Raw genomic sequence first — 1,108,948 nt, forward strand, 5'->3', positions numbered from 1 at the left:
GTTTTCCTGTTAAGAACTAGAGTTGGGAATTATTTTAAATAATTTTCTGATTCATATTTTCAATAAATGAAAATATTTTAAAATCAGAATAATAATTTATTAATTGAAGTTTTCAAATTGGACTTCAATTTAAAGATAGTTTTATTTCAACTAACATTTTATTCTTCCTGTTATTTTCAAATAACTAATTAAACTCTTAATTATTAATTATTCGAATAAGTTTTTATTCGAGATTAAAATTTATTCAAGTAAATAATTTATTTCTTATTTGGAATATCTTCGTTCCAGGCGAAATTTTTGTCTGAAGATTATTTTAAATAATGTTCAGCTCTGCTAGGAACCATGTTTTCATTACAATTAGTATTATTTTTAATTGTCAAAAATAAAACATTGTAACTCCACATTTTCTGGTTTTTTGTTTTAAGAATTATAGAAAATACAAATCATTTAAAGGTATTCAAAAAAATAAGAGAAAAAGCTATGCTTAAATCCTTGTTTCATTAACTAGGACACAAAAGCAACCCTAGGTAAACTAGATACAATGTTGTTCATATCAGGTGTCAATATTCGAATTTCTAATTCCAAATTTGAAGCATTTCAGACCATCCAATTTGGATGTATAAGCCCAAAAACAATTACATACTGTATATGTATAAATACAGTGTTAAATTACATAATTATACTGATTTATAAAATCATGAACATAAAAATACAAAAACCGTAAGCTACACAATAGACCTGACAAAAATTACACTGTGACCCTTTTTTTAGGAATTGTTCATTAATTTCTAATGTGTAAAAAATATCTGAGGCACACAAAATTATTCGATCTATTATTTTCTAAGAATTTTCAAATGATTCGAAGTTGAACAGCACGAAAGGGAGAAAGGTTCTAAGAGACAAGAATTTCTAGGGAATTTTTGCAGCTAGCTAGTCCAGCCGTCACCTGATAGTTCGCGAGATCACACCCCTGAATAAAAAAATCCGTTCACGCCAAGGAGGGTAACGAGCCGTTAATAAATAAGCAAAGAGACGAAGGAGAGGTTGGAACGGGGGTTAACAAACGCCTGTTGAAGCTTCCCCACCAGAAGTCGATGAGTTTTGTGTGTGAGTCGCGTCGGTGAACGGTTTCTCGGAAAGACGGCACGGCTAAAGCCTGAAGAGAAGCAACGAGGAACGCGAACGAATCGAAAGAAGATGGTAGACGGTTGGTCGGTTACGTTAGGATAGGTTCGACCGTTTGTCTATGGTTGTCCTGTAAAGGGCCCGGCGCTTCGTAGCCTAGGGTCATGTTCAAAGCTGCTCCGTCTGCTACTTTCGGCTCGTTCTTAACCCATTTGCATCACAGAAAGAAAAAGATAAATATATATCCTTATCAAAGAAATAAAGTAGACAAATTCATGGTAGGGTGACTTTAACCAGTGAATGAACAGTGACCAGTCAAACAAGTTAACCTTTTTTCATGTATAACAAAAATACTGTTTTATTAAATATCGAATTCGTGGTATAATTATTCGAATTCAGACGAAAAAAAATTATGAAACAATAATTTTTAACTTTGATAACAATGTTTTTCAAGTTTATAAAATTTTGCGAAGTCTTAATTTTTTGAAATTGAATAAAAACTATGAAATATTTTCAATTTATCTGTGTTCATTCAATGCAATGATTCGAAGCAGATAATGAACCATTAGTTTTTGGTAGAAAAACTATTCCTTATAGACGGTTTACATGTGTAGAAGAGGTTATGTACACTGAGTCCCATCGAAGTTGTCGCAGTGAAGTTGGCTACACATTCACTAACAGATTCACGCCGCGTCGTCGGCATCTAGCCCATCGGCTCACCGACACGGCGTGAATGTGTTAGTGCGCCAACTTCACTGCGACAACTTCGATGGGACTCAGTGTACAATGCACTAGAAGCAGTGAGGAATGGTAGTAGGACACTATGTACAAGCAAATAGTTATAGTGTTCTAAAATTCACTTTAAGTTAATAATTAACTGGTAATCATCCAGGAGGGAGATAAATGGGTACTGGTGCAATATTAATAGAAAAGGAAAGAAGCAATTGAAAGCCAAAAAAGCTCAAATAAGAAAACAAACAGTCCAAGAAAAAGGAGACATACTTTTATTGGAAAAAAGAGTAAATGAATAATAAAATAAAGAGTAAAAAAAATGTATGGTGTCTCTCTATTTAGATAAAATTCATTTAAAAAGGAAAAATGTGTTGAATATCAGCGTTTATCAGAGTTTTCTAATCGTGAAATGAAGTATTTTTCTTTCTGTTCATTTACTGGTTTATTTATTTCAAACACCGTTCAAAACAAACGATTCAAACAATTTTTTTAGACATTTTTAAACCTTATTCCGTTAGAAATTCTTGTTTAAATCATTTAATTTTTATCCTTTTTTGAAACTGAAAAAAAGGTTAATTGTTCATTCACTGGTCAAAGTGTTTGAAAATACAGCTTGATAAAATGAAAAATATTTTTTTATTTTCAAAATTTATTTCAAGAGACTTGTTGAAGGGTCTGGTTACTTTCTTGAAGAATACTGGAAATTCTGTTGAGACGTTTGACAAAAGTTGCACTGTCGAAGGGTGAACACGGTAAATAACGAAATGCTCTTGGTTGAGTGCAAGCGACGCTCTCTGCGCTGTGGTTGCACATTATACCGCGCTAACTCGAGATGACTAGGCATCGTGGAATGTGCTTTTTAGCATAGAGCAAAAATCGAAGGAGGTGTAGACTAAAGTACTTTGAACACAGGTTGTACAATAACCGCTTATGGATTCTCAGGAAACACCGGACGATGCTGTAACTCGTTTCGCCGGCCATCGATTTTGCTTTCTGACGCGAGGGATACGCTGCAGAATTTTACGCTTAATCGCTTCTGCCTATCGGCTTTGTGACGAACAGATATTATTTACTATACTTGCTTCCATGAAACGAATAACAAATGTTTGGAAATGATTTATTTATTTTAAAGGTAAATCAGTTACTTTGACACGTATTACTTATTACCTTTATTATTAATTTTACTACCGGTTCAACGAAAATTAACTTTCAAATGGCGGACCATGGAGAGAGCATCGATTTTATTAGGTGTGCAAATTAATTTGGTGCTTTTTCTTTCTTTAGTTTAATGGCTTAATTTTAAAAGTTATAGTAACTACAATTATTTAATTTATCCTTATCGATATCATATTCTCGCGCCATTTTTCAAATTCACAAAAGCGCGGGAAAATATTAGAATTTAAAATAGTAACTAAGAAAGTGTAATATTAAAGGTACCGAATTAATTTGTACATCTAATAATTTTCTATTTTCTATTATTTTCATTTCCTAAATTTTACACTATTTCTCTAAGAGTTACTCTTCGAATATATGAAACCATTTAATTTACAAATTATATAATACCCTCGCATACGTTTTGTAAGTTTGGGTCACGATTGACCCAGTCTCCGCAGTTTAAGGGTTAAACAAATTTTTCTTTGCGCCTTGTTAGCATTACGATAACGTTTTCTAAAATTTTTAAAAATATTCCAGTGTTTTTGGAACAGAAAATATTTTTTACTTCTTAACGGGGAGGTCAGCTGATCTTTTTGACCTCCCAGTTGTGCTGCGGAATTTTACAGAAGGATCTGATAAAAATTTCCTAAAATTCTCCTTCAGAGATCAAGATTCTGTAAAAGCATCTGTTTGCATCGAAAATCTCGCGAAATTTCGTAAACGATCTTTCTCATTGTTCATTCCTCGCATCGCTCGTGAACGTTTCGTCCGATCGAATCTCGAGAGAAAAGAGAGAAAAAGGAAAGAAAGTGTTTCCCAAAGTCGCAACGTGATCCCTGGAATGCTTAAGCGGGGGCACCCTCTCATCTTTTTAAAGTCATACGTTTTCATTTTGCCAGCGGTGTCTCTAACGGAGGCTTTCATTGGGACGCGGCCAGATTAAAGGCGCTACCCGGTCTAATCTGGCTAGATTTAAGGCCTAGAACGCTTTGGGATTCTCGGTTCTAGCCTACCCCAACGCTCAATCTTCTTAGGCTAGAGTTCCAATCGAGTTCCTCGAAAAACACTGCCTCCTGAAAAATCTCTCGTTGACGCGTCACGAAAGCTGAAGCACCACCTGTTTCCTAGGCCAGTCTACGATTATTTCTCTTTTCACGGGCGTAAACGATCAAAAATATCTCTCTAACTAAGAACATCTATCATTTTTATACGATACTAATGCGAAGAAGATTATATCTAATTGATGTGAAATATTGAAGTAGGTGAAAATGTAAAATAAAATATAAAATATAATGTTAAAATGTGCGATCGAATCGCCCCTCTATGTACAATCGCTATGTACGTCTTTTGTCTGTCTGTCGTCAGTTATATTCGGGTGTAAAGATTACCTTCATTATAAAATAAACGTATTAACTCTTTCCTTTTTCTAAAGCTGGTATTTAGTTAATAAACCCGAACTACTTTGCCTTGGAATCCCAACATATAAAAGATATTAAAAAATACAAAATACCTCAATTTACAGTTGTAAATTTTTCAATTGTAATTTACAATTGTAAATTAAGGCCATTAGCTGTAAGAAAGACGTAAGTGCAGATATACTAATTACGAGAAAACTATAATTAAAGAATTGAAAGTAGTATAATTTAAGTGTTAGTAAGTCATAAAAACCTACATCCTAATTTAGACTGTTTCGCACGGAACAGGATATTATTTTGAAACTATTATATTTAAAATTAAACGACTTAGAAGAAAATAATTTTAACCATCAAAAAGAGCGAAAAATTTGATACACAAAATTTGGTCCAGATATGGAAATGCAATTTTCATTGTGGGTAACTTAGACACGAAGGGGAACAGGAGATTCAATCAAATTACATGTTGTTCAGCTCCGGGTAGGATGGTCGCTAACGAGTTGCATCGTCATCAAGGGAAAAAACAATGTAATAAAATATCACGCTTATAAATCGCATTTTCCATCGAATTGAAGCGTTAATCATTTTTCAGCGTGTCTCTTTCCCTTTTCCCATTTTAAATTCCCTTTCGTTCCTCGTGGCCCTTCACGGTACCCGCAGCCCAGCCACACGCATTACGTCACGTAGCGCTGATGACTTTAAATGCCACTCCGGTTGGCCGTTGCGTCGGCTATCCCTTTCGATTTCGACGTCCACGTTGTCTGGGCACTCCCCTTTTGTATTTCTCACTGGCTCGGGCCATCACGAACAATTCGGCTGCGATAGAGAGAGGAAAGGAATTCGTGGAGCAACCAGTCGTTCTTCGTTGCCCGCTCGAACTTCTTCTTTCTTATTCGTCTCCTGTTTCTTTTCATAGTTTCTGGACAGGTGAATTTAACCAGTATTATGCTTTGTATATTTTCCCGCGCTTCTGGGTATTTGAAAAGTAGCGCGAAAATAAAATAGTAACAATATAAGTTACTTTGCGCATGTACTCTGCGCATCTTAGGTTAGATTTGGTTAGGTTAGTTTTTAGGACAGCATTCCCTGAGACTTGCCTCCGTGGACCAATCATATAACGGATAGGAGCAATATGGCGTCTTACTAACCTCTATAACACGTTAAATACGCTCCATTTTAGAGACGTATTTATAACTCTTAAACCGCTGGATTCCTAAAGTTAGAAATTACATTTTTGGATTCTATGTATCGAAAACTATTAAATGGCAAACAAAATTAAAGTAAAGTTTAACCAAACCTACTTTAGTAATTGGTGTTACTATGATTTTATAAAAATAAATTTTCAATTAAATAAAAAGAAGGGGCATAGAATTACTTTGTACACCTAACCTAACATATCAAAAAATATTTAAACACTTTGAATACTATGGGCTGCCACTAGTGGGCGGAATTAAATATTACCAATTAGTTATTATCAAGACATTATTTGGATAGCAGACTAGTGGAATCAACGAGGCCCACCAAAGAAGCGAGGAAGCAAAAAAGGAAGCAGAGAAATCTTTTCTCATGACCACCGATCACTCGCTCGTTCATTCGTGAAGGTTCAGGAAAGATTATCAGTGCATCGAGTACGCGGCAGCTTGCACGAAAGGGGCTCCTAAGGATTTCGAGTGGACGTCAAAATATTTAAAGGACGAGTCGAGCCAGCGAAAACATCTGTTTCTCTAGCCGTGTCGTTTCCCTTCACGAATTCGTTCACGATTCACGTGGTCGACCATATGTGGCCAACCATATAAATTAGTGTTGGAAATCTGGGTAAAAGAGTCCGTGAACCGAATTACCGATCGTTCATTTAACCCTAGAACAATAACGAATAATCCTATTTTTGTTGAACTTTACTTTGGGGGACTCAAAAGCGTTGAGTTTTCTTCCGATAGTCTAATAGAGTTTGGCGAGTAGAATCCAAAAATACCAGTTTTAAGCTCAGGGATTCACGCATTCAAAAGTTATACCTATGCAAAGTTGAGCGTCAAACTTCGACGCCATATTGATTTCTACCCATAATTCGTCCAATCAGCGTACCTGTAAACAGATCACGTGGGTGGTGACTATGTTGGCGGGAAAAGTCAAATGTCTTCATCTACACGTGTTTTGATCATCGAACTTACTTAATTCAAAGGAAAGAAAATGTGAAAATATTCAATTTAGAAAATATAACCTAACCAATTTCATATACTATTCGATTTTCCCGCGAAAATGGCTGCGGCCCATGCGATTTGTTTAGAAACAGCGACTCCGCTGATTGGATGAATTACAAATAGAAGTCAATATGGCGTCAAAATAACCTCAAAGATACTTTTGTAGGCGAATAACTTTTGAACTAGTACATTCCTCAGCTTAAAACTGGTATTTTTGAATTCTACTCGTCAAATGTTGTCAAAATATATAACAAATAATCAGCAATTTTGCGTTTCCCAAAGTGAAGTTCAGCCTCAATTTTTATTTGAAAGAGAGAATGAATGAAACTTCAATTTGCATAATGGTAATTAAACCATTGAAAGATAAAAGGATAAGAAAACGGAAATGAAATGGATTTTTTTCCAGAAGGTAACACAGTATTATAAATTAAACGTTTGCGGTTCTCCGCAGTTCGTTCACTCTGCAAGCACGTTTCCGATAGTGCAAACGATACTGGCGTTGATAAGCGTAATTAACGTTATAGGAAGTGGTTGCCGTAGGAAAGTCTCCGAATAAATTATCCCGATTACGCAACGCACTTCTCAACTTTAGCTACTCAATCAAAACCTTTGATCGTTAAATAATTTACAGCCTATTCACGGTCTCCATTCATCGAATTTCCACGAACCTTTTAATAAGACTCCTCGGTGAGATTTAGACGAGGAAACGATCGAGTTTGATTAATTAATTCTAACAGATAATTACACGTATATGATTAAGAAATGAAATAATAATTATAATAATAACAAATTATTGCACTTACATGTTGCATCACATTCACACTTATTCGAATAAACATTCCTTATATCCTCAAATGACCCAATTAACGGGTTGGGAAAAGAAATAAAGGGTTTACTGGGAATCGTAGTAAAGGTGATTCAACGAACACGGCTGCGTCCGCGGTGCATCGCGTGAGAACCGGTGCACACAAGACTCGGTCAATCCCGGGAGAAGTGCATTTGTTATACGTATATATGCAGACGAGTGCACACAGTGGGAGAATTCAAGGTTCGCGGTGTTCCCGATCCAAGGTGCGCTTTGTCGCGACCGTGTACACGCGTGCTGCCCCATGAGTTATAGACTTAGCGGTTGCACGTGGGTGCACAATATTGCATTCGCTCCCACACCCACCACCGGGACCCGGCAAAGAATTGCATCGACGCACTTTCGTTCGTCACGAAGACGTTTTTCTCGCGCCTCTTTCGGTTCTGCGAGCTTCGAATACCGCGCAGGGACGATAATTTCGATCGCTTTAATTATCTGGCTGAGATATGAGAAATTGAAATTTTGAAATTTTCAGTAGCGTAATTTTGCAGGATTCAAATGAAACTTTTCAACGCGATGATTTACCGATATTTATTCCGTGCCAAAAGACTCGCGCAGCAGTATTTCTTTCAAAGAAGAAGGAACCCCTGAAAGGTAACGTAGGCGTGGTACCCTACCAAGCAGGAGGTCTTCAACTTGTTTCGAATTCCTTCCTATCTCCTCGGGAACATTAAGAAGGAATCATTGGATTCTCACGGAGTGAAAAATCAAGCTTAGGAGGGTTGTTGAAAGAGGGAAGGGAACGTTCACTCGAGAAAACTCGACGCGTTCCGTTTCGTTTAGATAATTAACCCTCGTACACCGGAGCCTGGGTCAATCGAGACCTAAACAAGGATATTAACTTAAAGTCAAATGTATAATTTATAAACAATAGAGTTTAATGTAATAGTGTAAAATTTAGCAAATGAAAATCATATGAAGCAGAGAATTAATTAGTGAAATTAAATTAGTCTTGGGGCTCTCTCCAATTATACTATATTTTTTACTCTTCTATAGGGATCAACAATTGTACATATTACCCTAATTAATTTCTTATTCTTCATTTTGAAAAATTACAAAAAAGGAAAGAAAATGAAAATTCTAAACAAGAAGTTATATTTAGGTGAAATTTAATATTTATATTAAATTAAAGAATAAGAAACACTGCAAAATAATTTGAAGTACTAAATTAAATTAAATTAAATTGGGGCTCGAGGGTTAAACTTTTTAGTGTTGTTCAAACAGCCTAACAAAATAAAATTTTAATAATATTTATTCTGTAACAAACACAGAATTCCAAATATTATACCATTCTACTGACAGTCATTATTCTACCAACCATATTTGAATCACAATACTTTAATTATACTATCAATAGATATCACAGATGTTGCATTGAATTTGAAATTTCATCACATTTCTACGACAATCCACTTACAATATTTACATCCTGTAGAATTCGAAATTCTGGAGATTGTCATTTCTCCAGAATGTTAATTATTCAACTTAGGATTAGAGTTTCGAATTATTTCATCAGATAGAATTTCAAATCAAATAGTACCTTCTTGGTAACTAAATTTAGCAGCGGAATTCTATCAACAATCGTTTCGCCTAGTGATATTTGACCTACAATATTTGCTTAAGCCGCGATGCCATCCGATTGCACAAACTTGTCCCTGAACCCGAGCACGGCGCTCTTTACTCTTCCCAGGTACCAGGGACGATAGATTGTGTGCACGAAGAAGCTCAGGCACACAGCACGAGGACCGCACATCGCGAATTCCTATGGTGCACCGTGTAAGCTTAATTGTCTCGCACCACTTATTTGCAGTGTCCGAAATACGCGTTCGATCACCGTCTTTCAAGTTTTCTTGATCCTTTACATTTATTAAACCAAGAACCATCTACGTTCAAAAACATACGAGTACACGAAAACTTGAAAATATTAATGTTTCTACAGAAGAGTCTGGGTCAATCGCGACCCAAACTATTAACTTGAAATTAAATATGTCATTTTTAAAGTGGAAGGTTTTATATGTTGAAAGAATAAGTTTCAAAGGAACAGTAAAGTTTAGGAAATTACAACATGAAATAGAAAATTATATTAGAATTGGGGCTCTCTCCATGGTTCGCGGTCAGGAGGTTACAAATCTCGCACACAGAAACTTGCGAAGATATTGTTTATCGCTAAAAATAGTTAAGTTGCCGAAAACAAATTATTGCAACAGAACGCGACTAAAATTGGGGCTCTCTCCCTGGTCCGCCATTCGAGACTCAAAATCTAGCGTGTAGAAAGTTATTTAAACTTGTAAAGGAATTGTTTATCAATAAAAATAGTGGAAGAAAGTGGTCCATTCAGAACGTTTTGGTTTGTCGAAAGCGAATTATTGCAGCAGAACACGATTAAAATTGGATCTCTCTCCATGGTCCGCAATTCACGGAGTTAAAATTTATCGCGTAGAAAATTGATTAAAGTTGCAAAAGAATTGTTTATCAATAAAAATAGGGGCAGAAGGTGGTCGATTCAGAGTGTTTTGGTTTGTCGAAAGCGAATTATTGCAGCGGAACGCGATTAAAATTGGGTCTCTCTCCACGAACCGCCATCCACGGAGTTAAAATCTATCGCGTAGAAAGTTAATTAAAGTTGCAAAAGAATTGTTTATCAATAAAAATAGTGGCAGAAGGTGGTCGATTCAGAGTGTTTTGGTTGTCGGAAGAGAATTATTGCAGCAGAGCGCGATCGTGCCTCGTCGTGTACGCAAATATGCTGGGCCTGGATGACGTCACATCCGGCGTCTCGTTTTTCGCGGTGCGTACTTATCACCCCGCGACGTGAGGGAAAGACGAGGAGAGGCCTTTATACGCCCACACGCAAATGCAACTGCAGCGTCTTGCAGGGCGAATGCAACATTGCCGTGTTACGCGTCTGTCGGCAACGATTCTGATTCTGAATCAGATCGTTGACAACCAGCCAGGGATTCGTTTGACACCGGTTATAAAATTAAATCCCAATGTTAAAATCAAGTTAAAGGGTACGGGGGAATATTTTGAAGCAATCGCAAAGGGCAGAAGTCGGTATTTTAGACGCAAGTTGTCAAGTGGTATATAACCTGCTTTCATTTTCAAGATAAACGTTAGAGTTTGACTGTCTATTTCTGGAACACCTTATATAACAGTACTAAAATTCCTATCTAGATATTTGTTTTCCGTGTTAACGCGTTCCACTTAACGCGGCTGAATTTTAACAGCAAGCAATATATGAATTTACAGTTAGATGTGCTTCCTCTCTAACGGCTCGAAAACACTCCAAAACTTGCTCTCACTCTGAACTCTACAATGTTACGTAGAGATTTTTGCGTAGAATCACCTTTATTTTATTATAAGAAAATAGCAATGATGACATTTTTATCTTCTCTTATAGAGACTTATTATAGTAAAATTTTGTAATATTGCAAATTTGCAAGCTTGTATTTTCTATTCATTTACAGGGCAGGGCAAAAACGAAACGATTGGAGAAATTCTTAATTGCACCAAATTTTATTTTTTCCTTTTCAAAATCACAGAAATTTAAAAATATGCCTGGATAATTTATTATGGAAATGGATCAAAATTATTGAGTTTTATTTTGAAAATTATCGTTCAGAAGCCACCCTCTAAATTTCAGAACTTGGAAGACCACCATGCTGTTGAAAACGTTGCACTAAACATAAGAGGGTGGAGGTTTAAAAGGATCTTGCACATTAAACTTTTTGAGTCAGTATCACTAATTTTCCATAATAAATTCCCCAGGCATATTTCAAAATTTCTGCAAAGAAAATCTGGAAAAAGTATGAATTTTCCAATCGTTTCGCGATTTGTTAGCTCTGTATTATCTTAGAATGATTAATAAACCACCCATGAACAAACAACGAGAAGAAAGTGATCGATCGCCGAAATAAATCCGAGATGAAAATATACCGATTATCAATCGGTACGTGTCGTTATCCGACCTATAAACACCGTTGCATTACCGATCGGTAATCGATCCGCGTAATAACATCTGGCGGCAAATTGGTATCGAAAATAAAGTAAGCGTCCGGCTGCGTAAATATATGTAGATCGGTAAGTTTATATCCGGCGGGTGGTTCGTTATGCATCGACAGCTCGTTCGGAGCGCGAGGTGTCCAATCCTATCTCGGAGCGATCGGCTCGCGAGCAGCAAAAATAATGCCCGCTGGCGACGAAACATTTCGAGTTGCACGACTTATCACCGTGGAACATCGGCTGGAATGCATCGTAATTTACGGACACGGGAGAGGTCAGTCCGGTCCGTCGATACAGTAAGAAGGAGTAATGGCAAGGAGGCTGCACCCCGTCCGATACCAACGCCTGCCTGCCTGCCTGACTGCCTTCGCTCTCTTCATGGCTTTTGTCGCGCGAGATCAGATCGCGTGTTCGCGTTGTCTTGTACACGTCGAGTTGCGTGTAATTATACGGCGAATTTGTTGCGTTCCACCGTGAAGAAGACAATTCGATGGCATTTATGGAAGTTGAATTACGCCTACTAAACTCGACGACGCGAGGGACGTTGCGAAAAGGAGGGTATTATCCTTCTTCGAGGCAACGATCAATTACTTTTCTAAGCTCGTTCCAGGTGTCGCATTCGTCCCCCTTTGTTATCGGTCATTTGAATGTTACGGGTTAATACGGACACAGTCGGATTAAACCACCTACCAGGAGAGGCCGTACAGACGTGGCAGGTCGAGACGCAAGTTTGATCGAGCACATGATAGAATTCCTCTGCCGGTGAATCGACGTTTGCACGGTGATGCGGTGCACGCCTATAGCTAAACAGTCAGAATGGTCAGTTATGCAGGATCAAGATAAATGGCGGCTCGTCGACGAACCTTCTCGTGCATCCTATCTCCGAGACGACTCTCCGCAACATCCTCGACCTTATGGCTTTATGAAACCTTTCGTCCCGTGCATATTTTCCTCCAAGGAATAACTCCTTCCCGTCTTATTTTCTTTTCATTTCTATCCTAGGAATAGTTGTAGCTCGTTTAGATGACTCTAAGCATCGTTTTAGTTACAAGTTTATCCGAGAGATTGATACTCAGGATTGTCGTTAGAGACTGCGGAAGTCGAAGCAGCAGTGGAGATCGTTGAAAATATTGAATTAGAAACATATAATCGTAAAATCTATTTCAATAAAACGTTTATTGTGGAAGTAGATGAGTTTAGTATAACGGATCAATGATAATATTGTAAAGATCCTCGGATGGCGGACCGCGGAAGGAGTCCCGATTTTAATTCTATTTTATATTTCGTATTATTTTCATTTTTTCCGTTTTTCCTAAAAAAGTAAGAAATATAATATAATGCGTTTCTCAACCCCCGTAATTTAATTATGCACACGTATTATTTTCATTTTCTAAATCTTACAATGTCCCTTTAAAAATTATCCTTTCATTATATGAAATTCTTTCGTTTAAAAATGATAAATTCCTTTCTTTTTTAAGTAAGAAATATAATATAAGGCATTTTTTAACCCTTGGGCGACGGACTATGGAGAGAGCCCCAATTTTAATTTAATATTGTATTTCATTTTATTCTCATTTTCTATTAAAGGAACAATATGAAATTTAAAAAAATATTTAACCCTCAGACGGCAGACTATGGAGAGAGCCTCAAGTTTAATTTAATAAGGAAGCAGTATTAAATTTAAAAAATTAATATAATATATGAAATACAAAATTAAATTAAAATTGAGGCTCTCTCCATGGTTAAATACTTTCCTATTGCAATGAGTACAAAGACCATTAGTCATTTTATTATACATTTAACTTTATATAAATATCCTTGTACATGTCTTGAAAGGTTCCGCCTTTCAAGCTTTAAAAATGAATTTTTCCAATACCAAAGACCTCAAAAATCGAAAAATCCTCGATTCATTTCGAAATCCAATCTCTTTGAAAAGAAATCATACCTTGTGTTTGAAGAAAAAAAAAGAATCTCATTCACCCGAAACGCAGAAGAAGCTCGACGGGGCGAGTGCAAATAAACATCGAGCAAACTTCCGTTTCGCGAACCCTTCTCCCATAAGAGGACCACCTTGTACCGATGTCGATACCTGTCCCTTCGATCGAACTCATCCCGGCTAAGGCAACATGGTAACAAAATCCTGTGGCGGGCCGCGGCCGATTCCTTTTCCAAAAACGTTCCTCGAAAGCACCTGCGCCGTGAAATTCCTGTCCGGCATCCACGCTGCATTCTATGCACCGGGAACATCGGCCGCGACGACCGCCGAGAGGAAGAGAACGGCGGAAGAGGGGGAGGGGGTGGTGGAAGAGTGGGAGTAAATGGTGCCGACGAGGAAAGAAAGAACGAGGAATTTCCAGCGGTGGGAAGAGAAAAGGGGGATGGCTGTCTCGCTCGTTCACAGGGCCATCCATTGACGCCTTCGGTCGGGCATTTATGAATGAACTCCCCCCCACCATCGCCATCGGGCTACTCTTACGCGCTCTGCACATGCGCCGCGTCACCGCGTGCACATGCTGCGCTCGCTGCAGATCGCCCTGAGATGCGTTTGCGTAACGATGCGTCTCTGCAGCGACACGTCCCGGCGCCTTTTATTTCGATATGCTACCAAATCGAGCCAGCATACCACGGTTAGGATTTAACTTCGCCTCATAATAGAGACGGGTTATTAAGGTAATCTCTCGAGGTGATTTATTAGAACTGTTGATGGATGTTTGAAAATTCCTCTTGGAGATTTTCGAGCAAGACTAACGATAAGTGGTATACTCGACCTTAGAATGTCTAATGTTGCTTTATTTATGAAAGTAAGAATTACATTTTGTGTAAAAGAAATTTACGGAGGATGGGGTAAGGTAGCAAATATTATTTTTTGCTTTCTTTCAAAGCTCAGTATGATAGAATAGGCATTAACTAAAACAATGGAAAGTTAAAATGAAAATGTAAATTTAATAAAGGTAAGTATTGCATGAGAAAGTGCGGAATTGAATATTACATAGCAATTTAGAATGGTTTTAATATTTAATTATTATTTTGATATTATTTATCTGTTAAATGTATAGTTTTTTAACGAAAGAGTTTTATATATTAGAATAATCATTTTTAAAGCAACAGTGTAAAGTTCAGAGAATTACATTAAAATGTAATTTTATGCTCTCTCCATGGTCCGCCGTATATCCAACTAAAAGATCGACTTGCTATCTTCCCCGAATGATTGTTTTGCCCTACAATTAATGTATTTCAGAGTTACCAGAACTATCACAATACCGCGAAATTATATTAAAAGATCAAGTAGTCGATATGTGTCCAGGATGTGGTGAATTATATACAGATCCTTCTTCAGAGGACTGGATAGTGTTACAAGTGTAAAAACTGGTGACATGAATCTTGTACCCCCCTACTGAGGAACTGAACTATTTAAATGTCAAAATTGTATTTGCTAAATCGACATAATCTACTTACCCCTGTATAATCGTCATCTTTCCTAACGATTGGATAAGACAGCAAAAACATTTATAAATTAGTTTTCTATCTTATACCAAAGATAACTATAATATTACTTTTCTTTTCTAAATGAATAATTTTGTTACTATAATATGTAAGATTATTATATTAAAATATTTTGCAATGATTAATCCTTTTCCTAAGAGAATAAGAAATATAATATAGTGTATTTTTCAAACCTAGAACGGCGGACCTTGGAGAAAGCCATAATTTTTCATATTATAATAAGAAATAACCAGTTATACTTATTTTCGCTTAGGGTATCAATCTTACCCCTTCCTTCTCTACTTTACTTTGTAATAACTAATAAAAATGTAAAGTGTGAACATTGGTGTAACTAGGTGGGCCTGCTCTCCTCCCCCAAAAAATAAGTTTCAAAATTCTAGATTTCCAAACTTTAGAATTCTAACATTTCAAAACTCAAGAATTTTTAAATTTCTAAAAATAGTAATTACGCCAATAATTTCACAAGCAATAGATTTTCAACTTGAAGAAAAGCAATGAATTAATTTCCACGTGTAATCAAATAATTTTTTCGATAAAAAAAATTCATTACTTTCTTTTTTAAAAGCGATCTCACAGGGCCACCTTCTCGAACAATTTCTCAACATCAATCTCCCTTTTCACTGCCTTCATAAATTTGATCATTATCGCGAGGAATCGTACGATCGTTATTTCGATCGTGGCGTAACGTTACAGCATCCCCGGCCGTTCGACGACACGGTCCATTTCTGGCTAATTCCAAATGATTTCGATTGCACCACTAGTGAAAGCTTCATTTTAATGCACGCAAAAAGCTAAACGAAATCTGCGTGTTGCCACGAATCGTCGACGACACCGGGCGGCTTTGCTCGTTGCTTTCGCCAGGTGAAATTACGAGAGGGACGCATTACCTCTCGACGGAAGACAAACGAATTTCAAGTGCCTCGATGAGCAGTTTACGTAAGTCTGTTTCGACAAAGAGTTTCTTGTGAAAAAATTCTCATCGGAGAGGTGATGCAGTTTCTTTCGCGTAAATGATATCGCAGGGATTGCAGAAAATTGGGCTTGATCGCTCTAGATATTGCACCCTTCTTTCCTTTTCGACATACGAAGCAATCTCGTTGAGTGATAAATAAGAAAAAGAATAAATTGCGGTTATGATTTTGTGAGGTGTCGACGAATTTAAAGAAACATGAGTTTCTTTTTGATAAAATAGATAGAAACATTGAATGCAACACTGTAATCTGAGTTTGTTTTGTTAAATTATATACAGTTATTGAGTTCTATATAATGATTAACCCTTTTCCTGAAAAAATAGAAAATATGATACATTTGTTTCTTACATAATAAACTATAATTCTATTTAGACTACGAAAGATAATTATATTTTATTATTTACCCCTTGAATAGGGGAGCTTGAGTTAATTGTGCCAAACAAGAATATTAGCCTTTACTAGAAGAATAATTTTTAAAGAGATAGTGTAAAATTTAGAATTTGAAAATAATATAAAGTACAGAATTAAATTGGAATTGTGGCTCTCTCCCTCATATATTGGAAAAATTTTTAAAGCCACAGTGTAAAATTTAGAAAATGGAAATAATATGAATTGCAAAATTAACCCATTCGCTGGCAACCACGAGTACACTCGTGTTTGATTTTATACATACAAACAATTATCTATGACAAAATATGACAAATTATAAATAATTACGATTAGATAAACGCAACACTCAAAACAGAAATGGCAATACGAATCACATAATTTAGGTCTGGCAGCGAATGGGTTAAATTCAAATTGGAGCTCTCTCCATGGTCCGCTGTCCGAGTGTTGAAAAACGCATTATATTATATTCTTAAGAAAAGGATTATTTTTCCTACTCTGATTACTTTTGCTAGCGGGTTTTTTGAAAATTTTCCTACTCCCCACTCAAACCTTCCAATAACTACATTCATGTCGGTAACGCCAAGATAATTTCTATTTGTTGGTAAGCGAGCATTTGCCCGCAGGGATAACTTATACCCTCCCTGTCTCCCGACCTCATCGCAAAAATAAGAAAAAATATATACATTCTTAAGAAAAGGATTAATCATTGTAGAGAAGTCAACAACTGTATATATTGTCCTAGGTTAATATAATAAGAATAACTATTAAATTGTACATTTCTATAGTATCTAGATTGATTAAATCACCGAATAATCTGGAAATTTCGAAGGCAAGAACCGTTCATTCACAATCGCGCCAGCCATTCTTGCACCAGTTTAGACGGCGACGAGTCGGTATAATATTAAAAAAAGAATAAGCACGGTCTCTTTAAACGGTCGGTGGAGGAGCATCTGTACGAAAGAAGGAGAGGTTTAATCGAGCACATGATGCGAGCATGCGAGTTCCGATGGGCGCACATGGAACGCCGCGCGACAAACCCGGGACCAACGCGAAGAAGGCCGATTCCTCGTCGCGAGAACACGTGTCCAGACTGACAAAAATGCTGCCCGCCCCTTTTTTATTCGTCCAAAGAAGCATTCGCAGCAACAGCGAGGATCGCGTTGTGGCGCGAGGCCGCGTTTCCGCTGCATTCGAGAGAAAAAAAGAACCGGGAACACGCGGTGCACCAGTCTGGAAAAACGGGCACGTGTACTGCAACTTGCGACCCCTTTTCTTCATCCTCACCCCCCTTTCCCTACCGTTGCAAATTTCATTTTTACCACGAGAAAATATATTTTGTTTAATAAATAAGAAAATGGGTACGCGAAAAAGAATGGAATTTTATCAAGAGTTTTGGAATCAGATTCTTTGGACCGATGAATCTATATGTTGAAAATAAAATACTCGCAAGGTAAAATATGTGTATGGAGAAAAGAATGAAGAGAAATTGTCGTTCAAATATATAACACCTGCATTTAAATCGGAAAAGAAAGGTGTAATAAAGGGTTATTCCAATTCAAATTGAATGTCACATTTTTAAATTTAAATGAAACGTAAAATATTTGAGATTTGTATAGTTTCTTTATTTTAACACAAAATCTACTTTATGGCATTAATTATGAAAAACAATATCATTCAAGTGTTCTCCTAGGCTTTTTTTCATGAGATACGATTTTCCATTACATTTTCACACAACTGAAATTCAATTTCATCAATGATGGTTGTGATATTGTTTTCCAGCTCGTCAGTACTCTTTGAACTAAATTTTGGACTTTTCTTTTCAAAGATTTCCTTAGAGAAAAATCTAATGGTGTTAGATATATCACACGGTCTTGGTGGTCAATTGATGTTTCCTCCTCGTGAAATTACGGGTCAATTAAATTTGATCAAACGCATCGGACTCGTGAAAAAAAGTCGAGGAGGATACTTGATCGATATTGTTTTTTATAATTAATATTGTAAAGCAAACTTTGTAATAAAATAAAGAAACTATACAAATCTCAAATACTTTGCGTTTTATTTCAATTTAAAGATGTGACAGTCAAGTTGAATAACCCTTTAGTATGAGGATGTCTCTGCGTATATGGTATGGGTAAAGTAAACTCAGAGATATACTTAAAGTTTCTATATGTTTAAAAAACAATACTCGTAATAATCGTAATTATTAAATTGCTTCATTTTAAATACTTTTATCCATTAAGCAGTAACGTAAATCCATAAAGTACTTCGGAAAGTAATTATTCATGAAGGAAAACGACTGATCGGTAACTATTTCATTTGACAACAAGATAACGCACCAATACATACGGCAAAAGAAGTTATAGAATATATAAAAAATAACAAAATTAACATACGTTTATTAAAACGGCCTCCGTAAAGTTTCTGTCACCAATAGAAAATGCTTGGACTTGGCCTAAAGTGCGTATCTCTGATAGGGATCCTGAAACAACAAACAAATTAAAAATTCGTATTATTGAAGAGTGGCAAAAGTTTACTTCGCAAAAATATAGAAAACTTGTTTTTTCCATTCTATGTATAAATTTAATACGTTGAACGCCACAATGAAAATGGACACTTGTTATGGGCGTATTGAAGCTCTAATTAAAAAGAACAGAAATAGTTAATTTAAAAATTTCAAATTTCAAGCTTTCTATTTATGGTAGTAATATTATTTAAAATAATGTTTTTCTATTATTTTCATTTAATTATTCAGGCATGTGTAATTTACAGTGCCAATCACCAGTGACTCTAATGGCATTCAACGTGTTAATTTTCAAATTTTCAAATTTATGTTATATCGAAGAGTAATGGTTTACGTAATTTTTATGGATAAAAGTATTTAAAAACAAGCAATTTAATAATTACGATTATTATGAGTACTGTTTTTTAAACATATAGAAATTTATTTATTATAAATAACGATTCCGGAGTTGAGCATTATTTCAAATAATTCTCTGATACCTACATATTTTAAATAAATGAAAATATTTTTAAATCAGAAACAATTGTTTTTTTATGAAAATTTATTTATAGATCCTTCAATAAACATGTCGAATAAAAGCAAATTATTTGAAAATAATAAATAATTTTCAAATTGAAGATATTTTCATTTCGAATAAGTTTTTATTTCAACTAAAATTTGATTTTCCCTGTTATTTCCAAATGACTGATTGAATTATTAATTATTCAAATAGGTTTTTATTCAGGATCAATATCTTCGGTTTAACCAAAATTTCTGTCAGAAGATTATTTCATACAATGTCCAACTCTGAACGATACAAGAGAATCAAAAGTTCTCAAAATCCTAATTTTGACAATATTAATATCGGAAGTAATTTGGAAAGAAAATTATATAAAAGTATAATTGCTCGTATTGAACGACATGGAATTCAATGAAAAAGGAGGGAAGCAAATGAATTTGCAACATGACACAGTGCGGAATGAAAGGTGACACGCAAGGAAATCGTAACGAAACATTGTCACGATGCGCGTTAACCGTCACGAACGCTGATTGATAATAATCGCGTAATGAACGTGAATTATTGCATAATGCTGGTAAGCACAGGGCGTGGTCGTATTACGCGTCCACGGGGTGGAGAGAAGAGAGAAACAGAGAGGAAGAAGAAGAAAAAATATTAAATCAATGTTCAGAGGATCGTTCCCTTTTAAGTGTTGTAACTGATAATCATACCCTTATCTGTGGCAATTTACCACGGTGCATCGTATATCATCGTCGCCTGTTATTTACAGGATGACGGGGAACGCGTTCGCGGCGCGATGATGTTCCATCGGAAAGTACAGATTCGACGATTTGTGATGCTAAGAAATAAAACTTTGCAATAGCAAATGAAAAAAGAGTTTGTAAGAATGAAAAATTTTATATTTGAAAGATTGAAAAAGAAATAATTAAAGGGTCTGATAAGGTAAAAAATTGATTTTTCAAAAACTGTATATTCTTCTAGAATACTTTTCCAAACTTTCATTCAAGAATTCGTAAAACTGTCGGATTTATGGCTTCAAAAGCTGAAGTGTATCGCATCTACTAGTAAGACAATTGAAACTTTAAAAACGTTTTACTCGAAATGCAATTTTCAAAATTGCTAATTTAATAGAATTAATTTAAATATTTAAAAGAGTACTGAACCAATTTGGATCAAACTTTGTGGTAATATTCTTTCGACTAAATTCTAGTACTTGAGGAAGCAAATTTCTTATTCGTGCATTTTTTCCTCTTTTTTTAACAAAATAAGTTGAAAATTTATGTCGAGAACTACAAGTTTAGGTTCAAACAGCCGCCATTTAGTAAAAGATTGATATTTTTAAAATTAGCTTCGACAAGTACTAGTTCCTTCTGTCTACTTTAATGTAAAATTAAAAGAACTTGTTACAGATAAAAGCCTATAGAAATATATCTAGTACCGCAGATGGTGTTTCAGTGGAACGGGTTAGATATTAAATAGCAGCCATTTTCTTCTATTGATAGATACATAATTCAAATTTTCAGAAATTTCTAAGAAAATAATATGTAATAGGATGTATATGTACATTATTGTATTTTTGATAAACAATAATTCTGCACCTACAAACAAATTTTTTAATTTTACTTCTCATTTAATCGTTCAGGAGGTATGTAACCTCTTAATCGGACGGCTGACCATCGAGAGCCCCAATTTTAACGTAATTCCGTATCTCATATTACTCTCATTTTCTAAATTTTACACTGTTCCCTTAAAAATTATTGCATCCAAATATGAAACTCTTTTGTTTAAAAATTGTTTATTGTTCACAGAAGAATTTATTTAATTTTCCTTCTTATTTAATCATTTAAAGGAATGTAACTCCTTAATCCTCGGACAGCAGATCATGGTCAGAACTCCAATTTAATTGTAATTTTTCATTTTCTAAATATTAGATTGCCCCTAAAAAATTATCGCGTCCATGTATTAAACTCTTTTGTTTAACAATTTTTTATCATTGATAAAATTGCTTACAAACAAATTTGTTAATTTTCCTTCTTATTTAATCCCCCAAAGGTATGTAAACCCTTAATGAATCAATGTTGCGTTTAACCAACTCTCCCTTTCTTTTTCAATCAATTTATATTGTTTTTTGCTTTTGAATAAAAAAATGGCGTGTACTTAAGAGGCTTCAGGAGTCCGCGTTCCTCGCAGAATGTTGACCCTCGTGGAAAGACGTACGAAGGTAGGAAAGGAAAGATGAAAAAATCAGCGAGGAGTTGATTAAACCGGGGGAAAAAACGGGCACAATGCATCCGGCCGAAAAACTTGAACTGCTTCGACCAGTCATCTTTAATTCTTCAACGATGATCCAATAATAACGTGCCGCCAACGAGACGAGACAATGTTGCCGAGGAGAAAGGAAAATTTCGGAGTATCGATTTAAAACGGAGTGGTTAGAAAATTTGGATAAGTTTCCGAATGGCCCCACCAAAATTGAGAACTCAGGTTTGGTATATAACCTACATTAACTACAAGAAACCGATTAAAGTTGGTTTCAGAGCTGGATGTCTTACCGTTTTTGAGATATCGTGGTTAGAAATTTTTGTACAATTTTGGGTCTACGTATGTGCTATTCAGTAGTGCGCATGCGCTATTCAATAGTGCGCATGCGCTATTCAATACTGCGCATGCGCTATTCGATACTGCGCATACACAGAACCTAACCCAACCTTACCACGATATCTCGAAAACGGTAAGACATTCAGCTCTGAAACCAATTTTAATCGGTTTCTTATAGTCAATTTAAGTTATATGCAGAATCTGAGTTCTCAATTTTGGTCGGACCATTCGGAAACCTATCCAATAATTTTTTTCAAAAATCAGGTATCCTCACCATCGTGTGAGTTTCAACTACAAAAAGAAAAATAGCGTTTGAAGTCTGTCGAGAAAGAAAAAGGAAAAAAGTAAGACTAATATTATGTTCGGGTGAGAAACATCTAAAATGAAATTTCTAAAAAGGAAGTAAAAGATGTGGAAGTAAAAGGACGGTCGGTGGAGATAATACGAAGGGAGGCACGTCGAAAATGACAGAATAGGGGAGAAGATAAAAGTGGTGCGCATGCGAGAAAAAGAATGCCGCGAAAAGGAGGCAACAAAAGAGGACGAGGAATTGAACGAGAATTCGAGGAGGTTCGTACGAGCATCTTATTTCAATATTTTAAGCGCACTCCGGGGTATCACGCATACCACGAGTGGACGGCCAATATTTGAAACGGACCACAAAACGGCGGTGTGACTGTTCCCTGGGAAAGGGAAACGGGTAGAAACCTTTAATGGTGCTAACTTTAAGACGTTGCCTTGTCTATAGAAGTTCTTCGTTTCACCGTTTTCAATTTTCATTGTCTATTTACACTATAACAGTGAAACGTTTGGGTGTTATATAAAATTGTCAAAATTCAAAAATTCTAAAATCTGAAAATTTCTAAAGGACCCCGCACACACCCTTATGGAAATTGAATTTCGGTCGAATTGTCTGAATCTTTCAGAAAAGTTAGTTCTTACCATGCTGATCAAAAGTCATAATGGACACGGAGTCCAAAAATGGCCAATTTTTTAGATACGTATGGTTCAAAGTCGAAAAATGGCTTTTTGAGACTAGATTGCTGTATATGTTATGCAACACCAATAAAACGTGCATACGCATAGCTCTGTCAAGTGCTGTTTTATAAACTGAGGAAGCACAGGAAATAACGAAAATGTTATGAAAATAATATTAAATACCCGTCAATTACATTATTACAAAGCTTATTAAATATTCAAAACATGGATCTTGACGAAGTTATTGTTGACCTAGAAGCTTAATAACCTACCACGCTTACACACGCACGCACGCACCCACAGACACACGTACACATGTAGTATCAAAAAGCCATTTTTTCGACTTTTAACTCTCAAAAACTGGCCATTTTTGGACTCGGTGTCCATTATGACTTTTGATCAGCATGGTAAGAACTAACTTTTCTGACAGATTCAGACAATTCGACCGAAATCAATTTCCATAAGGGTGTGTGCGGGGTCCTTTTTAAGGGACGTTCCTTACCTCAGAAAATATCCCTGTTACGCCACTGTTTGACGGTTTTATTTGTTAAAAAAAAAAACAATGAATATGGTGTAGCGGTTTCGTCGCTACCGTGCCTTTGTTAGGTCCGAAATTTTTATTGCGGCGACTTGTGCGAGTCTGGTCAGTGTCGAGTCGCGCATCTGGCAACCACTCGCACAAGTGCTCGCAATAAAACTTTCCTAAAATACGAAATTTCGGACCTAGCAAAGGTAACGACGAAGCCGTTGCTAATCATATACTAGATCTAAGATTTAAATTTCAAATTTGCAAGATTCCAAAATTTAAAATCTAAAAATATCTAAATTCCTACGGGACATTATCTCAGAAAAAATCCTGGTTATGCCTCTGTTTGACTTGATTTAAAAAAAATAATAAATATAGTATTGAAGTTTGGGGTGGTTGGAGAAACTAACCATCCTTACCTATGGGCATCCCGGAGGAGAATGACAATGTACGGGAGGAGGTCTCATATATGTATATAGATCTGTGCCCCCCCACCACTTGCGTATAAACGTTTACGCGGAAAAATTTGAATTAATCTTTATTATATTATTCGTACCTTTCAGTTATAACTAAACTTTATAATATTTAAAAGTTTCATTATTTTCTTTCTAAATTACTTTTGATATTAATATTGATATTGTCAAAATTAAGGCTTTAAAAATCCCTGCTTCCACTGTATGTCAATTTTCTCTATAGAAAACCCTCAAACGTGGAGATTTGAAAATCCATAAATAAAATCAATATAGGTTCCTTAATTCCTCGTGCAAAGCATAATAATGATAAAGTATTGATAGAAACTAAAATTCAATTATTGATAAAATACATTTCTGTGCTTGTTAGACGACCAATAAAAAGTTCTTCTTCCCGATTACATCCTTATTTTCTTTTTTTCTTTTCTCCTCTGCGAACCTCCAATTCGTCGCAGCGTTCTTACTCAAAAAGCTGAGCGCGCTGATCGCGTTATCGAGGAAGCGATTCCATCTCGATCCATTATGAGCTGCGTAATCGCTCGAAATAAGTCGAGCCAACAATAAAGCGGTCAAGACAGCCGAAAGAGATGAAAAGAGGAGAACATGGGAAAGAGGCAAACCACCCAGGGCTCTCCTTATTATCAGAGTATAGAAGGTGTTTTCGATCAGAAATAAGTCAATTTTCCAAAACTTTTCAATTACTATTGACAATATTTCAATTCTAGAAAAATGGAGCCTCCTTTCTTATAACAATTACTGTGAACAGCAGATGTGTCTAATGAACAGATGTTGGACTTAATAATATATCAACCTTCTTAATGCTACAAAATATGTAATGAATCATTAAAGATGTAAGATATAATTAACACAAACACTTGAGCCCAACATTACGTAACATTGCCATCTATAATCAGCACTAATTACTTACAATTCTATTTAAATAATAGATATCTAAACCACAGAGCCTTATACATTGGAAGAATAATTTTTAAACGAACACTGTAAAGGAGATGGCTATCCCCGATACGTTAGTTGACCCCCATGATCCCGGCAAATTTTTACTCTATGGAATCCATAAAATAGGCCATAAAAATGATCTGTACCAAGTTTTATACAAATCGATTAATGGGAACATGGTCAAAATGGCGACCAAATTTGACCCTTTTAACATGGGGCTTTATGGGGAGTGATCGAAATCGTGCTTTCGGCATCTTAGTTTCCGGATATGTTAAACTAAACGATAATACCTTCCAAATGAGCCCATGAGCATCAAAATCGTCAAACGGGAACTTGATCAAAACCCGTTGTGAAAAAATGCAGAAAATCTTCAAAGTCGATTTTTGACAAAACTACTCAGCGGATTTTGACTAATGGGCTCATTTGAAAGGTATTATCGTCTAGTTTAACATATCTGGAAACTAGGATGCCGAAAGCACGATTTTGACCACTCCCCATAGAGCCCCATGTTAAAAGAGCCAACTTTGGCCGCCATTTTTATCATGTTCCCATTAATCGATTTGGATGAAACTTGGTACAGATCATCTTGGCGGCCTATTCTATGGATTCCATGGGGTAAAAATTTGCCGGGACCATGGGGGTCAACTAACGTATTGGGGATCGCCATTTCCTTTATAAAACAAAAATATTATGAATTACAAAATTACATGCAGTTGTATTGATTCATACATGAATTCATGTATTGAGTTCATATTCTTTCCTAGAATGATACAATTTCAAAATACATAATTATTCTTCATTAGAAGATCGATATTTCATTGCTAATCGATCAGAAAGATCTCCGTCCATCAATTCTGCATCAGCCAAAAGGGGAGTGGTAATAAATCACACGTTGAAAAACGTCACGCGGTCTCATGAATCAATGCGGAGGGAAATATTTACAATTAGTATGGACGAAAAATCGAGAGCAATTTTTCGATCGCGTTCGAAAGGCGAACGACAAACGCGAGGAATTCCATTCGTCCGTCGAGCCATTGGCAATATCGTTCATTAAAATTCATTAGAATCGATAAGCTCAATTAGACTTTCTCGTGCGCATAATTTCGGCTTTACATATCACTTTCTTAACCTTGTTTGTACTCTCCTTTTTCTTTTTCTCTCACATTCTCATTAAGAATGTTCATGCAAGCCTCTCGATAATTCCCTGTTTCTTAGAAGTAGCCATCTTCGAGGGCTCCAATACAGAAGGAATTATAGAGCACTTATACTACACTTTATTGTTAAAATATTATCAATCTAGGGGACGATAGCAAACCCTCCAAGATTCACTAACCCCGTGCCTCCAAAAATCTCAATCCACTCCTGTCTATACGGTACTATATTTCCAATTTTTTACCAACAATTCGAATTTATGCAACAAATCGAAACGAAGCGATAGTTATTCATCACACGTCCCATTCATTCACAGCCATTTGAACGAAGGCGGTCGTTCGAGTCTCCAAGAATACACTAAAGAGCGTGCAACTAATTAACAGTCGTAACGCAAATAGCATCTCCAGCGTCTACGTGTCGTCGTTTTAATTAGCCGATCCGACGGATCCGCGGGGGGAGGGGGAGTAGAAAAGCGATTTGCCAGGGTGGCACGTAAACCCTGAAGCATGTGTCAGTACTCGGTGAAGCTTAATGGAACAATGGTCGGAGAATGGGTAGGAGGGCAACTGGTGGGCCTCGCAGTCAATGAATCTGCTGGCCTTTTCCCATGCCCGCGAACACCAACAGCACAGTTCCCTCTCTCCGAGCCAGTCTTCGGGTCCAGTCGATTTTATTAGCCTCTGACTCATTCCCTCTTTACTCCCCCGTCAGTGCTAGCCACAGCCGGATATTTCTTCTTCTTTTTCTTTCTTTACGTCGCAGGATGTCATCCCGGAACGTCTCGACGTGACGTCCGCGAATTGTATCCATCTCTCCGCGGATTTCTACCTTTTCCCGATAAAAAATGACGATCGTTTGCTGTCTTTCCCTAAACACTCGGTAGCCTCCCAAACGGCCTACCAACGGGCTGATTTACGAAAGCAAACATTTAGCCGGTGGCAATCAAAGTTTCAACCGAGTAGGGTTCGACGAAAGGAAAGAAAGGGAGAAAAAGCGGGGAAGGGAAAAGCAATAAACAACGGGATCCGACAGGCGACAGCGTTTGCAACAAAGCGGCGGACTGTTGATAAAGTAGCTAATTTGCCGGGGCGAGGTCTTTGTCCGTTTATTTTTCTCCGTTCCACGGAATCTTTACTCTTCCCAGCATCGTTCTCTTCTCTTTAACCACTGCAGTCACTGGCGTTCGCTAGCTTCCTCCGGTTAGAAACACTCCTCCCTCTCGGTCGTCCTCCGAAGGGTGGCGTTAACGAGGCGGCGAGACTTTCACACGATCGTTTGCATCGAGACAAACAGGTCCTCGAGGTTCAACCGACGACGATTCTTTCCTATTTACACGACAATGGTGAACGGTGCATCGCAGGTTGCTGGCCGATCCTCCTTTCGTGCTTTTTCTTTGTTATTATCTCAGACGGAGTTGGCCAAAATGCGGTACTCATTGTAGGGATGAGAGAGGTGAAAGTAGAGGTGTGCGAGTACTCGAATTTTGAGTCAAACAATGATCGATAGGTCGAGCCGAGCCGAGCGCTTGAATTTGCCGAATTACTCGAAATCGACGAACTGTTTGAAACGAAAGCGAGCTACTCGAAAAAATCGAACTACTCGAATATTCGAGCTGAAAATTCATCTTCAAGTAAATCGAAGTTTTACGACGGCTCGAATATTCGAGTAGTTCGGTTTTTTCGAGTAGCTCGCTTTCGTTTCAAACAGTTCGTCGATTTCGAGTAATTCGGCAAATTCAAGCGCTCGGCTCGGCTCGAACGATCGAAGCGAGTTCAGCTCGGCTTGTAAATTACGAGTACTCGCACACCTCTAGGTGAAAGTAATATTGTAAATAATTTAAAATTTATTATAGATATTATAGCGAATTTTGAATACACCATGCAAAATTATGATTAATTTTGAGACAACCATGTTTTCACAATATATGCAGTGAAAAAAATGACTTTTCGATACTCGACATGTATTCTTTTTCTTCATGTTTTCAAATTGTAATTTAGGATAAGTTTGGGAGAAATTGACTAAATACGTATTTTTTAAAGTATCTATCAAACACTCCATTTGTCGGTATTGTTTTGTTTTAATGAAAGTTATTAAGTATGCCTATGACTTTAACCTCTCGATTTTAGTAAATTTTGAATAGAAATTAACATTTTAATTTCTGGTAAGGAAAAATGTTTTGTTAGCCAGGTCTAAAAAATAGAATCACTTTGTTGTTTGAGCAGATAAATACACCATTTTCATCAATTAAATTTTAATACTATTTAGGCACAATTCTAACAAAGAACAGTGATGTTTAACCTTTGAACTGCGGAGCCTGGGTCAATTATGGCCGAAAGTTACAAAACATATAGAAGGATATTAACATAAAGTTAAATGAAAGAATTTCATATATTGGAAGAATAATTTTTAGAGGAATAGTGTAAAATTTAGAAATGAAAATAAAATGAAATACAAAATTAAATTAAAATTGGGACTCTCTCCATGATCTACCGTCTGAGGGTTAAAACAACCACACTGGCATAAATAAATAATCCATCTCTCTTGTACCGGGTGGTCCATTTCACTCAAAGTATCTTAGTGTAATCGACATTATTTAAATTTTATTTAACTTTTCGTTTGCAATTACTGGTCCCACGAGGAATGCACAAAATTTAAAAACATCTGTAATCATTGTGGAAAAAAATATTCATTAGTTATAACAATAAAAGAAACTCTTTCTTGTTTAATAAAATAATAATTGAAAATATACATTGTGTAGATACAAATAAGTTATGTAAACCCTGAAAGTTTCATATAGAACTTATAAACAATTGAAATTAGCGAAAATTACGATTTCCCAACTAAGAATCTAATTGGTTATGTGTATGTAGTGAAGAAAATAATTCTTCGACACCCTACAAGTAACTTTCTTTTCATGATATAAAATTGTAACATATTCCTTTGTAATAAAAGAAAAATTTCCTAAAATATTCAACAAAATTGTAATACTCCTTATGCAAGTACCTAAGTACTTTTTCTTTTATTTAATCTTTCATTTAACTCTTCTGAATGTAATACTAATCATTACTTAACACTTTTAAGCATCTCATTAACCCCTTCGCCTATGATTTTATCAATAGTTGCGTCAATCAAATCTAACTATTTATTGCTTCAATTTTAAAATAAATAAAGAAAATGAACGATCCTTGACTGAGCAAATTATAATTATAATTAAACTCAAAATTCAACCATACTAAAATTACTAACCAAATTTAACACATTTGAATTGTAAGTTGCGTCTCGAGTGTGGCACGATGTTGTAAGGCAAAGGGTTAATAAAAAAACATTTGTAATGGAAGAAGAACAAACCAATAACGTCGACAATTTCAATTCATTTTTTATCATAATGCTAGAGAGATACTAAAGAGATGCTAGAGAGTTTAGTCGTCGACCTTGACCTCAAATGTTTCCGCGGTTACTCGGAGCGTTCAGCCGCGAGCAGGGGCTGAAAGAGGCGAGCGTGCAGGTATCGTAGACGCGCGTGAAGATTCCTGCCGACGCGAGGCAAAGGAATGAAAGAGCGAGTAGAAGATGCAGGCCGAAAGGAAGATGGCCAGAAGCTGCAACACGCGATTCCTTTCGATCCTCCAGCCTCGTGCTCGCAATCTCGTGGCCCGATTCTGGCGGGAAGTTTTCGTGGAAGCCGGCCAAAGGAGAAGGGAGATTTATCGGATTTGCAAATAATGAGACTATGTTTCAAAGGGGCCCGACCGTGGGCTCCTTTTGTCCCTGCCGGATTCCACGGCTGATTCCGTGCCTTTTTTTCTCGGCCTACTCGCGTTTCCTCGCTGCTTCGAGAGACTGGTTTCTCAGGAGGGTGGAGACACCGAAGCCGATGGCCAAGAGAAATTTCGGAAAATCAACGGGACCCATCAACTTTCCCGGGGAAAGCTTTTCTTTGGGACGTCGTTAGGCTTTACTGGACTTGTCCAAAGAGACAGATGTCAGTATGTATAATGTATAGGGTGATTTGGATTTAAAAAAAGCAGCTGAACTGTAATGTTGTATTTTTAGGGCTGTGATTTTTTTTTGATCCAGTGTGAAAATTGTTATAAAATGAATTGTTTGGAAATTTTAATTTATTGTTTTTGTGTTGGGAATTTTTAAAAGCAAGACGATTATTGCGGAATTTTAAGGGGTGAATTTTGAAAAATACGATTTTTATTAAATCAATATCAAAATATTCTGAAATATTAAAAATGCATATTTTTATCAAATTAATATCAAAATATTTTGAAATATTGCTAATGTAAATTTATATCAAATTAATATCAAAATATTGATAATGCAAAGTTTTATCAAATCAATATAAAAATATTCTGAAAACCTACTAATGTTAATAATCTCTCCAGTGATAAGGAAAGAAAGGATATGAAATGAAATTCACGAACTCTACAAAGTTGAAAGGGATTTCAAGAAATGGAAATTTCGCGTTTATGTAAATAAGCGGCAGCCTCTGAACCATGTGATTGGTTTCGATAATATGGTTCAATTAGTGCAGCCTGTTCCCCATAGCAAATTGTCGGTTCACGCGTGCTGTACGTCTTCGCTGGAATCGCTGCGTGAGAAACGCAGGCGATTCTTTTTCATGCAACTTCGTGATGATTTGCCAAAAGCGTTTCGTGGGAATGAAAAGAGAGATTCCATAGAAAAAAGAATAAACGTTATAGGTTAACATTCTTATAAATAATTATTAATTTATCAGAAAAATAAATAATTATCAACTATCAAGTATTTGAAATAAGGGCTCCACTTTACTTTGGGGGACACAAAATTGTTGACTTTTATTTTGACAGGCTAATAGTATTTGACGAGTAGAATTCAAAAATACCTGTTTTAATCTCAGAGATCCACACCTTCAAAAGTTATGCCTATGTAAAGTTGAGCGTTTTTAGCATACTTTAAGAGGTTACTTTGACGCCATATTGATTTCTAACCATAATTCGTCCAATCAGCAGAGTCACTGCTTATAAATAGATCACGTGGGTGATGACCATTTTGGCGGGAAAAGTCAAATGTGTTTATGTACATACATGTGTCTTAATCATCGAACTTAATTCAAAGGAAAGAAAATGTGCTTAGAAATACTCTGAAAATATTCAATTTAGAAAATATATAACCTAATCAATCTCGTCTATCAATATTTGTAAAACACATGTAGTTAGAGACAAAATGGCTGCGGCCTATGTGAGTTATTTAGAAGCAGCGACTCCGCTGATTGGACGAATTACAGATAGAAGTGAATATGGCGTCAAAATAACCTCAAAATACTTTTGTAGGTGCAGAACTTTTAAATTAATGGATTCCTGAGTTTAAAATTGGTATTTTTGGATTCTACTCGTGAAATTCTATCAGAATATGTAAAAAACAGGCAACAATTTTGTGTCCCCCAAAATAAAATTCAACCTTAAGGTACCAAGTAATGTTAATAATACAAAATAAAACGCTTTTATTTTGAATAATTGCGATTACACCGAGTCTTTTCATCGTGGTAATGAATTTTTTAAATGAAAAAAGACAGCCAAAAACGTACCGAGCCAGTATTTCGGTAACTTTTTGAAACTGGCAAAAGGTTGAAGGAGCATCGTCCCACGAGCGTATCAGCGGGTCTCCGAGATGCAAAATCCGACGCTCCATTAAAAGCAGGCTTTCAATTCCGTCCAGCCGAAACGAACCCATCAAGCCGGCCCATATTCCAAAAACCATCAGCCGGGCCCAGAAAACAAGCTCCGTGAACGCGATCGTTCCTCGCAATCTCCCGGCGTTCCCGCTCTAAACGCGGCCCGAAACCCGAGCTCAACATTTTCGGCCCTCTCTTCGTGGCCGATCCCTCCGGAGCAAAAAGGATCTCTCGCCATATCCTTTGATCCTGCCAAGGAGCCGTTCCCTTTCTTCTTCTTCTTCTTCTTCTTCTTCTCTCGGTTCCTTCCACCACTGGCCCTCGAACGAAGGACCTCCCTGGACTTGGTCGCCGCTTTGGAGGTCCTGTTCCTCCCTTCTCGCCCCTCATAGGCAAACGGGGGCCAGCTGAGGATCCGAAGAGGAAGGGGAACGAAAGAACGAAGCACGATGAAGAAGAAGAAAACCACGAAGGAGCAAGCAAGAAGACCAAAGACCAAGCTCTTCGTTTGCTGCTCTTCGAAAAGAGTCCGTTGGACATTCAATGGGACGGTCAATGAAATTTTCCGATTTTAATTGGTTTGAAGGTTTGAAGGTTTGGTGAAATTGTAACGATGTTGAATTTTGTTAAGGGATATTGAAGTTCATTAGTTTGGAATGGTTTTTAACACTTTTATTGGGTTGTTTGATTATATTTGAAATGGTTTGATTAAGTTGATTATTGAATGATAAGGATTGAAGGAAGCATTGAAGGTGATTTTTGTTTATCCTCTTTTTTTAAGTTAGTGTAAGATTGAAAAAGGTTTGAACTGTATTTTTTTTATATATGATGGAGTCTGAACCGGAAGTCTCGGATACCTCAGCAAACAAATCTGTTAAGTTGAGGAATTAACAGAGACTACAGTGTAGACCTTTAAAGTTCAGAAACTGGTTCAGAGGCTCTTTAAACGGAACGAGCTGAGCTACCAACGAACTACGGGAGGATTTAATAGACTGACATACTTTAGTATCTCCAACCTAACCCACAATCCTAAAATCCAGTTTCAATAAATCAATCTTGTAATCATTATTGACACCATTAATTACAAATGTCCAACTAATTCAACTTCGCTAAATCTGACCGAAAAATCTTCCCTCCAAAATCCACATCCCCTAAGGCACAAATTTTCATTCATAAAAGAATCAAATGTTTACCTGAACGTATTCTTAATTCTGCCTGTTACCCGATCTCAGCCGGTTCAACCCGAAAATTCCACCTTCAAAATTTCTCCATCTCGGTGAACAATGTTCGCAAACGAGCGTGTGGGTTCGTTTCGACATGATCGAAAAGCATCGTGGAAAAATACGAGGTTGCCGGTCTGTGTGTGATTTGACGTGGTTGCGGTGCGCTCACGCACACTCCAACACCCTCAGCCACCGCGGGCACACAACCACGGACCACGAACCACGAACCCCGTGGGCCCGTAGAACCGCATTCCAAGCTGGCTTCACGGACGGGCCCATGATCCGGCTGGTCGGCGGGGAGGGGGATCGCGGCGGAGTGGGGTAAGGGCGAAACGGGCCGCGGAAGGGCGCGAGAGAGACGCACGGGCCGGGGAATAACTCGATAAAACGAAGGACCCCTTCTAATTAAAATGAGTTCCGCCGTGGGTCCTCTCGTGTACGACTCTCGCCGCGGTCTTATTTCCTCGCGAATCTTCCTCTCACCCTTTCGCCGCACGACTGGCCCGTTCCCGGGCATCTTCCTGGTCCCCTGGAATTCGAATGACGGACACGTGGGAATTTCTGGTGGGGAGAAGGTTTCTTTTTTCCGAACGCCACTCCGACCGAAACGGCTTTTTAACTCGCGACCTGCGATATCGGGATGGACACCCTCTAACAGTAGGGGTGAATGAATTATCTTGTCGGACACCGTAAGATGAACTTGGACTGCTTACTATTTTCGGTATTATTCAGAAGAGAAAATAAAAGTGAATTCTTCAGATTGAAAAGGCAACAATGTATGGGTACCAAGAATCCGTCCAAGGAGTCGGCGACACACGGTACTTAGGCTCTGGGCTATGGGACTTAAATAGCAAAATGGGGACTTGAAAGTATTCCTTAAGTTTAGTTGAATTAGCCATACTCTACTTCCATTAATCCTCCAGAAAGGGTTAGAAATCCACAAACAAAAGTGATACCGAAAGATGAACCAAGTTTGCTTACTATTTTCAGGATTATCGGAAAAGGAAAAATAGAAATGAAGGAGCGATGCTGGTTTTAGATTGAAATGTAACAACCTCCGGGTCGTATTCTAAAATAAAGGTTAGAAAGTCTTCGGACTATAGATGTTGCCATAAGGTACCAAGATAGGTAGCAAGAATCCATCCAGAGAGTCGGCGACATACGGTATTTAGGATCTGGACTAAGGGATGTAAATATTCCTTAAGTGTACTTGAATTAGCCATACTCTACGTCCATTAATCCTCCAGAAAGGGTTAGAAATCAAATCATAAATTGAAGTGATACCGTAAGATGAACCTCCCTTGTTTACTATTTTCAGTATTATTGAAAAAGGTAAAATAGAAATGTTTTCTGAAGGAACGATACTGGTTTTAAATCGAAAAGGCAACAACCTCCGGCTTGATTCCGCGATTCCCTAAACATTCTGAACGATTAAAAGGAATAGAATCTGCACACCATCGATGTGGCATAGTAATTAAGACCTTATGGGGCATCCCGAACAGTCATTCCAACCCAGTCTTCTCTATCGCACAATACATCCAATTTAATGACCCGATGCGTAAATCAAATCCCTCCGTCGAAATCTTGCTCTCTCCCTGTCTCGTTTCTTTCTCTACGTAGTAGGAGGTTTCTTTGAAAGCGGCCAACCACCACCACCACCATCAACATCGGCACCATCTCTCGCGAGGTTGGTCGCCTTGGGTGATACATGACGTTTCTCACGGTGATAATTATCGCCGTCTGCGCGGCCCAAAGACAGACAGTCTCTACCTTTGTATAAATACGCGTCATTAAAAATTCTGAAGGTAAGTGGGGGAGACAGAGGACAGATAAGATCTCGTTTGACATTGCCTGTTTTTAGATTTTTCCCGACAGCTGATACGACTGACCATCGATTGGAAATCATTATATTCTTTAAGGGAACTTTTATCTGTTAGAAGGCAATTTCTTATTGCTTTCCTAGAACTTCTTCAGATAGGAAAATTTCCTTTAATCAAGTTTCTTTATAAGTTCTTTCACTGGCTTTTGATTTACTCTTTGCTTTTTAAATATTTTTTTGTGAGATTAATTTTGGAAAATTGAATGTTTTCCTTTTTATTCGTTTAAGGGGACTTTCTCATCAAAAAACAAGGAATTGGCTTTTGAAGTTTGAAGTTCTATATGGTGCTGATATATCTAATTAATGGTAAATTATTGGAACAGTGACCTAATTTTGATAAAACAAACATGAGAACGCAGAACAAAACTTTAAACGCGGTTATTTCGACACGCGAATTTTAGAGTAAAATTCAATTCGAAAAATTTTTATAGTATTTTGTTTGTTATTGAACTGGCTATCGCATGAACCAAAATGTTATTATATGTGAAATTTGTTATTAATGGAATTTTTCTTAATTTGTTATTAATGGAATATTATATGTGGAATTTTGTTATTATATATGAAATGGTGTTTTTTCTGTTATTGACACTTTTATGTATAAAATTGACCGTTCTTTTGACAATTTTTGATTAACTTGCATAAATTACCGCCATTTTGTTTCTTTTTGTTTCAAAGTAGTTTATATTATAGTCATTGACAGGGCAATATCTACAGTTGTTGATTTTTGTATAATGATTGACCCTTTTCCTAAAAAGGTAAGAAATATAATGCGTTTTTTAACTCTTGGACGGCGGACCATGGAGAGAACCACAATTCAGTGTTTCATATCATTTTCATCTTCTGAATTGTACACCGATCCTTTAAAAATTGTTCTTCCAATACATGAAACTTTTTTATTTAAAAATTGTACTTTGAGTTATGATGGCCATCGTTTTAACCCCATATTTTGTAGGCAGTGCAGTAAGCGTCATCTACAAATGACACCACAAGAGAGACCACAAAAAAAAAATGTTTTTATATACTTGAATAATGTACAAATAAAGGACAGAAAGATTTTTTATGTTGTATACTTTTAAATAATAATAATTTAGAAAAGTCATCTATATTTTAAACGATTCGATAAGAAAGTCTCCTTAAGTGGATTTCACCGTTAATGACAGTAATGAAATTTTGCTACTTAATTGATAGTTCTTTTGTAACTATGCTACCTTATCTTTTTTTCCTTCGGAATGTATGCAGTTCGGGGGAAACAACGATGGCAACATTTCTCGCTGAGCTGATCACCTTGAAAAACGATACAGCTTGTTCTGATTAATTATTGCCAAGCCCGAAAAAAGAGGAAAGGAGTTCTGATCGTTATAAATAAGTGTCTCGAAGCAAACGGCATATTTACCTTTTCCTGTACGACACCTTGTATTTTGTGTAATGTTAACAGTATGTTTTTTAATGATCGTAAAACTAGTATCAATTCAACGAGATCGTGATAACTCGACTGCGATTAACCCTTTTGATTCGAACGGCGAATCATGAAGAGAGTCTCAATTTTAATTTTATTTTGTACGTCGTATCAATTATTTTCATTTTCTAAATTTTACACGATTTCTTTAAACATTATTCTAATTAAATTAATTAGATCATTTAATTAAGATCCTTGTATAAGGATATAAGGGTTGATCCTTCTTTTCGTTTTTATTTCACATCGTTACGATCGATGTTACAATTAACCAATTATCATATTAATTCTATAAAAAATTATTAGATATAATATTAATGAAATTTCATTACAATCAATGCAGTTAAAAATGTTTGTCTACAGCAAGAAATTAAAACTTTCTTTCGCAAAATCAACAACACTTTCCCTGTTTTTGCTTCGAACAAAAGTTTTAGCTCGAGGAACGAGAGAAGACAGGTTTCTCACGTTGATAATTATCACCGTCTTAGGAAGGTGAAAGAGGGACTGTGTTCTTGCGTGAATGCACGCTCAAGTTTGCACATTCGTCGGCGCAATTGACGATAACAGGTGGAATGTAATGACAAGCGCAGCGCAAAATGCAGCGCCATAACGCATGTTAGAAGTGCATTAAAGAGACAGCTCGTGATATTCTAATAACAGACGTTCGACTAATTATTTTCATAAATAAACAAACAACTTTTCTCTTTAGAACTTCTCTCCTTAGATATATCCATATGCAATTGCAATTTGAATGATGAAAATTTTAGGGTTAATAATGACAATAGCAGAATTAATGTAATAAACAACCAACTTTTTTTTCTAGAAATTATATAAATTAACAAAATTATCCATATGCAACTGCAATTTGAATAATGAAAATTTGAGATAACTATAAGTATAACATATACAGGGTGTCCCAGAAAGAGTGTTAGTCTTGTAAGGGTTGTATACATTAATAAACAACTAACAATTGTTTTCCTAGCAATGATAAAAATTAAGTTAGCCGGTAAATATCTACAATTAGGGCCCCAACGAGAAATCAATTGCAAAGAGGTAAATTCTATGTATTTTTGCCCCCCGAATCCAAAACTGCTGATAAATTTTATCAACAGTTTTGGATTCGAGGGGCAAAAATACATAGAATTTCCCGTGATTTTCACTCTTTTCAATTGATTTGTCGTTGGGGCCCTAATTGTAGACATTTACCACATGCAATTGCAATTTGAATGATGAAAATTTAAGGTAACAGTGATTAAGGGAGGTGGCAGCAGAATTAGAGTAAGATACAATTTCCGTAAATCATATTATTTTATATTTTCTAAAAAAAGAAACAATTCTCTTTTGTATAAAAATTTGAGTATCCAACGATGAAAGTGCCCTCGTACTTATGATACGTTTCGGAGGTTTGGATCACGATTGACCCTCCTCGATCGTCGAAGGATTAAAATACCAAGGAAATTTCAAATTGCCCTCTAATTTCTCTCGAGTAACGCATTCAAAGTATCGAATCGATCTTGAGAGCACATCGGTAAGGGGTAGGGAAGATCGAAATCGATTGAACGCACGCGGAAGAACGACGAAGAATTCCGAAACATAAATTTCGTACTCGCTGGAATCGCGTGAAGCAATATTTTTCCGGCCGAGCCGTGCGAAAGACGGCCGTGAAAAACGAGAAAAACGATCGAACCGACCGAACCGTTCAGATATATTTCGCCTCGGATCTCAATAAAGCAACGGACGCCGGGTTTTTTTCAACAGTCGAAAAAGTAATCGGTAATCCCTGCAACGGAGACCACTCTAACGAGAATTAATACCGGGGCTGAGTGTTTGTTTTGTGAGTCCGGCAGCCGGGCTTTTAAAGAGCCGAGTCGCACATGAGAATCAGTTCGCGAGGCCACGTCTGAATAAATTAAATCCTTACCAGGAATTCACTAACGACCTGTACCTCTCCGACTACACATCTCTTAATGCATGTTCTATGGTTCGCCGTGTGCCACGAATTTTTATCTACATTCTTTTTATCACCCCCTTTTTATTATTCTCAACCCCTTCTCCTATCATCGACACTCGATCTCTATTCTATATATGTGCCAGTTGGAATAATGGTAGTGCAAATTCCAGTATAAATTTTTGGAGAAAAGCAAACTTTTTTACAACAAAAAATATAATTACTTTATAAAGACTTATTTTTAATCAAATTAGAGGTGCACCACTATTATTCTGAATGACACCTGCATTAGATAAACTGTCACAGAACAAAGGCACCAGGAACCAATAAATTATCAATAACTTTCTTTGTCTCTAATTTTACATTTCTTATTCGATAAAAATAAAAAGGAAAAATAAGGTTTGGATCAACCCTTGAACAGGAGTCTGGACTCCTAAAACATATACAAGGATATTAAGCTTGTATTAAAATTGGGGCTCTCTCCATGGTCCGCGGTCCGAGGGTTGAATTCGATCAGCTCAAAGAGACATATCATTTCACGTTTCATCGTTCGATCGCGAATCTCCCATTTTCTCACGCGTGGAACAATAAAACGTGCTATTTTAAAGGCGAAGTTTACGGGCAGGTTCGGCCGAAATTCTGATCGGAATCGAGCGGACCGGTTGGCCTTTGCATTCTTGCGATTGAGAGCCTTTGCAGGGTGCACCGACACGCCTCGGGCGGTTCCCATTGCATCGTCGCTTCGGACGCCAACACATTCGTTTCTCGGTGCAAGATTGCACCGGCGGGACTTATACAATCAAACTGTAAACACGGCCGAGGTGGTTCGATACCACCGAGACACGATAGAAACAAAAAGAGCCTGCATGTAATTTGAATGCTGCCTCTTTTTCCTCGATCAACGGTAAAACTCTACGCTTGAGAAAAAAATAGCCTTTAATTGATATTTATCTGAAAATGAAAAACCGTTGAAATTTTGTCAAATTATTTATACATAAACATAACTAAACATCCCTTTAAAATTTTCGTATTACTTTTTTACCGGTATATACAATTTTTCATCATTTCAAAAATATTATGCCCTTAGGTGTTTAAAAATTAAAATTATTTCTGGAGGCCCTGATGAATACCTGTAATTATCCTGATTCTCCTAATGATTTCGTTTCTTAATTATTTGCCCAAATGAAATTAATAACCGAGGACCACCGGTAAAGATATCGATCAACGTTCCCCCAGAAAATGAAATGTCGAGCAAGAAAATTTGATTGGACGAGTTTTGATTTGTGTCGATCAACGTCGATAAAATTCTCCGCACAACATGGAAGCGTCTCGAACGTTTCAACGACTATTCGCAAGTACGTAATGGTTGAGCACAACGCGTCGAGCTGGCAGTGAATCACCTTGTGAAGGTGGGCCGCCAGTTCCCTTGCACGTACATACGCAGGCGTGTAAGTGTACACGCGTGTATACACGCAAGCACCGCCGCATACCTTTCCCTCCTTCTTCTTGTCCCAACCGAAACCACCTTTTGCCCATCCTGCCCCCTTCCGTCTGCCGCCACCCTCAACCACCGCCTACCATTCGCCTTCGTGGCAGACCTTTAATCCAATCTGTGTAATAAGCGCTGCCCTTTAAAGCGCGGAAATCCCGCCACCTCCTCCTTCGGCTCGCCAGAAACTTTCACCGTGATTGTTTCTGAAGGAAGCATGGAATTTGGGGTAATTCAGGGGGGAGGAGCAATTACACCGCAGAGATGAATGTCACAGTGACCTCTGTTTTTTAAAATGAAAGTTAGAAATTTGCTATCTATAGTCTCCTGCCTGTAGGTGCTTCTGTATAGGTACCAAGACTCCGTCCGGAGAGTCGGCGATACACGGTACTTAGGCTCTGGGCTCTGGGATATGATCCCCAATTCTTGTTACGCTAAATTAACAAAATAGGGACTTGGAAGTATTCCTTCAGACTATAGATATTTCTGTATAGATACCAAGGATACGTCCGGAGAATTAGCGACGCATGGTACTTAGGCTCTGGGCTACAGGACTTAAAGTCCCCAATTCTTGTTATGCTAAATTAAGAGAACAGGGTCCTAGAAGTTGTCTTTAAGTGTACTTGAATCAGGCATACCATCTTGCAGAAAGGGTTAAAGATCGAACAAGAGACGGAAGTGATCGTTGTCCCCTGGTTAGCAAATACAGAAAAATGAGGGACGAACGTCAGTCGGGAAGTGAGATTTTCGAGGGCGTTCACGGACGAAGAAAATGGTGGGGTATCGCGAGAGGTGGGTGGGGTGGTGGTGAAGTAGAAGTAGAAGGCGGCGGCGAGGTGGTGGGGTGGTGTGGGCCCGGGCCCCGAACACGGCTCACAGATCGACCCTGATCCTTCGTGCCTTGGGACCCACCACACCATGGGATGCCTCTCCTTCTCCTGGTCGGCGGCTCAGCATCCTTTAATATCTCTCGGCGGCCTCCTCCTCGAGCAGAGTTTCCTCTTTGTCGCTCGTTCGAAAGCAGGCCCTCCTGCCCCTCTTCGCGGTCGGCCACTTTCGATAGCATCTTGATGGAATGCCTGCGGGGTAGGTACCTGCCGCATTGTCGGCTCGTCCCAGCTCGTGCTTTCGCACTCTACCGCGATCGTCTGTTGTTGTTGTTGTTGTTGTTGTTATGGTTGTGACGCGTTGTTAGTGCGTTCTGTCTTTCGGTGCTGCTCTCTCGGCTGACGTGTCGCCTTTTTATTGCATTCATTCTCCTACTAGTCGACTAGTCCCTGTCCGAATGATCGAATCGTGTCGTTGGCCTGGTATTTTCTTGCGACCTTGTCTCGATGATGATTAAACGATGCTCGATGGAAACAGTCGGTTTGCCTTGGAGTTGATGATGCGTTCAGTTTGTTGTCAGCTGGTTTTGAGTGATTTTCGGTACCGCAGAAGTCTATTTGTTTGACCAGCCGCGACAAGATGCCTCGGATGACTCGAATGTTTGGATAATTGGAGCTCGATTATGTGTACTTATTTACTTTTTAATCGTACCCCTCCGGCAATCTTCGTCCAAATTACGAACACCTCGTTCTCTCCATTTGATAATAATTCAGTGAAAAATAAATTCTCTGTTGGTAGATAAATCCAAGATATTACACAATGGTATTTTTCTGCTTGTTCATTTATAACGTAAACGAAAAATATATTTGTCAAAGTAGAATTTATTTAATATTTAATTTATTTAAAATTATCTTTCATGTTCAAATTATATAACTGAATGAATAAATATTTATTTGTTTCAATAGCAATTAACAGTGCTTGACAATTGATCTTATTACTCAATCTCTAATTAGCAGGAACATCCAGCGGTTATTTTCGTTCCCGCTTCCTACAGTTAATTACTGATTTCTCATTCATTACCAGCCACTTCTATCCGCTTCCACTTACCTCATATTCAATACCCCACACTCTGTATACTAATTAAATGAACCCATTGAATCGTTTATTTATTACCTCACGATGGTATTTTATTTTGTTATTAAGTCGGCCAGATGATTCAAACAGATAAGCCATAGAGTTTTTATTTCATTTATTTCATTGCTTATTAATAACGTTAATGGTTATTTATTGTTATTAAACTAATCATTATTATTTTGTAATCAGTATCACAAATATATGTTCTTCAATTTATTCAGATATAATTAACGTTTATAGCGCATTTTTTTATTACAGTTTGAAACTTCCAAATATTCCTTAATTATTCTTATCAAGAATAATTATCGAAGCAAGTGTCCTTTTCACGAAGCCAGAACCATTAATTATTTGCTGTAATAAGTATTTCAGCGAGATCCTTTAGCTTCCATTATTATATCGTACACAGTGATTATGTGTTGTATTACGAATCAAAATATCAATTACTATCTTTCCTTCTATAGAACAAAAGGTCTCGATGATCGATAATATTTATGAATAACTATCTGATGAGGACTATCGTTACGTATGATTTATGCGTTTAACACATTTTCTCAAATCGTTACCACAGTTGCTGATAGAGATCAGCATTAATCATCACTCTGTTATTAATTACCCAAATTTAAGTAGTACTTATTACTACAGGTATATATTATAATATATGACCGTGTTTTATTCGTGTTATCGAGGTTTTTTTTTCGTTACTTTACATTTATTTTTATTTTTTTTCAGTCTAAAATCAGCATTTTCCCTAGAGAACTCTGAAATGTACACTCGCAATCAAATCAGGCTTCTCTAGGAAAAATGACGATATAGGAGAATCGAGACCTCCCAAAATCTTAATTTTGAGAATATTAATATTCAAAGTAATTTAAAAGAGAAAATAATATGATCTTTAATTATTAAAAAAAAGTATAAAATTTAGTGTACAACTGAGAAATATTAATTCAAATTTTCCCGTCTAAACATTTGCACGTACGCGATAGGGTCAAGCTCATATTTATATGGGGCTCTTTTCGCAACATTATCATTTGCCTGTAAGACATTTACTTTAATTAACCCTGTCGAATATATTCATCATGAAAAGAAGACAATTTTTTGTTTAATAACGAATATATTTGTCATGGAAAAAACAATTCACTTTGCTAGTAAAATTTAAGTAAAACAGGAAACATGTTCATAATTTTAACACATTTTAGAATAATAGTGAACTAAGCATTAATAAACCAAATGCAGCGATTAAGAAAAAATGAAAAGGAATTGGAATATAGAACAACAAATTTAACTATTCCAATCTGTAACTTTTACTGATAATTTGTAACTCGTTAATTAACCCTTTCATCCCTGAATATGTATTTTTTCCCTAAATCAAAGAGAAGGCCAACAACAGGTTGCTTTCAAGTGAAATTGAAGCTTTTCAATGAAAGAAATAAAATGATCCTTTTAAGATAGGCGGGAGGAGGTGGTAAAAATGTTTACCAGTAGGGTTTTAATTTGGTACATGTATATACCAACAGGTAAAGGAAGACAAACATTTACTATTTAGTATAATTTACAGCAAATGCACTTACTCTGCTTTTGTCCAGTATACTCATCACCATTTAAAAATAATTAAATATACAAAAATTAATAATAATTAGATAATTTAATAATTACAAATTTAATAATAATTAAACACACTTCCAAAATTAAATAAATCACTTAAAGGGTTAAGAAGGTATTGAAAGAAAGAATTATACCTTTTAATTTTTAGTTACTATTAAATTGTATGGTCCACCCCCTCCCTCTCCAAGGGGAGATTGCTAGGAGGAAGGACAGGAACCCAGAACACCATCATTTCTCCTGAAGAAGCCTGCTTTGATCGCGAGTGTACCACAGCTTAGGTTACACGGGAACAGCAAGTAGTAAAGGATATTAACGTTAGTAGGAAAAATCAGTCACTTTACTACTAGCTTTCCCCCGGCAGTTCAATATAGCCGACATTAGTTAAGAGCAAATTGCTCGAAAACTTGCGGTCAATGTTGAAACGGAGGGGGGTTCAAGGTGTATACGTGTAGCAATCGTATGGACCGTGTTTCGGATGGTTTAGTGTAGGTGTACACGTGGTTCTGGGCCTGTGCTCTGACCATAACCTCACGATTTCGTCTCTCTGTCGGCGTGGCATTCGAGGAGCGTTGTTGCGAGCGTCTGCAGCTCCACGAAGATCAGCCTTAATGGGGGGTAACCGAAGAATTCCTTCGGCTCGTAACCCGCGATTTGCTGGCCGCGAAGGTGGTTGCTTGCGTACGTGCGTACAATATCAAAGGGAATAGCCTCGACCCTTTGTTTCATTCCTGTTAATCGCTATCCTGTCTCGTTTCAAAATCCCCTTGCTACTTGAACCTCACGGTACTTACGCTTACAAGCAGTGGCGGCTCGTAGCTAAAATTAGTGGGGTTGATGCTCCAGAAAATTTTTAGCCTTTGTTTTAAATAACCGACACTGCCGGAGCGTCAGTGGTCTCTCTCCCGCGCAGCCTCACGCGCAGCTTCCTATGTGCGCATGCGCAACAATAGTCAAACACCACGCCACTGAGGCGCACAGTTCCATACAAAGATTTTTGTATCTTTTTCATAAACTAGGGGATGGCTACTGACATTAAGCTTAAGGATTATATATTGTACAAGTATAAAGAAAGAATTAAAGGAAAAAGGACTTATTGTATGCAGTGTTATCGATAATATCATGTGGAAATAGGGGGTGCTGTAGTTCCACAGTGCCTATACGCGAGCTGCCTCTGTTTACAAGTATCAATTTAAATTTCAAATATTTAAAATCTCCTTTTCTAAACTCTTATGCAGGCATCCGGTTAATTGGGATCTCTTCAAGTTCCGAGATGTGAACATTTTTTTCAAACGTTTCCCAAGGAAATTACATCACGATCGTGAAAATCTTGTTCGAACAGAAAATTTCTTCGGATTCTGCACGATCGCTCGGCAATTCCGCCTCGTCCAGTTTCTTTTGCGCTATCGATAACCGGCAATCACCGTGTCACGATTCTGCCCTTAGAACTCGCTTAATAAATTGTCTACTTTGCTCCGCTCAAGCAAGCTAATCGAACGAGAAAATGGATCGTTTCGCGGTCGATTTGAACGAAACTCGAGCCGGAACGATCTGAAAGAAGCGATGGAACGAGGCGTAACAGGTGAATCGATTTAGCCGCGAACAAGATTTACTCCAAATTCAATAAGCAATTAATAGATAGGTTAACCCTTTAACTCTTTCACTTGCGCGTTTATAAATTTAGCAAATACCTTCTTGGATGAATAACTATGAACAGGGCATGTTTTAGTCCCTCTCCCGTGTCTTAATAGTATTTGTTTATTTTATAAGTATTTTTTTGTACATTATTAGTGGAGAATTATTGATTTACAGTTACACAATGTAAAAACCTTAAAATTGTGGCTCTATTTCTACATAAATACCAAAAAGTACCATGGCTCTAACAATTTGCTGTAAAAAGTATCGAGTATTTAACCATAGAAAATATTCCACGAGTACATAAATGTGAAACTTAAGAGTGCTCCATCCACAAAGGGTTAAATCATCTTTCCCTAGAGTTAGTATCATCACAAAAGCTTTAGCAAACGATATCTTCGTTCTGCCCTATCATAATTGAAACGACAGAACTGGCGGGCGATTTAAGTCGACAAATCGTGCTTCGTTGGCACACGTCGCGTCGTATGTCTCACCCTTGACACAGTTCTGACAAGGCTTTGCCCGCTTCGCCTCGTGTATCTTTTATTCGATCCATACTCCTTTTTACGCCGGGAATTTCGCTTGGGAACTGGTGGGCCGCTGAGGATCGACTAGCGGGCGTGGGTGTTCCCTTCCCGCGATCCTTGGTAGCTGATGATCGTTTTGTGGAATTAGCCTACCGAATATTTTATCTCGGGTATCGTTAATATCCCGGACTTTGTGGGTGTCCTAACGGGAAATTTACGGGATACTTGGTAAATGGCGATCGTATTGTGGAATTAGACTTCTGGATACTTCATACCAGATAGTATTCGCGTTGGTCAACTTTCCGGGGAATTTAAAGGATTCTTATTGGATGATGTTGTGGACATCAAAATGTTTCTTATGTAACAAATTAAGAAATCGATTTTCTTTTAAAAGTATCATATTTTGAAAACAAGCTCCTAAAATTTTGAAGTTGAATTTGCAAAAATAACGAATTAGTTCAGAGGCCGGCGATGCTTTATTTAAAACATTAAACGCGTTTTTCTCGAAACCACATTTCTTAAAACGGTGTACAAAATTTCGTAGCCATTTTTATTATGATGTTTTTTAGGCATTGACGATCGAGTTTAAATATTTTGCAAAATATGAACAGAAGTTTACCCATTTTTTGTCGAAATTCGATAGTTAAATTACAGATGTTTGCCATTTTGTTAATTTTCACAAAAACTGAAATTTGAGATTGTCAATACTTAGAAAATATGTTCGAATTTATGACATTTTTGGGGTTTCTGTTACAATTAATTCGATTTCCTGGCCATGCCGGAAAAAGAGATATGTACTCTTAGCAAAGACATTACTCTACATAAAAAAAACTATTTTCTATATTTTTTATATTTCATTTTATGATAAATTAAAATACAGAACCACATCTCTTCGTTTACTTTTCTCATTATTGAAAATCATCTACTGTTTTGATCTCTCACCATATTCTACCCCCTTAAAGGGGTTCTCGTATAACAACACTAAGATCGAATGACTTTTTCATTTTTATTTAGAAAAATATTAACAATAAAAAATTAATATTTTGCAGGCACAAAGTAATTTGTTTGTTTATCTCTTTCATCGTCATATCGAGTAGTACACGTTTGTTGTTGCCCTCTTCGATGACGACGAATTATTATTTTTAAAGTAATTAAACTTAGTAAAGAAACTTTTTAAAGTGACATAGTTTGTATTAGTATATCTATTAGGTGTACAAATTAATTCGGTGCCTTTTCTTTATTTTAATTAAAGATTTTTTTTAAAGAGCTTTAGTAATTCCAATTATTGAAATAATCTTGTCTTGTCACTTTTCAAATGTGCAAAACCGCGAGAAAATATTCAAATAAAAAATATTAATTAAGAAAGCGTAATACTAAAGACACCGAATTAATTTCTACACCTAATAATTTCCACAAGAATTATGAAAAACTAAACAAGTTGCGCGATTTTTATTGAAAACAAACTTTTTCTGTAGATAAGTTGAGTTTTTAATAAGTAAATAAATATTATAAATAGAAAATAAAATACAGATCGGAGGTATAATCTCTACAGGACTGTATAACAAATAAAATAAACTTTGTTTGAAGTTGATTAGTCAGTTAGTTCTTGAATTATCTTACACACCAGTTTTAAAAATGGGGTTTCGAAAAAAACGCGTTTAACTGAAGCTTTAACAAGTTCAAAATTTTAGGAACTTGTTTTCTAAATATTGTACTTTTGCTTTATGTAAAATGAAGAAACTTTCTTTGAACCTGTTACATGAAAATCCCCCCTTAAGCTTCCAAACATATTTTATTTTCATTCTCATTGATGCGATAAACTTTGCAGAGAATTAAAATTATTCTCGGTTACATCTTAAAAAAACAACTCACATTTTTCAAATATAAAAGGTACGAAAGTTACCACTGAGAAAATTTGATCAGAGATTTTTGCAACCTCGTTTATATCCGATGGTACCCTCGTATTTTGCCCACCATGCTACCGATGTTGGTATTTTGAAGGAGTTACACCAGTGGAACTCGAAAGCTGATCGCGCGGGTATAAATCGTCGTGGGATCGCAGCGGGTATCCGCGAGTTTTAAATTTCGCACCGATTACGAATGCACCGGTGAATACGAATAAATGCGAATTACAGGACGGGCACGCGATTAATTACCCTGAAAAATGACGCCGCTTATACGAGCAACGAGGAAAGGTATGTGTACCGCTGATAATGGCAGCGATAACCGAAACGTTCTGTCGAATTCTTCGGGACGTCTTTAACGAAGCCGCTGAACACGGGTCGAGTAATTTGTCGCGAGATTAGATTGCTTTTTAGCTACTCCTTTACACTTCCACGATGTTCCCTCGATTTTTTCGCGACTTTTATAGATAAACGATTTCATCTCCAGATATTTTAGTTTTCTAATGGAAATGAAACAGAGGAGGATATTAAAAATAGACTAATTTTTCATCCGGAACAAAAAATTCATTCGCAGCATGATTCTACACATCCTAAGGAATAAAAAATGTAACAGTCATTTTTCCCGAAAATGATGGGAAGATTATGAAAAATTCGGCTAACAATAAGTGTAAGAGTATGACCATAATTATATTAGTGTAGAAATTAATTTACTGCTTTTTCTTTATTTTAATTCAAGATTTATTTTTTAAAAACTATAGTAATTTAAATTATTAAATTATCTGTTATCATTATCATATTTTCGTGCCACTTTTCAAGTTCATGGAAGCGCAGGAAAATATTCAAATATAAAATAGTGATTAAAAAGGAGTAAAGTTAAAGGCACTGAATTAATTTCTAAATTTATAATTTATTCAGTTGCTACTTGTCCGTCTCATTTTCTTCAGATGATGATCTAGTCGCAAAATAATCATTTAGAAACTCATTTTTTTATGAAATAAATTCATATTAGACTCCAGGCCCTTGAGTCTACGATTTTGACTCTAACAAAGAGAAAAGTAGCAGTATCAGTTTACACTGATATGTAAGGTCATCCTCTATTCTCCTTTATAATCATTATAACTGTTAAAACAGACAGATTTTGTAACAGTGACCATTATTTAATTATAACCTTTATGATTTTCAAAATAAACAGTTATTAGTTTTTAATTACTTGGTACATGAGCATTGTGTTATAAAAGAATTTCTCGTTTTAAGGATTCCCATGACAAGCCGATTTTTGTCATTAACTATTTCTCATTATTTTTTATTTTTATTATACAACATTCTTTGCACATCATGCTCAATATGAGTTACTAAATGATTATTTTACGAATTTTCAGATTATCATCCGAAGAAGATGAAACAGAAAAATTGCAGATACATTATTAACCAACTCGTGTCTAGTAAGATTGCAAATCTTGAAAAGGGGGCTACAGCATTTAGACTTTCTGTCATTTTTGTACAGGCCAAACGGTAAGAATTATCGAAGAAATTCTTGTGCCATTGTGTTTAGTTGGTCAAAATTTTAACGAATGGCTGAAAAAAATTTTTTTTTTGCCACTTCCGGTCTGACCGGAAATGGCCGAAAAAGGGTTGGCTCTAGAGCAAATCTTGTTTCAGTTTACTTTAGCTTGTTAGGGTCTTCATAGCTTGTCCAGCATTCCGATGGTATTACAGAATTTAATCACTGTGTCCTGATGCAATGCCGATATGATCACTTCCGTAAGGTTGGCCTTAATATTCACGATCAGTCTTCTCCTTATTTGCGCGTATTTTCTGTCTTCCTATGGTTAAGGATGTGTGCATGTAATAACTTACAATGGCCGGTTCTGATTCGCGTTAGTGCAACTTGTTGTCTTCTATTAAATTTAGAATTTGTTGTGATGTCGTCAGGGCCGGCGTTAAAATATACCGATATTTTCTCATTGTCTCTTCTCTCTATCTACATCTCATATGTAATATTATACATATGCTATATATGCTGCGACATTTATGTCTACATTTTCCCTGACGCGTTTTTTAGCCCCTGAATTTAGCGCCAATTGATTTGTGGTATAAACTTGCTTTGTAGTTTTTCCACATTCGATTCCAAGATTTTATCCACAAGGAAATGATGTGCCTGTTGGTATCTATGCTGTCTAAAGTTGTCGCGAAATTCACCTATCGTGAACACTCTCCTTTGAAAGTTTGACGATCAAATTTTAAGCAATTTCATTGTTAAAAGTATCCAAACATAAATATACGAGTGGCTTGTAGCACCCATGTAATTATGAAGAAATGATTTGCATCAACCTAATACCTACATATCTTATCGTAGGTGTCAGTGATATTTGCGCAAAGCAATTAATTATCAAAAAGATCAGGCAGTATTTCCGAGAAATCAGCAGGTCGATTTCAGCGAAAAAGGAGACAGTAACAACGACGACGGAAGAATGTGTAACCATGCGCACATTCCCGGACGATATGCAACCGTATGCATCGCGATGCACCGGCTGCACGTGAATCGAACGCTGCAAACTCGCGGAAGTGGCTGGTTCGGAGGCGCGCTCGCGCGCGCGCTGCAAGTTGCATAATATTTTGTCGGGGCATTTAAATTCTTAACGCACCGTGCCCACCGGACACGTGCTCATACGTCCTTCGTTAAGGAGGTACACCTGTCAAACCGTTTGAAAAATTTGATTGTTTCTTATATTTTTGTTCAGTTTGAAATGTATAGAATGTCATGTCAAAAGGATATTTCAAAATTTGAATGTTTAAAGAAGTTATAGCACCTCAACCCTTTCGGTAATGGCGTCCTCATATGTATAAGGACATACTATATACAGTGAGAAGCAAAAGTGAGTAGACACTGTTCAAAATAGAATACCTCGGTTAAAATTGGACTAAATAACTTGAGGTTTTTTGAGAAGCTATAAAAATTAATTAATATTACAATTTGTTGAAATTGTGAAAAAAAATAGTGAATGGTAATTTTTCAACTTTTTTATCTCGATGAAAGACATTTTAAATTTTCATTATAGACTCGCGTAAAAAAGTTGAAAAATTACCATTTACTATTCTTTTTCACGATTTCAACAAACTGTAATCTTTTAAAACGATGAAAATATACCTATATTTTAGTGAATTAATTTTTATAGCTTCTCAAAAAACCTCAAGTTATTTAGTCCAATTTTAACCGAGGTATTCTATTTTGAACAGTCTACTCACTTTTGCCTCTCACTGTAAATGATTGGTATATCTAAATTCGGTAAATTTTACCGTTTATAAATGTTGTCTTCATATGTACGTGTTACACTTTAGGGGACCTCGTTAGAGATATTTTATACGACTGAAAAATCATTATTTAATTCAACGAACTGCTTAGCAAAGCCTCGATTTCTTTTCAAAAAAAAATCATTGTTGACCGAAAGAGTTAAGCTTCTTTCACGTTTAAAGTTAATTCTTTTAGTAAAAATAGATTTTTCGTCTTCAAAGTGCCGCCATTTCTATAATTATCAAAAGTTTTCTAAAATTCTACGCTACATTGTAGATAAGACATTTCTATCGATAAATCAAACAGAACTTTTTATCTTAGGCATTTCATTTGTTACCAGCAATGGCAACCATCAACAGATTTTCAGTGTTTTGAATTACTCTGCCATTTTTCAATATTTTTGGTTCAAAAAATTAGGAAATGAAGTCAAAAGTTATATATATATGTATATATGTTTTCCAACGAGGTGGAAGTATTTCACTTAGCCATTACTTATGAAAAAAATTCCACCAAAAGGTCAACTTTTCAGCAGTGTGTGACAGGTATACCCCCTTAATTCCCTATGCATCCATACAACTTTTCAGTTAACATGTAAAATGTTTCACACGAGAAAAAAGATTCTATTTTCTTATCGAAATGGAATTCTACCATAAACAATGAAAAAAGAATCCGAAATTTGTAGGGTGGGTGTGAAAAAAAGCACCACTTCCGTTCCATCGAACGATAATCGGCTGGTTTTAATGAAGAAAAATAAGAAAAACCTGATTCATGATGTCTTATCGTAGCTCGTTAAGCTCCGAGAGATTAAATTATCGAAGCTGCGTCTGTAGCCGTCTCTAAATATAATAAATCGTCGATCAACGGTTGATCGAGTGAATGACCAGCACGAAACAGGGTGGGCCGAGTTTCCTTCTCTAATGATTTGTCTCTCCATAGCTTATCTCATTAACGAGTGTCCCGTTCTACGTCCACGAAACGTGTATTATTTGTCTCCTCAAATTCCTTTTAGATTCTAGTTTAGAACAAGAATTCTAAAAAACAACCATTTCTCTAATAATTTAAATCGCTTTTTTGTTATAATAGTATTGTGCATTTGGCTAAACTTTGTTTGAAGGGACATAAAATTAGCAACTTTTCTGTTTATCATTTAATAGTTTTTGATGTGTAGAATCCAAAAATGCAAGTCTTAACTTTAGAAATCCAGTGGTTCAAAAGTTATGCCTATGTAAAACTGACCGTTTTTAGTGTTCTTTTGCGGTTAGTTTGACGCCATATTGGCTTCTATCCATAATTCGTCCAATGAGCGAAGTTAATGCACATAGGTGGCGCTCATTTTAGTAGAATAACTCAAATGTCTTTATGAATAGATATGATTTGCATGTATTAGGTTAAGTTAGGTTAGTTTTTTTACAACATTTTGATGCTCGACTCCGCGAACCAATTAGATTATAAATAGAAGTTAATATGGCGTCAACCTAACCTCAAAAGTTCAGTTTAATATAAGCATAACTTTTGAACGAATAGATTCCTGATGTCAAAACTTGTATTTTTGAATTTTTCTCGTTGGATTCCATTAAAATATAATAAACAAAGTCAATAATTTTTTGTGCCTCAAAGTAAAGTTAAACCTTATTTTGTTACACCCTAGAAATTAATAAACAATCCTTGGAAGAAGTGTGATGAAGTGATTTTTGTCAAATTCATTGTGAAAATCACATTTTTTGTATTTTTATCTTCACAATTTTATAAATCACTATAATTTTGTAATTGTACTCTTGTATTTCTACTTTATAGAATAACTCTAATGTCTATTTATATGCACGTCTTAGGTTAGGTTAGCTTTCTGACATTATTTCGATGTTCGTCTTCGTGGACCAATCAGGGAATTGGTAAAACCAATATGGCGTCAAACTAACCTCTAAAGTACGCTAAAATTGCTCAATTTTAAATATGTATAACTTTTAAATCACTGAATTTGTGAAGTTAGTAATTGCAATTTTCGATTCTACGCATCAAAAACTATTGTATTAAATGGCAAACAAAAATTTCGTGTCCCTTAAAGTAAAGTTGAACCGTTCCTTTCACTTTTTATTAAATATACTCCTCTTCAAATACTGTACTTTATTCTATTATAAAACAAATATAACTAAAATTAAATGGTAAAATAGAATTCAATATTCTACAGTAGACCCTCGTTATATTGCCACATCAGTGATTTGTCGTTCATGCAGGTTTTCAAGTATACCACTAAAATGACACATTATTATCTTCCTTTTCTTCTCCAACTGAAAGTTTCAAAGATTAAACAATTTTTTCTTTACAACCGGTTGCAGTGCCGTACACGCCAATATAAAGAGGATCTATTATACTTTCCTTCCTATATGAATTATACGTTTCCTTTTTCAAATTAAAACACTCAAAAATAACAACCGTATTGAAACAACTATGTTGGGCAGATGGATACGATAGCAGATGAATAACGATATAATTAGCACGATTCGTTGGTAAACTATCAAAAGCATCTGTGGAAGCCGCGATTTAAATGTTAGACCGCATTCAATTAAAATTCAACAGGAACTTTTTTTATAGCCATTACGTACGTGCGATCTGGCCGTAAAGGACCCAAGCGTGAACACCTTAATTGGCACGTACGGAATAAGTTTCTGATTAAACAGGTATCATGAAAAATTCATATCGTTCTTGAAATGTTCGCGAAATTGTGCAGCAGAGTTTTTTTAATACGTACAATTTTCACGGTGCAAGCTTGAAGACGGTCGAAAGAAAAATGTATCCCATCGTACCTGTTTTTTTCTTCTTCATTTTTCGCCAATTTGCCAACGTTAACGCGTAAGGGAAAAAAAAATTCACTTTCGCAAGGACGATGATTATCGAGCTGTGAGCGGCTCGAACAATGTGAGCTCGTCTTGTGCGAGAACGAGTTGTAAAAATGAGGCTCCTTCGCTCAGGGGTAGCCATATGGCGTGAATTTGATTAATTGCAAGCGCAGCGTGCTGGAACTTCGCCTTCATTTGCAACGATATAGAGCACCGGAACGTTATTATTCCAGAGACGAATAGCTTTGATACTCGTTGCTTTTGCACTGCCGATCAGCCGCCAGTTATTTAATAAAATCATGAAGACAGTGTTTAAAAAATTACAATAAAAGTTAGCAAAATACTAACTCTGAAGGAAGAAAAATTAGTCCGTGGAATATTTTTTTAATTTTTTAACCTGTCAATAGCGAAGTCGGGATTAATGGGAACCCAGCAATTTCAGTGTTAAAAATTTCAAAATAATGCTTCCATATAATTTAAGATCTGGGCTAAGGGACTTAAAATAGCAAAATAGAAACTTGAAAATATTCCTTAAGTTGTCCTTTTGACTACAGATGCTTTCCTATGGATGCTGAGAATCCGTCCGGAGAGTCGGCGACGCACGGTACTTAGTCGAAAAGAGTGCAAAACCCCAACTCAAAAAAATGACTGAAGAAAATAAATGAATTTTTCAAGATGGGAAGTTCATATAAAATGAATAAATAGAACTCGTATATTCTAATGGAATTCTTGAAGCGAGAAATTTAGAATGAAAAATTGCAGATGCATGCACGATACAGAACTAGTTCAACGTTTTCTTGTTCTTTTATTATTTTATTATTCTAGAGCAAAGAACGGTAAGACGAAAAATATAACATGAATCTTCCGAAATAGAAATCCTCCATGTCAGATAAGTTCCCTGAAGCAAGGAACGAGGAACTTTGAATATATTAGATTCTAAGTTATTCCAGATTCCTTAGAGTAAAGGAACTTAAAGCAAGGAATTTAAAACAAGTTTCCACGAATAAGAACCTTGACCATGAAACTTAGAACGAGTTCCTTCAGATAAGGAATCTGGAATAAGAAGACCAACGAGAGGACGTTTTAAAAGAAATTTCTTCGATCATTTTATTGACATCGATCCAATTTCTGTCACTCAATCATTTCAAATATTCTTTTCGTTTAATTAGAAGCTTTTAGCAGGCTTTACTTTATTTTACTTTATTTTACTTTATTATTTAATATATATGACTTTTATTTAAAAAATCAATTTATTTTAATAACCATCTTATGAAAATTAACAAGTTAAATTCTACTTTAATAATAAAATTCAGCAGAATTTAATGTAATCGCGATCAATTAAATATTGCACAGTTTAATTACAAAACTGCATTGTAGAATGCATTCGCAGAAATGAAATGAGTGATCTTTGTTTAAGGCCAGCTACTGGACTTAACCGAGGGTGCATAATGTCTTATCTTTATCTTTCATTATAATTAGTTAAGGGAAACGATACAGGAAGGCAGCGACACACTCTAAAGAACCCTGCAATACATAGTTTCATCACATACCACCAATGAAAAATCTCCCAAAAGCAATAAACTGTTCATTTTATCAAGATTAAATCTTTCTGAACAAATTATTATTTTCATATTATGCCTAATTCTAAAAAATTACAAAAAGAAAATTTTCCAAAAAGTTAATATTAATTTGATGAAGATAAGCAAATCTTCTAATTACATAATAGTCAAATGGTTTATCAAAATTCTTTCAAACATCTTTAATACAGCGTTATAAGTGTCCAAGTATCATCTATCATCATTTACTTGCAACCAAGATCAACATTCCAACCACAAGTGGTTTCTACTTTACATTCTTTCAGCTTTTTCCCTTTTCAATGCAGAGTATCGTGAATCTGAGGACGTGGTTTAATCGCAAGATGGATGAAAGTTCATCGGCCAGGATGAACCAGGTGTTGGCAATCGTGAAGGATCGTACCCTAGCGTTTCCTTTGCTTCATTACGTCGTCGAAGATTATCCAAGCAGGGCCGATTTCGTTAAGGGTGGCTGGCCAGACTGGCTGCGACTTGCACCCTTCGCAAGCTCGTGCCAAGCAGATGTCTTATTGTCATGCTAAGGGATCACCCCTGTGCGCTATGCGTAACGTCTTTCAGCCCTGTCGCCGTCGGTTTCTTCTTGTTTGAAATTATTTTTTCGGAGGTCAAGGTGGAACCAGGGCGTTGGACAGGGTAACGTACCCTGCCAACTAGATTCTCCACTTCTGCCGTTTCCTATATTTGCGTTAAACATTCTACTATCATAGAATTAACCGTTCGAAGGATCTATTTACATTCTTCATATCTGGCAATTTTTTGAAACTTTTGTACACCATGTATAATAAATTTTTAGTTATAAAATTGTTTCTACACTTAGAAGAACGATACAGCCTAAAAATGACCGCAATTAGAGAGTAATGTTCGGACGGCACGGCGGACCATGAAGAGAGACCCAATTTTAATTTGTTATTCACCTGTGTCGTTGCTTTTTTTTAAATTGTAGATTTATTTTTGAAAAATTATGGTAAATTCAATTATGAAAGGAATTTTTATTGTTACTGTATTCTCGCGCCTTTTTTTAAATACACAGAATTGCGGGAAAATGTTCAAATTTAAAGTAGGAATTAAAAAGACGTAGAGAAGGTACGAATATGAGATTGGATAGAAATGTGAGATACCAAGGTTTTAATCCGTACGCAGTATTAACACTTTTAACAATAATTGTACATAAAGTACTTCTACAAGTAAAATACTCTCCTATAACAACCATTGTTTTGTTTAACAAACGTTTCAGATTTTGGTCGTAATAGAAAGTTTCTATGGGTACTTTTTAAAGAGAAATTTACTTTGGTCTATTTTGTGAGTTTTAAAAAGGCAAAACGAGTAAGTTATACTATAGTAACCATAGTATTAGTATATCAAAGGATATTTGAAGTATTTGTATTTTGATGATGATAAATAATAATAAATATTGAAATGACAAATTGATAGAAATGTAAGATACTTGATTGGTAGCAATATGAGATAGTCTCATATTACCACCACACTTTTAAATTTATTACTAAATAATAAAATGGTCTAATGAATTGTCTTATTAGATTTGACGTTCTGTTATATGTAATTTATCATAATTAATATTCTTATTTTTATAACTTGATTTTCCTCAAAAATAACACTGTTCCATATTACAACCCGAATTTCTACTAACTTAAATTTACCATCAATTAGAAAAAGTGAAAAAAGTAAGTTTACTTACACACATTTTGCATAAAATTTCCCAAATTTCTATGTTTAATTTTTTCATTTATGACTATATCGAAAAATAAAGAGACTCTCTATATCGAAAAATAAAATGGGGATCCATTATCGTACCCTTTCCTCTACAGACATCGAATTAATTTGCACACCTAATATTTTCATTTTAAACGCTCGAGCATATGATATTGATTTGGAAGTCAACGGTCACGGTGTGCACCCCTGACGGTGTACCATAACTGCAAATTTCGGCAGTGAATGCGATATAGCCCGAATTCACATGGCAATGGTCTCGTGCCTTTGCCTTTTGATTCCAACTCCCCCTATTCCTTGTGTGTCCTGTAGTCGCCTGCAGGTCCTCGAACTCGCCAAATACTTTCTTAGCTCGTTGACGGTGGCGATTTCGAATAAAAATATCCACGCAGCTGCATTTCCTCTTTGTATTTCACGGCACGGGCTAGACGCTAGACTTTTATTGTTACCGCGCCTTTGTCGTGGCTCGGCTACCTTTGCCCTGCTGACTTTCGATCGATAAAGAATCAACGGGCACCGTGAACGATTGCGAAGAAAACGCGATATACAGGGTGTTTTCGAAATCCTATCACACGATAGGCTTCCTCGAACTTTCACCTAGATTTGAAAATCGTTCTTAATGAACCATGGTAGTATTTCATTTTCTATCTTAACAAGTTCCTTCCCTTCGCTCAGCCATGCGAATAATTGACTCGTTCCATTAATTTTCATTACATGCTGCTTGATTTTTTTTCAGCTGCATAATTTTTGTAATTTTTGTAATTTTAACTGGTTTAAAGTCAAATATTTTTAGTATTGTAGATTTCCACCCTAATCAGGGCCGGCCCTGGGCCTAGGGCCCCCCAAGGTCCTCCAAGGTAAATTAGTTATACAAGCTTTAATGTTAATTTTATAAATTTTATTTGAAGTACTTTTTTCTCAGGGGCGAAATCTCAGGGCCGGCCTTGACCCTATTGATAACCATTTAGCAGCAGTATTCATTTATCATTGTGTAAAGATTTTGTAAAATTTTTCAAACGAGATTGCGTAAAAATTGCAGGATTTTTGCATCAGCTTAATAAAATCTACCCATCCTGGCACACTTGAATTGTACACGTAAGGTAGGCCAGGTGCCACAAGCAAGACCGAGGCTCGAGTGCAGTCACCACCTATGGAACCGATCCAAACGTATCGAGGTCGTCGTCAGACGGTACTTTTGCTTCTTCTCCCCTTCCAGAAACCGTTCGACCGGGATACCCTACCGTTTTCCTTTCATTTCGTTTCTTCTCCTTCACCCTCGGCCCACTTCTCGCGCCACGAAATACTATTACGTTAGACGATAGACGGTAGTCCAATCGCCAGGTGTCCAAGTACTCTCCGTGCTACCCCTGAAACGCAGGTGTGCCGGCACGCGTTCTATTTTCCTCTTCTTCTAACTACCCGAGCACCTTAGTCCCTCTTCGTTTATTGCCGATGGCAACGTGTAGAAGATCGCAAGAAACGTGGCTGTATAGTCGTTTTCTTAAACGGTGCAACGCACTTACGTCAACGGGTTCGATTACCTGGAGTAAATTCGTCTCGAGATCAACCTCACCTTCCGGCAACCCGACAAGGTGTCTGCTACGAGCAGCAATGGTTATCGTTAACGTTTCTTGAAAGAATTCAACCCTTTCGATATGAAAGGTGTAGAGGAGGGTATTATTTGTTGCTTCTTTTATTAATGAATGCCAGTTTTTATTGTTATGTTATCTCTGCATATTGGTTTGTATTCAAGTCATAGTAGGGTGGATATTAATTAAAACAAATTTGAAATGAAATACAAATTTTGCAAGTGTAGCTTGTAACATTTTCATATCATATATTAGTAAATACAGACTTTAATGAAGGTACAGTAGCTCGGAAAAGTATTTGGACACTCTGATAAAACAGAATACCTCATATAAAATTGGACTATTGGAAAATTTGAGGTTTTTTGAGAAGCTATACAAATTAAATGTCCTTTTGTCGGTTTAAAAAATTACAATTTGTTGAAATAGTGAAAGAAAATGGTGAAGGGTAATTTTTCAACCTTTTTATGTGAGCCTATCATGAAAATTTAAAATATGTATTTCGTAGATTCAAATAAGTTATGTGTGTGCTGAAAATTTCATCGAGATCGGCCAATGCACTTAGAAGTTACAAGTAATTAAAATTTCCGAAAATCGCGACTTTTCATTTAAGAACGTGACTAGTTGGAAAGTTAAAATGAAATAAAAATTTTGCAAGTGTAGCTTGTAATATTTTCACATCATATATTAGTAAATACAAACTTTAATAAAGGTAACTATTGCACGGGAAGTAAAATTTCGCCTTTACAAGAGTATAGAACCGATTGTCACATGCCGATTTAGAATGGTTTTAATATTTAATTGTTATTTTGATACTTGTTTATCTGTTGAATGTATTATTTTTAAACAAAAGGGTTTCATATATTGGTAGAATAATTTTCAAAGGAACAGTGTGAAGTTTAGAGAATGAAAATATGAAATAGAACATTACATTAAAATGTAATTTTCTGTTCTCTCCATGATCCGCTGTATATCCGAATAAAAGGTCAACGTGCCATCTTCCCCTGATGATTGGTTTGTCTTTTAATTAATGTATTTCAATGTTATCAGAAATATCACGGTGCCGCGAAATTATATTACAAAATTAAGCAGTTGATATGTGTCCAAGATGTAATGAATTATATACCTACAGATCTTCCATCAGAGGACTGGATACAGTAATACAAATGGCAAAAATGGTGGCATCAATCTTGCACCCCTTAGGGAGAAACTGGATTATTCAAATGTCAAGATTACATTTGCTACAACGACAAGATCAACTTACTCCAGTCAGATCGCCATTTTACCCAACGATTGGATAAGGCAGCAAAAACACTTATAGTAACGTATACAGTTGTTGAACCTTATATAATGATTACCTCTTTTTTAAAAGAGTAAAAAATATAATATAATGTGTTTTTCTATCCTTGGACTCGGACCATGGAGAGACTCCCAAGATGGCGGACCATGGGGAGAGCCACAATTCTGATTTAATTCTTTACTTCATATTATTTTCATTTTCTAAATATATAATTTTGCTACTACAACACGTAAGATTATTATAGTAAAATGCTATTTTTTTTGTATAAGAAATTAAACAGTTAGGTATCCTAAACAGCTAAAGGTATCCTTTCCTACTTGTATATACAAAGTGTGGTAATATTTATGGTATAGGCTATTTTCTGCAGAAATATTTTTTTCCAGAAGAATAAATCCACTAACAAAAAAAAATTATCTAAATTTGCATATTCAACCTTTTCTCTTTAAGAAGAAATAACGATTGTCGTCGAGCATCAGGGGTCAGGAGAGTGACAGCTTTCCGCTTAAAAAGTCCCCATTTTGAAAACACAACCGTCTTGAACATAAGGTGCTCCTTATTACCACTTCTGTTGATACAAGCACGAGGTGCATATGCTTTTGTGCCATTAATGCACAAAAGGCACGTGCCAAATGTTCTTTAATTAATGCCTCTTGTTCTTACTTATTGTCTGGTTTGTAGCTGCATAAGTAGGGGGATACTTATATGAAACTCCTCGCGTGGACTCTTTGCTATCAAAGGGTTGTGATGAGGAATTTAGTTATTTTTAAGTACCGATAGTTACTGGTTACATGCTGGGTAACTGCCTAGTTACTAATTAGTTATTTACTTTAGAATGTTTGTTTATTAGAAAATAAAACATTCAATCTTATTTGTTTTTTAATTATTTATTTATTTTATTTATTTATATTTATTTTTTACTTTCTAACGTTTTATTTCTGATATATATTTCGTATAAAATGAAAATATTTAAAAATCAGAAATAATGTTTTCCTCGAATGAAAATTTATTTATAGATCTTTGAGAAAAATCTTGAATGAAATCAAATTATTTGAAAATAACAAATAATTTTCAGTTTAAACACATGTTTGTTTAGAATAAGCTTTTATTTCAAATAAAATGTGAATTTTTCTGTTATTTTCAAATAAATAATTGAATTTTGAATAATTTATTATTTCAATTATTCAGCTAAGTTTTTATTCGAGATAAAAATTTATTCGAATAAATAATTTATTGAATATTTTGTTAATTAAATATCTATTTCAATTGAATTAATCTATTGAATAATATCTTCGTTTTAACTAAAATTTGTATCAGAAGATTATTTCAAATGCATAATACCCAAATGCATAGTACCCAACAGTTACACATCCCCCATCTCTATTAAAGCGTTAACTTCTTCAAACGTTTTCTTTTATTTTATTTTCGTGTATTTCATTTCCAATCAATGTGCTTTGTTCATTTCTCCAAAGATGAAATCAAATAAATAATTTGAAATATCAGCAAGTTAAAAAAAAAGGAAAGAAAATTCCTGCAGTTACAGATTTAATTTTGTAGCAATTTAAGTTTCCAAAATTCAAGGAAGAAACTTTTTGAAAATCATCGAGAAGAAAGAATTGTATGGTGACGCCTGTAATTTGCTCGAGGGGTTACGACAATAGGAAACGAGTGGCTGTTTCGCGAGCAACACAATTCGGCTTTTCTTCACCGGAACAACCGTCTTGAACATAAGGCGGCGGTCACTCGGTTTCCTAGGGCCGCCCTATTGAATACGGGGTGCATAAGTATCGTTGCAAGTCGCTGGCATAAGGCGCACGTGCTGCACGCGTGCCACCACGCCAGATGATTCTCTAATTGAATTATCGTAATCATCGGGCGAAAATTTTCTGGCCAACTCTTGTCTTGCTTCAGAGACTTCGAGACAGCCATTCGAGCGATTACAAGCCGTAACGGTGGTCGCTACCGTATTTTTATTAACGGCACCCCATTATCTACCCTCTGAGACGTTTTTAGGCTGTTTCAACCGGCCGCTTTAACGAGGAAATAATAACCAACGTATTTCAACAGGGTGAAGCTGCTTTTCATTTAGGGAATTAAATCAACTGTATTAATTAGACATGGGCTCCTCGAAACTCCTTAAAACCCAAAAAGGTTCCGACTTTCGAAAATTCGAAACCTTTCACCTTTTACTTTTTTCATGATTCGAAACCTAGATAAGAAAAAGTAAATATAAAATCAATTATTAAACTATCGTTTGCAGTATTTTATTTCAAATATTCTGTGAAAGCAAACTGATAATTATTCATGATCTTATTATTAAAATATAAATGCAGATTCAGAACATATATAAGTGAATAGTGAATAAACTATTAAGATTTATGCAAAAACGTTTACTTTGTAAAAAGATAGTAGCATTTCAAATTTCGAGAATTTCGAAATCTTATAAAATTTTAATTTAAGTTTCGAGAATTTAAAAGTTAGTTTCGAAATCATCCCTAGTATTAATTAAAAACGATTTTTAGGGGAGTTTTATGGACTTTCAATTTTAAGATTTGAATTATTTTCTACCTCTTAGATACTTTTCGTGTGTACTTAAAATAGTGTTTCTATTTCTCGGAGAATTTACTATTTGGATAAGAAGTTAAACTATCCTTGGAAATGGCAATATCTTGAGAATAGGAATACTGATAACCTGTGATGTTTGCTAACGAATGATGTTCTAATAGATTACTATATCTAGATCGACTGACAACTAACGTTACTTGTAAATACCATAAAGTAGCTATGGAAAGATGGATACAGAATTTATCTGAAAAATGTGAAGATAAAATTGAACATTTCAAATACGGTCAAAGTAACAATATTTCTTCCTGTAACAAAAAAGTCTAAGCAACACTTGGCCAATTTTAAACTATTAAGTTTCTAGTAGTAGAATAAGGCGATTTTTGTAAATATAATTATATAATATTTATAAAAAGGTGTAAGAAGGAATATTAATGCTGTCAAAAGAATTTCTGCACTGCTAATTTTTGTGTAATGAAATGTAGTATTGAAGGCAATTTTGGGCCTTAAAAAACGATAAATAACATAACTCATAAATTATTTTACGAAAATATAAAAAATATAAAAATAATCTAAAAATTATTAAAAAAATTAAAATTAAAATAATTGATATTAAAAAGATAGATTTATATTTTATTAAAAAAATAGATTGTATAAAAACCTATCACATGAAAGAGATGCATAAAAAAGGTTTTTATGAATTCAAAGAAAAATTGCTTTATAAATACTTTGATTTCCTCAAATAACAAACCAATTAGGATTCAAGTCGAAAAGAAAGGACTGATGAAGAAAATATTAAGTACATCTTTGAAATTTCCTTTTTCAACTGCAATATGAAAGAGCATCATTTAACCCCTTGAACTCGTGTGTCATGCTGGAAATGATATTAATTTTTTTGTAAAACATAATGTTTTTTTTCTTAATAAATTTCTTAATAAATTTTAGCGTTGTACATTAATTTACTTAACACTTTATCTACCAGAAGCCTATTAATAGGTTCTTCGACATCATCGATTATTGACAAAACACCAATCAATAATCTTTCGATATTATTACAAGTTCACTTATAACTCATTTGAAATAATAAAAGTAAAGTGTACTTCAATTAAAAGGAAATTAAAAGGTAGAATTACACCTTTTAATCTTTAATTACTGTTAAGTTATAAGATGCTGGTGCTTATCTTTTTTATTTATTGCTGGTAGAGAATGCGTCAATTTGACTTAAAATAAATGCAAATTAACACACAACAACATTGAAAACAAATCGAGTTCAAGGGGTTAATAATATACATTCGCCGAAAAAAAATTGTAAGGGTCTTAATGAGTTAAACATATGTATAAAGAAAGTAATTATGATCGTTAAAAAATTTATCTCGATTTCTATTAAACTAATTCAAGAACCAACAACGAATCAAGTCTAACTGAAGGGTTGATAAATCGTGTTCCAAAAAATGATCGCAAATTACACTCGTATAGATCCCTGATTCGAATTCAAGATCCATCAACGATACTCAGTAAAAGTCTCCGAATCGCTGACAAATAAAATTCGTACACGTGAAACGCGATGGGGTGGTTCTCCCTGTTCGTGATAACACAACATTCTGGGGGTACATGTGCATCACAAAGAAGGATTTGCGGTGCCATCGGGTAAGTTCAAGTCACGCAGCGGCACGTCGGCACGAACAGCATAATTATGGGGCGTTTTTTGGAGGGTCATTACGTCGGCGAACCGTTCTTATTAGTTCGCGCGCGGGTATACGCGAGTCGCGTACCATTTCTCGGCGAAATACGTGATCGAAGTTCGGAATCCTCTGTGTCGGAATTTCTTCATAAATTTCAAATTAACCGCTAAATCACACGGAGACGAGATTTTAACAAAATTCGGCACCTGAGACAGTAACGTAATTAAAGGGAACTGGAAAGGTGTCTTTTTCACGGTTTCCATCGCGGGGTTACATATTCGGAATAACGCCGAGCGTGATGCTATGCCCCTTTCTCATTTAAATTAGAAAACAAGACGAGTTACCTGGCTGCCCTATGTTTTCCACATTGTTCCGTCGACCACGGAATTCAGGAGGATACGCATATTCCGAGTCTGGAAAACACTCAATGGAAGTCGAAGAAATATGCTAATAACTGTGACACGTTTTTTAACCCTTTCGCTCGGAACGATATGCACATACGGTGACTCGGTTCAGTCTTTTGAAAATTTAACACGTGGACTGTACTGGAGATTGAATATAATGTAGTCGGCGCCTCGGTGAGTTAATTAGAGTAAATTATACAATGATTGTCATCTTAAACTAAAATTCTATTTTAAAGGGTTATATGTACTTGCGTGGCCAAAAGAGACGAACTTTTGCGAATTTTTTCTGGAAAAACGGAAACCGTTATGAGTGTACAATCTTTTACATATAAAAGTACATAATTTAAAATATATGCAGAAATTTTTTCGTTAAAAAATATTGAAAAGTAAGGGAGATATAAACGATTTCCTGAGGATGTTTTTAGAAACCTGCCGTGAGCAACACTATTCTTGTCTGGGTTATCTGACATTGAATAACCAAAGAGATTTTGTAAGTATATATCTTTATCTTGTGGTTGATCGTTCGGATTTGTGAAATATTAATTTAAAATAAAATTGTGACTATTCGAAGATAACAATCCGATTTTCATTCAAAAAAGCGGTCTCTTTTCATTCATAAAATGTAAAGTTTACATCGAAATAAAAGACCGAAACTTTTATACATGAAAAAAAAACATTTTTAATTACGACACACCTTAACAAATGTTCTGAACAGATTCGAAAGTAATAGTTATGCCAATATGTTATTACCACAATAATATAAATAGAAGTAGGCACTTACATTTTCAATAAGAAATTGCGTTTTTTCAAATACTTTGATCGATTTTTCATTTTTTACGACTAGGATTTACAATGGAAAAATATGAAAAAATTCCCTAATATATGCTACCGATCGAATATCAGTTAGGTGGATCAATATAGTATATTAAATCTAATATTGATATCCATTGGTAATTTAATTAAATATTGATCTGTGGGAAAGGATCAATATAGAATATTAAATCTAATACTGATATTCTGAAACTTTACTTTTTTTATAATTTTTATTTAATAATTTATGATGACTTCAAGTTAAAGAAACTCCTGAGCAGACTAGAATTAATGAATTTAATAAGGGAATTCTGGTACTTTTCTAATTAGTGCACATGTACTCGACGAATATTCGAACTCAATTTACTCGAAAACAAAAGCTCAAACAAAATAAATTTATTCTTTTTTTCTGCTTAAAAAATCACCCCCTCTCCAGTTGTACTATCGACCTGAGACACTCTGTACATCTGTCAAAAGAAAGAAAAATGCTGTCATTTAATTCTAACTCATTTCACCAAAACTCTACAGTTGAGAACGAAATTAAGTAGACACTGTTCAAAACAGAATACCCCATTTAAAATTGGACCAAATGACTTGAGACACCCGGTATATGTTTCTTAACAAAAGATTACTCGTTTACCAAAAAATGATAACCATTTCCAAAGTTCTGAATGGTACTGTAAGAGATAAATAAAATTTTCGTAATTTTTGAAAAAGAACCGCCGATACGTTAAGTCTGTTATTCGAGCAGGCCTGTGAGATTTTAAATACAAACAGTATACAGATGGACGGATGTGAATGGAAGGTCAGGGACACGTCGGAACGGAATCGTTTTGGCGAGGGCAACCGATAAGTGGGATAGCTCGGGCGACTGTCTTATCATTTCGTCTCAGCTGTTCACCCCACGCAGTGTTTCGATTCTCGGAAGGTCCTCGTAAAAATATCACAGGATGTAGCCGCCTGCTATACCAAAACCGACCTGCTACATACTGGCGTAGGACTCACGTTTCACTGTGTCCTCTCTGCCAAACATGTGCCACGATATAACGGACCAACCATCCTGATATACCTCCTTTTCATTTTTTACGATTTTATTGTTAACAGATAACAGTAGCAGATGTACTGTCTAGCTGTAAATGTTTCCAACTTTTGCTATTAATTGTGATTTACAGACTTTTTCAAATATTCTTCTAATGATAATTGATGATAGTAGAGAAAACAGAGTGTACTTCATGTTCTTTGTACATTTTTTCATTAACAAATACAATAATTGTTGTTTGCAAAATTTTTGAAACATTTTTGTAGTGGAAAATTATTTTAGGTAATAAAAGATCGTATATTAAAAATTGCAATTCTAATGTTGCAAGAATGAATTTATAAAAGAGTGATGATTGATTAATCAGGAAAAGATTAATCAGTCGAGAGGAAAATAACGAAACGTTGAACTTTTATAAGAATTCGTTTCACGATGCCTACGACATTTGTCGGAGCGTGAGAAACGCCGGACAAAATTCCTGTATATTTACATAAAAAGGAAAGAAAAGGAAGAACGTTCGGGCTAAGAATCAAGGATTCACGAAACACACCGATAAACTGCAAGTTCATGGGGTTCCATTGATGCCAGCTTCTAGTCACATGGCGCCTGACTTACCGAAAGCAAAAGCATCAAATTAAGAATGAAAACAGCCACTGTGTCGTGCGTTTACTTTTAAACAGTGCCGGGTCAAGGGGAGGTCTAAAGGGGGCTACAATCCTGGGCCTCAATTTCCTAGGGCCCATCATTTAAACCTACTATTTATAATTTTAAAAATATTCAATGATATTCTATTTTTACTGTTGCCTTCTGTTGTTATAATAATATAATTAATAATTAAGATTATATGTTAGGATTAAATATTATTTTATTTGGAACAAATTTTAATTTTTAAACCAAGTTTAGGATAAGTCCAAACACTCTATCTGTCGATATGTTTTTTTTTATAATCAAAATCATTAGTGATGCCTACAAAAATTTTTCAATTTTAGTAAGTTTTGATGAAAATGTATATTTTAATTTCTGATAAGGATACAAATTGTGTTATCCAGCCCTAATAAAAATAGAATCACTTTGTTGTTTGAGTAGACGAGTGTACTATTTTCATAAATTAAATTAAATTTGGGTATAATTCTATGAAAATAATACGTAATACGAAATTAAACTAAAATTGGGGCTTTCTCCATGGTCCGCCACCTAAAGGTTGAAACAGTCACAATGGCACAAATAACTAATCCATCTCTCTCGTCCGATTAGGTACAAATTTACCACCCCCATTTCGCCCAAAATATCTTTATTTAATCAACATTATTTAAATTTTATTTAAATTTTCGTTTGCAGTTACTGATTTTACGAAGGATGCACTAAATTTAAAAACATCTGTAGTTACGGAAAAAGAAATAAATATTCATTAGTTATAACAACATTTGTAACTTTTTTGTTTAATAAAATAATTATAGATCAATTTAATAAAGAATATAACTGTTGTAAATGTGGTCCATCACATCTGTGGTAGCAAAGAACAGATGGACAATAGCTCAAAAATTTATTTTCTTTATTTTGCAGCTGTTTATAAAGATATCTTGCTATATTAATTATATGTTACAGAAACGATTATCAACTAAATAAATCGTTGCGTGCAATATTTACTATTTCTAAAATATTCGATTTACAGAAATTTTAAAAAAGGTGGTCCAACCCTGTCAACTAAAGAAGCCCTTAAGTGTTTGATAGCTCCGGGCCCTAGAAATCTTAATCCAGTCCTGCTTTCACGATTCCGTTTCATTCATTTTCATAGCTTGAAAATCTATTTCCATTCCCTACACCATAATAATTATAACTCCAAAACAGATCATTCTGTAGAGTATATTACAGAAATTTCTGATCATAAATCAATAAACCTACAAACACAGAGGGGAACAAACAGGAAGACAATGATTCCGTTTCCTAAGTTCATTGAAGCTCCCGGGAGGAGCAAGGACCGCGTCTCTCCGCATCAGCGATGGCCAATTAAAAAAAGGAAGTGTGATAAGCGGAAAAAGAGGCGAAGCGACGCTTGTCAAAAGAGAAAGAAGACGAGAGGAGAAGTAACCTCTGTATATATGTGTACAGTTCGGTTAACGGATGAAAAAAGGCATCTTCTTTTGGATGGAAAAGCATGGAGGATTCACAGGATGCGGAGGGACATGATGGGCCACAATTTCGTATGCGATCATTATCCCTTTCGAAGGTTTTCGGTCTCATTCGGAATTCCATTGACAGTTCTCGGGCCCGGCTTTCTCGGTGTCTGGCATTATCGTCAGATTAACCGTTTCATAAGCAGGGTGGCCAGGGCTGGGTCCAAGACAATCCGCACACCAACATCGCTGGTTCTTCTTGTTCTGCTGGACGAGGTCCTCTTCTCGAAGCAACGTAGCCGAGTACAAAGACCTACCAGACGGGAATACTCGTTTCTTTCTGTTGCCTTTCATCCTCCTCGGCACTTCCTTCCCACCGTCTGCTGCCTCGTCCCCCGCTGCAAAACGGCCCCTTACGTTCCTTCCCAGTGGCCAGCATCTTGATGGACCGTGCTTTAAATTAACCTTTTCTACCGATAATATTTTTATCTCGTCGCCAGATAATATTTCAACCATGTTGCATCAAACCTATAGATCCTAGGCGAATTATCAAAAGATTTTTATATAAACGGATTTAATTTTAGCAGATAAGAGGATATACCTGTCATCGATTATTTTTATTTTTTTTAAGTTTAAAATGTACAGAATGACAAAGGAATATTTAGCCAAAGCCTATTCGATACTGAGCATGCGCTATTCCATACTGCGCATGCGCTATTTGATACTGATCATAGAATCTTCGATACACAGAATCTAACCTAATCTAACTTAACCTAACCTTCCCACGATATCTTGAAAACGGTAAGACATCCAGCTCTGAAACCAACTTCAATCGATTTCTTGTAGTCAATTTAGGTTATATACCGAACCTGTGTTCTCAATTTTGGTAGGGCCATTCGGAAACACAGTCTTATTTTTCTCAAAAGTAACACTACCCGAATTTCTATTAGTCCAAAGCCATCATTTAGAAAAAGTGAAGAAAAAAAAGAACAAAAGTTTTGTAAAGTCTATAATATTTATATTCGTACAGCTCATTCCACATGAATTCTCCCAAATTTCTACGTTTCATTTTTCTATTTATGACTATTCTGAGACTTTCTATATCAAAAAATAAAATGGATACCCCATCTTCGTACCCTCTCCTCTGCCCCCTTAACAAAAATGACAAACGTTCAAATTTAAACGCGTCTAGCCTTTTAATTTGATAAACTGTTAAACGACGATCGGTCGATTGATAAAAAATTCGCGAAACCCCGTTTCCGAATGGTCGCAACGGGACTCATCGCGTATTATCACGTTACACATGAAATATCGTGTTGCAAGGTTCAACATCGAACAAGCCGCGCCATTATCCTTCCCTCCGTTTTCGTTCTGCAATTTAATCTACGACGCGGAATACCTTTCCTCTTATTGCGCCGGCTGATTTAAGCACAGCGAGGAATAGAGGCGCGCGAGGTCCTTAAATTAAGCATCAACGGATTAACGAGCCTCGACGAATACCGAGCGAGCTACCCGGCGTGTATCGGGTCAGGAATTATATTCTGTTTCCAGCAACAGAGTACAAGCTTAATCCAACTACGGATGGAGTAGTTCACGGAGGATCTCTTCTCGAGCCTACCGAGATAGGAGTCAGGTTTCTTTCGATGATATATGACTTTCGTGGTACGGCTAAAAGAACAATTCAACGACCATCCCGTGGAAAAACTTACGCCTCTTTATTGGAGAACGGTGTCATCGTCTGGTGAATACGATGCTGTTGAAATATTCCCATACAAATTGGAAACGAAAGTCTCTGACTGTTGTGTATTCGTACAGGCTGTGTCATAATACGTGAGCATGGCTTCAATGATGAATTTAACGTGATAGGAGTTAGGTTATCTTGGAACTTTCGAAAAATCGAATTCTGGCTGTGTTTCCGAATGGCTCCACCAAAATTGAGAACTCAGGTTCGGTATATAACCAAAATTGACTACAAGAAACCGATTAAAGTTGGTTTCAGAACTGGATGTCCTACCGTTTTCGAGATACCGTGGTAAGGTTAGGTTAAGTTAGATTAGGTTCTGTGTATGCGCAGTATCGAATAGCGCATGGGCAGTATTGAATAGCGCATGCGCAGTATCGAATAGCGCATGCGCAGTACTGAATAGCGCATACGTAGTCCCAAAATTGTACACAAATTTCTTACCACGATATCTCAAAAACGGTAAGACATCCAGCTATAAAATCAATTTTAATCGGTTTCTGATAGGAAATTTAGGTTATATACCGAATCTGAGTTCGCAATTTTGGTGGGGGCATTCGGAAACTTATCCCGAATTTTTGTTGTTGTTGGCTTAAAACAGTTTTTAGAACGTCGAAAGTAATTGCAATTGGTGCTGGAATAGCAGAGTAAAAGCATGGTAAATTGAAAACTGATTTTCTTATTCAAAAAATATTGTTAATTAAAACTTTAAATGCTTTTTTTTGCTACGTTTTTTTAATTGATGAACGATGGAACTCGAAGAATTTTGAATCGATTTACTTCAAATTTTTACAGCATCTTTAAAAATAAATTATCAAAAGAAGTACACAGGGATTTTACGATTCATTCCAAATTTTCTGGGTTATAGAAAATTGTATACAGAATTTTTTATCTAGAAATGAAATTTTTTATTTAAATGTACACCATTTCGTCAAAAATCCATATGTATTTCTCTAGAAAATTGTATGTATGTAATAAAAATTCTTTTTGATTTCCCCTAGGATCAAATAGTGACCACTTCTACTGCTCGCCGCGGAGGGAGTTATAATTTCATGTAAATAAGTAATTATATTTAAAATCACAATTTTATAAGTTTTTGTTATCGTGATCGTTTTTCAATCTTTGGTGATGTATGTTACAAAAATAATAAAATTTTTGTATGAAATGTTGTGTACCTATTATAGGAAAATAATCTCTTTCTAATATGTGGAGTCCCATATTCATGATTTATTAGAATACAATTTAAAAATAAATTTGTTGACTTACAAAAATTATTATAAAATATTTAATTATTTAAGATCAGATGCTTCCAAAGAGGAAACAATAAGTAAAGAAAGGAAACAGTAAATAATGTTATTATATTACATATAATAAATTTTCAAATAAAGAATAATAAGAAATCATTCAAATTGGAATTGTAACATTATAAACCATTATTCCACTTGCCTCCCCATATTAAGGGCACCCTGTTCCCAATATGGAGAGATCGCATTTTCTTTTAAACATACCTCTCCGTATTGGGCAACTATCCATTAATATACAGAGTGTTCCAGTACCCAATCAACTCTGCTTCTTGACACAGTCGAAGAAACAACAAAGTTATCAGCATCATCCTGATCAGCATCACCCATCGTATCTCACAAATCCGTCATTATCTCTCATTCTCACAGGCTTCTCAAAAACCTCCCAGTTACCAAGGCGAAAAAACGTTAACAAAAAAGCATCATCATCACTCAGTCCCAGCATTAATCTCAGCACCCAAGCGATCACCCTGCAAAGAAGGATAAGTCACCCGTCCCTTCCTCCCGACCCTACAAGACGATCATCACGAATAGGATCAAGACATCGACCTATCGACGTGGCATTATCGATATAACCAGCCTATCGATGGATTCCACATATACTCTTAAGGCTGAATTTTCTCGTTTAGGTAGGCTTGCCACTTTGTGGGGGCAGAAATTTAGTATTTTCGTGAAATGTTGAAAAAAATATAGTATTTCCAGGTAAATTTAGGAAAATAGATATTATTTTTTTTTATTTTATTTATTTTTCTATGTATATTTATTGTTAGTTTGTGCTTTTAATATCAAGGAATTATTTTTTATAAAGCAACTATAAAATTCTCTGCGTTGTGTATTGATATTAATTTAAATTAATAGCCCATTTTTAATTAATTTATTTGTAGTTTCATTTCTTTCTTCTGCGGACCACGGAGAGAGCCCTAATTTTTAGCAAATTCCGTATTCCATATTATTTTCATTTTTCAAATTTTATATTGTTCCTTTAAAAACTATTCTTCTCCACATTTAATTTTAATATCCTTGTATACATTTCATAAGTTTGAGTCTTGATTAACATAGGCTCCGCTGTTCAAGGGTTAATATTCATAACTGACAACTGACAATGAGACTCACTGTAGTAATTAGGTTAGATTAGTTAGGCCAATAATTTAATTTTTATTTAATTTTTATTTAATCAACTATGAAGTGAAAATATAATACTTTGTGTAGTATATTTTGTTTCATCAGTGTATAATAGAGGTGGCAACCCTACCCTTAGAATATTTATCCATCCTCGATAATATCACGAAAGAGCTATCATTGGAAACCAGGGTGAATATGACAAACATGTAAGTACATATTTTGATTTTAAATTATCATTAAACGTCGCGATTGTCACGTGAAAATGCACCCTTAAGAAGGATCTATCATCAGGGAGGAAGACTGTAGAGCGGAGCGTGTGCGGAGAGGTCTCGCGCGTGTTTATGTTGGTGCAGAATACGAATCGAGTTCCATTGAGACAATTGGCAATTTTCGACGCCGAATATCCGTCGGAAGCGGCGGTAGCGCCCACGGCCACTCACTTGGCAAATTGGAGGCCAGACAATAAATTGCAAACGGTCGTACATACGTGTACAAAGAGGCGTACACGGGGCTTGCGCTCGCCTCGTCATCGGCATAAGGACCGCACGCAGTAACATTACCATACGGTCGCAGACGAATTCATTGGCTATGCCAGGGCGTCTTCCGTTCACAGGCAGAACGGTTGTCAGTCCGGTTTGACCCGACTTAGATCGTACGTGAGGAGCTGTTACGGTCGGCACTCATCAAACGCGAGGAGAACTCCACGGGCCCCGAGTGCACGTCTCTCCTCACCCTTTCCTAACCGGCGAGGAGAGACCGGACAGAGGTTATGTATGTTCCGTTTCGACCTGCGAGCTACGATACACGTTAACTAAAAGGGTGCTGGCTGTTTTGTCAATTTGTTATGACTGCTTTTTTTTTTTAACGGACTGAAATAGACTTTCTCGTTTAGGGGAGGATCGATACACTTTGAAGAAGAAAGCCGTGTAAGGCGAAATGAAAAAGAAACTTTATTGGGTGTAGAAATTAATTAGGTGCCTTTAGCATTAAGCCTTCTTAATTGCTATTTTAAATTTGAATATTTTCTCGCGTTTATGCGCACTTGGAAAGGTGGCAGGAGAATATGATGACAATAAAAGGGAAGGGGGAACGACGTGGCCACTAAGGGTGAATTAGTCACTTGAATTTTAAGGAGTATAAATGAAATTTTAATTTCAGAATTATCAAGGCATTTTTTACAAAGTAATTATAAGAGTCCCGGCATTCTGGGTAGAAAGCTTTATTTCTTTTCCTCGCCATTTAACCCTTGGATGGCCACAATTTTAAGTTAATTCTGAATTTCATTATTTTCATCTTCAAAATTTGATAGCGTTCCTTTAAAAATTATTCTTTTAATATATAATTTTAGAATTAGGAAAGAAATAAAGTCAATTGCTTTTAGTTTAAAAATGATATTAAATAGTCAAGATTTTAAGCTGTAGAAAGTTAAAATTAGTATTTTTTTTCTTAATCAGAAAATATAAAATCAAACCTAAGTTTAATTTTTATGGATAAGAAACGAAAGTTAAACTATTTAGTCAAATAAGTAGTAAAATTATTAACTATTTTTTTTCTTAATCAGAAAATATAACATCAAACCTAAGTTTAATTTTTATGGATAAGAAACGAAGGTTAAACTAATTTATTTGACGTCTGTCATATACTTGATCAATTTTCTAAGTTTTATCTATTATTTAATTTAAAAGAAAAAAGAAGGACATTTGGGGCGTGATGGACACCGCTATTGGGGCGATGTGGGTACTGATTCCGTTTGCCCATACGAAATTCAGCGAAATCTTAAAAAATAAAATCTCTGTTGGATCATACTAAAAATTATAATAAAACACTATTGTGGGCATAACACCCCATAGTAATGGCCATGTTACATTTACCCAAAAATGACACTATCTACGTTCTTCATAAAAACTATAAAGATAATGAAATTATTTACAAAGGACAAGTTGAAATGATATAAATTTAAGATTATCGATTGTTTATACATTGTTTGATTTTTAATTTTTGATTGTTAGATTACTTAAAAAAATAAATAGCATTGACAGTGGCTATGAAGTTCCCCTTCCCCTATGTCTATAATTATTTCAAAAACCGATCGTTCCATTTCTATAAGCCTATTATTTTATCTGAAGAAATTCTAAATGATATCAAATTTGATAAGCAGCTAACACCAATGAATTCTGTTCCAATTATTTGAACACCAAGTCAGCAAGCAACAAGTCGTTCAACATCCCATTGATTCTCTCGGTATACAGGATTATCGATCGTTCGGATTCCCATGCTATCTGGCCATCGCTTACCCCGAGTCAAAGGTATTCTCACCGTGAGCCCACAGAGTCCATATATCGTGGCATCGTGATGCCATTAAAATATGGGGGTACGCACGATACGCATCTGCCTGCCTCTATGTGCAATTACGATGAAGCTGGCATTGCACCCCAATGCACCGATCCCGGGAAGCCCGCGAAGAGACGTTCTTCTATTCCGTGCCTCTTCATGGGGGCTTATTCACCGGTATTCTCCCTGGCATACGTATATATCTTGTGGGAACTTCCTACGCGTCACGTCGAAACCATAATCTGTGCTTCGAAACGAGAACGATACGGAGGACATTAAGCTTCACCTTGCATTTAAAGTAGGGGAAGATGGAGTAAGATGGTGAATATTATTTTGGCTTCTTTTACTAATACATACCAGTTTTTATTGTTATGCCATTTTGACATATAGGTCGATAGTAAAGTTCAGCATGGTAGAGCAGATATTAATGAAAACAATGGAAAATGAAAATGAAATCAAAATTTCACAAGTGTAGCTTGTAATATTTTCACATCGTGTATTAGTAAATAGAAAGATTAATAAAGATAAGTATAGCATGGGAAGTGAGTTTTGGTATTTATAAGAGTGCAGAATTAGTATCACATAGCGATTTAGAATGGTTTCAATATTTAATTGTTATTCTGATATTATTTATCTGTTAAATCTGAAATCTGGATACATTGGAAGAATAGTTTATAAATAAATAGTGTAAAGTTTAGAGAATAATAAAAATATGAAATAGAAAATTATATATAAATTTGGGCCCTCTCCAGGGTCCGCTGCATATTCGAATGATTGTTTTACCTTACAATTAATGTATTTCAAAATTACCAGAGTTATCACGATATCATGAAATTATATTAAAACATCGAATAGTCGATATGTGTCCAGGATGTGATGAATTATGTACAGCTCCTCCTTCAGAGGGCTGAATGCAATGTTGCAGGTGCCAAAAATAGTGGCATAAATCTTGCACCCCCACCGAGAATGGATTATTCAAATGTCAAGATTGTATTTGCTACATCGACATAATCAACTTACCAGTTAGATCACAATCTTACCCAACGAGTGGATAAGATGGCGAAAGTTAGTTTTACATCTTATACCAAAGATAACTATAAAATTACTTTTTTCTTTACATATAATTTTATTACAACGACATGTAAGATTATTATAGTAAAATACAGTACTATTTTCTTTTTTGTATAAGAAATAAAACAGTTAGGGTAACGTATACAGTTGTTGATTCCTATACAACGATTAACCCTTTTTGTAAAACAGTAAAGAATATAATATAATGCCTTTTTAACCTCGGACGGCGGACCATGAAGAAAGCCACATTTCTAATTTAATTCTGTACCTCATATTATTTTCATTTTCTAGAAATATAATTTTGTTATTTCTACACGTATGATTATTATAGTAAAATGCTATTTGTTTCTTTTTTTGTATAAGAAATATACTTCTAAAAGAGCAAGAAATATAATACAATGCATTTTTTAACTTTCGGGTGGCGGACCATGGAGAGAACCACAATTCTTATTTAATTCTGTACCTCATATTATTTTCATTTTCTAGAAATATAATTTTGTTATTACTACACGTACGATTATTATAGTGAAATGCTATTTTTTTCTTTTTTGTGTAAGAAATATACTTCTAAAAGAGCAAGAAATATAATATAATGCATTTTTTAACTTTCGGGTGGCGGACCATGGAGAGAGCCACAATTCTAATTTAATTCTGTCCTCATCTTCTAGAAATATAATTTTGTTATTACAACACGTACGATTATTATAGTAAAATGCTATTTTGTTGCGTAAGAAATAAAATAGTTATACTTATTTTCACTTAGGGTATCCATCTTACCCTACCCTCCCCTAGTTACTAGCATTATAATTGAAGCTACCATAATCATATATACAAAAGAAGATAACAAACACATATAATTTGTTCGTTTTCCATCATTTTCCAGTATACACAATACATCCCTGTCGCCAGGGTCTTTCATTGATGAAAGAGAAAAAGGAAAGTGCCGCCTATTGAAAATAAACCCGAGGCAGAGAACTCGTATTTCGGCGAGTAGAAGAGAAGGAAGTCTCGCTCGGTTGGTGGTCCCAGGCGTCACAGTGTTTTCAAAACTAAATATTATTAGAATGGCTGCACAAGTAGCGGACAAGTGCAGACAGGTTCCAACTTGTTGCTGTGCTTCTCAAGGAACAGCAGCAGCAAGTGTTCCCGTTTTCCAGGGATTTCAAGGTTTAAAGGCCGCTTTTTTTCTCGAGTGTCCTTCTTGCCGAAAACCCAAGGGTGGTTTTCAAGCGAAGGAAGAAAAGAGATTCCCATGAAACAGGCTCTTTCTGGTGCCGATTCGACCGATAGGACCTTTCCCTCTCGTTTTCTACTTCGCCTGCTTTCCACAATTTCTAACTTGTATCTACATCCACGCTCACGCACACAGACACAGATTTTGTGAGAACTAACGGCATTCGTGTTTTTCAGAATCCACGAGAATCATGTAATCCCTGGAGACACGTTATTTATGCCCCTTTTTCCCTTCGTGCCTCGTGTTTTCCGCCCCTTTCGGACCAAAGGGGGTGCGCGATCGCCCAGATGCAATTCATTGTGAAAATTTAATTTATTTCCACGAAAATCGAACCCAACGCGATCCATCATCGATAATTAACTCGACACGTTAATTGGAGTCGAATTTAAAGAAGGGCTGCTACTTAGGGTGAAATTTCAATTAACTGATTACTTTATGTTTGAAACGATAAAAATGTCGCGTTTTGGATAAGAAATTTCGATTCTTTAATTGAATATTGAGATAAAGATTCGCAAGCTGTGGGAGCGGCGCATCCGGTCCAATCATCTCCGTCATTATATGCAGATCGTAGTCGAACATAAAAATTCATGTGGCTCGTGCCACATGAATACCACGGTCTGTCAAATCACCGACAGCACGAGAAAATTCTAAAGAGTTCAACTTTGCGCATTCAGATTCGCATTTGAGCACCTTGCGACGAATACAAACAGCATCTATTTTTATCAAATTTACTCTAATCTCAGTTATCTTTATTAGAACCCGTTCTAATATCACCTATCTTTATTAAATTTATTCTATCCTAAGCTATTTTTATATCAGAATCTCTCCTACTGTCACCTATTTTTATTGTAAACAAGAATTAAGTAACTCTTGAGAATAGTATAATATTAAACATTGTCGATGAAATTTTATTTGTTATTTGATTCGTTTGTTCTACGTTTGAAAAAGGAATTTATTTAAATTCAATAGACCCTCGTTATATTGCCACAGAAAATGTTTCAAGCTTCCAAACTTTCAGTTGAAGGAAAAAAGGGGGATAAATGATGGTGGAAAAGTGGCAGTAATATGCTTGAAAATCCATGTGAGAATCAAATCGCTAACGTGCCAATATAACTAGAGTCTACTAGAATTTGAAGAAAAGCCCGCATCGCGAAAATTTGGGACAGCCAGAGATTCGCGTTTCCCACATGCCTCTTTGGCTTCGCGTACGACTTCGTTCGACAGAAAGTTAGCAGGGTCGCATCAGGTAATGAAATCCGTTGTATGGGTACCCATATGAGTGTATCTGCGAGTGCGTAGCGTGGCCTAGTTCCACGAACGGCAATAGAAAAATCAGTGTCAGTAGGGAACAGATAGGAATTCCTTGGCGAACCGTGGGAGAGTCCTACAGGACGATTAGCCATTGAACTCTCTCTCTTCTTCCGGTCTTTTATCTATGCGAAGACAGATTTCTCTTATTGCTTCGCTAGAACTTCTTCAGATGGGAAAATGTTCTTTGATCAAATCTCTCTATGAATTCTTCCACCGGCTTTTGATTAACTCTTTACACTTTAAATATTTTTTCGTAGGATCAATTTTTAAAAATTGAGGGTTCTCCTTTTTATTCGTTTAAGGAGACTTTCTCATTAAAAGACAAGGAACTTGCTTTTGAAGTCAGGAGTCCTACATGGTGCTGGAATAGCTAATTAAAAGTAAATCACTGGAACTGTACCTAATTTTAATAAAAGAAACAGGAGAATGTAAAACAGATCGACTTGCGAATTTTACGGACAGTGGTCAAGTTCACAAAGAAAGTTATGAATCGATTAGAAAAATTCTTGTAGTATTCTCTTTGTTATTGAATTGGTTATCGTATGAATCAAAATGGTGAATTTTGGTACACAAGTTTTTCTATTATTGACACTTTTATATGCAAAATTGACCACTTTTCTAACAACTTGCATAAAACACTGCCATTTTGCTTTTTGACTCATAGTGGTTCATACCATAGTCATTGATAGGGTAACGTAAAGAGTTGTTGATCCCTATATAATGATTAACCCTTTTCCTAAATAAGTAAGAAACATAATACAGAGTTCATTGGATATACAAATTTTTCATTAAATTTTAAGTTTAAAAAGAGGGGTTATTTTAAATGTAGATATTTTAAAGGATAAAGTTAAACAAATTAATGAAAATAAAATTATTAAAATATTTAAGTAATTTATAGCATTAAAATAAATATTTTGAATTTTAAATGTTCATTTATTTAAAATTATATTTTCTGAAAAAAAGAAATTTGGTATTTTATTACGTTTCTTAGAACCATGGAGAGTGCCATAATTTTAATTTAATTCAGTACTTCATATTATTTTCATTTTTTAAATTTTACACTGTTCCTCTAAAAATTATTCTTCCAAAACAGAAAACTCTTTTATACTCTTTTTTTCACCCCGTATTTTACAAGCAGTGCAGTGACTCCCATCTACAAATGGCACCACAAGGACCACAAAACAATGTTTTCATGAATAACGTACAAATAAAGGACAGCAAATTTTTTCACAATATGTTGTATATTTTAAGAAAAAAGAATTCCTAAAAATCATCTATATTTTAAGCGATTCGATGTGAAAGTCCCTTTAAATAAATTACAGTAGGTACTTGATAACTCCCTGTTAATATGGACTGATGTTAACACGCGTGCGTTCTACTCTCCCGTTCGATAAGTTCCTGTTTCCTAGAATTATCTAGATTCTACCTCTAGAACCTCGGAAGAAAGGAATTATCGAATTGTTATAGAATTAACGATGTTAATTAACATCTCTAGACCGGTTGAATTATCACCGAGCATATTTCAAGCGAAATAAGTTGCAATTTAAAAAGGACCACTCGCGGTTGATTGGCGAGCTGTTAAGGGGTTAACCAAACAATGTCTTCCCGTGCATTCTTGCCGGTAATTTATGGCAGAATATTAGGGTACCATGAGCCACCCGAAACTTCAGCCACGGTCAATGCACTGTCGCACGTGGGCGTGCTTCCATTAGGAACACTGTGTCGCATTCCTTTGCGAATTTCTTTTTTTTTAACGCCTTTCTGCTCCTCCTTTTTCTCCCTCCTTTCTCACGCGGTTTCATAATCACACGCATAATAGGAGGTGCAACAGGAAGGAACGCGGTCGAAGAAATTTATAATCGGAAATGAGATGAATTGAAGAGAAACCTTTTTAAGGGGTACCTCTGATAAAATAAAATAAATTGATTTTTCAAAAATTATATATTTTTCTAGAATATTTTTCCCAACTTTTATTTAAGAATTTAAAACTACTGGATTTATAGCTTCAAAAGTTGTAAGGAGTCGCATCTACTAGTAAGACAATTGAATTTTAAAAATGTTTTACTCGAAATGCAGTTTTCAAAATTGGTACCGGAAATATTTAAGAGACTACTGAATCAATTTGGATTAAACTTTGTGGTAATGTTCTTAGGACTAAAATCTAGTACCTAACGAAGCGAATATCTGATTCGTGCATTTTTTCTTTTTTTATTAACAAAAGAAGTTGAAAATTTATATTGGAAACTGCAAATTTAGGTTCAAACACCTACCATTTTGTAACATATTAATATTTGCAAAATCAAATTCGACAAATACTGGTTCCTTTTGTCTACCTTTATGTAAAATTAAAAGAACTTGGTTCAATATGGTATATCTGGTACCGCAGATGGTGTTTTGGTGAAATGGTTTATAATTAAATGGCACCATTTTCTTCTGTCGGTAAATGTATAGTTCAAATTTTCAGAAATTACTAAGGAAATTACATGTTGAATTTTTAATAAACAATAATTCTGCGTCTACAAACAAATTTTTAAATTTTACTTCTTATTTACCAACAGAAAAAACAGTTAGAAAGTCTGAGGGTGTTTCCATTGCCAGATCGGAATCCACGAACAAAGATGAAGTTACTTTACTTTAATATGTTAGAAAGAATTATGGAACACAACGATTTATTTAACAAACCCGGTAATGTTTTCAATATGGATGAGACTGAGTTGCAATTAAACAACCGCTCAAGTCACGTTCTAGCAAAAGAGGGATCCCTTGCAGTCGTTACTCACGATCAGACCTCTACTGGAAAAGGGAAAACGATTACAGTAATCACTTGTAATGCTGAAGGGACTTTCCTGCCACCTGCATGCATATTTAAGGGCAAAAACAAAAAACAAGAATTTCAAATCGGAATGCCTCGGGTCTGCTATTTTCATGTCTCAGAAGTCGGCGTATACAGGGTGTCTCAGTTTCAGTGATCCAAAAGCAAGTGGGTGATAGAGGACATCATTTCCGACAAAAAAGGTCCTATAATAATATGCTCGATTTTTGATGGTTCAAAAGTTATTTCAATTTCAGTGATTTGCTCATTATTTCCTACTTTTCGCAACAAAATCGATCACTATGACTAAAATACTCTGTAGATTGTTTTCAAATTCAGCTTACATGTACTTGATTAATGTGGCTATCAAATTGTTTTCTATTTGCTGGAAAAGTTTATGAAATATCTCTTTATTTTGAATAATTATCGATTTTGGTGTTTGATCTTTAATTTTAAAAGTATCGTTATGAAAGAAAATGTCTTCACGAAAAGTGTGTTTTCTATTAGAAAAATTATCTCGATTCGTGGACTCAATCGTATAAAATTTGGATAATCTTACTACAAACGGATTCTGTTGCGAAAGGTAGGAAATAATGAGCAAATCACTAAAATTGAAATAACTTTTGAACCATAAAAAATCAAATATATTATTATAGGACCTTTTTTGCTTTTGGACCACTGAAACTGGGACACCCTGTATATATTTATGAATTGGTTAAAAATCCATTTTGTCCCAAGGAAACTAAAGGGAACAGTGTTGATACTTCTTGAAGATCATTCAACTCCAACTCGGTGGAGATGCTTGAGTTTATGTCCTTATATTTATATCCTTCAGAGAGAGCAGTTTTTAAATCAATGAAACATTATTTTTATGAGCCGTCGTTTTGCACGATTGCAATTTGGACGGTTGGGGAAAATCTGCAACGTGAAAAAATGCAATTTCTGGTATTAACCCCTTGCCCTACTTTGACGAGTCTGGCTCGTGTCGCACCTACAGTTCTAATATGACAAAACTGAACCGTATCTATATTACAATTTGGAATATAATTTCAATTAGAATTTGCACAACCGGGAATCTGTAAATACAATACACGCACAACATTTCAATTTCCTTGATTTGCCTCGATATTATAGCAGTGAGTAGTTTGGAGTTTTGGTAACTTGGTAATTTGGTAAAAAATGAGCTTTGGCAGACGCAAATGCTGAGAAAATGGTACGGCAAAGGGTTAAAGCCACAGGTGTTGTCCCTCTGAATCCAGCTGCAATACCAGATCATGCATTTTCTAAGATCGAAAATCATGATAGCACTCAACTGGACTAGTTTGACAACGATCCTGGTCCATCTAACGTAGTCTCTTCTCATTTAAATTCAAATTATATCGACCTGAATCGATTAGGCACTTCTTGAGATCTTGTTGCTGAAATCGATAACGGGAAAGAGGTACATCAACTGAAATTCTTTAAGTTATCGTTCCTCTGCTGCTAAAGAAATTTAGCATATTCGCAAGCAAGCTGAACAACGGGATAAATTATTCACTTCTGAAGAGCATATGGCATATGGCAAAGGCAGAAAAGGAATTTAAGAAACAAAATCCGCTAGGAAAAGAAAAACTAAAAAGAAATCTGAGTAAAAAATAGACACCTCGAATAGTGACGAGGACATTGACACTTTGATATCACGCCTTTGACACCAATCATTGCATAGGATGCGGAGAAAATTATTTTGAAACTAGAAAGAAAGAAGATTGGCTGATAGGTGTAATATCTGTTGAATGAAAGACCTACAGCAATAGCCCAAAGAAGACCTGAGTGGTCAAAAATGAAAACGGATAAAAATTGGTAAAAATCAGTGATAACCAGTTTTCTTTGCTACCCTGAAACGTATGGCCATTCAGGGAAAGATGGTCAATTACATCTTTTCTTCAATTGTGAAATTTGTCTATCAAATAACAATTTTTCTTTTCATGTTATCAATACATAAATAAAAGATTAAAGATTTGTTTTATCTTGTGCTCCTTGCTTTAGGTCGGCTGTAGGAGACTTCTAAAAAAAACTATAGCCATCACCCGAACTTACCCTATATGTTAAATTATTAATAAACAATAATTCTGCATCTGCAAATAAATGTTTTAATTTGCCTTCTTATTTAACAACTCAAAAGTATGTCACCCCTTAATTCATTCAATAAAAAATAATAAAACATAGTAAAATATTGATACAATATTACTAAAAAAGAAAATGCAAAGTATGAATGCAGGCTAATAAAAACTGAACCCTGAAGAAAAGCAATGAAACTGTCGTAAAAATATGGTCAACCGAGGCGCCACTGGTAGAAAAATTTAATAGTTAGACCGCTTAAAAAAAGAAATATAGATGGTTTATTTTATGCAGCTGCCGATGCAGATGTTATACCGTTATATTACAGAGGAGAAAATCTTGTATGTACAAGTACGTACACTTTTAACGTGGCCTCTCAGCGAGGCGTATAAAATTGGGGAAGTTCTAAGAATCTGTTTATTTTTATAGCATATAAACAAAGAGTAAAATGTTGATATAGTGCCGTCATAAAAACCGCCTCCTAGGGGATTATTTGTATTAAAGATGTGGAACACTTGTAGATTCCTGCTTCCTTGTACGGCTAACAAGATAATTTGTCGCATCGGTTGTAAATAAGAAAACTATGCGTTTTGGAGGAAAATAATCTAATTTTCGTTTCGGAAGATAATTAACAGCAGGAGGTCCCATATATTATGTAGGTCTATGCCTTCCACCCCACACCGCACCCCCACTTGTTCATAAACGTTTGCACGGGAAACTTTGAATTGAATAGGGTAAGTCCGGTAGAGATGAAACACCTTTTTTAAAATGTCTGTAAATCAAATATTTTAAAAATAATGAATATTGTATTCGATAGGTAATTAGCATGGCACGATATCTTTATAAACAGCTGCAAAATAAAATTAATTTTTTTTGCTATGGTCCATCTCTCCCTGACTATTACAGGTGAGATGGACAACCTTTATCAAAGTTATATTCCTTGTTAAATTGATCAATTTAATAATTATTAATTCAATTTAGCTATTAATTGATCAATTCAACTATTAATTGATCAATTTAATTATTAGCTAATAATTATTATAATAGTTAATAATAATAATTATATAATAGTTAATAATTATTAACATCGACAAATTACATATAACTAATGAATACTTATTCTTTTTCCACAACGACTACAGATATTTTTAATCTTTATGCATCTCTCGTGAAACCAAAGACAGCAAACGAAAATTTGAATAAATTGAAATAAATAGTGTCGATTATACTAAGATACTTTAAGCGTGGTTGTTTTAAAAATTACTGTTATAAGTTAAAGTTATACCTAAATGTTATTAAAATTTAATTTATGAAAATGGTACACTCGTCTGCTCAAATAACAAAATGATTTTATTTCTTAGAGTTGGGTAACAAAATTGTTGTTCTCACCAGAAATTAAAATGTTAATTTTTATCAAAATTTAATAAAATTGAAAATTTGAATTTATAGGTACCATTATACCAACAGATCGAATGATGGTGTTCGACAGATATTTAAAAAAATACGTATCTGGTCTATCTCTTCAGGACTTATCGTATTTACTTATTTATTTTTTCTAAGCTTTTAATATTAATATGGTATTTCGAGAATTTCTACATTCCCTATATCGCTATTTTCCCTAGGGAAATCTGATTTGATCGCGATTTCCTCCCACAGGAAAACTGGTTTTCATCCTTTCCTATATGCATCCTCAGGAAAAATGATAATATAGGGGGCCCCATATATGTATATAGGAATCTGATCCTATCACTTACGTGTGAACGTTTACACAAAAAAGTCTGTAATATTTAACGATTAAAAATCCTACTATTTTATTTCCAAGTTACTTTTAATATTCAAATCATGAAAATTATGATTTAAAAAATTTCTGTTTCCCCTATATCGCTATTTTCCCTGAGGAAGCCTAATTTGCTCGCGAGTGTACATACAGGAAGGTTGTCACGTGCCTAATTGCAGTGGTATCCCCCCGTGATTATGGCTGAATCACGCGAAACTCGTACGCACAGCTAGCCACCATAGAAGAAAGCAAGGTTCCCCCTTTTCTTCGATAGTTATCGTTTCTCGTCCGCGCGTAGTTAAACACCATATGGTTGCTTTTTGTTCCGTCGAGGAAATGGCGAAGGGAGGCAAGGTTATTTATTACATTTACCTTCATACCTCTACGGAAGTCTGGGCTATTGCACCGAAGCCTATTGTCGTTCGAAGAGTGAGCAGGTTCTTCGTAAGAAGAATAGAGAAGCCGTGTGTCTCGAAACTTAACGCCACCAACGTCACCCCTTTTGTCTTTTTCGACCGGACAAATCCTCGAATTTGTTTACAGCCCCGTTGGGAATTAATCGCACGCGAACTTCGCCGTGGAACGTTTCTCGGCGAACGTTTCGGTTAAATCGTCGCCCATTACGAGGGTTGCGAACAACCGTTTCTCCCTTGTAATTTGTCTTCGTTGGCCGACTACAAGGACGGTGAAACAGGAAAACACTGGTCTTAAATATGACCGACAAAGTATACCGTTTCGACCTGGTTCTGTTCAATTAAGAAAGATAGGCAACTAAGTGTCCTGTTCAGACCTGGCTCGTTCAATTAACAGGGACAGGTTCAAAGAAGAAAAAGAGGGGCTTGGAAAGATAAGGATGTCACGTTTTAATTTATCTGAGCGATTATTTAAATAATCATTTTAGAATATTATGAACGATCTTTGCATAACCCTGTATTGGCTTGTGTAATTTTGAGATAAGATATCTCGGATTTCTGTGGTAATTTCAAAATATTCTTCATGTTTCTCACTGTGCACCATTGTGACTTATGAGTAGGACAATGTATATTGCCTGAAAGTTATTGATCTCTGTATAATGATTGATTGTTTTCTTAAAAAAGCATTTGGAGCAAATATTCAGGGTTCGAAAGATAATTATATTTTACGCGGACGTTAACCTAAAGTTAAACGTATAATTTTTTAACAAAAGAGTTGCATGTAAGGGACAGTGTGAAATTTGGTAAACGAAAATAATATGAAATGCAAAATTAAATAAATTAAAATTGTGTCTTTCTCCAGGGTCCGTCATCCGGTGATTGAGAAACGCATTATATTATATTTCTTATTTTTTTTAGGAAAAGAATAAACAACTTATAATAATTAAATTATAGAATAATGGAGCAAATGTTGTGCTTTAGAGCTTCATTATCATTTAACAATACACGTAACATAGAAAATTCGCCCTATAGAGAATTAATTTTCGTAATTTTCACGAAAATACAGGTTCAAAAGAAATAAAAAATATCTAAAAAATGGAAAGATTAAATAAGTCCTACAGAAACGGAAAAATTCTATTAATGAGGGAAAGTCCTCTAATATTACGCTCACTTATTAACAAAACTTTACCACCTTATAGAACTCGGCAAGCTGAATATATCTATACCCTATTTTGGGGGCAGACATCTAATTATTTAAAAGATATTAACATTACGTTATAGGTAACAAAGTAATTTAAATTTTATAATAAATACAACGTAATTAATAAATTAATTTAAAAAAATAAATTTTCTAATTAAAAACAAAGAAATAGGGAACCGAGATTTGAACTGGGAACCTTTGGATTTGCAAACATTGTAATTAACTTTAATTGTTAACACATTTTCCACCTCCAATAAATAAATTAGATAAGCACTACCACTTATAATTAACAATACCTGAAGATTAAAAGGTGTAACCTGTCTTTTCAGTTTTCTCTTAATGGAAGTACATCTAACTTTCGTTATTTCAACTAACAATAAGTTGTGAGTTTTTAATAATAATCAAAAGGTTATTAACTGATTTCTCTTCAACAGCCAATACTGTCAAAAAGACTATTAATAAGCTTCTGGTAGATAAAGTGTTAATGGTTGGATTGCAGTTTCCCGGGTAATTGATCTCGACTATTTTATCGAATAAATCAAGATCGGAGAAGACGATAGAAAGTGTCCCGAGGTCGACATCACGTGGCATTACAAAGTTATGGCCATTTTAAAAAATCACAATTTTTCAAAAATTTTCCGATAATTTCAAATTCAAAAATAACCTAACCTAACCTAACCCAATCCAACTTATCAGCTAGAATAGCTAGCCTTTGAATTAGCTTAGCTTAGTTCTCCTCAGCTAGAAAAGCTAGAATTGTGATTTTTTAAAATGGCCATAACTTTATAACGCCACGTGATATCGACCTCGGGACACTTCCTATCGTCTTCTCCGACCTTGATTTATCCGATAAAATAGTCGAGATCAATTACCCGGGAAACTGCAATCTAACCGTGTTAATATCTAATGAACAATTAGTCGCCTGCCTTCAAGATTGAATAATTCTATATAGTGGCATAATTTTATTAATAAATGAGGGTAACATTTGGGTAACCCCCCTCGTAAGAAGAATCGATTCTCTTCTAATGAATAAAATGATCGCTAAATCAAAGATTTCTCACGAAAGGCATTTCGCGTGTTGCGAAACGTTAAAGAGTACAAAAGACACGACGGAAGTCGTTGGCGAATGGCAATCTACAATGGAGGAAGTACGATCTAAGAGTAGATTGTTCATTTTCCTTAGAGCAATCTAGCGATACGGATGTACGTCGGTCAAAACTCACGAAACGTCACACAAGACTGCCTACGCGTTGGATTTCATCTTCCACGACTTCCTTGCCACCTTGTGGTTACCCTGCGCGCTCTTCTTGCACGTGACCTGATACACCACTAATTTCGTGATTACCCTCGCAACGAGCACGCTGACATAGGAAACTCGATGGGCCCTTTGTTTACCGATAAAGAAACACGTGTTCCATAAGAGAAGACAAGTTTTCTCAGCCTTGTCATGAGAGCAAATGGCCATTTGAATAAATTCCTCGTCGTTTTTAAAAACACTTTTTTCATCGTATTTCATGATTTTTCTCTAATTATACAATGTCGATCGAAAATTAACCTTTAGAGGACGGATAAGTTTTTCCTGATTTTTTATACTTTTTATACATGTACAGTGGTACCTCGGTATACGTCCTGTTTGAACGTGACAAATTTTGCTTGGTACACGACATAAATTTTTTGTGTGAATTTTGCGTCATTTTTATATAATTATCTCGGAGGAAAAATTAAATTAATAATCAATTATATTCGGAGTTGATGTATTATTAACTGACTGATCATACAAGAATATCATATAACAAAATATAACCACGAAATAGGAGGCAATAAAGTTTATTCCATTTAGTTTGTTAATTTTAGAATCTATCATTAGGTTACATTTATATTTTACAAATTAATTATGTTAAATAAACTAGTGAATATTTTTTATAAACTTCTAGGAAATCGTTTAAATGCTGTCCATGACATAAACAGTGTTTAAATTATTTTACAACTTCATCAATGTAGGGAAAATTATCAATAGGAGTTTTTTTTACATGAGAAGGGATTAATCATTTTTACATTACTTTTTATGGGAAAGGTTGATTTGGTATACGTCCTATTCGATATAAGTCCAAACATCAGGAACGGATTAAGGTCCTACACCAAGGTACCACAGTATTAGAGTATTGTAGTTACTATGAAAAATAACACATCCCCTGGAGCCTAAAAATAGGCATCCTGTCCGGTAAATCGACACCTGATATGAACAACATTGACCGCTGAACTATAAAAATGAACTGTAAAAATTCGCTAGAAATTCTTATTTCTTAGAATCTTTATCAAATCATCTGAAAATTCTTCGAATAATTTTCTGTGCGCAAAATAAAGTTCAGCTATATTTTGTTACAGAAAATATTGAAGAACAAAAAATAAATAAATTATTTACTTCAATAAGTTTTCATCTCGAATAAAAACTTATTCGAATAATAAAAGTAATAAATAATTAAAAGTTCAATCATTTATTTGGAAATAACAGGAAAAATCAAATTTTATTTGAAATGAAAATGTCTTTAAATTAAAAATTATTCGCTATTTTCAAATAGTTTCACTCAAAATTTCTATTGAGAGATCTATAAATAAATTTTCATTCAAAGGAATTGTTTCTGATTCTAAAATACTTTCATTTATTGAAAATATGAATCAGAAGATTACTTGAAATAATGCCCAAGATTTTTTATTTACAAACCTTACAATGTTATCCATAACAGATATCTATATAATTATAAATATAAAAAAATGTATCATTTATGTGTAGCTAATTTGGAGAATGGTCATACAAAAATTTCATGGATAAAGAATAACAAATTCACAAGATGGAAATTTTGTGAAAAAAATATTTTTGTTTTGTATGTTTTTGCATATATTACCGTGTAATAAAATATTTAATATTCAATACCGAAAGAGTATCATTTTGTAAAACATGTTGTCATCTCGCACGAAAACTATGAAAAGTATCCTAAGACTGTAAATACATCCCGCCTAAAAATAGATTTCCCGTCCTCTCAAAGTTAATTAACACATTCACAGTCGCTCCCGCAATATGTACCACGTATACTCTCCCTATTGTTCAAAATCCGACCATGCGATATCGCATGATCCATAACCAAAATGGATCTATTCCTTAGGCCCCGCACCAAATATGTTAATAAAAAAAAAAATTTATTAATTCCTCAAATCCAAGTCTAAATTTTAACCAACTCTGTAATTTATGTTTTCAAGTAATAACTGCTTTTCGATTTTCCCATTCAGGTTTATTCTGCAAGGTATTAGTATGCAATTAGCTGGAGGTTCACGGTGTATATCAGTGTCGCAAAGGAAGTGAAGATTTCTGTGAATGCATCTGCTTGCCATGCAGAAGCAGCACATCTTAGCCTCGGCATTCTCATTCTTCTCCTTATAGGCTGATGACGCCAGCAAAGGAAGTTGTAGCATTCCTTCTTGTAAAAATCCCGTTCCTGATGCATAATGCACTCGCAGAAATTTAAACGCGCGCCTTCGATTTGCATGTGTCCATATCGTTTAGTTTTCGTCGCTACCAGAAATAAAATCATGCAAATGAAAACACCGTCGTGCCTCTTTCTTGTTCTTTTTTTTCTTTCGCTTATAATCCAAAAGGTTTTAAAGGTTTTAATTTCGTAAGGTGAGAGGTATGCAGTAGTCTGAAGGAAGCGAGATGCGGTACACCACAAAAGTTTACTGCTCGTTAAACTGCAACTTACACTTTACACCTCAATGCATATTGAAGCTTTATTGTTTTCGCGTTTTATTCTATCTACACCGCTATTTGTATGTGCGATTGTTTCGACAGAAAGTACCTATTGTATTCAGGGGATACATTGCAACAATGTTTTCTTAGAACTCAGAAATATTGGGGTGAATAGGTTGAGCCTTACGGCGGAAGGGAAGAGGCGAATCCCAGGATTCTGAAATTCCAAAATTTTGAGCTTCCAAAATTCTATACTAAAATTCAAAAATTCGAAAGTATTAATATTCAAAAATTCAAAAATTCTAAAGCACTAATATTCTGAAGCACTAAAATTCCAAAATTCAAAAATTCTAAAGTACTAAAATTCCAAAATTCTAAAATACTAAAATTCAAAAATTACAAGATTCCAAAGTTGTAAAATTCTAAAGCACTAAAATTCAAAAATTCAAAAATTCAAAAATTCTAAAGTACTAAAACTTCAAAATTATAAAATTCTACGACTGGAAAATTCTAATATTCTATTAAAGCTAAGGAATCATTAAACTAAATGCAAAAAATGTCTTCTGTTATTAACATATTTTAAGAAATAAAAATAATGACGGATCATAAATATCTTGCCCTTTCTTAACGTTATTCTCACTCAATAAAGCACATTTACATCGACCACCCCGTATTCTCAATTACGCGAAATTCTGATCCCGTTAAATGCACGACAGCGAGTTAAAAATAAGCGAGACCGCGTTAATTTAATCTTAACGACGACAAACGTGACGATCTTCATTGCTAGCAAAATCCAGCCTCTGAACGAGAGAACGAGATCGTTAACTTGAGCCGCTTGATAAGGAGATATTGCTCGAATATGTAAATATTTAAATATAAATTCGAACAAGTGAACAGTAAAATTATGATTAACGTAACGTGAAATCTCCTCGGGGACAACCGTAAAATTCATGAAAAATTTCAATTTTATCATCTTCCTTTTCTCAGAATGATCGTAGACGATCGTGATTAATACATATAAATATGTACCTATATCTGGACCCCAGAGCCAGAGTGTACAAAGTCGACTTTTTTGAAAAAAAGACATTTTACATACTTTCTGTATCAAATTCGTTTTTCCTGATAGTAAAAATTATTATATTCTAAGTCAATCTGAACTTAATTTTATAATTCATATTATTTTCATTTTCTAAATTCTACACTGTCCCTTTAAAAATTATTCTTTCAATATATGAAACACCTTCGTTTGTTAATTATACGTAATTAATTATGTAAATTATATATTTTGTAAGTTTGGATCACAATTGACTCAGGCTCCGCTGTTCAAAAATTAACGCCCTAATTCTGAAGCTCAGATATTCATAAATGACGCGAAAAATTAGCATAAACAGAGAAAATGTTGAATTTCTTTCGCTATAAATAACAGATACATTTCCTGTTCGCATTATCGACGATGATAGGAAGAACGTAGAAAGTGGGTTAATTCGCGACACGTGAAAACCATTAGCCTTCGAAACTAGGGTGGCTCCCCTAGTTCGCCATTTATCCTCCTCCACACTGTCACATGTTTCAGTTACGGGATAATCCGATCGAAATGGTGTTTACAATGTTAAACCGCTGTCCTGCATCTGTTGCAGGGGGCTTTAACGTGTATAATGCTATCTGCAGAGAGATAAAAAGCGAAAGTCAAGTTCATCGTCGAATACTACAATATTTGTTTAACACCAAATTTATTTCATAATGAATGATGCAGATTTACTGTATATAACGAGAAAACTCGTTATATTGCTAAATGAGCAATTTAACGTTCATATAGATTTTAAAGCATGTCAGTGTCATCCTTCTATCATCATAGTCTATAAAAATGATAAATTTCTATCTTCCCTTTCTCCTTCAAATGAGAAGGAGTTTTTTTTGCGCTTTTGATTTTTGACGCCTAGGATTTACAACCGAAAAATCTGAAAAAATTCACAGTCATAAAGAAACATGTCTAGAATATTCTAGAATTTTTTCAGATTCTTTGAATACTAATAAATAGGGAAAATATGGCAAAAACCGTTTTTTCTATTTTACCCTTTAACTACCCTCCCGGTTGAGATACAGTGTTGAAACTTGATGCATAACGGTATTTTATAAGCTATTAAATGGTGCATAGCTCAATAAAATCGGCTCAAAGGCACTTTTGACCATCTTATCCTGCTATACCCTTTTCCGCTTCTACAACCCCGTCCGCGGCCATATAACGAGAGTTTACTGTATTAGAAAAATTCTTCAACATAAACGAAATTTATCTAAATTTTCTCTTACATATTTTATAATTCAAAATCTAATATTAATTAACTAGATTATTGATTATCAAGTGGACAATTTCCAACAGAATTTGATAACATAAAATTATTACAAAATGCCACTTGTGATACATCAATTTAAAGCTTAAAGTTTAATGAAAATGTCTATATGAATGCCTCATTAATATTCCTAATACTAACTAGCTGAGCGTCAGTTATAGCGAATAATAAATCGCCACCCTTTCACTATCATAATCTATGAAGATAATATGCTTCTATCTCCCCTCCCCTTTTAAATAAGTGCTTGGACTTGACAAATTTTGCAATTCTATATCTCCGCCTGTGGCAATATAACGAAAGTCTACTGTAAATGGCGAAATTGAAAATACTGACAGAATTTAGCCATGTATACTTTAGCCTACTTTATTTTACAAAATAATGCTTCGCTATCAAATTCTTCTGAAGTCATTTCTAACTTCTTCTTTTTTATTTATCTGACTCCTCCTTCCATGTGTTGTTCTTTTTGTTTACATCGTCGTTTTCGAAAGAATGCTGTTCGGTCAAGATCGATTGGTACCTGTGTTGCACCGACTAAATGAAGTTCAATAAACTTCGCTGGACTTCGACTTCGCTGCTCGCTCGATCGTGCACGCCGACGCATAATTAAGCGATCGTGAAATTAATTAAAAACGATTCGCGCGAGTCGCGGCGAGCAACGAGTCTCTTTTTCGTAACAGATGAAATTGAAGATGCAGTTTTCTGTTTAGTTTACAATAATTATGAGAAACTGGTTTCTGTCGCTGCCAATGATAAATTTCATTTAACGGATGAATTATTACTCGGTAAGAACACGTATTTTCATTAATATTAAGAACCACAAAGTGGCTACGATCTCTGCTTAAATAATCATAAATTTCATTCAATATCCTTGCTGAACTTCTTTTTAGTACAGAAGTACGACTTCGCGTAATTTAAACGGTATCAGGTGTGCCTGGAAACATGATTTTAATTGACGAGAAAAAAGTTTCTATTTAAAACGAGTGAGTTGTAATTAATCACGGTACTTCAAAGGCTGCTACGCGGAAACTTTCTTTTAATTAAGTTGCATCGAAGCACAAGCCTCGGATTCCATACGTTCAACATTTTTATTAAAAGGGTTACAAGTTTTAATTACTTGTACATTTGGGATATAAATGCTCGAATGGGTAATTAGAAAAATTCTTTTAACACCTTGATTGCCGTATCATCCGTATGGGTTCGTGCCTAAATTTTCATATAAAATCATTACTCATATTTTCAGAAATTGTCAAACTAAAAAATCAAATTTTTTCGACATTTCAATTATTTCACTTTTTAGAACCGTTTAAAGTTAATCCTTTTAGTAAAAATAGATTTTTCATGAAAATTTTTTGAAAACCCTAGGCTACATTGTGGATAATACATTATTATCTGTAAATCAAATAGAATTTTCCATTTTCGACATTCCAATTGTGATCGGCGATGGCGGCTTGCAACCGATTTTCTTACACACGCGGTTTTAGATTTAACAAATAACTCTGTCATTTTGCAATGTTTCTAGTTCAAAAAATTGGAAAATATATATGTAACTTTCGACTTTATTCTCTAACAAGATAGAAGTTTTTAACTTACAGGAGGGGGCGCGGTGACGGAAAACGGATTTTCCTGAAATTTGCAGTATTTGAAGATGTCTCCAAATTGAATTTGGCAAAGCAGTAGCACGCGGTTCTCAAGATTTTCCGAGAAAATTGCATAAAAATCGCTGTATTCCATTATAAACAGTTTGCGTTAAGGAATGAACAACAATCCAAGTGGCCGATGGCGTAGGTAATCAGTAGGTTGCTGGTTCGAGTCCCACTGTCGATATTTTTTCTTTTTTCTTTAATTGATACCTACCTCAATTTTTAGCCTAAAATTTATTAAATCTGCGCCAATGAACAATTACTTTTATGTGTTACACAGAAAATGCATGTTTTTTGTTTGTGGACATTGGAAAAAAAATCGAACATACTCGCGATCAAATCAGGCTTTCCCAGAGAAAGTAAGGGTTCCTCTCCCCGTAAGCATCCCCATTTTCAATAATTTTTATCAATGAAATTTTCATCGACGATTCGTATGTACCAAGTCCCTTTCTCCCTCGCGAGCATCGTTTCTCCTCGTTTGCCTGTCGAGCTCGGTTTCTCGGTTAGATCATTGAGCACACGTCTGGTATGCGGGACTTCTTACCCTGGATCTGGCTAGCAGCCTAATGGCCGGCCAAGGAGCAAAGCAGGAGGTTCGTAAGGATGTTCGTGAACGTGAAACAGGCGGACGAGAAGAGAGGCAGCAGGGGATGGCCTTCAACTTACGGAGCCAAGGTTTGGTAGCCGACGGGGGCCTGCCATCAGGCAGGATACGCGTGCGGAAAGGAAGCAAAGCAAGAGCGCTCCGTCTCTTCGAACTTTGCTCGGCTCGCACAATAAGTATATACAAGATGCCGATGAAAGGACACCGCGAATTTATGATTGGCTGACAGGTGGCCGCAGTGGGTCCACACAGGGAACCAGTCTCTCGATTTTAAATCCGACTCCTTGCAACAGGATCGTTAAATATTCGCCTGTTCCGATGCGTTCCTGGTCAACCTACAGATTACAAGGATCAGCAGGAGTTAGGAAACGTTTGCTATCTTTCTCCTTTTTATTTTCACTCTATTTTCCATTTCGACTGTGCTCGTGCTTGATTAATGTGCTTTTATATTTACAGTAGGTGATCAAATTATTAGAGCTACTCACATAAATTGACGATTTTACATAAAAATAATTAATTCTTCCGAGTTTTTAGTATTTTTTTATGATGTATTGATGCTTGTTGAAAGTTGAAAAAAGTGAAAGTTCTTGACTGACCTGGAAATTTTTCGGATCTCAACCCCGTCGAAAATTTATGCAAATATTTATTATTAGTAATAAGTGTCAATTGATTGAACATTCGATTGAAGTATGGGCCAGAAATAAAGCAATCAAAATGAATTGCTTAAAATGCATCGAAAGTATGCCGAAAAGAATTGAGGCAGTAATTGCAGCAAAAGGCGGCGTTACGAAACACTAACATACATGTGTAAATATAATCTTTTAAATGTATTTGTTTATTTTTTTGTATATTAATAGTGGAGGATTATTGATTAAAAGTTACACAATGTAAAAACCTTAAAATTGTGGCTATATTTCTACACAAACACGAAAAACCCATTTTTTAAACCGTGACTCTAATAATTTGATTATCCATTGTAAATAAGTCATGAAGAAAAATTAGTGGCAATTAATGAACAGAATATTTTTTTAATTCAAATTAAACTATTAATGTATGTTTAAAAGGATACATTTTCTATAGGGTAGTCCAAAATTCATGGTGCAAATAGGGTCAGGGTGATTCTATGGCTCGAAATAAGATGAAAATTATAGGAAATAATAAAAAACAATCCGTAACCGTGGTAAAATCGGTAATTAGTTAAGTACACGCGTACTGTCAATTAATTAGATTATTGACTATCAAGTGTCCAATTTCTGACAGAATTTGATAACATAAAAATAATGCGAAATGCCACTTGTGATAGATCAATTTGAAGCTTAAAATTTAATGAAAATACCTATATGAGTGCCTCATTAATATTCTTAATACAAAATTGCTGAGAGTCAATTATAGCGAATAAGGAATCGCCACCCTTTCACCATCATAGTTTATGAAAATGATAGGTTTCCATGTCCCCACCCCCTTTAAAAGAGAGCTTCGAAGTTTGATAAATTTTCCAATTCTCCAATATAACGAAAATTTACTGTAAAACAGAATAGCGAATGAAAAATTTCGAATTGGATAAAGAAACTTGAAATACCATCACGAATGACTCAGTCAATTCTGCGTCCGGATAAAAGGAAACGTTATATCAGTAACGATAAATTATTTCCAACATCAGACGAAGGGTATTCCCGTCCGAACGACTTCATCGGGACGGAACGACTCCGTGCCGTGGAAGACACTAACGAAATGAAAAATGGTTTTTTAAACACGCCACGGAATTTTTCGCCTTCAATGCGTAGGAATTCTGCAAGACCCGGCATTTGCATCTTTCCACAAGCAACAAGATTGTTCATCGTGGCTGCACATCACGACCTACGTACAGGACACCCTGGCACGTCAATGATTGCAAGCGACTTCCTGAAGGCTATTCACCGAACAAACAAGGAAAAAATCAAACAACCAGAGGGCCCTTTTGAAATAACCTTGTTTTACGATATTTCCGTGACTGTAGCTTTCGTATTTTTCTCTGTTATTATTTTCGAGGAAACCGGAAGCTATAGAAAGACGAAGAAATTATAAATTTATTTGACCATCAATTGTTTGCTTAGTCGTTAGATAAGCAAAATTTGAAATTTTTCATTACAGTTTTATCGGAAATTTGTAAACATTTGATTTAGAAATGTTTGAAGTGTTCTGTTAACTTTTCCTGAATGAAGCGATAAAGATTGTTGAAACGAAACATTTGATTGGAAGAAGTGACGCTTCCTGTAATGGGGATACTCTAGGCAAAATATCTGATACAATATAAACTTTACGTATTCGTTATCTCGCCGTTTATCATGTTTTGCATATCACAGCCCACGTTGTAGGTATAAACTGGTACCGCGGTGATCACACGGGACCACCCGGGGCCTGTCTCGCAAACTGAAACAAAAAAATGAAAAGAAGAAACCTCCTCTCCCCCACGATTTCGTTAACGAATGCCTCCAAAACTTTTGTACACCTCCTAAATCATCTTCGATACGCAACCTTAGGCTCTTTAATTCTTGAACAGCGGAGCCTGGGTCAATCGTGACTCAAACTTACCAAATGTATTCAAGGATAATAACTTAAGTTAAATGTGTAATTTTTAAAGAAACAGTGCAAAATTTAGAAAATGAGAATAATATGAAAATGTTGGGGTTCTCTTCATGGTCGGCCATTCAAAAATCTGAACAATGTATCCTCATTAGGATAACTAGGTGGAGAAGGTGGACCCGGTCTCTTCACCATTCTAATGTATTGAAATTCTAGGATTCTAACATTTGAAAATTATAGAATTATAAAATTTTCGAATCCTAAAATTCTAAGGTTTTAAAATTCTAGGGTCCTAAAATTTTAAGGTTCCAAAATTCTAAGGTATCAAAATTCCAATGCTTAAAAATTTTCAAATCCTAAAATTCTAAGGTTCCAAAAGTCTAAGATTCCAAAATTCTATGGTCCTAAAATTCTAAGGTTCCAATATTCTAAGGTATCGAAATTCTAATGCTAAAAAATTTTCAAATCCTGAAATTCTAAGGTTCCAAAAGTCTAAAATTCCAAAATTCTATGGTCCTAATATTCTAAGGTTCCAAAAACCTAAGATTTCACAAGTCTCAGATTCTAAAATTTTAGGGTCCCAAAATTCTAAGGTTCCAAAAATCTATGATTCCAAAATTCTAAGGTACCAAAATTATAAGGTTCCGAAAAACTAAGATTCTAAAATTCTAGAGTCCCAAAATTCTAAGGTTCCAAATGTCTAAGATTTCAGAATTCTAAGGTCCTAAAATTCTACTGTACCAAAATTCTAAGATACCAAAATTTTCAAATCCTAAAATTCTAAGATTCCGTAGTTCTAACATTCGCAAATTCTAATATTTCAAAATTCTAAAATTGTGACTTACTAAAATTCTAAAATTCTAAAATTATGACCTTCTAAATTTCCAAGATTCTATGGTTCAAAGGTGTTAACATTCTAAAATTCCCAGAACTCAGGATTGGAAAATTCCAAAGATTTCAGAACTTTTTAATTCTAATCACGCAACGACACGTAAAGGTCAATCCTAAATGCGCAACGAAATAATAAAAGAAACCACGAAGAACGCACAACCTTGACCTGAAATCAAAAGACGGTGAGAATAGTAGGATACTACTGAAATCTAACCGGTAGTGCATATCCCAGGTGGCTATTTTTAATACCATGCAACTATTCATCATGCCTGCGCATCACGGGTCACATATAGCGACTTCTAAAGGCTGTCTGGCAAGAGAAACCGAGCCGGAGTCTCTCCTTTTCTTTCTGTCTTTTCCTTGCAATTCCTTCACGAGCCTCGCCAAAACATCCTGCATCGGCTGACGCCTGTTCCACGTACAAAAGCTACCACGCTCGCGATCATTCTGTCCGTGTGTATACACAGTGGACCGTGAATTTTGGTACAAGTGAGATAAAAAAAAATTTCTACGATCGAACATCAATCAAAATGACAGAGTAACTTTTTGTCATGCAATGCTTCATTATCGAAAAAAAGGAGTATGAAAATGAAAGGAAATATAATTTTTTAATAACAAAATGTATCATATGTATTCAATTTCAAAATTAAATACTATGACTTATTGTTAGTTAAATGCAATTTTGAATTACTACAATAATTTGGACTTCTTTTCCTTTATTTGTAATTTTATCGTGTAAAGGTATAAGGGACAATGTACAAGGTAACTAATCAATTTTTCTAACACGTTTCGAAAACACGTAGTAACTATTCAAATGTACCATTTATACGAAGGTCCACGTATCGTGACACGAAACGTCATTCTGTTTACTTTACGTTCTTCCTCGTCGGTTTACAACGGATGCATTCTTGTAATTGGTATGCATTCTAACTTCTTTCAATCTATCCGACGTGTTTCTATCACTTAGGTGGCAATATTTGCCTCTTCCTTTCTTCTTTCTACGTACAAATTCCTTATAATTTTCATAAATTTATTAATAATCATTGTCGGTTGACTAATCGCCTGCACATGTATATTGTTCAGTGCCAATAATGGCACATAATAAAACTTCATATGATTATTTTTTATTAATTTATGAATGTTCATTAGTGCAACTTCTTTTTTAATTAAATATCCAATATACACTCACGATGAAATCAGGCGTCCACAGAGAAAATTCCGCGATCCCGTAACTAATTAACTATAACTAACTGGTTATTTAAAAAAAATAACTGAAATAATTAATTTTAAAAAGTAACGTTTCTTTTTTAATAAATAATATTTTATAATGAATAAATACACCGAACCTCGGGTGGCGGACCATGGAGAGAGCCACAATTTTAATTATTTTGTACCTCGCATTATTTTCATTTGCTACATTTTACATTGTTCCACTAAAAATTATTCTATCAACATGTGAAATTTTTTCGTTTAAAAATTATACATTTAACTTTACAGTAATTAATATTCTTGTATATATTTTGCAAGTTTGGCTTCTCTGTTCAAGGGTTAATATATGAACCGCCCATTTGTCAAATCAATTAACTACAAAGAAGGACAGAAATAAATAAATTGATAAAATATAAAAAATAAAGCAGCAATTTATTGCTGTTGCACTAAAATGTTAATAGATTCAAAAAGTAGTGTTAATCACTTTGGCCTGTGAACGACTTACATATAATATTATAATATAATTATTAATAATGTAGCAATAACTCTTAAAAATAAAACATGAATTAATATAATTTAGGAATGAAACATTTCACTTCATTGATTTATTTATTTATTTTCTAAAATAATTTGTTCCAGTTATTTTCAAGTATGTATCTAGTACTTTTAGTCATTTTCGAAATACTTAAATAAATAGTAAGTAACTAGGTAAAACCAGTAACTACCAGTACCCGAAAGTAACTAAATTCCCTATATACTGGTACGTATGTTACCTATAAACATCCAAAGCTTTCCCTGCTGCCGAATTAATAAAGACATTCGGGGGAAGGTGGTAAGCCGCGGTCCGCGTCAATTAGCCGTTGTCTGAGCAACAGCGAATCACGCGAAACAACCGTGGATGAGTGACGCGTGTGCGTGCACGCGTGAATGACGGCTGGTGCTTTTCAAAGAAGGCATCATCATCGATGCAGCGTGCATAATCAAAAGTAGAATTCAACGGACGGAGAATGGCGCTTGTTCGATTAGCGGCCCCGTCCCTCTTTTATCGAATCCCATCGCATACCCCGACGTGTGCTATACGACGGCTGCCATTCACCAATGAAATCTCGTACCGACGATCTGCGAGTGATTCGAGACGAGGCATCGTCGTGTCATCCGGTGCAACACGCGAAACAATCGTGCACACAGGTATCATGTTTTATTTATAACGCCTCCTTTATAACAGCCTCCGGTGGCCCGTATAACGTTTCGCCGTTAAATCGTTTTCGACGATGGACCCTAGCTCCTTTTGCTGACCGAAGTCGCTTTGGTGGTCCGCCCTGGGACATCGACACGTGTCACGCAAATTTCACCTAACAATGGATATAATTGGACTACTTGAATGAATTTTAAGATCATTTGTTGGGGTAAAGATGTTTTAACCCTCGGACGACGGACCATGAAGAGAGCTCCAATTTCAATATAATTTTGCATACATTTAACCCTTTACGATGGAAGACTTTTTCAAGTGTACTTCTCTCTGGGTCGAATATATTTTTTTGTACAGAGCGTATTTTGTATACTTCTTTTAGGCTTATAAAATAAATTTTAGTGAGACAAATTTTGATTTTAGCAAACGTAAACTTCAGTCACTAATAAAAGCAAAAGTGTGATACCTCTACGTCTGCACTACGTCTGCATCTACTGATGTCAATTGCAATTCATGTAAAACATGAAGTAAAAAAGTAACAGTTTATGTAGTGTATGGTGCAATAGTAACAACAAAGTATTGTCAAATAGGAACATATGTAGACAAAAAATTATTTTTTGCTACCTTTGCAACGACATTCGACCGCAAAGGGTTAACTTTAGTAAAGGCTGAACTTTACTTTAAGGGACACAAAATTGTTGACTACTTGTTATATATTTTAATAGTGTTTGATGAGTAGAATCCAAAAATACCAATTTGAAGTTCAGAAATCCATTAATTAAGAAAGTTATGCGCATACAAAAGTACGCATTTTTAGCGTATTTTAAGGTTATTTTGACGCCATATTGACTTCTATCTGTAATTCGTCCAATCAACGGAGACGCTGCTTCTAAATAGATCACGTGGATCGCAGCCATTTTGGCGGGAAAATCAAATAGTATAGTGTCTTTAGCTACATGTGTTTTACAAATGTTGATGGACGAGGTTAGTTAAGTTATATATTTTCTAAATTGAATATTTTCAGCGTATTTCTAAGTACATATTCTTTTCTTTGACTTAAGTAAGTTCGAGGATCAAGACACATGTAAACAAAGATATTTGACTTCATCCGCCAAAATGGCCACCGCCCACGTGATCAGTTTGCAGGCAGTGACTGTGCTGATTGGACGAATTATGGGTAGAAATCAATATGGCGTCAAAGTAACCTCTTAAAATATCCTAAAACCGCTCAACTTTACTTAGGAGTAACTTTTGAATGCTTAAACTTTCGAATAGCTTAAAACCGGAATTTTTGGATTCTACTCGTCAAATACTATTAAACTGTCAAACTAAAAATGTACAATTTTGTGTCCCCCAAAGTAAAGTTGAACCGATTCGATTCCCAAATTATTTATAGAATTAATGTTGGGCTGTGTTTCCGAATGACCCCACCAAAATTGAGAACTCAGGTTTGGTATATAACCTAAATAGACTACCAGAAACCGATTAAAATTGGTTTCAGAGCTGGATGTCTTACCGTTTTCGAGATATCGTGGTAAGGTTAGGTTAGATTAGGTTAGGTTCTATGTATGCGCAGTATCGAATAGCGCATACGCAGTCCCAAAATTGTACAAAAATTTCTTACCACGATATCTCAAAAACGGTAAGACATCCAGCTCTGAAACCAATTTTAATCGGTTTCTGGTAGTCAATTTAGGTTATATACCAAACCTGAGTTCTCAATTTTGGTGGGGTCATTCGGAAACGTATCCAAATGTTGAAAACAATGAAGAAAAGGCCGAGTCTAAATGACATTTCCTCGGTAATTTTCACCATCTGCGAAACAGCCTATCGTTTGAAACCGCGGTCGAACCTTAGCGACAATCCTACCGAGAAGAAACACTGTGGCTTTATGATACAACACCGTTAGAGGTTCCACTCTATCTTTAGAGTCTGCTCTACACACCGCTTCCACGTGTACACCAGAATGGAATTTCCAGAGTAGCGAACGAAGACGGCCAGCAAACACAGAGAACGTACCATTCAGGCAATACCGCTTTTTCTTCCCTCTTTTTGCAAAGGACTCCCGATGTGGATCATCCTTGCAACGTTCCTTTTTCGTTTCCCACGTATATTTTCTTTCATTGTAATACTTGACCTGTTTAATAATTCTCTGACTATAATACCTTCGAATCGTCGATAGATAATTTTGTCTTACATCGAAATTGAATTCTTTTGCCCATAAAATATAGTGACAGAGATGTTAACGAAGAAATCCAGCAACAGTAGAGTGGATCAAGCTGAAGGTGGAAAAACTTATTGATCGACGTTCAACCTGTTCCAGGTAAATAACACTCTAACATAGAGGCGTATTTCTGATAGTGACCGGCTGTTTCGATCGGAATTCTTCAGCCTAGACCTAAGAATTTGATGAACCCAACAATTGTTCGATATTACCGAAAGGATCGATCAAAAAATCGAGCCGAGCAATCTGGTTAAACCAGTTGGCTAGAGCCGTTTGCTGATCTTTTTCAGTGTTGATTGCAACGGACAAGTGATCAGCAAAACTTGTTAAATTAACCGGTAGACTATTGGCTTAGATGAATTCTTTTGATAATTGAGATCGGACAGACTGACGCGAAGTATGGACAATACCAACAATACAATCCACGCGTAGGTTGGTAACGATCACGATTATCGATTGTAGATCTAGTTGTCCATATTCATGTGTGTTAATAAATCCGCAAGTATATTGTATTGCGTGATGCCATGATTAATAAATATATCTTCAAATATTATTGTAATCTTTGTGTTGCTACTACGGGTCCCCCCATAATCCTAACATATGTATCCTAAATCATTTATTTCTTACGATATTAAGTGTCTGGTGTTGATAACAGATGACCTACTGAAAGTGGATTGAAAAATCCAAGAAACGATCGAAATGTCTGATAAGAGATATAGGAAAGGGTGATTCAATGGGGAGTTGGTTGATTGAAACGCGGAAAGGTTATCGATCGGACGTAGGCAAAGTTGTCGAGTCGACTATTAATTTAATTGCAGGATCACCATGGAGGTGTGCTCTGAATGCAACAGCTGTTTCGACAGTACTACTCGTCCCTTGGAATTCAGCAATGCGGGAGGTGCAATTCTGCCTCCGTGCACGCTTCGGAATCCTGCGTCGTACAGGCGGATCGAACGAGCCCTGAAGAGAAGAAGGAAGCGACTTCCTTTGTGAACCGATCCCACTACGTACACTCGTTCGTACATGAAAGTATTTCAACAGTACGTCACGGTTAAAGTAGATGTATCAAACCGTTTCATGTTTGAATAAGGATTTCGAAAGTTTGATAAGGTATCATGAAACAGCACTTGTGCCGTGTTAATTTCGATTTTAAAGTTTCATTGAAATGACTAAATATTCTAGAAATATTTTTTATGCAAATTATACAAAATTTAAAATCTTTATATTTTCAAAGTTAAAATTTTGAAAATTTTATTTCTGTTTCTAAATTTCTAAATTAACAAATTATCCAGAGTTTCTTGCTGAATTTTTAATTTTCCAAATTACCAAATTATCAAGAATTTCTTGCAAAGTTCCTAAATTACCAAATTACCTAATTGCCAAGAGTATTTTACTAAATTTGTAAATTTCCAAATTACCAAATCATCAATCAATTTCTTGCTGAATTTCCAAATTTTCAAATTACCAAATCATCAAGGGTTTCTTGCTAAATTTCTAAATTACCAAATTTCCAAGAGTTTGTTGCTAAATTTCCAAATTTAAAAAGTACCAAATTACTAAGAATTTCTTGTTAAATTTCCAAATTACCAAATTACTAAAGGTTTTTTACTAAATTTCCAAGTGACCAAATTACGTAATTATCAAAAGTATTTTACTAAATTTGTAAATTTCCAAACTACCAAATTACCAAGAGTTTTTTGTTTTATCAATTTTCCAAGAGTTTCTTGCTAAATTTCCAAATTTCCAAATTACCAAAATTTCAAGAATTTCTTGCTAAATTATCAAATTACCAAAAGTCCTGTAGAGATTTAAAATACACTTTGAAGAATGGACCAATTACCTACTTTACCTTAAATTAATAATATTCTATGTCAAGCTACCAAGATTAGAGAAGGTGAATGAGAAAATAAGTTTCCGCGTAAATTCTTCCCAGAAGATCAACGCATACTTCTACCAAATTTGACCAGGATGATCGAAGGTGCGTATCGATTTAACTTCCTCTTCTTACGGCGCGGCGGTTACCCGAACAGCTTCAGGGAGCCGGGACCGTTGGAAGTAACTCGGTTAAGCGAAAGACACGCGCAACATTGAAAAGGTATCGCAAAAAAGCCGGCTAAATGTTCGTTTTTTACGAAAATTGTACGAGGAAATCGGCGAATCGTGTTTTTGCGGGGCAACATTTCGGAACGAGGGAAAGAAAGAAGGACGGTACAGGAATTCGATAATCTCTTTACCAGGGTGTCACGTAGGTGCTGCAGTGGCGAAGCAAGTTTTTTCGTTTATCATGTACGAATCGGGGAGGCCTCCCAACGGACCGTGAGATCAAACAGGATTTCCGACAAGGTGCGGTAACCGAATACACGCCGATCCTGTTCGGAGCTTGAGGTATTTCGACCGAGGAAAGTATTCTTTTCCAATCCATTTAACGAGCGTTAGTTTAGGCCAACTTCGACTGGACTTCCAGCCAGAACACAGTGTAAAAATCGACAGATCGGATCTCGCTGAACCATCAACCCGAACCTGTCGCATGTTCCACGGTATTACGAACTGACCTGTCTAGACAAATTATCTTTTTCGTGATGATAATGAAATACTTTAGGATAACGAGCTAGACGTACGAAACGTATTCAAAGATATTTCCCTGGAAATTAGAGGTATTAATTTGTAAGCAGAAGGGTTTCATGGCGTGAAATATAATGTGAAATTTAGAAAATGAGAATAATAGGTAGAAGAGGTTTTATTATTAGTTTTTGCTTCTTTTACGAATACATGCCGGTTTTTATCGTATACTCGAGCTTCGAATTACTAATATTCCTTTATTTATGAAAGTTTGTATTAAAAAATGTAGGGGAAAATGGAGTAAGATGGCGAATATTATTTGTTGCCTTTTTACTAATATATACCGGTATTAACCCTTTCGCTGCCACGCGAATTATTGAACCTGCACCATTGGGCCACAATACAAATTTCATATTAAAAATTTTATAATGGTAAAGAACTGCGAAATATATTAAAGTAACAGTACAATCTTGCCAATAGCACATTTTTCTTAGTGATGATCACCCGTGACCACCATGACCCAAGTGACAAGACAAGCGCCGGTCCCATGGGACCACCATGGCAGCGAAAGGGTTAAAGTTCAACATGGTCGAGTAAACATTAACAAAAAACAATGTTAAAAGTTAAAACAAAATAAAAATTTCACGAATAATAGTCTATAATATTTTCATACCTTACATTATTAAATAAATAGAAACTTTGATGAAGGTAAGTATTGCATGGACATTTATAAGAGTGCAAAATTAAATGTCACATAGCAATATAGAATAGTTTTAATATTCAATTGTTATTTTGATATTATTTATCTGTTAAATGTATCATTTTTAAACGAAAGAGTTTTATATTTTCGATGAATAATTTTTAAAGGAACAGTGTGAAGTTTAGAGAATGAAAATATGAAATGAAGTACATTAATGTACTTTTACCAAAGTTATCACGACACCGCGAAATTATATTAAAAGATCAAACAGTCGATCTGTGTCCAAGATGTAATCAATTATATACAGATCCTCCTTCAGAGGATTGGATAGAGTGTTACAAGTGCCAATAATGGTGGTATGAATCTCACACCCCTCACCGAGGAACTAAATTATTCAAATATGAAGATTGTATTTGCTAAATTGACATAATCAACTTACCCCAATATAATCGCCATTTTATTTATAAATTAGTTTTCTATTTTATATCAAAAATAACTATAAAATTAGTTTTTATTACTACGACATGTAAGATTATTATAGTAAAATACTATTTCTTTTTTGTATAAGAAATAAAACAGGGTAACGTACACAGTTGTTGACTCCTATACAACGATTAACCCTTTTTCTAAAACATTAAGGCATAAAATATGCCTCGGATGACGGACCATGGAGAAAGTCATAGTTCTAATTTAATTCTGTACCTCATATTATTTTCATTTTTTAAATTTTACACTACCCTTTAAAAATTATTTTTCTAATATATGAAACTCTTTTGTTAAAATGTTGTACATTAATATCCTCGTTTGGGTCACGATTGACTCAGGCTCCATTGTTCAAAGGTTAAATAATAAAATATAATTATGTTTTGCAGCCCGAATACTTTTTTTTCGAATAGAACTATAGTTTGATATTATATTTTCTAATTTTGTAGGGAAAGGGTGAAACATTACATAGAAGTCAATAACTCTATACGCTACCCTATTTTACAGAAAGAGAGATGGTTGAAAGAAACAAAGAAAATAATTGTGATATAGTAATGCCCTAAATATTTTTAAAAATGTATTTATGCTTTTGTAATATTATCAGCAAAAATAATTTATTAAAGGTAAGTACCTCTAGGAACCAGTTAAAAAAATCATTTAGATTTATTTTACATTTATTCATATTTATAGCTTTTCAGATGTTCAACACTTCCGAAAAAATATGTATAAGAAATAAAACAGTTATACTGATTTTCGCTTAGAATATCCATCTTATCCCGTCCTCCCCTGTGTAATAGAAATTTTGCCCCATTGAAAGTTCATGGACGCGACCAGACTGACAGCCTTGCAAGCGGTTTCCACATTCTTCAGGGGTCACTTCTTCAAGTGACTTACAGTTAATCTCGAAATAAAAGGAAATATTTCATAGAAAGAAGAACCGATACCATGCCATTGTTCCCTGATTTACGATAATTTGCAATAATAATAATAATTCATTTATTCCAAATAAAATATACACTCGAAGATCAACGAGAAGGAGGAATGATGAAAAGAAATAAGTATAAAAACCGTTCATCGAAGCTGTCCGTTCGAAGCAAACCCATCGTCGATACGTGCTACTTTGTTTCATCTGAGGTGAGAGAGACGTAGTATATAGCGGAAAGGATTAAAATTTCACGACACCGTTCGTTCAACGACAATATATCCGCGAGAGGTGAACACCAATTAAGACGTTACCTGTGCGGCTGAAACTCGATAAGGGCCAAGGAATGGTCCTCGTGGCCATTTAAACGAACCGAAGAGCACGCTCTTGCAGATAGAGAAGGAACGATGCTGATGCGGACGAGCCACGAGGAAAAGGAACGAACGAAAAGGAAAGAGAGAATTGGCCAGTGAGGAACGGCGAGTGATTCTCCGGTGTCACACGCGCCGCCGCCCTCTTCGAGGCCCAGCTCGTGTTTCGGTTTTCGGTTTTCCGAGAAACGTTTGCGAGAACCTGCCACCCTCTACCTTCCATCGGCCGTCTACCATGGCTTGTCCATCGTCCAGACATTGTCTTCGAAGCACAATGAACCACCTTCTTAACTGAACAAGGTAGGCGATCGAGGATCGCCATGGGAATAGATCCTTCCTTACCGTTAACCCAACAACTGGAATATCACCTAGCTTACCTTAAGTATTTTTCAACAATACTGAAATTATATTTCTGAATTCTACAGCCAGAGTGTATTAAGTCATGCTTTTCAAATTTTAGAGAAAAGTAAATCAAAGCTACATAAGCCTCGTATATTGGAACAATAATTCTTAAAGGCACAGTGTAAAATTTAGAAAATGAAAGTAATATGTGGGTCTCTCTCCATGGCCCGCCATCCAAAGGTTAAAGGCAATGCAATAAAAGTATCGAAATGAATGAAATCGAGGGATATTGACAAACGTTAAATATATAGGATTGATTAAGACACTAATAACCACATATGTACCCCAAAACCTGAATGTATTAAGTCAGACTTTTCAAACTTTAAAGGGAGAGTAAATCAAAGGTGTAAAACCCTTAGAGACATACATGTGATTTTTATAACGCAGATAAAGAATGTATCGTTTTATTGATTAAAAATGAAATTGTATACTGGACATTGTTGCTTGTTAAAATAAAAACTGAATTGGATTTGACACTGCCTGGCTCTGGCGATGGACTTAAAATTTCAGTGATTTAATATCAACATTGTAAGAGAGGGGAGAAAAAGACGTTTCGTCTCGGGATCGTCTGTCAGACTCGTCAGTGGGGCTGACAACAGACGATCCCTGCCCCTGACACCTATCATACCGCAATTTGAACTACATGCCGGGCGACCGCCAGCGAGAACACTGATCACCGATCATCTCGCCGCCACCTAGCGGTTCCCGGCCCGAACCAAAGGCGTCCGGGGAGACGAAACCTTCTCCCCCTCCGCTAAACGCCTACAACATGTCTTGACCTAAACTTTCTGCTTCCAATTTTATGTTACATCTCATCTTGTGAGATTTAATATCATAAATCTAGACAAAGTGTTATATGGCTCTGACGTATCTTTTCCAACGTATCTAGCGTATCAAGCCCAAAATTATTTTAATCTAACACTGGACTTCAAATTGCGTGGTTCTAAAACTTTTTGTAAACTAGTATTAAGAGCCCTTTATATTAGACTGTTTGACTCGGAACAAGATAGACTTAATATTATTTTTAAACTATTGTATTAAAAACTAAACGACTTAGAATAAAATAATTTTTACCGTTAAGAAGAGTGAAGAATCTGATAGAAGAAACAAGTAAAATGTCATTTTTTCAAAAAATTTGGAATTTGAAATTTCACGGTTACTACTGCGACAGTTAATGTAAATAATGCAAAGATTTTACTGGACGACTTAAGAAGAAATACAGATAACAACGTGTCGCAAAAAAGTTCAACCACTGGCGGTGAGCGTTTCTTTCCGCTTGGAGATAGCATGGTATCACGTCGAACGGAAAAGAGAGAAAGAAAGGGAAAAGAAAGGGCAACTCTCGTCTGGTGGCGCCCGCAGACGACTGTTTTTGTTCCCTTATAATTTGGCAGTAGTCGAGGGTTCCTTCACAGAAGGACAGGATGCTCTCGCATGCCTTGCAAGGATCGCGGAGAATTCGGCGCGGCGTTCGCTAAGAAACTGTATCGTCTGCCTTTTAAGTACTTACGATACAACGTAGGATTCCTATGCAACAATATCTTGGACTCAGAGGGAAATGTTTATTGGGACGGTACCGTTGAAAAGTGAAGTTAACTGAGCAGCAAAGAAACTTTCCTGCACTGATTGAGTCCTGCATAAAGTTGCGAAAGAATGTACCGCAAAAGGTGGCAATTTGACTTGAATCTTCTGGCTCTTTCGGTTAATTTGAACGCTTAAAATATTTTCGGCTTTGTCGGTGACACATAAACATACCTTAAGTGACGGTTTGAAATTTCTGTATTTCCAAATTACCAATTTACCAATTTACCAAATTTATAAGTTTCCAAATTTCCAAATTAACAAATTAACGAATTTGTAGATTTCCAAATTATTAAATGTCTAAACTTGTAAATTTCCAAATTTCTAAATTTTCGATTTCTCAAGTTACCAATTTACCAAATTTCTAAATTTCCAAATTACCAATTTACCAAATTTCTTGTTTTTCAAATTACCAAATCTCCAAATTTATAAATTTATAAATTTTCAAATTTTCAAATTGCCAAATTGTCAAATTTATAAATTTCCAAATTTATGAATTAGAAAATTTGTAAATTTGAATTTTGTATCTCTCATACTTGATGGTTGCATGTACTGTACATGCCGATACCCACAAGCTCTTCTGCGAGTTTCCAAACCGTAACTGGTATTGAACGTGTTAATCATCGGAAATCAATTTAAACGAAATCGATTAACATTACAACGCTTACTTTACGGTCCTTTTAAATTGACAGTGAATTAAAACGAAGATAAGAAAAGTACGTGAAATTCGATGATGAAAAATTTTGTGGTGGTTGGAAGAAAGCTGCGTTCAATGTATCGTGGCACGCATAACAATGTACATACAGGCATACCATGATTTGCGGTTGCGATCGGATCAAAGTACGGTGCAAAACGTTTCTGAGAAAAATTCTGGCAAATCCTCGGGTATGCCACTCCTTTTATTACCGGTAACCTTTTTGCGAACGATCGGACGTGAAACGATCGAATTTAAGGAAAACGAGCGAGGAAACATCATTTGATACGCGTTGATTCAATCAATATCTTATAAATATCATCTTTTTCATTCGAATTGATTGATGGCAATTTAATTGCAATGAAAAGAAAATTATCAAAGTGTATACACAAAAATTTACAAAATAATTCTTCAACATCTACTGACTAAAAGTGAATATTAGTAATAATCGAACAGGTTGCATTTTACTTTGGGGGACACAAAATTGTTTATTCCGAGTTTGACAGTTTAATAGTATTTCACGAGCAGAATCCAAAAATTCCGGTTTTAAGCTCAGAGATGCACGCATTCAAAAGTTATTCCTATGTAAAGTTGAGCGTTTTTAGGATATCTTAAGAGGTTACTTTGACGCCATATTGATTTCTACCCATAATTCGTCCAATCAGCGGAGTCATTGCCTGAAAACAGATCACATTGATAGTGGCCATTTTGGCAAAGAAGTAAAATGTCTTTATTTTGATCATCGAACTTACTTAATTCAAAGGAAAAAAAATGTATTTAGAAATACTCTGAAAATATTCAATTTAGAATACATAACCTAACCAACCTCGTCCATCAACATCTGTAAAACACATGTAATTAGAGACAATATACTATTTGATTTTCCCACAAAATGGCTGCGATCCACGTGATCTATTTAGAAACAGCGACTCCGCTCATTGGACGAATTACACATAGAAATCAATATGGCGTCAAAGTAACCTCAAATCATGCTAAATATGCTAAGTATTTTTGAATTCTACTCGTTAAATACTATTGAGATATATAACAAGTAGTCAACAATTTGGCGGCGGTTTAGTATGGTGACAACGCCCAGGGGGCTAACGTAATCCTAACCCTAACCCTAACCCTAACCCTAAACCTAACCCTAATGATACTTTTATATCTAATTATATCTAATGTAGATCAATGTAGATATAGTAATAAAGCAGTACATAAGCGGTCGCACCACGCCAGCACATCCGCTGCCAGTGACGTACACGAATACGTAAGATTCCGATGTAGTAGTAGTAGCAGTTTTTTGCAAATATCTCACAAACCGTTCATTCCCTCAAAATAATTATTTCGGATTTTTACTCCACTCGACTCACTCTTCATAACTATATATGTCATACCCCTGTAAGGCGTTGTCACCATACTAAACTTCTGCCAACAATTTTGTATCCCCCACAGTAAAGCATACTAATAACATAAAATATAAAATCCTTAATTTGTGATGAAAAACACGAAAGCGTAGATAATATGAGCACCGCTGTCTGCTAAAAACATCTACACTCCATGAATGGAACGGCTTCCACGAATAGTACAGGCCAGTTTAAAAACGCTAGCCGACAACGATCACCAGCAACACGTTAAATCCAAAATGTTTACTTAAGATTCTCCCTCGTTCAGCTGGAAATTAGTCGGCTTCTCAAATGTTTCATTCGTTTCGTCATCACAACATTCGTAGCAGGGTTAAAAGCTGTGTGACGTAACCTTCTGAACAAAAAAGCTACGATGCAATTTGCGACGATTGTGTTGCAGTTTAGTTGCACGAAACAAACGTTGCGTGACTTCTCGTTACATCCTAGTAATTAAGTTAATACTGATCTATCCGCGTTCGTACCTAATAAACTGGGCAAACGTAATCGCGAGGTTGAAGAGATTATATCAACAATCTGTTTTAATTAATAAAATAAGGAATATGAAATTGAAAAACTTTTGGCGGAATGTTTCGTGGTTTAATTACGTTAATTATTATACCTATTTTTGGTAATATTAAAATTACGAAAGTATTTAAGTACCGATTAGAGTTGCAACCTGTACTATATTATAGCATTATACTATATTTTGCTAAATTGCACTATATAGTTTTTAAACAAAATATAGTATGCAAAATATATTTTCAATTCAAATTTAATTAAACAATAATTTAATTATCAACCTAACTAAAGTATCCTAATCACAGTGAGTCTCACTCAGCTTTCAATTATGAATATTAAATAGCGAGAGGAAAGAAATAAAATTACAATTAAATTAATAAAAAATGGGTTATTAATTTATATTAGTATGAACACAGAATACCGAGACTTATAATAATTAGTTCGTAAAAATGAATTCTTTGAAACTGAAAGTACAAACTAACAACAAATAGACTTAGAAAAATAAATAAAATAAAAGAAATAAAATTGTAGGTTTTATTTTCTTAAATTTACCTGAAAATACTATATTTTTTTCAAGATTTCACGAAAATACTACATACATCCCCCCACCCCCAAAAAGGACAACCCTAGTACCCATTGAAGCTCCAATATTTCAAATTTTTTGCGAATAATTTTTATTCCGAAAATGGTGAAAATCAAAGTAAAAATATCCGCAAAATGAAAATCTGAAATGTTATTTCTATAGCAATATAAAAAATTGCTGAATGAATATGTATAAATGGATAGGAGTGTATCCAGATTTTTTTCAGTAGATCTACCTGTAAAACGACTGTGTTTTACATTACAACAAAATGAGAGTAAATTATGTTAAAAAATGAGGCTCTCATTTAAAACCTGAAAGTTCGCTCTTACTTTCTGCTATACTTTTTTTTCCTTGCTTTCAGGCTTACTTTTTCTGCAAATCTCGTTATGCTACTTCACGCAAGGAATGTGATTCCAAGTTTTGTGAAATTTTTAAATATATCGTGGGAAATTCCCTTTTTATGGTTACTGTTAAATTTCACAACTTCAAAATTCAAGTATTGTTATTTTCTGAAAACTAATAACAATACTACAAATTAGAATAATTACAAATTACAAAATGCAATAGACTCTCGTTATATTGCCATGCGAACGATTTGAGTTTCACACAAATTTTACAATTTTCTTTTATTTTTCCCCTCCAACTGAAAATTTTGAAACTTAAAACATTTTGCGCCTCCATCCGTTCGCGGCAATATAACGAAAGTCTATTATAAATAAATATCCGGAAGTTAAGAAATTAGACGATTTTTCTTGTTAGAAAAAATACCATTAATTTGAATTATTCATTCAAACAGAGGAATCGCGACATGAATGTACGATAAGACGAAGGACAATCACGCCTACAACTATACTTCCTCGTTCTAATTTCGTTACCGAGGAACACATACACGATTTTCATTATCATTATGAAGATACAGCTGGAGGCAACGAACAAAAGTTCCGGCAACAATTTTGCTATCTTACAAAATGTGCATATAATATTTCAACATCACTTTGTAGCAAATAGACATTTAGTTAAATATTCCACGCAGGCAGTTGATTTAAAATATTTAATCAAATTCAGATTGCTATTTAGATTGCAAATATCATAAGTCTTAGAGGACTACAGCCTCGGGCCCCATTTCCAGGGGGCCCTGTTATAGGCCTTCTATTTACTGAGTCAAAAAATATTGAATGAAATTTTTTTGTATTGCAGCCCTTTTTCTTTACGATTTAATTTTATTTAAAATATATTTCAACTTTCACCAATAAACTGTCAATATTTCTAAATATATCAACCAAGGATGTCCTCAGAGGTCTAATAACCTCGGATCCATCTTTCCAGGGGGTCTTCATTATAAGCCTTCTATTTACTATGTCAAAAAATATTGAACGAAAATTTTTTATACTATTGCCCTTTTTCTTTACGATTAAATGTTATTTAATTTTATTTAAAATATATTTCAATTTTTGAACTAACTTTATCGACCAAGGGGGTCCTCAAAGGTCTGATAACCCCGGGCCTCAAAAATCTTAATCCGCTCCTGATCATAGGAATTTATAGTACCCCATGAAAAAATGATAATCTCTTTCACTTAGACCTCACTTTCGAAATTGCGAAATTCAACGGCTTAGATTCATAGATCAAGGATAACTATCAACATCAGCATCAAAGTTCCGTTTAAATTAAAATTTTATTACCAAAGATCCATTAGATCTTTAATTACACCATAAGTAAATTAAAAGATTCATAAAATTTCACGGATACAAACTTTTATCGCAAAGTTCTATAGGTATTGCTTCAAATGAAAACTAAAATTTAATACAAATTAAAGAACTAAACTTGTAATTGGTTTTTTTAAATAAAGAATCAAGAAACAGGATGCCAAATGGTACAGGAAATAGAATATACAATGGTTTTCTCTGCAGAACGAGCAACATGGATCAGGAAACCAGAATGAAAATTAATTTTCAAGTGGAACAGTAAAAGCAGAACTAGCTCTCTAATAAGAAAAAGAGCATAATCAGGATCGGATGTTCAATAAAACATAAAGAATTCGAAGCGAGTTCATAAATAAAGCAAGCAGAACAACAATGAAATAGAAAATAGAAATTATAAATATTTAATTATACAAGATATCTTAATTCTTAAATATCCAATAAAAATTAAAATTTCCCTCGTAAAATAAACAACTAAAATTTTTACTTCTAATGAGTAAAGTGACGTCACAACAGGAAGAGGCAAAATAAAACGGGAAAGCAACGGTGGAACTGTCGGAAATGAGAACACGCGTAATAGAATTTACACCACCATGATCCCAGTGATATGTGTATTCATAAACGCACCTCCACCGACCCACAAAAGGGACGTGGGATAGTAGTGTGTCTTTAAGGCTGTTCTTTTTGCGCAAAGATTCTTGTTTGGCCGTTTTACGCGCTCGACTGACTCAAGACATGTACCCATGACCTTGCGTTTAGCTGAATAACCTTCGTACAGAGTGTTTCAAAATGATTAGACAAAAATTTCGACATAAATCCCTTGTGTCAAAATAAGAAAAAAAATATATGTCCTTAATCTTACTAAGATGATAAGAATACTCTAGAATAGCATTATTATTCTAGGACGCATAACAAAAATAAAATTCTAAATGTTTTTATGTTTTTTCTTTTTTTAACGCTCTGTATACACGCGTACACACTCGAAGACGAATTGAATCCAGTTCCACGAAGCAAGACAGGCTGCTTCTTCTGTACGCTTGCTTTCATCGTTCGGTCAAATGCCCGCATTATATTCACGGATATTAAATTCACGTTAGAGAGGAGAAACTGGAGAAACATCCGGGGAGGTCTTGCCACCAATTTTAATTCGTCCCATGTGAAACGAAATTACTCTAGCACTACTATAACGGGGCCTTAATGATACCGAAGATAATTATCCAATGGGGATGAGGTTTTGTAAGAAAAAGTTTATCACAGGTCGTCCATGTTTCTATATTTTACGTTAATAATAACAGAGATAATTATATTCTGCTAGAAGTCGTTTCGTATTCCTGTTATGATTATATTAATTATATTCTTAAGCTAGCAATAATTCTAAAAAAGTTGTATACGAACATTTTACAAACGTTTGTAAAATAAGTTCTATAATGCGAACATTCAACCTTATGACGTAATAAGAAAGTACCAAAGCCCGCCATTTTGGTTTAAAGCATTCGAAAGCCGGTATCGACAAACGAATTAAAAGCAAAAGATTCGTGGTTTTTAATAGGAAATTATGTAACAAAAAAAATCTTATACCAGTTGACTTATTGATGCAATCATTATAAGTGAACAATTTTATAATAATCACTCACCAGACTGGAACTGTTGAACGATGATCGGCGACCAGCATGATTGAATATTACGTCTTATGATTAGTCTCTGATCCAGGCTGCTGTTGTTGTAATACCTCTGAAAACAAATTGTGTTAATATAATACAACATACCTAACAAAATCATGTTTATTTATGACTCTCTCTCTTTTCGAAAGGGTAAATGTGACGCCACTTAGTAACAGTTACAAAGTTATTAATAATGACAAGAATTCTTTAATGGTTACTAATTACACGTATCAATAATAAACTACTAACTACTTTAAATAAATGACAATCTCTACTCACCTTCTTTTTTACATATATTTGAGTTTCATTCACTTTTAACTTACAAGCACTAATAACATTACACCACTTATGCTTGCTAAAAGCACAATGGCGGAATTAACAAATAAAATATCGAATTCTATGTATTTCATATTTGTCACGAATCGAATGGTATCAGGTGTACCAACATTATACTACTAAGCACGCGCAGAGCACGCGCACAGCAGGCTGATGTTTATGTGGATACCTAACCAAAACATGTTGTATATATGTTCATTTAAAAGTTTAAAGTTTATAAAATATAAAATAAAATAAAAATATTATATGGATACATAATTTAAGGCTATATTACCGCATTCTATTACTTTCAGCAAATTTGTATTTTTCTTTTACGAATATACATCAGTCTTTAATAATATATTATTATATAGCTAATACGTATTTTTCCTAATGGTGAGAAACATAAATTTGTGAAACATTACAAACACATATATATACATGTTATGTTGTCCATGATGCGTGACAGTTGCAAAGCCGTGTTCGAAATTTTTTCAGTATTCCTTACTTAATAAAACAGAAAATGCTCATGAAGACAGCATTTGGACCTGTGCATGGGGTTGTTTGAAGAAGAAGAAAGAAGCACAACCAGATAATGATGACTCACGGTAATTAACTTTTACATTTCTGTGATATTCCAAATGTGCTCTAATATTTATATTTCTCTTGTTACATTATAGTGATTCTATACAGTCCAATGAAGAAGAGATCCTAGAATATTTAGTAACTGGTTCAGTCGATGATACCGTTAAGGTTTGGGAACAAAAAGATAAGACTTTACAGCTAAAACATAAATTAAGCGGTCATTCACTTGGTGTGGTGTCTGTTGCTGTAAGTTCAGACGGTACAAGTAAGCAGTTGTTTGAAAATTTTTACTTTATTATACTTCCATCTAACGAATAAATATATATTAGCGAAAAAAATATCATGTACTTGTAGAATGTGCATCGAGTTCATTAGACTCTAGCTTAAAATTATGGGATCTGGAAACAGGAGAAAAAATATCAAGCATCGAAGTAGGTCCTGTGGATATTTGGACAGTAGTATTTTCTCCAGATGACAAATTTATTGTATCTGGTAGCCATTCTGGTAAAATACATTTGTATGGAACAGAAAGTGGCAAACAAGAACAAACTTTAGATACAAGAGGTGGAAAATTTACGTTAAGCGTTGCTTTTGTAAGTGTATTAATTTGAAGTGTAAACAAGAAAATGAAAGATTGCTGTTTGTCTTATATTACTGTATTTTTGTTTAGAGTCCTGATGGTAAATATATTGCCAGTGGTGCAATCGATGGAATTATCAACATTTTTGACGTTACCTATGGAAAAGTGTTACGTACATTAGAAGGTGTCTGTTAAAATTTTCTTTAGTAATTTGAATTTGTAGCATATATTATATAATCATATGTTTTAGGTCACGCGATGCCCATCAGATCTTTGTGCTTTTCTCCAGATTCTCAATTACTTCTCACCGCATCAGATGATGGACACATGAAATTATATGATGTGTAAGTAATTTCAAATCCGAACTTTTCTGCTACTAGTCTAACCAATCATTGATAGCCATGAATTCTTGTATTCCTTTATTAAATTAACGTTCTATACAGGAAAGATGCTAATTTAGCAGGAACTATGTCAGGACATGCCTCATGGGTACTTAGCGTTGCTTTTGCTCCAAATGGACAAAAGTTTGCATCCAGCAGTTCGGATCATACAGTTAAAGTTTGGGAAATGGCGCAGCGTCAATGTTTACATACATTTAACGAACATAATGATCAGGTAAGACATTTCTAAGTTCACAGGATGGACAAAACATGTTGAAACTTAAAACAAATTCGTAACATATAAATCTTGTTTATTAAATTGTGACTAAAAATATTTATCTGTAATAGAGGATAAATGTTTAAATAATTTGGTTTCTTAGGTATGGGCTGTGAAATACAATCCGCAAAGAAACAATATCATTGCATCTGTATCTGAGGATAAATCTATCAATCTGTATGAATGTCCAATATATGATAAATAAATTCTTTTTTATAAGGATAGACGAATAATGCGTACATTTATTAGTATTTTTTTTTTTTGAATATTTTACATAATTTCAAGCATTTTTCTTTCTTTTTTTCTTTTTTTTTTTGATTGGCATGTATTTTAGTAAGACAAAATTGTGTCGTTTTCAGTATAACTGAAATCAAAGAAAGTAGATAGTAGCTATTAATTTTATTGTACTGCAATTATTAATATACAAATCATTAAGATGCCTACCAAATCTAAAATACAATATAACCAAAGATTACACTTAAGATCTAGGTAAAAGACAAATATTATAAAAGAACTCTGAAAAATAATCTGGTGTACAGACCAAACCTTGTATAACAAAGAAAATATAAGGGTACCCTGATGTGGTTCCAAGTTGGAAGGGTTAAATCTAATTAACTCGAACTGGAACAGGGTAAAACACTCATAACAAATATATTGAAATAATTCGTAATAGAATCTACTCTACACGGTGTCAAACATTCTCCTTCTAATGAGATTTTAGATTGATCTAACACATGTAGAAGGAAAGATGACACAATATAGAAGAAAACTTAAAATATTGTATCTTTTGTTAAACATTTCAGATAAGCAGCAAAGTTTCTGCTGTTAATGTTTTTTTTTTTTTTTTTTTTTTTTAATGAAACTAAAGAAAAAATAAAATTGACCAATGCAATGCCAATATTTTCAATTTTTCGATCTACAAATACATAATTGATCCGTACACACTCGTAATTGTACCTACATGTATTTTAGAAAGGGTAACCAGTCGAATCAGTAGACGCTTATTACATGCAAATTGATTTTTTTATGTTATTACACATATGACCAAAATAGAAGCTATTTCAACTGTAGATTTTTCAAATAGACTAGAAACTTAAAGTAAAGGATTTACAAAATTTTGTTCTCTTCACGTAATGCCAGTCTAGCGTTACTTAGACCGCTACATTGATATAAACATCGCTACCGCAATTATCGTAACATTCTGTTTGCGTTGAAGATGTCCAAGTTTTGTCCGAATCATCATCATCATCATCATGTTTCTATCAGTCTTTAAAAGTAATTAGACTTTGTATTCGTTAAGAGAATACAAATCAATTATGGTTGAAACAAAATACAGATCTTATCCCTTGCGAATTTATCTAATTACGAAGATGTACAGCGACACTCATTTTTGTTTTATCTTCTGCGATATACACCATGAGTCGTAATACGTATTCGCTAAACCTTTCTACATTCTTCATTCACGTTGAATATATATACAAAGTTGAATAAATAATCGAGCATAATTACTGCTACTTACTACCGATTTTAAATGTCCTCGTCATGATGGAATTTCTCAATAATAATGTATATACAATACGTAAAGTGAATAGGAATGATATATCATTATTGATCTTCGACGACTATCTCACACTTTATCCGTACATATTAAAAACTTGCATCACAACGCATGCAACCAAGAAATACACCTGAATGACCATTCTTCCACATACGAAGAGTCTAAAAAATCATCGAAACACAATATTTCAGTGTCATTTAAACGACCAGGAAAAATATGGGCTGAACTTTTCTTCAGAGGCCCAAAAATTATTGTCTTTTTTTTTATCTCTTTGAAGTATTTAACGAGTGGAATCTAAAAATTCAAGTTTTAAGGCGCGAAATCCACCAGTTCAGAAGCTATGCATGTGTAAAAGTGAGCGTTTTTAGCGTATTTGAAAAGTCACTTCGACGCCATATTGTCTTGTAGCCTGATGTCCAATGAGTGGAGTCGCCGTCGGTAAAACAGAATTATGTACAGAAGTGGCTACCTAAACCCGGTAACCTCAGGTTTTTTTTTTATAAACAATATCCCCTCAGATTTGATAGGAACTGATGGTACTTACACCCAACGAATAGAGTCCAGCTGGCGGCCGGCGAAGAATTGAATGCGGGGAAGAGTCAATTTGACGTCGAAATAACTTGTCAAATACGCTAAAAACGCTTTTACATACGCATAACTTCTGACTCGGTGGATTCCGCGCCTTAAAACTTGAATTTTTAGATTCTACTCGTTAAATACTTCAAGAAGATAAAAAGAAAAGGCCATCATTTTTGGGCCTCCGAAGAAAAGTTTAACCAAAATATGAATACCTTTTTTGCAACTTACTTATCGAGTTGTCGCGATGAAGTGCCGAGTGTGTTGACACACAGCGTAATAAAGCAAATATACAATGACTAGCCTGAAACAAAGAAGCGATACTATGAACGAAAACTTGTTATTTAATAACAGGCTCCTCCTATACTGTCGTCACTCTCGTAGAAGCAGTGACGATGTCGCTGTGACAATCCGTCATTCGAAATTTTTCTTCGCTGTCGTCTGACGTCACTTTGCTTGCCTGCGAAGAAGGAATATCCTGTTTCGGATTGTAATTGAAGGGAGGTACGATAGCGGATGCGGGTGTACGAACATTGCCGCCATTTGCGTGCGTTTGTGCAGCGCCATCTGCGCCATTTGCCGAATCTACTCTTATGAAGGAACCTAGGCGCGATATACGTTTCGTAGGATCCACCGCATCCGCTGTGGAAGACTCAGCGTGCGGTTTCCGTAAAATAACCGAGGCGTCCTCTACTTCTGCCGTGTCCTTTTTGTACGTGGAGGGTTCGCTAGACTTGACGGGTATCTTGCAGGGAGCATCGTTCGCGTTCATTCCACTCAGGTCACACGAATTTCTGTACTTCGTTTTACTGGGTTGCACGCCGATAACCAAAGGTCTCTTCAACTTCGACTTGTATAAATTCGATTCCGGGTGATCGTTCTCTTGGGGCACTCCCTCGAACGTCGAACTGCGGAACAATCTGAAAGCTGGTGGATTACCGACCGGGGAAGGACCGTCCACGCCGTTGGCACAATTGCCAGGTTGCACCCATTGCCTGGTGTCCGGTTTCTCGAACCGTTGCTTGTTCTTACTCTCCTCTACTTTCTTCCAGAGACTCGCTATTTTACTGGTCGCCTCCTTGGCCAGTTTCCTCGTCTGCGCACCTGTCGACGAATTGGACACGATACTGGAATTGCTGTTCGACCTCTGCCCCAGAGGACTGACTTTCCGAAAGATTTTACCATTTTCGATCTGGCCGAGGTTTTGGTTGCCAGCCGGAATTTTTGAGGTCGTGGTTACCTTACCTGTAGGCAATCGTTTAGGAGCCACCATCAGCGGCAACGCTTTGGAAGACTGCATCTTCTCTGAAGCAGCTCCCTTCGTCACCTTCGACTGGTGCGCTTGATGAGTCTTCGGTGCGATCTTAGGTTTGCTTACCGCCGGATGTACCTTGGAGGTGGCACCTCTAATCGGTTTCGCGATCTTCGTTTTTATGGGTGAGGAGGATGTAGAGACCACCGTGGGGGCGTTCTCCACTTCTGGTTCGTCTTTGGTAAATGTACCCTGTCTTTCTAGGGGTTTAACAGGAAGGTCCGGTTTGCTCTCTTGTTGATAGTTGGAGGGAGAACACGTTGGAGGTGTGCTATGTCTTTTCACAGACTTTGTGAAGGTCAGTGAGGATCCTTTCTGAGGAACCGACGCCCTCTTCGCAGCTACTGATAAGATTTTCGTTCTCTTCTCTGCGTCCGTTGAACTGGGAGGTATTTTAGTACTCATGTTTGACTTGGGTGTCTCTTTCGTCGCGACGCTTGGATTGTTGTTGTTTTGTCTGAGCGTGGTGGCTCTGGTAGCTCTGACGATGGGGGAAGTGTTGCTGCGCCCTATGGGTATCCCACTGACAGGGTTCACTTGTTTTAACGGAGATGATTGCGGCGTTGGCTTTCGGGTTATTGGGTTCGAATACAGAGCTTTCCTTCTGCCACGAATAGCCTTTGGACTTTCTGGGTCTGACTTGTCCGTGGCGTTCGAATCGTTGCTGAGGTCCCTCACCATTCCTGGCTTGATTATTCGCGGCCTCTTTGTTTCTCTAGGTGGTTCCTCCGTGTTATTCGATTCGTCGTCGCTTTCGCTTTCTACCGCGTCGGGATACCTGATGTCCTCCTGTGACCTGGCTGTTTCAATTTCACATTCTGGTTCTGGTACGTTTTCCATCTGCTGTGCACAAGAGCCTATCAGTTTCTTGGAAACACCATTGACGAATTTCATTCGCAAATTTCGTTCCGACTCAGATTCATTGGACACTAAACTTATAGTCTCGCAATCCAGTAATCCATCCTCACCGTTCTCGTTCGTCTTATTCGATTCGTTCAAAGTATTCAGTACAATGGTGGCGTTCTGTTCTAACATGGTTTGGATTTCATCCGATTGAATGTTACGCGGCGAGTCGGATACTCTTTCTTCCATAGTACCTGATGCGACACCGTTCTCCCCCTCTCTGAAAATACACTCCGAGTCGTTCAGGGTTCTTGTGCGATACCTTTCCCTGTTCTTCTTCTGCTCCATGCGGTTTTTGATCAACGTTTTGCAGGTGGGAACTTTGGAAAATGTGGGAATAGAGGATTTAACAGGGGTTGGTGATTCCAGTTTCTGAGCGTTCTCCTGATCACGAGTACTATCAATTTCTTGCTGAGGGTTCTGATCTTGGTTCAAGTCAGGAAAAGGGTTTTCCAGTACCTGCGTCTGGAACCTGGCTCTGTCTTCCTGTCTACGTTGCTTAGGCGTCAGCTTGGAAAAAGGTGAACACTTTCCACGTGGAACTCTACTCACTTCACCCTTTGCGTTCTCTCGTCGCTCTGCTTCCTTCTCCTTCTTGTCCATCTCAGCTGCTATGGTGTACGTCTTGTACCTCTCCTTGGCCAAATTTCGTTTCTGCTTCGGTGTCAGATTTCTGTGCGCCCGTTTCCTGGGCGTAGATTCGGCCGAGCTAGTGCCGCAATACTCTGACGAGATAGGAGTAACAGCCTCGTCAGTGTCGTTGCCCACTTCGTCGATCCTTTCTACGATCGGATGCGGAGCTTCTTCCGTGTGCAAATCCACGTCGATGCACAAGGTATCGCTGCAGATCGTTTCAGTCGCCTGCTCCACCGTCGATTCGTCCATTTCGCAGACTTCGTTGAACAAAGAAGGAGGGTTGATGTTCTCCAAGCACTCGCTCAGACTGTTGTTCCCGCTATTCTGCATAGCTTCGGCGTAACGCATGCAGGTCATGGACAGCACGTTCGCAACGGGTTTCAGCAAGTCGAACACAACGTCGCTTCCGGTTAGGCTGTGCAAATAGTGATCTTTAATCTCTGCAATTTCCGACGTGATACTAGCGACGCTCAGCATGCTGTTCTCCATGTCACCGACGTCTGGTAACTCGTCCATCATCGAAGGTGGTTTGACGCTTTCCAAGTGGGAGCCAGTGCATTCGTTCAACAGATTCTCCAAGCTCCCTGTGTGACTCTGAGTTTGATTAAGAGCTCGCTTGGCTACGACGCCAAGGGGAAGGGACTTCTTGCGACAACCTCGAGAGTCTGTGGAGGACACGCTCTTCACCTGGAGTGGAGGAAGGGACGTTGAATTGCACCTGTCTCGATTAACGAACGATTCGCTGCAGTCACCTGATCCAGCGTAACTGGCCGTCAAAGACAACAAGCTACCCATGGAGGATGGAGGCTTGATCGCTTCCAAATCCATGGACGTCATACTGGTCGTGTCGAATTCGTTTTGCCTGTTCATTTCCGCGTCAACTGCTTCCGCCAATTTGATTGCCTCTCTCTGAATGATCTTCGAGTTAGTCATGTGCCCACTCTCGCTGCTAACCGTCTCTACGCATTCGGAGGTGATCGTACCTTGTTCCTCTGGTACGTCGCTCTTGAACGAGGCTATGATGGGAGCACTGATGCTGATACTGGGAAAAGAAATCTCATTAGGAGAATCTTCGTTCCATGTATCGCTTATTATGCTCTGTTTCATTGCACTCGAGTCCCGTTCTCGTATCGCTTCCGTTTGTTGCACCAGGGTCGCTGTTAACCGATCCAGCGAGGCGATCATGGCATCGGGATCTCGCTGACGACGATACACTTCTTCTTTTTCAACGTACTTCATTGTATCTCCATTTCTCTGTGACGTTTTGTGCTTTGTGCCAATTTCTTCTTTTTTAATACCATCCACTTCACATATGTCGTTGTAAATTTTACTATCCTCATCCGAATCGTTATGCCGTTTCTGTCTAAATTCATTGACCGTATTGGATTTCATCGTGCTGCTTTGAATGTTGTCAATGGTCTTCGTTGGTCTAGACTGTATGCACAATTCTAAAAGCGCGTGTTCAGATTGTTCCACGGAATCGATGGATTCGCTGCTTTCAGAATCTGTTACTTTTGTGTAAGACTGTTGCATGGACAAGTTCTCTGTAACTTTGTCCTTTATTTCTGATGCTTTCTCGTTGTCCCAGTTGATAGCATCGTCGAGGAGATCATTGTGAACCAAAGATGATATATCTTCGTTAGACTGAGTATCTATACCGGACAAATACTGCTGTTGATTCGGTTCAGTATTGAAAACTATCGTTTCCTGTAGTTCTGGACTGTTTCTCAGATTCGAGGGTAACGAGAAGTTACACAGATTATCGTCGTCCATTATTGAACTCCCTTTATCCAATTCATTCTGTAAAACTTTATTCGTTTCTTTCAGGGAGATTTCGTGTTCCACTATCTGCAAAATAGAGAAATTTTTCTTTGAACTTTTAAGCACACGTATCATCGGAATGCTTTGAAAAAGTTTTGGAAATATACCTTTTGCATAAATTTCGTTGTACTTTGGTTATAATCAGATTCAATATTTACATTTGCTGCATTATCCATCATTTGATTTTTACAAATATCTGAATCTGTTATTTCTTCAGATTCCACTTGTTTCATATCAAGACTATTCATGGTAGAATCGACTGATGAGTTGCACTCCATCTGATCGAGTGCTATGCTTGTTTGGTACCTGGTTAAAGTGCTCTCATTTCGTGCAACCTTCTCAAAATTATTTCCTATGAACGAATGCCTGTGTCTGGAAGAAAACAGAGGTAAGGCATGTAACTAATAAGGTAATTAAGAGATGCAATAAATAAATTAATTTCAATAATTACCTGTTATTTTGCATTCCAATATTAATGCAAGCTGTAAGCAGATCTTCATCGTCCTCATCCCCATCACTGACTTGATCTAAACATTCGGAAGAGGTGTTTATATTTAATGTGCAAGGCATATTACGCGTATCTCCTTTTAGTTCAAATTCCTTACATCCTGAATCATTAGAAGCCTTCAGTGTACTGATCACGTAAGAATTAACTCCGTTTTCAGGAAAATTTTGCTCACATTTTTCATTCTTTTCAAATATAACATTTTTAGTTTCATATTTCTCTTCTGTGACTACAATAAAATTACACATATTTAAAAAAGGATAGTAATTTCAATGAAAATCAAATTGTATCTTTAGAATAGATATACAAGTGATATTAAATATGTTACCTGATTTAATTAGAGTTGTTGAGTTGGATGCTTTGTACTTATCATCATCATCATCATCATGGTACTGTAAATTACCTGGGGATACTTGTGAAAGTGTAATCCTCAAACTGTTAATAAATAAGAAGAATTTTTATTTACTTCATTACAATTAATTTTCAAAATAATCATACCAAAAGTGTACACACCTTACTGGACCATTTGTAGACGAATGAGCATCCTCTTCAATATTATTATCCTTAACATTGCCTTCAAAGTAATGCAATCCCTGACTTCCTTTAGCACCCTTCTTCACCGTGCTATGAAATTTCAATGGATCCTTTTCTTGCAACTTATTTCGTTCTTGCAATTTCTTCGAGTTCCTCTGTCGACTCTCATCTTGCAAATCCGAGGCAGAGGCTGCTCTGGAACAATTCAAAGACGTGCCATGAGGCGTTCCCTCGGTGTAGTAAGTCTTCAATGTGTCCTCGTGAATCAGCTCCTGCTCCGCGTTTGGGAAATAATGCGAATGTTGTTTCTCTTCATCCTCCAAGCTACGCTCAGCGTAACGCAAGCTGTAATCGGTGGGTTGATCCAGATCGGTAACAGCGTAGTCGCTGAACAGATTCCCCTCTGTTCGGTGGCTAACAGTCGGGGAAATAGCTTTTTGTATGGTGTTCAACGAGTTGTGCTGATGAAGCACGTTACCAAATCCATCTTTGACTGAAGAGCTAGTGCCAACGAAGGACAGCGTGGACGAGGTGTCGATGACCGTCTTAGTAGTCGAATATTCTGCTTTTGTGCAAACGTTCAGTTCAGTTTCATCAGGGATACTGGACTGACTGCCACCTTTCAACGAGATACCCTGAGGCAAATTGTCTTCCACCGAGGAGTGCAACAGATTCTGGGAGCAAGCAGATTCCTGGTCCGGTGCCGAGGACCAAGAAATGGTTGAGTTTGTGCATCTAAGGTCACCCAGGCCATTGAATCCGTCCGAGGACTTCAGACGATCCGGAATGGCATTTTTGTAACGCAGAGTGTACTTTTTCTCAGAAGAGACCTTGTGTCCTTCTTTGGACATCCCGGCGTCGAAACCAACCGCGGCGTGCAACGACGAAGACTGCTGCTTGATCTGAACCTCCGTGGGAGACAATCCGTTCAGGACGTGACGATTCACCCTCTCGAACATGGTGTCGGAGTGAGTACTTGTTATGGAGCGCATAGAGTCTCTGCTTTCGCTTCTGGCGACTCCGTTGCATTTAATGCTGGAGGTACTGGGCTGGTTGTGCAGCTGATAGGAGCGCAGGGTGCGTGTATTGATGCCTAAGAAGCTGTGATCTACTTTGAAGGAGAACTTGTCGTCTTTGTTCGTCGGGGACGTGCTCGGTTCGATATTGTCACAAGTCTCGGCCAAGTTTTGATCTATCTCTTGTTCCAGAGCCCTCTGTCTGCGTGCGACCAAGGTGGGCAAAGTCGGAAGGCCCAGTCCTCTTGCCGTTGAATCTAGGTGGACGAGATTGTTACAACCTGGCCTGGCGCTTAGCAAATTCTTCAAGGCTGCGCTCGAGCCCATAGAGATCATCTTGTGCTTTGAGTGGATCAGACTGCGAAGCATGGGGACCGCGCCCAGGTCCCAGAGCAGTCGCTGATCCTGCGGACACCGGGCAGAGAGGTTCCACAGTGCTCCGCAAGCATTACTGACGACGGTCAAACTAGGTGAACGTAACTGCTGCAGTAGAACTTGCAGACATCCCCTCTCCCTCACGATAGCCCTATAATCCTCCCTGACTGCGATGTGGCTGGACACGTTCCTCAGTATACCTCCGGCATTTTCGACGATGGCTAAAGTCTTAGAGGGTGCTTTATAGCTCAGCATGTCGACGAGAAACGCGAGCGCGCCGTCCACAGCGCAGATGTCCACTTTGTTCGTACTACAATGCGCCGAGAGATTCCAAAGCGCAGAAAGTATCGACTTGAGGGTCGATTCCTTCCTGCCCTCCATCGCGGCTTTCATCAGCCCAGTCACGGCTCCAACTTCCCTCAACGTTTGCTTGCTGCTACTATCGGCTCTCCAGGACAGATTCCTTAAAACGCTCGCGGTCACTTGTCTGAGATCGTCACTGGGACTCCTCAGCTGAGAGACCAACGCCTTCATGAACTCCCGAAAGGAACAGAGCAACGCTTTGTTGTTCCCGTCTCCGAAAGTGAGGTTCGTTAACGCCATTCCGGCGTACCTACGGAGGGTGATGCAATTTTGATCGTCGCATTCGCTACCGTGAGCCATGTGGTCCATCTCGATGAGCTCCGCGACCGCGTGCAGTCCACCTAGCTGGCACATGGCGTGACGATGAGCCTCGTCGAAGGAGAGCTTCATTAACGCGGCTATCGTTGGTCCGGGATGCCTCTCCAGATCGTCAGGAACCTGTCCCGTTTCCAACGATGTCCTCAGGGCTTGACAGTAGTCCCTCAACTGTTCCAAAAACCGGAGCACCCTCGCTTCCCTGCGTCCAGCTCTTTCGTCGCTTTTAGCATGAACGATGTTGTGCAAAGCTCTCGATGCTTTTTCCCTCGTCTCTGGATCCTGTCCTGGCGCGTGAATCAGTTGGACCAACAGAGGCAGACATCCTGATTGCCTCATAATCAGACAGTTGTCTATAGAATTGCTCATGGAAAGGAGAGTCGCGCTCATATCCTCTCTGCCTTCCGTGCTACCTAGCATGCCTAACAAGTTGTACACCACGTCCACCTTCGCTCCTAGTCTTCGATCGCCTTGCATCTCCGAGGAGCAGCCGAGAGCCGTGCCAGAATTCGAGGAGAAGCTCATCACGCTGGCTACGTCCTGCGATAGAGGGTAAGTGTCATTACTGTATCGCTGCTCTCATACATATTTACATTTTGCTTAGAATTCATCAATTTCATAACTGGGTCTCGGTGCTTGAAAAAAACGATATTATTGATTTTAATAGAATTTATAATCAACTTTTGATGTATTATGTTTGAAAAAAAAACGAGAAACAATACAATCAGACTGCTAGTCATTTATACATATGCAATAAATGACCCATTTTTGTTAACGAGGTACATTTAGTTGAAATTGTTCTTTTATGTAAATTAAATGTTAAGTAGTTGTATCAGATTAATTAATCCCTGCCCTACCATTCATGTTAATGTTTGTATTACCTATATTTTTTGTATAACAATTTCAACATCAATAATTGATAAAACAGTTTTTTTATTTTGAAATGGATGTTATTTTCTTCAAGCCCTGCTATACGTATCTCATAGAGAAACGTAACTCACATTATGTACAGTAGTTGACGTGCTTTGTTGGGGGGAAAAGCCCATTTGTTGATTGGCCCATACGTCTCTTCTGATGGGCCAAGTTCCTCGATACGAGGACGGTAATCTGTGGCTCTGCACGGATGTGTCTGGCTTGTTGTCTTCCTCGCTACTGCCACCCTCATTGTAGCGTTTGTTTCTTCTTGTATAAATCTATTGAACAGATTAATTAAATTAATTTATTTCAAAAATTCGTCATCTTCTATCAAAAATAAAAACAGCTAATTGTAAGCTTCTTTTCGATCAGTTTCGTCCCAAAAAGGATGTTTCTCAAGGTTGCTGCAGGTAAAATAATTCCGTCTCCCTCGAAAGCGCCTTACGTTTCCGCGCGAAACCGCAAGAAAGGAAAAAACAGAGGAATACAATAAATTCTCGCGAAAATGTTTAGGGTGGCGAGTTAAAGGGCGGTGAGATAAGAAGGGAGAGAAGAAATGCAATGTACGTGTGCGTACAAACGTGTACACCCGTGCGGGACAAAGACAGAATGAGTTCTCCCCGTAAAATCAATACGAGTCTACGTTGGTGGAGGTGTGTATAGGGAGGACTCGTACTCTCCACAAGCACGAGGCAACCCCAGTGGTTTTCAACCATTTTTTTTTATCTCCAAATCTCATTCTCACTCAAAACAAAATACACTTGCAACGATAAACAAAGTAGAAGAAGAAATGCAAATAGAAATGACATCCTAAAAATTGTATCATAACTCATTACGTAATAATGCAGCAGATTATTGCACAACCTTGAAAATTACTCCCATTATTTTGAAGCTTTTAACTAATATACGACATTATCATTAATTAACAATTTTCTGTTTTTTCATTTTGATAGATACCTCACTGTTCTATGTTAACATAACTTTTTCTATAGATAATAATAAATGCAGCTGAAGATAAGTTAACTATGAGATGTTACATTTGTTATATAATTAGTGATATACTGATGACAAAGCATTTGAAACGGGGATTAAGGAAACTGAATGAAAATATTAGAAATGGCAATCTCTAATGATCAATATGAACTACTTAATGGCAATGTTTGAATGTCAAGTATCTTTTTGAAGACTCAAATAGATAGTAAAAATCAGATTTCTTCAAGGTAATGTCACTGATAAAACGTCAATCCATCGCATCCACTCAAGTTCAGCTGTTTCAGCGGAGAAACTCATACATTATCGTCATCATCATCCACGCCTATACACACACCTGTCATCATACAAACCATGAAAATAATTAAAAACAAAAATAAGGTTTAGACGAAGAGACGAGATCGAGAAGATAAATTTACCTCTGGACTTGGCGTGGACGACCTTCGTTCGTCCTCCTCCTTGACTTCCGGCTCCATAGCATCCTCTTTGCTGGTCTCAGCGATCACAGTGCCGAGGTACAACCTTGGCCTGAAGTTGACGGCATTGACAGGCAGAGATATTGAAGAGGACGAAGCTGGTTTCAGCGAGTTTTTCACCAACGAGCATCTCGCGGACGTCGTCGCCGATGCGACGACGGGGTTGAACGCTGCGCCGTCCGCCGACGACTCCAGCTCGTGCGCCGCGACGCTGGCAAGGGGCGTAGGTAGCTCGATGCCGTGAGGGCGCCTCTGGGCCCTCCACGAGCCGGCACCTTCCACGCTGACGCCTATCGCCGAATCGTGAGACACGCGACACTCGTCTGAGAATCTTTCTGCTCTTTTCTGGCACTCTTCAGTGTCCTCCTGCAACAACGCGTTGTATCCAATTAGACTACTTCAAATCTTTTTCCTGTTTTAGTTGTAGCACAATACTGTTGATATTTAAAAGGGTTATATACCTTTGGTAAAATAAAAAAATGGATTTTTCAAAAATTGTATATTCTTCTAGAATATTTTCCCAAATTTTATAGTACCATAAAATTGTACTTTTGTACGAGTACCGTTAAATTTACCATAAAATATCAGAATGAAGAAAATTGGGGAGATACACCTCGGGTAATTTTCTTGTGAGTGGACATAGAAAAAAATTTATTCTTTTCTTTCGACTTACTTTTGTTTAAAAAATCACCCCCTGTCCGACTGTACTACCCAACCTGAGACACCCTGTACAGTCCAAATTTTCAGAAATTACTAAGGGAATTACATATAATAAGATATATGTACATGTTGAATATGTAATAAACAATAATTCTGCATCTATAAATAAATTTTTTAATTTTTCTTCTTATTTAACAGCTCAAAGGTACGTAACCCTTTAACATACAATCAATTGTGAATAAATCAATAATAATTCAAGGTTCATTAATTGATTTTCAGTGAACAGCCGATGATACTATACGATATAAAATTCGATTTAGAACAGAAAAATTCATTGTTTACGTGCGAGTAATTTATAACTTCCTATTTATTGAAACAACATCTGCAAACATTCGATACGATCATTTCATAGTGGCAATCGGAATAATGTTTGGGCTATAATTTGTTATGTAACGAGGCGTGGGTGGCAAGTCTTCATCATGTAACATCCTCGTGCATACAAGAAGAACGAATAACGACGGTGTCACTTTCAATTGCTGGCGCTAAAAATAATACCCAGAGCAAGTAGATTCTTAGAATGAATATTTTTTTATATCAGACACTGATATTAGAATGATTCGTCGTCGAATCATTCGTATCTCTTCCAGAAGACTTTGATATTTCAGAATATCTTTTTTTTTAAATAAAAGGAAAAATAACCAGAATTTATAGCTATTAAATAGTTCATATCGACACGTAGATACTCGATACCAATCGAGAAATTGAAAGCAGCCGCACGATATTGCTACTTCACAGCGGAACACCATCGAGCCGAGATTGCTTTCCCGAATTCCACGGTTCATTCATTTTTATCCCACTCAATTTAGGCTTCGTTCACGTGTACTTCTCCAAATAAACATCCCGCCAGAGAAAGCAGCATTAAATTTACTCGAAAAATCGTTTCGGTTGTTACACTTTCTCTTCGATTCGCGGAGCTTCTTTTTCCATTGCGAAAGGGTTAAGGATGGTTCATGGGTTTCTTAATTTATATTACAAAAATTATTAACGAAACATCGGTGAAATATACAGGATGAGACAAATAAAATGTTATAAACTATTATCTTGAAAACTGTAGCAGCTATCGACCTAACTCTTTTTTTTAAATTAACCCTTTCCTAATTTTTTCTACTAAACCGGCAAGTTAATTTGTAATACGTTCCCATAAAGGTGTTTTCATTTTGATCGAATATGAAAAAAAATTCCAAGTTGATTGGTAGCCTTCTCAAATATACATACGAGTGCAAAGGGTTAAATATTGTGCAAAAGTGTTCCAGAACTACTGTTGGTCTCTTAAAAGGGTGGTAGCTGGGATGATTCTGAACAACATTTTCCTTTGGCAAAATGTTGCTTGAAGTTTCGTTTTTCAATTATTAAAAACCAGATTGGTCAGTGTTTTTCGTTAATAATTCAGAAACGAAGCTTCAAGCAACATTTTGCCAAAGGAAAATATTGCTCAGAATCATCCCAGCTACTACCCCTTCAAGGGATCAACGCTAGTTCTGGAACATTCTGTATAGAAAATTTTTCTAAAGCTACCATGGAGTTAGATTAAACCTACGTTGTCCTTTTTAAATGGAATACTAATTTCTTTTTATTTAAGTAGTTTTTATCAAACTGGATAACATTTACTCAAACCATTTTTTGATATTTCTAATAGTTAATTACTCATGCCAAAGGGAACGTTGAAGGAGCAAATACGCTGAACCCTCGAAGGAAAATTAAAACAGACGTATTTTGCCTTAAAATTTATTTTATTAAATACTGAAGATGACAACCATTTACTTGTTAACTGACTTCGAAAAGAAGGAGGTTACTCAATTCCATTAGTATTTTTTTTTTTTCAAACAACTTATTCGTTTAATAATATTATAATGTACATCAGACAGTACTGTTGCATTTACCAATTGGCAAACATTTTGTATTTGAATTTTCATATCTTCTTTCGTGGAAGGTGAAATTTTCATTACTTTATGCTTCGAATACCCTTACAAGAAAAAATCGAATGCAATATGCTTGCAATAATGTTGTTCGATACGCAATATTACAAGAATCATAATATTAAAGAAAGAACGAATACATGTTAACAAGTAAATGGTTGTCACTTTCAATATTTAATAAAATCCGGCTGTTTCTTTCTCCTTGAACGCCTCCACGTCTTCGCTTCATAAATATTCCCTTCGTCATAAATCGTTATCTAAAAAGAATATCCAAAAAATGATTCGAGTAAATGTTATTCACTTTGACAAACGCTATTTAAATAAGAAAGATTAGTACAGCATTCCATTTAAAAAAGACGACGTTAGTTTATCCTGACATTATGATAACTACTTTAAAAAAATGTTGTGTACGCCACACAATCAGGCACGTCGCAACATTTAATTTAAAAAAAAAAGAATTGAGTCGATAGTTGATACAGTTTTCGAGATAATACTTTATAACGCTTTATCTATCTTGTTTATGTTAGATTTACCCGAGGGCGATTTACAATTTTTTAACTGTATTTTTTATATCTGCTGTTTGTCTCCATTAGTGTAACAAGGATTAAGGATAGCTTTTTTCTTATTTTGTTTCAGTACTTTTAAATGGTTCGTACTTTCTGTAATTTCATTTCTGTCAATTAAAAATAGTTCTAATTGTAAGAAAACGGTAATAGAATGGTTTCTAGCAGGGTTGAACATTATTTGAAATAATCTTCTGACAGAAATTTCGGCTAAACTGAAGATATTGAAGAATGAGAAATAAATTATTTACTTGGATAAATTTCAATCACGAATAAAAACTTATTCGAATAATTAAAATAATAGATAATTAAAAAAATTAGTTATTTCAAAATAATAAGAAAAATCAAATTTTATTTGAAATAAAAATATCTTTAAATTGAAAATTATTTGCTATTTTTAAATAATTTGGTTTTATTCGAGATTTTTATTGAAAGATCTATAAATAAATTTTCATAGAAAGCAACAGTTGTTTCTGATTTGAAAATATTTTCATTTATTCAGAAGATTATTTGAAATAGACAAAAAAAGGATTTTTATTTATTTTTATTTGTATTATAGTTGTAGAATACTGTAACAGAAGTTACAATTTAGTTCGTACCAGGTGTCGATACGTTGAATTTGATGTATAAAGGAAATACTGATGCATACAACGAGCAATTAACCCATCCTGTTCTGGGTCAACGAAAGGTCATCATAGAGAAGACAGCAAGGTACTGAACAGCGCAGAGGAGATAGTGAAAGATCGCGAAAGGTAAATAATAATGGGAGCAGCTCGTCGAAAGGCGCATGCATAATTAAGAAATCGCCATTGTTGCTGCTTAGAGCTGCCACTTTCACCCAGGATTTCTCTGGTATCCGAGAAGTTCAAGAATAATGAATTCACTCGTAACACGGAAAAGCATGCGTAGAAATAGCCTGGGATTCTTGAAATTTAATTAACACATTTTTTTTTAATTGTGCTGTGAATTAATGTATTTGAACATTGGAGTGGGTAGATAAAAGTTAGGGAGACTTTTAAGGTTCTAAACTGTAGGATTCTAATATTAAAGTTTCAAAATTCTGTTGTAAAATTTTAACTCTTAAAATCTGGGTTCTAAATTAAAATTGGGTCTCTTCTCTCCGCGGTCCGTTGTCCAAGGGTTAAGGTTTTAAATCCCTAAAATTCTAAAACCCTAAAATTCCAAGATTCCGAAATTCTAAAATTCCAAAAATTCAAAAGTCTAAAATTCTAAAATTCAAATATTTCAAAGTTCTAACATCTCAAATTTTTAAGATTCCAATACATTTGCATAAACATCTGCATTGCATTGATAACAATTATCGTGAGAATGAAGAGATAGTAATATGCAGATGCAAAATTGAGGCTAACGTCTAAGCGTAGTGAATGAATCACGAGCCAATTAAGGATGACTCATCAGCATGCAAGAACGTTAATTCGTTACTTAACTTGAAACAATAAATTGAATAATCTCTCAGAACGATGATAACCTGGTTATCTCTAATAACAGATGTAAAACGAAACTCTTCCTGGAAAATAATTGAAAAAAAAGAAGAAAATTGATACATTTTATTTCGCTACACCAGCCCTGAACTCGATGCAAAACAATGATTTAATGGATATCAAATTGATGTATTTTGATTTAGAAACGTGCAAAATGAATAAATAATTTGACCGTGCAATAAAAACTTATTAATATGTATATAATATAGCAATTGCATATTCAATTATTTTAATTTCAAAAAAATTCGTTTACGATATGAATTAATAAAAAAATTATTTAAAAATCGAGGGCAACTGTTTATTCAAGAGAGGAAAGAAGTGGCTATACGGTTCTTCATTTAACTAAAAGTAAATAGCACTCGAGCATTTTAACGACTCTTCAAGATATCATTATTTTAATGTATGAACATTCTAAGATTCTTCAACCGGCATTTTTATTAATGAAGGCTGAATGTATTAATCGTGTATAAGAATTTTGCTATTTCAGAACTTTAGGACTTCAGAATCTTAGAATTTTGCAATAGAATTTTGGAATTATAAATTTGAAAAACTTGGAATCTTGAAACTCTAGAATTTTAGAGTTTTAGGACTTTGGAATTTAAAAAACTTGGAATATTGGAACGTTGAAATTTTGAAACATTGGAATTTTAAAAATTTGGAATATTGAAACGTTGGAATTTTGAAATGTTGGTTTTTGGAATTTTTGAACTTTGGAATTTTTAAACTTTAGAACTACGATACCTTGAAATTCTGAAATGTGGGAATTTTATAATTTTGGAATTTTAGGATTTGAAAATCATAGAATCCTAGAATTTGAAAATCTTGGAATTTTAGAATTTAAAAACCTTAGAATCCTAGGATTTTAGAAATGTAATAATTAAACGTTGCCTGTAATATATTCCCCAATAGTTAAAAATTTCAAACGTGAAAACGAAAACAGAGTACATATTCAGAATAAAGATTGAGAATGAGCCTGGTTAAAGCTATTCCATGTGTACCACGCAGATAGGTCCTCAGGTAAAAAATAAATAACAGAAACAAGAGCAGTCTAGGAATTTATCTAGCTTTCACCCTGAAGAGAACTTCCTTTCTCCTTTCAGCTTCTTATCCAACAATCTTACGCTACCATTGGAAAGATAAGAGGCACTATGTAAATAAATTTAAATAGAAAAGACTCTCTGATGAATGAACGATCAGGTTAAACCGTTTATCGTTAAACAGACAGCTGTTTTCAATATTGTCCTGATGAGTAAAACTCGTAAATCCGATTCTGACTCAGTTCTACCTGGGCAAGGTATTAAGATAAGAAGGCTGATCTGAAAATAAAATAAAAACTAAACGGAGAAAGTGGAAATACCAATTGAAAATGAAATCATTCGTTTGTTCTTATTTAATGGTTACAAATCTTTTTATTAATTAACACGTTCAATGACATGGAAATCATTGGCGACTGGTACCACTAACGTAAATAATAATTAAAAGAGAACAATAGAAAAAGATTACTTTAAATAATATTGCTAGTGTAAATAGAAAGCTTGAAATTTGAAATTTTTAAATTAACTAAATTACTATTTTGAATAATTAGAGCTTCAATATATCCAACAAAACAAATGCTCATTTTCACTAATTAAACTTTCTCTACTGAACAAATTAATATTAGTTGCGTTAACGTTTAATATAATAATACCTCTGTTTTTCAAGTTCTACCTAATTAACTTCCGGTCAATTTTGAACAGTGAGAGTTCACCGATTCCGGAACATTGGAATCAATTCCGTTCAAGTCGTATTTTTATTTTTGACACGACCAAGGAAGGAAGTGTATTTTAGTCACGTGCAGCACGTACGCGAACAGAACACTACACGTTTCGTCGTTGAACGTTCTTTAGGTTCAGAAAAATCCCTCTTTATCAGAGTCATCAAGGAATAAAAGGTTTAGCGCTTTTAATAAATCTATAATAAATCCGAGTACTTTAGTTGTTTCGTCTATCGAAAATCTATTGAAAAAAAAAATCTTCGACGTATTTAAAACGCTTTGGTAGCTCGATAAAATGAAATCCATCGAGTGTTCTTCTTCTCTGGCCTATTTCGGTTCAATTGTAAGAAATAAAGCGACAAAAGCAAACGTGCTACGCGTACTCCAACGAAATAGTGTCATCGTGAGAAACGATCAACAGCCTCCACACAATACCTCGTAACAGCCTGTTAAACTACTTTAAACCGACATCTGAAAGTCTTCGTTCTTAATTAGAAATTTCTATCTCGATGGAAGTACGAATAAATTCACTGTGAAACTATGCGGCGATAATTGACGCTCATCAAATTGTGCAACGTCGAATTCTGTTTCGCGACATTTAAATTTCTGAATTTTATAACGTTGGAATTTAAAAATTTTTAAAGTTTAGAATCTGGAGAATTTTAGAAATTTAGAATCCTGGAATTTTAGAATTTAATAAATTTTAATTTTAGAGTTTTATAATGTTGAAATTTTAAAATTTTTTAAATTTAGAATCTGGAGAGTTTTAGAAATTTAGAAATTTAGAATCCTGGAATTTTAAAATTTAATAAATTTAAATTTTAGAATTTTATAATGTTGAAATTTTAAAAATTTAGAAGTTTAGAATCTGGGGAATTTTAGAATTTTAGAAGTTTGGAACCTTCAAATTTTAGAATCTGGAAAATTTTAGAAATTTAGAATCCTGGAATTTTAAGCTTTAATAAATTTAAATTTTAGAATTTTATAACGTTGGAATTTAAAAATTTTTTAAATTTAGAATCTGGAGAGTTTTAGAAATTTAGAAATTTAGAATCCTGGAATTTTAAAATTTAATAAATTTAAATTTTAGAATTTTATAATGTTGAAATTTTAAAAATTTAGAAGTTTAGAATCTGGGGAATTTAGGATTTTAGAAGTTTGAAACCTTCAAATTTTAGAATTTAATAATTATTAAGGCGTTAACCTTTGATCAATCTACTGGATCAATCATGACCCAAATTTATGTAGAGTTTCTTTACTGGAAGAATAAGTTTCAAAGGAACAGTGTAAAATTTAAAAAATGAAATTGGGGCTCTCTCCATGGTCCGCCGTCGGAAAGTTAGGCAATAAAATAAAGGTATCGAAATGAATGAAATCAAGGAATACCGACAAACACTAAAAATATAGAAATGATTAAGATATTAATAAATTTATCTGTATCCCGAAACCTGAGTGTATTAAGTCACACTTTTCAAACTTTAGAGGGAGAGCATATCAAAGGTGCAAAAGCCTTGCAATTTTGAAACCCTTCGAGACAAATATGTAATTTTTTTTAACACAGATGAAGAATGTATCGTTTTATTGTTTAAAAGTGAAATCGTATACTGGATATTGTTACTTAAAAAAAAAAAAAGAAGTGGATTTCACACTGTCTGGTTCTGACGATGGACTTAATATTTCATGATATGTCTTCACTAATTACTGTCCGTTTCCAATTTTGTATCTTCTCTTATGACTCAATATCATAAACCTGGACAAAGTGTTACGTGGTTCTGACGTACCTTTTGAAGCAAACATTAAATCCAAAATTATTTTAATCTAACACTGGACTTCAAATTGCTTGGCCTTGAAATTTTTTCTAAACTAATATCAAGAGCCTTCAGACTGTTTGGAACGACTTTGAATAAAATAATTTTTACCACCTAGAAGAATGAAAAATTTGATACAAGAAACATAAAAGATGTCATTTCTTCAAAAAAGTGGAATAAATACACTCTGACTGTGGGGTCCAGATATTAAATAGGAAAATATTTACAATTATAAACGCGAGCAAAAAACAGAGCATGCTAATCAGTAGTGCGAAAAAGATGAAAGCAATCTTCCGGTTGCCTTTTCGAAAGATATCACGATAAGAATGACTCATTATTAAATGAAAGTATTATGAGGATTTACCAAAAACTTGGAACTTTTGAATCATACAAAATAGAGGATTTTCAAGAAGAATGTTATCTGTCTAGATCAGTTTAATTGAACTGAATCAGATTCGACGAAGAAGAATTGTCAATACCCTAAATAAATGTATTAAGTAATTATAAAGAAAAGAAAAATCGTATAAACACTATATGTATAAAATAACTTGGTTACTGGTAGTATCAGCCTATTAATAAAGTATCGATCTCATCAGAATCGCGAAACCTATAAGCGCGAAAGAATATTAATAAAACTCTAATAGAAAATCAAATTAGATATAAATTATTTGAAAAATTTTCAAAATACCTCCTCTATTCACTCCTTTTTACAATACAAAATAAGATTTATTATTATTCGTTGGGAATCAATTGTAACAACAATAACATAAATCTTTCCTTTAACTTTACTAATTTGATATGTAACACAAAATTCATCAAATTTTAACTTGCATCACTTTTCCTCTGATATGTCAACAACCATCAACGTAACACCATAACAAAAGAAAATAAATTTGAAAAATACCTCATATCGCTATTTACACATGCAAAACTTTGCATACCCTTAAGAGGCTTGTAAACACGAAATAAAAAAGTCACCTTTCGCACAGGACATCGATACACGTTGTGGGATAAGTCGCAATATCTCGTGCCGGATTCATCATCCTCCTCGTTGATCCTTCGTTCTTTCTCCGCTCCGTCAACTTGTCCTTTATTTTCCATGATCAATCTCATGCGATTCTTCTCGGTTTTCACGGTTTTCGGATTCTGCGAGGCGAGTTGCATCGCTCTGGGGAGAGGGATCATCGAGCCGGCTCGACTCCTCGTCTCCGACTCGCTCGTCTTCACCGGTGATACCTCTCTACCCGTCGACGTTGTTTGTTTCACCTTTTCTCCCGGCATTATTTCGAGAATTCAATCGATTTGATATCCTCTCGATCGCGACACGCCGCATCCACGCTCGACGCACACGGTGTCGCGTCGTAAAGCCTCTTTTCAGGGTTTCGACCCTTTCTTCATCCACCGTGGGGCAGCTCCATCGCGCTCCATCGGGCGTCGAGTGCGCCGCGCCGCGCCGGCGCGCATGCGTCGCAGCAAAGATTTTCAAAATGTCCCTCTGGCATTTCAGCGACCCATCTCATCGCCGCCACCCTCGATAACCGACCTCTTTCCCCCTGATTTTTATCCTCTGACTCCAACTCCCGGTGTCGTGTACTTGTTGCACAGTACTCGAAACAAGAGGCTTAATTGGTACGCTGACCTTTCGAGAATTTCTGGAATGCGTCGAAGGAACTATTTCTCGAGGCTCGAAGGCGCCTCGTAGACGGACGCGTTCGGAACGAGGAACGATTTCGCGATACGCTTCGCGGAACCGAGCGTGTATCGGCGTGCGTCATTCGATCCCGCCGAGGCTTTGTCAGGGAGTAATCGATAATTCAAAGAAAATCGAGCTTCCGTTATGGCAGAATCGATCTAGACATCTGTAAGTTTCTAAAAATTCATCATCGGAGACTAAGTGCTCAATTTCTATATCTAATTGGTAAATTTGTTTTAGATTGCATTGATTCTCATTTGAATTTTCTTTGCGACACACCATCGACGCTGTACCACTACAAGTTCCATTTATAGTTATACGTCGCTAGTTCGCAGCCCACGTTTTGCCATTCGTTTCGCAAATTGACCGGACGCGCCTTTTGCGACCACAGATAAAGAAGGAAAATCTATTTCCCTCCGTCTGTCACGGTTGATCTCCCGGCCAAGAAATCAACCGAGGATAAATTTCTCCAAAAATCGTCCAATTCTCTATCAAACTCCTGACTGTCATAAAAGAATAAATTTTGTCTCTTTGATCGGTAGATTTACCTGGAATAAAATTCCCAGCGAGTCTCTTCAAAATTCATCACCCTCGTGGAACTCTCATTTTTCATATTACACGTTTCCTATGATAAAAGTCGCTCGAGTTCAAACGGACTTCGGAATCTCCTCTCTTCCAAGTCTTCCCTTGACATCTTCCCAAAGAATCCCCATTAAAAACTCCGCAGTACATCGAGAACAGTCGTAGCACTCGTCTTTGGTACGAAACAATGACGTTCACCACTTAAACGCGCGATATCACGATCGATTCGTTATTTTCTCGCTCGAACGAACCAAAGGGAACACGGTTCAAAGGTTCCTCGAAAGGCAGATAACGAGATGGTCCGCGAAGGGACACGCACGTTTTCAATGGTAAGCCCGGATGCACAGTGGGGAGAGACGAGTCACCGGAAGTACCGTGGAGGTTCCAATACCGATGAGGTTCACCGACGAATTCACAATCTTCGCCTTATTCTTATCATTTCTCACTCGCATTTTTCATTTTATTTCGAACCGTGCGACGAATCGGGAAGGTCGATCGAAAGCGGAAGTAAGATCGCCGGATAAAAGACACTGCGCGTGGTAAAAGAGAAACGCGTTTGGGACCACGTAGCGTGTTGTTGGTAGCTGAAATAAACTGGCGTAGGTTAGGGGATCGAAGAACAGCTGGGCTCGGCCTGGCTGCTGTACGCCATCACTGACTCACACGATTCGTTCTGTCTTTCTCCAGCTCGTTCCTTTGTGCTATCGTTCTTTCTCTTTCCATCCTGTTCCCTCTCTATTCTCCCTCCCGCTGTTCCAGCATACTCCATGGATTTCTAGCCGTCTCTCTTACGCTTTTAAACTCCGCTATCTATGCTCTTTCTCTTCTCTCCCCAGGATTGGCTCCCGGGTCTTTTTTTCATATTTCTCTCTGGATCTGTTTTGGAATACAAAATTGTATTGTCCGCTGCAGGAGGAAATACTGCGGGGCTCAAAAATATTTTTCTTCACCCTTTAAAGGGGAATAATTTTGTCAAAGTTGACAAATCTGGCTTGAATTATTTTAAGGAACTAGAAAAATTAATTTATCAAAATTGCAATTTGATCAAATGTAAAAAAAGATATTTCTTCATCGCCAATGTTCCATCCTTCTTTTTTGTTAAAATTGGAACTAATGGCTTGAATTATTTTGAGGAACTAGAAAAATTAATTTATCAAAATTGCAATTTGATCAAATGTTAAAAAAGATATTTCTTCATCGCCAATGTTCCATCCTTCTTTTTTGTTAAAATTGGAACTAATGGCTTGAATTATTTTGAGGAACTAGAAAAATTAATTTATCAAAATTGTAATTGGCTCAAATGTTAAAAAAGATATTCTTTCATCACCAATGTTCCATCGTTCTTTTTATCAAAATGGGAACAAATGACTTGAATTATTTTGAAGAACTAGAGAAATTAATTTGTAATAATTACAATTGGTTCAAATATGAAAAAAGATATTCCATCATCAGCAATGTTCCATCTTTCTTTTTGTCAAAATAGGAGCAAATAGCTTGAATTATTTTGAGAAACTAGATAAATTAATTTGTAATAATTTCAATTGGCTCAAATATAAAAAAAATATTTCTTCATCACCAATATTCCATCCTTCCTTTTGTCAAAATGGGAGCAAAGGGCTTGAATTATTTTAAGGAACTAGAGAAATTAATTTGTAATAATTACAATTGGTTCAAATATGAAAAAAGATATTCCTTCATCATCAATGTTCCATCTTTCTTTTTGTCAAAATGGGAGCAAATGGCTTGAATTATTTTGAGGAACTAGAAAAATTAATTTATCAAAATTTCAATTGGTTCAAATATAAAAAAATATGTTTCTTCATCACCAATATTCCATCCTTCCTTTTGTCAAAATGGGAGCAAATGGCTTGAATTATTTTAAGGAACTAAAAAAAGTAATTTGGAATAATTACAATTGGTTGAAATGTTAGAAAAGATGTTCCGTTATCATCAACCATGTCCCATCGTTCCCCTTCATTTTATCTATCTGATCCTTTTTTATTACCCATACCCTGTTTCATCCGAAGACGTCTGAATGGCTTATCAGAATGTATCTAATCAGAATCTCTTTCATGTTGCTCGTTAGAGGAGAATTCTCCGAGGCTGTTTGATTACCAAGTAGATTGGCGCCTTGGTGTTCAGAAACGAGTTGACGTTGCTTTTTAATATGTTACTGGTTATCACTGCACTTGTTCAGTTATCAAGCACTTGAAAATATGCTTGCCTTCCTTTTTAGATAAACCGTGGTTCCGTTTTTATCAGTGGCTTCGCGTTTCTTGCATAGCTCTATCTATGTTGCGCAACTTTATCGCCACTTTCTAGGTGACATTTAACGCGAGCATATGGTAATATATGAAAAGATAACAAAAGGATATAATTCAATAAAATTCTATCAGTAGGATAGCTCCTTACCAAATAATTTTGTATCTTGTCTTGATAAATAATAAATTAAAGTATAGTAATTGAGGCAAGTTTCATCTTTTCAGTTTCAATTAAGAGAAAATTGTTGATTTATTTTAAAAGGAGGATATTAAAGAGAAAAGTCTGGAAGTATTTCTTTGCCACAGCTTCGAAAAAGTTTGTACACGTGGAAAGAATCGAGGCACGATTCCCCATGGCGTGATACACTTGAACCATTTCGTAGGACAGAAGAAGCTCTGATCAATAACATCACCCCAAAGAGAGGCGGCAACCCCTCTGCAATAACTCCCTCATGATGGTGGCGCATGCTCAAGAATTAAACGCCATCCCTTCTCGCTATTTCACCATGCTTTTTCCCCTCTATGCAACAGAGCCAGGATGCGCGGAGGTGCATACGCGAACGGACCAAGTTCATTCATGCTAATCAGCTGCGGTGACCTTGATCGTGAAAATATCCCATAGAAAAGTGGAAAAAATAATGAAAAATATTTTTTAGAAAATTAATTAATGATTCGAATGTTGTTCGAGTTCGAAGAAAATTAATTTTGAAAATATTAAGAGGACTGGAATTTTGGGGGGCCAAAAATTGAAGTTTTTAATTTTTTTATTTGATAATAGGCTATATTTGAAATTGAAATCTATTAATTAAAACAATTTTTCGGATGCTATAGGTGGGAATTTTAGAAAAATGCTCCCCCTGTAAAATCACGTTTTTCGGCACTCGTGTTCCTTTTTCTCGATAACCATTCGACCGATCGAGTTGAAATTATGTGTGCTTTTACTACTAAGGGTATCGCGTATTTTAGCCAAAGACTTTTTTGAAATTTGGCCTGCAGCCAGATTGGCAGCATCTACTGGGTTAAAGTAAAAAAAGCCCACACATTGATAAGGTTGTACAATTTCTCCTATTCAACATTCCCTTTAGCTAAAATATACATCTAGTATGATAGTAGATATTCTAAAAATTTGAAGTTAATAACTGCAGTAGATTCTAAGAAAAAAAAAAATATTAACCCTTCCTTGCATTCTGTTGAAAAGGGTTGCACTTTCACGACATAAAAATGAAATAAAAATTCCCACCCAATTTCGATTAGATTTCCCAAGTTGATTCGTTTCACTTTAAAAGACTCCCTGAAAATTGAATAAAGTCCTTGAAATCTGTACGCTAGATGTAAAATCGATTTTCAGCTAATTTCCAATATTTATTAACGAGCTAGTATCGATTTTACGTTAGCCCGAAATGTAGATCTTCGTCGATGGCGAGCTGCAAATTGCAGTGGGACAGTTTAGCGCGGATGCTGCGCATTACCTTGTTCGCCACTTCAGCGTATCATCGTCATTAATATCGCCGCACCGCATGTGTATCAGTTAGCATAAGTGCATTAATGCACTGGCTGTGACGAAGGGAATTTTCAGTGAAATTTTCATGTTCGCATTGATAACGTGCATAAAGTGACGTGAAAAACAGTCGACGAGTGATACTTCAATCTGGAGCCTCTCGTTAACAGTCAATTATAAATTATTACAGTGGACTCTCGTTATATTGCCATCTGAGTGATTTGACTTTCACACGGATTTTCAATAGTACTGTCGCTCTTACACTATCATGATCTATTTCTATCTCCCCTCTTCCTGTATATGAGAACTTGGAAGCTTGAAAAATTGTCCACTTCTACAGCCTCGTCCGTGGCAATATAACGAGAGTCTGTTGTAATAAAAAAAAATTCTTAAACATAAACGGGATATAACTAAATTTTCTCTTACATGTTTTATTATAATTTAAAGTACCATTAGAATTCTGTAAATTAATTAGATTGTTTAATTAGATTATCAAGTAGCCAATTTCTGACAGAATTTGATAACATAAAATTATTGCAAAGTGATACATCAATTTAAAGCTTAAAGTTTAATGAAAATATCTATATGAACATTTCGCTAATATTCCTAATACAAAATTGCCGAGGGTCAGTTATAGTGAATAATTAATCAAAGTGAAATTTCTGTACAGTAGATTCTCGTTATATTTCTAGACGAGTGATTTGACGTTCACATGGATTTTAATGCATACCAGTGCCAATGGTTTATGAAAATTATACGTTTTTATCTCCCCTCCCCCCTTCAAATGAAAGCTTGGAAGCTTGACAAATTTTCTACTCTATAGCCTCCTCTGCGGTAATATAACGAGAGTATTTCTTTACCAAATTGTAGCTTAAAATTTTTTCAAAATTTGTTGGATAAAAGAGATATTTGCTTTTAAATATTGGTTATTCAATAAATAATGAATTTGAATATTTAAAGTATTTAAAATTCCTGTCTCTTGTTGGACACCCTATAGATGGAATATCCGTTAGCTTCAGCAAGCTATTTACCATGTGAATTCGTTCTGATCAAAAGGAAATATTGAAGCAGCTCACCTGCAGAGTCGTTGGTCGATGACTTCGATTTCTCCAAGTCAAAAGACGGCTGGTCAGCTCTCCAGCTCGAATACCTTCGGTGGATTCCAAGTTCTGACAGAATCGTGGCCGATAGCGAAAATTGCTGTCAAATAAAGTAAATCCTTTGATACATACGTATCCTCTTATTGAGCTATTTATAAAAGTAAAGTGAATTAAATCCGACAAGTTAAATCGACTGATTTATTTCCTATTTCAAAGAGAATATATCTGCGAAACGTTTCTTTCTTTCAGTTCTTTTCACACTATTATTATCACAATCTCTTTCCTTGTTAAATAATTAAATAGACAAACGAACTGAACATCTAATAAAATCAGAAACAAACCCTGGATGCATAATTTTCTTAATCGATTTTTAATCAAAATCGTAATTAACATTGAACTAGATTTAGAATCCAGAGTCAGAGTGTATTAAATTCACTTTTTTGCAAAAATGACATTTTATCTGTTTCTTATATCAAATTTTTCGCTTTTCCAGATGATAAAAATTATTTTATTCAAAATCGTTTAGTTTTTAATATAATAGCTTAAAAATAATATCGAGTCTATAGCTTGTACCGAGCAAAACTGTCTAAAAGACTCTTGATACTAATTTACAAATAATTTCAAGGCCAAGTAACTTTAAGTCCAGTGGTGGGATAAAATAATTTTGGACTTGATGCCTGCTTCAGAAGATACGTCAGAGCTATAACTTTGTCCAGGTTTATGATATTAAGTCACACAAGAGGAGATACAAAATTGGAAACAGACAGTAATTAGTGAAGACATGTTGATATTAAGTCACTGAAATATTAAGTCCATTGTCAGAGTCAGACAGTATCCAATTTATTTTTTATTTCAAGAAACAACAAACAATAAAACGTAAAAAAATGACGTACCTGTCTCTAACGATTTACAAGGCTTTCGCACTTTTGATACACTTTTGCACTCTAAAATTTGAAAAATATGACTTAATACACTCGTGACTCTGGGATCCAGATATGTGTAATTGAATTAAATAGAATTTCAGTGTTCATTAAACGTTTGTCAGTGATATTTAGCAACGTGAAATAACCGCGATAAATTGCACGCATTGAAAGACACGTTTCTGACACGGTGAATGCAACTTTGATGCACACGCGGAAGTGCATATGACTTGAAAGGTATCGTTTAATGCAGTACTTACTTGTACTCGGTCAAAGGATTTTGCCCCGTCTCGTTTTTCTTATTCTTCTCAAATTGTCGTATTACGTTGTCGGTCAAATGTTTTCCTGAAACATACAATTCCATGGGAAATTAACAATTTGGCGTTTAATTAATTAAAGCCACAAATAAATCACTGCGTATGATAATTTTCAAGTGGCTGAGCCGAATCTTTACATCATTTTTTCATTTTATTTTTTTTAAATATATAAAAGTTTCTTGTTTGAAAATGTTAAGTGTATTCGATGCATCGTAGTTAAAATAAAACTGTTGATAAAATAATAAATTCATTTTCCTCAATTTACGAATTAATTACCACAGTCCTCCACAGTTCGCAAGTAGACACAATTTAGTCTATTTGTGAACTGTGGAGGACTGTGGTAATTAATTTGTAAATTGAGGAATATGAATTAATTATTTTATCAACAGTTTTATTTTAACACAATTTAGTCTACTTGTAAACTGTGGAGGACTGTGGTAATTAATTCGTAAATTGAGGAAAACGAATTAATTATTTTATCAACTGTTTTATTTTAACTTCATAAATTTCCGAGTTGCATCAATTGAAAAAATATTTACTTTTTGAAACTTTTGAATGACCATCGTGTAAATTTGTACTTGCTACTTCAGATCCTAACTCTTGGCCCAGGGACACGCAATATTTCGTACATTTTCCCCCCAAAAAAAGATTTCCCCTTTCGTTATACTTCGAACGGAACTGAATGTTTCCAAGCCCTTCAAAGTTTTCGAGTGCACTCGTTCCATGAGCAACATTGCCTCCCTGCTACCTATCAACGAGCTTCACAAAAATAACCAAATTCTCGAGGAGAAAAACCGTAAACCGTGAGAAGATGGCGAACAGAAAAGCGCAGTCAGTTGTGACGCAAGTAGTGAGAAGTAAAAAACACCGAGGGTGCAACAGAACAACGAGTGTTTCGTGATTCCGCTGGAGATTACGCATATGAACCAGAAGATAAAAGCTTCAAACAGCATGTAGACACCAGAGTATTAAAAATCATTTTTTACTTTCGCCCCGTTAAGTCGGTGTAATTTACGGATCGACGATCGATTTCCTCTTTAAATATTCATTTCTCTCAGTTTCGTTCAACCATAAGTCGAGACTCATTGTATGCTAAATAGTGCAGAAGCTTTGCGCGTTGCATCAGTGACGAAAGTGCATAAATATGCACATCCTTCACGCGTTCGTGTAATTGAATCAGTTACAGACACGTACCTACTCTTTCAATAGAACTATTACAATAAAGACATTCTATAAATAGATTTCCAGCATAGAAATATAATAATAATAAAATATTTTATTTAAAAAACGATCTTTTTGTGGAATTTTTGTATAAGTATTGGCTAAGTGAAAAACTTCCATCTTTTTGGAAAATATATATTTAAGTTTCCTCTTTATTCTGTAATTTTTTAAACCAGAAATATTGCAAAATGGCAGAGTTATTCATTAACTCCAAGGTTGCTGGATGCCATCGCCGGTAACGATTGGAATGTCTAAAATGAAAAATTCTGTTTTATTTACAGATAAGAATGTATTACCCACAATGTAGCCTTGGTTTTTTAACAAATTTTTACTAAAAAGACTAACTTTAAACGGTTCTAAAACGTGAAACAATTGGAATGTTGAAAAAATTTTATTTTTTATTTTTACGGAGAATTTCTGAAAATATGGTTAATGATCTTATATGAAAATTTAGGCTCGAACCCATACAGATGATATGGCGAGAAATGGCGACACTTTGAGGACGAAAAACCTATTTTTATTTTTAAAAAATCAGCTTTAAACGGTTCTAAAAAGTTAAATAATTAGAAAGTCAAAAAAATCCTAGACCACATTGTAGAATACTTTATAGAAAATATTCCCTGAAAGTTTAAAGGAAATCGAATGTATTGTTCCAAGGATTTTCGATCGGCTATTTCAAAAAACAGTTTTGAGAAAAAAGTGGAAAAAGTTTAGTGCTATAACTTCGTCAAAGATTCAAATTTTGAAATATTCGTTTTACATGACATTCCATACACTTCAAACTTTAATAAAATTTTAAAAATTAATTTTTTGAAACCCTTTTAACTCTCGAACGGCGGACCATAAAGAAAGGCCCAATTTTAACTTAATTTTGTATTTCATATTAAATTCATTTTCTAAATTTTATACTGCTACAAAGAAATACTATTTTTTTTAAATACCAATTTCCTTCATAAATTATAAAATCCATATCATACTATAGGTCGCTGAGCCCAACTTAGAGGTTGATAAGAACCATTAATGTTCTAAATAATCTCAGCAACAACATTTCATCTGACGTTTACAAAGTGTAGAAAAACAAGTATAAAGGCTCACTTAAATAGTCCATCAGAAAAGGTATGCTCATTTCCGAGTGCGTGTTGCACGCAAATAAAGACTCCCTCCAGGCTCCCTTTCAAGATCTTAATTTTTAAGATTCCTATCTTTCATTCAAAGTTCCTTCTAGATCTTTCAAGGTTTCTTCAAGATCTTTCATCGTTCTTGATCGGCAAAAAAGAAACGAGATAACCTCGACAAGTTCTTCGAACTCTATCGTCGATGATTCTAGTCGTTCATTGTTCGCCAAATAGAAGCTGCAGAGTGGTACTGAATTTATTGCCGATTAAATGTGTCCCGGAAATCGTTCACGACCCCTTCACTGATATACGAAACGAATCTCTTTCTAATTTTGAGACTTTAATGGTAACATCATCTCGCAACTGTTTCGCGAATACGAACTGAATTATGTTGTGAAATTCTGCGTGGAAAAGAAAAGTCGAAAATGCGGGATAAAATTTTCTTTATAGAGGGTGCATTATTTTCAATAAGGGAGGTAGGAAAGTTTTCTCATAAGTAGGAAATTTTGTTTATATCATTAACATAGTAGATTTATACATGCAATTTTTTTCACAGAAACTTTCATCTACCTCGATTTAAATTTTAATATACCTATCCACTGCGGTGATTTCAATATGAAATTAAAAATTTTGAAATTCAAATTCTGGAAGAGTGCTGCTGGAGTACGATATTAATTCTAAAATTAAAAATTTCGAATTAGAGTTTTTTAGATATGAAATTCTAATTTTATTCTAACTTCCTAAATTTTCGATATTATTTAGAATTTTGGAACTCTGAAATTTTAGAATTTTAGCATTGTATCAATATTAAATTAAAAATTTTGAAATTCGAATTCTGAAAGAGTGCTGCTGGAGTACGATATTAATTTTAAAATTAAAAATTTCGAATTAAAGTTCTTTAAATATGAAATTCTAATTTTATTCTAACTTCCTAAATTTTCGATATTATTTAGAATTTTGGAACTGTGAAATTTTAGAATTTTAGAATTGTATCAATATTAAATTAAAATTTTGAAATTCAAATTCTGGAAGAGTGCTGCTGGAGTACGATATTAATTCTAAAATTAAAAATTTCGAATTAAAGTTCTTTAAATATGAAATTCTAATTTTATTCTAACTTCCTAAATTTTCGATATTATTTAGAATTTTGGAACTGTGAAATTTTAGAATTTTAGAATTGTATAAATGGGGATGAAACAAATCCATATTTTTCAAGATTAATTGATTACAGTAATATATTAGAATATAATTACAAGGAATCAAATTAAACAAAATTAATGTTATCGTATTAAACCAACATGCACTGCGTTTAATCCAAACAAGGAACGCTTCAATTTAAAAGGTAATTGTCGCTTTGCAATTTAACGCACTGAATATCGCTTTAATTTAAACGCGATGCACCGACCGTGTAATTCGTAATTCGTTATGCATCTGATTGTCAACAGGAAAATTTATTATTTATGTCACACGTTTGCGTAATGTGTATCGCTCAAACTTTTACATGAATACATTTAAACAAACAGTTGCATACAACGTTGCCAATTTTCAGCTAAGGAAAACCTAGGGATTGAATTATGGATAAAGAAATAATTTCTTATGGTAACCTGTACAGTTATTAACCCTTTTCCTAAAAAAATAGGAAAGATAATATAATACGTTTCTTACATAATAAACTATAATTCTATTCGGAACAAATAGTATTCGAGCTACGAAAGATAATTATATTTTATTATTTAACTCTTGAACAGTGGAGCCTGGGTCGCTTATGACCCAAACAAGGAACTCTACTTAAAGTTAAATGTACAATTTTTCAACAAAAGAGTTTAATGTATTGGAAGAATAATTTTTAAGAACACAGTGCAAAATTTAGAAAAATTAGAATTAAATTAGAATTGTGGCTCTCTCCATGGTCCGCCGTTTTGGGGATCTCTTCGTGGTCCGCCATCCGCGAGTTCAGAAACACATTATATTAATTTCTTACCTTTTTAAGACTGTAGCGATCTCGTCGCTACCATGCCTTTGCTTTGTCCAAAATTTTTCATTTTTAGAAAGTTTTATTGAAGTCTGGTCAGTGTCGGGTCGCGCATATGGCGACCATTCGCACAGATCAGGATTTTTCTCGTAGGCTAAGTGGTATGAAGTATTGTTATAGCCAAGGACTCCTACTTTTACTGGGGTTTCTTTGCGCCCTTTTGCTGGAAATGGCTTGCTCCCTGTCCTCTTCTAGGACAGAGTATATAACCCCGGTAGAGAAGTGAGAGCATTTTCTCAAGGAACTTTACTGTGTACGCATAAGAATAGTGTCCTTTAACCACGCGCTTCGTACAATTATCAAATATGTTATCCCGTTAGATAAACTGAATGAGGGAGTCAGGGCCGGCCCTGAGATTTCGGGGGTCCGAGGCGAGCTCCGAAAAAGGGCCCTTTCACATATATGGCATAAAAAAAAGTACCTCAAATAAAATTTATAAAATTAACATTAAAACTTGTATAATTTAGATTTGCATTTACATCGATTAATATTCAAGTAAACATTACTCTTATGGGGGCCCCGGACCTTGGGGGGCCCTGGACCTTCGGGGGCCCTAGGCGGCCACCTAGTCAGCCTAGGCCCAAGGCCGGCCCTGGAGAATGTATTATTTACCCTTCTTCTCAAAACAAAGGTCAAACATTGTACAGGGGTCAACAACTGTTATTCGTTACCCTAATTAATTTCTTATTTTTCATTTTGAAAAATTATAAAATAAAGAAAGAAAATGATTTTAAAAAAGAAGTTACATTTAGATGAAACTTAATATAATAAATTAAAACACTCTTAACGAATCATATGTATAAGAACAATTTTTTAATAAATATCTTGCTATGTATTTTCTATTTTAGATTCAATTGCAATATCTTGCAGTCATTAAGATTGTTCTAATGCACTTAACATATTTAGAAAAAATTCTCTATGCTTCCTGTTTTCCCAGCACGCTTTTGCTCGTGAATGATTACGTGAACCGTTAAGCGGGAAACACCTAATAATCTATCGGTGTTTGATTTCCTTCTTACAATTCTTTTTACTGCAAATAATTACGTACAAGTAAAATTATCTATCCTCAGTCTAATGCTCCTTATATTTACCATTTAATTACAAAATGATTTCTGAATCAACTTACAACAGTTGATTAACCCTATTCTTTTGAATATGAAAAACAGAAGTATTATAAATTGAATGAAATGTAAAATGTGTCAAGAATAGGTCAATGAAATATTCAAATTTCAAATTTGAAAGAAATTGTACGTGGAAGGAATTTTCTTTTTGTTCTTCAAAGGTATAGCATTAACTCTTATCGGAAGGTCAATGCACTCAGTATGTACTTGCGTATGTTGCAGGGAAAAAGAATCAGCAATGCGGCAATTTTTACTCAGAATAAAGGTACTGCGAATATTAATTCGTTCAAAAAATGTTTTTCATGAGATAGGAGCCAGTGTTAATCTGGCCCCCCCAAAATATGAATTAACCCCTCACCATTTTAATATTCTAATATTCTAAAATTCTGAAATTCTAATATGTTAATATTCTAATATTCTAAAATTCTAAAATTCTGAAGTTCGAATATTTTAATATTCTAATATTCTAAAATTCTGAAATTCTCCTATTTTAATATTTTAATATTCTAAAATTTTGAAATTCTGAAATTCTGATAGTTTAATATTCTAGAATTTTGAAATTCTGAAATTCTAATATGTTAATATTCTAATATTCTAAAATTCTAAAATTCTAAAATTCTAAAATTCTGAAATTCTAATATTTTAATATTCTAATATTCTAAAATTCTGAAATTCTAATCTTTTAATATTCTAATATTCTGAGATTCTATCACTACAGAATCCTAGTTACGCCAATGCACGTGATACTTTATTTCAAAATAGAAACAAGTACTTACCGTTTTCATAATTCTTCTGACCAAGAGAAAAATTGTGATTTACATCCGGAGGATCAGCATTGTCGAACAAATCGGAGGATAACTGTCTTTGCAAACGGATAGTCTCATGCGTCAGCTCTCGAACCTGAATGAGCAGCTCCTGATAATTCGATACCGGAAGCGTCATTGCTGTACTCTGTATCCTTCACTGCGCTGTTGCGCCCGGTTTTTCCATGAACAGCCATCCGATTAGAATTCTGTAACAAAATAAATACAATTTTGTTAATATAAGATTAAATCTACATGCAATATAATTTAATCAAATGGTCAATTTTGAAACATAGAAATAGAAAGTCTGACATGATTTGATGACATAAAAGTATTACAAAATGCCATTTATAATACATCAATTTAAAGCTTAAAGTGTAAAAAAAATGACTATACATTCTAAATTTAAATGACCGATTGCCAACTGTAACAAAGAGTGACCAATTTTCTTAAAATCCATTTTGATAACGATAATTAACTTAAACAAAAGAGTTTCATGTGAAAAAAATAATTTTTAAAGGGACAGTGTAACATTTAGAAAATGAAAATAATATGAAGGAGAGAATTAAATTAGAATTGTGGTTTTCTCCATGGTCCGCCGCCTTTGGTCTCTCTCTATGGTCTGCTGTCCGTGGGTTAAGAAACGCATTATATTATATTTCTTACTCCGTCAGAAAAAGTATCAATCATTGTAAAGGGGTCAACAACTGTACACGTTATTCTATTCTTTGTCATCGCCTTTCTGGTTTTGAAATACTATAACGATAACTATTATTTAGTCTGATACGATTTGATGACATAAAAATATGACAAAATGCCACTTATGATACATCAATTTAAAACTTAAAGTGTAAAGAAAAATACTATATAAACGTTTCATAAATATTCTGAATTTAAATAAACGAATGACAACTATAACAAACGATGACCAATTTTCAAACATGCAGTCCCCAAACCAATTTTTATGACAATGATCAACAATACTAACGGGCAAAAGCATCTTATTGTCATAAACAAACATCAAAAACCAAAGTTCCAGAGCGATACTGGCATCGATTCCAAGCTACTCAAACACGGCCACCCTTTTTGCTTGAAAAGCTTGGAAATCAGAGTCGTTGCAATTGCGAGACTCCGTTCCACAGCTATGCATATGCAGGCTTAAGTGCTGCACTCGTTCGTGCTTAAAAGAGCTTTTGTCGATGGGGACTGGAAAGCAACCCCTTCTTCCCTTACCGAACACTCGCCTAACACGTGAAAAGCATGCACATGCACATGCACATGCACTACTAGCCCCTTAAAATTCGCATTAGTCCGCGTCAATCAGTTTGTTTGCGAATCGTCCAGCTAACCCTGGTCAAACAGCTTTCATCATTCATTTTAATTATTTTTTTTTTTATTTTGAATGGTCGACACATCGAATGCAGTGTGGGTTATTCGGTGACCACAATTGCACATAAAAAGGTTGAGAATTAACTATTTCTATTGTTAGTAATTAGTACTTAGTACCTATTTCCACAGTGCAAATTAACTTAATCAGAAATCAGATGCAATGTAAGATTGTAAATAAAAAGGTTGAAAAATTTAAAAATTATCTATTTCTGTTGTTAATAATTAGAACTTAATACTCATTTTGACAATGCAAATTAACCTAATCACAAATTAAATGCGATATGAGATTGTAATTAAAAAGCTTGAAAAATTTAAAAATTATCTATTTCTGTTGTCAGTAATTGGAACTTAATACCCATTTTCACAATGCAAATTAACCTAATCACAAATTAAATGCGATATGAGATTGTAAATAAAAAGCTTGGAAAATTTGAAAATTAACTATTTCTATTGTTAGTAATTAGTACTTAGTACCCATTTTTACAGTGCAAGTTAATCTAATCACAAATTAGATGCAATATGAGATTATAAATAAAAAGCTTGGAAAATTTGAAAATTAACTATTTCTATTGTTAGTAATTAGTACTTAGTACCCATTTTTACAGTGCAAGTTAATCTAATCACAAATTAGATGCAATGTAAGATTGTAAATAAAAAGCTTGAAAAATTTAAAAATTAACTATTTCTGTTGTTAGTAATTGAAACTTAATACCCATTTTCACAATACAAATTAACCTAATCACAAATTAAATGCAATATGAAATTGTAGATAAATAGCTTGAGAAATTTAAAAATTATCTATTTCTATTGTTAGTAATTAATACTTATTGTTAGTACCCATTTTCACAGTGCAAGTTAATCTAATCACAAATAAAATACAATGTATGATTGTAAATAAAAAGCTTGAAAAATGTAGAAATTATCTATTTCTGTTGTTAATAATTAGAACTTAATACTCATTTTTCATGGTGAAATCAACGTAATCACAAATTAAATGCAATATAAGATTGTAGATAAAAAGCTTGAGAAATTTAAAAATTATCTATTTCTATTGTTAGTAATTAATACTTATTGTTAGTACCCATTTTCACAGTGCAAGTTAATCTAATCACAAATAAAATACAATGTATGATTGTAAATAAAAAGCTTGAAAAATGTAGAAATTATCTATTTCTGTTATTAATAATTAGAACTTAATACCCATTTTCACAGTGGAAATCAACGTGTTAATAATTCGCTTAATCCTTAAAAATTGTGGCTCTCTCCATGGTCCGCCATATGAGGGTTGGAAGTTCTGTAATGTCTTTATGTATCACAGTAAAAAATTCAACGTGTATATACATTTGGAAAATGTTCTTTGATGTCAGTGCAGTAAATCGGTTTATTCTTAACCTGAAAGCTTTGTGCTCCATATAAACGTGAAAGAAGAAGTACGGTTCATAGAAAATAATGTCGCGGAATGATGGTGTAGCGGATCTGCCAGAGCGCGTCTGTCTCGCTTCGTGGTCCATGACTGGAACCAGTCTAGATTGCAGCAAGAAAACAGGTAGAAACTTTGCTTGAATGCGTCCCTCGAAAAGAGGGAATTTCGACCCTTTTACCAACACCACCGAAGAAACAAATCGACGAGGAAACCTTAATGCCTCTCATCAACCCTAACACTGTTTTACAAAATACTTTAAGGTAAAGTTTATTGGGTCATCGAGTGGAAGATTAAATTCGCCTCTAATGTCAATTTGTATCCTAATTTACTTTCTACCAAAATTACAACAATTTTATTTTCACGATAAATTCACTGAAAGTTACATTTTGTTTGTGATATATTATATTAACAATATTGCAAATAAATTTTTTAATCACGTTGGTTGGGTCTATTGCGACCCAAACTCATAGAAAATTGAACAAATAGATCAAAATCTATTTTAATATTGTACAAATTTTTTTATAGTTAGTATAAAATATTCCCAAATTTAAAATAGATCAAAAGACTTCTCACATAATAGAAAAATAATATTTGATAATAGAAAAGGGTCCAAAATTAATAATAATAATAATAATAATAATAGGTAATTATCGTGGAAATTAATTGTCAATGTAGCTGTAATTAAGTCTCTACATTGCCACCGTTTAAACAGTAATCAACTGCTGATTCCAAGTTTCAATCTACTATTTGCAGACTATGATCGAGTTCAAGACTGTGCGACGCAAAGATGCAACGGTGCAATAATGCGCTTCTTGCAACGAAACCATTTCAGTGCTATCGTTAATAGAATCACACGAATGCCCTTATATAATTTCCCCGCAATTTCTAATAACTTGTATTATAAAATTGTATCAAACACCAATTAAATGCTTTGATATTGAAATTAGATTATTAACCCTCCACTGGCATTACGAGTCGTTTAGAGTCTTGCCTTCGAATTTTATTTTTATTGCAAATTTGATTAAACGTTTCGCTTAACTAACGCTTGTATATTAAATTAGAGACTACAATAAGTATCTCAGAATTTTTGTAGATTTTTTTACAGCCTGGAACAATAAAAAATTAGGCCCTGAAATAAAAGACCCATAATGCTGGTGGTATTAGCAAAAAACCATATTGGCGAAGGGTTAATTACGAGCTAGTTAAGTTAATATTAATATTAAACGAGGAATATGAATTAACAATAATGTGTAACACGTTGGACTAGCGTTTGTCAATGTTTCTCTAAAAACAACATAGTTCCTCGAATATCAAGCTTGACCAGGTCACGTATGCAACGTGTATGCGCAACAAGAACTACATAGCAGAAGGCTGAATTTCACCAGTGGTTAATGCCAAAATGATGATCCAAAAATATATTTTCTACAGCGTTGTCCTCTTTGCCGGATTACGTGGAATTTTATTAAAACTCGGTCAATCGCGATCGTCTAACGCGTCGGTTCTCTCTTTGAAAGCGGTTCGTAAAAGAAAATTTTCAAAACGAAGTTAAACGAAAGAAAAGGAAATTAAATATTAAATAATTTAAGATCGTTACGTTTCGATCTACCTACACTTTTAATTATATTATACACAGGTGAGATGTTGCGGCAGACCGTAAACTCATTATCAAACGATTAACATTTTATGATCTTATTACACTATATTCAATTTTTACCTTGTACACCGTTATGTATTTCAAAGAAAAGTGCACTGACCGCATTGCAAATGTTATTTAGAAATTTTTTAATAATTTTTTTACTCAATTTTAGTCGCCTTTTTCAGCAGGTGTAAACAGAGTTATTAATAAATAAATTGTGAGTTAATTAACTCTTATGGTGATTTAATATTAAGGGAATTGCATGTGCTATGAGCCCAAAATTATTAATCAAAATTTGTTAATTTCAAATATGTAATACCAGATTTCGTTAAATATTCGACACATAGACACTAACTAATGTTTACTTGATGAGTTTGAAAAATTACTAGCATATTTATATTTGCTGTAAAGTAAAATTTAACTTTATAGCAAAAGTTGATTATTTTTCAAACACTGAATATAGTAGTTAGGTTCTTCTATGAAAGATACATAATCCAGGAATATTAATTACACAATCATATAATTATCTTCTGAAAGATGCAAGTAATTAATTGTTTGAGAAATTGTCTAGCATCATGCAACAGCCTTCATAAATATGTAAAATACTACATTTGATTAGTTAGTCATAATTAAGATGCAATATTGTTTGTCTGTTTTTTCAATCCATTTTAAACACACTCTCCAGCTATTGTTTGTAAAATTATTCCCAATACAAGCGTTTAATTTTAAATAAAAATTCTCTAATTTTAAAGAACTATTCACTCGAAGAGGATAATCAATATTTTGATAAATTAACCAAATCTAATTACCTCTCAAACGTCCACTACAAGCACTTCAAATGTTCAACAAAAATTCCCTCGATTTGGAATCAGATCCTCCTCTGGCACACTTCATTCAATAATAAACAATCACAATTCGTACAACGAATATTGTTAAAATACACGAACACGATAGACACAAAGAGAACCTTCTCCTTTCGCTGCCGTACGAAAACTCATGGTGCACGCTCGACACGACCACCACCGACCCTTCATCCCCCACTCTCCACGATGGAAGTTAATCGTGGTGGAGAAACCCCTCGTGTCGTTTCTAGCCTGTATTTAGCTAGGGACTCGCTTTGGACATGGTGACTAAGACCTTCTCCAAGTGTTATTCGAAATTAACAGCCCTACGAACCTTCGGGACCTCGGATGACCTAACTTTCTTAATAAATCTTTGGACCTTCGATGAGATTCATAAATTTCTCCTACCCATTACCTTCTAAATAGTCGTTTCATTAGACCTCTAGAAGCTTGGTAATAAATTTGGTATGTGGAAATTAGAAAAATTATTTATGCCATTTGATTTGTATTGAAAATATTGATTTTAATAAATTATAAACTTCAAATTGATGCAGAATAATTTCCATAAATGGCACAGATTAAAGAGGAACATAGAATAAAGAATGGTGATAAAAAAAGTGAAAATTAGTTCTACTTTCCTTCTGGTTCATGGAAATTTGAAAAATTATTTATATCAGTTGGTTTGCATTGAAAATATTGATTTTAATAAATTATAAACTTCAAATTGATGCAGAATAATTTCCATAAATGGCACAGATTAAAGAGGAACATAGAATAGAGAATGGTGATAAAAAAAGTGAAAATTAGTTCTACTTTCCTTCTGATTCATGGAGATTTGAAAAGTTATTTATATCAGTTAGTTTGCATTGAAAATATTAATATAAAGTTTTGATAGATTTTAAACTTCAAATTGATGCAAAATAATTTCCATAAATGGCACAGATTAAAAAAGAACATAGAATATAGGATGATAATGGAAAAAGTGAAAACTAGTTCTACTTTTCCTTGAAACAATGAAGGTCATCAGCATTTTCAATGACTCATTACAGCTCTATATGGTGTATTGAATAGCAGAATGAGTAAAGGTAATCCTGAGGTCAAAGACAAACCTGAGAAATTAAACTGAAGAATAATGAACATTGTTTCAGTTCTATGCTTTCTACTTCCTCGTTTCTTCATTAATGTAATTTAAGTTAATGAGACACTAATATACAGTAAAAATGTTTAATTAATTATAAAATAACATTAATTATTTCCTATCTCTTTTATTCCAAGAAAATTGTTATAAGAAGAAGAGTAGGTATTTATCGAAACTTTTATTTCACTCCCAAAATATATAAATATGTATATGCAATATTTATGCATATCACGAGAGAAAGAAAATGAATTTCATTGAATTCTTTGACAGTTAATTATAGTTACAAGGTTTGCGACAAAAACAGAAGATGCCTTGGCGAGAATGTCTACCGGTTTTTCGAGGAATACCATAAAAGTACAAAGCACCATGTGTGACCTGCATCTTGGTTAGTCACGAAGAAATGCCACATTCGTTTTACGTGGCCTTGTTCCATCGTATTTGTACACTTGTGCCGAATGCAATTAGTACTCTGCATTCCTTGCATAATCCCAAACAAGTAAATAGAGTGTGAACATAGAATTTCTGGTTTATTTAATATCCCCTTCCTTCTAACATTTATTAATTGACTCGTTCACAGACCAAAGTAATTAACTCGAATTTTTGAACATTTTTTAAATTTCAATGCCAAGGTACTACATTGATACTAAACTTATTTTATTTTTTCTTTCTTTTGTGGAATTAATCAATTTGATAAATGAGCAAGGCCAAATTATTGAAGCTATTTCTAATCTGATAAAAATTCATAATATAGTAGTATCATAAAATGGTACTTATGATACGTCAATTTAAAGCTTGAAGTGTAAAGAAAATGACTACATAAAGATTTAATCGATACTTTTAATATAAAATGTCTAATTAATAAATAAATTAACAACTCAGTATTGTACATTAGGGAACGTTCAATTTTAACAATTATCCAATTTGTACTAATATTATTAATGAAACCTTTATACAGTCAATTTTATTAAACCTTAAGCTTTAAATTGATGTACCATAAGTTCCATTTTGTGATACTTTTATGTCATCAAATCATGTCCGACTTTCTACGTTTCGAAATCGTCTAATACATCTCCAGTGAAGCTAATGCGAATAGGATAAAATAATTCATGAAACCGATGAAAAATTCAACAAGTCGGCTCGAATCACAGCGTAAAGGATAGCAATATATGAAACAAGTAGAAAGTTGCAAAGAATACTACGCGGACGACTCACCTTCGCTAAACTTCTGCACGTCCTCCCAGATCCCGTATCGTTCTCATAATTTCCCTCTTGATGCGGAGAAACAGAGGAGAGCGTTCTTCAGCTACATGGAAGTACAGGAAATAGAAATCCAATATGTTCACTCTATTCTCGACCAACAGAGCCAGTCCGGTGTTTCACCTTATCCTGCAAATCGAAACTCACCTAAGTATCTCATTTGCAAAAGAAGGAAAGTAGTACATGTTTCTTAAAAAAGTTTCAATACTTTGATTGTTAACACGTTGAATGCCATGTCAATAATATGTTTCTTACATAATAAACTATAATTCTATTCTGAGCTATAAGAGATAATTACATTTTATTATTTAACCCCTGAACATAATGATATTAACCTTAAGTTAAATGTATAATTTTTAATTAAAAGAGTTTACTGTATCAGAAGAATAAAGGCACAATGTAAATTTAGGAAATGGAAATAATATGAAATACAGAATTAAATGCAAATTGGGCCTCTCTTCATGGTCCGCTGTCCGAGAGTTAAAGGCAATAAAATAAAGGTATCGAAATGAATGAAATCAAAAAATATTGACAAACGCTAAAAATACAGAAAGTATAAAATTAAATTAGAAATGTGGCCCTCTCAATGGTTCGTCGTCCGCGAGTTAAGAAACGCATTATATGTATTATATTTCTTACTCATTAACGATAACTATTATTTTACTAATTAACATGGTTAAATATCTTTAAGTCCTATGTACTAACTGTTGTAAATGTTAAATGTTATCAGACTACTGATTAAACCATCAATGAATTCCTTCAGTTTTGTTATCACTGGTAAACAATTAGTATTTATAGTCTTGTTTCATATACTCAATCACAATCACAGTTCGAAAGTCAAATAATAAAAAAACAAGATGAACATATTGTTTCAAATAACATACAGAAAGGAGAATGCATTCATTGTGTCATATTGGGTATCTCGTTATCTCGACAATTTTAATTACAACTTGAAACAAACAAAGAAACACCGTGAGACCCTTATTTGTATCGTTCCAGTAGCTTGACATTAATAAACTAATAATTCATTATGTTGCTTGTTTGATTTTATACACGTGAGATCAATTTATGACCCAAATGGTCGTACATGCACCTCTTCTCTTATTATCTCGTCTGATTAACGAGTTCATTAGCTTGATAACAATCTTTCCGACTGCAGACGTGTAATTTAAAGGGGATCAAAGGAAGAGATCGAGTTCATATCCATGCGAATGGTAATAATGGAAATAAAAGCAATTATATGTAGGAACAATCGTGGAAAAGAAATTTTTGCAAAATTCGTTCATTAAAATTTCAGAATTTCGAAATCCCAAAACTCTAAAATTCCAAAACTTTAAAATTTTAAGTCTAATGTTTTAAAATTCTAAAATTCTAAAATTCCGGAATTCCAAAATTTGCAGAAGTCTAATATTCTAAGATCCTAAAATTCCCAAAGTTCCAAAATTCCAAAACTTTAGAATTTTAAAAGTCTAATGTTTTAAGATCATACAATCCCCAAATTCCAAAATTCCGATACTCTAAAACCCAAAATTCCATAATTCAAAATTTCAGAAGTCTAATATTCTAAAATCCTAAAATTCCCGAAGTTTCAAAATTCCAAAACTTTAGAATTTTAAAAGTCTAAGATCCTAAAATTCCAAAAATTCAAAACTTTAGAATTTTAAAAGTCTATTGTTCTAAGATCTTAAAATCCCCGAATTCCAAAAATCCAACATTTTAAAATTCTAAAGTTCTAAAAAATCCTGTGGGGCCACCCCCAAAAAATCCTAGTTATATAAAAGCATATAAATACAACAAAAGTGGAAAAGTCAGTGGTACATAATAAAGAAACCAATACACAAAGATGATTAACCCATTCGGTGAAATAAGAAGCAGCGAGCTGATACCAAGATCCTAGTTTTGTAGATCTTATTAAAATTTTCTCGTTTGCATCGCATGATGAGATTTCACAAGGTGTCTACACAGAGTGAAAGTTTTCCACAGAAAGATAATGCCATTAGATCGGCGATTCCGGTTATTCATTTAATTGTACATGTCGCTTTCACACTTTTTGCGTACATTAACAATTCCCTCATTGCATACACACAGTAATTGTCTTTGCGTCCAGTTTCATTTAGATCAGATCTTTTATCACGAATGTTCATCCAATTAGCAGACCAGCGTATCGTTCGAGTATAATTGCTGAACAAAAGATTTGTTTCTAAATTATTCTGTTATCTGATTCTCTAAACATATTATGTATCAACCTACTTCATTTTTCTGGTAACACAATAACGATAATAAATAGTATTCACGGAGATATTTTTAAATAATTAAAAAACAAATGGAAAAAGAATTTAAAAAAAAAAGAAGAATCTTCTACGTTACACAGGATTGTATACACGTAATAGGCGCACACCATGTTCTGCGCTAAATTAGCCAGCCCAGAATAAAAGCTGGCAGCGAAGCATTACAAATGGCACGTTTCTTCCAATCTGCATTGGCAGATTGCCTGCTAATTATTAACCGACAGATTCACAATTATCCGCCAGGCCGTTGACCTGTCCATCCGCGAATGTCGCGACGGTGAAAACTAGAGTTTATCGGACGGACAGTAAAGATCGATCGAAACGTGTACGTAGCATTCACGTGCAACCAAGTCTAGACAGTTGACTGCACCGTTTTATGACCGTCTTACGCCAAAAATCCTATTCCAAGAATATAACCGCACGGATGTGCTGTACACCCTTTTATGACTTATGCGAAATTTATTCTCTTGCCCGGCCGCTTTACCTCCGCCATACAGTTTACGATATTTCTATTTCTCATGAATTTCAAGTAATTTCTTCTATTATACTCCATAAACAACGAGACATCATTTATTAATCGGTAGCTCAATGCACTTGAATAATACATTAACAGTAGAACTACCGAACCAGTCAAAATGACTGACTCCAAGTTTCTTATTTTAAATTATAAATTTTATGAAGGTATTTTTGTTGATATGTATGTTGGCTAATAAATAAATTACTTTGTAACTTACGATATTCGGCCAATTAAATGAATACTCCAAATATTCTAATATTTCAAGACTGGAGAATTTAAATGTTCTAATACGCGATACTCCAAATATTTTAATATTCTAATGTTCTAAGGTTCTAAGGTTCTAAGATTCTAATATTCCAATATTCCAATATTCTAATATTCTAATATTCTAATATTCTAATATTCTAATATTCCAATATTCTAATATTCTAATGTTCTAATGTTCTAATGTTCTAATGTTCTAATGTTCTAAGGTTCTAATATACCAATATTCTAATATTCCAAGACTGGAGAATTTATGTGTTCTAATACGCGATACTCCGAATATTGTAATATTTTAATATTCAAAGGTTATAATTTTCAAAGATTCTAATGTTCTAATGTTCGAAGGATCAAGTTTCTTATTTTAAATGATAAAGATCAAGGTATTTTTATCGAAATGTATGCCGGCTATTGTCGAGGTAAAGCATAGATGTATGTATTAAATTATGTTTCATCCTCTATCTATTTAATTTTCTACATTATTTTCAACTTAAAAATAAGTGTACATCAAACGTCAATTGTTCTAATATCCTCATATTCTTTTCTTGTAATTTTGAAAATTAGTAATTTCATCGGCTAACACTAATTTTTTTATTAACACGTTGAATGCCATTGGGTCACCGGAAATTACACATAGCTGAATAATTATAAGCAAAACAATAGAAAAACATTATTTTAAATAACATTGCTAGGGTAACGTATACAGTTGTTGACCCCTATACAATGATTGACCTTTTTCCTAAAAAAGTAAGAAATATTTGACCTTAACTCTCGGACGGCGGAATATGGAGAGAGCCCGAAGACGGCGGACCACGGAGAGAGCCACAATTCTAATTTAATCCTGTATTTCATATTATTTTCAGGCTCCGCTGTTAAATAATAAAATATAATTATCCTTTGTAGCTCAAATACTTTTGGTTCTAAATAGAATTATAGTCTCTTATGTAAGAAAGGTATTATATTATATTTTCTATTTTTCTAGGAAAAGGGTTAATCATTATATAGAGGTAAATAACTGTATACGTTATTCTATTGTACAAATAACATAAAATAGTAAATAAAAAGATAAATTTGAAAATGAACTATTCCTATTCTTAATAATTAGAGTTTCAATATGTCCCACAACGAATGTTCATCTTCACTGCAGCATTCAAAAAGAGGCTTAAAATTGTAAGTTATTTTTATTGAAAATGTTAATATTATATTATCATAATAAGTTTTATATTACATTGTTATTGTTTAAAAGAATATTGCATCACGTGTTATTTTCATCTGAAGTGGTACCAAATATATTGAGAGCATAAAGGGAAACTTATTAATATAACCGAGTATTTCAGTCACGCGTCCGTCAACCTTGCTTCATTTATTTGTTATATTTGACTATTTTTAACTTTCGTTATAGCAACCTCGTTTACCATCTAACCCATCACTAGTTTCGTTGGATAATCCTGGAAAGTATAAAAGAAATTGAGAAAAAAAAGATGCGACATCAACAAAATGATTCAAGCGTTAATGTTTTACAATTTAACTATTTTTTTCTTTTTCTAATAATTTTTGTTGAATTTATTTAAAAAAAAAGTCATCTTACCTGTTTGCTTATACTATCCTGAATATTTTAAAATATCGTTTTTAATATTTATATAAATTAGTAATATTAAGTGTAAGTAGTCATTCTCATGTTTTCTCAATTTCTTTGGTATACTAATACTGAAGAAAAAAAATTAACATCCGATACCAGAGAAACACTGGATCCAGTATCGATTTCGTCCGAAAGTGAAATTTGATAGCAAAATAACACCAGAACAAGAAGAAAAAACTATTCAGAAATATACCAAAAGTATCTCTACTCAATAATAAACTATTTAAGTCTTTTCATCCCTTGTAATTTGTTTTTATTATTATTTTATAATAATCAATTTCAAATATGTATATCACTTGAAAATAATGAACATTAATAATATAAACGTGAAAAGTTGTAAGGAACTAATTTTGAAAATTATTTTTCAAAGAAACTACGATTTTCTACGCTGGCAGAGCATGTTGAAACGCCACGGAAGTCGAGCAAGTGACTTTGAAGAAGCCTGTTCTACAAAACCACTTAAGATCCTTTGTTTGTTATTCTAGAAGCACATTCAAAACAATATTCAGCGGACAAAACGCTTTTGTATACCACGAGTTTAATTGTGAATAAGACAATGCCTGAATTCCCAAAGGTCAAAGGCACGTTAATCTATAAGCAACACAAATTCCTTCGATACCTCCTTTACAATTAAATTTCGTTCCTGAAAATGTATTATACAAATACAAAGATCGAATATTTCTCAATCACTACGTGAAACAATATAATAACTAAATCGGTTCTAACCAACGCAACGGTATAATAGGGCTCCTAATATTCATAATATTACCACAAATACTGTTTACAATAAAATAGTGTTACAAGAATAGTTTATATAATTAAATTACTTTCCATTTTTTTCTTTCATCACACTCATCACTCATATCAATTCTCCAACCGATCCTCTTATATTTAATTACATAATCATGCGTTTAAATAAATCATTAATTATATTGATATTATCAGAAAAATTATGATTTATATTTTCTTTACTTACCTTCTATTCACAACCGCGGAGAAGATTTTTCAAGTTACCGACCTACGTTACACCAGATCATTTTTAATTTTCAATAGAAACAGATTCTTCCTTCCACACGTATACTATTGCTTACGAATTCCATTTGGAAGATACACAAAGTATTCACACACGAATTTGTAGTAAACGCGCGAATGGAAAATTCAGTGTGTTTAAATAACTGATTAGAAAACGAGAGGTATACGGAAAGAGATCCGTCTCTTACCGTTGTCGTTCGTAAACTCATGGTGCGAGCTTGATGCGATCGTGTGCTCTTCCCCCACTCCGTTCGAGTTAATCGTGGCGAAGAAACCCCTCGTGTTGTTCGTATTTCGAACCTGACTCTTCGTGTATACACGGATACACGCGTGTTCCATACACCATCGTTCAAAAGTTGAGCACTGGCAAAGTGTATTAGAATGTTGCACATTTAAAAAAAAAAAATTCTTAATTCTACCAGAGTGCCCCCTGCCCCTCCCACCGAAAACCCTATCTACGCCAATGCGTAAATAATCCTCAACATAAGCGTGATAATATTCTGATCAACTGTAGGTATTTTATGAGAAAAGAATAGTGGTACATTTTAGTATCGATCGAACGTTTTTGTATCGATTTCATTTTTCGATATAGCAACACGTTAAATTTAGAACTGCTTGCAGATATAGTTAAGGATCATTCAGGCACGCTATGCGGAGTTATCAAAAAATTCACGAGCATTATTGCCATGCCAGAAAGAGGTCTAGATTATGCGATAAGACGTACATACATATACACGTAAACCGTAACGTATTGCATTACACAGATGCATATGTATATCACTGCACCTGCACCGGTTGTCTATACAATTTGATCTACGTAACCGCAATGCCATTTCATTTGTCTTGATAAAATCAATCTTGTGCCAACCGTAACTTAAACGAGTGCAATTAATTATCATTAGAAAATAAGTTTTATATAATATGCTGAACATTTGAATTTATAGGTGTAAATGTTGTTAAAAGAATTTTTTTGTAAAAAGAATTCTTTTCCTTTAAATAATTCCACAAAATTTTATATTCGTATAAGACAATCCTTGAGGTGAGATAGAATTTTTCGTGCACCGCCACGCTTCGTTTTCTTTTGCAATGAAAAGGACCTTTATATGGTTCTCCCTCTTTTTGGCTACCCTTCTTGCCCTTCGATACACGTGACTTGTTCTGCAACACACTTCCATGAATAAGTAACATGACAGACAAGGAGACTCTATTAAAATAGAAGGCGGAGCTTTAGGGCGCCTCACGCAATACCGTTCTATGTACATATGTACACGTATATACACGTGTTTGCTTCAAGTATTAAAGCCCTTTCCTACTGATATGTACTATACAAAAATTACAACTCAGCTGTCGGTATATTTTATAATAGATAAGGATGGATGTAGGGTGCTCACATTTATAAGAATGAAAGGTTGTATACAGAAGCGATTTGTAAACTTTTCAACCATTAAAAATTGAATAAATAATTGAAATAATTCAAGTTCTCAGTATTTTTGTTTTTGCTCTTAAAAGAATGTGGACGTTAACTAGTCACTTACTCTAACGAAAGGGATATTAAAAATTGAAATATCGATATTCCTAAATCAACTTCCGGTTTTTAAAATAATGCAACACACGTAGAGGAAACTACTTAATATTCCTCTAACTCATAAGCGTATATTCTTGTTAACGATTTAAAAACGTGACAAAACTTGTGTATTTATTTACAGATAAAACATTAATTTATAGATAAAGTTATACACAACTGAAATTATATGGGTGACTTAAATAACAAGAGTAAATAAGAAGAGTACCACAAATTTTGTTTATAAATGTAGGGATTATTCTTTAAAAATATTATATATAATGTTCAGAACAAAATAAATAGATCAAATTAAAATAGATAACAAATGATCATTTTTGTTCTCGTGCGTTTTTCAAATTTTTATTGCAGAAACAATACAAATACTTTTTTAAATTAGACGTCAATGCAGTCAATTCCGTTTGAGTAGCGCTCTTGTCGTATCCGGCCACGTTAAAATTGTTTGGTTAGAATATTTAGCTAGGACCTTGGTCGGCTAATTGAATATTGTGACCTATAGTCTTTCGAAATTAAATGTGTGTAGAATAGTGGTCAAACTATAAAAAATAAAAAACTAAGAAAAAAATGAACTACTGGTCAATTTGCTTGCTATTACTCTCGCTATTTGGTACAATATTACGTACTGGTGGCGTCGAGCTAACCTTTGAACTTCCTGACAATGCGAAACAATGTTTCTTTCAGGAGATTGAACAAAATGCCACAGCAATGCTTGAATTTCAGGTATATAGATCCTGCATCATTGAATAAAACAATCTTTTCGGTAACAATCGGTTACAAAACAGTATTCGGTATTACTGTAATTCGTTATCACCTTGCAACTATTTTGTCAACTTACTGTCAAAAATCAAACACGTTGCAAATTATCATAATATCAATGCTTAAGTTATTTGTTTAAAATACCATTGTAGGTAACATAAAAAAATCTGTTTGAAATTAAACAAATGGTTTTGTAAATACTTTTCTAGGTTGTAACAGGTGGACAGTACGATGTAGATGTAATGTTAGAAGCCCCAAATAAGAAGATCATTTATCAGCAAATAAAAACTCAATTTGACTCACATCAATTCACAGCACCAATAACTGGAGCTTATCAAGCCTGTTTTAGCAATGAATTTTCTACATTTTCACACAAGCTTGTTTATATGGACTTTCGAGTTGGTGATCAGTTGCCACTTACAGGACTTGGTGAACATGCAACTGTTATGACTCAGGTAAAAGAATTTATCTTAGCAAGTTCTATATTAAGTAAAATATATTTAAGGCAATTGTATGTACGATATAAATATTATATTTTAGATGGAGTCTTCTGCACAAGAAGTATATAAAAACTTGAATAGTATCTTGGATTATCAAACACACCATCGATTAAGAGAAGCTCAAGGACGTAAACGTGCAGAGGATTTAAATACCCATGTACTTGCATGGTCTATCATGGAAATGCTTACAATCTTAGTTATATCTGTATCAGAAGTGTTCATTTTAAAAACCTTCTTCACAGAACGAAAAAATTAGTACATTTGTTAGTATATTTGCGAATTATAATGTTTACTTTGTCCGCAATAAAATAACTAATCTGTCTGAGTAACGTGAAACAACATTACATCGAATGTTTCATAAATCAGTCATGGTGCCATGTTATAACTTTGGCCAGTTGTTATGTCCATCCTCGTTTTGGGTACAGAAATACAACTCCAAACAGACGGTATATTATAGTAAGTGAAACTTACAGCCGTTTCCTTGCGTATGAGAATGTTGTGTATGCGCGTTCATGTGTATATCGTTTAATATTAAGTTATATGAACAATAGGATGTTTTAATATCGATACCTGTTTCATCATGAACAATAACAAAAAATGTGAGAATAATTGAATTGTTATCTGTTCTTGTAATAAATTTTTAATAATCGTACTTTGACACTGATAGTGTAACATTGTCATTAAAAACAATTTTCTTATTGTGAATGTGTAATATAATAAAGTAAATTTTTGCGCGTAATGACTAATCTTTCTTTGCTGCATCACAAACATTGGAATGAAATACAGTTAAAAGGTATAGGTATGTCATAGAATGAACTTGAATTCTTTACGGAAGTACGTAAGTACTACAGTGACTACAGATCCAACAAAACTGGAGAGCATGATTTTGGGAATTCCAAATACCTCCAGGTGAAATTAGGTCTGCATGTATGTACAAAGCACAGTTGGTATAACAGTCGTGTCTTACTACTCCCTCTTCTACTACACCTCACACTCACAACTGAAAAGACATCATTTTGACTGCCTTTGACTCTATTGTTTATAAATCGATAAAAATCGTACAATACCGTAAAATTATTAAGATAATTGTTTGATAAACTTGTATTTTAAAAAGACCGCCACAAATTATTTTTAAAATTTGATTCTAGCGCCATCTATACAAGAACGGCAGAAACTATTCAACAACTTATCAACCGAGTTTTCGAACCAGGGAACACAATCGCCATCTATTAAAAGGCGGCTGAAATTATTCGACAATTTACTAACTGAAAATCCGAGTTTCGAGATATCAGTCGGTAAATAAATAGACATGCAAGAAAAAAAAAACTGCTTCTTTTTTTTAAATATATGTACAAAATTTTATAGTAAATACATTGAATGGAAAATCAAAAAACTTTCTATCCACTGGATATAATCCCTCGACGTTTCGATCGTCATAAGAGCGCTTGTGTATTTACCATATATTATGGAATGTGTAAAGATCCTAAATAAAGTTATTATGCGCAGAATGAGCAAAACTCTCGTCATTTGGAACTAAATAATGTTACTAAATAAATATTAATAAAATAAGGAAAAAACATACAGGATTATACGAAATCCGTCTCTCATAAAACATCCCTTATATTAGGGAAAAAAACTATATTTTATATATGGCATATATGATTGTATTGCACAGTTTAATACTAAAAAGTAATAGTTAAAAGAAACAGTAGTTTGTTAATTGTCGTTAATAGTAATGTAAATAACAAAAAGAACATAAAATGACAAAAATTGTTGAACTACGTCCTAACAAAAATTTGATAAATACGAAATTCGAAAAATACCAGTTTTCAACCGAAGAAATTCCCATAGATACTGAGATAAATTTAAAAGCAAGTAAGTTTAAACAAAATGCTACATTTTTATTTTAAACAAATTGTTGTTAACAATCATGTTTAAACAATAATCATGTTTATTAAATTTACAGATGTACGTAGGTTAGAGTTAACAACAAACCGAGATTCTCTATTAGAAACTCGATTATTTGCATTCCATAATCACTTATTTAAAAATCCTTATGATACATCATGTTGGTTTATTGATGAAAATTGGTTTGTTTGGCGATTAAAAATAGATGGAAATTTGGAACAAATGCATTTAATACATAATTTAGATGCAAGTGTACAGAATGTATTGTACAATCCATCAATTGGATTTACTAGTAATAATATTATTGCAATTTCTGATGGAGGGGATTGTTTAAAATTATTGATAACAGATACTCAAGAGCATGTTAAAACTTTCACGTTAAGTGATGCTGAGCCTGGAGTTATATTAGATGTACGTTATGTGAATGATACATCTTCCATTGTTATTGTAACATGTGATATTAGAAGTACAGGAGAAAAGAAATTTACAAGATTGGTATTATTAACATATTCTTGGAAAAATGCAGGAGATACGTGTGAATCGTTTGAGCTTAATAATAAAGAAACATTAAAAGTAAATGGTGCTGTTGAGTATGTGTATATAGAAGACTCTGGTAACTATTTGCACTCCATTTGTCAAGACTATATTACATTTGAATGCCCAAAAGTACAAAAAACTACTGACGATAAAAAAGATTCAGAAAAAAGCAATGAAATAAAAATTCCAAAATATTGCTGGTCTCAACGTGAAGATTCTATCACAGTTTGGCTTACAATAGATAAAGAGCATAAAGATAAAGTCAAAGTAAATGTAACACCATTAGAATTGTCTGTAACAGTGAATGATAACGCACTGATCCAAGGACAGTGTCAACACAGACTGGATGAAACTTTAACAACATGGAAATATGAAGAAGATACATTTAAACTAGAATTATATAAATTTGAAAGTGGTTTAATGTGGAATGAACTAATTAAAGGTGATACTGGTGGAGAATGTTTACCTAATGAAACATTAGCTGCTGAAATTCATTCAAGGTATATCATATGACGTACTTGTTAGAATTATTCTTATATTAATGCTATTTCAATTTTAATATTCTATTTTGTTATGTTTAGATTAGCACATTTATGCACAGACCAAACAGATAATAAACAAGGTCAACCTTGTTTAGGATTCAATGCTGAACAACTTGAAGAATGTGATCTTGAAGGAAAAGATAGTTTGTTGCAAAGGGTTGATCTCAAAACTCAAGAAAGTACACACTTAGCTATGCTCGGAACAAGCAACCATGTATTATTTACATATAAAACAAAGTCTGGACAAGCGATTTGTTTAAGACACGATAATGATGGTTGTTTATGGATAACTGGTCAAGTAGATGATACCAAATGGAATATGGAACATTGTTATACCTTCCCTGGTTTCGGTTATGTTGAAGCAAGCAAATGCAACAAGAAATTTTGTGTCTCTCCTAATGGTAAATATTTAATTACTGTACAAATATAAATTTAGATACATCTGAATCTTTTATACTTTCTAGATGGTTCTTATGTTGCTATATTGGAACATACAAGATACATATTTCTTTATAAAAGGCCTGAACCTAATATTCAAGTTGGAAAACAATGGATCGTGGATTTAGGTACTGAAACTTGTCCCATCATGGGAGCTGTTGCCACAAATAAATATTTAATTGTTCTTACTAAAAACAAATTATATCGACTACATATCTGTTTTTGAAATTAATTATATTCGCTTATCGTAACTACATGCAGATACTTCATAAATATAGCTTATGATTTTGCCCGGGCTATACCACACATCATGTATGGTACGCCTATCTGTTTACATAAATGTACATCTGTTATTTTCTTATAAAATACATGTACGCATTTTTATAACTTCGGTAAGAACTCGTAATTCTTGTATTTGTATATTTATAAAACTATACATGTATACATACATGTATAGGAATTAATGTCATAATTATAAATCATTAATAAGAAGTTTTATATTTACCTTAATGTTTAATTTACTACCCTAGTATTCTAAACCCACGCTATGCTTCGGGCATTTGTTACTAATATGTTCTGCAACCATCTCAATTGTGAGCTCCTCATCGTTAGGCCAATACCAAACAACGCGATTTTCAAACGATTGAATGAAATTTGCTTCTGCTTCCGGTGGTCGATCTTTGTCAAACATGTTCTCACCCGTTTTAGAATTAAACACATACGTTACAGAATGCCTTTTACTACAATGCCGGGTCCAAGGAGGGGCAGTACTTTTTAAGAAAATTACACTGTTTGGTATAAAGTATGGTTTATCGTTATCAGAATTGTTGCATCCTAAAGAAGTTGTAGGAATTTCATATACTAAAGCCAGTCGATTGTTCTTCATTAGACGTTGCTTTACTTGCAATGTTTCACATATGTTTGGATCTACTGGAAGTAATTCTTTAACACGCACACGAGTGTATGTACCGCCAACAGGCTTCCATAAAGCTTCACAAAATAGCTTTGTGAGTTCGTGCCTATTAAAAATTGTATATATCGGTAAAAATATTGATTTAACAGTAAATTTGTAATATTCGTTTCATTACCTGTCTCTCAAATATTTGCAACTAACGTTTTCAGCTCCTAGGATGAAAGCGTCTAAAATATGTAATGTCTGTACTTTTTTCTGATTTCTGAACTCTTTTGCCATCTCGTAGACGACCTCAGCATACACAAGTGTATTTGGTGGTAACTCTACATTGATATCATTAATCTGCGTCCAAATACCTCGTATCAAACGGTACACGTTACTCCTTCCCATGCCCATATAAAATGTAGCACTTTTATTGGGTTCGGTCGAAAGTCCAGTACTACAGGGCATACAGAACCAATCATAAGGTTCAGTCATTGTACTTTCCATAGTTTCCTTGGTCAATCTTTTCGCAGGAGTCGAGATAAATTTAGTATTATTTTCAAGAAGAACTTTCAGTTTATCTTGGGGCTTCATATGCCTCGGTATTGTTCTGCTTTCGTCTGGAATCTCCCAATATTTAAGACACTCTTTACGCATATCCGCTTGCTTCGTTTCAACAAGAGTATTGTCTTCACAAAATGCAGCAATTTTGCGCAAACCTATGATTTGTTTCCTTCCTAAATCATCGTTTGATATACGCAAATATTGTACAAATTGTCTTTCCTTTTCTAATTCGTCCAGTGATACTAATTGTAGAACGTCATTATTATCATCGCTTTTCAAAAGCAAATTGTTAACGTATTTAAGATAACGTAAAACGTCTTCTGTACCAGAACGTTTAGTTTTACATATTAAATAACGTTCTGAATTTGCTGGTCTAGAGGAATTTGGCTTGAAAATAGAAATTTCTTCGAAACAACGATACATTAAGTAAATTAACCCAGCGCTGAAGGGTGTGAAAAGGTCGAATAGCTTCGTGACAAAATGACCCTTCTCTCGTACAATCATCAAGGCTACTAAACATTGGCATAGATACAATTGTTTTGAAAGAATCTCTTGTATATTTTCTTGACCTTCTACTGAAAATCCTCCGTCAGACATCATAAAATGTACTCCTTTGCCATGAGTATGCGTCATTACAAGATCTTTGAAAGCTTCCTGGTTGATGGGATCAAAAACATCACCGTTCTCTTTTGGTCCATAATACGGGTGAAATGTTTCACAAGGACCTGCGTAAAAATCAGCTAATTTAAAGTCGTTTTCATTCTTCAAAGTAAGACCAAATCCTTTTGCATGCCATTTTTTTCTCCATAAAACATATTCACTGAAACCACCTGGCCCAGCACATACGTCCGCAAAATATAACAATTCATTGTCTTGTAAACCTTCCGGCTTGGTAAACATAAAGTCGCATGCTTTGTCTATATTTGCCATTTTAACAGCAGCACGATTTAAAAAGAACGCACCGCGAATAGTTTCATAGGGATTACAACGTGTCCTCGCACGTCGTACTTCTATTTCGTCCAAATGATCAAATATTGATTTTGCATTAATAACATTTATAACTATATCTTCATCACAGAATTGGGTTTCATCCTCTATTATTAGCTTCTTAGGTCCCTTTTGCAACCAGAGTTGCATTTCTTCGAACGATGGCAAACAATTATCTGGATTTCTTATCCATTCTATGTCTTCTTTAACTTTTATTTCTTCTTCTTTAGGATCCCATTTAAGACTTGAAGCTTCAAGTCCTGGTACATGATGTCCAAGACCTCTACGACCATGTTGTTTAGGGGCCTGTACTGGTTCTAAGCGACCTTGTTTATTCTTTCCGAGACCATGGCCTTCTTTATATCCCATCATACGCATCATTCGTTGAGCCTTATCTTGTCCATCAAGAAAATTTTTAGATTCTTTAATAAAATTTTCTCCTCCATCGTAGTCTCTTTCCTCCTCATTTGTATCATCGTCACTTTTTTCAGTTGTTCTTTGAATCTTTGGTGGTTTACTGTAATGATGATAAGGATCATCGTATGGTCTTTTCCTTGATTTACTTTCCTTTGCATCATCATCCATACATGCATTTTGTACACTCTGACATTCCTCGCCAGAGTCTTGTTCACAAGATTTATACATATTATGTCTAAATTTCATATCGTCTTTTTCGTCAAAACTTTTATCATAATATTCTTCGTTACAATCGCTATCATTCAAGTCTGAAGTGTCATCTGTTAAGGTAGTATTACTTCTTTTTCTACCGCGTCTTTCAATGTAAGATTGATTAGAGAAACTACTTGAATATTCATTTTTCTCTCCAACTGCTTGATCATTGTCTTGATTACTGCAGTTTTCATCAGAATCACTTTCATCTGAATCTAAAATATTAATATGACTGGAATATAATTAGACTTCTAACATGATTATAGTAAAGTTTTAATATATTTATACAATAGGAATGAACTACATTTACTGAAAAATTCTTTTTGCTTTAAATAAACAAAGTTAATAATATTTTTAATTTACACAGAATATAAAATGACATTGAATAACAACAAGAAATAATGTTACTTACTGTTTTTCATGTTTGCTATATATTTATTTAACACTTTCAATCAATAATGTTCAATTACTTTAAACAAATAGTTGCAGAACGTAAACAGGAACTTATCTGCTTAATAAATGCGATTAATTCTATATTATAAAACTTTTGTTTAAAGTGCTTATGTTACAAAACATGATGTTATCATTGCAGGTTATGTTTCTGATTGTTACCATCATGAAAATATAATCTTATGCAACAATTATTAATATGATATTTTGAAATAACTGAACAATTAGTATCACGACGAATACAATGACTATATTTAGACGAACATAATTAAACTAAGAGGAAAGAACAGTACCGATTGATGAGAAATATACACAAACATTTTGATTTAACACTAGGGTTCAGTATTGCCAACTAAAGAAATATACAGTATCGACAAAGAGGAGATATAACAAGAGGCGACACTCCCGGCGGCACCTTTGATGTCGAGGTTTTGCTGTCCCTTTAAATAGATAGTATCAACGAGCGGGAAGTTTGAATAAGTTGGATGTATTACTTTTTATAACTAGAAATTTTTTTGTGTCGTCAATTTTTCTGTATATTATTAATCTAAGTATTTACATTAATTTCACATAATTGAAAAGTGGGAAAGTAAAAAATATAATAAAATGATAGTATTAGAAAATATATTTGAACATAAATTACACAATTATACAATAAGATTTGGGAAGGTTCTCGAAAATATATTTGAACATAAATTACACAATTATACAATAGTAGGAGGGAAGGTTTCAGATAATATATTTTAACATAAATTTACAAATTTAATACAATATGAAGTTTCCTATCTTTTCTAATGCAAGTTTTAAAATCCCTATTGCTGTATTTAAGAGTATAATAAATTCTTAATCTAATAAATAACTTTAATAAATATTGTAAAGGAAAATTGTTGCAAGGGTGAATAAAACCAGTAACATTTCTACATAAATCATACATATTTTTCCCTACATGGGTGCGAGGTAAAATAGAATGTGTGTTTGAAAAAAAGATGTTTTCTAAAGTAAATAAATAATTGTAAAAAGATTCTTCTGGATTTCTTAGTGCACCATAAAAATTATGTTCTGTATTATAAGCTTTAAAATGTGTAAATAAATTGCTTTCATCTAATTAGTTACTATTGGCAAAGGTGGTGCATATTGGACAACTGTGAATTTTCAAGCATTTGTTCAATAAGTAGCCAGCAATGTATTTAAAGGCATTCTGCTCAGGCAATGTTTGCTGCTGGTAGTCACAATACTCAACACGGAACGACTCATGTGTAGCTGGTGTAATTGATAATGCAAGTGTCTGTTCTGATAATTTTGTGGAGTTACTAAGTATACTGTCGAAATCATTGTTACAATTCATAAAATTGGAATGAAAATAATCAGCTAAAAATAGTTTTTTAAATGCCCTTCCAAATTGTATTGCTGTGGGATTTACGGCATTCCCATTTTGTTGTCTAATACTACTAAAAAACTTTTCTAAACATTCCTGATTCAATCGTCTGGTTAGTATAAAATTAAAATTTGCATTCTGCAACCGCGTCCAAATATTAATCAAAGAGTTTATTGTAATTTTCCAGCCTTTAATGCATTTTATATATGATGTTATATTTCTATTGTTTTTCCCGATCACTGTTAAATCTGTTAAAAAATGTAAAGCACTATTTAAAAAATCTATATAATCTACTTGACCACTAAATGCTCTACGAAATATTTTTGTTGATGTTAAATTAGAAGAATTAAACATATCAAACAATTTGTCAAAAAAAGATATAAATTCAATCGTCTCAACTGCTTCCGTGGGTAAACATCCCAATGTTATACCTACTCTTTGATCGAGCACAGTAGCACCATAGACAATATGTCTATGAGTAGCACAGCCGACTCTAGTACAATTAGCCATGCTGAACAACGTGGCAAACCGCTCACGTGACAATCGGGAGTTCTATTTTCAAAAACAGAGTCCTGTGCTCGGAATTGTTTTTTTTAATTAAAAGCTGTAGTAATATACACTAGTTTGTATTAATTATATATAAACAATACATAAACGTTGCAACTATGGCAAGTAGAAGTGATGTGGTAGCATAAAATTCTTATAAATGTGATATATATTTTGTGTACATACTTTCGAATGTAGTTTGGTATCGTGAAGCATGATATTTGAAATATTTACAGTGGTTTCAAGAAAATTTAGGTATGAAGCAAAATGAAACCATCTTTGGATCAAATTGAAACATTTAAGAATTGATAAACGTGTATATAAGTTAATAAAAACCTTGAAACAAGTGAAATTATTGGAACGAAACCAAAGAGGTTATGTGAAGTCCAGAGAGTAGCCGAGAGTCTGACGACGTTGATTGGCTGGGAGTCTGGGAGTCCGGGAGACAGATAGAGTAGGGTAGATGTTGGTATATTCAGACCGGACTCCCGCGGTGTTGCTATTTTTACTTCCAATGTTGCCAAACATGAGTTTTTATTCAGTTGCCTCCCACGACACCCATCTCGAACTCCTACCCAAACAGACAATTAAAAATTTTAAAAATTTGACACCAAATCAAGAATTTATCACAATGATTCCGTCGTTCCCAGCTTGTATGTAAATAGATTCATTCTTCATTAGACAGTAGGTACATACAGACTGCAAATAAAAGAAAAAATAATAATTAGCATGAATATACCATGTTTATGATTACGTACAAATGTATTTGTATATATATACATATAGACAGTGTCTTGTTTACCGTTGAGAATGCAAATACGTTTGATTACATAAATACAAACTTTCAAATAAATGAATAATTTCGTTTCATTGTTTTTGTGAGAATGAGATTTTAGTTATTATCAAAGAAATTAAATTGTTAACAGTAGTACATATATCTTTGATTGTTTCTTTCAAACGTTAGGCGATTTAAATATCATTATTAACCCTTAAGTAGCATGATAGGATAAGATTCGACCTTGTCAAAGTTTAATCTTTCATTTCTCTACTCAAAGATAGGTAATTGTATAAGTTATTCAAAGAATAGTTTATGTAAAAAATAGAAAAATGAATTGTTTCATGTAAAAAATATTTTAACAAATATGTATAAATGGAATTGATAAAACACTTACTTATATAAAACATTTAAAATCAATATAACAAATATATATTTTAATTTATGGCAGTTATAGGCTAATAATAATATATTGTTACTACAAATATTGCAAAGAAAAAAGGAGGAAATTGTTAAAATTCACATTAATAAATATTAGTTGTATATAATTCAAAGTTACAAATAAATTCTGCAAGTGACATTAGATATCCAAATAATACTTTAACTGATTTTAAAATTAGTAAATTTAAATTTAATTAAAGTTCATTTTTTAAATGATTCATCATTTTCAAAGAATCATTTTCTAAATGAATTATTCTTTAAATTAATGTAAACATTATTGATTTATGTGTATATGTTTATATTCTAAAATATAATGAAAATTACATTTCATACAATAAACCTTAATTTATTATATGAAACTTTATTTATTTTTATGTGTTGTAATTGGGAAACTATGATTTCTGTTAGGTACATTCTGTGTACCGTACATGACTATGGGAAGATGGTCTCTTTTGTCACTAATTCGTACATACAAATTACCTAAGAAAAGATACAGTTACATTTGTGGTACAAAATCATATTTATTTCAAGGTGCTTTCATACCACTGCCTGTACTTCGGTTAAATAGGTAGTATATTTGACTACAAATTTAAACAATATTTATATTCTGTTTCTTTGTTGAAGAAAGTATCTTAAATTTTGATTTATTTATGTAGAAATTACTGTATAAGAGTATTCCATAAAAAGCATACATAAAAATAATATTAGTATTGACCTAGTAATAGAAATCATTTTTGTTGTTTGTTTTTTACAGTCATAATGTATTAATTATATTGAAGTTATAGCATGTTCAATTTAAAATAAAAGGAATATTAAACTTCAATTCTTTAATTTTCCTGAAAATATTTATTTTTTTCTTAATTCATTAAATAATGATTTACATGAATTGATTTATTATTATAGTTTAACTTTAATTCTAAATTTGTTGTTATATGTATTACATGTATGTATACATAAATCAATCACTTCATAGGATAGTTCAGAAGTCACAGACTTTTGTTTCAATGTCAGCAAATATGGCTACAAGCAATGTTGAAAATCTGGCACAAAAGATGAATCGACTAACTTTGGAAAAGTCACCTTATTTACTACAGCACGCTAAGAACCCAGTGGACTGGTATCCATGGTGCACAGAAGCATTAGAAAAAGCAAAGAAGGAAGACAAATTAATTTTTTTATCTGTTGGATATTCTACTTGCCACTGGTGTCATGTTATGGAAAAAGAATCATTCAAAAATGAAGAAATTGCTGGTATTATGAATAAAAATTTTGTTAATATAAAAGTAGATAAAGAAGAAAGACCAGATATAGATAGGATATATATGACTTTTGTACAAGTAAGTAATTGATGTTTCATTAAATTTTAAGCGAACATGATAAATTAAAAGTTATTTTATGCAGGCAACAACTGGTCATGGGGGATGGCCAATGAGTGTATTTCTAACTCCTGATTTAAGACCTGTAGTTGGAGGTACTTATTTTCCTCCAGAAGATACATTTAGACAAACAGGATTCAAGACAATTTTACTCAGTATTGCTCAAAAGGTAGAAGAATTTTTATTTATTAATAATACTTTGAAAAAGTATAAATATTTCTTACATTTCGTTCATTTAATTACATCGAATTTTCATATTTTTTCATCTGACATTACCATATTAGGATAATATCTCATATACAAATGTAAATTTTTTACTTTCTATATTATTTTGCAGTGGAATTCACTCAAAACCAAAATTACAGAAGTTGGCTCTGCTAACTTCGAAACTTTACAAACTATTTCTAAAATTCCACAAACATCAAAGGTAAAATAATAGGTACTAATTATTTATGTCCTCTTCTTTTTTTTTTTAACAGAGTTGTATTATTGCTCAGTGATTTTCTGATGTAGAAACACGAAGTACCTTCGTTAGAATGTAGTGATCTATGTGTTCAACAACTAACGAGTGAATTTGAACCAAAATTCGGTGGATTTGGTTCTTCGTACAGTATGCAGGCACCAAAATTTCCACAACCAGTGAATTTGAATCTCTTGTTTCATATGTATGCTCGACGATCCAGTGAAGAGCTAGCACAGCATTGTCAATATATGGCTATACATACTTTAAAGAAAATGTCTTATGGTGGTATTCATGATCATGTAGGTCAGGTAAGTTTTTTAATCCTTGAATAATGGATGGGTTTGGTAATATATTATCTAATATCTTTTGATGCTTTGAATTCTCAATTCTGTTAAACAATATATTTCTTTAAAACACATTTGCTTTTTGATTATTATAAAACAAATAGCTCTAGATTCAAATGATTCTTTATATATTAATATTCATTAAAGCATTAGGTTTATTTAATATTTGTTTTTTAATCAGGGCTTTTCAAGATACTCTACTGATGGTGACTGGCACGTACCTCATTTTGAAAAAATGTTATATGATCAGGGCCAAATAATGAAGTCTTATGCGGATGCATATCTTGCAACTAAAGATAATGATTTTGCTGAAATTATTGATGATATTGCCACATATGTGATAAGGGATCTCCGACATCCGGTAAAATTTTTCCTCATTCAGAATGTTGTACCTATGTTTACGTTTACTATTTATTACGTTTACCTTAGGAAGGTGGCTTTTATAGTGCTGAAGATGCAGATTCCTATCCAACACACGATGGACATGAAAAAAAAGAGGGTGCTTTTTACGTGTGGACTGCTAAGGAAATTAAATCACTTTTAGATAAAGAAATTTCTGATGAAAAGCATATTAAATTGTCTGATGTATTTTGTCATCATTTCAATGTAAAGGAATCGGGAAACGTAAAACCGTATCAAGTATGTTATATATTTTCAAAATAACAGTATTGTGTTATTATAAATAGTATTGGTTGAAAAAGGAAACGTTACTTAATCGGGTGAGATCAGGAGAGAGTCTGAAAGTAGATATTTCCTACGTATGAATACTGGGGTTTCGAAAAACTTTCGGGTAGCTAAGACTTGATTCATGATAGTGTGTGAAATAGGTTGTATGTAAGTAGGTGGCAAACCCAACACTTGTTTATATCTCATTCGAGTTTTTCCAACTAAAACCAAAACTCGGGTATCTGATATATTTGCCTACTTGCATATTCCTAATTGTCAATTATAAAAAAGGTTAATCATTAATTTCAGGATCCACATGGAGAATTGACAGGGAAAAATGTATTAATAGTATACAATGGAATTGAAGAAACGGCCAAGCATTTTGATTGTACCGTTGAAGAAGTAAAAGATTATTTGAAAGAAGCATGTTCCATTTTATACGAAGCTAGATCGGCGAGGCCGCGACCTCATTTAGACGACAAAATTATTACAGCGTGGAATGGTAAAGAGTTATAAACAAAATGTGGAATGCACAGTACCGAGCACGGCAAGCTTTTCTAGGAAAAGTAATGTTTAAATTACAGAGTGCAAAGTTTTGAAATTTAGAATTTTAGTTTCAAAATTTCTAAAATTGCCAAGTTGCAAAAGATATTAATAAAAAAAATGTTCCCGAGTAAACATTGATGCTCAAAACGGGGAGTCTTTTTTCCCTAAAAAAATCTACTTGCTATGCTCAAAGGTGTACAATGTATTAACGAATTCCGTTGAATTTTTTATATTACTAAATTATTCGTGTTTAGGTCTTATGATAAGCGGTTTAGCGTATGGCGGAGCAGTAGTAGAAAATAAGCAGTATGTCGAGTACGCGGCAGATGCCGCGAAATTTATCAAGCGTTACCTTTTCGACGAGGCTAAAAATATACTACTTCACAGTTGTTACCGGAACACTGAAAATCAAATTACGCAAATGTAATTGTACAACTGTTAATATCACATTATGCGAGCAACATGAATTTTAATGTTACACTTTTAGGAGCACACCTATACCTGGTTTCTTAGACGATTATGCGTTCGTTGTAAAAGGACTGTTGGATTTATACGAATCTAGTTTAAATGAAGAATGGCTAGAATTTGCCGAGAAGTTACAGGACATACAGGACAAACTATTTTGGGATGAAATAAATGGTGGATATTTTACAACAACGTCAGATGATCCTAGTATAATTGTAAGACTTAAGGAAGGTATGTTTAGGTGCTTTCAACATCATTTTAACTCATTTATCAAAATTCTCACCGTTTCACATTGCACACATGGTAATTGTAATAGCGTTGTACTCTCAAAGAAACCAACATCATGCAGTAAAGCTGAGCGGATCTAAATATTTATAGAAGTGTTTGCTCCGTGTTTTATTGCGTTAAGTTCATTCTGTGGTAGTCTTGGATTAGCATACCATTTGAAAGTAAGCAGATTTATATTTTTCTGTATAGCTTATGATGGAGCAGAACCATCCGGTAATTCGGTTGCTGCCGAAAATCTCTTGAGATTAGCTGACTACTTGGGTCGTAGCGACCTCAAGGATAAAGTTACACGTCTCTTTGGAGCATTTAGACACTTGTTAACGCAAAGACCTATCGCAGTTCCGCAATTAGTATCAGCGCTTGTTCGTTATTACGACGATGCAACACAGGTAGATATTAATTTACATATTCACAGAAACTATATAAATTGTGTATTCATATTTTAATTTATTGTTAGATTTATATAATCGGAAAGCGAGATGCTGAGGATACCGATGATTTACTTCGCGTTGTATATAAGCGCTTGATTCCTGGAAGAATTCTTTTCTTAATTGATCATGATGAAACAAATAGTATATTACTTGGTAAAAATCAGCATCTTAGAAATATGAAGCTTGTGAATGATCGAGCAACAGCCTACGTATGTAAACATCGCTCTTGTACTTTACCTGTTACAAATTCTCAACAATTAACTGCGTTGTTGGATAAACAGCAATAAAAAATAAAGTACATTACTCAGGGATAATAGTTAGGTACAGTATCGAGAATGGTAGTTATCAATAAGTATTATAAAATTTGGAAGTTTCGAGGTGGTAAGTTTCAAAATGCGAATTTAAAAATTTTAGAGTGCAAAGTTTCAGAAAATATTAAATCAAAGTTTCTGAAGTAAATGTTTAAAAGCGAGTAGTGGGGTCTCTCCCTATAGCGCCATTTTCCCTAGGGAAGCCTACCATGCTTGGCAGTGTACATACATACATTAATATTACTATGATTCAGGTATGTATATTGTATAAGTAGATGTATGTGTAATTAAATGACATTTAATTACGTATTGTACCTTTTATTGTAATTATAAATTAATAGTGTTGATAATACTGTTACATAAATAATCGTTGAGAATTCATGTAAGCACTCTCTATTTTAATAAAATAAAGGTTTGAAAATAAATATGCATTATTTCTTTCAAATTAATTGTTATGTTTTGAAGTAATATTAAGTAACAATGGATTTAAAAACTTTAGTGAATGTATTGGTTCATGATCATCGACTGATTTTTGTTAGCAACGATGTAGTACGGTGTCTACCACAAAATCTCGTGTCGAATTCCAACCGAAAATAGATACGGTATATAAACCAGTAGAGGAAGAGAGAGAATGAAGGAGTACGAGAGAGGAAAGCCGGAATGAAAAGCTCCAGAGGTTCAGTTTCAGGGAAACAGTCATAAATGTATCCTTGTTTCTTTAAATAATATCAACGTATCTATAACATTGAACTTCTATAGTTACGAATATCAATAAAATTTCAGATGTCACTTGTTAAAGTTAAACCTGGAGAAAATCTGATAACAAGCTATCAGAGTTATCTTTTATAACATGCCGTAATTAACGAGAAGCCTTTGATAATTACTCGGTGAGATTAAAATAAAATCAGAAGCAGGAGGCCTGACGTTGGTCCAAGCATCGTCGAGTAAGCACGTCGCCTTGAAAGAGAAGACAGAAGAAAGCACGCGTGGCACTTTATTGGCAATGAAAACGAAAGCGACAAGATCTCTCGAGAAGTCTGTAGAGGTTGCTTGCGTCTTCCTTCTCGTTATCTCTTACCTTTTTCCCTACGCTCGAGTACTTACTAGCCGTGGAGACGTCGGCTGGCGCAGAGGGGAGTGTAAAGGTATAGGAGAAGGAGGGCAGAGGAGAGGATCTCCTGATCTCGAGGGTGGATGCAGGAGGTTTATGAAGCGGACAAGCGAGGGACGCGTAGACAGAAGGGTCGCGCATGCGTTTCGTTTCGTCGACAAGGATGTTCGACGTTTTTTTCAGTCACCGGTCGACGCTGCGCCGGGCACCGTCGACGCGCAGATTCGCGAACTGATGTGGGCCGTAGTTCTTGACGGTAATTCCTCTCCAGGCCAGCATCAAATCCGACACAGTTAATCGGCTGCGATCTCAGTTGACGAGTTAGCGAGGGGAGGGAGATACGTTTACAGTGGATAGGCGATTCGGTTAGTTAACTCGATCAAGGGGAGCCACGCGACACACCACGCGCTTCTCACGCGCTTTGCCTTTTCCATCTTACTGCCAGAAGTGTCTCCCTCGAGCACGGATCTCGTACGTTCTCCAGGGCAGGTGCTCTCGTCGCTCGATGTTTTCCACGATCAAAGGTAACTCGCCCCCTGTCCGACCGTTCGCTGTGCCGTGAGCGACCACACGGTTGGTCCAGGTGAAGTCGGAGGGCACAGAAGGTGAGAAACTGCAGGTGAGAAACCGGGCAAGCGCATCGCGAGGTATCACGATTACGCACCTGGATATCACCGCTATCGCTGCCTACGTAAAATGCGGCCAGTGGATGTGCAGCAGTGTTTTCGATCCCGCGATTGTGGTGAACAGCATGGTGAATGTTTTAACCGGTAGAGTGTACGAGGAACGTGTCGGTGTGTCGTCAGGGCGATAGGGAAGAACCGACTGAATTACGGGTCCTCGATGTTGTTCTTACCTGTCCACCCGGTCCCGTCGACACCAACGTTGTCGCAACCGCTCAGGAAATATCTTCCCTCTGACGAATCTTCCAGCAGTCCTTTCTGGAAATCCACGGAGACCCTCGAGCCATCAAGTCGCTGAGCGCCTCTCGAGTTCATCCTCGGACGAGATCCAAGCCCGGGAAGTATGTCGTTGCATTATCCTCAAGGATATCGGTATCGTCCGGCGAGCAAAGCCGTTGGAGGAGGGAACGTGGAACAGGGGTCTGACAGTGACGTTGCCGAGCTTAGCGATCTCGAGGATGACGAGGACGAAGACGGGGCCGGACAGTCGTCCAGCAGACGCATCATTCGCCAACGGAGGGACGACGACGATGATGACGACGACGATGACGACGAGGACCAAGAGGACGATGATGAAGAGGAGGAGGATGACGATGAGAACGATGATGACGAAGGGGAGGACGAGGTGGATGGCGACGAGCTACCTTATCCTGGTTTCGTGTCGGTTGCCTTGCGATACCTTGACCAGAATACACGACCGCGCAACTGGTGTCTGGCGCTCATCACTAATCCATATCCTTTTGGAACGGAACGATAACCTTATTGTTTGGAAACGATCATTATTTTTTATTACATTTTGTTTACGACAGCTCTTTACGACTGTTCCAGCTTGGTCCAAGATGTAAAAGTAAGTTGTTTCTAGCTGTACTCAATTTAAGGATTTCGAGTCACTTTCTCCAGGGTAAATTCTTGAATTTCCACTCCTATTTTCTCTGCTCTCACCCGTGAAATATTTTTATTTATTATGCAAAGGTTAAACGTTGAAGGAAGTTTCTGTAGGAGATTTAATTTTACAAATGTGTTTCTTGCATTTTTAGCTTAGTCGTATAAATATTTTTATTTGAATTTTATTATTGCATGTGTGCGATTTCTTAATTTAAAAGCAGATATCATTGGATTATTTGAATAATATTTATATTTTATATAGGCGTTGTACAATACACAGAACGTGGACAAAATGGAAACACTAAGAAATTTTAGAAACATTTTTTTAAATTAATATAGTTACTTTCTTTGAATATTACTGATTCAGTTTGATCAGTTTTTGAAACTGTATCGAAACATAGATAAATATCTCTAATAACTCTAGATATTCATCATGAAGAAGATCGTAAAATTCTAGTAGAGTAGAGACCATTTGAAACCTGTAGGAGTTCATTCCATGAACTAGAATCGTATTGCTGGCAAAACGTGGTCCAATATCTACTGCATTAAGGGGGTTAAACTATCCTGAGCAACTTAAAAAATACTCCATTTTTGGAAATTTATTTCTAACTGATGAAGATACTTTTTTCATCAAAATTTTTAATAAAACCATAAAAATGTGTGAATAATGTACACATTTGTTCAGAAACAAATATAGTAGTTCAACGTGTATATCTGGACGCTGCATTGTGATTTCTGATGAGCAGATCTCTGAAACAAAATTTAAACAATGGAATATTAAACAAATCTAGCAATAAGTTGTTCAATTATTTGATATTTTAATTTTTATCTAACTTGTGTAATAATAAATGGTCATTTTCTTATAAGAAGACAGATTTTGCTTTAAAGTGTCGTTGTTTTGTTATTTTTAACTTACAATAAACAATAGATAATTTTTTGTTAGATTTGTTTAATATTTCATTGTTCAAATTCTGGGTTAGAAACTTGTTCATCAGAAATCCCTGCAACCACTGTCTGTTTCATTTTAGTTTATAAACAAAAATTGGATATAATATTTATACATGTTTCTGTTTTATTGCAACCTTTTGTTTAAAGTGTCTTTGTCATTTTGAAATAAATTTTCAGAGGTACGGTATTTTTTGAACCGGTCAAGGTTGTCTAAACTCTTGACATATTTAATACCACAGAGGTAAAAACTAATTTTGTTAAATAATTCAACAAAGGAAAAATTGCAATTGTGAATGTTAATGATATTACATCGGTAATATAAAGTAGTAAGCTCAGGAATGCAATTGAAAAATTGCACTTTCGTATGTAGGTATATGTTTATTGTTGTAAGGATTATCATTGATCGACATCACAAATTTAATATATTCAAATAATTAAACAATAAGAAAGAAAAATTTACGAAAATTTTGAATAGTTTAAACATTGCATTAATAATGTAAAATTACAAAATTTTAAAGTTCAACTATAAAAAGAATAGTTGATATAGTTAGAACAATTATAAATAATTATTACAAATTAAATAATTAATATTTTTTATTACAATATTTTATAGATACCATATACAGTTAATAATTAGCACGTTGAATAGAGGGTCGTTTTGCACCAATGTGAATTGCATACGCATTCACATGTATACTCCTTTCGGTATGTTTATATACTTCGGCTATAATTAAATATATTTTACATGTTGTATACAATTATAATAACATTATGATGGGTCAAAGTGATCCTGTATACCGCGTCAGTCATAAAGTATTCGTCTTCCAAGAGTTAATAATTCATAATGTGTCGTAGCAATACAGTTGCTTTTATTGCCTGAGTTTCATTATTATATTCAATCTCAGTCTATTACGAAAATAGTAAGATTGATTTTTAAATATATTTTTCTCGCCAATTTTTCTGTAAAGTGGTCTCCTTCATAGCCGTAGGTTTTGAAGCAACATATTTTTAAGGACCCTCATTTTAGCATTAAAAGGGTTCTTCTGTGAGTTGTTTTAAGTGGTCATAACATCCTGAATGTTTTAAATTTGGTGAAAATGAAGAAACTTATGGAAATAAGAATTTTTCAGTTTTTGATTTACTTTTACAGAAAAGTAATTTTTGAATTATTTTCTTTTATACTCTTTAGTGAATGTACAGAGTATTTTCGTATTTGGGATACTTTTTAATTGACTTTTTCGAAAAGTCCATTAGATACCATTATTGGATATGAGCGATGGAAAATTGGATACTTTTTAATAGATAGTATTAGCAACGTTGTAAATTGATTGATTCGTTATTTGTTTCAACGAACAAGTCGTCAACTTGTATTAATAGTATCGATGAAACGCGTAGGTAGTCATTTTCATCAAACGTTAATACATTCACCATTAGTGTCACATGTGACATTTTCCTTCTAATTTCTTTTTTATTAATATGCAGTGGAATCACCCGTTATATGAATCTTTAATTAATGAACAATATATCTTCTATTATAGTACTGTATGTATCCTGCAAATCAAATCCAGCTTCTTTAGGACAAATGACATTACCGAGGAAGCAGGAATTCTCAAAATTTTAATTTTAACGATACTCATAATAAATGTGATATGAAAACAAAATAACATAATTTTTAATTATTAAACATTATAAAATTCAGTAAATAATTAAGAAATATGAATAACAGAAATATCAATTCAAATTTTCCCGCGTAAACGTTCACGCGCAAGTGGTGGGAGGTTACAAGCCTATATATACGGGACCCTTTCTCCTTTTTTGCCATTGTCCTCAGCGATGCCTATGGGTTAGGGCGAGGAGTTGCGGAATTAGCATTTTTTCTGGGAAATGATCGCAAGTGTACATTTATGAATCATTTACATTAAATACGTCTTAATTGTTCCTACTTATATCGATTTACTTAATCGGTCCCACTGTAATCTCTAACAATTGCATTTTGTTTTAAGAATTAGATATAATCTGACAATAAGTGCTAAATGCTTGTTGTTCCATTACGTGAACGAGATCAGTTATTTAATAGATATACAACAAACTAATTGTTGTAGGCATTATAGATATTCCTGTAGTTAAAAATGTAGAAATTACCATCACATTTATACATAAATTTTCAAACTTTTAGAAATATGTTATGTTATATCAATGGTTATGAATTTACAACCACAGAATAGATGAAGCACAGATAAAAAATATTCAAGGTTTATAAAAATAAACACAAGTAGATGTCTATCTGTTTGTAATCAGAGGATCTATATAAACACACACGTACTCGATGAGCTTTTAATGCCTTCCTGGAAAACATTTATTTCATAATTTCCACTTATTTTTATTCGAGGTGTTACTATTTATGGACCATGTTCGCTAACTTTATTAAGCGTGTCACATTTGACATTGTTAATATTTAATTTTAACCATTGTTAATATTGCTTAATTCTAACTTAATTCTAGGGGTCACTTAAGTTCTTTTATTTATAATTTTGCGTAATAAAAAAATTATTATCTGATTTGTTTTTAATTAGAACTCTGTAATTAAATCTCTGGAAAGCTGGTATTCTATAATTTTTGAATTCCGGCATATTAGAATTTTAGAATTTTAGAACTATGGAATTCTGGAATTCTTGAATTTTGTAATTTCAGAATTTTAAAATGAAGGGGACTAGGCCAATCCTGGCACAGCACCCCAAATACAGGATTACCCAGTTGCATCAATGGACAATAGTAATATTTAAAAAACATATTTTCATCATATTATTATATGATATTATTAACTTCTAAGCTATATAAAAAACTTGCACGCTCATACTCTGCTTATGAAAATAAAAATAATGTTATCGATTTTGGAATTTATCTTGATTAACTTTACTCTTCACGGTAAGCGGCTATAAGCTTCTAAAATAAGTCATAGATCTTTTCTTGAATACCTTGTATATTTGAGAATGGTTCGTGTAAGAGGAAGTTTAAGTTTCTTGTAAAAATAGTTTTCTGTTTCATTTATGAATCATAAATTCCACTTGATTTCGTTCATTGTCATTAGAAATAATTCTGAAAGTATAATTATTGGAAAGAAATTAATTAATAACGAAATAATATATTACCATAGATTTAATAAAATAAAATTGATTGCAAAAAGAAAATTTCAGTAATTTGAAAATTCAAAAAGATTTAAAACTTTGCAGAAATTTTGTTCTACTGATTTTAATAAGCAATCTATTTTTGGGGGAAATTGAACGGTTCTAATACTAAAAGCGCCTCCTAAAAGAAATTGTGAGTATTCATACTATGTATTGCGAATATTTACGAAACCGTAGAAAATATGGAAAGAAAAGTTAAACTCAAAGTTCTATGGTTTCGATGTCCTACAAAGGCATGATGAAGAAGTTTTTAAAAACTGTTTCTCTCAAAATAAGTAAAATAACGCTTCATAAAAATTCTTTATCACACAATTTGAGACGTACAGTTATCTAAAATTACTGAAGAAAAATGAATTATTTTTGAATTTTGACTATTTTGAGGGTCACCAGTGATCAACGCCATAAATATAATATATCTAGTATTTCAAACAAAAGTAATAGTTAAGAAAATTTTTAATATGACAGAATACTCTTGTTATATTGCCACGAGGGCACTTTGAACCACTCATTTACCAAATTGATTAACTCTACAAAAGAAAAACAAAAAAAAATTATGAAATATAAATAGTTAACCATTGATCAAGTGCTTTGGCATTAAAATTTTAAATAATTCAAAAAGTGGAGTTAATCACTTTTGGTTGAGTGGCTCATTTGACTTTTACATGAATTTTCAAGCATACTACATAGTAGCCGCTCTTCCACTATCATAGCCTATGTATCTGATATACTTATATCCTCTCTTTCCTCCTCCGAATAAGAGCTTAGAAGCTTGAAAAATTTTCCACTCCTACAGCTACGTCCGTGGCATTATAACGAGAGTCTACTGTATAATAACAACGCAAGGTACAAAATGAAAAGCTTAAATTGATGAAAGAAATTATTATACACAAATTTAAATACCTAAATTAGTTTTATAAATTTAATATAATTGCATAATGAAAAGCAGTAGCGTAACTAGAGGAAGAGGATCTGAAGGGTTAATTGGCCCCCTATCTGGAAATTAAAAATTCTTTATTTTAATAAATACCAGAATATTTTTAAAAATTTCAAAAAATGTTGTTGGGCATGAACAAAAATGAAGGAAATTAGTCTTAATATTATGATGATAAAAAGATTTGTTAATCCCCATTGAACAATTATTGTTGCGCCAGTGATGAAAGGAAAGAAAGTTAAATAAAATTTTAAGTAGCGCCTAATATTAATACATTGACTTTGTAAGGCAGGAAGCGGAAAATTTAAATTGGAAAATGAGACGAATTTATTCTGAATAATTATGATTATAGGGTGCCGTCCGTTTTCACTGCAGTATTTAACGTGTTAATAATTCTTATTAAAGTGTGCCGTACCATGTACGGACATTTCTACTGTGGCAGTCAACGCGTTAAGTCTACTGTTCTACTTATACGCTTTCATTCTATGATATGTACTTGAAACAGGTTATATTAATCTGTTATACTTTTTAAAATTTTCAAACGATTTATTTTTAAAAGCGAAAAATTTAAATTCATTGAATATTAAGAAGAATATTAATGTTATTCTTATAGAGGGAGGGGGTTAAACAATTTTTGTTCATACCGTATTAGCATTACTATAATATTATATTTGTCAAATTTATCAGTTTTGTACTTTCAAATTTTTCTATATCTAATAAGAATTATCTAATAAAAAATTATTTTTGAGAGCTGCATTTAATACACGCTTGGAAATTACTAATTTTTAAATTGCAATTTGCGTCTAATAGAATTGATAGAAATAACGCGAAAAGTAGTGTTAAAAGTTAAATATTAAAATCACGAATATGTGACAACGGTCATTAAAGCGTTAAGTTTATTTTTCTTTATTTCGGTATTTATTGAAAAAAGGCTTTAATTTTTTAATAATGGGCTTAATTAACCTTTCTGCCCTCCCCTAGTTGTACTACTGTCTTATGGAAACTTAGTTTTCATTGCGAGTCACATAGAGTCAAGAATAATAGAGTTAATTTAACATTAAAAAATTGTTGTTGCATAAGTGTGTGTAATGAAAAATAATTTATATGAAACATATAGGAACCTATATAGTGGTACAAAAATTGCAGTAATATAAGAAAACACAATAAGATACATAAAAGATACATAAGACATAAAAGCAGAAGACAACAATAGATAATTTTCAGTCATTAAATTAATGTAATTACTTAAATCATCACATTTTGGTATAATTTAGAATCCGAAGAAATGTTAGCAATTTAATAAAAAAATTGGTATACCATTTACAATAAATCATCAAAACATGTTTACCGTTGTTATTTTAGTGCATGCTGAAAGGGTTAATAAATATTATTACATGGTAGATATACTTTCCATCTCCAAAGCAAACATTGCTGTTAGTGATCCACAAGATGAACGATAGGAAGGTTAAAATAGTTGTTTGACACGTGTTTTAGCTTCTCCCTTTCAACGTTTAAAGGATGCCGCTGTCTGTTTACTTTACTACCCTTTATGTTGACACCTGATACCTCTGTAGGTCAGTGACTGTAGCGTTCCTTGACGATGGCGCTTCTTTATCACCAAGGTCTCTATGATTCTATTCCACTGTAAGCAAGAAATAAGGCCACCTGGTAATTGAAAACCACCAAAGTTTGCAAAATTCTAACAGTTTATCCAGAAAGAACAGTAATATACAATATGGCTCGTTTAACCCTTTAACAGCAAAGCGTGGGTCAATCGCTAGCTAACAAGGATATTAACTTAAAATTAAATGTACAATTTTTAAACGAAAGAGTTTCATATATTGGAAGTATAATTTTTAAAGGAATAATTTAGAAAATGGAAATAATATTAAATACAAAATTAAGTTAGAATTGCGGTTCTCTCCATGATCCATAGTCTCGACGCTTTCTCCATTGTCCGCCCTCTTGGAACTTTCTCCATGGTCCACCTTCTTGGGGTTCTCTACATACTCCGTCGTCCAAGGGTTACAACTTATTAGCTTGTTAAGAAAGTTTGTTACTATGAAGAACCCAAATATCTTTGCGTTATTTGAAGGTACAAGGCATTAGATATTGGAATCTTAGATCCATAAAATTTTTGAATTCTGAAATCTTGGAATTTTTTGAATTTTTTGAATTCTGAAGTTCTGAAATCTTGCAGCTTTTGAATTCTGAGATCTTGGAACTTTTGAATTCTGGAATTCTGAAATTTTTGAATTCTAAAATCTTGGAATTCTGAAATCTTGGAATTTTTGAATTCTAGAATCTTGGAATTCTGGAATCTAGAATTTTGAAATCTTGTAACTTCAAAATTTACAAATCTCGGAATTCTGGGATTTTAGAATTTTGAAATTGTGGAATTTCGTAACTTTAAGATCTTAGAATCCTAGAATCTCAGGGGAGGGGGGAGCCGTCCCTCATCCGTGACACTACCCTAATCACGCCAATGATTAATTAAGAAATGACGAATACTTCTGTCACTAATTGTATATAAATTCAAAGATATCGTGGATGTTATGGTGGCAGATAGTAGGTCGTTGCGTGAGGTCGATTCGAAGGTGTTTTAAATAGGTCATTGATTGACCTATCCCTAGGCGGAACCGTGTTCCCACCACCACCATTACTACCACCACATAGAACACGAATTTCAGCTTGCTCTTTCTTCGTTCGTTACAGCTGGGCGTGTATGTGTGTAGGTGTCTGTTTGTGCGCGAAATTGCGGAGTGTGGAGGATGCACGTGGTCGACGGACAAAGTTTAGTCAGCCAGCATCGGAGCAACAAGCGTCGCTAGAAAGATTCCCATTGTGTGTGGCGCACAATGGACGACTGGAACTACTGCGAATGCAGGCCAAGCATTTCGCAATTCTCCGCCGCTTTTATCCCTCTCTCGTTTGCCCGTAGAAATTGAACAAACGTTCTCTTGTACCTGTACCTTTCCCTTCGACGAACACTTATCTGACCCAGTAAGAATTCCTTACGTATCTCTGGCGATTGCTTCTTCCCTTTGATCGTTCTTTTTTCTTTTTTTTTTGAACACAGTATCCTAGATGAGAGACCGTTTGATTGACAATGGTTTTTTGATGAAATTTTGTTATACAGGGTTTATCAAGATAAGTGACGTTTTAATTATTATCCCTGTAGATGGCTTCCGGGACCATTATTTTATTTAAGCACCATTTTATTGAACTGACGTCGGTTATTGGTGACTGACACCAGTGATGGGCAGATTAAGTGGTCGATGGAAAGCTCACGGGCATCGATGGGCACGGTGCGTGCAGGGATGAGGGGTGTGAGAGACATGTGGGAAATATCGAATTTTCAAATTTAGTAATTTTGTAATTTAGAATTTTGGAAGTTTGGAAATTTAGAAATATAGAAATTGGGTAATTTGGAAATATAAAAATTTATAAATATCAAAGTTTCCATCTTCCAAATTTAGAAAGATCAAATTTTCAAATTTACATATTTACAAATTAGCAAATATATAAATACCAAATTTTATAATTTTCTGAATTCAAAATTTTGAAATTAAGATATTTGGGGATTTGGGAATTCTAAAATCTTGAAATTAAAATCTAAGATTTCTAAAATTTGGCAATTTGAAAATTTTAGAATTTTAGAATATTACAACCTTTGAAATTTAAAGTGATGAGTGGGTAGTCCATAATTTATTATATGTATACTAGTAAAATATAAAGTAGAAAGCTGTTGAAAGCTTGAATTTGAAAATTAAATACGTTCACCGTGGCAATTAACATGTTAACATCGTCAATCACCGGTGACCCCCACAGCATTCAACGAGTTAATTATGCAAGGTAACAAGTGGAAAGATTAAATTGAAAAATGGAATGACTGTATCCTGAATAATTACAATTATAACGTGTTGTATTATACACGGTCGTTTTCACTCCGCTATTTAATGCTACTTAACGTTAATACTAATAGCCAAAGTGGAAATGACCATGACCATGACCAACACATTGTAATAAAAGTTTGTTTAAACGTAAATGTGTTATTTTTCAATACAATTTTTTAATCTTTTGTATCGTCATGTTAACACTAGAAGTTCCTAACGCTAATGTAACTATCGTGTGAAGATAAAACCTAATCAATAAAACCACTTTGATCAAGAAAAATGACCGAGGGAAATGATAAAATGATACGGAAAGCAATAATACTAAATGAATTAAAGTGTTTTTCTAAGTATATACAATACATACTAAATATGTAGGACATTATAGCTTTGAATAAAAGGTAAAAAATATATGAAACTCCAAAGATTTCAAAATATCTTAAAAGATGAGAAAATTATAAATAAAACATTTTATTATAGGTGATAAAATGTAAAATAAAGAAATATTACAGAATTCAGTGATATATTAACATTAATCTTGAGTGAATTTTAAAATCTTTGAATCTTAGAATTTTGAAATCTTAAAACTTTGAATTCCTAGAATTTTTGAATCTCAGAATTATGGTACCTTAGAATTTTGAAATGTTGGAATTTTTGAATCCTAGAATTTTGGAAATGCAAAAGATTGAAATTTTAGAATTATGGAGCTTTAGAATTTTGGAATCTCAGAATTATGGTACCTTAGAATTTATAAATCTTGGAATTTTAGATTCTTAGAATTTTGGAAACGCAAAAGTTTGGAATTTTAGAATTATGGAGCCTTAGAATTTTGGAATCATAGAGGTTTTGAATCATAGAATTTTGAAAACGCAAAAGTTTGGAATTTTAGAATTTTAGAATCATAGTTTTGAAATCTTCCAATTTTTGAATTTTTGTATTTGCATTGCATATTGAACTTCGATCTAAATATTTATTCTCATTAAATTAAGATTTTATAAAAAGGAAGCCAGTTCGCATTTTCGAGCCCATCTTGATCGATACCTAATTACTTCAGTGTATTTACCATAGTTACTGCAGATATAGCAAGTTTTATTATTTCAACAATATTCTATTTCAGTGGTAGTCCGTATAAAAGTCTTGATTCTTACCATTCCGTTGAAAATTTTCCTCTTACTACTTCTTTTCACTCACTAGCAAGGGATTCGGCTAATTGAAACAAACAGTCTCATTCTGATATATGCACATATTTTCACTTACTGTTTCTTTGTACAGTATCCAGAATTTATTTATTTATTGCGGCTAGATTTAAAATACTATTATGTAGGAATATACTCAGCCATGTTTATTTATTTTTACAGGGTGTATAAATCTTTAAATGCATTTGGTATTCTAAGAAAGTCGTAGAAGTACTTGGAAATTTTGGAAGGAATTTTTATCAAGGGTTAAAATAATTAAGTACACTACTAAATTAAAGAAAGTTTATAAAAAAGAAAGAGGAAAACAGAAAAGCATTTGTAAAATTAGGTTTTCGTATATTTTAATAAAATTCAGGAAATTTCAGGGAATAAAATTATAAAGAAATGTTAAACAAGTCAATTTAAACTATAATTGTTTTATCCAATTATAAGAAAACAAATGCAGCTGCAAATCATATATTTATCTATTTCTTTTATTTTTTTATGGTTTCGACTTACATATATTACAGCGTTTTAGGTATTTATTATTATTTTCTATGAAAAATTTTTAAAATTAGTCATAGGTCGAAATTAAAATTTAGTTATAAATTACAGAATTACTGTACGTTACTCTTGTTAATGCTAGTAGTATTTTAAACCGTCTATCTTTCTTTTTATCTGTACATGGTTGTAAAATTCCAGCGTAGACCAATTAAAGTGTTAATAAGAAGTTGCTCTCAGGAGAGATGAGAGTTAAATACCATAGAATTTACTTTGATAATAATAGGACAGTGAATAATGTGGTTTTAGTCTCCTGCATTTTAGCATATTTCTTTTGACTTTAATGAGAATTTGATGGTAAAAGGACTGAATTATTTAAACAGTTTTTCAAAAATTACTTTAAATCGTTATTTGTTGTTAATGGAATTGTAGTTTTATTACATAAGAGGAAAAATGAATTCATAATAAATAATTTAAGTATAAAACAATAGAATATAGAGAGATGTTTCAAAAACAGTTTGAAAAATTCAATTTTTATTCCATCTGATTATTTGTCAGAAGAACAAATTTTTTACTATTGGTTTTAGAAAAATTAATCGTTTAAGAATTACTTCAAAGAATACTTGGGATGTTTTGGGATACTTCATATACTTTCAAATTATGTTATGATAAAATCAGTTTGAAAAATTCTACTAAACATATGGCATCAGAATATATATATCAACAAAATTCTACTAAAAATAATTAGGATTGCACTAGAATGCAGCAGGAACATGAAAATAGAATATTATAATGAAAAGGAATCAAAATTCCAATAATATCTGATGAAAATATGAAATTAGAGTATTCAAATGAAATTCATTAAAACAACTAGGATTCCACTAAAGCGCAACATAAGTGCAATAATAATAATTAAAAAAATGCATTCACCATTTTTTGACGTAGTGAATAGAAGGTTCAAAACTGGGCCATGGAAAGTGGGGCCCAGGGCTGTAGGCTCCCTCTTAAACCTCCCCTTGATCCGGTGCTTAATAGATATGTAGATAATATACAATTTAAAAAAAAGAATAAACATTTGAATAATATAATACTGGAAGTATAAAAATGGTAACATTCCTGCAAAAGAAATTAGATTTTCAATACAATCTAGTAGATATGTAGATCAATGTAAATTTTACATTTTTGCAAATTAGATTAAAATTTTAATGATACATAAGAAAAATATAGAAAATTCACAATTTTTGCAAAATGAATTAATTATTCAATGTACCTTGTAGAAACATAAGACAATCTAATGTTTAGTGAAAAAAGACATAGGTATTATTATATTCTTTTTAAATTTTGAATTTATTATAAAATATAGAATCATAGTCGTACAAATTTGATATACGTCATAGTATTCGTTTTTATAACGCATCGTTGTTACAATCTCGTTTTATATGGAGCGTGAATGGACATTGCGTGACGTCTGCGTAATCGTTCAGCTGTACTACTTTACTGTCTGATAAATGATTCACTCGTATTATTGCTACTAGCCGTCACAAACACGCCTGAAATTATGTTGACGTTTCTCTTCATTCTGCTTTGATACTAGGTCATCCCGTAAGTGATGTTGTCTCAGTAAATCAATGATGCATTCTTGTTGGTTTTAATAATTAATATATAGGGTGTTTCTAACAAATACAAACGAATAACTGCAATTTTGTCCATTTTTATTTTGTCAAAAAAATAGACTTTAAATATAATGTTTTAATCCTTAATGACCCAAATTTTCTATGTTTGGAAAAATAAACCATAGAGTACTTTTAGAGGCACTTAGATGTATTTACTTCTAAATCAGTAGTTCCTAAAGTGGGCAATACCGCCCCCTTGTGGGCACTGGAACGATTCATGAGGGGTGGTAACAGCCTCAGGTGCAACTAGGGTTGTAAATTTGTCACTGCATCTTTCTGTTTCTTCGCTTAAAGGAGATAAATATTCAGGGGACACTGAGTAGGAGAGAACGAACTTATCGCGATCACTTATGGCAAATTATTAATATCTTTATTTGAAACTGATATTTTTTCAAACTTTTTAAGTACAAGTGAAGTATAAGTTTTTAATTTCAAGGGAAATCATCGAAGACATTACAAAGAGTTACATAAGGAACAGTGTAAGATTTTGAAAATGAAGAGTATGAAATACAAAATTAAATTAAAATTGCGGCTTTCTTCCTGGTCCGCCGTTTTATTTAACACGTTAAAATAGATACGCGCTACCACCTTATAATTAACAATAACGGGAAAAGATTTTTTCGTCCCCCCTCTCCCGGGCTAATTGTTTAATAATAGTACATGCCTATAAAAATTTTCTGTATTGTTTATTACGCGTTTTTTGAAATTGGGTTTAAGTGTCCTTGGATACTTGTCACCCTGGGTGGCAGCTCCAACTCACCCCCTTCCAAGATCGAATTAAAATTTCTGGGACTTAGGGCTATTAAACCTTCAGGGGCCCTATTGGTTGATAAACTTGATCCAAGAATTGATATTTATTTTAAATAAAATTAAATAATATTTAATCGTAAATGGAAGGCTTATAACGAAGCCTCCTGCGAAGTGGGGCCTGGGGCTGTGACCCTCTTAGACCTCCCCTTAATCCGCGCTGTCCCCTTCCCAAAGCCGGTACTGCATAGGGGGCTAATTGTTATATGTTTGAAAACATTGCACTATTGTACATATAGTTCATACCGTTAAACTGTCATGTTTGAGCCAACGTCGTTTAGAATCTTCGAAAACATCGATTTTCTATATCTAAAGTGTTCAATTGAAAAATGTTTTTATCTGATTCTATTTTCCCTTTGTTGATTTTTGAAATGGTTAGTGATAGAATAAAGTTTATTGATATGAAAAGGTTTGTTTTTTTACGATTACAGTTTTTTTATAAGTGCAATGATGTACGTATAAATTGCAACTGTACTCATTTTTAAATAGAACTGCATGTTATATTTTAAGATTGTTACTTAATGAATCTTATTAAATGGATAGTTTAAATAAATTAATAATCATGATATTGGTTAATTCTAATGAATATCTAATTTCATATAATTAATACTTAATTAGTGTAATTAACATCCTTCAATAATTATTGAAAGACAAAAATTAATATTCTGAATATCTAATTATTAAAAATTAAAAATAAAGAATTTAAATTAAAAATTTATTTAAAATTATTTTTATTTTGATTTATATTAAGAATAGCTAAAAATGATTCTTTAATGTCAAAAACAAACATTTTTGCAATTTAAAAAGAAATGAAAACTTCATTATTTCCAAAGCGATTTTTGTTGTATAGTAGACTCTCGGTATATTGCCACGGAGCTTAAGGGGTGGAAAATTTTTCAAGCTTCCAAATGTTCAGTTGGAAAGGAAACGATGCATAGATAAAAGGCACTAGTATGCTTGAAAATCCGTGTGAAAATCAAATCACTCATGTGGTAATATAACGAGAGTCTACTGTACGCTGATCTGCCTGTGTTGCTGCAGTGGAAGAGAATTTCTTCAGCAACGATAGACGTCTTTGTATTAACATAATACTTTTTACACTCCATCAAACTGTCAGCTGCAAATATCATTTTCATTGAACCCCTTAATCCAGTCATTTTTCAAACAAGAAACAGTTATTTCTCTGTTGGATGGTAATAAGAAGTGACAGAAGAAAAGTTGCTTTTTATCTGCAATGCACGATATTACGATGTATTTTCCTTTTATCGTAAATTTTATTAAAGTAAGACGATGGGATATTATTAAACATTAGTGATAAGAATCTCGTTCGAAAAAAATTAAAGTTATTTTAGTGAGTACACTTTTCAATTCAATTTAATTTTTTTACACATGAAAATGTCAAGGATATTACTTTGGAAAATTCTGCGCAACAAATTACAAGATTCTATATTTATAAAGTCAACCATTAGTACAAATTTGAAATTCAAAGTGAGATATTTTGCATGAAATATTTAAAATATTTCCTCAAGTTATTAATTTTTGTAATATTATGAAGAATCGGATTATGTAAAAAAGGGGTAGTTTTATTTAAAAAAAAATATAAAAATATTCTATTGAAATATCATCATCTGTCTTACTTAAATAATTATCGTTTTATCACAAACTGCCTATTTCTAGAGAAATAGAAATAATTGAAAAGGTATTGATCAGGGTATTTTATAAATCGGTTCATTACCAATAAGGGAACGAGCAAAAGACAATGAACGGAGCAACTTACCATGATGTCGCAACACTTATAGGTGTTTCGTTTCATCGATATTGTTGAATGTAGAGCCTGGTGACCTGATTTCCTCCTTTTTCTCGCCCCTGGTAGCTGAACTCTATTACAAATGGGTGAAAAATAATCGAATGACCGAAGTGTCGAGGAGGCAATCTTCGACAGCCTCGAATGTCGTCCGGAAGTAGCAGTCGATCGAAACAATTTGCCCAGCCGCTTCGGCTGGCTGATTGTCTATTAAGCGTCCCGTAAATGAGATTCGAAGCATCGATGAGAAACAGGGTGACAGAGGTGACCGATGGATCGTTAGATAGGCGGAAGTAATCGATGACACGCGTTCAACTTACTATACGACGTCTTGTTCCAACTAAGCCTTGAAAAATTTCAATACTCGAGTAATTCGGGTAATTTCGAATACGGATTTGAAATTCAAATCATTCGAGTACTCGAATATTCATCGGCAGAATCAAAGGCAAGCTACGTGGTACGATAAATATGCGAGAGAGGATTTATTGCATTTCAATATTCGAATATTTGAATTATTCGAATTACTCGAAAAAATTGAATATTTGAATATACATCGACAAAATTAAAGGCAAATCATGGTTCTCGATAAATACACGTGAGAGGATTTATTGTATTCAAGTATTCAAATATTTGAATTATCCGAATCATCTGAATTATTCGAAAATTTGAATACTCATCAGGTGAATTAAAGGCAAACCACGGTGCTCGATAAATACACATGAGAAGGTTTAGGCTATTCAAGTATTCAATTAATTGAATTATCTGAATTATTCGAATATTTGAATATTCATCGGCAAAATTAAAGGCAAACCATGGTTCTCGATAAATACACGTGAGAGGATTTATTGTATTCAAGTATTCAAATATTTGAATTATCCGAATCATCTAAATTATTCGAATATTTAAATACTCATCAGGAGAATTAAAGGGACCACGGTGCTCGATAAATACACGCGAGGGGATTTATTGCATTCAAGTAGTCAAATATTCGAATTACTCGAATCTTCTAAATTATTCAAATATTTGAATACTTATCCATAGGATCAAAGGCAAACCACGAGTCTCGATAAGTACATTTGAAAGGACTTACTGTGTTCGAATATTTAAATTATCCATAGTATTGGAATTATTCGAATTCTGAACTTGAATCTATTAGTATTCGAATTTTTATTCTATTTCATATTTTAAAAATATAAATCTATTTTATTGCTATCGAGTGTGATATTTGACCAATTCTTCATAAACATTTTTTTTAACCCTGAACTTTCTTTGTTATACAGTATGAATTGGAAAGCAATTTTTTTTCTCACATTGGTGTTCATTTCTTACGATTGGATATACATATGCACGTAGAGGAAGCGGAATTTTTCGAGATTACAGGAACATACGGTATAAGGAGGAATAAAGGAAAGTAAGTCAATGTAAAGGTGGATTTTCACGGAGATTTAGGTCTCCAGGCTCACGGAGTTCGTTGGATCGATCGGCCATATCGCGAGAACAGTAAATTCGAAAGGAGTTATAAACTCTGATTGACGTCCCTGACATTTTCCTCGGCTTTGTACCGCGCATCTTGACGAGAGACCGTACAACAACTAATTTTCGTATTTTCACAGATGTGAAATGAAATTCTTCAAAGATTTAATGAAAAATATATAAAAATAATTTGATTTTCTTATTTCTTGACGATTCTATTCAGTACCATGTAAAAAATAATTCATTTTTGCAAATTATTTGTAGGAACTAAATTAGTAGAAAAAAGGATGGTATTATATTTCTCTTCCTAGTAATTTAGCCTCTTTGGCAATTTTCATATTATAACAAAAGCTTCTCGCAATAAAATTCAGTTAAACTGTTTTCTTTTCAGATTACTTTATTAGTTCAGGTGCATCTTAAGTAAACTTTAAAGCAGTTTAAATTATGAATCAGCTTTTAAGGAGAAATATAATACTGGGGCGTCATATTGTTCCTCTTTTTTTCTCATTTATACTTTCATGCTTCACCTATAAGTTTTGAACTCATATCTGAATACCAATTTGAAACAGCAAATATAGTCAAGATTAATCTTCCCTATCAATGTAAAAGTAAAAAAGTTTAATTATATCTTTTTTATCTTAGAATTTTTTAATACATGAATAGCCAAATTACAGAGATTAACTGTTTGTATTTAATAACATTAATAAAAAAGAGGGCATATGTAATAGCACGATACCACCATTAATGAATTTATAATATATGTTTGAAATTACAAGAAGGAAATTATGTTTGTTGAAATTGTCTTAAGTGATTTATGTCAAAACAAGTTATTTAGTTCTACCCTTTTGGCTAACAATGAATACTATCTGAATTTTCTTTTCAGATAGAATTCTTGATATCCTTTCTAATTGAAGCTTCTATCACCCCTTTTATCTTATTAATTATAATAATTCTAATTTACATAATTCATATCTGTTCACAAAGAGATATTGATAACTGATATGATAGAATATGTCGTTTTTCAATTAATTCTTCGCATATGTTATACATATGTTACACAAAACAATATTTTATGAAGTTCTTGTATTCTTAAAATAAATTTTGTTTTATACAATATCGAAATTGTAGTGTTATACAATTTTTCTTTATATAAATTCCAAAAATAATACCTTTCGAAATTAAAAAAGAACTATGTAGAGAAGCTATGTATGTATGATAAAATAATTTTATCATTTGAAAAAAATTATTTAAATGTAAGACCTGTTTAATTTTGGATTACAACATGAAGGGGTGAAGATTTTTCATTTAAAAAAAAATACCCAGGATTCTGCAATAATGGAATAATGAAATTAGTTAACTGTTAATAAGAGTTTAAAGAATTACATAAAAATTATTTTGATTACATATGTATATACGTACTATACTTATTTTGAAAAATGTTATACACTTTCAAAAATTTATTTCACAAAACATCAACCTAATATATTGTTAAGAGTATCGCTTTCTTCTTCGTACAGTCTCTGTTAGATTCAGGTTACTCAGACCCTTATCCAATCCCTTCGATTCGTTTATCCACACACGTATCTTCCTGGGTTACGTATTGGCAGAATCATCCTGGATAAAGACACTGGCCTGAATGTTTGCAGGTGTGAAGGATAAAAGTTATCGATGTCAGTGTTCTCGGCGAAAGTGTTACAAATCCAGCGTGTTTCCCTCTTTGTGTTAACAGTTCACGAGGCTATAAAATGTCGAGATTATAGAGTAGGATAGACGTACTTCTGCCAACGTATTTCTTACCAATCTTTTTAGATTTGAATATATAATTTGCTGATTATTTTATCAAATGCAAAATGCATTTAACACATTGAATTAGTAGCATAACTAGGGAGAAAGGGGTTAAAAGTGTCAGTTGATTCTTTATTAACAACTAAAAACCTGTTTTTTTTTTTTTATTAAATACCAGAATATTTTTAGACATTTTAAAAAAGATTGGAAATAAACAGAAATGAAGAATATTAATGAGATATTAAAAAAATTTATTTACAATTATGGTTGCATTAAATGTATTAAATGTTGCAATGAAAGTGGCCATCTGTAAGACATATTATAATACTAATTATTAATATAATGGGTTAATTTTCAAATTTAATCTTTTAACTTGTTACTTTACATTATTTTCTGAAAATAACAGGGATGGTATGTTATGTGAGATGCTCAAATTTTATGTATCATGGTAAGGTCAAATTTGACCTTGTCAAAATTAAATCTCTAAGTTTTATACTGAAACGTGCATAGCAGTATAGACTATTTAAAGAATTATTTATTACTATTTAATGTAAGAAACACTTCAACCCTTCTTTGCATGATTTCTTTTTTAAATCTGAAAAGAAATAGATATAGTTAAAATATTTTTCAGTATTATATAAAACAAAATTAATAATTACAAATAATTAAAAAATACAAGGATTTCGTAGCATATTGTTTTATGTAGCAATAGAATATAACGAAGAGTTAACAAATATATAAAAATAAAAATAAATTAAGGATTAATTTTTATCTGGACAATTAGAGTTATTTGTGATCTATAAATGTAAATATGAGATTTTGATAAAGAGTAGATACAGTTTGATCACAGGATAAATTTTTAAAAATACTCAGAACTTTTCGATAAGTTAGTGAATTATATTCAGAATGAAATAAATGAAAATTGGGTGCCTGAATTCATCGGTTTCACCTTGACCGAACAAGGGTTGAGCACCTCGAACAGCGCGTGTAAGACATTTACCCTCTGTCATATTTTGTCATCCGCTTAAGCGTTTCAAAAAACACACCACCCTTCTTTTTGTGGACTATAATATATCCTATTGTTCTAATGCTTGATCCTGTTTTATTAGGTCATCCTTTATATTCGTGTCGTTTTTCACGCTCATATTGACAATAAAATATTGAATTTATGTTTGGAGTTATTGTTATTTTTTGAGTGAAAATAATATGGCACAAAGTTTTTTGCTTTTTGTCAAAATATTATATAATTTATAGAAACTTATTTCTCACAATTTTTATTGCCTAGGTACGTGTTTGTAGAAACAAATCTATCTGTTAATTTGAAATAAATTGAATGAAATATTTCAGAAAAGTGATTCCCAAAAATTGTTGCGAAATTCATTAACAAAAATTTTATGAACACTTATCAGATTTGTTCAAAAGTTTGTTCTTATGGTAACGTCCTACCAGATGGGTAAATTGATGTTGCCGTTAATTTGTAGAAAAAAGTGATCCAGTAATGGAAAATATGAAAAGGGTTGAAAGAAAATGAGAAGGCGGCTCCCGCTACTTACTCATGTCACCGTTGGCTGTCATCGCTGCCCCGAGGTTTATCTTCGGGCCATACCGTGACACCCTAAACCTCCAAAGTATTTCAGGGATAGACCTGAGTTAGACTTTCTTTAGTTAGATTATCCAAACTTGTGAACAGCTAACTTCGACGCCCCTTTGTCCAGAATTAGCATAGAAATTCTGTCTTCTCAAATACAGTAGATTCTCGTTATATTACCACGTGATTTGACTATCACATAGATTTCCAATTATACCAGTACGTCTATCAAAATGAGAGTTTGGAAGCTTGCAAAATTTTCCACTTTTACTGCCCCATTTATAGCAATATAACGAAAGTCTTGATTTTAGTACTTTAATTATTTATCAGTTACAATTTTAAATATTATATACTTGAAAGCAAAACCATCTATGACAATAATTATATTAATAGTTTATATTAATAATTAAAGTTATTGTAATTTTTTAGAAATAAATCTTCCATTTTTTTTAAGCTATATTAATTCGTCAATTTGATATACAGAGTGAGTCACGAAAAACAGAACACCTAAATATCTCTGTTAATGAAGATAAAAAAAATGTTAGAGAGGAAAGTTATACTGTTTAAGAGGGCAAATATAAGGGGGGATAATAAACAAAAAGTATGTTTTCACGGTGTTTTGGAGGTCATTGTTGGTTTTTTGAATGGAACTATATATTTTTGACTTCATTGCGCAGTAGCTAATTTCAAGACGAATATAATGGTATAGGATACTATGACCTTGAAATTACTTCCAGAAGACCTTGAAAAAAATATCAATCAACAGATTTTTTTTATATTATCATATTTTCTCCCTTGTTCCCATCGAATATTTTTTCCTGTCTTATTAACAGGATTTTCGAGATTCACCCTATATAGATTAATAATATTACCTATTAGAAAAACCTATTAGGACCGGATTAACATTTCTAGGGCCCCAGGGCTACCAAACCTCCGAGGACCCCCTTGATAAACTTGGCCCAAAAATTGAAATTTATTCTAAATAAAATTGAATAACATTTACTCTCAAAGAAAAAGGGTAACAGTAAAAAAAATTTGACATAGGGAATAGAAAACTTATAACGACGCCCGATGCAAAGTGGGGGCCCGATATTATAGCCCCTCTCAGACTTTTCCCATAATCCGTCGCTGATAAAGGGTTAAACGCATAGCGATTCTTCTGTCACTCGCGATTACAGTGGACATTAGTATCCACAGGTCGTTTTCACGGACGACAAAAGACTTAAGAACAAAGGGTTCCAGGAAACAATTGCTGCCCGAGGAATCACCTCTTTTTTACAGTCTGTGTGTTCCTACTACCCGTCTGTCCAAATTTACTTTTCTCCGACTTGGTTCAACCGAAATGTACATAATTCACCGTGTGCACGTTCAATTATAAATAACGTCGTCGACTCGTGACATCCCGGTTGGTTTGACCGAATTTTTGCATTGTGCAACCCTCTGTGTTTGATGTCGCTCGGTAGGCTTTTGTTCCAGTTTGTTTTCCGGCTGCGTTGCTTCGCCGCGTACACAGAGACAGAGGGGGCTTCGGCAAACTGTTGCTCGCGTTTTTATTCGAGCATTGTGACATCCGCGATTTAACAAACCTTTTCGCAAGGTCTGCAGCCGTTAGCTTTTGCATCCGAGACGCGTGGCAAGATTCGAGGGTTACACGGAGGAGAGAGAGCCTGGCGGAGGCCGGCAGTTTATTGATCGGACACACTCCGCATGTTTGTGGAAAGTAGATAACGCGGCAGGTTTCTCGCGATTTGTTCGAGCAAACTTCTCGTCCAGTTCCGTTTGACCTTCGTTTTAAATCAGCTGCCTCGTAAATCCGACTGTGAAAACTAACTATGACGACGCTATCCGACGAATTAATGAGCTGTAGATAATTTATTAGCTCGTTTCAGAAGGAGCTGCGCATTTTCTTCGCTTGCTTTCTCACTCGTTCCAACGCTGTTTCCAGTATGCGTGTTCCGTCTTCATAAATTCTTAACACTTCAAGAGTGGTCGCTGAGTCAATCGTGACCGGAACCATGAAACGCGTATGTACCCTCGATTGCAATCTAGGCTTTCTCTAGTGAAGAAATTTTGATTCGGAGGGAATTTAGAAAAAACCTAACTTAGATGTGCATTACATAAAGGTCCTTTGTTCAAAAGTTTGAATACCTATTATTTTAGGTAATCTAGTTTCGTAGTTATAGATATGTGTCAAGATTGACCCAATTGCAGTTCGGAGATTAGTATTTGAAAATTTTGTATTTGAATATTATTGAGTATTTATGAACAACCCTTAGGTTATAGAATGGTTGTCAATTTTATAAATATAAATATAAATGGTTTTAAAATTTTAAAATATAGAAGTATAGAGATATAGAGATATAGAGATATAGAGATATAGAGATATAGAGATATAGAGATATAGAGATATAGAGATATAGAGATATAGAAATATAGAAATTTGGCAATCTAAAAGTATAGAGATTTTAAATTTCCTGAAAATCTGTCATTCTATACTTTAAAAAAATCTTATTTTACTGAACACAATCATGTTAAGTAATATTCCATTTCATAGATGGAACACTTAATTCAATTTCGATGGAACATTTGAATATTTGGCCAATTGAATGGTGTCGTGCAATCAAACATCGGTACTTATGTTGTTAACCTCTCGTTGGCAATTAATGTCGAAGCTGATGGATCGGTACCACGACGATGTACACTCTCCTGTTATTAGAGGCGAAGGACAGTTGATCGAGTTATACGTGTAAAGAACCAATAGAATCGATAACTCCTATTGCAGACAGAATTGGGAGCAATTCGGCTAAAATTCAATAATCACTGCTATTTTAACTGTTCGGTACTTATGGATAATTGGTTATTAGGAAGAGATCATTTCTGAAGATAATTGCAAATTGTAATTAGTTTGTAGGAAGATTACTTTTATTAATCATAATTGTACGTATATTTCTTAATTATAAATTACTTAGTATTATAATATAAGAGATGGGATGGTAACACAAACACTGTCGTGAGTATAGTTTTAATTGCCATACACAAAACAGGCTGCGAGGAGAAGAAAATAGTTCCAAGGTCGTGGACGAATTTTGAAAAAAAAAAAGAAAAAAAATACAGGAATTATTATATTATGAGATGTGAAAGACTGAACGCATAATTATTAGTTTCAATATTAATAAACTGTTATTTCACATAAATGTTAAAGTAATAAGTACTAGTTACACATTTAATTTAGTACGTGTTTACAAGTACAACTCACGCAAGGAATTATGGATAGCCTTTCCTGCAAGTAGACGAGATTGAGAATCCCTCTCCACTGGACAGTTACTATGAGTTTTACTATCCAGTGGACACGCACCCTAAGTGTAGCAGGAGAAGCTTCCCACCAGTTGCCTTGGTTTCTGGGGAACCTAGGAACCTCAGGAGGGCTTAGGGAAAGCCTAATCTATATAAAAGCTCCTATCCTAGCACATAAAGAGCATGGACAAAAGAAACTAAGGGAAGCCTAAACTTCATACGACTATACACTTGGGTGCAACGTAGGCTTTCTTTAATTAAGGGGGGTAACTTGATTATGGTTTCTTTGGGAACCTTTTGGTCGTCCCTGCAATCTCCCCAAACTAAAGGTCAATAGTGAGAGACTCCTCTTTTTATGCTTACTCTTAGTCAAAGGAAGCCTTCGTTGCATTTGAGTATCAAGCAACACTAGTCTTACCTATGGAAAGAGAAGGGATCAGGGAAGAAAGCATCAGCAGTGGAAAGCCCTACTAGTGAAAGGTCTTACTAGTAAAACGCCCCACTAGTGGAAGGTCTCCACCACTGAAAGGCTCCACTAATTGAAGACCAGACAGCCTCACTAACCACTAGTGACTAGTGGAAGGCCCCACTAGTAGACAGCCTCACTAGCCACTAGTGACTAGAGGAAGCTTCCACTAGTAGAAAACCCTACCAGTGGGAAGCCCTAAGTGGAAGGCTGCATTAGTGAAAGGCCCCACCAGTGGAAGGCCCTACCAATGGAAGCCCCCACCAGTGGAAACCCCCACCAGTGGAAGCCCCCACCAGTGGAAGGTCCTACCAGTGGAAGCCCCCACCAGTGGAAGCCCCCACCAACGAAAACCCCAGCAGTGAAGGGCCCCACTAATGGAAGGTCTCACTAGTAGACAGCTCCAGTGGTGGAAGGTTCCACTAGTAGGAACCCCCACCAATAGAAGATCCCACCAGTAAAGGGCTCCACCAATCGAAGATCTGACTAGTAGACAGCTCCTACTACTGGAAGGTCTCATTAGTAGAAATCCCCGCTACTGAAAGGCCCCCACCACTAAAAGATTCCACTAGTGAAGGGCCCCACGGGTAGAAAAGGCTACCGTGCTCAGTAATGTACACTAAATATAACACCATGTATAAAAACAGCTTTCTTACAATAGGATTATTATATCAAGATTCCTACGAGTTACTCAATCTCTCGTTCAATATTTCAATGATAAATATCTGACGTAAATCACGGACAGTGTCCGCCTACAAATTATTTAGCGGCGTTCCGGATTTTATCAAGATTTATTTTCCAACCGGTAGAACGAATAGCTTCCCCTATGTAACGCGTCAGATCTAATTCATTTGATGTATATATCCGTGAAAGTCAGAGCTGGAAAACTGCCTAGCCTATTGGAAATTTATGTCCGGAGTTCCGTCACATTTCCAATCAGTATTAGTTCTACTTTGGCACTATTTGTTGTAAACATCAAGTATTTATCTTTTCAATTAATTAGTAATTTATCAGATACGTTGAATTATCCCCATAAAAATTGTACATACATATATGTATACTATCGCTAAATAGATGCTAAGGACATTTATTAAATTTCACTTGACAAAATTTATGAAGTCGTTCAGAGAGTAGAGGCTCATAAAATATATGGCTGTCAACAGCAGGAATTGAACCCAAGTCCGCTGACAATTCTATTATTATTTGGGCTTGAAGGTCCTACATTTGATTATCCTGCTGTGCCATTCATCTTTCTCTCACTTGCACCTAGCCTCTTTCACTGCTATATGCTTTTGTTTCGAGATACATCTTTCATATAAAATGAGCTCGTAGGCGTCTATTTTTCTTTTCACTGAAAATCTCACTAATTTTTATTTTTTTTAAGTTACGTCATGGTTATTGTGTACAGACGAGCCATGTGGTTAATGGCGTACATATTTCTTTTTACCTCTGACTAGCATCCAAATTGTAAGAATTCGTGAAAAACAGATGTTTGAATTGTTTTTTAATACAAAAATTTGAAAATTATCAGTATTGTACAATTTTAGTTAGTCTTAATAATAATGGTAAATTTTTCTGGTTTCGGGTATAGTTTATTACTTCGTAGCCATTTACATGTGCTTTGATCATTAAGCTTCTGCATTAGGTGCTCGATAATTCCCCATTAGGAATGGCTGGTGCTTACACGCATTATTCATACACACGTGTGCTTGGCTCTCTTGCCTAGATAGCCAATAAACAGCTGTGTCACATAAACAAATTAATAATTAATAATGAATGTATAATTGTGCCACAGAAACGAAAGTATTATGGAGAAGGCGTGCATGCAATTGATGTTCGAAAATTCTCCGTTTCCTAGAAGTGCCCCTTTCTAGAACCCCTTTCTTTGGACATGGTTTCTTGTAGTAAGCCTCAGGGCTGTTTCCCTACTGTAAAAATATTTCCTTAAGGTTTGTATCTGCTACGTATATCAATTAAATCTCCCACTTTTCGCTCTGTTTATAGTAATTCTTTCTTTCCACGACTTGGAATGTAGTTTAGGGAATTTGGTAAATTCTTCACGGGTTAGTTTATTAATATCTTCTGCGTCTGTCTTTGATCATTTGATTATCCTAAAGGTATACAGTATCGTTCATAAATTTCTGGACACCTCGTGAACTCAGATAAAGTGTTAAATATACAACACTTTTCTAATACAATTTAAAAAGTACGTACACATGAAACTCGAAAATACTTAGGCGATTCTAACATTCTTTTTCGCTTGTAAGTATTTGACAAAGACAGAGGCATTTTTATAGAAAAAAATTAAGCAATATCTTAATTTCATTTTCAAATTTTTTTTTCTTTTTCTGGTTCTTTATGATTAATACAGTAAATTCTGTGTAAACTTTACTCTTTCATTTTTGTCAGAGTTTGGCATTATATCAAATAATTTTTTAACACAAATTTCGACTAAAACGAAGATATTTAAGAATATGAAGTAAATTACTTATTCGAATAAAGTTTTATCTTGAATAATGAAAATAATTTAAAATTCAATTAGTTATTTGAAAATAACAGAAATTTTCAAATAATTTGGTTTTATTCGAGTTTTATATACAAAGATCTGTAAATAAATTATCATTCGAAGCAAAAATCATTTCTGATTTTTAAATATTTTCATTTTATTCAAAATATATATCAAAAGATGATATAATGCCCAACTCTGATTTTGATGTATTTTATGATTATATTAAGAATTATGACTTTTCCTTTGTATACTTCAATGCTATTGTTACATTCTCTTCATTCTTTAGTTAAAATATCGTTAACATTTTTCGAAGTGTATTTCGAATTTTTATACACTTCTCTCATTATTATTTTATATTGTTAATAAACATGTTATCGATTTCAGGTTTATTACTGTTTTGGAATTATTTCTGTTTTGATTGCTATTAGGAATTTTGAAAACTGTTCTCGATTTTCAATTTTATTGATTAAGTTTACAAGCCATAGTTGTAAATTTTTATCCAATGTGTGTTTTTAATCATTTCTGTTAGTTTTTCTGTGATTACACAGCGTTCTGTTTCAAATTGTAAAAAAGTCATAGAGAAAAATTTTACACTGTTTGCTAAGCTGTTTTTTCAGAAGTGCATCGATGCACTTGCAAAATACAAACACACGTGTTTTTTTAATGGAATTGCATATTTATTTTCCGTAGATTGGTTTTTTGGGATACTTTGAATAGAAAGAGTATTAGATTGCAATATTAAAAAAATAAATGTTTAATATAAATATTTAAAAAATGCTTGATAGATATTTACATTAGAATAGTGGAGCCACTTTACATTAATGTTTTCTTTAGAGAATCCTATCATCTTCGATGCTGTAGTATATCATTACATTATAGGTGCTGAATTTTAAACGTTTCCTACTACATCCGCAAAATATTGAAGTTATGGAACGTTTGCTAAGTATAAGCTTTGCATCGTTAGGTAGCTTAGAAGGTTGTTAACAGCATGAAATGAGTTTTGTGTACTCTGTACACAGAGTGATCTGGTAATCCCCTCGAATTACACCCGATTGACAACACGCAGCTCATCTCAAAACTAGGTCTAGCTTACCAGTGATCCTATTTTAGTAAAGGTGCCTTTATCTAAAATACTCCAGAAGTGCACCATAATAAAGAATGATAATAGGGAAATGCATATAGATAATTTCAAAAATTGATACCATTAACAACAGTGAAAAAAAATCATATAAAATATTACAAATTGTTGTGCTTCCTTGTCTAAAGGAAATATTGCAAATTATTCCAAATTATCACAAAGTGTTACAAAATATTACAAATTATTGTATTACAGGAGCGTTTATTTCATTTAACCCTTGGACGGCGGACCATGGAGAGAGCCCCAATTTTCATTTTCTAAATTTTACACGATTCCTTTAAAAATTATTCTTCCAATATATGAAATTTTTTCGTTTTAATCTTAGATTAATATCCTTGCAGATGTTTTGTAAGTTTGAGTCACGATTGACCCAGACTTCGCAGTTCAAGGGTTAAATATCATTTTACCGAATTAATAAGAGCAAACAAATTGGAAGGAATAAATTTTTAATTTTATATAAATTTTCAACAATTATAATTATATCAACAAGTATCAAAACATGCTTATTGCTATTTGAAAAATTTACAAAATCCCTAATTGCAAAGTCCCCTAATCCAAAGATACGACACCCATATTGTCACCTTTTATGAAAACAAAAAGATATAAATAAATAATAGACACTTATAGGCATTCTTAATGAAGCTAGCAGATCTAGCCCATCCCCTAAGAAGAATTCTATTTACGCCAATGCATGGGGCTCGTTTCTAGATATTTTTATAAAAAGATTCGGTGATTGCAAGTGAAATACCACTCGAACCTTTATCTGATGTTAAGTAAAGTTTAAGTTACACATCGAGGAGAAGAGTGTTTAGGTAATAGTCACTTGGCAACGGTGATCGATTCGTAAGATTACACTTGTACCCTGTCCATCGATCGATGCTTCATTGACGACACGATGGTGAAATGTTGTAACAGGAGTTACATGTGGTACGACAGAGGGTGGTGATAATGATTTCAACTAGTCTCAAGGGTATAAGATATATCTATCTACATGCGGTCGGTTATTGACAGCAATAGAGCAATTGTGGAACAGAAATAAAAAGGGAATGATTAGTTAGAGTTGATGTGTTAATTAAATGTTAGAGTGAAAAAAATGACAGGCTATTGTACCACACAACGTGTTATTATTTTGTAATTGGATTACTGTATCCTTAATTTTAGCTCAATTATGGTGGAATAGATATTCGTTCAGCCTTTTGTTTTTCTTACACAAGGTGATTCAGCTAATTTATTTCATCTAACTATTAGAATTAAGATGATAAGATGTTAATACTTTTTTATTTGGAACTGAATATTCCTTCAAATTCTAACATAAAAAATAAAGTTGATCTTGAAAATTTTGAAATTCCTCTATATACAGAAAAATTTGACACTCCATCTTCTGTTCTCTTAGAAATTGTATACAATTTTTTTTTATTGGATGCATAATTTAAAATTTATTTGAGGTGTGCAAGTTAAGTGAATCACCCTGTATAGAATGCTTTCTTACTGATTTGTTATGGGGTAGCATAGTATCATAAAGTTACTATAATCTTAATTATTAATATTACAGTATAATGATTAAGTTACTAATTTTTTTTTATTGTAAGTGAATTATTGTATTGGTCACTTTATTTAATCCTAATTAAACTATACCATTATATTTAACTAACCATTTCTATTTTTAATCCAAAAATTTTTAAAAATGCATACCTATGGTATTAAATACCTCGATTAATATCAATATTAAAGTACAATGTTTAAATTGTTAATATTATATTTAGAAAAAAGGAAATGATAATAAAACATTCATCTATGAAGTTAGGCCAAAAAAAATATGTTACGAAGTACCATGTGTATCTCGTGTTCTTATAAAGGTTAAACAAAAAATTGTCAAATAAATAGATTGTTTATGTAAGTCCTATTTCTTGAATCTAAATCTATTGGATTTTCATTTGTATAGGCACTTGAGATCTATTGTACACAATGCCTATAGAAAAGGTTCAAGTACTGCAACACAGAATTCAACAAGGTGTTCAATAACTTCGAGTAACACTAGAAAACATTAAGAGTGTGGAATAAATGACAAGACGTATACAGGTGTACATACACTGAAATCGAGGGTATGTAAGTATATGTACGTAGTCATTCTGAGTATCTTCAGTGAAGATAATAATCACATACGAACTGATATAATACAAAACTTTTTTAACAACTGGATGTTGAAAAAGACAGCAGAGTTCAAAAATTTTTTAGTGTTTCTATTATTCTGTTCACTTTCCGTGTTTCAATCTTTTATTTTTATTCTAAAATTTTAAATATCTCATAAAGGGTTGATTTTTTAACATTACATCCCAATACTTTGCAGGAAAACAGCAAATATGCAATTTTGTGAAAAGTAAAAAGAAAATTCAAATGCACTTTTTTTACACAGAACTATATTCCTTTCTTAAACACAGATCTGATATTTCTAGTTTCTTATGTATAAAATATCTTACTTTTGAATTAAAAATATTTCACAAGTTTAATATTGTTGACCTATGTTAACAAAAATATACAATTTAGTTTAAAAAAAGCAAAGGTCAGTGTGAAGTTTTAAAAGCTGAGATACTTACATCATCGTGGCCTAATTTTTCTTCGAAAGCGTTTTTTTTTCATCTCTATAAATAACAAAATAATTAAGACTAGCAGAGTTAGCTGTAATACTCTATATTTTATTGTTAGTAGAATCCTGGTTCTGTTAATGGATTTTATTGGAATGTTCCAATTTTGTATTTTCCTCTCTATTACTGGAACTTCATTTCTTTTTAATGGAATTTTATAATAATATTCTAGATTTATATTCTTGCTACATTTTAGTGGAGTTCTAAACTTTTTTATCAAAATTTTATTATAACATCTCAATTTTATGTTTCTGTTATATTTCAGTGGAGCCCTGATTATGTTAATGAATTTTATTGAATGTTAAAATTTTCAAATTTCAGAATCCCAGAATTTTTGAGTTTTCGAACAATGGAATCTAGAATTTTTTAATTTTAGAATCCCAGAATTTTGGAATTCTGAAATTTCGGAGTTTTCGAATTTTTTACTTATATTAATTTCTTGTATAAAAATAAATTAATTATACTATTTTTTTGAGAAAAGTATTATTATAGGCAAAAACATTTGGAGAAAGTATTTTCCTTAACACAGTTATCACGTGGTTCGAAAGAGTGAGCATGATGGTAATTCTTTTGAACTGTATCACACTCGGTATGTACCAACCGTGTGTCGACGACCAATGTGTAACAAACCGCTGTAAAATATTGCAAGTACGTATACATATTTTCAAATGTGTTAGACATGTGGAGATTAAATAGTTATATCATGTTTTTTCCTGCATGCACAACGTGAAATTTTAATTACATCAAAGAGAATAAGCTTGCCATTTCACGTGAACGATTTGAAGCTCTCACTGATAAAATCTCTCTGCTTATGCTATCACATATGAGCAATTGTGTTAAGTTATTTTAATTAATGGTACGGTTTAATTACCAAGTCGTACAGATGGCGAATAAAAGTCAGAGTTTGCAAATTTATCCACATGTATTCACGTTTCGGATCTAATTTAATGTTTATTTTGCGTGTAACATCGAAAATATAATATTTCTCATTAAAAATTAGTGGATAAAATGTACAATGATAACAAAAATTGAAATTTGACAATAGTACCTATTCGTATTGTTTCTGATATTACAAAAAACAATTATTCTTTAACTGATTAATGTTTTCTTGGATTATAATATTCAATAATATTTTGTTCCTAATATAATATTTATTTAATTAGTTACACAGGTACAAGATAACCTTTTGATATAAACATAACAATGCTGTTTATCTGATGTTGACAAGTGCATACAAATTGGAATATATATCAACTTCATTTATTAAATATATTCGAATAATCGGTATTTTGAAAGATTATAATATGCCACGAATGATATTTTTTGAGTAGGTAAATATTACAGATTTAAAAATCCTTTTATCCCTTTTTCAGATGTATAGCTTTCTGAAGTATTATTTTATTATTATTATTTCATTTAATTATTATTATTCTGGACATTATTTCGCTTAATAATACGTAGAATTTATCGAATTGGTAAGTGCAGACAAATCTGTTTTGCAATGTTTAAAAATATAATAAAATAATAAAGAAATACATAGACCTTCAAATAATTGTATTTGCATGCATTATAGTGTACTTAGATAATCTTACATAATCTGAAAAAGGGTTAAGTGACATGCTATACCTTTCGCCGTTACTATTATAACAATAATGATTGTTTACATAATCTTTACAATATATGTATTAGGTGGCGATTTTTTATTAGGTAGAAAATGTAATTATTGAAGAATTACTTTTTATGATTTTAAATAATCCGTAGAATAATTTACAATTACAAAATTTAAATGGTAAACGATATAAGTATTTTTGCACGAATATTCTTTAATGATATTTCGTAAATCATATGATGAATTTTTTTTATTACTTTTTTATTTCTATATTCCTATAAATTTATATATAGATTTTTATTCATTGCATAGAAATGTACTTCTAGATAATTCCTTTTTTAAAAATTCCTATTTAATTCCATGTGCCAACATTGAAACAACATATGAATATCACGACGACAGAAATGGTGACTTTCAGAATGAACCAAGTCATCAACGAAATGTCGAACTACTTCAGCATTTCCGAAATTGTCTGCCAAAAAGACTATGTTACATGGAACAAAAATTACTACCGTCTAAAAGTTTACATTAGTGTAACTAGGATTGTTGTCTCCGAATATTACAATTTTCTAACTCCCAGTTATAATATTGTTCACTATAAACTAGTCGATGAGATTTTGTTCATAATTAAATAGTTTTCCATGAATATTAATAAAAAAAGTAAAAAATTTTAAAAATATTTTCTGACCAACACGTGTAGTTAAATGTTTGGCTGGTAGTATATGTAAATGAAAATTTAACAGAGTCTTTGTAAAGTATATGTACTGCGTGTAATAAGATTACATACTGCAATTCTATTGACCTTTACCAAGTCGGCAATACGACAAAGAGTCTAACGTATCATGCAGCAATATTACATTTTGTCGTGAATTCCATGGTTTTCTGATCAATTTCTAGTTCAAGTGTCTCATTTGTTGACCGTGTCAATCTGTAGTACCAGCTTGGCCTGGTTAAAGGTAGTTCATAATACAAACCCCATGCATGTACCACCAGATATACACACAGGAGTAGAGTGAACTGTACAATAATTGGCACTTTAAGCTAAAGTTCTACTTTAACCCTTTAGGGACGGAGCATTCTTAAACTTGCACAGAATATTATTAATTTAAATTAAAGGAAGTAATAATTCCATCCTTCAAAGCATATATTATAAAACTTTGCTGTCAATATTTATAATTGAGTTTGTATCAGGAATATAACTCAGTATGTACGAAGTTATAAATTATTATCCCAATTATGTTTAGACACGCATATGCGTCAATCGTCCGCAAAGGGTTGAAGAATCAAATGTATTTTCTCATCGTTAGTACTTACAGTAGACGAGGATTCGGAATTAACTGCTCTTTCGGCCAGTTTTCAGAGGCTACGCCCCTTTCCTCCCACCACTCGTCATGCCCAGCGCGAGGGCCCTCATGCGCGTGCCGTATGAACTTTTCAGGATGCATTGGGGCTATACTCGTATCCATAGGTTTACACATCACCAATGGAGTACGATTCATACGGCACGCGCCTGATATGACCCATGTCTCTACTGACAATGAGTAGACCCACGTTTTTAGATCTCCAGAGGCGGGCAATCCAGAAAACGGTCAAATACCGCGAGCCAATAACATCTGGTATCCTTGCAGCTCTTATGTTTAATTTTTTGTTATGGCCGTTCTGTGGAAAGACCGCACCTGAGGGTCCTTAAGAAGCGTCTAAGCTGGGCAAAAAGGTTCTAGTAGGCCCTACTAAGTAGGCTATCTTCCTCATCCCAGGGTATTAGCCGATTCTTTCTTACCAATATCGTTCAGATTAGACTATTAGGTCCGTGCCTGCCAAGGAGGCTATTTTCCTCTTCTTCGATCTTCGGTCTGGGTCCATCCCTCCTTTCAACTTACGAAGCTTGAACGCTCCATGTGATCCAAGGGGTGATTATCTCGCAGGTATTTAGTGCGAGTCTACTGTAGATAGGTGTCACATCATTACGCAGGTGTGGATGTGAAATCAAGTGGGTGTGGTGGAGGTAGCTGAGTAGGAGGGGAGTAAAGGCCATGCGGCCTGTAGGCCAGCCAGAGGAAAGTGTGATATTATCAGAGCCGGCGCAGGGGGAGGGGTCAGGCAATCGTCCAGGGCGCTAGATCTGCAGGGGGCGCCGCAGCCCGGTGTCCCTAGTTATATTCGTTTAGATTAGTAAAGCTGCTAAGTAGTTTAACAATTTTTACAATCTAACTACAGATTCATCGTTTCATATTATTACCTTGTCTTTTTTTCTTAAAAATTTTGGGCCCCTGAATGGATGCCACGATAATCTTGCGCAGGGCGCTAATATTGCTAAAACCGGCACTGGGTATTATGGCTTCCCTGATAATTTTCATATCACACATTTTTACCGTCAAATTTTCACCTTCTATCACAAATAATTTTATTAGTTTAAATTATGAAAAGGAATATAAAACTAGGGGGCCATATTAGCACCCTCTTTTTTACCATTTTACTGCATTTTATGGTATTAAATGACTCTGTAATATCTTATATTGAATATTTTAAATGAATGAAGTTGATGTTTCAATTTGTATGTCTAAAAATGTTTTCAAACGAACTTCTTTTGACGTTAGAATTGGAAGTTCGTGGTTGCCTAAGGACGAAACAAAATCTTAACGTCATGACACGGTGGTTTGATTAATCGTACTGTTTGTCTTGCTTTTCACGTCGGCTATTGCACATAGAGTGGAAAAGGGAAGTAAACACGAGAAACCAACAACCGTTGTTGATCGGTAATGGAACTTGCTTCGAGTGTCCTCGATCAATTACACTCGATTTAGCTTAAGTGTCCTTTAGCCTAATCAAGCGATGTTATGTTCACGTCCACAGATGTTCGACGACATAATTTTTGCCTTCTTTTCCTTGGAAATGACAATCAAAATGGTCGCGATGGGGATATACGGCAAAGGGACTTACCTCGCTGACTCGTGGAACAGATTGGACTTCTTCATTGTGGCTGCTGGGTGAGTGCACTCTTTAATTATTTTTTCATTCCTACAACTCTTAAAACACTTCCACTAATTCTACACAAAAATTCTATTTTTAAAATTTATAATTTCCATCATTTGTATTTTGAACGAGTACAATTGTGGTTACTGCAGATTTCTGGGGGTCCGAGGGTATCAAACTTTTGAGAGCACCCTTGGTTGACAAACTTGGCCCAAACATTGAAATTTATTTTGAATACACTTAAATAATATTTAATCGTAAAGAAAAAAGGCGGTAGTAAAAGACTTTGAGACTTTTAGTTTTCTCGTGTTTACGTTAAAATTACCATGTATAAAAGTGTAAAGATATTCTTGGAACTATTGACTCTGCTATAGACTTCATAATTATGTACTTTTAGCTAGTGATTCATGAATTCCTGCTGGCTTTATTTCGATTTTCAGCTGATCAATTGCTATAACTACGTCTATAAATACAAACGTGTAAGTACATATTATGCTAGGCTTCCCAGTCGTTCCATTTTTTGACAAAATGTCCTCGTGTCCTGAATTTATGCTAAGTGTCCAACCTTTTACGTATTTTTCCTGATTTTAATTTAAAAACCGGCAATTTTGTGACATACTTACGTTATAAAAGTTGTCATCTATAATTCTCTCAGTAATTCTTTTATAAAATTATGAAAGTAGTTAATTCTATAAAATAAACGACTATCAAAGTGTTGGAGTGGATTTGTAATTATTGGATGCAAAAAATAATTCAAAGTGTGTCATTAGAAAATATTTTCTTTGCCTAATCGCAAAAGTTTGAGCTCGCGTCAGAATTACTGGCTATGAAAGTGTAAAGATATTGTTGGAACTACTGACTTCGCTATAGACTTTATAATTACGCGCTTCTAACTGCTGGTTCATGAATTCTTGCTAACCTTATATTGACTTCCAGCTGGTAAACTCCAAACTCTAAACGCAAACGCATAGATTAATACCTATACCAAAGACTACTACTCAAGACAGATTTCATGAGAAACGAAATCCTAAATGAGCCACCCCTTTACAAAATTGATTAACTCCACAAAAAAAAGTAAGGAAAATTAATAAAATATAAAAAGTTAAGTGCTATGTTAATCAATTGAGTGCTATGGTACTAAAATTTTAACAGATTCAAAAAGTGGTCTTTGAACGGCTCAAATAACAAAGGGGTTCTTTTTAACCATTTATGCATTCATAATGCATCCCAACTATGACAAAAAAAATCATTTTTATGCAAAGGTGTAATCATAATTGTCCAATAGGAGGGTCAAACAAATTTTTGGTCGCATCTTATAAGTATCGTCACAATATAGTAAACTCTCGCTATATTGCCGGTTACGGGACTTGGTAATATAAAAAGAGCTTCTTTCATGCGACGCTTGACACTTGTGTAAAAATTCGGATGGAGGGGTACTTGATTAATCAGTAATATAAAGAGTGGCACTATAGCGAGAGTCTAATGTATTAAACTTAATTTTCTTTAGTATTTTTTTTTTATTTTGCTTCTTAGTTTATCGTGATCAGTAATAAAAGTAGTTCTATACTGTAAACAATATTAGCTATTAAATTTGAAACCAAGATTAATGAAATAAGCAAGGAACAAAAGTGAACGATAATGGGCAATATTACAGGCTATGGGGATCGTAATGCAATTATGTGAAATAGAGGAAAATGGAACAACGTGGTGTATCTAATCTAATGGTAAAAAAAGACTTCATATTATCGTAAATATTTGTAAAACAGTATAAATATTGCTTTCAAATCCCACATCGTGGTAGTAAAAAATTTAAACAAATATTTTTCATAATTTCTGTTAAAGCGCTTATTTTGAATGAAATACACAACTACCCTTATTTATATTTCAACCAGTCGCATTGATTCTACAACAGACTGTGTACAGCAAATATTTTGTTGTGTTCGAATTACACGAATATACGTATTTTGATGTTGATTAATACAACGTCCTAACTAAGAGGATCAATATCATGTTGGTAGTTTCGATAATTAATAGACCGAGAAGTTGCTGCAACTTGAAATTCAAAATCACCGTTTTCATTCATATGATTGGCATAATATCCAGAGGCTTGATTTTACACAAATACAATTCACATGTATTGTGAAATATACAAATATAAAAAATATGCTTTCTGTTTTTCTATTAATATTAAAATTACAATGTGGAGGTTATTACTATTAATATTAAAATTGCAATGTGGAAGTTATTACTACTGATATTAAAATTACAATGTGGAGGTTATTGGATAAGCTCCAATTTTGCTATGAGAAATTTTCCTATTTTTCTATTGGAAATTCTCCTATTTCCCTATTAAAGATTTATTTATTTTTCTATTGAAAATTTATATAAATATACTTTTCCACTAAAAACTGTCCTATTTACCAGTTGGAAATTGTTCTATTTTTCTATTGCACATTTAGAACATTTTGCAGTTGACAATTTTCTTGTTTACTTGTTAGAAATTTATTTATTTATTTATTACAAACTTTTCGTACTTTTTTCCAAAAATTGGAAATATTTTCATATTGAAAATTATGAAATGTGAAAAATTGGAATGAAAATGAAAAGGAGCTCCATTATTCATTATTATATAAATTTCCATAATTTTTTAATATTTTCAAAGTGTAAGCATCTTCATTATAAACTCTATTTCTGAAAAATAAATGTACGCAATAGTTATTAGAAACAAAATACAAGATCTTTTGAAATGAGGACGTGACTTTTGGGTCAGCCTGTATTATATTTCTGGAGAAAGAAATGAAATAACGCTTTTGATACACCTAATATAACACGTGAAATTGCAGTCTGCCGTATGAATTTCAGCGAACAAGATATTATGGAAATGTTGATCGATCGAAAGCAAACCGAACTGCTGTAACCTGTATTCGAGACAAACCGAACGCGTTAGTTATAAAGCGCTTTTCATTTCCATACAGCGCTGGGTAGAGTCGCGTTAAGGTTTCGGTTAAAACTGTCGATACCGCAACCGTGAACGGTGAAAACTGTTGCACCGAGAGCTGCCTGCGAAATTGAGTTCGCCAAATTGAACGGCGCGTTGCGAATAAAGTTAAATGCCTGAATTTCGCAAAAATACGATTCCACAGTTTGCGAAACCGGTGAACGATAATGCTTATTTCATTTTACGTGTACGAACTATACACATTGTTCCGATAATAGAATAAATGGAAAAATTATCAACTAGAATTTGAGGAGGGATTCCTTAGAAATTTGGAATTGGGGAATTTTTTAATTTTTTAAGTTTGGAATTTTGAAAATCTGAAATTCTGAAATTTTAAAATGATGAGAGGATTAGTCCTCATTTTTGGGGATGGGGCTAGGTCCCTTCAAAATTTATTAATTTTGGAATCTTAAAATTTTAGAACAGTGAAAGGGCTAGTTCTTATTATTATTTTTTTTTTGAGGAGGTATCTCTTGGAAATTCTGGAATTTTGTAGTTTCGGAATTAGAGAATTTTTTAATTCTTTAATTTTGGAATTTTGTAATCTCATAATTGTAGAGTCCTCATTTTTTATTGTTGGAATTTTGTAACTTCAAAATTTTAAAAAGGTGAGAGGGCTATTCCTCTTTTTGTGGGGAGTCAGGACTGTTTCATTCCCTACATATTTACGCTTATGACTAAACTGCGATCTGACGATTAATGAGATGTAAATTGCAGTAATTAAGACTTTCAAAGTATACTGTTTCTTTTTTACTAAAAAAAAAGCATATGCCATATTGTCCCAAAATATCGTAAGCTGAATTATTTTTTAGTGGCCCACAAATTAAAGTAATTAAAAATTTTCTAATCGTAAGATATTTTAAATTCAGAACTGAAATATTTCTTTCAACAATTCTTAGTATCTCATGAATAAAATTATTAGTTACCACCTGCCCGTAATTTATTATCTGTCACCGAATGAGAATTGTAACAGTGCCTTAGCCCCGTTATTCCTCAGACTTCAGACTCTCTGATGTTCTTTTAATTCCCAAGATTAAAAATCATCTTATAGATGGTCGTTTTCATACAATTGAAAACATTCGAAAGCCCGTGACAGAGCAAGTGAACATTCTAAAGGAGGGAGACTTTTAATATTGCTTCAAGAACTTGGAAAAACGTCTTCACCGGTGTATAACTTCCCAAGGGAATGACTTTAAGAGTGATCACTTTGATTCTGAAAAATATTACATAGATTAACTCTTATACACAGGGTGAACCATTTAAACGAGAACGCTTAAATATCTCTATTATTTATTAGTTTGTGGAAATAATGCTCAGGACAAAGTTGTATTATTTTAAAGGGCGCATCTAACAGTAAGATTAATTTTTGCCGAAGGATTTTGATAATTAACCAAGGCCCAGCTCGGAAAAACCCTCACCGACACTTTGGGTCTGGTTTTCGTCTTTTTCTCTTTTATGGCCTTCTTTTTGCCTTTAAAAATATAAACTACTCTAAGTCCTAAACTACGATACTACAATTACAATGTTGTTCATATTAGGTGTCGTTGGGGTTGCTTCCCTATATCTGCATAATCATCAAGACTTTTTCCAAAAAATGATAAATAATAAAGATATTTATAGGAGTCTTCATTTAAATAAAAAGTTACTTGCATCCCTTTGATTTCCCATATCATAGATAGTAGGTATTTAATGTACACAATCATGTTGCAAGAAATTTTATTTCGAATTAAAAAAGAACGCTACGAATACGATATTACTATCCTATATACAGGGTAGTTCGTAACTGGTGGTACAATATAATACAGGGTGTTTCTACAAAAAAAATTAGTCGAGAAGAATAGAATTAAATTTCTTCATCCGATGCTTCGTTTTCGAGAAAATCAGCTTGAAAGATTTATCTAGCATATAGATTTAAGTAAGTAAGACTTGATTTACCAGTCTTATTTCGTAGTTGTCTATACTACTCTCAATGCTTATGTTTTTATATATTTTTATTATCATGAAGAGCATTGAAATTTTGTTACTTTAGGAACTATTGGAAATGTTTTCCATCATTTTAATGCATAGTTGATTTTTAAACATATACTGCTCGGTGAAACATAGAGTTGACTTTCTCGAAAACAAAGCGTCGGACAAAAACATCTGATTTCTTTTCCGACTTATTTTTTTTCTCTTATAATGCTCTATACCCGATTATACCACCAATTACGAACTACCCTATATACTTTGAACTATAAATCAGCAATCACACGCATTGAATTCATTTTTTATGACTTCCGTCATAAAATACAATTTTGAAATGGTGGCTGGTACATTTAGCCTACAATGTACAGTAAAGAAAGAATTCCGGTCATTGTTCGTTTCTCTGAAACCGACTGGATCGAAACAAAGGTTTGATTTTTTTCTCCCTTTGTAGTAGTTCCTCTACGAAGTTCGATACGTGTAGAATGGCAAGTTGAAGATCAAAGGGTGCGAGTGAAAAAGTAGATGAAAGTGGGCGTACAAGTTTTGTTGCCAAATGTTCCGGATGATATTGACCAGACCTGCGCAAAACCTTGAAGAAAAATTGTAACGCGTGAACGCAATTTAATTTGTTGAATTTTGTTTGGGAAAAGATATTTTGTTTAATTTGCACAACTTGGGGTGTTTTGTTGAATTTAATTGTAATAAAAGTTTATTTTGTATGATTTGTACAACTTAGTGTAGGATGGGTGTTGTAAGTCATGAAATGTAAAATTTATAATGGTGTGCCCCACTTTTCTATCGAAGATTTAACTTCGCTTGCTTTACCTTTGTGAAATTGACTGTAAGTGAAGAATGTTATAAATGATTATGGAATATGATTCGAGGGCGGCTGGAGACACGCGAGTGTTTGATTGATTGATATTTTTCCCTCGATTTTGAGGGCGGCATTATCTAGGGGGCTAACGGCCCCTTTCTGCCCAACGAAATGTGTGCCTTTTTTTTCAAATCTTGTCTACCTTTAGGCTTTTTAACATTACTTCCTAATATAATTATATTTGTGCCAATACTCTTCTCTTATTTTCTATTCATACATTTTCACTTATTTTCGTTATTCATTTTCGTTATCCCCGCTATTCATTGCCAACAGCACATGGTAATCCATCTTTTGGTGAAACCGTGCCCACTTAGCTTGACTTCGGTGATCTTACGGGTTCCGGTATGGCCTAAGTGGCTAATGCCGTTGACCACGAGTGTTTGATCATTTATGGGATGAACCGGTAAAAGACAGAGAAGCGTGCCAACTTTCGACGGTGTAGCCCAGCATGCGGAGAAAACCCTAGTGTTTTCTGTGAATTTTCAACCCCGCGTGCTAGGGTTGACGCAGGTGTCAATCTGAGGCCGTTTCCGACCTCGCCAGGAGCAGACTCCTGAGTTCATGGAGGTCAATGCGTGCACGGAAAGAGAAATCTTTCCGGGGCCGCTAGGCTACCGGCGGAACCGGCAGAGTTGGCATTGCGCTTGAGGTAGGGATAATCCCTTAGCCCAAACATTCGGATTAATAGCGAGTGGCGGCAGCTGTGTCGAAGCGCGACGATACATTCATTCGTGCTTGAGCCTTCCTCGAGACAGTATCGAGAATAAAGAGATTCACTAGATAAACGATTAAATTATTTAATCCACCGACGCTACCCCAGACCGTAACAAAAAGGTATACAGGAAATGGTTAAAAATGTTGAAAGAGTAAAAATAGTCAGGTGGTTAGCAAGGCAGAACCTTTATTTTTATAAAATGGAATTTTACTTTTAGTAATGTAAATCAAATGACTATGAGAAAATAAAAGTGTCTGGAATAGTAAACTAGTCTACGATGTGTAGTTCCTAAGGTTCTTAAGCCCCCTAGCTTATCAAACCTTCAAGGGCCCCCTTGGTTGATAAACGTGGTTCAACAATTAAATTTTATTCTAAACAAAGTTAAGTAACATTTACTGATAACGACAAAAGGGTGACAGTAAAAAAATTCGATATAGTGAATAGCAAACTTATAAGAAGGCTCCCCTTTAAGATGGGGCCCAGTGTTATAGCCCGCTTAGACCTCCCCTTAATCCGGCGCTGATAAAGGGTTAAGCAATTTTTATTATTTTATTATAGCAATTTTTCTGTTACTTGCGACTATAGTGGACATCAGTATTCACAACATTTAATCGAAGACTTATAATGGGGTGCAAAATGGCGCCTAGGATAGACACTTCCCTTATTCCGGAGCTGTGCCTGATATTATTAGTGATATTTAATTTTTGTTTACTACATTACTCACATTTTTATCTTCGCAATAAGTTACTCTACTGTGTTATTTTTCTTTACGATTAAGTGTTATTTAATTTTATTTAGAATAAATTTCAATTTTTGAATCTTTATCAACCTTGGACCCCAGCCTCGGGCCCCAGAAATCTTAACTCAACTATAAATTAAATCAAATCTGTTGAGAAAAAAAATTCTTTTTAAAGTTTATTTAACCTATTAAAAATCAATTCTTTAAATTCAATTTTGAATATCAGTTAAATAAGTTGTAATCGAGATTTACATAAAATATATATTCTTTTTGAAAAGTTCATTAGAGATTAACACTAAGAACTGTGCATAGTCTGTACAATTAAAATTCTTCTTTTTTATTAAAATGTAACTAAAATATTATTATTCATAAAATTTTATGTACAATGAGAATTTTTTTTCATAAAGAATATGTATTTTTTTTGATTGACAAGAAAAGAAATAATTTCATTTAAAAAATTTAAAAATTGCTCAGCTTATAATATTTTCTTGTGTATTCTGGAATCATCACCACAGTGACGTATATTTTCTATTTCCAAAGCAATTCGTTTCCTAGTATCAATTTTATTGGAAAGTTTGATTCACGATTGAATTTGATGAATAAAGCCTGACAAATGTTGACGAGAAAGCAAGAGAAATTTTATTTCCTTTTTTATTGCAGAGCTCTGGAATACTGCTTGAACGTGGAAAATATGAATTTATCGGCGATAAGGACGATACGAGTCCTGAGACCTTTACGTGCCATCAACAGAATTCCAAGTGAGTATGGAAACTACCCTATAAAATTTTATTCCTTCAAAGCTGTTGACCTCATTATACCCGAAAGATCGTGTTATTTAATTTCCCAGCGAATTGTGCCAATATCAATAAAAGAAAATGTATTCGGTACATGTACTTCTTTAACGCGTAAAAAAAGTAGTTATCATTATTATAGGAATATGCAATTGTTTTCATCATTTCTAATCCCAACTACAGCGCGCTTTAAAAAGGAATCATCAGTATTTTGTCCTGCGATGTGTCTACGATTATAATAAAACTCTGTAGTGTTAAAAATAAAAAGTAAAAATATTACAACTCCTCTTAATATTTAGTTATTCAATTGGCTGCAATCTATTTTCGATTTACAAAATAAACAATTTCAAAATTCTATCTGTAACTAATCAAATTCAAATTATCTACAAAATTACTACGATTATTAATTATTATTGTAAAACATTATAATTATAATAATAATAGTTTCATAATGTTTTACCAGTTGCTTTTTATAATATAAAATGGTAAATTTATATTGTGACAAATGTCATGTTTGCTCTAATTAACCCTCGGATGGCGGACCGTGTAGAATGTAGAGAACCCCAATTTTAATTTTAATTTGTATTTCATATTATTTTAATTTACTAAATTTTACACTGTTCTTTTAAAAATTATTTCTTCATCATATGAAACCCTTTCGTTTAAAAATTATACATTTGATTTTAGGTTAATACCTTTAATACATATTGCAAGTTTGGGTCACGATTGAGTCAGGCTCTGTTGTTCAAGCGTTAAAAGTTAATATTAATATAATAAAAATACTTCGTACTGCTATTTATACGTGGACGATGGAAACATTTGCATACCCCTGATACGTACATAACGAAACGGTTTTGTTCGTGCAAAAACAAGCTCGTTACCGGGAAAACCAAATTTAAATTCTTTTGTTGGATACGCGTACGGTGGAGTGCAAGTTAACCTTCAAAATCATCCGAAATTGCACTTCTTCACTTCTATTTATGGTACAGTGTTAATGAGAGAATTATTAGAAACATAAATTAAAAGGTACGAAAAAAAAAATAGAATCAACGAGTTAGGTGAAACATATATAATGTGGATGTATTATGGTTTTCTCCATTACTGTAAATTATAGAATGTAATACCTGTGCAAATATTTTTGAAAAATCCAAATTTACAATCATTTCGTTCTTTTTTCACTATACACAAAATATCCACATTAATTATCTATTCAAATAAATACCTTATCACATTAGGTATGTGACAACTACTTCTTTAACGTAATCATAAATGAATATAAAAAGCATTAACTCTCGGACGGCGGACCATGGAGAGAGCCACAATTTTAATTTAATTCTGTATTTTATATTATTTTCATTTTCTCTTCTTTCTATATCTTCCGTTTAAAAACTTGTACATGTTTTATACATTTGATCTAGGCTCCGCAGTTCTAGGGTTAATTAATTAAGTATTGCACCTTCAAATCTCTCAAAGAACTTTTTGTTAATGTTTTGTTTAATCCTATAAATTGTCGGAATTTTGAATCAGATCCCCATATAATTCCATTTTTTACGTTCAACTTTATATACACGTTAGGGATGTGCGAGAACCCGATATTACGGGCTCCGGCGGGCTCGGGCGATACATCCGTGCAGTCGGTAGCCCGATTTTTTCGGGTTCGATCGGGTTCAGTCGGGCTGATTCGGACGAGCTCCGGCGGGCCGCGGCCCGCGACCCAACTCTCATCAAAATCTATTTTGTATAAAATGAATATACAGGTGATATGGAATGAAATTCATTTCAAATAAATTCGTTACAAGTATTATTTTTCCACATAATATAAATTATCTTATTCCAAAATTCCATATAAAACAGATTTTGCACATGTTTTTTGCAAGTATTAATACATGAGAGTTGGGTCGCGGACCGCGGCCCGCGGGAGCTCGTCCGGATCAGTCCGACTGAGCCGACTGCACGGATATATCGGACGCCCGCCCGATGTTTTCCAAACCGACCCGACTAGTCGGGAACCCGACACATTAGTTGGACCGCACATCACTAATACATGTACTTACATGTACTCACAGGGTCTACCGTGCGCGCGCGAACTCATGAATGTGCAACAGCGCTAAAATTCGATAGATGCACCCTCTGCAAATCATTACTGAAAGTATAATGTCATGTAGAGAGCTGTGGAGAACGATGTAAAAATCCCTAAGTTAAGTTGGTAATCGACCGAACTCTGGTCCGAGATTCGGTTCGGGATACGAGTATGCACGACTAGCAGTGGAACTTCGAGTCGGCTCGGCTCGGCTCGGCAAAACTCGGGTGCGATCGGCAGAGAGACAAACATACTCGTATCTCGAATCGAATCTGGGACCAGAGTATCGCCGATCATGCCAAACGTTGCGCTGTTGCCACATTCATGAGTTCAGGCGCGCACGGGTTCCAAGCAAATGGTAGACCCTGTATGCATTATATAATCTCTGCTGTACAGTTCTTTCGTTTCCATGCACTGTTATTTGAAAGTTTTTTTTGGCTTTTCTAAGGTATCATCTCTTTTGTTTGTAATACATTTTTTGTAACTTTTATAGCTTCACTTTTTATATAATTCCACTAATTAAACTTCGTTTTATCTGCTTTCTTGTTTTAAATCATAAATTTCATGTCATTCTATTACTATAATTACAGAGTAAAAGTTAGGTCGAAACATCCACAAGTAATAGAAAATGTGCCACGTAGCCAATAATTCATAAAATCTTATAAAACAATAATTATACAATATTAATGTAGGTCCCTATACATTTTGTCTTAAAACTACATTTTCTAATTTGTTATTTTAACTCCAACCAATTCTATTTTAACTCTGAACATATGCTGTTCGGATATTTTCATATACCAATATAGTATCTAAAAGAATGACCTTGAAATTTATTCCCTAACGATTCAGATGAATAAATAACAAAGAGATTAATTTGGAGCCACAATATACTGATTTGACCTGGTTGTCTATAGCATCCTTAATTTTCCCTGGGATTTGGTATTTATACTCATGAAAACACGTTCCTTTTACCGGATACGCATGTAATTATTCATCCCCTCAGAATGTGAATAGAAACGTCCTAAAGAGGAACAACGAACAGAAGATTCATTTTTCTTTGAAGATGTAACTTTAGCCTTGTTATGTTTGGATTTGAACAGGTATGCGGATATTAGTGATGCTTTTACTCGACACTCTTCCTATGCTGGGCAATGTGCTGCTGCTGTGCTTCTTCGTCTTCTTTATATTCGGTATCGTCGGTGTGCAACTGTGGGAGGGCATCTTACGTCAACGGTGCTTCCTAAAGGCTCTACCCAACGTCAAATATCCCGAGTAAGTTGGCAACAATCATGATTTCTATCTCATTTCACTTATTGCTCTTTTAAATAGTGACGGATTGTTGCAAATTAAATGCCCAACTTATTTGTTCGAAATAATGTTCATTAACACTTAACGGACAGGTTGGTCTTTTTCTCTTTCTCCATTGCTGGGAATTTTTCAGGGCTTTTTTGAGGGTATTTTTGAGGACATTTTTGAAAGCATATTCTATATGAGAGTAAATCTATATGTTCCATCCATTAGGTGTTAATTATTCCTCCGACGATATAAGAGTTCGCTGACAGGGGTGTATAAGAATTCAAAAATTCCGGGTACCCTTCAATAATTTTTGAATTGTTATTAATATTCCACAGAGTAGATAAAAATAAGGTAAAGTGTAATCTAGTGAAAGGTTAAAAGTTTAAACCACGAATATGTGACATTAGTCGCCAATGCGTTAAAATAACCCATCAGTCTATATTAAAATTATTAATGAAAGGGTCCCGTAGTTACTTTAAATTCTATAAATTTATAAATTAAATTGAATGAAATGGTATTCCAATGTGGCATAAGTGCTATTTTACAATTCTTTTATAATTTATGTCATTAAATTGGATATTTAATCTGCAACGATCTAATAAATTTGCTTATCTGTATCATCACGTTTAACCCTTTGACGTTAAATGGCGTTTAATATGTAATGAGATTCGAAGAGCTATTTGATAAGTTTTAGCTTACATTTCGTTTTGTTTATAGCTAGTAGTAATTACAATAACAGTAACAGTATTTTGGTGTATATTCCCATAATATTTAACTAAATTGTGTTTCTTAAGGGATCTCTTTATTATAATAGCTTTAAAAAAAGTTTTAGCCAATTTTGAAAAAAAGAAAGAATTATTGAGCTTTTTAGTACCTCCATAAGTTCATTCTTATCGGTTCTAAGAATATTCAAAATTTTTACCAAATAAATTATTTCAGGGGTTGGGAGGGGGGGCAAAAAGTATCCTCCATATTGGAATTGTCCGAAACGAAACACTAAAAAAAATTCTGAATGTACACATGAGTATGACTACAAATACCTATGCTTAAAATAAAAGAAAAATATTGGAAAATCAAAAATATGGCGACACGTGAAAAAACCCTTTATTTCTGCAAATAAAGGGGTATGCCTTTTGAGTAGCGTAATTTGAATTCTGTAAATGATTGACCTAATTCTGGGTGAATCGATAAAGCAACAAAGGGACAAAGGGATAAAGCAATTAATTGTATGATTGGTTTTTATGTTACTCAATTTAAAAAAAAGAATTTAAAAAATAATAGTATCGCACTTATTATTATTGTGTAAGATCAGAATGCCTCGGAATAATATTTTTGAAATAATCGAATTGCAAAATAATGCAAAAAAAGAAACTTTAGTATTTTAAAGGTGCCGTACTAGAGAGATCCCTTCAAAGTATCTTTATATTTACATTCCGTTTTAAAACTACAACGTCATCTATAATTTTGGCAACTTAGTGTTTCTTTCTTGAAAAAAGACATATTGCAATTTCATCATTGTTTATATTAAATTAAATCATAGTTCATTTTGATCAGCCGCCAATTTTCACCGTTTCATCAGTTTAAATCAGTTACATTAGTTAAAAACTAACAAATAATAATTTAATATACAATTTTATAAATTAAATTTTTATTCTAATCGTCTACTTTATTTTAGTGGAACAATGTGATTTTTTTGTTTTTTATTCATTTTAAATAACTCTCACTTTAGTAATTCAATAATTTAAAATTAGCTTATATATACATATATTAAGGATTATTTGCATAAATGTTCATAGTAATTCTCAATAGTTTCATAATCGGATTAATGTCAGAGGAGAATGTAGGGTAATTCAAAATTTGAGTATCTATGGGTGGAAATCCAAAACAGGAGAGATAAGAGAATATTATTTTTCTGTTAGGAATAATTAGTACTACTTTTTAATATTAGAATATCAGTATTTAAAGTTTGGAATTTTAATTTGTTGTCCTTAGAGTAAATATGTATAATTTAAAACATTTAACAACAAAATAAAAAAAAAGTGGAATGAGACACCATGTATAAAGTACATGAGAAATAAACAATTGTATTACAACAGAAATAAAAATTGTACTAAAACTCCTTAGACTTATGTTTTTTTTCTGATACACAAACAATATATTTTACAGTAGATTCTGTTTTATTATAAGTATTCTTGTTTTGAAGCGAAGGATTTTTTTTATTTTAGTTGTTTGCTTCTTAACATATGAACATCGTGTTTTTCAAATATTTAAAAAATGTGATTTACAGTTAGATCATTTTTTTTTACCACAGAGTTAGATAACGCAAATTGAAGTTCCAGGCAATAATAAATGCTTCCGAAACGATTATATTTCCGCCTAAACACTGAACAGACACGACTGATTGTGAGTTTATAGTCACGAAACACTTGAAAGACAAATTCTAATCAATCATCTACTAAAATTCTCAATTTATAACGAAAGTGTCTTACTACGTAATCATTTTTGACGTGATTGATTGAAGTTATAAATATTACCTTAATTATATTTTCTGCAATAGCTATTAAACTTATAAAATCATAGATGACGTTGTAAGTACTTTTGCAGGTAAATTACGTTTTGAGTGCATGTATTTATATTTATATTTTCAATTTTCTGTCATGAACTAAAATCACATACAATTAAATATTGTTAATTACTATAAAAACTTATCGTTAGATGAAGTTGCTAAATTGTATATTGTCTACAAAGAAATGACTTTTAACCTTCGAACAGCGCTGACGGGGTTAATTATGACCCGTACCTGAGATAAGTATACAATTATGCATGGGTCCAAATTTCCAAATGAAGGACTTTTATAAATTAATGAGGTAGTATAAAATTTAAATAATGAAAATTAGATTCAAAAATTGTAATAACAATAATATTATTCCCATTGATATTAATTACTAATGACATATTAATTACTAATATTAATAGTAATAATATACATTATTATTATTATGATTAATAATATATATTATTGTTATTGAATTATAATTAATAATATATGGTATATTACTGTTACTATAATTTACAGTTTGGATCTAATTTTCATTAACAAATTTTCAGATTATTATAACAGTAATAATATATTGTTAAATTACAAATTGAGTGAGTGCAGATTTGTACCTACCATCCGAGGGTTAGTTAAACAGCGCGTCAAGGGGTTAACCTGCATCGAATTCCTGTCTGTCTTCTTTTAGCTTTCTCTGTGTTTCTTCTGTCTTTGATCCAATTTTTGCTGGTAGCACCGTCTCATCGAGTGAACGTTAACACGTGTACGTACAGATGCTATATCGCGTACGGATAAACGTTGGCCGTACTCTATTTCCAGCAGATGGTGCAATACAAGGAATCGCGAATGTACAGGTCGTATCAAAAGTAATGCTCATGACTTCCAAAGATGATTTTTCACAGAATATCATATAGATATTCACAAAGATAGAGCCAGATATGAAATTAATTAATTTACATTTTGAAATTGAATTTCTCTGTATTTCATTTCTTAAGAGGATAAAAAAAGATTCAAGCGGAACCGCACAACGGAAATGAACCGTTCTCTCAGAATAAACTGTTCAAATTCCACAGAATTTCCACGCTTCTGTTATGATGCGCTATCTACAGGGTGTGTTAAAAAGTTTAAATATTAAAAATGTACAATTAAATTTTTTAAATTGCTCGAATATGCGTTAGGATAATTTAATTAAAAAGCTAGAAGTGTAATTGAATTGAACATTGTTAGTGATTTATCCTTTTATTGCTAAGAATAAGAATGATTTACAAATATTAGGTGGACAATCAAATTCGCTCCCATTTTTGAATATTTTGCTTCAAATTCTGTCGCAGAGAAATGAATATTTCAAGATTATTTGTTAATTCGAGTGGCGTTGACTTGGTCTAAAAATAATAATTTATAGAATTTTAATAAATAATTCTGTATGGAAAAATGTGAGGATCGCGAATTTTGCAAAGTGAAAATTTGTGTGTAAGAAAGAAGACATATTTTCAGAAATTTTTACTGCATTAAAACTTTTGTCAATACTTACTAATTGTAAAATTTGAATAATTGTAAGTCATTGGATGAGAAAAAGATTCATTCAGTCAACTTTGACAGAAAAAATATTATAAATATTTTTTATTATTTAAGAAGTCATATCTCACATTTGCTTATATCACTTTTTACAAGATATTGATTTCTAGAGAAGAAAATTTTGAAAAATTTAAACAGTTTATTTGTACTGTTTCTTTAGAACTTTTTATCTTTCTATAAGTTATAGAATATGTAGAATTCAAAGACAACTTCGAGGTTCAAATTAAATTTGTGCTAGACATATTCGAAAATTGTCCATTAGACATTATGTGGAAAATCATCTCCATAAGCCATGATCATTGTTTTTTGTACACCATGTATAAGTATCAACTTAGGCGTCGTACGTGCGTATGAGCACGTCGAATTACACAGAACAAGTCGCTTTTTATACTTTGCTTCTCCTATACATTCTTCTTTTTCTGCTTTTTTTGTTGTTTATGTAAACGACTTTTGGAATATTTTTTCAATGAAATCATTGATACTGTAAATTTGGTTTTTGAACAAATTTCAATGAAAAAATGAAGGCTGATACAATTTTTAATTAAAATCAGGATTAAATCAATTGATGCCTGAGTATTTGTAATAATTTTTCTTTTAATTTTATTTTATATAAGAATAACAATCATCAAATATAGTTAAACTTCACAGAGAATCATGAGATTTTCATGATGAATCTTAGATAATGGAAGTTTCATCCATAATGGACCGAATTTGTTAATAAATACATTGAATTTCCTTTTTTATTCAATTATTTTTGCTTTTATATTGTTAATTATAACAAGGAGTAAAGCTAAACCAATGAAACTAGTTTTCCAGAAAATTATTACACAATTATTACAATTGTAAAATTGTTATTACATCTATTTCAGCTTCAGAGACAATTGATGTTTTAATTTTATTACATTTAGTTTATTAGTTACAATGTTTTATTTTGTATTCAAAATCTTTTGTCATGTTTATTGTTAAATTTTCATAATATTTTTAAAACATTTATAACATTTTTTTGGTGTCGATGATAGTGTTGAATTGTTTAACTAAAAATCACCAGACAAAATTACTATTGTTTCTTAAGCTGCAAGAGTTGTAAAATTATATACAAAATGAATTTTTAATATTATGTTAATAATGAAATATTTATTTTAATGAAAAACAATATTATTGGCTTAGTTTCGTTCTTCACAATATTCTTACAAAATACTATTGAACAATTTGCGCGAAGAATATTTCAGCGTTAAACCTTGACTTTGCTTTATTTGCAAAATGTTGTGAAAGACACACGGTATACAGGAACTACTTCAGAAGTAGGTGGCAAAATGTTAAAAACTTCAAGCTCAAAGAGTCATATGAAGAAAGAAGCAAAAATACTTTTATAAACACTTTTTTTTTCCAAAAAGTTCGAGAAGAGCACTTCGTTAAAGAAGTAGACTACTTCTTGAAAGTTTTACGATATTTGTCACATTTATAAAAATTTTGGAATTTTACATACGCAATGAATTCAGAATGACTTTTATTGCTTACAAAGAAAGTTTGCTAGCCAGAAAATTTTGATTAATGAATCTTTGTGGAATTGTAGTAGGCATTGAATTATGCAAGAAATAGTTTTCCTTTCTTTCTTGAAATTCAATCTAAAAGGGTGTATTCATCCCTTAAAGTTTTTTTAATTTAAATAAAATTTGTTAATATATTGTTCTTTTGCAGTTTAATTTCACACTGTTTTCATAATTGTAATGAAAAAGCGATAAAAAATAGATTGAGAACGTAAATAAAAATCAACGAAATAGCAATAGAAAAATAAATAAAAGAAATTAATGAAATTGCAAGAAAAAGATAAATAAGTGTGAATGGTAATTTAAAAGATTTCCTGCGATTTTTCTGTGTACAGTATCGAGCATGGTAGACTTCCCCTTGTCCTGGTCACCTGCCCTTCCCCATAGGTGGCCTCGGGGAGACTGACGATATAAGAGAGAGGGTCTCATATATAGGTCTGTGGCTCCCCACCACTTGCGTACAAATATTTACGCGGGAGAATTTGAATTAATATTAAATAGAGAAGCCTACTTTGCTCAATAATGTACCAGTCTACTGATCTACTTACAAATACTATTATCTTTTGTTTTAATTAAGAAAAAATTAAGCAGACGTTCATTTTTATAAATACTATGAATAGAAATTATTCATAACTTGAAAAGAGAGTTTATAATATAATTTTGTTGACTTGGCCACCTATTTTTGAATCATCCTGTAAAATATTTGCAATCAAAGCTTGTATAGCTTGTATAAATTTTCAGTATTATTTATCTACTTGAGTGTTTAACATTACGTTTATAATAAATCATGTTCGTAATATTTCAACTATGATTTTAATAATGTTATCAAAATTTGAAAAGATCGATTAAATGGAAATCTCATTCGTGTCGATTGTTAATTTAGAAACGAACTATTTTTCATATTTATCGAATCAAAAGCTCAGCGAAATAAAGAAAAAAATCTCGATGAATTCTATTAGTTCATACAATATGCATCACTTGAAAAATCATAAAACGAGGTTTCAGCTCTTTCAATCTTCAATACTTTTCCGTGTTTATGTTTTCCTTTTAATATTTATTTATAGACATTCATCTAAATAAAATCGATATCCATAGCTGTTTTTTACGTGCAATCCGTTCGCTTGAAAAATGAAATATTGTTAACTCATTCTGTAATATAGCCATATCAAAAAAATTGCGAAAAAGTATCAACAACAAACAATTAAGCAAAGTTTGAAATTTAAATATAATTAAATTCTTTTTAATTCACTGTTTCGTGTTTCATCCCATAGCAAAATTATTTAAGAAATTTTTTATAGAGAAATAAAAGTTGCATGTACAATGATTAGATGAGTATAAAAATGGTAGCTTTGTTAAGTTTCAGAAAAATTGTTTCCAACGTAAAAATTAAAGCAATTTATTTATTTTACTTCTTTGTGAAAAAAACGAAGGAAGGATGAAGGGATCTGAAAGAACTGTGTTTTCTCTGTCACGATAAATAGAAAGTTAAATATTAAACGTAAGTACATGATCGTAGGGGACTGTGACAGGCTATTGTTTCGCTGTTGCAGGTTACTTTCGGACGAGTACTCGGTTCGATCACGCATTTAGTAAGCTCTAGTAGAGAACAATGTGATATGCATATCTAAGTCTATATATTATAAATCGCATAATATGCATAGACATGCATCCATATGTGCATATATGTATATACATGCGTCCACATGCATATGTATATATTTATTTCTTTGTATTAAGAGAATCGAACACTGCAACAGGTTGAAAAAAAATACAAATTTTTTTTTATTAAAGATCATCCATATCTTCGATAATTTTTTCTTAAAGTAAAAATTTATGAATATACGAAATAACTGTTATAATTAAACATTTTATTTAAAATTTTATACATATATCTTGGATAGTGTTTTCCTGATAATTTCTAAACAGTTATAGATATTTTAAATAATTATTGAAATCAGTTAAACATGTTTCACGACTTTAAAAACTTGTAGAAATGAAACTTTGAATTTAAAATACTGATACTAATCATGTTTTTAATACAAAAGTAAATTTCGGTGTAATAAATTGAAAATTAAGAAACAAAATCTTTAATTTTTAAACGTGATTTTTTGCTTCTGGATTAATTTAATTTGGAATTTTTATTGCACTTTTTGCAAAATTCTTTATACTTTATTTTACTATTTACTATTTATTTAATTAAACTAATTTTTTGGATACAAGAGATTTACAAATATTTTTTGTAGTAATTTTACAAAATTAAACAAACAGCCCCACAATTTAATTTCATATCTTTTCAAAAAAATTTCTTCAATTTAGAAGAATGGCTGCATTTTGTGACAGAAAATGAAAATATTCAATTTTGTAAAAAGATACACTCTCTTATTTTAACATTTTTGTTATTCTTCAATAATTATTAGTTTTCTTATATAGTAACAATGAGTTTACAGTTAATGAATGCATGTTTTTCTTGCGAAATCTATTTTAATTTTTATTTAACAATTTTGTTAGTTAAACGCGTTCGGATTTTCATTTTTATTTAAAGAAGTTAGTAAATATATTAATTTTCTTCAAATTTTGCTAGCATCTATTTGCATGCTTCTCGGTTTTACATACTTACTGTCTCTTACATGTACGACCCAGTTAATAGAATTTGTATTAAGATCAATTTATATGCAGATTGCATTATTTTTTTTTTAATCAAAATTTAACGAGTTGTTTTACATTTTAAATCATTTTTTTGTATACTAACAAACAACCCTCATTAACACAATGAAACATTGTATTTTTATTTTTTAATTATCCTTCAATTACTAAACCAATTAATTTGATAATTGTTATAAATATAGTTTTATTTGTTACCCTTTAATTCACATTCACAGTATTGAAAAATTGCTAAAAATGTTTTTAAATATGAGCATATCTTTCATTCCTCCATTGCTGTAATAATATTTTAACCCTTGAACAGCGGAGCCTGGGTCAATGGTGATCAGAACTTACAAAACATATAAAGTTAAATTTATAGTTTTTAACCGGAAGAGTTTGGTATATTAAAAGGACAGTGTAAAATTTAAAAAATGAAAAGAATATGAAATACAAAATTAAATTAAAATTGGAGCGTTCTCCATGGTCCACCGTCCTAGGGTGAATATAATATTCTAAGATTTACATATATGATAACTAGGATTATCTGACGTGTATCGAAATTAATAATATATCCCAAACTATATGACATAACGAATAATAAAATAATAATAATAAAATTATTCCTTAATGTAAATAACGACCTATCTTTATGATAGTTTACATTATTCACCATGTATTACAATTAAAAGTACATCCCAAATTAAAAATACATTTTTAAATATTCGCAAGTTTATCAAACTCAATTATAAGATACCTGAACAACGCTGGGTAATTTTATTAGCCCTTAATATCACTAAACATTATAATCAATTTATATTAAAAAAAATTGATGTTGAATTTAAACCGTTGATTTTCCGCCTGCCATAGTGTTCGCTTCTCTTAATCACGGTACGAGTGTACAAACGTATTTATAGTATGTACCAACTATAGAGCATGCCACCTTGTTCAGAGGCGAATAAAATACTGCTTCGAATTTCAAGGAGAACTTTCGATTCGAGATTAAAAGGCAATTTGCGGACGTAGACGATTAAACAGGGTCAAAATAACGTGTATTATACGTAGGTTATTTTGAGACGGCATTTTACTTGCCTCTGCATTCAATCTGTCGTAACACCGTCATTTGGTATACTCGTGTCATAACCCGACGCTGCGGTTACCGCAGTCTCCAGTGATTCTGAGTGTGTGTACGGATGTGTGCGTGTGTGTGTGTGTCATTTGCAACGTACGACACGAATGTGAACGATCTGAATTTTTCCTGAAGGTTATACATATATGTGTGTATGTATCTCGTTCGCACAATGTCTTTTCTACTTTCTCAACGACATTTCAACTTTCTTCGAATCCGTCTCGATGCACGAATCGATGTACTCTATCCTCTTCAATACTCGATATCGTGTTACTATTTTTATGCTACGCGTTTCTACTTCTCTTTCTTTCGATCTGCTATCTAACTAGGGGAATGTACAGTGCTGAGCATGGAGGCTCCATAGGGAAAATAGCACTATAGGGGTAGGAGGCCCTACCATTCGCTTCTAAAACGTATACTCACGCTCAGAAAAATTTTATTGAATATTTCTTAGTTAGGTACATATTCAATTTCATAAGGTGGAGTGGGGTAAGTTCGTAAACGGAGCAAGTGCATATACCGGTTATTTTTATTATAATATGAACCAACTTTCCCTATATTATAGGTTCATATTAACATTTAGTTTTATTATATTATATTATAATAAAAATAATATTGCCCCGTTTACGAACTTATCCCAATCCGCCTTATTACTTTTGCCCAAATTAAGTTTAATATTAATAATTTCACAATTAAAATTTAGAGAATTATGATTTTTTTATTTGATTATTTAGATATTTTTAATTCTTTTATATAGAGGAAGGTTCACTAATAGTGCATAGTAACTTTAAAGTTGTTATAGTGGTGGAGTCTCTTTCCTCTAGAATTCCATTTTCCCTAGGGCATCTCACCATTCTCGGTACTGTACGACTTTCGATATACCGATTGGATTTGAGGTTTGCATAATTACAGGCTACACCAAAAGTAATAATTCTTTAAAATTATAGCACTCATCTCTTGAAAATAAAATAAAAATTACCTTCAGAGTTCTTTATCACCCAGTTTACTGTTCAAATCATATTAAATGCAAAATCCACTGCAATCGAACATTAAAGTCCTAGTTATTACACTAAGTGTTTATGAGGGACAGCTAGCACCTTACTATTAGACTATAGTAAAGTGTCCATTTAATACAATTGACACAGTTAATTAGACGTTAACCCCTGAACAGGGGAACCTGGGTCAATCGTGACCTAAAATTACAAAACATATACAAGGATATTAACCTACAATTAAATTTATCAAAAGAGAAGTATACAATTTCGAAACTGCAAATAATGTGAAATACAAAATGAAATTAAAATTAAGGCTCTCTCCGGGGGTTAAAGAACATTGGATGCTAATTTCTTTTTATTTTAGGAAGGTAGGTGCTATGATTTTGCAAAACCCTTACAATTGTTAAATGCTGGTGTTTCTTATAATTGTACAAAGTTTGAATCAAATCAGTGTTTCGATTGTCGTGCACTCTCTTTATATTTGTCTGTACAGGGTGTATCAATAATTGTGGTACAAGTAAAATGCATAACAGAAACTTATAATGCCATAAAACTTTTTTACGAAGAAGATCGATTATGGAAGTTCAGATACAAACGTCACTCGCTAATATGTTTAAGTCTGGGGTAACAGGTGTAGTTGTGAATTAAACTCTAAGGGTACGGCGCTCTTTTGACGATTCTAGTGCTTAAGACCGTAGTCTATTTTAGAGCTCCATTTCGGTATATTGCATAGAGCACACTGACACTTCGGTTTGTTTTCGGGTTCCATTTTGACATACTGCATACAGTACACTGATACTCTGATACATCCGTGAAACCTTGATCAGCCGTTTCAGAACTTCATCTCCTCTTCGAGGTTCAGTTTCGTGTTCTTTCACGCTCAAGCGAACATACGACCTCTTTGAATCTCGCTGCCTCTTTCCTATGAGTAAATTCACCCAACTGGGTCTGAACATGTTAATAGTGGAACTGAACGAGTTACGCTATATACAAGTAATTTGTTCCATTTTGTAAATAATATCACAATTTATACGTTATCATTTCCATATTCTTAATGGAAATATCTATTATGCCTAATTACAATATTGTAAACAAATATACATCGTTTCAGAAGTATGAGGAAACACATAATTTTCTGAATTTAATGTTTGTTTGAAACAAATCAGTATGTTCAAAAATTATAGTACAGTGAAACATTTTCATTATTGGAAAATGATGAAAGGTTGATTAGAATTGCAGCCTCGAGTGTTTCAGAACTGGGTTCAGTGCTTGAATGTTAATGTAACGATTGGAAAAGCATCCAGTTTGTAACTTGAATTAGCCTTATCTAAAATGAAAAATATTGATTACATTGAAGTTCTTGAAGTTCCTTTTATCAATTTCCACTTGTTAGTATTCACGTCAGTAGAGGGACGAGAGAATGGTCTTTAAATTTAAATTTCAAAATGGACTGCATATTCACCAACATAAATCACATTGAAAGGTTATGAAAAATTACAGTGCCTATACTAAATTTATAAACATAGTCGTCAATGTAATATTGTAAACTACTACAATAACCTGATTTTAAAAATTGTTGGAATATTGATGATGATACTGCTTTAAAGTTAGTAAAAGGTTGTAGATTTTTACACCTTTTAACTCATAAATCATTTAAGAGGATAAACAGATTATTAGTATAAATATTTTAATTTTTAAAAACCTACATTCTATACCTCGTAAAAAAATACAATTAGGTAGATTGTGAAAATTATAAATAAATGTTAAAGTCATAAAAGTGAAGACTTCTGAATTTGTTAAAATTTAACAAATTTTTCAAAGATGATGGAAAATGGACAATTTTGGACCTCATTGCCAATGTGTAATTTTCAAAAAATGCAATGGCATAATATTTCGATATTTCTATATTCTGAAATCCATCATTTGATGTGTTACAACTTTATACATAGTTTTCATAATTGCATTTAAAATGGCACCAATCAAAATGATTTAATGAATTTCGTGGTATTAAAATTGTAATACGAATTTTAGTATTATAAGAACGTAGCCCCTTGATTTTATGATGATAAAAGTCATAATATTTTGTGTCCCAACAGTAGAAGTCGTCATTTACTACCTCGTGAAATCCAGTGTTATGATAATACGACTTCTCGACGATGAAAGTCATAATTTCTCGTGTCGTGACAGTATATCCTAATTTACTGTCACGTCTAATCGTATTCAATTTAACGTTTCTTAACCCTCTATACTGTATTGTGTGACTTTGAAAAGGTATATCAAACTTCTATAATAAATTCAAAATTTTCCTCACTTTTACTGTGTACCATTGTAATTTACATAGATTATATCGTAATAAATGAATTACATATCTATATTTTTAACTGTGTTTAAAAAAAATTGCATTTTACGTATTTCTTGTATCAAATTTTTCGCTCTTACTAATGGTAAAAGCTGTTTTATTCTAAGCCGCTCAGTTATTAATATAATAGTTTAAAAATAATATCGAGTCCATATCTTATTCCAAGCCAAACAGTCTAAAGGGCTCTTGATGCTAGTTTATAAAAAATTTCAGGGCCAAGCAATTTTAAGTCCAGTGTCAAGTTAAAATAATTTTGGACTTGAAGCATGCTTCACAAGATACATCCGCCAGAGCTATACACTTTAAAGTCGATTTTCTCGAAAACGGAACCCTGGATGAGAAAATGTTATAACAAAATATTTTTTTCTTTTTAAACATAGAATCACCCCCTCCCCGGTTGTACTACGATTTCCGGCCCACCCTGTATAGGTATATCAGATTCCTGATAACTTTCTGCGGAAGCCTATTGCCCTTCACATGTACTTTTATCAATTGCACCCTTAGATGTCCTCGTCTGATTTGTTTAAATATTTAATTATTTTGGAAATATTAGGTTAATCTTGTCTTTATTCCTTGTTCTTCTACGACCCTATATCTTTCCAGCTCACTATACTACGTTGTAGTGGGATCATCTGTTAAATTTGCATTTCCCAGGAATTTCCTCTCTTACAGCCACAAGCAAGGAAAATTATCAAGAGTCTACCGTAACTCTAAAGTTATTTTATCACTTTTCACGATTTTAGTCAGTCGTATTATTACATTATATAATAAATTCGCAGAATTTGTAGATCGGACCTATCGTTCGAAACCATGTATCAAATGATTAAGGTGTTCAATATGTTAAAATTAAGTAACCATATTTCATGTCAGTTCATGTTTTGACATGGAAGTAATAATCGTTTTTCAATTTAAAGAGCTTCAAATGTAAGACTGACAGCAGTTTGGCACGGATAGTGTAAAGACTTTTCTTGATCGCCTGATTTACACTTTCGAATGAAACGTATAGTCCGCAACTTTTGCAAAGTTATTTTATTATAAATGATTAATTTAAGACGTGAGTTAGGCTTGTGTTAGGCCTGGAAAAAATGTGAAGTGACTTCTTTATTTAAGATTTTAAGATCTAAGATTCTAAGATTCTAAGATTCTAAGATTCAAAGATTCAAAGATTCAAAAATTCAAAGATTCTAAGACTCTGTGATTCTAAGATTTTAAGATTCTAAGATTCTAAGATTCTAAGATTCTAAGATTCTAAGATTCTAAGATTCTAAGATTCTAAGATTCTAAAATTCTAAATTTCTAAGATTCTCAAATTCTCAAATTCTTAAGTTCAAAATGTTATAAAATTTAATATATTTCAGTTGAATATATAACAAATAATTATTAATCACTCTTTAATATATAATTCTCAAAACTCTAATTTTGAAAATATGAATAATAAGAGTAATTTTTTAAAATTTAGTACGATCATTAATTATTAAATATTATAAAAATGATGGAAAATATTAAATATTGAAAATTGCGAATATATAACATTTAAATTCATCACAGAATAAAGCACTTGTGACCTGTGTGCTTTATAAACGTGTTACATTGGCAGCGAGGTTCAAAATGATCATTATCTACCATTGTTTTTTGATTCCACAGTTTCAACTGCATTTTACGCTCGCTTGTACTACAATTTCCGATACACCCTGTATTTATTTATTCTTCTGTACCTCTTCTATTTGTGTTCAATTAACACACCGAATGAACTCTGTCCACCATTGTCGTTAGCCGTTTGATGGCATCAGCTGTTGTTCACCGTCAGACAGATTCTCGGATCCCCCATTTATTTTCCTAACGCTTCGTTTCCATTCGCACTGGTCATTCAACCACCGAACAACAGCAAACGTTTGTCCGAGTTAGATGAAGTTTATTCATTTGAAAAGATCCAGTTCTGTTCCTTAACCTGTTTACTGAGGAAATCAATTAATCATTTCAACGTGAAACCTAATAATTTGTTTACTAAAAAATTGTTGTCTTTATTTATTCTATTATTATAGCTCCTTTTTGGTTAAAGAACAAAATTCAGTCAACAGGTTAGGTTCTATGCCGTATCGTGGCTGGCAGTGATTCGATGAATTTTTGGCGGGAAATGTTTGAGTTCGGAGTTATTGTGGTATAGAGGTTAGGGATAAGCTTTCTAGAGGTTCAAGTCTATTCCAGAGCTAATTAAACGCGCGATTACTCGCACAGTCTCTTCTGGATTACGCGGTGGCTATTTCGAACTGTTTATCGACTTCTGCACCGACGTTACGTACTTCCGGCTTCGTAGCACTGATCCTGCACTGGAGAGCTTTCCATGGCTTAGTCGTTGAGTAACCAGTGCACCTACTACGTGTTTCATATACGGCATGTTTCGTTCGATGCGTACTCGTACGTCCAATTGCACGGACTAATGGAATTGATACTACAATTTATGTATTTGATTGGATTAAAGTAGCGTATAAATTCTAGGATATGGAAGAAACATTTTATTTCTTTAGGAGGAATAAATTCACTTTTATGTAGTCCAATCACTAACACATAAAGATGTTAGCCATTTTTTAAATTTTCCTTTGGAATAATGAAAACTATACGTTACCTTTGGCTAATAATAAGTTTCAAAACATATGGAGCACTCTCCTTCCAATGGTGCTCCTTCGACGAGGTAAGTTACTGGGAAGGGAGGATAGGCCAGTATTAGTAGCATATCAGGAAGGCTTTATACCTGCTTCCTCGCTCCTAGTTCCTTCTATGCCAGTTACAAGCCTAGTTTGAACAGTTCTTTAGATCAGGGCTTGGAATTAACTGTTCTTTTTGGTCAGTTTTCAGAGGCTACGCCCCTTTTCTCCCACCACTCATTGTGTCCCGCACGAGGGCCCCAGTCCTCGAGGCTCCTCAGGCGTGTGCCCTATGAACTGCTAGAAGCGAAAGAACCACTGCTCCCACTCTTACCACTTCAGACTTCCCCCACCACCCAGTAGTGTCAGTAGTGAGGCAGCGGTTTCTAGCAGCTTGTAGGACTAGGAATATGCGTCAAATATGGAAGAATCGGGAAACTAACTGGAAGAGTGGGGGGAGTCGAGCGCGAGCTGCGTGGTAGGGGAAGGAGCCACGAGTGGCTCGCGGGCCGCAGGTATGCCAACGGGGTGTCGAGCCGGCCCTGAGTCCGCGCGCTATGCGCGCTCTGATTGGCTAGTGTTTTCGTTAATAATTCAAAAACGAAGCTTCAATCAACATTTTGGTAAAGGAAAAAGTTGTTTAGAATCACCTCAGCAACCTCCCATTTCCGGATGTTATGGGAGTTATGAGATACCCTGTAGACTAAGTAAATAGAAGTAGAGAAGGTATATGACATCATGCGTCCCCATTTGCGTTCCTACCTCTGGCAACTCTACCTATACCCAAGTGTACCTCAAAAATGAAGGACTAGATTGCGAAATGTACTTTTTTATTTCTGTTATTATGGAAAATTTGCAATTTCCATAATGTATAACTTGCTATATAGATGAATTAATGGGGAAACTTCCGAAAGGCCCCATCACCCCAGGACAACCAAACTTCGAATTTATAGTAATTGAGGGACGAGAAATCGAAGGAGTCCATTTTCAGAACTGGCAAATAAACCGTTCTCGAGATATACAGGGTATTCTAAAAGTGCGGAAACCCCCTATTATCTTGATAAGAACGCATTTCCACGCAAAATGACTAACCCTAACCCTAACCTTAACCCTAACCTAGGTTAGGTTAGTCATTTTCCATGAAAATGCGTTCTTATCGAGGTAATAGGGGGTTTCCGCACTTGTAGAATACCCAGTATATCTCGAGAACATTTTATTTGCCAGTTCTGAAAATGGTCTCATTCGATTTCTCGTCCCTCAATTACTATAAATCCGAAGTTTGGTTGTCCTGGGGTGATTGGGCCTTTCGGAAGTATATCCGAATTAATAATAATTATGGTGATCTATAAAAAGATTTTTCTACATATTTTTATTGCTCAAATTTCAGTTCAAAGTTCAGTTATACATTTTGAAATAATGTCATATAATTAGCCTTTACGCTGCTTTAATCCAATTAATCGATTTTTCATCTGAATTATACATAAGTTGTATTACATAAATAGTATATGATTAGAATGATTATGCGGGTACGCAAAATACGGTAACATTGCCGCGCATTCAATGCTGTGACAGGCCTAACGGACCTTTGTATCTATTTGTTTAACAACAGAAGCACGATCAGCACCATGATGAGCACATACGTAGCCGTGCTGTGTTATAGGATCAGTCATGTATATTGACTCATTTCAACACAGCATACAAATTTGAAGACATTAAATTAAAAATTTTCTGTTTTGAAATTAATTGCAAGTATAATATCAATGATGCAAATTTTATTTTGCATTAAGACTATTTAAAGCCTTTGGGTACAAGTCATGTTCAACAGGAAAGTATTTCTGACATTTCACCAGCATTGCAGCATTCACCAGTGGTTTGAAAATGCAGTTATACCGATACAGCGGACTTGCGCTATATTGCCGCGGACGGTGTTAAAATGGGAAATATAGCAGAAGCCTTTTATATGCAGCACTTAACATCTTCAGCCCAGGAGATAACTCAAAGGCACTTCTGGGATCTGGGAGAAAACTGGGTGACAAATTTTTCCTGGCCGCGATATAACGAGGTCGTAAATTAAAGCATTTAGAAGCAGCGTCGATTGATATCACAGCGCTCAGAACCATATACTGGCCGTTAAAATGGTCAATATTTTCACCGCGAGTTTGTTGTATCGATCGTGATATCTTATGATGGCATCAGTACTGAAAGTATTAACTGTGAATGGCATTTCTGTGCGCATAAATTCGTATAGACACAGCGTGGGGCAATATAAGGAGAATCTACTGCATTAATTGTATCTGTAAATATTAAACCCTTGATGAACATAGCTGTAATGCTAGCGAATATTTTGTTGGAAATAATTCTACTTTGGACTAACCTTACACTCCAAAATTTCAAATACTATTAAATTTCCATGAAATTTTCAAAACTCTTTATTTTGTGTTTTTCTATAGTATCGTGTTATATTTTCAAATTTAGTGTCTTCAAATAGTGATGATGGGCTGAAATAGGTTATGGTTAGTCTGATGGTTGCACGTGCGCTATTGCTGATGTGGAATTATTCAAAAAATCAGCGTGATGTTTTAGGTGTTAGATATTCGACACTGAATCGTGACATTAGTTTTGCATGATTGTGTAAACAAAGATGAAATGAAATGATCTGAGATGTTTTATGCAATGTATGAACATGGTTATGTTCATCATTTTAGGTTAAGTTTCTTCCAAAGAAATTTGAAACTGAACTCTATCAATATGTAATATTGATTTTTTAAATATCAGCTGATTTAAAAATATCTTTATTTGAAATATTATTATAAAATTCTTTTAATTTATTTAACAGTGTAATACAATGATAATTACTATCATTTTTAATGTTTAATATTATTTTGAAATTTAAAAAAAATGAAAACAGACAATATGAATTTTTGGATTGTAAACGGTCTGATTTTTATTTATTAAAATTTTTGTATTACAAATCGCTGATTATACAAAAGAATGCAATTAAAAGTTCTATGCGTTATACATTTTATACATTTGTTTATCATTTGATGTTCTTTTTCTATTATTTACCTATATATCTTTATCTATATCGACGACTTCCAAATCATTAGTCTGAAGAAAGTAAACAATTATTGTTACATCAAGATAACGTTAATTTTTCAATACATCATTTATTTTGAAATTATAATCAATTTATATAAAACGTAACTTTCAACTCTAATCAGAGCATTCAATTTTTATATTCTAATATTCTTTTATATTTTGAAATTAGCAATATCTATGGGTAAAAAATAAAATAACATATAGAATTTAAAGCTGTATTTAAACGACAAAATTATACTTTAATTTCATAATAACTAAAAAATTAATTTATCAACAAACTTTGCATTGGTGTCAAGATGTTATTTAAATAATCACAACTTAAATGTTGTGCACGTTAATTTTTTTGCTTCTAAGAAATGAAAAATCTTATTCTTTATAATAAAAATGTTTAAAATGTTATGAAAGTTATAACAATCATGAATAATTTTAAAATTTTGACTTTTGAATTTATTTTCGAGATTTTCGATTATCATTAACAAGATTTCGAAATACTAAATCAGAGTTACATTTGTGTAAGCTATAAATTATAGAAGCATTCTGACCTGAAAGTTTACTATTTACAACTTGGCTAGCACGTGGTAGTGCTGGCATACTTCTAGGGCTATAATTTTCCGGATGTAAAACCGCTCTTAAAAGATATGGAGGAAAGCAGTTACAATGAAGCTGCTTTTGCGTAATTCGAATTTTATGCTGAGTTAGCATTTGATTTCGAGCCAAAATAAGAAGAAAGGAATTTCACTACCGGTCAAGAATTTGAAGTCATCACTTTACAGTACCGTATATTATATTTTTATTCAATTTGATTAATCATAATTAGTTGGTTTATTTCATTTAAAATTCTACATGTTTCTCTTTTAAATTTAAAAAACAAATTGCATTTAAATATAAATATTATTTAAAAAATTTTTTAAAGGTAACAGGAGGTTCTAGAGAAGTAATAATGAAACACTGAAAAGTAATTCACGTCCTTGTCTTTTTATGTAGGAGAAACAAGGATCATCTAGATATTTCTGTTGACGTTTATTGCAATTCATAATTTTCTTACATAGCTTTCCAATTTCATCATTTTTTACTCCACTTTGATGTTGTGCAGTAATTGCAATTTGGAAATTAGTAATTTTACGAAGTATATTAATGGAAACTTTCAAATATAATCTTATCCATAGGCTTTTTCTTATTTATTTATTTAATCTCACATCCCCTGTAATGGTATTAGTGATCATAATTTACATATTAATTACACATATGATAGAAATATATTTTGAGCAAAATTTTACACTTGCTGTAAGAGGTTTTTTACACTGAGTTTTTGTTCTTAAAACAGTCTGAATGACGTTGCGAGTTTTGATTTTATTACTTGCAATTTGGTAAGTTCCTATTGTTAGGGCAATAATAAAGTGTATTTTCTATGGTAATGTTAGTGTTGCAGAAATTGCAGGCTTCAGGTTTTTGTTTTTTTATTTATTTATCTGCAGGCTTTGTTCATATATGTAAAGAGAAATAAAATTACAAAGGTCTCTGTAAGTAAATAAATTAACAATTATGAGATTACAAAGGTCAACATTTCCATGGAGCTTACGGTAGTATTAGAATTTCAACATCTGACTACACATATCCCTTTTTACTGCGGTAGTAAACGAAAGGGAGTAGAAAGCCTGTTTATGTATGTAGGTACTTTCTTCTTTTATTTCCTCAGGCTTTCCTTTCTTTTTAATCTGGGTTGCTTGATATTTGTTATATTTTATTGTCTTGCTTCGTTATACAACTGGTGCTGTATGGGGTGTGGTATAGTCATTTTTGATAAGGGTGATAATTACTTGATCCAATCAAATAATAATTAATGTATGAAGATTGAGTTGCCCAGACCTAAATTAGGTTTCAAACTTTTGACCGGTAGTGTATATAATTTAAAAAGTGACAAGAGAAAAATTATTTGCAAAAATATAATAAGCGGTAAGAGAAATGGTAAAAAATAATGAAGGAGGTAATTTGAAAAACTTCGCGTGAAATATAAAAATTAATATTTCATAATTAAGTGACGATTTGATAAATTACAAGAAATTAATTACAAGAAAATTAATTTCTTTCAAACTCAGTTTTTCCCAGTTGATAAATTTTGAAAAATCTTCCTTCATACTTAATAAATTTTAATTAAAACGATTCATAATCTTTTTATAAAAAGTCTTATTAAAAAATTTACACAGCTTATGATTGGAAGTTCTGAAAAATTAGAATTCGTATAAATTACATTTTTTAATAAAGAGAGGTTGTTGATTTTTGTTCCAATTAACAATTGTTCTAAGATATTTATTCATCGTCAGTCTTGAGAAAAAGCCGGAAAAGTATAATTTAATGAATTATTCAAATTTGCAATCTTTTCATAAAAAAAATCTGATTAAAAAAATTTAGATGTCTTATAAGACACAAGACGTAAATTTCTTTTTCCAATCTTCGGAACATATTCATTTAACCTTGAGAAAAAGTAGTCTACGATAGTAAGTTTACCCTTACAAGCTAAGAAAACAAGATTTGCTTGCAGAAAGGTGTCGTAAGGATCCGATAATTATGATAGCATTGTTTGCGATAGCCGCACACCTTTCTTTAACAAGCTGTGTACAAAGATGTTAGTAGTATCGGGTATGTCTCTATGAAATGTTTTCACGTGGTACTCGAGGTTGTTTAGTGGCCGTGCTACTTCACATGATGAAAATGAATAGCACGTCGATAAGCGCAACCCTCGAACTTGAAGAAGGGCGTTTACTTTCTTGCATGCAGGAAAGGGTAACATTAGAACGGCCTTCTTACAAACGTGTGATCGGTTTTCTTTTTTTTCTAAGAAGACAGTATTGTTTCATTTTGCCATGCCAATTGCGTATACGTAAACTCAATTCTATTTTTGCACGTTAAAAAAGCAGACAAAATTTTAAAAACAGTTGCAAAATATAAAAATCACTATTAAAATAAGTACAGTTGATATAAATAGATGCAGTTATTTATGTAAATACTGTTATTTAAATAAAAAAAATGGGAGAAAATAAAATATACTTAAAAACCATTAACAATGTAAATACAGATAAAAAATAAATACAAAGTAAAAGAGGTAAATGTGATTAACTATGTAAATAAATACAGAGCAAATTTATTTTTAATAACTGCTAAATGGTAAATAATACAACGAATTTTTTCTTTTATTATTTCTTATTCAAAATATGATTGTGTGGAACAAAAGTTTGTCAAGGTCACTTGGAGATTGCTTTATGCTTTCTTGAATGGTACGCTATATTTTTGCTTCAGTGTGATGAAGGAGTAAAAAAAGACGAATTCAAGACATTACTTACACATGACCTTGGATGAAAGTAAAGTCACTAAAGAAAAAATAAGGTAGAGCATATACTGTCGTTGTGCTAATATTTGGAAAGTTAATAATTTTTTTAGATGTTCATTTAATATAACTTTCGAATGTCTAATAGTTAAGATCTTTGCCTTATGCCTGGAATAAATTAATATTTAAAAATTGTAGGTAACGATTAAATTATTTACAAGCTTGATGTAATTTTTAAATTTTGATAGCACTTTGAAAAATTTTATTTTACATAATCATATTCTATACGAAAGACATTTGTAAATATTTTTGTATCATCTGCTGTTTAGCAGTTATTTCACCTTGTATATTACCACTGGCCTGGTATTTTGATCACAGTAATGATTTAATTGTTTCTATTAATATTTTTGGTTTAAAATTGAGAACCCTTTTTTTTAAAATACGTAGAAAGCATTAAAATCGAAACTTTACTTTTTGAAGACTTCAAACTAAGAGCTTATATTTCGAAAACTTGTAACTGAAATCTTACATATTAAAAGCTTAAAATTAAAAGTTTACAGTTTGAAAATTTGAAACTGGAAGCTTAGATTTTGGAAGCTCAAAATTGGAAGCTTACATTTTTTGTAAATGTGAAACTGCAAGCTTAAAATTTAAAATTAACATCTTAAAAGTTGCAATTTTAAAAGTTTACGATTGCACTTTTTATTTGCAAGATTTCTTTTTAGAAATATTGAGAAAAATCCGCTTTAGATGAAAACACATAATGTAAAAAGAGAATTGGGTTTTTTCTTTTTAATCCTATTAAAAAACAGAATGGAGAACAATTGCCTTTGTCTTCATTTTTCTATAGGGAGAACAGGGACCGTTTAATTGAATTATTGGAACTGGATTCGGATTGAAATTTTTCGTTTGTTAAAATTACTTTTAATTTAGTTTCTATCTGAGCTGTCGCCAAATTCTTTCTCTCTAATCTTCTGAAAATCAAGTGATTGTCGTCTACGTTTCTTATTGTCGATTGCTGCACATCTGTGTTATGGAACACGCCTATGTACACGCCTGTGTGCGTGTGTTGTATATTATATATTACAGATATATTATACATGTATATTTTATACAAAATGTAGTCAATCATGAAACAATGAGACATGAGGTAGTTCTTCTGGTTAAATATAAATAAAATAAATAAAAAAATACTTATATGAGGCTTTTTCTAAGAAAAGATTGATTTTGAATGGTGTTGATTGTGTTGAGTATGTATTAAGTATTGATTGATAGGAGGGGTGATCCAGTCATTATGGTACAACTGACAATGAAAAAGGGCTGATTCTTCTTGAGAAAATTAAATTTCATTTCATTTTATTCGTTTAATAACCATTATCGTTTTTAATAATTTTTAAAGTTGATGCAACTTTGAAAATTAAAAAGAAAAGTAATGTGACTGAATTTTGTATAAAGCAGTTGTATTATAATAAATTATGATCTTTTTAAATTAAATTTCTTAAAAAACATACAAGAGTACAATAAAACTTCTACATTTATAAGAACGAATTCTACAAATTTAAAAAAATAAATGGGTTGTATAAAATTTTAAATATTGATGGGGGCTACTGGTATTTCTCCACCCTCACTTACTAGTGGATTCTAGAATAATACTATCTAGCATGCTTTTGCTTTAGACGCAAGAAGGTTAGGGCTTTTCTCTAGTATCTAATGTGGGAAGAGACACCTGGAAGCCATTGTTTTCTTTTTCTCTGAAACAGTTCGCATTAGAAACAGATGTGTGAATGAGTAAGGTAAGAACCGAAGTAAGGTAACAGCAGAAGAAAATTTTCAAGCACTCTGTAAAGAGATAATTAGCAAAGTAGCTACATTGTGAGGAAATAAGTTAGATGAAGGGAGACAGTCATCTGGTACCGAGGGAGGGTTGCCTCCCTAACTTTACTTTCGAAGTAAATGGAGCCTGTTTTCTACTTATGTACCGAAGTTAGAATCCTAATACAGTCGAGTCAAACAGTTATAACTTTTGATAAAAAAAAGTTATTTTATCCATAGTTTCCTTTGAAAGTTAAAGTTACCCTCCGCTTGGGGCGAGAATAAATTTTGTTGTTCATATACTACAAAAAATTTCTTTATATAGTGAAATTTAAAAATAAATTATTTTAATACTATTTATAGATTTGTAAATACTAGTTTGTAATAAATTTCATAAAACATCCTGTATATTTCATAAAAAACGAAGAGTGTAAATGGGCAAATACTTTTGAACGATAGTGTATGTTCACTTATTGTTAGCTAGTGTCATAGACAATAGGGTAAACCATGCAATCTTAAATAGTTTATATGAAAAAAGTGTAAAAATTGAGTTATGATATTAGTGAAATAAGATAAACAAATTACTTTTATTCAAAATTTGTAATTATGTAATATATAGCAAAGATGAATCACTAGTACAGTTACCATGGTAACTGAAATCGTGTATCAATAGTTGACGCATAATAATTTTATACTTTGAGAAATTCATAAAATTTTTAGCAAATGTCAAAAAGCTTTAACTTGAATTAACGTGAATTCTTGTTAAAGTTGGAAGTGTCAATGCAGTGGCAAAATTAGTATAGTTTACTCTGCAGCATTTGATATGCTACATATGTTCACTTGCTAATAATTACAGTATACTCTCGTTATATTGCCGCGGAGGGAGCTGAAGAAGTGGAAAATTTTTGTAGCTTCTAAACTCTCAGTTGGAGAGGAAAAGAAGGACAATTTGCTTGAAAATCTGCATAAAGGACAAATCGTTCACGTGGCAATATAACGAGAGTCTACTATACTTAACATACTCAAACACCTAACTCGTATCATCTCCACAAATGTCTAAAATCAATTTTATTCTATAAGAAAGCCCCGTATAAGAAAATATATTAACTGCACGAGGAATCGTTTCATGTCTCTTCTCTCTTTCTTGTATCTTCCATTTCTAATCGTTGCACCGTCATTGCAGTCATATTCTGTATAATATGTAGACATTTATATAATATATAATATATCACGCGAGACACGCTGCATATACACGGTGTACGTATACAAACGAAGCATGCAACGAGTGCATATAAGATATACAGGGTGAGTCAATGAAAACTAATGTCTAAAATAACTTATTATATCTTGCTTGTATTAAAAAGTAATTAAAACGAACCATGTAGCATTAGAAGAGGTGCATCATATGGGCAGAACTACATTTTCTTATATTTTATATTTTTTGAAATTTTAAGGTGACCTCAATTTGTTGCATGATCAATGTAATTTTTCTTTTTTTAAATGCTGCTTTCAATTTTGAAGATTTTAAAAATATAAAATATAAACAAATCTGATTTCATCCATTTGATGCATCTCTTCTAATGATATAAATTGTTTTATGATACAAGTGAGTGGTAATGAGTTGCTTTAGATGGTAGTTCTTATTGACTCATTCTCTATATGGAATCTTTTAATTATAAGATAGCTGACAAGATGAGTAGCTTCATCGAGATCGATTTTAGTCGTGGTTCGATGGTTTTTCAGCGACCTTGAGAAGTACTTCGAGTATCAGGGTCAGGACTACATTTGCTCTCGTCCCGACGACAACGGAATGCACTCTTGCAGTAACTTGCCACCGCTTAAGTTTGGTGAGTGCACTTTTTTTCCCCTTTTCTTTTCCTATGAAACTTTTTATTTTTCTTCGATACGGCTGCTCTGTTTCATCGAAACCCTGTTGCACCGATCAAACTTTCAGGATATTTTATTATATGGGCCCTTTCACTCAATAATTTATTAAATAATAATATTGGTAATGATCTGTAGATTTCTGTTGTACAAATAGTTTTGTAATTTTACAAGATAAAAGTCTGACGATAGTACATTTTCTAAGTGTGCATTATAAAAATATTCTTGCATAATTTTTACAATTCTTGAAAGGCTAATAATTTTCCTTACAAATTAAGGAAATACATTGCCAAAATAATGTTTAATTTTTGTAAGTACGTTGGCTTTTATGCTCGCATATTTTTGGTAGAAGAAAATAATAATTTTGTACTGATAGTTCACTTTTATTAAATTACGCCAAGTTGAACAATTAGTTGATGTGTGGTTTGTAAAGTTTACTTGTAAAGCTTGCTTTTGCTGTCATGCAATAGAATTAATTAAAACTGGTAACTTCTAGCTTGCCACTTGTAAAATTTCACTAATGATATCAATTTAATCGTGCAAGAGGCCATGGTCTTATGGGCCAAGTGATTTTAATAATCTTGTAGAAGATTATATGAATTTACAAATTGATAGTTAAAAAAATAAAATTTTCGTACATTTCGTTAGAGGTTTTTTTGATACCATACAGTTTTTATACGAATAATAGTAAATGAATAATATTTGCATTTATAATGGCGTAGAAATCAGTAACAATAATAAAAAAATCATCAAGATTCATTGAACAGTATCGAGCAAAGTAAGCTTCCCTAAGGAAAATGGCAATATAGGAATTCTCAGAATTTTAATTTTGACGATATTAATATTGAAAGTGATTTAGAAAGAATATAATATGATTTTTAATTATTAAGTGTTACAAAATTTAGTATAAAAATAGGGAATATGAATAATAACATAAATATCGATTCAAATTCTCCCGCGTCAATGTTTATACGCAAGTGGAGGGGAGTCACAGGTCTGTATTATATGGGCCCCTTCCCCTATGTCGTCATTATTCGCAAGAACGCCTAAGGGATGAGGCAGGAGTCCGATACATAAATGGGAGGCTTACGTCGAGGACCACGAACCCCAAACCCGGAAACTCGAGAAAGTCTATAGGAGATCAGGAACCCGAAAATGCGGGAAAATCTACTGCGGGGGAAGGGGGATCACCACTTTCCCTGGGGAAGCCTATTATGCTCGATACTGAACGTTAGCTTATTATACTTAGGCGCCCACTATCTACCAAAAAGTGGATTTCATCATATTTCAAATCATTTATTATTTAAGTATTGAAGTACACCCAATCGTGAAATTTTTTACTTAAACTTGATTAGGAAAGCAACAAATATTATCCATGATTTATTGAAAGTGTCCTAATAAAATTATTGTTCGCAAATGAATGAAATGTTTGAAAAAAGTGAAGGTGTCAATCAAAGATGACGATCAACAACTTCGTTTGACAGACTCGTTTTGAAGTGGTTCAGTTTTCACCCGCTCTAATTTTTAGGAAGGGTTGAACAGAGGGCGGCACTGCATGGAAAGTTAACAGGGCACATTATACGATATCGGACAAACTGTTTCGTTGATTTCGTTTTTATATTAGGTCGTCTCATAAATTCGAGCCATTTTTCACATTGACGGTCAGAATAAAATATTGAATATTATTAAAAATGTTTTTTTTCATGCATGTTCCTCCCATTTCGCGAGTGAAGTATTATGAGTGAAATTTATTTTGCTTTTTATCAAAATATTTTGTGATTTATTGAAACTCATAAAACACGAAATGTCAGATATAAATATTCATTTTATTCATGATTTTTCTCTTAATTGATCCACGTACTCGTTTATAAAAATCAATTTACCTTAATTTGAAATAAATTCAATTATATACTTCCTAAAAATATTGTTAAAAATGATATTAGCAATTCTTTAAACAAACATTTAGTGACTGTTTAATGAAAGTTTATTAAAATTGGTAATTATAAATATAAATTTCCTATATTATTAAAATATTATTATTCCTATAGCATACATTTAAAAAAAGAAATAGTGAGTAGGTACTTTAAAACTTGAAAAATATTAAAAATGAAGTACAATTTAATTACTGTTTCAGCAAACAATCATTCCTTTTATGCTACACTCATGAATATGAAATTTTTTCAATTTTTGAAATAAGGTGTGCATTTAATGTTCTTTCTCTTTTTCTTATTTTATATCAAAACAGCAAACTTCAAATTTCTTTTATCAATGTGCCCCTGTATCGTTTAAAATAAATTTCTAGAATGACGAATTTCCAAGGTTGATTGAACTGTATACTCGTGAGTCTGACCAGTGATGTAACTAGTATAGTTGTCCAACAGGAGAATTAAAAAAATGTGTTCTCTAATTTTCTTCATTTTTGGTATATTATCTGATCTTTTTGAAAATATTCCGATAGATATTTATTGAAAAAAATGATCTTATTTTCTTAATAGGGGGTTAGCTAACCACTTTAACGCCCCTTCCCCTAGTTGCGTTACTTTATCTGGCTTTGGGGGTACATTACATTACATTTTCGGTTTTCTTGGGCGTGCGCTCAAGATGGCGATTCAGGGGGATATGCCCCCTATATTGCCTACCTTTGGGGGTACAATATTTAACTTACAAATATTAGATTGGTGCATATGAAATGTCGTTTTTCTCAAATTTTAACTTCGTGAAATGGATTAAAATAGTAACAATGTTGGATATTATATAAACGGAAAAGAAATTCCTCATAATATGTGTGCCATTAACTATTAGTAATATCCATAACTGATTATTAAAAATTATTATTTGAAGTTATGAATAACGGGGATTTTTACAAATACTACGTAATGAATTTAGCACAGAAACTTATCCAAAAAATTACTACATAATTACTAATTGTTTGACAAGATTATTTTCTATTTTTTTCTTTTTTTTTAATAATATACACTTGCGGATAAAAATTAAGAAACAAGTAAGTTTCGTATAATTCAATCAATATTTACCATCAAATGAGAGACTATTAAATAAATTAATAGTACTTAAACTATAAAAGTGATTTCAAATATGCTATATAATAGCAATATATAATTTTTTAATTTTTTGTGGACAATGTAGAAGATCTTTTTGCATTTTTTAATTTTGAAAATTGAATGATAATTATTATTATTATTGTACGTTTTTAAATACAAAATTAAACACAGAGTATAGATTTATTTGAATAATGAAAAATCTTTTCAATTTGCTGAGTTTTTCTATTTACACGTTAAAAATACCACGATAGTAGCTCAATAATATTTAAATGTAAGAACTGTTTAATTTTCAATTACAAAATTTAGAAATAAGGATTCTATTTGGAAGTGTACCAAGAATTCTACAATAACGAAACCGTTGGAAAAGGGTCAAGGCTATATAAACCATATTCTGAAAAAACTATGTATTTTTTAAGATTTATTTTACAAAATGATATTTCATATGTACCAACCTAATGCACTATTGAATCGAAACAGATATTGAATAGATGAGTCACTATGTCTTGATACTAGGACGACAGTCTCGAAACAATTCAAATGTTCTTGGTTCTAGGAAATGTGGTTTGCAACAGTACCGCGTTACCGAACAACAATACAACGTTTATCACCAACGACACCTGCGTTAATTGGAATTACTACTATACGGAGTGCAAAGGTCAGGGTAACAATCCTTTCCAAGGGACAATATCGTTCGATAATATTGGTCTTGCCTGGGTCGCAATATTTCTCGTGAGTGTCCTACTTCTTTCACATTCACCAATGGAAATATCACATTAGCCGCATTTAATTTGAACCCTTTACGCTCACTGAATTTTTTATTTAATTTTTTACATTCCATCTTAACATTTAGTATAACATTCGTTTTGTATTATTATATACAGAGCTGAGAGAAATTTAGAGAAAAAATTTAGAGAATTTAAAGTATTAGATACTACGAAGTTTAGATAAAATAATATTTTAAATAGAAAATTAAATTTAATAAAATAAAATAATTTTGAAGGATTTAAACGTAACAAATGAAATATTTGATTTCTTAGAATACATTTTATTTTTATAGTTATACATATAATGTAAAATAAAATTAATTATTTAATAATTACCATTTGAAATAATATTTCACCTAGCACTGAGTGTCTAATACTAGGTGATGATATATATTTTTAATAATTCTGGATGATTGCGTCACTAAAAGCTGACTACACGCATTTAATTCTGGGAAAATAGATAAAACTATGGCCAAATTGCGGAATAATTTCTATCAAAATAAAAATTTCTATATGGATCTTTACTTTATTAAAAGTTCTTATCGATGTAACCTTCGTTAAAACTTTTAGAGAAGATCAAAGGTAAAACAAACAGTTTTTCGTGAATATCACGTTATCTGTTAGTTCTACAACAAAAGAACCTATTACAAAATTTGTAGCTTAAGAAATTCTCTATAAAAAGTGTTCTATAAATCTTTTTCGTAAAAGTACTCCTCTCTGAGATATTATCAAGTGAATTTGCGAGTGAAGATGTGATCTGTTAAATATGTATATTGCAAGTCGCTATGAATTTGATGAAACATTTCTCAATATTATTTTTGTTCAATGTTTATAAATGTATTTTAAATAAATGTACTCGGAAAATAGAACACAATTTTACATTTTGTTCTTGATAAATCCAAGAGATAGAAGCAAAAATAGCAATAAGCGAAACTAGCGAATTCCAACAGGTAAAATGTCTTGCAAAAGGCAGCAGAATCAACTCGTTTTATCCTTGATAAAGGAATTGTAAGTGATCAGGTGTGTAAATATTGGATATTGATCTGAACGACAAACTACGTGCTGTGGCCTCGCAACGAGTAGAAACCAATGATTTGCTACGCTTAATGGAGGAAGATCCAATTCAAACCGCACAAGAACTCACAAATCAATTAGAAATTATCCACAGATTTGCTGCCCATTTATTCGTATATACGGAATAAGAAAAATTCGTAAAAAGAGGGAGATGTATTTCGTCTCAGTTATTAAACCTTAATTTTCATACAGATGTAATTCAGTAACAATTGTTCAAGAAATATAATTTTCAAAGTAAATTAAAAATAAATCTAAATTTTATGTTTATAGCTGACCTATATTTGTACATTTAAAATAAAATAACAAACAATGGTATATTATAGTTAAAAAAATTTTTGGCAAGATTCTAAAAATATATAACATTTAGTATTTATGATATAAGGAAGGGTGCTACACCAGGATTGGATTAAGATTTTTGGGGTTATCAAACCTTCAAGGACCTCTTGGTTTAAAAATTGAAATTCATTCTAAATAAAATTAAATAACAATTAATCGTAAAGGAAAAGGGAAACAGTGAAAAAATTTCATTCAATATTTATTAAATTAAATATATTAAATGGAAGGCTTAGAAGGGAGATTGGCATTGTAGCCCCCGTTAGACCATCCCTTAATCTGACGCTGTGCTTTACTTAGGGATTTTTTTATTTTAAATAATTCAAATAAATAAATAAAAATGTGTGTGACTTGCATTAGTTTTGCAATACTACTGTTGTGTATATAGTGGTTTTTTTTTATGCAAGATTATGTATTTGGAATGTATTTAGAGCGTAAAGGGTTAAAATGTAGTCTGTCAATATAGTCAAATTTCATTTAAATAAAAATAATTAATTTTAGATTTAATATACTAAAGTCTATATACTAAGCAAAATTAATATGATAATGGTATTCTTCTAGGTAATCAGTCTTGAAGGATGGACAGATATTATGTATTATGTACAGGACGCTCATTCTTTTTGGGATTGGATATATTTCGTCCTTTTAATTGTGGTACGTGTAAAGCTCTACGTAACTGATTGTTTCGTGGGCTTAATTCAGCTGAAATTCAATATTGATTGAAATTTTAATTAATTAGTTGACCGCAAATCATCTTTTGGAAATAATTACAATTCATAATTAGTTTGCAAGAAGGTTACTTTCGTTAATTGCAATTACATGTTGGTTATTAATTTTTGGCCCGATTGAAGTAAATATGAATGCAAAACATTGGTAAATAAATTTGTATTAAAATAAAATAATAATTAATCTGGATTTGTAATGAATTTCTAGTTTACAAACAACTAAATTGACCAGCGAATTTTTGTATATACGATGAAAAGCAAGACTTTTTGTTATAAGACAATCTTTCATATGACTTTATTTTGTGAAGAATTTTTGAGTTTCAATTTTGAATTCAAAAAGTTTTCATTTAAATTCAAAACGTTATTCATAATTATCAGATGGGCAAGGGGGTCAGAAACAATTTTTGTCATACCTTATTAGTATTTTATTTTTGTTTATTCCAGATAAAATTTTCTGGAATTTTCTTAAATATTTCGAAATTAATTCTTAATGAGAGATCCTTAATTATGTTACTAGTTTTAAGGTAATTAACTCTTGAACAGCTGAATCTAAGTCAATCGAGACCCAAACATACAAAACATATAAGTACAAGAATATTAACCCAAGAATCAAGAATAATTTTTGAAGGAACAATGCAAAATTTAGAAAATCATAATAATATGTAATACAAAATTGAATTAAAATTGCCGTTCGAAGGTGAAATTCGAACATGATATTCCGATTTTTAACGAAAATAGTATCATTTAATAACGAATTATTCAATTAAACAAATTTGAATTACAGATTGGTTCCTTCTTCATGATTAACCTTTGCTTAGTCGTAATAGCAACACAGTTCTCAGAGACGAAGAAACGAGAGATGGAACGAATGCGACTGGAACGTGCACGGTTTCATTCTACATCAACCCTTGCATCATCGACAAATACTTCCGAACCAACTACATGTTATGCAGAAATTGTCAAGTGAGTGTTCCGTCTGTTATATATACACAATTTCAAATCGTTTTCCTGAAATTTTGGAAAAAAAACAAAGGGAGGCAGAGAAATTGTCTTCTTGTCGCCCATTTTATAATTTAGTACAGTGCTTCCCAAAATGGACGATACCGACCCCTTGTCGTTACTTGCTGGAACAATTCATGGGGGTGTTAGTAGCCTCCGGTGTAATGGGGGAATGTAAAGTCACTGCATTTCTCTGTTCGTTCATTTAAAGAAGGTGAATTTCCAGGGGGCTCTATGCTTTACTAAGCATGAGTGAGGGGGTTAAATAAGTTTGAGAACCTATGGCATAACACATTGTTGAATGGTCACGAGTTAACTGGTGTTTGCACTTGCATCGACTACTTTAATTTTCGAAACTCAGGATAATATGGAATATTATAAAATTTTTACAATATCCCATATTATTATTATAAAATTGCTGGTCAACAATGTGTTAATACTTCAAAAACATTTAAAATAATTTGCATGAATGTAGTCCCTGACCTCTACCTAGTTACGCCAATGACCCTTCTTATATATATTTTTTAATTAAATTTAAAAGTCTAAAGAAATCTATTTCATGCACTAATAACAAATATTTCTATGGGAGCCCCTATTTTCATCAGATCCTGGCATGTGCCTATTTTTGCTAGAACCCTTAAACGCGCCCTCAGCTTTATATTAATAAATATGATTAAATATCCGTAAAATGCATTATCAGTCAGTATCCTTCGTAATATATACGCAGCTAAATCTCTAAAATAGTATGTACAGTAGACTTTTATTATATTACCACACGAGCAATTTGACGTTCACATGGATTTTAAAGCATACCAGTGCCACCTTTTCATTATCATAATCTATGAAAATGATAAGATTCTATCTCTCCTCCTCCTTTTAAATAAGAGCTTGAAAGCTCGACGAATTTTGCACTCTACAGCCCCGTAATCGGCAATATAACTAGAATCTACTGGGATAGATAAAAATTTCATTAGACAAAGTTAAATGATGTCAAATAAAGCGTCATATAACATATCAATATTAGATATGAATTATATTTAAATAAATTTTAAATTATTTTATAAATTATTTCCATTAAATTTTCATTAATAAAATAAAATAAAATAAAATAAAGGATTGGTAAACGTTTAACTGAGAAATAATCGATAATGTCAGATCTTTTCCTTCTTTCATTCTCACGTAATTGTATTGTGTGTTCTCAGATATATTGCACATCTATGGAGAAGAGGGAAGAGAAGACTAATGAAGAGATATCGGGTATATTTATACAAAAGGCAACAGAAACGCGAGCAAAATTTACTTAAAGAACAACGGCAACACGGGCATCCGTTTCGAGGGAGTACAAGCGGTGCTGATTCAAATCGATCTGCAGGTAAAGGTAGTGTATTTTTTGAGTAGAACACAATTACACATTCGCAAATTTAATTTTCATTTTTCTCAATAATTTGTGCAAAAATATTCTTTCCATTTTACTATCTAATTTCTATGTAATCAATTTCTGGTGTCGTGACTAATTATGAAATAATGGGATTGTACAATTTAATCCTGGACACTCTGTGTATTCTGTCACTTATAATTACATAGCTAATGCAAACCATTTCGGTGATTGCCGTCCACAGAAGCAAACAGTATGCAGAATAGAATATGTTATTTATTGGGCACCATTGTGTACAGTATTAATTTGTCAGGTCACACTGCAGGTATTTTCGTACTGTACGATACATTGTTAATTCTCATATCAAGAGAAAATATTTCATATTTATATAGCTATGTTAATTGTATAGAATTCAGTTTTGCATCTAATATTTCTGTGAATTAAATTTCAATTAACATTAGAAGTTTTTACAAAAAGGATTATGTAAATAATTTGGACTGACAATTTGGAAAACTGCTATTTAAGTAAGGTTCAGTAAATTAAATTTTAATCAGAATTAGAAATTTTTGGAAAAAAATATTAATAATAATATTGATAATTTTTGAAGTAGTTACAGAAACAGTTAACACTTTAACCTTCAGATATTGGCTGATTACTTGTTTTTCCAGTATAAAAAACAGACTCTTCGGATTGTATTAATATAATTATACGATTCACGAATTTCTCCGAATACATATTAACCCTTGTACGGCGGATCAAGGAGAAACCCCTAATTTTCATTATTTTGTATTCCATATTATCATTATTTTCTAAATTTTACAGTGTTCCCTTATAAATTATTTTTTTAGTATATGAACTCTTTCGTTAAAAAATTATTCATTTTAGACTAATACGTTATCAAATAATTGAAACAAATTTTAAATAAGTGATATGTAAAAGTTGTATCAAGGCTCTTTTAATCTTCAGATTTAAATTTAATTGAAATTTTAAAGACTGCCGTCAAAAAATACATCAAACTTAAAAAACTAAAAAAGTTATACGAACTTCGTATCATTATTGAAGATGGATGGACTGTTATCGACGGCTAATTTAATTAATTTCACGTCGTTACGAGAAAGTTGTTCCTCAAAAAGGCAGAGCGACACATTATTAATAACATCTACCTTCTTTTTATAAATTAAATTTCTGCTCTTTACTTAACTAACACAGTTTGTATTAATAATTTTAAACTCATGTGACTTTAACTAATTGCATTACAAAATTAAATGATTCAACTTATTATGTTAGAATTGTTAATTTACTTTTTTTTTTATTAATTCAATAACTGTAATTTAACATGTCAAATAATTTGCTTTTTTGTTACATTTATTGTATTTACTTTTAAAATTTTAATGAATTTTTGAATTAGTTAATCCTCATATAACATTGGGAAATAAATTATAGAATACGTCTAGAAGTTGATGTAATTTTAGATGATCTATATTTTTCAGCATAATTTATAACATTTCAAAATTCTCATTGATGTTATTCAAGATGATCACGTTAGATGAATCACCCTCTATATTGTACTTGTTATAAATAACCTCTAAGATAAACTACTTTCCTAAACTGATATTACGTAGTAAAATGCAAAAGGTTCTGGTCTAACCTTGATTTACAAAAGAACATTTTTAAAAATCTTCAATATAATCTGCCTATATTATGAATATCTATTGAGTATCACTTGTATTCTCTCATAACGAATCAATGATAAAACAACAAAAGGTTAAAAGTACTGGTATTTCTAAATTGTAAGGAACAATTAAAACAATATTTCTTTTCTCACTGCGCAATTCGTTATTTTTTAAGTCCATAATCTGAAGTACCTGATACGAGTATTTCTGATTAGATGAGCCAGAGAATTTCTAATAATATGGAAATACCTATCATTAGATTTCTATGGAAATTGAAGCTTTGTTAAAAAATAAAATACTTATGTATATGGATTAAATTTTAATCAGAATTAGAAATTTAAAAAAAAAATACATAAATGATAATTATGACAATTACCTAAAGTTCTCAAAACAACACAGTGTAATGTGGTTTTTATGGCTAACCATACCTGTCCTAAAAAAATTAAAGCAGAAATAACTACTCAGGTCAAGGAAAACGAGAGGACCGTCTGTTACATGGTAACCCTCGACCACACGTTACATAACCCGATACAGAAATCATCATAAACTTAAGCTAAAATGTTCTACCTCAAGCCAGATATTTATCTACTACTATTTAGGTCAAGGAAGCATTTACCATGGAACGGCACATTGCAAATTTTAGAAATATATGCAAACTTATTGGCGAATTCACTGCTTTCAAACTGTAATAGTATCTTTCTTACATGATGGAATTTGCAAATTACTCAGAAGCGATTAAAAGCGATATATCGACGAACAGTTTTTATATATAAATTATGTAACGTCACACAGTAGGTTTTTTTAGTTCTTTTACTGCACGAGGGAATTTATGAAAAATTACTCAGAAGTTTGAGCAATTTGTTGCAACTTTTTGTTTTTGATTTGAAATATGATATCTGCAGCACAATTTTTCATAAAACAGTGTCCTTCCTTCCTTTTTTGTTCATCTTCACATATGACTCATGGACATGTACAGTTTCAAACATTTTTAAATTCCGAATCTGAAACCTATTTTTCTCCATCAAACTCATTTCATATTATGATATTTCAATTTCTAAATTTTACATGGTCTCGATTAAACATATTTAAACAATTTTGAAACTGAACAAGATTCGTCACTCGTGAATTTTTCAGATATCTTCTATTTTATTTTGAATATTAAAGATCTAAGACAAAATCTAACTGCTTCATTTTCTCGTAAAAATCGTCAAATAAAGTTACAAAATAGATTACTTATAATTGAAAAAATAAAATAGCTCCAAGAAATAAAAGATTATTAAAATTGAAAATTTTACTTTACTTTCAAATTCAGTTTTTTAAAAATTGAGATTGATGGAGAAACATGGGTTTCCGATTCATAATGCATGAAAACCGATCACCTATTGATTATTACAACATAAAATATGTGTATGTAGGATAATGTAATTCTGTTGTAAGTAAATGTAACATCATGCACATTAATATCATTATTGTTCATTTAATTACCATCCACTAGATAGGAGACTTCACTATGGAAGGTGTCCTCGGTTGTTGGCGGCACTCGAGTACGCGGAACAACAGCAACAACAGCAGGGTATCGGCAGCGGTGATGGATCGCTAACCGATTTTACGGCCAATAGTCCACCATCGCAGGGTGCAATTCTGGCTACTGCCGTTAGCAATAATGGCGGGAGTAATGGAAATTTAGCTGTTGCACCCCGCGCTAGTCCTGAAATTTCCGAGGCAGACGTATCTTCGAATGTGGGCCATCGCTTAGGTCTCCATCGAACTTCCTCGGTCTCCTGTAACGGAAGTGATAATGTCGTCTCCAATGCTACTGAAGCCAGCATACAGGTGAGTTCTTTTTATATTTTATACTAGCAAACTCACCCAGGGTGTGTATTTGTCAAATCTATAATATCTGTAATATTAAGTCAAAGGGTTCGGGGGTTCGCGAGTTTCATGGCCTTGTTATACGGCCACTCCTACTCTAGACTTTCCCTATTCCGCCATTGCCGAGCGATTCCGAGCGGTACGACAATATAAGGGAGGAGACCCCTCTTGGGGGTGGTAGGTGGGGTGATTTTGAACAACTTTCTCCTTTACGAAAATGCTCGTTAAGGCTTAGTTTTTGAATTATTAATGAAAAATACCGACCAATCAGAGCGCGCATAGTGCGCAGGCGCGGGAGTGTCAGCTACGAACCAAGTTTGACGCGATACCGAGTGGTTTCGAATGGTTCTCGTACTCCCGCGGTTGAGCTCGCCCACTGTGCGCGCTTTGATTGGTCGGTGTTTCTCATTAATAATTCAGAAACTAAGCCTTAACGAGCATTTTAGTATAGGAAACAGTTGTTCAGAATCACCCTAGCTATCACCCTCTCAAAGGATGCCGGCAATCGATACTCATTTTATTATTAATATTTCTTAATTATATACTAAATTTTACAATATTTAGTAATTAAACATTATATTATCTTCTTTCCTAAATTACTTTTAGTATTAATATTCTTGTTTCTTCAGTAACGCCATTTTCCCTAGAGAAGCCTACTTTGCTTGATACTGTACATTAATTAAATTCTAATTGAAACTTTCTTCATTCTTTCTAATGGTAAATAAATAGCTTAAAAATAGAGAAATAATAATTTTAAGTAATTTTTAACTTCAGATTACTATTGACTTTCTTAGTTCCACTATGACAAAGTATCACTCTCCTTTAATATAAACATTCTATGTAAATGTTAACAAAGCATAAACCTTTCTTTGGAGAAGTCAAAAAGCGTTAAAAAAGACTATAGCTGCACGGAACTAACGTTAACAAAAGACAGTCAAAAGGCTTTTGACCGACCCAAGTCACCATTTAAATATTAATTCACGAATAAACAGCATCAACATCTTTTGACTTCATGAATATTCATCATTCTTCTTCAGACAAACAACGCGCTGCTAAGTCCACCTTGTACGCATTATCGTAGAAGAAGTAGCGTGATGTTCAACGACGTGGTATTGTTGCACGGCAGCAATAGTGTGGGAAATGCATTGCAAGCTGGATCTATAGTGTCACCTGGGGAAAGGAACGTGTGTTCGAGCGAAAAAATGACCCAAACCGGAGATGGCAATGTTTGGTCGAGTCCACTGCCAGATCACATACAGGTATCTTTTACAACAAAGTTTCATTCGTACTATAATTATAATTACAATATATTGAAATTTTATATCAGACTTTTTTAAGTAATGTTTTATAGATACTTCATATTAGGCCTGCACACGAAATTGCCCGTAGGGCACCCAAGTGCCCGCGGGCTTGTCACGGGCTCGCGTTCATTTTTAAACGACTGCATCAATGTGAATGAAGAGTCTTGAATAATTTTAAATTTTTTACAATAAAATTTGTAACATTCTGTAATTGTGAAAAAGTCTACTAATTTTTGAAACAGTATATACAATTCATTTTTGTGTATTGCAGCAGAAACCACTCATTTTTACTGATTTTTAAATTCATCATTACTCCTTCCTTAGGAAAGTTCAATTAGAAATGTAGTAGACAAGTAATTAACAAAATACAGTAAAGAGAATCGATGATAGCTGAGAGGAATTTAAGTGCGACGGTGCAAATATCAAAGAGCAAAGCGTGCCTTTAAGTGCCTTAAGAATATCAGCATGGCGTGAGTTATAGTGTGAATCAACCTTAATTTATCGTGCGTGGATGTTGTTACAGATGCAAGCTGAATTGGGTGGGAACGAAGCTATGACCTGTCAGGAATTATTAGCACTGAGCGGGGCTCTAAGCGCAGCTTTACCAACTGGACAATTGGCATTGGATTCCTTCCTCAATTCGCTTACAAAAGGTACTTATACTTCCGTTTCGTTTAATAAAAGAAACCTATTATATTTATAAAATTATCGTATCCTTGATTATGGCACTCTTACCCTTAAACCGCGGAGGCTAGGTCAATTATGACCCAAACTTACAAAACCTATATAAGGGTATTATAAAGGGTTTCTTATATTAGAATAATTTTTACGGGAACGATGTAAAATTTAGAAAATGAAAATAATATTAAATACGAACTTGAATTAAAATTAGGGTTCTCTCCATGGTTCGCCGTCCGAAGGTTAAAATAATGATTGTTACACATCTGTCATAAATGACTGGAAGATAAAAAGACACAGTACTCTTATTTTTTATATAAAATTCAGTCAAAAAAATACCACGAAACACTTTTTCTTTTCAGGAATAACGGACCGACATATTACTTTAGAGGATCGTACACAATGGTTGGTGACGGATGTTGATAATTGTTCTTGTTGCTGCGAACACCAGGGCGGCGATCAATGGCCAGAGGAAGGTGACAAATGGACTAAAGCTTCACGGGCGAAGAGAGTCCTTAGGACTTGCGGAAGTCGTTGTGTCTGCGCGTTACGTTGCATAAGACGGTCGATCAAGAAACTGGTCGAGCACAAATACTTTCAACAGGGTATTTTATTGGCAATTTTGATCAATACTTTGAGCATGGGAATAGAATATCATAACCAGGTCAGTACTTTTCTTTTAGTATCGTAAAGTGTAATAATTCTTGCCATGCATTTTATTGACTATTCTCGATGTTCCATTTTTAAAACACGTGTATTGAACATCGTGTTCTTTTCTTCTTATTTATTTATCAACAGCCAGCACAATTGACTGTGGCGGTTGAAATAAGCAATATCGTATTTTCCGCTGTCTTCGCCGTGGAAATGTTATTAAAAATAATCGCGGAGGGCCCATTTGGTTACATCGGCAATGGATTCAACGTCTTCGATGGAGTCGTTGTGGTCCTCAGGTACGTTTAATAAATAATTCTTGAATTTTCAAGAAATGACTGTCAAAGACAAATGTTTATTGCATTTATTATTCATCTTTCAAATATAAATGAAGAAAATGAAAGTGTAATAAAAATTATTATTTTATAAAACATGACTTATATGTACATTACAATAACATATTGCAATATCTAAAAAATGTATTGCTTTGTTGCATATTAATTATTATGTAGTTAATATATTTTTTTTATGACCATAAAAGACTATATATAATTGAAAATTCATGTTTTAATATCATAAACTCTAACGCGTCAAACATTTAACAAAATTTTAAATTATACCAATTTTATCAAAATCGGTACCGGTATTTTGAGTTTTTCTGAAGAAAGTGCAGAGGTATATTCTGTAGGTAAAAATAAGAAGAAAAGGTTAAACAAAGGTCGGCTATAAACAATTTGTTAGAAAGTTAAAAACAAATACTGCCAGCATGAAAAAAGTAACAATGTACTTTCCATTGTAGTACATGACGGGATACTGTCTGCGTAGGCTTCAGACATTTAGAAACTTAGAGTAACAATCACTTCCTGTTAGCTTTTTTAAAAAAAGAAAAATGGCTATTGGTAAAAGTTAACCCGTTGATGTCCAAAGATGCATATTTACAATATTTTACTGTTTTTTATGGCCACAATTTTTTCTTTTTATTATGTTTGATTTAAAAAAATATTTAAACAACGTTATAAGCAAATATCCACCTCAATTACTGCTGACCTGACGTTCAGTCGTATTTCGGTTTCTATAAGGATTTTGAAGGTGAAACCGAAAAATATCGTTGTTATATAGATATTTTCAGCTTCAGTATTAGCTCCTGACGTAAATTACTTTTCGTTATTTCACCATGATGGTTACTCCACTAGAGATGCTACCGTCACTCCTGTTTTCCCCTTAAATATCCACCCTTACCTGAATCTCATAGCTCCTAACAATTACGAATTTTGTTTGCAATAGTGTCGTGGAGATCTTTCAAGCATTCGTGGAAGAGAGAAGCGGTAGTTCCGGCTTGAGTGTTCTAAGGACCTTCCGTTTATTGAGAATCCTGAAGCTCGTACGATTCTTACCTAATCTAAGAAGACAACTGTTCGTGATGCTACGTACCATGGATAACGTTGCCGTATTCTTTTCCCTTTTAGTACTTTTCATCTTTATATTCAGGTAAGTCGTTCCATTTCCTTTTTGGCAAGAGTGTTGGAATTGTCGCGGTTGTCCCAGCGTCGGTTCTTGTAAATTGAAGATGCACGTTCCAGGATCGCGATTCGCGCCAGGTATCATTGTCGCGTCGTGTTTAAGGACGTGGGTCAGTGTCGCGTATTGCTCGGATAATCATCTCATCAGCGTAACGTTTTTTGCATGAAACCATTGGATGACCGATGGACGTTTACGGGGAATATTTTGAAAAACGAATCGTTAAAATGTCAACGAGAAGCTAGCCGGAGTGTCGGTCGTGTGCAACGTTTATTAAAGAAGATTCGTTGCCATTTGTAATTGTGAAACAGCTTCTTGTCCGTTAACGAAGCTGCGGCTTGATTTGTCGTTACTCTTCGAACACGAAGTGTACCAAGTGACTATATCTTCCGTTTTACTCCTGTCTTCTCTTCTTCATGCGCTTTCACTTTTCTCATCGCATATATATATGGATCGTCGCGTAAACGCATCACATAGATGACCGAGTCGCAAGTGAATCTGGTTTATACATATAATATACCGACTCTGTTGCGTTTGTGAGCAGCGTTTTCTAACGTTGTAATGGTAATGACGATGGGTGTTTGTTGGCACGTTTACAAGGGGTGCCTTGTCGGCCCTTTGTCATGGCTTGAGGCATTGAACGTATACATTACTTTCTACCGTTTATTAGAGGACATTTGTACGTATGAATATCGATATGAATATCTATATATACATATATACATGTTCATACGCATGCGTGTACACGGACTGTTTAAAAGAAGATATACACTGTGAATATTGCAAGTTTTTCATAACGAAAGGAAGTGACAAATTTTTGACTGTTTTGGAATTTGAGTCCTCGTTTTTGAAAAATAAGTAAATAAAAATTAAGTGTTCGATTTCTAAGACATCATGTTTGAATAGCTAATCATATTTTGTGATCATTAGTATAATTAGGTAGGGGCTCTTATCATTTTTAAATCCTAAAACTTTAAAACACTAAAATTCTAGAATTCTAAAATTTTAAAACTCTAGAACTATAATACTCTAAAACCATAAAATTCTAAAATTACAAAATTACAAAATTACAAAATCTCAAAATTTAAAAATGACAATTTCGAAATCTTAGAATTCCAAACTTCTAAAATTTTAAGACTACTAAATTCCAAAATCTTAGAATTCAAAAATTCTAAAATTCTAAGGCTACTAAATTCCGAAATATCAGAATTCAAAAATTCTAAAATTCTAAGATGACAAAGTTTCGAAATGTCAGAATCCCAAAATTCTAAAATTCTAAGGCCACTAAATTCCGAAGTCTCAGAATTCCATAATTCTAGAATTTTAAGACTACTAAATTCCGAAATTCTAAAATTCCATTTTGCATGCACTTAATGCATAGTCTCTGACTTTATGATAGTCAGAGTTCATTACCTGGGTAAATTTATTCATACCATAAAGACAATATGAAATTCAAAGAGATTAATTTACCTAAACTTAAACATAGCACTTCAAAATTCAACCGTCCCATTTTCAATCTGTTATATATAATCAAAAATAAAAACCCAAGATACAAAATGCCAAAAATTTTTTCGATTTCTGTTGTCATGAAGAATTTGTAATTTTCAAGGTGTACATTTTTGATATGGTGTATATCTTGTGTATGAACGTGTATATATATATATTTTCGTGTGTGCATGCAGCTTTTACCTATCGACAAATATATGTATATACTATATGTATGTGTGTAAATATGCATACTATTAATAACAATAGTGTGTATACGCACACATATTATCACCTATTGATTATTCGTGTATTCGTACGTTTTTTTAATTATTCTATTGTCCCCTCTGTTCTTTTGTTTGCTATGTACTCTAAGTGCCTACAAAATGCGCCTCGGTGTGGTCATCGATATTAGACAGCTTGCGAATGGATAATATGTACTTTTTTTCGGTTATTTGATTATGCTGCGTATACCGGCTTCTCACTATCTCGCGTTTGAAAATCATTCAACGATTAATTGATTGCTCATCGTAATCACTGTTACATTTTATTTTCTAATTTAACTTTGTTTTGTCTATGAATGTTCGTGATGTTCCATATTTAACCAGAATTTAAATATACATTTTATATGGAAATATTTTTTGGTCCTTTTTTGTATGAAACTGCTTATGAATACTATTTATAATCAATAATTAAGTTGGTCCATTGGGATGCTTATTGAAGGATAATTAAATAATTATGTTGTTATTTCTTATGGCAGATCGATAAAATTAAACCAAGTTGCATTAAAAGTGATGGAGTGTTTATTTTATATTGGCAATTTATTGAAGTATTATTAATTATGCAGAACGTATAATTATTTTGCAAAATAGTTTAAACATTACTGCAGAATTTGACAAAATTTCAAATATAAAATGAGTAGTTTATTAAACAACGCTCAAAGAAAATTATATATCAGAATTAACAATTAACCCTTTACTGATTGAATTTAATTGTTATTTAAGTTTGTTGAGCTTTATTGAGAAAGCAAACCTGTTTATTTTTTGAACAAAACTTTGAAAATAATTGCGAACCACATAGAGTCCAGTTATTATAAAAAGAAAAATTTTATTTTTCTAGTACGAATTAGTGATGTTTCAATTAATTAGAATTTATTACTACAAAATAAGAAAATTTCATTTTATAATGAATTTTTATAGTAATTATTTGCAAGAAACGCGAGTGCGCATCATAGTCAGACTTAAAAAAAAACAGAAATTTATTTCTTTCAACTTATATTTATTTTATTACTTTCACAAGGTCCCTCGATTTGATCCGTTTCTCATATATTCTCCAACCCTCCCCTCTGACTTTCTTTTTCTCTGTACACATATTTATCTATCTATATATTTACGGATAAGGAAGTACATTGCACGTTTCGTTGTGTTGTAGTATTCTCGGGATGAACCTGTTTGGTTGCAAATTCTGTGAAACGATGAAAGGCAGCTCTGACGTCGAGTGTGATAGGAAAAACTTTGACTCGTTACTCTGGGCTATTGTGACGGTGTTTCAGGTACCTACAAAGGATACTTTTCCACGTATCCCTCGAGGGTTTTTTTTCTCTATATAGTGTATATTATATTACAATTATATTATATTATATATATATATAACACACGTATATATATATATAATATAATATATACATATTCGTACATATTAACGTTACACACGCATCCACGTACGCTAAGTTACCATACTATACATGCGTATTTGTTACGTTTGTCATTGAACGCTGAACCTCCTCGTACGAGCGCAGACTGTCTCAGCTACTTTTATGATTTCGCGAGGTCTGAAGGTAACGTATGAGAGATACACGAAACTCCTATGGCATGCAGCCGTATCGAGGTAGGAGGAGGTCACGAATCATTCGAGCAATTGAACCTGATGATGTTTCTTCGCTTTCTCTGCTCGTTTACTCGCAGTCGTCGCCTAACGAGTTTTTCAATTATTTAACCCTTTGAGGACGGAACTTTTCTTTATTCTTAAATTTCAAATAAAAGAAATAATAATTCCATCCTTCGAAGCATATATTATGAATTTTTACTCTCTACACTTATACCTGGTTTTGTAACAAAAATACAGTGTAACATGATCGGAATTATAAATTATTATGGCAATTATCTTTGGACACATATATGCCTCGATCGTCCCCAAAGGGTTGAAAGAAGAACTGTCGTGTCGCGCGCGTCAAGTTAGCCTTTGGATATGCTTCAGCTGTTGCAGTATTGCCTCTCTAATTGGTTAGATTCTCGTATACAGTGTTGGCAAGCAAGGGTTAATTATAGTAAATATAGTGAAGTATAGTATAGTAACTGTCATTTGTGCAACTAAAAGCAAACTGAACGTCAATGCCAAAGTCTGACCAGAGTTAGCTAGAAGCATTTATGATGTGGTAAGGTAGTGATTGCTAAAAATATGGTTAGTTTGAAATGGGCTTATAATTATAGGGTGCAGTCTGTAAACGCAGAGTAAAGAATAGGGAAAGGTTTTTTGTCTGTACTTTATCTTACATGTGCATACGCCTTTAAAATTCAATTTTGCTTAGTAGATTTACTGTATACTGAGTGGCAAATTATGATTTTGGTTACTTCTGCAGAAATGGTAAACCCTGTCTTGATCACTTTTCTGCAAACGAGAGATATATAGGGAGTCCTAAAATGATTGTACAACTCGAAAATTGTATATTTTCTATCTTAACAGAGATTGTAATATCATGCTTCTGTTTGTAATTTATAACTATTTTTCAAAACATAAGCGATTGAAAATTGGAGATTTGATTTCCGGTGTGTACGGTTTCAAACGATAGGCTGATATGTGAATAGCTAACGATGTCTAAAGTCTTTATTTGATCCTTGAACAGCAAAGTCTGAGTCAATATAGACCCAAACTTACAAAACATATATAAGAATATTAACCTAAAGTTATATGTACCGTTTTTAGACGAAAGAATTTCATATATTAGAAGGATAATTTTTTATTAAAGAAACAGTTAAAATAACATAAAGTACAAAATTAAATTAGACTCTCTCCATGGTCCGCCGTCGGAGGGTTAATATTATATAGAGACTGTCCCATGTAACTGGACCAACCTGTAGCTTTGAAATGGTATCACAAAAACTTTAATTAAATAAAATTAAATGATGTCGAATATAGCATTACATGATATTTATGTTGACATCAAAAGTGGAAGCATTCCAAAACTTTCAACCTCTCCTTCATTTTTCTTATGGAACTTTCTAGTTTGGTTTAGATCAATTGTAGCGTTTTTTTATTCTCCACAAAAAAGTATTAAGATACCTGGGTAAAAAATTGAATAGTTAAGAAGATATCTTAGGAAGAGAACCTCTAGTCTCTTTCTAAAATATCTTTTAAATTAATAAATTTCTGACCTCAATACCTTAATAATTTTTTGTAGAGAACAGCAAGACTGACGTCAAGAAAAATACAAAATTCAATGAACAATTGTCAAATTAGGCGAGACTAAATCGCCCCAAAAGATATCTTTTGAACAATTATTAATCAATTTCCGATCCAAGTACCCTAATACTTTTTGTAGAGAATAAAAAAATGCGTCAGTTGATGAATATAAAGTACACAGTTTTGCATCAAATACGAAACTCACCTTGATATCTTTGAAATGTCTCCACTTAAGGAAAATTACACATGAATCATGTCATATTGCATTCAACACTATTTAATTTTTGAAAGTAAAATAGTACTTTTTCCAGTAATAGGGGTTAATTATTGCTTTACATTTCTTATAGCTAAAAATACATAAATTGTGTGAATTAATAAAAATTATAGCATTGAAGTGAATTTTTAATGATCTAATTTATAAAATAACTGAAAAAATGCATTTATGTGTTTGGTGTACTCTATGAAGAATTAATAAATTGAGCTCTGGAAGACATTTCAAGTCTACTGAAAGTATAAAATTTGTATGCCTAAGGGAGTAAATCTACGTCATCAGGACCTACGGTTCGCTACCCATAGCGCTTTATATTCGCACATGCGTGCCTTTAACACGTGCTCTTCTACATAACTGCGCACCGGAAGTGAGATACCTATTCTTCAATCACTTGTATTTTGAAAATGAAACAGCAGATTGTGAAACGATACAGAACATTTCGATACGATGTAATATTGAGAACCAATTTCTCAAGTATATGATCTATTTTAAGATGTTCTATATAAGAGAATAAAATCTTGAAACTGGTATATCCATTTCTAATAATAAGAAATAAGGCACGGATCTTATCCAGTATCATTAGAGAGGTAATACTGTATCTGCTTTGTGTTTCTCGTTGCGATCACGATTTCTGGACAGTTTCTTTAAGTTATTTACGTAATTCGCTTAAAATAGCGAACAATTAGATTTTGTTACTTGTATCGAATAGAATTCTACTTTAGCCACATACAACTATATTCATTCAGTTTTTATTTTTAATGGCTCTTTTAAAAATGTTTGAACACAAAATAAGCAATTTATGTTTTTCATTGATTGGTTAATACTTTGCAACCCACCTGTAAGGATTCATTTTCTAAACTAATTCAATTTGTTATTTCAAATGACTTTTAAAAATCATTAGAAATAACTTTTATTTTTATAAAATTATTCACTACCCATTGATGAAGATCGGCTAAATAACGAAATTGATATTGTAATTTCATTCAAAAACTTTTTCATTCTTTTTTTTATTTCTTCGTCATTTAATTAAATTACATTTTTAAAATAGTGATCCTCTACTGATCCTTTATACTCATCTTCTATTAAAGGATTTATTAAAAATATCACAGGTTAAAGAAAAATTACAAATGAATTATTGCATAATTATTAGTGTAATTACAGCAATATTCAAAATGTTTGATAATTTGTGTTTATTATTCAAAGAAAAGTTTAAATTTTACAATATAAGAAAATGTATGCATAGATACTCATTATACACTGAGCTAATTTGAATTAAATTATTTTATTACATTATTACAATATAAGGAAATAAATTCTTATGAAAAAGAATTTTACTTAGTTATGATTCAATTCTATTTATTTTTTATTTTTTAATTTATTTTTTAATTTAAATTCACTTAAAATTATGAGCTATTATAAAATATTTCTATTATTCACAAATATATTGTATTCGAAACTATAAATTTTTAATAAATTTACATACAGAATAAATTCATATTAAAAACTTGCAGAAATCGTTCAGGAAACGTGCTGAGAGTCGACGAACAAAAGATCTTACATCACACTTTATGAAAAAAAAGAAAATTCATCATCGTTTTCACGCTTTCACTGCATTTGAAAAAGAAAAGAAAAGAATTTGAATTGATTATGGGTACGAATGTTGAATTGGTATTCCAGGTACCTTCCTCAAATTCAAATTTATCGCTCGACAGAATTGTGATATAAGTTCTTTAATAGATTATTGTATCTTGCAAGAGACTGTGATTGCCTTGAAGCTTTCATCTGTTTACGTTATTTGATTGTTCTTATTATGGTTGTTGTACGTGCAGTTTTTTGCTTCCCCTGCTGCTCTTCTCTGTCAAATATCTGTTTCTTCTTTGGTAATAGGCTGCCGAGAATTGTTGATTATTGTCGAATAATTGTTTGATTTGTCGCATCAGCATAGTTGGAGAACACTGGCCGTTTTCGTATCAATGTTTTTTCAGCTTTGATCGTATATTCTTGTGGTGCATGTTTATTGTCGTTTCATATTCTTATATTACGCTTTGCATGTTGATACGCGTTTTAATGATCATTGTTGCTTCCCATCGCTGTTAACCCCGACCGTTTTTTCAAATACGCACACATCTCCTTACAATATCTACATTCGATCATACGACATTTCGTTACACTGTGAAAAACGGCAATTGAAATCACAAATGTTGGCAAATTGTATCAAGGAATCTTTAACTGTTTGGTAATTATTTTGATGATGTTTGATAATTATTTGGAAAAAACATAAAATTGGAATTTTAACATTTTTTGTCATTTAATTTGAAGTGATTTTTAGTAGTAGTTTGAAAATAAAAAATGGTAACGAAAAATGTAAGAATGTAACAAATAAGGTAACAAAAATAGTAACAAAAATGGTAACAAAAACTACAAACTACTATTAAATTATAATTTGAATTGCAATTATAATTTACACAATCAAAGTAACTATTTTCTTTATTTCAAGAAAATAATAAGACCAAGGGTTAAAAAAATGAAACCTTGAAAATTAAATTTAATTAGTGTGAACAGTTAAAGCTCTTTGAGCCACATAAATAAAATATAATATATCTATTCTATTAATGACAGTCAATGAAAATTACTTTTACCATGATACAATACTTACACGCGAATTTGTACACTTCTATACGAAACTATGTACCTTGAGTTATGCCATGAATTTTTAACAGTGTAGCAAACCTCGTTCTTCTAGCGTCATTTCTCCGTATATTCATTAATTAAAAAAAAAAAATTAAATATCTCTACATTTGTTTGTCTGCTCTAACTCCTCGGTTTCACACAGTATTTTGTATCTCTTTATTCCATTCGTTTCGCTCACTTTCTGTCTGTATCTCTGATTTTTCTCTCTACTTACTTGTTTTGTCTGACATTCACTTTGTGTTCCAATCGCGTACAAAACATTCGACGGGTTTGAATAAATCGTTGCGTGAAATACGAACACGAATACGAACAAACGCGTGCAATCAATCCCACAAATTGAGAAAACGTCGTCCTACCACGCTCGATAGATTGAAAAAGGGAGAATATACCAAACGATACAACCGTAAAGAACTTCCACATGTAATTGCGTACGGTTTGCGTATTATTATTGTTAATACCTCTCCGTTACCCACTGTAAATAGACACGTTTATTTATCCAATTACCCAGACCCGTGCTACTCAGTTCCCACGTAGACACTATTAGGTTGTTACAAATGAAATAGCCAGTTTATTTGCAAAAATTCAGTTCTAAAATGTACTGATGGATTGTTCAAAATTGTACACTTTGAAATTATAAAACTGACGTTATTAATGCAGTTTCATCAGCTATAATGGGTTACAAAAATGACACCGCTCTCTTCAAAACAGTAAAGTCTTTTTCAAATTTGATCAAACGACTTGAGTTTTGTTTTTTAGAAGTAATAGAAATTAATTTACCAGATAACAAGTTCCTGTCGTTTTGAAGAAATTGTAATTAGTCAAAATTGCAAAAGGAATAGTGACGTATTTGAGCCTGTAAAGAAAATTAAAACAAAAGCCTTTTATATATTTAAATAAGTTACATATATATACACGTTGAAAATTTGAATATATGTTATCTAATAAACTAATTTTTCTATCTTCTTAAAAAAACTCATCTGGAAAATTAATAAAGATATTATGTAATGAAATAATATAGTAATATTTAATTTTTCCAGATTGTTAAGGTTCAAAAATTGGCCATTTGATATGCAATAACTTAATATTATAGAAACATATAAGATTCGTAACAATATTACAGATACTGCTAATATCGACAGCTAGTGTGTATTTGTGCAACCAGCCGCTAAAAATTCGTTTAATACTTTTAACCTTACTTATATTTAGAGATTATATTTACGCTTCGCCATCTTTCGTTTCTCTCTTTATCTTTTTCTCCTCTCCCCGTAAACCTTAATCGTGACATTCTGCAATGATAGGTATCCTTTGCTCCAGTCGTTTTGTATTTCATTTGATTACAATTGATACAAACGAAATGAAAAATTATTCTGCATATATACGTACTGTTTCTTTGATTTTCAAATTTTGTCAAAAAAGAAGGAAATTTAATATTTTTCAGATGATGCAGTTATCTTTATCATTAATATTGTACTATACAGGGTGTTTAGAACAATATTGTGTTAAAAGTGGAAGATAATAATCGATAAAATAAATAGAAAATTTTAAGTAAACTTTGTCCGAAAGTTGGTCATTTTTAAATTATAAAAAGTTTCTAAAATAAAAAAAAATATATATGGTTAATTATTTGAAAAGCTTTCTGCAAATTTTAATTCTGTACTCTTTCGTAACATAATTTTTTAAAATGTCAGAAACCATTAATTAAGTATAAATTATTATAATTCGAAAATAAACAATTTTTGAATCAATTAAATGTTTCTCCTTTGATTTTAATGAATATTGTATTCCTCTAAAATTTGGTATTTGTTCTGAAACACCCTGTACAGGATACAGTATGTTTCACGTGAGTATTGCCATGAATTTTTGAAACTCCTGTATACAGCACTAAAAAGTAGAGAAGCTTTTGTCTAAAATAAATTTTTATAAAATTACAGGAACATTTTAATATTTTCTAGTGACACTTACATGAAACATGTAAATTATTCATATTCAATATCAATAATGTATAAGAATTTTATAAACTAATAAGTTGATAGCAACCCTTTTTGTTTGCTATTTAATTACTATTGCCATATGTTCTTTTTTATAAATTATACGCAGCTTGTATAATATTCGCTTAATGTACAAGCATCAGGTTCAGTAACATGTTCGTTCGGATATTTAATCAAAATTTTGTATCTTCGTATTGTCATGAAATTTTGATAATCAATGATGTCTGTTCACCACCCCTCAGGTAATTTATATATTTAATTACTATAAAAGTTTTCGTTTTTATTACTGAAGAATTGAAATAGATAGGTTTTGACGTTTTCTGTATTTTATAAGGATCAAAATAATTAGAAAACTGTCAGGGGAACATCAGGTGAGTACTACAGATATGTTAATATTATATTTATCAATCAAATTGTAATTCCTTTTTTGCGGACCCATAATGAAATTTACGGACTAAAATTAATATAATGAAAAATGAATACTCTCCTACAACATTAATGATGTCCACCTTATTTCCTTTTTTTGTATATAATTATAAATTTGTTGCTAATTTAAAGTTTTGTTTTTAATAAAATTGGAAATAAACTACTATTATTACTAAGCCGGGCACGGGCGCCCGCCAATGCCCGTATTTGCACGCGTGCAATGCTACGAGCCCGAGATGCTGTCCTTCAAGTAAGATGGGACGGTTCCGACTACCGTCTCTCCATCTTTCCTAATGGCGGTACTGTCTCCTCGGAGAGACGGTAGTCGGAACTGTCCCATCTTACTTGAAGGAGCAGCGTTGGAAGGGGAACCGGAACATGTGTTTCAGGAGTGGTTTTCCCCTACTTGGCCAGACCTCCCGTAGACTGCAGGGGGCTATAAAGATTTCACTCGGAAGGAACACAGGTCTGATTGGTCGTGCCCCGACCTCAGTTCACGCGTACTTTCGACCATAGTGTATTATTGGCTAAAATTGTCACATTTACAAATTAGGCTCGTGTAAAACTAGAGAGTCGGTCGGTGTTTGCGAAGCACCCCTTTTTTTTAACGTGGAGAAATTTTTGATAAGACCTCCTACTGTTCACTTGTGGAGAGTAGTGGGGGAGTGTCTGATTCCTACAGACTAAAACCCCATGGCGACCGACACTGATGCTATAGGTCCTATAGTTCTAACGAATTACGTCGGAACCCCCCACGCCTGGCACACTGGTATCCTTTCTGCGGAGAACCCCCTTTGCTTCCTATGTCATTCTGGGCGCAATCTTTATACTTCGCTACAGTGCTAATAGGCTCGTGCAAAACTATAGGGCCGGTTGATGTGTCATCAGTACCCCTTCTTACTCCTATGTCGTCCTAAAAGACTTGTAAACGGAGAACAGTATATCTTACATATAGGACATTGGATTGTTTTAGAAAAAGACCAGTAGTTGTTTCTAGTTGATTTGAACAATATTATAAATAATCCAATTTTTGTTATCATTAGTCTGGTGAAAAGTTCAGCAAGGAAGTTTTGCAGTTTCATCAGATGTTAGGGAATCAATTCCTATGAAATATTTGATAAATTGGCAATATCCTATATCATATATCATGGATTCTTTTCAATTAATGTGAATATCTGGTTACCATCAATCTTACCTGGTCTTAAATTGGCCTTCTACTTCGTTCTCCATTTCCCAAACTGAAATCTCCATTTCTGAATTTCTTCAAACCATTTCTATTTTATTTCCACGGTACACTATCTTTTCTAGAAATATAATAACGTCAAATGCTAGAAATAAAAGTTATGTTCGCGTAATTTTAATCTCACTTGAATAATAAAAAATTTATTATTTTAAATTCAAAAATTTTTTCGCAAATTGAGACAAGCTTATAAATACCGCTTTTATCAAAATTCACCTTTTGAGCTGAAAAATTATTATAGTCGTTTTTAAACTTCAAAATTATGGTCGCTTCAATTTTTATTTAAACAATTTTCCAAAATTATATTTACTTAATAATGTCAAGGCTAGAACCTATGTGCCGTTGTTAAAATGTAACAATTTTTTTTTTTTTAAATTAAGGTTTATTGTCACATCAACTACAAGGTTATTAGCGACATCAAGGAGTAGGTAAAGCTTACATTATCAGTTCTATTAGTTTAGTATCTTTTATAAATTTGAGTAAGTCCTGAATTTTACTGATTTTTAAGTTGTCCTTGAGAGAAGAAACGTGACAATTGATGCGACGTAAAACTTAAAATAAGAAAAGTAAATAAAAGATGAATTGAAGTGTCCGAAGCAAGTATTTCTTTGCAGAGTCCATTCTGCAGTATATGGTCCTGCATTATTCTCCAATATCTGTGCTTAATGCACTATCTTGCATTATTTCGAAGAAAGAGAGCATCCTCACGATTTATCGATCCTTAAAACCTTTTCGAGTACCATTTCGAGTTATGTCGAGTATATGTCCTCAGTAATGGTTTTGTCTTGGCTACAATTCAAAATGCCCACTATACGTATCAGAATGTTTGTTCATTCTTCATGTGGTTTATCTTCAAGAATTTTATTGTCATATCTGGATTTTCAAAACCACTTTTATGATATCCATTCGTTTACAAATATTACAGCTGAAAGCACTATAAATTTACTTGACAGATTTTACTATTTGAATATCAACAGTCACAGAATATCAAAGACAGATTCTTGTCTTTGAAAAATATCTCTGTATAGTCGTGTGAAATGTAGGCTTTCCTTGACTAACAATAAGGAAAGTTGTAAAGAAGGGGCTTAATTATATTTCTTATCCGTCCTTCTTCTTTACATGCCAGAATGGAAAGGTTTATGTTATGTTTTTCTTAGATTTTCCCAAAGTCGAAAGCTATATCGCCATTTTCCATAGGAAAGCCTACTTGCTTGGTGTTGTACATTCAGGTGCAATGTAGGCTTTCTTTAAAAACCGTTCAAATTAGGTAACTAATTAGCAGAACTAAGGGAATAGATCCGTATCAATAATTTTCTAAAGCTAGGAAGACTGTTTCTTTCTTTTCCACTCTTGGGTTTAGGTCTATCCTCTTTTTCAAGTTACCTGCCTAGTCTGAGCAACGGCAGATTAGGGGAAAATCTGTGGGGAAATACAACCCCGAGCCATACTTTCTAGGATGCCCAGCAATAAATCTTCTATTTACTATGTCAAAAAACATTGAATTCATTTGTTTCTACTGTTACGCTTTTTTACAATTAAATGTTATTTAATTTTATTTACGAATAAATTTTTATTTTTAGTCAAATTTATCAACCAAGGTTTAATAACCCGGGCGTAATAAATTTTAATCCGATCTCAATTCTGAGGAATCCTTTAGCTAACAATAAGAGTAAAAGTAGAGAGAAGAACACTCTAAGTACTTCTTGCTATTCATCTTGGAACCACCTAGGGAGAACCTAACCTAAAAACCCCTGTCCTCACACATGAAGAACAGATAAATAATGCGAGTGGTTGGATCCTTCTTTCTTTAATTCTACATAAAAGTGTAGAGACTGAAACGTTTTAGTAGTTATTTTTTTTGTCCTTGTGTTAGGTTAGTTTCTCCTTAAGTTCTACTTAAGTTCTTTCAACAATAAAGGCTGATGGAAGACTTTTCTCTTACATTTATCTTTAGCCATGAGAAGTCTATATTGCACCCAAGTGTATATACCAAATGATAAAGTTACAGCGAAAGAAAATGCCATAAATTTTCTGGGGTACATACTAATATGTTCATTCTCAAAATTCGAACGAACTTATTACTGAATCTAATATATTATAGACATTTGTCAATTTGTTTATTTGTTTTAAATACTAGATATTCCTTATATCTGCATAAATATCCATTTATGCACACCGATCTTGCAGAATGTGACTGTATAAGCTTCGAGTGACAGTTGTTTTTGCTGTTCACACGATATACCTGCTTAACACCTGCCAATGGAGCGTCTTCATCTTTTTTACATTAATTATTATTCCTAATTAAAGTAAATATTATTATTTCTTGCAATACTAAATAGTTCAATTGTCATTCATTTTTGAGAATGAAGGAATCTTTGGTAATTATTTAAAATAGAGTCTTTTCCAAATTTTGATAATTTTATTGTTAAATTTCTGATTAATTATCTATATCAGACACACAGAAAATTTGGGAAAGACACTATTTTGAATAATTACTGAATCTTTAAATAAATAATTTGAGTATCTTAAATTAATTAAATAAAGCAACTTTAAATACTAAATAAAATACGTAAAACAAATTTTCTAATTAGCAAATGTTTGCTTCTGAAAACAAGGACGTTGATTAATTAACATTACCTACAACACGATATCAATTGATATGTTCATTCACTTACCGAGCAATCAACGTTCCAATGAACATTCAGCTAACTAACGCATCGGCAAATAGCCAACGCAATTCCAGCTTGAAATTACAGCTTAAAATATTCATGCTCCTATATTGGAACTGACATGCATAGTATCTCTAAGGGATTATGTAACCTGGATACGTATTTTTATCATGGCTATACATTCGAATCGCTGACCCCTTCTTCCCCTGACAACTTTTATCAAGAAAAAATCGATAAAATATAAATTTAAAGACAACCTACATGTCAGATTAACACTTTCACTGTTGTCAGTAGCTAAAAGTTCAATCACGCGATATCGCGTGCTTGGTAATTTTCTGATGAAATGACGCATTTTCTGATAAGAAGGAGGAAATATTTTGACTGAAGACGCTCCATGGTTGGAGGATCAATATCCTTCGCCCCATCCTTACCGTTCCATTTGAAATGAGGCGATACTTTAGGCCGGCGGATTGTCTCGGTTGCAGCATCCTAGGGATGTACCTGTTCGGGGGTAAGTTTTGCATGTGGGCGGACCGGAGTCGGCCCTGCACCTGTGCCGAGGTGGTCTCGCGGCACCCAATGTGCCGCTGTGATCGCAAACATTTCAACGACATCGTCTGGGCACTAGTCACGGTCTTTCAGGTACCACCGTTCCCCTCTCTTACACCAAAAACACGGTATATGCGCTAAGTATTTAGAAACACATCATACTTTCTTCTCCTTATTCTCTTTACCTTTATCTATTCTTATGTGTATTTTCTATGTCTACGTTTATGTCTGTCTTTGTCCTTCTTTGTGTCTTTGTCTCTATGTCTTTATATCTGTGTCTACAGGGTGCTTCAAAACTGGACAATCAAATGTTGCTATAATATTCTATGAGTAAAAATGAGATTCGTGGATGTTGAAATTTTTATTAAAATATATGTATATCTTTTTAATATAAAAGCAAGTTTACTGATATATTGTAATGTAACACGAGGTTAGCAGTGTGCATTTAATTTATTTATTAATGTTATGTTTATTACCTGAAATTATTGAAAATAATTAATTAAAATGAACAATGTTAATTATTAGTGTAACTCATTATAATGGCTTTAACAGCTTAGATGAAATTTAGTTTAGATTTATTTCTGCAGATATTTTGGGGAATTATTTTTCAAGTTTGGTGCAACCTGTATAGTGATTTCATTCTTTGTTTTATACAATACCAAGAATGGGAGGGTTTAATTACCCTTCGGAGCACGGACCATGGAAAAAATCCGAATTTTAGTTTAATTTTGTATTTCATATTTTTATATCATTTTCTAAATTTTACTATTTTTCTAAATCATTCATTAATTCATTACTAATTTTAATATTCTTGTCTATATTTTGTAAGTTTGGGGCACGATTGATCTAGACCCAAGGATTAAATAAGAAATCATAATTTTCTGAGTCCTAATTTTGAAGATATCGATATCCAAATTAATTTAAAAAAAAATTAATATAATCTCTAATTATTAAATATTACAATGCTATATTTCCTCTAGGAAAGTCTACCATGCCCAAGACTGTACTGAAAACATCTGGGTATTTTATTGTTACTTGACAGAAATTAAATTTGTTTTATTATCTCTTCTATCTAAACAATAAATAGATGCATATTTTAAAAAAATGTTATATCCCCAATTTTGCCTTAGTTAAAAATTAAATTCAAGTTGAATCTCTCAATGATGTTTAAAAATAAAAAATTAAACAAACACCTTTTTCAGATTAAAGTGAAGTAGTGTGAACTTTTTTTAAAAATTTTTACTTGTAGAATATATTTGCAAAATTTGGTCGTCTAGCTATGAAACACTCTACCTATCTGTCTCTATGTCTATTTCTATATCTATTCTTATATTTACATCTGTTTGTATCTGTACCTGTACATTTGTTTATATCTATATTCATATTACGTATACATGCGTGTTACATAATACTGTGTGCAGTTTTCTCTTGCTTTTTGTCCTTTCACGTTCCAGCTAACGTTTTATTTTTTTCGATGCGACAGTATATAAATTTTCAATGGTTGTTCCCAATTTTTAGTTTTTCGGTTTTCTCTCTGCGTTTACCTTTGTTATACGTTGCAGCTTAACGAAGTATCGTTACGAATTAACAAAATATTGACAATTCTCTATTTTTTCCATTTTCTACTCTATCCTATTTTTTTTTCTTTTTTTTTTCGATTAACTTTCGTTGTTCCGTGATAAAATAACAGAGTGGATAATGGTTTGTTTGTTACGCGATTGACATGGTTTTGTTATCAGTCCAGGAGTTAATCGATTATACGGATGTTACGTTAGCCGTAACATCTGACCCTTTTTTTTTTTTCAAACAGTAAATAACTGCATCACGTTGTTTCGCTTGTTACTATGTATGGGAACATAACGACATAAATATTCAAATGAAGCTGTAACAATTAGGTAGCCGCTTTAATGATTTTACCAGCTCATTTCAGCCCAGCTTCCTTATTTCAAAATTTTTCACATTTTAATCATTTTTATCCTATTAAATCAAAAATAAAATAAAATTTGCATAATTGAAATGCAGTAGAGAAATGCAGTAACAAAAAGATGTATTGTAGAATTTCGTATCCTTCAATGGAGACTGTGAACTGAAATGGGTTAAATATTGAACACAGAGAGAAATTCGTAGTAAAATGCAAATATACTACTATGTAGGAAGAATGCGCGAGACGATACTGATCGATACCCTTTTTATTCATCTCTCTTCTTCTTTTTTAAACTGTCAGTCAGTAGAATTAGTGTATGAAGAATTCGAGCTAATTCTCCTAACTAGATGCTGAGAGAAACGTTTCGTTAAAAGCAATAACAACAGATTTCACGTGAAACTTTATTTTTCACGAGTTAGAGATTTTGCTTATTTATTCGTCTCGCGAAACGTAGCGGAAGTTATTTCTCTAAGGTACATTGAGAACTTTTTGTTTTCTTTTTCTCTTTATATAGATTTTAACGCAGGAGGATTGGAACGTTGTGCTGTTCAACGGAATGCAAAAGACGTCCCATTGGGCAGCGCTTTATTTCGTCGCGTTGATGACTTTCGGAAATTATGTCCTTTTCAATTTACTGGTTGCTATTCTGGTCGAAGGATTTTCTTCGGAGGTATGCCGGTCGCTGCTTCTCAGTTGTGGAAAAAATTGTTTACGTCAACTGCTACAGGCGGCTGAACATTAATGACATAATTTTTCAGAGGAATGAAAGAAGGGAAAGAGAACAAAGGGAAATGGCTAAGCTGGCTGCCAAAGAAGCTGGAATGGGTAGCGACGATGGATCATCCAGAATATCTAGATCCCATTCGATCACTGACAGCGATACTTGTACTCAGGTTAAATATACTACTATTTATTGAATTAACAAAGCTTAGAAATTGGTTACAGGAAAACATAAATTGAATTTACCTCATATTTTGTACAAATTTCAATTTTAGAGGCTTATTCATATTTTGTGTAATGATATAAACATCAACTAAAAGATCCAAATATTTATTTTTAAATTTTATTAAAGCAACACAAACATCTAAAGGGGGCTATAGCTCTGAGTGCCACTTTAAACCTTCTATGTACTATGCAAAAAAATTCCAAAGTTCAAAATCCATCATAATCTTGTAAATTTTTAACTAACATTATTATTTCAAAATAAATTCTCATAAATTAAAATTTTTGAACTAAGTTTATCAACATTGAAACGCATTATTGTTCGTTTTAAAAGAAATAATTGTTTCAATGTAGGATCGGAAAAATTCCTGGCAGAGTGCAGAGGAGTTGCGAAAATATAAAGATAACAACAGCAGAGAAAAGCAAAATACTGTCTGGAAGCATCAAATGGACGAGCCAAAGTGCAACATTCAGAAGGAAAATAAAATGATGGGTGGCACGGGACAGCCACCCATAATTACTCACACAGCAGCCACCCCTCAAGATTCACCAAACACTACCCTCGATGTTGGATACAGAGATCTGAATTGTCGAGCTGTTTACCCAACTGCAGCACTGTCAATTGAATCTATCGATCGTTCAGGAGTATGTATAATTTGTTCTCAAAATGTATTCAAAATAGTACTCAAAATTTACGTATTGCTTAACGTATACTCAAAACGCTCGTCGTCGCAGCGAATTTTGTGGAGAGGATACAATTCGGGGATTGGGTCGTCTTCAGGGTCAGAGGCTAATTGGGCTAGGGATCAATATCGATCGGGGATTGGCCGGTGATCGGGATCGATGCTTGGCGATGCTGGCTGCTGGCTTAGGGTCCTCGGGCTCGACGTATAGATGGCCCCACGGCATCGTTTTAGCGGTGTGGTTGGGCGGCTCCTCGCTGTGGCGGGATGTCGTGTCGTTGGCCTCGGGACGGGTTTTCCTTTTCGATGGTGGCAGCGTCGTTGCTTGGTGTCCTGCCTTTGCCTCTATCGGCCCGATACCGGCGGGTGGACAAGGGAACAGGGTTAGGGAAGGGAGTGCTACGGGGACAGGCGCGTCGCAGACGAAAGCCAAGCCGGGCACTAGTGTCACCACATTACAACACACCTCCGCCTTGACTGGACTTGCGGGCGACTCGTTCTCGGGGTTGCAGGTCGCGTATTACTCTCTCATCCCTCCACTTCGTCCTCACACATACTAGGGTGGGCTCGTTAGGTTGAGAGACCTCCTTGTTGCTCGGTGTGATGTGAAAAAAAAGGTTAATAGTGAACCTGTAAGGGAAGTGAATTAGATTATTTGGCCCAAAATAAAAGAGAGGAGGAAAGAAAAGTTATAAACTGGTACTACTTGCTTTAATTCTGTTTGATTCGTGCCTAAAAATTTTTGAGAAGGTAGGAAATTCTGTTAGGTTGCTATGGGGTAGGGATCATTGGGAAGCGGGATTAGGGCTAGGGGATTATCGGGGGGAAATTGGAGAAGAAGGCGTTCGGATCTTTCGGAGGGACGGGGGCGTGGGGATTTTGAGGGACATTAGGGATGGGATTCGGTGGCTGCGGGATCCGGGAGGTGGGGGTGTGATTTGGAGGGACATTAAGGGGGGGATTTCAGTAACCGTGAGGGTGGGAGAGGCGTTAGAAGTATGGAAAGGGGAGGACGATCGGGGAGGGGCGGAACCATTAGTTTTTAGGGGTTGTTTCCGGGGCGATATAGATGGAGTGGGAGAGGTATGCGGCCCGAAAAGTGTCTTCCGGGGCCTTGGGAGTGTCGTAGGAGGGGTGTCGGATTTAGGAAGGGCTTTACGGCGTTTTGGTGAAGGAGGTGAGGAAGGTGGTGAGTGATCGGCTACGGGTCTGATTGAACGGGTCTGGTAATTATTGGGGACATACCGGAGGCGGAAGGCTCTCAAGAACTCATTATAATTTGACCATTTCCGCGGTTGTTCTTGCGCCCACGCTCGCGCCGATCCGGTGAGGACAAAGGGAAGTACACGGAGGATTTCCGTTTGGGTCAAGTTTTGGCCGGTTGCGCATTCGGCCAGGGTTTCTAAAAATTCCTCCCCGTCCTCGTCGGGGTTTCCCGCGAAGGCAATCTGCCATATGCGAAAAAGTCCGCATGCGCGGCCCTCGTCGAGGGGGTGGTAGAAAGTATCTTGGGGAATACTGGACGGGGGGCGGAATGGGTTGGTGCTAGATAAGGAGGGTTCAGCGTGAGGCGGGGGCATCATGGACAGATTGGAAATAGGGGTTGGATCGTGGGGGTAGCGTGGTGGGGTCGAGGTTTGGCAGGTGCAACTCTGGCAGTGCTGAGTTTGGATCTCTGTTTCTTGGATTTGGGGGTGAGCGGGAATGGGATTCGGGGCGGAGATGATTGTAAGGTTTGAGGTGGTTAGGGTGGTGGTGGAGGTCACGGTGATTGGGTTGGGGATGTTGGACGGGCGAGTTAATTCGGGGAAGTAGTCGTGGGAAGTATCGATCGCCGTGGCGTTTGTCTCGGGATTTGGGTCGTGTATGGGTCGGGGGTGAGGGGTAGGGAGTGATTCGGGAGCGGAATCGTCCGCCTCTGGGGTAACCCAGGCGGCGGAAAGGGTGAAAGGGAGGCGGTCATCGGCCGTGTCGTTTACAAGGTCCCATGGGGCGGCATCCGGGCTGAACACGCGCCGAACTTCCGAGCGGAGATAACGGTCCCGGAATTCCTCTCTCCATCCATGGATATTCAAACGCGCGTGATCCATGAGCCGAATTAACCGATTCAAACTCCGGGTTCAAACAGAAATTCGGGGTTCTGAAAAGAAAGGGTGCAAAACAAGAAGGGCGTACAGTTTCAAAATTATAGCACAATACAAAATCTCAAAATCAGCAATTGGCCATTAAAAAAATGTAAAATCGGCAGGCGGCACGAAAAGGCACTTTCAAGGCACTCAATATCGGCAAAACGCGAGTATTCAAATCGGTGACACAAGCAAAAAAAATTGTAGGGCAGAGATAATCAAATTCAATAACATTCAATAGGTTCGAAATATTCAAAAGCAACGTTCGGTCGAAAGCGGTTTTCGTGTCGATTGAGAGGCATTGTTTATTTTCGTATATCGATACGTTAGGATATCGCGTATCTCAATCACAACATCGCGTTCGACCGGCAGCGACAAAAAAAAGTGACAACAAGAGGCTCAACGGTAACGGGCACCTTCTGCGTCGTAATTTCAAGTTCATAATGGTTTCTGGAATTCTCGATCGTGAGAGCTTGTTGAACTTCATAAAATTTTCCTGGCCCCAAATTTTCCGTTGGGCGCCAAATTTGTGACCCTTTCGCGTAGGTGCACTCTATACAATGTCTTGAAATCTCTATGATTCGTTGGGCTCCAGCTACAGGTGTAGCGATTGGAACAAAATGGGGAGTATCGGGGGTCCTTTGCACTAGACGGGGACTCGCGGCTCGATCTCGGTCGATGGGAAACTCTAGGGCTGGGAACCTCGGAGTAGGATGTTCACGGAAGGTTCCTTGCGTTACGCGATCAAAAGGGTAGTCAAAAAAGGGAATCTTTAAGGGCGGGAGAAAAGGGTGATTCGTAATATCGCGATTTACAATTGCGCGGACGGAGAAGGTGGTCGTTGCCGGACTCAGAATTCAACAATTATTAAAATCATAGGGACTCACCAATATGCCGAAACACTGCTCGCACACACACTTCAGAAAATCTTTACAAAATCTCAAAACTTTCGTTTCCTGCCCAAAATCCAAGTGTCGGCCCGTCATTGTCGCAGCGACGGCGAGCCCGTCGCACGGAATTTTGGGGAGGGGATACAATTCGGGGATTAGGTCGTCTTCCGAGTCAGAGGCTAATTGGGCTAGGGATCAATATCGATCGGGAATTGGCCTGTGATCGGGATCGACCGGGGATTGGTCGGTGAACGGGATCGATAGGGCTGACGGAGGCTTGGCAATGCTGTCTGCTGGCTTAGGGTCCTCTGGCTCGACGTATAGATGGCCCCACGGCATTGTTTTAGTGGTGTGGTTGAGCGACTTCTCGCTGTCACGGGACGTCGTTGGCCTCGGGACCGGTTTTCCTTTTCGGTGGTGGCAGCGCCATTGCTTGGTGTCCTGTCTTTGCCCCTATCGGCCCGATACCAGCGGGTGGACAAGGAAACAGGGTTAGCGAAGAGGGTGCTACAGGGATAGGCGCGTGGCAGGTTAAAGCCAAGGGATCGTGGCGATTGTAACGGGGGGGCACTCGTGTCACCACGTTACAATATACATACTCAAAATAATATTCAAAATATACTCTCTAGATACTCTTAATATACTCTATGTGTACTCAATAAGTACTCAAACATGTATTCAATATATGTATACTTAAAATAGCACTAAAAATATGCCAGACACGTATTTAAATTATATTTAACATGTAGTCAAAAATAGTAGTTAAAACGTACTCTATGAGAATTCAAAACATGTTAAATGTGCGCTCAATGAGTAAACAAAACTATGATTATTCCAAGTATATGTTGAGTGTAACCATTTTGAGTAAGTACTTAAATAAGTAACGTTTCATAATAATAATTTCATATTAATAATTTCATTTATTATAAATACTATAAATCAAAATTAGAATAATTGTGAGTACATTTTGAGTACATATACTATTTTGAGAACATGCAGAATATATTTAAGTACATACTATTTTAAATATACATACCGATATTTGAATACGTATATTTTCACCAGTATAAATACTATGAATATAAATTTACATTTATTAATACTATAAATTATATTTACTTATTATTGTAGAATATTTAACCATAGTATTTCCTGTTGATTGTCAAATGTCATTCTTTTCATTCTTCTTTATTAGGTTTAAATTTTATTCAGCATTAAACAAGTATTTGAAAACATTTTACATGTAAAATGATTTATGAAATTCATTTAACTCTTCATCATAATATTATTTCTTACAGAGTCAGTGCAGCATACCTTCGGGCCTGTTGAAATTACCAGACGTTTCAAACAAAATACCAACTAAGAATCTTATCGCCGGGCAATTTTCCCAACGAATAAGTCTCGTTACCGCTGTTGTTAATCCTTCAACGAGGGAGTTATCTAGTTCAAGGTAAATCTTCTTTCGTACTATAAAAACTCCAGCAATTCGCAGAGATCTGGTTTTTGATCTAATTCAGTGATTCCCAAAGTGAACGATACCTCTTGTGCAAATGGGGAGGGGGGGAGGGAAGGGAGTAAATTTATCACTGTTTCTTCCTGCTTGTTCACTTAAAGAAGGTCATGTAAATTTAGGAACCTCTGATTTAATTTATTCTTTTTATAACGAGGGACAAATTATTCTGTTGACCCACGATTAGTACTGTAATTAATGGAAGGAGTATTCTAAAAATGCTACAAGAATTTTTAAATTCTAAAATTATTTATTTCTTATTCTAATCTTATAGACAGAATTGGAATGAAAAATAAACAATTTTAAAATTTACTATAGTATATTATTATTCGTGGTCAAACTTAAATATCAAAGGACGATACATTTCATCCTTCAAAATGAATATGTTAAAAATGCGAAAGGATATAATTATATAATCGTTGTACTACGGAATTGAATACAATAATAATTTGATCTTTTCTCTGGTTAAAGTCCGCCAAGAATACAAAGAGGGTATTCATGGAAATTATCACGGCCATCCCTAAGGAGGAAACGTTGGTCACAGACAGAAGATGAGGAGCCTGGCCGAACTACTGTTTTAAATAATGGTCGAAGCACTCTACTCGGTTCCAATTCAACGTAAGATAATTTCATACTTTTAAAATATATGTAAAATATTTTACATTAATCAGTAATTATTTTCTAAAATTTCTGATGAATTTACAGTGTATTTTCGCCATGCGTTTTTACAGTATTCATCTGTTTTGAAGTATCCTGTATAAGGATTAAACGTTGTTATTTCATCTATGTCAGAAGCATGATTTTATATTTCCTTATTTAATATAAATAATTTTAAATACAAATTTGAGTTATACGTTTTTCAATGAAAAAATAATCTATAATCTATTGTTTATATTACTTCCTTATTATAATATAACATTTTATTTTAGTTATTTCAAATTATGTAAATTTGATTTTCAGTTTCAACGGTGGTTACTTGCACGGTTCGATAAGAAACGACACGCAGAGTGACACGCCGAATAATAGAACGACCGTCCTAACAAGCAATACTCGTAGCCTCAGCCCCAATAATTCCATTGAAAGTCGTAGCTCTTCTATACGACATTATACAACAACGCCTAATCAGGTGGGTAAATCAAATTTTAAATCTTACCTATAATTAAAGCACAGTACAAAATACAAAATCACCCATCATAAGGAACTACTTTTAACATATCTATCATATATAAATAAAATAAATAAATAATATCACCACATAATTTGACAGTAACTAAAAATTAACAGGTGTAAGTTTTGCTTTTAATTTTCTCTTAATTGAGCTACATATAACTTTTATTATTACAATTGAATTGTTGGTCAATTTGAAATAGTCAAAAGTATGATTTTTTATGTAAATTCACAAATTTAAATATAATTTATTCAAAAATGTTGAATATGTAATGTCGCGAAGTTCTCCCTCTCACTGAGTTCTCCGCGTACTTTTGTATGATTTAATCTACGTTGTTAGTTAGGTAGAGGTTCTTACTTACCTTTCGCTGGGCAAGGATACCTGTAGAAATAAGTCGTCCTGGTGGATGTAGACAGTAGGGTAGACGTTTAATTGAAGTTCACACACTTCTGAGCACAACAAATGTTTATTGGTCTTGCGTACAGTTCTTAACTTGCGCGTGCTTTACAAATGACGAGTTGCTCTGTCGGGTCTCTGGGTCCCGTAGCAGAGTCGTATTTTGCGGATTTTGTACGCGTGTTAGAATTAAATCCGGATTCGCGTTAACGGACTGGCCGATTCTGAACGAGTTTCACGGAAGTGATCGGGTCGCGATGACTTTTGGGTCTGCACTAAATTTGATCTGATACGAGTTCTGTACTATAGTTGGTCTGTGTTCGGGCGGTTTGGTCTCGTTATTATATATTGATTAATGAGATCGACTTTTGATTTGGCAATTCGGGTGAACCACCTCGTCCGGATCGTCAGCGTTCTCGCCGTACGACGACCCGGCTGAGTTGCTCACTCAGAATTTTTGCGGAGCGATGAATTTGGATGGTGCAATAGAAGTTCAAAGAATTTGTATCGCGAAATGTAAGTTTAAAGAATCTGTATAGCGAAATATAAGTTTAAAGAATTTAGGTCGCGAAATAGCGGCTTAAAGAGTTTGGGTGGCGAAATAGAAATTTTAAAGAATGCGTCACAGGACGTGACAAATAATACAGTAAAATGTGAGAAAACAGCAATAGATATGTTACCAGCAATTTATAAAAATCAGGCAGTGTATGTAGAATGCTTAGGCAATGTATGTATATAGAATTCCTGGCATTTTGAGGCATAGTATGAAATAACCGAATTATTTTAATATTATATAAACTTTTCCTAGGCGTTGTAAGGATTTTATAAAATAATTATTCTAAAAATTAGTAAAATAGGAAAAGAATCCTCAAAGGTCTGTAATTAAAAATTTCAATTTAGGGGAAAATTAATATTGTTTATATCAGGATTTAGTTCGATATTGCCTAGGCATTCTATACGATGCCTGCTTTTCATACATTGTCGGTAACAAATATAGTAAAACGAATAGAAAACAAAATGAAAAAACAAAAGTTGGCATATGCTCTAACCGGCCTTGATTCTTGAACTGATGATGTGACGATCAAACGTCCTGGCAAACAGTTCTCCTGTAGAACAGAAAAACAGAATAAGAATGCTACCCCAAAACCTTTTGTCTGCCATAGGCCTCCTTCATATCGTTGAATACCAACAGTTTTGGTATATTGAATCTAATTTTGCCGGTTAATATATGTTACAGATGCGATGGATTAGCGACCTTTCACGAAGAAATTCACTACGTGGAAACGAGAACGTCCAGTCGCCGACAAGGAAAACCCTACCTCTGGACGAGGCGCCTATGCAATGCTCAACAGCACGTACAATCAATAATTTGTCGATGGAGACTGGCCCACTGCCCAGAATTAAACGACTTTCCGATCAAGATGATGACAATCCTCGTGTCGACGAACAGACACCCCCTTTGAATGGTCATGGAAGCGCTAGCAGTATTGAAAAGATTAAGAAGATCTTCATGTTTTTTGAACCTAAAGGTTGCCTTAAGGAACGCGATGATTATTCGCTGTATCTCTTTCCACCAAATAACAGGTAGGTTTAATATTGATTAATCTTTACTCTTTACTGGCCTGAGGAAGTTTATGCAGTTACGATATGCAATGAATATGCACATTATAGCGTGGTCATTCCTCCCCACATACTTGACACCAGTTTCTCTAAGTCGATGATAATATGCAACCACTAATTCAACAAAATACAGAAATCGAAATTTTCTGTTTTCCACGTTAGAATGATGAGAATGCCATAACCGAGCTATTAAGATCCATCCAATGAAAATTTTACCCAACTCTACTATATTTATACAATAATTTTTAATTAAACGTGTGTCTCATTCGCTTTGGCTGCATTTCACTATAGTATAATCACAGAATAATATTTTTGCAATAAAATCTGCAAAATTTGCATTTTTCAGATTTCGTGTACTGTGCCGATGGTTCGTCGACCAGAGATGGTTTGATAACGTGGTTCTTTTTTTTATCGGTCTTAATTGTATTACCTTGGCAATGGAACGGCCAAACATACCACCTGATAGTGGAGAAAGACTTTTTCTAGCAACTGCGAACTACATTTTTACCGGCGTATTTGCTATTGAGATGTTCATCAAGGTTAATCATTTTATGATCTGATGTTTTTCATTTCAGCATTTAGAAGTATTGTTTATTAAAATTATGGTAATTTTATTATAGGTTGTTGCATCTGGTATGTTTTATGGTACGGACGCTTATTTTACTTCAGGTTGGAACATTATGGACGGAGTTCTTGTGATTATTTCCATAATCGACTTATCAATGTCCCTACTTTCATCGAGTAGCCCAAGAATATTTGGAATACTGAGGGTATGTTTGTCTATATTTTCTTTTCTATATTGTTTGATATTTTTCCATTATAAATTTTATACAAAAATTTGGATATAAAATTAAAAATACGTTCCAAGATATTTCGAAAATTTATTCTTTCAAAAATTAAATGCATTTAAAATAATTTAAAATATTTCAATCTTGTAGAAAATAATTTTTATCAGCTACTTTTATGTGTAATTTGTTTTATTACAAGTCAGACAAAATCAGCACAAGACCGAAAAATTATTAGAATAATTATTTGGCAAACTTATATTTTGAGAAGACCGCCTAGAATTAAATATTTTTTAAGTTCGACCACTGCGCCATCTATACAAAAGCGGCGGAAACTATTCAACAAATTACCGACTTATCGACTGAACTTCCGACAGTCGGTAATCGACCCTTCGGCAGTCGGTAAGTTAACGAATAGTTTGCGCCGTTTTTATATAGATGGCGCAATGCCGATGGCTTGGGGTGTCAGGGACCCCGAAACACCGGTGACACACTTTGCATATCGACATTATGGCATTGGGGTATTAGGGACCCCTAAGCTAAAATGTGCGACCCGTACACTTTCTATAGAATGGCAATAAATATGGCAAGAAAGAAGAATTCGAATATAAAAGAAAATTTACAATTTGTTAAATTTTAGTGTATAATTTTGTAAGAGAAGAAAATATATAAAATGCAAATTCAATTGTCAATTCATTGGAATAGATCTTGCATTCATTAAAAATTATAATTTGTTAAATTTTAATATATATTTTGTAAGAAAATACAGTGTATAGATCGCAAATTTAATTGCCAATCTGATAATTAAATATTGCAAGCAACTGGATTTCAAAAAAATTGTTATAATTACTTAACTTCAATGTATAATCTTTGTTTCAGGTTTTTAGACTTTTAAGATCATTGCGACCATTGCGGGTTATTAATCGAGCCCCTGGTTTGAAACTGGTCGTTCAGACATTGTTGTCTTCTTTACGACCTATCGGCAACATCGTTTTGATATGCTGTACTTTTTTCGTAATCTTTGGTATCTTGGGCGTGCAGCTCTTCAAGGGTGCCTTTTATTATTGCGAAGGGCCTGATATTAAAAACGTACGCAATAAAACGGACTGCCAGGCTGACAAACGAAACGTTTGGATAAATAGAAAGTATAATTTCGATGATCTCGGGAAAGCTTTGATGTCGTTATTCGTGTTGTCTTCGAGAGATGGATGGGTGAACATTATGTATACTGGACTTGATGCTGTTGGCGTCGATCAACAGGTAACAAAACAAAATACACCCTTTAACATTCAAACACCACACCATTGATTTTACGAATTCTTCAAATTTCGTTGCCTCTCTGCTGGGGGTAGATTTATCCAAGTATGCCTGAACGTATTAATTCTATTCAATTTTTCCTTACTTCCATTTTCCATGAAATTCATGATATTATCGTCTAGTTTAACATATCCGGAAATTAGGATGCCGAAAGCACGATTTCGACCACTCCCCATAAAGCCCCATGTCAAAAGGGTCACCTTTGGCCGCCATTTTGGCCATGTTCCCATTAATCGATTTGGAGAAAACTTGGTACAGATCATCTTGGCGGCCTATTCTATGGATTCCATGGGGTAAAAATTTGCCGGGACCATGGGGGTCAACTAACGTATTGGGGATAGCCATCTCCTTTGTTTATAAATAAATATGTTGTTGTAAAAGAAAACATTGAAAAATTGATTTTATTATTATGAGCGTAAACAAATTTAAAATATCTAATGATTGTAATTATTTTGTTTTTTTCATTATCTACAAAAAAAGGAAGTTATTCCATAATTTGTCACCCTGTAGACTTCTAACATATCATTTTTAAATAATTTTGTTCCTGTTTTTAGCTAAAATATTTCGTCTTTTTGTTACAGCCAATCGAGAACTACTCTGAATGGCGGCTGCTGTATTTTATAGCTTTTATCTTGTTGGTAGGTTTTTTGTGCTTAATATGTTCGTGGGCGTTGTGGTGGAGAATTTTCATAGGTGTCGTGAAGAGCAAGAGAAAGAGGAACGGGTAAGAAGAGCTGCTAAACGGGCCCTACAGATGGAAAAGAAACGACGAAGTATGAAATATAAATACAAATTTTAAAAAATTTCAATTACAAACAAATTAAAATCAAAATTTTTATTTTACAGAAATGCATGAACCGCCATATTACACGAATTACTCGAAATCCAGACTGTTCGTTCACAACGTTGTAACATCCAAGTATTTCGACCTAGCAATTGCTGCAGTAATCGGCCTGAACGTTGTCACAATGGCGATGGAATTTTACATGATGCCAAAGGCTTTGACTTACGCTCTAAAATATTCAATTATTTCTTCACGGCAGTCTTCATTCTCGAATCATTCATGAAACTTCTTGCATTGGGTTTGCACCTTTACCTCAAAGACAAGTACGAGTTTTTAATTATTTTTTAACCTGTTATACAAAATTTTTGTTCTTTACCATATTTTAATCCGAGTTTTTGTTTCTGAGATATAAGCAGTTGAAAATTAGGTGTTCAACTTTCCGAGCGCCATGTTTAAACAGCTGATTATAGCGGCGCCATTAAACATGGCGTCCTGATAATCAAAACTTCAATTTTCAATCGTTAATATCTCAAAAACTAAGCTACAAATTGCAAAATGCTGCAGAACTTTTCGATTTCTTTTGCCATAAAGAATTGAAATTTTTTTCATAGTATCATTTTGTTTTAGACATTTTGTATAATGATTTCTATTTTTAATACTTTGTTTTAGATGGAATCAGTTGGACGTAGGAATAGTGATACTGTCGGTAGTTGGTATCGTTCTCGAAGAAGTTGAGTCGAAAATCATCCCGATCAATCCTACTATAATTCGGGTGATGCGAGTTCTACGAATTGCTAGAGGTAAATACGAACGAATCAGAAATTAAAGAGTCTAATCATCAAGTGGCAAATGCCGCTTGGTTCAATTATGACCCAACCCAATAAATTTATATAAGAATTTTTCGGTTAAAATTAATCATTCAGATTTTTTTGTGAATGACTTTTATATGTATAGATGTCTTACCCCCCCCCCCCCCCCCCCCCCCCCCCCCCCCGACGCCACAGATACACAAATGTACAATGGCCTCCTCACTGTTCCCAAATTCGAAGGTATTAAAATTCAAAAATTCCTACCTTCCTAAATTGTAAAATACCATATTTCCAAAATTCAAAAATCCCAAATTTCTAAATTCTTAAATTGTAAAGTTGTAAAATTCGACAATTAAAAAATCCCAAAATACAAAAATTCTACAGACCTACAATCCTATAAGTCTTTAAAATCCTCTCGCAGAATATTATCTTAAATATTTGAAATAATAACAAGTACCCTTTTTTATACAGTTTTAAAATTGCTGAAGATGGCAAAAGGAATACGAGCCCTCTTAGATACGGTAATGCAGGCGTTACCGCAGGTTGGGAACTTAGGTCTTCTATTTTTTCTGCTATTCTTCATATTTGCTGCTCTTGGTGTGGAACTTTTTGGTCGTTTGGGTAAATACTTCAAAATACTAATCTTTATTAATCAATATTGAAAAATATAATATATAAATATTTCTGCTGGTGTTAATTATTGTATTCTAGAATGTAACGACGAAATGCCCTGTCAAGGGCTCGGTGAGCACGCCCACTTCAGTAATTTTGGGATGGCATTTTTAACACTTTTTCGAGTAGCTACTGGTGATAATTGGAATGGGATTATGAAGGACACGTTAAGGGACGACTGCGACGAAGCAGCAGACTGCGTGAAAAATTGCTGCGTCAGCACTATCATAGCCCCTATATTTTTCGTAATTTTTGTGCTTATGGCACAGTTCGTTCTTGTAAACGTCGTCGTTGCTGTGCTTATGAAGCATCTCGAAGAAAGTCATAAACAGGTAATAATCGCACATATTACATATCTCATTCAACATACACATAGAATATCACCATGAAATTCCAGGACATTTATTCAATTTTATGCAAAATTATTTTAAACAAAACTGTAAATCTTTTTAGTGTCTCTTTTATCTTTTAAGGCACATCGAATTTTTTTAAATGAAATTAAATTTTCTTTAAAATAATTATTTAATAAATCATAAGTAAATAATGAAAAATTGGATAATTGGATAATTGAAAATTGAAATTGAATAATGAAAATCATAAGTAAATAATGCAAAAGAGAAGAAGTGTTCCACCATTTGCCTATTTGCCCAGTTGCGGGCACAGACGTATCAGTAGTTTAAGAGTCAGCAGGCAGGCAAGCATAGGAGAACCCACAGGCACCGAAGCGCTCTTAGGGCAATTTCATATACATGCCTACTCTAAATTATTCCTGGGTTCTCGCAAGGCAATGCAAATGGCGGGCGTCTACTCTTTTCCTTTTAATCGAGAAAACCCTACACTGGATCCGCGTGTAAGTAGCTATACCTAGTCACTGAATAAAAATTTGAAACTGATTTGTTAGATGGAAGATGAGCTTGACATGGAAACGCAATTGGAAAGAGAATTAGCAGCAGAACAAGAAGAATTATTGGAAGTCGAAGAAGAAGAGGAAGAGGATGAAATTGTAAAACGAGACAGGACAGGGGATGATGGTGTAGATGACGATGATGATGCAAGAGAACGCGATTCCATTTTAGTACCAAATGTAAAGATTTCTGCGAGCAGACCTGGTCTTGCTAAAGTTCGTTCCTTACCTGCGAATTTTATTTATAATCCACCAAGAAAAGGGAGCGCAGATGGTACGTTTACATCATCTATCTTTTTTTAGTCAATATGTAAAATACTTATTTTCGATGATGGACTATTTATAAGAATTATTATTAAAAAATTGCAGATGGAACAATATCTGCGTCACTATCACGTCGCAGTTCGTATCATCGTTCCAGTTCAAGACCGTCCAAGTTCAAATCAAAACGTCGACAAACGTTTCATTCGGGGCATCATCAACAGAGGTCCTTACTGCCGATGCACTTTGAGGTTGTCGAAGTTTTCGAGAAGTCTATGAGCAATCTAAGCGTGCCTCGAATTATTTCTCAACGGAATTATGATGCAGCGAGTCGAGACATCAATCACGCGCAACGTAAAAGGTTACAGGTAAGTTAAAGATAAGAATTGCAGGGAAAGTGAGACGGGGCTAGTGGTTGGACGAGTACGACTGATTGGACGGGCTCTGTTGTTGGATGATTTCCTTGCATCTGATTGGTCAAAAGCCCCTTACCGTATGTATTAGGTATCAGCAATATAACTTTCTTAATTTTACTTAAAATGAGATCAAACACGATATCATTTGAATCACATTTACTTATTTTATGTACAAAGGAACATCCCCAATGCGAATTTCTGTTTTCATCCATATAGTTCAAATTATGTCATGTTTGGTCTCTTTTTAATTAGAAAAATTGTACCAATATGTTAACAAAACTTGCATACAGAGAAATCTAAAAATAAGAAAGTTAAATTGTTATTTTTGTTATAACATTATGCATTTGTATTAACACACCGATAGGCTGGCATTTAAATTTCTAAATGGTTCTTATTCCGACCTTTTCGTTTACTACTTGTCGCCAGCGACTAAAAGCAATCGCAAAGCTCCAGCAATAGTGTCTCTATCCATACTGCCCACTTTCGCTTACTAGCTTAGGAATAGTGTCAGAAGATTAACTGTAATTTGACTGAACACTTTTCTCTTACCATTGCCTTTTCAAGAATGATGATCAGTAATTGAATATTGCTAACATGCTTATTTAAAAAATGTACTACATACCTGTTAGTTATCGCTATATCACTCAACAGGAGTGACGACCCAAGTTCATATTGATCATGAGGGCCTCTTGCGGAGAAACCAAGAATTCTGGACGTTCCTTGTCTCTTCTGCATGAAAAGACAAGGACGTCAATTACTTTCCAGTGTTTCACTGCTTCTTCGCTAGAGGTGCTACTGTCGCTCTTGAACTACCGACGTTTCATCCACACTTATTTTTAAGTTGAAAATAATGTTGAAACTTAAATAGATAAATGATAAAACATAATTTAACATGCACATTCATTCTTTATCTCGACAATAGTCAACATATATTTCAACAAAAATACCTCAATAAAATTGATAATTCAAAATAAGAAACTCAAAACCAGTCATTTTGACTGGTTTAATAATTTTAATGTTAAACCTGAACAAAATGTGTGATACTTGTTTTTATCCATAGGCAACCAGCGACGTGCTTGAGAACAAATCACTACTGAGCGTGAAGAAGCCACCAGCGAGTTCTTCCCCGGTAACACCGGCTGGTTCGGTGACCACCCTGACCTGTCCGAAACTGAGCAGCGAACGTTATCTTTTACCAACGGCTAATATTTACCCGTCCAAGGCAACGTTAAACCGCCGGGCATTCAGCGACACGCAATCGCAGTCCGACACGAATGTCAGCACTGTTAGCAACATTGGAAGCAACGTATCGAGAACACCGAGCGTGGTAAACAGTTACGCTGAGAGCGAAGCATCGAAGAACGGCACGAAATCAGAGGAAGTAAGAGCGAAGAACGAGCGACGGGTATCCGCGCCACCAATGGACGATCTCGACGTGCAATCCATTATTAACGAAAGGAGACCGTCCAAGCTGAAGAGCGGAAGTCCGACAGGTGATCAGTACGGTTCGTCGATTCAAGTGGGAAGTTATGGACACGTTTTAGTGGCTGAAGAAAAGTCCGAGGAGATATCGCCCGTGTCGGCCAGCATCATCAGCGACAGCATGATCAGAAGCACGAGCTTAAGCGCGAACGGAAGTGGTAACGGCAGCGGTAGCGCCGTGGTACACATACCGGAGGCAATCTGCGCCACGGTTGACTCGGACGTTAGGATATACGTGGACGATACCGATTCCACGAGCAGCAACGGGCATCGTAAAAAGAGGCTAAACGAGGAAACAACGGATGCGTCGACAACCATTTCCTCGGTGACTGCGGTACCAGAAGAAACCGACGAGATGAAAGAAACTGAAGAGAGGTCCGAGAGGGCATCCTCTGCTGGCCCCTCGGATCCTTCTTAATCCAGAAGCAATCGAAGCTTCAACATATAAGTATCTGTTACGTTTAACACGGTTCACCAACAAAAGTATTGATTTCCGTGCAAAATTGCTAGCCAATGCCATGGTATCCACGGCGATGTACCATGGGGTGTGCTGCTACCAGGGTTCAATATTGGGCTCTAAGAAAGACTGTAGTGCATGACAATATAGTCGTTATATTCTAGTCACTTTGCCGCTGTGAACTTGCCAAAAAGGAAAAGAAGGAAAACGTCGAGCATTTACAGCAAGTCGAGAATAAAATGGCTAGGAAGTATAGGGAGGAAAAGAAGTATCTGAGATGATGGTGTGAGCTCTGGTGAGCTAGAAAGCAGAGTAATAATTAACAAATAATTTAATATCCAATCGTGAACAGCTTGATGTTGTTCATACAGCGCGTATAAAAGTATAACGCACTTAAGGATAAAAAGAGATTTAAAAAAAAAAAAAAAGAAAAACCTATGACAATCTATTATTGCCAGCGGAAACGATCTTACGTTCCGTTTAAAAAGCGTCGTGGAAGTCGATTCGTAGGAATTGGTAGGACGGAAGAACGACGTAGTCTGCGTCGATAATTAGGGAATTTAGTAGGTCTTAGATAAAAATTTTGTCGAGTCTATGCGACAACTGCAATCAATCGGACCACACTTTCTCGCCTTTCCTTTTTCTCCAGCTCGTCAATATTATACATTATTATAACCGCGTGTCGTTCGCAGGAAAGTTTCGAGAGCCGCGGTGGCTCGTGGTAGCTCTCGACGGAGGAACGAAAGGTGCCAAACGATGCGAAAAAAAAAAAAAACAAACAAACAAATGGTTAATTACCGAAGTGCCAGAAAATCTAGATAAAACTTTCGGAATAAAAGTAGCTGTAGTCTTCGCGATCGCAGGGATGTTTAAACTGCGGAACAAAGAAAAAAAAAAATTAATAAACAGGTCGTTAACATTAGACGTAAGAGCTTTGTATTTAAAATTTCTCTTAGAACCGACATGTGGTTCAAAGGAATGGAGAAAGATCGAACGTATATTGTTACGATTGGGCTAAAAGTAATAAAATAGCCAGTTCATAGACTAGTCGATTACAATATGGTATTTTTGTCACCTCTTTCGCCAATTCTATGACTCTAGCTCGGAGCTTGAAGTAAATACGATTAGGATCTTAAGACTAATCCGACGTTGTGATAATCTTTAATACAAATTGAAACTCGTACAATCTTATCTCTATGTCAATTGGTTTCACTCGACTCGAGTTCTCCTGGAAAGCTATGTCGAACCAGCTGCTGTGTACATCCGAATGATCCTGCGGCGACGAACGATTCTTAACATTCTTATCCTTCTCGTTTCCATTTCCTCGTTTCTCTCTATCCCTTTCTCTCTCTCTCTCTATCTCGCGCGCGCGTTCTAGAACGTTCTTCTCGTTAACATCTGTGATATACTTTAATCGTAGTATATTTCCTATAAAACGGCAACAACAACAGCAAACATCTTAAGGAAACAGCGACGACAAGCAACAGTAAGAGAAACAAGAGAAATAAAAATAACAATTAGGAACAAAAAGAAATATGAGGTAGTAGCTGACTTTTTAATAAAACGAAGACATGTGCGAGGCTCTGAGTATAGTGAAAAGCAACAAAAAAAAAAAACAAAAAAACAAATATATACACGTATATACATAATAAATAGAAAACTCTACTGTACATACATACACTTATGAATATTCTATACTATACACTCGGTGTGGTTTATTTTGATACTACCGCGTGCGGTAATATTTAATGATTGTCGAGGATAAATTCAACATACTGAAATGAAGAAATGTTAAAATGTTAACGATTCTATGCCTTCTGACGTTGACGAACGTTGACGAACTCTTCGTGCGGTAGTGGTGCCCGCGCTTCGGGGATATGTACAGTTGTACCAAGCGAGAATGAGTTTTGAAATGCGTATGCCTGGCAGTTAGGTGTGGGCACAAATGGAGGACCTTCTCCCACTACTACTCATTTTTTGTTCAAATGTTTCACCAAACTGTTTCAGAGCCATTTTGGACTAGCCACGTTTTGTGTTGTGATACACAGGGCCGGTTTTAGCAATATTGGCGCCCCGGGCAAGATTATCTTGGCGCCCATTCAGGGGCTAAAAAACGCTAAAAAACTATATATAGCATATATGTAATATTACATATGAGATGTAGATAGAGAGAAGAGACAATGAGAAAATATCGGTACATTCGCATACTAGGGACACCGGGCTGCGGCGCCCCCTTCAGATCTAGCGCCCTGGACGATTGCCCGACCGCGCGCCCCCTTAACGCCGGCCCTGGTGATAGATGTACTATGGTAGTCTGTTTAGTCACCTCACAGGTGTACCTCTCGGCTAGTTTGAAATGGACTGTAGACTTGGTAGCGTGTTTTTAGCTGTTAATGGCAGTATTGCTACTACCTGCTCCTTGTATCAACACCGCAAGGCTCCGCCTTCAGTCTTCACTTTCGCTTGAGACTATTTTTCCAAATCCTACCACGTGTTACTACTTAGCAAAAGAGAATGAATCTTCAGGGATAACTGTTTAGTTTAAGTAAATGAGCATGGATGATATTTCTTTCGGTAAGGGCAAGTGCCCGCCATTACTCGGCAGTTAATGGTGGGAGATTATGCTTCCTACTTTTGCATTTAACATTTTGACGGTCACATATTGTGTGGAATCCATGGTATTTGCAATTTTATGGTCTTTGTTGTACCCAATAGGATATTATTAATAGAGTTGCGTTTGAAAGTTTCATGTAACGTACACACTGTAAAATTACCAATTTTTGTATTGTAGTTAATATCTAATAGAGTAAAAAACAGGAAAGGAAAGAATATTAGTGTGAAAAATTAAGCATCATAATGAATACCTGATAACGACCATCCAGGTGTTAAGCAGCAGAAATGAAAGAGATAAATAGTGAGAGGTCATATTACTGAAGGAAAGCATCCATACTCGGAAGTGTACAGTATTGTCTTTCATTATGTTGCTTGCTTAGATCTGTATATATTGCGACAAAGCAAGGGCTTATACCGAAATTGAAGATATTGGTATAATATCGGTATTTTTCGGTTGCACTTACAAAACCCATTTAGAAACCAAAATACCGAAATACTCGTATATTTACCGGTAATTTTTCCGGTTTTCTTATTTCAAAAAACTATCAACACTTTTTTCCAAACAAGAACTTAAAACCAATGAATTCTGTATGTGTTGTCATTATGTTAATTACGTTAGCATAGTCACAACAAAACCGATATATACATATATAATACCGAATTAAAAATAATAATCAGCATTTTTCCTGTTTTCATATACTTCTTGTTTAATTGGAGGTAATTTATACAATACTTAAAAATTGCGAGGAAAAAATGATATTGTGGCCATCATTGTTACCGAACTGCATAAAGTTACTTTGAAAACAGTTCAGATTAGATTAAAGTTAAATCTACAATGTCACCAAAGAAAAAACGAAAAAATACCGGTATTTATTTCGGTTTCGGTACTTTAATGTTTTCGGTTTTCATCTATTTCATTTTGAAATTTAAAATTTTTTAATAAAATCTAAAAAATCTTAAAATTAAATGCAACAAAGTGAGAGACTGCTATCCGTTTTTGTTCTGGTTCTGATACCAGAAGTCATTTAGGTTTAACAGTCACCTTATTTTAAGATATTGCTCTAATTTTCATCCCTGGTTTGGGTAACCAACGTTCCAACATCCTAAAAGTGAGAATGAAATGAGAAATGACCTTGGAAAGGTTTAATTTATTCCTCGTGCCCACATAGCTTCACAGATAATTTCGTAATGAAATTAAATGATCGATAAAATACAGGATGAATTATTTAATTATTTAAGTAACAGGAGTGACGGCCCATGTCTGAATTGATCTTAGGGGCCTCATGCGTAGAAAGCAAGAAACTTTGGACGATCCTTCTTTCTCCTGCAAGAAGAGACAAAGACGCGAATTCCTTTTCTGTATTTTATTACTGCTCCACTAGAGGCGCTACTATCGTCCCTGCGGACCCTTAACGTGTTCGAGCCCAAAGTAACAAGTGCAGTTTGGACAAAATTAGACAAAATCGTAAATTAAATGATTAAGAAGCGGCATGATTAATATCGTGATTCTTAAGAACACATGTTGCTCCTAAGCATCGCTACATAAATTGGTGCCGATGTTGTTTGGCGATTATATTTGGTATATTTCTACGCCTAAACTGTTTTATGTCTCTTTAATGATCGTCTGGTATGACTCGAACATGTTTATTACTTCCTAATTATTTTAATGAACAAAATAGATAGTAACTGAAAGATTGATTCCTACTTTTCGTTTAATCAGTACATAAAGTCACTTAGCTGTATTGGTTGTTGAAACTTCGTTCGAAAGATCTAACTAATCTTGTACGCACAATCATGCCTAGTCTATTTACAATGAAAATTAGAAATTCATGTTTAATCAACTAGATTGTTGTTATCAATTAAAACGATTAAACGGAATTTTCTGCTAAATCCATGAGGATGATTTAGGAACGCGCGTCTCTTTGGCACCACGACCGAGTCTCGATAGCTCGATAGCGTTAGACGACTGACCTCCGAATTATAATTTACTCTAGCCACGGGGATATGATCGTGTAACCGCGCGCGAAATCTCGCCGATCAGATGCACGTGTATTGTTAGTAAGAATACAGGAAAAACAAAAATATAATATATATATATAAATATAAAAAAAAAAGATTAAGAGATTCTACTATGTATGTGCGCCTCATAGCGGTGGAAGTACTTCTATCCGCGACGAAAATTTAATGAAATGAAAAAAAAGATATGTAAGAAAAAAAGTGAAAAAAATACATAGAGAAACATAGAATGAAAAATAATACACGCGTCATACTTATGTGTGTGTATACATCGTATATAAATGTACACGTACATATGTGTATATATACATATGCATGCACACATGTACGTATATATAGTCACGTGAATATAAGTACAAGAATTGTGCACGCGCACGTGATCAGTTAATCGAACCTGTTAATTCAATGTACTTGTTGCCGCGTGCCTCTTCAGTCCGTTCTTCGCCCTTAGAAAAGGCAGTTCGTAACAGAAGAAAATAGTCAAGGGAAACAAAGTATAAAAAAAAAAAAGGAGGGAAAACATTTTAATTACAGCAGTGACGTACCAGGCATGGTTCATATGATCGTGAGAAGTGTCCGTTTTGTCTGTCTGATGCTGTGTACATGTGTGTATTTTGTGTTTGGAAAAGTATAGTTAAAATCGTATGGATTTGAAGTGAATTCGAGAAACCATAGCGAAAAAGAGTGAGGAAAGAAAAGCAGGGTGCATGGGATGAAAAGGAAGGAGGGAGAAGGAAAACGAATGAATGATTATGTATGTAAGTGTGTGAGAATGAAGGAGCACGATGATAGAAACGTAGAACAAGACTAAATATGTACAAATGTAATAAACTGAACGACGATCACGTTGAATTGACGAAACAATCTTTAATTTATAGTACTAACCCATATCCCATCTCGTAGATCACTATGACGACATAGGACAATTCCTTAAAGGCCGTTTACATTAGGTAACTTCCAAGGGGGATAGCCTAGTATTCAGGAGCGAGGAAGAGGGAAATAGTGTTCCAGGCAGACTACTAGTACGGGTTTATGTATTTAGATTAAGCAATTTGTAAGGTGGGACCTATTCAGATTAGGTAACAAACTTGCAAGGGGGATAGCCTAGTACTCAGGAGTGAGGAAAGGTGAAATAGCCTGCTTTCCTGACAGACTGGCTACTGGTGCGGACCTATTTAGGTTACGTAAGGGGGGCCTTTTTAAATTAGGTAAGTAAATTGCAAATAACTTGATAGGTTCGTATACTGATATGTTGAGTCCGCGAGCGAGAGAATCGCTCTATATAACACCGAAACAGCCACCTTCCCCCCTCGTCATACCTCCTTCCCACTCGTAAACAACTCGCCCGAAGCGAGCACATATCTCCAGCTCTTAACAGTGCACGCGTAAGTACAAATTTGGGCGCAGACAGACGCCCGTGCCCGCGTTACTCTACTTGTTGAGCATGCTTGACCCAGGGACATAAATCGGAGGGGTCCCGGAGTCTTCGACAGAGGTCCCGGGGCCCTCCCTACAGCCCAGTGCAGGCCACCGTGTGAGGTTTTAGCGGGTAAAAATCCCGCACTACCCCTGGCCCCTCCCCAGGGGGGCTGGGGGTGTCTTTGGAAGATTTCTCCCACGTAAAAAAAAAGGGACATAAATCGGCGAAAAAGATTACAGCTGCGAAGCCGCAGGGTTAAACAGTAGCTCATGAAACATCTTTGGGATGACAAACGTAGACCTACTACCAAAGTCAACTATTCGTCGACTTAAATCGAGTTAAATTAATTTTCCTTTTTTATAATAAACTTTTTAGTGTTTAACATAAATAATATAAAAAATAACATCATTATGGAAGATACCTGTCTTTATTTGCTACGTAATAAAGTATAAATAATAGCTATATATAAAAGTCTTATTCAAATCAGTATTATATTATTAATTATGCTATGTCAACAGTGATCTTAGAATTATAATTCTCGTTTAGCCAGTTCGTTCGTTTGCAGAAGCCATTCCAGGATTTCTACTTTTAATTCGTAATTATTAAATAATTAATTAAGAAGAAATTATCTGTTCTTTTTACTTAAGGTACCATGGACCCGTATTCTATAGATACAGGTGTATTCATTATTACCACTATTCGAGTGAACTTTAAGTTCAATTATCTCATATGGTTTATCTGATCGATTCTGTAAATTATAAATATCTGTATATTTCATTAAATTTATATTACGATGAAATTAGTGAATCATAGTTTACTTGAACTTCAAAATATTGTACAGGGGGGCCAGTGTTATCGTATGTAAATTCGCCAAAAAGGAAAGGATTTGTGTCATCCACACATTTTAAACCCTGAAAATAATATCAATATAATTACCTATGAAATAAAAATAGTTTTTCGAAGAAACCTACAGTTTCATTTACAGAAACAATTAATAAAAATATTTTGGAATTTTGAAGTGAATTATTACTTTTAAATAATAATCTATTAGAATATATTTAGTAATTTTCAATTATGCTATAATATATTCTAAAATCACTTAAAAAATTTATTCAAATTTACCAGTATAGAAAAATCTTTTGGAGCTGTAGTCGTTTCTCCTGTTGGAGATATTGAGTGTGGAATGTGTTCCATACTGACTCCAGAAACATATACTAACCAAGTAATTGTATAACAATACTGCCACTGCTACCTTTAAATGCCCAGCATTCACCCGGAAGAACACCAGTCTACATAAATATAGATTATAATCTACCACACCTTAGGGTAAAATAGTACAGTATCGGGCAAAGTACTTATGCTCTCCAAGGTAAACTTGCGAGCCCCTCCCCCTCCCCACCTACACACTAGGTTTTCCTTAGTTCCCAGACTCCCTCCCTTCTACGTAGGCGTTTCCGTAGAAAGTAACGATGCACTGTCTACCAATCACAAGAAGTCCCATAAGAATAACGCAATCTGACTGGTCGCACTCCACCTTACCTTACACGTACTTTCACATCATGACGTATGATTGGTCAAAGCGGTCACATCTACTAATTAGGCTCGTGTGAAATAAAGGGGTCAGTCGATGTGTAAATACGTAGTATCCCCTCTTGTTCCTGTGCGGTCCCGCCGGACTACTTGTAATTGGTGGACAGTAAAGAGGAGTGGTCTCATATATACATATGTAGATCTATGGCCCCCACCACTTGCGTATAAAGATTTACGCGGGAACGTTTGAATTTATATTTATTCATTATTCATATTTCTCAGTTATATACTAAATTTTATTGTATTTAACAATTTAAAACTGTATTATTTAATATTTTAAATCACTTTTAATATTAATATCATCAAAATCAAGATTTTGGGAATTTCTGCTTCCACTGTAACGCCATTTTCCTTAGGGAAGCCTACTTTGCTCGACACTGTACTACATATTCGGAACGAAATATCGAATTAAAAAGGATACAAATAGAAATAAATAGTAAGATATTCATTAATGCAAATTTTGTAATTAAAGTGGAGTATACATGTGAAAATAATTAATATTAGAAATAAGTTTCAGTAACCTGAATGACAGCCTGAGGTGTGTTCTGTTGTTGACAAATAGGTATTCCAAAGAGTTTCAGTACTGGTGCACCAGCTGAATATGTTTCTGTATTTCTTGTTGAAAGAATTGTGCCACCTGTGTATTTCAAAACAAGAATATTCAAAACTAACTATCAAAGGAAAATATTTTTTATCCATTTAAAACCTGAACTTCCAAGTGCATAATCAGTTCTTCCAGTTTTATCAGCATCATAAGTTTGCAATTCACTCCTCACCAAATCTCTAACAGTGTCTGGAGACATAGCCTTCATTCCTATTTAAGATATGATTAACTATTACGGTAAAGATTCGATAAAAGCGAAAAAGATCTATACGATGAAAGCGCAGAACACATATCCACTACTGGGGGGTATATCCCTTCAGATGCCGCGAATTTTGCTTGCCGAGTAGTGTAACATGATCTGGGATCGGATATATCAGTAAGGTAATACTAATGCAATTGAACTTTGTTATTTTTCATTTTTTCTTATAAAACTTCTAGTTGGGTAATTATGATATTTTTTTGATTAACCCTTTCGCTACTACGGGCCACTATAGTGGCCTTCCACAAGATGCCACTGAGATACTACGCGCCACTACAGTGGCTCTCCGCAAGATGCCACTGAGGTACTACGGGCCACTATAGTGGCTCTCCATAAGATGCCACTGAGGTACTGCGGCCAACCGTTTTGCATAAGTATCTGACTCTGGGTATGCACTGGTAGTGTTTTTATTTATAAATACCCTTTGGAGAAAAATTTTTTCGTTCGAAAACATTCAAGCAGCTTGGGTTCTCCGCCGCGGTACTCTCGCTAACGATCAGCGTCGCGTGCAGTGATGTCGCGGCGCTCCGTTCAACGGAAGTACCGCGGCGGAGAACCCGCCCGTAGCGAAAGGGTTAAAATGATACCAAATACGATATAAGTTTGATTATATAGTTATATTGACGATAATATGTTTCGAACACGGGGAAGGATAGCAAATAAAATGAAAATTTTTTACGTTCGAAGCGATCGGCAAGCTTCTAATAATGTAGGAACTGCACGATGTAAGCGAAAGTTCCGTCCCGAGCATTTCGCTTTCATCGAATCTTTACTGTATTATCATAACAAAAAGCATAATGCATCATGTCTTTTTTACCCTCAGATACTTCATTTCTTAAATAGAGAATGGCTTCAGACATTTTCGGAATGATATATCCAACTTCCTTCAATTTATTCTTTAAATCATTTCGGGTTTCCATTACATTCTTTACTTCCATCTAATTAAACATTATATAGAGATATAATTTTAAACATTTAAATTGCAGTACCACACAGTAATTACCGAAAGAGTATTTAAATGTGCCCTCAGATTCACCAAGTCAGATCTAATTATTTTAAAAGTTGTACTAGCTGAGTATTTGTCACAGAGATGAGACACTGACATTGCTGAAATGTTTTATACACAGATTTTTATTTCAAAATATAACATTACAATTATTTATTAGCATTGTTGAACCATAACTGAAATTGTTACTTTTGTATAATTACACAACATGTAGGAACTATTAAAAAATTTATAACAAATATCTTTAACTGACAAAGTTCTTGAAATATATTCAGTAAATTTTAATATATTAATTATTATAATAGTTAAATACAAATTTATTCATATATTAATATTTATAAATGAATAGAGAAATATTTCTAGCATTAGGTTCATTATTTCAGTCACAGATTCATTTACAATTTTTGTTCAATTAACCAAAAAAATAACGTACCCAACAACGATGTGATCACACAAAATACAAATGGTTTGATGAGTTTACAGTACCAAGGAGATTGGCGAGAGGAATTTAATACAGCAGCTGGACAGATTCCTCCATTTGCGCAGCAATACGTGTTTCGAACGCTCATCGGATCTTCCTCATAATCACAGGTTTTATCTCTTGAAGAACCTGAACAACTACTATAAAGCTTGTTGCTTTGAAAGTTTGTCAAAATTTCTTCGATTTATATAGCGACTAACTTCTGTTTAACAAATTTTAATGCAAATTTCAAGTCATTGCTGTCGTTAACTAAAAATCTTAATTATTGAATAGCGGAGCCTGGATCAGTCGTGTTCCAAACTTACAAAACATATACATATAAGGATACCAAGCTAAAATTAAATATATAATTTTTAAGCGAAAGTGTTTCATACATTGGGAAAATAATTTTTAAAGGAACGGTGAAATTTAGAAAATGAAAATAATATGAAATACAAAATTAAATTAAAATTGAGCCTCTCCTCATGGTCCGTCGTTCGAGGGTTAAACGTTTACTGTGTATTATTTTTAATTTAAATAAGTTTTAGCCTATTTTAATCATTTTTCTTACATCCATTGCACCCATGCTTTAATTGCTTCGACTTTCTTTTTAATTCTAACATGAAAAGATATCATAGAAATATTAACACTAGAACTACCAAATCAGTCAAAATTGGTTTCAAGTTTCTTATTTTAAATTATAAATTTCAAAAATCGAAATAAAGAATGAATGTATACATTGAATTATATTACATCCTTTATCTATTTAATTTTCAACATTATTTTAAACTTAAAAATAAGTGTGCATCAGACGTCGGTAGTTCTAGTGTTAAAAAGATGAAACATAATCTTCTTGATAACATAAAAAATATTTTGTAATAGTAGTTTGTTGAACGTACGATAGAAAATAGTTTTATGACTTTCTTTTAATCAGTTTATTGTAAATGCTTGAAAAATCGTGCGGATGAACATTCTGTACGTACAACAGGATGAACAAATATATATGTATGTATGTACATTATATGTAACAATAGGATTATTTTTTGTATTGATATAGTTTAACCGAACTGATTTGGTACGACTGTAAAGTTTCTAACATTAATGTGGTCCAGGCATGCATACGAAAGTGTCCCGTCCGGGCATCCAAGAGCGCCGGAGCTTGTTACGGAGCTCTACTATGGGTTTTCTCACTTGGTACTTGACAAAATTTTATCGCTGGAAAGGTACAGATTTGGTTCATTTAAAAAATCGATCATGAATGTGATTGAGCAATGTAATATCTTGTAGGAGAAGGGAGAAAAAGGTGTTATTTTGTCTCAGGATCGTCTGTCAGACTCGTTTAGTGGAGCTGACAACAGACGATCCTTGCCCCTGACACCTATCATACCGCAATTCGGAGCTTCTATATATTTGAACTGCATGCCGGGCGACCGCTTGCGAGAGCACTGTCACCGCCGTCATCTCTCGTCGCCATCTAGCGGTCCCCGGCCCGAACTAAAGGCGTCCGGGAAGACGGAACCCTCTCCCCACCACTAAACGCCTACAATCTCGAGAAACATATCAGTGGGGAGCAACTTGTACCCGTAACAAGATCCTCGGTGCATGCCTGGTGTAGACGGAAAAAACGAACACCGTTGGTACGATTTTTTATAGACTAAAAAACTACTTAGAAATATTGAATTTTATGGCTTTGCAATTAAATTAATGATGCACAGAAACTTGTTTAGTAACATCGTATGTATAGACGGAATATCATAGGACAAAGTGTAGTTGCGTTAAGGATCCGATACCTAAAAAATATAGTATTTTCAAATCTACAGATATATTACATAACAGTTGTATAGACCATATTCTTATTCGTCGTCAGTTAAAATTCCTCAGGGTGGTATGTATTCGTACATTCAATCGGCCTTCAAAGTCGTAATCTCTGTATTGGGTTTGAGCTTTTAAAAGAACCATTTTTCCTTCTTCGATATTCTGAAACAAAACGTAGATCAATTTAATACTGATTAATTTTATATAACACTATATATAAAGACTTTGCTCCCTTGGTCACTTAAGCTGGCCCAATTTTCGCTTATTTTATTTATAAAGAAATAAATATACACTAATCAGTAAACAGTGAAGCCTGGAATCATGGCCAACACTTACAAAACATATACCAGGATATTAACCTAAAGTTAAATGTAAAATTTAGACAATAAAAATAATATGGAATATCAAATTAGATTAAAATTAGGACTCTCTCCGTGGTCCGCCATCCCAGAGTTAAACCAGCAATAAATATAAAAAAAAAAATTAACACAAGTGATGTATTGTCTATTTATTACTCACATTAATAATGCAAAGTGCAGTACCAAGTTCATAAAGCGCAAAGGCGCTGACATGTTGATCGTATGCATCATTGGACGGATTACGACGTTTTATACAATTTCGGTAGCTTTCAATCGACGCTTGGATATCACCGAGATAAGAATAGGCCGCTCCTTCAATTAAATCAGCTAGTCCAACCATTGGTTCATCCGCACGGTTACCTTTACATTCTAATAACAGAGTCATAATAAAAATCATTGTTTATTTGATTATTATTAACATTTTACACATAAACAGGATGTTTTATGCAATTGGAACAAGTCATAATTTATTTCTGACTGCAATTAGAATGAATTTTTCAAAGAGAGATAAGTACATTTTGAACATTACAGTGAAAGTTGGGTAACTAGTCGAAAATCAGTGCCGAAACCAGGCAGTTATGAAGCGAAGGTGTCTTTTCGGTTCTTACAATTGGAAACAGCTCGAGTCCAGTGTTTGAATGTTGAGGGATTTAGAAAAGAGCAGAGAGCGAAAGAGAATGAGGTCTGAGAATCAAAAGAACGAAGACAATACTAATTAAACAATAAAACTTTTTTATTTTTTATTTTTGCTAAATGAAGCTTTGACCAATGTGAGGTTCTTCAAATTAAAATAAGACCAAATACAATATAATTTGAAGCATATTTGCTTCAACGAGTGTTTTTCTTTCATCCATTTAATCCCCAAATGTGATCTGAAGTTTTTTCCATTTTTAAGGTAATAAGTAAATATAATTCAAATTATATCGTGTTTGGTCTTGATTTAATCGGAAGAATCTCACAATTACATTAGTAAAAGTATCATTAAGAAAAAATCAAAAACCAAAAAGTGTTGTTATTAAAAGATATGATCTCTTCTAATAAACATTTAATTTTAAGACCAGATAAACCAGCTAATTTATAATGTAACTTGATTTTGCAGTATCTGATTGTTCTAACGAATTGTTTCAAAATTCTCAAACGATACGATTTGGCAACTACGCCTTCTCACTTTTTATTTATTATTCTGGATAATGACGTTGGACGTCACATTGTCAAATGTCCAGTTTATGCCCATTTCTTTACAACGACGCTTAGATCCATTCGAAGTGGGCCTTGAAGGAGTCTGTGCCCTTAATAAGTTTTATAAATAAAAATAAAACAAAAAACGAAAAGTATAACTTGTACTACCTAGAACAATTCCTCGTAACGACTCTGCAGAACAGGACGGCATCGCGTTCCACAAATAAAGTAACTCGTACACGAGCAATCTGTAGTACAAAACTGCGTAAGGTTGTCCAGTTTCTTGATTCAAAAGCTTAGGCGTTCGACGCGTAACGAACAAACCAAGTTGCGTCTCCTTATTCATTCGATTATTCGAATTAAGTATCTTTCGATAAGAGGCCGCCACAATGTCGAATTTACCAATCGCTCCGCAACAAACTAAATAGAGAAAAAGATTTTTGAATATACATGACGATAAAGGAAAAATAGGGAAGAGAAAATAAAATACCTTACCAGTTGCTAAGTAAGCGTAAAAGCTTACTGACCACCTAGATTGCTGGCGTAATTGCGTTAAAGATCGGTAAGCTTCTTCGTAACTCAATCGAATTAGGTAACACCAAGCTACCTCGTGCAAGCATAACAGTTTTATTTCCCTCTGACTGGAAATTTCAACAGCCTTTGCATACGCTTGAAGAGCATCATTTACATTTGACTGTGGGACAAAATTAATTAATTTGATAAAATTAAAATTCTTTGAAGAATTTGATAAAATATAACAATGAGATATATTTATAAACGAAACTGTCTGGGTAACAATAATTTTATTATTAGTTCAAATATAAATAAAATATTTTTGTTCTATTTAAAAATTGATGTCTATTGTTATTTTAAGATATCTGTTTTAAGATATTTTTTAGGATTATTAAAAATAACTGATGAACTTATTTTATAATCTTTCATCTGTCATGAAATTATTTCTGAAAATAACAAAGTATTTTTACCTCGAGTCTCTGTATCCGGCCAGCGAAAAAGAGGAACAGCGCGGAATTATTGAACTCTGATTGACATTCTGTAATTAACTGCTTTGCAGCATTCACACCAGCTCGAAGATTGCTTCCATCAAGGGCGAAAAAAGGGCGGGCGATTGTGTGATACCAAAGTAAAGATAAGCTACAAGGTATAAAAATAATAATAATATCTTAAAATACAACTTGTCTCAAAAAGGCTATACACCACAAAAGCTATCTATTGTCCATACCAAAACTGCTAAATACTGAAGAGTTGTTAATTATTTTGTAATTTGCAACTTTGTTTTCAAAAATTGAAACGTATTTGAAATGTATTTGTATATCTGCATGTGTTCTTTTCTGTAAGTGCATCTTGAACCATGTGATCAGCTGATCGTTCAGTTGTATAAAATGGCGCCGAAGTAGGTTGTCCCACTTCCAATCTTTAATCGCTTATATTTCAGAAATGAAACTTTTGATTGCAAAATGGTAACTGTAGGCTTGTATTGGCATAAGGAATTAGAATTTTTCACGGTGTGCAATCTTTTTGAAACGTGATGTACATACATATACAGGGTGTTAAAAAATACCCTGAAGACCTCTACATCGCTGGATAGATCACGAAAAATGCTACAGAACTTTTCGCCTCGATTTTTCGTGATCTATTCAACGGTGTAGAGGTCATCAGGGTATTTTTTAACACTTTGTATTTTATAAATAATAAAATCCCCCAAAAACTTACGTGGCAAGTGGAGCACGCATATCCTCACTCAATCGTGCATACATTAAAGCAGTGAGTCCTGCTTCTCTATCACCTTCGAAGCCCAAAAAGTGAATTACTTTTATAAGCGAGGGTGGCAATAAACTGACACACAACTGATAAATCCCATATCCAAAGCTAACTGCTGACATCAATCTGGTGACCTCGCTAGGTTCAACAAAACTGTAAAACATATTATTTTTCACTTTTATTAACCTTCCACAGTGAAATAGTAATTTATGTTTAATAAACACATTTTATTTTGTGATTAAATATCAAAACGCACAAGCATTACAGTAGACCACCGTATAATGTAATATTTCTTATTTAGATATTTCATAAAATTTACTTAAATGTTTTCCATTGTTTAAAACATTTATTGAATATAGAATATTAGTATATGTTGCAATAAAGCTATTTGATTGAAGTAAAACATATCTCTTGGATTATACTGAGCTCTACTGTATTTTGTTTTTGGATTAGTGTACCATTATCATCAAATTTCAATAATACGAATATAATAAACATTGTTATTTATAACATTTTCTTCCTCAGAAACAATGCAAGTGACAATATAATTTTTGAAACTAGAAAAAGAAAACGTGTAGAGGGAACAGGATCGCCGAGGTAGCCTAATTACAAAGGGGCAATCAAAATTTTAATAACAAAAGTTAATGAAAAACAAATACTGCATTAAATATATAAATCTTAATATTATCAATCGTCAATGAAATTATGAATCAGTAATCTGTATTTTATATGGATACAGTTATATTAAAAAAAGGATAAAGCTTCTGAAATCTCAGAAGTAATGCGCTTAAGATGATCTTCACCTTTACAGCCTAATTACTCTCCTGAAATTCCATAGTTTCCTTTTGAAATATTTTCTACATGGTTACAAATAACAAAATTTTTAAAAACACCCTGTATACATTTCCTCTTCTCTTTTCTAGAAGATTCCTTAATATAAATCTAATATAAAAACTGTTTTCCTGTATTATTCTTACTTCCCAAGTAACTTAATTGTAAAAAATGTATATTTTCTGCATTTAACCTTTTATGTGGTAATTATAAAATACATTATAAATAAAAAATGTATTTTTCTTTTTAACTCCTGGAACATCATGTGGACGACCGGTCGCCCACGATGTTCAGCAAATATCTTTAATTATTAAAAAGGAAAAAGGTGTTCTTAGGTTAAACTTTAAAATGACACAGGGGAAAAGTAAAACGAAAGAGTTATAAATATAGCATAATCGCAATTTTTTATAATTTAGAATTAGAATTTAATTTTTTGGTCTTTGAGGTTGCTATCGAGCTCCGTTGGGTCTGCACCCTTATACATTTAGATTAGCCCCTTTTCAAAAATTGGACCTTCACCATTTAAAAATTCCAAAATTTCAAAATTTTAAACTTTTTGCTTCCCAGAATTCCAAAATTTCAAACTTTCAAAATTAAAAAATTCTGAGATTCTAAAATTCTAAAACTTAAAAATATCAGAATTTCAGATTTAAAAAATTTCAGAGTTCCAAAATTCCAAAATTCATAAATTTCAGACTTTCTAAATTCCAAAATTCAATAATTTCAGACCTTCTAAATTACAAAATTCCAAATCCTAACAATTTCAAAATTAAAAAATTCCAGCTTTTCAGCGTTCTAAAATTTCTAAATTTCTAAAAGACCTAGCCCACCCCGAAAGAAGGTCTAAGTTATGCCAATGCCTAGCTCCGAAGCTACTTACTGTCCATGCCTAACTTAGCAAGTATTACAAACCAATACCTAAAAATCTTCAACCTTAATTATTTCACAAGCACAAGTATTTCTCTCGACGATCCTGAGAGGGGGAAAAACAAGGATTCAATAATAAGGAGTGAGAAATGTTTGTAAGAAGAAACAACAATTACGGTGTCTGTTGTTCGGACGTGATGCCAGTGAGCGAGAAGAACATTGATAGAGAGCTTCGCAGACCTGAGGGGGGCGAGACTGGTGTTGGATGGTTTGCTGAACCATTGCAAGAAGGTATAGACCATTCCGAGGAACCTGGACTTTGTAGACTTTGAAGGGAATAAGAGGAGCCATTGCACGGAGTACTGCACCTCGTATTGAATCCTAATGAAATTGAAAGTTACGAAAATTGTTTCACTTAGAATTTTAACAAGATTTTTATCAACAAAGTACTCCATTATATAATTATGTGAAAAAATAGTTGTTACAAATAATTAGCTCGAAGGAACATATTAACCCTTGAGCAACGGAGTCTAGGTCAATTGTGACTCAAATTCACAAAATGTATACAGGATGTTCGAAAACAGGTGGGAGATTTTTTAAGGGGTGATTCTAGGGATCAAAATAAGACGAAAATCAAGAATTACGAAATAGCATTTGCGGCTTTGTTTTCTAGTAATTAACGTTTAAAGATTCGAGTAAAAAGTGCTTGAAACCTGCAACCTGCCCAGCACCGACGACTGAACGTCAGGTCAGTAGGGAAGACTATCTGTCTTTCTAATTTGTTGATATAATCTTTCTGTAACATTTGTTTACCAAATTATTTATTATTTACATATAATTCTTGTTTAATATTACCATCTCTATTAAAATTATTTACATATAATTCTTGTTTAATATTATCATCTCTATTAAAATAATAATAATAATAATTACGTGGGTACAGTCATAACCAAGAAGAGAGAGCCGAATGCTGCAGTACCGAGAAACAATAGCACGAGGTACTAAGTTTCTACTACATATTCAATGATTCTTGGTTATGACTGTACCAACCCCTGCTGACCTGACGTTCAGTCGTCGGTGTTGGGCAGGTTGCAGGTTTTAGGCGCTTTTTACTCGAATTTTTAAACGTTAATTACTGGAAAACAAAGCCGCAAACGCTATTTCGTCATTCTTGATTTTCGTCTTATTTTGATCCCTAGAATCAGCCCTTAAAAAATCTTCCACCTGTTGTCGAACACCCTGTATATTCAATCCCATTAATTCTTAATAATCGATCAACAATTATATTGTGATATCGGTCACCAATGACTCCCATGGCAGTCAATGTATTAAGACAATTACATACCCGATGGACTGGTACCAAAGGTACGCTGATAAAGTTGTAAAATTTGTGTGTACGCGTGTTGATAAACTTGCCAAGCTTTACGTAACATCCAGCCACCGCGTACGTAACCAGTGAGTTCTTGTTGTAGTAATGTTAATATTGCAGCACAGACCTGGGAGTCTGCTAAAACTATTTGTCTTTCCAATTTGTTGATATAATCTTTCTGTAACATTTGTTTTTCAAATTATTTATTATTTACATATGATTTTTGTTTAATATTAGGCCGCCATCCGCTTCGTGGCTGACATACTGGAGCGAAGCGATTAATTTGCAATAAAAGTGACTTTAACCGAGTTAGGACACAATATAGCAATTAAAAGTAGCGTTTAATAAACTCGCGCGATAGCGTAATTCCGATTTCTCGGTTTCTATCACCATTCCTCAAGCACATCACCGATCTCTGATTTTATTCTATATAAACACTTACAGTGACCATTGTGATCGGCTTGTAAAGAATGGTCAAAATTGATAATCTAGTTTTTGAGTTAAAAAGTTACAAAAAAATTCCTATCAGTCGTTTAATAGCGGAGCTTCACTATAATTATCATCTCTATTAAAATAATAATAGTAATAATTACGTTAGTTTCTTCCGTTCTAAAGACCTTGCTCTTCATGGATTTTAACCATCCTATATCACTCGCACATTCTCTCTCCATATCTTTCAACAATATCATGGCCTGCTGAAGTTTATCATTCTCAAATGTCATTAATGCATTCTGAAAATTCATTTAGGAATTATTCGTACCTGTTTTTATTTTCCAATTATACAGAGTACGGCAAAATTAGTAGTGCAGGGATAAAAATGGTAATGGCTCGTGCAAACATAACTCGAAATTGTTGGATAAATCTTTTTCATTAAAAATTTCAATTTTGTGAACAGGAATTTTTAGTAATTAACATTTCCAACAATTTCTTTATGACTTAACTTTAAGTAAATAATTAAAAGGAATATCATTTCTTTATATTTTTGTAGCGGATAACTTTTTCCCACGAGTTCAAAGTTAAAATTACAAATTTTTAATTTAAAAATATTAACGAAGAAAATTAGAAGTCTCTGAAATAAAATTTTAGCAGCTTGGAAAATATTTTGTACTAATTTGTGGACTGAAAATATTTATACAAGATATTTTAATACGTATATCACTGACTGTATTTAATATTTAATTATAAAAAATGCTCAGATCTATATAAATTTCAAGAATTAAAAGAGCGGGATCATCTTAAAATGAAGCTAAGTATTATCCAACACAATAAATAATACTGTAAGTTTTCATTATAATTTTGTACTTTATTAATAATTACGTAAGCTGATACAACTACACATAGAAGGATATTAGTAATCAATTAATAATGTGTTAATTACTATGCAATACAAAAAATTAAATTATTTGTTTCGATTATTTACAACACTGGAAAATGAGATACAAATATCCATGTAAATTTTATTTAAAAAAAATATGTGTATGTTCAATAAAATTTCAATTGTTTTTTTTTAACAAAGTTATAAAGAAAAAATACTTCTTAAATAGATTAATCTAATAATTATTTTATTAAAGGATCATTAAACGTTTATTAAAAGTTTATTAGATAGTAATTTTTACTTATTTTCGCAGTCTGTTCTTTGAAACTTGTGTAAAATGGTTGCCTTAAAACTTTTTTTAAATTAAAAATTTTTCATTACGAATATTTTATTATACTAGAACATAATTTTAATACACGTTTTACGTACCATAAACAGGACAAAGCAGCGACCTGCTTTCACGTGAAAGCTATGAGGGTGTCCAGTAAATAGGGCTTCAGCCTCTTCAACTTTATTATTCAAAAGAAGAGAAATTCCCGTTCTAGCAATATTCCACTCTTTCATATCTTCTGTCTTTTTAGCCATGATTCTTCAGGGTGATTGAAACGTTTAAGAATTAACTGAATTTCAAGAGTAATGCGATATTTTCAACGGGATAGTCACGTGCACAGGAAAAAATCATGTCACCGGGTGTTATAAAATAACAAGATTAAGATCAGTTTCTTAAATCAAACGAATCGATGGTAAATTTAATTTTTCTTTCTTATGAAATAAAATTCAATGATTAGAAATAGCATCGAAGCGTGTAATTGGTAAATATGCGTCACGGGTTTGCCAGACGTGCTGCCATATCAGTATGAATAAGTATGTAAAATATTCTCGCAATAACATCTTCATCCATTTCTTCGTTTTACTGCTCAACAGAGAAGAAATGTCAAACTCAAAATATAATTGAATACTTCCTTAAAAAACTAGAATTTTTCACAGTTAGAACACTGTATTAATTTTAACGTGTAACTTGGGCCACTTTCGATGAATTATCAATATTGTACATTGTTAGAGGAATTATATTATTTGTATATATTATACAATGAAGCTTTTCCATGTTCAGAAAAAAATTAATCTGTACTACATAACACACAGCACAATTAATTTTTTCAATATTTATTTCATATTTCTGATTCTCAAGATTTTAGTTGCATCTTTTATGTAATGAATCCTTTCTGTTCCTTTTATTATTTTATGAGTAATATCATTAAATATGTAAATCTTTTTTCCAGCCTTTTTCACGTTTTGCAGACTGTTACAACTACACGACACCACTATTTTAAGAAAATTTCATTAAAAAGATATTTGTAACTATTTGAAAAATATTCGAACATGACATTTATCAAACAGAGCTTTTTATCTACAGTGCCACGAGTTGACTAAATTCTCTTAACAGAGCGCAATGCTGCTGCCACCATCGCCGAGTTTTCATATATAGATGTTATTGATTTTAGTCTATATAACGACGACCCTGAAAGAGCGTTATGATATTAGGAGCAGGTTTCTCTGAAAGCACTTTCTGATTAACATATTTAACAGAAAAGAAGTAGAGCTAACAATAAGTTTAAACACTGTTCTGATGCAAATAGTATAATGAACAATATACAAAATAATACCATAAAACTTCTGTTATATAGCTTCTGTACAATACTGTCTTTACCTGCGATTATTCCTTTATTTTATATACTTATAATCAATGATAAACTTTGAAAAGCATTTACATGTTAATATATATATGTGGGGATACCTTTTCTGAAAGCACAGTCAGCATATTTGCGTTTTAACAAGAATAATACTGACGGTTTAAAAACAACCTATGTAAAATAATTTACATAGTCTTATTTAAAATCTCTTAACAATATAGATTTATAAAATCTGTACATTTATTTACATCTGTATAATTTAATAGTATTATCCCTAAAAGGAATGTCATATAAATTCTAAGCCCTCAAATTTCTTATCCATCACCTTCGCTTCAGGCATTATTATGTTCCCTTCAATAGTAAATGCCATAATGTATGTGGCAGTTTGTCCCTGATATTCTTCAGTTTTAAGAGCTACAATGATTGAATCTTCGGAGCCCGGTAAAAACTTGAAACTTGAGAATCCTCTAATTGGAATTAAATTACCAATTTTAGTAACCTGAAGAAGAGATTTTATTAAAGTTTGTTATATTTCAATTTAATAAAGTGCAATAAAATACAATAAAATAAGTAAATCAGAACCTTAATGTCTACAAAATTTTCATCCGCAGTTAGTAATATGTTACAACTCATTGTTTCATCTTTAGTTTCATTGTAACGTTCGTGAGAACATCTTCTTGGTAAAAAAAACCACCTTTTATGTATATCACTCCAGGCTCCTGATTCGTGTATCATATAACCTGTAAGAAATGATTAATTAACATTTAGGTAAAATTTGTGTATATAAAATCACAATTTATAAAATGATAATACACCTGGATATTCAATGTTAATTGCTTGCCGTAATCTTTTATAATTTGAAATCCAATTCAAGGACTCAATTTCACCATGGGAAGATACTACTTTTATCCAGAGAGGATTATTGTGCTCGAACTCTCCCGAAGGAGTAGTCCATTCTTTGCCCATACTGCCAACGTATAAATGTTCATCTTTAACAGTTGCCCATTCAGATTTAAATCCTAAAAATAATTCCATAAGTTTGATATGAATCTATTTTTATATTGAAAAATAAAAAATTTTATATTGGAAGAAAATGTGACATTTACCTTTAGTATTTTTGCCATTACCATCCATTAGTATGACCCATGGGTAAGCTTCTTCTCCTTCTATAAAATATATAACTCCTGTACGGTCATCGAAAGACAATAACCGTCCATCAAATGTGACTAATTCAGATAATTCCATTCCACGCCCTTTCATAGTTAAAGATGATGTTAACATTTGATTTCTGTCATCCCAAAGGATAGTAATGAAATTTGTGTTAGGGTCCCAAAAGAGACTTCCAGTTTTCATAATGCTGTGCCATATGTTCTTTTTATCTAAACTTTTGGAGTTATGGTCAAGATCACTTACTATTGCTATTCTATAGGTAATACCCTTTAAAGTTTTAAATGGAGTTGACAAAGGGTACGTTTTATTGTATTTATAATATCGACATTGTGTTAAAAACGGATTCGATGGTGAGGAGCGTACTACTCCACGTAACAAGGGGAATCCAAGTAAAAATAGAGGCACAGTTAATAGTAAGAAAATTAAAGCTAAATACTGACTTTGAATGCGAAAAGTACTATTGGCAACTCTGTAGACGTGAGGAGCACGTAGTGCTTGTCTCCAGTCACGTAAATATGACATAGTTTCTATACTTTTGTTCTGCATTCGAGTTCGTATCATATCATGTTATACGAAAAAGTTAGCTTTGAACTTATATGTTTCAAGTTGACAACTAAGAACTTAACCTAACATAACCCCATTTCTTTCTCCGTCATAATCGTCGACGGTGAAAGGGAAATGCAGACAACTGGATACATCTGCGCCATCTGAAACAAACTAACAAATTTAAATACCGGTAATTATAAAACCATAAAATATTCATACAATATATTAAACTTTCACCATTTTTATTTAATTCAAGTTGGTGAACAGAAAATTTTATAATGTATTAAATATTTATAAAAAATAGAGTATTACATATAAGACAATATTAAATGAGTAAAATAAATATTGAAATTAAAATTAAAATTCATAACACGTGTTTTGATCAAATTAAACAAATTTTATTTTACATCGATTAACTTGGACGTTCATCAATGATGAATATGTAAGCGTGTTATAATAATTAAATAAGCAGCTCGATACCACTGTTATTATTATAATACAAGTTATATCTTTTTAAGTTTCTAATTATAATCAATCTTTGTATTGAATCTTCTAAAATCTTGTGTTTATCGAATGAAAAAATTCAAAAACTTTATTATAAAATTATAATTAACATACTTTACGTTTAAGATTACAGAACTGTAAGCGTAAAGTAATTGTGGAAGAAATAACAGTCAAGCTTGTTATTTATTTGACATCGCAATTGAACATAAACTACAATTGTTTAGAACATTCTTGTATTGGAACGGTATTGGTCTGTATCGTGTCAATAACGATGCAAGCATCCATTGCATATTCTTGGACGTTGGGGTTGAACGAACGAGTCTGGGGTGAAACGAATTGAGGGGGTGGAAAAGGGGGATGGAAAGGGGAGTCTGTGAGGGTGGTAAAGTACTCGTCAGTCGTGTGACGCATTTCCCGTCGTCAACATCGGTTATATTGCCAATACGTTAAACAGCGACCGCATTTCGAGTCTCCACGTGTTTCTCGCGTGTGTCTTGTGTGATCTGATTGTTATTGGTCAGCGTAGTCCGCGGCAACCTGTATTATCGATCGAACGTATTTTGCGCACGTTGCTGCAGTTACTCGCGGCATTGTTACTGCTGTCTCGCGTACAGCAATTTCCTTTCCGCGTGGACGTAACGTTGTGTGTTCATTCGGTCCGATATTTAATCCATTTCGCGTGACGCAGTTGTATCTCCTCTAGATAGACAATAACAATAATATTTCCACTTTGTTTTCATCTGCAAACCCGCAGACCAACTTGCCGTCCAACCGCCATGTTTAATTTCAAATTCCACGTCTCGCGCATTAACCTGAAAGACAAGTGTGTGCGTGTGCCGATTTGTTGACATAAAAACGTCAAACACGTCTTCCATGAAACGTATAGTGCGATATTTTTTGCAATTTTGTGTATTAAATGAATTACAATATAGTACAAGTTGGAAATCGTTCCATAATTTTCGTGATCTTCAATCAATTTTCAAACTGTTTTATCGATGTTACAAGTTCGCGATTGACCGTCAATGTGGCGCCAAAACAGGAGAATACTATGTTATAAAAACGGATATATTCAAAAGACGATGACTATTTAACGTCAAGTTCAGTGTTTACAATAAAATAGTTACTACGATATTTGTGATACAGTTTTTACGTCGGATTCTATTAAAACGTGTTTATTACGAACCACGGGTTTCGTGCCGATTATGGTGTTATGGTTAACAGTTTCATTTGACATTTTTTCTTTCCCGTTTGTGAATATTCATCCATGGTACATTACTTCAAGATTGTTGTATTCCCGTTGTAAAAGGTAAGCATCTTTACTATTTCTATTTTTAGAGAGATGTATGAATAAAAAAATGATGAAGCAAAATTATAATTTATGCATATTATATAATATACATTGCCTATATTACAATTTATATATGTTTAAATAATGAAAATGAAAGTATTCAATAAAACTAACTTAACAATCAATGAATTTATGTAAGCATGAGTATTCTAATAGAAATATCAAATCATCTGATACAAATAACTCATTCCCTTTTATAAGAAGGTTTCAAAGTTTCTCGCGATGAGGAGGTTAGAACATTACCAACAGCTTAAAACTTTGTTGACGAGTTAGCCCATATTCATTATTATAATTCAAGATATATACTGTTCTTCGCTCACAAGAAGTCCTACGAAAATAACGCAATCTGATTGGTCGAAGCGGTCACATCAACTAATTAGACTCGTGTAAAATTTGGAAAATGGTCGATGTGAGAATAGTATCCCCTCTTACCTATGTGCAGTCGCGTGAGACTTCTTGTGATCGGAAAACAGTACATATACATAAACAATATATAGAATATTTGTAATACGGTAGACTTACTGCTTTAGGTTGTATGATAAGGATTCGAGGTAACACGATACCATGTAGGGCTAGTCGTAAGAAGACACCAAGGTATACGTAGGAAGCACTGTCCATGACGATGTATCGTTAGACGTTCTTTAGCGTTGTAAAAACCTAACCTCAGTAGCATCTCGTGCAAATGGGTTTATTTGTAAGGAGCATAATTGTGCTGGAAAGGTGGCGCATAAGAGGGATAGGTAAACACTGTAGGAAAAAGACAGAGTAAATGTGCGTTAGGGATAGGGGGATGACTTCGCGGAGTTGGTACGACGATACTATGGGGTAGGGGGTGGGTTTCAGTGACGTCGTGCCAAAACGGAGGGTAACGAACGAACAGGGGTGTAAAGAAGCCAGAGGGGAAAGGGAAAGTGACTAGGGGTAGAATGCGTGGACGCGTCGGTTTCGTCGCGGTTATAGGTTTATCAGATCTTAGGTTGAACATATACGGAAGCGATGAAACCTTATTAGGTAATTCTTGGGTGTAAGTTTGTTTTGTTTCACAGTAGTTTAATTGTTAATGATCGTGACATTTTTTATATGTCAAGTATACATACGGTTCAAAAGATACAAATATAACTGACTTAGCATTGTAAATGTGATTTTTAACAAATGTGAAATGTAAAACAATTAAATTCATAAAATGAGTATTGCTTAATTATTACGGATGATAAAACCATAATAATGGAATTGATCTTTTGATTTTTTGAAAAAATGAACTGACGATGAGATAAAGTTTTTATTTCATAAAGAACAGTTCTTTATTTATTAAAATTTATAAAATAAGAACAATAGGTCGATTTATAGTAAATTAACAATTTTAACTTTGAATTTCTACTTTATAAATTTTATAAATTTTTATTAATTCCATTCTTGAAAATTAGATTTACAAATTAATTATTGTTACAATTGTATTATGAAATACCATCTAATATAAATAATGTTACATTTGGAATATCTATGAAAATATGCTTTTGATAATGCTGATGCTTGTTTTGAATGTTAACAACATTAAAAAATATACTGATCGAATTGAGTAACCTCCTCCTTTTTCGAAGTCGGTTAAAAATAGCTGATAATAATAGGGTAAATAGGGTTTACCAGACCTCTACACGATACATTGCCATGGAAACGGTACTGTCACGCGTCTATTATGATGCATACCCCTTTGCACAGCTATTTTCAAAGACACCTCTCAAGCACGTCGTAAGGGGTTAGACTATTTTGATCAATTTAAAGAATATTCCGTTATTAAGAATTTATTTTGTAAGCGATGAAAACATTTTTACATCAAATTTTTCAATAAAAATAGATACTTAACTTTTTGGAATTCTTTTATTATCTCGGTTCGCTTATATAATAATAACCATTAGTAAGTATATTCTGATCTTCTCACTATTTATCCAACTTTCGAATAATAAATAATTTGGGAGATAATTGCGCTTAAAGATTAAATGGGTCATCCTGTATATCACACTTAATCTGTTCGTACTATTATAAAGAAATATACACACCGCAATGCATAATATCTCGTATAATAAATATTGGATGGATCTCATCACTATCGGTGAGATACATATAATGATGTGCTTGTGTTTTAGGAAACGGACGAAAGAGGGTGGAATGAGGAGATTCATCCGGTGACCTCGTGCCACGCGTGGTAATGCTACTGGCAAGTGGTGCTTCAATACCGACCATCGCCGGTACCGTTGAGGAGGAGGAAGAATATGCACGTAGCGAGGCGAACAGCGCACACTACGATGGCTATATTACCGATCATACTGATCTTGCTTCCGAAATCGACATCGATGAATCCGAATACAGGCGGGAACTTCTCAACGACGTACGTATAAATTATAAATATATCCATATTTACAACGTATATGTTACAGTAAAAGCGTTAATTCAATAAATGCACGTACCTGCATGTGCTAATTTGGTTAGTAACTGTATTCAAAGGAACAAATATAACCTAACATAACCTAACCTTCGTTCTTATATTTATTGAATACAAACAACCAATTTTGTTAAGAGAACATTTTTATTCTTTAAGTATACCTATGTCTTTGAAACTTATATTTTTGACAATATGCTTTAACTAACGGGCTATAGGAATAGCACACATTATCTGGTAAATGAATGCATTTATTAGGAGTAGTATACATTCTTATATTCAGTTCGTACTTTGGCTAAAATCGTACGTATACCGCAGTTCACCAGAGTCCATAACTACGACGTGCAGGTTGGAAGATGGTAGGGGCACGCAGCGAGCTCTCTGCTAATCGCTTTCCACTTCGTTTGGGAGTATCGCCAATCAGGGCGAAGATGCGTACTAGAGATGCGCGAAGAACGAAAACTGGTCTTTTCGCAGTTATGGACTCTGGTGAACTGCGGTATAAATGCATATATTAATTAGCATTTACGAAAATTTACGATTTTACTGTAATGTATACATATATAGTGGGTGATTAGATTATTATTAACACTGAAATTTTGAAGTTGAATAAAAAATAGAATTGAAAATGCCATTATAATGATACCTTTTTAATTACTCTTATTATTATTATTATTTACTCTTTCACTTTATTTTTGTTACTTATTATCTTTATTGTATTAGTATTATGTTTTAATGACATATAACAATGATTTGAAATCCACAGATTAAAAAAAAAATATACATATTAATATTACGTTTCGTCACTCTTTGCATCTACAATGATTCCTTAATTATGCTGTCCCCTTTCGGGTCTATATGACCCACAATAAGAATTAAATTTCCATATGTTCTATGTTTTTAAAGATTTTCTTTTGATTTTTAATTTGAATTTTATGTTTACTTATTTAAGATTTTACATTTTTAAGAAATCAATTGTTTTAAAAATTGCAAAAATTCAGATGTAATAAAATGAAAGCGTAAACGAGGAGAACAGCAGGGTTAAATATGTCTCGGTATACTTACAATATTTTTAACCGGAAATTATAAAAATGTAATGTCTCCATTAGTTCATAACAATTTAGTCACCACTGTATTTAATTCCTTATATGTGCATTACAGTTAGGTGCTATTGCAGAATATCTAAAATTAATAATACCGTAAAGGATATTTTTTTTAATGAAATGGCACTCTCCATGCACTTTATGTGAATTGGTAGGGGAGTCGAGAGTCGGAGAGTGTAATTCAAGCTGAAGCTTTCACCCCTTTTTTTCTTTTTTACCAAGTCGTTACCTCTGACCGATGAAAAATGTTATTCCTTTACCATAACGGCCGTTTGCAGGAAATGGTATTTTGAGAAAGACTCGTTTAAAGTTTCGCGTACTGTTTTTAAGTATATGAGAGGCAAAAAATTGTACTCGCATCTTATCAGCTATTACAGGGTCACAGAGTAAGCTTCCTCTTCTTCATTTCGCAGCAAAGCTGCATTTGCCTCCCTATTATCCTTGCCTCTTCTGATGCTCTTCTCGCAAAGGAACATCGCGAGCTCTTTACTTCTCGATTTAGACGAAACTTTGTGGTTTCGCAGAGTGATTCAAGATACGAATAATGTAATGCCTCATTTGTGTCCAATCGCCCTTTAAAGGTCTTTTACACGGAAATACGTGCTTTGCGGTATGCTTATGATAAATGCTGAATGTATTATACATTCGGGTGCAATGTACCTACATAAGCTTCCTTTAGCTAACAGTAAGAGTACAAATAGGGGGAAAAGTTCCTTACTTTTTGATTTTGATTTTGGAAGAATCTAGAAAAAGAAATCTAAGGCAGAGCCTCGTGTTCTTCGATATAAAAAATAAGAACGAATAAGGGCAATGGTTGGGTTTACCTTCTACATTTTTGTTCTTAATCTAGGAAGCCTCCTGTACGTGTACAGTATCGAGCAAAGTAGATTTCCCTAGGGAAAATAGCGTTATAGAAAAAGCAGGAATTGTCGAAACTTTAATTTTGATGATATTAATATTAAAAGTGGTTTAGAAAAGAAACTAATATAATTTTAAATTATTAAATGTTATAAAATTTAGTACATAGATGAAAAACATGAATAATGAATAAATATCGCTTCAAATTTTCCCGTGTAAATGTTTATACATAAGTGGTGGGATTACACAAATGTGCAATAAGCATTCGTAAAAAGTAAATGACAAAAATTAAATAAGGTCTACGAACAAATAAATAAATTTCTTAATAGGTATTTTCATTTAAAGATACCTATTATTCAGCTTTTCAGATTATTAAAAAACCACTCTAATGTTTGTTCTTTTTTTTATATTTTGTTGCAGAAATGGCGGATGCTGTTTGACAAGGTACGTGCATCCATCGTCAGAAAATAAGATCCTACTAAGCTTGTCTTCAACACGACTGATTCTTTTTCCTCAGTTTGATCCCGAGGGTTTTGGCGAGATACCGATGGAGGATTTTTTGGTGGCTTTGAAAAGTCCCGAATGGAAAACCGAAATACCAGCGAATAAACGGGATATTCTTCTTACCAGAGCAAAGGAATCGCGTGTCCAGGCGGTGACGTTCCAGGATTTCGTCAATGTGGTAAGTACATTCAAAATGATATCAGATTATTTCATAAGCGATGTTCTAATTTTAAGGACTGTTTTTACACCTTCGGTATAAATGGTAAAATATTGTAATACGAGTCGAATATGTCTTTTAATTGTGAATTATACACATTTACCAAAATTTCATCGCAATTGGGGTTCCTTCGATAATTCCTGGTATTAGTTCGCAACATTTATAGCACCCTTGTGCGATGGTTACAGCTCCCAGGGGTGCGGAGTTGAGCTCGCAACCTCTAATTTTGGGTTGTGTATCATTGCTTTTATCTACTGTAGATCGCATTAATATTCGGTCACCATGATATTTATTTTTAATTATTTTAGAGAAACAAAATTTATATGCATCGTTAAGCATACACTGATTTAAAAAAGTCTTTCTACTAAGGAGAGCCAGCAAAATATCTTTGGGAGGTTTTAAAATAATTGTCACCTTTTTCATTATCCTTCATTAAAAAATTTTTAGGTGTTAGTGAAAGTGTACTTTTTAAAGTGGAAGTTCCATTTAAGAAAGTTAATATATCAGGTGTACAGCACCGAGCATAGTAGGCTTCCTTAGGAAAAATGGCAATGTTTTGTGTTCCTCCCTGTCGTAGGCTTCTCGGATTTCAAGGTTCGGGGGTTCCTGGCTAATGCCATAGACTTCTTCTTCCCTGGATTCCAAGTTTTTCTCGGAGGTTTCCGCTTTTGCCTCCCTCCCGGAAAAGTTTATGAGAAGAGGATCCATATTTTATATACATATAGGTCTGTGGTTGCCCACCACTTACATATGAACGTTTACATGGGAAAATTTGAATGAATATTTACTTTATTATTCACACTTTTCAGTTATATACAAAATCTTATGATATTTAATAATTAAAAATGATGCTATTTATTTTTAAATCACTTTTGATATTAATATAGTAAAAATTAAGGTTTTGGGAATTTTTGCTTGCCCTGTAATGCCATTATCCCTGGGGAAGCCTACTATGCTCGATTCTGTATAAATTAATTTGGCACCTGCAGCATTACGACTTATTAATTACTATTTTAAATTTGAATAATTTTCCGTGCTTCTAAGGATTTGAAAAATGGTACGAAAACGAAAAATAATGAAAGTTACTATGACTCTTCAGAAATAAATCTTCAATTAAAATTAAAAAAGGCACTAAGAAGCTTAATGGGCATTTTTTCGATTGGAGTCTACTTAAAAAATTATTTCGAATGGATATTTGATCAGTTACAAGAATTTTAAGTCAGCACTAATTTGATAGTAATTTCTTTAATGCTAAATTTTTATTATTTCTATCAAAAAATAGTCATTCGACTATATTTCTTTCAACTTTTGTATGCAATCAAATATGTTATAATTATTATCTCCAATTCTAAAACTAGGGGTTGGTAGATTATTGCAGTTTAGGTATTCTCATAGCGATATTTCAAGAAAATTGCAATGTTTCAATGGTTCTACATAAAATATACACAACAATGTAGAACATCTGTGGAGTTTGCTCGAGCGAATAGTTATTAATTGGAATCAGGTTCAGCAAATATGCAGCAACTATGTAATACGAAAATGTTAAAGAACAGTATAGGAATTTTATGAAAATATCATGGAACGAAATATTAATAGCTGCAATTTTTTGTCTTTTTTTAGAGAAAATGAAGGTATTATTTAAATAATTGATACATTTGTCTACAAATTTCGATAATTATTTTATTTCTACTAACATCAAATATTGGTCATTAAAAGATATACATATATGTAGATATCTCTCTCAGAACTTTACAGTACAGATTTTTCTATAAAAATCAGATCATAAATTTGTACTTTAAAACATTTTTTTCAACATGCAAATATTTAGTTTCGTTGATCTAATCTAATATATTAGAAACGAAATATGGTACTATAGATAGATAAAAATCAGTTAAAGGGAACGTGTTAAAATTACGAGAAATTTTTATCGATTTTCGAAAAGCAACAGTTTAAGTCACGAACAAATGGGGGATGGAAATGAGAAGCAAAAGAAGTTTCGCATTCGTGATAGTTAAATGGACTTATTCTGCTCTACGGACAATCTTGGAAACTCTTTATTGTTCGTTTATTTGTCAATCTGAAAAATGCCGTTGCGGCCTGAAATTTCGTTTTCACGGTACTAGAACCCTACTAAAGAAATGAATGAGATGCGAGAAGAAGAAATGTGACCAGAATCTGCTAGATAAATATCGCAACAATGATAATCTCACGGTTTAAAAGCACGCTGTACCGACAGACAGTTCTTTGTTCATTTTTAAGCTTGCTGACAAGTTTTCGGCAGTTTCCTCTTACTTTCTTTTCTCCTCGGGCAATGTCGAGGTAAGTAGATTTGACGTTGAGTGGCGGAAAATTGTCCGCGTAGAAATCGAAATGATTCTAGTCGTAGGTTAAACGACTCGTAAAGAAATTTCTAACAAAACCACCTTCATAGCCTTAGTATTGATAGTCTGTAACGATTTAATCTATTATAGTATTTTCGAAAGTTATCTTGATCCTCTTCAATGAAATTTACAAATTGTGGAAAAACAGTTACATATCTTTTTCTTTTTCTTTCTCTTCATTCAAATTATAGGCACAGTCTATTTAAAATAAACAAATATATTTATTTTATTATTTATTAATAATATGTATATTATTTACATATTATTATTTCTTATCTGAATTAATATTATTTATTTCGTCATAATAGAAATCACAGAAAAAGAAACAAGATTGTAACTTAAATTTTCGTTTAAAAGTTTCTTATCAATTGAAGTACGTTGAAAAGGTATGTTTCTTTCAATTTTTAAAGAAAAATTATCTAATAATTCAGATAAAAGTTGCAAAATTGTCAAATTCGATTTTTATTGTACACAAATTTTATTCCACATTTTATTACATTTTTTCTTTTTAATTGATTCATTTTATTATTACATTTTTTTATTGCCATTTAGCCATATTTTAAATTGCGAAATAAAAGTACTTCTTATCCGCAAGTAAGTATTGTATATCATAGTTTCTCCAGGTCCTGTATAGATGGCACAACATGTACCTTGATACGTATTTAAAAGCTTATTCCCAAAATAAGACATTATTGTCTTCTTTTTTTTCATTTTCTAGAATTCAAGTATTAGAAAGTAATGAAAAATTAATAAAACATTAATTTCTTTCAAATATTTAAAACATTTTCGTCTTACTAATTAAAGATAAAAAAAATGGGGTTAATTATGTGTAATTACGTTCTAATTTTAATTATTATAGATAACTGTAATAAAAGTAAGCTGTAGCTATATTGCAATGCTAGGAAGTAAAGTTAATTTTATATTGCAGACAAACAAAAAATCATTTTTGTCTTATGTCAGTAGATTTAAGAAATTTATATGGTATTTATATTCATAAATGTTTCTTTTGGAAATAAAACAGATGAAGGACAGTAAGAAACTTTATGTTTCTGGTAAAGGATTATTAATTTTATTTTTTATGATACGTACATATCGTCAACCAGCAATGAGATAAAGATATTAAACTGCTTTTAATATACTATAATTTTCTTATGAATTAATTATACATATCATATAGTAAAGATCAAAAGTGAAAAGTATATTTTTGTATAATTATCAAATAATTTCAGAATTTTTTAATCGTTTTACTACACGGTATCTAAAGTAAGTTATGCCTTTCCTTACTTTTTTTACTATTTTCAATTTTCATTATAATCATACTGCAAAGTAGCCATTATTATTATTTATGTATATAAATTAATTCTTTTTTTTAATTGAAGATTTATTTTTAAAAAGTCATAATAACTCCATTGAAGTAATTTTTATTATTATTATATTCTCGTGCCACTTTTTAAATACATAGAATTGCGGGAAAGTATCAAAATTTAAAATAGTAATTAAAAAACCGTAATACCAAAAGCATTTAATTAATTTATACACCTAATATTATTCGGTATTTTCCTAACTAATGACTACAAATAACTACAAATTAATGTTTTTCTTTGTACTATTAACAATCATTATTTTTCCCTGTAAATTCGTATCATAAAATGTAATTTTAAATAAGGTTCCATATCTTTGCTAGGTAATGTATCATCTTTTTTCCTTACAATGATACTGAAAAGCAGTTTTCTCGTATTTGCTATTCACAGTTAAACATTTGGAATTCAGTTCTTTTACCGCAAGAGACGACACGGTATAATAGGATTAAACCCGCAGGTGGTTAAAGGGAGATGTAATTATTCAAGAGCATGGAATAGCAAGTATTCTCTCCATGGTAGTATGATTTACGGTTGGCGGGATCGAACGACGGTAACTAGGATTTCCTGTGTACATGCATCTCTCTCGTTACACTATATGTATACCGCTTGTATACTTATTGTTTCACACGATCACGAATGAATCTGATAATCTTGTTTGCTATGCAACCAACACTGTACATATTTTATGCTGCATAAGGCTTTAACGTCGACAGTAACAAGAGATCTCTAGAGTCTTTTTAATTAATGTGTAATTTACTATTATACCGTTTATTTCTCACAAATTAGTTCACTAATTGGAACTGATGTTTTTATTTACTTATTACAAATGTTATTAGTTGGAAATATTTAGATTATCTTATTGGAGAGTTTGAAATTCCTTTAAAATTTAACTGGGTGTTAAACATTGGTGAAATTTTAAAAAGGCGTATCAAAACGAAGATAATTGCCTTTAATTAATTTATTTATTTGTTTATTCAATTACCTGTACATAGGTCTGAAATCTGTATATTAAAAATTAAGCCTCTAATTTATGAAATACCCAAGTAGATAAAAATTCTCGAAATTTGAAAATATTAGAATCTTAGAATTGTTAAATGTTAGAATTCGAGACTTTTTGAATTTTGGAATCTTTAAATCTTAGAATTGTGGAATTTTTGAATCTTTCAAAGGTGAGGGGGGCAGTCTACATTTTTGGAGGGGTCAGGGCACTATGGTCCCTGTCTAATTACGCCAGTCTTCTTGAATTTCCTGATTACGAATACTCGTTTTAGATACTTGAAATTAAAGTTAACCCTTTAACCATTCGGATGGCGGACCATAGAAAGAGCCCCAATTTTAATTCAATTTTGTATTTCATTTTCTAAATTTTAACATTATTCCTTTAAAAATTATTCTTCCAATATATGAAACTTTTTTATTGAAAAATTATACATTTAACTTTAAGTTAATACTCTCTTATATACATTTTATAAAGGGTCATGAATGACCCAGGTTTCGCTGTTCAAAGGTTAAAGGATGAAATCACCTTCCAAAGATAAATACCCTTGATGCTGTCTGTTTTTGATCCCTTAGATAAAAAGTTGTATAACAGGATAAAATTGGAGACGCAAAATTCATCTTTTTGTTTCACCCAACCTAATATCATAATACACTTGAAACAGATTAGATATCCAAATATGATCATCTTTAAGTGACACATAAAATTCATTTTGTTCCTTCAATTATCACATTGAAAAGTATCAAGAAACACCTGGGCATGGGAGGGAAGTAGCCACAGGAGGAAAAGAGAGGGATCCTTTGCTTACTTGGGATTAGCAATTAGTCGAGACGAAGGTGGTCACTGGATGTTTGTGGAGTGTTGAACCGACTATTAAAGAAAAGGATCGGTGAATTGATGATGGAGGAAAGGGGAGAGGAAAAGGGATTCGTAGTCGGCGCTTAGGTGGCCTTTGCCGGAGTTTCGGCAAGTCGGCGATTCTGGACACGATCTCGGTGGTCCTCCGTCTTTCTCCCTTTCGTGCCGGTTTGCCCTCCGTGAGATAATTTTTTTCCTCTTGCTCTCCGCCACGCTCGGAACGTCTCCAGGTTCGTTCTTCTTTCCTTTGCTCTTCCCGGATATCAATTATGTCCCTGTGGGCTGTGTATTGCCACGGGAGACCTACCGGTGTGTGTCTCGGCTCTCCACGAGGAGTTCGCCTCGTTATCCCTCGCCGTGGGCGTCGAAATCCCTGTGTAAGGTCTCTCAGGAGCTGCAGAGTGCAATTTAAGAAAATTCTCTCTCCTCTCCTTTCGCCTCCATTTTTGCCTCTACCGTTTCGTTCCTCTCGTTATAACCTTCACTTTGTTGCCCTCCCCCCCTCTTGTTCCTAAATCTCGACAATAAATCCTACTACTGTCGGTCTTCTGCCAGGGAACTTATTTACCGGAACCTTCACGACTTCGTCCCCTCTTTTTTCCCCCTGTCTCTTTTGGATACTCTTGCTTTCAGCCTCGCTGACATGACAACTGTATTGTCCCACTCGACCTTGCGGTTCTAAACATATGCTTTCATTGTGTTTACATATTTATTATTTTTAATTTCTACGAAATTATATATTAAACTTTGTTCTTTCCTATTGTGTACTGTACAACTGTAAAGGAGAATGTACCATGGTAAGAATTGTTGGCAATTGTTATTCTCGTATTAATTTTTAATTAACGCATTTTTAATCAAATTTAATGTGTTGCAAGTCGATTCGTGACGTTAAATAGTTTCAGGTAAATATAAAAATTTGTTTTTCATCTAAAAGATTGATGTTTAGATTGGAATAAACTAAAGAATGTTGACGTATAAGGTCACATATCAAAATCATGGACACATGACGTTGGCTGTCAAAAAGAGATTAAAACATTTCCAACAGTAGTTTTCAAATCGTATACCCAGTATATAGTGACATCTGGTGGAACCTAGTTGTACCATTCTTGCTTCAGAGTGGTTAAAATTCAAAGGGTTGAAGTAGATAGCATCCCCTAATCTGACAATGAGTTATTTAAAAATAAGGCGTATTTAATAATATATAAGAATTTAATTTCTAAATTTAATTTATATAAAATCTATTGAAGTAATGAAAAAGAAAAAAATGATTAAAATGATCATCTTCCCTGTAAAGAAAGATTACAAATATTCTGAACGCAATTTTATTTTGCATTTTTATTTATTTTCTTCAGAAGAATCAATACTCATTAAAACTCATTGTCAGTTTTAGATAATATTTATTGGAATAAATGTACCTTCCTTTTCAAAGAGAAGAAAGAATTTTTCCTCCTTGAAAAAGTGTGAAAAGAAGTTGGAACTTCAAATCATTTACATTTATATCAGATTTTCGACTTATTTCCAGGACTGTAAATACCACAAATTTTATACACTATTCCGTAATTTTGTTTGCATAAAAGGGTACTTTCGTAATCGAAAGCCCTTTTACAGACGCGAGGCAAACTTGTGCATGCTATTTTCAGGAAAATTCGTCTCTTTCAAATCGTACAGCATATTTTTATAGATGATCGTCTTTCGATTAATTGTTTTCTTCAATCCTTTAACAACGAAATCTAAATCAATGGTAATCAAAGATATTAGCTCAAAGTTAAACGTATAATTTTTAAACGAAAGAGTTTTATATATTGCAAGAATCATTTTTAGAAGAACCGTGTAAAATGTAGGAAATGAAAATATTTGAAATAGAAAAAGATTAAAATTGGAGCTCTCTCCATCGTCCACTGCCCGAGGATTAAACTTCGTGAGTCTATACATAGTTGTAAAATTGTTGAAAACGAAATGAATCGATAAACGAGTTTTTTTACTGAACGACGAAGCAATTGATCGTTTTGACAATTTTTATTTTACAGTTTTCCAAAAAAAATAAAATAGTGAATAAAAGGACAAATTAAAGTATCCCAATCAAGTTTAGCAATTTTTAGCGTTTGATTGGCTTGTTTAAACGTTTTCATTATTCTATCCAGTTTTATCGAGTGTACGTCAGCAGTAATTTTTTAACCTTTTGGTAGAAATTCAAAATAAACAATGCTCGTTATTGTTCACCATATGTGCCAAGAGTTTTGTTTGTCCTCCCAGTTTCATTCCCGCTTTTAAATTTTTTAAACCACCTTTGTACCGTCCATTCGCTCAGAGTATCTCACAGAAAGTTCTGCAAACGTTTTTGTCAGTTTTTGAAATTTTAATACGATGTTTATACTCATAGAGTTACAATTTTCAGCATAAACTATTTAAAGTGACTTTGGGCATGAAAAATATTTTACTCTAAAGTGACTCTTTCTACTAGACAATTATTAGATTAGACAATAAAAATAGAACTAAAAGCAAAAAGATATAAGAACATGAGGGTTGAACGCTTTCAATTTGTTTGTTATTTTTTGAGACATCTTTAATACATAGTAAGCATACAAAAAGTTAATTACATTGTTTAAGAAATTCTAATTTTGTGTCGGACCACTAACATTTTGTTATAAGTTTATTACTGTACTGGATGCAAATCTTTAACCCATCTTTTCTAATGATCAGTATTATTTTATTTGGAAAAGTTCATGGAATATAAAATAATTTTTCGTAACTATTACTGTTAAAACAGAAAACATTTTTAAAGCTGAAAATTTGTATTCGTTTTTTTAATTAAATTTCATAAGGGTGATAAGAAAAATATTGATTTATTCAAAATTGTAAGTACACATATGAGTTGAGCAGCATTTGTTCAATCCAGTACAAATTTTATTGCATTAATTCGGGTCTATATGACTCAAAATATATTAAGTTTTATGTACACTTCTTTTCAACCCTTATCTGGTGAATTGAAGTCTGATATACCCCAATTATTCGATATTATAGAATATAAACAATATCCCTTCATGACATTATCGTGACTCAAACTTAGAAAACATTACTAGCTTATTAACCTGAAGTTAAAGATATAATTTTTTAACAAAAGAGCTTCATATGTTGAAAGAATAATTGTTTAAAGCAACATTGTGATATCAAAAATCTGAAATACAAAATTAAATTAAATTAAAATTGGGCTCTCCATGGCTCGTCGTCCGAGGGTTAACCAAACGTTCGAATTAGGAAAATTTATAGAAAATATGCACAAATTTTCCAAAAATTATCGATACCTATGTTTAAATAAGCTCGAACATTTCGGAGAAATAGAATCACTATTAATTTCAATGAACATATTACAAACATCGCTAATTATCTACTAGAAGATATAACTTAAAATACAAGTAGACAAATAAAAAAACAATGCATCGGAGAAATTCTCCGAGGTTCCCAATAAAACATACGAGGAAGGTTTATTCTAATGTATCACATTTTTGGACGAACGTCGCAGTTTGGAATGCATTTTCCAGCGAAGCTTAAAACGTCCGGCGCGACGTTATTAAGTGTAACCAAGCAACAGTGTTATTATCCATTCTGAAAATTCATCCGGCTGAAAAGGGTCCGGAACCCTTTGTTCCATTCCTGTTCTACCGAAGGAACAGCGAAGAAGAATTCCGCGTGAGGCGGTGCCGACCTACGACCCCATTATGCACAGCCCGGACAGGGCGCGTGATTCATAATATTAGATTCGAGTCGGGGCCGAATAATGTAAATGCCACGTAGAAGGGCCGTATATACGTGAGGGGTTGGGGGGGGGGGGGGCTTCGTTGGAACAACCGCAGGGGCGTCACGTTGGCGGCGGATGTAACGATGCGGCGACAACGATGAGGACGACGCCATCGGCAGAAACCCTGCAGCCACCTACACCCACGTCGGACCCTTAAATCTCCATTCTCAGGCGCACCTCGATCCCTTTGAGCCTTCACCGTGTCCCCTTCTACCCCCTCCCTGCTTCTAGCCCCGTGATCGTACCTTCAGCATCGTGTCGTCTCGTGTTCGCCTATACGCCGTGTTCTATCCGTTCGTGATTTAAACTGTGAATACTTTTGCTTCATTTATAAGCCTTTGTCTGTTCGAGCGTGACAGAGCAGGATATTATTGATGAGCCGTTGTTGATTTTCGGAATACCGAGAATAAGATTGTTCGTTTGATGGAAATTTCAATTTTGTTAATGAACACCCTGTGTAAACTGCTTTCGAGTTGCATTAGCAGCTTTCTATGTATGTATTCCTGGATGAGTACTAATTATAATTACTATAATTCGGAAGTAATTATAATTGTGACTGTATTTGAATTACAGTGGGATCTGGCTATTATTGTTATTATGATCAGTTGGTTCTAAAATGTTTTATATAAAATTATTTTAGAGTAATTCGTCTTTTTAACAAAAGACAGATTGTTTCAAATATTCTTCTGACATATGGTAAATGTCGACTAGAAAGAAGATATTTAAAAATAGGAAATCAATTATTTATTCGAATAAATTATTGAAATAATTAAAATGATTAGTAATTGAAAATTAAATTAGTTATTTGAAATAAAAGCTTATTTCAATTAAGAATGTTTTTAGATTTAAAATTATTCACTATTTTCAAATAATTTGGTTCTATTCGAAGTTTTTATTCAAAGATCTATAAATAAATTTTCATTCAAAGAAAAAATCATTTCTTAATTTTAAATATTTTCATTTTATTCAAAATACATGTGTATCAGAAGATTATTTGAAATAATCCCCAACTCTGATAAAAAATAAACAGTTTAATAAGTAATAATTAAAATGTTTATATTTGTACTCCTCTAAAATTTTAGATTAATACATTTTTTTTTTAAGTTTATAAAATTGCAGCATTAGCTCTTTTATTTTTTGTAACAGTACAGAATTTATTTAACTATATTGTACCCTTAACAAGTGCGATGAATTGTAAGGAGAGTATGCTAGTACGATTCCTAAAAAGTTTCCCAGTTTATGATTTAGTTTAGAATGCAGTAATTTAGCTGAAACTGGAAAGGCAGAAATGGAAATTTGAAATCGGCTAGCTGGAAACTGTCTGGCGAATTCGTAAAGAAATTTGCAAGGGAAAATTTTCATTGTCAGCTATCTCTGACTTGCAAAGAACATTAAAACAGGGATATTAAATACAATAGCCGAAAAAGGTATTCATGTAACGTGGACTGTTCTTTTAATTGTCGATAACTTTTCAAATATTATTTCAGACTAAATTAATCCAGACTAAAAATCATTTACATCGGAACATTTTATTTGAATTTTATTTAATTTATAATTCTTTCTATTCAGGCGACAAGAAAACGTTTTTCACTAAATACAAAGGCATGCAAGAACAGTGCATATAATTCTTTTTTAAAAGTTTTTCTTTAGAAATAAACATGCTGTTCAAAAATATAGCGTGGCTTGTACGAATGGACGGTATACATACGTGATTTATGATGAACAGAATTTGACTAATTGTCAAACAAAATTTTAACAACAGAATATTAAATAAATTTACGTTGTCTACCGTCCGACGTAGGATTTATTTATTTGATTTATACGTAAATAAAAAATCATTATTTTTACAAGAAAATGAATTTATTTATTTTATAAAATCCTGCGCTGGACAAAGTGAAAGCGAAATTTATTCAATATCTCAGCTATGTGTTTATAAATCACGTCCACCAGCGTGTTTCTTTTTTTTTTTAATATTGGCTGCATGTAAATTTATCTTTTGAAGGGTCAATTTTTTGTCACTTTTCAAATTTCGTTACTTCAAAATCTTGTGATTTTCTATTAAGAATTCGATATAATATATTTCGAGATCTTTTACCAGTTTTTAATCTTCATTTCAAGTTATCAAAATGAAATACTTTGTAATTATTATAAGGCAGTTTCAAAATATCAAAGTCTGTTATAGTTTAACCCTAAAAAAACTGAGAAAGGAACTCGTCGAATCCATCAGTTAGAAAATCATGAAAATATATAAATTAAACCTGATGTAAGACACTGCTGTAGGGCAAATAAATAATAAATGAAATATGGAAAATTCACAGCCTTTGAGCTTTAGTAAGTTTGAGCTTAATTAAAGTGATCTAACATTCTATTATTCCAAAATTGTAAAATCCTTAAGTTTTCAAATTCTAATATTCTACTACTCTGAGATTCTAATGTTTTAAGATCCTCTCTTAAAGTTTAGCAAAATCTGGGATTCCACCCCAGAAGAAAATCTTAGTTACGCTAATGTTAATAATATCTATACATTAGCCCTCGAACGGCGGACCATGGAAAGAGCTCCAAATTTCCTATAATATTATTTTTATTTTCTAAATTTTGCATTGTTTTTCTAAAAATTATTCTTCCAATATATGAAACTTTTTCATTTAAAAATTGTAAGTACTGTAAATTTGGGTTTCGATTGACCCAGATTCCGCAGTTCAAGGGTTAGGGGGGGGCATAACTGAGGTGCACCACAGTAAATAGTCGGAAAATAAGGATATTTTTTAGAATTTTTTTAAAGTTTAAATTATAAGTATTGAAGAAGATATAAAAAATGTTTCTAATAGTTCTGGTAATGTTGTGCCGCCTCTATGAAAACGTTGTCGTGACGTTGACAACAAATTGGCCTTACGCTCTATCTGACATAAAGAAATAAAAAAACTTTAGAAACTCCGTATGATTGGCTATTACAGCACGTGGAAAAATTGAAAAATTTGGAAAAATAAAATACTGAAATTTTGCTAGTTTTTCGTGTGAAAAAAGTTAAATCATTTTTATCAATCAAAAAACAGCTACGTACTGTAATAGAAAAAGTTTTTTTTTACAAAATACAACTTTCATGACGTCGATTGGATTGTTAGATTTTTTTATTTGATGTTAACGTGGTCGAAAAATGTCATTTCCAGAAAAACCAGCACTTGAAAATAAGCAATTAATTCACTATATCTCCGATAATTTTTTGAATTTTCTTCTAGCACTGTATAGACGTGTTCTTGGGATGTGTACCTATCGAAATATATGGAAAAAAATCGATTTTTCCGACCATTTACCGTGTACGACCCCCTTAATAATCTTACCTATTAAAGATAGATTTTTTTAGATAGATAATATCTGATAGACAACTTCTGGGGTGGAATCCCAGATGTTGCTAGACTTTAAGAGAGGATCTTAAAATTGTAGAATCTCAGAGTAGTAGAATATTAGAATTTGAAAACTTAAGGATTTTACAATTTTAGAATAATAGAATGTTAGAGCACAAAATCTTTTAATTTTAGATAGATAATTTCCTTATGAATGAACTACTTTGACCAAAGTATAAAGTGGTAGATATAAATACTTGTCAGCAATCTGTAAAGAGTTAATAACAGATACACTACCGTCCAAAAGTTTGGAAAGAAAGGGATTTAAATAAATAATTTAACTGCATTGCATAATATAAAATATATACTTCACCTATATAGTAATATAGAAGAGAACAGCATTAGAATTAAGCAAAAAAATACAATGTAGGATCAATTATCTCGACTTTTTAATTATTTTTTAAAACAATTCAAATGTTTCCAAACTTTTTGGCAGTAGTGTTTGTCGTCGAAGTTATGTATCATGATTGATAACATTTCCCACGAAATTCTTTGAATTCAACGATGTCCAGATTAGTTACGATCAGTTAACTAATTGTCCAGATTCGTACAGTTCCTAAGCAAACATTCACCCTAGGCGAAGGGTGCAGGAACAAGGTTCCCCTATTAGAGACAATTGACTCTTGGGTTCCTGTTAAAAGCATTTTTAAATACACGATGTTATCTGTGTCGATTGAAAATTTCATGGTCGTTGACTTTCTTCTCGTCTTTGTTTTTCACAGAGGTGGTCGTACCATGCCGACCTTTAGGCGAGGTATAAAAAAAGGAACAAGTGAAACGTTTCGCCTCGCGTGTATCCTAGGAGCCGAGTGGACCGTGAAATTAAGAAAAGATATCTTGGCCATCGTTACGTTTCTTATTTTCTTCTTATCATTCTCTCCATCGGCTTTTGTCGAACTTCATTTGGCCCGGCTTAAAAGACTAAACGACTTCTAATTAAGGGACAGTCGAAACAAAACATGCCCAATCTTGAAAACATTTAAGATAAAGGAATCTCGATCTGTCCAGTTGCATACCAGTTTCTCGAGAGAAGGGTTCGATAAGATAACGCTTCGTTCTTGCTGTTTATTTCATTCGTTTATTCATTATTCATTAGAACACTCGTTAATTTTGTTTTAGAAAAATTATCTATCTTGCAGTTTCATAGTTGCATGTGTTATTATTTTTAGTACCTTTGTTCAGCTTTGAAAATGAAATATATGTTGGATTATCCATGTATTCAATGATTAATACTAAATTACAGTTAATTTGTTTAAATTACATACAGTATAACGACTAAAAATTATTAATACAACTTTTAGATTTCAATTTTGTATAATTAGTTAATTATTGATTGTAGTGTTGTGATGATAAATGAAATTTAAACACGATTTATTAATCTAGTATTGTTTATTATATTCTATATACATATGTATATGTTATTGAACACTGTTTAAAATTTTTGATATTTTGTCAAGCATTTGATTTTTTACTTTTGACTAACAATCAATCAGAAATCTATCTCTTTTGTCAAATTGGCAATTCACATTTTGTATTCTTGCCTCGAGAAGTGCTGCCACCTTACGGGTGGTTAATACACTCTACATTCCGCACTATACAGTGACTCATGTAAGTGTCATTACTTTTCAAGACTTTCTATTAATTTTATAAAAAATTGACTGTGACAAAAATGAAACTTTAACCTTTATCGAAAACTCTAATCGAAGTTTAACCTTTAATTGCGGGGGGGGGGGGTCTAGGAGCATTAGAGAAACTTAAATTACACTTTGGACTCTCCTCATGGTCCGCCGTTTGGAGGTTCATAGCCGAATTAGGTTTTTTTGGAAATAGAAGTTCTAAAATATTCCATCAGAACTAATAATATTTTGTTGTTACGATTGTTCAATTAGTATTTGCATTTCACCGTACCAGTTAAGTGTTAAATCTGCATAACTTTAGTAAATCAGAATTTTTTTAGATGTTATAGGTGTTTTAGTGTCTAAATATTAATGTAACTTCAAAAATTAAGTAACTTCAATTATTGAGGCTCTAAAATATTAAAGTAACTTCAAAATTAGGATAATTATCCTTTTATCCCTTTAACAATCGGCGTACATTTGGGAAAAAAGTACCTGAATAATTTTTGTGATATGAAATAAAAAAATTTGTAATCGGTCATTTTGATGGATCTGAGTGTTTCAGTTTTAAACCTATAATCAGTATAGCATGGCAATCAGCGTAACGTGGCTGTTCAGCGTGCAATTCGTTTGAAAAGTACGGTTAAATCGATTTTAACCGGTCGATTGGTAATAGGAAATTGTAAGTAATAAGGACTGCGAAGGAAGAGAGAACCAAGCCATCTGTTGTCGGCGCGGTCTACGACAAAACAAACAGCTCGCCGATTACCGGGTGATTTTGGGTCCGCTCAACATAATTTGGAGCGGCGAAGAGGACAAAGGCGGCTCGCCTCTTCCACGCTTTTACCGTCGTTAAACTTCACGAGGAGAAGGGCGAGGCCTGTAGCTACCCACTTTTCTCTTTTCCTCCTCGTTTAGTGTCTCTATTTACGCCCCCTAATAGACTACTTCTTTTTATAATCTCAAAATCAAACTTCGGCTAATTAAAAAATTCAGGCACTGTATAATAACTATTAAAATAAAATTGTTAAGAAATGTTTGAAAACATCTGGTAATATTGGTAATGTGAGGAAAGTGAAATAGAAAATTAAATAAAAATTAGGGATCTCTTTACAGTCCACTGTTCAAGGATTAATGCAGAGCCAAAATTAGTGTAATTTATTTTATATGCTGAACTGTGCTGAATTTTTAGTAATTTAAATATAATTATTGGATCTGCATAACTCAAGCCATTTTCTAGTTTGGAAATTTTAATGAATCTATCAACTTGTTTTAACTGTAATTGAAGTAGAAACTATTTAATGAAGTTTAATTATTGGAGTAAATTCAGAATGATACTTCATATATTATATATTTTTGATAATTAAAATAAAATTATTGGACCTGTACCTACAACTCAAGCCACTTTTTAATTAGGAAATTTTACTTAATCTATCAACTTGCTTTAATTTAAATTGGAGTTAGAAATTTATTAATGAAATTTGATCGTTGCAGTAAATTTAGAATGATATTCAAAAAATTAGTCATTCCCTTGTTGGTTTACTATAAACAAGTATTCTGTACTTTAAAAAAGTACAATTCCATTTCAGATACTATTGTTACCCTCATTAACCCTCGAATGGCGGACCATGAAGAGAGCCTCAATGTTAATTTAATTTTGCATTTCATATTATTTTCATTTTCTAAATTGTACACTGTTCCTTTAAACATATGAAACCCTTTCATTTAAAAATTATACAATCAACTTAAGGATAATACCTTTGTATACCAATGTTTTGAAAGTTTGGGTCTCGATTGACCCAGACTCCGCTGTTCAAGGGTTAAACCGAAGAAAGTACCTGAAGTATGTGTACAGAATAACTTAGTTACCCTATTTCTAGTTTCATTATTTCGAACTCATACTTTCCTTTAACTCGTAAATTTAATAAGCTCGTTTCCCCTTGCATTACAAGTTATACGACACCGAGTATACTCCTAAGGGATTCGAAGTGATCACTACTCGATAGCCATTTATAAATCATTATAAGCAGGTCGAGGGACCGTACGCAAGAAGATTTAGGATCTACGGTTGGGGGACAGTAGAGGCACCAGTACCACCCATTGTGCTACCGGGGGCTGATTTGTCGCGTTACTAAAGTAGCCATGTCCTTCAGCTTGGAAAATCAGTTTAACTTATTTCGAATCACGAATCGTCCATTATGGCTTCATAGAAGAGCCGGACTGACCGTCAAACGTAGGGACAATCGCATTTGCGGAGGTTAGTTTGTAAATTTATGTTTTTAACGGATCGTTGAATGGTTACGGGACGAGAACTAGCCGTACCATTTAAGTGGGGGGTCGTACACGAGGCTGAAGGACTACCTACTGTCGTTTTTAGTCGTTTGTCGTGGCCCTTCGTGCCGACCCGAATAAAGGTGCAAAAACGTGCAGAAGCAAGAAGATCGACGGAGCACCTGAACACGGATAAGATTCAGGGTGGAACGGATGGATGTGTATAAGCGTGGGCCTTCGGTCGACCAAAGGGCGGTGTGGAAATCGTGAGAATTGCCAGAATGCCATGCGTGCCCGTCGCCAGCTTTCAGGGATTACCCGGCTTTCGAACGCTGCAGGGAATCTGCAATCTATATACACACCTTCTCTCTATTGAGACGTACGGAGGTGCTAGAATGTACCTGTTTGCTATTTTCGAAAACTTATGACTCCGCCTACCGTTTCGTTTCATTCCGTCACGTCCATCAGGAGATTTAAGGTGGAAAAAGAAACATAAATTACCGTTCGAACTGTTTTCATTTAGTTTCTCAATATTGAAGTTTATTGCTAGTATTCCTGCGGTAAGTTATTGGGATTTAAAAGAGATTTTTTTGAGAAGTAAAAATAAAGTGACGGAGTAGATTTTGTCAGTTGAACATTTTTTTAGAAAATTATTATTTATTTATTAACACTTAATTTGTTTGTAATTATGCAATTGTATCAGCTTGAGAGATAATTCATTTTTTAATTTTAGTATATTTAGCTTGTCAATTGTAATATTTATTTTTCAAAATATTAATTAACATTGTTAAATAATTTTTTTTGTAGATGTACTGTTAATATTTTTAATTGGAGATCTTTAAATAAAATGTAAAACATAGATGTATAAAAATATTTTTATAAATTTATCCAAATGTGAATCAGAAGACGTAGTAATTAACAAACTAAAGGCAATAAAGTTGCAATATTAATTATTTCTTAAGTTGAAATAGTTGCAAAATTATTTACAGGTCAAGTGTTCTATTTCGTGTTAATATGAGTAATAATTTTCTGGGAAAACAGTATTATTGCTTCACTTCTGCTTCTCACTGTAATTAGTATTATTATAACATCAACAATTAATCCTTAAACAGCAGAACCTTTATTAATTTAAAATTAAATGTGTAATTTTTAAAGGAGAGAATTATATATATTGGCAGATGAATTTTTAAAGAATAAATTTAAATTATAATTGTGGCTCTCTCAATGATCCGCTGTCCGAGTTTATTGTAGATTCTTTGATGACCATATTTTATATTATTTTCAATGAAATATGTTCAATTTATTTCAATATTAAAATGTTAACAGGAGAGTGAAATGAAAAATAAAATTATTGTGTCAGTTTTGGGTACACAGTTTCAGTAACCGTTTCAAACGTGCCAATTATTCATTTTTGCTATCATTTTACAATATATTTCATAATTGAAGATTTTTAATTAAAATAATTATTTCATTTTATTCTTCTACGTTAATAAGTCAACTTTAATATTCTTTGTGCAAAAATCAAACTCATTATTTTATATCATTGATGGGTATGAAATATTTCATTGTAAAATTAATTTTTAATAATTCCTGCTTTTAAAAAAAAATGTGATATATGTTTAAACAAAATAATTTTTATACATCTCTTTACATTTTCTTAAGAATTGAAATTATTTTATTTTTAGCAATGCGAAATTTTGATTTTACAAAAATTAAACTATAAAATGATTTCCCTTTAAAGCGTGCCGCAATCAAAGGGTTAAAATACGTATGGTGGCTTATTTCGTGGTCAAAACTCGTCGAAAAAACAGCTGATCGTGGGCAAGGTGTGTACCCATTGTCGTCGTCTGCTTTTCTTACCCCGTCTTTCACCCACGTTCGCTTTGAAAAATTTTCGGCAGGAAAACCCTTTTGTCAACTACGAACTGCATACACCGCGTAAACAGCTGCGAATGCCATTTCAATAACAACTAGCTAGACGTTCGGATAGGGTTTTGGTCCTGGCTCGCTTTCGAATATTCGTTTGATCGAGCGACGAAACCGCTCGGAGAATAAATTTTCCACTCTTTCACATTTCTCCCTCGTTTTCTCTATTTTCCCTGCCATCGTTTGTCCTTATAGCCTGTGACTCGCACAGCTGTTTCGCGAATCTGTACAAACGCCCTCCAAGTTCTACGCATTTTTACTTTGGCGAGGATTACATCGGAGACTTTCCTTACAACAAATATTTTAATAGTATTGTTTCGTTTACAGAAATATTTTATATAGATTCTTTTAACCCTTTTGCCTCGACACTTTATGCGACCAATAAAAATTTCATTATATACAGGGTGTTCAAAAACTCCCTGAAGATCTCTATACCCTTGGATAGATCACGGAAAATCGAAGCGAAAACTTCTGTAGCATTTTTCGATGGGATCACTAGTTTAACCACATTTCGTTGTTGAAAATTGAAAAATTGACCAATCAACCTTCCCTACTTGATAATCGATTCTGGTCGTGGGTTATTTCGGTCGACTCCGGATTCCTGAAATTTGGAAAAAATTTTATCCCTCTGAGCCAATCAAAATAATTCCTGACCTGATCCAGTTTACAGGTACCCGAGATTTTCGAGTTATCGCATATCTGTAGGCATTTTCGAAACCCAACCCGAGCCTAGATAACACAAACCAAAATTAATAATTAATATATTAATTAATAAGCTTACGCTATGTAAAGTGTTAAGTAATCTTTGAAAAAGAAACATAAAGAAAATTGCAGCTCTAAATATGTCAGAACACGGTTTTGGTAATTAAGTCCATGTTTCGACGAGATCATCCATTGTTCATCGTGATCCTCGCGGGAAACTTGTATGAAAAATATTGCAAGGGGCAGCTAGAGTGCAACCCTTGCAGTCCAGGTGGTTTCGCTACTGTCTGTAACGAGATACCGGGGTAGGTTCGAGGAGGATAGAAAACATCGAAGAAAAAAGGAAAGGGGAAGAGAAGAAAGCTGCTACGAAAGAACGCAACCAGCCTGTTCTTTGGCACCCTCGCCAGATGTTCCTCTCGTTTCAGCTAGCAAGAACGGACAAGTTTACACTTACATTAGTATCCTCGGTCAGGAATGTAGGGAGAACATTTCACCGGTGAATTCGCCTGCTGTATGCGCCTTTCCTCTTCCAGGATAAATGAAAGATACTTTAGAAGCGATTACCAACTTTCCCGACTGCGCCCGCCATTGGATGCCTCGAATGAAGTTTCCTTTTTTAATTAGTTCAAAGCCTACGTGTAGACTCGCGCACGCTGACCGTATCGCGAATGATAATTAACCGATTGAAGAGAACTTTCATTATTCGATTGTGATGTATAAAGATGAAACGTTGTCTTCGTTCCTCAATCACGCGATATTTATTAAACCTGATTCATTTGGAAATGAAATACAGTTAAAATACCAAATTATTCCAGTTAATTATACTAGTTTTTGCTTAAAATTAAAAATGATATGTGTACTGAATGCGTACTCATTCGATCCAGTTGCTTAACCTTCAGATGGCGGACCATGGAGAGAGCCACAATTTTTTAAATTTAATTTTGTATTTGATATTATTTTCATCTTCTAAATTTCTCACTATTCCTTTAAAAACTATACATTTAACTTTAAGTTAATATCCTTCTACACGTTTTATGAGTTTGGGTCAAGAATGACCCACGCTTCGCTGTTTAAGAGTTAATGAATAATAAACAGTTTAAGGTATTCTGGTATATTTTAAAATAACTTTCCAGGGCGACTTCGTATGAAAAAATGTTCTATACATTTCTTGTTCGTATTGAAATTACATACAAAATGAGATGTAGTAGCTCATGATTGGTGAAATTAATAAAAAACATTCCATATAATTCTGATACTATATGTTATAAGTACCTGGGAGTGAAGAATTTATTACTGGCTGTTTCTCAAATGAAAATTAAATTAATGAGCGGTTTTTAAATAGCACTGTATATTCTTCGATTCATATTTTTACCACGTTCTGTCCGGCTTGAGTATATCTACTCAACAGATCCGATTCGAACGTGTAAAACTACACGAAAAAATCAATCGAGTGATACTTTTATGTATTTTTTTAATTATTTGTTCATAGAATAATTTTTTATTCGTGGAGCACAGTTCAGAGATTGATTATTTAAATATAAATGTAATGTATGAAATATATGCAAATTAGATAATACTGAAAATAAAAAAGAACAATGGAGAGGAGTTATAATACTTAGGAATACCAAAAGTTAAAACTTTCTCTACAATAAAATGTAAACTGATAGCATTACTTTTTGTTATATTAGTTTTACACAGTAGTGATCGGACTCTCAACTAAGTTGGCGGATGGTTCCACAACAAAAATATCCTGACGAGGGTCCAGTTGAGTGTTTTAAACTCTATTAGAACTGCCAGCTGAGACCCGAAGCTTGGAAAAGTTGTTTTAGCACCTCTTAATTTGGAAACACCCACTTTTTTCACCTCTTCGACCCGGATGCACTAATGTATCAGGGTTGTGCATTAATTGCTTTGAAATTAGAAAAGTACAAATGATAAATAAAAATACCGAGATTATTTCCCAAATTGCGTTATATTAATTAATTTGAAATACTTGTTTGATTATACAAGTACATGCAATATTTTTCAACACGAGCTTGAAATAGTTATATGTTTGAATTGAACATTTTTTTCATTAGACACGCAATTGAATGTTTCAGTATTATTTCATTAGTCATGATTTTATATCATTCAATTTGATACAAAAATGAAATTCTTTGTATCAACTTATTTTTCTATTTTTTATTCTTCTGTTTTTCTATTTTCTTATCATTATTTCTCTATTTTTCTTTTGTTGTATTATTTTCTTCCATTTTCCTATTATTATTTTTCCATTTTTCTATTGCAGTATTATTATTTTTCCGTTCTTCTACTTTTCAACTATTATTCTTTTATTTTATTTTCCATGAAATATTTTCTGTTTTTCTATTATATTATTTTTCTATTTCTCTACTGTTTCTCTTACAAAAATTATTATTTCAATTAATTATTCAAATCCGTACATTTCAAATAAATATTCAAATATCTAAAAGTACTTGAATTACAGGTATAAGAATCCAACTCTGATAATAGATCTGTTTGATATTTTAATTTTCAACTCGGAGATATTAACTGAGTCACCATTTTAACGAACGTCCTTGCGGTTCACGGAGAAATCGCGGAGACAGTAAAAATAGGGGAGTGGAAAAGGTTTCACGTAGCTTTGTCTTTGAGGCACCGAGGTGGTCGATGATAGTACCTCGTGGAGATTCGTGATTGCGTTCGTTTTGCTCGAATTACCCTGTAGACGAGTAAAGCTTCGAATACCACAGACTGGCTCGACCGAATAAAGCACTCGAACAAACAATACGGCTTCCCCCAGATGCTTCCGGTCTCTTATTTCACCGGATAGCTGCGTGAACACGTGCCCCGTTTCCTCCTCTTCTTTCTTCTTCCGTTAAAGGGCGAGTCATTTCCCCTCCTCTTTGCCATTCCTTCAATGTATTCGATAATTTGATAGCAAGGATCAGTGCAGAGAAAATTTGCGTTCCTTTCTTCTGTCTTCTGGTACACTTCCGTAATATCTGATTTTCTCCTTCGATAAATTTTAGAAATATTACCAGTGACGTTATTTTGCCACACAGGGTTAATCCACAAAAATTTGAAAATTGATATTTCAATACAACTTTTTTGTTAAATCAACAAAGAATTGTTTCATTTTTCTAATTGAAAATATTTGTACTGAATACTCGAAATTATGCATAATGAAAATAATAAATATTTGTTTAAAAAAATTAGTACTTAATAAAATTTTTAACAGCTGCAGCTTGGAAGTTAACGTGTTACAAGATTTGTGGGATCGCTGCGATCCCCATAATCCAAAGAAAGGTTAATTATCGCTTTTACCTTCTTAGTTGTTTTATGATTCAGTTCTTCTTATAGAGTTACTTAATTTATGTATGTAAAAAATGGTACTTTTATACGATTAACCCTTGAATAGCAGGGTCTAGGTCAATCGAGACCCAAACTTACAAACCATGTACAAAGATATTAACCTGAAGTTAAATGTGTAATTTATAAACAAAAGGGTTTCATATATTGGAAAAATAATTTTTAGAAGAACAGATAAAATTGAGAAAATGGAAGTAATATGAAACAGAAAATTAAATTAAAATTAGGGTTCTGTCCAGGGTCCGCCGTACGAGGGTTAAAAATGATGTTGATCCAAGAAACACGATTACTTGTAGGACAAAGTTAATTTGTCTTACTAAAATTTTATACTATGTATACCTAATTTTTAAATAATAGGTTCTATGAAAAATTATTGTATAGTTTTTAAATGAGCATTACACTGTAATTGTAAGATTGGAAAATCAACTATTTCTTTTTCTTTTTTTAATAGAATTTCATATTTCCTTACATAAAAATATAGAAAAATATTAAATTTTCAATAGAAATGTTTCAACTTATATTTTTATAAATACCTAGAACTAAAAACCTTAAAAATATCGTTATTAAAAAAAATGGGATGCAAAATTTGTAATTAAATGACTTATGTGTAACTGTCTATAATAACTTCCTAATCATGATCTAAAAAAATAATTAGTACATTTTTAATTTCTTAGAATCTGTAGAATATTATGAATCAGTACAAAATTTTCCTGTTTTTGACATCGTTCTTTCTGAAATATTCCCATCTGAAAACAAAATTGATATGCTGTGTTAGGTGCTGTTTGAAATTATATTTTACACGGTGTCATCTAACTGATGGTACAACCAGATAGGAACTGATTCTGTACCAAAAAATAAGTCGAAAATATATTATAAAATTTATTCATTTGAAACTTAATTTTCGAGAAAATCGAATTTAAAAATCTGTTCGGTACACATATCTACATTTAATCAAGTTTCAACTCAACGAACTTTACTGTAGATCGTCTTTGTTCGTGTTAATGAACGTTCTTAATATTTTTATACCATTTCAGATAAATTGAGAATGTGCTTACTATTCAGGAATTTTATCCATGAAATCCGTTGAGTTGAAACTTGACCAAATGTACATACGTGTACCGAGTAGATTTTCAAATTCGATTTCCTCGGAAACGAAGTCTGAAATGAAAAAATTTAATGTTATATTTTTTGATGTATGTAGAATCAACTCCTGACCGGTTATACCATCAGTTACATGACACCTTGTATGTACATATTGTATTTGAAAACTGAATCATACCTTTGTTTGTTATCCGTAATAAATTCATATCTTAAGAGGTTAAATTTCACGTTTGGCAATGGTATTATTGCAAACCGTCCTTGTGAACCGGGGGCGATGCAGCTATGTATACAGCAAGGAAACGTTGGACCACCTGGAGGATGTTGTCGCGTGCCATTAGGAGTTTCGTTGGCAAACGTTTAACGAAGATATCCTGGAACCACGTGTCAGGGATGTAGTTCTGTATATAGTAATAAAAGCTCCTTTAACGTTTCTAGAGCCACTCGATCCTCCCCCGCCTTAGTACTTATACACGAGGGTATAGGAACGGTGCGCTCTTTCTTGGTGGGTTCAGTTTGCGTTTCCTGCGGGGCACGCGACTCGATGTCCAGCTGCTTCCTGTCTGCTGTTTCTCCGCCTTCCTCTTCCCGTTTTATCGACCAACGCGACATTCTTCTTTTCTCGTAACCGACTTTGTCCTCCTACAATACGCGATAAAAAGATAATATACTCCCTGACGATACAACGCAATTTGAGAAATACTGTTCGTAAAGTAGTTTCATTTTTTATTTCAAATACTATTTTGCCGAACACTGTATATGGTAATTATTATATTATAATTACTATATTACATAATATCATAAATATGCAATTATACAATAAACAATTATCCAAATACAATTGTATAATATACAATTACACAGTATACAATTATACAACATACAATAAACAATATCCAATCATACAGTATACAATCATGCAATATACAATTATGCAATATGCAATTATACAATGTATAATTATACAATATACAATTGTACAATATACCGTTGTACAATATACATGTATACAATATACATTTATACAATGTACCATTATACAATGTACAATTATGCAATATACAATTGTACATCTTAGAATTATACAAATTACAATTATACAATATACAATTATAAAATATACAATTATGCAAATCGCAATAATACAATTTACAATTATACAATTTGCAGTTATTCAATATACGACTATGCAGTATACAATTATTCAATGTACAATTATTCAATATACAATTATACAATATACAATTATACAATATAGAATTATTCAATATACAATTATAGAATATACAATTATACAATTTACAACTATTGAATACACAATTATTAAATGTACGATTATGGAATGTACAATTATTGTATACACCATTATCCAATATAGAATTATACAATATTGTACGCGTTTCGTACATGATTCTATCTCGGTTGACAACTCACGATTTCGTCGTAACCCGATGAGTCAAAATGTAATCGTCGTTACACCATCTAATCACCGATTCGAACCGTTACGGTATCACAGACAGCAACCAACATTTCTTTATCTCGAGTTCCGGGTACATCAAATTAATTCAAGTGTATTGCACCGCGATACATAGTGATACGCGTAATTGTTTAATTAGAGACACGTTGGGTACCAGATATATTTAATACACAATCGATGACCTCAGCTGTGTCGTTATTCTTCTCCTCGAAGCCCACGTCTTTGAAACTACGGAATCCAGTCAGTAATTTCCAATTCACCAATATACAGCCTCAAACATTTGGTCCTTCAAGCCGGATTGGGATCGAGGATAAACCGGTAATCGTCAACCTGAAACCGACACTTTAACTCATTAACGGCCATGAGTAACGTTGAAGAAATGCTGCACAAGCAAACGCAGACGTTACGGTCAATTGATTGTGCGCTTATCAATTTCGAAAAGCTTGGTCAAGCTAAACTGACTGCAGCAATCGCTCAAAACCGGATGGCGATGTTAAAAGAGGCGCGCATCCAAAGCCAAGAGCTGGATGCGAGGATCGCAGCCGTACTTCGTCGAGAACCGAGTAGCAGTAAAAAGGGATAGGTTTCTGAATGGCCCCACTAAAATTGAGAACTCAGGTTCGGTATATAACCTAAATTGACTACCAGAAACCGATTAAAATTGGTTTCAGAGCTGGATGTCTTACCGTTTTTGAGATATCGTGGTAAGAAATTTTTGTACAATTTTGGGACTACATATGCGCTATTCGATACTGAGCATGCGCCATTCAACGCTGCGCATGCGCTATTCAATACTGCGCATACACAGAACCTAACCTAATCTAAAGCACTAAATACTACTTAAAGCTCTCACATTTGAAGAAATGACGACTTTTCTATTTCGAGTCGAGGCTTGTCTTAATTCACGACCGCTAGGACCCGTATCCGACTGCATTAACGATTACCGAACATACCCCCGGATATTTTTTAATCGGAGCACCACTGGCAACTCCACCTGAGCCGAGCGTTCTAGAATTAGGAGACAACCTATTATCTCGTTGGGAACTACTGCAAAAAAGGAGCAAAACATTCTGAAAGGCATGGAGCAATGATTACTTGCATACGTTGCATCAACGACCAAAATGGAAGATGACGCCAAATCTCGCCAGAGTCGGTCAACTTATCCTGCTTCGCAACTCGAATCTTCCGCCTTGTCGATGGGAACTTGGCCGTATCATCAAGTGCCACCCAGGAGATGACGACCTCGTCCAAGTAATCAGCGTAAAAACGTCGTCTGGCGAATACAAGCGTCCTATTGCGAAACTCTGTTCCCTTCCTATCACAATAGATACTGAAAGCGAGAAATCGGCGACGTAAAAACAAAATGTGTAGTAGTCAGGGCTACCAACATTCGTGCCTCAAATACTTATCGGTATTCATTCTTAGTTCTTAATTATTCTATATTTCTTTATATTTCTTTATTCTTTATTATTCTATATTTCGCATAAGTTAGCTAGTAATTAGAAATTAAACTGTACTTACAAATGCTGCGACACAACCGTTTTGCACTCCGATCATAAGCGCTTTCCACGTCAATGTATTACGCTCCTCCATTTGAATGAAGTCATTCAAAGGTGGGCGGTGTATACGCGCCTCGTACACAATCCTTTTCTCGGTCGATAACTCACGATTTCGTCGTAACCCGACGAGTCAAAATGTAATCGTCGCTATTCCATCGAATCACCGATTGGAGCGCCGCACTTATTATAATAATAATTACCAATTCGAACCCAGTGACTACTACAGATCTGTAGTCACTGTCGAACCGTTACCGCATTGTGCGAAAGCAATTTAAATGTTTAAGCTTTAAATTATTTGGTTGGTCAGCAAAGACTTGGTTTATAGGTAGCTTATATTTTTTTTGTTTTCAAAAAAATATTTACTTGAGGTTCACTTAATTTCATTTAATTTCTGGTTCACCAAAAATCAGTACAAACCTAAGATATCCTCCTTCAAGTATAATTACATTTCACTTGCAGCGACTAATCGAACGCGAGGACTCTTGAGACTAAATCGTGAAAAGGTTTATCTGACCTTTAAACCTCGATGAAACGTCGATGGAAAGCATAAAAATTGAAGTTCCACTTTAAGTTTTAAGTAAAACCGTCAAACTTTTGATTGTTTTTCAAATCAACGTGAAATCATCAAGTTCTTGAGATTTAGTGAAATTTTCATTCGCGAGTAAAATCATTTTTGGAAATAACGGGTTCGTTGTCTTCACAGCAAAAAACGAAGAGGGGTCAAAAGAATTTTTTTTCCATATATTTTATTAATATCGTGATAATATTAAGTCTAATTTTCTTCATTTCTGTTTATCCCTAACAATATTTTCTAAAAATTTCAAAAATGTTCTGGTATTTATTAAATAATAGTATGTAATTTTTTTATGGAAAATGGGTTCAACTAGCCCTTCTGACCTTTTCTTCTAGTTACACTATTAGATTGTACTCAGAATATGTACATCGTTTGACCACAACTTATCAACTTGGCTGGAGATCCATATCAGTTTATCCTTTTTTCCATTCTGTTATAATTTTCAGGTGGATTTCTGATGTTCAGAACATAAGTTTCAACATACGTTATTTCGGCCTGATGGCCTAGAAAAGGGATAAATTAAACTCTCTCATTCCTTGTAACATTTAATTCTAAACAACGAACAGGTACATACTCTCCTACCCATTTGGGCTTCTTTTAAATTTCTCTAATTATAATAATCATTGCACCTCCGAACTCATTCCCTCGCTAAATCAGATTTGTTCTAAACTGATATCTGTGTACAGTTCCATAACAGGTGTTCTGTTTGGAGCATAATATCATTATGTTTCTTATTTCGCTTGTATAATGGTTCATTATTAAGATTCTTCGTAAATAATATTATAAACTTAATTAATAGATATTAACCCTTGAATAGCGAAGCCTCGGTCAGTCGACATCCAAATTTACAAAATATCTAAAAGGATATTAACCTAACGTTAAATGCATAATTTTTAAACGAAAGAGTTTCATATATTGCAATAATAATTTTTCAAGGAACAGTGGAAAATTTAGAAAATAAAAATAATATAAAATACAAAATTACATTAACCCTTTGTGCTCTTTAATTTTTTTTTTACCTACCAGCAACTCCTTAATTCATTTACAAAATAGATCAAAAAAGGGGGTCTTAATAAAATATTGTATTGCAACATTAAAACATTCAAATTAAAACATTTTTAATTATTTTAGAAATTGCGTTGTATAATGTCGAGTCTAGCTCGACATTGGAGTTGGTGTAAGAAATGTGATGTCGAGCCACATTCGACATAGGAGTAATAAGGGTTAAAATTGGGGCTCTCTCTATGGTCCGTCATCCCAGATTTAATTATGCTAAAAAGGTTTGGTTCTGAAATTAAAAAACAATGTAATTACTGTATATCTTGTGCTCATGACATATTTAGAACCGTCATTGCAAATATAGATACTTACACATAATCTTTCCGGAAAGGAAGGTTGTTACGAAAGTTTATAATTAAACGTGTATTAACATAAAACATTTGTGTCCCGTTTGATTCGAAACTGTATCCGAAGTGTTCCAGTACTGTTTTTGAAACAGTTCCGATACATTATGCTGAAACGTTATATCCAAGTGTGTATGTACTAAGCTTTACGGTAAAGTTGATGTACTCGGTGAAATAGCACTCGTGTTGTTGCTGTTGTAGTCGGTGGGAGAGGTAATGTAACAACTGCCGTGGTGTGCTACCGGTAGATGGAAGCGCATGTACTCTTGATGTAGCAACAGCAGCCGCAAAATTTCAATGCACCCCTAGGTTAAGGTTAACGTAATTTAATCCTAGTTACCTGTACAGTAAACCACAGAAGTAGGCATTGGAGGAAATAGGATTTCTGGATCTGATGGGCCAAATGCGTTAATTTTATTAATAGTGTTAACTGTTTTGTATATTGCATTTTGCAAGATTTTATAACAGAATCTTAGAATTTAAAAGTTTTAGAACATTAGAATACTAGAATTTTGGATTTTGAGATTTTGAGATTTTGAGATTTTGGATTTTTGGAAATTTGGGCTTTTGGAATTTTTGGATTTTTGAAAGTTTGGAATTTTAAAATTCTGAGATTTTGGATTTTTGGAAGCGTGGAATTTTAGGATTTTAAAATTTTGGAATTTTGGAAGTTTAGAATTCTATAATTTTGGGCTTTTGGGATTCTGCAATTTTGAAAATGTAGGATTTTAAAACTTTGGAATTTTGGGTTTTTGGAACTTTTGAATTTTAGAATTTTGGTGTAATACCTTAGGATCTTAGATTATTAGAATCTTAGAATTTTGTTGTAAAGTTTCTTTTGGCCTCGCATGAAAATCTTTGACAATATTTTCCTCAATTTAACAAACTATAAACAACAGCAGTTAGACAAACTATCATATTTCATTATTATATGAATCATTTATTACGAAAATGGGGCAATTCCAATTTTGAAAGAAACTTTGATTTCACCTTATTTTAGCTTTTATTGAACATAAAGTGTTAATTTAACCTTAAATTAATCTTTTATAATAAACAATTTGTATGTTGCATTTTTATAAACTTCGAATACCTGAAGTCCCAATGTGTTGTTCACCTTTATATCACATGGCGGATGTCACGTAACGGACAGTCATGTATACCAGCTTCGCTTCTGTTCCTTCCGTCTCATATTGACCATTCTCTCTTACATTGACTGCTGCAATGGCACGCAAGCGCAACCTGTAATTTAAATGATATCGATTGTTTGTTATTAATCGGCTACGGCAGACCCTGTATGATATTGCGTGCACGCGTGGATGCATGCATGCTCTTTCATTAAATGCACTCCTTTCTAACGGGTACCTTAAAATCGCAGTTTCCGACGTAACAACTGTTTTCGTTATTCTATAGACAAGTATAGGATCGATGGCTCAAAGTACAATGGAACAGCTGCACTTCTGTCGATTTTTACTTTTTTTACATAAATGAACTCTAGTTATGTAGTACAATATTTAAGGGGGTGGGCATTTTTATTTTCCTTTTTCTAAAAATCTACTGCAGCTATCGACTTCAAATTTTCAGAGCATCTAGTATCGTACTAGATGTGTACTTTAACCAGAGGGGCTGTTGCAAAACCAATCCTATAAAAGTGTGGATTTTTTTGTACTCTTGCCTTCAACGTAGAGCATGCTGCCAGTCTGGTTGAAGGACGAATTTCAAACAAGTTTTTAGCTAAAATACGTGTTACTCTTAGTAGTAAAAGCACACAAAATTTCAACTCGGTCCGTCAAATGGTTACCGAGAAAAAGGAACATGAGTTCCGAAAAACATGATTATGCTCTCTAACAATCAAAAGCGCTGAAGGATCACGAATCAGTATGAAAAATCACCGTGATTGAAAATGAACGTGATCGAATCACAAGTGATTTATTAAGGCTTATATTTTACTGGTCAGTATTTAAATATGAAGGGTCTAACCTAAGCGAATCTAACCTAACCTAACCGTTTAGTATTTTTATCCTGACCGTTTAGTATTTTTATAGTGACCATTTTGGTAATAAAATACTGACCAAAAGTTGATTTATATACTGACCGAAAATGGATTTAAATATTGACCATTTAATTTGTTGCTATTTATAAATAGCAGTTTACACCATCTTTACGTAATATACAGTATATAAACTCGAACATTATAATAAGTAATTAAGCCTTTTTCCTTAGGGAAACCTATCGTGCTCGCTAATGAACAATCTATTATTTTTCTCCATTTTTATTATTCATTAAGATGTTTTTTTAATTTACACACTGCGCTATCTGTCCGTGTCGTAGTGCAGATCGAATTTGCGGTGAATCAGCCAGGGAGGTAACTTTGCGCTCGAGCGATCCGCATGCTGTGCCAAGGATCAATCAGCAGGCAAGGGGGATCAGAATAGGGAGGAGGGAAAAACAATTTGTCGACTACGGGTACCACCGTGCTAAGATCAAACGTCGGTCAACGATCGTTTGTGTTGGTTCGCTTCTGTACGCCAATGGCGCCCGTTTCTCTGTCTCTTTTTTTATCTATTTTTTTTTTTTTTTATTTTCACATCGCGGCTGCTACGAGCCTCGAGTGACGGAGGTAAAGCGCGTGCCAGCAGGGTGCGGGAAAACGATTAGTTTTTAACTTGGTTCGGGGCGATTCGATCGCGTGAAATTACGGCCGGGAGGCTTGTTCGCTCTCGGCGGATTCGCTTTGGATTTTTGGCAGCTCGGCCACTGGCCCTTGCTTTTCCTTTTTTCCCCCCTCTCCGAATGTTTACGTCCGACATTTACCTGGCGGCATTGGGAACCGCTCGATTGAAATTGGTTTCGACTACGCGCTTTTACTTCGCTTGTTTTTCTTCATATCTCGACGATCAAGAAGACGATACTTACGTATTTTTGTATTCTTGATGTTATTGCTATAAGATTAACCATATAGGTAGCGATATAAGTAACAATATTTAAGACACCAATATTAAAAACTATAAATTACATAGAATTAAAAATTGAAATTTCAAAAATTAGTCAAAGATATAAAATTTGTTTCGTTTATTTAATATGTCCGTTGCCGGCCACGCGATATCGCGGGCTTAATAGCGAACGTTTAAGCATTGAGGCACACAGCGACCGACTGAATGCCGTGGAAGTCACCGCTGACATGTATCGCGGAATAAGTATACTCGAATGATTAAAAGTAAAGAATACAAAAATATTTTGTTAAATACCGTTGCCATCATGCTTATAATTTAATATAGCAATTAGAAATTAAAAATTTGGAAAATAGTTATTTCTGTTGTTAATAATTAGAGTTTCAATATCTCTTAAAATAAATGCAGTCACTCACAGTGAAAATCGTCCATCCCTAACGGGGCGGAAATTAGCTTAAATAAAACAATAAATACAAATAAAATACAATAATTGCACATATTAAATTATTCGAGATAAATAACTATATTTCTAAATTTCTAAACACATTATTCTTTTAAAATTATTGTTTCAATATATAAAATTCTGTAGGGAGAGAAAAAACTCCGTCTCGGGATCGTCTGCTAGACTCGTCAGTGGGGCTGACGACAGACGATCCTTGCTCCAGATGCCTATAACCCCTCTTTTCGGAACTCCTATATATCCGAATCGCATGTCGGGGGACCGCCAGCGAGAACAGACTCAATCCCGCTGCCACCTGTCGGTCGCCGACCCGAGCTAAGGGCGTCCGGGGAGACTCATCGCGTTCCCCCTCCACTAAACGCCTACAATTTTTTCGTTTAAAAATTATACATTTATCTTTAGATTAGTGTCTATATATAAATATGTTTTGTAAGTTTTGGTGAACCAATTCAATGGTTAACCGGTCTATGTTTCTATATTGTTATTTTATTTATTTATGGTAATTTAGCTTGAGAGTATGCCAGAAGGTACATTCTCGACGGCCCTTTGGCTATTGACTCTCTGCTGTCGCATATTGTTCGCCATATCACGGAATTAATGATAATCTGTCGGGGAGCTATCAAGGGAATATGATAGGTGAGGCAGAACCTCTCAATTCAGCTTTATGACCGTCTGTTGGGTGATTTGTGCTGTATGCAGCCGAGCGTTATCCACGTGCAGAAGGGATTCCTTCCTGCTCACAAAATATGGCTGCTCTGCTTAAAATTTTTCTCTTCTGCATAATATCACGGAGAATATGACTACAGCGATGATTAGCCCTTATCTAAGAATCCAAAGTGAATGATAATCTATGATACTGTCTGTGGTCATTGTCTACTATTTATTTGCCATTTCCATTTCTTTTTTTTTCAAACTTGAGTATGTTGAAAGCTACTTGAAAACTTAAAATATGATTTAACCCTTTGAGAACAAACATCATTGTCATAGTAATTTATAATTCCATACATACTATTACATCAAGTCCAAAATTATTTTAACCTAATACTGGACTTAAAATTATTTGGCCCTAAAATTTTTTGCAAACTAGTATCAAGAGCTCTTTAGTCTGTTTGGCTCGGAACAAGATATGGACTTGTAGGCATTTAGTGGAGGGGGAGAGGGTTTCATCTCCCCGGTCGTCTTTGGTTCCGGCCGGGGACCGCTAGGTGGCGGCGAAATGATCAGTGTTCTCGCTGGCGGTCGCCCGGAATGCAATTTGTATGTATAGGAGTTCCGAATTACGGTATGATGGGTGTCTGAAAACGCCTATTATAATAAAAATTAAACGATTTAGAATAAAATAATTTTTGCCATCAGGGAGAATGAAAAATTTGATATAAGAACCATATAAAATGTAATCTTTTCAAAAAAGTGGACTTAATACGCTCTGGCTCTGGTGTCTAGCTATTGAAAAACACGTAAATCATTATAGATAACGAGTTTAAACAAGGGTCAGAATGGACTGTATTCCTCTATGCATCTATTAAACCTTTCGCTGTTTGATTGCTAACAGATGTCCGTTTAGTGGTTGTATAGGTCGTCGATCGGGAACGTTTGCTTCTCATCTCCTTTGGAGGAGCCGGTTTTGCTTCTTGACTCCGGTTGGCTGGTCCCGTGGCCTCATGGCATGTAACACGTCGCGTGTAGGCACGTGCTCCGTAATGTATAATCTAACCCATGGCCGAAGGCGGTTTGTAGGGTTGATATAAGGCGCAGACGGGCGTGAGTACGATCGGTAGTTAAAAGGAACGAAAGAAGAATAGAAAAGGCGATACTGGTTTGGAGGAATAAATTTGCGTAGATTTGTGAAATTTTCAATGTGTTTCTTTCTTTAATGAATAGGGTGGAATCAAGTTTGATATGTGAACTGTGTAAGTAAAACTTCTCATTTCAAGTTTATAATAATTTTTCTAATCTCTTAAAAATCAATTTCTTAAAAAAGAAAGAAATTAGTATTTTATGATGTTGTGTTTCTAAAATTAGAATCTCAAAAAAAATGTGAAAACAAAACATCCAGTGTCTAATAAAATGCAACTTAAATACAATGGTACCAAACTATTGTTTATAGAAATTTATTATAATTCTGATATAAAATATAACATTTTGAATTTACGTTAGTTCAGTTAAATTTGCCAAGAAGGTGCAATTTATTTCTGTGATAATTATAACATGTATTCACGCTTTCTTCTGAGAAAATTAATTTTCTGAATATTCATATATCAGATACTTTGGAAGGTGTTTTCAGAGGAAAATTACGCCGTCGAACGTTATACCGTTAACACGTAGCTGTAAGTTAACGGTTGATTAGCTGCAAATTATAGTGCAACTATGAGCTTGTATCTTGTACTTCGTTTATGGAATTTATGTTATAAGAATCGCGTGTAAGGCAGCGTAATAGGATGTATTTCATGGAAAATTAGAGCTATATATTATATTTGAAGTATTACCACATTAAGATGGAATGAGAGTCGAGAAGAAGATAATTTCTGATAAACTTCGTGAACAATATAATTTTATGTTATATGAGCTGCCTATTTAGCAAATCGGTTAACTCCAAAAATCCAAAAATTAGGGGAATTAATAAAATATACAAAGTTAAGCATCAATCAGGTGCTTTGACACTAAAATTTAAAAAAATTTTTTAAGTAGAGTTAGTTAATCAGGAAGGGATTTTGCTCATTATTCATATTGTTAATTATTATTCTATTCATTTATAAACAAATATTAGTAATTACCTAACAAGATAAATGAACTTGATTCCAAATTATATCCAAATTATAATTATCACTATCAATTAATTCTACAAATTGTAGATGTAATAATGACAAATCACAGGAGAAATAGATGAATCTATATATTAAAATAAACATTTAAATTCCAAATTTTCTAAAACTCTAAAAAACACAGAAATTCAGAAAATCAAGAATTATTTATAATAATAGAAAAACATATTTTTCTTAATTTGGAAATGAACAAAAAAGCAATAACATTTATAGCATCGTTCAAAAGTTTGTAAATAAGTAATCCTTTATTAACCCTAGAAAGGCGGACCATGAAGAAAGTCCCACTCTTAATTTAATTTTGCATTTCATATAAATTTCATATTTCAACATTATTTAAATAATACCACAGTTCCCCATATAAACTAATACAAAGTGTTATCCACTTTGTGCCATATTGATTTACAGCACGCCCCTATGTCAGATCCCATGAGTATGATTATAATAAAAAAAAATCCGAAAACCTATCCTTTTAAGATTTTGTTCAACGGTAATGTATGCACAAGACAGAATACGCAACATTTTCAATTTGAAGTACAGTTACATGGTAATCCGACGTATCGATGACGCGCATCATTTAACAACGATCAGTACGAACAGGTGATAAGATCATGGGTCACGCCGATAAAGATCGAGGTAAGAAAGGTGTGTGAATACTGGACACCGAGGGAGGGCAGATCGGACGCTTCTAAGAAGGAACGCTTATGAATATTGCGCGATGAAAGAAGATGTTGATGGCTTCCTCCTCCGCTGAAATCCCCGGTTGGTACTAGTCTTTTTTCTCCGTTTGTTTATTTAAATTCCGTGCAAACATTGTCGTTACGTGACCGCGGTAGCCGAGGCAAGTTGACCCATAAAGCAAGCATTAGCACCGATCCGTATCTCTGCAGTGGCCGAGGAGGACGCTGAGGCGAACGAGGACGTCGGGCGTCGTTAGTTCGACCTGTCCCGTGAATCTCGTTCCGTCTGGTTGCACCCCAGAACCTGGCATCTTTCATGAATAATTTCTTTCATGCATTTACATGTTGCACTACGTTCTTCGCTAATTTCCTTTTTGTCTCATCATTTCCCTTACTCCCTTCGCGCGAGTTAGATCCGACGAAAAACTCCTTCGTTCCTTCGGTTCGTCCAATTTTTTTTCATCCACCGTGAAAGGAAGAAGATGTTTTCCTCGAGATAAAAAAAAAAGTGACTGACTTTTTCCTCCTTTTCTACTTCCGTTCAAGTCCGCCAGTTCCCCCGGGACTGCGCGAATCGTTTAATTCGATCTTCTTCGAGGTCGCCGTCTAGCTACACTCGACGACAAGGAATGTCCTTTGAGATCCATTTATTCGAGACTCGTCCCTGGACCCGGTTCCATTTTCTTTTGGTAAGATTATGCCGAGCAGAGGTTGGGTAGACCGGGGGCGGTAGTAACACTTTGACTTTAGAACACGATTACGCAAAAACTATTACACTTACAATAAAATTCCTTAGATCGAAATTTTACATAGTTACCTGACATTATTAAGCCATAGCAATTTCGCTCTATGACTAGTAATATCCAAGTTATTAATAAAAAATGGAGACCGGGAAAGTGTTACAAACGTCCCTCACCCCGGTCGGTTGTAACACTGCACGAAGTCGACAGAAACACAAATTTAACTTTCCAAAACTAAAATATTTATAAACGAAATAAAGTACAATTTGTAACCAATTATTTGATATCGTAATTGTAGTAAATATGTATAGGAAATGTTTTGGCTTCCTGGACCTAATTCTTACATTCAGTATATTGCACCTATTTTTTATTTGGTATACTTATGATATAGGGTTCTATTTCAAAAAAAAAATAATATCCCTTATCTGCTTGGTCTCTGGAGTTATAACCGACTCCACCTGCTAATGTTACAATCGACCCCGTTTGTGCTTTTGAAATTAAATTATAAACTTTGTAGGCGTCTAGTGGAGGGGGAGACGGTTTCGTCTCCCCGAACGCCTTTGGTTCGGACCGGGGACCGCTAGGTGGCGGCGAGATGATCAGTGTTCTCGCTGGCGGAAGTGTCCCTTTGTTGTTTGAACTCGTTATGACCTGCCTGCTGCTAATTTGAATAACTTCGAAAATATTTTAGATATTGAAAAAACCTTTTAAGGAATTATTCTACACACTTAAAACTATCAATATATGAAAAAAAATCAATGTTTCAACTTTCTAAACAAAGAAGGACCCGAAAGCTTCTAAGTTCTCATTTGAAGGTAAAAATGGAAGATAGAAGTGTACCATTTCCATGGACTATGATCGTGGAAGGGTGGCACGTTACATTCACGTGGCAATAAAACGAGAGTCTACTGTATTATATTCCAGAGGGAAAATTAGATTGAATTCCATTCGAAGATAAACTTTCACCACCATTTGTTCCAAATAGTAAAATAATTAAGGACGACAGAATTGGGCAAGATCCCCTTTGTATTAATAAATCCATTTCTGATGAAATTTCTTTAGCATCGTCGATGAAGACACAAAATTGTTGGTAGAAAGCGACTAAGAAAATGTAGAAAGCGATTGGGGCGAGCGTGCGGATAATGGCGGACCACCATATGGACGCGTTGCATCGGCGATATGTAATTTGCATGCGCACAGCTGATGTCTGCCGACTGGTTTTCGTTTGGTCGTCAACTTTTAGAAGCAGTCGATAGTAGCGAGCTTTGATCTTCTGGATGGGGTAGAACAGGTAAGACGGCCGGAGGAAAATGGCTGGTAGTTCGAATCGGCAGCTCGTTGTAACATGTGCAAGACGAGCGCACGCGAGCGCCTCGGTTCTTGAATTACTGGCATTAATATCGCCCAGGGGCACCACTTGCTAGCCAAAATGGCCCGCCAAAATCAGCCGATTCGAAGGCCGCGCCAGACTTCGAAACATCGATTTCACGCGTTCTTCTTTCCCGAGATTGCGATATTAGCGTCCACTCTATCAGGCTATCGTGCAAAGATAATCACTGTTTGTTCAGCGACAGAAACGATTAATGTAAATGTATACATTTATTGAATTAACTCTTTCACTGTGATGTATACGTACAGGGATTCAATAAAATAATGGATACATTAATTGGAGATTAATGGTTGGAGATACTCTCATCTACTAATCAGAATCTGATTGGAGATAATCTCATAGAAAAAAGATAAATGTTCATTTGTTTAAAAAAAAATTTTTTATCACCTATTTCATTAATTTTATTTTTAAATGTTTCTTATGAAAATTACTTGATTTGTTGGGAGAAATTTAATCATAGGCGTAATTAGGGTTTCTCTTGTGAACCTAGGGTTGTGAATCTAGGGGTTTTCTGGTGCGATAGATCCCTCAGAAATTTAAAAATTTGAAAATCTGCAGTTTTCAAATATTGTAATTCTGAAATTTTCAAATGTTCAAATCTGGAATTTTAAAAATTTGAGGTTTGGGAAGTTTTGACATTTTCAAATTTTTGAATTTTTGAATTTTAGAATCGTGGGGGTGTCAGTCCACATCTTTGGAAGATCCAGGCCCCCTCCGACACTTAACTAATTGTTCTAGTAAACTCAATGAAATATCATAATTTTCCTTTTGATTATTATTTATAAATATATCAATATCAATGTAATTTTTTAAAATGGTACTATATTACATTTCATATTGCTACTATAATTTTTATTCAACTTTCACGAAGACAGTAAAACCTGTATTGATAAAAATACACTAGCAAACAATTACTTTTAGAATATATTCCAGTTTCTGAATTGCAACTGGAAGTCGGGTCTGCTCGATGCAATATCGTACGTTTAATCAACTATGGTTTGAAAAACCGCGGAAGTTGTTTTTGGAGGTTTGCAGGAATACGATATTCGATTGCATTCGCATTTGCAAGGCTTTCTAAGATATTAAATTTCATGGAATGCGTGGAAAACGATGGGTACAGCACAAAGCAAGAGTATATAGGAGAAGAGAGTTACTCTGAAACTAGGCATACTCGAAAATATTATTTCTATTACATTAATTATAAATAATCCTTTTGAAAATCAATATCAAGCGAGATTATACAACGGAACTCATGTGAAATATGAAGAAAATGTACATTTAAGGAGGAAGAACACAGTGGACAAGCCAAAAATTCAATAATTTAATAAATAATAGTACTCATAACTAACCAAATTTAAACTTTATTAAACAGAAGCATGTATTTTCATATCTAATTTAGTAAAAGTATGAAAAAACATAAATGGATGAATGAATGAAACAAAATTGATACCCAGGACCGAGTTAAGACTCCTGGAACCCTGTAGCTATCAAACTTTCGAGGGCCCCTTTAGTTGATAAACTTGGTTCAACAATTAAAATTTATTCTGAACAAAATTAAATAAAAGGAAAAAAGCAGCAATGAAAAAATTCGTTCAATATTTTTTCACATAGTTAATGGAAGACTTACAAGAAATAATTCCGAACCACGAAATTAAACAAATTATGAAACTTTGTAAATATGTAGAGGATGTCCTACATATCTAAGGGGGTGAAAATCGCCCTTAAATTTTTCTTCGAATCCCCATTAGAGATATCGAAAAACTCCTTAAGTAAAAGTTGTTCGTCTTAATGCACACTATTTTTTCATGCTGAAACAAGAAATTATTTGAACAATTACAAGGAGTTATAAACAGAAATGTTTAAGAACAATTATTTATTTCAACATCGAAAAATACTGTACATTGAGACGAACAACTTTTGCTGATTAAGTTTTTCGATGCCTTATGGTTTCAGAGGAAAAGAAAAAAGAACGTAAAATGGCTAAAATTTTAAGGGTGATTTTCAGCAAACGGTAATCAGGAGGACATCCCCTACATATTCACAAAATTTAATAATTTTTTGAATTTCCGGGCTCGGGATCATTTCTTGTTGGAACGGGGCCATCTGCAAAGCGGGGCACAGGGCTGTAACCCCTCTTGGACCCTCGTTTAATCCGGCGCTGCTTCTAATTCAGCAGCAATGGATAAGGCGTACGATACCGTATAGGCTAGAAGGAACTACTTAGTCCTGACAATGAGTCAAATAAAGATAAGTCCGCACCCACGGGGATCCTGGTTAATGCCAGCAGGCCCGATCAACGAGGATTTCGAAAAGGAGGCGAGTAGGAGCAACTTTCTGCCGTCGATTTCGACGATTCTCATGCACCATGGGGTGCAACTGCTCGATCCCGAATAAGAGATCCCACCAAGATAAGTCTCATACCTCACGTAAAGGTAGCAGAGCGTCGTGGCTTTCGATAGAAATCGACGAATTTCGAGTACCCGGCTCCTCGCGTGACTCACATCTAAATCTGTCGATCTTGGATTCAAACGTTCGATCCCATTTCTCCCTGGTCTTCGACCAAAACGAAAGACAACTCTAATAGAATTCTTATCTCTTCCATGCCCTCTTCGTCGATCCTGGAACTTGATATTACATGTTACACGAACGATGCATGCGATTGAAATTATAATACTCACGTATTAGCGAACTCTGAAAATCTAGACCAGAGGTTCCCAAACATTTTTGTCTCGTAGACCACGTGCTGATTTTATTTTGTTTTGGGCAGATCTCCTGCTTTATTAATATTGATTTTTGCCATATTCATCAACTTTAAATGTGTTTTTGAAGCTGACACACAGGGTGATAGGAGAACAATTTAAAATTTTAAAAATGAAAATAATATGAAATGCAAAATTAAATTAAAATTAGGGCTCTCTCCATGGTCCGTCGTCTGAGGAATATGTGAGAATCCTAAGTGCTATTTGAAAATTTCATATTTTGTGATTAATTGCAAAATGCATTGTATCTTTTAGATTAAGAAGTTGGGTTTTGAGTTACGTTGAAGTGAAATTAAAAACCACATTGTTTAATAGATTCTTTATCATTATTTACGTACATTGTGCACGTCACTTTAGTTTCATGAAGAGAATAAAGTAATAACTATTATTATCTATAATATCCTTGAAAGTGTGCGAACTTGATTAGCAGAAGTTGCATGGTACAAAAAAGGAGATCGTTACGTGATGGTAACATTTCCTTTCTAATGAACTTGCTTTCGAGATCCGAAGGTTTCCTTTGTTTTCTTAAGTGGAACGCTAGGTTTTTGCATTTGTTCTCTAATAACGGTTATTAAGACGACTACAATCGCATATGTTTCTTCAAGGTTAATAGAGATCATTTGTGATAAAAAAATATCATATCAACGTTTAGATAAAGATAAAAGGAAATTACATTTATAAAACGTGCTTTATATCATGACCTAGTAGTACTGATGGACTACCGCAATCTTTTAATCAATTTAATCACATTTTATAAAATTTGGAAACTTATTGAATGTGATGTAATATTTATAGTCAATAATTGTTAACAGTTTTAAAATAAATTTTGTAAAATGAACGGATTTAGTAATGGAATTATAAGTAAAGTATAAGTACTAACTAAAGTTATTAATTTTTGTATTGCTAAAAGAAAAAGTTTCAGCACTAAAAATATTTTAACCCTTTAACTGCGGGTGTGGTTTATAAACCACATACTAAAATTATAATAATGTTAACTAACATGTTAATTTTTGCTAATATCAAATAGCGGCTGTGGCTTATATACCACCAAAATAAAAATAAAATAAACAATTTAAAATAGAATATCACTTCAGTAATATAATTTAAAATTAGAGCAATCGGCTGTGCTAAAAGTATCCGTATTTAAAGGGTTATTTAATATCTGAGCATTTATATTCAACGTTTCTTACCTTCGAAAATATCAAATTCAGTTTTTAAATAGCTGAAAAAGTAATGAAAATATAAATTGTATTCCTTTTACACTGAATCGCTTCAAATAATTCAATCATATGAAGTAATTACCTTAACAAAATGAATATCGCTGATGATTTTCAGTTGTTTAGGTGCTATTTATGTGGGCGTTGAGTGGAGGGGGCGAGAGGGTTTCGTCTCCCCAGACGTCTTTAGTTCGGGCCGGGGACCGCTAGGTGGCGACGGGATGACAGTGTTCTCGCTGGCGGTCGCCCGGCATGCAGTCCAAATTGCGGTATGATAGGTGTCTGGGGCCAGGGATCGTCTGTTGTCAGCCCCACTGACGAGTCTGACTGACGATCCCGAGACGAAACGCTATTTTCCGCCGGCATCCTACATTTATACGCTACTGCACTCAATTAAATAGGTTCCTATGATGTTTAATATGCTTAAAAACTTGATGGCTACAGTAGCCAAATACAGCATTCGGGTTAACAATTTATAAATATCCCAAATTGTATTTTTGTTCAAGATTCCATTTCTAAACTAAATAAATATTTGTTTTTGTAGAAAACGTCGTAAAAAAGCAGCGCGAGTTTTCGCAACGGCCGCACAGAGGCTGGCATCGCGGTTACACGATTTTACCAGTGCAATCAAAAGTCGCGAAAAAATGCGGGCCATTCGAAAAGCAGATTTGGTCGTTTGTCGTAACAGTGGTCCTCCGGTGACTGCCGGTGGCATAGGTGTGGTCGGGCCGGCGGTCCTCTGGTTCGTCACCCTCGTCTCGCGCACCCTCGTTCCCTCGGAGAGCTCATTTATAACGCTCGCCAGGGAAACACAAAGAGTCTTCTTTCGTCCTCGCGCTTAAACGTTTTCTCTCTCGGCCGACTCGCGCGTCTCTTCGTCCTTTTTCCTCGTTATTTCGTCGTCACTCGTCCGTTCCTATTGCTTATTTTTCCCAGCCGCGCATCCTTCTTCCCGCGATTCCTGCCGCTTCGTCTTTTCCTCCTTCGAAAATGCTTCTGACCTCGTAACGTAGGCACACGCGTTCGATATAAATCCGTTCCAACTCCCCCGCGCTGCGACGCAATCAAAAGCGGAATCTCTCACGGGGAATTTGCGTTCATCTCTATCGTTCCACCCAGCTAGACGTAGCGTCCTTTCTCAAAGTGCGTCTGCCGCTAGCTTGACTTTCAGGGGAGCCATGAAATTAAGAGGAACGGAAGGGAATAGAGATTTACTTTTACTCACGGAGCAAGCTGTCCGTGCATGATAAATAATGAGAAAGAGCTCTTTGGAAAAATAAATACCCGCCGAGAGGAAAAAGCTCGTAGTTAAAAGATATTCTCTCCGGGGGGATTTATTAGACGAGAAAGGGTCTCATTAAAACGCATTTTCTAAAGCTTCCTAGAAGGTAGAACTTTGCCTTTGCATTTTTGATCAGGCTGCTACGAAAGCTTTGTCATATTTAGATAATGCATCCTGCTGTTCATTAAGGCAAAAATCTCAATTGATTGATTGAAAAAATTAACTATCATTGGTCATTTCTTTTATAAAATCCAATTTAGTAGTTCTAAAATATCTGTGAGTTTATTGAGACCTAACATTTATAAACACGCCATCTACTTGCGAGAAATGAGAGCAGTTCCGTATATCAACACGTTGTTGGCTTCACTTAGATACTTAGAAGAAGCATTTTTCAATGACGAATTAATTCGTCAAGATCACTCAGAAGGTTGAAAATATGAAAAATGATTAAAAATTGTAATTTACGTGGGTCATTTTTAAAGTTCTATGACGAGTTAGCTTATCATCCCAACTGGAGAAGCATTTTCCAATGACGAATTAACTCGTCATCATCACTCAGGAGGTTAAAAATGTATGGAATTTAAATTTACATAAGTCATCTTCAAAGTTCCATGACGAGTTAAATTTTTGGAAATGTATCAAAATTAAATTTATATAGATCATCTTCAAAGTTCCATGACGAATTAACTCGCCATCCACGCTGAAGTACCATTTTCCAGCGACTAGTTAACTAGTCATCTCTGCTGGAGGAGCATTTTCCAATGATGAATTAATTTAAATTTAATATGTTTTTAGCCTTCTAACTGGAGATCCCTGCTAAAGAAGCGTTTTCTAATGACGAGTTAACTTGTCAGATCCAGTTAGAAGGTTAAAAACGTATCGAATTTAAAATGTAGGTCGTCTTCAAAGTTCTATGACGAGTTCATTCGTCATCCCAGTGAAAAATCATTTTCCAATGACGAGTTCATTCGTCATCCCAGTGAAAAATCATTTTCCAATGACGAGTTAATTCGTCATCCTAGTGAAAAATCATTTTTCAATGACGAGTTAACTTGTCATCCCCAGTGAAGAGATGAATAATTATGACTTTGATACATCCTACAGTAAATACTAATTTTCACTGCGTCAGTTAACGTGTTAATTAAATTCTTGTACACGGTATATTTGAATGCGTAGCATAGTGACCAGCTTTCGATTAAGATGAATCCCTCGTACGCATATGTAAAACAGTACCATAACTTCTCCACGGGGGCTGTCGCTCTCCCCATAGAAATTACGTAAATTTCGATCTTCCTTAGATAGAGCGAAATCTCTCTGCTGGGATGCTTTCTTGCAAAGATCCTAGATCGTATCCGATCTCAGAAACCGTTCCGAAGATACTACTTGCACTCGACACTTTTTTGTCTTCCGTTTTACCCGACCTGCATATTTACTCTTCAGAAACTGAACAGCATATTGAGTGGAACTATCTCAAGACACAGTTATAAACGTTTTGCTACGTGTTTAAACTTTTCATGCACTTTTGTAGAAATGAGTACCCCTGAGACGTTTTACGTGCGAACGTTACAGGGACGGGTAAAATGATACTAATGCTAAGTAACTTTTGAAACGTTTCTTTCTTAATCCCTTGCCGTATAATACATTGACGTAACCAGGTAGTAGCCATACTGGGCCTGGTCCTCTCGTCATTTTAAAACATTAAGATCCTAAAATTCCAGAATTTTACAATTTTGAGATGAAATTGTAAGTTTTCAAAATTTCAGAATTTTAGAATTTTAGTATAAAATTTTAAGTTTCCAAAATTCCAGAATTCTAGAATTTTAAGAGATGAGATTTTAGGTTTCCAGAATTTCAGAATTCTAGAATTTTAAGATGAAATCTTAGGTTTCCAAAATTTCAAAATTTCTATGAGATCCAGCCTACCCTAAAGATAAAATCCTAATTGCACCAATGGTATGATATCGCATTATCCTCGCCATGCAACTTATTACCAGCGCTGGATTAAGAAGAGGTGTAAGAAGGGCTACAGCCTTGGGCTCTAGACTGCAGGGAGGAGGCCCTCTTATAACACTTTCATTTATTATGTCAAACAATATTGAATAAAATTATTTTTTACTGTTGCCTCTGCTTTAGAATCAAATGTTCTTTAAATTTATTTCAAACAAATTTTAATTTTTAAACCAAATTTATCAACCAAGGTGGTCCTTGATTGTCCAATTAGCCCTATGGTTCAGAAATCTTAATCAGTGATGCAAGTCACAATTCAAATGTGACTTTGTCTGATATTTTTATCATGGTTGAATTTTAAGTTTAATTCTGATTATATATATAATAATTTGCACAGTCAAGTGCAGTAACATTTTTTCAATCATTTGAGAATAGCATGAAAATGAGAATACTTATTAATGTATAATTTTTTCTTTTGTTTCAGGTAAGTTTCTCATAGCTACATTGAACGTAAGTATATTGCATGCCAAAAGAAATGCAATAAATTGCATTCAGTTTGAATTAATTTTCTTAATATTATTGCTCTCTTATTATCGTCGATCAATTACTGCTTAATTATTTTATTCTGCAAATGTTCATTAATTTATTTAAAAAGAGTAGTATATGAGTTTTCTAAAATTTTTTAAGTGACAGAATAAAATTGAAGAAAAGAGTTTTTTGCTTCAATTTCTGGTAAATTAATGTTTTGGCTATCACGATGCAAAGGATTACCTCTGAAAGGCATGATCATTACTTTCTGAACATATTGTATAGCTTCATGACATCGACCGCCGTTTCTCGATTAGAATTGGTCTCTGAAGTCCGATAGAGCCCCTATGCTCTTACCCATATACGTATGTATAATAGATACACATATCTACGTCTGTTATCATTTAATAGCTTGAGGTTACACATTATTTTGTAGAAGGTACGTACAAAAATCTATAGGGATTTATAAAAATTCACGTAACCCTGAGGGAAACTACGGAATCATGAAAAGATAAGGGATTTGATTATTTAATACTTTTGTATAAAAATAAAAATGTGTAATTAGTAATGAATTAAAAATGGTGTCAGAAAGGATAAAATGTTTAACCCTCGGACGACGGACCATGGAGACAGCCACAATTTTAATTTAACTTTGTATTTTATAATATCTTAATTTCTTAAATTTTACACTATTCCTTTCAAAATTATTTTTCATGTTTCATTTAAAAATTATACATTTAACTTTAGGTTAATATGCTTTTTTTTTTAAATTTAGTGAAAGTTTAAATTTAGACGAAAATGTTCTGAAAGTTAGTATCATTCAATTCTTCAAGTTTAAAATTTTTTATTTTTTTAAATATTTTCTATTTAATTTATCACTGTTCTAGACAATTCAATTTTTTCTATTGTTTTAAACCAGTTTTACTATTACATGTGAAAATAAAATTTCTCTTATTTTTATATCTTTGATCACTTATAAGCCACAACAATTATTCAAAATTCATTATATAATGCATTTAGCACTTCGCTGTTAATTTTCTACATTTTTTCCTTAATTACTTAATTACTTAAACTACTATAGTATACAATACTATAATACAATAATTTATACAAAGTGTATTTTGAAAAAATTAACTTTCTTTGAACAGTAATTTTGATATATGTTTGAACTGTTGTAAATGACAATAGAATTTGTTACTAAAAATTGCATGATTTTATATTAGAAAATCAATAACACAATAGAGCTTAAATAAATTAAAGGAGCATACTGTACGTGCACGAATAATGAAATAAAAAAGACTGCATTAATTGATGCACCAATTAGAAGTTGTTAACCAGGAAATAATGATAGAATCGATTAGTTCATTTAGGTAATCGTAGTTTTCTATGAAGAGGTCACGCGTTGTTAAGAAAATTACGTGAACCGGATGGAGGTTGAAGGAAGAGACAGTGTAGGAGAAACGATTCTTTAAAGTATAGGGAATTTCAAAAAAGACGTACACTATGAAAATTATAAATTTACATAATTAACATTCAAAAGAAAAAAAATATAGAAAGTACACGAAAATTCAGTCGAGGATTTCACATAGAATAATTATTGATAAATAAGGCTTTTTGGTTGTAAAAAAAATATTAAGGCACCTCAAGAAAGGTTAGTAGGGAAATGTAATTTAAAAGAAAAGATTTTTTTCAAAAAATCTGACACACAGATTTATAGATCTCAAAAAGCAGGATAATTTTAATTTCAACCATTGTTTTACATCTATCGTTGTTCACAACTTATAAGCATGTATATAGGAAGGGTGGTTAGGTCAAAAGGGTTGATTTCTTCCTTAAAGTAAAAAACTGGCAAGAACGAATTACGGATGAATTCTTAGGCAGTCTAATAAATATTTATGCAAAGTTTCATCAAAATCGAAGTGTATCAGCCGATGTTCCTTTATCAGCAAGTACAAAACAAAAACAAACAAAAAACAAAAAAGTTACAAAACAAAAGTATATAAAAAGTGACTTCGTCTATTAGAGTTCCTGAAAGATATTGAACTCTACCATCAAGTGTAAAATTTACATGTGCGTGCCACCCCAGATCCTAATTTCCATGGAGCTCCTTTTTTAACCGACTTCGAAAAGGAGGAGGTTACTCAATTCGATCAGTATGTATTTTTTTTTTTTTGTGTGTGTTCACCGATTACTCCGAGATGAATGGACCAATCGGAACGAAACCTTTTGCATCTTGTAGGGTATGTCTTCTGATTGGTCCCATTAAAAAAAATTTTTCATTTTTTCATTGTTGTTACAAAATACAGGAAGTTTTTAATCTCAAGATTGGACGATTTCAATGACCTTTTAATATGTTGTCAGGGGCATGATTCTGAATAACTTTTTCATTATGCATAATTAACCGAAAGCTCTAGTTTCCGAGATACTCGTGAAAAACTATTGTTACTACTACATTGAATTCTACGTATGCCTACGTGTCTCTACCGGTGTATGAGTCAGCAGTCGTCGATTCTCTACTGTTTCTTATATGCATGTGTACTCTGCAAGGCATGTACCGATTGCGATGAAACCTTTCACATCTAATAGGAGATATTTCCACGATATCTCACTTGCAAAAATTTATGCAATTTATTATTGTTAATAACTATTGTTATAACTTGTATGGAACTTGTTATCGTTAAAAACTATCTTTATTGTAATTAACCAATAAGAACGGTAAACCACCTTACGACATCCTACAAATACTGCTCGTTCCACTAAACAGTGTGAAATAAAATAATTTTTAACAAAAAATACAACCGACTTCGAAATGCGCTAAAAAGTATGAAATAATTTCTATTTCATTTATACAAATACCCAACAGCTATTAATAAAACCTCGTTAAATAGTATACTAAATACATTTCAACCTTTTCGGAGGCGGCGCAAAATTAAAAATAACGATTTGATAGGTTGCCGACGCCTGAACTAGGATCTTCCTAGTAGAAGAAAAGTTTTTACTGTTTAGACTGTTGCTTTTTCTTTAAAATGTTATTTTATTTCATTTAGAATAAATTTTAATTATTGAACTAAATTTATCAACCAATGAGGCTTCGAAGGTCTGATTGCCCCTGGCTTTAGAAATCTTAATCCGGTTCTGCTAATAACCTAAGAAGGTGCATGTGACTTTAAGCATTCAATTAAAGAAAAAGAGTTTTTCATATTTTTCACATTTCATTTTTGTTTTCATATTGCACTTACCATACAAAAGTTATTAGTACACATTTTATATATATGTATGCATATATTTGCAATTAATCCTCTGTGATTTTGTGTCAATTATTTATTCATTAATTTGTACGAAGTCACTTATGTTTTCAGAATGAAGCATGAAATTGCAAAAGTGACAATATATTTTATAATTTTTTTCATTACGACGAATTTGTTGTTTTTAAAGTGCAGATGTACCTTTTTTGAGACATGCTGTATAATAATTTGTTCACCTCATTGGATAATGTCCGTCGTGGCGCCAGCCTTAGATCCGCTTATATCCTTCGCCGCTTCTCTATAAACGTCAACCGGCAATTTACACGTACTACCTCATTCACAGCTTAAAACGATTCTATCATAGTTGTGCAACCGTAGTTTCTTATATCAGAATATGGTCATATACTAAAAATAATACCTTCGAATAATTTCTGCTTTTTATGACGTTTCTTTGTTTTAATATTTTTAAGAAATGGTACTATAAGTGGTTTTTAATAATACAGTAGTATTTATTATTATTATTTATAGTGATTATGAACGAGAGTTTGAATTGTACCACTACTGGATAAAATTTAGAGAAAAAAAATGTTCAAATATTATTTAAAATACTTTAAATAGGAAATGAAATTTCAGCAAATAAAATAATTTTATCTTAATAATCTGAACCAAAAAACGAAATTGTTTTATTTATCAAAATTACTGTTATTGATACTAATTCCTTATAGATTGTGTAAAATTATACAGTTTAATGCTGACCAGATTATTATTTCAAGTAGTAAATGGTTTGTTTTATTTCAAGTCATGTGTATAATAAAATATTTTATTTATTATAATAGGCTTTTAAAATAGTATTTGAAAACAATATTTAAAAATACTATTTTGTAATTTTCACAAGTATACTCATGTTTGGAAATAAAGTAAACTATTTACTATTATATTTACTATTTGAATTGTTATAATGTGATACCCAATATTGGGCTGACTTTAATTTGTGGCAGACGATATTATTAACTCTTTTCAATATACCCTAATAGTATTTAACAAGAAAATTTCAAAAATGCAAGTTTTAACATTAGAAATTAATTTTTTAGAAAATTTTAGACATAAATTTTTAGCGTATTTCGAGTTTAGTTTCACGCCATATTAACTTCTATCCATAATTCGTCTAATGAGTGAAACTGATGCCTATAAAGAGATACACTTACAATTAAATAGCGTTGTACGTGTTAAGTTCGGTTAGTTTTTTAATTGCCTTTTCATGTTCATCTTCACGGACCATTTTGATTATAGATAAAAGTCAATATGACGTCAAACTAATCTCAAAAGTGCGCTAAAATCGCTCAGCTTCGCATAAATATAACTTAATGAGCAAATTTATTTCCAATGTTAAAACTTGCATTTTTGAAATTTGTTCGTTTATTAGAATATGTATATAAAAAAAAGTTAATAATTTTGTGTGCTTAAAAGTAAAGTTCAACCCAATACTGAATTGTACAATAAATTTATGCAGTATGTAAGGACTTTGGATTCTTTATGATCTTCCTAATTTTTTTTTACCCTATGGGAATTAATATAAAATAACAAAAGTATAAACTTTACGGTTGATAAAGCCGTCTTTGAATACAGACTACGATCTTGGTCAATCTTCTGCGAATCGATTCGATTACAGCGATATCCTTTTTCGCTCTCCTTCACGTTCTATTTCCTCGCTGGTTCATCCACTCGGAGAAAATATAATTATGATAATCAGAATCTTCGTCAGGCGTGATTGTAGTCGAGTGAACCGTAACAGATGCAATCGAAGTGCAGTGAAAACTATAGTCAGAAACTGTGATGCGTGAAGTGAAATTGTTTTGTCAACTATGAAAGAAGTACAGTAGACTTTCGTTATATAGCCATAAACGGAGCTGTAGAAGTGCAAAATTTTTCAGACTTCCAAACTATTATTTAGAGATAGGAGAGATAGAAGTGTATCATTTGTTTAGACTATGATAATAAATAAGAAAGTGAAATCACTCATGTGGCAATATAACGAGAGTTTACTGTAAAACGAAACCTTGAGAATTATTTCAAACGCGCCATACAGAGTGAAATTTAAGGTTTATAGGAACTGTTTAGAAGAAGGTCGAAAATTTAAATTATGATCATTGGCGGGACTAATTAGAGGCCAGGGTAGGCCTGGTGCGATTTTGGCAACTCTGTCAAAATATTCCATTTCTAATCAGGGACTTAAAACTGGTACGATTTTGATAGCGGTATAATGCCAACAAAGTTATACCGAAACCGATATGCTAGCAAATACTAGAGGTGTGCGAGTATTCGTAATTTACAAGCCGAGCTGAACTCGCTTCGATTGTTCGAGCCGAGTCGATCGCTTGAATTTGCCGAGCTACTCGAAATCAACGAACTGTTTGATATAAAAGCGAGCTACTCGAAAAAATCGAACTACTCGAATATTCGAGCCCTTGTGAAACTTCGATTTACGAGGGCTTGAATATTCGAGTAGTTCGATTTCGAGTAGCTCGGCAAATTCAAGCGATCGACTCGGCTCGACCCACCGATCATTGTTCGACTCGAAATTCGAGTACTCGAATAAATCGAGTACTCGCACACCTCTAGCAAATACTGAAACCAAAATACATGAAAACCGAAAACATTAGAGTATTAAATGCCAAATAAATACCGGTATTTTATCGGTTTTTTCTTTTGTGATATTGTAGATTAAACTACCTGAACTATTTTCAAAGTAACCTTATGCAGTTTGGCAAATTTGAAACATTGTATCATTAATATAGGTGTGCGAGTACTCGATTTATTCGAGTACTCGAATTTCAAGTCAAACGATGATCGGTCGGTCGAGCCGAGCCGAGCACTTGAATTTGCCGAACTACTCGAAAAAATCGAACTATGTACTCGAATATTCGAGCTGAAAATTCATCTTCAACTAAATCGAAGTTTTACGACGGCTTGAATATTCGAGTAGTTCGATTTTTTCGAGTAGTTTTTGTTTCATAGTTCGTCGATTTCGAGTAATTCGGCAAATTCGAACAATCGAAGCGAATTCAGCTCGGCTTGTAAATTACGAGTAATCGCGCACCTCTAATCGTTAATATAGTTGCAACAACAATGATAGTCATAATATCAAACTCATTTGTGCTCGCAATTTGTAAGGATTGTATAAATTATCTCCAATTAAATAAGCAAATGAAAACAGGAAAAGTGGTAATTATTATTTTTAATTCGGTATTATGTACATATATCTTCTTTATATATATAATTCTTCTGTGCGTGTGTATGTGACTGAACTCCTCCTAAACGGCTGGACCGATTTTGATAAAATTTTTTGTGTGTGTTCAAATGGATTCGAGAATGCTTTAGATTCACAATTCAGTCCATTACAAAATGTTTTTTTAATTAATTTTTTATTTATAAGTTGTTGTTGATCTTGGAATGTTTTACATTGAATCTGGCAGACAGCGCTGCAATTGCGGTGTCGAATATTCAGAAATATTTTATTTTACTTCCAGTTTGTCCCGATAATTGATAAGTCGAGTTGTGGTAACTGTACACGTGATGATGTCAGGTATTGTAATAACTTTTTTTATACAAATTTTTATCAAAACGGTACAGATTGTTACAACTTAATCAAAAAAGTTTGAAATTTTCGGATTTAAGACGTGTGTACAGGACGTCTGTCGAGTCCGCTAGTGTATTGTATATATTGGTTTCTGAATGACTTTGCGAACGTAATTAACATAATGACAACACATACTGAATCCATTGGTTATAAGTTTTAAGTTTCTGTTTAATAAAAAAATGTTGAAAGTTTTTTGAAATAGAAAAATGAAGGTAAATATCCTGGTATTTTTAGTTTCGGTATAAATCCCTGTTTCTAATGCACGCTCAAGTTCTGATTGTTAGCTAGTTAGCTGTTGGATAACGATCAGCCTATTAAACTTTCATCGAACGTACCGAAGTAGATTCGTGTTCATTAACAGCAGGTTAAGTTGGGAAAGAGGAGGAATCTTCCTTATGCAGGACGAACCGGAACGTAAATTCGTTTGCCACCTGTCGACGTAGACGCACGTGCCACCACCTGGGGCTTTTCTGCTTGCTGCACACGTGTTGCTGACGCACCAAACATCTTGCTTTTTCAATGGATGCTTTCACGCGTATACGGGTACGCCGTATCCCCTATTTAAATGCTACGTAATCGCTTAATATCTGTTAGCAGTATTTATTTAAGATAAACCAACACAGGTAATGCCCTTAAAAATACAAGGGTGAGTTGCCTAAATCGTACCACTTCAAATTAGTATCACTTTATTTTTCAAGCATAAATATCAGTTTATGCGACTTCATTTATTTAGTATCTTCTATTTAATTCATCAATTTTTCAAGGGGATTAAATGTTTATTATTGTTGATTTAAACAATTCTAAGTATTACACGTGAAAATAGAATCATTATGTAATATATTTAACACTTTAGTATATTATCTATATTCTTTTTTTAATTATTTAATTATTTTAAGTGCTACGTTGTAACGTGTACAATAATTTGTACAAAAAGTATTTTGAAAAAATTGAGTTCTTTTGAGCAGTAATTTTATGAATTTTAATAATTAAATTAAAGTTAGAAAGTGATTAACATTAGAACTACCGACATTTGATACACACTTATTTTTAAGTTACAAATAATGTAGAAAATTAAATAGATAATTTAAAATAAAAAACTTGACACCAGTTATTTTGACTGCTTTGGTAGTTCTAGTGTTAAGAAATAATGAAAACTAACTAAGACTCATTGTCAGTCAGATATTAGAAACTAAATTAATGCAACTCTCTTTAATTTACACTGATCTTGGATATTTTTCGATTGTCTTTTTTCCAAAGTTTCCAACAATTTTCAAAAGAACGTTTTCTCTACAAAAGAAAATTAATCAAGATAGTGGTGTAAAATTGTTAATTTAACATTTTTTACAGGGCCTCAAGGTACCTACATATTTAAATTACTGTTCAAAAATACCTCGCCTGTTTCCTTTGTTTCCGTGTGTGGTATATGATTCACTTTCGCGAGATTTAACACGGCATCATTTTCCATTTGTGCGAATACCGATAAATCTTTGCAACGGTTTACATACGAGGTAGAAGAAAAACAAAAATGAAAAGTTCGGACAGTTATTGCGATGAGATTGAGGCAAAAAGCATGAGAAACTTCCGCTCATTTCACGGCCGAGGCACGGGTTTTGTTTTAAGTGGTTTTTATAATTTCATGGGTACTTTGGGAGCCTACCGGTAACCTTTACACTTGTAACATTGATATGGATATTAATTATACAGATAATCAAATAAACCGCACTTAAATCACTTTATTAGATAACAAATTAATTCTGTGCCTTGTTAAAATGTTTCAAAACGTTAATCAGGGCAGAATAACCTTTGTAATTAATATGACGTTAAACTCATTATATAAAAAAAAAAATACTAAATAAGTAAATTTTTAGTCAAATTCGATATATAACCTAAATTGACTACAAGAAACCGATTAAAGTTGGTTTCAGAGCTAGATGTCTTACCGTTTTCGAGATATCGTGGTAAGATTAGGTTAGATTAGGTTAGGTTATATGTATGCGCAGTATCGAATAGCGCAAACGTAGTCCCAAAATTGTATAAAAATTTCTTACCACGATATCTCAAAAACGGTAAGACATTCAGCTCTGAAACGAATTTTAATCGGTTTCTCGTAGTCAATTTAGGTTACATAACGAACCTGAATTCTCAATTTTGGTGGAGTCATTCGGAAACTTATCCTTTGTTTCTAACAACGATTGACAAGAAAAAGTTGTTCACTGTTTTTTTGGTAGATACGTAGCTAAAGAGTTTGCGTTCATCCAGATAGCTAATTGTTTCGCTTCGGGGTTCAGTAAGCAGGATCGCATAGAATGGTCGGTTCACCGTGGGAACGACGAAATATTGAATCGGTCGCGGGAGCATGGAAGTCAAGGAATTGCGTAAATCGCCCTTGCTGTTCCAACCGATCGACCTTGACTTCTTTGTTCTCGAATATTGCGTGGATCGACGCGATCGAAAATCCAGGCCGACGTCTCGGCAGGTGGCATAAAAGTTGCGCCGCCAGTGCGGTTAAACATCGACCGTCTGTCTGTACGGAAGGTTCAAGGGCCGTACCACTATAAGGGAGGCGGTCTCGTTAAAAACATCTGCCACAGACCGCTACCGTTACCGCAGCAAACGCGAACGATCAAAGAACGGCCAAATCCCTCCACCATTCTTTCCAATCCGACACCAGTCAGATTAGTTTGTTTCTGAATCGACCACTTTTCGATCGAAACAATTTTCGGTTTAACGCATTCACGCTTTCGTTCGGAGCTCTTCGATGTAACCATCTTAGGGCAAACAGGCCAGTAGATGGACAGTTTAGCTAATTCTGAAGTTTATATCAAGTTTCTTTTTAGAAATATTTGTTTTATAAAAAAACAGGTCAGATGCTTTGTACATGTAAATGTATAAATTTAAAAAGAAAATTAATTGCACGTAAAGAAATTAATTTACTCAAGCATAAAATTATGAAAATTGTACTCATAGTTTATATTATCAGTAGATGGACCATAAAGCTAGTTTACATTTTTATTTATAAATGTATAATATTATTTGTATAATAATACATTATCTTTATGTCCAAGCACAAGTATACAGTGGTACCTTGATATACGTCTGCTTTGGAATACGTCCTGTTTGAACGTGACAAATTCTGCTCGGTATACGACATACATTTTTTGCGTGAATTTTGCGTCATTTTTAAATAATTATCTCAGAGGAAATTTTTTTTTTTAATGTATTAATTTACAATCTGTCGTAGTGACAATAAGTAAATTTGTTAAATTATTACAATATCATGCCAGTACTTCCCCAGTTGTTAGTACTCTTACATACAAAAGGGATGCTTTTGAATAAAAGAGGAAAAATTAATGTAGGTATAATAATATCAATAGGAGCTTTTTTTTTACATGAGGACGGATTAATCATTTTTACATTACTTCTTATGAGAAAGGTTGGTTTGGTATACGTCCTATTCAGTATAAGTCCAAATATTAGGAATGGATTAAGGTCGTATACCGAGGTACCACTGTACTTCAAAACTCTACGACTAGCACACGATGGTGACATAATTTAGCGCTACAAAATATTCTTCGCGTACAAGTTTTACAATCATCAAAGATACAAGAGTGGGCGATAGGTATTAAAAGGTCGACGACTCCTGGTCTGTATGTTTAATCATAATTTGAGCAGTTAATGACAATTTGTCATTTATTATTAAAAAACGAAATTTTTGCTTACGGCCCTACTCGAATGGGTGTAATTGAGATGTTACAAATACTGATGCGATTCAGTGTATTTCGTCGATGGGAAGATAGACGGTGGTACTAGCTGACGGAGTTATGCGCTCGACTGAACCGTAGGAATTTGACGCGATTATTCTTCTCCCATGGCGAGAGTCCTCTTTAGAGGCAACAGATGAAGAAGTGGCCACCTCTCGACCTCCCACGCCGTCACACCTCGATCGGCAGGTGCTCATCTCGGTGACTTCACGTAATATCCGCAAAAGGCTCCCTCGTTCGCCTCCCTTCTGTCTCGAATATTGTCCTTTATCGATCATCTTCCCAGCCGCGGGTCTACATTATCCTCTAGCAAAGATTCTTTGTATGACAAACGGATATTCGTCGAAGAACGCGTGCGATACGGAGAATGTTTGACGCAAGATCATTTTTAGTAGCTGTCGAATTTACGAGGTAACGGCAAGGGAGTAATTCTTTTCATTTTTCAAATTTCTTCCTTAATTATTCGTTAGTATGTGTTAGCAAAATCGTAACATTATTGTTGTTGGTATTAATATTAATTTTGAATCTTTGTACCTGTGATGAAATAGTTAATTAGCGTGAAAGTAATTTCCGTAATGAAGTTAATGAAAGTAGGAAAATTATTTTAGTGATTTAAAATGATTTAAAGCTCTGTTTAAAATGATCCACCCAAAATTATTAAAATTACCAAACTTACAAATTTGCAAGGATCATTTTTAAACGAAAGAATATTAGAAGAATAATTTTTAATGGAACAATGTAAAATTTGGAAAATGAAAGTAAGAAATACAAAATTACAATAAAATTGAAGGTTAAATAAAAAGTGCATAAATTATCTCCTAGGGAATATGATTTTTGTATTATTACAAAGTATTCGTTTATTTTAGAATTTTTTACAAAATATCTATTTTAAGAAGCATAATATTTTATACTGATTCTAATTCTTTATAATGTGTAAATAATTAATGCAAATTCAATTATTTAAGTTATAGTATAAGTTATAGATATTAAAATATACTTAAATTACAAGCACATTTTGAATCTTGTAAAAAAAATATTCAAAAATGTATTTATGTATTTATTTTTACATTCTTTGCCTTCTCTGAGAAAGGCTTCTGAATTCACTACTGATACACTAATAACAAAGAAATTGAAAAGGCACGATTTACACGACCGGTAAACATAGGCAGCATTCCTCCATACCTTCTTATTGGAATTCTGCAGCAATTTCAGGTCATAAAATTACGTGTTACATTTTTTGATGCCAAAAGTTCCTTATTACGAACGGTAAGAAAAAGAATTTGCAGCTGTCATTCTGTCATGTTTTCAAAATTTATCGAAACTGTTACATGATTTTTACCTTCAATATGCTACGTTAAGCGTGTACATTTGCGATTAAATAAGGCTTCCCCAAGAAAAATGGTGATATTCCAGATTCTTGCCCTTCTCTATAGGGAATGATGATGTAGGAGCAGTGATACGCTTTCGTAGGATTTTTTCTCACTAGGACGCTGCATGCGCATGCATAAGTAACATTACAGTTAGGGAAGCTTTCATGCGTGTAACGTGTACAGCTGTATTGTCCCTAGCTGTAATGTCACTTGCGCATGCAGCCTCCTAGTGAGAAAAAATCCCACAAAAGTGCATCACTATTAGTGATGGCTAAAACTGATATTTGTGAATCACGAGTGATTCGATCACGTTCGTTCCTAATCACGATCATTTTTCACAGTGATTCGTGATTATTCATGCTCTTTTCTGATTGGTCGAAAGTAAAAACCATAATTATCTGGTAACCTTTGACTAGTCAATACTTATGACTAACTGAACGTTCTTTGCGCATTATGCTCAGATATTTCTATACAAGTTATATTGAAGCATTTTATAAAAAAATTGTTGAATTAAGATCAAGAATTACGAAGAGCAATCATTCAAGATAAGAAAATCACGATCACGATCGTGATTCTACGATCACTGTGATAAATCACCGTTAGTGATTTTGCACGCCATTTCTAATCACTATAGGGCAGCGGTTCTGCAAAGATTTTCATTCGGCCCCGACTTATATTTATAGATATTTTATATAGGAAATATTAATTTTATAAAATTTTCTGATTTGGTTGTGATTCTTCTATTGTTCTATTGTGATTTGGTACATTTTAATAGATATTTTCCATTATAAATTCCAATATAAACTATATTTGTTTACACATACAATGTAAATTAATGTTCTGATAGGATTTCAACAAGAATATTTTTCGAGAGGTACAAGAAAATTTCAATCCGACTCGTTTCTTAAAAAATTTGGTGACCCTTGTTATAGGGAAAGGGGTTCCATATACGAGCTGTTGTTTTTGAAAGTGGTATAAGTCTGTTTATTCGTACATTGAAATATTTAAGGGTTTACGTTATGATCAACTAAAAAGTATTAGCAAACGTTAAAAAGTTCAAGTGATGTTTTTAAAACTATCAACTTGTTAAATTGTGTTATGTAATAATAATTGATAAAATTGTTTAAAAAAAAATGATTTTTATTAGCTACAAATGGACTTATACCACTTTTAATAACAACAAATTATGAAAAAATATGAACAATAACAATTTTGAATTTATGTTTTAATTAAAGTTGGCTTTTCTGAAATATATTTATTTAATTAAAATGAGAACATGTAAGTAATCGAATAATTGACTTTATTCTGAAATATTTTCAGTAATGTTATATAAAAATTTATAAATAGACAACTGTGTAAAATAAATCACTTCGTTAAGATAATTAAATGATAGAAATCTAAACGGAATTAGGAAGATTACTTCTTATCACTTCCGCTGACAATGAGCAATAACACCGTTATCTTGTTTATGACGTGTTCTTAAGACATCAATTGTTATCCGTTATAAAGACTTTACGAGCAGTGCACACTGAAGTAGTAATTTATCATTAATACGATTAGAAAGTTGTTTCAGTTATTGACATATTCGGTTTTTTACAGTTAACCTTCTTTTGATTAATTTATAAGGATATTGTACAGGGTTGACTTTTTTATTACAAATATGGGAAGAGGATATCTATGCTATACTAAAAGTATCATAGACTCATTTTCTTCCAAAACTGGACTTATATCAATTTAGAGAAAAAACAAAAACAACTTAATATAGATCTATGGCTTCCCATTACTTGCGCGTAGATGTTTGCACGAAAAAATTTGAATTCATATTTATTTATTACTAATACTTCTCAGTTATATACCAAATTTTACAAAATGTAATAATTGAAGATCATACTATTTTGTTTGCAATCGTACGTCAATTTTAATATTAATATCGTCAAAATTGAGATTTTCAGAATTTCTGGTTCCCTTGTACTGTTATATTCTTTAAGGAAACTTGATTTGATCGCGAGTCTGCATACAAATACATGGAATGTGGGTGCATTGATCAAACAACTGAACTGAAACTAATTTTACAAATAGATATCAAAATAATACATAAAAGTATATCATGCATGTAGTTTCAAAAAATAGAAAAATATGCAAATAGTGCTGTTTAAAAAACACGAGTTGACTTTATTTTAATATTTATAGACAATAATTTTGCAATCATGGAAAACCAACTCATGGAAAAAAGAATTTTCGCAGATTTCCTCTATACTAATAAATTCTTTACTTAATGTTAATGAATTTTCGTTTGAAACATTTTTTTATTGAACTAACAGAATTCACTAAAATATCCTTGATTAATTCGAAACGCACTCTGTATAGAGTCATTTAAAAAAATTGGAAGTGGCTCTGACTTTTTATTGTCGAGGAAGTGCTTCGATAAATTTTAATATTGTAAATTCTTATTGATTCTAATTTTAATTTTCTCTATAATATTTTTGCCAGATTATTGAGAAAATCTAAAAAATCATGGTAGTTATTACGATCAAAACTCTATAATTATTATATGCATTTTCTTATCTCGACAATAGCAGTTTAATTTCTGTAAATCAAAAGTCGATCACACATAAAACTACGTGCAAACAAATGTAACAATATATGCACATAAAAAGTACGATTAATAGCTCTATGAATGTAGAATTGAAATGTGGTAGTAAAAATTTAAAAACTTCAGAACACTTTATTTTAAAGGATTCACAGAAAGAAATCAAATAATTAATTAAATTCAAAATACGCCGTATCAACGGCAAAAATATTAATTATAAAACACATAAAATTAATAAACGAATCAAATAAAAATTTAATTATGGACATGTGAAAATCGATTGAAATATCAATTTGTTTTTATAATCACATATTTACGTATAGAATTGCCTGGTATTCGAAAGGTGAATGTTTTTACACAAAGAACAGTTTCGTGATAAACGTTCGCGAAGGATCGACAGCTGTCGTTGATCGAAGACGTGATCGTCCGCAAGAGTAACTGAAGCGTTTAATTTCGAAACGGATTAAAAGTTGAAAAAGTAGCATTGTCTCTTAGTTCCCATGGATTTCTTACTGGTTGAACTTTTTGTACAGCTTTAATTCCAACCCGTATCAATAACAATTTCTGCTTATAAAGTTCTATATTATTAATTACGAAAATTATAATTAATCTGTCGATTATTTAATATTGATTGATTCATTCAAAACAAAAGATTTTTATTTTATAAATAATTTTGATCCAGTGATTTTAACCATTTCATCACTAGCGATTGTATTTGATATCCCAATTGTCATTGGTCAACCGAGAAATCAGAAAGTTGCTTTATCAAGTTTCAAAGAATAGAAGGTGTTTTTCGATAATAGGAAAAAAAAATCGTTGCGTTTCTTTCAGCTTGAAAATTGCAAAGTATTCTATCGAAGGTGGAATATTGTGCTGGCCTCGAAGTCGACGAAGGGAAAGTGCGAAACGAAACGTAATCGAGCAATTTCATTTTGAGAATAGAGAGAACGGTCGAGCGGATTCGATCTTTCGGGACGAGAGTAACTCGTTCCGTCGTGAAGAGGATTCGTGACCGGAATCTTTCTTCTTTCGACAACAGATATGTTTCTGGAACCGGTGACAAGATGACCCGTCCACCTTACACTTCACTGACAATATGCTTGGCTATACAACTTCGCGCACAAAAAGTTGCAAGAACGCGCGAAATGGTGTCTACTTCTTTCAAAGAATATCAAATCTAACGATTTTTCTATTCAAAGTAGGAAACTTTCTTCTACACGCTTTTCGAGAACACGAAGTTGATTGGAAAACTGGATAGCAGTTCTATTTCCATATGAAAAACGTAATTGTTATCAATACCATTTTCTAGAATTATTAACGTCAGAATTATCAAATATATTGATGAAAGTAGGTTTGATTTAGTAAAGTAATTAATATAATTGATAAGAAACTGGAAATATAATACATATCAGGCTAAAGATGTCCACGACTAATATTAATAGAACTAATATTTCGCACACTAATATTAGTTAGCAGAACCAATATCTCGCACACTAATATTAGTTAGAAGAACTAATATTAGTGTGCGAAAATCCTAAAATATCAGGTTGGGTCGCGTCGGTACTATTCGGATCGACTCGGCTCGGAATTGTTCGGCACAATTATTCGGGTCAGATCGGCTCGACTCGGCTCGGTTCTAGTCGGAGTTATTTGGGTCGGTTCGGGTACAGTCGGAATTGTTCGGATCGAGTCATGTCAATATTATTCGGCTCGACTCGATTCAGTTCGGAATTATTCGGGTCAGATCGACTCGACTCAAGTCGAATCTGATTGGCTCGGTTCTAGTCGGAGTTATTTGGGTCGGTTCGGGTACAGTCGGAATTGTTCGGATCGAGTCATGTCAATATTATTCGGCTCGACTCGATTCAGTTCGGAATTATTCGGGTCAGATCGACTCGACTCGGATCAGGTCGGGAATTATTTTGGTTAGCTCCGAGTGAATTAGACACATTTTTTTTGTGAATACTTTCAATTCATAACAAAATTCGTCTTGAAACACTGTTTTCCTTTCTGCAATTCCTAGTCGACCGAAATAATTCCCGACCCGAGTCAATCCGAGAATCGGATACCCGAAATTTTTGGGTTCTCACGCACCTCTAAACATTAGATTTTCTTTTAATTAACAGCTATCGTTCCTACTATGATTATTATTAATTATTATTTTTCATTCTTTATTGATTTAAACTCTATCCATTGTATTGCTCGTATATTGCTGAAGTGGGTCGCAGATATTATGAAACACTCTATATAAAGGTGGCCAATAATGATATTGGGATTGCAACGCATAATTCCATTGTCGTCGTGTCGGTCTCGTTCCTGCGAGGAATTCAAAGACCGGACGGTTGTCCGGTTACTTTTGCTTTCGGAAGTAGGTAGATGGTGTAGGCACGAGCGGGCACCTACTGCACCTACACACGCGCCCCGCATTCGTACTTTCCTGTCGAACGATAATAGCTATTGTACATCAGCTTGTTAACGCGATACGTGAGTGAACGAGGGTTGAAGGGGAAGCACCGATGTGGAGAAACTCCATCGACGTCCATGGCCTATTTCATTCGCTGTTTTGAATTCACAGATTCGTGCCGGAAATCAGTCAGCTTGTTTCCACGTTCGTCTGTTCCCTATTGTCTTCCCATCTACTATGAAATGAGCGGCGATAAATCATTATTGGTCCATGATTTTTTTTTTGAATCCAATGTTTGTAACTTGGAAATTTTTGTGAGTTTTGTTATAATCGAAAATTATCACTTTGGGATGTTCCCATGTCAAACTAATATTAATTCATGGCAATTGAGAACAGCAATACGTGCAGAGAGGGTTGAGTAATCGTATTGCAAACGTACCTTTAGTGTATGCCAAGCAATAGAAGCGAAGATCGAATCAGACGCATGTATATGTATATCTTGCTAAACTATTCCTTAGCTGTACAGGGATTACAACTCTCGAGGATATATTCTACGAAGCTACACGAGATATATGCTCAAGTATCAAAGACTAGAATTACACCAACGAAACTTCTAAAAGATCTAAAATTAATAAAACTCCTATTCGTAGATATTTGGATAACTTTGTACCAATCTACAGAAATATAGATGTAATAAAGTAGAAAACGGTAAATACATATTTTTGTAAAAATGAATTAAACAAATTGGATTTTGACAGATAGGTATATATGTATAATATTTCATCGTTAAAAAATCTTAATATTATACATTACTTAGCGCCAGTAAATGAAAGAAATAATTACTATCGTTTTATAATTTACTTACTTTCATTGTGGGCTACAAATGAACCCATAATAATCAAGGGTAGGGGTGTACCCCGAAATATGTAACAGAGTGTTGAAAAATTCGAAGTAAAATAATGAATTTTGGATTTTTCTCAACTACGGCGCACTTTAACAAAAAATCTGAAAAATGTCGAGAGTAATAATTATTCTAACACGTTATTACCACAATAACACAAAAGTAGGGCTTTTAAATTCTCAATTGTTCCGTTTTTCATTTATTACAACTAAGATTTGCAACGGAAAAATTTGAAAAAAATCCCCTAATGTGCGTTACCGAGTCTGCAGTGTGTCAGAATTTTTGTAGAATTTTCGAATAACATTAAACAGGAAAACTGGGGCAAAAACTCGAATTTCGAATACTACCTCCCCCCCGGTGTACAGTGTTTTCTCTCGATACGCTATCGAACTACACATTTTAAATTTAATTTGATTCAAGGACCATTTTGACTACGGTTCCCTGGTTATACCCTTTGACCAATTACGAAGACATAGGTACCCGAGTGTTCTAAAGTTATATTTCCATAGGAGGTTGAACGAAAAGGATAAGGTGAGAAGGAAACGAGCTGCGATCACGAGCGATCGTGGCGTAACGTGGGAGGCAGGAGAATTTCTTCGATGATTCACGCCGTGAACGGAGGAAACGTACGGCGCGTGGGTGAAGTTGAAATGGTGGTGATTGAACGCGAAGCGGAAGCGAACAGACACAATCGTGGCTGGACAGGTACGTCGGTTACGTACGTATCTGGTCACACGTAGGTACGCGCATGTCGGGCCTGGTGAAAGCATGCCTGGTGTACCGGCTACCTTTCCTGATCGACGAGACGCGTTTTCCTGCACCGACGCCGGACATCCGGCGCGTTCTTTGGCATAGTAATACGCGCCAACTACCGCCACGGCTACGCTCGTTCGCAGGACTATTCCATTCACGCGTCCTTCATTGATGTCGTTCTACGGAGGTCGATCGTACATGTAGGATATGCGAGTATCTAAATGATGTATGAATGAATATGTTCCGAGAAGTGCATGCGAAGAATAAAGGTTCGTTCACATTGTTCCTCGCGTTCGAGAAATACAGTAACAGACAAAAATAGAGAATTTAGATGATTTCAAGAAAATCAAACGAATGATTTTCTTACAATTTTGATTTCAGAACTTATGTGGACTACCACCCTATTTCCAAATAAAAAATACTCAGCGCCCTCTGAAATTTTTAAGCGAACATATAGATGTAGCGACAAATTTACGTTGCCCAATTTCTGCTACTTTAGGAAGCACTGTTTTATATTATTGAAAAACGTAATAATTACCAGTATTAATTACTAGCATCCCCATCGCGGCTTCGCCCGCTCTCATAAATAGAAAATTCGAGAATTTGAAGTAATAATTGTTGTATTATTTTTTGGTGATCAATCTCTAGTATTTCAGAAAAGTAGGTATTGCTGCCTGCAGAAACAGTAGAAAAGCGGCGACCCCGTACTACATAACGCGTACGTTGTTACGATCGCACACGGATAGGCAGAATTCAATGTGATAATTTCCACAATTTATTAAAGTGATATAGCCTATGTCACTCCGGAGAAGGCAAGGAAGCTACTGTTAAAATTTGGTATCAATCGGGTAAGTAGTTTTTGAAATTTTTCTGTACATATAAACACACGCTGTCTCTTTATATAATAGTATGATTTATATATTTATTCTCAGTAGTGGTAGTATTTTTGCATAAAAGTTATAATTCACTTACTTACTCATTTGCTTTACATACATGTAACAAATTTATTTAGAGGTGAGATTTGATAACTTTAAAGGGTTAAAGTACATTAATAAAAATACAATAATTATGATAGGTATTCCATTTAATTCTCACTAACATGTACAGGTTTTTATACAAAAACTATTTCAAATTCATATGGTATATAGGGCATATAGAAGAAGGTACGAATATGAGAAAGTAGAAATACGAGATGCCAAGGTTTTAATACGTATGCAGTATTGACACTTTTAACGATGATTATACATATATCAAGTATTACGACGGGTAAAATACTTTCCCATAACAATAAATTTTAATAGATATTATTGGTTTGTTTAACCTTTGAACAGCGGAGCCTGAGTCATTCGTAATCCAAACTTACAAAATGTAGGTGCCTATACAAAAGTATTAATCTAAACTTAAATGTATAATATTTAAATGAAAGGGTTTCATATATTGAAAGAATAATTTTCGAAGGAACAATGTAAAATTTGGAAAAATAAATACAAAACTGAATTAAAATTGGGGCTCTCTACACGGTTCTTCAAGTGAAAACCCTGGTTTATTTTGTGAGTTTTAAAAAAACAAAACCTATATGTTATACTATAATAATCAGAGTATTAAGTACCTATACCAAAGGATATTTGAAGTATTTGTGTTTTAATTATGATATACAATAATATATAGTACAATGAGAAGTTGGTAAAAATAAGAGATACTTGGTTGGCAGGAGCATCAAAGAGTCTCATATTACTACTACATGTTTAAATTTACTACTGAATAATAAAATAACCACATGAACAATTAAAATGTCCATATTTTGCGATAAAAGATTTTCTAAAGATTGCAAAGGCGAATTGTGGATTTATTATCTGTCATTCCACTTATAGCCGAAATAAAATAAACGTTTCGATCGACATTAACCTGAACTTAATCTAATCTAATTCTCCGATCTGATTAATGCAGGTCAGTAAAATTCACAAGCTCGTCTTGAGGCAACCGGTCATCAAAGAGACTAAATATTAAGTTTTCAACTTCCATAATAAGAATATTTAACCAAATAACAATATGCTTTAGATTAAAATAAAGGAACATTAACGTAAAAGTAACATAAGTATATTTCAAATGTGTACAATATTTGTTTAAACAGAGAAATACTCGGTAACGAGCAAAAACTAAAAATAGACATTGAACAATTTATTAACCCCAGTAATTAAAAATGAAAAAAAAAATAGATGAGGCCCGTTAATTGAAACGTGAAAATAAAGAAGGTTATAAGTGCCGAAACTAATTTTCTGAGAAAAACAATTTTTCGTTTTTTATTTGCTAAAAATACAATAACCTTGTCGATTAATTGCGACAACACTTCTACCCATATTTACTGTCATTGGTTTTCATATAAACATCCTCTTCATGCAGAAAAAAGGAAAATGTTTTAAAAAAATGGCACTTACAACTGTTTTTAATTTCCATTCTTCGGTTGGCGGATCGTTGATAAAAATTTCTTACTTTTATTAACCATTTCGCTATGACAGGCGATTATAGTCGCTCTCTATACGATGCCTTTCATATATTACGGGCAACTATAGTTGTTTTCTATATTTATGCATTAATACAAAAGGAAGGAAGAAATTGTAAGTATACGATATCTATCAATTGGTGGATCGATCATCAATATCTATTCGTCTCTGAATTTTGAGGTCGAATAGTAGAGAAATGCCACAGCAATCTGTCTCGAACTGAAAGTAATTGTTTTTCTCTATAAAATGTAACGGCGTGAAATGCAGAACGTCCTTCGTCTAACATGCGACTCGATGAAAACTGCAGTAATATAGATAAGGCATCATCCGCTAACTCTGGATATTTGCCTTTTGTCATACTCCAAAATTTAACCAGTTTGCCCTTTTCGTTATAATTTTGCTTCAAGGTATGATCATCTGACAAATTTTCCAACATTTTTTGTTTCGCTTCATCTAGATGATTTATATCTGCAATATTGAAGTCGAAGGGATTTCGGATCCAATTGTATCTATTCGCGTTGTTAAGAGGAAAGCATCGCGGTAGTGCATTCTCCATAGCAGAAAGATGTTGTAAAATTAAAGGAGAAATATATTCTGGATTGGTCTGAAATGTGAGTTGAAACATATTGAAGTTTTTATCTGTAACTTTTCTCTTCCATATTTTAATTTTATCCAAGAATGCCTTCATTTTATCCATCGACGTAAAAATGTATGATTCGTCACCCTGCATACTTTCAATAAGGTCGATCATATGTTGCGAAATATCAACGAAGTATGCAAATTTTGACCACCACACTTGGTCTCTAATCTTGTCAGCGAAGTCAGGTCTCGTTATAGTAAAAATATGTAATAACTGCCACTTTTGATTGTAAAATTTGCGGAGCGCTTCGCTTCTGAACATCCAATACTTAGAGCAAAAGAGCAGCGCTTTGTGACGACTCTCCATTACCTGACACATAAACTCGCTAATTTTGTGCCCAATTGGACTGAATATAACGGACTGAATCATCGTATCTACTGTATTCATTACATCTTGCAGAGGTTTGGTAATCGTTCATGTTATCAAAACGTGCCGAGCATACCAACATTTGATTGTTTTATTAGGTAACATTTTCTGCAGGTATTCAACGAACGATACATTTTTATTTTCATCCATACTAGCAACGAATATTGAAACACAATTTTGAAATTGTAATCCAAATTGTTCCAACATGGGTGGTATAGAGTTACATATATCTGATTCAGTACGTCTTGTTGTTAAGTCGATGTAAGATAAAAAATGCTCAACAATAGAATCTCCATCTACAAATCTTACATAGCTCATCAAATGGCATTCGTGATGTATATCCAGTAGAAGTGAAACTTTTGCACCACATAATTTTTTCTTTAACTGTTGCCGAATAACGGAAATCATCGTTTTCATGGAGTCAGAACCACTGCTAATATGCGATGGGGGTACATGCGATACTGTACCCTTTGAATAGGAACGTGACACAGATTTCACTTCTTCGCGGGCAGGTAAAATCGGATATGGTACTGCTCTATGCATGGCTGTTGGTTGCTTGTTCTTATGGTTATTCTGTTCGTAATTCGCAACTTTATCATCCGCCACTGTATCATTCGACACATTACAACTTCCTCCTTGTTTTATTTTTTGATTCTCTAGTTGTGTAAAGTGATTCTGTAGAATTACGTCACGGTGTTTTCGATTACAGTGATCTTTCAGTGTTCTTGCCTTCATACTTTCGTTGTCAAGTTCTTCCTGGCATACAAGACATTTAGGACGCGGTTTATTTTTGGGTCCAACATACGAAAATCCGTATTTGAAATAAATATCCTTATACAGACGCACTACGTCGGCTTTCACTTTGGTATCAGCGTTGGAAGTACCAGGTGATGGGTCCATATTGAACAAAACTGTGAATCAACGGCACGGACTCAACGCGTTGCGATTTAATGGAAAACTAACTGCAGACTATAGATAATTCAACTTGATTTTACAATAATTATCAATTCGATAACGGATATCTACAATTTTCTGATAACGCAGTAGAAATGCGAATATGAGATAACAAGGTTTTAACACGTACGCAGAATTAACACTTTTAACGATGATTGTATATCAAGTATTACGACGGGTAAAATACTTTCCTATAAGAATCATTCTTGATACATATTATTGTTTTGTTTAACCTTTTGTATCGTCGCGAACTCAGACTCTGTTACAGCACTAGCGTAGAGGGAGAGCGTCTGTGAAGTTAGTACCTCATTTTCAGAAATCCAAACTTTTAGTAACAGTTCTATTTGCACCCGCAATAGTTCTACAGTTCCTGAGAGATTTCAGAAATAGTTCTGGCGCAATACCTGAAAAAATAGCATTTTGAAAATATCAGGTGCCAATTTCGCGTGACACCGCATCATGCGAAAAATGTTATTTAAATCATCGTATTTTATAGTTTTTAAATAGTACTACAGTTCCTGATAGGTTTTAGCAATAGTTCCGACCGCGAAATATTAAAAAACAATGTCTAATCTCGAAACTGGCACCTCAAATTTCCATTAAAATGGCAGAACTTTTTTGTGTTTGATTTTACGTCTTCGGGCCATAATAACTTTCGATAGAACTGTGCGGGGTGCAAATGGGACTGTCACCAGAACTTTGAATTTTTCAAAAAATTTCACTTTTGGACTTGGGATGAACTAGAAACTTAAAGTAGCCAGAATTTTTTTGTTTTTGAAAATGATCCGTATTTTTCGGAACGTGGGACCTCGTTGATTTCAAGGAAAGAATTTGATATATTAACAATCTGAGTTATGTCTCCAAAAGATAGACTATCTTAAAGACATCAAAGACCGTTTTTGCGTTCGATTAGACTATTAGAGTATTCCCAGAATGCATATGCATATCGAAACACATCCGTCCGATGTAGGAAAAAAAAGTAAATTAAAAGAAACAAAAGACTGGACTACGTAAAAAGTGAATTAAAAAGATGATAACAAGATGACGTATGAACATAGTAGGGACCGTCGCACAGTGGGACAAAACGGCTTTCGGCGATCAAAATTCGATTTTCGTGGATTCGAAAATTGAAAAATTAATTACATACATCGATAGAGAATAAACTATAGTTTAACGTAGCGTAATCCGTTTTTTCATATTTGCTTCCGTTTTGCCGTGGTTCGCACTCAAAGTCAGTAGAAATTCGTCAAAACGAAACGCTGATAATATTACCCGTAACTTCAATGTACGATTCTAATGAATTTTACTCGGAAAGATACAATTCAAATAAATAATGATAAAGTTTACTAGGATAGTATAGATTCTATTCAGTGCATAAGGTAAGTTAAAATGTTAAGAACTTTTTAAATAATAGGATCTGATTGAAACAAAGTACATTTAACTAAAATCTCAACTTTGAGTTTGATTTTTAAAAAATGCCACAACTTGCCACATGTTTAATCATTACTGCAGGAAAGAGTGAACCTTCCTCTATCAGAATCTGAAAAAATCGGGTGCACTTTTAGGCACTTTTTCAAGAAAATGGCGATTGAATGAAATTACATCCATCTTGGCCGCTGCGCGCGAAGATGGAAAAGCAGTAACAGATACGATTATTAACCAGTTAACTGCCTTATTAACTATTATTATTAATCATTGCAACGTGTATATTCGTCATCCAAAACTTTGTTTCGGTTTAATAAAGGTGTTCAATATAACAACTATTTATAAATAATAGGATCTGATTGAAACAAAGCACCTACATTTAACTAAAATCTCAACTTTGAGCTTGATTTAAAAAAAATGCCACAACTTGCCACATGTTTAATTATTACTGCAGGAAAGAGTGAACCTTTCTCTATCAGAATTTGAAAAAATCGGGTGCACCTTTTTGCATAATTGTCAAAACTGTTTTCTTGAATGATTTGGTATAGATCATAAGAAATATAAATAAATATATTATGATAACACATGTCTTGTCATTTTTTAATTATTATATCTATTTCTCTTAGAGTTATCAACAGTTTTAAGTCAAATTTTTGTTAAATAACATAAAATATGTCTAACAAGTGAAGGATATTGAACGCGCTACAGTTTATACGTGAATATCTTGACACCCTGTAGTTCAATAAGATTTATATTCATACAACTTAAGTATCATAATGTAGGCAAAAACTTCCCAAAATTTCATTAAAATATTTCCAATAGAACCGAAGTTACAGAATTTTGATCGCCAAAAGCCGTTTTTTCCCACTGTGCGTCGGAGGCATACATGTTTTATACTTGCTGCGACTCTTGCCACAGTTGAGGTTCCCAAGTCCGGAAGTGAAATTTTTTGAAAAATCCAAAGTTCTGATGACAGTTCCATTTGCACCCCGAAGAGTTTTATCGGTATTTATTATGGCCCGAAGATGTAAAATCAAAAACAGAAATGTTCTGGCCATTTTTATGGAAATTTGAGGTGCCAGTTTCGAGATTGGACATTGTTTTTTTAATATTTCGCGGTCGGAACTATTGCTAAAACCTATCAGGAACTGTAGAACTATTTGAAAACTATAAAATACGATGATTTAAATAACATTTTTCGCATGATGCGGTGCCACGCGAAGTTGGCACCCGATATTTTCAAAATGCTACTTTTTCAGGTATTTTGCTGGAACTATTTCTAAAACATATCAGGAACTGTAGAACTATTGAGGGTGCAAATAGAACTGTTGCTAAAAGTTTTGTTTTTTGAAAATGAGCTGCTAACTTCACAGACGCAGAGGGAGAGCGGTTCCCTCAGAAACCGTCTCGTGTATTCTATAAGGGATGTAGGTCCGTGTGGTGCGCGGTTAAGAAGTGAAATTCAAACGTTAATACGTTTTATTATTTATTTATTAACAATTGAATAGTAATGAATCAGTTAATTAACAAAGTACTAATCAAATAGAGTTTAACAAAAGATTCCGCCATAGAGAGGAAATATAAAGGAAAATAATATAATTAGTGTTACAAAGATTTCGCCCTAGAGAGAAAATATAAAAGAAAATAATATGATTAATATTACAATTGAGTTCGCTCTAAATGAAAATACAAAGAAAATGTTTCATTAGTAATTAATAACTATTGAACGTGGCTTATTCTAAAGATACATCTAATAATACTTTGATTTATTAATCAGTTATTCAAACAATTGGAAATAATTAAGACCAATGTCTTGTGCTGGTTCGACAGACACAATTAGAGTTTTTATCTACAGGCCGCTAATCGGTTTCTAGTACCACTAGAGCTGTATCAGTCGGGCCGCATTCAAGGAGCTCGGCTTCTCGCTAGCTCATTAAACTTAATAGTGAACCTTGATCTGACACGTGGGTAACACGTTGCGAACCATAAGTAAGAGGACACACAGGGGACTATCGTGGAAACCTGCATTCGTTACTGATAGAAAGAAATAGAATCAGCCTGCAGTTATTGTTTACCTAGGTAAACTAGCGCTGAGTTACCTCTTAGCAGTAGCTCTATCACAAAAGTGCTAGCTCTATTGGAGCGTGGTCGAAACCAACCTGTAGAATCAACTTGGGTTTCTCTGCTGCTATTGCTCTATCTAAGTGAGCTGCTATATTCAAATCTCCTTAGAGATTCGACCTAAGTCGAAACCGTACTGACTTTTCTCCGCTTGCACGCCTCTATTTATACCCTGAGTTTCGCTGACTCAGCACGCAATTTCCAAGAATTTTTAACTTTTTTCTTGAATTTTTGCCTACGGCAATTTGCGCCCTGCCAGTACCTACCTTCCAACTCTTTTCTTTAACGCAAGCTCCCCTATTCTTATTACTAACGCGAGCCTCCTATTATTACTAGCAGAAGCGTGCGCGCCATCTATCGTTACAAGGTTTTATTATAATACATTAATTATCGATTAAACATTATTTAATTCAATTTCATGATTTATTCTTAAACTAAGTTGTCAGCGGAACGTTACAATTTGAACAGCGGAGCCTGAGTTATTCGTAATCCAAACTTACAAAATGACGGTATACAAGGGTATTAACTTAAGGTTGAATATATAATTTTTAAATGAAAGGGTTTCATATATTGAAAGAATAATTTTCGAAGGAACAGTGTAAAATTTCGAAAAAGAAATACAAAACTAAATTAAAATTGGGGCTCTCTATATGGTCCGCCAGCCAAGGATACTTTTTCAAGTGAAAACTTTGATTTATTTTGTGAGTTTTAAAAAAGCAAAACCGATAAGTTATATATTGGTATTGGGAAGCAGGACAAAGGTAAAATGAAAAACAGAATGTATATATTCGTAAGGATGTGACATCGTCCAAAAATCCTCATGCTAGGCGGGCCGGTCTCATTAGCCCTTATCTACATTTCAACACTTTACGTTTACGTATTGAGTTACGAATGCCTTTGATCCAAAGAGTTCGAAGAATTAATTATTTGTCTCTCGGCATTTTATTTGATCATGAATATTGATCGTGCTGTTGATATAAGATAATATACATTTTTTGCCCGTATATCAATATTATACTATAATAATCAGAGTATTGGTATACCAAAGGAGATTTGAAGTATTTGCGTTTTAATTATGATATGTGTCGCAATCGTGTTTAGTGGAGGGGGTTTCGTCTCCCCGGACGCCTTAAGTTCGGGCCGGGGACTGCTAGGTGGCGGCGAGGCGAACCGTTTCTTGCAAGCGCTCGCCCGGCATGCGGTCCGAATAAATACCAGTTTCGAACCGCGGTATAGCCCCACTGACGAGTCTGACAGACGATCCCGAGACGAAACACCGTTTGTTTTCTCGACTGCTACATATGTAATAATAAATAGTTAAATGACAAGTTGGTAAAAGTAAGAGATACTTGATTGGTAGCAGAATGAAAGAAAGTCCCATATCACAACTACATTCTTAAATTAATTACTAAATAATAAAATAAACACATGAACAATTAAAATGTGGATATTTTGCGACGAAAGATTTTCTGAAGATTGTAAAGGCGAATTGTGGATTTTAATATCTGTCATTCCATTTATAGCCGAAATAAAATAATCGTTTCTATCGACATTAACTCGAATTTAATCTAATCTAATTCGCCGATCTGATTAATCTAGGTCAGTAGAATATGTACACCGCTCGTCTCGGAGGCGACCGGTCATCAAAGCGATTAAAACGTTGAGTTTTCAACTTCCTCAACAAGAACATTTACCCAAATAACGATATGCTTTAGATTAAAATAAAAGGAACATTGGCGAAATTTATGACGTAAAGATGACGTAAGTGTTATTTCAGATGTATATAATATTTGTATAAACAGAGAAATATTCGGTAACGAGCAAGACTAAAAATAGACATTGAACAATTTATTAATTCCAGTAATTAAAAATGTAAAAAGAAAAGATGAGGCCTGTTAATCGAAGCGTGGAACTAAATAAGGTTATAGTGCTGAAACTAATTTTCTGAGAAAAACAATTTTTCGTTTTTTATTTACTAAAAATACAATAATCTTGTCGATTAATTGCGATAACACTTCTACTCACATTTACTGTCATTTGTTTTCATAAAAACATCCATCTCATGCAAAAAAAAGAAAGTCATTTTAAAAAATGACACTTACTGCTGTTTTTAATTTTCATTCTTCGTTTGGCGGACCGTTAATAATAATTTCATATTTTTATTAACGATTTCGGTACGACAGGCAATTATAGTCGTTCTCTATACGATGCCTTTCATATGCTACGGGCAACTATAATTGTTTTCCATAAAATGCCACTGATATACGATAGCCCACTATAGTCACTCGCTCTCTTACACGCTCTGTATCTCTTTCTGAACTTCTGCTTTCGATTTTCACGTGTTTTCTCTAATATCATTTGTTAAGAAATCATAAAACCCTTTTTCATGATAAGTTTCTTCCCTCCAAAAATGGTCTAAGCAACTCTAGTTACGGTAAGGTGTAAATTCAGTCGTTGATAACTGTCTTCGTTCAGTGAGCGTTACGCTGTAGAGACCGTTCGTAGCAAAAGGTTTAAATATTTCAATTTCTTTTCTACCAATAATCATATTGGGAATACACTTCACGTGCACCGGTCACAAAATGAAGTTTACACATTTTTAAAGCATGTATTTTTTTAATTTTCACCGATATTTATCCACTAATACAAAAGGAAGAAAGAAATTATAAGAATACGATATCTATCAATTGGTGGATTGATCATCGATAACTATTCGTCTCTGAATTTCAGGTCGAATCGTAGACAAATGCAACAGCAATTCCTCTTCAACTGAAAGTAATCGTTCTTCTTTATAAAATGTAACGGCGTGCAATGCAGAACGTCCTTCGTCTAACATGTGACTCGATGAAAACTGTAGTAATATAGATAAGGCATCATCCGCTAACTCTGGATACGCGTTTTTTGCCTGAATCCAAAATTTAAGTAGGTTGTGCCTTTCTCTATACTCTAGCTGCAGGTCACGATTATGTGACAAATTTACCAACATTTCTCGTTTCCGTAGCGGTAGATAATTTCTCTCTTCATCTTTCAGAGCAAAGGGATTTCGAATCCAATTGTATTTATTCGCGTTTTCAATAGGGAAGAATTGCGGTACTTTATCCTCCATAGCAGAAAGATGTTGTAAAATCAAATCGGAAATACATTCTGGATTGGTCTTAGCTGTGAGTCGAAACATACTGAAGTTTTTATTTTGAACTTCTTCTTTCCATATTTTAATTTTTCTCCGGAATGCCTCCATTTTATCGATCGACGTAAAGATGTATGATTCGTCACCCTGCATACTTTCAATAAGGTCGATCACATGTTGGGAAATATCAACGAAGTATGCAAATCTTGACAACCACACTTTGTGTCCTATCAGGGCAGCATAGCGAGGTTTCATTCTAGTAAAATTATATGATAACGCCTCCCTTTGTTCGTAAACTGTGTGAAGTGCTTGGTTTATGAACATCCAGTACTTAGTGCAAAAGAGCAGCGGTTTATGACGACTCCCTAATACCTGACAAATAACCTCGCTAACTTGGCGCCCAATTGGACTAAATATAACGGATTTAATCATCTTACGTACTCTCTTCATTACATCTTTAAGAGATTCGGGAATTGTTCGTGTTATCAAAGCGTGCCGAGCATACCAACATTTGACCGTTTTATTAGGTAATTTTTCCTGCAGGTATTTAACAAACGAAATGATTTTCTCATTATCCATACCAGCAACGAATATTGAAACACAATGTTGAAATTCTAATTCATTTATTCTGAACATGTCTAGTATAGAATTATATATATCTGATTCAGTAGCTTTTGGTGTTAATTCGATGTAAGATAAAAAATGCTCTAAAATAGAATTTTCATCTACAAATCGTACATAGTTCAACAAATGACATCCGTGATGTATATCCAGTAGAAGTGAAAATTTTTTACCAACTAATTTTTGAAGCAACTGTTGCTGAATATCGGAAGGTATCTTTTTTATGTAGCCAGAAATACTGTTGTGCGATAAGGATACATTTGATACTGTACCCCCTGAAGAGGAATGTAACACAGGTTTAACTTCTTCGCAAGCAGGTAAAATTAGATATTGTACTGCTCTATGCATGTCTATTGGTTGCATGTTCTTCACAATCAATTCAACCACTTTACAATTTAGCCGTTCGCAATTCGCAACTTCATCATTCGCCACGTGAACATGATTCAACACAGTATTCTTCGTCACATGATTATTCGATACATTCTTATTCGACACATTCTTATTCAACACATTATTATTCGACACATTATCATTTCCTACTTGCTTCATTTTTTGATTCTTTAGATTTATAAAGTAATCTTCTAGAATTGTATTTCTGTCTGTACCGTGTTCTTTATTAAAGTGATCTTGCAGTCTTGCTGCCCTCATATCTGAGTTGTCAAGTTCTATGTCGCATAGAAGACACTTGGGACGCGGTTTATTTTCGGGTCCAACATACCAAAATCCGTATTTTAAATAATCACCCTTATACCGATGCCCTGTTTCGGCTTTCACTTTGACATCAGCGTTGGAAGTACCAGGTGATGAGGTCATATTGAACAAAAATGTGAATCGACGGCACGGACACAACGCGTTGCGATTTAATGGAGAACTAACTACAGACTATAGAGAATTGAACTTGATTTTACAATAATTATCAATTCGATAACGGATATCTACAATTTTCTGATAACGGAGTAGAAACTGCGGATATGAGATACCAAGGTTTTAACACGTACACAGCATTGACACTTATAACGATGATTGTACATTACGACAAGTAAAATACTTTCCAATATTCAATTATTATTGGATAGATATTATTGTTTTGTTTTACCTTTGAACAGCGGAGTCTGAGTCGTTCGTAACCCAAACTTATAAAATGAAGGTACCTATACAAAGGTATTAGCCTAAACTTAAATGTATACTATTTAAATGAATGGGTTTCATATATTGAAAGAATAATTTTCGAATGAACAGTGTAAGATTTTGAAAAAGAAATACAAAACTGATTTAAAATTGGGGCTCTCTACGTGGTCCGCCATTCAAGGGTGTTTCTTCAAGTGAGAACTTTGGTTTATTTTGTGAGTTTTAAAAAAGCAAAACCGTTAAATTGTACTATAATAATCAGAGTATTAAGTATACCAACGGATATTTGAAGTATTTGTGTTTTAATTATGATATGCAATAATAAATAGTGAAATGACAAATTGGTGAAAGTAAGAGATACTTGATTGGTAGTAGTATGAAAGAATCCCATATCACAACTGTGGGGATTTTCCAATCAATGATCACGTACATCTTTTAATTTGCTTAAGATTTATTCATATTATATTATTGTAATTACGCACATGGATCTTTTTTTCTCACCACGCATACCAACATAAGAAACAATAAAGTAACGCTTCTCTCAGGCACTCCATCATTCACATTCATTATCCCTAGCATTCACTCTCATCAATAAAGCCAATCTCACAGCAACTACATTCTTAAATTTATTACTAAATAATAAAATGAAAACATGAACAAATAAGATGTACATGTTGAATGTCTACCACTTATGGGCAAAATAAAATGAACGCTTCGTTTAACTGATTGTCTTATTATATATGACGTTCTGTTATGTTTAATTTATGATTATTAATATTCTATTTTAGTTTTGTGACCTTATTTTTCTCAAAAGTAACACTGTCTCGTATTATTAGCCGGATTTATATCAATCTGAATTTGCCATTAATTAGAGAAAGTGAAAAAACGAAAACTTTGTAAAGTCTATAATATTTATATTTATGCAGCATATTCGGTATGAAATTTCCCAAATTTCTGTGTTGGATTTTTCGATTTATGACTATTCTGAGAATTTCTACGTTCAAAAATAAAATGGGTATCTGATTTCCATACGTTCTTTTCTATTATAGCGAACATCCGTCGAGAACTCAAGTGTTTCCGTGATATTATTAGCTATTACTTCTTTATGTTATATGCGTGATGATTCACTGGCTTCTCTATAGGATGCGATGTCATCCTCAATGTTGATAAATGTCTTGAATCGGTTTCCACACACACTTTATAACAAGTGATCCGAGCGGCAATCAGTCTGTTAAGAATCAGTTAGAATTAGTCATTATGATAATAACAGAAAAACATGATAATGTCTCGGAAATAGTTGAGTTTTTGATTTCCATTTACTACGGTTCTGGTAATCATAATGGTATGCCCCGTATATCATATCAATCTTGAATTGCTTTGTCTGAACACCCTGCATATTAGGGAATTATATTTCGTTTCAACACTGACTTAATAAACAATCGAACGTAGTAACAGGAAGAAAAAAATTATTAATTGAAGATACGCTAACTTGCATTCAAGATTGCAATTCATTAAATTTTAATATAGGTTTTATGTACCGTGTTGTATTGGCTTATGAACCTTTTACTGACGTAATTTTGTTAATAAAAATCGGAAGGAAAAAATTTTAAATAAATTGTAATCAAAATGATAGGAAATTGTCAAGTGTTTTAATACTGTAGTTGAGTCATACGCGAGCTTATTCTTTATCTAGTTAATCTGCAGCGTACAATATCTGCTCAGACGTCGCGACGGACCATGGAGAGAGGCACAATTTTAATGTATGTAATTTCGTATTTACTTTAATTTTCTAAATTTTTACATTGTTTCTATAAAAAATTGTTTTTCCAATACTGGATGTTGCCTGTAACGTTACTCACGATTTTTCATCCACTTGGAGCCATCTGACAAAAAAAACTTTAGAACAAGAGTTGCAGGGTATGAAGTGCACAATAGATATCAATAAAAAAAATTTCAAAAACAATTTGTTTTCATGGCGAAGTCTAGGTCACCTTGAGTTTTACAGATAAGACCATACTTTTTTTTGTTTACTATATTTAGAGGACATCGAGACGAATTCAAAACACATACTATTACATGATATTTTTAGTAACATATTACTTGATTTACAGAAATGGAAATGTGAAATATTTAGCTTTTCGTCGTATGTGACCTTGACAGTGTAAACATTATTTGACCCCGAAGAGATTACTGAATGTAAACACGGAATGTTGCTTCGTCGCAATTGTTATTTCGTCATTGCAGTTCCTTCATTAGTCTTCTTTTGTTTCCACACAAGATCGTACTTCCAATATTTGGTGCAAAGTAATCGTTTGCAACAATGTGTTCTTTTTCTAATTTCGCGAGAATTGAAATGATTTTAAATAAAGTGCATTTTGCTTATGTTCTGATCACGAGTTTACATTCAGTAAGCTCCTCGGGGTCAAATAATGTTTACATTTCCACTTGTTAGTAAAAATATCATGTAATATGTGTTTGGAATTTGTCTCGATGTCCTCTAAATATGGTAAACAAAAAAAATATATAGTCCTATCTGTAAAACCCAAGGTGACCTCGACTTCGCCATGAAAACAAACTGTTTTCGAAATTTTTTTTACTGATATATATTGTGCACTTCATACCCTGCAATTCTTGTTCTAAACTTCTTTTTGTCAGATGGCTACAAGTGGGTGAAAAATCGTGAGTAACGTTACAGGTAACACCCTGTATATTCACACTTGGAGGGTTGTGACTGCTGGGAAGTGGATGTTATTTTAGCGCAATTGCACCCTTGAACACCGTCGGTATAACCGTGAACTTGGGAACGGCAGAGCGGGTTTTCAACCCCACTAGGCTCACTTAAACAATGATCTTCCAATATATGAAACTCTGTCGTTTAATAATTATACATTCAATTTTAGGTTAATATTTTTTTATTATACATTTTATACGTTTCGATTGACCTAACTCGGCTGCTCAATGGTTAAATTAACGATAGTTAATTTCATTCATTAAATTTTATCGTATTTATATAGCGTTCGGTATTATCCGCGGTTTCATGTATGTATGTCTTTCATCCGCGATAATTGAAACGCAATGAAGCAGTACTTATTTCATACCTTTAACAATTAGACTTCGCGATTCATGAATGACCCGTTGTACAACAGGATGTAGTTCGGTTGTATCTCAAAATGAAAATACCGTCACTATTGTTGTTGCGTGGAAAAGGTGAAAGGAAACATACACGAAACGAGTGTACGTAGGCCATAGCGATGCAGGTGAAACGATACACAGGTATCGTCGATCCGAAAAAAAAGCGCGTGCATGCAACTGAATGCAACGAAATTGTTTAATAACGGATGCAACTTCCGGGCTACGGGTATAGCGTACCGGATGATTCGCAGCGGAGTTTCCGCATGGGGCCGGAGGGAGCCGCGAGCGCAGTCGATTCGCTCAGCCGACGACATTGTGTAAAATATCATTGTTTGATAGCGTTGCCAGTATGAGCGGAGGGTACCGATGCCTTATCTGCTTCCGCTGTCATTGCGGAACGTTGATAATCGAGCCGGTGAGAGTGATTCTATATCGGGATCACTGGTGCAGATTTTGCGTTAGTGGAAATTTACTTCAATTCGATTGCATTATGGGGCAAATCGAAGGTAGCCTTGTCTTTTTGAAGGAGGACTATGCGTCGAAAGGTAACTGAAAGGGAACCAAGCGAGGGTGATCGATCCTTTACCCAATTTAATTTACAGCTTCGCCTTATCTCATAAGGAAACATACCGAAATGCCCCTCCTCGATTTTGACGAAACTCGGTGGACACGGTAGACTCTTGTTACATTGCCACGGATGAGGCTGTAGAAGTGGATAATTTTTCAAGCATCCTAGTCTTCATTTGCAGAGGGCGGAGAAGTAAAGGTATATTATTTTCATAGGCTATGATGGCGTAAGTGTCAGCACAGGAAAGGTTGGATAACTAGCCGAAAATCAGGACCGATATCGGGCAGTTACGAAGTGGAGATGTCTTTTCGGTTCTTACAATTAAAAAATAGTTCGAGTCGAGTATTTGAATGTTGAGGAACTTTGAAAAAAGCAGAGGGTGAAGGAGAAAGAGGTCCGGGAATCGAAGGAAGAAAGATAAATACATTGCTGAGATAATATAGATTATACAATAAAACTTTTTTATTTTTCTTAAATGAAACTTTGATCAATGTAAGGTCCTTCGAATTAAAATAAGACCAAACAAGATATAATTTCAAGTATATTTGCTTATATAACGAGTGATTTTCTTTCACCTGTTTAATACGTAAAAGTGATCTGAAGATTTTTCTCCTTTTTCATCCCCTTTCGTGTTTGGTCTTGTTTTAATCAGAAAAACCTTACAATTACATTAGTAAATGTTTCAACGAAAAAAAAATCATCTAATTGAAATTCGGTATTTACTTTAGCCATTGCATGAATTGTAGATCAAATAACGAAACCTGGCATTCAACGATCTTTGACTGGGCAAATTGTAATTAGAATTCAACTCAGAATTCAACCTTATTAAATGTATCACCCAAATTTGATAAATTTGAATTGTAAATGGCGTCATAAGTGTGACTCGATATTATAGCGCACCCGATATTAAAAGGGTAATAACAATTAAAAAATGTTGATTGAAACAAGAATAAGTTCGAAAAATAATGGTTGAAACAAGATGGTAATTATTCCATGAAATATGTTTTCAAGGTCAGTGTTTTGAAAAACGTTATTAACACGGCACTCATTTAGCTTTGAAGGTATCAGAAAACATACATGGTAACTGTGCGATTGACTAACTTTTTCCAATCTTGCCCGTCAAGGACGGCAGCTTATTTCTATAAACAACAATACGGTGGTTATAAACCAATATATGGTATCAATGGTTTTGAACTTGAACATGCAGGATCAATTACCTGATGGCGGTCGTGACATTGTTTTGATCTAATCTAATTAATCAATCTTTTGTCGACATTAACGCATTGATAACGGATAACGCGTATAAATCCGCTTCGTGTTTCCTGTAGCAGAAATATCTGCTCAATCACGTACGATGGTTTTCGCCTCGTCCCTTAGTTTTTGAAATAAATTGAAAAATATCAGCAAAAATTGGTGCGTTTTTGGTGTCTTTCTCACTTTGATCATTATTTAAACATATTTAAATGTTTACAATATAATAACAATTTATATCGTTCTATTCGGGAAAGTTCACAGATTTTTCTCGTGTCAAAAGCAACTAAATTGCTGCTATGATGAGAGTACGAAACATCTCCAACGTTGAAAATTTGCAATTTTTTTTAACATTAACATTCTGAAAAACTCTACGACCTAAAGGAAAACAGATTTCAGATTCGTATCCAGCTCGCAAAAATCTATAAGAGTTTCATAGTGGCGGTTACGAAATCATTGGCTGTCATATTGAGAATACATTTCACGTTCACCGGTCACAAAATGAACTTTGCACATTCTTAAAGCATGTATTTTTTTAATTTTCACCGATATTTATCCAGTAATACAAAAGGAAGAAAGATATTATAAGAATACGATATCTATGAGTTGGTGGATTGATCATCGATAAGTATTCGTCTCCGAATTTCAGGTCGAATCGTAGACAAATGCAACAGCAATTCCTCTTCAACTGAAAGTAATCGTTCTTCTTTACAAAATGTAACGGCGTGCAATGCAGAACGTCCTTCGTCTAACATGTAACTGGATGAAAACTGTAGTAATATAGATAAGGCATCATCCGCTAACTCTGGATACGCGTGTTTTGCTATAATCCAAAATTTAAGTAGGTTGAGCCTTTCTCTATAGATTAGCTGCAAGTCACGATTATGTGACAAATTTGCCAACATTTCTCGTTTCGGTAGCGGTAGATAATTTCTCTCTTCATTCTTCAGAGCAAAGGGATTTCGGATCCAATTGTATTCATTCGCGTCGTCAAGAGGAAAGTATCGCGGTACTTTATCCTCTATAGCAGAAAGATGTTGTAAAATTAAAGGAGAAATACATTCTGGATCGTTCCTATTTGCGAGGTGAAACCTACTGAAGTTTCTATTTTTAACCTCTTCCTTCCATATTTTAATTTTATTCAAGAATGCCTCCACTTTATCGATCGACGTAAAGATGTATGATTCGTCATCCTGCATACTTTCGATAAGGTCGATCACTAATTGGGATATATCAGCGAGGTATACAAATTTTGACCACCACTCTTGGTGTCTAATTATGTCAGCAAAGTAATTCAATCCCTTTCTAGTAAAAATATATGATAACGCCTCCTTTAGATGGTAAACTTTGCGAAGTGCTTGGTTTATGAACATCCAGTACTTAGTGCAAAAGAGCAGCGGTTTATGACGACTCCCCATTACCTGACACATAACCTCGCTAACTTTGCGCCCAATTGGACTAAATATAACGGACTGAATCATCGCATCTACTGTATTCATTACATCTTTAAGAGATTCGGGAATTGTTCGTGTTATCAAAACGTGCCGAGCATACCAACATTTGATTGTTTTATTAGGTAACTCTTTCTGCAGGTATTTAACAAACGATTCGTTTTTATTTTCATCCATCTAGCAACGAATATTGAAACACAATGTTGAAATTTTAATCCAAATTGTCCCAACATGGGTGGTATAGAGTTATATAATATATCTGATTCAGTAGCTTCTGCTGTTAATTCGATGTAAGATAAAAAATGCTCTACAATAGAATCTTCATCTACAAATCTTACATAGCTCAACATATGACGTTCGTGATGTATATCGAGTAGAAGTGAAAATTTTTTACCAATTAATTTTTTGACCAACTGTTGCCGAATATCGGTTGGTATCTTTTTTATGTAGCCAGAAATACTATTGTGCGATAAGGGTACATTCGATACTGTACCCTCTGAATAGGAATGTGACACAGGTTTAACTTCTTCGCAAGCAGGTAAAATCAGATATTGTACTGCTCTATGCATGTCTATTGGTTGCATGTTCTTCACAATCAATTCAACCACTTTAGAATTTAGCTGTTCGTAATTCGCAACTTTATCATTCGACACATTCTTATTCAACACATTATTATTCGACACATTATAATTTCCTACTTGCTTTTTTGATTCTTTAGATTTATAAAGTAATCTTCTAGAATTGTATTTCTGTCTGCAACGTGTTCTCTATCAAAGTGATCTTTCAGTCTTGCTGCCCTCATATCTGAGTTGTCAAGTTCTATGTCGCATAGAAGACACTTGGGACGCGGTTTATTTTCGGGTCCAACATACCAAAATCCGTATTTTAAATATTCACTCTTATACCGATACCCTACTTCGGCTGTCACTTCGGTATTAGCGTTGGAAGGACCAGGTGAAGAGTCCATATTGAGCAAAAATGTGAATCAACAGCACGGACACAACGCGTTGCGATTTAATGGAGAACTAACTGCAGACTATAGAGAATTGAACTTGATTTTACAATAATTATCAATTCGATAACGGATATCTACAATTTTCTGATAACGGAGTAGAAACTGCGGATATGAGATACCAAGGTTTTAACACGTACGCAGCATTGACACTTATAACGATGATTGTACATTAAGTATTACGACGAGTAAAATACTCTCCAATACCCAATCATTCTTGGTTAGATATTATTGTTTTGTTTAACCTTTGAACAGCGGAGACTGAGTCATTCGTAATTCAAACTTACAAAATATAGGTACCTATACAAAAGTATTAACTTAAACTTAAATGTATAATATTTAAATGAAAGGGTTTCGTATATTGAAAGAATAATTTTCGAACGAACAGTGTACAATTTTGGAAAAGAAATACAAAACTGAATTAAAATTGGCGGTCTCTACGTGGTCCGCCATCCAAGGGTATTTCTTCAAGTGAAAACTTTCGTTTATTTTGTGAGTTTTAAAAAAGCAAACTCGATAAGTTATACTATAATATACTATAATATATGCCAAAGTATATATCAACGGCACGGACACAAAACGTTGCGATTTGTTGTGAGAGAGTGATTTCGACTGACCAGTTCGGTACAGTTTATCTACTAATTTTCTGATAATTTCAATAATCATTATATATCAAGTATTATGACGAACAAATTACTGTACCATAGCAACCATTCTAGATAGATATCATTGTTCTGTTTAACCTTTGAACAACGGAGCCCGAGTCATTCGTGACTCAAATTTACAAAACGTATACAAGGATACTGTACACGTGTGTGGTAATAAGTCTTCCAGAGCGAGACGCATCTTTAACATTAAATTTCCCACTCTAAATTTTCGGGGCCACTTTCTGCATGTTGATTCGTCAACAGCATTAGATCCGTACACACAACAAATTTTTCGTCACGTTTGCTACGCGATTTTGCCCTTTCGATAATAAAAGAGCCTAACGTGACGGTAATGTTCTTTATTTCCTGCCATATTTAAACACGCACACTATGTGCGGCCCGACTAGTCGGTTCGGTTCGGAATACATCGGGCGGGTTCGGCGGGCGTCCAATACATGCGTGTAGTCGGGTAGCCCGACTATTTCGGGTTCGGTCGGGTACAGTCGGGCAGATTCGAACAAGTAATTACATGAGAGTTGGCCCGCGGAAGCTCGTCCGAATCTGCCCGACTGTACTCGACCGAACCCGAAATAGTCCGGCTACCCGAATTCACGCATGTATCGGACGCTCGCCCGAGTCCGTCCGATTTTTTCCGAGTCCGTCCGATTTTTTCCGAGTCCGCCCGAGCCTGTAATATCAGGTACCTAGGCGCACACAAAAAACACTAGAATTTACCAACCGCAAAAGAAATTCTTTCGAAATAAACTCTGAAATCTCACCTTTTAAATGGTATACGATATTTATCTGCGTTAAACTGTTAACAGATTTGAAAGATGATATTTTCACCGGCAAGCGATGAAACGGGACGAATATATGTTACAATCCAATAGGTTTTTAGTTCAAGTTTTTTTTTAGTTTCATCAGAATCATCGAACCCTTTCTTTACCATTTCCGCTCGGTAAAGTTCCAGAATTATCGGCAGAACTTTTATGCTCGAGACGAAGGAGTCGATCACTCTGGGGAAATCTCCTCGGGAGCCACCGACGAGAGAACAATTAGACCGCTCTGTATTCCATGACGAGTCTAGGTAATCGCCGATATCCATTTTTAGAGCGTGATCTTATATCGAGTTTTATTTCCTCGCCCTTCTCACTCTCTATTCTCTGCCCTATCTTTGTCCATTTTCCTTGTCGAGAGGTCTCCCTTACGGAAAAGAAGAAGACACCATTCTTTGAAGTAGAAAAACCACTGAAATCGTTTAATAAAATAAAAATTTGAATGTGTCTTGACCAAGAAGTAATATCGAAAGGGGAATGGGCATTTTGGCTATGAGCGGACACTAACGGGACTGAAATCCTAAGTTTGAAATCATTGTTCTAAACACCATTTAATCGATTTTATGTTTAAAAAAACATGGAAGTTTGTGAAAATGTAATTTTTTTCTTTTTTCTTTTTTGTTACTGTTAACTGATTAAAATATCTTGAATTAAATTTTTCAAAGATTTTCCACGTGGTCTTCTCAAATTGACACTTGCGCAACACCCATATGTGGCTTTTGTCGCCAGTGATTATCTGTGGGCATCACGTATGTGTGATGTTTATACATTAATAGTTTAACTATATTGTTTATAGTTTAAGTGTATCGATCCGAGCCGGTTATCTGAATAATATATTAATTACGTATAATAGCAACGAATTGCAATAAATATTCGATTGTAAAATATTTTATTATTTCTTTTTTATTCGATTAAGATTATTTTATAATTATTATTTTTTTAAAATATATATATTTTTAAATATTAGATTGTGTAATAAATTCCCGCGTTTTTTGTATTTTATTTTTTTCCATCAATTTTGTGTTTTGTTAGGTATAGTAAATATATGCATTTTTCGGATTAATTAATTTTAATCAATTTTCAGGCTTTTGAAATGGAAGTTCCAGGATGCAAAAAAATTCATTTTCTACATCTGCTCTATTTCGCCTTTCATCGTGGTCAAAAAGCGACATTTGTCACAACGTCGCGAGCTACTGCTGTAGCTTTTTGACCACGATGAAAGGCGAAATAGAGCAGATGTCGAAAATGAATTTTTTTGCCTCCTGGAACTTCCATTTCAAAAGCCTGAAAATTGATTAAAATAAATTAATCCGCAAAATTGGAACAGATAGGTTTGTACAGCAAGAGAAAGACTTGCGAATGCATATATATACTTTACCTAACAAAACACAAAATTGCGGGAAAAAAATAAAATACAAAATACGCGGGAATTTATTACACAATCTAATAAATTCTCAATATATAAATTGAAATGATATCTGACTCTTTTCTTAGCGAGCTATTTATTCTTACAATTCATTATAACCAAAGACATTAAAAAAGAAAATCGTTCATAACAAACTTCCCCCATGCTTCATAAGATCCAATACGATTTTTTAAACATTATAGACTACTGTTCATTTTTGTTCATGTATTACCGAAAACATATATAAAAATGCCCATTATCCTTAGCGATAAGGGGCATTAATTTTCTTCTTTAAACATAGGTAATTTTATTAAACAATTTATTATGCACCTTGTGCCACAATATTCCACTATATTTCGCTGTCAACTTTTTTGGCCAGTTCAATGCAATAAAAGAATCCAGTACCAGTCGAATTTATTCACGATAAAATTTTTCTGATCACCGGTAAATCCGTTCTTCTCTCAAAGTCAGTGCAACGTTGCGAATGAAAGCAAGAACAAAATCCTGCAGAAGGACTTTCGATTCGTAATCAACGTAAGGGTCGGTCCGCAGCTAATTAACGGGCTGTAATTAGAATTCAGGAGAGGGATGCGTAGAATGCTTGTGGGACGTAACGTACAATGGTATACACTGAGAGAGAATGTCAGAGGATGCTCACTGGTTCCGCTGGTTTGCTTGAAATTGGGTTTCAAATGAAATGGACTGATGCAGAATGCATGGGGTATTTTGTATTTCGGTCTACTCGGCCGTATAGCCGTTTATCCTGTCATCTTTTTGATCACGAATGTCGCTATGCATTCCATTACTTTGTGAAGCTCTAATGCATCCTGTAGTTTATATTATTTTATGACGAGTAGAAAAATATATATATGGCTGTTAGTCTACTTAAAAATGAGCGTGGTCATGAAATAAATAATAAAATTTTATTAGAAAATTGCGCCATGTTCCCACTTGGAACAAACATGCCCAGAGTCTTCATAATACTTACAACTTATACCCAGGTTATTATAACTAGATTATAACTAGGGTCTTTTCCGGGATGGCGTGAAGTGCTTAATACTGTTTAATTACAATTTAACTTTAAAACTGCAAATTTTAAATATTTTTAAAATACAAAAATGGAAATCAATAATTTTGTCTGGCCCAAAGAAAAGTTCAGCTATTGTAATTAAAATTTAGTCTTACAAAAAAAATGATCCCACTCTTTCAAAATGATCTTATCATGCTGAAATCAGCCAGTGGCATTAACAAAAAGAAAAGATAATACTAGCTATATTAACTCGATCATCTCTACTCGAAATACCTGATTTCTGACACGTTTCGTTTTTTGCCAATCATTCATTTTACCTCTTGACGCCCTTGGCCACATATGTGGACATTTAGTTTGTATAAAATCATTTTACTTTTAAATTACTATTAACGCTCAGCGGCCACAAATGTGGACGTTATGGTTTTGTGCATTTTTATTGTTTTCCCCATTTTTGATTTTTGAATTCCTATCAATATAAAATGAATATTAAGTCATTTTTTTTCACTATAAAAAAAAGATCGTCCCTGAAGAGGGTTAAACAGGTTTATTAGCTGTATCTATGTATTTGCAGTTTCGTCGAGTTTCGCGTGACAAAAAGTTCTGGCTGATACCGATCTAGCGTAATATCGGCTCTCGATGTCGATCAATTGCCACTTTAATGTCTCTGAAATGGCGATCCAGCCGGTTTGATATGAACTGTGTGCCTGGCCAGTGGCCAACACGCTCGATTCGACTGTATTTCTCCAACGATTTCGAGCCTGTAAAACTCTTAAAGCGAGGGCCCTGTAAATTTTCCGTTCCACGCGATATCACTGGCATGTCGTAATTAGGGAATCAGCCGCATGGAATCGTACAGTAGCCAAATCGCCAATAAAGTATCGGCTGGCCGCGTTATCGTAATCGCGATTGCGATTACCACAACATCGATGCCAGAATGAACGTCTCGTTTTCAAATTATCCGTACGATCTGACTGCCAAAAGTCGGCCTCCATTGCTGTTCGAAAGAAGGCGTCTGATTGTTTGTTCATATTGCTTAATAACTTTATAAATCGTCAATTAATATTTTTAATAAAAATTGATTAGTTGTTACGAAAACAACTAGTGTTACTGTAATTAAAGAAACGAAAAGAGAAAATTAAAATTGTCTCTCTTAATTTCCTTTCGACAACTCATTTGTTTGCCGATTAAAACTTTTTCCTGACTTTTTCCAATTTCACGATACTGGCGTACAGGTTAAACAAAAAAGTAGTTTCCCGATCTAATTGACAGTTGACTGAATTCTGTTCTAAATGTTCATTGGGAAAGAATTCGTTTTACTGTTGAAAAGTCCAAGGGAAAAGCGATTAAGTCCATTAGGAATTAAAATTGAGATTTTACCATCATGTGTTCATTGGCGTAATTATTATAGTAGAGGTCAGGATTGACCATTTTACTATTAACAATTCTGAAATTTTCAGGTCACAATATTCAAAAATCTCAAAATATCAGAATTCGAAAATTCCAGATGATCAAAATTCCAAAATTGCAAATCTTCAAAATTCTATAATACCAGAATTTTTCAATTCTAAAATTCTAAATTTCAAAACAGAATTCCAGAACCTTTTAATTCTGAAATCTTAAAACTTTTAAATCTCATAATTACACAATTCCAGAATTGTGAATCTTCAAAATTATAGAATTGAAAAATTCAAAAGTTTTGAGGTTCTAAGCTTAACAAATTTTTAAATATCAAAGTTCTGATATGCTAAAATTTCAAAATTTCAAGATATCAATATTGTGACGTTCAAAAATTTCGAAATATCAGAATTCCAAATTCATGAATCGTCAAAATTTTATAATTCCAAAATTCTGCAATTCTAAGATTCTAAAATTTCAAAATGCCAAAATTGAATCTTCAAAATTATCGAATTTCAAAATCCTAAAATTTTGAGATTCTAAGTTCAAAAAATGACATGATATCAAAATACTGATATTCTAAAATTTCAAAATTTCAAAATATCTGAATTCTAAAATTCAAAATCCTTAGAAAGAACTGTGAAGTTATAGTATTATAAAACGAAAAGATGAACTCACTTTAGGAAAATTAAAAACCAAAGGAATTTTAAATGCTAAAAGAAGTTATTACATAAGATTATAAATTTTTGAAATGCTTGGCTAACTCTCCATTGCGATATAAAATTTTGCTGTGCATCTTAAAACTTAGTCAATCTGGAAAATCGGTTGAATCTTCTTTAAACGGAAGTGGTCACCAAGTGGTCACGACCACGAAAGGTTTACCGTTCTTAAACTACTTCCGCAGTTCCGTGATACTTGGACTTCCGAAGCGACGGATATTTTGTTCAAGGACACGCGGGAAAAGGGGGAAAATCGCGGTTATGAGGCAGCAATATTCGATATGAAAGTTCAAACATTTAAGAAAACTTTCGATTGCTTTTCAAAATGTTAGTCGAAATTAATTTTTCCATTGGAACGTTGAAAACACGCTTATAATACTTTACAAACTGAATATTTTAGCATTTTGTTTCTGCCGATCTCTCACTTCCCAACGATCAAGTCTTTCGGTTTTGCAATCCTGGAAAGATATCCCTGAAAAAATTATCAAACAATCTTTTCTAAATGTTGCATTATTAATCATTTAAATGACAGTGAAGATTCTCAATAAATTCGGTAACTTATTATATTTATATTTGCATCTGTTTAAGTTAAATTTTTTCATATTCTTCAATATTTATTACAATATCATTTTTTTCAGTTTTCCAATTTTAAAATCCTACTGCAATTTAAATTCGAAGTAATTAAAAATCGTATTACTTTACTTCTAAATCACTCCTAATATTAATTGTTAAAATTAAGATTTGGCGAATTCCCGCATCTCCAGTGTCATTTTCCCTAGGGAAGCCTAATTTGATCGCAAATATAGCTACATATGTCCGTATCCTTCGAGATCCTTCGGGATCCTTCTCTTTTTAACGACCTACGTTTTCTAGACAGGCCTGCAAGTCATAAGTTCATTAGGTCTCCGGATCCGAAGGACATGCCGATGCTCTTCAAAGACTGCTAATTGCCACGGGGCGTTAATGACGATATATAGTGATAAAGGGGTTGAAATTTTGACGGAATCCGCATCCTCTGGTTCTACAGGTTTAATCCTACGACACAACAGGAACTTCGTTTCCAGGCCTTAGAAGACTTCCGTCAAGCAGTAACTCCTCGGAGTTGAGAGAAAGAGTGAGAGTTCCCCTCGCGATATCTTCAGCTTCGAAAGAGACGAGGGGCTGGCTTCGTAGCGCTCGGTCTGCCTCGCGAGAAACTTTTTGCGAGGAATCGTATGATGCATACGGACCGATAACGCTGGATGGAGTGCTCGGCTCATACTTTCTGCCCTTTTACGCCGTATCACGAAGAGAAATGTTCGTTTCTTTGCCAAGGCGACGCTACTCGCGACCTCCTTATCGGAGATTCAAAGTATCTTCGCGAGCGTTAAGCTCCTCACCGGAAACGCTTCTATTCATTTCACTGCGCCTACAGACGTCTGTAATGCTCGTGCGCGGCTACCTTGCCCTATCGATGCGACATTTTAACCTCGTTTTCAATCAGCCTTCCACATTCTTAAATAAATCTATGGAAATCTGTTTTTGACCGAACACCTCGTTTTGAGGAATCATTTATTTCTAAACATTTTTTTAATGATAAATATAGACGAAATATAACTATTTCGGTGAGTGGAATTAATTGGTTCGAAAGACATGCGTTTTTGAAATTTAATATTTTTAAGAATTCTGTATGGCTAACTTAACCATCGGACGGCGGACCATGGAGAGAGTCCTAATTTTAATTCAATTTTGTATTTCATATTATTTTGATTTTCCAGATTATACATTGTACCTTTAAAAATTATACTTCTAATATTCTTTTGTTTATAAATCGTACATTTAACATTAAATTAATATCCTTGTATACGTTTTACAAGTTTCGGTCACGATTGACCCAGGCTTTGTTGTTCAAAAGTTAATCCTTTCAGGACTCTTTTTTTTGGTTTATACGTGCTATGTTGACAATTATAATTATAGTTAATTAATATAATTATTATAATATAATTAATTATAATTATAAATGTATTGAGAGTGTACTACTAATATTTAAACGCAAATTTTGTTATGCAAAATATATATTTTTTAACTCCATTTTAATGATCAGTAGTTAATTAAGAAGATACGAACACTTTTGTTACCTACTGTAATATTTGAAATGACTGGTTTATATGGGAAGGGATTAGGAAGTGTCAAAAAGCAGGTGTTCGTCGGATCGTTAAAGGAGCTTCACCGCTGTCTCCGTTTCCTCTCGTCATCTTCCGTCCCGCGTAATCGCTTCTTCCGTAATTGTCGTTAATTAAAGGAGTCACCGGAGATTGTATTCCGTTGCCGTTTAATTACGGAAAGGATTCATTAACGAAAAGGTAGGTGTCTAACAGGAACAAAACAAAGTTCACAGGCTTTAGCAAGGTTTGCTGAAACTCTTTTTGATCGTAGTTACTGCAGCATAACTGAAAGGAAAAAGATTAACTACCTCTTTTAATGCATCACATTCAAAAGGAGAAAAGAGTACAATACGTTTCTTTCCTTTTCGTTTGTCCCTCTATTTTATTGGTTTTTTATTTTTTTTTCATGAATATTTCAAAAGAACAGCAGATATTATAAATTGTTAATGCTCCTTTCTTAGAAAAATTTTTGTCAAAATTGTTAACACACTAAAATTTATGAAATTCTTTTCCATTTCACTTTAGTAAAATTTAGCCTTTTTATTAACTTTGCATTATTTACTTGATCATCATTTTCTTATTATATTCCAATGGAATTTGTTAATGGGGGTAAATTTTAAATTTTCATTTTAATGAACTTGTACTGTAATTTTATAAATAAGCCTTGTGTACTACTTACAAATTTTTTATCGACATTTTGATGAGTGTGTTAATTCACATTCCAGATTTTGTGAATTCCTAATTTTCTGATGAATTTAAACGGAATGTTGCCATATAAAAACACTGAGTTGGGATGGGTTAAAGTGGTCAAGTGGAATTTGCCCTATATCGGAAAATTTGATAACTGACCCTAGAAAGCTAGTTATATTATGTTACAGAAAGTGAAAGACTGCAATAAAATTTTGCATTAGAAACGAAAACGATTAGTTAAATCTTTAATTACAGAAAAAAAAAATAAATATCATTTGCATCGTTTGTCGTTCTAGGTGCTTCATACATTGACGTAATTTGGACGTACTTTTGGGTGGTCTAGGTTCAATAGAAATTTAGAAATTTTAGAATTTTGAAATCCTGAAATTTCTAAGGTCGGAAACAGTAATTTTAATATTCTTCAATTTTGGAATTCTGAAATTTTATTTTGAAATCATAGAATTTTGGAATAGTGAAATTCTGGAACTCTGATATTTTGAAATTTTAGAATTTTAGAATAATGGAATTCTGGAATTCCGAAATTTTGAAATTTTGAAATTTTAGAATTTTGGAATGGTGGAATTCTAGAGCTCTGATATTTTGAAGTTTTAAAATTCTGGAATAATGGAATCCTGGAATTCTAGTATTTAAAAATTTCAGAATTTTAGAATTCTAAAATTTTTAAGATTTGTAGGTTTGGAATTCTGGAACGTAGGAAATTTGAAACTTTTCTTATCCTAAAATATTAGAATGTACAATACCCCTGTACAATTACAGTGTACCCTTATTTTTGGATAGGGGCCAGTCCAGATTTTTAGACCCACCTTGACCCTTACCTAGTTACGCCAACGGCCTCGTATAACAACTACCCCACGTTGCTTCCCTATTTTCTCCACAATTGTATACTTTATCTCCTAATATGCGCGCAATCAGTTGAGGATATCCGAAATTGCCCTGTGCATGGATTTCATTATTCAAGCCCTTCGCTTCGCACTCCCCTTATTATACACCCCGAGCCCACCCCTTATTTTCCCGCGGGCGTACAAGCGTCACATATAATTCTGTCTCTGCATAAATCGTCAAAGCGGCGTTTCACGCTGGGGTCGAATTTCGGGTTAGGCCAGTTCCGCTCTAAATACGTCCATGGTTCAGACCTTTTGTGCCACGAGTATTCCTCTCCCCGTGCTTTTCGATATTCAATTCCAATTGTGTTTTATCACCTATCTCTCTCTCTCTCTCTCTCTTCACCTCCCTCCATTCTCTGGCAAGCTTTTTCTTTCCCGCTCACGCTGGCCATCCCGTTTTTTCGGCAACGCGTACAGGATACAACGTGGCCGTTCGTCTATACGAACTCGAGCCCGCATCGCTCCTCTCGACGATGTTGCCCGTCCGGCCGGTCGAAGGTTTATTGCCCGCGCGAACTAAAATCCCCGTGCGAAAATTCCGCTCGGCCGTCGCTTCCGCATCCGCCATGAAATTGAACATAAATTTACAGCGTTCCACGCCCCCTTGTCCTCTGCCGATGTGTCTCCCTACCCCCTTTTGGCCCTTCTACCCCACGCCAGAGGGGATGCTGCATTCCCTCCACTCATCCATTTGATTCGACCGCTAATTTTAAGCGCACCAATCTAGAACCAAGAACCACCGCTTGCCACTCCTGAGCACCGATCTACCCTTGCGATAATCGCGACAGAAACGTCGTTCTCGCTTTTCCTTTTCCATGCTGAGATTAATCTTTCGAAGCTGCTCGCGAGGGTACTCCTTTGAGCAAGAATATCGAGTCGATTCGAGTTATCTTGAGGAAACGATACACCATTGGTACAAACGCCGGGTGAAAATGATCAACTGTGCTGGTGGGTGTTTCTCAAGTAGGTAGCCAGAGGTTAGATACAACTCGGTGAATTATAATTTCAAAAAGTTGATAGCATTTCTCAATTCCTATTACCTTTGTATAGTTGCAAAAGCAAATAATAGAGTACTTGTATTTAACCCTCGCCTCGGATGGCGGACCATGGAGGGAGACCCAATTGTAATTTCATTTCGTATTGCATATTATCTTCATTTTTTAAATTTTCTTTTTTATAACTTTATATATGTTTTGTAAATTCGGGTCTCGATTGACCCAGGTTCCACTGTTCAAGGGTTAAAATAGAAATGGCACCGATTTGCCATTACCACTCGCCATTACAAATCAAATGTGAACTTATTGCTTGTAGGATAGACCGAAATCGATAGTAACATTTTGACTTTGGAACATGATTACATGAAAACTATTACACTTATAACAAAACTCCGTATACCAAATCTTACATAGTAACCTGACATTATTAAGCCATAGTAGTTTCGCTCTATGACAATAACTATCCAAGTTATTAATAAAAAATGAAGACCGGAGAAAGTGTTACAATCGTTCCTAACCCCGGTCGGTTGTAACACTGCAAGAAGTCGATAATAACACAAATTTATTGTTTTCAATTATAATAATAAACGAAACAATGTAAAATTTGTAACAAATTATCCGATATCGTAATTGGGCTTCCTGGGCCTAATTTTTATATTCAATACATTGCACCCATTTTTCATTTGGTGTACTTATGGTGTAAGATTTCATTTAAAGAAGAAACTAACATTTTTCATCTGCTTGGTCACTGGAAACGTTATAACCGACCCCATCTGCTAATATTACAATCGATCCCACCCGCGCTTTTGAATTTAAATTATAAATTTTGACGAACTAGACTCTTAAAATTGCTAAGCAATGATCAGCATTACTTTAATAAAGATCAAATTAAAGATTAAGAAAAAGAACAAGCACATAATTACAAAGGGAGAATTGATATTGCAATTTTAAATCGGTTAGAGAAAATGACTTTAGGGTATCGAAAATTTATTTTGTTGATTATACACATTTGTTGCGTATCTATACTGCTAGGACATTGACGGGTATATTCCAAATATCATTTTTCACTACATATCCGAAATTTATGTTAATATCTATTTAATATTTTAAAATTCTACCCTACTCCCATTGATATAATTCATTCGTTCGGTCTTCGTCGACAGAATGAACGACCGAGTTTTCACGTAATACGGATAATGCAGCGGACGTATCGTAAGTAGTCGTTCATCGTGAAACAATGAGTGCTATTCGCAATGGGAGACAAGTAACACTGGTGACCTAAAACCTGGTCAGCAAAACGCAACAAAACGGATGTCTTCGTCCGTATCTACTATCTGTTCGATGCCTGATACTAATCTCGCTGAAAGGTGTAATATGTACGAAAGCATGCTACCAGAAGTTCATTATTTTGTTCTTAATAGGTATATATTTTTACATTTACAGATATACATATTTAAAGTCCTCCCTCAGTGACATAAACATTAATACAAAAAATTAATTTCTCATTTATCCCTATTACATCGTATAATACTTCTCAATCTCATAGTGTAAAGATTAACCTTTTAATTGGGGATGACGAGTTAATTCGTCACTGGAAAATGATTTTCCACAGGAATGACGAGTTAACTCGTCATGGAGCTTCGAAGACGATCCACGTATATTTAAACCCAATGCATTTTTAACCATTTAACTGAAGATGACGAGTTAACTCGTCATTAAGCTTTGAGGGCGACTTACGTGAATTGAAACCGAATGCATTTTTAACCATTTAACTGGAGATGACGAGTTAACTCGTCATTAGAAAATGCCCCTCCAGAACGTATGACGAGTTAACTCGTCATAGAGTTTCGAAGACGACCCACGTAAATTGAAACCCAATGCATTTTTAACCATTTAACTGGAAATGACGAGTTAACTCGTCATTGGAAAATGCTTTCCCAGCACGCATGACGAGTTAACTCGTCATTAAGCTTTGAAGACGACCCACATAAATTTAAACTCGATGCACTTTTAACCATTCAATTGAAGATGACGAGTTAACTCGTCATGGAGTTTCGAAGACGACCTACGTAAATTGAAACCCAATGCATTTTTAACCATTTAACTGGAAATGACGAGTTAACTCGTCATTGGAAGATGCCTTTCCAGCGCGCATGATGAGTTAAAAATGAGTATGTAGTGATAGTTTTAGATTTAAATAATAATAAAAAGTACAAATTAAGGTGATTCAATGATATAAAGATTAAAAGGAAACCGATCACTGAGTTCAATTTAACGTGATTTCCAATTACCGGAGATCGATATATGGGTCAATATTTGTGTTGATTTTATAGTTACCAGATACTCGCAAACATTCAATCAAACCAATTTCACATTGTTAATAGTAATAAGAGTAACAGCGTCGTAAGAAGAATAATTTGAAAATAACATCCATTTCACTTTGTACTTATCCGCTATCAAATTAAAATAAATTTAATTGCGCGTAGACATAATTTATTCGTGCTCGTTAGCTGCAGTACGATATCCGGGACAGTGTCCGGTAACTCAGGCACGGTGAATAGTTCTGCAGTTTACACTGTGTTCGCTAATTACGACAAAATTTGTTTTTACTTCATTTACATTTTTACTTCATATCAGTTTAATATTTTGTTTTTTATTTGATTTAATAAGTCCCGAACTTATCCAAAAAATTCCCAGAATAAATAAAAAATTATGTTGAAATTTCTCAATAGCTTTCATGCCATATATTGAATATCCGATATACGGGTCATTTATCCTAAACAAATCAATATCCACGATGATGTACATTTTGGAGTGACATTCTGCTTAACCGTTCGGGCAAGGAAAGAATATATTTTTTACATTCTTCAAAACGAAATAATTGCCACATTTTCTTTATTAACATCTCTAATCCCTTTATATTGTGTGGCGCATTTTCTACAATACGTAATTTCAAAGTAGACCACATGTTTTCATCAGAAAGACCCGATTTTTGCGGTTTAATCAGTTTAATTCAAAAAATTCCCGGGATAAATAAAAAATTATTTTCTCAACACCTTTCATGCCAGGCACTAAATGTCCTATATATTTAATCAATAATTTAAGTTGTTATCTTTAAGAAGAAAGAAAGAATGAAAGCTGTATTTCAAGAAAACTAGGAACATTGTTACTATGAGTTCAATTTTGCGAGTCACTGTAGGTTCTCTACTTTAGCCTGGATCTTACAAATCATGAAAATTAATATTCTGTTCGGTATCTTGGTCCTTTACTCTAGATTCTAGATATAATTCGAAGGAAATGCTGGTATCCATGGATGTGTTAAAATTATAATTACGCGAACTGGTGGCGCGAGTGCGTGGCAGGAGCAACGAGGCAGCAGCGTTATCGCGGCTTCACGGTCTATCGCATTGTCGGTTGCTCGTGACTGTTCGTCTTCATCAGCGGTTTTTCATGGAAAAAAGAGGCGCGCGATATCGCGCGCGGTTTGTCACGCGCACGCGGCTACGCGCACACAGCTACAAGGGAAGTTCACACGCGAAAGAGCGTGACCAGAGCGTTGCCGGAAAAGGAGGCAGGCATGCGTGAGAAATGGCCGCTCGTCGAAGCCGGATCAACGAGCCGATTCGAAACGAAGAGAACAGAATTAACGGTGGCCGATGTCGGCTGCTCGTCGCGAAAACTTTGCGCCTCGTCGAGATCGAGAAACGATAGCCTGTAATTAATAGAACGTTGAAAACTTTTAACGAGAAAATATTGAGGCCTGCGCTCCGCTTCGATTTCCTTCGGCCCCTCGCCTCCTGACGCGATAATTGATCGCGGTATTCCTTGCGGCAGCAGTGTACCTAAAATGCTGCTTTTCTTTTCTACTCTATAATATTCACCCATCATTTCTTTTTTAGTTGGATACCGAAAGTATGTATTTTTGTTCTTCCCCTTAAAGGTCCCTTAACCCTTTAACTGCGTTTGACGTATATACACGTCGAACCAAATCTCTATTGCGGGGCGGTTGACGTGTATACTCGTCGTGTGAAATAAAAAATTACCATTGATTATAAAAACTCGAAATTTCAATAAAATGTAATAAGAATATTATTTGGTGGTATGTTTGTTTCCTTTATATTGCTAATAAAACTGTTATGTATTTTTAACCGACTTCGAAAAGGAGGGCGTTACTCAATTCGATCAGTATTTTTTTTTTTTTTACAAAAAGAGTTTGATTATTCTCTTTGTTGTATCGAATATTTTCACAATATTGTCAGTATAATGCATTACTTTTTACAATGCTTCGAACTGTTTTGTATATGTACTATACTGTATATTTTAACTTCTTAAAATCATTTTTTTCTTTAATTTTTCTTGCTTATGAATTTTATTATTTTTTGACAACTTTTAAGTTTTCAATAACAATAACCTTTCCAACGATGAATTGCTAATTTTTTATCGAATAAAAATGTAATCCTTCCCCGTTTTACTTTACTTTCTTCGTAAAATTTATAATAGGATCATTTGCCCTGCGTTCGACGTGTATACTCGTCATTGCTTGATTTTAATTCCGCACTCTGTGGGGGATTTTTGAAACTAAATTCCACAATTATCAGGTCCAGAAGTGTTTCAAGTTGACATACCGCTAGGTCCAAGCTATTTTCCTTATGAAAAGAAATTATTTACTGAAAATTGTTATATCAAGTATAGAGAAGAAATATTTATTTTTTAGTAAAAATTCATTGATATATTTTCAGAGTATGTAATAAGATAAGAAGATGATTTAAGTTTTATATTTTTTCAGACTATGGTACTTTTCGAAGCACTCCTCATATGTATCCCTGGCTTGTGGGTGCAAATATGGCAATAAAATTTTGTTTCGCCTCTTCTTCCTGGAACCGAACGTACTGTACAGTAGGGTGGGCCGAAAAAATTCAAATCTTTTTTTTTCAAGTCGTAATACCGCGGTGCTAGTGTAATTAATGTTGACCCTTAAGGAGAACTACTTTCTCGAACAAGAAAATTCAGAAATCATTAGGCCACTGTATCTTTTGGAAAAAATAAGGCAATCTTCACAGGAATTGTGGATATTTTTATTGAAGTTCTAATTAATCTTTACAATAGTTCGAGGTACTATGCTTACTGTTAATCTTCTGCCCATATTTTTTATTCTACCCAAGTTTATTTTTTCCACACAAAATACTTTCTATCTTTTTAATTGAAACATTAAGATTTAATATCATTCTATTTCCTTTACCTCTACAGTTTCTATTCTTCTTTTCGAAACTTCTGTTTCGCAAATATAAATTCATATCCCGACACGTAAAAACATTTCTATAATTAATATTCATCATCACAAAAGATTTGCTTTTAGGAAATGAAAAGAACATCTGTTAGTGAATCAATGGTGTTATCCTTCGATCAAGTTCATTCGGTTTATAATACAAACCCGACGTCACAAAAGCCTCGTTAAGCGTATCGATTGTCAGAGGGGAAAGAAGCGTGTAAAAAAACAATTCCTCTACAATTTGACTAGAAAGATTCAAGATAAAGCGGTTGAGCATGATTCGGTCTGCTCACGGATGTGTCTGCCACCGTATCCGGGGGTTGTAAGTTCACGTATCAGCCGGAATGGCTGGAAGTTTCATGCTACAGCAGCATTACGTGGCACAAAGTCCCGTTCTCGTATTACGAGCCATGTGAGGCTGAAACGGGGCGTGGGGCTTATAACAGGGTACGCGTGCCCCATCAGGCCGCACGTCGCACGTTGTGTCTACTTACCGGCCACCTTAGACCCAGTCACGTCGAAGTCGCCCTACCGTTCATAAGTATCCGGACACTTGGTAACTTTGAAATAACGATACAGTAGACTCGCGTTATATTGCCGCGAACGGACCTGCAGCCGGCTGCAAGGGCGAAAATTTTTCAAACTTTCAGGTTGAGGAAGAAGGAAAGATTAAAATGCACCATTTTCGTAGGGTGATGGTGGAAGAGTGCCACTAATCGAAGAGAAGGTACGAATATAAGATAGGGAAGATTAATTGTTGCCGAATGACGGAAGGCATCTTTTTTATGTAGCCAAAAATACTATTGTTCGATAAGGGTATTGTGACACATTAAGGGGGTTTAACTTCTTCGCAAGCAGGTAAAAATAAAATAAAATAAAATTGTTGCCTCGTAAATCCTTCAGGTTCCGGGAAAATAGCCATCAGATCGAAGTTTGTACCAGAATACCACCCTTCTTCATTGGGATCACGAAGGCACTTCACAATTAAAAATTGGGAATTCCCAAAAATTTCGGAGAAATTCACGGCAAACCTTCCACTTGCTCACCTTTACTCCTTCGCACTTCTCACCACAATTTTTCATCACTTACTCCGGCACCAAAAAGTCCTGCCTAATCACAGCACAATTTTTCTTTCCTTCCTGCGTATTCACCAATTAACGATAGCTCCACCCATAGACAATTTTCATTCTTGTACATACTCAGAAAGGAGCTGTAGTAAAATAGATACATATTGCCATTGTACACCAGATAGTCTGTTAGTGAAATATATCTTCATATTAAACCAATCAGTCTACTCAATTCACTCACTATAAAATCAATTCTCGAGTATTAAATTGTTCGAGGATCACTGAGACATTTGAGAGCGAATCAACGATCTCAGGTTAAAGTAGTATACAAAAATATTGATCGAATTGAGTAACTTCCTCCTTTTTCGAAGTCAGTTAAAAATCAGATATTGTACTGCTGTATGAATGTCAATCACTTTATAATTCACCTGTACACCATATTATAACTTTCTGCTTACTTCATTTTCCGATTCTTTTTCTTCTATAAAGTAATGTTCTAGTAATTAATTTGTTAATTCACCGGGTTTTTTTATTAAAGTGATTTTTTAGTGTTGTCGCGGTCATACTTAGAGGGGAACTACCCAAATGTTACGCTCACTTATTACATAATTGTTAATATCTTTTAAACAATTAGCCGTCTGCCCCCAAAAGGGGGTATAGGCGTGTTCAGGACGACGAGCTCTACAAGGTGGCAAAGTTTCATTAATAAGTGAACGTAACACTTGGGTAGTTCCCAAATACGACGCGACGCGACGTTACACTTACATTTAGGACGCGCTTTACTTTCGGTTCCGACATACCAAAATCCATATTTTGAATATCTACTCTTATACGGGTGCATTATCAGAGTATAGAGAGCGATTTCGACTGACTCTTGATCTAAAATCAGCTTGGTTATATTTTACGATAAATTCGATAGCGGATATCTACAATTTCCTGATAATCGAGTGGAAAACACGAATATGAGATACCACGGTTTTAACTTTAATGCAATATCAACACTTTTAAAACTCATAGCATATCAAATATTACGACGAATAAAATACTCTCCCATAGCAATAGGTATCATTGTTTTGTTTAATCTTTGAACAGCAGAGCCTTGGTCATTCGTGTCTCAAATTTAGAAAATGTATACAAGAGTATTAACCTAAGGTTGAATGTATCATTTTTAAACGTGTAGGGAGAGATAAAGGGCGTTTCGTCTCGGGATCGTCTGCCAGACTCGTCAGTGGGACTGACGACGGACGATTCCTGCCCCAGACGCCTATAACCCTGCTTTTCGGAACTCATATACAGGATGTCATAGAAAGATTGTTAGTCCTTTAAAGGGGTGGTAGTTGGGGTGATTCTGAACAACATTTTCCTTTGCAAAAATGGTGTTTGAAGCTTCGTTTTTGAATTATTAAAGAAATCCACTGGCCAATCAGAGCGCGCATAGCGCGCGGGCTCAGGGGCGAAAGCCTCGACTACGAAAGCTGGGCTTGACCTAACAATAAGTCCCGAGCCGTACCTGAGCCTGCGCGCAATGCGCGCTCTGATTGGCCAGTGCTTTTCCTTAAAAAATCAACCCAGCTACCACCCTCTTAAAGGACTAACACTCTCTCTGGAACACCCTGCGTTGAATCGCAAGCCGGGGGACCGCCAGCGAGAACAGATTCATCCGCTGCCATCTGGCGGTCGCCGACCCGAGCTAAAGGCGTCCAGGGAGACTCACCGCCTTTCCCCTTCCACTAAACGCCTACAAATGGAAGGGTCTCATATATTGAAAGAATAATATTTGAAGAAACAGTGTATAATTTAGAAAATGAAATACAAAACTGAATTACAATTCGGGCTCTCTACATGGTCCGCCATCCGAGGATTAACAAGTGTTTTAGCTTCTGGCCGTAGTGGAAAATTTCTACGCGTGCTTTTTCAAGTGAAAACTTTGGAATATTTTGTGTGTTTTAAAAAAGCAAAACCGATAAGCTATACTATAATAATCATAGTATTAGTATACTAAAGGATATTTGAAATATTTGTGTTTTAATTATGATATACAATAACAGGTAGTAAAATGACAAGTTGGTAAAAATATGAGATACTTGATTGGTAGTAATATGAAATAAAATGTGCATATTTTGCGATAAACAATTTCTGAAGATTGTAAATGCGAATTGTGGATTAAATGCTTATCATGGCACTTATGAGCAAAATAAAATTAACGCTTCGTTTAATTGGTTGTGTTGTTATATTTGACGTTCTATTATGTTTAATTTATCATTATTAATATTCTATATTAGTTTCATAAGTTCATTTTTCTCAAAAGTAATACTGCCTCATAATACTATCCGAATTTCGATTAATTCGAGTTTGCCATCAATTATAAAAAGTGTTCTGTAAAGTTTATAATATTTATACATCACATTTCGCATGAAATTTCTCAAGTTTCTATGTTCTGTTTATGATTATTCTCTACATTTTGAGAAATAAATATTCGTACCCCCTCTATACTTGAAAATCTGCATAAATGACAAATCGTTAACGTGGCAGTATAAAGAGAGTCTACTGTGTATTTAATTCCAGTTTAAAGAAAGGTTTCTGTTTAGACCACATAAATTATTTACAAACATTAATTTGATCTATTTATTATATGAAATATTTAATTCGTAGTAGGGTTGGATAAACAAATTTGAAATTTTATATAATTAATATTTTAATTATGTATATATTCCAGTGATTATGAATGTAAATTTTAATACTTAATTTTCTAATTTTCTATTTACGTTGAAGATTAAATTCTTTAGAAAACAAGCAAGTACCCGAATTCTTTTAGAAAGTGAACCAGGATACATTTTCAAAACTGTTTGCACAAAAGTAGCACGTATTCCACGTCTAGGTCGAGTTTATGATAATTTTATACAACTTGTTTCTTACCTTTTTTCACCTGCGAAAACTTTCAATGGAAATTAGTTCTACTGGAAAAAAACTCGTAGTCCCTTGCTTATAATAATACGAGTAAAGTGACGTGAAGTTTCGAATCTTTGGTAGTTACGATAATACTTCTGTGATAGTATAAAGTTTGCAAATGCGAAATGCTTTAAAAGTCTTTAACCTAATTTTTTTTTTCCAGAAGAACTTTTTATCATTAGGAAAAAATGAAAAGCAATCCTCTGATAAACAAAGAAATATGATTGCAAATAAAGTATGGATTATTAAACTTATATGTGCAGTCCCATTTATTCACTTAAATATTATACTTATTATTTATTGTACACTGTGTAGGACAACTGTTGCACTCGTCATGTCGTAATATTTTGAAATTCTTTTAAAGATTTTTTAATGTCAGAATTCTGAAATTTAAACATTTAAAAGATTTGTAATGTTAGATTTCTGAAGTATAGAAAATTTGAAATTTTAGAATTTTCAAGATTTGTAATAGAATTCTGGAATGTAGAAAATTTGAAATTTTAAAATTTTTAAGATTTGTAATAGAATTTTGGAATATAGAAAATCTGAAATTTTAGAATTTTTAAGATTTGTAATATTAGAATTTTGGAATGCAGAAAATTTGAAATTTTAGAATTTTTAAGATTTGTAATATTAGAATTTTGGAATGCAGAAAATTTGAAATTTTAGAATTTTTAAGATTTGTAATGTTCGAATTCTGGAATGTAGAAAATCTGAAATTTTAGAATTTTTAAGATTTGTAATGTTAGAATTCTGGAATGTAGAAAATCTGAAATTTTAGAATTTTTAAGATTTGTAATGTTAGAATTCTGAAATGTAGAAAATCTGAAATTTAAAAATTTTTTAAATTTGTAATATTATAATTCTGGATTATAGAAGTAAGATTATAGACCGAGTCCACCCTGGCCTCTCTAGTTACGCGAATGAAATGATCGCACCAGCTGAAACGCTCGGTGTCCGCTTTTCGCCCGCTTGGTCACCGCTTGTAAAACATTTCCAGTCAACCTTCAGTCCATTCGATAATCCGCTTGTCAGTCTGTTCCCCATCCGCTCGCCGTCTGTCCTACAACAACTGTCCGATAACATAATATGTTCCATATCCACTTTCTCAACGCTATTCGCTACCAATACGCTTTGCTGGCTGCAGCTTGTCCGCTTCTCATCTGCCTTTATTTTTTTCAGGAACTCTTGCTCGATTATTCCACGTCTTATATAAAATGTCCCAATAATCATGTTACATGAAAAGCAGTTGATTTTACATGAAAAAATTAATCAAAATTATACAGAGTGTTTCTTGCAACTGGATAGACATATATTTCTAAAATGATAGAAGCTAAAAAAGAATTTCATTAGACAGGATTAAATGGTATCAAAAATTCCAACGTCATCTTGAACTACATAATTTTCTATACGGCAATCGAAGCATCATTTTATTTTCCATAAAAAAATATAATGGCATGTGGGTCGAAAATTGATTAGTTCAAAACATATCTTGGGGAGAGACCACTAGGCTCTTCCTGTCTCTTTCTAAAATATCTTTTGAACTAATCAATTTTCAACCCAAGTATTTTATAATTGTTTGTAGAAAATAACAAGATGCAGAGATTGGCTTCAAGGAAAGTGCAAAATTCCAAAATAGATTTTTCAAACTGAGAGAGCCTAGTGAAGATAATCTTGAAATCTTTGACTAATGAAATTTTACTCCACCTTCGTGGTATGTTTACTACGAGTTCATTTTAACTAGATGTGATTTGCACGTGTTAGGTTAGGTTAGGTTTCGCGGACCAATCAGATTATAGTTAGAAGCAATATGGCGTCATAACCTATAAAATACATTAAAAACGCTCAACTTTACATACGCATAACTTTTGAACCAAGAGATTCCTAAAGTTAGGAACCACATTTCTGGATTCTACTCATCGAAAACTATTAAATAGCAAACAAGAAGGTCAATAATTTTATGTTCCATAAAGTAAAGTTTAACCAATCTTATTAGGGGATGGTACAGAAAATGACTATAAAAAATTATTTCATAAATTCAGGCGTAATCGAAACGAGTTCTGGCGGAAGAGATGCTTCGAGACGAGGACGAGACCAAGATCGAGGCGCGGGTGTTTCAGGGACACGTTAGCGTGGGTCGGACCGGAACTGGCATGATTCACGTCGCGGAGAAGTCGTGAGACTCGCGGAATACTAGCACCGCTGTGTGGCCGAGTTCGTATCACTTTGTTTGCCCGCTTCTAAACGTTTTTCTACGAGTTAACTAACGGCTCTTTAGTTGCAGCTATCATATTATATTTATTCAAAATAGATACTCGTTTATTTGAATTTCCGTTATTCGGATACTCTCATACTGCAGTGGGTATACACCAACCATTGTGGCTACGCAACATGCCGCTTTAGGTTATGTTTACACGTGGCAGTAAATCGTGGCAATCAATGTCATGGCTTTGATCATTGCGCAAATTAGAAATCGCAATGTCATAACAATGGATTTTGCATCACAACATCAATTTTATTCAAATTTAAATATTCGCAGTTCATCTAAAACTTACGCTATTCAAAAAATGTATTCAACAATTAAAATAAAACAGTATTTCAGAGAAAACATTAAGAAGAATTTGGGTGTAAATACCAAAGTGAAGCTGGCCCCCCTAAAAATGTAGACCTTCATCATTCCAAAATTTTAAGATTTCAAAATTCCAGAATTACAAAATTACAAAATTCTGAGACTGTAAGGTTCTAAAATATCAGAATCCTAGAATTTCAAATTTTTAAAATCACAAATTGTCGAAGTTCCATAATTACAAAATGTTAAAATTTTTAAATTCCAAAATTGCAGAATTCTACAATTCCAGATCCTAAAAATGTCAAAATTCTAAAATTTCTAAAAGATCTGGTTGACCCCAGAAGATGATCCAAGTTATAGCTAGATGGGGGCCTCTAGACCAACTTTAACTTATCCACTGATAAGCAATTACATAAAGGTTCAACAGCTTCTAGATTAATATATTAAATCATTTACTTCAGGGTAAATGTCATAATATTTAAACTGACAACCTTTTGCAATAAGCCAGGATTACAAAATCAATAATCTGCATTGACTGCAACAAAAAGTGGGCTATTTACTAATAAAGAACCATACCGAAGTGTCAATCACCGATTTCGATGAAACCTCGGTATAATGTAGTATTCATAAAAATATTAAAACGTATTTTTTTATAGCTGCTAAAATTCACTTTAAAGGGGTGGAAACAGCCCTCAAAGTTGGGGGTGTTCGATCTATTTTGATGAATATCTCGGAAACTATTAGAGACACAGCAATGGTGTTCATTGATAAAATTTGTGTTTTCGAATGGCGAATTTAACTGTGCAAATTAATTTGCAAAAAGTCCATTTGTTTAAACAATATACCAAAAACTAGTACAATTTTGTTAATTTACCTCATTAAATATTGTTAATTTTTCCTCTACATTTGTATGAGATCCATACACAAAATCCAGCTAAATTGAAATTTGGAGTTTTGCATTATAAAAAAAATTGCTATATTTAATAATTATTAATTATTAATAACTAATTATAATTATATTAATTATTAATAATTTTTGTAAGATCCCTAATTTTTACTAGGTAGTTCTAGTGATAAGGCATATAGAGGAAGACCCAGTGTATAAAATGAAATTTCGAATCGCTTAATCAAAGCATCAAAAGTATTCTTATAATTCCAGTGATTAAATCAATTTTGTCGAGTTGCCCCTATAATACTCGAGGATTGAAGAGTACAAAATCACAAATCTATTGAAGTCAGACAGCAGTCGAGTTATTCTGGCTTTGAGCCCACTTAAAACCACGTACATAGATGTAATTGTCATTTACCTACGTTATGTAGATGTAATTGTGTCAAAACAGTTGCACATAACAACGAGTGCTGAAGAAACCGCAAAGTCCTACGATCGACGACGAACAGAGCTTACTTTTGAAAAAATCTGTTTCACGGCAGTCGAGCATCGAATCTCGGTATCCAGCATCGTCCTACGTATCTACCTATCTGCCTATAATTCCACTTGAACTTTTTCTCTCGCTGAAACGTATCCGCGAATACGTCTCTCGTTCTCTCTTACATCAGGCTGAAGGAGAAGACAATGGAGCGTGGGTCGAGGCAATGTGTCGAGGCGTAGCCGAGTGTACGTAGGTAGTCTTAGGGTGGTCGTAACTAGCGATGGGCACGTAATACTCGTTTCGGGAAATTTTCAATCAAGTCGACCCTCTCGACAAATATTCTCATCGATCAGTTCGCACACGTTTTTACCACTTTCACCGTTACGTGATTTCTGTTCGGATACTTGTCACCCAGTCTGTAAATAATTTTACTACGTGGCTAATCGGGAATTAAATTAAAAAATAAAATTATTCGACAAATTTCCAATGATATCTACTTTGTTAAAAATAGAGCAGTAGAGGAATAATTAGAGAATAAAATACTTTATTATAAATAAAGCATTGAAATATTTTTTCTTGAAAAAAATATTCGTATTTTCTGAAACAATAAATTTTTAGAACTGCTTCATCGTTACATCTTTATTTTATTAAAAAATTGTCTACGTGCTTAGAAAGATGCTGATCAGTTAGTACAAATTTTATGAAATTAAATGGGAGTGTAAGAGCTTCGTATCATAATTGATAGAGTTTGTGAAATATAAAATAGAATATTGACATGAAATAGTAGTACAACATGCCTATTGGCTAATACAGGTTGCTTGCTACATAACTCGTCATGTATCTCTGGAACTTAATCAATATTTTCCTCGAATCTACTCTTCTCGATAATCATTCGATCGGTAGCCATTATGTAATTATTAGAAAAAGAATTCAATGTTGTTTACACAAGTGCACAAATTTGTGTAATATTCATTGATTTAATTAATTCTTTTTATTAATTATTTATTTATGTTGAAGAACTGCTTGATTTATTTTGAAATTTATATAAACTAACTAAAATTCCTTAAATCAAACATTGATATTAATAATAATTTATATATCAGGATGCAATAACTTAAATTCAATAATATAAATTGAATGTCTAATGTTTTCTTAAGGTAGGATATTAAATACATATAGATTATGAATATTTTTGATATTCAAGAAAAATTATATTTTTAATATTTAATGTAAATCTAATTATAAATGTCATCAGTGACACCTAAAAATGTAAAGTTCATTTAGTTAAATAGTTAGGAACTAATAGGAACACATAAACGCCCAATACATCTTCTTTTACTTCGCAATTAATATTCATTTTCATTGTAAATGTAATTATCACATGTAATAATATTTGTTTGCATTTTTCAAATTATTTTGAGTTTGAGTTTCGATTCACAGTACATCTGTAAATTTTTGCTGCTCTGGGAATCGTGCGATATTTTATTATGATATTATTAATTAATTTACTGCTTAGATGATATTCGAGGAGAAAAAATGTACTCCTGTATATCATGGCATTTTACAATTGTGAACAGTATTTTATTATCATATTTTTTTTTAATTCAATAACGTTATAGGAAAGCCTTTCGTCTATTTGTATACTTGATACAAGTACTTACAAAGTGCTTCATTTATTATCAGTATCGTAATCGTATCATGATCAATATTGACAATTTCAATGTTTCACGTTATATCTATACGTTGTTCAATTCTATCGCACTTATTCTCTGCTTTTATGTAAGTGATAAGAATTAAAAAGAATGATTGACACATTCACTACCACTGTGGCTACCGGTTGTCGGAGCTTCAAACCTTATCTGAATGGATTACTACTAAAAAAGAAGGAAAAGCAAACCTTGAATATCATTAGTATTTTACTAGTAGTGTAAAATTTTTAATGTAAATATTAACCGATTGTGTACCTAACCATTGAACAGTGGAGCTTGGATCAATCGTGACCCAAACTATATACAAGTATATTAATCTTAAGTTAAATGTACAATTTTTAAACGAAAGAATTTCATATATTGAAAGAATAATTTAAAAAAAACAAACCTCCTAAATTTGGTATAAAATTTAGAAAATGAAAATAATGTGAAATACAAAATGAAATTAAAATTGTGTCTCTCTCCATGGTCCGCCGTCAAAGAGTTAAAAATTGGTGTTTTAGCATGTTTGATTACACACGTGGCAATCGACGTGTTAATACCGATTGTAAGGTTTTTGAGCTGAATTTTACTTTGGGGCACACAAAATTATTGACTCTTTTATATAGTTTAATAGTATTCTACGAGAAATGTTCAAGAATACAAGTTCTAACTTTAGAAATCGATCCATTAAAAAATTAGGGGTTTGAGGTTAATTTGACGCCATATTGACTTCTATCCATCATTCCTCCAATGATCGAAATCGATGCCTAGAAAAAGATGCACATAGATAGCGCTGTGCGTATTAGGTTAGGTTAGATTAGGTTTTTGACAGTATGTTCATGATCTTCTTTCCGTGGACCAATCGGATTATTGACAGAAACCAATATGGCGTCAAACTAACCTCTAAAAATAAAAAAACTCAATGATTTTTTACGCCCCAAATTTAAGTTAAACCGATTTTTTAATTTGTATCCTTTAATAATTTGATTGCTTTAGTTCTGATGATTGAAAAATGTATTAAATTCCAATGTTTAATAAATATGAATATTTTATCCTTCCTAAACTTTATACACGAAAATCTTACCAAAGACGCTTAAATTGTAGCTTCTAGAACTAGAGATTCTTCTTTACTCTATGAGGAAATCTCTTATTCGAACGAAAAAGCGTTCTTCTACTAATTTTAAAGTACCGGAGGTTTGATTTTGGAGGTAATGGGAGTGAGAAAGAAGAACCAATAAGAATTCTTCGATATTACTAGGGTTCGGAGGGTCAGGAGTATGATTAAGGGTTGCTGAGTAAGAAATTGAAGGGTCCTATGCGTAATTGCCTACAGGGGATAGAACGGCAGGAAACAGAATTTGGCGTTAAATTATCTTAATTTAAACACGAAGTGTAAAATATTTGCTAGCCTACAACGGTATCCAACAAATAGAGGAACGGTTCGTAGCGTGTTGTTCCCATCGCTAGGCAGAACGCGATCTCGTGACGTAAGACGAGGCCCACGGTACTTAATGATCGCTGCCATTGCACGTTAAAACGATTACTTCCGGCGCACGTGGATGTAGAGATACTACACATCGCTGTGTCTAACTGCAACGTGGTTTGGTGATCTTTGTCCGGTACGTACGTGCTTACGAGCCGTCCACAAACGTCCTGTCGTTGTCCCCTCCTCGACGGATACATTTCGGAAGCTAACCTTGTAACGCTAAGAAACGGCCGCTTTTGAGACCAATCTACTGCTGTTTGCCGCAAACCAGGGCCGTTCACGCGACCTACTTTGCCCCTGCCCTTTCCGTCCTCAAGAACTTGCTCGCTCGTTAAACTTCCTTGTCTTTCGAAGCTTTAAACTTACAAGCTTAGGGTTTCGTGAAACGCGACGCCAGCGCCGCGTCGCGTCTCGTCTCGTCGCGTCGGTTCGTGGTATAGATAAGGTGGCGGTCGCATGCGGCATCCTCGTCGCTTGAAATAACTCCTTTCCGCCCAGTTATTCAGAGTACGAAAACTTCTTACGTCTATTTGGAAAGTTTCTTTGTTGAGAAAGTGGCGCTCTGGAATACATTGGGACAGTCGTGTTTTTATTTTGGCGATACCTTCCGTTGAACTCTTTGGTAATTAGCGTGGAATGAAATTCGCTCGAAACTTGTTTAATCTACGGAGGGGATTGAGCTGTACAGTTGTAACGCTTGGAAGGTCGAAACGGAGCAGCTATAAAATTGTTTAAAAAGTAAATAAACAGGGAATTGTTCGATTCCATTACCACAGATATTCTATCTTGTATTTTCTACACGGTAGTAATTTATATGCAAATTAATACTGAACATTCGTATCGTTGGATTCCGAGTGATGGGAATTGACAACACGTATTTGAAAGAGAAACTCAGAGGTTTATTCACAATGGGGACAACTGCAGGCTAGTATCGACTACAAAATTCAGCTGACGCTCTATGATATTCGTGGTTCTTATAGTGATAAGGACCAGTAATACGGTCAGGACAAAGGGCAGCGAAAAATGATACGAGGGAAGGGTATGCGTAAGGGTAATCGAAAATACTTGCGATGCGAAGTAGGGATATCGGGTAGTGAGGTATAGTTTTAACCATGCCATCTTCTCCTGGACGAAGAGTACTATGCAGAGATGAGAAGATGACTAACGAAACGGTACAGGGGCAAAGGGAGCACTTCGCACGCTCCGCTCTGTCCCCACATTTGATCCCCGCTGACTTCGTGCCATCTCACTTTGTCACAAGGCGACGCGATTAGTATATGACCGCATCGGCCAATAAAGGCCAGTAAAGTGTGACTTACCGCCTACGACCAATCGTACCCGCATTCCTTCCGCTCGTCATCTTCTCATCTCTACACAGTACGTGCCTGTGGCCGATGACCCGAAGTCGCGGTACCGTATGGCCCGTGCGGGGCGAGTGCCATAATTACTCGGCGCGTCTGAACCAGCCTTAACACTTGACGGAATGTGCTTCTGGTACATCAGCTTCCCAATTAAAAGGTTAATAAAATCAGCTGTTATTTTGTACCGCTTACATTTACTTTAATAAAGTTTCACCCAGCCGAATGAAATTAATCCCATTAGCTGTTAAACGAACAGATACAACGAGCGTGTGAACGAACGAACGAAATGCAAATTAAGAAAAGGAGAGGACTGGGGGTCCGCGTAAACTTGTGCACCGGTTCTCTCGTATCCTGTTTACCGTTCAGGACGTGAGATTCTACCAAGGTTACAGGTACACAGAGAGAGAGTAGATAGCATCGTCGACGAACTGCTGCATTATAGGTCGTAACGTGTAACGACTTGGATGGTTGGACGGTCGGAATATCGAACTATGTAGTTCAATCTGATAGACACGGTAGAAGGCAAGCCTGCGCGCGCATGTCTATTCCTTCGTATCAACTGACTTCCGTGGATCCTCTGGATCTAAACACAGCCTAGGACTGTTCGCAGTTTCGTTCCGTTGCGAGATGCTTAGAAACGAGGAGGATAACTCGCGGATACACTCGGACCAAAGTAAGGTGGGTGGGTGGGGGTTTGGCGCGTGTATCCGTTATGGTGTACACGTGTAGCCATTACCGAATGGTCGGACGATGAGCACCGACATTCCAACTGCATTCCGTGGCTTGCGAGATTCTGTTTCTACGTTAGATCTTTCTCTCTCTCTCGTTCTCCCCGCGATCTTCTGTTTCTCTTCTTTGTTTAACGGCAGTCAGTAATCTCTTGGTCTGACTATCGTTACTTCCGTTGTTGCTGACGAGGAATGTTATGCAGTTTTTTTCATTTTGGAAACACACAAGTGGCTGATTATAGTAAGTGAGCAAAGTTATATTTTGTGAGAACAGATTTTATTTAAGTTGTAAAACGGTAGTAACAGAAGTACAATAGAAGTCAACTATTCTTTTTCTACTGCTGTATTCCATTTTTTAAGAAATTTTCATTTAACTTCTTCTTTTGAAAAATTTTAGTTTTTTGTATCACAGAATTGACAAATTAATAATTCAACCCTTTTATTTTAACGTTGAGTCTTCGTCCAATTAAATAATTTAATAGTGATCAAAATACACTTTGTATCAATTATCGTATTACGGTGTAGTAGTTTAAGTAATTAAATAATTAAGGAAAGAAGCTAAATACATTCCATGCGTAATAAATTTTAAATAACTGTTGTTGCTAATAAATCATCAAAGATATAAAAATAAGAAACTTTATTTTCACATGTAACAGTAAAAATTGTTTGGAACAGCAATAAAAAAATTTAATTGCCGTGAAAAGTGATAAATTAAATAGAAAATATTTAAAAAATTAAAAATTTATTACTTAAAGAATAGAACGATACTAATTTTCAGACTGAGAAAGTTAGTATTAAAAGCAAAATAACTCTTGAACAGCGGAGCTGTAAAATAATTTTGAAAGAATAGTGTAACATTTAGAAAATGAAAATAATATGAAATACCCAATTAGATTAAAACTGGGGCTCTCTCCATGGTCCGCGATTCAAGAGTTGAAAATCGTCTACTGGATTGCTTTGTTCAAAGTGAATGATATAAAAGACCTAATCTTTTATAGACAGTAGAATAGTTTTATCAAAACGTTTTGCCACGTTTCAGTCTAAAGATGTATATCGCCATAGAAAAAGTCTATAGTTTTAGAATGAATAGCCTTTTCTGTGAACCAGCGTTCATTGTCAGCATAACAGAACCGATAAACAGACGCGATAGGAATGACAGCCTCCGGCGATGAATACCACTATCGGCTTCGCACGTTTCACCAAATTATTTCGTTTCTATATTGAAAACAAAAACGGATCAGCTGTTTTCTTTGATGCTTTCTATAGGAAAAATATTTGCTCTATCGCCCGATGTAATTAGATTCTCCTCTAGAACTTTACTTTTTCAAATAAATTGAACAATATACTTGAAAATTGATGCACACTTATTTTTAAGTTGAAAATAATGCAGATTACTAAATATTATAGATAAAGGATGAAACATTCTTTAATTCGATAATAGCCAACATAGATTTCAATAAAAATACCTTCATAAAATTTATAATTTAAAATAAGAAAGTAGAAACCAGTTATTTCTACCCCTTTGGTAGTTCCAGTGTTAATTAACATATTTCAATCTTTTTGTTATAATAATAGTGGTTAGAAAGAAAATTATTCAGTATAGCTTTTTAAAGGCGAATGACATAATGATGAAATACAAGTAATGTACGAAAAAGTTAAAGCAAAAAAAGAATTATTTTTGACAAATAACTACCTACAGGAAAAATATCAGAGTTATAATATAAAATTCTGTTCTGTACTTTCTATTAAATCGTTACAAAAAGTATATTTTTAAATTGCTCAACGAGTTATCATCTCGTTTTACATTGTCTTTAGAATAAACCATTCTTTTCACGTTTCCCACAGATAAAAATCGAGGAAATAATTAGTAATTAATTAAGTACACGCGTACTTAAACTGATTTTCAAATGCATCTTCCTTGAAAACAAAGTCTCTCACCCAATTTCGTTATCCTTGATTTCTGTCTTATTTTGAGCCATAGAATCACATTGACTCCATTTGCACCATGAATTTTGGACCACCCTGTATGTATGTCTGTGGCCTCCCATCACTTTCGTATGAACATTTACGCGAGAGAATTAATATTTATATTACTTCTCTTATTTTTTAATTATATACTCAATTTTATAATATTCAATCACTAAAAATGATTGTATACTTTTAATTCTAATATTTTGAGAATTCCTGCTTCCCTTGTAATAGTTTTTCCCCTAGGAAAGCCGTTGCTCGATTCTGTACAATACTATATATTATAGCACCGTTGGCAACCGTAGGTCTGACAAATATCGTCCTCTTCTCCTTTGAATCCTAAAAGAAGTGAAATAATTGCGGCGAAAATAAAAAGAAGGGGCAATTTGTTCTAGCATGAGAAAAGAGAAGTAATTACTTATTGAAATAAAAAGAACTGGCTCTAGTGTACGTTTGCAGAATCTAATCCCTTTTTAAAATTATTGAACCTGTCTGGTGGCTCCTTTTCCTCCGACGGGATCGGTGAATCACTAGTCTCATAACGCGGCTACCCAACGACTTCTCTTTGTCCCGGCCCTCTTTTTATCACTCTTCGGTTTCACGGCCTCTCGCGGACCCCGGAATCTTTATTAAAATGCACAGAGGCTTGAAGATCGGTCTCCCTCTTTGCGCTCTTTTTCAAGTCACCCTGAATTCCGCAGCCGCATCTCGCGCCTCTTACAACTGAAACTCATTATGCGATCTTTGATGTACCGGGTTGCGCCGAGATCTGGAACGATCGTAATTGCGATCCGCGACCACACGAACATCTCCTCCGTTTCATACAACTTCTCGAGGTGTCGGAACATCTATTTTTTACTTCTTTTCTATGCTACATTACCATAGTCAGTCGGTAATATTTGAATGCTTTCAAACCCTTTGAAACCATTCTTTCCTTTTTTTTTTCTAAATTAAATACTAACTTGCGAACAATGTAACAATTTCTGGAATGATTGAGATAAAAACAAAGTAAAATATATGTTTTCAAGAATATTCTTTAATTTAGGATTAAACATATTATTTTTAATTATTATCAAAGGGGTCAACTTTTGTTTACAAAATTTTCAGAAAATCATTTGTAAAATGTAGTTTCCTTTTTAACCATTTTCAAGATAACTAATTTTATTATTTTAATATAATTAATGTTAAATTATTATTTCATTTCTGTATGTCTTACTTCTTGTGTTTGTAAGAAATGGTACAAAATTTATTTCAGTACTGAAAATATAAATTTTTCATGTCACCTAAATTTCTTGAAGATGGAGGATGATAAAGAGAAACGATTCTTGGATTTATATTCAGTGCACAAAAATCTATAAGAAACATCCATTGCATGTTTAAAATTTGTTGAGCAGTGTAATACGATTCTGATGTCTTTTCCTACCTCGTCCTATCTCTTCTTAGTGTTCTACGTTCGATCACAAACGAGATCGAAATCACCGATTTTATAACGCGATTTGGTATCGAGAATATCCCCGTCGCGGATTCGAACGTGCTCAGAATTCTTTCAACCACGAGACTTTCTATATCCTTTAGGATTTTCGAAAATGTTGCAGCGATCACTACCTTCGTTTACTATACATTTTTTATAAGATTAATAGAATTTTTTATATTTTTACTTATTATTTTATGTATAAACAATTGAAGCCCCATGATTGTTATATTGTTTCATATGAAAGAGCGAATTCTGTAATGTATAGTCTACCATGATTAGATGACATCGTTAATTAGTTATTTTATTTTTAACATAATAGAATATATATAAACAATTTTATTGCATAGCAAGCATAATGTCCTAAGAGTGTTTATAGGGCCTTCTATTATTCATGCTTAAACAATATTTTATATTTCTTTTAGTATAGAGATTACAGTGGTTTGTATATGACTAAAATATTTGAAATTCTGGGGAGAAAAAAGTACAGTGAAATTAGCTACATTGGCGTAACTAGGTAGGTAGGAGCCTTAAATGTAGATTGGCCCCTCACTATGTATTCTAAAATGTTAAGATACTAAAATTTGAAAATTTCAGAAGAAACTTGAACCACTCCAGAAAATAATCCTAGTTACAATAGATAATGATTCTAGAATTAAAAAATTTCAAAATTCCAAGATTCCAAAATTATAAAAGAAAACTGACCCACCTTAGAAAATAATCCTAGTTACACTAATGATTTTAGAATTTCAAAATTTTAAGAGACTTGGAACCCTAGAAAATAATCCTAGTTACACCAAACTTGTTCTATTGCATTTCCTATAGTTGATATTCTAAATCAAACCTGTAAAACAAAAAAATACATTTTTATTGGTAAAACGGTGAACTACCTATATAGTTTATTTGTTAAATTTATTCAACAATATGTAGCAGTGAAAAAATTATTATATTTTATTATTTGAAAAGCTTTTATCTTTTGCTTTTTGCAAAACAAGAAAAGAGAATATAAAATATTTTTAAACCGTTCAATAAAACAAAATGATCCTTTGTTTATTTCAACAAAAAGAAATTAGTCATTTTGTGTTAATAATATTAATGTAGAGTTTATGCAATAATTTTCATTAAACTTTGAGCTTTATATTAATCATTAGATATTCATTGACTAAACATGACGTAACAAATAACAGAAGAGAATAAAAGCTAATCGTAAAATTCGAACAATGAATTGTTAACTTTTAATCATCAGTTACCGTTCGTGTCCTGAATTCTTTCTACCTTTTACGAAACAGCCCTGGATAAAAACTACAAAAGATAAGAGCTTGACAAGCAAAGGAAATACCTCGGTGAGCAAGATAATAGAAGCAAACTAAAAGTGTCAAGAATCGTTCAATGACGTGTTTTTGTTGTCCGTCTGTTTTGTCTTAAGTTAAGAAGCAAGTGATCCATGAAGTGTAATTACTAATTTTATCAGTCTGCTACTTTTCGACTCATTTCCTTTGTATGTTGCATCAATATATAAAACATAGATTTGTGATCAAGTTAACCTTCCCCCCAAGTGAAAATAACAATCCCCCTTCGTAGGCTTCCCTTGGCTCCCACCCACCCCTTAGGTGGCCATTTGGAGACTGACGATGAAGGGAAGAAGGTTCCATATACATTTGATTCCATTTATTTGGAATAAATTTCAATTTCTGAATAAATAAATTTAGTTATTCTCATCTATCAAAAATGTCAGGTAGTAAAAATATCTTGCGAATTTTTCCAAACAATTACCAGTTATTGATTTCGATTTAACATTAATTAATTGACATCTGAACCAATTAAACGTATCATAGTTTATTTTATCTCAACGAACAGTGTACTTTGTAAATAAGCTGGAGGACAAAATCTTTCTTCTTCCGTTGGAATTTCTTGAAATTTTCATAGTAGAATTGTTCCTTCTTTGGACTAAACTCGCGAGGGACGGGACGGTTCGTTCGTTGCGTAAAGTTAGATTGAGGGGGACCATCCTGACGGAAAGTAGAACAGACAGTTATGCAAATCACCATGGTACGTGTACGAAAAGTGCATAACCACAGAAACGTCCCTCTGTACGTCCAACGGCGATGGTCCTTCGGGAAATTGGCGAGAATCGAGGAAAGTGAGCCCCAAGGGCGTACCGCGAACCTGACAACCCCTAAGCGAAACGAGCCGAATTCGAAGTGTACAACGATCGACATGACCCTCTTACATTACCTCCGACTATGCTAGATCATGTTAACACAAAAACAATCAAATTTTTTAAAAATGATGGATTTTAGTTTTCTTATCTTACTTATATCCCAGGAATTATATTTTTAGTGAAATGTTTGTTGGCTTTTATCAGGATAATGAATCGGGCCCAGCAACAATTTCGGTTTATATTTGTACTAAATAATGCTTTTTGTCTAAAGAAGAACTGTAAATAATTTCAACCCCCTCCCTCCATGGTAAGGGCCATATGGGGGTAACAATCCTAAACTTTACTATTTTTTCCTTGAAAACTATTTAAGATATTTAAACACATTAAAGTGTTAATTAAAGGTATTCAAGAGCTGTGTTTTGTATATTTTTTCAAAATTTTTATCTGATGACTAAGGGTAGAAAAGGAATAATTAACTTTTTGAAATTGATTTTTATAAACTCCCACTAAAAGATATTTTGAGAATAACGCTTTATTACTTAACTATTACCTGTAAAAATTTCAAGAAGGTCGAATTGGTGCAATATGGTTCAAAAAAAATGAAATCGATATTACGTAATATATTACGAATTTGAACTTTTTAATTAAGTTTTGTTACTACTTTCGCGTAAAGTGTACGTGAAGTCTAAATTAAAATAAGGGATACGTGTCATTATTCTTTTTTTTCACCATTTAATAACAGGTATAAGGGTAACAAGAGCTGATTGTGTTATACGAGGAACACTTTAATTTCAATTCTTGAAAGATACCAGTTGTACCCTATTATGCTTATCAAGTCTATTATTTGAAATCTAAATGAAGTCGAAATGGATACGTCTTTCGACGTATAATTAGAAAAAGAATGTATCAGTGTTAACCCTTTGACTGGTATGGACGCACATATGCGTCAGGTGAAAGCTCTCGGTACTCATAGTTTGTTTCTCGTATATCTTAATCATAATTAAATAAAAGTTATCAATGCATATATTACTAATTGCATACCATAAATTATCAGATTATAATGATGTGCTAAAACAATGAAAAAGAAAAAAAATTAAAAAATAATTTGAGCAATGAAATGAAATGAAAAAAAAAATGATGTATTATTGACTTAATTCTTACTTCGTTTACACAGAACGTTTAAATCTAGAGTACTCAGTATTCAAAGGGTTAAAATACGTGAATCTTGTTTACGCTTTGAGACCTTTTGAATTATAATACATATGAAACTTTTCTCGTATTCTCGTTACATATAGAGCAAATAATCCAGTGTCCCGTTTGACGTGTCCACTCGGTCCAATAAAGCGTAAAATCCTGTATTAACGATACTTCATAATAAACCTTTAATCAGAACATCAGCGGAGATCTCTGGAAATAAATCGAGTCGGACTCTGATTGTCATGCATTGCAGCAGCATTTTGATACTTTTGATTTCGTATTGTCATTCATGAATCGCGCATTTCTCTCGTCCAGTGTACGCTTGCATAATGTAAAACGTACTCAATTATTTACACGCCAGAGTAGATTTCAAGCTGAAACAAGCGTACGAGCGCACTTTGTACATAACAGCCGTAATCGACGTCAAAAACAGCTTTCACGAGGAGTGGCCGACTGGAACATTTATCGAAATAAATCCCCTTTTCGGAGATATTTTCACCGGAAATTCCAATAACAAATGGATCGAATATACATTAACCTGATACAAACCTGTTTTGCATCAACATCAAGTAGCCCCACGTTTTTCGTTTTAAATCTTACAAGTATTTTCATAGCTATTAAAAATTCACAATCACAAATTTTCAGGAGTATCTGTATGGGGCTAGGAAAAATTATTTTATACTTTCAAAAACGTGGTATATTAAAAAATTTTTTTTATTTGAATAATTATTTTCTGCTTTTTAGTCGAAAATTTTCGATTTTAAACATTTTTATGAGATTACATATAACAGAGACATGTGGTAAATTTCAGATTTATTTCAGTTTCTCTTCACCTGATCATATCTGAAATAAAAAATTGTTATACCTACCTGCCAATAATATATCAATCTGTTTATTATTCTCCTGAAAAATAAAATAAAGAAGCAAACAAAATTAATTTTATAAGATTTTTTTTTTTTTTGCGAGTTAATATCGCATTGTCATCAGTTCTGAGTTTGTTTAAAATCGATAAAAACGAGTTAAAAAATTATACATATCTAAATACACCTACGTAGTTCAACTTTTGTCTGACACAATTTTTTGGAAAGTTTATAAAAAAATCTTGATATTTTCTGGAGACAATTACCTACATAGGACCAGGGCAGTACTTAAAGGAAACGTCGCGTCGTTGTTTCATCGAGAAGGGGCGATTCGCTGTCAGAAGAGCACGATTTCGCGTAAAACTGCACTCGGATTTAATGGCGAGATATCCTTTGGCTCGAAGCATTGGCATTTCTAAGAGGTAAAAGCAGAGCTCACCCCGAGAGCGTTTTATCAAGCCGCCGTCGGATAGTTCTCTCGTTATCAAGCTAGTCGAAAGGATGAAGGTAGACACACTCGCGTGATTCCCATGCGAACGATCCTATCCTTATCAACGAGTCTTCTTCTTGTTCTTCCTCGTCCGCCTCCGTTCCATTTCCGCTTTCTTTCTTTGCTTTTCTCAATCGTCCTTTCGAATTTCCTTCCTTTCTTTGCTATTCCCTTCGTGTCCCTTATGTCTCTACTTTTTTCTTTCTGTAAATTATACGCGCAATCGACCAGAAAGAAATGGTACTCGTTTGCCACACTTATCGAGATACCGATAATGAGAATCGCTGTACTTTCCTCTTGATTTCGTTCGTCTTCCTACAACCGCGTCAAGGGAGAAGTCAAACACTTCGATCGCTCTTCTAAATTCCCTTTACAGGAAGGGGAATAATTTGTCTGAAACTCAATGGAGGAGAAGCGAACGATTCGACTTTTTGATTGCCCTATAAAGAGTCGATGATGGTAGCTGATAACTTCTTTACCATTACCGTTGAATGATCTTCAAAAAAGGATGAAAGAGCATTCAACGTATTGACTGTCTTAAAAGAAATATTTATGCCAAGAAAGATACTACTTCGGTGATTAAATTCATTTCTTTAATCAGATTCTCAACAGTTATCTTTGATTTTTCACACTAGATTAAAGAATAAAGTGAAAGTTAAAAATAAAATAGAAGTCATAAGTAATTGACTTTGGACTACAATTATGCAAAAAGTATTATATTTATAAGAAAAATGTTTATATCCGACTTTATTGGGTCAGAACAGTTTCGCTTTGTAATAAGTAATAATTAAGTTATTAATAAGTAACGGAGACCGGAGTATAGTAACACATTTTCTTTTTAAATCAAAATATTTATTAAATTAGATTGTATTAACCCTTTGCACTCGAGGGCTCCGGAGCGGAGCCATTTAAAATTTGTCTTCAAATTCGAGGGCTCCGCTACGGAGACAATGCAAATAATTTTCAGTTTTTAACATAAGGACAAAAACAAATCGTAAAAACTATTTATAGGATATTTCGCTTTTGGTGACAAATAACGGTCGCGGCTAGCGGATTATTATGCTAAAATACTTTTCACTAAAACTAAAACTTCTTTTCACTAAAATTGCTTCGAGTTGCTGGCAATATGAATGAAAAAAAACTTCGAGCGCAAAGGGTTAATAAATGAAGAGAAATAAAATAATTGTTTTTAGACAAAGGAAAAACTAAATATAAATCAAGTTCTTTAAAAAATTACAATATTGAGATATATTTTTTAATTTTTTAATATGAATTTGACATTCACGCATTATTTTCAGAATTAACGCGTTAAAATATCTCAAAGAGAACATTTAACGAATGAGCAGAGAAGAGTAGTTAGTAAAATGAAAAACGAAGGAGCTACCCACCGACAAATTGCTGGCTCTTTTAACAAAACACCGTCAGCCATGTTTAAAATAGTTGCAGCGTTTAAAACTGATGCTCGAATTTCAGTTGCACCAAAGTCTGGACGTCCAAAAGTGACTAATGTTCGAGTAGATAAATGAATAGTTAATATTTCTTTAGCAAATCCATTATTTGCAAGTAAAATACGATTAAAATTATTGAGTGAAGACTAAAACGCACCATTGAAGCAAACCGTTTGCCTTTTGGTAACGAAAATGGTCGAACATCGATAATTTCAAGAACCAGAATTTCCAAACATTTGTAATATCTTTCCACTACATTAATAATAAAAATATTAATTCACTTTAAAAACTGTAATTTCAAATATTATGAAGAGAATACTATATTTTAATTTATATACCCTGGATTTTACAAATCCTTTACCCATAAAATTTGTGTTCTCTTTATTTTCATTTTTTATATAAATAGATTCTTAATTAATGAAAGTTTCATTAGATGTAGTTACTCGAGTACCATTCTATAATATAAATGAATTTTTCATTTATTGCAAAAAATTACATATTTACCTTCTTTTAAATGGTTTTTTGCTACACCGCAAAATGTTCATTTACTTTTAATAATTTTTGATTTATTTATAATGTTACTTTTAACCCCTACTGTATACGAAACAGTAACGAACAAAACGAGCAGACGGAAAAAGAATGAATCCGCAGATTCCATTGTGTTTGACAAATAACTTGGTGACACGTTCGGTTCTTCGAACTGTACCGATTAACTCGTATGAATATAACACAATGGTATTTGCAGGGATTGAAACGTTTCGAGTATCGAACACCTTTGAAATAGGAAAAATCACTGTCGGCCTGTATCATTTCACCGGTATTCCCGACTGACAATATTGTGACACCGAAACCGCATTACGCGGTACACCCATGTTTCCCACGCGAGGATCCAGCTCAGGTTAAATATTTGTCGAGCGGTTATTGCGAGCTCGTCGATGACGAACTTCGATGGGATACAGGTGGCGCCACGTACGTAACAGATGTAGAAAGAGACGGACAGAGAGACGGAGTTAGCTCGACGCTTCCCGATTTCCTTTTCCCTATTTCTACCTTGGATCAACCGTTTTCACTGCGTTTACGATTTGCCCGTAAGCGGTTTACGCGAAAAGTACGTTCAAGCCAGCGTGAAAACGACGCCAGACAGACTCAGATACCGGACAAAGCGTTTCCGAGTTTACCAGAGTGTTCGCCCGTTTCTCGCTTCCACGCCGCTTACACTTTCCACTTCTCCGCCATTGTTGCAACCATATTTCCACGAGTGCCCGTGAATCCTCGCGCTGGCAGGCCTGCAGCCTCGATTGCCCTTGCTTCTACTCCCTCTTTCCGACGCGACGCGACACATTTTCTTTACCACTTCTTCCTCTGTTCTACTTTATTGTTTAACGTCGGTCATTAACGATGATGACACCTTGTTCCTTGTACTAGTTCTTTTTAATTTATTGTTTGAACCTTTGAGTACATAAGTACTTTTAGATAAGTTTGTAATTGTAACAACTGCAAGGGGTGTGTCAAGAAGATTAAGGAAAATTAAGAAGAAACGTATTGAAGAGTGGAAAAGAATTAATTGATGAACTATTTGAAATTCGCGTAATTTTAAAGGTTAATTAGATAATTATTATTACAATAGGCTTTTTTATAATTTAGTAGGGAATTAATTAGTCGCAGAAGCAATGGTTTGAGAACACCTTACGTGTTTCTAGAGATGTGCGAGAACCTGAAAATTTCGGGTACCCGATATTCGAATCGGATCGAGAATTGTTCTGGTCGATTTGGGGTCTACGAAATTTTCGAGTTCTGGCACATCTATTCTTCCGAGAACTGGATTATGTGGATTAAAACTCAACTCTTCCTATTAAATATCATTATCTTCTGATCGACGACTACCCGAATATGTGTTTTTCCAAGCAACACCGTTATTCTTGATATTTTTAAAAAATGACCTCAACGAAGAAATAAATCGTTCATCAGTGTATTAAGCACTGCAATTTGGTATCAAAACATACTTTCTGAACACCTAACTGTTCGGGTTTTCATGAACTACCCTGTGTACAGTATATACCTCCATAAGGCTGCATACTGTACAATCTAATTAAACTATTATACTTTATACAATAAACTTTGATACAGAAATTCGTTGAAGTTATGAGTAGATTAAAGTAGTATAATGAGCTCTGCTACCGCAGTGAGCAAGGCTTGCGGATGCGTGTTGACCAGGGGGGAGTACCAAGTAGACAAGGAGTTTAAATTAGCTTCTCTGCTTACGGATATTTTAATTCCCCTTTGATTTCATTGCGGTGCTGAAGATTATAGCTGTGCTATTCGCCAGGAATTTCTTTGTATCGTAATCAATCGATTTCTAATACCTTTTTCTGGTACTGTGATAAATTAAAAGAATTTTTAATTTTATTTTGGATAACCGTGTTTTCAAGCATATAGTAGCTTCTTATTGAATATATGTTTAGGAATATAAAAGTATTGAAATTCTAGTTATTGATATGAAATAAAAATAGTTTACTTTTAAATTTCGAGTTTCGAGCCTTCAATTTATAAAATAATAATAATAATAATAATAATAATAATAATAATGCTACTTAATATAATATTATTCCATTGTTTTTCTTTGTTTTTATTAAGAAGTTTAAACTGCTAATTAAAACTGTTATTACTGACAAGAACGCTCATTAATAGTAAAAACATTGAAGGAAAAAGATAGAATGGTCAACACCTTTCAAAGTAGATTAGAATAAAAAAGAAAAAAATCTTTAAAATTCATAATTCCACTTGAGAAAGGTCAATTAGAAATGTTTTGAAATGTGACATTACTCCTGGAAATGAAATGTTATAAAAAATTGATTATGCGAATTGATCTTAAATTTTAATTAAGTAACGTTTCACCTACAGTTTTGTGTACTTTTCAAACGTTCGTTGCTTGTTGAAACTTTCCTTTATTTAGTATTAATGCAAATATTTAAACAAGTGAGGGCATTATAGTGAATACTAACTTTATTATTATTCGAACTTAAAGGAATATGTTGACGAATAGATGAACGTTTTTATTTTTCATTAAAAATAAATGACCCTGTATTGGTTATAGAAGGACTAGTAAAACTATTATGAATTATCATTAAAAACTGTATAAACAAATATTTTGCTTTAGTCTTCTATTCGCCAAGTCCAATTCCCATAAGATCATTAAAAGTAACTGTTATTGGAAGAAGAACAAGAAAAATAGAAGGAAAGATACGAAAACGTGGAAAGACAGACGAAAATTCAAGTGGTATTAGAAGCAAAAAGGCAGGACATTACCATTGCGCCAAACCGATGCAGTTATTTGAAGTGGCGGTCACGAGTACGAGCAAGTCTATACGATCGTTCTTAGTGTTCAAGGGAAACGATAATTCGAAGTTTTTGCCTTGATCCCCCCCGCTGGAAAACGGAAATCGACTGTAATCGAGTCGTTTGAGCCTGAAGTATGAAAATCGACCGACTTATTAAGTTCTCTGATATTGCTGCAGTCGACATGAAAAGGCGCAAAACAAAAGAAGGAAAGGAAAGGAGCAAGGTGGAACGTGGCATTTTCACGTGACTCCATTTTAATCTTGGAACGGCGACTACCATACGTCACACTAGGGTCTTTTAGGTTAGGTTAGGTGATCTTCGCGGATATTAAATATGTAAAAAATTCACTGAAATAAATTTAAGTATAAAATTCAAATGTTCAAAGAAAAAAAAAGAAGAATTATTTTATAACACAATAATCAAAATCAGTATCATACAAGAAAAGGTATTGTATTGAACTATTTATAGTGAATAATAAAAGACGATTTACTAAAGTTTGCAGATCATAATGTTTAAATAAATTTTTAAAAAGTTATATTTATCTGAAGAAGTAAATTCTTATATACGTATTGATTCGCTATAAAAAGATGATTTTTTGTTAAGAAAATAAATGAAAATATAATACATAATACCGACTCGGCTCGACTCGTTTTGACTCGGCTTGACTCGTTTCGACTCGGCTTGACTCGGCTTGACTCGGCTTGACTCGGATCAACTCGGTTCGATACGGCTGGGCTCGGCAAGGCTCGGCTCGGATCAAGTTAGGTCGGTTCGAATTTAGTAATAATTAAATTTCTGTCCCCATTTATTTTATCAAATCAAACATAATTTCTATAACAAGTTAAAAAGCTTCTCATTCCTACACACTGGGTTATTCTGTATTCTCCACTGACCCAATTTTTTATTGTTCACAATTAAGCTTATATCTTATTATCATATTTACTTAAATTATAACTGTTTTTACAGATTTAAAGCAACTTCATAAAATAAACTACTTCTCATTTATTTATATAGAAAATTTCACTAGGGTCGTGAAAGATTAACTGTGCCATTTCAGGGTTAATTTTAACCTATAAAAACGAAACCCTTGCGACGACGACGTTTCTTCCCCTTATTCTCTTGCTCTGTGCCGATGCACGGGTAGGTAATCGTACAGTGGAACAAGATTCCATTGGCACTCAACTCCATCCCGCCTTTTATACTCACTCTACCGTATATGCCGAGAAATATTTACCGTTTCCCAATAATGCTCTTCGGTTTGCCTTTCTTCTTTCTCCTCCGCTTCTTCCGGCTCCGCAGGGTTACAGGCGGTCTTAGTACGTCGAGTAATAGTCCGTTCAAAATTCATTCGACCGTTTTAAAGGTTGCTCGTTTTGAAGGTATTTGGGAACTGCAGCCGACTTTCCGTTCGCCAATTTTATTGCGAACCGATATCATTGATGCATCTGATCGCCGAGTTACGTTCACTTATTGGGTCCCTTTCTTTTGTGATCTACGTATCGTTTTTTCTAATGATAATTTTCTTTGGAAGAAAGTGGTTTATACTAATTTATTTATGAATTGGGGGTCTTCACCAATTTCAATGACCTTGAAATATCAAAGTCATTCTCTCCATGGTCCGCCGTCCGAGGGTTGACTTTTGTGAATATCTCGAAAACTAAAACTGATCAGTGGTAATATGCAGAGGAAAAAATTCTTCAGAATAATGACTTTGATAACATATTTCAAGGTCACTGAAATCGACGAGGACTTCGCTATTCTGAATAATTATCAAATAATTGTATGTACTTTGATCAAATTGAGATCAGAAGAAGGTTTTTTTAGTATTATAATATTTTGTTATTATAAATTATGAGGGTTTGTTTTATTTTGTTTCAGGTAAGTCTTCACAAAATTTACTTTTCATAGGATTTCGTATTCCACAATTTGGTGAGTAAATATACACAAATATATTACGTTATTAAGAAAATTACATCCTACGCTAAAATGATAGAAGTTCAAACATTTTTTCATATTTTGCCTGTTTATTTGTGGTATCTTTCTGAACATCGACTATTTACATAGATGATACTATTTTTTTCACATAGTAATTGTCAGTGAGTTTTCGGAATAGAAAAGAAAGAATCTAATATTGGACCATTCAATATTCTTTTATCTGTTCCATCATCTGTCGCTTTGAACCGTACTCATCTAACAAGGGACATCAGCCTACTGACAGATGTCAATTTCGATGCAGTTTTGATACGACACAGAACCCAAAAATATATCTGACATTTAGTTTCTTCCACCAGCAAACGTCCGTGCTGAAGAGATGAAAACAGCCCTCAAAATTCAAATTGAAAAAATCTATTTTATCCCTTATGGCGAGGACTGTTGCAATTTTTTAGTGATTTAATAATTGGTTCACTTTTAAATACAATATTAACCTATCCATGATTCTAATAAATTAAAATGCGGTACAAATTTATAATTATGATATATAATTCTATAGGCTGTCATTAGGATATTCTGTCATCATTGCCGTTATATTGCCGTTGACTGGACTGCAGGAGTGAAACATTTGTTAAGCTTCCAAGCTCTGATTTAAAGGAGGAAAAGGTGATAGAAATGTATCACTTTCATAGGCTATGATGGTGGAAGGGTAGCTATAGTATGCTTTAAAATCCATGTGAACGTCAAGTTCTCAGATGGCAATATAACGAGAGTCTACTACATGTATTTAGTGGTATTTATTGTACGAATGAAACTAAAAATTTCGATTTATCCGTACCTGGGTATTTCTGGTATAGACTTGGAGCTTTATGAAAATATGTACTTCCATTCTTCATATTTCGCCACTGTATATTTTAATTTTTTCACGCGTACATACATATATAATATGTACAAATGCGCAACATATTGGGTATGAAACAGATTCTGAACAAAGCATTTTTCGGTAACGAAATTATTACGTTACTCTGCGTTTTCTCTTAAAATCCATTATATGCAACAGCAGGTTAAAAAGTGCTCTTAAATTTAGTGTGCAACTCCTTGGTATAAATTCAATTACGACTGTGGCTTTGAACAGCAGGAATGGTTTTGTTAATTTTCTAATATGGTTTTTATTTCACCAATATATTTATAACTCATTTATATTCTATTAACGTAAAATATAAAAGATGAACGAGACAGTTCAAACAGTTTGTAGTATAAGTTAAAGTCCTTCAATTGTTAGTAATTTACTTACATGATTTTTGATCAATTATCACAAAATGTTTTTTCTCTAACTTTTTCATACTTTTTAAATATCTAACAACCCTTTATGCACATAATCGATTTGAATAAATTATTTTATGTATGCAAAAAATAATTGAAGTGGTCGCGATAGGGGATTCAATATTATTTCTAATTCTGCATTTCTCATTAATTTTGTTTTAACGCAATAAAGTTATGTGTTAACGTGACATTATTTATGGAAATAATCTTGACAAATCAACTTTTGTTCCTCTCTTCTGCCAGCTCGCTTTCCCTTTGTAATTTTTCGTAATAAAATCGTCGTAAAATGTTTGTATCAACGCTATTAACATAAAAAAGCCAATCTAGAAGGTGACGTCTGCGTGTTCTGAGAACGGAAAGCAGATGGTACCGACATTCTTGTTCGCATCCCTCGAGCGAATTCATCCGGAAAGGCCGTATTTTCTTTGTTATTGCCAATCAAGCTGACACTTGTCAAACTTCTCAATTTAAGTGAAAATATTGTAAGGGAGCGGAATATTATACGAGAGAATTAGATGAAGGAAGAAAAAAAATAAAAGTCGAGCACACTGGTGTGTACCAGATCATTGTCAGATAAATGATCAATTTTACTAGACGTTTGATGCATTTATTTCACAGAAATAAAATTTATAATTTCATAATTTGTGAACTCAATTGTTCAGAAATAAATTCCTGGTCGATTACTATTAGAATGCACAAAAAGAGTTAATAATTGTATGTACCCCAAAGTGAAATTGAGCCCATTTTTTCTTAGATTTGTATGAAACGTGTGATAAGATTTTTGATGGCTGGTATATTTCATTTCGATCGCGAAGCCAGTCGTCAGTCCGCTCTTCCAGACAATACTATCGATTATCTGGCCGGACATTAACGAGCGTGATCTCTCTTTCGTTAGCGCGCGAGCCAGTGCTCGTACTTCTCTTCACTTTCCTGCCGGCGTTGCGTAAATCTTATAGTTCCGACCCGTAGGACCCGGGTGTAACACCTCCTGCTCGTAGGTCGAAGCGCCGGCCATAAATATTTGAGAGTTCGAAGCGATTCTGCCCACCCGGGACGCGATTCTACCTTCTTCTCCCATGCCAGTCTCTTGGATGTCCCTTATTCTCTCTTCTCTATCCACCGCCTGCTTCGTTTGCTTCTCTCTACCCACGGGCAACGTTGAGACACGCGCCCAGTCTGGACCCACACCCACGCTCGCATACCGTACACCCTTTAACCCTATCTCCCTATGTCCTTCTTTTTCTTTTGCTCTTTTCCGTCTTGACCACTTCTTCTACCAATCTCCTTTATTTTCCTTCTTCCACGCGCTCTCGTATGCCGAACGCTTTCTTCGTTGATTCTTCGAGACCACGGTATCGTCCGATCCCACGATTATAAATTTTTACGTGTCTTTAATCCTTAATTGGTAACTTGCAGTCTGATATATTCAAACATTAAATTTTTTTAAGAAAAAGGCATTCATAGTCTTTTAACACGTTGCAGTCTATATTGTTAGGATTTCTTTCAGGTAACTAATTAGTAGGTATATCTAACCGAATTTTGCAAGTTATTTAAAATTATAACACAATTATTAAATAAAATTTTTGATTTTGTGGAATAAATAAAGTATTTTATTAACTGGGGCTATGGAAATTTTGCGTATCCCTTTATTAAAAAGATATATTTTTTAAATTAATCATTCGAATGAAAGATGCTTTACCTTAAAGCTATTTAAATGTCTTTGTGGGCAACTTACTATGATATCAATAATTAGAACGCATTTATTTTTTATAAATGAACCAAGATTATGAGAAAATGACATATGAAACTATGGAAATTTTGCAAATTGTATATTGAAATATTCTAAGAATAAATTGTTCAAATTAAAAACACTACCTAATAAAAATTTTATTGATAATATTGTGGCAATCAATGTATTAATTATTAAAAATGCAAGAACTCACAAATTTTGATTATTCGATAATTGGATTGCGTCGAGAATTATTTCGATTGACTTGGGATTCCTAAAATTTGGTGAACTGTATTTTGGGACGAACTTTGTTGAACGTGACCGTGGATGAGAAGTATTCTTAAAGACCGTAGTTATCTAATTCACTTTGTTCAAAGAAGTATAATTCCCGACCCAATCCGAGAGTCGAGTACTTGAAATTTTCAAGCTTTCGCACATTTATACTTTTGAGCACCAAAGCCAATTCGATACGACTAGACCTAACAATGTGGACCCGACTCGACCGATGTACAGTCGACCCGGCCTGAACCAAACGATATAGATCCGACCCGATCTGAACCAAAGGATATAGATCCGACTCGCCCCGACTCGAACTATAATACATATAGCTCCGCCCGGACTCGGACGATATAACCCTGCTCCGGCATGACCCGACCCGACCCGACCCGACCCCACCTGACCCGACCCGGCTCGATTCCAACGATATAGCTGCGACTAGACTTCACTCAGCCCGACCCAACCCGAACAATGTAACTCCGACTCGACCCAACCCAACCCGAACGATATAGCTCCGACTCGACCCGACTCCACCCGACCCGACTCGATATTTTCTTTTGGTACACTTCTATTAATAATTTCTCACCACCTTTTTGGTATTGCCCCCAAGCACAAACATTACACCAGTAATATTTATTCCTATCATCAATCTGAATCCCTATGCGAATCCCTATTGAAATCTACAAAATCACGTCCTATCTTAACTATTGTCCCAAATTAAAAGTAACCAAGCAGCCATGTATCCCTAACCTCTGTTCTATTTTCTGTTTGCTGAACTCAAGCTGGTTTTCCTCTTGACTTCTTACGTTTTTATACGTCGTTCCCGTGGTCTTTTTAACCGTCTGCGTTCTTCGCGATTCAAACGGTCGTTCGCTTTTCTTCTTTCCTCGTTCGATCAAGCCGCGTGTTTCGACCGAGTCAAGCACGTAACACCTTCATTCGGATCGTTCGAATCCATCGATCAGGCCGAATATCTTACCTGGCGATGCTGGGACCAGGCGCCAGAATCGTTGATACAGAAAGGGGCAGGGTATCATCACGAGAGCCTGAGAAATACGCCTACGCAGCAGCCACTCGTGAGATTTTTCTCTTCTGTTTGCCTCGAACACCGCACTGTCCACGAATATACGTACAACCTCTTCATTGAAACCCATGGTTGATGTTTTATACTCTTTTTCTTACCTTTTGTTTGCCCGCGGCACTGGATTTATGAAGTCAACGCATGCAACCATTTCTATTTAAAGTTGTACAATTTTCGTTTATTATTCTTCAATGTAAATTGAACGTCATTCTGCAGTGCAGTGTTAATCTACATAATCGTTTCGACTGATTCTTTTTTATTTTTATAAACAATATTTAACTTGAAGATTAATGAAATGTTTTATCATTATTTTGATGTATTTATTTATTAATTATTATGAAGAATTGTTTGAATCAACAGTACATTTTAAGAAGTATAACATTTTATAGCAAAACTACTTTATTGAATGCTATTTTCCAATCACCTGTCAATTTTCACGGAGAATTCATTAATTAACACGTTCCATATTGACAATATGTTGATAGTGGAATTTTGTGATCAAAAAAATACTTAATTTTACATTTTATTGCAAATTACAATATTACGTATTATTGTTTAATTTTTTTCCAATTAAAATCCAATAAACTTGAATGAAAATGTATGACAAAATGTTATTTGTTATTTTCAGAATAAAATTATGTTGAAATATCAATTTTTGAATTGGAATTATTTTATTTTCAATATGTTAGCGAATTTTTAAAATTTTAGAAATGTATTTTGCAATGTTTAAAAATTTACTCTTAATACTATCGTTTTCATTCACTGTTGCTATATAGTAACGTCATTTCACTTGTTATTTATTCTTATTGTTAGATGATGACTCGGTGTTTAGTTTCGCGGTCGATTGAGATCTTTCGAACGGTAGGAAGTAGAAAGAAAAGAAGACTGAAAGTTTCTCGAGAAGTTTTTGTTGCACGTAATTCCTCGGCGTCCCGCGGGAAAAAGCGATTTCTTCTTTTACTCTTACAGTCCGGCTTTCTTGTTTTCCTTTCGTTGCAAAGAATAGATTTAATTTACGAGTTCATTTGCATCGCAGCAACCGTAACGTTCGTCGCCTTTCCACACGACGGACTTTCTCATATTCTTTTTCACTGGACCAGCAGAGAATTTACAAATACCATAAATATTTGAGGCCTTTTGTGTCCACCGTATTACAAATGGTCCTAGTTTCTTGCAGTTAGAACAGTATCTAGTTTGGAACAATATCCTATAAATCTTTACATATTTCTTACACGCATACGAGTTAAGGAATGTATATTTGATTTTGGTTTCTTTCCTACTTTTTTATATTTTAACTCGGACAACATATATTTGAAAAAGAAATAATACTTGGACAATTAATTAATATGAGTTATTTATTAATTAATAATTAATTAATTGTAATAAGTAATAATTAATTAATAACACGTTGACTGAAGAATACATTGATTCAAATTTTAGGTAATTGAATTATCAGAGAAAGAGACGAAAAAGTAAGCCTTGAAAATCATTAATAGAGGTGTGTGAAAACTCGAAAATTTCGAGTACTCGATACTCGGGTCGGGTATGCATTGTTCAAGTCAGGTTGAGTCGGGCCTTTGGAAGTATAGATATGCGAAAACCCCGGGGTTTCGGGTACCCGGTACTCGGATTGGGTCGGGAATTATCTCGCAACCCAACCTAACCCGATATTTTCGGGTTCTGGCATAACTTTAATCATGATAGTTACATTAAAGGTGTTCGGGTACCCGAAAATTCGGGTGGGTCTCAGGTCGAGAACTTTTTCCGGGTTCAGGCTGGGCTTCAGAAGTCTGTCCAACGCATAAATTTGTTCGGGTACCCGTAATTTCGGGGCCCGAAACTCAATTACATCCGATTATTCACGATAATATATGAAAACTCTATCAAACTTAAAAATTTAAGATAAGTTTTTGAGTTTCAAGTCTCGAGTTGATATTCGGGTTCCAAAGTTACGGGTACCCAAATAAATTTATGTGCTGGACGCTTTTTCACAGTCTCGCCCGATCCGACCCGTCCCCAGGTTCGGGTACCCGAATTTTTGGCTACCCCTCCATTCCTAAAAATACTAATTTAAAATTGAAAAATTACCCAATTGTGTGCTTCACAATTAATATTTTAATATGTCTGACTACACACGTTCATTTCTATGGTGGCAGTGAACATGTTAATGATAAAAATTAGATTATTAGAAACAAGTAAATTGAAAATCGGTTTTTGTTTTCATTCAAACTGCAGTCGCTTTAAATCGTATTTATCTATTGTTCGAAACGTAGTTCTGTGGCAGAGAATCAGTGGCATAACGGAGGACAGAAGGCAGTCATTGTGAGAAATCGATTTCGTGCAAACGACGGAACAAATGCACTTGCCTTTGACACTTCCATTACTTTGCATTCCGTGTAGCTCCGATTCGTTTAACTTTGTCACACGACACCTGTCTTGCCTTTGCTTTTGTTTCCAGTTCATCCCCAGTTTTACCAGTAACTCACACCGGTGCAATTGCGCGAATCAATATTCCATAATTTAATGAACGACCGAATGCTTGCTACTTGTTACGAGGAAATTAAGTCGTTCACAATTAGTACGCATAAACGGATAATTAATTTATTGGCTAATTGGTTTAACGTTAACTGCTGTGTAACAGAACTTGGACGTTGTTAATTAAAATCTGCAGTGGTCATTGAACGTAACGAAGATCTGTGAAATATACCATGTACGGGTCAATGTAAATACGAAATAATTTTTATAAATTTCAAGTAATGAATAATGAAATTTTAAAAATTCATTAAGGTAATTAATTTTAGTACACGGGATAAGCTATGTAGAATTGGCCACCTAATTATCTTCCCCGTCTGTAACAATATATTTAACAATAAGTTTAATTTAAAAAGTTTCACATTTAACAAAATATTGCAAAATCCACTTTTATATCAGTCGAAATTTACAATTGAGAACAATATCAATTTTAATTAAATTAAAAAAAGCTTTTCTTTCATGTTATTCAAATTATTTAATAATAATACTATTTAAATTAAATATGAAACCATATTCATAACGTGGTTAGTTTCTAACAAAAAATTGTTTCATTAACTTTAAGATAATTACGATTATTAACCAAATTTTTAGCTTAGGTTTTTCATAATTGCAGTTAGTGTTTTATTTCAGTGTTCAAATATTTTTATATGGGTATAAACTTATGCATGTGCACGCAGTCTCGTAGTGAGAAAAAATCCTCTGAAAGCGTATCACAATGGCCGATAAAAGTCTATGGGGAAGACCGGAAACCCGCTGAGTCCATAGGGAAATCCGGAGTCCACTCCGCAGGTTCCCGGACCGCGTTTTTTCGTCCCCGCGGACTATTCCATTGGCTATTAGGGAAAAATTTTCACTAGATTTCCAGATGTATGTACAGTATCGAGCAAACTAGGTTTCTCCGGGGAAAATGGTGAAGCTCCTCCCCTATCCATAGGGAAATCCAGAGTCCACTCCGCAGGTTCCCGGACCGCGTTTTTTCGTCCCCGCGGACTATTCCATTGGCTATTAGGGAAAAATTTTCACTGGATTTCCAGATGTATGTACAGTATCGAGCAAACTAGGTTTCTCCGGGGAAAATGGTGAAGCTCCTCCCCTATCCATAGGGAAATCCGGAGTCCACTCCGCAGGTTCCCGGATTTCCCTATGGATAGGGAAATTCGTGAACCTGTGGAAGTCTATGGGGAAGACCGGAAACCCGCGGAAATCTCGAAGTTCCGTGGGGGGAGGGGGCTTCACTATTTTCCCCGGAGAAACCTACTTTGCTCGATACTGTGCATGCATCTGGAAATCTAGGGAAAATTTTTCCCTAGTAGCCAATAATGGAGTGGTCCGCGGGGACGAAAGAACGCGGTCTTTCCGTGACCGTTTAATACATTTTCTTTTTTAGGACACATATCCTACGTCTCTCTAAACACGCCTCTCTGACGATAATAAAGAAAATAGAGGGCGAAGGTGGCTCTTTATACGTCCAGCTAACTGCTGCAGCTCGCTTTTGAACCAGCCACGATATTGGATCTCATCATTTTTCAGGGAAGTTGCGTTCTTCTTGCGGCCACTACCACCCCCTTCCTTCATTGCAGAACGCCGATTCCAGATTTCCTCTTTCCACCGCTGGCCATTATTTCTGTCCGCTCAGGAGAACATGAATCTATGTTTTTATACATAGTCGCGATTGAGAAATTGCAGCAAAGAAAACCGCGCTTATCCGGTGAACTGTGGGATACAATGAACACCTTTGTATTTTCTTTTTCCTGGCTGAGAAACAAGAAACGTCGATTTGTTAGCGGACTCTTTTATAGGGAAGTTGCAAAATGATTTCACTGATTTTTGCGATCATTCTATTAAGACTTAATTATTAAGTCGTGCGTATAAAGTGTTGTATTTAAGGATAACGATTGAATTGCCTTGTTTTCGAGAAAGAATTATTTATTTAATTTCAATATATTCCATTTGAGTTTGCAAACTTTTGACAGTAAGATCGTAATTGATTTGGAACTTTGTTTTTAGAAGAAATTGAATTCATCTTTCGCGAAGTACTTGATTAAACCTGAATATAACAGATGTCGCTACTAGCTATTATTTCTGTACATTTTTGTACTTATAAATTATTGATACGTGCTATTAATTAAGTAAGTTTAGTAATATACCATTTATTAAAATTACGCTACTGTAACTTTGTAATATTCATAATATTCATAATTTCTCTTTGAGTAACTTAGTGTTAATTGTTTCCTGTGTTTTCACTTTCTCGATCAGCTAAATATAGCAGTTTACTTTAAAATAAAAAACACAAAAATATGGAATAAAATTAATGATAACAGTTTTTTTTAATACACTTACAGTTAATTAATGATAACTGTTCCTTCTAATGCACTGTAATCATTTTATGTGTAATTAAATTGCTGATGAACGTACATAAAACGTATCAAGTAATAGCTTTATCATTACTAACCACAATTTGGAAATTCATCCACACAGTTTCTTTTCTTACAACTAACACTGGGGTGCTCCAGTTTCACAGAATCTTGGATCAAAATTTTATAATAATACAGTATAAAAATTTCAGGATTTCATAAGTTTAGATTGGAATTTTAGAATTTTTGGTTTTGAGGATTTCTGAATCTTTGAATTTTTTACCTTTCAAGCTTTTGAAGTTTTTAATTTATACGTTTTAAAATTTTTGCAGTTTAGAATGTTAGAATGTTAAAATCTTCGAACCTTTAAATTTTTAGAATTTTAAAATAATAAGGGGTTAACAGCATCCTTTCTTAATAGGTACCAAGCTCATCCTGGTCCGTACATAGTTACGCCAATGTTATACCGTTATGTCCAAATTTTACATACTTTTCTGACTCACTCATATATTTTGTTACATTTGTAAAAATTATTTTTGATTTCGTCAGATAATATAAGTTTGCTTCAAATCTCTTAGCATAAACATTTTGTAGATTTCTACAAAAACACATTGCACTGCTCCCTTACTACATATTCTGTTTCATAGCTGCTTCCCCTAAATTGTGGGAGCGTGCATCTGAAACTAATCAGTTGTATTCATTAAACCCAATAAAATATAGTTTGTATGCAACACCATAAACATTATCTCCACAAACTTATGAAACCTAGAAGGCCTTCAAGACCCTGTAAGTATCTAAAAAATGTTGAGGGCGTATCAGCCAAACCTAATCTCCAATTTCCAATCCACTTTTGTAATTTTATTAACGTCAATTATGACCTATAACATAAATATCTATAATATTAAAAAAAAAAAAAAAGGAAGCATCCGGGGACTTATTGCTTTATATTGCTTCAACTAGAAAGCACGGGCTTCGTAGATTAAACGGGGAGAAGCGTTCGTTTCCGGTTCGCTTGGAATTTTCCCTTGCGCGTTTGGATACGTCATAGTATTAACGATAAACGGAAGCTGGATATTGGTTCATACATATAAGCAGGAGCGCGAAGGGTGAACGGTAGATCGGTAAACGCACGGAACTCGTGCAAGATCGTTCCCTTTGGTTAACCGGACCGACGAGATCCGAGCCGGTCGTGAGAAGAGGCGAACGGAAGGAAGATTCGCGGTACACGACCGGCAAGGGGGGCGAAAGTGGTGGGGGAAGACGGCGCACGGCAGGCGCGTGGCTCCCACGGGTCGCCTCGAGCCTCTGTTAGACCTTGAGAGGGAGAAGCAGCCGACGGCGTTCTCGGACACGTACGCCTTCATCAAAATTCCCTTCCCAGAGAAGCAATTTTTCCGCGAGTATTTTCTTTTTTAAAGCCGTCGCTTGACCGAACGCTCGGAAGGTTTAGGAAATCGAATTCTCCCTTAGATCACCGTTGAATTGTTTGTAATATAGGGAGAGCGGGGAGGAAAGTAACAATTTGATTTTGAACTACGATTACGCAAAAACTATTACACTTGTAAATAAAATGTTTATACCAAAAAAGTATTCGGACACCGTTTAAAATAGAATACCACATTTAATATTGGACCAAATGATTTGAGGTTTTTTGAGCAGCTATACAAATTAATTTACATGCAATCGTAGCTAACACAAAACTAAAATACTTATTGATTTAAATTATAATAATAAATTAAAAAAGGAAAATTTGAAGTCAATTATTCGGTATTGAAATTGTAGAAGATATAAGGAACGTTTTGGCTTCATGTGCCCAATTTTTATATTCACTACATTGCACTCATTTTTCATTTTATTTACATACTCGTATTACAATTACGTTATTCTTGATTTTTGTCTTATTTTGAGTCATAGAATTACCCTGACCCCATTTGTATCATGAATTCTGGACCGTTTTGTAAAAAGTGAGCAAAAAGGAGGTTTATAACTTCTAAAATAGATAATACTTACCAAATGAAGCGAGTCCTGAGAAAATGAATACATATTTTTAACCCTCGAACAGGGAAGTCTGGGTCAATCGTCATCCAAATTACAAAACATATACAAGAGTATTAACCTAGTTTAAAAAAAACAGTATAATTCAAAAAACAAGAATAATATGAAATAAAAAATTAAATTCGAATTGAGGCTCTCTCCATGGTCCGCCGTCCAAGGGTTGAAGTTATAATATTCTGTGGGCAAAAGAACTAAATTTAGTCGATACTGCAATTACTCTTTCTTAACGAAAAAATTATTTAATATCGTAAAATTAATTTTAGCCATAGAAAAATAATTTGGGAATCCAACTTGTGTGCTTCTGCTCTATATTTAAGAAACCGTATCAGCTGTTCCTGCATATACCTTTGGCCAATAAAAGTAAAGCGTATTGAAAGCAAAATGGGTTTCAATGGCAGCAGATAACAAATGAATAAGGTAGCAATGTTAGCGCGAAGCTAATTGGCAAATTGGCGAAGGAAGAGACGAAAGAATCCGGCGAAGAAGGAAGCCGAGGGAACGGCTGTAAAGGTCGAGGCTAATTACTTTATCCGGACGTGCGGGTTAATGGTCGTCCGAAAGGTTAATGATCGTCGATGCCGAAACGAATGAATCTCTTCGAAAGGCCGTTTAGCCGATTCCCGCTCGAACTCGCGTGAGTACTCGCGCGTTATTAAATACCAGGCGATTGCCGGGCGTAAACTTCTCTTCCTCGTTCTTTCGCGACGAAAGAAAAGCTGCCTCCCTTCCAATCCGATTTCACCACTTACGAAACTGCGAAACTGTACAGCTACGAAACTCCGGCCGGGGATCCTTCTGGGATTTCCGAATTTTCAGCTGAATTTATGTATGCCTCGCGAAAATGACGGCTTAGCAAGTTTATTATTCGCTCGCAAAGTTTTAACCGACTAGGGACGAGGATTTTCTTGCGTGCGATGGATTAAAAGTGAACGAAGGAAGACGATAAGTTTTCCTCGGGAAATACGAAATTGGATGATCTGGATTGAATCATGCTAAATTATTAATCCGTATAAACGAGGGAATACTTTATTAAAGAAGAATATAAATTACCTGAATCTATTTTTTACCGTAGCTACTATTCGAATATTTAACACTTTACAGTCCTTTTGTGAACCAAGTGTCTCGCTTTATAATTTAACAGGGGCTAAAAATTGAGAGGACAGTCGATATTAGCGGAGTCCTCGTAAATATAATACATTTAAATTGTGCTATTTTGATTACCTGTTGGTCCAACTGCAAAAGTTCAAAGGAATGAGCAGTGCTGACGTCCGTAAGGGCTGCAGCTTCTCCAATATAAAACGAAAATTTCTGTTTTAGATGATGATACTTAAAAATCATCAAAATAGCTAAAGCTGTTTGCTTTTTAAATAATTACCTTTAGTTTTAATATTTTTATTGCTACAGCCCTACCACTACTAATGCAGGATAATGATTATACTCTGATTATACATATTGCAAAATAATTGCAGATAAAATGATTCTTAACTCTTTTGGAAAATTTGAATTTGAATTTTGAATTTATCCATGGCTTCACTTAAATTTTGACTCGTTTTACTTTTATAACCTAAATTCAAAACGGGCAGAAATAATTTTAGAGGTTATAATACGACTGTCACACCATATTGGCTTCTGTGTATAATTCGTCCAATGAATGGAGTCGCTAATCGCAGACAAAATCACCTGTTAAGTTAGATTAAGTTAGGTTAGTTTCTTTGACAGCCATTTTGGTACTCGCCTTCGCGGACCAATCAGGTCATCGATAGAAACAACATGGTGTCGTAACCTATAAAATACACTAAAAACGCTCAATTTTATATATGCATAACTTTTAAACCGCTGGATCTATAAAGTTAAGACTTGCATTTTTGGATTAAATAATTTTGTGTCTTCTAAAGTAAAGTTTTAGCTTGTTTATGGTAAAGATGAAGATAAAGTACAACTGCTCAGTTTGGTTCAGTAATTTCTAAGATGTCTTTCATTTTATTTCTTTCATCCTATCTCGACATGTCTACAGTTCATCTTCACATTCACTATGATTACAAGTATTCCTGTCAGAATAACAAGAAAACTCGATGTTTCACTGTTCGTTGACTAAATTTGATTTCACTAATACAAAGTCGAGGGTAGAATATTTCCCCAGATAGGTAGCGAAAAGAAGAATGAGAAAACTGAAGGATTCCTGAGGACATCCATTTATCCGTCTTTATGAAACGCAAGGATGAAAGAAGAAGAAGAAAAAGGGACAAAGGGATCAAACGACGTCGATTTAGTTCTTGGCTGTTCCTTTTCTCTCAACTTTCTTTCGCTCTCTTCCCCGCTTTCTGCCCTGTTACCATTAAAGGCCAGTTCTCAACGCTGTGTCCCGACGATCCTCGCAGACAGCTAAGATAAAATAACGTGACAGGTTAATTGAAAGCTCGTTTCACCGATAAAATTTCATTCTGACGAAAACGAAAGTCTCGAAAGATATTATTAATCGACCAAAAGGGAAGCCTGGTCTCTGTTTGTCCCTGTAGTATGAACGAAGCTTTATCCGGCCAGCCATGGAAAAACTATAGCTAACCAAGTCTCCCAATAACGCCTCGACGACGGAACCAGTCAGGAGTCATATGGAATTGGGAAAAATTACGATCCTGCAAATGAAATCCGAAACGAGACGTTCCTGTAACCACCGTCTGAAATTGTTCGACGAGTTGAAATACGAATGGAGACTCCTGATAACTTTCCGCAGAGGCCTATTACCCTCCACTGTACTTTTGCCAATACTAATCACGTTTTTCCCGCTTATGATTTGTTAAAACACTCAATTGTTTTGAAATATTCTATTATGCTTTTTACCTCTTGCCTCTCAATTGTTATCTTTCCAGTGAAGTATTACACGTTAGCTTCGCGATAGTGGCACTCGTTAAGTTTTCGTTTCTTAGAAATTTCTTTATCTACAGCCCCAAGTACGGACGTTGAATACCATAGTGAAAATAGACATTTGTTATGGGACGTAGTGAAGCTTTAATTATTAAGAATAAGAGTAGTTAATTTTTAAATTTCAAGCTTTCTATTTGCTATTTTACATCATTTCTACAGTAGTGATATTATTGAAAGTAATGCTTTTCTATTAATTTCTTTTAATTATTCAAGCACGTATAATTTGCGGTTCTGGTCACCGGTGTCTCCCACAGCACTCACCGTGTTAATATACTGAAATTTGAAAAATATTAGAGATACTGACCAAATAGTAAATTATTACTGTAATAAAATTCATTAATTAATATTTAAGAAAATTTAAATAACACTTTTGTTATTTTCTAATAATGTCTGCTTTCAGTATAGCATTAAATTTACAGGATTAAGATACTGGCTAACCGACAATCATAAATTAATAGATTAATAAAATATGAATAGAAAATTTTTCCAAATTTCAGCGGCGTATTGCTTCGCCTCTTAGAACCGATGAGACGAAAATTTTAGCATTCAAATTTTTACATTCTGTCCTATAAAAAGATCGAACTTTAGTTGTGCTCTGAAATTTTTCCAAGTTCCAGCGGCGTATTGCTTCGCCTCTTAGAACCGATGAGACGAAAATTTTAGCATTCAAATTTTTACATTCAGTCCTATTAATCCATCGTCAAACGCTATTAAATTAACGTCCGTAACGATATAAATGAACATTTTCGTTCCATTTAGCCAAAAGATCGAACTTTAGTTGCGCTTCGAACTGAAAAATGATGAAAATGGAAAAGCTACAAAAGTGAAATGAAGGAGGAAAGAAAAGTGATTTGCTGAAGTAGCAAAAGAAATAAAAATAGCAAGATAGGTGATCTTGAAGCCCGGCGGATGGTCAATGGGCGATGAAGCACAGTCCTCTGCATGGGATCTTTATGGTTTAGGAACGTGTTCACCTATGTGGTCGTAGTATAATCGCGCATACCTGTCTATATTCATACAACTTGACGACAGAGAGACAAAGAAGTTAGAGAAGAGTAGGAGGATCAAGGTGGGCAGAGGAAGATCTTTCTTGGTTGTAAGCGGGCGTATCGTTGAGATCACCTTTGACCCATTCCGTATCTCTTCCATTCTCTTTCCTCTGCCGTATTCTTTCGCCTCTTCATTTTCGGTTTCCTCTTCCTCGTTGTGCTAGACGAATACGTTTCGTCGACGATCGCGCTGCCGATATCAATAATTATAGCTCGCGTGCGCCTCTTCCTCCTCTTCGCGATTCTCTTTCTCATATTTTCCTCGAGTACTCTTGCAAAGACTCTTCAGACAAATACTTGGGCTTTAGGCCAACAATGTAGTTCCGCACGCTTTTGCATTCCTTCTTTATCGAAGACGTGTAGCTGCTAAATTAAAGAGGGAACGCTTAGCGGAATTCCTCGTACGAGTGGCTGTAACTGAAATTTAAGTTATTCCATTGTGAATTCGTGGGGAATATTTTGAAATATTAACGGTGTACCATGATATTGTTATTGTTAATATAGCGATGATTAAAATTTTCATTATTTCAGTCGACTTTGTAATGCTGCTTCTGCAAGCTCGTTTAAGCCTTAAACAGCGGAGTTTGTTCCGTAGACCACGTGCCGATTTTTTCTGTTTAGGGTAAACCCTCTGCTTTCCTAATATTGGTTTTTTTACAAATTCATCAACTTTAAATGTGTTTTTGAAGCTGAGACAGAGCTACTCACTTTGATAGGGTTTACTGTACAGTGAACAGTTTTCAAATAAAAAAACATGTTAAATTTTATAGTTATACTTATATATGATGCATTTATTTTGCTGTAAATCTAATATAAATATCTGGTCTTGTTTTAATTTAATCGATACTTCGAAATTTATGTCGTAATAACAGAAGGATTGCGACCGTATATCACGTATAATCCTGAAAAGAAAACAACTGATAAATAAATTACAAACTTGGATGATAAATTTGGATCTCAGAGTTCTGATAAATCAAATTGATACGTTCATATGTAACTATAATTTATTATTTGTTATACAGTGTCGTGGAAAGAATATTGACAGGCTTTAAAAATATATCTTTTCGTTATTGAATAAAAAGCGCGGGAGAAATTTAATAAATTAGTTACTCTCCACCAATCAGAAGAATAACGCAATCTTATTGGTCACGCCCCACCTTAGCTTACACGTACTTCCGGTCGTGACGTATGATTGGTCGAAGTCACATCTATTAATTAGGCTCGTGTAAAATCAAGGGGTGAATCGATGTGTGCGTGGTATCCCGTTTTACCCTTCTGCCGTCTTACGAGATTTCTTGTGATTGAAGGACAGTACGTATGTTAATTAGTACTACATAAAGAAATATAAGAAGTTGCCAAATTAGAACCATCCAAACGTTTTATATTCTGAGGTGGTAATGGAATGTTTCCTATCTCTTAAATTTGCATTTGCTAATGACATTATCTGCTAAAATGTATAAACACAGCAGTTGCAATTTTGAAAATATTCTTAGTTAAATAAAATTATTTGTTCAGTAGGGTTGTATGGATACCCGAAGTTGCGGGCTCGGGCGACCTCGGCAAAATTCGGGCAAGTTCGGCAAAATTCGGACGAGCTCGGCCGGTTTCCGAACTATACGAATGGGCTTCGGATGAACCTGTAATTTCGTACACCCCTACTATTAAGTTTGTGCTTAATTGCATGAAGTTTTTGTTAAGATAAATAAAAATGAATTTTAATAAATGTTTCCAATAATAAAAATAAAAATATACAAATGTAACAATTAATTTGGTATAAGTATCGCATCTATAGTAAAAAATCACTCTGGTGGAAAAGTAATTTCACCATCCAATAATTGTAATAAATGGAGGAACTAAAATTAGCCAAACAAAAAAGAAATGCGTTAATAAGTGGTATTTCTTCCCATGACGCAGGTGTAATTATGATGCCAGAGAAAAACTATGCTTCGTTTTCTAATCGTGAGCATATCCTCGGCTGCACGATTGTCCAAGAGTGCCGGTCTCGCGGCGCTGATTCCGTTAATAGCCTAACGTTTGTCGTGCTTAAGGACACCTTTCTTCCTCCTTTATTTTTACCGAGCTAATTACGATTGACATAACCGCCGGAGCTGCGTTTGGGAAAGTCACAATAGTGACTAAGCAGGAAAAGTCTTGTTGGCCTCGCTATACGTTCAGTTCAAGATGAACTTCCTGTCTGGTCTGTTGGATGTAATCTGTACTAGTAGAAATACTCTGCGTTGGTTGGCTATCTTAGATCTAGAATATTTTCAAATATTTCATAAAAAAGTACCAGTTCAACTTAAGTCTGTTGTTTTCTTCACTTACGCTTTCATTTTATGACATTTGAAACATATTATGATTGCATTATAAATGTGCGAGAAAAAGCGGGCGAGTTCCCGAAAGTATAGTATCTACCGGATCTTAAAAGAATGTTATCATATAAATCATATTAAGATCCTTAAATTTTCGGACCTCATGCGAAAATAGATATAATATCACTAATATCGGAATTTCAAAACCTCTAATATACTTTATAATAACTGTACCTATACTATATTAGATAAAAACTGAACATATATGGTAGGTTACTTTTGTGAGCTCACCCGATTTCACTCGATTTCCTCCGATCTCGCCCGATCTCACCCGATCTCACTCGATCTCACGCGGTCTTGCCCGACTTTCCCCAACTCAAGCCGATCTCGCTCGACTTCTCTCAACACGACCCGATCTTCGTGTACTCGTAATTTTGGGGAACCTGTACTTTCCTAGATTGCATGCTATATTTTTTCAAACTTTAAAACAATTTATTCTTAAGAAATGTAAAATAATCAAGTAAATATAAAATTGAAATTAAATTCAAAATTATAAGTAATACATATGGAAATGTAATATGGGTCACATAGTCTTAAAGAAAAATAATAGGTTTAACATCTAATGATAGTAAATATGTGATTTATACAGAAGACAGTTTATGTCTTTATTTTTTTATTATTTGACTAGCAACGAATGATCCCGGACTCGAAAATTCAAGAAATTATGAAACTTATGTAGGGGGTGAAGGATTAAAATACAATTTTCGTTTGCTATCTGTTTTCGGTCTAAGGGTGTGAAAATCGCCCTTAAAATTTAAGCCGTTCTACAAAACCCTTGGAGATATCAAAATATTTCATAAGCAAAAGTTGTTCGTCTTAATGTACCTATGTATAAGTTTTGAAATCATTCCTTGTAAATTAAATTCAGTACTGAAGTATTGAGGTATCGACTTTATGTTGTTATAACATTGATAATATTTTGCTCACAACCGTTACAAGGATTTGAAAATTGTGTCACCTTTGACCACCATTAGTACCGGGTATAAAGTTATCTCTGCAAACTGGCGTTCCACATTTACGTCCTCTGATTTCGCGCGTGAAAAATGGCGCGAACACGTAAAAACGCGAAAATAAGCTGGCAGGATTTATTCGAAGGGAGGCTAGGAATTTTAAAGTTGCACGGGATAAAAATCGCAATTGTTATTAACCTCTTAACTGTCGGCGAAAGAAATAATGACCCTCTGTGCTCGCTGTTGAAACTAGTTGACATTACACGCTTTTGTGCTCACATCAGGGACTCTGCAACTTCCGTACGATGCTGTTATTTCACAACGTTGCAACAGTTTTATTTATAGGCAAGATTATTCGAAACAGAATTTATTTCCCTGTTTTCTTTTCGCTCCTTTTATGTTTGTTGTTTCAAATTTTTTAATGGCAGTACTTTTTCCATAACGAAATGTAAAAATTTAGGAAATACAAATTTATTTCACTACTTGTTAGATTACTTTTATTATTTCTTGAAATGTGCATCTTTGCAGAGTAAAAGAAAAACATTTTTAACGTAACGTTTAAAAACAATTGAATGAATAAAGTGTTGTCAGTTTAAAGTTTGTATTAAAAATGGATATTAATAGATTTTTCATTTTTAAATAAAATAGATACTCGTTATATTGCTTTGTGACAATTTGACATCCATATGAATTGTAAAGAATACTAGAGCCACCCTCCATCACCATAGTTTATGAAAATGATACGTTTCTATCTCCCCTTCCTTCTTTAAATGAGGGTTTGGAAGCTTGACAAATTTTCCTCTCCTACAGTCCTATTTGTGGTAATGTAACAAGAGTCCACTGTAAATTTTCAAAATTCGGTTCTAAGTGATTAGTAGCCCCCGCCTCACCTTTGAGTAATAAAATATATGAAAATATTATGTCACATTTTGAAAAACTTTTTAATTATATTAATTTTAATAGATATTAATTAATAAATTTTAAATTTTGTAAGAAACGTCCTCCCTAAAGTGGCTCTTGGAGTTGTTACTATTAATGATTTTTACTTACAATCTTAATTATACCAAACTTAATTAACTTAAATTACTGATGATATTAAAATAAGTGAAACTTAAATTATACTTTGATTGTAAAAACAATGAAAAAACAATTTTTTAAAATTTGTCATTCTGGATTTCTTCTCGGATAAAAATTACCCCAAAAATTGTGTAAAATAGAAATTACAAATTTTATCTTTGGCGTGTATTTTACTGCTTCACGCAATATTCAACAAATAATATCTTCATTATTGGTCATTTCAATAATCTATTCATTCAAAAATTTAATATCGGTAATTTCATTGAAATATGGTATTATATCATCAATACTAAACTGGCTTTATGCAAGAAAACAAGCTAAAAGTGCAATATGCATGCATTTAACTGATCATAAATTAATTATAAACCGGTTACTGATCGGATACACTTATGATTCATATTCAATCAAGTTTGGAAACAACCTTGATTATATTTTAAAATATCAATGCAAACTCATGATTACCCAGTCATTAGAAAATAACCAATAATCAATCAATTACCATAATAATTAATTAATTTCTGCATAAAGGCTGATTTTATTAGCATTTGCTTCATGTTGATAGCAGTTGCAGGTCTGAATTGAGCCAATTCAGGATTGGATTATGATTTCTGAAGCCCTGGTGCTATCAAACATTCAGGGATTTTTGGAATCCTGAAGTTTTGAAATTCTGGAATTTTAAAGATTTCTAATTCTGCAACGAGGAAAATCCGAAATTTTTAGGTTTTAAAATTGTAGAAGTTTTAACATCTGGGAATTTTGGAATTTCGATGTTCTGAAATTCTGGGATTTTAGAATTCTGAAATTTAAAAAATTTCTAATTCTACAACGAGGAAAATCCGAAATTTTGAGGTTTTAAAATTTCAGAAGTTTTTTGAAATCTGGGAATTTTGGAATTCCGATGTTTTGAAACTCTGGGATTTTAGAATTCTGGAATGTTAAAGATTTGTATTTCTGCAACGAGGAAAATCCGAAATTTTTAGTTTTTAAAATTTTAGAAGTTTTGAAATTCTGGGATTTTAGAATTCTGAAATTTTAAAGATTTCTAATTCTGCAACGAGAAAAATCCGAAATTTTGAGATCTTAAAATTTTGGACTGATGAGGGTTCTTATTTTTGAGGTTGGGCCAGTCCAGATTTTAATGGAGACCAAGCCCATCCTAGTTACCCCAATCCAATTATTGTTTATCCCGATAAAAATCAATACAGATTCTCGCAGAAACACGTTAACAACTTTTGTAACGTAAAATAAGAAACCTATGACCCGTGATTTTGAGGGCTTCCGTAGTTCTGCCGTTAATGAGAGAAAATCTTGCTCCACGACAATCGTTCGAAAATAAAGCTAAATTGACATTTCTATAGAACACCTGACAATCAACTTCCAATTCTCCTGGTAGTGAATTGGCATCATTAAAAAAGTTGTAGAATCTTGATTGTCGTTTCAGCACTAAGTTGAACCTTTTTCAAAGAACTTTTTTATTCTTAGCAACATCCAAACAGCTGGACAAACGAATCCATCTGTCCAATACGTCGCGACATCCGACACTGAATGGAAGGCATTGTACCACGACATTGTAACGACTCGATCGAACCAGTATCGTAACGGTCGAACGACCTCGCAATGCCTGCGACTACCGCGAGAAATTGTTTCGCAAAGTAGTTCGCACAGGTGGTGCCGGATGATTCGGTCTTGGTTCCAGGCATTTCTATTCTCCTTCGTCTTCCTCTCCTCGTTCTTCGCCGCTGTCGTCGTTCCAGTTCCTCTGCATCCTGTCTACCGTCTTCCTTGTTCTCATCATTGTTTAAAGCCAGACATGCTTGAATGTTTGATAGCGAGGATCAAAAGCTAAATGGAATTTTGATTATGATATTAAACTTAACCCTTAAGTGGTGAGGTAGTTTCTAAAGAACAATGAAATTTTTAAAATGGCTGTTTAATTTTCTTCTATAAAATATTTCAAATTATAAGGTTTATATATTGTTCATGTATTTGCATGTTTTTATTAAATGGTTAATTGTACCTCGCATCATTAAGTAAGGGTTAAAAGACTAACCGAAATGGACCCTTGGGTGACGGATTGCTAAGATATGTCACAGTCTTAATTTAATTTTAAACTTTCATTTTTATTTTAGAGTAGACTCTTGGTATATTGCCATGTAAGCATTTTTACCTTCATACTAGTACTGCTCTGGCGTTATCATAGTCTGTGAAGATGATACATTTCTATCTCTCCATCCTCTTTAAATGAGAACTTAAAAGCTTAAAAAATTTTCCATTTCTTCAGCTTCGTTCGTGGCAATATAACAAGAGTCTGTTGTATAAATTTTTTAATATTTTTTATATTTGACATCTTTCGTGTTCGTGGGAAATTTTAATAGTATTTAGGGTGCAGTGATCTACCTTGATATTTACTTATCTATTTCTATTCCCTAGCAATCGTTTCAGCTGATTGAAACAGAAAGTTTTCAACTGCTGTTTGTTTATAAAAATCCAGACATTTATTTCGTGCAAATTTGATATATTATTACAAGTAAACTTAAATTTTTTTTTAACTTTTAAAACGTAATTAAAATTGTACAGTGATTGTATTGTGTATTGTCAAAATGATAGAGAAGAATACTTTCAGCATCGCTTCTGTCACTAGAATTTGCCCTTAAAAAGGTATGTCTTGGGAAAACTATTTTGAATAAGTCCACTTAATTTTGCCAAAAGATCCCTAGAAAATAAATATAAAAATACCAATCTGATACATCAATTTTGAGGACTGTGAAATTAATGAGCGCTGAAACAATTTTTTTTTCTTAAACCTTTACAAATTACATTCTCAAAATTGTTTTACTTCTTCAGAAACAAAGGACTTTTCGTATATTTTGTTTCTAGTGCACTCTTTATGAAAATTTTATCGTTTTAGAGAAAACAAGGATTTTTTCAAAAAACACATCGATATGCAATAAAAATACAATTATAATAATTTCTTGTATTTCATTTCTTTTATTTTATTATAGAAATAAAATATTTAGTATTTATTTGCTTATATTTACGAATGAAAACTTTCAGTTTATAAATGGTATATTAATATCCACTTAATTTCTTTTTTTCTTGTCATGATCATAAAATATTCTTTTTATTTAGCATTAAGAGCTATGGAACAGAATTTATTTAAACGTTCAAAAGTTGATTTAACTATTTCTCTTTCCTTTTACTTCCTCTCCAGATACTTTCTTTCCAATTTCTTCTGGCTTTTCCTTGAAACGACCGCTCTTATTATAACTTTGTACCTACTTTCGCAAGGTGGACAATGAAATTTATCGAATCGAAGTTTACGAGCTGTATTCTCTTTCAGTTTTCGTCCTCAGTCTACGGTTCTGTCATTCTCATTGCTAGCAACACCTCACAACTACTTTGTCGCTGAGAGAACAAAATTGTTGCAAATTCTTTTTTATATCATTTCAGTCGAAAGTGTATTTGAATTATTTGTAATTTGTAAAATTTAATTAATGTATAGCTGCTAGTAGGTATTATAATTAGGGAATTATCTGGGGTAGGCCAGATCCTTCGTATATATTATGGAATATTAAAATTTTGAAATTTTTGAATCTTAATACCTTACAATTTTGAATTATCGAATCCTAAAATTTTAGGATGGGGGCGTGCCAGGTTTTTAGAAAATTTTAGAATTATAAAATTTTGGAACCTTAGCATCTTAAAATTTTGGAATCCTGAAATTTGTCTGTTTTGGAATTTTGGAATTTCAGAGTTTTTGAATCTTAGCAACACAAAATCTTGGAATTCTTAGATTTTCAAATTTTCAAATAATAAAGGGACGGTCCAAATGAGGAGGGGGGAGGGTTGGCTTCCTTTGGGCTCTACCTAGTTATGCCAATGATGTTAAATACCAAATTTATTTAAACAGAAGAGAAATTGTTTAACTAAATCGGCACTTAAAGTCTTAAAAAGATTTATTTCTTGAATTTTTATACAGATATATAAGTTTGACATTTTCATTTCTGCTGTTAATTATGAAGCAACATAAATAGCATTAATGTCTTAGTATTCATCGTCAGTATTTCTAATTCTCTTTCAGGGTTTCTCTCTGAAACCTTTAAGTACGTATTTTACGCTAGAAAACTGTTGGTTCGTGAAAAATTCAGGATGACACGAACAGCGTTTAATACTGTCCAGTAATGCGGGTACTTGCGATGGACACAGTGGAGCTGAGGAGAAAAAAGTAGAAAAATGACACGGTTGCAGAGTCCAGCGTACCTAAAAGCAGACCATTTCTGTCACAAGCCCTCATCTCGAAAAAGGAACGAGTCATCTGTTTTATGTAGTCGGTGCGTAGCGTTCATGGATTTGTTCGTGAAAGTAGAGAAGCAAAAAATTCAAATGTGTTACCATAGAAAAATTCACAAAAGCACCGTTAAATTCTTTCAAAGAAGCAGATGTTAATCGACCATAAATTAAATTGTTGAGGATTTAATTTGTGTCCACAATGTTCTACTTTTACCTTTTTCTCTTTCCTTATGGGTTCATTAATTCCTATAATCATTGTTGATATTTTTGAAAATAGTATTAAAAAATAATTTAAAACGCTATAATAATTTTATAATTGTTTGTTATGCAAAAATTGTGCTCCAATATGATGCTTTGAAAAAGAGACATTTTGATGGCCAGACAAGTTTGGATTCACAGACTTGTTTGAAGTAAAAATTTTAAAAAGGTTTTTAATGTTTAATCAATCTTACGTCAAAATTAAATAAAGTGGTGGACGCTCGGAGTTTGATTATCAAAAATCAACATTTTTGTACAACTTCAAATTGTATAAAAAATATGGTATTTACATTAAAAGAAATTTGATTTTGCTTCCTACAACAGCTAATTATTTTTAAAATAATCTCAAAAAGAATTTTTTCAATATTTACTCAGTCTATGAATATCGGAATTCTTCAGATTTTGCTACTAAATTTTCATGCAATAATCATGAAAAATGCAATAATCAAAATTAAGTTTTTCCTTAACCCTTTAGTTTCTTTTGGGACCTACACATTGACATAACTAGGTAGGGGCGAGATGGGGCTTGGCCTTCCTAAAAATTTAGACTGCCCTCTCTTCAAAAGTATGGATCTTCACCATTCCAAAATTACAGAATTTCAAAACTTCAAAATTTCAGATTTTCTACATTTCAAAAATTGTATCTTATTTATCCTGAGTCGATCAAAACAATTGCTGACTCGATTCAAGTACCGGGTACCCGAAATTTTCTAATTCTCGAACTCGAATCTATACTTTCGAGAACCGACCTGAAACTACCCGATCCAAGCCGAGGCGAACCGAGTCGAGCCGATTCGAGCCGAGTTAAGCCGAGTCGAACCGAATCGATTCGAGTCGGGCCGAATTGAGTCGAATTGAGTCGAATTAAGCCGAGCTGAACCGATCCGACTCAACCCTATATTTTCAGATTATGGCACACCTCTAATATTTATCTTAAAAAAAAAAATACTCATCGAATTGAGTAACCTCCTTCTTTTTCGAAATCGGTTAAAAATACTTGCAATCCCTGTTAAAATTATATTAAAAAGTATCATATTCAGTTGCATGTATTTTAATAATATTTATGATACAAATGAATTGGAAATATATTTTTCATCTCTGGAAATTAACAAATGAAACGGTATTGCAGTACTTTTGTCCACCACTGTAGATCCTGCAAAGTAACAATTTTAAAGAGCATCTGCTCCTCTAATAAACTAATGCAACCACCCTGACCTTTTTACTTCCTACCCCTTTCTCCCTATCTTCCGGTATCACTACCGGTCTTAATCGCGTATATAGTCGCGGCTGGTTATACGTTTGCTACTTGTGTGTGTGTGTGTGTTTTACTATGTATACCTGCTCATCGAAACTTGGCTGGCAAACGACTTTGCGGGTTAGCTAGAGGGTATCTCGATCTATCCAGCCGAGATATCTCTTTCCCTTTTGCATGTGTGTTCGATCGTTACCTTTACTGTTCGACCGGGAAACTTTACTAACAGCAGTACGTGAGTCTCTTCGACTGTTTGCCGAATACGACGCGTCTAGGAGACACGCTCCAGGGAATCTCGATGATTAGTTCTAGCTCCTGTTTCACGTTTTCCAATGAATTTTCTTATCGATACTCCTCTGAAACGACGTTAATTCAACAAGTTCCTTCGGTACCGGTTCACTGTGGCGAGTAATCGTTTTGCATAATTGACGACCTTGCAGCTAAAGGGGTGCAGCTCCATTTTTACCAACTTCAAGCAAATTAGAAAAGAATGCTTATAAAATTACTGTTTTGACTTAACATTATAAAGAGAACACTAGTTGATGAGTTGATAAGAAAATCTTCCAGATGTGTAACTATTCCAAATAAGTGAAAATAAATGCAGCTCCAAAATATGCATTAAATCAGCCATTATCATAATTGATTATTTAAATATGATTTCTTGAAGCTATGAATAAGTAAACAGAATCTTCGAACAGTTTCTCTTTATGAATATAAATTCCACAGTGATACAATAAAAACTGTGAAAGAGATTAAATTAGCATTTGGAGAAACTTATGTAAATGCAGAAACTATTTAATGCTGGTTTGCAACATTTAGAGCTTGAAATTTTTCATTAAACATGAACTCTAAGGAAGAACGGAAAACAATATGAATAACGAGGTTCTAAAAGTAGATTTCTAGTGGATTAAACAATGCACATTATCGTGGACGAAATATAAAGTCAGATTGTATAATTCTTTCATAGTTCCAATATTCAAATTTACAATACTTTCAAAAATTGATAAATTCAGGATTGATGATTTTATAAAATAAATTTTCTTCGTCAAAGTTCAAGTAACGTTTGTGTTTTACTTTAGAAATATCATGTTCGTTCATCAATATTAACCCTTTGCTGCCGAATAACGTAGTACTACGTCTTTTCAAAAGTAAAAGCTGAGAGTAAGTTGATGTAGTAGTACAGCCCGCCCTGAGTGTACGATCTTAAGTTAATTTCTTCCGCCAGTATATTTTGATAGATATTATATTAACATTGATGTATTTAACGAATATTAAGTTTTAAAGCTCTTGTACTCAAAATCTCTTGTGCTCAAAATCAAACCAGACTTTCCCAAGAAAAGTGATGATGTCCAGGGTTCTCACCTGTTCTCATAGTCATCCCTGAGAAAATGACAAAATTCTATACCTATATATATCTATGTATACGAATCTAAATTTTATAATATTTAATAATTAAAAATTGTATTATTTTTTTCTAAATTACTATTAATATTAATATCGTCAAAATTAAGATTTTGAAAATTAAACGCGGTAGAGTATGAGAATTTCTAAATATTAGTATAATTAATCTTCTGAACATTTAACAAGTTCGACACAAATGACCGAAGTATGCAAATAAATAATGATAACAAATGTTTTCGCGTTGTCTTATTAACTATTACGAGTGCATATATGATAAGATTAAAATCTGTCCAAATTATTGTTGAACCTGTTAGGAAAGTGTAAATAGGTTTATCTAACAGTATCCATGGTATAATATACCAATTACAGTACATAAAATATACTTTCATACTGCAAAAATAATAACGTACGCAGTTCCACTAATTGGGCGATTAAAAAAAGACAAATTACAAGAATCCTGCCGTAAAGATATTAAAAAACAGTAGAGAACGTTGCTCAGCTAATTCTTTCTTCATTTTCACTAAAAATCACGAAGAAGTTTTAAGAAGTATTTTCTAAAACTTTAATTAAAATTTCCAAAAGTTGGAAAATTACTAAAAAATTACTAAAATTACTAATATTATTTCAAGAAGATAACGGACCAAGAATGAATATTCCATTGGAAATAATAATAATAAAAATAAAACCACTAACTTAATTAAATTAATCCAAGTATGGCTAACGTTTCTTTATTTCTTCTAGTGACATTTATTATCTTAGTAATAGATATTCAGAAACACTCTAGTGAATATCTCAATCGCCAACACAAAAATTGATTTTTGCCGCATGACAAGGCACCGTGGGCCGCGTCGCGCCGTGGCGTTAATTTCTCAGCTCCCTGGTCGGAATCGATGATATTTAAAGTAGCTCGAAAAAGGAGGAAGCCGCGCAAAATATGTAGAAGGGGGTCCGTTGCCGATTCTTATCGAGGAAGGATTATGCCCCCGCGTGGTCGACGCGGTGCGGTCTCGGTCCCGCAGTCGAAGAAGAAAAACGCGATACGATCTCGTTCCGGCCAGCAGGTCGCTCCACAGAGCCGTTCCTCTCTCGTAATTACAAAATTGCCTCTTTGAAAGATCCGCTCCGCGCTCCATTCTCTCTATTTTCTTTTCCATCGGCGTCGTTACCCATCGTTTCTCGCCCTCCCCCCCTCGCGACCACCCTTTGTTTCTTCCTTTTTCCTCGGCGTCATCGCGAAATCGGCAACGCATTATCCCATCCTCCCTCCTCGATTACCTTTCCTCCCCTTTCTTCCCTCTTTCACTCTTCATCCAACGATTCTTTCCTCTCTTTCCCCTTCGCTACCCTTTACACGATCCTTCCTTTTCCATCCCGTTTTTTCCTCGATCAACCTCCGCCTCTCCTCGTCATTCCACCAAACAGTTCCCACTCGATCCTTCTTCGTTCGCTCGGGTTACCACGATGGGTAATTTTAACGCCCGGCCAGCCTTGCCGAACGACTTCATCCAGCGTAACAGCCGTCCACGATCTCTGTCCAGAGAGCCGATCCCGTCAATCCACCATCGTTCATCGCCGTCCACCGATTAAAGAAGGTGTCGAACGATCTCTTCGATTTCGATCCTTGCGAACCATCGAATCTGGCCACCGTTTCGTTTTACACCCTAACCTCACGGGACCACCATCAATGGAATAGTCGTGGACGGGATCCCCGATGGCCAATATCGCTTTGACCATGTGTGCGGTTCCGATCGAATTTCGGTTTAAACACTTTCAGCTTCTGATCGATTTTCTGAACAGATTTATTATTTAACGTTATACTTCTTTTTATGACGTATTAATGGACGGCTACTGCATGTGCAGTATTTTTGCTTTGTTCTGGTGGGTCGTACACGCAGTATATCTTTTTTTAACTTTCATAGTAAACGCGATAGAGAAACTTCTAAGTAAAATTTTCTGTCTAATCTGTGTTCATCATAGGTATAATAATTCGACACCCCCTTTTCCATTGTTGACGCATTGCGTACGGGTAACGATATATCTTGTTTTAATGCTTTCTTCACTCGACGAATTCAATATAACTAGTATATCCAAATGTCGGATTTCGAAAATTTTGCAATATTTTAATAAATTTAATAACTGTCGTGCCATCTAAGGATTAATGAATTCCAAGTTACTATGATTTTCAAAAAAATCAGTTATTATAAAAAAGGAATAATTTTTTAAAGAACTTAGAAATCAAAAAAGGATTTTTCACGCGAAATCGTATAAAGATCCATAATATTTCGAATGTATTTTTCTAAACACCTTGCATATAAAAAATGGCAGAACATTAGAGAGATTTTAATCTATAAAGAAAAAAGAAAATTTTAATGTATTGGGGTATGAAAATTTATCTTCACCTGCCTGTGTTCATAAAATGAAAACTAAGAAAAGATAGCACGACATGGAAGTTGTTTGATACAATCTTCATGAACGAAACCTAATTACCGGATGCGTATATGAAATAATAGAAAAGAAGAAAAAAATTATGAAAGCACTATAAATCTTTGTTCTTACTTACATCTCTAATTATGCAATGATATGATAGATAAGAAAAAATTAGCGATTCCTTAATGCAGTAATTAATTTTACACTTCTCATCTTGTATATTTAAAAAAGGATGTGTTCTCTGGGAAGTTTGAAGAAAGATAGAATGCAATAGCTTACGATTAAAAAAATTGATTTTAAAAGACACATTTTTGTGTGTTAATCATTGACACATTCCAAGATAAAAGATTTAAAGATCTGCATACATAATTTCTCATATTCGAGGTTGTAGACTCCAAAGGTACACTTTTCCAAAAAATGAGGAATTATCAAATGTCGATTGCATGCGTGCTTTCCTCGCATTTTGTTTGTTTATATGTGACATAACTATAAATTTATTGAAGTGCATGTGCATTTTATACATTCGTAAAGGGAAATTACTACACAGGGTGTCCCAGAAAGAGTGCAAGCCCCTTCTTAAGGGGGTGATAGCTGAGGTGATTCTGAACAGTTTCTTTTGCAAAAACATACATAACATATAACAGAGTTGTATAACAGAGAATTACCAACTGGATAATATTTTTTCTCCTTTTGAAACAAATGCACGGTACTTTCATTAATCTTCTTCATCATCACTATGGGACGTCTCCTTACATTCTGCTTCTTGAAAAGCAACTCATGGTCCTTATAACTTATTGCAAATTCGACGTTCTTTACATTTTTAGTGAGTCAAGGATGCAATATATGGTCATGTATTGTCATGTAAAAGAAGTACATAAATATGTACACTTTTCTTGTTAACAAATACCATTTAAGTTTGTACGAGTGTAAAATAAATTTCATGGAATTCTTTATGGTAAATATTTACAGTGATAGTTTTTATATTGCACAGTGGTATAATAATGAATTTGAATGTATAGCTGGCAAAAAAATAGCACAAACTTTTCTGGTATCAAAGAACAAAATAAAATCATCTAACGCTAAAAGCTGTTAAAATTTACAATTATTTACAGAAAAAAAATATTTGTCATACTAATTCCTGGCAATTAGTGATGCTTATTTTATCCAGACAATGTGTATTTCTCCATTTTGTTCAGGTTGCCTTCCACACTACAAAATGGCACTCGCCTGAACTAGATCTTGAAGTAACACGGATTCTAGAGAGATACATAAAAGAGATATATGATATCTTAAGGTAATAAATAAATGGTTTAATGAAGATATAGATGTCCTGTAGTTTGTGTCTGTCTCTCGAAATAAGAACGCAACGTGAAACAATAGCCATTTTAAAGCAATACTGTTATTAACTTAACCTAACTGAACCTAACTTGAACTACTAATGCGAATAATGTCTTGATTATGTTTATTAATAATTCATCTTGATAAACGATCGTTTTTCATTAATACTTGTTTTCTCACTTTTCATTTTTTTCTTCTTTTCTTTCTTTTTTTTCTTTGCTTAAGTCTATCTTCTTCATCTTCTCATCATATATTTAAAATAACTGACTTCATTAATATGTTACCTGTAATAATCGTCTTCTACAAATGTAATTAAATTAAATGTTTAAAAGAAAAATTTTGGGGTATTATTAATTAAAATACGAAAAAATATTAATAATTAAAATGATTCGATCATTTTAACGTTTTGGGTAATTTGTATAACTTAAAATATCTATGTTCATAACTTTGAAATATTTCCATCTTCTTCTGAGGTCCTCTTCAAGTTTTTGTTACAAAAATATGTATTCATATACGATATAGAATGACATTGTACGGGGTTAATATTTTTCCAATAGTATAATAAAGCGTATTAATTATACTGGTTAGATACAGCATTATATCAAAAAGATGTCTAAAGGGGGCTATATCAAAAACATTAATTTAAACATATTTATCTAATTTGACGTCACCATTATGACTTAAAATGAATTCGGGAATTCGCGTTGCTTATCTACATATTTTATAGCATTACAATAGTATAAATTAAACTGAGATTATCGGTCTGTTCTGAAATTTATGCTGTCTCTCTGCGTGGAATAAAATTAAAATAATTCCTCAAAATGAGTATATTTAGCAAAGACAAATGTATAACCACAGAAATGAAAACATTTTCCAGTTGAGCACTTTAAGCCTAAAACCTCAATATTTTCTGAAATTTTGATCTTAAATTTATAACAATGCAATATTGAAGCCCAGGCAACTAAAAGTTAAAAATTAAAATTAAATTATATTTATCATTATATCTATTTACATTAAAAAAAATGAAAATCAATCACCCAAAATTGCAATTGTTCGTTTACTAATTACCATAAATTATACGCTTTAATAACAATCGGCAACAGAGCATCCTGGATGATCGTCCGCAATTCGCGCTAATTGTTCATAATACCGATTTCTGGTGTACAATGATTTGCAGTGAATTCTCAAGTACCAATTAACATCTATATCGCGTAAGTCGATCGATCCAGGGAAACGATGAAACTCGCTCACAGATCGAGCGAATTCCTTTTCCTTGGCCGCTCGTCAAGATCGTAAACGGCGATTAAAGTTACGCTTTTAATTATCTGTTCCCCACGTGAAATCTGGAGGGGCCGATGATTACGCGGCACCCGACGGCGGATACACTGTACACATCGGCTCAGCCAAAGAGAACGAGCGAACCAGGTAACCGGTGTCTGTTAGTCGTAAAGGCGAATCATTAACCTCGCTGCAAGCAACTCCCCCCACGGCGAACGACTCTACACCTGTTTCGAAGGTGGCTCTTCCTGCTACTACGTAGGTCACGCTCCTTGCGCTTCTTCCTTCTTCGTTTTCAACCTTCTCCCCCCCTCTCTTTCATCCTGATCATTTTTGTTCTCTGCCTATCTCTCTTTCTCTCCTGGTTCCCTTTTTCCCGCGTGTCTCTCGGATGCCCTCGTTGGAGTTCGAGGTCGTCCCACGTCCGCGATAATCCAACTAATTTCGTCGAGGTGGTTCCCAAGAAGCGAACTTCGAGAAACAGCTGGAGGAGGCAGAAAAGATGAACGAGATTCGGTTGATTCGTGACGTATCAGACCAACCGGCTAATGTCTTTTGCGGCTGATTCTTCCCTTTTTCTCTCTCTCTCTCTCTACTGTGAGAAAAAGAAGCCGAGGAACGTTACCTGTCTCGTTGCAATACGGTTGCTTGGATCTACGTGACCGTAGATCGTTTTTGTGTTCACGCTCGATAGTTATGTCATATCTGCTCGAAATGAATTCAATTGCGTCATATCTGGATCAGTGATTATTTAAAATGCATTGGTTTTAAAGGTTTCGGAAGGTAGAATGAATTTTTGAAAATTTTTAAGATATTTTTCTGTGGAGAAAGTAAATGTTATTAATCATCGGATGGCGGACCATGAAGAAAACCACAGATTTAATTTTGTGTTTCATATCATTTTCATTTGTTACATTTTATATTGTTAAAAGTTGTATATTTAACTTCAGGTTAATATTTTTCTGTACGTTTTGTAAATTTGGGTCACAATTGACCCAGGCTCCGCTATTCAAGAGTTTACCTTTTAACTTGTTGACCAACCATGTCTGAGTGATTCATAAATAAAAAAAAAGAATTAAGTATTAGGAAAATATGTAATACCCTATTTACAAAATTTCAAACTTTAAGTAGTTTCGACTAAACAAATTAAAAGTTTCAACTGTTCACACGTTGACTGCCACAGTAGAAATGGACATATATAGTCAGACATAACACACTAATTATTAAATACACGACTGATTAATTTTCAAATTCAAAATGTCAATTTGGTTTATTATATTATTATTAGGCCTTCTTCTGGAATGGGACAGCTAACTTAGAAATTTCGAAATTTTAGAATTTTGAAATTTTAGAATTCTGGAATTTGGAAATTATTAGAATCCGGAATTAAAAAATTTAGAAACCATGAAATCTTAAAATTCTATAATTTCTGAACTCTGGAATTTTGGTAATTTAGAATTCTGGAATTCTGGAATTCTAATATTTTGAAATTTTAAAACTTTTAGAATCTCAGAGTTTTCGAATTTGAGGATTTTAGAATTCTTAAATGTAGGAATTATGAAATTTTGAAATTATGAAACTCAGGAATATTGGAATTCTGACATTTTGAAATTTGGAATTTTAGAATCTTAAAACTCTTGAATTAGGTTCCACATTTATTTTGGGTAAGGTCCAGTCGAAATTTTGAAGAGACCCATCAACCTTGACTCTTACCTAGTCACGCCAATGGTATAATGCCAATAATAAACAAGCTTCTCTTTCCCTAGTAATTAAAATACATAAAATTTAAAATAACCACCATGGTAGTCGACGTGTTAAGTACTTTTAAATCATCAGTATAAAAAGAAATGGCTGTATTTCCGAATGCCCCCCCCCCCCCCCAAATTGAGAACTCAGGTTCGGTATATATCCTAAATTGACTACAAGAAACCAATTAAAGTTGGTTTCAGAGCTAGATGTCTTACCGTTTTCGAGATATCGTGGTAAGGTTAGGTTAGGTTAGGTTCCGTATATGCGCAGTATCCAATAGCATATGTTCAGTATCGAATAGCGCATGCGCAGTATTGAATAGCGCATGCGCAGTATCGAATAGCTCATACGTAGTCCCAAAATTGTACAAAAGTTTCTTACTTTGTTATCTCAAAAACGCTTTGGAACCAACTTTAATCGGTTTCTTGTAATCAATTTAGATTATATACCGAACCTGAATTCCCAATTTTTGGGGGGGGGAGGGCAATCGGAAACTTACCCAAAAAAATTAAAAAGTGGACGAAATTGTAGTCCCTGATGTATCCCAGTAGTCACCGCAATAGGTTTAGAATAAAAGCGGAGCACTCTAATGAATTGCAAACGATTAGTAAGATAACAGACGATCTGTTTGAGAGCGAAAATGCATAAACCTCTTAGTTAAGCTTATTATTGGATTATCGTCGCGTTCACTGTAACCATCGTGTTTGCTAACTATGCGGACGGTCGTTTCAACCGGAAGGACGAAGGAGAGGAAAGGAAGTATGTAGTCGCGTGGGCAGACTGGCATGGAACCCGATACCGCGATCGATACTTCCACTGACCAGTTAAGGCTGACGATGACGAAGGGTGGAACGACTAACGATACCGACAGAAGACAGCAACGCCGTCAACGTAACATGGCTTCTATAGTGTCGAATATCTCAGAAGGGTTCGCGCGAGTTCCTACGACGTCGGTTCCCTCACCAGAACTTTCACGACCAGTTTTGCCCTTGGTTAACCGTGCCTGCTTACTGCTGTGGCGGGTGAACTGTGAAAGAGAAATGAAGAAAAGAAAGGAGGAGGAAAGAACGTTTTATCCGGGCCCTGCTAGTGGGCCTGTTCTGTCAATGCTCGGATTTATGTCACTTTAGCTTTGAATTTTGCGTTTGGTGCTAGGATAGAAATATTTGAAATATTGTGGAAAGTTTTCTTATTTCGCAAAATGATAAGCGAATTATATTGATCAATATATAGGCGATCACGTATCAAGCGATTACGACCTTTTTTCTTTTTATTAATTTGTTTCCTGAGTAAAAAAAAGCAAGTTCGTGAAATGGAGTTGAGAAATTGATGTAGGGTAGAAGAGGGGAAAAATATTAAGCGACTACGACCTATATATTGAAGTACTGCTTAACCCTCGGACGGCGGACCATGGAGAGAGACACAATTTTAATGCAATTTTGTATTTCATATCTCTGAATTTTGACACCGTTCTTTTGAAAATTATTCTTCCAACATATGAAATCCTTTTGTTTGAAAATTATATTTGTATTTATTTTTGTATATTTAGTAAGTTTGAGTCACGATTGACCCAGGTTCTGCTGTTTAAGGATTAACTCTTAACTGATATGGTAAATTACAAATACTATTTGAAAAATTGCAAAAATGTTTAATTAATTCTAAACGAATATTTCAATTTTTTCTAATTCCAACAAATAATTTTCTTCAGTACCTAAATCGACTATTAAGATATTTAGTCTTATCTGTTACTTAACTATATAGAATACTCCAAAACTCCACTGTAGTAATTAAGGGTTAAACAGGAAGGCTATCATACTGTGTAGTGTACACCTGAGTGCAATGTAGACTTCTGTTTGTTAAGGGTGAATGTAGAGGGAGGACAATTCCATCGCTTGCTTTCGATCTTGCCTAATCCCAGGTTGAACCTAGCAAGAGCCTACAGAGTCTAACCTAGATACCTCTATCTTCTTAGGTGAAGATCATAGATGAATAACATGAGTGATAGAATAGCCCTTTCTGAGTATACATCTGCTTACTGTCAAGATAAAAACAATGTTTTCTGTAAGAACGAAAGTCAAGACGTAAGCTCGCTTCAAATTGAAACAACTCCCTGGAGAATAGGGGATCACATACGTGCAGTAAGCCTGGGGGCAATGCCACCAACATTCAACAGTAAGGCTGTCTAATAGTTTTGCGCTTTAGATGCGGAACAGTTACAGTGAGGTAGAAGGATGGATTTATAAAAATAACGCCTGAAGACCTATGAAAATATTAGTAGGATTCTCACTTTTATAGAAAATGTGGGAACAGTGCCGGTTTTAGCAATATTGGCGCCCTGGGCAAGATTATTGTGGTGCCCATTCTGGGGCTCAAAATTTTTAAGAAAAAAAGACAAGGTAATTATATGAAACGATGAATCTGTAGTTAGATTGTAGAGGTCTGCGAGTACTCGTAATTTACAAGCCGAGCTGAACTCGCTTCGATTGTTCGAGCCGAGTCGATCGCTTGAATTTGCCGAGCTACTCGAAATCGACGAACTGTTTGATATAAAAGCGAGCTACTCGAAAAAATCGAACTACTCGAATATTCGAGCCCTTGTGAAACTTCGATTTACGAGGGCTCGAATATTCGAGTAGTTCGATTTTTTCGAGTAGTTCGTCGATTTCGAGTAGCTCGGTAAATTCAAGCGATCGACTCGGCTCGACCGACCGATCATTGTTCGACTCGAAATTCGAGTACTTGAATAAATCGAGTACCTCTATTAGATTGTAAATGGGCTGCGGCGCCCCCTGCAGTTCTAGCGCCCTGGATGATTGCCCGACAGCCCCCCTCCAATGCCATACTGTGTGAGAATACCACCTGAGTGGGATTAACAATGACTTATAAAAATATTAATTAATTCCATAAATCAGTAATACAAGTATATTTTCTTCTCAAAAAATAGAATTGAGAATTATTTTTAATAAATTTTAATAATTTCTTTTACATTGAAATTACAGAAATATAGAAATTGCCGAAGCCCTTCTTGGAAAACTAAAGCCCTTCTTCTCAAATATGAATCATCTCACAAAACAATTTACTTGCAATAATAAAGTTAAAAATTATTGGAAGTGTAATTATTATTCTAATTGTCACTGTTGGGATAATTGTTATACCTGGTCGATCTTTTAAATATATTTAAAGAATCGTAAGAGCTGGAGTGACACGTGTCGCTTTCAAATTTTTAAAATTGCATTTCAGTCGTTCGTGAAAAGTATTTTCAATTCAAAAAACAATTCCCACGAGAGATCAGTGGTACTCAATGTCAGTGGCCGCTTGACGAGATAATGGATAAAAAAATCGTTGGAAACAATCATTATTTTTAATTAAAAAGTAAAGCACCCAATATTTGCCCGATGGATACCTATACTGCTCGGTTTCCGAGCCTTTCTCTTATCTTCCTGTTGCATGCGTATGCTCGTTACGTTCGCTAATAATTTCAGGGCAATCGGTTTTTATGGCTCGTTTAATCTTTCGTTATGTCCATCCGCAATTGGGTACGCGTGCATTCAGTATTCAACGATCTGAAAAGGATAGTCTGTGCCTATACGGAGTCAATTTGAATGCAACCTGAAAAATTGCAACGCACATTTTCACTGCTCTCATTTATTTCAATAATTTTAACCTGTTCGGTAAGATCGTCGACTTCAGTCAGTGGTCATTAGCGCCTCGATTATAGCTGACTGTTCGTTTTTATTTATGATCTGTTTAAAATAAACATGAACTCGCAAAAGTGTTTCAGCTTTCGTTGTTTATAACAAAAAACGATATAAGAAAAATGGTCTCGAGATTCTTTTTTTACATCTTAAGCCTCATTTCTCTAAAAAATCATTGAACACGCAGAAAAGATTCATATTTGAGAAGAAGGGCTTCAACAATTTCTATATTTGTGTAATCTCAATGCAGAAGAAATTGTTGAAATTTATTAAAAATAATTCTCAATTCTATTTCTAGATAGGCAAGATAGACAATGTAAAATTTAAAAAATGAGAATAATATGAAATACAAGATTAAATTAAAATTGGGGCTTTCTCCGTGGTCCGCCATTCCAAAGGCTAATGAAATTAGTATTATTAAAATAATAGTGTCTACGTTTATGCTGATAAGATTGTATGTAAGTACTTAATTACTCTAAAGACTCCCTGATATATTATTATTATAATTATACAGCTATAATCTTATGGTTTTTATATGCTATTTAGTGAAAGTAGTTGTACTCCAATTATTGAGACCATTGATATTTTGTTACATCTATAATGTAACTCTCTTACCCTATGTACCTCTTGGTCGTCAAATAGGTAATATTACTCTATAAAAACTGATCAAAGAAGTTAAGTTTGCTTATAGTTGAAATCAAATTTAAGAATAGTGGATAATTTTAAAAGAGGAAAACATGAAATGTCTTAAATTAGTTATTGTAAGAGACATCGGGGACGTTACCAACAAGCAGGACCTCAATTTGAATATTTAAAATAAAAGAAATGGTATAAAAATGACGAAAAGTGAAGCTCCTATCTCTGCTGTGACACACACAAGGGGTATAAATCTGAGAGAGTAACCTCCACATGGTACACTTTAGGTATAACGCTAATGCAGCCGGTACTTAAACTTTGAAGACTCATAACTCGAGGGGTTCTTCTCGAAAAAGAGTTCCCTACCAGTGTTTTGAGAATGTCTCAACTTCGCTCACATAAATATGTAATAAAAAGTAGGGATTTCCGTTTCAAATTTTTATGTTGTCTTTGATGGGCTTATCTGGTTGTGAGTTACTTGAAAAAAATAACAAAGAGCAAAACTGCCGAAAAATTTATGGTGTGTACGAATTTAATGCTGTTGACGAATTAACATGCAGAAAATGATCCCAAAAATTTGGACAAGGAAATTTAATGTTAAAGATGGAAAGCCCTGTCTCTGGAAGCCCTGTCACCACAGAGGTGGATAAAATGAAGGTCTTGATTGATAGCGATTGTCATTTAACAACACGGTAGATTGCTCAAGCATTAAACATTAGCGTTATCACTGTTTCGCGGCATTTACGAAAGCTTGGAATAATTAGCAAGCTTGATACCTGGGTGCCGTTTCAATTAAACAAGAAGAATTTAATGAACCGAATTTCTGCCTGAGACATGTTGCTTAAACATTAATATAACAACTCTTTTCTCAAAGGACTAATCACTGGAGACGAGAAATGGATAGTTTAGAATAATGTAACCGTATTAGATCGTGGTCACAGCGGAGTGAGAAGATTCAGAAAGTGCAAAAGCAGAAATGCATCCAAGGAAGGTCATAGAGTATTCTCTATTATGAACTTCTACCACCAAACGAAACATTGATTCTATTAAGTTGTTGAATTCCGGGTTGGGGAATTAAAACCAACACTTTAAAACCTAAACTTTTATTCTACGAACGGCAAGAACTGACTACAGAAATCTGACAAGACGTTTTGGGGTAGAAGTATATATAGGGTAAGAGTGGGTAACCGATGGTCAGCGGATGGGCAAAGTAGAAGAGGCAGGATGAGTTAGGACTATGAGTGATCAAGGTACAAGAGATAGGATGAGTAACTGAATACAGAAGGCTAGATGAGCTGGACTAGGATGTGTTTGTGTTGGGATATCTTTGTTAGCGGTGAGTTGGTCATACAACAAAGTACTGCTCATAATTGCGTAAACTTAAAGAAGCAATCGATGAGAAGAGGCCATAATTAGTCAAAAATAGAAATGACACTGTGTTTCTTCACAAGATTCTTAAGTCTCAGAAGAAATTATTGGACCTAGGTTGGGATGTTTATAGTCCACATATGGCACCTATGGACTATCATTTATTTCGTTCGTTACGGAACTTCCTTAATAATATATAAAATTACAAGATTTTCACTCCTGCTTAAATCATTTAAATCAGTTCTCCTCTGACAAGCTGCATGAATTCTATAGAAGAGGAATCTTTCAATGACCAGAAAGATGGGAAAAGATCATTAACCAAAATGGATCATGTATAATTGATTAAGCTTAATATTGTAATTTAAAAATGTTGGAAACTCTATAATAAAAGTAACAAAAAATGAAAGCAATAAGCTGGTGTTATATAAATGGTAATATAAATCACAGTGGCTTCAAATCAGTGTACCGAATTGTGTTCATAGGATAGCGATAGCGAGAAGTGTCATCTGATCTTTTCTTTTGATCCCTGGTGCCTTATGCCTCTTACGATACCAGTCGCTCTGAAGCCCTTAATGAATAAAGACCCATCGAAACAAATACACTATTATTTTATTAAAAATATCCCATAATACCCAACAAAGAAAAAAGCTGGTTTTAAAGATATTTAAAAAGCGACACGAATATATGTTACCACCAATTAGTAATTCGTTGGATTAAATTAGATCAAGAATGAATTTCACCTAATTTCATATCGAATCTAAAAATCCAAATGACCAGTTGAAAACGATTGCCCGTCCGAGGAAATTTTTCAAAGGACATCTTTAATTAGACAGCGAGCAGGGAGGGACGAGCGTGTTGAAACAAAGTAAAACGACGGCTCCTCGAGGCGGAGAAGAAACGACGGAGGTGCTCGATGCAAATAATCGTCCTCGGTGTCTCGTGAGACGTGTTTCCATAGCTGCCAGGTGATTAATCGGCCTCACACGGCCGACTACCTTATACTTCGGCCAACTTGTATATCGGCGCGAAGAAAACAGGACCGACGAGACAGACGGGTGATTATTTTGCGAAGATCGCTCCGTCATCGCAGATGGCGGCACCTCTGATCTGCCTTCGGTCCAGAGGCTCGCGGGCTTCCCATAATCACCTACGATCCCCACTCGCGCCAGAAGCGATCGTACCGCCACGAAAATAGAAAGAAAGGTTGGTAGACCGGGTCGTGAAGATGGAAGGAGAAGGAACGTCGTCTGGAATCCGCGGCCTCCGTCGTGCTCCGGCAAGGTCGCAAATTCTTTTGCTCCTTTCTTCGCCACGTCCTTCGTCCCCGTTTTCCTTCCTTCTCTTCCTACCCCAACGTGATCGCTGACCGTCCTCGTCGTTCTCCATCTGCCCCTTTTACCAGGGCGTCGTCGTTTCCTCGGGATTTATTGCTGTAATTGAATGGAAAAACTTTTTTTTTTTTTTTTTCACTTCGCTCGATTGAATCGCGTCGCGTCGACATTTTATTACGACGATAATTGGTATTATCGGCCGCGTAATAACGCCGTGCGAGAAACTGTCAAAGACCCGTCTCACGAGTTTTTCGAGCAGCCTTTTAACGAAATTTATAGATTACTTCGCGTTTTTCTCTCACCCGACGAATTATCATTCTGTTTTTTCGTTTTTCATCTCACTCGCGATAGTCGATCGCGATTGCTTTAGGCAAAGAATTTTCAAAAGGTTTTTGGTTAATTGGACGTTTAACGGTAGTTGTTGCGCGTTTAGGTAAGAGGAATACCAAATATTTCGTTCGTCTGCATCAACAGGCATTTGACCTTGTCCTTGTTTCTTTCTTTTTTCACGCTACCGACTTCTTATTATTCCTCCTCGACACCTCGTCTGCGGTAACGACCTTCTTTTTCGTCTTCGATATTTGTTTGTTCGACGTCCTTTCTACTCGAAATCCTATTCTTCTGTTCATGCAGAAGACCTTCTTTCTTTCTCTTTATTTTATCCTGCCTACGATTAGTTTTACCTTTTTCTTTAAAAAAAAAAGAAAAAACGTGGACCAAAATAGAGGCTGTAGATATTGTTGCTATTTTTCTTTTGATTCTTGGACCGCGGACCATGGAGAGAGCTCCAAAACAAGAGACTATGGAGAAACCCCGAAGACGGCGGACCATGGAGAAAGCCCTAATTTTATTTTCTAAATTTTACACTGATCCTTTGAAAATTATTATTCCAATGTAAATTTGGATTACGATTAACCCAGGCTCCACTGTTCAAGGATTAATATTTTCATTTCTTCTTCCACAATTTTCACTGAAATTGTATTATTCATTAAATTTTTATTTTTCCCCGATTTGTCACCTTCGAAATTCTTTACGTTCAAACAAAATCCGAAAGTTTGATGTGCAGATGACAGCCGATAAACAAATGACACGTAGCATCGATCATCGAACAAAGAAATCAGTATTCTACCTCCAGTACGGGAGTCAAAACGGATTCAGGCACCGCCATCCAGCTGTCAGTCATTTTTCTTCTTTCTATTCTGCATATATTAATCTCCACCGCTGCGAAGCTTTGATTTCGCTATCGCATTAACAAAATGGATTCTTTCGATTACACAAAGGAATGCAAAAACGTGCCCCCATCCCCCTCGTTCATTAAACAAACGATCGAACGGTTCTCGATACAAAAGGCCGGTCCCCTATCTCCAGATCTTTTCATTCTCACTAGGAAGACGAATGATACGAGGGTCAAGTGGGAAAGGCTTTCGTTCATCGGCGCAAGAAAAGCCGAGGACCAAGTTTCCGGTCGAGATCCTCCGAGTTGGTGACGACAGAGAAAAAAAGAAACCTAGCGAAGATGAAAGCTCCAGTGAAGTAAGGAAAGTCCGATGAGGTAGAGGAGGAGGTCAGTTAACGAGTCTCTTCTGGAAATAGGAGCAAATGCGCTCCTCAGCTCGCGACTCGGTCGTTCTCCACGTGCAATACCAACTTTGATTGCCAATCATACCTCACCGCGGCAAGAAAGTTATTACCTATCCACTTTGGCCCAGGCTCCTCTTCATCCTTCTTTTACTCTTCCGCCTTTCTCTGATCCCCCCCCTTTTCAGGCTCCTCTCGGAGGAAAAATGCGGAGGCTCGTTGAGAAGTTTGCAAAAATATTGGTCCGGCACACCTACTTATCCCTTCTCTGACAGTTATTTCAACACCTGCTCTTCGACCGCCTCTTTAAATCTCCGCTCCTCTGCCAAATGATTCTACGATCGTTGCACATGGCCCGATCGGCTCGGCTTTTAATCGTCTGTCGAACGTTAGCTTTATCGTTCGATTATAGGATGTTCCGAAACTGCTGGTGCGAGGGGGGAAATATAATTATAGAATTTGGAAATCTTATGGCTGTAACAGGTTGGCTAAACTTTACTATCGACTTTTCTATAATTTTTAATATTTAGAATCCAAAAATGTAGGTCTTGTCTTTAAGAATTCAGCGGTGATTGGCGTGATTAAATAGAAGGCAAGGGTCTAGTTTTCTAAAAATCTGAATTGGTACATCCCCCAAAATATGGACCTTCATCATTCAAAATTTTCAGAATTTCAAAACTTCAGAATTCCATAATTTTAAAATTTCAGAATTCTAAAATTCCAAATCTTCAAATGTTCAGAATTTCAATATTACAAATCTTCAAAATTTCAAAATTTCAAAATTAAAAAGTTTTGAAGTTCTAAAATTCTAAAATTTCAAAATTCCAGAATTTCTAATCTCTTCTATCTTGTCAATTATATTTTATATTGGAAAAACAAATGAAAGCTTTAATAGCAGTATTTTTGTAAAATTATATTTTATTTTTATGAGTGCTTTTATAAAAAGAAAGTTTGATTTATCTTTATCTCGACAAAAGCAATATATTATATTTCAATAAAATACCTTAATAATTTTTATAAATTAAAATATCTAAAAGCCATCATTTTTTCCAGTTTAGTCATTCTATTGTTAAATGATTTTGTATTTCATAAACTTTGTGTATGAAAACTTGAATTAAATTGCCTTTAAAACATTTCAATATAAGGATTTACTGTTTGAACAGATCTAAAAGTGCGCTAGGTACATCATGAATTTTCATTATGGAGATTTTATATTTCTCCCATTTACGTGAATAAACGACGTGTGTGTATGTATATCCACTAATTGGCACTTGATCATAGTACCTTTGAGGTGGTGGTTTAACGACCAGTTTTCATGAAATTTTAACTCCTTTCCACGTAAAGCATCATCTGGCAGCGTTCGTTTAATATGTATTTCTTCTTTAGTTTGTTCTATAGCATTTTATAAAAATTTGAATGGTTTCAAAAGACTTTTATAATCCCTTATCGTGACATGGGACACGTTTGATTGATTATAATGAATTATGCATTGTAATTAATTAATAGGAACGATGTGGTGGTCGATATCCAGTAAATTTTGAACCATGAGAACTTTTACTATATTAATATTAAAATCAATTTTTAAGTACTATATTAATATTACATATTTACAGTCATTACACGTTCTTATTACATATTTTATTTAAAAAAATGATATAAATTTTTACTTTTTATTTTTTATTTCATTAAACCACATTCAATGATGTTTTGCATTATGTAACTATAATACATAATATACACAAGGATTTTAAAATTAAAATTAAAATTAAAATTATGGCTCTATCCATGGTCCATTTACATCTTATTCTGTAGCACTATGTATTTTATCACAAGATCTAATAAGAAATTCTTCGAGAAATTCTAAGAAGAAATTATTTGAGTTTTGTACACAGTTATATACATTTAGTTGTTACTTAATATTTAATCACACTATACCTACTCTTCAATTTGTCTAGGAAGAGTAATTAAAGAACTTTCTAGTCCTATTGACGTTTCATTTAAAAAACCGACTGATATCGTTTTCCTATCGACTTTTCCATAATAACTTCAATTAGAAACTTTGCCGTTTGTTGCTGCAGAATTGATAGGGTGAATTATATCACCGCAGGCACCTCTGGGATTACAAATGGTATCTTTTCATGTAAAATGAAAGAAACGAGGGCTCCTAGGAATGTATAAATATTTAAGACGTTCCATACAATTGAGCCGAGTTATAGCTCTGAAATAATTGAAGGAGGGAAGTAACATTCAATTACTTTTAATATTTTATACTTTTCTTAAATTGCTCTTCCTATAGATGCCTTAGTGCCGTGGTATAGCGGCAAAAGAGATGATTTCACGTGATAAAGTAATTCGAAAACGCGGAATAATATTTTTTTTATATTCAATTTTCATTTTGAGAAAATTCAATTTGAAAATTTTTCCAAATATTTGTAAGAAAATTTATTTATGGCAGAGAAAATGACAATTAAATAACAGTTAAAAAATGTAATATATGTTTATTTAGATAAAATTTCATATTTTTGTTTTTATGAATCAATGAAGTTTATTACTGTTTTTATTAAAAATATTGGCATATGAAAAATGGATTTAAAACCTAATTACATTGATTGCTTGTATAACAGTACATCGGTTAATTTTACTTTTCACCTGTGATATTTTTAAAAATTAAAATTTCAAAATTATAATATTACAATTAAATTATTTTCTGTTGTTCAATTTTCTGTTCCCTTTAAATCAGTAATTGGAGATGAAATCTCGTTCATTTATTGAACACTGCTATTTTTTCATTTGTACGTGAATTTAATTAGACTGAAGATTATATTTTATTAATTTTTTGCGCACAATAAATGCAATTTTTAATTTCATAATTAAATTTCATTACAAAGTGGAATCCAAAAAATGAAATATCCAGGCTTAAAAATTTAATTATTCAATGAATTCAAGAGCTTATAATTAATCAAATTACAATTTTCTTCCACATATTGATTATTAAATTTAATCCGTTTAATTGAAAGACAGTCGATGATGTACTAAATTTACAATTTAATATTGTCCATTAATAATTATCCAATTTCCAAGTTCTTCTATTTTCAAATGATAAAAGAATTTTCAATTCATTATGCTATGAGGAATTTGCAATTTTTGAACGTCACATTTTTTTTAAACATCTTATATTTAACGCAAAAACATAGAATAAGTAGACTCTCGTTATATCCTCTCGGAGGGGTGGAATTTTATCAATTTTCCAAATTTTCAGTTGGCGGGGTAAAGAAAGATAAAAATGTATAATTTTCGCAGGCTGTGATGCTGCAAAAGTGGCACTAGTATGCTTGAAAATTTGTATGACAGACAGATTGCTCACATGGCAATATAACGAGAGTCTACTGTATTATAATTTTTATTTTTTATTTTGTAAATCTCGTAATATGGGTATTAAATATTGAATTTAATTTTCTTGAGAAGTCATTTTACACCATAACGACTTGATTCGATTAATCTGCTAATTGTTTTCCAATGCTGTAAACTCCTCTGACAAGTATAGGCGATACCTCGTTTTATGAAGCAATTCATTCGCATGAAAATGTATTGCAATCAGCGCAACGATGTAAAAGCTTCGTAACATACATATGTGATACATACGTGAATATGGATTTTGTAATAAATGATGTTTATTACACGTTACGTATTTCATGCAATATCAATATTGTAACGGGGGTTTTAATTGATCCCGTGATATTGAGCTCTCTTAACATCGGATATAGAGGATTTCATGAAACGCGATTGCAATTTTAGCAATGACTTTCGTAGGTAATTATTAATTGCTTCGATCGCAAATACGTTATTAAATAATTCATAACTCTCTTAAGAAATAATTTAGAAAATTATTCGAAGTTGTATTATTATATTTTGATAATTATTATTACTTTCATATGATAAAAAGTAGCTCTTTTCTTTTTTACAATGTGTATGCAATTGCATTAATGTTTTGTATAAAAACATTTAAATAATAGAATAAAATACGGAATGAATAAAACAATATTTATTTTCCAAACCAATATTAGTGGTAAATCGATAATGAATACAGTTGAATGGAAAAAAAAAATAAGAATGAAAAAGTATTTTTCAACAATTGTTTACGAATAAAACTGCAATTCGCAAAATAAGCCATTCGATAACAAGCCGGTGTTTCGACCATTAACCTGCTCCACGTTCCACGACGATCAATACCGGATGTCCATTAAAATACAACAGGAAGGGAAAAAAAGAGAATCGGCGCATTGTAGCGGAGTGTTGTTGTTGAAGGGTTAAAACGCGATCAAATAGATAGATTCAAGGTAGAAATGCCAGGGAGATTGAGCGAAAGGTAAACGAACCCCGCTGACGAGGAATTGGATTGGACATTCCCGTTTTCCGTTCGCCGCCATTTCCGGCGACGCCGTGGCCTCTACAAATTCCACGACTTTTTACGGATGCTGCTGGTTGGAACGAGATTTCCCTCCGCGTTCACCTGGCCTACGGTCAAGTGACCACTGTGATTTTTCATTCCAACACGGTGGCCGACTGAGCTTCCAGGAGCTGTCGTGAGAAGAGGGACGAAGACACTGACAAGGGGAGAGGTTCGTCTACGTTGCCGGAGGAATAGATTTTTAAACGACAAGAATCCGACTTTTCATTGTATTTTAAAGAATAGTTGGAAACTGTCAATTATGGACTTTGGTATAAATGTACAAAAGGGTTATAATAGAGGAAGAGCAACATGTTTGAAATATCACTTTGTTTAAGATAAGATGAATAAAAAATTATAGCAGAGGAGGAGGATAAACAAAATTATATAATATAATAAGGTAGCTAATAAATTTTTATATTTAAAGTACTCCTACTAGAGGTATGCGGGTACCTGAGTCTCGGATCAAATCGGGTCGAGCCGAGAACTTGAAAAGTTCGTTTAGCATATAAATTTATTCGGGTACCCGAATGTTGACGCGGGTACCCGAATATCAACCCGAAACTGGAAATTCAATCTGGGAGCCAACACTGCATTCGGAGCATGACTTTTCAGACTTAGGTACATTAAATTATTAAGTTTGAAAGTGTTTTTATGTTATATGTCGCGAGCCAAGTTAGGGTCTGGAAATCACGGATATCCGAATAAATTGATGTAGTAGACAAGCTTCCAGGGCCTCGTCCGAATAAAAAAAAATTCCAGCCCAAGCCGGACCCGAATTTTCGGGTACCCGGACACTCCTAATTTCTACTTTCGTTCATATACCTTGATATCAAAATTGAAAATTGATAATCTTCTACCCTTTCTCCTCTCATTAAATTTCTGTAAAAAATTGGATCCTCCTTGTTTGAAGAAGGAAAAAGAGTTTTCTTTTTAATTCAGTTCCAGAATCATCAACATATGCCTGTATTTATAGTTTTCAAGAAGTCCAGAATGCATAATTATTGATCTGTCATTTGATGGGAAAAATATAAAACAAGACTAGGAAGTACAGCACTGCTTTCTAGTCTTCCTTTGATCAACGTAATGCCGTGGGTTACCTTTTGCCAATTGTTTCAGAAGCTCTGTCGTTCTCTTCTTCCGGTCAGTAACTGACTTGAAACGAATTCCCTTGAGGACAGACTTGACTGCAGGCGAAAGATTGAAGTCACGTGCAGTCATATTTGCTGAGTAAGAAGAGTATTTCAGGCAGCCATTTTGTTCGATTTCGCCAGAAATTTCAAATTGACACGTGGCTCGATCTTCGAACTAATCAATTTTCCAACACACCAAAAGAACAGGTGTAAGAAAATGTGACATTTAAAGAACGTTACACGTCTTATGTTTTATATATCATTTGTTATTTTGTCACATACAATAATTAGCTGTTCTTTTTTTACTAGTTGTATGTTAATTATTTTCTGAAAGAATGTAAAAAGTTATCAAGGGTTTATTTTCAAATTGTTTCGTGGAATGGAAAAGTAAAATGCAGTGATGTCAACTTAATCCGCACTGAAACAGGTGCATCCATTATAGTAAAATTAACCTAATAATACTTAAGGATTAACAGAAGTAATGACCAAATTAATTTTGGGGACCTCATGCGAGAAAACTGAGAATCTTTGAACGATCCTTGACTTTTCTGCACAGAGGGATAAGGACAGTACGATAATCAACCACGTTAACATAGAAATGGCTCAAAAGCGATTTCGTAGTTCAAGGATTTTGAGGCGAAGAAGCGATATTTTCTCATGATTCCTTTTTTAAAATATTCTTTATACAATTACCCAGGGCCGTACAGAGCCCAATTTTGCAATTTGGCATTTAAAACCTTATAAAAAATTTTATTATAGACAAAATGTCTTACAATTTTTCCTAAAAAACGCTCTGTACATCGATCGGTATACTCTTCCTAAAAATGAATATCATAATTATGAGAAGTTTCTCCTAAAATTGTGTCTGAAAAATGTGAATTACTTTTTCATATTTCATTTCCATTCCGCCAAAGGGGCTACTTTCACTCCCATAAAACAATGGTCACAAATGATATTACCCCAGATATTATACAGTTATTTAATGTCTAAAAATTTCCTGATTTTCACTATGGCCTTTTTAAAATTGAATTTTAAAGGACACGTAGTGAACAATATGCGACAGACAGTCGATTTCGTTTCGCCTGTGATCCACTTAGTGAAGAAACACAGCGGTTTGTGGAGGATCCTTGAAGGATCTTGCCACCCGCACGCGGATCACGCAACAAAAAAGGTGAACTATTAAGTCGGGTCGGGCGAAAAGTAAGTTGGATGTGATCGTGGGTCGAGAAACCGAGTCAAGCTGGGAGGTCCTGGTTTTCGTGCCTTCAACCTCCTCGCGGCTTGAATCATCTTCTTTCGGCTTCGGGGACGTCATTCAATTAAACGCCTTCCCTTTGCAGAAGTCGACCTCTTGATTGTTTGTTCAAAAATATTTCAGATGCTTTTTTGTTTTGATTCATATCTGACAATTGCTGTTGTTCTTATACAATATTAAGGAAGTATTCCAGTGTAAATATTTATTTTTGATGTGATGTTTCAGAATTAATTGAAAGAATATTTATATAAGTTTAAAATAATAACAAATTTTTGTAAAATATTTTATTAAAAATTATAGCGATTATCTTATCAAATAGGTGTATTTTTAAAACAATTTAAATTTTATTATGTGCAGTCTTTTAATATAACATCAAATCTATTTTCTTGTATTCATATTTAATTTATTTATAGTCAAAATAACTAGAAATTGTTCTTTATTTTTAAATATAATGAAAGAAATACAAGTTTTGTGATTCTTACAACAATCGTGCTATGGTTTTTTAAATTTAAATTTACTTACTAGAAACACATGATTGAGTAAGCTTTTAAATTTCAAAGTTCTCATTTAGAGGGGGAAGGGAGATAGAAGTGTATGGTGATATAAGAGCGGTACTAGTACATTTGAAAATCCATATAAAGGTCATATCGTTTACGTGGTAATATAACGAGAGTTTACTGTATGTGTACTCGCAACTAAATTAGCCCCCCCCCCCAATGATAATGGCGATCTCACCTTAGGCTTCCCTGATTTCCCACCCCTCCTCATAGGTCGTCCTAATGAGAATGACGATGTAGTGGAGGAGGCCCCATATATATGTAGGTCTGTAACCCCCCACCACTTGCGTGTCAACATTTACGCGGGAAATTTGAATGAATATTTACTTTTTATTCGTATTTTTCAGTTATACACTACATTTTATAGTATTTAATAATTAAAAACCATACTATTTTGTTTCTAAATCATTTTAAATTATGATTTTGAGAAGTCCTACTTCCCCTATATCGCCATTTTCAATAGGGAAGCTTGATCTAACAGCGAGTATACGTACATAAACGATTCAATCACACATAATTGTTCAGAAATCTCCTATCGACATCTCTATCGATGTTCCTTAATTCATATTCCTTAACAATAGCTCGAGCACTTCCATTACTGAAACCGTAAACGAAACATTCACACCATATCGATAGAAAGTTATCCAACTTGCTAACACTTACTGGTATTAGTAGAAGGTATATTCCTTATCTATCAAGGGTATTTCAAATTTCTGGGAATTGCAAACTGGCGATAGAGTGTTGGGTTGATGACTGATGCTATCGTGTATAAATTACTAACACGTTTCCCTAACGATGTCAGTGAATGTTGGCCGCTATTATTCAACCGCTTAGATACATAAAACAACTTGCACAAATGGACAAATGGAAACCAAAAAGACATCAAAAGAAAAAGTACATTATATTTTCAATTCTTAATCTGACAGTGAAATAGAGCAAAGAAGTGTTTGATAATTTCTCTTTCTTTTTTTTTTTTTTAAATAAACAATTACGTAAAGAGGGTTCCTTAAACAAAAATAATGATTTTAGGAAATTAGTATAGTAAAGTAATAAATAGAGAAGTTATTGTTTTAAAAAGGAATGATATTTCTACACAATTTTTAATTATAGAACTTAAATGACTTAAAAACGTTCTAAATTGGTGGAGTAAAAAAATTCTCCAAAAAAGTCTTAGGAAATTAATTTTCTGTAGCAATTGTATATAATTCAATAGAAGTTATATCTGAAGAATGCAATGCGACATAGAAAAAATGAGTGAAATAGAAAAATTAGAGCACAGTTGTTAGAACTACTCCTAGAAATTAAACTTTAAGACGAAACTCGCGAAATTTTCCTTCAAAGTTAAAAGGACATTGTTAGAAACTTCAGCTTTTGAAAACATCCATGGTGGAGATCCTCCGAGTTCAATTGCGTGTTTTAAGAAAAGTATAATCTCAATTAAAAATGACGAAGGACTTATTATAATAAGTCTTCAATTTCCAAAGTCGGCAAGAAAATTATCGAATTTCTCAGATTCATTATTAAAGAGTTTTTATTATTAAATTAAACATATACTGGCGTGTTTTACTCATTATCAGGACCGGATTAAGATTTCTGGAGCCCGGGGCTATCAAACCTTCGAGAGCCTTTGATTGATAAACTTGATTAAAAAATCGAAATGTATTTCAAGTAAAATTAAATAATTAAATAAAGCGAGCTAACAATAGAACAAAATCTTAAAAAAGCTAGAAAGAATAAAAAAATTCAGATAATTATTTGAATTTATCTACGATTATTTTAAAAAACCTCGTGCACCGCTCAGGTCAAATTGACCCAAAATAAGAATTCTATATTTAAATAATTTTTAATACTTCTTTCTTGTGTAAGAAATATTGTCTTCTGATACTAGTATAACAAAAATGTAGAAAAAGGTTCATTTAGAATAATCTTGTCCCCAGTTTCAGGTATCATTTTATTAAACCTAAGAAGTTTCACTTTAAAAATTTCCAATGTTCAAACACCTTTTTAGTTTTTTATTCCCAGAGCTAACCGATCGGTCTGAAAATCGATGCGTTTCCAAAGCGAGGTCAAAATGGCATCCGCGATCGCGATCATGAGATCACAGTCTGACCGAACGGAGCCATTTTTAGCGATCAGTGAAATCAGTTTGAAAACGTCGATTTCCTGCGAGTTTCCCGATTCGGGGATTCCGCTTGTCCGTGGAATCTCTCTGTTTCCTTGACGATCGTGGGAGGATCCGGTCCAGTGGGCACGTCTCATTTCGCCCAACGGTTCACGAACAAGAGAAAGACGAGGCAGCCGGTGAAACCTATTGCTAAGATAGGCCGAGGTAATCGGTACGTATCGACGGTCTTTTATGCGGCTTGTTATTTTATCTTGAGCGTCGCGGTCGTTAATTTGTGGTCACCGCCGCAAGCCGGACCAACCTGAAGCTCTACCGCACCGCAATTTTATTCGGCAACCCTCGTCTTGTTTACTCTGGCCCCTCGTATCCCCCCTCCGAACGTCTCATTTTCCTTCTGCGACCAAGAAAATTAACCCGCCATCGAGGAGAATTTTCTTTCCTCCAGGTAAACTACAAGCTCGACCCGGTTGTCAGCATCTGCGTCTTTTTCCTTTCCTCTTCTCGAACGTTTCGATACGCTGCGTTTAGGTCAACTTTCCTCGTTTGAAGTCTTAATTAATTTGAAATGTTTGTGGTACGTGTGAATTGGAGGGATGTTTGTTTCTGTACAAGTTCTGTGTCCTAATTACTCGTTACTTCGAAGGTAAAACATTTATTTTTGGAGTCTTAAGAAATTAAGGAATATAGGTGAATTTTACTTTGTGGCACAGAAAAGTATTGACTTCTTTTTATATTTTTTGATGGTATTAGAGGAATATAAATTTAACTTTAGGAACCTATCTATTAAAAAGTTATACGTATGTAAAACTGACACTTTGAGGTTAATTTGACGCCATATTGACTTCTATCTATAGCGGGATTGGTCCGCGGAAGCGAGTATTAAAATGGCGTCAGAAGACTAAGCTAACCCAACCTGACCTAATACCTGCCAAGCACGTCTAAGAATAGAAGAAATTAAAACATGGATTTCTAAAATTAAAACATGTATTCTTGAATTTTTCTCGTCAAATACTATTACAATATATAGGTCAATAGTTTTGTGTGCCCTAAAGTAAAGTTCAGTTTGAAATATTATTATACAGAAGTAGAGAAAAATTTTAGAATTTCAGAATATTACAATTAAAAAATCTTTGAATCTTAAAATTTAGAAATCTTATAATTTTAGAATCTTTGAATTCTGAAATTTTAGAATTTTGGAAATTTGGAATTTTAGAATAATGAAGAGCCCTGTTCACATTGTTGAGGGGCCGGATCAACCCTGGCCCCTACCTACATAGTTTCGCCAACGAATCTCTTTCTATCTATACTACAATAAAACGCATCGAATCCCACATACAGTGTACCCGCACCTTAGCATTCCCTGCAATCCAGCTTCTCAGCCCTCACAGCCTAAGACAAAGGAATTCGATAACGGTTTACAGCGTGCGATTAAAAGCAGCTGACATTGTACACTCGTCGTTCTAAAAGCAATAAAGGATCGCGATACAAAGTGTAAGAAGGTACGAAGTACGTCCATAGGTAGATGCATATCGGCGAAGGAACGCGCGCTGTCCAATGAACGAGAATGCCAAGTAGAGAAGCTGGTTTGATAGCCTTCGTAGCGGCATCCTGGGATCGCAGGATCACCACTCGTATTCTCGATACTCCACACGGTGTTTGTAACACCATCGTGGTGGCGTTACAGTTATAGCCCTGTAAAAGTACCTCGAATAACATCCCATTCTTTGTCTATGAAAAGGGGGAAAAAATAGGGGATGCGATGGAACAACACCGAACGTTACATGCTTTTCTTTCACGACCACAGTCAAACATCGTAATTCTCAATGCTTTCTTCTTTAACAGAGTCGTTTCTCTTTCTGTGCTCTTTTGTTCTTAACGGACCCTGTATCCTGAAATTGACGATAATTCCTATGGGTACACCACAGTCGTATCAACATTTTTATTTCGTTTAGACATAATGTGTATTAAATTGACTGTTCAAGAAGGAGAAAAAGAAAGAGGGATGTTGGTCAGATTTTATAACTGAGTAAATTTTTATTGTTGGTTGAACTTTACTTTGGGGCACACAAAATTATTATCTTTTTGTATACCTTCATATTTTTATAGTATTTGATGAGAAAAATTCAACGAGGTTTAATTTCAAGAATTCATTAGGATAGGTTATTTTCACGCCATATTGCCTTCTATTCATAATTTGTCCAATGAACGTCGATGTCTATAAGTACTTAAGTAGATGGCGCTCATTTTGGCGGAATAACTGTGGCTTTGCATGTATTAGGTTAGGTTAGCTTTTTCGACGCCATTTTAAGTCTCATTTCTGCAAACCAATCAGATTACAGATAGAAGTCAGTATGGCGTCAAACTAACCTCAAACGTACTGTCCACCGGTCACAAGAAGTCCCATGAGAATAACGCAGTCTGATTGGCCGCGCCCCACCTCAGCTTACACGTGACATCGGTCGACGCGGTCGCATCTACTAATCAAGCTCGTGTAAAACTGGGGTGTCAGTCGGTGTGTGTGTAGTATCTCCTTTTGCCCCTCTGCCGTTCCGCAAGACTTCTTGTCTTCGGTGAATAGTACTTATGCTAAAGACGTTCAGTTTTTCATAAGTACTTACACATAACTAGCCCTATCCGACTCTTTTATGTTGCCTGTATATTAAGGTGATCCTTATTATCTCCAAAAAATCCCAGATGATGTTATTATGGCGTTAACCATTTGAGTGCAATGAGTTGCGACGGATTTTCTTGAAACTTGCAACATTTGAAGATGTCCTCTCCAAATTTAATTTGGCAAAGCATCATGCACCAAAATTGCAATTAAAGATTGCACGCTATATAAAATGACCTCACTTTTTTTTATGTATTCCGATTAAAATCGAAGAAAGCGGTCATGGCGGGAGTGAAAAATACAAGGAAGATGAAACTAGACGTGACAGAATTAAGAGCAAGATAAGGAAACGGGGACGATCGAAGTGGAGAAAAAATGGGAAGAAACAGCGGGGATTCAAAGAATAAAGGAAGAGGTGGCCAGCGTGAAATGGGGAGAAGTGAGGAAGGAAGACTAATTACGTTATTTATAAGCGACGTAGGCGCAACAACGCGTGGCTAGAAGCGGTCAGAAGCGGCGAGCGATGGAACTGAAAGCGGATAGCGCCTTGGTTAGTCAACACGCATAAGTAGTCAGCCAGGCTAAAGCTCAGTTAGTTGGCTGCACGCCGTTGAATATGCCGCTTAATGGAGGCTTGTGGATTATTCTTGAGACGCGACCGAGCTACGCGTCCACCGCCCACCGACTTCTTACCTGTCCTTTCTTACCAGCCTCTTACCACGTACACCTAAATGACGGCGGATCGGGTAATTGCGTTTATTAAAATGTTACGCGTTCTAGTTCTTGCGTGTACCTCTATGGACAACGTGGCCACTCTACCGTAAGACACCGTTAAGTCGCTATCGGGACTCTGATTCGCTCAACAGTGGCTTTTCCTTTGTTATAATAACAGGTCATTTCAGAAGTCTTTTTTTCAAATGAATTCTTTTCCTTTGTAAACGTACAGTGGATGTAATCGTTAAAGGGATTTCTCACTTTGGTATGGAAGAAATGTTTGGAAAAGAGTTTCTCTTAACCCTTTGCCCTATAATATCCGAGTCACATTCATGATGCAATTTACACATCAAGTGTGTCAAATTTGGCTGGTACTTTTAGTATAATTGAATTTTGAGTTGAATTTTAATTATAATTTTCCCGGATAAGGATCGTTGAATGCCATATAATGATATTTGAATTTTCTTTATTTGTTTTAAAATTCAAGCAATTAATAGTTAGCTCTGATTAACGCACCTATCGAGAAAATAATAGGAGTTTCAGGATTTGTGTATTAAATGTATTGGAAAGATGAATTATTAACATAGAATTAATTAGTGTGTCATTGAATAATCCACTTTTTAGCGAACTCAGTATTTATTTTTAACTACATGAAGTTCTTATTCTATTTTAGATGTAACTGATATGGTTGTATAGTTAACTCCGTTTTATGGGCAAGTTGGAGGAAACTTGGAGTATTCATTAAATCAATAGAACCATCTTACCCTATAGTTAGATGAGATGGCCAATTTACTCAAATTAGTTTTTAATTTTAACCCTTTGAAGAGGAAGTTTTAATAGTTATGTTATACGCAATTTTTATGAATTTTGGCAATCAGAATAAGTACAATCGGAGATCTGACTAGGTTTTGCAAAATTCTAAAAATTCTAGGATTCTAAGATTTTAAAATTTTAAGGCTCTGAAATTCCAAAATTCCACAATTCTAAGATTCTATCATTTTAAGGCTTTAAAATTCAAAAATTTCAAAATGTTAAGCCTCTAAAATTCTAAAATTAGTAGACTAAAGTTTCAAAAGTCGTAACCTTAATAACATAAAAATGGATTTGAAGATGGAAAAAGGGTTGTGGTTCGTATTCACACCATTTTATGTGTGAAAAAGTATCAGTCTTCGATTTCCCTTTAAAAAATTTGATCCTGAAAAACGATAACCGAACATAATAATTATAGCTCCAGGCATTTTAAACGATAAAAATGAGAAGATAATATTCTCGAAAAATAACTCGGATGCGAATAGCCTGTTTGAAGTAGCAAAAATTTTAAGTAATTAAGCACGTTCATTACCATTCCATCTAAATGCTAATGAAAAAAAATACTTCGTGTTTATTTTACTGATTCGAAGTATACGACAATTTACAATTAGAAATTGAAATTGAAATGTAGAAACAATATAGTCAAAACATCTACATTTTTACATAGTCTATTAAAAGAATATTATGGATCCGCCACTGTTTTAATCCTGTCGCTATTATAGATGATTATAATCGTCGAAAAGAAAGGGTTTACATATCAAAATAGAAGCAATGAAAATTTTCTTGTAATAATTACAAATAAAAATACTTAGGCTCAAAATATTTCTAATGGCAAATAAAATTTTACGAGAAAAATTATTTTTCAACCCTGCCAGTGTCAATTATCACGATGTCCTGGTTTCTGCGCCTATGGTGGAAACTCTTTTAAATTTTACAGTATTTTGTGCCTGAAGAATGTTTTTCTGAGCATCAAAAAATCCAGAGTTGGAAGGGTTAAACTTTGTTCTATCCTTTCTCAAATTATTCCTGACTTTTTGTAATTATATTTTTTTTTTTCGCGATATTTAAAAAAGCGTAACCGATATTACATGTACCGGAGCACATTGCTTCCATATTGCATGCGAATTCTGTGCAATAATCCGACGCGGAGGATCGATTGCAAGCGAGAAGGGCTTTTCCGATGGAAGAGGTGGTTGAAACTTTTCAAGTGCCCCTCCTCGATACGATTATTAAATATCGGATAATTACACAGTTATGAAAGTGGGTAGCTATTTCAACGAATGGCTGCATCACCTTCCCTCGCGATTGCAGTCTCGTTTTAATTAAATATCGGATGACAGTTTCGACTTAATTAACATTAACTCGCGCGTATCTTAAACTCTTCCCGTTCGATCTACACTTTGCCCATTTATCCCCCGGTCATCTCCTCTTCATCCACCACTTTCTCCTCCCTCGAACTCCTTTCAAGGACGACGATGGTCTTGACGTTAATTAATGGCGTGCAAATTGAAAGCCACGAGACCTTTAAAGTGTCACTTGACATCGACATCGTCGTCCGCCGCGGGAATTTACATTTGTATGCATCCCCCCTCCCTTTCCCATCGTACCCCCTCTCGGTCAACCCTTGGATTGTTCCCGTCGAGATTTAGCAAGCGGTTTCATCCAATTATGAGGCAAACAAAAATCGATAGGAAGCGGATAATAGTTAGCCAAGAACCGATACTACAGATTAAAGATAAAGCTTCGCAAATAATGTGGCACGATTTAAGAGAAAATTTTAAAAAGCTGTGACTTGTTTAAAAATAAATGTAATTAATACATTGAATTTATTAGATCAATCAATCAAGAGTACCTGCTCGATAATTTCCTGTTTCTTGGAATTAGAGAAGTCATTGACGTAATTAGAATTCTTTACAAAAATGAGCTAGAGAGGATTTTTAGAAATTAAAAAATTCTGGAATCTTCTAATTTTGAAATTCTGAAATTTTGGAAATTTGCAATTTTAAAAATCTAGAATTTTTAAATAATGAGAGGCTGGTTTATATTTTTGGGAAAGCTAATCCACATTTCTTCGGGGCTGGGGGTGCAGGCCACCCTTGGGCCCTACCTAATTACGCCAGTGAGAGAGGTTCACCACCAGAATCCCGAAAACGGACAATTATCGAGCGGCTACTGTAATACCCTGCACAGACGTGTCTGTTCGCAGTTTTCATTTAATTAATAGAATGAAAAGAAAAGGGGAGACACTGACGATGAAACGAGACACGAGGTAGGAATGCGGTATAATTGAAAAGGGGATCCTGACTGGTCCTTTCGAAACGCTGCTAAACGTGTGCGTAGAATCTCGGAAAAAAGAGAGGGAAAAAGCAAAGGGTGAAGAAAAAAAAAAATACAAAAGAAGTTCTATCAGCGACCGTATTGTAGCTTCTCGTCCGTGCGAGCTAAGCGTGTCGCAACTTTTTACATCACGTGCCTTACATACACACGTACGTTTCATGGAAAGGTATGCTGTTTCAGGAACATCTCTTCCTATAAACGTGCACGTAACTCCGATTATTTTTCCAACTATGACCACATTACTTTCGTATTCCAACGATTTGCCGTGCTGCTCCGCCTCTCTCCGTTTCAAGATCGAGTATAGTGCTAATATTAAGTACCAGTCCTGAAGAAATACAGTATAATATTTATAAAACATTAGTTATTAAAATACACAGCATATTCAAAATCTAAAAAGTTATGACATTTGATTCGAACCATTAAATGTATATTACATTATATCTAATGTGGATATAGTAATAATGATATTGTTATTAAATGTACATTGATCTGTAGGAAGGAATCAGTATATTACATTATATCTAATGTAGATATAGTAATAATGATATTCTTATTAAATGTGTATTACATTATATGTGGATATAGTAATAATGATATTGTCATTAAATGTATATTACATTATATCTAATGTAGATATAGTAATACTGATATTGTTATTAAATGTATATTGCTCTGTGGTAATGAATAAGTATATTAAAGTTTATATGAAAATTTCGAACTCACTTTTCAGAATAAAAGTTTAGACAAAAGATTGGAGAAAGTACTGCTGAAGGGTAGGAAGGGTAGAGAGATTGGATTGCGTGTCCTAACAAAATCCATAGCCATTATTTCGGCTGCTACGGTGTGTACGTTCGCCAGAAATGAATATGCAAGAATCTAACGGCGAATATTTACGTGCAGACTGGCGTTCGCCTATGTACAATGTGGTTCAAAAGGTGAAGCCGACCAGAACCACTGATCCTCTCGTTTTGTTCCGCTCCACTCCGGCTACTTCCGATGCACGCTCTGACCTTAAATTCCACTGCGGTAATTCGCGAAGGATCAACGAACTACTTTAACTCCATTTTTATTACTCCGTCCGTCATTTAATTACCACGAGTTTATTTAATAATATTATTTTGGAATTGTACATCTTTCACCAGTGCTTTTGCAAAAATTTGGATTGTTTCCTAAAATATGTACATTTATTTTAAAAAGTTGTTTTTTAATAAATTATTATACTATTATATCAATAAAAAGTTAAATATTATATATTATATTACCTATATTATTAAAATAGTTCAAAGAAAGTGTTACATGTTTTAATTAATTTAAAACTGGGGCTCTCTCCATGGTCCGTCGGTGGAGAATTAAAAAAGCAAAATACGTTTATTGAAATTGTAGTAGGTTTATTATGCCATGTAAATTCTGTTATACTTTATAATTTTTTGAAATGAATATACATAATGAAAAGTATTAAAAATGGTAAAGAGAGGAAATAATAAAAATGGAGCAGACGTGAAAACGTGAAAATTTTATATCTTTGACGCAAATTAGTATGTTTTATTTTAAAAGCAACGGTACCAATGCTTAAATTAAAAAATTATTAAAGAAAAAAGAAATCTGAAATGAATCACGGTCTAACCAAAAGGGATGTACTTTTTATTATGAAACTGAAAATCACTAGTTTATACAGTCTGTACAGCGTATTTTCAGATATGTAAATATAATTTCGGAGTTGAATTTAGTATGTTAATTTAAATAAAATATTCACGCAAAGTTTGTCCCACCTGATTTTACTTTCAAGTTACATCCGCATTTATGCAGCCACTGTTATTCACCATGTCCTTTTTTGTTTTCTACAAAAGTATGTTAAATATTAAATTTAAACCTGAATATAAATTTTAATAAGTGTTATCACTAATTTAAAAATCATTAGTGATAAGTGTACAAAGATAACGTGCATTACGTAATATTTCAGCAAATTCTTGAACAGCGGAGCCTGGATCAATTGTGACCCAAACTTACACAACATATACTAGAATATTAACCTAATTTTTAAATAAAGGTGTATCATATATTCGAAGAATAGTTTTGGAAAAAACAGTGTAAAATTTAGAAAATTAAAATGATATAAAATACACAATTAAATTAACACTGTGGTGCTCTCCATGGTCCGCCGTCCGAGGGTTAAGGAATGGGAAAAGGTTATTAAACACAATTATGTGTATTTATACGCTTTAACTTTTTATAATACCCTTATTACCACATATAGAGTGTATCATTTATATAGTCATGAGGTATTTGCTGTAAAGCTATTGAAAAAATAACAAAATTTATTGATATCTTTTTATAGTATATTAGGGTAATAAATATGGTATAAATTTTTATATTTTTATGTAGATTTTATTTAATCTGGAAACATTTATTTGAATATATTTTGTTCATTTTATACAGTCAAAAAATTCTAGTAAAAATTGTTTTTCAATATTAAAAATGAATTACGAAAATAATGTTACAACCAAGCAAAGTGTGATTACATTTCAAACTTATTGCTAGTTTCTTTTTGTAATACACTAAGTATGTTCTAAGTTTGTAATACAACTAGATAAATCAAAGAAATAATTTTATATCTATAGCTATTTAACTGACAAAATTCATACCAAAATTATCAAATATATTTACACTAATTTTTTATGAATTACACTTCAATAATACTACCATGGAAGTCATCCAAAATCGAATCCATAAAATGTGTTTGAATAATTAGGAAAAGTCACGCTCGAATATAGTCATTAATTTTGAAAACGTAAAAAAGATTTCATAAGTGGTCTTAAAATATTTTTTGCGTTCTCATAAAGACATTTTCAAGAAAGATATTCGGGAGATCACACTTAAATAAGACAACCTGTACATTAGATAACAATGTGATATATCAAACTGATGGCATAAATTAAAAAATTACATGGTTCAATTTAATTATTATTAAAGATATACTATTTTTACTGTAGAGGGGACAACGTATTAACACTTTGTATAAACTTGATTCCTATTTTTCTGGACACCTTGTATACAACCTGGAGAAAGGTGAAGACCGTGCAAGAAATGGACAGCAAGGATGCGTTCTCTTTAAAGTAATGACGGATGGAGATTCGTAAACTAGCTGAATAAAAACAGCTAATTAGCAACTAGTTGGAGTGGTAGTCGAAGAAAGTCTTACGCTTGGTTGCTTGTTAACCGTGCACTTTTTCAGCGAGAAACCATTTTGTGGAAGAACTAATGTGTACTTACAGGCTGTTTCAGAACGAGTGTAACAAACTTTAAAACAATGTAAAAGTACACTTATTTAAAGGACCATTTTATTTAAAATTACAATTAATGACATATTCAGTAAACACTCGATAATTCCCCGCATTTAGGGCTTTGAAAGCGGGTACTTTTAAGAAACGAGGAAGTATTGAGCATCAATGGCATCTGAGCTTTTGTTTCTATGGTGCAGTTATATATTCATTGCCTGTTTATTTGTTTATGTGACATAGCTATATATTAATTGGCTGTTTAGATGAAAGAATCATTTCTAATACGAAATTATATGACATGGAATTAGCGAGCTCATATTGTATATATTTGTAGTTCAATTTCACAATATTTTCATAATTATAATAAACAAGTGATAAAAGATAGTTTGAGAACGTTAATAAGAATTAATAAAATAGAAATAGAAAGATAAATATGAGTAACAATTATGAAGATTTCAATTTACTAAACTTTTTCTATGTACAGTACCGAGCATGGTAGACTTCTCTAGGGAAAATGGCGATATTTCGGGTTCCTAACCTTCCCTGGCGCCTCATCCTTTCCCACAGATGGCGCGGGAGTAACTGAGTAAAAGACGAGCGGGAGTAAAAGACGAGTTTTCGTCCTTTCGTGCGCATGTTCGTCCTGATTGGCGATACTTCTAAACGAAGTGGAAAGCGATTAGTGGAGAGCTCGCTGAGTTCCCCCACCATCTTCCAACCTGCGCGTCGCAGTTATGGACTCTGGTGACGGCAGGTATATATGTATAGGTCGCTGGCCCCCCACCACTTGCCTCTAAACATATACTCGGGAAAATGTGAATTGATATTTAATCAGTATTCATATTTCTTATTTCTATGCTAAATTCTATAACATTTAATAATAAAAAATTATATTATTTGGTTTCTAAATCACTTTTAATATTACTATCATCAAAATCAGCATTTTAAGAAGTCCTACTTCCTCTATATTTTTCTTAGGGAAGTCTGATTCGATGCATTCAAGTTTTTGAGAAAATTTTGAACATTCATTGCAAAATTGAATTCTAAATAAATGATTGCATATTATTTTATTTGATTTCTCAAAAATCACTTTTTACTAAAGGTGTAGTTTATTTTTGTAATTTCGTTAACAATACATATTACATTTTATACTTATTGTTAAAATGACATTCTTAACTATTTGTCAAATATTCTTTCATTTGTCCTAAATTATTCTGTATATACATATAGTCATGATTGGCTAGTTTCTTTCTTGATTAAGCAATATTTAACAAGTTTTCTTCCAGCTGCAGCGTCCAATTCGCTCATTTGCACTGTGTTTTCCGGAATCCGCTTGGGAGCAACGCCGACCATAATCGCCCTGAAACTCCTAATACCGTCTTTACTCGCAAATCCCTATTCGCCATTTAAACTCGGCTTTTCCTCTTCGTCGCAGTACAAGGATATATGTTATAATCTTTACTCCCAGACGTAATTCTTTTAGTAAATCTGTTTCTCAAATTAAATATATATCGTAGTTGAAAATGTGTATAAAACATTTATGCAGTCATTTCCATCTTAAGCTTTAAATTAATATATCAAAGGTATTATTTTGAAAACTGGTCATATCAGATTTTCTATGTTTCGAAATTCACCACTTAATATACGACAAACTAATATTCGAATTGAGACACATAAAACCAAACGAATGCAAGTAACATTTTTATTTATTTTTCTTTATTTACAATAATATATTTAACGATTGAACCAACCAGTTCTGTATTTAATTCAAAAATGTCACCTGCATCCCTTTGGTTCCAAGTGCTTCAACCAATCACATTCGTACCTAAGGTATGTACATAACAATAAACACATTTCCGAGAAAAAGTTAAAGATCTCTGTCTAACACCTAGTACAATGTAATATAAATGGACGACATAACGAAATAAAGTACAATAATCTTGCAATGTAGCAGAAAGCTCGTAAACCTTTAAACGGCCTTTGCAGCGACCATTCAGAATTCGCTACGCTCGTTTTAATCTCTCACATGCGACCAAAGAACCTTTTTGTTTATAACTTTGAAGGGAATAAACTTGCGAGTTTATATCAAACCATAAAGTTCTCAGATGTTTTTCTCACCGAGTTGGGAAAATATTAGCGAGTTATTCTTTGTCCTTTATCTCCGGAATCTTGTGAAGGTAGATCGTTGACCAATTAGCAGATTAATATTTCCGGTTGATCAATATCAATTTCTGGTAAAATTTCATATTTTATTCGTAAAAGTGACGAAAGTTTTTACGCTAAATCGCAGAAAATTCGAGCTATGTCCAACGCTTAATTAAGGGGGGAGGCGTTAATTTTTAAACATTGTGGCACACAATTACTGATCTACACAGTATTTATCCACAGTACTTAAAATATTGAATAGGTAATAGAAATAAAAAAATTAAAATTTGTGATCATAAAAGAGCAAAATATTGAGCATATGTAACTTTCGTTAATTAACACCTACCCAGCTCCTTGATGAATATTAAAAAAAACTGCATTCCTAACTTGTGTAACCAATGCACATTATAATTCAATTTTAATTTGGTTATACGAAAAAGTACCATCCATTAATTCCTTCACCCTTCGTTTGCTCTCTGCAATGTCGAAACCTTTTTCACCAGAGGTAGTTGGTGTAAGAAACTGATACTATGTTTAGAAATCTCTTACTTGCCTAGATTGGTGGATGGCTGAGTGAAAGAATGTTGAACTATGTACAGGGTGACTCAGAAAAGGTGTACATATAGAGTTTAAAATCACACTAAATTATTTATTTATTTATTATTTATTATAATTATTAAATACGTCACACTAAAAATAATGAGAAATTTCTTTCCTAAGCTAATTAAACCTCCAATTATCTTTATATTGATTGTGAAAATTGATAGTCGGTACGGATGATATGAATATTAAAAATTCGTCACCAAAGGGTTAGCATTTTAGCTGTTAAGCTATATAAATAGAAAATCTCTCTCAATAATAATTTTAGTTTCAATAAATCTAATTGATTGTTTCCTGCAATATTAAAGTAATTATTAACTTAATATTACCAAAGTGTTTATTTACTTAGGCCACTTGCTTTCCATAATGTGCATATTTCAAACAGAAGTGAGAAGTATGCTTCTCTATTTCTGCTATTTCTACAAAACCAAATAAATTTTCTACTAATACTAATCGAGAAATCATTGTATTAAATTAAAAAATTTTCCATCTTTTAAGTAATATTAATGGCGTGTTCTTATTTAAACAATTTTGCAAAAAATTCATTTTAGTTTTAACCACTTACTCACTCTACGATACATAAACTCGAACATGAATACTAAAACACAGCCGCAATTGCCTGCTAGAGAGAATTTCATTCATATCTACCTATATATAAATAAATAATGCATTAGATTCAATTCCGTGATAATAATGTTTAAATATTTCATTGCTCGCGTGAATGAAAGAAATATCTATTTCAATTAACTATTTCAAGTTCGTTTAAAAAATATACAATTGAAATACTTACCACACATACGTGGAATCAAATAAATACTTTAAATAGTGCTGCAATATTTATAACGTAATATAATGTAACATAATTAATTAATTAATGCCCAAAAGAAATCGAAGACGTACGATAGAATTTTTGCACACCATCAAATAAAGAAAATGTAGTAAAAACCGATAATTCTAATTTACTAATTGCCACCCTCTCGGTCGAGATAGAGGGTTGAAATTTGTTGGGCGATATTTTCTTTTGATGTGTTATTAAAATGTGTATTGCCAGGTGAAATCAATCAAGGGTACTTTTCAGTATTTTGTCCTGCTATGCTCTTTGTACAGAGGGTGGACAAATCATTAAACTCAAACGATTTTTTCTACAAAATATGCGAAAGAGGTAGCTTTAATTAACTTAACAGCTTATGTATATTATTAATATTTCGTATTGGGTCTACCGGAAAGTTCTCTCTGTTCTTGAATTAAAATAAAATAATACATTTTCAGTGCATTTATTAATATTTACTGAACAATATAATTTCCTTTGTCACTAATAATCTCTTCCCAGAGTGATGGTAATTTGTGGTTCCTATTTCTGTAGAATGATTCATTTTTGAAAACTTGAGATGACATTATCGGACAGAACTTTCCGGTAGACCTAATAATATATTTATTAATTATAACAACTGACAACATTGTGAGTAATATATTAACACATAAATCTCATTCTTTGAAAAAGGCGAATAGGTGCTAATGCATGTGTGTGGGTAGAAAAAACCTCCAAAACTCGAAGTATCCACAGCATAAATTAAAAGTATACTACGTCCGAATCCAAGTCGTAATAAAAGCTAAAGGCGAAGTGACAAAATATTTAATAATTTCATTTTTTTCTAGAATATTGTCTTCAATTTATGTAAGTGTCTAATCTGTACTTTTAAATACATTTATTGTTATTAAAAAATAATCTTCTAACATTACAATAAAATTTTTTGTTCGAAGATAATAATTTGACTATCTTCTGTACATTTCTTTTGAGACACCCTATATATTCTTTATTTTTTCCTCGCGGATTAGTAGTTTCGAAAAGAACAGAAATAAGTATGCTTCCGGTCGGCAATCGCTGCTTTCCCTCTGAAACTTCTTCGTTCTCCCTTTTCGGTAGACATCTCTTAGAGTCGACCTTCGTCCTACCATGTGACGAAACCCTTCTTCGTTTTTAAATAGAAACTTCTTCAAGATAAACGAGCGAGTTTTCGTAAACTTTTCACCAGCTTACCGTTTGCTCTTCTTGGGACCACGAAGTTTATCATCCGTGGTACCACTTTTCTATTTATCCATGTAAATAATTGGAAAATTTATAATTTTATTTTTGAATAACAACAATAATGGAAATCGATCAAACGTAAAATGCATATATTTTTTTTTCTTTGCACATAATATGCTTTTAACTAAGGCCCTTTATTTTATTTTTCTTATTTTTATTTGCTACAAATAATATAATGCTTATTGTAGGAGAGGGAAGAAAAAGGCGTTTCGTCTCGGGGTTCGTCTGTCAAACTCGTCAGTAGGGCTGACAACAGACAATCCCTGCCCCAGACACCTATCATACCGCAATTTGGACTGCATGCCAGGCGATCGCTTGCGAGAACACTGTCACCGATCATCTCGCCGCCACCTAGCGGTCCCCGGCCCGAACTAAAGGCGTCCGGGGAGACGAAACCCTCTCTTCCCCTCCACTAAACGCCTTCCTTAGGGAACATGACAATATAGGAAAAGCAGAAATTCCTAAAATCTAAATTTTGACAGTATGAATATCAAAAATAATTTAGAAACAAAATAATATCATTTTTATTTATTAAATATTATAAAATTCAGTATAACACAGTAAATAGCATAAATTTCGCGTAAGCGTTTAGGCGCAAGGGATGGGGCTAGACTTCTATACAGGATGCTCCAAAATTCGTGGTACAAATAGTTAGAGTGATTCTATGGCTCAAAATAAATAAAAAATCAAGAATATCAAAATTCTCGTTTTCGAGAAAGATGCAATTGAAAATCAGTTCCACCATAAAATAATTTTATTCTTTTATATAGTTCGGGAACAGCAGAAAGGTTCACTGATTGCGAGTGGACGCGTAAAGGTTCGAAGATTCGCGTGACCAGTGTGTTGATAGAAAGGCGCTTTATGCGTGATTAAAGTGGTTTATATATTAACTATATAACTATATATTAACTCGGAAAATTCGCGTTTTTGAAATATAGACCGTTAAAGTCTGAAAAAACTATTGTTAAACGCGCATGCGCTGCATAGTACCAGCGCAACTCGCTGATTGGGCTGTTGGGCGCATGCGCGCGCTACTGAAATGTGCGACCCATAGACTCTATAGGAAATGGAAACTTCTGTAACTTTTCACTCCGGCCATTTAGCCGCACAAATCCAACGGTTTTGAGTTAGTTTCAGTAAGACCTTTCTTACCTTAGTAGTTCTCGAGTTGAAAAGTGACACGGACAGACGTCTTTGCGCTTTATATATATAAATGTAATTACTACCATAACAGAATTGGTGACATACAATTCAGCGGTTACTGGAACGTTGACTGGGTGTATTAAAATAGTCTACTTAGCAATACAATTTTGGCGCTTACTGGAACGCTGACTAGGTGTATTAAAGTAGTTTGTTTAATAGTTCATAGTTAATGCATATTTGGATTTTTCACGATGTAACGTCTTATCACTGGATCTTTATTCAATTTGTAAGAAACGTACGATGAAACGCTGAATATATTTCAAACTTTATGCCTTTAGCTTCCGTATGCTCTTTCTAAAATTGCCTTTTGTTGCTTAAAAGGTATCCGCACGATTGTATGATCTTATCGCTATAACGTAACATTCAGGAAGACATCAGCACGAACATTTACTCTCTTTGTATGTTTACTACTTTCGAATATCTGTTTATTAATATTTTGGCTACTTGTTTTGGAAACTAGAGATCAGTTATGAAAGTGGGGCACGTCCATTCAAAATAAATATTTGATTTCATATTCTGTTGACATTTATTGAGTATGAAATTTTAGTTTATAATCAATTTTACGATCTAGATGAAAATGGACTTATTTCCTCTTTGCTTTTCAGTACATTTGATTCAGATAACAATCCAAATAAAAGTGTCATTGATGTAAAATATTTAAAAATATTGTAAAATATTATTTAGAGGCTATTTTGGATACTTCGAAAGCAAGGATAAACAATATTTTCATCTTCTAATACAATCAGTATAAAAAATGAATTATGATAATAATCAATGTAGATAATGGTCAACACCGAATTAAGGGGAATTCTAAGCTTTCCATTTACTATGTTAAAAAATATTAAATGAAATCGTTTTTTTCAGTTGCCCTTTTCTTACAATTAAAGATTATTTAATTTTATTTGGAATAAATTTCAATTTTCGAACCAAGTTTGTTAACTAAGGGTGCCCTCGAAGGTTTAATAGCCCCAGTTCCCAGAAATCTTAATCCTATCCTGGTAATGGTATAGAAATATAAAAATTTTATTTAAACGCTTTCGAACAATTTTAACAGATATAGATAAAAGTAAAGTATTCAATAACAGAAAAAGTATATCATATTTGTATGAGCATTACATACACGTAGCCTGTAACAATGCACCATCAACCGAGGTGCTTTCCTGCAAAAAGCATTCGGCGACAGGTGTGCAGCACATTGCGACTCGTGTCAGTGAATCAGTTTGACTCGTACATCGTTGCATAACTGACATTCCTAAACGACAGCAGTGACAACCAACGAGAATATAATTAGCAAAAAAGATTTTGAATATCATTATCTGAACAGGTTGTGATTTGTTTCAATGTGAAACGTCAGTGGTTCTTCGTTTCGTTAATTATTTTTTAATTATTGTATAATGGATTTCAATTAATTATTAGATTAACAAGATAAATCATTTCATTTTTTCTTAAAATTCTTTTAAAAAGATATGTGCTTCTTATTGATTTAAGTTTTTATATTTACTTTTAATGTTACTGATAAAAGAAGTTTTGTTCTGCGACTAAGAACATTACATTTCTATTGGTGCAAGATTAAAAACTGTTAGTGTAGGTGGGGCCCAGGGTGGATTTGGTCCCCCTGAAAATCTGGAAAATCTTAGACCTTCACTATCCTGGACTTTCAAGATTCCAAAATTTAAAAATTTTCGGTTTTCTGTAATTCCGAATTAAAAAATTTTAAATCTTAAAAATTCCAAAATTCTGTGATTCTAAAATTCTAAAATTCTAAAATTTCAGACATCCTAAATTCCAACTCTCAAAAATTCTTAAATTTCTAAGGGACCATTCCAGAAGAAGGTCCTAAAAATTTTAAATAGCCTTGGATTTACTAAAGTAAAAGGGATGTCCTTGAAAATTCATCATTGTGATATTGTTTTACATATTAACTAGTCACCATAAATAAATTTTGTTAATAATTCTTTCTTATTAAAAAATCCCAATATAAAATTAAATAAAAAAAGTGACCCGTTTTCTTTTCAAATCCAACGACATTTCCTTAATGCTTCCAGTAAAACAAACACGCTGTGTATGGTTGATATTCGTGACGTAAAGTTTTTGTTACTTTCTCGACTGAACCGGTGATTCGAGGCGTGATAGTAACTTTTCTTTCCTCTTCCAAGAATGCTGTTCCCGCGGCAATAGTTTCCCGTGCGTGAACACGAGCACCATGTGGAACAGTGAAATACTTTTCTACTTAGCGAAGCGGTGTCATGATATTACTTCAATAGCACTTCCGCTCGAGAACGTTTGCGAACGCGAGGTACACCAACCTCCAGTTAGGTGTCTCATTAATCGCGAGCGCCATTACGCAAGATAACTCTCGCGGCTCTTTAACTTGTCCGAGTCGTTCATCGTGAATTTTTACGCAGCTTTTAACTCGTTTCTCTTTGCAATGAAACACGACGAGAACAGAGCTTTGCCTTCCGCGTCGACGAAACGTAACGCGCTTTTAATTAGCTCGGATTTTACGCGTATGTATCTACGTTGGTTCTACTTACTTCCTCGTTACAGAGATACGTTGCTTGCCTACCTGTTACGCTTAATGCGTATTGTCTGGTAAATGTACACATCCGGTGTGGTATTCAGTAAATAGAAGATGATGGTTTTCGAACAGATTGTTCCACTGGAAGTTACATTGTAATTATACATACGTAGCAGACTGTTATGTAGGGCAAGAATGGAGCTTGATGGTACATGTAGGGATAAATGATTAACCCCATAACATCTCACTGAATTTTATGAAAATGTGCAAAAATTACCATTTATTGATAGATAAATGGTTACGTTTCTATCGAACCTAATATTACGAAGGTGGAATTTTGAAACTGTACGTAGGAAACATAATATTACATGAGTGGCTGTTGAAGGGATTATTATTGATGGAACTGACATATTGGATTCAGAAAGAAAATAAATAAATTTTTGATAATTATTTTTATATTTCTTATTTTATAATAATATTTTACTATTGTTTTCTTTTAATCATTCGAGTATATCTAATTTTCGAGATCAATCACCCAAAACTTTCATAATATTCAAAATTTTAATTGAATGTGCTAATGAAGATCGGTGAAAGGTTTCATATTCCACTTGGATAACTTAGAATATGTTTAAAAATGAAGAAACGTAAAAATTGGTCAGAAATCAAATCTCCAGATCTAATTTTTTAAGTTATGTACCAGCCATAATGAAATATGCAAACAAATTATTAAATATTATTAAATATAATAATATTTAAATTATTAAATATAATATATTTCTTGTATAACACGTGTTATGTATGAGTAATTTGTACACCTACATTTAATCTTCAAGCAGAACGCTTTTCGAATACTTTCATAAGTCCAATAAATGAGTGATTTCACAACATGTAGCGTTCTGGTAAGTTTGGTATTATATTATACATGAGCATGTAAAGAGAAGTGTAACGTATCACATGCGATTTTCTCACGGAAGTTTCTGAATACTATGATCAATGCATTTAGCATATTATTACACACGGTATGCGTTAACTATGTGCAGAATTTGGATCGAATTAGCGATCCGAATATCCTGTCCTCCCCTCTAGTTCGTGAGATTCCTGCATATGTTATTGCTGACTCACCTAATGTTTATGTTATGTGCTTATGATTGTTTTTAATTGAGGTTGATTAGATTGTTGCATATTAAGTGGCGAATTTTGAAATATAAAAAGTCTGGCACAATTTAACCCCTGAAGAACAGAGCCTGAGCCAATCGAGACCAAAATTTACAAAATATATACAAGGATATTAAGGTAAAGTTAAATATATAATTTTTAAACAATGTATTTCATATACTCGAAGAATGATTTTTAAAGGAGCAGTGTAAAATTTAGAAAATGAAAATCATATGAAATATAAAATTGAATTAAAATTGGGGCTCTCTCCATGGTCCGCCGTCCAAGGGTTAATAGCATAAAAGTATTGTAAACTAGCACAATTAACTTTTTATCAAAACGACTATATAAACACCTTATTGATATTTTTACACCTATTAATATAAACTGACTAGTTCGTTATTAGTTAATTACAGCTTATGTTAGTAATAGTGAAAGTTACTTATGTGAAATTTCGGCGGATGATTATTGAGTATAGAGTCACATTTAGGGCACAGGAAGCATTGGGTGACTGCAGTCACCTTTAGTATGCAATAAGCGCTTGCGGTTGGGTGACTATAGTCACCCTAGTAATAAAAGGGTTGAACTCCTAACGATCCGATTCAAGATTCTCATAACGATCTGTCTTTAGTCAATAACGGACAAATGAAACCACGCCCAAAAAGGATTAGAAAATGAAATATGGTTTCATTTAAAGCAGCAATAATATGTAAAGTTCGCAATTAATGACTGACATCAATATTATTTCATTAGCTAATTGTAGCATAGTAGCTAGTCTTAACGGTCTAATGACACAAGATTTCATTATAAATGTGAAATCAAAATTCTGTATTTATGTTTCTTGCATTTTTTATATTGACTAAATGTTTATATATACAGTATAGAGTATAGAGCAAAGAAGGCTTCCCTAGGGAAAGTAGTGTTCTAGGGGAAAAAGGTCTCACTAAGCACCTGTAACTGTTTGCTAGGGGAAACTTTATTTAGTATAATTTTTTTTTTCAATTATAGAATTTAAGTTGCAAGATTGGAAATTAAAAAATTTTGAGTCAAGTTTTAAATTTTCAAATTTTCAATTTCGAACTTTGAATTTTGAAATTTTTATTTTTGGGCCTTCTTTCCTTATATCATCATTTTCCCTAGAGAAGTCTATCATGCTCAGTACTGTACATACTTTCATTAGCCATATTCAACATTTTACCTGAAAAATTGCACACGTGTCTTAATTTTTAATACGTATATTTTTTTTAATTAGTTTTTCAAAACTCTGTTTAAATAAATGAATTTGACATTCAGATATATTCTTTACAAGTAGCTTACGAGATATTTGAAAAAAATATTTTACAGCCACAGCTTTCAACATAGATAATGACCTATGTATGCAGAAATACATTTTGTATATTTTACCAACTCTAAATTTATCAAAGTTTTATTAAAATCAGCGCAGCGTGTATATACATATTTATTTATAAGTCGCTTCTATCATTTCATTTTTCAAATATTCACAATTACTGAATTTTGTTAAGTACATAACAACAATCATCTCTTGTAATTCTTTTTTTTTCAAGCAGCCAACCATTGGTGAAAGTAACTCGGTCAGTAAAGTGTTAAAGCTTGCTAGTACGGTACTTCCTCGGTGGCGAACAATGATTTCACGATAGAACGCAGCTATTGAAATCGCTACATTCCTTTCGATAAATTGCTCCATCGAGTAATATATCCGTCCCACGGTAGTTACCGTAAAATATTTCAGGCGATTGCGAATAGATCGTCGAAGAGTGTATTAAAGTGATTTAAAGTGCTGGCGATACGAGTGATGCACCCGTAATCACGCGTCGTTGAGTTCTTTGCTTTCTTGAACGAAAGCTTGGCAGAAACAGTTTTATATTTAGCCGAGACGCGGAAAATATAATACATTAGTGGTCGAGATCATTGAATTCGTGAAATCTGCTGTCAATTGGAATATCTCCTTTCTGTTCTATAAATACAAAGGGTGTCCCAGACTTTTTCGAATAAAATGCGAAAGTTCATTTTTTAGGAATAATTAAGAAATACATAGATGATTATAAAAATTTGTTAGAGTTATAAACAAATTTTAACTCTTACGTTATTCGATAAATTTTAACTCTTATAAAACATAGATTACAAATTAATTTTTTTTTAAATTATCAATTAGTCTACAATCGTCTCTCTAATGAATCCTGCCCATTGATTGGCTTGCTCATTCTAGTTTTCATTTTTTAGGAATAATTAAGAAATACATAGATGATTATAAAAATTTGTTACAGAGTTATAAACAAATTTTAACTCTTACGTTATTAGATGTATCGATTAATAATCCGCTATCTTTATAAAAAGTTAAAAAATGTTACTCTTATAAAACATAGATTGCAAATTAATTTTTTTTATAATTATCAATTAATCTACAATTGATTGGCTTGTTCATTCTAATCGACGATCAGAAAAAGCTGCTGCTAAAGAATGCAAATCAGTTCTTTTCTTATTGTTAGCAGTAACGTCATATCATATGATACACCCGGTATATTCAAGTAGGTAGAATAAAATAGAAAAAGGTGTATGTACAGGTTAGAGGGGATAGAAGGAAAAAGACAAGAGGTGAGGCGTAAGATGGCAATATGGAAATGCGAAGGTACTCGAGCACGTTAAACAGTAATCAACGAAAGCAAACACGACGCGTAAATATGGCATGCCTGCTATCTGGGAGCAAGGGAAGCTTCAGTTATAGTCTGTCCTTCCGTCTAAAAGGAGTTAAACTAACGATCGACCGTTCTGCTTCTTATTTCTTTTACCGATTCTAAATCCCCTGAGAAATCACCGTTCTTGCAAGAAATATTAAGACTTTGACTGCCACGAGAGTCACCAGTGACCGGCATTACAAATTTAATATAATCAGAGAACTGGAAGAAAAAATTAGGCAGCGTTAATGCAATACTAACACTGAAAGGTAATCTTTACCTTTTGGATTATAGAGGATCTCTTCTATTTTACCAAGAAGTTTAAAAATAATGTGAATGCTGTGTTTATTGAAAATTTTCCATATTTTCTCAATGTCACTGTACGCGTAATGGGAATAGTGGTCTTTTTCTCATTTGTTTGAAATAATTTTGTTGTTAATTTGTTTATTGCTTATTCCATTTTATGATAGAGCTTGTTTGACTTTTTCTAGATTGCTTTTTCCAACAATACAAGCTGCTACCATTTTATTTCTATATAAACACACTAGTTGTAACTTCTAAATTTAATTAAAAAATATAATACCCAAGGATCTCGGTTTTCATTTATATGCCTAGGGCCCGAAAAGCTGTAGACACGGTCCCGATTATATTGTATGATCAATACAATAATTCATATCCAAGTTATTTTGGTCAATATGATGAGCTACACATGTTTATAATAAATAGTTATTTTAATTAATTTTAATGAAATCCGACAAGGGGTGGTATTAGGGTTCTCTGCTAATATATTTGGCCCTCTTGATGGTTTTCATATCATAATAGGCACTTTGTAGTGAATTTTAGTCAAATTATTTCTCTTTTGTTCTCACGATCTATCAGATATTTTACTTATATTAATTAGGTATAATTAACTTGCTTTACTATAACGAGTCACACTCATGACGCAATTTACAGTTCAAATGGGTCTTTGGTTGGTATTTTTATTAAATAATATTACTGAATAAATATATTGATCTATGGGGAGGGATCAATATAGTATATTATATCTGATATGAATAGTATAGTTGAATTTTCAGTTTGATCCTAATTATAATTTGTTCAGTCAAGGATCGTTGAATATTTCATTTTTCTTTATTTGTTTGAAAATTGAGCCAATAAATAGATAGCTTTAACTGACCCAATTATCAAAAAGATCATAGGCGAAGGGGTTAATATACCAATTAAGTACACATATGTTTTGTAAGTTTCGGTCTCAATTGATCCAAGCTCCACCTGTTGAAGGATTAAAGAAAAAAATTAACGTCCCTGCATCATACGCTTTTGTTCGAGACACTTATCGTTAGCTTATGGTGACGGGGTGCTCTTTCATTTTAATTTCTATGCGGGAACCGCAATGAGATTTAGAGAGGACAGGGGGTTAAGAGCGGTTCTAGTCGCAAGAAGGGAAGTTTACGAGAGTCCGCGTAAATTGACGATGCGTTACCATCGTGCAGGAACCTTTTTCCTCGAAATCCTGCGGCCGAGAATATTCTCGATGTGAATTCGTGGATCCAGATAAAATGTTATTGACGTTGAATACTCGTGAAGATGCTTCAGTCCGAGCGTGCATAGACCTCAGGGAACACTCGAGAGGTTCGTGGCCATTTTTACGAATTAAATTAGAATGCGCAGAGATTGACGTCATGGAAAAAGGTGCAGAGTCCATTGAATAAATGAAAATAACGTTGGCTGCGTTCGCCGAGAGCTCTTTCAGATCTTTAAGTGAGCCTTGAATATTCACGAAATTTTCAACGTAATACCCTATGTGAAAATTCCAGCGTAAATAAACAAAGAAATAACGAGCCTACGTGGATGGATTTTCTTCCATCTTCCGGAGTCATTTTATTTCTACCGTCCATCAACGTGGCGCTACTACAATTAGGGTGAATATGTATTATCTCCAATTTTTAAAGAAAGTACAGGCACTGGCGTACCTTTGAAAACTTGAATATTTTTCTGGGCAGGTCCTTTAGAAACTTAGAAAGTTTGAAAATTTAGAAATTTGGAATTTTGGAATTAGATAATTTTTAGGATTCGGTATTTTGGTATTTTGAAATTTTTAAATTTTGGAATTTTGGGACTGAAATTCTGAAAATCTGATATTTTGAAATTTTAGAATTTCAGAATCTCAACATTTTTCAGTTTTGAAATTTTGAAGATTTATAATTTTTTAATTCTGAAATTTTGAAATTATGGAATTTAAAAATTTTAGAATAATGGAGGTCCATATTTTTAGGGGTGCTAGGTCTACCTTGGCTTCTACTTAATTACACCAATGAGCATAAGAGATTTTTAAAACAATTTAATTGAATAAAATAAAAATAAAAATTTATATTATTAAAAAATATTGTTATTTTTATTAATTAGCGAATTTCCACGAATTTCAACTTCCATTTTACACATGCAACGCATGCATCTTTTCTCTTTATTTTCTCATCGCGCATTGCACATGTAAATAGTTTCTTCTAATTAGTCATGAACTGTTTATTTCGAAAGCAGGTCATACATGCGGGTATAGTTAAGTTGACTTTATTTGCATATAGCAGTATAAAATTATCGGTGTTTAACATGTTAGATATGTATTTAGCCCATCATGAGGGTGAAATGGTTTTTTCAGCCAACAGATCCCATAATGTGTTTGAAAATAATTTTACGACAAATATGAATAACAGATATACTATTTTTATTAAACACAATTAATTTTAATCGCTTAATTATTAAAATCTTATAGGTACTCATGGAATTCTATTCTTCATTGTTTGTTAATTTTATTAATCCTGAAAATTAAGAATTAAACAATTCCTTTGAATTTGTTAGTGAATGCAAGGTCTTCCAATATTTTATATAGTTTAGTGTAAAACATTCTTTTCTATATTAATTTTATAACGAAGCCATACAATCACATCACATATTTAATAATAAGTAATTGAAAAGTAAGTAAAATCATTAACAAATCATTATTTCATCGGTAAGACAGTTTACTGTCTTATAATAAAGCTACAAAATTCAAATATTTCTTTAGCTGAATTAAAATAAACAATTATTTTCATTTATTTTATATACACGTAAATATTAAACATTTAAATGTAGCGTATATAAGAATCAATATTTTTGAAAATTATAAAAATATTATCATTTTTATTAGAATCTACGAAACTATTCAAATAACAAATCTATAATTACAAAACTGTCAAAGTTTGTTCAAGAAAAGTACTTAATTTTAGAAATACGAGAAACACTGAATTGTTATGTATATACAAGACTTAAATATTAAAACAGTTACTTATACGAGAAAATATCCCAGAACGTGCCTCTAAACATATTACTTTCCTTTAAACGCGTGATCGGATAGAGGTTCGTTTTGGTATTCAGACGTTTCGATGCATTTGTCGTGAATTTATCTAAGTTCAAGATACGTCTTTTGCAAATCGTATTACATACAAGCTATGCATTTCAAATTCGTTTGAAAATTCCGGAATAGTACCGCTGTAAAGACAGCATTTTACTAACTTCGATATGACGAAATTAGGTTTGCATGTATGATACCTTATGTTCATTAATATTTATAGTTTCTTACATCAAATATTTCTTATAATTATAATATGAACAGTTCTTCGATTCCTGTTACATATTAGAAGTTATTTATGCAAGAAGTATATACTTATGCAAAATACATGCAATATGCACAACAAAAATTATAGTATTTTTTTAAATCTTGTAATAGCAAAACACATTTTTGTCCAGCTTCCATAACTTTACTTATTTACCATAAAAATATGTATTTATATAATCAACCGCTATATACTTATACTTTAACCACAGTACTTAGGCTCTGTTTAAAAATAAATTTTTTGAAATTTTTTGAGTATGAGTTGCGATGAAAAGGGTAGCAAAGGCAAGTCGGATAGCGAAACTATTGCTAACTCTGCCAGTGGATCGACGCACGATTCACGCGTCCTTTATGCACGTACTCACAATCTAAAGATGTGGTAAAAGCCTTCAGACACATCAGCTGGCTTCCACGTTTCCTTCTCGTTTCTAAGTTCCCCCGCATCCTTTAGCTGCGGTAATCTCAAACTTCTTTCAGTCTTCTCTTTTCAGGATCTTTTCAACGGGTATGCATATCGTATTCGAATCTGTCTGAGCTAGTGGTTCGCGCCCTGTATCTAACTTCCTGTGTTTTCCTATCGTTCCTTGAGTTTCCCTTTTTTCCCAAATTTTCCCAAATTTTCGATTATTTTTTATATTGATTAAAGATGTGCATATTTTGTAACGTATAGATGCTTAAAAGCGTGGCACTCCAGTTGATGTAGGTTATTTCAATAATTTATGACCTTGATTCAATTTGTTATAAATTTAACCCCTTTTGAGCTTCCACTGTAAATTGATGAAATTAATATTTCAGTTATGGAAACCTGACAAAAGTTACTTTGAAAGAATTTATATAGGCAATCATTTTAAATTATGCAATTATGTCCTATATATATGTTACAATCATTTTTAAACCCCACAATCAATAATTCAGTATGATTATTATAAATAAATTTACCAGAAATAAAGTTGTAAATTATAAAATATGTAGCCTATTGCTAAATATGTATTTATAATATATGTATAACAAAATATGATAAAAAAGAATATTAATTAATATTCATAATTATTATAGTAAACTCTCTTTATATCGTCGGTTGAGCATGTTTCCCTACCATCATAGCGTCTGGAAGGATTTCTTTCTATATTGCCAATTCCAAGAATTTTCACTTCTGCAGCACCATAATCCGCAATATAACGAGAATTTACTATAATCTACTATATTAGTAATATGTATATTTATCAAGTGTTATTTTTATTCAATATAATTCCTAATAACGTATAATTGTTTCATAAAATTTATTATATCTTTGTGTTGCAGGTGAGTCTGAAAAAACTGATTCTTTCCTATCTTCGAGTAACGTGAGTGAGTATATGAAAAGCATCAGTTAAACACTAATAAATAAATAAATAAATAACTATATACCAAGTAAATATTGTATATACAAGCTTAAATTTTTTAAACAGTTTCAATTCTTTTCAGACGACCCTCTTTCCTCAACGTCTCTTTTTCTACACATGTCTACGTTTCATTCAGGATTATTCTCTTTCTTAAATATTGCTCACTTGTAAGTACACTTGAAGATTGTTTCCTGAATAATACATACACGCCCCCGCTTATTCCGCTTCGTTTTACTCTTCCCTCGCTTCTAGCCTTCTCTCGGCAACTATTCTCGTTTAGACCTCGTAAATATTTACGCGCCAAGCACCTGATCGCATTTGCATGTGGGATTCGCAGTGATTTCTAAACGGGGCTCGAGCGGTTATGTAGATCGGAGCATTGCATGCACATCGGATTGAACGATTCGTCGCGAGTGCAGAGAAATCGCAGGTAAATCAACAATGTCTAACTCAAATGTTTAAAACACGGCGAAGCGTTTCATCTCTGCGCACGATATTCACTTTAACTATATTGCCAAGTTAGGAAGTTCATGAAATTTAACTTCCAATTACACTGCGGTTCAGATAAATTATTCTTTGAATGGGTTTATAAGCTCATGCAATTTGCAACAATTGATTTGTGTAATCGAGTTTGTACTCGAGCATTAGTTTGTCAGTATCGAGCACAGTCGACTTCCCGGGGGAAAATAACGTTTTAAGGGAAGTAGAAATTCCCAAATCCTTCATTTTAATGATATTAACACTTCCGTGATGGGCGAATGTTTAGCTAGCTGAATATCGCATACAAGTTTCAAAAGTCTTTAGCTGAATGCTGTAAGTTTCTGCTATAAAAGGTATTACTCTTTTGTTGTTCAAAATTTAAAAAAATTAGATATTACGAATGCATATTAAATTTAGGACTACGTTGCCCGTATTCAGCTAAAGAATTCGAAATGACTGTATTTAATTAAAAACTTTGAAATGACGTAGGACCATGTCTACGGTCGCAAAAGTGTTAATAATAAAAAAGATTTATAAAAAAATAACAATAGAACTTGCAATTACTACATAATTAAGAAATGTGAATAACAGCTTAAACATAAATTCAAAAAAATTCGAGTAACGTTATAAGCAAGTGGTGGGGAGGAACAGAGGTACAGAAATATACAGGGTGGATCGGAAATCGTAGTGCAACCGAGGAGGGGGTGATTCTACGTTAAAAAAGAAGAAAACATTTTGGTACAATATTTTCTCATCCATTTTCAAGAAAACCGACAAGATGTATGAATTGTTTCAGCAGAAATAGAGGTTAGAAAAATGGTGTCAAAGACCGCCATGAATGACCCAGAAAATTGTAGTAAAATGAGCTATAATAGATATTAAAAAATTGATACTAACTTTCAAGTATGAGAGTTCTTATTTCAAGGGGGTGCTCATAATGATTTTGTAAGTTATTACTTTTATGCAAAGTTTAGGCAAAATTGGCGTTTTGAATAATTAGAATAATTAAATTAGTGCTCTATAATTTGCTTATTATGATATATGTAAGAAGGTTACAATGATGCTTCATAAAAAAGAAAAAAAAGAAATTTGATAAGTTATCTTCAAATGAGGAAATAAATGGTTTACCCCCTTACATAAAAGGTTAAATACCATCATAATTGTATAAAATAAGGAAAAACAGCTACGTTATTGTAACTATGTACAATTTTTTATCGAAGTCATTAATTTTCTGTGGAAGGTATCCGATGGTTTGATTGAGAATCAGCTCACAAAGCGAGTATTCTCACAGAAACCTAAACATTCAATATCGTTCCGGGCAACGATCGAGTATTCGACCGAACGAAATGGGCGGTTTCAATTGTGATGTTTCCGTTTAGAAATCCCGGCGAGTTTGACATGCAAATGTGATCAGGCACGGCGTAAATATTTACGAAGCTCTGCGGAGGCTTTATCGTTGAATTTCGAAGGTTTCCGACGTTCAAGTTTATTCTATATATATCTTTTTATCGATCATTTCTTACGCCGCTGAAGTTATACACGAAAGACAAAATTTTATAATATTGTTATACAGGGTGTTAGAAAATACCCTGAAGACCTTTACACCGCTGGATAGATCACGAAAAATCGAAGTGAAAAGTTCTGTAGCATTTTTCGATGAGATCACTAGTTTAGCCACATTTCGTTGTTGAAAATTGAAAAATTGGCCAATCAGCGCGCAGCTTGAGTGGCAAGACCCGCGGAGTAGGAGGAGACTAGCCTCCTCTGCCGCCAACGAGCTGTGCCGCTGAATCGTCGCACTTACGCATGCGCCGAGAGCCTAGTGGACACAGATAAATTAATTATTTGTTTGTTTGTGTTTGTTTAATCTATTAATGGGTCATACCCAGTTGTTTCAATTTATTAAACGGTTTGATAAATTGTACACGTACAATTTTAGTCTGTATCCTGTAGTAAAGATTGGTATCGAACATATCCAATAATCCCGTCTCTACTAGACTCTCAGCGCATGCGCAAGCGCGACGCTCAGCAGCGCGGCTCGTCGGCGACAGAGGAAACTAGTCTCCTACTCCGCGGGTCTTGCTACTCAAGCTGCGCGCTGATTGGTCAATTTTTCAATTTTCAACAACGAAATGTGGCTAAACTACTGATCCTATCGAAAAATGCTAGAGAACTTTTCACTTCGATTTTTCATGATCTATCCAGCGGTGTAGAGGTCTTCAGGGTATTTTTTAACACCCTGTAAACAATGCATGAAAGTGGATGAACACAATTCTTGTATGTAGGTATTACGATTTATGTGATAAATGAAGCATTTTCTTCTGATAATTCAGGAGGCGTTGATATCCTCAACAATGCTTCCAATTAATGCTTTTCAAAAATTTCGGTTTACAAAATTCATGTTCTCCATACTTTAAAATACCGCATGATTGAAGGACTTTCTTGAAACGTAAGCGGGTATCGGGCCAAAAGAAATAGGATACGGGTCTGGGTATTGTAGAACTAACCAAATGATTAGGTGGTCCAGAATTTGATTAAACGTCTCTCAGTTTCGTGGGTGGGGCGGGAGCAACATTTTCCCGTTGGCCAGGAACCAGCGGCAAGGGCAAAGGTCGGCGGTTGGCGGTCGGTGGTCGGTGGTCAACGGACGGTATTCGAGATTCCGCAAGGTATAGAGTAACTCGTGAGAGTAGACGCTAGTTGAAAAGTAGCCGCGAGTAGATAGGTAGCCGAGTACCACCGTGTACCCTCTACCGGTTCCGTCAGTTTTCCCGCGTTGTGGTATTCAGCAATGCGCTTACTTCTCTTACCTATCTTTATCCCTCATTCTCCCTTTCGAATTAACGTCAGATATTATTTTACAATTCAGTACAGAGACTGGATTGAAATTGTTTAATAAAAAGGTAATACGTTCTTGATATCTACAATTCCATTAATAATTAATAAGGACTGTATTTAATATTGCTTATTTAAAAAAAAAAGGTTTAATTTCTCAACCCTTGAAGAGCTGAGTCTGGGTCAATCGTGACCCACATTTACAAAACATATACAAAGATATTAATCTGAAGTAAAATGTATAATGTTTAATCGAAAGAGTTTAATATGGTGGAAAAATAATTTAAAAAGAAATAATATGGAATTTAGAAAGTGGAAATAGGTAATGTGAAATATAAAATTAATTAAAAAATTGAAACACTCTTCATGCTTCCCCGTCCAAAGGTTAATAGGTCCACTGATCTTTCTGTTCCCTTCCTAGTTGCGATATTAGCTATGACCTATAATTTAAATAGCTTAGGGATTTGGGCCAATTGGTACAAAATTATATAAAATTAGCAAGCAGCTATTAGTGAAATGCAAATAATGAATTGCTTCTCTTAAAAAATTTTCATCTTTTGACTTATACCACTGTCAATGCCAGGGAACAACATATGACATGAAATTAAAATAGAAAATGTAAAACTACAATAAACATTTTTATACAAAGATCTTTTATTAAAATTTTATTTATTTCTGGGGAAAAGTAGATTTTTTAATTCTACTTCCTCTCCAGTTCCGTACTGTTTTTTATCCTATTTATCGTTGTTTTTCCCTGGACCTTTTGTTCCCCTTTTCTCACTTCTCACTTGTCTTATCCCTTTCTCGTTCACGATCATTTATTTTTGCGTTTCGTTTCCTTTCGTACCGTTTTGCTTTCCTCCTCCCCCCTGTCCTTCCTTCCTCCGCGTATCCCTTTCTTTCACGTACCTTTATCTGTAGCACCACGGTACAGTCATATATTTTGGTAGAAGTTGCGCCCTTTTTAAATGCAAATGTTCATGGTTGCGACGCTTTTCTTCTGCCCGTCGTATTTATTACTACACCGTCATTTTTATTGTTTCGATATTATTTATGCTTTATAGTCGAATATAATTCCCTATCTTGATTTATTTCCCGGCGTTTCAACGAGACCCGGTACGGTATTAATGCACACACGCTGGCTCCGACTAAATCAGAATTTCCGCTAACACGGCTATAATTTAGCATTTCTATTATCTTGATGCGTAAGCTAATGTAATATGCAACCGAATATGTCGCGAACTCCTTCGCCTGTCCTTTAAAATCCTAATGGAAAGTTTTCTCCACGACGATATATTTCTGCTTTCTGCTCGGCATTGTCATTTTTCACAATTCCCCCGTGAATAAGTATCGTACATCATCTCCATCTAACAGCATTTCCGTGTATATAACTTAATTCAGTTTTCTCTAACGTTCGATCGTTTTTCATTCGAAAAGCAATATCACTCTTCGAATGTAAGATCGATCTTCGATCCAACGCGAAAAACCATAAATTTCGTCAAATTTTTAGCACTGTGACATCGAGTTAATATAAATTTTAATATAAATTTTGAAATAATTATAATATTAACATTCCAAAGGAATGTAATAATGAAATTTAAAATAATTTTATTGAGTTTAACCAACAAAATATTTCTTTAGAATTAAAAAATACAATTTAAAGAATTAAATTGCTGTTATAAATTCTGGTATTTCTTGTTCTTTAGAAGAAGTATTTATTTTGTAGAAAAATGGCAATTTATCATGTGGTTCTTTTTAAATAATTGGTTCTATTTTTATATTAGTATAAAAATAGTAGAGTTCTATTAGTGTATTGCAATAATCAAACTATGTTATGAACATCAAATTGTAACTATTTTTATTTTTAATACTTCAAAATAAGAATATGCGAGATAACTTGGGGTAGCACGATATTTTCGGTCTTGGTAGCCCGACAGCACTTTGGTCCGAATCTACCCGATATCTTCCGACCGAACCCGAAAGTATCCGACTACCCGACATTCAAATAATCTAGAAATCTGTCCAAGCCCGCCCGAATTTTACCGAACCCGCCCGAATCTTACCGAGCCGGCCCGAATTTTTCCGAACTCGCCCGAATTTTACCGAGCCGGCCCGAATTTTTCCGAATCCACCCGATTAACTTATTATTTTCCGCATACCTCTACTTCAAATGAATTATTTTTCTACCGTAATTAACATTTATTAATTTTGATATTTTACAAATCTATTATACCATTTGTTAAATATAATATTAAACTATTTTAGATAACATAATATTCTTTAAATAATGCAGAATACCAAAGTTAAAGTTTTGTAACCATTCAAAACCAAAAACTTTTAAATTGTATGCGATGTAACTATTCACTAGCGATCAGTAGGAGGCAAGCAACACGTTAAGAATCCTTTAAGCTCTCAAATATGTAGGATTATTCCTAGAAACACTCTATAATATGAACACGTCCGATACGCGCATCCGGTAAGGCATCAACGTCAAGAAAACGCGCGTGCGCGTGGCCCACGATTCCGTCACCTGTACAGAATTCACAGAATGCAGATCGCGCGCGTACAAGCGGGGAGCTGGGAAAGAAAGGCCGCGCACGGCGAAGTCGCATCAATGAGTGCTCAATGGGCGCCGGACAACACTTTTCCCGCCGCTGAATCAGTCGTACTCGGCGCACGCCAACCTACGTTCGGTGCACCTCGAATAAGCGAAGGTGCAACCGTGTGTATACACAGGGTGTCCCGCAATGTGTCGCACAATCAAGCTGGTGGTTTTGCATGATAAAATAAATAAAAAATATAGAATAATAGTTTTTTTTATACGCAGCTTTGTTTTTGAAAAAATTAAATTTGAAGATTTTTCTCATTTTTCAGTTCGAAGTTTTTGTATATTTTTGAATTTAAATGGCACCGAACGTGGTAAACTTTTGCAGAAAAAATGGCAATATACAATAAATGTTTACTCGGGAAAATTTGAATTTATTCTTAGTTATATACTAAATTGTAAATTTTAATAATTAAAAGCTATATTACCTTTTTTCTAAATTACTTTTGATTTTAATGTCTTTAAAATGATAATTTTGAGAATTCTTGCTTCCCATATAGCACTATTATTCCTAAGAACGCCTACTTTGCTCGATACTGTACTTACATGTAGCTATTAATTAGTACATTAATTTTTTGTATGATGGTGGATTTAAAAGTGTACTACCTTTTTAAGATTTCAATATGTATGGTAGGATATTTTCCATGCCATTTTGAAAAATTAAAATTATTTGTAACATAGAGATTTATACTATATCTTACTTATTTAGTTTATATAACAATAGAATTTTTGTGTTACATGAATCTTTTTTATTATTATTATAAAATTCTATACTTCAAAGATATGCCGCAGTGAAATGTCTAGTACGTCATATTATAATTGTAATTATTTTATTTTATTTTCCAATTCAAACTCTTCACTTGCACCCTTACGAAATTAATATAATTTTAATGTTGCTTATTATCCAAATTTTCTTCAATTTCTCTATTTATGGAATATATTCGTAATCCTACGAGATTCAACATATTAATTAAATTTTGGTAAATTTTTCTTGTTACAATCAGTTATAAAAATACATATGCTTAATTATATCTTCATCAGATTTTAGTTATATGACAAAAATTCTATTTGTTTATTATATGTCCAGCAAAGTTGAATTTAATTAACTACCATGTACACTAACAATTCCTATCGTCTAAAAACATTTATTATCAATACTATTAATTAAAAATAAATTATTGTATATTAGTGTGAAAATATTAGATTTGTTTTATTATATTGTATATAATTACAAACACTTTAATGACGGTATAAAACATGCTAAATGTTCATGATAGATATTACTAATTACTAATTAATTTATTGATTTATTATATTCATTAATTATTGTGTCAATAAAGAAATTATTGATATTGCCATTTGTTCTGTTATAAATAAATTTGATTACCAGAATTTTGAAGAATGTTCAAATTCTTATTATTCAACTTAGCTTCCCATCGAACGACACCCTATATGTGCAAGTTTAGCGTAGGATACAGGATAAGCAGGGCTTGGAGAACGGAGGTTCGCGCGAAGATAGGCGGGAATGACTCATTGCCAAGAGACGCGTATAATATTACCTGATCGTTGCTAGGCTCGTGCCACACTTCCGTTCTTCGTACATTACCGGTTAAAACTTTCAGGACAATTGCAATATTATAGAAAACCCTGGAATTCTACAGTAGACTCTCGTTATATTGCCGCGGACGGGACTGCAGCTGGCTTCCAAACTTTTTATTGAAAGAAAATAAAAATGTCTCGTTTTTGTATGATATGATGAAGATAAAATCATTCGTGTGACAATATAACAAAAGTCTACTGTACTCCTAACTTTTGTCCTCTTTGAATTATGTAATTTTTCTCCTAAAATTGAATATTGACATTTCAGGCATACTTCTATAATCATGCAATTGGTATATTGGAAGAATTAGACGATACTGAAAACAGTGATATATTTAAATAAAAATTTGCAATTTTATAACTATGTCATTGGTCTTCTGCAGCGGTGATATAGTAAGGTGAAATAAGGTAGACTTGTGTAAATGTAATAAATTCTTTTTGCAAAAATTGCAAAACTTTATTACAACGAATTATAAAAGGTCTTTTATTGTTTAGTAGTCATTAACCCTGTGATTATTCACTAAAATGATATTTATTTTTTATAATTTAATACGTTGATTGCTACATATGTCGATCACTGTCGTGATGCCCAAAATGTAATATAATAAAATGATTACACAAGAAGAAATAGAAGAAAAAAATTTAATAACAGGTATATGCGACCTTAAACATTTAAATTAAATTAAATTCCTATGTATTACATTTGTAGCATAAAATAAACAATATACAGTTTAAATTTGGAAATTAATTATTCGCATCCTTAATAATTAAAATTTCAACGTATTGAAATTTTTAAAAATCTTTGAAGTTGTAACAAATACGGTTTACTTTCTTGTGTGGATGCCAAATGTAAACTGCAGTTTAGATAAATATGCAACAGTCAACATTGTATGTATATTTACAGTGCATGGTAGTTTATTCTTTTCAAAGGACTGTATTTTCTAACAATGTGTATATACATTGAGAACAACCAACGCGTGCCAACAACCGGATAAATCCAACTCATTCTTTCACGCTTATTTATACCTCATTTTACGAAACCCTTCTTCCTAGACACACTATATGCATAAGTTAACATTATGTGCAACGTGGGTGCAGTATGGGTGTAGGAATTGACCGGAGATACCACCAACTGTAACACTGACATCAACAAAAATTCCAAATGGTCATAAATCAATTATACTATTGTATAATAAAATGATTATTGGCGAGCCCACTTTACAACATTTCAGTTATATTTGTTCAGTTTCATTGAAAATAATAAATTTTGCATTTATGGTTTTATAATTTCTTATATCCAGGAAATTATGAAATAAGACTTTTACTGATAATGAGTCATAAATACAATATTTTGGATAAATACATTGGCTATAAGTTGGAGCTTCTTCTGTGGTGGACTCGATTCCTGAAAAATTTTGAAAATTTTAATAATTATAAAATTTTGGAATCTGGACTATTAAATATGGATTTTTGGTGATTTGAAATTTTGGAATCTTAGAACTTTGATATTTGAAAATTTTAGAATTCTGGAATCTCAGAATTTTGTAATTCTCAAATTTTGAAAATTTGTAATCTTAGAATTCTAAAATATAGGTAATTTGAAATTTGAAAATTTTAGAATTCTGAAATATAGGTAATCTGAAATTTTGAAATTTTGTAATTTTGAAAATTTGTAATCTTAGAATTCTAAAATGTAGGTAATTTGAAATTTGAAAATTTTGTAATTCTGAAATTTTATAAATTTTAATATCTTAGAATTTTGTAATTTTGAAAATTCGTAGTTTTAGAATTCTGAAATGTAGGAAATCTGAAATTTTGAACTGAATTTTAATATTTTAGAAGATCAATAGATAAACATTCAAAAACAGCGCAAGTAAATGAAATATTTTTTGTGTAACCATTTTTGAGAAGCGTCTGAAAATTAAGATAATTATCAAACAGTTTTAATAATCTGCTCAAATTCTTCAGCATTCAGAAAGAGCCAATAATTTCAATTCTTAGGTTTCACATATTAATTGCTAACAAGCAACAAAATAATAATAACGAAGCTGTCGAAAATCTTTCACACGATCTATCATTCTCCATTTATTAATGTCTTCCGTTCGGCACGACCAGCCTGAATAGTGATATCTTCTTAATGGAAGGTTAAAAAATTCATTGAGCATTGGTGTTTCGAGGCAGCTTCGCAATAAAGAAAACAATTGGCTAGGAACGAGCCACTAAGGGTACATAAGTATGCACACGATGACGCTGTTAGTTTCCGGTGAATCGAGATCTTCCTTCCATACTTCAGTCGCGTGGGTAAGGATACGGACACGAAGAGCGTAGCAGGAGACGTACGGGTCGACGCCGACGCCTCCTACTCTGGCTCTTGCTGCCACGAGTTATGGCTTCACGCTCGGTTGCACCCACGATTTATGAAGCGAAAGATCGAGCGAGGTGTCCGAGGAAGAGACTCTGCGATGCCCAGACCTGGACACAGGGAACAACTTTTCTCGAGATTTGCTCGAGTCTCGTTCGTCCTTCCAGATACATAGTAAGCTCCAAAACTTTCTGGGCTAACTCTGATTTACTTGAGAAAAATCGAAGAAACGTTTCTTATTTTTCCATAAAGTCTTCTTATATTCCTTCGCATTTAATGTAAGGATTTATTAACATCACTGGCGCAACTAGAAGGGTCAAAAGGGTCCATTGCTCCTTTCCTTATTAAGAAATTAAAAACCTTTTTTTAATTAATACTTGAATATTTATGCAAATTTTAGAAAACATTGATGGGAACAAATAAAAATAAAAAAATTAGACTTAATACAGCAGACTCTCGCTATATTAATTAATTATCGATAATTATCGTAATTATCTATATTAATTCGTAGCTTAATTATTTGAATATTTAAATGGCAAAAGGAAAGGAAAAGGGAGAAATTAACTCACGCTGAGGCATATTCATTCATTATAGTGAAATTAACCTAACGATACTTAAGGGTCAAACATGGTTATTTTATTCACATTGGACTAATTCCAATAAAATGTTTACCTGAACTCAGCAAGGGTTTCTAAAAAAGCGCACGACACATTGCTTGAAATTAGTTGAATAATTTTTTAGCTTTTCTACGTATATATACCTTCTGTTTCACGTAAGTTGACCACTTTATTTCCGGTACAATGAAATGTAAAAAGGAAGTTCCAATTTTCCATCGTTTGACCGCCTCTGGTCGGGACCGTGTACGCGTGTAATTCGAAGAAGCCTGGTGAATTTATGTGTTCTACCTAAATTTCACAGAATACCGACCGGCTGATTCATACAATACCGTTTGCACATTTACGTATTGTTACTGTGAAAGTCAAGATTACGCAATCTATGAGCAACAATCGGACTAAAATATTACCGTCGACACGCGACGCTTTGGATTAAACTAATTTTCCGGTGCTGCGTTTCTTGGAGTTGTTCGAGATTAGCAATAAATCAGGAATGATAAAAATGAAACACCCACCAACCAGATGGTTCACCCACATTCGAAAGACGCATTAATTTCCTGCAAAATCCATTACTCATTTCATGAAAAACGATTTTTAATTACCCGATTGTGAATTCATACAATACGATAAAGGCAACGAAGCCAATGTGTAAAATTTTGATAGAATGGTAGAAAAATTTATTTAATCGATCATTCTCAGGATAGCCCATTTTGAATCTCATTTAAATCATTGAAAATTGAAGATGACAAAGCCAATGTATTTACAAAAACAGAATTGACGAACCCAGAAACTCCTAAATAAGATTTTTAAGGTTGAACAAGAATGATAGTAGAGTCCCTAGGAAAAGTAATTTACGTTTTTCGGACACAATTCTGAGAATAACTCATCATAATTATGATATTCATATCCAAAAGAAGTATATCAAACGCGATACACTGCTCGTTTTGTATTTTGAACAAAAATGTATTTTCCATGAAGCTTTAAAAGCCAAATTGCAAAATCGGGCTCTGTACGTCGGTGTATAATTGAACAAAGAGTATTTTATAAAAAGAATTATAAGAAAATGTTGCTCCTTCGCTTCAAAATCTTTGAATTACTAAATCGCTTAATTTCAGCCATTTTATTTCAATATGGCTGCTAGACTATTGCTGTCTTTGTCTCTCCATGCGGGAGTTTCTCAATTCCGCCGCATGAGGCCTCTGAGATCGATTCACAGTGTGGCGCCTCAGCCGCGTCACCACCATACAGTTCCTAGGCAGTGCTGCCAACCCTTTTCTACCCGCCATAGATAGTTGGCAGCTTTGTAAATACATAGCATCTAGACGGTGTTCAGACCGAAGCAGAAGATTTAATGAAAACGTATTTTTGTTTAATACGGGTGGTCTTTAATCCGACCTGGACAATTTCATCCCGTGTGATTCATGCGAAATAATATATGTGGGTGCTCCCTAAAGGAAAGACCTCGCAGGCCCCCACAACAGATGAGCTATCCCAGGGTTGCCAACTTGGGTTTTTTTTAGGCTAAATTCCGGAAATTTGGTATTTTTTAAATTCGGTTGGTTTTGAAAAATTGATTTGACTTTTTGGAGTTTTTGCAATTTTAATAAAATTTTGGCTTCTTTCTGGCTTTTTTCAAACAATTTTTGGCTTAAACCCAAGATTTCGAGTTGGCAACCCAGGGACCATCACTTGACCCTTAAGTATCGTTAGATTAATTTTACTATAATGAATGAACATGTCTCAACGTAAGTTAATTTCTCTTCCTTTTCTTCTTGCCATTTAAATATTCAAATAATTAAACTACTGAATAGTGCTGAGAATGCTACAAAGTCAACGAGAATGCATGTGCTGTCGCATGGTATTGTTACATAATAAGAGATGCTTGGTTTAGCATCGCAGCTGTAATATACAAAAGAAGCGTAGAGGAAACCTTTATCCAATGAAGTTGAAGAAATTAATGAACGAGGAATAAGAACAAAAGAAACTTGTAAAGACGCAGTCGCTACATCGCGTAATATGGCAGGACGTGGTGATTACGATAAAACGGATTTAATGAAACGGCTTCACTCCAATAAAGACGATAATAATGACGAGAATATCGTGCACATAAATTGTAGATAAAATGAGACAGCAAGCGAATATAATCAAAGGAATGATGATGGCATTAAAAAGAGGACTTCGGTGGTTTCAGGCACAAAAGAAATATAAATTCACGTAATTACCTGTATTAAAAAACTTTTAACAATCAAAAAGACATTAGATTCATAAATACGTCAATTTCTTTTATTTCTGTTGAAATGAGTAAATTTTGATATCTATCATTTCTTTAAAATAAATTTTTGGCATTCGCTACACCAGTTTCTTTAACCCCTTCATTACGACAGAATTTAGTCGGAAAGTAATAGAAATTATTTAATTATTTAACTCTTTGAGGCACGGAATTTTAGACAATAAAAAGACCAATCGCCAGATGTCTTCTTTGTTTATGTAACATCATTTCATGGCTTGTATAACACTAAACTACCAACGTTTGATGCACACTTATTTTTAAGTTGAAAATAAAGTAGAAAAATAATTAAACATATACATCCATTCCGTATCACGAAAATAGTGAGCATACATTTCGATAAAAATAAATAATAATAAGAATAAATTAAAATAAGAAACTTGAAACCAGTCATTTTGACTGGTTCGATAGTTCTAGTGTTAATTTAATTATGCATTATACGAGGCGTTGAGAGCAACAACGGACTGGCCCTAATTCTTGAAAAACGAAACCAAACAAGTTTAGTACACTGTTACACACAGATATCACCAAAAAATTTCAATGCAATATATGATTTTAAATTGAAAAATACTAATTTCTTCTTTTTTATATAAATAATACATTAATCCTAACTCAATTCCGCAAAAAGTATGGGTTAGTCCGTGTTTGTTCTCAGTGCTTCGTATATCGAAAATTTACAAAAATAACTATAATAGATTTTGATTTTTTTCACTATGTTATTTTTATCCCTGCTCTCCCCTAGCCAAATGATATTTTCGAATATTCCTGCTCTAAAAGACATCTTCGACCTGTAACGAGGGGAATGACGTGTTAAGCAGATTGCATGTAACAACGCCTTTCCCGGTGATTACGAATCGTCGATAAATCATCGTGTCCGTTCGTTCGTGGGTTAATCGTGAGAAACATGATGGTGGTTCGAACCAATCCGCGCCACTGCGGAGGTGTATCGGTCCATTCGCAATCTCGCGAGATCTGTAGATCGATAAGCAAATAGAAGGTATACCCGCGGTGCGCACGGAAAGTAGCCACGGTCATAAATAACGATTAACGTGGCAACAGGCAACCGAGGAACGGTGAAATTGGTCCTTCCAGCGACACGGAAAGCGAAACTCGATGTGTCTTCGTTTGCTGCTAGATTGGTGGGCTTCCGCCGAAGATGCCGAGCTGTTTGTCTTTTAACATTGAATGAGAACATTATTCCACGCCTTGTTTCTTGAAGCAAACGAGTCAGTTACTTCGCTCTTCTCTTAAAGAATTTCCTTTAGAATACGTCGTTACTTTCTTCTTCTTGATTGATGGACCTCCTGCAGCACACTGCTGCTGTATTATGAACATCCCCATTTTAATTTGCTGCTTTCCCAGCAAAATGTTGAAGTTATGTCATGCTTGGTACGTATAAGTTTCGTGTCTTAGGCTGTTTAGAATGTTGCTAATGGTATGGAACATGTTTATGTATTATGTACAGTACGGAGCATGGTAGGCTTCTCTAGGAAAAATGGTACCCCCTCCCCCACACGGCGATACATAGGCTTCTTCGGACTTCCGGGTTCCTAATCTTCTCCATAGGCTTCTTCGAGTTCCTGGGTTGCAGGATTCCGAAGTTCCAGGTTCCTGGCTTTTTGTGTAGGTCTCCCCTTCTCAGACACCCGCCTCTCCCCTTAGACGTTCGCGAAGAGATTGATGTTATAGGGGAGAACGCCTCATATATACGTAAGTATATGTCACGAGAGCTTAAAACTAAGACGCGCAGGTTGGAAGATGGTGGGGGAACGCAGCGAGCTCTCCGCGAATCGCTTTCCACTTCGTGTGGGACTATCACCAATCAGAGCGACAGTGCGCAGAGAAGAACGAAAACTGGTCTTTTCGTAGTTACGGACTCTGTCTGTGGTTCCCCACCACTTGCGTGTGAACGTTTACGCGGGAGAATTTGAATTGATATTTATCTTATTATCCATATTTCTTGATTATATACTAAATTTTGTAATATTTGATAATTAAAAATTGTTATTTTCTTTCTGAATCACTTTTAATATTAATATCGTCAAAATTAAGATTTTTAGAATTCCTGCTTTCCCTATATCACCATTTTCCCTAGGTAGGCTTACTTTGCTCGCTACTGTACATAACGTGGTCCAATGATTCCCTTAATCAAATCCCAAACAAATGTAGTTTATATTCTACTACATATGTAATGTTTAAAGAACTTTGTGTAAGTTAGTTGTCTTTTATACACTTGCCATAAACTCTAAAACAGAGGCTATTAATTTGCATTTGAGACATATGTATTTTGCTTTTTTCCTATAAGGATAAAATCATGAAGCTAGCTAGAAAATGGTACTAAATTATCGAAAATACGAAGGATACCTTAATGAATAATATCTCATCTTTCAATTTGACCGAAACAGTAGAACGAACTTTTGTTTCAACCCAATAGTACCTGGATGTATGTACTCGCTCAGTTCTAATTATCTTCAGATAAACCACCTTCATTTCAAGTAGTTGAAATTTTTTCATTACAAGTACCTACATCCTCTTGTGATTCTTCATTAATACTAATTAAAGTATCAGTTTCATCATTTCGTGAAGTTTCATTATACCTTTCATTTGATGGAGCTTCGTTAGTTTATTGAAGTTTCATTTACGTTCACAAACTTCATTAAATCTGAGATGAAAACAATGAATTTTGCTTGAGAGGTGCAAATACTTTATCGAATTAACCACTGTTCCCGTTATAACAAAATATCAAAGCAACACTGCTCATGTTAGGTTACAGTAGTATAGCACTTTGTACTTCATTTACGTATGCAGTCTTAAGTTTTAATTAAAGTATGTGCTTGCTAATTTCTCGCCATATAATTTCCCGTTAGGAACACTTTGTGCTCACAGGCATTATTTACATACACGCGTGCAATTGATTTTTTTTACCTAAAGAATTGTGAAAAATCATGAAAAGTTCCATTTCATATTGGAATTGAATGTTTCTTATTGTTGCAAGGTTTCCAGTATTTCAAGGCTTGATAAATATGCAAGTAAATTGAAATAAGACGAAAATCACATACCCAGCAAAGGACATATTTTACGCACGATTGCAATATTTCTTCCGAAAAGAAGAAAAAGTTTCCAGCCAATATTTTCTAAACGAATATGTACGACTATTTTCTTGCTTCGCTGTTAGACCGTTTCCCTGAAAATACCGAATGATTTTCCTCTTTTATGACTTAATAATATGAAGCAACAGAAGGGGAGGCGAGATTAGAACACGCGAGATCAGATAAAAATTCTCAAGGAAGAAAATAAAATAAAATGAAGAAGTTAAACAGAGGAAGAAAGAAGGGTTAATTTAGCTGGTACAGGTTGCCTTAATTAAGTGAGATACATATGAATGTACTTTTATTAAGATAAAACAAGCAATTAACAGGGCATATAGATCCGATCCCTTCTTGTCCCTCGGTTTTCTACCTTCTTCCACTTCTCACAGCTTTGGGAATACTTTCGTCATGATTCACGAACAAAGGGCGAATCTTGTTTTCATTAGTAAAAGGAAATTGAAAACTTTTCTTTTTCCATCCAGAGAACATTGTCGCCATATTTTCAGGCAAGTGGAGGTAAAAGAGAATATTTTAAATGACCCGATATAAAAGTAATTTTTCTTACATGAAAATTGATAACTGAATATAAAAAGTTGGAAAATTGTTGAAAAAAGGATTTCAATACCAATTTTCCTAATTTTTTTTGTATGATTTTTTTTATGCTTACTCACGGAGGGTTAAGTACTTGGAATAACAGATGATAGAAATGGCGAAATATTATAAAAGTAATGCATAAGATTTGTTAAAAATAAAAATATTAAGTGAATTTTTTAATTGTTACAGCGTGGTACTTGAGATATTTATTTAGATAATTATTTACATACTTTCTTCTTTTTCAAATCAGTATCTTAAGAGGAATTTTGATAGAGACACCAACGAATACGTGGAAAATGTTAATGTACTAATTTCACAAATTGGGCCTTCATTCACTTGTCACGTAGGTTATTCATAATGAGAACCGGAAACGTGTAGGAGTCGGTTATCGTTAGAAACAACAAAGTCGTGTTTGTGGATATATCCGCATTAAAACGATCCGTTGACAAGTTTCCTGTGTTACTCATAAAACGCATTAAACATTACTTAATTATTTTAATCGGCAAAATTAGCTGTGTTCCGTTACAAGTGTAACTGATATTACTATGGAATTCGTTTATCATCATCACTTTGAGACTTGCAATTTTTTATAACAGTAATCAATTGATAATTACAAAATATGTTTGAATATATCTTGAAAATATCCTGAAAATATTATTTGTTGAACTTAATTTTATTACAAACGTTTACGATAATTATAATTCCCATCCATTGCAACAATGTGTCTTGAAAAGATAGAGGATACGGTTCAGAAAAAGATGTATGTAGGAACTGTCTAAGAATTCTTGTCATGTACTTAAGTGAGACATAAGAAGAATACTTTGGCTAAAAATAAATTTCCAAGAAAAGTTTCATTTAGTAAGAATTTGTTAAGCATTGGCGTAACTAGGTAGGGGCCAAGGTGGATTCCCCTCACCCCCTTCTAAAATATAGACTAGCCCCCGCATCTTTCTAAAATTTTAAGATTCTAAAATTCTAAAATTTTTAAATCCAAAAATCATGGATTTCAAGATTTTAAAGTTTCTAGGCTCCCTGCAAAAATCCATGTTACGCCAATGTTTCTGAGAATTCTTATAGTTATTTTATTTATTGTGTTTCAATAAAACGAACAATATTTCTTTTAAGATATTTTTTGTTACTATCGTATTTTTATAACGCCAGTACTTTATGCAATTAAGCATTGTAAATTTGTATACAAATTACTATGGTTCAATAAGTTTACCTTATTCGTTCACGTGTCTTATGAACATATTAATTAGGAAGTACTGATAGTAAATAAAAAATAATCATAGTAACATTAGGCATCAACAGGCATATATTGTGGTTTAAATTTTTCCTGAGAAATTAGTGACATGACGGGATCTCTTGTTGAATACGGGCTCTAATTTTAATTAATTAGGCTCCAAATCCTTATCGGCTCAACGAAAATTGGCCCGAACACCCCATAGCCAGTCCGCACTTGAGCATCGGTTAGTTGCATGCTTATCTAATTAATTTCTTTTTTTCGAAAATAAAGCTTTGTACAAGAAACAGTTATCCTATTATCTTACTTTATTTTGAATTAAAATTTCCATCATCCTACTTATACCACAATTTACAATTGGCGATGTATTTTAAAAAGCAATTAAACTTATAAAATATACCATTACCAGACTGCGAATCATATTTAGGAAAAATACTACCTCAATCCATACATTTCGTATATTTTACTGATTCTGAATAATTCATTTCGTTTCCTCATGTATATCATATAGTTAATATATTTTTTGTATATTCTAATATGTTATAAATACACAAGCCTTCACAGTTTAATTATAATTAACGTCCGAGGTAATACCATACTTCCATAAGTTGCATCTAAGTTTATTTTGAAAGAAATTCGTTTTTTAATTTTCGTTTTCTTTTATTAGGTTTTCTAAATAATTCTAAATAATTAAGTTTTCCTCTTCTTTTATTAATATAATATTTTTCAATTTCATAAAACAGAGAAAATAGGGGAAAATTTGAGAATTTTCCTTAATATTCTATAGGATAAATAAGAATAGAATATTGAATTAACATTTTCAGCATAATTCATGCTGGATTAAATCTACTAAAATATGGAACAAAAAGGCTTGAAGCTCCAAACGATTATAACTTTTAATGAGAATTACAATATTGAATGCAAAATATTTAAGCACTATTTCAGCTTTATTAATTGGTATATAGTTAAGAAAAGTTTCAAGCATTCAAATTCCATAAAGTACATTAAATAATATTGCAAATAAGTTGCAATAACTAAATTTCTTATCCTTTCAAAAGTCAACATATTTTTTTTAAAAAAGCACCTCAATAATTTCTGTAATATAATACAAAAAACCCGAAATCCGTTATTTTGACTGGTTTGTTTATTTTAGTCAAACATTCAATCTTCACTTGCATGTGTCTGAAAGCGAAGCCCTAGATTACAAAACGGCAAAGAACTTGTGATTTCTTTAGGCGTGAAACGTTTACAATTTTCACGATACACATTTCTTTTGATACGTCCTGTAGCATAAAGGCGGTGCAGCTTTTTCGCTTCATTCACAGAGCTCGACTTTAGATGCACAGATATAAACGCGTTGACGAGTCACACCGTGATGCTCATTCATGAGGCGAGCAAACCGGAAGGGGATACGTTCGTCTCGAAGCCGGTCAAAAATAGCGAGAAAGAACAAAGAGATGTCGTATTTCTACTCGCCTGCCTCTAACTATTCTGTCACTCGCTGCCAGCTACATCGCTTCTCTAAAATCACCTGCAATTTTTATGATCCACCTTCTCTTCTTTCTTATTCTTTCTTGCCCTTCTATTTAATGCATGCCGGTTGTTTTATAGCGCAGGTTACCGGGAAGTATAATAGTAAGTTTTGAAAAACTTTCAGATAATATTTTAAAAATTGACACTTCTGTTCATTTTTTATAGAGTCGAATCTAAAAATAGTTAGTTTATTATTGAGAAGTTTTGAGGGATTGAAATTTATTTTGCAATAAATGTCACCGATGTGTCGAAATTTTTTAATTTTTCTAGATTGGTATTTCCTTCAAGTATGAATAATGATCATAAACTATTTAAAAATTTATTATATTTATTACACTTTAGATAATCTCTTAAAATATCAATTTTTTGTTATAGAAATAATTATTGTAACTTTTTGTATTTAACAATAAGAAAATTTTATACACTGAGAATCATGAATGTTTGTCATATTTTTAATTTATGTAAAAAAATTATTAATGTTAGAGAAGTGACTTAAAATTTTTAAATTAATTAAAAAATAAGTTAAGTAATATAAAGTATAAATAAAAATATTTCAATGGGAATAATTACTAAAGTGATGCCTAACAATATTGATTACAATTTAAATAAGAATTCTCTAATTACACTTGTGCATATTATTATAATTACAAACTAATTATGTGTTAATAACCTTAAATTAAATTAATTTGGGAAATTTAGCATTCCCAAATATTTTTATAACGTGTCTGAAAATATTTTAAAAGTGATAATTTAATTTAACATTTTTTAAGAAATAAATCTTTTTAAATCATTTTTCGCGAAAGAAGGAACGTTGATATGAAAATTTACAAAGAAAAGAGAAGACGATATTACACGATGGAACTGAAACTCTGCCATAAAAATGATAACCTGCATCGTTTCCCGATGCAGAAAGAAACGTGAATAGAAGGTGAGAGGGAGAATTCGATGCACAACCTCGGATAAAGGCCTATTGGCTTGTATTCTGTGGCGATCCTAAAACGTTCCTCGATTTTCGGTCGGATACCGCACAGCCCGAGGCGATGCGCAACATAAACGAGCTACGGTAGCTACCGCGATGGGTTCTGCAAAGTGATCTAAAGCAGCAGGGGAGATTATTTCGGGGCATTACCGTGAAACACTAGCTACGACTATTAAATGCGATGCAATCACACCGTTCTCCACCTGAAATTAAATTTTTTACCTTTATTTAAATCTCGATTCGTATTCTCTTCGAATCGTATAGAATCCGTACGAGTAACGGAATAGATTAAAACGCGATGGTCAATATTTGTCCGGAGATAGTTTTTATATAAAGATCAAAGTTCTATTGCAGTGAAATATACGTGTAGCTTCGAGATTGGATCAAATAAATTCCTTTTTTATCGTAGGTGCTAGAAATGTTCTGTTTAATTGCAAAATTAAATAGTATTTTGCAAATATACCTCTACATTTTTTTGTTAGGGAGGGTATTTAGAATATTTACTGATTTATATTTTTTCGCGTTGATGAGGTATCCTTGTAATTTTATTTTTAAAGTTTAGAGATTAAAATGTTTAAATACACAGATATCAATTCTAGTAAAGGTTAATAAAATTTAAGAAATTTTCTTTATAAAGGAACCTCAAGATCAGATGTATGTATTTTTAGCAGTATTTAAGTATTAAGTATTAAGTATTATTAAGATTTTCTTATAATTTTTAAAGGGATTGTCTCAAATCCTCTTTTGACCCTTTTTCTTTATTCCTGCCCCCCTCCCCTAATTTATAGTATTCCACTAAAAATTTAAAATTTTTGCAAAAAATTGCTATAAATATTGAACAGATTGTATGGAAAATAATAGATAAAAAAAGAGTACTTTCCCTTGAAATAATATAAATACATAATCATACTGTTGATAATGAACTAATGGTACAATTTGTCCTAAATACTGAATGAAAATTTTTATGCACCTTAATGTTTAATATTAAAGAAATTATTCATTCTTAAAATTTTTTTATAAGACACCTCACTTTTGATTTTTTAAATGCTAATATTAACTGCTGATTTATTTTATATTGTATCTTAACACTGTTTGACAGAGAGTATTTCAAAGAATTAACCTGAAAACAAAATAATATGTAGCTCTATTAAAAACAACAAGAACTATTTCAATTTTTTATATGCATCATGTAAATTACAAAAAATTGAATAGCTCTATTCTTAGTTATCTCTAATTGTTTTAACCCTTGAACAGCGGGGTCTCGGTGAATCGTGACCCAAACTTACAAAACATACATAAGGATATTAATCTAAAAGCAAATATATAATTTTCAAACGAAAGTGTTTAAAAATGTAGAGAATGAAAATTATATGAAACACAAGATTAAATTAAAATTGGGGCTCTCCCCAGGGTTCAACATCCAAGGGTTAAAAACATAGCCTGCTCCTTCATTAGAAACACCCTAAATATTTAATTCTGTAAATACAAAACGTATTTTTTGATATTTAAATAATATATGTTTCTTGTTAATGGTAATTTTTTGTTATCGTCCTGGAAAATTAAAAAAATTTTTAATTGATATTGTATTAAAAATGGCACAGATTGTTACGATCGTCTTGGAAGAGATGCAAAATACAATGATAAATAAGAAAGAAATTCATTGGATGCACTCTGCCGACAGTTTCATAGGATACTACTTATCGATCCAATTGTCTGCAGTCTGGAAACACGTTTCGCTCCCTGGGGTGCTTTCGTCTGCATATCCTAAACTTCATGCGACAAGGGTTATAAATAAATATCGTACGTCCGTGGCACGCGTGTTTGTCACTCTTCAAATGTTTCTCTACAAAAATACACCTTCCATAGGGAATACGTTCCCCTTGACCCCTTATTTGCCCAAACGTTTATTATTCAGTAGCGGCGAACAGATCGACTACTAGACTAAACCTCTTTGAATTCTAAACTAATTTTGTGTCACTGAAGTTTAATTTAACGTGTTATAAATATTTCTTATTAAGCTCTATCATGTTTGCACAAATTTTATGTACCGGGTGAGTCACCTAATACAAGCCACCTAAATAAATTCTATTTATACAGTTGGCCATTTTTAAGTTGACCATCGAATCTCCTAAGCATTTACACATGCGAAACAGTTCAAACATTTCTTCCTATTTTAAAAAATATAAAATTTATTCAGTTATATAGCTTGTCTTAGAATCTAAGACTTATGACTCACCCTGTATATGTATAGAAACGATATTGTAAGTTTGCAAAGAGAAGTTCAATTTTTCAAAAATAAAATCACTGATTATCTTTTTACTGCAAAAATTATAAAAACATTAATTATTAACACGTTGAATGCCATGGGGTTTACCAGAGACCGGCTCCGCAAATTACACATGTCTGAATAATTGAAAGAAAACAATAGAAAAACATTATTTTAAATATTATTTTAAACATAGAATGTATGAAATTTGAAATTTGAAAATTAACTGTTCCTATTTTTAATAATTAGAGCTTCAATACGTCCCACAGCACATGCCCACTTTCACTGTGGCAGTCAACGTGTTAAAATGTCATAATTAGTAGAAATGATACTTAGGATATACTAACGATATGAAGATAGAAGGAAGCTTAAATTATTAGGTGATAATAATTTTGATGAGGTTTTCAAATAAATTATTGCACATATTTGTTATCTTAAGTCCATAGCAAAACAAATGTACTATTAAAACATGAAAGGGAGAACAATTTGGTATACGGTGTAATTGTTAAATATCTCGTCTATATTTAATCATTTATAATATTTATAAGCTCAATAGTATAGTTAGGGGGGTTCAGCTAGAAGGGTCAATTGATTTCCCTATTAAGAAAATTAATAACCCTTTTTTTTAAATAAATGCTGGAATATTTTTGAAAATTTCTAAAAACGTTATTGAGAATAAACAGACTCAATATTTTCACAATACTAACAAGGTAGAACAAACATTGTTTAACCTTCCTATTGGACAATTATGGCTGTGCCACTCTGTGGACTTATGGATTATGTATATCAAAGAATACGAAAAAGTATTCAGTGTTTGACAAACGAGAATGAATTTCCCTTCTGGTCTGTCCCGGATTAATCTAGAGATAGACTCGTTTAATTTCAAAATCCAAAGTTTTAATTACTTCTCCATATACCAGCTAGAAGCATGGACTACTATATTCAAAATTACATTTTATAAGTCACAAAAAAATTTAAATGAATACAATTGTTTAGGTATAATTTGAAGCATACATGTTATATAATAACTTTTTAATGATAGCACTATTAAGTTTTTGTTTTCACTAATTTATATAACAAAATATAAACAATTTTAATTTTTCTAATTTGTCTATAACAAAAACCTAAAACGTTGACGTTCAAAGTAGAACAAAATCATTCTTATATGTTTATTACTGTAAAATTAACATTGAAGTTAAGGGACGTCGTGTTATATTTTTTCCTAGGGTGGAGTTTTGTAGCCATCTTTTTTTTTATTAAATGAAAAATTTACTTTATATCTATATACATCATAGTAATAAAAAAAACAAGGGTAAAAATGTGCACTTTTCGAAAATCTAAAAATCAACATTTCAGATTTGCCTGCATAGATGCCCAATATACGTTTGTTATATTGCCGCATAGTCGACTTCTTTTACTCCTGAGTGATTTTTCAACCTCTTTGGATTTTTCGCCTTGGGATAGATAGATCTACTCAAGCGGACCTGAACGTGTTAAGTGCAGCATAGAACGAGCTTTTGCTCTATTATTATTTCCAAGAATGTTCCATTCCTACAGCTCCGCCTGCGGCAATATAACGAGAGTTTACTGCATTCCCTCGAGCACTATCAATGAATTTTTTTCGAAGATGCACAAATACACTTCTAACATCATTTTTTGAATGATGAATTGGGGGAGGGGGGCAGAAATAAAGACAAAGGGTGAAAAGAAAATTTGAGAGAATCCTTTTAAAAATTATAAGAAAATCTTAATAATACTTTATGATAAATGTTAGAATGTATTTATTGTATTTACATATTTGCTTTCCCTTTGTTGCATACAATTCAGTATTTCAGTTTATCTCTGCACTTAAAATATTACTTGGTGTAGAATTTTATAAAAAAATGGTTCTGCGTTCATCGAGAATATGCAAAAACAATGCCTATTATAAAAAGGTTAAAAGGTTTCAGAAAGAGTGGAGAATCGATTTACATGAAAATCTGGTTTTTTATTTGACGATAGTTATCAAAAGGGCGGGGAAGAGTAACAAGTAAAAAAGGAAAGTAACGAGGGCAGGTTTGGCCAAGAAGTAAATAGCAGGGAACAAAAACTGATGGGTTTTGTTGCTGGTAGCAGAAAAGATTCCTTTGATTTAATCGACTAACCGGAGAAACTTTTCTGCTAACGATAGGAAGAGCATAACGAAAAAAAAAAAAAAAAAAATTGGAAGCGCAGTGTCTTCTTTAAGACATGGCAGAACGATTTACCCACGTGGGCAATATGCCGACGCCTGGGGTCGTTTACGCAGTACTTTGTTTTACGATCTCTGACGACTGTTATTGCCCGTTTCACTATATTATCGTGATATCGTGAAGTTCCTTTCCCGTCGCTGTACCATTAAAAAATATTATTAAGCATCGATCAATAGTACACTCCTGAGAAATGTTCGCCTCCTTCGATTATGGCGAAGTATAAGAAAAGCAAATCTCCGTGGTTCCACTGGCTTAGTATTCTTCCTAAAAGAACCAGGGATTCTGTCCCCTTAAAAGGACCGCCTTGGTCATTCTGACCCAAAGTATGATTTTCATATTTACTGCTGCACATAGTTAAAATTGCAGCTGTTTATATTTTTAAAAAAAGGACAGAATCAATTTATGGAGTAATTTTTCTATTAAAAATAGTTTTTACAGTTCCAATAGGATGTATCTGCTTAAGTATGTACATTACCGAGCATGGTAGGCTTCCCCAAGGAAAATGATGGTGTCTCAGGCTCACGGTTTCCCCCTCCACGAAACCGCCCCCCACCCCCCATATGTGGCCTCCCACTACTTGCATATAAACATTTACGCGGCAGAATTTGAATTGCCATTTATCTTGTTATTCGTATTTCACTAATAATTCAAAATTGTATTATTTTATTTCGAAATCCTTTTTAACATAAATATTTTAAAAATTCACTATTTTCCCTAGGAAAGCCTACTTTCCTTATTATATTATCAGTTGTTACCAAACACAATCGAATAATAGAAATTAATAGAAATTAATAGAAATGCATTTATTTGCAGAGGCAATGTTTTGTTATTATAAAAATGAGAAATAAATATATTTCATATTTATTGAGTTGAATCAGTAAAGGTTTACTTATTGTGTTTATTAAAGTTTAATAAAAACAAAATAATAATAAAAGATTACTTTGTAACAATTATTCTATTGCGATTTTTTATATCACTTCGTATTTATAATTTCTAAAAGCCAGTTAAATATATTCATAATTAATTATTTCAGAGTAGTATGGGTTATTGCACTTCATTTTGTTTTAAAGATTTCTGTAAACTTCAATTTATATAGATATGTATTTCTCATTTTTGATGATTTAGTGATGAATTAAGGATCTGAGATGACCAAGAAAGTAAAGTTACCTATATTATTTGATTTTTAAAAAGTCTTTTTTGCAACTCTCTAGGTATGCTTTGGATCGTTGGTTTGCTGAAAGACAAACGACCCATTTCTCTTAAATTTGAAATCTGAGCATACCAGGGAACAGATTCCCTTGTAACAATTCAACATATTTCATGGCTGTTAGTTTCCCTTCAAGAATTTCTAAATTGCCAACATGATCGTTATTAAAGCCAACCTCGTATCATAATGGAGCAACCTGCATGTTTTACTGGTTGGGGTAACTAAACTTGGTTTGAAAGCATCTCTAACCTTCCCCCATACATAACGTCTTCCTTCTTCTTTCTTTTCGGGATTTTTGTAATATTCTCAAGCGAACTATTCAAACGATTAGACGAAATCAATTTTGAAATACATGGTCCTTTTTGAGACACATGGCTTTTATATGTACGAAATTTTATTTGCGCAATTTCGATTAATAAATAAATTAATAAATATTTTTGGAAAAAAATATCTATTTGTTTTAACTTCTTTAATTAGTTGTCGGTCTTGACAAATTCTGGAATTTCAGATCTTAAAAATTTCAAAAATGTAAAATTTTTAAATATCAGAATTCCAAAATTTCAAAATTACAGATCTTATAAATTTTTTCATTTCTAAGGATGCTGGTTCACCCCCAAAAAGGCCCAAGTTACTCCAATGGAAATAAATCTAAAAAAAGTCATATATCTGCATCATACTTTTATTATAAATTTTTTTATTCAAAAAATGGTAGTAATGCCTATTCTACATTGTGTACAAATATTTTAACTTTAGCCGTATACAGTAATGTAATTTCACCCCATGTATTTTCAGTATAAAATGTAAAGAAGAAAACTCTGCCTGTATAAATATTTGCAAAATTTTATTGATTTTTAAGAAGAAGGGTGTAAAAAATTTTTATTAACTTAAAGTGTGTTTGCACCCCTGTACGCAAAGAGAAGATTAAAAAACATGTATTTCATTTTTGAAAAAAGAAAGCATCCATTGCACATAAACATTTCCAGACTTACACTTTTCCGTGGTTGGGTCCAAAAAGAAAGAAAAAAAGGAATCCGCTTTGATGAAAAATGGTAGGTCATTCGATCGACGCAATATGAATATCCTTTTAAATGAATCAAGGAGGGTATCCGGCCAGTTTTTCACGGGCCACCCACGGATTATTAGGTGAACGAAAAATGCCTGTGCCATTGCTTGAAAAACGAGCTATCGGACAGTGTCCCGTATTGATCGTTACAAATAGCACCAGCCGGAGAAGAGCCACGTGGATTATCCCTTTTATATCGAGCTATTAATATTACTTTCTGCAGATCTTCTTCAACCCTCTGGCAACCTCCCATTGTTCGATTAGGGGGTAATATGTAGTAACACCTAATAAGGTTCCAAGATTTCCGGCCTGATCACCTTTAAGTAATATATATACGCCACTGGTTTTGACTTTTATTACAGATGTATTACTTACAAGGGAAGTTTGACAACTCAAAAATCCAATAAATTTTGAATATTTGTAGAAAAATATTAGGTATAGTTCAGGTGACCCTAATAATGAAATTAAAAATTAATATGGTTTTTGATGTCTCATATTGGAGTAGTAAAAAATATGGAAAATTCAAATTCCATATTGAAGTTACACTTCAAATTTTAAACTTTAATCACTGTTAAGTTAAAAGATGATAGTGCTTATCTATTTTATTCATAGGCGATATTCATTAACATTACATAACCCTTTTCCTGAAAAAATATCATAACGTCTACCCAAGAATTGAAAGGGTAGAAATCCTTATACGATTCACTGTATATTGCAAGTTCATAAATTAGAATCGAAGAACAAAAGGGTATGGATAAGGTGTATTTCTATGTCCGGCTTTATCTCGATACTTTTGGCTGGATTTCATTCTATTAGAGTATAGGAAGGGTGCATGAGGACGTAAACCGTAACTTTCGAGGTCATGCCTCTCCCTTCGGAGACAGTGTTTCCCGTACGAAAGGCCGCGAAACAGAAAGTTGCCGAGAGTGACGAGTCCCCTGGGAAATTTCCAAGTTTCCTTTTAATGGAATTATAAAGAGGAGCGAGCGTGACCATGTGACAGCCGGCGAACTGGCGAAAATCCCTCACCGGAGACACATAATCCTTCCAAACGTATATCCCTCACCCGAATTTTTCACCGTAATTAGGTTCCTCTAGGCTTTCGCTCATATCCAATCGGTCGAATCGAATTACGATCGAATGGAAACAGTCAGTTATATCCAGCTAAAAATGATAACGATGAAAGTAGAAAATGATCAATTTTGAAATTGGAAAAAAGAGGTTCTCACACTATAATATTCTCTATATTATGATGAATCTGATCTTAATAATAGCAGATTTTAAAAATGATGAAAAAATCACAAAAATCTTTCAGATATGTAGGCAAAGAAGGTCTGCCAGTTCAAAAATTTTAATTTTAATGAAACCATGACACTGACGGATCCAGGGGCGGGGGGGGGGGGGTGAAGGTAATCCCCCTACAGAGTAATAAGATAAAAGAAAAACTTTTTAGACATGTACCTAAAAAGGTATAAAAATATAAATTACAGGTGAAAAAAGAGGTGTACTTTTACATATCCCCCCTCCCCGATTTCTGGATCCGTCACTGAATTTTGAGGGATTTTGGAGGGCATTGAGTTATGCAAGGAACGATTTTCCTAAGACTCTTTATAAAATCATACTTGTGTAATTAATTATTGTACTTAAAAATCTTTGAAACAAATTAACAGTGGCTTCGATGCATTGCACTTTGTCCATAAAATTAATCAGCAAGATTTAACGTTCAAATTATAACGCACAAGCTTTGGAAGTCATTTGAGAGTGTTTCAGAAGGGTAATTACAGATTGGGATCGCGCGTGCCAAGAGAAAAACGTATAAAACATAAAGTGGATTTAACGCCCGAACAACTTTGCACTATAAATGCTAATGGCTCTGGCTCGTAGTTAGTTAACCACCTGGCCCCGTAGTTCCACGCGTCTTTACTCAAAGTAAAATCAAGGGGGGGTGAGTCTTGTTTCCGGTTCCGTCTGAGTAAACTTGGAATTTCAACTGTCTGGTTGAAAGAATGAGTTCAGGGCAGAGATCAAATTTACACGAGCTCAATATCTACTTGCATTTATCAATTTTGTGACCGCACGTGACTTATCTATGAATGAATATACTTCTGTACGTTTTAGGAAGACAAACTAGATAATTCTTCCCATTTTTATAGAGAAGTCGATAAAATTCATATTTTTTGTAGTTTTTGTATTCAATTGTATTACAATCAGTGTGTCTATTGAATGACGTCTCATATCTTCTCTATATCTTTTCATACATAATAAACTGATTTTATTATAATTAAACTTGTGAAAATTTATGTAATTACAAAAACTAGGTGAATTAAAATAATACTTTCTGAAGAGTGAAAATAATTTATAAAAATTGTATATTTACTTAAACATCTGCAGTCTAATTATATAAGTCTAATAAATATTTGTATCCATTTTGTATTTAAAACTTCTGTTTGTTTCGACCTTTGCAGAATACGCAAAAAAAATAAACAAATTCTGGAAAAATAGAATTGTGCAACTACTCAACAAATAATAAGAGATCATAAATCACAGAAAGGTTTCCCATATTTAAAAACAAATTATTACTCAAGATACATATGTTCAAAGCAAACAATGTTCATTATCCCCAATGGAAGAATAAAAAACATTAGTTTTAAAAAAATTAAAAAATGGTTAGAATTCTAATTAAACGTTCCCGAGGCAAAATGGCAAGAAAGCGACCCATCGTATTCCCCGAGATAGAAAGTATGATATCGTCTCAGGAATTAAGCTGATCAAAGAAAGAAAGTAAGCCATTTGAGATACGGAAGAAAAATACCGTGGATTTCGCGCGACGATATCCTTTTGGCTGGATTAGAAGAACTGCTTCCTGGGAAGCAATTTTCGGTCGATGCAAACGGACCAGAAATGAAACGTTAGATCATCCAGGATCGTGGCGGCGTGTAATGACATTATGTGGGCGCGTCTACCGCGAAAGAATCGCGTGCCTGTCCCTAACTATACGACCCCGAACCCCGAAGAAGATTGTCTCGAGGATAAGTCGGGGCCATTAAGGAGAGAAGCTTCTGTGCTCTTTCATTAAGGTGCCCTTCTGACAGGTAGCCACGAAAGCCTTCTCCTTAACCTGCGACGACGCTCGACTTTATCCCGACCGCAATGCGGAAATGTAGAACTTCGCTGGAGTAGCTGGACGTCCCAGAGAAAAGCACACTGAAGAGGAAACAGCTGATCGATAACAGAAACGAACATACTTTGGGAAATGGAATTAATTGCAAATACAATTAACCCAACTTTAGCCCAACTAATAGGGAGACATACATTAACGTTCATTAATATTTATTAGGGCATACGGGTACCCGAAAATTCTGGTCGGGTCCGGTCGGGTCGGGTAATGATCAAGTCGGATTACATACGTTCAAAGTGATTTGATGAAAAAGTAATTTTAAATGATTATTGCTCACCAATAGATAATACATAAATAATATAGATTATACCGATAGATAATATAAAGACTCTGCGAAAATATAACAGGGAAAAGATCTCAAGAATTGATGAGGATGACTCTGCGAAAATATAGTAGGCAAAAACTGCAGCAATCCGGCGAGCACTATTGTGCTACCCTGTAGCAGTGATTTATAACACTGTAACTTATCTTTAGATTTAACGTTCAGTGTTTCCAATGATATAGTATGTACAGCATCGAGCATGGTAGGCTTCCCCAATGAAAATGACCATGTTCCGGACTCCCCTTTCCATATACATAGACTTTTTATAGGGTCCTCGCTTTCCAGGATTCCTGGTCCTAGACTTCCCGGATTCTGGGTTCCTGGCTTTCGTTTTTCCGAGTTCCGGGGTTCCTGGCCCTCGCCTTCTCGAGTTCCGAAGTTCCTTACCCTCGCTTTTCCGAGTTTCAGGGTTCGTGGCCCTAGCTTTCCCGAGTTCTGGAGTTCCTAGCCCTCGCCTTTCCGAGTTCCGGAGTTCCTGACCTTCGCCTTTCCGAGTTTCGGGGTTCCTGGCCCTCGAGTTCTGGAGTTCCTGTCCCTTGACTTCCCGAGTTCCGGAGTTCCTGACCTTCGCCTTTCCGAGTTTCGGGGTTCCTGGCCCTCGAGTTCTGGAGTTCCTGTCCCTTGACTTCCCGAGTTCCGGAGTTCCTGGCTTTCGTTTTTCCGAATTCTGAAGTTCCTGTCTTTTGTTTTTTTCGAGTTCTGGGGTTCCTAGCCCTCGCCTTTCCGAGTTTCGGGGTTCCTAGCCCTCGCCTTCCCGAGTTCCGGGGTTCCTGGCCCTCGCCTTCCCGAATTCCGGAGTTCCTGGCCCTCGCTTTTCCGAGTTTCGGAATTCCTAGCCCTCGCCTTCCCGAGTTCCGGGGTTTCTGGCCCTCGCCTTCCCGAATTCCAGAGTTCCTGGCCCTCGCTTTTCCGAGTTCCAGAGTTCCCGGCCCTCGCCTTCCCGAGTTCTGGAGTTCCTGGCCCTCGCTTTTCCGAGTTCTGGAGTTCCTGGCTTCTGTTTTTTCGAGTTCTGGGGTTCCTAGCCCTCGCCTTTCCGAATTCCGGAGTTCCTGGCCCTCGCCTTCCCAAGTTCCGGGGTTCCTGGCCCTCGCTTTCCCGAATTCCGGATTTCCTGGCCCTCGCTTTTCCGAGTTCCGGGGTTCCTGGCCCTCGCCCTCCCAAGTTCTGGAGTTCCTGGCCCTCGCCTTTCCGAGTTCCGGAGTTCCTGCCCCTCGCTTTTCCGAATTTCGGGGTTCCTGGCCCTTGCCCTTCCGAGTTCCGAATTTCTGGCCCACTCCTCAGATTCCGGGGTACCTAGCTTTTGTTTTTCCGAGTTCCGAAGTTCCTGGCTCTCGCTTTCCCAGGTTCCTAGGTTCCAGATCCTTCCCGGAGGCTTCCCATCCCCTAACCCCAACCTTCCGTCTGTCTGCCGAGGTGGTCCTGAGGAAAATGACAGTGTATAGAAAGAGGCCCCATATATCCTCGTAAGTTATCTTCTAAATTCATTAGGAGAACTCTATTTCTGGTGGATAATCTTAATTAGTCGACGTATGCATCATGTGATATTCTATCTGACAATTTTCCCTAATAAATTGTTTTTCTATTTTATACCATTTTAAACTTATACTTTGGTCAGGTTACAAGGAATACCCTGTATATCTGTTTCTACTGGAAGATAATTGAAAGAAGATTAAATTTAAAAAGAAATGTATTAAGTTTAAGTGGAAACAGATAATAATAACAAGAAGATGAGCTGTATTGATGATTTTATTGCAACCGGCTGCACGTTATTTCGACAATCAAATGTAATCAGAACTCGACGACCTCTTGAACGGGAAACTTCGGACGAAGTTATAATCGAAGTCACCTTAATAGACCTGTGGATGGAAACTGATAATTAGGACATCGGCTCTCGATACTCTAGCACCTCTAATCGAATGCCACTCAATTGAGTAAATATTCTGACGCAGACTAAATAATTTATAGGAGATTGTTTTCCTTCGACAATCTCTCGACTCTCTTTTATTTTATTAATCCAAATTTAATAAACGTACCTAACTTTTAGTAATTAAATATAATAGATTCCAATATAATGGTTCTTGACAAGTTTTATTTCATACGACGTTTTTTATAATATATTTATGTTTGAAAAACCTCTATTCTAATTATATATTACCAATATTACTATGTTATTATAAAAATATTAATACAATTTTACTAGCAGTTATTCAAAAATTATTTAAATGATGTGAAAAATCAAAACCGAAAAAAGGAGATTTCAGGTAGAAGTTTCCTATGCACTAGATTTTTACTTCTATATTATTTAGTTATTAGCATGACTATTATCTTCAATCTTTTTCAGATTTTTTAATAAGGTTAATCGTATTTTTTTAAAAATCAAAAACCTATATTTTCGACATATTTCATAGGTTATGTAGCGAGTGCGACGCGACATCATGCGGGAAGGAATCAAAGCTGCGTTAGTTAAGGTTAGGTTAATAATACACGTAGCTGTTGCTGTTTCTCTAAAGCCACAACACGTTGTTGTCGTTTTTTCAACCGCTTGAACTTTGGGCAAACGTATCAGCATTTATAATTCAGCAATGTACACTTAACGCCAACAGAGTTGTTTGCTAGTAACGTAGTTAACATAACATATAGAGGATAGGTAAGATCGATAGTCATTGGGGGCCAGGGTCACGTGTCGGATGAAAGGGTAGAGCAGGATCCGGTGGGACGCAGGTATCCGCGTGTGTATACATTATGTAAGCACCTTACAGAAGTGGTAAGACGAGCGAGCGCGTGTAATCCTCGCCAGGTACGCACGGAGGACAATGGTGCATTAACCCAATGCTCATAGTGTCGGTGGTGTGTAATACGTCAAGATGGTCCAATGGGAAAGCACATCTCTGCTCGTGCTCATTGTCAGTCGAGTGCCGTTGCCATTGTGCCCGTTTCTGACGCATACTCATGCTCCGCCGCGTTTCACGTGCCCACCCCCGCACTCTATTCTGCCCTCTGTTCTACATACCCTGTCACGTGACAATTTCAATATACTCCTGAATATACATATATCCCAGCTATGATACAACCTCTGTATCGCTTACCATTAACACCTTCCCGCGTCTCCGTCGCTGCTGGCTTCTTCGGTAAATTAGCAACGCCAGCTATTTTAACACCGTTCTTCAACATTCTCCGGAGAATTAACCCCTTCGCTGCTACTAGCCGCATAATGCCGACCCTAAATGCGCGATCACGCGGTATCGTGCGTTACATTGTCTATGCTTAACCTTTCGGTGTCATTTGTGGAAGTGGAATTTATAAAACAATTCAGTTCAGTTTTTTTTCTTTTAATTTATTTTTTAGTGTTCCAATTATTTTTCTTTCCTCTTCCTTCCTCTTCTTACCGATCCGTTTCATCTTATTTTCTCCTCTTTCCTCAGCAACGAGACTTCACCTTTTTTTTCGTCGACATTTTACCTCGCTGTTTTTCTTCATTCCCCAATTTTATTTCATTTGATGATCCCTTTATCGTCCTCGTATTCATTCTTCTTTGTTGTTTGTTCCGCTTTTGTTTCACGAAAATTTCTTTCTCGAGCTTCCACCCCCTTGCTTTTCCCCTATTCATTATTCACTGAATAATTTTTCTTCATCTTTCATCGTTCAGTTTGAAGAAAACTTTCGTAAGCTGCGACGAAGATGACTATGAATCAGTATAAAGTTTTAGTACCTCTGAAGATTGAAAGTTCTGTGTTGTTTAATATTTTACAAAGGTAATATCCATCTTGAACAAATAAAAGTAAAATTTTTTTTTTTAATAATGCTAAAAATATTTTGATTAAAATAGATATTGCTATCTCGTTTTTTCTTCGGTTCTTTCAAAATTAAAATTTTTTAATATTCAGAACCATATGATAGCAGAATAACGGTGTAAAAAGTCCACAGATGGATGAAGTAAAGCAGTGGATAAGCTCCCTTTATTTAATTCCACCTCGGGAATATCCTGGTGCCGTATTTGTTCTGGAGGTGAGCAACGGTGGGGCTGCACACGATGCGAGAAACAGAGTAAATCTCGTTAATGAAGGAGATAATAGATAGTAATGTTGATGAGTTTTAACACTTTGCCGGGTATTGTTGTTCATTTCATGCTGTTTCCTACGCGTCCGCCCCGAGAATGATTGATGAAAATTTCATTTAAAGAATATTCTGTTTCGGGGAAGTGTAACGCGAGATTAACGCGAGATGAATAAAATTTTGATTCAGTTTTTAATCTTAGTTTATACTAGAAATTACATTTATATTAGAATACTAATTTAATGGTGCTATTTCTGCATTAACGAACAGAAAATATAATGGAACTAACTCAATGTATAGTTATTATCATATATAATTTTTTGTAATTTTTGTTATCAAAAAATTGTTAATCGTGATTCTTAATTTTTGCAAAGATTGGGACGTTTAAATGACCTTATTAATAAGTTATTATTCTTAGTAGGTACAAAAATTAATTTATTTAAAAAGTAGATATATACTCACAGGTAACAAATTTTAGATCCTAAATTGATTATTTAAAATTGAAATGTAAATAATTATAATGAGTACAATAACTTGATATACAACAATTTGAAAATTGACTGTGTATTTGATGCAAAAAAAATGAATATGGAAAACACTGAATAAAGGGGTAACAAAAGCCTGGGCATTTTATGTATAAATAAGGAAACAGTCTGATTTAACTACACTTGTGTTTATTTGTTTAGAAAGAAAAATTTGCTTGATTTTATGCTTTTTATGTAAACAAAACAAATAATGCTTTCCATTTCTTTTTTCTTCATGCTCATACTCAAGATTCATTTCGGTAATTAAACTAACAATACAAAAACAAATTAAACTTTTTTTAGTTAATTCTAATGTGGATCATCAAATTAATCCACAGGTTTCTCGAAAAAATATACAGTAAACTTTCGTTATATTGCCATGTAAGCGATTTAACCTTTGCACAGATTTTCAAGTATACTAGTACCTCTCTTCCACCATCATGATTTATGAAAATGATACATTTTTATTTCCCTTCTCTCCAACTGAAAGTTTCGCGGCAATATAAGGAGAGTCTACTATAACTGTTACATTTCATAATTTTAATACTTTGCATTTTTGTCAAATTGTCTGTAAGTTATTTCTAAAGATATCACCGCACATTTCTCTACCTTTTTTCTGAAGAATATCGGTTTATATGTAGGCACGTAAAAGTCAGAGGAGTTAATATTTTAGCCCTTTTACTTCTGTGTAAAATAAACTGAATAAATTATACAAGTTTCATTGAATGCCGGAACGGAAAACGCGAATTTACATGCGATCGCGAGTCTAGAAGAAATCAACATTGAAAATGTAGGAGGTCGCGTGAGTATTCTGCTTTGTTTTGCGTGCCCACTTCGATATACGTATTCGGTGGCGACAATTTGACGCTAAAGGGGGGTGCACGAAGTCCAGGATAATTTATAAAATGCTGTCACGCATATTGATCAAGCATACCACCTTTTACAATAATCACCATGTGATGTGTTGGCAGTTTTTAACAGTTTCGTGATATTCATTCCACAGTAATTACTGCGACGTTGATGAGAATTAATTGTCGCACCAAATCAAAAAATTTGAAAATAACATCATCAATAATATATGCTTATACAAAAAATTTGAATCCAGATCCGCGTCTTCTTCAATACAAAAATCGTCATTTTTTAGCATTTTTTGCAGCTTGGATTTTCAATTAAAAAATCTGTAAAAATTCTATAATATATTGCCTACTAAATTAATATGTCTCTGATTTTCTCAAAATTTTTCTAAGATGCACTAAGATGAAAAAAATTGAGTAAAAACGTGATTTTTTCTACAACCCCCCTCTTCTATCGAGATACAAAGCTGAAACTTGGCACAAAGTATTTTTTTCATAACACATTCGCATCGGGCTATTTTTCACAAACTTTTCATATAAATAAGGGTAAAAAACGAGAATTCTTGTTTTGTGATGCAAATGTGTTAATAAACTCTCAGATAGCCTATTGTAAGTCGATTTTGGTTCAGGTGCACTTTTGACCTCCTTATCCAGGTATACCCTTTCATCCCTTTCAATTAATGTGAATCAGCTAAAATCCAAGTTTCTCCAATTAAATTTCTATTACCTATTCAAGTGACAACGTAAAAAGGAGAGAATGACAGACAGAACTGCTAGGAAGGTAGACACCTTCATGTATACTTTGCACACGACCTTGAGGGTCTTCACCCACAATGGATTATGCAACCGTCGTCTGTCTGTCGTTCTAATTGATTTATAACCCTTTGTTACATTTACTCCCTTCGACACCGACACCTTACTGCAAAGAATGTACGTACTATTCCTTCATCTAAAAAATATCAATTGAATCATAAGATTTTTGGAATACTCAAAATGCTTATTATTGCTTTATTTTTATATTTATTTACGTTGAAAATGCAAATAACTATATTGCCTGAGATAGTGACTTTAATAGAAGAATATAAATAAATAAGATCGTTTGCGCAATGTAAGTTAATCTTCATTTTGCGAAATAATTTGACAAAAGAACAAATTAAAATTATAAATATTAAATGGTTAATATGAAATTGTAACTGTAAATTGAAAAATTAAATTAACAATGTTCAATACTTTAATGTCTGAATAGAATCGTGTTAATGATATTTCAAATAATTAATGTGAATTTTATTCTTTCAATTATCAAAAATACCATTATTTATTACTGAAAATTAAATAACGTAAATAGTTTAGAAAAAGTCATTTGAACGTCAATATTTCCAATATACAACTTTATTAAATAAAATTGTAAGCAAATGGCTATCAAAGTGTTAATAATAATCCTTATTGTATATTTCTCATCCTAATTTCTCTGCGGTCCCGAAAAATTGCAAGTTTTCAAAATTTCTCTACAGATCATGTAGTAAATTAATTCATAATAATTAATTAATAACACATCCCCTGTAACGCCATTTTCCCAACGAAAGCCTACTTGCTCGATACTGTACACTTGGCCATCATATCCTTCATACATAAACAAAAATAAGATAATATGAAATGAAAACTAAAAATATGTTATTCTTTTTTTCAATTTATTTTTTCATACAAATTCATATCGTTTCAGTTTGTACCACCTGATCGGTGACACTCTGTATATTTGTATACTTTTGTCAGTCACCGTATGTCGACGGTGTTATCTGCTTTAACCGGTTGGCGGACGCTTTTACATTGTTAAATACGATACAAGTTTTACCCTGATAAAAGTACATCGTGGTCGGTGCCTTTTTATAGTCGTGTATCACGGTCGCTCGACACAGGACGTGCATCTTTTATTAACCACGTTAGGTTGTAAAACATTTCCATAGTGGCGGCGTTCATTAATTTTTCTTCTCTTTTTTATTGAATTTCAACGCCCGACATGGTTTGCCAATGAAGAAGCGTTCTAAAAGAAGCAAGAACAGAAAATGTAGCCAACCTGTTCGTAATAATATTTAGTGTACTACTGATCGATATGCAATAAAAAACATCTTGCAAGGAATAATTTCATTTGGCATACACAAATTTTAATAAGTAATTTACAACAACAATATTATCTTGAAAAATATATAAAAAATGTACAATATTTTTTAAGAAATCACTTGACTACGATTACTTTTAGCAGCTTTTGCTATTAAATTATTTTTAATAATAAAGCTGTAGACTGTAAATAAATTTTCACCTTTTAACTTGGAAACATCTTTTCATGATAAATTATTTTTTAAGAAGAATTTTTAAAAAATTGTACTCTTTTTATATAGAATTTAATATGATATTGTTAGAGTGCAAATATTTATGGAAATACATATTTTTATAAAAAAATTAGCGATAATATAGGATCTGGGTAGAAATTTCTGTTATTTTGAGAGAATTGTAAACATGCAGTTCCTTTCTTTGATATTTTACACAATTTATATGTTTTCATATACGTCCATCATATTTTATAAAATTCAGTGATATTCGGTAAACATTCGAACGTATCCTATCGGGTTTACTACACTGCACATATTTCCACGTAATCCTGGAAGAAATAATAACAAATACAGCAGTGATTTACCTGAATCAGTAATCGTTCGACAAGTCCTGAATACAGATTCAGATCCTGAATTGGATACAGTAATCTGCTCGTCATATCAGTGTAGTATTAAAGTAAAATTTATTTAATATTCATTTATGAGTTAGACGCTTAAAACTGAAGATGCTTAAAATAAGAAAAATTAGAAACGTATTAATACATTCGTAACCAAATGAGGCTTTCCTTAGGAGAAGCAGGAGTTCCCAAAATTTTAATTTTAGGGATATTAACACATTGTATGCGGGTTATTTTGCGTGCCTTAATCTACGTAATGCAGCCTATTCAAAATGCTTATTATTGCTTTATTTTTATATTTATTTATATTAGAAATGCAAATAACTGTATTACCTGAAATAGTGAGGATATTAAAAATTGCTCTAGTTACTAACACGTTGTGAATACTTATTTCTTCTTCCAAACTCCAAACGTTACGTTCGCTTTAAAAAAGTTACAAGTCATAGGGATCTGATTTTGACCAACGATTTGTTAAAATCCTACATACAATGTGTTAATATTAAAAACAATTTAAAAGCGAAATAACATAATTTTGAATTATGTACGTAATTAAGAATTATAAATAATAATATAAATTCAAATTTTCCCACGTAAACGTTGTTACATATGTAGTGGGAGATGACAGACCTATATATATATAGGTCTTCTTCCCCTACCTCGTTATTCTCCTCGTGAATGACAGAAGGGGGAAAGGCAAGAGGCGGGAGGCGGGATGTGGGAGACAGCGAGATCAAGACCATGTAGGGCCATGAACCACAAAACCCCCAAAAATTTGGAATCCTGAAACCTGAGGAAGCCTACCGGAGAAATCAAACGCGTGAAAATCCGAAGAAGACTAAAAGAGGGAAGGGCGGAAGACTCTGGACATTCCCTTTTTGTCTACTTTGCTCGCGAGTGTACTTACAATTAGTCAGCATCTATTTAAATCAATTTTTTGTAATTATAAAAATTACTTCTTTCATTACCTTTATTGACTATTAGAGTGAGAATGGGGGATTTAAATTTCCACAAAAGTAGCTCACATATTCTTACAAAGGACATTACCCAATCGACACACGCCGATTTTGATGCCCTTTGAGTATGATATAGAACTCAAAAAAATATTTGACACGTATTTTTTTTATCGGTAATCGTCCATGCTGAATGGGTGAAAATAGCCCTCAAAGTTGGGGTTGCAAAACATTTTTGTCATTTTTTCACCCCTTCAGCATGGACGATTGCCGATAAAAGAAAATAAGCGTCAAATATTTTTTTGAGTTTTATATCATACTTAAAGGGCATCAAAATCGGCGTCCCTTGTTAGTCCTTGTGGTCCTGGTTTAAATAATAACGTTCTATTATCATTATAACATAAACTAAATACACTTATTGCATATCCTACATTTTTTACACTTGTTATATTTATAACATGATTAGCTTCATTAAGATTCTATGAAAATTTAGTAAAATATAATTTCTCCTCTAACCTTCTATGTATTATGTATAACGTTTAAAAATGTCTGACGCATATATGGTTCAATGTTAGCCAGAAGGCACTATTTTTACATAAACCATGATCGCATTAGAGGACCGAGATAATTCGACTTTTCTGTTACCATAAGCCTGAATGATTTAACGTCACTAGTAACCGATAAATAGTTGAGTTTTTATATAGCCAGGATCGATTGATAGAATACCTACGTTAAATTCTTAAAATGCCAATTAGTCTGATATAATATTGGAAGCTTTGAAAAGATAGATGTGCACTTGTTCTCGTCTATTTTCGTCAAGAGAAAAAAAAGAACTTGTTTTCGAGATTTAGTTTAATGTAATGAAAAAAAGTTCTCTCATAATTTTTAATTTATTTTTAATCAATTTCTATTTAATGTTATGTGTATTTAAAAACATGTTACTTCCATACTGCTCCATATAATCATTCAATTTATATTTGTAAACGACAAGTAACTAAATGGTAATTAGAATAATTCAAAGATTACAGTAATTCATTTAAATTAAATTAAATTTTTACTTCAAGCACTTTTATAATACTTTGTTCTATAACTTTCTCCCAAAAAATTTCCCTGCCCCATTCAAAATTCCAGAAATTTCACCAATTAAAATTTACTCCACTTTAATTTTATCATCGCAAACGTTACGTCTTTAACAAATAAAATTTGTTTATTGTTACCTTATTACTACATTGTTTAATGTCAGAAATGCTTCACTGCACGTATTTTATTAATTAATAAAATTACTACAAACGTAGCCAATACATTTGAAGTGCAAAGAGTTACTGTTACATTTACAAATAAAGAAGAGGGTTTTGTTTTCTGAGCTACTTAACTATCTGCTTATTTCGTGCAAGAGAAGCTTTTAATTAATAGATTCGTTCTTGAAGGAGTTAATCTATGAATAGCAGAATGTAGGTCAGTAGAGATGCAAACTTAATTGGAAGAAGAGTTATGACAGCAACAGTGTAAACTGTAAAAAATGAAAAAATTAAATTAAAATTAGGTCTCTCTTCATGGTCCGCCGTTTGAGAGTTAATATATTTCGAGAGACAATTTGGCAATGCGTACACTTTCGTTCGACAGGATATCGCAGCTCGTTCGTCCGTTCAGTGGCTTCGTCCATTTCTCCTAGCTGGCACAGGCCCATTGAAAATTTCGTCTCACGTAGTAGGTCGCTACCGAAAATAAATTCAACCAGCCAAAACGACCGTGGAAGCCGGGGAAAAAGACAGAGTCTACTCGCGAGAGCAATATTCCCGATAACGGGCAAGACAGACGTTTTCTCATTTCCGTGGAGGGACCCTTCGGTCGGAACTTCGTGACCACTCGTCGTTTGTCTTTTGAAGGCCGTCACGAGAGTCAAGCTTTACCTCCCCTAACGGCAATTATATATTTTTACGTGGAAGCGAAATTTCGTGTTACACGCAGCCAATTCGGCAGATCCATTAGGAAAGTGACCAGATAGTACCGTCGATTATTTATTCCGCGCTAAGAAAGCGACGATCTTAAACAGATAAGAAGAATGTCTTTTTCTTCGGGACAATGAACGCCTTTGTGACTGCAAATGGTTCGTCTGCAGTGCAGTTTGATATTAATTACGAGTATTTCTAAGAACGTTAAGCTTTAACTGGAGTGACAGTAGCACGACTAGGGGGATAGCAGCGAAACACGGAAAAGTAATTCACGTTTTCCGGACACAATTCTAAGAAAAACGCGTAAGGATTTTGATATTCAGATTCAGGAAGAGTGTATCAATCGACGTACAGTGCGCTTTTTGGGAAAAATAGTTAAATTTTCTTCTGCAAAAACATAATTTTTAGAAAATTTCAAAAGGCAAATTGCAAAATTGGATTCTGTACAGCCCTGTGTAATTGTACAAAGAGTATTTTAAAACAGATTCATGAGAAAATATTGTTTTTTCGGCTCAAAATCTTTGAATTACGAATTTGCCAAATTTGAACCCTTTTATGTCAATATAGCTGTATGATTATTGTATTTACTTACAGGAGGGAAAGATGGTACGAAGTTCTTCAATTTCCTCGCATGAGACCTTCAATATAGATTTGAATTTGGATCGTCACTCCTGTTGATCCTTAAAGATCGTTTTCAGTATCTATGTAATATGAAACTTCACAAGAATATTTAAGTCATTAGTCAAAAATAATTATACAAAGAATCATTTTAAAAAATGCCAGCTACTTATTCTTAGTTTCATAAGTTGCAATTTGAAATGCAGCATAGTGGCTGTTCTATTTATTTAAAACCAGAAAGTCAAAAAGATTTTTTTCTTTTAGAAAAAAAATAGACAATAAAAAAGGAAAAATTGAAAAACTAACGACACGTTAGTTTCAAGAAAATACTTTATTATTTCATTATGTACTGAAACAATTTTATTAATTTTAAAGTATATTACGTAAAGAAAGTATGAATATAGATTTTTGCATTGGTAAAAGTGTAATACTACAAGTCATTTAATACAAGTTATTTTAAGGAAAACGCTTTCCAAATTTTATTATCTATTGTTTAGAAAGCAAAAATTGTTTAATATGAATTCAATATACCAGGATTATACAATAATCTGTATTATTTATTCTTGAACTACATTTCAAGCTAGGCTTCTTATAAATTTTCTAATTTTCTAATTTTTTCGTTTTCGAATTTTAGAAATACGAAATTTGTAATTTGGAAATTTTTAGAATGTGGAATTTTATAATTCTAGAATTTAAAAAATCTAAAATTTCTAAATTTTGATATTTTGAAAACTTAAAATTTTATAATGATGAAGACCGATATTTATAGTGACGACCCAATCCAAATGTTTAGAAGGAGCAGACCCACCATGGTCCGTACCTAATTATGCCAATGTTGATTACAAAATATCATCAGTATTTAACGACTGAAACAGCTCTCAGTTTTGTTATTCCGTTGATATGTAACTTTGATGGTGCAAGGGAAGAGGAAACGAGGACATTTCACTAGAAGCTTTCACATCGTAGTAAACGTATTATGTGCCAACGGACGGAATCTAACGGGTCAACGAGAAAGCAGGATTCGTAGCATAGAGCTTTAAGAAAGGATTGTCGAGGAAAGCTACCGTTTATCAGAAGCGAGCCCCGTGCGGCTGACAAGCTATTACTGCACGTGAGATCGCCTTTGCATCGAGATTGAATAGATTGAGGCTCCTGGAAAATGGGTAATGGAAGGCCTTGATCTGTCGAGAGAAAAACGACTAAATCTGAGATCATGTTAACTATCTTGTACACAGGTTGCTGAAAATCGAGGATACTGCAATGGACCAGCCTTTAGACGGTCCTGTATTTCGGTTCAAAGAGCATAAGACATGATAGTCGGATTACTGTACAAGATTACTCCAACGATAGGCTGCTTATAATTGAAATCTTATAACAGACGTAAATGACACAGCTTGGGATATTTTCTTACAAATAGAATGTATTGTGTGAGAAATATGTTCAAACATATCTTTTTCTTGGAGCAAAAAGAATCAAAACATTCACACTTATTTTTGTACAAAAAATATCAGGGTATAATATAAAAAAATCTACAGTTTGAGATTTTTCAGATTTTTAAAGGTCTCAGTTTTTAAAATGAGATATGAAATGTCTCAATTTTTAATTCTCATTTAAATATTGAATGTCTTATGTAGGATATTCTATACAATTCATTTTTTTTTTTTTTTTATTAAGCTTTCAAATCATTACATAGATTATTTAAATAAAAATATATAGTTTCATTGAAAAAATAATGATCACTGAGAAATCTTGGAAATTTCATTCCCATAACTTAATTCCTCTTTTGAAATACAATAACTGTGGTAAAAGAAATTTTCCGTAATTTTACAAATAATAAAATGAATAAGAGTGATAAAATTAGGTGAAGCACCCTAAGTCAAGGGAAACTTATTCTCAGTGTTTATAAATATAGAAATATTAAAATAACAATTTCGAATAATTTTTTGAGATGTCAATTTAAAATATTTAAAGTTCATTTAAGAAGAATTCCTATCTTTCTGTTACTTAGAGAAATTAATGTATACCGCAGTTCATAACTGCGACGCGCAGGTTGTAAGATGGTGGGGGAACGCAGGGAGCTCTCTGCTAATCGCTTTCCACTTCGTTTGGGAGTATCGCCAATCAGGGCGAAGATGCGTACTAGAGATGCGCGAAGAACTAAAACTGGTCTTTTCGCAGTTATGGACTCTGGTGAACTGCGGTATACTATTATATGTTATTTACGTACTATTCTATATTAATTTGAAGAGAAAAGGTCTTAATTTCTTTTTAACGCAAAGCTCTTTAATTTTTACATTTGTTGTACAGTTAATACGTGTAAGTACAGTACCGAGCATAGTAGGTTTCCCCTTCCCTATACTTCTACCCCTTCCCACAGGTGGCTGCGGAGTGACTAATAATGTAGCGGAGGGGATCATATATATAGAGGTCGATGGCTTACGCGGGAAAATTTGAATTGATATTTATATTATTATTCATATTCCTTATTTATACACTAAATTTGATAATAAAAAATAATAAAAAATACACTATTTTATTTCAAAATCACTTTTAATACTAACATAAAACTATCTTCTCTGAGGAAGCCTATTTTTCTCTATATTGCATATTCATTTTTCCAATATTCTGATGACACACTTAATAGCATAGAAAATGTAATAATACAAAAAGAATACATTTGTAATGGTACTATCCAATAATAAATCTGCCGTTTCCCAAATAGCTAAGAGTATACTTTTGTCGGCGAACAGAGTCGGTCATCTTCATCTCCAAGTTGGTTTAGAAACGCGTTACTGTCGGACCAAAAAGACCAGAACACGTGCCGACGTTTTACGAGCGAGGAGTTCGTATATACGATGTTTCGTGCTTTTACGACGGTTAGTTACTCACGCTTCGTTACTTACCCACTCAGCCACCCTCCTCCGCAAAACGTGCCGTTGTTTCGTGTAACGCGCATCATTTGTGCATCAGCTGACGCCGTCTACACTGCTGCATTAGACGATTCAGAACGAGTGCAATAAGCTTTGACAAATTGTAAGAGACATGTTCTGTAAATGGCATGTGCCAATTTTTATATCACTGTACACCTGTTTACTGAACTAGCCTAAGAATTTTGACGTAATTGGTTGATATTATTTTTGTAATTTAAGGGAGAAATCACCCTTTTTGTACGAAATGCTCCTTTTATTTATGCGCTCATATAACTTTTAAACCAAAATATTTACATGAATCTTATGTAATTTCTGAAAACCTACATATTTCCAGGAAAAGAGTTTCAAAATCTTTAAAATTTAAAAAGAAATAACTTTTTTTCAAAGATGTAGATTCTAAAAAATTATATATAATAAATGCAAATTATGTTTAGATATTACACACAGATAAAAATAGCAATCATCATAATTTTTATGTTAGTATTGTAAATAAAATAATGTTACACTAACATTTATATGGATTAGGTGCAGAATTTGCAATTAAACTACAGTTTATTAGGTTCTACAAGAAACTTTTGAGGTCAAACAATAAGTATTCAATATTAAGAAATAAAACAAACCTAAGTTTACAAAAATAAGATTAAAAAATAGGTAATCTTTGAGAGATCAAACCAAAGAATATACAATTTATTTTCAGTGTGATTTGTTTCTGAATAAATTTGTTTAATTAAAAATGACATTCGCAATGATCTGTTAAAATTTGTTACACTCGTTTTGAATCTCCCTGTCGCTACTTAAAACGACGGACCATGGAGAGAGCCACAATTTTAATCTAATTTTGTATTTCATATTATTTTCATTTTCTAAATTTTACTTTTCAAACTCTTCTGTCTAAACATTATATATTCAACTTTAGGTTAATATCCTTGTATACGTTTTGTAAGTTTGGGTCACGATTGACCCAGATACTTCGCTGTTCAAGGGTTAATTGCTACTACTTCTTCCTGGCGCTGACATTAACGTTTCAACCCTTAAGTAGTTCAGAGAGAAAAAATGATTCCGCCAGATGTCTTTAATGGCCTTTTAATTTTTTTAATTTGCCACTGGTTGCTCGTAACTTTAAAGAAATCCTTCCTTGATGTCACTTTTGGCCCCAATTGAAATTTAGCTGTTAAAAACGACTCAGAATGGCTTTTTCCAAGAAATGTTCGTACATCAATCTTTAAACAAACTTTTTTTAAAAGTCAAGTTTTTACTTTATTTTTCATAGAGTTTGCAGTAAACTTATTATAACATCCAATTATGAAAACTTATTAATTAAATGTCTTTGTTACTATAATGAATGTTTTATCACACAGTAACATAAAATGATAATTTATTATGATAAAATATTATTCAATTTAGAATTAATTCCAAGGAACAAGGTTTAAATCCCTGAGATACAATGTGATAAACCAAGAGGATAATAAAAACAGCATGAATATCGTATTATTGCGCCTTAATTTGATATTCTCTCCAGTAAATTAAATCATTTCTGTTCTTTAAAATCCTTCGTATCGCATAATTTGTTTCAGATACAATTTATTGCTGTGCAGTAATAAAATATAAAATATGCACGATTAAGACGATAAAACGAACGTATACAACTTAGAATGGCTGGATTTCAATTCTATAGTACTTCAAAGATTGTTAAATGAATTCATTTCGGCTTAATCACCTAATTACTGTAAGATACTTCCCAAGGAATAGACTTCACAGAAGAGATCTTTTGCGCAATCGGCAGTAATCAACTAATCAGACATTCGAGTAATTAGACAGAGAAGGTCGTAAAGTTCATTAAATATGACTGGAAGGCCTTTCTGGGTAATTTATCGATTCCACGGCTCCTCGGATCGTGCTGTTTCAATAGGACAGATTTCGAGTTAAAACGAAATCACGACGCAGAAAACATCTAAGAGAAATCCTCGACGATTTATCGTGCTCGCTCGCCTCTGAAAAGCGTATCGTGCACGGCTTGCCGGCCGAGTTTTGTTCCTCTGAGTATGCATAGTCCGCATTCACGTGTCCTAGGGAAAAACAGGCTGGACGCGGCGAGGCATACACGCGAATATTCTCGCTGGAACACGTTCGCTTCCACTTCCCCACGTATGGAGCGTTGTTACGTGTGTACGTACACTGAACCGCGTGAATGCACCTTCCAAATAATGTACGAACTCTACTCCATTGTCTCTCGTCGCGCGTAAACAACCGCTCAAAACGTAATCCTTCAATCTCCTATTCCGAGAATTAAGTGAAACATGCAAATAAATAATTTCAATATTTAACAGAACACGTATCAAGAAATTTGGTCTTTGGGTTGAATTTTACTTTGAAGCACACAAAATTATTTACTTTTGTCTTTATACATGTGATTTGCACGTGTTAGGTTAAGTTAGGTTAGATTTTTCGACACCATTTTGATTCTCCTTTCCGCGAACCAATCAGATCATAGATAGAAGCCAATATGGCGTCAAACTAACCTCAAAACATTAACAACGTTGAATTTTACATAAGGTGGTTCAAAATTCATAGTACGAATGTGGCCAGGGTGATTCTATGACTCAAAATAAGAAGAAATTTCGCTACTTTTTATTTTCCTCACATTTTGAGTCTTAGAATCACATTTATACGCATAATTTTTGAACCAATGGATTCCTAAAGTTAAAGCTTGCATTTTTGAATTTTTCTCAGCGAATATTATCAGAAGGTGTGAAAAATTTAATAACTTTGTGTGGTCCAAAGTAAAGTTACCCGATCCTTTCATCACACAAGACCTGAGGTATAGCAAAATTTGCAGTCCAAGCAGGGAAAGAAAGTTATTTCCTTTTCGTTATTTTAAATCTTGTTTTCATAAAGAGGAATTTTGAAGTTTGAAATACGAAATTAAATTGAAATTGCGGCTCTCTCCGTGGTCTGCCGTCCAAAAGTCAAAAATCCTTTAGCTCGAAAGTTCGCCTGTAATTATTTAAAATGGTATAAATTAATAAAAAGAAATTACAGAAAAGTAGAACTGAACTCGTAAATTCCATTATTGCAAGCAACTGTAAGAACTGGCAGACAATGTCTCGTGCTCGACAACGTGTCTCCTCCAGATTCCGCACGGTTGAACATTCGTTTTTCTCGTGTCGATGGCTTTGCATTTTTCACACCCTCTCTTTCTCGTTTCCCAGCCTCACGAATCTTTTCCATCGTTGCGGAATACTACACCACCGTCTGTTTCTCAGTTTCCATTCGCTATTTCTGTCTCCTCCTCTTACGGTGAAAATCTGTAAATCGTGCGTAAGGTTGTCGTTTCGATGCTTGTACGTGTCACTGCGATCTATTGTTTTTACTTCTCTAACTTCTGAAAGAAAAGAATGATTTTTAATTTACACCTTTCTGCATGGAATATTATATAGATTAATACTATCCTGTTTGAATTAATTAATTAACGCTTTGCTGTTTTAACTTCCTCTTGATAATTAAAAAATGATTGCCAATACCCTTAATAGAAATGTGTTTTTTTGCTTTGATTTCTATTACTCTTCGATATTCTGATTAAGGGTGGCTTTGATCATTAAAAATTTTTGTTTGATTCGAATTTGCAATTTAATTAATTGAATTGGAATTAAAGCACTTAGAACCAGAGGAATGCAAGTGATTTTTTGATTAACCCTCGGACAGCGGACTATGGAGAGAGCCCCAATTTTAATTCAATTTTCTATTTCATATTATTATCATTTTTCAAATTTTTCAAATTTTTCAAATACGAAACCCTATTATTAAAAAATTGCACAATTAATTTTTTCATCGTTATTTTGTTAATTATATATATAAGTACTTAAATACTAAACTGGGGCTTATGATAAAACTGACAATGAATCTATTCTTCTTTATAATAACTTCCGTGAATTGAATTCAAATTTTGCATAGTATTTTAGAAACATGTAAAAACTTTTCGTCGTATCATATAGTTTTTCGTTTCTACTTTGAATCTCACTTGAATGTCAGTGCAAAAATTTTCAATAATTCTTTGCAGATTCATATAAAATTTAATAAGTGTTCTAATATTCTTGAATATTAAATACCTTTTATTATATAATAATAAAGTATGATATATTTAATAATACCTTTCTTCTTCTAATATCCTATATAATTCTATTTGCAATTACTTATTAAATTTTAGCAATGCCTGTTCCAGTATTATATAAAGTAATTGAATTATTCTTAAACATATTTCGTGTAATTTCTTTTTATTATTGTATACACCTTTTGTAGCTATTGTTGTCGCCTTCGACAGATGGAAATGTGAGAACTGGTATTTTAAGATCAATACTCGCTTGCATTGTAAGAAGAACCTATACCATAGATCTTTCTCCAATGAATACAGCCCAGTTGTCTAGATACAGCAACGACGTCACTGAATTCTGTGCATTCTATCTCTCTCGCCATTAAAGTTTGATCATTGAGGTGTTCTACTTAACGTACAATAAGGAGTATAACCGAACCAATAGCTACAGCTTTCACATAAATCATTATTTATTACCTTAAGTAATATGGTATACTAAAATAAACATAGCAGTTGCATTTGTCATGATTTGAATTAATATCACTAAATTTGTTTCGTTTAAAATCTTCTTTTTGTCTATTTATTAATTAATGGTTGGATTTCTAATGACAACTTTAAAAATATTAAAAATTGAATATAATTTGATGACATAAAAATAATTTCGATTACCTTAATTATTTTCATTGTTTTTCATTATTATTTCATCTATTTATTTCATTTATTATTTTAAAAGCTGTAGTATATCGAGGGGCCATTACATATATAATTTTACATCTAAAATTTAACAAAATCACAAGTTCAAACATTCAAAAATTCAAAAATTTTTTAATTGTCGAATTCTCAAATTTTAAGATTTAAAAATTCTCAGGTGTTAAACCTTCGAAATTCTACAATTCTAAAATTCTAAGATTCTCTTGGAAAATCTTACACGTTGACTGACATGCCAATTTTGTACGTTTTGCCCAGGAGGCCACTGTACAATTTCCACTGTAGCATTTTCGGTCACTAATGACCACCATGGTCCCACTGAGAAAACAAATGCTGGTCACGGGCGACCAGTGTGGCATTCAACGTGTTAAACACCTGACACTGTAAACAAAACTGAGGGACCGGTTCACCCCATCCGAAAATCCTAATTACCCCAATAATAAATCTTACAATAAAACAATCAAATTCGTAATTTAATTTATAAACATTATTACTGTTAATAAGCACTAATCGTTAAATATAGATAGCTGAATATAAATTATTCCACGTAAATTCAATTATTTATGCACATGTGTTTTCTTTTGTTGAATATTTGAGCATTAGAATGATTTCTAGTGATAGAAATAGAATATCTTCGATAGTAATACAATTCTTAAAAAATACCTTCATCCTATCTAGACTTCGAGTTTCTATGGAAAACATCTACGAACCTTCTTTGAAAATTCTTTGAAAGAGCAGCAACTTTCGAATGGTACATAAATTCAAAGGCGCATCTGTCCGGTTGTTTGGAATTTCTTTTTTAAATCAACTCTCCCTCTTCGGCACGTGTTTGATATTCCACTCCATACGTACGTGCCAAATTTATTTGCACCCTTTCGTACGCGTTACCGTTGAATCAGCTGAACGAAAAGAATCTGAAAAATGTCTTACCTCACGAATGGGAAAAGGAATTCGATTGAACGATGCAATTTAAGAAACGGTATATTAATTTTAACAAATAAGTTAGGGTTATGCTTTGGCTGAGGGAGTAAAGTAAGAAACTCTTAATTCAATTTTTTTTATATTACTATTATTATTATTATTTAAGTATTTGGAATCTCACAATCAGTTGAGATCGATTTTAGTACATATCTATATGTATCAGTAGCGCAACTAGGGAGAGGGGGAATGACAGAAAGGTCAGCTGATCCCCTATTAAGGAACACAAAAAACTTAATTTTTAATAAATACCGGAGTATTTTGTTGGAAATAAGCAAAAATGAAAAAATTGGGCTCGTTAATAGTATCATGATACCAGGACAGAATTAAGAGTTCTAAGGCCTTGGGCTGTCAAACTTTCGAAGAGCCCCCTTGATTGATAAACATGGTTCAAAAATTGAAATTGAATCTAAATAAAATTAAATAACATTTAATCAAAGACTTATAACAGGCTTGGGACTACAGTCCCCCTTAGACCTCCCTTTAATTCGGTACTCCATAATACTAATAAGAGAAAAAGAAAAATTTGTTTTACCTCCCTTCTTCTATGGGGCAATTATGGTTACCCCATGGGTGGAATCAAATCTCAATTAGTAGTGTACAACTCTTAAAATAAAGGGAAGATCTTAATAAACATGGATATAAAAACCATTAATTACAAAGTTTCAATGTTTTTTACTATGTATGAGAAAAATTATTTCAGTAAACAAAAAATGTGCAATTTTGAAAAAATTTTGTAGAATTATCTGTCTTTAACACGTGTTCAGTGTGTCTCCCTAATTAGAATCTAATTAATGGAAGTGACATATTTTTATTTATTTATAATATTATATTTATGGATTTAATTAACAATTTCTGTTCTTCATTTAAAAATTTTAAAAAATGTCAATTGCATCTCTGATTTTAAATACCTCATATGATGAAAACTAACGAAATTTCAGGTATTTAAAATAAAATATTTTTACCCCATTTCGTGAGATTCTTTTGCACTATGTGGCAATGTCATAGTAGACGAAATAATCGGACACAACGTGGAAGACCCAACGTTTGATACCCTATTTAGCTTCCCGAAACTCCAGATAGCTTGCTATTTTCCAATTCCTATATTACAAAATTCATAACTAATTTAATATTTATTTCGATGTTAATATCAGAGAAACGAGATAAAGAAAGATTCATGGAAAATTCCCCGAAATCGGGGGTGTTCGCTGTCGAAATTTCCAACGAATTGGTGATGCATGGTCCCCCAACGTCTCGGCGCGTTCCCTATAATAAAATCGTAATTAACGAGCAACCGATAGGAAGAGCGAAATTGAGACTTCGCCAGGGGCGAGAAGATTTTCCGGTTTGCTACGTGCTGCGGAATCCTCGAGAGGAAGTCCGCGAACTATCAAGAACGAGGGGTGGGTAACTGGGTGGCTGGCACGTCGCGAAATTGGAGAGGAAAGGGTGGTAATGTGCCCCCCACCCCATTTTATATTTCTTCTTAATATTTGATTCATAACCTAAACTGTTTTAAATTTTTGCATAAAATGTACATAAACTAATAAGGTTATCTACGATGAAAAATGAAAGTAAAAGAAAAATAATTTCACCGAATTTAATATGTATTATGAAAATAAGTCATTTTTAGAACTTTTATAAAAATGAGGGTTACATGGTCCACTAATAAACAATTTTATAAAATCATTTTTCAGTGACATTTGGACATCAAAAGTAAATAAATAAAACAAATTCCCCTGTTTATATACAAATGCCCATAATTTACATATGGGGCATTAGATCCATATATCTCCATATTAATGTAATATAATAATAATCCTAGATATAATTATTATATTACATTTATTTTATTGTATTATTTATATTCTCGAATGACAAGGTCCCCTATTGTTAATATGACCATATCACCTTAAGGGTGCCATATTACCCTCCATAAAAGGGGTGGGGGAACAATATGTCATCACATATGTACAACTTTTGAAACTTTAACTTTATCTCCGAAAAATCAATGATTAAGTAATTCCACTTATAAATATCGATTTCACATTCCAATATACAACCCTTTAACTCACTTAATCCTCAAATAGCAGAGCCTGGGTCAATCGAGATCTAAACTTACAAAACATATACAAGAATATTAACCAAAAGTTAAATGTACAATTTTTAAACCAAAGTTTCATATATTGAAAGAATAATTTTCAGAGAAACAGTATGAAATTCAGAAAATAAAAATAATATGAAATAAAAACTTAAATTAAAATTGAATCTCTCTCCAAGAAAATTTGCAAGAAATATTTCTTTTGTTTTTAATGATATGTTGCTTATATATGTCTTAATCTCATAAACAAAAGTTTTTCATTGTGTTATCTGTGCTTCTCATGAGCAGAAACAACGCATTCCTTTGGCACTCACAATCAGTAATTCCCCGGCGTATAATTCCTCGTTAGGAGCACTTTATTCACTCGACTCTCTCACCTAGATATGAATACATAGCTCTTTCACGTAAACAAATGAATAGCCAATTAATGTATAACTGCAGTAGAGAAACAAAAGAAACATCGATGCTCGATAATTTCCCGTATCTTATCGTTAGAAATGCAAGGAATTATCGAGCCTTTATTGTCCACTGTTATTCGCTAGATATTTTCGTTGTAACATGGAAAATCACGAAGGTCCCACATTATCATCTTTTTGTATAACAATTTCAATATTCACGAAAACGGTATAATGACATAAAAGCACCGACAAAAATACATATAATACTTTATAATAGTACGATTTTAACAACTGCCATCCAGGAATAAGCGGCTTTTTATCTCATCCTGCAAAAGCTCACCCGTATACCTTCTCCAAATCCCTTTTCTTTTTCTTTTGGCTTTTGCTGGACCTTCCCTTTTCTTTTCTCGGTTTCTCTATAGTCCACTTTAAACTCTATTTTCGTAGCTTGCAACGCTGCTTCCTCGTTTTTTCATCGACCGAATGGTTGTTCAAATTTTATAATGCAGTTTAACGATAATAGTAACAGTATATTACAGTAGCGCGTTATTAACTTGCAAATAAAAGTCATTGCTTTTTTTCAATCATATTCTATGTATTGCTGAATATATTTCTGAAATGTGTTGAGAAGACCATTGTGCATAACTGGATTTAAATTGTAGCAGTGGTGCAACCATATTTATTTAATTTAGGGAGGACTTCTTTTTTTTTTATTTTGTTTATTCTTGACAATGTTTCCTAAAATGTTCATAAATATTAAGAACAAAAGCTTTCAATTTCTTAACACTAGAACTACCAAGCTAGTCAAAATGGCGTTTCAATTTTCTTATTTTAAATTATAAATTTTATTGAGATATTTTTGTTGAAATGTTTCATCCCTTATCTATTTAATTTTCTACATTAATTTCAATTTAAAAATAAGTGCGCATCAAACGTCTGTAGTTCTAGCATTAATATGGCAATAAACTGACCATTTTGACCCTCCTCCCTGATGTCATTTATGGTAAATATTTCCTATGATTTTTATCATAATTATATAATTAGTATTAAATAAACTCTATTTGAAATTTTGAAACGAAATACTAACATTACTAAAGGGACAAATAGCAGACTAGGAAGAATGTCGAGAGGGAGGGTAATAAATAAGTCTGCAGATATTGTGTTTCGCTTCTGACCTTAAGGAGCACGCCTCGTATCTCCTGCGGCGCGCGTAATCCTACTCGGAGTTTCAATAACGCTCGTGGCATAAACTAAGTTTTGCATAAAGTATTTCGGTTGCTAGACTCCGGGACGGCTAAGCCCTCCCCCTTTTCTCCCCGAGCCGGTATATCTTTCTGGAAACGATAAAATGCATAGAAGACCGTCGGTAAATAGATCGTTGCCGTAGTAGAAAATGCCCCAACTGTGCGAAGCTACGAGTGTACGTGTCATTTGCAGCCTCTCCATTTCCGCCAACTGACTTTTCCCTTTGTACATCGCCCCACGGCTGTTGCGTTCTACGTGAATTTGCCAACAAATTTGTTCGGAACGTTCGCCCTGTTGTACAAACTATTCATTGGACGTTTAAAACACACCGACCGGATGAGCTTGATCGTTCACCTTTACGTGATAAATTAACGCCGATTTTACTCGTTAATTAACACGCCTGAACGGGGCAGCTTTCATAGAAATATTTTTTAATTTATCTCACGTTGGTTGTGGCGGGTCGCGATGCTTAGAATGAAATATTCAATCTATTTTTGATATTACATTTTCTGAATAAATACATATGAAAGACTTCTTTCGTTTTTTGTCAAAATATTTTGTAATTTTTTTAGAGGTCTTATAACATAAAATGTCAGAGACAGATTTTCGCTTTATTCATGATATTTCTTTTGATTTATTCATACAGTTTTTATTTTCTCATTATTTCAATTCATTATTTTGAAATAAGTTGAATTAAAGAATTTACAGAAATGATATTCAAAAATTATTACAAATTACATTAGGATTACATTAAGATTAAACAAATACATATATCAGGGATCAACAGAAATGACAGCAGCACCTCTAGCAGAGTAGAAATAAAACGCAAACAAGTAATTCATATTTTTTGGACACAGTTCTAAAAAAACCGCGGTATGATTATAATATTCATATTCTGGAACAGTATACCCATCGTCATACAGAGCGCTTTTTGGGAAAAATTGTAAAGAAAAAAATTTCTACTGCAAAAGCATATTTTTTATAAGGATTTAAAAGCCATACTGCGAAATTGAGCTCTGCACGCTGCTGGGTAATTGCACGAAGAATATTTTGAAAAAAGAATCGCTAAATTTGAATCTTTTTATGATAACATGGCGTTTATACATTAGAAGTAACAATTTCATGATGGTTTTTATATCGCAATAAAACAAGCAAAATAATAGTGAACTAATTAATTAATCGTGTATCTTCTTTAATAACATACAACTTTTGCTTGAACCACTTTTTTCATATTATAAATAGTTTAGAAGTAATTTAGATGGCACACTTAGGAGAATCGCCTTGTATTATTAGGAATGCTTTAATAACATACAATTTTTGTTTGAACCATTTTTTTCATATAATAAACAATTTAGAAGTAATTTAGATAGCACACTTAGGAGAATCGTCTTGTATTATTAGGAATCATTTCCTTGGGGTGTACTGTAGTCAACTTACGTTTTACTTGAAAAGTAAGAAATTGTATATGTATACAACTAGTGACAAAAGTCAAACAACATTGCGCCACCAGCAGTAATACGTTTATGTTTTCGCAGTTATTGACTTCCTCCACTAGAAACTTTGTACCTCCATACCCAACAATTTCGTTGGTTTACTAATTAAATAGTTCTCAGTCGACGTAGCGTAAAGTTTCTGTAACAAGACGACGAATTTGAATAGAAAATATATTGATTCACTTTAGATTAATGATTTAATTTACCTTTGATAACCATTTTAATTACGTATTAGTGCTCGAACACGAAATCGAATTATTTTTTGCTTTTATTTTCCACATTCCATTTAATGATTTAAATCATTCCTATTCTTAATTTAAAAATTTTGAAAAATATCACTTGCATCCTTTTGTTCCTAAGCGCCCCTTGTATAATGAGATATATCTTATAATTTTTCTTTGTCTTGTTTAATATTTTGCAAAAAATAAGTTGTTCTGTGAAACATGTTTACAAATAGAGACATACAAGTATTACATATGGTGAAATAATTCATAACATATTCTTCAAACTACAGACTCATTGTCAGTATTATATTCATTAGAATAATCTTTTGTAACTTATATTGCAAAATGAAATTTTGCTACTTCCACACTTTTGGTCAATAGTATATTTAGTTTGTATTAATTTCATTTGAACAACAACATTACCAATAAAATCAATTATTGCAAATAATTATTAATAAATAAAACAAATTAAAACAATTATTATGTACTTTTTTGTTCATATCATTTCATTCTTAACAAAAGAAACTATCAGTTCTTTTAAAACATTTGTTCTCAAAGGATGTTTCCCTTCCGGAAGTATGCCAAATAACCCCCATCCCCGTAGCCTTTCAAGGAATTGCTCCAGGCTTTATCTTTCCATACTTAATGTCAACAGTACGTAATAGCGTATGAATTATTTGTATTTAGATATTTCTTGTTATCAATTATAATAATACATATGTTTTTATAAATTAAATTTTTACGACTTTTGAATAAATTTCATCAACCTCTTTATAGTAAATATCAATAATGAAAATTTATAAATTTTAGAATAATAGATTAATAGAAGAAACTTTTCCTGTATCTAATATTGTTATTATATTTAACCCTTGCCTTAACTGGTGGGTTGGAATCTGACATACTTTAATTATCCAATTAATTATTGCATAAAAACTTAATTATTCTAAAACTTAAATAAACAATAAATAACCTTTATCAGTTGAAAATATTTTATAAAAAAAATAAACAGTAATTTGATTGTCGTTTGTTTAAAAATTTCGAAGTTTCTGAAAAACCACTCCAGCAGTCGAGGATAATGATTTACGATCCAGGTGTAGATAATCTAGGATCATACTGTCAGAGTTTCCCCAAGTTATAATATCTACTTACGTAAATTTTATAAATTATCAACTGGCAATCCACGGATTACAAAGAGAAGTAAGAAGATCATTGTCATAAAAATTACTTCAACTGTCAAAATATTGGAGCAATAGAAATACCTTGAAAGTTTATAGCCACTGAGTCAGAAAGAGGATCGCGTGAGCACAGTTTGCCTATACATTTGTAAGGGTGGCTCGAATATGAAAGAATATAAATTATACGAGGTTAGCTCCGGTCGCGAGGAAACGAATCGCCGAAAAGGTTTTGCTGACTCGTACGCTCGAGAGAGTTCGCGTTTTCGGCCGGAGGGCTTTTAATACCACGTCCTACACCTACACCCTCGCCGGGAAATTAGTTTTTCCTCGATGGTTCTTCCCTTCGCCGGCCCCTTCTCTGATGTATTATCCTTCGATCTTTTGTCGCACGAACTTCTTTCTTCCTTCGCGTACAAACAAAATACCGAGAATAACGTCCTTCTCTAACCCACACACTCCATGACTCATTGATGTTTTCTCCGGCAAAGCCGGCCTTTCCCCCCTTGTTCCATTAGCATCGTCGACGCTCTGCCGATTAGTTTGTTCAATTCCTCTCGATCTCTTTGTTTCCGCGCCCCCAGAACACGTTGGATCTATTTTCTCGCTTCTGTTCCCGACGTGTCGCGAACCTTTCGACGCGGTGACACCTGTCCTCCAACATTTTTATCGAGTCCCGCCGATAAAACGACGTCAAAACCGACGTTTTATCAATCTACCGTTTCCTTTTCTCGGACACGTGTAGAAAATACTTCGGGTAATAATTGTGAAAAAAAATGACACAACGTGATTGAAATATAAAAATAACAGCAAACTATGTGCTTTTAATTAACGCAATAATTGGTCTACTTTTTTGGATATTATGGAGAAGCGCGTTCTGGACCTGCTAGTGGATTCATTAGTGAGGTTGTGTAACAAAATTGGATCAATTAGTGGATTAATGAGAGACAGAAGTTATTTTTGTGTTTTTATATTAAGAACGTAATCTTTCTCTTTTAGCAAGATACTTTTTGTTAGAAACGTTGCTTTTTAACCTTTAATTTATTATGGTGACCTGCTGTCACCAGAGCCCATAACTGCAAAAAGACCAGTTTTCGTTCTTTCGTGCGCATCTTCGCCCTGATTGGCGATACTCCCAAACGAAGTGGAAAGCGATTAGCGGAGAGCTCGCTGCGTTCCCCCACCATCTTCCAACCTGCGCGGCTTATTGTTAGTTATGGACTTTGGTGACGGCAGGTATAATGTACAGTATCGAGCATAGTGGGCTTCCATAGGGAAAATGATGATGCTCTGAGTCCCCCAACCCGTTCCTTCCCCTCCTGTAGACTTTTCGGATTCCCAATCCCCCCTAGGTGTCACCGAATGCCCGGGTGTCCTCCTCCAAGTCTCCTTCTCCGATCTCTCAGCCTTCCTCTTGGGTGACCACGAGGAAAATGACGATGTAGCGGAGAAGGTCCCATACATACATCAACATTTATGTACGTGAAAACTAGTTTTTCCAAGTTTCATAAGTCTTATTTCTTTTTAACTGATTTAGACTACATACTTTGGTAATTTTATAGTTTTAGAATTTTAGAATCTTAGAATTTTGGAATTTTAGTACTTTGAAATTTTAGGGGTTTAGGATTTTGGCACTTCGAAATTTTGGAATCTTGGAACTTTAAAACCTTGGAAATTTAGAAGCTTGGAATTTCGAAATCTTGGAACTTTAGAATTTTAAAAGTTTGGAGCTTTGGAATTTTGAATTCATAGAACTTTAAAATTTTAAAATCTTGGAATTCTGGAATTTTAAATTTTTGTAGTTCTGGAACTTTAGAATTGTTGAACCTTGGAATTTTAGAATTTTAAAGAATCCTAATCAGGCCTCCGATAATGCTTATATTAATTATAAACATTAATAAAAATCGCGAGTAACACGAGTATTAAAAATTCGTTTTCAAAGCATTAGAATAATTAGTAAAAACACGTTACAAATCAACTTGTTAACACGCACAACTAATTGGATATTACGTTTAATTAACCTTATTTTATCTCAACCTCCGCCTTACAACATTCTTATCGCGTCCCGGCCTAACTAGTTTATCCTATCCTGTTTTTCTCCATCCATACGTCTTCCCTCTTCGATTTATTATCTTTGTTCTGTCAAGGTGGGCTTGTTATTCTGTCACTCGGTCCTCATCGCGTTGCCGATCCAACATCATAGACGTCGATGGTGTCGTTTTAATCGCCTCTCGACGAGCATCTAGCTTCTTTCATCCCTTCGCCGTCGTGTAATCCGGATTACATCGTTAATCATGGAAGACGCGAACACGAGGTCGTACACAAAAGACTGATAGCTAAAGGGAAAATAACGAACGGTTTGGAGATAAACATTGGACGGGCGCGGGATATAAAGTCGCAACGAAACATATCCGATCGGAATTCTCGAATCTCGTGGATAAAAAACTACTCGAACTTCGGGATCGAATTGATCTTCGGGATGGTGAGTAATTTCGTAGAGTGCACTTCACGGCACTCCAATAGGCGAAATACGCAAGAACGTACCCCAGTGCGATGTAAACGGTAAAACATAAATCATAAACTCCAGATCTCGCCTCTCATCCCGATAGAGGCCTGGGTCCTCATAAACGTTTAAAATGGTAACCTCTTTTTATTTTAACAGAAGTTTCTATCCAAAATTAGAATCTCTGAAAAAGATAGGTATATTATTAATCCTCGGATGGCGGACCATGGAGAGAGCCTCAATTTTAATGTAATTTTGCATTTCATATCATTTTCATTTTCTAAATTTCACACTGTTCCTTTAAAAATTATTTTTGCAATATATGAAACCCTTTCGTTTAAAAATTATATATTTAACTTTAAGTTAATCATTAATGACCCAGGCTCTGCTGTTCAAGGGTTAATGAATACAAAGGAGAGTTCATTAATTTAATTCATTTAAAATCCATTTGTAACTAAACCTCTACGTCATAAATAATACGTCCTAAAAATATTTGTACTGTTTCAATTAATGGGGTCCTCGTCAAGTTTGCATACGTCCTATGCATAATTTTCATATTTATATGCAGAGTCACGTTTACCCGTAAGCAAAATCGGCACGTGCCTAAGGTCCGCATAGAGGCGTTTGTCATTACTGTATGGAATAAATCAATTCACTAATTTCGACTTTTAAATTTAAATAAAAAATATGCAATATAAAACAGGCTTCAGTTTTCATTTGTATGCCTGGGGCCCGAAAAGCTGTAGACACTGTCCTGATCATATGATCGATACAATAATTTATATCCAAGTTATTTTGGCCAATATGACGAGCTAGACATTTTTGTAATAAATACCTGTTTTAATTAATTTTAATATGATAGGGGAAAGGGTGGTATTATGGGCTCCTGCTGATAATTTGTCCCCTTTGATGATTTTTATATTATAGCAAAGACACTGCAGTCAAATTCAGTTCAATTATTTTCCTTTTGTTCTCACTTTCTATCACACAATTTACTTATATTTTGCAAAAAATTTAAAGCAGCTTAGATAATGAATCAGATTTTAGAAAGGAATATAAATCTGGGGGGAGGAGGGCATACCACCCTTTCTTCTACGCGACTACTTTTTTAATACAAAAAATATAACGAAGGTTACAATGAACTCACAATGAACACAATGAACCTCAACTAGAATATTAACCTAATTTTGAAATAAAGGAGTTTCACATATTGGAAAAGTAATTTTTAAAAGAACAGTGTGAAATTTAAAAAATGAAAATAATATGAAATAAAAATTGGGGCTCTCTTCATGGTCCGCCGTCTGAGAGTTAACAAAAGTCAGACAATATTATTTAAACAAATAATATAACATCTTTTATTAAAGGTGTGAATCGAGTACCAAGCAGTGTTTAATTCATCTGAGAGCAGTGCAGTAAATATTTCCAGTATGTTATACAGCTAAACCTCTACAGTACATACAGTAATAACAATAATGAGATTTTCGTGGAGCTGTTCATCTACAAAATTCATCATATCACAAAGGGAACAAACTCGATATCAGACCTTTGAACAACGTTTCTTATAAGGGGGTAAATCGTTGTTTGTATTGTACTAGCTGGCATTCCATGGGATGGCGATGCGAAATAACGATCTTTTAGCAAATGTCAACTGAGATAGAAGAGGCAACCAAATACGGTGTTAGCTGGAGTATGTTCACCGATGAAAGCCGTTGACCCCAATTTCAATTCAGTTCGCTGGGAGCACTCGGCGCCACATTGTCCCAGGATTTCGAGTACCCTTTGTACTCGTTGACTCTCCATCGGCGATATCCTTCTCGTTCTAGTCACTGTAATTGTCCTCGTAGATCGTACCGCTTGTCGTTCCCCGTCGTAATAATAACGTACAAGCCTCTATCCTAACGTTTCGACGTCGAACTCTTCATCGTATTAATTGTCCATTTGAATTAATTGCATTTTAAGAGGATCAAATCGTTTGCTCGATAACAGTCTATCAGGAAACTTTTTCGATATTAAATGACAGGCTTGGCAATTGTTGCCACGAGATCCCTATAGGCTATGTATTATGATGAAGTTGGCCACCCTTTTTAATATTTTTGGTTGGTTACTTTGTCATGGCGACAAAGAGCGGTGTGGTACACATGTACACTGAGTCCCATCGATGTTGTCGCAGTGAAGTTGGCGCACTAACACATTCACGCTGCGTCGGCTCACCGACGCGGCATAAATGTGTTTGTGCGCCAACTTCATTGCGACAACTTCGATGGGACTCAGTGTACACGTTACTTTTCTTTCAATTATCCTTTATTTCATTAAGTTAATTTTACGAATTATTGTACTCGTTCATATAAATATAAATAAAGTAATAGTTATGTGCAACTCTGTCAGCAATAAAACATGTTTCAATTAAGTTATTAGTTTAACCTAGTTACGCTAACAGCGAAGTGATTAGTCATTAATGAATATCTAATTAATTGATTAAGAAAAGCTATTTATGGATCAACGATAAAAAACAATGTAATTATGGATATTGTTCCTCTATGGAATAGGGGAGTCTTCGCCGATTTCAGTGACCTTGAAATATGTTGTCAAGGTCATCATTCTGAACAACTTTTCCCTAGTATCCCAGTTTCTTTCGAAAGATAAGAAAAATGAAAGGGTGTTCATCCCATTGATGATGTACACTACCCTTGAATTAACTAAACTGTGCGCGGGACGAAGCTGAAGAAGCCTCGATTGCTTCCATGCAACATTAAGCCCTGACTTCGATGACTGTGCCATGCTACATTACACCGTCGAAGGGTTTATGTATAATGGCGGGCGCAATCCAGGTGGATAGCCCACTCTACCATCCTAACGCTGTATTAAGCCTTCAAAGGAGAAAGGACGCCAGGATTAGGTCGTTACTATCCCTATTGATACAGAAGGTGCAGTAGAACGCGTCAAAGGTATAAAGAGGAAGATGCGGTAGGCCTCATGGACTACTTCCTGCGTAGCCTGCATTGTAGTCTTCCCTTTCAGGGTAGAATGGCTGCATAGTGAAAGAACCTGGATCATTACGATACACAGGTGTCCAAAGGGTAGAATAACTTGGCCAATTCGTGTTACTGATGTCGAGTCCTGTATTGTAGGAAGCTAAAGAATTCAGCCAAAATGGCACAGAGGTAAGAAGGTGATCTCTGCACACATTGCCCGACTGTTTGGCTTAGCACAAGTCTAATTAATACTATGTACTAATGGAGCTACAGGTTATTGTCGAAAATTGAGCCTTGCGGGGATTCCTCGCAAGAATTAGGTTGCGGTCGATATTGGTTTAGGAGATATAACAAATCAAAATTCTCATTCTAAGCTTTCTATTTACTATATTAGAAAATATTAAACGAAATTCTTTTTACTGCTGATTTGATTCTTTATAATTAAATGTTATTGTATTTAGAATAAATTTCAATTTTTTAACTAAGTTTATCAACTAAGGGAACCCTCTAGGGTTTTATAGTCCCGGGACTTCAGAAATGTTTATTCGGTTCTGGACTTTCCTAGGAAAAATGTAATTTTAAAAATTCTAATTTTGAAGATATTCATATCACAATTAATTTGGAAAATATTAACGTAATAGGTTTTGAAATTTAAATTTTAAAATTTAGATATACAAATGGGGGTCTTTTTCCCCTAGAACCTACCATGCTCGTTGCTGTACATTTTTCAAGAATCCTTCGGTTATTAATATCTTGCTGTCAGATAGTATTAGTCAACAATTGGGCCAATTTTTCAATTTAAATACATATAGATTAAATCCGTTTTGTATTCAGTTAACAATTTAAATATTACATATGTATAACATCGATACTTCAGAGGTATGCTAATACCATGAAGCGATCCGTGCATGTTTCTGAATAATAAATCAGGATCAAAATACCCGCCTAAATCTTAATAATCTTCGTCTGATCATTTTAATAATGTCGCTGAATTTAATCCGCATTTTTCCGATAATCGATGCCCGTAATCCCTCGCGTCTGAGGACCCTGTATCGTGTCGCATTAGTATCATAAGAATGTACATTCTAATAACATCCCTTCGTGCTTCGGTCTGAAATAAATGGAATTTAATACCAGAATTTTGATAAACGATAGCCTGCACTTTAATATTAAATTCTGTTGTCTACTTTTTTTGTCAAACCTTTTTAGTTCATTATTGAGATTAGTGATATAGAAGAAAAATAGATGGATAACATTGAAAATGTTTTTATATAATATAATTTATGAGACAAAAAATTTTCACTTTTGTATATTAAAAATTTATTGAATAAAAAATGAATATTGATTAAGTATCAAAGTCTATATTCATGAATTGTATATTTTTAAGTGTTTAATTTACATAAAATTCAATTTGTTTAAACAATTGGTAACACAATTTTGCACATTTTTACTACATAATACTAATTCAGTTTCACGAAAATGACAATACTGAAACATTCTGAATGAACACTTCACTGATGGATCGTTATTTGAAGAAGATAATGATGAAATACATTAATTAGGGGAGCTGTGCTGACGATGACATTCTGAAGTACATCCATATTTTTTATGATTGTCCCATCACTTCCGGGTAAATGTATAAATTTATCATTGTCGGGAGATCCGGAATTAACCAATTTCTATCACTGTTTAAGAAAAACATTTTAAAAAAGAAATTAAGGAAATATGTTAATTTCTAACATACTGTTTAAACAAATTGATGGAAACTACTTACATATATGTAAATTCAAAATTCGATTCTATAACGAATAGGCTTTTATCCCCCCACAAATTCAAGGACTATTTTCATCCTTCAAGTATAAACCTTGATGAATAAAAAAAAAGGAATATGTCCAATACTGTTTCAACACTATATCGTATAAAAGCTTCATCAAAATCAGATAAGCAAATTACAGTAGATACACGTTAATTCCCGGCCATATAATTCCCGGTTACAAACATGTCGTGCTCACACGCGTGCAGTAGACTTCCGCCTAAATAGTCAATGAATCTATTGAGAGGCTTGCCATTGAAGTTCGATAATTCCCCATTTTTTCGAAGTGCCCATTTCCAGAGCTTGAAATCCGGGAAATTATCGAGTGCTTATTATATATAGGTACATTTCTCAATACTGGAAACAATAAACATTTCCTTTGCACAATTTTCAATTTTTAAATAAACAGCATCGAATGTACTGTATCTGTTAAATCAGTGCTCGTTTGAAATCGGTATACAAATATCGTAGCGGGTGAATTTGATCGAAAGGAAAAGGAAACGAGGTAATCGCGGTGTACGGTAGGTTCGTCATTTCCGGGGGATTAAAGGTATCGGCCAGGAACAGGTTTCGATTAGAAATAAACGAAACGGGTCGGGTGCTGTTGGAAAATTCGATTGGCGAAATAACCTGGTGATGTCGGTAGCCGGCAATCCGTTCGAACGAGGACGTCTGGCACAGAAAAATCAAAAAATGAACAATTGTTGAAAGTTCGTTAATCTTTCGAGGGGAGGGCGAAAACGTAACGGCACTCTCTCGAGTACCGCCTCGTCATTAATCACCCCTCCGCACTTCTTATCGAGCTGGTAGCTCGGATTCAATAACGCGGCTGGCGTGATTTCGCGGAGGTTATTAGGGACACAGAGAGGGCACCCCTTGAAAATCGTTAATCGAACGAACCGTGGATCTGGAAACGTTTCACGAGTTTCTCTCGCTCTGAATCCACGCTTTTTATTTTTTACCGTGATGCGGCTAAAATTCTCTGACGGTTGCATTTTGCTTACGGATAAACGATAACTACGTCGTGACTCGGAGAAACCGTAACCAGGTATCATATTTTTCTTTTCAATTTCATGTATTTGCGCGTGTGAAAAATTATTCATGTAAAATAATTTAATTTGATATAACCACAATAGTGCAATTAAGGGAGGGAACGTATGACTTCTTTATTAACCCTCGAATGACGGACCATGGAGAAAGCCGAAATATGTTTTACTGACTCTCCATCAAATAATTACTGTGTGTGTAATGGGAGTTAGCTATTACGTATCATTTATTTTAATATTACCTCTTCTTGATTATTACTGAGTATAAACATCTAATGGTAATACCTGATGTGATATTTTGAGGATTTACAATTTCATAGTATCATGTAATTAATCATGTAAAATAATTTAATTTGATATAAAGAAGAGCTGGCTAATATATATCACTTACGATTGGTTAAATATAATTGAATATAAACATCTTATGGTAATAACTGATGTGATATTTTGAGGATTTACAATTTCATAGTATCATGTAATTAATCATGTAAAATAATTTAATTTGATATAAAGAAGAGCTATCTAATGTATATCACTTATCTGAATATAATTGAATATAAATGTCTTATGGTAATACCTGATGTGATATTTTGAGGATTTACAATTTCATAGTATCATGTAATTAATCATGTAATATAATTTAATTTGATATAAAGAAGAGCTAGCTAAAGTGTATCACTTATCTGAACAGTACATTTTCTTGATTATTATTGAACATAAGATACATCTAGTGATAATATTTCTTGTGGTATATACAATTTGAGGTTAGGTTAGGTTAGGTTAGGTTAGGTTAGGTTAGGTTAGGTTAGATTTGTGGTTAGGAAAAATATAAATAGAAGATTATTTTCAAAATAATCTTTAAATAAGTATATATTTATCAAACATAATGCACTTCAACACATTAATATTTCTAGTATTCATTCGAGTGCACTAATATTTTATAGGTTATATTGCTGTTCATGAATATTAATTTAAAATAAACAATTCTCGATTTCATTTGGGCGTTAATGGCTTAACTACTGGACTATTGAAACTTTTAGTGAAATGAACACTACTTCCATTACAGCAGAGTGCATAAACGAAGATGGAACAATGGCTTAACTATAGCAAAGATAAAATAGAATCGTCGCAATCGTTGCAAAGAAAGCGTTCGGAAAGAAAGGTAAATGCTGGTTGTAAGAAAGCGGAAGATAAGTGGTCGGGTATCGTCCCCCTCCCCTTTTTAACAGAGCGGTTCGCCTCGACGAGGGTGGTTTCCGGGCGCGAAGTTTAAAGCGGCCCCACGAGAAATGCGGTCGACGATCGCGCGCGGTGTTCTATTCCCGTGGAAAATGCGACAGGAAATAGCCGAGACGAAACTGGCCTCGGTTAGCTATGCAAATCGACGAAAGCGTTCTGTATCAAACGGAGTAACAAAGAGAGAAGTAGACGGTTTTAAGGGTGCCAGACAGAGAAGGTGAAAGGAGGTTCTTGCAAAAGCGCCGAGACAGGACGAGACGGGACGAAATGAAACGAAACGAAACGACCGGCCCAGACGAGGGCCAATGCCAAGTACTCGAGATACCCTGAAACGGTTGACAACCCCGTGCCAGCAAGAACCTTAGCGAGCAGTCAAACGTTTCTCCTTCCACGTTATGCCTTCGTTTAAAAGTTGTGCATCTTCCAAGAAAAATATTTTTAATCTTCTCCTTTCATTTCCCAATTTTACTGAACTCTTAATTTTGTAATAATTTCTTAGCGAGAATTGTAAGAAATTAACCCTGCCCTCAAGACCGAATTAAGATTTCTGGGACCTGGGGCTATTAAACCTTCGAGGGCTCTCTTGGTCGATGAACTTGGTTCAAAAATTGAAATTTATTCTAAATACATTATTAAAAAAAAGGCAATAGTAAAAAGAAATGTCATTTAATATTATTTGATATATAAGGATTGTAGCTTCCTTAGATCTACTCTTGATCCAACCCATGATAGATCATTTATTTTTAAATATTTTAATAATAAATAAAAACAAAATCTATCCAAAGCAGATCACTCTCGTCTACATTCTAGAGGGTCAGGTATGGATTATTAAAATTAAACCGATTTTAATTATTGATTTTGGTAATGCAAGAACATTATATTTTGTAAATGTATATGTGAAGTTTGAAAGCTGACTTAAAGTAACTTCAAATTCCATTGCCATTTTCAACTAGTTTTTGAACTTCCTTCCAATTTTTCTGTAAAATATAAAACTTTGTTATAAATAATTGGTTCATATATAGACTTTCCATTACATTCTTTTTTTTTATAAAATCATTTAAGTGTACTTATGTTTGAATATTTATTACGATTGAACTTCATAATTTCAGAATTATTTTACGTGACATAATTCGTGATATAATCTCACATTTTTGCTTTTTTTATACCAAAAATAATTGACTTGTCAGTTCCATATTCAATTATTAAACTCGTTACTGTTTCATTTTTAAGAGGGTATAAATAAAAGACTGAAACGTTATATAACAAGCTGTTATTTCAGCCAACACTTATTCCGAAAGATTGGGTAAATGGAATATTAAATCAAGCATACTTCTAATTACTGTTTTGTTACGTACTAACCCATTTACAACTACACGTTTCATTTCTAGCGATGAATCAACATGTTCTTATTTTATTGGTACCTTGGTATATAGTAAGGAAGACAAATGACAGGACCAGAATTAAGGTGTTAGAACCAAGGGGATGAAAATTACACTTTCATTTATTACATTATATTTCATGATTTTGCTATTTCCGTTCCTTTGAAGAATTTCAAAAAATATTACCTGCATGCCTTTGGTTCCAAGAACCTGAATTTATTTGATTGAAACAAACAATAACTTCGTGTAATAATATATAATATTCTCAAATTTAAATCCTGTATACATCATTTTTGGGACTGTTTAGAAAGAAATATAATAGACAAATAAAAGTTTTAACTCTTAACTTACATTATCCATATCTAAGACGTAAAAAATCAATTGTTCTATTTCGATTAAAAAAGATTGAATTGATAATTTAAAGTGCCTCTTCATTCTATAATTATCGAAATAGACAGTGGATACTAAAACATTAATTATACAAACAGCACTATGGAATAACGAAAACAACTATATTTAGTGGATGAACAACATAATGGAAACATCAAACAATTTAAAGAATGTTCCGTTTCTTTTCGATATCTCCGATCAGCACAATCAGCCAATTTCAACATCGCTTACCATAAATCAGTCTGGTCGGTTTTCGAGACTGGAGCGAAAAATAGATAACCATCTTTAACACGTCGAGAGTGTCTTGAGGGTCATCGGTAATCGGCATCACAGATTCAATACAATCGAATAATTGAAAGAAATAGGATTCTACAGTGGATGGTTAATTTATTAGAGGAATCGAGATAAATAAGTGATTTCACACTAAATTAATGAATTCTTAAATGGAAACCTAGTTACTTTAGTCAAATAAAGATGTTTAAATATAAAAAATTAACATAATTCTTGATCCTATGATTTTATCTTCATGCAAACACAGAATTTAATTAAATTTAATAATTTAAGCACCCATTAATGTTATAAATATTAATTATGCGAAGTGTTAACCCTTGGATGGCGGACCATGGAGAGAGCCACACTCTGCATTTAATTTTATATTTTATATAATTTCCATATTATTTCCCAGCCTATGAAATTCTTTTGTTTAAAAATTAGTACATCTAATTTTGGTAGAAATACTATTAGATAAGTTTTATAAGTGTGGGTCAAGATTGATTCTTACTTTATGCAACTGTGCAACTTCAAAATAACTGTTTCATAGTACACTGTATTTGGGACTATAGAGGGAGTTACTTCTACGAAAGGGGGAATTATGGAGTGTGTGCAGTCTTCACAGATCATTTATTTCTCTAGAGGAAAAAGGAATTATATGGCAGGGATTTAGCGAGCGTTTACTGTATAATAATAAAACAAATATATTTTATTATCGTGATATAAATAGAATATTGTTCATTTATAACAAATAGTTTCCACAATTTTTATCTTATAATTTATAAGCTGCAATCAATACCCCATAACGCCAGCATTAATAATTCTTTTAATTAGCTATTAAAAATAAATTAAGATATCGTTGATTAAAAATTAAAAACGCTTCGTGTTTCAAAACAACGAAGACTTTTCAACGCTCTAATACATTGACAGTAGGTGAAAAGCGTTTGTTCGGAAGCTAGGGACTCATTAACCTTTTCCCGACTTGGTCTGACTGAAGACATCCAGTAGGAAGGCTCGAAAGTCACCGCGAATTTCCATATGTAAATCGGTAATGTCTGAAACGGGAGGAGGTAAAAAAAAATGAGGAAAGTAGAAAAATTCGAGCGTGGAAGCCGCGAGACAAGACGAAACGAGACTGGAGTAGCCGAGGGCCAATGCCAAATCCCCGACACGGTTGACAACCCCGTCTAAACGAGACACGAAGACGACGAAGAAGAAGAAGAAGACAGCGGAGGAAAGTTTTAGGCTGAATTCACTCTGGTTGCCGGCAAACGAACGTTCTTCCTCTTCGTTGTCGAGTAAACTGCAAACGATTTCCGCGACGAACGAAACAGAAGAAAAAGCCTCCTTCGAAGAAACGACCTTCTGAAACTTTCCTGACGTTTCCTCGCGGCCTGTTCAACGCGGGGGAAAAAAAAAGATGCGCCCCGTGTCTCCGCGTGAAACCGAACAAAAGCTAAAAGAATCGAGGGCAGGAGGGGGAAAAAAAACGAAAAAGACGTTGTTTCGACCATTTGGGAAATGAAATGCTACGGAATTGGAAAAGTTTAAATGTGCCAGCGAGAACGCTTACGGAAATCGTCTCGTCATCCATTCGGGTGGAAACAAATTTTTGAAATGGAGATACGCTTTGATGATACACCGATCGAGTACTTAATTATATTGATGTTTCATCGATTTGCATTTCATTGCATTTTTTAATTTTTTCTTTGTTAAAAATATTTTGCTGTATTAATTATTATTTCATTTTATGTATGGTACATTGATTCTATTATTTTTATTAATAAATATATTTTTAGGTACTCGAAGAAAATTGCTTATTATTTAATACTTATATTAATATCGAGGTGTATAGTATCGAACAAAGTAGGGAACATGGCGAGTACTCAATTATATTGATATTTCATCGATTTGCATTTTATTGCACTTTTTTATTTTTTTCTCTATTAAAAATATTTTGCTGTATTAATTATTATTTCATTTTATGTATGGTACATTGATTCTATTATTTTTGTTAATAAATATATTTTTAGGTACTTCAAGAAAATTCCTTATAATCGAGTAAGTATTAATGTCGAGGTGTATAGTATCGAACAAAGTAGGCTTCGCTAGGGAACATGGCGATGTGTCGAAATCCCTCTTTTCCTCCTCCCACTAGTAGGCTCCCAAGTTATCTTATTCCGGGATTCCTGGCCCTTTCCTTCCCCTGGTTCCTGGTCCTTTCCGAAGGTTTCCTTTCCTGGGGCTCCTATCCACCCTGCGAGGTGGTCCCGAGAAAAGTAACGATGTGTGGGAGGAGGTCCCATATATATATAGACAGTAATTACAGATGTAAAAGACTGGACATGCCTTTGTTTTCGAGGGGTCGTGATTTAGGGGGTCTCAGACACCTCCAGATGAGATTAAATCTGCATGCATAGAGCACAGCCAGTATGATAATCGTTTAATTCTATTTTTTTTTAAATCAGCCAAAAGCAGCACAAAACTGAACAATTATTATTGTAATTGTTTGACAAACTTGGATTCACTTCACGCACTTTGGTAAATAAATCATTTGAAAAAAGCAACTGAGTTATTATTTAATTTACCCAATTTCATTTCTGAGTTATTTATTTAATTTATTTAATTGACTTAAATTCTTCTATCATTTTAGTTATTCAATGTACTTAACTTCGTTTATCAGTTATTTATATATAAAACAACTGTTTGATCTTTAATTAATTACAAACAGAATATACAGTAATTACTTCCCAATATCAGAAGTTGACCTAGAACGAGGTACGCATCAACCTATACATATACTTCTAATTTCCATTCGGAGTTTATTTAATTTACTTTATTTATTTTTTCCGCTTATTAACAAGCTCATCAAAGAGAAATAAAATGTATGATTTTATCTCTCTTCTAAGCCTCGGCCGACCACCCCTTTTACTTATTACTAGCATCCCCGTCGCGGTTTCGCCCGCTGTCATAAATAAAAACTTCAAGAATTTGAAGTAATAATTGATGTATTATTTTTTGGTGATCAATGTCTAGTATTCCAAAAACTAAGGCCGAGCGGCAGTTATGTGTATAGAAGAAAGTTGTTCAAAATGTTGATTTCTACAACATATTTAAAAAAATCATCAAAATCGTAGGTGCCGTCCGTTATCTAAATAATTACCTTCACCCATGAATCTAGATTGCGCCTTTAGAGGTTAATTAGAAGGAAATCTTGAATTATGTTTTTAATCATTTGTATGAGCGACCTTCGTAAGCAAAAACCAAGTCGATATGACGAATCCGTATAAATAGATTTTAACCCTTTTTACACTCTTAAGGGTTGAATTTCTAAAAGTCCCTTCTTAGTGGGTGCTTACGTCATGAGAGGAATACACTACCCGAATTCCATGTTTCTAAGTTCAAGGGTTTGGACTGGGCGTTAATAAGTCAGTCAGGACATTTGTCTTTATATATTTATAGATTTTATCCTTCAAAAAGTTACAGTGACTCTTTGAGAAAATATGGTCAACTAATAAAGATGAAAAGGCACAAAATTCATTTATACATCTGATATGGATGTTCAGCTTAAAGTGCTAAAAAAGAAAGAATTATATGTTTTAAATGAAATGTCTTATGAACGAATAATTTTAATTTCATTTCGTAAAATTCATGGGTCGTCATAAAATTTGAAACACGCACCTTTGACGCATATGCAGATGTTTTAATGAATTTAATAAATTTTCTCGGCGAAGAATATATTAAATCAGAAAAATAACTTGCATTTTAATGAAATGTTTAATGGAATTACTCGTTAAAGGAACAGAAATGGAAAATAAATGTATGAAGCGTAATCATAATGAATTCTTTACAACTTTATTCGAATATGAAAGATGAAAAATATCCTGTGCTTTCGAGCATAGGTAGGATCTAAAAATGCTATAAAATTAAAAGACTCATGAAGGAAAAATTAATAAAATTTTCCTTAAAAACACGAATTTTTAACAGTTACTTTTAAAGCACATAATATTAAGCGTACAAATTAATTCGGAGGTTGTAACACTACTCCTTATTAATTAATATTTTGAATATTTTTTCGTGTTTCTGTGTACAAATTATTTGAAATGAAAAATTATTTCAATAACTGAAGTTACCATAACTTCTTAAAAATAAATCTTCAATTAATTAAAGAAACCACCAAATTTATTTAAACACTTAATATCTATAAAATATAGACACATAAATAAATATAAAAAATTGTTAATAAAGTATCAAACAATAATTTATCAAAATACAACTTCGTTTACCGCCTAAAATAAATTGTATAACTTGATTTGAAAAACATTCACGCCACGAAGGTAATGATGGAATCAATGACACATCAGATGTGATGGTTTAATCTACAGCTCGACTGTTTCTCGTTTCACGGTGAACGCAGCTTAATCTAAGGTCGTTTAAAAGCAATGACGAAAGTGGTGGTTGTAGGAAAATAGAAAGAAAGGAAACAAGAGGCGCGAGTTTCAAGACGGAATCCTCATGGCTGACTCAGAGTCCAAGACTAAATCAGCAACTATAAGCGCGGATTTCTATTCCTGGCAGTCTCGGTCTGTCGTGGACCCCCATGGACTCTCACTCGACGCTTTCGTTGCACATTCTACAATTCATTTCTTTTCGACGATCCTCCTTCCTTGTGCGACGAAACATTTTAATTTCTCGTCACAATTCGCCTACAGTTTTAATTTACAACTAAATGATTTACAGGAAATTGAAAGATACACTCTTACTCAATAGTTGTAGATTAATTGGAATTTCAAATAAATTTTTAAATGTCATCAAAATTATTAAAATATTTAAGGGAAAGCAGTCTTCCTGCAGGAATTTGTTCAAAACCTTACTGAAATTATTAATAATAATTAAAGCTTTTTTCATCTGCATATGCTTTACATACTTTAATCTTTTCAGGGGCACTGACACATACGTGTACGTTTATTTTTCTTTAAATTAAAATTTTTTAATCTGCTGACGAACTGTTTACCACAGAACCACTCAACAATAAAAGAAAAAACTTGTATGATAGCAGTGAAAAACATCAATTTCTTTTTCATTTAAAATAATTCGTCCCTAAAGATGTTAAGTACCGCAGTTATTAATTTTGGCATTCTGAAAATTACATTTTTTATATAATTCCTGTGTTAATAATAATATATAAATTTTGTAAGCTGCAATGTAAAAAGAAAAATGTATTCACATTAATTGTAAAAAGTAAAGAAATAATTTAATTACCATCTGCATAGATCTAGATCCATAATAATTATTCAATAAACCAATTAAGTTTTGACTAACAAATAAGATCAAATATATTCTAATATAGTGTCGTAAATAAATAAGTGACCTGATCTGACATTGGGCGATGTAATAATTATTTTATTGGATGAAAAAACTTTTTATTTTTAACAAAGCTGAAAATTTCAAGCTTTCCATCAGTTTTTCAATACAAATACTGCAAAGTGTGTCCCTTACCAGTCCACTACAACCTAATTAAACCTCATTTAACTCTATGGTAATTATATTAATGAAGTTTATAATTTTAGAAAGTACTTGTTGAAGGATTGAGTATGTAGTGCCTCCTTTTTTATATTATGCTGAAAAAATAATTTTATTAATTTCTCAATATATCCGCTCGAACAAATTCTCCTTGAAAAATACTCTGCTCATTGAAGTTTGATCGATGGCAGCCACTTCAGGAAAAGTTACAAAATTTTACTGATAAGAACAAGTAATTTGCGTGCTTGAAACCGTTGTCAATTTCAATAAATTAAAAATCTCTCATAATATTTTTCACGGTGTAGAGCAGGTCATTTTTTAACACCCTATATACTAAATTTTATAATAACTAATGATTAAAAATTATGTTATTTTATTTCTGATTCGCTTTAATATTAATATCGAAAAAATTAAGTTTTTGAGAATTTCTGCTTCCTGTAGCAAATGTATTTATTTTAATTCGTCCATTTTATATATTTTACAGATTCTAAACAATTTATTTTATAGGTACCATTTTTTTATATAACCTGTGTGTTCTAAATACATAAAATTCTACTATTTACTTATAAATTATTTAACCCAAGATTTTATTAAATTTTAAGGGTTGAAGACTGAAATCTACCCTAAAATGTAATGTTTAATAGAAAATAAATTAAGATTCGCAAAATTTGAAGGAATTAATAGAAATCTCTTCTATAATTACATTAACATGGTTTCTCATCTAAAGTGTCTTAATTTCCTCCTATTTACTTTTTTATTCCTGAAATCCTGAGGCACATCGGCAGCTCGCTTACGTAGAGCTTAACCTCTTACTTCTTGCGTTTATTTTTAACAGGAAGATTCTTTCTTCGTCGTTCGTAAGAGGCTTTTCCAGTTCTTTGGCTGATACTATGTCTATCCGGATTTTTCTTATTCGTATCAACGTACAGAGAGTTCAATTATTTGGCGGGAGCTTAAATAAATTAAAGAGGATCGTGTTCCAATATCGAAACGCACACGACAGGATAATTAACTAAATCAATTATAATTCTGTTTAAAACCCATTTAAAATTCAATTTATTCGGAATATTTGCATTTTATCAATATTAATAATCACGCATTAGTTTTACCATTAATCCGTGAATTAATTTCGCATTAATTAAAGGTTTTACGTAATCTGACAAACTGATTCAGCTTTTTGAATTTTTGCAGATATTTATCACATGATTAAGATACTAAATAATCGATAATCGAATAAAAATTATTAGACACTGGGAAAGTTTTCTGGATTATTTTCTTGAAAATGTATTTTTTCCTACATAATGCAACCTGTTGTTGTAAGCCAAAATAGTTTCAATTTATTTATTTATTTTATTTATAGTCGTTTCTACAATAAAATCATTAGCGACTAATTAATTTTACAAAATACAGCAAAAGGATTTCTGGTATTAACTACTTAATCATGTACTAATTACACTGCTTTCGTATTATACTTTAATAGTATCTAATTACAGGCTCTTAATATTTTTATAAAAATATTATACTCTTTACTCAGCCCTTATGAATATAAAAGCAACTAGGAAGCAAATCCTTTGCAACCTACAGCCTTATATCAAAACATACACATGTATATTAAATCAGTTACCATACTTTGATTTTCAAAATATTAAAATTTTAAACATTAAAACAAATTTATATGAAAAATTACTACTACAATTAATATTTATAAACTAAACCCAACTAGCATAAATTATAAAACAGATTCATGCAATCTAAATGTAAATGTAATATGTTAAATATTTTTGCAGAAATAATTTAAACAAATTACCAACAATACATAATACAACATAATTTTTAAAAAATACATAAGAATTACTGAAACATAATTAACCTCCACATCATTATTTATTCAAATTGTAAGTCAGTCAACTGCCACCCTTTATCTATCTAAATAGTAATGAGGATCTCTAAAATAAAGTTGTATTATTAAATTCACGATATTTATGAAGTAAACGTTGTTATTAATATAAATAACATTTATGGTGAGTTTGTAATTTTTACAACAAATGAAATGTTAAAATAATAAAACCCTAAAGGGGTGTCCCCCCCCCCCAAAATTATTTAATTTAATTACCTATATGTTCTCAATCTCCTGAATGATAAAATTTATAATTTTACATAACTAATCTAAAATTTAGAGATTATGGCTGTTACCTCGTATAAAATTTACAAATAACAAATAAGTTTCTGAAAACAGTCCAAATTTAAAATTGAAACCTAAATTGCAATTAAAATTGCATTTCTCTTCGAAAGGTAAGAATGTTTCTTTTAATTTCTAAAAAGGTTCACTTTATTTTCTTTAATTCCTTTGAGCTAGGGAACGTACTTAATTTTCTTAATTAAAAGAAAAGAAGTCGTCAAAAGGTTTTAATTTTTGGAAATGCATACAATGATATTGTATGTGTATTTACAAAATTCCACGCGGCTAAAAGAAGAAGAAAAAGCAATTCTAGATTAAACTCTACTAAGGTCGTGCATAATGTCAGGAGTGTTCTGCACCGGGAAACTTTGTTTGACTAACCCAGTTTCGAATCAAAAATAGCGTTCCTTCCCGTTTCTACGTGCACCACTTCGATATTTTCTCCCTCCAATATTTCATGAAATTTTGTCAAATATTTCAACGACTGCCTCTTCGATTCACGTGCATCGGAATACTCGCGTTTTGTCGTTGATTTCCACCTGTGCACAGATTTCCATTTTTCTTTCAAACCGTTGCTTCAGCAAAGTCCCGAAGATCGATCAACGCTTGAAACTTCGATAGATGGAAACATAATATTTCCTGTGTTTTGTTTCAACTTGTGTTTCTTAACACAGTCGATTCTAAAACTTCGAGCTTGTGTCAAATGCAAAAGAAATAGTATATTGTATTTCATATAAAATATAAAAGAAAAATCTGTCTTATGATTTACTTTTTGGAGTATTTCATATTTATGCAAGAATTGTAAAATAAATTGAATATTTTACCATTAAGCCTTGAACATAATTAACATTTAAACGAAAGAATTTCATATATAATAAAATTAATTTTTAAAGAAACAATATAAAATTTAGAAAATGAAAATAATATGAAATACAAAATTAAATTAAAATTGAGACTCTCTCCATGGTCCGCCGTCCAAGGGTTAATAAGCTTGAGTAATCATTTTAAGGGAATAATAGCAAATACAATTATACAGTATGAATTCTATCAATAATTATAATTTTTGTAAGATATTTATTATTAAATATAATAAAGTAACTGATGTTGCACAACACTAATTGTTGACAACATAATGAATAATTCAATTATTCAAACGTAAACCAATTACCATTAAATACGTCTAATGGTGACAATGTTATTTGCGTCACCTAGCTGATTTTCTTCTGAAAATAAAAGATAATCAAGAACTGTACGCGTAGTCCTCAGATTGAACGGTTTATTTGCAAATGAAGTTACGGCCAATTCGACGAATCGATTTGACGAGCAATCGCCTGTATCGCCGGGGGCAGTTTAAGCACAATTTAGACTGTTTTGCTATCTCTACCACCCCTACCACCCTCTCCTTCTCTTCTTGTTTCTCTGTCATGATTGCTATATATACGTAAATGTTCTCATCAGCCTGCAGGCCAGTTATGCAGCTGCAGTTACGTGGATGCACGGTGCACGAGGTGAATACAAGTCAGTGGTGTCGTCATAGTGCCGTTAATTTTCCTGCACGATATGGTTGTCGATAGAATATTGGAGTATTCGAAGTATCGAACTGAGGAATCGGGTTAACGAGTTGCAAGCAGTGTTTTAATCTTATTGAAACTTATTAGTAATTAAGAATTCTTCCTATAAATCTTTGAAGATTTAAAGGTTGAAAACAGCCCCGAATCAAGGGGATTTAAGGAGGGACTCGGGTATTTCAGGTAATCGATATTTGGATTGGATCGGGAATTGTTTTGGTCGACTCAGTGAATTAGATACCTGTAGTTTGTTTTTTAACACTTTTATATTTAACGAAATTTGTCCCGAAACACAGTTCTCCAAATTTTGGAAATCTCCGAAATCTCCGAAATAATTTCCGTCACAATCCGAATATTTAGCGTCCGAAATTTTAGGCTTATGGTACATCTGTATTTTCGAAAATCCGACTTGGTCCGACTCAACCCGACCCGACCCGACGCGACGTCACCCAACTCAACCCGATCCGATCCGAGAAGAGTTAGCCCGGCGCAACGCGACCCCACCCCACCGGACCCAACCCGAGCCAGCCCGACACGGCGCGACCTTACCCGAACCGAGTTAGCCCGACGCAACGCGCCTCCATCCCACCGAACCCGAGCCGAGTTAGCCCGACGCAATGCAACCCCACCCCACCCGACCCGACCCGAGCTAGCCCGACGCAGCGTGACCCTACCCCACCCGACCCGAGCTGGCTCGACCCGACGCGACGCGACACGACCTGACCCGATCCGAACCGACGCGACCCGAACAATATAGATCTGACCAGAGCATCGAGTACTCGAAATTTTCGGATTCTCGTACACCTATACTTTCGAAAAGCCAACCCGAATAATGCAAACTCGACCCAAGTATGAGATACCCAAAATTTTTGTATTCTCGCACACCTATTCATAATTAACGATACGTTTGCTTCTTATAAGATTTTTGAGTTTAGTTGCTTTTGTTCAAACATTTTTCATAAGAATGTTAGCGATCTTTCTTTTATCCCTGCACTCAGAGATCATTTCTCTTTTACAGCTTTTACTATTGCTCGTAAATAATGTATTTACGAGGAACTTTTATTGTATCCTGAACGAGTATCTGTAAATTTACAGACGAAGTGAGTGGTAAGAAAAGAAAAATATACGTTTCGTACTTTACACGGAATGTACTTTTCGAAACATTTTTAAAGGCGTTCATGGTCTGAGACTTTCTTTCGAAGCTATTCATTTAAATTACATTTCGACTATCAAATCGTAACAAGATTACCGAGGCGCGGTTTATTGACGGTCAAAACTCATTACTTCGCTGGCGGACCAATTTTCCAGCAATATCAATTAGCAATTCAAATGCATAATAGAACATCGCGTACCCTACTTACATTTTATGATAGCAGTCGTGTTTTGGAAATATCCCTGGGTTTGTAGTCCCTTTAGTACTATGCACATTCCCATTAATCTTGTCTCACCTAAAATACCACCTAAAGAATATTATATAGTGCCATTTAGAAAAATAAGGATAACTTCGATCTTTTATTGAATAACAAATATTTTTGCAATATTTATTGAGAAAACAATTTTGATTATAAAAGCTTCGTGGTTCAAGAAACCTTCTGTAAGTACCTTTCTATTTATTTTTTTTTATTTCAGCTTTAACTTTTAAATGAAGTTTATACAGCTGTACATAGTTTGCTTAATTTATAAATACATTTTGGATAACATTTTTTAAATATATAATTTAAGAAGTGTCGAAGTATAATTAATTAAATTTTAATTATTTGATCCGTTTGATCCCTTAGATTATACTACTAGGGTGCTAAAATTACACATTGCATTGCATTATAAAATAGATTCTGCATTATTACATCAAGCATTAGAATTTTCATTGATAATTTAATGATAAATTGCGATGGAAATTATCAATGTACCAAATATCGAAGCACTTTACTAAACAACAGGATCACAGCGCTGAGCGAACAATCGTAATCATTCAATTGACAAGGTTTACAAATCGATGAACGAATACATCAACAGAAGAGCTATCAGCAAAAGGGTGAATTCTAATTGACACGAATGCATATCTGCAAATTCATCTTGGCGTAGTAATCGTCGCCTTGTTTGCAAGCACATACGCCACAGTGAAATCGATCCTGCATAACCGATAATATCAGAAGCTGCGGGCCATTTCGGGGGCAGAAATTGACGGTTGGTTGTCGACGAACCGCTCGAAAGAGCACCGCAACGACTAACCCTTTAGCGATGCATCGGCGCGTATGATGCACACGATGCATCGCGGCCAGCCAGCAATTTTTTTAAAAACTCGCCTGCTACGGACTCTACCACACCTTCAGCGTATGATCACGAAATCCCTCTGTTATTGTGCTTCCCTTACCATTACTCACCGTAATTGAAGAGATCAATGAGAAGAAGATGACTTAACTAGGAAACCGGCGGTTTCGCACAAAACGTGGCAAACCAGTCTACACGATTCAAAAAAGGAGAAACCATGGTTCCTGTGTACACGCATCTTATTGTTATTTTTAATTTTTCTTAGCTTGTACTTAACTGAGCAGAATTAATTAGTACTGAGTTATACATTGGTGTAACTAGATAGGGGCTAGGGTGAACCTGGCCCTCTCACTTTAACATTTTAGAATTCAAAAATTGTAGAATTTATGGATTTAAAGTTTTAAAAATTCCAAGACTCCAGATTATCAAAATTCTAGAATTTTAGAATTTTTAGATTACAGAATTCCATAATTCCAGGTCTTCAAAATTTCAAAATTCTAGAATTCCAATATTGCAAAACCCCAATTCCCGTATTTCTAAATTTCTAAAGGACCTAGGCCACCCTAGATAAAAAATCTTAGTTATGCCAATAACTAAGGAAGATATAGGTACTTTCTCAGGAAGATGGCGATATAGAGGAAGCAGGAATTTTCAAAATGCCATACATTCTAAAAATTCTTAATTTTGACCATATTAATATTACAGATGATTTCGAAACAAAATAATATAATTTTTAATTATTAAATATTCATTCAAATTTTTCCGCATAAATGTTTACACAAGTGGAGGGGAGTCGCAGATCTTTTCACTACAGTATCACTCTCTCAGGGGATCCCTAAGGGGAAGGGTGAGGAAGATATAAAAATTTAACTCATAATTTTTGAATCCTCTATTATTTCTTTAAAGATTATTTTTCTAATATATGAAGGTTTCATTTGAAAATTTGTATGCCTATAATATTTCTTTATTGCAAATGAAATTTGACTACCTACAGTGCCTAATTTCAATAAATTCTATTTTTCAAATTTGATCGAGTCTTTAATTCGATTTTCGCATGACCTGGTTTCCTACCTAATTAATTAAGCATTTCCAATAAATGTAATATTATTACTACAAATAAAATTTTTCATTAGAAATGAACAATTAAATTTCTTTAAAAGTTAATACTACTTAAAACGTTCTCATAGAAAGTTCAAATCGATTGTTTAACGAACTGCTTCGAGTGCATACTACTGTCGAAATGAATTTCCACGTACCACATTAAAATTTTACGAATAATTAATCCATTTTATCGCTGAAAGCGTGCTAAAATTTAAGCGTCGCTGTTCGTTCGCCGGAATGAATCATTTCTTTTTTCACCTCTGGGAATTAATCTTTTAATAGGAACCTAGATCGATCGATAGTGAAGAACCGATAGCGCAAAATAATAAACGCGTCAAAACTAATGCTCAGGATCGACGGAGTTGAGCTACATCGAGGTGAATCAACGCATTCCTGCCGCGAGCTTGATTTACGACTTGCTATTAGCCGCGTGCTTTCCGTACCCCCTTCGCTCTTCCCTTTCACGCCGAGTGTATCGAAAAAACGGGGACATTTTTCTTCGAGTTCCCATCCCTTCCGCATTTTGGTAGCGCCGCTACAAGGAAACCCGACGAGTCATCGTTTTACCTCGATAGAACGAACACGTTCGAGGCTTGCAGAAAACGAGAATGAAATGCAAGTACATTGTGCTATAATATATGTCACAGGAATGTGATTTCAACCTGAGAAGAATGTTCTGCCCATATTCGTGAATAAATGTGCACTGCTCTTTGCAAACGTTAAGATACTTATTAAATTTCAAATAAATTTCAGATACATTTTTTAATTATTAAAAATTTGAATATTTAGTACTGCAAAGATACAGCTATGGTATACACTATTGTAATGCTCTAAAGTTACCACGAGTTATAAATAAATCTTTCCACAAATGAAAATATTAAAGATTTTAATAATGCATGGGTAATTAAATAAAAAGTATTGCAGTTTCCAAAATCTCAATTCTCAGGATAATGAGATTAAGATTAGTTAAGAAAATATTAATATAATTTTCAATTATTAGACATTATAAAATTGTATTAATAACTAAAAAATATTAGTTATAAAATAAACGTTTAATAATATTTTTCTGTTATTATACATAAGGTTAAGGTTCTTGTCATTATTTGCAAGTGACATTTTTATTTTTTTATTATTTGTAAAATTGTATTTAACAATTTAATTAACCATTTCTATTGCTGAATTAAAAAATTAAAAAACTGTCACATCCTTTTAGTTCTAAGTCCCCCATTTCAGAATAACAAGTATACAATGGAAAATTTCCTGTGAGAATTAGAAATAAAAATATCTAAATACAAATTGTCATCACAAATAGAGTTTTACGAAAGGGTTAAATTCACCGAAAATCAAGCTGTACAGAATGTATGTATCATTGATTAAATTAAAATTCAATTTTAAGACAAATTTCAAATTGCATGTGCTATTTGAACATTATGCAAAACAATTTCACGAAATTTGACAGACGAATTATAAGCACCTACTGAAATTCGTTTTGCTTCAAAATCTCATGCTTGAAGGTGGGGATTACCGTTCGTCGACGTTTTGAATTAGCCAGTGATTAAGTTCACGGCTGGAAAATATAATCCGTGTCTAGCCGATGCGAAAATTTCCCGATAATTCGGCTTGTAATTTGCAATATGACAGGCAAGAACATGGTAAAGCGCGGAGGTAATTAGTGGCCATTAACCTGGCACGTTCCGTTTCTTGAGCCATTAACAAGACCGTGCCCTTATACACTTAACGAAAGCGTTTCGTCGGATTTAATAGAAAATAGCGTGGCGTGCGAAAAAGAGGAAGCGAAGAATACGGTCGGAACACGATCGCTTTGACTGTAAACGATCCCGTTTATCGGCTTGCAAAAACGTAAACGGTCAGAGTAATTTATTTATACGAGCAGTTTGGTCTTCGGTAAGGGTCATAGTTAATGTTCTCCATTACAGTATCTCGACGATGACATCTTTCCTAGATCCTAATTGTTTCTGAGCCCAGTTTTTCTCGACTGTCCCATAAATCAGTGTTTCTCAAAATGTGGTACACGTCAGCGTTGGAACAAGGAGAAGTTTAAGGGGGCTGCAGTCCCAGATCTTACTTTCAAGGGGATCCCTTTCTAAATCTTTATTGTGCATTTACTGTGTCAGTAAAATTTTTGTTTACGATTAAATGTTGTGTAATAAATTTCAATTTTTGAACCAAGTTTATCAACCCTTTGGTTCATAATTAAATAGATAATCGAATAGATAATCAAGTAGATAATCAAATAGATAACACAGGGCTGCGAAATTGAAGTTTTCGCTGATTTTTATGTTATTTGGTGTGCTGATTTCGAAAATGACCTCCATTTTTTTCTATCATATCAGGATTTTTTGTAAAATCGATATTGATATTTTTGCTAAAATCCTATTTGAAAAGGAATTCTTGCGAACAATTTTGCATGTACTATCTGGCAACAGTGATTTTTATCCATTTAAATCTATGTAAAATAAATAAATCAATTCTTGGTGGGGCAAATTGATTTTTCAGCAATCGATTATTTATTTTTTATAGGTTTGAATAGATGAAAACCACTGTTGCCGTATCGCAGGGAGGGAAGAAATTCAACGCCGAACAAAATTTTTTATGGTAAATGTTCATAAAAATATAAGTAAAATTGAATTTTTCAAGAAAACGTGATGTGATAGAAATTTTTCATTATTTTATTTGAAATCAGCACCAAAAAGTACATAAAGTTCAGCTATCAATTCCCTTGTATTTTTTTTATCGCACACCTGTGTAATCAAATCGATAATCAAATAGATAATCAATCAAAGGGTTGATAAACTTCTGAAGGTTTGATAGTCCTGGACCCCAAAAAACTTATTCCAGTTTTAGTTTCTTTAGAAAAGCCTATACACACACAGATATTTGAAGATTAAGAAGCACTACTATAGATATTTGTTTCTCCTGGAATAGTAAATTTATGTTTCATTTCAGGTTAAATTAAGTTTACCCTTTTTCTTCAATAAAATGTGTGTATTGTCATTATGAAGAATGATCTTTTTATAGCATGGTCACAACATTTTATTTTTTGATTAGTAGAAACAATACAAAAGAAGCATTGGAGGTGTAATGAAATATTTGAAATAATTCTTACTTTTATGTGCTTTTAATATGCTTTTAATGTGAAATGAAATTTGAAATTATCCTTTATTGTCCTGTTTATAAAAATAATGAATTGCTTTTAATTAAATTTGTACGAGTTGCAATAAATTATTGTACAATTTTATCATAAATTATTAAAAAAGATAAACAATATTATTGAAAAGATTAATATTCTTCTATTATTTCTGTGCAATTTCAGTAAAGTTTAATAAAAGGGAAATACTTTTATCCATTCGCTGAATTTCTCTCTAAAATTGATTTGACGATTCTCAGGTAAATTTGACAACGAGTAGAGAACACATTCCGTCGCTTTGTAAACAAGCTGCTAGCAAGGAGAATCATGTTTGTAAACACAGTTTCCTTCGCGTATTTTACGATCGTTTGATCGTCGAAGAAAATTTTTCTCGAGAACGTAATTTAATTCCTCCCTTTCTTCCACTTCATCTTCTCTTTCGCTTCTTCTCTCTTGGTCCTTCTGTCTCGACCGAATTCACCACCCCCGAATTCTCTATAACGCCGGAACGTGAGTTCGTAAGGTCGATCAGAGGAAAATTTCAGGCTGATCTTTAATAACGATCAAGATAAGGGGCGGAGTCGTTTAATCCGAATAAATCACGTTGAAGTATCTGTCGAAAAATGAGTTTACGTTGAACGGTAAAGAGAACCGTATTTCACGGGGGATAGCTCTTCTCCAAAGTAAGACTATGAAAACAACTAATTACTTCAAAACTAAATTAAGTCGACGACTCGCCAGAATTTTATCGATCACGAGCTCGATCATGAAAGAAGTGGCATATTTCAGTGCCTTCGAATATTATAATAACTATATTTTTAGTTCTTTGAAGTACGAAATTTTAGAATAAAGGGAAGATTCATATTGCACAGGAATTTTATTTTATAAAAACTGAATAAATGATTTTTATTTTTCAAGGTGGCATAAGAAATATCTCTCCTTGCGTATTTAAGTGTTAAAAAAATGGGACACTTTTACATTAGAAAAGTAATTTTGCAGTAATAAGTGTCTTATAATAATTAAAACGTTTACTAAATTTAACATAAACTCAAGAAAAATGTTGGAATTATTAAGAAATATGAATATTTTTAATTCATTATTCGAAAGATTATTAATAGATAAAAAGTGTTTTGGTTTTAATTATATTTTTCTGATAAATAATTCTTACTGTTAATTATAACAACGAAAAAGCAGTACCTAATTTAAAAGAATACTGAATAAATTAATAATGTACCTTGATCTGTTTGTAGTTATACTCCATGTAATTAACTCTCGGACGGAGGAGCATGGAGAGAGCCCCAATTTTTAATTAATTCTGTATTTCATATTATTTTCATTTTCTAAAATTTTCACTGTTCCTTTGAAAATTATTCTTCCTTTTGTAACTTTGGGTCACGATTAATTCGGCCTTCGCTATTTAAGGGTTAAAAAATTAAAAATCTTCTTTTTAATAAATATGAAAATATTTTCGAAAATTGTACCAAATATTGTCCAGAATAAATAAAAATACAAAAAATCAGACTGGATATTATCACGATGTGGATAAGGTATGGAAAAAAATTTGTTTCACTTTTGGATTAACATGAGTTACATAGTAAGTGTTGTACGTCATTGATAAATAATAGCGTGATCCTTATTGCTATTGTACCCCTTTTAATTACTTTTATAAGAGTACTTGGTACTTGCTAATGAAATGAATACGTAAGCACGCATGTAAACATACCCTTTCAGAGAAATTTACAAATGCTCTATGTTTACTTGCGGGGCGTTAGGAAGTAGGGAAGCACTTACAAGTGTTTGCTAAAGGTTCGTCGTTTGAGCTGCCTGTTAATTAATTTCATTGCTATTACCGGTGGTTTGTACTTACACGTTAAGGGTCACAAGAACTCTCAAACTTTTAAGTAGGATTCGTAATCAAACTCCAATACTTCGCTTACCAAACAGTAGATTTAAACGTGTGTATAGTGTTTAATAATACTAATTTAAGAAGTAATCCAGAATAAGTGGGTATTTATGAGAGTTGAATTATTAGAAACACAAAATATTATTCGCGACTTCAGAATTTCGAAACTCGAAAATTTCAGATCTTCTACTTTTCAAAATTCGAAAATTACAAATCTTCAAAATTTCAGAAATCGAAAATTACAAATCTTCAGAATTTCAGAATTCGAAAATTTCAGGTTTCCTACATTTCAGAATTTCCAAATTACAAATCTTCACAATTTCAGAATTCGAAAATTGCAGATCTTCAAAATTCCAGACTTTCAAAATTGCAAAACTCCAGATCCTAAAAATTTCCAAATTCAAAAATTCAAAAATGTTTATACTTTTAAGGAACCTGATTCATCCCTGAAGAAGGTTCTAATTACCCCAATGCATGCCTAGGTAAATACCTAAAAACTTTTAATTTCATTGATGAGTTGTCTACTGCTATTTTCAAAATGATGAAAAAGAAAGTTAATAAAAATTACTAACAGATTATGTCTTCTGTGACAATAAATAAATAAAATAGAGAATATAGGATTTGATTAAGTTAACCCCTTTGGTTCTTTATTATTATTTTTTTTAATTGCCTACATGAAGATTATTTCATATGTTGTTATAATAAATTTGTTTCGCATATGTGAAACATTGTTCCACAGAAACATTCAGTGGGATGTATACATTTCACGAGGGTCGAAAGAGTTAATGAACTACACATGAAACGAAGCACAACGCTCTCTCTTTGTTATTGAAATACCGCAACTAATCAACGAAGGACAATGTCTACTGAAAATGTATTTTAATAAATAATTTCTGCTTTAACAATGTATAAAACAAGCTACTAAATTAATTTAAATTTCTTGACTACAAAATTGCTTGAATTAAAACATATTACAAGGCAATGAAACATTTATGAAAAATGTTTAATTATAATGAAATAAAGAAAAAATTAAATTGGATTATAAAGTTCAAAAATTAAGCTATTTTTTTCAAATATCTCGAAATGCGATTTTTCAACTGGGTTATTGAATTAAATAGCTCACCTTAGATAAACCACCCTGCACATAACGTTCGAAAAACGGTCTCACCTTCCCGGGTTACTCATAATAATTCGGATGGCATTCGATTATACGAGATCCAGTGCAAATCAGTGTCAGCTGGGTCCCACTAGAAAACATATTCGCGAACGAAAGAAGGACATCTCGGTATATAAGGTAGACTGTCACGGCTAAGAATGGAGGTGGGCTTTCGTCCTTTATCGTATCGCGGCAGTCAGGGGTTGGACGACCTTTCTGTCGGTTCCAGGAATGCCCTGCCACGTTCTTCCCTCTCGATTTGACGGGCTGCCTAAAGTCATTCACCTCCCAGCCTTTCGTCGTTCCATCAACGACAACTCGTTCCGCCCGAAGATTCGCTTTCTCCATTTCGTGAAAACTCGGCGATATCCTTTTTTTCTCTCTCTCTCTCTCTTCGCCGTGAAAATTCTAATTTCCGTTTTACTCGGAAAACGGACCCGACTTTTTCTTTTCTTCCCCCGAACATACCAATGATTTGTTCTCAGCGCTGGTATCAACCCCAGTTATTTTATTTCCTGCCGCATTTACTTCGAACATCTGAACTACTTATTACAGTTTCCAAAGACATTTGATAACACGAATGTAATCTTCTACAGTTTAGAAAAAATTTAAATTTTAAAATATTTTAATATTTTTATTTATGATAATGATCGTATAAACAGAGATATTACGCTACATGATTAATTTTTCGCTCTTTATTCGTTCCAATTTTATTATCTACTATTTTCTAATACATTTGCAACACACTGACAGTATTTGAAAATTTGAAAATAATAGCTAATACAATATAGGTATTGTAATTTGATACTTTCCTGATTATTTTTTCATTTATCATAATACAACCTTTTTTTTCAAAAGGGTTCTCAGTTCTAACGCTAGATAATATACAGGGTGTCCCAGAAAGTGTGTAAGCCCCTTAAGGGGGTGGTAGCTGGGGTGGTTCTGAACAACATTTTTCTTTGCGAAAATATTGTTTGAGACTTCGTTTTTAAATTATTAAGGAAAAACACTGGCCAATCCGAGCTTCCAATATACAAGGGCGCTAGATCTATAGGGGGTGCCGCAGTCCGGTATCCCTAGTATGCGAATAAACCGATATTTTCTCATTGTCTCTTCTCTCTATCTACATTTCATATGTAATATTATATATATGCTGCGGCATTTATTTATGCTACAGATTCATCGTTTCATATTATTAGCTTGGCTTTTTTTCTTAAAAATTTTGAACCTCTGAATGTGCGCCACGATAATCTTGCCCAGGGCGCCAATATTGCTAAAACCGACACTGGTTCTAATATACTTTTTTATAACTTCCTTATCTCAAATATCTCAAGCTCAAGCTCATCAATCCATAATAATATTCATTCTTCATTCTTTTTCTGCTTTATTTTTAGATTATCTCAGATAAAATAATAATGTTTGCTTATTACATATTTTCTAGCATATAATATTCTATTGGATATTGCATATATTTTATCCTCAAAGCTGAAAACTATATGTACCGTTAATTAATTATAATATCTATAAAAGTTACAGCAACAGTTGCTTTATATTATCAATATAATACACATTTTTTATGGTTATTTTCATCCTATCATAATTTAGAAAGCAGTACCTGCATTGAAGCAGAGAAGCAGTGAACACTTCTCTTGTTAATTGTAATAAACTGTTTTAATAGCTATTCTAAAGTGTTACATTTTTCGAGCTTAAGCGTTTAAATACGGTTTAGTAATTCTGTCTGAAATAAATTAAATAAAGTACTTAACAGCACGTAGATTTTATTGGTAAATGCTCTTCGGTTAAGTAATAAATTGATTCCTTTGTTATTACGACTTAATTAACTTTAATGAATTTCTCTTGTTATATTAGTCAGTTATTTTATCTTATTATATTATTGATAATATTTGTCTACGTTACAATATATTTTAATATTCTCAACAGAGAAATAAATAAAACACGGACCCCTTTTAAATAATTGATATTAAATGCGTTGTTGCATTTATAATCATTAGTTATTAAGATTTAAATTGTTATATTAACAAATTATTGAGAAAAATGTAATAAATTTTACATTTTATGTTAAAAGAATTCTCTTATCAAGTTATTTAATTGCTAGATCGTTCATCATCAATTACTGCATTAAAGATTATGATTGAAAATTATATAAATATTTTTTTTTTAAACAAATTCTAGAAGCTACTATTCGAAAAGTACTATTTACATTAACAATTACATACATGCTCAAGCATTCCAATAAGTAATATGAAAACCGTTTAACAAACTGTTTAATTTTTTCACATTTGTTACTACTCGTTGATGTTTTATTACAGCTACTGTAGGGATATTTTTGTCTCCCACTGTATCCTGAAGGCGCTGAACTTAAAGAGAACCATTGAAACGCAAGTAACAAGTTGGAACAAGTCCGTTAGTATAATGAGTCATTTCAGTATTTAGCAGACTGCAGTTATACAAGCAGTCGTATTTGACATATATATTAAAATATGTATAACAATTTTAATAATGCAAATATTTAGACACAGATTAAGATTTTTTAGGTCCCAGGGCTATCGAACCTTCGAGGGCCCCCCTTGGTTAATAAAGTAGGTTCAAGAATTGAACTATATTCTAAATAAAATTGAATAACACTTAATTGTAAAGAATAAGAATAATAGGAAAAATATTTTATTCAATATTTTTTAACATTAGTAAATGATAAACTTATGACGCGACCAGAGCTGGATTAAGGGTAGGTCGAGGGATGGGGGGCAGCCAGGGGGACCCACTTTTCAAATGCTCCGTTATAAACCTTCTATTTCCTCTGTCAATAAATATTGAATGAAATCTTTTTTCACTATTACCCCTTTTTTACAATTAAATGTTATTTAATTTTATTTAGAATGAAACATTTTTATTAACAAGGGGGCCCTCGAAGATTTGATAGCCCCAGACCTCAGAAATATTAATTCGGTTCTCTTAGACCCCCGTTTAATTCGGTACTATGCCCATCGTTCCAACTGTGTATAACGATATACACACCTCTGAAGAAATTGAACAATAATAATATCCAACCAACATTCGCAATTTTTTATAAGTAATGTCATATACATTAATGTATGTAATGATAAAATACATAAAATATTTTAATAATTTTTCAACCTTTAACTTTTTAATTAATAAAATTCGTTTTACTACGTATTTTAAAATGTATTTTTTATACATTTAAAAATATTTCAATTCCCACTGAAGCATCTTCGTTGCCGTTTCATTTCAACTTTTCTTTCCTTTCTGATAAATGAATAATCTTTTTTTCCCCCCTTCTCATTTATTCTCATAAACCCGGCAGGACAACTTTCCCAAAGAAATGTAAGAATAAATCGGATCAACTTGTCACCTACTTTATTATGTCAGCTGTAAAGAGCTTCGTCACTGATACAGAACGCTCCAAAAGTAATCACTCCATTAGCAAATGTTACAACTTATTTTGTTCAAGATATCAATATTTTTTTGTTTATGTGTAATGGCACAAGGCGGGGGTGCGGGTGGACAGCCGCGATGTGGGGCTTTGCCGCCTCAGTCGGTACGTCGTTTTCAGGATGTTGAGCAAAGGTCGAAACGCAGATTATAGTAAAGACTCGATAAGTGTTCGAAAATCCTCTAAATGTTCGTCGCCGGTCCCAAATTCTGAACACTTATCGAGTCTTTACTGCAGGCTTGTCTAACTTAAAAGCGAAAGAGCCACTGCTCCCACTCTTACCGCTTCAGACTTCCCCCACCATCCAGTAGTGTCAGTAGTGGGGCAGCGATTTCTAGCAGCTAGGACTAGGAATACGCGTGAAATATTGGAAGAGTCGCGAAACCAAGTGGAAGAGTGGGGGAAGCTGAGCGCGAGCTGCGTGGTGGGGGAATGAGCCACGAGAGGCCCGCGGGCCTTAGACAGGCCTGCTTTACTGTATTGCTCACGATTACTTCTAATCCTTCGCGCGCGGACTTAGCCTATTCGCGGAGTCGCCGCTGCCCGCCCGAGGGCTTATAAAATCGCAAGGGGTAGGAGGAGAGGGAATGCGGAGTCGAAGGAAAATTTTTATATGCATATGCTATTATTGATCAAGTAGAGGAAGGAGTGAAATAAATCTCGCCTCAGGGTCACAAACATCCTAAAGCCGGTCCTGTCTGTAGAAAAGAAAATGTTACACATAATCTTGTAGAATATCATAAACATAATAGAATTTATTCATACACCAAACCAATGCATATTTATTACATCTATTAAATATATTTTTGTTTTTTAGCAAATAAAATTTGTATATTTTCCATTCAAAAATCATAAATAAAATAGATCAAAGGATGTTTTTCAGTTCACTTACAACTTCAACTTTACTATAATAGTACTTTTTAAGGAAGGAAATAAGAAAAATTATTCTCTGGCAAAAGGAACAGAATAAATTCTCAATCTTCATCGATTCCTCGATAACTTTAGCATCCGATATACCTTGGATTTACATCAGGTGTAAATCCTTCTTACAGACCCGTGTACCCTTTGATGTTGCATCGAACGGAAACAGCCTTCCGTTGATCCAGGAATTACCTGCAGGGAAAGGAAGAACGCCAACGACATCCGTTTGTACGAATCCGTCGTTACTAGGAACGTCATTTCGCTAATTTTAACGACGACGCTGTGGCGTGCCTTGCCCCACTGAATTATCTCGATTGGTATCGTTATAGGCGTCGGGACGCCTCTTCAGACGAGAACTCGGGAGTCGTACATACGTTTCACGGCATCGCAGACACGGAGTCAGACGGTCCAGGTATATTTGGAAGAGCAAAGTCATAATGGTGCAAGTCATCAGAAGGTTTTGTTAGACCACTTGCGGCAAATTCCATGGTTAAAATTTTAACGATCGTAACGCATTGAATATTATTATCAAGTCTTATCGTGAACAATAAACCTCCTCCATAAATATCATTTTTAATGCCTAAAAATGACAATTAGTTTGAAAAATAATTGTTGATAAATTTTAGCTTAATAAATTGTTAATAAATTGTTAATAAAGCTTAGCTTCAATCAAATTTTCAATGATGAGAGTTAACCGTTCACGAGATGCCCTAGACCAGACCTGTCCATCAAAATGTCTCGAACGTTTAGTCTGGTGCCACACGAGCATTTAAAATGACGTTCGTTGACCGAAATCTTTGCATGTATGCTGTATAACGCTGGCAGATAATGTAATTTCAGGCTTAGGAGATGTACTATATTCTGTCCTGAAGATTCGCCTCGGGGCAGCGATGACAGATGCGGTAACCCGAATAAAGGAAGTTATCTCTCCGCTCTTCATTTTCTTTCTTTCTCTTTCACATTCTTTGCTAAATAGATTACGTCTTTGCTTGGGTTAGTGGAGATACTCATTTACCCATCTTGTACGACAGGCATGACCAAAATCCTCTCCACCAGCGGCTAAACGGTCCCCACTATTCGATACTCTGTCTTCCCACCATAAGTCAGCCCGTACCCCTACAAACGTACATCCTATAGTAACTCGAAGATGCGTTAGACTGGGAGAGAAAGATAGGGTAAGTAAATAGTAGGTATGGTGGTGGACCTTCCCCTACGGTTCATGAAATGAGAAAGTAGGGAGGGTAGAGAAAAGTGCTACTGATCAACGGCCTTAGCCACTTAGGCCATACCGGTAGCGGTAAGATCACCGAAGTCAAGCTAAGTGGGCACGGTTTCGCCAAAAGATGGGTTACCGTGTATTGTTGGCAACAAATAGCGGATAGCAAATGAGGAATAAATGAATAATGAACAAGCGAGATTCTACGGCCGCTAATTTTCGGTGGGCAAAAGGGAACTAAAGTTTCCCAAAGTGCGCCACCCTCGCAGATAACAAGAGGCGCGAAATGCACCCTTATTCTGCTAGCAGAGGGAAACTATAAGGAGGAGGAAAAGCTACCGTTTGGCTATGCCTGCTGAAGGGGAACAGTCCCCCACCATACCTACTACTTCGTTATTCGCGTGATACACATTTGTAGGGGTATGGGCTGTGACTGATAGTGGGGGTACAGAATACCTGATGGTGGGGAGGTATTAGCCCATCTTTGACACATAGTAGTTCACGAAAGTATTCGGACACCGTTTAGAACAGAACACCTCGTTTAAAATTGGAGCAAATGACTTGAGGTTTTTTGAGAAGCTATACAAATTAATTTACTAAGATACGTGCTTTTGTTGTTTTAAAAAATTACAATTTGTCGAAATCGCGGAAAAAATAGTAAAAGGCATTTTTTCAACTTCTTTATGTGAGCCTTTAATGAAAATTGGGGGTTTGGGTGCCGAGCTTGCCATCTTAAGATTTCATCCGTTTAGGGGTTTCGACCGATTTTGAATCTTATGATGCTATTCGTGTTAATCAAAAGAAGCATCGTTGCATGCAGGTGTACCAGGCAGATTTTGTTTTGATTCTCAAAAAATAGAATAATTCCAGGAATAGTTAGCATAATTATACATATATATGTATGTATATTATAAAACAGAACAAATTGTTTTAATTTATTGAACAGTGTTATTAACTACGTACAATAATTCTAATTGGTCATTCTGAATTATGAATGTTCACTTGTTTAATCATCCATAAATGTTACTTGTACCGAATTTATCAGTAATCATGGTACGAATGTAAAGTAAATCGGCTTTAAATATCTGTCAAGTACGCGTGGATAATTTGTGGTCGGTATTGACGCAACAGATTTCAATGATACATTTGTTTAGTTCAAATTACAAACTGCTGAAAATATATCTCTCCTCATCGCACAAATCATGCTCGTATACATGCAGATAATTAGTACATTATGGCATTGCGATAGATTCACAGATACTGTCAGTTCAAGCAGATATAATAATCAAGCTATTGTAGAAATGACAATGGACAAATTATAACGTGTTACCGATATTGTACACAAATGTAACCGCAGCCATATGTAGCGAGATTCGTTAAGCTACCTGTCATTATTAATTAATTACTCGTGCAACTGCAGATAGAAGTCTCCAAACGACAATGGTATTTAATTTTATACATTTTCTTCCAAGTTATGAATAAATGAAATAATGTTTACTATCATGTTTGAGAGACATAACTTTTGATAGAGAAAAAAGAAAAGAAACTGAAAAAAAGGTAATCATATATAATAGGGTTAGTGCTGCAATTATGGGGGAGGGAGGGGGAGGGGGGAAGGGTTAACTGACTCCTTATTAAGAAATTAAAATCTTTTTTATAATTTTAATAAATACCGATATGTTTTTTACAATTTCATAGATTTAATATTATCACGATGCTAATAAGCTATAAAAATAAAAAATAAATTATTCGACTCCCCTTTGAAATATGGTTGGGTCACTGAATAGGGTGCACATCACCGAGTTTGATGACCTTGAAATATATTATCAAGTTCAACGTTCTAAATAACTTTTAGCACTAAAACTGTGGAAATAAATTAATGTGGAAAGCCGTAAGGCAAATGTGAATGGTACTTCAGAAGGGGACTATAGCATAGCAATTGCGGCGCCAAGTGACGGACCCTCGACGTGGCGCGGCGTCGTTGTCAACGACGCTGGCGCTAACCCAAATCGTATACTACCTACCTCATCTTTTTCTCTTTCTTCCTTCTCCTCTCTCTTTCCTTTTCTTCTTTCTTCCGACTTCTGTCTACCCTGCACCCGTCTTGTTCTTTCTTCGATGGAATTACAGACTGTTGCCGAACATATACTGAAATACGGAGTTACTAATATCCTTCTCCCTCGTTCTATATAACACTCCCTTGAGAGTATTTATAGCGAGGCTAGATAGTACGTTCCACATTTCAAACAAACGCACGATAAACCGCGTAAAAATGCGATTTCTATGATGTAATCGTGTTAAGGGCACTTTAAATTGAATAGGTTAATCCTGGATCACTGAACTATATTAGGCATAATTAGATACGATCGTTTTTTGTCGAGGGATTAGTGATTCTGGGTTGCTTACTAATTAATACTATAATTAACATAGGTAAGCACTATTACCTTATAAATGGCAGTATCTAAAGATTAAAAGGTGTAACCTTCCTTTTCAATTTTCTCTTAATTAAAGTACATCTAATTTTTATTATTATTTCAACTGAATTGGTTTATCTTCAACAGTGTCAAGAAGCCTATTAATAGACCTTCGGTAGATGAAGTGTTAAGATTTTAATTCTTCAATTTCTGGAAGAGGTAATAAATTTTTGAATATCATCGATTGTTAACTGTAAATTAATTATTAATAAACCTTTGATGATTTTTGGCAATATAACGAGTCTATTGTATTTTGCAAAAATAAACAGAAAAGAAAATGTACTGAATGTAGTTCGATGCCATATTGAAATTTTTATTATCAATATCTCCATTATGGAATATTTACATTACTTGTGATATGTTGGAAATTACCAGTGTTCAAAATTTCATAAATTGCAAAACTACATACATTGCATTGTAATTTATTTTAAAAGGCAAAGTTGTATGCATTTAAAATACTGATATTCTTTTGAATAACTCTGTGTTTGCATTATATTCGACTCTTTTTATTTTTTTGCTTTAAAATTTTATTTCTCATGCCGACAATATTTCACAAATAATAGCTGTATTACAATTAAAATAAATCAATATTATTTTTTCAATAGTAACAACAATTTTGATTTCTGTATACTTCGTTCTGAAATAATTATTAAAAATACAAAAAGATGATTAAATGTTCGTGTTTTATTTCATTTTTATATTTCTAACTTATTCGTCTAAAGTTTGGGCAAGTAAAAAATGTAATTAAGAATATTTGTAACACAAGAACACTTCATTATGAACTTGCTTTAAGATTTAACTTGATGTAAATAATAATTGTTTCTAAATTCGTAACATTTAAAAAATGTTTACCGGACCAAAATGAAGATAATTATGTTTAAAATCATAATATTTAACATGTACTGCAAGTGCATTTTTAATTATAACTCAAGAACGCTATTTTTAATTTGCTTAAAAGACTGAAGTTCTGACTTTTAAATTCGAGTGAAAAATAAAGTTTTACTTTACTTTCTACATGCGTTTTCCACTTCTTAATATTCTGCAGTGAATACTTGTATTTATTTATTAACTTTGCATTCTTTATATAAACATTCTTGTGCACTTTATTATATATTCATAAATACTTTGTATTGATGCTATAAAGATAAAAATTATCCTATATTCCTTACTTCCACTGTAAATATTTGATAATTACAAATTTTGTATTATTATAAAATTATTTTTGCGTTTCTACTGTCAAATATTTTAAACGTCTAGTTAATAAATTAAACGATTTGTCCCTTTTGAAATGCCGTTGTATATTTAATAAAATTTATTAGTTAACAAACATTTAGAATTTTATTTTCAATTTCTTTAATTATAAGGTTTAATTTTAATTTAACAAGAATCTCTTAAACGAAATAAATGTGTTAAAACTCCTATGCTAAGGATAGAATAAAAAGTTCTTACTCTCTTAAAATCTGCATATTCTCCTTTCATACAAGGGTTATTAAAATCTTTTTCTCCAAAAACGTTTCAACTCGTTAAAACTCGACGGTTCTTCAATTTGTCGTTATTGTTCTTCCATAGAGAGCAAGAAAGAGGAGCAACTGAAAGGCAAATAATTTATTTCACCTTCCAAAAATATCCTCGTTATCTGTTTGCATTCTCTGATTTTCAAACAAAGAACAGCTGAAAATTTCATTCCTCTGAATATAGCGCGTTAAGGATCGAGGTATGCGATGATTGAAGCTCAAATTCCGCCAGAATTCTCCGAATTTTGAGAAATAAAGTCACGTCCCGTTTGTTACGATCCTTTCAAGCGGCTAGAAAATTCCTGTGAACATTATCACAGGTATAATAGAAAATATACGGTATACAATAAAGATTCTAGGAGTTAAAATATTCTCTCGGGTTCTTATATGAATTTTAAGGAACATATTACTACTTTTACCTCCTTTAATTTCAAATATATAGAGAAATTAAAGTTTCATTACTTAAAATCAGATTATTTAAAATAATCAATATCAATTTATTTTTTTAATGTCGCATCAATCTCAGAATTATTTGCGATCACTATTACATTGCATTACAAATTTATATTATTGTATAAAGATGTACCTCTATTAACCCTCGAACAGCAAAGCCTGGGTCAACCGTGACCCAAATTTACAAATCACATACAAGGATATTAATCCAAAATTAAATATATTACTTTTAAATAAACGGATTTCATATATTGGAAGGATAATTTCGAAAGAATAGTGTATAATTTAGGAAATGAAAAATAATGTGAAATACAAAATTAAATTAAAATTGGGGCACTCTCCATGGTCCGCCGTCCGAGGGTTAAATCTCCGAAGGCGGGTGAGATAGTTGCACAACGATTAAACGCTGGGTCACTGTTGACCCTGATTAAAATCTCTCTTATATGTCTTCTCAAACAAATTCCTATATTAAAGTATCATTTATTATATTTGTTTCTTACGGATCACTTTTTATACGTGGTAATAATACATAATAGCTTGTAATAAAGGAAAATATATATGTTTGTAAATTGTAAGTGTGAAACATAGAAAATGAACATAATATAAAATACAGAATTAAATTGAAATTGTGGCTCTCTCCATGGTCCGCCGTCCGAGGGTTAACGACCATGTACTTAAACTGGAATTTGATATTATTTTATATCTAAAAGTTATGTTTGTTATGTCAATTATTTAAACTAATTAAATCTCAACCAATTATTTGTATAAAGTATCATACTAAAATGCAGATACCAGGAATCAAATTTTCCGTATCTCAATTTAAGATATGTGATCGTTAAATTGAGTAAGACAAAAGCAAAGTGCTGACTCGAAGATGTTGAACACGATAAAATAAAAAAAGGTGTGATGAAATGGGAAACAAAAAGATAGGGATATCAGTATCCATGATTGGAGCTGCGAGCAAATTCCGGCTGGAAATTCTGGGATTCGCGATAAATAAAAACGATTGGGACTGGCCGGGGACATGGATTGAATAGGAGAGTACGGCCGGTAGAACCGCGTACCTCATGATTTTTCAAGCCCGTCCTAGCGTCGCTTACCAAACAATTCCCAATTGCCTTGTCAAAAAGTTCCGGCCAAAAATGGCCGCTGATTTATAGGTCGCGGATTTATCATCCGCGTCGCGAAAGCGTGGAAAACAAGAAAAAACCGCCTGCGCGCCTATACGCTTGTAGAAATAAAACGTGGCCAAAGAGAAAGAGAAAGTGTTTGCAATTCGGGTATACCAAAACACCAAATTGAAGGAAATACAAAAAACGATAACAGAGAAAAATACAAAAAAAGGAATGTGGTCATTTAATTTTAATAACTATTGTACTACGATTTACTTTAATTTCAAAAGACGTTTCAAGAGATTTTGCCTATTTTTTAAAACTTAATATACATAGAGGATGGCCCTGTATTGATGGTATAATCGAATGATTCGACGTACGAAAAGAAGTTAAAAGTATAAAATAAAATTTTTCCATATTTCATTTTGATTTAAAAAAAATTTTTTTAAATATTTGTTAGAAAATATGTTTAATGGTATACAAATAAATTGATTTTTTTCAATTATTCACAAATACTCGATATCTGGAACACCAAAGTAACAATGGGTAATACTGCTAGTATTAAATAAAATATTTATCATACTTTATTTACAATTAATTAATCAACTGATGTCACATATAACACCATGTTACTACCAGGTCTTTTTGTTTATATTTTATTAATTTTTTCTCAAATCCAGATCCCGCTATAAAGAAAAAAAAGAATTTATCTATTTCATAACAAAACACTGTTAATTAACTCTTAAACACCAGGGCCTGGATCAAGCTTAAGAAACGTATACAAGATTATTAAACTTAATTTTCAAACGAAAAGAATAGTAAAAAATTTAGACTGTTAGAAATTTGTGGCTGTCTCCATGGTCCTCTATCTGAGGGTTAATTATTTGAATAATTCGTATTTGAATTTCATAATTTTCCCTACCCTAAGGAAAGGTTTTTCTAAGATTAATACCCAATAGAAGATACAAAAATAAAATTTCCCTGTCATTTATCTTTCGCTGTTTAATTCGCAGTCAGTTGTATCGAAAAAAATGCGTGTCCATTTCGGTGACGAGCAACGTTTCTCTTGTTCACGGTTCATTCCAACGTGAAACGCGTCAAGACTCGCGATCGCTTCGCTTCCGAGAGTATTTTAAACTCTCGTCGGTCATTAATATACATCCGTTCGGGTACGACCGTGTGAAAGTGGATGGTTCAGTCGGGGGTGCGGATAGGGGATGGAGGAGCGGTGTATAGCCACGAGTGCGCTTCCGCGAATGAATTATCGCGAAATCGTTTCGACTTGCGCGTACATGCACCTCCAGCTTCAATATACGTACGTATTCGCGTTTATGAATACATAAGTGAACCAGCCCGACGGAAATCGTTGTACCGCTTATTTTGTACCGTGGAAAAAACGTTCCGGTTGAATTATCACGTTTTACACGATCTATGCGATTGCTTAGACCAAGTGATCTTTATTTATAATATTTAATAACATTTATTATACACTTTTGTGTATTCAACACGAATCTGTGAAATAGCTTTTCTATAACATCCTCAGTTCTTAAGAAATATACTTTTAACCCTCGGACAGCGGACCATGGAGAGAGCCATAATTATAATTTAATTCTGTATTTCATATTATTCTTATTTTTTAAATTTTGCACTGTTCCTGTAAAATTATACTTCTAATATATGAAGGTTAACTTTAAATTAATATCCTTGCTTCCTGATTGACCTCCATTGTTCAAGGGTTAAAGAAAAATACCAACTTTTTGTTAAAGTATGTATAAAGATATTTTGTACTTTGAATCAAAGCAATTCTAGATTTATTTTTAAATATACAAATGATTAACAAAATGATTTCAAAAACTTACGTTCAAGGTAGAAAATAGGCATGTTTCAAATATTTTCATGAAACGTTTGTATCAAGACATTGTATGATATAATGTAAAATTATTTGAAATATTAATATAAGGTACATTTTTCATTATAATTAGAACATTTATAAGAGTGATTTTGAATCAATTCATAAAGAAAATTTTCATTTGTCACAGCATTTTGTTTTTTAAATAATTTTTAACTGCAAAGGTTATTAACAACAACCTGTCAATTATATTAACCTGAACCAGTAAATTATGGAAAGTTAGGTCAGGTTAAGATAATACAATTTGTCCGTCGAAATTTGTTTTATTCATAATTTTTTTAATAAAGGACCCTCAAGTAAAATCTTCATAGCACTACTCAGGGTGGTGACTTTAACCACGTATTAAAAAATCATTAAAATCGAGGGAAGTACTTTTTTAAAAATATTCATCGTTTATTAATTAGAACTTAAAATTTTGGCAACGCTTTTTTCATATTTTATCTATAAATTTTGTAATTTTTTTCTTTTAATTTCTTGTAATTACATTATAGGGAAATTGCTTCGCTTTGTTACGATAGACAAAACTCGTGACAAAGCGTTTTCATTGGGACCGAGACAAAATCAATAAGAGTAATTGTGTAACGCGAAAGGAACAATTTGCCATATATACTAATTTGCGTTGGGATAGGCAGACGAAAGCAGAAACTATGGCACGTAATTAGTTCCTCTGAATCGCGACGAGATTCGAAGTCGAACTTTCTCGATCGCCCGAGGCAGTTGGTGTTAATTTTGTTCGTGTTACCCGTAGACGGGACTAAATTTACACGTACTATTGTATCAAATAATGTTCGTCCGAGATATCTAATCCCCTTAACCCTTTATGCGCTCGTGTAACTTTAACGTAACATAGGCAAATTTCTATCCTAATATATTAAATTATTCTATGTACGAAAGCATTAATGGTATAATATCAAGAAAATCAATATTCCTGAGATATTTTAAAGTATTGTATGAAATTGTTATATGAAAAGTTAAGTTTTTATATGAAATCGTATATAAAATATTTCAAAGAATTTATTTACACAAAAAATGAAATTGAAATTGTAAAATAGACTTTATACCATTAAATTTTATTTTCTACCATTTTTTTCTATCTATTGCCTTAATTGTAAATATAGAATAGTCTGTACTAAATTAGGAAATTTTTTATTTACTAGATTCCTAATATAAAAACGCTCTTTTTTTAATAGAATTATGAACTAAATATATACTTTCAGATAGTTTGAAAATGATTGGATATTTAAATAATTACCATAATTTCTCAGCAGTCATATATTTTAAACAATTATTTAAGCTAATACAATATTTCCTTATTGTTTGTTTAGTTGCGCTGAAGAAAATTTAGTAAAACATTAAAACGTGAAATTGAAAAATAAAATAAAATTTCAAATTTAAATAAAATTGAAAACAGTCCAAGTGAAATAAAATTAATTGAATAAATAAAAGAGCAAAGTTTATAAAAATAAAAATACTGCCAAACGTCTAAGAAAAATACGTACCAATAAGAGTATTTTTATCAGAGAAAATCCCATTTCGATGCTCTGCCGGATAATTGGAATTAAAACGTGACAAAAGCACCGTCATTATCAAAGCATTAAGGGTAACTAAGATCTCAAACGTGACCAACAACGAATCCTAATAGGGGCCAAGAGCTTAATATCAGATAACGCCGTACCGCATACAACCGAGTGGCGCCAAGCGTACTCAATAAAGCCCGAAATTTACCACCTGCCCCCTCTTGGACCCCGTGAAACTACCAATAGCCGAATTCGACAAGAAAATCAAGTCGTAAGGTAACCGTACCTCTGCCATCCGGTGGGTGACGAAAATGGTCGTGAAATTAAGGGTCAGGTTAAGAGGCAGAGAATGAAGAACCGAGAATCGGAGAAGAACAAGGGATAAGGGTGGCGGGGAAGGTCGTAATGGGGGGCAGAGAGAGGCAGAAGAAAGGAGAAGACAAGCAATGGCAGAATCGGACATCGGCCGAGTGGATCGAAACGGACAATCTCGAGGGTGCGGATAATTTATGCGCGCAATTAAGTGGCGGCGGGAGTCTGTAAATTAATTGGGAAGATGGTAGTAAAAGTTAATTTGGTAGGTAGCCAGGGTACTGGCAGTCGTTTGGCTCAGGTGGCGCGGGAAGCACCTCTGAGAGCTGAATTCGTTGTGGGCAAGAACCTATAAGCGGACTCTGCTCCTCGAACAGAAGTACAGGGAGGTTAATGCAAGCAAACGGACAGTTTTCGAAGGAACACGTAAGCTTCTAATCAGAATGCGTCGTTATCGATATAGATACCTTTTCCATTCCGTACTTGCTACGTGGAATTGCTAGTAATATCGTTTTACCTTCAGACCTAGTAATCAGCTGGTTGAAACGTAGGCGTTTGTAATTTTCGAAATTTAATTAAACGAAATGTACTGTTCTTCTTTCTACACTAGATAACGCGTGCCCAGCTTGTAAGCAACCTATTTTCCACTTTAAACGACGCTTTCGTATGTATAGTTCGAAGATACTCCTAACTTCGCGTAAATTAAGACAAAATTAGTACAGAATTATTTATCCCTTTTATATTTAAAAATATTCGACGAAAAAAACTCAAAAATACTAGTTTTGGTTCTAGAAATCCATCTGTTGAAAAATTATGGAATGTTTTTAGCGTACTTTTGAGGTTACTCTGACGCCATATTGAATTCTATCTACAATCTGATTGGTCCTCCTAGACAAGCATCAAGATGGTGTCAAAGGGACTAACCTAACCTAACCTAACACTTGTAAAACACATTTTAATAGAGATTTGAGGTTATTCCCTCAAAATAAACGCCACTTACGTGTATTTTATATGACTCTCTCCATGGTCCGCCATCAGAGCGTAAAATACATCTACACAAAATACCACATTATTATATTCTTTATCTTCACCCCAATGCAAAGGAAAAAGTTTAATTTCATAATATTTTCTTACCAACTCTTTTTAACTCTTCACTTTCCCAATTAATAAGCTCGCGTTGTTAATTACGATATCAAATCATTTTCAACGATACGTAGAGAAACAATAAAGCTCATTGACAATTTATTCGTATTAGTACAACGCGTCTATTACGCGCTTGATTCTAATTAAGTTTCAGAAACAAAGGAGTCAAAGAGAAGGAAAAAAGAAGGAAAAGGAGGAAGTTCAAAGCAGCGGGGGTTCTCGAGTGAAAAGCATAAAATTTATTCTTCGTTTACTCGGATCAAACTGACGGCATTGTCTTGCTTTTACAACTAGCCAACCGCTGGTTGGTTAGCTTCTAACTAGAACGAAACCAAAGGGCAACGAAGTTGAAGCATCCCTTATCTTGATTCTCTTGGTCAGCCACAGACGGGGTGTTCTTGTCTGAAAATCGATTTTATTACCGCTGCTTGGTCGTGCGACGATTATAATAACGGGAAGGACGATAATAAGCCGAAAGAGCATCTGTAGGAAGAGCAGAAGGAAAACTAAAGCGGGATGACAATGATGGATGCTATTATACGCGTCGACAAAGGCAATTTGCAGCGATGCGCCGCTCGACTTAATTACTTTTATTTCAGAGCATGAATATTTTCTCGCTCGAGCTGTGTAATGCAGTCTTTTAACTAAAGTAAGAATTAATGCGACGGAAGAGAATGAAAGCTTTCGATAGCGTCTTAAACTTTTCCAGCGACCCGAAGGATAAGAGAGAAGCGGAAAGTAAATGTAGAGAGCGGATAAATTAAATTAATAACGCGGAGAAAAGTTTCAACGTCTTTCTTCGGTTGTTGAGCGCATACCGGAATCAGAGTAAATACGAAGAAATTGTATAACATAATTATGTATTAATTGAAAGTCTGAGACATTAATGTCCCTCTGACGAGACAAACTTACTTAGCCTCTTATTCTTTCAACTGATACTCCTAATTTTATGTACAAAAAGTTTTTAAATTTAAAAGTTTTTAATTAAGCTATTTGAGTTTTATAATAAATGTATTGTATATTTAAATTGCAATTGATTTTTTCCTTCATTTAATACAAAACGTAATAACAATACTTTAGAATCGTTCCATGTTTATATTTTTATAATATAATTAAGGTAATAGTTATATTTATTTATAGGTAATAATTATGGATTAGTATGATTTTGTTAATTAACAAAAATATTATTGATTAGTAGGAATGGATTCAAGACATCTTACAATAAGGATCAAGAAATGTTTCTCTATATTAAATCTTTAATTTTCATAACACAATGAGGTCTTCTGTTATAATTTCGTAAATAAATTTTGTCTTCGTTTTATTTCTTTTAATTATAATTTATCCCTTTTTTAATGTATTCTGTAAACTGGAAACAATTTTCTTTATTAGGGTAGATGAATAATCAAATTAATTAGGCAATGCTGTCAATACATATGCTGGACATTTGTGAAATAAATCTGTTTTTATTGAAAAGAAAATTTGCAGCAATGGATAAATTTTAATTACTTTTATTTACACCATACATGTTTCATTTATAAGCAAATATTTCCTAACTGTTATTACTCATTTTTTAAATCTTCTTTTTGGCTTATATTTACACTTGGAAGATTAATGAATACTTAATATTTATTTTTGTGTCCCTTTAAAGTAAAATGTGCACATTATTCATATTTTATAAAATTAATAAGTTTCTTCTGTTATCAATAACTTTATTACACATAACGTAAAAATAAATTATTTACCGAGTATATAATTATTTTTCATTTGTGTTATTTATTTTAATTACTTTATTTAAAGGTATGAATACAAAGATAAATTTTATTCTTGTAGGATACGAGCCCTAATTTTAATTAATTAGACCCTAAATCCCTACCGGCCCACCGAGGATTTTTCCGATCTTTCAATAGGCAGGTCGTCCCTGGGCGACCCCTGTGATATGCAAGGTACAAGGTGCATTATTTCAAATTATATTTCTTTTATATTGTTATTTTATAAAATCAAAAAAGTGCATTGGCAATGGACGAATTTCCAACCACATACTTGTAGCGATTGTGTTAAAATGATTGTTTATTTTCAATCCATACAGTGTCGAACTTTTTACACGAAACAGCGATAGTCGTGGTAGATACCAATACGAAACCGGAAGTGAACAGAATTACCGGAAAAATCGCTCGAGGACAGAATGAGGAACGTATAAATTTGTAGTGGAATTCGTATTTCCGTCTTTTGGTAATTTTCGGTCACGTCCGGCGTTTCTTTACGATCACCGGATATCGAATCTCCGCGAGATTTCCGACACGACGTTATTTCAACGATTTCGCGGTTTTCCAAGCCCGGATTTCAATGGTGGAACTGGCCGAGCCCGTAAATTTTTCCTTCATCCCCCTTCCTAACGTTCCCTTCTTCTACCCTTTCGAACGCCAGAATTTCGTGCTGAACTTTCTCCATTCGTTTTCGGTTCACGGCGACACGGAAGGAAGTGGTGCGTTTCAGTACCTTCGAAAGCATGTCACTTCCGCACGAAGAATCCGATGAGATTCCACGCGCACTACTCCCGAGAGTCTTCGAATTCAACGATTCTGGGGGGAACTGAGAAATTGGTGCGTTTCGTCGCCTCGGAAAAATTGTTTCATCTTGAGAGATGAACATTAACACTTTCGGTGTTTTTGGTACCTACAGATACTTAAGAAACTCCCTCTTCCTTTACTTTACTAACCTGCTAAGTCTAATTGACGTATCTGCAAAAATATTGTTTCGAAAAAAGAGCGAAAGCACAGATCGACACAGATCGGCATAGATCGGCACGAATCGGCACAGATCGACACGGATCGGCACGGATCGACACAAATCGGCACGGATCGGCATAGATCGGCATAGATCGGCATAGATCGGCATAGATCGGCACAGATCGGTATAAATCGGCATAGATCGATATAGATTGGCTTAGGTAGGCATGGATGGGTATATCTCGGCATAGATCGACAAAAATCGGCATAGATCGGCACGGATCGGCACAGTTCGGCACAGTTCGGCACACGTCTGTCTGCTATAGTTTATGTCACATAAGCAAAAATTACTCAGTAAAACGTCCCCTATAATATATGTCAAGGTCAAGGTCATTGGAACGAGGTCCCCTAAACAGGAGCTTTATCGATGTCGAATTAAACTCCAAATGTCTGATCATAAATTCTAAATAGTAATATTGGCTCATGAAACTTTGTAATTCCATAAAAAATAATCACAAGAGCAAGCATTTTAGGTAGTCCTTAAAATACTACAAAGATTTATTACATAATAATTTAACTAATGACATCCTGATGGCTGGTTTCAACAGAAAAGGAATAAATTACATTTTTATAGTTTATTTTATTACTTTTTCTACGTTTTATTATATTTGAATTTCATATAGTTTAGATCAACTTTGCCATTCCCAAGAACTTCCCACCGTATGCAAATACACATGTTGCACCGTCGATAAAACCGATCCTAGTTGTGTGAATCAATCTTGCAATTAGATGACTGACTTCGGTCTTATGTACACATGGAATTTGTCCTGATATCGATTTAAACTCGTCTAACATGAGTGTACCTAGTCACGGCCATAAACTTTCGTGGAATCGCGGTAAAGTTTCCAGAGGGGTTTACTTTGACCCTGACAGCGCATTTGGCGCTTTCCTTGTTGTTCAAACGCCGCGACCGACTCAAAACGCCGCTAAACGAACTTCGGTTCAACTACCCGAAACATTGAGGCTGGTTTGTGTGTGTTGTTTCTATATTGCTCGTAAATTTTAGCGTACAGATCGATCCTTCCTGATCTCTTGTGTACGTTTCTTACATCTGTGGGTACATTGATTACATTTCGACGAACAAGACTTCTACGGTTGAAACAGTTAAAAGGGTTGCATCAATAAGCATCTCCAGAATTCAGCAATTTAAGCAAATAAAACAGAATATATTTATTAAATATTAGCTTCTTTTGCAAAGACATTAGAAAGAGGCTATTCACTTTCCAGAGAAACCACATTCTAAGCCTTCTATTTGCTCAAAATGTTTTAAAATTTGGAATTTACTACAATTTTGCAAATTTTATATTCAATTGCTATTACAAAAATAAATCTTTTCTCTTTCATTTTTATATCATTATGATTTAATGATTTTTTATAGTAATAATTCTATATAGTAAAAATTCTATAGTAATAATTTAAAAAATTCAAACATTTGGAATCTACTATAATTTTGTAAATTTTTTATCCAATTGCTGTTACAAAAATAAATTTTCTCATTTTAAACTTTTAAAATGATTCAATTATTAGAATATGTATCAGGACTGGAATTGTGGTTTACACGTGGTAGAGTCTCAGTTCCTTTTGCATCCAACATTCAACACCATTTACATAGGATCTTCGATAAAAGATGGATTGGTCGGGGCGGACCAGTCTTATACCCTCTCGATCTCCTGATTTAAATTCCCTGGAATTTTTTTATGTAGATTTCTTAAGAGCGTAGCGTACGCTTCACCGATAAATGACACAGAAAAATTATACCAAAGAATACAGAATGCCTATTGAATAATTAGCTAGCCAGTGGCGAATCCTAAAAATAACAAAGTATATGAAAATATTATGTCACGTTCTGAAAAACATTTTTTAGATATATTTAAAATGATATTAAAATATAAATTTCAAGCACATTTTAAATCTTATAAAAAAATATACTTATGTACTTTTACAGATCCCCCTCCTCCTTCTACAAAGCTCTTGAATCCGCCACGGTAGCTACCAATTTATAAAATTTAATTGCTTTGTGATAATTTACTTTTGACGTTAAAAATGTTACAAGAAAACTGATTTTCATTATGGAGAGCCATATTATTCTGACTTTTGTAAAAGTTCCAAACATGACTTAATTTCATAGTACATATTCAGCTTATTAGTGAAATTATTTTTGTTTTATTTTCATCTTTTTTCATAGATAACCTTATAGTTTACGTATTTAAAGCAATTCATGTTATAAATTACATTTTAGGAAGAAATATGAAATAGGAAAACCACATTATTACCCTTTTTTTTATAAAAATCCGTTGAATAATTTAATAATTCTATAGAAACAAGTAAGTTGTATTGTCCAAAACAAAGAACTGGTGTTATTTTGACAATATTAATCTTCTAATTTATGTTGATCACAACTTTTCCCCTCCATTTCGCGATCACTATCAACTTATTAGAGTACAGTACAAAAAAGAAAGGAAAGTATAATATTATTTTGGATATAATAAAGATTACAATGGATCATTTAAAATCGAATAAAACATACAAAGTCACTGAGTTCTACAAATACCTATGTAAAAAACAAAAAAAATAATAAAACTTTTCTAAGCTCTATTATGGTTTCTCCTTCGACCGAAAAGGAAGTAGGTTATTTGCATAGCTTACCCAAAGGTGAGGTACTATCTAAAATGTAAGAGCAGTGGCAAAAACTCGTTCTTTAAAAAAAACAAAATACAGCAGTGGCAAGAAGTGGACCATGGCGAAATTGGTCAGGAGTTCTTTCATGTCTTTTTTTTTATGTAGCACCACTTTGTTGGTCTGTTTTTCAATTTTTATATAATACTGTGAAAACATATTCTAAAGGTTCAAGTATTAAAAAAGTGCTTTAAAAATTGATTCTTTTCTGTCAACAGACCAGAATGTCTACAATAGAATAAAAATTTATTATGTAGTCCTGTATGATTCATATTTTATGAAGTTGACATCTGTGAAATATATTCATTTAATCGTTTATTTAAAAATATCATTTTAGGCATTGCTTTTAAAATATGTATGAAATCGTTACGTTTTAAATGGAAAATTTGAAAGCTAGAAAATCTGATATGATTTTATAACGTACAAATAGTGTAAAATAATACTAGGAAAAAAGATGGTAATATGAATCATGGTACTATTGGAGTGCTACCATTAAAAATCAAATTTATCGTAAATTTCATCAATTAATTGTTTCTGATTTTCACACTTTTTGAAAATTTCTTCTGTCTTCAAATTTTTTACTTTCAATGCCCAAGTAATTTTGATATATTATTATTACAGAATTAAAAAAAACTTGTTCTAATCTTCTTTTTTAATTCTTTAGAATCTTCATTTCTTAATTAATTATATTTATTCGAAGCTGCTACTCTATCATCAATTTCATAATTCCTCAATACCTTCCTTAATACTTTATTTCATATTTTCTTTATTCCCATTTTCATAATTTTTTCCGGCTCAATTACAAGCAATAAGCAATTTCCTATCATAGAATGTTCCTCCAGTATAAGCACGTAAGTAGCACTTATCTATATTCCAGACCTCGATGCTTCTTCGTCTGCCCTTCCCATCCTCGTTCATGGTTCAATTAGGCGGGCCACCAGTTTTATTCCCTCCCCAAAGATGCGTCGTCTCAGATTCTTACCCAAATTACTAATATCCGGATACGTATGCGATAGAAATTATCTGATCGAACAATCAATTTATGCTGCTTTGCTATTCTTTTTAGTGAAAGTGAAATACTTATGTGGATATAGGTTGCTTTTTTTATTTAAGTGTATTTTTATTGGAAGAATAATTAAAAAAAAATGAAAATAACATAAAATACAAAATTAAATTAAAATTGTAGATCTCTCCATGGTCCGCTAGAGAGATTCTTTAATTTTACAATGTCCATTTCTATCGTTATTTCCGACAAATATAACGAAATTAAGTTACAAAGAGTTAAAATTGCAAAAGAGCAGGAAAATTAAGAAAATCGAGAAAATTAAAAAGTATCAGTTTTAGTCGGTGCAAACGGACGATTCAGCTGGTAACCACCATATTCCAATTCTCTCATTTCTTTCCACACTTTCCCTGTCCGTCGAGAAGGAAAGAGGGACAGAAGCTTCTAGCTGCGGGCGAGAAAGAGTTTCTTGCGGATGTGAATTAAGTCGTAATGAAGTACGAAGTAAAAGCTTGGCGAGCTCTTCTCTCGAGCGATTTTACTCGTTTCCTGTGTATGCACTTTGTGTCCGGTTAGACATGCCGAACGAATAAAAATTTGTTGAAATGACCAATGATTACTATTTTTTTATACAAATTATACTTAAATTTTGAATTGTAATAGATAGATTAATAAAAAACGATTGATTTTATTGTAAGAGCAGGTTAACGAACAAATATAAATAATCTAATTATAATTTAAATTTTATTTCATATTTGTATTAAATTTTTATTTGATTAAATCATGTGGGTATAATTTAATCATACGCTTTTTTATTTATTGCCAGAATATACGTATTAATGCCTGAATGAACTAGTTTCCAAAAGCGATTTTAAATGGAAGTATAATTTGATAGAATTTTTATCGCCAGGTTTAATTGATTGAGAATTAAAATCCGGGAGAATGTCAATGGAAATGTTACAGCGTTGAAAATTTGATAAACTTGTATCAGACAGAAGTGAGTTTTATAAATTGTATTTATAAATGAATTAAATCCCAGTGAAAATTTAACGTAACTGAAAATTTTTAATCGCATCATCGTAAATTGGAAGCTACATATGTATACGTACACATCAAAATGGAAAAGATTTTATCAAAAGCTGCATACACTAACACGAAAAATGTTTTATAAATTAGAGGTGCAATATATTATGTAAAATAAAAAGTAATTATTATTTCATTCTTAGATAACAGAAGTTGAAACATGAATAGCAAACACTTTATCTACCGAAAGCCTATTGATGAGCTTTTCAACACCATTGATTAATAATAGAAAACCAATCAATGATCTTTTGATTATTACAAATTGATTTAGAAGAAATTGAAAGTAAGGTTTTCACCTTTTAATGTTTAGTTTCTATTAAGTTAGATCATTGGCATAGTTAGGTAGGGTCCCTAAAAATCTGGATTGGCTCCTCTCCAAAATTGTAGACCTTCAACATTCTAAAATTTTGAAACTAAAATTCTAGAATTTCGATACTTCAGAATTTCAAAATTCCAAAATTCTAAACTTTCAAAATATCAGAAGTCCAGAATTTCAAATTTCAAATTTTCAAAGTTTCAGAATTTTCAAATTCCACAGTTCAAAAGTTCCAAAATTCCAGGTCCTAAAAGTTTCAAAATCTAGAGTTCTAAAATTCTAAAATTTCAAAATTACTAATTTATTTATTTTATTTGTAGATGGTAGGTAATATATTAAGTCAAAATAAATATAAGATAATTAAAATAATCAAATCAATTGAATAAAATGTTGATAAAATGTTAAACAAAAGAAGTCTGCTCTATCGAATAGTATAATCAGTTTTCTTCTAAAATTGGTGCATTTCAGATACCATTATCACTTTGAATGTTATTTACTTACTTAAAAGTTTTAATTCAAAAATAACTTACAATTAATCTATAAAAGTTCAAAAACTAGGTTCGCGTTGTGTAACATTAGAATAATGTTTAACATATTTAAATAATATTTTCTGTTTGTTGATTGTACACTAAGAATTGGCGAGATATGAATATATGTATGTACTTTCGGTTTAGAAATATGTACATACCTCTTGTATTCGGCTTTCCGATCGTGTATTGACTCGAGGAAGGCTCAGGAACGAATGAATGTACGGTTGCGCTTCGACACGGCTGCCGCCGCACGCCGATAATTCGAGTGTTTATCCAGAGGGATTATCCTTTCCACGAACGCGGTATCAATTCTGTTGGTTTGGCAACGGTCCCGAATAGACTTCGTCTTCCCGTGTACATTGAGTTGCGTTGATTCTGTCGCGGCGTGTGACTCTAAAGGCTGGTTCAGACACGGCTAGTAGTTTAGTCGAGTGGGGAGTAGCTACTTACTACTAAACCGTTTAGTGCATAGAAAAGTGTCCGGACTAGTACAGTTGAGCTTTGAAAATCAAGAGTTCAAGATATATCCCTTGACTAAAGAAATGGGTCCGGACAGGTCTGTCCCGAAGGCTAGTTAGTGGTGGGGCAAGCCTAGTTAGTGGTGGGGAAAGCCTGGTTAGTGGTGGGGGAAGCCTGGTTACTGGTGGAAGAAGCCTAGTTAGTGGTGGGGGAATCCTAGTTAGTGGTGGAGGAGGCCTAGTTCGTGGTGGGGAAGCCTAGTTAGTGGTGGGGGAAGCCTGGTTACTGGTGGGGGAAGCCTAGTTAGTGGTGGGGGAAGCCTGGTTACTGGTGGGGGAAGCCTAGGTAGTGATGGGGGAATCCTAGTTAGTGGTGGAGGAGGCCTAGTTCGTGGTGGGGAAGCCTAGTTCGTGGTGGGGAAGCCTAGTTAGTGGTGGGGGGAGCCTGGTTACTGGTGGGGGAATCCTAGTTAGTGGTGGGGGAATCCTAGTTAGTGGTGGAGGAGGCCTAGTTCGTGGTGGGGAAGCCTAGTTAGTGGTGGGGGAAGCCTGGTTACTGGTGGGGGAAGCCTAGTTAGTGGTGGGGGAAGCCTGGTTACTGGTGGGGGAAGCCTAGGTAGTGATGGGGGAATCCTAGTTAGTGGTGGAGGAGGCCTAGTTCGTGGTGGGGAAGCCTAGTTCGTGGTGGGGAAGCCTAGTTAGTGGTGGGGGGAGCCTGGTTACTGGTGGGGGAATCCTAGTTAGTGGTGGGGGAATCCTAGTTAGTGGTGGAGGAGGCCTAGTTCGTGGTGGGGAAGCCTAGTTAGTGGTGGGGGAAGCCTGGTTACTGGTGGAGGAAGCCTAGTTAGTGGTGGGGGAATCCTAGTTAGTGGTGGAGGAGGCCTAGTTCGTAGTGGGGAAGCCTAGTTAGTGGTGGGGGAATCCTAGTTAGTGGTGGGGGAAGCCTAGTTAGTGGTGGGGGAAGCCTGGTTAGTGGTGGGGGAAGCCTAGTTAGTGGTGGGGGAAGCCTACTGGACCAGAAAAATCCAATGAAACAGATCTACTTGCCTAAATCGTTTTACTAAACTACTCGACTAAACTGTAGTGTCCATACATAGCAAGTTACTAAATTACTCGCCACTCGACTAAAGTACTAGCCGTGTCTGAACCAGCCTTTAGAGTTACACGCCGCGACAGAATCAACGCAACTCAGTGTACGCACTTACCGTCATTAACTCAGGAACCTACTGCTGCCGCAGTAGGAAACGGCATCGGGTCGACACCTATGTCGACCCTAGCACGCGAGGGGCTTGATGGCCACAGACAACCCCAGGGTTTTCCACGCAATCTGGGCTGCGCCGTTGCGAGTTTGCACGTTTCTGTGTTTAGGTTCAGCATAACAAATAAATGATAAAAATATTCGTATCTTTAGCTATCCTCGAGCCACTTTCACAATCATTTATATAATTTATTTACATCCATTTCCACAAGGAACCACAAATGAAATTAGAACGCATCGCAAACAGAAAAATAGTTATATTTATGGTATAACATACCATAATTCATAAATCATAACATAAATCTGACACTATAAATCATATTAATGAACGAAAGTATGTTATATTTCGCATGCATGTGTAACAAATTGTAGCAGAACAATTAATAATAGATTTTCAAACAATATTATGTTACAATAAGTAAATACAGTTATTACTGGTTCTACATTTCTAATTCCACAATAATAGAAGTTAGGTAATAAAATAATTATTCTGTTTGATTTCGCGGGTAACACTTTTCAATTATTTATTTTAATATAGCAGTGTCGGGATCAATGAAGTATTAATTGCTTGTAATTAATTAAAACGTATAGATATTTCGTGTCAATGTAATGCAATAATATAATCAAAATTACTAATCGATACTTGTAACTGACACTGAATTCTCAATTGGAACGTTCACTAAGATTTAATCCCGTTAGTGCAATAATTAATTAGTCATAACATGTGTAACATCAATCAATTAATTCTCCATTAACGGGAATCAAAATGATTGCAGCATTATCTTAATTAAATGATGTGTAATACTGTCCGAGTGATTTTCATATTAATTTTATATACTATAATTTGACATTCAGAATTTGTATTATTATATGTTAAAGTTTTTGTTTAAAACAAATTAATTAGTTTAAATCATTTTTTCAAAATGATTAGAAATTATTTTCTAAAAAAGGCATAAGGGGATAACTATGTCATTTTCTAACATTTTTCAACAATAAATATTTTTTTGTGGAATAACATTTATCAAGTAGCACTATGTTTATCTGTGGTCCTGTATGATTAAAAAGAAACGATTTATATTTAAAAAGCTATTAAATAGTTGAAAAATAACGTTCTGTATTTGTCAGGATTAATTCGTATGGTATATATTCTGTACTTTGACACAAAGCCAATTTTTGTCAATATAAATCTTCTTAACTCGCTTAAATCCAAACTATTGTTTGTTATGTGCATTGTCAAGCACAAACTATCTGAATAGCGTCCTAGAATTATTATTAAGAGTTTAATGGACAATAGCAGCATTTATCAGTGAAAAACAGGGGAAGGATTACTAAGAGTTTATTAAACAATGGTTAGCATTTATCACTGGAAAGTACGAGGAGGTTGTACCTAAAATCATGTATTATTAATTATAACAATGAAAGAACAGAAATTTAGAAACATACCAAATGAATTAATAACATACGTACCCTGCATAATTAATAGAAAGAACCAGGAACCAGAAAGTGCAGGGGTTGAAAATGTCACTGGACACCCTATTAAAAATTGAAGCGCCCTCTTTTTTTTCAATAAGTACCAAAATATTTTCGAAATTGTTGAAAAATATCGTTGACAATAAATAAAAATGAAGAAAATTAAATTTAATATTATCATTATACTAATTAATTTTGTTAATCCCTCGATTAAATAATTAGGGTTACGCTACTGAATTCTGATAATTTAACCTGTGTCTACGGGGGAAGTCAATAATTATCCGTAATGTAGTGTCTATGTTAGGTACACTGTCAAGTGCTCACGCATCAGCATTTGTGGTTTCCTATCACAGCTGCACAGCTTTGAACACGCTAGGTTAATTGTATTTTGTTTACCGTAACGTTAACGATAGCTGCTTCATTATACATTAATTATGCAATTTTTATCGTTTAGTGATACGTGTCATTATAAAAATTTGTGGTTTATGAAAGTTTTAAGAAAATTAAAAATATAAAAGATCGTAGTTAAATTTCAGCTGGTACTAGAATAATTTGACGTCTCTTTATTTCATTTCGTTTCATTCTTTTAAATGTCGCGAACATATTACAAGAAAAATTAAAAGATATACTTTCGTGCGTTAAATTGTAATAGTTAGAAAAATAAAAAATTCATGCCTCCATATGAATCCACTTACTTCAAGTCTATTAAATATAATACATATGATTACCATAGGTTTTTTATCTAATGGAATAAAAATTTTATAACCACATTCAATTTTATATGCTTTAATATGGGTCCTCATAGGATGGGATGAAATAGAATATTGGAACGCTTTTAAAAAGAAATAGATTGTTTCTAGCAGCCAAATGTTCTTTAATGGAGAATACAGTAGACTCTTATTATATTGCCATGTGATTAACTTGACTTTCACACGGTTTTTCAATCATATTACTTTTGCCCTACGAAAATGATACCTCGTCCTCTAAACGGGCGTTTGGAAACTTGGAAAATTTTTCACTTCTACAGTATCATTTTTCATTTTACAAAATTTATTTAACTTTAGTGATTATTTTGATTAACCATTGCGTAACTCTAAAATCTACGTAAAAATTATCTGAAATGGACTACCAGTCGATATGCTTGGGGTACGAAGGGTTAACTGATATAAAATAGAAACTCGTCAAAGTACAAATACTTTCCCTAATAATCATTTCGCAGTGCATAAACGATATGAAAGAATTAGGTATCACTTCTGTTTATTTCAAGCAGAAATGGTGATCTTTTGTGGCAAAAATTGAGACGCTGAAAAAAATAGAAGAAAACGAAAGAACAGTAAAAATCGTGCGCTAAATTTCCCAGCGACGAGAAATTGGACACACACCGGTTGCAATTTGTATTGCAGTGAATTTAATTGAATTGATAATGGGATTACAATGTAACCGCATACAGCAGCAGGTTCGGAGAGGCCACCGTAATCATGGACCTCGTAACTCACATTGATTCATAGTGATACGAAATCTAGGCGACCAAATTGTAGTTACAAAATTTCACGAATTATACTGAATTCTTTGAGATTTTTATTTTTTTTTTTTTTGTATTATCGACGTTAAATTTGTAATACTTTTTATTTCGCATAGCAGTGTTATACAATTTTTTGTGACATAACCTTATCGTTCTTTTTGGAGACCTCTAGGTGCTTTCGCGCGGACCTCAAAGGGTGAGGATCGGGAAATATGCCCGCACCAATCAGGGCCACTCTCGCGCCTGATTGGCGTGGTCCTATTATTTTCTTGTTCTATTATACTATTATAAGTATCTAATACGAAAAACACAAAATAATATTTGTTTTATCTAATGATAATAATTTGAAGTAGAGTAGTAAAAGGTTAGATTAAGTTATATTTAATACTTTGCCTTGGGCAGTTTAGGTAATTTATACAATTCCTAGGTGTGTAATGTATTCATTGAATTGTTTTACAGTTATCCACATTTTAGACAAAAAGGAACTACTAACTAATTTATGTAGCAATATCCTCCTTTAATTGATATAATATTCTTTGTGAATAAGTATGAATCCCTACTTTTCCAATGGAATGGTTAATTATCTTGTAAGAAAGATTACTGCTCGTTCCCTTCTAGTTAAAAATTTCTTCTCTGGAGCCATTAAAGAATCTTAGTATGTACAAGGTTCTTGGTACATAAGGATGTTCCCTTACCATCCTTCCTATCTTACTTCCAGTTTACTTTCAATGTCTTTTAATAAGCTTCCGAGAGGTAAAATATTACAAATTCTCACGAATGAAGAAATAATGACATCTTTCCCTGCTTCATCAGCAACGTCTTAACCGTTTTAGAGGATGTATAATTTAATTTTAATTTTTACTTTTTTGTTTCCCTCTTTCACAAAAAATGAGTGTAGTACAAAGGTAAAACTAATGTTAACTAAAACTTACTTGGATAATTATTTTAGAAAATTTTCGAAACGTAACAGAAAACGATGTATAGGGTGAGTCAGTAAAAATGACCACCTGAAATAATTTGTTATTTAATTTTATAAAAAACTTTCAAAGATTATGAAAACTATTTAGTCTCTATAATATAGAGGTTGCTAAACTAATCTTCTTACAATACAATCAATTTTATTTCAAACATTTTTTTATATCATTGATCAGTACTTTAAGTGGTCATTTTCACTGATCCACTGTGTATATAATTAAATTCCAATAAAACGGAACGTAATAATTAATAAACCATTTCAACCATACTTGAGTGACATTTGAATTTTTAAAAAAGAACCATTACTTATCCATATTATTACGAATATTCTTAGTTACATAATTAAATATATTCTCATTAGATATTCGAAATTATATATAATAGAAATAATTAAATATTCGCGACATAATAACTAAGATTTCTTTAAAATAAAAATACATGGTCGTGGGCAAGAATTAAAAACCATATAAAATTCACAAGAGTAGAGTTTGGAGGACCTGATGCCAAGTCGCCAAGACATATAATGTATAATATATAGCCCATGTGGAAGTAGAGAAGGTATATGACATCACGCATCCCTGTTTCAAGGGAGGACGAGGTTGAGCTGCCGCTTTGGGCTACGAACACTCAAAGGCGTCTTAACTTCCATTTTAATTTTTAAAAACGCGTAATAAAAAAGGCACCGTCTTCGAACTAGAAAATTTTTATATGTATATGCTATCATTCAGCAGTGGGTGGGATCTCATTTAGGGTGATAGAGAGGGGTGACAATTGGCCCTGCTTTCAAATATTCTAGTATACAGGCTAAAGGAATACCTCTACCCTCTACGACCTTTCCTTTATCTCTGAGAATTACTTTTCTTCATAAAAGAAACCACCACGAATTACATATCCTCGAACGAGTAGGTTAGAAGCATCTGGTAATTTTGTCATCGACCGCAATATTACTGTGTTCTCGTTACCGCTAACTCGTAAATCGTATCCGTTGGAATGCTGCAATCTCTCTCCTTCTCGCACACACATTCACATACATTCTCCTATTCCTCTTTTTACTTTTCATTCTTTCACCTTTTCGTCTTCCCCTTTTCTCCCTCTTTTTTCTCTGAAATCGATGAAATTAAATTTTCATCCGACCCCTTCCTCTCTATCTTCTCCTTTTTGTTCCCTCTCTCTAATTTTTTTTCTCGTATTACCTACTCTCGTCGCTTCCCACCCTTTTCTCTTTTGACCATGAATTTTATTGGCAACCGTAACTCCCATTAACTCCTTTCATTATAGGTCCGTTTGTTTGAGTATCATATAAGGCCGTGAAATTTTATCATTTTACATTTATTTGTTAAATATCGTTCTTTATTGCTTAATGTATAAAATCTTGATACTTTTGTAATAGGCAGAAAAAAATGCATACAATTTGAATGGTTTCGAGAAAGGTATACAGTGGGGAAAAAATAATATTTTGAACAAAATTACAGCTCATCCACTCATTGCGTAAAATATACAGTTGTTTATTCTATAATTATTCCTATAAGTGGTATTAAATAATGCTACTAAAACATAGTCAATAGAGTTACTGAAGTCTACCTGATACCACCTCACTACAGTAGACTCTCGTTATATTGCCACAGATGGGGTTGTAGAGGCGATAAATTCAAGGTTCCAAGTTCTCATTTGGAGGGCGGAGAAGAAATAGAAATATCATCTACGTATACCATAATGGTGGAAAAGTAACACTACTATCCTTGCTAATTTCTGTGAAGGTCAAATCGCTCATGCGACAATATAACGAGAGTCTACTGTACATCGTCATTCCAGAAGAATGATGCTGCTACAAAATTGTACATTTTTATTGAAACGTGTCATTGCTCTCAAGGATATCTAATTCTTCCAATATTCCAATATACCAATTTTCAATTTCAGGAGAAGAATGACATAATTTAGAAAGGAAAATTTGTACAGTAGATTCTCGTTATATTGCCAGGTAAGCGATTCGATCTTCACAGAGATTTTCCAACATACTAGTGCCACTCTTCTGTCATTCAAACTTTTATTTTCCTTTCCTCTGCAACGGGAAAATTTAAGGTTGAAACATTTTCCATCCCTATTACATTATAACAATATCCCTTTGTATCTAATACAACATAAAACGATTAAAATATGCTTAATATCATGAAACGTTCGTTTCATCATTTAATTACAAGTGATTACAGATGATTAAATGAAATTAATTTGCAACGAAAATTGCACTTCATTGGTTAAAGCTTAACAATACTTATGTTATGTTTTAAAATCAATCTTGAAATCACTTTATAGCATCAAATTTAAGAGATGTATAATTACGTAAGAATCATACTGCATTACTGTTGTGTGATAGTAGGTGAATGCAAATACCACGATAGATAATGCATAAACGAAGGAAATTGTTTGTCGGCGAAGAAAATTGTAGTACGGCGAACAATGGTAAATGCACGCCCATTCTAGACCAGAAACGAAGGCAACCGTATCTTCTGTAAAGGAAGTGCTGTCACGTCTTCCTCTTACTTCCCTATTTTTCCCCTTTAATTACATCAGCAATTATAAAAGTAACGTGTTATTATCAGCTAGGAGTTTGGCACGTCAGTTCCGCTAACGAGCGAACGGACGTTGCTCCATCGTAAATCATTTCTCTTTCTTTGTCCGCTACGTGCGAAGATCGACCAGCAGACTATCCGGGAACAATACAAAACACACATATGTGCACACATCTCATCTTGATAGCAGAGCAAATGAAAATATTGACTGAAAGAAACAATGAAAATCCATTAATTAAAAAAGAGAATGTAACGTTTCTTCGGAAAGATATTTTCTTTTATTAGATAAACATAGTTCACACTGACCCCTGCATTCTTCGTATAATCTATGACCTCTGCATTTTTATGTTTTTTCTGTAAACAAAGATATCGAAAATAATGAAATTAAATAAATATTGATGATTTTTCAAACTGCAATTAAGATAAAGAGTAACAGTGTATACCAGATCCATTGAAATTTTGAAATTCTAAAATTTTGGAAACCTGAAATTTTTAAAGTTTGAGATTTTGGTAATCCAGAATTTTGGAATTTTGGAATTTTTGAAATTGGAATTTGGAATTTTAAGATTCTCGAATTTTAAATCTAGGGTCTCGGAATTATCAAATGTTGGAAATTTCAGATTTTTCACACACCCTAATGATATTTCTCTAACATCGTAGCAAAGAGCTCTTCTAAAAGTTTTCTACCCTTACAACTCCGTAATTGGCAATTATTACTAATAATGCATGAAAGTAAATTTGTTAACTCCCTATCAGACAATTATGCTTGCGCCACTAATCATCTGCATAAACTCCAGAATTGTATTAAATACAAGTTTAAATAATAATGTAAGCCACATATATTTTTTTAATTAAAAAATAACTAATTGTAAGTTACTTTACATTCTTAGTACCTACTCGGGTGTAGATAATAAATAAACGATTTTGCATTTCAGAAACAAGATGCAAGAGATGGTTTTCAATTCTTTTTGTTCAATTCAATTTTTTTATCACGATCCTTATATATATTGCTACTATTCAAAGAATTCTCATTTCCTATGAAAGCGATCGAGATTTCCGTGGAAACGTGTTCGAGAACTGTTAGATATTTCACAGATCCCTCGTCTTTTTCACTGAAACATTTTCAGAATTGCTCAGAAAGCGTGCTCGCGACGGCGAGAAAGATGTGTTCGATCGCATTCTGCGGTCTCGAACGTAACGATGTTTCCCAGTAGCGTCTTGGCTCCTCCTGTTCCTCGAATCTCGCCCGTGACAAATCCCGATCTCGTTTCTCAACCACCTGTGGAAGGTAACGCTTTCCTTCGATATTTGCTCCCATTCAGATGATTTCTCCGAATATCGCTAAACCTCATTCACCTATTTAAGGAATACAGTAAGTCACAGAATTCTGCACTTAAAAATAAATTACATCTCGACATCTTTTCATTTGGAAACAAATAATTTATATTTTCGTGTAATAAAAGATTCTAATGTAATAAAATCGTTAAAGAAAGACTCAAAAATTACATTTTGTAATTATGAAAAAGCGGCTTTTAACAATTCTATGTACATTTTCACGTTATAAAATTATTTGACAAATGCGATCTACGTATAAACTTTATATCTATTTTTTGCTTAAAGAGATTCGATACATCTCTTGAATGGCATGCGATGAAAGGGGTTTGTCTATGCTTATTCAGAAGAAGTTTCATAAAATACCAACCAGTAGAAAACAAGTATAATTTCGAAAATTTAAATTCATTTTACCAATGTTGCATGTGATTTTATTTGTTCTTCACTACTTTTACCACAAACTTTTATGTGGAAAAGGCAAATATGAATCTTCTTTTCCTCGAAAAGGGTATAATCTTTGTGAAATCTTTTTTCTGAAATTATTAAATTTAAAAAATTTCAAGGTGTTACTTTTTCCATTGTAATATCGAACCTCCTTAAAATTCAAAATGAAAAGAATTGCAATTCAAAACTAAGACGATAGTGTGATGTTCTGAAGCGTTTCTATTATCAATAGTTATATTCAAATAATAACTAATAAGAAAGAAAATATGTTACATAAAGTAATCATTAAGAATCTTTTTATGAGTATGTATTTAACACAGCAATAATATATGTATCTTTATTCTTTTCAATAAACCACCACAACTTTCCTTGACTTTCATAGACCTCCATAATTTTCTTCATGCATTCATAATTTCATTGCTAATAAATTCTTTTTGTCTGCTGAAATATGGTCTATATATAACTACACAAACAATAGGATATAATGCCATATGTATTATCTTCCGGTTACAAGAAGTCCCTATGAAAATAATCCATAAAGAACCATGTATTTATAATTACAATACAGTTAATTGGCAATGAGAGCGTCACAACCAAAGAAAGAAAACTTTAAAGAAGAAGCTTTAAAAATACTAAATACAGGCCTCATTAATTATTATTATTACTATAGAAAATTAATATAATTATAAATATGCTATTTTATTTGATGGAAAAAGGAAATCCGAAATTTGAAATTTTTTGAGTTGTACCACTATCATTGCCAAGTAGCGACATCTCTTTTTATATTAAAAACATTGTGAACCATATTTGAGCAAATACAAGTTGAATATGAAAGTGAAACGCAAGGAGAGAAGGGACAAAACTATGGTCGAGCACAAGGATTCGAAACTATCCTAATCCTTCGTTAGTACCGGATTATGGTGGCTGAAACGTCGGTAAGCTTCAGGTAGTTGGGGTGTCAAGTTGCTATCAAGATTCTGTGTAATTGTCTCGATAAGTGCGTTTAATTGGCTCAGTGTCCTATTTGCTATGATCCATTTGTTAGGTTCAAGGTAAATACACCTAGTGTATCTGACTGATATTTTGAATATCAAATCATTCTCTAATTTCTGCTACGCTTCATAAAAATTGTTTCCAATAAACAATCAGTAATAACAATTAATAACACGAGAAAAATCAGCCTTTAATTGTAATAAAACGTGATAAAAACTGGCAATAATTGTTGTGTTGGAATTTTTATTCATATTGAGCCATTGGAGGGCGGACCATGGAGAGTGCCCTGATTTTTATTTAATTTTGTATTTCATACTGTATTATTATTTTTTTAATTTAACGAAAAAATTAACTTTCTACGAAAAATAAAAAGAATTGTTGATGGTCATATTGAAAATGTTCTAATTTTAAGATATTTTAAACAATTTTTCGTAAAATTTAATAAAGCAGTGTGTGTATTTCCTGTATCGAATTGATACAGTTTCAACTGTAATAATGAATTATTCCTCGCACAGTTATAAAGGAAGCATATCCAGCTATTACCAAAAGGAAACCCCCAATACTCACGACTGCAGACGAAAAGAAACGTGAGGTCTGAGGCGTCTCGGAACGCTTATAACAGCGGAGCTTATTTTCGCGGCGGTACGTGTTCTCCACGAGTGGGTGAACACACGTAAGAACAGTTCCTAACGGTGCCGTTCCGACTCCGGCCACGCGTTGAAAAGAGACGTACGTGCTAGTATGTGTGCGCGGGCGTGTGTGAAAAAAGAAAAGGAAGAAGAAGGCGTCGTTAGAAGATAGAATCTCAAGTTGGTCGTAAGACGTAAACGAACCTTTACGCGATCTCTCAAGAGTTTCACTCTTCCACCCCTCCACTCTTCCCTCTGTTTCTCGTTTTCTTTTCAACGGAACGAGCCACCTAATTACTTCACGTTAGAGCGGTAACTACCTGCCTCAAATTAATGAAACTACCTTGGCACCGATGAATTTCGCAGATGGTAGAAAAATAAGATCAAAAGGATTCAGCGACACCGCGGTTTGCAGGAATCTCCTGTTGTAATTGCAGTTACTGCATATTGCGTGGGAATTCGCAGAAACTTAACCATAGAATTTACTTAGATAGTTTGAGATTCGGTTGGAGGAATTGCAAACGGGTTACATGAACTATTTCAACTATGTACTTGATTGTGGGAGATGTACACTAGCGATCAGATCAGGCTTCCCTAGGGAAAATGGCGATATAGAGGAAATAGAAATTCCCAAGATCTTAATTTTGGTGATATTGATATTAAAAGTGATTTAAATACAAAATAATTATTTTGAATTATTTAATATTGTAAAGTTTAGTATATAATTGAAAAGTACGAATAACAATGGAAATATTCATTCAAATTTTCCCGCCTAAACGCAAGTGGTGGGGGGCCATATTATTTTCCTTGGGGAAGCCTAGGGGAAAAGGCAGCAACTACCGTTTTCCCTAGGGAAACCTAATTTGATAGCGATTAATATTAATTAATGTCATTGATGCATAAAAGAACTGATATGAATTGCATGGTAAAATACAAGCCCTCCTCATTGACGTAACTTGGACTTTCTTTTGAAGTTGGTCATGTTCCTTAGAAATTTTGAAATTTAAAAGTTTTGTAAGTGTGGAGTTCTGTAATTTTGAAATTTTTGAGTTTTAGAATTTAGAAAGTTTGACATTTTGAAATATAAGAATTTTAGAATTTTGAAGTTTTTGAGACCTGAAATTTTTGAATTTAGAAGTTTAGAAATTTTTAGGATCTAGAATTGTAGAATTTCGGAAGTTAGAAATTCCGAAATTTTGTGAAGTTTGAAATTCTAAAATTTAAAAATTTTAGAATGGTGAAGAGCCACATTTTTGGGGAGGTGCCAGTCCAGAATATTAGGGGGTCCAACCTCCTGGGCCCTACCTATTACAGTTACACCAACGGTCATGCAAACGATCCAAAACATAACATCTTAATTTTCTTTAAGGGAAGTCGTCCATTTGGCAATTAAGTTCTCTTTACTGAAGCATCAACCACCCCTAAATGGTCAGCTTCGCATTAAGTAGAAAATCAGAGCAGCCATTCGGAATGGGTCGATGGCAAATAATGGCCAGGGGGCAAGACCAGAAATTCCCGTAGCCCAATACAGCATTCGAGCGTACATGTACACGCATGTTGATACACGTGGCATAGAAACACAAACGTTTGAACATAAACGAGCATGTCAACGGAAGTGTGTACGAGGAGGCATGTTCCGGCGAGGCGCGCGAGCGCGGTGTCTTTTCAAAGGGGCTCTCATTGGGGGTAACTCGCGTGCATAGATATGTAAACGAAGGCGGCTGTAAAGGTAACTGGAGAACGCGGACGTCCACGAAGGCGGAGCAAAAGGGGAGACGTTTTGGGGACGAAATTCGCAGAGGCGGGTATTGCTGTTATCTGATTTCTATGATTTGCTCGAGCTACCTACGTATGCTCGTGGAATACGCGGAGGAACCGGTAACGACGCTAGCGCCCACGTAGAACATAGTTAACGACCCTTTGTAACGACCGAGAACAGCCATACGGACACCTTGACGCACCGGATTCTGATTCGTGTTCTGACGCCACAGCCTCTTTCTCTTTGTCATTTCACCTATGCGTAACAGACTGGAGCACCCAACCGGACTCTACAGTTGCCAACTCGATGTACCGGCACGCCTTCAAACGGACATCACTATCCTTTTCGATCGGAATTATAACGTCAGATTTATCTCGTCATCCCATTGAAAGTACTGGTTCGGCTTGCGAACTTGTGTCTACGGAGAATTAAGCCGATTATGATGTTAGATAAATCTGATTAAATTTTGCTGTGACATTATAGTCGAAAAAATATTTGACAAATAAAAAAAGGGGCAGCAATAACAAAATTTTATTTAATATTTTTTCAGATAGTAAAAGGCCTCCTGCAAGTTTGGGGTTGGGGTGCAGCCTCCTTTAGACTTCCCCTTAATCCGGCGTTGGTTCATGTGTAAAATGTTTTATAAAAATTATTCGAAATTCTACCAAACTAATCTATGAAAATATGGTAATTTTTTATATAACTTTTACATAAATAACTATTTCAGAAATAGGTTAATACAAGTCAACTTAACATTTAAAAGCACATCATCATTTTTAGAAATTCTATATTCTTGTATAAAAGAATTTAAGTAATAAAATTTCAAAGTCATCGAATCAATAATTGTTGTTAATTTAGATATACAACAATGGAATAAGTTTCTTTGTTAAGAAAAATTCCAAAAAGTAATTAAATTCCTTTCGACCAACAATATAATTTTCCGAAGTCATAAATGAATAAAATGAGAAAATTTGAAAATTTCCTTCAGTTTAAATGAATTTTCACTAGAAACCACGAGTGTACACAATTTAATCGATTATGTGTTGTGCGTTGTATGCACACCTACGTCATTATCGCGAGCAAGCTAGTATTTCTAGCCAGCATTCAGTCACGTTACTTGCGAAAATTGGAGAGTTTGCAATTAATATTCATTCGTAATTGTTAATTGAACAATGGATAACCAGTTGCGGGTAAGCTGCAACCTCGGAACTCTGTGCCGCGGTCAACAAAGCCGCATATAACGTCGCTCGATCCCGTTGAGAGATTCAATCGCATTAAAATTACAATTAACGCCTCTAAACAACAGGTATTACCTACGGTCATTTTATTCCTATTATTCTTCAATAAATTCTTTATATATAGTCGATGAAACGATTAAATTCTTCTAAATAATTAAATAAAAATTTCAAAATAATACGAACTTGTATTGCTTAACATACAGTGTTTAAAATTTTTTATTAATATTCAAAATTAATTTTACTGAAATGAATACGTTTTCTTTCATCTTATCGCAAACAAAATTAATAAAATTGTAGCATAAATATTTTAATTTATACTCTAATCTTATCTTTTGAAACTTGTAATTAGTCATAATTTAACGAAACTTCAAAAAAGTGTCTAATCAGTGAATTAAAATCATTTTATTTCTGATAAAAATCAATAAATGTCACTTTTAATTGATCAGGTAATTACTGATTATTTTTAACTTGTAAACTTATAATAAATATTAATTTTGATTAATCAGGTAGGTATTAATTACTATCGTCGAAGAAAAACAGGAATTTGGCAACGGAATTTCATTAAATTTATTAGTTCCGTGAAAGAGGAATGTTAATCAAATTTTACGAGCTAAATCTGTCGTGAGTTGTTTATGCCAGTATAAACCAGTCCAATTATCGTGAAAGCTTTAAGCGCACCGTCTAGTGGATTACCTTTGCACGTGAGCGTACTCGTAGAGCAAGGTTCTCACGTCGATACGTTGGAATCTTGCCAAACTTAATTTCAAATCTAAAAATGATGTGTGCCTCCTTTGAGACCATAGCTCAAAAAGAAAGAACCAAACAGTTCTTGCTTTTACGTTCTGTTTGCTAAATAACCTTTATACTTTAACATAATTAGTTACACAGCAATTTATGAGTGAAATTAAAAATTAAGTTGTGTAAACAGAAATCAAAATATCAAAAATATTATGTCTTTAGGATATTATAAATTAATATACATTTGATTAATTTAAATATTGTACAGCATTCACACTTCTCTATATCTTACATACGTGATAATAATTTCTTATTTAAAAAAGCTAAATGATTGATATAATATAATTAATACTTTTAAACATCGTCAATACCTTAATTATCGATTTACTGAAAGTATTTCTGCACAAAATAAAATGGCACCTTACTTTTATGTTTCGACGAATCTAACCTAACCTAAAAAGTTGTAGAAGTTAAGTTAGGTACAGTTACATTCAAACATCCTAAATACCTCAATTCTGAATTTACTAAAAATATTTCTATAAAGAATAAAGTCACCTAACTTTTTTGTTTTGGCAGACCTAACCTAACCTACTCTTCCACAACTTATGTCCATTGAAATTGTTGGTGAAGATATAATTGTATAAGAAATATACAACGTTGGCCTCAAGTACGTACTATATCTAACGTCCTATATTATTCAAATTTCCTTTATTCATAATTTTATAATAAACAATGGCCGCCGACTAAAACCTTTTGAAAGTTACTCGGGGTAATGACCTTAATAATATAAAACATCATCGGCATCGGAGGGTGATACACCCATAATCAAATCAGACCTCCACAGGAAAAATAATGATGTCCCAAGTTCTTACTCTTCCCTGCAAGTATTCCCGAGGACAATGACAATATAGGAGAGAGGGTTCCATATATATAGGTCTATGGCCCCCCACCACTTACACGTAAACGTTTACGCGGGAAAATTTGAATTGATTTTTATTTATTATTCATATTTCTTAGTTATATACTAAATTTGATAATATTTAATAACTAAAAATCATATTATTTTGTTTCTAAATCCCTTCTAATATTAATACGGTCAAAATTAAGATTTTGAAAATTCCTGCTTCACCTATATCGCCAATTTCGCGAATGTACCTTTTTCTAAGCACGTATTTACCAATATCATTTTAAGATTGCCGGTGTGAATGCTCCTTTACCGTTTCACGAATTGAAACTCTTCTTCACCGTAGGGTCGTGAACACGATTAAACCATTCCACGGACCAATATTCTCCACGAGCAAATTTGCGCAGGTAACAGTTTTGCATTCCAAATCGTCGAGAGGGGAGGGAGACTTGCCGCGCAATGTAGGCCCGGCCTCGTGTAAACCCAGCATAATGAAATCCGTGCCATTAGGCCGGCCAATGGGGTAAATTCTCCTGTTCGGACAAACGTCGGTTTGCCGCTCGTCCGGTGGAAACCACTCCTACTCCTGCTCATTCCATTCGATTCGATTTGATACGAAATCGAATAGAGCCGTACCTCTCGACAATGCTCGAGAAAATTCACTCTATGTTACCACGCGTATACGTGTTACTCTACCCTTCCAAGGCAACCAACGAGCACACCTGACTGGATCTACTGGACCTAGGGGAATTGCGTCTTTTCTTTCTACGCGCATGCGCATTCGCTTTGTCGAACGGCTGCGGAGATTTATAGATCGACCGGGTCCTTTCCTTTCCTTTATTTTTGAATCGAACCAAATGATGATTATCCCGAAGTGTTGGAACTTAATTGAAACTCGTGCCTTGGCTTTTGAATAGGGTCGTGTTTGCCCCTACACGAATAGACACGTGCGTAGAGCCCATTGTAACAAAGGGCTCGCATAGAGATGTTTATTATTACTCCATGAAATAAATAAATTTATAAATTTAATTTCTCACGGGTCAAAATTAGTAGATAAGATAAAACGTTGAGTTAACTTTGGCAGCTCGGGACAGGAACTTTTGGGCAACGTCAAATTAGGAACGTTAGCGAACGTCCAAGACGTGTAAACAGGATGAGAAATTCTATAAAAACTAAAGCCATGAAGAGGAGCGCGAATTAGTGGTCATCGAGAATTCATCATTGGATAATCGATTATGTAATCGAGGCCCAGCACCACAGGATTGCAATAATAATGAATTTGTAATTGTGAGGATCCAGTGGATGATCCTGGATTAAGAAATTAAGTTTTTTAAAATACAGACAACAAGGTTTAGCCCGTATGCCTAAGAAGGGGTCTAATTTTCATTCGTATGCCTAAGACCTGGAAGGCTCTAGATACGGTCCTGCTTTTGATCTACGGTTGACATTTATATTGAAGCTAGAACCTTTTGGAAATTTTGATTTTGTTTATCTACAGCAACGGAGAACATCTGTTCATCGAGATCTACGGATAATGAAAAAAACGATGATAAATCAGGCGTATGCAGCAAGTAGTAAAGTAGACATAGACATTCGATCCCCACTCTATAATATTTCAAGAAAGCGAAATTAGGGTACATTTTCGTATGATAATAAATAATGATATGTCATAGTACTAAATGCTTTTCATTGCTGTGAACATTACAAATTATACGTAAATTTTCATATTTTTTCTACCTAATGAGGAATTTTTGTTTCTTTGAAATTTCTATAATTAAATACATCTTTGAAACCACAATTCAAACTTTATCACTAAATTATTTAAATTATATTCTCTATAATAAAATTTTAATTCAAAGCAATTTGGTTAATAATTATTTTATCACCTCCAGTGATCGTTTGTCTCAAAGAAAAAAAATCAACCACATGGTGTGGAGACGTCCAATAAAAGAACAATAACCATTGCTGCTTTTAGCAAACGACACAATGTAATAAACGTCAAACCTGTGGTGTGTGTTAAACGTCAAATATATCCACCTTGAAGGTATTATAAGAGTGATATAACGACGAAAAAGTGAAAAAGAAGGTGAAGAATGGGAAGGTTGCTCCCTACTCCCTAATAGCTTGTCATATATGACACTGTGCCCACTGGGCAACGGTAACCGTCCACTACCTACAAAATGCCAGTTGTGCAGGCATGGTGTATAAAAAGTAATGATCATCACATTTAACATTATTATTCCATGTGGCAACTGTTCTTAACCATTCTTTCTTTATTAGCACTGCGATAGTAACCTGCATCCAAAGTACATATACAGGGTGTTTAAAAAGTAGGTACACAAAACTGTATATTTCCCGTGTCAAAAGAAATTTAGTAAGCAATTTCGTAATTCAAAGATTCTGAGGCGAAGAATCAATATTTTTTCATGATTCTTTTTCTAAAATATTCTTCATACAATTGCTCAGAACTTTACAGAGCCCGATTTTGCAATCTGGCTCAAAACAGTATAAAAAATACATTTTAGAGAAGAAAAGTTTTTACAATTTTTCCCAAAAAACACTCTGTACGTCGCGTCGGTACGTCGTAATAAAATTACGACTTAATGCTCGATAATTCCCTGTTTGAAACGCCTTATACTCACACGTATTATTTATGAGTCACAGAAACAAAAGAACTGTGAAGAGGGCACATATGCCATTAATACGTGATAATTCCTCATTTCTTAGAAGAGACCGAAAATCGGGGAATTATTAAGTAAGAACTTTATAAACAATTAACTTCTAACGTGCATAGTTTGAATGACTGGCGACCGAGTAGGCTCAGTATTGACGCAAAAAATCCCAAATGAAAACATGGAGGGAATAATAAAAAACAAAGGAAAAACTTTCATCTTTTCTATTTTGCATCTTGTATTCCCTTCGAATTTTCGCTGTTTTGCCCAAACGTACGATGTTCAACAGCAGCGCGTTTATCAACGTGTCTCCCTTCGTTGTCCGATCGATTGTGTTTATAGAACTGCCATTAGATTGCAGTGCGCGCAAGAGCACAAAGTTAACGTAGGGTGGAGGCGCAACGAGGGAATTCACTGCCGGACAATCGAGCAGTCCGATGATCGTGCCCTAATCGAATTAAACTGGCCGGCTGTACTCGTGTTTACGACGGGCTGACTCGTCGGTTTGGATTTACTACGTTCGCGCGATAATAGCGCACTCTGCACCTATTGTCCGACCCTCGACGAAAGGCGTCGGTCCGCGCGTTTCCCATCGATCTTTGTTACCGTTCGATAGAAACCGCAACAGTTCGACGTCCCACGGACTCATTTGCCGCGAGCAATCTCCAGTTGCGTTACTTAGAATCTCCAGAAACATTGATTAACCAATCGCCCGACGATTACATCCGTGATCTTCAACGAACTTGTCATTGTTCATGCGGCATCGGCGTTCTTATACGTCTTCCCAAGTTACGTTGCAAGTTACTATCAATCTCAGTGGCTTGATTTGTTTAAAAATCTTATATTCTAACGCTATATAGTAAAGAAGTCTTCAAATAGTAAGAACTTGTGAAATAACACTAGTTCCTCGTGAAACACGAAAAAGTAATTCACGTTTTCTGGTCACAATTCTCAGAGAAACGTATAATAATTATGATATTCATACTCGGGAGAAGTATATCCACCGACGTACAGAGCGCTTTTTGAGAAAAATTGTAAAAAATGTTCTGCTCTAAAACGTATTTTTTATAAAGTTTTGAAGCAGATTGCTAATTCGGGCTCTGTAAAGCTCTGGGTAATTGTACGGAGAATATTTTAGAAAAAGAATCATGAGAAAATATTGATTCTTCGCCTCAGAATCTTTGAATTACGAAATTGCTGTATTTGAGTCCACGTCAACATGGCTGCGTAGAGAGACAAGAACCGTCCGGAGTTTCTTCATTTCTCCGCACGAGGTCCTCAAGATCACTTCGGACTAAGGGCGCCTCTTCTACTGACTCTTTATAGCACCACAACAATATAACTCCTATAATCAATTTAGAGGAAAAATCAATGAAACTGATTTGATGAAACCAAAATCAAATTGTATCAATTTCTATTTCATATTCATGTAGGATGCCGACGGAAAATTATGGGCGTTTCGTCTCGAGAAACGTCCACTAGAACTCGTCAGTAGGGCTGACGTGGACGGTCCCTACCCCAGACGCCTAGGTTCTATATTCACAGATCTTCTATATATATCCACAAGGCCCGTGATGGAGCGCTTGCGAGAAAGTACTCGTGCGACACCTTGCGGCCATCACGGGAAAGAGAGGCACAGGCGCCGGGGCGCCATGCTCCCGCTTATAACCCCCACATTCATTTATATTCATAAATTCAGGGTCTTAATACCATAGAGGTGACAGGACATTTTTACTATTATTGTCCGGTGTTATCGTGCGCACCGCTCGTGTAACTTCGAAGCCCCAGATAACCGTAAACAAGAAATTTAATTCCATGGTAGAATCCACAAGTCGTCAACAAAAAGTGAGCACGAGATTTCGAGTGACGTGGCCTAAAGTCGGATTCTTCTAAATATCCTGGATACGTTGCGGCAGAACGATAAACATGTAGCAAACGATCGAGATTAATAGAACAAGCCCTTGGGCTCCTTCTGCGATGCTATCGATCCTGGCTACGACGACGAGACACACGAAGCGACTCCCCTGGGATCGTAAATTCACGTAGAAGATTTACTTACTTAGCCGGACACTGGCCGGCAACGAATCTTCGCTGCTTCATTGCCAGTAAAACCTTCGTAGGTAGGATATGCTTAAGGAATACAGTAGGCTCTCGTTATATTGCCACATTAGCGATTCGACGTTCGCATGAATTTTAAAGAATACTAATGCCACCCTTCCACCGCCGTAGTCTGTGAAAATGATACGTTTCTATCTCCTCTCCCCTTTTCAAAAGAGAGTTTCAGCTTGACAAATTTTCAGCTCCTACAGCAACGTCAGCGGCAATATAACGAGAGACTACTGTATGTAAAGTTAAACGCTACGCGTTCTCGTCTTTCATTAACCAGAGTACTATACTGGCATTGTGCGTGCACCTGTCCCCTCGTTTCCGTGATAATTACACGAATGAATTACAAACAGACTAGTAGAATCATTAAATTAAAGGAGTTCAAGGACGAATGTGTCTATGTTGTTAGCTTTTAATGGACGCGTGTATAATAACAATATTTCAATACTTTTGAAAATTTGTGAAATATAATACTGCTAGAAAAATGAAATTAAATTTACTTTTATGGTACTATTGTAATTAACACTGGAATCAATTAATCAAAATAATTTAATAACAATCAAAGTTACGAAAACATTTTAGTTTTATAAGGTGATTATCATTTTGTAGAATTTTACTAGTTGTTAGAAAAGACAGAATTGATTTATTTTAGTTATAAATAAATAGTGATTTACAGAAAAATTAATTAACAAAGGGTAAAGTGATATAGAAATGTTCAGTAATCATTAAGAGATATTTTGATCAGTATTAATAAATATTATAATATTGTAATAAATACTATTGTAAAATTTTGTTAATATAGTACTATTGTTATTTATTAAATTATTTATAGATTTGAGTAATACGATGTTATCCCTTAGCATACTATGAAAATTTATGCTCTTTGTAAATGTTCATTCGCGATCGCGAGGATGTGTAACTAACAATTGTCTGATGGAACGGGATAACAATCCTCTTATGAAATGTGTGTATGTAAACAAGTGGGGACGGGTAATCATGTCACGCAAATGCACCAGAAACGGTAAAGTTTCTTGTTCCATGCAAAACAGAGGATTGTTTGTGATGTCGACAATATTAATTTTGTGACCTGTATTCATTAGAACCTGTTTTTTAACGTGTTGTATATAGATAATTCCATTTTTCAGAAAAATAATTTTCCGCATTTTATCAGAAATTTGAATGATTAGAAAATAAACATAAAATTTTGCATTCAATTTTATATCAGTATACATATAAAGTAGGCTCTTGTTATATTACGGCGCTGTATTGCCAATCATTTGGAGGGGGGTAAAAAGGGTAGAAGTGTATAATTTTCGTGAGTTATGATGTATGCTTGAAAATTTGTGCAGAGATAAAATGGCTCACATGGCGATATAACGAGAGCCTACTGTAATAACAATTTGCAAAAAATTAATTTAAGTAAAGAATCTGTAAAAAAAAATATATGTGATGTACTGCATGAAATACGAGTGGAATACGAATAGAAACTCGAGGGTAACGATAAATTTAAGTTTCTTCCTTGGCTAGAAATCCTTTCTCGAGTTAATCGGCCACGGCGTACACCACTCGTGCTACCCTTCCTTATGACCACCTCCTTTTGGCAATCAAATGAGCAAGAAACACTGCGGGCTTCCGGCAGCTGGTTGTTCATGGACAAAACTTGCTCCATCGTGCTTTGTCTCGATGTTCACACACACACTTCAATCGCTTTGGAAAATTCCACGAAATTTTGGTATTTATATTTACAAAAGAATAAATAATTATTTTTAAATAAAATTTTGACAGTTTCTAATTTCTCTTGTATTTGCTTTTCAATTCATATGAAAACAGCAACTACAATGAATCATTTTATTAAAATATTTTTAAAAAGAACATACAGTTCCATGCAAAGAAATTGTTTATGCAGAATAATTTAAAAAACTGATCTACATAAAGGTAACGTGTAGTTGCATTATAAAAAGCGTGCATTTTCATATTTTAGGTGCATCGTTGCACTTATAAAGAAAAATTCTATTTTTTTCTATCTCCAGCTGTTTTAAGAATAAGCTTGCTCATTTGCGTGGAATACCTTTGAGATTTTAAAATGTTTGCAACACTTTTTTAAACAATATTTTATCTTTTTCAGTATATTTAAACTTGAAAAATATCAGAGATACTGGGCAGATAATAAACCATTACTCAACTTGATATACCTAAATATTTAAATAATTCCTTTTTTATACAAAGCATCAAATTCAGAGTTGGTGCTATAGCCAGAAAGACAGCAGAGCCAATAACGAGCTCGTTAATCTTTGAACCTCATACTCGAAATAAGCTGTCGCCTAGAACAGTAAACGGAATAACAAGAGTTTCCCAGATCGATGGATAGTAATGTAACTAAATCTTACACCACTGTCTATACACTTTCCTCTGACTACATTGGTACAAACTGCACGCGAAAGACGGTATATACTCGGGTTCGTGAATGTTTGTCCGTATCCTTATGGTACAGAGCAGCTCTATGTACAGGACTTAGCTCAAGGAGTTTGCTAGCGTTCCTGCTTGCATTTGCCTAACCGCGTTAACGGATCCTGATCCAAATATCAGACACCGCAGCTAAAAGAACACTGAACCGGGTACCTCGAGCAGATCGTGCCAAGAACTGCAACTACCTTTTGTGCCCTTCAATTTGTTCCACTAAACGAAGCTATTCGAAAATTTTCATATAAATATTGTACGTAGAACTTTCTTGAAATTTCATTTTTAAAATATTAAAGTTCTATTTCTTCTTCAATTAAAATTCTTCATTTTATTTTGTTGCCATATACCTCTATTTGAGTAATAGAGTCCATCTGAGCCAAGACACAAACATGATTGCCCCATAGATAGGGGGTAGGTCCAAAAACATTTTTTCGCATACCTTATTAGCACCAGGACAGTATTTGCTCTACTTTTTTTCATTTTTGTTTATTTCTAGTATTAATTAAGAACTAGGATTTTAGATTCCTAATATGGATGTCAGCTGACTTCTAATTTCCCCCTCCCCCTCAGTTACACTACTGACCTGAGTCACTAAAATTTACAATCCTTTCAGTTTTTTCTGAAATAGCCCAACATGCTGGCAATAAACGTGACTCATTTTGCTTGCAAAATATTAATTATAATAAATAACGTATACTTAATTTTTAAAATAACTACAAAGAAATTTCAAATTACGCAGAAGAAGATACAAATACATTGTTTACCCTAAAGTAGAGGGTAGTATAGAGAAAAATTTTTAGCATGACATTATCGTAATTCTATTTTTTATTTCAATTGCAGATGAGCGGAAAACGAACTAGAAGCTTCAAATGCGCGGTTCACCATCGTGACCGTGAGGTTTGCTCGGAAAACGATTTTCATCTACTCGTACACGAGCCTCCTCTATTCCGCAGGTATGTTTGACTACAATTTCATTTACCTTCATATATATATTTTTATTCTTCATAAAATTTTACATTTTTAAAAACGGAAGCAAACAACTTGACTTTAAACACAAAAATAAATCATTAAAAAAAAAAATTCATTAGTTATTCATAATTCATAAGCTCGAGAAATTTATTATACGTCCATAATTTAATTTGCAACAAATGCTACGCAATAGTTACAAACGTAGTACAAGAGGTTACTACCTTTCCATTAGCGAAAATTTATAATAATTTTTGTGAAAAGTTCATTAAATTTAAATTTTTTTTAAATGCAGAGAGAGTGTGGGTGAACACCCAAAAATCTTATCGTAGGATCCTTACGTAAGAACTTCAAAAAAAAGAGTAAGGAAAACTTTTAGTCCTTTCTAATTTATTTTGTAATTTTTAAGCTAGAAAGGAAGTCTTTAATTTGTGACAGCAATTTAAGGATCAACGGGAAACACAAGACAGGAATAGTACACCGATCGACGTACAGAGTGCTTTTTGGGAAAAATAATAAAACAAATCCTTTTTTTTTTTCCTACTTTTAAAATGGTTTCAGAAGCCAAATTGCAAAATCGGACTTTGTACGTCGCTGTACAATTATCCAAAGAATATTTTAGAAGAAGAATCATGAGAAAATATTGCTTCCTCGCCTCAAAATCTTTGAACTAGGAAATCGCTTTTGATCCTGCCAACATGACTGCCTGACTATCGCGCTGTCCTTGTCTTCCTATGCAGGCGAGACAAGGAGCGCCCGGAGTTTCTCAGTTTCCCCGCATGAGGCCACCAAGATCAATTCGGACTTGGGCCATCATTCCTGTTATCTTAAAGTTATACGACTGACGATGAGAGGTTTAACTAGAATAGAACCAGTAGTAATCTCCTATAATCTGTAAGATAATTCTACTACTGTAGGATGACAATTATCCTTGTTGACAAGGAGCACTATATTATGTAATTTACGCTGAATGCAACGGCAGCATTACGATCGATTACTTCGTACTTAATTTATAATACGGATTATCACCTTGAAATTATTTTATTTTCTTAAAAAGACTGCAATGTTTATTAAATTATAGTGCGAAGATTATTATCACCCCTGTAACTGTCACAGCCCAAATTATAATTTTATTTTGTATTTTACATTATTTTCATTTCCTAAATTTTACAAAAATTATTTTTCAAATATATAAAGCCTTTTTGTTCAAAAATTATATATTTAACTTTGGGTTAATATCCTTGTTTGGGTCACAATTGACTCAGGTTTCGCTGTTCGAGGGTTAATAAAAGAAATACTTAGCGATAAATTTTTACATTTATTTATCTTCACTCGTAAGTAATATAATTCTCAACGAAATATTCGACGAGATAAAAAGTTGACAGTCAATGAAAGCAGAAAAGGTAAAGAGCACGCGGTATTATGATGTTAAGGATAAAGTTATCTGTCGACGATGCTGGCGAATGAAAATGGTAAAAAGGATGGCGGGGGAAAAGTAGAAAAGTAGGTGAAACGATGGAAACGCACAAAAGAAAAGGTTCATTTTATTATTCCGCTGAAATATTCGACGACACTGACGACGAGGACCTTCTTACTGTATTTCTGTTCTGCATTTTATGCTTCGCATCGTTACCCATGCGAGGGAACCCCGAGAAAGTTCCGACGTACGACACGTGAAACACCAACGTCTTTCTGCTTCCTATTCGTCGTTCATACGGCCCTTCTTTTTCGTCCTCTTTTCCTAACCTCTTTCGTTCTACTCGTCACAGCAAGCAAATGCGTTTCCAGTCATTGCTTATAGAGATACGATTTCCTAGTCGGTCGAAAATTTCTCCACGGTTAGTCGCTGTTGCGAATTCCTTCGCTCAACATTCCCTCGAGTTTTACATTTGAAAAGAATTTTAGAAAGGAACAATTTGCACACGGGAGAAAAGAATGTTCGTCGAATAAGAAACTGTAAGGGTTTTATTAATTTTAACATTTCAACACCGGAATAAGATTTCTGGGACCAGGAGCTATCACCTTTCAGGGTTAATACGATAATTAATTAAATTTTGAAATTGATTTCATAATTCTAAAGAAAATTAAATAACACTTAACCGTGAAATAAAGAAGTAATAATAAAAAATAATTTCATTTAATACTTCGTGATATAGTAAATGGAAGAGTTGAAATGGGGCCCATGGGGAAAGTTGGGCCCAGGACTGTAATTCCTCTTATTATTAGATTTTCTCTTACATCTGATTTATTTATGCAATAAAACAACAGATCCCAGGAGATGTTTTCAGAAATAACATTACATATTTACATTATTTACTTATGTAACTATTTATATACAGTTGTGTAATGTTACACGCCTAATGTTAAGCCCGTAAATCTATAGATAAAATAGTGACAATGAAACGATAGGAGTTAAATTTCATATCTAGTTCATTACGAGTAAATCCCACTTCGGACACGAATGTTACACCCGGGAATGCCGCCGCAGGACATACTTAATCACTACATGGGATTAACAGGATACAAGAAAACGGTTTATTAACAACAATACAACGCGTATCAGAATTCTAAATAATACAGATATCACAATCTTCGTTCTCGACAGATGTCAAGAGAAGATTTTCCTTAATCACTAGTCGCGATCGTCCTTTAACGACTGCCGAAACGAGCGCTAGTTTCGTCGTCAGTTCGATCTTAATCTTCGAAGGACGGATATTTTGGCCGACGCGTTAGTCGGATACAGGGTCACTTTGACCCCTGAGAATGTCATTAAAATTAGACACGAAATTTCAAAATGATAATCTCAAAATGAGATCTTGGAGACCTGAAAAATTGTCCATTTCTCCAACCCCATCCACGAAAACATAATCAGACTCAATTGTAATCCTTTGCACTCGAAAGCGCTTTACCGTGTCGTTCCAACAATCAACTAAGTAATTGTAGATAGAATTTATGATCTAAAAGAACAAACATTTTACTGCATCAGTGCAACTGGCATCCTGGGTGCAAAGGGTTAATTAATTTTCGCCCAATAATCGCTAGTATCAAAAGGTGTATTAACAGGCTTTCGACAACATTATATAATGCAATAACGAATTAAACGGTTTCAAATTTTCATATGTAAACGCTAACTCTTTAAATATTAAATTAATATCAATTTTCACCATAATAACTTGGTATTAAGCAAATTATTAATAAAGTTTCAGCGATAAATTCACGATCGTAACCAAGGGCACACCGAAACGAAAGGGTTAATAATTGTTTTTCTTTCTTTCGTGGGTAACTCGATGAGATTAATAGGCGAGGATATGTATCAAACACGGAGAAGGCGCCAGGTCCTTCAAGCGTGATCGATACGACTTGTTTCTGGGTGCCGTTCATAAATAATTCATCGTATCGTCGGCACGAAGATCGAAAAGAGAAACAAAGAAAAATGAAAGCACGACGAGAGTGAGTCGGTGAATGAGTAGAATGAGTGGAGAAAGGGTGAGTAATGGAGAGAAAAAAGGATGCAAAAAAGGCGCGTGCATGATTAAAAAATGGAAGCGAAGACAGAGAAAACATGACAAGTAAAAATGATATGAACAGAAAATTGCTGACAAAAACAGAAATCTGAACACTGGTGTATATACGCAAAGATCAAAGGATAAAGGAATAAAGGGGAGATGATCAAATGCCTCAGCGAATAAGGTTTTTTGTTTATAATACAAACATTAACAGAAAACAATAGAGTTGAAGCATTTTAAAAACCATATTTTATAACAACAGTTTCTACAAAAACATTCAGTGCCTTAGAGTTTATTTTTGTTTGACAAGTAAAGCTATCTGGCAGGTACAAGTTTTCTGACTTTATATAAATAATACAATAAAGTTGGGGAATAATGCTTTTTGAAGATTGTTACATTTGAAGATTTAAAACAAAATTAAAACAAAACTATAAAACACTAGTGGAATGATAAAAGATTTGCAATTAATTTTATATACAGTCAAAAATAAATCAATGATATTTATATTTAGTTTGTTTATACACATGGAATACAAGTTTGTCACTAGTTGAATAATTATTTTCCTTAAAAATGTATAGATAGAAGAAGATCAATATTTTGGCCTTCAAGATCACTCAATCTTACGTTATTGGGCTTCTGTCTTTAGAAAATTTTCAAACAAGAAATTGCAACATGCTAAAAATTAATGGTGCATTCACAAAGATAAAGCAAAATCAAAATTTGGTAGAATAATAATTTAAAGATAGCTTGCCTAAACAGTTCCATATTTTTACTACAGTAGACTCTCGTTATATTGCCGCAGATGAGACTGTAAAATGGAAAATTTTTCAGACGTCCAAGCTTTCATTTAGAGAAGCAGAGGAGATAGAAGTGTATCATCTTCGTAGAGTATGATAATGTAAGAGTGGTACTAGCGTGATTAAAAATTCATGTGAAACTCAAATCACTCAGATGACAATATAACTAGACTCTACTGTAATACAGAAAATTAATGGCGCATTCACAAAGGTATGACAAAATTAAAGTGAACTGGGTAGAATAAGAAATTAAAGGCAGCTTGCTTAAAAGGTTTCATATTTCCACTGTAACTTTTCAATCAAATTTCAAATAGCTATGTTTTTTATAACATTTCTGTCTTATTTATTCCCATAGAATACTATGACAACAATTCAGAACAATTTGTATTTACAAATGGATACATAGGTGCAAACCTATGAAAAAGAATATAGGGGTAATATACAGGTAGATGTCCCTGTTGTAGAAGGTGTCACCGAATTATCCCCAGCCAATAATTAGCACCCTCTCTGACGACTCACCCCAGCGTCGTTGTGCATCGTTGTCGTTAAATGTTTTGTTGCAACCGTTGTGCTTTTATTGACGTGAGATGTATACTGTTCGAGCCGTAAAACAGTCGTATATTCTGCTGTCCTAGTACGGCTGAGTGCTTCTTGCAACTTGCTGCAGTATCCCAGCGATGATATTGTGTCCCATGATTCGTATAGTTGTGATCGAAAAAAATCTATGTGTCGTTGAATAGCTACTCTAACAGGAAGAGGATCCCAAAGGACTACTGTCGGACTTCAATTTTAACGGGTTTTTGTAACGTGATGTCGTACAGGTTCCTAATCACACGTATGGAATATTAATCGTAGACAATCGATAATTTCAAACGATGTGCTATGAATATGAAATATGAAGCTGAAAGTCATTAAAATTTATACTAAACGAGTTTGTCTATCGTTCTAGGTAGTATAGATTAGTTTACTTTTCTAGGCTCGGTGCTACTGAACAGTAGTATAATACAATCTGTTTACACCGGGTCAATAGATGCCTTGTAAATTAGTGGTACAAGTAACTAATCCATTTATTATATAGCAGTGTAAACTCGACCGTGGACGTGAGATAGTCAGAATTAGGTAAGAGGGTATGTTTGGATGGGTAGTTAGGAGAAGAGTCAACGGTCTTTGCCACATAGGATACGGGTACTCGTAAGATCATCAAACTCAAACTACTTGGTCACGGATAGCCTGCGGATGAGTGTTCTCTGGAGTTGGCACGTAAAGGAGAATAAGGATCAAAAGGGCTAATAAATTGATTAGACTTCATTGGACGATATTAGTATTTTCTTGAGGGAAGAATTCATCATTCTTAAAATACAAAAATACAAAAATATTAAAAATATAAATCAATAGAATATATAAATATACAAAAATAAAAATAAATAAATATACAATATATAACAAAGAAAATAAAATATAAATGTTAAAATACAAAAAAGTAGATCAGTTAGGTTAGAATACGGTAAAAGATAGGTTAGGTCAAAAGGGCTAATAAATTGATTAGTTCATTGGACGATATTAGTATTTTCTTGAGGGAAAAATTCATCACTCTTAAAATACAAAAATATAAAAAATGTTAGATAAATACATAAATAAATAAAGAATATAAATCAATAGATTATATAAATACACAATATATAACAAAGAAAATAAAATATAAATGTTAAAATACAAAAAAGTAGATACCATACATTACGTGATACAGTTAGGTTAGAAATTGGTAGAAGATAGGTTAGGTTATGCCAACCGTTGCAGATATCAGGTTACGCTAGTTGCTCAGAAAATCAGCTAAAAAATGTATTTTTAAGTTTGTCAATAAACTTTCTCGCTGAAGTGGAAAGCATAAAAATTCTCGAGCAAACTGTCAGCTGAAAGCATCGTGAAAAATTTTCCTCGATTAAGGTAGCGGTCGTTGACGAAAAGTGTACCCCGAACTTCGGTATTCTGTCCCTGGAGGCATTAAACTGCTAAATTTCTCTAAAGACATCGAGCCACTGTTCGTTATAAAGGAGAGGAGTCGTTCAAAATTCCATTAAAACTGTTTGAAGTTTTATTTTTCTTCGTCGAAAGCAGTGACCAAACACACGCGTCTCGGGCCACCGAACCGCGGGAAAAGAGACGGCGAGGAAAATGGCAAAGAATACACGGGGGAGATAAAAAACGTTGAAAAAAAAAAAATAAAATAAAAACAAGAATAGAGAAACGAGGCGAATCGAAGATAAAAATGTAACAAGGTACGTTTCACTCGCTCGTCCCTGCATCTCTATTTCTCCTTCTTCCTCTGTTTTCTTTCGATAGCATGAAATCTCAGCCGCTACCAAGGAGACATTCCTGTGCACACAAGATAAGAAGCGGTGGCAACCTGCAGGCAGGCTCTTTGCAAATAAAATATCGCTCGGGCGTCAAGCGGACAGAAGAGAGAGGAGATGAAAGAGCAGAGAAACGGGAGGGTGGCCGGACGGAAATATGACGAGACTATATTCCAGGCAGGTAGCGTGAGCACGCTTGGAATTCGACGCGAGTAGAGCCCTTAAGTCTCGTGCCATACTCCCCCACCCTTCCCTTTCTCGTCCGCGCTCCTGTTCTGTGGCTCAACGCCTCGACGTCTCGACGCCTCGTCGCGTCGCCTCGATGCCACGACCCCCCCCCCCCCTCCCCCCTCCCTCGTCGCTCACGGGGGAGGACCATGCAAATTTTCGCGGTGAGTCGAGAAAAGGTGTAAAAGTGGCTACACGGCACCCTCGGGACCTCGACTACTTCTGACATTGGAAAACTAAGAATGCTTTATCGCCGGCGATTCGTCCTGCTACGAGCAATCAGACGTACCCGTGAATTCAAGGTAACCTGAGCTCTCCGCCGACACGACGATGTGCAATGATTTGTCATGTGGACGTGTATGGAGCTACCGATAAAGCTTGAAATGGAAGCTTTCTTGAAAATATTATAGTTAAATCTATCATGTCTTGTGATTAATAGAAATTAATAATATTATTGATCGTCAAGTTTAAGAATTTATATAGAGTGAATTAAACAAGTAATTGCAAATCTAAAGGTGAAATAATTTATGCAAACGTGACATTTTTATTTTTAATTCTTTAACACAATTAACCAAATAATATCAAACACAAATTAAAATTTATAAGCTCATTGAAAAATAGAGGTATAACTTTATACATAGAAGTGATTATGGAAGTGATCTTTTCAAAACCATATTTCATTATAAAATTAAGGCATATGGTTAGGTTAGGTAACTTTCAAAATCTAATTTATTCTTTCATTTAGTTACAATGAAATTTTTAAAAAAATTAAGTGTTTATTTTCTAAATCGGTGAAGTTTGTATCGAATATCATATAATAATATCTCCTGAATATTTTTAATTAAATATTTCTTTTATTAATTATACACTGTTTAATTATGTTATAAAAATATGATTTTTAAAAAAACTACTTTTTATATCTAATATTATATTTACATAAATCCAAGATTTAAATGTAATTACAATATTATAAAGGGTAAATTTTTATTTTTTTTTTTAAGAAAATGCTTCATGGAATGCAGCACAGAAAAGAATTGAAAATTGATATCAATAAATAAAATTAAATAACTCAAGATCAATTATAGAGTATACACTTGTTTTTTAACTAAAATATATTTCCGTACAAACTGCCATGTAATTAAATTTCACCATGATTTTGGTTTAATTAAAATTGATTAGATGCAATAATTAAAATACAAGTATAACGAAACTTTCACCGGTTGCATGCAAATTTTTTAATTTCTCGCGAGTTACAAAATTTATATTTATAAAGCACGTATGAATAACAGCGTATCGTTTCGCATATTAAAACACACATACGAAGTTAAGCGGCGACGTATCTAACTACACCGTGTACAACAAAAATTGAAAAATATTTACTGTGATCATAAGTTAAAAGGAACGCAGCAGAGCAAACTTTTCAAGCAATTTAAATATTCGTTGGTCGTGATGCAGATTACCCCTGTTTAATCTCTTCGTTGAAAATTTTATACCTACATTATTTTGAAAGCAAATATGAAAGATTAATTAAAACAGAGTTGCTTAATAAAAATTGGTAATAAATAATGAATATTGAAATAATAACATTACATATAACTTAAAAAGAAAATAGTTATTCAGAAATAATTAAATGCAAAGTTATTGTAAATTATGCATTCATCATGCAAGCACTTTCTAAATTTAAATAATTGTCTTCAATTATTATACCACTATAAAATATTTAAAAGATTCACGAAAATGATTATTTTTTAATGTAAACAATTTACAAATTAGTATTTTATGTTTTAAAAGATACTTTAGTAAATTATTTATGCATTTGAAGTAATAAAATATTTTATAATACTAAAAATGATTTATAATAAATATATTAATGTAATTAAACATTTCAATTTTCATTTCTTTTATTAATTGATATTTTATATTTTCGAAGAAATTTGATATACTTGCACATATGGTTCAGAATAGAAATACCACGACAACTTAAAAGCAATGTATTTTAAGTAAGTTATATTTTTTGAAATTTTCACTGGGCTACATCTAGCGAGAGAAGTCGCAAAAAATTTCATAATTCTATTTCGCGAACATAAATTTTACAACTTTATGCAGATATCAATGATTCATAAAAATATTTCTAGAAATTTTTCTTCAATAAAATAACTGCACTGAAAATGTTTTAAAATTAAAAATTATGGAAATGATGCTAGTTTTCTTTAAAGTATTTGATATTTCCTTCAAAACAAATGTTAAATTTAATAAATACTTTAATTAAAACCAACAAAATACCATCGTTAACACTGTCAGCAATTATACATATAACTTCACTTCAGTTTCTTTATTTTTTCTTATTTTCAATATTCTGTTCTGGAAAATACACATTTGGTTTGTAATATTTCTTAAAATTAAATATTTTAATTTAATTTAAATTAAATCACCCGTGAATTACTATAAATATCATTTTTCTATAATGGTTTTATTATTGAACAACAACTTCCACATCTATCCTATTGGGCGCAAGAACTAAAAATCTCCCTTAATGTTTAAAAGTTAAATATTTCTGATATGTATCGAAGTTCCAAAACTGTTGAAAAATTAGATATTTCTTCTTTATACTCTCATTAACATATTGTTGCGCCGGGGAGTGGAGCTCGCACTTTCCATAGTCAATTAAGTTAACAAGGAGTAAACTAAACTGTCCATATTTCAAATACATAGGAGTTTTTCACAATAGGTCTGCACACGTCGGCTTCCCGATACATTCAGATATTCAAAAGACGCGCCCTTAAGCATCCGGTGACGTGTTTCCGCTCGAAACAAGGGATAGCTTCTCCTCATGATTCGTCGACAGCTTCGGACGGGGCAGTCGATGACTCTTTCGATACATCAAGAAGCGGTCAATACGTCGAATAAAATAAATCTTATCGTTAGTTTCAGCCCTCTAAAGACTATTACAGCGCATTATTGATAATTTGCTATTTAAAAGAATATTATATATATTATTAAACCAATATAAATAGCAATACAAAAAAATGATCAGAAAATTCTAATCTCTCATTGACTTATCTTGTTGGAAAGGAAAAATCATTTAAATCTTAATTTTTAAAGAAACTTTTCTCTTTTAAAGAGTAAAGTTCAAGATTGATTTAAAAAATTCGCCATAACTCCGTCAATTTTGAAGATACAACGCCGAGACTTGGAGGGTATATGTAGAAAATTATATAGAATCTCATCAAGATTCTTATTAAAAAAGAGGCTGAGCGTCCTGAGACCTTCCTCGCATCCAACAGTACATTTGTGATTGAAAGGGGGGAGTAAAGATCCTCAGCTTTTCGAATTCCATAATTTTCATTCAACGTCTATACGTTTCTTTCCCCGGCACGCGAGCAACGTTTTTAATCGCAGTTTCTCCGGAGCGTGCAGAAAGCGGAAAATTTCTCCGAGAAACACGGCTATTAAACGTAGATTCCTTTCTGCTATTCCGACCCTCGCTTCTAGACCCCTCGCGCACCGTTCCCTCGTTTCTCTGCCGCGGAAACGCTCATTTTCTACTTACCCTTGCTGCGAGCCTGACTTTCAGCACGGTACAGGGTGGCTATCTGCGTGGCCAGGTCGCGGGTATAAAACGTAATCCGCCAGGAAGCCGCGAAACAAAGATCCAGCCCCTTTTGCCGCGTTAAATTTTACTTAAGCTTGCACAGTTAATATGACTGATTTCATTTTTCCCGTTTATTTCCGCGCGAACGCCACGACGCTGGTTAGAATTTTTCCAAGCACGAGAAAGCCCTGCTCCGCTTCGTAATAAGGGACGATTTTCCGGCGTTCTTTCATCGGATTAAACCCCACCGCGAATCTGAGCCACGACGGTTTGCGATTAAAGAGGGCCTCTTAAGCACCATTTTATCGCCGGGACTACGAAAGTGATTTAAAATACTCGCAGAATTTATCAAAATTTTATTTCGTTTGTTAAACCCTTATTTTAGAATTGAATTTCGAGATGTCAGACTAAGATATACATACTATTTTTCATTTTAAATAAATACTTGCAGTAGAGCGTCAATTATCGAGCAGTAAATAAAGTTATGCTGTAGCGGTAAAAAAAAATGGAAAATTATAATATAGGGTAAAAAATAAATTTTCTTAATATCCTTGAATGGGTCTAAATAAATTAACCCTTAAATACCATAGTGGGATTAGATTTAATCCTTTCAAAATTTAAACTATAGTTTTCCTGCTTAAAATTAGGTAACAATATACGTTATTGAAAGAATTGTTAATTACTTTTAATGTGAGGAATATTCTAAGAAATACATAAAAATAAAAATTATAAAATACTCTTATTTATATATTAAAAATTAATATGAAATATGTACCGTATATTACATTTTTAAATCATGGTGTTATTAATATTATAAATTAATATCAACCATACAGTGTAATACAATATATTGAATATACAAAAATTTCAAAGTATTCAATAATTATATAGTTGTACAAAAATTTGATTGTGCAAATTGCAATATAAACTCAGCTTAAGATGATCTTTATATCATCGTTAACAATGAGATAAAGAAATGGCTTGCTTATCGCCTTACCGCTTTAAAGTGGGTCTTAAATGACCCGGCCTTTGTCATGCGAGGATTAACATTGGAGACGTTGAAAACGAGGAAAGAGACCGGCAAATTACAGACCGAGGACGACAATGCGGTTTCTGCTTCTTCGTAAACGCCTACAGTATTGCCTCGAAATAAGCAAGTGGTCTCGACTTCGAAATAAGCAAGTCGCTATCCCCTCTTCTTTGTTTGAAGTCGCCCGCAAAGTGAGAGGTACGAGAAATGAGTGAGAGGTCCATGAAAGCGCGAAGCCGATGTTTAGGGTAATAAATTTCACGCTCGACTGAGCAGTGACATCGGTTAGTAGAAGAAGGATGGAATATATGTATATATATTGCCGTTACCTCGGATCTCTCACTCGTTTCTCGCGTTCTCTATCGTCCCGTTTCGAGAACAAAGTCAAGCCGAATAGCTACCTCCCTCGAAATAAGCAACGGTTCGGTCCCGAGCCACTTGCTTATTTCGTGGCAATACTGTATTCCGTTTCCGCACGCATCAACTGTTGCTAAGGAGAACGCTAGAATGGTCATCCCAAAAACAAGATCTTCTTTGTGAATTTATTTTAAGAAAACAATTACTTACAATACCCTGTCACATTATGGGTACTTTCAATTTTAACTCTTATCCGGTCGAAATGAGTCCAGTGGACTCAAGCACCTGAATTTATATAATTCATTTAATCCTTAATAATCCGTGCATCTTTAGAATATTGTTAATTATTTGACATGAGTTCTGTGTATTCAGTGTACAGAGTAGTTCAGTAATTTCCCTGATTTAACTCTTATTTGGATAAATAGCTCCCGGGGGCCATTATTTCATTTAAGTACCATTTTACCGAATTAGTAAATGCAAACGAATTTGTTTTGAAAACTTCATCAAATATTATAACAGAAGATTATATAAATTTTCAGATAATTATATTAGCACGCTTTAATGTAAAGTCAATTTAAATATTTGCTGAAAATTGATGATTACATTGATGATTTCTCGCTTAATAATTTTTCCGTATAAAACCTTGCATGTCGTGTATTATGTACTTGAGTATGCGATATACTTAACAGTAATTTCATTATCATAAATATACCCAAGCCTGTTTCTATCAATTTTATACGATGTATAAATCCTTACATTCATTTAGCTTTTTAAGTGAACCGAGTACCTTAGCTTTATTAGCAATGTTAATTGTTTAATATCTTGGATCTCGTACGATTTTACAAGAGCATCTTAGAATCTCAGAATCTTAGAATATTAAAATTTGAAAATTAAAGAATTTTACAATTTTACAATTTTTAAATGTTAGATTTTAGAATCTTAAAATTTTAGAATGATGACGGGAACAGTAAACATCTTTTGGAGCATCAGGTCCATCCTGGCCCCTAATTATGCCTAATTACACCAATTATTACAAGTAATAATTAAAAATTTTCTATTATACAATTTCTCGTCGATATCAAAATTTCATGTGGTTCGTTCCAATTTCTTTTGTAATAAGCTCCATGAACGAAGTGAATGTACGATCTGTTAATTGAATTCGCTAACACAAAGAATTACATAGTACATACAAAGTACGGGTGCAAAAGTTTGCTTTCCTCGCGAATGCCGTCAGATTTTTCAAGCTTCCTTTTCACACTGCTTCCTGCACTTTGTAGAAATAACGAGCCGGTCGATACAAAGGAAGAAAGGGAACCTCAGATGAAATTCCCCTCTCTTTGATACTCTGTTAGCAAAACGCCGAGATTTCTGCTGAAAGAGATCCGCGATGCCTTTGAACTGCTCCGTTTGATCGTCATTTATTATTCTGCTTATTACTGGCCACCCAAATGTCTAGTTGATATAAACGGACTTTTCCTTGCAAACCAATAAGGTACTTTACGATTTTTCACAGTTTACGCAAATTATCGAATCATCCTAAATTGCAAAGGTTTCAAAAGAAACAGTCACTCAATTTTTTTTCAATATCATGTTTATTCAATAAAAACTGTTATTCACAATACATGCAAACATTATTTTACAATAAGTGTATCAAAACTGACCTTACTTTCGAACGATCTTGCGCTTAACATAATTTAGGGTAACTCGGTGTAATATGCCACAATTAACTTTGAAACGTGATATGTTGCAAATATAAGTAATTACAGGGGAAAGGATAAAACTATATAATATGATTAATTATGTTTATTGATTAATAATTAGAGATGTCTAACTCTTATAGTTTAATAATGAAACTAAAAGTTCAAAAGGATTTGAAAGTGACATTTTACCCAAATATGCCAAAGTTAACTTTGAAACGTGATATGTCGCAAATATAAGTAGTTACAGGGGAAAGGATAAAACTATATAATATGATTAATTGTGTTTATTGACTAATAATTAGAGATGTCTAACTCTTATAGTTTAATAATAAAACTAAAAGTTCAAAAGGATTTGAAAGTGACATTTTACCCAAATATGCCAAAGTTAACTTTGAAACGTGATATGTCGCAAATATAAGTAATTACAGGAGAAAGGATAAAACTATATAATAATATGATTAATTATGTTTATTGACTAATAATTAGAGATGTCTAACTTATATAGTTTAATAATGAAACTAAAAGTTCAAAAGGATTTGAAAGTGGCATTTTACCCAAGTAGTGGGGCAATATGCCATGCGATATGGGGTAATATGCCTTAAGTCCTAGATCAGGAATTAATGATTAGAAATTAATGAAAATCAACAATACTGTAAATTAGTTATGATATTGATAATCAAAAATCTCCGAAATCAATGAAACGTATAAATATTGGAAAAATAATAATTATTTATTACAAAGTAAACAATCCTCACAATTTTCAGATAGGATTCACTCTTCATAGACCTATATTTTACAACTATTTTTAAACTATTCTGCATTTAAATGTACGATATGGTATGCTGTAATCTTATGAAGTTGCTATATTGTAATATTATACACAGATCGTAAGTTGCCGTCGAATCAAATTCGTTGTCCTGCCTCCAGTCACACATTAATTTTATTGGCCGAGACCCTCATGTTCACAAATCTATCGTGTGATAAACGTCACCGAAGACACACATTGAAACCACATGAGATGAAGCGACAGCGAGCGAAAATTCGAACGCATTGTATTAAGAAAACAGGAAAGTTTTTACAATTTCCATAAATTTTGCATGATAATAATTGTTGCCAAGAACAAGTATTATAAGGAATCCATTAATGCCCAGAAGAAATCGCATGTTTATATAGTTTAATGTGCCTCCAGTAAATATGGAAATTGTACGTCTATGCAGTGTGACCGATGACGCCTCAAGATTAGGGATCCTGGAAGGGGTTAGGTGAAGCAAGTGACCCAGTCCACTTACCCCTATATCGTTCAGTTTGCAGGGGCTCGGAAACTTACGATCTCTGCATAAGTTGAGCCTCTTTCATCATCTTTACTCTTTTTTTAATTTTCTTCTGACCCACAAATACGATTTGAATATTTTTTAAGCATAGTTCTGAGAAGAAAGAACAATTACTATATTGCATGAGACAGAGAAATATCATACATTCAATATGCCATTTGTGGCATATCATACCAACAAATATGTGGCATTTTACGACTATAAAAAAAGTAAAACTTCGTCTGAAACCACGTAGATCAGTGAATGTTTGAGGAGTTATGCAATTCATTTATTAGTGTATTTTATTATCATCTATTAATTAATTTCGTTAGTATTCGCACAAGTGAATAATATGCATTCAACTTAGAGCATAGAATTACACCAAGATGATAGTTTTATGACTTATTAGGATTAGTTGAAAATAAACGAAAATAAAAGTAAATTTTTATTGTCGTGTAGGCGGTTGCATTAAACTAAACGAAATAAACACGTAATTATCGTCGTCTCTGAATTAAATAAGAAATTATCGAAAGGTGGCATATTTACACCGAGTTACCCTACAGCGACACACAGGCGAATCAACAGAATTTTATGGACAAAAATAGTCGTTTTAAATTCCAATACACATTTTTTTAGTGTTTGTACTCTTTTTCTATTCGGCACAGAGGTTAGAAAATAGTGTTGAGTAAAAATTTGATCAACGATTGACGATTAAATTCCTACTTTAATCGTTAATCACAAGGAGCGATTAATTAGTTTTTAATTGTTAATTGCGATTAATGATTGCACGCGTCTCAATTTTAACCGTTAATCGTATAATTCATTCACGATTAACTGCCGAAATATTTTTGCAGTGAAATTAGTATACGGTAGTAGGTACTAATATTGATCGAGATGCAAGTAGACAATACCTATTACAAATAAATCTTTAAATTACACATTTTTCGCAATATACTAGAAATATTGAAGAAAAGAGGAAAGTGACGATCATAGTAAACATGATTATTTTTCTCAAACTTTTTATGACTACAACTTTGATAACTAAATAAAAAATCTATATATTGCTACATTTATACATAAAATTGTATTGTATTTAAATTAGATTATTAAATTATTAACACAAAAATGAAATTATGGACTCAAATATGAAAAACAAAATGTAATAATCATATTAAATCGAATTTTAATTAAATAGTAATTAAAAACCACCAATTCATTATTAATTTTCTTTGATCGACGATTGACGATTAGTTTCATCAAACAATTAAATTAACTGCTGATTTTTCGACGATTAATTTTCTTTAATCAACGATTGACGATTAATCGAAGATTTATTTTTTGAATAGTAAACATCAATCAGTCAATCAAATTAAAAATTTTAATCGATTACTGCCTAACATTGCTAACTTGTAGAAATTGATTTTCAGAGTGACACCCAAGCGAACCATTTTAATCATTTTACAAGCTGCAGTTCGAACAATGCACCAACGATCTCGTTAATTCCGTAGCCGTGGAAAAAGTTGTAAAGTCTCTATTTTCCTTTCTCTCTCACTTACAAACTCTCTCTTACGGGATGCTTATGTCTCGAAATACAAATCCGACGAAACTCGAGCCGGTCACGTAGAATCTCGAAGTTAATAAAGGACATAAAGGAGCTGTTGTAAACTACTGGCTCGTGAAAAACACTTAGGCGCACACCAGTCGGCAGGCATTAAGACCGGGCACACCTGGTCAGGTACGAAACAGCCACCACTAAACGGAGCGAGGAAAATTGCAAGGAGCACGTTTTCACAGGTACCGCACCGGTGGTCCGAACGATTCTTCACTTTTCCAGATGCGACTGTCTCCTCGGAACCTGTCGATAAGTACCTGCGACGCTGTCCACGCGAAAATCACCTCCGTCATTCTCGCGTTTATTCGCTTTCGAATCACACTAATTTTATGAGAATAAATAATTAGAGACTAAAAATTGATTATTTAAAAATTTAATTAAACGCCTTGAAAAATGATACGAATTTTCGGACGGCGGACCATGGAGAGAGCCCCAATTGTAATTTAATTCCATATTTCAACAGGGGGTCAATTTATGCCAAATCGATAGATAAACATTTTTTTAATAAAAAAAATTATTTTCACACGCGGAATTATATGAAAACACTCTAACTCTGTAATGCAATAAAATAATACAGTGCTCAAGCAGTCGAACGAATTACCGTGTTTTTACACATTATTTCAAGGCAACCGATTAACAGTCCTAGTCGTTGAATTTATTTGTGGAAACATCGGTGTTAAATTGGACGTTGAGTGGTTCGAGTTCGTAACGATGGATAATCGACGTTTGCGAATAAATTCCGAAGGCGAAATAACGAGGGAAGATTTACACGGTACGTCAAGAGAAACGCGCATCGTTGTCCCGAGTGCATTATTACTGAATATTTACTTCGAACGCTTTTTCGATCGTTATTTACAAAAGTTCCTGAATTACAATGTAGCACAATGCGCAAAGTTTCAAGTTAAAATTTACAACATGTATAATCAGACACTTCAGACAATGTAACGATTTACATAAAAGATACACGTACACTGTGACACACAAATTGCTTCAACGCACATTGTCGTTTTCGAGGCACATTTTGTAGAATTTATAACATTTCTAATATTTCAATCACTTGCACGAGCCACAAAATCCGTTTTGTGAGGTACGAGAAAGCCTCCCGTGAGAAAATTGAAAGAACAAACTCAGAAGAGAAGAATCACAATACGAACCGCCAGACGGCTGGCGAGAGAGTGCTGGAAAATCGTCGAGGAGAGTCTGCTCGGTGGTACGGTGGTGACTCGAGCGCGGTGATTGGTCGCCGCTCGCCCCCCACGAGAACCGGCCTCTGGTGCCGGCCAATAGGCGCGCGCGTTACCTCTCCACGAAGCGAGACCGCGTGTGCACCCACGCAGGGTGGCTCGTGGCTCGAAGCTCGCGGTAGTCACTCAGTCAGTCACTCAGTAGGCCTGCGGTGCGCTATGAGGTGGGATCTGTGAACAAACAAACCGCGAGTTTTTATTTACACCCGTTGTCGCGGGATTTATCTCGCTGCCCCACGCTATTCTCCGTAATAATCTTTAATTGATGATCGATACGCTCGCGTCCTTCGAGTCGGTCCTCGCTACACACCTCGCACAGTGCATACGAATCACGACGCGGTAGGCCTCGGATAAATTCTGTCGAAGCTCGTGTCTTCGAAGTTTTCACGTATGCCCTCGCGTGTCCCGAGCATTCTCGTTTCGCGGCATTCGCAACGAGCCCGACTCGTCGCCTCGTTACTCTGTTTCCATCGATCGTGACCGACACTCGTCGTTTTGTGCACGCGACGGCGTTCCCTCAAAGTGCGTGCTACCAAGGTGATCGTGATACCGCACAAGACAATGTGCGTGACAGCAACGCCACTTAGCGCGACGAAAATACTAAAGGATAGTGCGAGGTATCCGGCGAGAACTAGCATCGCGACCAGTGTACAGGTGCAAGGATTTACAGGAGGCACAAACAATGCCGGTGACACGGACAGGCCCCAGCACACGTCGATCATGTAAATACCATTTGTATCTAATCTTTTTTAAACGAAACACGGTAAGGTCGATAAGTACGAATGCAAGGACGCGGGACAATAGACACAGCGTGTATCGACCTACACGTGCTCGTGTTTCTCTTTCGCGTTATACCTTGAAACTTATATTTGTGATTTTTATTTTGCCCACGTGGTTATTGGGATTTTCGTACGCGTCGAGACGCTTAAATTTTCCTCTCCTCGACACCGTTGACGGAGATATTATCTACGAGCTACCCGCGGCATCTTTCAACTAACAGAAATATTATTTTAAAAAATGTGGATGTAACGATGTCGCTACCATCCAACGATTAAGTATACTTTGATCTTTCACGCGGACATTTTTCTTTCTCTCGCTTCGCACTTTATAATTGGACCGACTTTTATGACAACTCGTTTGTAAATTTGCCGATGGGATATATTTTCTGACGTTGAAACGGTCAACGGGATAGAATACGCGAGCCAGTAGATGGACGATCGTAGATTAATTGAAAACTAGATTTTTAATCTATGCAATTTTTCTTATTTTGTAAGAAAAACATTTATTGTTTTATAAAAGTAATATTTTTTATGAAACTGTGTTTCATACGCGAAGAATATTTTTTAGTGTTAGGTTATGTTGTTACTAGTTGTAGAGTTTAGAAGTAAACTTGTGCTTGGACGTAAAGAAACAGCATGTTTTGGCGTACTGCAAAAAGGTATACCTATAATATATGGTTGTATTAACAATATTAGAAATTTATAAATAAACGTATAAATTAGTTCTATCGTCCATCTACTGATAATACAACCTATGAGTACAATTTTCATTTTATGCTTCATTAAATTAATTTCTTTATATGCTATTAATTTTCTTTAATTTATACATTTTTACGTACAAAGCTTTTGATTATAAAATAAAAACTTGATATAAACTTCGGAATCAGCTAAGCTGGTCTGTTTACTCCGTGCATCGATGAAATGCTCTCGGTTGGGGAGAGGACAGTGTAGCGCGGCTTCTGAAATTCTCTCAGCTGGCTACGTTTCAACGCATTCGATCTGTCGGCACCATCTGTCGAACGAGAAACGAGCTTTTTTTCTCGGAGACTAGGAAAATCGAGACGGTACGAAAAAGGCGTGCGCCGACTCCTTTTTTCGTTACCTTCCCACCTCTGCCCGTTTTCCACGTTGCGTCGGTGTATCGTTCCATTAGTTTCGTGTTAATGCAAACTCATCCTACAAAGCGAACCCCACGCGCCTCTGGTGACGATGAAAATCGCCTTAGCATTGTTCACCTATGCGTTCACTTTTCCCTGCGTGTCGCTAGCGCCACGAAACACGCGACTCTCTTCTCCTTACGACTCTATTCACCGAAAGCTAACCGAGAAGATAAAAAATTAAATTTTTCGACAACCATGGATTAAATCGTCCCCGATAAGTTCCCGTTATCGAATTTTTCAGCGACAGCTAAATTCCACGCTTCGTCCTTCTTTTTGCGCGGCTTTTAAAAACGGAAATCTAACCTCAACGAGTCCCGAGCGCGCGGGATTAACATCGTTCGCGGAAAAAACTTGGAACGAAAATTTGAAAAGTAAACGGCACGTTTTCATGAACAAATGAATTCTGGAAAAAGTAAACCGCGTAACATTGCGTAAGCTTCATTATTTATTTCGTGCCGGTGTAGAATAATAAAAATAAATCCATTTTTCCATTCAACTTGTATTTCATTACTGTTTGATACGAAGCATGTAACGGAAAACGCTATGTTTCATTGAATTGCACGCGTACAGTACAATAGTATTGTAGAGTTATTGTGCGGTATGATTACGCAGAATAGCATTACAAATGACGCTTTATCGCGAGGATGGCTATCGAGGCAAGAACCGGATAATAGAAAATCTGTTTAACCCTCGGACGGCGGACCATGAAGAGAGCCACAATTTTAATTTAATTTTGTATTTTATATTATCTTTATTTTCTAAATTTTACGCTGTATCTTTAAAAACTATTCTTCTAATATTTACATGAAATACCGCCTTAATACTTTTATGGCGCAATTCATTACCATATCGTTACCTGATCTATTATATACTAATAATTAGTTATAGAAAATTTAGTTACATTCAAGTACCAGTTATTACTAGTTGCATTTTAAGTAAGTACCTAGTTATTAACTAGTTATTTAAGTTGTTCGAAAGTAACTAAAGGAACTAATTATTCGAAAATAATTGGAACAAATTACTTCCGAACTTCCGTTTATTAGAAAATAAAATAATTAACAAAATGAAATGCTTAATTCCCAAGTAATATTGATTTACGTTTTGCAAATATCAGTTGAATCACTTGGATAAAAAAATCCATGACTCACCTGACCTAACTGAAAAACATTGTTTTCTTTGAGTATTCTACCACGCCAGGAATAAAACAGTCTAATGTATAATATAGTTACAAAAATAATTTTTGAAGGAATAGTATAAAATATAGGAAATTAAATTAAATTAAAATTGCGGCTCTCTCCCTGGTCCGCCGTCTTGGGGCTCTCTCTATGGTCAACTATTCGACGATTAATTATTTTTCCCCCATCTCTACTAATAACAATTCAAAACTTAATAATTCTGCAATATACACGAGTTCAAATTTAAAACATGGTTTTATTAATAATCTACTGTTAGCTATAAAAAAGAATTAAAAATCGCAAAAGTAAAAAATTCCACAACACATGACCATTAAGGTGTTAAGCCTGGTGTATACGTTCCGGTCGATCTGACCCAACCAATTTGACCGCCCGGTCAGACCCGACTGTTACCTGTACACTGGGCTTAAGGAGGTTTCTCGCGTCTGGAGGTTTATTTGGCTTTTCAAGTATCCTGTATCTGCCCGGATACCCGGCTATGTGAACCTGGCACCTGACTTTCAAAAAATTAACTTTTTTTTTTCATAAAACGGTAGTATATCGTTTGTAGTTGATTGTAGTAAAAATATTTTCGTTTGTAGTTGCATCAATTAATAAATAAACAAAATTGAAAAATTGACCAGCACCCGACATTGAGATATTTCAAATCGGTTTTTTGCATATGATAGAGAATCGTTTGTAGTTGATTGTAGTGATTTTTTCATCGGTGCCAGGTTCACATAGCTCGGATACCCGGTCCTATTTTATCGCGTTTTGTAAAATAGGAAATAAACTGCAATGATCTGTTTAGTATTCGTTCGAAACTTTACCAGCAACGAGTTCGATAGGTAACGATGTCGTCTTTGATAAGCGAATTGAGAAATTTTCGTTTGAAATGGTAGCAGGTATAAGTGTGTTACATTTGTCGAGGATGATGAGAAAATTGTTATGGCTGTATAGTAATACTGGTTTGCGTCGCTGAACGGTTGAAGGCTTGCACGAGGAGACACGAAGCCGGTATAACGAGCAACTTTTTTGTTGCTTGTGTGTTTTCGTTTTCATTCGGGATAAATAGGCGAATCCTTCGTGCAAGTGGTTGTCCAGCGATCGTCCCGACTCTATTTATTTTTCCGTTCAGCTACAGCTGGGACAATGGGATTATAACGAACGCCGCTGACTGCATGCTTTCTCTCTTTCTGCATCTTACGAAAAGAAAACGAGATTACGCCGCTCTCATGAAAACTTCGCTATGGATTTCTATCCTGTAATCATTTTTTACTGCGCGCCTTATGAACGGTCTTATGCAAATTTGACGTCCTCAATTGTGGGATTTTTTCTTATACCTGCTCGTTAATTTGTAAATTGTTAGAAAACATACAGGGTCCTTGTATTTTATATAAGAATATATATACTTTTTTTTATTGATAAAATTTTTTTTATGAAATGAAGATTGTAAATATATATTCAGAGATTAAATGTTATTCAATTTTAATGATATCTAGTTTTTTTTTTTAATTAAATTGAATTTAAAGAGTATAAAGCACTGGATTAATGAAATTTAGAATTTGTTTAGTAATATTGCATTGAAAATAATGCACAATTAATTGTGTACTATAAAATGTTACATAGATGCATATTAGAATCTAGAATATTATATACATGAAAGTTTATTGACTTGCTAGAGAACAGTCATAAAATATATTTATTTGCTATTGATAGAAGTAAATTCTATTTTTGTACATTTTGTATACAAAAATTTAGGACAAATTTATAGTGAATTGTAATTGAAGTGAATTGAAGTTAGTATAAACAGATATTTCAAAAGGAAGATGATTAAAACATTTTATTGATGTTTTGAAACAATTTTTAACGTATTATTGTTCATGTATGCTTCCATAAGTATACATATAAAACAAATTGAAAGAGATCGAATATTTTATTACTGTGTTATAATTGAAATAAAAAAATATTGCTCGATTGGGAATTGTTATAAATGTAGGAAGTATTGTATTTCAGAGTGTAATACATCAATTAAAAACAGAATGATTGGAGTAAACAATGCCTGCACTAATTAATTGCTCGTTCGAACGTAATGAAACAACACCTAATAATGAATAGAATGAATTGAACATTACCAGTGTCCTGGTGGCTATCAAATTATGCTACACATCAGTGTAATTTATGTTGTATCAAGGAATAAGGGAAATAAGAATATTATTGCAAGTTATGTTAGTATAAAAGTTCGAATAACAACACAGAAAATTAAAATACGTATAATAGGGATTTTCACAATTTCTTTTTTAATGTTACTGTCAATTAATTGGAATGACTTCTGGATACATAAAAGCATGAAATTATTCGTGAAATTATTTTTATAACATGTATGAAACTTTGTTATAAAATATTTTTTATTGTTATAATTAGCTTGAAATTGTACTTAATGTTCAGTTTTATATTATACATTCGATAAAAAAATAGTTTTTAATTCTATTTTTCATTTTTCATTTTTATTGGAAAGATTAATGAAATGAAGGTTCAGTTTATCAAATTTTATTTTAATTTAAGTTTCATATTCCAATTTAAAATGGGCATTTAAAAATGATCTAAGTATTAAAAATCTTATTAAAATTTCTAATTGTAACAATTTTCTATTATTTTCTCATTTATTGAAAGTGTTGCATAAGTGCAAATTAATTGAAAACATCATACCTAAAATAAAATTTACAGAAACGGATAGAATAAGCTAGAGTCAAATTGGGTATACACAGGAAATTAGTGTTCTCCAGGTATCAGTGATCAGCTTTCGGTGTATTTTACGATAATATTGTTAGGAAATGATAGAGTTGTTGACAGCCGTTAGACACTAATAATCTATTACGTTTATGCGCGTCGATTTGTCGTTTACCAACCGATCCATTTCGTATCGGACAATACGTTATTATCGGCACAACATGCAAAACATGTCAGAAATTATTGCGGTGACCTAAATCTACCGGTAAATCATCGACATTTCGGTCGGTATAAAATCCACTCGCCCACGCATTGCGGCACTCGTAAATAATTACGTCGAATTTCGACTAAACATTCAGGATTTACCTGCATAATAATAATAATAGTATTTCAGCGATTTAGTTGCTGAAGTATGCTTTATGTTATTTTTTTATACCATATGCAGTGTTGTGGGAGGTCTTTTTCAATTTTGAACCGCTGTAAATTAATTAATAATAATAGTTTGGAGAAATTTCAAAGGAAAAATTAGAAGTATGAAAATATTTTGGAAAGCTTGAAAATTATATATTTTATTAAATACCTTAAAAGAACATTAATATGTAGTGGAAAACTAAAAATGCATGAAACAGTAGTTGCAATTATTTAAAAATATTACCAAACAGTAGAGGAGATTTTATCGATAAATGATTAAACAATTCATACAATGTATATTTATTGGTGTTGAAAATTACAGATGTAGATACACTAATTTCAACTGTAATAATTTAATATATTCCCAACTAGAGGCTGAACTTTACTTTGGGGCAGAAAATTCATTGTTGTTTATATATTTGAATAGTATTTAAGAGGAAGAATTTTAAAAAAATTACAGGTTTTAACTTTAGGAATGCATCCATTTGAAAGTTACGTTTATGTAAAGTTGGGCGTTTGAAGTTATTTTGAAATAACAAAGAATTTCATTAGAATAATAAGTTTTAGAGGAACAGAAGAAAACTTTGAATGTGAAAATAATTTGAAATACAAGTTTGCAATTAAAATTGAGGCTTTCTCCATGGTCCGCCATTCGAGAAATTAAATATGAATAATTTTCGGACGGATAGATTCTTAAAGTTAAACTTTTTATTTTTGAGTTGTTTTCGTCGAATATTTTTAAAGTGTAAACAAAATCAACAATTTTGTGCCCCAAAGTAAAGTTCAACTCAACTAGAAATTATATCAAATGCATTTATTATGCGCTTGCAAGATTATCTGTTCGTAATAATAATTTTTATCACCACTAAAAATTTCACTACGTGATAGGTATTCATGAGTTTGAAAATTGAATATACATCATTCGTACGAGTACATGTATTTACTTGGTAGTAAGTTCAGTTGTAGTCTGTAACTTCAAAGAAAACTTTATCCAGTTGGGAATAAGAGGGGAAGAACGAGAAAGAGAAAATTATTTTCCGGAAAATTTTAGACTTGTCATTTTGTACATTTATCGTAGCACTTTGGATATTTCCTCTTTCAAATAAAAATCTCTTAAGAAGGATCGTCTTTGTGAAAAGCATCGTTGCTTTTATAGACGTTACATTATTAATTTATATAAAGTGAGCTGGTGAAACTGGTATTCGAACTTTTAAAACGACGTCGAAAATACAAAGCCCGTAGCAGAGAATTTTATTTGTTAAGTAAAATATTGAAAAGTAAAAATATGTTTTCTCCGCGTTGAAATAGTTTTTTCGCGAACAAAATATTGACTTTTAGTGAATGTATTCAAATATTTTCATTAACTGAATGCCTTTCATATCGTTACATTTTATTCACATTTATAATTTGCAAATGAATTTTTATAACGGATTAAGTTTAATAAATATTATTTCGATCGTGCGAATAACGGTTTAATATATCAGAATTAATAAAAACGCGATGGGATCTGCTGCTAATTATGATTGGAACATACATGTATAATGTATTAGGTGTACAAACTAATTCTGTACCTTTTCTTTTTTTTAATTGAAGATTTATTTTTAAAAAGCCATGTATTACATATTTTCCCGCGCTTTTGTGTATTTAAAAAGTGACGCGAAAGTATAATAACAATAACGGTTATTTCAATAATTAGAATTATTGAATTATTATTAATTGGTGTTATCACATTTTCGCGCTAATTTTCAAATACATAAAAGCGCGGGAAAATATTCATTAATAATTAAGAAGGTGTGATATTAAAGACACCAAATTAATGTGCACATCTAATACCTATTATTAGAGTACATCTGAATAATTTCGAATCACGAAGGGAGGATGTCGTAAATGTAGGAATCGTCAAATCTACGCTACCGAAAGTCGGATAAATTCTTGAAAATTCTCCAATGGTATAAAAATAAATCATTCTATCAACATCATTTCTATCCTTTCATAATTTTTTTCCATTTTTTTACTTTTGATATAAATATTTTTATTCTTCGTTCAATATTACTCCATTTCTTTTTGTAGTATATATCTATTATTTGAAATCTTTCGTTTTACATCTACGAGTATTTACTTTTTAACCTGAATTATTTCTTTAAGCCACTGAGTTGATCTGTCGTTTCTCTTATATTCATTTAAAATTCTGTTATTCAAATTGTTTCGCTTGAAATCGTAGTTTCACGCAAAGCTGCAAATTCTAATGTTACGTGTACAACTGCACATTCGCAGTTCCACTCTCGATCATCGGTACGAATTAATCTGCCTAATAATTTGCCTCATTAAGTTATAATCGCTCTCCTAGTATCAGCCAGTTCGCCACCGTACGCGTACCGTCAAGCCTCTCCTATTTAATTATCTATTCCAACAGGCTACACGCGAGCGCCGACGATAAAACAGCTAATGCTGCTCGTACGGTAAACAGGCAACGTTCTGGCATCGTTCAACACTTTTCGTATTCGATATCTCGGCACTCCTGCAATCCTCGTTAACGTAATAACGATAAAGCCTATGGAGCAGCTGCGAACTTCGGTATGATAAAATATCAAAGTACGGATTTCTAATCAGAGAAATCCTTTCGAACACTTTCTGCTGGAGTAGGTGATGTTATCGTCGACAAACGTTTGAACAGCGGAGCCTGGGTCAATCGTGACCCAAACCTACAAAACACGTACAAAGGCTTAAAGGGTTTCATATATTGGAGGAATAATTTTTCAAGACACAGTGTAAAATTTAGAAAATGAAAATAATATGAAATACAACATTGTATTAAAGTTAAGGCTCTCTCCATGGTCCGCTGTTCGAGGGTTAAAAATTGATCGACGTTTGAAATCAGTAAAATATTAAATCCTCACGCTATCAGGGGTGGAGGGAGAGGCAAGAGACACCTTGTGCTCATCATATAAAAATTAAAAAAAAAAAAGAATTATTATGAATTTATTGTAGTGTAAACGTCGTGGTTTCTGGGATTATTCCTTTTATTTTACGGTATGTGTTATTTTTGTAATAGAAAAATAACTATAATTATTAAGTGTGTGAAGAATACACAGAAATTAAGGAATTGTTAACGTAATGTAAAGCAATAGTGGTGGTCATTTTTGTAAAATATTTAGTTTAGTTTATTTTAAATTAACGTGATTTTTGCAAACATTATAAGAAACAGTCAAAATAAAAATTATGTAATATTTTGACCAAAAAAAAAACCAACATTTTGCTCGTATTCAAGAAATGAAAGAAATATGTAGGAAGAGAAAGTCCTTTCATTATAATCAAACAGATTCAATATTTTAATTTGAATATCTGCGTGGAAAATGGCATGAATTTATGGGACGACCTAACAAAACGAGCTAAATAGAAACTGTTCATATATGGTAAATTAATTCCTCGGTTATATTAACTCGTATTTTACAAATTATGTGCCTTCATTTTCAATGTGAGGCAATTATTATACAATCTGTTAAATGGGAACAAAGTGCATAGTACAATTACTTGACACTAGTGTTCTTCAATCCGACGGTTTCACGTGAAAATTTCGAAATATTCCGTTCAGATAATTAATTTATCGATTACTTTTTCCATGAATTCTACAAATTTAAAAATGAATCTTTTTTCATTGCAGCCTTATTTGGCCACTTCCTTTTTGTTTTAGTATAAAAAAACGAACAGAAGTGAGAAAAAAGAGAACAATTTTTGTTATACAATATACACAAACACTCGACAAATTGTAAAACGTTCAATTGTTTCTCTTTTTTTAAATTTTTTTACAAATTGCTACCATTGACTGACAGTCATAAAACAGGCATACCTATTGAAAATGGATGAATCGATGGATTCAGTGATATTTTATAGACGTGAATGTAAACCATCAGTTTCGTGTTTCGATTAATATCAGTAACTTTAGACAGGAATTCAAAAAGGCATTGAAGTACAACCTTACGTTTGTTTAATAAAAATATCAGAGCATATATTTCTTTGTCAATATAACAAATATTTGCTCTGCATAAAATTAAGATTTATGTTATTTTGTTCGTTTGAGGATATCAGAGCATGTATTTTTTTGTCAATATAAAAAATATTGGGTCTGCATAAAATTAAGATTTATGTTATTCTGTTCGTTTGAAGACTTCGTAGACAAATTACATTGTTAATTTATTATGTTTGAAATTTTTCGTTAAGGGATTAATATCGTAATAAATGTTGAAGAAATTGCAAATATAAGAAATCGCACAAAATAGAAAAAATTAGATAGAAATTAATCAAAAATCAAATCAAAATTAAAAAACAATCTAATAAGAATAATATATTTGAAACCTTATTCATTAAGTCAGCCAAACAGCATTAAATTAAAAAACAAATTATTGTTCTCTATAATTTCCTAAAAATGTAACTTTTAACACGCGATGGTTTCCGTGATTGCTATTTCGATTTCGTTTTAACGAGCCAAATAAAATACGTGTAAAAATAAAGACAAAATGCAGAGTCAGGCAATGTTAATTGAAAAGTATCGATAACTGGGTTTCTTCCTTTGTTATCGCGGAAAAATGTAGAACTTTTTATTTACAAATTGTTGCTATCGATACGGTACACATTAGCTCGTTATTTATCTAACGCGTGACTTGGCCGGAAACGGGAACGCTCGTGACACGATTCGCTTCAAATTCAATTTCACACAATGTCGCGTGTAGAAGTTGAATGTTTTTCGAGGCTCATATTTATTCGTGTTATTTATTTTAACGCAACGCTAGTATTTAACTATTAATTGATAAGGTGGGATCTGACGTACGCTAATTATTCTACTTATCCAACTAAATATTGAATAAAAATATAATTATACTAAAAATGCAAATACATAAACAGTGAACAAACTTTATAGATTCAGAAAAAATTAAACAGGCATTTGATTGTTGTGTGATTAATTAGGAAGGGTTAATTTCTCAACCCTTCGGTATATCATTTTTTTAATTTTGAAAAGAACATAATTTTAAAGGATACAAAATATTATTTAATTTAAATAAAAATTGTGTAGTATTGAAAATTGTCAGCATTATGTAAAACAAAATTTATAATTGAAAATGTTTCAAAAATAAAGAGATTTATATCTTTATTTTATGGAGCAGACTTGCAGGGTAATATTGCATAGTTAATTAAGAACAAAAAGGTATTTTCCCGTTAAATTTCAAAACAAGGCACAAAATAAAACAAAATTGTGATGAATGTAATAAATCCGGAATTTTTTATAACAAACATAAATATTAGAATTTAATTTTTCAATTTGTGTTTAAATATTTATAATAAATTTTAAAAAATCCTCCGTGACATTCAACGTGTTAAAAAGCAGTATGTGATTTACATTTCATCAGTGCAACAGTTTCATCTTTCAAAATTAATTATTCGATATATAAAAATCTATTCTGTATTAATAATGCATGTACCTCAAATATAAATCCGGAAAACTCGGTTAAAAAATTTCAGCAATCCTAGCATAACACAGCACGTGTGGTGAAAGCAATTTTTTGTTACGTTGGATTTTTAGTATTTTCATTGTTTCTGGCAAGCTCGTTATTAACGTGCTGGTCGTTATGGAACAAATTGTTGGAAAGTCTCTTTTGTTCCGGATAGCTACAAACAGTATTGGATAAATCGAGACTCTCCATTCAAATAAGTCAAAATTGTGTACTTTTATTAGTTTTTGAAACACAGTTCTCCTTTTTTTACAAGGCAATCATTTTTAGTTTTCCATATCACAAGCTTCTTTTTTTAGAAATCCAATCACCATGTTATACAGGGATTAATTGTACTCAAATTAACTTTGTTCTTCGCTTTCTAAATTTGTTAATTGATTTAGGTTGAATAAGGTTGAACCTTATGGCAGTCAGTGGACGAGTGCGAAAATTCGAAAATATCTGATTGGTTGGAGTACAAATTCTTCGGATCGGGTCGGATGCTCGAGAACTCAAAAATTTCGGGTACCCGATACTCGAATTAGATCGGAAATTATTTTGGTTGGTTTGTGGTTCCAAAAATTGTCGAGTTCTTGAATATCTATACATTCGAAAACCCGATCCGACCCGATCCGAATAAATCCGATCCGATTCGATTGACCGACGCAACCCGAGTATTGGGTGCCCGAAATTTTCGAATTCCCACACATTTTTTATAATTAACGTATTGAGTATTAACATGGATATCTTTTTATAATATTTAACACTTAACTTGTTATGTAAAATTTGCAAGAAAATTGTTATTGCCTTTTTCTATTTTTTATTTTATAGTCAAGATTGCATCAATCATTTTCATTAAGCATAAAGCTTCAAATTCATATAAGCCGTAAGTGCTGTTTTGCGATACTGTTATGTCATAAAATCATGTCAGACTTTATATGTTTCATCAAGCTTTGAGCTTTAAATTGTGCTATTTTACGGTCCTTTTATGTCATAAAATCGTGTCGGACTTTCTATATTTTGAAATTTGCTATATGATATCTAACAATTTAATAGACGGTTTAGTTTTTTATTTAACTATCGAATTTATGAAACGCGATATCCAATATTTCCCGCGATACAGCGGAAACGTGCGCGGATACGAATTTCTCCTTGTCGTTTTTTCAATCGATTATAAAAATCAAATATGTGCGTAGGAATCGTGGCTGGTTTTACAGTCTGTCATAAATCAGGTATAGGTAACAATAAAATTTAGTTACGATTTTATAGCTGTTCAATGATATTTCCTTGGTAAAGGAATAAGGCCACACCGGATTTTTCTTCAGCGTCAGGTGCATACGTAGTTTATTCCTGGTGCATACGTCCCTGCTCACAAGTATGCGAATAACCTTTTTAAGATTGATTCAAACTACTTGAATTTTTTTGAGAAGAAGCAGCGGTTTTCAACCTTTTCATAAATACGTACCATTGAAATAAAAATTAATAAGAATTTAAGCGAGATTATATACTTAATTACATTACTATTATTTGAAATTATAAAAAATGTAAATTAAAATGTACAGTGTATAGCATCGAGCATAGTAAGCATTTTTGAAGAAAATGGCATTACAGGGGAAGTAGAGATAATTAAAAACTTAATTTTGACGATATTAATGTTAAAAATGATTTAGAAACACAATAATATAATTTTTAATTATTGAGTGTTATAAAATTTAGTATATGAATAATAAGATAAATATCTATTCAAATTTTCCCGCGTAAACGTTAATACGCAAGTGGTGGGGGACTACAGGCTTATATATAATGGTGCCTCTCCCCAAAGCCACCTGTGGGGTAGTGTGGGAGCCTGGAAGGGGTGGTACGGGGAGAGTCGGGAACCCGCAAAATAAGGGGTATTTTTTTAGGAAACCTACTTAAATTTGTTATATTATTTATTCCACGAATTATCCGTGTACTGTTCTGCTGCCTTTCGTATACGACTAGTTGAGAACTGCTGTTCTAGATGACGTATCTTATCGCTTTTAAAAAATGTAATTAGTTAGAATCCTGTGGAAAATCGCCAAGACCGCTTTTTAAAACTGTTTTATACAAGCCTGTAATGAAAATGTGAAATATACCAACCTTTTGTAGATTTAAGTACAAAGGTCACATATTTCATTTTTACGATCCACATTTAACTAACTAATTTAATTAACTCAAGTAACAGGGTATCTCATCCAAGTTTATTAAATTAAAACTTTTTACATTTTCATGTAATTGAAATTAATCGATGCAAATATTGTAATTACTATTTCATTAAAAGGACATTTTATAATTAATTAATTGACATGATCTACGACCTACAAATTAATATTGAGTAATTCACTAAAATTATATGCAAACCAAATCGTTATAACTATTTAATTTCAAAGAATACACTTTAATTTCCAAAAATTAGAGAATTTAGAATCAACGATCAATCGCCTTAACGACGTCGCGATGTAATCTTAAAACATTTCAAAGACGATCATAGTTGATGAAAATAGGTGTCCAAAACGAAGGTTCAGAAAAGCAAAGCATAGCGAAGTGTTCGAGGGTGGAAGAGGATAAATAGAGGGAGGGAGCGAGAGTCGGTGGAGGCTTCGGGCGTTGAAGCGCTTCTGAAAAAGCTCTTGGCCGTGTTCGAGGCCTTTCGAGTGACGAACCTGGGTGGGTAGTTGACGCAAAACTAGGGGTTAGTGGGTGGAGGACAAGCTGCCACCTAACAAGTGACAATTACCGGCGCTAACGAGCGACGCGCGACGGCCCGCTGCCAGAGCATGCTTCCTACTCGCAGTACGACTCCTACGTTCACGTTCGAACCTCGAACGTTTGCCGCTGAACAGGGGGACAGCTTTCTGGCTTGCCCTTTCCCGATGAACGTAACGTCTACAAGAGGGTGTTCCGACTGCTGTACTGGCAGGTTACACCAGTCGAAGGTCCAAGCTGTCGACCAACGTCGAGTGGACGTCCTCGACGGTTATTCTCCTTTTGACCCGTTCCTCCTTCCCTTCGACGTCACCTTTCAATTGCGTCTTTATAGCTTCTGATTTTGCTGATCACGAAGAAAAACCGCTTTGTACCTTGTTCTTCGATCGTGCTCTGTATCGATAACACGAATCGATCCGGCTTTTTCATTCGCCTAGCCTACATCGTTTATCGTTATTACAAAATTGGATCTGCTCGTATCTTTTTTTACGAGTTTCATACAACCTCTATCTTTGTTGTTGATAAAATTCATCATTTTATCGTTTTTCTTCTGTTACGATGAATTTGCTTGCATGTAACGGAAGTTTTTCAGGTGTTCAGATCTTATTGACCGGAAATTTATTTTTCGTGTTCTGCACTTTGGGGAGAGATCTGGGTAGAAACGTCGTAATTTTGTACGATAGTAAACTGTAGAGCAATTCCTTTTCATTCCTTGTTTCTTTTTTTCATTTTTCTAGCATTACTAGAGCTGGACTGGGAATTAAATTTTTACCAGGAAATTAGTGACATGATGGGCTCTAATTTTGATTGATTAGGCAACAAATCTCTATGGACCCATCGGAAATTTCCCCAAATTCCCGATGGTCCGCTCCTGAGCGTCAAAAATTATTTATTAGAAGTACAAATTAATTCGGTGCCTTTTCCTTTTTTAATTAATGGCTTATTTTTCAGAAGTTATAGTAACTATAATTATTGAATTTATTGTTATCGATATCATATTTTCGTGCCATTTTTCAAATTCACAAAAGCGCGGGAAAATATTCGAATTTAAAATAGTAACTAAGAAAGTGTAATATTAAAGGTACCGAATTAATTTGTACAACTAATACAAAGAAATAATTTCAAGTTACAAAGAAAAATTATGTTTTTAAATAAGAATTCTTTAATATTGAGAGGTTTCCCTTAATTAAGGTTCTGGGGTAAATGCCATGCCGGTCTTACTCATTAGATGAAATATCTTCCCCGGTTCGTGGCCAGATCCTTCGGGAACCCCCTTATCATTTTGTACGCGCCTCGCAGCACCATGATTTCGGGTCATCGGCCACACGCGCGTTCTTCGGCAATCGGACTCTTCGTTATCGATCAGTAATCATAACATCCGCGATTCTTAGAATTCGTCGCGCCTAAAGGATCGGTTACGGACATACGGTCCCGGGTATCGGTAACCCCTTGAGAATTAGGTCGAAGTCCCTAAATGCCTTGATCCTGACACGTGTGCCACCTTTGTATACAAATTGACGCTAACGCATACTTATGTTTGTTGTTGCAAGAAAATTTAATCGAATATATCTTTTAACCGATTTCGAAAAAGGAGGAGGTTACTCAATTCAATCAGTATGTTTTGTTTCATTTTATAGTTGCGGTTGTAATTACATAATTGGAAATACTATTATTATTTTTAAAAGAGATTTATATACATAGTAGATTTATTGACACAGGATATTGTGTCAGTAAAGTTATTTAATTTGGAATGAGGAATAGACACACCTACGATGACGTGATATGGACAAAAATAACGGAAATATTAAAAATTCATGATAAACGAAATATCCTATATGAACGTCAGATATATAAGTGACCCTTTCTACTGTACAGTCGTGCGACCTATTATTGACCGTACTACTGTGACTGATTTTTGAGACGTCGACCGTCAGTGAATCGCATCAATGTAATTTCAAGAATTAGCCCAATAATAATTATCCGAATTATTTGTTCTAAAAACAATTATTTATTATTATAATTATTAACATATTAACAACTATTACCATAATTATTAACGTCATGTGTTCTACTGTCATGCAAACATTAAGTTTATGTTTCGTATTTAAACATTTGAACAAAAATGAATTATAAAGTTCAACTTATAAACATTTAAACAACGATTAAATACTTATTCGTTTTGTTACATCGTACAATTATCTTCAAATCAAAATTATATTTATATTTGCTAGAAAGTAGATGAAATTTATGCAAAAACAGTATTGAGAAAGAAATTCCCCAAATTTCTTATTAAACTAAAACAAAATAAAAACATTTCAATCTTCTTACTGTAATAGCTATTTGTAGAATAAAAAAAGTGGACCAAAAAGTTGTGCTGCTGTCTCCAGGCATTAATTAAATTTTCTTTTTTTCTTAATTATACCATTGTATAATTAACAAGTTGAATTCCATACGTATGTATCAAGGTACAAAAACATCCCCATATTACCTCGATATCTCTACACCGTGCTTGTAAAACAATGTAACAAGATATATGCCTTTGTAAGTCATACTTTGTACGCACATTTAGCACGTCGAGAGTCAGCTGCGATTCACCCATGCATTTGATATCTCACGCTCCCTCTCAGGTGCCTCTTTTTCCGGGACGCCTCTTCTTGGAGGAACGCGGAGATTCGCCAGATTAATTAGCCACCCAGTACGTAATTACACGTTCACCCCTCGTCGACACTTGCACGCACGTATGAGATTCCGGGGGTAGGAACGAAACGACCAAGATCCTGCTGCAAGGATGGAGTGGTACAGGTATGAGTAGGGATTTGAGTAGAGTGCGATGAAAGGGGGGAGGCGCGCTGGGGCCAAAGGACAGAGGTGCAGCGAGTAAGGGGTGAAAGAGAGAGATAGAAAAGGGGGGTGTCGGGTGAGAACCATACGGTTGGCGTGTACCAAGGATATTGGGCTATACGTCATACGTTGCATAGCTACGAGACCCCAAACGAGCTATTGTTCCTCGCGACGAAGTGTTTCTCCTCCTCCTCTCCTCTCATCCACCCGACGCGAGCTATTTCGTGGCGTGTCATCCCGATAATTTTGGAAATTTCGACGCTCGACTCGTACCACGCCGAGGTCGATTAATCGTTCCACAGAATCGAGCCATCGTCATCGATTTTAGGTTCTTTCAGCAGAATCTTTTAGAATTTTTTCCAGCGTTCACTCTTCTCTCCCGTTTTAAAATTCGCAACTATTGCATGTTTTTTTTTTTATCTAATTGAATCATCCGGGTTTTTTTGTATTTGAATGCTTACGTCAGCTTTTCTGAACGTATTTTTAACGATTTTTGTGGACTATTGTGAATCCTCGGACGGCGGACCATGGAGAAAGCTCCAATTATAATTAATTTTTCACTGTTCCTTTAAAAATTATTCTTTCAACTTAATTTTGGATTATTGTCCTTGTATATGTATTGCAAGTTTTGATTGACCCAGATTCCGCTGTTGCAGCGTTAAAGTATCGAGTGCAGTTATTATTGGTGTTGTTTTCATGCACGATACGCGACTGGCTGACGCTATGGTACTTTGTACTACTTGTAGAACCAGTTTCCTTCACGTTGATTGTTACAGTAGTATTACTCATCCCTAACATGGTGCATGATAGGCGTAATAGTTTTAATCGAAGCAGATGTTGGATTAAAGATGATTTAATAGTCACAAATTTTGTACAGTGCCGAGCATGGTAGACTTCTCCAGAGATAATGGCGATACAGAGGAGATGAGCCTAATTATTTTCGTGCAAATTTTTATGTGGTAAAATTTGAATCGACATTCATTCATTAAATTTTCTAATATTTAATAATTGAATTACTCTCAATATTAATATCTTCAAAATCGAGATTTTGAAAATTCATGTCCCTTCTATAGTATTATTTTCCATAGGGAAGATTACTTTGCTTAATGCTGTACATATTTATAAGCTAATTTTTATATATTTTTTTTTTAATTTTTAAATTATACTAGCATATAATAACTGAAAAGAAAATTTATTTTTATTGTATAATTGAATAATCATTATTCTTCTTTTATTTAAAAAGTAAACGGAATTTCCTTTCATTACAAGTATATTTTAAACAATCATTGTACTGTATATAATGGATATATATTATTATTATCTAGAACGTTTTACAGATTCCATATTTATTTCCTTATTCCCTTGTAGTTTACATAGTTCAACTCTTAACTTTCGAAGAATTATTTTCCTTTAGTTTCTTCATAGTTTCATGACTTCTGGACATAGAATTTTATACAAAGGTATAAAATATTTTATGCATCTTGATACTAACGAAGGTATGATAAAATCTGTCACCTTGGGCTCAATCGCTTAGAAATGATCAACGTTGATTCAACTTCTTCCATTAAAATCAAATTAAAAATTAAAACTCTTCCATCTTAATCATTTTCCCGCTTGTCATTATTTCTAGAACCTGTTTTGTTTTTCGATATTCATTGTCAGATATTTTATTATCTCCAGGGCAGTCATTAAGAGAAGAAGGATTAATATGACCCAAATATCACTCTCTCGGTATAAGACCTAAAGCTTAAGATCTAAAGCTAGATCTCAAATGATCCATCATTTTATTTGGGGGTCAGGAACGTTAAGAATTGTATTTTGAATTTAATTCAATCAATAGCGTAACTTTGGAGGGGAGGATCAATTAACTCTTTATTAAAAAATTAAAGATCTCTTTTTAATAAATGTGGGAAGATTTTCGAAAATTTTAGATAACATTGAAAATAAATAAAAATGAAATCATTATGCTAATTGGATATGGACGAAAATCTTTTGACCCCCTTATTAGACAATTATGGTTACGTCCTTTACTATTTTGAATAACTAGTACAATTAAAGCAACAATAAAAATTTTCTTCTTATGTTCATTTTTCAACTATTTGATTAAATTAAAGTGAACGTTAACGTCTTGGGTAAACAGTGTAATGCAAATGTACGTAGATTATTAATCGTAGATTGTACGGAGAAAAACGGTGACAGTATTATTACAGTGATTACCTTCGCTGTTATCGAAGATTACTAAATCAGAAACATCCTACAAACCCCCTACCCCCTAACTCTTGCTAGCCAGAAGACGAGCTGTCCGTTCGTAATATATGTTGCCTGTATCTATCAAAGATCGCTTATCTCCATGGTTATTGGTTATATCACGGTCATGTATCATTATCAGCTTACTAGCTACGCAAGTGACATTACACGCGAAGGAATATTGATTCTTGTTCTTACTCTGTGTGTGTTTGCACAGTGTAGCGGAAGATTGATTTCCCGCTAACAAACATTATTCCTTCCATTTAATGAAACCCATTATGCCACGCTGTGTATGCAGATAGATTATGAAATCAAACATCCATTGATTTTTTTAGCAACTGATAAAATGTTATTTTGCAAATATCAAGGCCGTAACTATGTATTTTGAAGAATTTTATGAATACACTAATTGTATGTAAAATTAAGATTTATTTATACAGGGTTATTCAGAAAGAATATTTTAAATGTTTAATTTTGTTTTTTTGAAAATCTAAAGATGTGTAAATTGTATAAAAAACAGGTAATCTGAACGAATTTACTGTTAATTTATATCATTTTGTACATCTCTTAACCCTTCAACAGCGAAGCCTGTCAATCGAGGTTCCAAATTTATAAAACAAATCCAGGATATTAACCAAAAGTTAAATGTATAATTTTTAAAGAGAACAGTTCCATATATTAGAAGAATAATTTTTATATTCAACAGTGTAAAATTTATTCTACTGAGACATTGTTATTTTTATTCTTAGTCTAGTTGTGCTATTTAAAGGAAAATATGAGAACGTTTATTTAATTTAAATGCCAATATTTGTATGTCAAAACTATTTCAAGTTGAAACGGAGTTTTTGTTCCAAAATATTAAACAAGGTGTCCTAAAAATAGTGTACAAAACTGCAGATTCTCTGTGTAAAAATAAATAAAAGGTGCTTGTACCATTTTGCAATTTGCGGTTTTATTTTCTAAATATACTTATACAGTTGAAACGTGAACTTCCACAGGGGCAAGCACCTATATGTATATATGTAGAGACGAGCATGTACACACAGATCGCCTTTTGGCGACACGGTACGGTCATTGACACTACATACTCCTCTTTCGAGCCCTGAAATATTGATACAAGATCCCGTGTTATTGATTTGTTTATACCGATAAAGGGCTGTCTCTGGATACTTATCTTACGCTATGCTGTGTGAATACTGACCCAGGATAACATGAATACTTAATTTTCAATTGGAAAGAATTTTCAATTTTCGTTGCACGGAAAAATGCAGTACTCTATTTTTAGAAACACTCTATACCTGTAGCTTGATGCAAGAAATACGAATGTCAATATTTATAAAGTTGAGATATTACCACTTAAAAACATGTTAACAAACTCATGTTCAAATAACTTTTAACACAAAAGTTTCCGCTGTTTCAAATTTCTTTTTAATACAAAAAGGGAGAATTAAAGCTTATGCTATTTATATTTTTTTACTAAAAAAAAAAAAAGTTTATTTTATGCAAAATTTTAATATTCCATTTTAAAATGGTTGTTTTTTATATAGAATATGCAATTGTTTACAAACTCAATAGTGAGTTTAACCCTCGAGCTCTCTCCATGGTCCGCCATCCGAGAATTTTACAAAAATATTATATTGACACTTCTTGCACCAAGCCACAGATATAATTTTAATACATTACATTAAATTATTCAAGAAACAGTAATGTTACTTATTTTTTTTTTAATTTATTTATTTTGTGTTCCATCAATTCCAAAGGATATTAGCGACATTTAATACAAACAATGTATTTTTCTACACTTGCTTCTCATTAATTTTCTTCGAAAAGGAGCAAGGTGTGGAAGTTGGAAAAAGGTAGCCATTAGCGAGGCAAACACAGGTTCAACTAGTCTATGCGTAGTTTGCCATAGGATCGTACATCATCGGTTGGTCTGCGTCGGTTTAACCACCCTCGCCACCAGTTGTGCTGGTTATTCGAACACGGTGAGCAAGTCAAAATGATTCAAGCATCGTGGTCAACGGTCGCGCTTGTCCGAGCAAACCTTGCCCATGCTGTGTTGAAACGTGGACAACTATTCCCTTATACGACTAATCAGGCGCAATTATACTATAACAGTTTCGCTAATACCCTTTATTAGATACGTATCCTTAAATGCATTCGAATATACATAGTTGTGCACATTGTTTTACACTAGAACTACCAAAGGGGTTAAAATGACTCTTCCTGGTTCTTATTTTAAATTACTTTATCGAGGTATTTTTGGTTAAATGTACGTTGGCTGTTATCAAGCTAAAGAATGAATTATTAACCCTTTGAGGGCGAAGCATTCTTAAGGTAAAAAATAATAATTCTATCCTTTAAAGCATATAGGTATTATACATTTTTATTATCTACACTTATAGCTGTATTTTGTATCAAGAATATAACTCAATATGTATGGAATTATAAATTACTATGATAGTTATGTTCAGACACACATAAGCGGCGATCGTCCTCAAAGGGTTAAATGTTTTATCCTTTATCTATTTAATAATCTACAATTATTTTCATCTTAAAAATAAGTGTACAGACGTCGGTAGATTTAGGGTTAATATTGGTCTGTAAAAGTGTAATATTGGTCTTGAAAATTTTTCATTTTTACTTTAAACATTAAATTTCAAAAAATTCTTTCGTTAAATAGTTTGTGTGATTATTATTAGTTCTAAAACGAGCTTTTGATGCACTCTTATTCTCTTAGTGAGAGAATATTCTTATCTGCTAAAATAATTTTACAAAATTAGATTAAAATTGGGGCTCTCTCCAGGGTCCGCTGACCGAGGGTTAATTGATCAATTACCACCGTGAGATAAGTTAATAATGTAAATATTCATATTTTTGTCAAAACAGACCTGTTACTAATTATTCCGTATCGGATATGGATAATACTAATTTATTTTGACTTGTTTCGTATTGCTACTACCGAATGACGTAAGTAGTAGTAAGTAGTATTGGTCAGACATGCGTTCGTAGCTTCTGATATAAACGATCATGCATTTTTATCATTAAAATTTTTATCATCTAGGATTAATATTGATTAATCTAATTCAACAGTATTAATATTGATTAATCTAATTCAACAGGATTAATATTAATAATAATTTAAATCAATTGGGAGATAATTGAAAGGTTTATAATTAAAACAGCTTTCTTTAGCTTACGTGTTAACCCTTGAACAGTATAATTTAAATCATATAATTTTTAAACAAAATTTTTATATATTGGAATATCAATTTTTAAGGGAACAAGAAAATTAAAAATATATGTAATACACAATTAAATTGAAATTGTAGCTCTCTCCATGGTCTGCCGTTCGAGTGTTAATACAAAGATTGAAAATTCAGATTATTAAAAATATTGAGGACTAATTTTTTTATTCACAACTCCAATTTTCTATTTTAAATTTCTGATGTAATTTTAATGATACGTATTTAGTATTGCCTGCCTGCCATCATTTTATAATTATGCGGTTAAATTAACTTTGTAGTTTCTATAATTCCCGTTGCAATAAACGTGTTTGTATTTAACCAGAGGAAGAAAATGTATTTGAAATGAAATTCATTTGTTTATACCGTGCTTTATGTTGAAACAACAAAAGGAAACTTCAGAATATTCAGAATGGTCAGCTTTGTGCAGTATTGTTGTATAAACTGTAATTGTACATTGTATTTACAAAACCAGCTATTGTGACTTAATCAATTTATTAACATTAAATGAAATTAGTATAATATTCATATTATACCATACAAACGAACAATAAAGCTATATCTATAACGTATAATGTATAAAATATACATATTTTCAATTTATTTGATACTAACAATAACCTTCTCTCTGTGTACAACAGTGCAAACACACCATATAGCTACAAAATGTGTTAACTTTTAATTTCTTATATCTATCTTGTTTCAAATTAGTAAAATTTCACAAATTTTTATGCAGCTAACTTTTTTTCTTCACATTTTGCATTGAAAATTCGTGGGTGTAATTACACCCTTGCACACAATTAATGCTGATTAAAATATTGATTTAAACCGGGTACCCGGGTGCTGGTGAGATACCCGGGTATGACATGTCTTTTGAAATTTGCAACTCTTCTTTTATTTCGAGTTTTGCATCGAGGATCTCAACTTTCTCATGTATTTCGTCGGATACCCGACTACTCGGGTAATTTTTATCTAGCCGGGTATCTCGTGAGTTAAAGGCCTAACATATAGTGAGAATTAAAACCAAATGGATGATGCCATTTTTGTTGATAAAATTATTATTAGAAAGTCATAGAAAAGCTAAACCTGTTTATAATCAAGGAACAATTAATAATTTAACTTCATTATATTTAATTTGTTAGTTATAATATTTTACTTCTATATAATATAGAGACTTATCAACAAATTCTTAATGTTTTAAATATTTTTATAAATATATTCAAAACTAATTTATGAATAAATTATCATAACTAACAAACTATACACACTAAGTTGCTTTTTAGATTCAAGTAGTTGCAAAGTTATACACTGATCCATTTGTTATTTTAATAATAATAAAATCATTTCCTGGGAGAGCAATATTATCGATTTAGCATCGCTCTTCACTGTACAATAAATATTTCAAATAATCCTAAACAGTGCTAAATGAGGTAGAATGAAATTTATTAATGTCTGCGTTCGACATGAAATACCCAGAAGTTGAGATTTCTTTCGAAGATATCAGATAGGGTTCCGTTAATTCTCGAACGCAGAATTTACTATCGAAAGTTGAAGAAAACTTTTCCGTACCCAGTGATCATTATCTCAATCGTATATCGTTTCCTTTCGTACCTTCATTCTACTTGTCTCTACCTATTTATCGATCTCTATCTATTTGTCTTTTCTACTAGCCATTTCCGTTTCTTCGGCTCCTTCTTCTTTTATCCCCGGATAGATGTAATCGTAGGGCAGAAGAAAATTGTTTTTACGTAGAATAACGTCTTTACTTAGCATTGTATGTATTTCTTCGTTCTCTTTGAACCGGCGAGTAATCAGAAAAATCGGTTCGACGAAACTCTCTGTCCTGACATACTTCGCCAGGCAAGACTCATTGATGCGATATTTTCGTAGATAGTGTATCAGCGCTGATTGAATGCGGAAAACTACCCTTCAGTGGCTTCTCTTTGAGATTTCAATTTACTTACGAAACGATTCTTTCTCACTGGTTTCTTCGCAAAGCATCGAACAAATACATCTGACGTTTCAAACATAGATGCTAGGAACCGCGAAAAAGAAGACAGGATAAGAGCATCGAAAGGTAACCCTTGAACAACGAAGCTTTGGTCAATCGTGACTGAAATTCACGAAATACTAATGTTAAATTTGAAATTCATAAGCGAAAGGGTTTTATATATTAGAAGAATAATCAAATAATACTAAAATTATAATAATATGAGATACAAAATTAAATTAAAATTGGGCTCTCCTCATGGTCCGTCGTAGGAGGGTTAAGAGAATTTGATGGTTCGGTATCAAGGAGTTATTTTCACTTTTTTTAGTCTTGTTGATAGCAATTGCCATCTTCATATTTAGAGCTCTGCTTCAAACCAACCCCCTCCCCCAGATGATGATGGCGATCCTCCCTCCCGCAGGCTTCCCCGAGCTCCACAGGGTGGATACAGGGAGAATAACGTAGGTCTGTGGCCCCCCACCACTTGCATATAAAAAAGTTTACGGGGGAAAATTTGAATTGATAGTTATTCATTGTTCATATTTCTCAATTATACGCTAAATTTTATTATTTATATTATTTTTCTTACAAATTACTTTTAATAGAAATGTCGTCAAAATTAAGATTTTGAGAATTCCTGCTTCCCTTTTATCGTTATTTTTCCTAGGGAATTCTTGAGTGTACTTGTAATCGACTTGGTAGTGGTAATTGTCATGACGTCCTAATTTCTACATCTATGGTGGAAACTCGTTTAAATTTTCCAGGGGACTTTTTATGGTAGTTGTAAACAATATTTTAGGCCAGCAGAATGTTTTTCCTGAATATAAAAACAGCCAGGCTTGAAAGGGTTAATGTGACCAGTCTGAAAATAACTATTATTCAGGTTCAGAATGAAAAAACAAAAGCGCAATTCTTTTAATATCCGGCAGTTTATTAAAACGAATTTGAAGTATTTTATTTTGAAAACTGTATTGAAAAATATCAATATTTGAACAAAATACAGCAACTCTCATATAATGGTTTTTTTGCAAACATGCAAGGTTGCACGATTGAACCGGTTTATATTTTTCCTTTTGACGTAGATTTCTGTTAATTTTTTTCAAATCGATGACAAAAGAAAAGTTTTTATATAGTTTTTTTATTAAATAATTTTTACTATATTTTTTGAACTAAAAATGTCAAAAAAATTACTGTTTTTTTAAACACACAGCATTAATTTATAAAATGTAAGCTCAGTTTCAAACTAATAAAAAAATTGTTTAAGTTTCTCTGGATTTTATCGTAAATAAACTTTCCCTTAAAATAAGACAGTGCGATAAAATCGTTTCAATTTATTTTTAAAATAAATACGTTACATGCTTGTAAGGTGAATTTTTGTTATAAAAAAGCATTGACTGATTGCGAACGTTGAAAGTGATAAATTATAATATTTATTTTAATATTTGTTAATAGTACAGAAAATATAAAATTAAATAAGTTTTATTGTATATTGTCAACTGGGGGATGAAATTTATTCCCCAATTTTCATCTCATTGCCATTTTTCAAGTATATTTTTCAACAGTTTGATAGATCACTGTTTATTATAGTTTACTTTTCTGATTCATGTTCTATGCATCATTCGTTTTTTATTTTTATCGTTACTCTTTTCCTATTTTTTTCTTCCAGTGTATTTGTCAATGTTTTCGGTACACAATAGCTACCTGAATTCGATGTGCAGTAACTAGTAACAATACAAACATCGAAAAATTGGTAATAAATTTGAAAAATCCGAAATCTCTTTTTTTTTCGCAGTGTTTATTTGCATCGTGCAATCGACGTATCTTCCTATAGTAGTTCAATTCTATTTTTTGAATGCTTTTCTTTAAACATAATATCATCTTTGATTGCAATAGAAACTCTATTATTTATTGACTTTTTATTCTCTCTCATTTTTTTCTTTCTTCTTTTATATCTTGCAATATAAAGAATGTTCCGTGTAACTAGGACAAACTAATGCTTTAAAACGGTAGAAGACAGAAAAAATTAAATTTCGTTGAATAGAGCACCGCGTGATGCATGTGTCGGCATTTCAAAGATTTCAGTCTTCAATTTTTTTTTGTTATGTGCCAATTGAAGTGTTTTTCAATTCTGTATAAAAAGTATTAAAGTGCTTGGAAATTGATTAGTTTAGAGTTTAGAAGATATCTTAGAGAAAGACTTCTATGCTTCACCTGTCCCTCCCTAAAATATATTTTGAATAATCAATTTTCGACCCAAGTGATTTAATATTTTTTTGTAGAAAATGCAAATACGTTTCTATTGCAAAGTACATAATTCCAGGATTTGTTTAAATGAAGTGAACCTACTATCCCTCCTTAAAATACCTTTTGAACACATCAATTTTTAACTTAAGTACCTTTATTTAGAATCATTTGAAATCATTTGAATAAGAAAAAGCATTCTTTTTCTTCAAACTGGAGGAATTTCTGTACATATTACAATTTTTCAAAAATAATACGTTGCATTGCAGGTAATAGACTTTTACCTATGAATCAAAGAGGATTTTTTTACAAATATGAAGCTTTTAAAACTTCAATAGTTGCCATTATGGTTGAAATAAAAAAATAAAAAATGAACACAATTTTGTTTTTCAGTTTAAAGATACTTTTTCTGTGTAAATTTATTATTTCTTCCCAGTGCTCTTAAAACTTACAAATATGTATTATTTTAAATTGTTGCAGAGACAGAATAAATTATTTAAAAATAATCTGACTTGTGCCATGATTTGTTATACTCATTATATTCTGTTGATTCATTAAAAATCTCTTTGAAATGAGACAAAAATAATAAAATACCGTATTTCAAGAACGGTCGTTGGTAATTAGAAGATTCATTCTTTTCCCTGTTTTCGTTCTATGCTGTTTCCATTTGTCGACAATTAGGTCGGCTCTCGCAGGAGCTCAGCTTAATCAGACAATTTTTGAAAAAGAAGCCCGTCATGGGTCCGATAATTGCTCGTCTTCTCTACTGCCACAGTGGAAATAGTCGTACATGGTACGGCGCATTTTATACAGTAGACTTGCGTTATATTGCCGCGGACTGGGCTGCAGCCAACTCTAGGAGCGGAAAATTTTTCAAGCTTTCAAACTTTCAGTTGAGGAGGAAAGGAAAGATAAAAATATATTATTTTCGTGGATTTTAATGCTGAAAACCTGTGTGAAAGTCAAATCGCTCATGTGGCAATATAACGAAAGTCTACTGTAGGTAGAGCCATTAAAGATAATATCAACAATTTACACATTTTTATCATCAATAAAATGTTAATTTTATTAAATTATTATTAATTATTATTAATCCAATAATTATTACCGATAACCATTGGAGTACTCAACGAATTCCCACAATTGAACAATTTGTATAAACAATGATTACTTATTTTTACGTTTAGGATTTATATGAAATTCTTATTTATTAATAGAGTCAAACATTCTTATAATAAAACAATTTAAATAAAAATAATTAATCACAATAAAAAAAATATCTTTTTTCACAAGACTTAATTTTTACGTTACTTTCCATAAACACAAATAATAATCAGAAAACAAATTTTTTTTTTATAGTTCAATGTAACCTTTTATTAAAAAGAAAATGGTATCGGTATGTGACTCATCATATAACATTGCACATGACTCACCCTGTATATCTTTAACTTACCCATGTCATGATGATTCCGTTGAAACAGAAATACACAATCTTAAAAGATATAAACATGGAAACGTGTCAAGTACAGAAACAGGGGTGAAACGTACACCAAGATTAAATTGAGACTCACAGCTGCTATGTCTGTTTACGAGGAAAAATACACGTTCCAAAACTACAGGAGTCGAATGGTTTTCAGAAAATTTCATCGTAAATTCTCCGAATAGCCCTTCGCGATACCGTTTAGGTATCTAAGGGAATAAGTTGACAGATAAGTGCTGGAATCTCCGAGTCGTACAAACAAACGTGTAAACCATCTATTTAAGGGGGGTTGTAATCTTCATCTAATCCATCTGATGTTTTTCCCTATTTCCCTCCAGCATGCTCTTGCTGTTCGATGGAAACGAGTTTGTAGGGCAGATTAGACGCACAGATATCGCGGATTTAGCCGGAGCTATGGTAGGTGAGGAAAGGGAGCAGTGGAAGTATGGCGCTGGGAAAAATATGTACGGAAACATCGAGGGGAGGGTGAACCGAGTACAGATAGTCGGTTTGCACAGAGGCGAACACGGAAAATGGGAGAGCGAGTGACGAGAGGACAGTAGGTTTTTTTTTACGAGCAACTCTTGGATGGGAAACTACGTTTACGAGCTTATGCCACGACGTGCACCGGTACCACTTAACAACGTAGACAGCTGTACGTAGTCCAAGCACGTGTCCTTACCTGCCAGAAGTCAATTTCCTTCTTCGAGAAACTCCTTTCTCCACCGGTTTTCCTTAGATCTCCTCTGCTCCGCTCCGTCTGCTCGCCTCAGTCCTCGCAGGACCTCTTCGTCCTTCGTTTGTACCCGCTGGATCCTCGACGCCCTTCCAATGCATTACTTCTTCCTTAATGTCATCCTTGGCAGAGACCGACCTGTACACACGGTGATCGTAACTTCCGTAAATACTTCCGAACCTTTCTTCGCTTCTTTATTCGAATCTATCGGGGTTTTTGCTATCGAATTTTCCTTTTACGACGAACCTAACAGCACTTTTTTCTCCTGTCGATGTCTTTCGTGTTTGGTTAATCATTTTGATGGGGTGAGTTTTATTTTTTGGATACGGTTATATTGTGAAGACGTGTGAAATGATTTTTTGGTAAGATTTGTTGGTTTGGAAATATTGTTTCCTTTAGGTTTCAAATGTTACAAGTAGATTTTAATTATAAAAGTCAGAGGGTTCAAAATTCAGGGTAATGAAAGATTATTACCTTCCTATTAATTTAATACATTGTTATAGAACTAAATACACTGGTGGTTAATTTGTATATAATATTATTCATAATGAACTCTTTTTTACAAATGGTTACTTGCAATATATTAATAAAGGATTTCTTGTTTAACTCTTGGACAACGGACCATGAAGAAAGCCCCAAGTTTAATTATTTTCGTATTTCATATTATTTTCATTTTCTAAATTGTAAACTGCACCCTCAAAAATTATTCTTATACTTTAGGTTAATATCTTTGTAAGTTGGGGTCACGATTGACCCAGGCTCCGTAGTTCAAGGGTTAACAAAGAAAAAAAGGACAGCTTCCAAATTTTTGAGTGATAGTTTACATTTCCAATTAAAATTTACATTTGTAAAAATAAATATATGCAATTGCAAATGGCATCTCAGGGAAAATTTTGTGATCATTCAGAGACATCAGGAAGAGGATCCTAAAAGTGTATTGTTGTTTTATGTCGGTGGATATGGATCCATGCGACTGTTTCTCGAAACACAGGGCATTAAACGATTTTACGGTCGTTTTCGGTGAAAATCTTGTTTCCCCGACGGACATAGTTGTGGCCTGGCTACGTTTGATTTATCGCAAAATTTCCCCTGTACTCCCGAGGGGAATACAGCTGGAGGACGTCCGGATATGCGCACGCGCGAGTGCCGAGTCCTAATAATCTAATATACCGCGACCGACCTGAGCACAATTTCATGCTTTCTCGGGCATGCGGCGCACCCCTAACTCCTCTGCGATCAAACGTCCTTCCATCTCACGTTCCCTTATCCCTCTATTCCCATCCCTCTGTCTTTCATTCGCCTTCTCCGTTACCGCTTTCCTCTTCTCGGTGCTTTCTCTCTCTCTCTCTCCTTCCATTTCTAAAGTGAAATATGTGCTTATATGGATACCCCTGGTATATTACTACGCGACGAATGTCTCGGGACTAAATATTTGAATAATGAATGCATAATTGTTCAAAAAGGGATGAGGACTAATAAACATGGGTCAAAAATTACACCTGTCGGGATTGTAAATAATTCTTTGTATCGGGTAAAGTAATTGATTTGCTTGCTTCTGGTGGATTATTTTATGATTTTTGTTTTCTTTAAGGAAAAATTTAAAAATTCTGAACATTCTACAATTTGAAGAGAATTTTTTATACGTCACTACAGAATTGCAAAATTTTGAAAATTCTCGACTTTGCTTTAAACTACCTTGATATTTTAAATTTTTTAATATAACTCGTGTATATCATTTATCTATTAAAAGTGTTCTCACTCTGTACACTGTGTTCTCAAAAAATTTTCATAAGAAATCGATGCGATTTGAAGTAGGAGATCGAGAGGGTCATAAGATTAGTCTACTCCGTTCAACCCCTTTTTTTTAACGAAGGTTCTATTTTAATATTATTAAACATCAAATGCAAAATAAGTTTTCACCAAGAGGAATGTTTTTTAAATCTGGGTTAAAGTATTTGTTAAAATATTATGAAAAGGTGCACCTAATGGCTAATTAAGTAAATCAACGGGTAATTAATTGTAAAAGTTGAAAATCTACAATGTCCAAATATAATCATATTTAATAACCAAATTAATAATTTTGCATATTTCGATCGCCAAAAATTTGCAAAATAAATTGGATTTAATATTTTTATAATTTGAAGAAATATTCTGTAATAACATTCACAGTACTTAAAATTTTATCTTCAAGTATTGGGTGAAAATTTCAATTTATTTCCAAATATTTTAAACATTCTTTTTTATTTATTGTTTTCTTCTGTTTTTAGTATGTACATATGTATTATACCTTCAAAACTAAATGTAACAAAATAAATGTTTACATTTCATTATGAAAATAATTATTAAACATTATTGATCGGACTTTAATTAAATTAATATCTAATCAAATGTTTTAATAAAGTTACCGATATTTTTCTGGTGTAAAACATGTTTCTAGTTACAAAAATAAAAATTTCTTTTGACTTCGTTCCATTTGAAACATACGTGTCACACGTTTCAATAAACTGTTGACAGAGGTCTTTTTAAGAACGACTCCCTTTGATGTAGCCGATGGTAGGCATTGAAAATAACATTTTAAAATGCTTTGACGAAATAACGACATAAATATGTCGCGGAATCTTTACGATATTTTTTCAATAAATTATAAGTGGCTTTTATTAGCAATGTTGCAGAAAAGGTATAAATAAATTTAATAATATTATGTTTCTTTTTCTTTAATTCTTTATTTTATTGAATTTGTAATTTTTGAGTATGAATTAAAGCTATCAAATCAATTAATGATTAATTTTCCTTGCTCTATAGAAATTCCAATTAGTATTAAGTCTATAAATTAATATTGTACCTTCTTTTTATTAATTGAAGATTTATTTTTTAAAAGTCATGGTAGTTCCAATTATTGAATTAATTATTATTGCTCTTATATTCTCGCACCACTTTTAAATACACAGAAGCGTGGGAAAATATTCAAATTCGAAATAGTAATTAAGAAGGTGTAGCGCTAAAGGCAACAAATTAATTGGTGCATCCAATATATAAATAATTACTTTCTAATAGTTATCTGCAAAAATGTAGAGACGCATTAACAAAAGTGTGCATTTAATATGCTTAAAAATATTTAATATAAACGTGATCAATATTCCTTGTGATTATGTTTCGAATAGACACGTTCAATAAATGATAAAAGATGGTCAGCTTTCGTTGATCCGCTTTGTGCACTTTATAGGTGTATACATATGCAATTTTGTAAATGGTGTATGTGGGTTAGATACTCAATCTGCCGGGGAAGTAGATGATCATCGAACGATTCGATTCTATGGCCGCTTTGATCAGGGACGAGTAAAATCGGTTTAGGGACTACTTATCTCTCAGAATTCCTCGTATCAAGACACGGTATAGTGGATAAGTAGGCAGGCGATTCTTGGGGAAGTATCATTCCCCTCGTACGTGTGGCTACTTCGGAAAACCTGCGTGTCCACAATTCAGACAAACCTATAAAGACACGTAGTTCGTAGTAAATCCGCAGCAAAATGTGTAATAAGTGCAAAAAAAAATTAGAAAATTTTAAGACTACGATCCTTTTTTACAAGTAAAAAACGTAATTATGTAAGTGTGAATTAAATATGTTACTGTTAATATCAGAAAGTGATAAGAAGATTGACACTGACAGCTACAGTACAGTAACCCATCATAATACAATTTTTCAAAAATATGACTAATTACATATAAAATAATAATTAAAATCGCATAATAATAAATATGCCATCTTCGAACTGAAAAATTATTATATGCATACACTGTTATTAAGCAATTTAAGGGTGGGTAGGTAGGGGGGAGGAACCGAAGATTTCGCCCAGGGTAACAGACACTAAAGCCGGCCCTGATAATAATACTAATGCAAACAGATAAATAAATTAAATAAATAAATAAATAAAAAATGTTTTAAATTATGTGACTTTAAAAGTGTCTAATAAAAATGTGCGTGACAGCATCGTGGATCGTAGTTGAGCAAGAATGCATATAACTGTGTACATATTTAGTTTTCCTATGCACTGTCTGTGGTCGAGAAGCAAGGAAACTCGGAGAAACGAGGAAAAGTCAGTTGCCGGCGTTGAGAATATAAAAGAACGATTACATCTTGGTTGGTTTTCGTCCCCTGTGACTTCGTTCGCGGTATTACGTGACGCGATAACTTACCCGATCGTCTGGACGAGAACTTCGGAATTTCGAGTTGGTTAAGTAACTTCGCAAGCAGTTCAGTCAACTTTTTCAAACAATTTACCCCGCTGTTTTATTTAACGTTTGCGCGAAAACGATGAATTCTCGCCGAACCTTTTCCTTTCTGTTGAAATTCCTTCATTTTGGAAAAAATTTCATATTTTTCGTGCTTTATCGGTTTAATAATAAAATTTTCTGCGTTGTACTGCATTTAATCTCGTAATTAAATTTTATTGGCTTCTTGTATTATTTTTCTTTTAAATTGGTAGAAATCATTCCTGAAGAAACTTTTCTATAAAATGAAGAGCGGAATACATAAAAGTTATGATTAGGAAACGATATACATAGAGCAGTTATGAAAACTGGGTTTCTATTTTATGAAGTGTATTTATTTTTACATAAAATATTTAACATAAAAACAATGCTTAACATTGTTAAACAATATTTAACAATGCACCTTAAATTGCAGAATTATTATTTGGATCGTTTATTTTGGATAATGATAAATTGCTAATAAATAAAAAAGAATTTTAAAAACCGGACTTACCCACTTTCAAAATAAACGATTAATTTTATGATTATTTTGAAAAAGATTAATGAATCTGTCTGTTCGTCGTGAATTACGGATCTTCATTCAAGTAGATAAATTTTGTCTGCAACAATTACTTTGCTAATCACAAATTGTTGAAAAAATAAAAAAAAATAAAAAATAAAATTGAAGTAGCTCAGGATCCGGAACGCGGTAATTTTCCGTATGCTCGATCAATTAGCGTAGCTGTTCGGCCATTGTGACGGTTAATAACGAAGGTTCAATATACCTAGCCGATGCAATTAATCAGTATCCTTGAAGCGAGTATTTCTCGCTCTATCCCTTTCTCCTGTCCTCCCGTTCCATCTTGTTCCAGACGGCGTTGCAGAGAAGCGTGGCGGACGTCAAGCACGCCACCTGTGCTCGCGAATAGAGGAAGCGAGAGAAGCAGAGTAGACGACCCCTTTCTCGTTTCCTTGAACCCAGGTATATCAGTCACATCGCTAATTGGAAATCGCTCGTGCGATCTACGGTGTCTCGAGGCGCGCTAGCAATTAGATGCGCGCCTACGGACCTGCTAGCCGAGCGCGCGCAAGCGCATGCGCGTCAGCGCACACCGGGGACCCACTCTGCATTCGAGATCACCCTTTTTATTTCCCCCCTCCCGCCCGTTTTCTTGCTTCTTCATTTTTTTTTTCCAGACCGACCATATTTCGCATTTCTGACCGTCTCCGTTGTCACTGATTTCTCGCCAAGACGATTTCGTTTTTCATTTCACGGCCGCTTGAATACCCGTGAGAAACAAAAACTGTGAGAACGTTTCGAAATCGTCTGAAACCTTCCCGCGCGTCGATTGAAGAATAGTTGGAAATGAGGAAAATTTTTATTTTCAAACATGTAAGAGTTTTTTGGGAAAATTTATTAGGAGAAAAGTATAGAGGCAGGAGAAAACTTTTGTTTAAACAATACTTCTAATTGTTACAATGGCGAGAATAGTTTTTTGTGTTTTTCTGTTCTCTTTGATTGTGGAAGGGACATAATACGCTTCTGTATGTTTATTAAAATATTTAAAATAAAGCAGGAATTTTCAAAATCCTAATTTTGATGGTATTAGTATGAAAAGTGATTTAGTAACAAATAATATAATTTTTCATTACTAAATATCATAAAATTTATTATATAATTAAGAAATATGATTAATAATATAAATACCAGTTCAAATTCTCCCGCGTAAATCTTCATGTGTAAGTGGTGCGAGGCCACTGTTCTATATATATAGGACGTCCTCCCCTCCATCGTCATTCTTTCCGGGGCCCACCAATGGGGCAGGGTGGGAGCCACTATTTTCCTTGAGGAAAAGTGATTTGATCGCAAGTGTACCTATTAGTATTATAATTAGAGGCTACAGTAAATTTTGTATCCAATACAATTTAAACAGTTATCTGGAAACTTAAGAACATTAAACTCGTTTTTTCCCCAGATTGTGAACAGGTTCATGATTTTTCAGAATTATTTTTACTAAAAGAAATTAGAAATTAATCATAAAATTAGTAATTAATGAAGACAATGTGACTTTTGTCACCAATTTGTTGCTTTTACTTGTTTATTAGAAGAATACAATAAAATTATAGAAATATTCGCAGAAAGCTTATTAAATACTCCAAACGAAAATGAGGATCTTCTTGATAATGGATAAAATTTTAACTTTTAGGTATACTAATATATTTTATTTAAATTTAAATAAAGAAATAATGTGTTGTTTAAATTATTTTAGTGCTAAATGTACCCCTGTGTATGTTTCTAACTATACTTCGGGGTATAATTAGCAATAAAACGATTGGCTGACAATGTGTTAATATGTGCTCTCAATAAATTTTCTTCAGCACAACACATTAACTGTTTTATTGAATTGATATATGTATGTAGTATGGAACATGTTCTGTTACATGTCACATAGCAACCAATCAAATAACTGAATATCGAGAACTGTTTCAATGTTTTCTTGTTTTTAACAATGCAATTTACAATTAGTATCAGTTTCGTTGCTGCTATAATCGGATCGTGAGTTATCTCGTGTAAACTTATTACCTTCCAGCAGACGTAAGTGTCTATTTATTATGATTTGTAATTAACGTTTTACTTTATTTATTATTCTATTAAGTGATATGCTATACCCTCTGTATGGTCAAAAGAATAGAAAACGAATACATATTTATGGCAAGTAGTACTGGAAATAAGGAACAAAATTTTTCAAATGAAATGTATATACTAATATAAAAAAGACAATGTAATTAGATTAAGAAAAAACGTATTATACATTTTTCAAATTTTTATTTTAATTCTAATTCTCATAGTAAGAATAAATTGACACAGTACAACGAACCAAACTGTGGAAATATCAGAATTTTTATATAAAAGTTGTTCTCTTTGTAATTATTTTCTTTTTACTCTGTTTATAATTATGATTTTAACCAAGACTAATTCAAATATTATTCACGTTGCAGTAACAGTGCCAGATTAAGGAGTAATTTCAGGGGGGCTATAGCCCCGGGCCCCAATTTACACAGAGCCCTATTATAAACCTTCCATTTATTACATCAAAAAATATTGAGTCAAATTTTTTTCACTGTTGCTCTTTTTCTTTACGACGAAATATTATTTAATTTTTATTTAGAATAAATTTTAATTTTTGAATTTTTCAATTTTCAACAACGAAATGTGACTAAACTACTGATCCCATCGAAAAATGCTACAGAACTTTTCGCTTCGATTCTTCGCGATCTATCCAGCGGTGTAGAGGTCTTCAGGGTATTTTTTAACACCCTGTAGAAGCGAATTCGCTCTAACTTCACATATCGAGTACCTATAATAAATATTCGACAACCATTGATTGCTAGTTGTCATTTTTCTTGTTTAAACATACTTTTTATTCGATTTGTACATAGTTCCTCGTTTCATATTTTCATAACAATGTATCGATTTTAGGATTATAAAATGTGCAGAACGGGGAAACATGATTTATACGAGTTTCAAACTGGACTAAATCCTGTCAGAAACAGTTAGTGAAATTAATATCATATTTGGTCAGGGATCAGTTATAAGACGTATTATTTAACTGGTTAATATAGATAAATTCAGTAAAAATCGAGAAAATTGAGGCCACGTTGACTGGATAGATAACGTTTATATAGAAACATTTGTTGATCCTCGTATAACGGTATGAAAACATGCATTGCAACAATATTTCATCATTTATATGCAATTGGAAAAACAAGGCGAATAACTGTGTTCCGCATGATCTAACCGCTGCGAATCACGCGCTTCAATATCGGATTTGTTCTGATTCATTATGTGTGACGAAAAGTAGATTTTCTATGACAATTACTTATTACCGACTAACCACAATTTTTTTTTATGGTTTGGAATATTTCTGTAGAAGAAAACCTTTTCAGATCAAGCAAGTTTTGAAAGTGTTGTTGAAAAATTCGTGATTTTTCCAAATTTGGGAGAACAAAAATCCATTCATTTATTTTAATTACCAAATTCGACAGTGGCAAATTAAAAGGAGGTCTAAGGGGGCCAGGATCCACTTTCTAAGGGGCCCGCTTCTAAGTTTTCCATTTACTTTTTGCCTTATAATTCAATGTTTTTCTTTTTATTATAAGTTTTAGAATAAGTTTTAATTTTTGAACCAAGGGGCCCTCAAAGGTTTGACAGCCCCAGGCCCCAGAAATCTAAATCCGCTCCTGTGCTCAAAATCATTTACAGAGTTCATAATCAGAATCGGATATTTTAGAGCGATTTGTCAAAATATGAAAACCTTTAAAAACTTCAATTTTGATGCAAGATATCACACGTTAGAAATATATTTTCTGCTTTTCTTTATTATTCTTCATTTCATAATTCTCATCCCCTATTAATATCAGTTGTTGACCCTCTTCCGCTCTTTTTGTCGCAGCCTACTTCACAGAGACCTTTTCCATCGTTCCCTTGATCTCTATATTATTCTGTAATTAGTCTTGATTCTCATTTCTTTAATATCTTTGTGCCCCCCGCCTCATTCCGCATACCAGCTGTTTTGTTCATTCTGCTCCACTTTTTCCTTGCCGCATTTCTTTCGTCTTTCTCGTTAATTCCTTCCCTTCTTTTTCTTCCTCCGATTTTTTTTCCTTTTTTTTTTTTTAATATCATCTTTTCTTCCAGCTCTATTCCCTTCCTTTTGCTTCTTTCTAATTGCTCCTTTCTCGTACACCCTTGTTCAACCACACGGCTTTCTACCCTTGCCTCGAGTCAATGGAAACAAGGAGATGGTTTATATCCGATACCACAAACGTGCTAGATGTTATGGATAGCGCACTGAGTTACGGGCCAATATTTCTTCATAATTATTCCACGGCACATGAGATACAGCCGAGACCACGAAGCATCTGTGCGTGCCTGCAGTACATACACTGTCTCTTCTCTTTTTACGCCTTTCATTTTTCTTTCTTTCGTAAAGAGCCGAGTTTCGAATCTTCTTATTTTACTTTTCTTCTGAACAATTTTAAACAATTCCACGGTTCCTGTGAAATATTCTTCCTTGAGAATATCGTTGGTTAAATTCACGAATAGTTGCTCCGGTAAATATACAGGGTGGGTCTAAAATTCTAGTAATAGCGGAGGAATTATTTCATGTGAAAAAATAAGTTAAGCGTGAACATCGTAAACGGTGGATGTTTATTAACAATTAATCAGCTGCAAATGTGCGCCATGGTGGATTAAATCATCGATCGAGTAGGCACACTTCCTGTTCTCCCTGTATCGAGGTGAAATACGGATTTATTCGTAATTAAATTAATTAAACTCTGATAAATAGAGTGGTCTTATAATTACCTACTGTTATTTATTACTGAAAAATAAATATTGTCTCACAAAAATCATTGAATTTGCTGATCCGCACCATTTTTAAAAGACTATTGATTGGATTTGATATTAAAATAGAAAATAAACGTTATATTTTGACTGATATTAGATATTAAGTTTACAAATTAATTCTTAATTACTATTTTAAATTTGAATATTTTCCTGGGCTTCAGTGTATTTGAAAAGTGGTGCGAGAAAATGATAACAATAACGATTACTTGAATAATTAAAATTATTGCTAATTATATCTCAATAATCCTAATAACGATTGCTTCAATAATTGGAATTATCATATTCTCGCGCGGATATTAAATTTTAAAAAATATTAAAATTTAAAATAGTAATTAAGAAGGCGCAATACTCGAATTAATTTGTATGTATTATTCTATGTAATGCATGGTTTTTTAAAAATAAATTTTCAATTAAGAAAAGAAAAATCACAGAATTAATTTGTACACCCAATATATCTGTTCAGTCTGAAACATATATTATTGCTAGGGAGAGTTATATTAAGAATTGCTTGACTTGAACGAAAGGTGTTTATTTCTTTTTAACGACGTACCGTATCGACAGCATAGTTGATTGACAGTAATTACTGTTATCAGTTCGAAGACCCAGACGTGTGTCAGACATAGACAGATGAAGATAATGAGGGAAACTGTAGACGGCAGGGATCAGTCATAATTGCGCGAAAGTGTTTCTCCTTCTTTTTTCCTCGCGGGGAAAAGTCGAATCGGTAAAGTTAATTTCTCGTTATTTCACCACCCCTGGCGACATTTAACGAGGGCTCGCTGTTATAGTCCTTCGCGCGAAAATTGCTGCAGGCCAACGACGATTAGTTTGAAAATATCCCTCGACTACTGATCATTTCAATAATTCTGTCACTATAGCTCAACAATTTAATCCATATGGTAGAATGTCCTTTATTTTTCTCTTAATTAACATGTCTTCATAAAAATACTCCAAGTTCTCCTGTTTTACATAAATATTTTACATAAATTTTCGTGTACTGAATACAATTTCAGAACTTGTTTCTTGCTATCACTAGGAGCGGATTAGCCATTGGGAATTTGGGAAAATTCTCAGTGGGCCGGTTTTGGATTTGAAGCCTAATTAATTAAAATTAAGGACCGTCATATCACTAATCACCCGATAGAAAGTTAAGTTCCAAATAGGACTAACCGCTCCTGGTTAGCACCCTTAATTTTTGAGCAATTTAATTTCGATGAAAATACAAACTTTCAATTTTTTGAGATGTCTAAGCAATGTAAATGTTGCCATATCTTACATTTTGCTTGTAATAATTGCAATATTTTATGATCATTTTATTAATATTATATTGTACACTCGTGATCAAATCAGGCTTCTCCGGGAATAATGGTAATATTTTGAATTTCCACCCTCCCCTTTAATATCCAGGGGGAAAATGACAATGTAGCAAAAGGGAGCCTACATATATGCACAGTAAAAGTTGGATAAGTACCCGAAAATCGGAACAGAAACAGGGTAGTTATGAAACGAAGATGTCTTTTCGGTTCTTAGAAACGGTTCGAGCCTAGCGTTTGAATATTGCCGAATTTAAAAAGAACAGAGCGAAAGAGGAACCTTTTTATTTTTTATTTTTGCTAAATAAAACATTTACCAATGTAATGATGCTGTTTTTCTAATTAAAATAAAACCAAGCACGATATAATTTAAAGTATATTTGCTTATTTAGCGAGTAATTTTCTGTAAACTGAAGTTTTTTCCCTTTTAAGGTAATAAATAAATATGCTCCAAATTATATCGTGTTTGGTCTCGTTTTAATCAGAAGAACCTCACAATTACATTAATAAAAGTTTCACTGAAAAAGAAACTAAAAATCAAAAAGTTGTGTTGTTACATTAGTATCGTCTCATCGATATTCCAATTCAGATCAGGCCACGTTATTCGCTTGTCCAGCTTTGTAGTTTTTCATCCCCCCAAGTGATGTAGATGGTTAATGGGTAGTTATCCAATGGATCTGCCCGGGTACTTATCCAACTTTTACTGCATATAGATCTCTGAGGCCTTACACCACTTGCATATAAATGTATACGCGGGAAAATTTGAATTAATTATTAACTTTCTTATTCGTACTTTTCAGCTATTGGTATACCAAGTTTTCTAATAATGAATAATTAAAAATTTCATTATTATTTTCTAAATTTCTTTGAATATTAATATCGTCAAAATTTTCCTTAGGAAAACTCGATTTGATTTTGATTGTACACACATTATCTATTTATGAGCATTCGATTCGAGCAAAACTTTTCTACTTAATATTACCGTGGATATTGATTATATTCTGGTATTTAGCCCCCGTACATTGTAAATAGTATGCACAGTTATGATATTGAAAGTGATATTTCATCGGCAGCAGAATCTGTTGCATGAAATACTGATACACATATTTCTTTTTGTGGCAGAAAATTTTCCGATTTGTTAAACTGATACGACGTATCGATACATTTAATATCAAAGTTGAAATATTTTTTCCCGCTTTGGTAACGTGTGCGCCAAACGGACGCGCGAGTGCAAACACGCGTTCTTTGCGAATGTTTACTCGATGTGCACAGTGAATTTTCATGTACACGGAACACGAGCAAATACGCGATCTTCACGAATGATCGCTCGATAAATACGAGAAAACAAGCAAGTAAACCCTTTGGTGTGAACTCATGTTTTTAATAACCTGCCACGTGCCGATGTCTGAAAAAAAGGGTAAAAGATGTTTTTTTTTTTTATGAAGAGCTGTTGCTGTTCTTCTTGTGGTATCGAGCAACGACATTTTGTGGCGATTAATGGCGATACTGTTTTTTTTGGAATAATTTAGGAAAATATGTTACACATTAACGTAACTAGTGGAGGGGGTAGGGTGGGATTTAGATTGGGTCTCGTACGATTCTAAAGTTTCGAAATTTCAGAATTCTAGAATTTCAAAATTTCATATTCTCGATATTCCAGAAATCCAGAATTTCAAAATTTCATGTTTTCGATATTTCAGAATTCCAAAATTTCAAAATTTTAGATTTTTGGGATTTCAAAATTTCAGATCTTCGAAATTTCAAATTTTAGATTTTCGAGATTTCAATATTTCAGATCTTGGTAATTCCAGCATTCCAAAATTAAAAAATTTTAGATTTTCAAAATTTCAAAATTTCAGATTTTTAAAATTTTAAAATTCCAGAATTTTATAATTCTAAATTTTCGAAATTTCAGAAATTCAATATTTCAAAGGAACCTGCCCTACCCTGCAAATGATTTTGGTTACTCTAATTTTTAAACCTATGAAAAATTTTATATTTTATCAATTTCTTTATTTTTTATGTTTTAGAATTAACCAATTTAGCAAATGTGTCATATGTATATAAATCCATTGTATGGCGATCAATTGTTATAAATATAATTTAGTAACAGAAATACTTATTCAGCTATAAAATGATACACAGAAGTGAATATGGGCTATGTTCTTGTTTGCAGGATGGTCCGCATGATCGGCGATGAATTCCTTACGGAGGAAAGGGACCGGAAATACTACGCTGATCATTACACCTGTTGTCCACCGCCTCTCTTTATCATCCTCATCACCCTCGTGGAGGTTAGTAAACAGAGATTATTCTTTGCAATGCATATATGTAATTTGGTATACATATATACATAATTTTCGAGCTTTGATCCCGTCACGCGACCTGTAACTAATAAATTTTTAATGGAAACACAGAGGGGAAAGGTGTATCACGGCTGTAGAGATAAAAAGCGGAAGATCGTAGATCCGCGCTTTGTTATTTATTAAAAATGCCTTTGATAGCCGCGCGTGTATCTTTTTCTCTGTTCGAATACCGTGTCAGGATTAATATCGTCGCGTCTTGTATTTTCCACGCTAAAAAGGTTTCCCCTTGTTTTCTTTTTCTCTTCTTTTATTTACCGCGTTTATTAAATTTGCCAGTGTGAATTTGTTTTCACTTACGCGGAGAATCCGTTGTGTAAAGCGTGGCCGTTAATTTTGGTTTACATTATGCGGCGGACTCTGCGCCATTCCATACGTACAACTTTATGGGATAAAGTGTAAAATGCCATAAAAGTTCCCGTAACATTGGAATAACAGGCGTTATTATGCTAAACCATTGTTTCTCGCTCTACTTTAAATTGCACCGCGATACATGTAATACGAACAACATTATTTTTACGAGGTATAATGCACGATAGTAATTACATAGATTACTTGCGTTCTACAATGTTAAACAATCAAGTAAATTCTTCGTTCTTTTGTAAATGCTTGAAATTGTTGTTTATTGTTTCATGAGCCTCGGCTATTGTAATCAGTGGTATGTACTGTGCCCCAGAAGAAGGCATCTGAAAGGAATGCGGGTCAAATTATGCTCTACCTCAAAGGTGGCGACCTTTTTATGTGTGCATACCAAAAATTCCCAAATATCTCCCAAGGAATATTTCCTTAGGAAAGCTCCTTTCCTAAGGAAAATTTTGACGATATTAATATTAAAGGAAATTTAGAAAATAATAATGAAATTTTTAGTTATTCAATATTAATTCTTTTCCCGCGTATACATTTATATGTAAGTGGTGGAAGACTGTTGACTGTCTGACGTGTCAAGCAGTTTTTTTTTATATATATTTATTTAATTAATTACGATCAGCAATTATGCTAGCTATTAGGAAAAAATTGAATCTGTAAATCGTTCATGTGCCATCTGTGGCACGCGTGCCCTAGATTCGCCACCACGACCCTACCTTAATTGGTATGTACTTTTGACCGGTGGGTATTATTGGTCAAAACAGTCGCATAAACTCTCGTAAATCTAGAAAGCCGACATGTCGTGAGGGTATGTACAGAAATATGTACTCTTCTTGTCCTGTGCTGCCCTAAGTGCCCTTTTTTGAGGTACAGGCAGTACTGACTGTGTTATTAACACAGGTGGGTAAAATATAGAAAAGATATATTTAAAATATTTAATCCTACAAAGTTCAAATAAAATAAAATGCAAGTGAAATTTTATCAAATGAAATAATTTTATTTTATACTTTATTTGTCGAAATTTTACAGGTTTTACTAACAAACTAAATTATTTGTATAATTTTTTGTGGATTAATCTTGTTACGAATTCGTGTTTTAATTACAGTTTGTACATTGCTTTATTAAATATTTCCGAAAAATGCATTTATTTAAATAAAATTTAATACTTTTTTATTTTCTTCGATTAACTAAAGATATTGAAATGATTTTTGAAATATATTCAAACTAAAATAAATAGACTATTTAATTATTATAGAAATTGACGTTGATAATTAATGGGCTATTAAAATAAACATTTAAACAAGGGGTTAAGTATATTTAGACATTAAAACATGTTACATAGAGTGTTCTATCCAACTATGTTTATTTTAATACCGATTTCTTATCGATGGTAGATCAATAATGTTTAAAGTGTCATCGAGACCATAGTGCATACACGTAGCTCATCAATTTCTTTATTATTTTTTTTCCCTTTCCTGAAAGCTATCAGTTCATACAATTACCCTTTATGCCGAGAATATCCTGTTTGTAGAACAATATGCACTTTATATAAAGTATAATCGCGTCTCTTTGATGTCAGGCTGCGTAGGTGTGATCATCATATGCATACAATCGATCAATTTTTAACAAAGACGATTTCTGTATAAAAAATTTTCAATCCTTGCATTGACATTTGTTCAGATAAATAATTAATCCCCATTTATGCCAATTTTTCCGATCGTATCTACCAGTTATTGGACCCTGATGTTCCAATGAATTTTTAACCAAAGCATTTTGCCACGATTCGCATCGGTAAACACCATCGCTTAATTGGATATGAAATATCAAAATCAGTAATTTCAATTGGCGAGCAGTCATTTTCAGCTTTTTGAATATTCTTTTAAAAATTAGCAACTTCTTGAATTACTGATTTTTACTGAACGTGTGTCACGATCAGCGCCAAATAAAGGGGAGCTAAGGTGCCCCACTTTCGAGGGGCATATAATAACCTTTATTATGTCACAAAATATTTAATGATATCTTTTTTATCCTTGCTCTTGTTTACAATTAAATGTTATTTAATTTTTGTTGAATCGACTAATTTATATGCGTAATTTATACATGATCCTCCATACATGGGTTAGCTTAAAAAAAAAGACGTATAAAAGAGTTAAGCATTGACGAATGAGCAACAACGAACACAATTATTGATTATCGTTTCTATTAGTTATTATATTTTACAATTTCAACTTATTAAAGAAAATTCCTCGAGTTACTTGAAATCCACAATCAGGGCAACGATTTCCTCTGAAACGTGCTTAAAAGCTTGGAAATTCATAGAATTTCTTAAATACGAAAGGAAAATGCGAAAGGTCTCAGGTGCGAAGCGGGATATACATGCAACGTTTTCCGATCGAGCTACATAGCTCGTTAATTAAATCTTCGGATATAGCCCGCGCTGTAAGCTGCAATTACGGAAGCGACACATGCTACCATATATTGTACTGTTTCTAAATGAAAATATTACCAACAATTTAGAAAAGCTTAGTGCTATGTTTCTGAGTGAAATGTTTGTCGCTGTTTTAACCTTTGTTCGGGTAGTCTGTTCATGTAACGTAGACAGATATAATTTCATTCATTGAAATATGAGGACCAGTATCTATTCACGAGAATAGTGATTTTTATTTTCGAAATATTAGCAATATATAGAGGGGCACTATAGTGTAGACATTCGTTAATTCTCCGCCATATAATTCCTCGTTAGGAACGCCTTGTGCTCATCCCTATTACTCACAAACACGTGAAACATACGTACTGTGAAGATGGCACGCATGCCATTCGCGTTCAATAATTCCCCGTTCAATACAAATGCCCCCCTTTCGGAACCCGAAATGCGGGGAATTATCAAGTGCCTGCTGTAAATATTGTCCGTTTGTGACAAGGCACACCTCTGGAATGCGGTTGCATTAAAGAAGGGTGGTACCTACGGCAATCCATTCAATGAGACTTTTCAAAAATTGATAATAACAGTTTGTTATTAAAAGGTTATATATATATATCTGAAAAATTCCAAAACTTAATAATTAAAATTAATATTATAATCTTTTCTATTACAAAATTTTTGTGAGAATATTTCATCAATTAAAGTGGAATTATTAATTTGCTGAACAATTGAAAGTGAATAAACAAAAATATCGTTTAATTCCATTATTTTCTAATTCTTTATAATAATAATAAGAAACTAATATGAATTTTAAGGCGAAATAAAAAAATTAATTTTTTAACATACTTCTTGTTAGTATGTCTCATTATGTATATTAATTAATATATTAAATTATGGCTATAGTTTCAATATCACTTAATGGACGAATGAATTTAATAGAAAATTATTTCATAAAAAATATTAATCGGAACCACTGTAACTACTGTTTATTATACAGTGTTTCTCCCCCTTTCGGTTTATTGTCTTATAGTTCGTGTGATTTCTTGTCCCCTATTTCTATCCTTTTCCTTTTTTTGTCTCAGAATATTTTCTTCATTAACGTTAATTATTGTCATAAATGAATAAATGTTCTTTGGGTAGTTGTCTATCATCTCATAAAACTGTTCCTTTTATTTCTGTACGGTCGTTCTAATTCCAGATGCCTTTGTTTTACCTATTTCTCATTTTTCCTTTCTGTACTTTCATTTTTTAATTCACCTATTTCTCTTTACTAGTTTCTTTCTCGCGTTCACAAAACTTTTTCTCCATTATTTTTGTTTTTTGTTCTAATATTTCCTTTCTGAAAGTTTCTCTCTGCTTTTGATTTTTCTTTACTCTAGCCTTTTCATGTATGCATTTTCGATTCTCTGTCGCATTTATTATTACTCGAATGTTCATACGAGTCCATACATCTGCGCCATGTATTAATAATACAGATACATCAACAGCATGCGTACATGTACTATGTATGCTGCTCGTATTCTGAATAAGGCAAACAGTTGCAAGTAACCAATGAACAAATCTACAGCTTTTAAATATTTACGATTTCATGACGTGGATAAAATACGACTGAAGACACGAGCAGATAAAAGTGTCAGCTCACAAATTACATAATTATTTAAAACAAAGTTAATCTAAAGATTTTCAATTGAAATTTCAACCCTTTGCATATCTTGGTGATTCACTACAAGCAATTTTTTAATAGACTTAAGTGGCTTAATTAGTGCAAATTATTAACCTTCGGACGGCGGACCATGGAGAGAGTCACAATTTGAATTCAATTTTGTATTTTACATTACTTTCATTTTCTGAATTCTACGTGGTTTCTTTTTTTAATTATACATTTAACTATAGATTAATATTTTGTTGCTCAAAAATCACCTCATTAGTGAAAGGTTAATGATTCACCCTCATTAGCAGGTATATATTGACCCAGGTAATTCTTGCGAAGCCGTATGTCCTATTGACACGGATACAAGTCATAAAATCATAAGGCCCCTGGATTGAAAAGACAGACAGATGTTCTTGTAAAGATTGCTAATTATTTTGGTAATCCTAATGACAGTAGCGCTATAAAATACCGAAATTTATTAGCGGAACTACATCCTCTGACTGTTATGAGTCAGGAGGAGAATTTCAATTGATATTTATGTTACTATTCACATTTTTTAATTTTATATTAAATTCTATAATATTCCATAATATTTTATAATTAAAACTTGTGTTACTTTTTTCTAAGAATTTTGAGAATTTCTGTTTCCTTTACATCGTCATTTTCACTAAGGAAGCCTACTTTGCTCGATACTGTACAGTAGAGTGCTTATTTAATCAAAAAAAGAATTTTCTTTTTTTTTACGGGTAACGTGATACTTTTTAATTTTTTGTTTAGTTAAATATTAGGAATTGCTATCATAACTTTACAAGTATCAATATATCATTAAAAAATAACAAAAACTGTGTTTAACTGGGTTTTCATTTAAGAATTAATCGTTTTTACGTAAAATCGTCAATTTATGCGAGTGGTTCTAATAGTTTCATCACCCACTGTAATGTACTGTCTTCCATTAATAAGAAGTCCTATGAGAATTTGAAAATCACGCGCTCGATTGGTCGCGCCCCACCACAGCTCACACGTATTCGTGACATATGATTGGTCGAAGCGGTCACGTGGGCTAATAGGCTGATATAAAAGTAGGGGATCGCCAATGTGTGCGCAGTACCCCTTCGTACTCTCTACCGGTTAGGTTCCCAATCTGTGGATCGTGGCTCCCATAAGGGTTGCAGATGGTTTCTAAGGAACTTTCAATATTATTTGAATTAATTTCTATAGCATGCTCTTGATGTATGTTTTTAAACTTTCACATAAATTATCTGGTTATTATGAAAAATGGTGACGAATCGAGCAAGGTTGGGAAACATTGCTCTACCGCCTCGCAAGACTTCTTGTGAGCGGAGGATAGTACTTACAATGGCGTCCATAAGTCCATAAGTCTCAAGTCATTTGGTCCAATTTGAAAAAGAGTATTCTGTTTTAAAGAGTGTCCGGTGACTTATGAACTGCAGTGTTGTCGTTGCTATATTTCAATATAAACTTTTACATCTGAAACCGTACGATGTGTCGGCCGTATGGTTGCACGCAGCACATCAACAGTAATGTACCTTTTTCTCTTACCTTCTATCTTTCAACGTCGCGTTCGCGAGGTTCTCCCTTAAGGTACTTTCCCACGCGTGTAATTTGCAGCACGGAACATACCGGCGCATTTGAAAAGGGTCGCTTTAATGAGGTCACGAAAAGACAAATGTATCGTTAGCATGTGTGTACTCGCAAATATTTGGAGGCAATACGGGATGCACGCTTTTGACCGAAAGCAGTTCATACATCCTCGAGCAGGGTTAAACGACTACGTTGTCCCGCTCCCTCGGGATGTCCTGCGAGACCATGCAGGAAATATTACATTACACAACTTAAAGTAAATTCACTGCTAGGAAATATAATTCATGGTTACATCGCGGGCACAGTAGTACAATGAATTAAATATTAAGTTTCTTTTGAAGACTTTAATTTAAGTATAATATAGGCTAAATTTAATATTATCAATTCACATTTAACATAAACAAAGATAGCCAGTATAAACATAATTAGCTAATATTATGTAGGCGAAATGCAGTTAAGTATAATCAAGTATAATTAGGTATCAAACAGACATACAGAGTCGAAAAAGTAGCTATTTACATAGAAAGTAGACTTACGTATTAATTTTTCTATGAATTAATGAAATTAATTGCAATATTACCATATCTGAATTTAATGCTACTGCAATGTATGATTATCCTCAAGTAACTGTTATAATAAGTTTAGGATACTAGAAATATGTGAGAACCCAAAGATATTAGGTCAGGTCGGGTTGGGTCGATTATGGGGTACTCGAAATTTTTGGGTCAGGTCGATTATCTGGTAGCTGAAATTTTTGAGTCGGGGTGGGTCGTTTATCGGGTACCCGAAATTTTCGGGTCGATTGTCTGGTATCCGAAATTTGTAGATCGGGTGAGATTATGGAGTACCCGAAATTTTCAGGTTCTCACACACCTGCGGTAGCTGCATCGATATAGATAAGATCTATAAAAAATTAGTAACATAAGCATAGGTATATTTTTTGTACTTATAATTATACAGGGTGTCTCATTTTAATCTTTACACGCGATCTTCTCGAAAAATATTCATTTTTCGAAAAAAATGTTTAAACGAAACATACTCTGTTCGAAGGGGGGCATGCAATGGTGGACACTGTTTGTTTCTACATGGAGGCGCCTCCGAGATTTGAAGGTGACCTTTGTTTTTTTTAATGGAATGGGGTACTTTTTTATGCATCAAACCTCCATGTAGAAACAGTGTCCACCATTGCATGTCCCCCTTCGAACAGAGTATCTTTCGTTTAAACACTTTTTTCGAAAAATGAATATTTTTATACATAGAAATCCTGTATATACAGAAATGTTAATGAATGATTATAATGTCATGGAACAGAGGCCCAATAATTTTGCTATTGTGGGTGTGTCATTGGGAAGCTGTAAAAGTGAGTTAGATATATTTTTTTTTTCAAGTAGAAAAGTCAACAGTTGACTTCAAATAACTAAGGTATATAGTAATTCACTGTAAGCACAATGGGCTTATCGTGATTTAGTTCCACGAAGTTCAAGAAAACCCACAAAAGCCGGATTGTTCTTTAGATCAGTATAACCATGGGATTTGTTTTTCTACCTAAAGCTGCAGAGCAGAAAATTACGAATTTAATGACCTGTTATTAATGCTGATGCGATCACTGCGTAGTTGAATACGGTGACTTACAACTGGTAAGATACGGAATCGACGCTAGATTCGTGACGGTTTTATCCCTAATGACTCGAATGTGATTGTGGGTAACATATACTGTCGTTGCATGCACCTGCATAACTTCCCATTAGCTAACGGAAGTACATAGAAAATTACATTTTCGTTTACAGCACTACATATATGTAATGACATGGTGTAACGTCAGAGAACTGTAAACAGAAGTAGAAGAAAGAGAATAGAGAAAATCGTCAGATGAATATCTTTACCATCATTTAGCCGTGTTACATTATCGCTCAAAAGAATATTTAGAATTTTTAATGAAATTTAGATTTTATGTAGATAATGAAGCTTGAGTAATTATGTTTACTGTTTGATAATCACAAAAGTAGATGTTCGTTGGAATTTAGCATCATATATTTTTTAATTGATTTTTTACTTTATAATATAATAATTTTATTTATTTTCGTTAACCCTCGGACAGCGGACCATGGAGAGAGCCTCAATTTTAATTTAATTTTGTATTTCATATTATACTAATTTTCTACATTTTACGCTGTTTCTTTGTAAATTATTATTTCAATATATGGATGAAACTTTTTTATTTAAAAATCAAGCTTCTAGATTCCGCAGTTCAAGGGTTAAATAGCACATTTATCAATATCCATGTATCTGTTTCGACTTTTAATCCTAAAAACACCAAAGAGGTGGCTCGTCAACCATCCAGTTGAAAAGATATTGGAAATATATTATTTTTTTCATCTAAAAGATTTCCAAAAAATTATTTATTTGCACTTACGCCTTCAAGATTACTACTGAAAAAATCATTTTAGTTCAACAAAGATATCTATAAAAAAATGTATGAGACTTGGCCTTTTTAAGATCGTGTTTGATACGTCTTGTTGGAAAAAAGATAATTTTGAAAGGCAAAGCAGATAAATAACTATATGTATAAAGTTTCTTTTAAAAGCTATTAGAAATAATTATTTTAACAATTCATAAATTATTACAAATTTATTTATAACATGTTAATGTCATAAATGTTAATGTGCACGTGTTAATATGCACATGTTAATGTGTCTACACTTCAAAGTGCATAATTCTGCAATGTGCATTGTTATGTAAATTTATACTGTGACTTGGTGCAAAAAGTACCTACTACTGTTAGTATTTATAAAATTAATACATTAATGCTTACAGATACGTTAATAAATTCTTGTTCAAATAATTTTTGGCACAAAAGTTCCTGCTGTTTAAAATTTTATTTCTAGTAGAAAATGAGAGAATTAAAGCTTATACTGTTTGTGTTAGCCTATACTATTTTTTGACACAAAACATGAGCTTATTAAATAAGTTTATTTTATTAAAAAGTTTGACATTAACATGTACAAATGCCATTACAGCCATTTCTAGATGGAATTATAAATTGTCGTGTTTTATATAGAATATACAATTGTTTATAAATTCAAAACTAAATTTAATTAATCTTCGCAAAAATATGACATTGGCAATTCTTATACCAAGCCACATTTGTTTATTCCATTGTTTCATGAGTGCAGTTACTTTTTTTTACATCCTACTTTCAACTATAACTAACTACTCCTCCACTAAACTAACCTTGTTACATAGAAATCGTATTATAAGGGAACAGACGTCACTTCGTCGTTCGCGTTGCAGTCTACCTTTTGCAACGACATTAGCTAGGAAATGGAAAAACAAACTGAATTGTGAAATCAGGTTCACTTGTAGCGTCGTTGGCTTAAAAAAGAAAAGAATTCTTCAAATTTCACCGTCAAACGGCGAATGCCGGGTCAATTGTAACCCAGGTTTACAAGAATGTTTCGACTAAAATTATGCATTCAAATTTTTCCACAATAATCTCTGATTTATTGAAAAAGGAATAGTTTAAAATCGAAAGAATAAAAATGGGAAAACTTTAAAAGTAAATTTAAGTTCCTGCATGTCTCAACGGACCGCCGTCGAAAGGGTAAAAGAAATTCAATGTTACATTACCATTAGAATTCTTTTTTCATCTGATAGAATTCGTTACAACAATACTTACAATACCTCCTTTGAGAATTTTCTAAATTTGAGTAATCAAAATTTTTAATTCTTTAGTTTAATCATTGAATAGCGGAGCCTGGGTCAATCAAGACCCAAACTTAAAAAACATTAATCTAATTTTTAAACAAAAGGGTTTCATATTTTGGAAGAATAATTTTTAAAGGAACATTGTAGAATTTAGGAAATAAAAATAATATGAAATGCTAAATTAAATTCAATTAAAATTGGGGCTCTTCGTGGGTTATCAATTTAAACTAGATTTAAAAATTAATTTTAAATAAATAATAATTAATTAAATTGAAATTATAATAGTGAAATATAATAATTTTATAAAAATTAAGGTTTAAGAGTAAAACTAGGATTAGATACCCTGTTATATTAATTTAAGATAAATTTAGCAATTTAATATAAACCATTAATATTATAGGATCTGGAAAATTATAAGATATCAAATATAACTTTTCATGCCTTTGGGATGAGAGTTATTTATATACTCCTTTATACTCAGCTTTTAAACAATGAAAAAATATTTTTCATAAATCTAATACATAAACATTTATAAGCAAAGAGAAAGAAATATTTTCCATATAACAAATGCTCAAAATAAATTTATGGAAACATTGCATTTTTAAGACCATTGCAATGTTGATCTTCCATAAGGAGTGACTGTATTTCGTGCAGGGAATATCCTGACTTTTTGATCGTAAAGGGTGAAATGGTGTCAGAGTTTACATGTTTTGACACGAGCCATTTGGTATGCGCCATCCTAATATTATGAAAGGGCAAATGCAAACGATAGAGGAACAGGACGAGGGGCAGCAATCGAAGACGAAGCAATTTCCTCGCATTGTCTTTACCTCTGTGTTGCGCAGGTAGGAGGGTAAACGATTGGCAAGGGTTATCCTGTCTCGCCGGCTAAACAGAATTCAAATATCGAAAGATTGGCCGGGGCGAACGTTGTTTCGGCATTTTTACAAAAATGTTGGATCCTCGGGGAGAGCGAATTGCGGGGTAATATCGACATTTTCGAAGGTCTTCTGCATACAGGACCTTTCAAAATTCAATTCCGCGACTTCGGCTGCTCTCCTCGGCGCCGAGATAACCGGCTGCCTTCGGGAATTAAATTTCCATCTGCCTCGATCGCTGCAAGGGTTTTGATAGAATATTTTACGTGCTTGTGTGCGCGCACGTGCCACTCGTACCTGTAAATCCACCCACGTATATGCATGTATTCAATCGCTTCGAATATTATTACTCGGTGGTCGACCGTTCATGGGCAATAACTGTGCTTTCGGATACGCTATTCAGATCTGTATAATAACGCGTGCACTCTCTAGACACCGTAACTTCCTTTAATTTACTCTAAACGTTTACTCACTTACCTGGATGGTTAAACACTGACTAATCGAATTCGCTGGGGATTAAAGCCGATCACTGTTTTAAATTAATAAATGCTACTGATTAACCCCTTCCCTTATAGTTCAACTTACAATTCAAATGGGTTTTCGGTCAGTAATTGAATTTTGTATTTAATTCTATTTATAATTTGCTCAGTTGAAGCTCGTTGGATATTATGTATTCATTTTCTTTGTTTATTTTCAAATTGAAGCAATAAATAGTTATATCTAACTGACACAACTATCGAAAAAATCATAGGCGAAAGGGTTAACTCTCGCACGACGGATCATGGAGAGAGCTCCAACTTTAATTTAATTTTGTATATTAGATTATTTTCATTTCCTAAATTTTACACTATTCCTTCGAAAATTATTCTTCTAATACAAAGGCTAGTGAAATTCTTTCGTTTAAAAGTTATACATTTAACAATAAGGTAATAAATTTGGGTAACAAATTTGGGTTCGAAGGTTAAAAGTATAGAACAATTTCTAGATAGTAATTACTAGACTATAGATATTTAAGTCACACAAAAAATATGTAAACCGTATGGCACAACTGTGAAAATGAAATAAATTATTCAGTATCTGTAAAATATGCAAAATGGACGAATTAAAATAATACTTTTGGTCACCTGAAGGGATGAAATAATTTATAAAAACGTATATTTCCATAAAGATTCGCAGTTTAATAATGAAAATAATTTCATTCTTTAATTTTCTAGTATATTTTAACATGTAAGTAACTTCTCTTTTACCATCAAAGTCGAATATTTTGTTGTTTTCTTAAAAATTAACCTGCACGTGCATAAAGCATCAATGTGATCGCTTATCAATAGAGGGAACAGAATAGGTAACCGATATATGTGCACTTTGTAATGCATCAAGGTGGGCAACATGTGGCACGGTGAGACAGTACGCAAAGATGAGAGAACCTGAACACTGAATGCTATTCTGATCACACGTACATGTCATACAGCCAGTTGAATAAATATCAATTTGATATCACTTGGATATTGTGTCATCCGGGTGTTCGACTGCACCATTGGCGTCGTAATGTATATAAATGTCTGAAAGAGGTTCTTACACCTGCTTAGCTGTTCGTTCACCTTTTCAATTTTCTGTAATCGCATCTATATAGGTATTGTTCTTATTTCTTTCACCGTGTCTCTATTTTTCTCGATATTTTTTATTCCTCGTTTCTTTTTCTTTTCTTTTTTTTGCGAGTACCCGCATATAGGAATAAAATTGTGATGTTAGAAAAGTAAAGATGTTAAAAATATCGTATAAGAGATTAGAGGATTAAAAAGAAAACAGTTTTCCAATAGGATCGTATGCGGAAGAATTTTTTAATCCCCTGACGGCGGACCATGGAGAGAGCCAATTTTAATTTAATTCCGTATTTCACATTTTTATTTTCTGAATTTTACACTGTACCTTTAAAAATTACTTTTATAATATGTCAAACCCATTCGTTTATAAATTGTACATTTAACTTTAGGTGAATATCTTTTTGTAAGTTGACGTCTCGATTAACTCAGACTCCATTTTTTAAAAGTTAATTATTTATGACGTTTCTATTCTTCCTTCTTCAATCTTGTATTTGTATCTTAATATTTGTATAACGCTATAACCAACGTTATATAATTTGTTTTAATCGCATTATATTTTTATTACATCTAATATCATCAATTTTACAATTTGGTATCTTTGGTTTTAGCGCCAAAATCATTAATTAAAAAACTTTCTATAATTTTATAAGAATGTGTGGGAGTACGTTTTTTCATTGGATTTGTGGCGACAAGGTGCGAAGAGGGGATACTACGATCTAATCTCGAAGAAGAGGCGCGAAATACAATCACTGTTATTCATTAATATATTAATTACTATTTGCAATCTCACACTAGTCGTGGTTATTTTTATTATAGCAGTAGAACGTGTTTAATTGCAAACTATTATTTAAAGCTAAGTAATATCTGTAGGTATGATATTATCAGTAAAATGTTCGATGGAATATTTTATTGATTTTAATTCAAACTCGCTACCACAATGATTGACGAGTGACTTGAGTTCCTTTCAAAACGATTCACTCCACTTTCTTAGCGGGCTTCGTATACGTATTTTTAAAGAAACTGTAAAACAGAACGAAATTCATAACATAATTCAGTATTAATACAGCCGACGGTGTCTTAAGTCCATTACAGTGTGGCATAAATGGTTGTAGTAAGTATACTGTCATAACGATGAATTGCACCTGCGACAAAGAATGAACATGTAAATAAATTAAACCTCACAAATATATGTGGTAAGGTTCAAAAGTTTCTGGTATCTTGAAATAATAAATTAATATCATGCGTCTGACTGTACGTTGATATTTCTACTGTGACATTGAAGTCAAAAATCTTTCGAACCTTACTTTAACTAGTTTATTAGTACTCGCCATTTGTAAGATGGTTATCAATGGTTTGATTGGTTTAAGTATCCTTTGCCATTTTGCTCCAAACGAAGTGAATAAATAATACGTGTACATGATCACATGTTCGGCACAGTTCACTAGCATAGGGAACGATATTTCTGCGACTGGGGTGTATCTCGTTATAATCCAACATACTAACACTGTCGATACGTGATGGTACAGGTGTAAGAACGAAACTTGCCTGTCCTTTTTTCTCAGTACATACACTCCCGTTTCGAGGAGGTCGACGATTTTGGTTAGTAACCCCAACCATAGTGTATGAACCACCTGAAAAATTGTTCAAACTCCAACTTTTAAATCTTCCTGGACTCAGCGTGTTAACAATTGAACGGGAATTTTGAATTTCAAATACCTTCATACTCTTCGGGTTATTAGAGTAATCTGCTGGTTCGCAAAATACTGTCATTTCCGTGAACCAACCCGCACTGATAAATTGTTGTATTATGATTGCATTGCTGATGATTAGAAAGATGTTGTAACACATTCTAAAGATTTTAAGATCGTACGGTGTTCTGTCCTTCATATACTTTGGCCCCCATTTTAGGACAAAGTAGAAATAAAAACAGAGGATAACGGGAATGATAATCGGGGATTCCAGAAGCGGTAATTGGCTAGCTCTGGGATCTGAAATTATAATAATGATCGTCTTCATTAAATGTTCTCGGTGATAAAAAATTCGGTCATATTGCAGTTTCCCGGGTAATTGATCTCGACTATTTTATCGGATAAATCAAGGTCGGAGAAGACGATAGGAAGTGTCCCGAGGTCGATATCACGTGGCGTTATAAAGTTATGGCCATTTTAAAAAATCACGATTTTTCAAAAATTTTCTGATAATTTCGAATCCAAAAAATAACCTAACCTAACCTTAACTAAACTAAGCTACCCTACCTATGCCCACCCTCCTACTAAGCTAATTCAAAGGCTAGCTATTCTAGCTGATAAGTTGGGTTGGGTTAGGTTATTTTTTGGCTTCGAAATTATCGGAAAATTTTTGAAAAATTGTGATTTTTTAAAATGGCCATAACTTTGTAACGCCACGTGATATCGACCTCGGGACACTTCCTATCGTCTTCTCCGACCTTGATTTATCCGATAAAATAGTCGAGATCAATTACCCGAGAAACTGCAATCCAACCAAAAATTCGTCATTTTACGGAGAGAACTACTCACCGGCCTTTTGATACCAGTAATAATCAAACGTTTCCGCCCAATCCATCTTCGACGACTTTTCTTTTCGTTCTATCAGAACAAAAAACCAGGTACAACTGATTCTAACAGGATTTTCATAGAGCGTTTGACGCTTCAAAAATACGGACACCTGTTCAACTATAAAATTGACATATCGGTCCTATATGTTACGATTGAAGCTTAGGTACGCGTCGTCTGCCGCTTTCAGGTACAAACGAATCGTATTTATATAGAAGAACGATACATTAAAAATTCGTGTTAGATCAGTATCATTGTGTACGTTGAGTTACGTTGATTCACGGCGTGTGACTCTAACACTTATTTACGCCGTCAGTCGATTGGCTGCAGTCATCGAATTAGTGTCACACGCCGCGACAGAATCAACGCAACTCAGTCGGTGTACGACCTCAGGTATGATACCACTGGTTTCATTATTTTGTACTAACAAGGAAGAGTTTTTAGGTGTCCACCTCCGATTGTTTTGATTTTTGGATATATTTTAAAGGAATGAAAAATAAGGTATAGGTGTGTTTTTATTTTGGTCCGTTTTCATATTTAGGGGGTGAAATGACACCCTAAAGTTTCGGCTACAATAGGCTATCTCGAAAATTATCACAGATAGAAGAAAACTTTTTAAGGAAAAGTTTTATGGTTTTTTAAGAACATATAACAGCTGGTCATAAATTTTGGAAAAAATAATTTGTTCATAACATTATTTTGAAAATAATCACAATTTACATAATAACAAAAAAGAACATACATTTTTTTCTGCGTGATATTATGCATATGCATACGCCGGGTCACGGTCATGCCAGATATGGATGTAGAAAAATTATCCATTACGATATCTGCCATTTACCATGTATACTTTGTATCAGTCAAATTATTCATAGTTTATAATATTAATGAAGGTTAATTTAGTACTTATGTAATATGCGATACAGATGGTAAGAAATACATTAAATGTAAATTAGTAACATGATTAGTGCAATTATATTTCAAGTATATGTGGTATTTTATAATCTTAATTTTTTATAAGATGCATGCAGTTTACAAAATGATTCACTTAATATTCATATTTGTCGCAGAAATGATATTCATGAAAAATATATTTTAAACAAAATGTTTTCTTACACCAAGAGCATCTAACTATCTGTTGTTCATCACAGAGTGCAGATTTCATTTGTGTGTTCCGTTCGAAAGCAAAATCTACAGGATTCACAAAATCTCCTGATTTTTTTTCTGTGTACCCACTTTTGTACCAAGTATACTGGAATAGATTTTTATATCTTGGTGAAGACAGTTGATTGTGTACAAGTGATTGTAACTTAATTACATTATTTCTTAAATGAAGATTAACATCGTAATCATGTAATAGCACATCATCGGAGGGACGCCTAGCATAATTCTTTTACACCCTAAATCCATAAACATATAGAGGTTGGATTCGTCCAGTGTACCTTTTGGTATCGTCTTAATTATGATTTCTTTACCTGTTAATTTCGCATTATGTACATCTTGTTCACAATGTCCACTCCAATCAATTAATGCTTGGATCACGTTGAACGCTCGGATATAACTAAAGAATTAACCAATTGTCGAGGTATAAGTAGCAAAGTTTCGCAAAATATAACACATGATTTGATAAACTGCTATTGTTAAGCGTACAAAAATATCACGTGACTCGTGCATGAATGGCAGAACTTCCCAAGTGCAAGGTGCATGAACGATGGTGTGAAGAACTATATATACATATGATTAATTCACTGATTCCATTTCATGACGTTAATATCGATTTTGAGTCATATGAGATAACTCCTTGGTCATCTGATATATAGATTGTAGGGTGATAAAAACAAGAGAAAGAAATAAATAAAAAGCCGTTCATATATTATGTTCTTTGCGAGAGAAAATCGTTGCAAAAAAGATAGTGACCGCGACCCCGGCGTATGTGCGCGACGCATTATGTAATAATAAAATATGCAAAATATAAAAGGCAAACACAGTATACCTGGTGTTTCGCGAGAAACAGAACACCTAATTATCTCCGTTCGGTTTAAAGATAGAAGAAAATGTTAGAGAAATAGTTGTACTGTTTAAGGAGACAAATATGGGGATATGAACAAAATTTCCGATAGTTATCGTTTTCAAGGTCTTTTGATGGTCATCGATGATTTTTAGATTGCACCATATATTTTTAACATTATATACAACGATATGGTAAACTATGACCTTCAAATGATCCTGAACTGAAGAATAGGTTCTATTCCGTCTGATCAACGATTCCAAGTCGCTGTATAGGACGTAATGGACACATACTATTGTAGTCGAAACTTTAGGGGGTCGTTTCACCCCCTAAATATGAAAACGGGCCAAAATAAAAAAACACCCATACCTTATTTTTCGGTCCTTTAAAACATATCCAAAAATCAAAACAATCGGAGGCGGATACCTAAAAACCCTTCGTTAGCCCTTTTTTGTAATTTGCCTCTTTTTTTTATTGATACATTATAAACATCAACATTTCTCTTTTTCCAAATTACCATTATTTTGTTATATAAAATGATTTAAATTTCCACTTAATTATTTTTAGTCATTTTAACGTGAAATTGTTATCTATTGTTACCTTTAGAAGTTCCGATTGAGCTTAATAATTCGATCATCGATATGTATTATCGATGATTTTGGTTGAGCGGTTTCCACTGTAACGTTTCCCGAAGATTTCTCGATAATTTCCGATGATATACCGAATGAATTTCCAAGCGGTGTATGTATCTGTCTGTTGCTTATATTATTGTATTTATATTTATAGTCGCTTATAAATCAATTATTAAACGGACTAGTTTGACGTTTCTTATCTGCAGTAAATTTCCAATAAACAGTCAGTCAATTTTCATTAAATCTTTCCCCCAGTTTTTATACTGTTATCCTCAAATGATTTAAATTTCAATTTCAATTTATTTACGGGAGATAGCATCCTTCGATACAGTACAATACAAAAGAAAATGGAGATATACAAATACATAAAATATCCGTTATCTTAAACGATAAAATTAATTAACATGCGAAGTGTAGCGGTGACATTCTGTCTGCTACAGTTTTCGCTTGGTTTTTAAAGGACAGTAGATAAACGAACGAATTAGCCTGCTTATAGATACAATCGATAATTATTTCCAGTGCAGAATAACGAAAATTTCCTAAGTGTCCTAAGTGGAATATTAAAATTCATAAGTTCGAGAATATCAGGGAATATCGGGAACATTAAGTCAGATAAGATTCTACGTTTTCGAGAGTGCATATCTCCAGATTTGATAAAAGTGCATCATACCGTGCAGAAATGAGAAGATGATTAGCGGGATGGCTCAGAGATAAAGGGAGCACTTCGCACGCTCCGTCCTGTCCCCACGTTTAACCCTTTTACCGCCAAGAAATTTCTGTGTTTTTAGTACCCATATATTTGTCTTAAATCAATTAGGGAAAAATGACTCCTAAATTTGCCCCCACTAGTTGCTACTCCCAACAGAGAAATCTGCCGACCGCAAAGGGTTAAAGCTCGTCGTGACGTCGTACCATCTCACTCTATCGCGAAGTCTCATTTTCCTTCTCTGTCAGGCGACGCGATTAATAGGTGACCGCATCGGCCAATAACGCGCGACCATTTGGATTGCGTGTGGGAGGGGTGTGTCTTACCAGATACAACCAATTATAGCCGCATTCCTTCCACTCGCCATCTTCTCATCTCTGCGCAGTAATTATGGCAAGTTTTAGGAATAGAAAATTTTGTAGGAAACAAATCGTAAGAATTTATGTTGAATTTTCTCTATAGAATAAGAGTGAATCTTATGGTAAGGATTTATTATTTTCGTTTATATGAACGTATTACGTTTGTACCATTTGGATGGTTAGACTCCCCGAATGACAAGTTTACCTAATCTCATATGTAAATTAGGTAGAGCAAAGGCATGAACACACTGTCAGTTAATCACTTGGCATAAACACGCCTTATCAATTCGACGGTTCAAGCGAGTACTGATGTGTAAATAGATTTTGGTAACTCGCCTTCGAGATTGCTTAATGACATTACATTTGAATGGTCTTTACTGACATTGCTTTGACAAAGATCTGAAACCCAGATCGTCATCTATGTATATGCCAACTCATTAACACATTCTAGGCATTCAATCAATGAGTTTTCATTTATACTCGTGCACAAAGCTTTGAATGGGTAATTAAGATCATTATGTCTTGTATATGTATACATAGAATATTGTACCGAAATTAAAATTTACCTTAGAACAGAGCCCGGCAAGATTTGCACTTTTCAGCCGATTTTCAGCTGGCTCCGCCTACCGCTATTCCCCTTGCCGCGACGTTCATCGCACAGCCAACGAACCGTTTGAGGCTCAGGAGCGTATCACTCGTGAACGTATGCTGGCAACCACTTAAAGAAAAACGCATCGACAATAGTACCTCGCGGGTGGGGTGGAAAGCTATTGCCGGCATATGTTCACGAGTGATACGCTCCTGAGCCTCAAACGGTTCGTAGGCTGTGCGATGAACGTCGCGGCAAGGGGAATAGCGGTAGGCGGAGCCAGCTGAAAATCGGCTGAAAAGTGCAAATCTTGCCGGGCTCTGCCTTAGAAGATAATAAACGTTTTAAAAATTAGATTTGTGTCACAACTAATGACGTTTTAATTAGGGTACACAAAGTTGCTGACTGTTTTTTGTGTATTGCAATATTATCCGACGAGAAAAGTTCAAAAATCAATTTGAAATTGCTAATCAATTTTTGAAAATTTTTACCGAAGGGAAGGGTTAATTTATAAATAAGCATAATCGACAAAAGAGTTTTGCAACTTTGTCTTTTTTCATAATTTTAGGAATTTTTACCATTTTTATTTGTAATTGATATTAGCAAATTTTCTATGTTCCATATAGTAAAATATGACGTTAAATATTAATTACAATATATAAATTCTAGCAATTTAGGAATAAACTGTTTTAACGTTTGATACAGCCAAGAATCGAGTTAGAAAAAGTAGAAGAGTGAGACAAACGAAAAATGCGATATGACGGTCATATTTCTTTCGCAAATATTACGCGTTTGCGAATGAGGATAAAAAACCGTAGCAACGAGCGAGATAGAAACATCATAGGCCTTTTGGCGTCTTTCCAATTTCGATAATCTCATCGCCGCTATCATTATTATGCCCATTATTGGCCTCGTTATTTAGTAGCCGGTAAATCCCAGGGAACCGCATCCATTGGACTATTCATGGATACCGAATGGAACGGTGTGAAACCAGTTTATTGTTCGAGAAGGCAATATATTTTCAAAACGAAAAGAATAGTGAAGTGTCGTTTAACCTCTTTTGTTTCCCGCTCTTTTTATTACGCTCGATAGCGATTTTATAACCCCTATACACGTTCCTTAAACCGTTCCACAGTTACGTTTATTATGAAAGCAAACTTGGACGGGACAAAACTTCAATTAATTAAAAAAGAAACAATATTGTAAAAAATAAACGATAAATTGTAAAGTAGATATTAAGTTACTTTTAACTCTTTCAAATTAATCTCGAAATCTTTAAACTAAACGCGTTTTAATGTGTGCTGATATAATTGTTTGAAAATTTATGTAATTTTTTGTTTTACAAAATTTTTTAAATGTTGGAAAGTAAATTAATCTGAATTTACCAGTTTAGGAAAAATAGCAAATGAAAAAATATCAAATCTTTGAGAACGCCGTAGTAAGTAAACTTGGTTAAAAAATTGAAATTTTTCTAAACAAGATTAAATAAAATTTAATCAAGAAGAAAGAGGACAACAAGAAATAAACCACAAGGAAAACTTAATAATAAAGGGATCACTTAGATAGTGGAGCCTGGAGCTATAGCCTTCCTTAAACCTGACACTGGAACTGTCAAAGAAATTATAACTAATTTTATTTTGAATGTTGCTATATAAACAATACGAATATTATAATAATAAAAGAAAATAGTTAATAATGATTATTTAGATTTTGTACACTCGCGATCAGATCGCGGCTTCCCTAGACATATGAATTCTCCAAATCTTAAATATTGATATTAAAAATGATTAAGAAACAGAATATCATAGATTTTAATTATTAAATATGATAAAATTTAATTAAATCTGAAAAGTACGAATTACAAAGGAAATATTAATTCAAATTTTCCCGCCTAAATGCTTATACGCTAGTAGTGGGGAGCCGCAGACCTATATATATGGGCCCTCCACCGTCATTTTCCTCGGCGACATCTATACCTGCCGTCACCAATGTCCGTAACTAACAATAAGCCGCGCAGGTTGGTAAATGGTGGGGGAACGCAGCGAGCTCTCCGCCAATCGCTTTCCACTTCGTTTGGAAGTTTCGCCAATCAGGGCGAAGATGCGCACGAAAGAACGAAAACCGGTCTTTTCACAGTTATGGACTCTAGTGATGGCAGATATAAATGGAAAGGCGGAAGTTTGAAGAAGGGGACTTACGGCGAGGGCCTGGAATCCTGAAATCTGGAAATCTGACGAATGCTACAAGAAAGGGGGTAATCCGGGACATCACCATTTTCCCCAGGGAAGCCTGAATTGATCACAAGTGTACATGTTTCATAGCAGTATCTTTTTATGCTATTACAAACAAAGTATAAATCTTTGATGCATTATGAGCATAATGTTAAACTTAATCAATTTCCATAGACATTGAAATGTTAATACCGTTTCAACAGAAAAAATACTCAAATTACAGCATTTTTCTGCTAGCTTAGCTCCATAGAAGAGTCAATGCAAAGGGACGTGACGCTGTTTAATAATTAATCGAGAAAAATCTCCGGTAGGTAGCGAGAACTCGAAGTTCGGATAACCGGGCGGCATATTACGCGGAAATGCAGACGAGATTTTTCTGAGATGAGAGCCCGGCGATGCTCGTGAAAAATTCAGGAGAAGCATTTCGTAGTCGCGCTTCAGGCTTTTCTTTTCTGCATACCCATTCATCCTTTCCCTTCGAAGTATACGTAGATATTTTTGCGATCCTTCCCAGCAAAAAAAGCTCGATCGCTTCTCTGCTACGTAATGGAAACCCCTCATCATTCTCTATTTGCAATTCAACATTATTAATGAAATTAAACTTGTTACAAGTTTAGCGAGTAACCAGGTTTCACGGGTCTGTATCTGACGGTAATATTGATAAGGCAGTCGGTGGAGCCACTTAGATTCTAGCATGTGTAAAGTGGCTTTCGGACGATTAACCTTCGGACGGCGGACCACGGAGAGAGCCACAATTTTAATTTAATTTTTTATTTCATATCATTTTCATTTTCTAAATTTTACACTTTTCCTTCAAAAATTATTCTTATTCCAATATGTATAAACTCTTTCGTTTAAGAATTCGTTTAAGAACATATACCCTTGTATGTTTTTTAAGTTTAGGTCACGATTGACCGAGGTTTCACTGTTGAAGGGTTAATACATATTGTTAGCGCTATTGATACTTACTGATAAATTTCAATATTTATTGACAATAACATTTCATTTCAAGTTAGCATGCAACTAGTGGCACAACCCTAATGGTATGATAGGAGGATCAAACAGGTTTTTTTCATCCCTTATTGCTATCGTGGTAATACAGTAAACTCTCGCTATATTGCTGGTTATGGAGTTTTAGAAGCAGAAAAATTGTTGGAATTGGCAATATAGTAGGGAAGCATTTCACTAATGTGTGCAAAAATTCGGGTAAATGGAACTTGCCCACTTGGTAATATAGTAAGAGTTTACTATATTAAATCTAATTTTCTTTAGTTTTGTTTATCCCCAATATCGTTTTTTGAAAATATTTGAATATTTAATAAAAAAGAATTTTTGAGCTTCTCCGGTCACGTTTATTTTCCCAAGCATCTTAAAACAGATGATTTTTTAATTATGTCATTATTTTTGCAAACCGACGCGACGATATGAAGTTCACGTGCATCGATGCAACGGTATTTAATTCGACCCCGCAATTAGGCGAATTAATTATAGTAAAGTGGGGCTATCGTACCGTACTTCGGTCGCAAATCATCCTTATCAGTTTTGAATAAGGTGGGTAAGGAAGATATGCGGGTAAATCCTCGAGAAAGACGCGATCCGATAAGGCGGTAGGCGTTAAGGGCACGTGGCTCGTCACGTGCCACCGATAGATTCCTTTTACGCCTCTCCAACTCTTCTTCAAGATAAAAAACTAGCCGAAGAGCCCCTTCGCTCTTCAAACAGGAATGCCGCTGCTCCCTTTCTCTCTGCTGCTTTTTCTCGCTCGCTTCCTCTTCCTTCTTCTGTCTCCTACTCCGTTTATACTCGACACTTCATCGTGTTTTTTTCTTCACCCAAGCACGCGTATGCTTTTAATCTGTTTATTCTCTCCTCGTCGACATAATTCCCATTTGAAGAGAGATGCTCAGTGGAACTGTTCTTGTTTTAATTTCCTGGGTAAAATTTGCAACATCGAACGTAAGAGGAATACAAATATTTCTAATATATGAATAAATATTTGAAATTATAATTTACTATAATTATAAGACTTTTGGGGTGAACTTTACTTTGGGTCATACAAAATTCTTGATTTTTTAAAATATAATATTCTATTGGATTTTTCAAAATTCAAAAATACCAGTTTTAAATCTTAAGAATATTTCCTTTCAAACGTTTTTTGTATATACAGCTGAGCATTTTTCATTAATGAGCATCGTATTTTCATTAATGTATTGCCTCATTTTAGCGGGATAACCTCAAATCTCTATCAAAATTGCTTTCCACGTGTTAAGTTGGGTTAGGTTAAGTTAGTTTTTGACGCCATTTTGACACCCGTTTCCGCAGACCAATCAGATTGTAGATAGAAGTCAATATGGCGTCAAGCTAACCTCAAAAGTACGTTAAAAACGTTTAGTTTTACATTCGCATAACTTTGAACATATGTATTCCTAATGTTAGATCCATTTTTTATGCTTTTTTCTCGTCAATTACTATTATAATAAAATACATAAAAAAAAGTCAATAATTTTGTGTTACCCAAAGTAAAGTTCAGCCAAAAATAAGACGTTATAACTTATCTTTATTAAAAAATGTCACTATATAACATTCACTTTTCCATTCAACAACAGGCTTACAACTGAACTGAAATGTGAACACTATTGTTTTTTGCTTTTAACAAAATATGTTCCAATGCTCCCGATTGATTTTATGATTTACGTGTCGGGATATTACGATGTTTCATATTAGATACAGTTACCCTACACTTGCTTAAGTGCCCTTTGTCAAGATCCTAATTGAACTCTCGATTTAGTCGTAAATTATGGGAAGCCTATCTGCTTTACTGCCGCCATGAAAATGTATTGCTGCTAACAAACGCATTTCAACTTATTCAGTCTTGTCACTTCCACGTGACACATGTCCTTTGCGGTAGTAATGTTACGTTACAGATGACACACGTCCGATAAGAGTTAATTTATGTTTTATACTTGCATTAAAGCGTTTGAATGAAATTCGGACATTTAGAAGAAGTACTGTGTATACAATATCTTTGTATCTCAGTAATGACTTCTATCATAATGTTGGGTGCGATAAATTTCAATATTTTAATATTTTTAATTATAGTGCATTAATTAGTTTTAACATATGCTTATCTTAAATTTTAGTATCTCAGGGTGTATTTCAGGAATGATAAAATTAATGTTAATTACGTGAGTAACTTGAAGATTAGTAACTTCATTAATATTATAGCACTTTCAAAAGTAATAATTCAATTAAATAACGTTCTGTAATAAAATCTGGTTGATGTCTTAAATTTATCATAGAAATTTAATTTTTCAAATGTTTCTGTATTTACTGTGTTTTCAGATCTTTTGATTTTATAAGCTTTCATCGAAATTTCACGTGAAAATTACGAAATATCGTGACTAATTATGCAATCGTGAATAGCTAACGAGTTCATTATTACTAATTTTAACGGGCATCGCATTACCCGTTATCGAAGGGTTTTGCTGGAAGGGGTAAAAATCCTTTGATACCACTCGTAATGTTCGACACGAACGCCAAATTAGCAATCAACCGTGGCTACGAGTTTAATTTCCCGATGAATAATTTCTAACTATACCTTTACGACAAACTCTGACGTTGTTATTAATTAAAGCAGTCGTTAACGAGTGAATTATGAATGTGACACCATTGTGTTAATTGTATAAATAAAAAAGATTAAACATTGTATATACGTTGCATTTACTACAGTGTTCTTTAATGTTAATAAAAATGTTTGATCTTTAAATATCCTTTAATTATAATATTTTTCTTCGAAACAAGCTTTTGAGCTGTGATTATACAGGTTATACAGTAGGACTCTCGTTATATTGCCGCGGACAAGACTAACGTTAGTCTTGTAATTATAATTATAATATCACATAACGAATTATAAATTTTGAGAATTTTAATTTATGAACTTCTGTTAATTATTATGTGTACAAATTAATTCGGTGCCTTTAGCACTACACCTTCTTAATTACTGTGTAAAATCAGAATATTTTCTTGCTCTTCTATGCATTTGAAAAGTGGCGCAAAAATATAATAACAATGAAAAGTACTTTAATAATTAGGGGAAAAAAAATAATTAACAAAAGAAAAAGCAGAGAGTTAATTTGTACACATAACATTTTTGCATGATTCATTATTAAACGTGTGTGTTTTTGAGGATTTGAAAGGAATTATGGGAATGTGGAAAGTTATAATGATAGTGATAATAAAGTTTATGGAGATGGGTTTAACAGTAACATTAGCAACGTAACTCACTATATAATTTATGGTTTCTTATAATTTCCTTCCCAAGGATATTGTACAATTATTATTAACCCTTAAACAGTGGAGCCTGGGTCAATCGTGACCCAAACTTAAAAAGATTTCAACTTAAAATTAGATGTATAATTTTTAAACTAAACGATTGCATATACAGAAAAAATAATTTTAAAAGAGCAGTGTAAAATTTATAATTAATATAAAATTGTGGCTCTCTCTATGGTCCGCCGCCCCGAGGGTTAACATACACATTTCGTATTGTACAATAAAAATTTTCATATTTATCACTTTATGACAAAGTTCAAAGCATAATTCAATTTCTGTTAACACATCAATTCTTTTAACATTCAATTTCTATGAACGAATATTTTTGAGGCTCGCTGTATATTTTGAAAACGGTAAAATGATTGCAGTATTGGAGGGAAGGAGAAAAGCTAAATACCTTTTACCCAGTATCCAGTTAGAAACGTCACGAATACGATTTCAATTCTGTTCGTTTTTGAATTTGTAACACATCGTGGGTTCACTTTTGGAAACGTAAAATATCCGGTAGGTTCCAGATGGCTTCCCTCCGTGAAAAAAAAAAAAAAAACATTCGATCGCCTTTTTCCCAATGTAATTTCTGAGTGCTTCTACGAGAGTGCCTCGTTAACGAATCTACGCAGCCTGTGCCGTCGCGTGCGAGAGGGTCTTTGTATACGATCACATGTTTGGAACACGATAGGGTGATATGTTTGTACCGAGTAACAGAAGCAGACACTGTTGGCGCGTGGACAGACGCTGAACCCGTTTGCCTTCTCGGGTTTTACTTTATCTTCGTCCGACTCGATACCTCGTTCATCCCTTTCGTGTGGCGTGTGTCGCGCGTGTGCGAGCATCCCGCGCTGTCTGCTTGATACTCTAGGTTTGTCCGCTAATGTAGGGTAAACTTGCTTAACACTTCGACTGCCACACTAGATCCATTGAAAATTCCATTAAGAAATACTTTTGTCTTCGCAAATCTTATGTAGGATAAGTTTCCGAATGGTCCCACCAAAATTGAGAACTTAGGTTCGGTATATAACCTAAATTGATTACCAGAAACCAATTAAAATTGGTTTCAGAGCTGGATGTCTTACCGTTTTTGAGATGAATATACATTGATTAAAAAAACGTGTTCCAAATAATTGACGCTTTTTGAAATCCTGAATTATACAAAATTATTTATTGTATTTAATTGTGGTTGCTATTTGATTCCACCAGACATTTCGATTTGGAGTTTTATATTTTTACGCCGAAATATGTCAAACTAACGTGTATTATGCTTTCATTAATTGTACTTTCTATAAATATTGTGTTTCGTTGTTAGTATTCAATGGTGAATATTTTGATTGATATCCATAAAGCAATAATGCACGAATTTCGGTTTAATCTACTGTTTGCTGTGTATGAAAATCAACTGTATAATATTAAGAACATTAATAATAATTTGGTATAGTTATTTAAACAAAATTTTTGGGTTTAAATTGATATGATATGATGTTACTTTTATATTATTAAATTATATCAGATATGGTATATTTTGAAATCATTTGATATATTACAACCTAATACACTTGAAGGGTTAAAGTACTTCCTCTGTAAAATAAGAACATATTTGTTATTGATTTTATAACTCTCCATATAAATAAAGGCTGCTATATGTAAATAGCTAAATTGCTTGTAACTTTTAAGTATTTATTAATATCATTGAAATAACTCTTATTAATATCTATTTTTACTTTTAAAAGAGTTTCCACGTATACTGAAACACTTGCAAATGGCATAACATTACTACTGAAAATGGAAATGAATATGTATTTGTAATTAGTACAAACGTTACAATACATGGGACCATAAGAAAGAGACCACAGAACATAAAACACAAGCAGTGCAGAGAATGAAGTAGAAATTTCTTACTAACGAGATAATAACAGCACGTATCTACATGTAAATTTCTGGTATAAGTACCGAAAAAAAGAAAATGTAGTGCACGGTAGTGCAGTATGAAATAAGCATCAGGGTAGGAAATGAACAGGTTCAAACAGTTATAGGAACTAAAAATAAATGACTTTTGAATATTGAAGAAATTGAAGTATACTTTTTATATAATAAGAAACAGAAATTCTCTTCTAGATTGTAAATTTCAAAATTTGTTAAAATATTATTCATCAGTAGAATATTTTACTTAAAAAACTAAAGACCAGCGATTTATTACATAAAGCCTTTGTTATTAATAGTTATGTTTAATTCATAAATAATTAGATGCTTAAATACACTCGCAATCAAATCAGGCTTCCCTAGAAGAAAATAGCGATATAAGGGAAGTAGAAATTCCCAAAATGCGATATTAATATTAATAGTAATTTAAAAAAATAATATAATTTTTAACGATTGTATGTTATAAAATTTGGTATATAGCTGAAAGGAACAAATACAGTAAACCATGTTATAACGCGGTACGAATATATTATAAACATGAATTTAAATTTTCCCGCGTTAACGTTTACACGCAAGTGGTGGGGGGCCACAGGCCTATATACCGCAGTTCAGAAGAGTCCATAACTGCGACGCGCATGTTGGAAGATGGTGGGGGAACGCAGCGAGCTCTCTGCTAATCGCTTTCCACTTCGTTTGGGAGTATCGCCAATCAGGGCGAAGATGCGCACTGGAGATGCGCGAAGAACGAAAATTGGTCTTTTTGCAGTTATGAACTCTGGTGAACTGCGGGCCTCCTTCCCTACATCGTCATTTGGCTTGGGACCGCCTAAGAGATGATACGGGAGTTCGGAGAGGGGAGGCCTATGGCGAGGACCAGAAATCCCAGAAACTTGAGGAAATCTATAGAGGAGGTCGAGAACCCGTGAAGTATTATCTCTACGAAAGCCTGATTTGATCTCGAGTGTACATTTTCATATCCTTATTTAGTATTACCTTTTCTCAATTATTTCCGAATAATAATTATTTAAAAAATCTACTTCGTCCTTACAGTATCACATCTTACATTATTTGGGCTATCTAAGAAAATTCCTAGTAAAAATTAAAAATAGCAAATTCTTATTATGTCAGAGTACCTACCGGTGATTTTCTTGAAATCATACTTTATCATAATTTTAAGGAGATAAGGGCAGTCAATTCGTGGCACGATAATATAAGTAGAGTGCCTATCAAAAAAGTGCATTTATCATTCTTACGTATCAAAGATATTTGCTGTCCGTGTGATACAAACTCGGTTTACGCAGACTCCTATTTCTCTTCTTATCTCTTCTGGTTCCCTCCTACCACCTTGTTCGTGTGCTACGTAATATAAATGAGCTTTCGTACAGCAGAAACTGCCGCGGCTCCTGTTAAGTACTACGAATAACAGCTTTCAATATTAACGATCTAAATAAATTTTCGGAGATGAATGTAAGCGTACAAAAGTTGCGTCTAATGGTGTTCAAACTCCGTTTCCAAGGAGAACGGATGCCTGTACGCATTTATGCACGGGTACGGTATATCATTTATACATTGTACTTAGATCGTGTTACGCTCGTGCATACCTTGTAAAATATTAAATCACGAAAGTCACGTACATGCAAATGTAAAGCATATTGAAATTTTTATGGAAATTTAATCTATGAGAATCTATAGTGAGGGGAATCTTTCCATTCTCTGTTCGTTTAATAAAATATTTATCTAATAAAGTTGATAGTTTATTGATTGTTTATTATGCTGTTGATTCTTTTTCTTAAAAAAATTTTTATTTAAAAGCTTTAGATGTAAAAGTTACAACTTTTCAAAGCTATATTATTTCGTTCTGTACATTGCTCCACTCCAATGATACGTTCATTTTAAAACAGTTGTTTTCAGGATTTCATTTTGAACTTATCACTGCGTTGAAATTAAAAATGTATTTTACTATTTTATTCTTTTATGTGGATTTTTACAACGGTAATTTTTAACGAGTTTAAAATTCTCAATAGAAGAATATTTACTACAAGGTAATTAATTAAATTCAGTAAAATCGGTAATAGTGGTTTATAATTTGAAATGGAAATAATTTGAAAATAATTTTTTTAATGAATTAAAAAATAACATAAACTAAACCCTAACTCAATTTAGAATTAACTAATTGAAAAATTACCGAGTACAAGTAATGAAGTAGATAGTGATAACGATCTAGATGTTTATTAAGCCTCCAATTTTTCAATTTTTTTAATTTGAATTGATTGTTAATTGATTATTAATTTCTGCTACTAAATATATTTGCATTCATATGAGTAATTACTACTAATTATTACTCATTATTACTATCCTGATTTCCACTAGGAATTTTGTATTAAGAATTTCAATAAAAGGATTAGGTAGTCATTTAGATAAATCCAATTCGAATTTTGTGAAAACTAAGAAATTTGATATGTATTAGGTGTACAAATTAATTTGATACTTCAGGTATTGCACTTTCTTAATTACTATTTTAAATTTCAACACTTTCCCGCGCTTGTGTGTATTTGAAAACTGGCGGGAAAATGTAATAACGATAAAAATTGTGGTTAATCATAACTTTGTAAAAATAAATCTTCATTTAAAAAAAACGAAAGACAGAATTAATTCATACACCTAATAATAACATACTATCAACAACAAAATTATCTATCTATATTCTTATAAGTAAGAGAGCTAATGGGCTGGTGACGATAATGATGATGATGATAACAACAACGATGATAGCAGCATGTGATATTAGATGGCCGTACCAACGTATGTAGGTGCGCAGTCATAATTCAAGAAGAGGTGTTCCCGCTATTCCGAGCATCTGTGTAGAAGGAAACTACTTGACGCGGAGCGGAGTATCTAGCGTTCCCCCTTCGTATCTCCTTCTGTCGCTTCCTGCCTCCCACAGTGTAAACTACGTAGCTCCAATAAGCTTCCGGAAACCGGTGAGCGGCGAACCGTGGCTCGATATACCCTGGTGCACCTCGTTTGATCCTACGATACCCCCCGTTCCGAGATCATGGACCAAGCCGTAGAGAGAATATCGGATAACGCCAGCCACGTTTTGCCACCCTTACCGTGATCGCCTCCACCGCAAGAATACCAACTGTCGGCGGGGAGGAAGCATACGAACCGACAGATGGAGTAAGGCGGAGATTAGCGATGGCCACGAACCGAGGGAAAATGATCTGCGTAGCCGGGCGAACTTCTTGCCCTTTGCAGAAGAACGGCTCCTTCAAAGTTTTCCCAATTAAAACGCACTCGGCCAACGAAGAACAACGATAATATTTGCGAAGACCGAAATGATTTTTCTGCATTCTTTCACGATCCCCTTTTCAGTGTCGACGACTCCTGCGTGAGTAACCCTGTCCCTGGAAAATAATTGGCCATTATTGATCCGTTTGTTTATATAATTAACTGCTCTGGGAAAATGATTATAATTATAATTAAAATATTTGGTAACGATATTAGAATTATTAGCGAAATTGACACTGGAAAATTAGCCTACTATGTGATATTCATATTTGGCAATTTACTGACTTGTGCTAGATTTATACTATATTGTGCTCGAATATTAAAATCGTAATATGAAAAATACGATGGAAAAAAGAAAAACCCCCCACTTTCCATGTATTTCAATTTTTCCAATTGTGCTAAGTTGGGCTATCGTCACTCTAAAAAAATCTTACGATAAAAAAGCCATTTCTAGTTTAATTTAACCTAGTTAAATTAACCTAATTAATCTAGTAATATCGAACATATTTAATATTATATAATATATTTCAGTTGTGCTACGTTTCCACAATATGGCATAAACCTAGCACAAGTCGGCACCAATTGCCAAATTTTATGAATTTTACAAGTGGGGGGCTAACTTTTAGCAGACGAAAAATTAATAAAGCAGTTAAGAGTTAAGGATAAAGTTTCTAATGGAATATGTAGAATTATTATTTTCTTTTTGAGATGGTTTTTTAAGTCAGTTTCTTGGTCTTTAGTAATGAGGTTTGGTCTGAATTCCGTTTATATTGAACTGAATACATTTTAATGTATAGCTTTGTAGCTGTTAGGAATTTCATCGCATTTCTTACCAGAGTTTTGTGATATACGACAATACTGTCTGGTCTTATATCATATTTTCATTGTTATGATTCAAAGCTTTGGTTGAATTGTTATGACTGGGACAATAATTACAATAAAGTAATTATTGTTTATCTTATTATATTCTCGTTACGTTATAAAAATATTATGTTTCAGTGAATACTCGCTAATTCATTAAATAGGAGGTAATTGGATTAAATCGGAGATAATTATTATAATTATCTTTTTTTTTACTATTATTATTAAGTATTCGTATATTTTCTTTTCTTGAAATATTTTTGAAATAGTTTTATATATGAACAAAAACTACTGCAAATGATATTGGGAAACACAGAAAGTATTTTACTTACAATTTAGTTCTTTAATTCTTTTCCTATTAAACAAAATAAAACTAGCTTATAATCTATGCGTCGTAAACTCCCGGGTGCCGTTTCAACGTTACTTAATACTTCCTCGGTTTCAGCTACAGGTGGGTTATCTCTATTAAGCACTGTTTATGCAAACATGTAATAAATTACTAAGGAAATGATCATGAATTAATCTTCGCAAACTTGGTTCAATTACCTCCTGTTTAATGATTAGCAAGTATTCGCTGAAACACGATACTTTTGTAAAATATCTGTAATGAAAATATAAGAAACTTATACATAACTTAAAAAATCCTTTGTGAATCAGGAAGCTATTAAAAATGTCTTCAAAGAATTTATCGACACTAGTACTGCGAACTTTAATATTAAAGTAATTAAAAAACTTGTAACACGATGAAGAAAATACGTAGACTTCGTTTCCTTCAAATATTAACTTATTGTTAGTTTATTTTGACGAAGTACTCGGTGCATTAATTTTTCAGACCGGTGAGAACCGATATCGTTTTTAATGTCGATGATTTCATATTCCTACCGAAGGAAAATTAGATGGATATTTTATGCGAAGAGATAGGGAGGTAGTTCGGATTCCTCAGCTACCGGTATTACCGCAGCCAGAAGTATAGTTTCTATATAGTAGACGTTGCAGACACGCTTTTGCTTCGTAGGAAGAACGGATCCTTGAAAGTTTTGCCAATTAAGCACAGTCATTAAGTCGAAGTCCCGCTTCATTAGTGAGAACATCCGGACAATTATTGATACCGAGGGTGAAACGTGGTTTCTCGCTTCTTATGTCATTCAAAAACTAATGGAACTGTTGTACACCTGCAAACGTTTGTTATAGAAACGAGGTTAATGCGTTCTTCTGCTGTTTCTGTTGTTACCGTTAAATGACGTTAATTGCAGTTACTTTCTTGGGAAAGGTATTAAATATATCTTTTGACAATTTTGCAAATGTTCTCTCTTGTAAAATTCTGAAGTAAATTATTTGTTTCTTAATCTAAATTATAATAAAGTAGAAATATTTTGCATTAAAAATAAAATTTTCATACTTTTAAAATTTCATTATGTGGGCGTTTTAGTGGAGAGGGAGAGAAGAGGGGTTCGTCTCCCCACACGCCTTTAGTTCGAGCCAGGGACCGCTAGATGGCGGCGAGATGACAGTGTTCTCGCTGGCGGTCACCCGGCATGCGGTTCAAATATAAAGTAGTTCCGAATTGCGATATGATAGGTGTTTGCTGTGAGCTCCACTGACGAGTCTCTGACAGAGGATCCCGAGACGAAACGCTTTTTTCTCCCCCCTCTTATCATTCGATGCTTCATTTTATATTCATTGGGGATATACAAGTATCCGAAATTTAAGAGTAACTTGAGAAAGTTAGGCTTTTAAACCCAATCTGCTACCCGACTTCTTCCAAGCAGGCCCGAAGATATATCGAGCTATCATGAAGTCCCTCCATACTCTAGAAAAATTCAAAATTGTATGGACGGTCTTAAAAAAAAAAGGTTGAGGAATAAACCTTCGTCTTAAAAAAATGGAGAAAAAAATCCTCTCTGTGAGTGTTCATAAAATAAAAAAAAGGAACTCTAAGATATCCCTTCTTGAAAGCTTAACGTAGTTCTTCAATAGTATTTCCTGGTTTGACAGGAAAGCGAATCAGAGAATTTACAAAGCTCCAGGGGGATGAACAGTTCCAGATAAGGATTTCTACGGAACAGAAGTCAGTAATGGGCAGAAAGTATATCGATGCGCAGATCAAACTGGGGAAGTCTTCGTGAATCGTCGTTAACGTTTCGTTATGTTCACTGTCGTGGAACTAAACTCGACGATCGTTTCTACTTTCCGCGTATTTTCATTGTCTCTAGTTACATGTTCAAACGTTCAGCTCGTTTTACTTTGTTGAAAGAACTAATAGTTATTTGGATATTGTAAAATCCGATTTTTAAGTTCTTTACTTGTTTTACTTATCAAGAAATATGTATATTCGAATACTGTGCAATAATTAATAACTTTATTATGTCGTTTGTTTACGGTTGAGTAAATATTCATTCAAATGTTAAAATGATTTAACATTATTAATTCAAACTATTAAATTGAAGTTTAATAGTCAAGTTTAATAGTTAATTAAATTTTAATAGTTATTAATAGTTAATTAAATTTTCGTAGTTATTAATAGTTAATTAAATTTTCGTAGTTATTAATAGTTAATTAAATTTTAATAGTTATTAATAGTTGAAATTAAATTTTAATAGTTAAATTAATAACTTTTTTAATTAAAACCAAATTATCCAGCGTTTATGCGCAAGTGGTGAGAGGCCGCAGACCTATTGTATATAGGATCTCCTCCCTTGCATCGTCATTCTCCTTGGGACTGTGTAAGGGGAGACGTGAGATTCCGGACGAGGGGTGGTCTATGGGGGAGGACGAGGAGGCCCATGATAGAGTTCGGGAATCCTAAAATCTACGGGGTTGAATGCGGTGGGAGGGTGATAATTATTTTTCCTGAAGAAGCCTGATTTAATATCAAGTGTACTATATTTTCAATTTTAGCAATGTGGTACTATCTTTAATTAAAATTATTATAAGCCATACATAATGATATAATGTATAGTGTCAATTATACAATAGATATCATGGCTAGTTTAAGGATTTGATATTTTTGACTTTAGGTGGTTAGATTACAGCAGTCGCCAATGAATATAATTACTGAGTAAGTTTATCGACTTGATGTACCCAAATTGTTAAGGAATTTTTGAAAAAATACTTTAAAAAATCGAATAAAATAGGTATACATGAAAATGCAACGCGTACGTTGGAATGTTTATAGAAGGGTTAGTGAAGTAATAAGCGCGTTATCGATTAACCCTTTAAGCATCGAACAGTCAGGCTGGCGAGGATTTACGATGGTCACCATTGACGTTTTTGCGCTCGATGGGGACGCGTAGATAGCATGAATTGGCGTAAATTTTCATCCATGCCTGTGCTACAAATTTCGCTGCTGGTAGAGTATAATCGATTATTGAGGATCGTGCAATCCCGTGTAGTTCAAATCCTCACCCCTGTGTTCGTCCCACACCTATATACTATGCTACTCGGCTTAACTGCGTGCATTCGAAGAAATATACAGCAGCTGTGATGCAACTGCAAGCAGATATGATGCAAAGGCGGCCGAATGGATTTAACATCGATTGATTTATGCCATTGAATTTCACTTATTCTCTTCCTCTTGGAGACTTTTCTCTAGCTCCATTATCAGAAATTGGAACGAATCAGGAAATTACTGGTATTTGTTTGCCATTGATTCAATGGACCAATTACGGGAAGAGGTATCTTGTCGTCAAAAGTCTGTTAAATCAAATACAATTAAAAATAATACATATTTATAGCATATATGGTGAAAGATGAAGAGACTTCTCCAAGCAAAAAATAAGTAAAATATCTTCCCCATTTTTAAGAATTCTTTTAATATTCGTAAGTTCTATTTTCAGTATGGTATTTAATAATCAAAAGTTCAATTATCTATTAATCAAAAATCTATCTATCAAAAATTGATTCATTTAACTGCACATTTTAATGAACTATTTTTCTTCTATTCTTATAATTCGTGATTGCTAGAGAAAACTATTCATTAACAGAGCTTCATTTTTATAATGCGTAACAAATATTGAAAGGGTTCAATAACGTTTCTAATAATATGTGTATTACTATTATGGGGGAAAGTCACGGGTACCCGAGGTTTGGGTCGGGTCGGAAAAAGTCAGAGGAGATCGGACAGGCTCCTGAAAGTATGTCCACTTATCGGTCTCTTAACTATTACAGAAATATATTATAATTAATATTTATTATAGCTTTATTATAATTATTAATTATTATAGCTATATTCGTGTATATTTATTTTCATATTTCACATGTATTGTGCATATAACATTTTTATATAAATAATTACATATTTATATTTAATTATTTCTGTAAATTTTGATATTGGTAGTGAGTACATAAGTTTCTTTTTTAATACATTTTGGCGTGAATTTCTTCTCGAAGAAAGTTTCACCGAATTTAATCGGTTAATCTCAGTTTTCATAAGACATGCATTCTCTCTCAGAACGTTGTTCCAGTCTTTCTGCAACTTGTTGAATGCGATGTCACGTTAGTAACTCGTTTTCCCTTCTCTGAATTTAAGTTTCCAAAATACAGAGGAAGAGAAGAAGCGCTAACTTGTAAAGTTTTAAAGCTGCCCCAAGGTGGGATAGGACGAGTTCGTTAAGCGAGAAATTTAACCGAGAGATGTGCGTTTAAGAATGAATAATCTTTTTAATAACTAAGTACCTCAAACAGTATAGATTAAAATGAACATTATTAGCTTCTTTTATTACATTTTAATATTTTGGGAGATTTTGTTTAAATTAAAAATAGCGACAAGGAAGTGAAAAGATATTTTATTCAGATATGTTTTAGAAAAAAGTTACATATTGTATATTAATTTTATAATGTCAAAAATCAATATCGCAAGTAATTGATTTCTATGAAAAATGAACGTTGTTAATTATTATTACGTTAATAAGTATAATTACAACAAGATAAACGTTAACGTTGACCTACATTGCTACTAATCCTGATTAATGAGTATTAATTTCGATCATATAATTCAATTCATAAAACAAAACAGACATTTATATACTCATATAGTTTCAATCAAAATTACTTTAATTATTATTTCTTTCAGAGTATAGTTACAATTTGTACAGAATGTATTTTCAAAACAAATGTACAGGTGTTTCGCTTAAAATAGGCCATTTAACGCGCATATGCATAAAACATGGATGATCTTGACAAAAATCCTCTATAATTTGATACTTATAGAAACATTATCCACCATCTGATTCGTGTTCACCTGCAATCACTAAATAGTGATTTACTTCGATTAGTTACGTTTTCGCAAACATTTCTATAAGTTTTCGTGGACCATGGTCAACACTGTGTATGCCGTAGATTTAAATCCTAAAGCAGGTTTTCGAAATTATAAAAACGATTGAGAAAGATTCTACAATTATATGAAGTCCAGTTATTAATCGAAGGCGCTCGGTAACATCGTTTCCGCGAGGTGTACGCGCGCCTACTGATACGACGTTCAATCATCGGTGCTGTGCTGATTGCCTACTTCAGGCGCTTCAGGTCAGTATTTTATTTATTACCAAAATGGTCAGTATAAAAATACTAAACGGTTAGGTCAGGTTAGTACATAAATAGCTTCATATTTAAATACTGACCAAAGGGGATTAGAATACTGACCAGTAAAATACAGCCATTTATAATATTTATAATATTTAAAAAACAGAGCCAGTAATAAAGTGTTCGTGCAGAAAAAATCAACTGAACTTCGAGATCACCTCACTCAATAGATTGATTGATCTACCATAATGTATAATCGTGGAACGATTTAAATGTTCATTATGTTAAACAGAATTGAATTTCACTTTTAAATGAAGCAGATACGAGAGGGTGCATCTTGATTTCAGAAATTAAAAATCCAATATAACGCCAACGGCTGGTCAATGAAGGCGAATTTGAATTTTGATCGAAGTTTCGCTAAACACACTCTTCTCCTTTTTTTTCTTTTGTCTCTCGTTCTCAGCAGATTATCATCGGAATGTTACCGTTTGTCTGGTTCAAATCGTGAAAATGGGGTAGGAATAAATATAAATTTGATCCAGCGCTTAGATAGTGTTCCCTCTGCGTAACTTTCTGCTCTCGAATTTTTACGCTTGTATTCGTGGGAAACTTTGCTTACAAATTTGAATTCTAATTTTATTTTTCAAGTTCGCACTTTCAATTTGCACCTTCTCCTCAGCAAACTTTGTTCAAAATTGAAATTACAGGTGGAAAGTTCCATCTACTTTAGAGATTAACTGATTTTATTATTTTATTACTGTAGGAATCGTGTTGAATTCTGCAACTTAACCCTTTCTCCTATGATATGGTTTGAATTTTAAATATGGTTGAATTTTGAGTTGAATTCTAATTATAATTTGTCCAGTCAAGGATCGTTGAATGCCATATATGCACGATATTTCAATTTTCTTTATTTGTTTTAAAATTCAAGCAATGAATAGTTCGTTCTGACTGACGCAACTATCGAAAAAGTTATGAAAGAAGGGGTTAAGGGTCAACAGGAGTAACGGCCCAAATCTGAATTGATCTCAGAGACCTCATGCGGTGAAATCACGAAACACGAAGCAGTAATGTTGACATAAAACGCCTCAAATTCAGCGATTTCGTAATTCAAAGATTTTGAGGCGAATAAATAATATTTCCGCATGATCTTTTTTATAAAATATTCTTTGAATAATTATACAGCGCCGTACAGAGTCCGATTTTGCAATTGGGTTTCAAAATCTTATGAAATATGATTTGTTGGAAGAAAATTTTTTCAATTTTACCCAAAAAGCGCTCTGTACGTCGATCGGTATATTCTTCCTCAATATGAATATCATATTCCTTTTGAGCTTCTCTCAAAATTGTGTCCAAAAAATATGAATAAGAGTTGCTAATGCCACTCCCGTTAATACTTTATTTCTTAATAGTATTTTTGACGTTGTTGGCTGTTGAAAAAGAAAAACGAATAATAATCTTTTGATTATTACAAATTCACATATAACTCATTTGAAATATTATAATAAAAAGTAGATGTACTATTTCAATTAAGAGGAAATTGAAAAGAAAGGTTACACCTTTTAATCTCTACTTATTGTCAATTACAAAGTAATATAGTACTTATATATTTTATTTATAACTGGTGAATATTGTGTTATCCTTAAAAATTCTTTCAATTTCTTTATTTCAACAAAATTTATTCCTTAACAGTGGAATCTTTCAAGATATACTTTAAAACAATTTTAGAATTCAAATGACACATAGAGTATAAAAATGTACATTGCATCGATGCTGTGTCAGAAGGTTCAAACTCTTGAATGCAATTTATATACAATAGAAGCACTCAAACGTAGAACGATAAAGAACACCGTGCCGATATTAACCAGAAGAAGAAAAAGAAGTGAAAAAGAATCAGTGAATAGATAACAAGGGTTAAAAAGTATAGTACTAGAATCACGTTTCACGCGATAGCTTCACAAGGGGGTAGAATCGAAATTAGGGTGAGGGGTTTAGCAGGAGTCAAACAGAGAAGAATCGGTATAGTTTGCCGCGTTATCCTACGATCTAGAAAGGAAAGCAGCAATGCAAGGGGTGAAAGGAAAGCAACGCTGAAGGGGAGGTTAAAAAGTTTCGACGTGAAAACTCGGCAGCTTAATTCCTCTCTTAACAGAAGCCGCTATTTTCAGCAGCTGAGAAGAAAGCTTCGGGGGTGCCAATCGCCTAAAATCTTGGCGAAGTAGTCAATTTCGCCCACGGCTATTCTGACTTTATTTTCTCGACAAATTAAAACTGCGATTCTTATACCCTTTTTCCCCCATTTTTATTTCATTCTCTTTCACCCTTTCCGACATTTTTCTTTCCCTTTTATTCTTCTCTGCGATCCACCCTCTTCGCGCTTCCCCCGCCCGTTTTCATCGTTTGCTTTCAGTACTCCCTACGCTCCTGCAGCCGAGAGTTTTTCTGCAAGTTCGTCACGTAACGCACTAATGCAACTACGACGAGATCAGATTCCACAATCACGAAATTTTTGAGTCGAATTCTGAAACGGTCGTTCTGTATCGGTCGCGCGTACCAGGCTGCACATTCAAAGAAAAATTCACCCGTTTGATTCCTTCGGTTTCCAACGGGACAATGCGTCATCGAATTGAAAAACGATTCTTTATCGTTATTTCTCTTATCGTGATTATTCACTATTATTTCACATTTTTCCAGACAAAACCAACAAAACTTTCAAATATTTTTAAAAAATTTTGTTTTATATTTTTGATTTACTTTTACCCCTTTTTGGTTGTACAGATAGAGTGCTATTTTATATGAAGGATTAAATGTATAATTTTTTAACTTTATAATATAAGAATATCAAAATTCTTGAAAATCAATATTTAAAACTGATTATTTTGAAAAATAATTTTTAGGGGTTTGTGAGTACCTGAAAATTCGCTTCGAGCTGGTGTCGGGAATTTCTTTTGGGTTCGGGCGGAACGGGTACCCGTAATTTTGGGACCCGAAACTCAATCATACCCGATTATACACGGGTATATTTAAAAAATGGAGTGTCGATTCGAAAATCCGGGTACCCGAAAAAATTGATATGTTGAACGATCTTTCGGGGTCTCCTTTGACCCGACACTACCCGAACCAAGGCTCGGGTACCCGCACACTTCTAATCATTTTACGTCAAGCATTAAAAGTAGAACATTTTTAATAAAATTTGACATGCCAAGTTTGATTGATAAATTAATTATAATTATGTATCTTAACAAGAATAAAAGAATGAAACGCGAGGCTTTTGCAACCACTGGCAACGTTACAGTTTTAAATAAGAATTCATCAGTTATCGGAGGAATCATTTTATGGCTTCCGCTTTCCACAAGGATAGCGCAGATAAAAATCTTAGAGCGAAACTTAGAACGCAACTCAGCCGAAGTCCAATAATTCTCAAGGAGAATTGTCTCTGCTTTCCATTCTCGTAAGAAGACAATTTTTCACGCGGAAAGCTAGGATTGGACCAGGTAGACTTTATGGTTTCCCGCGAAAGCCTCGCGCAAATCTGATATCGCTAGATGAACGGAAGTCCGAAGGTAGGATGAGATAAGGTTGGAATAACTGAGGGTAACCATAAGGTCCTCCCTTGCGTCCTGAATTATGCAAAATCAACGAGCCAGACCCGTGTCAGCGGAGCCACACCATCTAGAATTGCAAGGATTCCCTCATTTTCTCGACTCTCGTACATCAAACGACGTATGTGATCTCGATTTTTCCTTTTAAACTCGTCTAAAATTCAGGCACACCGACCTCTCCAGTATTTTTGATGTGGCTTGTACATACTTAAAAGTTTAAAATTTCAGTAGCCTACATTTATCTTAACCCTCGGACGGCGGACCATGGAGAGAGCTACAATTTTAATTCAATTCCATATTTCCTATTATTTTCATTTCCTAAATTTTACACTGATTCTTTAAATATTATTCTTTTAATATATGAAACTCTTTATAACAAAATATTCTTTGTTGGTTTAAAAAAAAGAACATATTAAAAGCAAAACAGCATTCATTTATCGTAGTATAATTGCAACAAATAAATTAATCTTATTAATGTATAAAAATGAAATGTATGTTTATTCCTCAAACACACTGCAATAACTGAACTGATTCACTTGAAAATTGGTATAGGTAATAATAATTTTATTCTTTTTCCAGCTAATTTGTCATTTTTAATTTCATTGTTCTTAAATCATTTTACTCGAAAAGAAACTGAATTAATGCTAAAGCACAGGACATCTCTGTAGTTAAAGTTTTGAATTCTTTGGAAGTACTTAAAGTATCAGGAAGTACTTTCTTTTTAATTAATGTAGAAGCACTTAATTCTGGTTTCTTTGTTTCCCAAGTAATTTTTCATTAATCTCCTGAATTTGAAATTTTGAATCAACTTTTTTGAGACATAGATTGCACATGATTAAACCTCCAACTTTCTGATACAAGTTTCCTTCGTTCCAGTGATATACAAGCTGATGCATGATAAATTAAATATTGTTCTTTCTATGATCTACTCTGGCTTATAGTTTGAGTGCTGTCGCGTTGAAGTTTCAAATCAAACTAAATATTTTATGTACATACGTTATATAGGCTTTCCTATCTAAAACCACACACCTAAATATTTCCTTTTTTTTTATGACTTTGGAAATATTTCAAGTAGGTAATTAGATAAAGTACCATAATCTATGGCAATGTATACGGTGATTTTGAGATTGTAAGTTGGACACATTTAGATGCATACTAAAAAATTATACACATTTTAGAAAAAAAAATATTAATAATTTTAAACAGAGATATTATCATAAAAGATTTTTTGTTTACAATATTTTCCTTTTTAAATCATTTAAGCTATTCACTATTTTTTTTCACAATTTCAACAAATTGTAATATTTTCAAACGATGAAAATACATATTTTAGTGAATTAATTTTTATAGTTTCTTAAAAAACCTTAAGTATTCTATTTTGAATAGTATCTACTCATTTTTGTCTTTCACTGTATATGTTTTATTTTCATTTATAGTTATCCTACTTCTCAAAACCAATACACTTATTTGAGAAATAAGGTTTATATTACAATCCCCCGATCCATATTCCCACCTGCTCCCCTGCGTTTTAGCTGACAGTCTTTGTGCACTGAGACGCGACTAATTAGACCAGCATTCTTTTCACGCGCAATCTTTTCAGCTCTGCGTAGTACACGCGTACATATTTCCTACTTTTTACATGTTTTTCGTGTAAATTCGCGGAACAAACGTAGCGAAAACAATCGTCTTTCCTTTCCTGGCTGTGTTCCTTTTTCTAAATAAAAGTAGCGGGTCCCTGGACTTTCTGTTTTAAACTCGCATAAAACTCTGGCTGGTTCTGCTCCGTAGATACCTGCTACGGGATACGATTTCGTAAATTCAAGTAAAACTAAGATCCGTGTAAACCTAATCTTCTTAAACGGAGGTCGGATCGTAAAGAACCGGCGTATCCTTTCCCAAGTGGCTGCTGGAAAAAAGGGGAAGCGACTAAGGAACCGGTGACTTTAACTCGAAGGGGCACGTTTGCACTGTATCCTGCAGTAACGTTTCGAATTAGTTCGGCACACGATTGCATATTAAACGGTGCTGGTTATGAATCGTTACAATATCGGAAGACAATAAAGTTGAATACGTTTTCAAATGGTAAATTGGAATAAAGAGTAAGAAACATTATATTTTTCAATGACATTTGAATTTAATTGATTTCATATCCAGTCTCAATATATAAAAATAGATGGTCAATTTTATGTCATTTTATTAGAAACAAAAAATAAAATCATAGCATATCTACATACAAAAAATTATTATACTTTTAAATGGTACCATAATTTGATTTTTTTTAACTATTAGAAGCAAACGATATGAAACTTTTTTTAAATTTTTATGAATGCAATTTTCATTCGTACCAAAACAAAAAGAAAATATTTATAAAATTTGTGTAAATAAAGAATTTAAGCTATTGATTTATAAATATGGAAAAAAAATACAAATTAATCGGTTCAGTTTTTCAAAGTTTAAATTTTAAGTTCAAAATTCAACATTTTATGTGTTTGCTTGAATATCACATTTTTCATATGCCCACAACTTTTACAGCTTTTGGATTTTGTTAAAATATTATTTAATCATTTAAAAAATAAAATAATTTGAAAATCGATTTTTTGGGATCCTGCATATTAAATTGTAAGACACCTTTCTTAATTATAGAGATCCATTAATTACTTTTTATTATGAAGATTTTGAATTTTTTTCATATTCGTTACTATTTTATTCTTTTTTTTTTCTTTATCTAACTGTTTTCTAGAGTATCCTTCAGAAACTTTCGCTGCTGCAAATCTTCTTCTCAGTATATCTCTTTTAATCCGCTCAAAAGCTTCTCACTTTCGCTTTCTTCCGCTTCAATCCACACTCGATGCATGTAAATCTTGTTTTCCGCTTTCGTATTCTCTTCTTTCTCGTCCTCTTTTTATCTTATTCACATTTGCCCGCGTCTTCCATCCAAGTGCGTGTATAATGTACTTTTTATATTAATTTTAAATAGACTTGATGAATATTTAATTACGTTGCTTCTTTTACTTAAAAGCAGACCAGGCGAAAGATTACATTTAAATCAGTTTCCAGCGGAATAAAATAATCCCCCGGAATTTAACTATAAGGGATTCCCGTTGGCAACAATTTACAACGAGCGAATTTTCACCGAATTCGGGCTCCGCATTAAATGGCCGCTATCTGACCTATAAAATAAAACAGAAGAAAGTAAGGAGGTCCAACTAGTTTAATCCGCGTGGATCTACGGATCTGGTTCGGACGGCCACGATCACACGGAGCATCTCGTTTAACCAGAGAGACGATAATAATTTCCTAAGTCCGTAGTAGGTATTAAGGTACTTCCATTTTGTCCCCCTTTTTCCAGATAACACAAATACGGGTTTTCTCCGTTCTACTTCCTGCCGGTTCTCAACCCTCTTTCCTTCCCCGAGATAACACAAATACGGGCTTTTCTTTCCTTTTCCACCCTTTTTCTTCTTCCTTCACCTTTTTTGCCCCTTTTTTCGCCGCTTTTTTTTACCCCTCCCTTCCCAAAACAAATGCCGACAGATAACCATCTTCTTTCTCTTTCCCCAATGTTCTCCGTCTTCTCCTCCCTTCTCGCTAATTCCACCCACGAAATCCTTCGAAGGTCGATGACCTTCCGGAAACCCTGCATTCGAGTACCACCAGGCTCTTATTTGATTTCTTTCTCTCTCTCCCTCTTTCTCTCTATCACCCTCCCCCATTCTTTCTTCGTTAATGGACGGGTTTGTAGTAATGGCTGGATTAGGGCTTCTCTTTATGCTTTTTTATGCGACCCTGGTGCTAGCGAGCAAAGTTATGCGCGAGCAGAAACGATACATTACCATTAGGTTAACTGCTTATTCTTCTTTAAAGCCGTGTTTGGTTCTGGAACAGGTGCGTTCGCCCGGAACGGACCGCTAAACGTACTGAGAAAGAACACCTGCGGGAACCGTATTTTACCTCCTGCCTGAAATTTTGTTATTTTCAAGAGATTTTAATGTGGATATAACCATCGTCGAGATGCTCCGCTAATGGAATTTAGAGACAAAAAGTTATACCGCGCGGACAGCGCTCGTAGATGAATCGTTTTATTCTCGAGTTCGTAATTCGGTACGCGTATTACTGTATGATAAAGTTTTATAAAAAAAAGAATATGTGTTTAAAATATGTAAGACATGTAAAAATTATAGAAATAACAGAACTGGAACATGTTTTCTATTAGAATGATCATTGTTTTTATTTTATAATGGCAGGTAAGTTTAATAAACCAAACATGGTTTTGCTAATGACGAAATCTTTAATTGAACATAAAGTGTTTTGATTATGATTAATATAATGAATGGATTTGGATCGACGAACAGAAGAACAAAGGAAAAAACGTGAAACGCAAAATAATGGGCTTGAACGCATCTTTTTCCCTTTGGCTGATTACTTTATTTCTATACTTGAGCCCACGTGTTAACAGTTTTGCAGAGAATTACAGACTGGCTCGGGTGACTCATTATGCGCTAATGAAAACTAATTAGTTATAGTTTGTAACGTCGGATGGGGTCGTTGCCGTTATTGGTTATCGCTTATTTCAACAAGAACTTGCACATTAAGGGCATTGTTACTTTTTTATCTTTATTAACACGTTGACCATTATTATGGGCACTGGTGACCGATGCCTCGTATTTTTGTATAATCAAATATTTATCGTTAGTAAAAGAAAAGGGAAGGAAAACTTTGAGTAATGTTAGTTATTGTTAGTAATTGTTAGTACTGATAATGCAAGATCCCAATTTAGAAGTTTACATTTAAGCATTAATAGATTATATCGTTAATAAATACAATTTTGATATGTCTGACTATATACGATCTCTTCTACTGTGGCGATAGACGTGTTAAATGACTTACGATTTAATATTAATAACTGACAACGTAGAATTATTTAATATTAATAAGTGACAACGTGGAATTATTTAACATTAATGAATGTTATTAATTATCTAATATTAATAAGTGACAACGTGGAATTATTTAATATTTATAATTCACAACATAGAATTATTTAACATTAATAAATATTATTAATTACAAGTTTTTAATTACAATTGAAGTTTTTGAAAAATACAAGAGAAGTTTTCGCTGATTTTTATGTTATTTGGTATGCTGATTTCGAAAATGACCTCCATTTTTTTCTATCACGTCAGGATTTGTTGTAAAATCGATATCGATATTTTTGCTAAAATCCTATTTGAAAAGGAATTCTCGCGAACAATTTTGCATGTACTATCCGGCAACAGTGGTTTTTATCCATTTAAATCTATGTAAAATAAATTAATCGATTCTTGGTGAGGCAAATTGATTTTTCAGCAATCGATTTATTTTTTATAGGTTTGAATGGATGAAAACCACTATTGCCATAATTACCACGGTAGAATGATGATCAGGCAGGGAGGGAAGAAATTCAACGCCGAACAAAATTTTTTATGGTAAATGTTCATAAAAATCCAAGTAAAATTGAATTTTTCAAGAAAACGTGACGTGATAGATATTTTTCATTATTTTTTTTGAAATCAGCACCAAAAAATACATAAAGTTCTGCTATCAATTCCCTTGTATGTTTTTCATCGCAGGCCCGTGTTATTTAATATTAATAATTGACAACGATATTGATGTTTTTACGTTATTTTCTTTTTTATTTGCATCGCAACATTTTATTACGTTTAATTTATTCATTATTGAGGAAACAATAATAAACAATACTAACTATTTATAACACATATAATGTTTTCCTTTTTAAGTAATTAATTATTGTAATTTTTCCTGTAATTAAGACATAAAGTATTTATATAAAAGAAACTCTACTTTTATAGGCTAAAAAGTTTGCTAAGAAATTATGAGGTTTCTAGGTCTCATAAGAATATCTTAATGACAGTAATTATAATCATAATTACAATTTAATATTACTGTAGAATAATGTACTTTCAACGTTAAAGTGTTGAAAAACTTAAAATATATTCCGTAAAGATATTTGATTTTCGTAGTTAACGCGATCTTAAGCAGCAGTTTCTATATAGTCTGATAAATGCTTGGTTATACTACTGACGGAACAGTTCAAGTTTCAAACTCCTCAAAGAAACTGTTCTGCCAGAATATCTACAACTGTTAGCTACTCCAAAATTCTTAACTTCATTGTTTGATAAATTCAGTAACAAAATATATTTATTTTATATTTGTAATATTTATGAAAAATCTAATATTAAATCAACATGTCCTTGTATTTTATTTTTAAAGCATTCCACTTTGCTAATATTTTTATTATTACTTAAAAATACATTTCCGTTGAATTTTCACAAATTATGAAGAATTTTTCGAATTTTATCGTGAACTGTTATGGAATACTCTTTTCGCCACAAATCTTGTGAGTGTATGATACTATAATACAAAAAGGAAACTAGAGTTGCTCCTGAATCATAAAACTTCTTCCATAAAGCAATATTTTCTTTTCTGTACAAGTAATGTTGCTCCAAGTGAGTGAAATGAAAGGTGTAAATAAAAGAAACATGCGTCTTATCTGTGAATAGGGTCGTCTTTACTACTAGATAAAATTGGTACGTATCCAGTAAATCAAGGTGGAGTAAGATTTAAATTTTTAGCAGGAAATTAGTGACATGACTGGTCTTCTTGTTGCAAATTTTCAAAAACTATTACAGAAACAAATTAAACAAATACAAATTGGTTAACAAGTATACAGTTTTCTGTTTCTGTAAATGGTAAACAATTTATTTGATTATGGGAACCAAAATAATAATTTATTTTTTGAAGAATTTTTTGGGGACAAATTTTCATTCATACTTGGGTTTTGCTATTGTCCTGCGTTTATGTCGGAATTGAATAGGATGTTTTGAAAAGGAGGAGAAAGACTTGTTACGAAAGGGAGTGAAAGTGTTTTCTTAGTCGTGTCCGCGCACTTCTCTCAATTGCTCTCGAGCTTTACTACGTCCATTCTTTTTGTTCCTTACCTTCGAGGCTTCTTTATCACTTTTTTCGTTCATTCTTAATGCGATTGTTATTTCGTTTTTCGATCGATTTTGTAGTAAAATTATAATAATAAATAGAATTTTTATGACGTTTTTTTTCTATTTTTTGCTAATATTTGAAAAATTTTACAACATTTTGTATCTTATCGCAGTTGAAACTACTTATTTTTTATTTTCTATATATCCTGTAAGAATGAATTAAAGAAACCATTATTAATAATTATTTAATTATTCTTGTTTTAGGTAAGTGACAAACACCAATAGCTGTTCATGCAGCAATGGAAACACTTCATCTGTAAGTGAAAGGAATTTTAATTTTCTTTTTTCTATCTTAAATGTAGCACAGGGCCAGTACTAGAAATTTTGGTGCCCTGCTTGATAATATGATTTGATATTCTCTCCCCAATATAATGTCTTAATAAATTTTAAATAGTAGCATTAGCTAATCAAAATTCATACAGGTTTTCAAAATTTCCGAATTACAAAAGTCTAGATTACTAATATTTTAGAGTTCAAAAGTTATAAAATTTCAGAATTTTGAAACTTCAGACCTTCTAAGTTCTAGAATTTTAGAATTCTAAAATTCCAAAATTACGAAGTTACAAAATTTCAGAATTTTAAAACTTCAGACTTTCTAAGTTCTTGAATTTTAGAATTCTAAAATTCCAAAATTACGAACTTGCAAAATTCCAGATCCTGAAACTTCTGAAATTCCAAATTTCCAAAATTCTAAAATTTCTAAGAAGAGGCTTTGACCTACCGAAAAATGCCAAGCTGTGACAATGACTGTTTCATAAAACAAAAACATTAATCTCTAAAAATAGTAAAAAATATATATATTTAACTTACTCTGTAGTATTACAAATTTTACGATAAATAAATATAGTTGTACCGTTTCGAAACGATAACGCTCAAATGAATCATAAAATTCTAGGATATTGTTTTTATTGTTACAGTAGCAAAATACGAGTCTATTAAAATTATATGCTGAATGAAGAATGAAATGTGATTATAAATTAGTCGGCAATGTAATCCATTAATGCTATTGCCCATTGAGCTGGTCGGACCGCGAATTATCAAATTACGTTGCATTCGATGCAATAACGTTATTACTCTCTATGGTTCTATAGGGTTTCGCTCATGCTATTGTCGCCGGATTTGGGCAGATCAAAATCGCTCTGACGATTAAATGATCACTATACACGTTGCATCGTTACACATTAACAATAATAATGTAATGATAGTGTATACCATTATTGATTTTTCAAAAAATTTTAAGAAACTGCAAATTTTATTTCAAATTGAATTGTTTCTTTTTTTCTTTCTTTCTGTAGCTTCTTTAAGCTTTAAAAATGAACATTTATTAATCTTCTTTTCTGACACTCAAAATTACTTTGAAAATCTTTAAAAATATGCCAAAATGTTTTGCATAAAAATTGTCTAATTTTATCAAAATTAAACTGTGAATTTATATTTTTCTTATTATATTTCCAAACATAATAGTTTAATTTTTGTTAATTAAATGTTTGTTAACTTGTACACTGTTATCTATATAAAATGAAAGTAGTAAAATTAATAGAAAATAAAGAACAATATTTTACAAATAAGTTCAACAATATTTAATACTACAGTGTTTAATAAATTCTTCTCGAATCGTCAATTACGAATTATTTATCTGAGTAATTTAAAAATAATTCCTACGACAATATTTATCTTTTAATATACTGTTTTCATATTTCATTTATCATATTTTAATTTGAAGTTGTGTTGTGTTTTTGTTAGAAATTCATAATAAAAAATTCAAAACGAAACGTGTTAAATAATGGGTTTTCGAGGTAAATTCTTGTCGCTATTAATGAAACACGAGCGATTAATGGTTCGCGTATATCGAATAATCTATTATACCGCTGAAACTATTCGACGTTTCGATCTAATACTCATTAGGGTTACATGAGTCAGTAACTTTGACCCCTCGGATACGTGGCGTTAAAATTACTACGAATAGTGATAAATTGCAAGTGTAGATATTTGAAACGCGATAGTAAAAGTAAACATATTTTGACGAGTTTGTGGAAATAATTAGGTTGTTTATTGAATTTTTAAATAATATGTAATATAATTTCTTTTAAAAAGTACCATTATACATCTCTGAAAATAATAATGCAAAAAGAGATTCGTCTACATTACCACCAAAACAATTTCTTGTATCTATAATAGTTTAGGAAATAATGGAGTGTTTCTAATGTATCTAAAAAAAGTACTTAAAAATTACAAATAATAATTTTGTGTTTGATAAACTGCAATATTTATAAATAATAAAAATAAACTTTACATTTGTGTAACTATATTAATGTAGTACATATTTGTACAAAACTATTTTTGAAAATTTTAAAAGCCAGATTACAAAATTGGGGTCAGTACAGTGCTGGGCAATTATTCAAATAATATTTTTAAAAAAGAATCATGAGAAAATATTGCTTCTTCGTTTTAAACTCTTTGAACAAAGAAATAAGAAAATTCAAACATTTTTATGATAACGTAGCATTTAACCATTAAATATTAACAATCTCAAGATGATTTTCGTACTTAAATAAAAGAAGCAAAATGACAGTAAAATAATTACCACATTGTGTATCTCCTTTGATACTATCTAACTTCTATTTGAACCATTTTTTTCATACGACAGTTTAGAAGTGATACAGGTGATATATTTAGGCGAATCACCTTGTATCATTAGTAATCATTTCCATCGTGTATTTCCATCGTTAATTCATGTTTTGCTTGATAGGTAAAAAATGTAGGGATGAGTAGCACCCCTGATGATGGTAATAACAATAATCAAGATAAAGTTACTTACTAGAAATGTAAACCCGACAAAAGTGCACAAGTTAATATTATATTCTACTAGAATAATATTAGTGTAACTATAGTGATTATTTTATAAAATTAGAAAACATCTAGTAATAATCTCCTGCTCTGAAAGAGGCGTACATGACTTATGAAAAATATGAGATACCTTAACATTATATCTGCAAGCATTTAGTGGAGCGGGAGAAAGGGTTTCGTCTTCCTGGACGCCTTTGGTTCGATCCGGGGACCGCTAGGTGGCGGCGAGATGATCGGTAGATCAGTGTTCTCGCTGGCGGTTGCGCGACTTGCCGTTCGAATATACAAGGTGTTCGACAACAGGTGGGTAAAATTTTAAGGGGTGATTCTAGGGATCAAAATAAGACGAAAATCAAGAGTAACGAAATAGCGTTTGCGGCTTTGTTTTCCAGTAATTAACGTTTAAAAATTCGAATAAAAAGCGCCTGAAATCTGCAATCCGCCCAGCACCGACGATTGAACGTCAGGTCAGCAGGGGAAGGTACAGTCATAACCAAGAATCGTTGAATAGTAGAAACTTACCTCGTGCTATTCTGTTTCTCGGTACTGCAGCATTCGGCTTCGATTCTTGGTTACGACTGTACCAACCCCTGCTGACCTGACGTTCAGTCGTCGGTGCGGGGCGGATTGCAGGTTTCAGGCGCTTTTTACTCGAATTTTTAAACGTTAATTCGTCTTATTTTGATCCCTAGAATCACTCCTTAAAACTTTGCCCACCTGTTGTCGAACACCCTGTATATAAGTTCCAAATTGCGGTACGATAGGTGTCTGAGGCAGGAATCGTCTGTTGTCAGCCCTACTGACGAGTCTGACAGACGATCCCGAGACTAAACCTCTTTTTCTCCCCTCTCCTACATACCTTAATACTTTTTTTATGCACAATGTTCCAAGGAGTTCATTTAAATAAAAAGTGCATTTGCATTTCTCAAAAACGAAATCGTAGAAAAATAGACATTATCATCCAACTTTTACATCAACAGCTTTTTCCATCTCTTACAAAATTCATGACATAATCCGTCCCAGTTGCATGACGCACCCTGTATACAAGGTTCGACGAATGCCCGAACAATTTAACCGCACCCAGCTGCGGCGAGGCGCGTACAATCGCGCGTTCACCTGCGAGCAATAACGTTGACCTGGCGAAAACTATGGGGAGAAAATCGAGGAAAGGACCCGACGTGAAAACGGAGCAAACGTACAACTTGTACCATATAAACTTGGCTTCATAGAAATTTGCAGGAGATCGCGTTAAAACTCCTTCCTCCCTCCTTTCCCCTTTCAGTGTTTCTCTAATTTCGAGTCAGACAAATCCACGGATAGTACACGGCAGCATTTCGCGGTCGGTTTAGCTCGAAGTATACACGTACCTAGACCGGTGAACAGGATCCCGCAATCGTTCAGCTTTCGTGAACGAACGAGCAGGAAAATTTAATTAATCGGGTTTGCGCGATCTCTTCTTTTGAGCTATTCCTTGAGGCAGCCATTGTCCGGCTGGGCTATTCGCGGAATGCTTTGCGCGAAATTTTCGTTTCTTTCGAGGGTAGAAATAAAAGGGGAACCTTTGATTTGTGTGTTCAACGTGAAAGGCCAGTAGCCGGGTAGCGGAATTAATTTCAGATTGTTTGTAGAAGGTTTAAATAACGCGAGAATGAACATTCTCGCAGTAGTTTCTCGCTACCACTGAAATTCAAAACAAATTCAATGTTTTTATAAATATTATTTCATTTTTATTTCTGTTTTTACTGTGTTATGAGTTAGTTGTCTTTTAACAATTTTATTGATAATTTTGAATTAATTAGTTCGCTAATTAATAGAAGCCTTGGAAAGATTCGGTTATATTTCTGTCGGTCTGATCATTGTTTGGTTTGTACTACTGATGAATAGGTATACACTGTTTAAAAGAGAATACCTTTTTTGAAATTGTACCAAATGACTAGAAATTTTTTTTAAAGTTATGAAAATTAGTTTACTAAATAGATTGTTTTTCTCATTTAAAAAAATTACAGTTTGTTGAAATTCTGCAAAAAAATAGTGAAATATTTTACTTTTTACAACGTTTTTATCTGAACCTGTAACGAAAATTTCAAATATACTTTTTTAGATTTCAGTAAGTTATATGCATGGAGAAAATTTCAACATTTTTTATAAATTTAATATCATTAATATGACTGCAACACCAAATTAATAATTACGTGTACTGTATATTTCAGAACAAAATTGGAAATCCCTGTTTCATTTTGCATTTTTACAAAATGAAATTGAAAAGTGTATTGTCATTAGCATATGTATTGCCTTGCAATTAATTTGATGGATAGTAGTTTGTAATCCAATCTGTTGTCGACAATATTTGAATGCATATCCACTGTAGCAAAATATATCATTTATTTGCATTTATTTGTTTACGAAATAATGCATAATAATCATACCATTAATGAACAATGTTAACAAATAAATTGTATCATTAATGTTATGCACATATTTATATTTGAAAATTAATTTTCGATGGATATTTTTGAAAGTTTCACAGGAAAATAAAAATCGTAAAAAAGCATTAAAATAATTTTGTAAATTATGAATTACAATTATTAATCGTCAAAATCTCTATAGATCATTAAAAATAAAAACTCAAGTAAAATACATGTACAATTAAATTGAAAATGATTGAACATTAAATATTATTTCCAATGAACAACATTCCAGTTTTCTATATGTATAGACGAGCTTGGAAGTGTCAAAGACGAGTGCGATTTAGCAAGGCCATTGTGGCTATACTCGATGGTAGAACAAAACCTGAAAATTTGTCGGTTTACGATAAACAACCGTGTACAGCTTTAGACCTAAGCCTGGTGTTGGCAAAAATTATTGCAACAGTTCAGATAATCCATCCACGAACGCTTGGGACATTAGTGGTGCACGCGAGTACATCCTGTTAAAGCGTACACGTCGGTCGCGATACTTTATGCCTAATATTTTCTCCCAATGCAGATTTAGATCGAGCAGAAGCCGCAGTACTAAATTTTCATACCTTTGGAAATTTAACGAGACATTAAAGAAGAAAAGAGAAATTATTTAAGTTCAGACACTCGCGGGAGTTAAAAATAATTTTCCACTTGTTTCAGGTTTGAGACATGTAAATTTATCTTATGCTGGAACAAGAGTTAAAAGAGATATTGAGATCTGTTTAATTTTAAATAGGTCTTATTTTTATAAATATAATTTTAGCGACAATTTAGTGGTTTTTAAAGTATCATCAGTGATTCTGACAATACTTATATTTATACATAAAATTCCATGAATAAATGTCTTACTTCTTATATTCGCGTTCTTCTTTTTTCTCAAATAGCTAATATTATGGTATTAATAAGAAATAGGTATGTATTTAGAATAATACAACATGCAGAGGCATTGTTTTTTTATTTATTTCTATTTTAGTCGCATCAACAATTGAGTCATTAACGGCTAATGTACTATCTGACAAGTTGCCCATAGTAATTAATATTTTAATTAATATTAACAGACGTAGAATAATATTACGTACAACAAAATTATTTATTAATCCTTGAGTCTGGGTATAATTTTGAAACGAAAAAGTTAATATATTGGAAGAATAATTTTCAGAGGAACAGTGTAAAAATATAGAAAATGAAAATAATATGAAATACAAAATTAGATTAAACTTAGAACTGTCATATTTTATTTTCGAAATCATCTTAAATTCCAGAAATTGAAAATCTTTAAATAACATGCAGCAGCATAAAAAGTTTCATAATTACATTTTTACATTTAACATTTAAAATTCATTTATCTTTTTTTAAAATTCTGTTATCTTCTAAAGGAAGGAACATAATAAAAGGTTTTGATGTAATATTCATCGTCATCAATATCAAAGGTATAAACTGGATAACAAATAGTGATACGATACCAAAGGTTTTATGCGCGTTTAAAATCCAAGTGAAGTTTGTTTCCAGAGTAGCCCCTGATTTGACTGTCGTTAAGAGCCAGGGGATAAAACTTCTACGCCCTTTCCATCCCCCTGTTCTATCGGTACCCCAACCCCGTCTACCACCTTCCTTCTTTTTTAAGCTCGCTAGAACTCACGGAAGTTCATCAGGGCCTTTGAATGGTTTAATTTGCATACCTAACAATATTACGGTACGCGTCCGACGATAGCTTTCCAGCTTCCTTCTACGTTTTGCAAGGATAGAACTGAATTTTAAGGGCAGACAGCCAGTAGAAGAAGGGTTGCTACGTCGCGTCTGAACATTTCTGTTTGAGAAAATAAAGTGTTTTCGAGAGAGATATGTTTTTTGCTTCTCTGTTGATTGCTTCCAATTTGTCTTTCACGAAATGAAAAACGTTCAACGGAGATAATTTGTACAATATTGCTGGGAATGGCAGGTAAAATCTATATAAGCTTGTCTTTATGTTTATTTTTAAAAAATAACAATGTGCAGATCCAGTGCTGCTGAAGAACTTATGGCAAGGGGGTGAAATATCAGAGTTTCAAATTTTTGGAGTTATATATTTACGAAGTATTCTATTTGAAATTTTCGAATTTGGAAATATAGAAATTTTATATTTTCTAATTTTTAAATTTAGATATTTAGAGATTTAGAAATTTTAAATTTAGAAATTTGGAAAATTAGAGATTTAGAAATTTTAAATTTAGAAATTTGGAAAATTAGGGATTTAGAGATTTAAAAATATCAAGTTTTCAGATTTACAAATTTACAAATTATTTAATTTTCAAATTCGGAAATATAAAAATATTAAATTTACAAATTTTCAAGTTACCAAATATTTTTATTTAGAATCTGACTTTATTTAGGATCAGTGTCGACGAGTAAGTACACGCCATTCGATTTACTTACTGCCCAAGCCTGCCTTAGAATTAGATGTAGCAATTCTGCATTCTGACATAGCCATTTAAATGGAAATGGACTTTTTCGCTGAAAATGATTTCTTTTTTACAAAAATCTTCATTAGTTGCTTTGTTTTCAAGCAACCAATCAACAAACTTGGGACGTTGGTTATAGTTTAAAATTCTTCACACGGTGTTCTGAACAATGCCTAATTCCCGCAGGCGACATATATAGAATGTACATTTTCAATTCTTCAGCCACTTTCATGAACCGTTGTAGATCAAAAGATTATTAATTAATTTTTCATCAGGCGGTGTTGAAAATTTTATTAATAGACCATCAACACGTAAAGTGTTAAAATATGACTATTCTACGGTGTAAAAAAATTAATTTTTCATCAAGTGGTGTTGAAAATTTTATTAATAAACCTTCAACAGATAAAGTATTAAAAATGACTATTCTACGGTGTAAAAAAAAAAAAGAACTGGTATGTTGCTTCCGTAGGAGATTCAATTGACATTAATCAACAGGCAAAGGTGGAGTACGCTTGGCAGTAGTACGACCAGTCATAAATCGTCCATTCGAATGCAAGCGCGATTACATGGGAACGATTATCAAGAGATTCCAGGCAGTCGGCCTACTCTTCGGTTGTTCTCAGTTGCATTCGCCAGCTCTGCAATATCGTGCCGTATATACATAAATCCTGTTAGCGCCCTGATACACGTTGACGAAAAAGAAATCCCGGATACCGTGACGGAATATATCGTAGAAATCCATGCGAACGAAATTTTATCCCCGCGATAGAATTTTTCCTTACATTCTTTCCTTCTCTCCCGCTTACTTATTCTCGTGCGCGATATGCATCTCCTACAACCTGCTTATCCTCTTCGAATCAAACGCTCGGTTTGAAGTATTTGCTGAAATTTACGATAATATCGTCGCAGCAATTGCGATACAAGAAATCGCAGTAAAAGAAGCTTCAAGCTGCGCAGCGATTTAAGGAAACCTTCCAAAGAGAGAGATGATTACGATGAAGTGTTTTCGTGTGATCGTAAATTTTTCTGTAAATATTGAAATATTGCTGAGTTTCAATTTCTGTCAAAAATTTGAAGCTTATTATCCTGTAAATATTATATAAATTTAAAATTAAATTGTATAATTTTTATTTTAAAATATTAAATACAATTTATGAATTGAAGTTATAATTAAAAATTAAGATTTTGAAATTTATATTTATAAGTTAGTATCTGAATAGATTTAGATTTTATAATACAGTCTTGGACCCTTCATTTTTAGAGGTAACTTATGTTATATTTCTATAAATTTTTAAGTAGATTAAATTATTAGTGTATTATGCATTGGCGTAGCTTGGCCTTTGTATTGAAATTCTGATATTTAAAAATGTTTTATTTTTAGAATTTTAGAATTTTGAAATCTTAAAATTTTCCACATTTTTGGGGAGAAACCAGTCCAAACTTTTAGAGCATTTTTCATCACTTTATTTGCACTGATATCTGTAGTATAAGCAATAGATATGGATTTAATATTCCATATCAGTTTAATTTAATATTTTAATTCAAATAACAAATAATTTCAAGTGCTATTCTACTTGAATTCATTTATACACGATCAAGCTTTCATACTGAAACAAAGATGAAAAAAAAGGTCGAACGGATTTGACACTTGTTGAGACGCAAAGTGGATGGAAGCAAAGACAAAAGCTAATTATTATCAACCCTCTGAGAGTTGAACGAAACAAACCAAGGCGGAGCCGAGATGATCCAAAACAAAGATAATACAAAAGGGGATGGAAAAAAGCAGAGAGTACAATAATGACGGAAGCGGAATTAAAAGAGAGAATTAATTAATTACGAAGCTCGCGCAGCCAGTGGTGGACCGAGAAAGAAGCAACGCTCGGAATTAACGTCGGAACTCGAAAATCACAAAGGGGAAAGAAGTTTTCCAAAGGCAGGCGTTCGCTTAGCTTCGCAATGAGATTACGATTTCACGGACCTGCAGTGTTCTCGTAAAATTGGTTTAGCGAGAATCTGAAAGAAATGTGGATACATTGATTATTAAAATTTGTATGCTTCCCTCCTGCAACAGTTTTTAATCTCATACCTATATAGTATAGGTTTATGCGGAAACGCTGCAAATAACCGATATTGGTATATAAATTGCGCAGAGGGAAAGAGAAGGAGTCGTTTAAATTGTTGGATCGAAATTCCAATGGAACTTTCATTTACCAAGCACCCACTATGTGAATTAAACTCTCTAAACTGTACACGATCTCTTCTCTCAAGTAGGTCTTAACCGTTAAACAGAGGGTGCTGCGTCAGTTGTGACCCAGACTTGTGAAATGTATGCAAAATTACTGTGATTAAAATTGGACACCCAGTTTTCAACGAGATATTTTTATACGTTGAACAATTAATATTATAAAGAATTAAATTTAAATTATCACTATCTCAGCTATCGATTGCTTAAAAGTTAAAACTAGAAGAGAGGGTAGAAATATGGGACACCTATTTTATTTTCAGATGTAGAGAATCTCAAAATAGTTATAAATAGAAAAATCAAACATAGAAATTTGGGGAATAAAGAAATTAGAAAGTCTTCATTTTTTATGAATATTTAATCAAATTATTTACAGTATTAGCCAATGGAAGAGTAATTAAATTGGCTGTTTTTTATTATTACATCAGGGATTTCCTAATTATTTCTTAATTAAAATCTTAATTAAAATCTTTCAAATTTGTTCTATTCGTTTAAAAAAAATTCTAAGAAGTTCATTCATAATATTTTTAAAAATATGTACCCATTATTAATTATCACGTGTTATCACATAATTGTATTACAATGAAAAACCGAGACTTGAGTAATTTATTAAGCAACCGTGTATATTGTAAAATTCTCGTCTGTTCCAAAATACGAGCAGGAAAAAAAAATGAAGAAAATGAGAAAGGTTTGAAGCACTGGTACAAAGAACAAAAAGTCTTTTTGAGAGTATGACGAGCACCCCTTATTAAGGTCCATTAGCTAGTGTTTCCACTAATTGCTTCATTTGTTTCCTAGTCCGAGGCGAGCAACCTCTCTTAGGAACTTTTTAGAATTCCAGAATTGAACAGCATGCTCGGGTAACTAAATTCTGGTACGGCATACCGTTTGTAATGTTCCTTCTTTTCGTCTCGCGGTGAACAATAATGGTATAACCATAGAACAGCGCACTGGAAGGTTATTCTTCATTTTTCTGTAAAAAGTACGTGATTCGGCAAAATATGAAATCGAGGACCTTGGGCTAAAAAGTGCAGCTTCATTTTCATTAATTTCTAGTAAATTAGGAAAAAAGGAAATATTAAAAAATCTAATTTGCAATGAATCACTCATTTCGAGCAGAGACTTTTTTCGCCTGTTTCTTGAGTAAAAAAAAACCGTTCCTAGGGGGAAAATCGCGGGTCCCTTTATCAGCGGTGCATGAGGGATCCTAAGTAGTATTACCGAAAGGTAGTTGAAAAATTTTTGTAGGGTAGAAAAGGGAAAATTTTCAAAAACCCTTCAAAATATGAAAACTATTGCTGGAGCAAAAAGAGGGTACAGGAAGGCAAAATCACTTATTTCGAGCAGAGAGGATCGTAGCGAAAGGGTTAATCCTCGGACGACGGACCATGGAGAGAGCCCAAATTTTATTTTCATTTTCTAAATTTTACACTGTTCCTTTAAAAATAATATATTTAATTTTAGATTAATATCCTTATATATATTTGTAAATTTGGTTCACGATTGACCTAGGCTCCGCTGTTCAAGGGTTAAGTATTGCCAATTCAGATGCCATCTTTTAGAAATGCGTTTCTAGCGCAACAAGCATATTCACTTGCACTATGTAGCTTCTCGAAATTATGGATATCCAACCCTCAGTTCTGCTCGGGAAGTGAGCGAGTCAGGTTGAGTCCCGAAAGTTTGTAAACACTAGGGATATGCAAAACTCTCTATGGGACGTGATTTTTCAATCTGACCTTGCAGATACTTGAAAGTGGAAATTTAAAAATGTTTTCATATTTTATAGCATAAATAGCTGTAAAAATTTAAAAACTAAATAATCATTACACATTATTATTTTATTTGTAATATTACTGTGGAATTTCACTATGTTTCAAAATATTTTTTTCATGTGACAAATAAAGAAGCAATGATACAATATATATTTTAATTAATTATTTTTTACTAAACAATAAAGACTGGTGTTTGAGATTTTAACTTGGATCTCTTTTGATAAACTTTCTTTGCCTCATCCTAGTTATTGTAATAGTTGTTAATATGTTTTCGTTAAAAGTTGTAACAAGAAGTTGAGATTTATGATTTTCGTATATGCACTGTGCTGGTTTTATTGCAACGAAGCTTAACGCGAAAGTTGGTACCGGAATACGCCTCTCTTAGATTCTCGTTGAAAGGAGCAGCTTAAACTTAGCGTCAGAGCATTGTTCGCATTATTTACGATTCATCAAGACCGATGTGTTGTGATAGCGTTGTGGGGTCTTCTTTAAGCTTATACCAATTGTAAGAAAACAAAATGGACATAAAACATTCCTGGTTTAATTTAACTCTGTTGTTTCTATCGTAAACACAATTCAGATTACCTGCAACACGATTTCATGAAGAGAAACGTATGTAATTAATTAACGAGAAATTAAATGATTTTCGTTAAAAGAACGATTCCTAAGTTTTTCAAAATTCAAAAATTAATAATTTATTATTATAAATAACAACTTTAAATACGAACTGCAAAAAACAAATTGAAAGAATGCATTATTAAATACTTTCATTTTGTTCAAATTGGCATTAATAAAATTATTCTCTTTTTATAAATCTTGTTCTTTAATTAATTGATTTGAAGAATGTATTATAATTTTGAATACGAAATAGACGACTGCTCTTTACGTTTCCAGCTTTTATTGATATTTGTGCCATAAATACTGAAATGTGTCGAATAAAAGGGTATCGAGCTTATGATATGTGTGAAAGCAAACAATTTTGAATAATATGCTATTTTCACGTAAACGTATACATATATGTTATACTTTGCATTGCTGTATGCACTACAGAGTATCGTTAAATGTTTCGGTAATGTGGCACGTAGCCAAAACGCTCGCAATGCCTGCAACAAACATTTGATATAACTGTTACGAACTTGATCATAAAATTTATTTTATCTGCAAGGAAATATCAACAAATAAATGATAAGTGAATTGTGTAGGTATAGTTAAATTTAAAAAGTAATGCTGATTTATTTGTATTTTGAATATTTATTACGAAACATTGAATAGTATTGTTTTAAATATGGTTACAGATTCTTTATAATTTATTTTTTTAGAAATTTCATTTTATTTTTAAAATAATATTCAATGACCCTGACATTATTTATATTTATTTCTTTAATTGATACTTTTAATGGCCTTGGAATTTTCGAAAAAGATTTTCTAAGATCTTTTACATACAGTGATTAAAATTTGAACTTGCATTGATATAATTAGAGATGACATGAACTGCTATTTGTAAATCAACTGTGATTCGATCACGTTCGTTCTCAACACGGTGACTTTTTTCAGTTAAAATAAAGAAATTAGCACTAATTGATTTATTTTCTAAAAGATGTGACCGTAATTTTAAATAGCCAGAAGTCTAAATTGTGAATTAGTTCAACCTGTTTCTTTTTCTTGTAATTAAATTAACAACTTTTAAATATTTATAAGGTCTAAAGCCATTCGGCTTAAAGTAAACATATCACAAACATAAAACAAAGATCCTACACAATTTAGACAGCTCGAGTTGACGAGCTTAAAAGCTCGAGCTTAAGAACCCCAGCTCTTATAGCTCAATAAAGGTTCGAACCCGGAGGGTTTAAGCTTTGGCGGCTCACCATTCAAAGCTCAAGATTTGAAGCTTATTTTAACAACACCAGGCATAAAATTTTGATAGTTCAGGACTTAGTTGCCACTTTATATATTTCGTTGCGACTGTTATCATTGACTAATTCATTTACTACTTTAATTTAAAAAACTGGAAGTATTGAACGTTGAATCAGAGTGGCATTGGCGTAACTTAGACCTTCTTATAGGAAGTCCTTTAGAACTTTAAAAATTTATAATTTTATAATTGTAGAATTTTAAAAATTTATAATTTTGTAATTGTAAAATTTTAGAATTTTTAGGATCTGGAATTTTGGAATTTTAGAATTTTTAGGATCTGGTATTTTGGAGTTTTATAATTTTAGAATTTTTAGGATCTGGAATTTTGAAATTTTAGAATTTTAGAATTTTTAGGATCTGGAATTTTGAAATTTTAGAGTTTTATAATTTTAGAATTTTTAGGATCTGGAATTTTGAAATTTTAGAATTTTTAGGATTTGAAATTTTGAAATTTTAGTTTTATTATACTTTCCTCGAAAACTTTCACGTTCGAAGAAACTGCTTTTCTTCACCCTTACTACCACCTACTCCTTCCTCAATTCATACCTTTTCTTTTTTTACACATCGAATCATTTGCATTCTTCTATGTCTCGAACAAACTGGCCCTGAACCTTCACCTACTGTCAACAAACTGCGATCTTTTCTTTTTACTATTTCCTCATTTCTTCCTATCTCCCTCATTACATTTCGTTTTTCTTAGATTTCATCGTTTATTTTTCAGTCTGCTTTGATTCTTTTTCTCTTCCTTTTTACGAAAGTCAGTTATTCTATCTGTCGCTTCGTTGCACTGCGAATTTCCTTGGAGTTTCTCATCCTCTTCCAGAGACTTACCTTCTAATCTCTGCTTCTCATTTTCATTTTTTTTATCCGTATTTTGTTATTGTTTGTTTTCGATTTCCCCTCTGGTTACAACCTTGTTACAATCTCGCTCTTTTCCCGCCGTTCATTTAGTCTCCTTGTTTCTTTTTTCTGAGAAGAAGATTCTATTTCCAAATAGGTTTCAGAAGCAACCAACACATTCCATTCTTAGATGTGTTCTCGCGAACTTCTCTGTTCCATTTGCACAAAGGAACGCGTCAGTTGCACGTTTGCGAACATAGGATTAGAGGACTTGGTCTGGTTTAGACCCGCCGTTATAATCAAAGGAACTTAATTAGAAGCGAACGATTTACAGTTGTCGCGAAAATGTAACGCAAGATAGGAGGAAAATTACAGACGGAAACGGGATGTTGCTAATAAGTTAAATGGCCCCAAGCATCCTTAATAATATGACGTTATTAGCGATAGTAATGTAACGAAGCTTCCACTTAACAGAGAAAGTTAATTAAGCGACACGCATCGATTTTAATGGAGAATTTGAAAATTAGAAATATTTGACACGTATTTTTTTAACTCATATTGAATTGGTGAAAATAGCTCTTAATATTAAATAATTATTATTATAGAAAAAATGTTTACATCTAAGGCCTAGATGTTCTTAAATAATAAATTCATCCATATAAACAAATTTCTATAAAAATGCATTTATTTACAAAATATATAATATTAAAAATTAATATGGCTGAAATTTATTTTGAAACACAAAATTATTAACCCTGTGTTATATATTTTAACAATATTCGTCGAGACAAATTTAAAAATACAAGTTTTAATTTTGGGAATCCATCTGTTAAAAAAATGTATTTTCAAGGACATTTTTACTAAATTGCCACAGAACAAATAATGGCAATAAAATAGTACATTAGCATTTTTATAAATAATAATTTACAAAACAGATTCCAATATTTTATTCTACTTTTAAATAATTACAATAATAGAAATGTGTATAGATGCACTTAAATTAGTTATACAATATATAGACACGTGACAGATATTAATGTTAAATAAATCAAATTTCATATAACATTTTCAACTGTGACGTTGGAGCAAAATTTAATTACTCTAGAAACGTGCAATGAAATTACACACATCCTTCATTTATATTCGTGTACTGTACTGTATATTATTAATGTATTGAAATATTATAAAAGATACTCCAGTTTTAAATAGAGTGTTAGAATTTAATTGAATGTTCATAATACCTGTATTAAATGTCTATGTAATAATGTCAATTTTGTATCTAGTGTTAAATTATTTGGAAACTCATTAAATTCTTTAATTTAATTATACTTGCTTCGATGGATCCCTTTTGAGAAACTTGAGATTTTAATTACTTATTACGCAGCTGACAGTACGGTAGACTCTCCTTACGTTGTCGCTGACGAGGCGGAAGAGAAGGAAAATTTTTCAACTTCCAAACTTTCAGTTGGAGAGGGAAAGGTAGATAAAATTGTATCATTTTCATGGGCTATGATGGTGGAAAAGTAGCACTACTCTTTCTCATGCTTGAAAATCTATATGAAAATTAAATCGCTCATTTGGCAATATAACGAGAGTCCAATGTATTCTATGAATATCGTCGGTCTGCAAGAAGAGTGACATAAGTCTAAAAAGTTAATTTCTTAAAAAAGCAATTTGAACTTTATTTTTCCAATAAAATTTATTTATTATTTTGTCAATTAAATCATTTTTTTTTAGGGGATAAAGCAGCCCTTCATTTTGAGTTGTATGATTGTTCTTGTTAAAGCAACTAATAACATAATTAAAACATGACACTTTTCTAAACAAAAGGAACCTACTTTCTGAGTTTATTTTTCCTACCATGTCAAAATTTATGATTTTATAGTGATGTTACTGTTCTTGTAAACTGACTATATGTATTTTAAAATATATACACACGTGTAATATTTTTTGGTAGATATATGGGGAAACAGGTGACCCTATTCTAATACTTCCATGCAATATCGACAGCGTGTCGTTATGAAATGGCCCACAGTTTGTATAATGCTATTGCCGATCGCGAACCCTGTATTCCCTCAATATCCTTTTATGGAAGGATCCTCCTTCGTGAAGCACGAAGAATGTGGACCTTGCGTTGGAAAATGTACAGCCCTGTTTCATTTTGATAAGTATATAGTTTTCATTGATATATTTTTCAAATCATTTTAATAAACAGGTTTAATAAAATAAATTTTAATTTTAATTAGATTTTTTGTACCATAAATTTAAAAAAAATTTGATATCTACTTTGTACCAACCCTGTATATTATACATACAAGGTGTTCAGTTTTAATTGAACCATGGTTAAAGGGTGCAGCATTTATCTGTAATAGTTTTTATAAATTATTTAACTTAAAAATGTAAATATAAAATCTTGAATATTATGAATTTCAACTATAACTATATTTTGCAGAAATATGATCACCAAGTGGTTCACTTTAAATGGAACACCCGATATATGTAATTAACAGCTAAAAGAAATAATGGTATTAAAATTATGTTAAGAATAAAATTTTCAATGTTTTCTATTTACAGCTGGGTTTCTTCACATATTACACAGTGGCGATGGGAGAAGTGAATCCTTCTGGGCCAGTACCAATCGACAGTGTCTTCATTTATAGACCAGACAAACGTCTCGAGCTCTGGAGGTTCGCGTTCTACATGTTCCTTCATGCTGGGTAAGTACCATTATAGTTTTTATAAAGAACTAACACCATTTTTTTCAAATGTTTTGCAATAATTTATTTTGTGTTAAGGAATAGTAATTCTGTAATTAAAAGTGTTTTAACTATCACAGATAATACCAAGTTTTTGAAATTTTTTGAAAATTTTTCATCGACATTAATTAGAAATTGATACGTTAAGCAGTGGAACAGAATAGAAAAATTATTGATGTGATGTCGTAATATGCCAATATGCAATGGTGACTTCATCTGAATGCTACCATTTTTTTAAATATTATATGGGTATTCGTAGTGAAATAAAATTTCACGACGATTATTGGAAAATGCGGAGATTGAAATTCATGTCGCATTTGACAAATATGTCGGAGAAAATTCACGTTTCAAGGGACCGTTTGAATCGTCGGTTATGTTTCTTTGACGTATGAAACCTTTAAATCTATAATATTGTGCTTAAGAATGTTTTGCACTTATAAATAAACTAATTTGAACATCATTTGCTTAATATTGTTGCATATGTTTTGTAAGTTTGCAAGCAATATTTTAGCTGCCATCTACCTAATAAATTCCAGATTATGGTTGTTTGGCATCGTCCGTCCAATTACCTTAATTATTAAAATTACGTATTCTAAAATAGACAAAAATTAAATTTGTTTCATTTAAAAAAAGAACTGATTTTTGGATATCTTCTGTATAATAGAAAACAAGGAAATTGAATTTTATTTAATTATAAAATTATAGAATACTTTTGGATTTTATATAAATCTTTAATACTTGATTTTATATAAATTTTTTATTACATTTTATATAAATTTAACATTTTACATTTATGATTGCTCAATAATTTGTCAATAATAAAAAAAGAATAAACATTAGTCTTTATTTTATAAATATTTTTATCTTCTTCAACAATTATGAATCTTACATACGGCTTTTTAAAGCTGGTCTCGTTGTCCTGTTCTATCGCGATGTCCATGGAAAGAAATTCCGATCATTAGAATTCAGATTGCGTGCCGTAAAAAATGACACGTGTGGCAAATTGGACATTTTTCTGCCCACTTTTCTCGATTGACCGCTCTTCACCGTGGTCGCGCCCGATGCAATTCTCGCGTTAATCCTAGATGCTAATTTCCAGCCGTTTTCACCTCTGGCGAATCACGTTGCAATCTTTTTTTCCGATCGACACGAATCGAATTCAGTCGTCGTTTCGCAAGTCGAACAGAATTACGTAAATGTCTCGGCACGCGCCTGGCTACACGTTGGAAAATACATTTCTCTCCACCTTTTCCTTCTGTGCTGCTGGTTCGCTATTTTTTCAACGTACCTATACACCCTCTCGTTCGACTGTTTCTCTCTGTTTTTTTTTTTTCACTGTTTCCATTCTCCTTCTTACTTCACCCTGCTCACCCTCCGACGCTGGAACAGCGGAAACGTCGAAGGGTAGTGAAATTTATTTGGTTGTGTTACGAATTTATAGTACAGTCTTTGCTTTGCTTCGACCTCCTGCCACCATAATTTCAGTATCGTAGCTTTGGCTGAGGGTATTAGCAGTTGTGAATAATAGAAAACGTGAAACAGAAAATTATGGTTACTCGTGTAACGTTGAGATTCTTTCAAATGGTGAACGTGTTTCAATTTTTCTTTATAGAAAAAATTTGTATGGAACAATTAGTGGTAGGCTGAAAGGAAACAAGAATTACCAGGTTTATTAATAAATTCCTTTAGGTTTTAATTGTTTTATCCTTGAATAGCGGAGCCTGAGTCAATTGTAACCCAAACTTACAAAATATCCACAAGGATATTAATTGAAATTTAAATGTATAATTTTTAAACGAAACAGTTTTGTATATTGAGAGAATAAAGGGACAGTGTGAAATTTAGAAAATGAAAACATAAAGTTACGTTAAAATTGGGGTTCTCTCCATGGTCCGCCGTTTGAGAGTTAATCTCTCCTACGTGTTCGCGCAATTTCAGGGCGATATTCTTTCTTATTGCGCACTTTTGAATCTTTCTAATTAAAAATATTGAAAGAAAGGACACTAATTCACAATTTCGTGGCATTATCTGGGCGCGACTACTTGTGTGCTGCTCTGTGAAATACGATCCCTATTTCGCGCCACCTCTGAATACTATAACTCTTGCTTTAACCCTTTCCGATACATTACAGTTTCAATTAGAGATTGCATAGCCGGAAATCTCTAAGTACAATAAATTTATGAATAATATTTCAATTTCCTTGATTTACAGCAGGCAGTAGTTAACTTTGACAGACGCAAATTCTGAGAACATAGTACGGCAAAGGGTTAAGCTTGCACAGAGTATTATTAATTTAAAGTAAAAGAAATATCAATTCCAACTTTCAAAGTATATATTATAAATCTTTATTGTCTACACTTATAGCTGTCTTTTGTACCAAGAGTACAAATTTTTGTCATTTTTCACAAATTTCACACTTTTTTGTCCCGAAAGGCTTAAGAAAAATAACAAAAGTTTTCTGTTTTTTGGGGAAGTTTCCTAATAAGCTGAAGCTTTCTGAAAAATAATTTGGGTGAAATAGTTAAAATTAGGAACAGCCGCTAATTAGAGTGTAAAAAATATAACACCCCAGCAAACTTAAGATAATTATTATTAGCGTTCATTTTTAATTCACTAATATATAAAACTTTCGTTGAATAACACTTCAATCCTATCTCCTTCGAAAATGGTTTTCCAGACTTTATTCCTGATCTCGGTTCGCTGCAGTGGTTCCAACCGGTGCTTTTTTCTCCCCTTCCCAGTTTTCTCTGTTCCTCCCGACGATTGCTCTCTAGCGAAGGGTAACGCATAGAAAGGATCGAAAAGATAGAACGAGACCGGTAGAGAAGTTTTCAGCAGCGAAGCTTTCTAAATTATTCATGGAAACGCCAGATAAGGCGACCATTTTCCCTACGTGCGTATGGAAACGGCGATAAGAGTGACCCGACATTTTCCCATAGACCGCATGCCTTCTTCCTTCCCGTATTCTCCCTTTCGCCTTTTTCTTTGTTCCTTCACTTCGTTCAGTTCGTTCAACGTACCATCAGTCTTCTCGGATAGCACCTTTCTGGTTCGAATAGAAAGTCTGAAAGGGCTATATTGTAATAGTTATAAATACAAAAACATACACCCTGCCGCAAAAGTATGTAAAAAAGTTAAAAAATTGCCTTTGCCGATTTCGACAAATTTTAATTTTTTAAAACTTCAATGGCACGTGTCTTAGTAAATTAATTTGTATAGCTTCTCGAGAAACCTGAAGTTATTTGGTCCAATTTTAAACGAGGTATTCTGTTTTAAACGGTGGACGAATACTTTTGGGGCAGGGTGTATGTTTATTTTCCTCGACGAGAATATGTGCATTATTTATTTTTGATTTTCCACGGTTAAAATCCTATTTTGTAATAATTTCATTAAAATTATTTCGTGGACAAACTGTAATACTGGAATACAGTAGACTCTCGATATATTGTCACGTGGATTTTAAAGCATACTAGTGCCATCTTTCCACCATCATTGTCTATGAAAATGATATATTTTTATTTCTTCTATCTCCTTTAAATGAGAGTTTGGAAGGATGACAAATTTTTCGCTCCTACAGTCCCGTCGGCGGTAATATAACGAGAGTCTACTGTATTACAATTTCCATGGTGAATTATAAAAGAATTTTATTATTCTCTATGATAACATAATTAAATGAACAATAGTATAGGCTCACTGATAGTTATGAGTATATATTTATTATAAGAATGAAACTAAAATTACAATATGTAGAATTTCATAAAAATTTTCAAAAGTAAGATAACTTGCACCCATTATTTTTAAATAAATATATTTTTCAAAAATCTGTAGAGAGCCACGTTTTCAATTTAATTTTGTATTCATATTATTTTCTTACTTCGTATTATTTAATTTAAAAATGATTCATTGTATATGTTTTGTAAGTTTAGGTCACAATTAACTCAGGCTTCATTGTTCAAGGATTAATTAAAAGAACATATACCTAATTTTGAATTTTTTGGCTGCAAATATTTTACATCTTAAAAAAAAATATTTGTTAAATGTAATTCGAGTTTTATATAATATCAGAATTGCATAAAAATCAGCATGTACTAATTAACTTTTATTCTGATACTGAAAATGTAAATACGAAAACCAATGGTACGGACACAACTTGTTAAAAGATGTTATAAGTGGCTATTTATTACGTAAGTATAAAATAACGAGGAAAGATGGAACTTCTTTATAGTGAGTTATCGAACATCCCCTATCGCTGTTCCCTTGTCGATTCTGCTCGTCTTTGCGAAATGTTATCAAACGTTTCTCGTTATTAATGCGAAAAGTGTCTCATAATTTTCAAGACTCTTTTATTATTACTCTGCACGATTTTACGTCAGAGTATGCCTTTGGAATATCAAATTTACATGCTGTTGAAGAATATTTGTGTGTAGTACCTGTTTTATGTAACATACACATACATATGTAGTGAAATTTTCAATAATAATCGATCCAAAACGAGTAATCATATATCTCTCGTTACAATATTATTTAATTATTATAAAACAAAAGGGTTTTGGGTTTTCGTTTCCAAATTCTAAGTTAACACGTTGACTGCCACAATGAAAGATTATTCACTGCTCTAATTGTTAAGAATAGGAATAGTTAATTTTCAAATTTCATACCTTCTATTTGATATTTTACATTATTTGTACAATAGCAATATTATTTAACTAACCATCTATCTCTAATGCACCTGTAATTCTTAATACAGTCGCTAATAACCACTGCCGATGCGACTCTAAACTTTTAATTTAAAAAAATATATATTATTTAAAATAATGTCTTTCTATTGTTTTCTTTTAATTATTCAGCCAAGTGTAATTTGCGGTGGCGGTCGTGTTAATGGATTTTTTCCCTACACCTACATCTACGATTACCGGATTTTTAAAAATAAGTTTTACACCAGCATTTCGTTCATCCTCTTCTTCTAATTAAATAATCCACTTACGTTACACTTAATACTGACCAAAGAACTTAACTCGTTACGTATGCATTCTACTCTGAAAGTTGCCAAAGCCACAAATAAAAAATGGCCTAGTTTCCATAGAGTGGGGGTTAATTAATGAGATTTCATTCTCTAATTTGCTGTGTTCACTGCTCGTCTGAAATTTTCATTTGAAAAATGTTACTTGAACTTTCTATAATGATGAAAATATACATATTAAAATAAAAATAATCATTTTTACTTTACGTATTGGATAAACTTTGAACAATTTTGGCAAGTGAAACGTTCAACGGTTCCTTTCGCTAAAACAAAGCCGGAAGTAATTTCAACCGGTCAGAAAGTTTGAGATAAAACCAACTTCTTCGAAGGCAATAAAACCTTGAAACTTCTGAGATCTGCAATTCGAACAATGCTTCTCGAAATATTCCTTAAACACTTTGAACATTTCGATGAGCATTCCACGGGAACGAAGCGAGATAGCCGGGGATTCGCTATTGAAAATCCCTCTTCTTTTCGCAGCTTGTGTCTTGGTTGGAGAAGCGAAGCTTATCGTGCTTGTTATTAATGTGAAAAGTGTCTTCTACCTTTCAGAGCCGTATCTTGACGCTTGGCGTCGGTCTTCCACGACATGAAAAGGTTCACGTCGAGGAAGGGGGTTAGGCACTGTGAGAAACGTTGAAGCGGAGAAAAATCGAGACAATCGCGGTAATTACAGGAAGTGAACGTGGCACGCCGGTTGGATCAGACAATGGTATCGCGGAGTTCGCGAAAATAGGAGAATAAGTATTCTCGAAAAGATATTCCCGCGTCACGTTCGCGGTTACCAGTCATTCGCGATCTTTGATCCGGAAGATTTGTAGACGAATTCTGGAAATTTTAGAAGTAATTGGGAACAGCTCCATCGTGTTTGGGATCTTTAAGTGGTGTTGCTAGGTAGGAGCCAAGATCGGCTTGGTCCTCCCAAAAATATTGGCCCCTTCTTCATTTTAAAACTCTGAAATTCTAAAATTCCAGAATTATAGAATTTCAAAACTTCAAACTTCCAAAATTTCAGAATTCCAATATTACAAAATTCTGAGATTCTAAAATTTTTAAATCTGCAAATATCAGAGTCTCAGAATTTAAAAATTATGAACATTCCAGAGTTCCAAAATTCCAGAATTCTAGAATTTCAAAACCTCGAAATTCCAAGATTGCAAATCTTAAAAATTTCACAATTCTCAGATTCTAAAATTTAAAAATCTGCAAATATCAGAGTCCCAGAAGTTAAAAATTATGAACATTCCAGAGTTCCAGAATTCTAGAATTTTAAAACCTCAAAATTCCAAGATTGCAAATCTTAAAAATTTCAGAATTCTGAGATTCTAAAATTAAAAAATCTGCAAATATCAGTCCCAGAATTTAAAAATAAAGAACATTCCAGAGTTCCAAAATTCCAGAATTCTAGAATTTCAAAATCTCAAAATTCCAAGATTGCAAATCTTAAAAATTTCAGAATTCCAACATTCCAGCACTCTGGCCCGACTCGAGGCTTGGGTGTCCGAATTTTCAGTTACTCCCACACCCCTATAATTTAGAAGAAATTATCGATTTTGTTTTCAATCACACAAAACAGCTTTAAGAAATAATTTATCTACGGACATAGACGTGATTTTTATTTTGAGTAGACTTGTATTTTTATTCGAATCACAATCCAGCAGGGAAGGCAGGGAAAGCCTTGAAGAAAGAAGAAGAATAGAGAGTAATAGTTTCAGTAAATTGGATAGTAATTAAACGAATCGTCCGACATTGCTTCGCGGACGAATTACAGCAGTTTGTCAGCTCTAGTCTTTCTGAAGGATGATCCTGCTAAATCGAAGTTTCTATCTCACGAATTCGAATGACGAATGGCGGTCTTTCCTTGCCCTCACAAAGCGGATATCTATTCCCTCTTGTCTTATCGTTCTGTCGTTCTTCCTGGCTTCCGGCTGTCCTCGACAGGGAAGAGCCTTCGGAGTTCCTTTTTGTATGCTCCATTTCGTGGATTGCGTACTTTCGACAAATTGATGCATACGTATCCTTCTGCTTCTGCATTTGCAAAATTGCTCTACCTTCGGGGTGTTAGATGTCTCGCGTCGCGGAGTATCTTTCCTGGTATCGTTCATTATTTTAAAATACATGCTAGTCAGCACTTTTCCTCGCAGATGTCAAGAAATTGAATTTCAGGTCTGTTATACAAGTTCTATGAAATGATTACAATTTTTATCATATCCATTTGATATTTTTTCTTAACAATATTTTTAATTAAAATAGAATTAAAATTAATGCTTATTTGAGTTTAGCAATAATTGACAATGATAAGTTTCTCGGTTTACCCGTCATGAATACGGACGGAGGAAGAAAGCAGAACTGCGCTGATGACCGTGAACTTCTTAAACTGCCCCAATGGCTTCTTCAGCCATCGCATTCTTCTGTGTGCCGACCGCTCTGCAACTGGCACAACTATTTTTAAACTCGTACAGGATGCAAATTGTATGTTTCACTTGAACTTGATTTGCATGTTACACAATCCAACAGCAAATTGCAACTGTTTTTCTTTCGGTATTGTTTGATCCTCAGACGGCGGACCATGGAGAGAGCCCCAGTTTTAATCTAATTTTCTATTTCAAGGGTTAAAAGTCTGTTCAAAGCAATAGTGCAACCATGTAAGTTCGAAAAGATTAACTCACTCCCTTCCCTTTTTTCAAATAAATGCCGAAATATTTTTAAAAATTTCAGAAAACGTCGTTGGGAATAAAGAAAACTGGAAATAACAGATTCGTACATGTAGGAGAGGGGAGAAAAATGCGTTTCGTCTCGGGATCGTCTGTCAGACTCGTCAGTGGGGCTGAGAACAGACGATCCCTGTCCCAGACACCCATCATACCGCAATTTGGAACGCCTGCCGGGCTACCGCCAGCGAGAACACTGATCCACTGATCATCTCGCCGCCACCTAGCGGTCCGCAGCCCGAACCAAAGGCGTTCGGGAAGACGAAACCCTTCTCCCCCTCCACTAAACGCCTACGTAAATACTGTTCACCGATGACAAGAAGTCTCACGGGACGACAAAGGAGCAAGAAGAGATACTACCCACACATCGACTGACCCCCTAGTTTTACACGAACCTGATTAGTACTGTTCGTCCGCCAGAAGATGGCAAGTGAAAGGTATTTACGTACTCTGCCACCACGCCCGCGTCACACGTATTGCCACTATTGGTCGAAGACAGTGACAAAGGTCGACAGCGAGTCATACAAGATCGAGTGAAAGAAAAGATTGGACTCCATGCCGTTAACTGTCGATCTTCGTCACCGAACTCGGCCAATAGTGGCGATGCGTGTGACTGCTGGAGAGGTGGCTGAGTGAGAGCGTAAATGCCTTTCACTTGCCATCTTCTGGCGGACGAACAGTAGATGTGACCGCGTCGACCAATCATACGTCACGGCCGACGTCACGTGTGAGCTGTGGTGGGGCGCGGCCAATCAGACTGCGGTATTCTCATGGGACTTCTTGTGATCGGTGAACACGTGTGAAACACTGCATAAAGAGAGCTTTTTCTATTGTATTTTCTGGCAATATAACGAGACTTTGTTACATTATCACGATACTAACAAAAACTTGTTTGACCCTTCTATGGAACAATTATGATTGCACCATTGGTTCATATAAAGAGATGAATTTAATTTTTTAAGGAAATATAGAATTTGAAACGGTACAAAAGAGTTTTCGCTAATATTGAATAAGAGAAATGAAGAAAAAGTTGATGAAATGTGTCAAACGAATCTTGTCTTGAAAAGTCTTTTCCACGCCGTCGAGCGAAGCAGATAAGCTCGATCATCTTCCTCTTCGCGAGAACGTTTCACCGACGCTGGAAAGATAAAATTCATAATTGCTTTAATTTCATTTATCGTCGCCGTCGCGATAATCGCAGCTCGACGAACCAAATTTTTCAACAATTTTTCGTTGATCATATCATTCCTTTTATTTATCTTTTGTCTTACCCTCTTACCTGCCATTCTAAGCTAATTGTAAATCACGTCTCGCGACTTCAGATACCGTTTTTTTTTCGCATGAATTTATACGTCGCGATACCGATCTGTTTTTTTCAGGGATCGTAAATTAACGCTATTCTGATACTGTCTGTTAAAATTTACAAATGGTAAAATCGTGCCCTAAAATTATCATAAATTTTTTAATTTTCATTTCACGTAGAAATTATAAAAAAGAATGAATTATTAATATTTAATCTATCCGAATTTATAAAATCTTCTTAACACTTGTAACGTTTAATTATTTTGTTTTTAATAAAATAAGTTTTTAAAAGAAAAGGTAAATTTGCGTTTAATGAATCAAGTTGAAAAATTTCTATCATTAATTATCGAGTATTAATTATTACGAAAAAAGAAAAAAATCGTAACGAAAAAGCGATAGCGATTCCTGCAAATACTTTGAGTATACTATTCAGCGAGTTGTCGGTACTGAATCATCAACAAAGCACGGTGCAGTTCAAAAGCAATCCCACTTTCAGTATTAGCCGGTTCAGAAACAGTTAATCAGTCACAGAAGCAATCAAGCTTCTACTCACTTCCATATTTCAGTCAGTTGTTAGTTAGTTGGTGCGAGAGCAATCAAGGTTATATTTCATTCCACATATCCAGGTAGAATTCGTGATCGGTGTTACTGTCTACTTCACATACATAGTAATTGAAGATAAGATTTGAAATAAAGTAATGCAGCCACTGTGTCCTCTAAGACGATTTTCAATTTTTTTATTTGTTTAAATAATGTTATTTTGTTTGTTCTCCTTTCAAGATCATATAATTCATGGTTCAATGTTTCTTTTTATGAATAGAGTTTTTTGCAACTAAAATATTTTATATATTTATGACTATTTACTGTATAATTTTAACGTGCAAAAATTAGTTACTGTGGTTCTATTCAAATATGTCAATTAGTCGGTGTCTAAGAGTAATTAGGGGAGGTTATACCCTTCAAAATATTGAACGAAGTTTTTTTTACTGTTGCCCTTTTTCTTTACAATTGAATGTTATTAAATTTTATTTTTGAACTAAGTTTATCAACTAAGGAGATCCTCGAAAGTTAGATGGCACCAGGGCTTCAGAAATCTTAATTCGTTCCTGATGGGTTATACTAAATTTTATGCTTCAGATATTGTGCCGTATTATTATATTTAACATTATGTTCAACGTGACACACGCGAGGGAAAGCAGCACATTAATTAACGTGACTATTAACGTTCGGATGACGGACCATGGAGGGAGCTCCAATTTTAATTTGATTTTATATTTTACATTATTTTCATTTTCTAAATTTTGCACTATTTTTTTAAAAATTATTCTTCGAATATATGAAAATCTTTCGTTTTATACACTTAACTTTAAGTTGGTATCCTTGTAAGTTTGGCTCTTGATTGCAAGGGTTAAAAATTTGCCCAGTAATTACTTACACACATAATAAAAATTAAAAAGCAAACATAGAATTCATTCCAACAATAAAGGTGTGTTAATAATACTTTATGAATTTGATGATATTACACATTATACAATATACAAAAATGGAAAATTTTCTTTAATAATTACTTCTTTTTTAATAAAATTTATTACTTCTTTAATAATTACACTTTGCTAAAGTGTAAATATACATATTATGCCCTATTGTATTACAACTAACAACGAAATAAAATCCTGTAAGGAATTACGTGATTAAATCTCCTGTATTCTGTGTGTTAAGACAACTTTGATACTTAATACTGTTCGTACATTTGAATCAACGTAAATTCTGTCTCAGGAACGCATGTACTTGCATTTCAGGTGGCTTCACCTGCTATTTAACCTAGGAGTACAGGTGGTCGTGGGACTTCCCCTGGAAATGGTTCATGGAAGTCTGAGGATTGCAGCGGTTTATATGGCTGGAGTTCTTGCTGGTGAGTAATCACTATGCGTTAGACATTTTTTAACACTTATTTACATAAATTTGTTGAATTTTTCGTTTCAATTTAGTCGCAATATCGTTATCAGAAATTAACTTAATTAAAATAATTTATTTATTGCAGATTCTTATTTATCACTTGTACTGTCATCTTGTTGAAATATTTTATAATTGTTACATCAATAATCAATATGAGATAATACGTATACATAAATGTACAATATTCAAATTAATTATGTGTCTCTTCTTTTCTGTTCTTTGTTTAATTGCAGATTTATCATTAAATAGTCATAGTAATTCCAATGATTAATATAATCTTAATGTTATCATAATCTCGCGCCACTTTTCAAATACACAAAAACGCGGGAAAATATTCAAATCTAAAATAGTATTATAATTAAAAAGGAGTAGGCTACTAATAGCAAGTAATTAATTTTTGCATCTAATATATGTGTGTATATATATACGTAGATATTTATTATAAAATTTTTATTATGGCTAAAGTATTTTTGCACTTGAAAATCAATTAATTTAGGTATTGAACATTATACAGGGTGATAAAAAAATATGGTCCAATACTTATAGGACTTATAGTACCCACGTGGGATAAAAATTGTCGAATCAACATAAGTTCTAAAACTAGCTCTTTCTCTGTAAAATCAATTTTTATTATTTAATAAGATTTAGTTCAAAATTATACATTTAGGTAAATTTGTAATGAACCAATATCAATAAAAATTATTTACTATTACTGTGCCATATGTTGGTCTTACTGTTTTTTATTAACACTTTGAAATTAAAAAAGTAAAAAACTGACAGTTGATTTTACAGAGGAAGGGTTCATTTTTGGATTTTTGTTGATTAAATATTTTTTACTCCACTTATTGTCAATGAATACCATAAGTCCTATAAATTTCAGACCCTACTTTTGTATTATCCTGTAGGAAAGAAAATCTGATTCCCCACAGTATATTTTTCCCATAGTATCACTAGTAATCACCTATGTATAGTTAGTATGACATTAAAGCTCCTACATAGTAATTTAAAAAAAATAGCTCAATAAATAAAATCTAATTCCCCATAGTATCACTAGTAATCACCTATGTGACATTAAAGCTCCTACATAGTAATTTTAAGAAAGAAACTAGGTCAATAAATAATTAAATAAAATGCAAGAAGATAGCAAAGCAGATAAAAGAAAACAACGAGTATCATTTGTTGTCAACAAAATGCGATTAAGCAAAAGCTCAGTCGAAAGTACATTTAACGCGAACGTTTGCAGGCACGCTCGTCGATACTTGCATGCGTGATTATGCACCGGCATGTAATGCAATAATGCACGAATGCTCGCAACAATATTCGTGAATTTAAATCACTCGGTGATTCTCACCCGCATAAATGCTCGGCAGCGCAGCTGCACCTGCCAGCCCACGACTCTATTTCTTCTCTGTAACACAATTTGTCCCTCTTTCCATTTACCGTGTTTCGGGATTTTCCAACATGGAACGTGTTTTTGCTCCCTCCTCCCCTTTTTCACCCTCCGATCGACCCTTTCGCCTCCCTTACACTACTGTCCTGCTCGTTCTACGAGTTCACCTTCGGTTGCTCGCTTTCCATTATTTTCATTTGCATCCCCGTTCGTGTAAACCGAGAAAGAAGAGAGAAACGCGTGGCTTTTCTTCTATGTATACCCGGTACAAACGCGTGTTACTCCTGATACACGTATTACGTTGGGCCGAACCGACGAGGCGCACATTCGTATAAACCTAATTGTCATTTGCATAAATTCGATTAGACTCAGATCCCGGGTTATTAGCAGTCATGAAAGTAAACCGTTGTAAAACAGGGACGCATGAATAATAAACTTCCAGGGAAGATTCGGGATACGTAATGTTACAGCGGAAGAACATAATTCAAAACCGTTGAAAATTGTAACAAAAAGGTGAAAGATTAAGGGAACGGGGTGGGATACTAAAATGGGAATAATCCTTCCGTTTTCACGTAGAAATGTCATTGCAGTATATTTCATGTCACGTTGTATTAAGGTTGTATAGCAAATTATGGTTGTATGGAAACTTTTTTTAATTTCTAACCATTCTGAAATTTCAACATTCCAAAATGTGAGGATTTTATGCCTCACAAATTTCAGAAATTCAAAATTTTAAATTACCAGTACTATAGAATTTTTAAATTCCAGAATTTTAGAACTTTAATATTCCGAAATTCCATGATTTCAAAATTCTGCAATTAAAAAATCAAAAATTTCAAGATTTTATACTTTAAAAATTCTAAATTTTCAAAGTTTCAGAAATCCAAGATTCCAAATTATCAAAGCTCCGGAATTTTGAGATTCTAGAATTCGAAAATTGTACAATTTAAAAATTCAAAGATTTTAGGATTTTATACTTCACAAATTTCAGAAATTCAAAATTACCAAAACTCTAGAATTTTGAAATTTTAGAATTTCATACATCAAACATTCCAGATTTTCAATCCTTCAGAAATCCAAAATTGTAAATTACCAAACTCCAGACTTTTTAAATTCTAGAATTCCAGAACGCAAAAATTCCACTGTTTAAAAATTCCAAAATTTTATAATTTAGAAATTCCAAAATTCCAGTTTTAAAAATTCTAAAATTTTTAAGTTCCTAAATTTCTAAGAGACCTAAATCATCCTAGAATAAAATCCTATTTGCACCAATGCAAAATGGGAAGATAAATGCTTCAGGTGACATTATGACGACATCCAATGTCCCCGTTAATGTTTTTCAAAATACTCTTGAATTTCAATACCTTTTCTGTATTTTCGTGGTACATGTCTTTTGAATCTCATTATAATTGTTATTTAATCAAATGGTATCCTGTAATCATCTATTGATCAATTGTAGTATTATTAAATTTTCAAATGCAGTTTTGAAATATTGAACCGTCCAATGAAAGTAAATTGTATCTCTCTTATCTCTTACCCTACTATTTTCTCTCCTTTTTTTCTATTGGCTCCCTGTTGAGCCTCATTCCATTCCGTGAGAACTGAAGATGGCGACAGCTTGTCTGGGGCCACCGCGACTAGATTACTTCGTATGCGGTCGCGGTTGCGACGATGTAATGCGATTGTAACTACAAAAGTGCAATGCACCTATCTTCTGTCACCTTTTTTCCTTTGTTCATTTTACTATTTTTCTCACCTAATCGTTCCCTTTGGATCTTTCCTTCGTTCTTATCGTATTTTTCAGTCTTTTGTTTCGCATATTTTTTCTCTTTTGACTAGCACCCTGTTGATTTCATTGTGAGAATAATAAAAATGCAGCAGTTATGAAATTGTAAAAATTCATATTTCTTTCTTACGATTTTTCAAACTTGCAAAATTTTTATTATAAACTTTCTCATTTATAGAAAATATAATTTATTAGTGAAAATATCTTTGTCTTGGAATTAACTTATAAAAGTAAATGATTTTTTAAAAGGCATACTTTTTATATTTTGCATCCATTATTACTGAACATTCAAATGTAATCAGCTGTAAAAATGTAATACTGCAATTAGAAATAATTTTAGCTATTATTTCTCATTCTATATAATATTGAAGAAATCTGCGCTAAACTCTCGCTATATTGCCTGTTAGGGGCGGAAAATTCTTGGAATTGGCAATATAGAAAGAGCTTCTTTCATACCACGCATCTATCGAAGTCATAACACACATACACACACGTTATCCCAGCGTTCAATGAAAAATCCTCGATTACGTTTGTCGATCAGAAAAAACGGCATCAGCTTTTGATATTGCGGCCTTCGTGGATTTCCATAGACTACGATAATAGGAAAATGTCACTGCCTGTATGTGAAAATCTGTGTGAAGGAGAGCTCGCTCAATCCGCAGTATAAAGAATGGCAATATAGCGAGAGTTTACTGTACAGTAGACTCTCGATAATTACCCGCATTTAGGACTCTAGAGGTGAACTATCTAAGGCAGTGGTTCTCAAACTTTCATTAAATAAAATTTACGGCGCCCTTATTATTATTATTATTTTTTTTTGCTTTTTACAGTTAGTAAAAATATGGAGGCTTTTTACATACAAACAATTAAAAATTTCGTGGCACCCTCGTGTTGTACTTGCACCCTAGGGTGCCACGGCACCCAGTTTGAGGATCATTGATCTAAGCTGTAATTATCATGAGCCTATAATATCTTTAATAAGATCTTTTAAGAGACGTTCGAACTTCTAAATAGAAAGGCGCTGCCAGACTATCTTCCTCACCTCTGCGAACTACCCTATTCTTCTTTGCCAGTTATTATGCACTTGCTTAGTCTGAACGCTCCACGTGGCCCAGCCTTATTGGCTACGGAAGGCGACAGGGAGTAAGGTGCGTGCGCGTGTGTAAGTAATGCGTGTGAGCACAAAACGTTTCCAACGACTAATTATCTACCAGGTAATTATCGCGAGTCTACTGTACTTGAAACTTTTCGAAATAAGTACTTTGTTAATTATAATGTAATTACTTTATTTTTACGCATTTTGCTGTATAAATTACATTCATGGAAGTAACTTAATTATGATCCAAACTTACAAAACGTATACAAGGATAACAATTCAAAATAATATGAAGTACAGAATTAAATTAAAATTGGGGCCCTCTTCATGATCCGCCGTCCAAGGGTTGAAGTCCAACTTCAGGGTTGATGGATTAGCTCCACACCTGTTTTTGCATGTTCTGCAATTTTCTTTTTCTTTTTCTTTTTTTCTATCGACCACAGTCATAGCAACTCATTTGTACAACGTTTTTGAAAATTTTCCCTTGTTTTCTCAGTCTGCATTGTTTACTTTATTTAGGTAACCCCAGTCGTCGTGCACCACCCCCAAAAAAGGTTCTAGTTATGCCAATAGTGCAGAAAAACAAATGAAGACTTAAAAATAGTTCAGTGCAAAATTTATTGTACAAAAATATAAAATCTTTCTATTTCAATTATTAATCGGTGAATGAACTAAAGTGCTGATAGGTACTGGTTTATTATTACTTAATGAGAAAAAAAATACAGCAATGTACGAGGTGTTCTTATCTGCAAGCATTACGACGCGACGTGTATACTTAGGAAAGAAATCGTTAGGCAAGGGATTAAAATGATTTAGTCAACACTTATCAGGGAAAGGAGAAAAAAAATTCCTGGAAAATAATAAAGAATCATAGTGCGGCTTTAGGATAATTTTCAGATAAACGGGTTTAATTTCAACGTAATTTCATTCATTCCATCAACAAGCCCGCTTTCTAATGTACGTCGATAGGGTTTCGTGTCGCAGAATCACCGGCGCCGTGCCGATTGCGTGACACAGACAATTATACGACGATATCTGCATGTCGTCGCGTAACGTTCCCGTATGCGTGATGCATTTTGCATGCGCAACGGGAGACGGTAGGTTTGGTATCCTGATGCCAGACTGCCGTCTGTCTCGCCTTTCTCGAAACCCTTCAGTGCCGTTATTTGCCTTCGAGCTTCCGTTTTCCTTCGTTTTCACCTTTGTTCTCGTTATCGTACACTACCGTTGCGTTTGCTTTATTTTCTCTTTATCGTCGATGGAAAATTTTCATTCGTGCCCAGGAGTGGGTGCTTATTGGTGTTCATTTAAAACATTAAAAGCTGCTTAACGTTGTATCGACTAATAGGGATAAAAGTACGTTTTAAGAACTTGTATTTAATAGATGGTAGAAGAAATTTTATCTCCTTGTTAGTTGTAGAAGAGCAGTCATTAAAGCTGCTTTGATTTATAATGGAAAGTTGTAACAATTTTCTTGAACTCCTTATTTTGATTTTTATAAGATACATGTAAAAACTGTTGGTTATAATAAACAGTAATAGTGATTGCTGTAATATTTGTAAGATATTTCATATGTAATTAAATGATTCTGGTAAGAAATATTTTACCAAATTTCTGCAGTCTTATACTCCTAGAATCTTAATTACAAAAAAAAGTGTTTGAAGATAGAGCTACCTCTTCTTTAATGAATTCAATATTTATTATTGGTTTACTTTTTATTTTTGGGATGAAATTTACATGATTTCTGATTTTAAATATTGATTATTCAGTTGCATTTAATTTTCTGTATCTTCATATTACATATTTTTTTCTTTAATACAAAATATTTACTAAATAATTAACTCTGGGATGGCGGACCATGGAGATAGCCACAATTTTAATTTAATTTATTTCACATTATTTTCATTTTCCAAATCTTACACTGCTCTGGCTGTCAGTTTTTAAATATTTTAAATTTGGTAATAATATGTTTGTACATACTCTTTTTTATTAACGAATAAGTTTTGTTATTTTGTTATCATTCATGTCGTGTAGGTACATCATTGGTATTTTTCTGATTAAAGAATACGTTTAACCTGTATTGCTGTACTTTCTCTGTTCTTTTTATAGTTCGTAGCCACGTGTTTGCTATATTATATAAAATTCTCTTTCTTTTCTTTGTTTTTAATACATTTTGCACTATAATACTACTTTTCTTTTAACATTATTCCAAGATATATTCGTTACATTTCATTACACAAAATTAAAGATTATTCGACTAAAAATAAATTGAAGTTACTAAGCAAAATCGTTTCTATAATGAGCAACATCACATTATTTACAAATGTAAAATATTTTATTTCGTTTATTGTGTGGGGCTCTGATTAAAAGCTGAAGATACCCATTTGAAAAATGATTACAACTATATTATGCATAAATTTCAATCCGATCCATGTTGTAGAAACTTATTGCATTCTGAGAATCTTATATGATAACAGAATTTCGTAAAATGAGTTTCGTACATAATATTATAACAGTTGTTACTATCTCGCGAATCTCTGCTATTTCCTATCAGGGAAACGCGATCATCGATTTTCCATCGTATTTCAGATATTTGCTCATCAGAAAGCGTAAAATTGAAAATTTCAGGAAAAGCGTAACGGTACACGAGAAACTGGAGAAGAAAATCCAACGTATCCGATAGACTCTATTTTCTTTCTCTTTGCAACCGCTGTTTTCCATCTCTGTTTCAGCATCCCTTTCTTTATCCTGTGTATTTGTTTAAGATGGAAAGAAAATTATCGTAACTCACATTTCCCATTCCCATGTCAATACTTCTTTTTCATCTTACGTTCTCTTTGTACGATAAATATTCTTATGTCGGGGAATATAAAATTAAAAATTTCTAAAAATTACGATATTTATTTGGAAAATTGACCAACTACAAATAAAATATATTGTGAATAGTATGTATTATAATAAATTGATTGAACAATAGAAATTAGGTAGTAAGAGATAAAGAATGATTCAGACGTTGCAAATATTGAAATAAATAAAATTCGGTAAGTCGTACCATATGAAAAGGAAAAAGGTTGGAAGTAGAAATAATTGAGGGCGTTTTTTATAGAAAAAGTGTACGGAACATTGGCGTAACTAGATAGGTACCAGGGTGGGCCTAGGTGGGCACCCCTTAAAATGTGGACTGCACCCCTTACTATTCTAAACCTTTAACATTCCAAAATTCCAGAATTCGAGAATTCCAAAATTACAGATTTTTACGATTTTAGAATTCTGAGTTACCAAAATGCTAGAATTTCCAAATTCCAAAAATCAAAAATTCAGGATTTCCAATATTTTAGAATTCCAAAAATCAAAAATTCAGGATTTCCAATATTTTAGAATTCCAAAAGTCCAAAATTCAGGATTTCCAATATTTTAGAATTCCGAAATTTCCATGATTTCAAATTTCCAGAATTCTAGAACCCCAAAATCTCAGAATTTAAAAGTTAAAAAATTTAGAAATTCCACAATTCCAAAACGCTAAGGGACCTTGTCCAATAGTTCAAAGAGTTCAATTTAAAATTTATTGTACATATCACATAATTTTCAAAAATATAATTTTTTTTATTGAACATTAGGTATTATATGAAATCTTTTTGTCAAAATTTCCGGGGGGTCCGGGGGGTGGGGGCTTGCTTTAATCCTTTCATTAACTATGTAAAAAAATTCCAAACTCAGGAATACCCTATAATTTTGCACATTTTGGACCCAAATGTTATTACAAAAATAAATCCATTCCTTTTAAACTTTTCAAATATCTAAATGATTAAAATATATATCTTTTCAATGTTTGTCCTTAAATATTATTTTTCTTTATAATTAAATATAATTTAATTCTATTTACATAAAAAAATTTCAATTTTTGAACCAAGTATATCAACTTAGGAGTCTCTGGAAAGTTTAATAGTCCCGTGCTCCAAAAATCTTAAATCCGTTCCTGAAAAATATATACAATCTATATGGCACAAGTTTATCCTTCTTTTCTACATGAAACTTCGAAAGTTACATTGTTTCCAATGCCTTCTTTGTCCGTTTCGATTTGTCGTGGAATTGGAAACAACGATAAAAAGGAAGAAATATCGCGCAGACAAGCTTCTTATGGAATTGTGAAGTCAAAATCGATTCGTCGTTGGTTTATCGAACAATAAAATCAGTTGGCCGGTAAACTTTTCTCCGGCTTAATTAGATGCATTCTCGTGCAATTTTCATTCGACCTTAAAATATCGTTGTCGTCGAGCTGCTACTCGTTCCAGGGTTTTCGCTTTCCATTCCATTACTTTCGCGTCCCTCTTTACGAATGCATCGACGTGTCTGCACTCGCCTTCTAAATGCGTGCTCTATTTTCTCCTCTCAAGCAATACGAGACGCATCGCCTGTCTTTGCAACTCCCTTTCCACTTTATTCTTTCCTCTTTTTCTCCTTACTCCTCCCGATACCAGTTCCCTTATCCTATTTGCACCTCCGACGACGGTACGATTTTGTGCCCACTTTCTTATAGAACCAGATCTACCTAGGGAGGAACTTGTGAAAATTTTAAAACGTTATTCTCTTACATCTGTACGTCTCCAATAAGATTCTTGTTTATTTTTTTTTAAATTGCAGAAGCTTGTTGCATTTATTGCTATTTTTTTAGCAATTGCACACACCCTATTGTCGTAATAGTTTGCTACTTGATATTAAAGATACTTAATTATTATTTGATCATATTGAGAAGGGAATAAAACAAGTGCATCATTTTAAAATTTTAAAATTTCAAAATTTAGAGATCGTAAAGTTTCAAATTTTTGAAATATCAGAATTCTAAAATTCCAGATTTCCAAAATTCTAAGGGATCTGACCTACCCTAATAATTTTCTACATAAATCTTATAATGTCTTTTGTAAACCTTAAAATATATAGGGATTTATTACCATTGTTAATTTTGATTAAGTAATCATAATAACAATTTCATTATGAAATATTAAAAATTTTAGACCAGTTGATTTCTAAAAAAATTGAAAATAATTTTTATTATTATTATTATTAGCTGAGATAGCAGTAATAAAATCTGTTCTAACAATGCACTTCCATGCATAGATAGTCCTTTTAGGACGATGCAAGCATCTGCACTTTTCCTAGTTCTTTTTGCTGTTGGTTGCGCTCTTCGTATTTCATTCGCTGCACCTGTTGCACATGTTCTAGTTCCAAGGATTATGATTGCGAGAAGAATAAAAAGGAACACCGGGAAATATAAAAATTTATGGATAATAATGCTTTGAAAATGTAAAAATAAAACAAGTAGCGATGCTGAGTTGCAGATAAATAAAATTTCATTGTTAATCATTTTCAACGTTAATACCGTTACAATTATTGCTTCTCCCGAATCAAGAGTGCACTTAATATAACTTTTTATTCAAAATTAGTTATTTGTAAATTGCTATTTGTATACTGCAGAGCATATTATCCTTTTATTAGAAAAAAAAGTAGAAGCATCCCTGTGCTAGTGTCAATCTTATTAGCCCTTAAAAATATAAAATTTCATGTATACGAGATAAGTAATTTTTGTAAACGTAGATCAAGATTTTTCCAGTGGTTATTTTGACAGTAGCTGGACAAATTTCAATTACCTCATTTCATGAGAGCTGACTATCGTTCCTGTTACAGAAAGTTAATGTAATGGAATTATTTGAATTCAGTTGAAGCATGATAACGTGGTGATAATTAGAATTAGCTATTGTTACTCGAATATTTATTATTTAATCTTGTTATTGCTAACTGCCAACTGATTAATAATAATGGCAACTTGAATTTTGATACGATGATTAAGGGCAAGGCTAGTTTTTCCCCACCTGTTTGATGCTCCTACTTAAACTTTGTTTTTAATTTCAGTTTGTGTTCCCTGTATTTTTTATATTTCATTAGTTACTTCGTTTATTATGATTTCATCTTAAAAAATTTTACAGTTTAAGTAAGTTTAAAAAACAGATAAAAGAATTATAGATAACATTGTAAAGAAACAAATTTTGATTAAAGGTAATATTATAAAAGTGAAATGTAAAAATTGTACGACATAAAAATTGTTTAAATACAAAAAATGGATATCTGCTCTTTTCATCGATGGAATAAACTGGTTTTCTAATAAAGATACCATCGAAACATGGGTGAAAACATTTTATACGGAGTAATGTAAACTTTTATTTCTCATCAGATAAAAATGATGACACCTGCCATTTAAAACATATAGATGTATAAAATGTTATTAAATTAACAACGATAGAAAAATAGAAAGCTAAATACAACTCAGTTTTCAAAAAAATTAAAAATTTATTTTATGTAATATAAATTATTCTTATCAGAATAAAATTATACATCTTAGAATAAAACTAAAAGGCATTTCTATTCCTATATGTCTATAAAAATACATTGCTGCCTAAAGAATAATAAATTCTAAAAAGTGTTCTTTTCTTACATTTGCAGGTTCTTTGGGTACTTCGGTGTTCGACACAGATGTATATCTCGTTGGGGCTAGTGGTGGCGTTTATGCACTTCTCGCTGCTCATCTGGCTAACGTCCTCCTCAACTATAACAACATGGAGTTCGGCATAGTTCGATTAATCGGCATCTTTGTCATCGGTAAGATTCCAAACAAATCTTTATTCTTAACTTAGGCACTGCTCAAACGAACCACTTTTGAACCACAGTTGAGTTGACCATAGTCAGAATGTGCGGTACATCGACCAGAGCTCAAATATTCGCAGACCACTTACGATATCGATTTTTTAAATAATAATATTACATCGGAAAGTGGTCCACGAGTGATCCGCGAATGGTCCGCAAGTGATCCGCGAGTGGTCCGCCAGTGATCCACGCGTGGTCCGCTAATGGCCCGCCAGTGATCCGCGAATGGCTCGCGCGTGATTCGCGAGTGATCACGAGTGGTCCACGAGTGATCCGCGAAGGATCTGCGTGTCGCTCATTGCGACCACCGTTTTTGGCACGGTGGCACGGTCTTATCGTAGACTCGATGATGCCTAAGATTTTCTTTCATTTACTTCCAAAAATGACCAAAAAAACGCAAAAGAATCTAACGGATAAATTGTTTAATTTTCAGCGAGCGCCGACGTAGGGTTCGCGATCTACGACAGATACGCTGCCGAACAAATGGGTCCTCCAGTATCATACGTGGCACACCTGACCGGTGCGTTGGCGGGCTTGACGATCGGGCTCCTGGTGTTGAAGAACTTCGAGCAACGACTCCACGAGCAATTGCTCTGGTGGGTGGCACTCGGCGTGTATGCAGCCTGCACGATCTTCGCGGTTATGTACAATCTCATGCATCCGGATTATCCATGACGCGAGGTCAGCTTCGCGTACGGTCAACCGCGAAACACGTAACGCGAAGCTGAATAACAACGAACAAAGGAGAAAACTGTAAATGAGCGAAGAAGAGTGAGCGAAGAACGAGTCAGATGATGAATAGACGAAGATCGTCGAGGTCACAAACCCGGTGAAGATTCGGTGAATAAATGGAAAACGTTGTTTGGTACGAATATATTTAATTCGCCTACGAATGGATCCTGAAGAAAAGAGAAGCTTTATTTAGAAACGCGAAGAAAGGAAGCCTCCGCATCGTCGATACGATCGGTTGTACAGGCAACTGATGGATAGTCCTGAAAAGAAAGAGAACTAAATGGAAAGAAATAGTGAAATATTTTTGACAAGTGAATGTTATTTGTGCGGTCACCCCTTTTGCCACGGTATCTCATCGAGCGAAGAAAATTACAAACGGGATGCAAAAGATAATAATTGATAAGATTTTTTTCTACGATCTATAGCGGCTCACGGGACGGTTTAAAATGCTTTTTTATGGACTTAAGATGATTTAGAATGCGAATTAATTATGAAAATTAAATCAGTTACGATGAAAAAGGAAAAGGGGAAAGAATTTTTCAAATGATTACAAACTAACCGTACAAAAGATAATATTATTCTCTGAAATGTTATTAGCACTAAAAGATAAGGAAGAATTAATATTTGAAGCAAAGTGAAAAAGCATGAGCGATGGAAAATGAAAGAAGACAATCCGATTACAGAAATATTAGACAGAAAATGTTCCTAGAGGCCAAGAAGATAAACTAGAAAATGTAATAGCCCTTGATTCGGATCGAAGAAAAAGAAAAGCGCCAGAAATGGGAATACAAAGAGAAACAGAATAATCGAGATAAGGAATGAAGCTGGAAAAAGAACCGTGAAAGGAAATTAGATCGTTTATTCGTAAAGAAACTTCATTGAAGTATCGCCTTTCCTCGTTGGAATAACTGCGCAAAATCGATTCGCAGAAACAAACGGAAATTTCAGCGTCAGATTTACAGCTAGAAAAACAAATAAACAAAATCGAAAATTCGATCATCCGAGTGAAGAGAAGCGTTTAAAAATTGAAAAATCGATCCCTTCTTTTCGAGCGCTCATTTCTCCACTTTCCCAGTGAAAAGAAAAAAACCAAAGAATCAAAATACCTCAGGGAATCCGTTTTCGGAATCCACTAACGTTCAAAGCAAAAGTCATCCGCGAAACGCTCCGTCGAGCAGGAAGTAGGAGCGGAGGAGAGCGATGACTTGGTCTCTGCTGGACGAGAGGAAGAGCAAGAGGCCAGGACCCTTCTTTCGGCGCATTTTCTCGTTTATCGGCCGCTCCGAGGCACGAAGAAACCAAAGAATCCTACCGAACGTCTTCACCTTTGTCCTCTTCGATTCAACTTTCCAAAGGGATCCGAACTCAACCGAATTTCTTTCCAAATTCAACCGGGAACGAAAGACGAGGAGCGATGTAGGCAAAATGCTTCGGGAATCCTTCGCGATGCCTAGGAAACGCCATGTCCAGGTAGAAGGAAGAAGAAACTGCTAAAAGAGTGAATACCATCATTTTTGGTCAACGGATACTTTATTTTGAGGAAAACGAAGAAATCGTCCTAAGTAATGTAAATGGAGAATTCCTTTTGATAATTTTCTTCCCTTGGTCATCGCGAATCGCTCAAAAACAAAGTATTGTCACAACTAAGGGAAGTATGCGAAAACCGTTGACGAAGGGTACTCGAAAAAGCTGGCGATAAGGGATCGACGAAAAGGAGGGACGATCTTCGACGATAATTCGAAATGGAAAAGATGGAAGGACGTGGAAGACGGAGTAGCGTCTAATGATACTCACGCGAGCTGCCTTCGTTAATCTCCGGGACATTTAAATATTAATCGCAACGCTTGTTGCTCGATATGCATGTCCGGACAAAATCGTTCGATCGCCTCGTCTTTAACGTGGCGAACGATCGAGCTGCGCAAGCCTGTATACCGTTGTAAATAATTCTGTACATAGTCGAGACGAAGAGCGCGCACCTGTATCGCAAGCGCGTCGGTTCTTCGTCGCGTGTACGTGCGAGAATGCCTGTGTGCGCGCGAATACTAAGCGGAAAAATAATTAGCGTGCGGGACCGAATGAAATCGGTTAGTCGCATGATCTAGTCCGATAATCGTGAGATGTATGATTGCTCGTATATACAAAGAAACAAAGAGGAATATTTTGAATTCGGTGTCTTGCGGACTAGCACATTTCTTTTGGTTAAACTTTGTTTTAAAGGACACAAAATTATTAACCTTTTTATTTTTCATTTGATAGCTTTTGATGCGCAGGATCCAAAAATGTGATTCTTAACTTTAGGAATCTAGCGGTTTAAAAGTTATACGTATCTAAAGTCGAGCATTTTTAGCGTATTTTGTAGGTTAGTATGACGCCATATTGCTTTTATCCGTAATGTGATTGGTCCGCGGAGTCGGATATCAGAATGGTGTCGAAAAACTAACCTAACCTAAAGCGCGCAAGGTACATATAGATAGATATTTGAATTATTCCGCCAAAAGGAGCACCAGCCACGTGCTTCTCTCTGCATATAGCAACATTCATTGGACAAATCATGGAGAGAAACCAATATGGCGTCAAATTAACCTTCAAATTATGTTAAAAATGCTCAAATTTAAGTACGTATAACTTTTGAACCACTGAATTTCTAGAGTTAAGAGTTGCATTTTTGGATTCTACACATCGAAAACTATTAAATAGCAAACAAAGAGGTTAATAATTTTATGTCCTTCAAACCAAAGTTTAGCCTTTTTTTCTTGTAAAAATCTATTAATAGGAAGCGAATGGGCAAAATAATTTATTTTCTTTCCTATCTCCGTGGAACAGACCTTTATCTTGAGGGTTCATTTTCAATTGAGTCTTGTTGCACAGGTTTTGGTATGGTTAGGTTAGGAAGAGCATTGCGTTTGGTAAAACGACCGGTAGAGGGACACGCGTTGCCTGTTCGTATTCCTAGCGGCACGTTCTAAAACTACTACTATTTATTAATATTTCTCCAGTGATTTCTATCTCGTTGGTTTCGTCTTCTTTTTTTTCTACTCGTTGATTCTCGTGTCCAGGAGAAGGTTTTCGATCGAATGTCTTTACTTGCAATCTATTCCTGATGCTAGCATATATAATCTTCGTACAAAGTTGATCAATGAAAATTGACGATCGTTTATCTTTATCGTCGTATTTTCATCGTTCAATCCCCCGTACGGATACAGATGATCCTCCTTTCGATTTCACGCATCAACGATAAATTCATGAGACAACTACGAGTCAAAGCGAATCGCTTTTATTCCTTCCTTTTTATTGTACGCCCACGTTGCTTCCGGCGCGAACCCTGCCGAATACTCGAGAAATATTTTCTTATGGCACACTTGGTGTATGACGGATAATCGTTCGTTCGGGTTTCGCGAGAGAGCGGCGTAATTGGTTAAACGGAAGGAAGTGGGGGAAAGAAGGAAAGAAAGGGAAGGAAATTCGTACCAAAAAAGCCAATGGCGGAAAGGCGAGCAAATTCAAACCGAGAGTGATTAACGATGCTAGTCAATTAGTAGCGGCAGAAGGCAGCAAAGGCATTAAGACATTGCCGAAGAATAGTTGTTTTTTTTTTTTCTTTTTCGTTCCAAGGGGCGAAAAGTAAGTCAGAAAGTCCAAAAGTCAGATGATTCGGTCTGTCGTCGCGAGATTTTTTACGCATTACGATCGAATATTTTTCTCGACAAAATGGAGATGCTCAGCAGTATAGTAATTGTGAGTGGATAGACTCATATTCTTTTCAAGTATTACAGTTGCCTATCAAATGTAGTATTCTTGATTTGTTAAGACTGTCAGTGTTTCCGTTTGTTTCATTACATTTTTTGGCAAATATTCCTAAATTATTTTTACTTCGAAAAGTTCTAAGTTTTGAAGTATAAAAAATCATTGACGTAACTAGATAAGGGCCAAGGTCCCCCCCTCCCCATAAATGTGATGAACCCTCCTCATAAATGTGAAAATCCACTATTCTAAAATTTGAAGATTCCAGAATTTCAGAATATCAAAACTTAAAAATTTCCAAATTTTCTAAATTTAAAAAATACAAATAATATGAAATACAGAATGAAATTAAAATTGGAGCTCTCTTTATGGTCCGCCATCTGCGGGTTAAGGTGCTAAGTTATCGAACTTCGATCGGGGCTAGTTTATTAATTTGTTAATAATTAATGCATCACTGTTTTAACCTTGCCGTTATATTTAAGTTTCTATTATTTAGATGAGAATTCAGTTAAAGTGTACCTTCAAATGGAATTTCGCAACATTCTTAAACAGTTTCACGTTTGTTACTGCAATAAATTAAAATAAATTATTGAATAATAGAAAACCTATGATCTTGTTACATTTTTCACTAACTCATTCTTTTGTTTGTTTAATTATATTGCAGTATCTAGTCCAAAAATAGCAACAGTTATCCCTTGCTACAAATATCTTACTATTATCACTGTGATTAATGAATTAAAGTTTTACATAAAATATTCAGAGTATGTTTCGAATATGACATATGCGTAAAATTGAATATCGTAATAAAACTGTCAATTTTTTGCGAAATTCTTGCCCGAAAGATCGTCGAATAAGACCGAATCAGCTGTTCCAGTAACGATCGAAAACCTCAGCATGGGAAGTGATTTCGACTAGAAATCGAAAGATATAATAGCCGTGTAATCGTGACGTCCTCAGCCGCCGAGTTTCACGTTTTATTTATTTCAAGGAGGCGCGCCTAATTATTGTTACTAAAGAGAAATGTAAAAGTTGTGCACAGAACGTAGTAAAGTTAATATAAAAGCGTAACTGAAATGAGCCAGTGAAAGAGTTATTAAGTTGCGATTGTATTATTTGTTAAACTATTTGCGTAAATTAGATACGGCATAAGCATCGTGTTCACGTCGAAGAAGCTTAAGTGTCGATAATATATTCAATTCTTCCCTCGATACATATATATATATTCTTTTTTGTCTTTTATTTATTTATTTATTATTTACCTTTATTAGCGGCGCTCGACACGTGAAACGCTCGATAAAGATGCAATGGAACACGGTTGCGGAGATCCATTCGATAGCAGTTAATTTTTAGACCTTCGATTTCGTTTCATTTTCGACACTTGAGCGGCTTCGGAATCGCGTAGCTCGAAATTTGTTTCGGTGCTGCGTATAGCGAAACTATCATTTATTTATGTTCAATTCCTATTATCGTAGTGGGCATTGTTCGGTTCGAATTTTGTTTCTAGTCGATATGGCTTTGGTCCATTCGATCGTATGCCTCGCAGTTTCTGCGTTGAGTACACTCGCGATCAACGATGGCTTCCTTAGGAAGAACGGCGATGTCCCGGGCTCCCCCTTCCTTATAGACTTCTCCGGGTTCGTAGGGTTCCCCTTCCCCCTACTCCTGCCCCTCGTTGCAGGAGGCCCCGAGGAAAATAACATACCGAAGAAGGGGAAAAGGCTATATCCTTTAATGGGATGGTAGCTGGGGTGATACTGAACAACATTTTCCTTTGCGAAAATGTTGTTTGAAGCTTCGTTTTTGAATTATTAAGGAAAAACACTGGCCAATCAGAGCGCGCACAGCGTTCGTTCGGGACCTAGGCCACGCCCATTTTCCGTTGCCGACGCTGGTGTCCCTGGGCCAGTGTTTTTTCTTAATAATTTGAAAACAAAGCTTCAATCAACATTTTCGCAAAGGAAAATGACCTCGGCCAACATCCTCTTCAAGGACTAACACTCTTTCTGGGACACCCTGTATATAGATCTGTGGCCTTCCACCACTTACATATAATCAATCGTTTGCGCGGGAAATTTTGAATTAATATTTACTTCATTAGTCGTACTTTTCAATTTTATATAAAAAATAATTAAAAATCAGATTATTTTGTTTCTAAATCACTTTCAGTATTAAAATTAGGATTTCAAAATTAGGATTTTGAGAATTCCTGTTTTCCCTATTTCGCCATTTTCCCTAGGGAAGCCGACTTTGCTCGCGGGTGTACACTCGTACAACGCATCGTGTTCGTTCGCAGAGCTAACGCGAGCAATTAGTTTTTCCAAGTATCATTTTTAAATAGATCTGACACGACGTTTCAGTGATTAAACGAAACAATTGTACCTTTCGAGAACAACGTCCACCTCCTGTACCGCTATTTTAAGAGAATTTTAGAATTGAAAGCGCGCCTCGAAGGTGCGCGGCGATTATGTCGTCCAACTGGTGACTTCGGAATGATGAAGGTCGTTAAAACAATCCTTGCGTTGGCATCGAATCGAAAATCAAAACGTAGGAAAAATATCATTCGTTTTTCATTATGTACATTTTTCACACGATCTCACCTTTCGAATTCTGTAAAATTAATTTCGAATTATTCAATCAAGGGAGTGCTGGGAAAAGGATCATTTGGAAGATGAAAATTTCGTTTTCTAAGATCGTCTAAGAAATTGCCAACGCGAAGGAAATACCGTGTCGAATCTTTTAGTTTAACGCACCGATCGAATAATCGATTTCATGGATACGATTATTTGCTTTCACCTACTTAGGTCAGGGCAGGTTCCTCGCGAGTTTAAATCAATTATAAGCGGTCAGGATTTTTAATTAACCGCAGCGGAGGTTCTTCTTCAAACGAAAGACAGATACGCGGAAGCTTGTTTTCTGTTCAACGAAAATTCCCTCGGAACAATTAATCAAGGTGTAGCAGTTCATTTAGCGTATCCGACGAATAGTTTTTTCTTACTATTTATTTATTTATACCATTTATATGTACGGTCAGTCATAAACGTTCATAAGCCAAAGAGGCGGAGCTAGTAAAAGGAAGAAATATTACGTGTAAAGTTTCTTTTAGAGCGATTAATGATATTATCGGTTGCTATAGTTGCTACTTATCGACTTACGTAATTAATTACTATCATCCTTAATTTGTCGACTTAGCCAAAAAGATTCTTGTCGAGCGTCTTCGTTAAATAATTCATTCGTCACGTTTGTTCATTGATATTTTTTCATTTGAAGCGTGCGCGCGCGTTCGAAATTGTTGGAATGCGTCGAGTCTGTCGAAGTGAAAGACGAAAAATTTTTTGTAAATTGTATAAAAGGTAGCAAAAGTTGTAAAAGGAACGCGTGAAATGTGCGGAAATAAAATTTTTGTGAAGAACTAACAGTCTCATGTCTATCTCCTGATGAATTTCACATATGTATATAAAAGTAATATATGCAGTAGTAAAATATTTTTATGTAGTTTTAAATGACACATTAAGTCCTTAGAAATGAACGCTATTTTGCTTTTATTATGAATTGAACGTGATTTTTTGATGCGTGCCAATTTTGAGTATCCTATAAGTGCTTTTAACCCTCGGACGCACACCATACTCACTAAAATTTATATGGGATTAGTATGGGGTTCACACGTCATATTAAACATTGCAGCACTTAGGAACAGAATAGTACGCGTTGAGCTTCTACTATTTATGGGGCTATATGTTGAGCAGGAGTATCGAAGGGAGTTCCAAAACAACAACCAAAGTAGTAATGCAATAAAAGGCTTTAATGATACGTTTGATGAAATAAAAATACAGCTCGCGGCACGTTGTCTCCGCTCCGCGTAGTAGTTAAGAAGCGGTGGCGCCTCCGCCGCTCTCCAACCGCGTGTCGTATAGGGGAAAAACAGAATTCCCCAATACTATACTAGTGTAACAGTTTTTAAAAATCGATTTTTTTTGCATATTTTGAAAGCCTATACTCTCTAGAATATCATATTAAAATTTTAAGGTCGAATCTCAAATAATTTAGGAATGGCAGCGTTCTAAAGAGTAACTGCTGGCATGTCAGAAACGCTCTTACCGCCGATGGGTAGCGTTTTTCCCAAAACGGTATTTCTCAAATTTGCTGCAGCTCTAACTCGAATACAAATTATTGCATGAACTAGGATTTTTTTGATTGGATGGAAAATGTCAATTTGGCATTAAAAAAACTACTATTTTTTTAGGTTAAATTCCAAACTTTTCTTCAAAACTTCGCCATTTTGTCAGATTTTGATATTTTTCAAAAATCCTAGTTCATGGTACGGAGGATACCTTCTAATTTAACAGCGTTTTTATTAGACGGCAATCACTGCAGCAGTGGAGCAACTTTTTTTTGGACCCCAGGGAGATAGCGCATAAGTCGCTTGTTTTTTATTATTTTTGTACCAAAAAATTATTATAGATATATGATTTGTAACTAAATACATCCCTGAAGTTTAAAAACATTGAATGTAATATTTCTTTTAAAAAAAATTCCCGAAACTCACCTAATTTTAGAGCGGTCACATTGGTATAGCCCCTTAATGACTGTTACCGATACTGACTCAAAAGATAAGACGGAAAATTTGGTGACAAACTTTTTATCATACGTCACTGAAAACTTTTACGCTCAGATTTGGCTTAGGCTTTAGACATAGGTTTCCCACAAATAAAAACAAAGTTTGCAAAAAGTATTTTTGGTAATTCGAAAATTAAAACTGAAAATTTAGCGTAAAACGTTTTACTATGGCAATGTCATTCACTGCATTAACGACATGGCTGTTTAACGATTGTTCAAAATGCGGGATAATGTTTAAATAAATATAATTGGCTTAAATTTACAATTTTATTTATAACAAGGTGTTATATATCACGGTATAGGAAAATATATATTTCAACTTCTCCGGTATGGTCTAGTGGCTAGGATACCTGGCTTTCACCCAGGAGGCTCGGGTTCGATTCCCGGTACCGGAAAATTATTTTTTCAATTTTTTTATTTCATCATAATCAATTTTCATTTCCTAATACTCCTTTGTATAAAAAACAAAAATAATATTGTTTTTTCATTGCAGCTGTAGTATTTATACAAAACAGCTATTCAAGGGACTAAGTAAGTATTTAAAGTATTTTTGAGAACTTTTTGGAGCACACCATCAAATTGAATGAATTTTGTTTTACTCTGCATAAAATGTAGCTATTGAAAATCATATTTAAAAATTTTTTAGATATTATAATTTAATACCGATATGATTTTTCAAAATAAACATCTCTAAACAATTATTGTTGTGGTGTTGATAGCAAATTAGTGATACGGTTCAATGAAAATCAACAAACTAAAGAAATTTAGAAATTTTATATGGATAGTTATTACATTACTCATAAGGAAGAATAAAATAATAAATAAAAGGGGTGGTCGGCCGAGGCTTAGAAGAGAAATAAAATCATAAATTTTATTCCTCTTTGATGAGCTTGTTAATAAGCGGAAAAAATAAATAAAGTAAATGAAATAAACTCCAAAGGGAAATTAGAAGACGATTATTATTATACTGGTTATGCCCTTTTCGTACGGACCTGAATTCATCATGGGGTGTCAGGGACCCCCAAGCACCGATGACACTCTGCACACGGACATTATGGCATCCGGGGTGTCAGGGACCCCGATGTATAGATAGCGCTCTCTGCATACCGACATATCATCTTGGGGTAGTAGGGACCCCGAAGCACCAGAAACACTCTTTGTATAGCGACAATTTCGTTTCGCAAATTCAGTCGGTAAGCTATTGAGTGGTTTCCATCATCTTTGTATAGATGGCGGGAGAATCGAATTTTAAAAATAATTTAATTTATGGCAGTCTTTTTAAAACACAGGTCTGTCAAACAATTACTTTAATAATTTTTCGGTCTTTTGCTGATTTTGTCTAACTTTTAAAAAATAGAATCAAAAGAAGTAAAAATTGGGTCTTGTCAATTGTCCCCTCGAAAACAAAAGCAGTCCAGTCTTGTTGGATCTGTACTTACTGCTGATAGTGTATTACGAATTCAGAATTTTGTTTACCAGAATTGTATAAACAAAGTATCAAAACCATTCATTGATTTATAAGCAATTCTAACATTGTATTCGATGGAATATAGATAAGGTAAGCAAATTTCTACTTTCCAATATTAATTATTAGAGAATCGTGCCGAATTTGTTGGACCCACGTGTTTGAAGCGTTACCAAACGTTTCGGGTTATGATGATTATTTTATATATAATTTTTTAGTTAAGGAAAGCGCTTTTGCAATCATTACAAGATGCCAGAACCGTTGCCATCGAAACAAAGTAATCGTTCAAGGAGTTCAGCTAATGAAAATGCTGAACCTGGTTTTCACTCTAGAAAACGGAAACATTCTATTACAAACAAAAATGATGTAGTACCAAAGAGATTGTGTGAAGATTCAGAATTGTTGAGTGATTTACAAGATGAGTTTAGACAAGATTCACCTGATGGATTCCATAATTCTTGTCAAAATAATCAATACAGGAATAATATTCCTGATACTTTGATTAGACTTATGTATCAATTGGACTTGTCAGTGCTTTGTACGCTTAGAAAGTCTGCACATGAACACAAATATGCCTCAACCTCCTTAGCATTTGGAGATTCTGAGATTGACAAATTTAGTGATATTGTTCTTCGTTATGAAGAGAAATCCATTCATCTACACATTGAAACTGTAGACAAATATTATGTAGATAACGATATTGGGTATGCTGGGTTGTTCATCAAAGAAAAAGAAAAAAGAAGATTTTATATAAATGATTACTTTGATAGCTTTGTTAAATGTCTAATGCTTAAATTAGATAGTTCATTGAATAATATAGAACATCTTATTATCTATACCAATTCAAGATTGGATCTTACAGAAGAAAAGAAATTAAAACGAGGACGATCCAGAAATTTTTATCCTATCAAATTTGATAATATGAATATAAAGAAACACTATATTTTAAAAGACTTCTTTTTTATAAAGGATAATGTGCGAAAGCGCGGTTTTTATCAGTTTTCACGAGATAAAATAATAAGAGAAGAACTCATAAAACGATTAGAATTATCAGCTGCTATGCAAAAGGCAATAGCAACAAGAACACCCTGTCAAGGTTTTGAAAGAAAAATAAGAGAAGCATTTTTGGATAAATTAGTATTTGCAGTAAATCAGCCTAATAGAGAAGAGTTGAACAGCCTTATTAGAAATAAAATGAAAGAAAACTATGAAGTTCAAGATAATTATAAAACATTACGGAAAAGAATATTACGTACTTTGGCAGTTCCAGGAAAACATAAAAAAATTAGAAATTATGTATCTAGGATTGTATATGAATTTAGTTTATTAATGTCCTTTTTGCATGACATGTTTTTGCACAAAAATATGTTTTCCATAAATTTTGAAGGACAAAGCCGTGATATATCTAACGACATCATCATCAATTATAGAAATAGAATTACTTATGTGAAAGCTCGTGATGCAGATAAGGATATTGACTATAGTAAATTGTTTCCCTCTAAACAGAAAGAGGAGAATACGTTTTCTATTAATAAACATTTTGCACTTTTTGTTGAAGAGTTACAGCATGGTATAAGATATTTTATTATCTACACTAATGCCAATCTAATGCTTACAGAAGAGAAGACATTAAAAAATGGGAAACCCGAAGATTTTTGTCCTTTAAAATTTGTTAACATAGATATTCAAAAGAAAAGATATAAAATTTTAAGAAATTGTACCTGTATAAATGGGAATGATCTTTATAAATTTGCACAAGAAGAAACAACAAGAGAGAATGTTCTAAATCTACTAAAGCTTCCGCCTTTTCTGCAAAAAGAAAAGGAAGAAGGATGTCTTTCCAATGAGAATGAAAAGGAAATAAAAGTTAAATTTTTGGATAGATTAATATTTGCAGTTAATCAACATGATAAGAAAAAATTGAAAAGTGTTATTAGGAATGAAGTGAATAAGTTTGATGTTCCATATAATCATGAAGAATTACGTGAAATAACGTTACGTTGGTTAGAGTCTCATGAATTTGGTCATATTACAAAGGGAATGATGGAAAAACTTTTAGAAGATATAAAAAATAATAGATCTAGTTATCAGAAGACTCAGAATAGGGATATTAATGAAGAAATTAATTTTGCTAAAACTGTAGTTGGTAGACAAGGAACATCTACATTTCATCAGTTTTTAAATTATCTAATTAAAGGTGAAGGAAAAAGAAGTCTAGAAGTTCTGAAAAGAAACGGAATAGTTCTCACTAGCATGTCCAGTATTTTGAGCAGATCAGGAGGCACTGCTATACATGCTTTTAAAGGACTATATAATCTTTGGTTTGATGAAAAAGAAGATAAAACACGATACCTGCAAACTCTAGAAAGAGTCGGAGTAAATCTAGCTACTATGTCTGGTATTTTGAGTGGAGCAGCAAATAGTGCTGTGAGTTCTTTCAAAGGATTATATGATCTTTGGTTTAATAAAGAAGGGAATAAAACACAATATTTAAAGACTCTAGAAAAAGAAGGATTAAAACTAACTACCATGTCCAGTATTTTAAACAGAGCTGGAATTACAGCTCCGACAGCTTTTAAAGATTTATATGACCTTTGGTTTGATCAGAAAGGAAATAAAACACTATATTTAACAACTCTGGAGAAAGGAGGAATAAATTTGGTTACTATGTCCAGTATTTTAAGTGGAGCAGGAAGTAAAGCTTCCACTGCATTTAAGGACTTGTATGACCTCTGGTTCGATGAAAAAGGAAATAAAACACAATATTTAAAGACTCTAGAAAAAGAGGGAATTAATTTGGCTAATATGTCGAGTATGTTAAATGGGGCAGGAGTTAAGGCTCCTATGGCTTTTAAACAGTTATATGATCTATGGTTTGACGCTGAAGGAAATAAAACTCACTGTTTAAAAACTCTAGAGAAGGAAGGAATTAATCTGGCTAATATGTCTAGTATTTTAAGTAGAGCAGCAGCTAATGCTTCAAAAGCTTTTAAAGGATTATATGATTTGTGGTTCGATGCAGAAGGAAATAAAACGCAATATTTAAGAACTCTAGAAAAAGAAGGAATAAAACTAGGTAATATGTCTAGTATTTTGCATGGAGCAGGAGCTAATGCTTCAAAAGCTTTCAAAGACTTATATGATATTTGGTTTGATGAAGAAGGGAATAAAACACAATATTTAAAACCTCTAAAAGAAGAAGGAATAAATCTAACTAATATGTCCAGTATTTTAAGTAGGGCAGGAGCTAATGCGGCAAAAGCATTTGAAGTCTTATATGATCTTTGGTTTGATGAAGAAGGGAATAAAACACAACATTTAAAAGTCATGGAAGAAAAAGGAATGAATCTAACTAATGTGTCTAGTATCTTAGGTGGAGCAGGATCGAATGCTGCAAAAGCTTTTAAAGACTTATGTGATCTTTGGTTTGATGAAGAAGGAAATAAAACAAAATATTTAGAAGCTCTAGAAGAAAACGGAATAAATCTAGCTAATATGTCCAGTATTTTGCATAAGGCAGGTTCTAATGCTTCAAAAGCTTTTAAATGTTTACATGATCTTTGGTTTGATAAAAACGGAAATAAAACACAATCTTTAAAAGCTCTAGAAGAAAACGGAATAAATTTAACTAATATATCCAGTATTTTGAATGGAGCAGGATTTAATGCTGCAAAAGCTTTTAAAGAACTATACAATACATTTTGTGATGAAGAAGGAAATAAAAAAGAACATTTAAAACATTTTATTAAGAGAAAAGGCTTTACGATTCATAACTTATCTGGTATATTAAGTGGAACTGGAGCTAATGTTAAAGATGCTTTTGAAAAATTGCATGATGTTTTTTTTAATGACGACGGAGAAAGAACAGAACTTTTAGATGATTTCTATAAAGTAGGCTTTGTGCCAAGTAACTTATCCGCTATATTATGTGGAACAGGAGTTCGTGCTTCTTCTATTTTAAAAAGATTGCATAGCGTTTGTTTTAATAAGGAAAGAGAAAGAACAAAACTTTTAGATGATTTCTACAAGGCCAATTTCAGCCCTGGTGCTTTATGCAGTATATTAAGTGGAACGGCGAATAGTTTAGAAGAATTTTATAATTTTTGTTTTATAGCAGAGACGCAAAAGTATTTAAGTCATTTCTTAAATGAGAAAGAAGGTTTTACAGCCAGTGGTTTATGTAAGATATTGCATGGAGCCAGAACTAATATTTGTTCTGCTTTAAAAGATTTTCATGATGTTTGTTTTGATGAGGAAGGAAACAGAGCACAGCTTTTAGATGATTTCTATAATGCCGGTTTTAGGCCGAGTGATTTATCCAATATATTGTGTTTAGCAGGAAATAGAGCCACTTTTATTTTAAGAAATTTTCATAAATTTTGTTTTAATAAAGAAAATTATTTAGATCACTTCTTAGCAGAGAAAGAACTTTTTACGCCGAAAAATCTATCTATGATATTAGATGGGGTAGGAATCAATATTTGTCCTATTTTTGAAAAATTGCACAATCTTTGTTTTGATAAGGCAGGAAACAAAACAAAATATTTAAAAAATCTTATTAATAAAGGTCATAAAAAAAATGAGATGTGCAAGATATTGCACAAAGCAGTTAGAGCTTCTTCTATCTCTTTAAATGATGAAGAAAAGTAACTGGACTTAGATAATAAAAACGAGCCTTTGGAATAAAAGTAGCAAAAAGCAAAAAATCAATCCAGTACAAAGTAATTTTAGTTTTTATGAGAGAAAAGCCGAAGAAATAAATAGTTTACAACAGAAACGTGATCTGAGGAAAAGCATAAAAAGGAAATTCAGTCTGTAAGTTGTTTACATAGTAGTTTCCACCGTTTTTGTATAGATGGTATGAGGAGTGAACCCGGGGGTGTCTGGGACCCCTTAAATTATGGCCCCTTCAGAACGAAAACATGTCTACTCTTTTATTATCTCTAGTCTTTCAAAGAAAAACTGTGGCGACCTCTAGCTCGGTCGGTAAACCCCGCCGGAGAGTACATTTCCGGTGAAGTTTTCCCTCCAAAAGTCGATCGCTATATATTTCCGGCGTGGGTGAAATTTTTCTATGATAGCGGAAAAGCTTCCTATAAGGGCCGCCGAAGTGTGCACTCTGTCGCGAATGTGTTCTTATAGTCATAGGTGTGAAATTTCGTATTTTTATATATTTCTAATAATTGTTAATCGTAAACTATAGTTTAAGGGGCTGAACTTTAGCAAATCCGCTAAAAATGTCAAACTTTACACGCTTATAACTTTTTAACCATTGGATTCCTAAAGTTAAGATTTGCATTTTCAGATTCTACGCATCCAAAACTATGGACTAAAAAAAGATACCGAAAATTTTGAATCCGGTAAAGTAAAGTTTACCCAAACATTTAAACCTATTGGGTGTATATATATCATTTTCCTCCGCGGGTAAAACAGTACGTAGGCGTGATAGGATACGCTACAAAACCATACGCCACACGCTATCTTTCGTGTTATTATAGAAACTATACTCCCTATATATATACATACAATTTTGTGTTTACCTGAATTTTATAAACAAAGTATGAAAACCATTCATGGGTTAATAAGCAATTCTAACATTGTACTTAACGGAATATAGACAAGGTAAGCAAATTTTTACTCTCCTATATTAACTATTAGAGAATCGTGCCAGGTTCGTTGGACCCATGTGTTTGAAGCGTTACCAAACGTTTCGGGTTATGATGATTATTTTATATGTAATTTTTTAGTTAAGGAAAGCGCTTTTGCAATCATTACAAGATGCCAGAACCATTGCCATCGAAACAAAATAATCGTTCAAGGAGTTCAGCTAATGAAAATGCTGAACCTGGTTTTCACTCTAGAAAACGGAAACATTCTGTTACAGACAAAAATGATATAGTACCAAAGAGATTGTGTGAAGATTCAGAATTGCTGAGTGATTTACAAGATGAGTTTAGACAAGATTCACCTGATGAATTCCATAATCCTTGTCAAAATGATCAATACAGGAATAATATTCCTGATACTTTGATTAGGCTTATGTATCAATTGGACTTGTCAGTACTTTGTACGCTTAGAAAGTCTGCACATGAACACAAATATGCCTCAACCTCCTTAGCATTTGGAGATTCTGAGATTGACAAATTTAGTGATATTGTTCTTCGTTATGAAGAGAAATCCATTCATCTACACATTGAAACTGTAGACAAATATTATGTAGATAACGATATTGGGTATGCTGGATTGTTCACCAAAGAAAAAGAAAAAAGAAGATTTTATATAAATGATTACTTTGATAGCTTTGTTAAATATCTAATGTCTAAATTAGATAGTTCATTGAATAATATAAAATATCTTATTATCTATACCAATTCAGGATTGGATCTTACAGAAGAAAAGAAATTAAAACGAGGACGATCCAGAAATTTTTATCCTTTTAAATTTGATAATATGAATATGAAGGAACACTATATTTTAAAACACTTCTTTTTTATAAAAGATAGTGTGCGAGAGCGTGGTTTTTATCAGTTTTCACGAGATAAGATAATAAGAGAAGAACTCTTAAAGCGATTAGAATTCTCAGCTATTATGCAAAAGGCAATAGCAAAAAGAACACCCTGTCAAGGTTTTGAAAGAAAGATAAAAGAAGCATTTTTGGATAAATTAGTATTTGCAGTAAATCAGCCTAATAGAGAAGAGTTGAACAGCCTTATTAGAAATAAAATAAAAAAAAACATTGAAATTGAAGATAATTATAAAACATTACAAAAAAAAATATTACGTACTTTGGCAGTTCCAGGAAAACATAAAAAAATTAGAAATTATGTATCTAGGATTGTATATGAATTCAGTTTATTAATGTCCTTTTTGCATGACATGTTTTTGCACAAAAATATGTTTTCCATAAATTTTGAAGGACAAAGCCCTGATATATCTAACGACATCATCATCAATTATAGAAATAGAATTACTTATGTGAAAGCTCATGATGCAGATAAGGATATTGACTATAGTAAATTGTTTCCCTCGAAACAGGAAGTGGAGAATACGTTTTCTATTAATAAACATTTTGGACTTTTTGTTGAAGAGTTACAGCATGGTATAAGATATTTTATTATCTATACTAATGCCAATCTAATGCTTACAGAAGAAAAGACATTAAAAAATGGGAAACCCGAAGATTTTTATCCTTTAAAATTTGATAACATAGATATTCAAAAGAAAAGATATAAAATTTTAAGAAATTGTACCTGTATAAATGGGAATGATCTTTATAAATTTTCACAAGAAGAAACAACAAGAGAGAATGTTCTAAATCTACTAAAGCTTCCGCCTTTTCTGCAAAAAGAGAAGGAAGAAGGATGTCTTTCCGATGAAAATGAAAAGGAAATAAAAGTTAAATTTTTGGATAGACTAATATTTGCAGTTAATCAATACGATAAGAAAAAATTGAAAAGTGTTATTGGGAATGAGGTGAATAAGTTTGATGTTCCATATAATCATGAAGAATTACGTGAAATAACGTTACGTTGGTTAGAGTCTCATGAATTTGGTCATATTACAAAGGGAATGATGGAAAAACTTTTAGAAGATATAAAAAATAATAGATCTAGTTATCAGAAGACTCAGAATAGGGATATTAATGAAGAAATTAATTTTGCTAAAAGTGTAGTTGGTAGACAAGGAACACCTACATTTCATCAGTTTTTAAATTATCTAATTAAAGGTGAAGGAAAAAGAAATCTAGAAGTTCTGAAAAGAAACAGAATAGATCTCACTAGCATGTCCAGTATTTTGAATAGATCAGGAGGCACTGCTATACATGCTTTTAAAGGACTATATAATCTTTGGTTTGATGAAAAAGAAAATAAAACACGATACCTGCAAACTCTAGAAAGAGTCGGAGTAAATCTAGCTACTATGTCTGGTATTTTGAATGGAGCAGCAAATAGTGCTGTGAGTGCTTTCAAAGGATTATATGATCTTTGGTTTAATAAAGAAGGGAATAAAACACAATATTTAAAGACTCTAGAAAAAGAAGGATTAAAACTAACTAACATGTCCAGTATTTTAAACAGAGCTGGAATTACAGCTCCTACAGCTTTTAAAGATTTATATGACCTTTGGTTTGATCAGAAAGGAAATAAAACACAATATTTAACAACTCTGGAGAAAGGAGGAATAAATTTGGTTACTATGTCCAGTATTTTAAGTGGAGCAGGAAGTAAAGCTTCCACTGCATTTAAGGATTTATATGACCTCTGGTTCGATGAAAAAGGAAATAAAACACAATATTTAAAGACTCTAGAAAAAGAGGGAATTAATCTGGCTAATATGTCGAGTATATTAAATGGGGCAGGAGTTAAAGCTCCTATAGCTTTTAAACAGTTATATGATCTATGGTTTGACGCAGAAGGAAATAAAACTCACTGTTTAAAAACTCTAGAGAAGGAAGGAGTTAATCTGGCTAATATGTCTAGTATTTTAAGTAGAGCAGCAGCTAATGCTTCAAAAGCTTTTAAAGGATTATATGATTTGTGGTTCGATGCAGAAGGAAATAAAACGCAATATTTAAGAACTCTAGAAAAAGAAGGAATAAGCGTGGTCAGTATATCTAGTATTTTGCATGGAGCAGCTGGTAATGCTACAAAAGCTTTTGAAGAATTATATAACACCTTTTTTGATGAACAAGGAAATAAAAAACAACATTTAAAACACTTTCTCGAAGGAGAAGATGAGAAAAACAGTTTTACACTGGCTAATCTGTCTAGTATATTAAATGGAGCAGGAGCTAATCCCCAAGATGCTTTTGAAAAATTACATAGTGCCTGTTTCAATAAGGAAGGAAAAAGAAAAAAACTTTTAGATGATTTTTATAATGCAAATTTTAAAGCGAGTCATATATCTTGTATGTTATGTGGATCAGGCGTCCGTGCTTCCGCTGTTATAAAAAAATTCCATAGTGTCTATTTCGATCCCAAAGGGAAACGATCAAAACTTCTGGCTGATTTCTATGAGATTGGTTTTACGCCCGGTGATTTATGCAATATATTGAGCGGAGCGGTAGACAATTTAGAAAAGTTTCACAACTTTTGTTTTGTAGCAGAAACTAAAAAGTATTTAAATAATTTCTTAAATGAGGAAGGTTTTACAGTGAGTGGTTTATGTAACATATTGCACGGAGCAAGAGGTAATGTTTGTCCTGCTTTGAAAGAACTTTCTACTGTTTGTTTTGATGAGACAGGAAACAAAACACAGCTTTTAAATGATTTCTATGAGGCAGGTTTCACACCTAATGATTTAATCCGTATACTGTCTATGACAGGAAATAATGCTGGTTCTGTTTTGAGAAATTTTCACAAGTCTTGTTTTAACGAGAAAAATTATTTAAATCACTTTTTAGTTAAAAGAAGACTTTTTACGCTGAAAGATTTATGCGAGATATTACACGGAGCAGGAATTACTACTTCTAGTGTTTTTGAAAAATTACATGATCTTTGTTTTGATGAGACAGGAAAAAAAACTAAATATTTCAAGAATCTTATGAAATATGATGGAGATCAAGCGTTTGATGTATTATATGAGAAAGTTAGGAAAGCTCCTTATAAGGGTTTGTTATTATCTAAATAACAAAACAGGAATGTAAATACCTCTTTAAAAAGTAAACGGTCAAAAGTGACCTTACATAACATACCATGTTAAATAAATGTGCATTAAAGACTGATTTAAACCTTTGTTTAAATCTATTATACTAATCTGTAAATACAAATTTCCATTTGTAATATATTTTCTATAATAAAAATATTCTCGTTACCAAGGTAATGAATAAACAACGATTACAATCGATTTAATAAACCGCCTTCCATCTTTCATCCCCTTCCGAAAGCGAGTTCAGTGAAGAAAATTCATCACTCTGCACCATGTCTGATTTAGCAAAGAATTTATTAACCCAATATTACGGTCTTGGTACAGGATCAAACGGTAAAAGATTTTTATCTATTCATCAAAGTGTTGAAAATATAAAACGCGATGAAGAAATACAGGTTATCGAGCAAACCTCTTCAACGAACGAGGAAAAGTCTTCTGACGAAGAATCTCAGGTAGAAAGTCTTCAACCTTTATTCCCTAATTATCTGTATAACCTTTATTTAATTTCCTAAAATTTGTATCATTAGAAAGACAATAATGAATGTCGAAAACTCAGCGTTGCAAATAATTCGTATCCTCCTTCATCCGAAGTTTATGATGACATAGAGGACGCGTATGATTTCGATGAAAATCTCGATGATTTTGAATCAAATATGGACGATTTTGCTGAAAATACGCAGTCTTCTATTACAAATGATCAATCATCAAACGCTATTAAAGAAACAGTTGAGGATTCAGGTGAAGACAAATTAATTAAATCTTATAATGTACAAGGCCGGCCCTGGGCCTAGGCAGACTAGACAGCCGCCTAGGACCCCCCCAAGGTCTAGGGGCCCCATAAGACGATTTTACGTCTAAGAATGCAAGAAGAGTAATGTTCACTTGAATATTAATCGATGTAAATGCAAATCTAAATTAGTTATACAAACTTTAATGTTAATTTTATACATTTTATTTGAGGTACTTTTTTTATGTCATATACAGGATGTTCAAAATTTTAAGAGGTGATTCTAGGGATCAAAATAAGACGAAAATCAAGAGTAACGAAATAGCGTTTACGGCTTTATTTTCCAGTAATTAACGTTTAAAAATTCGAGTAAAAAGCGCCTGAATCCTGCAATCCGCCCAGCACCGACGATTGAACGTCAGGTCAGCAGGGGTCGGTACAGTCATAACGAAGAATCGAAGCCGAATGCTGCAGTGCCGAGAAACAGAATAGCACGAGGTAAGTTTCTACTATTCGACAATTCTTGGTTATGACCGTACCTTCCCTGCTGATCTGACATTCAGTCGTCAGTGCTGGGCGAATTGCAGGTTTCAGGCGCTTTTTACTCGAATTTTTAAACGTTAATTACTGGAAAACAAAGCCGCAAACGCTATTTCGTTATTTTTGCCCACCTGTTGTCGAATACCCTGTATAAAGGGGCCCTTTTACGGAGCTCGCCTCGGATCCCGAAATCTCAGGGCCGGCCCTGATAATGTACAAACATTGTTATTGAAAATTTAGTTTAAACTATTTCTATTGCAGAAGCGAATGATTCAAAAAATACAAATGAAAATGATATGAGTCTAACATTTATCGAGGACGCTTTTCCGGACAGTGGTTCAGATACTTCCACTACACTAAACAAATCGGAGAAATCTTCGCGAACTGATACAAATCTGCCAGTACCTAAGAAAGAGCCAATATGTAATCAAACATTTGTAGATTTCTCTGGCACTGAATTAACACAATTTCCAAGTGAAATATTAATAAAATTTCCATACATAAGGGTATCTTACCTTTCCAAGTAATCTTGCTAAAATATTATCAAGATTCACGATTGTTTTTTAGTTATTATTAAAATTGTATTATTATTTATAGATGTTATACGTGGCAGATAACGATTTGACCGAACTTCCAGCTGATATTTTTACCTCCTTGAGATATCTTGAATGGCTGGACGCGAGGAACAATAGCCTATCCTCTCTATCGGCTACCATTAAATTCCATACGTGCTTAGAAACTCTCCTGCTTCAGAGAAACAAAATTGAAAATTTACCGTTAGAACTCTGTAAGCTAATAATTAAATATACGACTCTACAAGACATAATTCTTTCAAGTACAGACGACAATTTCGATGGAAACAAATTTTTCACGCAAAAACGAGCCTGGTGGCCTGCCAAAAACTGTTAATCTCGTAATATTTCAGGCACTTTGCCAAAACTGAAAACCCTTCAGGTGGCACAAAACCCACTTATCACGCCCCCGCAAGATGTCGTGGCTTCAGGTTATTCGGCTATTCTTGAATTTTTGCGGATCGAATGGAACAATGCCCACCCTGAAGAGCGAGTTGAGTTCAAGGAAAGTGAGTGGCTGCGTTTTTGCACTTGCGCCAGAAAAATAAATTTTAAAATAAAAATTATACCATTTTTCAGATAAAATTGAGCCGAAACTGTCGACGATTCTTTGCTATCAGTCTCCTCGAAGAAATAAAAAGAAAATTGTGCCATTAAAAAGTGCAGTACGTAACAGAGATCCCTCTACAGTAGAGAAACGCAAATCTTACAAGCCTAGTAGCAGGTACTACGACGAAAAAGTATTTTCAATTAATAATTGTCTCCCAACGATAACTGGTTTAACAATTAACAAAAGAACAAAGCGCACTTTCTTAAAACCTTCAGAAAATTTTCAGAATAAGATTGATATTCCAATCAACGACGACATAGATGAGATTAATGATAAAGTTTTGCGTTTAATGGGTCCTTCACCCAGATCGCTTTATGTGAGAAATAATGTAAAAATTTTGAAAACTTATCAAAGGTCCTTGAAAAGAGAATGTAGGAACACTGATGGGTTTGATCAATCTGACCCTATAAAAGTAGAGAATAAGATTTTCTTTAGAGAGAATAAAAAATATAAGAATAATGTAAAGAATGTAGAACGTGTTTTTGATATTGTTACAAAAGATGGAAAGAGATTTAAATTGAATCCAATGAGATTGAACGATTCAGACTGGATGTTGTCGTGTCTGGAAAATTATGTAGGAATAAATAAGTAGCTAGATTGTTTATATAATTAAAATCGTTTAAAGATTTGTTAGAAATAAAAATGTTGAATATTTTATAGTCTATAGATAATAATCTTGTAAATTAGAGAAATATTATGTATTTAATTGAACATTTTTTTTCCTGTAATTCAGGTGTGAAAATAAAGGCGCAAATATTTCACTGGAATATCGTTCGCTTTTGTTTTCCAAAATAAAAGAATGGTTTGATAAACAAACGTTAATACTACAAAAAGTAAAGTAAGAACAAATAATTCTATCTTCTTTTTACAAGTTGTGTAAAATATACTAATGTATATAAATAATGATAGGGATGAAAATGTTTTAAAAAAATGGAGGAGAGATAAGAGAAGTTTTAGTATTTCCATGGAAAAGGCGATGAAAAGAAGTGAAGGTATTTTAACAAAATTTCAAATTGAAAAATTTAACTTATTGTTAAATAAATTTTCATAGATGATATTCCTTTTGGATTTGATCTGGAAGATTATGCACCCATATTTAGGCATAATTTAAAATCGGTGAGAATTATTTTCATCACCTCATCTTTAGTTCACGTATCATATTTTTAATTTATTTGGATTGATTGAAATTATAGAATAATCAAAGGGGATCAAAGATAAAAAGGAAACAAAAATTCGTTCCACCAACGTGAGTGAAAATTGTTTGGTTTTGAGTGAAAAATTAATTCAATTCAAACATTAATTCTTTGCAGGGATATTAACAAGAAAATTAATGAATTGTTGAAATCTTTAAACGAACTTGAAGTTAAAGATGCACATACAACCTCGCCAAGAACTAAACAAAATTTGTTTAAAAATGAAATAGAAAAGGTATACAGCACTCTGTTTTCATCTGATGAAAACAAGATACTAATTGTAGAGAAAGAGTATGTTTGATAAATCACCTTCTGTTTAAAATTCCAGATACTACAATTCCAAAATGAAATCCAGAACTTGAGAAAATATAATGACGTCGCAACAGTGCCACTGAAAAAATTAAATAAATTGCAATGATATGAATATCACCCTTCATTACAATTATTTTAATTACACCAGAAATATCAGTCTTGGCATATTTATTTAAATAAATCAGTAGTAATCACATATCGCTTTGTAGTGTTAATTACACATACATTACTTACAAATGCACAACGAGAGAACTGGAAATATTATTGTATGTTTGTTATTACCTTCAAAAGATTAAAAAGAAAAATCATGTATATTTTAAAAATCAACGCATGTAAATCTGTATCAATATACTTTGTGTGAACAAAGAAAAAAAATACATAGCCTTAAATAAGCCTGTAACGTGACTTTATAAAAAAATGAAGGAACCAGTAATTAAAAAAGAAAGCATATTTATTTTCCAGCCTTCTCATCAAACGCACCTTCGTCGCATCAATTCAATCGTCGTGAAAATCAACAGCGAGTATAAAAATTCTACAAAGTGGAGATCCGAATTAAAATAGATCTCAGTTACAGAGGCGATTCTTACGACGATCGAATCTTCCTTTTGTACATGACAATTGCATCGAATCCTAGCACGACACACTCTGACCCCTAATTAGGATAAAAAATCACACCTCAGTCTGTGATACAACTGTTTCGTGGTAGTACTAATCAATAGCAATTATAAGGCAGATATCTAAGATTTTTATATTTATTTTCTTTCCTTTCGTATATGCGTGTATGTTCATGTGTATATTCTTATCGTTATTTACTTTCTATTTCAGCTCTGTACATTTGATACACTGTCGTGCAAAAGACGGTACGAACAACTAACGATAGCAATTGTTTACTATATGTTACTGTTTCTTATACATATTTTTCCCTTACAAAGATTTTGCATACTTTGCGTTTCGATTATTGACGATGAAGCAAACTAAAATAAACAATCGTATAAAACGTAACTGGTATCATTTAACGTTTGTTATCGCGACGGAACAGAAATGTTCGTTTCTGTTGGGTAGTACATACATAAGTGTGTTAACGAAATTAAAAAATATTATCTAAACAATTGTAGGCATATCACATTTCACTGCATTACATACACACGTAGAGTCGATTCAGCATCATTAATAATACCGATATTTGTGTTATTAAGAACAATATTAGTCGAGGACGATACATTAAACATAAAAAAGGCCTTACAATAGGCATATTAAATATCAGTTATATTCATGTTCGAAGTGAAAATTTTGCTACTGGGCAGTAAAGTACCTATGGAATAGGTATGGTTTTCATAAAAATGTGGATTTGAAGTTAAAACTAGACCTTGTTAGTCGCTTTTCTTTTCGTATAGTATTTTTCACGAGAGAATAGTACCATTTCGCGCAGCTCCACTAAATAAAAAATTCCCCCACCATAATTTACTTCCCATTGCATCCACCATATACACGGTGGACAAAATATACTAATATAGGAACGGCTTATTATACAGGGTGATTCTCTCGCAGCGCAACACAATAACCGTCCCGCACAATGGAACCCTGCTGTGTTTGCGGGGAAAAAGACCCAGGGGCCATATCGCCGGATCCAAGACTGCTTCTGTGTGTGTTTATGGCTGAGACGAAGACAAGAAACGGTATAGCATAAACGGAATATTGTGTTGCGCTGCAAGAGAATCACCCTGTACATAGGACAGAGGTAGTGAATCATAATTCACAAGGTTATGATCACCGGATATACTTACTGCCCAGCGTGGCAGAACCAATCAGAGCCAACACGCGCAAACAAAACCAAAATTCGTTCATGCGATGGTACTACTCTCTCGTGAAAAATACTATAGCTTGAGAAAACATTTCGAACGAACGGAATTCCTCTTGTATCTTCCGTTGTTCACATGTGTTCGATAAGAAAATATTATTCAGTGGTTTAAAAAGCTTCAATAATTCATTAATTGAACACACATACTGGTATTTTTTCCTCGGACATCATACATGTTATATATATACATTTTCGTTTTAAGAAAACTTTCTAGTTAAGATTCAAGCATACCGGATATACTAAAATCTCATTGCGTTGTACACACAAACATAAATATTCATAAAATTAACAGATTCTTCCTTTTCCTCTGTTTCGTTTACTGTTTACCTCTGTTAATCCTTACTATTGCACATTGCACATTTTCTTTCACACTCTCTCCGTTTAATGATGCAGATATCACTGTAACTTAACTCGTACCGTATATACACTGTATGCACGCATATATCGTTAAACACATTTGGGTGATACTGCAGTGGGTGATCAAATTATTAGAGCCACCCGCATAAATTGATGATTTTACAGAAATATCATTAATTAAATGAAAACCGAGTTAAACGGAGTTTTTATTATTTTCTTATGATGTATTGATACTTGTAAAATTATGATACACAGTTGAAAAAAAGTGAAAATTCTTGACTGGCCTAGAAATTCTTCGGACCTCAACCCCATCGAAAATTTGTGGAAATATTATTAGTAATAAATGTCAATTGATTGAACGTTTGATAGAAGTATGGGCTAGAAATAAAGCAATCAAAATGAATTGCTTAAAATGCATCGAAAGTATGCCGAAAAGAATCGAGGCAGTAATTGCAGCAAAAGGCGGCGTTACGAAATACTAACACACATGTGTAAATATAATCTTTTAAATGTATTGTTTATTTTTATAAGTATTTTTTTGTGTATTAATAGCGGAGAATTATTGATTAAAAGTTACACAATGTAAAAACCTTAAAATTGTGGCTCTATTTCTACACAAACACGATAAACCCATTTTTCATACCATGGCTCTAATAATTTGATCACCCACTGTATATGAATAAGAAGGCAGATACTTATAGGACAGCTTCTCAGAACGGAAGTCATTAAAGACAGTATAATGCAAAGTCTGCCTGTATTTTTTTCTCTCCTCGTTGAGAAGTCAAGAAACCACCTTCTGTCCACTGTACAAAAATATACAATGGACAGAAAGCATTCTGGCCTTTCTTTTTTTCTTAGAAATAAACATACTTCTATGCCACTTGAACTTAATTCTTAGGCCACAGAAGCCTTCTTCGATGATGGTCCAAGTAAATACACTTTGTTCACAAATATCACTGGTGTACTCACTCTTTGTTAGAAACTTCTGCACATAGTTTTGATGCCAGGATATTCCTCGTGCGCTGGATTCAAATCGACAAAACCAAGCTTACTGTAAAACTCGTGAGACTCTTTATCAGTGATTGACATTGTAGTGTGTACACCAAAGGAACCTGAAGAAACAAATAAAAATTCAGATCATCTTTTAAATAATTAACAATTTTAAAAGACTTACCATTTGCTCTCAAAGCGGCAAGTATACAAGTAATTAATCTTTTAGGGACAGATTGGTCCATAACATTTGGCAACACAGCACAATACAGCTTCGACGGATGTTGCCTGCACAATTGTTCAGGTACATCCGGTACGAACGAATGGAAATATCGTATGGAATCCTACAAAAAGTTTCAAACATTAGCAGATTATAAACGTGCAATGAAATAATTTAAAACACAAGTACCTGGATATCGTGTGGTAAATTACTTATATTGTCATCTAACGGATACTTCATCCGCAATTCAGGAATCCAAGAAGCTGCTAATTTCTGATAATGAGATTTCACATTTAAGGCAGCTAGTGCATAACCTACCACACCGCTCTCATCTTCAACAATCATACACAGTTCCGGACTCAAAGTTAAGAAACCTCCAACTAATCTGCAATTTAAATTTCAACATTGACAATTAACTATGTAAAGAAAAGATTCACTTCTCAACAGGATTCTTCTTTCTTACCTATCTGCAACTGCAGAAGATGCCATACAGCCACATACTTTATTGCATACAGAATACACTGCGTGTTCATCGCTTGTTAAGTAAGGCCTAATTGTATAGATTTTACTAGTGGGCACTTCTGGTGCTTTGTAAACAAATAAATCATTACCACTGTCCACTGGAATTAATCTCTGCGAAATAACATTTTACATTGTTTTTTGTTTTCAACTTATTTTTACTATAAAAGAAATGTTGCGTATAAACACACCTGTAGATCAGCTGTAAGACCTCCACGGAACACCCATGGTTCTTGTTCTCCGCTCATAAAAGTTTCTTTCCAGCCATTCGAGAACCCTATCCCAAAACACAGTACACAGCCTTAATAAACGACGAAATACGAAAAGTTGTATACGCGCGCGATTATGCAGTTTGTAAAATTTATTAAATGGCCACCACTGCTCTGAACACTAATTTGGCTTAAATTTGTAACATGCATAAATAAACTTCGATTGATGGTGCTTCAATTATCCTCATCTCGTTCAACTATCAAATTCCTTATATCATTTATACAGATGAGAATATCGTATTACCAGATAAAGAAATCCATCGATCGAAAAAGAAACTACGGTGCACCATTTCATTAACGAATAAAACTATTTAAACCAATCACTCATACGTGTACAGAATGATTGTTAAATAAAAGCAAATCAAAATATCAGAAAATGTGTCGCATCGAAGATAATAATAATACAATAGACTGAACAAATTATGATAAAAAATTATAATGGAAATTGATTTGAAAAAATGTTGCACCTAAGTTCGCGCAATAAGACTGCTGAGATAGTGGAAAGGATGGGATTGATGGAATGGTAATCCAGTTTGCCAAAATGCGCCTGAAATAAAACTCCTATTACTCCTGAAAAGAATACAGTTTCTGGAACTAAAAGAAATTAGTACAGGCAAGTTGGCAAAAGGAGGTTGTATCATTGGTCATCCACAATATACAAAAGATGCTTTCAAAAAACAGTTTTAGGATATATACTTCTTTCACATAACTAATAAATTATACAATATAAAATAAGCGTACAGGATACAACTTCTGTTAGTTGTGTTTGACCAGTATAATATTTAGGATAAGCGCTTCACATTTTAAAAGATTGTTTTAACTTTGCCAATTTTGTCAAAACTGTGGATGGACATACTTTGCGTGCAAAAATTATTAAAGTCACTTATGTTTATTTTCAATAAGGCGGTAAAACACATTGTATACGCTTTATACGGATAATTAAATGAAATACAATTAGAAATAAATTGCACGAAACAAAATAAAAATCAGTGTATTTAAAATTTTTGTAAAATAAAAAAGTATGTCCATCTCTCTTCTACGCGCCAATCTTTTGCTTATGTTCATTATAATAGTTTACCACAAAGCTTCAAACGTAATTTGAAATGATATAATCACACTTTCGCTAGTTTGAAGCTTTGTTAGTCGCGCGCTTTTTGTTGGATTACTCAGTCTGGTGAATATCGCATACATGTGTAGCTTCCCTGGGTAAACGTAGTCATCGTCGACGGGAATCTGCCAAACGCTATCAACAAGACAGAAAACACAGAAATGCACGTTAGTCAATGAATTGAAGCTGTATTGTTCCTCATACACTTATACTTCTGGCAAAAATTATTCGCTGCAAATATGATCCCCTCTCTTTCCAACATTATATTTTTACCTATACACATTATCAAAATAATTGTATGCTTTGGATGCAACGAATACATTTCTGCCAAACATTGTCTGTGAAAGAAAGTCAACCAATATGTTAATAGCTGGCACAAGGTTATTTAAAACGTAATATTTGTTCAGGTCCACATAGATGCTGTTAAATACTTTCCCAGAAAGTGTCTGCTACACAAAATTTGTTCGCTGACTATTGCGTCAGAAAGCCACATCAATTCTCCTTATTCTCATTATATAAATTACATAAATTGAATATACACATGTACGTATTAACATAGTTTCTTGGAAAAAAGTACAAATTATTGTTAGAGAATATCAATTAAAACAAAATGAAAATGAGAAATGCTGTGACATTCTTTATTCACTACTAGAATTATAAATAGGAAGCCGTTAGTCGACAAATAAGAAAATCATTTTCTAAAGAATAGTATACATTAAAAAATAAAGAGGTTTCACTGATTAATTCAATCTCGTGAATGACTTATTGTGTTTCAGTTTTGTGCAATTGTATAATGCAATTATGGTTTGTAGTTTCAAGAATCAAATATTTGTAATTGCATTTGTTAATGAGAATAATTGATTTAATGTATATTTTTTGATCTACTCTAATATTGACTTACGGCAACCCTACTGGTTCATTTTCGCGCGCCACATAGTACATTTGATTCTAAAGCGCAGAAACAAATGTACATACGCAATTTCATAGATATGCGATTTATGAAATTTTTTAATTCCATCTATTACTGATGTATGTTCATAGGCTAATGATTATAAAATTATTGAAGTACTTAAATCAACAGTATTTATTCATAGCTACTATAAAATAATATTTTTCTAAATGTTGTTCTACTTTAATATCACTATTATATCAATAATGATTATAAACTTTTTATATTTTTAAAGGTATTTGTAAAATACTTGCGAAGCATTTATAGTAGTACATAGTTTTAATTTTTATATATATTACATATGTAATTAAGTTAACAAATTTAATGGATTTACAAGTTAACAAAACATCAGTAAATTTTGGAATTAGTAATTTGTTTTTTAAATGTTGTTGTATGTCATTTTACAAGGAAGTGTATGTAGTGTGATATATAATGTAAATTATTAAATGAATTCAAAAAATAATGCTGCTCAGTACTATTTTAGTATATTAAAATTTGTTGAAATTTTGAAAATCATAAATTTTCGTTAGTGGCGATGAAACATACATTTCATATTCAAAAACACATCTTTCTTGTAAAAAGACAAAATCAGTGGATTAAAAAAAACGAATAGAATATTACACTTACCAATACTCGAGACACTTTTGTTCTGAAATATAAGTATAGGCAATAAATTATAGAACTTCTGAGAAAAATCGATAACAGCACTCATCTGTAGCACAACAAATACAACTTTCTACTTGACACGACAGTATAAAAATTAAATAAAAAATAAAAATCAGTAATATTTTTGAACGTTTTATGTATTGCAGTAACACGAATAATTTTTTTACTGTGATCATTGTACCAGCATACTAGCATTTTGAATGAACTTTCTTTGTATATTTTACATTACTATTTTTACTTTTACTTTAATAATACTTAAGAAACACTATGATTACTGTGATGATCTAAATAATTTCAATACAATTTTCTACATAATTTACAGTATTTTCTTCATTCTTTTTGTGAAACATATTTATCATGTAAACAAAATGTAACTTACCCAACCATTTCACATAACTGTTTAACAGAGACACGACTCCTCTCATGTCCCACACATATGAATACAGATCATATAACAACTCACGATTGTTACAATATGTAAGTCGCTGAAATAGTCTATTTACAGCGTTACACATATCATTTAATTTAGCTGCGCGTGCATGCCATTCTTCGATCTAAAAATTTGCATTAAATTAACATTTATACTTGCAATTTATTTTAATATGTAGGAAGTACCACATACGTCAGATTGAGATGTAGTTTCATCTCCTTTCGGTTTCCTCATAACAAGATGAGCGTTGCTCTTTAACCAGTTAAATTCTTGTAACAACTGGATGCCTTGACCACCGTGTTCAAACGGTAAATAAAACAGATCACATAGCAGAGAAAGATCTTCAGGCGTCAGTCTCTTATCAACATCGGGAGATTCTTGATCACCATTGTCACCACTGTCATGATTTTCACTATCGTTTTCAACGATCATTTGAGTACCATTTACTGCAGGAGAACTACCATCCACTTCCACTTGCATACTACCGGATGCGTCGCTACATGTCTATAAAAGAATACTTAAGAATTATACATATTTCACATACAGTGAGTGGCAAAAGTAAGTAGACACTGTTCAAAATAGAATACCTTGGTTAAAATTGGACTAAATAACTTGAGGCTTTTTGAGAAGCTATAAAAATTAATTCTCTAACATATGTATTTTCATCGTTTTAAAAAATTACAATTTGTTGAAATCGTGAAAAAAAATAGTGAATGGTAATTTTTCAATTTTTTAATGCGAGTCTATGATTTAAAATTTAGAGTCAAAAATTTAAAATATGTCTTTCGCAGATTCAGATAAGTTATGTGTATGCTGAAAATTTCATCGAGATATACATATTTTAAATTTTTATTATAGGCATATAAAAAAGGTAAAAAATTATCATCCACTATTTTTTTTCACGATTTCAACAAATTATAATCTTTTAAAATGATGAAAATACATATTTCAGAGAATTAATTTTTATAGCTTCTCAAAAAGCCTGAAGTTATTTAGTCCAATTTTAACCGAGGTATTCTATTTTGAACAGTGTCTACTCACTTTTGCCTCTCACTGTATACTGTTACTGGTAAAAAGACTTACTGAAATATTTTCTACCATAGCATCATCCTCTGTTTGAATCTTCGCTGTGTGAGCCGGGGAGTTATTCGGAGTTGTGTTACAATCCATTGGCTCCATGGACGACAATGTATTTGAACTCGTTACATTTTCCACGGCAGAAGAAATTGATGGAATAATGGGCTCGCTGATAACTGTTGTATCTGATACCAAAGAATTCATAACAGGACCAGAAGAAGGCTGCACATAATTGTCAGCGCTTGGAACGGTTGAACAGACTTCAGCCAATGCCTGAAGGTGATTGGAGTTAGTTACTGGTGCGGGAGTCGAGGGAACAGTAGTCGTCGTTGTCGCTGTAAGGCTCATACAGGTATTCACGGAAGGAATTATTGGAATCGGGATCGTGGGTGCCACACATGGCTGTGGTTTCGCTATGACACCCCATACATTGCGTTTTTTGTTAAATTCCAGTAACCAATCGTTAATGGCATTTTTTAAAGCGTGTCGAGGATGATATATATTTGGAGACATCGTTGAAGGTATGTCCTCGAGCACTCCGTCCTCTGTTTCAGTTTCCAACTTTATGTCAGCAGATACAGTATCATCTGTAAAGTAGACGATCATGAGAGTAAACAACAAAATAATAGAAACGTAATATTTTATATAACTAGAAGTAAATGCCTACTCAAACTCAAATCCCTTTTCCCATCAACATTACATCTGCTCCACTGAGCCAAAGTATGAATTGCTATGAAATTTGCTCCGTATTCACAGTTGGGGTTTGTTAGAACTCCTCTTAACTTAGGAATCAGATCAGGAGACCTGCCTGAATATGGTCCTAGGAATACTCTTTTCTGATCATAATCATTAGCATGTAAATTATCCCATATGACCGGTGGCCTCCTCAAAACCTCTGTAATTTCTTCGATGGATTCAACAGTTAAAAGTCTAGATATTACTTTGGGGCCAGTCCACATTATATCGATTTCTTGAGCTAATTTACTCCCCAATGTGTTAAGATATTCCGAAGATGCTACATTCGGCATTGCCCTAGTTGCACAGTACTGTGTTGGACACAACAGGAATCTGGGTTGACCGAGGTGTTGAAAAATATCATTCGTTACAGAAACCTATTAAAGAAATGATCGAAATTAATTATGCATAAAATATATGATAGCTAATACATTATTTTACAATTGAATTATTCACATACTTGTGCGTGAGCAAAAGATTGAAATACTTCTTTATCAGCTTCGCTCATTTCGGGTTCTATGTCATCAAATAATAATGCAAACGCAGTGCAACCGAATTGGCTAACTTGTTCCAGTTTTCTTTTTAATATGGTCACTTCTTTTGAGCTCGAATAAGTAATATCCAAGCCAGGAGACAGCGCATAATAGAATGTAATACCACACTCTCTGGCAGCTGTTATAAGTCCTGTTAAATGTTCTGCTTCTTCGACTGTGTACAAATCTCTCCAATACGCACGATGCTTGTAATCATCTTTTGGCGCATACAAATACGAATCCATCCCCCATTTTTTTAATCTGAAAATTATTTAATAGAACAATATGAGATAATGTCTTTGATACTGCATTCGCAGTTGCTTAGAATCAATGTGAAATACTAGCTTTTGAAACAGATCCTTTCTTTGTTCAGTGGTCCACGGCCGACCGTAAAAACCTGCAAGAACAAAATATGTTTTATCAGAGGAATACTGGGTATTATGATGAATAATGCAAGTGAACTATTGTGTATTCCAATCATTCTCTCTCCTACATGAAATAATCGCGAATGATGACCAAATATGTGTACTACATGTCGCAAGACAACCGTTCATGTACCTTCAACAACGCCACAGATGAAATTTCCATTTTTCGTATTCAAATTTGCGGCCCCATTTGTCTCCGCCATTGCGGATTACAGGAGGCACGTTTGTTTAGTATCGAAGTAGAAAAATGGCTAGAGTTGCCGAGTGCAAAAGGCTACCGTTTTTTGAAAGAACGCAAAGGGAGACGTGTGAACGCTGTCTTCCTGAGAAGCACAATCCTACTGCACGAACGTCACGACAGCATTACTTATTTTCTTGAGAGCAAAAGAGTTTACTCGGGACCCGTACACCTCCGAAGGAATAAAAACCTCGTCTCCTATGTATCTGACAAGCTGCACCCGCTGTCCTGATCGATACTGAACGATTTCTCGATCCATCGACTCTATGCAGAACGATTAACGGAACGTTTCGCTGGATTGTGGCGACATCTGGAACTTGAATAGAAGGTGTACTTCAAGATGAGAAGGTGGGACTGCCGCTGATATTGTGTCGCGTAATTATTTAAACAATAACTGGATTTGTCAAATGTTCAAGCTCGTTCTAATCTTCAAATGTAAGTTAACTTAATGATATATGATAATCTGTTGTAATGTATTTAACTACTGTTTGATTTAACAGTTATTCCATTTTGTATTGGAATCCGAACTTCGTGCGCCCGTAGTCTGTGCATCAAGATTCGAATTTCGCGTTCAAAGTTCAGAAAAACATAGTTTAGGTATATAAAATTTACTTCTTTAAGTTAATCGTGAGTATTTATCAAGCAGGGGAAAATGCAGATCAAATTAGATATTTTTGATTTCAGGCGGAAAATTTGATTGGGGATGACTCATAATATACCAGACCAAGTCCCAGCATGCACTACAAGATGTCGTCACGCATACTCCACGTGCCCGTAGTTGAATCGTTACGAAGAGTTTGTAATTTCAAAACTAGCAGCGATGTGAAATTCAGAATTAGGTAAGCAATTTAGTATTCCGATTTTTATAAATAATCGTGTATTTTGTTTTTCTAATCAAGAAAATATAATATAAGATTAGTTGCATAATAACAGTTCAATAACCGTAGTTTTAAAAGTAACTCATGTTACTAGAAATATAAATGGATATTATAAAACAAATTGATATTGCACAGTACATACTTATTTTAAACATCAGTATCGTATCCAACGGTACCAACATAATAAAATTTATATATAAATACTGAAACTAAACTTAAGAGGCTACGAGTAAAATTCGCTCTATATATTCACCATGCTATTATCAGCGGCATCGATTAAACGTATTCAATGTATACGTGATTTCGGTATCGTATAACCTCAGTGTTAGCTCGTACTGCAGGAAACGCCACATAAAGCATAGTCTTGTTATACTCGTTTGCACACGCAACGAACATTTAAATACGTACTCTCAGGTGCAAAAGTATGAAGCAAAGATTAATGAATAAAAAGAATAGGTAGAGAAAGATTGTTACATCAATAACAATTTAATATGTAGAGCAGAATAAAAATAGGAAGGGCTAGATAAAATAAATAAATTAAATAAAAATTTTAAATATATTTCTTTTAATATGGTACTTTTTTAATCAAAAGTCTCTATGATTTAAATTATACATTGTTACCAGATTTAGTTAAGGGTATAATTTAGGAGTACATATAAATATTAAAACATCTGCAATTCCCTGATTATTTAATTAATTTATAGAAGCGACTGTTGTTAATATACCAAATTTTGTAATACAAAATTTTTTAATGTAATTATTCATATTTATGCCTGTGTGTATAAAATAAATAAATCAAATTGAAATGAAATGAAATTGTGGAGGAACTGGAAGTATAGTAGGCGGTGGATGACGATGTTCAGAAGATTCAACCCCCGAAAAAGCGTCAGGTAGGGGAGAACGATAGAACATCGTCCGAAAAGCGTAAGTTCGGCGGTTCAGGCATGCGCGTTCCCTCGGAATCGAAGGGGGCAAGGAGTTGCTTGACGCGAGCACCCCGAGACGGCGCGGCAATCGTGGCTGGCAATAGGGGTGGTAAGTTTTTTTATTTGTCGAGCCTCGGGTGGTGGGGGGATTGTCGAAGGGGCGGGTATGGCCCGTGGTCGTAACGACGGAGCCGTATCAGTGTGAGGCCGGCTATCAGCCGCCTAACATCGAGGTTGGGGTTACGTTTGTACACGTAACACGGCTGCTGCCGCAGGCACCCACACACACACATTTGCGTCACCCGTGCACGGATCCTCGCGGATTCTCTCGTCGTGTCTACGACGAGCATAGAGATCTGCGAACTGTTCACGTGGGGAATCCTTTCTGGCCGTCGACGGGTGGGCAGCTTTTCTCCATGCAGTATGCGTCGTAATCGATAAGGACGGTAGCGGGGCGCGTGTATGGGGGATCGTCTTAAAGGAAACGTCGCGCCCTACGAGTATGTCGAAATGAATGAAATACGAAAGGTTGAGAGAGGGAGAGATAGATAGAGAGAGATAGAGAGAGGAAGAGGAAAAAAGAGGGAGCAAGCGATGCGTGTGAGGTGAGGTTGTGCGTGAGAGGGTGATAAGGAGGAACGCAAGGAACGGTGCTTTGTCGAGGTTAAGGGAAAATCCTGACTAAAAGGGCGCTCGGGAGGGGGCGGCGGAAGGGTGGAAGAATCTCGCGCGCGTGTGGTTTAACGGAAAGAAACAATCGGGATCGGATATTCCGCAAAGGGGAACCGTGTTCGATTCATCGTAACGTGTCTCTATTTTCGTTTGACAGCCGCAGGATCAGCGGTGCCCACGAGTCGAGAGGGACAACCGGCCCCGGAAGAGTCGAGTGCCGACAGAGAGTGAACGGGTAGGGAGGACGGGAAAGGAGCGGACGGTGGTGTCGTCGGGTAAGGAAACAGCGGAACGTAAACGGGTCACGCGAGCCGTGTTATCAGTGTGTCTCTCTCGTGCACTTGCGAAAATAATCGAGATATATCGTCGGTGAGTGCAGAGTATCGAGGGTAATTAACCAGTCACGGGATTACCGTGGTAATAATGGCTGGTCGCGATTGACTGAGAGAGGGAAATTGTGTTTGCGCGGCCACTGGTTGTACTACTGGCTACATCTACTGCCGAGCAACGCGACAGGACGACAAAGGAGGACGAAGATAGAAATCGTGGAAGGTACGAGGAGTAAGAGAGAAGGAGATACCTGGTAGATTAAAGCGGCGGGATCGCAATCGAAGGAAATCAGATGTCGTTAGCGGAACGTTTGGGAGAACCCGGAACGAATGTGCATCGTTAACGACGTAGCGGCGTTCGTGTGAGGGACGGCAACAACGAAACGAGCAGTCGTAGGCGTCGTGTTCATTTTCGATACGGAGGTGAATAGAGTCGATGAGGATTGCGAGGAAGACTACGAGGAGCGGATCGAGTCGAAGAGTGTCATCTACCAGCGAAGGGGCACGCGTCCAGACGACGGTCAGATGATTTTCGATCGATCGATTGACGGTCGCACGGTATCGAGACCATCGCGCCACCGAGTTCTGTTACGTCTCTAGACTGCCATGCCGTCGTACTGCCGTCGGAGATGCGCACCGACGACCAGCGATGACGATACTTAGCTGAGATGTGTCGCTTCTCGCTGGATCAAAGGGGAGAACGATCAGTCGCCACGACATCTGGACCTTGCGAACGATGCTCTTCCGTTTTCAAAGGAGACTGAGCGTACGGTGATCAGAAGCGATTAGACAGCAAGGGAGAGGGTGAAAAAGGATGGCTCTTCGATACTCGTGCGCGGCTCGACCGAACGCTAGGAATCCTGTAACAGCGACGAAACGAAGAAAGCAGCAAGTACACGAGTCGTGGCAAGGGACGAATGCGACCCGTCTCCCGCGTCTGTCAACCGTGCCTCGATTCTGAGGAACGTGGCGGAGGGTTTTTATGTGACGAGGGAGAGGATTCGGCACATTGCTCGTCGGCCGCACGTGCGCATTGATGGTCGATAGCGAAACTCCTTTCACAGCCAGATATACCCGGAATAATCCTGTGCTTTCTCTCATGAATTTTTGTGTCGAACAGGTGCGAGGTAGAGGGGGGTAGCCACGCTAGCCAACACGCGAGAACACGCGCAATCCGTCCTAGAAGGAGCGTAACGAGAGCGGTGCTCGGAGTCCTGCGATAGAACAGCCAACCGTGGTGTTGAAAGAAGAGCAATCGGGGTGACTAGTTGTACCAATCCTGTGCAACGTGTTGAGAGAAAAGAGAGGGAGTGATAAAGGAAGAAGATGAAGAGAAGGGAATGCCTGGTATACGAGGCGGTGTGATCCGTTTCGAGCGAGCAACAGCAGCAGCACATGCTACGGGGATCCGTATCAATTCGCGACTGTGATCTTTAAGCTTAAGGTTTAAAACAAATATTCAATGAAAGCAACTGAATAAGAAGAAGCAGCAAAGGTGAATAAGAAAGACCGATAGGGGGAGTAATTATATAAATAATTAACTTAAATGATAGAAAAACTAAATCGTCCATTGCGATGCTAAGATGTATTAACGGAGGATTAAGGTGAACACGTGCGCTCAAGGAGATGGGTGTGAATGAAAGGGGGCGCGACACAGAGTGTGCCAGGCTGAAATGCGAGTGTAATTAATGGAAACGATGGTCGATCGCGGGGCATGCGTCGGATCTACAAACTGTGATACACACCGATAACCGCAACGGGAAGAGTCTGATGTTTGATCACTGACGTCGAATCGCGTGTACCGACCTGTCGACCAACAAAGTGACATGAATCGCCGGTTTGGAAACGCATTATCCATCAGCTGGTGATTCTGGTACCAAGGTACGTCCCTTGGCCTTTGTGCGAGCTTGAGAATTCATTGGCTGATTGAAACCTGTCCGTCGAGTCTTCTCTTATGAAACTTTCCAGTCGACCTTACCATTGCGAGCGTGTAAATCATAATAATTGATTAAACATGAAGAGTCGTTAACTTTCCAAAGGTTTTTTCTTTACGCGTCGATGGATAATTCAAATTAGACATAGTCGGATGGAATCTTTGAGCGGAGAGATTCGACGGACTTGGCGAGAAAATTAATTAGCGATTGCTTTTGAACTTTTGCAATCGAATGTTTCTTCCTCTTTTTTAATTTATTTAATTTAAGTTTCTTTTTTTTTATTTAATATTTGTATCGTCCTTGACTTTGTTCCCGCGCAATCGTTGCAAATGAGGCACGCAGCTAGGAAAATGTCTCTGCAACGAGAGACGCGAACCTGCACGACATTCGTATCGTAATACCTTTTGATGAACGATAAAAAACACGTGTACAGAGTAACTGTCGCGGGGAAATCACGCGAAACTTGCGCTGCACGAGATTCACTAAACGGCTGTGCTTATTTAGAAATGGAAAACATCGATTCGAACGATTCAATGTAATTTCATACATGCGATATTAAACGGTCGTTTAAATTCTTTTCGCTTCGACTTTGCGCCTTTTTTGCATTCCATAATTACAATCTACGTCATTTATTTGATAACTGTTTAGTTTTGATAAACTAGTTATTATTTATCAGATAGAAATTTTAGCGTATTGAATGAATTTGAAAAAAAATTTGCAATATTAAACAGTCCTTTAAATTCTTTTCGCTTCGAGTTTGCGCCTTTTTTAATTCCATAATTACAATCTACTTCATTTATAGTAAAATTAAACATTTGATAATTGTTTAGTTTTGATAAATTAATTATTATTTATCAGATAGAAATTTTAGTGTATTGAATGAGTTTAAAAAAAAATTTACAATATTAAATAGTCGTTTAAATTCTTTTCGCTTCGAGTTTGCGCTTTTTAATTCCATAATTACAATGTACTTTAATTGTAGGAAAACAAACATTTGATAATTGTTTAGTTTTGATAAATTAATTATTATTTACCAGATAAGCGTATTGAATGAGTTTTAAAAAAAAGGGAAACAGATCAGGGACAGTAAAGTTTGCAATTGATTTAGAAAAACAGGCAGTTTTTCTCAATACTACTGCCGCAGGTGGTAAGCATCCACATAATGAAATTTAAGGAGGAAGAATTCGTCGACAACTTAATTTGTAGAGTAGACTTCCGGCAAGTGAAACGTCCGGGTTGGAAACCTTCTCAGTAATTCGATTCATCGATTCTTTCTCTATACGGCACAATCTTTTACAGAATAAGAAAATACTTTATTTTGTTGTTATTGCGTTTGAGTCGTTATCATTTTCTAAATTTCCAATTGTATTAGAATGCAACATTTTATATATAATTAATTACATTTGAAAATGTTCAATTCTATATAGTCTTAAATTTATCATCAATCTCATTAAAAAATTACCATCGTTTCAGTGAATCGAACCGAGACCAGCGAACGATAATTTGGATCCAGCGACTGATTCCCCGGCGCACGAGGATCGGTCATCATCCATGTAAAGAAAGCTGACGGTCCCAGAGGAGAGTCCAGGGGACGATCGAGCCAGCGGGAGAAAGCTGGTGAAGGTGAATCAGTCGGTAGGAGGCAAGGAGAGAGAGAGCGAGAGATAGCGTAGAGAAGCGTCGCTAGAGCAGTCACCAGACAGCGTGTACCACCCCCTGACCAAGGGGGGTGGGACAGAAAGACCGTCAGCGTGGGTGCCGGTGCTACAGGGGCGCGCCTGGCCCGTCGGCTCGCCCGCAGATTAGCACGCCGGTTAGCGGCTAGCTCGGGCCCGTTTCGGCGTACCGGCCTGGCGACCTCCGGGGGCCTCATGTCGGCGGCGGTGGCCGTGGCGGCCACGGGGGAGCAGTCCGCTCCCCCAACGGCCGCGCCACGCCATGCCACGCCGAACGGAAGCGTGAACGGATCGACGTCGAGTTCGAATCGCAAGAACAGAGCCACGTCTATGAGGAGTCTTCATCGACGCGTCTCTCACCCGTAAGTGATTCCTTTATTCTATTTATTTATCTTTCTTGCTTATATTCGTAATGCTTATGTTCGTCACGGATGGGATCGAGATTTTAATTTTTGTAGTTGAAATCTTTGATCGCCGAGGGTTCTTAGGTGTAACAGGTCTCCTTGTGGAGGTGTACACTTAGGTGCAATGTAGGCTTTTTTTGATTATGAGTAAATATGTAGGGGGGAACCATCCATCATTTTTCTTTAAGAGAACTCTAAGAGAATCTTATTTTAATAGACTGGAGCTCTTTTTACAAGCATAGTAGGTAATTTTATGTATCTAATTGCAATACTATTGGAATGTTGAAAGCTTTTTTAGGAAGGAAGAGTTCTAAGGGTAAAAATTAAAACTTCAACATATGCCCTTATGGAAATTTCTTGGGAGGTCTGAATATTAATGTACACTCAGGTGCAATGTAGGCTTTTTTTGATTATGAGAAATGTGCAGGGGCGGAACCATCCATCTTCTCTTTAGGAGAACCTTGAGAGAATCATATTTTAATAAACTGGAGAACCGTTTTTACAAGCATAGTAGGTAATTTTATGAAACTAATTGCAATGCTATTGGAATGTTGAAAGTTTTTCTTGGAAGGGAGAGTTCTAAGGGTCAAAGTTAAAACTTCAACACGTGCCCTTATGGAAATTTCTTGAAAGGTCTGAATATTAATGTACACTCAGGTGCAACGTAGGCTTCTTTTGATTAAGAATAAATGTGCAGGGAGGAACCGTGCACCATTTGTCTTTTAAAAAACCGTGGGAGAACCTCATTCTAATAGACTGGAGCTCTTTTTAGAAGCATAGTAGCTAATTTTTATGAAACTAAGTGTAATACTATTGAAATGTTGAAAGTTTTTCTCAGAAGGGAGACAGTTCTAAACCTCAAAATTAGAGCCTCAACACGTGCCCTTATGAAGTTTTCTTGTAAAGGTCTCATTATGTGCAACGTAGATTTATTTTGATTAAGAGTAAATGTGCAGGCGGGAATCCTCCATTATTTCTTTTTAGTAGAACCCTGAGAGAATCTTATTCTAATAGATTAGAGAACCCTTTTTACAAACATGGTAGCTAATTTCATGAAACTAATTGCAATACTATTGAAACGTTGAAAGTTTTTTTCCCAGAAGGAAACAGTTTACATTAAAAAGGCTTGAAGAGTTCTAAACCCGAAATCTCTTGTTCGAGCATAAACATTTGTTGACGTTTAGAATTGATCGATTCGATGGAGCAATTGTCTGGTGAAAATCCGGATTCGAATAGCAGTCTCGGTAATCCGTTCGCTTCTTTTTTTCTCGACGGATTGAAGACAGGGAAATGGTAGAGGAGAGGTTTCAATGGTTTAACGCCGACTAATTTCCTGTATTCGAACTTTTCCTGCGACCAAGATCCCAGAGGCTTTTGTAAACGAGATTTCTCTAGTTAAGGCTGTTAAGGACTCCAGTTATGAAACTGTTCTGTCATTCTGTTCACGGTAAAATACACTTTCCCTTTCATAAACGTAACATTGATTTTAAAACGTCTTCACTGTTTGAAATCGAAGGAAACATTTAATATTTAAACAATTTAACGAGTAATTTGCAATATTATCAATAAACGTATGAAGCTTCTGTTAAATTAAATAATTTTTGCTCGAAACGAGTTCGAAAATGATGCACACATGAAGAGTTAGGGGAGTATGCAATTTCCAGTGCGTTGGTGTCGGGCATGTCTGACTATGCGTTCACCGCTTTCCCTTACTCTCTTCTACTCCCGCCTTCTAGTAGTATAGGTCAACCATATCTGGTTATATTCCATCATAACTTCTGATACGTGGGTTAATTTTGAAACAGCTATCAGGGAAAGTTATTCAAGTTAACAGAAACGTTACAAATATCAATTAAAACGTATCAGACGAAACTTGAATTGTTATTTGCTCCGTTAGAAATTATTTTTATATCTTTCATTTTATTTAACATTTTGACAACCGGTATCATTTCTTACTTTGATAATATTTTTAACTATACTTTTGTTTATTGTATTTTACATCAATTATAATTAGAAAATGATATATATATATATAAAATTACAGAAGTTAGTGCTATAGATTTCAATGTCAATCTGAATTTATTCAACACTTTCACAACTTGTATCATCGTCGATTCACCTTTTCCTCGTCGGTCTATGAAAGAATTTATTTATAAAGATTCCAGACGAATATCGAGCCTTTTGGGAATGACTCTCTCAATACCGGTTTCCCTCCCCCCGGTATTGTGCATTATGTCTGTTAGAAGACGAGTCGAGTTCTCCATTCATGGAAATTTCGTTTTATTCAAGGGGCGGCGTTATCGCGCATCTTTCAAGGCGCTTCTAATGCCGTTTGCCATTATACGTTCTCGATCCCATCCGTAGATGGTAGCTGGCACGTAGTTGTGACGTTCAACCCTTTGACGCTCGAGAAACTGACGATTATTCGAGCTGGGAGCCGGTAACGAAGGCAGAACTTGAATTCGAAGTTTCATTTTCGCCCGAAAGGCAACCATCAGCTCGGCCCTGTTTCGCAGAGGATCGATCTTTTGTTTGCTTCCTTTATTCTTTAAAAATTCGTTTCGGAATAAATATATTTATTCGGGCAAGATTTTTTAAACGAATCATTCACGAGACGACCATGTTACGAGTGTAATTAAGGGTTGAACGTTCCCTTAAATAGAAAAACTTCCATTTAAATGGGGAACGATCGATCTCGGGAAAGCTCCGAGAATCGTTCTCCGGTTTTTATACGCACGAATGAGATCCGTTTTGCTACCAACTAGCGATTTCAATCATTTATTTTCGCGAATCTCGATGCGATTTTTCATAGATCATCGCTTCTTATCTCCCCTGTTATATGATTGAGAAAATCATTTCCCAGGATTTTTTACTGTACATTTTTATTAAACAATGGAGGAAGGGGATACGATGATGGTAGAAAGACCACGTGTGGTCAGACTATTATTAAATAATTAGGATACATGTGTGGGGAAGCAAGTAGAATAGAACGGTATGTGGTCAGACAATTATCATGTAAGAATACGTTGCTGTCTGTTGGAACAAGTTGGTGCATATGAAATGTTAGATTTTCGCTGGGAATAACAAAAGCCTGATTTCGTTTATTAATAGAATTTTAAATAAAGCTCTATCAGCTTAAAAATATTTTATTCCAATAGGTTTTTAAGGCATAAATGCCATTTTTTTAAAAGTCCGAGTTTTTAGATTTTATAAACATTGCTATGGAATTTTTAACCTCCTTTTTAATGATTAAAATGCTTACTTTTTAAAAAATTATCTAAATGTTTGAAGAAGTGATAATTCATCAGGGTTATCTGGCGAATAGGAAGATAAATAGACAGAAAGTGACTAAATAAGTAGAACAAATCCACGTGTTCCTGTGCAAGTAGAACAGGACCGTATGTGGTCAGACAAGAAAGAAATAAGTAGTTCAAGTCAATGGGTAACAAAACAAGTAGAATAGGATTGTGTAAGGTCAAGAAAGAAAAAAATAAGTAGTTTAGGTCAATGGGTGATAATAGAATGATAATGTAATAGAATCATTAATGGTCAGGCAGTGATTAAATAAACAGATTAAATGCACCTGTTCCTACGTGAGTAGAAGAGGACTGTATATAGTCAGACGTGGAAGAAATAAGTATTTGAGGCCAATGGGTGATAAAAACAAGTAGAATAGGATTTATACGATTAGTTAAAAAAAGAAATAAGTGATTCAAGTCAATGAGTGACCAAACAAGTAGAACAGGACTGTGTATGTTCAGGCAGTGATTAAAGAAACAGATTAAATTACACCTGTTCCTATGTGAGTAGAATAGGACTGTATATAGTCAGACAAGGAAGAAATAAATATTTAAAGTCATTGGGCGATAAAAACAAGTAGAATAGTATCTATACGATTAGTTACAAAAGAAATAAGCGATTTAAGTTAATGAGTGACCAAACAAGTAGAAGAGGACCGTATATGTTCAGACAGTGATTAAATAAGTAGAATAAATCCACCTGTTCCTACGTAAGTAGAAGAGGACCGTATATGATCAGACAAGGCAAAATAAGTAGTTCAAGTCAATGGCTGATCGAACAAGTAGAATAGGACCGTGTATGATCAGGCAGCGATTAAATAAGTAGAATAACCCTACTGGTTCCTATATCAGACAAGGAAAAATAAGTAGTTCAATTCAATGTGAAATAAAACAAGTAGAACAAAACAGTTTATGGCCGGACAAGTAATTCTTCTGCATTCTGTGTTATAACAATCTTCTTAATTCAACCATTCCCCGCTGCATCATTAAACTTAAAAAGAAAAGGAGAATCTAAGGCGTCCACGTGGCCGCTGAATTGCCCACGATCCTCTTGAATAGAACCGACGACGCGAGATTAAATATTCACGTTTTTTTCTTTCTTTCTCTCTCTCGTCGCGGTCGTTCACTGTTTCCTTTTACACGTTCACCCGAGTCTCCTCCGTTTTTATCCGTGGTCCGTGCATTGTTAGACGCTCCGGGGAGCGATGCACGCTCGTTCCCGGCAAATAGGCTGGCAAACGCGGCGCGTTTATCAGCGCGGTGAAAACAAACCCTCTTGCGTCAACAAAGTTGCTCGCACGTTTCATCCGCCTTTGAACAAGGCGAAACAGACCGATGAAGCGCGACCCGCCTCGAAACGATTAGGGGATCCAACCGCGCCGCGTCAGCCGTGAAAGAAGTCGATACAGAGCGTTATTACTCGTTACCGTACGAGTGAAATTAATTGATGCCCAGACGGGAGTGAAATTTTCTCTGTACGAACAATGTAGTAACAAGGTTCGAAGCTGCTCGCATGAACGCGAGTTAACGACGAGAAAATTCAGCGATCAGGTGTTCTCTGTAAACTTTAATCGCCATTAACCGTTAACCAAAGTCAATTACCAGCAGCTGAAAGGACGTGACTTCGTGTAACAGCCGGGGGGGAATAACGGTTAACAGGTTGCGAGTACAATTTCCATGCCGTTTTAACGACGTCGATTAATTTCAGCGATAAAACATGGAAACGTCTCTGTCCGAGGCGCGTAGGATTGTTCGCGGGAACGGCGAATTCACGGAATCGGTTCATCCTTCGTGGAAATCGATCGAGCCACGCGGTTTTGGCGAACGACACGGTTACGTAATCGTCGAAAAAGGCGGCGACGCTTACTCGATACCGTCTCCCTTTTTCCTCGCCGATCGTCCAGATTTCGGCCGGCTTAAAAATACTCCGGCAGACCGAATGCAGAACGAAATTGTAGCCCCGGGCTGGATTCGCACTTGCTCGTGTCATCGGGAACCCTTTGTTCCGTACTTGATACGCTTTATCACGGCTATGCAAATATCCTTGCGTTAAATGACGCGTCAAATCCGCGTCGAGCTGCTCCATTAACGCCGTCGAAACTTCTGAACGGCGTCTTACTCGCGAAAAATTGCACACTGGACGAGAGGCGTTCGCGGACGACACTGGGAAGCGCCTACTCGTTGCGTGGGCGTTTAGAGGGATTCGTGGTAATTTCTTTTTCTCGGATTCTGGGAGTATCGCGGAGGTGGTAATTATTTGGATCGTGATTCCTCGAATAAAGTAGAGGAAAGGGTGGTATTCTGACTCTGCTAGGAATTTCGTCTCTTTGGTTTCTCTTCTTTTTGCCTTGAATTTTTGTCACAAATAACTTTATTAGTTCTTTTACATTTTAAGGAAATTTTGAAATAATTTAAATTATGAGCTAAGGACCATTTCTCTTTTTATTTTTCGAGAAGGGGAATGCAATTATGCATCATAGGGGACAAATAATATCTCGTTTTTTCGGGATTTGATGGCAGTTAATACTCATCAATAAATTCCATCCCCTTTTTTAAAGGCACTTGATCGGAACTGTTTTTCATAATATTTTGGCCTGGGCCTCTTCGCCTACGTCCACAAAGGGTTGCGCGCCACCGACGCTCTTCACGCACCCCTCGGGAACGATTCGTAAGGACCTGCCTCGACTCCCGAGGGGAAGAATGCATTTCTTACAATTTCCTTCTTTTTTCCTCTAATGATTTCACCCTTCGACCACTTGTTTTCGTTTTGGACCATCAGTCGGACAATATTGTCCGGAGCGAATGGTTCATTCGCCCCGAGGACGATATTAAATTATCCGATAAATAGAATATATATTGGAAAAATTGCAGTGTTTTTAGAGTAACAACAAAAATGTTTCGTCTATAAATCGATATCTCTGAAACGCGAAGAATTACCACAAATATTTGGTCTGTATAAAGGGCAGTTATTTTCAGAAGCGAGTTTCTACGAATGCAAATACTAGCGTTGCGATTTGCGAATTTCACGTGAAATTTTCCGGCATCGATTCTCGTCGCGGTACACGCTGAAAAAGCGAGGAAAAATATGAAACACGGAATGTCGTTGCAATTTCGTCTCGTAATTCATTCGAATAATTTTCCGTCACTCTACGGAGAACGACGGATTAATAACAACGCGACCGTTAAGCAAGGGCTGAATGAAAAGCAGAGATTACAATGAAACGTCTCCCCGGAATCAAAAGGCGTCCAGAACAAACGCGATCTTGCAGCTATTAATTCTGCGTTTATCGTCGAGCACTATAATACACGCGGTTCGTTCGTTAAACGTAAAGTTAGTTAATTAGCACGTTCTATTTTCTTCCGTCTAGCATCGAATCTTGAGAATAAATAATGGAAATTTAAGCGTTCTTAAGAATTTTAACTAACTACGAGAAGAATGGCTTAACGTATACAGTTATTCATCCTTCTTATAAAACAGTAGAAGATAAAATATAATGCGTTTCATTCATAATAAACTATCGTTCTATTTAGAACAAAACGTATTCGGGTTGCGAAAGATAATTATATTTTATTATATAGCAGTAGAGCCTCGGTCAATCTTGACCCACATTTATAATATGTATACACGGGCATTAATCTGAAGTTAAATGTACAATTTTTAAAGGAACAGTGTAAAATTTAGAGTAAAATATAAAAATTGTCCGCCACCTTGGGGCTTTCTCCCTGGTCCGCCGCGCCGTCTTGGGGGTCTCTTCCTGGTCCGCCGTTCAAGGGTTAACAAACGCATTATATTATATTTCTTACCTTTTTAGGAAAAGGGTTAATCATTGAATATGGGTCAAGTACAGAATAAAATAAGAATTATGGTGGCTTTCTCCATAATCCGCTGTCTTGGGGCTCTCTCCATGGTCTCCATGGTATAAGAAAGGAAAAATAGTCGTGGAATGAGAGAAATTAAAAAAAAGATAGTTATACCCTATTTTTATGATAATTTCTTCTCGAAAAATGTACTTCACTAAAAATACTTGCTTGAATTCCAAGGATTAAGGTATAGAACTACGTTCCCTGGAATTAAAATAGAAGTTATTAAAAACTTGTTGATTTATATTAAAACGTGAATTACATAGAGCACACACTAGATAATGAACAATTAAAAAATATCTTTTCTCCTGTAATTATTCATGGAGCGACCTGATACGTTCCAACAAGTGCATTATAATAGAGCCGGATATTTTTCTGGGAGTATGCGCATTCGGCAACATTCAAATTTCCAGTAGAAATCTTTTTCTCGTTTTCGAGCTGGTCATCCCGCGCAATAACTCGCGCAAATGATTACACGGCTAGTGTGTACCCGTCGAATTTGCATAATCCGCTCGTGATTTACATAATGTCAATATATATACATCGGTGATTAATTTACGTGGCCTGGAATGGGTGGACGAACGGAGAGCTTGTAAAATTCGTGTTTCTGTTCGTGGCGTTGACTAATCGCCTTTCCCTTTTCTCTAATTCTTCTGCCTAGAATAACTTTCTATTTCACTAAATTAGTAACACATATACTCAATTTTCAATTTACAAAATTTCAAATTAATAACTCAGTGATCTTAGTGTCCTTAAAATTACCCAAAATTTGATATTATATAATGGTGAATTCTTCTACCTGGAATAACTTTCTATTTTACTAAATTAGTAAAATATATACTTAATTTTCAATTTGCAAAATTTCAAATTACTTATTCAATGATCTTAGTGTTCTCTAAATTACCCCCCAAATAATGGTAAATTCTTCTACCTAGAATAACATTCTATTTTACTAAATTAGTAACACATATACTTAATTTTCAACTTACAAAATTTCAAATTAATAACTCAGTGATCTTAGTGTTCTTAAAATTACCCAAAATGTAGTATCATATAATGGCAAATTCTTCTATCGAGAATAACTTTCTATTTTACTAAATTAGTAACACATACTTAATTTTTAATTTGCAAAATCTCAAATTACTAATTCAGTGATCTTAATGTACTCAAAACTACTCAAAATTTAATATCATATAATGGTGAATTCTTCTACCTAGAGCAACTTCCTGTTTTACTAAATTAGAATAACATACATAATTTTCAACCTGCAAAATTTTAAATTAATAATTCACGATCACTGATCTCATGTTAGTGTTCGCAAAATTACCCGAAATTTAGGTACTATCATATAATGTTAATAAAACGGCAATTTAATTTCCTTCTAAATTATTATCGTAACCGAATATCCGTCGATATTAAAACATTTTATTTCGCGAGGAAACTTTGTTGATGCACGGTAAGCTGATATTTGCCAACACACGCCGGCCATATTTTGCAATTATCGAGCTCGTTGCACGAGGAGTGTTCGCGACCAGGTAAACGGTTTAAAATTCCGCGGTAGAAAATTCAATTTTTTTTCTCTGCCCGTCGAGTTTCATTAAATAAGAACGAGTTATCGTTGAAAAAAAATGCACGGCTTACCGTGTCGCAACGAGAAGGTTTTAGAAACAAAAGAAGCGGCCGCGGTTCGTTTAGTCTTTTTCTTTCCTTTTCTTTTCGTTCACACCCGGACGAAAAGGGGAAAATAAATGTACATACAGGGTGTCCCAGCTCAAGTGTGACATAGCAATTATTCCGTAACTATTAATGATTCAAAAAATTGTTGATATGGAAATTGCACGGTAAAATGGGAACTAAGTTTTGGCCGAGGTGAAAAATCTTTTGCATTATTAGTTTAAGAGATATAATGGTCAAGTTTTGTTTTTTAAAGGAACCATATATTTTTATTCAGATCATGTGATAGTGCTTCTCAGGACGAATTCATTAAGTTTTAATGTATACACTCGATTTTAATTAGTTTTCAAGATATAACGTTTACAAATTTCCCGATTTTCAGTAGGTACGTCTTGGTTTGGGTAGCAAGTCGTAAAAGTAGCCCTATTGTTGCGGCAAGTGCCACATCGGGGGTCTACGCTAGGAACGACAGACCCAAAGAATAACGGCTGTGGCACTTACCGCAATAATAGGGCCGCTTTTACGACTTGCTACTCATACTGTGGGGGTTTATAAGCGCAGCATGGCGCCACCGGCGCCTGGGGCCCCTCCTTCCCGTGATGGCCGCAAGGTGTCGCGCGAGTATTCCATCCTTTCTCGCAAGCGCTCCATCACGATTTCAGGATATAACGTTTACAAATTTCCCGATTTTCAGTGGATACGTCTCGGTATTGTGGGGGTTTATAAGCGGAGCACGGCGCCCCTCTTTCTTCTGATGGCCGCAAGGTGTCGCGCGAGTACTCCATCCTTTCTCGCAAGCGCTCCATCACGATTTCAGGATATAACGTTTACAAATTTCCCGATTTTCAGTGGATACGTCTCGGTATTGTGGGGGTTTATAAGCGGAGCATGGCGCCACCGGCGCCCCTACTTCCCGTGATGGCCGCAAGGTGTCGCGCGGGTACTCCATCCTTTCTCGCAAGCGCTCCATCACGGGAAAGAAGGGCCCTAGGCGCCGGGGACGCCATGCTCCGCTAATAATCCCCCCCAATATCGAAGCGTATCTACTGAAAATCGGGAAATTTGTAAACGTTATGTCTCGAAAATTAATTAAAATCGAGTGTATACATTAAAGCTTAATGAAGTCGACTTGAAAAGCATTATCATATAGTCTGAAAAAAAAAATATATGGTTCCATTTTAAAAACAAAATGCAAAAGGTTTTTTACCTCGGCTAAAACATAGTTCCCATTTTACCCTGTAATTTCCATATCAACAATTTTTTGTATCATTAATAAATACGCTCTGTCACACTTGGGCAGGGACACCATGTATATCCTTTTTGCAGAAGTCACGAATAGTGTACACCGTTCTCGCTTAAGTTTCTTTATACATCATACGTAATAATCGTGACAACGTAATTCGTTTCATTCGTTTCTTGCAACGCGAACGTTACGTTTGGAAAAAGTAGCGCACCAGTTCGTGATGGTATTTCAAAGCCATCAGAGTTTTCTCATTACGAAATCGTTCTCTCATTAATCGGCGTGTTCCATCAAAGTGGACTCGAATCTTGAAAAATAAATCGTAGAAGCGAAACGATGTTTAATTGCTCGTCAGTCGGCCTGGCGGTAAATAAACCAACCTTTAAAACACTTGCCAACGTTGGATTCTCGATTTCATTTTCGGTAGATTCCTATCTTTCATGCGTGGGCGTTTAAACATTCATAAAATCAACGATTGAATTTACAATTAGGAGGTAATATGAAGTTTTTACAAATTCATCGCTTTCGTTAGAAAATTGGTACCATTAATTATTTCATTACGACTGATTAGAGTTTCATTCTAGGATATCTAAAAATAGATAAAGTTTCTATCAAATTTCATTTTCGAATTTCATTTTACATCCCATAAACTATTCAATGCCTCATTATGATTGATTGGAATCGCAGGAAAATAAATTACACTCCCCCTGGAGCAATCAAAGGAATGTTAATCACTTTTCGATCGCTGTCGTCAAAGATTAACAAACGTATGTTTGAGTACCTCAAATCACGAGCATTTGTAATTGAAAATCATTCGTGATTAAATTACGTGATTAATTAACCGTTAATAAAAGAATAGCAAATCCGTTCAGGTTGCGGAGTTTCGAGTTTTATTCGCAGATCAATTTGCAAAATAAATTGGAAATTTTCGAAAACAGGATTGCCCACTCTCGTTAATCAAATCTGTGGCGCATTGAAAAGTGTGTTTAAAGCCGGCCGTAAAATCTTCGATTCTACTCCGGAGCCTATTTCTACATTACAAAACAAGTTTACACAGCCTCGTGGCTGTACGAAACGAATCTCAATAGGATTCTTCATCAATCCCGCACGGCTGGTCCCGAAGTACGCCGTAAACATTCCAAGCGTCATCTTCGAATTCAGTTTTATATCAGGGAATAAATTGTCCACCCCCGTGGACACGAAACGACGCCGATTTCGTTATCAGCCGAGCTGCTGGCAAATAAACAAAATAAGTCAACTTCCCAATTTCGTTTGTAAAATTCATCCGCCTCTCTGCTTTCGATTGTCTCATCAGGAATCGATCGATGACGTTTCAAGTTAAATGGCACGTGTCCTCGTCAAAAGACTTTGTAGCAAGACTTAAAAATTCAGTACCGACCTAAGACTTTTTCCTCTGGTTGGTGAATTTGATTCGAAAATTGAAATTTTTAAATAACAATTTCCAAATTTTTAAATTGGAAAATTTTATTTAATATTCCTTGACATAGTAAATGGAAGGCTTAGTAGGGGTTCCTATGGAGAGAGGGGTAGTCTTTAGACTTCCCTTTGATTTAGGGCTGAAAAAATTTTAAGTAGAGAAGATACGAATATGAGACAGAGATCAAGTATTACGACGAGTAAAATTCTGGATAGATAGTGTTTTATTTAATCTTTGGAAAGCAGAGTCTGGGTCATTTGTGACCCGAACCTATATAACATATATAGGGGTATTAACCTAAAGTTGAATGTGTCATTTTTAAATAAAAGGGTTTCATATATTGGAAGAATAATTTTCGAAAGAACAGTGTAAAATTTAGAAAATGGAATACAAAACTAAATTAAAATCGGGGTTCTCTACATGGTCCGCCATCCGAGGGTTAACAAACGTTTTAGTTTCTGGATGTAATAGAAAATTTCTACGCGTATTCCTTTGATTTATTTTGTAAATTTTTTAAAATTAAAACGAGTGAGTTATACTAAAATAATGATAATTTGAAATATTTGTGCTTTGATTATGATTAATAATAATTGGTAGAAACATGAGACAGTTTCATATTACCATTACATTTTTTAATTTATTGCTAAATCATAAAATGAAAATATGAACATATAAAATGTGCATATTTTCCGATAAAAGATTTTCTGAAGATTATAAAGGATTTAATGCCTATCATGTCAAATAAAATAATTGCGTTTATCTTATTATATTTGGCGTTCTGTTATATTTAATTTCTCATTATTAACGTCCTATTTTAATTTTATAACTTTATTTTTCTCAAAAGTAACTCTCATATTACTACCCGAATTTCTATCATCCCAAATTTGCTAAGAAGTTCACATTCCGCACGAAATTCCCCAAATTTCCATCTTTAATTTTTCCATTAATAACTATTCCGAGAGTCTCTATATCTAAAAATAAAATGGGTATTCCATATTCGTACCCTTTCCTCTATTTACTACGAGCATTTCAAATTATACGAATAAAGGAACGTCTGAAGGAAACCATTCGGTACGATGATAGTCAAAGCGATGGTATCACGTGAAAACGAACCCTGCTATAGGGTAGGAACATTAATCGGTCGTCGTTCGGGTTCACGGTGAATACCATAAATACGGAAGGTCGGCTGGTGGCGAAGGGAAACGTTATTGCGGCGGTTTGTACTCTCTTCTAATATAACGTTTGCATGCATGTCAATAAAGGTGGAGAGAGGGTCGTCGACGACGTTAGAGGGTGGCGTAAGTGGCGGTTGCGTTTCGGAATCTAAGATAACAAGATAGAAACGGTGGAGGTGTATAGTAGGCGTTACACAGACTCGACCAGGGAGCAATCAATAACTGACCCATATTGTAGTCCTCGTTCTAACTCTCTCTTCTTCTATCCACCATCCGTCCTTCTCCTCTCTTCCTTCCTTCTTTGCAAACCCTCTCCCTCTTTCTCTCCCTCTCTACCCTGTTTTCTCACCCTCTTCTCACCCCGCCGCATCATCTTCTGTCGGTCGTGTTTGCGACGCGTTTTCTTTCCCGGTCCTGCTTCCCGGCAAGTTAGCAAAGAATCCGCCGAATCCAGCCGACGTGTTTGCCTCCGCGTCAACGCGGAAAAATGCTCCTTCCCCCCCCCCCCCCCCTCGACGGAGGGGGATGGTTAATTGGGGAACACGATTGAAGGGTACATGGTAACTCTAGCCTCGGCTTCGACCGGCAACCCTGCTGCCGGGACGTTTTTAGGCCGATGGAATTTCGAATTCGATGTTTAACCTCCTCTTAATTGAGTTTCCTGTGGCGTGCTCGATGCTTGGCTTTGGGATTTTCGAAAAATCCGACCGACAGATAGAGACAGTTTCTGTTAACACTTTGACTGTCGTATTAGGTCAGTCGAAATTCTAGATAAAAAATTGCATTTATTTGCGACATTTTTGATTATTTTAATGACGTTTGGTTCTCTCTGTTAATTATATTTTGATTTTTATTTGGAATATTCTTTACACCGTTTTGATATTTTCTTGGTAGTCTGGTAGCCTGTGAGTGTGAACTGGGTTGATTGATATAGGACCAGTTTACATTATTAGAAAGATTAGATAATTAATTTTTATTTGTCCATTGTTTTAATTATTCATATTTCATCAAAATGAAGGTTTTCATATTTTTTGCTTCGATTTAGACGTACATTCAAAATGAATGGTTCTAATATTAAAAATACACTAGTGGAATTAATTCTGGACACTTTGGATAAAAATATTCTTTATTTCATCTTTGTGCAATAAATGTGTATTCTGCTATGCTAAATTGATATCGTAATATTTTGTATAATGTTTATACTTAATATTTTCACATGATTTGGTTTGTAAATGTTTTAAAATTCTAATTTAAAACAACTCGAAACAACGCATGATATTTATGAAATAGCCAATCACGGGATGAAAGAATATTAATTTTCTAATATTTAGTCTACCTCCTTTGATATGTTGAAATTGTAATTTTAATTGTATATTAAAAGTATGGTTATAAATGATCTTCTTACTGATTTTTTTTATATAAACGACTCCATAAAATTAGAAAACAACGATTAGAATATAAAATATAAATGATTATATATTAAATAATTTGAATAAATGCGAAATTCAAGTAAAAATGTAAGTGTCCAGAATTAATTCCACTAGTGTATATCCATTTAGTAGAATAGAAATGTTCCTAGTGAATTTAACCGAAAAGATTGCCGAATCATTCTTCGCGTCGGTTAAGCACCGTATCGTCCTTGAAAGCAGTTCCACGAATTAAGAACACACCCTGTATGGATCGCGAAATCCGTGTACCAAATATAACAATCCAATACCATCAGCGGCAAGACGGGGTGGTCCCACCCCTCCATTACGAAATCCTTTCTTTTTGTTTCCTCGCGAGCAGCCTAAAACTCGTGTTCCCCTTCGTTCGTCGATACTGTGTACATCGACATTATTCTTCTGACACTATATCCCCACGTAGAACCGTGATTCTCAACCACCGGACTCCTGCTATCGTGAGAAAACTGTCTATCCGTTCAGAAGGTCGTCGGATCAAAGGCTTCCTGGCCAAATTTCCTCGAGGTCCGATTCTTATTTCCTCCTCGTAACCAAAGTAAGATGATCGTTATAACATTTCGAGTTCCTAAGTATTAAAGTATTAGAAATTTCGAACATTAGAACATCGTTAGAATATTAGAATTCTAGAATATTAGTATTCTAGAATATTAGAATTCTGGAATATTAGAATTCTGGAATATTAGAATACGGGAATATTAGAATTCTGGAATATTGGAATACTGGAATATTAGAATTCTGGAATATTAGAATTCTGGAATATTAGAATTCTGGAATATTAGAATTCTGGAATATTATAATTCTGGAATATTAGAATTCTGGAATATTAGAATTCTAGAATATTAGAATATTAGGATATTCAAGTCCTCGTTTAGTCAAATTTCAAATCTAGAGCTTGGAAAGCGACATAAAACAAACTCTAAGAGTACCTAATAAAAATAAATTCAAATTATCAGTAAAATATTTTTGTCACGCGATTTCAAGAGGAACCTACAACGAATTAGCAAGGTTCATCTGTCAAGCGGTCGTTTGGCATGCGTTCAATGTTGAGTTATTCGCGCGAGGGCGGTAGAAGGGTTGAAGCGTGAACAGGAAGGGGACAGCAACAGCGGGATCAGCTTTATTAAAGAAGCTACGATTTCGCTAATTGTACGAGCCCGATCCCGATCAGAATCATCGACCCAGATCTGATCACTTTTGGCATTGTCGCCTAAATAGAGGCAGCCAAAGGCGTTTTTCGAGTGGGCCTGACAAGCGAAGCAGTCCGAACGCTGGCGAAAGGGTGGCCGAAGAAGTGCTAGAATGGTTCATATCTCAGCAATCTCTGTCGAGGTTCGCTGTCTAGCAGCCCTCGAGGACCTCTACAATCTCTAATATTGCGTTATAACCCATATGCAGAGGCCGACTGCTGAACATCGTCCGATTTCAGCTGAGATGAAACGTTTGGTCCTTTGGATATTTCCTCGTTGTTTATTAATTAGTTTGTCGAATACTCTAACTGTCGTGTTCGATTAGAAGGAGTACGCTCGCGATCAAGTCGGGCTTCTATGGGAAAAGTGGTGATGTCCCGGGTTCCCGACATTCCCGGGGAAAATGAAAGTAGAAAATACCCCTATCGGTCTGAGACCATCCACCACTTGCGTTTAAAATTTAATATTTATTTTGTTATTCGTATTTCTCAGTTATATGTAATAATTGAAAAGTTATATTATTTTTTTTCTAAATTACTTGTCAACACTAACTTGTATGGAAAATGATAAAATTATGTAGGGTAGTATATAGAGTTGTAGATTTTTTTTCTAGTAAAGTAGAAAATATAATATAATGCGTTTTTTACATAATAAATTGGCATTCTGTTCGGGCTACAAAAGATGATTATGTTTTATTATTTAACCCTTGAACAGCGGAGCCTGGGTGCATAGTTTTTAAACAAAAGAATTTTATGTAATAAAAGAATAATTTTTAAAGGGACAATGTAAAATTTAGATAATGAAAATAATATGAATTACAGAATTAAATTAAAATTGTTGCTTTCTCCATGGTCCGCCGCGCGACAGTTAAAAAATGCATTACATTATTTTTCTTACTATTTAAGAAAAGTACCTTATCTTCGTATAAAATTACGATAGAATCGCTGATTTTTAATAATAATTCTTGTTTTCTCATCTTAATTTAATGATAAGATAAAATACATTCTAGCAGAAGAGAAACTAACAATAAGAGAGGCTGTTTTAATGAGAAAGCAGATGGGTCGTGTGTCAGAATTTGTAGATGGATTAAACGAATACAGTTTCTTCTAATCGTACTGCGACTACGAAAGCGAGGAAAGTCACTGATCATTGTTGTTGTTGTGTTGTTAGGAGTCGGAGTATTGTCGGGGCTTCCGGGCGATCAGACTATGAGCATCGCAGACTATGAGCAATAGGGTACATTCACTCTTTTTTCTGCAATTTCTTTTTTTCGTTCTATTATTCTTTCTATGCCTGGATATTTTCTTCTTACTGTTACTGACTGATAATCTTCTTGTACGGTCTTGTTTATTTTTCTATATTCATTTCTTAGAGAAGCATAATGTTTTACGTTCGAACATTCAGTTTCATCACTTGCCACTTATTTCGCATGCATCAACTTTCTTTCGTATCGTGTTCATCGATCTATTCATTGTTCACCATATTTTATTCTAATTATTATGTCACCATCTTATCATAGTGGCTAGAATGATGATATATTGTATCTTGTAAGAGGCACATTATTATTCATTTATCATTTTTCTATTTATATCTGCATGCGTCGGAGGAAATAATATTGTAATTCGATAATTCATTGTTACTTGTTTATTCGAATTTTATCTTATCATATTCATTAGTGATTCGATTTAGGGAAGGTAAGTGTTCAAAATAGGATCGTAGAGGTGCTGTTAATTTGTTTAATTGAAAATTATTATGTGACGTTACATTAAACATTTTGTTCTTATTGCTATCGTTTTCGTTAGCAGCACTTCTAATTAAGCATTTTTTATTATCTTTGGCTTGTCAAACGTTTCTCTTTGAAAATTCGACGACATCTTTTTTATCTCATCATTTCTAACATTTTTAAAACATTACTTTCCATGGTAAGAATATACTATTGAAGTTCAATAATATTGTGATTATTTAAGTAGAATAATCTATTGTTTTATTCAACAGGTAGTTATACGTTCAGTATTTTGATTAATAATAACATCATTAAGAAACATTGCACATTGAAATCATACCAAGAAGCATTATCAGTAATAGTAATTTTTTCTGCTAAAAATTCTGTAATTTAGAATGAAGAAATAATTGGCAATGATTGAAAAATTTCAGTGAATCTAAATTGCAAGTTTTATATCCATTCCCAAGAAAATTATTTCACCCCCACAAAATATACTCTAATAATTATAGTATTAGTAAACATATTAATAATCATAATAATTAGTGAAATCAAAAATTGGAAACAATATGAGATATTTGATTTGTAGCAATATGAGACAGTTTTATAGATAATTATACATACAGTATTTTGATTAATAATCACATCATTAAGAATCATTGCACATTGAAATTATACCAAGAAGCATTATCAGTAATAGTAATTTTCTCTGCCAAAAATTCTGTAATTTAGAACAAAGAAATAATTGGCAATAATTGAAAAATTTCAGTGAATCTAAATAGCAATTTTTATATCCACTTCTAAGAAAATTATTTCATCCCCCACAAAAGAATTACAATTTTCATTTGAAAACAAAAGATTCCCAAAGGTGACGTTCGTTTTCATATTCTCAATTGCCTATTTTTCGCGCCCTCGCCCTTCGGCACAAAAAGAGAAAGAAAAAAAAAATCAGCTAATAACTTCTGAAATAAGCCCAAAGGTCCATTGTTCTCGCGATTTGTTCCGTCACACGGACGCGATTCGGCGAAATCGTTCACAAAGCGTCGAGCATCGATGCTATCTGCAACAACAGAAAAAAAGGAGAGGAGAAAAAGGGGTTGGAGGAAAAGAGGCGTCAAACAGTCGAGTACAGAGCGAAACAATAGGCTCGTTCGTTTTGCAGTTTCGTGCACTCTAAAGCGCCCGTTGAGCCTTCGTTTATGCGGAAACGTTCCTTTTTCATTCGGCCCGAAGTGAAAGAGAAGGAGACTGACGACAGTCTCAGGCAACACGTGCTACCTTCTGTATTTCTTCTCGACGATGAACACCAAGATACCGGCGCTCCCTTCTATCGCGGTCTGATGATGATTAACCCCTTTGTGACGATACACAAAACACCGAGGACAAAGTGTCCCCGACCAATGGGAACTGTTCCGCGAGCGAAATTCCCACCATTTTCCTGCCTCGGGATTGCAGTTGAACCGAAGAACCCCCTCGGGGCTGTGGAGTATTTTTGGATGCGTCCGTTCTGACGGACGGATTGACGGCCAGAAATGTAGCCTGGTTTTAACAGAGGATATCTGTTGTAACAGTGGAAATTGGACAGGAACTTGCGGATAGATCAATCGTTCCGTCGATTGAATATTACCATTTTGATCGAAAGATGTTAGATGATTTTTCAATTAAGGCAATTAAGGTTTTCTAGGTTTTTATATTTAGCTAGTTTACTTTTTATCTTTAGGTTATAAATTTTATGCTATTTTAGGGTTGTTCTTGATCTCCTATTTTCACTGCCACAGTGAAAATGAACATTTGTTATGGGACCTATCGAGGCTCTAATTATTAAGCATAGGAATAGTTAATTTTCAAATTTCAAATTGCATGTTTTCTATTTGCTATTTTACATTATTTGTACGATAGCAATATTATTTAAAATAATGTTTTTCTATTGTTTTTTTTTATTATTCAGCCATATGTAATTTGTGGTGACGATCATCGGTAACCCTAATGATTTTAAGGTATTTGGTTTTTATTAAAAAAAAAAGATTCAATCGTTTATTGGAAAGAAGTTTCTTTACTAACATTATGATTCAAAATTAATAATTTCAAATTTCAAAACAATCTCAAACCTAAATTATAATATTGTTAGGATAGATTTTAATAACAATAAATGATATCAGCATAGATTTTAATAAAGATACGTGATTTTCATTAATTTTATCATTAATCCATCAAAATCATTCGAAGAATTCTAGAAATCACTTAAATTTTTTTTTAATATGAAAGCCACCCTCCTTTGAAATAATATTGAATTACTTTTATTACAAACAATTAGTTTGTTCATTCATACTACAAATAATTAGAATTTATAAATTAACACTAGAACTACCAAACCCGTAAAATGACAGATCCATGATTTTTTATTTTAAATTACAGAAATTATTTCTTAGAAATGTATGTTGATTTTTGTGATGACAAAGAATAATTTTATTTATTTATTTTTCTATTTTATTTTCAATCTGTGAGTAAATACCCATCGAACATCGGTAGTTCTAACGTTTTTAAGTTAAAAAGCCTGTAACTTTGCGGTCGACATCTATTTTTCTAATTCTTACCATATGATAGAAGAAAAAAAAAATGGGTTAACGTAATCGATACACGTGTCGGCTGGTCGATCTCGCAAGAATCGCGTTTCGTATCGATTCCACACGGCCACGGCGCCTGTTCGTCTCGTCTCGAATCGAATCGAATCGAATCGAATCACGAGGCTCCTTCGCGCAACTAATGAAATCCCGGTGATTAAACGCGGCACCGATTCCGCTTGCTTACTCCTGAACTTCCTGAACCGAAAGTTCCCGATGGAAACGATATCCTTGGTTGGAACGAGCCGTGTACGTTCCCTCGGCGTTGCTGTAATTACGCTTAAACAAAATTGTCGGCCGTTTTCTTCATTTTTTTTTCACCGAGGACAAAATGAATTGAAAATCTTCCTCGAAACGAACGATCTTCGTTCTGGATCATTTTTGATTTCCAGAAATCTTCGAATGACTTTGAAATATTTTAATAATTTAGATTTGAAATTGTTTTTAAATTTGAAATAATTTATTTTGAATAGCAATATTAGTAAAAATACCTTAAAATCTTCAATTGAAAATAAAAGGAAGGAAAGTTGAAGGTTTCGAGTAAAGGTTTCTGTAAGATCAAGGACTACCCTGAAATTCGTGGAATTTAAGAAATAATAGCTTTCTCCGAATAAATTGTTTACTATTACCTTGACCCCATTGATTTTCCAAATAGACGGCTTCAAATTCTCCACTGTAGAATGTTAGTCTTTGAGTGGACGTTTAATGAATAGAGAGAATCAAAATGGAATTTCCTTCCCCGAGGCTTCGTAATTTCACGAAGATTTTGTACGAAAATTTGGACACGCTGAATATTTATTTCTCGTTGGATGAATTTTTACGAATACAGAGATTTAGAATTCCTTTTATAGAGAGCTCGCACGTTTAACAATAAACGGTCGTTCTTTTCAGAGACGCGAGCAAACTTCTCGACAATATGGCAAATGTTTCCTGATCGTGTGTAACCAGCTTTATGGAGAACCGTATAACAAAAGTGACGTGTATCGATTGATCATCCATTAACCTTTGCCACTCCTCAATAATTTATCGAAGTCTTTAGTTTACTTCTGATCTTTCCTTCACATTGACAGATTGAGCCGAGTCAAAGTGGCGCTCCTGTCGTAGCGCGATAATGACAGGGTACTTTGACAAGAAACAAAGTCATGTATCCTCTTTTTACCTTCTTACGAATAAAAATATACTTTACTTTTAAATATGTAGGGGAGAATGGGGTTATAATGCCATTTATGGCACATTATTAATATCTTTATTTTAAATTGATTTTTTTCAAACTTTTTAATTACAAGTACAAGGTTTTAATTTTAAGTAAAATCATTGGTAATATTGCAAAAAGTTGCATGAGGGACAGTGTAGGATTTAGAAAATGAAAATAATATGAAATACAAAATTAAATTAAAATTCTCCATGGTCCGCCGTCTTAAGGATCTCTCCATTATATGTTTAATTATTTGCTAAATGAAAGAAAAAGGTGACAATCGATGTCATTTAATTTGTGTAGGGTTAGGATGATCAGATTGGAGATCGCGATAATTAAGGTGGTGTCATGATTATTATTATTATAATTAAATCCCATGGAATCAGGGTCATGACTATCATTTTCGTCTTATGAACTTAAAAATGAAAAAAGGTTTTTTGTTCAAATTTCTATTATAAGTCAAATTATAAAATATTAGGCATTTACATAATAAAAACAATAACACTTTGATTCTTATGCCCCTAATTGCTCAGATAATTTAAAAAGCTATAAGAAATAAAAATAAATGGATAATTGCATCTGAATTTTACTTTAATGAAAACTGAAAAGTATCAAGTTACATTATTAAATGTACCTAAATGAACTAGAAACCTTATTATTACATGAAATATCTATAAAAATTAGATTTCAATATATCTTCTTCGTAATTGGTTCTGCGAATATTTAAATACATTTAAAAAATTTATTACAAAAATGAAAATACATTCTCTCTTGGAATTTTATAATTATATTGATCATCCTACCCTGTTGATCATGATGACCTTATTCTCCCTTATAGAAAATTTCAAAATAGCAAGATCATTAACTCTTCGTTACATGATCTTCATTATTTTTTTTTTCAATTTTGAGAACAAATACAATTTTAAAGAAAAAAGATATACAGTGCAAGTATATCAAGCATAGAGTCTTTTTTCATAGCGATAGAAGAGAAAGAGAATAGAAATGGAAAGGAGGGGGGAAAAAGTTTGCCGAATTATCTTTGAAAACACTCGTACGTTCGCGTCAATTCGAAGCAGCTAAAAGCAGCGTGCGACAAAGGCCTAGCGACAATGGAGGCCTCTCGTTAAGCGTCGTTTAAGTGGCTCGTAATGCGAGTGTCGGAGCACCCTCGCGAACAGAAAAAGAAAAACACCCTCCTCCGCTTTATTCCGACCCGTTATCGCGGGAGCTTCGAGCTTCGTTCGTCGACTCGCGAATCCGCCTACAACCCCTTTGAATTCCACCGCGCTAACTTCCTATCTGCTTTCGATGCAGATTATTCCAAACGTAACGTATTTTAAAACGTACCTTGAATAAAACATCCGAGAAAATAGGATGTTATTTTTATTCGTGAAATTGAAAACCTTCATATCGATTCCCGTTTTATTTGTTTATCATTTTCCGGGAATCGAACGGATAAGGATTTAAACAGATCAGCAGAAACGCTCGATAAGCTTTCTGTTACTTTTCTATCCTGGTTTAGGTGTGACAGAAATGTCTGCATAGAAAGTACCGGCGTTTGAATATATTTAAATGGAACAGGTCAAGAAAATGTGCTGCGATGAAGTCTCGAAATCCAGCCGTACCTTTGCAGAAGTTACAACCTAGTTTCCATGTTGCTTCGAAAGAGTTCGAAGTTAGTATTTATGTTTTAGCTGAAGGAGTAGCCATTGGATTTTCTTTTACTTTGGTTAAATTTTTGGTAAATCAACAAGTAACTATTTAATCATTTTATAATTGATATTTTATACTGTGTCGTGTCTAGTTACTTTAGAATAATACATTCCCTAAGGTTCCCTTAAGAAATAATATTAAAATAATATTATATAATATAATATTAGAAATAATATTGGATAAGTGTCCGAATAGCCCCATTAAAATTGAGAACTCAGGTTCGGTATATAACCTAAATTGACTACCAGATACCGATTAAAATTGCTTTCAGGGCTGGATTTCTTATCGTTTTTGAGATATCGTGGAAAGAAATTTTTGTACAATTTTGGGACTACGTATGCGCTATTCGATACTGAGCATGCGCTATTCGATACTGCGCATGCGCTATTCAATACTGCGCATGCGCTATTCTGTGCGTACACAGAACCTAACCTAATCTAATCTAACCTAATCTTACCACGATATCTCGAAAACGGTAAGACATCCAGCTCTGAAACCAACTTGAATTGGTTTCTTGTAGTTAATTTAGGTTATATACCGAACCTGAGTTCTCAATTTTGGTGGGACCATTCGGAAACACAGCCATAATATTAAGTAAACATTTATTCCCATTTTAAATTTCTACTAAAATAAATTTCCGAGGTACTGCGAGGGGTGGCCTTAAAAGAACACTCGTCGCTTTTATTTTTTAAATATAAAAAATCCAAGTTATAACCATCAGTTTCTTTTTTACGTTACGAGCTATAGCTTTGTAAGCTTCTTTTTGTCTCGAACGGGAGAAGACAAACGAAACCGTCTGAACTTCGGATGCCCGAAGTCTGAGGTCGTCTGTTGACAGTGGTCGTGGCGACGATGGAAATTACGAGCACGGAACCGAGTGTCTTTCGCGTCTTTCGCTCTTTAAATTGCTCGCGGTGTGCTCGACCAGCCGTGCATGGATAGGCAGGACGTTCTTTTTCAGTCTGGTATAAAAGCCCTCGACTCTCGAGTCTACCTTACACGCTTGCTTCTTGTCTTCGTTTCTTCCTCTCTTCAACCACGTGAACAATAATCGCGCGAGTACACGCTCGAGACAGCCGCGGTCTCGTTTGATAAGGTTCAATCTTCGCTCGAGTTTCGAGTCTCCTCGCTTCGGAGAGAATGGGTGATTTCATTTAGAAAAAGAGAGAGGAAAAAGTTTCAGAGGGTTGTTTGATAAAAATGAAGGTTCATTTGTGAGTAACGGGGTGTTATATTTCGGATCAGTCGTCGCTGAAAGGAATAAATTTATATTCCTATAGCATATCTGAACGAAGTCTTATATCTTCTTTTCCCTTTGAATTATATACACTGAAAACAAATTGTATTTTCCATAAAATATTCGCAATTTCAAGTTTTAAGAAGTTTTGTAGAGTAAAAACAAAACAGATTGAAATTTAAATATATGGGGGTGATAAAAACAATATTTAAAGGAATAGTGAAGGATTTAGAAAATGAACGTAATATGAAATGCAAAATTAATTAAAATTGTGGCTTTCTCCATGGTTCGTCGTCTGCGGTTTGGGAAAATCATTAAATAACACGTTTTTTACGTAATAAACTATAATTATATTCGGAACAAAAAGTATTCAACCTACGAAAGATAATAATTTTTTATTATTTAATTCTTGAATAATGAAACCTGCGTCAACCATGACCCACATTTACTTTTAACCTTTAAATAAAAGAATCTAATATGGGATACAAAATTAAATTAAAATTGTGGCTTTCTTCATGGTCCGCCATCTTGGGGCTCTCTTTATGGTCCGCCGTCCGAGGGTTGAGAAACCCATTATATTACATTCCTTACTGTTTTAGAAAAAGGGTTAATCATTGTACGGGGGTGATAAATTGCACACGTTATATTATATTCCTTACTGTTTTAGAAAAAGGGTTAATTATATTATATTCCTTACTGCTTTAGAAAAAGGGTTAATCATTGTACAGAGGTGATAAACTGCACACGTTCCCCCAGAGCACACATCGTACATGCTTATTTTTTGAAGGAATATCAGAGAATCTTTTAATACAGGATGTGCATATAAGTGCGATAGTGACTCTGTGTAACCGGACAAGTAGTATAAGGGCGCAGTGTAGTCAGACAAGTGGTATAAGGGTACTTTGTAATCGGACAAGTAGAATAGGGACACTATGCGACGACTCGAAAAGTATGCTTCAGACGTCGTCTGCCGTAGGGGTCACTTGTGACCGGCATTACAAATTTAATCTACTCGTATCATTCTGAAAAATAGAACGAACGAACAGAAGAGTTAATATTCTGTCAACAATTTGAAGTGTTAAATTATGAAATTAAACAGTCACAGTTTTAATTATATTTTTCAATCTTTATTAATTAATTATAATTTGACAATGTGCTTCAAAGTAAAATTTAGATCTTTTTAAATTTGAAACCATCAAAGTGTTAACGAGGCAAAGACGATATTAAAACAAGATAAGTGCCGTTATTAAATAAATTAGAAACGATGAAAGAAATTATAATGAAAGTTGTAAGAGACTGAGAATTGATACTTGAATAAAATTGAATCATTTGATTAAATTTCATTAAAGACAGGTAAAAGTTTTTGTACAAGAATGAAAATGAAACAAAGTGGCATACAGAACTCTTTTTAACGTACATATGATTTTTATTGTAGTATAATTTATTTTCTGTCAAACAGTTATCGTTCTTCTTATCATTCCTCTTTCCGTTCGTGAAAGAGGAAGATAACTTCCTCTGATAAAGGATCGTAATTTCGGACAATTTAGTACTCGACGTAACGAGCTTTTTCCACTCTGTACCGGTTCGAATAATGCAAACTGAAGAAAAGAAATGTTTTCCATGAAATATAGAAAAAATTACTCAGGAAAGCGAATCGTACTTGCAGTTAAACGTTTCAGAGAGCTTTGAGCAATCTCGAGTAACAAAAGATGTATTAATTTCGTTCGACAAAAGCAGCCTCGCTATAAAGTCTTTTTCTTTTTTATTGCAAATAATATTTTGTGAACGTTCGGATAATTGAATTGAAAAATCGAGGAGTACATTTTCCATCAGAGGCGATCAGCTGATTTTGTTTCTCAATCACGTAACTGTCGAGGAATTTCATTAATTTACGTAGGATACCACTTGGAAGGCTCGACAAAGGGGTGGCTCGCAGCGTCTGAAGGGTGAATAAAAATGCATCTTGCGTCGCTAACGAGAGCCGCGATGAAAAAGAGAATGCCGGTTAAAACATTGAGAAAAAACGACGTGCCGTCTCGTTTCGTTTCTATTCACCCTGATCTTGTTCTCGAGCAACAATTTACCCGCGATTCTTTCCACGTTAATCGTCCGACGCTCCAACACGCTTCGATGCTCTTGGTTTTTCCTTCTGAATGACCGAGGAGCAGGATTTTTTTCGAACCTTTCCCGAGGAAACTCTTAGACGTTCGAAGGAACTTTTTAACTTGCGGGAAAGTCGTTAAAAATATTTCAAATATTTTCGCGAAGGAGAATGGTAAAGAGCGATTTTGATAGCGTTTCGAATGAAACTTGTTAAGAAAATTTAATTATACCTCGGTGAAATTTATATTTTTCGGGCTGTAAAGAAAATCCAGGACACCTCACACGTGTGTTCAAGTGGACGAACAAAAGGACCGGAGATTTTCAGCTTCCTTCTGTTTTAAGTAACGAAGAAAGTTTTTAAAAGAAAGTTCGGCCATTCTGTAGTCCACCAACGTTTTAAGTAACGAGAACGCTTTAAACTATTCCACTTCAATTCGTCAGAAGTTCAAATAAAGAACACATTTCCGGACCGTTCGCTTCAGACTCTGGTTCGCAATCGTTCGATATGAAATTCAACTTCGAGGAATTTTCAAATGATTTCAAGTTATAATAAGTTGACAATAAATAGGGTAATGAATGCAGTTATCGTTTCCTAGGTAATGATCGACCCTTTTGCTAAAAAAGTAAGAAATATAATGTAATAAGTTTTTTAACCCTTGGACGACGGACCATGGAGAGAGGAACAATTCTAATTTACATAATTCTGTACCTTTTGTTACTCCAACATGTAAGATTATTATAGCAAAATGCTATTTTATTTTTGTATTAGAAGTGTATTCCTAAAAAGGTAAGAAATATAATATGAGTTTTTTAACCCTCGAACAGCGGACCATGGAGAAGCCTCACCAAAGCAAAATTTTAATTTTGTTTTCTATCTCACATTATTTTCTTTTATTGTATTGGAATATTAATTTTTAAAGACAGCGTAAAATTTAGAAAATAAAATAAGGCCTTTCTCCATGGTCCGTCCGAGGGCTAAGAAACGCATTATATTATATTTCATAATTTTTTAGGTAAAGGGTTAATAATTGTATACATCACCCTACTCGACTGTCTTCGTTTTCTGCTATTGAATTTTTTATTTTATTCATAATTCAATTAGTGATTATTTTTTAATTAATAAAAGAAGCTTGACATTTTTTAAAAATCCAGAAAACTAAAAGGATAACAGTGAAAAATGTTGTTATCGAGATAGTATTAAAATAAAAGTCAATCCGCGCATCGTCAATCCCTATTGTAGTTGTCCATTCTTTCAGCTGTCGTGTCTGAACGGTCTCTCGATGATTAGCCACTCGAATCCGTCGCCTCGATTGTTCGTTTTGTTTTCCATTGGTTTATTTGAAATAAAAGGAGCGTGAACGTTAATCAGATCATCATTATCCATACACGTGTACGAGGTATACACATACGTACAGAAGCATGATGGAAGCATCGAGTGAACTTATTGCCCATTGAACCATACTCTGAACCACCATGCTCTGTGTGTAACCTGTAACAGGTGAAGCTCCATTGCACAAACAGAGAACAGTACAGGGTATAATATACGGGGTTTTGTTGAAGCTTCTTGTTTTCAGGGGACGGTTTATTCGTGATTTTCGAGCATACAGTTTCTGTCAAGGAATTATTTGTACATGGTACTATAATAGAGAATATTTACTCACAATTTATGGGAAAATTATACAGACAATTTCTATGAGTAAATATCTATTTACAGTAGTCTCTTGTTATATTGCCATTTTCAAGCATACCACCCTTTCATTATTATAGTAAATGAAAATAACACGTTTCAATTTCTCCTCCCTCCTTTAAATGAGAACTGGGAAATTTGACAAATTTTCCACTTTACCGCCCCGTCAGTGGCGATATAACGAGAGTCTCCTGTATTATAAGTTAACTCGTTATCTACAGTTAAAAGGATAAATACCTTCAGTGCAAAAATTCTATCTATTTCTATTGAAATGATGCATAAAATTTGAAATGAAGCTTGACATATTTTCCATCGCCCCGTCAGCGGCAATATAACGAGAGTCTACTGTATTACAAGTTAACTCGTCATCAACAATTAAAAGGTTAAATATCTTCAGTGCAAAAATTCTATCTATTTCTATTGAAATGATGCATGAAGCTTGATAAATTTTCCACTCTACACCCCGTCGACGGCGATATAACGAGAGTCTATTGTATTATAATTTGAACATTAATTTGGTTTATTAAAGAGAATATACAGAAGCATATGCGTCACTGAAAATCGATGTTATTAATTAATTATTTATTAATTATTAATTAATTATTTGAGTAAATATTAATTAAAAAATTAATGTAACCAATTAGTACTGTTAATCGTGTATCAATATATAAAAGCATATGTTTCGTGTCGTGTTACGATAATATTCAACAGACTGTGTACGATATTTTGACGCCACTGGTGTGTATTTAATCGGCAAAGTATTTCACCGAATTTCTCGAAACTATTCTGCTAACTCAATCGTTCAGATATCGTAGCAATCAGTGAGAAGCTGGTACGAACGGGGAACGAGCAACGATATTCGTTTTCTGATAAATATTTCCAATCTTCTTGTTCATCGAGTATCCGAGACTCTGAAAAATTAGCTTCAATGAACGATACGGGATACATTACTCACGGATTTTCTGATCTTCTATCTCATCGTTCGGTTCCAATATATTTCTGAACCCGTCAACTTCTCAATTTCTATATTTCAGGGTAGACATCTTTCGACTTTCACTTCCTTATGAATTTTTGTTATCTTATGGTACATTTATTTAACTATCGAATATAGGGTGTCTCATAGGGTGATTTTATAAGCAAGAATAAGGATACATTTTTTTACTTTCAGCTTTTATTTTCGAAGAAAGGTATTGTTTCAAAAAAATAAAAATTAGGGGATGCAATCCTTTAGGATAAAAATAATGCCTATAATAGCATCCTTTTATGACAAATAATTTACTGTTGACTTTATTAAAAAATTTCAATTGGTTTTCGAGGTATTAAAAAAAATGGTTTTCTCGGGTAACCTTTGATGGTGGTTTTCAACCCTTAAATGAATGAATTAGCATGTATAAAAAATACCATATCACACAGAGTCGAAGAAAACCGAAAATATTGAAGAATAAAGAATAAATTTTCATCTCATTTAATTAAAAATTCAATTAATCATTTGAAAATAACAGGAAGAATGAAATTCAATTTGAAATAAAAATTTGTTTAAATTGATAATTTCTCGCTATTCGGATTTAGTCGAGATTTTTATTGAAAGATCTATAAATAAATTTTCATTCAAAGAAACACTAGTCTCTGATTTGAAAATATGTATCAAGAAATTATTTCAAATAATGCCCAATTCTTATCACAGAATGGAGAAAATTGGTGAGATGCATCTCGGGTAGTTTCCTCCTGAGTGCACATGTACTGACCGAATTATCGAACTCAATTTCCTCGAAAACGAAAGCTCAAACGAAAAGATATTTATTCTTATCGAATATTAATGAAATTCACAATCACATGTTCTTAATAATTACATATTTTGTTACTCTTAGAATAAAAAATATAAGACACAAAACCATAAACTCAGTGCTTCACAATATTATTAATTAACTCACCACAGGCCTATTCTTTTTCTTTGGCTAATTTTTTCACTTGCACCACCCAACCTGAGACACCCTATACATAATCCCCATTGATCTCTCAACTATCAATCCAGCCCCGAAACGTTTCTTTGGATCTGCATCTCTAGCAATCATGCCACGCCATCCACCTACAACTTAACTGGGTAGCATATCGAGAGAAAGAGCGAAAAGGGGGCGGTTGGTTCTCGATTGTACTCGAAGCCGAAGGCGGTCGGCATATTTATATTTCAGAATTTTCATTGTGAATCGGTTTCTGGGCCACGAGATACGAAACGTGTTGGGGAGAGGGGGGGGACGGCATGTTCAGTCGGTTCTATTGAAAACCGGCCGTGGACGGCCGTGAGTAGTACTGTCGTTCGATAAACGGCGTCTTTCCCGGCGCTTTCGGTTCAAAGATAAGAATCTCGGATTCGAGGTCAGCCAAGCAGTCCTCGAGGCCTCCTTTGGCCATCGGCAAATTTCGAAAGGGCGCTCGACCTCGTACGAGGTGGCAACCGGGGCTTGCTAGTAACGGTTGAGAGGGGTTGCATCGCTTCTAACCGGAGGGGGTGGTGGTGGTTCACCTCTCCACCGTCTCCTTTTGCCTATCTCTCTGTATCTGAATATATGTTCGTGTCTGAACAAGCCTCTGTACCGATCGAGATGAATCGGTTCGAGAGGCCGCGATATCCCCGCCCCTGTGACAAAGGACAATATCTAATATCCGAGGGTTGCCTCTGTATTATAAGTGAAGTATTTTTTTCTTTTTTCTTTTCTTCCTTCTTCTTCTTCTTCTTTTTTTTTTTTTTTTAATATGGCCACGACATGTCTGTCGTTCTTCGTGTACGATCAACTGAAAGAAAAGCACCACGGGATGCTCGATACGTTGCGGAAGGTCAAGCGCCCTCCGAGCCAGACAATGAAGCCCCTCCTGGACCTGTACAACTCCGTGTGTCCGGTTTCGGTGTGTACACTGAATTATTTCCTCCGAGATGCCTGGCCTCTTGGAATTTATTGGCTGCCAACCGTACCGTCTGTTGTTCCTCTCTTTTATTCCGCGGAAATGAAGGAGTTCGCTTTTTCCCTTTGCTTCGTTAGCTGCTTTGTTAATTTGATTGTGGACCGGCTGACTGTTGGGTATGGTTTGGAAAATGGAAATTGATTTCTACTGCGGTTTTTGATCTTGCGATTTATGCCGGGAGGAATTTGGTATTTTTGTGTTTTGAAAAGAAGTTTAGTTTTGTTAATTTTTGTTAACGGGGTTCGTGGATTTTTAGGGTATCTTTTTAGCAATCACAGAATTTTGTACGTTTTATAATTTTATTAATAGTTTTAATGGTGTTTGATGAAATTATTATAGATAAAATTATTAGAGGTGACAAGATTTTATAATTTTCATCATTTTATTAAAATAGGTTTAAGGGTTGATAGTGACATTTTTATAGATCACAAAATTTTGTAATTTTCATCAGTTTATTAAATCAATTTTAAGGGTTGCTAATGAAATTATTATAGATGAACTATAATAGATGAAATTATTATAAAATCATTATGGATGAAATTATTATTGAATCATTATAGATGAAATTATAATATAATCATTATATGTAGATGAAATTGTTATAGTTCACTCTAGCAGTTAATCTTTAGATTTCCAACATTTCCATTTTTATTACCAATTAAATTTTCAATGCCTTTTTAATCATTTTTATTCAGCTGTTCGTGTCGGCGCAACAACACGAAACTGCCCGTGCTATAAATCTTTTTTGCACATAAATAAACCAACAGAGAGTCATTTTACAAAATACACGGTGGAACTCGGGAATCGTCGTGTTATTTGAAGGTAACATATTTGCCGCAGAATTCACCCCCTTGAAGTCCATCACGGCAAATAAATCACCCGAATTCCATATCAACCACCCCCTCGCCCCTCAGTTTCAAATACACTGGTCCAGCGAACTCTATTTTCGTGGTGGTAAGGGGTGGTCAACATCGTGGTTCAGAAACGGGGATGAAAACATTTCGTTGGCAAGATGCAACCCCTATCTGGGGCCTATGGTGGCACGACACGGTCGATACGAAGCCGAGGGGGGTGGACACCCCTGAAATGTATGCGTTAGTTCATCGAAACACGTGGACAATGCATGGAATGTCTAGTTTAAATGGAAATGAGACGTACATCAGAAAGTTTTGTTGTTAAGAATTCGATGTTGATTCAGGCTTGAAATAATGTTGCTCGGACAGGGGATGAACTTCCTTTTCTTCTCCTTCTTTTAAAATTTTTTAAATTAGAAATTATCTTTACTATTGAATTACAGAATTTCTGTATTTGTATTTATACTTGTTAGGATTAGGATTTTAGAAATATTTTAACTAAAATTTATATCCTTTTTAAAATGAAGAAAGAAAAAATTGAAAACGAAAAGAAATTGTGAAATATTTAAATTCATGGCTTTTGCTATGATAATAATAAAAGATCATGTAAAAAATTTAGGACAGGAGAAAAGTAAGCTATAAACTTGTCGAGGGATGTTTGCTCGGAAGAAATTTTCACAAATCACCGTTTCCGACGATAAGCTCCTTAAAAAAGAAAAGGGAAGACGGCTTCAGCGAGTCGAAAAAAGCTTTGCACCGTGGGGAAAACGTTTTGGTACATCCTGTTATAATTTTCAGTTCTCTGATAAGCTTAAAACAGTGGCGAACTGTGCTCCAAATAAACTTTACTCCCTGTACTGGGTGGGTTATTTTAATCTGGCAACGAATGTGTTTCGAAAAATTGTGACTGGCACGTGCGGTCTCAGAAATTCCATGAGAAAATTCGCTGGTTCCTGTCACGTTTCGAAGAAATTTGGCATGTCTTATCTGTGTCAAGCAGAAAATTCGTAAAATCCATCGAAATAAATTCGATTGTGTCGCGCTAGAAAATGTCAGTGAAATATCTAAATATTAAAAATTACAAATTTCTTTCAAGAAACTCTTAACAATTCATCAATTTTATTATTAATAAACTCTTGCAATATTTATAATAAATGATATATTAATATTAAATTCGAGGTACTCGAATTCGAGTGCAATTTGAATGCACTTCAAATGCACTTTAGGTGTAATTTTACCAAGTAGGTGAAAATTCTTTGATAAATGACAGTTAGTGATTCGAAGGAAAGAGTTGATGGTCCTTACAGTTATTGACCCCTATAATGATTGACCCTTTTTCTAAAAAATTAGAAAATATAATAAATGCGTTGTTCAACTCTCAAATTGTGGCTGGTGGAAAGAGCCCCAAGACAGCAAGCCATGGATTATTATATTTTATTATTTAACCCTTGAACCCACATTCACAAAATATATACAAAGACATTAACCTAAAGTTAAATGTATAATTTTTAAATAAACAGTGTGAAGCTTAAAAAATTAAAATAATACGAAGTTGAAAATTTAATTAGAATTGTTTGCCACCTTGGGGCTTTCTCCATGGTCCGCCATCTGAGGGTTAAGAAACTCATTATATTATTTTTTATTTATACGGTCATTAGCCAGTCAATACATACTTTTTAAAATATTTATTATATTCCTTACTTTTTCTAGTAAAAGGGTCAATCAATAAGTTAAAAAATTCTTCCTAAAAATTCATATTTGAAATAAAAATGTTCAATTTTATTTGCCAGGACAGTCATTCATCCTGGTCGGACCAACGCGGTCCAAAAATCTGTCCATCCGCGTCGCTTATCTTCGAATAAAACCTTTCGATTCTATTTACCAAGGTTCCTTCTGGCATTCCCGCGCATGCATGCTTCACGTCCAACATTCTTTTTCTTTACACCATTCTGGAGTGGTTAATTCATTTGCCCGCCTCGACGTCCAACGGTTCTGCAGCGTAACAACTTCTTTGGCTGAATGCAAATCTCAGCCCGACGACTAATGAATTATTTAAGCGATCTTTCTCGCGTTTCTTGCGACGCATCGCCCCTGTATCTATACACCGTCTCACGACGAAAGACCGGCAAATTTACACTTCCCTCGTTGGCCAACTTCTTTTGATGATATATGTCCGAGGAGAACGCTTGAATCGCGGTTTACACTCTTTAATCCTTTTTAATCTTTCACGCTTTTCAAACCGCCAATTGATTACATTTCTTAAAGTTATCATTGAATCAACTCTGTTTCAAAGAAAAATTTCTTATTATTTCAATTACCGTTAAAACGATTCGAAATTTCTTTTCAAAATTAAATGAAACTCTAAGGATAAATTAAAAGGTTTTGAAAAACAGAGATAAGGATAAATTTTCCTCTGGTTGTTCGTTTCAATTGAGAATAAATTTACTTGACTGATTTTTTTGAGAATAGAAATGCGGTGGGTGATTAAATTATTAGAGCCATGGTATGAAAAATGGGTTTTTCGTGTTTGTGTAGAAATAGAGCCACAATTTTAAGGTTTTCACATTGCGTAACTTTTAATCAATAATTCTCTGCTATTAATATACAAAAAAATACTTATAATTTTGCTGCAATTACTGCCTTAATTCTTTTCGGCATACTTTCGATGCATTTAGCCCATACTTCTATCAAACGTTCAATCAATTGACAATTATTACTAACAATAAATATTTCCACAAATTTTCGATGGGGTTGAGGTCCGAAGAATTTCTAGGCCAGTCAAGAACTCACTTTTTTCAACTGTGTATCATAATTTTGCAAGTATTAATACATCATAAAAAAAATAACAAAAACTCCTTTTAACTCGGTTTTCATTTAATTAATGATATTTCTGTAAAATCATCAATTTATGCGGGTGGCTGTAATAATTTGATCACCCACCGTATTTTCGAGCTTCGTCCGGTTTGATTGTGCTGCGACAAATTTGTTGCAAAAATGTTTGAAATTGAAGGAACGGCCTTTGAAAACCTCTCGATTGCGTTGCTTTTCACATCGGCGAAGGTTGCTTTAGGGTTTCTTTCGGTTCGCCTTTGAAACGGTCACAATAAGCACCATGTGCACCAAAGGAATCAATAACTCGACTTGAGAGATCCAGGCTGGCGTGTTTTCAAGAAACGGTGTTCCTCGTAGAAATCAAATTTTCCGCCCTCCACTGTACCGAATCATACCTTTTCCACGAATTTTACTACCACTTTATGAAACAAAACGTACACTAATGCCCATTTATCAGGATACTAGAAACTTTCCTTGATTATGTAACAACTTGCTTCAAGTTATTTCTGTTTCTTTGCGATGCTTCTTCGTAATTCCATGAGCAATATTCAGCTTTCGTTGCTCTTTTAAATCAACGCAATTTACTTTCACGAACAACTTTAACCCTCGAGGTTTCGAAATTGATATCTGCTTTAAAACCACGCTTCATCGAGATCAGGAGTAACGTAAACAAACGATATCGCAGAGTCGAAGAGAAAATATCAATTTCTGCTCGCAAATCTGCTGCTCCGATTAAAATTGATAATGAAAAAAAAAAATGGAATCGAGTCTCGATTAAACGTGGTTGCCGTAAAATAACATTTTCGCTTATGAAAAAAATGAAAGAGCGAGGGAAAAGGGAATTTAAATGGCTGTAATGCGAAAATCTGTATGCTTACGTGGAAGGTGGGGAATTAATTGTGACTTTTTTCTTTCCATTTTGTACAGTTGCCATGGAATTGAGAACCGACATGCCGCGAAACACGAAAAGCGCCCGTCACAGAAGCTCGAAACCTCCTGGCCGTTTTCCTTGTAAGTCCAACAAAATTACTTTGAAAGTTGCTTGCTCGCCCGGTTTTCTCGAGCCAAGTAGCAGCTCGGCATCGTTTCGTTACGCGGCTTAATTGTTGAATGAAATTATTGAGCCAGGCACGGTGAGATTCTCCGTGGGACATCGGTGGCCCTTTGAACGCTTCGAAACGCATTGCTTTTATGCAACTTGGCGCAAAATGTCGGGTTTTAAGGTAATCGATCTCCGAATGCGATTCTCTGTTAATTTTTATTCAGAGGGATGGAAAATATCAGATCGATTGCAGGATTTTTTAATATTTTTTAAATCATCTAATCCTTCGTGAAATATGAATTGCCATTTTTTTTTTAAATGAAATAATTTATTGAAAATATTTTTAAATAATTTAAAATTGATCCATCGTAACAAAGAATTTTTCTTTTCTTTTTTTTTTTCTGTCTTCGAGAAACGATAAAATTTCGAATGACACGCGTGACCGATCTTCCAATAGAGTGTGTCTCTTGCATATCCTCCGGTTGACGCCATTTTTACGGTCAATATTTCCCCGCGACTAGATGTCACCCTTTACTTGGCCACCCTCGCACCCCTTCCAGCTTGTGCCACCCTCCGCGCGATAGCGCCACTGGCATCTTTCCAATTTCCACGAGACTGCCTCTTTGTTCGTCACATTCTATCGTTCCTTTCTTGCTCCCGTTTCGGGTTCAAGCTAAATTTATTCATCGTCGACATTTTCACTGGCACAGAAACGTTCCGGGTTTGATGCACGGAATTCCACGTAGATTGATGGAAAGTAAAAGTACCCTAACGGGGTCAGTACCGGGACAGAATGACTCGTTACCATGAGAAACATTGAATCGGTAACGCGTGCTTCGTTACGTAATTTCGGAGGAGGAATTTTAGACATAGTTTCGTCAATTTTACAATTTGAAGTATTACATTTCATTTTTGTGGAATTTGGATTTATTGGAAATGATTTGAGTCTTGTTAGATGTTAGGAATGCTAATTGTTAATTTTTTAATGCTTCGAGTAGCTAAATTAATATTTTTATAGGGCAATGTATATAATTATTGACCCCTTTATAATAGTTGACTCTTTTCCTAAAAAAGTAGGAAATATAATAAATGCGTTTCTTAGCTTTTGGACGGCGGACCATGGAGAGAGCCCCAATCCGGCGAGCTATAGATTATTATAGTTTATTATTTAACCCTTGAATAGTGGAGCCTGGGTCAATCGTGACCCACATTTACAAAATATATACAAGGACGTTAACTTAAAGTTAAAAAAGAAATTAATATGAGATACAAAAACGCATTATATTATATTCCTTACATTTGAAAGAAAAAAGTCAACCATTGTGCCCTATTTCTTAAAAACTATTCTCCTTTAAAATACCAAGAATTTAAAGCCGACATTACATTATTCTCCATAGTGGTATATTTCAGAAATTAAACTTTTTATAATTATGATTAGAAGAATTAGACAATTACACCTTAATTGCAAAATCAACAGCGAATTTAACATTTGAAAATTCAGCAAGGTTTTTATATCATATTTTTTCATTTTCTTCTATATATATTATTAATTATGAATAAAATGCTGTGAGTGAACATCCCTCGAGAGTATTCGTTACGTAACAAAAAATCTGCTCGAGATTGTGGCTCGAATGAGCTTTTGATGAGGTGGGTGTAGATAATCTTTCACGGGATTTTTTTTTACTATCCAAGGTAACTGCTTCCGGTATATTTGCTCCTGGCGGTCTGATTTGAACGACGTCGTAGACTTTTTATGGAAAATTTTACGAGAGATATCGCCACCCTCGCATTTAATGCCGATTCTTGGTTCGAAGAAGAAAATCATTATGCTTTTAATGAGTAGGCTTTAAATACTAATCAATAGCTACGGGTGTATTTAATCTTTCTCTTTATTTTCTTAGCAACCACATAATTTATAATTATTTTTCAAATAACTTATATGTTAATATTTCATCCTTCTGTCATCGTTGCATCCAATTCGCATAGATGCATAAATGTTACGCAAAGAAACAAGTATCTCTTACGAAATTGATGATGTAACAGATATTATTGAAGGAATTCCACATTTAGGAAATTAAAACTATCACTAATGCTTTTAAGAAGCATTTGCAAGTAAAATTTCTTCAAGGAAATCTTCAATTTCCATTATTCTCATTGTTATTTATCTATTTTATATTTTCTCCTTTCTATCTACTCTCCTTTAATTTAATTAACGTTTCAATATTCTAATTTGCAATTTTTCAAACGTTAATTTTCCAATTCCAATAATATCATCGATACAATTACAAAGTGCTTGGGAAAATGAAATTTCTTTAAGTGCCACTTCAAAAAAATTGGATCCATAGTAATTCTACCATAAATTCAAAGTGCTTCGAGTTCGACCATTTCGAATTGTATCCTTCCAAGGAGCAGGTGTCCTTTTTTCTTCCCTCGCGTTCAAAGCTCAGTGATAATTGCCAGTTCTCGATACATTGCTCCATAGGTCGCTCGGAAATGCCACCAGCATTGTTCCCTAAATACACACTCGAGCTTGGGGTTTTAATCGAGCGAGAAGTCAAGGATCCAGCTCGTCGGATAAATTTTGATAGTCCTTGAATTATCGTGGGCGTGCTTGACCTTAACATTGATTGGTCGATATCTTAAAATAGCGACAGCCGGCTATCTGATAACGGGGTTTATTTATAAATCTGACTCAACACTTTCGCGGTGTTACACTTGTAACGCCCTGGAACGATTACTGTAACGCGTTCATCGGTTAAGGGGACTTTCTCGTCTAAAGACACGGAATAGCTAAACTATAGCTAGTCCTATATGGTGCTGGAATGGTTAACTAAAGGTAAATCACGGAAATAGTGTCTAATTTTGCTAAAATAAACATGAGAATGCAAAATAAAACTTTAAATGCGGTTTTCTCGACACGCGAATTTTATGGACGGTGATCATGCTTGCAGAAAAACTTATGACCCGATTCGACAAATTTTCTTATTCTTTTCGTTATTGAATTGTCTATAGCACGAACCAGAATGGTGAATTTTGGAACGTTTGTTTTTTTGTTATTGACACTTTTATTCATAAAATTCACGGTACTTTTGGTCTTTATATAAAATACTGCCATTTTGTTTTTTATCGCAAAATGGTTCATACCATAATTATTAATAGGGTAACGTATATAGTAAATAAATAAAAAATATAATATCATGGATTTCTGAATCCTCGAACGGCGGACCATGGGGAGTCACTATTCTAATTTAATTTAGTACTTCGTCATTTTTATTTTCTAAATTTTACACTGTTCCTTTAAAAATTATTTTTCTAATACAAGAAACTTTTATTTAAAAATTGTACATTAAATCATGATGGCCACCGTCTTCGCCCTGTATTTTGTAAGCAGTGCAGTATTCGTCATTTACAAGTGATATCACCATAAGGACCATAAGAATAGTGTACAAATAAGGGATAAAAACTCTTTGTACAATTTGTTGTAGTAAGAAAAAAAATTCGTAATTTGATTTGATGAGAAAGTCCCATTAACTCGATCGAATAATGAAGAGACAGAATGACATTTTTTTCCAAATTACTAAGCACGATTATTTCTACCATGTCAATTTTTTAGGATTTATATTCACTCTGCTTCTTCAGCTATAATTTGCAGTATAGAAAAATGTTTGATAATGAGATATTCGGCACAGACACGAAGCAATGGAATTTTCGTAGAATCCATATCATAGGAAATATTAAACAATCCTAAAATATTTTTCCATTTCCGCTGGCTAATAATTGCACCCACACAGTACACTTGATCCGTCGATCAAAATTCACCCCAATTTCGTTCACTATTTCCTCGTTGTTCGCGTAATCGAGTCGGCCAGCTGGGTGCAGTACATTTCTATTGATTTATCGATTTGTCTGCCGAGCATAGCGAGAAATAAGAAAGGGAAAAGAGGGAAAACAAACAAACGACGGGAACTTGTATCAGATAATTTGTTCCATCTTCGATCAATTGTGCATTTTCCATGCAAATACTTGTCCTTGGAAAATCACTGTATTCGCGATGAATGGGTTCGATGGAGAAACGTGGTTGCTGGTTGATGTAATTGGAGCAAGAAAAGTCGATGGTTCTTGTTGTCTTTTCTTTGTCTCCTTTGTTATTCAAGTCAATGGAGCCGAGAGGGTACTTGATAGTAGACAAAGAAAATTCTGCTCGACCAGACTCAATCGACATTCTGAATATTTCCCGGTAAATATCTCATTCTTTAATGGTCACTCTCGATTTCAAGGGATATTGTGTAATTGCAGATGGGAAGCTTTATTGACAGAAGAAACTCTTGCAGGATTTGAACAATATTTTATAATGAAAAATTTCTGCTAATTAACCTCGAACAAAGAAATTTGTGCCAAACTTACAAAACATTATATGGTTAAACGCGTAATTTTTAAAAAGAACGCTGTAAAATTTAAAAAATGGAAATAATATAAAATATAAAATTAAATTAAAATTGGGCCTTTCTCCATGGTCCGGCGTTTTAAACTTTTCTCCATGGCCCGCCGTCTTGGGGGGTTTCTCCATGGTCCGCTGTTCGAGAGTTAAAATAAATAAAAATAAGAGGGGAATTTCGTACAATCGAATGAAAGCCGAGAGCCTTAACAAATTTTCCAAGATATTAACTTAATTGAAAAGCGAAGAAATTCGAATGGGGTGGCATTTATCAGCAAGGACCTCGACCTTCCGCCATCGATAACTGTTCTGCCATCTTTTCGTCCCGGTGTCGAAAAGGGAGCACGCGTGGGAAAGAAGGGCACGAAAGGAAAATCGAGGCTCGTAACATGGACAGAGTGTGCGCAGTCGCGTAACCCGTTCGATGTCGTCGGGGCGCACAACAGTCATCGTGGAGAGCGACGAGTTTTCGCCGCGTGTATGCAATCAGGATCGTACGTGTACGAAAATCGCATCGATTAGTGTCGCGTTCGATACACCGGGAACAAAGTGATCGATCGTAGACAGCGAAACCGACGACCCCCGAGGAAGAAACTTCCATGGCTGTCAGGAAGGCTACGAAGGAAGAGGAAATCGTTGGACGTCGAGAGTAACCGCTTCGCCGGGTGACGATTCTCGAGACATGAAGCGGAAACGCGCGAAAACTGTCTCCATTTCGATCCCGCAACTTTCCCTCGGGTATCGTCGTTGAGTTTCGTGCCGACTTCCGGAAACAACGTTCCTCCACTTTCGAGTACACCCGCTTCCGATCGATCCTCCTAGTATGACCTTCGAGTCACGTGTGAACCGTGCCGACACGCAAGTCCCCGATACTCTCAGCTTCGACTCGCTACGCCGACTGGATGGGCATCGATCACGGGGCAACTTTTCGACGCCGTGACGCGGGGATTTCACCTTCCGGTCCCCGAGCTGAACGCGACACTGCCACGGGAGACGGGATCGATACGCGAGCCGGGAACGTCGGGAACGTCGGGAAGAGGAGAAAGGAACCGTGCCTCGACTGCTGATATTCGTTCCTCCTCCGCTTCGATGATCGATGACGATAGTGACTGGACGACAATCGAGTCAGAGACGACGGACTGTGAAGGATAGTTTCATATATGGCAACATTCAAGAAGGGCCGTGGTTTGATAAAAATCAGAAGGGTGGAAAGGATTGTCAATAAATATCAAGAAATCGTTGATCGAACGATCCAGATACGGTTGTCAATATCAGTGTTCCAACGACGTTGATTCTTAAGTCAATGTGAACTGTGATTACTGGTCCCATCGATAATTTAGTGTTCGTTGAAAAACAGGACTTTACACTAAGGTCTGACCTTATCAATTAACAGTGAAACCGTGACCCGTATTTCGTCGTCAATGCTAACGGTGTTATCTGAATCTTGTTAACTCTTGACGAGTGTCACGGATATAAAACAGCCATCCATCGGGGGAACTATTTTTATCAACAGACGTATAGTGAACTGTGATCGCTTTTAATAATAGACGCATATTATTCAAGATCCTTGGAAAGGAATATCGATCAACGACACCAGTGTTCTTAATCTCGTTAACCTTCGTTCCGCTCAATCCCATCGATACGTCCATTGCCACGATCGTTCCATTCGCAAAAGCGATCCGAGTGATAAGCGGGCAAGGTCTGTCGGAAATGTCGAGAAACGCAGAGCTTATCCGTGCTTTTTTCTACCAGCAGGCTTTTCTATTTACTTAGTCGAAGGATATAGATCCAGATCGATATCGATCGTAAGAATTTGAACGTCCATCATCCGCGATACCGTCCATGGACGAGGGAGGTAAATTGACCATGCTGATCGTTGGCTTCCTCGGCAAGGTCCGCGAGGAATGTCAGATGCTCGCTTCAACGCGCATGCCCAGCGCCTTGACTGGCAACCGAGGGACGCCTATACCTTGGCCGACGTCGCGAGACGTTAGGACGGGACAGGGGTGCGCGCGGGTGGCGAACGGACGCGGGTACCAACGTGTCGCCGTGTGCTGGCAATAAGGTAGCCGCGATAAACAGCCTTGGTCCCTGTCACTCGCGGTTGAACGTCGAAACGCGGACGACGTAGCGAAGTGAAGTGGCCAAGGGAAAAGAAAGTTGATGAATTATAAAAATCAATGGCTGTGTCGTTACATCGTCCGAGCTTAACGATTAGAAGTCTACCGACGAGGAAGACGTGAAGAGGAAGAGAGAGAAATATTTTTGCTATATCCTTTCTAGCGTCCGAGATACACGTGCTCGTCCATTCTGTCTCGAATCCATCCAGATAGAGACTGAGTCAGTTATTATTTCGAAGAATTCAGGGATTTTGTATGTGACTGGAAGGGATCATCGAGAGAACTGGATCACCGTCCCAATCGATCCATCAATTCGAGCAGGTGAAGGAGAGTTGCTCAAACATGTCGTTCCGTCATATATTGAGGAAGTGCATCGACAAGACCCTAGAGATAATTGGCCACGCTTTGAAGAGGTGAAATAGGATGCGGAGGAGCAGCAGGTGATCATTTGGATATTGGCCTCGAGAGAAAAGTGGTGGAAGAGGGGAGGATATCCTTGGATAGAATGACCAAGTACGGTTTGGCAAGGTTGGCCCTCTGGAGGCCACGACGATCGGTCACCTCTCAGCCGCCGGCTAATCATCAGGAGAACAACCCTCTGATGTACGCTGATAACAGCTTGTTGTTGTATGTTGTTTGAGAACGAACACTGTTGCGCAAAATCGCTGCTGGCTTTACTACGGTGAACGGGCCTTGTGCTTTTCGTGTTCACCGATTATCACGGATATCCAGTTGTATAATATCAGTTGGTTCTTTAATAAACCAGCCCACCGATATTTCGGTTTTTCGTTGTCGCTTGATTCTGCTTGCACTACCCGCACCAGAGCTCGACGAAATTCGAAAGGATGAAAGTCGCTGTTTCTTCGGGGAAAATTGGGGAAATTATTGGTATCGGTATTCGGGAAATCGAGGAAATGAATTTGGACAGGTTTTTTATTTCGATGTATTGGAAAATTTGGAAAGTTGGGAATTTGGGAAAATTGGGAAATTAGGAAAATTGAAATTAGGGAATAGGGAAATTTGGGAAATTAGGGGAATGTGGAAGCTTGGAAAAGTGAAGAAATTGGCAAAATTAAAAATTAAGAAAGGGGAGGTCTGGGGAAATTAGGAAAATTGGAAGAATTAAAATGGGAAGCTTGGAAAAATGGGGAAACCAAGATAAATTGGAAATTAGGAAAACGAGGAAAGTCAGAAAAATGAAGAAATGGAGAAACTTTAACTTTAGAAAAGGAGAAAACTGGTGAAAATTGTAATTGGAAACTTGGGAAACTGGGGAAAACCAGGAAAATTAAAAACTGGGGGAAAAGGAAATTAAAAATTAGGAAAATTGGGAAACCAGAGGAATTAGGAAAATGGTAAATATTAAAATTAGAAAATGAAGAAATTAGGAAAGCTGGGAAACTTGGAAAAATGAGGAAATTGGCAAAATTAAAAATGAGGAAAACGAGGGAACTCAGAAAAATGAAGAAATGAAGAAAATTTAAAATTAGAAAAGGGGAAAATTGAAATTGGAAACTTGGGAAACTGGGGAAAATTAGGAAAATTTAAAATGAGTGAAAATGGAAATTAAAAATTAGGAAAATTGGGGTAGATGTGGGGTAAGATTGAAGAATTAAACATTCTTTTGTGTATTTAACTTGTCATTTAGAAGCAATCAATCCAAATACATCAAATTGTTCTTCGAATTTCTTCTAATTAAGAATCTTTTACAGCGGCGGAAATTTTGTTTCGTTCAGCTCTGTTACCTCTGAAAACATCCCTCTGTCCCCATTATATACGTACACGTACCTAATTGCGCTTTGTTTGTCGCTTTGTCTGTGTGCAGCGTTGAGAAACGCCGGGAAATCTGGGGAAAAACGATGGGGCACATTAACGATCACGCATGTAACGATGTACCAACGATGGTATATCCCTCGAAAACCACCACACCAATTAAATTTTGGTATTTAAAGGCACCGCAACGTGGTAGCAATGGGGATAATAGAGGAATTCTTTGTTTTATAATACATTGGAAAATTGCGAGTTGGTTCGATTCGGTAAATAATCTATAAATTTGCGAACACTGTAAGGTGGATGTACACACCTGTGGGATAATTGAGCTTTAGTCGAAGACCTCGGTCATCGAAGGACGTTTTCATGACTCATTTTTTTCATTTATACATCTCTTGTGGATGACGGACGTAGGTATATATTTAGTATAATCGTGGAAAGGTTCCTTCTGTTCTTTCCTACCATATCGTTCAAGTTTCACTCTCTTACAACTTGTCTATATCCATTTATCATAGAATTATGTCTAAAGCGGAAATATGACATTGAAAAATTTCAACAAGAAATCATCAGTACACCGAAATTAATTTTTACTCCCTACCAGCTTTCAATTAATCTTGATTTTCTTTCTTTTACAAATTAACATAAGTGAACATATGACTGGAAAATTTCAACAAAAAATCATTAGTATAACAAAATTAATTTTTACTTCCTACCAGCTTTCAATTAATCTTAATTTTTTTTCTTTACAAATTAACATAAGTGAACATATGACATTGGGAAATTTCAACAAAAAATCATTAGTATACCAAAATTAATTTTTTCTACCAGCTTTCAATTAATCTTGAACTTTTTTTCTTTACAAACCAGGAAAATTAACATAAGTGGACATATGACATTGAAAAATTTCAACAAAAAATCATTATTATATGAAAAATTAATTTTTATTCCCTACCAACACGAAATAAAATTTTAATATTTCAGAGATTATGTAATAAAAATTTGGTTCATGTACAAGGTTTAATCTGAATACATGAATATAAAGTATTAATAAGAAATGAAAATCATGCATTCCAATAAATTACAAACGAAATAGTTCGTTAAAAAGGCTAGAAAAATTAAATGTTCTACATAAAACATGAAGAGGAAAAAAGGAAAAGAAATCAAAAACATCGATCAGGGAACAATTGCAGTAGGCTAAGTGACCAGCTGATATGAATCACTATTTATACGCTTCACGCCATGCTATAGACGGTGTTCACAAAGTTCCATGGAAAGTGCATGATTAATCGAGTAACTGACCTTTGCGGTTACATTAACACTGCGTATAGTTCCAGCAAATCTATTGGTTTTCAAAGTTACGTAAACGGAAATAGAGACGCTTGCTGGACAGATTTATCTTCTATTTTTATTCACCACATATTTTTTTATGACATTGGAAAGGTAATATTTATAAAAACACTTTAATAATGTTAATAATTCTATTAATTATTAATACAATTAATTATTATCAATCATTGGACTGATATAGTGATTACCAGGAGGGGCGAAAATAGCCATCGGATGTTGGGGAATATCTTAAAGGATTGGTAGGGATTTAGGGCTTAATTAATTAAAATCAGGGCCGTATTTTACAAGAGGAACCCCCGGTGAACATTTAAGTCCCAGTCTGGTACTAATTACCACTGATTAGCAGCTAACATTTAGTTTCCTCGAACTGCGATTCACAAGATAATTTCATAGAAAAATTATATACACTTTGTTTCCCACAGTGTTGTGTCAGTCCAAGTTCTTATGTCACGCGATTCATTATTAAAGCTTCTTTTCGCTCGCTTCGGCGTGCTCTATAATATGCCTTAGCGCTTTCAACAGGAAAAAGTTCAGCGAAGGAATTTTGTAATTGCGCTCGTTCGATACTTTCACGCTATATTTCTGCATACTATTTACTTCCGTTACTTTTGGAATTTTATTTACACGATATTATTTTGATGCTTTAATTCTCGGACGGTGGACCAGGAAGAAAGCCCCAAAACGGCGGACCATGGAGAGAGACCCCATTCTCCCAATATGTGAAACCCTTTCATTTAACCCTTTGAACTCGATTAGTTCTCAATGTTGTTGCTCGTCAACTTGTATTTATTTTAAGTCAAATTAAGTAAATTAATGTACAACGGTAAATTTTCATATTTCTTATAAAAAAAACAGAAGTTTTATAAAAAAAATTTATATTGTCATCTCTAGCACGACATACTAGTTCAAAGGGTTAAAAATGATACATTTAACTTTAGGTTAATACCCTCGTATACCTTCTGTAAGTTTGGGTTACAATTGACCCAGGTCCAAAGGTTAATCACAATTCGATCAATTTTTGTATTTAATTATTCTTTGACGTATATATACGTCAGTTAAATTAGTAAGTCTAATTCTTTGAAAAGACAAATCCCCCCCCCCATATATCCCTAGCGACCCGCGTGTCAGGGTTTCCTCGTCTGTTTGTTCGACTTTGCCCTTTTTCCTGGTTTGTGTGTCGCGGGTTCGCGACCGTGCTATGCTTTCGTCCGTATTGATCTGGTTTTGCCCCGCATTCCACAACCCCCACCCCACTCTCTGCACCTTCCAACCCCCCTGGCAAATACGTGTATGCATACCTGTACGACCAGCCGTCCCTACCATTTTAATAATTTCCACGAGTTTGGAAAAATGCTGATCGAAAAACGGTTGCGGTGAAACGTCTGTGATTGATGGGATGTTGCGACCTGATGCTTTCAAGATTAATGATTTCATTATTATTTTTCTTTATTTTTCACCCACGATGCTGGGAAAATCGAGCTGAATTTTTTGGCGGAAATGTATCGCTATCGAATAGCTGAATATTGTTAAAATTCAAGGTTTGAAATTTATTCAGAATTGAAATTGGATTTTTTGGTTTTGTTTCTTTTCTGTTCGCGATAATGCAGGATCAGAAATTTGGGAAATTTAGATGTTATAGTTCTTGAAAATGTAGAATTACAATTTTGGAAATTCAGAAGTGAAAGTTATTGAGTGTTGAATTTTCATATTTTAATCTAATTATTAGGTCAGATTAATTAGATCAAAATAATCAAATAATTTAATATAATCAAAATAATTTAGATCAAATCTAATCAAAATAATTAGAATAATGATGCATTGAAATTTACTTAGAATTGGAAATAGATTTTTCGGTATTGTTGTCGAGTACTCTTCTATTTCCTTTCGTTTTTGAAAATGTAGGATTACAATTTTGGAAACATAGAAGTGTTAGTTATTGGATATTGAATCTTTATTTTTTGATATAATTAATTCGAGAACTAAGTATTGGATAATTCTATGTTCCATTGAAATTGGAATTTTTGGTATTATTATCGAGTACTTAGGTTTTATTTCTTTTCTATTTTTGAAAATATAGGATTACAATTTTGGAAATTAAGAACTGATAGTTATTGAGTATTGAATCTTCATTTTTTGATATAATTAATTAAAGAACTAGGTGTTGTATAATTCTATGTTCCATAAAAGAAGATTCAACTTCAACAGCTCAGGCACTTCAATTAATTAGTAATCACGAATAAATATTAAATTAGCTCCTCTCACTGCTTATATGTAACACATAAACCAGAGACTTTGAGTGAAATTAACAAAGCAATCATCTTGTATTCGCAATCAAAATTTCAATTTCCCGATCTCCAATAATTAAAACTGTAATTAAAAAGACAATTACGCTTAGCAGCCAGTTTTATCGGAGCCAATTTCATCGCAACACGATACAAGAGTTATTTCTATAAAATTCGATGATATAGCTTACCAATAAAACTATGCCTCCACTTTATCCACCTTTCGAATGAAATTTGTTTTATTTCCTAATGAACGACGAAATTGATCTGTGAATCGTGTCAAGGAGGAATTGGTGCGTGTCAAGATAGTACGAATGAGGTTTCGTAGTCGTAACTGGAAGTTCGAAAATTGATATGAAATTCGAGAAGTTTTGATAGATAGTAAGACGAAAAGAATTATTTCTGCTTTGAATTTGCACACATTATTTTCTTTGATATGCTCTGCTTCGATAATCAATTTTTTCTTTAAAGAAAATATAGAGAAAATTTTCTATTTGACTTATCTCTCGAGAATTTCTGAAGATTGACGGAAACCTATTTTCCGAGGTGAAGAAAATTTAATTTGCTTTAAACGAGTCGAATGCGTGGGATTCTTAAAAAAATTACAATTTCATGTGGAATTTTACACAAGAATTTCTGACATTCTTATGAAATAAAATGAAGGAAAGAAGAAGCACTAATTGTAACATTTTTCTATTCAACTTTTCCAGTTAACAATTTAGCAAACGTGGAAAGAATTTTTATTTTCTCTTTTTAAAAAAATTCATTATCTTCTTTAAATGGAATCTATTATATTTAAAGATAAGGAAACGTGAGTTTCATTGATCTCCCTAGTGAAAAAAATATCAAACTGTTTATCTAAAAGTATCTTCTGCAACGTCGATAAGTTACAAGATTGCTCTGACTGGATCAAATTACTCTCCAAGCAGTCGTTCAAGGGGGTTGAAGTTTTAGAGGGTAGTTTCCACCCTCGGACACGAATCTCTGCGGTTAACAGAGAAATTCTTGGCCTTTGGTTTTCCTCGTCATTCGAACCTGAAAATTCCTGTAAATGCAAAGATTTTATAATCATTCTCCAAATATAACAAAAACTGTTTAAATGTCTACACATAATTTTATGTAGAAAAAGACTTATACAAGGTGTCCCAGGTTAAAAGTAGCAAATTTTGTTAACATATTCTATAGGTCTAAATAAGAAAAAAAAAACTATATTATTTAATGCTTCATTAAAAAGTTATAAACAAAAATACAGAATTTTACGAAAGGAATTTTAATTATAGAAAGTTTATAAAATAATAAATAAATTGGTACAAAGAATTAACCCTTTGCGGACAAAGCATTCTTAAGTTTGCATTAATTATTATTAATTTTAATTAAAAGGAAGCAATAAAAGGAAATATAAATACTTTTTATTTTTTATTTATTTTTTTTAATTTTTATTTATAATATTAAATCTTAACCGTTTACATTTATAGCTGTGTTTTGTATCAAGAAATATAATGCAGTATGTACGGAATTATAAATTACTATGACAATTATGTTTGGACACATATGCGTCGATCGTGCACAAAGGATTAACGATCAATGCACTGATGAGATGAAACAAAATGTAAATGAATGGTTGCTATGGGAGAGAATTATACTCGTCGAAATATTTCATATACAATCACTGTTAAAAGAGTGAATACTGCGTAGGGATTAAAATTTGGATATCTTTTTCTCTAATACTTCTGTTTTATTTAAACCTATAGAACATCCTGACAACGTTTGGTATTTTAAACCTGGACCACCCTGTACATAAATTTCAACATAAAAATCCTTAAAATAGTGAAGATATAAACGATCTTCGTGATCCAATCGCGAAAAAAAGAACGAAATCCGCCCCCTTTCACATTCGAACCCCTGTTACAAATTCGTGACCCGTGGCTTTATAGGAAGGAACTACCCTTTCTCTCCTTTTTTTCTTTTTCTCCTTGGTAAAAAGGCAGTGGAAACATGCCGTGGTTCGTATAACTTTCACCCTTTCGTGATCTCGGCTTAAGTCTTACGTGACCCGCGATATTAATCACCGCTCTCAGGGCTAAGGTCACGTATCGAGCACACCGGAAGTTGCGCTGGAGAACGGTTTCGTGCCGGTCGCGCGTATCACGCGTGTACGCGACCGTTCACGTGCTTGCGTGTCCTCAGGGTCAATTTCGGAAGCCATAGCTGCTGATTCCCTTCAGGAAGTCGAGTGTTTCAAACTTGAAACTTTAGAACAATCAATTACTTCACAAACGATGTGTCGCAAATAATTAATTAAAATTTCCTTGTCTTATTTACAAAATTTTACTCATTTTATTGGATAAAAATCTCGAACGAAATTTATTATAAAATTATAATACAAATTTGGATATTTCAAGAGGGTTAGAGATTCGAAAGGAACAGCTGTTCGTAAGAGCCACCCTTCTCTTCATGGATGGGTTCCAAGGGGATCGGTCCTGTATCAATGATGAATTCAGGGAAAGAAAGGGTGAAACGGGGGATTAAAATATTACATGATAACGTCTGCCAGATGATGTAGGGAAAATGGGGAAAGTATGTCCAAGGTAGCAACCGCAGCGACCGCTTAATTGAAAAATTGAGTCGCCAAGGGTGGAAAAAGCGCGGTGGTTATGCGATCCACTGACCCAAATCGCGCGCCACCAGATATATCCAGGTGAATAGAGCACATATCCAGATTTGCAGTAGGCAGAAGTCCAATCGATAACCTGCTGGATTTTATAGGCTCGTGTGTCGCTGTGTAAACCCACACGGTTCCCTTCCTCCCCCCCTTCCCTTCTTCCCTGTCTGTTGTCTGTAATATAAATCCTATTCTTACGTAATGGCCTCCTATCATTTCCACGAGCAAAGAATCGTTCAGTTCCACGAAGGAATACGTTAATTCGACTGGAATGAAAGGAGATCGAAAAATATTGAAGAACTTTTTTGGTCGCTCCTCTTTAGGTGGAATCTTTCCACCTTAGATAAAAAAACTGGGGAAAAAGACTCGTCGAGCAAAGACGATTTAACAATTTATTGTTAAAAAATGTTTAGAATGTTATTTCTCTGATCTATACAATTTTTGAAAGATTATTTATTTCTTTTTGTGTTTTCAAGATTAGGAGTAAAGAAGTGATCTTAATTAGTAATGGGGAAGAATTGGGCATTATTTGAAATAATAAGAAATAAATTATTGCATAAATTTTTACCTGGAATGAAAACTCATTCGAATAATTGAAAATTGAATTATGCATTTGAAAATAATAGAAAAAATGAAATTGTATTTAAAATAAAAATGAGTTTAAATGGAAAATTATTTGCTATTTACAAATAATTTGGTTTTGAAAAAGAAAGAAAACATTGTTTCTGATTTTTAAATATTTTCATTTTATTGAAAATCTGTATCAGAAGATTATTTGAAATAATGTTCAATCCTGCGTAGGGGCATTCTTTTCATTCAGGGTTAAGTAGTATAAGTCAACGCCTGGTTAGGTCATTGTCAAATCCCTGATAAATACATTTTTTATAATAATTGACATGGTATTATAATATCATTGATTGCAACAGTACCATAATTATCGTAATTAGTGTAATTAATGAAATTAATGAAATTTTATTGTTATTGTAATCAACATTACTAAAGCAAAATTACAAAATTAAATTATAATTAATTACAGAACGTTGACTTCTCCTGCTTTCTTCATAAAATATAAATTAATTTCCAATCTTCCTAGTACATCTTTCATATTTCTTTGACTCGATACATTTTTTATTCAGCTCTCTCATTTCTCTATTTTCGATATCAGTGCGTTTACGAGTGATACATTCACAACGCGACAGATATCACACCTCATATCCTACAGAAGAAAGTTTTTCCAATAAGATATACATTGCGGAAGTTATTGGAGCGACAGAAAAGCAATCCGCGAAGTTTAATTGGAAACTTTTCGCCTAATTTATTTAGCACCTCGCTATTAAGGCATGCATTATTTATTCTTGTATACTCTATCTCTCCTTAGAGAGCTCAACTTCAAATCATCTTTGCATTATTAAACAAAATTTCATATATTTTTAATTAAAAAAAAATCAATAGCTTATTTTCTCTATCATAAAATTTATTAATCGGATGGTAAGGCAGGAAGCTTCTTCTGCTGCCATCTGCAGAGGAATCTTATCGTTTTCATTCCAGTTGGTTGTGTTTTCTTCGTCGATACTGGTTTATTAACCGAGTAGTATTCGAAATAGGGAACAGATTTCCGGGATCAGAAGCCCGTTTATCCGGTTTCGTTTGTGCGCATCGTTTCCCGGAAGTCATTCATCTTCGTCACTAAAGTAAACAATATTATCGATTTGCCTTTTTTTTTGGAGTGAGAATTATGCACTCGATTATGCACCTTCCTGCAATTACAGAAACATACCATACGCTTGGACGATAAGGCAGGATTTCCGTAATTAATAAAGGAGTTTTTCTTTTCCGCTAATTATCATATTCGTTGTAAACATTTTGAAAAGTCCTTATTATTAAAATAATCCATTCTGAAGGAACATTCTGTCAATTTAACAGAAAAATGTATAATTATTTCCTGAAATTAATTAACAATCTTTGGGGGATATAATTAACTTTGCATGGACCAATTATGACCCTAATTTCTGAAATATTTGGAACGTTGCATCGATTCGAATTAACCACTCGGCAAATTGAAACAGATAAATGATATATAATTAAAATCTTTTTGACATGATAATTTTCAATCGTGATAAAATAATTGCTTCAAAGAAAAAATCGCAAAGAAGGAATTTTAATGATTCGAAGGAATTCTTGATGGATGACTTAATGTCCGTTTTCTGCCTCGTCCGAGGAAACGCTAATTATCTCGTGACGAGTGAAATGAAGATATCCGTTTTACTCTAAAAAAAAGGAATTAGTTCATTTGCGTACGGGTGTCATTTTTCTTCTTAAGAAAGTCAATTAGTGATATTCGAGGAGACGGGACGATATATCCCGCGTGAAACACAAGATGCTCGAACCGTTCAAGGGATCATTTAATCCTTATTAACCATTGAATAAGATGCTATTTAAGCAAATTGAGCTGCGCTTAGTGTTACTGGGAATTTTCGCAGGAATTGCTCCTTTCAATTGACCACCACTGGATGAACGAAGACTGTCCATTAAACGGTGGCCATTTTGGTGCATATAATCTCAACTAATTAATTAATGAAACAGGAACAAAATTAATATTTTTGATGTTCCATGAGCACTACTCACACATTAAAAATAGAGTAGAAAAATAATTAATAAAAGATGAAACTTGAATGAGTATATAAAATTATTTTTCAACAAAATCACCTTAATAATTTGTCTAATTTAATATAAAAAATCTATGATCCATCATTTTAACGAGTCTGGTAGTTTTTTTATAATTCTTTTAATCTCCATCAAATTTTTCACTAAAATGTTTCATTAGTACCAGCTGCTGCTGTGTTATAAATAATGATTGTTGTGTCATTCTTTCTAACGGTACCCGTAAAACGTAATTGAGAAAATTTTCAATGAAATTTCCTTTAACGCTCGCCCATTTCGCGTTAAATCGTCGACGACAGCGAAATGTTCAATCAAGAGCCATCTTGAAGTCAATTTTGTGGCAGGCAGTTTAATAAAATTCTATAATAAACTGGTCGTTAACTCAGTACCATTTTGCGATATAAAGTAGTCGTAAAATAGTCGTGTTCGACGACCGTCGAAAAGTGAGCGTTATTCGTATTTCTTTTTCAATAAAAAGAAACCAATTCAGTGATATTTAATGAATATCGAATAATCGCTTTCTTTCATTCATTTTGCGTTTATTCATTCCTTTGGCTGTTCGAAAGAAACTATTCTGCGTGGTATTCAGCGGCATGAGTCGATAGGAAACCGAACGTGCGGCTAGGAGATAGTGGGACTGATAAAAAACTGAATTATGTCGGCGTAAATGTTTACAAACTCAAATAAAAGGAAGGAATTATGGGGAGACACGTTTGCCGAGATTGCGTGCAGGTGTATTTATTTTGAAACGTTCCAAACAGTCACATTAATTTCAAAATTTACAAAATTATTTTCAATACATTTTGGTAAACAATATAGAATTTTTATAATATAAATTAAAGTGGTGGGGCAAGTTAGGAATAGAAAAGTCGAAGAAATAATTTTAGAAAAAAAGAGATATGAAAAATTGCAATAAACAATGGAACTTTCATATTATAGATTAAAGTGGTGTGGCAATTGAGAAATAGAAAAATAGAAGTTAAAGAAATATTATGAATAATTGCAATAAACAATGGAACTTTCATATTATAAATTAAACTGACGTATTATAGTAACTGAGGAATAGAAAAATTGAAGAAATAATTTTAGAAAAAAAAGAAATATGAAAAACTGCAATAAACAGTAGAACATTCAAGTGGTGTGGCAATTGAGAAATAGAAAAATTGAAGAAATAATTTTTAGAAGACAAAAATATCAAAAAGTGCAATAAACAATACAATTCTCCTCGTCGTGTCCGGTGTATAAGAGCGAAAGAAGACTATTTCAAGTGAATGAAGACGTCAAAGAGCTTACTAGAACCGTTGAATCATGTAAAAAACTGCTTAATTTTTAGGAACATGTAAATCTTCTTCACCTAATTTAAGTTTTGGTTTAATGCGGTATAATCTTGTTTAACGGTTGCCTTGTGTCACCTCGTGTCTATACTTATGTTTTTGTTTTTCTTATCTTGCGCGGTTGCTAATGACTCTTTCGGGTTGATGCAATTTTAAAAATAAAATATATATATAATACAATTCTCATATTATAAATTAAAGTGGTGTAGCAATTTCGAAATAACAAAATATTGAAGAAATAACTTCAGGAAAAAAAAATATGAAAAATTGCAAACAGCAATATGGAAACAAATATGTATATTCTACAGAAGTCCGCAGTATGATGGATGAATAAAGTAACGCGTTAAAAGAGACACGGATGCATCTGTATTCGTGTCGAAGAATAAAGACATTCGTCGGTCGATTCAGCGATGTAAATCGAGGGGAATCGTCCTTCGACAGTTTCTGTAAGCTCGGTCCATTCGTTATCATCGCGATCGGAAATATGTCACCGGCAGCGTGGTGTGTCATCAATTTATTATTTACCAAACGTCGCTAACTACGTGGTAGGCGTATCGATTTCATACTATCGCATCATGAAAATTAATCATCGCCACGCACAATCGATCGTTTCGTTACATTACCTCGAATTTCGTCTCACTTTCCGTTTCCTCGATGATTAACTCCCTAATTACTGATCTAGATAAATAATACTTGCATTTCTGACGATCTTAGCGTATATAGATCATTAAAGATATTAAAAATTAATTTTCCAAAATTTTATTTATTTATTTATTTGACGATTATTAACATAAATTTTATATTTTCAATTAATATATAATAGTGTATTCTGTTCACACGGTGGAATTTTTTGGAAAGAACTTTCTCGCCATTGATTTCATTGTTATTCCATCCTGCGAAAGGATTTCGAATTTCCAATGGCTCTTGTTTTCTAGTTGAAATTATCTCTTTATCCTTATCTTTTGAAAAGGTTTAAGGATTATTTTCTTTTCCAATAAGAAGGGTTCACAGTGGGTTACAAATGATCCATGTCACAAAATCAGGACGAAGATCTTTTAATCCTAAAAGGAGTATCACCATATGTCACACATATGTGGCCACATGACCATATGTTATATATGATCCATAGATTAGTAGATTATTCAACAATTTATGGGTCACAAATGACCCCTGTTTTTCATATATCACACATCATATGTAGTTATGTGACTATATGTCGCCTATGATTCATATATTAGTGGGTCACAAACGACTCACATTTTTCTAAAAAATATAATATATAAAACCATCCATCCTATTCCATAAGAAAAAAAAGAAATATCAAGATAAGCGATGCATATCCACGTCATCACTCAACAGGTCATATGGACACAAATTTCCTCATGGAAGAATTCACAATGAATCACATACGACCCATATAATAAAATGAAAATAATGATTTTTCAATTCCCTCTATCATTTCACCAAATGGCACATCTACCCTCAACATTTCGTTTATCCTAAAATTCTCAATGGGTCAAAAAGGACCCAGTTTACTCTAAAAAAAAGAAAATATAAAATCCACGAGAGGAAAAGAGAAACATCAAACTGATCATCCGATACGTCAGATCGACACAAATTCCCATATCGGCGAATTCGCAATGGGTCACATACGACCCATAGCACAAAATGAAGATAAACATTTCTCAATCTCCTCTATTGTTTCACCATATGGCACACATACCCACAACGTTTCGTTTACCCAAGAATTCTCATTGTCAATGGATCACAGATGACTCACGTTTCTCAAAAAAAAAAGAAAAAAATATAAAACCATCCAGACATCACCCACATGATCACTCGATACGTCACACCGATACAAATTTCCAAATGAAAGAATTCATAATAGACCAGATACGACCCATATTACAAAACGAAGATCAACATTCCCCAATCTCTCCTACCATCTCACCAAATGGCCCACATATCATTTCATTTACCCTAAAATTCTCAGTGCATCACAAAGGACCCACTTTACTCGAAAAAAAAGAAGAAAATATAAAATCCACATGATAAAAAGAGAAACATTAAACTAGGTGACACACGATCCACGTGATCATCCGATACGTCAGATCGACAGAAATATCCACATCGAAGGCTTCTGAATGGGTCAGATGCGACCCATAATCGTGGCGTATCGCGCGAAGAATCCCGCGAGGGAAACATTTCTCCCCGCCAGCCCCTTGCCCCCTCCCTGGTCGGCCAGCAGGCGCAATTCGAACCGTCCTGCTGCCGCAGCCTCTGCCGGAGAAACTGTTCGTTCGGCCGTGCAGTTTAGTCAGTCAGCACAGGCCACACAGTCACCAGTGGCAGTAGTCACTCCTGGACGATCAGCTGGTGGTGGTGGGCTGCCTGATCGGCGAGCACAGCCAGCGAAACGGCACGTGTGCGTTACCATTTGACCCGCGATCGCCTGTCGTTGAACAATCAGGCTTGATATCAATCGCGAATCGCGTTCAAACATACACGACCATTAGTTTTTTTTTTTTTTTCATCCGCTCGTCTCGTTGATCGGTTCGCCGAGTGGTGCACGACTTCCGGTGCGGTCTTTCACGGTGTTTGGTGTCGCTGACCGGCTCGGACTAGGTGTGTGCCGTGAACGTGCTGTGAACCGGTGAAATAAAGTACCGGTTAGTGCATACTTTGCGAGTTCGGACGATCTCGTTCGGGACCGGAAGCTAGGAAACTGTATTCGATCTGAGAGGGAATCGATCGGATAGGATCGGACGCGTACACGTAACGCGGGTTGAGAGATCTCGAGACTCGTCGACGATCAACAGAGTAAGTTTCAGTATTTTGATTTTCTTTTCACTTGGGAATCGTTCGACGCTCGTTTCGAAGGTTCCTCTCGTAACGGTTATACCGATTATCAACAGAGTGTGGTTAGTTCTGTTCGTCTGTTGATGTTGTTGTTGATGTTCGTCGTTCGGTGATTATGGAGTAGGTTGGATCCTTGGTGATCGTTGGCTCCTTTCCTCGCCGGTTTTTGTGTAGGCAATTGTTTTTGTTACTTTGAGGTGGTAGATATTATTATTAATTACTGTTCAGTTGTTACAAAATGAAAAGCAGAGAAATTGATGTAATATAAAGTGTTAAGCATCGATAAAGCAGTTTTGCATTAAAATTTTAAAAGGTAACGACTTAATTATTTTACTCCAGGTGTTAATTTTAAATTTATTGTTACTATTGCTTCATATTGATTTCCTTGACAAGTAAGCTTTATAGGAAACATAATATTTTTAATACTAGAATCAAAATGACTGGTTTCAAGTTTCTTGTTTTAATTTATGAATTTTATCGAGGTATTTTTGCTGAAATATATATTGGCTATTGTCAAGATAAAGAATGGATGTTTCATCCCTTATTTATTTAATTTTCTACATTATTTTCGACTTAAAAATTAGTTATTCATCAAACGTCGGTAATTTCAATGTTACATTACATTTTCACAAGGAATTATCAGATTGTATTATCAGTTATATAAACGCGTTCAACAAATACACAGTAAAAAGGGAATATTGATTTTATTGCAATATCAAAAGAAACACAAATCAAAGTCTAGATAAAAATATATTTATATCTTAGAAGGCTTTGAAAATTGTAACAGCGCCGAATTATTTAATTGCATGTACTATTTTCTGAATACTGATTAGTAGAATCTTCATTAATATTACCGCAGACTTTATAAATTATTCATGGTTATGTCCTCAGAATGATACCAGGAATGACCCCTGTTTCCATCGATTTTCTTCGATATTCGTACTCGTTTGCCTACTTTCTAATCATGTCTGCTAAAAGAAAAAAAAAAAGAGAAGAGAAAAAGTCATTAATATATTATGCATAGAGGGTGTCTCAAAAGAAAACGTATAAAATAAAAGAAAGCGTAATACAAGAAAATTCTTTTCTCTAATCTTAAGTGATAAACCGTAGGATATAAAAGTATCTTTATCAGTGGCCTAGAAACATTTTCTTGTTTGATAAACATTATGAAGTCAACGAAATTGGATAAAAACATTTAGATTCCACGCTTAATAATAACAATGTTAATGGAGAAATAAGATAAATTCGTCGTAAGTCATTCATAAAGTGATAAGCACGTGTTACGTAATAATGGTTTTTATCAATTAACACTTAATTACTGCGAGGCATTTCCTCGTAGAGAGTCCTTTAATAAAAGGAATTCCAGTGAAAGCGAGAAATCCTCTAGATCGTCGTTGACCCAAGACACATCTGAATATCGCGTGTGCGTTCATAATTAACACCTACTTTAAATCATTAGCGACTAATGAAATGTACAGGCATTAGTGATAAGCGTCATATCACTGTGTAACCAAAATTTTAACTACATATTGCCGAATTCCTCCGTGGATCCCTTTCCCGGAGTGCAGCAATTTTAAACTGTAAATGATAATCAAAACACAGAAAGCGTTAATAATAATTAGAAACAGAGCATTATAATTAACACCTACTTTGAATCATTAGTGACTAATAAAATATACAGGCATTAGTGATAAGCGCCATATCACTGTGTAACCAAAATTTTAACTACATATTGCCGAATTCCTCCGTGGGTCACTTTCCCGGAATGCAGCAATTTTAAATTATAAATGATAATCAAAACACAGAAAGCGTTAATAATAATTAAAAACAGAGCATTATAATTAACACCTACTTTGAATCATTAGCGACTAATTAAATATACAGGCATTAATGATAAGTGCCATACCACTGTGTAATCAAAATTTTAACTATTGCCGAATTCCTCCATGGGTCACTTTCCCGGAGTGCAGCAATTTTAAATTATAAATGATAATGAAAACACAGAAAGCGTTATTAATAATTAGAAACAGAGCATTATAATTTGAAAATGACCGCAGAAATATCCCGCGCAATTCGACGCGTGTCCCATTTCAAGGCAATTAGAAGCGATGCCACCGGTGTGGCCAACAAATAAAGGAAACTATGGGGAAACTGATCGAAACGATCGATGCGTGCATTTTCCGTGTTCAATGGAGGGCCCGTTTACTTTCAATTAAAAATAATCACGGTCGTTTTCGTTCGTGAAGCTCAATGCGTGCCCGTTCGACCGGCTGACGAATAAATTCGACGAATGTCATCCGTCGGCTCAATTGACGGGCAAATTGGACCGAACTAGACCGGGATGAATTTATTCTTCGTTCGAAAAAAAGAAGAGATCGAACGACGGAACGCTGACTTTCTCGCTTTTTCTTTTAACTTTGCTCGGCAAGATACATCCGTTCGACTCGTACGATTTGTCAGGATGTACGGGAAATTAAAATGACAGAACAGTCCTGATTTATCGCTTCGATTTTTAATTCAAGACGGAGAGAATTGGATACTAATTCTAGATAGACCGGAGGAAGGATGGGGTCCATTATTTAGAAACTATTGAAAATCTATTATTTTTTTTATCCAAAGGATTTCTAAAAAATTAGAGAAAAGTTATTCACTGAAGTGCTCATTTTTATATAGATATTGTTTAGAAAAGGAAGTATTAGAAATTCTATGGTTTCCAGTTGATAATTTCCCACTTCCATATTTCCAATTACCAATTATCCCATTTCCATATTTTCTAATTACCAATTTTCCAATTTTTATATTTTCCAGCTACTAATTTTTTCATTTCGATTTTTTCAATTCCCATATATCCGCGTTTCCATATTATCTCATTACAAATTTTCCAATTTCTATATTTCCCAGTCCTCAACTTCCCAATTTTCTTATTTTCTCATTACCAATTATCCCAATTACCAATTCCCCATTTTCCAATTTTCCAATTTCCCATTTCCCATTTCCATTAGAATTTTTCCAAATTTCAATGCTTACTACTTCCTATTTCCCTCTCAAGTTGAAGTGGGAAATTTGATTAACTACTGTTATTTCGATTGGATCAATGATGGATAAGGTTTCGACGGGAGGTTTCTTTTTTGTTTGCCATTTTTGCGGTTCGATGTTGGACATGGTGAAAGGATATATCGACGGGTTCTTGGGAAGTTGAAGAAGATTGAATGCGACTGAAATAGGGTAGAGTGTCGACGAAGTAAATGAAACAGCTTGTTTGTGCGTGACGATGGAGAAAGTTTTGTTCCATTTAACGAGATAACATGGAACGGACAGTATGAATGAATTTACGATTATTGCAACAGAGATAGTATTATTTAGTAGATGACATCGTTGAATGAAAATTGATTCATTGAGTATGTAAACAATGGATCTTATATTTGTTTAAGTTTAAAAAGATGGGTTCTTGAATTTGAATCTGTTTTTCTTCCCCTGTATTTTTATTGTCAACTGCTTCCTTTTTTCCTGGATTTAATTTAGGGGTAAAAGAAAAATTGGAAACTGGGAAATTGGGAAAGGGTAAAGGGAAAAGGGAAAAGGGAAGATGCGCAAAGGGAAAAGGGAAAAGGGAAGATGCGCAAAGGGAAAAGGGAAAAGGGAAGATATGGAAGCTGGATAATTGGCAGCGGGAAAATATGGAATTGGGAAATCTTAAGTGGAACCCAAGGAAATAGAAAAACAGCAAACAGGAAAATCACAAATTTCTCCTTATTTCTTTTATATAATTATTTAAAATCTTAGTCTGAAAACTTAAACTCGGACAACATAATACCTCGTAATGATCTAGGTAGCGGAAGAGTAAGTTAGAGTTCAAATATTAGTAAAGATTACGATCTCAATCACAAATATTGGCGATGTCGGCCAAGTTTGCGAGCGTGTAACGATAAGATTAAAATGGAAGCAATTTGAATCGATCGAAATGGCGCCAAAGGCGCGCGCGCGCGCGTGCGCGCTGTCCAATCGCGACACGCGTTTTATTTCATCAAGTTCAATCCGGATTTAATTGGAACACCGCTCGCAATTTATCCCTGCGCGCAACTCGCCTCTCTCGTGGTGTTACCTTTTGCTTCTTGCGGACAATGTTCATTGTTCCTTTCAATTAAGATGTCTCAACGTAATTGCGCGGTTGACGAGAATTTTCCGCGAGCGAAAACCGCTGTGATCCCGAGGATTTACTGGATTGACTGTGTGGAACTTCGTTGCCGGGAATTTTTGAAGGTTATTTTTCAATTGAAGGGGTAGATAGGAAGTAGTAAAGAGGAAAATTGGGAAATTGGAAATTGAATATAGGAAAATTTGAAAAATTGGGAAATATGTGGGTGTGAAAATTGTAAATTGGAAGATATGGAAATAAGGAAATTGGTTATTGAGAACTATAATGGAATAATTGGAAGTGGGAAAATTAGAAATAGGATCATTGGAAAAATGGGGAAATTGGAAATAGAAAGATGGGAGAAATGGGGAAATTGGAAATAGAAAAATGGAAAAGCGGAAATTTGAAAATATGAAAACTGGAAAAATTTGAAATAGGAAAATATGAAAAACGGGGAAATTCTAGTGGGGAAATATGTAAATGCAAAAACTGCAAATTAAAAGATATGAAAATAGGAAAATGAGTAATTGGAAAATATGTAAATTTGAAATTGGAAATAGGAAAATGGGAAATAGTATCAGGTGGAAAATAGCACAATTGGGAATAGAAAAATGGGAAAGCCTGAACTTCAAAACTGGAAAATATGAAACGGGAAATTGGAAAATACGGAAATCGGAAAAATTGTAAACAGAGGAATAGGAAAAACAGATTAAAAATCATAAAACCAGTAGTGTACAGAAAAAATTGCATCGGACATATAAAAAGAGAACGAAAAAACAACAGCGGATGTTCCGCTCTATTGATTCGTTATTGACTTGTTATTTTATATTTCATTAAACAATAACGATTGCAACAGACCCAACGACTTATTTTACATATTGCTTAATTTTCTCGAGTAACGAATTCAACAATTAAAAGGCTAATTAAATTGCAACTTACGTTGTAATTAGAAAACTTTGACGTCAAATGCAAATCGTTCACTAGGCTACAGTTGAGCAGTCTGCAAAATGTAAATGTAAATTTCCATTAATTAATTTCCTCTATTAATGAATAACAGACATTTTATACGTGCTTATTTAACGTTATTTAATTTCAAATTGAAACTTTTCTCTCAATTATAAAATTCAATGTTTAATTTCACCGGAAACAAACAGAATGGATTTTTAAACGAAAAACACTGCTGGTAGAAAAATGAAATAACAATTAACTTCGATACCAATGGTTTATATCAATCTGATGAAATCGATCACGTTTGCCCGACTATTTTTCAATTAACGTTTTTAAAATACACCGTGGTTCACGTGGAAAGGTGGTTTGATCGGTTGCCAGTGAAACCATTAATTTTATTAGAAATTAATATCAACTCAGAAAATCAATCCGATAGAATTTCTCGTTATCGAAAGAATCAAGTTTAAAAAATTCTCGCTACCACTCGGATGTCATTAAACATCCGATTACAGTATCCGAGCCTGGTAAGAAATTTTTCTTTCATTTCACGGTAATACGCCGCGTTAACTCTCGACCTTTTATCTAGCTCGATAATTCAATCTGCCTGCTATGATCCCCTTTGCGATTTTCGAGGATCGTTCAAAGAACAAATCTCGCTATGCTTTTAGTTTCTTGCTTTTAATAATCCCTGATGAATTTCTTAGGATGCAAGTACAATTAAATCTTCTGTTCCAGATAGAACAGACGCATTTATAAGATTCTAGGTCAATATTAATTTTCAATTTAACTGAAAATATTCTCTCATCGTTCTTCTTTCTTCTAATGCAATTATTAATGTGCACTGATACAGATTAGGGTAATTAGGGAGGGACCAGGGTGGAGCTGGTTCACCTTCTCATTATTCTAAAATTCTAAGGTTCTAAAATTCTAGGATTTAAAAATTATAAGATACTGAAATTCTAAAATTTTAAAATTCTTAAATTTAAAATTCTAAAATCTCCAAATCTTAAAATTTAAAAATCCTAAAACTAAACAATTCTAAAATCTCAAAATTTCATATCCTAAAATCCCAAAATTCTGAAATTCTACAATCCCCAAATTCTAAAATCTCAAAATCTTAAAACTAAAAAATTCTAAAATCTCAAAATTCCATATCCTAAAATCCCAAAATTCTGAAATTCTAAAATCCTAAGATACTCTCATAAAATCTCGTAAAACGCAATATGCGACACACCTATAACCGATATACATATTAATTAAAGCAGTAATAGCGTTGCAAATGAATCGCGAACGTTTCTATCGTAGCAATCGTCAATCGATTAGTTATCAATTATCAGTAATATCATACCAATGGTTTCACTAAATTAGTATTCAATTTAAAAGAAATATCTTCGACTTATTTGTCATTCCTGTTAGTTGTTAACCGAATTCATTTATGCTTAGCTTCAGCATTAATAAATGTCCGAAATCGTGAAAATAGTGGTGAGTGGTACGAGAAAAGAAAAGAAGATGGGTCTTAATAAGGTAGTCTGTTAAGCAAGCGTTCATTTTTAATTGGAGCGCTGACATTGGAACTAACACATGTTCGGTGTATTCAGCTGGCATCAGCACGTATCCGTGTCGTGTACAGGTTGTTTCATTAATTATCTTACAAAAAACTGTCCGTTTTATATCGCTTTCTTTTTAAAATTCATTTTACTAAAAAATGAAGGAATGTTTTAAATTAGGTAATACTTTCTATGGGAGGGAAAATATTGAGACGAAGATACATCTTACTTTCCACAAAAAAGAATAATATTTCTATTCAAGCACATTACATGATATTTTGCATAAGAAAGATAATTGTATTTAAAAATTGTCAGTTTCTATTCAAATATAGCTACAGAGTTTCTTTTGCATAATATAAAATTTTTTTACAAAAATAGAGGTAATGTGTGCTTATATCATGAAAATGTTTGTAAAAAACGTGTAACAAAGATGAAACAGTCTATATACCCGGCTGCGTTGTGTTCGGGGTCAAGGATAGCCGATGAAAGCAACGTGGACGAGGAATTCAGACGAAACTCACATAATTTTGAATACTTTCGTAGATAAAATTCCATCGGACTTAATATATGACTGTTATAAAGGCTTGAACGAAGATTATTATCTCTTCAATCTTAGATCAGTCTTAGAGTCTTGACGAATTCTTCCAGTAATTATAGATTAATCTTTTCACATTTCATCGTCTTTGCAATCTGAAATCACTCTGTAGTGATTTATAATTGTATATTATTATTTTTAACACGTTGTCTACTACAGTGAACATGGGTATCTAGGAATACATATTAGTATAGGAATAGTTCATTTTCAAATTTCGAATTTCAAGTTTTTTATTTGCAATTTGCTATTTTATATTATTTATACAATAGGGTAAAATATACATTTATGATCTTTTTCCTAAACAAATATAACATACCGATAGTTAATTTTCAAATTTAAAATTTGAGCTATTTGTTTGCTATTTTATATTATTGGTACAATAGGGTAACTTATAGGGTGGTTTTTCTAAAGAGGTAGAAAATATATTATAATGCCTTTCTTACATAATAGAGTATAATTCTATTTGGGACGAAAACTATTCGGGTTACGAAGGATAATTACATTTCATTATTTAACAGGGAAACCTGAAAATAACATGAAAATAATATGAAGTACAGGATTAAATTAGAATTGTGGCTCTCTCAAAGTTTAGATTAAATATTTCTGATTTTCTTAATAAAAGGGTTAATCATTGTATAGGGTATACGTTACCCTAGCAATATTATTTAAAATAATGTTTTTCTATTGTTTTCTTTTAATTATTCAGGCACATGTAATTTGTAATGGCATTCAACATATTTGACACTAGAACTGCCGATGTTCAATATGTATTAACTTTTAAATTGAAACTAAAATAAAAAAATAAATAAATAAACAATGAAACATAAACGTATACGTTAACAAAACATTTTAATCAATTTTGTAATTAAAAATAAGAAACCTGGAGCAAGTCATTTGGTAGTTCCAGTGTTAAATTCCATTATTCTAGTTTTGAATCCTCTTCAAAATTTCTTGTAAATGTAAATTAATATTTGAAAATTTAATCGACACCAACCCCTGTCCATCTCTATTTAACAAATTACCATAAAATTATGAGCCCAAATATTAGTAAATTTTTAAAATTCTTCAAATTTCAAGGTGGTGCCATAATCTTTGATCAGTCCAGTACATTTTTCTCATTTCCATGGGAACTTTCACCCCTAATACCACGCAAGAAATCTTCCTCGCCGAGTCTTTAGTTAACTTTACCCTGCTCGTAGCTTTGATTAACGTTCGAGACTCGTGGAAACCTGTTATTTCGTGATTCGCAGGCCATCATTATCAACATCGTTCGTTCTGGTTCCGAAGTTTTCACGCTTACCAACTCGACGACTCGTTAACTCAATATACCATTACGTGGCGTGATAATTTCAGCTTTAATACGGAATATCTGCCGCCCACGTAAAGCTATAAACAGAATGCCAGCAATGGGTTCATTTGTTACCGAATTGTAGGTTATAGGATTGCTAAATCGTTTAACCCTTTGAACAGTCAGTGCAGTTGTTTCTGTGTATCGTTGTAAAGGGAGTAATTCCTATTACTTGTTCCACAGCATATTAATCAAAACTAGTTTCTCTTTTCAATATGAAAATGAAATATTTTATATGTATATTATTTGTGCAATGTATGTTAGCTGGAAGATTATAAATTATTGCCTCTTACAAAATTTATTATTTAATTTTACCGACGTTTGATGCACACTTATTTTTAAGTTGAAAATAATGTAGATTATTAAATAGACAAATAATGAAACATAATTTAATATATTCGTTCTTTAGCCCGAAATTTATTATTTAAAATAAGAAACTGGGAACCAGCCATTTTAACCCCTTTGGTAGTTCTAGTGTTAAATAAGATTTTAATGATAAATGTGGTACTAGATTAAAACATAAATTCTGAAGGTCTTCATAGAGATTTTAAGAAGAGTCATCACGTCCTAAAATCCCTCATTTCATTTTGTTTTTCTTTTTCTTTAATACTATAACTATAATCGCGTACGCTAGAAATTAGATAGGAGGATTAGCCGTGGAGAAATTACGATTAATAGGAAGAATCCAGTGGTAGGATATTTCCCGTGGGAATTTCTCGATACATGTTTCCGTCATTTAATTTACTTTTCAAAGAAGCGAAGAAATTTTCTACTATCATCACGTAGAAAACAATCTGACTTCGTGACTTCATTTCACAAAAATTCCAACCCTTTTTTAATCATCCAATTCATTTTGTTCTTTTTATTTTTTATTAAACTGTACTTTGCTTGCATTTAACAAATTATTTATATTAATATATCATATTAAGATTATTTAATTAAATAATATCTTAAAATTTAAATTTAAATTTCGTGAAATAATAATAATTAATTAAAATCAATCAATAACAAACACAATACGCAATCAATCTGTCTTACCTTACTACCTAATTAATAATTAATGAAGTTGTCAATGAATTTAATCAGAACCGTCAAATTATACGCCGCTTTCTATACCGCGTTCCCTGGTGGATCTAATTATCGAACGCAGCCCGTAATTAATTCGATCAATAATTTGGTTCGCGATTCGTCAAGCACGATGGAATGCTCGCGATTATGCTCGTCGTTTGCGTCGAATTGAATAAATCCAGCGTCGCGAATTCGCGCGAGTCGATCCGATTTCACGCTCACTTACGGATCTCCTCGAACTGGTCGGGAATATCGAAAAATCGAGGAAAAAGCAGAGGAGGAACACGTTTTAATCCGTCGCTTGTCGATGCGTCGAACAATCTTTTAAAAACGCGTCAGATTTAATCCGAAAAGCGGGCCGAGAAAGAAAAGCCGACAATCTGGCGGTGGGATCGATGAGAATTAATTAAATCCGATTTTTCTGGCACGGATCGGGTCGGGTCGGATAGTAACACGTCAGAATTTCTTCTTTTTTCGCATTTGCGATAAAAACGAAGGGAACGTACAGTATCGAGTAAAAAATTTTCAAACTGCTCATTCCGACGATATTAATATTAAAAGTAATTTAGAAGCAAAATAATATAATTTTTGATCGTTAAATATTTTAAAATTTACTTAATAAAGTGAATGAGAATTCAAATTTTCCCGCGTAAATGTTTATATGAAAGTAGTAGAATATAGAGGATTAAGGGTAGGTGTCCTTTGAGGGGGTGGTAGCTGGAATGATTCTGAATAACTTTCTCCTTTAACAAAATGCTCTCGGAAGCTTAGTTTTTGAATTATTAATTAAAAACACAAGCGATAAAAGCGCACGTACTGCGCAGGCGCGGCCGCGGGAGTGTCGGCTATGAACCGAGCTCGACGCGCAGCCGAGTAGTTTGTTCGCGGCCACGGTCGAGCGCGGTTCTCGTAGCTGACACTCTCGCGGCTGAGCATGCGCACTATGCGCGCTCTAATTACTCAGTGTTTTTCGTTAATAATTCGAACAAATTAATAAAGGATACTCACCTGTATATAGCACCCTCTCTCCTACATTAGCATTTTCTCCGGGGACACCTATCATGCTCACAATCAGTACTGTAAGTACATGTGTTTCATTTGTAAGATCATTTCTTGAACCTTTTAATCCTGGGGATTTAAATTCAATTTTAGGCTGTATTAATTTTCATTTTCTATTTCTAAATTATCTTTTTTAATTTATGGAGATATTTTGTTAACATAATTTATTTACTTTAGAATAATTGCATAGGAAAAGGTATATAATTATTGACTGAAAAGTAGAAAATATAATACAATGAGTTTCTTACATAATAAATTATGGAAAAATAATTATATGAGTCAATTAATGTAAGATATAGGTATACAAGGATATTAACCCTAAGTTAAATGTATAATTTTTAAATAAAAGAGTTTCATGTAGGTTGCAGGAATAATTTTTAAATGGACAGTGTAAAATTTAGAAAATGAAAATAATATGGTATACATAATTAAACTAGAATTGTGGCTTTCTCCAGGGTCCGCCGTCTTGGGGGATCTCTCCATGGTCCGCCGTCCGAGGGTTTTTTATTATATTACAATATACGTTATTCTAACTCTGTTATATTATTCAAAAATCAGAAATTTTCCATCAATTCTAATTTATAAACTTGTATATCTTCTTCTACTTCTTGTACAAGAAAGAACCATGAACATATTTCATCTTCCATGTGGTAAAGATCGAAGTTAAAATAATTCGAGGATCATCCACGTTATCGTAAATGGCTGGAAAGTATCGTTATACAAATTCCAAGGTACTAGAAAGTTTTGAAACTTCTTCAAGAGCATATTCCCTCGATTGCGAACGACTTGAAAGTCAAGTCACACGCGATCCAAGTTAATTCCAGTCTTTGCGGTGCGATCATCCGCTAGATTCGAGCTCGTTTCGAAGGAAGCTCGCAGAATCCCGAGCAATTGGTCGTTGACACATTTTCTGGATAAATTTTAAAGCCGGCCAACCGGACGATTGACCTCGGTATTTATCGTGGCGCGTATTTTTGCATCGAAATTATTCGCAAAAATTTTACGTAACGCCCTTCTACTTTGAATGGTGAAGCAACGTTACGTAAGATAGATGGCAAATTTTGTCACGTACCGCGGAAGAATCTCGTTTTATTTTTTTGTCCTCGCCGATCATCAATTCCTCGTTCGCTTCGTTTATGCAAAATAATCGATTGACGGTGAGTTCTTGAGAGGGACCTTGGCACACGTTGCACGTGCACCTGTAGAATCCACTTGAGCTCGGTGTTTAAGGTGTGCAAAATAATCGATGACCCATTTCGATATGTTTCCTATCCCGAATCTCAGTTTATTTTAACCTTAGAACAGTAATAGAATTTTATATATCATAATATTATTATATGTAACACCAATTAATTAATTATTTTTCTGTATAAGGTCCAATAAGAAAATCAAAAACATGTGTTTATTTTTATCTACGTAAAGATTCATTCAGAAAAATTTGTCATTCGTAATCGATCCTTAATTACAGGCTATGCTTATGTCAGACGTCAATCATTTCTTCGCGATTAACTGGTAAAAAGCGCAACTATTCGCTTGAATCAGCATCAGCAAGTGTTTATACTTGATTCACGCGGAATTCCTTTGTCCTCGTATCATGTGAAAAATATTCGCAGGTTTCTCGGAAATGCAAAACGAGCAGTGCAGTTTTGTCGTCGCTCGAAAAGAAAAAAATAACTAATTAAAAAATTGCATTCCTAATAATTCCTACGCGCACGTTGACATTCCGTGACAAGAACTGCTAATTGTATCGGCGAACAGCTGTTCTCTAATTTTAGATAATCAGAAAAAATCATTTTTCAAATTCGAGACAATGAATAGCAGATAAGGGAAACGTTGATACAACTTGTAATCTTCTGCAAATGGAAATTCCAGACGGAAAAACGTTGAATACCGAACGTACATGTGCGAAGTAAACTTCCATGAATCGCGTTATCGAAACCTGTATTGTTTAACATTAATTAACTCGCAGCGAAATCGAGATTAGTCGCGCGATGACAGGGAAAGCTGGTTAGTCCGATAATTGATTCGGTAACCTCGTCAAAGTTGAACCAAAGCCACCTGCATTCAGTTAAACCAGCATCGAGTTGCATTGTCACACGATAATCTGTAGGAATGATTCATTTTGCTCAACTTTTTAATACTTTGATGGTCAGGAGCTTTATAATGTTTAAACTGACTGATAAAATTAATGCAGGGTGCATTCGCGATTAACCCTTTGGGGACGGTGCATTTTTAAGCTTGCACAGACTATTATTAATTTATAGTTCCATCCTTCAGAGCATATATTATAAATCCTCACCGTCTACACTTTAGCTGTTTTTTAAGAAAATGGGGTATTGATTTTTTTTAGCATAGATAGCCCTTGATCCTATCCCTTATCTCCTCCCTCCCCAGGTGTTACCCCCCCAACTAACCTAACCTAACCTATGAATTACTCATAGGATCATTTTAGGTTAGGTTAGGCTAGATTTTTGGGGGGAAATGATTTACTCACTGAGATCGGTGCAAAAATCACTTTTTAGACCATTTCAATTTGTGACCCTTGGGAGGGAGGGTTAAGGGGTAGGATGACCACCATTGGAATCGCCAGGTCAAAGGTTACCTATGGTAACAAAATCAGCTCGATGGGGGGGCACCCCATTTCCTTAAATGCAACCATATAATGCATTATGTATGGAATTATAAATTACTATGACAATTACGCTTGGACACACATATGGGTCGATCGATGACGATGGAATAGATTTGAAAAATGATGTCCGTCAAAATTGAGCAAGTTCAAGCGATCGCAAAAATGTAGACGGGAAACGGTAGTAGGAAGGAAGAAGGGCGAAGTCGAAGTGCAAGCATCGTCGGACAAAAGCATCCGCGTAAAATCATCGGCGCGGAAGCGAGTGGAACGAGACGGCGTGTGTCGTATTCGAGCGGAGGGCTCGTTCCCCTCTCGAGCTTTTGATCTGGAGCGCGTGCTGGAACGTCACCTGGAACGGCACGAGCCCCGGTGTGTTTCTCTCTTCGGGCAAATTGGAAACGTGGCAATCGAAAGCGAACCTTGACACCTTTCCACCGCCTACCTATCTCCGTCTTCCTCTGTCACGCCCGTCGCTGTCAGTCTGACCGTTTTTTCGAGAGGCAGCGCACTCGACACCAGGAATATACTTACGTATGTACATACATGCATGTACAGGGTGTGGCGAAAAACAAGTCCAAAGAGAATTTTAATTGCCTCCTAGAGATTAGCAGTGCCGTCATGCATTTGAAAGCACAGAAATGAAGTTTCGATGAATTCAACAGCGAAATTTTGGTGCACTTGTAAAAACGGTGCTTTTTCAGTGATTTTCATGATTTTTGAATATGTTGTAAAATTCAGCATTTTAAACAACATTTTCCTCTTGCAAAAATGTCGGATTCGTTTATTTTTGGAGATATAATATAAAAACTGTCAATATTATATAACGGGTGGGCTTAAAGATCAGATGCAATTGATTTGAATTATTTTTTATTTTGACTTGTGTGGCCACAGCATTCATTTTACCTAATCTAACTTAATCTACTGACTAGGTTAAAAATAATATAGAATTCCACATTTTTTAAATTCTTTTTCTCCAACCCCTATAAATTAGGTTAGGTTAGGTTAAATTAATATTTTGACTATCAGGTGACCATACTGTTCAAAATGATTGAAATGAGTTAATTAATATTTTTTCGCAAATATCTTTTAAATTAAGAGGAATGAAAGGATATCAAGTTTTATAATAAATATATTCAAAAATCATTGAAATTGATAAGGGAGAGCTTTTTCTGCAGATTTACCCAAATTTTCTGTTTTCAAAAAAGGCGTTGAATATTCAAAATAAATAAAATATTTTCGTATATTTTTGAACATACCGTGTATGTGTAATATGTATGTTGTTCTTCTCGGTCGACCGCATCAGCCAGCGGGGAAGTTTCTTAAAATAGATTCTAGTGCCGACCGGAGGTTGCATCCGCGTGCATGTGCACCCTCGGATTGTACACAGAAGATGAGACGGGTGCCACTCGATGGAGAGAGAGAGAGAAAGAGAGAGGGAGAGTGGGCGAGGATGAATGTGTCCGTTGTGATCCCGAGGCACGCGAGTCCCCGTTCAACACCGGGTACTCGTCTCGCGCTTAAGTGTGACAATCGTTTTTCCCTGTCCCAGGGTCGAGGAAGTTTTCTTTTCACCGAGACTTTGATGTTCTTCTTTCGTCTCCCGATGCAAATGCTTTTAGTGCATTCGTGGCTTGGATAGATTCGAATTTTTATTGGATTTTGATATAGATGCATTTCTTTTTTCATCAATACAACGATGCACTTCAAAAGTGCAATTGCACTACTTGCACAGTTAAGATACATTAGAGGGTGGGGGATTTGAAATTTTATTGGATTTTGATAATGATAGGTTAATTAACATTAGGTAATACTGAAAATTTCATGTTCGTATGTATGTGGTTTTTCATGGGTGCAACGATGCACTTTAAATGTGCAATTGCACTATTTGAATGGTCAGGGCACATCAGAGGATGAAGGACTCGAATTTTTATTGGATTTTGGTAATAATAGATAAATTAATTTGGGTGATACTGGAAATTATATTTTCGTATCTATTTGGTTCTTCGTGGGTGCAACGATGCACTTTAAAAGTGCAGGTGCACTATTTGAATGATCAGGGTGGGGAATTCGATTTTTTATTGGATTTTGATAATGATAGATAGATTAAAATTCGATGACACTGGCAGCTCTATTTATAGATGCATTTGTTTTCTTATGAATTTAACGATGCACCTCAAAAGTGCAGTTGTACTACTTGAACGGTCAGGATGCATTAGAGGGTAGGGTATTCAAACTTTTATTGCATTTTGATAATGATAGGTGAATTAAAATTGCGTAACTGCAGATTTTATTTTCGTATGTGTTTGGTTCTTGATGAGTGCAACGATATACTTCAAAAGTGCAGTTGCACTTCTTGAATGGTCAGGATGCATTAGAGGGTGGGGTATTCAAACTTTCATTGCATTTTAATAATAATAGGTGAATTAAAATTGTGTGATATTGCAGATTTTATTTTCGTATGTTTGGTTTTTGATGAGTGCAACGATGCACTTCTCGAACGGTCAGGATGCATTAGAAGGTGGGGCCTTCGAACTATTATTGGATTCTAACAATGATAGGTGAATTGAAATTGGGTAATAGTGGAAATTTTAGTTTTTCATGAATGTAAAGATGCACTTGAAAAATGCAGTTGCACTCTTCAAATATTGAGGGTGCATTTGAATATGGAAGGATTCGAAGCTTCAACGAATATTGCATATGTAGTAACCGTTGTTTGTATATATTTATTGTTTTTTGACGAATGTAACGATGCATTCATAAAGTGCAGTTGCACTGTTCGAACACTCAGAGTGCAACGAGCTTTAGAACGATGCACTTATGAAGTAGGTACAGTTGCACTCCTTTTTTTAATGGAACCATTCTATTTATATCAGTCGATATATTTTTGCTCAGTTTTCTAGTAAAATATTAGACAATTTTCATAAAAAATAGGCATAAATTGGAACTTTTAATTTCACCCTTTTAATACAAATTATTAAATGCCCTCCAAGTGCGCCACTCAAACTTCAAGAACTCTTTCCACCTCTTCAGAGTGTACGATTGCCACTAAAAAGAAACGTGTCAAATACTTTTTTTAAATATTACATCATACTAAAAGGACATCAATATTAATCAAAGGTTCAATTTAGAACCCTATCATACACCTGGCAATATACTTTAAATTATTAGCAATATTATAATTTTTTCTTAATTATATTTTTATTATCTTCTAAGTTTCATTTGTAATTTAACATGCATTCTAAAATTATAAAAATTAATTTATATTTGAAAAATCAAATTCTTGTTCGAGAACCTTGAAAATCCACAGATCCGCGTCTAAAGTCATCACCGATGACTCGATTCGCGTGTGAAAAAAAGACTAGCCCCGATGTGTGTCGTACGTGTTCACCCAAGCATTTTACCACCCCCTCTCGCCCGTTGGTCCCTTTCACGTGTCCCGGGCCACTTGTGTCCGTGGTGTTCCGTCTCCCTGACCCGTCCACGTCGCTTTTTCTCGAGGCAGCCGAGAGAGGAACGTGCGAACGCAGCCTCGCAGACAAGGTGAGACAGCCACTCGTCGTTATTTTTTACGCCCACCCTCTGCTCTTCCCCCGTCGGGTTGCATTGTTCCCGACCCGGTATCGGCGCTTGTTAATTGGGAGAAGGATAATTAGCGTTCGATTAGGCCGGGTCGCGTGGCTCGATTCAATAGACTAAGGATGATCACAATGGGTCGCGAGTGTTCTCTCGTTCTCGATAGGCGGTTGTAACGTGCTTCCGATTCGATGGAAACTGGGTCGACGTATTTTCCCGGGTAAATCGTAACCCTTTCCTTCGATACCATGTTTCGTGCGTCTTCCATGGGGTTCGGTGCCATCTTCATTTATGAAGGGCCTAATAGTGTGGATATGTTTGGGTGGAATTGAAATTATTTATTTTCATTTATTTATGTATTTTTTCTTGAGCTTAGTGGTTAACACTCTGAACAATATTGGGTGTACGAATTAATTTGGTGCCTTTAGCACTACGCCTTCTTAATTATTATTTTAATTACTATTTACATATTGAAATTTCTATGATTTCTTAAAAATAAATCTTCAATTAAAAAAAGAGGGGTGGCACAGAAATAATTTGTAGAAAATTAAATTAAAATTGAGGCTCTCTCCATGGTCCGCCGTCCAAGGGTTAACCACTAAATATCAATGTAGATTTTAATTTATAACGAAGTATAGTATTAACTGAAATTATTTTTCTAACAAAGTTTCTAACTCTTTTCCTAAGACGTTTTATGAGAAATTTGCAAATCAATTTAAAGGAAATAACGAAGAATTAATTCTGTCGTTAAATGAAAAATTTGCATAGACGAAGCTGTATAATTCAGGTGATTTCCAAGTTGCATAAGATCGCGAAAATATGAAAAAATTCATTTCAATTAAAAAAAAAAGGAAATGTGCAGAATTAATTTGTAGAAAATTAAATTAAAATTGAGGTTCTCTCCATGGTCCGCCGACCGACGCGACGGTTAACTTCTAAATATCAATTTAGCTTTTAACTTATAACAAAGTATACTATTAACTGAAATTATTATTGTATTTTATGTCCTAATTGTTTCAAATCTTGCTTCTAAGATATTTAACGAGAGTTTGCAAGTCAGTCTAAAGGAAGTAACGAAGAGTTAATTCCGTCTTTAAGTGGAAAATTTGCATAGACAAAGCTGCATAATTCAGGTGATTCCCAAGCTGGATAGAAACGCGACTTTTTCTACGGATATTCCGCGACGGAACGATCGTCCGCGCGGTTCAATAAATGCGCGAGGCCATATTCATCTCGCGACGCACCGAGCCAATAGAATTAATTTGCAAATTTATCCGCGACGCGAGGTTTCCTCGCATTCAATGAAAGTGAAATTAAGTCCGGTTCATCGAGTTGCTCGCGAAGCTTGTTAAACGACTCGTGGCATGCGTGAAACGAGTTCCTTTTTTTCTGCGAACGAGGAAGGTTAGTAGGTTCTGTGTCGCGTGGGTCAATGGTGACCCAAGATAGCTTAACATCCTACTAATTAAGGGGAACTTTGCATATACCGTCCTCTGTGAAGAGTTCTGCATTGTAAAAACTTTTAATAATTATTCCAAAAATTTCGAGATGAATAATTCTAATTTAAAGAGCTCTATTTATATAGATGTATTTGTTTTTTCATGAATGCAGGGTGCATTAAGGGGTGGGGGGATTCGAATTTTTATTGAAATTTGATAATGATAAATAAATTAAAATTCGGTGATACTAGAAATTTTATTTTCGTATTTGATTTTCATGAGTGCAATGATGCACTTCAGAAGTGCAAGTGCACTACTTGAACGACCAGGATGCATTAAAGGGTGGGGAATCCAAACATTTGTTAGATTTTATTAATAATAGGTAAATAAAAATTGGGTGATACTAGGAATTTTGTTTTTGTGTATATTAGGTTTTTCATTAGTGCAACGATGCACTTCAAAAGTGCAGTTGCACTACTTGAATAACCAGGAAGCATTAAAAGGTGGAGGAATTTGAACTTTTATTGGATTTTGATAATAATAGATAAATTAAATTTACATTTTAAAAGTTATTAATTAAAAACTTTTAATAGTTATTGCAAAAATTGTCGAAATGATTAAACAATTGTCTTCCTCTTATTCGTTAAATTATTAACAACTTCCTCTTTGTGTTTTCAATTTCCATCACGAATCGCAAGCCATTTGTTCCCGGATGTTCTTCAAAGTTCCCCGTAAATTTTGCTCAACGTATCGAAGGAATTGTGTAAGAGGATAAACAAGCGACGAAGTGAGCGTTCAGCTTTCAATAATAATTTCATTTTGTCCTTGTTCACAAGAAGATATTGACGCTCGTGTTTGCAAGAGGTGAACACGCGGTTATTTGTATTCCGAAAGCTTCTCTCGAGTCCCTTGATTTAGCACTAATAAATATTCATTGACGTACTTGAAACTGACCTCAGAGAATTGAAAAGCATTATTGCGTGTATACTTATTGAAGATTAACCGCGATTATTCGTTCGCAGCTGTGTACACTTACGAGCAACCAAGGCTTCCTCAGAGAAAATATGTAATGGTTCAGGTTCCACGCCTTTCCCCTTAGGCAACCCCCGGGGAAAATGGCAATATAAAAAGGGGCCCTATAAAGGGGCAGGTGGAGTGTTATGGCTATTGTTAATTCATTAATTTTTTAAAGTAATCTAACAATCAAAAATATAAAAAATAAAAATGAGGTATAAACAATCTACAATTCTTAATCTATTTCGAAAAATGACAATGTGGAGAAGGGGTCCTATATAGGCTAAGATGGGGTGTTATGGCTATTGTAAATTCATTTATTTTTTAAAGAAATCTAAAAGACAAAAATGGAAAAACAAACCAGGTATAAATCATCTACGATTCTTAATTTATTTCATTTTAATTTGTCCTTTGTAAATAATCTCATTAATATTGTTGTTTTAAAGTGTCATTTTTGGCCATTACACCCCATGGGTGGGATAATATAGCCAGTACTACAATGAGTTATGCTCATAATAGTTTTTTATTATAATTTTTAGTATTTCTTTAATAATTAAAGATTATAAAAATTTCTCAATCAGTTGATTGACATTGCAGTTATATTATTTGAGCAGAAGGTTCGTAAAATATGTTTGCTCTTCGATATTGCTTCCCGTTGCGGAGGGAAAAAATTGGAAACAGAAGGTTGCAGTATCGTGGATGGCAGATATTTATCTGCTATTGGGATCAGAGGACAGGGTAACTGTAAGAAGAAATGCTTCTCTGCAAAACGAGCTGTCGATAACAGTGACCTGGGATCGTTATGCCACGTTTTCTTGTACTTGGATCTTCTTTTTGTGATCTGTTTTCATCGATAAGATCCTCTTCTTCATTACTTTCCGACTGTGTCTGATACGTCCTGAAAAAAGTCAGGGAACCCTTAAGCCTTGGAATAATGTGAAAGCATTCTAATATTTGAAAGCTCGTTTCTATTTCATTCAAGATTCATTTAAAGATTTATTATTCGGTGTTTTATTTACGAATCTTTTTGTGCACAGAAAGAAATCGTAGTTTTTCGGATTTTTATTTGTATTTGAGAGATGAAGTAACGCAGCTGCGATGCAAATTCTACAAATTCCATTCGTTGAGCGGCTATAACACGTTTTTATGTAGACAACCGAGAAATAAAGTTTATATTTACACTTAAAGAAGATTGCTTTCGTTTGACACCTTGGAGAATTAGCACGTCGTTAAAATTAACTCGTTAAATTCCTTATAACCGATCCGGATGATTTAAAAATATATTCTTGAAATTGAGCTATCTTTATAAATTCTATTCTAGGCATTTTTTATTTTTATTAACCTTTGAATAACGGAGCGTGGGTCAATCGTGAGCCAAACTTGCAAAATATATACAAGGATATTAATTCTAACAATAAGTCAAGTGTATAATTTTGAATTGAAAGAGTTTCATATATTGGAGGAATAATTTTTAACGAATTAGTGTAAAATTAAAAAAGTGAAAATAATATGAAATATTAGGGTTAATACTAGGGAAATACTAGGTCCGAGGGTTAATGATCATAAATATTGTTGAAATTTTCCCAAATTTAATTTAACCAACTATAAGTATAAATAAACTTTAATTATCTTCATTAACACTAGGACCTAATTGTCTAGAAAGGTCAATGGAACAAAATAGAACAAAAAATAACTTAATCATTCTTCTAATTTCAAATGAATAAAATCTAATATTTATCTCTGATCGTCCCAGTGATTCCATCCGTTAATTAGTAATTAAGAAGTCAGCTAACAGAATCTTCCGCTTAATTCGAGCGATGCGATACAATTAAAGGATGAATCTGTAAGAGGGTACAATTTGTCGAGGGTGATAAAACGGCCCGATAAGACGGGTGTCCAGAATCGCAAGGACGATTTCATTCGAGATGGAAAGATTAAGAAGTGGAACGCGCCCCGAGGAACGGTTTCGCTAAGTATGCGCGTTAGCCAGCCAATTTTCAAGGGTGGCTATTCGAACGTTCAAGCCAGGATATGTATACCGATCACAATTAAGATACTAACGCTGCTCCTTCGTCGACGACTTTTGCAGCTCGTTTAAGAGAGAAATCGCTTCCCCGCACGCGTCAAACTCTGTAATGTAAATTGGCTCCCGGTATCTTGCCATAGGGCAAACATTTGGATTTCCATTAGCGTTGATGATAGTATAATCGTGTTTGAAATTAGAATGAATATTAAGCAATCATTCTTGGGAAATTTATTATATTTTCATATTTTAATTGAAGAATTGAATACAAGAACCAGGCAGTTCCATTTTTGGTAGAAATTCAAATTTTATTAAATGTTTAAGAAAAATATTTGTAAACAATTTTTTGAAGTCCTTGCAAAATTATAAGAAATGGAGGTGTTTGGTTTTTGCATCCAAATCGTTAATTAGCATGCATTGCAAGAAGCCTTCAAAGTATCAAAACGCTGTTATTTGCTGAGTATTTTTGAACTGACTAATTACAGTCTAAAATAACATCCTCTTAACCCTTTGACTGCTATGGACGCACATGTGCGTTAGGTGCAGTAGATCTGCGTCCATAGTTTGCATATTAAATAAATCAATGCATATTACTAATTACACACCATATGTTATCAGATTATAATATGATAAAACAATAAGAAAAATAAATTAAGAAATAAAATGAAATAAAAAAACAATGGTAAGTGTTGTTGATTCAATTCTTATTTCGTATACATAGAACGTTGAAGCCTATAGTACTCAGCAGTCAAAGGGTTAATCATAGTCAAAAATACCACCCTTTCATTCAATTTTTCCATTGTCCTTCACATTTTCAAATAACCATGAAAATTATCCTCAGGAATGCAAATGAAGTAACCCCTCGGATTACCAAATTTTCCATAAATACACCCCTTGGTGGTGTTCCTGAATCTTTTAACGAATGGTTTGCCATTCGAATGCAAACGTAGACATTGTAAACGAAGAATCTAATGTAATTCCAGGGAGGGCGAGGGTGGCGGCGGTGGCGGTCGTTCTGTGACAAACGCTGGTGGGGGTGGAGGAGGAGGAGGTGGAGGTCGACGGGCACCGAGTTTACGGCTGGTGAACGGAAGAGCGACTACAGGGATCAGTTTGCACACCAGCAGCACAGAATCCGTTCGTTCACCCCATTACCACCTCGGCCAGCAACAAGGCGGCAACAACAATAACAATAACAACAACAACAGCAACCATAATAATAATAATAACAACAATAATAACTGCCACGCCGGTAATAACCCCGCCACGAACAATTATCCACGGCTTAACAAAGATGACAGCATCAAGATCAGCATCGAGAACACGAACACTTGCACGGACAGCCTCGTCACTGCTCTAGACGACGAGACATTGCTCATCACCGATTTCGTGGCCGACCAAGGTGAGTTGTTTATTTTGTTTATTTATTATTTTTATTTTGGAAAAAATTGATTGTGGAGTTTCAGGCATTTTTAATACAACAGAGTGTATACAGAACATCTGAAACATGTATACATACTAGGTAAAGCAAAAAAGATATTTTATTTATTTTTTATTTTCATTTTGAAAAAAATTGATTGTGGATTTTTAGGCATTTTTAATACAGCAGAGTGTACACAGAACATGTGAAATATTTATAGTAGGTAGAACAGAAAAAGATATTTTGTTTATTTATTGTTTTCATTTTGGAAAAAATTGATTGTGGATTTTTAGACATTTTTAATACAGCAGAGTGTACACAGAACATGCGAAATGTTTATAGTAGGTAGAACAAAAAAGATAAATTGTAACTCTTCAGAATGCTTAAAATATGCAAAAGATAATGGACGGTATGAATAATAAAAATGAAGTTAAAAGTAGAAGCATTTGAAAATATTTAAAATAGTAAATACTTTGTTGAGTATAAATAATTCAGTCTTACTTTTTAGACTTTAGTCTAACTTATCTTTACTTAATTGCAAAGTTTAAAATTTAGAAAAAAATAATAATTTGTTAAGTAAATTACTTTTTACCGTAAAAGAAAATTATAATAAACAGTATGGAAATTTGTTTAATATTTTGATGGTGGACCATGGAGAGACCCTTAAGACAGTGGACTATAAAGAAAGCTATTATTTATATTTAATTCATAATGCATTTTTTAACCCTCTATCAGCGGGCCATGGAGAAGCCCTAATTTCATTTTTTAAACTGTACATTGTCCTTTTAAAAATTATTCTTCCAATTCAAGAAACTCTTATTTAAAAATTGTACATTTAATTTTGAATTAAAATGAGGTAAAGATAATACTTTTATTTATTCATATTAGTTAATATTTTATAAGAAGGTTCAACTGCAAAAACTCCACAATCTATGAATCTTTTGCTACCTACATCTATGATAATATAACAGCAAAAGAGTATATTAATTAAAACTGTAATAGAATATAAATTTTCTTAGATAGCATTGATAATTTTTTCAATTTTGATATAAAAGGACTAATTTTGAGACTTTTCACAAGTCATAAAAGTATAGAAATTTTCATTTATGGAGGATATTTGCCAAACAAAGAGGACTTAGGAGTCAGATTCAATATTTAGATGGAAAGTTTAGAGTGCTGTCAGGATTGTATGAAAACCTACACCTCTAGTTTCGTCCGCGGGCATTGAGTTACAGTTTGAATCTTCCCCGGGCGGAAATTTAATTGGCCAGCTTGCGACAGATACTCTTCACGTTTTCACGCGAGATTTGCGACGTGTTCGCTGGAAAAGCTGGAAACGTTTGTCACGTTGTTGCACGATTCACAAAAGTGATTTAATAGCGGTATGAGCAAGCTTGACGTCAATTAGCTTAATGCCCGTTCTCTCACTGCATTTAATCCCTTTTATGTCCTTTTTTTTTCAACTGCAAATAAAAGTTGAGCAAACCACTTCACGCGTGTATTTAAAAAACAGTAATTTTTTGCATTTTCAACGTTATCACACTTTCTATTTGCATTCATGTCCCTTTATTGTTTTTTAATTCCTTTTGATTCTCTTTCCAATTTTAAATTAAAAAATTCATTTCTTAATATTCTTATTAAAATAGGCTGTTATAAATTACGACAAGCAAAAGGTAACAATAATTGCATTAATAGGTAGCATTAGACACCTACGTTTCCTCCACTTATATATCAAGCTCATTTAGTGTAACACATAATGACACCCACACGTGTGGATCCAAACACGCCAGGAATTATTACCAAGATGTACGATGTGTCATCGATGCAATTTAACCTTTTTTTCGCTGTATCCATGAAACAATGTTTCTTAGGTGATCACATCAATGAAATTAGAAAAATTAAAGGATAAATTAGGTGTTAGGTGATGAGGTAATAATACGAATTCAACATTGAACTTGAACGATCTTTAGAAATTCTATAAAGATACATTTTATTTTTATAGAAAAATTAATAATTCTTTATTGAAATGTGTTTACAAATTTTTTCACACATTAACACTTTGACTGCGACATTAAAGACTTTCATTATATTTTTATCCAATTTCAAATATCTAATACGAGTGTTTCTAATTAAGTAAGTCAAAGAATTTTTAATAATATGAGTGATGGATAGAAATTCAAACGTCACCCATATATGGGTCAAACGTGTTAAATTATTCATAATTTGATAAGTTTTTGTTAAAATACGGTATGTTTATATTTTCATAAATGATTTTCATTGAAACCTAGAGTTCGTGTATTCCGGTTCGAACAGAAGTGGTGAATTTAAATGTGGTGCACGCGTTCTAGCGAAAATATGGAGCAATGCCATGGAGCTCGTTTATTCGTCGACAAATGCGCGTAACGAGCCCATTATCGGTTGTTGCGATATAGAAGAGTAATCAAAAGTGGCTTGCCATTCGGTCTACGTGGTTTACGAGCACGTGACAGTCAGCTAAAGCACGAAGAAATAAAGTTCTTTCGATGATAATCAACATCTTACTTAACACTCGATAAATTCTCGGTTCACAACTTAATCCTTAATATGTTAATGATCGATTACATATTTCTAATTCCCACTGATACTTTTTTTCCTGATTATAGAAACACATAAATTTTCAATATCAAGCTTTTCGAAAACCTGTGAATAATTTTTAGAAATTTTAATTATATGATTATTAATTTGAAGTCTCAGAATAAATTTCCTTAATTAGTTGAATAAAATTAAATCATAATGTATGCAAGAAGTTAATAAGTTTATTTTGTGTAAGCAAAGAGATAAATTTCAAATGATTATACACTGAAATGAAGTTGTCGTAATTAGAATAATTAGCAACTGAGTAATGTGTGAATTTTTCTTTTTCCTTAATTATACATGTATACAAATCATTAGAATAATCGGAGGATAATCTAAGTCTTATACGATTTATTTATGAACAACTATGGTAATTTTCTGTTAAATATGATGATTTTTAAACGTCATCGAGTGTAAAATGTGTGAATCATAGAGTTTGTTTTCTATGGTTGATCAGTCCTTTCGTAAGAATCGATTAACATTACTGGTATCCACGTTTGAATTTACTGTCATTAAAAATGATTTGTTTAACTGGAGGTTTTAATAAATCATTTATTCATGAAGACTATGTACATATTTGCGATAGTTTAAACGCACTATAATTAGTCAATACGAACGAGCCTTGAAAATATTCACAAACATTTTTATTTTTTATCAAGAACCAAAATAAATTTCAAAATTTCTTTTTTTTAATTATCAAAATGTATTTTAAATTGTTTAGAGATGAAAGATGCTAATTATATTACATATACTAATTTATTTTTCATTTTTCAAGTATTTTAAAACAATAATTTTCCAATATAAATGAACGAAATCGATTTGTTTCAATTTCTAGAAGTTTTATAGTTTTCTTTTGAGAATCAACGTTCTCAGCATTTGTTCAACCGCAGAGCAACGTAAATCTCACATAAAGGACATGAATCATTCAGTTATCAGCTGTGTATCAAACGCAACAATGAATATACGTAACTGGAGATTATTAAAGCTTGGGTTAATTAAATGTTACGCAGGAAAAAGAATGGCGTTTGAGCACAGTAAAGGAGTCGTTTCTATGTAGATTTCTTCTTGTATGCGATAATTTATTTACGAATTACCTATAGCAAAGTTCATTGATAAAAATCGTAAGGAAAGAAACACTTCGTATCTCCAAGGTCGTGTTACAGTGTTTTGGTCGAAATTGTGATTATGATTAACTTTTTATCAATTTATTTTCTGTTTTATTTTAATACGTTGAATGCTACACTGAAAATGGGTATTTGTAGTGGGACGTATTGAAGTTTTAATTATTGAGAATAGGAATGATTCATTTTCAAATTTCAAAATTTAAGCTTTCTATTTGCTATTTTACATTATTTTTACAATAGGGTAATTTATACAGTTGCCATTCCTTTTCCTAGAAAAGTAGAAAATATAATTTAATGCATAATCAAAATTTTTCAAAATAATAGTGGTGGGGGAAATTTTTTTATTTAACCCTTTCAAAAAATCAGTTCAAGTGCGCCCCATTACCGGGGACAGTTATTTCTCCTCCAGGTGAATCTGGAAATTATCTGGAATTATATAAAAATCTGTTTATATAATTTATTATATAAACATAATAAACTATAATTCTATTTAGAAGAAAAAGTATTTGAACTGTGAAAGATAATGATATTTTATTATTCAACAGCGGAGCCTGAGTCAATCGTGACCCATATTTACAAAATATATACAAGGAGATTAAGTTAAAATTAAATGTATAATTTTTAAACAAAAAAAGATAATATGAGGTACAAAATTAAATCAAAATTGTGGCTCTCTCCATGGTCCGCGGTCCGAAGATTAAAAACGCATTATACTTCGTACTTTTTTAGGATAGAAAAATTATTTTATACGTTATCCTAGCAATGTTATTTAAAATAATGTTTCGTTACTTTTTATTTTTAAATTATTTAGGCAAGTGTTAAATTATTTCAACGTGTTAATTAAAATCTGAAGTATGTGTACAAGTAATCACTTATTAATCGTTAGTTTTCAATTCAAAATTGTGAAAGTGTGAAAGGGAAATGACGAAATTCTTCAAAATCCTCCGAACACCTCCAAACTCATGCAACTTGAGCATTAATGTGCACCTCAACTTCTGCATACTTTGAATTCCCCGAACGCTCCTTAAATATTTCACCTGTTATGACTCACAGAAGCACTCAACCATGAAATTCCGGGAATCCTTCAAAATCCTCTGAGGTCCTTCATACTTCCGAAACTCATCAAATTTCGCTTATATTAGCAACAAAACAAGCCACAACTTTCACACCTTTTCAATTTCCGAGCTATCTACTCGATTATTCTATCCATTAATCCACAAAAGAACTGGAAATTCAATTTTTAAATCCCTGAAATCCTTCAAAATCCTCTGAGATCTTGTAAACTTCTTAAGCTCTTCTTGCCCCACAACTTTCACACCTTTTCATTCTTTGATCCATCTACTCGATTATTCTATTCATTAATTCATAAAAACACTCGAAATTCAATTTTCAAAATCCTGGAGATTCTTCAAAATCCTCTGAGGTCCTTCACAGTTCCTAAACTCGTCAGATTTTGCCTAACAGGAAAATAAACCACAACTTTCACACCTTTTCACACCAAGCCATTTACTTAATTATTCACAAAAGCACTCGAAATTCAATTTTCAAAATCCTGGAAATCCTAAAAATCCTCCACTTTTTAAACTTTTCAAACTTCGCCAAATGAACCATAATCCTCACAGCTTTCCATTCTCGAAGCACTCTGTAGAACTATTCCATTATACTATTAATTCGCAAAGGCACTCGAATTTCTGAAATATTTCAAAATCCCAGAAGGTGATCCAAGCGAAACAACACGCACCCACAAGGGAAGTTCGGTAACTCGAAAATTCCAATTTTTTTAAAACAAGTAAAGCGCAATTTTTGTTTTTGGCCCAATTTCAGTTCTTCAGGGTGGAAACACCCCCTGAAGGTGGATATGTTTTTCCATATTTCTCTGTATACCTTTAAAACTATCGTAGATACAAAAAAATGATTATAATAAACATTGAATGGTTTTTAATGCTCTATAAAACGAGGCGATTAAATTGATAAAAATTCTTCGTTTAAATAAAAAAACTCCCCCCATCACTGTTATTTTGAAAACTTTTGAATTCTCTGCCACGTCGAAAAATACGTAGAACCTCATAATAAATGCAAATATGTATGCTAAATTTGCCCAACAAAGTCGTATTTAACTAATTTTCACCGATACGTGCACTTTGAACGATGCGTTATCACTTGTATAATTATTATAATCATTGTTTTATATCTACGATAGTTTCAACCTTCTATCTACCTTCAGGGGGTGTTCCACCCCGAAGAACTGAAATTGGGTGAAAAACAAAAATTGCGCTATACTTCTCTCGGGGTCCCCTACAAATCTGAAAAATTAAAAAAAAATCGGAATTATCGAGTTACCGAACTTCCCTCGTCAGAGTGGTGAAAACAGTGGCGGACGAAGCGATCGGTCGCGGCGTCGCGCGGGTGTGCTTCGTTTGAAATATCGCGGGTGATAATTCGACCGTCGCGGGGGGGGAGGGTCAAGGTTGACATTGGTAGATTGTCGTGGTTATTTGCATGTGTTCGTCGTTGGAAAGAATGGAAACCGAACGAAAGCACGCTGGTCGCCGTGGTCGGCGTAGTCGGTTCGACAATAAAACCGGTCACCGTTTCTCTCTCTTCTCTTCGTCTTCCTCCGGCTTTCGCCTCGCGTGAGGAGTCCCGCTTCTTTTTACCCGGGTCTTCACTTCGTCATTAGTCAACCTCTGCACCGGGGACCAGTTACACGGTAAACGGGGCCAGGTATCCTTCCTCCTCGACGATCCTCGTGCTTGGCTTGACGGGCGATGGCCGACGATGCGGCGCGTGTCAGCAAACTGAACGAGCTGAAGAGACCGTTGCTACGAAAGCAATCCGACGCTGATAGCAAGCCGAAAGGCTGTAGAAAATTCATCGCCAGTTGGCCGGAATTGTCTTACGCGCGTAGAAACTTGAAATCTGGTGAGTCTTCTGGGAGATCGCTCTTCTGGGTGGTTAGGAAAGCTGAGGAACCTCAGGGATATTTTGGTGAAGGTTTTCATACCTTCGTCGATATTAGTATTTTTATTTTCTTTGAGAAAATGAAAATTTCTTGATATTTTGATGGTTGATTTTTAAATTTGCTTTTATCATTATTTAGTCTGTTCGTTGTGATTTGTATTATCTATAGAAAGTTCGATAACATATTCGTTTTTGGAGATAAATTGTAAAAGTTGATAGCATTTTATTTATTACACGTTGTAGAGAAATTATGAAGATAGTTGAAATTTCATCAAGAAAGATCCATTCATTTTTATCCTATTTATCGTTAGAGTGATTTATATTATCTGTAGAAGATTCGAAAGCATATTAGTATTTTAAGATAAATTGTAGAAATTGATAGCATTTTATTTATTACACGTTGTAGAGAAATTATGAAGATAGTTGAAATTTCTTCGAGGAAGATCCATTCATTTTTTATCCTATTTGATGTAATTTGTACTATTTATAGAAGGTTCGATAACATATTTGTATTTTAAGATAAATTGTAAAAATTGATAGCATTTTATTTATTGCACGTTATAGAGAAATTAGAAGGATAGTTGAAATTTCACGAAGGAAGAATTCATTTGTGATGTCATTTTTATTTGGGATATGAATTTGAGGTTCTATTGTGTTTTTGTTTGATGTATCATTGAATTCGTAAAAAGTTTTACATATGTAAACGAATGTGTGAGTCAACCGTATCTAATTTGTTACAAGGTAAGCATTACAATGATTTAAAAACTGTAAATGTATACAGTAAACAAAGTTGAATACACAGCTCAAACAATCAGATTGAATCATCAAGAATAACAGGAATATGTAATGAACCCTTGGACGGCGGACCATGTAGAGTGCCCTAATTTTAACTTCATTTTTTAATTCTACACTCTCCAATATATGAATTATTAAAACAGTGAAAAGATATATCTCTTTCAGCTGATCAAACCTAATTTTTGAATAATTGGGGCTCTCTCAATGGTCTGCCTCTGTCGACCTCGGACAGCGGACCATGGAGAGAGCCCTTATTTGAATTTCATTTTAATATTCTAAATTTTACACTGTCGCTTTAAAAATTATTTGTCCATTATATGAAACTCTTTCGTTTAAGAATGATACATTCCTGTATAAGTTTGGGTCTCGATTAACCCAAACTCTGCTGTTCAAGGGTTAATAATAAACACATGGGAGCAACTATATCACCCGTCTAATAATAATTATGATAACATATCTTTTTTTAATCATAGAATATTGAATCCATTCGATGTTTAATCGAAGTTGAAAACTTTTGAAAGTGTTCGAAAAACTTGCTATCCTTGATAATAATTTTGTACCGACTTAGAAAACAGAAATTGTTTTGTTGCTCGTGGGAGGAAATAAAAAAAGCATGTTTACGTTTACTTCCGCAGAACACTCTATTCTAATAATACAATATTTACATAATAAAAATTGATGAGAAACTGATAATTTAATATTAATTCCTGTGTTTCGTCGTTGAATCGATATCGATCGAACGTTCGGTCCGCAACAATGATTCGCCTGGCGCGAAAATTGTCCTCGCAAGAAGTCAGCCTTCTCTCGGCTAACTGTATTTAATCGAGTCGAACGGTGCTTCGAGGTTTTTACGTTTCACGTGTATGCACGCTGCGTTTGGGAAGCTGGAATGTGTTCGCGTGTTCGCCGAACCACCATGGGTGCACGCTCTCGAAATGCACTCCGTTTCTCCGACTGAACTAGAACTCCGAGTACAGGATGTAGAGCACCGATTAGCCTTGCTGGTGTAATTGTCTTGTTTTAATAGACAAAACAAGTTTCCATACTAACCTGATTTAAAATTCACCAATCCACAACCTTTACCGTTTCCATAATACAATTAACACTGTTATTAAACTGTTTGCAAGACATACTTGAAACACGTTTGATCGATTAAATCGATCAAATTGTTCGAAGGTAGAATTCACGAACAAACAGGTCTCTTTGAGTTTATTCAACGAAGATGGATCGACGTGTCATGTTTAGCAAACTCGTCAGCTCGATGCACCAGCTAATGAAGTTCGTGCAAACATTGCGTCAGGACGAGTTTGTTCTTAAGGTTTAATTACTGTTGAAAGGCATCCTGTGGGTTCTTTAATTATTGGCATTTGAAATTTTGCAAAAATTATCATTTTCTTATTACTTTTGAAATTTTTCAAAAATTATCATTCTATCACTGTTGAAATTTTTCAAAGATTATCACTTTCTTATTAGTGCCAAAAATTTTCAGTAATTATAACTTTCTTATTACTGTTGTCATTTTTTAAAAATTTGATATTATTTAAAATATAAAAATCATTTTCATATTACTGTCAAAATTTTTCTAAAAAACTAAAATTCAAAAAATTTAATTAGGGAGATTTTTTATCACTACTGATAAGGGGAATTTTAATTTTGTTTCAGGCAACGAGATGAATTACAAGGGCAGCGGGAAGGTCCACTTCGGAGTGGACGATGTGTCCCTCTACGGGACGCCGAAGGAGGAGCCGGGCCCGGGACTTCCGGGCCAGGAGGTGAAGCAGAGCTTCTTGAAGAATCAGCTTCAGGCCCTGTTCCAGCCTACGGACAACAAGTTGGCCATGAAGCTATTCGGTAGCAAGAAGGCTCTGATGAAGGAACGGATCAGACAGAAGGCTGCAGGTCACTGGGTCATCCATCCTTGCTCCAGTTTTCGGTGAGTCCTTCCGTAGATATCAAACTACTTCGCCTTGACAGGCGATATCGATCGCTTTAATTCTCCAACTCGATAGATTCGAGCTACGGTACACCCTTTATGGTCTTAGGCCACTCTTTTTTTAAAAAAAGAAAAGCGGTTTTATCTTGATGATAAAAAGGACTTACAGAGAGCAGAGGTAAGACTTGTGTCGCGGTTTCGGTAGATTAGGATCCTTTATCAAAGAAATCTTCAAAGGATACGATATAAAATTTCTTGCATCTTAATTACTTTGCTTTTGATTAACTCTTGGACGGCGGACCATGGAGAGAGCCACAATTATAATTGAATTCCATAATTTGTATTATTCTCATTTTCTAAAGCCAGGTTCTGTTGTTCAAGGGTTAAAATCGAAATCATAATTAGTTTAATAACATCTCTGTTAACGATACAATTAATTAATTACCCATGTATTGTATCCCGGTATAATTATGGCGGAATTTCCTGGAAAATTATCATTTCACAGCCCAGTCTGGTGTCTTTTCAATCGAAGTAAAAATCGAATTACATCTCGTGAAGATGATTAATTTGCTTGTAGAACAGTTGCCGATGTTAATTGAAAGCCACGCTTTCGATCGCTAACGAACAGCAAAATTTTCGAGGATCGGTGTGCATATAGTCCGCTCTTATCTGTCCTAATTACCAATTAAAACGTCTAATTAAAGTACCTTACGCGATAGAACAGATCCGAATCGAACGAAATGTTGCGTCGAAAGGTATCTTCTTCATTATCCCGGTGCCGCGGTGATCGGCTTTGACCCAGTTCGCAATCTTGCCCCGAGAAAAACAATCGATGATAAATCTGGGTACATTGAATAACTTACTGCTCTATAAACACGATCGTCAGCAGAATCATACAGGCTATTCTCAAATTCCTGTTACATATTGATCTCATATGCAAATATTAATTGATGCTATCTACACGATTAACACATTGTCCACCGGGCATAAATAAAATAGATATCTACTACCACATTGTAATTAACAATAATTAAATATTGAAAGGTGTAACCTTTCTTTTCAATTTAAATGAAGAACATCTAATTTGCAATGTTTAAACAAAATTATATGTGAATGTGTAATAATCAAAAAGTTATTAATTGATTTTTCTTCAACAGCCCATACTGTTAAAAAGCCTATTAATAGGCTTTCAGTAGATAAAGTGTTAATATTATGTGAATTTAAATAAGTTTCATAGGTATTGAGAAATTCTTTTTCTTCTTAAAATTAAGAGTAATTTATTTGAAAAATAAGTAGAAAACAGTTGTTCCTTACTAATAGGTATAACAACTTCCATTTCAACTATTTCTCCCTGAAATTTCTTATTAATTAACAACTTTCGAACTTTCTTCTTTTCTTCATTTCTGTCATCTGAAGAACATTACTGAAAGGGGTGCAACGAAGTACATCCTATCAAAAGAAAATTGGACGTTTCCCTAGATCGCACAGTGGTCCAGAACTGAAACTTTGAACTAAACAGAATAGCCCGTAATTTTTTAAGTAATGAGATTTATTATGTTACATTGAGACTATATTATAATTAAATATTAAAAATATTTTAATCGAAAAATGAAAGATATTTTTATAAACAAAAGTAAAAGTAATTTTCATAAACTGTTATAAGCAATAATAATAATCTATTATTTAATGTTCTGTATTAATGTAGAATTTTATAGTAGCCTTTTAAAGCATTAGGCAGTTCCAGCGATAGACACGCTTTAAACAATAATAGTGAGATGTGATTCTAGCATGATTATATAGGAAGTACAATGAAAATATTTCATTTTAAAAAAGTGTGCTATTTTTTGAATCTCAAAAGATATTCTACGTCTATTATGGAAATCTTTGACGATTCTGTTTAGTTCATTGACTATTATTTTTCAAATTCAAGGTGCATTCCCATTATACACAAATACTATTCATTTATTTTAAAAAATGGACACACAATTAAATCTATTATTAAATAGACTTTCAAGGTATCAATAAGAAAAAAGATAAATTTTTTTAGTGAAAAATAATATTTATAAAAAATTGGTATTTAGACGCTCGTTTTAATTACAATCTGTAATGAATTTCATTAATGTCATCATTTTTGAAAGTGATGGAAATTTGAAAAGCTAAATTGAGGAAATTGATTTTTTAGCAAATGAACAGGCAATTCTTCGATCTGGATCACTGTAGATCGTTTTAAATGAAAATCTGGTAATGAAAGAGAGAATAGGTCGTTTAATCTTAGGATTTCTTCGCTGTTGATTGTATCCTCGCGCGACAGGAAGAGTTATGGACACTTTGGGAATCCCTAGCCACCCTCTTCCGGGACAGGATAAAGCACTTTCTTGTATCAGGGTCGAATACCTTGCCCAGTTCGGTCTCCAAGAACCTCCGTTCCTCTTCATGGTAACATATTTCGAGAAAAGACTGGCCAAAGAAATTATTCGCCCTCTGGGAACAGGGTAACGCGCTCGTTTCGACTTGTTTCATCGATTCGTGTCACTGGGACAGCTATGGTGGTCTAATCTTACACAATATATCGACATCTGATATGAACAACATTGCAACCAGCTTATATTCTGTAAACCTAGCTACAACATTGTAGCTATTACAATCTATCAATATTGTAGCGATTTACAATTTTTTGATTCTATTTTTTATATCTGCTGTTTGTATTAGATAGTGTAATAAGAATTTAGGTAAGGTAATTTATACAGTTGTTTATACAATGATTGACCCTTTAATTATAATTATTTGAAATAGAGGACACTTCGTTGATTTTAGTAATCTTAGCTTTAATTTTCAAAATAGTAGGGAAACATATACAGCTGTTGATACTTTAGGTAAAAAAATGGGAAATAATGGCGGACCATGGAGAAAGCTACTATTTTAATTTAATTTTAATTGAATCTATTTTAATTTAATTTTATTACGTTATTCTATACGTTACCCTATAGCTTCTTTCTTATTTTTTGTATACTTTTAAATGGGTCATATTTTTAATAATTTAAAATATATTGTTTTTAAGACGAAAAGTTAGAAAATGTAGAATTACAATGTTTAATTTTTGACAGTTAAAAATCCTTCTAATTGTAATAAAAGCATAGTACCTAGACAGAAAACAAAAGTTATTTTATTAATACTTTTGTATTATAGTTGCAATATATTATAACTAAAGTTACAATGTTGTTCATATCAAGACACGGTATAATAAATGGAAACAAAGTAAATAATATTGACTTTAAAATGTTATATATTAAAATCAAAATGTTAATATATTTCCAAACTTGAAAAGAAAAATCATTTTAAGCTTTGACAGCAAACGTTTCAATATGATTTTTCAATGAAACGAAACGACTGAAACGAAAATGACGGATTCCCATTGTATTTGTGTTTAATTACAAATGTCAGAGATTTTATTATGCAAACGCAATTTTAATCGAACATTTCAAGCCGAAATGTTTCTCCCTACCTGGAATCGCTGAAATTACCATCCATAACCATTCGTGGAACAAGCGAGCCATGCGTTTGTCGTGCCAATTTCCTGAAACTGTACCAGCTCTTCTACTCAGAATCTTGCTTAATTGCTGATAATATTACCTACTCTCCGTATTCTGTTGAAATTTTCATTCGACCAACTGCTAACGATCCTCGCCCGTTATCTTTCGGAGGGCAGCGAATGACAAAACGTTGGGAATCTTTCAATTATGCAGCATCTCAGAAGAAATCGTCAAGTACAAGGTGCTTCACGCTGTAAGCATCTTGAAAACGAGGAAGCATAAAAATGGTACTTTTAATCTGAACCTTTTTGGGTAATTAGCTAATTAGGGAACAATTTTTAGTATAGAGTAATTAATTTCCAAAGTTCAAGATTTCAATTTGCCATGTGATTAGTATAATAATCATTGATACTAGAAATTGTAGTACTTTTCTATTGCTTTTTTTATTTTTTTTATTTTATTAATTATTCAATTATATTTAGGTGATCCCAACTTTCCAAACTTCAAGAATTCAATTTTCCATGTGATTAGTATAATAGTCATTGATACTAGAAATTGTAGTACTTTTCTGTTCCTTTTTTCTTTTTCTTTTATTAATTATTCAAGTATATGTAGGTGATCCCAACTTTCCAAACTTCAAGAATTCAATTTTCCATGTGATTAGTATAATAATCATCGATACTAGAAATAGTACTTTTCTATTGCTTTTTTTTTTAAATCAATTATTCAAGTATATGTAGGTGATCCCAACTTTTCAAATTTCCGCGAGAGTTTCTTTTTGAAGGTGAGAAGATCTCGCATAAGACCACCCATCATCCCTCGGGGGCGATGTGGAAGTGTAAGATTCCTATCGCCAAAATTCTCACGGCGACCTATTCAGGCAATTCCGGGACCTCCCACGCCTTGCATTGGGGCGCCCTTCTCGGAGAAGGTCTTAGCTTGAAGCTTCCCCTAAATCCCTTGTTATGCTCGACACCGGGGGTCGCATTCTTTTTTTTAAACATGGAGAAATCTTCATAGACTTCTACCATCCCCTAAATCAGCGGTGGCGAGCAGTGTGAGATTCTTACTCATTTACCCCCATGGTGAATAACCTTAGGCACTTTCGGGAGGTATTGTACCCAGATCTATGTATTATACCAGTACCTCCCCCGCCCTGTGCAAACTAACCCCGGTTTCTAAAGGGGTCCCAAATCGGAACTCAATACCTAAGATTTTATCCGACACCTGGAATCGCACCAGGTATTGAGCTCCTACTTAGGACGCTTGCGACCTCGTCGAAGTCCTCCTCTTGCTGAGCTGCAAGGGCTGAGCCCCCCGCATTCCCCCAGGAAAACCTTCGTCGCCTCCGCGCCCAGTCCCCTGGTCGGTCGAAGTGTATTATCCTCGTAACCGACTCGAGGGCACCCGGGACGGAGTCGACCTCCTTGGTCCCCAAAAGAATCCTTCGCAACTGAAGCTCCGCCCCCATGCCATCCTGGTTTCCATCTGGCTGAAGCGTGATAACTCCAAAAAGAGCATAGGACTCCAAGGTCCTTTCTTCCAGCTGGTGGCAAATACCCCCAACCCCTCTTCTGTAGGAGAGGGGAGAAAAAGGCGTTTTGTCTCGGGGATCGTCTGTCAGACTCGTCCAGTGGGGCTGATAGCAGACGATCCCTGCCCCAGACACCTATCATACTGCAATTTGGACTGCATGCCGGGCGACCGCTTGCGAGAATACCGTCACCGATCATCTCGCCACCACCTAGCGGTCCCCGGCCCGAACTAAAGGCGTCCGGGGAGACGAAACCCTTTCTCCCCCTCCACTAATTGTAATACTCCTACACTTTAACTTTGTCCCCTTTGCCTTTATCGCCCCTCCGAGAGGCCAAGACAGCCTCTGGCCCCCATCGAGTGAACATAACTTAATGTAACGTAAGCTAACCAATAAATGGCATCTGAACACGCGATTCCTTCGAAGCATACGAGTCGTGGATTTTTTTTTCTCCAGAATCCATCGTTATAAATATCATAGTGTCAGCGGAATGGTTGTTCTCGCACGCAGACCTTAGCTATTTTTAGCGAAACCTTTAAACGAGCATCCAGCATCTGATTCCTCGAGGATCAGAGGTCGTTTTTATAGTTGGAATCGGCGTCCCGTAAATACGACTCGCTTCCTGGATGCAATCAGAATAGATCAGCCTTGGTGAATCGGCAGGGGGGAATCCTATAATTGGGTTGAATTCAGAGACGTTCGGATTCGTCGAAGATTCCGTGAAGTAGGAAATAGACGTCGTTTCACACGTTGCTTGGATCTTTCTTCAGGGAAGTCCTGGTTTACCTTCTTAAAACATCGTGAATCGTTTATGGGATCTTCGAAGAGGAATTTGTTTGTTGATCTTTGCTGAGAAATTGCTCGGTCAATTATTTCTTCCTTTCTTCTCCCTCTTCTTAATACAAATTTTATTTATGAATCTACTTTTTTAGAAAAATTCTTCGCTAAAACTTGATAAGTCATTTTTAATCATTTTTGTAATCTAAAAATAAATCAAAATGTCAAGAGTTAAAACCAAAATGGATTTTAGATTTCTTTGTTTTAAATTGCAGAAGCGTTACATAATAATTTCAAAATATTGAGTTAAAATTAAAATGGATTTAAATTACAGAAATTATTTAAATTGATTTAAAAATGATGAGCTAAAATCAAACTGGATTTCAGATCTCTTTTCTTTTTAATTATAGAAGCGATTAAAAATGACGAGTTAATAGATTTCAGAATTTTTTCTTTTAAATTACAGAAATCACCTACCAAATTTTTCCCAAACTTATTAACAGTAATAAATAATTATCCTGACTAGAATAATAATAACGATAAACGAAAGAATAAAAGTGTAGCGTTGGATCGTTCTTTGGACAATGGCCAATCGAACAGGTCAATGAAATCGTAACGACACAACTCGAAATCTTTAATTAATGAGATGTTGTAATTAGAGTACCGTGATGAATTAACGTTTCGCGTTTGCGATTCGCTCGGCTCGATGTTTTTCAGGGTGAAGAGCCCACCAGGAACGAAAACAGAGGCTTCTTTAATGAGTCGTGGCTCGAATTGTAGATCCCGACGACGGGTTGTTTGCGAAACGTCTTAAAGCTGCCACTTTTTAAGAACAGCTTGGTACTACTTTTCAAGAAATGAGGTTGAAACGCTGGCATTTTCTGATGGCCTTCTATACGATGCTTTTTTAATGATAAATTTAGAACGCAGACATGCTGACAATTTTGGAGGAAAGGGGAAATTTTTAGATTCTTTTTGAGTACATTTTCTTCCCTAGAAATAAATATTATAGAATTTTATTATAGCATTAAAATTTCTGATTTAACAATGTTCAATCTTTTTACGGGAAATGACTTTTTGAATTAACTTATTATACTTGAGTGGACTTTCGTTATATTTCCCCTGGTGGGGTTGTAGAGTGGAAAATTTGTCAAATTTCCACACTCTGATTTAAAGAGGCGAAGGGGAGACAGAATGGCATCATTTAATTAGAAAGAAATAAAATTTGATTATAGTATCAGAATTTTTGCACCAACAGTGTTTAACCCTTTAACTGGGGATGACTCTTTGAGATAGCTTGTCATAAAATAGACGCTCGTTATATTGACACTGACGGGGTTGTAAAGTGGAAAATTTATCAAGTTTCGAAGTTCTCACTTGAAAGGGGAAGGAAAGATAGAAGGGTATTATGTTCATAAACTATGATAGTGGAAGGGTATTCATGTTAACGTCAAATCGCTTACGAGGCAATATAACGAGAGTCTACTGTAATACGTTTGACAGAATGTGCGTTTGGTAAGTGAGCTTTCCAGTTAGAAGGTTAATTTTTAATTAAATCTTAGCTGAAAGAATTACAGAATAAAATTAATCCTCTGCTAGTCAGGTGAATAAAAGTCACTCCTTAAATTATTCATCTACAAATATATCATTTGAATAAAAAATGCATTCTAAAATTGTGTTTCATGGATTTATTCAAAAACACCAACATAATTTTTCAATTTTTGAAACAGAGCAGTATTAAATTAACTAGGATTAATTAAACCCCATATGATTTGTGGAGGATTAATGAAATCATTGATATTTCATGGTTCAAATTACTGGGAAATTTTCATTAAAGATAGAAACAGATACTTTCAATCTAAGTTTCTTCATTTGAAATTGATAAAAAAAAGATGAAATGAATTTTAAGAGTGGGAAAGAAGTTTAAGGACTTTGATAAGTTCAATATCTCATTACTGTTCGATCGTCCTTTACGTTTTCTTTAATCTTACGACGGATAGAATAAAGTACAGTTAAGTTCCATCGAAAGTTTCGTTTGAAATGCTGGTCAAATTTGATCGAATCAAAAATTAATTACCAATTAACGTTACTTTTTCAAAAATTCATATTTTTCGGGACATTATCATTTCACGAAAGGTGAATTTAAAAAGGAGAATAAATTGAATTGTGTTCTTAAATATTGGCGAGTTTTAATTTCGAGGTTTTTTAATTTTACTAATGGCCGGTAAAATGGGAACGAAATAAATTCACGGGTCCATCGAGAGCGTCTTTGCCGGAAGTCTTTATCTTCTTTCCGTGCTTCTTCGACTACTTTGTAAAAGTTCGTATTCTCGTCTCGATTGACTGCAAGATAAAAGGGAAGATTATACAAGGAGGAAAAATATTTGCTGCTTCTTTTTCGAGAACGGCCCTCCATCGAGCAGTGTAATACATTTAACACGACGTCGACCGAACATTTTTTCTGCTCACTTAGCGAAATTGTTCGCCCCGTTTCCATCATTTTCGTTTATTAATTCAATGATCCCCATGCGTCGAACAAATGTAACATTGTATCTTAAGTGCCGAAGACAAATTTTGTCTTCGGGCAAAAGTGAAGCAAGAAAAACTAAATTTGCAGTTATTGACCCCTGTACATTGATTGACCCTTTTCTTAAAAAAGTAAGAAATATAATATAATGAGTTTTTTAATCTTCGGATGGCGGACCAAGGGGAGAGTCCTAGGCGACGGACCATGGAGAAAGCCCTAATTTTATTTTTGTAAATAATAAAATATAATTATATTATATTTTTTACTTTTTTAATAAAAGGGTCAATCATTATATCGAAGCCAATACTCTATTTTATTTTCGTTAGAATTGCAAATTTTTATTGAATCAAAGATAAAAATTCGAATAAATGTCTTTAAAATTAAATTTCAATTTTTCTCAAAAATGGTAGCTGGTTTTTGATTTAAGAAACGTTCGAGAGGAATGGGATAAAGGAGGACGAAGAGAAGGCAAATTGAATGGTGTGTACGGTATAATGGCAGTTAAAATCGTGTCGTGATAGCATCAGCTGTAAGAATGATCTCAGAATAATCATCCGATTAAGCGGGAGAGGCTACTGTGTCACTATGGGCACGTTGCTTCGAGAATCGCACGTGTCTCGTGTATGCTCCTCTTTCTTTCTTTACATTGAATGTTTGCAATCTGAATTCCCATTTCAATTTTAATATATAATTCGAAGAATTTTATTAATTTAGAAATTTTTCTTATCGTAGTAAATGAATTTTACTAATTATTATAAAAACTTCCATCTGAAAGCTTTGAACTTTCAAAGCTCAAAATAGACAGTCCTCAAAATTATCTAATTAACAAAAGTTATCAATTTTAATCACCCCTATCTCTACTCCAGACTTTGAATATTCTAAATGTTATATTATTAAATATTAAATCATAAGAATAATTTTATTAATTTAGAAAATTTTTCTTATCGTAGTAAATGAATTTTACTAATTATTATAAAAACTTTTCCATCTGAAGCTTTGAACTTTCAAAGCTCAAAATAGACAGCCCTCATAATTATCTAATTAACAAAAGTTATCAATTTTTGATCACCCCTATCTTTACTCCAGGCTTTGAATATTCTAATTGTTATATTATTAAATATTAAATCATAAGAACAATTTTATTGATTTAGAAAATTTTTCTGATCGTATTAAATGAATTCTACTAATTATTGTAAAAATTGTTCCATCTGAAAGCTTTGAACTTTCAAAGTTCAAAATAGACAGTCCTCAAAATTATCTAATTAACAAAAGTTATCAATTTTAATCATCCCTATCTTTACTCCAGGCTTTGAATATTCTAATCGTTATATCATTAAATATTAAATATTCTAAATAAAATATATCTCCGACGTATATTTTGAAACATTCTGTAGGTTAAAAACGAGAGAATTAGTGGCGCAGGTCTGATAAGGGAGGCAACCGAGCATCTGAATGGTTTGCACCCAATGATCAGACGTCCCGACGAGAGGCGTCATTAGTCTGCCGATGTTTCGCGCAAGACAGTGTACACGGTATATCTCGTAGCTCATATTCACGCATTCCCCCGGGTCAATTAAGACGTCTCGTGGCTATTCTATCATTCCCCGACCCTGGCTCGGTTGTGCAATTCCGTGTTGAACGCGTGCACACCAGGCCTCTCCATCTATTTCAGTCCCTGCATCGAATACTCGCGAATTCTCCTATTCCAGCTTAATTACTTCGTCGTCTTTATCGTTGCTGGAAAGCCAGTCGCGTCGCGACGAAAATAATACTCGGTCTTTCCTTCAATTTCTAACCCTCACAATCAGGTAGAACACTTATGAGTACCTAAAAACACTTATTTTAATTCATATTTGTGCACTTGTGGGTATAGATAACGAAACAAATAAGATAATTAAAAAATATCGGGTCTCTCTCCATGGTCCGCCATGTAACTTGCGAAGAAACTGAAATTCTACCCTCGCCTCTTCCTCGATCGCAGTTTCAGAAGGGAGAAAACAATTTCGCGGTAATTATAATTCGAAACGCGAACAACAACGATAGCCGAAACAGGAGGCATTAACGAAATGGCACCGTTCCCTTCAAGCGTTTTTCTTAATTGATCGCCGAATAAAACTCGATAGGCCGCGAGTAAAATGGCCGTGCAGTTAGGAACAAGCAACGCTTCGCTTTCCAGTTCCATTGCACGCGCTTCGATAATAACAATTTGCAGTTTGCCCCCTCGACCGAGGGTGGATCGGGTTAACCTTTTCCACTCGAAGACTTTTTTTTTTTTTTATTATAAAAAGAAGTAACAACTCCAAGCTATCATTGTATTATAAAATACTGCTTCTAGAGCCTTTTCAAGCGAACTAGAAAAATAAGTGATTATTGATTTTTGTTCGTTAAATTGGATAAATTTTTACGATGTACATCTTGAACCTTGTTGAACTGGAGTGCAAGAGCGTCGGCAAGTGCGATGACACTGCCACCCAGTCTAAACTTAGTAGATGTGATCGGAAACCAGCTGGCAGTTGAAAATTGCAGAGGCCTTGTTCGGTTCTGTCCTATCATTAGGTAGTTTGCAAATTTAAACAATGGTTTCCTACCGCTAACACGAACCGCCGGTATGTGGCACGGTCAGACCGGGTTATGCAATGCGGGGCCACGTGACGGCGCTGATTGAAGCCGATGCTGCTCCACGAGAAATCGTTGAACATCATGGAATTTATCGAAGGAATATATACAGGGTGTTTCAGATCGGGTAGGGGGCGATTCTATGAGGAGAAATAAGCGGAAGAAAAAGAACAAATTTTTTTCGATTCGGCTTTCGTTTGAGGAAATGGAGCTCCAAGGTACCCGAGGTGTACCTCACCCATTCTGTGGGTGACTCGTATTTTTTTATACGTGCTAATTAGTTTAAGAGCTGAAAACCATTATCAAAAGTTATCTCGGAAAATCGGTTTATTTTTTTTAAATATCGCGAGAATGAATTTGAATTTTTTAATGAAGTCAACGATAAATTATTTGTTATAAAAGAGCGATATTGGGGTATTATTTTTATCCTAAAGGGTTGAACGTTTCTCAAATCAAAAATCTGCTACCATTTTTGAGAAAATTGATGAAAGAACATCTTATTGATATTTATTACATATAAAGAAAAATAACATTTTTAAACAAATAAAATTTATTCTTTTTTTCGAATTATTTTCGTTTCTAGAATCACCCCCTGTTTAGTTGTAGTACCCGAACTGAGACACCCTGTGTATTTCATATTTTGGGCTATTTCTTCAAAATAACAGTCAAATTATTGACTGAATTACATTTGAAGTGTTAATGATTTTATGAAAACCATAATTAATATTCGAATTAAATATTTGAATGAGAAGAAATAATCCCAAACTGAAAGGAAAATTTCATAGGAAATGGAATCATATAAAAAGTTTCAATTGAAAATTGAATAATATCGATAAGCATTTCCGTGTGATTAAGTTAATCGAATGATCAGTCGAAATGGAGGAGATAAACTGATAAACGAACTAGTATCAATGAACTCTGCTAGAGAAAGAGGATCGATCGCGTAAACTTTGCTGATCCGACTTTAATGGCCACGCAAACTTGAAACGATGCTGGATTACTTTCCGGCAGAGTCAGCGACTCGACTTCCAGAATAACTCGACGAAATGTTTGCTGATTTTATTAAGCGGCTCGAATGAAAGGAGATCGGCTGCCGATCGTGCGAAATATTTCGCTGTTTCGCAAATGGTACTCGTGCGATATGCAAACAATTCTCATTCGTTTAAAAAAGGTGTGAATTTTTACAGGGTCGTTCTTCATCTTATTAATTTCAATTGAAATTACAAAAATAGATTATTCGTAAAAAATACATCTTATTGGATAAAAAAATGATACAAAGACTGATGGATATCTACTGTGAAGAACATAGTGGATATTTCTTTTGAAACATTCTGATATGCACACAGTGTAGATTGTATGGAAAGGGTAGAGTAATCATAAATTTGGCCCAGCATCAAACGGAAGCAATTTTCAACTGTCTATTGAGGAAGAAGGGTCCAAAGTCGTATATGTACCATTCTATTTTAAGGTTCATGTATTTAACAATGCTGTTTCATGCTTCTCTTGCAGCCTTCAGTAAGATTTTCATTTTTATTTTATAATGTTTTTCATTTTCTTCTGTCCAAATATTTTTCTTTTTCTTTTTGTGTGTATACATATTTATATTCTAATTTTATGATTCGGATTGGCTTTCTCCATGATCCGCGCTGTTATAAAGCTTTTAAGTACTTCTTCTTCTTACACCGTTTTTCTACCGTCCAGAATTTAAGCTCTAAAGCACCTATACATTTTACAATGGTTCGGGGTCTCTTCATGGTCCGCGCTGTCCGAGGGTCAAGCATATTATTATCATAAAGCTCCTGTAAATTCATTACCCATCAAAAATAATTCTCTTCTTATACTTACACTGTGTTCCTATTGTTCAGAATTTAAGTTCTGAAGCATTTTACAATAATTTGAAGCGGCTCTCTCCATGGTCCGCGCTGTCCGAGGGTTAACCATATTATTATTCTAATACTTCTGTCGATTCATCATTCACTGAAAATAATTTTTCTACCGGCTAGAAATATTCGATTCTAAAGCACCGGTGCATTTTACAATGATTTGACGTGGTTCTCTCCATGGTCCGCGCTGTCCGAAGGTTAATTATGTCATTATCATAAAGCTTCTGTAAATTCATTATCCACCAGAAATAATTATCTTCTTATTCTTACACCGTATTTCTACTATCCACACTCAAGACTCCGAAGTACCTAATAAAATGATCTCGTGAACAATAAAAAATGTCGTAACGAAGCCGTAAATTGAAACGAGGAAAGAGCATAGCAAGCAACGGCGTGGCGTTTAACGAGCCTCCCGAGTGTCTCGCGTATCTATCGCTTCAAAATAATGAATAATGAATTCAAAGAAGCCACGGACAATGAGGACGTGAGAGTCCATGGTACAACAGCCACAGAACCGCCTCGAACTGGCTCGTTCCCGTACGATTATACACGCTGATCTCGATCCTCTCGACAAGATTGTACTCTTTTTCTCGCGTATCGTTTTGCCAAACGATTCATCCACCGGCCACTCGATCAATCTCGAGTGCGTCCGATTTTATTTCGAGACCTCGTGCGTCAATCATGCCTGAAAAGATCCTTGGAATTTGTAAGCCTCAACGGCTACAACTTGGCTGAATTCAGTTACAACTGGATTTTATTTTAACCCTTTCGTTCTGATGGTCTCTTAATGGAAAATTGTTCCCCCGCGTTTGTATAGGAATTAATTATCTAACACAAGTTTTTAACGCAGATGGAATCATTTATTTGCAATCAGTCGACATCAAACACTTTACATTTTATCAATAATAAAAGATAATTAAATAGAATATGAAAATTTGGTGTATTATTTATGAAAAAGTAGATTAGCCAGAGAGAAAAATAATTTGTGTACAATTACTTTTTTTTAAATCGTACAGTTGTAAGTATTTATGAATTAAATAAGCTGTGAATAATGGATATATTAATGAATATATTCATTAAATAGAATATGAAAATTTTCAAGAAAAAGATTAAAAAGTAGATTAATCAAAGGGAAAAATAATTTGGTTTTTAAAAATCATACAATTGTAAGTATTTATAAATTCAATAGAATATGAATAATGAATATGTTATATTCATTAAGTAGAATATGAAAATTTTCAAGAAAAGAAATCAAGAAGTAGATTAGCCAGAGGAAGAAATAATTTATTTAATAATTACTCTTTTAAAAATCGTACAATTTTAAATAGAATAATTCTAGAGGAATTTCATTTTCCATTCCGATTACTTTTCTTGCGTGAAATCGTCCCGTTAAATCCCCGGTTCGTATAAATCTCGGCAAATCTCTCCAGAAAAACCTACATTTTTATCCACGTTACCTCATAAATCGCATCCACAGCTTTGCTGCTCCAGATTTACTTCTTCCCTCTGGATAAAAACAAACTGCAACAGCATTACATTGAACTTACACAAAAATACAATATCTCAGTTATCTTTCCCAGATAATAAATATAATATAAAATGGACAATCAAATGTGTACCCCTAAAATAATACATTTATACAGTTTCCTACATCAGGAGTTCTCAAAGTGTATGTTACAACCCCATATGGGACCACATAACTAAATTTGGGAGTTATTTCAGCAAAATTAAAAATTTTTGGACGTGCAATTGAAAATTATTATTTATAAATTTTCTTTATGATTTATTGTCAGCAAATATTTTAATTCGTAATTCCTAGTTTATAAAATATTTGCTCGAATAAAGGGGGTTGTCAAGTAGGAAAGTATAAGAACCCTTGTCCTATATGATCAAGAATAATATATCATATTTATCTTTTTATTAAGAACTTTATTTAATGTTACATATACTATCTTCATGCAGAAAAAAGGTTTTTCAACTGGTGTAGGATCAACATTCGAACAAAGTGTACAGAATCACCTGACCTTAAAACGAAAAATGTAAAAGAAACGAGTAAATATGAAACACCCTGAGGGTTTAGTTGCATCGGATAGTAGGAAGCCCGTCCCATTGGAGGACATCGGGCATGCATGGTGTTTCACGAGGGCATCGAGGTTCCCTTAGCATAAATTTGAAATTGCAATCGACGTGTCCTCGTGTCCCGTGACACCTTTCCCAGCTACGCGCAGCTATTTATGTGTAATGTTGACACGTTGCGCTTAATTTAGTCTAATCAAGCAGACCAGGATGCCTGGAGTCGTTATCGATCCTCCAACAGTTGGTTTCCAGCTACCTAAACGCGTCCGCAATGTGTTAGGACCTGACAAAACCGACTGACACGGCTAATCCTGTAGCTAAACACCCTGGAGAGATTATCCAAGATGATTGTTTAAGAGGATCGTAAATTTACAATACATTATCCAAGATTCAGGAAATAATTAATTTTGAAATGTATAAAGTCTAGCAGGATTTTATGACAGAAAAGTATCGCGATGTAGCAATTATATTACATCTATTTAAAGCTCAAATTCTAATGAAAATAATTATATAAAGCTTTCAAAAATATCTTCAATACAAAATGGCTATTGGTCCATTATAGCAGACAAAGAATCAGAATGGAATTCTTATCCTTTATATTGTTCCTTTACCAATTTCAATCATTAATTTGTGTCATATTATTTATTAAAATGTCACAGGATATATTTCACTGATCAAGTACAATTATCAGAGTAAAAGTTGTATTTTGCCACATCAAAGAACCGGTTCACCTTCTACTTTCGAAATTCATTGTCAATCGAAATCGGAGCTGAGAATAAGACTATGAAATCGGGGACCTCCAAAGAGAGGCAGGAACCTCTGCAGGGAAGGCCACTTGGCGATCGACATTTCCAAGTCGATCTGTCGCCTTCTGGAATCACCTTCACCAGGTAATCTCGAGGGAGCGTCTCACGCGAGTACACGTGTCGCACGAGGAAATGTCGAGATGGTGGTGAGCCTCGGTGCGACGCGATTTTGTGTTAGTGGGCCATGGCCGTGCGCTAGCTACAAGGAACAGGAGTAGGTTCAAATATTTTATTAGTCCAAGATTAACAGCCATCTCACGATTCCAGTGAATCCTGGTAGAGGAGGATCAGGGTTAATGGCGTGTCGGATGCCAACTGATTGCTTTTACGCTGTTTCTTTCAATTGCTCCTCGATGATTACAATTTGTCGTCGAGCATCTTCGTTTAATTAGGATTTTAGTCCTCTAGCTCGATTAAAAATTCCAGATTTTAATGTTGATTCAACACGTTAACCCTTTGTTGCATCGTGTTGCGTATAGAGTGTACAAAATGGTTGTACTTTATTTTGGGGGACATACAATTATTGACTTTTATTTTGACAGTCTAATAGTATTTGATGAGTCGAATACAAAAATGTCAGTTTTAAGATCAGGAGTTCATGTATTCGAAAGTTATACCTATGTAAAGTTGAGTGTTTTTAGTATATTTTAAGAGGTTAGTTTGACGCCATATTGATTTCTACCCATAATTCGTCCAATCAGCAAAGTCACTGCCTGTACCATTTTGGCGGGAGAAATCAAATCTCTTGATCATCGAACTAACTTAATTCAAAGGAAGGAAAATGTACTTAGAAATACTTTGAAAATATTCAATTTAGAAAATATATAATCTAACCAACCTCATTTATCAACATTTGTAGAACACATGTAGCTAGAGATAATATACTATTTGATTTTCCCGACAAAATGGCTGCGGTCCACGTGATCTATTTAGAAGCAACGACAGCGCTGATTGGACAAATTACGTATAGAAATCAATATGGCGTCAAAATAACCTCAAAATACACTAAAAATACGTATTTTTGTATGTGCATAACTTTTGAACTAGTGGATTCCTGAGCTTGACACTAATATTTTTAAATTCTATTTGTCGAATACTATCAGAATATATGAAAATAATCAACAAGTTTGCGTCCCCCAAAGTAAAGTTCAGCCCATAAAATAATAAACGAAGCGGATATTTTCAATTTAAAAGAATGGAAAAATTTCGTTTATTACGTTCCAAGTACTTGCGGTTAAAATTATATTTTATATTGTTTGAAAGCTCCTTCTGCAGTGTGTTCACAATTTGTTTGAGTTTTGTTCCAAAGGTAGCCGATCGGAAAACAAACGATAAGACTTTTTCTCATTAGTTATCGTTAGTCGATCGCAGGGGAAAATAATGTGGTACGGTTGAATCGAAATTTTCCAGGTTTGCCTATAACTTTTGACACGATGATTTATTGCACTGAATTTATTATCTCTACCATTGACAGATTCATATTTCTTCAGACCGTATTGATTAATGAGTACTCAACTTACATTATACTGTGTACACTCGCTATCAGATTAGGCTTCCATTGGGAAAACATAAATTTTCAAAATCTTAATTTTGTTGATATTAATAATAATATGATTTTCAATTGTTATATGCTATAAAATTTAATATATAACTGAAAAGTACGAATAATAAAGTAAATATCAATTCAAATTTCCCGCGTAGTTTATACGCAAGTGGTGGGGGGTCGCAGCTATATATATGGGTCCCTCTCTCCTACATCTTTATTCTCTTCGGAGACGCCGACGGGGAAGGGTGCGAATCCATAACATTATGTTTACAGTAAAAATTTTTCTTTTGTTTATATTATGATCTATAATTGAAAATAAATATTTGCCTCGTTTATGAAACTTATATCTGTCACATGAAAATATTCTTTTCCAGAAATCATAATTAATCAAATCATGTGTTCCATTGGTAAACATAAATTTCTGTTATCAAATAATATACCATTAATTTAATGGTATATTTAATCTGAATGAGTTACAAGATACATTTATTTATCGTGTAATTTTAATTGATTATTCGTCAGGCTGGATTAAGTTGAATTTGAATTTTATATTACGTATTTAACCGGTGTGGCATGAACAGCTTTCGCGATATCGGATGTATACCTGTCGAACGATGAAGTTATTTGAGTAGGTGGTTCTTTAATCATGTTTCCAGCATGTTGTAGTGTGCTTGATGTTTTCGAAATAAATTTCACGTGTCTGACAGTTCAATGTTGAAATTCGAATGAAGTACTATATAGATAGCATTGCGTAATTATTTTATTGGCAATACCATGAATAATTGTTATTTAAAATAGACAGACAGTATTGACGACGAATCTAAAAAAAAGGAATTAAATTAGAATTAATTTTCAGTTTCAATCTGCTAGCGTTATTTCAACGATACTTTTTTTTTTCTTCTTCATTCATTTCGTAATTATTCGACTAAATTGAATTCGTAGCATCAGTGACCCCCGTGCCAATCAACCTATTAATTACCAGCCTCTAAATTGTCCACGATTCCTGGTTTCATTCACAACCACGAGAAACCAACGTGGTCGTCGTGTGTGGCGCGAACAAGAACAATCGTTCCGCCTGTTTCATCTTCTTTTTCTTTTTTTAAAACGACAGTGTAATTAAACGTGGCCCACGCGATGCTGTGGGCCACAGGACGAACAGGTCCGGCAATTAAGACGAGCTTAATTAATTAATTCGTCTCTGTTCTTGCGTTAATTCTCGAGGCGCGAAACCACGGCGACCCTGACCTACGCCCACTCTCTTCATCTTCATCTTCTAATTCTTCTTCTTCTTCGTTTTTTTTCTTTTCTTTCGCGGTTTTACCACGAACGCTTTGTGCATCCTTCTTCTGGATTGCCGAGTGCGGTTTCGCTGTCTGCGGCCGGTGCTCGGTGGTGAGAACAAGTGGATAGGGGTTTGAGGTCGAGCTTCGGAATACGTGAAGCTTGAAATGAAATTATGGAAACCGACAGCCGAGTGCTGAGTTTTAGGCAAATCTGATTATAGAGAGATTTACAAGGCTTGAATTCTGTGGTTCTTTTAGGCTCATGTTTGGTTCGGAAGAGAATTAGGTGGAGGGAAATTTGAAAGGGTTAAACTTTGTGGTTTGGAGATATTTATGTGGACCATATGGAACCATATATCATTTTTAAAAATTTGTTGGTTTTTTTTTATTTAACCCACCGAATTGGATGAATAAAAATCGCTTTCTAAATAATAAAAATATTATTCATTTGCAAAGATATCATTTGAACAATGATAATAGGGTCAGATCCAAATAAATACATATTTTTATATTCAAACTAAATGATTTATTTGAAAGTATTAATACAATAATTTGTCAATTTTTGAAATAGAGCAGTTTTAAAACCGCCGGGGTTAATTTAACCCCACGTGGTTCGAGGAGTGTTAAATAGAATTGCAAAAAATGTGCGTGGAAATTAGTTAAGGAGGGTCGATATTATATTTATTACATTTCAAATATGCATAATCATGGAGAAATAGGGTGTATTATTGTTAAATATGAATTTATTTAAAATGGTCATATTAATAATAGAGTCATTAACCGCAATATATTTAATAATAAACACATGATTATTACTCTAACATAGGAGAAGATGGGGATTCTCATTGAAAATAAGTATAATTGTTTTATTAATTATACAAAAGAAAAATATCATCTATTATAATACTCTTATATGTCATAGTAATAAAATTATATAAGTAGCAACGTTATTGACCCTTTTCCTAAAAAAGTAGAAAATATAATACATTTATTACATAATAAACTATAATTCTATTTGGAACAAAAGGTATTCGGACTACGAAAGACAATTATATTTTATTATTTACCAGCGGAGTCTAGGTCGATCGTGACCCACATTTACAAAACATGTAAAAGGGCATTAACCTACAGTTAAATATATAATTTTTAAACAAAAGAATTTCATGTAGGTTGGAAGAATAATTTTTAAAGGAACAGTGTAAAATTTAGAAAATGGAAATAATATAAAGCACAGAATTAAATTAGAATTTATTGTGGCTTTCTTCGTGGTCCGCCGTCCGAGAATTCAGAAATCCATTATATTATGTTTCTTAATTTTTTAGGAGAAGGATCAACAATTGTATACATTACTCTATTCAGAGATGGCATAACAATAAAATCCAGCATGTATTAGTAAAAGAAACAAAAAATAATACTAGCCATCTCACCCCATTCTTCTCTACATAATCATAAATAAAAAGGGTATATTATTAAACATAAATTTCTTTAAAATGGTCACATTAATAATAGAGCCATTATCGACAATGTATCTAAGAATAAACACAGAGCTTATACATTATTTTTATAATTGAAATGCATTATTACAAGAGTCACGCAAACCCAAAGCACTGAGATATAGTACTCTGATGTATAAAATTGGTGTATTGTTTTACTACAATTATCCAGGTTTCCTGCAAAGATTTATATCCAGATTTTCACGCCTGTTTTAGAATAGAAAAAAGATTCTTAAGAAAATATTTGAAAATCGAAGTAATGGATTATGGGATAATGTTAAATCAAACTCAGTTAATTCTATAAATCTCAATATTTATTTTAAAAGCTTGAAGGAACGTCTTGAAGAATCCTCCTGAAAATGCACGCAGAAAACTGGTGCCCACTTTCAGAAAGGAAAAATAACGACCCCGAGCCTTTCAATGTGTTTATTACTCAGTCAGACCCTTAGGTCTGGTACGGCTAGAAACTCATCGATTCTGGTGACAGAAGACCTTAGTAGAGATTAATTTTTGTATACAGAAAATAATAGAGGTGTGCGAGTACTCGTAATTTACAAGCCGAACTGAACTCGCTTCGGTTGTTCGAGCCGAGTCGATCGCTTGAATTTGTCGAGCTACTCGAAATCGACGAACTGTTTGATATAAAAGCGAGCTACTCGAAAAAATCGAAACTTCGATTTACTTGAAGATGAATTTTCAATTCGAAAATGTTCGAATTTAACTTTCGAGTTGCTCGTACAAATTCGAACTGTTCGAGTTACACGAATATTCATCTATTATTATTGGTAGAATCACCATCCATAGAAGTTGAAAAGAAAGAAGAGTATGTAGAACCAAAAAAAAAACAGTTGACTATTTCACGAGGGCTCGAATATTCGAGTAGTTCGATTTTTTCGAGTAGCTTGGCAAATTCAAGCGATCGACTCGGCTCGACCGACCGATCATTGTTCGACTCGAAATTCGAGTACTCGAATAAATCGAGTACTCGCACACCTCTAGAAAATAATATTATTCCAACACGAAGAGATCTCTCAATGTCTTCTGTTCTCTAAGAACATTCTCAAAGTGTCCGGCTAATGAGTACGACGTGATACGTTTGATCATCCGCTACGCGCTATAACGACTCAATTAATTATTCTCAAGTAGCGTTGATCGTCGGTCCTGCGTATTGAAGCGAGTTTCATGGGCACTACGCACGTATTTTAACTCTTATCATCCGTGCACGCTGTCATATTATAATACTTTGTATTATATTTCAACATTCTAATTAAAACACTCGTTTCTTTACGCACTGCAACTTCCTTATAAAAAGAAACTAGTATAACATGATCGATATTTAGGAAGAATTAAAAGAATTTCTATTAAAAGTCGTACTTTAATTCCTTTTTAAAAAAAGGAGAGATTCTCAGTGCATGCAAGTTTTCATATTACGTCGAATTCTTTTCTATTCAAAAACGTCCATTGTCTCGGTAGAAGCTCCATTTTACATCGGACACTTTTTGTCCAAGATTATTCCAAAAGAGAACGTTCCCAGAGAGATCAAAATTAAAAGATCAAAGGCAATCTAATTCGACCAATCTTTTCCTCTTTTCATACTTTTGTTCTTCTATCAGTTGCTACAAAATTTAGAGAAAAATATAATATTTAATTTATTATTTTGCATTGTTTTCTCACAATTAATGGTACTCAGAATTTTCTTAGAATTTTTTCTTCTTTTGTTGTTTCATTATTTGATTAGAAATTTATCATCTGGATAATTGGTTAATTAAATCATAATACATACTTGTTAGACTTGTAGAATCTCTAAAAATTAACCTTCATAAATGAGGATACATCTTTGGAGCTTAGAAACCTTCGAATTTATCATAAAAGTATTCTGCCTTTTTTTAAATTTTCCAAACAGGGATAATTACAATTTGGAGCTGAAAAAGTTTCGAATTTATCAGAAAAATAATTCTGCCTTTTTTTTAAATCTTTCAATCAGGGATAATTACAATCTTTAATTATGAAGATAGCAAGTCTTATTACTCATTACTCTAATTACTATCTTTTTATACGACGTTCTGCCCTCGATAGGAGTTCGATTCAAGATGCAATAATTGAAACACGTCTAAGTCGTCTAAAATTTTCTTTTTTTATCGGAGAAATTTGAAAGTTTCAAAGGAAACGTCTGATATTTCCAGTCAGACGACACGGAAAGCTTATTCACTGTTAAGTGTAAGGCGAATCACGCGGTTAAACGAGTCGCAGCAATCGCGACAGCGTGATCAAAGGTTGGCGTATGGGAGAAATAGAGGGATAGACAGGGAGAGACTGAGAAGGTATAGATAGGTCGACTTGAAATTTGCATCGTGCTATAAAACTGCACGCACGCGGCCGTGCTTCTGGTTATGTCAGCATCCTCTGCCAGACAATGGACGACCCCGCGGTATTGTTCGGCAGGCCTGTGTACACCGCTCGTGTGTATGGCTACTATTTCATGGTGATTCTTACTAATCGATGTAATCGCGTGTACGTGTATGCGCCACGGTCGCTTCCACGTGCACCAACCGTACACTGTCGTTCATAAGTTTCGGTTCGAAGCACATCGCTATCGCGTGAAAAAAAAAAAAAAAAAGAAAAACATCGATTTCGATTATGTCACTGACTCGTTTCAAATGCAATCCACAGTGGATTTCTTCATCTAAGATTAAAGGAGTTATTTTTGTAACGTAGCAAAGAAAATGCAATGTACAATTTGAAAGATTTAGAAATTCAGAAATTTTTTAGATTGAGTTAATTTTAGGTAATTAAATTCGAATTTATGGAGTTAGAGTTAGGACTAGTCTAACACTTAGAAATTCTTGCTAATTGTATTCTAATTATTAGAGACATTAGAATGTGGATTTTGGGAACTTTTTCAGTTCTTGCTGCAAAAGAAATTTGAAAAAGACATTATTGAGGACTTAGAAATTTTTTAAATTATACTCTAATTTTAAGAAAAATTAGAAATTTTGTGTTAAAAATTGGAAATTTTTGTTAGAAGGATAATTCTAATTTAAAAAGAAATTAGAAACTTTTTGTCAGAAATTAGAAATTTCTAGATTTTTGTTAGAGGGGTAATTCTAATTTTAAGAAAAATTATTTGTTAGAAATTAGAAATTTTTGTTAGAAGGATAATTCTAATTATTTTAATTTTTCTTAAAATTAGAATTAAGATTTTAATTAAAAGAGGAGTCTCACCCAATTTAAAACAATTTTAATACCGAGAATTCATAATAAATCATGATTGATCTAAAGAACATTTTGTCTGCTTTAGGTAAGAATAATTTCAATTGAAATTCCGCCAGCTGTTTTTTTTCTCCATTGTTGCTCTTCTGCATAACAGACAAATAATTAACGGGAATACGTCATCGCTTAAAAGATTCCATCGATCACCTTCGTTAAAAATAAATCATTTCAATCAACGGTTAACAGCAACCATGAAATGTGTATGTGAAAAACACCTGTGAGAAACATCAGATTAATGATTTTCACAGAAACCTTATCTGACGAGATGATCAACCGGCTAACACAATTAATCGAGAAGAATGGAAAATGTTGATTAAAAAATTTGTTACAACAAACGATTACGTGGAAGAAAGTATCTCTATTCTATTTTTAGATACACGTACCATTTTACCAAGCTTAAATTCCTCTTTTAATAATACGTGCACTTATAAAGATTAAATTGCTCTCTTTAACGCGTGTACAGTATCGCGCAAAAATTGAAGTGTCTTTTTTTTTTATAACGCTTGCTCTATTTTACCATTCTCTGTGTATACTTTCCCAATTCGTATATTACTTTTTTTTTTTTAAGTTGTTTAGTTAGCGAGGAATTAAAATCAAATCGATGTTCACGGTTTCGCGTGAATGAAGATCCGTGACGCGTGTATCATCAAAAACCGATTACCAGATTCAGGCCACTTTATTTTCCAACGACGTCGCCGAAATCAATTCAGCTTAAGTAGGTATCTATGTACGGAAAGCTGGCGAAGCAACGAGCACCGTGAAATATTGAGCAACCATTTCCAGTTAATCCTGAAGACGTTGATTAATCCTTGCAGACTTCTCGAACAAGTTGAACCGGTGTTAAAAGGCAGGATGCAGGTATCGATGCAAAATTAAAACTAAATATATATATAGGGAAACGTTTGCAGTTATTGATCCCTATATAATGATGAACTCTTTTCTTTAATAAAGTAGAAAAATTTTTTTTTTTTATATTTTACGATGAGCGAGAGTAAGGTAGGGTAGAAAATATAATATAATGCATTTTTGATCTCTCGGATGGCGGACCATGGAGAGAGCCACAATTCTAATTCTTCTAATACACGAAACTCTTTTGTTTAAAAATGATATATTTAATTTTTTGATAAATTTGGGTCACGATTGATCTAAATTATACGTATACGTTACCCTATATAGATTTTCATGCGAAATTTGAATTATTGAATCATCGATTTCGGATTATAGAAAGTCAGATGCGATTTCATGAGATAAAAGTATCACCAAATACTACTTATGGTGTATTAATTTCAAGCTTAAGGTTTCACGAAAATAACTACATAAACCTTTCATTAATATTTCTAATACAAAATGGCTGATTGCGGTTCGCAACCAACAATACATCAGCAATAGCTAATTTCGATATGGATAAAGTCCATCAGAATTTCATGATATAAAAGTACCCCAAAATAACACTTATGAAATATTAATTTAAAGTTTAAAGTTGAACGAAAATAACTGTACAAACCTTTCATTAATATTTCTAATACAAAATGGCTGATAGCTAATTTCGATATGGATAAAATCTATCAGAATTTCATGACATAAAAGTACCTTAAAATAGCATTTATAAAATATCAATTTAAAGTTTAAAGCTGAACAAAAATAACTATATAAACCTTTCATTAATATTTTTAATACAAAATGGCTGATTGTGGTTCGCAACCAACAATACATCAGAAATAGCTAATTTCGACATGGATAAAGTCCATCAGAATTTCATGACATAGAAGTACTACAAATAATCACTTATGAAATATTAATTCAAAGCTTAAAGTTTGATGAAAATAACTGCATAAGCGTTTCATCGATATTATTATTATAATAGAAAATGGCCGAGTCTTGGTTAGTTTCGAATGTAAACGAAGAAAGTATATGTATCTTCGAGGAATACCTGGATTTCTGTCAATTATAATACATAAGGGAAAGCAGAAGGACAGTATAGCATATTTCATCGGTCGATTTCTCGATTCCTGTTGCATAATGGGAGCTGAAGAAGTGGTCAATTAGACGGCAGGAGGATTCTGTACATACCAATCAGTGTCGGGAGGATTAGCTGATAGCTCTGAATACATTGCCTACCGGTCTCTAATGACTGGTCTCGTTCAATGGACTTGAATGAGGCTTCAAAGTGCGACTTTTCTTCCGCGAAGTGAATCTAATTGAGATGAACAGGTGTCAGATGAAATGAAAGTTTCATTAAACCAAAACTCAAACGATAAACATTAAGGGGACTTTCTCATCGAATCCTTTAAAATATAAATGATTTTTAGACATTTTTTTTTAAGTATACAACTATTGTTATTTGAATATACGAAAACATTTTTTTTCTTGTTGTGGTTCCTGTTGTGGTGTCATTTGTAGATTGTGGTCACTGCACTGCTTACAGAATACAGGGTGTAAACGGTGGCCATGATAATTCAATAAATAATTTTAAAATAAAAGAGTTTCATGTATTGGAGGAATAATTTTTAATGGTACAGTGTAAAATTTAGAAAATGAAAATTAAATTAGAATTGTGGATCTCTTCAGGGTCCGCCATTGGAGGATCAAGAAGCACATTATGTTATACTTTTTACTTATTTAGGAAAAGGGTTAATCGATGACTCTGTATTGAACCATTTCGAGATAAAAAAGATAAAATGGCAGTGTTTTATGCAAAAAGTTGTCAAAAAACAATCAATTTTCCGTATAAATGTGTCAATAACAAACGAACTATGTTACAAAATTCATCAATTTTTGTTTATGCCACATTAACAATACCGCAAGAATTTTTCGAATCAATTCACAATTTCTTTTGCAAGCATGGTCACCGTCCGTAAAATTCACCTGTCGAGGAAACCGCATCTAAAGTTTTATTTTGCATTCTCATGTTTATTTTATCAAAATTAGCTACTGTTCCATTTACCTTTAGTTAGCTATGCCAGCACCCTTCTGACTTCAAAAGTCCCCTTAAATTCATCTTCGAAATTCTTCTATTCCTTGTTCGGAATCTCCGTCTATTCCTTAAAATAAACAATTTCCATTTGAATTTATTCAAGAGGTGCTTTCCATTTTCTGAAACAAAGAAGCAAATTTTTACAACGAGCTGTTGGACAGTGTTCCATAAAACTGGGAAGGGCTTTACTCTGCTGATTGAGAATGCATAATACAACAGCAGTCGCGAAATCGCGCGAAACTCTGGACCCGAATTGCACTTTCTTAAATATACATAAACGACTGCTGCCTGGATAGAAACGGAGAATAATTGGCTGCATCGTGAATCTATACCACGGTTGCATTATTTCGTTGTTTAGCGTTTGCGCCAGATCTGCGTTCGTGCAAAGTTCCATAGAAATTCTCTCGTTAGACTCGAATGCTCGAGAACGCGTTTCGAATCGGGCTGAGAATCGATCAGAATCCTTTATCAACTCGTCGACTTGAAATTTGATCGCAACGGTATCGAAGTTTCCGTATCGTTTGTTCGCGTTCGAACTGGTGGAAATTTGCAGACAATTCGGGATACTCGATTAAAGCTCCTCTTCGATTTTCGGAAGAACTGGATATTCTTGTTTGTCTCATTGAAATTGTGAGATTTAATAACGCGTTCTTCGTGGCTCGAACGAATTTAGAAGCTCGAGAAAGTTGAGAAAACGTGTACCAGGGAAAGTTTTGATACACGACCTCCTTACTTGCTGAATTGTCTGTGGCAAATGAAGACGAACGAGGTGACCCGAGAAACGTGACACTGAAAATGCTCATTTTTCTTGGGGTTGTTGAAAAATTTTTAAGAAATATACACTGTATTCGTTATAATGTTGGACACTTGGTTCATCCAGTGGAAAAGAGTTATGTCTAAAAATGTTGTGTTTTTAAGTTTTTTTGCAAAGATCTAATTTTATAGAAAATAAATGTTAGAAAAGAATTACATATAGCAAAGTAAATCTTAAGCTGAGCTATTTAAAAAGACTTGGTATTTTAGAGGTAAAGAAAAAAGGGTTAATTTCTTTAATCAAAGAGAATAAATGTGTACCAATGTAGTACTAAAATTTTTATAAAAATTTTGACTTATACAAACATTCCTGTTACTTTATTTCAGAAATGTATCAATAATTTTTTACAATATTTTTTAAATTATTTTATAATTGAGTCGAAATTTCAGTGTGAAGTACAAAATTTGAAGAATATGATTATCATATTAAATTTAAAAGAGATACATCTGTAATTTTCTCTTTAGATTTACATTATTAAAACCTTAAACTATACCACCTTTTAGAAGCTTAATAAATAATTTATTATATCAAAAAATTGTTATTTTGTGCCTATTAATAAAAATAATAGAGGTAATTAAAATTCTAGCAAATCTTAAAATGTTTCTCTTTTTCTCTGGATGAGCGACTTCTAATAATTTAACAAAACAAGGATAATATACTAATTTTCTTTAACACCTTAATCACCACGCTACTACCACTTAAAATTTCGAATATTTTTATTTCTAACATATGTTTGTATATCCAAGAATTTAATTACAAATATTTCCAGCTGGGTAAATGGGGATGAATAAAATTCCAAATGTGATTTACCAGAGTTTACAAATCGTCGTTTCGATTGTTTTCATATCGTGAAAAAAAGAATGTATTTTTGAAACTGCTGCGAATCCGGTCCCCTGATAACTGAGATATAAACAGCCGATGATCGAACGATTCTTGAGGAATTGTTAAAATTAGCTGAATATTGAACGAGACATCCGGGGTTTGCAGTTTCGAAATTGTGCAAGCTTGAGAATTAAGTTGGAAAGCGCTTTTAAATTGTCTCGAATTCACGGAGTTACCCCACGAGGCCTGCTCGTTAAAGCGGATCCTCGTGCAAAAAGCCGAGCATAAATCTCGGCTCTGAGGGATATGGTTATCACCAGGGTATAATCTCTCGTTGCTTCTAGGTCAGTGTCTAGTGGCACGTACAGGGTGTTAAAAAAAGAGAGGGTTGAAGAACAGAAATTCTGTTTATTATCGCAGTTACGACGGTCACCTTAATGAACTCATTTAACCTGAGTAGGTGTTCATTTTTTCACCGAATGTCAATAACCTAATTATTTTATTAAAATTCAGTGTAAAATAAAGAACAATCAAGGAAAGGGAAAAAGGTACAAAATATTAAAAATGTTTTGAACATCGTGAATGAAATTTTTAAGCTCATCCTTTATTAGCTTATTGGAGAGTAATTAAGTTATTGAAATTTAATTATCATTAACTTTCAGAATATTCCAGGATTTAGCTCTTCTAAAATTAACGATTAAATGGGGTAACGTACAAGGTTATTAACCCTTTTCCTAAAAAAGGTAGAAAATATAATATAATGCGTTTTTTATATAAGCTATAATTATATTTGGGACGAAATGGATTTGAATTTCGAAAGATAATTATATTTTATTATTTAACCCTTAAACACTGGATTGGATTAATCGTAACCCAAACTTACTAGAAAGTTAGATGCATAATTTTTAAACTAAAAAATTTCATGTATTAGAAGAATTAGAACTGTGGCTCTCTCCATGGTCCGCCGTCCGACGGTTCAGAAACGATATTTATTACTTTGTTAGCAAAAAATCAATCATTGCACAGGGGTCAACAACTGTATACGTTATCCTACTGCTATTTCCTGAAATATTTCTGCGTGCTTCTAAAAATAACGAATCGAAATGGTAAATACAGAGATGTTCAATTTTCCAGCTCGGATAGGTGAATCATTTTTAGCTCTTTATTTATGGTCGGGAAGCACCGGCTCAATTTCAGGCTCGGTAAATATTTAAAGATCCTCCGCTACGGTTTTCTGTTCGATTTAATTCAAACGTTTTCATTTATCCGCGATATCCTCTTCAATTTCCACCTTCGAATCTCAAAGTATCCAGAAAAATCTCAGCCTAATTTTCAACGTAAACACGAGCTACCTGGGTGCAACAGTTTTCGCCCTCTTGGCAATGAAAGTACCTACCTCCATCGTATCTTCAGGGCAAAAAAAAGCGGAAGAAAGTGAGGAAAAAAAAGGAGAAGAAAATCCATGAAAGAACGAAGGGCAATTTCTGAAAGGTCCGCTTTAATCAGTTCGATTCGAAGCGGAACGGGTAACATTGGCCCACTTCGACGAGTAATAACGTTGCTACATCGCTGCAATAAATGCACCTCGTATCTGCCGGCAGCTTCGAAGTTGCTCGAAAACCGTGACAGAGAGCTTCTCCGACTACGCGTCGTTGAACCTCGAGCTTTCGCGGCACCTTCGGACCGGAAGTCTCACTCGAGTACCTTCAACCGGAGTGTCGTTTCTATCTCTGCCTCTGATTCGAATCCGTGAAATTCGCTGCCTCGCTCCTTGACGATTAAAGATGCGCTCGTTTTACAGATAGTAGTAAAAGTAGATGGAAATATAAGCTGAGGTGTTGGGAACTCGAGATTTCATGGGTTTTCATTTCTTTTTGTTACAGATTCTACTGGGACCTCTGCATGCTCCTCCTGCTGGTAGCTAATCTGATAATTCTGCCAGTCGCCATTAGTTTTTTCAATGACGACCTAAGCACTAGGTGGATAGCCTTCAACTGCCTTTCCGACACGATATTCCTCATAGACATTGTCGTCAACTTCAGGACAGGTATGCATTCTAATTTTAACCCTTTGACTGCTGTGGACATTAATTATAATTAAATAAAGGTTATCAGTGCATGTTACATTTTTCATTTTTAAAAAAATGGAAAAAAATAGAAAAATGGATGGAAATAAAAAAAATGATAAGTGTTAGTGACACTCAGCAGTTAAAGAGTTAATAAAATAAAGCAATTAGAAAATGGAATTTGAAATAATAATCTTCCTCAAAACGAATGTACCATAGTTGACTAATTTCAAGGAAAACGAAGTTTTAGCTTTCTCTGATGAAGCGAAAAGAATTCAAAAAAAAATGGAAAAGAAAAACTGTGAGGAAGAAATGAGGTCGCCCATTCTTTCCTCGATGTCCTTCTTCCGGTGTGCACGCGACAATGCAAACTTTTGCATCGTTTCTGATTCTCATTCCCGCAAACATGCGGTTACACGATTAATCTCAATCGTCGAGCAAACGAAGGAGAGCCTCTTTTTATACCTTCAAATCGAATATTTGGTTGAATGGTTCGGCTGATCCTCGATAAGGCTTTAAACGAGAGCAAGTAGGCAAACTTGAATCGAAAGGGGATACTTTGTCCGGGTTAAATCGAGTCCTCCTTATATTATTCTTCTACTTTCCCACTATTGGATTACTATCTTCTCTAGCCATCGTGAAACTTCTTAAAGAGTTCAATAATTGTGGAGGGAAATACTTTTAATATCTGGATCTCAGAAAGAATAACATTTTACATGTTTCCTGTATCAAACTTTTTACCCCTTCTGATGGTTAAAATTATTTTATTCCAAGTCGTTTAATTTTTAATATAATTTTTGATATAAGGAGTTATTGGTAACCCATGCTCTAAATTTAATAGTATAAATTTAAAAATGAAAGAAGAAAATTGGAAAGACTGATAATTTGAAATAGAAAATTAAGAAATTGATTGACATTTGTATTATTGAGTCAACGTGTTAATAAAATAGAGAATAAAGTTTTAGGATCCAGTTTTCAGATTTAATTGTGCTACTATCTCAACTCTAGAGGCAGAGTGTATTAAGTCCAGTTTTTTGAAAAAATGACATTTCACATTTTTTTCATTCTTCCTGATAGTAACAAGTTATTTAATTTTTAATATAATAGTTTAAAAATAATATTAAGTCCATATCTTGTTTCGTGCCAAACAGTCTAGAGGGTTCTTGATACTAGTTCACAAAAAATTTCCTAGCCAAGCAATTTGAAGTCCAGTGTTGGATTAAAATAATTTTGGATTTCTGCTTTGAAAGATGTCTCAGAGACATATCCAGGTCTATGATATTAAGTCACACAAGAAGAGATACAAAATTAGAAACAGACAGTATTGAATCAAGATATGTTGATATTAGGTCACTGAAATATTAAGTCCAATTTATTTTTTATTTCAAAAAGTAACAATATAACTTTTAAACAATAAAACGATACATTCTTAAAAATTACAAGATTTTTGCATCTTTGATTTCCTCTTTCCTAAAGTTTAAAAAGTATGATTTAACACTCCCTGGCTCTGGGAACCAGATAAGGATTACCTCTTTCAAATTTTAATTACTATTAATTGATAAGAAATGAAGGTATTATTCATAATTAGCAAAGTAATATAAGTTTCACCCGAATGGTGTAACAGACAGTATCATCCCCTTTAATGTGAATCATTAGAACTTGTTTTCTTTTCAAACTTGACCCAAGTCATCTGGTGTCAACGACGCTGACGGTATCTCAAAGGCAGCTGCGTTTCAAAGCCTTTTACAACGTTATCTAATCGCGAGCGAATAGAAGACGAGGAAAAGTGGAAAATTTCAGGGTTGAAACGCCTCTTTTTTTAGAAAAGAAAGAAAACTATCGTTTTATATTCGACGTTTATAAATTATAAACTTATAAAAGGTAAAGATAACATACAATTCGGAAAATAAAAATTCATCGTACTTTTTAAAATAAATTATTGGCAAGAATCTTCTTTTTCCTTGAATCCGCGAAAATACAACGGTTCCCGGAAGGTGATAGTCACACCATTGGCATATAAATATTTCCTGATCGATGGAGTTGTCGCAGGTGGACGCGTTTTCAGGTGTTAGTATTCAGTCGGTGGAACGCAATATTGGTCGACGGCCGATAATCTGGATCAAGAATTCGCAACAATCGCGAATTCGACGCGGACCACGTACACGGTTTAACGCGTACAATGGCTTTCATCGCGACACGGGCACGTGACCCAAATTTCGACAAGAACGCGTTTCAAATTAATCCCTCGGGCAATAACGAAACGTCTAAGCTGCCACTGCAACCTACGTATCGAATTGTTATTGCCACATTTGTCTTGTCTCGACGAAGTTAACTGTCTTACAAATTACCAGAAACAATTAACACTTTCAGAACGATGCGACGTGACGCGATGCATCTTATGATTTTCTATCGCGATTGAAAATTATTTATCGATTGGATGAAAATGAAAATTTCTTCCTTCTCTGCTTCTTCAGGTATAATGCAGCAGGATAACGCCGAGCAAGTGATCCTGGACCCGAAGTTAATCGCGAAAAACTACCTCAGGACATGGTTCTTTCTCGACCTCATTTCCTCCATACCACTAGACTACATTTTCCTCATATTTAATCAAGTAAGTGCATATTAATTATCCACACCATTCGGAGTAGGGGAAGGTGGGGTGAGATGGATGCAGGGCCGGTCCAACTGTGCAACACGTGCATTTTTGGGGGTGGAAAAATTGGATTAAATTATAGGAAATTTAGATCTAAATCATTTTTTAACTGTTTTTCGGAGGTCTCTCTCTCTCCTTTCGCAAAATATATAGTTTATGATAATTTTTCATTAACTCATGAATTCTTATTAATCAATACTTCTGTTTGGAATTTATTAAGACTAAGTAAGAGTTTTCTTTTGAAGGGTAAAGGTGGTAAAGTAAATTATTGCACAGGGTGGTAAAATTTGTAGGACTGGCTCTGGATGAATGTCCTAAATAAAAATCAGTGTATTGTTTTATTTCTTCCACAAAAATAGCATTTTACTGAGATAATCTTACATGTTGTAGCATCGAAATTATATATATAAAAAGAAATTTTATAGTTATCTTTGGTATAAGATGAACAACTAATTTATAAATGTTTTCGGTGTCTTACCTTATATACTAATTGACCTTTTCCCTAGAAAAGTAGAAAATATAATCTGATGAGTTTCTTTCATAATAAATTATAATTCTATTGGAAACAAATAATATTCGGACTATGAAAGATAATTATATTTTATTATTTAATTAAAGTGAATAGTATAATTTTGAAAGAAAAGAATTTCATGTATTAGAAGAATAATTTTTAAAGGGGCAGTGTAAAATTTAGAAAATGAAAGTTAAAGAAGTACAGAATTAAATTAGAATTTTCAGCCACCTTGGGGCTCTCTCCATGGTCCGCCATCCAAATGTTAAAAAACACATTATATTATATTTCTTACTTTATTAGAAAAAGGAGTCAATCATTGCATAAAAATTAACAAATACACAAGTTATTATTCTATACAATAAAAACCGATTAGCTTTAATAAAAAAAGCAAAAAACAATACTCGCCATCTTACCCCATCCTCCCCTACTTATTTAATAGTAATAATTTCTAGCATGTTGACACCTACTTAATTATCAAAGGTGTTCTAGAACGCGACCCGATACTACCCGAATACCGGGTACCCGAAATTTTCGAATCTTCACACACCTCTATTAATTATTCTTAACAATCCTAACAAAATTTATTTCTACGCAGCTGGATGGCCCGTGACGAAGCAAACCCAACCCCCGGTGATAATCTGAAAATTTTCAGTTTCAGGACTTTAGCGAGTCCTTCCAGATCCTGCATGCTGGCCGTGCTCTAAGGATCCTCAGGCTTGCGAAACTGTTGTCGCTCGTTAGGTTACTACGGTTGTCAAGACTGGTGCGGTATGTCTCGCAATGGGAAGAGGTCTATGTGAGTGTTTACAACAATTTCTTATACAAGCACCCCTTATATATATATATATTTATTTTAATTTTGGTATACGTATATATATATATACATAAATTTCTTCTTTTTTATATATATATATATACACATATACATATATATTTTTTTTTCATATATAATATACCCACAGCTCGTGTGATCCTTGTACAAAGAGAAAGAAACCAAGCGTCTCGTCGTCGTTTTGTTCGTCAGTTTCAAAAACTGACCGACTTTGTTTTTCTTTTTATCCTTGAGCCTCTCTTTATGGCAGCCGCTGTCTGTCTGTACAGCTTTGCGTCGCCGTTCAGTTTTTGCAATGTTCCTTCTGGGGCCTGGCTGGTCCAACCCGGTTCTGTCAATTTTTGGAACTGTCTCGCAATTAACAGGACCCACCAACCCCCCCTCTATAAAATACTCGTGTGCTCGCCGGGATGCTTTTTAAAATGGAGAGAAATCACCAACGAATCGAAAGGGGGCCAATGGATTCGATCGAACGAGACCGATTTAAATACGTTCCGAGAAAAAGGACCAGCTGACCGATTACGATCCTGACGAGCTTTTCACGTCAATGCTGGATCTCCTATCACGGAAAGTACCGTGGAAAACTTTACGTCAGCCTCGTCGAGAGCTGTCGTCGAATCTCGAACATTTCGCTCGTTAAATAATTTTCTCAGCCATAGAATTTTCTTTTCGAATAATTTTCAATCGTGGCATTTTCGGGACCACCGTTCAGGCTCTCCTTACACCTGTGGAAATTGAATTTATTATTTCTTTTTTTCTCTCTCCATCGCTGCGGTGAATCCCATGGATGGCGAACTTGTTAGACCACACCACAGATATATATATATATATACACACATGTACACAGACGTACGTCCTTGCTTAACGTATGCTCAATATGTATATTTTTCTTAAACGGATACACCGTCCCCGTGGCTCTACTCCTGTTCCAGCTTATTTTCATTACAGAGATTACTCTCCAAACCTTCCGTTTGTGTGTGTGCGTGTCTTTTTTCTCTATCTGTCTGTTTCTTTCTCTAACGCGATTACCCACTCGTACTACACCTGTTAACGATCCCTCGAAGGTGGCGATGGGTGATTTCAATCGTTTCGTGGTATAGGAAGCTGTGGATAATTGGAGTGAAAGGTGTTTAGCAGGGTGAGGTAAATCTTGATCAATTTTATGGGAAGTTTTGCAGGAGGCTCTCGTTATATCGCCAGGTGAATGATTCGACGTTCGTATGAATTTGTAAAGCATACCATTGTTATTTTTTCATTATTATATTTTATGATAATTATACATTTCTATCTCTCTTATGCTGTTTCAATTTGAAAGCTCCACTTTACAGCCAGTCAGCGGCAATATAACGAGAGTCTACTGTAGTTATTTTGGATTTTTCAAGGTTTTGCTAGTCTTCGAGTTATGGAGATTTTGAAAGTTTTTGAAAGTAGTTGTAGGAAGGGTCAAAGTGATTTGTGACATAATTAATTAATTTGGAAAGAATTGTTTATCAAGTCATTTTGACCTCCTTGATAGCTCTAGTGGTAAAGTAAGTTCTAGTGTAAAATAATTCATTCCGTAGCCTAGTGCCCCAATTTCATATTTTTATTATAATTATTAGTCTGATTTTCATGGTAGTGAAAATTTTTGTTAATATCAAATCTTTTTACCTTATCGTTAGATGAAACTGTACATTAGAAAATTGGAAATCTAATGCTCCAGTTTGATATTTATAATTATTAATTTAATTATAATTGCATTCAGAGTTTCATTTATTTCAACATAACACAAATATTTCCACACTACATAAACGTTACAAAATTTAATTACAATTAGGAAAATCACAGATTAGAAACGATAGTATACGTGACAAAATTTTCATCAATCACACAAAGCGTAAAAATTTCCAAATTCCACAAGATTTCCAATCTCGAAGAACGCTGAAAACCTTCCTCCACAAACATATTTCAAACAAATTGAGGAACATCTTCCATCGCCACCTGTTCGGTTCGTCTGATCGATCCTCTTTCTGTTTCTTTCAATTTTCTTTACTTTGATTTCGAACACGAACGTACAAGTGGCATGAAATCGGAAGCGTGACGCGTGCACGAGACGATGTTTTTCGAGTCGTGCATCGTCGATTACGTTCCCAAAGATTTTTCTCGAGAGTTTTCCCCGCTCGATAGGTGTTCTCGTGAAAGAGGGTACACCGGTCTCGTTAGCGATAGGTAAGTAGTTCTCGAACGGAAGTCCTCTTGGCTCGATCTTCCGTATACTCGAATGATTTTCAATCGATTGTCTTGAGAACATTGGAAAATCATTTTCGAATCGATGGGAAACTCTGAGAGACTCGTTGATTTTTTTGAAATGCAAGGAGCTGTGCTTTGATCAAACTTTGCTCTGATAAGACACAGTATTTCTATTCCTTTTCTTCGATATTCTTATAAAAATAGAATTGATAGAATTGATTGTAGAGTTAACGCATTACGTACAAATTTCTTTGTCAGTTTTATTATGCTCGTTATTTTAAATAATTTGAATAAAATGGTAATATATAAAAATTAGAAATAATTTTTTCTTGGATGAAAATTTATTTCTTGTGAATAATTGTCAATTTAAAGATATTTATATTCAGAATAAGCTTTCATTTAAAATGAAATAAAATGACTGTTTTTATTACTTTCAAATAACTAATTGGAGTTTTAATTATTTAGTATTTGAATGATTCGAATGACGTTTTATTCAAGATAAAAATTAATTTCTTATTCTTGAATATCTTTGTTTTAGCCGAAATTTCTGTCAGAAGATTAATTGAAATAATGTTCAACTCTGGTCGTTACCATATGTTTACTGCCAAAGAAAGGAAAAAATATAAAATTTGTGATATTTTAAATGAAATATTAAATGAATTTAATTTATAAACATTTATTTTGATTAATTTGATAAATGAACAGAATGTAATTTCCTTGATTTTTCTTCAGTATATTTGAGTTAAATCAAAAATTTCTGTTGCATTGAATTTGGAAGTCCATATCTTTTGATTTAACAAAACTATTACATAATTAATTTTTTCGAACTTTAAGTTTTAAATTGATATACCATAAAGGCAATTTAGAGATACTTTTATGTCATGAAATTATAATTGTCTGCATACAAATTTCATTCGAATCTGTTGTTCGTTGCAATCCACAACCAGCCATTTAGTATTAAGAATATCAAAGAAACATTTACACAGTTATTTTCATTACACTTTAAGCTTTAATTTGATGTATCATAACTGCTATTTTCCAATACTTTTATTTCATGAAATCGTGACAGAAGATTTGATATTCAACAAGCTGAAACTATCCTTCGTTCGTTCTCTAAGTAGAACAAGTAACTCTAAAGTCAGACTGTACAGTATTTTCGTACGTAATGGGTTAATAACACCGAAGAATAGCGAAGGATCTAGCCGAGAAACTTCTGAGAGAATACCCCGATATCACTGTTATGTTATAGATAAGAATCTCCCCATTCTTTCTTTTTTATTTGATATCAGTTTGATCGTGTCTTGCCTCTAGTGTGGCGCAGCGAACAGACCAACGAATCAATCAAGCTTTCCGTCCAAAGATGAATTTGTTTTATCACTTTTGAATATTACACGCGTCGAGAGAACGTCTTATTGCCTCCCTCTGCTTTATTTTCTCCTTTGTTTTCTGTTCTGTTCGGCGAGCCAGAATCGCCGAGGCGAGCTTGCGTTGCCATTCATCTCTACTTCTTCTTTTTATTTCTTCGACAATCGCGTGAAAAATTAGGATCAATATTCATTGCAAAATTATTGAAATAATCCCGTCGAATTTGCTTCGTTTCTGTGAAGATCGAGGGATCTCGTATGCTTTTAATTCTCTAAGGTAGAATTTGAAAATTATCAAATGTTTTTTAACAAAAAAAGAATAGCATTAGTATTACAAAGTAGAATATTAAAAATTTTTATTTGAAAATTAGTAAATATTTTTAAAATAGTCATTTTCATTGCAATAGAAATTCAGAAACCTTTCTCCATTATTTAATTAATTATTTAGTTTAATTATTTAGTTTAATTATCATTAATGTAGAGGAGGAATAATAATTGCGGAGACAATTTACAATTGAAGCATTCAAATCTATAGAGTTTGAAGGGTCATTTTAACCGAAGATAAATCGGATATTGAAAGTGTACGAGATGCTTTAACGTCACCAGCAATTTGTCAGAAAATCGAGGAGATAAACGAGCAATAATTTGCTCAATTAACGCCCTTCATATTGTCACCGTATTGAAATCATAACCGTAGAATGTCTTCGTCCGTCTCTACTGAATCGATTCGCTTTAATGAACACGATTGCAAGGATAATGACAGCCATAACGATAATTGTCGAGTATGGACATTGAAATGGGAGCTTATAATTGGACTTAAACAAAGAAGATGTTCGGAATTAATCAGGTGCATGATTAAGAACATGGGACACTTGTAGTACAATTGTATTTAATAATAAATCAAAGAAATTTCTATTCAAAAATTGTTTGTAATAAAATAAAGATATATTAACTCTTTGCAATCTAATAGGGTAATGTATACAATGATTGATCCTTAAAAAAAAAGAAATATAATATAATGCGTTTTTTAACCCTTTGACTGCGAACCATGGAGAGAGCCCAAGACCATGGAGAAAGGCTTAATTTTAATTTAATTTTGCATTTCATATTATTTTTATTTTCAGTCCTACACTGTCCCTTCAAAAATTATTCTTAAATAATAAAATATAATTATCTTTCGTAGCCTGAATACATAGAACTGTAGTTTATTTATGTAAAAAACGCATTATATTATATTTTAGGAAATACGTTACCTTATAAATATATTGTAATTTGTATTTTATCTTATTTTATAATCCTTATTTAGAGTTACTCGGTCAAGAATAGTTAATCATTTTTAATTTTAAACAAAGTTATTCTACAAGGGTCCATAATAATTTCACTATTCAGGACTTGTGAAAGAGTGTTCAAAATGGTTAATACAGTCATTCCTAGTTCAATACGAAAATCAATCGATACTTGATTGTATGAAGTCATCTATGATGCATTGTTTCCATGAAATTCGCCCGATTCTGCGAAACCAGTCAACGTTCCAGGGAAACAGATGTCAAAGACGTTTCGTGCTTCGTGGACGTTTATAAAAAGTGTTGGTGGATCAGCAAAAAACAACGCGATTAATGATACACGATACACTTGGGGGTGTACTTTCAGATTTTCAAATATTTTGCAGATTTAGGATGTAATTCATATTGGTGGTCCAGTCACGATGAAATAGATTCGTGGATCGTTCAGATGCTATTTTAAAAAATCAATTTATATATAATACAAAAATTGAAATTCTTATTTAGTTCAAATTTGTAATTATGATTTTAGAAAGAATTAATTTTTTCTATTCTAGAATTGATAATTTAATTGATAGAATTGATGAAATTGTTTAATAAAATTTGAAACTTTGATTTCTTATTGAATAATTATATTTACGTCATTAAATTGTATTTGAACAATACACAATACGAACACAGTTATACACCCCTATATAATGATTTACTCTTTTCCTAAAAAAGTAGAAAATATAATACAATGCATTTTTAACCCTCGTACGACGGACCATGGAGAGAGTCATAATTCTAATTTAATTTTGTACTTCATATTATATTCATTTTCCAAATTTTACACTGTTCCTATAAAAATTATTTTTCCAATACATGAAACACTTTTGTTTAAAAATTATACATTTAACTTTCGGTTAATGTCCTTGTAAAATATAATTATCTTTCGTAGCCTAAATACTTTTTGTTCCGAATAAAATTATAATTTATTACCTAAGAAACGTATTATGTTATATTTTCCACTTTTTTAGGAAAAGAGTCAATCATTATATAGAGATCAATAACTGTATATTTTACTCTAATCATTGCCATTAAAATTTAAATTTCAAATCTATTATTTTATAATATTTTTGATCATAATCCATATTCCAAAATCAATCTTTCATTAATCAAAATTAAATACTTCTAGGTAAGCATAAACATCTTCATATATAAAAATATATAATAAATTAAATATTCTGAAATTATCATTATATACACTTCAAATTTTGAACATTTCTAAACGATTTCGTGACTGGACCCTTAGAACTAAGTTAGGCTGTTAGGCTGTTCGACGTGAAAAACACACAAAGAACAACATTAAAACAAGGAAGTAGCAGGCGTATTGCGAGAACACGTTTCCGAATCGGTTTTGCAGATCCCACTTTATCAACAGCCGGAGAGACACTACGAGCGTCGGGCGATACCGCCCCAACCAGACCGAACCAGCAAGGTGTGCCTGCCTAGTAACCCCGAAACCAAGGCCAAATGCCCTTTCTTGATTCAAGCGTTCGTTAATTTAAAACTTAATGTTTCTACGTATAAATATTATTACATATATATACGCTAGATCATTACACATACTATATATATATATATATAATGTTTTCTGTTACGGTTATTGATTATCGTTACATATACCTGTTTATTATGATCGATTGATTATCGTTGTCGTTTGGTTTGGAAGTTTCTTCTAGAGAACGTGCATAGTCTTGCCGTGTACCCTTTTTGTTCTGTTGAGTCGTCAGTAAGAAAAAAGAAAACGGGACACGTTTGACACATCATACCAACACCCATGATACAGTGGTTTTTTTTTGTACTTCCAAAGAGCCAGGTCAGGATCAAGAGCTTTGATTGATCTTTGTGTACACTCGGGTGCAATGTAAGCTTCTTTTGGTTAGAAATAAGTGTAGAGAAAGAAGTCTTCCATCACTTGTCTTTGGTTTTGAGAGAACCTTGGGACTGAGTAGAGAGAACCTCCTTTCTTCAAGCGATGGGATATACCTTCATTTATAATTTTTCTTAACATTTTAGTTTTTGTAATTTTATATAGCTTGTTGAATTATATTTTAAGATTTATTTTCAGAGTTTAATTAGTTATTAATAAATCAATTAATTGAGTTTAGTTTAATTTTCAGAATAGATGTAATGGAATAATGAAATGAAGGAAAGAATTGAACAGCATTGAATGACAGGCAAATTACAAATGCCTAAATAATTGAAAGAAAACAATAGAAAAGTATTATCTTAAATAATATTGCTAGGATAACGTATACAGTTACTGACCCTTTTGTTAAAAGAATAAAAAATAGAATATAATGTAACTTATTTCTTAACCCTCGGACAGCGGACCATGGAGAAAGCCCCAATTCTAATTTTTCTACTCCATAACATTCTTTTATTTAAAAGTTATACATTTAATTTTTTTATCAGTTTGGGTCTCATTTGACTCAGGTTCCGCTGTTAAATAATAAAATATAATTATTTTTCGTAACACCAATACTTTTATTCCAAATTAAATTATGTAAGAAACACATTCTATTATATTTTCTACTTTTTTAGAAAGAGGTTCAATAAGTGTATACGTTATCCTATTGTAAAATAACAAATCGAAGTTTGAAATTTGAAAATTAATTAATTAATAATTAAGGCATCGAGTGCCCATTTTCACTGTGTCATTCAACATATTAAGATAGAAAATTGAAAGATTCTATTTGAAAATCCCAAATCCTTGCCCATTTTCACTGTGTCATTCAACATATTAAGATAGAAAATTGAAAGATTCTATTTGAAAATCCCAAATCCTTGCCAATGGCCATCAAACTGTTAATTAAACAAAAGAAGCCTAAATTGCACGCGACCGTACACTCGGTTTCGTTGAACCCTTTTTTTATTTTTTCTCTCTCAACACGTTCGCTACCAATGTTCTGAAACTTCCAATTATTAAATCCCATGGTATCGAACCTGTTAGAGATCGACGTTGTTGCACGACATGGTATAGAGTTGTGATTGGACGAATGACATAGAAGATATGTGTGTCTGCATCGTGTAAGTTACGTGACATGCATTTGATATTCATAGAATAGATATTCGTAACGATGTTTTAAAAAACGTGTTATCGAAAGTATAATAAATTAAAAAAAATATTGACCAACAGAAGAAAAGCTCTTGATCCATCTAACCATTCTGTCTGTCCGAAATGTCACATGGATCAGAAACCGACAAAAGTTACTCAAATAAGAAAAACAAAATGAAACGTACCCATGTCACACGTTAATCTTATCTAGATCCATGTGAAGGTCCTTGGGATCGACTTGGTATGATATGCTGTCATGTGTTTTCTCGCCCCTCTTTGCGAGGCTTCGTTCGTTTAGGTATTAACGCGAGTTTAGCGTGTAGCCATTGGGTCGTGTCGAATAGAATCCACGGTGTTCATCGTTTTCAAAGCTCACCTTGGTGTCCCTGCGAAGCTCACCTGCTTGGACACAGGTGCGCATGTATATCGACCACGTGGATCAATAACCAACCATTAAACATTGTTTCGTCCCAAAATCAAAAGAAAAAAGAGCATCAGAAGGATGTGAAAAATTCACGATCTCTTGTAATATCGATGATCACAGTAATCGCGATGTTTGATCAGGAACCAAGTATCCTCTTAAAATAAACAAAAATCAATAAAAATTGTATTTAAAAAAAACAAAAAGAAAAATGAACAGAATGGAGGTATTCGACACGACTGGTTGCTCTGCAGACGAGAAAGTTGGTTGGACTGACTGCGTAGGTCTGCCTGTGAGTGTTAGGTGTATATATTAACCCTATTTTGCCCGAAGTACATTTTTGTTGCCGATGTGCCCGTGTTCGGTGTGTGCTCCCTTGTGTTACATTTTTTCTTTTGTATTTTAACCAGCTCCTAACGAAACCCCGGTTGAACGGACAGACGTTAATCCAATATAGTCCAGAGTTGCGTTACTTGCTTGCTGTTCTATGTTGTTTAGATATATGCCTGGTTCAAGGTACGAGCAAAGATGTGTAGGCGTTTAGTGGAGGGGGAGAGAGGGTTTCGTTTACCCGGACGCCTTTGGTTCGGGGCGGGGACCGCTAGGTGGCGGCGAGGTGAGGGCGTTCTCGCTGGCGGTCGCCCGGCAGGAGTTCCAAATTGCGGTATGGTACAGGGTGATCCTCTCGCTAGTGGGCTCAAGGGAAATATCGCTACACCATTATGAATGGATCCAAGCCCTTTTCTCGACGGGGGTGCATACTGTAGCTGTGTCCGTGAAAAGGTATCGATGACAGAAAAAGGAATTGGACCACTTCATGCTATTATGGTGGCATTTCCTTTGAGTCCACTAGCGAGAGAATCACCCTGTAGGTGTCTGGGGCCAGGGATCGTCTGTTGTCAGCCCCACTGGACGAGTCCGACAGACGGTCCCGAGACGAAACGCCTTTTTCTCTCCCCTCTCCTACAGATGTACCAACCCTTGTTCACCCTCGTTCTATGTTTCCGTTGACCCTGATTTTGTTACGTTGCCACCGTGTTCCGTTCACCACGTTCCCCCTTTGATACTCGGACGGAAGACGACTCCGTAGACAGAGATTTGAAGTAGCCTCTCCGATAGGTCGATCATAGATGTCTTTAGGAGGCTCGTTTGTTCTTTGCAACTTTAATGCTCGTTTTAATTTTTTGAGAGACTTTTATTCGTTCTTGGGAATGTTGTAGTCGGATGGAATTATTCTGTAGCATCTTTACAGTCTGAGGAATTTGTACAGATTTCAAGGTTGAAACTTTGGAGATGATGGTTTTTATTGAAATTCTTGTAATTTGCATCCAAGGGAAATTATTTTTAAGAATATAATTAACACCTTGAATACAGGAGGAGGAATTCACAATTTTTATATTTAATATTATATTAATTTTGCAAAATGATAGATGGAAATTTTCAATTCAGAAATGAAACCAGTGCTACCATTTAACGTGTTAATAATAAATTGCTATTTTTGTTGCAAAGTAATATTTGAAAGATTGTCACTAAAATTTCTGCCACTCCTCTCCATCGAGATCTCCATCGACTGTTCAATGATCTCTTCGCTTTTTCTCAGCGTCGAACGATGACGGGTCGTTTTTGCGACGTCCTACTCGAGCCGCAACCTCGAGGAACCCCAGTGAAATGGATCTTAGAGAACGATCAATCATATCTGTCGCGAGAAATGATAAATTACTGGGGATTCTTCTAAAATACAACCGCTGTTTCTCTAATTTTATACATTCTCACGAACAGTTCCCATTCTTCGTGTCTGGAACGATTAATAACAGGGAGTTTGTAATCACGTTACGGGTGATTTGTGGTAAACTTCTGTTCCACTTTCTTCAAAATTTCTCACGATCATTTAATTCTCAAATTTGAAAATTGATAAATGTTTGCATAAAATTTTGTCATTTGGATACCTAATCTCTCCAACTTTCGCTCACCGTCGCTATTGATTGGCTAAACCGATCTCTCGAGCCTTTAATTAACGAGCTTTGACAAGAAACTGCGGCTTCACGCTTGGCGCGGACTGCTGCAACCGAAAGCTTTTTGATACTAACGAATGGCTTTTCTTGACTCTTACTTCTTTACTTCACGAAACCCATCAAATTTACTCTTCTCCTTATTATTACAACCATCACGATCATTCTTTGAAATCAATCTCTGCAACACGTTATCTTAATTCACAATTGCGTCCACCGATCATCGTATTATAATGCACCCTTGAAAATGAAATTTAAAAAAAAAAAATAATAAATACACACGAACGAACGGAACGGAACACGAAACACCAATTCTCCCAAGTACAACATTATTTTTCTGTTTCATTTTTTATTTTTTTATTCTCTTCTCCTTATGATCGATGATATTGTGTGGTTACGCGAGAAGAGGAACGGGTGATCAAGAATAAGGTCATCCAATGTTGATTCCATCTTGGTAACCGGATATAGCGAACACGACCATTATGGTGTATAGCCATGAAAAAAAAAAAAAAAAATGAAACAAGACACTTTGTTGCTCAAAGTTGCAAGACGAAGGAAGGGTGTATCCCGATTGTGTTTTAGGAACAGCGTCGCACGTGTGCGTCCCCCGAAAAGAAAAATGAAAGCGTTTTTGTCACGCACATGGAAGTTCTTTGTGTCTACCCGGCGAGAGAACGAAACGAAAAAGAAAAGGGTTAAAAAAAGAAAAAAGAGAGAACAAAGAAGTTGAATCGTCCTGTCGCCGATCTGCTCCTTCTCTTTTTCTTGTTCCTTATCTGTCACACGCAGTCTCTCTGCCTCTCTGTTTCTGTTTCTCTGAAAAGTAAACACTGTGACGACAACGCGTGATAAAAATATATTTTGACAAATATGTATTATTTTTATTTTTTTATTCTTTTTTTTTCTGTTCATTTTCCACCGATACCACAACCACCACATTCTGCGACGACGTTTCTTTACTTCCTTTCTCTCTGTGTCTGCCTTGGATTTCGTTACATTTATTTATTTATTCTATCCTCATCTTCCTCTCGTCTGTCTGTCTCTCTTATTCTATTTTTTCTGTCTGTTCTTTACACGAATTTTCTTGATAACCTTTTGACCCTCTTCTTACTACGTCTTGCTATGTCCCGCTTTCTTTTGTTTCTAGATATTGCAGAACCTACAAAAAATACGCGCTGAGCGGAGGGGGCGCCTATGTTCTGACAATATGAGTAAAAAGAAGTACGGTTTCAGCAAAAGCGACCTTATTTTTAAGGTAACCCGCCCTAAAGAATTGCGCGAGCTCGCGTCCGCTCGAGGGGTTCGCGATCGTTTCGCGCCGATCACGTCGAACCCGCCTCGAGACCGCGTTTCGTCCCGTTTTCATGAGACTCGACCGATGCCGTCCTCTGTTCTAAACGAATCTGCAAAATCATTGCACCTTGAAAAGAAAAATAAAAAAGAAAATGGAACAAAATCGTGATCGTACATAAAATGATAGGAAAATGATCGGTTTGCTTGAAAGAAAAGTAAATGAAAACACGCCCAAAGTGGAAGAAGAAAAATTCAAATTTTTGTTATTGAAGACAGTTGAGATGAACAAGATGCCAGATATAACGATAAAATAGAAATGATATTCTAAGTAGGATTCAGCGAGGATCATTCGATCAACGTCTCAGAAAACAGGAAGGACGATCACGAGGAGGCCGGACGCAGAAGCTGTACGCTGATTGGCTCGTTGGTTTATTACAAACATTCGCTTCTACTTTCCGCCGCATTATACATTACATATTACCCGCAGCAATAGGCTATGCTTCTTATACATTCACCATCGGCACCCGCCTAGCGATGAGAAACTACCAAATTGTATTTTATATATATATGTACTCATATATATATATATACATTACATTTATATGTGTTGCGTGTATTAATCATTAGAGAAATTTCACCGATCAAAGTTCCAAAATCGTGACAGAAAAATAACTAAGAGAAAAATAAAATACGACGCTCGTTCTCGGATAAAAATCGAAGCTGATTATCACTGAATTTCGTAGTCGAAATTAGCGAGGTATTCGTCCACGTGCGTTAAAAATAAATGATAAAGTTTCGCGATTATAGCAGACGTCTTCATGTAGAATATCGTCTTATTCGTGGATCCCTCCTCTCTGTCTCTTTCTATCTCTTTTTTCTCTTAATCTTTTTCTGTCTCTCTCTCTCTCTCTCTCTCTCTTTCTCTAATCTGTCTTTTTCTCTGTTACTATGCCTGAATTGCCATGTATTTTCGGTTTTTCCATTCCCAATTTCCACCTGTCTGTACCCTTTCCGCGTTACGATACTGTTTTTCTTTCCAAGTTCGATGGGGATCCCTAGCCCGAAGTCCCTAGGACTCTCTTGGTTATCCCTAGTGATCCTCCAGCGCAGGGATGGCTAACTGATGACTTAATCTTTTTATGTTTTTATTTTTTTATTATTTTGTTGTGTTTCGACGAGGTTATGAATGCATTTTTGAATGCAAAGTATTCTCTAGAATTCCCTAGAGAAACATACTCATTTCGATTTCTGGGAGTTGTTATGCGTTATGTCTTCGGTATTTGAAATAAGTATTTGTTTCAAAGGGTGTTGGTTCATTTAGTAACTTGACAAATGGATAATGCACTCGAGCGATGGAGTCTTTTTCCCCTACATCGCCTTCTTCCCTAGGGGAACCTAGTGTCCAACACGGTATACTCGATCAAATCAGACTTCCCTAGGAAAAATCGTGATATCTTTCCCTTCTATTTAGATATTCTCGAGGAGAATGTCGATGGAGGGAAGGGGGCCTCGGCCCCCCCACCACTTGCGTACGAATATTTACGCGGGAAAATTTAAATTGATATTCATATTTCTCAATAAGACATTAAATTTTATAATATTTAATCATTCAAAATTATATCATATTCTTTCTAAATTATTTTTAATATTAATATCGTTGAAATTAAGATTTTAAGAACTTCTTTTTCCCTAGAGAAGTCTGAGTTGATCGTGAGTGTACACTCAGGTGCAATATAGACTTCTCTTAGTTAAAAATAATTATAAATAAGGCGAGTGGTAAAACTCCTCTTCCCCTACATTTCTTTGTAACTAACAGAAGCCTAAACGCATTTAACCTATGCAGAGATGAACAAACGACTGATCCCAATTTCGAAACTTCCAAAATAACCAATCAGCCCCCCAATTCCTCTATTAGCTTAATTCCCATCTTTACAGTGTAGAAGGTATGAACTATATGGACTTAGACTTCTTCGAAGGGATAAGTTAGCCATCCCTGTTCTAGCGTGTCCCATAAAAGATGGTTGATCCGACGAGCCGGAACTGAACAGCCGGCCACACTCTGTAACCAGCCCACTTATTTCTCCAAGCACTGTCTCTCTTGATACGCTTTTTTGATCGCTAGACGGTGTGCACGATCCTTTGGAAACGAACGCACGTTGATTGGGCGTCCCTTCTCTGTCGCTTTGTTGCAAATCGCACATTGTGCCACTGTTAGCGATGGGCTGACATCAATTGTGTCTTTCTATCTTACAATTTCCTCGTTTTAAGGCTCGAATTTTGGACGTTGAAGATTTGTGAGATCCATGGGGAATTTTAGGGGAAATCGATGTGGTCCTTGGATTAAAACCTCCATGCCTTCTTTGTCTTTGGTTCGTGTTTCTACAGTCATCGATAGACACCGAAGTTATTCAACGATCTTTTTAATAAAATCAATAATGTAATAATGGAAAATGAATGAAAAATGGTGTGCTGTTAATTTGTTTCAATATTCGATAAATTGAATCCACCCTTAGAGTACCAGCTACCCCTGTGGCCATATATTTTAATGCCACGAAATCAAATCATTTTTTTAATGATTTTATTGACTACTTCGAAAAGCTGTTGCTTGCTTAGAAATGTAGAGCCGAAAATCGTAATTTTGCAACCTGCTTAATTAAAAAATAAATGCTTGCTAGGAAAACCTTATTGAGCTTTCGCAGATCTTCAACGATTCCAGAGTATGAAAATGAAAAAAATTTGGATTCCAAGCGATTCGAAGCCCATCGTTAGCTATCATCATGATAACCTACCCCTTCTCGAAGGATTCTCTCCCTAAAACCCTCTCACCCCTTTGTCACCCTTGTACGAGGCGCATCGCTGTTCTTTTCCAACTAGACGAGTAACGAGAAACGGAAATGAAACGAACCAGAAAGGAAACGGAATAACAATTAGGACGCATTGTATGAGAGTAGAGAGCTCGCTATACGATATTCACCCTTGTCTCGCCTACCCCTTGTCCCGTCTTGTCTCGCCTTCTGTTGCTTCTCGGCCAAGAAAATGCACCCTTTTGTGATTACTGGCTGGCTATCTGTTGTGTGTGCGTGGCTGCAAGCAGGCGCAGGAAAACAGAAAAGATTATAAAAGAACGAGTAAAAAAAAAAAGAAGATACGATAGCGAGAGGAAGAGGTGGCTTGCTTTCGTTGCTTAGAAGCCTGGCTTTTTTGCCGCTTGATGATCATTTGACTTGGCAGCTGGCGTTTCTTTTACGTTTTCTCTCTCTCTATCTCTCTCTTTCTATCACTCTTTCCCTCTCTTTTTTGTCTCTGTACCTGAGTTTTTCCTTTTTCAGTTTATTATAATTATCTAAAATAGAGCGCACTTCGTTGATTTTAGTAATCCTAGCTTTAATTTTCAAAATAATAGGGTATCATATATAATTGTTGATCCTTTTCCTGAAAAAATAAGAAATATAACATAATGTGTTTTTTAACTTTGGGAAGGCGGACCATGGAGAATGCCCTAACTTTATTTTCTACGTTTTACTTTGTTCCAACATGTGAAATTGTTTCATTTAAAAATAATCTAATTAACTTTAGATTAATATCCTTGTTTGGGTCACGATTGACCCAGGCTCTGCTCTTCAAGGGTTAAATAATAAAATATAATTATCTCTCATAGCCTCAATACTTTTTGTTCTGAAAAGAATTATAGTTTACTATATAAGAAACGCATTATATTATATATTCTAATTTTTTAGATAAAGAGTCAATAATTATAGGGTACGATATTGTATTGTTCCAATAGTAGTCATCCAATGTGAAGAACTAATTGCATACTAAAAATGACTATAATCACCCATGAAAATTTCTCATTAATTAACAATTTTAATTCCAATAAAATGTTTTTGGATGTACGTACAAACTATGGATCAAACTATGTAATAACAAAAGAGTTAATTTGATAATAATTATTCACCAATAATATAAAATCAACGAAATGTACTCTGTTCCACGTAACTATCAAAATTATCACTCCCATCGCTAGATAATTCCCTGATACCGAATATCACAAACTTATTTTGCATTTTCTTCTTTTCTCTTTGCGTTTCTTACCATCCACGTTACGTTTCATTTATCTTCTCTTTTTGTTATTTTAGAAAACGTCGAATCGTGTTATTTTGGTAGCCAGTGGATCATTTAGACGTTCGTTTGTGTTTGACCATCGAGAATCGTGTTAAACAATGGACCCTTGTGACTGTCTCTGGTAGAACAGACGGTTGGATGCTTCAGTTTGTTCGATGTAATGCCATCGTTCCTTTATTTTAACACTCTAGATTTACATTCATTTTATTTATTCATTTTTAATCATCACCCTCGTCCAGTTTCACCTTACCCTCTTTTGAATGACCCGATGTATCATGCGTATGCATATCCACTATGCGCGCGCTCTCATGCGTGAACGTACGTTGTGCAACACAAACCAAAAGAAAAAGAGAGAAAAAAAATAGAAAAAAAAAATGATGTGATCATCGTCGTCGTCATCGTGTTTGTTGTTGTTGTCGTGCCCTTGTCTCTTTGCGTAGCGCGCGTCCGTGTATGTGTACCGCATGACGATGTTTGTTAGTTTGTTCCTGTTTAATTTTTGGTTTATCGTCTTTTGTTCCCTTCTACTTCAACTTCTTCTTCTTCTTCTTCTTCTTTGGTTTTTCTTTTACGTTGTTGTTATTGTTATTGATGTTGTTGTTGTTGTTGTTGTTTTATTGTTTATTGAACGCCAGGTAATGTATTGATACTAGTTGTGGTCTAGCAGTAAGTTTTAATCATCGCCCTTGTTTCTTTTATCCGTAAATTTGTCCAAGTAGGCGCAGATAACAATCAACACACTGTTGACCTGTCATCATGGAATCATCAATGATACGATATAGTTGAACACGAGTGACCCGTTCCATTCCGCAGCCGTTAGTTAGATAACCCGGGTACTGCGCGCTTTGTTGTCGAAATCGAACGACGATACAGTTCGATGAACGATTCGATGATCGAATCGAACGATTCCATCGCCGTTCGATTTTCGGGGTCAACGATACACGCACCGTCACCGTCTGATATCGTTCGGATTCGATGCTCTGATTTGAACCGAGGCCTTCCTTGTCGCTCGTATTGAAGATTTATTTACATTTTTTAGGAGAAACTTTATTGCAACCTCTGGACGCATCGACACGCTGTCTGTGAAGCAGACGGTTCATTGTTAATTAGTTTTTTATTATAACATTTGGGAATTGAAATCCTTAAGAAAATAACGATTTAATTATGGAGCTTGTAATTCTCAGTTTTAACAATTTTATTATTATAGGCAAAGATTCGAAGCAAAAAAGATATGTATTCGATTTTGAATTTAACGATGTACAATTCGAGGCATAGTAGACTCCTTTCGTTACAGGGTGGGTGTAAAGAAAAGATCCTCCCACCAGAGGTCCGATTGGCAGTGAGAGTAGGGGGCGTGGCTAAATTGCCGACGCGAGCCGATCCCCACCGATGCGAACCGAGCCCTACCGACGCGACGCGAGGCGAACTCTTCCGACGCGAGCCGAACTCTACCGCCGCGACCCGATTTCTACCGACGCGAGCCGAACTCTACCCCAACCAATTGCATTCTCGCTAGTTGGTCGTTAGCGGCAACAGAGGGCGCGCTCTCGATGCGATCCTGAAAATACTGAAAGATCGAGCGAATATAGGAAGGCCTCGCTCTGTGACCGGAAATTAGAGTACACAATAAGAACAAGATAACGATAACGTTGAAGGCTGTTGGCTAGATTCAGTATATCGGCTGGTTAAATTGGAAATGTTGCCGAGATTTGGTCACGGATTACGGGGTCAACAGATCGTTTGCCGTGATCGGCCGCTTCCTATTGGCGCGCGTTTCCAACCAGGAAACGGAAACGCGCGCGTTAACGTGTGCTGTACATACACACGATACGCACATATCATCGAACCCCTGATACCGATCCTTAGAGTTTAGTCCTTGGATCGATTGGAGAGCGCAGAGAGCACTCTCGATGAGAATCCAAATTCCACGCTAATTGTTTTTCAAAATATATTTTTTTTTCCAGGTTCATCAAGTTTGAAGGAAAAATTGAATAACAATGATTACATTACATGGCAGAGATTCGTTTAGATATTTACTTCTAGAATTTGCAGTACTGTACGAAGGATTTTATTGTTTTGCAATTTTTGCGAGTACGTGGTAGTTAAAAAATTGTTTCGAAATAAAAAAATATTGTATTGAAAGATAGTAAGTAATTTCCAACGCGTTTTTATACGCAGCACGGAAAAGGGTAATACGATTGGGTACGAGTTTATCCGCGTTTCTGTAATTCAAATCGCGCTCGACGGGGATCCAAAGCGATCGAATTACACGAATAATTCGATAAACGATACTATCGCATCGAAATTTCGACGTAACGCTCGTTAAAATGGAGAAAAAATAGCTCTCGCGTGTTTTATTGCGTTTCCTGGTTAATCACTCTTTAATCGGTCAATTAATCATGAATCGACACGACTAATTAACTCGATCGTCTCCTAATTTGGAATCGACAGATAAACACTTTTCAACTTGTTCCGGGAATTTGTTGAAAACCAATCGTTCATTAAAAATTGCATAATATTTATTTTACTGCGATCACTATTAGCCTGCAATTTTTCAATTAAATTTTAAGTTAAAAATAGAAAATTCAAATATTTTTATCTTTTTAAAAAATTCTGTACAGCATTGCGTGTTCTATTAATTATGAAAAATATTAATTAGCGACTCTCTCTTCAGAATGGTTTCTGCGTTCTCCAGCTTATTTTCTTAGCAAGGACTTGGATTCCCATATCATGCTTATGGCGCACTGTTTAGTCGAACAGTTTACAATTCAAATTGCAATTATATAAAGAAAACATGAGAAACTAGTTCTGAACAGGTAGAGCCCATAAGCTGGTCTGAGGATCTTGGCCTAATCAATGCAGATGACTGATACATATATACATATATACATATATATTGTATACATTGTTTTTTATTTTTTTTGTTTCTTCTGTTAGAGCATTGGTAGAGTAATATATTATTATAAACGTTCTTTAGGTTACATTGACTTGTTCTTTTGTGTGCCACGTGATGCGTATTTTCTAATGTAGCATGCTTTTATTGAACTGAAAACCGAAACCCGGAAGTATGAACAGCCGAGACTACTTTAGGAGAGAAAAGACACTGATTACGTTCGCGTTCAGACCCGAAATATCAAACGTCAATTTAATTGACTGACTGATTAACGAATATACTAATTGCCATTAATGATGAATGGTACCGTGAGTTAAATATAATTAAGTAATTTAATAAAGGTGGTTGATTGAAATGAAACTTGATAGCGAGTTAGGATAAACAAAATTAACCAAAATTAACGGAAATCTAACTGAAAACAAATCAAGCATGCAGATATTTCAATGGAAAATATTAAATATTCGAGATAGAAGAGGTGAATCCTAAGTTTCATTCGATACAGAAGGATCAGAGTCTAAGTACCGTGCATCGCCGACCTTCCGGACGGATTCTTGGTATCAATAGGGGAACTTGGTGCAAGGAAGATTCCGAAGATCCAGGATAAAGTTTCCAACTCCAAATTCTCTCCATCTAACGATACCGAAGCCCAAAAGTCTAACTTCAACTCGAGATAGAGGGAACTAAGTCTAAGTACCGTGCGTCGCCGACTTTCCGGACGAATTCTCGGTAACTATAGAGAAGCTTGTTGAAAGGAAGACCACGAAGACGGAAATGTTGGAAGAGTTTCCAAGTCCAAATTCTATCTCTCTAATGGAGCAAACGATATCTCAAGCATGTACCGACTACCGAAGCCGAGATTCACCCTAATCGCTTTTCACACCTATCCGGGCAATTTCATCGAGTTTCAGATCAATTGGCCACCTGTGCAATCCAGAACTCCAGCCAAGGAAATAAATATCTATGCAGTGCTAAATTTTCTTCTGCTTACCTTTTGCAAAAGACGATTTAAAACCTCAATTAAAATATTCATATTTTATAAATAAATAAGATTCGGGTCTGAACGTCAGGTAGTTTACTTGACCCTTGATTCAAATGTTGAATAACAATTACTACGATAGTTTTGACAATGTATTCAGTGAATTAATATTTTGACGCGTTTTTGTGCAACACTCGCTTATTTGCTGTACACTACGCAACCGGAGCTTTGGATAACCAGAGAAGTTTTGTAACTGAAGTGTGAACAAGACACCGGCAACCGGGACCGGCATGAGAATAAACCTTTGTCGTTGTTGTTGGCAGTTCCTGAATATGGCGTCGGTGTTCATGCGGATTTTTAACCTGATCTGCATGATGCTCCTAATCGGTCACTGGAGTGGTTGCCTGCAATTCCTGGTCCCTATGCTCCAAGGATTTCCTAGTAACTCCTGGGTCGCCATCAATGAATTACAAGTAGGTACAATCCCATAAAATTATCCAATTCATTTCATTTTTAATTCATTCTATTTAACTTTGAAGCGATATTCCCACTTTTAGGTAATTAACCCTTGAACAGCGGAGCCAGGGTCAATTGTGACCAAAATTTACAAAACATATACAGGGTGTTAAAAAATACTCTGAAGACTTCTTCATCGCTGGATAGATCACGAAAAATCGAAGTGAAAAGTTCTGTAGCATTTTTCGATAGGATCAATAGTTTAGCCACATTTCGTTGTTGAAAATTGGAAAATTGACCAATCAGCGCGCAGTTTGAGTAGCAAGACCCGCGGAGTAGGAGGAGACTAACCTCTCGGCGTGGCTCGTTGGCGGCAGAGGAGGCTAGTCTCCTCCTACTCCGCGGGTCTTGCCACTCAAGCTGTGCGCTGATTGGTCAATTTTTCAATTTTCAATAACGAAACGTGGCTAAACTTTTCACTTCGATTTTTCGTGATCTATCCAGCGGTGTAGAGGCATTCAGGGTATTTTTTAACACCCTGTATTAATCCCAAATTAAAGAATTTCAAATATTGGAAGAGTAATTTTCAGAATAGTGTAAAATTTAGAAAATAAAAATAATATAAAATAAAAATTGGAGCTCTCTTCATGGTCCGTCGTCCGAGGGTTAATGGACCACTTACGTTTTATATTAATTAGATTATTGCTAAGACTTTTGCATACTCTTAATGCAAAGTGAAGCCTTCAGAAAGGTCTTAATATTTTATTATCATTGTTTTTTAGGACGCACACTGGTTGGAACAATACTCATGGTCCCTTTTCAAAGCCATGTCGCACATGCTCTGCATCGGATATGGAAGGTTTCCACCGCAGTCCTTGACCGACATGTGGCTCACTATGTTAAGCATGATCAGCGGTGCTACCTGTTATGCACTTTTCCTTGGACACGCCACGAATCTCATTCAATCTCTCGATTCCTCAAGAAGACAATACCGCGAGAAGGTAATTAGCGAACAACCGACTCTCTAAGAGGCCTTATTCTCTTTTATTTACCTTTCTCTGCCTTGTTAAATTCTCTCTTTAACCCCTTTGGGATTGAAACGCGGAACGAAGCCCCCTCTGTGTACATTCAACATTTAGCCTAATTTGCGAAATGGGGCTCTGAGAACGGAGAAGTTGTTTGCTGAAGGAAAAAATTTATTTTCCATTTGTTTTTCTTTTTTCTCTTTTTTTGTTGAAGTTGGATCTTTCTTTAGCATTAATCAAAAGTACCGAAAGTCAGCCAGGATAGAAGTAAATAATTTTTGTTTAAATTAGGTGAAACAAGTGGAGGAATACATGGCCTACCGGAAGTTACCGCGAGAAATGAGACAGAGGATCACGGAGTACTTCGAGCACCGTTATCAGGGTAAATTCTTCGACGAAGAATTGATTCTTGGAGAGCTCTCGGAGAAACTAAGAGAGGTACGTTGAAACGAGTGACCATGGATCGTGAACTATCCTTCTAACCATTCTTATTTCATTATAGGACGTGATCAACTACAACTGCAGATCGTTAGTCGCCTCGGTACCCTTCTTCGCCAATGCTGATTCGAACTTTGTCTCTGACGTTGTTACTAAACTGAGATACGAAGTCTTCCAGCCAGGTATTTATTATTCATCTTGAAACTTTGTGCTTCAAATTTATATAACGTACATGCTATTTTACGATACTTTTATGTCATGAAATCATTCTAGAATAATGTGCAAGTTTCACTCTGATGTACCATTCGTTATAATTAATGACCACTCATTTTCTATAGAAGATATTCATGAAAGCTTGATGTAGTTATTTTCGTTATTCTTTTAGCTTTAATTGGATATATCATAGGTGATATTTTACAATACTTTTATGTCATGAAATCATGTCAGACTTTCTATAATATATTCCCAAATCAGTCTTTATTTGTTGGCGGACCATGAAGAGAGCCCCAAGACGGTGGACCACAAAGAAATTCACAATTCTAATTTAATTCTATACTTCATATTACTTTCATTTATCAAATTTTACACTGTCTCTTTAAAAATGTATCCTCTAATATCTAAAAAAATATTGAAATAAGTAAGACAGCTGAGCGATTATGATTTTTCAGGTGACATCATCATCAAGGAAGGCACGATCGGTTCGAAAATGTACTTTATACAAGAAGGCATCGTCGATATCGTGATGGCGAACGGCGAGGTCGCGACCTCTCTATCAGATGGCTCTTATTTCGGCGAGATTTGCCTGTTGACGAACGCCAGGAGGGTGGCATCCGTTCGCGCCGAGACCTACTGCAATCTCTTCAGCCTCTCGGTGGATCACTTCAACGCCGTGTTGGACCAGTATCCGCTAATGCGCAGAACGATGGAAAGCGTTGCCGCCGAGAGGTATAAGCTTTGGTTAGGTTTGTTCTATCGAGTTGGTGTGCTAATAGATGTCAATCATCACTCCCACTTCCATGTTGATTTTGTTGAAACATTGTGTACTGTCCGACGAGGCTTCTCGACTTTTCGGCCATTCTTGTTGTTGTCCAAACATATATTCATTGTCGCTTTAACATTGTATCTCTTCGATATTAACACGTTCGCTACCACAGTCGCATATATGCGGCTTCCCGATTCTTGTATCCGAGTCCACCACCGCACATGTACAATTTATAGTACCAAATTGCAATAAATTTGAAAATGAACAATATTCTTGAGTTAAAAACAATAAAATAGACGTAGAATATTCTTGGTCTAGAAATAATTATATTTTTTAGTCCTAAAATGACCCACGTTAATTAAGAACTTATTTTAACAAAAGACACCCTAGGCTGTGGTGCAAGATTTTTTTCTCAGACCCTGGTAACGAACGTGTTAATTTACTCTGTATTGTATTCTATGCTGATTTGGACTCGATGTGCTTGGTTTTACATAACACTCTTACATTACACACAAAGAGAAGACTTTTATGGCTCGTACACGATTTCGAGATTACTCTCTGTCTTATTCGTTGGAATAAAAATGAGAAGAAAAATTCATTGGGGAGAAAGTTATATTTAAGACAAAAAGCGCACTAACTTGCTGTCGAAAACCTGCCAACCGTTTCATTGACAGGGTTTCGACGAATGAATGTGTTCGCGACACGCGTTGTCAAAAGATGCGACGCGTCGAACGAAGCTCCAAGGTTTTTTTTTTTATAAACGATAGAGGAAAGTGGAAAGAATTTCTATAAACACCGGGACAATATTTCTACACTCTTGACACATTCACGTACATAGTAATGTTGTATTTGATCAGTTTGCTTAACATACTTTATAAATCAGTTGAATTCTCGGTTTCTGCAGCATCCGAGCAGAGTCACATTCGTTTGAAAAAGACAAATCAATTTTTTTTTCGAGTTTAATATTTACAAATAGAATTTTAGTTTAAGATAAATTGAATAATTACTTTTATACAAATTTAAAAATTAATTAGAAAAATTTAGGATGTGATTCATATCTGCAAATAGAATTTTAGTTTAAGATAAATTGAATAATTATTTTTATAAAAATTTAGAAATTAATTCGAAAAATTTAGGATGTGATTCTGCGAATCGCATTTCAAAGCTACCGACTTTCCTTTACCCAGTCGTTTGCCTCATATTGTGAAACCTTTAGCGGTGCAAGTGGTATTAGAACGAATAATAACAAGTCTGTTGCAAGTGAACGGCGGGATAATGAATTTACTTAGGGAATACCTGTACTGCTAAACGGTTTGTAAGTCGATCGATGTGAATAATCGTTGGTTGTGTTCCGTGCAACATTCCCTACGCTTAATTGTGCTCTCCCCTGTAGGTTGAATAAAATCGGGAAGAATCCGAACCTGGTGGCGCATCGCGAAGAGGATCTCGGCAGCGAGTCGAAAACGATAAATGCCGTGGTGAATGCGCTCGCTGAGCAAGCTGCGCATGCTAGTGCTAGCGTGGAATCGGTAAGTATCCCTCCGGAGTATTAATATAAATTAATGAGTATAGGATAACTCATAAAATTAACCCTCAAAATTATCTAATTAACAAAAGTTATCAATTTCAATTACTCCTATCTTTACCCTAGGCTTTGAATATTCTAAATGTTATATTATTAAATATCAGGGCCGCCCTGAGATTTCGGGGATCCGAGGAGAGCTCTGAAAAAGGGTCCCTTTACAGATATGACATAAAGAAAGTACCTTAATTAAAATTGATAAAATTGACATTAAAGCTTGTATAACTAATTTAGATTTGCATTTACATTGATTAATATTCAAGTAAACATAAGGAGCCCTGAACCTTGGGGGGCCCTAGGCAGCCACCTACTCTGCCTAGGCCCAGAGCCGGCCCTGGTGCAAGATTGGTGAAATCTTCTAATTATGAAACATATTTCTACAAAATCTCATTTATTTCATCCACTTCTCTAAAATATGCATCTGCATAAATTTCCGCATTCTACATAGGGCATTACTATTCCAAATTTAAGAAGCAGATTCATTGGAAATGAAAAAAATAAATAAACAAATGTGATTGCAGGTGCACAGCATGGAACTGAGGAGCCTACCAGCTTGCCTGCTACCCAGACCAAAGTCTGAGAACAATTTCGCGAGCCAGGAGTTGTCGAGAGAAGGACGAAGGATCTTCCACAAAAGCGACACTTTCCACAAGGACTCGTATCAATGACGACACTCGTTATACTAGCATACAGAGAGATACTAACGGCTCCAACGGACGGCAGTACGCGAACCTGTCGACCTAGGATCACCAACGGCGGCCGTTTTAAGCCTAGATCCTGGACGCTATACTAGAAGCAGTTTATACATAGATATACGCCATGCCAGTAGTCTTCTAGCGATCGGTTTATTAGCGCCTTCTTATATTAACCCGACGGCACTTGTTCTGTCCAGGATCTATGCGTAAAATCGCGCGGACCAAGAAGAGATCCAAAGTTCTCCAACGGTGGCACAGGCTGGGAACTCGATTAATTAATTTCCGTTTCTTTCGAGACGCTTATTTTCTCAACACGTCGACAGCAATAAACGAAACGAAAGCAGAATGAAACGAGGACGAAGGACTCAGGATCGTGTGTTCCAGGTCTGTGTTTGATCGCTGATCGAACCAGTTTGCTATAAATAGACTAAACTGTGAGATGGATTCGAAGAGGACGATGAAGAAAGGCTGTGTCATCGATTGGAGAACAGGGAGCCGTTTCCTGCCCGCGAGGATCTTCATCTTTTTACGAAGCGTTCGACAGAAGCTGAACGCGAGAGAGGATGAAGACCTCAACGACGACGAAGAGCAGGCCTAGAAATTTATAGAGCATACGTAGCCAATCGTGGACTAGGTAGAAGTCCTAAACGACAGTGTTATTTAAAAAAGCGATGCGTAATTCTCTGTGATTTTGCAAAGCCGTTTCGCACTTTTAGGGAGACGATAATGAAAATTAAGGGGATAGGGAAGGGGGCAATGTTACGATCCGTACAAGCGACTAGGGTTCTGTTTTTCTTTTTCTAAGGACAACTAACGTTATAGAAGAGAAACATACTCGAGAGATACTCCGGTTATAAGTTTGTTAACGTGTTTTAACTTTAGCTTCGAGTGAACAAACGAGACCAGGAAGAGGAAGGATAAAAGTCGAAGAAACGTGGAATAATTTGAAAGCTGGAAACGAAAGAAGATGAAGATGAAGAAATATATAAATATAATTTCGAGCTCGACAAAAATTTCATAATCGGAATTTAGGAAGACCGTCCTGAAATTAAAAAAAAAAAGAAGGAAGAAGATTCAACGTTGAAAGAGAAGACAAAATTTTCCGGGGAGAGGGTACAGAAACGAGGGGGTTGGTTTAGGTCATTCTACAAATGGAAAATTAATAATTATAAAAAAGAAGTCTAATCGAACCGCCCAAAGACCGTGTTAACTTGTTGAGTGATCTTTGGGCTGTCGTAATTAAGAAGCAGAAAAAGGAATGAAGAATAAAAATTAATTAAACACGTCAATGAAGAGAGAGATATTAAGTGAAACCGCGAAGAGCTGTATCTTTTTATTCAGGCTAATAGACGCGATGTACTATAATGAAAGAAGAAGAGAAATAAACTGAAGAAGAGTAAAGAAGAAGCTATAAATATTATGTAATAAATTATTATTATTGTTACCAATTATCATTGCAATGATTACTACATCCACTACCGCATAAAAGCTAGGCAGATTAAAGGAAGTAAGACGTAAATGAGAAGAGACAACACATATTATATATACGTATATATACATATAAAAAGTATGCATAGTGGTCAATACCGTGTTGCAAGATATTATTAAATAATAACGTTTTAACTGTATGCGAGGAAGGGTTATAAACACCGACAAAATAACACCGATACTTACGGACATTCTTACCCGACTTTACCTGATGAAAATGCTGATTTTAAATCAATTCCAATCCGAGGTATATATTTTCACCTGTAGATAGATTAATGATAATCCAGGTTGAACGACTTTACATTTGTTCCACTTACTGTATTATTTCTCTGTAGCTGTTGATACGTTTTAATAGTGTTATCCTTTGAAAGTTTAACGCGACTGTTGAATTTATCTGATATTATTATATTAATACTGAGAGGAGAGATACTCGGTTCTGAGGAAAGACTTTCTGGATCAAGGGCTTTTGAATTTACATTTTTACAATTCTCCAATATAAATATTACACTTATATTCTACTTCAATTATCAAAGTGTCAAGCATTTCCTTCAAAATTCTAGGAATAGATTATTCTGTAACATTGTTATATCTGAAATTCCATTGCTCACGATCAGTTTTAATGGTAGAACACTTACAATAATATAGCAATAAATAAATTAAGTTTCTTTTAAACTTGGGGTGAATAATTTGAAAAGGAAACTGTTGAGTCTTCGTCACTCGATATTACAATAAAAATACCATAATAGTAATTATGTTACCATCTTTAAATACCCTGAACAAATTATAAAGAATTCTAAGCAATAAATAAATAAATAAAATTCGAAAGCCCATGTTACAGACGCTACTCGATCGAGCCTAGATCGTAATCTGTTAACGATAATACTCTTCTTTAATCAATTAAATTTTATAGGAGTCTAATTTATGATACCAACAAAGTTGCTCGTTACTTTGACACGTTTATGTTAAATACTTCGACGTACACGCGTACACACACACAATTCACTGACGACACACACACACACACACATACACACACAGAGAAGAACACAGTGCAGGTGAAAGAAACGTGCCATTCGTTTCCTAGTTGAACGTTGTAACACATTTCGTGCATATGTGATTATATGCATACATGTACATATATACATATATAAATAATTAAGAAGAATCTAGGAATATTATACATGCGTTTCATACATATACATGTACACCTGTGTACCCATATGCAGGTGTAAACATATACACCTACACACGTGCGAGGAAAACAGAAGTACCTATTTTTCATGTAAGAGAGAGATAGTTTTCTGTCATTATTTTACAACCCCTCACGTCATCCTGAATATATTATATATATATATATAAATATACATATACGATAATACTAATTATAATAATGAATTATATTGTAATAGAAGAGGAAGAAGGATGATTCGCGTACAGTGGGTGAAAAGCATCCTACAAAGTGGTAGAATACTCGTAGACCGCATGACACCGACGTTTTTATAGATTAATCTATACACACAAGAGATATAATGAGATAAAATAAAATAAAATAAATTAAGATCGGTCTAGGACTAATCTGCCAGCGAGGTTCGGGCCTAAGGCGTACGCGTAACTAATTATACAAATGAAGAATTAAAAAATGAAAAAAAAAAGGAAAAGAACGAGGGATGACGAGGAGATTGAAAAAAGGGAATTGGAATTATTGTTACTAGAATATGAACGAGGGTGGGGAAAGATTAGTGGCGATATTGATTAGGAAGAAACGAGAGATAGAGAGAAGGATGTTGTGTACTCTTTGCTATCACTGCTAAAACGATAGACAACTATGTAATCACTGTCTGCTATAATGTTCACGAGAGATGCTACTACCGTGTTAAAAAGAAAAATGAGAAAAAAAGAAATAAATAGTGCAGAGTAATAGTGGCTGCAAAAAGAGGGTGTAGCATTGACGATGGATATGAAGAGAGAAGAGAGAAAAAAAAAAAGAATAAAAATAAAACATTAGGATTATTATTATGGACGAGCACAGCGACAGGGAAGAAAAATCGTGTTTAAAAGAAAAAAGTGAGAAAACCCCAAAAAAATTATCGTGCGAACGTTCGAGATGCACGTTATATTGCTATTAATGCAAACAGAGTGAGATGTAATTAAGGAAATAAATAAAATGAAAAAAAACAAATAAAAGAGGTGAACACGATCAGGGGGTCCGGAAATCGGAAATGGTATGTAAATTTTTGCCTGTAATAGCGGGGATGATGGTGACGATGTTCAATTAAAATAACGGGGGGATAGAAGTATAGGAGACTCTCGTTATATTGCCACGTGAGTGATTTAAAGTATAGTGTCACCTTTCCACCGTCATAGTCTATGAAAATGAAGAAATCATTTCTATTTTCTCTTCTCCTTAAAATGAGAACCTGGGAGCTTGACAAATTCTCCATTCAACAGCCCCGTCGACGGCAATATAACGAGAGTCTACTGTTCACAGATCGTTCAGTTTTCTAAACTAAATAACGATGAATTGCGAGATGATCGTTCGCGGTTACAGATGGACGAAACACGATATTGAACGACGTTCTAGACTCTAGAATCTAGAGGCAGAATATTTCAAATCAAATATAGATTAATGTATACAGTTATTGACCTCTGTACAATTATTTACTCTTTTTCTAAAAAAGTAAGAAATATAATATAATACTATAATTCTATTCGGGCTAAGAAAAATAATTAATTATATTTTATTATTTAACCCTTGAACAGTAAAACCTGGGTCAATCGTGACCTAAAAAGGGATGTTAACTTAAAAATGTATAATTTATAAATAAAAGAGTTTTATGTATTAGAAAAATAATTTTCAAAGGGGTAGTGTAAAATTTCGAAGTACAGAATTAAATTACAATTGTGGCTCTCTCCATGGTCCGCCATCCGAGGGTGGAGAAATGCATCATATTATATTTCTTACTCTTTTAAGAAAATGGTCAATCATTATATATGGGTAAATAACTGCATACGTTACTCTATTACATACACAAAAAAAGACTGTAGCGCCATGAAATGTGTATCTCGGATCTTACATATCAGACGTTTCGTTTCGAGCGACTCTAAGAATTCGTTCCCGGCGAGATTTTTCGCTGTACGGTTAAATAATTTTCCCGTCTTTATGAAAACACCGACTGGACACGTCTGATGATGGACAGTACGTTAAATTTTATATTAAAATTGCTTTTAATATTAATATTGTCAAAATTAAGATTTTGCCCAGGGAGACCAGATTTTAGATTCAGTGTAAATTATTATTAACTTTTGCTATCTGTTTTGCTTTTTGGAATGTTGAAACGTTTAAATCTTTGATATAGAAGTTCTACTGTCTTAAGAAAGCAATTATTACAACTTTTTACTCGCACAGGAAGTACTTCAGCATCATTGTACATTTCTATCACTTTCCATGCTCTTCAAAGATTTGAATGTTTCAAGAATTCAAAAATCTTGCATATTTCACAGTAATTTACATTTCTGTCCTGTTTCAAATTTCAATTATACCTTGATTTCTGAAGGATTTATAAATAATCCAAATAATCCAAATTCTAATTAATCCCTTGATTAGATAAAAATAATCTAAACATAGGCACATTGGCTATGAAATGAATGCTTAAATCTAATTCTTTAAATAAACAAATGTCCATTTCAAACATTCGAATATTATTTCTCATAAGTCTATGAAGACTTTCAAATACCAAAAGTCCATCACCAGACGATGTTCCACAGTTTCTCGAAGACACTTCCCCGCCCAGACGAAAGCCAAAAATGTCTCGCAATTCACCTCGATGATTCCCACCTAAGAATTCCTGTCGAGATCCGTCAAGTCGCGACTGCAGCGTTAGTCGAGCTGAACAAAAGTAGCGATGACACAGTGTAGAGCACCACACACCTAACTAAAAACACTTCCGTTTCCGGTTTCAAGGATCGAACGCGTAATTAAGCGAAAAAAAAGAAAAAAGAAAATAAAATAAAAAATAAAAAACGATCGATAATGAAACATGCGACTGTCCAATGCCAAGTAGAATGCTAAGCTTCGTTAGACAGTAAAACACTGACAAAGCGTTTCTCGGTGATCTCTACAGGGTGACGCAAGACTGGCGTTGTACAAAACAAAAAAACACAAAAATTTAACAAAAAAAAGAAAATCGGTGTCTCTTCTAGAACCTAAGTCGACGATAGATCCAATCGCTCGCACGATCCCCGAGCGTGATCGAATTTGATTTTTCTACCTGTTCTATCGTTCGTAAGCCACGCACGTGATCGAAACAACGAACTCGAAGATATTAAAGAAAAAAAAAAAAAAAAAAAATATGATCGTCACCGCTGATACCGACACGTCGATTGCCTTGTAGACTACGTAGAGGATGAGCCTGTTAGCTTAGCGACTGAATCTCACAACGTTCTTCCCCTTTTTCGCGATCCAATGCCGAGGACGCACCTTGTGCGTCGTCCCTTGTAATTCAATAGGCGACGCACCGTATGCGTCATTCTTTGTAATTCAATAGGCGACGCACCATATGCGTCATCCCTTGTAATTCAATGGGCGACGCACCGTATGCGTCATCTCTTGTAATTCAATGGGCGACGCACCGTATGCGTCATCTCTTGTAATGCAATGGATGACGCACCGTATGCGTCATTCTTTGTAATTCAATACATGACACACCGTATGCGTCATTCCTTGTAATTCAATGGATGACGCACCGTATGCGTCATTCTTTGTAATTCAATAGGCGACGCACCATATGCGTCATTCCTTGTAATTCAATAGGCGACGCACCATGTGCGTCATTCCTTGTAATTCAATGGGCGACGCACCGTATGCGTCATCTCTTGTAATGCAATACATGACGCACCGTATGCGTCATTCTTTGTAATTCAATAGGCGACGCACCATATGCGTCATCCCTTGTAATTCAATGGGCGACGCACCGTATGCGTCATCTCTTGTAATTCAATGGGCGACGCACCGTATGCGTCATCTCTTGTAATGCAATGGGTGACGCACCGTATGCGTCATTCCTTGTAATTCAATGGACGACGCACCATATGCGTCATCGGAGCAAAACCGTGTGTAAAGATTGGAATCGACTTGACAGACGTTCAAGTAAGATTACCGAATGTTCAGTTACGAAACGATCGCTTAGTTTGATTTAATCGTTAGCCTCTGAGGAGATCCAGTAGTGTGACACCATGTAGAGGGTCATCCTCGTCGCGCGAGAAACCTGCGTAGTAGCGCCTTGTAAAGAAAGAAATAAAAAAAACAAAAATAAATAAAAAAATAAAAAAGAAGAATGTGATGAGAGTGCGTGAGAGTGTGAGTGATGAGATAAATAAAATACTCGAGCGAGAGAAAATGATTTGAGAGGAAGTAACATTACCCTAGCGTCAATTTTCTACGAAAAGAGTTTTCTACAATATTCACACCATAAGCGTGCATCGTGGGTCGCGTCGCGCTTATCGTATGAATCTGTATGTATGCTATTTGCAAAAGCGCTGGTACGAATCTCTTGACGTTTTTTCTATTAGACATCGTTCGTTCGTTCGCTAAGTTTCTTACAAAAGCGTTTCGTGACAGTGAAACGCCGGTTAATTGTACACCGGAATTAAAGTAAACGTATGGGGGGAGTGAAAGCGCGCAGCCGAAAAGAAGAAACACAGCAAAATGCGTAGTGGCGGATTTAAACAAACGCAAAACAAGAAAAAAATTATACAGCTCATAGGTGCTTGCTCGAGGCGCACTATAATCATTGTAATCGCGAAATTAAATATGGAATGAGAGATGAACGGAGAGGAAAGAAAAATGACGAATAACGAGTTTCGTATCGGTGTTTAACTTTTCGCGCTCGACCAACGAGTCAATTCCTTTCTCCTCGAAACTGTTGCTTTTTTTCTTTTAGGTACCTTCTTCTGACACGATATATTGATAGAAAGGTGAAATTATGTGGGGACGATCGAGTGCGCGAAAGGATTAAAAATCGATCGAGAAATTCCTCTATAGTTCCGGGTAGAATACAGTATCTCGTTTAAGAGAAAGTGAAATACGAAAAGCGATGTTAACGATCATTTGAGCATGTACTTTCGTTCCACTGTAAATCCGTCGTCCGATGAAGGCCCAATGGTGTAGTACATTAAAGACAAAGATTTTAGTTCGTCAATAAGACTAATGACTCATATCGTATCTCCCGAAATGTTCACACTGAAATTCTATTATTATATTGACTCTCCAGTCGCACTTTCATGATGATTTATTACCTAATTGCTTTGCAATTTATTCTCGTCTGAGCTTGTTGATTATTGATCCATTGCATGAATCTTTGACAATATTACGGAATAAAAATTAGGGTAACAATCAGAAATGAACAGCGACTAGAGAGTTTCCTAAACTTTTGGGTTGTTGCATATCAAATGGCTGATTTGGAAACTTCAAAATTAATCATAATTTCATGACATAAAAGTATCACGAAATAACATTTATCTTATAACAATTAACAGCTTAATGCTTGCTGAAAATGACTACATAAATCTTTTGTTGATATTTTTAATACAGAATGGCTGTTTGCGAATTGCAACGAACAATGGATCAGAACGAGAATCATGTGTTGCTTTCTTACGAATCATTCTATAATAAATTCTGATATTAATTTAATAAAAAAAATTTAGAGAAAATACAGTTAACGAATATTTGAGTAAAATATAATACAAAATTTGAAATAAATCAAGGCCCCAAGAAATATTATTTTTCCAAGCTTTATAAATAAATCTACCATTTCGTATGCAACAATCTAACATTTACCTAATCTTGATTAACCGCTACACCATTGCTCGCAAAGTGATCTAGTCAAGCAACTGGCTAGAAGATTCTGTTGCGATAATTCTGCTACACGTGTGCTCGCCTAACTCGTGTTAACACTTGTACACTCGCGATCAGATCAAGTTTCTCCGAGAAAATAGTGATATAAAGGAAGCAGAAGTTCTCAAAACCTTAATTTTAACGACATTAATATTAAAAGTAATTTAGAAACAAAATAATATAATTTTGATTTATTAAATATTACAAAATTAAGTATATTACTGAGAAATATGAATATCAATTCAAATTCTCCCGCGTAAACGTTCGTACGCAAGTGGTGGGGGGTCACCGCCTATACATATAGGATTCTCTCCCCTCCATCGTCATTCTCCTCGCGAACGCCTAAGGGGAAGGGCGAGATTCCAAGGCATCACAACATTTTCCGGAGAAGCCTGAGTTGATCGCAGGTGTACAGTTTAATATATGCGTGCGCGTACAAATGACGATGATGCAGTTTGTTCAGGCCAGCTCTAAAACAAGTATAGATTGCTGGAAACGTGTGTAAATCGGAAAGATGAGGGGTTTTATCGAAATCATTCTACAGCTTGGTATACACACTTACACATAACTCATAGAGGGATGATAATGAAAGTTCTGCAAGTGAAGGGAAGAGGTAAAACACGTTTGCTATATGTAACACATTATTTATTTAATGGTAATTAAAATTTGAAAGGGGTAATTCATATCTGGACTCCAGATTAGGTCACACTTTTCAAATTTCAGAGTGTAAAAGCCTTATAATTTTTGAAACCATTAGAGACACGTACGTCATTTTTTTAACGCAGATAAAGAATGTATCGTTTTATTGTTCAAAAGTGAAATTGTGTACCGGACATTGTTGGTTTTTGAAATAAAAAATAAATTGGACTCAAGTAATTCAGTGACTTAATATCAACATATCTTGACTTAATAGTGTCTGCTTCCAATTTTTTATCTCCTCTTGTGTGACTTAATATCATAAATCTTTTGAAGCAGGCATTACGTCCAAAATTACTTTAACCTAATACTGGTCTTCAAATTGCTTGGTTCTGAAATTTTTTGTAAACTATTATTAAGTGCTCTTTAGATTGGCTTGAAGCAAGATATGGATTTAATATTATTTTTGAGCTATTATATTAAAAATTGAACGACTTAGAACAAAATAATTTTTACCATTAGGAAGAGTGAAAAATTTAATACAGGATGTCATTTTTTCAAAAAAGGAGATTTAATACACTCTGGGGTCCAGATATTAGGCCAATTAAATCTAGAAACTGAATTACGAAATTTTATTCTGTATTTTATTAACACGTTGACTGGCACTTCGATAATATAAATTTCAATCAACTTCTTAATTTTCTATTTTGAATTACCAGTGTTTCCAACTTTCTACTTTCAATTTAAAATTTATGTTATTAAATTTATAACATGGGTTACCAATAACAGTCAATTTGTTTTAAAAAATGGCAGTCTAATAGCAAACGTGTTGAAAAGATTGAAAAGAAAATTCATGTGTACTTCTTCAGACAGTTTTTTATTCTTGTTTCCAATTCACACATTTCACCGAACAGTTAATAAAATCACCTGATAACGTTGCATGCAACATATAGGAAATGAAATCGATGAATGATAATGGACTTTAAAATTCCAATCGAATTTAACGCGAAAGACACAAATAGAATGAGAGTGATATAGTGTGAAAGCAACACAATCCCAAACAGAAAAAAAACAACAGCAACAAATGAAATAAAAAAAAAAAGAAACACAATGATGCAGATTAGTTCTTTTTCTAACGAGCGAATTAATCTTTTAAGTGAATCGACACGTAGCCGGCTAATTAGAAGTTACGTAACTGGCCAATATACTTTTATAAACTGTATGAAAATGGTAAAAAAACAAACTAAGTATTCACGCGCGTTTAGACATCAGCACCTTTAAAATATACTTGCCATAACGAATGCCTTAGCAAACAAAAAAAAAAAAATTAAATTAATTAATTAAATTAAATTAAATAAAACGTTACATATTGTACATTGAAGTATGAAACGAGGAAGGATCTATATATATATAAAATAAGTAATAAATAAGGTACATAATTATAATGTCATAATGCGATACAAAAGAACAGACATAAACAAGCAAGAGAAATAAATGAACATACGAGCCAAACAATCGATGCACACATCAAATATAAATAAATTAGATAGCGAATGAGAAGAAACGATTAATTATACATACACAAGATTATATAAGAAAATCGTGTAATTGTATAAAATGTACCTGTGAACTTTGCTCCTTGTATATTTTATACATTTAAATGTACAATGTTTAAAAGAAAAGAGGAAGAAGAGGAAGAAGAAGAAGAACAAGATGCAACCAGCCAAACGATTAATTAAATTAAAAAATAAAAAAGCAACCAAACGAATCGAAATAAATACACGTACTCATACACACGCACTCAACAGCGAACAGGAAAAGTGAACAACAGCAAACAACAGTGTATATGAAATCTCTCGGAAGCACAGTAAAATAAACAGACATTAAAAGAAAAAAAAAATTGGAAAAAGAATAAAAAAGAAACGTATAAGAGATCGATGATGAAAAGTGAGAATATATTATTAAATGTATCTAGATATTAAGAATTGAATTATTAGGGGACGAGAGAAAAAAAAAAACGATTATCATTATCGTGCACATAAAAACATCGTTGGCAATATTCGACTTCGCCCGTCCATTTAGTTTCTAGACCACACACGTCTCTACGAATTGTTCCTTTCGAGCCAGCATCGAATAGGTCAGAAACGATTGATGAATAATTTGCGCCTGTAATTTCTTGTTAATCTATCGTTAACACGTTGACATAATTTAGTCGAAGTGTTTTTCCTTCTCGAACAGAGAATAATTATAATATTTTAAAATATATCATTGTTTATGTTTAAGATACACTTCCAAGTAATCCAAAGTTAGGCTGTAGTTTCGAATGTTCCCTGTGGCCGATTTACCATGAAATTTGGAGGGACAGGGGGAGGGGATAGAGGATTCCAAATATAAAACGATATCTTCATCGGTAAATTAGTTTTCGAGATATTAATTAAAACTTTGGGCATAATACATAGAATTTTGTCTTAGAGGCATATAGCTGTTGACAGTACTTATAGCGATGTAGGTTGAACTCAAAATTGTTAATTTTTATTTTGACAGTCTAATAGTATTTGAAGAGTAGAATCCAAAGATACCAGTTTTGAGCTCAAGGATTCACGGATTCGAAAGTTATGTCGATGTAAAGTTGAGCGTTTTTAGCATATGTTAAGTTACTTTGACGCCATATTGATTTCTACCCATAATTCGTCCAATCAGCGCATTTGTATGCGCATAACTTTTGCTCTAGTGGATCCCTGAGCTAAAAATTAATATTTTCGGGTCCTATTCGTTAAATACTATCAGAATATATAATAAATAGTCAACAAGTTTGCGTCCACCAAAGTAAAGTTAAGTTCATTTGATTTATATCGAGGGTTTCAGGTTAGGTTATGTTACGTAGTAGAAATTTTGAGAGGGGCACCCTATATAGGCAGAGTTCTATGTATTATACTGAAAACTTTTAATTCATATCTCATTAATCAATAGGCTGATGAAGATATCGTTTTATATCTGGGATCCTCTAACCCCCTCCCCCAACCCCTCCAAATTTCATGTCGATCAGCCGCGGAGAACATTCGAAACTTTATCCCAAAGTTACTCGTTTGCTTCTTCTTATGGTTATTTCATTTCTTTTTCTCTTTATTTATCATCTCATATCATTTACATCTTCTTCAACGATTATTATTTCATCAAATGGATGCGACTTTTCTACCTGTGGCGTTAGTGAGTTTTGCAACAACGTTTAATCAAAAGAGAAATCCTATGAATACTCTTGCGATAGTCTGCGTACTTTCATCTATACTCTAATCATCCAATTATCGTGTTGATTGTTTATTATAATTTGACGGTACGAATTTACCATCTGTCTTTTAGTTTATGATTTACTTATGATAGAAATATAACATTCGTTTCTCTTCATTTAAAATGATTAGATGTTCAATGGTTTACGTTAACTTTAAATTTGTACCAAAAATGTATGATAATTAGATTGACTACTGTTATACGTCTCGCGAGGAACGAAGCAAGCTTCTAGTATCACAACTATTTAAGACTTGTGTTTTCAATTACTATCGAAGGGTATCATTTCTACCGAAGTAATTGTACAATATACGGAACATCTTTACACGCATTTTAAGTGCTCACATTCTGTACAAAAATTTATAACTACTAACTAATAAACAAATTTCGGCAATGAGTTAATTAAATTCAGTTTGATTTCACACTCTTGTTTATAAATAAGATTGAGACACAGATTAGCTCTCCATGAAGTGAGGTAAGGTCACCAAAGGCTTAGTTATGAAGTCTTCATCTAGCAAGGGTTCTAAATGTTCTGATGCATACAAATTGCAGAATTAAATATTTTTTAGAATTAACGATCGGCAATTTAATGAAGAATTTGACTTTTGCGCCATCTGTTCAAAAATGGCGGAAACTACACGATAACTTACCGACTGATTTGTCCAAATTACCGACGAGAAACCATCGAAAAGTTGACACAGAATATTAATATTTTTTAACAATTTATATCTTAAAATATTGCTCCTCATTTGCTCCCTTGGAATCTAAAATTGCTCCAATCGCAAACATTATATTTAATGAGCTATTAGCAAATAAAAAAGCAGAAATTTGTAATCTTCCAAATAGAACAAAGATATTATGGCATCAAAAAATTGCTCCTGATTTGTTTTATAAGATTCAATGGTCAGGTATATTATTAACAATTTATTAACAAATAGCAATTGAAAATAAATGTTGTTGCGTATCTGCCGGTAAGTTATGATGTCATAAACGATTGTTGATTATATCCGCTGAGTGAAAGTAAATCTCAGCGACATCTGTCACTTGTAGTGCATATATTTTTATCGTTTACAGTGACAACAGATACAAGAAGACTGGACATGCCTTTGTTCGCGAAGAGTCATGATTTTGGGGTCCCAGACAACCCCAGGCAGAGTTAGATCTGCATCAATCTACTTGTAAGGAACACAGCCGGTATGACAGTTGTGCCTGTTTTACCAGTCCCTCTTTTACCGCACGTCGCACAGCTACTGAAAAGACAACTTTAATTCCCTCTGACTCTATTTTTTATAGATTAATTAAAACTGGTACAAGACTGAAATATTATTAAAATAATTGTAAGATAAACTTGTATTCACTTCATGCGCCTTGGTAAGTAAATCATGTTAAAAAAGCAACTGAGTTATTATTTAATTTACCCAATTTCCTTTATCAGTTATTTATTTAATTTAGACAGCAGCCGTTTTGAGTTATTTATTAAATGCACGTAATTTCTTTCCTCAGTTATTTATTTAATTGATTTCAATTCTCCTCTTATTTTATTTATTTAATGCACTTAACTTCTTTTCTTAGTTATTTATATATACAACATTCAATAACTAATTCATCATTAATAAATTATAAACATAGTATACATGGAAATCGAACTTAAATGAAAACACAGTAATTTGTCTTAGAACGAGGTGCGACTTCCTCAGTATTATATGAACCACCAAGGGTTGATCAACCTGCCAAACAAATAAGTATTTCTAATTTATTTATTTTATTTATTATCTTCGCTTATTAAATAAGCTCATCAAAGGGGAATGAAATTTATGATTTTATCCCTCTTTTGGGCATCAGCTGACTACCCCTTTTATTTATTATTTTATTCTTCTCTATGGATCCGGGCTCACGTTACCAATTATTTAGTATTTTATTCCCCTTTATGGGCGTCGCGGGGACCACCCTTCCCAGTTACTTATTATCCCATTCCTTTTTATGAATCAAGGCCTCCATTGACAGTTATTTATTTTTTCACATTTTTCATGGGCCCAACGGGGACTACCTCTAAATCAGTGTATCCCTTATGACATCTGTGAATCTCTTATATATCTGCATCTCTTATCTCTGCAATTTCTTATACCCCCGCAATCCTTACATCTCTCAATTCCTTACACCCCTGAATTATTTATATGTCTGCACCCCTTACATCTCTGCATCTTTTACATCGTTGTTATTTCTTACATCACTGTATCCCTTACATCCCTGCATCCCTTACATCCCTGCATCCCTTGCATCCCTCAGATCCCTGAATTCTTTATATCTTTGCACCCCTTACATCTCTGCATCCTTTACATATTTGCATCCCATACATCTCAGCATCCTTGACATCCTTGAAATGAAATTAGTATCAATTTTGCGCCCTCTAACGGAGAAGATCTGAACTAAATTTTTCTCGAAACACAGCGCCCTCTGGCGGTAGAAAAAGGAACTAAAGCACGAATAAATTTAGCGCCCCCTGGTGGGCAAAATTTGAACTAAATTTTTCTCGAAAAAACGGCGCCCTCTGGCGGTAGAAAAGGGAACTAATGCACGAATAAATTTAGCGCCTCCTGGCGGACAAAATTAAAACTAAAGTTTTCTCGGAAAAACAGCGCCCTCTGGCGGTAGAAAAAGAAACTAAAGCACGAATAAATTTAGCGCCCTCTGGTGGACAAAATTTGGACTAAGTTTTTCCCGAAAGCACAGCGCCCCTGGCGGCGAAAGTTTCCTCGAGCCGCGTGCAAGGGCGCCAGGAGCCCCCACTCACGACGCCAACGGCCCTGACGACTCCACCGGTTTTGATGGTGAAGCCGTCACACCGAGTGTTGAGGACAGGGCTGGATCACCCTCTCCTTGTTTTTCTTCTCCACTCTGTCCGTGTTGGGGGTGGCTGTCCTGGCATTTAACATGTTTTCACGGAATTATTTAAGTTTGAAGCAGAAAAATATATCTTACGAGCAGATCCAGTTACAGGGATGAGAAAAATGTAAATTAAAGAACGAACTGTTAAAGTCAGCTTTAACAGTAAATTATCAGATATCATAAAGAGGCTCCCATTATATTTGATTTTACAACAGAAATTTGCGCAAAGAGGTGTTCCCCTAATTTTGCGTTGGAGTGTAGTATAAAAATATTGTGATGACCAATTGTTCATTTCAGAAGTATCAGTCATGTAATTATTCATGAAGGAATGTTGAATTTCAACAGACTATGCAAATTACCCCTTCACCTGTCTTCATCAACGATGTACAGGGCTCTGCAACGTGTCGATTGAATCATCAAGCTGATAGTAGAAGGAAATCGATGTCCAGACCACGATAAATTCGCCTGACTCGGTTTGAAACTCCGTGAGCAATTCGAATTGATAAATGACTTGTGATAGGACCATACTCGCATACATATATCTAGTTTGCATTACGTTTAACGAGCCTCCATTCAATCTATCGTCTGACGAAATTGGGATGGATTTGACATGTTGGTTATTATAAAAGTTTTAAAAGATTTTTCAACTCCCTATCGCATCAGTGTGAAAAACTCCCTGATTTTTGTGGTGCTCCTTCGCTCTCTAGTTTTCGACGAATTGAATTCCATGGCGTGAAAAGTATTTGGGAATTGGTGAATTTATGAATTCGCAGATTTCATTACTTTTAAGTTCCAAAGTCTTAAACACTCAAATTCCTAAGCTCCCAAATCCTCAAATTTCTGTATTTCCAAACTCCTAAACATCTAAATTTCAAAATTCTCAAACTTCTAAATCTCGAAATTTCAAAATTCTCAAACTTCTAAATTTCCAAATTTCAAAATTCCTAAGTACCCAAATTTCCAAATTTCTAAGCTTTTAAATTCTCAAATTCTCAAATTCCCAAATATCTAGATTTCTAAATTTCCAATTTTCCAAAATTCTCAATTTCACAAATCTCCAAATTTTCAAATTCCCAAGCTCCTAAATTACCAAATTTCTAAACATCTAAATTCCCAAGTTTCCAAATTCCCAAATTCCTAAATATCTAAATTCCCAAATTCCTAAACCCCTAAATCCTCAATTCCTCAATTCTCCAAGGCTTCAAATTCTCAAATACTTAAATTTGTAAATTTCCAAATTTATTTATTATTCCGAATAGTATAAATCGATCGATTGTATTATATTGTAAAGCTTCGAATGCTCAATAAATCGATTCAAAGAAATTAATTGCATTTGTTTAATAAGAAAACATTCTTCACCGTCTTTATCTTTCATCAATGAACCACAAATACCTAAAAATATTTTCCAATCACGATGACGACACATTTGTTCATTCCACGAACCGCCTTCCGGTAGTCAATTAAATAAATTGGATCCTGGAAAGCACTTTCCCGCGAGTTTCACCTCCAAACGAGGGGATGGTGGTTGCGGTCTACCTTCAAATGGCGTAGCCCTCTTCCTTTCTTCACGGGCTGCAAGGATATGGTCTCTCCTTTATTCGCAATTATCGGTTTTATTGTTTGCACTGACGTATCCAGGATTTTCTACTTCAGAATCGAGGGTAAAAAGTATCGAAGCTACGGGTAATGCTCAGAAGTCGTGAGCAAATTGAATAATAATGACTAATTAATCAATACTCTTCCTAGGTCTAAAATTTTAGGCAGCAAATACAATAATTATAGAAAATTAATTTAAATTCCTTTCTTATTTTAATTAAAAATTAAATTAAATATAAATCACCCATGTTCCACCCAAGATAATTAAAATTTCTTAAAAATATAAATTACAATTAACGCACCAAATAAATATGAATTTTTTTTTTTATTTTTGAAACATTTCCTTTAATATTTAACTGGCGTCACGAGAAAAACGAAATCAAAGCGGAGGTTTAATGTCTTGGAAGAGGAAGTTGATGAAATAAATACCCGAACGGGTATCCGATTGTCGATAAAATTTCAAGAACATTCAGACACACGAATTCGAAACTATCCGGGCTAAATAGAAGAAAAGAATCGTGGGGAAACGAAGCTCTCGAATCGACGTCAACGACGTCTTTATCGAAGACTTTAAAGCTGTGTTCTCCGAGCTGAAACGAGCCCTGATAATTGGACCAGCGAATCGTTTCGACGAGCAATTTTTTTCAAAAGAACGAAACCTTTTTATTCTTTCACCAAGTAACTGCACAGCCAGAAACGACTACGCCTCGTTGAGATCTTTGTACCGGACAGAGTTCGTGGAAAATTAGATAAAATGGTTTTATTAACTACCCATTGACAGGGAATTGATAATTAGTTGATTATAAATTTCATTATCTTCCTTTGTATCACTGATTTCAATGAACATTTTCGTTTCGTTGAAGATTTAATGATTTTTCATTTGGCGGACCATGGAGAGAGCCTGAATCTTAATTTATTATTTTCATATTCTTTTAGAAATTATTCTTCTATTATACGAGACTCTTATTTAAAAATTATTTATTTAACTTTAGGTCAATATCGTTGTATATATTTTATAAGTTTGGGACACGATTGATCCAGGCTCTGCTGCTCAAGTATCAATAAACCTTTCAAGATACATAATCTACACCATCAAACTTTCAAATAAAAACACATTATCAAAATTCTACTTAAAATCGAATTAACTGTCTGGACTTTAAATATATCCTTCTTACACCCCCGAAAAAAGATACAAAACCATTTTAAAGAGGATCGAAGCAATGAACGTTCGGACCACTGGAATAGCCAAAGTGTCTTTCCAGGGTGGGGGATGGGTGACTAAGGGTGGCACGTATGGCTGCGCAGGGTACGTAAGGTGCAGAAGATCCCGGTGCTGCCACCAGGCTGGCAGAGGGTGGTGGAAAGCGGGAAAGCAACGAATATCCAGTTTACTTGCGGCCTCGCAGGCCGTTCGAACGACGAGCGGTCGCGTCCCACTTCTTTCCATCGGTTTCCCATCGCGATGTAAACAGAGGAACTCCAACAAAAATCGAGTACAATCTTCTTATCTTCTACAAACTTCCTGGGTCTGAAGCGACCCGGATCGATCAGAACGATTAATCGAAATCCTGATATTATCTGCACGTGTCTCTCCCTGAAATTGAGGATTGTTAATCCATAAAGTGGCCCAGATTTCACTTCCTTCGATGGTTAAGAAGATCAAGATTTTAGATAAATAATTAAAATTAAGACCCATACTCTGCAGTGTTATTAAAAAAAAAATTGTTAAGTGAATATTTAAAATGATCAACAATCTGTATTTTGGACTAATGAGATTCATCGTTTAATTAGTGATTGCATCTATTTCTGAAGTAAGAGATATGAAACTTCAAGATTTTTTGAAAAAAAGAAAATCAAAGACAGTCTTCTGGTGTTCAAGAATTAACAGTTTCTGTATCGTGGACGAAGATGTTAGGTAAATGTCCACCTTTGGGTGCTATGGGTGCTGGTTCCTTTGGGTGACACTGGTTACTGCGTTGGACTTTGAAAAATGATCTGACCGCTGTTAATTAAACGTGTTTAATTATAACTCCTGTAATTGGATACAATGGTAAACTGAAGCGAAAGTTGCAAACTAATTGCGCTAATGATCAATGTTAATTACAGTACCTCTGCAAATGAATGGTTTTCAATAGTCTCCCTCGACCAGTGCGAGGTCAATTGTAAATGTTTAATGAATTTTGAAGAAATGCGAGCTTCCAGAAGAAGAATTATTTATTGAACGAACTGAAATATTGTAATGACCTTTTTATGGCAATCGATTAATCATATCAAGGTGCTTTGGAAAATAGTGTCATCTCTGAAGAATTTTCGAAAAAGTGTTGAGATGTGGAAAATTGAAGAATCAGTGAGTTGATTGTAAATTGAACAGATAAAATCGTGTAGGATGATTATGGCTTTAAGTTTCGATATGATAATGGAAAGGTGTAGCCGGACGGGAACCATCGCACCTGTGGAACCTTGAGGTAAATTGTTCACCTTTGCATACACCGAGCATTATTCGATTCCCGTTGAATATTGCATTCCCTTGGGCATAGTTGGCTAGTTTGAATGCTTTCGTTACTTGAATTTGCAAGTTGCAACGGTTGCACTCGACCGATGAAAAGTTTTCTTCAGGTAGCCGAAGTTTGGCAATTTTGAATAATGCATTTTAGATTTTCATGAAACCCAGAGGGTGGTTGTAAAAATGTTGAGTAAAAGTTTTTATGTAGATTGTTGAAGGAAGGTATATTCCTTAAGTGGTAAATGAAATTTGCAAACCGTTTGAAAATTTCATAAATTTAATCAATTTCATCGTTTTCATTTAAGGCTTATTGTTAGTAATTTTTCAAATATAAAAGTTTTTAGAGAAATGATGAATAAACTTGTGAATTTTCAAAATCATCAATTCAACTTTATTTCAAATTTTTCTAAATCTCAATTACCATTCTTTTTTAAATAACAATGCACGGTTATTTCTCCCATTTTTCTTTCACTTCCGGTTAAAATATTTCAACATTCATCTTCATTATCAAATTTTCTTAAAATAATTTTTATTTAAAGCTTTTGTTAGTAATTTTTCAATTATAAAAGTTCAAGTCAATTAAGTAAATTGGAAAATTTGCAAATAGAGATATTTCATTTTACTTCAAATTTTTCCAATTTCCTAATTATACTTAATTAACATTCTATCCTAATTAATTTAGTAACAATGCATCGTTACTTCTATTTTCTTTCTACTTCCGGGAAAAATATTTCACCATCCATCTTCATCACCGAGTTCACGTAGTAAAAATATTTCGACGAATCGAACAAAGGGAAAGCACTGTATTTGTAGAGAAGAAAAGAAAAATATAAGCAGGGGCGAAGCTCAGGTGCGCGAAAATCCTGAGAAAATAAAATGAAAGCACGTTCGATGTTATTCGTAGTCGACATATGCGAGAAAGAAGAACGCGTTACAAGTCAGACGAATGTCGTTTCGACATGGATGTCTTACTTCCTTCGCTGCTTTTTCGATTTTACTGTCGGTGTTCCGGGAACAAACTACTAGTAGTGCGACTCAACCATATGCCCTACGGACTTCTCTCGTCAGTAGTAATGGAAGAGCTTTTATGGTGTAGTAATTCGATAAGGGGGAACGTGTATAAGAAAATACTTCAAAGAAAAAGCCTGTCCTTTTCTTACGAATATTTCAGATATTTATTTTCATGATAAATATGAATTTATATTGTTGTTGGTTTCTGTAAGATTTTTATTTTGTGTCATTTTATTTTACTTGAAAGGAAAAGTGTGCCCTTTTTCTACAAATATTTCAGATATTTATTGTTATAATAAATATGAATTGATACTGTTGCTGGTTTTTAAAAATTTTGAAAGAAAAAGCCTATCCTTTTTTAAAAAATGTTTCAAATATTTATTTTAAAAAATTTTTATTTTATGTAATTTTATTTTATTTTAGATCCATTTGTTTATACTAAAATCAAAGTTTTGTATAAAATAGTAAATGAAATTTTAAATATTTCAAAAGCCTAATGTTCAATTGAAAAATTGTATTGATCTAGATGCAAATAAAATAATATCAAAGAAAAATAGACCAATACTCTAAAATTTCTATTATATAAGGTGATAAAAAAATAGAGTATGAATGGAGTAAAAATTGTTTAATTAACATAGGTCCAAAAATTAATCCTTTCTCTGTAAAATCAACATTTATAGTTTTTTAACTATTTTATTTCATAGTTATGATATGGAAAAATAATAATAAATAATCTTTGTTTATATTAGTACATTATAAATTTGTATTTACAGTCTTTAACTAAACCTTATTTGTTAAAAAAAAAAAATATTACAGAGAATGGGTCAATATTAAAACCTATGGTAATTAAACATTTTTCATCCCATTCAATAAGTACTCTAAGTTTTATAAATACTGGACCATATTTTTTAATCGCTCTGTATAAAAATTTCACTCATTTGGGAGATAATTTTCAACAAAAGAAATTTAAAAAAACTAGTGAATCTCATTGTAACGAAACTCGGCTAAAAAGTTGAATTCATTTCATAAAACAAATGTAGAAGAATCCTACATCCTACCAAAGCTTTGAAGATTATCCTCGAAATGTGTTTAAACTCTCGCTTAATTTTCTTCAGAGAAGAGTAACTTTTTTATCTTCTTATAATATCTCTAGTATTAAATGATATTTTTATAAAAGGTGTCGTTCGAACGGGACGATATTTTTATTTCCATATCTGTCTCATTTTTTATGGAAAATGAAAATCCGAGGAAAATTCATAATTTTCCAGGAATTCGCGTTCGTTAAGCGTTCGATTAAACGGCGACGATTTAATTTGTCGCCATGTAATTGGCTCCGTTAATGAGATTCAACAACGAAATAGAATTTATGAATAAATTTTCGGTCGCGATTATCTTGCCAGGATTAGCCATAACAGCATCGCAAATGGTTTGCACAACGGTTTCGAAGCTTTTGTTCGGGACCAGGCATTGATCGCTTGTTTCACGAGTGTCAAAACGCATAATTGCGAATGCTGTTTCATACGAATACGAGATTTGTTCCATTCGAAACGTTGCTCGATCAATTAAACTGTTAACGTAGTGATTTTTCACAGAATAAAACATCTATTCCTTCCTTTTTGCGTTCAAGGTCAATTTGTTATTAAAATTAAAAATTTGTACAAATTATTTATACTAAATTCAGAGAAATTATGGTGGTCCAATAATCTGGGCCCTGTCTATACAATTATCTGTTCCAATAACTTCCTCGTTCCATGCTTATTAAACTGTCAATCATGAAAATTAGTAATAAGAATAATTGAAGGGGTAGTTATTTTTACTAATTTTACAGGAACTATGAAAAATTCTTTAAAAAATGATTTTTGAATGTATAATAAAGTCTCGACTTCTACAAAAAATAGAGCTGCCTGGTTCTTGCATCCAACCCTTCAATTAATTATCGACGGATTGCTAATTACATAGTATTGGAATAATGCTTTTGAGAAAAATAATTATTTTGTAAGGGATTTTTCAAATCGATTTATCACTCATTTTAGAATTTTCTAATAAAATGTAATTAATTTGAATTTGTGAATAAAAAAGAATGTAACGAAAGCAATGAAATAACATTGAATCAGAATGTTTCCTTTGAAAATTATTCTCGATTATGTAAGGGAAAATAGATTATTATAATAAAATAACTATTCCTTTTTTGTACAAGAAATAAAATAGTTGTTGACTTTTATACAATGATTGATTCTTTTTATTTGGGGAGAACTAAATTATCAACTATCTCTTTAAAAATTATTTTTTTGATAAATGATATTCTTTTGTTTAAAAGTTATACATTTTGCTATTTTTTCCTTAAAAAATAAGAGATATAACAGAGTGCGTTTTTTAACCCTCGGCCACAATTCCAATTTAATTCTACAGTTCATATTATTTTCGTTTTCTAAAGTTCTACTATCCTTTCAACAATTATTATTTAGTTCAAAAATTATATATTTCGCTATTTTTCTTTTTGTATAGGAAATGAAACAGTCATAATTATTTTTGCCCAGGGTATCCATCTTACTCCACCCTTTCCTATAAATATTTACACATCACTCAAAGGTACATCCTATTCACACCTCCAAGTATTTACATTCAATCAAATTTTCATCGCAAACTTCGAAAACGTTTCATAAAACCAGATCCTCTGTCTCTTCCAGACCGCCAGTATGTTCGAACAGCGAACAAAGATGCAGCTGGTCCCGATCACCCCCCAGAAGCGTGGGCCGAATGAAAATCCATCCGGGAATCAACTCTCCTGGAGTATCTCCAAACAGACCTCTCCAGAATCTCGAATCGATTCGAAGCTCGTATAAACTCAACCCAACCGACGCATCAACGAATCCAACCCGACTCAGTTTTACCTCATGAAACCATATTTCGCGTCCTCGCGGTGAAATCCAGCTTCGTTTCGATGGCCATTAGAGAATTTATCGACGACGTCGTCGAAGAAGCGGAAGGCGAGGAACGACGTCACAAACCACGGTAACGAAACAAAGAAAATCCTTCGAATAAACGAATGCTATGGAGCTGAACGAAACGATGGATCAAGATCCAGCCAACTCCACCGATCTATCGGATCTAAAAATTCTCATCGATACCGGTCAATCGAATCGTTCGGACGACGTCTACGACCATCAAAAAAGCCACGATCTCGAATATGTCCTCCTGTTAACGCTGAAGGCTACCGTGATGGCCTTCATAATCATCTGTGCCCTGTTCGGTAATTTGCTGGTGATAGTGTCGGTGATGAGGCATCGGAAGCTTCGAGTAATTACCAATTACTTCGTGGTCTCGTTAGCGTTGGCCGACATGCTGGTCGCCATTTTTGCGATGACCTTCAACGCTTCCGTCGAACTGTCCGGTAGGTGGTTGTTCGGCTACTACATGTGCGACGTATGGAACTCGTTGGACGTGTTCTTCAGCACCGTCTCTATACTTCATCTCTGTTGCATCAGCGTGGATCGGTATTACGCGATCGTCCAACCGTTGGACTATCCGCTGATCATGACGAATCTACGGCTGAGCACCATGCTGAGCGTGGTCTGGTGTTCGCCGACGGTGATGAGCTTCTTGCCCATCTTCGCCGGCTGGTACACCACCGAGGAGCACCTACAGTTCCGTAGGAAATACCCGGACGTGTGCGTGTTCCAAGTGAACAAACTGTACGCGATAATCAGCTCCAGTGTCAGCTTCTGGCTACCCGGGATCATCATGATCGCGATGTACTACAAGATCTACAGGGAGGCTGATCGACAGGAGCGAATGTTGTATCGGTGAGTCTTTGTTTATTCATTCTTTTGTTTGAGGAGGTCATTATAAAAATTCTTTTGGAGGGGAAATGATCTGGGAAAATACCAGATGGGCCGGAAATCGTAGTAAATTCTAGGTTAAAAAAGAAGAAAATATTTTGGTATAACATTTTATCATCCGGGGCTCCGTTTCCGAGAAAATCGACGTCAAAGTTTGTTCAATTTGTAAACGATTTACAATTATTAATGAAACTTTGCCACCTTGTAGAGCTCGCCGAGCTGGATACCCCATTTTGGGAGCAGACGGCTAATTGTTTAAAAGATATTAACAATTAAAGTTAGTTACAGCTTCTGTTGAGAAGTAAACACATGACTCGCAATCTAAAGGTCCAGAGTTCAAATCCTCGGTTCTCAATAATTTTTTTTTTTTTTTAAATAATTTGTCTCTTTTTGAGTAACTATTACTATTACTATAATTAATAATTAATTTTCATACGCTGCAATTTTTATCGAATTTAAGTTATGTTTTCTATCCAGTACATTATCATCCTTACCGCATTCGAAATTTACACGCGCTTATTTGTTATTACACAAATAATTGTAAATCGATACAAATACCCCCCTCAATATGACATAGCAATTCACTATTCAAAGATTTCTTCAAAGTAGGGGTGATGGAATTTGGATTTGAATCTAGATTTTTGGGGTTCAAGGCTGATCCTTATTTATTTACTATGACACTGCATTTCGCTATCGCAAAATCTGCAATCGGACCAAGGTTTTAGGAGTTTCGTATTGAGTCTTACTTATTCAGTGCGACATGCCATTTCACTATCGCAGGATCAATGGAAAACTGGAGTGACGAGATCTTGATACGAACTTAACTTTCCAACGTGTCAGTTCGTAGTATTTATAAATAAAAGAGCGATGATGGGATCTAGACTCGAGTTTACATTTTTAAGGTTTCGAGTTAGTCTTCGCTTGTTTCCCATGATGAACTATCCCATTAATGTTTATAATAAAATAACAACTTTCTTGTTATTTAGTTTATGATTTAAATATGTAGTCACGTGATATGGCAATAGAATTAAGTGATAAACGAAAACATAGTAAATTCGATAGTGCTTCGCAATCAGCTCTATTAAATATCCTCAATAATTCACTGATTACTGCACTTCGATGCTCCATCGCGTTAATTATTTAAGCTTGCAATTATAGGGAAAGCTTCACCCTATATCCTGATTTCAGGAGCTCAAATACTTGACCAGGGTCATTTTAGTGCTTTGATTGCAAACTGTGTATCGTCGCACAATATTCTGTTTTTAATTTAATTTTCAAAATAAAACAAAATTGTGTGCTTATTTTTGTCGATTTTTAACCCTCGGATGGCGGACCATGGAGAAAGCTTCAATTTCAATTTAATTTTTTTTTTTCTAAATTGCACATTGTTGCTTTAAAAATTATTTTTCATACTTACGAAACTCTTTTGTTTAAAAATTATACATTCAATTTTAGGTAAATATTCTTGTTTGGGTCACGAGTGACCCAGGGATTCAGGGTCGAAAGATAAAGCTCTTCCTGTTTCATTTATCTCGAGACTGGAAAAATGTTGGAACGAGACGATCTTTTCCTGATGCTCGATGACACTTTGACCCGGAAATACATGAATGTTGATTCTTTATTCTAGTCGATCGACAACCACCGGAAATTGGATACGTCGACGACGTACGGAAATCGTTGACGCGTACGCGACTTGGATACACCTTTCTTTCCTTTTTATAGGAAGATTAATGCTTTCCCATGCACGCTTCAGAACGTTTATGTGTTTTCTATGAGGAGATGTTGGGAAAAGGATATTCCTCGAGGAGAATGCTTCGAGTACCTTATTCGAATCGATCTTATGAATTATTCTCTCAATATTTTTACATAAATGATTCTTTGAAGAGTACGTTTTGGAAGAGCCTCTGTAAGACTCCTGTGAATAAATTTTTTAAGATAATAGCAAGATAATATTTAATTAATAGGGTAACGTATACAGTTGACCTCTGTACAATGATTGATCCGTTTCATAAAAAAAAGAAATATAATATTTTTTCTTTCTTTTTTACTCCTAAAATAATAATAGAGTCGTACCTATGGGCACTTTAACCCCTTCACCGATTTATGATGAAAGTGTACTCACGCATATGCACGGGAACTGGTGTTACTTAAATGAAGTAAAGGGCACAAACAGTGCAGACACGAACTAAGAAAACAAGGCAAAACAAAATATTAAAAAAAAAGGAATATAATATAATGCGTTTCTTAACTCTCGCGTCGGACGGCGGACCATGAAGAGAGCTCCAATTTAATTTTCTAAATTTTACATTGTTCCTTTTGAAATTACTATTTCAACATACGACTCTTTTGTTTAAAAATGATACATCAAATAGAATTATAGTTTGTTATTTAAGAAACTCATTTTATTATATTTTTTTATTGTTTTAGCAAATGGGTCAATCATTATACTGGGGTTAATAACTGTATGTCTTATCCTACATAATTTTTTATTATTTTATTTCCACGATTTTCTTTGTTTTTATTTACTATATGTCATTGATGTACAGCCTTCAATATCTTAAATAATTTATTTTTATTTAATTCTTACACTTTTACCTGGATCGAGTAGAAAAGGATCTTTATGGTCAGACATTCAGTCAAATGAAATGATTGAAAATCGAAATGTAAAATTTTCAGAGGAATAAATTTTCATTAACTAGAATAGCTTGAAAAATTCTAAATTTGTTCCTTTACTAATTTAACAACGTCCAATTTCAGAAAAATTGTATTTTACAGCTACACGTGACTGTAACTCGTTATTTCATTTGGTAAAAGCATCTGACCCAGTTCTAATTAAAAATTACACCGAATACGTTCGCTGCTTTTTTTCGCAACGACAAAGAAACGTCGGAACAAAAAAAGAGCGGTTTGCTTTTTAGCGAACAACTTCGTGTCGAGACACAAGTCGGATAAAAAGCAAAAATCGTAGCCAACTGCGAGAACCCGGTAATTATTGGGACGTTCACTTCGCAAAACGTTTAGTGCACTCAGCTGGCATCGGAACAACAATTCGCAATTCCATTTGCCCGGCACAAGCTAGTGAACACAAAACACGAATGAAAAGAGAAAAAAAGAAACGAGAAGAGCATGATCGTAAATCTTCTCGCGTTTCGTTGGTCAATTTTCATCCTCGTTTCGAAATGCCAAACGAAATCGGGTAAATGGGTACGATTCCTTTTTTTTATTGCAGTGAGATGAAATTCCCGAATTTCCAAATTACCAAAGTACCAAATGGTCAAACTCCTAAATCCCAAAATTTTAAAGTTTTCAAATTACCAAATTGCCAAATTCTCAAATACTCCAATTCTTAAATTCCCAAATTTCTAAATATTCAAATTCTCAAATTTTCTGATCCCCAAATTTCCAAATATCTAAATTCCCAAATTCTTAAATCACCAAATCTCCAAATGTTTAAATTTCCAAATTCTCAGGTTCCCATATTTCCACATTTCTAAATTCCAGAATTCCAGAATTCCAAAATTCCAAAAATATTTCAACGATAGTCTACTATCCACGAACAGCTGGATGGAAGGTCGCTTTAAAGGGTGGAAAGCAGAGCTATCGAAAAATCTCTCATGTAAATATAGCCCGGAGCTATTCTGGTGTTAATAGCCACCATGGCGAATATCGAGGGTTAAAATGACCAAAGGGAATGCCACTGAGACCAATAGATACGATCAAATTCTAGGTTGTCTCCTCGAATTACCGATCGACTTTCGTCTATTTTTTTTTTTATTTTCTCCCCCTGGTTCAACCCTCTAATACTTTGATCTCCCCTCCGGTTGAAAGGGTACGACTCTCGTGGGAGAAGTTTTGTTTCTTTTTCGGTCGAAATTGATAGAAGATGAAATTCGAAGTGGTGGGTTTATCGGGTGATAAATGTCCTCTCACGATCAACGATGACAAATTGATGTTCGTTAACTTGGGTTGTTAAATTTCGGGTCAGTATTCGTATAATAAATCCGATACTTATCACAGTAGCGTAACTAGGATTAGTTGAACCCTCTATTAAAAAATAAAAGAAATTTTAGCGTAACTGTGGTCAGTTTAACCCCCTGATTAAAAATAAAAAAAATGTTCTTCACCACGAATATTTGAATAATAAATCCGATACTTATCACAGTAGCGTAACTAGGATTAGTTGACCCCCTTATTAAAAAATAAAAGAAATTTTAGCGTAACTGTGGTCAGTTTAACCCCCTGATTAAAAATAAAAAAAATGTTCTTCACCACGAATATTTGAATAATAAATCCGATACTTATTACAGTAGCGTAACTAGGATTAGTTCACCCCCTTTTAAAAAATAAACAAAAATTTTCTTCACCAATATTTGAATGATAAATCCTATATTTATCACAGTAGCGTATTTAGAATTAGTTGAACACTCTGTTAGAAAATAAAAAAATTTTCTTCGCCTCCTTATTGGACAATTATAGCTGTGCCATTGATCGAACAATAATTTTTCATATATTACATAAAAGTTCATTTCATGAAATTGATATTTTCTTTTGCAGAATTTCTATCAAACCGGAAATGCTATACGATCCTTGTAATGCTAGCTGAGCCAGTAAATTATGTCTAGCATCGTGTTTCAAGAGTAGAAATTGTGTAGAATTGAACTGTCGATTCGAATCGTGTGGCATTCAATTACAGCTCGGTGCGAGTTACTTTTCCTGTGGATGGAAGGAATAAAAATTCCTTTGGAATTGTGTCTGGGAACACGATATCTGCATTAAAAGACACGGAGTCCTATTAAAAAAAGAAGAAAAGAAGAGAAAAAAGAAACCGAGGCGTTGTTCACCAAGTTTTGTGAGGGTGAAACTTCTTGAAATTTGTGACGTCAACTTTTTTTCTTCTTTAGTATCATATGTGAAGTGAAATAACCAAAATCACCTCCTACATAAAAAAAAAATACATTCAATTTTCTATACAAAATTAATGAGATGATTAATATTCAACTTACAAACTTGCAGATTACATTTTTTTTAATTGATGCGAAATAATTAAAGCCACCCTCTATACAGAAATAATGAATCCAATTGTCTATATAAATTAATTAAGTGCTTAATATGCAACTTACAAAGTACTAAATAAAATTTTTAATTGAAGTGAAATAATTAAAACCAGGACCTATATAAAAATAACAAATCCAATTTTCTATATAAATTAATTAAGTGATTAATATGCAACTTTCAAACTTCCAAATAAAATTTTTAATTTACATGAAATGACCAAACCCACTTTTTACATAATTAATTGAGTGAATAATATCCCACCTACAAACTCGCAGATTAAATTTTTTAATTGATGCGAAACAATTAAAGCCACCCTCTATATAAAAATGATAAATCTCGTCACCTATATAAACAATTTAAATAAAGTTGTCAATCACAAACCTTTTCAATTCCAAGTCGCGAATTCATTTCATTTGAAAAACCTCCAAAGGACTGAATGACTTTTATATTCTCTTCGTTAGCTAATTCATTACCCGCCACAATATTTCTTTCTGTTTACTCGTTGTTTCTCTTATTTGGCAATTCTTCTCCGTTGCCACGGCGAAACGTCTGGAGGAAGACTACATCCGATCCCGAGGGGTTCCTATAAAAAGATCCATAAGGTTTGAGGTTTCGCTTAATGGCGTGTCAGGCCATGATTCTGTTTTCCTTTCTTCTCTGCGGTTTGTTTGGTCGACGTTTATTCCCCTGAACCGGGGCTGAAGCAGATAAATCCCCGTCGATTTTTCATTGCACTCGAGCAATTTACGCGCTAATAATAAAACGCTTACAAAGGAACCGTTCTACCGAACAAATTTATAACTGGCTTTTCAATAATTAGAGGTCACTCGGGACTGATTGAATCCTCCGGCTTTATTATTTTCTTTCTATCTCCGCGAACAGATGGTGAGATCTAATTATTCGTCGGAAGCCTTTACCCTTGAACTTCATCCGCTGACGTTCTACCAATGAATCGACGAGCTTTTCCAAGGTGGCAAGCTTCCACCTAACGAGATTACAAATTAACTTTCTTATCGTTAGTAACAACAATGTCGATGCTGAAGTCTTAAGTAGAATGGGCAAATTTTTTGGGGTCAAAAAATTCAATTATTCTATTTAATAATAATATAATAATAATTATAATAATAATTTAATATAATAATATTTAATAAAAATAATTTAATTATAATAATAATAAGTTTATTTAATAAATTTATTGATACTATACTCCATCCAACGAGACGAGACGGTAAATGCGTAGAAATTCACGTGCTCGAAGCAGACCCAACTCGACCGAAACGTTTGAAGAACTGGAAACAACTGACTCGTCTCGTTGGATTGATTATAGAGTTTAACTACAACAATGGAAAGTTAGAACGAAATGAAAATTTCAAGTTGATAGCTGTAGTAGATTCTGAGAAAAAAAATCATCAAATTGACTTATTTTGTATGTAACGTAAAAAAGGCCCAAATCTACCCTTAGAAATCCAAAGAATAAAATAGTAATTAGGTAAATGATATGAGAATGTAATGATTTCTGGTACCTGTTGCGTGTTTGAATCGATGCCATAAGTTTCGATGATTCATCGACGGTTTCGCACGTGACCGGATCGGATAATCGTCCTTGGTATTAGACGACGGGGTACAATTATTCTGAACGATTATTATGATGAAAAGAGCCCGTTCTCTCCTTTCCTCGTGGCGAACGATTTATTTGACTAGGTGGAATATTAAAATTCCTGCCCAGCCAGAACACATAGATCGGCTTACGTATCCGAAGGAGCCGGAAACGACCTCATTTTTCTTCAACGTCGGCAACGAGGTCACAGATGAATCTCCTGATATTCGACTCTTGCCCATACCGCGGGAATAAATGAGGGTCAAATGAAACGACATCGACCAATGAGGGTTTAAATTGTTATTCGATCGATTTTCAAACGTTTTAATTCATTGCAGTTGGTTAAGGGCACAGACTCTTTCTGAATATTATTAGGTTCCCAATTTGATGCCTTACCAATTTTATGATTTTATGATTTAGTTCAGTGATGGATCGATTTCGTAATTTGGAAACTTTCAATTTTTGCATTTCTAAGTTTTTAAATTTTCCAGTCCCCAAACCTTTCCCTAAAATTTCCCAATTGCCCCGTTTTCCAGTCATAAATTTTTCCAGTTCTCAACTCTTCAACTCCTCTAGATACCAATTTTCTAATTTTCCAGTTTCCAAATTTTTTAATTTGTCAACTTTCCAACTTTCGATTCCCCAATTTCTCCCAATTTCAATTTTCCAGTTTTCCAACTGTGCAATTTCCCAATCTCCTAGTCATCCAATTTTCCACTTTTCCGCCCCTTTAATTTCTAAATTTTCCAATCTCCTAATCATCCAATTTTCCAATTTTTCGGCTTTTGAATTTCTAAATTTCCCAATCTCCCAACAATCCAATTTTCCAGTTTTCCAGCCTTTGAATTTCTAAATTTCCCAGTTGGTCAATTTCTCAATTCTCCAAATTTCCTATTTTTCAGTTTTCCACCCTTCCATTTTCCTAAATTCCCAATTTTCCATTTTCCTAACTTTCTAATTCTCCGAATTCCTCTGTTTTAAAATTTATAAATTTAATTACCATAACTGATTCAAAGCTGTATAGACATATTAAATTATTTTCATTTATAATATTCTTCTGACTTACTGTATATCCACTCCGTAATACCAAAGATTAATTCGTTCATTATAACAGTAACAGATGAGCACGTAGAACAGACTAGGGGTGATTTGGACGGGTAGAACGTGACAGTGCTTGATCAGGCAACTAGAACAGCATGAGATCAGACCTTTATTAACGGAAGTTCAAGGAGGTTTATTACATAGTCCACGGCGATTCAATTACGATATTACATGTTGGCCAGTAAACGTTGAAGCGTTCCATTTTGCACGGGAAAAGATTATCATTCTCTTCGAACCCCAGAGATCTAATCAATTAAGTAAATCATCTAGAGAAAATGTTAATTCATAACCTACTTCTCTTTTCACTTCTTGATTAAATTGTTTGGGAAAATTTCCAATCGCATTTCCCCTCTGATCGTTCGACAGCGGAGTTAATTGAAAAAAAAAAAGGCAAGATCTTTGAAAAATGCTTCGAAATCTCATTTCCTGTGACCATGGAACAGCACCTGGAAATTTAATTTCCCGCTAAAGTTGAGAATTTATGCTGCCAGCAGGACATCGTGTATTAACATTAATAAGAAAAGTTACAAAGGCTCCACTCGAGTGAAAACTTTTCATGGCCTCTTTCACGTGTCCTACAAAATATTATTGTTTCATGGCTTTTAAGGTATTAAAACAGCAATTACAATCCGGTTACTATGTTACAGCTACTTGTAATGTCCCTGGAAAATATTTCTTTCACTTTACGCGCATAAATGATATAAAAATGCAAATGCCTGAAATAAATTGGCGAAAGTTAATAACTGTCAGCGTTATAAGTTTTCTGCAGCTGTGTAGCGCCTCGCTTAAAAACAAGAAGAAGAAAATAAAACACTTTAGACAAAGTATTACATCGAGCGATTATGATTTAATTAAACTTTTATTACAAAGTAAATTAATTAAATTATCAGGTACCTAAATTTGAAAAGTTTCATCCTTGACCCATTAGCAAACAAACATTGAAATAAAATATTGGTTTCTATGCTTCAATTACATCGATACTGCTTTTGAGGAAGATATTGATTTCGGTTGCAAAGAAAACACGGAAAAATGTAACAAAATATAGGAGGCCCTTTGTGGAGAAGTGAATAGCATGCTTGCTTTGGGTTCTGAATATCCCAGAACCGAGTCCCGTTCGGGTGCGAGTGTTTTTCCATGTGAAACTAAATTTCCATTTCCACGTAAATTTCTATCCGCGTGCACAGGCTTGGGAAAATATAACAGATCTTTATCGGAAAAGCCGGAAAAATAGGAAGATACCGGGGTAGGTACATACCTCCTATTCAATGATAGAACGCAGTTTCGAATATGAATCTGAAAAAGAAAAACTAGTATTATTACAGCATACATTACGATTTAAATGTAAATTCACGTCTGAAAAATGTGTATACGGAGGCGGAAAAAGGAATCTTCAAAAGGGAGGAAAAAATTGTCTGTATATAAAAGGAGAAAGAAGTGACTTGAATAATACACGTGAAGCTCAAAGAAAAGCTTCTTCAAAGGAACACAGTTTTTAAAGTAGCAAAGAAAAGAAAGAAATATTCAGAAAAATATGTGTGTGAAAGAAGACGCTAAAGTGGTCTGCATAGGGCGGCTAAATTTCTTCTTGTACTCATTTTGAGCCTTCAGGGTGGAATAATCCCTTAATCCCTTAAACGATCTACTGTTCAACCGGAAAACAATTATTTCCCTCCCACGTGTTTGATAAAATAAGCGGATGAAAAAGAGGCAATTTTCTGGTTATTCGAGAAAAGCTGATACAAAATAATATTCTTCCAATCAAAGTGGAATATTGCAATTAACAGGTTGATTGGCATACAAAATTTTGTATAAAATTCTCTGTAAACCAGAAAATTATAATAAATCATAAAATCCGTATGTTTTTAAAGATGCTATCAAAATTTGAAACGAATCGATGAAAAATTCTTTGAATTCTTTTGTTCGTCTTTAAATTTTAAATAACTATATTTTGTGAATAAGAAAAGAAACTACTTTGCTATTCCAGTGCCAATTGCACATTACTTTTAACATTCTAAAATCTATTTTAAAGAAACTCAAAGGGATGACTATAATTGTCCAATGCAAAATAGAATTTTTATATTAAAAATAAAAATAATTATGCTAAAAAATGTTCTATCGCAAAATTATTTTTATTTATGCTCAGTTACATAGCGACTATGGCGAAAGGGTTAATAATAATTAAAAATCACAATTAGGATCCAAGATATAGTAAACGATAGTAATGTGAAAATTATTTAAAATAAAAATCAGAAAATTAGATTTGTTGAAAGTTTGAAGATGGCCTAATCCCTTAACGAGTCAAGAATACTCCTCTGATTAAAATCAGTACAAATCACCTCGTTTATTAGACTGAACAGCAAGTTCAAAGTCCTTTCGTGTACGAAACCCTCGACATCCTAGCCTTGTTTGCAACGGTATCGTGTCGTTCCCTTGTACTACAATATGTCCAGGTTCACGCAACGCCTTTGTGCAGGGCAAGCTATGTTGCATGTAACGACTAGTCGATCAACATCCCCAATCCTGGCCTATTGTTTGCGCCGAGCAAGCGATCGACAAAGGTCAGAGACATGGAAGGCTCGATCGAACGACTCCAGTCTGGAAGGGAAATAAAAACCGCGATTCCTAGACGACTATAAATGGAACGATGGTTATAAACTACGTGTCATTTACTCGCCCCCAGAATGTATATGTATCAGAAGGGTGAAATTGGATACGGGTGAGAAGAGGTGTTAACGTTAATTACAAAATTTTTATACTTTTGCTGTTGTGTCTTATTCGTATCGAAATTGAAAATTAACCCTTTTGCTTTTAGGGATGATTATAATTGCCCAATGCTAAATATTTACACATCAAAATAGATAAAATAGAATTTTTATTTTAAAAATAAAAATACTTATTCCTAAAAAATTATTTTTATTTATGCTATAGCGAAGGGGTTAATAATAATTCAACAATTGTAATTTGCATCCAAGATACAGTGAACGATAATAATGTGAAAAGGTTAATTATAAAGGTAACTGTGTCCGAACATTTCTCGATCTTAATGAGGGAAACTTTGTTCCATGGCACGAGGCGTAAATTTTCACTTAATTGGTTAAAATTTAAAGCGTGATATCTCGCGGCACGTAGATCCTGGTCAGAGATAAATGTTCGCCGTGCTATGTAAACGCGCCATTACGTGCAATCACATGACAGGAAAGTATAGTTAATAGAGAGTGTGGTGCAACGTCGCGTTAAGCTTTAATCAATAAACAAATAGGGGTAGAAAGCACGTAGAAGCCAGGTGAACTAGACAAGCAATTATCTTCACACGGATTAATCGAGTAACTTTCAATCAACTTTTCTAGAAAAATTTATCGATCAACTCGATGATTATTAATGAAATATTTGAGGTTCGTTAAAATAATTACAAAAGTGACTTTCAGAAATTTGTAATTTAAGCTTTTGAATGTCTGGAAATTCAAATTAAATTATTCTCTCTTTTTATCAGAATTATTTGCTTTTTTTTGAAATTTTATAACAATTTGGAATAAAATAATGTTTGACCCTTTAGAGGACAATTTCAAACATTTTAACCATAAATTACCCACAGCTTGTTAATTGATATTGAAACAGGATTCGATAAACCTGAACGAAACGAATGTGTAAAGCAAATATCTCTGCTTATCGACAACAAACAGATAAATCAACGCTAGTAACGTGGAAATTTCATAGTGCAAACGGTATCCTGACACCATTGCCATTTGGATGCGGGTTTGCATGTTCGCCATTTGAATTTTTGGCAAACAGCCAGTCGAATTTCTCGACCATTATGCAAATCGATGGCAAACTGTTGCGCTGTTCCTCGAGAAAGCAATGCTCAAGTTACCCCGGAGCCTGGATTATTTCCAGCCCTTTTTCGTCTTTTAAGTTCATGGTACATGGAAATCATTTTTCAGCTAACAGTTTCTTGAAGGAAATATAAAAATAACACCATTGGTACTGTTTTATTTTATTTTCTATGATTGCAAATATTTTTGAATCGATATAACGTTAGATATTTTAGATTTTGTGTAAGATTTTGAATGGTTTATGGAATAAAGTAGTACAGGTAAACGTTTGGTCAAACATGTTATAAAATGATCTATGTAGCTTACAGTTTCTAAAAAAATTAAATATAAGTAGAATAAAAATGAAGTATAAGTGGAAATATTGGAGATAAGTTCAAACGAAGAAGGGTGTTAGTTATGGGGTTAAGTAGAATAGGTAAACGCCTGGTCAGACATATTCAATGCCTGGTATAATTATGAAAATGATATATACTTTTGCAGCTTCAAAAAAATTAAATATCAGTAGAATAGAAATTGAATATAAGAGGAAATCTTGGACATAAATTCGAACTAGAAAGGTTGTTGGTGATGGAGTTAAGTAGAACAAGTAAACACTCGGTCAGACATATTTAATGCAGCGTGCAGTAATTATGGAAATGATATTTGAAAAAGAAATTGAATATAAGCAAGATAGAAGTGAAATATAACTGGAAATCTTGGAGATAAGTTCAAACAAAGAAGAGTTAGTTATGGGGTTAAGTAGAATAGGTAAACTGGTCAGACATATTCAATGCCTGGTATAATTATGAAAATGATATATACTTTTGCAGCTTCAAAAAAATTAAATACCAGTAGAATAGAAATGAAATATAAATGGAAATCTTGGAGATACGTTCGAACAAGAAAGGTTATTGGTTATGGAATTAAGTAGTACAAGTAAACACTTGATCAGACCAGTTCAATACCTGTCGTAATTATGAAAGTGATATCTATTGCTCGCTGCTTTTTAAGGAAATTAAATTCAAGTGGAATAGAAATGAAATACAAGGGGTAATCTTGAAATAAGAAAGATTGTTGGTCATGAAGTCAAGTAGAATAGGTAAACACCTGGTCAGACATATTCAATGCCTGATATAATTATGAAAATAGTATCTATTTTTGCAGATTTAAAAAAAAATTAAATATTAATAGAATAGAAATGAAATATAAGTGGAAATCTTGGAGATATGTTCGAGCAAGAAAGGTTATTGGTTATGGAATTAAGTAGTACAAGTAAACACTTGATCAGCCCAGTTCAATATCTGTCGTAATTACGAAAGTGATATCTATTGCTCGCTGCTTTTTAAGGAAATTAAATTCAAGTGGAATAGAAATGAAATACAAGGGGTAATCTTGAAATGAGAAAGGTTGTTGATCATGGAGTCAAGTAGAATAGGTACACGCTTTGTCAGACATCTCCACTACTCTCAGTAATTTTGAAAAAAGGTTTTGACCGCTCGATACTTTTCAGATTGGAAACGAAATGTGAGTTGAAACCTTCGACATAGGATCAAGTTAGAAAGCTTTTTCTAAGGTTTCACTACAATCTTGGCGAACGTTAAGCCTTCATTGAACGTTTTCAGACTGTTTCGCTTTCTGTAAGGTTTCCCGGTGCTGTTTGTTTGGGTTATTTCTGGCTCGAACGTGACCGAGACTTACGTTGCCATTCAATTAAACGTCTATTAATAACTTTGCTGTTCATTTTCACTGGAATAACATGAAAAAAAAAAGAAAATACTAAAAGTAACAAATAAAACGATTATATATCAAATAAGTGCAATTACAAAGTATCAGTATGTTATATTCAATTCAAATCACTTTTCTTTTGAAATATTATCTCGACGCTTTTTCTTGTCCTGCTCGTATGCAAGAAGACGACTTTCATCGAGCTTTTATAAAGGAATCAAGCTTAAAAGCTGAGGCCTGTTCGATCGCCTCGCTTTGATGTTCACTCGAAGATGTAGGCAAATTTTAGAGCACGTAATTTAACTGCTGTCAGCGTAATGGAAAAATAAAAGCTTTGATCGGCTTCGCGTAATCGGCTGACGCGATGAAAATCGTCTCGTTTCCCTTTTCAGACACACTCTGTCTCTATTTAACTTTCATGAATTTCGTCGATCTCGCTATTACTTTGAAAAGTCTCATCATCAGTCGTACCCGATTGTGTGGTAATTGAATTTCAGCTAACATATCCCTGAACAGAGATTATTGAACAAAAAATATTCCAAAGTACCTTGTAATTTTCTCCGCCTTTATATTAAATTAGAAATAATTTTTTCCACTCCTGCTATAATTATTAATAATGTAATCGTTCAAATTTCCTATTTCTTTCTTTCGTCGTTTCTTCCACCCTATTATCTTGAAAAAAAATTAATACTTTATGAATTTCTCTTGGGATTGCCTTCCCAAACGAAACGAACCTATGAAAAGCTTGCAAGGAGTAAAAAAGAAAGCTGTTCTAATTTTCCGACTTTTCATCAAGAAGGATCGACGACGAAACGATTACTTTTCCAAGTTTTAAGAGCGTTTGAAGATACAACAGTTCAGCATTTTTCGTCAGGCTTAAATCTTCATAAGAAAACACCAGAGGGGAATTTAACGAAAAGTAGTCTTATATGAAATCTTCTTTTTTTAAGTGCAACCCTTCTCGGTTGACAATCATTATGACCTGTGTCATAATAACAAGATACGTGTTGATATATCGAATCCATTCTCAATAGAGCCAACAACTAGTGGCTATCATTTACCTGGAAAATATTGGGAGAAAAGCGATTCTTCAGCGTGGAAACGGTGAACTTTGTCAAGTAGAGAATCTGCGGAACATTTCGTTCCTCTACTTGATGGCTCTAAAGTGACGCGTTAAAGTGATGCAGAGAATTCTGGTTCAAGAAACTTTTATCTCCTTTGGATGTTTCAGTGAAATATTTGCGGACATTTTTTTCCCTATAATCCGAGGAAAAGGGAATAGCAGCCAAGGAAAATCGTTGATCAAAATCTGGAAAATATAAAAATGGTAGAAAATATTAATAACGATTTTCTTCTACCCTTCTGTTAAAATAATTAACACTTCCATGGCTACTGTCATATTTCAGTATTTTCGATATGAATTTTGAAATCTGGTAAATGAGTTAGAGGAGGTGGGTAAGATGGCGAATATTTTTTTGTTTGCTTCCTTTTTTATTGTTATACCATTTTTATACAGTTTTAATAAAGGCAAGTTTCGTTTGGGAAGTCAATTTTGGCATTTATAAGAGTGCAGAATTGAATATCACGTAGCGTGGGTGGCGGACCATGGAGAGAGCCACATTTGGAATTGAAATTTCTGTTTTATTTTACCCTAATTTTTTAAAAACTATTCTTCCAGCACATGGAACTCTTCTGTTTAAGAATTACATATTTTGCTATTGTTTCTTTAAATAAAAAATAAAATAGTTATACTTATTTTCGTTTGAGATATCCATCTTACTCCATCTTCCAATAAATTTTTAGACACCCTTGAATATTCTGCATGATACTGGGAGTAAGGTGAAGAGGAAAATTATCGGATAATAGGAAAATAAGGGGCAAATAATGATGATGTTGTGTCGTAATAACGAAACGGGTCACAGACGGTCCATAAAGAGCAAAAAACAAAGAAATATATGCGCATTGCGGATAGAGGATCGATGAAACACAATGGAAAAGCACTTATCGTGAGCGAGACGGAGACGTTTCTTTCATTTCTCAAGCCGGTTCCACAATTCCTCGGTCCTATCCATATTTAAGGGCCACATTTTCTCTGGTGTTTCGTATTTCGGAATGCTTTCAAGCAGCCGTGACGCGTCTTCGGGCTTAATGGCGGATTTATACCTTTTGCTGGGAGTCTATGTCAGCTTTTCCTCCCTGTCAGATCTATTTTCGGCGCTTTCTGAGCGTCGACACTGTAGATCGCGTCTCGTTTCGGCGTGGATGTTCCTGTTGCAAATTAACTTTCCCATCTCGGAACGTGAAACACGTCCAGGAAACTTGCATACGAAATTTCTGGTTAATTTTCGTTTTTATTCAAATCCCTTGTGGGGCGCCATAAAAGCTAGAAGCGATTCATGCTCCCACTATACTACGACGTTATTATATTATTAATCATGGAATGTAATTTGAATTTTATCAATTTAGGAGCTTTTACAGTTCTGCAAATTTTTTATTCGAATAAATTTATATTTTTATCTTTAATTTTAATTCTGGAACTCGAGGAACCGTGGAAACCTTATGGGGGTGGAGTATCCCCATTTTCCCTGAGGATAAGAATTTTATTTTCTAAAGTGAGAAAGTATAAAAAAAGAAGCAATTTCTAAATATTTAAATTATTTAAAAATAAAGAAATTGAATTGTAATTTAAAAGTACTTTTCTGTCGGTACCACTGAACGCCATAAATGTTGGTTTCTAATGTCACAGGATGTCAGGTGTCTCAAAGGGAGATGCATGATTAGAGTCGTTGTAAATCCTGGCAAATCCCGGCAGAAGCATGGAATGAAAGTAACCAGGATACTAGCTAGCTGAGTTACGTTGAATACGAGTGCCGTCAGCATATTTACAGTTGTTCCACGGTGAGCGAATGAAGCTGGGACGACAAAGAAATCCTTCGGGGCTGCTACTGTCGGGTTTCATCCCCTAGAATAAAACATCGAGCCGAGTCGGTTCCATATGGATGAGCGACTCGATTTTCTAGATTCCTACCTCTGTATATATCCCGTGGCCCTTCAGCCGAAATATCTGGTATCTGCATCCTTATGCATGGAATTACATAATGTCTTGTTTATTTTTCGTGGAAGACTTCTCTTATCAAGTTATGGAATAATTTATTTCGTTTCGGCGATCTTTCTGCTGTATTTAACAGTGAATAGATGAAGATGTTAAGGAAATGATATTTTTGGTTGAAATATTTTTTATCAACTATCATTTTTCAAACATTTTGCAAAATTTCACTAAAATAACCCTCTCACCATTCTGTTTCTGAAGTTCAAAAGTTGAAAAATTCAAAAATTCCAATATTGCAAAGTTCCAAAATTCTAAAATTCTAAAATTCTAAAATTCTAAAATTCTAAAATTCTAAAATTCTAAAATTCTAAAATTCTAAAATTCTAAAATTCTAAAATTCTAAAATTCTAAAATTCTAAAATTCTAAAATTCTAAAATTCTAAAATTCTAAAATTCTAAAATTCTAAAATTCTAAAATTCTAAAATTCTAAAATTCTATAATTCTAAAATTTGCGTAATTTTAAAATTTGTAATTCTAAAGTTCCATAACTCCAAAATTCTACAATCCAAAAATTTGAAAACTCTAATGGTCTGAAATTCTGAAATTCTGAAATTCCGAAAGGCCAAAACCCAAAAATTTCAAAATTCTAATATCGTACATAGTAATAGTGGCATTGAGATGCCTTTTAACTATATCTAAGTTTTCACTGCAGATTCGATATTTCAATTTAATTTAAAACAATCATGGAGCAAACTGTTTGAGTTTCCTTCTACCGAAAGAAAAACAGAAGCTTCAAAGAAAAACTGTGCAAGTTTATCTAACTCTTACTACAAGAAAATCCGTTTTTATCCCCTCGAAGCGTCTACCAAACGCCATGGAATATATTCTTCGCAACTCGATTACGTTACACTCGAGACGAGATTTTCCACGTTCGCTGGGAACGCATTGACGCTCGGAAAACTGTTGGGAAAACAATGAGACCGCGGTTGGCGTTAACACGAATCCTCGGGGCTCGTTCTCTCTCGCTGCCGAAAGAAAGAGCAATTTTCCAGACCGGTTCCCATGGCTGACACGTTTTGTGCTTCCCTTTGAAACCGAAAATACGTCAGCATTGAATTTTCCCTGAGAAACAATGAATTTTCACTGAATTTTCATTATTAAAATTATAAATAAGTAATTCTTCACATTCCAACATCTATATTATTTCAATCTAATATATAATTTGTAGATTTGATTCAATTTTTCAATATCTGTACCCCAGAGCCAGAGTATATTTCCACTTTTTTAAAATAAATGATATTTTACATGTTTCTAGAGTCAAAATTTTCGCTCTTCCTAATGATACAAATTATTTTATTCTAAGTCGTTTAATTTTTAATATAATAGTTTCAAAATAATATTAATTCCATATCTTATTTCGAGCCAAACAATCTAGAGTGCTCTTGATACTAGTTCACAAAAAATTTCAGAGCCAAGCAATTTGAAGACCAGTGTCAGGTTAAAATAATTTTGAACAAAAATAGCCTTTCGTCGAAGAATTGTCATAAACTTCCTTTAGAAAGTTATTCCGTTGAATGGTCAGAACATTTCAACAAAAATACCTCGATGAAATTTATAATTTAAAATAAGAAACTGGAAACCAGTCATTTTGACCTCTTTGGTAGTTCTAGTATTAAACAATAAAAGGATACATTCTTTATTTGCGTTAAAAAAATCACGTAATGTCTCTAATGGTTTAAAAATTACAAAGTTTTTGTACCTTTTATTTGCTCTCCCCTAAAATTTTAAAATAACCCTTGGACGGTGTGGCGGACCATGGAGAGAACCCCAGTATTTCATATAATTTTTATTTTTTAAATTTTACACTGCTCCTTTAAAAATCATTCTTTCAATATATGAAACTTCTTCGTTTGAAAATGATAAATTTTATTCTTTTATATGTTTTGTAAATTTGGGTCACGACAGGGGGTTAATGCACTTTAGCTTTAGGGTCCAGATTTATTAATTGCCATTCCTTTGAAAATTTCAGGTACTTAATGAAATTTTACTGTCCAGTTTATTAGCTTAACAATTCACCGTGGAATCCTCGTAACATCTTCGGAAAATAATTAAACAGCCGTGACAGTGGGATCGTTAACGAATTCGAAATGAATTCTTCGTCACTGTCGTAACAGGCAATTACTCTTTGAATAGACTCTAATTAACTTCAGAATTCTAAGCCGGTCGTTTGTAACAACGTTTCCCGGGCATATTTTCGGTGAAACTTTGTTTTCGAGCCAGCTAACCATTTCCGTTCTCGTAAACGTAATTACGTGATACGGAGGATATGCAACAGGAACAGCTAATGGGCTCATCGTATCCGTTATAGGATTCCCGTGGGCGGTTATTGCCTCCTGGCGCAAAGAATATTTATTTCTGTCCAACGATGGCCACGTTAGAATGTTAATTTATTCATCGTGAAACATAATCCATCGGGAGTAGGGGATGGAAGTGGACGGTGGAAAAAAATGTTGCTTCCAATGTTTTAGTATCATCCTGTACCATTCGAATGTTTAAATTAAACCATCTATGGTGATATATTTTAATTTTATTACAGTTGGTTATCATCTTTGCTCATTTCAAAGCGTTTGTATTTTGAAATAATTTGAAAATTATTTTATTTATAATAATAAATAAAAGAGAATGTAATAACAGAAAAATGTTAAAATTAGAACTATCAAACTAGTTCTTATATTTATTTATAAATTGGATCGAGATATTTTTATTGAAATGCATGCTGGCTGTACACAGGGTGTTCGAAAACAGGTGGGCAAAATTTTAAGGGGTGAACGAAATAGTGTTTGCAGCTTTGTTTTCCAGTAATTAATGTTTAAAGATTCGAGTAAAAAGCGCCTGAAACCTGCAATCTGCCCAGCACCGACGACTGAACGTCAGGTTAACAGGGGAAGGTATAGTCATAATCAAGAAGAGAAAGCCGAATGCTGCAGTACCGAGGAACAGAATAGCACGAGGTAAGTTTCTACTGTTCAACGATTCTTGGTTATGACTGTATCTTCCCCTGCTGACCTGACGTTCAGTCGTCGGTGCTGAACGGATTGCAGGTTCCAGGCGCATTTTACTCGAATTTTTAAACGTTAATTACTGGAAAACAAAGCCACAAACGCTATTTCGTTATTCTTGATTTTCATCTTATTTCGATCCCTAGAATCACCTCTTAAAATTTAGCCCACCTGTTGTCGAACACCTTGTATATTTAATTATGTTTTATTCTTTATAATATTTAGTGGTGTTCAAAAAATGAAAATAAATGCTGATAAAGAATTCGATCTCCTCCTCCAATTGGATCAAAAAAGAAACAGGTACCTAAAACAGGTAAAGAAAAAAGTAATAAAATTTTCAACTTTAAAATAAGTGTGCATTAACCATCGTCCTAGTGTTAAATATTGAAAATTAATTATAAAAAAGTTAGAATCCTGTTAGAAATGTTATACATTATTTTATTAATAACAAATAAAATAATTGAAAACTGTTCCATATTCCAAACGTAACCCTCCTAATTGTAAGATGGGCAATTAAAATGTCGAAGAATTCTTGATTATTCAAAATTGTTAGAAACGTTGCATTCGGCTAATAATAGGAGTGCCTTCTTTCGAGGCGCAATCCATGATGAAGTTGTTACGTAATCTCTCGGCTGACGGGTTACCATTAATCGTGGAACCCTGGCCGTGGCCGCAGATTTCAGGCGCAGACACTGGCCCACCCATTCCTCACCGTGATTCATGAACCCTCGAATGAAAATTGGAATTCGTCTGCCCCTTGACTTCGTAAATGAGATCGTGTCACTGCCTTGCTTACTCCTTCGCACCCTAAATTGCCTCACCTATCCTTACGGATATCCTTTTCCAGGAATCTCGATGCCATCTTTGATGACATCTTATTTCATAGAAGCTATGACTATTGCAATTTCACGACCCCTTTTTTATATTTTATAGAATTCTATTCGAGAATGTCTGGAAAATTACTAATTTTCATTAGTCAACTTGAAAATTGAGTACCTGCACACCCATAGTAATTAAGGACATTTTTCAAGAAATATTTGAAAATCAATCACGTTGGAGGCTAGGTCGTTTTTTCAACGAATCAATTTTGAATTTTGAATTTGATGCCAGATCTCGTATTGACAGAACGATAAGTACGGTATGGCGAAAAGAGTGGTATTGATGGATCATTCGATAATGATGACCGAATTGAATTTTTTTCTCGTGATAATGAGTGTTCAAGATGATCAGAACGAAGGATCACGAATTGAAATAATTTACGACATTAGTTTTTATCAAAATTTCTTTAAAAGGTATTCAGTTCTTTTGTAAATTATCAATTTTCTGTCTATATATAAAATGCAATAATAAAATATTTCTCCTTTAATATGATTTTTTTCAATTTTTAACAATTTCATTTGGAGAATAATTAAAAAGAGATAAGAAAGATATTGAAAATTTGTCAACAATTATTTCTATAAAATGTAATAATTAAAATATCTCTCCTCTAATATGATTTTTTCAATTTTTAACAATTTTAGTTGAAGAACAATTAAAAAGAGATGAGAAAGATATTAAACATTTTTTAACAATCATTCCTTTCATAGATACCTTTGAAGCAATTTAAATTCAAATGAAGAATAATTACGAGATAATTAATTTGACACTTGTTTGAAATTTTTTCGTTAAATATCTGCCTTAATTAGACCATCAGCTTCTCTCTTTCCCATCATTCTTTTTTCAACCAATCACCTATCGGCAGTTTATCTATATCTCATAATCGAACAGACGTCGTATTGAATTCCTGACGGTTGTTTGGATATGTAAATGGAGCTACAGTCAATAATGCGATGTTATAGAAAGGGAATATCGATACGAAGCAACGAGAAGAATTTGATTCAGCAAAGATAAGTAAAATTCCCATCAGTGCTTTAAAATACAAATTCTTGGAAAATTTGCATTTTTATTGTCTGCCTTGAGTCTTCTGTTTCTAGAAATGCATACTATCAATCTTCTTTCTACCAGCTGAATCAGGTTTCGATCAATAGAGAATTATCTGCATTTATTCATTTTCCAAGAACTTAAAATTGATTAATATTCTTTAGTTAACAAATAAAATTCTCTGAAATATTAATGCCTTTGGAAAAATATGTAACTGGGTTAATGTAACATGAACACGAAAGAATAAAATATAAAAGTGTGATTACATTCGTATTTTCTCTTACTCCATCACTTATCTTCTTTTTCGCACTGTTCTTATCTATCACCGTGACATCACTTTTTTCTCTTCACTGTCATTTCTATCTATCAACGACGTTTTTCCTGCTCGCAGCTTGCTGCCATTGTCATATATCACTATGACATTACGCAATTTCATTCCTTCTATCAATCTTGATGCGACTTTTTCAACGATATAATATTTACCGCTTTTTATCTCATAATTTCATCAAATCTCTGCGTTTCTATTCTCAGTCTGCTGTCAATAATATTTCTGCGGCGTTACATTATTAACAACTGAAATCATTAAATAGCATGTTTCTAAATTTCAAACGGTTTTAAGATTCTAATCATAATAGTTTCTAAACTTTCCAATTTTTAAGTTTCTGAATTTTTGAATATTATATTCGAGATTTTTAGGCTACGAAAATTTTCAGTTTTTAAATTTCTAAGTTTGCTGAATTTTAAATTTTAAAGTTTCTAAATATTAAAATTCCTAAGTTTTTAAATTCTTAAGCTTTCTAATTCCTAAGCTCTCAAATTTCTAAATTTTCAAATTGTAAAGTTTACAAATTTCTAAATATTAAAATTCCTAAGCTCTCAAATTTCTAAATTTTCAAATTGTCAAGCTTCCAAATTTCTAAATATTAAAATTCCTAAGTTTTTAAATTCTTAAGCTTTCTAATTCCTAAGCTCTCAAATTTCTAAATTTTCAAATTGTGAAGTTTACAAATTTCTAAATATTAAAATTCCTAAGCTCTCAAATTTCTAAATTTTCAAATTGTCAAGTTTCCAAATTTCTAAATATTAAAATTCCTAAGCTCTCAATTTCTTAAGTTTTTTAATTCCTAAGCTTTCAAATTTCTAAATTTTCAAATTGTCAAGCTTCCAAATTTCTAAATATTAAAGTTTGGAAGCTGCGAAATTTTTAAATTTGTACATTTCTAAGCTTTTCATTATGATTTCTAGCTTTCTAAATTTCTGAATATTAAAATTTGGAAGCTTCCCAGTTTCTAAATATTAGAATTTCTAATCTTCTAAATTTATAACTTTTTAAATTTCTAAGCTTCCAAATATCTAAGTATCTACGTTACTAGAAAGTTTCTCTCTAGAAATACCTATGTTCACATAAACGAGTATCTGCGAAATTTGGATTATTATTTAACAGGTGTCACTTTCAGAGTTGTCCACCTCTGGCGCTCTAAAGTGCTGGATCATTCGTTTCCGTCAAAGCAATTCATAAATATTACTGACATTGCAGCGGAACCCAGCATCTGGGTTTTATCAATTTTTAACGTCCGAAGGTGGATACCGGATAGCCAGAGGTAATATCTTTACACATTGTTTATTAAAAGTGTGTGGCCTCAATTTCTTTATTCAATTTCCTGGAAGAATCTATTGTCCCAATTCCAAAATACTTTAACCTTTCAGATAAAAACTGCCTTCTTTTCCTTAAAAAAAAAATAATAGCAATAATACGATCCTAAATATACCAATAATAATTTAAGAATTAGGCACTAAGGTTTTATTAAAAATAATAATAATCTAACTTGGAAATCAATGCGACATTAAATAAATAAATTAATCCATAATGTTTCACTAATTCGATATGAAATAATAATTTCCAACAGTCTCATCCCATCTCCTATTTGTTATATAAATAAATTTATTTTATATACTAATTAGTATAAGTTTAAATAATATAGTTGTTAATTTTTACTATTTATATGCGAATAATTTCAGCCTGGAATACGAATTCTTCAGTCGCATTCATTGTACAATTTCCGAGCCAAGGAAGCAGAAATATTGCATCTCCTTTCGGCTGAGATGCTATTTATAATGACCTCATTATGGAAACCCTTTCCCCAACTCTCACATCGAATTCAATTCGACCGTCATATCAATTTATTCTATCTATTTCATCGGACTATCTCAACGCAGCTGCCTGACCAAGCGTAGTTATTATCACTTGTTTGACCTACTGCTTTGCATCAGGGAGTCTGACCAACGACTCAATCTACTTATTCCCTCCATTAACGCGTTAGGCTCCGCAGTGAAACCGGATGTATGCTAGTGAAGCACGTTAATACATTAATTATTAAATTTAATACAATCAAATAACTGAAAAGAAGAAAATCCTAAGTGTCATTAATATTATATTAATTTCATAAAATGGGTAAATGGAAAATTTAAATTGATAGATGAAATTATTTACTATTTAGTTCAAATACTTTAAATGATAAGAAATGTCAAATTTTCAACCTGTATTTCTATGCGAATTATGTAAATGAAAAAAGTATGCCAAGAGTAATTACCATAATATTGCGATAAATATTTGTAGACCTTGACTATTACAGAAAAATTCATCGTTCTAGCAGAAACAAGGTTTTTATGTCGAGTTCAACGCGAGCTTCACATAATATTGATCCACATTTTATTCAATGCTGTGTCTTTCAAAGGGAACGTGTTAAAAAAAGGGGAGGAATAAAAATGGTACGTGTGCGAATAAAAAATAGTACACGCGCGGGAATGGTAATATGTTGAGGAAATATTTCAATTTTATCTGCGAAATGTAAGCAATGAAATATTTGTTATCCAATTGCATGGAACAATCGAACGATTGTCAGTCGGCCTGAATGAAGGATTTAAAAATAACCAGGGAAAGGATAAATATATCTAGCAACCGTTGCGTCAATCCGGTGTCCTTGTTATCGGCGACGTTACACGCGAGTAATTGCATTCTCGATGATCCTGGGTAATCGATCAATCATCGATCTGTGACATTGCCCTGATTAATGTGAAACGTGTATATAAAACAGTGTTCTTATTTTCATTCATTAACCCTTTCACTTTTGAAGTGTGATACATGTTTTATTAGAAATTCAAACAATTTTAGAGGGAAGAATTCTTATCCATTGGTCTCTCTCCATGGTCCGCCGACTGAGCCACATTTATTTATTGATTTGAATTTGACTCCCAGAATCTTAAATAAATACAATATTAAAATGAAATTCAAGTTATTTTATATAATGTATAATAATTAATATTATTATTATAATATGTATCTATATTGCATCTGCTAATTATCACTACACATACACGTTATCAGTTCACCGGTTAAACTCAGATAGATCGATTCGCCAAATCGTAGAAAAGGAACTGAACAACAAAAGAAGGAGAGGATGTTCCTCCATAATAATAGTGTCTCCAGCTCTTGAATACACACATAATTCTAATATCTATTCAATGCCATCACCTTCGTACTCTCAACAAATATAATAAATAATTTATGAAACATTAGAATAAATATAATTTAATTTAAATTCTAAACTAAATTAAATTTTAATTTAATTTAATTTATTTCAATTTATACTAAATTACCTTTAATTACTTAGATATAGTATGTCTAATATTACCTAATATTATATTATACCTAATATGATTAGAATGAAAGGTACAATTTAGTTTCAACGGATAATGAAATTGGTTATTCACTATTGATAATAAGCTCAAACAAGAGAATAACTCGTGTGGAAGTTTCTCCAGTGAGGAAATGAAAGTGGTGAATGTGTTCGATAGTACAGTAAAGTCTCATGGTTATTCAAGTTCCGTCTAACGTTTCTGTTTTCCAAACTTACGACCGGGAGATCCTTCGAGGAAGTAGGTAGTTGAGAAATGGCGAAGGTTCAACAACAGAGTTACACCGACGTTATTGAGAATTTAGCTTTGCTGAAACTGTCGCAACAATTTCGTACGGTCGTTACGGTGGGTTTCCATGGTAAATTGAGTAACGTGAAACTGATAGACTGCTTCTAGACAGTATCCAAGGAAACTGCGTGTGGACACTCGAGAGAGCTCGAATCCCAAGGATCTTGAATTTAAGGACATGCAGTATCCTTGGTGTGGTTTCCTATTCCCCCTTTGAATTCGCAATTTCTATCGAACAATTTAAATTATTTATCCACTTTTCAACCGAAAAGATTGAAAAATTCCATCAGAAACTGTAACAAAAATTCTGGACACAGTATCCTTTCGTAACAACACTGATGAAAAATGAAAAATCCAATAGTCCTACACAATCGTTTCCAAAGCTCGAACAATAACATCCCGAATCTGCTCTTCACTATTGCTAGGGAAAGAAAAAGAAAAAAGAGAAAGATTCATCGAGTTTCGAGGGTCAAACATCATCAACGAGTACTCACTCGGACCCATCCGAATCATAATGGAGGCAGTGAGAGCGATTCGACGTGAAGAGCTCGAGGAATCGCGAGCTTTTTCAGGCCTGGGCTATAATGAGCTGTTGAAGTTCACGTAATGGTTGGTGCTCGTCGATATGTAGGTTAATTAGCCTCAGCCATTCCCGATTCGATAAGCATAGAGGCTTTCGAACAAAGACCCGTCAAATACTTTCAAGAAGCATCTTAACACCTTACCTATCTCTACTAGATCAAGTGTATAAGCATTGTCTCTTTGTGACTTAACACGTTGACTACCTTGGAAGGTCACAGATGATACAATTTTTAGTAGTGTGTTTATCGTAACGATCGTCAAAATTATAAATAAAATTATAACAAATGGTTAAATTAATTATTAAAAGACCTCTTTTTACAACTTTTTAAATTACACGAGCAATTGGGGTCATGAGAATCAAAGTATTTTCTTTTTATATAATATAAATGTCTAATATTATATGATTTTTGATTGGTAATAAAAACATGAACAGAAGAATACCTCTTTTTATTTTTAAATTTATGACACAAAAGTGATCATGACCCCGATCTCGATTCCATAAGATTCAAGTATAATGATCATCATGACCTCACTATAATTATCGTGACCTGCAATCTGGTCATCCTGACCCTACACAAGTCAGATGACATTGATTGTCACTGTTTTTTTTCATTTGACTATTCTTTAAATATGTAATAAAGAGATTCTTAAGACGGCGGACCATGGAGAGAGTCCCAAGACGACGGACCCCGGAGAAAGCCATAATTTCAATTCAATTTTGTATTTCATATTATTTTCATTTTCTAAATTTTATACTATCCCATATTTAACTTTTTGCAATGTTTTCTATAATTTTACTTGAAATTAAAATCTTACATTTTATTTGTATTTGAAAAGTTTGAAAAAATCAATTTAAAATGAAGATATTAATAATTTTCCATAAGTGATAACTCCACTCATCCCTATTATACAGTAGAAAATAATATTTAAAGGAGTATTATAAATTTTGGAAAGTATTTTCACCTTAACAAATAAAACTGTTTAAAATTCACCGTTGGTACGAACATGGCCGCATAAATTCTAGCTGAAAAATGAAAATACAATTTCCTTCGGAGGGAACGATTTTCCGATAGTAAGATGATTTTCAGTCACTAAAATGAAAAATTCAACCAGCGTATCGGGGGCATTCGCAAATCGACGCTCTTTACGAACGCACCTGGCGTATGCATAACGCGAGCTGCATTATACATCCAAGAGCGATGAGTAACGTGTTGGATAACTCAACTATATCGACAGAAATGTCACGGGACTCGTAGAAATTATTGTTATGTTCCCTCGTATCGGACAACTTGGCCAAGATAGTGGCTTCCCTTCCTACGTGGCCCACATTGTATCAATATACTTTAATTCAGCCATTTGTATCTACAGAAGGAAACAATAAAAAAATGTTTAATTCCACATTAAATATTATTAAAATCATTCCTAATCACTTTTGAAAATTAGACGTTTCCCTTTCTCTTTAAATGTTCTCGAGAAGAATAACGATCTCGGGAAGGAGATTACATCCAGGTGTTTATTGCAGCTTAATTAAGTGAACACCTTTTTTATAAATTTTATTCCTAACCAGTGATGGAACCATCGAGTCGACTCTTCTAGCGGCTGAAATTGAACTTCGTTCATCCAGCTCCGGCCTTAATCTGAAGGATTATTACTTACTCTCAGTCCTAGCTTCGCTCTTAACCACCCACCATCTTCATTTTATCCCGTGAAAAAGAAAAAGGGGAAGCAGCATGAGCGATTCGTAGTTGCGATAGTGGAACTTTCGGTCAGGAACATTAATCAAACTGCTTTCAAAAGTTTCATTCACATTTGGCAGTTTCGATGACTGATGAGGCGTCGATTCAATAGAATTTATGAAAAACCTGCATTTCTTGTAATATTATCATGAAACGGAAAGGATGGCATTATGGATCTCTGTTAGTAATTTAACCTCTTCGGTTAAAATCCAGTTAGATTTTTAAACTTTTAAATTTTCGAGTTTATAAACATTAGAATTTCCAAGCTCTAAAATTTGTAAGTTATTAAATTCTTAAGCTTTCTAATTTCTAAGAATAAAAATTTCTAAGCACAGAAACTTCTAAGCTTGCTTTCAAAACTTCTAAATTTGAGAGCTTCAAAATTTCTAAATACTAACATGTTTAGATTTTTAAATTTCTAGGCTTTCTAATTTCTAAATATTAAAATTTCTAAGCTCCTAAATTTCTGAACTTCTCAATTTTCAAGCTTCCAAATGTCTAATCTTTTAAATTTTCAAGCTTCCAAATTTCTAAATACTAAAATTTTTAAGTTTTTTAATTCCTAGGCTTTCTAATTTCTGAATATTAAAATTTCTAAACTCCTAAATTTCTAATCTTTCAAATTTTTAAGCTTCCAAATTTTTAAATATAAAATTTTGTAAGTTTTTAAATTCTTAAGTTTTCCAATTTTTGAATATTAAAATTTCTATGCTTCCAAACACCTAACTTTCTAAACTTTTAAGCTTCCAAATATCTAAGTACCTGAATTTATGAAACGTTTCTTTCGAGAAATAACTTACATCTACATAAAACAGTATCTGTAATTTAGTCACTTCAATTCAAATCCAGTTAAATTATTTGTTTTACTTCCATTTTCTATCACAAATAATCATATTAGTTTATCTATATTTTAAGCAAATTTCAAAGCAACGAGGAGCATTTGAATAATTTTTATAGATAAGAGCTGAAGCTGTTCTTAATTAATGCAACTATTTCACCGTATTTGAAATTCAGAACCGCAGAGCTTCTAAATTACTTCCAAAAGTTAGGATCCTCTGGAATTAAGGCATTACAGGTTCAACTTGAAATATCTATTCAGCACAGAGATCTTACCGGAAGTGCTAACTGAGGCTCACCTACTTAGAACTCTCAGACTCCCACTCAGCCTGTTAACTAATTTGACTTCGAAAGTTAGCAATCTCGAAGATTCGTACAGCCCCATAAATATCAATCGAATTGCTTTCAAAACTTTTGCCTTTTCATGAATTCCTGAAAATGTTCTATAGTTCAATCCCTGCTGACATTTATATAAATACAAATTTGATTTTCACGATTGACTTGTAACTTTGATATTAAAGAAAAGAAAATTTCTCCGCTTTCCACTCTGGTAATCATTAATTTTTGTTGCTGCCGCAGTCAAGGTTAAGGTATATAAAGGTTCCAGCCGTCCATTTATAGGATAATCGAGAATGCTTCAGTAAAAATGCATTGTGTCGGCATAGTGGTCGATATACACCACTTCAAGCTGCCGTTCTCGAATAACCCTGGAAAATTCGCCTTATTCTGTAAATTTCCAATAAGATCGTCCAACGGGGATACCAGTCGGTTCCCCAGAAATTTTACTTATGCATTCAGCCATTAATTCGGTTTAATTATCGCCGAAGAGATTATTTGCAATGCATATATTCGCAATTAAAATTGAAATTATTCCTTCTTTTCAAATATCCAAGGAATTTTAATCTTACTTAACAAATTGCTAATTAATATTCAATCTACTTCTCTCAATTTCTAACTTACTTTTGTTTTATTCGAAAAAAAGAATTGAATAAATATTGTGATTTTTTTAGTGATGCCTGAACTATCGTTCTTCGATTCTAAAAAAAAAAAAAAAAAAAATACCTCTACAATTTTAGTTGGAAACATTGCACGGAAATATCGAACCGGAACAAAATTTGTTACGCGATTTTAGTACACGGTGATGGAACGGAATGCAATATTTCCAAACTCAATACGCCTGGAAACACTCAGCGCTTTTTAACGGTGGAACTTGATTATTTTCGTCGTGCGAAAGAAGTTGTTTAGGGAAGAATGTAAGACTTAAACTTACGTCTGCCTTTTATCACGCTAAGATAGTGTACATTTGATTGTCCCAATTATATCCCTCATTCCTTTTTTCTTTTTATTTCCTATCTATTTAATCAAATCGAAAGACGTAAACGGATATTTATAATAAAGTTCATCGACTACTATGATGTTACATTTAATAAAAAAACAAGAAAATTTATGGTTAATTCAATGGCAAGAAGCTGCAGATAAAGAACGTAAAAAAGAAAAAATTATATTAATTTAAATCCGATTCGGAGATTGTGTATTTAACCCTCGAATGGCGGACCATGCAGAAGGCCCCAAGAGCGCGGACCCTGGAGAGAGCTACAAATCTAATTAATTTAATTTTGCATTTCCCAATTTTGGTTTTAGTTCTCGAATTTCTTCAAGTTTTCAACAGATCAAACGGATAGGATGAGTTTCCGCTTTGACAATAAAAGTCGTGCTTCCAGCAAGATCCCGGCTTGTTGGAGCATCAATCGTGCCAGAGACTGTAGACGGAATCCTTTGAAGCGGAATTGAAAGCGCAGCCACAGATTTAATTTTTTCCTCTGAACGGCCAAAGGAGTCACCGTGTCTCGAGAACGGATCTCGTTTCCCTGCTGCTTTACGAATAAATCGTGGCTGTGAATTTGAAGACGTGTTCAATTCGAGACTCAGTCGTTCGGCGTCTTTGAGGTTTTCAGGACACGAAAAAGTCGGTGACGAAATCTGTTTTCGAGGAAACTTTCTATCAAATCTTGTCTGATCAACGTCTACAATCTTGAACTTCTCTATTCGTTTTCCTTCTTCGTGTTCTAACACAGAAATGCACTCTTGAAATTTTTATTTTTTATAAACGATTTGCAATTACATCGATGGAATGAGAAAATTGACAAAGAATAATTGCAGCAGAAACATAGAAAGGACGTGAATTAAAATATAAAAAAAGACACCATTACGGTTCTCTACAGATGTTGATTGCTTATTTCCTGCACCAGCACGTATCTGGTATTCGCAGAATATTTGCACGGTGCAGCCACTTGTTAAACTGGGTCGCACGATTCGAAGGCTCATCGTTAGAGGATTACGAGAAGCGAAAAACATGGGGATAAAAAGTGGGAGTGCACTGGGTGCTGATCAAATAATGGACCCAGGAAACAAGAGTGTCATCGTTGTTGAGACAGTTTTAATAGAAGCAATCTTTTTTTTTTTATCGATGTTATATTAACCTGAAGTTAAGGGTATAATTTTTAAACGGAGTTTTATACATTGGAAGAATATTTTTTAAAGGAATAATGTAAAATTTAATAAATTAAAATAATACGAGGTACAGAATTAAATTAAAGTTGTGGCTCTCTCCATGGTCCGCCATCAGAACGTTAAATTATCTATGCCTGTTTTGTAATTTATTAAATTTTACCCTTGTCTTTTTATATAACAAATTTTTATATCTCATTTCAACTTAAAGCAAACAATTTTGAATTAAATGCAATGTCTTCCAGCAACTTCTTCCGAAGTAAAGGAAGGATCGTAAACGTAAAGCTTAACGTCGGTTTTTGATTTTCTCGATTTTCGAAGCGCGCTATCAAACCGGCCCCTATACTGTGAAATTCACGGTCGATTGCCGGTTAAATGGATCCAAGAAAGCGAAACGAGGGCAAGTATCTTCGTTTCCTGTTCGATGCAGGAACGGTGAAATTGTGAGTTAATTCGATTCCCAGGTTGAAAGTTTTTTTTTTTTTCCAGATCCTTCAAGAAAGGCGCGAGGCTTTTCTCAGCTTTGAACGAAAGAATCCTCATCAGCAGGAAATTGAGAGGAGATTCAGATCAAAGTCCAAAGTTCCCGATCGGGATGTAGAAGTAATTTTCCAAGAAGCTAATAAAAGTTTCCCTCGATTGCTTTCGCATCTGCTGTTTCTGTTCTTCCTGACACACTGTAGCTAGATACTTTCCTTTCCTTTTTTGTCAACAGCAGAATGTTGAAAGTCGATCAAAGGGCGGAAAACTTCGGTCGTTTCCTTGTCAAGTATTGAGATTAACTGACTTTTATGAACAACTTTCCTCGAAATGAAAGATAAAAATTATTAGAAAACTGAAACTGTGCCTCTTGAACAAAAATTGTATTGAGAATAAATCAAATTTAGATTATTAATTTGTAATAATAAGTTCCTAAATTTATAATAAAATTGTTTACAATAAAATAAATCTGATTAATCTCTCATTGAGTCGATGTCTGACTATGCGTTGATATTTCTACTGATCCTGAGTGAACGTCTGACTTATGGTCGACTACATCACTGAAATTCAAGTTTCCAGATAAAATAATACAGGAATTGCTCTTTAAAATAATTACATATATAATTCAGAAATATTGGGGGTGAAAATAGTAGATTTTTTCAATATTTTTCCATCCACAATTATAATTTTTATTTAACTATTATGCGTGTAGGTATAGTGAAGAGGTTCATGAATTTAATTTCCAAACCCTATTGAATTAAATTTCATCCATTAAACTTCTTATAAAATTTAGAAAGGTTAATTTCCTTCGAGTAAGAAGTGGTTTCTTTAGTTAAATCGATAGAAGATAAAATGGAAGATAAACTCATCTATTTTCAAAAAAATTTCGGCTGTTTTTAGAGCATCCTTTTATCTTCAACCTTAATTATTTACCTCGTTGTTTGTGGACCTTAAATAACAATTAAGTGTTTGAAAAAAGACGAAACGTTACGTTCAAAGATAAATGTTTGTCACTCATTTTATCTTCCCTCAATTTCCTTGGAAAGAATAATCTCTTTCTTAATTAATTTTTAATCTATCCAAAATTACAATTTCATATCTTGTTTTTTACGACTGTTTTAAATACGGTTTCTTACTTTTACAGCTGGGCGAAGTTTCAGAACTCGAACAGCAGTTCAGTTTTCCTTAACTAAGAAAGGAAATGTTTGCAGAGGTTGTTAAGAACCTGCTGTTACTGCTAACTTGCGATTTAGCTCGTGTTGAGTGTAACAGAAGGAACTATAATTAGTGCAGTTAACAAAGCAATCTGCATTCGGTATAATTCAATTTAACAGGGACAGAATCTGTTGAAGACCCGCTTAAGGTTTCATTAATTAACGTCAACTTCTCCGAACGGGAATAACAATTTTCTATTTTCAGCACGCCGATAATTGCAATTATTCAAAGCACGATCCTTTCATTTTGCAATTTAACGTATCGAATAACGCGGGGGTCGTTGACGCCCCCTCAGACTTTCCAATGCCTCGAGAAAACGTTATTTTAATTCAACTTTTGAAACAACTCCAAGAGCGAAGAGTCATGGTGGAGAAGAAGAGCCTTGGAGAGAGGGAGACAAAGGGTTCCAGTGACAATAGACCGTCTATAGCCCGACGGGCTTTGCATCGAGTATAACAATCTCTATTCTTCCCTGGAACTTCGAATACGTGCGCTATTTGGAAAATACTACACAGAGGGAATACCAACCTCACATGGAAAATATGCGCATATTTGTCGTTGTAATTTCGTTTAAGATTCTTTACTAGAAATTATTAACAACCGAAGTTTGTAAGTAATCATATTCTAATAAACGAAGAGAATCTGAGGAGACTTTCTCATCAAGAGGCAAGGAATTAGCTTTCTAAGTTATACGAAGTCCTATACGGTGTTGGAATAGCTAATTAAAGGAAATCACTGTAATTAGTACCTAATTTTAATAAAACAGATATGAAAATGCAAAATAAAATTTTAAACGCGGTTTTCTCGACACGCGATTTTAATGGATGGTGGTAAAAATTATGAATCGATTTGAAAAATTTTTGCGGCATTCTTTTTGTTATTGAATTAGCTGTCGCATGAACCAAAGTGGTGAATTTTAGAACACATATTTTTTTGTTATTGACACTTTTATGCGTAAAATTGACATTTGCTTCTTTTTTATAATTCTTGGTGAAACTTGCATAAAACACCGCCAATATGTTTTTTTGTCTCAAAATGATTCATACCATAGTCACTAATAAGGTAATTTACCCATTTCCAAAAAAAAATAAGAAATATAATATAATACGTTTCTTGATCTTTGGACAGCGGACCGTGGAGAGAGCCACAATTCTGATTTAATTCAGTATCCAAGTCATTAAAGGATAAAAAATCCCAAAAATTATCTATATTTTAATCGAATTGATGGGAAAGTCCCCATAATGATTGGATTTATTAAAATTTAATGCAATGTTTTGCAAGTAATTACGGTCGAGGCAAATGACCTAATTCGCGGATTTAATTTAATTAAACGATTTCAAAGCAAAAGAATAAAGAATATTCAAAGTATTATTACTACTTTACTAATGATAATTAATTGCGAGCTGAATAATCCACCGACAAATGAAATTTAAAACTGCAAAATGAATTATTTTTAATGATACTTATTATAATCTACCTGCTCGTTTCTGACTGTGACAGAAAAAATAAATTGCTTTTGAAGTTGTTAAATAAACAGAGGTGCATAAATGGAACGTTTGTTCGCAGGAGCAAAGTTGCGGCTGCGCTTTTGAACAAGCATCTGCAGATCAATGGCATTTCCGCTGGTCTGACCACACTTCCGACAGTGGATCAATCATCGCCAGATCCACAACCAGAGGATCCACCGATCACTAGCAGCAGTAAAATGAGGAGAGAACGAAAGGCTGCCAGGACACTTGGAATCATCATGTCAGCGTTTCTCGCTTGTTGGCTTCCTTTCTTTCTTTGGTAAATTTCATTTCGTAACTTCTATTTAAAAAACACTTTTTCATACTCTTCAACTGAACGTCAATTTTATATCGATTTAATGATGTGTAATTGCTCTTGGTAATCATCGCTTTGTGAACACGTCACTTCCGGTAAATTGAATTTTACCTACGCTTCAATCTAGCCAGCATGTTATTCAATTTTGCAGCCAAAAATTCAATCTATAATCCACTGTTTAATAAAGTAACAGCTTTGTGATCAAATTTATCGGAGAGGTTAATCAATTTTCCAGGGTTCGAAGGTTAAAAAGCGAAATTTCAATAATTAACCTCATTTTTAATAATTTCGTTAATTTTACAGTATTTCTCATCGGTTTAACAAGGTATAAGAAACTTAGAAGTGGGTGGGAACCCGATGATCGGGTCGAGTCGAGTTGGGTCCTTGAAAATATCGGGACGATCGAATCGGATCGAATCGGATTGAGTCGGATCGAATCGCATCGAATTGGATCGAATCGGATCTAATCGAATTAAATCGCAACGAGTCGGATCGAATCGGGTCGAGTCGGATTGAGTCGGATTGAGTCGGATCGAATTGGATCGAATTGGATCGAATCGGATCTAGTCGAATTAAATCGGAACGAGTCGGATCGAGTCGGGTCGAGTCGGGTCGAGTCGGATCGAATCGGATCGAGTCGAATTAAATCGGATCGAGTCGGATCGAATCGGATCGAGTCGAATCGAACCAGGTCGAATCGAATACCCGACAATATCGGGATTCCCGAAAATTTAGAGAATCCAAATGACATTACGACACTAATTTTATTAAACAACCATGGTTTCGAATTTTTGGACGCTTTTGAATATCCCCAAAAAATTCATCGACCCAAACCGACCCGACCCGACATTTTCAAGTTCTCCCACGCCTCTAAAGGAAACGCAATCCAAGTTAAGCCGACACTCCGGTAATTAGGAAACTCGTTGGAATGTACTAAATGAGGGGAAAGGAGCGTTATGCGTCCACGCGTTCTAAAAGTACTCTTCGAAACTACTTTCATCATATTAACCGGAATTGCGATCGTGTATCGTAACGAGGAAAGCCGATGATACTTATGCGAAAACTTTTCTGCTAGTTTTCTCGTAAAAATCCGGAAACGTTTCGTGATATCGGAGGGTCGTAAACAGAAAACAGTGAAAAAATTTCGCGCAAATGAAAATAACGTTATTCCAACTTTGCGGTTCTCGATATTTTGGTAACAAGATTAAATTTAATTAAAATTTCTGTTCGCCGATGGTATAATAATTACACGCTTTCGTTGGGAAACAGATTTTCATTGCGGGTCAATTGCCACATTAGCCTCCTCGTTTCTGAAGAAACATTTCGTGTATTTCAGGAGTAATTTCAATGTTTCACGATATCGGGATAAATAATGGTTTATAAAATCATCGAAAAATACGCATCATCGATGGAATTTTCAAGCTTTAATAAATTCCAACGATAAACGCTCGCTTTCAGAAGTTTATTTATAGATCGGTGCAAACGATGCGATGCACGAGCCACGGTAAATTTTCGTTCCAACCCCTTTGATTTCGCGTCAATACACTTTGCGCCAACGATGGCTCGCCGTTTAAATAATATTTAATCAATGAAATTTGTTATTTATCGATATAAATTCGTTGTAACATTATTTTTAAACGGATGCGCCTCTGTTCGCTAATTAACCCAGCAATTTTCCTCGTTTAACTTTTCCATTCATTTCTATTTTTCATGCAACGTTCTTTCAAATTTTTATACAATTTACTCAGAGAAATATAAAATTAAAAAGAGAAATTTTTGAAAGCATAGCGCAATAAAGTTAAGCGATAAGTAATGTCGAACAATTTGTTCGAGTGAAGATGCATCAATTCAAACTCTTCCAGTGTTTTCCCTTACAGACATTTTCACGAGCGCAACCCCATAGAACTTCCTTCTTAGCAAACGTATCCATCTCATCATCCACCCTCGAGATTCCAACGTTTAGAGGACGGTCGAAGGAAAAGAAGGAAAAGTGGAGGAAAGTCGAGGGTAAAAAGTAGGTCCTTCTTATACTTCAGTGGAATTTCGATGGGCCAGCTTCGAGCATCTTCGATATTGCGGTGCATCCCGAAATTCTTAAGTGCTTGGTAATTCGAGGAGGAACGGGGGGTAGGAAGCGGTGTGGGGAAACGGATCGATATCATCCGGTGGAAAAAGGAAGAGCACCGCCGCGATCTCCGGTTGCTTGCACAGGGCTCCAAACACGGATACATTTGTGCGCGAGACTTGTTTCGAAATATCCCCAGCTGCAGCCAGATTGCAGCTGCATCGTTTCGCTACACGCGATTGGTCACGATGCTCGTTACCTCGAAACTGCGAAATTTATCCGTGAAATGCTGTTGCATCCCGTTCTCCTATCGTCTCGAGCGTTAAGCGTTCGTAGTTGCCGTATCAGATTGGATGATTCTGGCATAAAGTCTATCACGATTTCATGACAGAAAATTACTGCGGAATAGCGTTTATGCTACATCAATTTAAAGCTTAAAGCATTGCAAAAAAGGCTACATAAAACCCTTATCGATATTCTTGCTACAAAATGGCTGATGGTAGATTGCAACGAACAATGCATCGACATGCATTGAAACTATTAAATTCTGTTATAATTTCATGACAGAAAATTACTGCAAAATGGTACTTATGTTATATCAATTTAAAGCTTAAAACCTGACAAAAAAGACTGCATAAAGCTCGCATCGATATTTTTAATACAAAATGGCTGCTTATTGATTGCAACAATTAATGCATTCAAGTATTATTCAAATAGCCAATTTTTACAGTATCAAATTCTGTTATAATTTCATGACAGAAAAGTACTGCAAAGTAGCGCTTATGCTGCATTAATTTAAAGCTTAAGACCTGACGAAAAAGACTGCATAAAACCCGCATCGATATTCCTACTATAAAATGGCTGGTTATAGATTGCAACAAACATTATAATTTCATGAGAGAAAAGTGTTGCAAAATAGCGTCTATGTTACATCAATTTAAAGCTTAAAACTTGACGAAAAATAATACCTGAAGCTCTCATCGATATTCTTATTACAAAATGGCTGCTTGTAGATTGCAACAAACATGCATCTAAGTATTATTCAGATAGCCAATTCTGACACTATTAAATTCTATTGTAATTTCATGACAGAAAAGTATTGCAAAATAGCGATCATGGTACATCAATTTAAAGCTTAGAATTTGACGAAAAATACTACATAAAAAATACTACATGTGATAGATTGCAACGAACAATATTTTATTAGGAACATTAACAATTTTCGAGTATAAAGAATCATCATGGTGTACGAACAGCATACATCAAGATATTTAATTAGCACATGTGAAAGTCAACGATTAAGTCGATTCTATATTCATGGAACGAACTGTGCCGCGCGTTCTGAATTTACTATTGCTTGTCATGAACACCGTCACGGAAATTTGCAGTTAGCAAACCACGGGACACGTTGCAACAACGTTGCACCGCGGTTGTTACCAGAATTTCCATTTCCATCTAGCTGGAATACGTGTACAGGGAAAATCTGGTGTATCGATTACGATTGGCTGCAACCCGCTGCGACACGGTCATTGGTGGATTTGTAAGGGGTCATCTTAGAATCCACAAGTTCGACGGGGTCACGAGGTTAATCCCATCGATAACCAACAACGAGGTAACTGACTGTGTAACTGGTACACAGTTTACCTTTGTGACATCGTCGTAATTCGATGGCATACAATACGCGATACCTTTTTTTCAAATGAAATAATTTTGAATATTTTTATATTGTAATAAAAAATGAAAAACTCTTAATATTGAAAGACTGTCTATTTGAAAAAACCACTAGACCTTTACTTTAGTAATGTGAACCAATAATAATTAAGAGTTTAAAGAACAATCAAAATACAGTCAAAATACAAAATTAACCCTTTGAACTCGTATATCATGCTGGAGATGAGATTATAAATTTTTATGTAAAATTCATATTTTTCTTTTAAAGAAATGTTAAATTTTATCATTGTATATTAATTTATTCAATCTGGCTTAAAATAAATACATCGAAAAGAAATCGAGTTCAAAGGGTTAAATTTAAATCAGGGCTCTCTCCACAGTCAGCCGTTTTAGTTTAATTGAAGAGACTAATTTCTCTAAAAATTAAAATTAAAATGCCCAGTTTAGTTATCTAATCAAAGTATTCTGTATAATATTTTTAAAAGTAATTAGCATATTTAATTTAATTTAATTCCTTTAGTGAAAATATGGTTTAGTAATAATAATATATTAGGTTGATAAATTCTTAAAAATTGGGAAAATAGAATGATGAATTTTGTAAAAATGAGGAATTAATTAATAAATTAAATCTATCAAAGATCGACAATTAAGCTGAAGATAGTCGAAAAACCCTTCCAGTCTGATGGAAACGTCTAAATGAGCAAACGAACGGACGTTTTCGATTTCAGTTTCAGAGGAGAAACTCGTCCACTCTGTCGAGCTTTGGAAACAAAGGCTCCGGAGAGAATTATTTCTTGAAACGAGGGGTGCAGGACAGAAGTTGAAGAAAGGGAGGAGGACGCTCAAAGAACGTTCCTTTCCTTGGAAAATGGGGTCGACAGGAAAATGCTACGATTCTACGCTCGCCGAGGTGTCAGACCGTGTACATTTCGCTTTATTAACTCGTCCACCCTCTCACTCTCTTCCTTTTTCGACAAATCGACCAAACGACGTCGGATTTCCGGTCTTCCGCTACCCTTATTCAGCTCCCCAGCAATTTAATGCTCGATCGCATTGTTTCTTCCTTTTATTTTACATCGCAAAAATGATCAATTTTATGATGTGAAATTTTATTTTGTTCTAGGAGGTAGTTTAACTCTTGAACAGCGGACTCTGGGTCAATCGAGACTCAAACTTACAAAACAAATTCTAAAGTTAAATATATAATTTTGTAAATGAAAGAGTTTCATACGTTGGAAGAATAATTTTTAAAGGAATCAGAAAATTAAAATATAATAATATGAAATACAAAATTAAATTAAAATTGTGTCTCCCTCCATGGTTCGCTGATCGAGGGTTAATGAAGAAGGGGTAAAAAAATAGAATCAAGGTTATCTTCTGAAAATTATATTAGGTTAGATTAGGGTTAGTTTTTGGAACTATGACTATCTTCAACAGGAAGTGAAAAATTTAGAAAATGAAAATAATATGAAATACAATATTAAACTAAAATTGGGGCTCTCTCCATGGTCCGTCGTTTCAGTTCGGTGATCTTGGTTAATAATCGATCCCCAATTTAATTAAACTATTAAACTATTACACTATTAAACTACTAAACTATTAAACTACTAAACTACTAAACTACTAAACTATTAAACTACTAAACTATATCTAATTAAACTATTTCTGTATGACATAATTTCAATTAATCGAATAGGCAGGAATGAAATTAGCTCTTCTGGAATTTCACTGCGATTAAATTCGATCATGAACGGGAATGGAGTAATTTCAACCAGGCAAAATGTGCGAGTTTGAATCGCTGGCTAATGTTACGATTAAAGCTCAATGTTATTTGGGAACAAATAAAAATCTATCCTGTTATCTGAAACGTGAACTGTTCGGGGAACAATCGACAGAAAGGGGGACGAGTATCCGATTCTGAGGGATTGGAAAAGTTCTTGAAAGCACTCTGCCAGAGCCTCATTGGGTGTCACGGAGAAGTCGTTTAATGAGCAAACCTTTTTCTTCCGTTGCTTAAAAGAAGCCCGATGCACAAAAGACCCGGTTGAATGTCTATTGAAATCGTCTGCGGAGAATATCACTCCGGATCTAAATTGTGAACAGTATCGATCTGAATATATCTTCTCCTTTAAATTTGTAATTAAACATCTATCGTTTCACTTGAAAATTTTATTATATCGAATAATGATAGCCGGGGAAGAATTCTCGAGGGAGACGTATTCACAGCTTTATTGGAAACGGAGAGGAAAAATTTTCCGCGTTCCTCGGTATGGAAAAAAAAAACAGGAAAATTCTGACGATACCTGAAGCATGGAAGTTTGATCGGCACTCGTGCGAAAGAAGCCAATAAATCTATTCTAGCAGCAACAATGGAAACAATTTCGATGTGGATGAATCGCGATCGAGCACGAAACCACACCACGCTGTTCCATGAATGGAGATTAAATAGCTCAGAGGAGGAAGTCGTTCCAACTTGCTATCGATACACTTTTCCCTGAATCACTATAGTATATCCTCCGACAGCTGTTACGCTGCCTCAAAATCGGGCCAATATGGGGGTTCAAAGGTTGCTATTCAGAACGCGTCCTTAAAAGTTCGTCAACTCTTTGCTCTGAATCCTTTGAATCACTGTAGATTTAATTCAATTAAAAAATATTTTTTCTTTACAATCCATTTCCCTCTTCACTTGAAAATTAGAGAAACACGAGCATTTTATAAACAATTTTTAGAAAAATACTATAATAAATCATTTTTACTTTATTTTATATAATTAAAATATTTTGCCCCTAAAAGCAGTATAATCGATGTACGAAAGGGTTAATTCAATAAGAAAGTATTTTCCCTTCAAAATCCATTTTTCTCTTCACTTGGAAATTAGAAAAACACTAGCATCCCATAAAAATTTGTTAGAAAAATACTATAATAAATAATTTTTACTCTATTTTATAATTAAAATATTTTGCCTCTAAAACCAGTATAATCGATGTACGAAAGGGTTAATTCAATAAAAAAGTATTTTCCCTTCAAAATCCATTTTCCTCTTCACTTGGAAATTAGAGAAACACAAAGATTCTATAAACAATTTTTAGAAAAATACTATAATAAATAATTTTTGCTCTATTTTATAATTAAAATATTTTGCCTCTAAAACCAGTATAATCGATGTACGAAAGGGTTAATTCAATAAGAAAGTATTTTCCCTCCAAAATCCACTTTCCTCTTCACTTGGAAATTAGAGAAACATAAAGATTCTATAAACAATTTTTAGGAAAATACTATAATGAATATTTTTTGCTCTATTTTATAATTAAAATATTTTGCCCCTAAAAGCAGTATGATCGCGCCACTGCACGAAAGGGTTAAATAACCCAGTTTCTCAACAAAAATTTCATTTCAAAACTTCGTATACCCAAATGGCTATAAATCTTCATTTCCCTTCGACAGGTACATCATCACATCTCTCTGCGACACCTGCGAGAGCAGTGATGCGGTGGTCGCGGTGGTGTTCTGGGTGGGTTACTTCAACAGCGCCCTCAACCCACTGATCTACGCCTATTTCAACCGAGACTTTCGTGCTGCCTTCAGGAAGACCCTGGAGAGCTGTTGCGTGGCCATCGGGCCGGTCAGGGATCTTCGACAGGTGCACAGGAAGCAGGACCTGGTGCACAGCAATGCATCCTCGGAATTGCACGTAAATAATCAGTTGAGAACCAGCGAGATGACCAACGTACACATCGAGGCGTGCATCTGAATCCTTAAAAGGATATCTTCCTCGATAAATTATACTGGGTGTATTGAAAATTAACACATTTGTCACCTCAGAACGAACTGTAATTATACTGGATTGGTAATTAACCTTTCGTTGCATCATTTTTGTTTAATTTAAAAAAAAAGTAGTCATAGAGTAAAGTATACAATTATTGACCCTTTTTCTAAAAAAGTAGAAAATATAATACATGTAATGCGTTTCTTTCATAATAAATTCTATTCAGACTACGAAAGATAATTATATTTTATTATTTAATTAAAGTTAAACGCATAATTTCTAAACAGAAGCGTTTCATTTACTGGAAGAATAATTTTTAAAGGAACATTGTAAAATTCAGAACATGAAACACAAAATTAAAATTATGGCTCTCTCCATGGTCCGCCGTCCAAGGGCTAAGAAACGCGTTATATTATATTTCTTATTCTTTTAGGGGGTCAATAATTGTACACATTACCTCAAAGCGACCATCAAAGTATTAAATACACCTAGAAATTTCAATGAAGTTTGATTCAAATGAATAAAGAATCTTTGAATGAATATGTGTATGTTAGTAGATGCTTCGTTAAAAAGAAAAAGACTGTTACGTAATTTATACTGTTAATATTCAGTGGTAAGAATCGTGTTTCTTTCAAATTATTTAATTTTCTGCATTTTTTACTTTTTATCTTATGCCATTCTCGAAGGTGTTGTGGACATGAACGAAGTTATTTTTCAACACAAGGGGTGCGGGAAAAGTTGTGAAGCAACTATTTCTCTGGATAGAAAGAAGGAATTTATTTCTGTCCAACAAATATTCTATCACAACCTCATCCCCGCTTTTGAACATATCACTTATAATTATCTTTATCAATAAAAACATCAAATCATTCGTTCCACCTTAAACGATATCAATCTCTTTTTTTTTCACCATCCTGATAAATCAATAAGGAACCGAACTGCAATTGGACGAATCGATTGGCCACTTTCGACGAGGCTCAGTGTGAAAATCCCAGTGAAGGACACTTAAATGTTCGCGACACACGTGTTGAGGGGAGTTTATCGTCCAAAAAGGCGAGCTACACGTGTACTTATCATCGACGTTGCTTGGTCAGGTAACACGTTATTAAAAGAGGAGTTTAATGCCCGAAGGAGCGTCCTGAAAGGAGAAAATTTTCAACACGGTCGACCTATTTTAAGGTAGCTGTGGTTGTCATCTATTTTTACCCTGGCGTTCTATCAAGTCAATAAATAAGGCTGCTACCCTCTAGCAAACGATTAATCTAATTTCTCCTAATAGAAGCACTGATTTTTCATTAACGTTATTTAGATAATTAAATCCTCGAATTATTGATTAAAATTTAATCTTTCGCTGTTGATTATTTCAAAATTATGACAGAATAAACTACATGGTATCGAAGAAAATTCGTGTCGTTGGTAATTCGTAGATGAGAAAGGGATCAACCCTTTGAATATGTTCACTGACTTTATATCAAAGCCAAAGAGAAAAGAGGGATGTGCCAGAACACGAGTCCGAACGTTGTAAAACGAGCATGGACAAGGTTGTGGTCGGACGGGTTGAAGCATGAAAATTACCTCGAATGTGAAAGTGCCAGGGGCTTGGGTTTGATGTTGACACGAGGAATTAAAGGATAAACGGTGCAGTCGGGAAAGGAGCACGGATTACCTCGAGACTGCAAGTACAATCGTGTATTTGAACGAGGGATGGAAAGCTGAACACGCGTGGCTTTCTGCTGGAAAAATCAAATGCTCGATAAACAAGCTTCCGATGGTGCTGTTTGGACAGCCTCGAGCTTATTCCGTCGTACCAAGGTGCCTGTAGACAGATGCGACATTAAATTATAGGAGAAATTCTGTTATGGAAGAGTAATTTTGCTGTTTGTTCATCTTGTTTCAATCTCTTGGGGAAAATTTGATCAAATTTTATGCTTTTTAGAATTTTACTATTTTGCTAGCTTAATATTTTGCTGTCTTACTAATTTTCTATCTTACTATTTTGCTATTTTACTATTTTACTATGTTACTAATTTACTAATTTACTAATTTACTAATTCACTATTTTACTATTTTACCATTTTAATATTATACTATTTTACTATTCTACTATTTTACCATTCTACTATTTTACTATTCTACTATTTTACTATTCTACTATTTCGCTATTCTACTATTTTACTATTTTACTATTTTGATTTTCTCAGCAATTGAAATATATTCTATCTATTCTTAAAAATTACAATTTTTGCAAAATTTCTGTTTCTAATATTATACCTTGGGCTACAAATGACTTATACAACCCAAAATAGATAAACAACCTTCGAAAATCCTAATCTTTCATCTATTCATAGTAATTATATTTTCGGAAATATTCTATCTCTAATTTCTATTAAAATTCCATTTCAATAATAATAGCATTCCTATCAATAATGGAATCACAACATTGACTTATTCCAATGACCCTAATTGCATCATGGTCTCTCTGTTTAACGCAATTGGTGCTTCTAAATGCGTGACATTACGATCCTATTCGGATGACTATGCCGTTAATTTAGCATGAATTTGCGTGCATTCTATGTTGTATTATAATCAAACCCTTGGTTAAGCGTTCCTGTTTCAAAGGAGACAGGATACGACGTTGTAGAATGAATCGCTCGTATAATGGAATGTTCAGATAACAGAATGTTTGGGTAGTGTATCAACCAGATAATGGGGATTTTACTGTGTTTAGAGATGTGGGATGGAATTCGAATTGTTTTGCCTTCGCTCAATTAAATGGGGCAGTATGAAATTTGTGGAACATTTATGAATGTACATATGTCGTTCCAGGCGTAGCAATTGCTTCAAATGATTTTATTGACAAAAATAAAAGAAAGATATTGAATATTATTATATGCACAAATTAATTCGGTGCTTATAGTATTATTCAAATACAAAAATTACTTTTCAAAAAGAAAAATTTAAAAAATTTACGAATGCATTAAATCTACTGTCAAAATGACGATCTTTAGTGGTTATACAATTTAGGAGAGAATGGAGTTATCGTGGTTACGCATGGCAAATTAATAATATCCTTATTTTAACTTTTGATCACAAATAAAATATAAAATTCCAATTTTAAGTAAAATTATTGAAGGTATTTAAAAAGATATCAATGATATGAAGTACAGAATTAAATTAGAATTGTGGATCTCTCCATGGTCCGTCATTCAAGGGTTAAAAAACGCATTGTATTAATTAATTTCTGAATCAGTTAAAAAAGAATGAACAAATTGTTTTTGTTCAAATTTTTATTGTAAGTCAAATTATACAATATTAGGCATTTATGTTATTACAAAAAAAAGATACTTTGATTCTCATGAGCCGAATTGCTCGTGTAATTTAAAAAGTTGTAAAAAATAAAAAAGAAACACGTAATTGCATCCGATTTTTGCTTTAATGAAAGATGAAAAGTATAAAAATATATTATTAATATAAATGATGCAATATACATTTATCTAAACGTACTAAAAACTTTATTATTACATGATCATTTGTTACACGAAACAACTATAAAAATTTCATTTCAATGTATCTTTCTTGTAATTGATTCTGTCACTAAAATTTGTTACAAAAATGAAGACATATTATTTCCTGGAATTTTTATAATAATGACCACGATAAGCCCCTTCTCCTCTACTTTATTTGATGAGCAAATAAACGACGTGTGAAGGAAAATCCGCACAGAAATCTTGAGAAATATCTCTAAAGAAAATAGTAGAAGCCGCGTTTCCATAAATCACCAAGCTTTCCGAGTCTGTGTACCCAAGTTTCATCAATAAAAATTTATAGGACCACTCGAAGAAAGTTGCCAAGGAACAAGCTGCGTGTCTCGAAACAGCGACGAAACAATGCTTTTGATGAACGAGAAAACTAACTACCCGGCCAGAATTTATATCCGTCCACGGATAACGAATGTTTCGATAAATTTTTTACGAAATATTGTTCGCGAGCAGCATACACTTGCGTTTGTTGAAGCGATACATCATGCAAGGACGCAGTTCATTCATGATGTGAAAGTTCTCAGAGAAAGTTGAAGCAATTTCCTATCGATCGTTTTCAAAGAAGAGTTTCTTACTAGAGTTTCTTTTATGAGTTGCAAAAAAAAACTATCTCGCTTTTGTTAAAGGAAATTGTGTTCCTTTGTTCTATCGAATATTACGAGACACTTAGTATGATTAGAAATCCTTGTCATTATATTTCCTCTTATTTTATAAAGCAGCTTAAAGGATCATGGGATATTTTATATAAATATCACAATTTTTCCTTTGCTTCTTTGGCATAAATGCGATTTAGTTTCTTTTTTCATTAAAAGATTCACCACTGTAATGATAAAGTGCTCTTTATTCAATACTAATTTCCTAAAGTGATGAAATATTATTATAATTATAATTATTAAAAATTCGAATCCCCCTTCAGTTTGTTTTAATGAAAAAAAAAGATGAATAGCAGTTGGAAAATGAATGAATACTCGAGGGAAGGGTGATGTGTTACAATTTCCTGCAGTGCAGTTAGAAAATCTGGTAGTTAGGACATTTGGTCGGAATTCAGTGAGAAATATCGGGCAAGACTCTCTCTCTCATGAATGTAAACAACTGGTAGATTCACGAATTTGCTGATTTATGAGAGGAGAAACTGTAGCAGCTAGGATTAAGCAAAGCTGGTTGGCCGATTCATAACAATCAGCAGCATAATGGTAGCTGGTATTCGTTAACCAAGAGTTTCTAAACTCTCGGTTCACCACTTTTCATGTGGTCCACGTTTTCCAGAAGAGTCATCTGTCCGGAAAATTTGGACAGTCCGGACATTTCTTTCATTGCTTACCTTTCTTCTCAGAACTGTTACATTGGCAAGAAAAAGGGAATCAATTGGAATTCTAAATATTATTTATAATCATAGATTTATATTAAAAATATAAATAGAAGTTAGATTTTTAAAATTTCAACCCCTATAATTGCTTAATTAAGAATAATTAAACATTTAATTTGGGAAAAATTTAATTATCTATATTTCACTCGTAGATGAAGATTAATTAATGAATTAACTAATCCTTTCATCTACCAACAAAGTCATTTATGCTGAATTTAAAGAAAGTTCTATTCTTTGAAATCAAAATAACTTTGGGAGCGACAGAAATGTCTTGCCAACCTAACATATTTCTAAATCAGTATTGCTTCTTCGTGTCCACAACCCCTATTTTTATTTAAAATAAATCATTGTTGTCTGTATGAAAGGCAGAAATCTCGAACGAAACATTTTGTAAGCCGGTTTCCACGTGAAAACACCCCTAATCACACTTTTCCTTTCAATTTTCTATTTTTACAATTGAAACGCAAGAACGAGTTTCCCGGAACGTGGAAATTGGCGAATCTAGCGAATGCAGAACAATCATTAACGTGTAAGTTCCCTGTAGCGACTTTTATCCTTCATTGTTCCTCGAGAAACAGCATACATATTAAGACGACTAATTACCACAAAAAGGAAGCTAAATACCAGTGTTTAAATGATAATTAAAATAAGACCTCCATACTTCATCGCTGTTATCATTCTCGTTCAGAAGGTAAAAAAAGAAAAGGTTGAGACGATGTATAATATCATTGAAACGACAATAGAGGTGAAAAGAACAATTATTTTACTAGATCGAATAATTAGATGATTGTTAATTGGCAGTTGTAAACTAGAGCGATCGTGTTTTCTGATGAAAGTGTGAAAGTATGAATGTGTGAGAAAGTTTCATTTTTTGTAGCAGCAGATGATGTTATATGCGTATATATACATAGACACACACACAAAAGAGAAACATGTATACAGTTATGTATAAATATATCGAATGGTCGTTTGAAATTGTGCCGAGCTATGCGCGTAGGGCATTAATAATAAAATTTGAAAACAATCAATGTGGTTAATTTTCATTTATCTCTATTGGTGTAATTAGGAATCCTTCAGGTGTTTTCATACGTTTAATAGAGTTCAAAGTACCAAAAAATGGCAGAACGGTACGAAATAAAAGTAAAGGAGAGGGCACGAATATGGGATATCCATTTTTATTTTTCGATGTGCAAAGGATCTAACACAGAAATTTGTATAAACACAAAACTTATGTTTTTTTTTTACTTTTTCAAGCTAATAGAAATTGGGATAGCAATATGAGACAGTGTTACTTTTGGGATAAATAAAGTTATAAAACTAAGATAGAATAATAATGATAAATTAAACATAACAGAACATCAAATATGATAAGACAACTACAATAAAAAGAAACGTTTATTTTATTTTGCCCCTAAGTAGCATGATAGGCATTTGTAATCTTCAGAAAATCATTTATTACCAAATATCAAAGATTTTATATATTCATATGTTCGTTTTATTATTTAGTAATAAAACTAAAAATGTGGTGCTAATATGAAACTGTCCCATATTTCTACCAATTTGTCATTTCACTATCTATCATTATTTATCATAATCAAAACACAAATATTTCAAATATCCTTTGATATACTAAAACTATAATAATTATACTATAATTTACTCATTTTGTTTTTTTTTTAATTCAAAAAATAAACCAAAGTAAATTTCACTTTAAAAAGTACGCGTAGAACTTTCTATTACGACCAAAAGCTAAAACGTTTGTTAATCCTTTGTTAAGCGGACCACGTAGAGAGCCCCAATTTTAATTCAGTTTTGTATTTCATTTTCTACATTTTTCACTGTTCCTTCGAAAATTATTCTCGCAATATACGAAACCCTCCCATTTAAAAATTATACATTTAACTTAAAATTAATACCCCTGTATACATTTTGTAAATTTGGGTCACAAATGACCCAGGCTCCGCTTTTCAAAGGTTAAACAAAACAATGATACCTTTCCAGAATGATTGTTAATCAAATAAGGGTTGAAACCTTGGTATCTCATATTGGTACCTTTTTCTCTATCCTAATAAAAATATACCCACTTCAATTGCACGGGAATTTGGGTCGCGTTTGACCCAAATGTCACGCAGCCTTCTACTAAGAACTCTTCTAGCACCTTGTCCAGTTCAGCTATTGACTTGTAACCGGATAGCGAAGCGAGCCAACATGTTCTCCCTTTGTTTACGTCTACGTGACACATTGCTCCAGAAAGTGGTGTAATTTCGCGTCTGGTCTGCCTTCACTGGCACCACCTTTGCATGAAAACAATGAACGGTTCGCGCTTGGCATTGTTCAGCCTTGTAGAAAGCATTCTACGCGTCAACATGCTAATTATGGAAATATCAGTTGAATATTTTAAATTTTTCTTTCAAAGAAATTTTTCTGCCCTTAATTTGCATCAAGTTGATTGCTTCGGTGGTCGCTAATTACCCTACTTATAAACTGAACTCTGGTGAGCGAGGAGTTAATGTGCAAGTCAATTAGAAAAGTAAATAATTTTCGGGGTAGCAAATTAATAAACTGTCAGAAAATTCATCATATTCCAGGATGAATGTAGTTGTTCCGCTTGTTGTTTGTACCTCTTGTTTTAATACCGACAAAGGAGAAATACAAGGGGAAAATGGTGTATATTTAGAAGACAATTTCGTGAGAAGCGTTTCACGAGATTGCAATGTAGAAAAGTCAGTCAGGGAACAGTGTTTCTGGCAAGGTGGTTGCTAGTTTCAGGAGCATCGGCCGTGCAACCCCTTTCACACCAGGCCGCGAACCCTCGTTTCGCTATGAAATGTGGGTCACAGACGGTGTACCGTTTCCCGTTTCTACGCGAGCGTTTATTAAAAAAATGTATATACAACCAAAGAATTTCTGTACTTCACTGCGACACTCTTTCGTTATTTACGATTCAAATGTTCAACCCCCGGTGTGAATCTTCCATTTCCGACAACCATTCACGGCAATGGTGTTGCTTTTTTCTTATTAATGCGGTTAAAATTGAGAAACAAAGTAGTTATTTATAAATTGAGTGCAAACTTAAATAGCAAGATGTTACCACTTGTATTTGAAACAATTTCTTTTTCAATCAATACCCAATTTTTAATCACTTTTACACATAAATCATTTTAATGAACTAATTATAAAAGAATATATTAATTAAAAATATTAATCTTGGATTGATATACTCTTTTATTTTAAACCTTAATATTTATTTATCAATATACAATAAATAAAACCTTGATTTACAGAAAGAAAAACAAATATTTTGAATTTGATCGAGATTTATTCTCCATAAAGAAATGTAAGATGCTTAAGTGATCATAAATTGGGTCCGTAACGGTAATAAAAAAAATCTAACAATCCACAAAGTTAATAGATTAATTTTCAATGTTTTAATCTCGGATTTACCCCGCGAATGGTGCGTTTTTTTATTTCGAGCAGGGAGTAGAATCCAACGAGAACGTCGCGCTCGCGAACGTTAATACGCTTTAATCCGGCGCGTTAACTCGGCCGAGCAGAGCGGAGCGGAGAGGATTGGATCGTGTCCATTCGACGGGATCGTCTCTCGCGTAAATCGAGTTAGGCGAGTTGTTTCGCGTTGATCCCGTTGTTTGTTACCTGATTACGCGTGTCTCGCCGACCGTCCGTTTGTTCTACCCCTAGCTTTCGATCTGAATTTCAACGACGGATTTCCAGTGACCAGTTTCAAAGATGAAAAACGAGGGAGAACTGTAGCTACGGAAGTGAAATTCGATTATCAACACTGGGGGTTGATTTTTTATCGTTCACCTCTGGTCCCGTTTCCCCGCTACGCGCCGACTAATTGTGTTAGTTTCGCAGTTACTCTTATTCGTAGTGAATGATTTATCACAATTTGTTTATTCTGTTATGAATTTTAAGGAGTTGGGCCGACTTGAAAATTTCAAAAAATCGAATCTTTTGTTTTTGGCTTAAACAAATTTTTAGAATATAGTGGTAAATTAAAAATTTATTCTGATTTAAAACTTGAAACGCTTTTTTCCCAAAATTACATTTTTAGAGCTCGAAGAATTTTTTATCGATTTACTTCAAATTTTGACAGTATTTTTGACAATAAATTAGCAAAAGAAATGCATATGGATTTTGCGATCCATTAAAAATTTTCTGAATTATAGAAAATTTCATACAAAATTTTTTACCTGAAAATGAAATTCTTCGTTCAAAAACTAACTTCATTGATATTTTGAAAAATCCATGTGTATTTCTCTAGAAAATTGTATATATTTACACAATGAAAATTTTTTGTTCTGCCCCAGAATCAGATAGTAACCACTGCTACAGCTCGCCGCGGAAGGGGATGAAATTAACTACGTCACTTTTGACAGGTTTAGAGTTGCCATTTTGGAAAAAAATAGTAAACTAAAAAATTTTTTTACACTTCGAAATATCTACAATAGAGTGTCTAAAAAAAATTCCTAAAAATCACGCAATTCAAGATGTACCCTTGTGATCAAATCAAGCTTTCCTCGGAAAAATAACGAACTAAGAAAAGCAGGCCTGAGATATAGAGAAAATTATTTACTGTCCCAGTGAAAATATTTGTATTCCAAGAATCATTGATTCTATTTGAACGATCAATCATCAAAGTGTTAATAATTCGATCGTTTTCACTAAATTCAATCAGAAATTGCGTTCTTTCGTTCGGAAAACTCTCGAAACAAAACGCAAATCTCTAAATCGTATTAACAAAATTGTTTGTTTCCCGCGTGAATGAAACTGTTTTCTCTTTATAAAGCTTCCACCGAGCGATCAAGCGAGGACACGAATAAACGTGAAAATGGGCGTAAATAAATCGCTCAATTCTATTGCCCCCCATTTGTTTTCAGACACGATGAAAATAAATTTCCCAATTGTAGTGCATATCAAGCAGCGAGACAAAAGCGATTTTTCATGGACGAAATTTTGTAATAATATATTGAGAGAAGATGGGATTAGGGAGGCTGAAAGGTGTTGCTGATCGATTTTGAAAGATTTCACGCAGCCGTCTGTGCGGGTTAACTGAATCTCTATCTTAGCGACTAGGTTAACGAGGTCGTAACCTACATTCCGCATCTGATGCTCCACTAAATTAAAGCAATTATTGTAATATCGCATTGAACTACATTTTAGAATCTTCAATAGTCACAGAATTGTGGAAATCTGGTGTGATGATTCTTTCGACATAAATTTTATACCACTATTCAACAGACTTTACAGTTGAATTGATATTTTACTGAAAATTAATGAGAGAAAAATAATTTTTTATCAATAATGAGTCTATTATAATAAGATTCTTTAAATAAGTTATCCATTTTATTTGCAAATTATTTTCTATTATTAAAATAATTTAATTTTTCTGATATTTTATTGAAAATTGTGGAGAGAAAAATATATTCTTAGAAGAAAATATTATAATCTTATTATAATAAGGTTCTTAAAATAAATTATTCACTTAAATTGCAACATATGTGCTATTATTAAAGTAAGTTTATAAATGTTTTGAAAGTTTATTGGAAATTGTTGAAAGAAAAATATTTTTCCAAAAGAAAATATTATAATAAGGCTCTTTAAATGAATTATTCATTTCATTTGCAACTTAATTTCAATTATTAAAGTGATTTCATAAATTTTCTGATAGTTTATTAAATATTGTTGAGGGAGAAATATTTTCTCAAAGAAAAATAATACTTTTCATCAATAATGATTCTATTATAACAAGGTTCTTGAATAAATTATTCATTTAAATCGCAATTCATTTTCTATTATCCAAGTAATTTCATAAATTTTCAGATTGAAAATTGTTAAAAGAACAATATTTTCTCAGAAGACCAAATCCAATTCTCCCAGAAGAAAATATCTTTTCTGAATAATAATTTTATTACAAGAAAATACAAGATAATATTTTTTATCAATAATGATTCTATTTTAATAGTGTTCCTTAAATAAATTATTAATTCCATTTGCAACCTATTCTTTTCTATCAAACTAATTTTATAAATTTCCTTTTTACACCTCTATTTAAAACACAAATTCTCCTATCTTATAAATGATTTCCCTTCATCCCTTTGAAAAATAATGTCGATAAGCGTATCGGCTTTTGATGTCTGCCGGCAGATCGTTGACACAGAATGTCCTATCGTCGGTGGAGAGCAGGATAATAGGGAGATTTTGAAAATATGCACGGTACAGGACACATTGTATGGGTCCTCCCTATCCAAGCGATTCCTTTCAAGGGTAAGAATAGACGCGAGTTTGGTAAAGAGGGTTCGAACGGCTTTCGTTACGTACCATATAGGTCAGCGAGGTCACGACCTAAATTGTATTTTGATGTTAGCTGGGGAAATTCGCGCGATTAATTCGTGGAAATGGCAACCAGCGCTACGTGCAATTTCTGTTAACGAACCACTAAAGATTTTACGACACTGTCACGTCGTGTCGATGAGCGAGAAAATTATGCTGAAAATAATTTCTTTTAAACGTCAAATTTTTATTTAACTCCAGCTTGAAAATTTCGGTAATAAAATTATCATTTTATTTTGCAAAACGTGTACAAAAAATTAATTAATTACTCTTTTTTCCCCTTTTTATAAACATTTAATTTTAAACCTCCTTCAAATTGGCGACATCAATTAAAATTTTTTTAATCCCCGCAGCGGTTAAAAATGTTACATCTGAAAACATTTTGAAAGAAGCGGAAGCTGGATAATTTTGTTGGAAAATATTAACCGTGCTTGGAAAAGCCAGCGGGTAATTTTTTTCTCCGAAGATGTGCCGCGAGAATTACCTTTTTATTACAAGGATAACAAGATTGATTACGGAAAATTGAAATCAGATAAAATGATGCATAGAATAATTCTTCTGTCCACAGTAGAAGTTCTTTCATTTGTCAAAAACATTAAATTTTCTCTCGTTTCCTTATTTTCTTCAGTTTTAAAGCTCTGAGAATTTCAGCAACGAGAATTCTTTGCTGACAGAAAATACAGAAACATGGTTTCATATAAATCTCTGTCCCTGCAGTACGTGGGACGTTTGAAGAAAGATGAAATCCAGCCATTTCTTTTCGTCTGTCACTGTAAACATTAGTCGGAAAAATTCGTAGAGATTTCAAGTGCATCTTACCGCGCAAGTCAATGGGGTCACAACCTGAATTTAGCTTTCGAAGAATCGCTAAAATTGCGAACGAACAAGGTGTACTTTTCTCTTTCAATATTAAATAACGTTTCTCAGAGGGGCTGATTCCGATGCTCCACACGAATCTCAACTAATTTCATCGGACATTTGCTGATTCGAGGAACACGTCTGTTCCCTTGAAGAAGCTAATAAAACAACGTGAGCCGAGTGACAATGCATGTACATTGTATTGGAAAGAAATGAATTAAATATGACAATCAACCCTTTTTGTTCGAGGCTTGAAATTCGATTAAAAAAATATGATTTCGTCCTTAATTATTGGAGAATTGCTATTCTATTTGATTAACTCAATTTTTATTCTGAATTATTTTATTATGATGTAATATTAAATGGAGGGATAGGCCTTGGACTTTAAAAAAAAACGAAAGTGTCTTGTGACAAAACTTGATAATGCTTTCAGAATGACAACTCAAATTCGACCTGTTTGAATTTTTGCAAATAGCTCCATTTTACTTTAAAAAAAATATTCGCGAGAAGTATTTTTGGCAATTTGAAAGCTAAGATACAAAATTTTGTGAAAAATAATTTAGAAAAAAATTATTTGCTGTCTTATCTACAGAGTTACCGACTTGATAACATATCAACCAAGTTTCCTACAGCTCAGACTTATCGACAAGTAGTTTCTACTGTATTTCAATAGTTGGCGCCAGTGGTTTAGTGACTGTCAGAGGGTTGCTCGGTAAGTCGGTAAGTCGGTAACTCTACTATCGCGTGATTCCTAATCGTACAAACGCAACTTTATTCAGGGCCAGTTCACCCTTGATAAAATCAAAACATTGGAAGTAAATACGTGCAAACACTGACTCTACCGACCGCCTTGCGCGCGGCCATAACAATTCCTGGAAGAAGAGATTAATGAGGAGGTATGGGATGAATGGAAATATACAAAAGAAAACAAACATCCTTATTGAGCGGAAATACTGTTATGTGTAAATGGAAATATCAGTGTTCGTGAAATATTTTCAACGAACACGAATATTATTTGAGTTTAATATGGATCCTAGATAGTATCGTAATAATGAAATATATGAAATAATTGTTGATAATTATTTCAATGAATATTACATGGAAAGAAAGTCATTGTTTAATAAATATAATAGACTATTTTATTAAAGTAGAAGATTTTTGTTGTTAGAATTGTAAGCATACTAAAAATTCTTGGAAATTCTATTGTGTCGTGATTTATAAATTATCTAAATTCTTTTCAATAAACCAAGTCCTATAATTAATCATGCTTAAACAGCATGTGATTTAATAACATGATTCTATTTTATTATAAACTTGCACCGATAGCTGTATATTATAATATAATTACTGTGATTTAATAAAAATACATTGTTTAAAATGATGAAAATATAAGAGAAGCAATTATCTGCTTTACTAATCGAAATTATTTAATAAAATGAAAAATTAATTATCCTTTTTCTATTAATTAATCAAAGAAAAAAGTTTCTTTAATCTTTTCTTCCTTAACCTTGGTACCAATAATGAATTATCAAAAATTCTTACAATTAACAACGACTCAATAAAAGAAAGTAATAATAAACACTACTAATTGATTACAATAAATAAAAACGTTACCAATTCTTTACAAAATTATATTTCAAACCAACATCTGGTGTCATGGCGTTCTATCACGTTGTGCCTTTTCAACATCAACAAAATATCTGTAACAAATAAGAAATAAAAATTTATGTAAATAAAATTTGACACATTGTAATCAAATTATTATTAACAAACGATCGAACTGTATAATTTATGTAAAATATCTTAATAGGTTAGCTACGCGTACCTATGTATGTACTACTGGTACGGAAGGACGCTCTAAACACGTCTTACCACTTCGACGTTCGCGAATGGAATGGCGCGACCTTCCGATGGCGATCGTTCGGGTTTACTCGGCGGGGTACGGAAACAGATCGACAAACAGATTCTCAACGAAAAACGTTATCGAATTCTCTTGTGAAAATTAAATAACGTTTAAGAAATTAACGATATAAAAGGAAAGTAATTAAGATAATGCTCTTCCAACCTCAATTTATACTCGCGCCAAGAGTAAAAAAATTCACCTGGAGCATTTCTGAAGACTATTTAAGTCAGAAATAATGAATCTGGACTTCTCTTTAACTCTTCCTTCTGCTTTTCGTACGTCTGATATCAGCAATATAGTTTAGTATGATATTTTAATACAATTTAATTTCACTTGTCACAAACACGTACACTCAGGACGAAGTTTCGAAGGAAACTGAAGCATCGAAACAGACCTGCGTACATCGCCGATAATAACGATTCTGATTGGTCGACATTGGAAGGCAGATGACTGCCATTGGTGGAAATATAAAACTATGTAGTTCAAAACTGTAATCCTAAAATAAATGTAAAAGAAAAAATTGTATTGTGTATTTTTTTAGCTTCTTTACAATACCCATCTCGTTTTTAGCTCTAGTTATTTATAATTAACTAATGAAGCTTCCGTTGCTTTTCGATAGATGACGTCACTGTTCACTTAGTTTTGGAAAGTCGTCGGTAAGTTGTCGAGTAGTTTGCGCCCTTTTTGTATAGATAGTGCTGTAATCGAATTTGGGTTACTGTTTAGGCGCGATTTGATTTTGCAATTAAATTATAATTAACGTTTACACACCATCAATAATACAACGAATTAATACTATTTATTTTCCAATTAACCAGGGGAATGATAATTTTATGGTACTAAATATCATGTGTGACTAACCTTGTTTTTTAATGGAAACAGATGATTATTTATTGAATTAATTTTGCAATAGTATAACGTAGATAAACGTAAAGATAACGTAAATGTAATATAATTTATATAATATAATACAGAGAAACATTTCAACGTACGATATATTCATCATTGCAAAATAATATTAGTAAATTTTTTTGGCGGGCTTTTTAAAAAGGTGTGCTTTTATTAGATTACACATTAACATGAAAATTCGGTAATAATACGCTAAGGAGGATCAACGAATATCTTTATTAAAATAAATTAATCTCCCTACACATAAATATTAGAGACATATAATGAATGAATTACAATTTTCAAAATCTCAATCGATGTTGACAATTTTTAATTTTACAAAATAACTACATATAACTTTTATGGATCTATAAAATGCATTTTTTAAATATTGATTTTGATGCAATAATTTTTCCGGTAATTAATAGATGGCAATGATGGTAGTTTAAAAAAAGAAACATGAAAATTCTGTATCACACAAAATATTTTAGTTTAATTAAAATCCTAACAAAAAATATTTAATTTATTACATTTATTACTTTACAATACTATGAAATTATCAAGCTTAAATACTATTTTCTAACCGAAATTACAACCCCTAATGATGGCCAGTGATCTGCATTTGGGCTTAATACCAAAGAGCAAATATCATCGTTAGCTTCCGGGCTGATCGGTTAAGACGATAATCGCTTAGCCTAGTGATATGATCTGATTTACCATGATTTAACGTTTGATTAATGTCGACTGATATTCCAGCGTGGACAGAGATAAGGTTCAATTAATATAGCCATTCTGAAAGGCTGTTTACGGAATCTCTGCCGACAGGAAGCAAAGTCAATTTTCTGACAAGACAATTATGAAAAATAAAAACATTCAAAATTTACAATACAATATTTTTCAAAAAAATTAAATTTGATCAAATGCAAAATATATAAAAATCAATTAATTTCCTTATTACCTAATCACAATTAAATTCATCTATCGCTAATCTTTTAAATCCAATTAACTGTTAATGCATCTCGGGAACAGTACTGTCATGCCAAAAGGAGGATCACGCTGCCAGTTTATCCGTCGATTCTGTTTAATATTCAATCGGCAGATAAACTCGCGGAAATTGGAGAGTGCTCTAAAGCCGACGGTAATCAATAACAGCCATTGAACTGGTAATTAGTTTCGTATTACGGAAAGAATTTTACCTGTAAAGTCACACAGACATCGTTTGACCCGGTTCCGTCAATTAACGATGCCGTTTAAGTTTCAGCCATATCGTTCCACTGCTTTGTTGCTCGTTTCGTGCAAATATTTGGCGATATAGAATGCTCAAAGGTATTTTTAATCTACTCTACTTCTTTTCAATGAATTGAACTTTGGACAATTTTCAGAGGAGGAATGGATTAAAAATTGTTAAAAATTCATATGGATGAATTTCAAATGGTAAAAACTCTAATCACTTGTATAGAGAATTTTTACGTACTCTTCTCCTCGAGATAGATTATCTTTCCATTCTTTGTTTTTATTGCAAAAAAAGAGAGTACAGCTGGCAGGATGCCCGGATAGTTACGAAAAGGTCGTCGCGTGCTCTTGGAAACTATCGTCGGGCTTAAATCTTTTCTATATACTTCCCTTGTTCCGCTCTTCTGTTTTATACGTTGAAATCTCGACGGGCTCTCGGCGATTTTCATTTACCTACCTTTGAATCATTGGTACCGGCAACGAACTGAAAGTAATTAAACACGAATTTGCACGTGGACGATCGATGCTTTTCATTGTCGATCTCTCCGCTCTTCCAACTATTGATTCTGAAAATTGCGATAGAACTGCAGCCTCCCTCGTCGAGACTGTGCTCTCATTAATTCTTATTCGACTTGCAAATTTTCGGTATCATTTCAGTCACGTTGTATTCAATCGAACGATAATATTCCTGTTTTTCAGATCTTTAAAATTTAAACCATAAGTTGCATTTTGCAATACTTTTCTGCTATAAAATTATAATAAAATTGTTATATACTTGGATTCATTGTTTGTTGCAATCTACCACCAGCCATTTTGTACTAAGAATATTAACGAGAGCTTTATATAGTTATTTTTATTAAACTTTAAGCTTTGAATTGATATATCATAAGTTTTATTTTGTAATAATTTTATGTCATGAAATTATAAAAGAATCTATATGTATAATATGAGAATTATATTTCGATGCATTGTTTGTTGCAATCTCCCACCACCCATTTTGTGCTAAGAATATTAAAAAGAGTTTTATGTAGTTATTTTTATTAAACTTTAAGCTTTATATTGATGTATCATAAGTCCTATTTTGAAATAATTTTATGTCATGAAATTGTAATAGAATGTAAATATGTCAAAATTGATTTTTGCTCTACATTGTTCGTTGCAATCTACCATCAGTCATTTAGTGCTAAGAATATTAACAAAAGCTTTATGTAGTTATTTTTATTAAACTTTAAGCTTTATATTGATGTATCATAAGTCCTATTTTGCAATACTTTTCTGTCATGAAATTATAATAAAACTTATACATGTCAAAATTGTCTTATACTTGGGTGCATTGTTCGTTGCAATCTACCATCAGTCATTTAGTGCTAAGAATATTAACAAAAGCTTTATGTAGTTATTTTTATTAAACTTTAAGCTTTAAATTGATGTATCATAACTCTTATTTAGAAACATTTTTATGTCATCAAATTGTGTTCGAAGTTGGAACATTAATGATGAATGCTTTCAACAAAAGACCTTTACACAAAGAAATAAAACTCACATTATTTTCTTAACTAGACGTAGATAATAGTTTGATGAATGATTAAAGATTCTTCGAACATATTTAGTCAGCTCAAATTAGATCGTTTTATTTATATTTCCCCGAGAAAGGAATATTTCGCAATTTAAAGAAGAGTTAAAATATCATCGTAGTTCCTCGGGGGAAAGAAAAAGTTATTCGAGTTTCTTCGTTACGTAATAAGAAGTAACCAGAGGAAAAGAGATAGGCCAATCTTTGGAACTTCCCTATTCAACAGACTTTGATCTAACAAGAACTTTCGTCTGGAAACTCGGCCGCGTTTCCTTCCAACTTTTCCTTCACAGTTATAATTAAAGGCTGGCAAGAGAGTTTCACATTTTTCCTGAAATTTCTTTCATCGAAAAACGTTCCTTCGTGTCCATCCTCACGTAACATCGAATCCATCCATGACAGTTTTTCACGAAAACTTTCGTTATGCTCCACTTTCAACAACTTTCTGTTCGAAGATCACAATCGATAGAGGGTAGACTTTCGTATTAAAGTCGCGTGTCTTCTTTATGAAACTTCTATAGGGATATCCAAATTGAGTGTCACATTTTCAAATTGAAATAAAACGCAAAGTATTTGATTTTTGTATGGTTTCTTTATTTTAATAAAAAGTCTATTTTATTCCATTAATTATGAAAGACAATATCATTCAATTTTTTTCACGAGCTCCATACGTTTTACCAAATTTAATGACGAGTAATTTTTCACGAGAAGATATCAGTTTCCAACAAGGGCGATTTAACACCATTAGACTTTTTTATGGGGTTTTTGGAAAGCAAAGTTTCCGAGTGAAGTGGAAATGAAGAGAAACAAAATTGCAGACGGCATTGATGGAATTGAATTCCAGTTGAGTGAAAATGTAATGCAAAATTGGGTGAAAGCCAAGGACATTTGAATAATATTGTCTTTGATAATAATTAATTTTATACAGTAGACTTTGTGTTAAAATCACATACTTTGCTTGTTTTATTTCAATTTGAAGATGTGACACTCAATTTGGATAACCCTATATATTTTCTTTATATTCTTTTTATTTACCCATGAAAATGAATTTTAATCCTTCGTTGCAATGCAATTTTCTGGAAAAATTGCTTCGCGTTGTTTCACGGTTTTCTTTCGCATCTTTCATTTCCACGAGAACATTCGCGGATCCGCTTTTCATCGAGCGTCGACGGGGCTGAAATTCGGGCGCATTCCGTGGGATTCCAGCGACGGGACGCAATAACCAGCAGATCGTCACTTTTGCCAGGCATATCTGGCCCGCGTTTGCAAATAAATTTTCCGGCGTCGCTATCGATTTCCAGCTGGAATTGGGACAATCGACTGTGCGCCGCTTAAGCGACCTTACTGCGGTTTAAAGCCCCGAGGATACCGTGCACTTCCGCCGTCAAACGACCGTTCAACGATAATTATTCTCATCTACGGTACAAAAAGCATGAAATCTTGTAAACAGTTTTTGTTCTTTCAGCTTTATTCGTCTTATTTTTTTTTTTTTACTCGGGAAGTACCACAATGAGCAGGGGAGGGTAGGGTAAGGTGGTAGATTGGATATTATTTATTGCTTTTTTTATTAATACAAGCCGGTTTGTATCGATAGAGCTTCAGCATGATAGAGTAGATTTTAAATAAATCAATGGGAAGTTAAAATGAAATTAAAATTTCACAAGTGTAACTTATAATATTTTCATATCATATATTAGTAAATGGAAACTTCAATAAAGGTAAGTATTGTATGGAAAGTAAATTTTTGGAATTTATAAGAGTGCAGAATTGAATATCACATTAAATATAATACGCGTTTTTTGATCTGCAGACGGCGGACCAGGAAGAGAGCAACGACCTTAATTCAATTCTACACTTCATATCATCTTCATTTTCTAAATTTTACACTATCCTTTTTAAAATTATTAAACTCTTTTATTTAACATTTATTTAATTAAAATTAACATTTTTCTTGTATAAGAAATAAAAGTTATACTTATTTTCACTTAGGGCATCCATCTCACCCCATCCTTCCCTATATTCAAAGGATAATATAATTTTTAATATTTCTTAAATTATATTTATGATCTTCATTTAATTTAAAAGAAAAATAGCAGAAATTTATTACAAATTCATTGCCATCCTATATTTGCAAAATTAATTAACTCGAAATTAATTTCCAAGGAATAATCAGGTCTATGTAGAACGCGATTGCATAGATCGATGATTTTTCTCTGGGAACGGGAAAATATGTAGGTTCCCTGGAAAAATTCCTCCGAAAGAAATTTCCCTGGGGTCCCGGAAAGCCTTGCTTCTTGAATCTAGGCTCAAACAAACAGTCCAATGATATTACGAGCACTGGTTCTTTTCTCTATTTTACGATTTCTTATTTCCAACCTACATACGCGTAACTTCTTAATAAAATTGATAAAATATTTATCTCGAAAAAATATAGATATGAAATTTCTTTCCTTTTATTTGGTTGATAAATTTCAAAAAATTCCAGATTAGTCAAAAGTTACTTAAAAATAAAATTACAAAATTAATTCATATCATATAGGAAAAATGAATATTTAATACTTTAAAAGAATACGGATTCTATTTATAATAATAATAAAATTGATGGTAATTTGAAAAAAGAAACGTAATAACGTGATTTCGGGTGGATTTTATTTAAGAAAAATCGTCTCGCGATGAAGACGTTGACAAACAGCAATATGTTTTCCGTCCAAGTTTTCCTCTCCAGATTGTGGCGGAAAACTTTGTCCGTCACCTTGAAGCAACATTTCGAAGAAAAACGAGACGTCATTTACATTTTTCTTCCGTACTCGTATACGCGACCAGTCACTTTAACAGACCCACAAAAATCTTTTTCTCCGGATCTCTCTTTTTTTCCACTCGTTTTTCTTATGCTTTCACTTTTCCCGTCCGCCTTCGACGCTCATTTTTCTCCGCGGCCACTTTATCTCGGTGTGCTTCGAGCAACGAAGGAATCGTTTGATATACAGCAGAACTTCGATCCTTTTCACTGAAATACTCAGCATCGGTGTACAATGAAAGCATTCCATTAATAAAAATCTCTATTGTTGATGAAATATCAGCTAACTGATAAGACTTGGACTTTCATGATAACAGAAATTCTATTTTATAATAATGAAGCTATTTGATTTCTGATGCGATTTCATGTTCTTGAGGAATTACTGCAATTAAGTTTTCTTATATAGAATAATAAAATATTCTATTCTATAATAATTAAAATATTTTATTTTTAATGCCATTTAAAGTTACTAATGTGGAAAAATAAAAAGTTCTATTCTATTATTTAATAATGAAATCATTTTACTTTTAATACCATTTCATGTTCTTGAAGAATTATTGCATTTAAGTTTATTTATGTGGAAAAATAAAATATTCTAATCTATAATAATGAAACCATTTTACTTTTAATGCCATTTGAAGCTACTGTAGAATTTTTGCATTTAAGTTTACTTATGTGGAAAAATGAAAAATTCTGTTCTATAATAATGAAACTAGTTTATTTTTCAAGCCATTTTAAGTTACTGTAGAATTATTGTATTTAAGTTTATTTAAGTGGAAAAATAAAAAATTGTATTCTATAATAATGAAACTAGTTTATTTTTCAAGCCATTTTAATTTACTGTAAAATTATTGTATTTAAGTTTACTTATGTAGAAAAATAAAAGATTCTGTTCTATAATAATGGAACTATTTTATTTTTAATGTCATTTGCAATTATTATAGAATTTTTTCACTTTAGTTTTCTTATGTAAAAAGATAAAAAATGCAAAATAATTTTTTGCAAATGAAACAAAGGAATGTTGCTCAATTAATTTACAAATTTGAAGTAAAAAGAGAATGTTTCTCATTTTTAGCGTACCTTAATTATATTCAATTATTAAAAAAAGAAAGAGAGAGAATTCCAACCGAATAACTTTGAAGATAATAAAATTTGGCTTAATATCATACATTAATTTTTGAATTAAAATTTAATTACGAATTTCCACAGAAGGGTCAGATCCAGCAATAAAGTGTTTAAAAGAAACTAGCGCGTTTGAACAACAAAGGTCCGCGTATAATAATCATTCCATTCTGCATACGATAATAAAACTCGAAACAGGTGTGCTTGAAAGTTTTTGGGAACATTAACTGTTACGTTTATATGCACGTAACGCGTTTATAAATTATTGTCATAGCTGGAAGCGTTGCTTTCAGCTTCGAATACCAACTCCACGATAAAAAGACTAGCTTACGTGTCGTGCTTTGTAATAAAATTTTCATCTGGTCATAGAACAAGGATAACAAAGCTCGACGAGGGTCAATTTAATTATTCCCCTGCGATGCGAGCTTGAAGAAGTTCTATAAAGAAAACACAAATCTCTTTTCTTTTCCTTTTTCTTGCAATCGATATTCTTGTGTGTTCTGTACACATATGTAAAAAAAATCTGATAGTAAACTCTGTATTATTAATAGAATATTTTTTATTTCGAAGAAATCTTTTCTTTTTTTATTGTTATACTTTCGCGCTAATTTTCAAATACTAAAAGGGCGGGGAAATATTTAAATTTAAAATAGCAATTAAGAAAATGTAATTACAAATTTGATTTGTAATTTGTAACAAGATTCTTCTAAATTCATTTCTTTTTTATAACCCTCATCAGTTTTATGCTCGCGATTACGCGTTCAATCACCCATTGAGAAAAGAAACTTCGGGTCTTAAAAACGTATTGCTGA

General features: G+C 33.9%; 19 protein-coding genes, 3 long non-coding RNA genes and 1 other non-coding gene across 52 annotated transcripts; 12 read left to right on the plus strand and 11 right to left on the minus strand.

Moving 5' to 3' along the window:
• The first annotated feature begins 117,131 nt into the window (after positions 1-117,131).
• LOC114875759 (WD repeat-containing protein 61) lies at positions 117,132-119,032 on the plus strand. The gene is made up of 8 exons (XM_029186411.2): positions 117,132-117,382; positions 117,485-117,594; positions 117,667-117,836; positions 117,926-118,164; positions 118,242-118,335; positions 118,402-118,495; positions 118,595-118,766; positions 118,912-119,032. The coding sequence occupies exons 1-8, from the start codon at positions 117,380-117,382 to the stop codon at positions 119,011-119,013; spliced, it is 984 nt and encodes a 327-aa protein (XP_029042244.1). The 5' UTR covers positions 117,132-117,379; the 3' UTR covers positions 119,014-119,032.
• Positions 119,033-119,192: 160 nt separating this feature from the next.
• LOC114875758 lies at positions 119,193-167,660 on the minus strand. 5 transcript variants are annotated; one of them, XM_029186410.2, is made up of 14 exons: positions 167,395-167,660; positions 161,669-161,842; positions 154,002-154,237; positions 147,680-147,764; positions 146,476-146,599; positions 131,047-131,469; positions 129,724-129,915; positions 126,633-129,262; positions 126,448-126,554; positions 126,220-126,348; positions 126,066-126,141; positions 125,722-125,986; positions 122,188-125,641; positions 119,193-122,046 (listed from the first exon to the last, which is right to left on the minus strand). In XM_029186410.2, exons 3-14 carry the CDS (start codon positions 154,165-154,167, stop codon positions 121,304-121,306), a joined length of 8,394 nt encoding a protein of 2,797 aa, XP_029042243.2. In that variant the 5' UTR covers positions 154,168-154,237; positions 161,669-161,842; positions 167,395-167,660; the 3' UTR covers positions 119,193-121,303. The 5 variants fall into 5 exon arrangements, 4 of the variants coding, with proteins under 4 accessions (XP_029042243.2, XP_029042241.2, XP_029042240.2 ...); XR_003789280.2 differs by having other exon boundaries at positions 119,193-120,527; positions 121,174-125,641; positions 126,066-126,348; XM_029186408.2 differs by having other exon boundaries at positions 119,193-125,641.
• Positions 167,661-169,443: 1,783 nt separating this feature from the next.
• LOC114875745 (transmembrane emp24 domain-containing protein 7-like) lies at positions 169,444-171,024 on the plus strand. Its single transcript, XM_029186382.2, has 3 exons — positions 169,444-169,749; positions 169,995-170,240; positions 170,326-171,024. The coding sequence occupies exons 1-3, from the start codon at positions 169,594-169,596 to the stop codon at positions 170,539-170,541; spliced, it is 618 nt and encodes a 205-aa protein (XP_029042215.1). The 5' UTR covers positions 169,444-169,593; the 3' UTR covers positions 170,542-171,024.
• Positions 171,025-171,623: 599 nt separating this feature from the next.
• LOC114875750 (nudC domain-containing protein 1) lies at positions 171,624-174,215 on the plus strand. The gene is made up of 4 exons (XM_029186388.2): positions 171,624-172,160; positions 172,252-173,230; positions 173,312-173,673; positions 173,737-174,215. The coding sequence occupies exons 1-4, from the start codon at positions 172,046-172,048 to the stop codon at positions 173,934-173,936; spliced, it is 1,656 nt and encodes a 551-aa protein (XP_029042221.1). The 5' UTR covers positions 171,624-172,045; the 3' UTR covers positions 173,937-174,215.
• On the minus strand, positions 173,928-177,635 carry LOC114875749 (cap-specific mRNA (nucleoside-2'-O-)-methyltransferase 1). The gene is made up of 3 exons (XM_029186387.2): positions 177,238-177,635; positions 174,799-177,040; positions 173,928-174,729 (listed from the first exon to the last, which is right to left on the minus strand). Exons 1-3 carry the CDS (start codon positions 177,245-177,247, stop codon positions 174,237-174,239), a joined length of 2,745 nt encoding a protein of 914 aa, XP_029042220.1. The 5' UTR covers positions 177,248-177,635; the 3' UTR covers positions 173,928-174,236.
• A 1,673-nt stretch (positions 177,636-179,308) lies between these two features.
• On the plus strand, positions 179,309-185,727 carry LOC114875751 (spermatogenesis-associated protein 20). 13 transcript variants are annotated; one of them, XR_006829600.1, is made up of 14 exons: positions 179,640-179,849; positions 180,821-180,980; positions 181,386-181,749; positions 181,814-181,957; positions 182,126-182,215; positions 182,302-182,559; positions 182,777-182,956; positions 183,025-183,234; positions 183,571-183,763; positions 184,062-184,230; positions 184,295-184,503; positions 184,750-184,949; positions 185,018-185,329; positions 185,406-185,727. XR_006829600.1 is itself a non-coding variant. In XM_046286658.1 (14 exons), exons 1-13 carry the CDS (start codon positions 179,660-179,662, stop codon positions 185,276-185,278), a joined length of 2,628 nt encoding a protein of 875 aa, XP_046142614.1. In that variant the 5' UTR covers positions 179,640-179,659; the 3' UTR covers positions 185,279-185,312; positions 185,406-185,727. The 13 variants fall into 13 exon arrangements, 12 of the variants coding, with proteins under 12 accessions (XP_029042228.1, XP_029042227.1, XP_046142614.1 ...); XM_046286658.1 differs by having other exon boundaries at positions 185,018-185,312; XM_029186394.2 differs by lacking the exon at positions 179,640-179,849 and adding an exon at positions 179,318-179,451 and having other exon boundaries at positions 185,018-185,727.
• An 836-nt stretch (positions 185,728-186,563) lies between these two features.
• Positions 186,564-310,528, plus strand: LOC114875743 (voltage-dependent T-type calcium channel subunit alpha-1G). Its single transcript, XM_046286656.1, is given in 38 exon segments — positions 186,564-187,828; positions 218,330-218,441; positions 222,256-222,389; positions 230,327-230,424; positions 233,638-233,809; positions 241,060-241,098; positions 259,251-259,354; positions 263,004-263,179; positions 265,183-265,275; positions 266,131-266,309; positions 267,548-267,723; positions 270,889-271,226; positions 272,303-272,524; positions 273,090-273,219; positions 273,607-273,908; positions 274,043-274,194; positions 275,180-275,383; positions 278,330-278,450; positions 292,630-292,785; positions 292,874-293,008; positions 293,412-293,702; positions 298,055-298,206; positions 298,738-298,884; positions 299,227-299,392; positions 301,068-301,414; positions 301,797-301,989; positions 302,071-302,220; positions 303,115-303,495; positions 304,134-304,191; positions 304,194-304,325; positions 304,399-304,563; positions 304,566-304,659; positions 305,006-305,136; positions 305,617-305,766; positions 305,857-306,149; positions 306,719-306,995; positions 307,091-307,350; positions 308,459-310,528. Coding segments are annotated over 38 exon segments (7,659 nt in total). The 5' UTR covers positions 186,564-187,439; the 3' UTR covers positions 309,299-310,528.
• LOC114875744 (mucin-2-like) lies at positions 294,458-297,380 on the minus strand. Its single transcript, XM_029186381.2, has 2 exons — positions 296,754-297,380; positions 294,458-295,880 (listed from the first exon to the last, which is right to left on the minus strand). The coding sequence occupies exon 2, from the start codon at positions 295,828-295,830 to the stop codon at positions 294,556-294,558; it is 1,275 nt and encodes a 424-aa protein (XP_029042214.2). The 5' UTR covers positions 295,831-295,880; positions 296,754-297,380; the 3' UTR covers positions 294,458-294,555.
• A 5,483-nt stretch (positions 310,529-316,011) lies between the features above and the next one.
• On the minus strand, positions 316,012-318,944 carry LOC114875753 (SUN domain-containing protein 1-like). The gene is given in 7 exon segments (XM_046286670.1): positions 316,012-316,134; positions 316,509-316,603; positions 316,606-316,675; positions 317,498-317,613; positions 317,683-317,790; positions 318,657-318,777; positions 318,843-318,944. Coding segments are annotated over 7 exon segments (735 nt in total).
• A 1,173-nt stretch (positions 318,945-320,117) lies between these two features.
• On the minus strand, positions 320,118-330,288 carry LOC114875747 (tetratricopeptide repeat protein 39C-like). Of its 2 annotated transcripts, XM_029186383.2 has the most exons (10): positions 329,249-330,288; positions 328,098-328,235; positions 327,481-327,682; positions 326,312-326,516; positions 324,390-324,590; positions 323,642-323,810; positions 323,154-323,352; positions 322,827-323,078; positions 321,640-321,848; positions 320,118-321,282 (listed from the first exon to the last, which is right to left on the minus strand). In XM_029186383.2, the coding sequence occupies exons 1-10, from the start codon at positions 329,402-329,404 to the stop codon at positions 321,169-321,171; spliced, it is 1,845 nt and encodes a 614-aa protein (XP_029042216.1). In that variant the 5' UTR covers positions 329,405-330,288; the 3' UTR covers positions 320,118-321,168. The 2 variants fall into 2 exon arrangements, with proteins under 2 accessions (XP_029042216.1, XP_029042217.1); XM_029186384.2 differs by lacking the exon at positions 328,098-328,235.
• Positions 330,289-330,441: 153 nt separating this feature from the next.
• Positions 330,442-332,348, minus strand: LOC114875748 (soluble calcium-activated nucleotidase 1). Its single transcript, XM_029186386.2, has 4 exons — positions 331,617-332,348; positions 331,326-331,529; positions 331,093-331,250; positions 330,442-331,009 (listed from the first exon to the last, which is right to left on the minus strand). Exons 1-4 carry the CDS (start codon positions 332,239-332,241, stop codon positions 330,797-330,799), a joined length of 1,200 nt encoding a protein of 399 aa, XP_029042219.2. The 5' UTR covers positions 332,242-332,348; the 3' UTR covers positions 330,442-330,796.
• Positions 332,337-833,234, plus strand: LOC114879405 (protein rhomboid). The gene is made up of 10 exons (XM_046286803.1): positions 332,337-332,416; positions 336,220-336,461; positions 338,894-338,917; positions 338,991-339,155; positions 683,612-683,724; positions 743,854-743,971; positions 809,022-809,164; positions 820,036-820,148; positions 830,960-831,115; positions 831,594-833,234. The coding sequence occupies exons 2-10, from the start codon at positions 336,282-336,284 to the stop codon at positions 831,833-831,835; spliced, it is 1,254 nt and encodes a 417-aa protein (XP_046142759.1). The 5' UTR covers positions 332,337-332,416; positions 336,220-336,281; the 3' UTR covers positions 831,836-833,234.
• Positions 364,256-366,049, minus strand: LOC114875746. 3 transcript variants are annotated; one of them, XR_006829626.1, is made up of 4 exons: positions 365,972-366,049; positions 365,546-365,780; positions 365,404-365,458; positions 364,256-364,780 (listed from the first exon to the last, which is right to left on the minus strand). It is a non-coding gene; the product is annotated as an uncharacterized LOC114875746 (long non-coding RNA). The 3 variants fall into 3 exon arrangements; XR_006829627.1 differs by lacking the exon at positions 365,404-365,458 and having other exon boundaries at positions 364,257-364,780; positions 365,554-365,780; XR_006829625.1 differs by lacking the exon at positions 365,404-365,458 and having other exon boundaries at positions 364,257-364,780.
• On the minus strand, positions 410,838-416,254 carry LOC114875756 (zinc finger BED domain-containing protein 5-like). Its single transcript, XM_046286802.1, has 2 exons — positions 413,527-416,254; positions 410,838-412,719 (listed from the first exon to the last, which is right to left on the minus strand). The coding sequence occupies exon 1, from the start codon at positions 415,983-415,985 to the stop codon at positions 414,108-414,110; it is 1,878 nt and encodes a 625-aa protein (XP_046142758.1). The 5' UTR covers positions 415,986-416,254; the 3' UTR covers positions 410,838-412,719; positions 413,527-414,107.
• LOC114879406 (elongation of very long chain fatty acids protein 1-like) lies at positions 757,016-759,034 on the minus strand. Its single transcript, XM_029194298.1, has 4 exons — positions 758,803-759,034; positions 757,982-758,253; positions 757,594-757,896; positions 757,016-757,407 (listed from the first exon to the last, which is right to left on the minus strand). Exons 1-4 carry the CDS (start codon positions 758,846-758,848, stop codon positions 757,240-757,242), a joined length of 789 nt encoding a protein of 262 aa, XP_029050131.1. The 5' UTR covers positions 758,849-759,034; the 3' UTR covers positions 757,016-757,239.
• A 7,336-nt stretch (positions 833,235-840,570) lies between the features above and the next one.
• Trnae-uuc lies at positions 840,571-840,642 on the plus strand. Its single transcript has one exon. It is a non-coding gene; the product is annotated as a tRNA-Glu (tRNA).
• An 884-nt stretch (positions 840,643-841,526) lies between these two features.
• LOC114878166 lies at positions 841,527-851,548 on the plus strand. 3 transcript variants are annotated; one of them, XM_046286917.1, is made up of 3 exons: positions 841,527-841,805; positions 847,018-847,334; positions 847,460-851,548. In XM_046286917.1, exon 3 carries the CDS (start codon positions 847,491-847,493, stop codon positions 851,340-851,342), a length of 3,852 nt encoding a protein of 1,283 aa, XP_046142873.1. In that variant the 5' UTR covers positions 841,527-841,805; positions 847,018-847,334; positions 847,460-847,490; the 3' UTR covers positions 851,343-851,548. The 3 variants fall into 3 exon arrangements, with proteins under 3 accessions (XP_046142873.1, XP_046142872.1, XP_029047480.2); XM_046286916.1 differs by lacking the exon at positions 847,460-851,548 and adding an exon at positions 841,931-846,527; XM_029191647.2 differs by lacking the exon at positions 841,527-841,805 and adding an exon at positions 846,722-846,860.
• Positions 851,549-851,593: 45 nt separating this feature from the next.
• Positions 851,594-855,420, plus strand: LOC114878169 (plant intracellular Ras-group-related LRR protein 9-like). Its single transcript, XM_029191652.2, has 12 exons — positions 851,594-851,812; positions 851,888-852,098; positions 852,889-853,133; positions 853,225-853,414; positions 853,553-853,708; positions 853,779-853,923; positions 854,543-854,647; positions 854,719-854,801; positions 854,861-854,925; positions 855,003-855,055; positions 855,120-855,237; positions 855,331-855,420. Exons 1-12 carry the CDS (start codon positions 851,633-851,635, stop codon positions 855,418-855,420), a joined length of 1,641 nt encoding a protein of 546 aa, XP_029047485.2. The 5' UTR covers positions 851,594-851,632.
• Positions 855,421-855,465: 45 nt separating this feature from the next.
• LOC114878167 (protein O-GlcNAcase) lies at positions 855,466-865,934 on the minus strand. 3 transcript variants are annotated; one of them, XM_029191650.2, is made up of 13 exons: positions 865,584-865,934; positions 865,371-865,422; positions 864,953-865,286; positions 864,425-864,869; positions 863,779-864,344; positions 862,873-863,184; positions 862,630-862,804; positions 860,717-860,770; positions 859,450-859,535; positions 859,203-859,372; positions 858,929-859,124; positions 858,704-858,863; positions 855,466-858,641 (listed from the first exon to the last, which is right to left on the minus strand). In XM_029191650.2, the coding sequence occupies exons 1-13, from the start codon at positions 865,651-865,653 to the stop codon at positions 858,505-858,507; spliced, it is 2,757 nt and encodes a 918-aa protein (XP_029047483.2). In that variant the 5' UTR covers positions 865,654-865,934; the 3' UTR covers positions 855,466-858,504. The 3 variants fall into 3 exon arrangements, with proteins under 3 accessions (XP_029047483.2, XP_029047482.2, XP_029047484.2); XM_029191649.2 differs by having other exon boundaries at positions 863,764-864,344; XM_029191651.2 differs by lacking the exon at positions 860,717-860,770 and having other exon boundaries at positions 863,764-864,344.
• Positions 865,935-867,713: 1,779 nt separating this feature from the next.
• On the plus strand, positions 867,714-907,763 carry LOC123988018. Its single transcript, XR_006829585.1, has 4 exons — positions 867,714-867,891; positions 868,322-870,374; positions 871,901-872,465; positions 907,692-907,763. It is a non-coding gene; the product is annotated as an uncharacterized LOC123988018 (long non-coding RNA).
• A 43,884-nt stretch (positions 907,764-951,647) lies between these two features.
• LOC114878173 (potassium/sodium hyperpolarization-activated cyclic nucleotide-gated channel 2) lies at positions 951,648-1,023,843 on the plus strand. Of its 4 annotated transcripts, none has more exons than XM_029191664.2 (13): positions 951,648-952,059; positions 961,233-961,503; positions 991,338-991,501; positions 993,994-994,130; positions 995,339-995,482; positions 1,007,072-1,007,179; positions 1,015,532-1,015,681; positions 1,016,447-1,016,665; positions 1,016,981-1,017,127; positions 1,017,192-1,017,309; positions 1,017,796-1,018,084; positions 1,019,503-1,019,638; positions 1,020,213-1,023,843. In XM_029191664.2, the coding sequence occupies exons 2-13, from the start codon at positions 961,241-961,243 to the stop codon at positions 1,020,357-1,020,359; spliced, it is 2,022 nt and encodes a 673-aa protein (XP_029047497.2). In that variant the 5' UTR covers positions 951,648-952,059; positions 961,233-961,240; the 3' UTR covers positions 1,020,360-1,023,843. The 4 variants fall into 4 exon arrangements, with proteins under 4 accessions (XP_029047497.2, XP_029047498.2, XP_029047500.2 ...); XM_029191665.2 differs by having other exon boundaries at positions 951,649-952,059; positions 1,017,796-1,018,072; XM_029191667.2 differs by lacking the exon at positions 1,007,072-1,007,179 and having other exon boundaries at positions 951,651-952,059; positions 1,017,796-1,018,072.
• A 14,734-nt stretch (positions 1,023,844-1,038,577) lies between these two features.
• Positions 1,038,578-1,088,481, plus strand: LOC114878171 (octopamine receptor beta-1R-like). Of its 2 annotated transcripts, XM_029191662.2 has the most exons (5): positions 1,038,578-1,039,631; positions 1,043,368-1,044,483; positions 1,078,744-1,078,965; positions 1,086,182-1,086,248; positions 1,086,323-1,088,481. In XM_029191662.2, the coding sequence occupies exons 2-5, from the start codon at positions 1,043,732-1,043,734 to the stop codon at positions 1,086,434-1,086,436; spliced, it is 1,155 nt and encodes a 384-aa protein (XP_029047495.2). In that variant the 5' UTR covers positions 1,038,578-1,039,631; positions 1,043,368-1,043,731; the 3' UTR covers positions 1,086,437-1,088,481. The 2 variants fall into 2 exon arrangements, with proteins under 2 accessions (XP_029047495.2, XP_029047494.1); XM_029191661.2 differs by having other exon boundaries at positions 1,086,182-1,088,481.
• LOC114878172 lies at positions 1,052,410-1,100,880 on the minus strand. Of its 3 annotated transcripts, none has more exons than XR_006829610.1 (4): positions 1,100,723-1,100,880; positions 1,100,235-1,100,320; positions 1,053,167-1,053,565; positions 1,052,410-1,052,718 (listed from the first exon to the last, which is right to left on the minus strand). It is a non-coding gene; the product is annotated as an uncharacterized LOC114878172 (long non-coding RNA). The 3 variants fall into 3 exon arrangements; XR_006829611.1 differs by lacking the exons at positions 1,052,410-1,052,718; positions 1,053,167-1,053,565 and adding exons at positions 1,054,420-1,054,867; positions 1,093,493-1,093,702; XR_003789708.2 differs by lacking the exon at positions 1,052,410-1,052,718 and having other exon boundaries at positions 1,053,073-1,053,565.
• Positions 1,100,881-1,108,948: the final 8,068 nt, after the last annotated feature.

Source organism: Osmia bicornis, chromosome 8 (genome assembly GCF_907164935.1).
Source record: "Osmia bicornis bicornis chromosome 8, iOsmBic2.1, whole genome shotgun sequence".
NCBI classification, from domain to species: Eukaryota; Metazoa; Arthropoda; class Insecta; order Hymenoptera; family Megachilidae; genus Osmia; species Osmia bicornis.

Excerpts from the sequence above, each read along its gene's own strand:
- LOC114875759 (XM_029186411.2), top strand. Across the intron at positions 117,595-117,666 it reads CCAGATAATGATGACTCACG|TGATTCTATACAGTCCAATG; the intron begins GTAATTAACTTT and ends GTTACATTATAG. Across the intron at positions 117,837-117,925 it reads TGTAAGTTCAGACGGTACAA|AATGTGCATCGAGTTCATTA; the intron begins GTAAGCAGTTGT and ends ATGTACTTGTAG.
- LOC114875758 (XM_029186407.2), bottom strand. The coding sequence starts at position 154,167 with ATGACGCTTCCGGTATCGAATTATCAGGAGCTGCTCATTCAGGTTCGA. Across the intron at positions 147,765-154,001 it reads TCAGAAGAATTATGAAAACG|GAAAACATTTGACCGACAAC; the intron begins GTAAGTACTTGT and ends TGTATGTTTCAG. Across the intron at positions 146,600-147,679 it reads AATCCTTTGACCGAGTACAA|CAATTTTCGCTATCGGCCAC; the intron begins GTAAGTACTGCA and ends TTTATTTGACAG.
- LOC114875745 (XM_029186382.2), top strand. The coding sequence starts at position 169,594 with ATGAACTACTGGTCAATTTGCTTGCTATTACTCTCGCTATTTGGTACA. Across the intron at positions 169,750-169,994 it reads CAGCAATGCTTGAATTTCAG|GTTGTAACAGGTGGACAGTA; the intron begins GTATATAGATCC and ends ATACTTTTCTAG. Across the intron at positions 170,241-170,325 it reads ATGCAACTGTTATGACTCAG|ATGGAGTCTTCTGCACAAGA; the intron begins GTAAAAGAATTT and ends ATTATATTTTAG.
- LOC114875750 (XM_029186388.2), top strand. The coding sequence starts at position 172,046 with ATGACAAAAATTGTTGAACTACGTCCTAACAAAAATTTGATAAATACG. Across the intron at positions 172,161-172,251 it reads TGAGATAAATTTAAAAGCAA|ATGTACGTAGGTTAGAGTTA; the intron begins GTAAGTTTAAAC and ends TTAAATTTACAG. Across the intron at positions 173,674-173,736 it reads ATTTTGTGTCTCTCCTAATG|ATGGTTCTTATGTTGCTATA; the intron begins GTAAATATTTAA and ends TATACTTTCTAG.
- LOC114875749 (XM_029186387.2), bottom strand. Across the intron at positions 174,730-174,798 it reads TGCAAATATTTGAGAGACAG|GCACGAACTCACAAAGCTAT; the intron begins GTAATGAAACGA and ends AATTTTTAATAG.
- LOC114875751 (XM_029186389.2), top strand. The coding sequence starts at position 179,660 with ATGTTGGTATATTCAGACCGGACTCCCGCGGTGTTGCTATTTTTACTT. Across the intron at positions 181,750-181,813 it reads TATATATGACTTTTGTACAA|GCAACAACTGGTCATGGGGG; the intron begins GTAAGTAATTGA and ends TATTTTATGCAG. Across the intron at positions 183,235-183,570 it reads GAAACGTAAAACCGTATCAA|GATCCACATGGAGAATTGAC; the intron begins GTATGTTATATA and ends CATTAATTTCAG.
- LOC114875744 (XM_029186381.2), bottom strand. The coding sequence starts at position 295,830 with ATGGATCACGCGCGTTTGAATATCCATGGATGGAGAGAGGAATTCCGG.
- LOC114875747 (XM_029186383.2), bottom strand. The coding sequence starts at position 329,404 with ATGGCTAAAAAGACAGAAGATATGAAAGAGTGGAATATTGCTAGAACG. Across the intron at positions 327,683-328,097 it reads TTAGAACGGAAGAAACTAAC|AAAGATTATATCAACAAATT; the intron begins GTAATTATTACT and ends CAAATGTTACAG. Across the intron at positions 321,283-321,639 it reads CTGCACTTTGCATTATTAAT|AATATCGAAGAAGGAAAAAT; the intron begins GTGAGTAATAAA and ends GTTTTGTTTCAG.
- LOC114875748 (XM_029186386.2), bottom strand. The coding sequence starts at position 332,241 with ATGATACGAACTCGAATGCAGAACAAAAGTATAGAAACTATGTCATAT. Across the intron at positions 331,251-331,325 it reads AATTAACATTGAATATCCAG|GTTATATGATACACGAATCA; the intron begins GTGTATTATCAT and ends CATTTCTTACAG. Across the intron at positions 331,010-331,092 it reads AAAATTTTGTAGACATTAAG|GTTACTAAAATTGGTAATTT; the intron begins GTTCTGATTTAC and ends TCTCTTCTTCAG.
- LOC114879405 (XM_046286803.1), top strand. The coding sequence starts at position 336,282 with ATGCTACTGGCAAGTGGTGCTTCAATACCGACCATCGCCGGTACCGTT. Across the intron at positions 339,156-683,611 it reads TCCAGGATTTCGTCAATGTG|ATGAGCGGAAAACGAACTAG; the intron begins GTAAGTACATTC and ends TTTCAATTGCAG. Across the intron at positions 831,116-831,593 it reads AATCGGCATCTTTGTCATCG|CGAGCGCCGACGTAGGGTTC; the intron begins GTAAGATTCCAA and ends TTTAATTTTCAG.
- LOC114875756 (XM_046286802.1), bottom strand. The coding sequence starts at position 415,985 with ATGACCTCATCACCTGGTACTTCCAACGCTGATGTCAAAGTGAAAGCC.
- LOC114879406 (XM_029194298.1), bottom strand. The coding sequence starts at position 758,848 with ATGGATTGGGCGGAAACGTTTGATTATTACTGGTATCAAAAGGCCG. Across the intron at positions 758,254-758,802 it reads TTACTGGTATCAAAAGGCCG|ATCCCAGAGCTAGCCAATTA; the intron begins GTGAGTAGTTCT and ends TTATAATTTCAG. Across the intron at positions 757,897-757,981 it reads ATAACCCGAAGAGTATGAAG|GTGGTTCATACACTATGGTT; the intron begins GTATTTGAAATT and ends ACAATTTTTCAG.
- LOC114878166 (XM_046286916.1), top strand. The coding sequence starts at position 841,962 with ATGCCAGAACCGTTGCCATCGAAACAAAGTAATCGTTCAAGGAGTTCA.
- LOC114878169 (XM_029191652.2), top strand. The coding sequence starts at position 851,633 with ATGTCTGATTTAGCAAAGAATTTATTAACCCAATATTACGGTCTTGGT. Across the intron at positions 852,099-852,888 it reads AGAAACAGTTGAGGATTCAG|AAGCGAATGATTCAAAAAAT; the intron begins GTGAAGACAAAT and ends TTTCTATTGCAG. Across the intron at positions 854,648-854,718 it reads TTAATACTACAAAAAGTAAA|GGATGAAAATGTTTTAAAAA; the intron begins GTAAGAACAAAT and ends AAATAATGATAG.
- LOC114878167 (XM_029191649.2), bottom strand. The coding sequence starts at position 865,653 with ATGGCGGAGACAAATGGGGCCGCAAATTTGAATACGAAAAATGGAAAT. Across the intron at positions 864,345-864,424 it reads GAAAAGGGATTTGAGTTTGA|ATGATACTGTATCTGCTGAC; the intron begins GTAGGCATTTAC and ends TCTACTTTACAG. Across the intron at positions 859,125-859,202 it reads TCTTCTGCAGTTGCAGATAG|ATTAGTTGGAGGTTTCTTAA; the intron begins GTAAGAAAGAAG and ends TTTAAATTGCAG.
- LOC114878173 (XM_029191664.2), top strand. The coding sequence starts at position 961,241 with ATGAATTACAAGGGCAGCGGGAAGGTCCACTTCGGAGTGGACGATGTG. Across the intron at positions 991,502-993,993 it reads TGTCGTCAACTTCAGGACAG|GTATAATGCAGCAGGATAAC; the intron begins GTATGCATTCTA and ends CTGCTTCTTCAG. Across the intron at positions 995,483-1,007,071 it reads CGCAATGGGAAGAGGTCTAT|ATATTGCAGAACCTACAAAA; the intron begins GTGAGTGTTTAC and ends TTTTGTTTCTAG.
- LOC114878171 (XM_029191661.2), top strand. The coding sequence starts at position 1,043,732 with ATGGAGCTGAACGAAACGATGGATCAAGATCCAGCCAACTCCACCGAT. Across the intron at positions 1,044,484-1,078,743 it reads CAGGAGCGAATGTTGTATCG|GAGCAAAGTTGCGGCTGCGC; the intron begins GTGAGTCTTTGT and ends GTTTGTTCGCAG. Across the intron at positions 1,078,966-1,086,181 it reads TGGCTTCCTTTCTTTCTTTG|GTACATCATCACATCTCTCT; the intron begins GTAAATTTCATT and ends TCCCTTCGACAG.